Below are 1,140,593 nucleotides of genomic sequence, written 5' to 3' on the forward strand. Positions count from 1 at the left end.
TTGGCATCATAGTCAGCACAGACATGGTGGGCTGCAGGTCCCGTTCCTGTGCTGCGTTGTTCTCTCTCGCTCTCCTTCCCATGCAGTTAACAATGGATCATGTTGGAGCCAGACAGACCTCCTTCCCCCTCTCCCAACCCTCATCATCCTAGGTCAACAGGGAACGTGTGGACGTTGGTGAGATTCAGGCTTGATCCTTTAGCTCTAGTTCAGCTTTTTCCATCACCGTGCATATTTAACATTAATTTGAAATTTGTATGTGCTAATTGTGATTGTTAGCCCTTGTTTTTAGACTTCTAAATAAATAATACACAATAGACCATTTAAAGCTTCAAAACATTTATTTTTAGCAAACTGGAAAGATTAAAGATCAAGAATTGTTTTTGTACAAGAATCAGGCTAACTAGTTGGGGCTGCTGCCACATAATGACCAAATACATTATATTCCACTTTCATAACAGGTGCTTCTGTAATGTGTTCTACTGCTTGCATGATACATCCATTTATTTATACAACTCCAAAATTATTTTTTTGTTATTGATCTTTCAATGAGTCTGTTTGTGGGTCCGTGTTGCATCATTAGGAGACGAAAAATGGTTTTCCCTGCTTCCATTGAGAATTATTCAATTAACCATTAAGAGATAGCAAATCTTTGTGGAATTATTACTATATACAAAACATAAAATACTCACTATATCTCTGATTAATGAATTAAAAAAAATACAGCAGTAATTTTATATGACCCAATTATCTGTACAGCTAACCTCACCAATATTCTGGTGTTGGGCCTGAAGAGGTAACTGAAGTTCCAAGGGTCCATAAACTCTTTGAATACACTGCAACAAACATTTGGCAAACGTAATTATTAAGTCTAAACCATTATAATTAATGAAGAAAAGGACAATGAGGAATGGAGATTATAATTTGCAGAAGAAAAATAGTAGCCCATGTCAGGTTACTCAGAAACCATTCGAATAAATTGCAAGAAACATGCAAAGTTTTAATGGATTTATCAAAAAGTTGTTCATTCAGTCATTAGCACTTTTTGTGGCAAATTAAACACCTGATCAATTGCTATCTTCTATTTTTCAAAGTTTTTTCAAAAGCAGATTAAAAGCATGGGGATTCAGTCTGTGTGTAATGATACTATAAACACATTCCTGAGTGTATTTATGATTCTACACTTAGAATCAGACTCGACCTTTTCCATCCATTATTCTCCTCAAATTATGTCTAATAATGAACTGATTTCATAAAAAAACTGCTGAGTAGAAAATGGTTCCTGTAAACAAAATAATCTGAATTCCTATTGTTATTTCTATTTGGCTTTCTCTTCACACTTTTTGGATACTGTCTGCCCTATCACACTTGTATCTAACCTGTAGGAGCCTTAATTAAGATTAGTTCAAAGGGTTGCATTAATTATATATTTACACTGTTCTTCCATATTTCCAATTCTTCTAAAAGGTACATCAGATGAAAATATTCACATGCAAATTTCTCCAATGTGATTTGAAGAAGAAGAGAGGAAAGATGCATTGAAACTGGCCCATTGACAGTGTGCTTTAAGCTACATAATTGGTTAAGTTAGCATCAAATAAAAAAATAAGGGCATTTCAAATGCAATCTAGGAATGAGTAAGGGACTGTGGAACTTCCACTATAAAGCTGCCATTTTTCAACAGCCTGTTAACCCCAATCTCCTATCTTGAATCAACCACAGAAGCCAGAAAGACTAAATTCAACCATGTTTAATTTGTCTTCCTTCCTCTTTCTGGGACATTCCTCAACCACATTTGCAAACAGAAAATTCAGACTCTACGATTTCTCTCCATTATATGGGTTAATGCAAATTCTATTGAAGCCCTAAAATGGCTTAAGACGAACTCAGATGGTGGGTTTCTTGAAATCTTTGCATTATTACAATTTTTACTAACCCAAATTGCCAAACAAATTAATCTGAAGCTAATATTTTAAAAACAAGCATGATCCACATTATCCCATAAACCAATGCCATAAGGAAATGACACATGAAAGCATTCACCACCCCCTGTAATATTGTTAACATTTAAAGCAAACCCATCAGTGCAGAAATTCAAAACAATAAAACACTCTTTTTGGGGAAAAAAAACTCACTTGCTACCATGGGGAACTTTATAATTCCTTTGGAGGACTGAGTGCCTTATTGTAAATAAGAAATATCTCTTAGTCATAGGTTGAATCCACAATAAAAGTTGCTGCATATTTACCTAGTTTTTGTTGTGTGTGAGGAGAGAATTTTTCCTCATACATTTGGTTAGATAAAATGCTACTTCAGCCCTCAGAGTAACAAACCAGTTCAATCGTGTTTCATTAGAAATATTTGGATATTCAGCTGCAGATATTTGTACATCTGTGTCTTAAGGGAAGGCCTTGCCAGTGGTGGTGGAGCATGGCAATTTCAACTTGCTGCCAATTTCAACATGTTTTACAATTTACTGTTTCAGTGGCATTCATGTTCTTCACCAATCTGTATCTAAATTGATGGTTTTCTTTCCCTGGAAAGGTGACAAAAAACAAGCTATTGTCATCAAACTGGAAAGTGGCTTATTTGAGATTCATTAGGCCAAATACTGATGGAGCACCACATGTCATGGCCTGCATTGTTAACTTTTTATTGTACCCTTCTGCTTGAATACAACTTCTGCCAAATTTATTCTAAATGCAAGTTGATCACAGAAAGGTTAACGTGGTATCTGGATCATTGTTTTCATACAGCCTTGGCAAAATATATGTGTATGTGGATCAGATTACAGACAAAAACCCAGTTTCAGTTTTTTCAGAATTAGAATTAAACAGGCTGTAGAGTAATTTTATTGCAACATTGAAAATTTCCATGTAATTAACAGAAATACCAGATTTTTTGAAATTTTAAATTATTTGGAAGGGTTCTGAATGTTACAATTCATTGCTATTAACTGTTTAGGTACTTGAAACCACCAGCTGCTCCCAGGATTTGTTTCTGAGTAAAGCATGATAAAGAGCATCAAGCATGTAATTTAAACGTGGAGAGGACCTATGATCTGTGTAAAGTTCATTGATTCCAGCATGTTGAAGTAAGTGGCATCAATCAACCTTACCCTCCCTGGGATAAGAAGAAGAAACAATCTGACGGCAGTCAGCTTCCCATCTTCCCTGTACCAATGACAATAACTAAAAGATTAAATGTGTGGACTTGGACAAGGGTAATCATCCATGGTTTAGTTAAGTACATAAACAATGAATCATTGGTTGAAGTATGAAACAAGTATGCCAGGCAAGAAAGATTTGCCAGGTAGTATCATTAGGATGTGGAAATTGTAGTGTATTCTCTTTGAATGCTACAAGTCACATTTAAAACTCACTGGTGAATAGGAGAACATATTCCTGCAACAAGACTCTAGAACCTAGGTTCATGCTTAGCCTCTGTCACAGTTAAGTAGATGACCAAGGTCCGTGGAATAAATTTCTGTAAGACAAATAGTAATGATATGCCATTGTGATTTCTAGATTCTGGAAAGTACAACTCTCTGGTCTGTGATGTAATTGGACACATAATCCAAGGAATTTAAAACAAAGAATATAATATGGCATTACTACCAAGAAACTGGCAGCTTTATGAAGAGATTTTGTCCTGTTAATTGCGGTCAAAATCAGATTTTTTTGTATTGTCAAGAAATTCTGATCTTTTAGTTGTTTGTATTGCTATCAAAAAGAACATTTAGTTATGGCTGAACTGACAGTAAGATGTAAAAGAATAAATGATTGATGCCAAAAGTGTAAAATTAAAGCTAAATATCATACAATTTATATGTAAGAAGTGGAAAACACAACAGCATATTTATCATAGCAACACACACAAAGTGCTTGAGGAACTCAGCAGGTCAGGCAGCATCTATGGAGGGAAATAAACAGTCGACGTTTTGGGTTGGGACCCGTCATCAGGACTGGCTGAAGGGTCTCGACCTGAAATGTCGACTGTTTATTTCCCTCCATAGATGCTGCCTGACCTGCTGAGTTCCTCAAGCACTTTGTGTGTTGCTCCAGATTCCAGCATCTGCAGAATCCCTTGTGTCTCTAGCATTTTTATTATAAAAGTTCAAGTAAATACTCCAAAGAATAATTTTGAAAATTCATTTTAGGCTTTTAATACTCATTACTTTGTTTTGGAAGTGCACTGTAATGCCCCTGGTATCTACTTTGTTTTGTCACATGATCATTATTTTCTAGATTAGCCATTAGAATTGCCTCTTCCTTTAGCAACTGAATTTTGGGATTCGGTGGTCATCCATGAAACAGTTCTCATAAGCCTGAAAAATAATGCTTAAGTCAGCCAGTAGAGAAAAGTCACAATACTCTCCTTTCACCACATATTTGGTTTTGGCATGCAGTGGCATACTCAGTGGAATAATAGTAATGATAGCTAATGTGACTGCACTTTGAGTCAATTTATTAAGTGTGACTGGAGTGCTCTTTTGTTTATAGGAAAGCCATACCTGTCTTGTTGAGGCAACGTAGTTACACAGCTGAGGAGCCTGAAGTGTGGTTGTTATCTCCCTTGTTTATCTTCTTGAACTCATCAGCTGTACCTCTTTCATTGGTTTTGCTTTTCGATGTAGGTGTGTTGGAGAATAAAGTTTAGAGAAAAACAAAGTGAAGAGATGATCTCAATTTATACTTAAAGATCAAGTATTCATCAACAAAACTAAACTTCTATCAGAAATGCTATTGTGACAAGTTCCTGTTATTTTTCAAGTACATTTATTATACCAGTGGTGTGGAAACTTCTGGATCTTGCAATTTTCAATCTCTCAGCTGTAATGAAGATAAATTCCTACTGTTCAACCAATTCTGCATCCTCAATTGCTGCAAATCCTATCAGTTATGCAGTTCATATCATGAAAATATTATATAAACAGAAAACAAAATGTAAACTTTTAAAACAAAGGCTGAATTATGCCTGCATGCTCTGGACCAATTACTTGCTCAACTATTAAATGCTGCTTCACCTGTAATTACAATTGATCTCTCCTCATGTGCAACAACAGATTGTTTTGTGTAGTTACAAAAATATGCCTTTATGTTCAAAAGACAAAACATCAAGGCATGAAATTTTTACATGTGTGCTGACTTCTCTGCAGGCTCGACACACGCGGAAAATTGATCCTTCCTTCTCTCAAAGGTTGTTCTAATAATGTGACTGAAAATCCCTGGACTCTGCCAGCTTTATTGATCTGAACAGGAAACAGCAACTTTAAACCCACACGTATTTGAAGGTAAAATGTTTGCCTACAATTCTGGTTCAATAGCTCCCAGAGTTGAATTTCAAAGATTGTTTCTCCAATACTTTAACTGCTCAAAAATATTGAAGACAATATTTAAATTAGAAGCAGAAAGAAACATTGAAATCGAACAAAAAAAATTCCTGCTGCTTATTACAGACGCACAATGATGTTGTCTCTTTACATTCCTGGCAAATGAATAGGTACCTGAAGATTTCAGGCAATTCAGGTAAGTGGCATTTTTATCACTTTTCCTGTTCTACAGTGAAGTGACGCTATTACGGTGCTGTATAGACACCTCAAGGAAGATCTTGTTGTGTCAAAGACATCATACAGATACAAGTTGTTGCTACTTTGTGATATCACGCTGCATACCTTTTCTTCTTGTATAACCAGTAAATCATACCAGCGATGACTGCTGCTATTAATAGGCCGATGATTATTCCCACTGTCACCTTGGCCTGATTACCACTGTTGTGCTTGTTGCTCTTATTTTTTGGATCTGTGGGAGTTAAAGTATTCCATTCGATTATTAAGTCACATTAATTTGACTGTAGTGTGGCCCAGTGTGGTAACATAATGATACTCTCAATTATTAGAAATGGATGATTCTGTGGCTAAATGAACTGACCAATGAGATATCCAAGTCTACAAATCAAGAAAGCCTTGACTTTGCCCAGGGAGCTTTATTGAGACACCTATTAGATATCTGAACCTCACCAGTTCCATTCAAATGAAAAACAGAGCTACTAGGTGGAGTCAGCCAGCCAATCGATTTGGTTTGAAATAATTAAGCTGGGTTGTTGCTCAGAAGTCCAGCATTTGGGCAACTGCCTTGTAATTGGAGAGATGGGAGTTTTGTGCATTTTCAGTTAACTATCTAGTGCTTAGCCACGTTTTTCTGTGATCACTGCATGCTTTCATACAGAAAGAATGCATGGAAAGCTGCATCCTAATAAAGAGCCATTACCATCAGAGCACAAGGAATATAAGCAGCAAGTGACACCAAATGTTCTCCATAACTCAGTAAGGGGGTGGCTGATTCTCTATTTCAACTATCTTCCCTTTTGATCCTAAAAAATGTTCTGTCAAGTCTTAAATATACTCAATGATTAAGCATCTATAGCCTTATAAGATAAATAAATTTTTCTTCTCAATCCTAAATGGCTGACTGACTCCTTATCCTGAGATTAAGCCCCCTAGTTCTCCAGCCTGAGGAAACAGCCTCTTAACATCTACTCTGTGACAAGATGTTAATGTGATCACATCTCATTCTTTAATCTCCAGTGAGTAGAGATAAATGTTATTCAATCCTTGCATCCCAAGCATCAATCTGCTGAATCTATGCTGCATTGACTAGAGGGGAAATATATCCTCAGCACAGAGTTATTCCCATATTCAAATAGAACAGTAGGGATGTTAGGACTTGAGCATGTTAGGACTTTATTCCTTGAAGCCGAGAAGAATAAGGGGGGATATGATAGAGGTTTACAAAATGATGAGGGGCATAGACAGAGTTAATGCAAGTAGGCTCTTTCCACCTAGATTAGGAGAGATAAGTATGAGAGGACATGGCTTTAGGGTAAAAGGGGAAAGGTTTAGGGGGAACATTAGAGGGAACTAATTCACTCAAAGAGTGGTGGGAGTGTGGAATGGGCTGCCATCTGATGTGGTAAATGCGGGCTCGCTCTTAACTTTTGAGAGTAAATTGGATAGATAAATGGACGAGAGAGGTCTGAAGGGGTATGGGCTGGGGGCAGGTAAATGGAACTAGCAGAATAATGTTTCGGCACAGACTAGAAGGGTCAAATGGCCTGTTTTCTGTGCTGTAGTTTTCTATAGTTCTATGGATAAGCCAGGAAACTACAGGCCATTGAACCTTACGTCAGTAGTAGGGGAACCATCGGGGGACAAAAAGTCTTAGGGATGGGATTTATGATTACTTTAGACAGGCAAAGACTGATTTTGTGCATGGGAAATCCTGCCACTCAAATCTGAGGTTTTTTTTGAAGGGGTTATTAGGAAGACTGATGAAGGCAAGGGGGGTAGACATGGTATACATAGACTTTTAGCAAGGCTTTTTGACAAGGTAGGCTGGTCCAGAAAGTTAGAGCACATGGGATCCAAAGTGTTTTGGCAGTATGGATCCAAAACTGACTTGGTGATGGGAGGCAAAGGGTAGTGGTGGAGGGTTATTTTTCTGACTGGAAGTCTGTAACCAGTGGTGTATTGCAGTGATTGGTGCTGGGACCTTTGTTGTTTGTCATGCATGTACTGTATATTAGTTGAATGACAATGTCTGTGGTCTGATCAGTAAGTTTGCTGACGGCACGAAGATTGGTGGAGTTGTAGACAGTGAGGTTGTTTGCCCAAGGATACAGAGGGACATAGATCAGCTGGAAAGCTGGGTGGAATGGTGGCAGATGGAACTTAATCCTGACAAGTGTGACGTAATGCATTTTGGGTTGTCTGATACTGGCTGGACAGATATAGCAAACAGCAGGAATCTTAAAAGCTTTAATGTACAGAGGGACCTTGGGGTGCAAGTTCATAGCTCCCTGAAAATGGTGATACAGGTGGATAGGGTAGTGAAGAAGGCGTTTAGCTTGATTTCCTTCATAGACAGGAGCATTAGGTATAAGAGTTGGGAAAACATGTTGCAAAACATTGTTTAGACCACACCTGAAAAAGATGTGGTAGTGCTAAAAAGAGTGCAAAAGAGATTCACCAGGATGTTGCCTGGAATGGAAGCCTTTAGTGGCAAGGAGAGATTGGATAGGCTCACTGGAGTGCAGGAGGCAGAGAGGCAACCTTATCAATTTTTATAAAATTATGTGGGGCATAGATAGGGTAGATAGTCACAGGTTTTTTCCAAAGGCAGGAGAGTTTAAAACTAGGGGACATTTACTTAAGGTGAGAGGGGAAATATTTAAAGGAGGAGATCTGAGAGGCAAGTTTTTCCACAGAGAGTGTGGTGGGTATATGGAACAAGCTGCCAGAGGAGGTGGTAGAGGGAGGGACAATCACAGCATTTTAAAAAATCATTTGCACAGGTACGTGGACAGGAAAGGAAATAGAGCGATATGGGCCAAGTGCAGGAAAATGGGATTAGTATAGATAGCATCTCAGTCGGCATGGACAAGTCAAACTAAAGGGCCTGTTTTCCGTGCTGTACAGTTCTATGATGGGCTAAAACTCCAAATTGTATTCTATTCGTGGCTTCACCAAAGCCCTGCATAATTACAACAGGATTTTCTTATTCTTGTACTCCAAACCCCCTCGCAAGAAAGGTCAATGTACCTTTAGTCTTCCTTATTGCTTGCCATACCTGGATACAGTAAAACAATGATAATCCACCATCCAATTGTTTGGATATCCCAGTGGTTTGCTATTTGGCTCATCAGGTTCTGATTCCTGTGTTCCCTTTAAGTCACCAGGGTCCCAGTTCCCCCACACTCTTTAAATTCACGTTAGCCCTCGTTACCCCGCTCCCTTTAAACTTACTGGGTTTGCCGGAAAATGTATTATGTTTCGTGTAACATCTGAAAAAAAGTCCAAAAAATCTGCCATTCTGGCACCACTGAATCCCAAGAGTATTACTGTATTTACTTCCTGCATTTCACAAGCCAACACTTCAAAATCCCTCTGTATAAAATCATAGTTTTGCACCAATTGGAAAAATAATCCTTTTTCTGTTCTTCATACCATAGTTCACAACTCCCAGATTTTCTCACACAATTCATTTCCCCTCTCTACTTTGTATGATCAATAAACTTGGACATGTTATGTTTTGTCCTTTCATCTAAGTTATTAATTATATCTGTGCTAATTGTTCCCCCCCACTGAGCCCTTGTGTTATGTGGCAACTTTGGAAAATGCAGAAATGCTGAATTCATTTGCATCCCCTTATCATCTTGCTAATTACATACACCAAGTTGCATTAGATTTCTCATAATTATAGACCGGTGAGTCTCACCTCAGTGGTTGGTAAACTGATGAAGAAGATCCTGAGAGGCAGGATTTATGAACATTTGGAGAGGTATAATATGATTAGGAATAGTCAGCATGGCTTTGTCAAGGGCAGGTCCTGCCTTACGAGCCTGACTAAGCACATCGATGAAGGGAGAGCAGTAGATGTAGTGTATATGGATTTCAGCAAGGCGTTTGATAAGGTACCCCATGCAAGGCTTATTGAGAAAGTAAGGAGGCATGGGATCCAAGGGGGCATTGGATCTGGCTGGCCCACAGAAGGCAGAGTGGTTGTTGAAGGGTCGTATTCTGCATGGAGGTCGGTGACCAGTGGTGTACCTCAGGGATCTGTACTGGGACCCTTGCTCTTTGTGATTTTTTTATAAACGACCTGGATGAGGAAGTGGAGGGGTGGGTTAGTAAGTCTGCGGATGACGCAAAGGTTGGGGGTGTTGTGGATAGTTTGGAGGGCTGTCAGAGGCTACAGAGGGATATAGATAGGATGCAAAGTTGGGCTGAGAAGTGGCAGATGCAGTTCAACCCAGATAAGTGTGAAGTGGTTCATTTTGGTAGGTCAAATATGATGGCAGAATATAGTCTTAATGGTAGGACTCTTGGCAGTGTGGAGGATCAGAGGGATCTTGGGGTCCGAGTCCATAGGACGCTCAAAGCAGCTGCGCAGGTTGACTCTGTGGTTAAGAAGGCATATGGTGTATTGTCCTTCGTCAATTGGGGAATTGAATTTAGGAGCTGAGAGGTATTGTTGCAGCTATATAGGTCCCTAGTCAGACTCCACTTGGAGTACTGTGCTCAGTTCTGGTCACCTCACTACGGGAAGGATGTGGAAGCCATAGAAAGGGTGCAGAGGAGACTTACTAGGATGCTGCCTGGAATGCGGAGCATGCCTTATGAAAGTAGGTTGAGGAAACGCAGCCTTTTCTCCTTGGAGCGACGGAGGATGATGGGGGACCTGATAGAGGTATATAAGATGATGAGAGGTATTGATTGGGTAGGTAGAGGCTTTTCCCCAGGACTGAAATGGTGGCCACAAGAGGACATAGGTTTAAGGTGCTGGGGAGTAGGTATAGAGGAGATGTCAGGGGTAAGTTTTTTACTCAGAGAGTGGTGAGTGCGTGGAATGGGCTGCCGGCAACGGTGGTAGAGGCGGATACGATAGGGTCTTTTAAGAGACTGTTGGATAGGTACATGGAGCTGAGAAAAATAGAGGGCTGTGGGTAAATTTCTAGGGTAGGGACATGTTCGGCACAGCTTTGTGGGCCGAAGGGGCTGAATTGTGCTGTAGTTTTTCTATGTTTCTCAAACATAAGCTTTCCTCAAGACCAAGCCTGTCTATCACTATTTTCCCCATATGGGTTACCACTTTATAGCAATTTTAATAACAGTTTCCAGCAATCTGTCAATCACTGTTTTCAGACTGATAGTTCCCAATTTTCTCCTCCTCCTTTTCTTGAATAGTGACATTAAATTATCAGAGGGATGAGGGGGTCTTCCTCCACCTTGAACATGTCTACACCATGCTAGAGGTGAAAGGCACCATAGGTCTCATCAGGAAATGAAAAGGAATATCATTATCACCACCAATGATGTATCATTGTTTTATGTTCTGACAGGTAAACTCTGGCAGCTACCTTGATGGTTTTGCTCAAGATATTCATCCACAGGTTCCTTGAATCGCACTGAAAAATACACAGGATAAAGCAAGTTACTTTGAGTCCATTAAATTCATATCTAGCTTAAACAAGGTCCCCAACTTTATTGTGTATATAATCCCAATATTTTCCCCCAGATAGTATTTGAAGAAAGAAACCATTCATTTGAGAATAGAGGTAAGAGAGAGTTCACAGGACACAATCAGGAAGCTGTCAAAATATTACACTTAGTGGACAAGACTGTAAATAAAAAAAGAGGGTAGACCACTGCCAAAGAAAGACTCCTAAAAGTTAATGGCAATCACTGCTTGTTAAGCATTACTGGTGAAACACAGACAAATAACAGCCCTGTACTTAAAGAATTCAGTAAATAACCTACATGAAGGTGGCTCCAAGTATCTTCCATTCCAATCAATGAATATAGGAAATGAATCAAGAACCAGTGGTCAAATGAGACAAAGCTTTAGTTTTAAAGGCTTGCAGATTGAAGGAGATGATGAAAACAGGATGAGGTAAGATAACCCACAGTTTTAAGATCCAAGAAAGGATTAAACCTGAGAAAGAGACATAATGACAAGAATGAATTTTAATGCAGAGGAGATGAAATGTATGCAGAAAGAGCAAGAGGAGGAAGCTAAAAGGATACTGACATTGTCAGTCTTCCATAGATGAGAAGGAATAAGGAAAGGAGCAATAGAGAGAGAATTTGTGTGTCGGGGTGGGAATGCTGAATTAGATGCTAAGTATTGCTCTGCATCCTGATTCTCTTTTGATCCAAGATAGCTGCCTGGATTCAAATGATAATGGAAAATTCTCCATTAATGTGGAAAATGCTGCATTAAAGAGGGTACCTGGCTGGCTGTTCATTCTTTGTTAAAGTGCCTGACAGACATTCTCCATTGTGGTCAGTCTGAAAGCTGTGTTTGTGAACATTGAAATATATGAAGACCCAGCAATGCCCTTTGAATAATGGAAAATTATTTCCCTGAAGTTTCAGAAACCTTTTCAGTGTAAATGGAAAGCTGTTGCTAAACTGTCAAAAAAAAGTCAAGCGTGGGTTTTATTAGACTGACACAATAAGCTGCCATCATCCACTGAATTTTGTTTACAAAATATTTCAAAATACTCACTGGCAGTTACATTAACTGAATATTGATCCTCCCCATGGGTATTTATGGCTGTGCATGTCACTGTAGTGTTTTCTGAAGGTCGTATTGTTATCTTATGGCACCACTGTGATCTTTTGTCTTGTATTGGTTCTTCGCTTGGCTGTAAAGAAAATATTTCAATTTCTTATTTAAATTTGGGGAATTGCACTGTACTTATTGTGGATCCTAGCTCAGTTGTGGTATGGGCAGGCAAATTTGCAAAAATTGCATTGTGGTCACATCTCTGATCTATCTCCCCATCTGGGCATCAACAGGCTTGCTGCATTTATCTGTTATTCCACATTTAGTATTCTGTTCTGGCCGAGGATGTGAATCATTTCTTCTAATCTACAGTGGCATGCAAAAGTTTGGGCACCCCTGGTCAAAATTTCTGTTACTGTGAATAGCTAAGCGAGTAAAAGATGACCTGATTTCCAAAAGGCATAAAGTTAAAGATGACACATTTATATTTTTAAGCAAGATTACTTTTTTATTTCCATCTTTTACAGCTTCAAAATAACAAAAAAGGAAGAGGGCCTGAAGCAAAAGTTTGGGCACCCTGCATGGTCAGTACTAAGTAACACCCCCTTTGGCAAGTATCACAGCTTGTAAACGCTTTCTGTAGCCAGCTAAGAGTCTTTCAATTCTTGTTTGGGGGATTTTCGCCCATTCTTCCTTGAAAAAGGCTTCTAGTTCTGTGAGATTCTTCAGTCGTCTTGCAACCCCTGAAGCTCACCACCACCAAGCACAAAGTAGCCAGCTTGTTAAGACAACCCTTACACTAGTCTACAGTGTGCATCTGCAAATTCACTTTAGTTTTCACCTAGGCTACTCTGGCAGCATGTCACAACCTGTGGGATCTCTTCCAACATGCATATCAGTCTGATTTGGAAATATCACCTGTCCTTCATCGTAACTGAGCCTAAATCCTGGAGCCCTACCCAATAGCACTGTGGGAGTATCTTCCCCATAAGGTCTGCAGGAACTCAAGATGACTTACCATCACATTCAAAGACAGTTAGGGATGGACAATAAATGCTTGCCTTGCCTGCAGTGCCCAAATGCCAAAACAACAATTAAATTTTAAAAAATCTGTTGGATAAACTTTTCCTTCAGCTAGAAGGTGCACAGAATCTCACCCACTCTGTTACTTACAGATGTTCCATTGATGTTCCACTGGATGGCAGGCTTGGGGAAACCCTCCACAACACAACTCATCACTTTCAAATTGTTCATCACTTTCTTTGTCAATTTAATTACCCTTGGCTTTCCTGTAACAAAGAAAAATGTTCCTCTCGTCAAGGACAGCACAAAGAATCATTGGGATAGATTTTGTCTTCAGTGCCCAGGTGAATTTGTTGGATCAGCTCACCTGCCCCATGGGGAACCTATCCAATTATCTTCTCATTGCATTCAATGGAATAATCATTTCAATTGATTCAAGGAGGAAGATGCTACCCACCCTGGTGACAAAAGCAATTAACTCCATGCTAACAACTCTGCTAATAATTCAACAACTGAGTCTGTTCGTCCACTTAATCTAACGTATTCTGCTCTCACTCAGAACTGAAAAAGATTTCACCTTCTATTTCACCAGTCTTTATATTCACTGGATCATCCTCCATAATTTCTGCCACCTTCAACGAGATGCCACCACCAAACACATCTGCCCTTCTCTTCCACTTTCACCATTCCACCTGACTATGCCTTCCATGACTCCCTCTGGTTCTCCCTTCCATCTTATTAACAACCATTCCCCTTCTCATTGGCATTCTTCTATTTAACTGCCCCTTTACCTATTTCCTTCCATCCTTCACCCCCCCCCCCCCCCCCCCCATATCCAGGGACCCAAACAATGATTCACTTGCAATTTAGTGTACTGAATTTAGTGCTCACAATGTGGTCTTCTCTGGTGGAGAAACCAAACATAGATTGGTGACTGCTTATTCAGCCCGCAACAATGACCCTGAGCTTCAAGATGCCTGTCACTTTAATTCAATATCAAAATTACACTCCGCACTATCTGTTTTTGGACTCCTCTACTGTCCCAATGAAGCCCAACATGAATTTGGGGAACAGCACCTCGTCTTCTGTCTAGGCAGTTTGCAGCCTTCAGGACTCTAAATGTACTGATTTCAGATATCCTGCCTTTCCTATTTGTTGGATTGGGCAATTCTGATGCAAAGCCATCCCATCAGCTGGTAGCATTAAGGCAATTCTTTTATTGAATAGATGCTGCCTGATTTGTTGAGTAGTTCTGGCATTTTCTATTTTTATTTCAGATTTTCAGATTTCCAGAACCTGTAGTTTCTTTTTTGCTTTTAGTGCTCTTTTGCTTCATTTCTTCACACAGACAAATAACAGACCAAAATCAATTCTTCATGTACATCTAGCTTATCTGATCTAAGTGACAGTATTGTTTAGTTGCTAGAATGAGGGCAGAATTTGGTTCAGTTGTGATCTTGTTTAATGTTATAAGGCTAGAAATTGTACCATGCCATTAAGGGAATATATGAGGACCCACCCTTGGTAATGATAATTCTATCAACCCATCATGCATAATAGAATGGGGCATACACATTGAAACTCACAAGCTCCTGTCATTGTAAATTTCCAGGAAGAATCAGTTGTGCAGTGTTTTAGAAAGGATCTTGGGGGAACGGGAGGAGTTAGCAAGAGAGATTGCTAAAGGTGGCAAGAGAATTTTGGGGTGTTGGGAGTAAGGATTGCCATAGTGATTAAATGAGAGTGAAGAGACAAGGATTAGCATTTTGATGGAGAAGGGACTAGAATGAGGATAACATGATGACGACTGCAGGGGTGTTGGGGAGGCTACCAGACATCGTGTTTGGGATTGTGGAGGGGTGGTGATAGGAGTATGGTGTTGAGAGAGAGGATGATAGTGAGGATCAGAGTGAGGATTGATGGGGTTTTGGACTGAGATTTAGGGCAAGTATCAGTGACTGATGGAGGAATTTGGATAGAGGATTAGGGAGGTCTGAGGATGTTGAGAGGGGCTAGATAGGATAACTTGCCTAGTAGGAAATAGACACCTTGGACTTATGAAGTCTGCTTTGGCATTAGTTAAAGAGCATCAATGAGGTGTGATTTAGTATGCAAAGCTCGTACAGTCTGAGGACTTCATAGACACAGAACAATTTCTTGTGATGTTAAGTATGCATTGTGCTCTGCTTACATGCACAGCAGATCAATATATCATGTTCAGGGAGAAACTGGAACAAAAAAATCTGTAAATATTTCAATAGTATTTAGTAAATGGATTTTTGATAAATCTCCATTGTTTAGTGTTCAAAAACATTGTAGTGAATAACTGAATTTCTCGGCCACCGTGTTACAATCATACATCAATGATGTGGTACATAGTTAGAATACTGAAGGTAACAAAGAATTACTGCTTTCAGAAAATACTGGCAGAAACCTGTTAATTGGCCGCAAATGGTGCCATAAATGCTGCTGTTTTACCTTCCACTCGTATGATTATGGATTTTTCTCTCTTAATTTCCTTCACTTCTTTTAATTTGGCTTGGCACGTATAATTACCAGCGTGCGTGTATTGCAGTGACTTCAACACTAAAGGGTTCTGATTAACTTTATTTTTCTGAAATACAAAGAACACATCAGAAGCATTACTGTATTGAAAGAGGACTATATTTAATTTTGTAACAAAACTGCAAGGAGTAATCACGTCTGTGGAGGGTTAAAAGTGTCATGCAACACATAAATATTTGCCTGTGTACATTTATTTGTACCAAGTTCAATTTCATGAGAGAGCTGATCTTTCTTGGCATGATCCTATTTTCTGGTGTCCATCAGTGCGAGTTTCAAATCTCAAAGCTGTCTCACCAAGATTACAACAGAAGGTTGCTTTCTGCAAGGTAGAAGGATTTAGGCATGACAATTGGAAAGCAGCCCTTTCATGGATGCCTAGGAGTTCTAAACCATGAAGAAAATCCATTTGGATATGCTTTATACACCAGGGCAGAAATTCAGTTACCTTGAAAACAGAGAACAATATGCCCATCCTTTATGAAGATTTCTTAGGCTGGGATAAACATGGCAACAATAATTCAAAAAGTAACACTGGATTACTCCCTACTTACTACCATTTACAATTACAATTTTTAGTACAAAAATGGGAAATGTGCTCTTCCAGAATGCACAATATAAAACACAAGGAATACACTTAAGGAACCTCATTGCAACTGCCTCCCACCTGCCCCAGGCTTATTACCAGCTGGCTCAGTGAGAGACCTGGTCCATCCCTCATTCTTCCACAATAGGAGTTGTACCAGGACCCAGAGTAGGTATCTGCAACTCACTGCTATCATGTAACTATGCCAAGCCCTCAAAATGGCCCACGGGACTCTTTGGAAACAAAGACTGGTGATGGTGCCTCACCCACCATCTCTGCTTTTGTTTAAAATCTGCACTGCAGAAAGGAGGGAAAAAAACAATCTCCCAGTGGAACATTATTTTTTGAAACACCAGCAACTATCAAAGTCAAGCATCATTAATTTGAAGAAGGCATTTAGCATGTTTGTAAGGTTAATCCCTAAAACCCTAAATTTTGACACATTGCATCAAGTGGCTGATGAAGTTCTTCAATGCTTACTTTAGCAGTTTACACAAGCTGGAAGCAACAATCAATGTCTTACTTTCATCAGGATAACATCTGCAGTTCCAGAGGAAATAACAATGCACTCCAGGGTTATATTCTCCCCAACCATCTTGGAGACACTTTCATTAGGACTCATAGTCAAAGCCAAATCTGTTAATAATAAAACATTTTTAAATTCATTATTTCACCAGCTCTGTAGATTTTTCTACATTTTCTAGATTAAAAAATAGGACTTTGAAGTGTGAGAAACATTTTTTGTTGCTGTTTGTTTCTGTATTCCTTTCCCCTCACTTTAAGCTGTTGCCTTCTTGCTGGAGCTTGTATCCATAGGCGTCAGCCAAGGGGACAGTCTGTACATAGGAACGCTGAATGTTAGCAGTGTTTTTCACTACAAAGCCCAATCTATAATCATTGCCTGACATCCATTCATGTATACCTCTAGCAATGGTCACTAGAATGCTTATGGAAAGTAGCACAAACTGAGTGTAATCCCTTTATAGACTAACATCCATACATATAAATTTACAGCATTGAGTGGGTGAGGAGTGGGAAATCTATGCTTTAGTTCTCTGGGTCAGGGGATTTTTGACTTTGTGGAATACTAAGTTGGCATTACATGTAATGTAGCATAACACTATTACAGCGCCAGCAACCCGGGTTCAATTCGGCTGCTGTCTGTAAGGAGTTTGTATGTTCTCCCCATGTCTGTGTGGGTTTCCTCCGGGTGCTCCCGTTTCCTCCCACATTCCAGAGATGTACGGGTTAGGAAGTTTTGTGCATGCTATGTTGGCGCTGGAAACATGGTGACACTTGCGGGCTTCCCCCAGAACACGACGCAAAAGATGCATTTCACTGTGTGTTTTGATGTACATGTGACTAATCAAGATATCTTATGTTGCATTTCCCCAGTTATTCACTTCAATCAACATGAATGGAAATGAAAATGTGAAACCACTGTTCTGCTTTCTTCTCTTTCTGCCAATTTCTTTAATCTCATGGATCTTTTTCTCATGCAGAAAAATAAAATAAATAGACGTATACTGATTTTTACCTGCTGATTATGGAAAATGAGAATTAAGTTATTTATTTATTAGTCACATGTACATTGAAACACACAGTGAAATGCGTCTTTTTGCGTTACTGTGCTGGGGGCAGCCCGCAAGTGTTGCCACTCTTCTGGTGCCAACATAGCATGCACACAGCTCCTAACCTGTACGTCTTTGGAATGTGGGAAGAAACCCATGCAGTCACGGGGAGAACGTACAAACTCCTTACAGACAGCAGTGGAATTGAACCCGGGTTGCTAGTGCTGTAATAGCGTTATGCTAACTGCTATACTACCGTGCTGAAGCCTGGGAATTCCTCTCTAAGCCTCCTTTGCTCTCGAACATCTATCCTTCATTACGATGCTTCTTAAGACCGGGCTCTTTGATCAGCTTTTAGGCACCTGCTTTGTGCTCATTTTATGTAGCTTGGGTTACATTTTATTTGTTTACTGCTCCTAACAAGCACTGTGAATCAGTTTGCTACATTGAAAGCATTCTATGGGCATTTTCTTTTGCTAATGTTGCGTCATGAACCAATCCATTTTCATTTAAGGCAATCACTCAAAACATCAAAATCTCAGTTAATTTGATTTTGCTTAAAATGTATTTTTGTTTCTTGAAATCAGAAGCTGGTTTGCAAGTCCCAATATCATAGTGAATGTGATTTTAATGGCCACTACTGCTGCTAGCTATACTCCATAGAGTCATACAGCAGGGAAATAGGCCCTTTGGCCAACTGAGTCGATTGCTGACCAACAAGCACTCATTTCTACTAATCCTATTTTACTCTCCCCACACTTCCATCAATTCACTCTGATTCTACACACTAGGGGCAATTTATCGTGGCCAATTAACCTATCAATCTGCACATCTTTGGGATATGGGAGGAATCCCATGCCGTCACAGAGAGAATGTACAAACTCTACACAGAGGTCAAGTTTGAACCTGGGTCACTGGAGTTTCGAGGCAGCAGCTCAACATATTCTGGGGTTTAGATGTTTCAAAAGGGACAGGGGCAGAGGGAAAAGAGGTGAGGGAGTGGCTTTGCTGATAAGGGACAGTGTCACAGCTGTAGAAAGGGAGGATGTCCTGGAGGAATCATCCACTGAGTCAGTGTGGGTGGAAGTCAGAAACAGAAAGGGAGTGATTACTCTATTGGGAGTATTCTACAGATCCCCCAATAGCAGCAGAGATGCTGAGGAGTAGATCGGGAGGCAGATTTTGGAGAGGTGCAAAAATAACAGGGTTGTTGTCATGGGTGATTTCAACTTCCCTAATATTGATTGGCACCTCCTTAGTGTAAAGGTGATAGATGGGACGGAGTTTGTTCGGTGTGTACAGTAGGTTAACCACCAGGTCGGATCGGCAGTAAGGAAAGCGAGTGCTATGTTGGCATTCGTTTCGAGAGGTATAGTGTATAAAAGTAGGGAAGTGTTGATGAGGCTCTATAGGGTGAGGCCTCATTTGGAATACTGTGTGGAATTTTGGGCCGCATATCTTAGGAAGGACGTACTGATGTTGGAGAGGGTTCAGAGAAGACTTACGAGGATGATTCCTGGCAATGAAAGGGCTTACATATGATGAGCGTTTGTCGGCTCTTGGACTATACTCACTGGAGTACGGAAGAATGAGAGGGGACCTCATAGAGACATTTAGAATGTTAATTTTGGAGACTTCCGACTTACGCATATTGGCCTTCATTTCTCTTATAGCCAGGAGGGCTGTATTGCTTAAATGGAAGGAAACTATTCCTCCCACTCATGCTCAATGGTTATGGGATGTTATGTCATATCTAAATTTAGAGAAGATCCTTTGCTCTATTTCTGGATCTATTCTGGACTTTCAATTATTATGGAGACCTTTTTTGAACTACTTTCAAAACCACTGATTTGGTGCTTAATGTACAGATATTGGCCAATACTACTATATCTTTAGGATGTTATTAAACAGCTTTGGTTTTGGTAGTGGGGTTAGATATTTTTTATATAATAAAATTATTCCAACTTATCAATATCAATTGATATCTTTTTTGTTTATCAATACGAAGCATTGTGATTTCTAATGTGATTCAATACAATCTATTTTGTAACATTTTCTTTTTTTTTCCTTTGTTTCATGCATTTTGTACTTCTTATTTGAAATTAATAAAAATATTGAAAAAGAATGTTGAAAGGACTAGACAGAGTAGATGTGGCTAAGCTGTTTCCCTTGGTGGGTGAGTCCAGGACCAGAGGGCACAATCTTAGAATTAGAGGGTACCAGTTTAAAACAGAGATGAGGAGAAATTTCTTTAGCCAGAGGGTAGTGAATTTATGGAATTCTTTGCCACATACAGCTGTGGAGGCCCGATCATTGGAGGCGTTTAAGGAGGAGATAGATAGGTATCTAATTAGTCAAGGTATCAAGGGATATGGGGACAAGGCCGGAAATTGGGGCTAGATAGGAATAGTTTTTTTTTCTCATGGTGCAGACTCGATGGGCCGAATGGCCTACTTCTGCTCCTTTATCTTGTGACAGGCCGACTAGAGGAAAGGCCATACTGCACCTGGTACTAGGCAATGAGCCTGATCAGGTTTCAGATCTTTTGGTGGGAGAACATTTTGGAAATAGTGATCATAACTCCTTGACCTTTACCATAGCCTTGGAGAGGGATAGGAACAGACAATATGGGCAAGTATTTAACTGGGGGAGGGGGAATTATGATGCTATTAGGCAGGAACTTGGGATCGTAAATTGGGAACAGATGTTCTTGGGGAAGTGCACAGCAGAAATGTGGAGGTTGTTTAAGGAATACTTGCATGGGGCTCTGGATACGTTTGTCCCATTGAGGCAGGGTAAGGATGGTAGAGTGAAGGAACCGTGGTTGACATGAGATGCCAAGACGACGAGGAAGCGTCAAGAAGAAGAAAGAAGCATACACAAGGTTTAGAAAGCATGGATCAGACAGGGCTCTGGAGAGTTACAAGATAGCCAGGAGGGAGCTTAAGAATGGACTTAGGAGAACTAGAAGGGGGCATGAGAAGTCCTTGGTGAGTAGGATCAAGGAAAACCCCAAGGCGTTCTACACGTATGTGAAGAATAAGAGAATGACTAGAGTGAGGGTAGGACCGATCAGGGATAAAAGAGGAAACATGTGCCTGGAGTCGGAAGAGCTAGGGCAGGTCCTTAAAGAATACTGCACATCAGTATTCACCAGAGAGAGAGAGACCTTGACGTTTGTGAGGATAGCGTACGACAGACTGATATGCTAGGGCATGTCGATGTGAGGAAAGAGGATGTGCTGGAACTATTGAAAAACATTAGGATAGATAAGTCACCGGGGCCGGATGGGATATATCTAAGCTTATTATGGGAAGCTAGGAAAGAGATTGCTGCGCCTTTGGCGATGATCTTTGGATCCTCATTGGCTGCAGGAGTAGTGCCGGACGATTGGAGGGCGGCAAATGTTGTTCCTTTGTTTAAGAAAGGAAGTAGGGATAACCCTGGGAATTACAGACCAGTGAGTCTTATTTCAGTGGTGGGCAAATTACTGGAGAAGATGCTTAGAGACAGGATTTATGGGCATTTAGAGAAGCATAGGCTGATTAGGGACAGTCAGCATGGCTTTGTGAGGGGCAGGTCGTGCCTCACGAGCCTGATTGAGTTCTTTGAGGATGTGACAAAGCACATTGATGAAGCTAGAGCAGTGGATGTGGTGTACATGGATTTTAGTAAGGCGTTTGATAAGGTTCCTCATGGAAGGCTTATTCAGAAAGTCAGGAGACATGGGATCCAGGGAAACTTGGCTGTGTGGATTCAGAATTGGCTCGCCCATAGAAGACAGAGGGTGGTGGTAGAAGGAGCGTATTCTGCCTGGAAGTTGGTGACCAGTGGTGTTCTGTAGGGATCTGTTCTGGGACCCCTGCTCTTTGTGATTTTTATAAATGACTTGGATAAGGATGTGGAAGGGTGGGTTAGTAAGTTTGCTGTTGATACAAAGGTTGGTGGTGTTGTGGACAGTGTAGAAGGTTACTGTAGATTACAACAGGATATTGATAGAATGCAGAGCTGGGCTGAGAAGTGACAGATGGAGTTCAACCTGGGTAAGTGTGAAGTGATACACTTCAGGAGATCGAATTCTAAGGCAGAATACAAGGTTAATGACAGGACTCTTAGCAGTGTGGAGGAACAGAGGGATATTGGGCTCCACGTGCATAGATCCCTCAAGGTCGCCACACAGGTCAATAGGGTTGTCAAGAAAGTGTATGGAGTGTTGGCCTTCATTAGTTGGGGTATTGAGTTCAAGAGCCGCGAGGTGATTTTGCAGCTCTATAGAACTCTGGTCAGACCACACTTGGAGTATTGTGTTCAGTTCTGGTTGCCTCATTATAGAAAGGATGTGGAAGCTTTAGAGAGGGTGCAGAGGAGATTTACCAGGATGTTGGGTGGATTGGAGAGCATGTCTTTTGAGGACAGGTTGAGTGAGCTAGGGCTTTTCTCTTTGGAGAGCAGGAGGATGAGAGGTAAATTGATAGAGGTGTACAAGATGATAAGAGGCATAGATTGAGTGGACAGTCAGAGACTTTTTCTCAGGGCGACAAGGGCTAATATGAAGGGATGTAATTTTAAGGTGATTGGAGGAAGATCTAAAGGAGGATGTTTTTTTTACACAGAGAGTGGTGGGTGTGTGGAATGCACTGCTGGCAGAGGTTGTGGGGGCAGATACATTCGGGATATTTAAGAGACGGTTAGATAGCCCCCTATTTTTCTATCATTCATGTGTCTATGTGGGAGGGAAGGGTTAGATAGATCTTAGAGCAGGATAAAATGTTGGCACAACATTGTGGGCCAAAGGGCCTGTACTATGCTGTAGTGTTCTATGTTATGTTCTATGTTCAATAGGCTGTGTGGTTATGCTGCCCCTTATAAGAAATAACTAACATCACTACATTTGCTTGGCATGATGATGTCATGCTAATTTGAAAATCAATACATGTTCTCCAATTTAATAAAAAGCCAAAATATTCCATAAACATTTCAATTTTAAAAGAATATTTACAGTGCACGGTGATGTTAACAGAATCCTTTATGTCAGGGTTATCTGGTTGTGAACAGGCATATTGACCAGTATCCTCTTGTGTTGTGTTCATTAGCTCATATCGGTTCACACCAACAGCTTTCACTTCTCCCTATGAAATTAAATAGTAGACATTTGCTCAACATATCTTCAACCTGCATATAAAAACAGAAAATACTGGAAACACTCAGTGAGTCAGGCAGCATCTGTGGAAAGGAAAGGTAGAAAATAAATGAGTTTTAAACTGCAGCGAAGGAAGTGGAGGGATGGATCAAACAAAGGAAGCATCTCTGATGGGAGGGGGCCATGAGTGCTGAGGTGATATGCTGTTGAAGCATCTGGTTGATAGATTGAGAGGAGCTAGAGAGTGAGAGAAAACAAACATATGGACATATAAAATATGTGAAGTGCAGATCAGAGTTGTCAGAAATGCCCAGTAGATCAGGCAGTATCAGTGGAGAGAGAACTTAATATTACATTTGGATAACCAAAGCAAAACTGGGCAGTTCTAGTACAAACAGGGATAGAGTTACTTGAAATTATCGAATACTATAAAGTGAAGGTTACAGCGTACCCTGATGGGAGATGAGATGCTGTTGCTCAAGTTTATATTGGGCCTTGTTGAAATGGTGTATTAGCATTAGGGCTAGTCACAGACAGGTCAGAGTGGGAGTAGGATGGAGAATTAATGTGACAGGCAAATGGAAGCTCAGGGTTGCCTCTGTGGACTGAATGAAAGTGCTCTGCAAAGTGTGCTAACAAGGTTGTTTCCTCTACATTGGACGAATCAAACACAGATTAGGTGAATGCTTTTCAGAGGACCACGGTAATGACTTGAACTTACAGTTGCCTATCACTTTAATTCTCCATTCCACTCTGACCTCTGTACGTGTCTTTTTTTTGTATAAAACATTTATTAGTTAAAAGCACTACAAAAGACTACAAATATCAAATGTATACATCTAATACAGAAAGGATCATCTAATCAACTACATAACTTCAGAGATTATTGTAAACTGACACCATGAAAGCATACATACGTCGCTACGTCCAGTACCGCAACACTCAATATTTCATATCAAAATCGTATCTGTACGTGTCTTCCTGAATTATTCCCTTTTTCTCATCCATCTCTCCCATCCTCTCTATAACTTACTTTTCTCTTTCCCAGTTCTGATAAAAGGTATTTGCTCTTAACTCTGTTTCTCTCTCTACAGATGCTGCCTGACCTGCTGAGTATTTCCAGCAGTTTGTTTTTATTTCACATTTCCAACAACTGTAATAATTCTGATGTTCATTCATATGTTCATCACACATATGCATCATTACAAAATGGACGCAACAAACAAAAACACAATTAGTCTGTAAAATAACACTTTACCGAACGCAGCTTTACCAATGAGGCATAATTTATTTTTAGGTGTGTGGTTATTTATCATTTGTAAACAAAAATGTACTGTGTTTTGAATCTTAAACAACAGTATTTAATTCTTACATAATAAGGTAACACATTTTATGAAGTTCTAATACATGTAGATGTATATAATAGTGTTCAGTGCCACTGGGCTTGTACTGATGGAAAGGCATTAAACACGAGATACCAGTAACACCCAGTTACACTGAATTTTTGTTTCTAAATCAATCCGTGAGCAACAGAACTTCCATCCCTTGATTACGTGTCAAGTGTTAGGACAGGGGATTAGGCATTGCCAAGGGAAAAATAAAAGGTGTTTAGAAAGAAGAAAAGGGAGCTTAAAATGTTAATTAAATGGAGATAAAATTAAGGATAATTGAATAACTAATTCTGACTTACATTCTGGGTGAAGGTGAATTTTTCTGGTGGAGGATAGCCGTCACCTGAGCATGACAGTACAACATTTGTTCCCTCCAAGATGTCCTGTGCTGGTGATACTTTCAAAGAAATTTTTGAAGTGTTGTCTTATCAAAACAAAAATGAAAAAAATAGTGGATGTGAGATCTTACAATCCTGTGTAAACTTTGTTAATTTCACACTACAAATCCCTTTGCATTTAATTTTCTGAATCCGTTCCACGTTATTTCAACAATTAGGATTTTTCTTATTCAGGGCACTAGACCAGAGAGCAATCTATCACTGTGCAGTCCTCCAAATTTGTCAGAAAGACAAGCGAACCAACATCCCTGACAATGAGGCACTAATTATACTCAGTCAGCTTCCTTTTGCATGCTCTAGAAATGGACACTCTATTTTGAGCTTTGTAATGGGAAGAGATTACCAAGCAGACAGAGGAAAAAAATTCAAGGAGGTGCTCAAAGTCTTCATGGAGAAATGTAACAGCCCCATTAACACTTGGGTATCTCTGATACATGATAGTTCAAAGTGGAGAAGGAACATTCAGGATGATACTGAGAGCTTTGTGGCCAAGCAGCAGGACTGTGCAGAATGCCCTGTGTAAATGGAACAAATGCACCACTTCACAAACTACCCACCATTATCCCAATCACAGATTTCCCGCCCAGTCTGTGGTTGCCATAATGGCCTCATTAGTTACCTCACAACCCACAAAACTGGTGGAAACAAGTCATCCTCAATCCTGAGTGAATGCCTGAAGCCAAAAAAAACTTGTAATCAGCAATAGGAACCTTGGCTGATTTGACCCATTCCTACTTGAAGAATAACAACTATTCTGGTATCAGTACCGCCCTTTCTGCTGCTCCTGTTTCATAAACTACGTCCTCTAAGGATTGAATCTGGAACCGTGGGATTAAGAATGATTTACTAGGTGGACAGACTTGACTAAAAATCATAGACACTTTTACAGGGCATGGATTTTAAGCTGGTTATCTTACTCTAATGCGAAAGAAAATCTTCCTTGCATGCACACAAGGTTATCAGTCACCAGTTACAATTACCTCCATGCATTTCATTCCATTAGCTTCAATAAAACCAAATGTACAGAAGCAAGCTCAGTTAGTGGCCAATACTTTCACACACATTGAGTGGTAATGACTAAAGATGTTTTTCTTATGTATGCCCACATCCTTGTTTTCCAATGTCTCTGTTCTCAGCCTCGCTAATCAATATAGCTCCTATAGAACTACAGTTGCAAAGATGTTGCACTTCTCCATAGTCTAGTCTGTTGCACATCCATAACTTTGATTCACCAGTGGTGGAAACGTCGGCTGCTAACACCCCATGCTCAGGAATGCCTCCTTAAACGTTTCTACCTCCAGATCCCTTAAGATGGGCAAACATAGCTCGCAAGCCACATGTCTCTTTTATAATTCAAATGTGACTCTCAGATTTACAGGAACAATTCACACTGTAACTCCATCAGATGTGTATTTCGAGGTGGGGACCATAAGATCCAATGTACAATGACCTCCAGCCTCGGTAGACTAACCGTAAAACATGGTGTGTGGAGCACGGCAAGATTAAAGACATTAGATGATTGCAATCAGGCTGCATTCAGCCATTATGGTGAATACACATGGTGTGCTTACAGATTTTCTGCAGAATATTTCTGCAGAACACAGGGCCTGTGCATTAACACCCTGCTCACAATTCATAAGGTTTAAGTGGAATAGACCAACATTAAGTCTGTGGATGACAAAGACATTGAATTATATAAAAGACAAGTGTAAAGAAGGAAACAGAAATTTTCTTCTGGGAAGAGGATTTTACATAGTCAAAAATGGCATACTGCTGTGCAAGGCATAGCTCACACTGCTAATGAGCAATTTGACTTGTCACCATGAAATTAGTCACATGTTTTCATCTAAATATCCTCCTGGATTAGGGCATTAACAATAAAAATCTATTTATAAAGGTTTTGCATGTCTTGTGGCTTTTGAACCTCTGAACACGGGTACTGAAGGCCAGTAGTGTTGGCCACTCCAGCTCTATAACCATCCATCCCTTCATCTGGCTCATTGCAATATTCTCTTTTGATAATGCTTCAGTCAAGCTCCATGGGATACTTCTTCTGAGTCAGTTACTTGGGATGAACATGACTTACCTCCACACCAGTTCTCTGCATTATGGGATATTTTACTATTCCAAGCTGATAATTAAGTACAAGCTGCTATTGTACCGGACGGAGGGAGGGAGGGTGGGGTGGAGGGAAAGGGAAAGGGAGGGAGGGAGAGGGGGAGAGAGAGAGAGAGATTCCACCATATTGATGCAGCTTATCATAACATCGTTAGTCAAACCAGTAATCTAAGTAGTTTGTAATCAACAAGTATTTTATCTGCCATTTTTTTTTCAATGTGCATTCAAGGTAAAATACCTCCACTGGAGATTCTAAATGAGCTATATACACAAACTTTAATATTGCTGTTCAATGGTTGCAAAACAGCATTTGATTAATATTTAACTGCTTTTAAACTAATGAAATAAATTAACAATTGGATAATAATGTTTCATGGTCAGAGATATTCAACAACAATTAAAACCAATACAAAGAATTACTAAAAGGAAAATGGTTAATTTAAACATAAAATAAAAAAAATGAAAATAAATGATTTGAAAAACTTAGCCCATCTCTAGGCCAAGAAACCCCAGAGAAATGAATGCCACCTCCCATTCATTTCTGGGTCAGTAGATAATGCTGGAGAATCCAAGCAAGGATGGACTCCACATGGAGTCTAGCAATGGAACAGAGTGACATGTGTTACTGTCATTCAGTATCTCCTGGACTTATTTGCATAGGAACCACTTAGGGTCAGTGGACAGCCAGCATGATCTGGCCAATTATTACCAAGTGGTATTACAAGCACATTATTAAATATGGAAACTGGGTCTTAGAAGAAAGATTTCTCTTAGTGAAAAAACTTGAAACATCCACCAGCAATATTATGGGTGAAGGTTTTTTCTTTACAGAGGGATCTGCAGAACCTAGGGTGAAAAACAACTAATAAAACAAAACAACAGTGAGGCAACAAGAAGAGAACACACCAAAGCTAGTGTTCGTGGAATGCAGAGTTTCGGGGTAGGGCTGCAGAAAAAGGAAACAATTAAGTGTTGAAAAGATTCGAATATTGATTAGAAGCATTATAGGGTTGGGTGATCAATGTAGATCAGCAAAGGCAGGATGAGGGGTGCATGATTTGGGAGTGGAGTGGAGCATGGAAGACCAGGCAGGAGCAGCTGAATCTTCAGGTAACAAATGCATGGATCAAGATTTCACAGACAGACAGAGAAAGTAGGCATAGGACTGAATTGCAAAGCCTCTGGTTCAACTGTGGACAATGGCTAGTAAGTGAGAATCTGTAGAATGCTGGGAGTGAAGAACGTGGCTTCAGTCTTCCTAGAGTTAAATGGAGAAATAAAGCAACAATGATTGATTTGAAAGGGACAGATCCTGACCCATCATTAAACATGTGAAAGCTGACATCGTGTTTACAGATATTATTGTAATAGTGCAGAATAAGAGGAGAGCACCAAGGCTAGATGCTTGATAGACTCCAACGATGACGGCTTGAAACTGGCAACAGAAGCTAATGCTTGGGATACATCAACTATATTTGAATCATTAACAGTGCAATGCTGCTGAGCTTGATTAATGCTGAATAGTGGTGGAGGTAAATAGTGTGGTGACAGGAAAGAGCTTCAAGAGGAGGATTAAGCACAAATGTAAATTTAATGCTATGGCATAGCAGAATCCCAAACAAGATTCAAACAGAGGTACCATCTTTATGATAAAGTTCTAAACAAGTCTCACCTGCCTGTTCAGAGAAACATAAAGAAATTCATAGCATAATTTGAAGGAAGAGAGGTACCTTGTTCAATATTTATTCCTCAGCTAAAAGTGCATGATCAAATTAATTTATGATATCTAATTGTGGGCACCCCATATGTAAACTGACTACACCATATTGACAATTAAGTTTGCTGTTCTGAGGATGTTGGAAGCGTTACATAATGTATTCTATTTTATATTTATATCCTATATGAGAGTAAACAATTTGTTATGAGTTTAACAGAAATCTCAGCAAGTAGTTGATTGATGATTCTTACTTACAGTGGACGAACATATCTACTGATGAAGATACTTTTGTTGTACTTCTGCCCAGGTCTTCAAAATAAGTCACCTGGCAGCTAAAAGATATTTTTCCTTCATCTCTTGATGGCCTGTACTCCAGGGTTGATGTTATATCGAAAAAGCCTTTGTCATTAATAGTAGGATGATTGACCATCTTTACACCTGGAAAACAGTCATCGAAGTTGATCAGTAAATGTTTTCATTAGGGCCATTTTATTGAATCATATTTCATTTTTCTTTTATTATCATTAGAAGACAGGACAGATCAAGACCTATAGGATATTTTTACCATTCTTGGGTGCATCATTTGGAGAAATAGAATAGATCATACCGGGCTGGGAATCTGCCACAAAATATCATTTGTGGGTTGACAAAACATCTGAGAAAGCCTTGAGTATGTGCAGAAATAACAAAAGTAGAAAAAAAATGCCCAAACACATTAAAGCAGTTTAAAGAACACAGAGTACTGATCTTGATGGGGGAGGAAATGGCAGCAGAGATCTACATATGGGGGTCAGGTGCTTTTTGTCCAGGTTCAGTGGGAGAGAAATCAGCCAGTTGACTGATTATTCCCCGTGAGGTTTGAAGGATGCAGAGAGAGGATCAGCTCAAACTGGAATGTATTTTGCACTCAAACAACCTACTGACACCTGCTGTTAGACTATGCTGAAAGCAATGCTCCCATCTTTCCCAGAGAGAAATGACATTATTTAGAGTCAACAAGAAGTGTTCAAACTGCTCAATATTTGATCACTAATTTTGAATTCTATATTCATACCTGGGATGTTGTTGTCCAGATTCTCAAAATTGTATTGCCAGGAAACATTAGCAGCAGGGTAGCTATCTTTCACGACACACAGACCAACCTGAATGAAAGGGAAAAGGGAAATAGCACAATTACATTTCTGGACCAACTTCAGCAACAACATTTTATCGTTCAGGTTATTGTTAACCATCAGTTGTTTCCCTGAAAAAAAATGCTATACGGAATCCTTTAGAAACATGTATCAGTGCTACTTGATAATAACAGGCTTCTGTAGTCCGATGGAGGAAATTGGCAGTTAATGTTAATGCTTAGGAGATAATAGGCTGGAAATGTACAATTCCCCATTTGACATCCTGACAGGTTCCAAGAGCAGTGTCAAAAGAACTAAGGCAATGCATCAAATGTAAGTTATGTCAGTTTCATACTTTTTAAACATTTTTTAACATTAACTCAAAATATGACTGAAGCATTAAAAGATTGCTGGATTCTTGATCCCATCAAACCATGAAATGCCCTAAATTGGACTCAAAAAATCAATTTTAAGTTATCCCTTAGAAATGTATAACTATTCATAAAAATGCAATTAAGATCCTCAATCAGCAAAAATTAAGTATTTATTAATATTTATTAATCTGTAAACTCCATGTAACAGAACACCTATACAGAATTCCTTCAGCGATTATACTTGGTAACTAATTTCACAATTTCATTGCCATTAGTCAAAAAGCTGAAAACCATTTCTTAAAATTTTGTATTTTTAATTTGTGCATCTAGTATTTGAACTCTTTGTTCTCATGGCCATTTTGTCTGGATTAAGTTGAAAGGAAATGCCTTGATTTCTTTTCACAATGGGCAGGCTTAGTTCCCTTATAATTTTCTCCTAATTTTAATGACTAAATCTCATCTTTGTTGTTTCTCCTTTTGAACATCTCCAGCCAATCATGCCCATCTCATTGGGTGATAAGAGCTCACATATGGTTCATATTACAATCTCTTAATTTGTGGTTTTTCACTTTTCTAATACAAACCAGTATCTTTTATCATGTGCAACTCAAGTGAATAGTGCCCAGATCTTATAAGTAATTCTGATCATTAATTTAGAGCACTGATCTCTCCGGTCTTTCTTGCCAAAGTCAGGAATGTTTGTCTTGCACATACCTTCTGTGGTTTCCCTGCAACAAGAAATGGAGCTGGCTGTATAATTTCAGGATTAGTTGGTCGCTCTGTAAAGAGAAAGAAACAGATAACAGATTATCAATTAACCAAGTAATTTCAGATTATCAAATCTGTAATTAGTTGGTACAGTAAAAATGCAATAAAAAGGGAAGTATTTAAGGATGGAAACTGACTTTGTTTGCTGCAAGACTCAATATATTCCATTCAAAACATAATTACAGAAATTATGCTAAGTGCTGAAAGCTATGTAAATATCCAACACTTTAGCTCAGTTGCATGGGGTCAATCCAGCAGTAAAACACAGTTTTGAGCAATATTGAAGGATGATCATAGAATATATAAAGATAGATTTAATGAAAAAAAACTTTATTGCTGCCTTTATGTTCACCATAGCACCTGAAGTCTTTACTGCTGAGGCAAAATATCAATGCACAGAGCAAGTTTGGTGGGATCTGCAATGCCAGTACAAACAATGACATCAGCTTTCCCTGGCACCTGAATAAAGGTGTCACTCTCAGAGGAGTGGAAACGTGAATAATGAAAATGTTTGTGAATAAGCTTTAGCCATTGTACCGAGGCATCTAAGTAAACGGCAAGTGTTTAAAGATTGACATTGTTTATAAGGCCATTCAAGTGTCAGTGCCAGCATTCAATTTGTGATTCAAATGTTGAGCTATTTTTAACAGTATTAAACTATGAGAATGCCATACACAGTACATGGCATTAGGTATTTTCTTGTATGGTCAAAATAAAAATCAGAACTTCAGAACAGATAATGGCACACAACACCAGAATCCATACACACTTCCAAGAAGCTCCAATAGTATTCATTTGTTGAACATCTGCAATGGAAATTCTACAGCCAAAGGGCACAAGTTCTTACCTTTTGGCAGTTCTAGTTATAATCCCGACATTGTGAATTTCACAGGGCTAAAAGAAGTATTTCAAAAAGAAAGGTACAATCTGCCTAGTGACAACAGCATGTACTTTTCAGGGCAAATTCACTAATCACATGCCATAATGGAGTTGTTTTTAAAGGAAGGTGGATGAATGAACAATATCCTGTAGTCAATCTATTTCTAACACTCCCTTTCACAGGAGGACAACAATTCGCCCCATGAGCGTGCTGCACTCTTCAGTCAGATCCAGTCTTGGCATCAGCACCCTTTTCTTGCTCTCAGCCCATACTCCTTGATTCTCTTTTCGTTCAAATATCTGATAAATCTCTGTCTAAAATATATTCAATGATTCTGACTCTACAGCTGTCTGGGGTAGAGATTCCCAAAAAGTCATGACCCCTAGAGAAATTCCACGTCCTCTCCATCTTGGGTAGGTGACCCTTTGTTCAGAAACCAAGCCCCCCAATACTACATCATCATACTGGGGGACGTAGTTTCAGAATCCTCCCAGTGGCTGCACTGTCTCAGAAACTTCCAAGTCTTCTAAACAATGAGCTTAACCTCTATTCATATGTCAACTCCTTCATCCTCGGAATCAATTTAGTGAAGTATCTCTCAACTGCCTCTCGAGCAAGTATATCATTCCTTAATTATTGAATGCCTTCTGGAAAGTGAAATATACATCTACTGGCTCTCATTTATCCACCCAGTTTGCTGCATCACCAGCTAATTTGTCAAACACCATCTTCCTTTCATAAATCTATGTTAACTTTGATTCATTATCTTACGACATTCTAAATATCCTGTTATTACCTCCTTAATAATGGGTACAATCATTTTTCCAATGACTGATAATTAGGCTAACTGGCCTATAGATTCCTGGTTCCTGTTTTTTTTTGAATAATGCCATTACCTTTGTGGTTTTCTAATTATCTGGGATCTATTCATAATCTAAGAATCATGGTAGATTACAACCAACACATCAAGTATCACTGGAGCCACTTCCTTTAAGCCACTAGGATGCAGGCGAAAGGTCCAGTGGACTTGGCCTCAAACCCATTAGTTGGCCAAGTACTTTTTCCTCTGGTGATAGAGACTGCTTTAGGCTCCTCATAATCCCTTGATTATCTATTATTATTGGGATGTTTTTAGCATCTTCTACCATGAAGTCCAACCAAAAATAATTATTTAGAATCTCTGTCATTTCCCTTTTTTCAGTTCCCTGGACTCATCCTCTGGGAGACCAACTTTTACTTTTGCTACCCGTGTTCTATGTACCTGTAAAAGCTCTTACTCTTTTCATATCATTTGCTAATTTACTCGTACTCCATTTTTTCCCCTCTTTACAGTCATCCTTTGCTCATTTAAACTAAAAACTTTCCAGTCTTCTGGCCTACCACGAATGTTCACAACATCTTATGCCTTTTCTTTCAATTTGATACCATTCTTAACTCTCTTAGTCACATATATTCTCATACAGCCATTCTTTCTCATTGGAATATACTTTTACATAGACTTCTGAAGTATCTCCTTAAATGTCTGCAACAGTTGATCTTATGTCTTACCCTTTACTCTATTTTCCCAGTACACCTTAGCCAACACTAACTCTAAACCATCTCAATTGTCTTTTATCTTGGGATACTGGCTTCAGAGCCAAGTTTCTCACTCTTAAACTGAATTTGAAATTCTACCATGCCATGAACACTTTTTTTGTAGGGGATCCTTTACTATGAGATCATTACTTAATCTTGTTTCATTACACAATACCAGATCTAAATAGCTGGTTCCCTGGTTGGTTTCTCATCATTTTGCTCTGAGAAACCATCCTGAAAGCATTCTCTGAACTCCTCAACACTACACTTGCCAATTTGTGTTCAATTTATATGATGATCAAATTGAGCCATTAGCATTCTTGCAAGCTCCTATTATTTCTTAATTTGTACTCTGTCCAACAATATAGCCATTGTCAGGGCCCTCCTATGGCTTCTTATACTTATTATTTCTTATCTCCACTCAGACTGATTCTACAACTTGAGCTTCTGTGCCCAAGTCATTCCCCACCACCGTAGTGATCTCACCATTTATCAAACACAGCTGTTCAACCTCCATTTCCAAAACCCCCTTAACCTACATCATGTTTTATATGAGCCAGTGGAGCAGATTTACCTAGTCTTGGACACCTTGCACCTTTGAATTTGTAACAGCTATTTATTCATTTATTTCTATTTGTGCCATCACTTCATCTATCAGATAAAGAGGTTTTTATTTCATTCATCATTTTTTTATACTCTGACTCAATTTGCTGGTGCACTCTTATGCTCTGCCCCTTCTTGATATACTGTACTTGTTACCTTTGCTGTTGCTCTGCACTACCGCTTCCTACTTTCCTGTTCTAAAAATGCCTTAACCTGAACCCCTATCTTTAATTTCCAGTCTAGTTTTTCCCTCCTCTGATTTTATTTACAGGATCCTATCCCTCCAACCCACACAAAACCCCATCAGGATGTGGGTTCCATTTCCTCTGAGGTGCAACTCCCATTTGGAATCACGGGATCACGAAGATAACAGGAGATGGAAGTGGAATTGCTATCAAGATTTCTTCTATCCTTTCAGGGGGTCCGATACTGAACCTGTAAAATTCCTCTCCTCCCTTCTCAATAAAATTCACATGTTCCTTCCTGACTTCTTTTTAAACCTCATTTCATATTTGATTGGCAGACCTACATCATGTTTTACTGTATATGAGCCAGTGGAGCAGAAGTTGAGTTGAGGAACATTGTCCATAGATTTACCTGGCATCAATTACCCTTACAAGGCTGGGCAGGAATTCACTAATTACTCCAGGGCACATAGTTCCTGGGTTCTATCTTTTACAGGGCAATTCCAGTAGCATCCACTATTCTCTTTCATGCACCCCATAAGTCCACTAAGTTCCCACATTGTCAACCAACTGACCTCCAGCATATAAATCAGTTGAAACTTCATGTGTATTCTCTCGTACAGTTGGACCTCAATCTTTCATTCTCATCCTCACCAGTTTCTCCTACACCAATGAATAAATTTAACATCCTCAGTTATGTCTACAAGTCTTGGAATAATCCCTGGTTGCTTCTCAAGCTGCCACCTTCCTCATGCCCTCCAGCCTGCTCTTCATAAATCTCCTCACACCACCTCCTATCTTTGAAAGTCTCTCAAAATGCACAAGGCTTTTGATTAGTATGCCCAGTGCTTCTGGGAATGTGTGATGCCTCCTAATTGGGATGTTTTCTATCTTAACAGTGCTCTATAATTGCAAGTTGTTGTGGGGAAGGCTTCAACAGATGCGAGCAAGATTCTGAAGAAGATTTGCAAGCTGTGGAGATGTGAATACTCAAATTCCATCACTGTGACACATGCTTGTCAATTAGTTACTATCATGAAGATGTGCTGAGCCACACATGCTCACTAGAGGGCATTGCAAATGGGATTCCTTTCAGAGAGATTGAATTAATATGGAAGAAATCTCTCTGCTATTGTGCTTCAAACCCAAAGGGATAGCTGTGAAAACATCCAGGAAATGAGATACAGTATGGATACCTTTACACATTGTGCCCAATTTTTCTTTCCCTTCACTTCACTTCCATTGTTACTTCCAGGATAATTGTCTGTTGAACACGGCACTTCCTAACCTATCACATATAAATACTAGCAAGGAAAGTGGGACAGTGGTGGAGCTGGTAAAGCTGTTGCCTCACAGCACCAGAGACTCAAGTTCAATCCTAACCTTGGGTGCTGTCAGTGTGGAGTTTGAACGTTCTCCCTGTGACTGTTTGGGTTTCTGCCTGGTGCTGCAGTTACCTCTCATATTCCAAAGAGGTGCAAGTTTGTAGGTTAATTGGAATCTGGGAGAAGTTGATGAGAAAGCAGGGAGAACAAAAAGTGGGATTATTTTAGGATTTAATGTAAGTGGGTAGTTGATGTTCAGCATGGACTCAGTAGGCCAAAGGGCCTTTTTCCGTGCTGTATCTCTTTGTGACTCTATGACTTTAGGTGGGGGGTCTTTGGAAGCAAGCCACACAGTTAACCTGAGCGCCATTGAGGAAATACTAAGTGACTTTTGGTAATCTCAGACTCTCTGATGTTCTTTTGGAGGTGGGGGGACATGGAGAGCCTTCTGTTGAGAACAGTTTGCCCTCCCTTAACCTGATCTGGTTTGGCCTTAATTGGTCTCTTCACCCTTAGGGATCCATTTAGCTTCTCCTGCTACATTGATTGCTGTAGTGGCAGCCCCCCCTGTTACACTACAGCAAGTACTCCCAAACTAAGGAAGTTGGGCTAGCATCATGGTGGGGAAAGCTGTGGATTGATGTCCTGGAGGAGAAAGAGCAAAACCAAGCCTGTGAACCAGAAATACATTCAATTCCCAAATTCTGAGGAAAGACAATGTTATTCAAGATTACTTTATTAACTCAGCCCCTTGATAGCTACCAGAAAAAAATATCTTACAATGGGGTGAATCTCAAAATCTGGCCCCTGTGGATTATAATCACAATGTGTATGATATAGGTAGTTTTTACTTACTGTAAACTTTGACAAATACATAAGATTCAGATATGTCTGATCCAATCACTGTAGAGCAGGAAAATATTTTTTCATCCTGAATTCCAACATCGAAAATATTTAAGGATAGATCCTTGTTTATCATTATTCTGCCCTTGTATCCGGAAATCTCTTTGTCTACTATTTTATTTTCCATTGGTGACAATGAAATGAGTTGTTCTTTGAAATTTTCATTTACTTCCTGAAAGAGAAAGAGAAGGTTAGCGATACGCAGGGTATAATCCATGCAATTTTCTGAATTCTACCGCAGGCTTCTTAGTACAAGAAGATTTTGATCTGCTGGGTTTCTGATGGCAGCAGCTCCCATTGCCATTGTTCATGTGCAGACTAGATGGTGAGTTGATCCTGCTCATTTCCTGGGGCAGGAGGCAAGATAATACTTCAACTAATCCAACCTAACCCACATTTTGCAATGGCTGAGTGAATGTAGCATTTCCTCTGTGCATTAAGCTCAACATATTATGGAAAAATCATAGTGAATCATTAAAAATTTAATACATAAAACAGCAGGTCATTCATGCATTCTGTCTGTGAAGATTGAGGAGGAGTTATCCAGTGTAATTCCACCTTACTACACATGATCCATCTCCCTGTAGTCACGGCTCTCCAAGTACATATCCAATTACTTTTTAAATGCAGTGAGGGATTCTGCCCTTTTCACTTTTTTGGACAGTGATTTCCAGCCTCTGGGTGATTTTTCTCCCCTCAGCTATCATCTAATCCTTCTACTGATTACTTTAAATGACCCCCTAGTTCTTTTTACTCTTTTTAAGCTCCTTATAATTTAATATAGTTTAATAAATTTACTCCTCAGACTCCCCTGTTCCAAAAAAACCTTAGCTTATATAATCATTCTTTAAAGTTGATGTTTTCCAGTTCTGATAAAATCCTTGCAAATCTTTTCTGCACCCTTCCTGGTGCTATCACATCTTTCTTGAATTGAACTGTACACAATCCCCAAGCTATGCTGTATACAGTTCTAAAATAATCTCCTTGCTCTCATATTCTATGTCTCAGCCTAACCAAGGAAGAAGCATTTAAGACAAGATATACTAGACTAATAGCTGGAACAGCTGGCTTGTTGGACAATCTATGCTATTATCCCCTGAAGTTTAGAAGAGTGAGAAATGATTTGATTGAAACATATATATCCTGAGGGGTCTTGACAGGGTAGATAAGGAAAGGATGTTTCCTCTTGTGGAAGAATCTGGGACGAGGGGTCACTGTTAAAAAAATAAGGGTCGCCCATGTAAGATGGAAATGAGATATATCTTGCTCTCACAGTGGGTTGTGAGGCTTTAAAACTCTCTACCACAAAAGATGGTGAAAACAGAGATTTGAATATTGTTAAGGCAGGAGTAGGTACTTGATAAATATGTAGATGAAAGGTTACTGATCAGACATGGGAATACAGAGTTGTTAAATGGAGTTATAAATTAAGCTAATTAATTTATTACATCATTCTAATTAAGGTAATTAATTTTTAAAAAATGTAATCAGCAGGAGCTCAAGGGTCTGAGTGGTCTTCTCCTGTTCTTAATTCGAATGTTTGTATTCTACATGTCATTTTGACTTTTTGACCCATCCTGCTATCTTTAAGGATATGTGACATACATTTCAAGGTCACTTTGTTGCTTCATACCATTCAATATCCTCCCATTTATCATATATTCTACTGTCTTGTTGCATTAGTTCACATTTATCTGGATTAAATTATAATTGCCAATTTTATGCCCAACTGACCAGACTTTCTGCATCTCCCTCATGCCTGCACCTTTCCTCCTCACCGTGAACAACAAAGCCGTTTTTTTTGTATCATCTGCAAACTTCTTTATCATACTCACCAAATGTAACTCTAAATCAGTAATATATGCTTCAAAAAGCACTAAAACTGAGCACTGAGCCCAATGTAACTCCACTACAAAAATTCCAAGTACAAAAACTGCATTCAACCATTACCCTTTCCTTCTGGCCAATACACAATTTTGGATTCAGTTTTCTCCCTTGGATTCCATGGGCCTTTAATTCTTTTTAACCAGCCTGCCTTGATAAGAGTGTTGCTAAAATCCAAGTGGTCTACATCAAATGCACTGTTCTCATCAACACTCCTTATTACCCCCTCAAAAAATTTCATGAGGTTCATCAGACAAATCTTTCCCTTCACTTATTCATGCTGACTGTTCCTGATTAATCTATGCAGTTCTAAATGAAGGGTTTTTTGGACCATGGAATTGATTGTAATAAATTGTATGGCACTGAGGTCACAATAATCGGCCTGTAATTACTTGATTTATCCCTACCTCCCTCTTTAAATGGTTCATTGTTAGCGATCCTCCAATCCCTTGCTACCACTCCTACAGCAAGGAGGATTGAAATAGATTCTTAAATCTTAGTTTTTGAAAAAGGACCTAAAAATCCATTGTGCCAAAGGCAATTTCTAGGTGTTGGCTAATAAAGCAGGCTCTATCGAGCTGGGAATCCTCAGCCCTGTCTTTGCTATCAGCTACTGATCTTCGGATAAGGTTGTGTCCTGTGTCTAGGTTGCAGCAGCCTAATGGCAGCATAAGACCATAAGACATAGGAGCAGAATCAGGCCATTCGGCCCATCAGGTCTGCCCTGCTCTTTGATAAGGCTGATTTAATATTCTCTCATTCATTCTCCTGCCTTTTCCCTGTAACCTTTGACACCCATAGGCACTAATAGGAGTTCCTGATACCAGCTGACCAGAACTTTGCCTGGCTGAGCCATGTGTCACCCCTTCTATGGTTGGCATTCACCCAATAGATACAAGGTCAGAAACAATGCTCAACTGGTACCATTTTCACCAAACCTGCTTCAACGGCATGCAGCCCAAGTTCTCAGGGCCAGCATGTCTATAATATTGTCACACCTGGAACAGTGAGGAACACCCCACCAAATGTTGCTCTCTTTCACATTCTGGCATGTATCATTAGAGAACTATTAGCTGTGGAAGCCTGGCTAGTTTTTTTTATTCTCCTAACCCGGAAGCACCAGCGAGTACAGCAACACTATCAAAGCCTCAACAAATCCAGTGAATTATAGGCTGGTGAGCCTCACATCACTGGTAGGGAAGCCTTTGGAGAGGATTCTTAGGGATAGAATTTACTTGCATTTGGAGAAGCATGGGCTAATTAGGGACAGTCGGCATGGCTTTGTGCAGGGCACGTCACGTCTTACAAATTGGATTGAGTATTTTGAAGAGGTGACAAAGGCGATTGTTGAGGGTGGGGCAGTGAATGTTGTCTACGTGGACATTAGTAAGGTATTTGAGAAGGTCCCTCATGGTAGGCTGAAGCAGAAGATTAAGATGCATGGGATCCATGGTGACTTGGTAGTTTTCATGCAGAATTGGCTCACCCATAGAAGACAGAGGGCAGTAGTGGAAGGGTAGTATTCTGGCTGGAGGTCTGTGACCAGTGATATTCTGCAGGGATCAGTGCTGGGACCTCTATTGTTTGTGATATTTATAAATGACTTGAATGAAAATGTAGGTGGGTTGGTTAGTAAGTTTGCAAATGACAAAAAATTGGAGGAGTTGTGGACTGAAATTTCATCAAGTTCATCAGTCAAAGTATACAGAGGGATATAGAAGGTTATCAAAGGATATAGCAGGATATAGATCAGTTGCAGACATGGGTGAAGAAATGGCAGATGGAGTTTAATCTGGGCAAGTGTGAGGTGTTACACTTTGGGAGGTCAAACGTAAGGGGAAAATATACAGTTAATGGCAGGACCCCTTAACAGCATTGATGTAGAGGGATCTTGGGGTCCAAGACTGTAGCTCCCTGCAAGTGGCAACACAAGTAGACATAGAGGTAAAGAAGACATACGGAATGCTTGCCTTCATTGGTAGGGCCAGTGAGTATAAGAGTCAGGAAGTCATGTTGCAGCTATTAAACTTTGGTTAGGCCACACTTAGGGTATTGTGTGCAGTTCTGGATACCCCATTACAGGAGAGATGTGGAGGCTTTGGAGAGGGTGCAGGAGGGATTTACCAGGATGCTGCCTGGATTAGGGGGTATTAGCTCTAAGGAGAGGTTGGACAAACTTGGATTGTTTTCTCTGGAGTGTCAGGGGCTGAGGGGAGACCTGACAAAAATTTATAAAATTATGAGAGGCATAGATAGGGTAGACAGTATGAATCATTTTCCGGGAGGAGAAATATCAAATACTAGGGGGCATAGCTTTAAAGGAAATGTGCGGGGCAAGTTTTTTTTTACATAGAGGGCTGTAGGTGCCTGGAACGTGCTGCCAGGGGTGGTAGTGGAAGCAGATACGATAATGGCACTTAACAGGCTTTTAGACAGGCATACGAATACACAGGAACAGAGGGATATGGATCACGTGCAGGCAGAAGAGATTAGTTTAATTTGGCTTCATGCCCAGCACAGATATGGTGTGCTGAAGGGCCTGTTCCTGTGTTGTTCTGTTCTGTGTTCTATAAACTCTGACTGAGATCAAGTAAGTAATCATTACATATTGTATACCAAATCTTATATGCCAAACTAAAAAACTAGCAAATACTAATCAAATTCATAGCCATAATCCACAATCCAGGAACAAGTGCTGAGATCTCATGTTGCAACTTTCCAAAACACTGGTTAGGCTGCACAGTATTGTGTCCCATTCTAGTCACACTGGAAAGAGTGTAGAGGAGATTCAACAAGAGGTCGCTTGGATTGGAGGACTTTAGTTATGGGGAGAGATTAGAAAAGCTAGGCTTGATTTCCCTAGAGTAAAATAGGCTTGGGCGGGTGGGGGGGTGGGGTAGTGACCTGGCAGGGGTATATAAGATTATGAGAGGCATGAGAGGCATACGTAGATAAGGTAGATAGTCAAAATCTTTTTCCCATGGTAGAGGTATCAAAAACAAGAGGGAATAGGTTTAAGGTGAGTGGAACGAGTTTTAAAAGGACTCTGAGGGGTAATTTCCTGCGCTCCCCCCCCCCCCCCCCCGAGAGTGGTTGATATCTTGAACCTGGTGCCAGAGGGGGTGGTAGAATCAGATACAATGACTACATTTAAGAGTCAGAATCATACAGCATGGAAACAAGCCCTTCGGCCCAACATGTCCATGCTGACCATGGTGCCCACCAAGCTAGTCCCATTTGCCTGAATTTGGCCCATATCCCTCTAAACCTCACCTATCCATGTACCTATCCAAATGTCTTTAAAATGTTGTTATTATACAACCTCTTCCTCTGGTACCACCCTCCGTGTGAAGAAATTGCCCCTCAGGTCCCCTTTAAATCTTTCACCTCTCACCTTAAACCTATGCCTCTAGTTTTTAGTTCTCCTTCTCTGGGAAAAAGACAATATGTGTTCACTCTATCTATGCCCCTCATGATTTTATACACCTCTATAAGATCACCTCTCAATTTCCTATGTTCCAAGGAATAAAGTCCCAGCCTGCCCAATTTCTCCCTATAACTCAGGCGCTTGAGTCCTGGCAGCATCCTCGTAAATCTTCTCTGCACTCTTTCCAGTTTAATGATGTCTTTCCTGTAACAGGGCGACCAAAAGTGTACACAATACTCCAAGTGTGGTCTCACCAGTGTTTGAACAACTGCAACATAACGTCCCAACTCCTATACTCAATGCCCTGACTGATGAAGGCCAGGGTGCCAAACACCTTCTTCACCACACTGTCTACCAGTGACACCACTTTCAGCTAACTATGAACCTGTACTCCTAGGTTCCTCTGTTCTACAACACTCCCCAGGCCCTGAGCATTCACTGTATAAGTCCTACCTTGGTTTGACTTCCCAAAATGCAACACTTTGCACTTATCCAAATTCAAAACCATCTGCCAATCTTTGGCCCACTTACTTTGCTAATCAAAATCCCTCTAATTTTTGATAACCTTCTTCACTGTCTATGATACCACCTATTTTATTGTCATCAGTAAACTTACTAATCATGTCTTGCACATTTTCAACCAAATTGTTTATATAAATAATGAGTAACAAAGGTCCCAGCACCAACCCTTGTGGCACACCACTAGTCACAGGTCTCCAGTCCAAGAAATAACCTTTGACCATCACTCTTTGCTTCCTACCATCAAGGCAATTACAAAGCTATCTCTCCCTGGATTCCATGTGATCTAATCTTCCAGTCTACCCTGTCATGAGGGACCTTGTCAAAGGTATTGCTAAAGTCAATGCAGACAACATCTACCGCCCTCATCTATCCTCTTGGTTAAAACTTCGAAAAACAAAGAGATTTGTCAGACATGACTTCCCACGCACAAAGCTGTGCTGACTATCTCTAATTAGACCTTGCCTATCCAAATCTTGACAGATCTTCTTCCTCAGAACCCTCTCCAGTAACTTACCCACCACTGATGACAGTCTCACCAGCCCGTAGTTCCCTGGCTTGTCTTTGCTGCCCTTCTTAAATAACAGTGCAACATTAGTCACCCACCAGTCTTCTGGAACTATTCCTGCGGCTAAGGATCAAACAAATATCTCTGCAAGGGCCTCCACAATTTCTTCCCTAGCTTCCCATAAGGTCCGATGGTGCACTTGGTCAGGCCCTGGGGATTTATCCACTTAGTGTGCTTTAAGGCCAATACCTCCTCCTCAGTAATTCGTATACAGTCCAAGACATCATCACTCATTTATCCCACATCCATTATTTTCTCCACAGCAAAAACTGATGAGATATTCATTATATTCATTGAAATATTCATTAAAAATCTTGCCCATCTCCTGTGGCTCCACACATAGATGGCCACGCTGATCTTTAAGGGGACCTATTCTCTCCTTAGCTATCCTTTTCTTCTTAATATACATATAGAATCTTTTGGGATTTTCCTTAACCCTGCCTGCCAGATCCATCTCATACCCTCTTTTTGCCCTCCTGATTTCCCTCTTAAGTGTACTCCTACACTTCTTACAATCAGATTCACTTGTTCCCAATTGCCTGACCCAATGTACACTTTCTCTTTCCTAACCAGAGCCTTCCCTAAACTTGCCAGCCTTAGCCTTCACCCTAGCAGGAACATCTTTCCCTTAGACTCTTGATACCACACTTTTAAAAGCCTCCCACTTGCCAGTCGTCCCTTTACCAGCAAACAGTCTCACCCAATCAACCTCTGCAAAATCGCACCTAATGTCTCCAAAACTGGCCCTGTCCCAGTTTAGGACCTTAACCTGTGGACCCATCCTACCTTTCTCCATAACTATTTTAAAACTAACAGAATTATGGTCACTGAACCCAAAGTACTCTGCAACTGACACTTCAGTCACTTGCCCTACCTTGTTCCCTAAGAGGAGGTCCAGTGTTGCGCTCTGTCTAGTAGGGCCCTCTATATATTGATTAAAGCAACTTTCGTGGACACATTTAACAACTCCACCCTGTCCAAGTTCTTTGCACTATGGGTGTCCCAGCCAATGTTAGGGAAATTACAAACTCCCATTAATACTACCCTATTATTCTGACAACTATCTGCAATCTCTCTACACTTCTGCTTCTCTAATTCCTCCTGACTATTGGGGTGCCTATAATACAGTCCCATCAAAATGACCATCCCCTTCTTGGTTAAGAAGAGGCATAAAGACAGACACTTAAATAGACAGGTATAGAAGGATATGGATCTAATGTGGGCAAGTAAGATTAGTATATTTGAGCAAAAGGTTGACATGGATGTGGTGGGTTAAAGGGCCCGTTTCTGTGCTGTACAACGTTATGAATCTATAACAATCTTGAAATTTCAAAATTAAATAGTTGTATGAGCTTATTGAGTTATATCACAATGCCAGTTCCTCTAAGATTTGACTAAAATGGCTAAACAGTATTTTTTGTAGATATATGCTTATATAAATCCTGAAGGTGCTAACTCAAGGTTGCTGTTTCACTGTCCCTTCTATTAGCTGAGTAATTCTGAGGATCTGTACCATCATTTAGCATAACTTCTGCTGAAGTAATTTGGTTTACCTTGTGATCTTCAAACTTCTCAGCAGCTGAGGTAAGTTGTGTTTTTATGTGTTCCCGATGCTGTGCATTCACATCCTAGCTACGTAGTTCTGAGAACTTGGCAAGCATGTTATCTAAACCATAAAAATATCTAGGACACGTCTAAGGTGTCTCTCTCCCTCTAAAAACAGTGCTTGGAGCCTCCTAACCTTAAGCATTAATGGCCTAGATCTCAGAAGCGTTAATTTCAAGATAAGACAATCATAAAGAAATTACTGGATTAGGAAAACTGCTCCACTTGGGCTGGATCACATTCTTGTAATACCTGCAAAATTTATCACCCAACATAATTGTTTCCAACATCTAAAGAATGCCAGTTTAACTGAGGTGTCTCTGTGTTCTGTAAGATCTAAAGCCTGTTGTGTCACTTCCTTATCAGAAGGCTGTATTCAACCCCAACCAACTGAAATTCCTTTTCATGTTATGTTTAAGAGCCTGTGTCCTGAGACGCTTTGACTTCTCACATTAAAATGTCTCAGTATGAATCGACAGGAAATGAATAACATTAAAATAGCATACTTATGACAAAATTATAATACTTTTTATTAGAGTTGGGGGACAAAAGATCCTCAGATCCTCTCTGTTGGCATCGATGCAACAAGGAGACAAGGCTGCTTCTTCAAATATCTACACAGTACAATGCCTGGTGGTTACTCACCAGACGAGGAGAGAGGCAGTAGTAGATGACCACATGATTGTTTCTGACTTGAGTCACCTAAATATGGCAGCCTCTTTCGCTGACATTCCTTTTATATTTGCAAAAGCACCAGAGGCATTTACCATCTTTTAACTGAATCTATTACATGTCCAAGAAACAAATATAGTACACACTTTACTTACCACTCTCCATATCACTAAGAACACGTCAGCTCCTTTTTTCGCCTCACAAGCCAGCGTGACAGTGTCTCCAACCTTTGCAGTCACGGTGGTCACTGCATGAACTGAAAAAAAGCACAGAAGTACAATTACATAAAAAAGATATCCATTTCGTTATTTTTATCGATCTCACTGAAGGAGAGTATCAGGAACATCACCGAGCCAATGATAAAGCACTAATCCTGGAGCCCATCCTGACTATTTCAGCTTCTCAGGTTGAATTCTCATTTCCCCTCCCCTTTAGTTTAGATTCAATCACTTGAGTTATTTTCTGCAATAAAGGATGAGAACCTCACATTTAGATAAAAGACTTCATGAGAAGTGAGCAAAGTAAGTAAAACAGTGAAAGAAGCATATCAAGAATAAGAAAACAACAGGAGAAATCGACATGCGACATACAGAAAATATGGAAAATTTAGACAGATGAATGAGAGGCCTACAGATGTGACTGAGAACTATTCAGAAGAGGAAACAAAAGGCTAGAGAGATTTGCAGAGAAATTAGAGAGTAAACTAACGTCATGGATAAACAGAAATACAGAGATGATAGTGAAAGAATGAGCTTCCCTCACCAATTTCACTGGCCATTGCAGGCATTGCACAAATCACAAATATCTTATCCTTAAAAATAACTAGCTTTGTTTTCAACATTAACAGCCATAATCTTCACTACTGCAATAGTGAATGTTCTATTCCCCTCTTGCTCTCCAGTGCAAATGGATCTTGCCCCAACAATCTTTCAAAGCCTCCTTAAACTCTTAGCTATTTAAAAATTACAACCTCTTGCTCATAACTGATACCTAACCTTTAGAACAACGATATATTTTGTTATATTAAAATGCTTATACAAATAATGCTATAGTCATGCAATAGCAACTTGTCAGTGTTTAAGCTGCGTTGTTTAAAAACAACCATTGATTGTTATAAAGTCCCTTGCTCCAGGATGAGGAACTAAAGGATTACTGCAATGAGGCATACCACAAATTTTACATCAACAGTACATATCTCCATTTATGTTAACGTCATTGAGTGGATACAACAGTACAGAACAGAACAAAGTAATTTCATTATTTTCTATTGGTATTTTCCTCTTGATAGTGAATTACATCATCAACTATTCAGACCATTTGTTTGCACACCTGTGAAACTGTGTTAATGTGTATTGAACAAGATCCTCTTGAGCATGAATTACAAATTCTATTAAATGTCAGTGCACCATATCCATTTATATATCTCACTGTGAGCCCAACTCAGAAATGTTCCCTTTAAGTAAAGTACTCACCTGTTTCTCCCTCTGGACAACTTTCCTTCACCTCCAAGCTTGTGACCGTTGCTCAATCCACCTCAACCCCCACAACCCCACTCACCAACCTGCTACGTGATGCAAGACACACAGTGACCCAACCACCCAAATCATCCAGGTCCCAGCCACAACTCCCAATCAGCAGCCCCATCTTAAACATGATCATGACCTCAACTCAAGTACCACCAGCATCCCCAGCTAATGATTACACTCCCTAACTTGACTAGTCCCACACCATCTCAAATGCTATTCCCTACTTGACCAATCACCAGCATTATCATGCCTACCTCCCCAGCCCACCCCACCCCCCAACTTCCAACAACACATCCCTGACACTTCTCCCAACTTCCATGCCCTCTTCCCCCAAATTTGGACTTACCATAGAAATTGAGTTCAAGGCTCTCTACTGAATGTCTTCATTTCAGACCCATGAACGGCATTGTTTAATGTGCATTCTAGATTTTCCAAGGTCTAGGCTTGTGCCTCTCTCTTTAGATTTCTCACAAACACACACAATCAGCACCACTGAATCTATTGGTTTTGTAGTACCAGTTTTATAGCACTAGGTGTTGCTGTTTCCATTTCCAACATACAGTGTAAAGGGGTGTACTTAAACAGGGTACCAGCCAATATAGGCTTATTTTTACAGGTCCTCCCCAGGTTACGAACACCCAACTTATGTACAGCCCATCCATATAAATGAGCATTTGGGAGACCAGTGGGATGGATTTGCTGGCTCTTGTGGGGCTGTAGGCATCTTCTGCGGTGTGGGAACTCAATTCAAGGCAATATCATTGCACCTTGCAGAGAAATTTGAATAGTTGAGTTAAACGCCTTGGTTTAACTTCATGTTGCCCTTGATTGGCCTATGCTTTTATTTAAATATATTGGCGGGCAGTTGTATTTCTGACTTATGAACTGTTCGGGTTACGAACAGTTCTCAGAAACAGAACCCTGTTTTAATCTGTATATCTTTTTTGTATAAGGTACTTAGCACTGAGACTGCCATCTAACTTGTGTCAAATAACTCTTTTAAAATGGGATGAGGAAGCTCCATTTGGTGCTTTTGTCCATGTTCACTAGGAATATATGGGAGCACCATTATCCCAGTTCCAACCTAGAATCACGCTTTAATCCCAAAAGCAATTTTTTTTTAAATTGCAATTATTAAGTCTTGGAGTTTGTTGTCCACATTGTTATTATGTGATTATTACAGATAAGAAGAGCCTGCTCTTACACCAGTGTTTGTTGTTTCAGAAAGGTGAGCGTGTGTGGGCAGCAGTTCAGACTTCTCACAAAACAATTTATCTTTGGTAAGCAATGAATTCAGAAACAGTGGACAGGTTAGTTATGTGAATGTCTAGTTTCTTCCCAATTTGTTGGGATTCTTGCTAAGGCAGCTCATTGAATTTAGGCCCAATGACACTTAATACAACCAATTTCATCAATGTCTAGTACAATTTAAATGTTAATCAAAACACTGCAGATGCTGCAATTTAAATGTGCTTTGCAGGACAGGGTATATGCTTTTAAATACCTTAGTTTGCACAGGTATTTTTCCACTGCATGTTGATATTAGCTACTCAGTTATGTTTAAACATTACAATTTGCAATTGACTAAAATGTTTCCACAGAATCAAATGTTGGTACACACCAAACCTACTCATCCCATTGCTGGTGCCAGGGCTACCCATCACAGATATCAATTCTATTTACTACAACACACATCTTTTTCAGTGTTGACATTTACATTGGAAAAGTAGAGATAAAGAACTGGAACACAGGCTGAAATCAAATTTCAAAGTCTTTTTTTTAGGCACTGTTACGAACCAGCAACAAAAGAAACACACTGAGTCATGATTCAGTGTTAAAAACTACTTTATTAATAACTACTTATAATAATAAGAGAAATAAAAGTAAAAATGTTAGAATGTTAGAAATAAAAATGTTAAAATATTAAACATTAACCCCAAAACTAAATGTAGTGTGTGTGTGGCAAAGTCCCAAACTCTAAGTCCAGGAATGGTTCTTAAAGTTCAGTTCAGCAAGCCATAAGGTGAAACATGAGCAAAGGCTTCTTCAACAACCACCATTGTCTGAAGATAAAACGTAGATGTAGAGAGAACATAGAGAGTAATTACGAAATCCAAATGTTCCACGATGGAACCCAAACGATACCTCAGTGTTTACTTGGTAGTGACTTCCTCACCCTGAAAAGCATCCGAATTGTGGTAGTCCACACAAATACCTGTTTCCTTCTACAGGTCAGCAATAAAGTGAACTCCACCGGATTACTCCCAATTTCCATATGTGGATTGTAGTGACAGACACAGTTATTGTTTCTTAGCCATTGATAGAGAAACTAGCAGGCTGGTGTCTCTCGCTCTCTTCTCTCTCTCTCTCTCTCTTCTGACTGACTCCGACTGACTTCTTCAACAACATTACGCCCTTTATCTTTTGTTGACGTAAGCACGCGACACACACACACACACACACACACACACACACACACACACACACACACACACACACACACACACACACACACACACACACACCACTTTGCTCTATCTTAAAGGGACATTCACCAATAGTAACCTAGTCTGTAACAGCACATTAAACCATTAGCCACTTGGGTTTGCATCAAAAAAAAATCAGACACTCGGTTAGAAAAACATTTAAAACAGCGTTAGGGTGGCTTACATCTAGAAACACACACTATCTATGTTTCAGAGCCCATTGTCAGCTGGTCAGACACTTTTCAAGGTCCAGAAAATGTGCTAAAACTACTGGGGGTGTTTTAACAGCTGAAATACTCATTCAAAGGGTGCTAAAGTGATGACTCTGCTGGCAGCACTGCATTAGCAACCTGTTAGTTAAGCCATCGTAAGGTATACATCAATTCTAGCAGTTGCTGCACCAGTGTCATTTATCTTTGCACAATAATGATTGGTATTTGCCTTCAATGAACACAAGAAAATAGGAGCATCAGTTGGTCACCAGGGTCCTCAAGCCTGTCCCGCCATTCAATCTGATCATGGCTAATCCATGCTGCTTTCAACTCCTCTTCTGTGCCAATTTTCTTTAACCCTCAATTCCTCAATCTTTCAAATATTTATGTCTCCCCCTGAATTACTTTGAATGATCAAGCCTCCACCACCCCCTGGGGCAGAGAATTCAATGAGGATGCATTTGAACAGTGCAAATGTGTTCGGAATGGTTTATAACAACATAAAGAAATCAATATATAAACTGAAATGCATTACTTTTGACTCTGTATATTAACACCTTTGTGACTCCCTTGTATTTAAATCCTAGTGCTATGTTCCCATGGCTTCTCTATGGCTGCTATCTACCCCCTTTCTCTCTGAATTGGCACAGATGATCTTGGCATCTCGCACAAGGTTCTTGCTCTGGATGGGCCAGCTCCAGACTGGTGTCCAGGAACAACTGAAAGAGCATTCTGAGACACCTGGTTCGGGGCCACAACCAAGTGTGCTGCCTAAAGGCCATATTGCGAAGTATATTGGTGGCCTTGTAAGAGTTCACATCAATGTCTAGAATTCAGGCATTCTCTTAGAGGACTGGGTAGGCAATGATGCAGTAATTTGATAGCACCCAGAACACTTCAACAACCAACCCTGAAGCTGAGTCGGTTGATAGACCCTGAATCACAGTTGTCTGGTCCTTCCTGTCCTTACTCTTCTCCTTGAACTCAGTTCTCTAAGCAATCAAGAGGGCTATGAGCTGCGAGAGGGCATGTCGCTGCATCTGCAGGTGAGTTCCAGTGTGCTATCTCTTTGCTCTTTAGAAGATCTGCCAGAACTGTGAGATGCAATCAGCTGACATGCAGTATCTTGTTGTTTATGCAAAAACAGCTAGCTACTCGTGCAGTATTCTCCTGCACTGAAATGTAAGCTGCTCGTGGGGAGCATCCATGTCCAATGAGAGCAACAATCTGTTCGCAAGCAACATGTCTTTGCTCAAAGAGGGCATTAACCTGCTACCTGGTGGCATACCACTGATCCTTCAAAGCCTTGAGTGTTCTATTGTAGCAGGGACCAAACTTCTATCTACATTATAGAAGCAGCAAGACTTTGTGTGTGCCTCCACAACAGCTGTCACCTGAATCAGAAGACGCTCATGCTGAGATTTTTGCTGCTCCTCAGCGAAAAAGCTCACATAACATTCAGAATGGAGGTCATGGACTCCTGGCTCCACACAACCTCTTGCCAGAGCTTGGTGATGGCTGCCCTGGCAGATCTGGACACTCTACCACAACAACTCCTCATCACCCTCTCCCTCCACCCCCACCCACCAACCTCCTGTCAGCCTGTTTTCTGCACCAGGACTTCAAATATCACTTTGAGTAAATCTGGAAGTTCTCTCCCTTATCCCGACAGCCTCACAGTCTTCCATGACAGCCATCGTCTGTATTGCTGCTGTCTGATTGCTATGGTGAGAATGCCTTCAAGGGTGAACACCCTTCTGTCTTTAGACCTCAACAAACACTATTAGAGGCATCTTTCATTCAAGATTAGTTTAATATATTCTTGTTCTAATGTCAACAATACAATATTAAGATGAAAAGACGTTGCAATTAAACTGTAAACAGGTCATGGAATAGTTTTTTTTAGTAGAAGATGTGATGACTCCGAAGTTTTGGATGTTGATAAGCCACAGGACAGAAGAATGCCCTTCGAGTCTGTTCTACCATTCTGATAGACTTTATAAAATTACTTATTATACCAGTGAATCAGTCTTTAGTAGTAAACCTTAACCATCCCTTTGCTTCTGCACATGCTCTTTGACCCGCTGAATTCCTGTTTATATTTTTGCTCAAATCTTTAGTAGTTTTCCTTTCTGCATGAACATAAATCACGTTGCCTCCCTGCAGTTCCTAATCTCCCATAATTAAGAAAATAACCCAAGTTGTTTTTGTTCCTCAAACTTCCCTAAAATGAACTCCCTTATAACACCTAAATTGTTATTAATTAGCTATTGCTCTGGTATGCAATTTTATGGGGTAATGTTGTAATTGTTATTACTAATACAGAGCTATGCATGCCAGAAGGATGCTATGGGATTCAGGTGTCAGTCAGTCTAATAGCATTTCCCATCACTTACAGATCAACTTAACTCATGGTGCTGTTGTGAACCCATTTAAATGCAACTACCACATTGTTTAAAACCCATGCAGTAACCTTGCTACTAATTATTAAATTCACTTGATCCTGCTTTGTTCCAAAATAAATATGCTGGGAAAACAAGATTGGTACTTTATTCCATGTCTAGTTTAACATTCTTGATTCTGGAAGGCAAGATAAAAATCACCAGACTTTCATTGTTTTGCATTTCTTTGAGTCTAAGGCAATTATTGTGATGCATTACAGATTACCTACAACAACAAAACACTGGTCTGGGACCCATATAATGAAGAAAATGGATTAATTAATAACCTTCTGACTTATTGCAGTTTTTTCCTCTTTTTTTGGAGTCCCTAGAGCAGTGATTTTTTTTACCTTGGGTATAAACCAAGTGTTTTTCTCCCCAAAGTGTACCATTTCATATCACATGAATCACTGAGTTGTTGAGTAAATGTGAATGAAATGTTTTATCTAAAATTCCTTTCATCCATTTTACCAGAAGATTTCTAATCCCTTTAGAATAATAAACTTAACGAATCTGTTACAGGGAAGATTCCACAGCTTAAGTTCAAGGGTCAAAATTATTTTACTGCAATTCATATCAGGAAAATACTTAGTTCATGCATACCAAGCACAGGAAACAGGGCAGAGGTCCAAACTGCCATGATGCCAGCTCTCCACCCTCCATTTCTTGGGGTTGGAGAATGGTAGGGAGAGATCTGTGTCCAGTTCTGGCCGCCTCATTATAGGAAGGATGTGGAGGCGTTGGAAAGGGTGCAGAGGAGATTTACCAGGATGCTGCCTGGATTAGAGAGTATGGATTATGAGGAGAGACTAAAGGAGCTAGGGCTGTTCTCATTGGAGAGAAGGAGGATGAGGAGAGACATGATAGAGGTATACAAGATATTGAGAGGAATAAATAGAGTGGACAGCCAGTGCCTCTTTCCCAGGGTGCCAATGCTCAAAACAAGAGGACATGGCTATAAGGTATTGGGTAGGAAGTTCAAGGAAGATGTCAGAGGGAGATTTTTCACTCAAAGAGTGGTTGGTGCATGGAATGCGCTGCCTGGGGTGGTGGTGGAGGCTGATACATTGGACGAGTTCAAGATATTGTTAGATAAACATATGGAGGAATTTAAGTTAGAGGGATATGTGGGAGGAAGGGGTTAGATAGTCTTAGGTGTGGTTTGAAGGGCGGCACAACATGGTGGGCCGAAGGGCCTGTATTGTGCTGTATTGTTCTATGGTTCTATGTCCAGAGAATTAAAAAAAAGGAAGGTGGGAACTGCCCAAGACTCAAAAGGCAAATCATTTCTGTTTTTCACAGGGATATCAGTCCAGAATGACTGCTAGAAGCTTTTTAGCTCTCATTATTGGACACTACCCAAAAGAACTCAAACAACCAGCATCATTGCTAATCTACAGATCTCAGCCCTGCAGTAGCTGTTTTCTCTCCTATATAACCTCAAGCCTTCAGGAATACGGGGGGAGGTATGATCAATGACCCTTAACAAATCCATTGCACTGAGGTACAGAGTGACACATTCTGCTTTGGGCATGCTGTTCTCATCTTGAGCCTGACTCCCAGGCCTCTGGAATACAACTTTTCATAATTTTCTTCCTTCAGTTATTGATATCATGAACTGAGGTTCCCAAGTACAAGTGCCTTTTCTCCACATTACCACAAACCACCTCCCTTCTGACTCCATTACCCCTCTCCAACCTCCAAATTATATATCCCACCCCACCAGACCCTCACCTCAGCCTTTCCCATCCCTTCCAGCCCATTGTCTAGATGAGATCTGTTGCAGATTGCAAACACAGCTTTCATTCCAACTGGCGGTGGCCTGGAAACAACAAGAAAAATGGTTATCACGCCAGCTGCAGGGCACAAGGAACCAGGTGCAAAATACAGGAAAATACATCTCTGCATTGATCTAATTCCACATTCACCTCCAGCCTTTTCCTTTAGATCTGTAGATTAACAATGACTGTGATAGTTTGAGACCATTTGGATGCTGTCCAATAATGAGAGCCAGAAACCTTCCAGCACCTATCCTGGAGATACCACTGTTTAAACATAGGGGCAAAAGAAAGCCCAAATGAAAACCAGCAATTATGAAAATCCATAATTCTGTTGCACAGTCACATTACTCCCTTTTTGACAGAAATATATCATAAACTTCATTTTATTTGAGTCTATACATTACTACGCTGTTTAAACAATATTCCTGGGTCCCAGAAGTTAGGTCAGTGTGAATTGCATCAGTAATTAGTTAACAAGGGGACTTAATTCAATAGAGCCAGATTTTGTCCAGTTAAAACAGTCAGTCTCCTTCTATCAACTTCTCTTGTGGCAGCAGCTTGTTCCTGATATTATGTTTCTCATATTTGTACTTTGTTCCTTGCTACATCCTTCCCATAGCTGTGACCATCATGAACGGCTTGTTCCATTCAAGGGTGTGCCCTAAAATCTTTGGCTCCGCTTTTAATAGCAGCTTCTCTAATCGGTGATTGCCATTCCACGGTCCTGTATCAGAGTGCAGTGGGGAATGGTGGTTAATTCATCCATTTAAAGTAGCTTATCAAGGGGCAGCCAGCAATGGGTTAGTAGTGTCTTCCATCTGTGGAATGAAGCCTTGAATCCAATTGTGATTGATGACAGAAATGTTTCCTCTCTTTACTTGCCAGAGATCCAATTATGAGTAGGCACTATTTAGAATCAGCAGCATTCAGCAATCTGACTTGAAGGTCACAATAATGCCTAATGTAAAACTGTACATTGATGCAATTAGAAGAAACTCTTTGAGGCCGTGATTGAGGGGCATTGTTGAAGCACAACAGGAGCAGCTTTCCTATTCACCTAACCTATTTCACAACTGACCTGATGGTACTTTACCCTGACTCTGAGTGGCAAATTGCTTTCTTTTCCTCAATGTTAAAATAGCAAAATAAATTATTTATCTTGGATACAAATAACTAAATTTTATTTAACAAACATTCTTATATTAATTTACTAATTTTTGTTAGTATGTTAATTTTTTAAATCTCTTGTACAGCAGCCAACTTGATTCTAAAAATGATTTCACCAAAGGAAATGCTTTAAAAGGTCCCCTGAAGTGCGTTGAAAGAATTATAGGAAAACGCTGTTTAAACAATATTACCTGTTTCTACACAATAGCTTTGATTAACAGAGATGAAGTAATGGAAACAGCTGCCACCCTGATCTGTCACATGACATTTAAAAAATTATATATAAAACAACAGCGTAACATTAAATAGTTACCAGCGTCCCAGAATACAGGGAAAAACAGGGGACTAAAGAAAGGCGAGGCAGGCCAAATGCATCACAAAATACAGTTGCTACTATAACCTCGTAGTATCAACTTCCTGGCATCATTTTCCTTGTTAATTTTCACTGCTGATTTTTTGCCCTCCCACCAGTCGTTGATTGTGCACACTTTTGAATTTCTCCTAGCATGCATTTGAGCCATGGAGGACACAATAACTTAGCCTAATCTTCTACACTCAACCACTCACATATGTTTGCAATGGAGTTGCTGGAAGGTGTTCACAAAGGCAACCCCTTCTGACACTCACCTCCCGAGCTGTTGGGATGACTTTCAGCACTTCTGCCACCACCTTAGTTAAGGCCAGCAGTCAGGCACCTCCTATCTCATCTGTGGTTCCCACATTGACCTCATCAGCCACCTCAGCACCCACAAAACCAGAGGGGAAGCAAGTCATCCTCATTCCCTAGGAACTACTGAAGCAGCAGCAGAAGAGAACGTAGTTCAAACAGTCACTGGAGGTGGCTTGAGGGAAGTTTTCTGGAATGATAGCAATCTTGAAGGACTAGAAGATTTTGTTTAAAAAAGCCTGCATTAAGTGACAACACAGTTCCAAGAGAAAATCTACTTTCAATCAAGCCACATGACTGAGGTTGATTTTATAAACATAATTCACAAGTAACTATCCATTGGCCGACGTAGCGCTGTCAAAGGCTCCCTTACAATATACCCTCCCCCCTCTCTCTCTTTCACCCCTTCCACCTCAGCATTTGTCCAAAACTCCAACTCCCACACCCTCATTCTCTCCCTGCTCAGAGAAGAAGAGCAAAGGTTGAGGCAGGGTGAGAATGAAGAAGGAAGCAGTGAAGTCTGGAAGGAAGCATTAAAGTTTAGTGCCTTTGGTGGTTGTCAGAATAGACACGTGTGCATGTGGAATTCAGCAGCAGAGCCTGGTCTCCAATTATCTTGGACCCTCATGCCAGCGGGCCAAGACCTCATTTTGTCAAGTTCATGTGATTACCAGTGCGCAACATCCACCCCATATCAGAAAGAAAAAAAACATGCATGGGCATTTTTCACTCCTCACTGTGAAGTTCAGAACCTTGAACATTCAGACACTTGTGACAACCCCAAATGCAAAAGCGCTCAATGTAACTCAGACACTATAGTTTTGATATTGCCACCCTGAGAAAGACATGGTGGGCAGGAGATGGCCAATGCCCCACTGCCTCACTGAGTTCCTCCAGCATCATCGTGTTTTTCAATGGCAAATGCTATTCCTTTGATCAAGAAAAGGAGTAGGGATAACCCTGGGAATTATAGACCAGTGAGTCTTACTTCAGTGGTTGGCAAATTATTGGAAAAGATTCTAAGCGACAGGATTTATGTGCACTTGGAGAAGCAAAGTCTGATTAGGGATAGTCAGCATGGCTTTGTGAGGGGCAGGTCATGCCTCACGAGCCTAATTGAATTCTTTGAGGATGTGACAAAACACATTGATGAGGGTAGAGCAGTGGATGTGGTGTATATGGACTTTAGTAAGTTCCCCATGATAGGCTCACTCAGAAGGTCGGGAGGCATGGGATCCAGGGAAACTTGGCTGTGTGGATTCAGAATTAGCATGCCCATACAGGGCAGAGGGTGGTTGTAGATGGAGCGTATTCTGCCTGGAGGTCGGTGACCAGTGGTGTTCCGCAGTGATGTGTTCTGGGACCCCTGCTCTTTGTTACTTTTATAAGTGACTTGGATGAGGAAGTGGCTTAGTAAGTTTGCAGATGACACAAAGGTTGGTGGTGTTGTGGATAATGTAGAAGGTTGTGAAGGTTACAATGGGACATTGATAGGATGCAAAACTGGGCTGAGAAGTGGCAGATGGAGTTCAACCCGGAAAAGGGTGAAGTGATTCACTTTGGAAGGTCGAATTTGAAGGCAGAATACAGGGTTAATGGCAGGATTCCTTTTTTAACAATATTTATTAATTAGTTCCACATAGAAAATACAGAGTACATGAATCATAAAAAAGGACAAAATACTACAGAATACATTGTGTTAAATCATACATAAAATCACAATACCCCGTATTGATAAAAGTGATAGTTAATTAATAACAATTAAATTGGAATAATTTGGAATAATTTTATTATGAAAAAATCTAAACCCACTACCAAGACCGAAGCTGTTTGGTAAAAAAAAGACAAAAAAAAAACACCCTAAACAGATAATAGTAATTAGCCAATATCTGTACTTTAACCACCAAATCAAAGGTTTTGAAAATAGTTCAAGAAAGGTCCCCACAATGTTTGAAAGTGTAAATTAGATTCAGAAATTGAACAACAGATCTTCTCTAAATTTAAGTATGACATAACATCCCATAGCCATTGGACATAAGTAGGGGGAATAACTTCCTTCCATTTAAGCAACACAGCCCTCCTGGCTATAAGAGAAATAAAGGCCAATATGTGTAGATCAGAAGTCTCCAAAATTATATCTTTTTCTCCTACAATCCCAAATAATAGTCAGAGGATTAGGCTTAAAATTTATTTTAAAAAACACAGAAAATGTTTGAAGTACCTCTATCCAGTAATTTTTTTAAGACTCGGACATGTCCAAAACATGTGGATTAAAGAAACCTCTCCATTATTGCATTTATCACAATAAGGAGATATATCCAAATAAAAATGAGATAGCTTGTCTTTGGACAGGGGAGCTCTATGAACTACTTTAAACTGAAGGAGGGAGTGACACGCATATAATGATGAAGTATTGACCAATTTAAAAATTTCATTCCAAGTTTCCTCAGAAATTGAAATCTGCAAATCTTGTTCCCAAGCATTTTTAATTTTGTCTAAGGGAACCTTACTCGTTCCTAATAACCTACCATAAATATTAGATATTGAGCCATTATAAAAAGGCTTCAAATTAAAAATTACATCTAGTAAGTTCTTATCAGGACTCATAGGGAATGTGTGTAATTGAGATCGGAGAAAGTCTCTAATTTGCAAATATCGAAAAAAGTGGGTTTTTGGTAAACTATATTTAGTTGACAATTGTTCAAATGAAGAAAAATTTCCTTCAACAAAAAGATCCTGAAAACAAGTAATACCCAATTTATCCCACTCTTTAAAAACTACATCAGTCATAGAAAGTTTAAAAAAACAATTAGCAAAAATGGGACTAGACAAAGAAAATCTCAATAAACCATTATATTTTCTAAATTGTAACCAAATCCTCAAAGCTTGTTTAACTACCAAATGATCAGTTAGTTTATTTAATGATAAAGGAAGTGAAGAGCCAAGTAAAGAAATAATAGAAATTTTTTTTTAACAGAATTAGCTTCCAAAGAAACCCATACTGGACAAGCCTCATGATTATATAATGTAACCAAAACGTAAGATTTTGTATATTGACTGCCCAGTAATAAAGCCTAAAATTAGGTAAGGCAAAACCTCCATTCTTTTAACTTTCTGAAAGTGAACTTTATTTAATCTAGGATGTTTATTTTTCCATATGTAAGAATATATAATGGAATCAAGAGAGTCAAAAAAGGACTTAGGAATAAAAACAGGTAAAGCCTGAAATTTAGGTAAAATATTCATTTTAACAGAATTAATTCGGCCAATCAACGATATAGAGAGGGGTGACCAATTTGATAAGACCCTTTTCACATAATTTAATAGAGTAAGAAAGTTTTCTTTAAATAACTGTTTATAATTTTTATTAATTGTTACACCCAAATAGATGAAATGATTTCTTACAATTTTAAAAGGAGTGTTAGGATCAAATGACATCAGATTATTCAAAGGGAAAAGTTCACTCTTGTGTAAATTCAGTTTATAACCTGAAAACTGGCTAAAACAGGAAAATAGAGAAAGCATAGGAGGTAACGAGGTCTCAACATTAGAGATAAAAAGCAGTAAATCATCAGCATAGAGCGAAACTTTGTGGGTAACACGTCTTCTAAAGATACCAGCGATATCTGTAGATTCTCGAAGAGCAATAGCTAAAGGTTCTAAAGCCAAATCAAATAGCAAAGGTTTCAAAGGGCATCCCTGTCTGGTCCCACGTTGAAGTTTAAAAGGTTTAGAATTTTGAAAGTTAGTAAGAACACGAGCAGAGGGAGATAAATAAGGATTATTAGCAGTGTGGAGAAACAGAGGGATCTTGGGGTCCAAGTCTATAGATCCCTCAAAGTTGCTGCGCAAGTTGATAGGGTTGTTAAGAAGGTATATGTGTGTTGGCCTTCATTAGTTGGGGTATTGAGTTCAAGAGCCGCCAGGTAATGTTGCAGCACTATAAAACCCTGGTTAGATCACACTTAGAATATTGTGTTCAGTTCTGGTCGCCTCATTATAGGAAGGATGTGGAAGCTTTAGAAAGGGTGCAGAGGAGATTTACCAGGATGGTACCTGGATTACAGAGCATGTCTTATGAGGATAGGTTGAGCAAGCTAGTACTTTTTTCTTTGGAGCAAAGGATGATGAGAGGTGACCTAATAGAGGTGTACAAGATGATAAGAGGCATAGATCGAGTGGACAGCCATAGACTTTTTCCCAGGGCAGAAATGGCTAACATCAGGGGACATAATTATAAGGTAATTGGAGGAAAATACAGGGGGGATATCAGAGTTATGTTTTTACATAGAGAATGGTAGGTGAGTGGAACATGCTGTCAGGGCTGCTGGTAGAGGCAGATACATTAGGGACATTTGAGAGACTCTTAGATAGGCACATGGATGATAGAAAAATAGACGGGTATGTGGGAGGGAATGGTTAGATTGATCTTCGAGCAGGCTAAAAGGTCGGCACAACATCGTGGGCTGAAGGGCCTGTACTGTGCTGTAATGTTCTATGTTCTATTTTAAACTGCAATAAATTGACATTGAAATCAGAAAAAAATGCTTGGACAAATACAGCATGCACTTAACATAGAGAAACAAAATTCCTGCTGCTTGAGTGGATCCCAGTTGCGGTATTCTATAAAGACCTTCAAAGTGATGGCATCATATGATCTTATTCCCAGAATTGGAGTCACCAGAGGCAAGAAGATCTAGTTGTCCCAGAAGGGAACAAAGGCAATAACATTGAGAATGAAGAGTTAGTTGTTCCAGAACTTGCAAGTAGTAGAAATGCTAAGTTGCCTAAATGCTATTTCCAACAACTATCTGCCTCAGTATTACTCTCTGCTTGACCTCATCTACCATAATTCATTGCCAGCTGCAGAAAAAATTGAACAAGCAGGAAAAAAAGGAAAGTAAATCAAATTATTTATTACCTTATCAGTGATAATTATTTTGTAAACTGGCCATTTTTCACTGGCATTTTTTTCCTTTTGTGACAGTGTTCAATGAATTTCTCCTCCTTTCTAAAACACTTCTGTTTTTGGGTGCTGCATTCATAGGAGAACATGAAGGAATGTTACCGAATGTCTTTGGGATGGATTTTTTCTCATGACTATTAGAAGGTACTGCAGGTGTAATCTGTGTCTGTTGTTCAGGTGGCTACCACCATCTGCCTCCTTTCTCATGGAGTCATACACCATGGAAACAGGCCCTTCGGCTCACCCAGTCTATGCTGACCATCAGTTTGGGTCAGGTAAATGGGTCCTCATGGAGTAAGAAGCAAAAATATCAAGATCAGCAAAATAGAGGGGAAAGTTACAATCAAAACAATTGACAAGTTACCATAAACACCAAGGTAATATGCATTAATCTCAATAGAAATCAATATACTTTTAACAAAAATCCAGGAAACAAGATTCAAAATGTGTCTGCTCCATTCATGCCTTAAACAAAGACATAACTTTTCGAAATAAAATCATGCAAAGTGATGAAGAGGGAAGCTGTCCTCTTAACTTCATCATGTTACAGCTCTGTTGAACATTATCTGTATCATCACTGAGTGTAAAGTGGCAGCAGTTCCCTTGGAAGTAACCTGCCTGCATGATCTCAGTGCTGAGTAATCACAAGTACTGACCGTTGCTTTTCCCAGATGAAAACAAGGACAAAAAATGATGACTCTGTCATTACAAACACAATATGCTACAACTAAATTAGCAATCCACTGTTGAGCATTTCAACCAGAGGAAGTGGGCGAGGTGCAAAATGAGTACTTTGCATTAGTATTCATCAAGGAGAAGGACATTGATGATGGCGAGATTAGGGAGGGGTATGTTCATATTCTAGGGCATATCAATATTAAGGAGGAGGTGGTGTTGGGGCTCTTGAAAAAAAAATTAAGGTGGATAAGACACCAGGGCCTGAGGAAATCTATCCCAGGATACTGAGGGAGGCAAGGGAGGAATTGCTGGGACCTTGACAGAGATCTTTATATCCATTTTAGCCAGAGGCAAGGAGACAGGAGAACAGCCAATGTTATTCCTTTGTTTAAGAAGGGCAACAGGGATAATCCAGGAAATTATAGGCTGGTCAGCCTTATATCATTGGTAGTGAAATTATTGGAGAATCTTCTTATGGATAAGATTTACCTGCATTTGGAAAAGCATGTATGTATTAGGTATAGTGAGCATGACTTTGTGTGGGAGAGATCCTGTCTCACAAATTTAATTGAGTCTTTTGAGGAAATGATGAAGATGATTGACAATGGTAGGGCAGCGGACATTGTCTACATGGACTTTAGTAAAGCATTTGATTAGGTCCCCCAATGTCCAGAAAATTAAGTCATGTGGGGTCCATCATGAATTGATATGCTAGATACAAAACTGGCTTGATCAGAGAAGATAGAGGGTAGTGGTGGAAGGGTATTTTTCTGACTGGAGGTCAGTGACCAGTGGTGTTCCACAAGAATCAGTGCTGGGAACTCTGTTGTTTTTAACATACTGCATATTAATGATTTGGATGAAAATGTAAGTGATCTGACTAGTAAGTTTGCAGGTGTCACGAAAATTGATGGAGTTATGGATAGTGAGGTCACTCATCAAAGGATTCAGCAGAATATAGATGAATTGGAATTTTGGGCAGAGGAATGGCAGATTGAGTTTAATCTGGACACATGAGAGGTGATGTATTTTGGGAGTTCAAATGCAAGAGGAAAGTATACAGTAAATGGCAGGAACTTTAGGAGCATTGATATACCAATAGATCTTGGGGTGCAAGTCCATAGCTCCCTGAAAGTGGCATCACAAGCGAATACGATGGTAAAGAAGGCATACAGCATGCTTGCCTTTATTGACTGTGGAGTTGAGTATAAAAGTTGGGAAGTCATGTTGCAGCTGTATGAAACTTTGGTTAGGCCACATTTAGAGTATTGTGTCCAGTTCTGGTTGTCACACCATAGGAAGGATGTGGAGGCTTTGGAGAGGATGCAGAAGAGTTCACCAGATGTTGCCTGGATTGCAGTGTATTAGCTATAAGAAGAGGTTGGACAAACTTGGATTGTTTTTTCCGGAGCATCAGAGGCTAAGAGGTGACCTGAAAGAAGTATATAAAATTATGAGTGGAATAATAGGGTAGATGGTCAGAGTCTTTTTCTCAAGGTGGAAATATAAAAAAACTAGAGGCATAGGTTTAAGGTGAGAGGAGGAAAGTTTAAAGAGATGTGTGAGACACTTGTTACATAGTAGAACGTGCTGCCAGGGGAGTTGGCAGAAGCAGATTCAATAACAATGTTTAAGAGGCATTTAGACAGACATGAAGAGGCAGGGAATGGACGGATATGAAACCCATGCAGGCAGATGGGATTAGTTAGATTAGCAGCAAGGTCAGCATAGACATGGTGGACCGAAGGGAATGTTCCTGTGCTAAACTGTTCTGTGTTCTAATTTGAATGCTTGCTTTACTGTTAATGAAATTAAGCAACAGCATTTTATCCATTCTGTAGAGATTTAAGTAATAACAACTGTTTCTACTTTATATAGAGTCTTAAGTGCTTAATTTCCTGGTATTGAGCTTCCAAAAATTCGTTGTTCTGGGAGGAACTGTTTATAGAGCCTCAGGAACATTTTACGCTTATATATGTCTGCCTATGAATAAGAACGTTTGTAGAATGGTCAGCAGGGACTTTTTTTCCCAAAATAGTCAGACATACAGATACCAGAGCATGATATCACAAGAGTTTCTTTAAAGTCTGTGGCTCCACAATGGAGCCACATATGGTTAAGCAGACCAGGAGGACTCTCACATCATTACCTAATGTTAGCCAATGGTGCCATTCAATTTGATGTTCCTAGGTTAGAGTGGAGAACAAAATATGAAACACACTCAATCATCTGTCACTGAACAATAGAATTTTACAATCTAGAAGGACCCATTGTCCCACTGACAGGCGCCGAACATCCTCTAATATGAGAGGCAGGAAGTGCATGCTAATTATGAGCCAAAAATATACTGCCCATATTTGTCAATGCCAAAAGAAGTCTGCTGATGCCAATCGCACTCAGGAAAAGCAGGCCTACGTGAGACTTAACAACTGGTTTCCAAAGGAACTTCAGGATACAGCCAGTTGTGTAATTCTTTCAAATATATCACCTGAAGATAGTAGATGGAACAGGAATGCCAGTCAAACTAGCTGTAAACGATTCATATCAAATGGTTACCAATTACAGAGAAACGTGGAAATGTTAGCAGTGGTTGGCCATTTAAGCTGGCTCCATAATTTAATATGATCATGGTGATCATCCAAATTCAGTACCTTATTACTGCTTTCTCCCGATGTCCCTTGATCTCTTTAGCCATCAGTAGTACATCTAACTCACTGAAAGTATTTAACGATTTGGCCTCAACTGCTTTTTGTGGTAAAGGATTCCACAGGTTCACCACTCTTTGGGAGTAGAACTTTCTCCTCAACTCAGTACTAAATGGCTTACCACATATCCTTAGGTTATAACCCATGAACCCAAACCCTGCACCCTAGTTTCTGGATTTCCCCACCATCGGAAACATCTTTCCTATATCTGGTTTGTCCAGTCCTGTCTGGAACTGAGAGGTTTCAATGAGGTTTCCTCTCATTCTTGTAATCTCTATTGAATACAAACCCAAATGTCCCAATCCCACTTCATATATCAGTACTGCCATCCCAGGAGTTACAAACAATTGGTTGGAGGAACTCAGTGGGTTGAGCAGCAGCTGTGTGTGTGTGTGTGTGTGTGTGTGTGTGTGTGTGTGTGTGTGTGTGTGTGTGTGTGTGTGTGTGTGTGTGTGTGTGTGTGTTTGTGTGTGTGGGTGGGGGGGGGTGAGTGGAATTGTCAATGTTTTGGGTTGAGACCTTGCATCAGGACTAAGAGTGGAGAGGGGCCAGTATAAGAAGAGAAGGGGAGTGATGAGTCAGGGGCAACTCTTGGCCTGAGGTGATGGTGGAAGCAGGTACTCTCACAGCATTTACACTCTTTAGATGAGCATCTGAAACACCATGATATAGAAGGTTATGGGCTGAGTGCTGGGAAATGGGTTTAGTGGACCCAGGGTGGAGGGAGCTGACGGGCAGATCAAGCCAGGTAGAGGAGGAGGAGGAGGGGTGGGGTTAGGAGACAGAGGCAGGTGGATGTTAGATGAAGGAAGACAAAAAAGGAGGCAGATGGAGTCAGGTGGGGGGAAGGGAGTGTGAAGGTTGGAGACATCAGCTAGAGGGTGATAAGCAGGAACACAAAGGGCCACCAGTGCTGGAATCTGATAAGTAGGGAAGATGATAATGGGAACCATTAGGGGAGAGGGGGAAGGCAGATGGACCCAGAACCAGATAGGGGAGAAGATGGAGAGCTGGTGAGTGAAACATGTGGGTCGATGGAACCAGGAGGGGGATGGGGATGAAAATGGGTGATGGGGGTTAGGGTGGGGGGGGGGATATGGGCTGTTTAGGTCCCTGGGTGGTGGTGATGGAGGAGGTGTAAGAACAAGTGTTGCACCTCCTGTGGTTGCAGGGGTAAGTGTCAGGAGTCAGGGAGGGGTGGGTGAGGAGAGATGAGGAGACCAGGGAGTCACTGAGCGAGTGGTCCCTGTGGAAGGTGGAAAAGGGTGGGGAGGAGAAGACGTGGGAAGTAGTGGGATCTCATTGTAGCTGGCGGAAATGGCAAAGGATAATGTGCTGGATGTGGAGGTTCGTAGGGTGAAAGGTGAGGACTAGAGGAACTCTATCGCTGTTCTGTCTGGAGGGAGGTGGGGTGAGAGAAGAAGTCTGAGAAACAGAGGAAATGCAAGAGAGGTGCAGTCTTTTGCAACTCCATCCCAGCAATTGGTACGTGCACCTTTGCTGCACTCCCTCCTCAGCAAGAACATCTTTCCTCAGTTAAGGAGATCAAAGCAGCACAAACACACTGCACCAAAGCCCTGTACAATGGCAGTAAGTTATCCCTGCTCCTGTTCTCAATTTCTCTCAGTATGGCCAACGTATCAATTGTCTTCTTAACAGCTTGCTTCACCCACGTTTATTTTCCATCAACTGGTCATTAAGGGCACCCAGTTCTTTCTCTTTCCTAATCACTTGCTGTTCAGATAATAAGCTGCCTTCCTGTTTTTGCCACCAAAGTGGATGTCTTCATATTTATTTATGTTGTACTGCATCCGCCATGCATTTTCCCAGTCACAACACTTAGTTACAAGATTAGAGGCAGTAATTAGAAAGAAATGAGGAGGAAATTCTTCACAAAGAGTGTGGTGAATTTCTAGAATTGTCTACCCCAAAGGATTGTGAAGGTTAGATCATTGGGGGTATCTTAAGATGAAGTATGTAATTTTTTGAAAGATCAGGGAATTGAGGGGACATGGGGAACTAGCACAGATGAGGAGACGAGGCCTGAGACAAATTAGCCATGATCATATTGAATGGCAGGGCAGGCTTGAGGGGCTGAGTGGCCTACTTCTGCTCCTATTTTCTTATGTTCTTCTGTTCAACCTGTCCACATCATCTGGAGTCTCTCTGCATCCTCCTCACAGCTCACCTTCCTACCCAGCTTTGTGTCATCCACAAACCTGGAGATAATATATTTAATTCCTTTATCCGAATTACTAATGTATATATACCTATATACCTATATACCTATATATATATACCTATATATATATATATAGTGAATAACTAAGGTCCAAGCACTGAACCTTAAAGTATCCTACAGTCACTGCTTGCCTCTTGGAAAAGGACCTATTGATTTCTTCTTTTTGCTTCCTGTCTGCCAACCAGCTCTCTATCCATGACGATGCATTACCCACCATCCCATACACTTCAATTTTGCGTACTAATCTCTTATGTGGAATCTTGCTTTTACCTTCTATATTTTTCAAGTCCTGCTATAAAGCAAATATGTGAACCTCAGATGAGGGAGCTTTTTGAACTGTACTAAAATCATTGTGTTCATCCACAAATCATCTGCACAAAAGTGAAAACAGAAGTAACATACTGGCAAGTCTTGCCGTTGAATAGAATGCTGACACACATCAAGACTTACATGAAGAAGGTGTAGGGAGCATGTAATAAGAAAAAGACTCTCATTTGTTTAGGACCTTTCTTAACCTCAAGTTATAAGTGAAGTAAAGTCCCTGTTATAATGTAAGAAATACATTACCTGAATAACCTGTGCTGCTTGGAAAGTGGGAATAAAAGGGAAAAAACTGTGAAAAAGATTAACGTCCAATATATAGCATGAATTTTAATCAGTGGAGGAATGCTGCTATGAAGGGTTATTGTGCCTAGCAGTGAGAGGACTGAATGAATGCACACAGCTTGACAGGCAAGCTCAATGGGCACAAAAGGCTCTGTATCTGAACTCCCACTCACCCTTACAAGGCAAGACAGATGGATGCAGAGAAAAAAAATAAATCAATCTTATTTGGTTAACAGATTCACACAAGGAATCAGAATGGTTGCATTCTAATGCCAGGATTGCTAACATTTTGCACACAAATGAAATGAATAAAATTCTAAAGCACCTCCCCATATACACAAAGTAACAAACACACGATCAATTCAATTTCTTAAATTTTAAATGCATATAAAATGCATAGGTCACTCCAATTTATAATATAATCATTCTGAGACTGACTCCTTAAATGTTGTGGATTGGGGCTAAATCTGGTCTTGGTGGGGTGGCGGAGGGGCGAATATAAATTGTGAGCTAGCAAATCATCCAACCAGTCTTACATACAACCCAATTTTCTTTCAACTTTTTTGCTTCCCCATTGATGTGTAGCACAGTTTCTCATTTCAGCTAAAAAAAATTAATATACACAAAGTAAGATTGAATAAAGGCAAAATGATATTTTTCTGCTTTTCACTCTCAGTTGTTTTATGAACTTTAGTGTCACTTTCCCACGGCAGGATAAGTGCTATCTGCTGCCATGAGCAAATAAAGCAACAGATCACAGTTACTGGATAATGAGTGAGATATAGATTACTTCCTGCACAATAATGAAACATCTCAAGGCACCTGGCATTATCAAATTCAAAGATGACAACATCTGACACTGAGCCACATAGAGAATCTATCAGGATAGAGTTATGGAGTCATACAGCATGGATCAGGCCCTTCGGCCTAATCCGTCCATATTGAACAAGGTGCCTTCCTGAGCCAGTCCCATTTGCCTGCATTTGGCCCATATCCTTCTAAATCTTTCCTTTCCACATACCTGTCCAAACATTCTAACTGTACCTGCCTCTACCACTTCCTCTGGCAGCTCGTTCCATATACCCACCTCCCTCTGTGTAAAAAATGTGCCCCTCAGATCCCCTTTAGATCTTTTCCCTCTGACCCTCTTTAAATCTTTCCACTCTCACTTTAAACATATGCCATCTAGTTTCAGACTCCCCTTCCCTGGGAAAAAGACTGTGACAACCACCTCATCTATGTCCCTCATGATTTTATATACCACTATAAGGTCACTCCTCAGTCTCCTTCGCTCCAGGAGAAACAGTCCCAGCCTATTCACTCTCTCCTTATTACTCAAGCCCTCCAGTCCTACAACATCCTTGTGGATCTTCTCTGCACCCTCTCTAGCTTAAACACGTCCTTCCTATAGTATGGCGACCAGAACTGCACACAATATTCCAGGTGCAGTCTTGCCAATGTTTTGTACAGCTGTAAAGTGACGTCCCAGCTCTTGCACTCAATGCCCCATCTGACGAATGTAAGCATGCCATACGCGTTCTTCACTAACTTGTCTACCCCATCACCACTTTCAGGGAACTATGTAGTTGTACTCCTAGGTTTCTCTTTTCTCCAACACTCCCCAGGGCTTCCCCCATTCATTGTGTATGTCCTGCCCTGGTTTAAATTCCCAAAATGCATCACTTCACATTTACCTTAGTTAAATTACATCTGCCATTCCTTTGCCCACTTTCTCAGTTGATATCCTGTTGTAACCCTAGATAACCTTATTCCCTGTCCACCACACAACCAACTTCAGTGTCATCCTCAAAACTTACTAATCATGCCACCTACTTTCTCTTCCAAATTGTTAACATACATGACGAACAGCAGGGGAGCCACACCAATCACTGTGGCACACTTCTGGTCACAAGCCTCTAATCTGGATAACAACCCTCCACTACCACCGAGCCAATTTTGTGTCGAATTGGCTAGCTCACCCTGGATCCCATGTGATCACACCTTCTAGTCCAGCAGGACTTATGAAAAGCCTTGCTAAAGTCCTTGTAGATAATGTCTACCGCCCAGCCCTCATCAATCCTCTTGGTCACCCCTTTAAAAAAAAACTCAAATCAAATTTGTATGGCACGATTTCCCACGCGCAAAGCTATGCTAACTACCCCTAACCAGTCTTTGCCTTTCCAAGTGCAAGTAAATCCTGTCTCTCAGAATCCCCTCCAGTAACTTTCTTACCACTTGGTGTTAGGCTCACTGGCCTGTAGTTCCTTGGCTTGTGCTTGTAGCCCTTCTTAAATAAAGGCACAACATTACCCTCCAGTCTTCAGGGTCCCTGCAATTTTTTCCCTAGCTTCCCACAACTTCCTAGGAAACACTTGGGCAGCCTCAGGGACTTATCCATCTTTATGCGCTTCTAGACTGCCACATCTCCTCCTTCGTAATATCAATATGTTTCAGGACATCACTGTTCTCTGAATTCCCTAGCTTCCTTGACCTTCTCCACAATACACACAGACAACAAGTACTCATTTAAGACCTTGCCCATCTCCTGTGCCTCCCCACAGAGATGACCACACTGGTCATCTATTAAGGAGACCTATTCTGTCTCTAGTAACACACTCATAGAATTTTTTATGATTCCTTGTTACATTATCTGCTAAGGATATCTCATGTCCCCTTTTTACCCTCATGGGTTCCTTCTTAAGTGTACTGCTACATCCCTTAGAATCTTCAAGGGATTTGCTTGATCCGAGCTGCCTATACCCAACGTATGCCTCCATCTTTTTCCTGACCAGAGACACAATCCTTCATCAGCCAGGGTTCTCTAATCCTGCCAGCTTGCCCTTCATTCTAACAGGAAGATGTTGGCCCTGAACTCTCCCTGTCTCACTTTTAAAAGCTCCCACTTGCCAGTTGTCCTTTTACCTGCAATCAGCCTCTCTGTATCAACCGTTGCAAGTTGGTGTGTAATATCATCAAAATGACCCTTGCCTCAATTTAGGATGTTAACTTGTAGACCAGTCCTTGACTATTTTAAAATTAATATAATTATGATCACTGGTCTCAAAATGCTCCCCCACTGACACTTCAGCCACTTGCCCGGCCTTGTTTCCCAAAAGGAGGTTGAGTGTCATCCCCTCTCCAGTAGGGCCAGCTACTCATTGCTTGAGAAAACTTACCTTGACATGTTTAACAAATTTTGGCCCATCTAATCCCTTAGCACTATGGAAGTTAAAATCACCTACTATTACAACCCTGTTATTCCTACAACTATCTGCGATCTCCCTATGTATTTGCTTCTTCAATTCCTGTTGATTATTAAAGCAGTCTACAGAAAAATCCCATCAAAGTGATCACCTCCTTCTTATTTCTAAGTTCCAGCTATTTAGCCTCACTGGAGGCTAAATAGCTATATTATCCTTTGATTATTCCCCAGGAATATCCTCAGTACTGTCGTAATGTTCTAATGTTCTCCCTAATCAAAAACACAAATCCCTCCATCACACCTGTAGCATTTGTACATGCCAGTCCTGGCCATCCCTCAAGCATGTTTCTGTAATAGCTATATCACAACCCCATGTGCTTGTCCATGCCCTGAGCTATCTGCCTTGCCTGTCAGTTCTCCTTGCATTAAAATAAATGCAGTTTAGCATATCAGACCTTTCTCGTTACCTGTTCTGCCCCTTCCTGTCCTGCCAACTGGACTTGTGGGCTTTAGTTTTTATACAGGTGACCATAGGCTTGGTCATAAAGGTCAGTTTATGCAGCTTCTTTTGAGAATCTGCCAGAATGGAGTTTTTTCCTAAATTCAGAGTTTACAGCCAAGACAACCGAAAGCAAAAACCAAAGTGATTAAAATTCCGGAGTCTGAAGAGTCTAGACTTGGAAGAATTAGAGAAACAAAAAATCTAGCTGTTTACAGGGGTAAAAGAATTGCAGTGCTTTAAGCTGGGGAGGTGTTGGTGGTTTCACAGACAATTATAAAACAAACAAGCATTTTTAAAATTAAGCTGATGTCAGAGAGGGAGCAAGTGTAGATCAATAGGTTAAAGGTGGCTCTCAGTTCTATTTACACTGATAGATTTTCCATCTATTCAATTTAGGCTATTTCTGTTACTTATGTTATCAAACAGCATCAGTACTTTGTGTTTCATTAAGTATAAATCCCAGAAACATGGCCACTAATAATATGCAGGTGCCAAGTGAAATGGATGCTCAGTGTTTTTGTCAGCGACACCATAATTATAAATCACGAGAACACTGCAATAGTGTATCTATATTGCCTTGTCAAAGGCCACTTCATCAGGAGGTCATTACTGAAATGACTCTGGTCATGAAGCAAATTTCCTGTGAGAAAGTTGGTTCACAGGTGTGGAAGCTAGGTAAGGTTTTGGGTGCTGGTGAGAGCTGAAATTCAGTAGCTCCAACGTTATCTTATTATTGTGTTATTGAAATAGTGATGGGAAATCTGTTATTTTATTTCAATATTTATAATTACTTGAGCAGTCTTGGTTGGTTCCTTTATGATGTTTTTGATACTTTACACCTTTCAGCTTTAACTAAAGCCACTAATTTTACATGCAGGATTCAACACCACATACAACTGATCAGTCATCCCTATCCAAATCCTATCTGGATATAGAAATGATTTCTCATTGAGTGCCATTGTCTGTCTTATTCCTTGTGTGAAAACTATCTTGGTTCATTCCTATTCACAGTGCTTGCAAACTTTCAATCTTTTTTATTAAGGATTAGCAAAGTACTGCCTATTTGATGGAATCATCAACATTTAGGGAGCAGAAAGACACCATTCTGCCCATTAGGATTGTTCTGACTTTATGGCAGGGAAACCAAACACCTTCAGCTTCGGCCATAACATTTATCAGTAGAACTCTATTCTTTGATATGCCTTTTTCTAGAACTGTATTTATTTTTCACTTCGCGCTTCTCACATATTTGAAGAATTCAACAACTGATTTAGCAATATGTTTGTTAACTTTTCCGCCCAGTAAACTTGGGCCAGAAGTTTGTTTTTAATCTCAATGAACTCTGAACTTTTCCAGTACACCAGCATTATATTAACTTTTCATTTCTTACTTATGATTCTTGTGCTTATTATTTTCCAATTCTGCCCTATCCTTAGACGAACTATTTACCCTCTCCACTTCCAAGAGCTAAATCAAGCAATGCTTTATTTTGTTTTGGACAATAAATCCCAGTCTAGAAATAGTCCTGATGCATTGCCTGCTTTCAGCACATTACATTATTCCTTCTCCTTTGGGATGGTGAAAATTACCCACTTTCATTGTCCATTTATTCTCAATCTCTGAGTTATTTTTTAGCCAAACTTCATTTCATGTCCACATCTACATTAAGTCTGACTTAGCACAATCTCCAAGGGACATTCCTACATTCTACTGCAGTGACAGAATCCTTTATGAATACAGTTACCCGAGTCCATTTCCCTCCTAATTGCTTCAGAAACCATTATGAACAAGAAGATTAAGTTCCAGATTCTGTCATAATTTAAGACTATCTTTTACTGTAATATATCCACAGTTATTAATGCATCTAGATCTCTTATGCTGAACTTTTTCTGCAAACTTTTACAAACCAATCTTCCTCAAACATAGAACAGTCCAGCACAGGAACAGGCCCTTCGGCCCACAGTGTCTGTGCCAAACACAATGCCAAATTAAACTAAATCTCTTCTGCCTGCACATGATCCATATCCTTCCATTCCCTGCATATTCATGTTTCTCTCTAACGGCCTCTTAAATGCCACTATCGAATCTGCTTCCACCACCACCCCTGGCAGCCTGTTCCAGGCACTCACTGCTCTCTGTGGAAAATACTTGCCCTGCACATCTCCTTTAAACTTTCCCCCACTCTCACCTTAGGGAGAATTCTTTCCAAGACGCCCCATTCTCCCCATATTCCCATCAACTCCCCCCCAGATTCTACCCCTCACCCACACACTAGGGCTGATTTACAGCGGCCAATTAACCCACCAACCCCGTACGTCGTTGGGATGTGGGGGGGGGGGGGGTGTGGGAACCGGAGCACCCGGGGGGGGGGGGGGGGGGGGGGAACTCAGGCAGTCACAGGGAGAAATGTGCAAACTCCACACCATTTCCAATATTTTTCCTGGTTGTCTCCTTTAAGTTTTTTGACACCCCCTTTATCTGCCATGCAGCAACTTTAGAATTTATACTTTAATTTAGCTTTTTCTTTTACACATATTCAAAAAACAAATGCAAACTCCAGTATATCTCCTGATTACATGTAACATTACAAAGACTGACTAGCATGTTTGACAAAGTCCCTCATGGGAGCTCATCCAGAAGATTAAGATGCATGGGATCCAAGGTGAATTGGCCGTTTGGATTCAGAACATGCTTGCCTATAGAAGACAGTAGGTAGTGGTTGATGGGACTTATTCTAGCTGGAGGACTGTGACTAGTGGAATTCCTCAGGGATCCATACTGGGACCTCTGCTATTTGTGATATACGTACATACATAAATGACCTGGATGAGAATGTACATGGGTGGGTTAGTAAATTTGCAGATGATATGAAGATTAGTGTTGTGGATAGCGTAGAAGACTGGTAAAGGATACAGTGGGGTATAGATCAGTTGCAGATATGGGCGGAGAAATGGCAAATGGAATTCAACCCAGCTAAATGTGAAGTGTTGCACCTTGGGAGATCAAATGTAAAAGAAATAGTACATTGTTAATAGAAAGACCCTTAACAGTGTTGATGAGCATAAGGATCTTGGGGTCCAAGTTCATAGCTCCCTGAAAGTGGCTGTACAGGTTGATAGGGTGGTATTAGTTGAGGCATTGAGTTCAAGAGTCAGGAAGTTATGCTGCAGCTTTATAAAACCTTAGTGAGGCCATATCTGGAGTACTACATTCAGTTCTGGTCGCCCCATTATAGGAAGGATGTTGAGGCTTTGGAGAGGGTGCAGAAGAGGTTTACCTAGATGCTGCCTGGATTAGAGGGCATGTGCTATGAGGATAGGTTGGACAAACTTGGGTTGTTTTCTCTGGAGCGATGGAGGCTGAGGGGAGATCTGATGGAGGTTTATAAGATTACGAGAGGCATAAATAGAGTAGATATCCAGTATCTTTTCCCCAGGGTTGAAATGTCTAATACCAGAGGGCATGCATTTAAGATGAGAGGGGAAAAGTTCAAAGGAGATGTGCGGGGCAGGTTTTTGTTTACACAGTGAGTGGTGGGTGCCTGGAATGCGCTGCCTGTGGTGGTGGTGGATGCAAATACGATAGGCGTGTTCAAGAAGCTCTTAGATAGGCACATGAATGTGAGGGAAATGGAGGGAAATGGACATTGTGTTGGGCATTTTATTACTAATGTAATTGGTTCGGCACAACATTGTGGGCCGAAGGGCCTGTTCCTGTGCTGTACTGTTCTATGTTCTATGTAATCTCCTGAGGCACAAGAGACTGCAGATGCTGGAATCTGGAACAACAAACAGTCTGCTGGAGAAACAGTGGGTTGAGCAGCATCTTTGGGGGGAGAAACAAAATTGTCGATGTTTCAGGTCGAAACCCTGCATCAGGACTGAAAGTAGAGAGGGGAGATAGAAAGTATAAAGAGGAGAGGGGGAGTGGGTGAGACAGAAGCCCGAGATAATTGGTGTACTGAAGAGGGGAGAAGGATGACAGGCAGATTGAGCTAGATAGGGGAGGGGAAAGGTTGGGGTTGGGAGACAGAGGCGGGCGGATGTTAGGTGGAGCTGGGGGGGTGGGGGGGAGGGAGGGGAGGAGGGAGGGGAGGGTGATAAGCAGGAACACAAAGGCTATCAGTGCTGGACTTTGATAAGGTCATAATGGGAATTATCACCATCCTTCCTTATCAGATTTCAGTACTGGTAGCCTTGTGTTCCTTCTTAAAACCTGCGTAGCTGTCTCCACCTTCACCCTCTCCTCCCCCCACCTGGGTCCATCTGCCTCTGTTCCTTCTGTCTGCCACCATCTATCATCCACATACTTCTGTCTCCCAACTCCAATCTTCCTCTACCTGGATCTTCTGCCCATCATCCTTCATCCCTCCTCCATTTACCCCTCATCTCCCCACTCCCCCTCTCCTCTTTATATTGGCGATCTCCCTTTTTCACTCTTAGTCCTGATGCAGGGTTTTGGGCTTGACCTGGTGAGTTCCTTCAGCATGTTCCATGTATTCTTCTGAATCCAGTTCTTCAAGAAAAAGTTAATTGAAGTGAAATGTTTACTTCCTTTAATGGAACAAAATATACTGAGCTTTCCTTTAGATTGAAAAACATTCTCTGATTAATTAAACAAGTTTTATTCCCATTGCCATTGACAAATATGGCTACTTCTCCTTTTCTGGTTTCATATTTCAAATATTGCTTCTGGTAACCAAATTCTGGTAGAATGGTTTGAGCAACCTTGGAGTGAGGATACCAAATAAACTAGTTTATTTTCAATTTTCAGCTTATTTTAATAGCGATCAAAAAAGCTCCCTGGTGAGCTTTATATGGATAAATGCAACAAGCCAGTATATGAGTTATGGTTTTTCTCTGTTGCTCATTATACTCTCAGTAATTTTATTAGACACTGGCAAGCTCTTTACCCTTTTTTTTACTGTTATGATTTGACCATAAACAGTAAAATCCCACCAGATGATTGCTCTAACAGAGCAGGAATTAATGAAAATCTGCTCGATAAAGCTTATTAGCACATCAGGAAGATGTGCTTAGACAAAAAAAAATGAGCAGGATCTATCCCTGCTGCACCGCTTCTGCATGATTAAACTTGTAGATAAGTGGATGTGTTTTTACACTGCTTTTCCAAGAGACATGCACAATATCACAATTCTTGGTTTGCCAATGTGCATTTTATTTTCTCTGTTATGATACTGATGATTTTGAAACTTGGGAATTTTTTTGACCTTTATTTCACCCTTGTTAACTTGTAGAATCAGTGGTCATTCAGAGAGCTGACAGCTTCTCCAGGTGTCAAGTTCCTAACTAGGCTATTTTTGGAACTTTAAGTGTAATGCTTGTTATTGATTGCATGTCACCGTAGTAGATTGCTGGAGCTAAGAGGCAGTAGCTCTACTGTGCTGCCCCAGGAGGTCCAAGAAATTTTGATGCACTGAGATCGACAGCTGTTGTTTGGAGATCGTGCAAATTTTAGAATGAATGTTGCCAAAAACATTTCAGTGAGGTTTGTTATCAAGTTTCAGAACACCTCAACAGGTGTTTCATTGTTCCTACATTTTTGGGCAATTATTTGATACCAGTTCATTGTAGTTTAAATGCAAAAAAACTTTGGATGGGAACAGTTCTATAGAAATAACTAAAATATTTTGCAAGCTGTATATCAGAATTCCTACAAATATTTAAGGAATCTTATTTTACAATAATGATATGTGGGTGTGAATCAGTTACATGCAATCTTCTCATGGAATGAAGAGGACCTCCTAATGTGATTATCATAGAAAGTTATTGTCCCAGGTCAATGAATGAGATGCATGTCAGCAACGATGTTTCAGTTTTGCCTTTTAGCCTTCCATGAAAAATATTTTATAGAACTGTAGTCCAATGTCTTTCTGAAAGAAATGCAATGTGATGAAGAAATTGACTTTTTTTTTGAAAAAGAGCTTTCCATCATTATATAAAAATATAACTCGAGTAACGCAAGAGACTCTTTGTCTCTTCTGAGCTGACTGTAAAAGGAAAGATTTTTTCAGTTCCTAACAGTATTACAAAATCAAAGGAAGTGAGAGAATCCTTGCTTACCAGAGAACAAAACAGCTCCAAATATATTGCTGACATTCACAGCTGGATCAAGTAGTTATAGCATGGGAAAGAAACTGATTAATTTATAAGTAGGTTTTTGTTAATAGTAATCTATATTATAATTTGGATTTTGCTCCAGAAATCACAGGCAGAACAGAAAGTGAGAATAAAGGAATCTTAAGTTAGCATGCAGAGCTAACTGAAATCACATGGAACATTTGTGTGAGTGCAACAGTGTAATCTTAAAACCAAACATCTGAATTTCCTTCCCTTAACCAGTATATTTTCCTGTTATTGTTTTTCCCTGAAGCTCAGTATGATTGTTTCACCAAATTAACATTCAATTTGCTTTAAGTAACTGCCTGGGTTCTTTTACTTTGCTAAGTTTTTCTCATCAGTCTTCTCTCTTATGGACACTTAATCCTTTACTTAGGTACAGTTCCTTAAACATCTTTTTTATATATATTCAATATACTTATTTTTGGGATCAGGGCATTGCCAGCAAGGCCAGCATTTATCGCCCATCCCTAACTGCCCTCAAGAAGGTGGGTGATGAGTGGCCTTCTTGAACCCCCATATGCTTTGTGGTGAAGGTGCTTCCACAGTACTGTTGGATAGAGAATTCCAGGATTCAGACCTAGTAACGATGAAGGATTGATGATATGTTTCTAAATCAGGATGGTGAACAACGTGGGAGGGGAACTTGCAGTGGTGTCCTCATATACATGTTGCCTTTGTCCTTCTTGATGGTAGAACTTGTGAGTATTTGGAGGTGCTTTAGGAGTAACCTCAGTGCAAGTCTGCAGTGCATTTTGTAGATGGTACACATAGAGACCTCTTTACGCCAGTGGTGGAGAGAATAAATATTTACGGCGGTTGATGGAGCGCTAATAACGTGGGCTGCTTGTCCTGGATGCGGTTGAGCTTCTTGAGAGTTGTTGGAGGTATATCATCCAGGTAAATGGAAAATATTCCAACATGTCCCTGATTTATGCCTTGCAGCTGGTGCAAAGGCCTTAGGGTGTCAGAAGGTGGGTCATGTGCCGCAAGATACCCAGCCTCTGATCTGTTCCAAGGGCCACAGGGGATAATTATCATTCCGTACCTCTGCCAAGGGCTATTTTACTTGAAGCCTTTGTGATTAATATTTTACAGGTATATATTTGTTGGGGGATTGTGGGAAAGGCAGGTGGAGAACTAGGTATTATAGTTCCATCTGTCCTCAATCAGTATTCAGAAAGCTGCATTTTCAGCAGAGTCACTGGAGAGTTATCAGGAATTGGAATCCTGGCCGACAGAGATTGCATTTCTTTATAGGAAATAGTAGGGGCTCAGAAGAATTACATATTGCACAAACACTGGCTGCAAACTCTTGAGATGGAATTGTTATTTTGAAGAGAGAAAGAGAGGAACAGGAACAAGGTTAATATATCCTCAAAAGATTGTTTCAAAGTGAAGTGAATGTTATGTTGTCTATCTGTACCCCAATCAATTTTGACAAACAATAATGATTTGAATAGTGGATATTAATTAAAGGAGCAATATTGGACAAGACACTCAGGGACTATCCAGTAGAAACTAAGGTGTTTAATTGAGTGGGTTATTACAAATACCTCAGATCACATACAGTGCTGTGGTTATCATTCTGCTCAGAATTTGAATTGATTGCTTGGAAATGAAACGACTAGCTTCTGGCTTGTGATAAAATGCTGGGGGATGAAACCTTTGTTGAAATATTCCTTGCCCTGCATTCCCATCACTCATCTGCTTCTGCACAATATTAAAAATGACAGAAGACAAAAACATTAAAGATAGAAGACTTGAAGCTGAGTAACAACCCAACCTGAACTCCCTTTTCACATTGATCACAATAACTCAGATTTATGCTGTTGGATTCCAGTGTAATCCCAAAGTAAATTTGGCAGATTTGCCAACAGTGATTGCCAGAAACACCAGTATTTCAGTCATATCTTCCCAATGCCTAGTTTTAAGGAGTCTGGCAAGTTTAAAATGGGATTGGTACTGACTACGCAAAGCTAACATACTGGGAATTGGCAGTGAAAGCATCCCCCTACAATTGTGCAAATTTATTTTCTTGCTCCTTGTTTTGAATGTCTAAAAGTATTATCATAGAAAGCACAAGAAAATAGGATGCCACTGGCCTTTCTGGAAACACTTCAGTGGCAAACCAGAGGAACTGGTTATTTATCAAAACTTTTCTCTTGTAATTCTATTAGCTATTATGTTCCATTAGAAATGACAGTTTTATATTAAAAATGTTATTCTCATGCAAAGCAAGACCTTTCATTTTTGATGCGTTTGCAAGTAATCTGCTGTAATTATTAATATCACAATATAATTTCTAGTATGGTTAGTATCAAACAAACAGCTCATTAAATACACACACATACACCTTCAACAACAGTACAACAGGTCTAATCTGCTCACAATATTCTTTTAGTCTTTTATTAGTCTTGAGATTCTGAATTATGATGGCCTTTGTCCTATTATGCAAACAGGATAGACAATGAGCAATGCTATTTTGTGAAAGATCTTCAACAACTCAGAGAAAGCAGCAACCATTCGTTTTGGCTGTGCTACTTCACATCAAATAAATGAACTTAGCTCATGGGAAACAACTGGAAGAGCAGACAATTCAGTTTCCCAAGCCTGTTCTGCCATTTGGTAGGCCTTAGGGATTATGGAGGAACAGAGGGTAGTAGTACAGGTGGTTAAGAAGGTATCACGGGCACAACCCTCCCCACCATCGAGGACATCTTCAAGAAGCGGTGCCTCAAGAAGGCAGCATCCATCATTAAGGACCCTCACCATCTGGGACACGCACTGTTTGTGTTACTACCATTGGGGAGGAGGTACAGGAGCCTGAAGACCCACACTCAATGTTTTAGGAACAGCACCTCATTCAATACACAAAAAGTGCTGGAGACACTACCTCGTTATTCCTCTTTTGCACTATTCCTTACAGTAATTTTTATGCCTTGCACTGTACTGCTGCCACAAAACAACACATTTCATGACATACGTCAGTAATAATAAACCTGATTCTGATATTTGCCTTCATTAATTAGGTGGAGAATATAAGAGCAGGAAGATTATGATACACTCCACAATTGGAGTATTGTATGCAGTTCGGGTTGTGATTGTACTGGAAAGGTGCAGAGATTTACTTGTGTGTTGTCTGGGATAAAATGTTTTGGTTACTGCAGAGGCTAGATAGGCATAAATGGGTACTTGACAGTCGGCATGGCATAGAGAAATGAAGGACCCGTTTTGGAGTTGTATGACTCCAAGACTCTGATCCTTTGTGTCTTGGTAATATTCTGATAAAGTTGTGCTGCATTCCTTCTGAGGCCAATATATCCTTGCCAACAACTGAATGTAGTATTTCACTCAGGGCATTTCCAAGGTTTTGTGCTTCTGAAGCATCACCACATTTTAGTTCACTTCAGATAAAATCCAGCATCACATTAGAAGTCATAATTACTTTTACAATCCACTAATCCAAATAGACAAGCTCCTTTCTTCCTGCAGTGTTGCAGATCATGGCCATCTTTCTTTCTTGAATCTCCGACTTCCCCACAAAGAACATCAACTGCTAGATTTGTCCAATCTTTGATTCCACTTATTCAACTTACTCTGCCTCCTAGCATGAAGTTACTGCAAACCTGGAAAAACAATTTTCTATTCCTTCATCCAACTTGATAACATATATGGAAAAAAGGTAACACCCAAATGCATACAACGGAAAACACTCCTTTCAATTCCCCACAGTCAGGGCTCATTTCCTTTATCCCTTCTCTCATTCTCATATCTCCCAGCTATTTTACCAACCTGTAACACAAGTTTTGACTTACTGGCTCAAGCGAAAAAAAAAGATAATTTTCCTGTAAATCTGGAGATACAGTATAACTTCTCCATTTCTTTTTATATATCGTGTAAGATTGGCCTGTACTCACCAACATTTAGAGGACTGGGAAATGATTTCAGTGAGACAGACAATATTACAAGGAAGACGAAGAGAGTAGCTGCAGGAGGAATAGAAAGCTGTATATCCGGATTTGCAGTGACGTCATGTAGGAAGCAGAGTAAGCTGCATTGATGGAAAGCAGGAGTTAAAATTGGGCATATCCTCAGTTTGGAGAACCAGGAGCGTAGCCCCAGAATAAAAGTCAGCTATTTATGACTGAGAAGAGGAGACATTTTCACACTCAGAGGAAATCAAGTCCGTGGGATTATCTGTCCCAGATTTGCAGAGTTTGATAGATTTTATGAGATTTAAGGGAAATCAAGTGACATGTGAATTGGTTAGGAAAGCAGACGAGCCACTTGATCAGACATAATAGTGGAAAAGACTTCAAGGACTATTTGGGCTTCTGCTGCTTTAATTTCTTATATTACATTTGAAATTTGCTGTTGCCTTCCAACAGACATTGCCTTTCCTTCAGCAGAGACCAGAATGTTTCTACTAGACACTAATCATGATTAATGCAAATTCTCTCTTAGCCATCATTTCTGGAGGAAAAGCATAATATCATTACAAAATATTAAATAAACTGAAAAACTAGTGTAGCACATTCCTGTTTAAAATAGATATAGTAAAACTCTGATAATATGCTATCCAGTGTTCGGAAATTCCAATGATTCAGCGTCTGGCTCACTGGGTGCTGATTCCCGTGGCCCTTTAACACACTGGGATCCTGGTTCCTGCGCTCCCTTTTAAGTCACCCGGGCCCTGTTCCCTATGATTCCTGGGAATTTACCTGGTTCTGTTTCCCATACTCCTTTGAAACTCACAGGGTTCTCTTTCTCACAGTCCCTTTAAACTTACCAGATTTGCTGGAAAATTAATAAGACATAGGAGCAGAATTAGGCCATTCGGCTACTCGAGTCTGGTCTGTCATTCGATCATGGCTGATTTATTTTTCCCTCTCAACCTCATTCTCCTGCCTTCTCCCTGTAACTTTTGACACCCTTACTAATCAAGAACCTATAACCCCCACTTTAAATATACCCAATGACTTGGCCTCCACACCATCTGTGGCAATGAATTCCACAGATTCACCACCTCTGGCTAAAGAAATTCCTCATCTCTGTTCTAAAGGGACATCCCTCTATTCTGAGGCTGTGCCCTCAGGTCCCGAACTCTCCCACTACTGGAAACATCCTCTCCACCTCCACTCTATCCAGGCCTTTCAATATTCAGCAGGTTTCAATGAGATCCCCCTCATCCTTCTAAACTCCAGCGAGTACAGGCCCAGAGCCATCAAACATTCCTCATACATTAACTCTGTCATTCACAGGATCATTCTGGCAAACCTCCAGACCCCCTCCAATGCCAGCACATCCTTCCTTAGACATGGGCACCAAAACTGCTCAATACTCTTAAGTGTGGTCTGACTAATGCCTTACAAAGCCTCAGCGTTACATCCTTGCTTTTATATTCTAGTCCTCTCAAAATGAATGCTAACATTGCATTTGCCTTCCTTACTACCAACTCAACCTTTAAGTTAACCTTTAGGGAATCCTGCACTAGGACTCCATGTTCCTTTGCACCTCCGATTTCTGAATTCACTCCCCATTTAGAAAATAGCCTACGCCTTTATTCCTTCTACCAAAATGTATGACCATACACTTTCCTATGCTGTATTGCATCTGCCACTTCTTTGCCCATTCTCCCAACCTGTCCAAGTCTTTCTGCAGCCTCCCTGATTCCTCAACACTACCTGCCCCTCCACCTATCTTTGTATCATCTGCAAACTAGGCCACAAAGTCATCAATTCTGTCATCCAGATCATTAACATATAACATGAAAAGTAGCAGACCCAACACCGACCCCTGTGGAATACCACTAGTCACCGGCAGCCAATCAGAAAAGCCCCCTTTATTCCTGCTCTTCTGCCAGTCAGACAATCTTCTATCCATGCTAGTACCTTTCCTGTAATACCATGGGCTGCTATCTTGTTCAGCAGCCTCATGTGCTGCACCTTGTCAAAGGCCTTCTGAAAATCCAAGTAAACAACATCCACCGGCTTTCCTTTGTCTATCCTGCCTGTTACTTCCTCAAAGAATTCCAACAGATTTGTCAGGCAAGATCTCCCTTTAAGGAAACCATGCTGTGTAACATTGAAAAAAATGAATTAAAAGTTTGTTGATGTATTATTGGAATAACATCCATTAGTCCGGAAAATCTGCCAGTCCTGAGCATGCCGAATCAACAGAGTTTTAACCGTAACTAGAAGCACTCTAATATAATTCCATATGAGACCTTTATTAGATATATTACCTTTGATGGTTAGGGTAGACATTTCTCTTATCTACTTCTCTCATATTTTTAAAACTTCACTTTAACTTAGCCACAGTGACTTGTGTGCTGTTGGGTCAAGGATAAACAAGACCAAGAAATGTTGACAGTATACATGCTTATCCTATTACTAAGTGGCCAACTGAGCAACTGGCCTACTGTAATTAGTGCAGAACCTTTCCTTTATATTTTGTGTGTATCCGCAATTTGCAATAGAAAACCAGTGTAATGACACCTCTGCATTTACTCACTTGAAGATAAAATTACAGCAGAGAATAGGAGAGGTGGTAATGAATAATCACATCTGGTCCACATGTCTCTGTTCTTGATAAAATTGGGCAAAAAATATTCTAAGAACAGTCTGTTCTGTGGGAGTGCTAAAGTCAGCTGAAGAATTTTCAATAAACTGTAATAATGAACTGTGAGATCAGAAAAGCACATTACTACACCGGGATGTGTCTAGGCAATAATTAGAATAATGAAAGAGTTTTACTGCTAAAACTGTAGTTATATAGAGTCATTGAGTTATTCAGACGGAAACAGGCCCTTCAGTCCAACTGGTCCATACCGACCAAGATCCCTCATTCAAGCTAGTCCCATTTGCTAGTGTTTGGCCCATAACCTTCTAAGCCTTTCCAATCCATGCACCTGTCCAATTGTCTTTTAAAAGTTGTTTCTGTACCTGCCTCAACCACTTCCTCTGCCAGCTCATTCTACATGGATACTACCCTTTGTTGCCCTTCAAGTTCCTATTAAAATCTTTCCCCTCTCAACCTAAACTTATGCCCTCTAATTTTTGATTCCCCAACCCTGGGAAAAAGACTGAGTGCATTCACCCTATCTATGCCCCTCTTGATTTTATATACCTCTATAAGATCACCTTTCCGTCTCCTATGCTTCAAGGAATAAAGCCCTAGCGTGTACAACCTCTCCTTATAACTCAGTCCTTCAAGTCCTGGCAGCATCCTTGTTAACCTTTTATGCACTATTTCCAGTTTAATAACACCTTTCATATATGAAACAAGAATACACTTAATTCAAGTCTATTGTTATTGCTTTCGACTCTCTTGATGTATTCAGTAAAAATACTGAATCATAGAATTGTTACAGCACAGAAGAAAACGATACAGCTCATCACTCACATGCTGTAGGTACAATTCAGTTAGTTATATCGTGGTCTTTCCCCATAGTCCTGTATATACTTTTAAAATATTTTCACTTCTTTGGAAAGCCACAATAAAATCTGCTCTTTTCAGATGGAACACTGCAAATTATTACTTTCTCACATCACCTTTGCTTCTTTTAGGCCATCACCTGAAATCTGTCCTCTAAAGTCTTTAACTTTCTACAGTATTAAGAAAACTGCTTTGTATTTTCCTGGGTGGCTCTCCTTGTTAAGTGAACTGTCCAGTCTCACACCGAGATGTTTATACCGGGATGAACTAGGTCCAATTCCTGATCTACACTATTAACACAGCTCAACTTGGTCACCAGAGTTGGCTTTGAAGCTCCCAAACCAGGGAGGTGGAAGGTGTAGTAAGTGACAGAGTTTCTGTTTCCAAATAGAGGCAGCATAACTCCTACTTTATTTAATTTGACATCACTCTGAAAAGAGCACAATCTGCACAAGTTTCTGGTAGGTTACAAGTTTCAGGTTTTTAGTAGTGTTGCCCAAAAATGTCTACATATATGCCATATTTTTGCATTTTCCATTGTGTAGAGGCTGTGAACTGTACATCATATAAAACAGTACCCAAGTACCAGCGCTTGAACATTTTCCTCAGTTAAACCATCCAATGCCACAACTGTCATTAACTTAAGCACAATCCAACTAATAGAGAAGCTTAAAATGTCACTTTCTCTCCTCTCAGTGGGACTGTGAGTGACACTAGATACAGCAGAGGTTCCAGGTGTGAAATGTAATCTCCAGTCAAGACTGGTTTTCTACTTAACCTCAGTAGGAGATGTAAAATTAGTCCAAGAACAAATCAAATCAAGGACAGATAAGTAGATAGTGCATGAGTGGGTGAGGCAGGCTGGGAGAAACAAGATTGCAGGGATTGGGCAGCTTTTGTTTAGCAAATCAAGATCACATATTATTTCTTACAGATTACTAATTATGAACTTTTTTGGTTTTAATTTATTATCTTCCACATGTTATCGTAACTGCGTTCAGAGACTTTGTGGGCTTCCTTCCAAGTTGTTAGTGCACACGAGTTTGCCCCTTCAAGCTCCCCAGTTACATTCCTCTTAGAAGAGGATAAATTGTGAATACCTTGAAAAGATCTAATTTATCATCTAAAATAAAATCAAGGGTTGCGTACCTTCCAACCGCCAAACAGTATCAACTCCTAGTCAGTATTCAGTTAAAATAGTTTATACATCTGGGGGGACAAGTCATAAAGAAGTAAACTTTTCCAATGTGAATCTAAGATTAATTGCTTTATTCAATTTAAATTGATAGATGAAAACTGGGAGAACTGCACTGGCTTTTGTGCTGAAAATTTATAAGAGGCATAGTGAATTCCTTAATTATTCTTCAAGTGAAAGGATATGAGAAAGTTGGGAACTCCCCTCTGTCATATTATTAACCATGCAGTAAAATTCAACATTTAGCCAGTGGCTGGAAATATTTGGTGCCAAAATCCAAGTAAAACAAGATTCATCAAAATTAGTATCTCAAGTATTATCTGCAGGATTTTAAATCTGATATGCAACACAGTTATTATAACCTTAAGCAATATATTCTTAGGCAGCCCCTCAGGATCGAGGATGACTAACTTCTTCTCCAGTTTTGTGGGTTCTGAGGTAACTGATGAAATCAATATGGGAACTACAAACTTTTCCGTAGATGGGGCAGGAGGTGTTTACAGGGTAGGCAGGTAGGTATTTTGTGAGATAGTGTGCCCCTTCTGCTGCTTATGCAGAGCTGCTATGTACTATGAATTCACCAACTTGAAATCCTCCAGGATACTCCAAATTCTCCAGTGCACAATCTAGAATGTTCCTCTTCAAACTTGAGTAGTCACAGGCCAGGGATTCCTAAAAATCTGTGGAGATGTTTTGATTCCTTCTCGCCCCCCCCCCCAACCCCCCAAGGAACTTTGAGCACATCTTTGAACCTTTTCCTGATCCACATGGTAATTCCTTCCAGGATCGAGCTTGGAATAGAGTGTCTATTTAGTAATTTGGTGTTGGGCATGCAAACAACGTGGCCCAGAGCTTACTTAGTGTAATTGGGGAGGCGGGGGGTTGCCTCAGTGCTGAGGACATTGGCCTGGGATAGGACAATGATGTTTATCTGCATAATCCTTACAGGAAATTTGTGGAAACTGTGTCGATGGTATCTTTCCAATGCTTTATGATGCCAGCTGTAGGTAGTCAGGTAGTCCAGGTCTCAGAAGATCAGGGACCACTGTTGTCCGGCAGACCATAAGTTTTATGTCAGATCTAAGGTCCCGATCCTCAAATTTCCTTTACCTCCATTAACCGAAATTTGTGCTGGCACACTGATGGCGAATGGTGAATTGCATCACTGATGTCTACCTTCACTGAGACATGGTTCTTAAGATATTAGAAGTGGTTCATGTTTTTCAGCGTCTTATCTTTAATGTCGGGGGGCAGTGTTGTTCAGCAGGGTGGGTTAGCAGAAGATCCATCTCTTGCGAATTTTAGAAAGCCCATCCTTTTGTATGCTTAGAGTTAACACTGGAATTTCAGGTGAAAGAAGCAAATGGGAAATAGTGCAATAATTATCCTACAGTTAAGCATAGCTTGCATTGGGAGCACATAAAGCCCAGTGTAAATGGTGGAAAGAGTGCATCACCTTACCAACTACCCACCTACCTGCCCCATCAAGCAACTTCTGCCCCACCAGCAGAAAAGTCTCCAAATCCCACACTGGTTTGTGAGTCATCTCAGAACCAACAAAACCAGAGTTGAAGCAAATCTTTCAGATCCCAAAGGACTGCTTATGATAAAGCATTGTTGCTTGAAAGCTGATTTTGAACCAAAAACTCCTCCTCGCAGATGGGACTGAACAACTGAGGCATAAGGGGCAGGTCATGTTACAGAACTTCTGTTTAAAAAGATGATCTCATTTACCCTCAGGCAAGCATTATTGCAAAATATGTCAATTAGTAATGGGTAGCATAATGAGTCATTGTGTGCCCTTAGTGGCTTTATTGTAGTTTGTCTATTAAAGAATTATGCTAGAAATTTCAATCTCCAATGACTTTACCTTAAAGGGCTTGACAGGCTAGATGCAAGGAGGATGTTTCCCCTGACTCTGCGGCTAGGGGACTCAATTTGAGAATAAGGGCAAGCCATTCAGGACTGCGGTAAAAAATGTTTTCCTCACTCAGAGGGTGGTAAACCTTTGGATTTCTCCATCCTGGAGGGCAGTCGATGCTCAGTCATTGTGTTTATTCAAAACCGAGATTAATACATTTCCAGGCATCGAGGGATATTGGAATAGCATTGGACAATGGAGCTGAGATAGAAGATCAGCTATAGGCTCGATAAATGGAGGAGCAGGCTCAAAGGGCTGGATGGTTTTCTCCTGCTCCTATTTCTTAAGTTCCTATCTGAGGAAGTAGTTGACCCATGCAGTCTTGCAAAGTCCTTGATTTCCCAGTTCCAGTGTCTCAGTGAAATGGGAAGAGAGAAGAGAGGGAGTGGGGGAAATCAGTCAGCTAATTGCTTAAAACATAAGTTTGCAGACCTCAGCTGAAAAAAAAATTGATGCTGGCAGAAGTATTAAATCCCAATAGGATTCATTCATGAATATTGGTAACATGCATCAGCCACCAGGGTATTTTTTACCCTCAGAAGACAGTCAGTACATATAATGGAAAAGAATCAGGAGAAAATTATCTGGTTCATGGGAAGAAAAAAAACATGGCAGTCAGATGGCACTCATTTCCTTCTCTTTCAATCTTAGGTAGTGCCCAAATAATTTAACAAATCTTAAATATTGGTCTATTATGAGGCAAGACAAGGCATTTACAGAGCACACCTAGTAATTGTTTTACCCTGCTGCTGATCTATTATTTAATATTGTGTAAACAAAATCAGGTTAAAGGCTAGACTTGGAACAATTCTATTGTGGGGAAGTGGTATGCAGATGCCCTTAATTGAGTTTCAGTCACTAATGAAAATTAAATTCCTGCATTGTTCAACAAGCACCCTGACCCAAGCTGTTCACAAAGAAAATTTAAAATCAGACCTGGTGGTAAATGAAAGCCATGCTGATTTTCCTGGCACCTAAACGAATTATGCACGTAACCATCCAATGGTTTATCTACCATTAATAATTCCTCGCAAAATTTAGCCAACTGTTCAACTTGGTAAATTGGTTTATTATTGTCACACGTACCATGGTACAGTGAAAAACTTGTCTTGCATACTGTTCATACAGCTCAATTCATTACACAATGCACTGAGGTACTACGAGGTAAACAATAACAGAATGCAGAATAAAGTGTTACAGAGAAAGTGCACTGCAGGTAGACAATAAGCTGCAAGGTTATAACAAAGTAGATTGCAAGGACAAGAGCCCATCTTATCATACTAGGGAACTGTTCAATAGTCTTATAACAGCGGGATAGAAGCTGTCCTTGAGCCTGGGGGTACGTGCTTCAGGCTTTTGTATCTTCTGCCTGATGGGGGAGGAGAAGAGAAAATGTCTGGGGTAGGTGGAGTCTTTGATTATGCTGGCTACTTTAGTGAGGCAGCGAGAAGTGTAGACAGAGTCCATAGAGGGGAGGCTGATATCCGTGATGTGCTGAACTGTGTCCACAACTTTGCAGTTTCTTGTGGTCGTGGGCAGAGCAGTTGCTATACCAAGCCATGATACATCTGGATAGGATGCTTTCTATAGTGCATCGATAAAAATTTGTGAGGGTCAAAGGGGACGTAACAAATTTCTTTAGCCTCCTGAGGAAGTAGAGGCGCTGGTGAGCTTTCTTGGCCGTGGCATCTATGCGGTTTTACTTAAATTGGAAATGATCTTACAATCAAATAATTTTGAGTAACAAGATTTTCTGTTATTAGTGTGGTTCAGTGGCAATGCACCAACATCTGTGTTACATTAGGTGTTGAAATCCTTGGTTGTACAATCCAGGCTCATATTTTCACAGAGTACTATTTCTGGGAGGAGAGCCTCAAGCAAGGCTCAACGTGACTTCTAAATTGGAGTTTATGCGCAATGCTCCTTTTGGAGTGCTGCAAGTGAAATCAAACTAAAATGGTCCAGCAGCGTCTTTGGGATGTGAAAGTATACCACAGCAGCTGGAAGAAACCCAGGTGGTAGTGTAGCGGTTAGCGTAACGTTATTACAGCAGCAGCGACCTGGGTTCAATTCCAGTCACTGTCTGTAAGGAATTTGTACGTTCTCCCCCTGTCTGTGTTGGTTTCCTCCGGGTGCTCTGGTTTCCTCCCATGTTCCAAAGAAGCACAGGTTAGGACGTTGTGGGCATGCTATGTAAACGCCGGAAGCACGGCGACACTTGCAGGCTGCCCCCAGAACATTCTACACAAAAGATGTATTTCACTGTGTGTTTCAATGTACAAGTGACTAATCAAGATATCTTATATAAAAAAACATGCAAACTTCACACAGGCAGCACCCAAGGTCAGAATCAAATGCAGGACCCCAGAACTTGTGCTGGCCCTATGATAAGAGAATTAATTACAAACCCTTGAAAAAAATAGAATCAGTTGAATAGGTACAGAAGTTCACAATGAGGTCAATGCATTGTACAATATTTCAGTACAGAACTGATTGTTTCCAGGCCAGACACTTATTGAGTGTAGAATGCCAGAAATGAGCCTGGATCTTAACAGTATCCAAAATACATTATCAGCACTATCACACACAGCTGGGTGTATACCAAGAGTCAATGTAGTGAAGTCAATTCTAGGCCACCATCACAGCAACAGTTTGTGGTTTATTTCCTTATCTGACAGATAAAGAAAACAGATGGTGCAGAGCTTTTCCTTGGCTCGAATGAGGAAGTCTACTGATTAATGTCACAAAAGTTAAAGTGACATTCCAGAAAGAAAAAATACCAAACTGTCTTGAGCACAGAGCCTCTCATCACTTCCACCCTTCTTCCATGCAATATGTGCTTTCTTTAGAATTAATGAGGAAAGTTAGAGAAAAAGTTGGAGAAATGTGATGCTGCGGGTTGGTAGTATATTTGTAGGGAATATGGACACTCGCTCTCTGGCAATAGAAAACAGTTGGAGAACCTACCCAGGTTAATACTAGAGAGACTGCAGATGCTGGAAATCTGGAGCAACACACAAAATGCTGGAAGAACTCAGTGGGTCAGGCAGCTTCTCCCCTCTTTATTTCCAGTCCTGATGAAGGGTTTTGACCCAAAACCTTGACTGTCCATTTCACTCTTTAGATGCTGCCCGACCTGCTGAGTCCCGTATTTTCAGTGTTGCTCCAGGTTAACACTACCACCTCTTGATTGGTATAGTTCTATACCCACATCATTCATTTATTGCATTATTTTAAATTGTTTCACACAACTGTCCCAGGCACAGTTGATTAGAGTGATACTTAAGCAACAAAAGTTTCAATATCAGTTGCTAGTTTATGGTAGCTCGATAATTGCAGCTAGAATAACAGAAGTGTACTACAATTGGCCTTTCTATTTGTTGGCTTGGGAAGGGAAGAGGAATTTTTGCAGATTTCTCCTCCTCTGCACTACTGAATGAGTTTTGCTGATTGTCAGATGAGGTATCTTATCTGTCAATAAAGGTACTTCCAAGGTGAAACAACCTGTTAATACACATTCTCCAGAACTGCACGACACAAAAGTCCCACAGGGTATGACACCTCCTTAAAGAGAGGAAGTGAGCATCAACAGAATTTACACATTTGCCTCAAGACCTCTTAAAAACCACATACAACCGCATATTTCGTTGAAGCATAAGCCACATTTATTTTAATTGAGAATTTTAGTTGGTTTCAGTTTTTCCCTGTTTAGTAGAAGAGTACAAATTTCAACATGTACAGGCTGTACTTGGCAAAGACTCAATCTTCACCTTATAAATATGGTAATACATTGTTAGTGATGCGAACATGAAGGTTACGCACCAGTTGTGTCATTCCAACTAGCTTTGAAGACGTGAAAAGACATACAGCAAAAACTCTGGCTCCAGCACTTTCTTTAACCCCATAATATTTAATATACTTTCACTTTCTCTCAATATTCAGCATTCCTTAGCTGGGAATCTGTACAATTAGGAAATAATTTTAAAAGTTGTGCTCCAGAAAGATTCTGATGTCCAAATAATCCATTATTAATGCTCTTGCTTACTGAACGAGTAAAGTAGGAGAATCCTCCTGTTATCCATGTCAACATTTATTCCTTAGACAGTACTAAAAAGGATAGCTTAACTGGTCTTTATCTGTACAATCTTGAAAACAAATTGTTTTTTTTATCTAATAAGCTTACAATGCTTTGGGATGACTTGAAGGTGTTAAAGCTATTCTACAAATGCAAATCCTTACTTTCTGAATGGAGTAAACAGCTGCTGTAGATCCTCTCCCTCAATTCCAGTGGGAAAAGATGGCTTCTCTCTTTGGTACTTCCCTCACAACAAGTTGGGGGCTGGGAAATATTGTTGTCTTGAATATAAGTACCATGTACCAGAAGACCGCCTGTTAAAGCCAATCAGTGGCAATTCAAGAATATAAATAAACACAGTACTACCCCTGTACATTTGTATAGTAACCTTAAAATTGTTGGCTAATTACTTTTTAAAATCTTAAATTTCCCATTTGTTCCCTTATTAAATTGACTCTTAGGGGCAAGCATGGTAGTATAGCGGTTAGCGTAATGCTATTACAGCGCCAGCGACCTGGGTTCAATTCTGGCCGCTGTCTGTAAGGAGTTTGTACATTCTCCCTGCGACTGCGTGCGTTTCCTCTGGGTGCTCTGGTTTCCTCCCACATTCCAAAGACGTACAGGTTAGGAAGTTGTGGGCATGCTATGTTGGCACTGGAAGCATGACGACACTTGCAGGCTGCCCCCAGAACATTTTGAGCAATGATGCATTTCGCTGTGTGTTTCGATGTACATATGACTAATAAAGATATATCTTATACATCAATTTCAATTTTCAAAAGGTTTGCAAAATAATTTGAGATACCTAAGAGACAAACCTTTGAACAAGGCATAGCTTCAGAGGTGTTGGCAGGTCTCAATTGATATGGAATTGCTGCAGTTTGAATGGACACAAAAGTTTTTGACATTATTGCTGTTTCTGCAATAACATCCGCACTCCTGCTGCTTCAGAAAACACTAAAGCACTTTAAAATTACTGTGCATCTGACTAATCTGGTTAAGACTAGGGAAGGTGTGCAAAGTCCAACACTAGAGAAAAAAAATCTCTGCTCTGAAGTGGAGGCATGAATTGAAACCATATCATTTGTTCATGAATTCTCACAACAAAAGTGGCACTTTGTTTACAATCAATTTGCCATGTATTTCAGATTTACACATAGTGACAAATTGAATGCAAATGTGCTAGAAACTCATACAAACATCATCTGGTATTAAAAATATCAACACTTACAGACACAGCTCCAATTCTTGAAAATGGGCACATCTATTGTAAGCTTTGAGAGCGATTTTTGATTAAATCCTGTCTACAGGTCATTGAATTTAATCCTATTTACAGAGGTGTACAGTAGCTCCTATAGACCCTGTTCCACTTCCATTTTAAGTTTGCACACCCTTTTCTGTGCACTTCTTCATATTATTCTACAGTGGAAGCTATTGCTGCATTCAAACTGTCCATGACAAAAAGTTCTTACAACACTGCTGTGAAATCCAATTAGCTTGGTAGTGGACCTCGACCTAATGTATAAATACAAGAGAGACCGAAAGGACTCTACTGTGAATACTTTCATTCAATTTTTTTCAGCTGTTTTAATAGACATTAGTTACAAATTTACTGAGTAAAGGTCAAGGTACATATATTGGTTTGCAGGATAAACTGTATACCTGATGTAGTATGAAAGGCCAGGGGTCAGATGACAGTGACAACACTACTGACCCCCATGGTCGGATGATAGCATTGCCTATCAGGTCGGAAGCTATACCACTGTCAATCAAGGGTCTGGCTCCGCCCCATTAAGTAAACACCTTTGTTTTGCTGGACAACTCGGATTGATCTGTGCGAGCACCTTTGTTCCTGGACACATAAACTATTGGCCTGTTTAAAACACCTTTGTCCTTGCTGGGCTACCCAGCCCCCCAGCAGCATAAAAGTGCTGCATGTTTGGTTTTTCTTTCTCTTTTTCTGTCTCCGAGGATGTTGAGGTAAGCTGTGCACTACTTCAGGGCAGTTAGTTAAGGACTCCCGAGACCAAAGAGCCAATGTTTGTCCAGAATCAGGGTGTCCAAACATTGTACTGTTTATTCCTTGATCATTTGTACCCAGTTATTGTGTATGAGTGTGTGTGTGTGTGTGTGTGTGTGTGCGCGCATGTGCGCACCTCACCCTCTGTCGCAATTTCCCTCCACATTCGTGCTCCGGCTTGAGAGTGTGTGAGTGTGCATCTGTTCCCATTCATTCTGTCCCCGTGTTTGTCTTTGTTAATAAACCATTTTTAAATTACAAAGATTGTGTGTCCAGACCTTTATCTTTAAGATACCAAAAGAACCTTTCTCACAACACCTGACTAGGCTGCCAAACATACACAAATTTAATTTTTTTAAAGTTTATTTAGTTCTCTCTCCTGTTTGTTGGCTGTCACTTAAGGGTATGGTTCCTAGTGTCTGTGAATGCCTCTGATAACCAGCTTAATTGCTCATCCTTCACTGATGAGACCAAAGTGCAAGTGTTAATAGATTGAATCTGGACAGTTTATGGTCAAGCATGATGCCAGGGATCAACATCAACAATAATTCTGGCTGTGTATTCATCCTCCCAGCCCACAAGGACTAAGTTTGGCATCACAAACCAAACTCCAACTTGACTGAAAACTGCTCATGTGGAGATCAAGTCTGAAAAGATTTTGCTCATGTGCACGAATCCAGTAAAACATTGGAACAGCAGAAACTGGCTTATCTCAATAGCTTGATTGTTAAGGGAGTAAATGGAATAGATGAGCTAATTTTTGTTTATTTGTTAAGTAACATGCAAGTTCATGACAGTACATTTAAAAGTCACAAAGGCACATAGAATAATTTTTATTCTTTAACCTTCTGTTCATCGTATATTGAGCACAAATCTGAATGTAGCAATTTCGGATTTGCAAATAGTGACTCATGGAACGCAAATGTGCTAGAAACTAATACAAACATCATCTGGTATACAAGCAAATCAGCAACAATAAGCCCAAATACAAAATAACTACTTTTCTCCCCATTAAACTGCCAATTAGTATAAAATGTGAAATTTTGTGAGAAGTTGGGAATCTGGTTAAAGCTTCCCAAATTAATTGTACTTGCAGTGGAATTCTTCAATGGCCATTGCAGAAATGTCCTTCTATGTCCAGGGTAAAAAGGGCACATTCATGCACATTTTGTATGGCAGTCAAGCCTTGATGAAATTCACCCTAGAGGACATTTAGCAATTTAACAAAAGAGCCGTTTTCTGTCACCAGACTTAAAGTATTCACAGGTCATTCTTTGAAACTGTTCCGATTTCCTTCTTAACAAAGAACTGCTGAGAAGTTTAAAACAAAATACTGACTGGCTTCAAATTTGTTTTCCTTGGTAAATAGAAACAAAGATCTAAGAGCCAACACTCACAGCAAAACAAGTGCACCTGAGCAGAAATGACCCAATTTCAAATGTATTGCTGGTGCTAATTGTGGGAATTATAAAATCATTATAAAAACTGGAAAAATGCCCTGCAGATAAATGTACTGCTATTTAGTGATGTTTAGGCAGCTTATAATCCTCTGCAGGTAGGCTACATTGAAGGAATTTAAAACATTATAATATGTGGGTAATGTTACTGGTTATACTGTAACTGCAGAAAACAGCATTTATTGAGAATGAGTCTCTAAATAAGAATCAGAATCAGGTTTATTATCACTGACTTATACGTTGTGAAATCTGTTGTCTTGCTGCAGCAGTACAGTGCTAAGACATAAAATTACCATAAATTACAAAATAAGTAAATAGTGCAAAAAAAAGGAATATCAAGGTACTTCATGGATTCATGACTGTTCAGAAATCTGATGGCGGAGGGGAAGAAACTGTTCCTAGCTCCTGTACCTCTTCCCCAATGGTAATAATGAGAAGAGGGCATGTCCCAGATGGTGAGGGTCCTTAGTGATGGATGCCACCTTCTTGAGGCACCATCTCTTGGAGATGTCCTTGATGATGGGGACATTTCTGGTTGTGATGGAGCTGGCTGAGTCTACAACCGTCTGCAGCCTCTTGCGATCCTATCCATTAGAGCCTCCGTACCAGGCTGTGATGCAACCAGTCAGAATGCTCTCCACTGTACATTTATAGAAATTTGCAAGTGTCTTTGGTGACATACCTAATCTCCCCAAACTCCTAACGAAGTAGAGCTGCTGGCGTGCCTTCTTCATAATTGCATCAATGTATTGGGCCCAGGATAGATCCTCTGAGACGTTGACGGTCAGGAACTTGAAGCTGCTCATCCTTTCCAACGCTGACTGTTCAATGAGGACTCATGTGTGTTCTCCCAACTTCCCCTTCCTGAAGTCCACAAACAATTCCTTGGTCTTGCTGATGTTGAGTGAGAGGTTGTTATTGCAACACCACTCAACTAGTCAATCTATCTCACTCTTGTATGCCTCCTCTTCGCCATTGGAGATTCTACCAACAACAGTTCTGTCATCGGCAAATTTATAGATGACGTTTGAGCTGTGCTTGGCCACCCAGTCATGAGTATACAGGGAGTAGAGCAGTGGGCTAGGCACTTTATATCTTTATGTCAAGATATAAAGTGGAATTAACCTGCACTATCCCTCTTCCATTCACACCCTGCTTAATGACATGTTGTCCCATCTGTTCTTAGAATGTTACAATTACATTTTTGAATAGGTCAGCTAATGTGAAGCTGCAAGGAACGTTTCTTGTTTTCCTCTGTCCCAGCATGCAAGGGAAGGGGATAAGGGAAGATGAAGGACTAGGGCCATATCAGTTGTAGAAGGCACTCTGTAAACTTCCAGAACTACATTTTTAAAATGGTCGGAGATTGAAGTGTTGGGACCCGACTCCTTGTACAGGAATTACTGAAAGTTAACATGTAGGTAGAGAAGAAATTACAAACGTAAAGAGTATGTTGGCCTTTAGTGCAAGAGGACTTGAAAACGAGTAAAAATATCTTGGTCTGGTGAGACAGCACCTGGAAAATTGGGTACAATTCTAGTCTCCCTGCCCAAGGAAGGATACATATGCCATAAAGGGAGCACAACAAAAAGTTCATTAGGTTGTTTCTCACAGAACAAAAGCCCTTCTTAGGAGAGTTTAAACAGACAAGGACTGTACTCTAAAAGCAGGTAATATTGTACATAATGGAAATCTGAAATAAAAACAGAAAATGCTGAAAATCCTCCATCAGCTCAGGCAATATCTGGAGAGAGAGAAAAACAGTTAACATTTCAGGTCAATGACCCGTCATTAGAACTGAGATGTCAACTCTGTTTCCCTCCCTGTTGTTTCCATCTAATCTGCTGAATACTTCTATCAGTTTTGTTTTTTATTGGGACTTTGCTCTCAAGTTCTTGAGAGATGATCTCAATGAAACAGGCAAAATTCCTATAGGTTTTACAGGGTAGATGCATGGAAGATTTTTCACATGGCAAGTGTGTTTAGAGCCAAGAGTTACAGACTCAAGACAAAGGGTCAGCCATTCAGGACTGGGAAATTAAATTTCTTCCCCAAAACTGTGGTGATTGTTTGGAATTTTCTGTCCAAGAGGGCTGTGGCACCTTGGTTGCTGAGTGGATTCGAGACAAAGATTTTTGGATATTAAGGGAATTAAGGGATGTGATGTTAGTGCAGGAATATGGTGGTGGGGTAAAAATCAGCTACGATGTAATGAATGGCAAAGCAAGCAAAAGGGGCTGAATGGCCTATTGCCACTTCTATTTCTTTTGCTCTTATGTGCCTCTGAAAAGTGTGGTTCTTAGTATTTCACTGAAATGTCAGCCAAGACTTTTGTGCTCAAGTTTCTCGAGTGGGATTTCAACTCTTAACCTTCTGGCTCAGAGGCAAGTGTGTAACCTATCAAGTCACAACTGAAAGAACCCATTGAAGGAATTCAATGGCCCTGATACCTAGTGGGAGAGAGTTGGGATGTACATTGAAAACTGGGGACATGGAGATCCCATTGCATTCAACAGTGAGGGTACATTCTAATTTCTTCCCCCCGCCCCCCCCCCCCCAAACGTTGCCACTGACCATAAAATTGACAGATCGGGTGAAAGAACCAGTGAGGATGGGCCAAAATTGGACAGGAAAGACAATGCTATGAAGAGAAGGATTCATTTCTCAATTTTAGCCTCACTCTTCTCATGCCTCACCAACACTGGTGAAAATATCAAGGCAAAAACCTAATGTTGAGAAGCGAGGACATGAAAATTAGAGAAACAAATGAGAAAGAAAAATGGAATCACAACATATTTATTAACATCAGACTGAGCCAAGAAACATCAGAACACAACTGTGCCTGCTGAGAGAACCAAATAATAGAACAGAGAGCTAAGCATAACGGAAATGAGCTTTTGTTGACAGGTTTAAGATTTGTGCTGTGTACTTATTGCTGCAGGCCACTTATGAGGGTGCAATACTTCAAAACTCATACCCATAAAAGCAGTTATATATAATTGCTTTGTAGGCATGAAGCCAAGATTGTTCATGTAATTTCTGTCGCAGCATCCATATTGAAACAACACTCCACAGACTTCTATAAAAGTGCTTGTAATTTTACCAGAAAAATGTCCCATCAACCTTTTGAAAAGAACAATTCATTGGCAATAAACATTCAAAAATTCCCCAGTGTTCACTTCTTCTGAAGTTGGGACTCATCTTTGCTCAGGACATTTTATCACTTAAAAGACACTGTGTTAGAACTTAGTTTAAAAAGAAGTTCTGGGCAATGGAAAACTGGCATAAGCTGATATAAAGCAATTCTTTACACACATTTCTGGGCATGGTAGCACCATTTGTGAAATTCAATGCCTAACATTTTGGTGGGATCTGTGTTTACCCTAATGATTTTTTCCTGGCATCAAACTGCCCCCAGATTACATCAACAGTAGACTCGCATGCAAAATTTTCTGCAATAAGATTTTCAACCTCATCAGTCTGAAAATCAACACTCGCTCAAAGAACAATGAGGTTTTACTGACTCCTTTTCCTTGAAACTGTGCCAAAATTCAAACTAAATTGTTTGCCCCAAGTGGGATATTTGAATTCCTACAACCTCAAACAGAGTGTTGTCCTTCTGGATCACTTTGCCCATGGATGTCAGAATCACAGATACTCTCAGTTTCCTTGCCTCAGGATCATTCTGGTTTCTCCTATTAATCTTTGTCAAATCTTTGTCAAATCTTTGTCAATTCTCACAATTTGCAGCTCAACGCTGCACACTGCTGCATTTGAAAGGCTGCTAAACCCTTTATTCAGGGAGAGTAGATCTCACAACTTTTCTTTCAGCTGATAGAAGGTAAATCAAAAAATGGGCATTTGCCTGTAATGGGTAGGTATTCATAGAATGCAATGAATCTTAAAGAGACTTGGCTGACAATGTCCTACTAGGACAGCCTAGTTGTAAGCCCTGGAGGCTCTCAAAGACCCCCCCATGCACAAACGATATTTCTCTTGCAAGTACTGTTCTTCACCAGTTCTGTACTGTTCTTTGTCCCTCTGACCTCCTTAGAGAAGTCTGCCATTACCCTACCAGTGTCCCCCCAAAGCCCCATCTCCCCATGATACTGCAGCATCCATTCATTCACTGGTTACACTCTCCCTTGGAGTAGGAAGAATGTTGTTTATAATCTTGTGTGTCCTTTAAGGGTTGGTTACAGAGATTGCACCTGTTGGTAGCCATGAGATTGTGGAAGAGAACAAAGAAAACCAAATAACATTAATCTGTGAACTTTGCAATTAAAGATCCCAACATGTGCAGCTTTCACATACAGAATTAGAGCAACTCACAATGCTGTTTTTACACAATTAAATAAGGTTGTAAAGTAATTTCAAGCCCACTACGTATATATACAATGTTGGCATATTGTTCTAGATATTGGTAGTTCACCAGTACCTTGTCCAAGTACCTGCCCTACATGTGCAAGTTCAAAGAAAACAATTCCTTCATTTCTTTTCCCTTCTGCCAAATAAACCCTTAAAGCCCAAGTTTCTTCCATTCCCTTGTCTGATTTCTTACTAAACTTTTGACCACTCTATTTAAGAGGAGAAGAATGCAGTGAATTTAAAATTACCATTGAGATGAATGGTCAATGTGTTGTGATAGATGTTGATACTACAACAGATTGCTCTGCGATGGGGTGAGAAACCTACAGGCATGACTTTAGCTTCAACCCAAAACGGTAACTGTTTCTTACAGATATTGCCTGACTTGCTAGGTGTTTCCAGCATTTTCTGACTTTATTTCCGATTTCCAGCATCTATAATTTTTTTGGTGTTCCATGACATTGTTCAAATCCTGCTGACCTGGAGTAATACCGTACTGGGCACATAATCAGGAGAAATGCCATGCAGAGAAGCTGTATTGTCCAAGGTGATGGGAAAATAAGCTTCCGTTGAGGATTGCACCGATAAATAGACAGTGCTGGGCAGGGGCAAAATCAGTTAACTTGGGGCAAACATATTCTGAGTGAGGAATACCCCAAATGAAGAAGGTGAGGAGCAAACATTTGCAGCTGGTTTGCCTTCAGCAGTACCTCCTCTGCCTCCAACTATGCAAAGCAATGCATGCAAGGCAGTTTGCAAGCTGCTGATATAAGGAACAGCAAAAGGATTGGTAATATTGAATATTGGTTCTATTTAACTCCTGGATTGGTAAGACAAATCTAGGAGTTAAAGAGAACCTGTCATTGCACAATTAAATGGAGTAAAGGAAAAGTCACCCCAAGTAAAATTGGAAAACAAATTGGGCAGAATGTTCCTGCAAGGTCCAAAAGGAACCACTCTACCTACTTTTCTCAAGAGACAAGAAGCCCAATGTGTTGTGTTTTATTTCAAAAATATACTTTACTTACGTAAATATATCTGGAAAATACAACACAATCAGTACATGTCTTTCATTACATTCATTGTACCATCAAGTCAACAAATCAATACATTTATGGTGCCATCAACCAATACATACTCTTACAAAGCAGCAATGATATTGACGTTTTCTCCGTAAACAGTGCATCCATGAAGTGTTTGAGAGGCTGTAACATAGGACACAGCCCCTCAACATAAGTTAGACCTTAGACTGTGGTCCTTCCCCACAAAGGCTATGCGGTGGCTGCACCAAGCAACCTACAGGCATGACTTTAGCTTCAACCCAAAACGGTAACTGTTTCTTACAGATATTGCCTGACTTGCTAGGTGTTTCCAGCACGTGTTTCCCTCAACACATATTCCTGTAGCCCAGAATGTGCCAGTTGGCAGCATTCATTTACAGACATCTTGTTATACTGGAAGACCAGGTTTTGGGCAGAATAAATTGCGTCCTTCACTGAGCTGATGACCTTCCAGCAACAGTTGATGTTTGTCTCAGTATGTGTCCCTGGGAACAGCCCATAAATAAGTGTTCTCTGTTATGCAGCTGCTCAGGACGAACCTTGATAAAAAACCATTTTGCATTCTTTTCCAGACTTTCTTGGCAAACAAAGCCTAATGTGTTAGTCTTTTCCTGATAATGTATATTCTTTCATTTCTGGTAAAATCCTTGTAAATCTCTGCACCCTCTCTGGTGCTTCTGTATTTTTTTTATAACATGATGACCAGAAATATATGCAGTGACCACCTATGCATACATCACAATGTTAAATAAAGCATTGTGAGGTCATCTTTTGTGCAGCAAACTAGCAGCAGCCATATTTGTGTAACATTACAAGCTGCTATTAATTCAAATAAAACAAGAATTAAAAAGGAAAGAAATTAAATGTTCTATTAAAATAATCAATGGATCTAAACCTACAAAAGGAAAAGTCTGCTAAGTAAGAAAATCAATAAAGTTGCTGTTAAAGCAGTTCATGAGGTGAGCATGTGTAAGATGTCTTCCCTGAAGGTACAACGGGCCCCACTTATTTTCCTGGGCAGTTCTGCCCAAATAGGGTCAAGTGGTTACCCACCTGCTAGCTACATACACAGAGACTCTTAAGTTCCGTACTGATTCTTTTCCAAAAAGTGTACTTTACTACTAAAATTTGCAATTATATAACAATACATTCACATACTACCATTCACATGACATTTCACTTAAGAACACAAGTTCTAGATGCAGGAGTTGTTCATTCAGCCCTTCATGCCAGCTCTTTCATTCAATAAGACCATGGGTGATTTTTATTCCAACTGCATTATAAACTTCTTGATTCTTCTGTTTAGCAGGCTTTTCCTTTTATAGGTTTAGGCCTACTGGTTATTTTGCTGGAAAATGAAGCCAGTTTCCTTATGTTTTGGTATTTTCAAGAACATCAAAAATGTCAAGCAAGTTTATTTTCCTGCAAAGTTGAACCATGTACAGTACAAATCTCTCAAAGAAAGTATAATGCAGGCACAGCAAGAAATAAGGAAGGCAAATTGAATGTTGGGCACAGCAAGAAATGAGGAAGGCAAATTGAATGTTGGGTTTGATTGCAAAGGGATGAGTTGGGAAGTCCTTCTACAACTGTGTATAAGTTTGGTGAAACCACACCTGTTTTGGAGATAAGCAAAGATTCAGTAAACTGATTCCCCAAATATGCGGGTAAAAGTTGAGAAATGGAGGGTTGTCTTAGAAGGAAAGACTGAGCAGATGTTGATTTATATTCTCAGACAGGTGATTTCATTGAGACATACGATTCTGAGGATGCTTGATAGGGTAGAAGCTGCGAGATTGATTCCTTTAGTGAAGGATTTGAAACAAGGTCCATCATTAGGTATTTTCCAGGATGGGATATATTTTGATTATAGGGGAATCCAAATTTATGAGCATCGGTCGGGAAAATGGAACTGAAGCTGATCATCAGATCTCTCAATCTTATTGAATGACAGAATAAGCCCAAAGGGCCATATGGCCTATTCATGCTCCTATTTCTTAATTGATCTTTTAGCCCAAGGTAATTACTCACTTGGTCTTTAATTATATACAAAAGTAATGCAAAGACTGCATATTTATAATTTTCTCTGCTTTCAGAGTTTTGTGGTCATCATACCTGAATACAAGTCTGGATAAGCTTCAATAAACATCTTGAATTTTTCTTCTGATCTCCCTCACTCTTTCATGATTTTAGGGTTTATCCTAGACATCTTGCTGCTTACAAGTTGTTGATCATTCAAAGGAGGTTTGTGTAAATAAATTCAGCAATAAGAGGCAGTGAGGAGAAATGCTGAGTGAGAATAAATGGTGAGGTGCCGAGGGTGTGGAAGGAGAGGCAGCACCAGTCAGACCAGTGGTTTGAGAACTCTACGGTAAATTTGATCAAAGTACTATTGCCCGAGTTTCCATCCATTACAACAAAACACAAATGCTACACAATGGCAGTTAGGGAAGCGACTTTTTTTTTAGCTCCCGGAGACTACGGAGAATAAGCAAGAGAGAGTTTGCTTATGATCTCAGGGAAGGAAAAGAAATGAAAAAAGATGTTTAAGTTGCTAAAATGTTGACTAGATATGAATGAACTAGTCAACATTTTAGCACAAATTGGTTTTGTGCTACATCAGCCCAACAGCTGTTTGATTACAGTAAGTCATAGTTAGGTAGGAGAGAGTATTTTTCAGGAAAATTCTACGATAAACCTGGAAAATCACATTTCGTGGTATGAAATCCTCTGAAAATTAAATTAACCTAAGAATCTAGGAGAAAAAAAAATCACAAAGAGTAACTGCACAGAACGAGGCTAGTTGGTCCATGTTAGCTGAAAAACTATTTAGACTAATCCTACTTTCCAGGTCTTGGTCCTTAACCTTATAAGTCTGATCACAATATACTTGTTAATTTTTTAAAATTCATTTTAGGATTTGGGCATCACTGGCAAGGCTGGAATTTGGTCTGATGGTGTGTGACCTGCTGTAGACCTGCAGGTTAGTGGTAGAGGTTGCCGGACCCTTCCACTGTTGAGGAAGGGAATGTTGAGTCCTTCTCCTATCGTTAGCTGTTTAATTATTTAATCATAAATGACAGTGGACATGGTGGGGTTGCAGAGCTTTAATCTGATCCCTTGGATGTCAGATCACGTAGCTCTGTCTATTGCATTCTCTTTTTGCTGCTTAGCATGCAAATAGTCCTGCATTACAACTAGATTGGCACCTCAACATTTTTAGGTATGTCTGGTACAGATCCTAGCGTGCCCCTCTGCATGCCTCAAGTTACCATTATCATTAAAGCAAGGCTTACATCAGACTATAATATTACAGATTGTGGTGGTGAGCATTTCCCCTGGTGATGGTCCACAGTGCTTCATGCATGTCAAGTTTTGAGCTATCAGCTCTGAGATTATGTCAGTAAACACATTTGTTGTGTCTCACAACATGGATGGTGATCTCATTGTGAAGACAGGATGTTTTCTCCACAAGAACCACACAGTAGTCACTTCTACCAATGCCATCATGAACAGATGTAACTACCACAGGTAGATTAACAAGGACAAGGTCGAGTAGATTTATCCTTCATGTTGGTTAGCTCTCTATCACACAACCAGTCAAACAGCTTCAGCCTTCAGAACTCGTTCAGTGGTGGACATTGAATAACCACAACCAGAGTGTACCCTTGTTATTTTCAGTGCTTCTTCCAATTGCTGCCCAATATGGAGGAATACTGATTCATCAGCTGAGAGAGGATGGTAGTGTTAAACAGGAAAGGTTTCCTTGCCCTCACTTAATCTGATGCCATGAGACTTCATGGGGACTGGAGTCAATGCTGAAGATGTCAAGGACTACTCCTTCCCACCTGCATACCATTGTGCTGCCATCTCTGGTGGATCAGTCCTACTGGTTGGACAAATGTAACCAGGGATTGTGATGGAGGAATCTGGTACATTGTAAGTCATACTCACAAAATCATGTCCAAGTCGGACTGTTGCTTGACTAGTCTGTGGGTCAGCTCTCCCAGTTTAAACACAGGTTCCCAGATTTTTGTGAAGTGAACTTTGCAGTGTTGACCAGGCTGGGAGTGATTGTGCTATGCTCGATGTCCAATAGTCTGTCTAGTTGTTCTCTGTTTAAATGTAGCATGCTGGTATAAGTGAGTGGCTTGCTAGGCCACTTCAGAGGGCATACAAGAGTCAACCACATGGCATAGGCCTGGAGTTGCATATAAGCCAGACTGGGTAAGGGTGACAGTTTGTTCCGTGGAGAACACTAGTGAAGATGAGTTTTTAATGATATTCCTGTAGTTTTCAGGTTATAATTACTAAGAATAATTAAGTGTCTCTTTTCCAAATTCCAAATTATTAACCAAGTTTAAATTCTGCAGTTCCTGTGGTAGGATTTGAACTCTAGTCTTAGGATCACTAGCCTGGCAATTTAACTACTGCATCACCACCATACTACTGTAAATGTGATGAGAAATTCTACCTCTGCTGTTTAATAAGGATTCATGCAACCTTGGTTTCTTAGTGTTATTCACCTTAATAAAATCATCCCTCAATCTGCTTTGGTCCAGAGACAGCAACACTAGCCCTAACCAACCACTCCTAACTAAAATTCTCCAGTCCTGGCAACATCCATATAAATCTCTGCACCTTCACCAGCCTTATCACTTTCTTTCTGTAGTCTTGTGAACAAAGCGCCAGACAGTGCTCTAACTGTGGCCTAAACGAAGTTTCAGACAATTCCAGCATGACTTCCCTATTCTGTTATTCTATGTTTCAGCCAATAAGGTATCTCATGTACCTTTTTATTCTTCTCGTCTACCTGTCCTGCTATTTTCAGGTATCATCAGTAGGAAATACTAAAGAACTAAACTTATGAGTTATCTCATCAGTTCTGAACATGATGAATTGAACAAACTTGTGAATGGTTACAAAGCCAAAATTTGCATCAAGATACAGAAATAAATTATCATGGAGACACAAGAGACTACAGATGCTGGAATGTGGAGCAAGAAACAAACTACTGGAGGAAGTGGTTTACAATTTGAGTTTACAGTTAGGGAAATACAAATCCCTTCACTTTCTAATTCTATTTTCAAATGTGATCTCTCATTGCAAAACAAAAGTTTAATTTTTTCCATACATTAGTTTAGTACTTACAACAAATAAAAAATAGGCATATGTCTAGAATGATAATAATGTAGAATGGTGCCTAATTTTTTTCCCCATCTCAAAATTTCTTGCAACAAATTTATGGCCTTCAACATGTCCCAAAAGAAGAATCACCAACTACTGACAATAGCTATCTTTTCTTAATGACATTTAATGATTTTCCAGGTTTTGAACAATTACATGCTAATCTCCTTCCCACACACTGCATTCTGTCAATGTGTATTGACAATATACTTCTGATCAGAAAATTCTTGTAATTCTGTTGCCCAAATTCCTTTTTTGATCAAGGGCATTTCCATGGCACTAATCATCTCCCGAAGGCAACTGTCAAAAATAAGTGTGGGAGTTAGATTTCTTTTAATTTTTATTTTTTGCACAAGGTATAATCAGTCATCTTGCTACTCACTATCCTTCCTGATTAATCTTTCTTGTAAGACATCCATACAATTTTGCCTGCTGGGAAATGATGGTCATGTCCCAGCTTCTGAATGAGAGTATGTTGTACAAGTTCCTAGAGATTAACAGCAAAAACATAAATGCAGAAGATAAAACGACATGACTATGCAACACATGTGAGCAAGGAATGAAATCAAAGATTATTCAGCAACATTGCCTTGGGACCCAAACTCAAACCTTTGCGAGGCCAACATCCCTCAGCCAACGCCTCTATCAGCAAAGTAATAGGTTAGAGTTAGAAGATATCTATAAACAAGAAAAGAAACTCTTGCTGTTACTTCAGTGCTGGAGATTTCACAGGTAGCTACAAGATCATAAAATACCTCGTGCTGACATTTCAAATACAAAAGGTTTTCATCTAGATCTTCAGAGATTTTTGGATACAATTTCTCACATGCCAAAAGAAAACCTAATATTGAAGATCAGCCCATCATGAGCTTTCAGTGACACAAATTCATAAGTTGATGCAACTTTGCAAATTTCCCATAAAGGCATATTTCAATCAGGTCTTACTCGTATTTTCCGGTGTCCAGTGCTAGGGGTAGGCCTAAGCTGGCAGCAGTGTCTTCTACCCTAGAATCACTGCTGCAGCTGCCACTATAGTTCCCTGGTGGACTAGGGCTGTCAAGCCAGCACCTGCTTAAACCTGACATGATAACATGGATGTTTTTCATCAAAATAGTGCTTAAGTACCTGAAAGATACTTTAAGATTCTTTAATGTCTCATCTGAAAAGTGGCTCTTCTGGAGTATCATGGCTCCGAACTATTACACTGCAGGGTCAGCCTGGAATGGGGCTTACAACTGATTGCTAGTCATGATTGATGTCAAGGTGAAGCAGCTGTCAAATGAAAGTGAGGACAACCAAATGGATGGGCGACCAAAAGAGGAGCACAACACTGCAACAAGAAGCCTTTAATTTTGATCACATGCTATTCAAGTATCCTTCCTCTTAGGCAGTCCCTTGGGATTGAGGATGACTCCTCCAGTTTTGTGGGTTCCGAGGTGGTCAACGAGGCCAATGTGTGAACCGCAGATTCTTTCATTAATGGAGATGTTGGCTGACAGAACGGATGGGTGGACAGTTTGTGAGATGGCCTTCTCATTCCAGTGCACATGCATGGCTGCAAGGTTCTCATTACTATTTCAAGAGCTCCATTTCTACTTTGAGTGGTCATGAGCCAGAGATTCCCAGGAATCAGTGGGGATGTTCTATTTCTTCAAGGAGGCTTTGAGCACATCCTTAAAACTTTTCCTTTGTCTGTCTGGTAATTTTTTTCCCATGACAGAGCTTGGAACAGAATGTCCACTATGGGAGTCTGGTGTTGGGCATGTGAACAAAGTGCCCAACTCAGAGTGTAACAAAGGCCTCAACACTTGGTGTGTTGGCCTGGGAAAAGGCACCAGCATTGGTTTGCTTATTGGTCTAATGAATCTGGAAGATCTTGCAAAGACAAGATGCAGCTCAAGTGTCCAGGGATTCCGTAAGTGTTAGCGGTATTTTGTTTCCATTCAGTAGAAAACAGGTAACTGTGTCTATGGGTGCAGAGGACAACTTCAAACCAAAACACAACTTGCAGCTATGCCAGAAACTAATTTAAAATTCTGAGGAACAAAATGATTGAGGCCAAGCACTACAAAAGGCCTCAAAAGGACTGGCCTCATCTTTTGAGTTCAGTGAAGCACACTATTTATTGGAATACAACTTGGAAAGGGTGATAAAGGGTCATCTAGTTAAGATAAGGTGAAAAGTCAGTTAAATTCAATTTAAGAACGTGAGGAACGGAATGAAATGGGGTGAGCCAATGAAGACAGGGTACAAGGTGAATGACTGAGGGGATTCATTTTAAACAAGTTAATGTCTCAGTTAAAGTAAAAGGATAGAAGTAACAAAGGCATTAAATATGTCACACTGTAATGACAATAGAATTTTCTGGATGACGTTAGCTACTCAGACCATGTATCCTCTATCTTTTCTCTCTCTCCTCAAGAATTAGTACACCCTTCCCAAATGGTGGGTGATCAGCATTCAGAATTGGAAAGATAGGCTGATTATTCTCTTGCTAAGGTTAGTGAGAACCTATGACTACCTGACTTTAATCAGTTGGTTCAGTCTGGATTAAGGATTGAACCTTCTGAGCCTCATGGCTCAGTAAATACCACACATTGCATCTACTCAGTGTGCTTAGTGAAGAGAGAACACCTTTCTGCATACCAATTTAATTTGTTTTTTTTAAATGCACGTCTGCAGACTTTTCAATTAAATGAGTTTTTTCCATCCCTGCCCAGGAGGTTGTCTGCTAAATGGGAAGCTTGATGCTATTGGCAATGCCTATTTCAATTCGCTTGACTATTTTGACAGGCAGCAAATACTGCCTGCAGCACTTCACCTTAGGTTATATTGGAATATGTTTAATTTAATAGCACAGGATAATCAGTAGAATGTGTGACAGCTGTCAAGAGAAATTCAATGTTAACTATGCAAGTTAGCTCAGAAACAAAATATGAACCAGACTCCTCATTGAAACTGTAATGATTTGAGACCATATATAAAATGATTACTTAATGCTGAGTTTCCTTTTTAAGTTGTATATCAAAGTAATTGTATAACTTACTTTAAATTAAAAAGCCTATTTATACATGATGCAAATTGCATTTATTGTTTTTAATTAACATGCAGTTTTTGTTCTTATGGTCGCTCAATTACCTGTTCTGATGGAGGGTTATTGACATGTTGATTTCATCTTTATCTCCATAGATGTCGCCTGACCTGCTGAGTGTTTTCAACATTTTCTGCTTTTGTTTTGGATTTTCAGCACCTGCAGCTTTCAGCTTCAATTACTGAAAAGACCCTCACCTGATCTAATATTTTGAATTCATTGCTAGACCCACTAAACTGCTGGCTGTCAGTAAGGTATTTGTAGGTCACCAATAGCCTGTCCTGGTCCAACCACGTAAACACCACGGCTAAGGAATCTGACCAGCACCACTACATCCTCAGAAGGCTAAAGGAATTTGGCACATCCCCTTTGACCCTCACCAATTTTTAAATCGATGCACCAGATAAAGCATCATATCTGGATCCATTATGGCTTGGTATGGCAACTGCTCTGCCTGTGACCACAAGAAACTGCAGAGAGTTGTGGACACAGCTCAACACATCACGGAAACCAGCCTCCCCTCCATGGATTCTGTCTATATTTCGCTGTCTTGGTAAAGCAGCCAGCATAATCAAAGACTCCACCCACCCCGGACATTCTCTCTTCTCCTCTCCCCCATGAGGCAGAAGATACAAAATCCTGAAAGCACGTACCACCAGGCTCAAGGACAGCTTCTATCCCGCTGTTATAAGACTATTGAATGGTTCTTGACCTCGTTATGACCTTGTACCTTATTGTCTACCTGCACTACACTTTAACTGTTACTGTAACACTTTATTCTGCATTCTGTCATTGTCTTACCTTGTACTACCTCAATGAATTGATCTGTATGAACGGTATGAAAGACAAGTTTTTCCACTGTCCTTGGTACACGTGACAATAATAAACCAATTTACCATTCTTTAAAGGTTTATACTGCCTCTTGCAAAGTTGCAGGCGAATGGGACCCTTGAATAAGTCTCTTCATACTTCCATTTTTCACATCATTAACATTTCACCAGGAAGAACAAGGGAACAGGCCGAGCTTATTCAGTCTTTTTCTGATATAAAATGCAGTGAAAACACTAGGCAAGTAGGTTTTGGCTAGTTTTAGTTATGAGCTTTAAAATTATATCAATGTTCTGTTTGAATAATTAAAAAGTATGTTCAAATGCAACTTTTAAAATTTCTGCCATTTTCCTCAATTTCAATCAGCAAACATAACAGCTACTCTATAAAATAACACACAAATCTGTTTTGCATATTTACTTTTAAACTATAATGGTTTCCATTGTAGAGTAAATATAAACAATTATGACTGTATTTACTCTAATCAAAGATGACTGCAAAAATGAGAAACTGAAAGGTAGGAAGTAACTTAGTGTCAATTGAACAATGTTAATGTACTTCAATAAATAATGCAATTTCATTCAACTAGTAGAGAAAGTGTGTAGAATCTGTGGAAACATGTAATATACATTTTGGTTTGTACAGATTTCTTTTAGCTCATTGATACAATTCAGTATTTAATTGATATTATAAAAACAATCCAAGCTCTTCAATGGCAATGTGGATGAAAGAGGAAGAGCACAGTCTTCAGTTCTTCTTTGATGAACTAACCAGAAAAACACCAATTCTCCTTTCCGCTATCTCCTTTTAAGGTTCATTTTTAATAAAAAGCTCTTCTGATCAGTCGGATTCCCTGATAGGTGTGCATACGAGTAAATTTTGCCCTGTTTACAAGACATAGGTTTTGCCAAATACAATTTACATTCAATTTCTACAGAAGGCGATCTCAACCTAGAGCGATCATCATTTTCTATTGACTCACTATTTGGTCAGGTCATTTTTCAGGTAATTTTGGTGGGACCCAAAGTAGACATTAGGCCCCTTGCAAGTTTAAGCCTCCTTGCAGAAAGTGCATCATTCTTCAGGATTACTATAGATTAAATGACCAACAGAAAGCAATTTTCTCATGATAGAAGATGTTGTAGAGTACGAATCAGGATTTCTCCCCCCACTCCACAGTACTCAAGCCGTCCCTCCCTTCCATTTTCCCTGGTATTTCACTCAGCGCCATTACTGGCAGGAAAAAAGAACTCAAATTTTAAATGGTACACTCCTAATGGACACATAACAACAAGCTCTGGTAGTTTGGCAAAATAATGTAAGCAAAGGGCCTGGAGCCCAATTTCAGATTGGCTTTGTACTTCCCAATTTGGAGACATATATTAGTACACTGCTAGACAGATACCCATAAACAAGCCACAATCAATTTTTATCCTGGAAAATCTGAGTGTTAGCACCTGCTGCTTAGAAATGGATTTCTTCCGGTAGAGAGAATCAATTATTTTTCTGCTTAAAAAGCTGATCAAATAAACTATGAACTTCAGTAGAGTTTCTCTGATGGGAAAAATATTTATCTGAGAAAAAAAGATTTAAAAATTTTCAAGGTTAACATGAAAAACAAACTATTTGAAGATCCATAGAATGAATTTTCAAAGCTTTCTCCTGGTAACATTTGAAATTTAACCCTGTATCAAATGCTATGCTTTCTATGCCAGAGATAAAGCAATGCTTAGAAACATTGAATTATTAGACAGCCTGCAGGTTTAGTTTGTAAGTAGCAATTGTAAATCATTATTTCTTTGTGGAAAATGGATTTTTATTTTTCAATATAAATGTCAAGTTTTGACTTTGGGTAGCATAAAGTTATTTAACGTGCTCCTTTGAGGAATAGTAGTTGGCTGAACCGGATTTCTTTTATCAAGGGATGTCTTAATCCAGTGGCATTCATGTCCTCAATCACTGCAGATTAGACTCTTATGCATAAATATTCATACTCGCATGTAAGTGGGTCTGTGCGGGGATCTTTCAGCGTGTATGCAGCCCGCAATACCGGGTGGCTGACAGTCTTGGGTCAGTGGGCATACTTTGCAATCACAACCAGCAACTCACCTAGTCCTATTCCTGGCAGCATATCCAATCCCGGCCACATTCCTGCTCCCACTCTCAGCAGCACGTTGCAGTGGGAAACTCAAGTGTGAGAGGGGTAATTCCTTCTGTTCTCCCTACCCTCTCCCTTCCTGCAACTTAAAACACACTTGTTTTTTTCCCTCAATTTTCCAGTTCTGATGAAGATTCATTGACCTCAAACGCTGACTGTATTTCTCTTTCCATAAATCCTGCATTACCTGAGTACTTCTGACATTTTCTGTTTCAGATTTCCACCATTTACAGTTTTATACTCCAACTTACTTGAAGTTTCAAACTTCACAACAGAATAAAAATTCTAAAACAAACAGGGTAAAACATATAGGGCGATGACAAGGAAAAAACTCTTCAGTGAGAAGGTGGTGAACCTTCTGAATTGTCTACCACAGAAGGCCACAGAGGTCACGTCGTTGTAGATCGAGAGACAGACAGATCTCTGCATACAAAACGCGGCAAAGAGTATGGGGAGAGAGCAGAAATATGGTATTGAGATAGAGGATCGGCCATGATTGTATTGAATGGATGGTGCAGGCTTAAAGGGTCAAATGGTCTACTCCTGCTACTCTTTTCTGTTTCTATTCCAAGTCTGGGCTGAATGGTATCGCATGAAATTTTATAATTCTATATACAAGCCTTTTCTAGCGATCCAAGAACATTATCAATAACAGTAATTGATAGCAATCTATAATGAACAATATTTGCTTAAGAATTTCCTAATGAGTCACTGTGATAAGTCATAATACGTTCTTCCAATAAAAGATGACAGATGTTATGATGAGCATCAACCACCTTGATTCTCAGATGATGGCCTATTTACAATGGGATCCTTGTCCTTTCCAACATTGAGGTAAACCACATCCCCCTGTCCCCCAAGGTGCAAAATAATTGCAAAAGATGACTTTATGCCTGTTAGAAATTGTTTCAAGATGCATATAGTGTTTGATCATTTTGAAATACGATGCACATTTAAATTCAATTAGCAACATGATATTGTTAGAATGGCAAAGAATAATGCATGCATACTTGTTAGCTTATCCATGAAATCTGATAAGAAACTGCTTTAAGACAATTCTCAGTAAATGGGGCATGTCGTAAATATTCAAGTTCTTATAATACTCAGCAACAAAAGAAACACACTGAGTCATGTATAAGTGTTAAAAAAACTATTTTATTAATAACTACTTATGATAATAAGAAAAATAAAAGTAAAAATGTTAGAATGTTAGAAGTCAAAATGTTACAATCTTAAACATTAACCCCAAAACTAAACTCGTAGTGTGTGTGTGGCAAATTCCCAAACTCCAAGTCCAGGAATGGTTCTCAAAGTTTAGTTCAGCAAGCCATATGGTGAAACGTGAGCAAAGGCTTCTTCTACAACCACCGTTAACTGAAGACAAGACGTAGAGAGAAAATAGAGACATTATGAAATCCAAATGTTCCACAATGGAACCCATACGACACCTCAGTGTCTACTCAGCAGTGACTACTCCACTGCTTTGTTCCGAAGTATCTGACACCCCAAAAGGCATCCGAGACGTGGCTGTCCACACAAATATCTGTTTCCCACTACAGGTTAACGACAAAGTGGACTCCACTGGATTATTCCAAAAATCCATACTTGGATTGTAGTGACAGACACAGTTATTGTTTTTCATCCATCAATACAGAGACCAGCAGGCTGGTGTCTCCCTCTCTCTCTCTTCTCTTTTCTGACTGACTGCTCCAAGAACGTCATTACGTCCTTAACTCCTGTTGTCGTAACCACGCCCCCCCCCCCCCCCCCACACACACACACACTACTGTGCTAGGTCTTAAAGGGACATTCACCAGTAGTAACCTAATCTGTAACATAGCAGAGAGATATACTTCTCTTTGAGTAAACATCCAGCTGATCAAGATATATTATACAGCCAGCATTATCCCAGAGTATGAAAATTTCTAAACACCTGTTAGAATCACCACCCACCATCTTCCCCTCATTTTCTTATTTAGAATGCAACTCAGTGTGGTTAAATTGTGCTTTATCCAATCTCTCCATTTATGGCACAGAGCAACTTAGTTCCCAAATTCTCGGCAGTTTCTGGAGGGAAAAGTTAACACTAATTTACTGAAGCATTGACTACGTGTAGATATCTTGTTAGAGATCACAGTCATGCCATAGATAACCGTCAATCAAACAGAAACCCAGTAACTTATTAAGTACACCATCCACACCGACAGGTTCAACTCAACAATGCGAGGATTTTTCAGTCAGGATGCCACAGCTTGTCTCAGCAATCCTTCATTAAAGAAGCAATACTTATTTTGGTTTCTCTTCTAAACTGACATCCAATCCAGTTATTTTTCCTGGAAGTACAACTTTATGGAAGAAGTTGGGTTTGGACAGAATTAGGATTATACTGTGCAGCACTGACAACCACAGGGTAGTTGACAAAGTAATGTCAACAATTTTGAGAAATGAAGAGGGAGTAACCAGTTGAAGTAAAGGATTTAAAAGGGATTAAAGTGTCACAATGTTTTAAAATAACGTTACGAATCCTTTCAATTCCTCAATCCACTTTGTCTTCCACCATCATCCAATCACCACTTTAATGCAAGTAGTTATTTTTGTACTTGTAAATAATTTGTTGGTTGGACTGTGGTGAACTGAAGCGAACCATATGAAAAAAGATGCCATGTTTTAAAAACTTCAGTGAAATTTCACACAGTGGACAATTGCACAAGCCAACTAAATCCAGCAATTTATATCAGGAAGTTATGAATTAACTGAATGTACATACATTAAAGTGAATGCTAACAACAGTAGAATCAACTCTGATCAGCATCACAACTGGGCAAATTACAGGGGGCCATCACACACACATACAATCATGAATAAGAAACAAAAATGATGGAGTTGAGTTCTGACACAGGGTCTTTGACTTGAAGCATTAACTCTGTTTTTCTTCTCACAAGTACAGCCTGACCTGCTGAATAGTTCCAGCATTTTGTTTTTATTTTAGATTTGCAGCATCTGCAATTTTTTTTATTATTACAATCATATCCTACTGTTACAAGTAGAGCAGAAAGGGAAGATACTGGAAGCAAGAAAATAAAGAAGACCTCCAAGTAATCATAGCACATTCTCTTTTAAAATTAAATAATTCCCACAAAAATTTAGAACACAAGGATCCTAGTTCTGCTCAGTAGAGAGTGAACAATGATTAGACACATGATGTCACATCTTGATACATCCTCTGTGATAGAACAGCCTGTCCCATAACATTATTGCAAGAATTAACAAAGATAATTTAATCTGGGAATAATGGTTAAATTGGATAAATTTCACATTCAGCACAGATTGGTAAATTGACCATTCACAGCTACAACAGCAGAATAATATTATTTTAATAATATAACATCAACATTTCTGCATGCAGTTTTCTGGGATGGGATGAGCTGAGTTATCATCTAAGGATTGCTGAAACCAAACATCACACTCTGACTGAAAGATGCTAACATTGTGCAACTGAGAATTGAACATGTCAGCTTTTCAAACTGGATGGATCCCAGATTTGTTGGGTTCTCACTCCAGTTCCATTCTATCCTAAAATCCTATGGCAAATCTTACACTTGCTCTTGCTACATCTGGCATCAAGTCTACAACACAGTTAAAAAAAATTCCATCATTCAAGAAGAGGATCCATATCACCTGATGCTGATGTAATCTCATACTTAGTATTAAGACATTTTGAAAAGACAATCAAACCTAAAATGTATCAATTACTTTCAAATACATCCTTTTGGCAGGTTATCAAACATCACTGGCACATTCTTAAACCTACTGCAGTGTTTTTATTCTTCTTTTCATAGCCTTTGGTACCTTCATCTAAGTGGTCCATTCTAACTTTCACTTGTTCATTGAGGGAGCAGTGTTGTTGCAGATCAGGTGCCTAATCCAAGGAAGTAACTTCCTCCATAATCTACAGTGGAATCAATGCCCTATCCAATTTAAAGCCAGGATTATTGCCCATTGGATAACTAAGACTATAGGTATGTCTGACACCAAGTAGTCAAGGAGGATGTTTCAGTGAGAGGAAATTTAGATATTTAAAAGGAAAATCAAGGATGGCTAATGGTAAGTGGAGCACGGCAGAAAGGGGGAAAGCACATAATTTTAATAGTGTCAGAGTAAGGTAAAATGGTAACATCAAATCAAAGCTCTTAATCAGAATGCACAAAGCATTCACAACAAATTGATTTAATTAGCGGCAGAAATAGACACAGATGGGTTTGATACAAAAGCCGTCACAGATGTAGTTGCAGTGACCCAAATTGGGAACTGAATATTCCAGGGTACTTTGCATTTCAGAACATTAGGCCAAAGAGAAAAAGAATGGTGGGTGGAACTTAGCTCCAATAGTAAAAAGTGACATTAATACTGTACTGAGAAAGGATCTTGATTATGAAGATCAGAAAGAAGAATTATTTCTGGTGGAGATAAAGAATAACCAGGGATATAAAGCACTAATGGGAGTATCATACAAGCCCCCTAATAAAAGCTATAGTGTTGGCTATACCATCAACTGAAAAATAATGGGGGCACGTTAACAACAGAGTGAGCAAACTGGCAATGGTCCCCTTGAGGGCACGTTCTTGGAATGCATTTGGGAAATTTTCTGAGAACAATACATTTGGGACCAACAAGAGAACAGCTGATTTTATCTATGTATAATGAGGCAGGGTTAATTAAAAGTGATTGTAATTTAATGGATCATATTCAGTGTGAGAGTGACAAAATTAATTCCAACACTAGAGTCCAGTGACTACAAAAACTAACACAAATGAGGGGAAATGTAAAGTTATCTGGAGGCGCACAAGGAAGCTGGAGGAACTCAACAGGTCAGGCAGCATCTATGCAAGGAAATGAACAGTCAATGCTTCAGGTCGAGACCCTTCATCAGGACTGAAAAGAAAGAAGGTAAATAGCCAGAATAAAAAGGTGGGGGGGGGGGTGGAGAGGAGAAGAGGTGGAGCAAGAGCTGGCAGGTGAGAGAAATTTCAGGTGAGGGGGAATAATAGGCAGGTGAGGGATGGAAGAGAGTGGGAATGATGCAAGAAGCTGGGAGGTGATAGGTGGAAGTGACAAAGGGCTGAAGAAGATGGAATCTGATAGGGGAATACAGTGGACCATGGAATAAAAGGGAAGGAGGTGAAGAGGGGTACCAGTTAGGAATGTATGGGTATGGGCAGATGGCGAGAGAGGGGAAAGAGATAAGGTGATGGGGGCCAGTGGGATTAGGATAATAAAAAGGGAAGGGACAGAGGGGAATGGTTACCAGAAGTTAGATAAATGAACGTTCGTGCCAGCAGGTTGGAGACTACCAAGGCGGAATATGAGATGCTGTTCCTCTAATCTGTGACTGGCCTCAACTTGGCAATGGAGGAGGCTGTGGACAGACATGTTGTGTGGGAATTGGAAGTGGAATTAAAATGGCTGCCCACCAGGAGATCCCGGCTGGTATGGCAGGTAGAGCGAAGATGTTCAACGAAATGGTCCCCAAATCTGCACTGTGTCTCACCAACGTAGAGGAGGCCGCACCGCAAGCAATGGATGCAATAAATAACACCGATGGAGTCACATGTGAAGGACCCTGAATGGTGGGGAGGGAGGAGGTGTAACACTTTGCGCGGCTGCAGGGATAAGTGCCCGGATGGGGATCGGTGGGGAGGGATGAGTGGACAAAGGAGTCAGAGAGAAAGTGATCCCTGCGGAAAGCAGAGAGGGGAGGGGAGTCTTTGTAAAGTTATCTGTTTCAGTTGGAGAGAGACCATTAAATGTTGGGCATTCAAATAGGTCTAATTGGCTTTATACAAGGAACACAATGTTATCATACAAGTACAGTTAGTAATTAAAGCAACATTTGGAATGTAGACCACAGGGTGGGAACAGATCTGGTGTATTGGGAGATTTCTGGTTACTTATTTATGCAATGATGTATATGCCTCAGATCCAGTGCAGCAAAAGTTCACTATGTGGATTCGTACCATGAAGTTGTTGTTTTGAGAGATAAGATCAAGTTGAATGGACTTGTGCACTGAGGTCAGGTGAATAATAGATGAATTAATTGAATACATGTAAACTTCTGAGGCGTCTTGAAAGGGTAAATGCTGTGAAAATGTTTCCATATTGAAGAGGTAAAGGATTTAGTGACTTCATCTCAGGACAAAGGAGAAACATTTAACACTGTCTAGAGAAGGCGTTTCTTTTCTAGGAGCCATGCCTGTCCCAGAGAGCCAAGGATGCCGAGTCACTAAAGGTATTTAAGGCTGAAATAGATCAATGGATTACAGTGGCATCAATAGTTATGGGGATTACGCAAGAAAATGAAGTTGAGGCAAAAGACCAGAGCAACCATGATCTTACAGAACTAGCAGATCAGTTTGGAGGGGCCATATGGTTCACTTCTATTCTTCAGACCATGGTGACTGGGCAGAAATCTGTACTTGTCCCTTTTTCCTCTGTGCAGATATATATCCATTTATAACTTGGCTTTAACATCATCATGCAGCTGATATAATGTATATATGAAGCTATGGAGATAAAGAAGGAGAAATTGGTCTGCTGAGAGCCACCATGGACACAAAGGCCCAGATGGCCTGCTTCTGCATCATAATAAATAAATAAGAAAGAAAGAGGCTGTTTGAACAGTTGCAGTATCAAAACAGAAGAACATACACTTGCATTTCTCAATTTTATTTGTAAAGAATTTGCCTCTGCAGAAACCCATTGTTGCAAAGTAGTAAAACATCTACAGGAACAATCTAAAAGACAATTTCAGGGATCTTAATCTTTCAACCAGTCATGCAACCAGCAAGATTAATATGATCACAAAATTTCATGTGGATTTTATTTCAATGATGCCATGGAAGACCAGGCAACTGCAAAAATAAATAACACCTAGTGAATTACTTTTTTTGCAGTCGATTCTGCAGCAGGGATAATGTACCAGCTGAAGCTATTCAGATTGTTTTGACAGCAGGATTGTTCTTCCTGGTAATTTGTTTTAATTACTTCACCAAAATAAGAATCATTTGTTGGCACATGCCGCACAGCATCCCCAACTGTTGATCTAAACTAGAGCAAATAAGTATTTTCATAACTTGTACCTCATCTACTCAGACTGAATGAAACAATCTGCTTGCTGTTGCCCAGAAGGATGGATGAGCTGGGTCTTCTGATGACCAGCAAAATGCCTGAACCCATTTCACATGCATTCTTTTTATGGGGATGGTCTCCTACTGGGTCAGTGAGGGGTTGAATCAGAGTGGTGGGGAGGGGGGGGAGGTGGAATTACCAGAGATCAGAAAAGCTGGGGTGGAGGGGCTGTGATGGAGGCAGAGATGATCAGAGATTGTAAATTAGGGGTGGATGGGGAGACGCAAGGCGCTGAGATGACTAGAAACTGGGGGGCAGCTAGACCGGTTGGCAGGGGGTAGCTGGAAATGGGAAAGGTGGGGGGAGACTGCTGGAGAGAGAGAAGGGTTGGGGATTGCCTTAAGATAGGGGAGAATAGGGTTGAGGGAGGGTGGTCAGTGAGATGGTTGGACTTTGTAAATTTAAGGCTTACTGAGCTTTCCTATACAACTTTGATTATTGCTGGTTTAATTTTATGTCAGTGATATCAATTCTTCTCATTCCCTGGTAAGTATTTGCTCCAAAACAGCAGATTCCTGAGCCTCCATTCTTCCATCAGAGATGCAACAACCTTTGCTAGCTGAGCAGTTCTTTCAAGAGCTGTACTTAGCTGGCAGGAAAGGGATTCTGAGCATGCTGTACAGATCACCATCCATATTTGCATAAAGTCAGCTGAAACTGCAGCACCTTGGGGAATAAAGAATCTTACCGAAAGTGCTACTTGAAGCGTGTGGCTACAGAACAGAGCAGATCTTTGTTCTGCAAGGATTCCTTTGTGGTAGGTATTTTGAAGTAACCTATTGAGAAGTGGATGGCTGCTTGAAGATACTTAAATTCTTTGAGAAGAAAGGTAAGGAAACACCTTTGTCATATCTGAGTGTAGAGGAGGCTCTCCTCCCATTCAGGAAAAGCAGGAACAACAGTAAGTGAAGAGCAATACAATCCAGCTCTGGAAATCTAGGACATCACAAAGAATGATACAAACCAACTCCAGGAATCTGGGAACACCACCACAGAGAGCAAAACACCCTAGCTTACCCTCAAAAAGCACTGAAGAAGTCAAGGAGGATTCCACAGGTTGGTGAAGTCCTTCTTTGTTTTTCCAATGCACTGATGAGAAGCAATCAAGGAAAATATCAAGAGGTTCTTCACCCTCAAACAGGTTCAAAAAGTAAGAGAGTCAGGGGGAAATGCGCCAACTCTAGGAAAGAATGTATAATCTCCTCCTTCTGCAGCCGATGGGGGTGGATGTGGAGAAGGAACCCCTTCCCCCCAAAGAGGTAAAGAGCCAGTAAATCTCACTCCTTGTCTCAGAATTCTCCAAAATTATCTTCCACACCGAAGTCCACACCATGGAGTAGAATGACATGTGGTTGCCCTTCTTCCAACAGGTTCAGTCTGTGACCTACAGCCTTAAAGAATAGGATGGATCAATAACATTCTCACAGCTGGATATATAGAGGATTTGCAAATCCATTCATGCCAGGCTGTACTGTCTAAAACCAGAGCTAGCAAAGTCTTCCAGAATTTTTTGTCTTCCATCTCAGAGACTTAATGTGATTGCAAGTGGGGAAGTTTGGTCCAACAGTTAATCCTGAACAAGCTGACAGAAGTCAGCTCTTACAAGGCAAATAAAACCTCTGGATGTGAAGGCTTGAGAGTCACACTGTGCCTGGCTCTGTGGGACTGGATCCGCCCACATCCATTGGAGATGTACAATGCCATGTTAGAATCAATGAGGAAGGGCAATGATATCCTCAAGTGCAAGAAGAGGGGAGGAGGAGGAAATCAGAAATTGGCAATCCATTTTACTGTTAAATGTGGATTACAAGGTTCTATCCATAGCTATCACCAATCGAGTCAAGTCTGCTCTGTGCCTGATAATTCACATGGAACACTGGGCAGCAAGATCTCCGACCACCTTGTGCTGTTTGGGAATATGATTGTGCACATACAGGTTTGGACATGAGGGAGAGTGGGGAAGTTGGGTTTGAATACTTGCTCCATCAGCTTGGACCAAGAGGCCTTTGACAGAAAAATCACATGTATACCTGATGGATGTACTCTCCAATAAAGGGTTTCAGAGGGAATCCATACCTGGAAACAACTGTTCTAAATGGATATAAGTGGTGCAGTTTGTTTCCCACCCAAGCAAACCTGGAGTTAGGAAGGCTGCCTTCCATAGAGCATTTTGCCAAGATCAGCTGGAAGCTCCATGACAATCCCAGGCACGACAGGTCAATGCCTCCCCGAACATGGGCTACGTCTCAATCTTCCACTCAAGACCACCAGTCCATTTTTATATGGCTGAACCATAGATCCTGAATATGTGAACACCAAGTGTCACTGAGCATTGTGTTTCATCTGTTGTCAGTGTTATGAAGGATGCATCTGGCTATTTTGCCTCAGAACACTCCTTTAAGTTCAACTGTTCCATATCAACCATCCCTTGTCGAACACGTTATCCAGATGAACACCTTTGATCACAAATCAATAATGCAATGGTCTGCAAGGAATGAAATCAGATCCCTGGAGAAAAAGGAGACAGTGGACCCTATGGGGTGGTTCCCCAAGCAGACTGTCAAAATCATTTGGCAGAATGCCTCATCACTGAAGCTTTCAAACAATCACCAAAACCTTGCTTTATTGATGTTGAGAAAGGCCTTCTTATTCAGATCCTTCATATATGATTACTATATTGACTACACCACATGCTGCCTGCTTAACGACTGCACAGGAAATGAGATTCTTGTGCATCTTCTTTTGGAAAGCATCTTTGTTAGGAAGGTCTGGAAATAGTTGCAGAAGTTTTTGTTGAGGTTTGTCCAGATCTAGGACTTTGTGCTGAATGGCTGGTTGCCGGGGTCAAACACTGAAGCAAATATCAACTGCTGCTGGGAAACCATCAAAACACTGACAGACCCACTTGGATATGCCTGAAAATCATTGGTATTTCAAGGGTAAAAATACATTCACTGGTATTTCAATGGGTTGTCCACAAACAACTGCTACAAAGTGGCACACTCAAAAATCCAAGGTTATGTGCTTTAGGATGCATTGAAGCTAAGTGCAATTACTACAAAGATTCTAAGGGGAAGAGCCACAGTTTAGGGCTCCTCTGTCATTGCACACTACTTAGTTGGAATGTGTTAAATCCCACGGCACAGGTTAGCATCAGAAAAAAGTGGCATAAAACTATTTGATTGTTGCAAAAACCCATCCAGTTCACCAAAGCACTTTGGGGAAAAGAAACATGCCTTTCAAACTAATCCAACCTACATAAACGGGCGGTGGTGCAGGTAGTGGAGCTGGTACACAGCTGCAGTGACCAGGGTTCAATCCTGACCATGGGTGCTGTCTCTGCACTGTTTGCACGTTTTTCCTGTAAATGCATGGATTTCTCCTGGGTGATCTGGTTTCCTCCAACAACCCAAAGACATATGGATTAATGAGTTAACTGACCACTGTAAGTTGCCCTAGCCTGCAGGTAAATAGTAGAATCTGGGCAGAGTTGATGGGAAAGCAGGAAGAATAAAATGGGATTAGTACAAGATTGACATAAATGGGTGCTTGACTTGGATTTAGGCTGAAGGGTCTATTTCCATGCTGTTTGGCTCTATTACTTTATATGCAACTGAATGTGCACTGAAATGTGGTTGACTCTGATCTGTTCTCTAAGATAGCCAGACCAGACACTCAATTCAAGAACAGTTAAAGGTGGGCAATAAATAGAGGGCTTGCCAGCTACACTTGCATTCCATGAATAAAAAAGTGTGAGCTCATACAAATTTTCTCTTGGAAAAGTAAGTAAAGAAATCAATGGGGAAATGAAGATTGATTTGGAGTTGGCAGGCTAGAAGACTGACCTGACAGAAGTGTTCTGGCCAATTCACAAAATCTATAGCAGGCATTATACACAGATTTTAAAGTGACATCATAGGCAATGTAAATATTAATGAAGCCGCAAAACCCACGTTTATAGATCACCTTTCATATCATAGCTTGCAGAAACAAGGTTTGTGAAACCAAATATTCGCTCTGAAATGTTTTATTTCCATTACTGCTACTTTAATGTTGTGTTTTGCTAATGCTACTGATTCCAGTTACTAACATGCTGGTTTTGTGCAGCTAAATAAACCTTGCTGGAATTTACCAAGGTTACTGTCCAGTGAGACCTGATAAACATGAATGTTTGATGGGTACCCATACAAAACGAAGATAATAAGTTTAATTTTGCCTTATTCTAGCAGTCATTTGACCTTGAGGAAAACTACACCAAGTATGTTGATCAATGCATCCTATTACAATATTAAATTCCATCTGACTGGGGTATCAGGCACCTGTTATATGCAGTTTGGGACTGGTTACACAGTGGTAACACTTCTGGGAAAATTAAAAGGAAAGGTGCTAAATTCAACAATGCTGCATGTATTTTATGTACTATTAAATCATGTTACACCCGAACCAGAAGGGGGCCAATATCCTTGCGGCGAGATTTGCTAAGGTGGTACAGGAGGGTTTAAACTAGTTTGTGAGGGGGAAGGGAACCGGAGGAGTAGGTCAGAGGAAGAAGGGAATGGGGAAAAGTTAGATCAAACAGGCAGAGAGGCTTTGGGGAAGGAGAAGCAGAATACAGGCTGTAAAAGTAGTAAGGTAGATGGACTGAAGTGTGTTTACTTAAATGTAAGAAGTGTCAGGAATAAGGGGGATGAACTGAGGGCTTGGATAAGTATGGGGGACTATGATATCGTGGCTATTACTGAGACGTGGCTGACGTCAGGAGAGGAGTGGATATTGAATATTCCTGGTTTTCGATGTTTTAAGAGGGATAGGGAAGGGGGGAGAAGAGGTGGAGGGGTGGCGATACTGGTCAGGGACACTGTTACGGCTGTGGAAAAGATGGATGTTGTAGAAGGATCATCTCTAGAGTCCGTATGGGTGGAGTTAAGGAACAAGAAAGGAGCAGTTACTCTACTAGGAGTATTCTATAGGCCCCCCGGTAGCAGTAGAGATATAGAGGAGCAGATTGGCAGGCAGTGTTTGGAGAGAAGCAGAAATAACAGGGTTGTTATAATGGGAGACTTCAACTTCCCAAGTATAGACTGGAACCTGCTTAGTGCCAAAGGTTTAGATGGGACAGAATTTGTTAAATGTGTCCAGGAGGGATTCCTGACGCAGTATGTGGACGGGCCGACTAGAGGGAATGCCATGTTAGATCCAGTTTTAGGAAATGAACCGGAACAGGTGAAGGATCTATTGGTGGGTGAGCATTTGGGGGACAGTGACCATTGCTCCATAACCTTTAAAATTGTCATGGACAGGGACAGGTGCAGAAAGGACAAGAGGTTTTTCAATTGGGGAAGGGCTAACTACGAGGCTATAAGGAGAGAACTTGGGAGTGTAAATTGGGATGTCCTTTTTGAAGGAAAATGTACCATGGGGATGTGGTCGATATTCAGGGATCTTATGCAGGATGTTAGGGATAAATATGTCCCGGTGAGGCAGAGAAGGAATGGCGTGGTGAAGGAACCGTGGGTGACGAGAGAGGTGGAACGACTTGTTAGGGAGAAGAAGGTAACATATGTGAGGTATAAGCAGCAAGGTTCAGACAGGGCCCGTGAGGAATATAAGGTAGCGAGGAAGGAACTTAAGAAAGGGCTGAGGAGAGCTAGAAGGGGACATGAAAAGGCTTTGGCTAGTAGGGTTAAGGAAAATCCCAAGGCCTTTTTCAAGTACATGAAGGGTAGGAGGATGGTTAGGGTGAAGGTAGGTCCGATTAAGGACAAAGGTGGGAGAATTTGCCTGGAGGCAGCGGAAGTGGGAGAAGTTCTGAATGAGTACTTCTCTTCGGTATTCACCAGGGAGAGGGGTCTTGATGATGCGGAAGGGAGTGCTGGTAGGGGTAACGTTCTCGAGGTTGTTGATATCAAGAGAGAGGATGTGTTGAAGTTGTTAAATAATATTAAGACAGATAAATCTCAGGGGCCTGACGGGATTTTCCCCAGGCTGCTTCGAGAGGCTAGGGAGGAGATTGCTGAACCGCTGGTAAGGATCTTTGAGTCCTCGTTGTCTACGGAGGTGGTGCCGGAGGATTGGAGGATTGCGAATGTGGTCCCCTTGTTCAAAAAAGGTAATAGGGATAGGCCAGGGAATTATAGACCGGTGAGTCTCATGTCTGTGGTGGGTAAGCTGTTAGAAAGGATTCTAAGGGATAGGATTTATGAACACCTAGAGAATCATGGACTGATTAGGGACAGCCAGCATGGCTTTGTGAAGGGAAGATCTTGCCTCACAAGCCTGATAGAGTTCTTTGAGGAGGTGACCAGGAAGATTGATGAGGGCAGTGTGGTGGATGTGGTTTACATGGATTTTAGTAAGGCATTTGATAAGGTTCCTCATGGTAGTCTTCTTCAGAAGGTCAGAGGCCGAGGGATCCAAGGAAGCTTGGCTGTGTGGATTAGGAATTGGCTTGCATGTAGAAAGCAGAGGGTTGTGGTGGAAGGAGTGCCCTCGGATTGGAAGGCAGTGACTAGTGGTGTCCCGCAGGGATCGGTTCTGGGACCTCTACTTTTTGTGATATTTATAGATGACTTAGATGAGGGGGTGGAGGGCTGGGTTAGTAAGTTTGCAGATGACACTAAGATAGGCGGTGTTGTGGATAGTGTGGAGGGCTGTCGGAGCTTACAGAGGGATATTGATAGGATGCAGAGCTGGGCTGACAAGTGGCAGATGGAGTTCAATCCGGAGAAGTGTGAGGTGGTACACTTTGGAGGGACAAACTCCAGGGCAGAGTACAGGGTAAACGGCAAGGTACTTGGCAGTGTGGAGGAGCAGAGGGATCTGGGGGTTCATATTCACAGTTCGTTGAAAGTTGCCTCACAGGTGGAAAGAGCAGTTAAGAAGGCCAATGGGATGTTGGCTTTCATAAGTCGCGGGATTGAGTTTAAGAGCCATGAGGTTATGATGCAGCTTTACAAAACTCTAGTTAGGCCACATTTAGAGTACTGTGTTCAGTTCTGGTCGCCTCATTATAGGAAGGATGTGGAGGCATTGGAGAGGGTGCAGAGGAGATTTACCAGGATTCTGCCTGGATTGGAGGGTATTGAATATGAGGAGAGGCTTAAGGTGCTAGGGCTTTATTCACTGGAAAGGAGGAGGATGAGAGGAGACATGTTAGAGGTATATAAAATATTGAGAGGAATAGATAGAGTAGACAGTCAGCGCCTCCTTCCCAGGGCACCAATGCTCAAGACGAGAGATCATGGCTTTAAGGTTATGGGTGGGAGGTTCAGGGGAGATGTCAGAGGGAGGTTTTTCACCCAGAGAGTGGTTGGTGCATGGAATGCACTGCCTGGGGTGGTGGTGGAGGCAGATACATTGAACAGGTTCAAGAGCTTGTTGGATAGGCATATGGAGGAACGTGAGATAGAGGGATATGCGGGAGAAAGGGGTTAGGTAGTGTGAGGGTGGTCTGATGGACGGCACGACACGGTGGGCCGAAGGGCCTGTTTTGTGCTGTATGGTTCTATGGTTCTATGGTCCAAATTACACTGGTAACAGAAAAATATTTCTTTTCTAAACATAAATTGTAACCGGAGAAGGCCTCATGTTCTTACGTTTAATCAAAACGAGTGAGATTGAGAGGGGTCCAGTGATAAATTTATTCAAAGGTGCTTTGAGTACATTGGCTTAATCAAAGAATGAAATGTGGAGAGAAATCCAGGTATTGGGAATTGTCAAGTGGTATACTTTGACAGAAAGAAGAGCAATGTAGATTATGTGGCAGAGTTCTAAAAAGTATGCAAGAATAGAGGGACCCTGGCGAATATGTGCAATAATCCTTGAAAGTGGAAGGGCATGTTGAGTGGTTAGTAAAATACAATGGATCATGGGATTCAAAAATAGAAGCTTAAAAGTGAAGCATAAATGCTGAAACTAAACATAATTCTGGTTGGCCACAAATGGAGTATTATATCCATTTCTGACCACCACTCTTTCGGAAAGATGTGAATGTCCTAGAGATCCAATACAGAAAAGATTTACTGGAATAGTTTCAGGAATGAGGGATTTTAACTATGAGGTTAAAATGGAGAGGCTACAGTTCTTCTCCTTGGAGCAAAGAAATTGAAAGTAGATTTAATAGGGTTGTACTGGTATAGAAAGGATAAATAAGGAAAGATATTAGTGGTTGGTTTATGGACCATGAGAAACATTTAAAATTTTGGGCAAAGAATGCAAGAGGAATGAGAGTACAAGTATCTTTATTTAGACAGTGATTAGGGTGTGGACTTCACTGCTTGGATGGATGATAGAAACGGAATCAAACCAGTGCATATCAAATCAAAGGACGGGTATTGAAATCTAAAGAATTGCCCTATTAGGAGACAGCATAGACTTTCTCAGTTGAATGGTCTCCTCCAGTGCTGTAACAATTCTATGACTCTAAGTGATATTCAGTTAAGTGCTCACATTATAGCCCCATGTACTCAATATGTAAACAGCCTAAAGTTGTCGTAAAAATGACACGTTAAAAGTTCATGTGTGAAAATTGTCACTTGAAGTCTCTAACCTGTGGAAAACATCAGAAAATCTAAGCAGTTTGGATTCATTGAAACTGCATTGGCTTTCTGACAAACACCTAGTTAATCATAATTCCCCAAACATACTACAGACTCCCCAATAGCCACCGGGACATTGAGGAACAGATATGTGGGCAGATTAAGGGAAGGTGTAAAAACAGGGTTGTTGTAGTGGGTGATTTCAACTTCCCCAATATTGACTGGGAGCTCCTTAGCATAAAAGGTTTAGATGGGGCAGAATTTGTTAGGTGCATCCAGGGAGGCTTCTTAAATCAATATGTAGATAGTCCAACAAGAGGAGGGGCTGTACTGGACCTGGTGTTAGGTAATGACCTCACAGATGGAGAACAGTTAGGGAACAGTGACCACAACCCCTTAAGTTTTAAGTTAGCTATAGATAAAGATAAATATGGACCTTGCAGGAGAATATTAAATTGGAGCAGGGCAATTTACAAGAGTATTAGGCAGAAACTAGGGAGAGTTAATTGTGAGCAGCTGTTTTTGGGCAAGTCCCCATCTCACAATGTGGAGAGTGTTTAAAGACCAACTGCACAGAGTACAGGACAAGTATATTCCAGCAAGAAGGACGGAGAAGGATGGCCAAGTAAGGGGACCTTGGATGATGAGAGAGGTGGTGAATTTAGTCAAGAAGAAAAAGGAAGCATATGTAAGGTTTAAGAAGCTGAAATCAAACAGAGACCTTGAGGAATATAAAGAAGCCAAAGGAACTCAAGAAGGGAATTAGGAGAGACAGGAGGGGCTACGAAAAGTCCTTGGGAAGTAGGATTAAGGAGAATCCCATAGCATTCTGTACGTACATCAAGAGCACGAGGATAACAAGGAAGCGGGTAGGACCACTCAAGGATAAAAGGATGTGCTTGGAGGCGGAGGATGTGGGAGAAGTCCTAAATGAGTACTTTGCATCAGTATTTACCAAGAAGGACGTGGCAGATAGGGAGATCAGTTGGAGTGTGCTAATACACTAGGGCATTTCGGGTTAAAGAAAGAGGTAGCATTGGGTCTCTTAAAGAACATTGAGATGAAAGAGATGAGATTGCTGAGGCCTTAACCAATATCTTCGTGTCCTCTCTAGCCACAGGTGAGGTCCCAGAGGAATGGCAAGGAGCTAATGTTGTTCCATTATTCAATAAGAGAAATAGGGATAATCCTGGAAACTATAGACCGGTAAGTCTCATGTCAGTGGTAGGGAAGTTACTGGAGAGGATTCTTAGGGACAGGTTTTATGAGCATTTGGAAAACCATGGCCTAATTAGGGAGAGTCAGCTCAGCTTTGTGCAGGGCAAGTCATGTCTTACTAACTTGATTGAGTTTTTTGAGAAGGTGACGAGGATGATTGATAAAGTTAGAGCCGTGGACGTTGTCTGCATGGATTTTAGTAAGGCATTTGACAAGGTCCCCCATGGGAGGGTCAGCCAGAAGACTAAGATGCATGGGATCTATGCCATAGAAGGCAGAGGGTAGTGGTTGATGGGACTTATTCTGGCTGGAGGTCTGTAACTAGTGGTGTTCTGCAGGGATTGGTACTGGGACCTCTGCTATTTGTGATGTACAGTATGTGTGATCTGGATGAAAATGTAGATAGGTGGGTTAGTAAGTTTGCAGACAATATGAAGATTGGTGGTGTTGTGAATAGCGTAGAAGACTGTCAAAGGATACAGCGGGATATACATCAGTTGCAGATACAGGCAGAGAAGTGGCAGATGGGGCAGCACCAGTGATCGGGGCTCAATGCCTGCTGCTGTCTGTAAGGAGGTTGTACGTTCTCCCCGTGACTGTGTGGGTTTCCTCCCACATTCCAAAGACATATGGGTTAGTAGGTTAACATGGGTTGATAGGGTGGTAAAGAAGGTGTATGGGATGCTTGCCTTTAGTTGAGGAATTGAGCTCAAGAACCGGGAAGTTGCATTGCAGCTTTATAAAACTCTAGTTAGGCCACATCTGGAGTATTGCATTCTATTCTGGTTGCCCCTTTAAAGGAAGGATGTGGGGGCTTTGTAGGGTGCAGAAGAGGTTTACCAGGATGCTGCCTGGATTAGAGGGCATATGTTATAAGGAAGAGTTAGACAAACTTGGGTTGTTTTCTCTGGAGCAGTGGAGGCTAAGGAGAGATCAAATAGAGGTTTATAAGATTATGAGAGGCATAGAGTAGATAGCTGGTTTCTTTTTCCCAGGGTTGAAATGTCCAATACTAGAGGGCATGCATTTGTGAGAGAGGGCAATTTTAAAGGAGATGTGTAGGGCAAGTTTTTTGTTATTTATAGTGTGTGGTGGGTGTCTGGAATGTGCTGCCTGGGATGGTGGTGGAGGCAAATGCGATAGAGGCATTCAAGAGGCTCTTAGATAGGCACATGAATGTGCAGGAAATAGAGGGATATGGACATCGTGTAGGCAGAAGGGATTAGTTTAGTTTGGCATTTGATTACTAATTTAGTTAGTTTGGCACAACATCGTGGGCCAAAGGGCCTGTTCCTGTGCTGTACTGTTCTATGTTCTTTCTTTACATTTTTCTTTTCCAACTGTAAAGCACAATGAATATAATAATCATAAAGTGAAGTTAATACAACTGCAACTAAGTGAACTTACTTAAATAAATGGCACAGGAATAATAGCAGTCATCACATTTCAGCCCTTTACCCCGTAAAAGGATTACAGTAAACATAATAATATTCCGCCATGGAATCCTTCAGCCTTTGCAAAAAAAATGAAAGTAGGTCCATTTTCAACTATATAGCATGTCCCCTTGCATACAACTTGTTATCTGAAAGAATTCCAATTAACCATATTTCAAGATCATGACATTTGAAGTAAGTGTTTCAAAACTTCTCCCTGGAGATTAACATTAAAACTTTCAGGTGCATGTGGGTATTGTAGAACCTATAAGCTAAATTTAGTGTCTACTGAATGTCAAAGAAATAATTTGTTGTCTTTATTTACTTCTCCTCCTGAAATAAATAAAGTCATGGCATAGCACCTGTCTAGATACCTTTCTACTGGCTCTGGGAATAGCAGAGCCATTGCCTGCCCTGTATTTATTTCCTCCTGTTCCTTAGTCTACATGATGACCCATAGCCATTGGGTCATCTCCCGCCTGCATATTTGGGCATAATTATTTCAGACATGTTGGCTGGGCTACAGAACAAATAAAATGATAATTACTCCAGAATCCCCATTTCTTGCTCAACAGTAAACAAGATGACTTCAATGGGCCTCATAATAAGATAAGGTATCTTTATTAGTCACACGTACATTGAAACACACAGTGAAATACATCTGGGTGCAGCCCGCAAGTGTCACCACGCTTCCGGCACCAACGTAGCATGCCCACAACTTCCTAACCTGTACATTTTTGGAATGTGGGAGGAAACTGGAGCATCCAGAGGAAACCCATGCAGACACATTGAGAATGTCCAAACTCCTTACAGACAGTGCCGATTTGAACCTGGGTCGCTGGTGCTGTAAAGTGTTACACTAACCACTATACTACCGTAATGCTTGCAGTCTTCTGAGTTTCTAATTAGGCTCGGGACCTAGATTCCAAACATTAGTCTTCGCCTAAGCAGAACTCATTCTTAGGAATTTCAAGTAATGTACCAAACACATATTGCTGCATTGTAGGTAAGGATCACATGTTTTCTCCATATTAATGTAGAGATTATGTAATCTCTCTTTCTGTGGCATGCAAGTTGATAAATGAATTCCTAATGGCCTCATAGTTTCAATCTTCAGTATAATAATTGGAATCTCATCAGGGTATATACTCCTGTGATTAAAAACAGAAAATGTTGGAAATGCATTGCAGGTCAGGCAACTTCTGTGGAGTGAGAATCACAGTTAACACTTTCGGTCAGTAAGTTTTATTAGAACTGGAAAATGTGTTCCATTTCTAAATTTTCCAACCGCAGAGAAAGTGGGCGCAGAGAGAACAAAACAGAAGATCTGTGAGAGGATGAAGACTAGGAGCAAATGAATGGCACAAATGGCTGGTGGTGTCAGCTAAAGAGAGTTGTAAAGGTATATCTGGAGAAGGTGCAAAAGGAGGAGATGAATGAAATCTGAAATAATAGGATGGGATAGATAAAAACTAAATGCTGGAAGTATGTGATGCAAGACTGGAACGCTGATTGTCTGAAACCGTTGAATTCAATGGTTGAGTCCTGAAGTTGTAATATGCCCCCAGCTGGAGGATGAGGTACTGCTTATTGGACTTAAGGGTGGAGAAGTCAGAGTGGGAGTGAGATGGAGAATTAGAGTTATAGGCATCTGCATTTGTTTTCGCCCAATGTACAGGAGACAATATTGTGAGCAGTGAATACTGTGTACTAAATTGTAACTGCAAATGAATCACTGCTTCAGTGGTCTTGGGCAATGGGAAAGGAGGAGCAAAAGAGCAAGTGCTGCATCTCCTGTAGTTCCCTTGGAAGGCATTGTGAGGAGAGTGGATGTGTTGGAGATAGATATATGGACCAGAGTGTCACAGAAAGAATGACCCCTTCAGCATGCTTGAAAAGGAAAGAGGTGATATTACATTGGAGGTATGAATATTTAACACAGATCACATTGAATGTGGAGGCTGATGGGATGGGAGAGGAGGACATGGGGAACCCTATCTGTAATCAGGGTGGTAAGGAGAGAGAGCAGAAATGCTGAAAATGGAAAGATGCAGTTGACAGCCCTGCCAACTGGTGGAGGGGAGACCATAGTTGAGGATAAAGGAAGATTTTTTTTAATCAGAAGCAGTAGCATGAAAGGTGTTGTCATTATAATGCAACAAAGGTGAAGAAAATGGGGGTGTGGAATGTAGGCCTCACAAGAAGGGTGGAAGAACGTGTCGTGTAGGTAGCTGTGGGAATGCGTGTGATTTTGGTGGGTCTCGGTTGCTAATCTATTCCCCAAAATAGGGTATACCTCGCTTGTTTCCCCGCCAATTTAAAGTTCTTTCATTTCGACCTTTTTCCCAGTTTTGAAAAGTCATCAATCTGAAGTGGCAATTTTGTTTCTCTCAAGAAACTGTCAGACCTGTTAAGTATTTCCAGCAGTTTACTTTTATTCCAGGTGTCAGGAATTTGCTAAAAACTTTTGCTTTTGTATTATTCCTGTGCTCTCCCCAACACTGTTTCCTTTCCGATGCAAAATTGAGAAAAGACTTTACCCTGGAATAAATGGTGTCAGTCACTTGTTCTATATAATGAACTATTTGAAGTACTATTCTTTTTTTTAAATTTAGCAAATGATCTTAAACTTTGGTGCTGTATACTTAATAGAAAAGTCTTAAAAAAAATTTGGACAATATTTCAGGTTCAAGTAGAGCAGGAAGGTAAAGGGCAAGTATATTATGGTAATTTATGGATTCCTGGCATCATTAGTAACTATGTATCTGGCATTAGTATTACTGTCATCATGCAGGCAAAATTAAAATGTTCTTTGGCAGTAGATTCTGTTTAATACTCTGAAACTTAACATGTACAATCAGGCTATTCAAAAATGAGAATTATAAAGATTGCACATATGTTGCAGTCTTCATCTGCAGCCAACAAATGCTGAGACTCTTTCAGCTCATTGACCACAAAGGGGTAATTTGCAGTTTTATCTTTTTGCGTCACTCAAACTTAGAGATCCTATTTAAATAGGACAGATTTTTTTTTTCTTTTAGGAGCTGAGCCTGGATCTGGTGCAGATATAAATCTTCTCTAAGAGCTGTAAAGATCTGAAAGAAAATAGCTCAGGTCTTAAAAGCATTGTCCGATTACATGACAGTTGATTCTTTGCCACAGACCAGCACTTGGTCAGAGGAGATTACAGAGTAGCTCAGCAAGCAAATATAGCTTATCTGATTTGAACCAGCATTTTATGTACTGGGTGTGGTATTGAACTCAACAGATCAGAATGATCAATAGTTTAATTCTTGTTTTTTTGTAAAGGAAACATTGCTGTGAAGAGTTTGTGATGCAACTGATTGGGAAAGAGGAAAGTTAGCCAGAGTTCCATTGGGGCAGAAACCCTGCTTGTAGGCGAACGTGTATGAATATGTGAAGTGAAGATCAAACTGTAGTATTAACTCCCACAGTTGAATAGCCTGTTTACATTCAGTTCAAAAATGACTAGCTGGATAAGATACTGGGCAGTTTAAGACCACACCACAAAAAAAAATGGAGCAGCCTTAAAAGAACAGAAAAAAAAGTGAGAACATATGAGAACAAAAGTGGGAACATCAGAACCAGGCAATTGGGTCACAGTCAGGAGGGGGAAGGGGAAGAGTCAGGTACTAGAGAGTACCCCTGTGCTGTACCCCTTGACAATAAGTACTTCTGCTTGAGTACTGTTGGGGAAGACAGCCTACCTGGGGGAAGCAACAGTGGCAGTGTCTTTGGCACAGAGCCCAGCCCTGTGGCTCAGATGGGTAGGGAAGGAGTGAGGAGGGCACTAGTGATAGGGGACTCTATAGTTAGGTGGGCAGACAAGCGATTCTGTGGACGCAGGAAAGAAACTCGGAAGGTAGTTTGCCTCCCAGGTGCCAGGGTCCAGGATGTTTCTGATCGCGTCCAAAATATCCTGAAGGGGGAGGGAGAACAGCCAGAGGTCGTGGTACATACTGGTACCAGTGACATAGGTAGGGAAAGGAGTGAGGTCCTGAAAAGAGACTATAGAGAATTAGGAAGGAAGTTGAGAAGCAGGACCTCAAAGGTAGTAATTTCCGGATTACTGCCTGTGCTAAGCGACAGCGGGTATAGGAACAATGAGGAGGAGGTTAAATGCGTGGTTGAGGGATTGGAGTAAGGAGCAGGGATTCAGTTTTCTGGATCAATGGGGCCTCTTTTGGGGCAGGCATGACCTGTTCAAAGAGGACGGGTTGCACTGGAATCCCAGGGGGACCAACATACTGGCGGGGAGGTTTGCTAAGGCTACTGGGGAGAGTTTAAACTAGAATTGTTGGGGGGTGGGATCCGTACTGGAGAGACTGGGGAAGAGGTGTTTGGCTCTCAAATAGAGGCGGCTAGGAGTAAGTACCATAGGCAGGTGATAGAGAAGGGACGTGTTCAGACAGGCTTGAGATGTGTCTATTTTAATGCAAGGAGTGTTGTGAACAAGGCGGATGAGCTTAGAGCTTGGATCGATACTTGGAGCTGTGATGTGGTGGCCATTACAGAGACTTGGATGGCTCCGGGGCTGGAATGATTGATTCAAGTGCCGGGTTTTAGATGTTTCAGGAAGGACGGGGGGGGGGTGGGGGGGGGGTGGGTAGGAGGCAAGAGAGGTGGAGGAGTGGCACTGTTGATCAGAGATAGTGTCACGGCTGCGGAAAAGGTGGATGTTGTGGAGGGATTGTCTACGGAGTCTCTGTGGGTGGAGGTTAAGAACAGGAAGGGGTCGATAACGATGCTGGGTGTTTTTTTTTTATATAGGACGCCCAATAGTGACAGGGTTATTGAGGAGCAGATAGGGAAGCAGATCCTAGAAAGGCGTGAGAATAACAGAGTTGTTGTGATGGGGCATTTTAATTTCCCAAACATCGATTGGCATCTCCAGACAGTGAGGGGTTTAGATGGGGTGGAGTTTGTTCGGTGTGTTCAGGAAGGGTTCTTGACACAGTATGTAGATAGACCTTGATTTGATATTGGGTAATGAACCTGGTCAGGTGTCAGATCTCTCAGTGGGCGAACATTTTGGTGATAGTGATCATAATTCTATCTCCTTTACGTTAGCACTGCAGAGGGATAGGAACAGACAGGCTGGAAAGGTGTTTACTTGGAGTAAAGGGAATTATGAGGCTCTCAGGCAGGAAATTGGAAGATTAAATTGGGAACAGATGTTCTCTGGGAAAAGTACAGAAGATATGTGGCAAATATTTAGGGGATATTTGTGTGGAGCTCTGCATAGACATGTTCCAACGAGATAGGGGAGTCATGACAGGATACAGGAACCATGGTGTACGAAGGCTATAATAAATCTAGTCAAAAGGAAAAGAAAAGCTTACAAAAGGTACAGAAAGCTAGGTAATGTTAGAGATCTGGAGGAGTACAAGGCTAAAAGGAAGGAACTTAAGAAAGAGATTAGGAGAGCCAGTAGGGGACATGAGAAGGCCTTGGCGGGCAGGATTAAGGAAAACCTCAAGGCGTTCTACAAGTATGTGAAGAGTAAGAGGATGAAATGCGAAAGGATAGGGCCTATCATCAAGTGCAGCAGTGGGAAAGCGTGTATGGATCCGGAAGAAACAGCGGAGGTACTTAATGAATACTTTACGTCAGTATTCACCATGGAAAAAGATCTGGGGGATTGTAGTGGGGACTTGCAGCGGCCTGAAAAGCTTGAGCATGTAGATATTAGAAAAGAGGTGGTGCTGAAACTTTTGGAAAGCATCAAGTTAGATAAGTCGCCGGGACTGGATGAGATGTACCCCAGGTTGCTGTGGGAGGAGAGGGAGGAGAGGGAGGAGATTGCGGAGCCTCTGACGATGATCTTTGTGCCGTCCATGGAGAAGGGAGAGGTTCCGGAAGATTGGAGGGTTGTAGATGTTGTTCCCTTATTCAAGAAAGGGAGGAGGGATAGCCCAGGGAATTACAGACCAGTGAGTCTTACCTCAGTGGTTGGTAAGCTGATGGACAAGATCCTGAGAGGTAGGATTTATGAACATTTGGAGAGGTATAATATGATTTGGAATAGTCAGCAATGGCTTTGTTAAGGGCAGGTCCTGCCTTACGAGCCTGACTGAATTTTTTGAGGATGTGACTAAGCACATCGATGAAGGGAGAGCAGTAGATGTAGTGTATATGGATTTCAGCAAGGCGTTTGATAAGGTACCCCATGCGAGGCTTATGGAGAAGGTGAGGAGACATGGGATCCAAGGGGACATTGCAGTGTGGATCCAGAACTGGCTAGCCCACAGAAGGCAAAGAGTGGTTGTTGAAGGGTCGTATTCTGCGTGGAGGTCGGTGACCAGTGGTGTACCTCAGGGATCTGTACTGGGACCCTTACTATTTGTGATTTTTATAAACGACCTGGATGAGGAAGTGGAGGGGTGGGTTAGTAAGTTTGCGGATGACACAAAGGTTGAGGGTGTTATGGATAGTTTGGAGGGCTGTCAGAGGTTACAGAGGGACATAGATAGGATGCAGAGTTGGGCTGAGAAGTGGCAGATGCAGTTCAACCCGGATAAGTGTGAAGTGGTTCATTTTGGTAGGTCAAATATGATGGCGGAATATGGTATTAATGATAGGACTCTTGGCAGTGTGGAGGATCAGAGGGATCTTGGGGTCCGAGTCCATAGGACGCTCAAAGCGGCTGCACAGGTTGACTCTGTGATTAAGAAGGCATATGGTGTATTGTCCTTCATCAATCGAGGAAATGAATTTAGGAGCCGTGAGGTATTGTTGCAGCTATATAGATCCCTGGTCAGACCCCACATGGAGTATTGTGCTCAGTTCTGGTCGCCTCACTACAGGAAAGATGTGGAAGCCATAGAGAGGGTGCAGAGGAGATTTACAAGGATGCGGCCTGGAATGCAGAGCATGCCTCATAAAAGCAGGTTGAGGGAACTCGGCCTTTTCTCCTCGGAGAGACAGAGGATAAGGGGGGACCTGATTGAGGTGTATAAGATGATGAGAGGTATTGATAGGGTAGATAGTCAGAGGCTTTTCCCCAGGGCTGAATTGGTGGCCACAAGAGGACATAGGTTTAAGGTGCTGGGGAGTAGATATAGAAGAGACGTCAGGGGTAAGTTTTTTACTCACAGAGTGGTGAGTGCATGGAATGGGCTGCCGGAAACGGTGGTGGAGGCTGTTACGATAGGGTCTTTCAAGAGACTGTTAGATAGGTACATGGAGCTGAGTAAAATAGAGGGCTATGGGTAAGCCTAGTAATTTCTAGGGTAGGGACATATTCGGCACAGCTTTGTGGGCTGAAGGGCCTGAATTGTGCAGTAATTGTTCTGTGTTCTATAAGAACATAAGAAATAGGAGCAGGAGTAGAGCATCTGGTTCATCGAGCTTGCTCTGCCATTCAATAAGATCACGGCTGATCTGGTTGTGGATTCAGCTCCACCTACCTGCCTTTTCCCTATTAAGCCTTAATTTCCCTACCATGCAAAAATCTATCTGTGTCTTAAATATATTTAATGAGGTAGCCGCTACTGCTTCTCTGGGCAGATAATTTCACAGATTCACTGCTCTCTGGGAGTAGCAGTTCTTCATCTCCGTCCTAAGTCTATTTCCCTAAATCTTGAGGCTATGTCCACTGGTTCTAGTCTCACCTACCAATGGAAACAACTTTCTTACCTATCTTATCTATCCCTTTCATAATTTATGCTTCTTTAAGATCCCCTCTCATTCTTCTTTTGAACTGTTGCACTGCAAAGAGATAGCAAAACACATACTGCTGCAACAGGAGTGTGAGGTTCTGAGGTCAAAATCTGTAACATCTACGTGTTTCCTTAGGGATGCTGCAAGTACTATCACTTGGAATGAACAGAGCACCTTATTGCTGAAGTCAGCAGTTTTCAAACTGAACAGCGATGCAGTATTCATGCAAATATTAAAGCCATACCATATAGTACACCCAGCTTTTAAAAGATACTCACATTTGGATATGCCATATATGCATTTTCACAAAAGGCCTTTGACCTGAAAGACTATGCTTTCTTTGTACTGATGCTGCCTGACCTGCTGAGCATTTCCAATATTTTCTGTTTTTGTTGCATATATACTACATATGGAAAATACTGCTTCCTCTGAGTAATAAATCCATACAAGTCATAACTATACATTTTAAATTATACATATAAATGATTATATATTTAAAATTAAACAACTAATCATTTACAGATATACATTGCTAAGTTTTTGAAAGATTAGACCTTGCATTGCTAAGATTTTGAAAGAAACTATTAAACCTAAATTTTGTTTGTCACTTTTTTAATGGATGGAGTGTTCTGAACCTGAAGTTCCCAGGGTAACAATAATCTGACATGCAACAGGTAACCTGAAAGATGGGAATCAGAATTCATCTTCTCCTTAAACTTCCTACATTTTCTCACCCTCTATCTTTTGTCTGCAGTAGCTTATGCCTTCAACTTTGTTTTGCATCCTGGCTTCAGGATGTAGACTGCTTTCTGATCCTGAGTTTACAGTACTGTTTTCAGCATTACCTCCATTCCTTGAGTCCCCGTTAGTTGTAGATCAGTCTTTCCACTGCCTGAGTGTGGCCCATGTTACGAACAGGGCAACTATTGGTGAATGTCCCTTTAAGATAGAGCATTGTGTGTGTGTGTGTGTGTGTGTGTGTGTGTGTGTGTGTGTGTTGGCGTGGTTACGACAACAGAAGATAAAGGACGTAATGACATTTTTGAAGCAGTCAGTCTGGGGGTGGGGGTGGAGGAGGGGGAGACCAGCCTGCTAGTTTCCCTATTGATGGATGAGAAACACTACTACAATCCACGTATGGATTTTTGGAGTAACCTGGTGGAGTCCACTTTGTCGTTAACCTGTAGAGGGAAACAGGTATTTGTGTGGACAGCCACACCTCGGATGCTTTTCGGGGTGGCAGATACTTCAGAAACAAAGCAGTGGAGTTCACTTTGTCGTTGACCTGTAGAAGGAAAGAGGTATTTGTGTGGACGGCCATGATTCGAGAGCCTTCCGGGGTGAGGAAGATGCAGTGGAGTGGTCACTGCTGAGTAAACACTGAGGTGTCGTTTGGGTTCCAAAGTGGAACATTTGGATTTCGTAATTACTCTCTATTTTCTCTCTACATCTATGTTTTGTCTTCAGTCAACAGTGGTTTTGAAGAAGCCTTTGCTCAAGTTTCACCTTACGGCTTGCTGAACTGAACTTTGAAAACTATTCCTGGACTTGGAGTTTGGGAATTTGCCACACACACACACTTTGAGTTTAGTTTTTGGGGAAAATGTATAAGATTTAACATTTTTACTTCTAACATTTGAACATTTTTACTTTTATTTTTCTTATTATCATAAGTAGTTATTAACAAAGTAGTTTATAACACTGATACATGACTCGGTGTGTTTCTTTTGTTGCTGTTTGTAACAAAATTGGGGGCTCGTCCAGGATCCAATCCAAAGATTAACGAGGGTGGTCTGAAGTCAAACTCAAGACTGGTACTGGAGGTCTGAGTATGAACAAACTGGGGTCTTAGTGGTTGACTGATTGTGGTCGGTCTGATAAAATTCTTTTTAATTGGCTTGTGTGTGTGGAAACCAGCAGCAATGGATATTGATGCACTTTTGGAGTCACCAAAGCTAGAGGGACTGGAGGTGGTGTCGAGAAAGGATGACTTGGTAAAAATTGCTACAAAGCTAAGCAGTAAAGCAGTCTATAAAAAAAAAGTTATTCATAGAATGATAGTTGACTATTATTTGGAGGAAGAGTTAGAACAGTTTCCTGGGAGGATGCCAGAGCTTATAGAGGCCCAGGTGCAGTTAGCAAAGATAGCACTAGAACAAAGGAAACTAGAGTTAGAGGCTGAACAGGAACGGGAACAAACTCGGCTGAAGTTTGAGGCTGAGGCAGAGCAAAGGAAGATAAATACCCAGATGGAAATGAAGGAGTTGGAACAGAGAAGGATGGAGTCAGAAATGAAGCAGATAGAGGATAAGTTAGCAATGAAGAGAAGGAGTTTTGTTAGAGCTAGAGCTAAAGAATTAGTCAAGGTCAATAATCCTGTGCGGCCTGATGTTGTTCCCTGTGACAGTCCTAAACAGGAAGAAAATTATGATGACTTGTCTGAGACTTTTCTGTCTTCACTGGAGGATCAAAATCCTTGTATTGAGCCTGAATATAAGAATTTGTTTTTGTCCAGGGAAGAATTTATAGTGGAGCAGACTAAAGACCCTGAGCTTACTGAATTGAGAGAAGAAGCACTCTCAAGTGATGAGATGGTAGAGAAACTAGCAGGCTGGTCTCCCTCTCTCTCCTCCTTCAGACTGACTCTGACTGACCGCTTCAAAAACATCATTACGTCCTTTATCTTGTTGTCGTAACCATGCCAACACACACACCCTATGCTCTATCTTAAAGGGGCATTCGCCAATAGCAACACAGTTCGTAACACCCAACACAAACTTGAACAGCAGCTCATACTCTGCCTGGGTAGTCTACAACCCAAATGGTATGAATGTTGAATTTTCCAGTTTCAGGTAATCCTTAACTCCTGTGTTTTCCCCACCCCTCACCCTTCCAATCAACCTGCGATCCTCCCATTTCTGTTCCCTTTCCCATACCCCCATCAACTATTTTCTTCCTCCTTCCCCACCTACTACCCACACATTTCACCCATTGGATCCCCTCCCCAATCTGGTTCCACCTGTCCTTCATCTCTCCTTTAGAAGGTTCCCATAATCACCTTCCTTACTTATCAGACTTCAGCACTGTTAGCCTTTATGTCCCTTCATCAACCTCCAGCAGCTGTCTCCACCTTCACCCTCCCATCCCCCCACTGGATCCATCTGCCTTTTATTTTGGTCTGCTTCCACCTATCACCACCCTGCTTGCATCTCAACTCCACCCCTCCTCCACCTGGTTCCATCTGCCCTTCATCCTTCAACCCTCCTCGGTCCATCTTACCTACCAGCCTGTTTCACAGCTCCCCCTCTCCTCTTTATACTAGCCATCTTCCCTCTCTACTTTCAGTCTTGATGCATGGTGTTCACCCTAAATATCGACAATTCATTTCCCCAACAGATGCTCCTTGACTTGCTCAGTTCCTCTAGAACTTTGTTTTTTGTTTCATCAGTTTCTCTGCTCTTCCCCCCCCCCCCCCCATGAGTGCTGAATATATTCTCATCTGAGATTCTCAACTCTCTTCAGATTTGGCACACTTCACTGTATCCTTATAGTATCAAAATTGGGAATCCATGGTATTCAAGATTAGTGGCATGTCTAGTCTCCTTTTGTGGCTTTGGCCTGTGCTGCTTAAGTTTCTAAGTGGACATCCATGTATCACTGTGGATCAGCCCACCATCTCAAAATGTTGGTTCTCTTCCAATGCTGAAATTGCTCCTATTTCATCCTCAAATTCTGTGAAGTCAACACCCCAAGATTGCAGGTCAACTTGAGAGCCAGGATTTCTAATATCTAGGGTGTCCTTGAAGATCTCCTAAAGTCTGACATCATTTTTTTGTGAAAAATGTTCTAAAGTCACTACTGGGCTTGCCTACCTTTTTAAGATTCCATCAGCTTGAAATCTTCTTCACTGCCTCTCAAGTATGGGGACTTCATTTCAATTTGGTGCATCAAAACATTGCTTTGCTTCTGTACAACACCACATTGTTGGAAACCCACAGGTCAGTTAATTACTGCTCCACACTATTGAAAAGCTGTCTTTGTGAACCTTCTAGCTTCACAATTGGATCAATTTCACTACTGATTGAAGGCTTTTCTTCTTCTTCATTAAAGTTATTGCCATATTATAGTCTCTGAAATAAACTTTCAATTCGCTGAAATGCTACGTCACAAATTCTTAACCTCCTTTTCTTTTGCAGGTAGTTTCATTGTAGTTACTGTTTCCTGAAGCTGGCTTTTTGAAGCAGCAACCTGTAACTCAGGTTTGTTACTTTCTGTTAGATTCCTCTGCATCATTCGGGCCTACCTTACCACTGCTCTGTTTGAATGGTGCCAGTGCACCCCCTTGCGAGGAGAGCTTCTGGATGTCTTAATTGTCCCAGATTATAATCCTTTGAAAAATGGAATCTTTCTATCCAAGTGATTTGATCTGGTCCCCTACGTAGATCATGTTCAGAACTCATAACAATGGAAGATAACTGGGGTAATATATGGGCATGGATTGAGAGTTGGGTAACAGATAGAAAACAAGGAGAAAGAATAAATGAGTATTTCTCAGGGTGACAGGTTGTCTCTAATGGGTCACTGCAGGAATTGGTGCTTGGGCCCCAACTAATCACAATCTGGGTTAACAATTAGTCTGGCAGGACCAAATGTAATATTTTTAAGATCGTTGATGAAATGAAACTAAGCAGGACTATTAGTAGTGACGAGGATACAGTGGGCAACAAGATGGAAAGTGGAATATAATGTGGAAATATAAAGTCATTCAGAAAGGTACAAGAAGAAATCCAGAAATACTGAGTAATCTACACAAATCACTACAAATCAACAACTCTAAGCCTGTTCCTTGCTTGTACCTTAGAATCATGCCCCACATAAAGTTATGTTACATTCTCATTGATAACGCCCTTCTGGTGACAACAATATGTGCTCACTTAAGTGTTAGGTCCACAGTATTAATCCATTTCACTTGAGCTCTCTAAGCAACTACTGATGGCTTTGAATTGAAATGTCCCTTCAAGGTTTTTTTTTGCACAAATCTCTTTGTAAGAGAACACATTCATGATTGTAGCACTAATGGACTCGCCCATGTTTCAAATATCTCTAGCTCCTACCCGCAGCAACAACATTGCCTTCTTCTCTTGATATATTGTTGAGTTCCCAAGAACCTTAACTATCTAATTACCTCAACAATTTCACGCAGTCAAGTCTGCTCACACTTTGAATTTCCAGAAGCATCACATACATCAATTTCCTATCATCCTCACCATATGTGCTTCAACTCAGAGAAACCAGTTCCCTAGTTTCATGACATCAAATGTTATCTTGTTACTCTCATAAGCAGCAACTTCCCAAGCTCCTCATTAAAGTAGTATTGGTGGGATTCTTTGCAGGTATTCTCACTCAGCAGGCAGAATGATACAAACAGAAGATTATGCTGGAAATACTCGGGTCCTGTTTGATTTTCAGTTGAACAGCATCCATGGAATTGGAAACAAAGTCAATGTTTCAGGTCAATGACTTTTCTTCAGAACTGAGAAAACCTAGAAATTAAATATATTTTAAGTTGCAGAGAAAGGTGGAGAGAACAAGGGGAATGTTTGAGATAGGGTTGGCTGGAAGAGAGTGAATGACATAAATGGTGGTGGCACCAACTGAGGGGGGATAATGAAGACTTGTTAATTGTAGATGATCTGCCCAAAAGGAGGCATTAAGGCAGTGTAACTTCTCTCTCCAAATCAGCTCTCATCCTTGATTTCACCCATGAGCAGCCCAAAATATTGAATAACATGGAGTCAGGCCATTGGTATACTCGAAGAGGTAGAAGAATCACCAGTGCTCATTAACTCAGAATTCCCTGGTTTCTTCTTCTCTATAAACACAATTAGAACCCTCAGGTTTTTAATTCCCCCACCCCCCATTATTTTCTTATAACACAGAAGGAAGTCATATGGCTCGTTAAATCTATGTTGGCTTTCAGAGCATTTTTTGATCAAAAGCCAGTGACCTGCAATGTTCACTATTTCTCCCTCTATCTGTGCCATCTGCTTGCTGAGTACTTCCGCCATTTTATATTTCAAGAATGTGTCTCTTATGACTCAGCTTACGTATTTGCCCATTAAGACTTTTCAAATTGAAGCAATTACTGAGGATGAAGATTGAATTATGAGAAATTTGAATAGCCAAAGTACATCCAATACATTAAATGCTTAATATAAAAGCTATATTATAGCACAGTTCATTCTTCTGAATTGAAATGAGTAAAAAATAAGTTTCTCAAACCAAAGCAATGACATTTCTTAATTTAAAAATTGAATATGGCCTCTAGAAGCATATTTTTTTTCTTGCATACAAAAAAATTTACTTTTAGCATGCAAGTTTGTTAGACCTCCTTCAGATAAGAAATTCTTGCCCCTAAATAAAAACCACATCATTATATTTAGATTTTTTGTTGCATTTGCATAGGAATTTCTTGTATAAAAATATATGTTATTGAATTTAAGTACAAAATCAGTTGAGGAGATGAAGAAAAGGAGTTGTAAACTGGAAAGCTGATAACAACTATAGAAAACGGCACGGTAGCATAGTGGTTAGCACAATGCTATTACAGCGCCTGCGATCGGGGTTCAATTCCTGTCGCTGTCTGTAAGGAGTTTGTACGTTCTCCCGTGTCTGCGTGGGTTTCCTCCGGGTGCTCTGGTTTCCTCCCACGTTCCAAAGACGTACGGGTAGGTTGATTTGGGTTTAAAAAAAATGAGCGGCGTGGACTCATTGGGCCAGAAGGGCCTGTTACCACACTGTAAATAAAAAATCAAAAAAAAACCTATTTAGCGCAGATGAAAATTCTATATAGTGGGATTTCAGCAAAGGCCAAATGGAATGCAACTGCAAGATCTGCAATTGGAGCTGTTCAGCTCCTCTCAATGTAAAAATACATTTTCCGTTCTGATGCAACTGACAAGACTAATAGTTAAATTGTTTGAATCTGACAAGTTATGACATGTTTTTATGACAATTAACAAACTGCCATTAGGAAAATGCAAACTGTCATGGTGGTTCATCTAGAAATGTTATCTTACCAAACTACAGAGCTCCACATTACAGTAATCAGTCACAAGCAACTGTCTATAACTACAATTGTAAATATACTGACACTGTTTAACAGAATTTATCAAAATAGCAATCATACTTCAGTCTAATTCAGTTTTGAAATTTACTTTTTGATGTCCAGTAGATAGTGATACAAATTAACATCTAGCATTTAAACAAAACCAAGCGGGTCTGTCAAAAAGGTATGAATGTGCAGCTCCAAGCAACAGCCAAATTGCTCAAGTGATACTTGTACACACTCATATTGACATGTTGATCACTTGACAAGGGACAATGTTAATTTATTACAGCACGTTTCAAAATCTTTCAACAGGACATCTGTCTATTCAACTGGAGGAAACTGTCAGACTTCTGTATGTAATTTCTGGCTTCTTAGGAATGTTATAATGGTATCAGATCTGGTCTTATCCTTGTACTGGTAGCTTTCAGATTACTTTACCCTATTAAATGAATGTGTGTGGTGCTTCCTAATCTCAATGAATAGCAACTCTTTTCCTTCAAATGAATACCATCACATTGTAGAGGTTCACAAGGGATATATGTGGGCCCATCACAATTGATCTTGTGGAAAGAAAAATGCATACCTTATTCAAAACCTTCAAGTAATGAATCAATTATATGCTAGCTCTGATAATTTGTACAATAAATGCACTGAGGCAGCTTCAAAAATTATGGTCATCGTGTCTTGAAACACTAAACATTTCATTGGTACAGTGGGAAATTACAAATGCTGGCAACTTTACAGTTTAAACTGTTCCAAGCGGTTAGTACAATTACTGTACTCTCCTATATTCCCTTATGAAGTATATAATTAATGTTGCTAATCAAAGTTAACACCTTTAAAAAGGATTGATAATGAGAGAAACATCACCAAAGACTCTTGCAAATTTCTACAGATGTACAGTGGAGAGCATTCTGACTGGTTGATATGGAGGCTCCAATGTGCAGGATCGCAAGAGGCTGCGTTGGGTTGTACACTCAGCCAGGGATCACGGGCATAACTCCCCCCACCACCACCAGTGAGGACATCTTCAAGAAGCAGTTCCTCAAGAAGGCATCATCCATCATTAAGGACTCTCACCACCTGGGACATGTCCTCTTCACGTTACTACCATTGGGGAGGAGGTACAGGAGCCTGAAGACCCACACTCAATGTTTCAGGAACAGCTTCCTCCCCTCCGCCTTCAGATTTCTGAACGGTCCATGAATACTACCTCATTATTCCCCTTTTGCACTACTTATTTTTGTAACTTATAGTGATTTTTTATGTCTATGTCTTGCACTGTAGTGCTGCTGCAAAACAACAAATTTCACGACATATGTCAATGATAATAAACCTGATTCTGAAGCCTCTGTAAACTCATCCAATAATTTGTATCCTGCATATAACAAAAGGATAATGTATTCCACTTCCACAGAAGTACTCAATGATCTTAGCCCAACTCAACCTTCTTAATTATCAGAGTTAACCCTCCTGCCCACAAAATAGCAAACAAGGAAAGGGAAATTAGAAAAGTAAGAAATGAGAAAAAGCCAAGCAAGACAAGAAAAAAGTAAAAAGAACAAAATTACTAATGAAAAATTATGAAGTTGTACATATTCCAAGTTTAACCAATAATCCAATTTGCCATCTATAACTCATTTATAAGTAGATGGGATCAGCAACTTGGGACAGGAAATATGTATCATGAGACAGAAATGAAACCTCAGAAACTGAAATGGGAAGAAGCTATTTGGTTGATCTGATCAAGACACAGCAACTTCTAAACTCCCAAGGGGAAGAGATGCATTAAAGTCAATTACTTCACTATCAAAGTAAAACCTGTGGTCATTCTTACCAATGTTCAAGACAAAGATTTTATTCTGAATACTTCCAGTTAATGATTCCATCCCTCTTTTTTAAAAAAAATATATTTGTATAAAATTGCAGAAGTGTGTGTTGTGCATGTTATACTTCACGTAGCAAATGCGTGCAGATTGAAACATTTACATAAACGATTGAATACAAAATCACAAGTGAAGTGGCAGGCTATATTGGAACTAAATTGACTGAAAACTAGGTAAGCAGCAGGTAAGTATCGTCAATGATATATCACAATGATGCCTTAAAACAATGCCTCACAATTGCTGGAGCAAGGCCATGAGCAACTTCTGCAGATCTGTTTAATCATAACAATATTTTGCAGTGCCAATTACTGAAAGTGTGAGCATTTACTGCATTGCAGTGAGGGAAACACGAGAACGGAGGCCAGCATGAACAAAGAAAATAATCTCCTTGGCCAATCAGGTTGAAGGATTGTGAAATGGACAGGACAAGGACCAAAGAGTGTAAATTAGAGTGAGCAAATTCAATGTTGAAAGCAAATCTAAGATAGTGGGGATCTGAAATAAAAACAGAAAAGCTGAAAATACTCAAGGTCAAATGTCCTCAATGGGAAGAGAAACAGATAATGGTTCAGGTTGATTTTTTTCCATTAGAAATGGTAAAAATTAAAAGATAACTGAGTTTTAATATACAGAAAAATAAAGGAGCGGAGTGTCATTCAGTGTCAAAACCTAAGTTCAGAGGGAATGAAACAGTGGATTAAAAGAAACAAGAAAATGCAAAAGTTAAAAATAAAATCCAGTCAAAATTATGGGAATGACTTCCAGTTGTTAATGTTCAGTATTTGAGGCTCATCAGCTGTAATTATGTTTTTAAAACAAAAAAAACTCATCAAATGCCTTCACAAAACCCTCCATGCATACTAGCTCTAACTTTTCTGTGCCAAGTTTAGATTGTATTCACTGTACATGTACACTCCTCAATCCACTTCAATGTTGAGCTACTTAGGAAGATGTTGGCACGGTAGTGTAGCAGTTAGCATAACGCTTTTCAGTGCCAGCGACCCGGGTTCAATTCCGGCCGCTGTCTGTAAGGAGTTTGTACATTCTCCCCGTGTCTGCGTGGGTTTCCTCTGGGTGCCCCTGTTTCCTCCCACATTCCAAAGACGTACAGGTTAGGAAGTTGTGGGCATGCTATGTTGGTGCCGGAAGCGTGGCGACACTTGCAGGCTGCCCCCAGAACGCTATGCAAAAAAATGCATTTCACTGTGTGTTTCGATGTACATGTGACTAATAAAGATATCTATTTTCTATTTATTTTGCAGATTTTTAACAGCTGCAGTACATTACCTTTTGTTGAAGGTGCCAAGTTTGTTTACCAGTTTCCTGTAAACTAGATGAACAGCAGGGACTACAATGGAGCAGCACTCCTAGACTTAGGCTTTGGGAGTGAAATTTAGTCAAGTTTCCCACCTCAAGTCAACACCAAAAGAATCTCATTGGAAAAAAGTCACAGTGTGTGTAAACATTGGATCAAAATAGGTCTGACCTGTGTGTCAATGTCTTATACATTCAAAGTTAGATTTCAAAAGTCCTTGGATGAGCTAACAAGTTGAGAGAATGATAATGCATCACAACAAAAGTTATCACGAGGAGAGAGAAAATTTAAAACACCTACTGCATTTTTGATTTCTTTTCATAAATGTGATAAATAACTAAAGCTTGCAACTACTCAGGATTTATGCTTTATTACTTCCTTTACCATTGTCATTGGTTTTATAGGTAGAATGGAATTGAAAGATAAGATAAGATCAGATCTTTATTAGTCACATGTACATCGAAACACACAGTGAAATACATCTTTTGCATAGTGTTCTGGGGGCAGCCCGCAAGTGTCGCCACGATTCTGGCACCAACATAGCATGCCCACAACTTCCTAACCTGTATGTCTTTGGAATGTGGGGGGAAACCGGAGCACCCGGAGGAAACCCACGCAGACACGGGGAGAACGTATGAACTCCTTACAGACAGCTGCTGGAATTGAACCCGGGTCGCTGGCGCTGTAAAGCATTACGCTAACCGCTACACTACCCTGCTAATTTTGTACATTATCATTATGTAAGCATCTAGCAATGTTTAGACTTGAAAAATTGTAAATATGCTACATGTTACAACATATCAATTCAGCCAATCTAGACACAAAAAAATGTAAAAGCATTTCCTTGAAATTATGTATCTAATTTATCCAAAGCTGTTACATTAAATTAAAAAGATTTTTGATTAGTGCCTCACTGTGCAGTTGAACAAATTTTCTCCCCAAACGAAGCTGCTTTTTCTCGAATGCCAACTCCTCTCCCTTTCTCCCGAAAATTGGTAGTCCTTCATGGAGTACAACTCTATAAATGCCATTGCCATTTTGTGCCTTGTGGTAATCATTCACATGTTTACCTTGCTAATAAATGTTGGCAGGTAAACATGGGATCACTTAGCATCACACTCGATTTCAGCCCTATCCTCTTCCAACAATCAAATAGTCATCACTAGAGCCAGGATAACTTTCTAGAATGAGATCTTGAACTAGTTTATTCCTTCATCACGTACCTTCTTCAGGGCCTGAAGCTCAACAAAGACCAGAAAGTAAAGTAGTCATTTCTGATTTATATGGCCTGGTTAGTCATATCAGAACTCAATGAGCCTTTGCTAGAGTGAGGTACTACCTTAAAAAAAATATTTTTGACAGCAAAACCAACTCTTCTTTAATAGTCTGTGACTTACCACAACCTCATAGAAAAAAATCATAGTACAAGTCATTCTACAGTTTTCTTCTTCTCCTTGGATGATTACATAAAATAGAGAGTATCAATGATAGTGTATTATCTGTGATTTACAACATGCAGCCCACAGTAGGCCAATATTTATCTCTCACCAGCAATGCTGCTAGCAATTTAGATATCACATTTCCCTATATTACAAGAGTGAGGACTTTTGTAAAGTACTTCAGTGGCTGTTATCTCTCTTATCCTACAGCTATTAAAAACTAGATACAAATGGAAGTTTCTTATTTGTATGCAGAAAAATAAATTGGCATTTGTCCTAAATTTGCCCTGCAGTTTAATTTAATATTTTGGATTTACTTTTTCCATACTTTTCTACCTTTCTTAAGCACCCCAATAAAATAACTGTGTGCAAGTCTTCCACTGTGCATTTATTTTCTACCCTTCAATTTCTTAACACTCCTGAGTTTATGCTGAATTTTCCTTCCTTTCATACTTCAATTTAAAATAGTGCTGCCGGTTTCAGATTATCACTGACTTCTTTGACATAAAATTTGTTGTTTTGTGGCAGCAGTACAAAGACATAAAAATTACTATAAATTACAAAAATAAATAAATAGTGCAAACAAAAGGAATAACGAGGTAGTGTTCATGGACTGTTCTGAAATCTGATGGCGGAGGGGAAGCAGCTATTTCTGAATCATTGAGTGTGGGTCTTCAAGCTCCTATACCTCCTCCCTGATGGTAGTGACAAGAATAGGGCATGTCCTGGGTGGTGGGTCCTTAGTGATGGATGTCCATTTTAATTTAATTTCTCATTGTTCCCTTATTCATTTTTCTGCTTGAAAAATTCTTTAGTGTGCAAGCTGTTTCTTTGCATTCAACAGTCCAGCTAACTTGGCAACTTCTGCATTTTCAACTATTCATATTTCTCTGCCTGCAGAACAGAGTTCAAAGAGTCTCTTTATTAAATCTCAACTTTTTTTAAATTCATTTAGGATCAGGATTATTCTCATTCCATAATCTAGAGTTCCCTGTACTCACCTGCCTCTAACTATTACTTTATTTATGCAAAGACAGATGCAACAAGATTATATTCTAGGTCAAATTTTGCTATAATCTAGATCTGCGAAACTGAAAACAGCCTGTAGCAGTACAACATAAATGCTAGTTTGTGTGTATTTTATCATGGTGTTCCCCAGTGGCATGCTTCCATGCACTTTATTTATTCATGGGATGCAGGATTGTTAGCAAAAACTACATTTATTGTCCTAATAATGCACTAGTAATCTCCCTGCTTGAATTGCACATTGTGGTTTGATACAATGGAATAGTTTGCCAGGCTGCTTCAAAGGGCAGTTAAGAGTCAATCATATTGCTATGGGGATGGATGCGAGTCAGGAGAAGGCCAGGCCACAGCAGAGAAGAGTAGGTCTCCTTCCCTAAGGGACAATGATAAAACAGATGGGTTTCTAGAGAATCTTATAATTTTATGATTATTTTACTGACACTAGCTTTATATTTCTGATTTATTTCATCCTGGTTAGCTTTTTAAAACTCTGCCTCTAGCTGTTGCTAAGATTAATAGGAATTCCTTAATAATTACTATTGAATGGTATGGTGATATATCCTTGTACTAGATTAATTGACACATACTGTTTGCTGGATTACAGCTCCACAGACAATAGCTTTCCTTTGGTACCTCCCCAAAGTCCAAAGTGTCAGGAGACTATTCAATGCCAGTACAATCCTGCACTCCTTTGATGCCAGGGTGTTCTCATTGCAGTGCTGAGAATAATATCTGAACTGCCCTGTGCTATTTGTTGCATATTGTGGCCAAAATCCAACCATAATCATCAATATTTTAAATACTTGGTATGTAGCTATGCCACATGTGGAGAGTTTTGCCTTCCTAATGTTTATTTCGTTTGTGTTAAAAATCATATGTTGGATTATGTTCCATGATATTTCCTTGGCTACATCTTTCCTGGAGTCTGGAGCACTAATGTAATGTTTTAGCTGCTTACTTGCCCTGTGCCTTTCAGGTCATTGCACAGCTACTCCCAGTGGATTAGTTTTCCAAATAGATAGCATTGAGGGAGCAATTGCTGTCCTTTTGGAAGGCATTCTCCATTGACAGTTGCTTGATCACTCTTTGTGGAGAGACCAATTTATGTGACGGTCAGAAAATAGCAAGACTACCTTTCATTCTCTGGTTGCATCAACCTATATGAACTTTCATTTAAGCACAATTCCTCCCTGTTTTGTTTGGCTTCCTGTTGTCAAATTTTTGTTACACGTTGTGCTTTATAACTTCAAAACAAAAAGCAAATCTTCTGAAATTTCAGTTACTATTCTTTTTTGAAATCTTTGCAATAGTACTTCTCACACTGGCAGACTATCCTCCTTTCTCCTACTGCTCCAGACAAGCAGCCTCAACCCTGTCTTTCACAGCCACTGCTACTGAGCCCATGCCAGTTGATCAGCTGCTTCATGAATTCCTATGGGAACTATGTTGTTTAAAGTGCAAGGCTTTCTATAGTCCACTAATTGGTTCGCATCTCCACCAGCCATCTTTCTGTGGCCTTAGTTCAGCTCCAAGAGGATGGCTACTTTTTTAAAACTCCGATCCAAACTTAAGTTTTATCTATAGCTGCCTGCTCTTTTTAAATACAGACTCCTTACTTTTCTCCTAATCTTCTTCTTCCTCTCTCCCACTTCCTGCCTATTCATCCTCTATGCTCTCTTTTCTCTACCCAATTCCTGTTGTTTCCACCTTGCTCCTCCTTGCTGCTCCCTCTCGACTTTGTTTTTCTTGTCTCTTCCACTCCAGCTTTCTTTTTCTTCTACTCTTGTATATCCCTCTTGTTTGCATCCTGTTTTGCTTTACTTTAAATCTTCACTTGAGATCAAAGAATGTATAGATATTAGGGTAGAACATTAATTGCGGACCAAATTGCATCTGGAAACCTCATTCCAATAAACCTTACTTGAAGACCATTCTTGGTCTTGAATCACAGTGTACAAAATCACAATATGTTCATACATAATTAGTAATCTTGTTTTGGGTATATACTTTCTTTTCACAAATCATACTTCCCAACTTCAGAATTTTTGATCATGTTTTTAGACATTTATCATTAGTGAATACCTGTTGCATCAGCCCACTCTGTTGAGCCTTCCTCTCATGTTACTTCAAACTGTATTTCTCTCTCACACAGGAATAAAAAAATATGTTCAGCAACAAGCCATGGAAATAGGATAAGCAATTTCGCAGCAATACAAAAGATTCATCTGGCCACCTGTAGAATTTAATGAAATCCCAGTGACAAAAGGAAGAGTAATACAGACAATTGCAACATGGCTAGTCTGCCCTTTACTTTCACCAAGCAAATATTCCAGGCAGATTCACAAAAATTATTACTTTAACATCAACATATTACATGCATCCAAGAACTTCCTGCTTTGGGGAGCTTAAACCTTTCAATTAAATTCAGAAATTTCATTAACCCAGAGTTCTCAGTTAATGCAAACTTGAGTTATTTCAGTTTCAAAAACATTGTTAAACAACCACAGAGACATGCCTGAAAATGAAGATGTTGTGGCGACTCACCGTCTAGTCGGGCGAACCGGCTCGGCAGTCGGGTCGCGCGGCGTCGGAGTGACGAGGCCCAAGATGGCGGCGGGCCTCGTCTTTCCGAGCGACGGGGAGAACCCGCGCGCGGGCAAGTCCTGATGGCATAGCACTTACGTCATTGCCGGTTGTTTTGGGTGGGAACATTCTCCCATAAAGGGCCCGCGCAAGGCGGGAAAATAACCCAGTTCTGTTTGGCAATCCTCCGAGTAGAGTCTTGTTTTATTCCGTGGTAGCAACCGCTACATTGGTGACCCTGACGGTCCAAACGGCTTTTGGACCCGCGAAATGGACGACAGCGCAGCAGCCAACGCAGTGGCCCTCAAGCTGCCCACCTTTTGGACACTTTGGCCCAGCGTCTGGTTTGACCAGGCTGAAGCGCAATTCCACCTTCGGCAGATCACCTCCGACTCCACGAAGTACTACCATGTGGTTAGCTCTCTGGACCAGGAGACAGCCGCCCAGGTTGGAGACTTCATCCAGTCGCCTCCGGAGGAAGATAACTACCCGGCTTTCAAAGACCTTTTGATCCGGACCTTCGGCCTCTCCCGTCGTGAGCGCGCCGCCCGCCTGCTTCATCTGGATGGCCTGGGGGACAGATCCCCATCCGCTCTAATGAATGAGATGCTGGCATTGGCTGAGGGACACAAGCCATGCCTGATGTTCGAACAGGCCTTCCTCGAACAGCTCCCCGATGACATCCACTTGTTGTTAGCTGACGCCGACTTCAGCAACCCCCAGCAGTCCTACAAAGACTGCGCGAGAAGCTTGGCGCCTTGGCCCCGATTCCCACCTCACGGCACGGTCAAGCCCCATCCTGCCAGCCCAAGGAACTACGGGACTGTAAGTTTGTTTTCGTTCGCAGGGGCACACCTCGGGCGCCATTGCAACGACCATATGAGGGACCGTTCCGAGTCATACGGAATAACGGATCCACTTTTATTTTGGACATTGGAGGCAGGGAACAGGTTTTCACGGCGGACCGCCTCAAACCGGCCCATTTGGATCTGCAACAGCCTGTCGAGGTTGCCATGCCGCGACGCAGAGGCCACCCCCCCTAAGCGGCAGCTGGCACAGCCCACGGACCTTGGGGACTGTCTCGCCGGTTCTGTGGGGGGGGGTTGTGTGGCGACTCACCGTCTAGTCGGGCGAACCGGCTCGGCAGTCGGGTCGCACGGCGTCGGAGCGACGAGGCCCAAGATGGCGGTGGGCCTCGTCTTTCCGAGCGACGGGGAGAACCCGCACGCGGGAAAGTCCTGATGACATAGGACTTACGTCATTGCCGGTTGTTTTGGGCGGGAACATTCTCCTTTAAAGGGCCCGCGCAAGGCGGGAAAATAAACCAGTTCTGTTTGGCAATCCTCCGAGTAGAGTCTTGTTTTATTCCGCGGTAGCAACCGCTACAATGTGGGTAAAAGCAGGTTTTGCTTTTGGAGGTGCTGAGGAAAAACTAATTACAAGCATTTCTTTCTTGCTATGGACGTTGTGGACTAACTATTAAGGACCATCCTGCTACTCAATTCAACAGCTATGCAAGCTTCACCCATGCAATTAGCATTAAACACTTTCCTGCTGTTACTAAACCTCTGACTGCGCAAGCAAAGAAATCTTAACAAATATCAATCAAAGGTTAACAGTGAGGTGCAGTTTGGCTGTACAGAGAGAGAAAACACTAATTAACATCTGTCATTTACAATTAAAGGAATGAATAAGCACCTGTCAATTACAATTAACAAAAGCAAATTGGGCAGAACCCCAAAAAGGTCAATAAATGAAGCTGAATGCCAGTAATGACTGATTTAAAAGAAATAGCTGTTCACTTATCCCTTATGCATTCTATGGTGTCTGCTCAATGGTAATGACTGGATTAAGGAGCTGCTGGCTTGACACAGTGTGCTATAGTGTTTCTTATGTTGTTCTGAAGCATTGACCGAGATGAGGATCTTCTTTTACCCATGTACTGATTCCACAAAGACAAAGAAAAAACTTAAACTTCATTAAAACAGAAATAATTTCCTAAATGCTAAATTAAATCTCTTTTTTAAATGAGTCAGAATGCAAATTGTAAATTTTTTTAATACAAAAGTATGGAGTTGAAAAACTTTAAAATATGGATGTTGACAATTCTGGCCAGGCCAACATTTATTGCCCATCCATATTTTACCTCTAATCAAGTTGCTTGCTAGGCTATTCTGGAGGGCAATTGAGAGCCAACATCATTGCTGTGATTTCAGACCCATAACAATGTGGTTGGCTCTTACAGACCAACCTGATAAGACAGATTTTCTTCTGTAAAGGACATTAGTGAACCACTAAGATTTTACAACAATCTATGCTTCATGGCCACTTTTACTGATTCTAGCCAAGTATTTCTGATTTAAGAAAATTCCTAGCTGCAACTGAGATTTGAACTTTTACTTCTGAATTATTAGTACAGTAACATACCAATATACTACTGTAAATATATCTGGACTTGATTACATACATGGTTTCTGGAAACTATTTGTAGGAAAAGGATTGATTTTCCTCACAAAAAGGGATCAACATTCTGTTCTGCCCAACTTCTAGAGAACTGTAATATTGCTGTGTGCCCCAACTGTAATAATTTAATGTTGTGGTGATCATTTAAAATTATATTGAAATATATCACTGCAGCTTATTTACCACTGCACTAAATGGCACACACACAAGAATTTCAGTCCCTAAGTGATGTAAATTACCATTGTTTTTCAGCATTCAAGAGGTTTTATTTCAATTTATTTTTTTCTTTCTCATGAAGTAAAAGTATTTATTCTTTTTTTGGTATTTTCTCACAACAGTGAATCTGATTTTGGGAATGGGTGTAAACTCTTAGATTTAGTACGTGACTTACCACCCACATTTACTTGAATCATAACTGGAGGAAATGATTGAAGGCAAGAGTAAGCTTCCAGCTTTTCATACAGATAAGACTCCAGAATGGAAGCTATGTTTGAAGTCAAATGGATCTGGGTGTATCAGTAGAAGCTAAATGTCCTGTCACTTTGCAGCAACAACCAGTAGATGGAATTCTACATAAAAGACAAATGTTCAGAACAGATACTAGAAATTTGAAATATAAACAGAAAATGCTGCCTGAACTGCTTAGTATTTCTAGCATTTTGTGCTCACAGATCTGCACATTATAACCAGAATGGTGCAATGTAAATCAAAAAGTATTATGCTGAAGTTATCAATTCCCCTGTCAGATTATAGTCTGAGAATGATGTCTAATTTTAGTTACAGAGCCACAACAAACACATTCCAGCTCAAACTGGTAAATAGAAGAATAAAAGCAAGTGATTTTAGCCATTCATACTAAAACAATTTGCTTACAAGGGTCTCGCAGGAGTAAAAAAGGTAGATCCATTTGGATCATGGCTTCAAAATAAATAATCATAGTCGTGCAAGTGGCATGGATGGTGAATTCAGTACATTTCTTAAATATTTTCACATTAATGAGAGAAGGAATTAGGACTGAAGCCAGAAATTTGTTGTTCATGTAAAAATTAATCAATACAGAAAATTAATTTCTGAATAAAGTAGTAGATTCCAAAAACTTACATCATATAATGCATAGTTGCTACACTATTTTAGGATAGAGGTGAAGTATCAGCTCACCTTGTGTAAGCTCATTTCTTATTAGAAATTCCAACCATGCACCAAAGGAGTATATAATATATAGTATAATATGCCAGAAGGTTTCAGTTTTTTTTAATTCATTGTTTCTGGTTGAAAGAGCCATTAAATATACAACTCAGTGGTTATCATTGCTAAAGAGGAAATGTTATTATTTTTGAAATAATAATCTTCAAAGACTTCTAGATTGCTTTAAATTGTTTGCACAAGCAAGTTAGACCCAAACAGTACTCAATCCTGTTCAAACAAAGGAAGTCTGTTATATTAAATATTTATATTCTGAAGCAATGCAACATGCATTTTACCTCAAACCTCAACACAAAGCAAAAGAATACAAAAGTAAAAACAAATAATTGTAATTCTTGACAGTTCCTTTGACTAAGTCCTGAATGGGACAGCTGCAGTGTCTGTGCATTTCATTTCATTGCTCAAGGCCATTGTCATTACAAAACATCATTTCTCAAGATTTAAATAAAAACATCCAGTTCTTTAGGTCAATTTTCCTGGCTGATCCTCTCCAAAGGTGAAGGCTCCTAAAAGAGGATTTTATTTGGTCGCATTTTATAAAGACATTTGGCAAATCCCATAAATGAAGTCTATAATACAAAATTCAGACTTACATAGGACATTACAGCACAGTACAGGCCCTTCGACCCACGATGCCGTGCCAACATTTCATCTATCTAACCCTTCCCTCCCACATAGCCCTCCATTTTTCTATCATTCATATGCCTATCTAAGAGGCTCTTAAATGTCCCTCAGATAGTTGCCTCCACCACCTCTGCCGACAGTGCATTCCACATGCCCACCACTGTGTAAAAAAAAATTACCTCTGACATCCCCCTTATAACTTCCTCCAATCACATGAAAATTATGCCCCTCGTGTTAGCCATTGTTGCCCTGGGAAAAAGTCTCTGATTATCCACTCGATCTATGTCTCTTATCATCTTGTACACCTCTATTAAGTCACCTCTTATCCTCCTTTGCTCCAAGGAGAAAAGCCCTAGCTCACTCAGCCTATCCTCATAAGACATGCTCCCTAATCCAAGCAACATCCTGGTAAATCTCCTCTGCATCCTCTCTAAAGCTTCCACATCCTTCCTATAATGAGGTGACCAGAACTGAACACAATACTCCAAGTGTGGTCTGACCAGAGTTCTAGAGAGCTGCAATATCACCTCGCGGCTCTTGAACTCAATACCCCAACTAATGAAGGCCAACACGCCTTCCTAACAACACTATCAACCTGCGCGACAACCTTGAGGGATCTATGGATGTGGACTCCAAGATCCCTCTGTTCCTCCACACTGCTAAGAATCCTGACATTAACCTTGCTTTCTGCCTTCATATTCAACCTTCCAAAGTGTATCACTTCACACTTATCCAGGTTGAACTCCATCTGCCATTTCTCAACCCAACTCTGCATCCTATCAAGGTCCTGTTGTAATCTACAGCAACCTTCTACACTATTCACAACACCAACCTGTGTGTCATCTGCAAACTTATTAACCCACCCTTCCACATCCTCATACAAGTCATTTATAAAAATCACAAAGAGCAGGGGTCCCAGAACAGATCCCTGAGGATCACCACTGGTCACCAACCTCCAGGCAGAATATGCTCCATCTACCACCACCCTCTGTCTTCAATGGGCGAGCTAATACTGAATCCACACAGCCAAGTTTACCTGAATCCTGTGCCTCCTTACTTTCTGAATAAGCCTTCCATGAGGAACCTTATCAAATGCCCTACTAAGATCCATGTACATCACATTCGCTGCTCAACCTTCAATGAGCTTTGTCACATCTTCAAAGAATTCAATCACGTTTGTGAGGCACGACCTGCCCCTCATAAAGCCATGTTGACTGTCCCTAATCAGCCTATGCTTCTCCAAATGCCCATAAATCCTGTCTCTAAGAATCTTCTCCAGTAATTTGCCCACCACTGAAGAAAGACTCACTGGCCTGTAATTCCCAGGGTTATCCCTACTCCCTTTCTTGAACAAAGGGACAACATTTGCCACCCTCTAATCATCTGGCACTACTCCTGTGGCCAGTAAGGATGCAAAGATCATCGCCAAAGCGGCAGCAATCTCTTCCCTTGCTTCCCATAATAACCTTGGATATATCTCATCCAGCCCCGGTGACTTATCTATTCTAATGTTTTCCAGAAGTTCCAGCACATCCTCCTTCCTCACATCGACATGCCCTAGCATATCAGCATCCTCACAAATGTCAAGGTCTCTCTCATTGGTAAATACTGAAGCAAAGTATTCATTAAGGACCTCCCCTACCTCTTCCAACTCCAGGCACATTTCCTCTTTTATCCCTGATCGGTCCTACCCTCACAACTAGTCATCCTCCTATTCTTCACATAGGTATAACACACCTTGGGGTTTTCCTTAATCTTACTCGCCAAAGCTTTCTCATACACCCTTCTAGCTCTCCTAAGTCGATTCTTAAGCTCCCTCCTGGCTACCTTATAATTCTCCAGAGCCCTGTCTGATCCTTGCTTTCTAAAACTCAGGTAAGCTTCTTTCTTGTTGTTGACAAGATATTCTACATCCCTCATCAACCATGGTTCCTTCACTCTACCATCCTTACCCTGCCTCAATGGGACAAACCTATCCAGAGCCCCATGCAACTACTCCCTAAACAACCTCCACATTTCTGTTGTGCACTTCCCCAAGAACATCTGTTGCCAATTTATGCTCCCAAATTCCTACCTAATAGCATCATATTTCCCCCTCCCCCAACTGAATACTTTCCCATATCATCTGCTCCTGTCCCTCTCCAAGGCTATGGTAAAGATCAAGGAGTTATGGTCACTGTCTCCAAGATGCTCTCCCACCGAGAGATCTGAAACCTGATCAGGCTCATTGCCTAGTAACAGGTCCAGTATGGCCTCTCTTCTAGTCGGCCTGTCCACATACTGTGTCAGGAATCCTCCCTGGATACACCTAACAAACTCTGCCCCATCTATCCCCTTTACACTAAGGAGGTGCCAATCAATATTAGGGAAGTTGAAATCACCCATGACAACAACCTTGTTATTTTTGCACCTTTCAAAAATCTGCCTCCCGATCTGCTACTCTGTGTCTCTGTTGCCAATTGGTTGGGGGGGGGGGGGGGGGGGGCGGTGGTCTCAATCCCAATTCCCAATAGGGTGACTGCTATTTCTGACCTCCATCCACACTGATTCAGTAGATGATCCCTCCAGAACGTCCTCCTTTCTGGAACTGTGACACTGTCCCTAATCAGCAAAGTCACTCCCCCACCTCTTTTATCTCTGTCCCTTTTGAAACATCTAAACCCCGGAATATCCGGCACACATTCCTGCCCTTGTGACAGCCAAGTCTCTGTAATGGCCACGATGTCATAGTTCCATGTACTTACCCCTTACTAGTTTAAACCCTCCCCAACAGCTCTAAGAAACCTGCCCGCAAAAATATTAGTCCCTCTCCAGTGCAGGTGTAACCTGTTCCTTTTGTACAGGTCGTACCTTCCCCAGAAGAGATCCCAATGATCCACAAATCTGAAACGCTGCCCCCTGCACCAACTCCTCAGCCACACATTTATCTGCCAAATCAACCTATTCTTACCCTCACTGGCGAATGGCACAGGCAGCAATCCAGAGATTACTACCCTCGAGGTCCTGTTTTGCAGCTTCCTACCTAGCTTCCTATATTCCCTCTTCAGGACCTCATCTCTTTTCCTATGTCATTGGTACCAATACGTACCATGACCTCTGGCTGTTCACCCTCCCCCTTCAGAATGCTGTGGACCTGATCCAAGATGTCCCTGAGCCTGGCACCAGGAGGCAACATATCATCTAGGAGTCTTTTTCACATCCACAGGATCTCCTGTCTGCCCCCCTTACTATTGAATCCCCTATCACTACCACTCTCCTCTTCTCCCACCTTCCCTTCTGCACCACACAACCAGGCTCAGTGCCAGAGACCTGGTCACTGCGACTTTCCCCTAGTAGGTTGTCCCCCCCAAAAGTATCCAAAAGCAGTATACCTGTTATTCAGGGGAACGGCCACAGGGGTACTCTGCGCTAGCTGCCTATTCTCCTTCCTTCTCCTGTCACCCAGCTACCTGCCTCCTGCAGCTTAGGAGTGACTGCTTCCCTGTATCTATGAACTCCTGGTTCTCCCGTAGGAGACGATGGTCATCCAGCTGCAGCTCCAATTCCCTAACATAGTCTGTAAGGAGCTGCAGCTGGATGCACCTTGTGCAGATGTAGCTATCAGGGAGACTGGAGGTCTCCCAGAACTCCCACATCTCACAAGATGAACACACCGCTGACCCTGGAGCCATTCTAACTACTCTAGCCTGGCACTAAATGAAAAAAATCAAAAGAAAGCAAGAAGCTTACCAGAGACTTATCTTAGCCTCCACCTCCTCTCGCCAAAGCCTCTTGAGCCAAAACCTCAAGTGCTCCACTCTGACCCTGGCCCACTCACAAAATGGCTGCTCCACTTATACCTACCTTTCTTTTATTCACTGCTGTTAATTAGAAGATTACAAGATAGATTAAATATATACTGAATTGAACTAAATAATGGTTGAAACAAAGCAGTATACAGATGCACATGATCTACAAGTTTGCAGATGATACCACCGTTGTAGGCCGTATCTCAAACAGTGATGAGTCGGAGTACAGGAAGGAGATAGAGAGCTTAGTGGAATGGTGTCATGACAACAACCTTTCCCTCAATGTCAACAAAACTAAACAGCTGGTCATTGACTTCAGGAAAGGGGGCAGTGTACATGGTGCTGAGGTCGAGAGGGTTGACAGCTTCAAGTTCCTGGGAGTGAACATCACCAACAACCTGTCCTGGACAAACCACATGGATGCCATGGCCAAGAAAGCTCACCAGCGCCTCTACTTCCTCAGGAGGCTAAAGAAATTTGGTTTGTCCCCTTTGATTCTCACCAACTTTTACCGATGCACCATAGAAAGCATCCTATCAGGATGTATCACGGCTTAGTATGGCAACTGCTCTGCTCAAGACCGCAAGAAGCTGCAGAGAGTTGTGGACACAGCCCAGCGCATTACGGACACCAGTCTCCCCTCCTTGGACTCTTGTCTTTACCTCTCGCTGTCTTGGTGTAGCAGCCAACATAATCAAAAATCCCACCCACCCAGGACACTCTCTCTTCTCTCCTCTTCCATCGGGTAGAAGATACAGGAGCCTGAGGGCACGTACCACCAGACTTAAGGACAGCTTCTACTCCACAGTGATAAGACTATTGAACAGTTCCCTTATACAATGAGATGGACTATAACCTATGACCTCATGACCTCACGATCTACCTTGTTGTGACCTTGCACCTTATTGCACTGCACTTTCTCTGTAGCTGTGACACTTTACTCTGTACTGTTATTGTTTTTTTTACCTGTACTACATCAATGCACTCTGTACTAACTTAATGTAACTGCACTGTGTAATGAATTGACCTGTAAGATTGGTTTGTAAGACAAGTTCTTCCACTGTACCTTGGTACAAGTGACAATAATAAACCAATACCAATAAGATATTTGGCTAAGAGTTAGTGATTTGTTTTAAGATCAGGGTTTTATCATCTATATGTTCATCATATAACAACCCTGCACCTCAATGTCTACAACACATGGGTTACGATGAATTTTGGTGTATTGCAATCACCTTGCACACTACAAATTCCAATGTTCCCATTTATTTTTTTCCTGCAGCCACCGAGTCCTGTTGCAGTGTAAATGTAGACTCTGGTTATTGAGAGTTAGCTTATGCCTTTCCTTATAAATCTTTCAAAAGCTTCCTGAAAATATTTTTATTGTCTCACCCACCATCCCAAAACAGAAATATCTTGTATTCTTCACCAACACAATTGAAATTTATTTCTGATGGGCTAATGCCACCCAAAGCCAAGACAGCACAAATCATAACATCCTTGTATTAGAGTAAAAAGGCTCTGGACTCAAACCCTTTGCAGGCTTGGATGCTGTTGCTTATTGTACATCTCTGTTGATCTAACTCTAAGCTAGTTTATTTGATATTTTCACCCAAATGCTTCCAGCTGGGATTTATGGTCATGATCAAGAGCATGAATCTTGTCAGTTTTTAATCTTTCAAAACTAAAGGAAAAAAAAATCACTTTTAGTACCTCCAACTGTGCTCTATCACTGACTGACTTTACTTTGTATAATTCAATACATTTTACCCGTTAGATTGTAGAGAAGCCACGATATGGAGACCTTATTCCCTTGCTAAGCACACATAACCACTACGTTGGAAAGGTCAACTTTCAAAAGCCTCACATAGTGAGTAAATGAACATAGCAAACAAAAATCCTAAATTTAATCCCTGATATCTGCAATGTCTTTTGATTTCATTGAAGTTATAGCTGAGAATACCATAAATGAATTCGGATCCTGGGGTAGGGAATGGGGAGAGGTGAAAAAAAAATCAGTATGCCCGAAGTTACGTATGCTATTTTATGCTCATGCCAGACTTAGTTAAGGAGACTGCATTTTTTGATTTTACCTGGAATTTTCAAGATGGTGTGTGCAATAATAAGACTGTTGCTCTTTTCGAAACTAGTTTTAAAAGATGGTTATTATATAATCAATCCCCATCTCTTCTCCTTCTGACCACATCTTGATTTACATTCAAACTGAAAGTAGAAAGTTCCATCACACTTTAGCACCTAATCACACACAATTCATTCTTTCTGATGGGAGGGGGCTCCTTTTAACAGATAAAGAACATAAGAAATGGAAGCAGTTGGCCATCCAACCCTTTAACTCTGGTCTGCCATTAACACACACCATCATCTACCTCAATGCCATTTTCCAACACTACCCCCATATTCCACAATTCCTTTGATGCCCAGAAGTCTACCAACTGCTGCTTTGAATGAACACAATGGAGGACAGAGAATTCCAAAAGGTTCATCGCCCTCTTGGTGACACAACAGCTAGGGATGCTGCCTCACAGCTTCAGGAACCTGCATGTGATCATGACCTCAGTTGCTATCCACGTTGAGTTTGCATATTCTCCCTATCACTGTGTGGGTTTCCATCAGGCACTCTTGTTTCCTCCAGCAGCTTAAAGACCTGTTAGTATTGTCAATGGGCTACTGTAAATTGCCCCTTGGTGTAGGTAAGTGGCAAAGGAAACAAGGGAGAGTTAATGGGCATGTAATAGAGATGAAGTTGTAAGACTACAAGGAAATAAGAGTGAGACCAGGGCTGATGGTTTTGCTCTGCTGGGAGCTACCATGGACCCGATAAGCCAAATGGCCTCCTTCAGTGTCATAATAAGAAAGAAAGACTGCACTGATTCAAGGGATGGTGATTCACCATCACCTTCTCAAGGCCAGTTAAGGATGGACAATAAATGATGGCACTGACAGTGATGCCCATATCTGAAAGATAAGCAAATTTCTTTGCTGGGTTTATTCTTGGAGCTTCCTACCTAAGAGCCCCATGACTATGTTTTTAGTACAATGACTGCAGTAGATCAGGTAGGAGTTCATCATTATATCTCCCCCCCCCCCCCCCCCACAGTCAATTAGGCCTTGGGCATTAAATACCAACTCTGCCAGCAGTAACTGCCATAACCTATCATAAAACAAGCATATTATTTACATGGTGAGAGACTGAAGAGCTCTGAAGTGCAGAGGGATCTAGATATCCTCGTGCATGATCTGCAAAATGCTAGTATGCAGGTACAGCAAATAATTATTACATATTGCTAAGAGAACCAAATACAAAAGTAGCAAGTTCAGTTATATAGGGCACTGGTCAGACCATATCTGTAGTACTGAATGCTGTATTGATCTTCTTTAAGGATGCTCTGACAGCAATTCAGAGAACTTTTACTGGAATAATACCTGGAATGGGCAGATGGTCTTATGAGGAAAGGTTGCACAAGCTTGGCTTGTATATGCTGGAATTGAGGAGAGTGAGAGGGGATGTGATTGAAATATAAATGGTCCTGAGAGGTCTTCACAAAGTGAATGTGGAGAGCATGTTTCTTCTAATGGAAAAGTAATAAGCCAGGGGTCGCTATTTAAAAATAAGGAGTCACTAATTTAAAATGGAAAGAGGTGAAATTCTTTTACTCTCAGCAGGACGAAGTCCTTGAAACTCCCTTCCTCAAAGGACGGTGTGAGCACAGTTTCTTTAAGGAAAGAGTTAGGTAGATATTTGATAATCAAGGAGGTTAAAGGTTACTGAGGGTATGCAGAAGTGTGGAGTTGAGGTTAAAAATCAGATCAGCCATGACCTTATTAAACAGCAGAGCAGACTTTAGGGACTATGTTGCAGACTGACTCTTGCTCTTAATTTAGATGTAAAAAAAAAGAAATAATGGTACAGATTTTACATCCAGCAAGGTGAAAAGTTGTTTTATTATTTTTGTGTTGTAGCGACTCACCGCACCGGCATCGAACCGGCTCCCGACATCGCGAACGTCGTCAGAGGCCCCGATCCAAGATGGCGCGGGGCCCTCCTTCTTCCCCATCGTCGGGCTAGGAAAGTCAGCGCGGGAACTGTAGCGCGGGAAGTTTTGGGATATTAAAGGCTTTGGGCCTTGGGCGCCCCAGTCGTTCATTCGACTTCTGATTTCGAACCAGCGACTCTGTGTCTTCATTTTGTAGTGTGTAGCTAGCCGCTACACTGGTGACCCCAATGGGCCCAAATGTTTTTGGACCCATGATGTCTGCACAGCAAGAGGTACAGGCAGTAGCCCTTAAACTGCCCACCTTCTAGACCCTCCAGCCCCGTGTCTGGTTAGACCAGGCCGAGGCCCAGTTCCAGATTTGCCAGATCACCAGGGACGACACCAAGTACTATTACGTGGTGAGTGCCCTCGACCAAGACACCGCAGCCCAGGTCGAGGACTTCATCCAGGCGCCCCCGGAGGAGGAGAAGTATGATAAGTTCAAGACCCTCCTTCTCGAGACTTTCCGCCTTTCCCGACGCAAATGGGCCTCCCGCCTCCTCCACCTCGATGGGTTAGGCAACAGACCCCCCTCTGCACTCATGACTGAGATGTTGGCCCTGGCAGACGGGCATAAACCCTGCCTGCTGTTTGAGCAGATCTTCCTGGAGCAGTTACCCGACGACATCCACCTGCTCCTGGCAGATGCCGATTTCAGCGACCCCTGGAAGGTGGCCGCCCGGGCGGATGTCCTTTGGCGGGCGAGAAAGGAGAGCAGGGCATCCATCGAGCGCGTTGCCACGCCACGTACCCAGTGGTCTAGCAAGCAGACCCGGAAATCGAACGCACCCCACCTGCCACCAGGTCTGAGACACCGACCAATAGTGTTTCTACCACCAGCGGAGGGGCGCTGACGCCCGCAGATGCCGGCCACCATGCAGGTTTCCGGGAAACACCAGAGCCAGCCGCCGATAGTTACGGCAGCTGGCCACCCAGATAGCCTCTTGCATGTGTGGGACAGGCGTCCTGGACATCGGTTCCTAGTGGACACCGGAGCCGAAGTCAGTGTCATGCCTCCCAACAGCCGCGAGACTCGCAACTGCACACCAGGACCTGCCCTCAGAGCCGCCAACAGCAGCGCCATTCGGACCTTTGGCACCCATTTGGTACACCTCCAGTTCGGCACCTGCAACTTTACTTGGAGGTTCATCCTGGCCGCCGTCGCGCAACCACTCCTTGGGGCAGACTTCCTTCGCACCAACAGTCTGCTGGTTGACCTGCGGGGTAAGCGTTTGGTACATGCCAGGGCCTTCCAAACGTTCTCGTTGGGTGAGGCCAAGCTACCGGCCCTACACCTCGACGCCGTCACCACGTCAACCAACGAGTTTGCCAGGGTCCTGGCAGAGTTCCCGTCCGTACTAACGCCCCAGTTCTCCACCATCTTGCCCAAGCACGGCGTCCAGCATCACATCCCCACCCAGGGCCCTCCCCTCCACGCCCGCGCCCGGCGGCTACCCCCAGACAAGCTCTGCCTCGCGAAAGAGGAATTCAAAAAAAATGGAGGAGCTGGGGATCATCTGCAGGTCGGACAGCCCACGGGCCTCTCCGCTACACGTGGTCCCCAAGGCAGCCGGAGGCTGGTGACCCTGTGGCGATTACCGACGCCTCAACAACATTACTACCCCGGACCGGTACCCTGTGCCACACATTCAGGACTTTGCTGCCAACCTGCATGGGCGGTCCATTTTTTCCAAGGTCGACCTCGTCCGCGGGTATCACCAGATCCCAGTGCATCCGGACGAAATTCCGAAGACGGTGCTGATCACACCCTTCGGCCTCTTTGAATTCGTCCGGATGCCCTTTGGTCTCAAGAACGCTGCTCAGTCCTTCCAACGACTGATGGACGCGGTCGGGTGCGACCTTGGCTTCGCCTTCATGTACCTCGACGACATCTCGATTGCCAGCAACAGCCGCCAGGAACATTTCACGCGCCTCCACCAACTCTCTTCTCACCCGAGGGATTTCGGCCTGACCATCAACCCAGCCAAATGCCAATTTGGGCTGGAGGCAATCGATTTCCTGGGCCATCAGATCGACAAACACGGCTCCACGCCCCTGCCTGCAAAGGCCGACGCCATCCGCCATTTTGCCAGATCCACCTCCATCAAGGGCCTGCAGGAATTCCTCAGTATGGTAAACTTTTATCACCGGTTCATACCATCCGCAGCCCACATCACGCGCCCGTTGTTTGCTCTCCTGTCAGGCGGAAGCAAGGACATTGTTTGGTTGGAAGAGGCTCACACCGCGTTCGTCGAAACCAAGCAGGCCTTGGCGGACGCGGTCATGTTGGTGCATCCTCTCATGGACGTCCCGACTGCCCTCACGGTCAGCGCCTCCAGCATAGCAGTCGGAGGCATTCTAGAACAGCTTATCGAAGGGCATTGGTAACCACTGGCGTTCTTCAGCAGGCACCTTTGACCACCAGAGCTCAAATATAGCGCCTTCGACCGCGAGCTGTTGGCATTGTACCTGGCCATCAGACACTTCCGATACTTCTTGGAGGTCAGGCCGTTTACAGCTTTCACTGACCACAAGCAGTTGACCTTCGCCTCCAACGTCTCAGATCCCTGGTCAGCACGGCAGCAGCGGCACTTGTCGTACATCTCAGAGTTCACCACTGACGTCCGCCATCTGTCTGGGAAAGAGAACGTGGTCGTGGATGCACTGTCATGGCCCACCATCCAAGTTTTGTCCTGGGGGTGGATTTTGGCACCTTGGCGGAGGCACAGCGAATGGACATGGAGATGCCCAGCTATCGCACCACAGTCTCGGGCCTGCAACTGCAAGACCTACAGGTAGGCGCCGATGAGCGCACCCTGCTCTGCGATATCTCCACAGGTAGACCCCGGCCCATCGTCCCAGCTGCCTGGCGCCGACGGGTGTTTGATGCCATCCACGGCCTTGCACACCCATCCATCCGGACTACTGTCCGGATGGGTCAGACAAGTTCATCGGGCATGGCCTGCGTAAACGGGTTTCCAAATGGGCCCAGTCCTGCACTCACTGCCAGACCTCGAAAGTACAGCAGCACGTCAAGGCCCCCCTGCAGGATTTTCAGCCTACCCACCGGAGATTCGACCGTATCCATGTCGACCTGGTTGGCCCCCTCCCAGTCTCCCGAGGAGCGCGGTACCTCCTCATGGTTGTCGACCGTTTTACCCACTGGCCTGAATCCATTCCACTCGCAGACACCTCCACCCAGTCCTGCGCACGGGCCCTTTTGTCAACTTGGGTTGCCCGTTTCGGTGTCCCGGCACATATCACCTCAGACAGGGGAGCTCAATTCACCTCCGGCCTGTGGTCTGCCATCGCCGACGTGGGGTTCCCGGATCCACCTCACCACCGCCTATCACCCGCAATCCAATGGGCTGGTGGAGAGGTTCCATCACCACCTGAAGTCGGCACTCATGGCCCGCCTTAAGGGGCCCAACTGGGTAGACGAACTCCCCTGGGTCCTGCTGGGGATACGCACTGCTCCAAAAGAGGGCCTGCATGCCTCGTCCGCGGAGATGGTCTATGGAACGCCCTTAGTCGTCCCGGGCGAGTTCCTACCAGCCCCTCAGGGGCCGGAGGAAGAACCTGCCGCGGCGCTCGACCGGCTGCGCGAGCGGCTTGGAAACCTGGCCCTGATTCCCACCTTGCGACACAGACAGACCCCGACCTGTATGCCGACTTCCCTCCAAGACTGTACGTTTGTCTTCGTCAGGAGGGGCGTGCACTGATCACCGCTGCAACGGCAGTGCGAAGGGCCATTCTGGGTCGTCAGGAACAATGGGTCTACGTTCGTGCTGGACATTGGGGGGCGCAAGGTGTTTACGATTGACCGGCTGAAGCCGGCTCATTTAGACTTGGACCAACCCGTGGTGGTCCAGCGAGCGCGGCACAGGGGCAGGCCATCCAAGTCATAGTTTATTTAATTCTGGTTTTCACGACGGTGTTGCTGGTTCGGGGGGGTTATGTAGCGACTCACTGCACCGGCATAAAACCAGCTCCCGACATCGCGAACGTCGTCAGAGGCCCTGATCCAAGGTGGTGCGGGGCCCTGCTTCTTCCCCATCGTCGGGCTAGGAAAGCCCGCGCGTGGGAAGGTCAGGTGACCTGCGCATGACGTCAGCGCGGGAAGTTTTGGGATATTAAAGGCGCACCGCACCCCTGTCGTTCACTTAACTTCTGATTTCGAACCAGCGACTCTGTCTTCATTTTGTAGTGTGTAGCTAGCCGCTACAGTGTAAACATATTAAATACTTTATCAACCTTTGTTCTCACTAATCTAAATATGAGCACATTATATTTGCATGCCAATTATTTTACCTTCTGAACTTAAGTGCTTGTGGTAGCCAACTTTGCATGTACAAACAGCATCTGCCTTGGTGTTTAGGCAAAAGGTGTCTTGTTACAATAGTAATGAGTAACACCAGTTTAATTTGTAACAATTTGACTTCAGGTCACCAGATAACAATAATCTGGCACACTTGCTGTCTATTTAAATTCCCACTTTTCCTTCCAGTATTGCTTTTCTATGTGTTTTTTTGGGTTTTATTACTGGAATTACTAATTCCATGTACCTTTCCACACAGACCTTCTGGTTGGCATCCTCTTTAAATAAATATTATTTTGTGTTCATGTCTCTGGAGTATAATGTTTTGACTTGATTGCTGAAAGTACACAATGTTTATTTGTAAATTCTTTGTTAGCAAATACTGTGGAATGTGCATCATGGCCACTGGTAGTTTCACAATAAGTTAACCTTTTCAAATTTTATTCTTTTGTCTCTGAACCTTTAATTTTTGTTATTCATGTGCCTCATGCTTTATTCTCCAATTACTTCTTTCCTTTTCTTTCCCCACCAAATTCAACTAATTGATGTTTGCTTTTACCAAATCACTTTAGTTTCTTCAATTAGAAGAATACCAATGACACCTTGACAAATGCAGCTTAGCTTTCTCTTTGCCCAATTTCCTTCTCCTAGACAGCCTCATAAGTTTGCACACTATTTCCTCTGGAGTTGCAACTGAATGCCAATCAGAATCAAGCAAAGGCATCCAGTTATAGAGTTACAGCTGAGATTTCAATAAGAAAGTTACAATGAGGAACACATCATAGGCAATCTATTTCCCGAAAATATGAAATTTCACATCGTCATTTAGCAATTTGCCCCAATGAACGTAAGAGTTGGGACATCATGTTGCAGCTGTGCAAAATGTTGGTTAGGCCACATTTGTAGTATTGTATACAGTTCTGGTCACCATACTAAAGGAAGGATATGGTAGCATTAGAAAGAGTGCAGAAGAGATTCACCAGGATGTTGCCTGAAATGGAGGGCTATAAGGAGAGATTGGATAGGCTGGGTTTATTCTCACCGGAATGTAGAAGGCTGAGGGATGATTTCAGAGAGACTTATAAAATTATGAGGGGTATAAATAGGGTAGATAGCAAGAGTCTTTTTCCTAGGGTTGGGGAGTCTAAAACTAGAGAGCAGAGGTTTAAGGTGAGAGGGGAGGTGTTTGAAATCTGAGGAGCAGGATTTTCCCCCACACAGAGGGTGGTGGTTATATGGAATGAGCTACCAAAGGAAATGATAGAGGCAGATACAATTACAGCATTTAAAAAGGTGTTTGGACAGGGATAAGAAAGGAGTAAAGGATTACAGGTCTAATGTGGAAAAAATTGAATTAGCATAGATTTACATCACTGTTAGCACAGACGAGTTGGGCTAAAGGGCTCGTTTCTCTGCTGTACAACTGAGAAAAAGGATACAAAGAAAATCAAGGCTACACCTGCTGGAAATCTGAAACAAAAACTGAGAACAGGAAATGGAGAAAAGTTAACATTTTGGAAAATTCAAAAAAAAACTGCAGATGGTGGAAATCTAAAATAAAATCTGTGGAAAGAGAAACAGTTAACATTTCAGGCCAAAGACCCTTCATCAGGTCTAAGTAGCCTATGCGATGGCTCTTCAGTGGTACATAATAAAGGTTATTTGATTAGGTATAACAAGACAGGTGATGTACAAGGATGATAATCATCTTCAAAGACACAACCATATAACCATGCACTGGCACACCAATTTGGTAGTGACATATTTAGAACATAGATCAGTAGAGCACAGGAACAAGCCCTTCGGCCCACAATGTTGTGCCAAACTAAATAAACACCTAATTGAAGTAATCCCATCTGCATACACAATGTCCATATCCCTCCATTCTCTGCACATTCATGTGGCCATCTAAGAGCCTCTAAAACACCTCTATCATATTTGCCTCCACCACTACCCCTAGCAGCGCATTCTAGGCACCCACCACTCTGTAAAAAAAAACTTGCCCCGCACATCTGCTTTGAACTTATCCCCTCTCACCTTAAATGCATGCCCTCTAGTATTAGACATTTCACAGGATCCGTACATAAAGAACATATGTTACTGATGTGCAACAATCAACGGAATTGGTCAGCTGTCCCCTCAGATAGGTACTTTGGACTCTCACCTCAAGGACTGCAATGCTTTAAGAAAGTGGGTACCCATTATCTTCAAGGTCAATAAGCAATGGACATTAGACACTTACCTTGCCAGTGATGACCTCTTCCTAAAAATAACTAAAATACGTATTCTCCTTTTTGGTCGAAGTTCTTATCCCTTCTGTACCAATTCTGATATTCCTCCTGTTGAAATACTCTTCCAAATACACTTCCTCTCCTACTGATACTCTTCCTATAATTAACCAGCCCTGTAGATGGGTCTATGAATAACAATGCACATGGGCTGACTCAAGAAGTTTGAGTAAAGCCAACAAATTATCACCAGAACCAGCCCAATTGGTTATATTGCCCCAGTTTACATTATAACTTATTTTATGTAAGAGGTAGAGAGTGTGTAATCAGCAAAAAGTCTAGCTTTCAAATGAAATATAATACATCAATTTTCACAGCTCAAGCTGCCAACCAGTTTGACATCCAACATAATTCTGCTCTTACATAAACTTGCAACTCTGACTTCCAATCCTTTCATGCTTTTTCAGCTGAAATAATAGATCTATACAGTGGTGTTCCCCCTTCATTATTTTGCAAATGTCAATCATATTACCCTTAAGTATAGCCTTCTCTAGGATGGAAATTAGGCTCATTACATCTGAGTAATTGTATTTTAATCTGGAATTTAATCTGTGGCACTCTCTGCAAAGTCCCAAAAGCTTAATGCTTCCACTATACAAGGAGCCTAAAATGGGATTTGATGTTTTAGTGGAGGCCAACCATGGACTTGTAGAAAGTCAAAGTCGTATGCTTTGTTTTATAATCAATTGCCCTGCCGAGACACCCTAGAATATTTTACTTCAGCTGTAGCTTCAAACACTTTGGGGTTTCTTCCTCAATTCCTGCTTCAAGTTTCTGAAAGTGCGCAATAATGTAATAAAATTGTAGACTCTGATATTCTCGAAACAAAATGTTCTACATCTTCATAGAATGTTGTACAAGTAAACTATAATGTACTTCTATTAATAGGCACCAGAAAGTCTGGAGTCTGATGTTTATCTGTCATCTCAAAAGAAAACAGAATCTGCTCTGCTGTACTAAATAATAGATTACTTGTTCATCCTAATTACAACCTTATAAACATATGCTGATGCCCACATGTAAGTGCCACACTACCTCCATGTTAGTTGACCCACCTCACCACAGAACAAGACTAGACTTGGATAATAAAATATTTAAAATTACACCCCCAAATTATTATAAGAGCATTCTGACGCTAAACATAAAGCAACTTTATTAACCAACGCCTCAGAGCTAAAGGTAAAAGAAATTACTTGCACTTTACCTTTTTAAATTTCTGCTTGCTGTTTCTATAGACAACTGTTCACTCCATCACTCAGCAGAATACGAATTGCGAAGTGTGAGGACACAGTTAATTTTCTGTTTTTTTATCTTATTACTGTATCTCAGGAGTGACAATAGACTTGCAAACTTACAAATTGTCCAGGGAAATCTTATAATGGCTGTTACAGACCTCGATATACTTAGCCAGAGAACGAGTTAAGATTTTAGCACAACATTGAAATTAAAGTTACTCCTCTTCAACATGTCCCTTCCAGCAGAGCTTGATCAATATTACTCAGCATGGAGACTAATATTTCTACTGCTCTTTCTGAGAGAACTTTGGCCAATTGTGGTAGCAAGTAAGCATTCCTACCGAGATCACTTAATTAAACCCAGGTTGGGGATTCTGTTTTTATTGCCAATAAAAATAATAAAATGCTGGAAATGCTCAGGTCCTCCAGTATTCTATCATTAATTCTGAAGCATTAACTCTCCACGGAGGCCACTGAAAGTGCTGAATATTTCCAATTTTTTTTAATGTATGTGGTGAGAAAGTTGAAGCAAATCCAGAGGTTAGAACAAGCAAGTCTAGCAGGCAGGACGGGCAGGGGCAGGACAAGGTGTATGGAAAGTCTAATAGGCTAAACTGCATTTACTTTAATGCAAGAAGCCTCACAGGTAAGGCAGATGAACTCAGTACATGGGATTGTGACATTATAGCTATTTTGGAAACATGGTTGAGAAATAGGCAGGACTGGGGTATCAATGCTTCCAGCGTGACAGAAGTGAAGGTGAGAAAGGGGAATTGACTATTGATTAGGCAGAATACCACAGCAGTATTTAGAGAGGATATCCTGGAGTGAAATCCAGCGAGGTCATTTGGGTGGAACTTAAAAATAAGAAAGGAGCAATCATTTTGATCGAATAATACTATGCCCCCCCCAAATGACAAGCAGGAATTAGAGTAGGAACTATGTAGGGCAATCATAGATAGCTGTAGGAATAATAGTATAATGGTAGGTGATTTTAACTTCCCTAATACTGACTGGGACTGCCATAGTGCTAAGGGATTAAATGAGGCAGAATTTGTTAAGTGTGTCTAGGAAAGTTTTCTCAAGCAATATGTGGATGCCCCTACCAGACAAGGGGCTGCACTCAATATCCTCTTAGGAACTCAGGCTGGGCAACTGGTTGATATGTTAATCAGGGGAGCACTTTGGGACCAGTGACAATAATTCTATAAAGGTAGTTATGGAAAGTGATAGGACTGGTCCTCAAGTTGAAGTGCTAAATTGGAGGAAGGCTAATTTCTAATGACATCGGACAACAAAGTGCAAAAGTTGATTGGGAGAGGCTGTTTGCATGTAAAGGGATGCCTGGCAAGTAGGAGTCTTTTAAAAATGACATAGGAAGAGTTCAGGGCCAGCATGTTCCTATCAGAGTAAAAGACAAGACCAGCAAGATTAGAGAACCTTGGTTTGAGGGATATTAAGAGTCTGGTCAGGAAAAAGGACGGCTGTATCAGGTATAAGCAGCTGGGATCAAGCGAGTCCCTTGAGTATAATGGATGCAGGAGTAAATTTAAGGAAATTAGGAGTGCAAAAAAAAGGTCTGTGTGATATTCCTGCCAGGCAAGATAAAGGAGAATCCTCAGAGGTTTTAAGTGAATTAAGAGCAGAAAGGTAACCAGGGAGACAGTAGGTCCCCTTAAGGATCAGTGTGGTGATTCATGCATGGAACTATGGGAAATGGGCAAGGTCTTAAATGAATATTTCTTGTCTGCCTTTATCATTGGAAAAGAACATGGAAGCTAATGAGAACGGGGGAGGGAACAGTGATATTCTGTTGTATGTCAACATTACAAAGGAGGTATTGGAGATCTTGAAATGCAGAAAGATGCATAAATCCCAAGGCCTGACCAAGTGTACCCGAGGATATTATGGAAAGCAAGAAGGGAGACTGCAGGGGCCTTGGCAGAGATCTTCATTAGCCACAGGTGATATACCAGAAGACTGGAGGATAGCTAATGGTGTACCTTTATTTTAAGAAGGGCAGCAGGAATAAGCTAGGGAACTACAGGCCAGAAAGCTTTACATTAGTGATGGGAAAGTTATTAGAACACATTCTGAGGGACAGAACGTAATTGTATTTGGAAAGGCAAGGACTGATTAGGGTTAGTCAGCATGGTTTTGTGTATAGGGAAATCATGTCTCCTGAATTTGAGGTGTTTTTTTTTTAAAAGGTGACCAAGAGAATTGAGAAAGCCAGGGCTGATCATGTCGTCTACATGGACTTTATAGCAAGGCCTTTGATGAGGTTCTGCATGGTAGGCTGGTCTGGGTGTTTAGAACACATGGTATCCTGTGCAAGTTAGCAAATTGGATACAAAATTAGCATGGTGGTAGGAGATAGAGGGCGGTACCAGTGACCAGTGTGTGACCAGTAGTGTGCCACAGGGATCAGTGCTGGGTCCTCTGTTGTTGTCATATATTAATGATTTGGATGAGGATATATAAGTGGCATTATTAGTAAGTTTTCAAATGACCACAAAACTGGTGGACAGTGAAGAGGGTTGTTTAAGGATACAGCAGGATACAGTTCAACTGGTAAAACAGGCAAAGGAACAACAGGTGGAATTTAACTCAGAAAAGTTATATTGGGAAGTTAAACTAGGCCCAAACATACACCCTGAGGAGTGTTGTTGAACAGAGACACCCTGGACATGAGTACATAATTCCTTGAAAACAGGTACATGGGTAGACAGGCTGGTGAGGAAGGCTTCATCAGCCAAGACACCGAGTAGGCGAGTTGGGGTGCCATGTTACAGTTGTACAAAACGTTGGTTTGGCTGCACTTGGAGTATTTTGCACAGTTCTGGTTGCCACACTGTAGGAAGGACATGATTAAGCTAGAGAGGGTGAAGAAAAAGATTCAAAGGATATTGCCTGGATTGAAGGGCTGGACTTATCAGGAGAGATTTGATAGGCTAGTTGTCCCTGGAGCGAAGGAAACAGATGTGACATGACAGGTGTATAAAATTATGAGAGGCAAAGATAGGGTAGATAGCCAGAGTCTGTTTCCCATGGTAGGGTTGTCTAAAACTAGAGGATGTAGGTACGAAAGAGGAGGTTTAGAGGGGATCTAAGGGATAAATCTTTCACACAAAGAGTAGTGAATATTTGGAAAACCTGTCAGAGGTGGTGGTGGAGGCAGGAATAGTAACAACAGTTAAGCGGCATCTTGACAGGTACTTGAATGAGCAGAGCATAGAGGGATATGGAATTAATGCAGGGAAGTGGGATTAGTACAAATAGGCATGATGGTCTGCATAAATGTGGTGGGCTGAAGGGCCTGTTTCTACACTGTACAACTCTATGACTATGTCAGAATTCCAACATCTGCAGAAGTTTGATTTTGTAATAGATTCCTGCCAAATGCATTTGTACATTCTACTGCATTATTTATGTTCCTAATTAATTCTCAGACATACATTTCAAGATTTATACAAAATGGCAGATTCATAAACATTTCAATGTATGATAGAAAGATGCAAAGGGAAAATAAGTTACTACTTGTATAATATTTACAAAGAAAATCACTGCTATGTAACATTGCAGGTATCTGCTTGTTAGCATTCTTTGGACTGCACTTACCCTGAATTCTTCACATGACTTAAGTCTTTTCATACCAATTTAGTGTGATCACGTGCAAGTTTATATTTGTGAGAGTTAGATTTAGTCCATTTTAAAAGTTAAACAAACTGAAAATATTAAGTGATGTACAGGAGCAAGTGTAAACAAGTTGGTTATGTGTTGCAGTGTTGCCATGTTGACCTGGAAGGTTCCCAATTTGATTCCTGGTGGATGATAAATTAGTTGATCCTTATTAGAACAATAGGAGCAATAGTCACCTCGAGCCTGCTCGTTCCTGACTCCCAGCCAGAGGAAACAGATCTTAACATTTACCTTATCGATCCCTCTCAAAAACTTATCTTTCAATGGAATCATTGGACATTCTTCTGAACTTGTGTGTTTTTGCTCAATCTACTCAATCATTCCTCCATTGGACAACCCACATCACCCAGAAATCAATCCTGGACTATCTCCTTTATTCTTTCTTTCCATAGAAACCACAACTGTATATAATGCTCCAGGTATCATCTCAAGTCCTGTGCAATTTCAGCAAGGCCCCATTACTCTTGCATTGCAAAACCTTTTTGCTGCAAAGACCAACTTATCAGTCATTTTTCAAATTTATGACTGTATGTGCATGTTTGTTATGTGTATTCACATAAGAACGCCCAAATGCATCTCAGCATCAACATTTACAATTCTTAACTTTAAAAGAAATTTGTTTCAAGGCAACATAGAACAGTACAGCAAAGGAACGGGCCCTTCAGCTCTCAATGTCTGTGCTGACCATGATGCCAAACTAAACTATTTCCATCTGCCTGCACATGATCTATTTCCCTCCATTTCCTGCATGTTCACCTGCCTGTCTAACTATCTCTCAAACATCACTATCATATCTGCAACAATAATGAAATTAGAACAGGCTTCAATTTTCAATGAGGTTATTGAAGACTGGCAATTCCCCACCCCTTTCATCCTTCCTTCTCTTAAGGCATTTGCACATCATTCCACATTATTCAACAGCCTTACGCACTTGGTGTGTGGGCATTTATCAAGTACAGCTATGAATGGAAAGAATTACTGGATATTTCTCCCACAGAGGTAACTAAATTGTTAACTATCTAGGCAAAGTTGAGAAAAAGTTAACAGCAAAAACAAAACGGAAGACACCTTAATTTTCTTAGTCCAGTTGCAAATGTGGTATGACAAAGTCTTCCCTTGTTTTACAAAATGACCTTGACCCATTCTGTCCTGTTCTCATCTGCACAGGGAGCTTTTATTCACCAACTAAGATGGGAGCTTCCTATGCTGGAAAGATGTAGCCAAGAAATTGCCCTACAGATCAGTTATTGGCCCTCAATTATTTACTATTTATCTTAACTACCTGAAGAGGAGACAGAATGCAAGGTGTCCAAGTTTGCCTTAAACACAAAAATAGGTGCAAGGGTACATTGCAATGTCAATATAGTGATTATACAACCAGATACAGACAGGTTGAATGAATGGACAAGAACCTGGCAAATGGAGTTTAATGAGGGAATGAACCAAACAGTAAAGGTGTCCATCTACATGATCTCCATTATCCCCTCAACCATGACCTGCACGAGAAGAGGGAAGGTAAACATTTAAAAAGGGGGAACACAATCACAACGTATTGCAAAAGCAACAGTTTTAGCTTTCACACTCTCCTCATAGATATTGGAAGCAAGGTCTCTCAATACTTTCCAAATGACTGGCTTTGAGCCACACACAAGCGTGGCCCATCTTGCATGTGATCTGTTTTGAGGCCTGAAGGTCCTGTAATGCATCATACCATGGGGAGGGAGCTTCAGCCCCCAGTAACATCAGTCTTTCTCAACAGCAGAGACTTCCTCTTCTGATGGGTGCGGTTATAAAGGTTGGCAGCTGAATCGTTCATTCATAATGCTGAGTTAATCCATCTCTGCCAGAATAGACCATTACATATCCACTGCCAGAAAAGGTGAAAACAAAAATCATAATTTGCTGCTCCTGAATACGTTCCAGGAAACCTCAAGTGAGGACATGATCAACCTCAGATATGGTGCCCAACAGTCAAAAATCCAGCTGACGCGCATTATTAAGGATCACATACAAATAATGTTCTTCTAGGGCAAGGTACTGAAGAAAAAAATCATGTCTATTTAACTTCACTGCAAAACAAAATCAATACATTCATGACAGAAAGATAAAGGAAGAAAACTGGCAATAGAGTAACAATCTTTCTCTCAGGAAAAAAAATTAAGGTTTGGGACTTGCAATGAAGCACATTCAGGAAGCAAATATTCTATTACAGGAGAGTATCAGTAGCCATACCTGTCATGTCTTATAGATTGCCCATATTTCTTGCATGCTTTTGCATGTTTTGTAGTTTCTATACACAATATGAAAATTATATTGATCAGAAACAAAATCACACTACCCAATGGTGCAGGGCTGGATGAGAGGTGGAGATAGCATGCGTTGGGGGGGGGGGAAGAAGGGAGAGAGAGCGAGAGAGAGAGAGAGCGAGAGAGCGAGAGAGACTCGGAAGTATACAACTGTTCCCTTATTGTCACTGGGTCTAAATCCTGGAACTCCCCGTACATCAGGGCAGCAGTGGTCAAGGTGGCAGCTTATCACCACTTTGTCAAGAGAAATTACGGATGGATCCTTAAAAATGTTCATGAACACAGCAAATTATACCTTTTTCTGTACACATCAGTTAATCGTCAGGTTGAAGTTCTACATGCTTTTTCATGCCATGATTTTGGATTATATTTTACAATATTTGTTTTGATTCATAACAAACTTCTTAAAAGTTGGAAGAAATTGTAGAGGGCTTGAGGGATCTAGGATGCAAGTTGAGTTCAGTGCGTCAGCAATCCTTCCTGAAGTAGAAAATAACCAACTCAAATCATTCTACATTCCAGGCTGGTGAAGGCAGATTGATGTAGAGACATAACTAGAAAGAAAGAAATGCGAAAAAAACAATTCCAACAGCAAAATTTTTGACCTTTAATTGCCTTCTGAAATGATTTAATAATCAACTTAGTTCAGGGCAAGTATGGCTGAATAATAAATACTGCCCTTGCCAGCCACATCCATTTCCCACAAATTAATAAAGTTGCTACTCCAGCATCCAAACCTAAACCACCTATTCAACCACGAGTATTGTCTCACTATGCTCAACACCAACCAACTCAATCTGATTATACTTCCTTTGAGAAGGAAAACAGTTAAGGTGCCCATGCCTAAATACTAATTGATTATCCACTTCCTGACCTAGGAGTACTTCCTGGGTATACTGGCAGCTATGATCAGCTAATCCATGGCTAAATGCAAGAGAAGGAACACATTAATCAATCAACGCACCAGAGCTTCATTTCACTTGAAACTTCACACAAAATGTGAGGTTTGATCAGTTCAACTTTTGAACATCTTAAAAGGTTGGGAGTCCACTGCAAGAAAAACTTATCTGCCTGTCTCTACTTGTACTATTTACGGTAAAGATTCCACTGTGGAATCAAAAATCCAATCACTTATTTCTTGGTTGCAGGGTTGGACTTGAAAATAATTAAGTACCAATATTCTTGGCATTAGCATTTTAGTGGCAGTCTTAATTTTCTTTTTAGATTATTAATAATAAGTGGTGGAAATGTGATGGGTATCTTATTGAAATTTGCAATGTACAAACCTACAGTGCCATGCAACGTTAACAATTTGCTGCAAAAAAAAGGATTGAAATTAATTTCTGAATTCTGATACTTGCCAGCACAAACGAACCTGTACATCAAACATGCCTTTCCAAAATTATGCAGCTTTCTTCATACGATTACATTTACAGACTGCTTTGATTTCAGCATTATGCAAAATTAAAGCAAATACTGAATGTTTGTTCCAATTGAGTGGCAAGAAGAGGAGTGTCCAGACAGAACATGTTTCCATTTTCAGTAAAGCTCAAGAGAACCATTTATTTGATCAAACGTAGATTAAAGCCATCACTGCCATTTTACATGGATTGCACATAATGTCCTAGCTCCAGCCTTCATGAAAACAAGGATGCTGGTTGCATTCCAGATCATCACCCTAATCACCATTATTCTTTAGTGACTCATGATGGTGAACAATGGCAAGCAATTTAACTTGGGGTGGGGAAGGGAGAATAACCCAAAACTGACTGTGTTCTTGCTCAGACTCGCAGATGTAATTCAGCAAGGTAGCACATTCAATTTCCACTTTGTGCTAAATTACAAAACTGAAGGTGCTGGAAGCACTCAGCAGGTCAGGCTACATCTGTAGAGAAACAGAGTTAACTTTTCAATCCTCTGACCTTGTGTGCTGAATCAGCTGACATGTCAATACTGCAGATGCAGTGCTAAATTTGGTCAATGCTCTTGAATTTGAGAAAAGTGAAAATTATTATGGTGGGACAGTTGAGGAACAGTGGAAGACTTTCAAAGAGATTTTTCACAGTAGTCAACAACACTATATTCCAGTTAAAAGCAAGGACAGTAAGGGTGGGAAGAGCCAGCCTTGGATAACTAAGGAAATAAAGGAAGGCATCAAACTTAAAAGCTTATGCATACAGAGTTGCCAAGAGTAGTAGAAAACTGGATATTAGGAAAACTTTAAAATGCAATAAAGAACCGCTAAGCAAGCAAGCAAAGAAAGGGAAGATAGATTATACAAATAAACTAGAACAAAATAGAAAAACAGATAGTAAACTTTTTTTTATAATTATATAAAGCTGAAAATGTAGGTCCCTTGTAAGACAAGGAGGGGGAAATAATATTAGGTAATGTGGAAATGGGCGAGGCTGTGAATGATTATTTTGTGTCGGTCTTTAAGGTGGAGGACATGTCTAACATGCCAAAGGAGGATGTTATGGATGAGATAGGAGGGCGAGGACCTCAATACAATTGCTGTCACTAAAGAGGTAGTGATGACCAAACTAGTGGGCCTAAAAGGTAGATAAGTCCCCTGATCCTGATGGAATGCATCCCAGGGTACTGAAAGAAATAGCACAAGTTATAGTAGAGGCATTTGTGATAATTTACCAAAATTTTCTGGATTCTGGGCAGGTCCCAGCGGATTGCAAGACAGCAAATCTCATGCCACTATTTAAAAAAGGATGTAGGCAATAGGCCAGTTGGCTTAATGTCTGTAGTTGGGAAAATGCTTGAAGCTATCATTAAGAAAGAAGTAGCGAGATATCTGGATACAAATGATTCCATCTGGCAGACACAGCATGGATTCACTAAGGGCTGGTCTTGCTTGACAAACTTACTGGAGTTCTTTGAGGATACAATGAGCGCAGTGGATAGAGGGGAACAGGCGAATGTTGTATACTTGGATTTCCAGAAGGTGTTCGATAAGGTGCTGCATAAAAGACTTATCCACAAGATAAGGATGCATGGAGTTGGGGGTAATGTATTAGCATGGATAGAGGATTCATTAACAAATAGAGAGTTAGGATAAAAGGGCATTTCTCTGGTTGGCAATCAGTGGTAAGTGGAGTGCCGCAGGGGTTGGTGCTGCGCCTGCAACTGTTCATGATATACATTAACAATTTGGAAGAAGGGACTGGGTGTGGTGTATCTGAGTTTGCTGATAGCACTAAATTGAGTGGAAAAGCAAATTGTGCAGAGGATATGGAGAGTCTGCAGAGAGATATAGGTAGGTTAAGTGAGTGGGCAAGGGTCTGGCAGATGGAGTACAATGCTGGTAAACATGAGGTCATCCACTTTGGAAGGAAAAATAGATCAGATTATTAGTATTTAAATGGTGAAAGATTGCAGCATGCTGTGGTGCAGAGGGACTTGGGAGTGCTTGTGCATAAATCACAAAAGGTTGGTTTGTAGGTGCAATAGTCTATCAAGGCGGCAAATGGAATGTTGGCCTTCATTGCTAGAGGGATCGAATTTAAGAGGAAGGAGGTTATGCTGCAACTGTACAGGGTACTGGTGAGGCCACCTTACTGGTCTCCTTACTTTTGAAAAGATATACTGGCTTTGGAGGTGGTGCAGAGGAGGTTCATCAGGTTGATTCCGGAGATGAGGGGGTTAGCCTATGAGGAGAGATTGAGTCAACTGGGACTATAAGATAAAAATAAGATATCTTTATTAGTCACATGTACATCGAAACACAGTGAAATGCATCTTTTGCATCGAATGTTCTGGGGGCAGCCCACAAGTGTCGTCACGCTTCGGGCGCCAACGTAGCATGCCCTCATCTTCCCGACATCTATACTCACTGGAATTCAGAAGAATGAGAGAGGATCTTATAGAAACACATAAAATTATGAAGAGGGATAGGTGAGATAAAGGCAGGAAAGTTGTTTCCACTGGTAGGTGAGACTAGAATTAAGGGGTATAGCCTAAGATACGGGGGAGTAGATTTAGGACGGAGATGAGGAGGAGCTGCTTTTCCAGAGAGTACTGAATCTGTGGAATTCTCTGCCCAAGGAAGCAGTAGAGGCTACTTCATTAAATATATTCAAGACACAGTTAGATAGATTTTTGCATAGTAGGGGAATTAAGGATTACGGGGAAAAAGGCAGACAGGTGGAGCTGAGTCCATGGCCAGATCAGCCATGATCTTACTGAATAGTGGAGCAGGCTCGACAGGCCAGATGGCCTATTCCTGCTCCTATTTCTTTATGTGGCGTCCTTGATCCTGATAGCTATCAAAGGTCCCTGCTAAAAACATACGTATGTTAGGAAAGGATAGAAATAATATTTATAACTAAATTTTACAGAGCAATTACAACTGGGAAAAGTTTCCAATCTCGCAAATTTCGTGTCAAGATCATAAGGTACAGGAGCAGAATTAGGCCATCTGGCCCACTGAGTCTGCTCTGCCATTCAGTCATGGTTGAGAACCCCATTCTCCTGCCTTCTCCCCATAACCGTTAACTCCTTTGCCAATCAATATATTAATCTCTGCCTTAAATACACCCAATGACTTGGCCTCCACAGATCTCTGTGCCAATGAATTCCACAGATTCACCACCCTCTGGTGGAAGAAATTCCTCCCTCAGCTCAGTTTAAAAAGGACATCCCTTTATTCTGAGGCTGTGCCCTCGGATCCTAGACTCTCTTACTAATGGAAATATTGCATCCTCTCCATATCCACTCTATCCAGGCCTTCCAGGGCCAGCAAATCCTTCCTCAGAAATGGGACCCAAAATTGCTCTCAATATTCTACATACAGACTGATCAACTCCTTATAAAGCCTCAAAAGTATATCTTTGCTTTTACATTCTAGTCTTCTCAAAATGAATGTTAACACTGCATTTGCCTTCCTTACTACCGACTCAACCTGCAAGTTAACCTTAAGGGAATCCTGAACTATCTCCCCATTTAGAAAATAGTCTACACCTTTATTCTTCCTACAAAAATGCACAACCCCACACTTCCCTATGCTGTATTCCATCTGCTATTTCTTTGCCCACTCTTCCAACCTGTCCAAGTCCTTCTGCAGATTCCCTGCCTCTGCAACATTATCTGTCCCTCTACCTATCTTTGTATCGTATGCAAACTTGACCACAATGCCATCAGTTCCTTCATCCAGATCATTGACGTACAAAGTGAAAAGTTGTGGTCCCAACACTGACCCCTGTGGAACTTCACTAGTCACTAGCAGCCATTTATCTTTATCCCCATTAATCTCCACTCTCTGCCTTCTACAAGTCAGCCAGTCTTCAATCCATGCCAGTACCTTGCCTCTAATGCCATGGGCTCTTATCTTGTTCAGCAGCCTCATGTGCAGCACCTTGTCAAAAGGCTTCCTGAAAATCTAAATAATGTCCACTGACTCTTTTTTGTCTAACCTGCTTGTTACCGCCTCAAATGAAATCCAATAGATTTATCAGTCAAGATCTACGCTTAACGAAACTGTGCCGGCTTCACCCTATTTTATCGCGTTCTTCCAAATACTCTGAAATTTCATCCTTAGTGATGGACTCTAAAATCTTACCAACCACTGAGGTCAAGCTAACCAGTCTATAACTTCCCATCTTTTGCCTCCCTCCCTCTTAAACAGGGATGTCACAATTGTGATTTTCCAGTCCTCTGGGTCCCTCCAGTGATTCTTTAAAGATCACTATCAATGCCTCCACAATCCCTTCAGCTATGTCTTTCAGAACTCTTGAGTGTAGTCCATCTGGTCTATCGACTTTCAGGTGTTTCAGCTTCCCCAGCACCTTCTCCTTAGTAATGGCCACTACACTCGCCTCTGCTCCCTGACTCCCTTGAATTTCTGGCATGTCTTCCACTGTGAAGGCTGACGCAAAATACCTATTCAGTTACTCTGCCATTTCTCTGTTCCCATTACTACTTCTCCAGTGTCATATTCTTGCCTCTCTCTTATATTTTATGTAATAAAATAAAACTTTTGGGATCTTCTTTTATATTATTGGCTAGTTTATCCTCATATTTCATCTTCTCCCCCCTTATAGCTTTTTTTTAAAGTTGTCCTCTGTTGATTTTTAAAGGCTTCCTAATCTTCTGGCTTCCCACTAATCTTCACCATATTCTATGCCTTCTCTTTTGCTTTTATGCTGTCCCTGACTTGCCTTGTCAGCCATGGTTTCCTCGTCCTCCCCTTAGTGCGGTTCTTCTTCCTTGGGATGAAATTCTGCTGTATCTCCTAAATTACTCCCAGAAACTCCTGCCATTGCTGCTCCATTGTCTTCCTTGCAAGAGTCCCCTTCAATTCTGCCCAGCTGCTCCCTCATGCCTCTATAGTTGCCTTTCCTCAAATGTGATACCGTTACATCTGATTTCACCTTCTCCCTCTCAAACTGCAGGGTCCCACACCTTCTGAGTGAAAAGATTATGAAGCCTACCAAGTGTAATTTTACTTGTAGCCTTCTAAATTCTTGATATGTAGAAACAGATCCATTATGTGTGCTTAAATTTGAGGTTCAGAGGCAAGAATGATGGATTGCACTTCTTTAGTCAACTATAGCTCTTAAAAATAAAAACAACCATGAATATTATTTTGTTACGTGTTATCCACAAAATATGATTTCATTCATTTTTATTGAAGGAAAAGGCTTATACAGAACATATCTGAATTCGGACTAATTATATTGCCTACAGGAGAGATAATTTGCACTACTCCAGATGGAAAATATAAAAAGTCAAACAGGTGGGGTATGAAATGACAACTGGCAACTACTCTATGTTCCAAGATTTGTTTGAAGGCTGTCAGAGATTTTGCAATTTTTTTTTAAATTTTCGTCTTCACAGAATAAACATCTGCCAGATGTTCTTTTTCCTCTGCAAGCAAATCTCAGAGCTCAGCAGTCCCTGCTGCCTGAACCCAAAGGCAACTTGGAAAAGTCTGGCTATCGTTTTGGTCACCAAAATGACCTACTTAGTTAACCAGTCTTCAATGACAATTTTTTTTTCCAATTCAAAAAGGAATGCTCAAGTTGCAAAATGTATTAAATGCATGCAAGACGCCATCCTGTTTTCAACTCTGTTTTAAGTAACATTTCACATCCACAATATATAATCACAGACTGATTACTGCAAGGAAGGAATCCATTTAAGCCATCAATTCTTGACCATCCCCAAGATCAATCAAGCTAGTCCTACTCCTCCACTCTCTTCTGCAAATTCCTTTCTTTCACATGCTTATCCGGCTTTCTCTTGAACACCACAAATGAATTTACCTCCACCACTACTTCTAAGAATGTATTCTAGATACTTTTGCTGCAATAAAAAAATCTTCACATCACTATTAGTTCTTTAGCCAATAATCTATATTTCCTGGTTCTTGACCTTGCCACCATTGAGAACAATTTTTCCCCATCTACTCTGTCCATACCCTTCATTGTTTTTACATACTTCCATTCTAACCTCTTCCGTTCCTTTGTAAACTCCACTGTCCCAAGGAGAGAGAAAACAAATTCATCCAGTTTGAGGATTGATCATTTCATCAACAAAAACAGAATGCTGCAAGAACTCAGCAGTTCAAGCAGCATCTGTGGAGGCAAAAGGTACAAATCGACGTTTTGGGTCAAGACCCTGCAAATTCCATGTCATGCTCCATACCTTCTGAGCAAAAATATTATGAAGCCTACCAAATGTAATTTTGAGTGAAGCCTTTTAAGTTCTTGATATGTGGAAACACATCCATTATGTGTGTGTGTATATGGAGGTCCAGAGGTGAGAATGATGTATTGCAATGATTTGCCTACAAATTAACAGGTGCCAGTCATTCTGGAAACAACTATAGCTTTTTTGTTTGAAGGCGCCACTGTGATTGAGCACAGTTGACCCGAAACATTGGCTTATATCTCTTGCCTCCACAGATGCTGCTTGACCCACTGAACTCTTCCAGTGTTGGTTTTGTTCTGGATTCCAGCATCTGTAGTCTCTTGTTTTGATCATTTCATTGATGAGCATCAGATACAATGCAGTAACTACCAAAAGCTCAGCAACAGATTCAGCAGTTTATCCGACAGTTTGGTGAGTAAATGAAATCCCTTGTTCTTTTTGACCCGGGGATGTACTATTGGTACTATATCTAATCTCCATGCTCTTAGTTACTCTCAGCCAATGACAGGTAAAGTTTCTGCAATTGACTTCAACTTTCTGTCATCCAGTGCTCAATATTCAGTGACTTAGAGTGGAAAGAGAATGGTGTGGACATCGAGAAGAGGTATCCAAGTGGATTGATGAGAGCAGGGTGGTGGAAGTTATCTATATAGACTTTAGCAAGGCCTTTGACCAGGTCCCTCATGGAAGACTAGTCTGGAAGGTTAGATCACATGGGATCCAGGGAGAACTAGCAAATTGGATGCTTAATTAGCTTGATGGTAGGAAACAGAGGGTGATGGTGGAAGGTTGTTTTTCAGATTGGAGGCCTATGACTAGAGGTGTGCCATTGGGATCAGTCCTGGGCCCATTGTTGTTCGTCATTCATATAAACGATTTGGATGAGAACATACAAGCCATAGTTAGGAAGTTTGCAGGTGACACTTATGTAGATAGTATCATACACAGTGAAGAAGGTTATCAAAAATTACAGGAAGATCTTAATCAATTAGGTAAGTGGGCCAAGGAATGGCAAATGGCATTCAATTCAGATAAGTGTGAGATGTTGCATTTCAGGAAGTCAAACCAGGGTAGGACTTTCACAGTGAACGGTAGGGCCCTGGGCAGTGTTATAGAACAGAGGGACCTACGAGTACAGGTACATAGTTCCCTGAAAGTGGTGCCAAAGGTAACAGGGTGGTGAAGGTGTTTGGTACGCTGGCCTTCAGTAGGGCACTGAGTATAGGACTTGGGACGTTATGTTGTAGTTGTACAAGTCATTGGTGAAGCCGCACCTGGAGTATTGTGTACAAGCTTTGGTCACCCTGTTATAGGAAAGTCGTCATTAATCTGGAAAGAGTGCAAAGAAGTTTGAGAATGTTGCCGGGACTCAAGGGCAACACAAATAGGAAGAGGTTGGGCAGGCTAAGACTTTGTTCCTTGGAGTACAGGAGACTTGAAGGATGACCTCATAGAGGTGTATAAAATCATGAGGGGCAGAGATAAGGTGAACACACAGACTTTTACCCCAGGAAAGGGCATCAAGAACTAGAGGGCACAGGCTTAAAATGAGAAGAGCGCTGTGATTAGGTCAGAGGCCTGGTCTAACAATCTAAAGACCTGAGGGGCAATTCCTTCATGCAGAGTGTGGTGTGTATATGGAATGAGCTGCCAGAGAAATTGGTCAAGACAGGTACAGTAACATTTAAAAGATATTTAGACGGGTACATAGATTGGAAAAGTTTAGAGGGAATTGGGCTAAATGCTGGTAAATGGGACTAGCTTAGATGGGAGTCTTGGTCGGCATGGAAGAGTTGGGCTGAATGGCACATTTCCGTTTTGCCTGTCAATCTACGAGGGTGTTACAACTTATCCAACTTGTATCCAGGACCACCAAGATTAAATGCAGCCAGAATTTCCATTAATCCCACAATCTCCCTATCATAAAGACTCCCTACTTAAACTCCTACAGCATTCCTGCTGAAATCCATCTGCTTCCAAAATCTTAATCCATGCCTTTGACATCTATGGATGCAATTCCATCTGCCATTACTGTAGCTTTCAATTCCTCTAAAAAAATACTGCAGATTTTACCAAGTGCTCTTAATACATCATCCTAAGTTTCCCAATATTTAGACTTTAAGGTTCCTTTCTTCACATGCAGTTCTTCAATGGCTTTGCTCCTATCCAAGTTCCTACAATAATAGAGTGGAAGGATTATGAAGGCCAGGTATGGCAATATTTTTAGATAGCAAAATGCATGAGTGTAAACAGTCATATGGACCAGCAAAAATATGATTGACCTAACTTTTCAATTTTCAAGACAGAGTCATAGAATCATACAGCACAGAAACAGGTCCTTAAGCCCACCAAGTCCAAGCTAAGCATCAACAATCCACTAAAAATAGACCTATACCAATTCCATTTTGTTCAACCCACATTCCCACCAACTCCACCCCCTGACCCCTCAGATTCTACCAATCACCTAGACACTGGAGTAATTTACAGTGACCAACTAACCTACCAACCCACACATATTTAGGATATGGGAGGAAACCTGAACACCCTTTGGAAACCCACAGGGTCATAGGGAGAATGTACAAACTCCATACAGACACTGCTGGAGGTGAGGATTAAATCCAGATCTCTGGAGCTTTGAGACCACAGCTCTTGTAGCTGTGCCACTATGCAACCCTATCATATATGGTTCCAATGACATTACACCAGATATCAATACGATTCCAACCTTAGTCCTCAAGCCATGTAGTTTCAACTCCATTGGAAACTGCTGCAATTTGGATGCAAGGCCATTAGAGGCCTTTTAGCACTTTTTTTAGATGTAAAAACTAGTTTAGGAAGTCCAGCAGCAGCAGGATGTTCTTTTCAACTTTACAAAAATTGCTAGCTCTTTTTAAGATCTTTATTAGTCAAGACACACAGTGAAATACATCTTTTGCGTAGTGTTCTAGGGGCAGCCCGCAACTGTTACCACCATAGCATGCCCACAACTTCCTAACCCGTCCATCTTTGGAATGTGCCTACCCTTGATGTGATCTCCTCCGATACCTGCTCCACTTCCTTCAAAAGGGTACTTTTTGCCAGGAAACCTCAGCAGTTAATTTGCTACTGCACAACTTCCCACAATTTGTAATTGGCTATTCTGTTATTCCCACTCAATTCAACACTGGGACAATGTGAAAATTAAATTGTACCACAATTACACAACAGCCTAGGCCTCCTAACAACATGCCAACCTGTAAGAACTTCACCCATCTTACTCACCAAGCCCCCAACAACGCACCCATGCCCAGAGCTAAAAATCAGACCTAGACATTGTAGAATTAACAATTAGTTCTGCCCTGCTAGGTGAAAAGGTATGTTAAAATAATTCACATCTCTTGGCAGAGCTTTTTAGTTTCAATGAGTAAGTCTCTACCAATGGCTCTTCCATCTGGAAAGTGTCCTATTGCAGAAGATACATTCAAATAAATGAAAATTTATCAGCAGCTGTGTCAGGACACTCAGTAATACAATCTGTGACACTTAAGAATTCTGGAAACAATTCTTCCATAAATTATGAATCAAGCCTTCCAGCCCAAGGATTAAATGAGTATTTAATGGACTGAATGAACATGCTACAAGGGAACAAAATAACATTTTCCCTGCCAGTATGTTCCTCAATTTGAAATGCCCACTACTGAGTGTTCTTTTGTTATTGATTGGTGACCTGGAGTGAGTTGTTAAACTCGCTTGTCAACAAGCGTTTGCTGGTGGTGAAGACAGAGGTCTGTGGGTGGAGAGATAATTGGTAATTGGATTATTATCGTCACATGCATGTACGGAGATACAGTGAAAACCTTTGTTTGCATGCCATCCAGACAGATCATTCCATATATTAGTACATCAAGGTAGTACAAAAGGGAAATGAAACAGAATGCAGACTAGTGTTACAATTACAGAGAAAGCGCAGTGCAAGTAGACAAATAAAGTGCAAGGGCCATGACAAGAAAGACTGAGAGATCAAGTTTCATCTTTATCACACTAGAAGCCTGTTCAGGAGTGTCATAACAGTGGGATAGGAGCTGTCCTTGAGCCTGGAGGTACACATTATCAAGCTGTTGCATCTTCTACCCGATGGAGGGGGTGGGGGGTAGGTAAGAAGAGAGAATGCCTGGGATGGGAGGGGTCCTGGATTATGTTGGCTGCTTCCCTGAAGCAGGAAATGCAAACAGAGTCACTGAAGGGAAGGCTGGTTTTCGTGATAGACTAGGCCATGTTCACACACACTGCAATTTCTTGCAATGTCTTGGGCAGAGCAGTTGCCATTCTGAGCTGTGATGCATTCTATGCATAGGATGCTTTCTATGGTGCATATGTAAAAATTGGTGAGGGTCACTGGGGCATGCCGAATTTCCTTATCCTTCTGAGGAAGTGGAGACAGTGGTGTGCTTTCTTGGCCATAGCAACCACATGGCTGAACCAGGATAAATTATTGGTGTTTACACCTAGGAACTTGAAGCTCTCAACATCTTCATCTCAGCACCATTGATACTGACAGGGGTGTGTACTCCGCTCCGCTTCCTGAAGTCGTTGACCAGCTCTTTTGTTTTGCAATCCCACTCAAGATTTCTCTGGGAGAGGTTTGGAGGTCAGGGCTAGCCCACTGGCCAAGTGACTTCCAGCTGGAAAGTGGGGCAAGGCTGGGGTGGGATGGAGACTGCGAATTAAGAGAAAGAAGGGGGGAGGGGGAGGGGGGCAAGTGAATGTGGTGAGGGCTCAGAGGAAGGCTAGCCCTTTTGGTCACTTCCCTGTGTAGGTTCACTCCTCTGCCTCACTGTTGCTGGCTATGATGGCTACTGACCAGGGTTGCTGCTAGCAACTGTCCTACAGCCTAGTTGGCAAGTGGCAGGATAAAGGTGGGTGGGGGGAGTCATCTCTGGAGAGGGTTGGGGGACAGTTAGTAAACAGGGTGATCACTGAAGAGGGGATTCAGGGAAATGCAGGATCAAGGGTGAGAGATATCATGTAGAGGAAGCAAGAAGGCAGTGGGTGACAGCATCTGTGCCTGGGTTCATGCATGCCTTTGGAGGCATATAATTACTTGAAAAGCCTCATTGTCTTTGAGCCATTTGTCATTAAGTTGAGTCCAAGGTATACATCTCCCTCAATAGCTAGATGAAGTGAAAACCTCAACAGTGATCTCATCAGGCTAGAACTTGTGAAAAGAGTAGGGGTCATGAGCCCATCTCAATAGTGTCTATACATTTCTTGTCTTAAAACCAGTAACTACAGAGGAATATCTTAGAGGAACCTTGGACCCTCAGCTTCCCGAATTCAAATTTCGGACAGCTTCTAAATTTTTGCGCAAAACAACCAGCTCCATTAGAAGCCATGCACTAATCCATGATCCAAAGCAGAGAAGTACTATGGCTTAAAATTAAATGTGGCCAAACAGGAAACTGTTCACAACGTCACCTCCTGTACACTGGAGAAACTAAATGCAGATTGAGTGACTGCTTTGCAGAGTGCCTGCATTCAATCCACAGGAACCCTGAACTCCCAGTTGCCTTTCACTTTAATTGTCTAAACAATATCCACTTTGACCTGTCTCTGGCCTCCTGCGTTGTTAGAAATGAGGACCAATGTAAGCTTGAGGAATAGTACCTCATCTTTCATCTGGGCACATTGCAGCCTTCCAGATCCAATATTGAATTCAACAATTTCAGATGACTTGCTTTCTCCTTTCTAGTGGAGAAAGCAAAACTGCGGATAGTAGAGAGGTTATCCATCTCTACTATCAGCAGTTTTGCTTTCTTCACTAACATGGCCCGACCTGCTGGGCACTTCCTACAGCTTTCATTTCACTGTATTTATATTCCATGGTTATGTTTTCTCTAAATGCCTTTATTAAACCATCATGCAGATGGCTTCATCAACAGCTTATCACCAACTATAAAACTGGTCTTCACTCATCAGAGACATCGCCTCTGCCCTATACATCACTCTCTCTGCAACTACAAACTAATGTTTTCACTTTTCCAATTCTGAAGGACCTCCAACCTGAAACATCTAGTTTATTTCTCTTTCTACAGATGCTGCCTCACCTGCTGATGGCATTTTCTGTTTTTAGTTATGAGAAGTTGTTCACACTGTCCTACTGTGATCTTCAGCAGGTGCCACTGCCAATTTCCTGTCGACATCAAAAATCTCTCTTGCAGTGTTGACTAGGTCAGCTCCAGTTTTAAATCAGTGGTAATCAGATTAATGCTACCCCACAGACCACTGATTCATTATTGTGTTTTTGGTCCTCCGGTTCAAATACTTGCAAGTACTTAAAAAGTGATCCACTTGGCAGGTGCAGCTATTGAGTTTGTTACCATCGAGAAATCTTTAGGCTGTGGATAGCTGTATGTGCAAAGAAAGGGGCAGGTGGCAGCTTTATCATATCCATAAGGAGGTGACGAAAGAGAGTATAGGATCCGGACACTCTATCAATATATGGAGCTGCTGCTGCCAGTCCCCAACTATGACCTACACTCGTTATGTCAGCCAAAGTGCAGCACTGAGCTCCATACAAGCACTGAGCAGACGCACCACTCACCTCAGCCTGCCCGATACCAGCCTTTACAGACAGCCTCTTCACACTGAACCAGGCAGCGATTTTTTGCTGGATTTGCTCCAGGTTCTCAGTACAGCAGCACTGTCAGTAACATTTCTCTGGATACAATGCTATAATGATACCTCCTAGCATTAATCCTGGAATCACATTCTGAATGTGAAGTGAAGTACCAGTATTTATGGGTTTCTGGAGACACAAGAGACTGAAGATGCTAGAAAGTGGAGTAACAAACAATCTGCTGGAAGAACTCAAGATGCAGGGTTTCAACCTGACACGGCAACAATTTCTTTCCTCCCATAGATGCTGCTCGACCCGTTGGGTTCCTCCAGTGGATTTTTTGTTGCCTTATGGGTTTCTGGATGTTCTGAAGATTGCATTCCATGATGCTGCCACGTTACATTTAGAACTTTTGGTTTATACATCCTGAATATCTAATTTTGTTTTAACATAAAGGTATCAACCTTGGATCAATCAGCAGCACATTGCTGCCAAGTCGAGAAGCTATGGATCCAACACAAACAAGGATGAGTGTTTTAGCACCAGTCCACAGACTGTGCAGACAGTAATTGCATCTTTTGGCTGTGATATTTTGAGCAGTGGGGAGTTACTCCTCATGCCCTCATCAATATTCATCCCTGCGATGATCTGGGCATTATCAAATTGGTGTTGGTGGCAACATGCTCTCCACAAATTGGTCATCCAACGTTCTATAGTGGAATAGTAACTACACTTCAAAAGTACTTCAAATGCTGAAAAGTACTTTGGAATGACCCCAAAGATATGACATAAATGTGTGCAATGTTTTCTTTTCATGATTAATTGAGTATCCAGGATCATTGCAGGTATTTTTGACACGCATGTTTCCACCGAAATTGTAACTTGGCAATCCTGGCAGCAAGATGCAGAACTCGATTTACTGCTCTGTGAGAATTTACTATTGATAGTTGTAAGTTGTGCTACTTCTGCCCTGAACTATCATTCAAATCAGCACTGAATTTAGGCCATATTTGCTCTGTCAGCAGCACTCATGGAATCCTCAGAATACTTTTTAAACTGTCAGTTTATTTACTGTCTCTGTGCCATCAATTCCCATTGGATGAATCCCACTCAGCTGACAGCACTACTAAAGATAAACATCATTCCTCTCAAAATTATTCACAGCAAAAACCCAGGCTTTTCAGTGAAATCAGCTTTCTGATATACTTCCTTGGGCAATAATAGACTGTGACCTCAGTACATCATGATAACTAGACACAGATTCATCAAGATGGACTACTTTAAACCACTTGTAAACAATGGTTTCTCTGGTGTTCCCCTTCCAAGGATCTATCCTTGGCCCCCTCTGAAATAACAGCTACATGTTGCTGACTCTCTGCACCTTCAGCTGAAAGCACAACCTCAATTTCCACATGCACATGACACCCACCTCTGTCCATCACTGCCTCTCCCACTTCTTCCAGTATCTCTAAATTGTCATGCTATTTGTTCAACATCCAGACAAATGAATGAGCAGAAATTTCTTCTGACTGATAGTGGAAAGATAAGAACATCCCCTGCAATCATAGTCATAAACACTGTGCCCTAGCTACTGACTCTATCCTACTCCATGGTAATTGTTTCAGTTTCAGGCAATCTGCAACCTTGATTTCATTTGATTTTGAACCAAGTTTCAGACTTCTTATCAATGCCATAAAAAAAACAACAGATTTCCACCTCCAAAATGACCCAATTCCACTCCTGCCACATTCACCCAAGGCTGAAATCCTCATCTTTGTTACACCTAGGATTCAAACACACCTAAAAATGGCTACCTTCATTCTACCCTCTAAACTTCAGATCATCCTATGTCCTAACTTGCAGCATGTCCCATTCATTTATATTTCCTGTGCTTACTACATAGGCTCCTGAACAAATTCTCCTCCAGATTTTCAAATTCCTGCTCGACCTTTCCCTTCCCCTCTCTAATTAGCTACCCTCAGAATTGTGTGTTCTAATTCTGGTCTTTTGTTCATCCGTAAACTGAAGTGCTTCACCACTGGCAGCAGAGATTTCCCGAGCACATCTGTAATTCCCTTCCTAAACTTCTGCCTTAATAATTTTCTCAACTTTGCTAGAATGCTCTATAAAGCCTACTCTTTGACTAAATTTTTGGTCATGTGCCCTAATACCACATTACACATCTCTGACATTCCATAGTTTTATTCGTTAATACCGTTGTGACCTTAAAACATTTGAAAACTTGAAACATTTTTGCTACCCGAGAAGGCATTATATGACTCAAGGGACAATATAAACCATAAAATTTACATGTGTAATTATAACAAAGAGGAAGAACTTATTACCACAAGGTGCAATGGTTAATTATGCCTTAAAGAAAATAAAGCTGGAGATTTATTTGAAAGTTTAAAACCACATCTGGTTGTGAATCTGCAGCAGTCCCTCTAATGGCACCTTATATTGCTAACATTTACTGTTATTGAAAGTGGTATATACAGTGTGCTCTCTATGACTTGGACTCTGGTACAAAGTCATTCAAGAATAAACAATGAGCTAGACTTAAAACAGAATAACCTACTTAAACTTCATCTTCACTGCTTTAAGTCTGAAAGGATATATTAGCATTGGAAGCAGTCCAGAAGAGATGCACAAGGCTAATTCCAAGAATGAAAGATTTTTCCTATCATGGACAGCTATAGTGTGATCTTGTTGAAACATAAGCAGCATAAGGGTGGCTCTTGAGAGGTTTCTATTGGTGGAAGAGTCTCAAACAAGGGTACATAACTGCAAGGTAAGAGGGTGCGCATTTAAAACAGAGGTGTGAACGAATCTCTTTTCACAGAGGATAGTGAATCTCTGGAATTCTCTATCTCAATGGGTTGTGAAGGCTGGATCACTGGAGGTACTTAAAGAGGGAGATAATTTTTTGTAAAATCAGGGAATTGAGGACTACTTGGAATTAACAAAGCACAGGAATTGAAGTAAAAACAGAAGATGCTGGCAATACTCAGCAGGTCAGGGCACATCTGTGGGAAGAGAAACAGAGTTAATATTTCAGGTTAAAGACCCTTCATCAAAACTAGAAAAGAAAGGAAAGAAAAGCAGCTTGTTAAATTGCAGGGAAGGAGGAGGGAGTAATTAAGGTCTCAGAGAGAGCAGCCACGATCAGATTGAATGGCAGAGGAAGCTTGAGGGGCCAGGTGGCCTACTTCTGCTCCTTTTTTCCTTGTGCTCATGTTTGTCTTCTGCTGAATCCATCTGTAGGTTGGCAAACACAAGATCAAAATCCTTCTAAAGCATCCAGCTGGCTCAAAACTTCTAACGGTCTCCAAAAGAAAACTAAGTGTTAAAAATGCTCTCGCCTCATGCTACATATTAATGGCTGTGGGAAGATCAAGCTTCAATCAGCTCTTGCCTTGCTTTTTAAATTAGTTGTGTCCTATATAAATTACACTGGAATTAGGAACAGAGTTGATTAAAGCAGAAACTGAGATCCGAGTCACTTAACCTGAGGCATAATTTCTTTTGAACCACAAAGTAGACACATCGCAGTATACCCGAGAAGAGGTATTTATTGCCAAGAGGTGCAATGACTAATCGTGTTGTAAAGAAAATAAAGTAGATTTATTTCAAAGCTTAGAACCAAATCTGGCTGCGAATCTGCAGCAGCTTCTCTAATGACACCTTGTATTGCTGGCGCTTACTGATTTCTCGGTACAGCTCTGGCTTATTTATACTTCTATACATTACTGTTGAGGTACCAGGTTTTTTTTGCTAACAAATTTGCCAACAGTTTATACCACCCAATGAAGAATTGGTCTCCTGCCTCTATATGAATAAATGGAGCTTCTATTTCTAACAAATAGTGAGTGATACCATTTTTAAATGTTGATGTTGTAGCGGCTAGCTACACTACTACGCCACAATGTGCTTTTACTGTCAACCATGACTCACACACACACACACACGTCTTACTCCATTAATAAGATAGAGCTAGAGCCACACCCTTTGTTACAAACAAATCTACACTTCAGATGTGGGTTCTTTTGGAAATCATCCTTCGCATTTCTCCTCCCCACCCCCTCCCCCCAAAAAAACAGGAACAAACTGATTTTTAAAAAGAATTTTTTTCCCCAATTTTCATTTTCTCCCCCACATTCACTTTCATCGTCAACAAGATCTAAGGGTGTTGATGAGCCAGAAATGTTTCAGATAGGATTTTATTTAACCATTTACAAAAATTACAAGGAAGAGAAAAATCAAAAAGAACTTTAAAGGGAGCACTACATAAGGAGTCAAATCAGGCCCAGCCTTTTTACTTCAAATGTGCATGACTTCACATTTAGAAACCAAATATCTAGGTTTGCTTTAGTACAATTGCTGTGACTTTAGTTTATAGTCCAATAAATGTAAATAAAATCCTAACCAAATAAAGGAAACTAAGCAAAAAAACCTTTAGATTATATTTAATTATGTTATTATTCTCCCATACCCAGCAAACAGTTCTTTTGACTATGCATTAAAATTTGTTTCTCTGAACATTTCATATAATGTGCATGTTGGTTAGCATACAAGAACTGTAGTACAAGGCACAGAATGGCAGATGGGTGCAACTGTGAAATCAAGTTTTTTCTTAGAAAGCCTTAGAAATCATAAGGCCACAATATACTGCAGATTATTATTCTGGATTTTGCAGGGCAGCTATAGCTGAGTTTTATAAATTACTCTGCATTAAATATTGAAAATTATATGGAGTTATTACTACTGCTGCATAGAAGTGTTGCTAGAATCGAATCCATTGAAGTGGATGCAAAAACAGTTCTCACTAGAATTGGTGCTCCCAAACCAATCTAATCACTCGCCTTACTGGATTTGGTCCTGGAGAGCTGAAATGGGGCTGTTCTACATAAACTGCTGGCTGCCATATTTAAAAGATAAAATGTTAGGGATAACTTCTGTGGTCCAAGGAGAGGCATTTAGCAGATTCAATATTTTAATAGGGCACCAATCCAAAAACATAAAAACTAGCAGTTTTAGTTGCAAGGTTGCAAGAAGGTATTAATAGATGTATTTTGTATTCATTTGAAAAAAAAACAGGAATTATTAGGGTGTTATGTCATGCCTTAAGGAAAAATTCCTGACTTTGAAGAAATTCCAGTGGGAAGATGACTGAAACCTTATTTAAATTGCAATTCCATATTTCAAAAAGCCTTTAAGTGTAATATTAAAGATTGTAAGGTAAGGTTGCTTCTTGTGGAACTGCTGTACACCACTTAGATTGGATAGCAATTGGTTGCAATTTCACTAACAGAGGTTAGTTACAAATGGAAGTAGCTCTGCATAGTTGCTAGACACTGCTAGAATCCTGGAGGGATCTGTGTTAAATCCACTGCCCTTCATCTTTATTAATTATTAAAGGAGAATTATATAGGTTTGCAGCAAACACAAATCTGAGAGTTAATGCCTTTGAAGTAAAACCTTTGATTTAAAAACAAGCCAATGGGGTTTGCATTTATAAAGCACCTTCCACTACCCAAGGTCCTCAAAAATAATCTTCACAGCAATTTAAATTATACTCTGAAGTGCAGTCACTTTGTAATGTAGAACATGCTGCAGCATATAGTAAGCTTCCACAAAGTGGCAATGTAGCAGTTACCAGATAATGTGTTTTAGCAACGTTAGTGAAGGTGCAACTCTGGAAAATCCAGACATATTAGAAGTTCATGTGTGATATCTCTCTCTGATCAGTGATGGGCAGCATTGTGTATTTGGATACATATAAACCATGCAGGATTACAAATTGAAGACTGGGGAATGGGAGAAGGACCTACAGGAACATGAATTATTGGCAACTCAGGACCACAGCAGCAAGACAAATTTGACCTTTTTCACTTGCATCCACTACTACACTGTTCCCAAAACATCAGAAACAGGAATTCTGTCTCAATTTTTCCTCCCTTAGAGAACAATTGCAATGCCCTACTAAAAATCTGAATTGAACAGAATATTTGGACTTTTGGACTCAAAGGAGACCATTCCGATTCTGCTCCTCATTGGCAATTAAAGTAAACAAACAATTGGTGCTAAAATTATGTTTGCAAAACACCAAGTCTGACTGGACGATGGACATTTCTGTCTGGCTTCTCTAAATAGGTTTACGCCATCTGAAAGATTATATTCACTCAAAATAGATAATTTACACATCGTTGTGGAGACAAAGTCCCAAATTCACACCAAGGACACCCTCCTACATTTGCAGCCCTACAGTCATGCTAAATGAGATAGTTTCAATAGAACTGGCAACTGAAAACTGGGCATCCTTGAAGCACTGTGGACCAGCACAGCAGCAATGTTCACCATAATTTCTAATATTATGGTCCAATATATTACTCTCAAGCTAGGAGATCAACCCTGGTTGAGAAAGGAGCATAGAAAGGCTTGCCAGGAATAGCACCTAAAACCAGTGAGATGCCAGCCCAGTTACGATGCAATATAAGACCACATGTGTACTGAATAACAGAAAAAGAATGGAACAGACAGTTGAACACTCACAATCAAGGGATCAGATCAAAGCTCCGAAACCACATCTAATCAATAGCGGTGGACAAATATTAACAGGAAGGACTTCCAAGAACATTCCCGTTGTCAAAGGTGGAAGGGCCCAGTGCCAAGCATTCACAGCCATGTTCAGCCAGAAGTGCTGAATGGATGATCCATCTCAGCCTTCTCCTGAGAGCCCCACCACCACAGAAACCTGTCTCTAGTCAATTTGACTGACTCCACATGACATTAAGAAAAAGCTGAGAGCACTGGATACAACAAAAGCAGAGACAAGATAAGCTCCCAACTACAGCGCTGAAGGCCTTCACTCCAGAACTCATTGTTACTCGAGCCAAGCTATTCCAGTACAGTTACAACGCTGGCATCTATGCAACTATGAGGAAAATTGCCCAAGGAAGTCCCATTCAAAAAAAGCAAGACCAATCCAACCCAGCCAATTACCGCCCAAGCTTCTGACTCTCAGTCTTCAACAATGTGCTCAAGTGGCACTTACTCTCCAATAACCCACTCACGAATTCCCAGTTTGGGTTTTGTCAGGACCACTCAACTCCAGACCTCATCACAACTTTGGTCCACACAGACCAAAGAGCTAAATTCTTGAGGTGAGGAAAGAGTTACTGCTCTTGACATCTAGGCAGTATTTGACTAAATGCAGCATCAAGACACCCTGGTAAAAGTGAAATCAATGGGCATAAATGAGAAAGGCACCAATGGTGAGGAGTCATACTCACAAAAAGCCCCAGTATATTGCAGCAGGATTTCTTCAAGGCAATGTCCCGGCCCAACCATCTTCAGTAGTTTCAATGACCGCTTTCCATCATAAAGGCTGAAGTGATTATTTTCACTGATGATTATACAATCCCACTCACAACTCCTCAGCAAATGAAGTTGCCTAAACAGCAAGATCTAAGCAACATTCAAGCATGGGCTGATGAGTGGTAATTAACATTCCTGCCACTGAAGTGCCAGGCAATGTCCACCTCCAACAAGAGAGAGTTTAACCACCACCCTTGACATTCAATGCATCACCATTGAGTCCTCCATCATCAAGACAGGTCAAGAGCTATTCCCCTAAACAGTGCCCATGAGAATAGCTAATATAGCACCAGCTGAGATTGAAACTGGGCTTCTCTTTCTAAACACACTTCAGCATCACACAAAACATTTCATAATCTGTTAAAAGCATTCTGGCTAGTATTTTAGATTAAGACTCTATTCTTTTCCCTAATGTTTAACTATACGAGTTTCTGAAGTCATTCTTAAGAAAAGTATTCTCTTGCAGTTGGCTCAGGTCAATTGCACAAACTTTCCAGAAAGTTAATTACCTGAAATTACAGTTCCAGAATTACTGCATTGGAGCCTTGACACCTGGAAGAGTTTTGTCAGCTCCACCCAATGCCTCCTGGTGCAGTCAATCTCCACTATCAGATATCTACTATAACAGTTATTACAATAATAGCCGTTGAATACTCACCAACATTCCAGACCTTGATCATTACTAACATTTTGGCTGATAACCACAATCTCAATTTATTTCAATTATAGTCAGGTCAGACTTGGTGACTGTGGATAACAGTCACAATATTTAGCAAATCTGCTAGTTGCCAGAATTGAAAAAGTGGATACTTAACATTATGGACTGCACAACTGAACACAATGGAACCATTAAGTGTTTAATCACAGTTTATTCAATTTATTGGAAAATCTATATAACCTACTTAATGCATTACGTACAAGTAACTTGCAGGTAATGAAAAAAACATTTCATTTTTATTGGAGCTACATGTAGATGTCTCAGTGCATGAACTATTGGTGAATGGCTAATGCAGAACCAGTGAAAAATGATTTTTATTAAAAGAACCGACTTGCTTGTTTGAAGAAATAATCATATCTTGCTCTTGACAAACATATGCAGTTCTCCGCCTGGATTTTCTAAGTTAACGAGATGTAAAAAGCTGGTCACCATTATGAACTAGCCCAACTAGTCCAATATCCCACACAAGAGACCTTGTACTAGGTGTCTAGACGACTGCAGCCATTCATAATCGTGCAGAATAATAAGCATCCATGGCATTTCTGAAATACTGGCTGCACATCTATAGAAAATATTGAGAATATGTCAAAATCATCCCTGTGGGGAAAACAGAATGCTGGCAAACCACCCATGGATGATTCCATTAAAATGCTTCGTATGAACAATGACAAGATAACCAGACTGTGTCAGTGAAAATGCTGACAAGATGTTCAAAAATGTGTTTGTGACAATACTAACAATGATATTTAAGGATCTGTCTATGGGAACACAGGCAAGATATCCTGAAATATGCCTGTGAAAACATTGATATGATGTTTAAAGGTGCACACCATGGTCCCTCTGTTGACAATATGTCATATACCTCATTTGATACGCTGACAGTGAGCCTCAACAATGAAGAAACCTGGAAACTCCTACACAGTTCCAATATAACTCATCCAGCTTGTACATTTGTATTGAGAGTAGGACTACTTCAATCCATTGTTTTTAAAGAGACAATGGATCTGCTATTTCACTTATATCGCCACTTTTCTAACTTGGGTTTACCATCAATAGATTCTCCAGTGTAACTCATACTTTCTGCCACACTATGCTTTATTGGTACGATATGTTGTACCTGACTTGCTAACCAGAGTTGTGATCCACCTGGCCCAAATGCAGAGAGCCAATGTTGTTGGCACACAAATTCTTGATTAAAGTATAAGGTCTTAACAGTGATTAGTTTGTGGTGGTGTGATGTAGAGGCTCTAAGTTAGGTATAGCTCTTACAGGCAAAGCTGTGTGTAATTCTTCACAGTCTGTTAAAAACTATCAAGCAATTTGATAATTTTTAAATACCTAACATTCAGCCACATTTAAAAGTTGCTAAATGGAAGTAACAGATTAAAAGGAACATAATAATAAAGTTAATTAAAAACAGAAGCAAAATTAAAAATAGTTAAGTAAAATAACTCTCTTCCTCTTTATCCCAAGTCTACAGGCCTAGGGTCTCAATGCAGTCTCAGATCAGAGTGCTGATTCCCCAGGTGACAACTCTTACTGAAGGATCAACAACTGAAGGCCAGGTCTAGCCAACAAAATTTACTGCCTAGTGAACAGGTACTGTAACAATTGCAATCTACTCTCTGCAGGGTACTGTGAGAAAGATTTCTTTTACACTTACAGTCTTATGAGATACGACAATAATAAATGTGAAAACCTTAGCAAAGGTCTGAAAAGATTTACAGAATAATTGTTTCTATACAATGTGGTTGCTTCTAACCGCCATCTGAAATGACCAAGCAAGACACTCAGTTCTATCATTGAAACAGATAAAAGGATAAATCCAGCCAGACCAACCAACATCACCCTAGCTAATGAATTCAGATGGTATATAATCACTCCAGTCCAGTCAACCCCAAAGTTCTCCTCAGGAACACCTGTGGAACAGCATCTAAATTGAGAGAGCCGTTTCACAGCCAAGTCAAGCAACAGCCTGATGTAGTTGCAATCACAGAATCATACATTGCAGATAAGATGACAAACTCTGCCATCAAATCTCTGGGTTCTTCTTGTCCCACTATTAGGACAGGCCACAGAGGGGGTATCAAAATGACATACAAACAGGAGGGAGTGGCTGGGAAACCTTCTCCTGGTTATAATCTACCAAATCAGTACTCCTCTCATTTAACAACACTTGGTACAGTAAAACTGATAAGAACAGGATTTTGGTAGTACTTACTAGCAGATTTTCGAACTGTTGGATGTTACTCCTTTTACCCCAACACACTTTTATTTCACTCATTTTCTTTTATATTTTACGCAATAGTATAAATAGACTTTTTTAGTGAACCTGGTGAGTTTAAAAACAAGAATAGAACCTAGTGAGTTCACTTCTTGACACCTCAAAGTTTTGACCAACAAAACATAAGTTAGGAACATAATGGACTTCTCTTCACTTGCCTAAATGACTGCAGCTCCAAAGAGGCTCAAAACCACCGAGGACAGAACAGCCCATTTGATTGGCAACTCATAGATCACTCTAAACATTTATTTCTTTCATCACTATCACACTGTCTCTGCCTTCTATAAAATACACAGCAGTCATTCATTAACAGTATTCCCAAACCCATGAACTCACCACCGAAAAGAATGGATAGCAGGTGCACTGCAACACCAACTCCTGCAGAAACCCCACCAAATCACATTCCATCCTGACCTGGAACTATAATTCCACTCCTGTATTGTTGCTAGATATAAATGCTAGAATTCAGTCTTCAACTATATTGTAGAATTATCTTCACTAGGAGGGGCTCAAAAGACATGAACAATAAATGCTGGCCAAGCCAGCAAAACCCACTTCCAGAATATCATAAATTAAAATAAGAAAACAAGGAGTTGCACAGTTGCCACAGCACAAATCTATAGATTACAGGCTACTTGTCAGTTGATCTCAGCTAGATCCAAGTGCTGGGACTGACCTGTACTCAGAACCCAGAAATTCTGACTACAGGTCAGAACTATACTCTGTTGGTAAATACAAGCACTAGTAGGTAAAAGGCAGCATTTGGGTTGGCTCTGAGCCTTCCCCAATGCAATTTGTGTAAAACCTATAGGATTGCATTTCAGGATAAATCCGTGCCATAAAAAACAGGATGAGGGTAAAAAGGCAAAGGGAATTGCTGGCATTTAAATCATTGCTAATCAATTCACAAATCACTGATAAAGCAAACTGCAACATAACACTGTTACTTTTAGTAGAGAGAAAAATAATATTAGTTAAGCACCTCAATTTAGCTTTTTACTAGGGTCAACCTAATTGGCAAATCACCCAAACAGTTTCTATGGATACATTTCAACATTTCAAAAGACAGTTTCTGTGGGTAAATAGGTAATGTGTCAGAAGTGTCTCTATGGAAATATTGGCATTCTGACCAACAAACCATTTATGGATTCAAAGACAATGTGGCCAGTTGTTACCATGGAAATATTGGGAATTGCTCCAAAAAATATTTTAATGGAAATATTGGCAGCATGCTCAAAAGGACTTCCTTTGAAGTACACAGAGCAAACATTTTTTGGACAGATCTATTTTATGGTTTCTTGTCAGGTTTAAAAAAAAGTACCATAATTTCATGCTTCCACAAATAACAAAGCTCAACAGAGCAGTTTTTAGATTGATAGATATGCATTTAACTGTGAGAACACTGTTTTACATGTAAAGAAACAGCACAGTAAGAAAAAAAACAAGGTTGTTTTCTTCAAGTCAATCTGCAAGCACACGAGTTTCCATCCACTGATCTCAGAGGACAGAAAACTGCAAGCAGCACGCCCTCAATGACACTTGATGAGCATGGAGATAACCTGCCCCACTACACATATTAACAATTAACATTTAGTTTGCACTTAGTAAATCAAATATTCATTAAAATCGGGCTTTCCTGACATTTTATTTTTAAGGCAACACTAAAAAGAGCTTTATTTTTTATATACTGGTTGGAGAGATGGCACCCCTGTCCTTTCTTTGACATAAGGTCTAAAGAGCTAGTTTATCCAGGTCCCACAAAGACTTTTTTTTAAAATGAAGATGTCTTACATTTGGACATATGTGCAATCAGTTGCTCACAATGCTACAGCTAGAACTGGTTCAATTACCACAAAGTAGTCATTAGATCTATACGTTTGTAGGTTTAGTGTTGCCAGAATTAGAAAGCCAAACTCGATTGTGGAATCACTGCTGTTAATTATATTCAGTGCAGTTCTGAGTCATGAGCTCTGGCAGGCCAAAATTTGAATTATTAAGGCCGAAATCCCAGGGAGCCTTCCTCCGAACTGTTGACATTTAGAAACCAGCAAATTTACTTTTGATCTCAAACACCTAGACAAGAGCAAAGGCTTTTATGATTAATACAGGATTTAGAACAGCTGCAGACAAAAAGTATACTAGATGATAAGTAACTGCAAATGCCAACTGGCTTTTCTGTAGACATTTTCACAGTGAAGGAAAATGACAAAATCCCAGTGGTACAAGAGATTAACAACTAAACCAAGTGACATTACAGGGATCTATTAGAGGCAAGGACTAAGCAATTTGACAAATCCACATGGAGTTGTGAATGTAAGATTATTGCTGACCAATCTCACTGCATTTTATTTATGGAAGTCACCATGACTAGGGGACTAAGTGTAGATTTTGGTAAATGCAGCATCTTTAAAGGAGCAAAAATCAGAAGACCATTGTTAGTGAAGAAGGTTATCTAAGATTACAATGGGATCGTGATCAACTGGACTGGTGGGCTGAGGAAATGCAAGTGCAAGGTGTTGCATTTTGGTAAAATAAAACAGGGCAGGACCTGCATGGTAAATGGTAGGTCCCTGGGGAATGTTCTAGAACAGAGAGACCTAAGGGTGTAGGTACATGGTTCCTCGAAAGTGGCAACACAGGTAGACGAGGTGGTAAGGAAGGCATTTAGCACACTTGCCTTCATCAGTTAGAATACTGAATACAGGAGTTGACGCGTCATGTTACAGCTGTACAAGGTGATGGTAAGGCCACATTTAGAGTACTGCGTACAATTCTCATTGCCCTGCTGTAGGAAGGATGTCATTAAACTGAAAAGGATGCAAAAATGATTTGAGGATGTTACTGGGACTGAAGGGTTTGAGTTATAAGGAGAGGCTGGATAGAACAGGATTATTTTTCCCCCCCCCCAAGGAGCATAGGAGCTGAGGGGTGACCTTATCAGTGTTTATAAAATCATTAGGACATAGATCATGTGAATAGCCACAGTCTTTTCACCACGTCTAAAACTAGAGGGCATAGGTTTAAGGTGAGAGAGGAAAGATTTAAAGAGGGACCTGAGGGATGACTTTTTCCACACAGGTGGTGGTCGTATGGAACAAGCTGCCAGAGGAAGTGGTAGAGGCTTGTACAATTAGGACATTTAAACGATTTGAACAGGTACACGGATAGGAAAGGTTGAGAGGGATATGGGCCAAATGCAGACAAATGAGACTAGCTCAGTTAGGCAACTTGGTTGGCATGAATAAATTGGGCTGAAGGACCCGGTTCCATGCTGTATAGCTGTGACTCTACGAGTCTAATCAAAACAAACTGGCACATAAAGAGATATTAGAGCAGATGACCAGATGCTTTGTCAAAGGGGACATTTTAAGTAAGTTCTTAGAGGTAAAGGAAGAGGCAGTGGAATTTTGGAAAAAAAAATCCAGAACTCATCTTGAAGCCAAGACCATCAATTGTGAAGTGATTAAATATGAGATTCATAGAGTCCACAATTGAAGCAATGCAGACATCATGGCAGATTTTTAGAGCTGAAGAGGCTGCGGAAAGGGTGGGACTACCCTAAAAAAAGATTTGAAAACAAAGATAAGAATTTTAAAATCGTGACACTCTTTAATCGGGAGCCAACTTGGGTCAGCAAGCACAGAGCTGATGGGTAAACATGGCTTAAATAGCAAGTTAGGAAGCATGCAGTAGGGAATTTTGGATAACCTTAAGTTTATGTATAGTAGAATAAAGGAGGCCAGCTAGCAGTGTATTGGAACAGTCAAGACTAGAAGCATGGAAATGATTTTCAACAGGAGCTAAGGCACGGCTGGAAGGCATTTGACAAGTTCCTGAAGAAGCGATTTGCCAAACTAAAAAAATGCAAAGAACTTGCATCAGTAATTATGCCCACCGATTCTTGTCACTCAAAGGGTTTGTTCTATTGTTCACCAATTGGCAATGTATAACAAGTAGCACTCCCCAGGAATTTTACACAGACACAAGGTTTGAATAAGGTGGCACATGGCATACAGTATGAAACCCTGTGTAACAAAAAAATCATCAGCAATATGCATGCGGAACCTTCTGAAATACTCTGTATAACATGAGGTATCACTGTTCTTGCCTGTATTAGCCAGTACACAATACAGCAAAGGGGCCATGCTAGAGTATTGTTTCAAGCTTGTTAGGCCACATTTAGAGCACTATATACAATTCTGATCACCACACCATTGGAAGGATATGGTAGCATGATAGCACTCAAGGGGATACGAAGGGACGCAAGAATATTGCCAGGCTAAGAATTTTAGTTTGAGTTAAGTGATTGGGCAGTCTAGTGTTTTCTTCTCAGGAACAGAGGAGACTAAGAAGAGACAATGAATTTATATATATAAAATTATTATAGGCCTAGAAAGCAATGAAAAGGTAGGACTCAATTTCCATAGCAAAGAAGCAAATAAAGGATTTAAATTAATTAATAGAAGAATTTAGAGGGGAGATGATGGACCACAAATATTCTGACGAAACCTGTATTTTGTAATATGGTCTCTGCAGCACTAGATTGGCTGGATGACTGATGCGTGGAACACCTCTGTTTAGTCTGCCTGTATGACCAAACTTTCAGTTGCCTATCACTTTCATTCTCAATCTCATTTCACCTCCCTCCCACTCTGACCTCTGGAACAGTGTGGAAAGCCTGAGCCCAATTAATCTCAAGGAAGAGCATCTTATCATCCAACTGGGCACATTACAGTTTTCTGAACTCAATAAATTAAATAATTTCCAGATGATAATTCTGGTTCTAATTGACCTTATTTTTCTTTTGTGGATCATAACCACCAAATTTTCAGCTTGCACGATCATCCTTTTAATTATTTATTCTTTCCAGCCTTCCACACTATCATAGACCTTCCCTTTTGATTTCTCTCTTCACCACTTCTCTGAACCTTTAACTTTTGACAGTTCCAATAAAAGGATCTGAGACTTTAACACATTTCTTTCTCTCCAAATACTACTCACCTGCTGGTATTTGCAGAAGTGTGCTTTTCCAATCAAAAGGACTGGAATATCAAGAAGACTGGAATTTAAAAACAGTTGCAGTCCTTGGATAAACTTCATCTGGAGTCCCGCATTTTGTGTACTAAACTTCAGGAAATGAATATTGAACTTAGCACAGGAAAGTGCAGGTTCAAAGTTAGAGGTTAATTTATGATAATACACTACATAAATTTGTTCTATACTTTCCCAAGTTGGAAGTTTATGGCAGCTTAGATTGTAACTTGGACTTCACAATAACCTTGACACCCCAAGTATCTATCTACCTCTGCCTTAAAAAATATCAGAAGACTTTACTTCCACACCATTTGAGGAAGCGAGTTTCAAAGATTCACGATTCTGAGAAAAAAGGTCACATCTCACCTCCGTCTTAACTGTCGAACCCTTTTATTTTAAGCATCATTCCCTAGTTCTAGATTCACTCATGAGGGTCTCATTCTCTTGCTTTCTCCAATGCAAGCCTCAAGAGTCCAACATTTCCTGCTCAGGCAGCCAATTTTCTACACATTTCAGTATGAAAAACACTATGCTGGAGGAACTCCGCAGGCCAGGCAGCATCTGTGGAGAAAAGCAGGTGGTCTATGTTACTTCCTCCATCATGAGCCTTTATTTTCCACAATAACCTTTGATGTGGACACCTGCTAAGTTGTTCTTTATCAACAAGACTTGTTAACTTTTCAAAGAACTCCAATAAATTGGTCAAAGGCAATTTCAACCACGTTGACTTTGCCTCATTACCTTGATCTTTTTAAACTGTCCTGCTATAGTATCTTTGATAACAGGTTCTAACATTTTCCCTATGGCAGATGTTAAGTTAACTGGCCTGTACTTTCTTGCTTTGTCTCCTTCCTTTTTTGAACAAAAGAAGTTAAATTGGCTATTTTCAAATTTAATACAACCTTCTCCATATTAGAGAATTTTGGAAAATGAAAAACTCACTAGCCACTTCTTTGAAGACCCTTGGATGAAGTCCATCATGACTCAAAGACTAGTTAGCCCACAGTTCCAACAATTTGTTTGATATCATTTTCCTGGAGATAGTAATTTTCTCCTCCAGTTTCTTCCTCCCTTCCAATTCCTGATTTACAACTATTACTTGGACGTTAACTTTATTCTGTGTAGTAAAGATTTGAACAAAATAACTGTTTAATTCGTTTTCCATGACTTTGTTCTCCATTAATTCCCTAGACCCCTTTTAAAATATCTCTAGAAACTCTTACCATCTGTTTTTATATTTGTGGCACTTTCTAATTTCCCCCACTTATTAAGGTTTGAGTCATATTTGTTGTACTTTCTGTATTCTGTCTATTCTTATAATCAAAAGTTGGCTCGTCATAGCTGGAAAAGCTATAGGAACTTTAATGATCTGTTTGACGGCTGTTTCACCAAGTGAAACCCAGTGTTTAAACTGCATATACATTCACATTACCTTGGAATCTTCTCGACCCCCTCCCAACCACCTCCCATTCCTCAAACACTTCCCTAGCTTGGACTCATACAAGTGGGATCTGTCCCCAGAAGACTATGGAAATAATAAATGTATTTAGATTTAACTTTTATATGGACTTAACCCATTCTTAAGACGAGTCTGCTAAAATGTCCCGAAGGTGTATTTACAACACATCTTTGATTTCAAAACAGGATTCTTATGCCTGCAGGGATAAAAAGAGACCCACCTTACAATTTGTTTTGTATATTAGCCTTTGAACCCTGAAGGGAATTTATAAACTATTTAAAAACCTTCAGGATATGCAGAATTATGTTACACCTCAATGCAAAAACAGATAAAGCATTAATAGGACTGAAGTGAGATTGTGCAATGCAAGATCAGTGCTGGCGAAGCTCATTGTGCAATCCATAATGGTACCTGTACTAGAAACCAATATTGCACCACAGGATGTGCAATATAGGAGCAGCACTGGTGGGTTCATTGCTCAACCCAGAATGGTGCCCAAATTAGAAACCAATATTGAACCACAGAATATTGCAAGCAAGGAGGATTCAGGATTGGGCTCAAATCTGCACATCAAGAACTTAAACATTAAGTTGTATTCAAGGCGGCCTGGAAATCTCCAGGTCCTATGAACCAAGAAGCAAACAGAAGCAAGCACAGTTTAAAATAAAAATCCAGTTTGAGCTCTAATGTAGTGACAAAATAAATCTTCAGGCTCCTCTGTCAGGAACTCATGTCCACCTTTATCAGCTTTGCTTCAAATTCCTTGGAATCAAGACAACAGACAAAGGGACATTGCTGTGTGATACTATTGCAGTGTTGTGGCGCTCACTGTGTAATGGTTTTCAGTAATAATTCAGTGACTGCAGCATTGCCCACAGCAGGAACTATGTGCCTACTCACAAATAGGCCCAGTGGGCAGAGGATTTAAAGATGGAAAAGTCCCTTCTAGTGGTCAGTCTATGGCATCCACTGTAAACCACTTTACACAGCAAATAAGTAAGGGTCAGTCTGACAAATGAAGTGTGTGGCAAATAGCATAGGCAGGTGCAGTCCAAGGCATGGGATGGGAGAGCATTCAGGTGGAGAACAATGTTGTGGTATGTTGAGGCCAGTGTTTTTATAGCAAAGAATAGGGCTATAACTACAGAAGTTACATTTTTAAAGATAGACATGTGGAATCGAGGATTGAGAAAAAATGAAAAGAGGAAAAGTGTTTCATTTTGACACTCCTGCTGAGAATTATAAAAGATCTGTGGCACTGTCCCACAGGAGAGGAAGCCAGTGCTCAGTAGCAGCGTTACCTATTTTCAGATGAGACAATTGATAATTCTAGTGACATGCTGGTAGCCACATGCTGTGCATCTTGCCTTCAAGAGCACTCCTAGCAGAGTTTAGGGGTGTGAACATTGTGCACTCTCTCTTCTGGCTTGGTGCTATGCCTTTCTTCCCAGACTTTTGAAAACTAACGCTAGTCTCTACACGCAATAAAATATTGTCTAGGGAGACAGTAAATCAATTTGAGTGAGAAAGGAAAGAGCTCAGCAGTGTTCCCACTCCATCTTCTTAGCACCAAATGTGTGTTGAATAACAAGAGCTGAACAGTGCAATTAAAAGGCTGCAAATAAGTTTGCGGTGATTTGGCTCCATCCTAAAACTTCACATCAAAGTTCATAAAGAAAGAAACAAAGCAGGAGGAGGATATTCAGCCCCCTGTGCCAGCTCCACAATCGAATGAAAATATTTTTTAAAATCTGCAAATGCTAGAAATCTTAAATAACAGAAAGTCCTGGAAATACTCAGCAAGTCAAGCAGAACATGCGGAGAGAGAATTAGAGTTAAAGCTGTGCCCATTTTCACAGATCCTACCTGACCTGTTGAATACTTCCAACATCGTTTATATTCCACAAATCAATAAAATCCTGGCTGATTGGTTATATAACCACCACCCTCCTGCACTAACTCCACATCCTTTGATTCCCTAACATCCATAAATCTATCAATCTTTGTTGTAAATATTCTCAACAACTGAGCCTCCACAACTTCCTTGGAATTCCAAAGCTTCATTTTTGAATTCTGCTCAATTCCTTATTTTCTGAATGTCACCCCTAGTTCTTCACTTGCTGCCATGGGAAATATCAACTGCCCATCCTCTCTGGCAAGTGCTCTAATAATTTTATTTATTTTGAATACCTCTCATTCTTCTAAATTTGAAGGAATGTAGACCCAGTCTGATTAATACCTTCTCGCAAAGATAAAAATCCCAGGTATCAATCTGGTGAATGTTCACTTTATTGCAAGTGTATCTTTCCTAAGTCAGGGAGGAATCAGACCAGTTCAAAGTATAGCAGATCTCCCAAGGATGAGTGTGGTAGGGTGCCTGGAACACACTGCCAGGGGAGGTGGTAGAAGCAAATAAGATGGCAATGTTTAAGAGACATAGACATGGTGGCTCCAAATGCCTGTTCCTGTTCTGTTCTATATAAATTGGAGCAGGACACATCTACTCCTTCACCGAAATCCTCTTGCAATGAATCCTCATCAGCAAACTTGGATGTATTATTCATTCCCACTCCCGCGTCCCCCCCCCCCACCAGCCCACACACACAATCCAAATCCATTAACTTTTCCAAAACTATTTTTCCCCAGTAATGCCAATTTCTTTATGATTGTCATTCATTCTAGACCTGTAGCTCTCCAGATGGATTTTTGTGTCTACTTCTCTGTGACACAAGACAAAATATTTTTCATTTCTCTACCATTTCCTATCCCCCAAGATAATTTCTACTGTCTCAGCCTGTAAGGGACCCATAGTAATTTCAGTCACTTTTTAAATATTTACTCTTTTTATTCTCAGTTTATTCTTATATTTTCTACTTTCCTTCATCAATGTTCTGGTACTCTGATGAATTCTAAAATATTTCCAATTTTCGGGGGTACATTTTGTTTTTGGCAATATTACCCTTTCCCTTGGCTTAAATACTATCTTCTTCATTTGATGATTACAGCTGGACTACTTCTCCTGTTTTTTTTAAAAACCTTAAATGGGATAATATTCTATCTATAAACCATGAATTCTTTAAATGTATAGCTATTGCTCGATTACCATTGCATCTTTTACATGGGGTTTCCCCATCTGCCATGACCAACCCATGCCTCATGCCTTGAGATTTGCTTCATTCAGATTTAAGATCCTAGTTTCAGACAGAATTAAATCACTTTTAATTTGTCAATAAATTCCCTATCATATTATGATAGCTGTTCCTCAAAGGCTCCTTAACCACAAAATCATCAATTAAGCTATTTTAAGATAATACAAAATCTAAAATACTAGGAAACTTCCATGAATTTCCTTCCACAGATGCAATGACATTGCAAGCCACTATGGAGGTTACTTGACTAAAAACAAAGCTATAATTACACTGTGGGAAATGTGCTATCTCCATAACTTAAGGAGGGCAACAAAATATTTGCTGGAGGTAGCAACTCTGTCCAATATCCATTTTTATTTTAAAAGGGGATACCCAAATAGTTGGGATAAACAAGCTCAATCTCTTTATAACACTGAGTGAAGTGAACCAAGAATACTAATGAAACAGTCAAGCACACTTCTGACTGCACCAGGATACCCAGAGTTTAGAGGCAATGCCACTTATTTAAATTAATCCAACTGTTGTCCATGGCAATAATGATGCTGTTAGATGCCCTTCTGAAGTAGATGTGAAAGTTAAGGCCCAAGAATTGCAAGGGAGTACAGAACGTAGACACAAGAAACTGCAGATGCTGGAATCTGGAGCAAAAAACAAAGTGCTTGAGGAACTCAGCAGGTCAGGCAGCACCTGTAATTCCACTCGTTTTTTTGCATGCAGAATATAATCACTTGAAATAGCTAGGAAGGGGGAAATTAGTCTGATTTGGGGAACTGGACGGCTAATTTCATTGTGGCAACATTCCACCTTCTGGGATCTTCCTGCTCAAGATTCAGGTCATACTTTTATGAATCCTACTTGTGCATCTCCCTGGACACTCACCTTACCATACTGCTCTGAAAGGCCCCAGGCTAATTTTCCCTCCACATTAAATTTCATCAAGAAATTTAGAGAAGAAAATTAAGAGAAAGGTTTGTTTAAACAAATTAATTTACAGTCCTGTATTCAGATAAAAAAAAAGCTATCCATCAAAAGAACCATTAGGCCAGTAACAGGTTAAGTAGCTTCTTTTAGTTTTCAACCCGATCCTAATCTTACCAGAATATTTTAAAAACTTATTATTTCTACCTCCTTAGAGATTTATACTTGACTGTTTTGGTTGGACCACATTAAAAAATATATAAAAATGTAATCTACATAAATCTATGACAAGACACTGACATAACCCTTTCCTCTCTTAATGGGATCTAATCTCTCTACTACCAATTTAAAGTGAGTGATTTAAGCAAAGAGAAGAAAAAATTTAAAACATCCTGACTCTCTCAAAATTACTGATTTGTTGCTGTGCTTCTCACGAGAGGAAATCTGCATGTAATGATTCACTACATAGAAATGAGGAAGCTGTAATTTTTTTCCTGCTGGCTATTAATGCCCTTCCAATCCCAACTTGAAGAAGTCTTTTGCACAATGTTCTAGTGACTGTAAATTTGGGATTACATATATAAAGAACCTGTCATATTTGGTAACTTTTGTAGGTTTACAATAATCATCAAGCTCAAGGGCTTGCTATCAGCTGTGCAACATATCAAATCATGCTGAATACAAGAACAAAACATGCCATTAGAGCACTTCTCATTTCACCTGTCTTACTGCTCCACATTCGAAAAGATAGATGTTTATTATTAATATACTGAAATGATACAACGTCCCTGGAGCATGTGATATATTAAACTATATTACCAAGGGGCATCAAACTGAATTCAGAGCTTGAAGCATCCAAAATTGGGTAGTTCTGACTTTATCCGAAAATATATGAATTTGACCCAACTCAGTCCACATCACTTTTGAATAAGCTTAGCCAGCGAACTACATCCTTCTCATTCTCCTCTTTTCAATCAGCACTTCATTTGAGAGTAGACCTGGAAGGTCTCAGATTCATCACCAATCTATGCTACAAACTAGCAGCAGATAGAAATCAATAGTAGTTCACCACCTGAATTCTGCATCTCCATATCAGGATGGCAGGTTCAGATAGCAAGGAAAATCTGTCAGGCTTTGCTTTAGTGTGTGTATGCGGACATTGGGCAAAGGCAAGATTGAGCTTAGCTGTGACGTTTTCCAAATCATCACTCACTATTCGAGTAATGGCCCGTGCTATCTCTGCATTTTTCTGCTCCATTATGCTATACAAGCCATATTAAGCATTCTCAGAGAAGACTGGCATCAACACAAGGAGGTATCAAAGCCCTAACACTTCTCCAAGCTTTCTCTCCCTAGTGTTGCATCCCATCTCCAATAAACTTCCCACAGGAGGGGACCTAATCCAGAACAAGTAGGAAGTTGTTCAACCCACCACGGTTACCCAAACCCTGCTGGCTGAGCTGAAGTATGTGGAGGGTGCATGCTCAGAAGTTATGCACCATGCCAAACTGACATTTTTACTGAAACATACAAGAAGACAGGCCTTACACAGGACACAAGACACAGGTCATCTATCAACCTGTCTCCATTGTGCCACACTGCTCTCTGACACTAAACATTCAGAGTGAGACCTTGGGAAATGTGACTACTTGCCATATCTTGGGAACTAGCTCTCGGCAAAGGCAGACGATGACAAAGAAATTCACCATTGCCTTCACAGCCTTTGTCACTCAAGGAAAAAAAAACAGCATCATATAATCAAGACCTCAGACCTGTCACAAAACTCATGGTCAACTGGGCAGCAGTGATCTTTATCTTCCCATATGGTTCTGAGATATGGACAACCTACAGCTAGTGTGTCAAGGCACTGGAAAATACCACCAACCCTGTCTTGGAAAGATCCTTTAACTTCACTGGAAAGACAAGCGAATAAATGTGCCCTCTCTTCGGGTCAGTATGGAAACAGGCCTTTTGGCCCATGTCTATGCTGACCAAGATGCCCATCTAAACAAGTCCCATTTGCCTGTGTTCAGCCCATATCCCTCTAAACCTGTCCAAATGTCTTTTAAACATTGTCATTTCACTTGCCTCTCCCATTTGGTCAAACAGTTCATTCCATAAACTCACCACACACTGAAAAATTTGCCCCTCAGATCCCCCTTAAATCTTTCACCTCTCTATGCCCTCTAGTTTTAGACTTTCCTACCCTGGGAGAAAGACTATCTACCCTATCCATGTTACACATGATCTTAATAACCTCTCTGTGGGCAGTCTCCAGGGAAAATAGTCCCAGTTTATCCAATTTCACCTTATAACCCAAGCCCTTCAGTCCAGGCAACATCTTAATGAATCTTTCCTGCACACTTTCTAGTGTAAGTACATCCTTCCTAAGGCGTGGTGACCAGAATTATACTCAATACTCCAATTGCAGCCTAACCAACGTTCTGTAGAACTGTAACATGGCATCCCATCTCTTGTACTCAATACCACAACCAATCGAGGACCGAGGCCATGCATCAGGAACATACAAAAAGCCCTGTGTAAGCAGTGGCAGGAGTGAAACATCTCAAAAACTACCCTCCATCTGCCCAGTCAACTACTTTTAACCTGATGGCATCCATGGCTCATCACATTTCAGAAGGGAGTGGAGAAGAACTTAGGGGAGAAATGTCACTGTACACATGACTACTATTATTTCCCTTTCAATGCTGCAAAAATGCATAGCAAGTCAGTGGATCATATGCTCCTCAACTCTGTGCCACAACTCTCATTTATATCAATAATTTGGAATTAGAAATCTAAAGTACATTGTTTAAAATCATTTGCAAATTTGACCAATAAGTACTGTTAAGTCGGAAGAGTTATAGCATTTGCTGGGTAAAATATTAATGGATGGAGAAATTGTAGATATAATTTAACACTAATAACTGTAGAGCATTTTAAATCAGTAAAGAAAAATTAGCAGTACAAATACTCTAAATGATGCTAAAGCTGATCTGAAAAAGGCCAAGGAACCTTGGCCATCTCAACATACAACATGTTCAACTAATGCAGCAAAAATCAAAGATTCAATAGATTGATGAATCACATGACCAAAACAGTAGACCCAATCAGACAAAGCTGTGAGCAAAGCACAGCTTGAGTACTGCACAATGGGTCAAGAGGTATTTGTGGAACAAAAGGGAATAAAAAGACTCAAGATTGATCCTCAGTTTGGTCTTCAATAATTTAGGCAATCCAGTCAGATAGGTCATCAACTGCTTTTGGAAAATACTTGGCTTTCATTTCAAATGTAATCAACTTTGACAGATTGGTATCCAGCAGTGAAATTGAATATAATCAAGAAGAAAGGTTAAAGAAAGTGGATATTTCAACTTTAAACATGGGTGTTAAAGAGCTTGCCTTTTAGTGGTTTCTGCTAATAGAGGCACAGGTAAATTTGCAATACTGTGAAGAAAATCACCAAAGCATGAGAAGCAGAAATATTCAAAATATAAATGCTTAGAACTATTATCAGAAAGTTCTTTGCTCAGTGAGACATAACTTAGAATAGACTATTAGGCAAGGTAGCAGAGCCAAAAAAGGTTGGACTCTCACACAAGTGGAAACTACAACAAGGTGATTTTACAGTATCCTTGATGGATGAACCAAGGAGAAGCCAAATGACCTTTGTCATCTGCCCTTTCCAATTATAACAGCTTACAGTTACAAGGCTGCTTCAATGCAAGATGCCTTCACAGAACTGTTAGAAAATAAAATTTCACACAGAGTGCAGGAGATATTATAACAGATGAAGTTAGGTTTTAAGAATTAACTTAAAGAAAAAGAAAGATAAAAAGAAAGCTAAAGAGACAAGGGGGTTTCAAGGGTGAAATGTAGATAGAGACAAGTCAGCTGAAGCAACACCCCCCCCAAGGGAGGAATGACAAAAATCAGGAATGAAGGCCAGATTTTAAGGAGCAGGGAGATCTTGGGGTTATAGGGCTGGAGGAGATGGGGAAGGGCATGCCCACTCAAGAATTTTAAAATCAAGATGTTCCTGCTAGAGAGCCATTGTACTTCAGTGAACAGGGATACAGCCAGCAGCTTTGAATGATCTCACACTCTGAAAGTGAAAGGTAGAAGGCTGTCCATCACTGGAATAGCCAGATCTACAAGTAAGAATAGATGGAATTTTCAGCAACAGACAAGCTGAGACAGAGGCTGAGATGGGGAACATTATGGGGATGGAAATAAAGATGGAAAGGATATTTTGGATTCATTGATGGGATGTGTTGTCACTAGCAACACTAATATTTATTGCTCAACCTTGACTGTTCTCTGATTAACTTGCTAGGACACTTTCTTTTTCTCATTGCTGCCCCCCCCCCCCATTTCTTTTTCTTTTTTCCCCCCTTTTCTTTGGAGCAGACTTGATGGGCCAAATGGCCTACTTCTGCTCCCTTGTCTTATGATCTTGTGGAATCAACCCCACTGTCGACTGACTGATGTCACATATGGAGTTGACTGGGTAGGGATGGCAGATAACCTTCCATAAAAGAGAATAATGACAAAAAAAAGTTTTTGCCAAAAGTCAGTATAGGCAACCCCCGTGATATGGGAGAGGTTGCACTCCAATAAAGTAGTCCATATCACTATTTTCCATAACGCAAAGCCACGTCATCTGTGCATGCATCAAGAAACTCAAGCTAGAAAAAAAAACAAATTTTGCGTTTTTTTATTTAAACTTTTATTTCCACAAACTCCATCAGAGTGATTTTTTTTAAATTGAGTATCACTAATTTTTGGGCAGCAATTTGTGAATTCTGCAAGGTCAAATTTTCATAATCTAAGCAGCCGTAACACAGGAGTTGCTATAATTTCATGGTCAGCAACGCCAATAATAGAATTATATTATATTTTCCAGCCATCATTTTGGGATTTGAAGTCATAGTTTCAGATTATTAGTTGAGGTCTCTAGAATACAAGTCCAGTAACATGACCATTGTTTTCCCTTATATGGATACCATCCAAACTGCTGTTTCAAGCATTGTGTTATTATTTCAGATTTCCCACATTTGTAGTTTTTTTGCTTTTCCATTATGTTACCATACCTCATGTGAGATCTACTTGGCTTACATCCATTAATTCTATTCTTCCTAGAAACAGCTCAGATATGTAGTGCCGCTTTGGAAATTTTATTTACAACATTAAATGAAGCTTTGGGAGATAAAATGCAGTGGTGGCAGCAGAACAAAAGTCGTGGCAGTTTTTAATACTTGATAGTGAGTAATGTTGACACCCATTCAATGTGATATTTAGATTTGCTGTAGATACAGTGATGTACAAGACATAGCAAGAATATTTAAGCAAACAGCCAAGGCTAGTTTGTACAACAAAAATTGTTGTCATTTAAGTTTTTTGTGACAACTATTCTGCTGCTATTGCTCTTATCACCTCTAAAGCATCATTAGTATCATTAATGGAATTTCAAAAGATAATCCCTCTACACTGGAACTCTTTCCAGGAAGAATAAATAAATAGACGCATGTCAGGCAAATCAAGCAATGCCACAGATGTTAAGTGCATACTTGTATGTTCTAATCTGCATCCACACAGACTGAAACATTAACTGTTTCTATTCCAAAAGATGCTGCTTGATCTGCCAATCAAAGGATATCTGCCATGGAAGGATATCTGCCACCTCTACCCAGCAAGTTCTGTTTTTTTGAACCAAAAACCTCATCGTGGCATAAGATTCACATTACCAGATTCTTGCTTTTGTAGAACAAATGTTTACATTAGATCAAAACATTAATACAAGTATTACATTTCTAGCAGGAAATAACAGTTAAACGATGGGGTGAGGAAAACCATTTGTAACACCACAATCACCGCTTAAGCGCATGCAGTTGGGCTGTACCAGTTGGGATAGGAATGGGATCTTGTTTCCACAGAACAGCAGACAAACAGCTTAATGTAAAAATACAAACACTACAAATTCTGGAAATCTAAAATAAAATTAGAAAATGCTAGAAATACTCAGCAAGTCAGGCAGCAATGGAGAAACAGCGTTCATTGGACAAGAAACTGTATGAAGTACAGGATCACCCTAGAACATAACAAATGCTTAAGGCGGCTAAAACTCGCTCATTTTTATTTATGTTCTTATAGGAACCTGACAACGTCATATTCCTCATGGAATCTTGAAGTTGCTAGCTAGGTTAACTGATGATATGGCAGGAAAGAATGCATTGACATAGAAACAATTGAAGACTCGGACTCCAAGCAACCTCTTTGACTGGCATTTTCCTTATAGAATGACCTAATATTTAAATCTGAAATATCAACTAAGGTTCATTATTTATTTGTGAAAAGGCAACTTAATGTAGAAGGTTCAAATTTACACTTTAACTACAATTTGAATTTCAGAATAATTTAATATTCAAATTTAAATAGATTGTATTAAAATGCAATGAATATAATACAATTAATATAAAATTTAAAGTTCAAACAAAATAATTGTTGTACATGAAATCACATTAATTTTGAAATCTGCTGAATATTTGTTTGGGGTGACTTCAAGAAATTAGATTGCAATATCTGAGTATATTAAATATTCCTATGGGGGTAAAAAAAAACATTGTATTAAAAGTTGAGCCGACAAATAAGGTAGTGATATGTTCTAAGATCAGCACAAGCATTTAACTCACATAAAATAAATAGGGTAGGATTTACAGTGTTACTGATCAAAGAAAGGTCACAAGATGATAGTTAGTATTAATCCACTAGAATCAACTACAATGCAAGATGTGGTTTAACCACCTCCCCCCCACCCCAAGAAATAATGACCAAGAAATTAAATGGATCAAGTCTAATATTTCAAAGCCCATTTGAAGTAAATGTTACAGTCTAATCTGACTGTGATTAGCAAATCTTGATTTGTTGGAGTTATAATCCTAGAAAGTCATCTCTGGTTGATCAAGCCAACCACACTATATTGCCGCAGCAATGCATTGTACTATGTCTCCAAAATTCATTCCATTTTCTCCGAGATTCAATCCAGTCAAAGTGCAAAATATTTATTTGATTATGTAGCGTTCAACCAAGGATGCTTAGGTAATTGTCTTTTGACTGTGATATTAAACCAAAGACTTATCTGCCATTTCCAGTTAACATGAAAGATCACTTAGCAAATCTGTCAGCAAAGCCAAGCAAAACTCCCCACCCATACACCTAGTTTAATCAATCTGAATCACCTGGCTATTCATTTGCAATGCAAACAACCTACTTCATTTGCCTGTACTACAGTGGACTGGATAGCAAAAGTAATACATTAATTGTAAAGTGCCCAGTATAAATTTTTTTTAAAAATCAAGTTTACAAATGTCTTCAGCTCAAACCTCCACAAATAAAACCTTGCCTGAAAAAAAATATTTTGTATGTCCTGAGAATGTAATGATGTGGTATACAAATACAATACTAAAAGAACAAATGTGTAAACTACTATGCGTGATAGTATTCGAGATTATGAAAGTGCAGGACAAGGTACTTCCACAGTTCAAGCAGCTTACTTCAATAGCAGAGGAGCCTGGAATGAAGACTCATGAAGATAAGACAAATTGCAAGATTTAGACAAAGGACAGAAGAAACTTTCTATTGTTACAATTTCATGGATTTTACTTTCAGAATTAATGATTGAGGTGGAAAATTTATCAACATTCTAGGTTAGATTACATGGGTAGATGAAGGCAAAATAGATAAAAAAAAGGATTTAGGAACAAAATAGGTAATTATGATTGGAACTCTTGCAAGGGCAAATATCACTGCAGATTAATTGGAATGAATGTTCTGTGTTTGTGCTGCACCATCTCTACCTTGCTGTATTTACATTGCAGATGCCAGTCTGAGACCAATGTGGATTTCACCCAGCAGAGTACCACTCGATTGAATCTGCAGTTCTCTTACCCAAAATCTGCTGGCAGCAAGTTTAATTTCTAAAACTAAACTGCTTAGCTAAACAATGTGGCATCATACATATTAAAGAATCAAACTGTATGTCGTAAATGGGGTCATATTCAACCCCATGTTGCATAATGGAAAATAAACATCAAATTTCTTAGCATCACAAATGTGCTAAACCATGACATTTTACCATCTCAACTTCCTCAATGTGCTATGGTGTTAAAGTGTTGCATTATCACACTATATGTGGTAAATAAAACAATGTTATTTTGAGATTAAACTATTCTTTTAAAATACCATGCATGTGAATTAATATTTCTTTATGTTCCCATGTAGCCAGAATATTATTACAAATGTTAGTCGCGCAATAGGGGTACAATTATAAATCTACTTTTAAAAAATGCTAATGAATTACTGATTCTAAATTAATCCTCACATTGCAGTGTGCTGCTGCCTAAGGGGAAACCAATCATCAGAAAGCCAGTGGAATATCACCAGATCCCCTAACACAAAGCTTAATTGCTCAAAAATAATTCCGTCTGATGAAGAGGATTATTTCATCATCCAGATTTATGAGGTAGAACTTTGACAGGAGTGACAAGCCGCTAGATGAAATAAATTCCTGTTATAGCAAACATACTAGCCTTAAATTTTAAAATGGCTTTATTTGCCTGACTTTCTGGAGAATACTACTAAATACTGCGAGATTACAAGCAGGACATTACAAAAATTTTATTCTTCCCAAATTGCTGTGGAAAGGAAAACAAAAGAAAGTTGTATTTAAATGAACAGAGTGGCAAAATACATCCCTGTTTTCAGTCTTTCACCCATCTGTTTATTAGACATTCCTTGCCCCTCCCAAATGATGTGAAAACCGTAAGCATTTCCAATCTGTTCCAGAGCAATAGGAGGGGACAATGATATATCTGGCTCAGATTTATTCCATCTTTGGCTTGGCTATTAAAAACGAATTGCTCTGAATACAACTCGTATCTGTAAAAAGAAATGAAAGGTTCACGTTGTGAATGTGGACACTTCATTAGAGCATCTGAATTCTTAAGAACAGCCAAACATAAACTGTCTCAGACACATTTCAGTAGAGAAGATATATCATTGATGTTTTTTTTCTTCATTCAACAATTTTTTAATGTATCTTGAGTATGAACTGAACATTTTGAATGCTCAAAATAAATTAATCAAAAAGACACTGATCCTAAAATGGAATAAAATACACTTTATGCAGATCAGTAGTTTACCAATAAGAAAAGCTGTAAAGCAAACATCAACAGTTGAATATAGGGGCATTCAAAACTGGCAAACCAATTTCCTTGTCACTCTTCAAAGTTGGAGCCCAATTCTTCTTGGGTTAGTTGATGAAGTTAGATTCGGAGCGGGAGATCTGAAAAGAAGCGAGTCTCTGTGCTTGTGCTTGGAAGTTTCACCTTGCAAGAGTCTAAAAGAGGCACATTTGAAGTTGGTAATAGTTGATTGGCTCATTGGCTAGTTAACAGTAGCCAATAAAAAGTAAGGGTCAAGCAGAGTGGCCATTTTGGAGCAGCCATTGTTGGAGTGTGCCAGTGTTAGAAATGGGGACCTGAGGCTTTGGCGAAAAGAAGCAGAGGCTAAGGAGTTGGTGACTTGGAACGAGAGAAAAAAGAAGCGAGTCTCCTTGATTGCTTGAAAGTTCACTTGCAGGAATTTAAGAGGTAAGTCAGCTAATTGTTAGTTAATAGGTAATTGGCTAATCAACTAATTATCAGCAGCTAATAAAAAGTTAAGGTCAAGTGGAATGGCCATTTTGGAGCAGCCATTTTGAGAATGAATATCAACCTGTGAATACCAGGCTTCAGGGAGGAGGGTGAGCAACACTAAGGTGAGGGTAGGTTCTTATTCTTTTTTTCTGTCTCTTTATTTTCCCTCAAAGCTTTTTAGTCATGGCAGGTGAGCTCTGACCCATGTGATGCTTCTCCTGTGCAATGTGGGAACTCAGAGGCTGACAATATCCCTGACGATGACATGTGCAGGAATTCTGTTCAGCTGCAGCTCCTGACAGACCACATAATGAGACTGGAGCTGTGCACAGATTCACTTTGGAGCATCCATGATGCTGAGAATGTTGTGGATAGCATGTTTAGTGAGTTGGTCACACTGCAGTTTAAAGGCCAAGGGAAAGATAGGGAATCGGTGACCAACAGGTAGAGCAGTAGCAGGAAGGTAGTCCAGGAGTCCCCTGCGGTCATCTCCCTCCAAAACAGGTGTACCACTTTGGATACTGTTGGGGGAGATGGCTCATCAGGGGAAGGTAGCAGTAGCCAGGATCATGGCACCGTGAGTAGCTCTGCTGCACAGAAGGGCAGGAAAAAGAGTGGCAGAGCTATAGTGGTAGGGGATTCCATGGTAAGGGGAATAGACAGGAGCTTCTGTGGCCGCAAACAGGACTTCTAGTTGGTATGTTGCCTCCCAGGTGCAAGGGTCAGGGATGTCTCGGAGTGGCTGCAGGGCATTCTGGAAGGGGAGGGTGAACAGCCAGTTGTTGTGGTGCATGTAGCTACCAATGATATAGGAAAAAAGCGGGATGAGGTCCTACAAGCTGAATATAGGGAGCCAGAAGATGGATTAAACAGTAGAATCTCAAAAGGTAATAATCTTGGAATTACTACCTGTGCCAAATGCTAGTCAGAGAAGGAATAGCAGCATAACTAGGATGAATGTGGCTTGAGCAGTGGTGTAGAAGGGAGGGTTTCAGATTCCTGGGGCATTGGAACTGGTTCTGGGGGAGGTGGGACCAGTGCAAACCAGATGGTCTACACCTGGGCAGGACTGGGATCAATGTCCCAGGGGGATTGTTTGCTAGTGCTATTGTGGAGGGTTTAAACTAATATGACAGGGGGATGGGAATCCATGCAGAAAGACAGAAGGAAGCAAAGCAGAGACCAGAGCAAAAGTTAGAAAAGTAAGAATGGAGTACAAAAAAGTCAAACGCAAAAGCCAAAAGGTTACTAGATTCTAGAGGGACAGTGAGTGTAAGGCCACTTTATCTGAATGCCTGCAGTATTCAAAACATCAGTAAACTTGTGGCACAAATCAGTACAAAGGGGTATGATTTAGTGGCCATTACAGAAATGTGGTTGTAGAGTGGAGATGAATGGGAATTAAATATCCAAGGGTATCAGGTAATAGGGAAGAACAGGCAGGAAGACAAGGGAGGTGGGTAGTGCTCTTAATTAAGGGTGAGATCAGGGCAATAGTGAGAGTTGATACAAGATCCAAGGAGCAGAATGTTGAGTCCATCTGGGTCGAGATTAGGAACAGTAAGGTAGGTGGGGGTGGTATCACTAGTGGGAGTTGTCTATAGGCCAATGAATAATAACATTACAGTGGCACAGGCAATAAACCAAGAAATATTTGATGCATGCAAGAATTTAACGGCAGTTGTCATGGGGGACTTAAACTTCCACACCGGGCGAATCAAGTTGCTCGAGGCAGTCTTGAGGAAGACTTCATAGAATGCATCCTTGATAGCTTTCTTGAACAGCATGTTGGTGAATTTGCAAGGGAAAAAGCTATCTGATCCTGTGCAATGAGACAGGTAAAACTAATGATTTTGTAGTTAGGGATCCTCTTGGAAAGTGACCATAATATGATTGAATTTCTCATACAAATGGAGGGTGCAATAGCTTGATCAAAACCAGTGTTTTATGCCCAAACAAAGGAGACTACAATGGGATAAGGGAGGAATTTTCTAGCATAGACTAGAAACACAGGCTATATGGTGGGACAGCTGAGGAACAGTGGAAGACTTTCAAAGAGATTTTTCAGTGCTCAACAAAAGTAAATTCCAGTTAAAGGCAAGGACAGTAAGGGTGGGGAGAGCCAGCCTTGGATAACTATGGAAATAAAAGGCATCAAGATAAAAAGTCATGCAGACAAAGTCGCCAAGAGTTGTGGGAAACTGGAAGATTGGGAAAACTTTAAAGCAATGAAGAACCACCAAGCAAGCAATAAGGAAAGGGAAGATAGATTATGAAAGTAAACTAGCACAAAATATAAAAACAGATAGTAAAAGCTTTTATAATTATACAAAGCAGAAAAGGGTGGCTAAAGTGAACATAGGTCCCTTGGATGATGAGATGGGGGAATTAATATTGGGTAATGTGGAATGGCTGAGATCTTGAACAACTTTTGTGTCTGTCTTCATGATGGAGGATATGTCTAACATGCTGAAAGAGGTTATGGATCCTGTGGGAGGTGAGGACCTCTATACAATTGCTGTCACTAAAGAGGTAGTGATGAGCAAACTAGTGGGCCTAAAGGCAGACAAATCCTCTGGTCCTGATGGGATGCATCCCAGGGTACTGAAAGAAATGGTGCAAGTTGTAGTAGAGGAGTTTGTGATAATTTACCAAAATTCTCCGGACTCTGTGCAGGTCCTGGTGGATTAGAAGACAGCAAATATCATGCCACTGTTTTTAAAAAAGGATGTAGGCAAAAGGCAGGTAACTATAGGCCAGTTAGCTTAAAGTCTGTAGTCAGGAAAATGCTTGAAGCTATCATTAAGGAAGAAATAGTGAGACATCTAGATAGAAGTGGTTCCATCAGGCAGACACAGCATGGATTCAGTAAGGGCAGGCCCTGTTTGACAAACATACTGGAGTTCTTTGAGGATATAATGAACACAGTGGATAGAGGGGAACAGGTGGACATTGTATACTTGGAATTCCAGAAGGCATTCAATAAGGTGCTGCATAAAAGACCTATCCATAAGATAAAGATGCATGGAGTTGGGGGTAATGTATTAGCATGGATAGAGGATTGGTTAACCAATAGAAGGCGCAGTGTTGGGATAAATGGGTGTTTCTCTGGTTGGCAATCAGTGGTGAGCAGGGTGCTGTAGGGATCTGTGCTGGGCCCACAACTGTTCATGATATACATTAATGATTTGGAAGAGGGGACAGAGTGTAGCATATGAGTTTGCTGATGACACTAAATTGAGTGGAAAAGCAAATTATGCAGAGAGAAACAGATAGGTTAAGTGAGTGGGCAAGAGTCTGGCAGATGGAATAAATGTTGGTAAATGCGAGGTCATCCACTTAGGAAGGAAAAATAGAAGATCAGATTATTATTTAAATGGTGAAAAACTGCAGCAAGCTGTTGTGCAGAGGGACTTGGGAATGCTTGTGCAAAAGGTTGGTTTGCAGGTGCAACAGGTTATCAAGGCAGCAAATGGAATGTTGGCCTTCATTGCTAAAGGGATTGAATTTAAGAGCAGGGAGGTTATGCTGCAAATGGTACTGGGGAGGATGCACCTGGAGTACTGCGTGCAGTTCTGGTCTCCTTACTTGAGGAAGGATATACTAGCTTTGGAGGCAGTGCAGAGGAGGTTCAGCAGGCTGATTCTGGAGATGAGGGGTTAGCCTGAGGAGACAGTCTCCTGGGACTATACCTGCTGGAATTCAGAAGAATGATAGGAGATGTTATAGAAACATAAAATTATGAAAGGAATAGATAAGATAGAGGCAGGAAAGGCTGTTTCCACTGGTAGGTGAGACTAGAACTAGGGGACATAGCCTCAAGAATTGGGGGAATAGATTTAGGATGGAGATGAGGAGAAACTGCTTTTCCAGAGAGTAGTGAATCTGTGGAATTCTCTGCCCAGGGAAGCAGTAGAGGCTACCTCATTAAATATAGTTAAGACACAGTTAGATGGATTTTTGCATAGTAGGGGAATTAAGGGTTATGGGGACAAGACTGGTAGGTGGATTTGAATCCACAGCCAGATCGGTCATGATCTTATTGAATGGCAGAGCAAGCTCGATGGGCCAGATGGCCTACTCCTGCTCCTATTTCTCATGTTTTTATGAATGGAATTTTGTGCTTGATATGGACAGTATTTTATCAACATCACAAAACAATTCATACATTCCATGTCAGTTATACAAGTGGAAACTCAAGCAGAACTCTAGTTTTATTTATTCTGCTTGAAGAAAACAGAATCTTCTGCTTTGAATTACCACCACAGATTCTCTTAAATTCAATGATATATACATTGTCTCTCTGAATTTGGCCTGTTTTGCATTGCACCAACAGTACTGAGTTTACAGCCCACCAAGCAACATGTATAGTGATTTGTTAAAAAAATTCAAATCACAGCTTTAAGCTATTGCACTCTGAAGGAAGTTAGCCAGTGTACTCTTATACTTGGAGCTAATTTTGAAAATTGGGCCAGTGATTCATCCAGATCAGAGCCCTAGGGTAAGTTCAAATCACTTAGTATTTCACACCATCACTGGATTCAAGGAATTAGCATGCAAATCTGTTATTTTTGCAATAGTAAACACATCAGGAAGGATAGGTTTGTATTACAGATATTCTGCAAACATTCAGGTTAGTCCTGTTTGGAGAGGGTGAAAGGAGGGCAGGGGGTACTTGAGAACAAATTGATTTTCAGAACAGAGTTGCATCTTCATCAATGGCACCCAGGGACTCATCTAGCCATCTGCAGAATAGGTTAAAGAACATTTGCAGCTTGTCAAGTGAATGATTTGCAACAGAATTGAATATAGTCCTGCAAGCCTCTAATACTGAACACTACTGTTTAAATAGCTATTGCACATGAAAGCACAGATCTGAAGGTACAGCTCACTGGACAGCACAGGAAACTATAATAATAAATGCTATCTGCCAAAAATGAGTGGAAGCAATTCTTGTTCTCAAATTCCACTACAGGATGCAATATGGGAAAAAATTATCTTAAGGTTATGGTTACCAATATCAAATGGGAGCTTGTTCAAGAGTTTTGGATAAGTACAATCCCAAATTGCAGTTAGGATCTGCACGCTAGAAAATGTGATTTACAGAACAAGCTTGGTTTTAAAATAAACTGTCATGTGATCTAATGTATTAAATGATCTTTGCATTATTGACAAATTATGCATATTATTTATTCTAATAAAACATTGAAATCTTTAGTATGTGCATTTTAATTGGTTTGTCCAAAATTTAAAATGTTCAGCTCAGTCTTATCACAATTATGGTATGGTGTCAGTATAAGTAGTCCTATTAAATAAGATATTGGTATTATATGCATTCTGGGGGTCCTAAGGGACCAATCTATATTTTAGTGCTTGCCTCCTGGAAACCAAACAAACTTAAGAAATAATAGAAGGGAAAACCAGAAGTAATTACTTCTGTGACAGGAAGAACACTTACACAATATATGATGTGATCATACATTATTTATTAGAAGAATTAGTGCACTTTCTTGATGCCATGATGTCATTATTTAATTAGCAACCATGGACTTATGATAATTCAGCTTCCTTGAGGGCTACATTAAAGGATTTTATTCAACAGATAATTAGGAATATTCAAGAACTGCTCACCAAACTGAAGTCCTAAAGCAATCATATTGGTAATATGAATGTATTTGTAATACTTGGACATATTCACTCATTTAAATTATCCTATTGTCCTCCCAGGGCCTGCCCAGAAAATTATGCAGCTTTTAACATTATCTATTCAATCCTCTCTCACACATTCTGTAATATCTGTTCTGCAAATAGTATTTCAAGTGGGAATCAGTGAGCAACATGCAAAATGACACTGAGAAGGTCAATGCAATCTTAAGACTGTTTACTCAAGCCATTCCAAATATTAAAATTAAACTTTCATATGCCCCTTTGCAAAATAAAACCAATACACGTATGCACATTGTTAATTTACCAAGAATAGACTTAAAATGAAATTTAATGAACTAGTTTTTAGCTCTGCCAAGAAATAGTCTTTGGATAGGTGGGTTTTATATTACTACTTGGAACAATCCCAATGGTCTAAAATTTTCTTGGTACATGTAGTGGCACATCAAATAGTCACTGCATGACAGGCCAATAACTACAGTTTCTGGATCCACCACTTGGATATTCAATAGTATTTAAAGCCCTAAGTTGTGGGATGCTACTGAATCAACCTTGCCAACATAAGGCTTTTCCTTCATGCGCCAGGGTAGGGAAAGTAAAAATAAAATCAGTGTAATCAGTTATCTGTGTACATGACTAGGATCAGGGAGGAGAAGAAAAGTCAGTGCCAGCACTAAGTAGTGGCACTTTGACAGATTCCTGCAATCAACTTGAGTGGGGCTTGGCAAATAATGGGGTTGCAAAAGCCAGTACAGAGTGTGTTGAAGGATAGAAATTGGTGATGGATGGGAGAAGGGGGAAAACATTGTCAGGCAAGGGCCACATGCTTGGGAGGGGTGTGGGTGATTCTCAAAGATCAGCCACTAAGAAAATAACACGAAGTATTCACCCAAGGCAAGTAACCAGTGCAAGCCTTCTCAAAGTTGCATAGAAGCAGGTATTAGAGGCATTATGAAAACCTGCATCAACAGGTGAGGCCTGATCAGTGTGCAGCTGCTTCAACATGTGAAAAGCCTGGAAGTGTTACACAATATCACATGGCAGATGTACAGATGAACCCAAAATGGCAAATCTATATCCACACTGTCAAGTCCCTGATTTTCATTTAGATTTCTTCTCCCCCACACCCCCTCCCCTGGAACCTGGATCACATAGAATACAACAGCATGGTGCTACGCAATCTAAATCCTAGGCATATGAATTTTAAAAGCATTGAAGCAACGTACGCAGATCTCTTAAACGGTGTTTTCTAATGCTATTAGAACATTACAAAATCAAGGCAATCTATTTCACAGACTCAAAACATTATTTTTTCTTCTGACAAGATTTAATCTTGTAAAACACCATAATTTATTAAATTTATTTGGACTGCAAGAAAAGAGTAAAGTGGTGCTTGTATCCAACTTCCCATCATCAAAACAGCAGCACACATACAAGGACAAAGAAATAAAGGGCACTACCCTTGCACACTTTTGGCAATCTACAATTAAAGAGTTGAAGGGTGAAATTATACATTTTACCTAAATAACAAGTCTGTGAACAGTACCTGCAATTCACTGAATATAAATCAAGTTTGAGATATTCAAAAAAAATATGATGAGGTGGAAAATGGGACTTTATCACCTCATTAAGCATGCCAGATTTTTACTCCTATTGCTAAATAGAAAACAAAAATATATGCTTGCTTAGATCCTTCATAAGGCACAAGGCCAACTGTTACAAGATCCTTTTGTGTTCAAGAGAAAATAAGAAATAGAAGTAACCCATTTAGCAGCTTGTGCCTGCTCTGTCATTCAAAAGTCCATAGCTGATATTTTTACTTTTGTGCCATTTTCCAGGACTAATCCTATATCCTTCAATTCCCAAAATATCAAAAAAATCTAACAACCTGTGTCTTGAATATACTCAGCCTCTACAACCTTCTTGGGTACCGAATTTCAAAGATTCACTAGCTTCTGGATGGACAAATTTCTTCAATAAATGGTCAACGCCTCACTGTGAGACTGTGATCCTTGGTTCCAGACATACCCACCAAGGGAATCATCAACCCTGCATCTAACCTGTCAAGCCCTCTAAGAACTTTGAATGTTCCAATAAGATTCTCTCTCATTTTTATAAACTCTAGAGAATAGGGCACTATCTGCTTAATCTCACCTCATAGACAACCCCTCACCTAGCCAAGGAACCAACCCAATGAACTTTTGTTGTACTTCTGTCACTTGCATCTGTCTTTAGAAAGGGAGACCAGACTTATTGGGTTCCTCTTAACACCAATCTCTGAAAATACTGCTTTAATACTACTTCTACTAAAAGAAATGAGCTCACTTTTTTCTACATTATATTCCATCTGCCATGTCCTCACCATTCATTTAGCCTTTCTGTAATCCTTTTTATCCTTTTCACAATCCATACTGCCTCCCAACTTCATATCATCAATAATCTTTATCATCCATAATCCTAACATCCAGACCATCAAAAACAAAGTAGATGAACTTAAAGCTATCTTACCTATCAAAGGGAGCTGAGGGACTTCTGTGTGCTCTGTCTCACTGGCTTACACCTGCTTCACCTGACTGCACCATGCAACCCAAGGGCTTCTCAATTCACTGGATGGACCGTATGGCATCATCAGGCAAAATAAGAGGTGGTAGGGTCCGCTTACTAATCAATGGCAATTGGATGTCACAGTCCTAGTGAGCTCCTGCTGACAGTTAAGTGCCACCCATATTACCTGCTAACTTCAGCTATCCTGACAGCAGACTACATTCTACCCCGAGTGAATGTGAAGCCTGCAATCAATGAACTATGCTCCGCGATCAACAGCCTTGAAGCAGAATACCCCGAAGCCCTGTTTATCATAGCTGGTGACTTCAACCAGGCCAATTTCAAGAGTGTTACCAAAATACTGCCAGCGTGTCTCCTGTTCCACCAGGGGCACCAATCATCCTTGACCATCGCTACACAACCAAAGATGCCTACTCATCCATCCCCTACCCACATTTTGGTAAATCAGAACACCAGGCTGTGCTGTTTCTCCCTGAATACAAACAGAAACATGTGGATCCAGTACAGAAAGTCGTACAATGCTGGTCTGAGGAAATAGATGAGCTTCTACTTGATTGCTTTGAGTCAGTAGATTGGTCTATATTCAAAATCTCAGCAGCTAATCTAAATGAGTATGTCACTACCATTGCAGACTTTATCAGCAAGCATGTAGAGGACTGTGTACTAAAGAGGTCAATCCGGGTGTTCCCAAACCAGAAACCATGGATGAACTAAGAGATCCACTCCCTATTGAAGTCCAGGTCTGTGGCATTCAAATCGGGTGATCCCGATCTAGACTAGAAATTGAAGTATGACCTTTGTAAGGCTATCAGGGATGCCAAGAGACAATACTAGTCGAAAATCAAGTCCCAGACCAGCTGTCAGTTGTGACAGGGCTTACATGCTATAACAGGCTACAAAACAAAGTTGGGCAGCATCACTGATAACAGTGCATCCCTCCCCGATGAACTTAATGCATTCTAGACATGTTTTGAACAAAAGGGAAATGGAAAGTCACAACCCATATGACAGCCTCCAACATGTGTACCCACAGACACTGTTGCAGATATCAGATCAGTCTTCTGGAGAGTGAACCCACAGAAAGCATCTGGCCAGGATGGACTCTCCGGCCGTGTCCTTAGACACTGCAAGGATCAGCTGATGGGGTTACTTGCAGACATTTTTAACTTCTCCCTACTCCAATCTGAGGTTGCTTTAAATATCATCCCAGTACCAAAAAAAAGGTGATGTGCCTTAATGACTAATCGCCCAGTGGCTCTGACATCCACCATTACGAGGTGCTTCAAAAGGCTGGCCACGTCACACGTCAACTCCAGCCTCCTGGGCAATCTCGACCTGCTGCAACAGATCCATGGCGGACACCATCTCCCTGGTTTTACACTCTGGAGCACCTAGATGACAGACACCAATGTCAGACTATTTATTGACTACAGCTCTGCCTTCAGTACCAGAATTCCAAGCAAACGCATCTGCAAACTGCTAAACATGGAACTCAACATTTCCCTTTGCAATTGGATCCTTGATTTCCTGACCAACAGACTGCAATCAGTAAGGATAGGCAGCAACACCTCCGCCACGGTCATCCTCAACACTGGTGCCCCACAAGACTATGCCCTCAGCCTCCTACTCTACTCCCTATACACTCACGACTGCGTGGCCAGACTCTGCTCTAACTCCATCTACAAGTTCGCAGATGACACCACCGTAGTGGTCCAAATCTCAAATAACGACAAGTTAGATTACAGGAAGGAGACACAGAGCCTAGTGGCATGGTGCCACGACAACAATCTTTCCCTCAATGTCAGCAAAACGAAAGAGCTGGTCATTGACTTCAGGAAGTGGGGCAGTGCACACAATCCTGTTTATATCAATGGTGATGAGGTCGAGAGGGTTGAAAGCTTCAAATTCCTAAGTGTAAGCATCACCAATAGCTTGTCTTGGTCCAACCATGTAGACGCCATGGCCAAGAAAGAGCACCAGCACCTCTACTTCCTCAGGACACTAAGGAAATTCGGCATGTCCTGACTGACCCTCCACAATTTTTAATCGATGCATCATTGTAAGCATCCTGATCAGATGCATCATGGCTTGGTATGGCAACTGCTCTGCCCAAGACAGCAAAAAAACTGCAGTTGCAGACACGGCTCAGAACATCATGAAAACCAGCCTCCCCTCTGTGGACTCCGTCTACAGATCTCGCAGCCTCGGAAAAGCAGTCAACATAATCAAAGACCCCTCCCACCCCATACATTCTACATTCTCTCTCTTCCCACACCTCCCCCTCTTTCATTGGGTCCTGGAGATTCACTGTCTTTCAAATCCATGACTTTCTTGTGTATCTTCTTCCATCACCTTCACCTCCATGCTTATTTCTCTGGCAAGGAACCCTCATCCGCCACTGATGACCTTTACTCATGTCTCCAGTATTCCCCTTCCATTTGGAACCCCATTCTTACCCTCTTGACCTTTTCATTTCCAATTGCTGACATGACATTGACCACCTTGACTTCTCCACTCCCTTCACCATTTCAATCTTACAAGTGCACAGCACTTTGCACAAATCCTGACCACATCATCAAATGAATCCTGATGCAGGGTCTTGAGCCGAAATGCTGACCATCCCCTTGCCTCCACAGATGCTTTTTGACCTGCCGAGTTCTTCAAGCAGTTTGTTTTTTTGCTCCAATTGGTTTATTTGTGCTAAGAATTCAAGTATCTTGTTACCCGAATGTATGCAAAACAAATGTGTGGTATTTAACCAAATAACATGTTAAGTGGACACAAGTAGAACAGAAACTCATAGGAAGTTAAGACAGATGACAAATCATGGTTAAAGAGGCAGTGCCTATAAATGAACAGAGTTGTTATAAAATGGAGAGTTTTAGAAAGAAAATTGCTTAGCATTGGGCTATCATAGCTGAAGACTCTTATCAGTGAAGGTGAAGCAGAAGGGAACAGGACAACATGTAAATACTAGAAGGGATGAATTCATGAGAAGGCTTCTGAATGAGAAGTATTAATTTGCAGGTAGCAGATTACAAAATGGATTATAATTTGTGCAGAATGGAGTCAGGGAGTGTGTTGAAGAAGCTGAACCTGCAGGTTAAGAAATTAATTACGGTTTCTGTCTAACTGTTTCCAGGAGCACAGAATTAGTTCCATGCCAGATGATGCAGTTACCAGTCAGCTATCTGGGAGAACAGTAGAAACTCAACTAGGTAAGTACCATGATTACAAGAGCAGGTGTGATCCTAAATATCCTGCAGCAATCAACTTACCTCCAACCCCACCCTCAGCACTTTTCAACCACCTATGAATCACACGATGGAATGCTCTCCACACACCAACACCTCAAGCAGCTTGGCACCATCCTGGACAAAGCAGCCCAATTAAAGGCACTCCATCAACAACTCTAAATTGCCTCCGCCACCACCGACAGAGGCTGAAAAATGCAATCCAGTCATTCACATAGTCTGCTCCATAAATCCCTTCTAAACTGGCAATTTCTACCATCTAGAAGGCAAAGGACAGCAGCCACATGGGAACAGCAACATCTGCCAATTCCCCTCCAAATCACACACGATCCTGATACTGTAATTCCAGAGAAAATAGTATTAGTAAAAATTGACTATTCTGCAAGCAAACGTTGACTGGCTGTGTTTTTCAACAAGAGGTTAAATATCATACTTAAGGGCTGAAAAAAAATAACACTGCATTGTTATCTACTTAATGGGCTGAACATCACATCGGAACCAATTTCTAGCACTACTGAAAATATTGCCGGAAAGTCCAGATTTCCTGTGTGGCACAAAGAGGTCTGGAAACATAACTATGCAACTATTTTACAGTGCCACAACAATAGACTTCTCGGCCAGAATGTTCACATTTAGTTTCCAATCACAGCTGTATGTACACAATAGAGGTAAAAATTTCTTACATCATTTAGTGAGTCTTACTGCAAAGTATGAAGGTGTGAAAATTGGGGGGAGGATAAAATTGAGTTCAATTACACTGACTCTCCTCAACCACGAATACAACAGCCAAGAGTGCAACAACAGTCCAGAGACCAGATCGTTAAAACCCAGCAAGGAATCAGTGGATTCAGGAAAAGGAAAAGAAAACTGGGAAAAAGTCAAACAACAATTAAGGCACAATTCCTGATCCAAGATTTAGACTATTTGCAGATTATTCACTGACAGGGAATTACGGACCAACTTGATCCTGTTCTCATCCAACATCCACTGCCGGGCAGATTATTAAATAGTGATTATGACTGGAAAAAATTAAACTCTGGTTACCAAGGTCAACAATAGTCTACTTCTACTCCACTGCCTGAAGTCAGCACGGACCTTTGGGGGGTGGGGGGGGGTTTGGAGGAGGAGGAGGAGGAGGAGGAGGAGAGGGTTAAATTCGATCCATATAGCTTAGCACCTCACAAGATAAACTTGTTGTGTTATTAGGATAGCGTTAATTCAATATTTTCTGACCTTCATGCCATTGGAGCGGAGGACTGTATCTAAATAACAGCTGTGATGCTTCTTCGCACAGGCAGAATAACGACCATGTCTGGATAGACCAGAGATTAAAGGAGAATGTTACGGATAACTTGTGCAAGGAATTTCTGAGAATATTTCACCAACTTAAATTCACAGATTTTCTTAAGTATTTGTTTTTACTATTTTAACAAGATAATTGGCACAGTTCCATACCTATTAAGCAACAGCCATAGGCTTGATATTTCACATTCCTCTTTTTCTTCAACGTTCCCACCACGTTCATCTTAAAAACTATTGATGTTGCTGCAAATTCTCCCATGCCCCGCTTTCTAGGAAACAGTTTCTAAATACTTAACGTCTGTTACATATCTCCCAAAGGCAGGATTACAGATGATGCCCATTTTTATTGCTCTTTATGGTCTGCAAAATTGCCATATTTCTTAATTGTCATCAACTTCCTGTAGAATAAATAGCAAAGCACACTAGAGTTACCTTTCTATCTCTGTTGGTCTGATAGGCAGGAAAGTAGCTTGGAAACATTTTATCATAAAAATAGTTAAAGGAAGATAAACTCTCTTTTGTAGGTTAAGGAGGTCACATTTCAAGTGTACAACCACTAAAAAAAAAATGACTTTACAGTTAGTAACTTAGCAATAATGTAATCATTCTCAGTACAGTGACTTGTATTATTCTAGCAACTTTATGGAGGAAGATATTCCACTGGCTTCACAGAGGTGTAATTGGAAAAGAATGGATGTACAGCCAAAATAAATTAATTGGAAAAACCTTTTTTTAAAACAATAAAAAGTTAATATTAGGAAGATTGCAAGTTAAAGAGTTAGGTTTTAAGAAGAATCTGAAAAGGAGAGGGAAATAAAGAGGTTAAGACTTAGATGGGGTTTGAACAGATAAGTTCTGCACAGAGGCAAGACTGCCAATGATGGCACAAAATTAGAGGAACACAAAATAAAAAGGTATCTACTAGGTCTACCAAAAGCTTGACATGAGTGCATCTGGATATCAGACAATATCTGGATCAAATTCAGCTTGATACTTCATGAGAAAACAGCTTGGTCTCACCACGTGAATTCATATACAGTAGCTAACTGGACAGAGGAGATCAAAGTTCTGGCCAACATCAAAGAGAACTTACAAAAAATCTTAAGTATCTTTAAAACCACTAAGATGCAATTTATTTGTTAAGAATTTGACGGCTCAATGGTGTTTCAGATGAAAAATTCCTCAAGCATATCATGGAATGAGCTGTTAACAGTAAATTGGGAACAAGAGAGAGTAAAAGATTACAAAACAAAATGCTGAGTGGAAATTACCAGCAGGAGATGAAAATGCCAGGTTGACTAGTTGATGTTATACAGAATTAATATAAACTGAAATAGGCAGTACAGGAAAGGACTGCAGTGTACTATTCCTGCAAGGTCCTGGTGATTCCAGCACCAGGTATTAACTTGGGCATGTCTGCCCGTGGGAAACGTCCAGTTTCATTGTTCAAGTCGTGAATTTCTGAAAAAGGTGAGAAGCAATTTAACAGATCAGAGAGTAAGAGAGACTAGTAACAGTCTGAGGGTGCAAGAATACATTTTAAGCTGGCACTGAACAAGGAATGATGACTGCCCACATAAGAGAGACGGGAGGGAACATTAGAAAAGAGCCCTTCTGCTCTCAAACTGAGGTCTTAAACTCTAGTTTCCTAAAGAGAAAGTGAGGAATCTGCACAAACTCAAATAAACATGGCCCAGGAGGGAATGATGTCATGGGGTTGGAGATGACCAACACAGCTAGGAATAGTGATTGGAGAGTTGACAGATGGAATAACTTTTGGCCAGGATAGTGATCATGCTCTAAACATACCAGACATTAATACTGTTAATACTGTTAGAGCCCAATCATCTGACATCTCTTCAGAAGGTTGTCAATGCAACATCTTATTTCAACCCAGCAAAGTTTAATTTAAGAATAAGCTGACTAACAGAGAGATAGGATTAAAAGAAATGTTGGGCAGGTGAGTTAAATAAGGGTTGGAGAAGACCTATAGAGCAAAAAAAGTTACAATAGCTGGCCTCTTTCCATTCTACAAAGCATCCTGCTGTTTCACTAATTATCTTTCTTCCACTTCAGGATTAGAATAGCTTTGTACACTCATTTTCAAAATTTCCAATACAGTGGACTCATGGCTATAGTCAGAGCATTGGAATTACAGTAAGGGGGAGCTAATAGGTTGTATGGCAAGATGACTTCAGAACAGAAAACCTTTGAATGTGTTAAAACAGCTACTTGGATGAGCAAAAGATGGCAAGTAGTGTTTCACAGACTTCAGTGCTAGAACTGATTTGGACTCAAACTGGAAAGTCAGTCTCAAAGTCTGTTGGCAACTCCAAATTAAGACACAAAGCTAATGAAAGTGTGTCAAAGCACAAAATATTAATAATGCAGAATGAGTAATTGGAAAATGAATTTTAATATTGATGTGAGAGACATGACATTTTGGAGGAAAATTAAAGCTACAGTCTAGGAAAATGAGAATCAGAATAGGAATGAGAACAAGATATTTAGGGGTATAGATACACAAACAAATCAAACTGCAGATACAAGTTAACATGCTGAAAAATAGCAATTCAAGAGTTGGAGTTAGCCTCTAGAGGAATGTGATTGAAAAGCAAAGAAATTACACTAAATTTGATTGGACCATGGTTAGTCCACACATGGGAGAAGTATGCATAGTTCTTTTCCCCCCCCCCCATATTGTATATGAAAGTACTGAGGAAGGTACAAAAAGGACAATGATGATTGAGCTGAAAGGTGCACTTATCAGGCTGAACGATAAGGGTTCTTTCCTCTAAAAGCAGATCACAAGATCCCCTAATGGAGATTTTTAAGAAAATAAAAGAATTTGATAGGACGGATATGGGGATGATATTTCCACTTTGGTACAGTTCAAAATAAGTAGTCTTCAATAAAATAATTATTAAATCTAATAAGGAATTCAGAAGAAACTTTATACTCTAGTGTTAAGAACTTTAAAAAAGTATTCTAGCTAATGGAGTCAATGTACTTCAGGAGAAGCTAGATATGCAAAAGGGAGTAAGAATCTAAGAAATAATTGGGGTAGGGCACAAGTCTGCACCATCATTCAAGACATCATAGCTGATCTCAGCTTGGCCTCAACTTCACTTTCTTTCACACTCATAACCCTCCATTCCCATAAAGTCTGACAATCCATCTATCCCACTGTTGAATGTATTTAATGATTCTGCCTCCATAGCCATAGAGAATTTGAAAAACAACCCCTAGAAAAAAATCCTTTCAACTCAATCTTGAGTGAGTACCCTCTTAACTGGAGGTTACAGCTTCTGGTTCTAGATTCCCCCAGCTTCGGGGACATCCTCACAACTTTTAGTCCATCAGGCCTCATCAGGGTCTTGCATGATTCAATAAGATAGCTTCTCATTCTTATAAACTCTATAGAGTATTAACCCAATCTGCTCAAACTTTCCTCCTAAGATGTTCTCTTCATACATGGAATCAATCTAGCGATTCTTCTCTGCACCGACTCCAAAGTAAATCCTTGCTTAATTAAGGAACAGAAGGATGCACAACTAGGATTAGATCGTGGGAGCAGAATCACATGAAGCATAAATGATGATACAGACCAGTTGAGATGGATAATCTGCTTTACGATACACTGTATTTGCAGCCTCCTCATATGCATGGAGAGTGACTTAAGCCAAAGACCAGAGAAAATAAAATTGCAATGTGGGGAGAAATGGAAACTTTTATTGGAGTCCATGTATAGGTAGGAAAGATATCAAATTTAGTTAATTACATTTAAGATCAAGTCTTTAACTCAAGATTATATACCCTGGCATAAACATAAAAATAGTGAGACTTAGAAAGATTAATGAAAATCAATGAAAGGCCAGTGAATGATGTTAGTTTACACATGAAAGTGGAGGCTATTCCATATGGATGGGTCATATCTAAAAAGTGAGGCTGCTACTGTACTAGGTAAGCATTAAGACAGGGAAGTGATGATATGCTCAAACTAGAAAGGAGAGGAACACCAAAAATAGAATAATCCAGAATCAGCTGTTTTGAGAAAAATAGGGTAATAGTCACGTATAAATTATTTAGCAAGAACAAAGCAAGAACAAAATAAATGTAAAATGACTGAAGATAATGGGCAACTTAGAAGTAAAAGAGAATAGGCAGTGTAAAAAAAAAGCAAAGAATTGCTAAATGCATGTACTGTATCACAAACATGTGGGAAATTAATCAGAAAAACTGGGAGCAATTATTTCACTGGAAAGTCTCTGCACAATGGTTAATATTGACAGGAACCTGGCTGTGAACTGGCTAAGAATGGAAAATGAACCTATCAGGGCTTGATATATTTAGGAGAGATAAATATGGAGGCAGTGCAGCAACATTGATGGCATGTTGTAAGCACAGTTGGTGTAGACAGGATGAAGGTACAGACAGCCATTCCAATATGGGCTGAATAATTTTAAAAGCACTTATACATAATTAGGGATCTATCACTGACTGCCAGACTGGGAAGGAAATAGGAAAGGAAACATGCAGTCAGATTAGAAAGATGAGTAAGAATAGTAATAGTAAGGGAAGACTTAAATTATCAACTTATGAACTAGGAGAGAGAGTAAATGGGGAAAAGGGAATGGAGTTCCTAACATGTAAATAGGATTCTCTCCTGCAGCAGTATGTTAGAAAAAACACAAGTGTTGCAAGAAAATATTGATTGGTAATCCTGAGCTAAATATGGGCGAGTTCTTTCAAGAGAAGTAAGAACCATACAAGTAAAAAGGTCCAAATAAACAAGGGGAAGATTCAATATAGTCCAAATGAATTAAGGCACAAATCAGAAGATGAAGAACAAACTAGTTGAGGCGAGGTAGAAAGCACTGTCACAGAGAGTTAAAGGAATAGAGGGATGTTTTGGAGTAAAAATTGTAATAATATACAATAAGTATAAGCCTTTAAAAAAGACCATTGATCATGTGAAAATAGTATAGAAAAGTAGGGAGAACCAAACTAATTGAAATTGAATCAGAAGGCCTTCAAGGTATGGAACAATAATAATATGGGGATTAGGTAAATACAAGTTAAGAGGTGGATAAGAAATGTCAAGGGCACAAGGAAATACTTAAAAAGCACTCAGAGTATTTTGCATTACAAAAAAAGATTAGTGAAATCAAGCTGAGATGCTTCAAGAGGAAAGGATGATCAAAGAAATGGCAGTAGTATTTAACAAGATTTTCACATCAGTTTTTAAGGAAAGAATACTGGAGAGGAGGCAAATCCTGACATAATATCAGATATCTTCCTTTCAGTAAAAAGAACCATGGAAAAGTTTGAGATTATTGTGATTGGCCAGATGTGGTACATTCTACAGTCGAAGGAAACAAGGGAAGAAACCATGGAGGCCACTGGAAATTATACTTCAAGGTTCAGAATGGTGTGGATCAATTCATCAGACATAGGCCTTATGTTAAAGCAATACAGTGCTAGCCTAAGTAATTAAACACCAATTAACTTTAATCTCACTGTTAGGACAACTAAATTTTTAAATGATGAAACCATCATATATCTGGATAAACATAAAATGCTTTCCAAAACTCAAAAGCTTTTTCAGAAGATAACAGGTATGTTAGTTGCAAGTTGCTGTAGCACATACGTACATATTTGAGAAAGGCACATGGTACAGAACAAGGGAAATGACAAAAAGGTATAGAAAATGGGGTGGGGTGAGAGAGGGCAGAAAGATGACTGGATTAAGAATTATTAGAAAGTTGAAAACAGAGTAGGAGGTAAGGATACTTTCCTCCAACAACCGCTCTCCCTCCCCCCCCACCCCCACTTGATCCCAGTGTAGCTACAGTAAGTAGGTAGAGTTCTTGTGCAGGGTTCAGTTCTGGGGCCACTCAAGTTCACTGCATTTAAATAATTTGGACTGAAAGCTGGAGGGTGTTATTACAGCTTGAGATAATACAAGAGGTAAATTTGAAGGAACCTGCAAACTGACATTGAGAATAATGGAGGAAAATATCTTATAAAGTGCAAGTGGAATTCAATGAAGTGTGCAATGCTGGACTTTGATTTTTTTTAAAAAGTAGCACAAGTTATAAACAGGCTCAGTATGTTTGGAAATGTGAGAAAAGTTACAACCCTGTTGAAAGGTGTGAAGAATAAAATTAAGGATAGAATTACCAGAGGCCATGATGGAATAAAGAGAAGGATCTATTTTTCTTAGCAGAGTGTCAAAAAAAAATCAGGCAGCATAGATTTAAATTAAACTCTTGAAAGATTAGGAGGGAAAAGAAAGATATTTTCACCTAGAAGACAGTGGGAATCTTCTAAAAGAATGGCAGAGGCAGAAACCCTCATCCATACTTAAAAGGTACAGGGATGTACACTTAGAACTGTAACCTGCAGAGCTGCAGATCTACTGCTGAAAGATGGCATTAAGCTGAGTAGTTAGGCATTTTCAACCAGCCAGGGCACACTGGGTTGAAGGACCTTCTTCTTTATCATAAATTTTCTATGATTCTATGAAAACTGGTAACTACAGAAAAATCATACTAACATCAGTGGGCACAAATACAATCAGGAACCTTTGTCAAGGGCAGAATTAATTCTCACTTGGAAAACACGAGTTAATATGGTACAGACATCATCTCTGTGTTAAGGCCAATCATGCATAAACCACTTACTTCTTTGGCAAAGTAACAGGGAGGGAGTGCAGTAGAACTGTAACTATGTTCTTCCAAGGGTAATGATAATGTACATCATGAGAGATACATTCAGAAAATAGCAGATGGTATGAAAAGGAAATTGGAAACTGATACAAAATTGACTGAAAGATAAAAGGCAGACAATAGTGATGAATAATTCTTTGACTGGAGAGGAGCTTAAAACATGCTCCCCACTAGTCAGTGTTTCTTTTCCTGTTGAATATAAATGACCAGGACTTGAATATTGCGAGTACAATTTTAAAGTCTGCAGGTAATGCAAAACTGGCAATGTAACAAATACCGAGTGTGGTACTAGCAGACTTTGGAAGGACATGGACAGATTGGTAAAGTGAACAGACAGGCAGCAGTTGCAATTTAATATAGATAATTGAATGTTAATGGAGAATCAACATAGAGAGTTAGCATGGCTCCTAACCTGGAGTGTATAAGCACCTTTGGAGAGCAGAACAAAGATTACGAAGTGTACAAGTATTAAAGGAATTTAGATTGAAAGTTCACAAAAATAGATGCTCTGCAGACTAGATGCCCCAGCCTTAAGTTGATGGCTGTCCCTACTGATGTCTGGAACAGATTCGATTCCTTAAAAACAGCAGCTTAAGATGTCATGGAGCATTTATGGCAGAGCGTGTATTTTACCGGATGTGAACAAGAGGGGATTCAAATCCTGACCATCTACATATAACAGAAGAAATACTGCATGGAGAGAATGGCAACGCATACTTCACCCTTTCACCACTACTCTCCGCTTTTTAGACTTCAGCCAATTTTGCATCAAACTATAAATGAAGCAATACATAACCTAATGTTTGAAGATCACAGTGTACATTACTAAGGCGATTAAGAAAACATACAGAATACATGACAATATTAAGATAGAAATTCAGAACATAATTTTCCAGTCTGAAAATGATCTATAGCTTAGAAATAGTAGTTCTATTTGATAGAAATGAATACCAAAGTTTGGCCAATAAAATCTCTTGAACTGGAACTTTTAGGAAGGATGGAAGTTTCTGAACTGGACAGCAGGAATGAGATGGGAGAAGCTGGGGATGGTCCCCTTACAGCACAGAGCTATAAAGCACGGAAACAGGTCCTTTGGCCTTTTGAGTTCATGCCAACTATTAAGCTTTTAGTAACACTAATCCTGTTTTCCATCTCTACTTTCCCAACAGCTCGCCCAATTCTACCACTCACAATTTACAGTGGCTAATTAATCTACCAACCTGCACATTTTTGGGATATGGGAAGAATAGCAGAGCACGCAGGAGACAACATGCAAACTCCACAAAGCCACCCGGAAGTCAGGATTTGAACTGGGTTGCTGGAGCTACGAGGCAGCAGCTCTATTAGCTGTACCACTGTGGCTCCCTGTTAAAAGGAGACCCAACAGAATTATTCAAAATCAAGATTTTTTTTATTAGTCACATGTACATCGAAGCACACAGTGAAATGCATCTTTTGCGTAGAGTGTTCTGGGGGCAGCCCAAGTATCGCCACGCTTCCGGCGCCAACATAGCATGCCCACAACTTCCTAACCCGTACGTCTTTGGAATGTGGGAGGAAACCAGAGCACCCGGAGGAAACCCACGCAGACATGGGGAGAATGTACAAACTCCTTACAGACATCAGTGGAATTGAACCTGGGTCACTGGCGCTGTAATAGCATTACGCTAACCACTACACTACCGTGCTGAAAGGTTTTGATAGAGCAAATCCATACAATCCATTTGCCAAGTGGGTCATGGGCTTAACACTATTTGCAGAAATTGAGGGAAATCAAGAAGTTGAAGACAAGAGTGCAGATGCTGCAATCAAGAACAGAAACAAAATGCTGAACAAACTCAGCAGATCAAGCAGCATGTGTAGAGGCGAAAGGTACAAGTTGACACTTTGGGTTGAAACCTTGCATAGGGTCTCAACCCAAAATGCCAACTTGCATCTTTTGTCTCCACAGGTGCTGCTTGACCCATTGAGTTCTTCCAGTGCTCTGTTTTTGTTAAGGAAGAGGTCCTTCAAGAGGATTGTTAACATCTGAAAGGGTAGTGGAATGAGATTATTTGAAAGGTTAATTCAACGTTTGCTTGAAGTGGACTAATTGGGCGATAGGATAAAGTCTGAGGTATAGAATTAAACTGGATAGCAGATTCAAACAGGCAACGCTGTATTCTGTGATCATTGGCCTCTGAATCAGCTCATATCTCGTAACTGCACAAGGCCACTCACAGCAGGAAGTCAACTGGACAAATGATTGGCATTGGGGTGGGGTGCCCAGGTAGGAATGCAATCACCTTGTTTCCACTCCCTTCCCCACCCAAATTTTCCCTCACCTCCAAGGCAGCTTTTCTGCAGCTGTACTGTGGTGCCACGGGAAAGAGTGCTTTGAAGCTCCAATTTACTTTCCAATATTCAACGCAGTCACAATTCCAAGTGGGAAAATGCCATGGTACTAATTTTAATGCATTTCTGCCAATTTCATGGATTTTTCTTGGAAGACTGGAATGGGCATTAGTGCCAAAAGCAGCACATATTCTGCACACCAAAAGAGGGTGAAACCCAATTTTTAGGCAAATGATTCAGTGACTTTTAAGGTAGCATCTGAAGGTCAATGATTTCCCATGTCCATCTACCAAAATATCATTTTTCTATTGATAGATACAGGGGAAGCATGCAAGTTGACCACGGCAAGATCACAAGCTATCCATGGGTTGTCCTTGAGCAGTGGGCAAACCAAAAAATGCAGTGTGATTTGCCTCTTTCTGCATTTGCAGATATTGGGTACTGTAGCATGTCAGTTCTGAATGTCCACAATCAGAACAGGTACATTGTTCTTATCAATGTTACTGCCAATTTTGCTATCAACTAAATGTGAAAAGACAACTAAAACTCTCAATGGAGTTGTTTTCTAATCAAAAAACACAACATATAAAATTCCAATATTAAATTGTAAGAGTTAAATAATTGTGTTCCACACTTTAGTAAGTACTCAGAAAATGTACAGCACAGATTCACCAAGTGTCAAATGTCTTTTCCCATCCTGTTTATGCTCCTCAGCATTCAAGATCTGGGCATCCAGAGTGCTAATTGCTCTCATGCTGCTTTGCTATATTGTTTTGGCTGCAGTCCTCAATCCTACATGCCTTTAATAACCCCATCTCCCAGCATCAATTCCTGGATTACTGCTGTACCAAAGTCAAAGTCAAGTTTATTGTCAAAAGCACAAGTACATGTGGACAATATACACAAGTCACTGAGTACATTACAGAAGAGATGGTGCTGGCTGTCTGGAGGCAAATTAAGGTGGATAAATTCCCGGGACCTGTCAAGGTGTCCCCTTGTGGAAGGCCATAAGACAAGACATAGGAGCAGAATTAGGCCATTCTGCCCATCAAGTCTGCTCCATTGATTTTTCCCTCCCAACCCCATTCTCCTGCCTTCTCCCTGTAACCTTTGACACCCTTACTAATCAAGAACCTATCAACCTCCACTTTAAATATACCCAATGACTTGGCCTCCACAGCCATCTGTGGCAATGAATTCCACAGATTCACCACCCTCTGGCTAAATAAATTCCTCATCTCTGTTCTAAAGGGAAGTCCTTCTATTCTGAGGCTGTGCCCTCTGGTCCTAGACTCCCCCACTACTGGAAACATCCTCTCCACCTCCACTCTATCCAGGCCTTTCAATATTTGGTAGGTATTAATGAGATCCCCCCTCATCCTTCTAAACTCCAGCGATTTCAGGCCCAGAGCCATCAAACGCTCCTCATACATTAACCCTTTCATTCCCAGGATCATTCTTGTAAACCTCCTCTGGACCCCCTCCAATACCAGCACATCCTTCCTTAGATATGGGGCCCAAAACTGTTCACAATATTCCAAATGCAGTCTGACCAATGCCTTATAAAGCCTCAGCATTATACCCTTGCTTTTATATTCCAGCCCTCTCAAAATGAATGCTAACACTGCATTTGCCTTCCTTACTACCGACTCAACCTGCAAGTTAACCTTTAAGGAATCCTGCAATAGGACTCCCAAGTCCCTTTGTACCTCTGATTTCTGAATTTGCTCCCAGTTTAGAAAATGGTCCACGCCTTTATTCCTACTACCAAAGTGCATGACCATACACTTCCCTACACTGTATTCCATCTGCCACTTCTTTGCCCATTCTCCCAACCTGTCCAAGTCCTTCTGCAGACTCCCTGATTCCTCAGCACTACCTACCCCTCCACCTATCTTTGTATCATTTGCAATATTGGCCACAAAGCCCTCAATTCCATCATCCAGATCATTAACATATAATATGAAAAGTAGCAGACCCAACACTGACCCCTGTGGAACACTACTCGTTACCAGCAGCCAACACCTTTATTCCCATTATTTGCCTTCTGCCAGTCAGCCAATCTTCTATCCATGCTAGTACTTTTCCTATAATACCATGGGCTCCCATCTTGTTTAGCAGCCTCATGTGCAGCACCTTGTCAAAGGCCCTCTGAAAATCCAAGTAAACAACATCCACTTACTCTCCTTTGTCTATCCAGCCTGTTACTTCCTCAAAGAATTCCAACAGATTTGTCAGGCAAGATCTCCCCTTAAGTAAACCATGCTGACTTCGGCCTATTTTATCATGTGCTTCCCATTACCCCAAAACCTCATCCTTAATAATGGACTCTTATTATCTTACCAACCACTGAAGTCAGGCTAATTGGCCTATAATTTCCTGTCTTTTGCCTCCCTCCCTTCTTAAAGAGTGCAGTACCATTTGCGATTTTCCAGTCCTCCCGAACCATTCCTGAATTTAGTGATTCTTGAAAGATCACTACTAATGCCTTCACAATCTCTTCAGCTACCTTTCAGAACCCTGGGATGTAGTCCATCCAGTCCAGGTGACTTATCTGCCTTCAAACATTTCAGTTTCCCAAGCACCTTCTCCTTAGTAATAGTGACTACACTCACTTCTGCCCTGACTCTCTTGAATTTCTGGAACATTGCTGATGTCTTCCACAGTGAAGATCGACACAAAATACTTATTCAGTTCATCCGCCATTTCTTTGTCCTCCATTACTACCTCTCCAGCATCATTTTCCAGCAGTCTGATGTCCACCCTTGCCTCTCTTTTACTCTTTATATATCTGAAAAAACCTTTGGTATCCTTTTTTATATTATTGGCTATTATTCATCTTTTCTCCCCTTATTGTTTTTTTAGTTGCCTTCTGTTGGTTTTTAAAAGCTTCCCAATAATCTAGCTTCCCACTAATTTTTGCAATATTGTATGCCCTCTCTTTTGCTTTTATGCTGTCTTTGACTTCCCTCATCAGCCACGGTTACCTCATACTCCCTTTAGAATGTTTCTTCTTCTTTCGGATGAACTAATCCTATGTCTTCCGAATTACTCCCAGAAACTCCTGCCATTACTGCTCTACTGTCATCCCCATTAGGGTCCCCTTCCAATCAGCTTTGGCCAGCTCCTCTCTTGTGCCTCTGTAGTTACCTTTACTCAACTGTAATACTGATACATCTGAGTTTAGCTTCTTCCTCTCAACCTGCAAGGTGAATTCTATCGTATTATGATCACTGCCTCTTAAGGGTTCCTTTACCTTAAGCTCCCTAATCAAATCTAGTTCATTGCACAACACCAAATCCAGAATTGCCTTTTCCCTAGTGGGCTCAACCACAAGCTGCTCTAAAAAGCTATCTCGTAGGCATTCTACAAATTCCTTCTCTTGGAATCCAGTGCCAACCTGATTTTCCCGATCTACCTGCATATTGAAATCCCTCATGACCACCATAACTTTACTCTTTTCACATGCCTTTTCTATCTCCTGTTGTAATTTTTACCCCACACTCTGGCTACCATTCAGAGGCTTGTATATAATTCCCATCAGGGTCTTTTTACCCTTGTAGTTTCTTAACTCTACCCACAAGGATTCTACATCTTCTGAACCTATGTCATTTCTTGCTAAGGATTTGATTTCATTTTTTAACCAAAAGAGGCACCCCATCCCCTCTGCTCACCTGCCTGTCTTTTTGATAGGAAGTGTATCCTTGGACGTTTAGCTCCAGCTGTGATCTTCTTTCAACCACAACTGTAATGCCCACAAGGTCATATCTGCCAATTTCTAACTGCGCTATGAGCTCATCTACCTTATTTCGTATACTGTGTGCATTCAAATATAACACCTTCAATCCTGTATTCACCACCCTTCTTCTGGTTCAGGGAGGCTAGTGCAGAAATTGCAGGGGCCCCAGCAGAGATATTTAAAATGTCCTTAGCCACAGAGGCGGTGCCAGAGGACTGGACAATAGCTAATGTTGTTCCATTGTTCAAGAAAGGCTCTAAGAATTAGCTGGGAAATTATAGGCCGGTGAGCCTGATGTCAGTTGTGGGTAAATTATTGGAAGGTATTCTAAGGGACAGGATACATAAATATTTGGATAGACAGGGCTTGATTAGGGATAGTCAACATGGCTTTGTGCACGGTAGGTCATGTCTAACCAATCTTGTAGAGTTCTTTGAGGAGGTTACCAAGAAGTTTGATGAAGGAAAAGCGGTGGACTTGTTGTCTACATGGACTTTGGCAAGGCCTTTGACAAAGTCACGCATGGAAGGTTGGTCCAGAAGGTTAAGTCGCTTGGTATTCAGGATGAGGTAGCCAACTGGATTCAACATTGGCTTAGTGAGAGAAGCCAGGGAGTGGTAGTAGATAGTTGTCTCTCTGATTGGAGGCCTGTGACTCATGGTGTGCCACAGGGATCTGTGCGGGGTCCATTGTTGTTTATCATTGATATTAATGATTTAGATGATAATGTGGTAAACTGGATCAGCAAATTTGCGGATGACACTAAGATTGGGGGCCGAGTGGACAGGGAGGAAGACCAAAGCTTGCAGCATGATCTTGACCAGCTAGGCAAATGGGCTGAAAAATGGCAGATGGAATTTAATGCAGACAAGTAAGATGTGTTGCACTTTGGGAGGGCAAACCAGGGTGAGACTTACACAGTGAATGGCAGGGCTCTGAGGTGTGTGTAGAACAAAGCGATATGGGAATACAGGTCCATAATTCCTTGAAAGTGGCATCACAGGTAGATGGGGTTGTAAAGAGAGCTTTTGGCACATTGGCCTTCATAAATCAAGGCACTGAGTACAGGAGTTGGGATGTTATGTTGAAGTTATACAAGACGTTGTGAGGACAAATTTAGAGTATTGTGTGCAGTTCTGGTCACCTACCTACAGCAAAGATATCAATAAGCTTGAAAGAGTGCAGAGAAAATTTACAAGGCTGTTACCGGGATTCAAGGACCTGAGTTATAGGGAGAGGTTGAATAGGTTAGAGCTTTATTCCCTGGAGCACAAGAGAATGAGGGGAGATCTTAAAGAGGTATACAAAATTATGTGGGGTATAGATAGGGTGAATGCATGCAGACTTTTTCCCCTTGGGTTGGGTGAAACTAGAACGAGAGGTCATAGGTTTAGGGTGAAAGGTGAAATATTTAAGGGAATTCTGAGGGGAAACATCTTCACTCAGGATGGTGCAAGTGTGGAATGAGCTGCTAGTGGAAGTGGTAGATGCAGGTTTAATTGTAAAGCTTAAGAGAAGTTTGGATAGGTACATGGATGGGAAGGTTTGGAAGGATATGGTCTGGGTGCAGGTAATGGGATTAGGCAGAAGATCAGGTGGGCATGGACAAGATGGGCCGAAGGGCCTCTTTCTGTGCTGTAGTAATCTTTGTTCAGGGTGTCCGATATGGGAATCCTGGGAGACTTCCAGCCTCCCTGATGGCCACATCTGCGTCAGGTGCACTGAGATGCAGCTCCTTAGAGACCATGTTAGGGAACTGGAGCTGCAGCTTGATGACCTACAACTTGTTAGGGAAAGTGAGGAGGTGATAGACAGGAGCTACAGGGAGGTAGTCATCCCTAGGCTACAGGAGTCAGATAACTGGGTGACTGTCAGGAGAGGGAAGGGAAATGCCCAGATAGTGGAGAGCACTCCTGTGGCCGTCCCCCTCAGCAATCAGTATATCATTTTGGATGCTGTTGAGGGGGATGACCTGACAGAGGATGGCCACAGTGACAGGTCTCTGGCGTTGAGCCTTGCTCTGTTGCGCAGAAGGGGAGGAGGGAGAAGAGGAATGCGGTAGTCATAGGGGATTCCATAGTGAGGGGAACAGACAGGAGATTCAGTGAGCTTGATAGAGACACCCTCATGGTGTGTTGCCTCCCAGCTGCCAGGATACAGGATGTCTCGGATCGGGTCCAGAGTATTCTGAAGGGAGAGGCTGAGCAGCCAGAAGACTTGGTACATGTTGGTACCAATGACATAGGTAGAAATAGGGAGGAAGTCCTGAAGAGGGAATACAGGGAGTTAGGAAGGAAGCTGAGGAGCAGGACCTCCAGGGTAGTAATCTCAGGATTGCCGCCTGTGCCACGTGCTAACGAGGGCAAGAATAGCAGGATCAGGCAGATGAATGCATGGTTGAGAGACTGGTGCAGGGGGCAGGGCTTCAGATTCTTGGATCATTGGGATCTCTTCTGGGGGAAGTATGACCTGTACAAAAAGGACAGGTTACACCTGAATCTGAAGGGGACCAATATCCTAGCAGGCAGGTTTAATAGAGCTGTAGGGAGGGTTTAAACTAATTTGGCAGGGGGATGGGAACCGGAGTGATAGAGCTGAGGAAGGGGAAGTCAAAGATAGCACGCAGTAAAGATGACAGGAAGGACAGGCAGGTGATGGGGCAAATTTGCAACCAGTGGGATGAGTTGCAGTGCAATCAAAGCAAAAAGTACCAAATACTGGACTTAAAGTATTATACTTAAATGCATGCAGCATAAGAAATAAGGTGGATGATCTTGAAATACAGCTACAGATTGGCAGGTATGATGTTGTGGCCACCACTGAGACGTGGCTAAAGGATGGATGTCTTTGGGAGCTGAGCGTCCAAGGATACATGGTGTATCAGAAGGATAGGCAGGTAGGCAGAGGGGGTGGCGTGGCTTTGCTGGTAAGAAATAATATTAAATCATTAGAAAGTGACATAGGATCAGAAGGTGTAGAATCTTTATGGGTTGAGTTAAGAAATCACAAGGGTAAAAGGACCCTGATGGCAGTTATCTCCAGACCTCCAAACAGCTGCCGTGATGTGGACTACAAATTACAACAGGAAATAGAAAAGGCTTGTCAGAAGGGCAATGTTATGATAACCGTGGGGGATTTTAACATGCAAGTGGATTGGGAAAATCAGGTTGGTACTGGATCTCAAGAGAGAGAATTTGTAGAATGTCTACAAGATGGCTTTTTAGAACAGCTTGTTGTTGAGCCCACTAGGGGATCAGCTGTACTGGATTGGGTATTGTGTAATTAACCAGAGGTGATTAGAGAGCTTAAGGTGAAGGAACCCTTAGGAGGCAGTGATCACAACATGATTGAGTTCACTTTGAAATTTGAGAAGGAGAAGCCAAAATCCAATGTGTCAGTATTTCAGTGGAGTAAAGGAAATTACAGTGGCATGAGAGAGGAACTGGCCAAAGTTGACTGGAAAGGGACACTAGTGTGAAGGACAGCAGAGCAGAAATGGTTGGAGTTTCTGCAAGAAGTGAGGAAAGTGCAAGACAGATACATTCCAAAAAGGAAGAAATTTTCAAATGGAAAAAGGACACAACCGTGGCTGACAAGAGAAGTCAAAGCCAAAGTAAAAACAAAGGAGAGGGCATACAAGGAAGCAAAAATTAGTAGGAAAATAGAGGATTGGGAAGCTTCTAAAAACTTACAAAAGGCAAATAAGAAGATCATTAGGAAGGAAAAGATGAACTACGAAAAGAAGCTAGCAAATAATATCAAAGAGGATAATAAAAGCTTTTTCAAGTATATATAGAGTAAAATACAGGCAAGAGTAAATATAGGACCGATAGAAAACGACACTGGAGAAATTGTAATGGGAGACAAGGAGATGGCAGAGGAACTGAATGAGTATTTTGTATCAGTCTTCACTGAGGAAGACATCAGCAGTATACCAGACACTCAAGGGGGTCAGGGAAGTGAAATGTGTGCAGTCACAATTACAACAGAGAAGGTATTCAGGAAGCTGAATGGTCTAAGGGTAGATAAATCTCCCGGACCAGATGGAATGCACCCTCGTGTTTTGAAGGAAATGGCTGTAGAGATTGTGGAGGCTTTAGTAATGATCTTTCAAGAATCACTAGGTTCTGGCATGGTTCCGGAGGACTGGAAAATTGCAAATGTCACTCTGCTATTTAAGAAGGGTGCGAGGCAGCAAAAAGGAAATTATAGACCTGTTAGACTGACATCGGTGGTTGGGAAGTTGTTGGAGTCGATAGTCAAGGATGAGTTTACAGAGTACCTGGAGGCACATGACAAGATCAGCCGAACTCAGCATGGTTTCCTTAAAGGAAAATCCTGCCTGACAAACCTATTGTAATTTCCTCAAAAAATTGCAAGCAGGCTAGACAAAGGAGATGCAGTGGATGTTGTGTATTTGGATTTTCAGAAGGCCTTTGACAAGGTGCCGCACATGAGACTGCTAAACAAGATAAGAGCCCATGGAATTACAGGAAAGTCGCATGCATGGATAGAGCATTGGCTGATTGGCAGGAAACAGAGAGTGGGAACAAAGGGATCCCATTCTGGTTGGCTGCCAGTTACCAGTGGTGTTCCGCAGAGGTCTGTGTTGGGGCCACTTCTTTTTACGTTGTATATCAATGATTTGGATTTTGGAATAAATGGCTTTGTGGCCAAGTTTGCCGATGATACAAAGATAGGTGGAGGGGCAGGTAATGTTGAGGAAATGGAGAGTCTGCAGAGAGACTTGGATAGACTAGGAGAATGGGCAAAGAAGTGGCAAATGAAATACAATGTTGGAAAGTGTATTGTCATGCACTTTGCTAGAAGAAATAAATGGGCAGACTGTTATTTAAATGGGGAGAAATTCAAAATTCAGAGATGCAAAGGGACTTGAGAGTCCTCGTGCAGGATACCCTAAAAGTTAACCTCCAGGTTGAGTCGGTGGTGAAGAAGGTGAATGCAATGTTGGCATTCATCTCTAGAGGAATAAAATACAAGAGCAGGGATGTGATGCTGAGGTTCTATAAGGCATTGGTGAGACCTCACTTGGAGTACTGTGTGCAGTTTTGGGCTCCTTATTTAAGAAAGGATGTGCTGATGTTGGAGAGGGTTCAGAGAAGATTCACAAGAATGATTCCAGGAATGAGAGGGTTAATATACGAGGAACGTCTGGCGGCTCTTGGGCTGTACTCCTTGGAGTTCAGAAGAACGAGGGGGGACCTCATAGAAACATTTCGAATGTTAAAGGCCTGGACTGAGTAGATGTGGCAAAGTTGTTTCCTATGGTAGGGGAGTCTAGTACAAGAGGGCATGACTTCAGGATTGAAGGGCGCCCATTCAGAACAGAGGCAGTGAAATTTCTTTAGCCAGAGAGTGGTGAATCTGTAGAATTTGTTGCCACAGGCGGCTGTGGAGGCAAAGTCATTGGGTGTATTTAAGGCAGAGATTGATAGGTATCTGAGTAGCCAGGGCATCAAAGGTTATAGTGAGAAGGCAGGGGAGTGGGGCTAAATGGGAGAATGGATCAGCTCACGATAGAGTGGCAGTGCAGACTCGATGGGCTGAATGGCCGACTTCTGCTCCTTTGACTTATGGTCTTATAAACTGTGTATACACAGGTGCAACGGAAAACTTGCATGCATTAGCATACAAGCAGCATTCACAATAAAACAAATTAAACATAAATTAAGCACACTTTTTTTTCCACGAGAAAGAACATAATTAGAACAATAAAAAAACTCCATTCAATCAGCTTTCATCCCCATTGGCCAAGTGTACATATTAAAAGGTAATACTGGCTGACAAGATTTAGCCAGTACTGATACTGAGGGCAGTTGTTTCCAAACCTCCCCAATCCACACTGGCAAAATCTGCTGAAACAATTGACAAGGCAAATTTGTCTTATATTTGAAAATTGTTTAGAAATTGTTAAAATTTCACAGCCATTAACATTGTTGTTTTGAAACTAGAGCACTTGACTGCCAACAAGATCCAGGGTGGCAACAAAGATGATGGGGCTGGGCAAAGGAATACCACATGAAATGTCACTTTGGAGCAGTAGGGAATGTTCAGAGACTGATGAAAAGACGTATCATTGTTGCTTTCTGTAACTTATTGTAATAATTTATATTACAACAGAACTGCACACAGTCTACTTGCATCACACTAACAAATCCCCAGGCCCAGCACTTGAACATGATGCTAAAATAGCTTTCTGCGGTTGCCAGGTTACAGAACATGCCACCTTTTTAAAGAGGATCCTATGTTCTGCTTCTAGGTGGTGCAAGTTCTAGCTGGTCACAACAATCTTATTGTGACTCATGATACTATGAGTGACTACAATTTATAATAAATCCGTGACACGTTTGTCTAAAGAGGTTTCCAATCTGAAATATCTATTAGAGAAAAATAATTTTTTGTTTTAACTTCACAATATTCCTGACCAGACATGTACAAGATGGTATTACCCTACGTAGAAGGGTAATTTTCTGTTATTTTTGTTTACAGCAGTCTACATTTACTTCCCACTTCTCAATATCCTATTTAATAATGTCTACTGAAGCCAAACTGGAATATTTCAAACACTGCTATAAACTTGTAAGAATGACCAATACACCTCGACACAGGTTTATTTTGCTGATTTCATTATCATTTACATTTTGATTTCAAAATTGTCATTTCTTACATGTTTCAAAAGTTTAATGTTAAACATGAATGAATTCTCGATAGATGTCTAGACAACAGTCCACAGGAGATGAATTTCCTGTTTTTTTCCCCCCCGGAGGGATTGATTTGACACAAGAATATGACTGTGTGTATACGTGTACAAGAGAAAGAAATATTATGAACACCGGGAATCTGAAATAAATAATGAAAATGCTGAGGTGATAAGACAACAAAGTTAACATTCAGGTTACTGATCTTCTATCAGAAAAGCTTGGGATGCACATAAGTATAATCTCAAGAACACTACAGGAAGAAACATAGAGCAGGTTGTCCCGGAGGTTTTTGCTTCAATGTTGGAGCATACAGTATAACCAAAACATTGAAATGGGGATCCTATCAATTTCAATATTATTTATTCTTCAAATACATCTTCCTGCTGACTTAAATATGCTGGAAACCAGCAAAAAGACAGAAACAACATTGAAATAATCAAGGAACTTGGCATGATGCTGCAATTGGAAAACAGATTACTTGTAACAATGCATTTCCAGAGTGCAAAACTGACTTCAATTCAGAAAATGTCTTTTTTTGCCAGAAGGATGCAGTACAGCTGGAGATAGTTAACAAATGAAACTTTAATTATTAAACTTCATACACTTAACAACATTGTATTTGTTAATTTATAAAAAAGTAAATGACGTAAACAGAACAAATATGCTAACACAAATATAGGTTAATATTTCAGATGTAATGCCTTGGGCAAAACTAAATTCCAATTAAACATTAATCCAGCTTTCCCTTCATTAGTCCTGGATCACTTGTTCTTTAGTTCCAACATTTTCCATTTTAATTGACATTTTCACCATATTATTTCATTTATTTGCAATATAACTGTTGATACTTCAGCATGAATTAAATTCTTTTAACAGAAAACATCTTGAAATTGAATTTTAATTAAAGAATAACAAACACGCCTCACTCGAACTTAAAAGTAATCTTATTCGGCTACCCTCCCGTCAACATCTTCATGCTGCCTTGTCAATTTGATTGAAAGGGATTGAGAAAGCCCCTCGCAGATTTAAAACCACTCGGAATGATAATACAGGAAAATTCGAAATGGAACAAATTTCATTCTTCTTCAAGCTTCTAAATCAAAGATGCTATCTAAATGCTCTCGATAGCCTGTTTGAAATTCGCATTTTATATTGACAGTGATGCTATTCATAATTCACCGCACACGGGCGTCCGCCTTCCTGAGTGCCGCACTGACTCAACTTTTCAAAGTAAAAATGGAAGAAAACAAATTGCCGAAATTCAAATTAGGAGCAATTATCCATTCCCACCCTAGTCAAATCGCATTTCTCCACGTGTGGGTTGTATTTCATCGGTTACTCCAAAATAAATAGTTTTTGGCTCATGTTTGGGACCACTAACATAACCTTGCCAGCGTTTCCAGCTGGATACCGATTTGAGAGAACATTATACGACCTGTCAATATCATGGAGCACAGAGCCACAGGCAAGAACTGCCGACGTAACATTCGACTCCTTGCTGAATGATCAGTGATCCGCCAGCAAATCGGGAGAGTTCAACTCTGAGCAACTTGTCAAAGCTTTAGCGCGGCCTCGCCGCTAATTGTCCTGCACTTACACAAGGGGCCAGCTTTTTAAAAGTAAATAACCTGTGTGCCATCTGCCAATGAATCACTTAGGCCAAGAAGATAAAATGTAAAGACTGGTGCGAATAATTGAAAGTTAAACGTGGTGTTGCCATTTGAATGTGGCATATGGCAGCAAGCATTACGACTTTAGTCATTCCCTAAACAAAGAACAACTTCTCTTGATAATACACATACACACCGGAACATCACTGTACGATTTATTCATAAAAACAATAAACAGACCTCAATTACTTCACAATGGTGCCTAACCCTTTTCCTAATACCGTATTCAAATTGCCATTCGAACTGCACATTTTGCAGGTGCCCTACCAGCAGGACCAGATAAACAAGTTTCCCCCCCCCCCCCCCTACGACCCCTTCCCCTCTTCCCTCCTTCGTTTCGCCTTTTCCTTCAACCGACCTGCAAACAAGCCTAGTGTGTATTGTGGAATTGAGGTCGTTTTAAAAGAACACAGTGTAACCATCAACAAAAACACTGCAGTACAGCCTCGCTTGCCACGGGGGAAGAACTGGTTTAGGGCAACGATACAAACAGGTTCATTTAAAGAAAACATGGGAGGGAGTCGAAAATTAACTCCACCGCCCTCCCCCCCAATTGCCCGTTACCTGGACACCGGGCAATTCAAACCAAACTATGAAAAAAGTTGGAACAAATTTCTCATAACACCCCAACCCCAAACACACATACTACATTAAAACAACAGTAGTAATTACATCCCTCACCTTGCATCCCTATCCCCAGAATGAGGATCAAAAGCTGCAGGAAGATCCCAGTGCACGAAGCTCCCATTTTTCAGCCCGCAATCGCTGCAGATCACCGAGGCTCGAAGAAACCGGGTTAAAACAAAAAAAAACTTTCACTCCTCTCTCTGAGGTCTCCTTTAAGTTTCTTGTTTCGCTTGGACTTGCCAGTGTACGCGTCGCTAGGTGTCACGGAGATTGGCGCGGCGGTGCAGCGCTCCGGGTCGAGTGTCAGCGGGATCGATGGCGAGCTGCTAAACCCGACTTGCGCGGCTTCGCTCCTAGAGTAGGAGCAGGTGACCCTCTCAACGGCTCCGGCGTGCGCACACGCGCGCGCTCACCAGGCCACCCCGGAGGGCGGGAACGGGGGGTGGGCGGGCGAGCGAGCTGGGGGCGTAGGGAGGGAGAGAGGGCGGGGGGTGTCAAGATGGTCGTACAATGACTTCTGGAGGTTAAACTCCTCGAACACCTGTGTCTAAAGTGTCAGGACTCGTAGACAAACTCGCGCTACAATCGGTGTGTCAGTTTGCTTTTTTTTCAAAAAACCAAAAAGGCAGCAGGCCTGCTGGAGATCAGATACATCAACAGAAAATGTTCCTATTACGCAGCAGGACAGGCAGCAAAGATGCTGTAAGTAAACAAGGCAGAAAAATGCTGGGAGTTCTCAGGTAGCGTCTGTGGGAGAGTGAGGGAAACTGAGTTGGCGTTTTATATTTACAGCGTCTACTTTCTATTATTTTTCCGAGACATTGTAAGCAGTGTGTCTTTTGGAAGTGATTTTAGCAACAGTTGGTTCATTTGATCTGTGTTGGAGCATCAATTGTATGTTTTCCGTACCAAGGTTGCGTAAAAATCAGGGAATCACGGTTTCAGAATAAGGAGTTGGCCATTCAGGAAAGAAATGAGAAGAATGGAAGGGGATTGCTGGGCATTTGTGAGGTGCGAGTGTGCGGGGAAATAAGAAGAGAAAGAATGAGATTTCACCTCTGGGAGCGGGCATGGTCCCAGTGGGCTGAATGGTCTCTTTTTTTTAAATAAACAAATCTTTTCACCAGAGAGTAGTAAATCATTGGAAGTATTTACCCAAGAGGATTGGCGGTGAATAGAATCAAGAAAAAAATGATAGTTTTTTTTAGATATTAGCAGGATATGGGGTTAGTGCAGGAAAGTATTGCTGTGGTAAAGAGATAAGCCATAATCTTAATGAATTGCCAAGCAGGTATGAGGGGCCAGATGGCCTAGGTCTGTTTCTATTTGTTAGTTGTATTATGCTGTACAACCAGCTCCACCTTTCTCCCACCCTGTAGGCAGTTGCCTTATACCTATTCTCTGAGTTTAGCCTGAACCCATCCAAAGGCAGTACTGCAAATCAAGGCTCACAGAGCAGCAAAACCCAGAACTTTATTTTGAAAGTAAGTAAACTGTACTAGTGATACAATATAAAACATTACACATAATGCAAGACAAAATATTATGAGGAAATATGACATGAAATGTTACAAAATGCCATGCATGAACAAACTCTCTTCTAACAATTTTAAACAGCTTTACCTCTTAACTGTAATTGCAGCTTAAACTAGCATGTATTTCCCTTCAAGTCTGACCCTAGAAACAACTTACCCTGGTGATCACTGTTTGTTCCTAAATCTACAGGTGATCACTGCCTTCTTCAGTTCTTAAAAGGTTGCCCCAAGAGTTGCCCCTCAACATTTTTATTGCACAAAATCACACCCCTGACAACTGATTAACACTATCCCTTCCTTGTGATTGTACTAGTCGTGTCCAGTACATTCCTTCTGACCATTCATTGATTGGCATAGATATCATGAGCTGAAGGGCCTGTTCCTTTGCTGGACTGTTCTATGTTCTATTACTTAATTAACCTATGTCATCAATTTTCAGAGAAACTCTTATTCTATCAGCACCTTGCAAAGTTCTTACGCTTTCCTATGATGGTGATCATTCATCTGTTGACATACCAATTAGGAACAGGAGCAGGATATTTGTTTAACCTCCCCCCCCCCCCCCCCAACTCTCTAACATGCTCTACGATTCAATAAGATCATGGCTGATCTGACAGCAATCTCAATTCCATTGCTTATCAAGAATCTATCTACCTTTGCCTTAAAGATATTCAAAGACTCTGCTACCACCACCCTTTGAGGAAGAGAAATGCAAACACTCAACATATCTGATAGAAAAAAAATTGCCCAATCCATCTTAAATTTGCAATGGTGAGTCATAATTCAAGATTCTCATACAAGAAGAAAATCCACTTTGTATCTACTCTGTCAATACCACTTAGGATCTTAGGTGTTTCAAAACTACAACAGTTAATGCCAAGCCTGTCCAACCTTTCCTCACAAGACAATTTGCCCACTCCAGGTTATTACTATTGTAAACCTTCTCTAAACTGCTTCCATGAATAAGACCAATGCTGTTCACAGTATTCTGGATGAGGTCTTAAAAATGCCCTATTGAAATGAAGCACTTTTATTTTCAATCCCCCTTGCAATAAGCAAGGATAGCCTGTTGGCTTTCCTAATTGTTGTACCTGCATACCAGTCTTCTGCAAATTTCTCACTACTTAAATAATATGTTTTCTTTTTATTTTTCTGTCAAAATGGTCAGATTCACACTTTTCCACATTGTACTCCATTTGCCAGATCTTTCCCACTTACGTAGAAATTCTGTGAGGAATTATGTATAGAAGTTCTGTAGGGAAAGCATGTAATTATGTCATTGGATTAATCATGAGTTAAATTTACAGACAAAAAAGGTCTGGATCTAGAATATTGTGTTGATTTACTTGTCTCCAGATATAATTTTGGTCTACCTCAACATATTAATTTCTTACTTTACCTAGTATTATTGCCAAAGACTCTGCTTAAACAAAGTTGGTACTTGTTTATTTGAGAGAAATGCATGCACATGAGAATTATAGGGCATACTCTATGCACACAAATGGACACAGACAAATACATGCTTGTGCAAATCCTCTTCTTCTGACTGTCCCTCAACCTCTCTCCTAAAAAAAAATCCCGCTCTCACAGTCCACTGTCTTCAAACTTTTCTCTCCCTCTCAGCCCACACCTCTTTTTTTCTCAACCTTCCCCATTCCAACCTGTCAGATACCTGCACTTCAAAAGCTGAGCTTCAAACTATCATTGACTTCTTCATCAAAGCACATGAGCCTTACACTAAACAACTAAAAGACAAAGGCCTATTATCAACCTTCCTCCAATGCACAAATCACACCCACACCCCCACCCAACAATCAAGAACCATGAAGAGACCCTGGTCACTCCCTACCTCAGGTGCTACGTTTCAATGAAGTGAGACACCAAAAAAGAACTATACATTGCCATCAGTCAGCTGAGAAAAGAGGATTTAGAGACCAGGACCTCAAACCTGGCCCTAAACTTATGGTCTACCCAACATATTCCTGTATACTTTGAAAACATGGACCATTTCAAAGCACTGGAGAGGTACTACTAATGCCACATCCACAAATCTTGCAAATCCACTGGCAGGATAGGTGAACACGTTTGTGAACATGTCTTCATGGTTTTGTATGGTAAATATTGTAGTTTGGTGCTGCTTCCTTCCAACTCCCTGTACTTATTGTTACAGACAAAGTTTCTGAGGTGATTATAAAAATATTTTGTTTCAACAAGGACAATACAAACAAGAAACAAACATAAGTCTGAACAAGGCTGAGAGAGTTATTTGACTAAATATCTGTTTTCTTTGGAAAGATCTTCAGCAACAATTGACTGAAATTCTGCCCCAATGTCATATAACAACAGGCCAGTGTTTAATGCACAGGTGTTGAAACACTAGCAGAGGATCACTGCCTGTCTGTTCCTAAATCTCCACCCGCTCAATGTTAAAGCAATATCCTTTCACAAAGACCTGCACAGAGGGCTGCTTTGAGTACAAGATTCAACTCTATTTGTGTTTGCAGATGTAAAGATGTATTTATGGCATTTTGACATTTCTTGCTGCTAAGTCCTGACTATAATAGGGCAGAAGAGAAAACATGTATTTCATGCTTTTAAATTGCGTTTTTCATGACGTTTCAAAATCCCAAATTGATTTGGAGCCAGTTAGGTGTAGCCACTGTTCTAACGTGTGGAAAGACAGCAGCCATTTTGCCCAAAGAAAGGCCCTCCAAACATTTAGGACATAAATTATTAGAAAATTTGTTTTAGTGATGTTGATTGAGGGGTAAATTGGTTAGGATATCAGGAAAGAAGTCTTGTATTTTCACCTGAAAGAATAGGTGGGTTCTTGGTTTAATATCTCATCTAAAAGCTACTTCTGGCACTATCAGATCTCCTCAGTAAAAGCAAACTCGGTGAGGAAGCTTTCTTTCACCCAAAAAGTGGTGGGGGTCTGGAACCCACTGCCTTAAAGAATGGAGACAGAAATCCTCACCACATTCAAACGTTACTTGAATATGCACTTGAAGAGCTGTGGCCTGCATGCAAAGTGATGGAAGGTATGAGTTGATTAGGTGTCAGTTTTTCAACGAGCACAAACATGGGCCAAATGGCCTCCTTTGATGTTGTGATTTTTCTATGATTCAATGCGTTTTCATCTTGTTATAAAACATGGCTGTTGTGAGGTTGAACCTAATTCAGCACAAATGAGCAATGTGGAGACATCAAGTGACAACAGGATTAGAATGACTGATTTCCTTGAAGGGCACGCAGTCAGCTTTCACTCACTATGAGGAACAGCCATTTAGGCATCAGAATTATATCCTAATAACTGTTAGGAGCTTTGGGAGGAAGATTTGGGAAAACAGGTCCAAGAAAATGTAGGGCCGGAATTCAAAAGAATGCACCTATGTAGATACAAGACACAAGTGTGTCTAGGCAGTTCTGCCCTGGGAAGCAGTGCGCATTGGAGGATGACTAGCTGATGCATCAGAATTTTGCTCATAGGGCAGAAAAACCAAGCGATGTTGCAACCTCTCATTGAAATTGACTGGTACAAGAAGAATAGCGTGACTGCAGCAATTTGAAAAAGCAATCTGAAGGAGCTCTGATTTTTTAAAAATATTTTTCCTTTAATCACAGTATGGGGTCCTGCTGTGAGAATAGAAAGAACAGTTTCAATTAAATGAGAGTCAGTATCATCCATCTGCCTTTAGCACACATGCATTACATGAGCAATTGAATCTGAAAAATGAGGAAGAAACTTTAGTGGCGACAATGTTACTGTACTGAGACTGGTCAGCTGGACACCATTATCTCAGATCCCCTCCTCCTTGTGACCTGGGTTGGGTAGAAACAAAATGGTCTCCCAAACTGCAGGCACCAGTAATCACATACAAGCTGGTTAAACTCCTGGAAGATCTACTCAGCCCCATATTCTTACCCCTCCCTCTCCCCCTCAGGGAGTTTGTGTATGACTTGGGATTAAAAGAGCAGAAAATTTCTAAAGAGCCATAAACCTCCATTCTGAAATCCAGAAGTAGAGTAGAAGTTTGCCTATTTCCTAGAGTCTTCCAAAATAATGACCCTTGATCCCAATTGATATGTGTCACTATCAATTTAGCCGGCAGTCACTAAATTATTTATCAGTAAGGCTGATCCTTGAAAGTATGTTTCAGCAAATATTAATTCTACCAGTTATTGGAGCAGAATGGTCAAAGGTGAATTACCAAGCTGGCTGACCAGCCACGTGAGCCAAAGTAATTTAAAGAGAAGTGTATCCATGTTATACTGTAGCCTTTTTTAATGTGAGAAAGGCAGCATTCTTTACTTATTTTTGTTCAAATCATTGTGGATGCTAAAGTATTTGCAGAAATTAATTTGTGGTAGTGAATATCTATGGTATTAAGAGGTCACATTGTCCATGAGTAAAGGCCTATAAAAACAAAATAGTTCAGGATGTATAATACAGAGTATTAGATTACTATCACCCCAGTTCCTCCACATTAGGATTCTGCCTTGGAAATAAGGTGACTTGTCCAGAGACAGTACTGTAGCTGCATCTGACAATCAGTCAAATTGAGCTTCTTTTCAGTTGTCTTTCATTTCATTTGCAATGTTAATACATTTCCTGTTTGGTTTTCAATTCACCGATCTGACCAGAAACCATATCAGTCATAATCTGATATATTTCCTTTTGAATTGTGCTATTGCTCACTTGTCTGACAATTTCAGTATCAGTTTGCCAGCAGAATTTAAATTGTGCTTCAAGCAGTATTTTCATCAATGCTAGTTTTTCCTTTCTAATTCTCTTCTCCAATTTTCTCTTTCCTCCTCAAGGCATTGATTCCTTTACAATGGGATGATTTAATGGTTGATTGTAACCTCTGGTATTCATTCAAGTTGCTATGATACACATGTAAATCTTAATAGTAACTACCAGCAAGCTCTCTCACACTGGAGGACATTGCACTGCAGACCCATTCTGTGAATGCATTTCAGTGTTTACACATCTTTGATACCAGTAGGAGTTGCTGTTGACCAACTATTAACAGAAACCTAGCAGATTTTTAAACTATTTCTTTCACTTTGCAAAAGTAAACTTAATTCCAAAACAAAGCAGTAGTTTATATATCTATATAACACCAACCATACATTTTACTTCATTTGTGCTTATGCAATGCAATGCTAACACCTGATGAAGTTAGCTAGTATTGATTGAAGCCATGCCTCCAACTGCTTCTGAAAGTCATTTCACAGGTTTTGGAAGCTTGCTGGAAGTCATGGAAGAAATGGGCAGAGAGCAGGCATCCTGACACACCTCTAAATCCCTTGGTGGAAGAGGAGAGAGATGTATACATAAGGGTCTACACTGAAACAACCATTGGGAGTTTGCTTTCAAGTGAACATTTTAAATGAAACAGCAGGGACATGGCCACAGTGCCACAAGAAGTTTAATTAACTCACAGAAGAGGTAGCAAGGTCAGTAAAGAAATCAAGAAATTCCATCACTATTAACTGCACCATTAATCTTACATCTAGTTCCGTACCGCCATAATACACCCAATAAAAATCGCTATCAATCAAGATTTTTAACTTACAATCATATGCTCTTCACATCCTCATACACTAGTTCCAAGCCTCAATTGCACATCTCAAGGCCAACATAATGCCAAACATATTCCAATGCACTCATGAACACAATATGATATTATGGCTCTGGATGCTCTTCAAAGGGTCACTCTGGCAATCTGTCATCAAACACATTATTAGGATTGGTGAGTTTCTGAAATGGCAGTGGTTCTTTAGAGCCTGTGTTAGTTGTCCTTTCTGAGGATGGCAGAACTGATGATCCCACCATTGCTGTTCCACCAGTGCTCTTACTGTAATCTGTTGCTATTAAATACATGAAAAACCCTGGCCGTCATCTACAGTTTACTCTTCTGCAATTGGTCAGGCTTCCACCAGCTCTGCCAGAAACTCAAGAAACAGGAGGGTGCATAGGAGTAGTAGGCAAAGACATGTGGAAGACACGTGCAAAGGGTGATAGCTGTCAATAATTGTATGCTTTTGGACCTGATTAGATGTTTTAATAGAGTTTGGATTGTTGATTTGGTTGTGTCTTGAGATAATTAGCAGCAGAGGGAAGGTTAGATGAGAACTATGATGGAATGATTTATTTAAATTGACTTATGAAATGTTGGCAACACTGTCTGGTACAGCATTTAATACTCATCATTTTGCCCTTCAGGACTTGGTCAGGAGCCACCTACTTGACCTCCTGGAGGGCTTATGGTGAAGGTACGCCCCTGATATTTCGCTCTGATCTCCAGGTCTTCTACTCCTCTTTCACACGTTGAAGGCCTGGAGGTATGGATACCAAAACCCTTCTATCAATTGAACAGTTGTTTCCTTAAGCAAAGCTCTACTTGAGCCTCAGCAATTTCTCAAAATTTTTGACCCTGTAATGATCTTCAATAAGCAAATGTCAACAACAAGCTCTGCTCTCAATCACTTCCCAACAAGTGTTCATTAAAGATCCATTTATACAGTGCAGATTAGCTATTGGGAAGGAGTGGGGATGATGAGTGGGTTTCTTCCTGATGCTAAACATTAAGCTTACACTGTATTGTGAACACATGTTCATAGAGTCATACAGCACAGAAACAGGCCCTTAAGCTCAACAAGATCACACCAACCATCAAGCACCTGGGTACACCCACATTCCCATCAACCTTTCTAGATTCTACCACTCACCCGTATGGTAGGGATAAATAACCTACCAACACACACATGTTTTGGGGTGTAATAGGAAATTGGAGCACCCAGAGGAAACCATCCGTTGACAGGAAGAATGCACAAATTCCACACAGACAGCACTGGAGGTAAGGATCAGACACAGGCCACCAGAGATGTGAGGCAGCAATTCTAGTTGCCCCACTGTTGTGCCCTAAGTGGTATTCTTCAGATTTGCACTGCCTAATTTACCAGGTCATTGCCCACTCAACATGTTTTACACAGTCACGTGTATTGCACTACCATTTGTGATTTGCAAATGAGATTGGAAACAAATTGGCAATGTAACTCCAAATAAAGGGCTCTAATTCATTAGTAATTTGAGGAGATTTCGTATGTCACCAAAGATTCATGCAAATTTCTACAGATGTACAGTGGAGAGCATTCTGACTGGTTGCATCATAGCCTGGTATGGAAGCTCTAATATAAAGGATCGCAAGAGGCTGCAGAGGGTTGTAGACTCAGCCAGCTCCATCACGGGCACAACCCTCCCTACCATCAAAGACATCTTCAAGAGGCAGCGCCTCAAGAAGGCGGCATCCATCATTAAGGACCCTCACCATCCAGGACATGCCCCCTTCTCATTACTACCATCAGGGAGGAGGTACAGGAGCCTGAAGACTCACACTCAACAATTCAGGAACAGCTTCTTCCCCTCCGTCATCAGATTTCTGAACAGTCCGTGAACACCACCTCATTATTCCTTTTTGTTTAGCACTATTTATCTATCTATCTATTTATTTATTTTATGATTTATAGCAGTTTTATCTCTTTGCACTGTACTGCTGCTGCAACAACAAATTCCTCGTCATATAAGAAATGATAATAATTCTGATTCTGTTGTGTCGAATTTTGATGCCTTTATTTTTGTTCCATGCAGATCTGTGGTCACTGTATCAGTTGAACCAGACTTTTCTCAGGTGCTTGTCCAAAATATGACCTTAATGAGCCGCCAAAACTAGATATCCTTCATCACAAAGAACCTTTCTTTGACTATGGTGACGTTGCCCACTTCTGAACCTCAGTCCATTTGTTGTTGAAATTCTGATTCTTAGTCTTTGTCATATCAATTATTCCAATGTTCCTTTGACTAGTCAAACATCACCCACTATTCACAAACCAGCAAATCTAAAGTGCTATTGGCCGTTTCCTATCTTATACCAAGCTGTATGTTAGTGTAGCAGTTAGCGTAATGCTATTACAGCGCCAGTGACCCGGGTTCAATTCCGGCCACTATCTGTAAGGAGTTTGTACGTTCTCCCATGTCTGCATGGGTTTCATCCGAGTGCTCCAGTTTCCTCCCACATTCCAAAGACGTACGGGCTTGGAAATTGTGGGCATGGTAACTTCGCAGGCTGCCCCTAGAACACTCTACGCAAAAGATGCATTTCACTGTGTGTTTCGATGCACATGTGACTAATAAAGATATCTTATCACCTCTCACAACTGCTCTTTTCAATATTATGTTGGCTTGTGGTCTCTCTTATATTCTGATTTTGAAATTCAACACTTGATCTCAGACATCTCCTTGCACCACCAGACCAGCAGATTTGAGTTTTCTCCTGGGTCTCTTTAATGGATCAGTGACTTTCCAACAGCAATTAAATTTTTGACTAATGCTTCTGGAAATATAAAACAACTTTAGGCTATTGCTGTTTAGGGTATGTGGTGTTCCACATGGTATGTCTCAGATAACTCCCAAGAAATTCATGGTATCTTTGGGAAGGCTTGTGCTTCTAAGGTGATGAAGAAAAGATGGAGGAGGGCTGTCACTTGCTGTGAAGCTATACCCCAGTGACCCTTGGGTAAAGAAGACAAGATTGAAATAAATGATAGTGGTGCCTCTTTACAAAAGGTAATAGCTGATATTTTTCAGATTGCTAAATTATTTGTTCTCACTTGGGCTATTGAAGATGAGCTGCAGTTAATCTAGGTTCAGCACTTCTATTTCTAAACATTTTCCAGCAACCTTTATTGGAACTGTGCAATTGTGAAGAAAGAAGAAAGATTGGTTGTGATCTCCCTCCAGTTATGTCGCCTCCTCGCATTTCACTCGTCACAAGTGACTAAAGTTAATTGGGAGAAGTCAAGCAGAGCTACCTAAGAGTCAGTTCTTCTGGAATGTAATATAGAAAATTGACATAAAGCAGAATCTATTCAGGATCCAGCAATAGTAACAATATAAAAACAAATATAGTTAAACCGCAAATAAAACCCCCAAGGAAACCACACCAGATTTGGCTCGGCCTGACTAGACTTGTAAAATACAATGCTGTTTCTTGCTCCCAAGTCAAAAATAACACATAGTGGAAATGATTATTATTTAAAGAGTGTCACGTAATCTTTTCTGGCAACATCATACTGCATTAGCGTTTTAACTTCAACTTTATGCTCAATATCTGGAGTGAGACATGAAGACCTTCAGACTCAATGATAATGGTGGTGCTGCTGACCTACCTCTGACACTAAGAGTACCACAGGAATACCTGTCCTTTTAACTTTTGCTGGAACTGAAATTGCAGCTTTTAACAGTACTAGATTAAACATGCAGGAGCAGAACAGAAGAAACAACAAAAATAATGCAAAATATAATACAGTAAACTCACATTTATCTGGTATTTATGCATCTGGAATTCTCATGCAATTGGCAGATTTTTCTAGGAATATTAAGCAATTTGATTTTTTTTTCAAAAACATAAGTTTGCATTTAGCACCATTAGAGTATTCAAAACATTGTGAATAAATTGCATTGTCCTTTTGACACTTAGAATTAAGTGATTTTAATTTTAAGTGGTAACCGGGTTAGGCTATGGGTAAGAGTCTATGCATAGCCTACATAGGATTGATCTGCTTTTATAAAAATAAACTCAAACAGTGAATTTTATTTCAAGTGCCATACAAAATGAATGTGAAAAGACATTTTTAGTTTATTTAGGTTTATACATAATGACGGCAGTTGTAGGCTGATGAGCAGAACATCCTCTTTGAAGATTTGGCACGTGATGGTGAGTACAGCCATACATTTATTTTTGCCATATTTTACATTAATATTGCTTAGCCTTAAAATATAGAATTGTAGTGTAAAAAATGGTTATTTAAAAAAAGTAAGGAGATGACACATGGTTCAGCAAATTAGTTAAATGTTTATGCATAGAATACCAATGTGTGATGTATGGTTAATTTTTTTTGAGCAGTTATCATGCAACTGGCATATTTATGCAACAGGCACCCCCCATCCCTCATGGATGCCAGGTGGCTGAAAGTATACTGTATTAAGAACAGTTCTAAAGAACAGCTACAGTAGGAACGATAACAATATTGTAGATTCCCAGTGAAAAGTTCACTAACTTTTATATTCACATTATTTGAATAAGTTATTATAATATTCATTGTCTTAATGAGGAAATGCACAGTTTTACTGTACATTCAAAAGTGCCAGGGTAGGAATAATTGGGCAGAAAGAATCAGGTGATAAAGAGGACTATGGCGGACACCGACTATCATGGGTCATGACCAATCCGCATGAAACAGAATACTTAAAACTCTTGGTTACAATACATATGTTCAGCCCAACATCAGATTGTGTTGAGTGAACTGTTCAGCATAGAGTAATAGCCTTTAAACTTTGCTTTGGTAGAATATTGATGCATACCTTTCAACTGACTTTTATACTTCTTGAACATAGAGTGATGACAATGCAATGTTTTACATTCATTTGTGCAGCTGGTCTATACTTACATAGTCCTTACCTACGCTATCATTGAGGACTACATTGGAAAATATATTCCATACTGGAATACCAGTAAAACAAAGGTCCACATTACTACCAATTTTATAACACTGAGCCACACTAGAGCTCCATATCTACACAGTGAGCCTTACTAGAACCTATATTAAATCAAATCACTGCCCACAATAAGAAGTCAGTTCACTAAATTGTACAACACAGTTTGGATTCTGAGAAGAATCAATATTCACATTGAATCCCACTAAACCTCACGCTGAACCACATTAGGGTGAACAATAAGTCACATTTCAGTTCATCCTGAATTGTATTAACGTCCACACTTGACTGGAGCACTTCCTAATCATTTTACATTTCCTTAATGCCTTATTGTTTTGAAAGAATTTAAATATGAAACCTTGGCAATTTTAGCAGTTGGACCTGAATCTTCATGCTGGTGTTCAGCTGTCCTCTGAACTTTGAGAAGCTGGAGGCAGAGGTTCTTGCAGTGGGAGACACTCAGCTGGCTTGGTAGCAAAAACATATGAGAAAAGGAGAGAATTTGAGGAGGAGTTCAAGAGAAGCAAAGAGTGCAGAAGAGGCCCAAGCCTTTCCTTGAATGACCTCTTCTACACCCAGGCGCCATTCTACCTGGCAGGAAAGGAAATCACATAGGCTCAGGCCACAGTTAAAATTGCAGTCTGATCCAGATGATGCCATAAGATCCCAATGTGCATATCTGAAGAAAGACCACCCTTAACTGTGGGCAGGTTTCCTTGCCATCTGCACAGAGATAATGTTAAAACAAAAGGATTAGAATTAAATTTACGATAGAAAAAGGAAATTGCTCTTTGTAAACTTTAGCCGATACAAGAGTAATGTCTAACATGAGGCTTTTCGTAGTAGAATAATCTGTCAAAAATCACAAATTAGGACCATACATGAAGAATGACATTGGACAGAGACTTTCAGAGATGTGCAAACTAACTAACATGACATGCAAAATTCAATAATTTCAGCATGGTGGAGGAGAAAACTGTGCTGAAATTATTGAATTTTAGAGATGCTGAATCACTCTAATATCATTGGTCAGCCAGATAAATATACACTTTGAAGGAGTTTTTAAAATGTCATAACATTAGTTTTGCATTTCATAGTTCTATTAGAACCATTAAATAAAGATCATCACCTTTCAAAGGAGTCAATCAAAAGATGATGTTCTTGGAAGGGCAATGTAAGCTATTAATAGAGTATCTGCTACAGACCTGTCTCCAAGAATTCTAAGAATTTTCCATCCTACAACAAATCATTGTTATTTGAAAATGAGCTGCAGAGTAGCCATTACAGTACCATTACAGTACCAAAAATGAGACGCTTAAATATCCATTGGTGACATTTTCTCAATGAATAGACAAACTTGCACTGATGTGAAAAACAATCATAGTCAATTGCTTTTGTGGTGCATTTTGAGTTATGTGAAATATACACTTTTTAAGCAGTTCCTTCTGGATATTTATGTCTTAATCCAAGCAATTGCATTACATGTTCCCACTGTAATTTACAGCTTTGGAAATAGAGTTAAAATGTTTGATCGCATCCTCTTAATGTAAGGTTGTGATAGAACAAATTTCAAATTATTGGCATAATAATGATTTGTATTTTGAACAAGATGTGTATCAGAGATGATTGATTTTAAAACAGGATTGTGCAAAATACTTCATTTGTGTGAAGCATGGTCTAAATTACTGCTAAAACAGATGAGCTTCTTTGACTTAATGGTAAATACAACATGTCGAATGTCACCAAGCCAGGCAGATTAGAATATCTCAGGATTGATCAAAACCATACGATAAGCTTTCACCAATATATATTTTTTAATTAAGTGAGGAGTGGGATCCAAACTACATTTATTGCTATAAGTGATCTCACTTCACCTATCAGGTGAAAAATCATTGGGCTCTTATGCCTTACACCTGATTGCAATGCTGATTCCTGTTGAAAATCACAAACATGCACGTGTTAAAAGCCTTTCTAGAGGACTGAAGAAAGCGAGAAAATGAAAAAAATATCAAGGCAAAAATTATCAGACAGAGCAAATGTGTGCTTGGTACACTGGTCAAAGTATGGCTCATGGAGTTCCCTGAATTTCTCCAATTCTAATCTCTTAATCATTGCCCTGTGTTATGTACCAGCAATAATAGAAACACAACAAGCCATGTATAACTGTTAGAATCTATTTATTAATAACTACTTGTAATAATAAGAGAAACAAAAAACGTTAGATATTAAATATTGACCCCAAAATAAACTCAAAGTGTATGTGTGGCAAGTTCCCAAACCCCCAAGTAAAGGAACCGTTCTCAAATTTCAGTTCAGCAAGTCATGGAGCAGTACAATGAGCCAAGGCTTCTGAAAACCACAGTAGAATGTAGAGAGAAAATAGAGAGAGCAGTTTACAAACTCCACAAGTTCCACAATGGAACCCATATGACACCTCGATCGCTGAAGAACTCTGTTGCTTTTAGTCAGAGATCTCTGCCACTTCGAGGGCATTTGAGATGTGGCCGCCTGCAGATATACCTGCTTTCCAGTACAGGGTGACGACAAAGTGGACTCCACAGATTGCTCCACAAATATCCATATATGGCTTTGTATAGTGACACTCACAACGATTGTCCGTCACCCGTAGACACAGAGACACTGGCAGGCAGTCAGTCTCTCTCTCTCTCTCTCTCTCTCTCTCTCTCTCTCTCTCTCTCTCTCTCTCTCTCTCTCTCTCTCTCTCTCTCTCTCTCTCTCACACTCCCTCTAACCCCCCTTTCTCTCTTTCCCCTCTCTCTCTCTTTCCCCTCTCTCTCTCTTTCCCCCCTCTCTCTCTCCTCTTTCCCTCTCTCTCTTTCCCTCTCTCTCTTTCCCTCTCTCTTTCCCTCTCTCTCTTTCCCTCTCTCTCTTTCCCTCTCTCTCTTTCCCTCTCTCTTTCCCTCTCTCTTCCCCTCTCTCTTCCCCTCTCTCTTCCCCCCTCTCTCTTCCCCCCTCTCTCTTCCCCCCTCTCTCTTCCCCCCTCTCTCTTCCCCCCTCTCTCTTCCCCCCTCTCTCGTCCCCCCCCTCTCTTCCCCCCTCTCTCTTCCCCCCTCTCTCTTCCCCCCCTCTCTCTTCCCCTCTCTCTTCCCCTCTCTCTTCCCCCCCTCTCTCTTCCCCCCCTCTCTCTTCCCCCCCCTCTCTCGTCCCCCCCTCTCTCTTCCCACCTCTCTCTTCCCCCCCCTCTCTCTTCCCCCCTCTCTCTTCCCCCCCTCTCTCTTCCCCCCTCTCTCTTCCCCCCCTCTCTCTTCCCCCGCTCTCTCTTCCCCCCCTCTCTCTTCCCCCCCTCTCTCTTCCCCCCCTCTCTCTTCCCCCCCTCTCTCTTCCCCCCCTCTCTCTTCCCCCCCTCTCTCTTCCCCCCCTCTCTCTTCCCCCCCTCTCTCTTCCCCCCCTCTCTCTTCCCCCCCTCTCTCTTCCCCCCCTCTCTCTTCCCCCCCTCTCTCTTCCCCCCCTCTCTCTTCCCCCCTCTCTCTTCCCCCCTCTCTCTTCCCCCCTCTCTCTTCCCCCCTCTCTCTTCCCCCCCTCTCTCTTCCCCCCTCTCTCTTCCCCCCTCTCTCTTCCCCCCCTCTCTCTTCCCCCCCTCTCTCTTCCCCCGCTCTCTCTTCCCCCGCTCTCTCTTCCCCCCGCTCTCTCTTCCCCCCGCTCTCTCTTCCCCCCGCTCTCTCTTCCCCCCGCTCTCTCTTCCCCCCGCTCTCTCTTCCCCCCGCTCTCTCTTCCCCCCGCTCTCTCTTCCCCCCGCTCTCTCTTCCCCCCGCTCTCTCTTCCCCCCGCTCTCTCTTCCCCCCGCTCTCTCTTCCCCCCGCTCTCTCTTCCCCCCGCTCTCTCTTCCCCCCGCTCTCTCTTCCCCCCGCTCTCTCTTCCCCCCGCTCTCTCTTCCCCCCGCTCTCTCTTCCCCCCGCTCTCTCTTCCCCCCGCTCTCTCTTCCCCCCGCTCTCTCTTCCCCCCGCTCTCTCTTCCCCCCGCTCTCTCTTCCCCCCGCTCTCTCTTCCCCCCGCTCTCTCTTCCCCCCGCTCTCTCTTCCCCCCGCTCTCTCTTCCCCCCGCTCTCTCTTCCCCCCGCTCTCTCTTCCCCCCGCTCTCTCTTCCCCCCGCTCTCTCTTCCCCCCGCTCTCTCTTCCCCCCGCTCTCTCTTCCCCCCGCTCTCTCTTCCCCCCGCTCTCTCTTCCCCCCGCTCTCTCTTCCCCCCGCTCTCTCTTCCCCCCGCTCTCTCTTCCCCCCGCTCTCTCTTCCCCCCGCTCTCTCTTCCCCCCGCTCTCTCTTCCCCCCGCTCTCTCTTCCCCCCGCTCTCTCTTCCCCCCGCTCTCTCTTCCCCCCGCTCTCTCTTCCCCCCGCTCTCTCTTCCCCCCGCTCTCTCTTCCCCCCGCTCTCTCTTCCCCCCGCTCTCTCTTCCCCCCTCTCTCTTCCCCCCTCTCTCTTCCCCCCCTCTCTCTTCCCCCCGCTCTCTCTTCCCCCCGCTCTCTCTTCCCCCCGCTCTCTCTTCCCCCCGCTCTCTCTTCCCCCCGCTCTCTCTTCCCCCCGCTCTCTCTTCCCCCCGCTCTCTCTTCCCCCCGCTCTCTCTTCCCCCCGCTCTCTCTTCCCCCCGCTCTCTCTTCCCCCCGCTCTCTCTTCCCCCGCTCTCTCTTCCCCCCGCTCTCTCTTCCCCCCGCTCTCTCTTCCCCCCGCTCTCTCTCCACCCCCTCTCTCTCCACCCCCTCTCTCTCCACCCCCTCTCTCTCCACCCCCTCTCTCTCCACCCCCTCTCTCTCCACCCCCTCTCTCTCCACCCCCTCTCTCTCCACCCCCTCTCTCTTCCACCCCCTCACTCTTCCACCCCCTCACTCTTCCACCCCCTCTCTCTTCCACCCCCTCTCTCTTCCACCCCCTCTCTCTTCCACCCCCTCTCTCTTCCACCCCCTCTCTCTTCCACCCCCTCTCTCTTCCACCCCCTCTCTTCCACCCCTCTCCCTCTCTCTCCCTGTTTGTCTGTCCAATTGCCAGTACGCTCCAGTTATAGCCATTTGTTTTCCACACACAGTAGTCAGATAAAGCCACACACACTATGACGCGGCACGGTATTGTAGCAGTTAGCGCGATGCTATTACAGCGTCAGCAATCGGGGTTCGATTCCCGTCGCTGTCTGTAAGGAGTTTGTACGTTCTCCCGTGTCTGCGTGGGTTTCCTCCGGGTGCTCCAGTTTCCTCCCACATTGCAAAGATGTACGGGTAGGTTAATTTGGGTTTAAAATGGGTGGCACGGACTCGTTGGGCCGAAAGGGCCTGTTACCACGCTGTAAATAAAAAAAACTACTGTCCAGGTGCCTTAAAGGGACACTCACCACGTAGCAACCTGGCTCGTAACACCTGTCATTCACAGCATGCCTTCCCACCATCCAAGGACCTAAACAGTCTGTTCAGGTGAAGTAGCGAATCACTTGCCCTTCCTCCAAAGTCTAGTGTACAATGTTTGGTGTACACCATGCGCTTTCTCTGCATAGGAAAAACCAAATGCAGATTCAATTACTGCTTTGTGGGGAATCATTATCATTCAGTCCCCGGGGATGGCCTTGAGCTTCAACTTGCTTATCACTTTAATTCTGCATTCTGCTCCCACTCTGATCTGATTGTAGCCTCCTGCACTACTACAACATGGCTCAGTGTATGCTTTAGGAACAGCATCTTACCTTCCCTGGGCACATTGCAGAGTTCAGAACTCAATATAGATTTTGACAATTTCAGATGACTCACTTCCTCTGTATCATAACAGCACATTATGTCAGCAACCCTGAACTTAGCCATCCTATCCATCTCTCCCCCACTCTTTCTGCACCATAAAACTAATTTGTTTACTCATGTTTCCAGTTCTGATGAAGGATCTTGACGTGAAAAGTTGACTCTTTCTCTTTCCGTGGATGCTGTCTGGCCTTCTGAGTGTTGTCAGAATTTTCTGGTTTTACTTTAGCAACCAAAGGCAGGTCTTTTTACAAACTGCAAGTAAAAAAGTTGGAAAAATATATTTTGGATATCAGCAAGAAAATCTCTTTCTTTATTTATGCTTTCACTAAAAATTGCTGAAACATTGCATAAAAAGGTTATAGTTCTGGGCAGTGACATTTTCTGGGAGAATAAAGTGCAAGTCATTGCCATTCTTAACATACTTGTTTGAATTGATATAAATTGCTGATATAGAATTGTAGCAGTTCTTGTGCTCCTCTCATAAGTTTATTTCAAACACTAACCATTCATGTTGTTTTGACCATAATTTGGTGGAGTACTAACAATTAGGTTGTATCACCATGGAATAAAAACAGTTGTGACGGAACCAAAACCAAAGTCAGACTCAGTAAAGACAACAAAGGTTAATTATTTCAGGTTTCTTCACTCTGCTACTCCACCTTTGGTGATTGAGTCACAGAAATCACAGATAAACAATGTAAACAGCAGACTTTCCAAGGTTGTTCCACTGAGGTTGTGATAGACAAGTGAAATATGGCTGTTGTCAGAAAGAACAATGCATAGATTTGTACAGCAAATGAAAAGTGGGCAGGTTGTGTCCTTTCCTGGAGATGGTTCTCATTAAAAAGATTCTGCACCAGTCTTTTACTCATACCATTCTCCATGTCATCTAGCACCCTATTCTCATCCGCTCTAAGTTGATCTGCAGTCCAAGGCATCCCAATGGAAAGTATGCTCTTTACAAGGCACAGTAGTGCATCATGCAGCAGTAAGTGATGACTTTCCTGACATTGGCTGGATTGTAGTGCAAACCTCAGTCATTGTTCAACCACAAAATAGTTGCTTACCACCCTAACTGTCCAATTATTTTACATGGTTTGACAGTAAGTGAAGTTTTGTGGAAATCTCAAATAAGATCCCAGGTATGAGTTGAGTTAACTATTCTGGACTGAGCTGGTGATGGTAATCATTAATATTGATTGATTCAGCAACCTTTTGCTGGTGAAGGGAAAATTCAACTATGAGATTTTGCTGCAAGTTAACAGCAAGTTTAAGGCTATTCTACTTATTACTCCTTTGCAATAAGTAGTCTAGCAACTTATTGCAAAGGAGAGTTTTTTTTAACAAAATAAACTTTATTCATAATAAAAGAAACTATAAACAATAATAAAACAGTTCAAACCTTTACATTTGTGTACAGATCAATTCTTAGTGTTACTTTTTATAAAAACCACAGCACCGATGCCACTTGTGTGGCTCCCTGGGGTGATACCCCAATCCCATATTTACAGTATTGGAGGGGCTTCCTCGCCTGACCCCGCCCCTCTCTCTCCTGTGGCAGAAGAACCCTAAATTGTCGTCCATCCCCACCGAGCCCTTGCGATGGCTGCACCCAGCTTCAGTGCGTCCCTCAGCATGTACTCCTGCAGCCTGGAATGTGCCAGTCAGCAGCATTCCCCTATGGACATCTCACAGTGCTGGGAGACCAACAATTTTCGGGCAGACCAAAGGGCATCTTTCACCAAGTTGATGACCTTCCAGCAGCAGTTGATGTCTGTCTCTGTGTGCGTCCCCGGGAACAGCCCGTAGATCAGAGATTCCTCTGTTACACAGCTGCTGGGGATGAACCGTGACAAGGACCCTTGCATCTTTCGCCACACCCTCCTCGCAAACCCACAGCCCACAAAGAGGTGGGCGACTGTCTCATCCCCAGCCCAGTCCTCCCGGGGGCTGCGCACGCTGGGAGTGAGGTTCCAACCATGCAGGAAGGATCTAACTGGGAGGGCCCCTCTCACCACCAGCCAAGCGAGGTCTTGGTGCTTGTTGGTGAGTTCTGGCGATGAGGCATTCTGCCAGATGGTCTGGACAGTCTGCTCAGGGAACCACCCCACAGTATCCATCGAGTCCTTCTCCTGCAGTGTCTGCAGGATGTTCCGTGCTGACCACTTCCTGATGGACTTGTGGTCAAAGATACTGGTCTGGAAGAACTTCTCCACGAAGGACAGGTAGTGAGGCAACGTCCAGCTGACTGGGGTGTTGTGTGAACACGGGGTCAGGCCTATCCTTCGCAACAGCCGGGACAGGTAGAACCTCGGTACGTAGTGACACTCGGTGCCCATGTACTTGGGTTCCATGCACAGCCTGATGCAGCCACAGACGAAGGTGGTCATCAGGATGAGGGTGACATTGGTGACATCTTTACCCCCATTGTCCAGGGACTTGTGCATGGTGACCCGTCAGACCCGCTCCATCTTGGATCCCCAGATGAACTGGAAAATGGCACGGGTGATTTCCAAGCCGGAGGAGCAAGGGACAGGCCACACTTGCACCAAGTACAGCAGCCCTGAGAGCACCTCACACCTGATGACCAAGTTCTTCCCAGTTATTGATAGGGAGTGTCATTCCCACAGTCCCCATTTCTGCTTCACCTTCCCAATCCGCTCCCGCCAATTTTTGTTGCACGCCCCAGCTCCTCCGAACCAGATCCCCAGCATCTTCAGATAGTCAGGCCTGACGGTGAAGGGGACGTTGGATTGGTCGGGCCAGTTGCCGAAGAGCATAGCCTCGCTCTTCGAGCGATTAACTCTGGCCCCTGATGTCAACTCAAACTGGTTGCAGATGCTGATCAATCTGCGAACTGACCTCGGGTCCGAGCAGAAGACGGTGACGTCGTCCATGTACAGGGAGGTTTTCGCCTGGGTGACCTCACTGCCTGCCAACGTCACCCCTCTGATGCTCTCGTCCTTCCTGATGGATTCGGCAAAGGGTTCTATACAGTACACAAACAAGAAAGGGGAGAGAGGGAAGCCCTGCCTGACTCCAGACTTGATGGGGAAGCCGTCTGTTTCCCACCCATTGATTTGGACTGTGCTACAAATGTCTGTGTAGAGCAGTTGGATCCAATTCCTGATTCCCTCCCCAAAGCCCATTTTGGAGAGCATGTCCAACAGGTACATGTGTGATATCCTGTCGAAGGCCTTCTCCTGGTTCAAACTGACCAGGCATATGTTCATCCCTCTGTCCTGCACGTAGGCGATGGTATCTCTGAGCAGCACAAGGCTGTCAAAGATCTTCCTGCCAGGTACACCACAGGTTTGGTCTGGGCAGATCACCTGTCCCAGAGCAGACTTGACCCTGTTGGCGATGGCCTTGGACAGGATTTTATAATCCACATTCAACAGTGAGATGGATCTCCAATTTCTGATGTCCACTGTTGCTTCCAATAATTTTTTTTACAAAATAAACTTTATTCATAATAAAAGACAAACTATATACAATTTCAAAACAGTGCAAACCTTTACATTCTTGTATGAATCATTCATTAGTGTTACCTTTTTATATAGAAAACAGCACCGATGCCAAACGTGTGGCTCCCTGGAAGCTACCCGGTCCCGTATTTACAATATTTAGGGGCTTTCTCCCTGTCCCTGTCCCTCCCTCTCCAGTGGCAGAAGAACCCTAAACTGTAGTCCTTCCCCACTGAGCCTTTGCGTTGGCCGCTTCCAATATCCCATGAATTGCAAAGGGATACAATTTTTCACCCAATTTGCACCACTCCCACGTCAGCCTCCAAAAGCATCAGCTCACCCTCAGATATATGATGAGCTTCATAAAGTTGCTAAAATGTGCATTAATTGCCCATTAAATTTGCCACACAAAGTTCAGCCTGTTACCCAACACATAAGGATTTTTTTAATGAGGAGTTTCACATTCCTGCAATGCCATTCAAATTCACTGATGCTGTGGAAGACAATTTAAACTGTGGAGCTTTATTCCTGTTGATAGTAAGTTGTTAACACCTTTAAAATTGCAATATTTAAATTTCTAATTTTATTTTTCTCTTTGTTAATCCAGTCTACCTTTTCTCTATTTCTTTCTCTCCCTGATTTTACTCTAATTCACTCCACATCCTCTTTTGCTGTTCTCCTGTGTCCTTCCAGTCTATCAATCGCAGTAGCTAAAGAGATCAACTCTGTCATCCAAGTAATATTATAAAACCGTATGTTTGAGTGGATTTTGAAATGGATAGGATCCTATGGGATTTATAACTCAATAAGCTGCTCTAGCAAAGGAAAGCTGAAAAGAATCTATATTAATTATTACTATAACCAGCTTGGCCCAGAACAGTTAACATAGAACAGATGTTCTTTAGGAGATATTGAATAGGTATAACTGCTTCCATACAATCAATCTCTGTTTTTATTAAGGTCCTATGTTTGGAAAATCCTTCCTCAAATTTAGAAATGGACTATTCCAGTACAGTCACATGGTTTAGCAATTATCATTTTGATGGGACAGGAGTACAGTGGTTAAGTTACCGGACTTGTATGCAGAGACCTCGACTATTGATCCAGAGACATGAATTTAAACACAACATAAGTTCATGTAAAATAAATTTTATTAGTAATAATGATTATGAATCTATTGGATTGCAGTAAGAACCCATTTGGTTCAATATACCTCAGGAAAGAATGCATCATCTTTACCCCAAACTGGCCTATTCCCCTCCAACAAGCCTCTCAGTTCAGGGTGCAATTAGGAGCTAACAGTAAATGTTTACATCATTTGTGTTGAATGGACAGATGGAAAAAAATGGCAGTATTACTGCCACAGCACACTGTTCTAATTAGACATGGAGAAAATATCAAAAGTGGGATTGGAATTGTTTTTTATTGTCACATGTACTGAGGTACAGTGAAAAACTTGTCTTGCATACTGTTCATACAGATCAATTCATTACACAGTGCATTGAGGTAGTACAAAGTAAAATAATAACAGAATGTCGAATAAAGTGTAACAGCTACAGAGAAAATGCAGTGCAGGTATACAATAAGGTGCAAGGTCATACCGAGGCAGATTGTGAGGTCAAGAGTCTATTTTATACAAAGGAACCATTCAGTAGTCTTTTAACAGAAGAATAGAAGCTGTCCTTGAGCCTGGTGGTACGTGCTTTCAGGCTTTTGTATCTTCTGCCCGAAGGGAGAGGGGAGAAGAAGGAATGTCTCGGATGGATGTGGTCTTTGATTATGCTGGCTGCTTTACCGAGGCAGCGAGAAGTATAGACAGAGTCCATGGAGGAGAGGCTGGTTTCTGTGGTGCTGAGCTGTGTCCACAACTCTCTGCAGTTTCTTGCAGTCACGGGCAAAGCAGTTGCCATACCAAGCCATGATGTATCTGGATAGGATGCTTTCTATCATGCATCGATAAAAATTAGTGAGGGTCAACACAGACATGCCAAATTTCTTTAGCCTCCTGAGGAAGTAGAGGCGCTGCTGAGCTTTCTTGGCTGTGGCATCTATGTGATTGGACCAGGACAGGCTATTGGTGATGTTCACTCCTAGGGACTTGAAGCTGTCAACCATCTCGACTTCAGCACTGTTGATGTAGAGAGAGGCGTGTGCACCACCCCCCTTCCTGAAGTCAATGACCAGCTCTTTTGTTTTGCTGACATTGAGGGAAGGGTTGTTGTCATGACACCATGTCACTAAGCTCTCTATCTCCTTCCTGTACTCCAACTCATCGTTATTTGAGTTATGGCCCACTGCGGTGGTGTCATCTGCAAACTTGTAGTTGGAGTTAGAGCAGAATCTAGCTACACAGTCGTGAATATATAGGGATTGGAATAGGGGGCTGAGGACAAAGCCTCGTGGGGCACCAGTGTTGGTGCACTGAATGAAATAAAAAGGTTTGTCTGATGTCAACAGTGCAGGAAAATTAATATTGCATTATTATTAATTATTATTGCAGTTTGACCAAAATCCCAACAATATAACTCAATCTGTAGCCATTAATATCACATTAAATAATCTGAACATCAAGCAGCATAACGTACCTACTTATCTATGCAAGTCAACAAATGGAAATATATATTTTGGCAATCTACTGTGGGTTAGTCATAGAGCAGATAGAGAGGCAAATGGAGTGTCTCAGGGATCTGCATGGGATTTACATTGTTTGTAATTTACATGAAGCTTAATGCAACTGTGTCAAATGGACAGCAATCAAAAAGAAGAAACCACAGAAGCCAGAAATCTAAAATAAAAACAAAATTCTCGAACTGCTCAGCAGGTCAGGCAGCATCTGTGGAGAGAGAAACAAAGTTAATGTTTTAGATTGATGATCTTTTATCAGAACTAGGAAAAGAGAGAGAACAAGTATCTTTTAAATTTCAGAGAAGAGAAGGAAGTAGGGAGAAGAAAGTGTAATGTCTATGATAAGGTTGAGACCAAGAGAGATTGAATGACGGAGGTGGTATTATTGCCAGTTGAGAGAGGTGATAAAGGCTTTTTAAATGCAGCTGATCTGTCTGGAAGAGCTGTAACTAGTGGGATAAGAGTGCAAACAGAAGAGAGAGAAAAGAATACATTGCTGGAATTGGGAGATGTTGGATATTCAGTTAAGTGAACAAATTGTACCAAACTAGAGGATGAAAGAATAAATTAGAAATAAAAAGTAATGTGGTGAAATAGTGGTAAATGATGTTAAATTAAAGTGAGTGTACAGAAAATTGGGTGACAATAAGGGTGATGAATGGACTGACATAGCTAACAGGGATTCAAACAATATGGCAAACTAACATTAAACAGTGTTCAAAATATCCAATTACTGTGAGCAACAAACTGCACAAATAGAATATTGATTTGTACAGTTAAAACAGTAGACTACAAGTCTATGCATGTCATGCTGAAAACAAACATGCATGTGGTCAGATTAAACCAAATTATCTCTGTGATACAAATGAAATATTTAAGGCATGGCAGCAATGAAGGTAGAACCCAAGACTAATTCCTAGGGGTGAAATTTGTCTTTGTTCATCAGCACTAAATGCTGCAAGGGTATTGACTACTGTTTATACTCATCTCACAATGACTTCAGTAAAACTGAATGTCAGGAGGTGAGTGCAGACAGCAGCCAGTACTCTGCTATGCATTTAATAGGGGTCAATGAAAGACAAATTGAGTGCCAAAGAATTATCAGGAAAATTATGGACAGACTAAGGGATAATATTGGAATATGAATGGTAAAGAAAAAGTAAATATAGCATTTGAAATAAAATTAAAATGTCATAATATGACAAAGGACACAGATTCAAAGAAATAGTAGACAAATTATAAAAGTTTTTTTTTATATAGTGATCAAAAACTTGGGTGTGGAAGCAAAAGCCCTACCATCAGTTCAGAATATTTGGATGCTTCTGAAGTTCTGCAAGTTCTTTACACATGGCTATAGCATGGTCTTTTTGTATCCAGACCTACTTGTTATCTTTTTGTTAAACTTGGATTTTAATAGCCTAGAGACTCAGTAGGAAGGGAAGACTGGTGAATCCTCGGCATCCATGATTTTGGAGCCCAGGAAGGAATGTGTTAAAGTGAGAGAATGGGTCTTGATTTCACAGTAAGGATATAGGGCAGAGATGCTAAATTTGGAACTTGGACTGAAAGTTAAAGGAATATACTAAAGAGAATAACCAAAATAATATGAAACGCAAGGGATGAAAAGTTATTAAGTACGTGTTAATAATTTGACAGCAGATCATCAGTAACTTTTAGAATATTCCTTCACCTGACCCCTCCTCATCTCTCTATTGTCAGACTTCTTGTTTGGAATAAAGCCCTGCACGAGCAGGAATTTCTTCCAACTAAATATGCAAGCAGACTGCTTACAATGCTGCCAAACAAAGACCCTGATCTTAGAGAACAGAAATGTTCCGGGTGGGGTAAGGGAATTTTGAAACCGGGAAAATGAAAAGAATGGGTCATCCTCAGATTCCACTGAATTTAATACAGGATCTGATCTCTACTGTTTATTTTTGCTTTCCAGTATAGCATTTAAAATTTATTGTTGTAATATTATTTAATGTTTTTAAGTGCAATTGTTAGCAGATGTACCTGTAAGTTATGATGGGAGGCTTCAATCAAATAGATTTCATAGGTTGTCTGAACATAAAGATGAAAAGGTTGATGGGAAAATAAGCCAAGTTTAAATGAAGTCATGTAACTGCTTAAGAAAGAGAAGTGATAGGGAATGTGCCCATGTACTGACTTGTTAATATGGAATGTTTGTAGTACAGTTGATCGAGAATGAACACCAATAATAAGGAAAGACAGCTTTACTGAAATAAATTGCTTTCAGAAAGAAATCCCGTTGACTTCTGCAGAGAGGCCCAATGGAAAGGGGCCAAATTGGGGGAAAAAAAGGCTGAAATAAACTGTGTCAAAGCAGAAGAGAATCAGCGATACACATGGAAGTGTTGGAAAGACCAAAAATGGATAGGATGGAACTGGTGTCCAGGAAAAAAAGATTTTTGACATATTTCATGTACCTTGAAGAAGAAGGCAGACTGGTCAACAGAGCAGAACAAGACAAATGGGGGGAACACCACAAAAAAACTTGGAAGCAAACATACTGGTGCCAAGTGCTCTGGTTTAACTGTATCTAAAAAAGTCCTGATGAAGACACCAGTGATCTGACACGTTCAGCAGATTAGACATGGATCTTTGGTGCATGAATTTTAACTGCTTCAACACAAAACAGTGTTGAATCTCTCTCCCCATCTTCTGGCGAATTGCAATCTTTCCAAAATGTTTACAACCATATCCTTAGCAGCATTGTTGTTGGGTTGATATCTTTCTTTCCCCAGGAAGGGGACATTAGATTCTGGGAGGTTATTTTGGCAGGTTATTTGTTCCATCTGAATCCTCAGGTAATATTGACCCTAAAGAGAAACTTAGTCTGAAGAAGACAAAGAGAGTCTAGGAAAGCTAAAACATCCAAAGATAATCTGAAGGAAAGAATGCTTGATACTCCTGAATAAATCATAAATTTAAAGAAAAAACCCTTTTAAACAGTTGTATAAAGCTCTGGAAAATGTCAATATTAATGAGGTATCCCGCTTATACTGTCAGAGGTTGAAATTCATTTTCTGTTGTATGTACTACACACACACAATATAGTGATGTAGCTGCAATGCACAGCACCTCTGAAATTCATTGATGTTGACTTCAGTAGAACTGAATTCCAAAAGTCAAATTCCAATGCATTTATTAAGATATCGTAGATTTAGCACATACAGTAAAGGATGAATTTCTTTCCCATCAAATTCTATTTTTTACCCTCCCTATTTTCTTACTGAAGAAGACACTACGCGGAATCAAACAGAACATGACATGCTTATGCTTCCATAACAACCTCCTTTACAGCTCATTCCATAATAATAGTTGATTAAACACAGGTGAGAAATGTATGTTTAAATAAGCAGCTTAGAGTCTTAATTAGGTGTAGATCTATTGGTAGCAATCTGAGTCAAGGTTGTCAGTTTCAATCCTATTCCAAACATTTGAGCACAAGAATGTGGGTGTTAAATTTGGCAATCTCCTCCTGAATCACGTATCCTTTGCAAGGTCACAGGTCACTAGCCAAGATCATCACATGGTAGAATTGTTGGGATCTGTGGTCCAATAGCTAGGTTATTTTTGTTTCAGCACCAGACGTGGAAGATAGAATGGAATGTTGTACTGGGTTGATAATGTTACCCAAAATGGGAAGGTGATGGAGTAGCAAGCAATAGTTTTGGATTAACAATGCTGCAACTACTTTGGTGCAGGAAGTTATACACTTACTTCTGTTAGAAAACCAGGCTGACCCTTCAGTGCAGTTATGAGGGAATACTGCTATGATTGAGGTATTTTTAAATTCATTTTTCAGTATTTATTGCCAGTGGCCCTTGAGAAGTAATAGGGAACACCTTCTAAAATCCTTCCAGTTCCTTCTGGGAAAGCTGGGCTCTTCCAGGATTTGGACCCAGTGATGATGAAAAATTAATGGAATATTTCCATCTTTCCAATACTGATGGTGCACGACTTGGAAGGGAACCTGCAGGTGGTGGTGTTCCTACAGGCCTGCTGCCCTTGCTTTCTTTGTGCTAGGTTTGGAAGGTGTTGCTGAAGTAGCCAGGCAAGTAACTTCAGTGCATTTTTGTCAATGACACATACTTAAACCATTTTGGAGGAGACAATGAATGATTAGAGTAGTGGGAGTTGTGCAAATAAAACAGCTGCTTTGTCCTGGATAGTTTTGATCTTCTTGAGTGTTGTTGAAGCTGTACTCATCCAGAAAAATGGAAACTATTCCAGCACACTCCTATCCCTTAACCCTTGTAGAATGTTTTGGAATATCATGAAGTGAGTCAGTTTTCATGTGATTGATCCAGTTTGTGATTCGATATCTCTTGGAGAGGGTTGATGCCTGACATTTTATGGTTCTAGTATTATTTGCCACTTATCAGTGCTTGCCTGAATGTTATCCAAGTGTTAATTTTCTGTGGAGTTACAAATGAAATTGAACATTGTGCAATCATCCATGAACATTCATAGTTCTGACTTTGCAATGGAAGAATGTCATTGATGAAGGAGCTGCCAATAGTTGACATTGCCCTGTAGAACAATAAGAGGATTGGCATAGTCAACATGGATTTATGAAATGAAATTTGTGTTTGACTAAATGGAGTTCTTCAAGGATGTAACTAGTAGATACAGAAGACCAGTGCATGTGGTGTATTTGGATTTCTGGAAGGCTTTTGAAAAGGTCCTGCTCTGGTGGTTGGTTAACAGGCTAAAGCATATGGAAGTGGAAGTAATTTTCTGAATTGAGTATTGGTTACTGGATATAAAGCAGCGTGGGAGTAAACAGATGCTTCTCAGGTTGGCAAGCTATGACCTGTGGGATTCCACAGCTATCGGACCAGGGGCCCCAGTTATTCACAATTCATGTGAACAATTTGACTGAAGGAATGAAATGCCATATGTCTTAGTTTGTTGATGAGATGAAACTCGGTGGGTTTGTGCATACAGAGGAGTATGTAAAGAGGCTTCAAGGGGGTACAGACAAGCCTAGTAAGTGGGTAAGAACAAGGCAGATGGAAAATAATGTGGAAAAACGTGAGGTCATCCACCTTGGTGCGCAAAACAGAAAAACAGACTATTTGTTAAATGTGAGAGACTGTGTCCTTGGTGTGCTTGTACACAATTCACTGAAGGCCAACATACAAGTGAAGCAAGCAATAAGGGGGGCAAATAGCGTGTATTAGTTTTGTTCTCTTACCCAAACTCAGAATCAATTCCTTGGTTATTCATCTCACTGAGGTGCATACAAAATGGATCAAAATGGTTATAAAGCCTTCGCTATTTCAGAGATTTTTTTGTATATGAATTGCTTTGTATTATGACAACAATTTAGTATAAATGCATGCCTGACTTTTTAGAAGCAGTAAAGTTGAAATGAGTAGAAAATTTAGGGACAATAATACAATTGTGAAATAAATATATAGAAAGCGTTGAGATACTGAAGTGTGTACAAATAATATAGATGCAGCATAGAATACATTTATTACTCCTGGATGACCCTTTTCACCTGGCTTCACAAGCTCCCTCTGATGTAAACTTCAACCGTACAAATATCTGTTGCCATTTTCCTGTTCCATTTCAAGTTCAGCTGCACAGGCTCCCAATCCTGCACCTCAAATTTAAAATTCTCATCATCATGCTTAACCCTTCCATCACATTGCACTTCACTCTATAATCTTCATCAGGTTTGCCGCTAATAACCATTCTGCCTCTATCCTCAGCTCTGTGTCCCTGTTGCTCATCATCTACCTCCTTTTGCTTCATCATGGTATCTTCAACTGTCTTGTACGATAGTCTGGATCTCTTTCCCTAACTACTGCCAGTCTCTTCAGCTCCCTCTCCTTCTTTAAGACTTTGCCTGGAGCCCAAGTTTTCAGTTACACATTTAGTTAACTCATCTCCTGCACCTTCCCACTGCTCTTCTATTCTTAGTGAACCATCTGTTTCTCTTTGTGGTTCACTGAAGTAGCTTAGGACCTTTCCTCACATTGTATAAATACTAGTTGTATTATATAAAGAAAACATGAATGCAGCTAATCAGAATGACCAATAAGATAAAAGAAAGTTCATAAACTCTCATGAATTTTTAATATTTGTCTGTTAGTTTCTGCTGCATGTTATTTCAAGTGATGATTAAAATAAAACATTTTGAATGATCTCACCCATTTTACCTTACTGGTAAATGGAAACTTGTGTCCTGTAAAAGCAAGAGAAACTGGGATTTTGTTTGGACAGAGCCACACACTGACAGGTGGTGAGATGTTATCATGTTCTTGTTTCAAATGTTGCCACTAATTAGGTTCTTGTTAGGATTTATGGCAGCTGCCATACCTTTAAAGCCAATTTCAATGTGTGATGTATTAACAAAGCAAATTAATGCTGGTAATTAAGTAACAAAGGAGGATTTGTGTAAGATTTGTAGCATGAATTATTCAAAATCTCTACAATCAAGATTGTTCTGACAAGGTGGATCATTATACTGACCAATTAGGAAAAGATTATTAACAGTTCCATTAAAATATCTACATAATCCATGTAATTTATGTACTTCACATCTCCCTTGGGCTAAAAATGCTGGTGTAGGGAACAGTTTTTTAGGAAATAGTAGGTTGCTTTTGCATGATTAAACAATTGTATATCAATCATATTATCATTGCATCCCCAGCCAAATTCACAACTTCATTGAAAAGATTCAGTCTTTAAGTCCCCCAGAGTGAAGGAAAAGAATAACACAAAAATAAAGATGGGCAGGTGCACTTAAAATAGGGTGACAGAAGTAAAATAAATTTTGCCTTTCATGACAAGAATTTAAAGGAGGATATTCACCTTTTTCAGTGTGGAAGTTGAAAAAAAAGTCAGAAAGGAGTTAATACTGGGAAAAAATGGCAAGAAATGGAAGATAGAACTGAGATTTACAGAGATAAGAAGAAAGAAAATAATGTATTTATATTGTTACTGGAAAATCCTAAAATGGGTCTTAATCAGTAATCACAATATTCTGGGCCCTCGATTTGCTGTTTATACCCTGAGTACTATAGGTGTGGATTAACACTGTGCAACACTACTTCTCAGAGATATCCCAATTTTTTTTTGTGTGGATCATGGATTTACAATTCTTCTAGTCTTGCTACATTTTTTTTTGTTGTAGAATAAATGTTGTATGAAATAATGTTTGGTATCTCTGAAATTTTCTTCTATTGTTTCAGTACCATTATTAAGTCTAACCGCAATTATTAGGAGTGACTAAGGTTTATACTGAGGTTACCAAATGTGACAATTCCAATTTCTTTTATCTGGCATAACTTCAATGTTCTGTAATTGGAAAAATAAGATTTTGTATATGGTGAGTGTAAGAATTGCAAAGGCACAATATCTGTAAGTCATTTCATCACAGTCAAGTATTGCAGTCAATTAACATTAATGCAATGCAGTGCAGTCCAATTTGCTCAGAAGCTCCCTCTAGTGAAATGAAGACAATCCTATTTTAAGAATGACACTTGGTTCATCAAAACAAAGCAGACGTACTTTTTAGATCTACTTCCATTTTCATTCCAAATGAAATAAAAATACCATATATTTTTAAACCATGTACCTATGTAATTTTTCTACTTGACAGTATTCACTAGCACTTCCTCATTTATACCATCTTAATAAAATATTTAGGATGTCGCAAAGAACCAAATGGGCTGGGATCTGCTCAGAAATACTGGCAGTTTCATACTCAACTGTTGGCATTTACTCTTGTGAGTATCAGATTATTCACTAGGAGACTCAAATCTCCTGACAACTTTGGGGCTAACTTTAAACAAACATTGTTATCCTGCTGGCTGACCTCCTTGTTTGCAATTTCCATATTGTGTTCCGATATTGAGCTCCTCGCAGAGTCCAGTAGCAGCACGTGAAATTGCCACTGCTCTCCAGCACTGGGGGATTCTGCCATGTTAGAGATGGCAGAGGAACAACTTGTACATTTATTTGAATGGAGAGCAATGGCTGTGAGGAGAAGAGTATGTATATAGAGTCATAGAGTAATGCAGCACGGAAACTGTCCCTTCGGCCCAACTCGTCCATGCTGACCAAGGTGCCCAACTAAACTAGTATATGGTAATCTAGATCATTGTTGAAATAATTAAATTGACAATTTAATGCTTCTATAGTTTCAAAGCATTTTGAAGTGTTTTAATTTGTACATTTTTTAAGCATGTTTAATTTTAAGATTTTTACATTGTTTTGTTTTTTTTAATTGTTCTTGAATTGTTCTCTGATTGTCAGGGACATTTAGAAGCTGTCAAGGTCTTTGACAGTCACCTAAGTAGAGGGTGTAGTTTTGTCAATTACTCAGATATTTTGTTGGCAGGGCTTGTTCTGGCTCTCCCACATGATGGCATTATATCATCCAGGTCTCTTCTGTTGCAAGCAAGTCCACTATGGAGACATAAAAGATATGTTCACCCTTATAATAGCAGCAAGCGTGTGTTCCTGGTTATTGGCAACAAGCTGTAGATGAATGGCAATGAAATAAAATTACTGTTGGTTGGTTGGTATGCAACCATTATATATACAGCAAAAACACAAACCAGCAGTAAGATGAATAACCACTTAGTTTTTTGAAGTGAGTGAGAAGCATTGGTCAAAGACTCTGAGATGCAAAGGGAAGTGACAAATTGGATCCAAAATTCTATCAGTGGAAAAAATTAAAGTGTGCTAGTAAAATGTCATTACATACAAAATTTAGCTGGATAAGCACTTAAATTATTCACAAGCTAAGGGCTATGGCTGGAAGCTGGAAGTGGGATTAAGTTAAATTGTTCTTTTTTGGCCTGTATAGATATGATGAGCCTTTTCTTGCAGATTCTATGATTTTATGACTAGGCAGCTATTGTTCATTTACTGAATTTTGCCATGTGATCTTTCTACGTAGTACATCTGGAGAGGTGAAACAAGGGAACAAACAATAAATGGGAGGATATTGAGAAGCTCAAAGGAACAATGGAACCTTGCAATAAATGTAGTGACAAAACAAATAAATTTGATGGCTAAAAAGACTCAAGAATGCTTTCACTTTTAGCCAAGACATAGAATATAAGACCAGGGAGGTTTTACTAGAATTGTATTAGTTAGGCAACAGCTTGAGTACAATGTATACAGGAAAGGTGTGATGCACCAAAGAGAATGCATTTATACTTACCTTTTTATAAGGATGCTGCCAGAACTGGTAAATTTTAGCTTTGAGGAAAGATCAGGTAGGCTCGGTTTGTTGACTTTGATATAGATGAGGCTAAAGGGAGTAAAGGGAGACTTAATTGAGGTGTATAAAACTATATAGTGTGAGTAGAAAGGACTTATTTTCTTTAGTAATTGGGGAGGTGGGGGGTTGTCAAAGACCAGGCAGCATAGACTAGCAAATAGGGATTATAGAAGGTATGAGGAAAATTGTTTTCACCCAGAGAGTGATAAGTATTTGAAATACACTGCTTGAAAGCTGCCTGGATATGTACTCAAAGTGTTGTGATCTTCAGAGCTAAGAACCAGGTGCTGGAAGATGGGATTAGGTTGGGTAGCTCTTTCTTGCCTGCCATAGATGCAATGGATCAAATGGCCTTCTTCTATGTCATAAACTTTCTTTGATTGTATGATTCTCAAGCATTGGCATCATTCTATATTTTGGTTTAGGGGAAAAATAAACTGAGATTTATACAAAAACGGATGGTAAGCATCTTTGGCGAATGTATGCTCTTAAAGTCTAATGTGGCATGGGTTTGGCTTATAGCTGATGCTCAGAAGATTCTGCTATTAATAGTAACAACATCAGTTTTGTGAACAACAGAAACATGTGGTCCATGCTACTGCCATTATTGCTGGAAAATATCTAGTCTCCAGTAATTAAAGGCCTGGAGCTTCAAAGTAAATTCTATTTTGGGAAAATATTGTAACAAGAAACATTCAGTAAATGTGCATCTGCCAATAATTTTATTCATCAGCAGTGACAGATATTTTGCATTAACTATGTGATTTCTTCTGACAAAGATCCCTATTTTCTCCAACTTCTTTCTACTTCTTCATTCATGCCTTGATAGTGACTCATACTGAAATGTAGCACCTGTTAACTAACTGAGATAGTCATAGTTTATACATGAGCCTGGTCCTTTGATGGTTTGGTCAGTATGTTCCATCTGGTTGAACTTCACCCTCTTCCCAGAAAAATTGCTCATGTGGACCTTGTAGCTGCAGCGGCAACTTTCTTTTAAAGCAGTTAAGCCTACTGTTGTCCTGAACTAAAAGAGCACAGACAAGGAATCAAATATATGACCTTTACTGTTTTGCACTTGAGTGTATTATGTGCTGAAGCATTAAAGGAAGTTTTTATATTTAGCACTTGAAAGTAACCAGATTTTGCTGGAGTCACTGACTCTTGCCTAGGGTCCACAGATACCAATAGACCTCCAGTATTTCACCCAAGTAATGAAAGTCAGCAGGTTTTCTAACTATAGTCAACCCAACTCAACATCTACAGACAATGCACTTTCCAATAAAGATTGCTGGATTAAACTGAATGATTGAAATTACAGAGTAGGAAGAACCCCATGCCTTGTCTTCAAAAGGAGCTAACTGCGCTGAAGGTCTTTTTTGTTTTTCCTGTGGAACTTTTTCCAAGTATTTATCTAATTTCTTATTAATGGCATCATTACTAAAATCAGACAATATAGAATTCTTCAGTCCAGATGTTTCAGAGTGTGATTTTCCTGCTGTGTGTTCCCCATTTCCTGAACTTGCTTCCTCTAAATCCAGAGGCCAATCTCACTGGCCCAGACAGAGCAGCCAAATCCTGAGCAGGGGCTAGTTGGAAATTTTGATAAGCTGCTGTTCCAGCAACAGGGTGCAGATGGTAGAATCAATGGTAGAACTTGCCCATTAACTGCAGACACCCAGAATGGCACCTTGACATGTCAATGTCTCGTGTACTATGGCAGTGATTTTACATCCTGCTTTGTTGTCTGTGAGATTTCATCCATATGATTAGCTGGTCAGTCTGCCTTCTACTTGTTGCTGGACACCATAGAAGCAATAAGTTCAAAATGGAGGCAACAAAGGGAATTGGACATGCATGAGGGAAAATAATTTCCAAGAATATGGCAAAAGAATGGGGGAAGGGAACTGACTGGATTTCTCTGCAAGGATCCAGTGGAAATAGGATAAACTAAATGGTCTCTGGTGCAATAATAATTCTATGAGGCTAATACCAGAATAGAGGAATAATTTGTAAGTTCCAGAGCAAAGTCTGTAAAGGTTTTGAGTTCAGAAGGGGCAGCCATCAATTAGTTACAAAACTGAGATGAATAAATCATGTCAACAATCAGGGTAATAGAAATCATTTTACATCAGCTGCACATGCATGGTAAAACCTGCTGCTATTCATGAAGGGCTACAGACTCACGCAGAGCCACACGAATGTCATGAACAATGCCTTGGGGAACTCATTCAGTCAAACAAAAGCAAGACACTATCATGTTGTTTAATGACTTCCGTGGGAAAATAGGTGAAGCATAACAAAGACAAAACTGAACTGTGTCTAAAGTTCTGGAATATTTCTCCTCCCGTACAGAGGGCATAATAGTATTAATGTTTAAAGAAGCTTTACCAAAGCCAGTATTGACAGGCAGTGACTGTCCTGCAGGATATGCAGGAACCACTCAGCAGGTCAGCCAGGATCTGTGGAAAGAGAAAGACATTTAATGCATTGGTTCAAAGACCCTTTGTTAGAACTAGAAAGAAGAGAGAACAAGTTAGTATCAAGCTGCAGAGAGGGTAGAGAAGTGATGGATAGGGGAAAGGGAGTATCTCTGATAGGGCGAGGCCAGAGTCGCCATGGAGATGAGTTATAAATGAGCTCATCTTGTTGATGAGTTTGTGAGAGCATTTAGGGAAAAAAAGCATTGTTCTTTGTTCAGAAAAGCAATGAAACAAGGAGAGTTAGAGAATGAGAACATAGACAAAGGAGTCTCAAAGTTGCAAAAATGTCCAGCAGGTCAGGCTTTGAAAATGGAGAAAGAAAAGACGAGACAGTATCAGCAGATGGAGGAACTAGCCTATTTTAATGTAGGTAGAATAAGTGAGCTACCTCAACCTCCAGAATTCAGTATTCTGGAAATTTGCGATCTGCCCAGGCTGAAGATGAGCCCTCAAGCTTGCATTGGGCCTCATTACAAGAGTACAGGGAGCCACAAACAGGTTTAAACAGGAGTAGGATGGAGATTAAAGTGGCAGGCAACGGCAAGTTTGGGCTCACCCTTGTGGACTGAATGTAAGTCCTCTGCAAAGTGCTCACTCAATCTCCGATTATTTTCTCCACTGTAGAGGAGACACTGTATGCAGCCAACTGTTCCAGTTGACTCTATTGAAAGAAGGGCTGGTGAAGTGCTGCTTCACCTGGAAGGACTGTTTGGGTCCCTGAATGGTGGAAGGAAAAAGGTGAAAAGACAGGTGTTGTATTTCTTTGTAAGGATGAGAGCAGAACTGTGGGAAGTAGATGAGATGTCAAAACATCTATTAACTATGGTAGAGGGGAAACCATGGTCCAGGAAAATGGAAGACTTCTCAAATGCATCTGTGTGGAAAGCTTCATCATCAAAGCAAATATAACGGCAATGGTAGAATTGGGAGAATGGAGTAGAGTCCTTTCAAGAAGAAGGGTGGGATGAAGTGTAGTCGAGATAGCTATTCCCTTAGATGGAGTTATAGCAATCCAGAAAGGGAAGAAAAGATGCAGAGATGGACCATATGGAAGTGAGAACAGGGTTGAAACTGACAGCAACAGTAATGAAAATTCTATAAGTGTACAAGAAGTAAGACCAATACAGTTGTCAAGTACCAGACAAAGAGAGTTCATCGAAGGGGCTGAATAGTTCTTAAACAAAAACTGCAGCACATACATATCCCACAAAAAGGTAGGTGTAGCTTGGATACATGTGAGTTGCTACAGCTACTTTGATTTGGAGAAAATAAATGGAGTTGAAGCTGTTCAATGTGAGAAGTTCAGCTAAATGAATGAATGTATTGGTGGAGGGAAACTGAGATCAAGAAGCAGAGAGCCTCAGACTATTCTGGTGTGAATGGTAATGTAGAGGGATTGCATGTCCATGGTAAAGATGAACCAGTTAGGGCCACAGAATTAGAAACAATCTAAATAGTGGAAAGCATCAGAAACATCATAGATGTAAGCAAGAAGGACCTGGAGAGAAAGAATAAAGGTAGTTGAGAGCTAATTTTGCTTTGACCTCCACAAAACAAATACTCCAGACATGAGATTATGGCAGACTGTCTTCCTGTAGACTGTCCCTGGCAGTAGATTCTTCATTGATCTTCCAGGTTCTTAACCACCTTGAATGGCCAACTATATCAGTCCAATGAGGCGCCCATTGAATGAGTATATCAGCACCTAGATGTTGGGAAAACTCTATTACTTTTTACCATACCCTCTACGCTTTGGAAGGCATTTGAGCAACCTGCAGTCTTTTCCCAATGTCAGCAGAGTATTGCTTTAAATAATGGGCATAACAACAAAGCAGTTCAATATGCTCCTTGTTCTACTACCCCTGAACCTTGATGGCCTTGGTGTGAAGCATTCAGTTCCATTTTGCAGTAGAGAGGCAGAAGAATGCATCACATAATGACATGATGTTGGGAAAATGCCAGGCAGACTAACATGGCCAGTGCAATTTCAGGTTGTACATGAATTCACCCTAAAATAAGATAAGGTAAGATATCTTGATTAGTCACATGTACATTGAAACACACAGTGAAATGCATTTTTGCGTAGAATGTTCTGGGGGCAGCCCGCAAGTGTCGGCACGCTTCCTGCGTCAACATAACATACCCACAATTTCCTAATCCGTAAGTCTTCGGAATGTGGGAGGAAACCAGAGCACCCGGAGGAAACCCACGCAGATACAGGAAGAACGTACAAACTCCTTACAAACAGTGGTGGGAATTGAACCCAGGTCACTGGTGCTGTAATAGCGTTACACTAACTGAAGTTGGTTGTGCTACACTTAAAATCAGGTGCTTACCACTCCAATCTCAAGGCTATGGATCTATGTTTGATTCCATTTTTTTTCCAGCATTACCTCACTGTGTAATTGTAAACCTATTTATTTGCTTTGCTGATTTGCTTGAAGTCATGGTTCTTGAAAGCTTAATAAACCTGCAACCATCTGTTAATTTGCATGTTTCCTCAAGGGATATTTCATTGTCTAATGCACACAGCAATGTTTTCAAGCTCTGGTGGATGAGGAGAAACAAAGGAGACATTATAGATAAATGCTTTGCCAGGTTAGTGAATGATTTCAGCCCTTGTACCAGGACTTGTGTCTGTGGGACAATGGTATCGGGAAAAGAAATTTACATGCAGTATCTATCATTTTCCAAACAGACTGCCACTATACTGTACATTCTCCAATTTGAAGACTGTTTGCAGAACAGTCACAAATAATAAAAAGAAAACTGCAATGCTGGAAGTCTGAAAAACATAACGATATGCTAGAAACACTCAGCATGTCAGACAGTATCTGTGGAAAGAGAAACACTCCTGATTAACCTAAGTGAAGACAAGGAGAAACATGCATCCAATGTTCTCCCAATGCTTCCATAATTATTAGAGACTTCAGGCCAAATCTGGAGAAGTTTGCATAAAAAGCTCCCACATAAGGGTAATACCATCCATTGAACCAGACCAGCCCTCTGGTGTAGTGATAAAGTGCTGGTAGCAATTGCTGGAAAATCATAGAATTCAGTACAACCATGTATTAACCTCATAAATCCTTAAGGTTTCATTTATAAAAAATGGGCACCCTTCACTCTTCATCTTCTGTTTGAAATAATACTATCAGGAGCACTAGATAATGGTGCACATACGAAGGAATGAATAGATCATCAGATTCATTACCTCTATCCCATCCAGTTAACAGCACAACTTCATACCCTGTTCACCCTATTTCTAGCAATACAGACTTTTTTGGGAGAGGTATACAAAATAACCTCAGCCAATTTACAAAAATAACCAGAGATATTGCTCTCAAAGGCTCAAGTACAGCTCTAGGAATCTCGGGGTGTAATTTTAACAAACAGGCAGCTTACCCCTATAACCCCTTTATCACCTCGCTAAACATCTTTTAAGGACCAAGGATTTCAACTGCATAATGTTTTTACAACTTGTTCCAGATTCCACTAACACTTTGAAACATAAATTCTTTCTAGAATCTAACAGCCTTTCCTTATAAATTGTGTAGGCATCTAGTATAATTTTTTTTCTTACCTATCTCAAATATTCTATCCAACCGGATTTTGTTGAATCTCTTTGTTGATGAAGGTTGCGTCAGCTACTGGATCTTTCCAAGTCACTACTGGAGATGACTGGTGGCTTAGCCATTGTTGCACACATTCTTAACTGGAGTCTTGTGGGGCATCTTGTCTACCTTTGGGTCATTTACACATTGAAGGATGGCAAGCATATGATAGCAAGTATAGAGAAGCGTATCTATGAGGATACCCAAACTGGCTGAAGTTCCTCAGTTCACTTCCCACTCTGCTGCTATATCTTTGGACAAGTTCAGAGGCAAACTTATGCACTTTTGTATGAATGCACTTTTCATCCATGGCAGGTAAATGGCAAAAAAACCCAAAGAAAACCACCCTTCGCTTTTGCGAACTTTAATCAACCAAGTATAATTATAGAAATGTATATATAGTTTTGCTGAACTTGAGGGAGTCAGGAGGCTTACTAGGTGCAAAGATTATGATGCAGAAAGCACACAGAAAAAAACAGCAACAAACCTGAGGAGGAAATATAACATGATGGTGTCATTTGTATGCTGAGAACATAAGCATTTCAGCATTCAAAATGTTCCTTGCCCCTGGCTAGTTGAGGTGTCAATTTTCCAGCCTTAAGAGCATAGGTAGTAAAATGCACTGGAAACGGAATACTCAGACAATATTTAATTCTCCTGCTGGAGATTTTATAATGTATGCATTTTAAAACACATTAGCACTGTAACCTGACTCTCATGGGAAAAAAGAAGAAAAACATGTATAGTGATCTCCTTTAGCATTAGGGGCTATTAATTTAAGACCTTGTTAAAAATACAAGGATAGGCTACTTTAGTCATCCAGAATATCAATCTTCAATGGTCTAAAAAGCACTTGATCTTGGGATGGATTATAGTTCTGCAGTGATTCAAGATCCAGGCCAGACATGCTGAACTCCATTAAATTTCTTGCACGACAATTGAGTAGTTACCATCATCATATTTAATGTACTGCAAACATTATCCCCTGCCTATAAAACACATGCATTCGGAAATGAGTCTATTTGAAGGAAGCACCCTATATAGATTTATGACAAGATTTAAAATTGTAACTCCTAAGTGAGTGCCATCCAAATGTGTACTGATATGTACTTTAATGATTCCTGTAATAAGTTTAAAAGATTTATGACATGATAATTACCATTAGGCACTAAAATGTTTCTTTGATTTTCTGTCTGATTTTATTATCAATCCATCCAAATTCTAAAACGAAACTGAAAGCCTTATGAATATTGCAGCAAAATGGACAATTTTTATTAAGCCAAATCAATTAGCACAGCTTCTGGTTTGAAATGGACTAATGGTGACTACATTACATCCTGTCAATATGTAAAAGCTCAGACACAAGGATGTGAAGAAGAAATGAAAATAAAATAAAACTGGATCTATATTACAAATAGGCATTAAAAATGCTAAAATAATTCAGCTTTAATATTCTTGGTTCACAAATTTTGCTGAGAAGGTAGGAATAAGTAAAATGGAAACTGACATTTTATATACATGCCTAGTTTTTCATCAAAATTAGGAACAAAGATGATGTTTTAAAATGCTAATCCAGTGGTTACAAGAAGACAATGCGGACTGCTGAACTAACACATCATAACATGGAAAAGAGGAGCTTGGTTCAAAGATTGTTCTGTTTTTAATATGATTTCTGTTGTGTATGTGATCAAAGGAAATGAAGTCTCTTTGCAAAGAGAAGTAAAAGACAAGTAAAATCGTGGATCCTTCCTCGGCAAATAGTCAAAAGGACATCATGTGGAGGTTGGAAATTGTCACTATACCTGTTGTGGCAAAATCAAGAGATAAGTGGAAAATAAATTCAGTTTAACCATATTCGTTGGAAGGTAACTTCTCTCAACAGAACACAAAAGAATAATACTGCCAGATTGTATGACACATATTCACCTCTACATTAGCAGTTATAGGATGTTGGCCATCAGACCAATCACCTTGATAGCACTATCAGGGACACAGATGGATACTCAATGTGGAACATCAGGAAAAGCAGATGGGTACCATTCACTAATTTCCAGATTGCTTCCTTCTGACTAGCCAGAAATTACTTTCTCCTTTTCCCACCCCATTCCCACCCATTATATTACTAAGAAAACCTAATATCCACTCTTGTTGCTATGTCAACAGCCAATGCACCAGCTGTTTGGCTACGATTTACATAGCAACAGGAAACTAATGATGGAACACTTGGCAGTATTCATTTACGGATTGATGTTATGTCTTTTGTTCTTTGACTTTTTCATATATTTTAAAGAGACAATCTATCCTGAATCCAAAATAATGAAAGCAGCTCAAAAATTTAGTATTAAGCTTCCGTAGTGCCCTATTATGTAAGTGCACAATGTAATGTGATACAAAGACACCCAGTCCAGGAACGTCTCACCTTAAGTCTTATCTTAATCTTGTGTTTATGTAAAACATCCCAGTTAAGGTAGTGGTGTTGTCACGGCAGTTAGGCCTTATCATCCCTGGGCTAGGAAGTTTATTTCTGACTGTTGTCCAGTGACCTTACTGGGAACAAGATGAGGTCATGATCAGATAGGTTGTCAGTACTCTCTGTCCTTGCAGATATATGAAGAACTGCTTGAGAAATTACACTGATAAAGCAGCATCATATTATGGTGCTTCATAATCTTAAAAGTTAAGAAAGAAAATATTAACATCAATGAATTGATCTGAAAAGATCCAATTGTTACCTTTTATTGGTTTAGAAGCTATACTTTTAATTTTTCCATACATGTTAATTTTTTTTAGCCGAATCTTGGTAAGGTCCAAATGTCCTCAGCAAAGGAGCTATGATAGCTATTCATAACACTTAATTTAGTACTAAGCTGTGCAGACCACAAGGTAATACTTGATTTCCAGGGTGTACTGAAATAGCCAAATTCAAGCCAGAGAAGGGGGCTGCAAATGAGAGCAACTCCAGTTTGCCTTAGTACCCAGACCATGAAGGAAAAGGTCAGCTGGAATTCCGTTTTCTGATGAATGATGTGCCTTTGACAATGCTTGATGACTTAAGAACAATCTTTTCTTCAAAATGTTTATCTGCTTTGGTTTTGCAGCAGAAACTCAACCCTCAATTGAGCAAATTGAGAACAACTAAAACTTGGATCATCACAGATGGTTTATCAAAACTTTTACAATTAAAAAAAAGTATAGTTTAGGGATAAAATAATTGAAATATTGGAGCAACCACACAGTAGCAACAACAACTGGAGCATATATTGCTCCAAACCAGTCTCACTGTGCCATCTACAGTTAATTTTGTGAGATTCTTTGTCAATGCAACAATGTTATGTACGTAAACCCCTGCAGGAACAGTCAAGCTAGTTGACAAATAAAGCATTCTTTAATTTACGTTAACAAGAAACCCTTGGTGAATGAATAAATAACACTGATTTTGTTTTTATTCTACCACAGGATAAGAACATATTTGGCATGTATTGTCCACCCCTAATTGTCCCTGACAGACCATTTCTGAGGCAAGTAAAAGTAAACCACATTTCTGTGGACCCGGAGTCACATATTAGCTAGACCAGTTAAGAGCAACAATTCCTTATCCTAAAGGATAGTAGTGAATTACTTGGATTTTTATGTTAATTTCATGGTAAGCACTACTGATAAGTTTATGGTACTGTTCAGAAGCTTCATGGTTGCCATTTTATTCCTGATTTATTTAATTAAACTTACATTCTCTCGCCAGTATGGTGGGATTTGAACTTGTCTTTCTGAGTTGCTAGTTTGCTGTTAAGTTACATTGCTAGCAACCCAGAAAAAAAATACTAGTGAAGGCAGACATCGATGAAGAAATTCATCACGGCATTCATTGTGCCAGTACAGCCTTTGGTCAATTGCAAAAAATGGTATTTGAAATTCAAGACCTCAGACCTGGCACAAAACTTATGGTCTACCAGGCACCAGTTATCTCTGCCCTTCTATTTGCTTCTGAGACCTAGACTATCTGCAGCAGAACTGGAAAAATACCAACAATGTTACCTCTGCAAAATCCTCCAAATTCACAGGAAGGATAAGTAAACCAATGTCAGAATCCTTTCCAGGCTAGCATTGACATCTTAATCACTCTCCATCAGCTGAACTGGACTGCCCAACACCAGATACCCAAAACGGACACCTTAATCTGAGTTCTATTGTGGGAGGAGATTAGTAGGTGGACAGATAAAATGATTCAAGGATGTGCTGTGTGAAGAAATGCAAATCCCCACTGACTCCTGCAAATCTTTGGTCCATGAATGCTCAAAGTGGAGAAGGAACATTTGGATAGTATTGAGAGCCTCAAGGCCATGCATCAGGAACACACAAAAACCCTGTGTGGGAGGAGAACACCACCTCAAAAACTACCACCTGCATGCACCATAAACCACCTCTTGTCCCATATGTGGAAGGGTCTGCAGATCCCACATTAGCCATCTCAGAACCCACAGGATTTTGACAAAGCAATGTTGGCCTGGAATGCCTGAAGCACCTTTCACTGGCTTCTTACCCAGCAATAGTGGCTGTACCACTCAGCAAAGCCTTGTTAATTGTGCCATACTGGTCTCGTCAGCACACACAGATGGTCATGTATCCTGACTAGTTTTTCAACTAGATAGGCTATGCTGACCCCTGTGTTTATTATTAAGGAACATTTAGGGATGTGGGAATAAAAGTTTCCAACACTTTCTATGAACACAGCAACCTTTGTTTTAATACTAATGTGTGGAATTCTGCTCATTGGTATTAAATCCAATAACTGTGTTGATTATAGTCCGATACCTCAAGTGTAATCAAGTCTTTTTTAATGAGGTTTAAATACAATTTTTTTACGCTGAAGTTTTCATTAATAGCTCCTGTTTTGTTAATAACATTTATCTGTTCACTATCACGGGAGTTTTGCGGAGAACATGCCACATATATATTTCTGTGTGCATTGCTACTGGCTCTGCAGATTTAAAATCTCTGAAGGATACTAGTGGACATTTAATCCTACAAACAAAAACAAGCCTAACTTTGTGGCAACACCAGGCAGAGAGTAAACATATCTGTTCAGCTAATAAAACCAGATTTGAATTCTTCTGTGTTGATTTTGGGCAGTGAGTTGGACTTTGCTGAACTGTGTCTCAATGTGTGATGCCTGGATGTCCACCCTACCCCCACCTTATTTGGAGTTATCAGCATGTCAGCTGCACATATCCTGGATCAGTAATCAGACTGAAAATATATCTTTGTAGCTCCTGCTTGGATGAATAAATAAGCAAACTTGTTTTAGTTTCAAGGAGCTCCTTTTGCATCCATCATTAGCCTACAGATTAATAATAGTTTTCTCAAGCTGTAGCTGGTCCTGCACCAGTGCACCACCACCACAACCCCCTCCCCCTCTACCTCACTAACAATGTCCAAAAGTGAGCCAGATATCATGTTCATTCTTGAGCCTCACTTAGTTAGAGGTCTTCATCCCCTGTCCAATCATCACCCCCAGTGATCTGGCTGACCTGCTACACTACTCCCTGATCATCTCTCCTGATCTCCTCTCTCTCCACCCCATAGTAAATAAAATATTTCTTCCTTTGCAGTGAATGCAATTACAAGGATAACACACATGTTATGCGATACATTTCATTACCCTTGCATCTCCTGAGTGGACATGCTGAATAATCCGACCTAATTTTATATCCACTTAAACATACAGATATTTGGGTAAACTGCTTCAATGGTGCAGGATCTGCCTGTTCTGATTTCCCTCTATTTGTGGCATCTGATAAAACAGCAAAGCAGCCTTACTACCAAAGTGAATTCATGTTTGAAATGTCTAGACTATTAAGTGTAACAGAGCCTAAAATCCCTTTCTCTTGCTCATCATCTCTCTTTGGAGAGCTGCAATATGCATAGAGATGTCCCTCGAAGGCGAATTGCTTCTACTTCAGGAAATTTAATCTCCAATTTAGGGTCAGAATGAATGTAATACTCTTTTTGTCTTGGGAAGTGACTAGGTTATGAAAGCCAGAAGAAAGCAGCAGGAAATACCTGGTTTCTTTTCATTTTATTTTTAAAAATGTGACAATTATTGTTAGGTTTCCTATGATATCAAGCCTTATAGTATATTTTCCGACTGGCATCTCATTCATTCTGAGGTCATTCAGATGTACCAAATGTGTCTTGGCAGGTGCTAGATCCATACCACCGGAAGTGTCTTGCCAGTGTGAGATTCTTCCCTCCCAGTGGCATACTGAGGCACCAGTGAGAGACCTCTGAGTTGGTGGCCTGAAGTTCACTGGTTTGGTAAAAAGCTAGCAAATCGGCTTATCTGACTGTTAGTTAGTGGGTTAATCAATCTTGCTCAATGAATGAACAGTCATATATCTATATAATATTGGTTAGGCCACAGAAGGAATATTGTGTGAAATTCTGGTTGCCACACTATAGGAAAGACCTGATTGCACTGGAGAGGGTGGAGAGGAAATTCACTAAGATGTTGCCTGGGATGGGATATTTCAATTATGGGAAGTGACTGTATATGCTGCGTTTGTTTATATTGGACCACAGCAGGCTGAGGAGGTTCCTGATGAAGGTACACAAGATTTGGAGAAGCATAGATAGATAGTAAATAGTGTCTAAGATCACAGGGCATAGGATTAACTTGAGGACTATGAGGTTTAGAGGGGTTCTGAGGAGGAATTTATTCAACCCAGAGGAACGCACTGCCTGAGAAGGTAGTGGAGTCAGTTTTACAACATTTAAGAAGAATCTGGATGAGTACTTCAATTGTCAGGACCAAATGCTGGTAAAAGGGATTAGTAGAGCTAAGTACTTGATGGTCAATATGAACATGGTGGCTGAAGGGCCAGTTTCTGTACTGTATGACTCTATATTTCTAAGTCAGGGTGGTGTGTAATTTGGAGGGGTATCTGCAATGGTGGGTTTTGACACAGGCAGCTGTCATTTACATTGTCCTAAATTAGAGTTGTTTTTGTCTTTCTTGGTGGTAGAGATTATAGGTTTGAGGAATACTACAGAAATATGGTAGAGATTGTATGTATGAGGGGGGCTGCAACAGAAGCAATTAGCCTACACAAAGAACTGGGTTGCATTTAGTAGATTGCACACGCTGCAATGCAATGGTGATCGAGGGAATCAGTGTTTAGGGTTGGGTATGGGATGACAGGGAAGCAAGCTGCTTTGCCCTGGATGGTACCAGACTTCATGACACTCCTTAATTTTGCCGTGTAGATAGTAGAAAACATTTGGTGTGTCACTTGGTGAGTCAATTATTGCACGATACTCAGTCTCTAGGGCAGCCGCAGTAGTGTAGCGGTTAGCATAATGCTATTACAGCGCCAGCAACCTGGGTTCAATTCCGGCCACTGTCTTTAAGGAGTTTGTACGTTCTCCCAGTGATTGCATGGGTTTCCTCCGGGTGCTCTGGTTTCCTCCCACATTCCAAAGACATCCAAGTTGAGAAGTTGTGGGCATGCTATGTGGCGCCAGAAGTGTGGCGACACTTGCGGGCTGCCCCTAGAACACTCTATGCAAAAGATGTATTCCACTGTGTGTTTCGATGTACACGTGACTAATAAAGATATCTTATTTCTCTGACCAGTTTTTGTAGACACTGCTTCCATATGGCTGGTCAAGTTGAGCTTCTGTTCAGTGGTGACTTTCAAGACGTTAATGGAGAGGGACCCAGTAGTGTTAACTCCATTAAATGTTAATGGTTGGTGTTTAGGCTCTCCCCTATTGGAGATGGCCATTGCCTGGCAATTATTTAGCGTGACTGTTCTTGCCACTTATCAGGCCATGCCTGAACATTGTCTGGGATTTGCTACGTGCAGCCATAGGCTGCTTCATTTTCAATTAGAATTGCAAATAGAATTGAACAAAGTCAAAGTCGGGTTTATTGTCATATGCATTGGTATATGCATACTTGCAGCAGCATCACAGGCACATAGCACTTATAAGCAGCATTCACAAGTAAAAGATAAAGTAAATATAAATTAAGAGTTTTTTACAAGAACGAACACAATTAAAACAAAACAAAACAGTCCATTTTAGTGCAAAGTGATCAAAGTGGTCTTCTGAATGTTTGGTTGAAGAAAATTAGATGCAAGATCTGGTAATTTGAAGACAATGCAGATGTCAGGATGGGTGAAGGTAAGTTAGAACTGCATGTTTTCAGCATGTATGTGGAACATGGTGTGTTTTTAGATGATATTGTTTAAGGAGCAAATGTAGATTACAAATAAAAGGAGCCAAGTAAAGATCCATCAGGGTTCCCAGAGGTTATAGTGCCAGAATGTAAAGTCAAGCCATTGCTATTGGTATCGGTTTATTATTGTCACTTGTACAGTGAAAAACTCGTCTTGCATATTGTTCATACAGATCAATTCATTACACAGTGCATTGAGGTAGTACAGGGTAAAAACAATAACAGAATAGAGTAAAATGTCACAGCTACAGCGAAGTGCATTGCAGGTAGACAATAAGGTACAAGGGCAAACAAGGTAAATTGTGAGGTCAAGAGTCCATCTCATTGTGTAAGGGAACCGTTCAATAGTCTTATCACCGTGAATGCTTCCTAAGTGCCGCAGTTCCTTGTGGATCCTGAGATATGTATACATCACAGAATTGACTTTAAACACTTACTTCTGTGGGTAAAATCAATTTGTTAAGTTCACTGGTTGATATCATTTACAACCGCTTTAATAACTTTCTCCTTTGCTGTTATGATGAAATAAAGTGGCTGAGATCCAAAGCAGAGTGCCTTTGAGGTCTTCTTCAGCTGAAGTGAGAACAAAGAAAAATTTAGTTAGCATATGAGGTGGCTGGGATGAAAGGCGATCTAAAGAGTAAAATTGGAAATTGTAAGAACACTTAAAAGAAGCAGTCTAGCAACTGCATGTATCTTATTAGACTCTAACTCTTTTGATTCTTTCTCTGAACTTATCCAGCCTTTAAAGTCCACCATTCCCCTGCCCTGTTGGAGTTATTTTCCTGGCTTTTAATGATAAAAGTAAATACCTGGAAAAAACAATAGTTTTAAAAATTGAAGAAATTCTAAAGATCCATGCACATGAATAATGGAAGCAGATTTAATGATAACTTTCAAAAAAATTTCATAAAAACTTTAAAAGGGGAAATCTACTGGACCCAGGGAGAAAAAGCAAAGGAGTGAAGTTAATTGGATAGCTCTTAGCTGGAGCTAGAAAAGGCATTATGGGTAGAATGGCCTGTGCAGTATCATTCCCTGATCTCTGAATGCCTTCATGAGAGGCGAGGACACTGGAGAGAAAGAAAATGTAATCAGTTCAGATGTTGAGCAGAAAAGCAGGTAGTATATGTACTTTATAGATATGGTTCTAAACCCCTACAAAGGAAGAAAAAATGTTTTTGTTAAGGGGAAAATGCACTTTTCTATTTAATAATGTATGACTGCAGCACTCTTTTTACTTTTTGATGCCATTTATCCATTGTGTAATCACTGAGCAATGATATAACACAATGCAATATCTTTACAGACCCATTTGAATTTAGATAAATATTTTTTTGTGTTCTCAACAAATAACAGCATGATCTTCAAACTCATTTCCTGCGTGATGATAGTACAAAAAATTATCTCCACATTTGCACTGTACAGCAGATTTAACTAACTGCGGCTTCCAATTTTTTTTTCCATATTGCTGTTAAAATAAAAATATCCCATGGTTCTTCAAGGAAGCATGGGGCAAAATGTACACAGAGCCATTTAGGAATGTAGGTTAAGGGCTTGGTCAAAGGTGCGAGGCCTTAACAGGAGGGAAGGGCTGTGGAGAGGCAAAATTCCTTGAAGAGTTTCACCATATTGTACCAAGTTGCCAGAGGCACAACCAGTAAGCACAGAACAAAGGGAGGGATGGATGGATGGATGCAGAAAACCATTAGAAATTTATAGCACAGTACTGCAGTACTGCAGAAGTAAAAACATAGATGTTGAAATACCCTTTATTTGTAATGGTTTTAAATAAAATGAAGAATAAAATTACCCCCTTTTTTGATATGTAGTATTCTTATCCAAATGAAGCAAACAATATGCACTGTAATTTTTCTCAAACCTTTGAAACATAATGGCTGCTTTGATATTCCATTTGTATAATTCTTCCTGCGAGGAAGGTTGATTCTTCCCCTGTGGTTCAATCTAATCCATACTAATGTGGAGAAAGCATCCTGGGGGGATCTTTGGTGTTTCCAATGGATTGTGAACAGGTTGCACTTGGAGCTTTATTCCCTTTCAAGAAACTCATTAACCCCCAAGTCTTCATTTTTACCTCATTTCTTTGGAATAGGCAAAAAAGTTGTCAACTGAGATATGCTAACATTCCCCAGGTTTTAGTTTGTGCAACATCAAGGCACATTCTGAACTTTCAGAGAATTTGGTAGTTAAACCCTTGGTTCTGAATCCCAGGAAATACTCACTGTGGAAATGCGCATTTCTTAACTACAATATTCCAAAGTTGCCTTGTTTCAAGAACTTTTCCTTTTGATTGGAACACTGAAGTAGCAGTTAGAGGAAAACCTATGGATGTTGCTTACATGGACTTGTGAGAGATTATTAGCCAGAGCTGAAACTTATTATATTGAAGATATATTATTCATCTGTTGGGATCAGTGTTTGAGCACTAGGACACAGTCAGAATATCAGTTGGGCACTGTGATCAGTGTTGAAGCCTCAACCACTCTATTTATTAGCATCCTAGGCTGTGGGATACAGTATCACATATCTACATTTGTTGATGACACCAAGAAATGCAACATTGTAACCAGTGTAAGTGGAAACATAGAATTGGAAATAGATCAATTAAATGGAACAAACATTCACAAATGGGTTTCAATTTAGACAAGTACAAAGCCATTCACTTTGCACCTAAAAACATACTAGTACTTTTGAATTGTTGAAGAGCTAGAAACAGGGATTTACAAAGAGATTGAGGGTTTCATACAGATAGATCATTAAACTTTTATAGAAAGGTAGAAAACAAATAACTAAAAAGTTAAAAAATTGCTAGCTTTCATATCTGCAGGACTAATAACCGTGAATTAGAGGGCATGCTATGATTTCACAAGAAGATAGAACAGTACAGCACAGGAACAGGCCCTTCAGCCCACAATGCTGTGCCAAACCAATTACATTGGTAATAAAATGCCCAACTAAACTAATCCCTTCTGCCTACACAATGTCCATATCCTACCATTCCCCTCACATTCATGTGCCTATCTAAGAGCTTCTTGAACGCCCCTATTGTATCTGCCTCCACCACCACCCCAGGATGCACATTCCAGGCACCCACCATTCTCTGTGTAAAAAAACTTGCCCTGCACATCTCCTTTGAACTTACCCCTATCATCTTAAATGCATGCCCTCTGGTATTAGACCAGAGTTAAACAAGGTCCAGGTTAGATCATACCTAGAGTACAGTGAAAAATTCTAGGCACCAAACTTTAGAATGGATATATTGATCCTGGAAGGAGTCCAGCATGGATCAATTGATACTTGGACTTGAAATTTCTAGGTGACACTACAAGAATTAAGATAATATTCTTTGAAATTTAGATTGATTTGATTTGTTTTCAAGATATCAAGGGGAACTGATAGGGAGAAGAGAGAGGGGAGAGAAAGAAGGAGTGAAGCTATTTCTGATGGAGCAAAAAATGATAAGACACTGGTGATCCAAAACAAATGTTGGAAGCACTCAGCAGGTCATGCAGTCTGAATGGGGAGAGAGACAGAGTTAATGTTTCAAGTTGAGGAACTTTCACTCGAACTAGAAAGATGAAAAGAAAGTGCTTTTTAAATTGCTAAGAGGGGAGGAGTGGAGAGAACAGAGGAAATGCCTGTGCTGGGGTGCCGACCATGTAGTCTAGGTAACAATTTATTTTAAAAATCTATTTCTGTTGATTGGGTAGAATAAGACAAAATGAAAAGTTAAAGCCAGCCCTTCAGGGAGTCAAGTTAGGATTAAGATTTCTTTATTAGTCACATGTACATCGAAACACACGGTGAAATGCATCTTTTGCGTAGAGTGTTCTAGGTGCAGCCTGCAAGTGTCGCCACTCTTCTGATGCCAACATAGTATGCCCACAACTTCCTAACCCATACGTCTTTGGAATGTGGGAGGAAACTGGAGCACCCGGAGGAAACCCATGCAGACACGGGGAGAATGTACAAACTCCTTACAGACAGTCTTTTGTGATCTCAGGACTTCCCAAGTGCTTTACAGCCAATGGAGCTCTTTGTAAGTGTTGTCACTGTTATAATATAAAAAATGCAACAGCCAGTTTGTACAAAGAAGGTTTGAGAAACAGCAGTAAAATAATTGACCAGGCTTATGTGTCAATTGATATTGGCCATGACATCAGAACTCCCATCTTTTTCTGAACAGTTCACCTTCGAGGACAGACAAAGGCTTGGTTTAACAGTTCATTTGAAATATGAAAGCTCGAACAGTGCAAAATTTCCTATTACAATATTGGAGATCTGCTGAGATTATTTGCTTGAGTTTCATGGGAATTCTTTTTTTTAATAGAGTAGTCAAGGCTGAACTTGCTTCACAATATTATTTTACCAATAACTATTATAGAAGAGATGAGCTGAAAATATTTTATATGTATAGATTATTAGAAATGTTTCTGTTTGAGGTAACCTATAAAAAATAAAGAACAATCAATGCTTGAAAGTCAAAAGAGACCAAATAATTGCATCTCTATTTCAGTTAAAACATTTCTAAAACATTTTTGGCACATTGAAAACTCAGATAATTACTGCTCTGTAATTGTTGTCTTCTGGCTTGAGGCAATTCAGGACTATTTAACACAACATTCTGTGTAACATATTGCGGTGATTCAGCAGCCAAGGGCTCTAAAAATTAACTTTTACTTGGAATGGAGTTTTATACTCAGATTCATCTTTCCTTATTAAGGAACCCACAGTTTTTGCATTGCAACATTGGACAGGATGTTTGCTTTCACAAGCTATAGCAATCAGATTTGTATTTGTAAAATTATATGTGTAAAAACCTGCCAGATCACGTGTGGCCAAATAGATTTCATTGCAGTGAATCTGGCTGCAGTCATTTGTAGCTAAATAATATTTGACTGTTTCTTTATGTTTTCAGTAACACTTGTTCAAATTTGTAATTTATATGCTTGCCCACTTGGCCTCTCTTTAGCATTCAGATTATACACAAAATAATTAATTCTTCACATGCTTTGACCTGCAGTGTAAAACTGGATTCATTAGAGAACATTTCTTGTATTACACCTCATGCATTTTAAATACTTGCAAATTGCTAACCTCTAATGCTGCAAAATATTCTGAGTCTTTTGTACTTGAAGAATCTTTAGCTTCTTCTTAGACAGTCCCTAAGGTTTGAGGATGCCTTGCTTTCACTCCAATCCTGTTGGTTCTGACATAGCTGATGAGGCCAATGTGGGATTCGTAGACTGTTTCAGAGGTGGGGGTTCATGAAGTGCCGCACTCCTACTGTTTATTCTGGGCTTCTGTGTGTTTCCAATGAAAGGACTCAAGGATGCTCATTCTCCATTTTGATTGGCTTGTGGATTCCTCAGAGTTGGTGGAGACGTTTAACTTTCTCAACAGATCTTTGAGAATATCCTTGAATCATTACCTCTGTCCTCCTGGTAATCACTTACTATGACAGAGTTCAGAGCACTTCTTGCTTTGGGAGTCCAGTGTTGGATATGCAAACAACTTTACCTGCCTATTGGAGCAGACTGAATGTAACAATGACCTTAGTGCTGGTTTTGTAGGTCTGGGGGCAGAAACATTGGTGCTGGCTTTCTTATACTGCCAGTGTATTTAGAAGATTTTGTGGAGACAGCTTGTTAGTATCTCTTCAGTGCTGTAAAGTGCCCGCTGTAAGTTGTCCATATCTCGGAAACATACAGGAGAGTAGGGACAACTGCTAACTGTAGACCAGAGCTTTGTGACAGGTTTGAAGTCTTGATAGTCAAATGCTCTTTTTCTCAGATGATCAAAGATCGTACTGGTGTCATCAACAATGTCTGCATTCATTGAGGGTGGCTTCTGGGAAGAGGTCCACCTTCTCCAGAACCTCATCGTGGACCTTTAACATTGGGAGTCATAATAGTGGGGACAACTTGATAAAGGACCTTTGCCTTGTGCATGTTAGATATCAGACTCATTCTCTTTTACACATGAGTGAATGAGTTGATGATGACTTGGATCTCTGTCTCCAAATGTGTACTTATACAAGGGTCATCTATGTACTGCATCTTGATGACTGAGGTTGGGATGACCTCGATTCTGGAGTAGAGGATGAACAGTTTTCCATTTGTCCTGTAGGTTAGTTCCATCCAGCAGGAGGTTTGTTGGAGGTAAGGTGCAACATTGCAACAAAGGAGTGTTGGGGTGGTGATGCAGCCTAGCTAGACACTAGTCGGCATTGATTAGGTCTGTTGTGGATATGTTGGTCAGATTACAGCTTGCATTCCATTAGACTTCCTTGAGGATTTAACAAACGGGGTGGATAATGAAGTAGCCAGTAAATATAGTGCATTTGGATTTATTGGCTGCATTCATAAAGTGTAATTGCACAAGATAAGGAAGTAGGTAATTAACAGAAAATAAAGAGTTGGGATAAATGGGTCAGGATTGGCAATCAGTAACAAGGGGGTATCACAGGGTTCTTGATACCTGCACTAGGGGAAACATTCTTTCAGCATCCAGCTTGTCAATCTCCTGCAGAATCTCATGTTTTAATAAAATCACCTCTCATTCTTCCTAGGCTTCAATAAATATAGGCCTAAACTGCTCAAGCTTTCTTCATACATCAACTCCTCAGCAATCAGTGAACCTTATCTGTGCAACCTCCAGTGCAGATATATAATTCCCTAAGGATGGCGACCAAAATCCCATAGATTTCCAAGTGCCCTGCTTTTATACTCCATACCCTCTGCAATAAAGGTCGACGTTCCTAGATAAGATAACATAAGATATCTTTATTAGTTACATGTACATTGAAACACACAATGAAATGCATCTTTTGCGTAGAGTGTTCTGGGAGCAGCCCGCAAGTGTCGCCACGCTTCCGGCGGCAACATAGCATGCCCACAACCTCCTAATCTGTATGTCTTTGGAATGTGGGAGGAAACCCACGCAGACATGGGGAGAACGTACAAACTCCTTACAGACAGCGGCCAAAATTGAACCCAGGTCGCTGGCGCAGTAATAGCGTTACACTAACCGCTACACTAACTGTGCATTCCATTAGTCTTCCTAATTACTTACAATACCTGAATGCTAACTTTTAGTGTTTCATGTATTAGGATGCCTAGCTCCCTTTTTACCATATCATTTGTAAATCTCACTCCATTTAAATGATAATTTGTTTTCTCATTCTATTATCCAAATTATTCTCTCATTATACTCCATCTGCTAACATCCTGCCCACTCCCTTAACCTATCTACACCCTTTTCCAGGTTCTTTGTGTCCTCCTCACAGCTTGGCAACCCACCTATCTTTGAATTATGAGCAAAGTTTGCTAACGTACACTCAATCCTCTCGTCCAAGTCATGAATACATGATGGATAATGACACAGATAAAACAGGACAGCAAGCTTGTATCTCCTGGCTTAAAATGGGAGCGCACTGAGAGGGAGGTAGAATTAGAAACACAGTTCTGGAGTTTTTGGTAGGAGCTAATGATTTGTCTTCAATCACTCCAGTGTTGAATTAGGGAGAGTTCTGTCTCATTCATATCTTGTTATGTCAGTCAGGGTGTCCAATGATAGTGATAGTGAGGCATAACTGGATTCAAAGCTAATGTATGGAAACTATTTTCATGACCACAAATAGTGTTACTTTGGGCAACATGCAAGTAAGGCAAAGAGGTGGCCAAATTTGAATTATTGAGAAGTTTACTTCCAGTTCACTCCTGTTTTTACATGCTTTGGGAAATTGAAATAGTTGACTTTTCCCTTTTGATATGTGAAATTGAACACTGGTTGATGTAGATTGGGCAGAATTAGTAGGGAATATGATAAATTTATAATGACCTGTTGGCAAAACTTGGACCATTTTTCAACCAGTCTGCTCTTTTTCTTGCAGGGTTTAGCTTTTTTAAATCAATCATTCATTCACACTTTCAGCTATTTATTGCAGCTAGCTGAGTTTTCAGAGCTCCTGGGCTCAAACAGGAGAATACTTCATTACTCCGCTCATAGATGGGGAAGGCATGCTCAACTGACAACCTTAGACAAATTAGTGTTTCCTGAGGGATTTTAAGATTACAATTTTTAATCCAAAAATGAATAAGGGCAAGATTAATTAGGATAGGATCAGAGGCAGAGTTATTTTCTTTGCATTTAATGAAAATTGATCAATCACGGTAGCTATGTTAGCAAGAGCAGTGCTTACTGACTAGGAAATCACATTGTTGTGCCTGTGGTGAGTTACCTAATTCTTTTTTTCTTTATTCATTCTCAGGTTACAATTTACTCCCCCTCCTTAGCTGTCCTGTGAATGTGGTGGTGCAATTCTTGGTAGCAAATTTGACACAACTGAGTAAGTTTTCAGGTTACTTCAGCTGGGACTTAAGAGCCAAGTATTATATTAATTAGGGTGCCTATAACATAGGGTTCAGTGTCTCTGGGGCAAAGGAAAAAAAATTATACAGACTCCCACTTTTTTATCACTATCTAATAATGATTATGGCACAGTTTGTTTCTATGTGCAGCAGGTGAGAACAAATCTGTTTTAACTGGGATGGCTCTGCGATCAAAAAGCTAACCAATTTTTACTTTCAACAATCACATTGGAATAATAATCACTGGACTGAGGAAGCTGTCATCCATTAAACTTTACTTTGGTAAGGTGATTTCACCTGATGAGGGGATACAGGAAAACAAGCACATTTAAATTGAAGGTCCTATAACTTAAATAACTAAAGCAATATCTCCACATTTCACAGAATGATGCAGTACAGAGGGCAGCAATTCAGAACACTTATGTTTGTGCTGCTGCCTTGGAAGAGTTCATAAACGTCTCCCTATCTCCTGTGCTCACTGTGCAGATGTTACTCCACCAAGGATTTGTTCACTTCCCCTTTGCGTTTTACTGAATTTGTGTCCAGCATTTCTTTGGATTATAACAGCTCATTGTGTAAATTCCTGCACTTCCTACCTTGCTGCTTTTCTTCTGCTGTTCTTAAATTGGTATCCTCTGGTTCTCAACCAGGGTCACTGGGTCCTGGCACCCACTAACACACCAGGGACCTGGTACTCAAACTTCATTGAAACTCACTGGAGGCTTGGTCTCTACACTTTTAAACTTGTCAGGTTTACTGGAAAATTTCTTGTACTTCTGTGTAACATCCAAAAAGTGATTTAAAATATGTTGGGTATTAATTGGAATAACATCCAATAATTGGGAAAAAATGCCAGTTTTACTATATTACTCTACAAAAACAAATATACTGACACAGAAGGAGACCATTTGGCCCATTTGATCCATGTCGATTCCTGGTGAGCCAACACCTCCTCTCCTTATTTCCATTGCAACTTTCTCACACGTGCCCTTTGATTCTCTTTGCCATTAACCAAGGGGCAAGTTACAGTAGCCATTTAACCTACTAGCACATTAGGTGTGGCAGGAAATCAGAGCACCCAGAGGAAACCCAAATGGTCATGAAGAGAAAGTGCAAACTCTGCAGGTAGCATCCGAGGTCATGATCAAACCCTGGCCCCTTTCAGGGAAGTAATTCTGAGAGACAAAATTAATCTGTACATAGAAAGGCAGGGATTAAACAAAGATGGTCAGCACTGATTTGTTAGGGGGAGATCCTGTTTGACTAATTTGACTAAATTTTTGAAGAGAAAAAATACATGTATTTTGTTTTCTGCTTTCCGTGGGGATCAATCTCTTCATGACTCATTGGTTCATGCATACTTCCTCATCCAGTTGTCCCCTTTCCCTGGTATTTTCCCTGCAACTGTAGGAAGTATAACACCTGCCCCTCCTCCCTCACCACCATCCAGGGATGTAAACAGCCCTTCCAGGTGAGATAGAGATTCACCTGCACCTCTTCTGACCTGCTCTATTGCATTTGGTACTCGCAATGTAGCCTCCTCTACATTGGAGAAACTAAGTGTAGACTAGGCAACCATTTTGTAGAGCACCTGCACACTGTGTGAAACAGCCATCTCGAGCTTCCGGTTTCATGTCATTTTCAACTCTCTTTCCCACTCCCACATCCTACTCCATTGTTATTGTGAGGCCAGATGCAAATTAAGGACAACATCTCATATTCCACTTGGGTAGCTTACAACCCAATGGTATGAACATTGAATGTTCCAATTTCAGGTAACCCACACCCCCTGTGTTCCTCTCCCACACACTCTCACTTGCCCACCTAGGTTTCTTCTCTCCTTGTTCATCTTTCCCATTCCCTCCCCCACTCCTGGTTCTGTCTGCCCATCATTCCTCCCCCTCTCATCTGGTTTCATCTATCACCAGCAAGCTACTATCCCTCCCTCATACTTCTATACACCAGCAATCTTTGTCTCCCCATCCCTCTCCAGTCATAATGCAGGGCCTCAACCTGAAACATTGACTAACACCTTTTGTATTCACAGATGCTGCTTGACTCACCGAGTTCTTCCAGCATTCCAATGCCAATACCAATACCATTGTGTTTATTTTTGTAATAAAATATACTGATAAGAGCAGTGTAGTTGATGTAATTTATATGGACTTCAGTAAGGCCTTTGACGAAGTTCAACATGGAAGGCTGATCCAAAAGGTTAGAGCCCTTGGGATCCATGTCAACTTGTAAAACTGATTGAAACTTGGCCTGGTGATAGGAGGCAGTGGATGATGGAGGATTGTTTTTGTAATTGGAAGCATGTGACCTGTGGTGTACCACAAGGATCAGTGTTGGGACCCTTGGTGTTCATTATATACATTCGCAATTTGGATCTGAATGTAGATGAATGTAGGAGGTATGATTGGTAAGTTTGCAGATGAAATGAAAATCAGTAGTGTTGATAACAGTGAGGCGGATAAACATAGACAACAGGATGATATTGATGAGTTGGTAACGTGGGCAGAGCAGCAACAGATGGAATTTAATCCTGATAAGTGTCAGTTGATACAGTTTGGGAGGACGAATCAGGATAGGACATTCACAATGAATGGGAGGGCCCTAGGGAGTACCAAGGAATAGAGGGACCCTGGTGTACAAGTCCAAGGATCACTGAAGGTGGCTGCATAGATAGAAAAGGTGGTGAAGAAGCCGTACAGGATAATAGCCTTCATTAGCCGGGGCACAGAATATTAGTTCACCAAGATTGTCAAACTGGCTAAACATACATTGCCTGTAATTAATTCATGTTGGATTTTATCATAAACCTATATAGTTGGCCAATTAATTTTGTCCCAGGCTATTGTCTTTAAACATTTCCCCACTATGACTGGTCTGCAACTGATGGGTTTATTCCTCTTTACTTTTTTTGATTAGTTATTATTTCGAATGTTGTAGACCTCTGGAGCCAAGCTTATATCCAAGGAGAATTATAAAATTGTTGCCAGAATCTGCACAATTGCCATCCCTAATTCTCTCAGCAACAATTGTGATAAACTGTCAGAAAAATACAGTAACATTTTATATTCTGAATTTATGGTGTCCAATTTCCATTAGAGGAATTTCCAGACAATCTACTCAAAATAACCAGACTTTCTGGTCCAATATCAGATAGGTAACAACCCCAAGGGAATTCTAGTCAGACTGTACTATTCTCCATTCACTCTTAAATTGCAGTGTTTAACAGGTCATATTTTATAATGTTGTAACTGAATATATATATCTTCAATAAAGAACATTGGAAACTGACATGATCTAATTTTACAAAAACTGTACATCAAGCTCAAAAACACTGAAGCAATGTACTGAAATGATCTTATCAGATAGAATAATCTTGCTTCTATGACTGGGTGACAATTGATAACTCATGCAATCAGAGAAGTTTTCTCCATTTCCACATGATCAGCATTCACTTGTAAGCAGTACAATCCAGCTTCTTTCACCAAATGCTTATGCTGCCCCCTTCAGATGTATTCTCAAAAACAGCAGTGAGAAATGGACTGATGCTGCCACGTGTGAACATCAGTTCTATAATACATTTTTATTCAATTTAATTTTCATTTAAGCAGTACTTTTATATTATTTGTAAGAGTGATAATTTTTACATGTTCCTTTTTAATATGTGTATAATTTATAGTACACCTCTGTGAAGCTACCTTCTCAAGAGTTTTTCTTCATTTGGAAAGAACATAAATCTGAATATCCTTCTTGGTTTGTAATGAAAATTATAGTTAAACATTTAGATGAAACTAACAGAATTCCTTTTCTATGGGTCACCATTTTAATATCACTAGAACAGTACAGCACAGGAACAGACCCTTTGGCCCACAATGTCTGTGCCAACTATGATGCCAAATTAATCTAAAGCTATCTTTCTGCACGTGATCCATATTCCCTCCGTTCTCTGCATGTTCATGTGCTTGTCTAAATGTCTCTTAAACACCATCATTGTGTTTGCTTCCAACACCACCCCTGGCAGCTCGTTTCAGGCACCTACCACCGTCTGTAAAAAAAATACTTTTCCCCCCTCACACCTTAAAGGTGTGCCCTCTAGTATTTGACATTTCTACCCTGGGAAAAAGACTCTGACTCTCTGCCCTTTAGTTCTTTATTACCATTTGGTACTTCATTGATCTTTTTGGAACGGAGGCTTTGCTGGCAAAGCCAGCAGTTATCGTTCATCCCTAATTGCTCTTGAGAAGTGGTGGTGAGTCACCTTCTTGAACCACTGCTGTCCATCTAATGAAGGAACTTCCACAGTGGTGTTGAGTAGGGTCCCAGGACTTAGACCTTGCGATTGAAAGCGTGGCAATATATTTCCAAGTTAGGATGGCATAGGATTTGAAGGGAAATTTGCAGGCAGTGGTGTTCCCATGCCACTGTTGCCCTTAACATTCTTGATAGCAGAGGATGTGGATTCATAGGGTGCTGTTGGAGTGGCCTTGGTGAATAATTGTAGTGCATTTTGTTGATAGTAATACTGCAACAGTGGTGCATCAGGAAAATGAATGTTTAAGTTGCTAGATAGGCTGCTGCTAGCAAGTGGGGTTCTTTGCCATGGATGACACCAAGTTTTATATGTGTTGTTGGAGTGGCACTCATCCAGGCTAGTGGAACGTATTCCATTATGCTCATGACTTGTACCTTGAGGTGTCAGAGGACAGTGATTCACTGATAGTGTGGAACTTGGCAAAGGTAATCCCATTCGCTTTCAAGGTAGAGCCAAGGACATGCTGAGGAAACTCCTGCAGGAAAGTCTGGCATTGGGATGATTGACTGCAACAAGCACAACCATCTTTTCTTTCTCTCCAGCCAATGAGTGTTTTCCCCTTGATGCCCACTGACCCTCATTTTGCTAGGGCATTTTGATGCCACACTCAGTCAAATGCTGCATTGATGTGAAAGGCAGTCACTCTCACCTCCCCCCTGGAATTCAGCTCTTTGGCCTATACTGTGATGAAATCTAGAATTAAGGCACTGTGCTGAAACCTAAACTGAACATTGTAAGTAGCTCATTAACAATAGGTTGTGATTTTTGACAGAGCCATCACTATCTTTGGTCACTTTAGCTAATGACTGAGAATAAATTGATAGGAGATAATTATCTGGATTGGATTTGTTGTGTTTTGTGAGCAGGATCCACCTGGGTAATTTTTCATATTGTCAGGTAGATGCCAGCATTGGTACTGTGCTCGAACATTTCTGGAGTGCATCTTCAGTGCTACTGGTACCAGAGCCTTTGTTCTATCCAGTGCTCTCAGTCATTTCTTGAAATCAAATTGAGTGAATCAACTTTGATGAAGACTGACTTTGTGTTGGGGATCTCAGGAGGAAGCAGATGTGGATCATCCACGTGGCACTTTTGTTTGAACTTGCTCACTGATGCCCAGTTTGAATTTTGCTAAATTGGTTCCAGATCTCCTCATAGCCTTGAACCAAAGGCTAAATTTTAGCGATGAGAACAGGATGCATAATGGTACAACAAGTAGTGCTGGTGCCTTACAGATCCAGCAACCCAAGTAATAATCCTGACCTTCAATCCTGTAACTGCATGGGTTTCCCCAGGGTGCTCCCATTTCCTGTTGCATCCAAAGATATCCCAATTGATAGGCTAATTAGTCACTCTAAATTACTCACTCTAAATTACTCCTAGTTTTGGTGGGTGAAAGAAGTACGGAAGAGTTGATGGGCTTGAGAGACTGGGTTACAGGTAAATAAATAGGGTAATGGAATTGCTCAAGAGCTGGCATAGACTCAGTGGACCACATGGTCTCCTTTGTGTCAAAATGGGTCGATGACTGTATTTGACTTCAAGCAACCCTAGTAGAACTGAAGCCAATGGGAATCAAGGTGATCATACTTCCAATCACTAGACTCAGCTCACACAAAGATGGTTGTTATTTCTCTCAGTCACACCATTATCTTTAGCACTTGAATGCTGGGCCTTTCCACAAGTGAAGATGGGAATATTCTTGGACCCTCCTCCCATAGTGACTATTTGATGTGACAGACCTGCAGACCATTGATCTGCCTATTGCAAACTGCTCTTGTTGGTTGGTTCACAGGGGCCTTTGTTATAGCTTCACCAGGATGGCACCTCAACTATAGGTACAGTAGATGCTGCTCTGCCCTTTGAAATTTTTCACTGTACCTGAATTGTACTGAGAGTAACTGTTGAATGAGGGATATTCCAGGGCATGACATTAGATTGTGATGGTATACATTTCTGTTGCTGCTTGTACCTCATAGATGCCCAGTTTTAAGCTACCAGATCTACTCCATAAGCATGATTGTGGTGCCACACAGTGGAGGACATCCTCCATGTGAAGATGCAATTTTATCTCAACAAGGACTGTGATTATTTCTGCATGGACTGATCCATCTGGATCAGGTAGATTGTTGCAGGTAAACTCAAGCAGGTTTATCGCTTGTGTTAGTTCATTTGCTATCGGCCTCAAATCCAGTTTGGCATCTAGGCAGCTTGGTGGTGTTACTAACCTATTCTGGTGATGGACAAAGTACATTTGGTGCCTATTCTACTATCAGTGCTTCTTCCAAATATTTTTCAACATGGGGAGCACTAATTCATTAGCTAAGAATAGGTGGCAATCAGGAGAAGTTTCCTTGGTCACATTTGACCTGATGCCAAGAAATCTCATGAGAATTCCAAGGACAACTCGCTCCTTTCTGCCTGTACAACACTCTGGAGGGTGTTATGTGAATGGGGCGGGATGTATCCAAGATCATTCTATGTTTTCATTTTGGGTTTTTTATGACAATCTCAAACATGACTAATGGACTTCGTAAATTCCAGATTATAATAAAGTTCAAATTTCATGGCTGCCATGGAGGTATTTAAACCTACATCTCTGGACTGTTAGTTAAATTCTGTGGGTTTCTAAAAGCAAAAACTACAGATCCAAAATAAAACAGAATATGATAGAGACAGGCCAGGCAACATCTGTGGTGAGAAAGAGAGAGGGAGAGAGTTAACATTTTACATTGATGGCCTTTCATCAGGACTGGGAAAGTAAGAAAACGAGCATGTTTTAAGTTGCAGAGAAGGGGGTTGGAACAGACAGAGCAAAGGGTTACTAGCCTGGTAACTTAACCACTGCAACACCTACGTACTCCTTTATTTAGTACAAATAGAATAATCAAGCAGGAATAATGGGAAGTAATCATATTTAACCTAATTGCTCTGAACCACAGCATGGGACTGCACAGGGTGGGTTAGGAGCCTGCTGTGCTTGGATCCTCTGGCAGGTATCAGTGTGGTAATGATCTGCTACCCTAATACCACCAAAGGCAACTTTATAAGGCTTACATAATGTTAACACTGTTAGGATGATCTAAGATACAAATATACTCATTTTTTTAATGATAATTTTTGGGAACAGTTTTTTTGGGAACAGTACTAATTTCACCACAAAAATTATATTTGATTTGACAGGAGTTTGCATGATTAATTGTTCTATGTCAATATAAATCTTTTCCATCCATCTGTTCATGTCAACTTGCCATAAGCAGATCTTACTTCGGTTATGTGTACACTTTGTGGCTTTTGTCTATTGGATACTGGAAATATATTTTGCCTTGACCTGCTAATGCTGAGGTAGTAACAGTTAGTTCCATCATAATGTTCTTGAGTTAAGGTCACGGTCGTATAGGAATACATTACACTCAGTTTAAAACTATAAGAATATTAACGATAAGAATATAAAAGAAACGTTAGCCCAAGATTGTCAAATTGTGGCTAATTAGTGCTTCATGTTATCTATATGCCAAATTTCTACCAACTTCAGGTGAAAGTTGACATGCAAATAAACAGAGAAATCACGAAGTTGTCAGAGATGGGCTGCCCCACAATTAGCTTTGTGAAAAGGACAGCCTTCTCTTACATGCTAATAAAATGAATTAAGGAGTAAATTCTTGTAAATACTTACAGAATACAAAGTAAACTTGTAAGAGATAATTAAAGTAAGGCATTTCAACTTTAATAACTCTTTTAATGATGTGATAATTTGATACAAATAATTTGTTCTCCACTGAAAGTTACCATCATAATGTGGCGAGTTAGTCCTCCATATTTGAAAAAGTACTGACTTTAAAAGAAAAAAATTATTTTATTTCTTCCTGATCCAATGTTCTACACTTACCAATTTACAATTTAAGGTTGAGAGAGTGAATGGGAATATTATTCCCCATAAAAACAGAAAACACTATAATTCAATTTATGCAGGAAATGTTTCACTGATGTTAACTGTAAATTGTATGTGAATTAAACAAGGAAATGTTGCAAGTTTATCTGTGGTCTATGTCAGGATCTTCTTGGTAGTCTGCCAATTAGTGATGGTGAGGGACAAACGTCAAATAATCCAAGGCATTTACTATTGAGACGATATAATTAAAACTGAAATTGGAGGAACTCAGAAGCATTCATCTTACTTTCCTCATTGATTGTAATGATATTATAAACCTAATTACGTTAATGTTGAAACTTCCTAACAATCAAGAATACGCTGCCCAACAATTCTAGTTCAACCAATATCACAAGAAATTAACAGGCCATTCATCTCATTGCTGTTTATGGGACTTCACTGTCACAGATTAGTTACCACATTTACTTGTACATTAAAAGTAATTTATTGTGTATTAAAGACCTTAACATATTTCAGCTTGATAAGAGTACTAAATAAATACAATTATTTTTGTAAGTAACTAAATCATTATATTCTTGCCAAATAAATAAATAGTAAATCAAATGGGATATAAATAAATATCCATCAGATTCGGTGACTATTTCAACTGATCTGATATCTCATGTACCAAATGAATGACCCTGAGAGGGTAAACACAGTGGCTTCTATGTTTAACCACATAATTGCATCCTGCACCTGGCTTTCTTAATAATAGGAGAAATTCATAATTATTGATTCTCTCAAATGTACTTTTGCTCTCTTCGAAGCATAGTAGGGAAAACAATTACAAATTATATATTAGTATTAACATTGCAGGGATTTTCTGAAATTTTCTTAACTCCTACACTGTACTTCTGACCACATCAGCCTGCAGGTTTCTCTCAATTGTTCTGACTAAATTTTCCTCTGCTATTCTCTTGTAGGCACGTTGATTTTTTTACATTTTTCTTCTTTTACTCTCCGAAGAACCGTGCAGTTTTGCCTTCAGTTCAGCTTCCTTCACAGCAAATAAACATGCTTCTGTGGAGTTAAGTGAGCTGGCCAGATCAGAAGATATTATGTTCAAACCTCTAGATACAAGAAAGAAAATGAAAATAACTGTTCCTGAATGCAAATCTCTGTCAGTACTTGAAATACATGCATCCAGACGTCAAAACGGGACAGCATTCTTGATCGTGTATAAGATTGATTGAAGAATAAAAGAGACTGACTTTTCTGAAAAGTAACATGTTTCTCTATTCTCTACAACTTTTTCCCTCTAGGGAACATTACACTCCTAGTTCCAATAACAAACCACCAGCTATGAGAAACTAAATAAAAATGAGTTCCATAGCAATTACAAGATAAATACATACCAGAAAAAGTTTAAGGACTAACTATCATGAAACAGAAATCTGTGAACAGAGATCTTCAAAATATAACAATTAAGGTTTCATGAAAGCAGATTTAAACAAATAAGTTTAATCTGCACTTTTTAAACGTAAGTATTTTTAATAACCCAAAAGATATTTTTGTTTGTTATACTGTTTCTTTAACATAACTAAATGAGATAACCTTATTTTTTTGGCAGCTGTGGGTAGTCCTCTGGCTTTAGTACAAGAATCCTGCAAATAGGACACGTGCTTTGTTCCTTCAGCCAGTAATCAATACACTGAAAAGAAAAGCAATTTTTCAATTATTGGAAAAACAATGCTTGGAGGCAAGGCAAAAAGAAATCTGTATTAGTTACATTGCTGGAATAATAGGTAAAATAATTTTAACAAATTAAAGAAAAATACACTTTGGTGTCTGTCAATGTGCTTATTTAGGCACTAGATCTTAGTGAATTTTAATAGAACAAGGTCTTTGGCTCTTTGTGGTTGTTACATTGTCCAAGGAACCTCAATTGCATGCACTTGATTACTTAAATTCTTCAAGATTGATGTCATGTCACGTTAATACTAAGTTCTAAGATTTATAACATTAGAACATTTTATACAGTATTAATAACAAACTTGTGAAGACATACACTGTTCACCAAAATTTTTCAGTGCATATGATGGTGCAATTATTCCTGTCTAGTCTCCGGTTTAATTTCTGTATTGCCTATGTCAACAATCTGTCAGTGTAATAATGTTCAATTATTTACCAAGTATACAGCATTTTTAACTGAGTATGTAAAAGTAACTGATGCATTAATTCTAATTTGACATTTGTGCAGGTCATTTGAAAGGGCTTTTTGGGTGTGTTCCAATTCAAAAAATATATAAAACACAGTCAGAAGCTGGTAACTTTTAGTTCATTTTTTTTGCTAGGGGATCAAGCCTTGCACAACTCATGGCAAAACCCAGGAATAAGGTTGTGCAAGTCAGAATGAAGCCCTGGGAAAGAAACTGGAACATTTTAGTACCACAAACTGAAGCACTCTGCTACAATGACTGCACCAAACTTGACCTTGTGCTGAAGCTTAAAACATTTCATATTTGTCTCTATGCAGAAGGTACTTCTGTTTTCCTCTGGCCTTGAAACTGTTTCTCACACATTAACTTCTGCCTGGCAATCTGTTTATTGTGGTTCTAATAAAATATTTTCTAAAGCAGAAAAATGTATTTTCTCTCTCTCAGGTATGGAAATCAAAGAAGTGTAACCTTTTTGACAATAATAATTGATGCATTAAGGCCAAGGTAACATTCAAAGTATGGAAACTGAAAGGTACATTCTTAAATTTTTGGACTACTTCCTCATGCTCTTATTTACAACACTAAATATTCAATATGTTCTCTTAATTACCATGCTCTGCTACCTTCAAAGATTTCACCACGTTCTTGCACCTTTCTAAAAACAGTAAGATTTTATGTTCCCCTGTACACTTTCTCCCATGTTTTATGTTAAAAAGAAATGTCAAAATTGCACTCCCTGTACCCATTTCTGGATCATTTACATTGCAGAAGGAAAAAAGTAATCCAAGGGAGACCCCATCAGTAGTGTCAGAAACGTACTCCACCACATTCACAAACCTAAGGCCCAGCATATCCTTCATTTTACATCTACAATCAAGCTAGCTGATTAACTCTAATTCAATAAGGAGTGCGGAAGGAAATGCCAAGAACAGCACCTGGCATTCTTAAGATTGAAGTGCCAACTTGAAAAACAGCAACACATGTTAAATAGCAAAAACAGCATTTAATAGATATGGCTCAATAATTCTACAACCAATGAATCACATACAAGGTCTGCAATTCTTCCATCCGCATCTAGTCATGAACAGTGGTGAAAAGGTAAGTAGTTTAGTAGGAGGAGGCTCAAACATCCCCATCCTCAAAGGATGTGGGCCTGATCACGTATACCAGGCATTGGCAAATGTGATCGGCTCCACAATCATGTTAGACAGAAGTGCCAAGTGGATGATCTTTGTTGATACTCTCCCAAGATCCTCAATGTTCCCAATGATATCAAGCACAGGATGCAGGAAAAGGCTATGGGATGAACCAACGCCCTGGCTATGGTATTAAAGGCCTGCACTCCTCAGCTAGCCATCTATTTAACCAAGCTGTTTCAGCACAGTTACAACATTAACAATGTGGAAAATTGACAGGCTATGTCCTGTACACAATCCAGCTAATTACCAATAAATCAGTCTGGTCTCAATTATCAAAATGATAGAAGATGTCATCAACAGAACTATCAAGAGGCCCTTGTCACCAATGCCCAGTTTGGGTTACATCAGCACCACTCAACTAAACACCTTGGTCCAAATGAATTCCAGAGATGAGGTGAGATTGAGTGCCCTTTACATCAAGGCAGCATGCAGCCTTAGTAAAATTAAAGTGTTTTCCCCTTATTTTCAAAGTTTGGAGTCATACCTTGCACAAATGAAGATGGTTGTGTTTTTTTTGGTGATGAAACATCAAGGCCCCAAGACACTACAAAAGGAGTTCCTCAGGGCTGAGTCCCTGGCCCAACCAACTTCAGCTGCTTCAATGACCTTCCTGCCGTCATTTAGATTAGAAGTGGGGATGTTTGTTGGTGATTGCACAATGTTCAATTCCATTCAAAACTCTTCAGCAAATGAAGCAGTTCATGCCTGCATGTAGCAAATCCTAGACAACAGTCAGGCAGGGACTTATAAGTGACAGGTAGCACTCACATCACAAGGTGCCAGGCAATGACTTTCTCCAAGAGAAAGTTGAATCACTCATCTCTGAAATTCAATGATGTTACCTTGGCTGAATCCCCCACTTTTAATACTCTGGGGTATCACTGACCAGAAACTCAAATGGATTAGTCACAAAAGTACTGCAGTTTTCCATAACCATCCATGCACCATAGCAATGGTGTTTGATCCATAAAATGTTCTTCAGCTACACCTAGGCTACTCTAATAAATCGTTAGTTTAGCAGGTGTTACAGGTGACCCCACGTTATGGCTGTTCGGGTAATGGAAATTTGCCCTTACAGAATTCACAAATCACTACTGAAAAATTCGCTCTCATTGAATTTATGTGGAAAAATAAACACAAAATTAATTTTTAGCCACATTTCTTGATGTGCATGCAGATGACGTAGCTTCGCATTATGGAAAGTCGCCGCATGGACCTTTTTCGAGGAACGCAACCCTCCCCCTCCCCCCACAACGCAGGAATCACCTGTATCATCAAGGAGGACAAGGGCAACAAGTGCATGGGAACAGCAGTGCACAAAGGTTCACCTCTAAATCATACACCAGCATAACTTGGAATATATCACTTTCCTTTGTCAATATACATCTAAATCCTGGAACTCCCTCCCCAGCAGCAGTGTGGGTATATCTTTACCAGAAGGACTGCAATGGTTCAATGTGCTATCACCTTCTCAAGCTGTATCATAACCTGCCTAAAAATGAATGGATATAGATGGGATCAAATTACATATTTCAGGCAAGGGACTGAGGATGCCTTGAACACCAAAGGGATAATAAAGAAATCTGGTCTCACCTGGATTTCTGGCCAAAAGTCACAGCTATACTTTTAAAGCCACAATACAACTATAAATATTGTTACCATAAACAATATACACAGCCAATTCGAGTTTAAACGTTGCTCCTCATGGGAAATTTTCAGCCTTAGAGTACTTCTAAATATCTTCAAACCAGATCAGGAAAACAGCATGAAAAGAATGCTTCTTTCATTTTACATTGAAGTGCAACATTTTAATCTAGGAAGATGCGACCAAAATATTTATGTATATCACGTCTGACGCAGAGGAGGATTTTCATATCTTGAGCTAATACTCTCAACAAGCCAAATGCAAAAGGTATAATTATACAATAAATATGAATTTACTTCAAGTGCACAGGAAAAATAAATGCCCCTCATGCTGACTGAATAATTTAGGTTTAATAAGGATTACACCTGGGGCAGAAAAGAGAATTAATTTGTAAAAGCATATCTGTCTTCAAATAGACAGTTAAAAAAATCAGATCTCCCTGCCATTAATGATATACCGAATGATCACCCAGGAGGCTGAATTGCTTTTGATTTGAGTAGCAACAGTAGTAATTTCCAATTATGCTCTTTGGGACAGAACAATGGAACATCATATACTTGTATCATTGACAAGTTACACTGCTACGTAGTCCAGAATACTATTATCATTAATTATTTTTGATTGATATTTTAAGTATGCCTGCTACATTAACCACTATTACAGTTCAAGTTATTAACAATATAAATATTTATGGTCAAAAAGCCAACAACAGTTATGCAATAATAAAAAGCACACCCACCTTTTTGTGGAAAATATGCTTGCATTCCAGCTCATAGCAATCTTTTGGGGGAACTAATTCCTCGTGGCAAATAACGCAAGGGTCTTCCTCAATACTCTTGGGGCAAAAATATAAAATGAACATAGATTAAAATGCAAAGAACCTTTGGGTTTAATAGAGTTTGAAGTTCAAGCTAGGTCCACTTCAAGCTTAAATTCTGGATCTAGAGTAGAACTGCTGTTGGTCACAGATAGTTGCGCTAACTGGCAAAAGTGGGCAAGCACCAGCTTGGGAGTCTCTGCATCAGCAACGTCACGGTGGCCCTTCTATTCTCAGTGGCTGAATACTATGCACCAATAAGAGCCAGATGAAGCCGCATCCAACCTGACGTACAACTACACATCACAATGCAATCCATCACTGGATCCCTCATCCACTCCAATAAACTGGCTGCTTGTGCTGGTGATTGTTGCTCATCCAACCATCTGCTGTGTTCCCGCTATCCTCTGCAAAATCTGTTGACTCAAAGAAAATAAACATTCCTATCCCTATTGACTTAACACTCTACAATATTATTTGCAGTTGCACTCAACCTACAGCAAGTCAATTTCTATCTTATAGCTTGAAAAGCCAAATGAAATACACAAGAAATGGAAAACCTGACACAGAAGGTTCCTTGTTTTTATCTTCCGCACAGCTTATGGGCCTCTCTGAATTGCATATAGACTGGTCATGACAGATGTGGACATGTTATGCAAATAGAAATTAAAAACTAGTCCAGTGTGCTACTACTGCCATTAGGAACAGACTGTGGAGCACAAAGCTACTCATCCCCAAATTAACAAATGTGAAGGCATCATAATATTACAGTCTAACACCGTGTCCATATATCTGGTTAGCACCAGAAGACTAAGTAGTGAGAAACTCATAATTAGAAATGGAATCCACTCAATTGTTATTAATAGCACTCAGGCATATCCTATAGGTGAATATTGACAAGGTAATGTTTTCCTTTGGTTCCTTTCTTCCCCAATTTTCTCTTATTTTACTCCCCATCTCTTCTGAAAACAGTTTTGAAACTAGAGCATCAAAATAAATATATACAATCTCCCAGTAATTTTCTAGAGTGACTGTTATTGACATGTATGGGTAGAAACTTGACTTGAGTTTCAGTGAAAAAAGGAGGGTCTAGGCATTGCCTGCCTGCAATAGTTTCTTTAGAAATTAAGTTCGTCTGATGTCAAATGAATATGCAGTATCATGCAGGCCAGATAACTGATGGCAGATGTGATACAACCCATCTTGCACTCCTGTCCAAAACAAATTTCACCCCATAGGCTACGAAATGCCGACGATTTCACCATGGGGTAAAGTTAATATCCACTTTACCTTGAGTAAACATACTGTATGTACTTTTGATCGGGAATCATCAGACTGCAATTATTAGCAGTTATCCTGGATGATCTCCTCTCCCTCTCCCCTGGCAGGGTCATTGAGGCTGAATGCAATCTCTTTTCTGTAGTCTTCAAAAATCAGCTGAAGTAGCACAGAATAATGATCAGCATCGTTCTTTATGACGTAGTTCTGTGCTTTCGTTATCCCAAAGTGCTTTCTCTTTTGTTTTTAAATTTGTTTTTAAAGATAGTGGGGTAAGAATTTGTTCTAATTGTATAGTCTAATAGTGACGTACATTGTGCTCCACTTCTGAAATTCGCTATAATTGACTTCAATGAAACTGAATTTCTGAAGCAGACTGCAAGGTGGCTATGTTACAATATCATGCATTTAACACAGCAACTGAGAATAAAATTCAACCTCGTAGTTTTTGCTACATAGTAGTTTGTTTAAAAAGAATGAAATATCATTTATCCATCAAAATGGAATACAATATATTGCAGATCAGTCATTTCAGTGACTATATTATAGAAATACAATCAGTATACAATTTTACTTTATACCTCCTGATGCTGCACAAGCTGTTTTTGATACTCAACACCCATCCACGATTCCTGCTCAGTTTGTCCCGGATCATCAAAATTGCTTAATTCTGACCTAAAAGAGAAATTATATTACTAAGTGTTATACAAGCACTCACCCAGAAATTCAGGAGCATCCACTTTGCTCAGAGAACTAATCCTGGGCCTGAACATCAGTACCTGAGATCTAATAGGCAATATGATTATTGAGCTGGTACAGTTGACTAATGAAGCAGGATTGAAGATTGGGTAGGTATTACGCCAGCACCAATTCTCAAGTCAAGAAAGAAGGGAGACAATGGGACATGGTAGCTTCACTGATAGGAGTTGATAGTGGTGAGAGTTCAGGGTAGGTGTGGTTGAATGGAAGCAGGGACAGGCAGCTACCTGAGTTCTTAGAATGTGGGATCAGGAGGTATTCCTGCTCAACCCTCAGCTCCCTATGCAGATAAACATATTTTAATCCCATACATTGTTGGATGTGGGAAAACGGTTGAGATTACAGACCATCCATAAGGCTACAGTGGATCTGGTTTACCCTGGTGAAGCAGACACCAAGTACTTAAGGCAAACCAATCATGCGGTGGTGTAAATTTCTTTATTTGCATATGAAAAGTCCTATCAGCTTCCATACAATTTCAGTTTTTTTCTTTTTCTAATGTCACCGAGGCACCTTCCAGCTTTCATGTGGAGGCTTAGGAAAGCTGAATAGTTCCCTAAAATAATGCATTACATATGGCCAATTTTTAACCCACAGCATTTAATTTAAATATCAAATCTGTTAACATGTGTTATAATTCTCTCCTCCCACACCAGATATAAATTATAGCCTTTTCTGATCAGCACTATTTGTCTGGTTGCAATTAATGTTGTGAAGTTAAATGATTTAGGAATTAGGACAACTATTTAAATTCATCATTGACCTCTGCAGCCGATAAAGAAACATGACTCATGGCATGAATTTGAACTGAGATTCAAGATGGAAATATTACGATTGCGTCAGGATGTGTATCCAGGAACTTTATTTTATTTCTCCAGAGACATGAGCGTCTTCCAATAATTTATAAGTCACAGAGTGGAGCCAAATTCTGTTCTTATCTAAACACCACACACAATCCGTTCTGGGAAGGTTCACTGGATGGACATTGACAATGGAACATTGCCCTGGTTAAGCTCAAAAGACTGAAGATAATTATGGTATCCTTAATTGAAACTAAGATGATCAACTGATTGCAGAAGGACAATGGAACCTTTGACCTTTGTGAGCTTCATACATTATCTCACTAAAAAATATCTTTAGTGAGGTAACATTAGGGGAACCATCAGGTGCTCACGACCCTAGATCCCAACAAAAAAAGAGAAAAGTGTGAGCCTTTCGAATCCAAAATGAGCATGTATCAGTAAAAACAGCACATTTTGTAGCTTGTCTGATATATTTAAGATATGACTGAGAACACTGGATGTAGCAAATCATTAGGACCTGACAACAGGGCTGGCTAAGGTGTTGAAAACTTCTTGTCCAGAACGAGCTTCCAAGCTGTTCTGGTGCAGCTACAATGCTGACATCTACTCAAAAAAATGGAAACATTCCCAGGCATGTCCATTCACAAAAAGACAAATTCAAACATGTATAAAAACTTTGGTTAGGCCACATTTGGAGTATTGTGTGCAGTTCTAGTTGCCTCATTACAGGAAGGATGTGGAGGCTTTGGAGAAGGTGCAGAAGAAATTCACCAGGATGTTGCCTGGATTAAAGAGTATGAGATATAAGCAGAGTTTATACAAACTTGGATTGTTTTCTCTAGAGCTTCAGAGGCTGAAGGGTGACCTGACAGAAGTATATAAAATTATGAGAGGTGTAGAAAAGGTAGACATTCAGAGTCTTTTTTTTCCCCAGGGTGGAAATGGTCGTGAATGGAAAAGTTTAAAGGAGTCAGTTACATAGGAAGTGGTAGGTACCTGGAACACACAGCCAGGGAAAGTGGTAGAAGCAGATATGATAGAGACCAAGTGCAGGAGGAAGAGATTAGATTAATTTGGTATCATGGTCAACATAGACATTGTGGGCTGAAGGGCCTGTTCCTGTGCTGGCTGTACTGTTCTACTGTTCTATGTTCTACGTGACAGGCCAACTGAAGGGATATGATGTTGGGAAGAAGACTGGATCAGCCATGATCTGAATGATTGGGAGTGGCTCGAGGACTCACTGACCTACTCTTGCTCCTGTTTTTTTACGTTAGTTTCTTATGTAATGACCAGTCTAACCTGCTGTGCCTTGATGAGCTCCCCACCATCACATCTTGGGGTCATTATTGATGAGAAACTTCAGTCACATGGATACAGAGACACTTTGAGAGGATAGGTGTCTTACAGCAAGTGACTCATCTTTCTTTCAGCATCGTGCAATACCCTCCATTTGCTCGTAATAAGGATCACTCAAGAAAAACTTAAGGAGCTTGGCATCATCCACAGAACAGCAACTGTTTAACTGGCAGCCTATGGACAAATTCACTTCTTCCACTGCTGGCACACCATACCTATGCTATCTAAAAGCTGCACTACAGCATCTCATTAAGATTTCTTTGCTAGCCTCTCCCAAACCCGTGACCTACACAACCTAGGTCAAGGGCAGTATCCGCAAGATAGCATTGCCTTCAAATCACAGATTATGCTGATCAGAAAATATGTTGTGCTTTCAATGGATCTGGCCCAAGATCCTGAAATTTTCTACCTGAAGGCACTATGGGTGCATCTTCATTATTCCGACTGCAGTGGTTCAAGTAGCAGTTCACCAACACCTTCTCAATGGGCAATGTGTCACCTACCAGGGAAATCTAAATGCAATACAAAAACTAAAAAAAATGAAAATACCATTTTAAATTTAAAATTATCAGAATCAGCTACATTGAAACACAATACCAAATATGAATGTAGCATTGGATTAACACCTACCTGTTTCTATATCCATGTAAATGGCTTGATTTTGGAGTCACTATGGTGGCTGCAGCTGTAGTAGTTGAATGCAACTGGAGAGAATGCTGGGGCAGTGGTAAACCCTGAGAGCTTGCTTTCCTCCCAGATTTCTACAAATAGACATTAAATTAAAATAAAACTTGAATGAACTTATATGCAAACATGAGCTATTTAAAAATGGAAGAGATACCTAAAATGTTAAGACCTTCAGAAGAAGGAGAAGAATGGAAAGAGGCATTATAGATTTTAAATATGAGCTGCCAGTACCTTGTTGAATAAGTGAAATATCCAGTCTGGCCACAGAGGTCCCAAATTTAACAAATATTTACTCTCAGAAAGGACAGCCATGTGGCACTAGTACAGGACTCAAATTGAAAGTAATATCAAAATGTGTTCTCACTTGTGTTCATGCATACAAGACAGGGAGAGAGAGGGAGGGAGAGGGAGAGGAAGAGAGAGAGAGGGGGAGAGGAAGAGAGAGAGAGGGGGAGAGGAAGAGAGAGAGAGAGGGAGAGGGAGAGGAGGTGTGGGAGGGTATGAGAGAGAACGTAGAATGCATGCAGCATTTTGCATAGCTGCATTGCATCCAGTTTCAATGTGCCAAGATCCAAACATGAAGATTATGTGCACCTTCAGGAAATAGGGCAGGCTAAAGTAATCTGAAAACATGATGGTTACATGTTTTTTAGTTCTTTCCTAATCCAAGTGCATCTCACTCTTCCATTGCTATGACAGCATTTTTGAAGATATCATTGATAATCAATAGATTCTTATTCAATGATAACTATCTCAAATTCAATGATAATCCATCAAAACTTACTAATTAAGGTATTGATGTAGAATCTGGAAAGCACAGCTAATTAGTTATATTAATTCAAGGCAAACTTTCAATTGCTTTCAAGGTATGGGGAGAAATTTGTCATCAGCTGCTTGCATTCAAGGTGCAATATAGTACTAGCAATGCTTTGAACTCTGAAATATGATTATAATGACTTCAAATGAATTTCAGGAGTGGAATAAAGTATACAGCCATTGTTTTTTCCATTGCATAGTACATTCAACCAAGCATGGATTAGCACTCATTAATATTAACATACATGTTATTCAAAATTCTGTCTTTTTCCATTTCTTGGGAATAAATTAAAATTTCCAACATTTTATTCTACCTTATTCTTTATGTTTCTGTTCTCTATGCAACAACAGTTTGAGCTTGCAATAGATTCTCCCCAAGTTCCTTTTCATGGTAACTACAATGAAATCAACTATATACTTAGCCAAGCTAAAGAGCTCAGAGAAAACAGTCTACTTACCAGAACATGCAAAGAGAGTGGGTATGGTGGTTCAGGATTGATGAGTTCAGGAAGATTACTCAGTTTGGCTCCATTTTTGATCAGCTGAATATGATTATTGAAATTTTTCTAAATAGTGAAGAAAAACATTTCCAGTTTACAAAAACGACATAGTATATCATTTTTTCCAATGAATGCTGACTGAATTCAAAAGATTGATCATTATGAGGGAGTGTCTGCACTCCCTAGTGTAATACTGTGTTTTACTAACCAGGAAGGTTTCGAACCTGATCTTGGTCTGCATTATATTAACTATCTGATCTGAGTTGGCGTAAAAAAATGAGGCTTTAAGGAAATAAAAGGTGAGAAAAAATGCCAATCCTTTTCCAAACTGACAACATTCTGGACTTAGACCAATTCAAAAACATATTCTGACACCTCTAGCATTCACGGACTTCTTATGTGGATATTTTTTAAAAAAGGATATACAAAATATTTTCACTCTACCCATAGTATTATTTCAGAGAGCCTCACATACTAGTGGAGAAAGTATCAGAGTAAATGAAAAGTTATTAACTCTGTTGCCTAGAAATCCCTTGAATTTAAGACTGTTTTGATAATATTTCTGTGTTTGTATGAAAAGTGTGTAAAGTATTCAGAAAATATGGCAAATAGTAAGTGATTAGCACATATCTAATGTTATATGAATTGGACTAACAACCTGCTTGGGTTAACATGTAAAAGCTATTGACAAATACAAAACAAAACCTAAACAAAAGATTACTGGATATTGCAATCTCAATGTACAATTAGCAATGCGACTTTTTAAAACATTTTACCTGAGGCGGCAATTCAGAACCATACAACCAGCTGTGATATGACATTAATTCAATTGCACATATCCAATAAGAAAGACTACTAAAATACAGACAGTGCAAATGTGAATGATATGAATTTAAAATTAGAAGACAGATTTGTTCACCTTGAGATAAATAATGCTCATATTCCACTAAACATTAAACCCTCTTGAGGTCAATGTGAAGTTCAAATATAATCACTCCAATAAACCATTAGGGGGATTAGATACATAGAAGATACTACAGACCTGCAAGAATGAGGCCCTCTGGTGCAAGGAATTCCTTTTCATTTTCTTGTTATGAAACTGACAGCCTGCCTAGCAGGCTTCAAGCCCTTGCAATGATGGTTAACATACAATTCATCTTCTTAACTCCTTGCCATAGCAGTATTATTACTTATATTTACGTTAATTGTATCAGATATTCCCTCTTTAAAACTTTAAATCCTTGAAAAGAGCTGCTAGACACAGAAGACATTTGATATGGTGTAAAAAAAAATCAAAACAGCTGGTGCTTGCAGTTTGTCAGAATTGGAAAACAGTTTGATATTTCTGTTTCTATGAACAACATTGATTTGGTCTTTGATGTTCTTCTGAAAAAGCCAACAGCTTCAACGACAGTCTTCACTAAATACTAGTGCACAGAAGAAGCTATTAATTCAATCATGGCTGCTGACATTTTGAAAGTGCTACCAAATTAATCTTCTTTCTTTATTCCTTTTCCACAGCAGCACAAACTTTTCATTAATTTTCATTTCTCCCCTACATATGTACATCATGACAATAGGAGAGATTTTTTTAAAAAGTTATGTTTGTCAACTGGATAACAGAAGAATGTGATGGATAGCCAATACAATTAGAAATACATAGGCCAACTGTCAGTTCTGTGGTACATTACTCCCTTACAAGACATACATACAGTATAGGTAAAAGATTTAATAGCAAGTGTGATTCTGCTTATGTAACCTGGTTTTTACTTTTCTGACAATGACTGTAACCAGATTACTCACAAAATGGATAAGTCATTAAAATAAAGGTGTTGGTTATAGATATATACTCACGACAAATTGAGTAGATTTGAAATAACTTACGTCAGATACATTTACAAAATCAGAATCAGGTTTATTATCACTGACATGTCGTGAAATTTGTACTTTTATGGCAGCAGTACAGTGCAAGACAAAGACATAAAAATTACTATAAGTTAGAAAAATAGATAGTGCAAAGGAAGAATAACGAGGTAGTTCATGGATTCATGAACTGTTCAGAAATCTGATGGTGGAGGGGAAGAAGCTGTTCCTGAAATGTTGAGTGTGGGTCTTCAGGCAAGAAACTCCAATCTGCATTTACCTTTGTGTATTCAATCTTGTTTCTGAGATCTGCAGCAGTAGCTTCCCATTTGTTCACAGTAGCTTGAATATGTGATGGATCAGCAATCTGCCTGGAATTTAATATAAGATAAATGTATACAAAATAAAGACTCAGCCTAGAACCTCAATAGCACCACACCCATTTTTCAAGCTTCTCTCATCAAACATTCAGTGTTCAAATGTGCTGTCTACCATTTAGGTGAAGGCTGAGAAAGAGGTGTTCAGGGTGTGCAATTGGAGCTACATACACACACATTGCAAGTTCAACAATAGTTTGAGGCCCCCTTTGAAAAACTGGCCTGACCTGAATTTTGCTGAGGAAAAAAAAGGCTTAACTATCTGCCCTTAAAGGAATAAAAACAGAAATGCTATTCCTGTGCAGCTGAATCCAAAAAAAATTAGGACTAGTCAGAAATTTGGGAGTTATGTGCTATACTATCGTTTGTCAATTTGATAAGAAAGGATTAATGAGTAACAGAGTTGATTTTCATAGAGTTACATCATAATAAGCAACTTGAATAGGAATAATTAAAACTAAAGATAGTAACAGTATAATATTCATAGGGTTACATCAAGTAATAAACAACTTAAATAGAAATAATTAAAATTAAAGATACCCCTTTGTCTTATCCATGAGCATGCTCAGCTGATGTTCCGTCTCTAACAGGGCTTCTTCCAGGTTACTGAGTAAGAAATCTCTGCGCATCTCCAGCAAAAGACACTGCCACAGAAATAATCTTTTTAGTCTGTACTTCTTTAATCCAAATCTAACTTGACAAAAACTTAATTACAAATCAGTTAGGCAGCAAATCAGCAGGATAGGACTTGCGCTGATGAATATTAAGTTAATCTAGTAAGTATTTCTATGGAAATAGAATCCACTGTAATTATGATTTTTAAAAGTTTTTGTTGATCAACATTAAGAATGTAACATCAGCATCTTGTAATATGGGTACCAACAGCACAGAGACTACAATAACTAATTATTCAGCATGTCAGACAGCACCTGCAGAAAGAAAAATAGATTTAAGTTTCAGGTTAATGACCTTTCATCAGAACTAGGAAAAATTAGAAAACACATACTTTAAGTTGTAAAGACGGGGATGCGTCTGTGGAGGGAGGCAGGGCTAGTGTTTCAATGACCTTAACATTGGCTGGTCATCGACCTGGTAAGCCCAGACGTAGATTGGGTGACTGCTTCGCTGAGACCTTCGCTCCATCTGCTGTGCCAACCAGGATCTCCCCGTGGCCAGCCATTTTAATTCCACTTCCCATTCCCACACCAACATGTCTGTCCATGGCCTCCTCCACTGCCAGGTCAAGGCTAAATGCAAATTAGAGGGACAACACCTCATATTCTGCCTCAGCAGTCTCCAACCTGGCAGCATGAACAATGAACTTTCAGACCTACTGTAACCACTCCCCCTCTGTCCCTTTTCCCCTTTTTTCTGTTCTCTCTCTTCCTGATCCACCTGGACCCCATCACCCTACCTCTTTCCTCTCCCCCACCCTCCATCTGCCCATCACCCACTCATGCCTCCCAGTAGTTCCCTTCCCCACCTCCCTTCCCTTATTCCATTCTCCACTGACCTCTCCTTTCAGATTCCATCATCTTCAGCCCTTTGTCATTTCCACCTATCACCTCCCAGCTTCTAACATCATCCCACTCTCCCCCCTCCCTTCTCTGCCTATCACCTCCCTCACCTGGATCCACCTATCACCTGCCAGCTATTGCTCCACCCCTTCCCCTCCATCTTTTTATACTGGCTATCTCCCCTCTTTCTTTCCAGTCCAGATGAAGGTTCTTGACCTGAAACATCGACTTTCCATTTCCTTCCATACATTCTGCCTGACCCGCAGAGTTCCTCCAGCACTTTGTGTGTTGGTTCTAAGAACAGGTTGAATGCCAGCTCAACCACCACACCTTCATTCCCCCTCCACTAAAACTGGAAGTGGGAAGCTTCTGGGCAGACCATGTTCACATTCGAGAATTTGAAAATGTTAATTTCCTATTGACTTTGGGTTAAAATTATCCTATGTATTTACATCCAGGCTTTCAATTTGTTTTACAGCTCACTTTATGAAATTAGTTCAATTGCAATTTTTTTTCTCATGAGGTAGCCACTTAAGGTGTTGTGATCAACACACCAAGTAAACAATGTTAGCACACTTCGTTCTGCAAATTGTATGTTATAAAGACATGAATCACATTTTTATAGGAAACAGATATCAAACATTATAAATTGTAATCCAAATACATGAGTATATGAAGAATGGCAAATTGTTATGGTGTATATATTAAGGAAAACCTTACTTTGACTTGATTAATCATGGAAGTTGTTCCACTGCCAAAAGTGGTTCTAGCAGATGACATCTTCTCAGAATAAATCAATATCTTGCTAACTGACATTCCATTTTGTGGCATTTCAAAACATAATCCCAATAATGGATTCCAACCGAAAGATAGTATACACACAAGATGAAGGCTACCTCTTTTAAAGGCAGTTGATATTATCGCACATAATAAAATAACTGTTAAGTTTCAGCATTCTACTTGATTTGTTGAGAGCACAACAGCCAATTCCCAATTTAACAAGTAATCTTTTCAGCAATAAACTGCATTGACTTATTGAGACTCAGAGCTTTGATTAATAATTTTCTTCCTATCAGTCCTTAGCAATGCTGTATCCGAGTATTATATTTTTACCACTATCATGGCAATGTTAGCAAGGATCAGGAACTATACCTACAAATCTTATGATCATTATCATCAAATATATGATTAATGATTTAGTATCAATTACTGGAACAACTCACAGGTTACACTTCCACATACATGAAAGCAGCTTTTCTACACAAAAAAATCTTAACACTTTTTCTTACTTTTTTGGAGCAATGTTACAATTACAAATTGTGACATGCAATACATTTGAAGGAAAAAAATGTCCATAAACATTTACTCATGAAGCTAATAATTTGTTCATAATGCTCAACAAATTCTGAAACAAATGGTCATTAATTTGTGTCAAAATCACACAATTATAGAGTAAAATTCAATTTCAAGAAACAAAAGTTGTATTGCAAGTCAGAATATGGGATCTGTTCCTCTGCAGACATAATGGCTTAAACCAGAGACTAATGCAACATTAAATATTAAGTATCAGTAAGTAGCCATCAATAAATCTGTGAAAGCCTGACCAGAGACCTCACCTCTTGACGGATTGTTTTTTTTATGTTCTCCGTTTCAGTTTGTTGTGCATTTGCAATCTCTTCCTCCAGCTGTCGTTTTTCATGGCACCATTGTTCCCTGTGAAAATGTTAAGTGTACTTAAGACATTGCATTCGGCAAATCTGCAAGCGGATTGTAGCAAAAAAAAATGTAGGTAACTCAAGTATCACTCATGAAGAGTGGATGCCACAAAAGGCAAGGCATATTAAATAGATCTGCTGGACTGCAGTGTAACAAGTTCCTTGTCTTATTATTTAAAAGTTCTTAGTAAAGTTCAAAGATCAGTCTAATATGAAGTCAAATTGGAGGTTCATCCATAATAGTAACCAAACAGACATATTATTGAACAGATTTTAAGCTGCATCCACCCCACTGGAAAGTATCAGTCAGTGCAATGACATATTTTAGATCATTGGTGATAGATATTTTTTTAAAGTTAGACTGCATACAATTTCTTTATTTATATCAACACACACTATCACATTTACTAATATCCTTATGAAATTATATGTTAGAGATTCAGACTTTTTAGTGGAGCTTAAAATGTATCAATTTTATACCATCATAAACCGTCACTGGTCAGAAATACAAGAGTAAATTGAATAGATGACAGGGAAATTGACAGCACTTCAAATCAAATTCTGTGCCTGGCTGTATTTTGTGCATCTGAAAGCAAGACTTTGAGCTAAGGCACTGGTGTCAAAACAATTCTGAATATGTACCAAAATAAGAAAATCTGATCCACTAGTTCAACAAAAATGATACGTCAGAGGGGAGTTACTTTTTGTTTAAAGTATTTCTCTAAATGTCTAGGCAAATTTATTAGACATAAGTACTTATCCTTTTAGAGTGGCACACTTCTCATTTGTCACGATGTAACTCCTTTCCTCCAGTCCTCACCAAAATGTCAATTACCGGAAGGGACCCTCTGTTTCAGGAAGTTCACTATCTAATGTGTAATAAGATCTCTTGCCCTTTCTCAGCTCTAATACAACATGTTTAAAGATATGATCTTACATTTGATTTCACCTGAGAAATGAAGCCTTTAGTCCTTTTATGATTTATAGTTTGTATTTGGGGGGTGGGGTGGGGGGGGGATGTGGAATAGACTTTATTTGCTTATTAACCCAAACTTTCACTCCTGGTTCCTTGCATTCAATGCAGTAAAATGGTCAACCGTGTTCAAAACTAAAATGCTTTATAGAGTATACTTACTGTTCTTTTTGCAATTCCTTTTTTAGTTTCAGCAGTTCCTCATTCTTGTCATTAACTGATTTTACATACCTTGGCAAAAAAAAACATAATATAAGAAGTCCCAATGAAAACAACATGGGAATTCTGAAATATCTGGACATAATTAAAATATTTAACAGTCTTACATCTAGGATAGTAAATGGATCAGAAATCCATGTGACAAAATTTGTAACTAGCTGAATTTTAAAGTTTCAACAATATGCCCACCAACCAAATTCTTTTTAAGGAGCATGCTTGAGACATACAATCTCCTATTTCTCTGGAGCAAGACAGTGAATTAGCATCTCCCCCTGAAATTGTGCAAAACTTTGAGACTTCTTAACCATTCCTCACTTTGCCTCAGTTATTGAAAGGAAGATTTTCAATCAGCATGAAACCACAATATTAAAATGCAAGAGATTAAACCCATCTGATTCATTATTATACTGTAGTGAATGAAATTAGCTATCTTTACCTGGTATTGCCTATGCAGATACTGTACACAGCCATTTGATGACTCTTAAATGCCCTCTAATATAGACTATCAAGAAATTGTTTTCGGAGGTGGCAATAACTGGTGGTTTTGCCAGAATACCCTCATTCCATGAGTGAATGAAAAACAAAAGCTAAAATTTGGTCCATTTTTGAAGACCTGTCCCTTGCTGAATTAGTGGCTAGTGTCAACTCTTTAGAGAAATTATTTGCAATATATTTTTCCTTTAGAAAAATAATTGGTGATATATTTTTTCTTGCATTAATATCTTAAAATAACTGTATATTTTAGGTATCTATATCGTCATTATCAATTTATATGTCAACTTTCATAATAGAAATAATTTATATAATTTATACATAATGAAAGGTGGACTGATGTTAAAAATGACAGTGAGATTAAGAAGGATCACTGCTATTTCCGTGGAAATTATACAGCAACACGTGAAAACAAAAATGTTATGGTCAAAGATGCCCTTCCCCTTCAAAAGGTTTTGAAAACAGAATCCTACCATTGGTTTCCCTCATTCAAGTGTTTTTACCTCCTTTAATTTTTATTTGTTTTTTTTGGTATTTTGAACAGTTTCCAACAGACTTAAAAGCACCTTCTGAATGCTTTGAAATGTCAGAGGCAATCATTTAAGTTTTTGAAAGCTTTTGCAGCCAACTAAGGGGAATGATAGTTGAACCCTGTTCTATCTCAGCTAGCTCCACCACCACCACCCACCCATTTGACATCATTTATAATATAGAATGCCCTGTAGACACACACAATCTTGCCGTGAGGTCTGGAGTTGCCTTCTCTCCACAAATTCCCACTGTGTTACATGTATGAGTTACGTGCAGTCTTTCTTTAGAGGTTATTGGAAAGAACACACAGTTTATCATTGACTACAAATTTTGGACCAATGAGTTTAACTGACATCTTCTAATTGGAATCTATACTGCTCATGAATGACTTCTCAAACTGATTTGTCCACACTGCGCTTTTAGTTAACTTTCTCACAGGAAACCTGTGTGCTGAAGTAGCAGGGATTTGCAATATGTATGGTACATAAAGGGGAATAAAAAACTTTAATTAATTATGAAGATATGGAATAAGGATAGACCAGCAATGTGCTTAGATTAATGTTTAATTAGTGTGGAAAAAAAAGTCCTGTTTAGTCTAATGTGAATGACTTCCAATAGGCAAGAACAAAAGTGCTTACTCTAAATTTACTCAGTTATCCCAAACCAGAAATGATATGTCTCTCCTACCTCCTGGAACCATTAACAAGATCAAGCAAAGACAAAATTTAGCTTCAAACATACTGTCAGTATATAATTCAAGGAGAGGAAAAAAGGCATGCTAGGACGCTCCACAGCAAAGCAAATCTCAGTTCACATATAATACTACTGGATGTGTAAACCATCAATTAAAAAGCAGTCACAACTAATCAAATGTAGGTCTGGGCAATGCAAATAATAAAACATGACTTCTTTGATATGGTGTTTTAATAAAATGCTTGGAAAGAGTATAATTGCTACTTGTTTTCCTTATTCTGCTGTTTCAGTTGTTGGAACTGCTCTGTCTTGGAAGTGAGAAAATTCCATCAACTTTTATCAAGTCACAGCTGCAGTCTTTTTGCTTCTGTGTAATTATGAATTGCAAATAAAAATCTTAGCTCAAACTACATGATCTGACAGCATATATTCCACCTTTAGATGTGTGCAGGTTGCGCTACAGGTAGGTACAAAAGAACGTTACACTCCCATTCATTTATAATGCAGTATGCCATGAACATGCAGCAAAAAGTTTGGGGGGCAGTGGGGGAGCAGGGGTGGGGAGGTTTGGCAGAGGGTATATGGAGAGAGAGAGAAAATCAAAGGTGGGAGACAACTCATATTGTAATAATCATGTGTTCTTATAAACTGATGCATGGCTGTACTGGATTTGAACAGTTTATGGTACCTTTCACATTGAGCTTTTTGACTCTAATTAATTCCTTGACTTTCTGTAATTGTGTTTGATGATTATCTGTTCCTGAACAATCCTGTCAGATTCTTCCTGGAGCTGATGGTGGATGCTATCAATTTCTTGCTGGACACCCTGCAGATGGTGAAAAAAAATCCAGTTTTTCTTTTAAATGAACACGACGAGATTTGCAGTAACAAATTGATATGATGATGCAGAAATTTAAGTTAACAGTAAATAGCAAATGGAGGAGGAAAAATGAATTAAAGTACCAATAAGCAGCATAAAGAGCTGTAGGAGGCAAAGGCCTATTGTCAGTTGGGTCACAAGATGACCCTAACCAGCACACTAGGTTTGCTTCCCACAAATGGAGGGGGGACAAAGAAATATTCAACCTTAAATTACTCTTCAATGGGCCGAACCAAGTTCCTGCCATACCCAGCCAAATAAGCCTGGACGTATGCAGATACCATGATCCAATGCCAGCCAAATCTGGTGTTATGATTGAAATCCCCATTCATATGAAAGATACCCACCTGAAGATCAGGAGGACATAGACAAATTGTTTATATTTCAATTATTTATGATAATGTTTTTATTCCTAGAAATTTAAATAATTTTTAAAAATTAGATATAAAACTCTAAATAATTTTAAATGCTTCTGAATTGCAAAATGAAGCTTGGCTTTGACAGGGCATGAGATTCTGACCCAGCTTTTCCTCCTATCAAAGGATGAAAGTGCATTCAACGACATCCAGGGCAGCGAGAAGAGGTCAGATGCATCCACACTTAGTTCTGCACTAAGTCTGGAATAGATGAACATGTCCACTCCAGCTGGTGGTTCCACATGAACCTGCTAGCTAACTGTAAATACATTCCAGCTCACAAATTGATGTCCTATCTATCCTCTATCAGAAAAAACAAGGAGTTCCTCCTTGGTATCCTGGCCAAATTCCTCCTCCAGCTTGTAGTAAACCAGATTATCTCTGTCACTCTTCTCACAGCTGCTTGTTTGAACTTGTTCAGATTTGCAGTGGCATTACAAATGAACTGCACTACAAAAGGACATGATTAACTGTGCTGTGCTTTGGAAAGTCATTAGGCTATGTGAGGTTCCAAATAAAAACAAAGAAATAGATTAGACCATAATGCATGAGCCTGCTTTTCCATTCAGTAAGATCGTGGTTGATCTTGTGCCGTCAACTTTTTGCTCTGACTTCAGATCATATTAAAATCCAAAATGTGTTGATCTCAACCTTGAACATAAAGCTAGTCCTCCAGCATTGCCAGTAGTAAAAGTGAGGATCATTTGATTGTTAAGTATGTTTGATATTCAAAAGCCATAAAGTGAAGTATATAATTAGAGCATTTAAAATTCTGTTTTGCATTTTTAATAACACATAAAACTAGCTAAAACATCTAAAAGCACTTATGAATAATTAAAAACAATGAACTAACTGAATTTGAAGTGATTCATAAAGGAAATTACCTTCCTTTTGCTTCCTAAATCACAACCCTACAGCACCCATTAAAATCAATTGGGCTGATTATCTTAGCACAGGATTTGAGCGACAGTTTCCCAGTATATATGTTAGGGAATTGCACAGTGAGTTTGGCACTGGAGAAAACAGGATTAGCTGCCCTGAATATACTGTATCTGTACACTTGAAGTCTCTACATTTGACAATCAATACATTCAGAACTGCTGGCATTTACCAGCAGGATCAGGGTCCAGGAATTACCATGGTTTGAAGCTTAACAAGAGATTCAGTTTCAATATCCTTTCCCTGCATGCATACTTTGAAGCTGGAGCATTTCACAGAGGATATTTCTATACTCATCAGGGAATTGTCTCCTCAAAGTGATCATAACAAAATATTAGCATGTGCCTCTTGTTATGTTTTAATATTAAAATATTAAGAACCTCATTTTATTCTAGAGAAATATTTTAAACCATTAGCTGTGCTCAATTTTGGTTATTTACTCAACAAGTATTTCCTCCTTTGCAACAATTATATTGATGACAACTCCTGTAATGGCAGGAATTTTTTTTTATCCCTTTTTGATTTCAGAGATGCTGTTCAGCATATCCAAAATAACTTTGTACCCTATGTAATCTGGATTAAAAATATCTCTGATGATACAAAAATTGGGAAACTGCGCAAGTACCCCTGAGTTTTCCTTCTCAAAACTAAGGTAGTGCTGCATACCCATTGTATTTTCTTCATAATTTTTGTATAAATGGTGGATGTTAGGGACATACCGCATTTTCTTTCTCTCTCTCTTGAATTCTTTGTTTCCATGCTTTGATTTCAAGATAGCTTTCATTTTCTATTTGCTTGCAGCTGTCACGCAGATCTTCAATGTAATGAATCAATTCAATCCTCTCTGCCTCTATTCTTTTGAAAGTCTCCTACAGAAGGGCAAATAGAACTTAATTTAACAGAAATACATCTCAGATTTCAGCATTTTTTTTGACAATTCTGGGAGTACATAAAGAGTTATGCAGTATATATTCTGCACAGCTTATTAAGAGATTGGCTTTAAATATCTATTCTTTTTAAATCACACGATACATTACATGGCAAAATAAGTTCATCTTCAAAATAAATACAAAACAGTTGGATTATCTATGCACTAATGGCATGAGTGTTTTCTGCTTCTCACTTCTCCAAGCTCTCTGACCATGGGTGACAAAATATGGACACTTTGATGGTGCACTCATTCCCAGTATGAACCCAATTGAAACCACTGAACTAATTTCATGCAAGCAAGTTTCATCACATCAGTCTAAGATGAATTAAAACCTATACCACAGAGCTGAAAGAACTGCATGATAACTATTATGCAGATAAGAGACAAAAGCTAGTAAGAATTCAATAAAATAATTATAATAAATAATTAGGGTACCTTGAAATCAACATCATCAGTGTTGACATAAACATCAACCATTCCATCCAAAATCTGCAAACAAAATGAAGCAACATGTGACAGACCAGCAGAAAAATTTTCAAATATGTCACCACTCAAAAAGACATCATTTACTTGTATAAATTAATCCACTTACTAGTTAATTTAGCTAGTAACTTAATTGATAACAGTGGACCAAAACTGCATGTTGTAGCAACTAATCATACTTTAGAAATGGCACACCCTCATATAAATTATTATATTGTGTAGTTACATTTTTACAACAGAATGATGGAATTGTCTATTCTTCTTTGAACAGTGTCATGATATCCTTAAAATCCACATGAACCATTCAAGCAGGAAAATCTCAGAACCAGTTTAACTTTACTCAATTAACAGGACTGCAAATAAAGCAGAAGTCCCTTCGCTAAAGGTGTGCTAAAGTCCTTGTCCAAAACATGTGTTCAGAATCCTGCATTTCAAAAGCAAGTGTCCAAACAACTGTTAATTAAAAGGCCATGCAGAGCAGTTACCTACTCTTTGTATTATCGTTGCTATTCCTTTTTGAATCAGGTTATAAATATGGCAGGGAAATAAAAACTTACTGGAATTGAGTATTAACACAAATTAATTTGGAATCTGAACAATACTCAAACTACATGGGTAGATGAAATGATGATACAAGTACTTTTATTAATTTACAAGATGTGACATGCCACTGAATAGCTAGCATTTATTGTTATCCCAAATTATCTCTGAAGTGAACAGCTTGCTAAACCATTTAAGAATCAACCATATTGTTTGAAGTCTCATATAGATCTTATGAGATAAGTCTGGAAATTTTTTCCCCCATGAAGACCATCATTAAACTAGATTGTCTTTAATGACAATCCATTTGTTTGCATTGTCACTTTTACAGATAGTAACTTCCTTATTCTGAACTTATTGAACGATTTGAATTTAAACAGCACCTTGTCAACCTACCAAGAGACAGGCCCTTCCTCTTCTTTTGCAGTCCATTGGGATTGAGGATGACTTGCTTTCCCCCTAGTTCTGAGGTGACAGCTGAGGACAACGTGGGAGCTGTAGACTCTGCCATATATGAGGCAGAGGATGTTTGAGGGTTTGGGTGAGTGGGTATTTCGTGACATGGTTTGTCCCTTTCACCATTTAAGCTAGGTTTCTAGGCTTTGCCTGATGAATGGAGTAGCTTCTCAGTGCTATCCCGACCACTACTTGAGTGGTCATGGGCCAGGGATTCCCAAGAGTCTGTGAGGATGTTGAATTTTTCAAGAAGGCTTTGCTGAATTTTTTTCCTCTCACCAGCTGGAAAACTCTTCCTGTTACAGAGCTCGGAATAGAATATCTGTTTCAGGAGTCTAGTGTCAGGCAGATAAATGATGTAGTCTGACCAACAAAGCAGGCTAAGTATAATTAGTGCCTCAGTGCCAAAAATATTGGCCTAGGGGGCTGCAGATGTTGGTTTACCTATCCTTCCAGTGATTGGAAGATTCAGTAATTTAATGACTGTGCCACAGTAACCCTCTTTCAGCATCAAAGCTGTAAAATGCAACAGCATAACAATTAAAAATCTTCCTTCCTTTCATTTTAAAGCATTGCCCAATGTGAACTGTCCTTCAAACTTGATTAATATCAATCATTAAGTTAGAGTTGGGTTAGCTAAGAGGAGAAAGAGAATTACTTGACTACTATCTAATAGCATTGGGCTTCAATGGCAATGGCGAAAAATACAATGAGTAACCTCACTGCACTAAAGCTTATCATCAAGTCTTATACCCACCACCATTGATATGAGACAAAAATCTTGGGAGAAAATAATCAAATTACAAATCCAACAATATTCATGGACCAACTAGTTCAATAGAACTTAAAAGTGCAGTGCTTTCAGATCAAGGCAGTCTGCTTAGTTGACACTCCTGCTACAGATATTCCATTCCCTCCAATGCAACCATAAATATTGTGGCTCAGAAGGGATTATCAACAGGATATAACGCAATAACTTGGTAACCTTACTTCCGTGGCACACTCCAGTTTGGGGACATCTATCACAAAGAAAGCCAAGAACATAAATGTCAAGGGAACAGCATCTGTGTAAGTTCTCTTCCAAGTCACAAAACATGCTAACTTGGAGACATTTGACCATGGGATAATTGCCACCATTAAAATAATGAAGTAGTTGAAGATGAAGGGCCACTAGGACCTTCGCACCAACTTGGAATTGACAATAAAAATTCACCAGCAAGTCAGTTCAACAAATTTAAAAATGCTTGATATTTTCATGTTCAACTTGATACTTAAATTCAATTTTCAACACTAGATCGAACTAAATACAGTATATCAATTTCTCCACCATTATTAAAGTATCTTTATGTGATATACATCATTACGTGGTTCAATATATAGTGCCTCAGCCACATTGACTTTACTAGGTGTTATCACAGAGTCGTACAGAACAGAAACAGCTCCTTGGCCCACCACGTCCACTCTGATCATTGCACATATCGATACTGGTCCCATTTACCTGCATTTAGTACGTAGCTTTCTATGCCTTGGTGATTCAAGTGTTTGTATAGATGCTTCTTAAATGTAGTGAGTACCTTCCTCCACCACCTCCTCAGGCGGCTCATTCCAGAGTCCAACCACTCTGTATCAAAAAATTCTGCCTCAGATTCCTCTGAATTTCCTACCTCTCAACTTATGCCCTCTAATCCTAGACAACCTCACCAAGGGAAAAAGTTTGTTATGACCTATCTTATCTACCCCCCTAATAATTTTGTATCCCCCTATGCAATGTCTCCTTATGAATGAATTGCTCCAATTCACGTAACATCCTGGTGAATCTCCTCTGCACAATACTCCATGTATTACCTAACCAATGTTTTTAAAAGTTATAACATGCCGTGGCTGATGAATGCCAGCAATCATACCTTCTTCACCACCCTATCTGCCTGTGCTGCCACTTCAGGGACCTATAGACGTGTACACCAAGGTCCCCTTGTTCATCAATGTTCTGGGGTCTTTCCATTTACTGTGTATGTCTACCCTTACACGATATTCCAAAATGCATCACTAAGCGTTTAACAGGATTAAACTCAATTTTGCCATTGCCCTGCCCAATTTTTCAGCCGATCAGTTAACTGTAAATATATGGGAAGTAGCAAACTTTGGTGAAAAGCAAGTCATTTGCATAACCCTCCTTGCAACTACAGTGCTTTAAACTGAGAATACAGATACTGTTGATAGCAGATAACATTTATATACTATTTACCTTCGTCTGGCTAGTCTCATTTTCAGATTCATCTTCACTTCTATCCTTAGAGTCACAGGATTCAGCTGGAGAAGCAGCAGAAGCAAGACAAGGTGCAGGGATCCTCTGACTATTCTCAAGATCAGGTGTAGTTGTTACATTATTCTGCACAGATTTCAAAGCTGAACAGTAAAAGAAAAATACATTGAAAAATGTAAGAAAACATTAAAACTATATTCCAGTTGTTGAATAGTTACATTCCAAAGCCTCATGCAAGATTTAAAGCTACTTCCATTTACTACCTCCAAAGGCCAATAAGGATGAGACGTCTCAGCCTAACCATTTTCCTCAAGGAACTTCGCTTACTTTCAAAATTCAATTTATTTGTTTAAGATTACTGACCTTTCATAACCATTAACAATGATTAATTGGTTGAACAGGTTTTGTTCTGAAAATTAAATTCAAGAATGAAGCAGCACACATTTTCTCGTTTTGGGCAGGAGGTACAGAAACCTGAAGTCCCACACCACCAGGTACGAGAACAAACTACTTCCCTTCAACCATTCAGTTCTTGAACCAACCGGAAAAAACCCTAATCACCACTACAGTTTGGCAACACTATGACCATTCTGATCACTTTGCACTAAAATGGACTTTTTTTCATTCTGATTGTGTTTTTTTCCTTGTAAAAATTCTGTATAATTTATGTTTAATTTATGTTTTTCTTGTGAATGCTGCTTATATGATGATATTGCAAGTAAGTTTTTCATTGCACCTGTGCATATATATATACTTGTGTATATGGCAATAAACTCAACTTTGGCTTTCTAACCCACACTTAGTCTAATGCTGAATCTGTTGAAGTTTATGGGTCACAAAAGTTGAAGTGTTATATACTCACAATATTTACCATTGTATTTGTGGCACATGTATGCCTGCACACACTGAATTTAAAAGCTCCCATTAATTTTGTGTGAATAAAACTTTTAATATTTCAACTGACATTCATGTATTAGGATTGGCTTGTATGTTATCTATGCAAATAGAGCTGTACTGTATATATGAAGATAGTCAAACAAAATAAAGACTCTCCTCTGCTTTGGGGTCCCATTTGTGTCCTTTTAATGTGACGTAAGTGTAAACTGTATCTCATATTTTGCAAATAATTTGAGGTAGATTCAATTGAAGTTCTTCATTCATGGTTTGAGCTCTAAGCACCAATTTTAACTGTAGCTGAGAAAATAACTTGGCTGTGACTTTGCATATCTAATGAAGATTTTCAGGTGGTCAGGCGGCTAGCTTTTTCCCGATTCCTTTTCTTGAAATAAACTTACATACAGACTGGTAAGGTGTAAGAAAAATGATAGCTAATTTTAATTTAATGTAATCACATAAATACTGAGATAACATGCTTTAACGGTGAATTCTCCTCATTGTGGGAATATACTCTCAGGCAAGTACATGGAAACAAATTCCACAAGCATGTAATGGTCATTTGTATGATGACTGAAAAACTGAATATTAAAAACTTAATCATCGTTTCCCCCCCTCCCCCCATGGAAAAAAATTGAAGAGTTGGCACTATCTATAGTAAAAATACATTAGTGCCATTAAATCTAATAACAATCTGCAAGATTACTGAGATAATTACACTCTACACAATAGAAACAAAATTTGCAAGCTTGTAACTTGTTCCTTTGACAGAAACCATATTCTAGGAAATCATTTTTTAAACATAAATGGAACCTCAAAAAACTCACTAACTAATGGAGCACTTATACTGCAGCTACCAATTGAAATGTTCTTTATATCCCTTGTTTGAACTGCAATTTCCCTTCAATGAAGAGCTCATTGTAAATGTAGCACTTATCAGTGGTTAAAATTTAAATGTTCAGAAAGTACAATTTTCAACATTTGTACAAAAAGTTTACGTTAACTGCAGGTCAAATTAATAGGTGCTTAAGAAACTAAGAAATCATAAAGCAAGCTTGTTCTCACATCAGAATTTTGCACAATGCAGTTTCAGACTACTTCTTCCTGCGACAACAACTTTAATAGTTACTACATGTTAGCATGTCCAAATGTGGCTTACAGAACTGCCAAACATGCAATACAAGAGCACACTTGTACACTGGCACTTGGGAAATGTTCTGAGGAACGAGTGTGTTATGGAATTAGTGTTAAAAGAGATCATTCTAGCATGGAGATGTGTTACTCACAGCACTGCTGTGCTGGGAATCTAGCACAAAATTCCACCCTTCACTGATGCCCTTGCAGCAATGATTCGCTCACTGCTCTGTGTGGACAGGCTACTTGTGAGAATTGATGTTGTACACTGGAGTGAACTTAATGGTTGCCGGTTATTGAAGTTGTTACTATAGAGAAGTCTCCAGGTTGTGGAGAGCTCTGCAGCCAAACAAAAAAAGGGGTAGGCAGCATCTTTAATCACATACACCAGGAGCTAAGGAGAGAGACAATAGGATCCCAGTTCACCATACCGACCAGGTAAACCTTCATAATTGCAGGGAGAATATGCAAACTCCACAGACAGCACCCAAGGTCAGGATTAAACCTGGGTTTCTGAAGTCATGAGGCAGCAGCATTAACTGCCGCCCCAATTATATACCTTATCACAGCTCTTTTGGGTATTGTTTGCAGTGATGTGTATGTAACATGAAAAATAACCAGATTGCAATAGATAACATCAAATTAGGATGATATCTGCAATGAGAGGTGACACACTGTCAATTATTTGAACAGCTGAAAGTTTACCTCTTTTTATACTGTATCTGTGTTGCAATAACAAGAGACATAATTGAATAATAAATAATAACTTGACTCATTACAGTTAAAGGCAAAAGCAATATTTTGGTTTACTGCCAATAAAAAAAGATCATTATTTCTGTTATAAAATTCTAAATCTCTGCTGTGCAATTAAACCAAACCTTCACATAGAAGCCAAAGTTAATCAAGATGGTTAAATTTTTCCCTCCTGTATATATATTACCCTAAAAACAGGCTATGATAAATTATTTCATGCCAAATGATAACCATGACAAATCAGCAAGAAAAGAAGGAAGGTGATTATACTGTAAGTAGTAACTGATTTTGCAGTCGCTTGTTTTTATTCATGCATGGAATATGAGCATCACTGGCAAGGCATTTATGTCAATTCCTAATTTCCCTTGAAAAGATGTTAGTTAGTCACCTCCTTGTTATGAAAGTGCACTTAGGGAGTTTCCAAATTTTGACTTTTAGTGATAAGAAAGGAGCATAGACTCAGTCTGCCAGCTACATGCTTTGGGATTCAACCAGTTTAGTCAACAATAACCCACCTGCTGTGATGGATATTCCAAGAGTACATTCTGTGCCTTTGCTTTCCTCTGTGCGCCTTCCAGGTTGCGTCCCAAGTGAAATAAAGGGAACTTCTTGCCCATGTTTGAAGTAATGATATACGACTGACAGGGTCTGGTGTTCATGCTGAAGACTTCCAGGACCACACTTTACAATTGTATACCACTGTGCTTGCCACCTTTGGTGGGTTAATCCTGCTGGTGGCGCAGAACATACCCAAGCACCGTGATGAAGGAGTCCAGGACACGTGGTGGAAAATCTGGATTGCTTCAGAATTCTGACTATTCTATCAGGTTTGAAATGTTAAAATCTAAATTGGAAGAGTTTGGGAGCAATCATTTTTATTTTTTACCTGATTACATGAATAAAAGTGAGCTCAACTTTACCTGTTTCTGTGGTTTCAGATTTCTGTGTGATTCCTTGAGTTTGATCCTTAGGAATTTCACTGTTCTGAGTTGGTGTACTGCAAAAAATACACAATGCACAGAAAAGAAAGCATCACCGATGACAAATAGCTTCGATTGTTTCCAATACAAATATTAATGATTAAATAAGTACAAAAAATTCACTGATACAAGTGGCATTTTGTGACCATGCTTAAATAATAAATAAACAGCAACTTTTCTGACGACATTTTAGCATCAGGGCTATTCAGCTTTCATATTGTGTTTCACTGAAGACCTTCAGAATTCCAGTCCATGGGTAAAGAGCAAGGCATGACAGCAACAGTAACTCCTTTTAAAATTTAAATGACAATGTAACTAATTTATTATTAAACCAACTTTAAAGAGAAAGCAAAAGACTCAGGAGAGCTGTGAAGCCAATGTTGATTTCTAACATACTTTCATAGTCACATTTTTTTAAAAAACGTGATTATATATTTAATTTCTATACAAGAATCCTAAAGATGTGCTCTACCTAAAATAAGTGGCTAGCACATCAATTTCCTGGTTAGCTTGACTGCAGCCAAAATGAGAGAACCACTAACTTATGCATCCTGTATCCAAGTGGCCAACTACCAAGTGACACGCGACTGGGACAAACAGAGGAAATATCCTTAAGAGGTTGATTTGTGATCAAAAGAATGAAAGAAATTAGAAAAGTCTCAATAAAGCACTTACTTTGACAGAGCAATATCTCTACAGGCAAAATACATAAGTAAAAGTTTGAGTAGACGACTTGGGGAAAAATGTCCTACTGCCACAGACTGCTGCCCAAATTTCCAGACTGCTGTGCTCTGCCAATAGGTGGATTTCAGGCATCAAGAAAATCAATCTTATTGTTCTTTCTAATCATAAAAAGCTACATCAAACAGCACAATTAGGAGGAGATATTTCATATTTTACTAGTCAGCTAGTTATAAACAAATGGTAGGATCTATTAATAAGTAAGTAATAACAAGACAGTTGAAAAAAATGGGATCTAGAATAGTCCATGAAAGGGAAATTATGCTTGACAAATCTATTAGAGTTTTTTGAGGCTATAATAGATAAAGGGGTACAAGTGGTGTACCTGGATTTTCAGAATGTCTTTGATAAGTGACAGACTAAAAGTTATTAAACAAAATTAGAGCACATGGAATTGAATATAAGGTACCAGCATGGACGGAGGTATGGCTGACAGACAGAGTTTAAATCGAAGAGTGATTTTAATGTCGGGACTTTGTAACCAGTAGAGTACTGCAAAGATCAGTACTTGACTCCAGCTAATCACAGTCTAGATCAATAACCACCAAGTGGCAGCTCATTATATGTGAATTTAGTACAGCGTATATCAGTAAACTATTTTATCACAAAAGCACTTCAGGTAAATGATTTCAATTGCCATCCTACATTCAGACATGCACACCTTCCAGGGGTTGACAGCGATCAAGAACTTCAACAATGATTTACAATTCCCACTTTACTACAAGGACACCCATTTAGGTAGTGCCTATAGTAAAACAGCACAGATCAAGTGATGAGAACTGAATGCATATCTGTCAATTATGAAGCATACAAAAGAGGCCAGAATTAGAATAATGCAGCAATTTCAGAATAAAGGATGTGAGTCTCAGTGGAGTTATATTAAGGAGATGGAAACAGGTGGTGTTGGTGATTTTATACTACAATTCAATCAATGTGTCACACAATTGAATTTCTAGGCTAAAGGAATTTATAAAATAGCAGCAAGTCATCTAACTAGAATAAAAAGTTAAGGGTTATTACACCACTGATCTAAAACGCTCAACATAATTTAAAAATTTTTCATCTGTTTGAAATGTACGACAATCTTGTTTACTTCTCATGAAAAAAACTTATGGAAACATTTTGTGCTCAGACATACAAATGAAGGAGTCTTACCTTTTTAATTCTTGGAGCATGTCAGCATCCTGTGGAAGTGCCTGGGGACCAGCTTCTGACTTTTTACCCTGTATTCACATAGCACTTATTTTTAATGGCAGTATTTTTAAATTCAGATAGGTAGACCATTGTTGATGCATAGAGTTTTTTTTAAATGATTAATGGAAGTTCAGAGGTTGGAATCATATTTCACACTAGTTTTATAAGTGCATGTAAATGGCAGTCAGACACTCCAAACAAAGCAGACCGAGATTTCACAGTTGGAAGGTTTAGTTTTAGATACCGTAAATCTTTAAAGATGACACCACATATTGAACTGACACTAAATGGCAATGGTACAACAGCTTCAATGTCCAGACAATGTAACAGAATTAAATACTACATCTGCAGGTTCACATCTGACAAGATCTAGGATTCTCCCAAATAGGGGGGTTATAATATTAACATTACCAGTTAATATATCAAGTTACTTCTCTCAATTTGGAGGTGCGAGTTAATCCTAAACTCAAAAAAAGTGAGTCAGCTACACTTTTAGCTAAACATGTGCATCAGCTAACAATTTATTCTCTAAGTGAACAAAATGTCTATAACTAGTAAGGATTGCTTTTTCACATCATTAAAATAATTTACCATTAAATCTCAATATATTTCTTGTAATTTTGCAATTAGATCAGCTAAATCCACAAATATTTTTGTATTTTTATTTAAAGTTAGAGATTCAAATTAGTCTAGTGCAAGCAAGTTAATTTTAATTTATGTTAAAGAGCTATTTACTAATGACAAACTTCTCAAATTTATTCACATGGATTTTTCACAGCAAAGATCTAACTTTTTGATTTGCTACAAGAGGATTTGAAAACATACTTAACATCTTGACTAAGACTGAATTTCAGCTGAGAAACATTTAAACATATTTACTGCGTGAGTGATGTGTGCAGGCACTGACCTCCCTGGATGGCTGGGAAGGTCCGAGCACTAGAAAATAGTATTATTTTCCCACTGTGGTTTAAATAATGGAGGCTGTTGCCTCATGTTTACATCAATCTCCGATGAGCCTAAGATAACCATATCAATGCATCTTCTTCAAAAAGTTATGCTGACCCCTTTATATTTTGGCACTGTTACCAAAGTCATCACTGAAATTGATATCAATGCTGCACAGTAATGGAAATGATTTGCATTCCTGCAATACTTGATGGGCAGGGAGATGATCTGTATCACTACCGCAGTTATCATGATTTTCATTTCAATCAAATCAAGCTGTTTTAAATGGAAATAACTATTTCAATAATTTATGATTGTTCAGGAAGAGCAGTAAATTTAAATTAGACATCACAACATTGCAATATTATACCTTTTTTCCTCTTGACTTTTTTCGCCTTTTTTTTGATTTTGAGTCTCCCATCACCTATAAGCACAAAATGAATGAACAAAATGTCTTTAACTACTGAGGATTGCTTTTTTCATAAAATACAAATGAATTTTATACATTACTACAAGGTGACAGCTTTCAAGTTAAGATAATCACGGACTTGAATTGTGCAATTGATCTTAATCCAACATTACTTTTAGAACAACCTGTTATTTGCATGGCTTCCAGAAGATAAGAGCAAGAACACAAATAGTAACTGCCACCTCTTACTGTACTGGTGTCTGTAACTAGGTCACCACAACCTTCCAATGTAAAATAGGAAGTATGCAATGACATAATTCTTTTTTGCAAAAATATAGAGCAAAAATGGAAATCAAACATTCATCCATAATCTTTAATGACACTATCTCAATAACAAACACAGTAAGATTTTACTTTCATAGACTTGGAAATTAAGCTTATACTGTTCAGTTTTGGAACTTTAAACGAAAATGGCAGCATTCAGTATCAAAGCTTCAAGGTTTATTCCTCAGACATACCAAACTTTTCACACACATATAACAATAAACTTTGTAGAAAGAAATGTCATCTTATCAATAGCCTCATTTGGACTGCTTTTCACTATTAAAAGATGAACAACAGAAGCTCAAGGACTTCTTATATTGAGCATAAAATGCTAATTTGAATGTCTCCAATATTCTGTTAAGTCTGTTGCTTCCCACCATCTGGAAGTTATACTACACTGACTAAGAGAGGTTATAGAAACCAGGGTTTAATTCCATAGAATTTAGGAATTGCACCACAGTTGGGTGATTTGATGAAAGTTTTCAAGACACCATAGGGAATTGATATAGAAAAATTATTTCCTTTGGTTGGAAGTCAAACTAGGAAGCGCCGTCCAAAAATAAGGGCTAGATCTTTCAAGAGTGAAACTAGGAAATATTTCTACAGCAGAGAGTTGTGGATATTTAGAATTCTTCCACAAATGGCAACCATTGTGAGGTCAATTGTTAATTTAAATCTAAGTTTGATAACCAAAACGGACTTAAGGAAAAGGCAGGTATGTGGACCAAGGCCACAGTTAAGCCACAAGCTCTCTGAATGGCATCAGACTCCAAGGGCTAAATAGCCTGTTTCAGCACAAGAAGGTGACTTAACATCACCTTCTCAAGGACAACTAGTGATGAACAAGAATTGTCAGTCTAGACAGGAGAGAAAAAAAATACTATTTTCTTTGAGGATCAACAAAAAGTAAACACTGGAATCATGTGTTAGGATAGCTTGCTTAAATTCTAAATCTTTCATGTGAATTCTCGTAAGTAGCCCTGAATTTGTTTACAAATATCATGCAATGTTTGCCACTTGCAGAGATAAAGAGGTGCCAAAGTGTGTGCAATTCTATATTGGATTAAGAAAATCAGCAACATACAGCAGCAGGTATTGAAAATTCATCCTCTGAAGTATCTTTTCCTTTCTGCTCTTCTTTAGTATCAGCCACTTTAGGTTCAAGCTTTTGTCCTAATGTAAAGAGGTTTAATTGTTTTAATAAATACATAGAATCTTCAATTAAAGACATTCTGATGATAAATTTGGAATGCTAATTTGCATCAGCTTTAGGTCAAATCACAAGGACAAGAACACATATGACTCCTTAACTGTGAATACAGGAAATACAAGAAGCAACTATTTGATTTTTTAAAAATTGATCTTCAGGTCCATTGTTTAATGGAGTTGATGAATTCAACGGATCACACGTCAGCATGAATTAATAACAAACAACATTATAATAGCTTATAATAATAATAATGCTTGAACCCTTCTCTTTTTCACAAATACAGAACTGTTTTAGTTCACAGATATTAACTTTTAGAATGTCTAATTCAAAACACCACAAAGAAAAAATACAATATTCCATTTGCAGAATTTTGCACAGCTAACCATAATAACAAGTCCTAAATGGTATGTTCAAAATATAAAAATTAACACAGATAAAACTGCACAGGAATTCTAAAGTAGATTCTAAAATAATCTAATGGACAGGATTTATTTTCACTCAGAAAGGCAGGGATTGATTTGGGAGAGTCAACATACTTTGTTCGTGGCAAATCCTATTTCACGAATTTGATGCAATTCTTTGAGGAGGTAACTAAACATACTGATGAGGGAATGCAGTAGATGCTGTTTGCATAGACCTTAGTAAGGCCTTTGACAAGGTCCTGCATGGTAGGCTGATCCAGAACATTACAGGCAATGGGATCCATGGCAGGCTGGCAAAATGGATCCATAACTGCCTTAGTAAAGGAGGCAGAGGGTGGTAGTAATGGGTTGATTTCCTGATTGTAAGTCTGTAACCATTGGTGTACCGCAAGGATCGGTGCTGGGACTGTTGATGTTTGTGATATACTTTAATGACTTGAATGTGTAAGATAAGGAATGTGCAGGTAAGATAAGTAAGTCTATAGATGATATGACAATTTGTAGTATTGTAGGCAGCGAAGAAGGTATCTAAGGCTACAGCATGATATAGATCAGCTAGAAAGTTGGGCAGAGCAATAACAAATGGAATATAATCCTGAAAAGTGTGAGGTGATGCATTTTGAGAGGGCAGGCAAGGGCAGATGTATGTAGTAAACAATAGGGCCTAAGGAGTGTTGATGAATAGAAGGACCTTGGGTAAGTTCACAGATCCCCGAAAGTAGCAGCAGAGGTGGTAAAGAAGGCATATGTGTGCTTTTTAAGTTCAACATTCTCTTCTTTCTGAGTAAGGAAGTTTCTTCTGAATGTAAAAACTAAGGACTATATTCTCCAGTCAGTGCCTCAAGAAACCTACTCCTAAGGTACTCTATATGTTGTATGAATTTTACAGAAAGCAAAATATTCTGTAAATGTCTCTCTGGAAATGCTGCAGTACAATTTTTTCTCTTTTATCTTTCAGTCTGCCTCCTTCCTTGCCTTGCACACCTTCCACCAGCACTATGGTTCTCATTTAATACAAGTATCTCCTCCTGTTTCCCAAATAGCTCCTTTTGTTTCCCCTCTCAATTTCACTGCATATCTCAATGGAAGTTTATCTGGTTCACCCTGACACAACTCTCCTTTCACTTTCAATTTTTTCTCTCAACTAACCTGAAGACCCAATGCCAGGAATAACTGTGATGCCAGAATTGGGTATCCAGACTCAGTTGAAAGGCTTGAACTTGGAATGATCTTGGAAGATGGGGCTGCAAACTGATAGTCAGGCTTAGTCAATGGATTGCACCCTTTTTGCTACCAAATTGCGACCTATTTGGAAGATTGTGTACAGTTCTGGTCCCCATGCTACAGGAAGGATGTGGTAGCAATAGGGAGAGTCACAGAGTCATAAAGTCATACAGCATGGAAACAGGCCCTTCGACCCAACTGGTCCACGCCGACCAACATTCCCATCTAAGCTAGTCCCATTTGCTTGCATTTAGCCCATATCCCTCTGAACCTTTCCTATCCAGAGTGCAGAAGAGATTCACCAGGGTGTTGCCTGGAATGAGCTGTAGTTATAAGAAGAGATTGGGTAGGCTGGGTTTATTTTCACTGGAATAGAGGAGGCTAAGGGGTGACCCTATAGAGGTTTACAAAAATACGAGGGGTAAAGGTGGGATAGATTGCCAGAGAATTTTTTCCGCAGGGAAAGGGAGTCTAGGACCAGAGGGCACAGGTTTAAGGTGAGAAGGGAGAAAATTAAAGGTGATCTGAGAGGTAAGTTTTTTTTTTACAAAGAGGGTGTTGGTTATCTGGAATGAGCTGCCAGAGAAGTAGTTATAATGTTTAAAAGGTATTTGTACAGGTACTTATATAGGAAAGGCATAGAGGCATACAGGCCTAATGCAGGTAAATGGAATTAGCGTACATAGACATCAGAGTCAGCATGGACAAAGAGGGCCGAAAGGGCCCGTTTCCGTACTGTATGATTCCATAATTCCATAAAACCACCTGAATGACCATACATTAAAAACAGTGGAAGCACAAAGGATAAAATCTTATAATACACTGATATTAAATGAATGAATTATTCTCATATGAATTATAGAAACAACGTATCAATGGTTATACAGTATTACATATTGATTATACAGTATTACACATAATTGCAAATACATGAATTGGCACATAAGCATCTTTTTCATTTAAAAATATGCACTGCATTATTTCCTTTTTACAGATCAAAAACAGCCTAGCAAGAGAGGTTGTAATGAAGCCTCCGTGCACACGCACTTCCACTAAAGACTTCGCAGACTATGATCTGTAAAGGAAAAATAAACACAAGATTGGAGATACAAGGCCTAGTACACTGCATCTGGCTGTTCCAGTGAAAGTTGTTATGAAGGACTGGTAGATGTTTGTGATTTTTATCTGAATTGTTTATTTTCTCTAAAGTATTTTATGGACTGAGGGTAATGAAACATAATACGAACTGTTGCCAGACACATTCTGCATTGCTTAATTGTGATTGGAAAAGGCTTTTAATGGTGTACTCTAGCCACAGATTTCTGAAGATCTGATTAACCCCTGGTTATGACATTTTGAATGGTTTAAGGAACAGATGAAAGTGTCAATAGTTTTGTTTTTTTGCTTGGGTGAACAGCAGTAATCTTTGGCTCTGAGTGTGTGGTTCAATGAAATAAAGCTACAATTATATGTCCTAATACAACTCTTTTAATAGAGGGAATTTTCTGTTCTCTTGATTTTGTGAAAAGTCATTAAAGAATCACTGTGGAGGTGAAATTTCTGCCATCTCTCATTTCTAATTTTGCACTATTGCCAAAATTACTGATGGGAGAAATTTAATCTGAAAGCTGTTTAATCAGATTTATCCAATATCTATTATACACAGATGAACCACAACTGAGAAATGTTAGTCAAAACAAGTTAATAGATTACTAGTTCTCCAAAAAAAAAGCACACATGACTACAGCAAGGCCTACCTGCACTCAGATCCTTTGCCAATGAACAAGCACAAATAGAATCGATTCCTAAATGAAGAGAAAGATATTGTCACACAGACAGTAAAAGGTTAAAAAAAAATATAAAGGTCTGCTTGAGCAAGCATTAATCCTTCAGCTTTAAATCCATTGTAATTTTGCAAGAAACTTTTAAGTTTGAAGCAAGAAATTAGTCACATGAGCTTTACAATTCATTTCAGCCCTTTTAAGTTCAACCAATTTCAAGTAACCCCCTTTTTCCCCTCTCTCCACTGATCTGACTTTTCTGCCAGCAACTGAGTTTTTAAAGTAATTGTTACCTTGATATCTTTGGTCTGCATCCATCACAGACAATCATTGTGTTTTCTCCACGCCTCTCCCTCTTTGCACCTTACCACACACTTGTCTTCTCACTTCTCTTGTTCTGATGAAGAGTCATTGACTCAAAACAACTCTCCGCACTGATGGTGCATAACCTGCTGAGTATTCTCAGCATTTTCTGATTTTAGTTAGCTGGTGTTTTATAAATGAACAAAATTTACCTCTGTGTTGTTTAACAATAAGCTCCTCCAAAAGTTCAGACAGAGGCTTGTTAAAGTACTTCTCCATGTATCTCCTTTCAACGAATACAATACTCATTGGTTGCATGCGAAGATCTTGCAATTTCTTTTCCTCCACACCAAGCTGACCAAGTATCTCCGAAGCTTCATTCCACATTCTGTCAAATTTTTCATAGGTTAGATCTCTGTGTAAAATGTCTTTCAAAAGGTGGTCTCGCATCTCACAAATTCGCCGCAAGTAAGCTCCTGGAGATGTGTCCGATCTTGCAAGCCTACCAGTCCAGCCCTTTTTAGGACGGGGAAACTTCTTCATAAATACAGCAAGAAATTGGAAAAGAGGCAATGTAAAATGAAGAGTTTTTGATTTGTCTGTTGAATAAATAATATTGATCCATTTTCTTTTGAAGTTGCTAAAATCTGGTCCCTCCAGACGATTCTTGATTAAAACTTTGTTCTTTGTAATTTCTTCTTCCAATTCTTCTGCTGAGACATGGGCATCAAAAATTCTCCGCACAACCTCTGTGCCTTCAACATGTATTAAATGAAGTAGGCGATATAGATTAACGTAGCACCTCTTTATTAATAGAGGCTTGACTGGCAATTGAGGATCAAATTGTGGACAGAAAGGTCCAGCTAAATGAAAAAGTGAAAAAAAACCCAATTAATTCTAATACAGTAGCTCAAACACAAGTATGCCTTCTTTAAAGAGTTTGAGAAGAGGAAATGAGTTGCAGCAAGTTTGCAAAAACAGATGACAATGTGGTTGCCATGCAATATTTTAAACCCAGCTCTTAAGCTAAAGAGCTGAATCTTGACCTTAATCTGCCTGAGATCCCATTACAAGGCGGACAATATGTTTTGTGCTCCAACTGTGTCAATCACATACACTAGATGTAATAACTTTGTTCAAAATTTAAGACATCACTGCAGACATACCTGGGATGTGCGTAATATATTAAATGGTACCTAAGATAAAATATCTTTATTAGTCACATGTACATCGAAACACGCAGTGAAATGCATCTTTTGCGTAGAGTGTTCTGGGGGCAGCCCGCAACTGTCGCCATGCTTCCAGTGCCAACATAGCATGCCCACAACTTCCTAACCCGTACGCCTTTGTAATGTGGGAGGAAACCGGAGCACCTGGAGGAAACCCACGCAGACATGGGGAGAACGTACAAACTCCTTACAGACAGCGGCGGGAATTGAACCCGGGTCGCTGGCGCTGTAGTAGCATTACACTAACCACTACACTACTGTGCCTGCCCTACATGGTTGCACAATGGTACACCAAGTCCCAGAGAGCTGAACTGCCCACATATGTGGTACCATGCATTTTCAGTGAGGTTGCCAAGAGGCAGCATATAAATGAGAAAAAGGAAAAGGCTGGTGATGGATCCTTGCAGAATTCTGGAATGGGAAGTGGTGCAATTCTTGCTGGTTCTCTGGCAACAATTAGATGGACAAGAATAGAATCAAACTTGCCAAAGTGAACACTTGAGACAACCGCTGGAGAAGGTTGATATCATAAGCCATATCAAAAAGAATAATGAGAAACGATTTCCCATGGATATGTTAAAGCAGGAGTTTAAATTGAATTTATTCCTTATGTATAAATTTCTTCCACCAAAATACTGGGAACACCAAAGCCACATCCATTGGATTTTGGCAGAAATTGTGTTCTATAACTACTGGCTCCATTTGTCTTCCTAGCTTCCATCTGGGAATGAAACAGACAGTCTACAATCACAGTATTCTGTGACTTTAAGCTGAACTTCTGAACCCATGTGCCCTTCCTCTATTTTTGTAACATCACATTACACTCCCCCTTCTAACCAAAAGATCTAACCACACTTTTTAGACTCGACTATTTCACTGCTCCCCTGGGTGGGCTTTGACATTACAATCATCCCCTCTAAAAACTGCTTATCCAAAATTCCACACCTAAAATCCTTGATCATAGCAAGTATTGCTTACCTGGCACTCAAGCACTTGCTGAACTACACTGTCTTCTGGTCTGGCAATGGCTCACTTTTAAAATTCTGATCTTTGTTTTCAAATCTTTTAATGGCCTGGTCTCATCTTACCTCTGGCACCTTATCCATGCCTCTGCCTCTCCAAGATCTCTGCACTGATTCAATTCATATACCTTGCACAAAGTTGGTTTTCATTGCTGCACAATCAGAGCTGTGCCTTTAGCGCTAGGTTCTGAATCATCTCCCTAATCTCCAAAATTCTCTTATTGCAAGAAATTTTAAGTATGAAGGTTTTACCACAATTATACTGTATAGGGCCTCTGGAGCACTGTGCACAATTTTGGTTTCTGCCTAAAAAATGTATTTACTTGCTATTAAGGGAGAGCAACAAAGATTCACCACACTGCTTTCTGGGAAGGCAGGTCAGAATGAGACTAGGCCTTTATACTTTAGAATTTAGAAGAATGAGAGATGATCTCATTGAAACATACGAAGTTTGTGGAGGGGGTTGACAGGATAAATGTGAGGGGTTGTTTCCCCTGGCCTAGGGGTCAAAATAAGAGGTCATCTATTTAGGACTGAATTAAAGAAAAGTTTCTTCATTAAGAGAGTCGTGAATCTGTTATTCTCTACCCTGGAGGGCTGTGGAGACTGAATCATTAAATGCATGCAGAACAAAGATAATAGATTTCAAGATGTTAAAGGAATCAAAGGTATGGCAGAAAAACAGTTTTTGAAATAGAAATCAATCACAATCTTGTTGAAAGGCAGAGAAGTCATGAGATCAAAGGTTCTTATAATCCTTACGATACTAATTCATTGATCAAAATTTTGGTTATCTGGCCTGTATATGTCACGTTTTGTTTGATAATACTCCTGCGGAATGTCTTGAGACACTCTAATGAAGTACAGCACTTTGCAAGATGATGCCTACACTTTGTAAAAATACTTTTTTTCTCTTTTCCATTAAGCACATACAAATTATGAAGTTTGCCTTCATTTCTGATTTCCAGTATTTATTTCCTACCACCTTTGATACTTTTGTTCAATCATTTTCATAGGGATAGGCAAAAGGAAGTATTTTTCCCCACTCCAAACGTGACGACACTTGCAGGCTGCCCCCAGAACACTTTCCGCAAAAGATGCGTTTCACTGTGTGTTTCGATGTACATGTGACTAATAAAGATATCTTATCTTAATAACAGTTGATTACACCACAGCTCCAAGGTTCTGTTATAAATTATCATGTAATATATTGGGGAAGAATTCCTACTTGTGCTATATAATAAAATTGTTGATCCATTTCAAAGTATCCATAATTACAGTATACATAGCACACACAAGAGCCTGGCCCAATTTTTTCTTATTTATACCTTTCCTTTAATTTTTTTCTTTCAGAATGGTACATTGCCTCCATCGTGCCATAGTTAGATATGTCTCTGAGTGGGTACTGAACATCCTGAAGGGCGAGGGAGAACAGCCCGAGATCGTAGTACACGTTGGTACTAACAACATAGTTAGGAAGAGGGATGATGTCCTGCAGAGTAAATTTAGAGAGTTAGGCAGAAGGTTAAAAAAACAGGACTTCTAGTGTCGTAACCTCAGGATTATTCCATGCCACATGCCAGTGAGGGTGACAATACGAGGATGAATATGGCTGAAGAGCTAGTGCAGGGAGGAGGTCTTTGGGTATTTAGATAATTGGGATTGCATCATGGGCTGGCGAAACCTGGACAGGAAGGACAGGTTGCACCTAAACTGGAAGAGGAACCAATACCTTTGCAGGGAGGTTTGCTCATGCTACTTGGGAGGGTTTAAACTAATTTGGCGCAGGGGAGGGACAGTGGTGAGAAATACAGTAGCATTGCGGCAGGTGGATAGATTGACCTGAATTATAGAGGAAACATCAAGTCCAGTGGTCAGAGCAGACAAAGACAGATTATGGAGCGGGAGGGAGGGGACGGTCGTGTAGGCTCAACTCCTTTTACTTTAATACAAGCAAATCGCATAAAGATGTAAACACAATAGGATTATAGTAATGGGGATTTTAACTTCCCCAATTAGGATTGCCTTAGTGCAAGAAACTTAGATGGGGCAGAATTTGTTAAGCGTGTCCAAGATAGGTTTTTGAGGCAAAATATAGATAGTCCAACCAGAGAAGGGGCTGTACTTGACCTTATCTTAGGAAATGAACCTGGGCAGGTGGTGGGAATGTCAGTTGGGGAACACTTTGGAAACAGTGACCATAATTATGCAAGTTTCAATGTAGTTACGGAAAGGGATAAGGTTAGTCCTCAGGTTACGGTCCTAAATTGGTGGAAGACTGATTTTTATAATGCAAGACCAGGCCTGGCGAAAGTAGATTGGGAGCAAATGCTTGCAGATAAAACAATATCTGACAAATGGCAGTCTTTTAGAAGAGAACTAGCAAGAGCTCAAGGCTAGCCTGTTCCAGTAAGTTTAAGGTAAGGATGGCAACATTTGGGAGCCTTCAATGACAAAGGTTATAGAAAATTGATCAGGAAAAAAAAGGAAACACATGACAGGTGTAGGCAACCACAATGAAGCGAGTCCCTTGAGGAATGTAGTGTGTGTTGGAGAGTACTTAAGAAATTAGGAGGGCAAAAGGAAGCCATGAAATATCTTTGGCAGGTAATATTAAGAATCCCAAGTCATTTTATAAGTATAAAAGAGTAAGTGAGTAGCTAGGAAGGTTGCCCAAGGCTATGGCAAGATATAAAAAGGTGGGCAGAGCACTGGCAGATGGAACTTAACCCTGACAAGTGTGGGATAATGCATTTTGGGAAGTCAAATAGGGGTAGGACATACAGTAAATGGAGGGCACTAAGGAACATTGATGAACAGAGAGGCCTAGGTGCCCAAGCTACAGTTCCCTAAAATACACAACACAAGTCAATAGAATGGTGAAGAAGGCATATGACCATCATAGGTCGGAGCATAATAAGAGTTGGGATGTTATGTTGCAGCTTTACAAAGGTTAGGCTACACATGGATTACTTCGTGTAATTCTGGTCACCACACAATAGAAAGAATGATTGTGTGAGAGAGAGTGCAGAGATGAATCATCAGGGTGTTGTCTGGATTGGAGGACTTTAGTTATGCGGAGAGACTTAATAGGCTGGACTTGTTTTCCTTGGAGTGAAGGAGACTGAGGGGGTGACCTGACAGAAGATTATAAGATAATGAGAGGCAATAGACAGCAATAGATAGTCCCATGGTAGGGGTATCAAAAACAAGAGGGCATAGGTTTAAGGAGTAAGGATGCATCAGGTATGTGCTTTTTTCCCCCCACACAAAATGTGGTTGATACCAGGAACACACTGCCAAAGGAGGTGGTGGAATCAGATACAATTTCTATATTTAAGAGACATTAAGACAGACACTTCAATAGGCAAAACATACAAGGATACAGTCCTAATGTGGGCAAGTAGGATTATGGGCAAAAAAATTCACATGGATGTGGTTGGCCAAAGGGCCCGTTTCTGTGCTGTATGGCTCTATGACACTAAAATGAGTTACAATATAATTGGAACCACTCAACAAGTTATTAAGTCCAACAAGATAATGCAAAACTATCATTGGTAGCTCAAACGTCAATTTCAAAATGGTTCAATAATTTTGCATTTAATGTCTTTGTTTAATTATGCTCCTCTGGCAGTTAAGTCAAACATGTAACTGCTGCTCACAAGTTTCATCTGCTGTTTCATTTGTTGTGATGAACTGTTCAGCTTCTTCTAAGCACCTCCCTGACAAATTTACCAAAATTATTACATTTTTAAATTCAAACATAAAAATTCAAATCTTAACCTAAATGTTATAGATACTCTTAAATTACAAAGGTGGACAAGAGCAGGGAACATATGGACATTCCATCAGACTTGATAATTAGGATTTCTCTATCATGGAGAGGCTTTCTATGCAAGAATTTTAGTATTCCCCATGACACTACATCTGGAGAGTCTAGATCAAATGGAGTAGTCTGATTAAAATGAGTAAAGGGTTGGGCATAATTATGTGTTGGCTGGAGAGGGCAAGAGTAGTAGACACAGGAGCGAAAGTGGACGAGGGAGCTTTTATTGAATGCCCTTCGATGCTTAGTTCCAGGTTTTCACTGGGGAAGGGAAATGGCATGGGCAAATGACACTTTTTGAGGATCGTTTTGTAGTCAATTTTGTGTGGTGAAAAGTGAACTGTATGGCTTTGGGAGAGTTAAGTTTTCCTCTCAACCTCATAAGAAGTTACGGTAGGTTATCCTTTGAATTCATTTCTGTTAGTTTCAAGGAATCACCATCACGTCCCAGAAATTCTACTCGAGGTGTGTGGTTATTGCACCTTACTCATTATCAAATTACTTGAAAGGCGGCAGAATTTAACTGAATCGGTTCTGTGCAAAAAAAAATATTTTTACCATGCTTAGTTCATTGCTTAATCATTTTAGACTGTGCATCCAAATACTGTCTATCTAAAAGCAGAAAGACATCTTCCCCCTCTAACCACAAACCTCACCCCCAAATGCTGAAACACCACCACAGACTGGAGAAATGTATAACTAGCAACGTAGTGAATCATCTTATTATACATAATTAAACTTATAAGTGGGGTATTGGATCCTTCCCAATATACTGCAATCATTATACACGTTTTCAACAAGATCCAAAGTATTACATCATATCTTAGTATGAAAAATGCTAATTTACTTTTGCAACCAAAGGAATTTCAGAGATCACTATAAAATTAGATAAAAAAACAATTCAATTACTTTGTTCATCAAATGCTTTCAGGAAACTGTTGATATATGGTCCCAGGTAAGGAATATCATGTTGATGTTCCACTAATGTAAACCACATATCTGCTACACACAGAATGGTTTTTTTGGTGAATAGGATGTGCATAAAGCGCTCTGCTCCCTCTTTATAGCTGTACTTGCATAAATCCTTGCTCTCGGATTCAGTCAGCATTCCTGATTTCAGAAAGTATTCAGCAAAGCTCTTCACGCCATATTCCTCCAATACGTATTTAAAAACATCGGCATATTTCTTAATGAAGAACATACAGCAGCTGTCACCTACACAACATAAAACCATGGGTTATATAAATAATTATTTTTATAGTCATTGAGCAGGTAGTTTACAGAACCTAATAGGTTTAGCCTGACAAAGTATTCATCTAATATCTGCCATTTACCTCAAAAACAGACCTCTTTCAGTATTATTTGCATCCACCAAAATGATTTAACATTGATATAAAAATATTGTTTGCACACATATTCCAAAGTTGAGAACTATTGCAGGGAGAAATGAATAACGTGCTTGAAAAATTCAGCAGAATTTTCCTCTAGTTTATGCAGTTTTTGGAAAAGAAAAAATAGCAGCTGATTCCAGTATAATCCTGGTTTCTCTCCTAAATCAAGTGGCAGTACTAAGTCTGAGTCACTGCGAATGCTAGAAATTTACCAACAGTAATTAATGTCAAAGCATCCTTCTCACTACCTTCTGTCACTATGATTTCATGGCACCTTGGTGCATTGTTGGTGCCTTGTAGTTACAATGAGCTCTATCTTACTACTAGCATTCCTAAACGCCAATGATTATTTAAGAATATTTAACAAAGTTACCAGACAACCTTTGTGATGAGAAGCATGGCTTTCTCAGTTTTGTGACTAGTGGTGTCCCACAGGGATCTGTACTAGGACTTCTGTTGTTTGTCATATAGCTAAATAATTTGGATGAAAATATGGTAAGATGGACAAGTTTTCAGATGGCACAAAGATTGGTGGTGTTGTGGATTGCATAGAAGAGTGCTCAAGGATACAGTGAGATATAGATCAGTTGCAGATATGGGTGGAGAAGTGGCACATGGAGTTTAATCTGGGCAAGCCTGAGGTGCTGCACTTTGGGAGATCCAACAACAAAGGGAGAGTACACAGTTAATGGCAGGATTCTTAACAATGTTAATGAACAGAGGGATCTTGGGGTCTAGGTACATGGCTCCCTAAAAGTGCCGCACAGGTTGATAGGGTGGTAAAGAAGGCGTATGGCAATGCTTGCTTTCGTTAGTTGAGTTCAAGAGACAGGAAGTTATGCTGCAGCTTTATAAAACTCTGGTTAGACCACATTTAGAGCTTTGCATTTAATTCCGGTCGCCTCATTATTGGAAGGACGTGGAGGCTTTGGAGAGGGTACAGAGGAGGTTTACCTGGATGCTGCCTGGTTTGGAGGACATGTGCTATGAGGAGAGGCTGGACAAGCTGGGGCTGTTTTCTCTGGAGTAGTGGAGGCTGAGGGGAGATTTGCTAGAGGTTTATAAAATTATTTGAGGCATAGATAGACAGCCAGCATCTTTTTCACAGGATTGAAATGTCCAGTACTAGAGGGCATGTATTTAAGGTGAGAGGGGGAAAGTACAAAGGAGATGTGCAAAGCAAGTTTTTTTTTTACACAGAGAGTAGTGTGAACCTGGAATGCACTGCCAGGGTTGGTGGTAGAGGCAGATAGCATAGGAGCATTTAAGAGACTCTTAAATCAGCACATGAATATGCAGAGAAGGAAGGGATATGGTCATTGTGCAGGGAATAAGGATTAGATTAACTAGGAGTCATTGGTTTAATTACATTTGCCATTTGATCAGGAGGTCTGCATCCTATCTTCACTTCTCAAAGAAGCTTGAAAGAGCAAAAATGCAGATTGGCCAATGGGAAAGTTATATTTTACACCTGATGAGGAACAAGTCTTTCCTTCAGGGAAGTATGTGAGTCATGAAGAAGACAAAAGAGCCTCTTAATCTAGGAAAAAAACAAGTTGATGCTATAGTGCACATTCCAAGGCTTTATACAACACGGTAATAATTATCACATCTGCACCATTAGGATATTTTTATGTGAATGCTGTGCACATGCTTCTCCCAAAAGCAATTACAGAAGAATTTACATTTGATTACCACTTTTCATATCATCACGATGTTCCAAAGCATTTCAGATCCAATTATTTATTTGAGGTACAGCCTCTGTTCTTTAGCAAATAAATGTGCACCAATTAGCCAGGGTGCATCAGTTCAGCTGATTGGCAACTGCAGCTTTCCTAATTTATGCTGGTGAGGTCCAGGATCATTTACCATTTGGAGTTGAGCAACTGAGAAAAGATATCAGAAAACATGCATACTACCATTTTAGTTTGGCTGAATCACCTCTAAATGAGGCAATTGGAATAGCTATGCTTTCCTCTACAGCTATTTAGCAATGTTGGATCATCAGAAAGGGCATTTGGTTTAATTAAGATAAAAGGACGAATGAATGTTCAATATTGAAGGTAATTAAACAAACAAAATAAATCTGTTAATCCGAGTAAAAGCCAAACAAGTTGGAAAAATACTCACTGCATCCTTGCATGTACTCAGCCCAGTTTAGTGCTTCTGCATTCAGAATTATCGAGTCGCGCATGTGAGAAACAAACTGTCTTAAAATTCCATTGTTATTAATCTGTAAGAAGTGATCCAGCAGAGCTCGAGTCCGGTCATTCCTGACTGGATTTCTGGTGATGTTATTCAAGGATATGAAGTCCAAAACACCAGATGTAAAGAGTTTAAGAATGAGTCGATCAACATCCAACATTCCTTTTTCAATAGTTGTTCTTTCTGCAGTGAGTTCGCGCAATAAATAACACTTCTTAGGCTCTTCCATTAACAAAACATCTATACAGAAACAATAATAGGAAATTAACAATGCAGCTTCCAATATTCATAGCAAACTTTGTCAAAGTTTTTTGGGACAACTAATTTTTTTGATTTGACCCACTGAAAAACTGCAGTACAAGGTCATTAAGCTGCTGTTCTTTGTTCTCGGAAGAAATTTAAACCTAGGCCACTGATTTTGTGAATTAGTGATGCACCCAAATCATTGAATATCCAGCTTTATTATATGATATAAAACAGCCATACATTCACTGAAGTGCAAGCATAAGTTAAATGTTAATGTTTTCTTCCGATAAAGTATTCAATAACACATATCTGACACCAATACTCTACTGGTATTTTTCTCCAGAAACAAAAAAAAATTAAAATCCTTACTTGAAGGCAACTAACCATGACAGAAACTAAGAAAACCATTTCTCATTTGAGTCTACACTCTGAAAGTCTCTGTATCATTCAACTGTATTCAGCTCAGCTCATTGGCAACTGTAGCTTTCCTGATTTAGAATATAGAACATTACAGCACAGTACAGACCCTTCAGCCCACGATGTTGTGCCACCATTTCGTCCTGCTCTAAGATCCATATAACCCTTTCCTCCCACACAGCCCTCCATTTCTCTATCATTCATGTGGCTAGCTAAGGGTCTCTAAAATGTCCCTAGTGTATCTGCCTCCACCACCTCTGCTAGCAGTATATTCCATGCGCCCACCACTCACTGTGTAAAAAACTTACCTCTGACATCCCCCCCCATACCTTCCTCCAATCACATTAAAATTATGTCCCCTCATGTTAGCCATTTTTGCCCTGGGAAAAAGCTTCTGACTGTCCACTCAATCAATGCCTCTTATCATCTTGTACACCTCTATCAAGACACCCCTCATCCTCCTCCTCTCCAAAGAGAAAAGATCTAGCTCACTCAACCTCATAAGACATGCTCTCCAATCCAGGCAGCATCCTGGTAAACTTCCTCTGCACCCTCTCTAAAGCTTCCACATCCTTCCTATAATGAGGCAACCAGAATTGAGCACAATACTCCAAGTATGGTCTAACCAGAGTTTAATAGAGCTGCAACATTACCTCATGGCTCTTGAACTCCCTCTGTCCTCCACACCGATAAGAGTCCTGCCATTAACCTTGTATTCTGCCTTTGAATTTGATCCTCTGAAGGGCAGGCACGGTAGTGTAGCGGTTAGTGTAACAATTTACAGCACCAGCAACCTGGGTTCAAATCCAGCCACTGTCTGTAAGGAGTTTGTACGTTCTCCCCGTGTCTGCGTGGGTTTCCTTCAAGTGCTCCAGTTTCCTCCCACATTGCAAAGACGTACAGGTGAGGAAGTTGTGAGCATGCTATGTTGGCGTCGGAAGTGTGGCGACACTTGTGGGCTGCCCCCCAAATCACTACGCAAAAAGATGTATTTCACTGTGTGTTTCAATGTACATGTGACTAATAAACATCTTATAACACCACACTTATCCGGGTTGAACTCCATCTGCTACTTCTCAGCCCAGCTCTGCATTCTATCAATATCCTGTTGTAATCTACAGCAACCTTCTACACTATCCACAACACCACCAACCTTTGCATCATCAGCAAACTTACTAACCCACCCTTCCACATTCTCATCCAAGTCATTTATAAAAATCACAAAGAGCAGGGGTCCCAGAACAGATCCCTGCAGAACACCACTGTTCACTGACCTCCAGGCAGAATACACTCCCATCTACCACCACCCTCTGCCTTCTATGGGCAAGCCAATTCTGAATCCACACAGCCAGGTTTCCCTGGATCCCATGTCTCCTGACTTTCTGAATGAGCCTTCCATGAGGAACCTTATCAAACGCCTTACTATAATCCACGTACACCACATCCACTGCTCTACCTTCATCAATGTGCTTTGTCACATCCTCAAAGAATTCAATCAGGCTCGTGAGGGAGGACCTGCCCCTCACAAAGCCATGCTGACTGTCCCTAATCAGCCTATGCTTCTCCAGAAGCCCATAAATCCTGTCTCTAAGAATCTTCTCTAGTAATGTGCCCACCACTGAAGTAAGACTCATTGGTCTGTAATTTCCAGGGTTATCCCTACTTCCTTTCTTAAACAAAGGACAAACATTTGCCACCTTCCAATCATCTGGCACTACTCCTGTGGCCAGTGAGGACGCAAAGATCATTGCCAAGGGCACAGCAATCTCTTCCCTCATTTCCCATAATAACCTTGGATATATCCCTTCTGGCCCTGGTGACTTATCTATCCTAATGTTTCTCATAAGTTCCAGCACATTCTCCTTCCTCATGTAGACATGCCCTAGCATATCAGCCTGTCGTAAGCCATCCTCACAAACGTCAAGGTCTCTCTCATTGGTGAATACTGAAGCGAAGTATTCATTAAGGACCTCCCTCCAGGCACACGTTTCCTCTTTTATCCCTGATCAGTCCTACCCTCTAGTCATCCTCCTCCTCCTCCTCTTCACATACGTGTAGAATGCCATACGGTTTTCCTTAATCCTACTCGCCAAGGCCTTCTCATGTACCTTCTAGCTCTCTTAAGTCCATTCTTAAGTTCCTTCCTGGCTATCTCCAGAACCCTGTTAGGCAAGCTTCTTTCTTCCCCTTGACAAGATATTCTACATCTCTTGACAACCATGGTTCCTTCACTCTACCATCCTTCCCCTGCCTCAATGGGACAAACCTATCCAGAACCCCATGAAAGCACTCCCTAAACAACCTCCACATTTCTGTTGTGCACTTCCCCAAGAACATCTGTTGCCAATTTATGCTCCCAAATTCCTACCTAATAGCATCATAATTCCCCCTCCCCCAACTGAATACTTTCCCATATCGTCTGCTCCTGTCCCTCTCCAAGGCTATGGTAAAGATCAAGGAGTTATGGTCACTGTCTCCAAGATGCTCTCCCACCGAGAGATCTGAAACCTGATCAGGCTCATTGCCTAGTACCAGGTCCAGTATGGCCTCTCTTCTAGTCGGCCTGTCCACATACTGTGTCAGGAATCCTTCCTGGATACACCTAACAAACTCTGCCCCATCTATCCCCTTTACATAAAGGAGCTGCCAATCAATATTAGGAAAGTTGAAATCACCCATGACAACAACCCTGTTATTTTTGCACCTCTCCAGAAATAACAGGGTTGTTTTTATGGGTGATTTCAACTTCCCTAATTTATGTTGGTGAGGTCCAGGATCATTTACTATTTGGAGTTAAGCAACTGAGAAGCAGAGCTTGTGATAAGATAGCAGACTGCATGTGTAGCACTGGTTGGGTTACAACTTTACTTTGGCTGAAACACCTCTAAATTAGGCAATAGGAACAGTTAGATTTTCCTCTACAGCTATTTAGCAATGCTAGATCATCATTTGTATTGTGTACATACAAAAAAAACTACCTTACAAAAATTGTCCTTCTCCCATAATTACTCTAAAATGAACTTTAAATAATCTTTATGTTTCAACTTTGTTCCACTCCTTGACAATTTATTCCAAATATTTATCACTTTCCATTTTCCTAATATACATGACTGGTTCAACTTCTATGCTTCATCACATGGGACTGAAAATAACAATGGAACACAATGGAAGCTATTGAACTACTTCATTAAGTTTGGGAGATGCATTCATCCAAGTGGAGTACTCCATAACAATTATGATTTGCATCTTGTAGATGGAGAAACTCAGAAGGGAATTAAGTTACTTAGTGCAGATACCCAATCTCTGACCTGTGGCTGCTCTTGTAGCCACAGTATTTATATAGCTGGTGCAAATAAGTCTCAGGTCAAAGGTGAATCCAGAATATTGACAACGAGGAACACTGATGGTAATGCTACTGAACATCAAGGGTAGTTGGAGACTGTCTCTTGTCGATGATGGTCACTGCTAGGTATGTGTAAAACAAATGTTATTTGATACTTATCCTCCCATGCCTGGATGTTGTCCAGATCTTGATTTGTGAGAGTGGAATGGTTTTATCCTGCTCGTTGTAAACAAGATATACCTGGGCAATTCTGCACATTTATCAACTTAATGCCAATATGGTGATCATATAGAAATGGCTTGGCCACAGGCACAGATAATTCTACAAGTCTTCTACACTGTAGCAAGAATGCTTTCTGGTCCTGTAACGTTACTCTTAAACATTTCTTGCCACCACATGGAGAGAATCAAATTGGCTGAAGCCCAGTTTCTATAATGGTGGGGACTTAAAGGAGAAGCTGAGGTGGATCAAACACTTGACATTTCTGGCTGAAGATGGTTGTAAATGCTTCAGTCTTATCTGTGGCTCTCACACTAAGCTGTGCCATGACTGTGGAAGGGGATATTCATGGAGCTGCCTCCTCCCTCTGCAGCTAATTGTCCACTACCATTCATAATGTGGTAGGGTTGCAGCGCTTTGATGAATCCATTGGTTATGGGTATCTCTGTTTAATAGAATAACTCAGTTTACTCTATTCTGCTTTTGCTCTATAGCTATGTTGTAGCTTTGCCAGGTTGATACTCATTTTCAGACTGCCCAGTGCCATTCCTGGTATGTCTTTTGGCAATCCTCACTGAACTAACATGAAGGAGGATGCCATTAAGATGAACAGGATTCTGTCTCTATATGCACTGTGCAATGATTATTCCTACGAAGACAGTCACAAACAACTGTGTTTGCAAAAGGTAGATTGCCAAAGACAAGGCAAATACATTTATCCCTCATGCTGGTTTATTTACAACCTGTCTGAAAATATGTCCTTCAGGACCTGGCCAACTCATTCTACCAAGCTACTCTTGGTGATGGTCATTGAAGACCTGCACCCAGTGCTTTTGCTACTTTGTGTTTCTTCCAGCTGTTCAGCATGGAGGAGTGCTGATTCCTCAGGTGAGTGAGAACAGCAGCTGATAATTAGCAGGTCTCAAATCTGGATAGAAAATGCTGGAAACACTCAGTAAGCGTTTATTTTTAAAGACAAGCTGAGAACAGCCAGAGATCCTGGATGTGGCATTTGCCCTGCTTACATTTCACAGCATTGGTGCAACCAACAATGCTTTTGCATATAATTTTTTGCCAGTTGTTTCTCAACTTTTATTTTCTAAACTCCATATTTATACCACATGAATGGTACAACTCTTGTCACGCAGCATTTGTGGAGAGGGAAATAGAGTTAACGCTTCAAGTCCAGGACCCTTTGTTAACTCTGTTTCTTTTTCCACAGATGCTGCTTGACCAGTTGAGAGTTTCCAGTGTTTTCTGTTTTTATTTCAGATATCCATCATCAACATTTCTCTCCACAGATGCTGCCTGACCTGCTGAGTTCCTCCAGCATTTTGTGTGCATTGTTTCCATCATCTTCAAATTTTTTTTTTATTTTCAATTGACACAGCACCTCGCCCACATTTGAATTGATGCTATGAGACTTCATGGCACCCAAAAATGAGCCTTTCTTAACTGAAAACCAGTATGCTGCCGTCTCTGATGAGTTTCGCCCGCTGGTGGGTGATGATACACCTAGGGGTTGCGGTAAAGGACTCTGGGACATTTTCTTTCAGGTATGATTTTGTGAGTACAACCATCTCAGGGGTCTTCACTGGTTCTGTGCTCAATTTAGATACCAGACTCCAGATAATTGTGAAGGTAATGTTGCAAGATCAACTTGTTTCTATGGGTGGAAATCATAATTATAGTGGCTTAAGTGTTGCGTAAATTTTTCTGAAACTTCCAAAGGAATAATTGCTCAGTACTTGCTTCAGACCTAAAAGATTATAAATGTAAAAATGAACAATACTGTACAGTTTTCCAAAGGGCTGGACACAAGGATTCACTCATGTTAGATAGGAGTTCATTGTTATATACAAGCTTAGAACAGCCATAGATTCTGGATTTGGCATTTGCCCTTGCAATTCATAGCACTGATGCTACCGACAATGCTTTTGCATATAATTTTTTTTTACAGTTCGATTTCTCAACTTTTGTTTTCTAAACCCCTTGTTTATACCACCTGAATGGTACAACTCTTGCCACAGACGGTGGCACAATTGCCACTTTATCTGGGACTGGTACTTCCAACTGTAGCAGCATGACCTTATTTGCTACAACACTGGAATTAAATTCAATTCTGCAAGCCGCTACAGGGACACACTGTCGATACATCTTCAGGAGGAGTCACCAAACTTTCACCTTTGCTAAGATAATATTGGAAAGAACATAACAAAAGCATTGTTTGAACTGACTCCACTGTCACTTGAGATGGCTGCAATTCATCCTTTTGTAAAAATTCACTTTTTCATATATGCATCTAGGCCCAGTTTTGCACTGACAAGCAAAATCTAATAGTCAAGTATGCAACCATTATTTATAGTCCCAGTTTAGATGTGTTACTTTGACAGGAAAGTACATTGAATAAATAGTGATTAAAGAGCTTGAATGATCACCCAATACATTTAACATTAACAAACAGTGGATATATGCCTGACATCTGCTATCCCTGTGATCGTTAAACAGAAATACTACAAAGGCCATTGTTTAGTTAAAAGAAAATTGAAATCTTAACGAAATATCTAGAAACATAACATGATAAAGATTTATTACCTCTCTTAGGATGGTAAGCTCCACTGCTTGCACCACATGCTTGCTTTGTTCTACAAAAGATATTTAGGAAGATTTTTATTAATTTCTCAGCTGCCTGTGCAGAGACTGAATCTTTGGCCTTTCCATCTTTATTGTTCTTCATTGAATATAATTGTTGAAAAGCACCATAGGAAATATGCACTGCTTTCTTCCAAGAGCCTGGGTGCTTTGTAAATCAAAGATTGCCAGCAGCTTTTTTAAATTAATTCATGGGATGTGGGTATTGTTGGCAAAGCCAGTATCTATTACTCATTAACAATTGCCCAGAAAATGTGATGAGCCTACTTGAAAAGCTGCAGTAACTTTTTGTAGCAAGTTTGATAAAACTGAGTGGCTTAATAATAGAAGTCTCCTCATTACCATGGGTTTGGGTTCACATCTGGGCCAGAGAAACAAAGATGTCAGATTTCCTACCCTAAAGGATATCAGCAAACTGATTTTTTTTTTAAAAGACCATCTAGTTGTTTCACAGTACCATTACTGATATTTGAATTCCATTCAGATTTAATTTATTGACAGAATCTAAACTCCTTGGCTACCACACTGGAACTGGAATTCCTATCTCTGAATCACACAGAGCATAGACATAAATGGAACAAAAATAGCAGGGTCACCACAGTTAAAACCCACAGTTAGAACTTATTTGATTAATTTACACAGTGCTTTTGCACCTTTATTTTGCTAAGTCCTTTAATATAAATCAAAGTAAATACTTCTGTAATTGGATCTGTACTCTTAGTATACAACTTTCCATTTTTAATTCATTTCTGATTATATTTCTATCATTATTGTATTTACTTATATAACTTGATATTACACATTTATTCAAATGCTTTAAATAATACAACCAATTCAATTCAGAGGTACCAAGACTGATTCCAAGCACCTATTTGTTATTCATTAGAGCTACAATATTGTTTACTTTCCTTTTCAGAAAGGTATCCTTGCTCCTCTACACATATCATCCTGCCAAGAAGCCCAACATATCATTTGCTTTCTTAAGTATTTGCTGCACCTGCATGGCTGCTTTCAGTGATTGATATAGTGGGATTGGTTTATTATTGTCACCTATACCAAGATACTTTGAAAAGCTTTCGTTTTGCTTGCCATTCAGAGAGATTATACCATACATAATTGCATTGAGGTAGTAGAAAGAAAACAGAATATAGTGTTGCAGCTGCAGAGAAAGTGCAGTGCAGACAGACAGATAAAGTGCAAGGGCCACGGCAAGGTAGATTAGGAGATCACAAGTTCACCTTTTAGCATATAAATAATCCTTTCAAGATAACTATGAGATAGAAGCTGTCCTTGAGTCTGGTGGTTCATGCTCTCAAGCTTTTGTATCTTCTGTCTGCCGGGAAAGGGGGGGAAGAGAAAATGACTGGGGAGGGAGGGGTCCTTGATTATGTTAGCTGCTTTCCCCGAGGCAGCGGGAAGTGTAGATGGAGTCAATGGAGGGAAGGTTGGTTTGCATGATGGACTGAGCTGCGTTCACAACTCTCTCCAGCTTCTTGCAGTCTTGGGCAGAGCAGTTGTGCTTTCTGTGGTGATGTACAAGAACACTCAAGTCTCCAGTACACTAATACATTCCAATCTATCACTGTGAAAATAAAACACCACCTTCCTCCTTTTCCTACTGAAGTGGATAACTTCACACTTGTATATATTTTACTGCATCTACAGTTTGAAATATCATTTTCCCTCATCGATGTATATTCTGAACAGTTGAGGTCCAAGCATTGAACACTGTGGTACCCCAATTTACTGCCTGCCAGCACTAATAAAAATCTATTTATTCCTATACTCAGTTTCTTGACTGTCAACCAATTTTCAATCCATGCCAATTCCTCATTATGAATTATCCCATTTCTGACAGTGGGGGAAACTACACTTGACTTCACTAAATATTTTTTTTTTCTTTTTACATATTTGTAGGAGCTTTTATGGCCCACGTTTATGCTCCATACAAATTTACTCTCTTACTTTATTTTTGCTGTCCCAATCAATTTATTTGTTCTTCTTTGCCAAAATCTAAACTGCTCCCAATCCTCAGGTTTGTTACCTTGTTTTGCCATTGTCACCCTGCCTCTTTGGATCTAATACTATCTTAACTTCTTGTCAGCAACTGTTCGATTACTTTTCCTTTTATAATTTAATCCCAGGCAGGAATGTTGTAGTTACTGCATTCTTTCCTTAAGTGTCAGCCATTGCTTATTCACCAATCATTTTTTTGCTTTTCTTCTTTATTGTTCCCCTTTAACATTCTGGATTTCCCTCTACTAGGAATTCCCCCTTATTTTAGCTTGAAGCCCTATATACCGCCCAGGTTATTTGATCCACTAGGACTCTTTGGTTCTGGTCCAGCATGGCTCATGTGCAGTCCATCCTAATGGAACAACTCTGTTCTTCTCCAGTGCCCTACAAAATGAAACCCACTTCTCCCACACCAATCTTTGAGCCATGCTTTCATCCCTCTGATCCAATTCAGCCTCTACTTGCTCATATTTACTCAGCTGAACCCCTTTTTCTAGTCTCACCCATGTCATTCCTAATGTGGGCTGTGATATCTGGATACCACCCTTGTAGTTCTTCTCCAGCCTGGAGATGTTCCTCACCCTGGCACCAGGTAGGTAACAGAGCCTTTGAGTCTCTTTCTCCTGGCTGGAGAAGACACTGTCCAATCCACCCACTACCAACCATATTCCTTTTAACACCCACCTCTTGAATGGCTGCTATTTATTTGTTGGAAATACGTCTCTTACCTCCCATCACTTGAACTTTGTGCACTGGAATGAATCTGAAACAAAGTCAACATCATGATTAAACAGGAAAAAAATACAGTTCAATTTCATGAATATATTTGGACCGAGGGTGTTCACATCAAAAATCTTTTCAAAACTATTCTGCAAAACATAATGCATCATATAGGTTTCTAGAACTAGTGGATGACTATGCTTCTACATGCTCAAGGAGGGATACACTCTGCAACAATGATTTCCTACATAATAACATAAACAGGAATAGGCTAAAGGGCACTCGAGTGTGCTTTGTCATTCAATATCATGGCTGATCTCATGCCTTAATCTCTTTCCAGCCTGATCTCCATATCACTTGATTTCCTTTATATCAGAATTCTGCAGATTTGAATCTTTATTGAGCATTCATGGCCCTCTGAGATAGAGAATTCCAAAGATTTACAACACACTGCATAAAGACTGATATAGCTAACTTTTGTGTAGTAACATCTGCTAGTTTTTCAGTGTTTGAAAGGTATTCTTGATAAGTGCACATTCAACCAAAATGCATAACCTCATATTTTCCCACATTATACCCTGCCACTTTCTTGCCCATTCACCTCATCTGACTATATCCCTTCACAGACATTTCACATCCTTCCCACAGTTCACTTTTCCACATAAAATTGGTAACATTGTATTCTTCTCATCTTTGTCACTAATATAAATTGTGAATAGGCAAGGGACTATGTGGTATACCTGTAGGTCTATCAACCAGATAATTATCCATTTATTCCTACACTGTTTCAACATTAATTTCATGAATCCTTGTTTTGTGTGGTACCTTATCAAATGAGATTTGAATGAGATATGCATCCAGTACTTCCCTTTATTGACCCTGCTGGTTACAGTCCCAGTTTTACCTGGTTTGCCAAACAGAATTTTCTGCCTAATCATACAATTTTCTAAATGCCTTTTCACTGTGACCTGCATGATCGATTCCAGTCCTTTTGCTGACAACAGCTGTCAAGGGGATTGCTATTTTCCCCTCTTACTTTCTTAAAAAATGGTTCAAACATTGTCACATTTCAATCTACTGGAACTATTCCAGAAACTAGGGAACTTCTGTAAGATCAACACTGACGTATCTACTGTCTCTGCAGCCACCTTTTTTGGGTTGTCCAAATTTAGCCTCCTTAATTTTTCCGAGATAATGAACCAACTGATCTTCCCACAGAATATAGGAAGAAAAGTCACATTTGACTGTTTGTATAAATTTACCAGTCAATAAATGAAGAGGTCATTTCTTCTTGTAAGACAGTTACCTTACCAGTGGTTATTGCATGGCACAAAAGTTAACATACAAAGCTTCAAGATTATTTAAAAAAAACTTAAAAAGAAAAGTTTGATAAACTTTTTTTTAATAAGAAAATGCTTTCATGTTGCAAAATCAAGAATTAGGGGGTCATACAGAGCTAGGGATGATTTAGGAATAAAGTTTAGAACCATTTCTTCACCCCACATAAAAAGGTAAAAGAAATTACAAATCTTTATCTGCAAAGGCTCTGGAGCTTTCAAGAATTACCCTGACTGACTTTTGACAGGCAAGAGTATTCAATATAATCCAAATCTCCTGCAATTAAGCTCAAATACAGTTTGTGATTATAAGTTAAAATGATGATCTGGTGACAATTCAAGTTTAACCTGAACTTTCCAATTCTGCCCAAATATGCTAACATCATTAATTATAATCCCATTTTAAAAAAGTACAAATATCTTTCTCTATTTTTGGTGTGAACTCCAGCCATCCTCAGTAGGAGCCCTATTCCTTTGGCATTGACTGAGGTTTTTTTGATAAATGTCTTGAGGCACTTCAGTCGACTTTTGGTTGATAATGGTCTAGTTGAATCACCACATAAAAAGATATTATAACAGATGAGTTAAGTTTTTCAGGTGTGCCTCAAATAGAGGCAAAGCAGCATAATGGGTTGGATGGGGGAGGAGCAGGTATCTGAGAGGTTAAAGCTCAGGCAGCTGAAATCATTGTTGACAACTGTTGAGTGATTAAGCATGGCCAAATGCAAAAGGTTAGAACAGGATAGGTAAATAAATGAAGAGGCAAACTGAAAAAGGACTGAAGTTAATACCAAAATAAACCATTATTCTACACAAGGAGTGGAGCTAATTCTAAAAGGAATGCACATCAATGTGAAGAGTTGAAGTTTAAGTTAAAAAGTACAATATGAAATAGGATTAGGGTTAATTCCAAAAGGAACAGAGCATCAGTCTAGTGGTGAAGTTATGCTAAAGGAATAGAGTCCTGACTGAGGATGGGCTGGAGTTCACAGCAAAAATAGAGAAAGATCACCCTCCTTAAAAATATAAAAATGGGAAAAATAAGAACAATTTTCTGACCAGTACTAAAACTTCTGTCAATATCCAACTTATAAGGATAAAATTCCTTCTGTTTATTTATATATAAAGAATCTACAGCACAGAAACAAGCCATTCAGACCAACTTCTTTGTGCCTATGTTTATACTCTACTGATGCTCCCTCACACTCCAAATAATACATTTCACCCAATCTTTCCACACCCTTCTTTCTCAAAGTTACATCAAGCTTCCACTTAAAAGCATCACCACTCTGTTTCAACTGCTATGTATCAGTGCTTGCCATTCTTATCTGTGTGTCTAGAAATTATTCCTAAATTTGTGTTTAGGTTTTGTTCATGGTGAATTTATATTTGTGTTCCCTTATCTAGAATCACTACAATTTGATGCTAAAAAAGCTATACAAAATTAGTACATGCTCTTCACATTCATCCATAAGGCTTGTGTACAGTATACTTAAAAATGTACTTACAGATTTTTCCAACTTTTTCTTTTCATCCATCCTACTGGAGATCCTAAGAAATATGATTAGTTATTAGAAATCAGCACAGCAACCATGAAAAACAGCAAATGACTGAGAAAATTAAACTATAACAAACAGAAAGACACTTTATTTCTATTTTAACTAGATATTTTTTCCTCAGTCCATAACTAAGCCAAGAAAATAATTCGTAAGGTGTAGGTAAATAATGTCAACAGCTACTTTAGGTATATTTGAATTCCGTAAATTTTACATTGTTGCAAACACTAAATCTGAAGTATGAATTTAAACTGTTCATGCAAAGGTACCAATAAACAAATTCAGCTTGTCATTCCTAGGTCATCGTAGACAGTTCTAGTAAAATGCGATAATTGGACAGAAAATGCCAGTAACAGTCAGCAGGTCAGGCAGCACTTGTGGGAACAGAAATACAGTCAACATCTCAGGTAAATGACCCTTCATCAGAACTGGTAAAATGTGATTGACAAAAATTACAGCCTTTCAAATTGTAATTTGAAGCACTGTGCAATGGGAAATGTTCAGATGAGTTAGGACCTACATATATGATGGCAATATAAATGTCAAAGGATTTATCTTGGCCAAAAGTAGCTTTGATTTGTATTTAGGTGCCATAATCACTAATTAAAGTTGAAAAGGTTAACTGCTTCTAAATCAAACCTTGGCCAATCAGAAGTGTCACAAACCAGCAACAAAAGAAACACACTGAGCATGATTCAGTGTTAAAAACTATTTTATTAATCACTACTTATGATAATACGTAAAATAAAAGTAAAAATGTTAGTATGTTAGAATTCAAAAATGTTAAACCTCGAACGTTATCCCCAAAACTAAACTCTTCGTGTGTGTGTGTGTGACAAAGTCCAAAACTCCCAGTTCCTGAATGGTTCTTAAAGTTCAGTTCCGCAAGCCATAAGGTGAAACATGAGCAAGGGCTTCTTCAACAACCACCGTTGTCTGAAGATAAGATGTAGATGTAGAAAAACATAGAGAGAGTACATACGAAATCCAAATGTTCCACGATGGAACCCAAACGACACTTCAGTGTTTACTCAGTAGTGACTTCCTCACCCCGAAAAGCATCCGAACCGTGGTCGTCCACACACAAATACCTGTTTCCTTCTACAGGTCAGCAACAAAGTGAACTCCACCGGATTACTTCCAACTTCCATACATGGATTTCAGTGGCAAACACAGTTATTGTTTCTCATCCATCGATAGAGAAAACAAGCAGGCTGGTGTCTCTCTCCCTTCTCTCTCTCTCCTTCTTCTTCTTCTTCAACAACGTCATTACGTCCTTTATCTTCTATTGACGTAAGCACGCCCCACACACACATACACACACACTCTCTATCTTAAAGGGACTTTCACTGAGTCCGTAACACCTCCCACCTAAAAAAAAATTTTCCCAAGAAAATTTTAACCGCGCATACAGTTAGTAATGTTAATAATTATCATGTTACACAACTACAGACTATCAGATTAGTACAGATACATGTTTCCCATTTAACATCGGGAAAGACAATCAGCAATCACATTATCTTTGCCTTTAATGTGAGTTATCATGAGATCAAACTCTTGCAAAATTAAACTCCAGTTTAACAGCCTTCTGTTCTTGTTTTTGACTCGGCTCAGAAACACCAATGGGTTATGATCTGTATACACAGTCAATGGTTGCTGAGCGGTGCAAACATATACACTGAAATGTTGCAAGGCTAAAACAAGCGACAGTAATTCTTTCTCTATGGTGGAATAATTCTTTTGATGCTCATTAAATTTCTTTGAAAAGTAAGCTACAGGATGGTCAATATCATCAAGGTCACCCTTCTGCAACAACACAGCTCCTGCAGCTTCATCACTGGCATCTACTGCTAATGAAAATGGCTTTTCAAAGTCAGGTGTTCTGAGCACAGGATGGTAGCATAAAATGGCTTTCAGCTTCTCAAATGCTTCTTGACAAGAATCTGTCCAAACAAACTTTACTCCCTTCTTCAGAAGATTAGTTAGGGGAAGAGCAATATCAGCAAAACTTTTACAAAATTTTCGATAATATCCAACCATTCCCAAAAATCTTCTAACAGTCCTCGTACCTGTGGGAATAGGGAACTCAGATATTGCTTGAACTTTTGCCTGAACAGGAGCTTGCTTGCCTTGACCTACAACATAACCAAGATACGTCACAGTGGCATGGCCAAATTCACTTTTAGCCAAGTTAACTGTAAGGTTAGCCTTGGAAAGTCTTTCAAACAACCTTTCTAACGCAGAGATGTGATCTTCCCAAGTATCATTCCCAGTCACTAAGTCGTCAATGTAGGCATCTGTATGTTTTAACCCATGAATCACTGAATTAATCATTCTTTGAAATGTTGCCGGAGCATTTTTCATTCCAAATGGCAAAACATTGTATTCATACAATCCAGAAGGGGTTACAAAGGCTGAAATCTCCCGTCCTCTATCTGTTAATGGAACACACCAGTACCCTTTTAATAGGTCAATCTTTGTAAGAAATTTTGCCTTTCCCACTCTGTCTATGCAATCATCCACCCTAGGAATAGGGTAAGCATCTGACTTTGTTACAGCATTCACTTTCCTGTAATCTGTGCAAAATCTAACAGTTCCATCAGGTTTAGGTACAATAACACAGGGCGAACTCCAATTTGAACTAGAATGTCTAATAATATCATTTTCCAACATGTATTTTATTTCCTGATCAACAAGTTTACTTTTTTCCACATTCATTCGATATGGGTGTTGTTTGATTGGTTTTGCATCCCCAACATCAACATCATGGGTAATTATCGATGTTCTGTTTGGAACATCTGGGAACAGATTTTTAAATTTTAAAATTAATTCTCTCATCTGTTGTTTTTGTGAAACTTGTAAATGGTCCAACTTCGTTTCAAGGTTCTCCAGGATATTTTGGTTTTTTAGTTTCGATGGAACAATATTTGGTCTAAATTGGCCTTCCTCAACATCAACATCAGGCATTCTAGAAACAACCTTTTCACCATCCACCAAGGCCACAACTGAATCCCTCTCATAATAAGGTTTTAGCATGTTTACGTGACAGAGTTGTGTTTTCTTGCGTCTATCTGGTGTTTTGATTATATATGTTAGATCAGTCACTCGAGATTCAATAACATAGGGTCCAGAAAAACGAGCTTGCAAGGGATTATTTTGGCTAGGGAAAAATACCAACACCTTTTGCCCCACTGCGAATGTCCTAGGCCGAGCACGTCTATCAAAATATGTCTTCATTCTTATCTGGCTTGTTTTCAAATTCTCTCTCGCTAGCTGGCAGACTCTCTCCAACCGAGTTTTAAATTTTTGGACATGGGGAGGTCTCCATTTCCTCCTTAACACTCCATTTTTGACATAATATCCAGTTGGCACTTTTTCAATCTCCTCACATGAGAGTGCTTTTTCTTTCAATTCTGTCAATTCAGGGTCCTTTGTCTGTTCCACCATAAAATCCTTCCTCGACAAAGACAAATCTTTAAATTCAGACTCACTATAAGGATGTTGATCCTCCAGTGAAGACAGAAAAGTCTCAGATAAGGCATCATAATTTTCTTCCTGTTTAGGACTGTCACAAGGAACTACATCAGACTGCACCGGATTGTCTGTCTTGGCTAATTCTTTAGCTCTAGCTCGAGTCAGACTCATCAATCCTTGGTTTGGTTGTTAACCGTACCACAGGATCACTTTCTCCATCTGCAAGGTCATTTCCCAATAACAAAGAAACTCCTTCCACTGGCAAACTAGGTCTTATCCCTATCTCGACTGGTCCTTCTATGAACTTTGACTTTAAAATCACCCTGTGAAAAGGGACAGACATGGTCTCACCTGTAACGCCTCGTATTAGATTTACTTCACCAGTGTCACTTTCTTCACCAAAATTTAAAACACTGTCCAGCAAGAGAGATTGACTAGCCCCAGTATCTCTAAGAATTTTCACTGGCACCTGGGGTGACTCATCATTCAGTGAAACAAAACCCTCTGATACATACGAACGGAATTCTTTTCTCACCTCCTCCAACTTTTCCGCTTTTACCTCTTGCAAGGACTGATCTTTAACAGCATCTCCTAAACCTTTTCGATTTTTAATTGCCTGAAAGCAAGCATTGGGCCCAGCTTCCTTCTTTTTCTTCAAAAGGGCACAATTAGATATCACGTGGCCAGGTTTCCTACAGTAATAACAAGTACGCTCAACAGGTTTCTCCAGCCCTGGCTTCTTTTCATCTTTTCCTTTTTGATTACCTCCCAATTTAATCTCCGGTTTACCTGGATTGTCTTTGTAACTCTTTTGAAAGGTTTTAGGTTGTCCCCATTTGGATTTATGGGTTAAAGCATAATCATCTGCCAACCTAGCAGTTTCTTGTAAAGTTTCCACTGCCTTTTCATTTAAATATGTTGTTAATTCAGCTGGAACACATCTTTTAAAGTCTTCCACCAGTATCAATTCTGTCAATTTATCATAATCCCCATCTACATTTTTAGCCAGGCACCATCGTTCAAAACATATTCTCTTTCCATTGGCAAATTCCATATAAGTCTGATCTGCAGATTTCCTCAAGTCTCTGAATTTTTGTCTATAAGCCTCAGGGACCAATTCATAGGCCTTCAAAATAGCTTGTTTTACCTTGGTATAATCAGCTGCATCCTCAGCAGACAAAGCAGAATAAGCTTTTTGAGCTTTACCTTTAATCACACTCTGTACCATAAGAGCCCATCCTTTCCTTGGCCAGTTTGAACTCACAGCAACCTTTTCAAAATGTTGGAAATACTGATCAACCTGATCTTCTTCAAACGGAGGGACTAATCGAACCTCCCTGCTGGCTGAAAAACCATCATCAGAATCAGATTCCGAACTCCTACGCTTCATTTGTAACTCATGCTGCCTCTTTTTCTCCTCGTTATCCAGCTCCATCCTCTTCAATTCCATCTGCTTCATTGCTAGATCAGCCTCTATCTTCATCTGAGTTATCTTTTGTTCAGTCTCTAATTTCTTTTGTTCGGCCTCTAATCTCTTTTCCTCTCGTTCAGCTTCTAATTTATTTTGTTCTCGTTCAGCTTCTATCTTTAACTGGGTTTGCTCTCGTTCAGCTTCTATCTTTGCCAGCTGCACCTGTGCCTCAGAAATTGCTATTTCACTGCCAGGAAACTGTTTTAACACTTCCTTCTCAAACACCTTCTTTTCCACATAATGGCCAGCTATCAGTCTCTGAATATCTGCCTTTCTCATAGACTGCTTTACTTCTGTAAGGTTTAACCTTGTAGCAATCTTTATCAGATCATCCTTTTTCGCCACCTCCAATCCCTTTTGGGTTGGTGACTCCAAAAATGCCTTAATATCCATTGCTGCTGGTTTCCACACACACAAGCCAATTAAAAAGAATTTATCAGACCTCCCTCAAAAATCTTTGGATTGAACCCCGAACAAATCTTGTCAATCTGGGAAACGATCCCAGACGACACTCGTTAACCTTGGGAACTATCCCGGACGAGCCCCCAATTTTGTCACGAACCAGCAACAAAAGAAACACACTGAGCAATGATTCAGTGTTAAAAACTATTTTATTAATCACTACTTATGATAATACGTAAAATAAAAGTAAAAATGTTAGTATGTTAGAATTCAAAAATGTTAAACCTCGAACGTTATCCCCAAAACTAAACTCTTCGTGTGTGTGTGTGTGACAAAGTCCAAAACTCCCAGTTCCTGAATGGTTCTTAAAGTTCAGTTCCGCAAGCCATAAGGTGAAACATGAGCAAGGGCTTCTTCAACAACCACCGTTGTCTGAAGATAAGATGTAGATGTAGAAAAACATAGAGAGAGTACATACGAAATCCAAATGTTCCACGATGGAACCCAAACGACACTTCAGTGTTTACTCAGTAGTGACTTCCTCACCCCGAAAAGCATCCGAACCGTGGTCGTCCACACACAAATACCTGTTTCCTTCTACAGGTCAGCAACAAAGTGAACTCCACCGGATTACTTCCAACTTCCATACATGGATTTCAGTGGCAAACACAGTTATTGTTTTCTCATCCATCGATAGAGAAAACAAGCAGGCTGGTGTCTCTCTCCCTTCTCTCTCTCTCCTTCTTCTTCTTCTTCAACAACGTCATTACGTCCTTTATCTTCTATTGACGTAAGCACGCCCCACACACACATACACACACACTCTCTATCTTAAAGGGACTTTCACTGAGTCCGTAACAGAAGCTACGTCATCCACACATGCATCAAAAAAATGAGTTGAAAAAAAACAATTTTGTATTTATTTACTTACTTGTTTTCACACAAGTTCTGTAAGAATGAATTTTATTCCATATATCAAATTTAAGGGTAGTGAATTCTGTAGGGGCAAATTTCCATAAGCTGAATGGCTGTTCTGTGGGATTCGCCTATAAATGCAAAAATGCATATTACATTACAGCAAAACATTGCAAACTGAAGATAGTTATAGGTTTAAATGCAGGCAGCAATGTACACTTTCTATGAATATAACTGTAAAAAAACTACATCCTGACAAATGGTTTATTTTTTAAAATAATCTTTTTAAACATTTTGTGCAAAAGCTAAATGCAACTCACCAAAAATGGTTTGCATGAAGGTTTCTACTCCAATCAAAAACAAATTGATTAAAATGTGATACCAGCTGTATTTTTTTTAAGATCAGTTAAGCCTTTAGTGTGGAACAGTAGATTACTGGAGTCTAAAATTATATAATTCAGAATTCAATGTAGGTAGAGTATTGCTGTTAGTTCACTGGGTCATAAGCCATTTAACTAAATCCAGACATTTTAGGCACAGAGTGCCAAGATAACAGAACAAAGTGGAACTGCTAGAATTTAACCAGTTACATTCATGTAGTTTATTAGCACAGAACACCAGTAAACTGACTGTTGTTTATTGAGCAAAGACCACCCAATTTTTTATTTAAGGACATCTTGCTGTTCATAATCAACCCTTCCAGATGAGGCAGAGATTCACATGAACCTCTTCCAACCAAGTCTACTGCATTCAGTGCTTGAATTGAGATGTGGTCTCCTCTGTGTTCACAAGACTAGGCAACCGTTTTGTATAGCACTACGCACTGTTAGCAAGAGCCATCTCGAGCTTCCTGTTGCATGTCTTCAATTCCTCTTCCCATTCCCGCACTGAACTGTCTGTCCTTGGCCATCTCCACTGCCATAGAAAGGCTAAACTCAAACTAGAAGAACAGCACCTCATATTCTGCTTGGATAGCTGAGAGTCCAGCGGTATGAACATTGAATTTTCCGATTTCAGGTAACTCACTCCCCCTGTGTTGCATTCCCACTTCCACCAGTCCATTCAGGGTCTCTCTCCCTTTGTTCATCTTTTCCAACCTTTACCCTGCTCCCCCACTACCTAGAGTTATAACGTTCCCCTACCTGGCTCCATCTGCCCATCACCCACATACTTGTCTACCTGGGTTTCTTCTCCCCTGGTTCACCATTCCCATCCCTCCCCTGGCTTCATCTGCTTATTTTTTTCTTATCTGTTTCCACCTGTCACTTTCCAGCCTTTGTCTCAATACCCCCCCCCCCCCACCTCCATCACACCACCCTCCCCTCACCTGGTTCCACATATCAGCTACTAGTCTCCCTCTCACTTCTATATACCAGCTATCTTCCCTCCACATTCTTGATCCTGATACAAGGTTTCTACCTGAAATGTTGATCGTCTCTTTGCCTCCACAGATGCTGTACAACCCAATGAGTCCCTCCAGGAATTTGTTCTTTGTTTGCAAATAGTATAATCCAGGCACCACTGTGGCACATCTAGTAGAACCGCTGCCTCACTGTTGATGTTCTGGATTCAATCCTGACCTGCAGTTCTGTCTCTATGCACGTTCTCCCTGCGACTGCATATGTTTCCTTCCATATCCCAAAGATCTGCAGACTGGGAGGTTAATTGCCCACTGTAAGTTGCCTTTAGCATGTAGTTGGTAGTTGAGTGGTAGAATCTTGGGGGGGGGGGGGGGGCAGGGACAGATAAGAATCTGGGGAAACTAAAATGGAATAAGCACAGGATTGGATTGGTGTAAATGGGTATTTAACTGTTAGCATAGACAAGGTGGGTCAAAGGGCATTTTTCTGTGCTGTATAACTCTATGACAAATTGCAGCCTTAGAGTAGGATGAAATTTGTAACTGGCACTGAAAGCAATCACCCCATCACCTCAATTTCCAGTTGGGTGAATTTTTTGCTCATCTATTACAATATGTCAGACAAGGAATTTGACAATATGGAACCAAGTGGAGGAATTGAAAGAGGGATAATCCTGAGATGAATGAAAGCAGAAAATGCCAGAAATAGTCAATGGGTCAGGCAGCATTTTTGGAGAGAAAATCAGTTAATATTTCAGGCCAGTGACCCTTCATCGCAACTGTGGAGAGTTAAGGCTCGGTATGATTCTGCATAAATGTGGAAACTAACAGTATAACTTAATTGATGTTGCTGACAAGAAATGAAAAACGACTGAGGATGGAGCAATACACAAAAAGTGCTGGAAGCCCTCCCGAAACAGTCGTCGACTGTTTATTTCCCTCCACAGATGCTGCCTGACCTGCTGAGTTCCTCAAGCACTTTTTGTGTATTACTCCAGATTCCAGCATCTGCAGGATTTCTTGTATCTCGGCTGAGGATGGATCCTTGGAGGGGACCACTGGTAAAGGTGCAAACACAGAAAGCAAAGCCTTTGCTAGTAATTTCATGGCCAGGAAGAAACTGGGGCTTACAGAACTTTCAAGATTCAGATCATAGAAGTCTACTGCCCAATCTACCGTGTATGCCATAAAGACGGGGTTTTAAAACTTTTTAAAAACCCCCAGACAGTGGATTAGCAACAATTTAACAACTAAAACTTTGCGAGAGGGTGCTGGCAGAAAGTGGAAGGTGTCTGCAGCGTAGGGCCACAGTTGTGGGTGCTGGTGCTCCAGCCAGGTGCCCGCCGCTGTGGGACTCGGCCCCGAGTCCTTTCCTCAGCCGCTCCCCCCCCAACCAACCCTCACACCGCTTCTCAGTCGTTTCCTCCACCGACGACAACATTCACCGTGAGAAGACTGGAACAAAACGCGGCACATTTACCCGAGCCCAACCTCCAGCGGCGCCTCGCAACACCCTCGGCGACGACCCGCTCTGAGTTTACCCCCGAGAGACAGCAAGGCCGAGCTAACCCGGGACGGAGCCGGAGCGACCGGAGCCGCCAACGCCCCGGGCAGCGCCGCCACACGGCGCCCAACGCCAACTACAGGCAGCCCGGAGGTTGCCTGGGAAACTTAAACCGCGAGAGACGGGCGGCTTCCTCAGTCCGTTTCCGACGCGGATTGGGGTGACAGCGGCGCTGAGAAGGGTCATGAGATGTAGGGTATGGCCTCCCACTCTCGCTACGGGATTGATGCAAAATTCTATACATTGAATATGCAGCCGCTTTGTATAAGTGGCCTTTTCCCAAACCATAACAACAGTAGTTGAGTCCCTTAACATGAACTGTAGTACGAACCCAATTTACAATCAACAAATGTGCTGTGTGGGGAGTGGGAGGGAAGGGCCCCATCTAGAATTGGTCGATTTCCTCCATTTAAGAAAATATCAATTCCCCTTTTGTCTGGGTCCCCTGATCCAGAGATCAGCTGCTACCATTTGGACAGATGGATAAACTGCTCTCTGATTTCTTTCAATGTTGACAAACTCAAGGCGAGAATTTCATTTTAAAATTATATTTCAAGGAGGAAAGCTGTATTATAAAACAGAAGAAAGTACAATTTCTAGAAGGGAGGTTGTGGTCGTTAACATTGGCATTCCCTCTGAATCGAAGAAAATATTCGTCAGGTTTGGTGGGCCTTCGGATTACTGAAGAGCTTAATTCTGGATGCACACATTCTTTAGCAGAGAGCCACGTTTATGCTCAGGATAGTGTGATGTGCTGCCTGGATTGGTCCCCTTCTCCTTCCTCCACAGCTGCCATTCTGTCTCAGCATCAGAGTCATTGGGTCTGGAAATGGCATTCACCTTGCTGGACCAAATGGCTCTACACTGAATAATTACCCAGCTTGCTCCTCCCAGTCTTTGGTGTCAATGTCTTCATGCGTGAGGATGCCCTTGAGTGTGTCTTTTTACCATTTCTTTTGACCTCCTTTTGAATGTTGGCCAACAAAGAGTTAGGTAAAGAGAATTTGGCAAGGGAGGTGGTTTTCAGGCATCCAGATGCAGTGACCTATCCATCAGAGTTTATTTCTAAAGAGCAAGATACTCACTTTGGTCAGGGTCCATTTGGTTATCAGGATTCAATGCAGGTGAAAACCCTCAAGGGTCTTAAAGTGACACTGGTAGACAGTCATATAGTGTACTCAGCGCAACAGTTGTATATACCAGAACCTTCATGGACTTCCATCGGTCTCCATTTTCGAAGATGTTGCAGCTTGAAGAGATTGGTGCCGGAATTCTTCATCAATGGTAGGCCATTGGAAGAGATGACTGCTGAAATACCAAAAATGCTTCACAAACTCCAGAGCCTACCTGTGTGCATGGATGCACAGGCAAAGGCCATTTAGGTGGCTGGAATGCAAGCATCATATATGATTGGGAACTGCTTTGCAGTGTACAAGACTGTAATTCTGAAAATTGTATCTGAAAACTGCTTCCATAGATGCATATAACTTTTGCATCAATTGGAGATCTGATGCCCAATATTAAAAACCCAGTATCATAAAATAATACCATCACATTTTCTATCGAGAAACACCTTCATCATGGAAATAAATTCCCATGTATGTATCAGAAGAAAATATTCAGTGTCAAAGACAATAATTAGGAAGAGAAAGGTGACCAATTCATGACCATGCCATTTATGATGTTTACAGAAGCCTTTTTTACTGAGGGAGGAACCAGATTACAAGATATTTAAAAAAAGAGGTTTTCATCTCACTTGTTGATTTGCAATCGAAGGAGCTGAGCTTTTTGATGAGATTAAATAATTATATCCAGTTACCACCAACTACACCAATACCCAACAACACCCCTCCCCACACCCTTATGACCTGTACTCAGCCATTTTAGAGAGAGAGCGCAGATGGAGGTGTTATCATCCATTTCTTGATGTTGATGAAGGTGGGAGCATTGAGGTGATGTTCGATCAAAAGTTGAGAGAGAAGTTGGGGCAGGGAAAGAATAGGAACGCCTTATGGATAAAGCGTGTTCAGTTAGAAATATTGGAAGCAGATGAGGGAAGGAAAGGTTTAACCTGCTCTTCGCCCTTGGGCCATTTCTAAAACAGAAATTCTTGTTGCTTATATACTCAGATAGATCAGAGTGATCGTGTAACTGCTTTAAATAATTGCAATTGTCCTGTTATAACTTGAAGGTCAGACTGCTTTTAAGAGGGCATTATTATTGTACCTTCTAATACACAATAAATTCTGCAGCTAAGGTAGGGTTGCGTCTCAGGCCATAATGGATAATGATTGTTAAATAAATGTAGTCTCAGCTTACAATTGAAAGCAACGAAAAACTGCAGATGCTGGAAATCTGAAATAAGAACAGAAAATGTTGGGCGTATTCTGTAGGTCAGGCAGCATCTGTGGAGAAGGAAACAGTTAAAATTTAAGGTCGGCCTCCCTTCATCAAAGCAGTTCTGATAAAGGGTTGTGATTCTGAAACATTGATTCTGTGTCTCCATAGATTTTTGTTTTTATTTCAGACTATAATTCTTCCCTGAAAGAAGTTGCTCTTCAGATTGCACGTCAGAATCCAGGTTGCTCGATGCTCATGGTGATTGCAAAGGTTATTTTTTTTTAATTATAAACATTATTGTGCAATGAAAGTTTTTTTTGTTAGTGTGGAAAGTTTCTGTGCATATTCCAAATATTTTGCCATATTTCTTTAGAATGCAAGTTAGCCTTTAGTTAAGAACAACCGGTAAGTATAACAGAGGATGTCTGGTGTAATGTACAGAACTCCAATACTTGTTTTATTTTCATTACAGTTGTTGATTTTCCTGAGTCATTGTGCCATTGACATGTTCTTTCTTATCTCTGTCATTTTTGTGTCGTTGCTTCACTCTGTATTTCCTCTTGTTTTGGAGTATTAGCTATGAGTGATGAAGCATAATTTGAAAGGGAGGTCCAGAAGGGTCATTAGCCCAGTTTTACAAGGCGGGTGTGAAATTCTGTTCAGGGAAGGGATCTGGTTAGGAGAGAGGTGGTGGGGGCATAGTTAGGGGGTTTGCCCTCTTTGAATACTGTATGTAAACTAATGTAAAAATCAAATAATGCTGCTTAGTAGCCACAATTTTCAAAAAGAAGAAAGCATTATTGAGAAAAGAATACACCATTGCACTTCCCACCACTCAAAGCCACTGGCAGCTGCAATTTTTCCCCTACTAGGAACACAAAAGACCACAACAGTGCTTTTTATCTGTTTATTTGATTTTAAAATGTTGAAGTGTGTGAATGAATCAAAAGTAGAGCACAAATCATAATGAGGAAGAAAGCTAACACATGAGTACAGATTAATATCTTTCTGGATAAATGAAATCACGGATATAATTCAAACCTGTTAGTGTAAAGGAGAATGCTGATGGAACAGACAGGATACATGGGTTCAGAGACATGATGCTGTAGAGAGAATGGATTGAGGAATGCAGTGTGAAAGCAAGAAGGACTGTGTATCTCTCGAAAGGGATGGACCATTTAGATCTAAATGGCTTTTCTCTTTTCCTAAGTATTTTAAAACATTGCAGATTTCAAAAAACTGAATCTGACCAGATTTACCTTGGCTTTTACTCTACATCTTGGTGAATACATTTGCTGAGATTTTCTTGGTCTGCACTTGACTACAGTGAATATCAGAAGATGGGCAGATTCATTTAAAGGCATGTGCTCTAATTTATCCAACGTTCAAATATTATTGTATCCAAACTGTACTGAACACAAATCTAGCAAATTCTCCTCCATAAGTCCAGCAAGTGGCCCATATGACGTAATGCTGTGTATTTTCTGGAGCATATTTGATCGCTAAGTGGTTCCATATAAATTATCGATTTCTGATCTAAATTATTATAAAAAAATTATCACATGCAATCAACCATTGAGCAATAATCAAGTTTAAGAGTATTTTGTTTAGTTACAGTAAATTAAGTTAATCTTAAAAAAACCTGATGAATCTGTTTTTTCCTTTCTTCCCACCTCCCCCCTATATCTTCCCACCTCCCCCCTATATCTTCCCTCCTCTCCCCTGAAGGTTATTGATTATGCTGGAATGTGTTCTACAAATACATCAACAACATACATTCATTCATGAGGAGAGACATTGAATGCAGGTAGCCCGATTAATCCTGACCTCACTTGATACCTACTTGAGGCCACTTTATAGGAGCAATTAGATGTTGGATGTCTTGTGTATCTCTCCCGCCATGAGTCAACTATGCTGTGACTATGATACCCCGTGCCAATACCCAGACTAAGCTTACCTAAAACAAAACAAACAAGGGTTCAAATTTGGAATAGGGTGTGACGAAAGATGCAAAGGTCCTTGTCACAGTTCATCCCCAGCAGCTGCGTAACAGAGGATTCTCTGATCTACGGGCTGTTCCCAGGGACACACACAGAGACGAACATCAACTGCTGCTGGAACGTCATCAACTCAGTGAAAGACGCCCTTTGGTCTGCCCGAAACATGTTGGTCTTCCAGCACTGCAAGATGTCCGTAGGGGAATGCTGCCGACTGGCACATTCCAGGCTCCAGGAGTACGTGCTGAGGGACAAACTGAAGCTGGGTGCTGCCAATGCAAGGCTCAGTGGGGAAGGACTACAGTTTAGGGTTCTTCTGCCACTGGAGAGGGAGGGGTGGGGTCAGGCGAGGAAGCCCCTTAAAATATTGTAAATACTGGACTGCGTAGGCCCCAGGGAGCCACATGCGTGGCATCGGTGCTGTGTTTTTTATATAAAAAGGTAACACTAATGATTGGTCTGTACAAGAATGTAAAGGCTTGCACTGTTTTATTATTGTATATAGTTTGTCTTTTATTATGAATAAAGTTTATTTAAAAAATTCCCTGGTTCATTGGACAATACCAAACCAAGCTGCATACACACTAAATTATCAGAGCAGCTCTCATTTTATTTTTCATTCTACTCTAATACAATGTAAGCTGAAGTGGTGTGTAAATATTTTTTTCAGTTTTACTCATTTACATCAGAATATTACTCTGTAATGCTTCCCATTTGCAGATTTTGTCAAAAACACAGTGTTCAGTAACAGTAAATGGAGAAGTCATCATTATGATTAAGCAACACTATATTTTAGAATTTAACCAACCTGATTTTCCAGTCTTATTTTAGTAAAATATTTAAATTACAAAGTTTAATTTTTAGGTAATATTATCTGCCATTATATTTTATACCTTTTTCGGAATTAAATGAAATTATTGCATAGAGAATGGTGTATGCCTATAATCTTTTTCATTGTGTCACAGTATATGATCCCAGCAGAGGTGCAGTTAAAATGACTCAAAGTTAAGTTTACCTTTCCTAGTAGCATTGAAATATATTGATATACACTACAAAATATGGCACATACTGCTGTTGGTTAAAATAGGAGTCATCACATCTAGAAAGCTCTAATGGAAGCCTGAATGGCGCACAAAGTCTTCAGTGAAGGGTAACTTGTTTATTTTTAAATCTTTTTTACATGCTTCCCAGCTTATTTTAAGGTGCTTTTTTTCTGGAATCTTCGATACAGTAGTATACCTGTTGCAATCATTACAATGCAGGTTACAGCTAAGATTCCCAATCCAACTCCCAGACCGGTGTACACACTTAAGGCCTGTTGAGCAGCTATAGCTGATGCTGTAAGTAAAAATAACAAATATGTTAAACAATATTTAAGAAATAAGACAGTCAACATTGTTTGTAACACACCAGCAATGCCAGATCCTTGCATAATAAATCAATGAAGATGTGAATCAAACACTTGTTTGGACTGAAAAAAATCAATCTCAGCACCTTGGACCAAGTAGTTGGGGCAGCAGGAGGGAAGATAGAAAGGCAATGGTGTGCAGGATGGCAAAGCATATACTCTGGACTACTACCTGCCATAAGATGCATGTATATAGGTATCAGTTACAGACAAGTTTGGGATCAGCTATGAAGCTTTTAGAATAGTTTACCAGTATTCATTCCTAGACTTAGAAATGTGAAATGACATGCAAATGAGGCAATAAGGTGTTGTGCTATCCAATGAAAAGTCAGCACCTCTATTTGAGAAGTGGGAGAAAACAGAAAGTAAAGGTAAGACCTCAAATATAATGTATATCCACAGAAATCAGTGCCAGAATTGTGACAACGTTGTTTATCTTAATTTTTAAATCCGACCACTTTTTGTTAGTTGTTTTTTTGTAACTTGACGGCATTGTTTAGATTAGGAATTCCTAAAGGGATGAATTAGAATTACTGACACATTAGTAAAATTTTTGACCATCTGTTCACAGAAAGAGTAAAAGTTAAAGTTATACTTTTAAAAGCCTAGCAAGTTTTAGAAGCAGATTGCTGATATGTAGTTAATGTTAAAGAGCTAGCTTTGCTGTCACCTGTCTGAAACTAAATAAACAACTAATTTGTTTTTCTTGGTCATTGAAAAAAATATCAGCCTTATTGTATTATATAGTTTTTTTCCAGATTTAAGAGAGAAGTCATGAAACAGGATAGTTGGTGGGATTTTCAAGTAGAAGGCTGCCTCAGAGGTTAGAAACATTGAAGGAACTTTACATAATGTCTTGTTTCTGTTAAGTAATTTGCTATGAAAAAGCGTGGCATGTTCTTTATTTTCTTTCATTGAATGAGGATGTTACCAGTCAAAACTTATACTGTATACTAATTAAGTAAGAACATTAATTAGAATAAGGTCTTGTATCATCCTAAATTTGATCTATCATTGAAGAGATTGAAGGAACATTCATGTAAAAGGTGTAGATATCTGGTTCAGGTCATAGAGGGGTTCTACTGTTATATCCCAGGGTCATACCATTATGTAATTCCTTCTATGCTGCTAGAAAAAATGAGAAATATGGGAAGTAGATACATGATGGTGTTTATCATGTGGGTAGCAGTCCAAGTATGTATGCAAGCAATTGGCATTACTGAACTCAGGAAGGTATCTATGGCCACCCTACATTTTTAACAATTGAAAACACAATCAGCTGCATCATAAAGGTTGAGTGATGTTGAATAGTGTGATATTGTAAAATGTTCTAATTATGTGAATAATTGTTCACTGATCACAAGGTTTGTATGTTGATGATGGGAGAATGTTGTAGAGAAATAAGTTGACCATTGTCCAGCATATATTAATGAACATTAAAAAGTTAAAATATCAAAGGAAAATGCCATAATTAGCAAAGGTCCATAATTAAATGCCACTTTAATATTTGGCACCTGTGTTCATCTCTCCCTTATCTTTGTGAAGTACTCTATGAAGCATTTAATGGTGTCTTTTAACAATAGATTCCCTTACCTGAATCATCATTTGTGTTCACCACTGTGGGTAAAAGTACAGAAAGAAAATAATTATGAGTAAGTGTTAAAGTAAGAGGTTCCAAACTTATATCAGTTAGCAAGACTTTTTTATGGTTGCTTTTTCTGAAATATCAGCATTGAATTCCATAGTTCCCACTACATAGAAGGAGGCCATTTGGTTCATCATGTGAATGCAAGGTATCAGAGCAATAGCATCTATTCCATTCCTCTACTTATTTCCAAACAACCAAAAATGCCCATCAACTCCCACCTGATTCTCCTACCACCCACCTACACCAGGAGTAATTTACAGTAACCACTTAATCTACCAACCAACATTTCTTTGAGGTGTGTGAGGAAACAGGAGCATGCATGCAAACCCACGCAGTAATAGAGTCATAGAGTTGTACAGCACAGACACAGACCTTTTGTTCCAACTTGTCCATGCCGACTAAACTGCCTATCTGAGCTGGTCCCATTTGCCTGCATTTGGCCCATATCCCTCTAAACCTTTCCTATCCATGTACCTGTCTAAGTGTCTTTTAAAACGTTGTAATTGTACCCGCCTCTACCAGCTCCTTTTGCAGCTCGTTCAATTTACTCACCACCCTCTGTGAAAAACTTGCTCCTCAGGTCCCCGTTAAATCTTTCTCCCTCACCTTAAATCTATGCCCTTTAGTTTCAGACTTCCCTACCCTGGGAAAAAGACCATGACCATTCACCTGATATATGCCCCTCATGATTTTATATATCTCGAAAAGGTCTCCCCTCAGCCTCCCACGCTCCAGGGAAAACAGCCCCAGCCTATCCAGCCTCTCATTATAACTCAAGCCATCCAGTCCTGGCAACATCCTTGTGAATCTTTTCTGCACCCTTTCCAGCTTAATTACATCCTTCCTATAGTTAGGCACCCAGAACTACACACAATACTCCAAGCGTGGTCTCAATAATGTCTTGTACAGTTGTAACGTGATGTCCTAACGTGATTTTCCTCGATGTCCTGACCAATGAAGCCTCGCATGCCAAATGCCTTCTTCACCACCCTGTCTACCTGTGTCAACACTTTCAGGGAAATATGTGCGTATACCCCAAGGTGTCCCTGTTCAACAATACTCCCTAGGGCCCTGCCATTCACCATGTATGTCTGGCCCTGGTTTAACTTACTAAAATGCATCACTTCACAGTTAGAGTATTACTACAGCGCAGAAACAGGCCCTTCGGCCCATCTAGTCCATACCGAACTAATCTTCTGCCTAGTCCCATCTACCTGCACCCGGACTATATCCCTCCAAACCCCTCCCATCCGTGTACTGATCCAAACTTCTCCCAAATGTTACAGCTGAACCCACATCACCCACTTCCGCTGACAGCTCATTCCACACTCGCACTACCTTCTGAGTGAAGGCCAATGCGCCAAAAGCTTTCTTTACTACTCTATCTACCTGTGACACCACTTTCAAGGAACTATGGACCTGTATTCCCAGGTCCCTTTCTGTTCTACTGCACTCCTCAGCCCAACAATTCACTGTACAAGCCCTACCCTGGTTTGTCCTCCCAAAGTGCAACGCCTCACACTTGTCTGCATTAAATTCCACCAGCCATTTTTCAGCCCATTTTCCTAGCTGATCAAGATCATGCTGAAAGCTTTGATAGCCTTCCTCGCTGTCCACTACACCCCCAATCTCAGTGTCATCCACAACTTTTTCTAGTTAAATTCCATCTGCCATTCATTCCTTGGCCCATTTTCCTAGTTGATCTAGATCCTGTTGTAATCTTAGACAACCTTCTTCATGGTCCACTATATCACCAATTTTGGTGTCATCCACAAACTTACTAACCATGCCAAGTTGAAGTGACTGGCAACGGGGAGCTGCGGATCGCGGTTACAGACGGTGCATAGGTGTTGTATGAAGCGGTCACCTAGTCTGCGTTTGGTCTCGCCAATGTACTGGAGGCCACACTTGGAGCACCGAATGCAGTAGATGATATTAGGGGAGGTGCAGGTAAATCTCTGCCTCACCTGAAAGGACTGTTTGGGTCCCTGGATGGAGGTGATGGAGGTGGTGTAGGGGCAGGTGTTACACCTACGGCGAGGGCAGTGGAAAGTCCCCGGGGTGGGAGCAGGACGTGTGGGGAGGGAGGAGTGAACTAGGGAGTCGCGGAGAGAGCAGTCCCTACAAAAGGCTGAAAGGGGTGGGGAGGGGAAGATATGCTTGGTGGTGGAGTCCTGTTGGAGATGGCGGAAGTGGCAGAGAATGATGTGTTGGATACATAGGCCGGTGGGATGAAATTTGAGGACAAGGTCTGGGAGGGGCGGGGTGAGAGCAGAGGTGCAGGAAATGGCAGAGATGCGAGTGTGAGCGCTCTTGATCACAGTAGGGGGGAAGCAACGGTTAGTAAAGAAGTTAGACATCTCGGACGTCCTGGAGTGGGAAGCTTCATCATGGGAGCAGATGCAGTGAAGGCGGAGAAATTGAGAGAAAGGGATAGTATCCTTGCAAGAGACAGGGTGGGAGGAGCTGTAATCGAGGTAGCTGTGGGCGTCATTGGGTTTGTAGAAGATGTCGGTGGATAAAGAATCTCCAGAGGTGGATTTTCTCTTCAGGACTGAAGATAAGGAAAGGGGAAGCCCAATATATAGGGGGGATTTTTGTCATCTTATCTTATCGCTCATCTTATAGAATCTCTTAGGATTCTCCTTTACCTTGTCTGCCAAAACTGCCTCTTTTAGCCCTCCTGATTTTCCTCTTAAGTATACTCCTACATCCCTTATACTCCTCAAGAGACTTACTTGATTCCAGCTGCCTATACTGGACATATGCATCCTTTTTCCTGCCCAGAGCTTCACTATGCTTCATCAATCAGGGTTCCTAATCCTGCTAGCCTTGCTACGGAGAATGTGCAGACTCCACACAGACATCACCCATAGCCAGGATTGAACACAGCTCCTTGGCACTGTGTTTCGAGAACACTGACTTGATTGTTCCAACACAAATATGCCTGGTGTGCCTTGTTCTTTTCTCCATAGATTTTAAATCATCCAAAGCTCTTAGCTTGCACCAAGTTCCATACAAAATTTAAACTTAGTAAGATGTTGAACTTCCTATGTGGACCAATTCTACCTGTACTCTGGTATGACTGTGAACACTTACCTTTTCTGGTTAGACTAAGCTTGTGTGTTTCTTCATCTAAAACTACACTCCCCCTCACATAATCTAAAAACTATCATCTGAAGGTTCAATGTTCAGTGTTGAGCAGGAAGCACAGAATGAAGGTGGTGAGAAAGGAATTCTCAGTAATGGAAATGGATGATGATTCATCAGGTTAGAGTAGAGTTCCATTTTATCGTGATCACAGTCAGATCCTTGAAGATGTACTTTCTTCACGAGGTTATAAAAATGTAAGTAATCATCAAATATTTGAAAATCAGTGTGTGTGAGTCCACAGCTGTTAAGATGAACTGGGTGAATTCTTTCAGAGGCATATATTGCTCTTCTCTCAACTTTCAGATTTCACTTTGTCTAGCAGTGGAAGAGGAGCAGTCAGGACCAGTGGTAGAAATGTTGAATGTTGAGAAACAAGACCCCATGTGTATGAATGATATCGCCAAAAGCCAATATATGGAAGAGAAAAGAGGTATATACTGAAGTTTTGGAGTACTTTCAAAGTGACTGTATTATGAGAAGATGGAATGGTATTTTAGGAGATGTGCTAATTTGCAATGGAACAGGTAAGATCCAGAGATGAGAGCTAATAAGGCTTGAGAGCTACTTACCTTTTAAAGTATTTGGAAGGTCAGGAAAAAGGAATTTAAAGAGATGAAGTTTGCTGCAGGATCATTTGGTGAATTGTAAAGCAAATTGAATCTGGCAAGATGGTATGAATATTTCAAAAAACAAGTGAACGATTGGAGTTACTATTATTGGGGTAGAGATCTAAGAGTTTAGAAGATTTCCAAGATGGCCAGATCCAGGGAATTGTTCATTTGGAGTGGGTATAGATGTGGGAAGTGAGAAAAGAGAAATCAGTTGAAAGCTGACAAGAAAAGGCAAAATGAAGAGGGATGGGAAGAGTTATGGCTCTGAGGTTCCTAGCAATCTTGGAGGGGTTACAAACAAGAAAACTGTGCAAGTCAAGGTGATTGAGGTGACAATGTATGTTTTTCCCAAAGGATTAGTAGAAATTTGGTGTCCCACAGTGTTTATCGAGACCAACAACTTAAAATTGTGTCCCCTCTTTTTCATGTGTACAATTGGTTAATAAAAAGTTACAATCGACACACCAGAACGTGGTGCTACTCTCAGATTCTATCCCAGTATCCTGCCCAACATAGCCAGAGCCTCACTTTCTGGGAATGCTGTCCCGGGAACAGATATTAACATTGGTTTACTTAGTCTAAGGATTTTGTGGAGATTCTTTTGGTGGCATTTTTCCAATGCCTTGAGATGCCTGCTCTTGGTAGTTCATGTCTCAGAAGCATACAGGAGGGCAGAGATTTTGATAGACTATGAGTCTTGTGCCGTGTTATAGGTCTTGATGTCTATGTACCCTTTCTCTCAGTCAACTAAAGACTGTGTTGGCAATGGTGAATTCATCTTCAATACCTGCATTCACCAAGAGGTGGCTGTTGAAATATGGGAAGTGGTCCACATATTCCAGGGTGTTACTGTAGCCTTTATTATCAAAGGGCAATGTGGTGCAGCAAGAGCAGGTGATGGAGGACCTCCATCTTGCAGGTGTTGGATGTCAGGCCAATCCTCTTGTATGCATCTGTAAAAGTTTTGACAATGGCTCGGAGCTCAACCTCTGAAAGTGTACAAAAGTGGGCATCATCTACACTGCAGCTCTTCTACAGAGATTTGGGTAATCATGTTTCTGCAGTGTAGTCTCTGCAGGTTGAACAGCTTCTCATTAGCTCTGAAGATTAGATCCACTTCTGTGGGAAGTCCATTGGAGGTGAGATGCAACATTGCAGCAAGAAAGATTGAGAAAATGCTGGGGTTATGATGCAGCCTTGTTTGACACCAATTCTCACTAATGGTTACAGTTTAGGCATGTTGTTTAGTATCATAACTTGCATGCCATTGTGGAGTAAATGTACGAGTTTCTGTGGGTGGCTGAATTTAATGAGTGCATTCCACTGTCTCTACCAATTGATGGAGTCAAAGGATTTATTGAGAGGTCAAAAAAGACCATTTGGTCAGGATATTATGCCCACAACCTCATATTACGCATATATTTTTGGGATGATTATTGGTAGGATCCTGGTTACCCAAACCTGCACACCGTCCAACCAGTGCTATAGAAAACCACAGTACAATACTTGGCTTCATAATGTGTCTGCTTTTCCCCTATCTTTAATATAGATCCAGGAGTGATCTTCTGCTGGGACAATTTGTTATTTAGTTCAATGCTAATGGTACACTTCATATTTTATGTGCATTTTAATTTGTTGAATTAACAAAGACATACCATTATCATTCTTGGTCAAGACAGGCTTGGAGCTAATTACTGAAGGGTTGGACAATTCATCTGGAACTGGAGTAGTGAGTGCGATTGGTGCTTCTCTTTTTCTCCTGGAACATTTCTAAAAGAAAAGGAAACATGATTTAGATGAGGTTTTCTGCAACTAGAAGTTGGTAGAGCAGCTGGCCTTTGTCAATATGGAGTGCATCGTATACTTCCACATCTTGAGTCCTTCAATCTTAAGTTATAACTACACCACAAGTCCATGACATAGACTGAACCTCAAGATAAAATTGAGAAATGGCACTCCATCTTTCTATTAAACGCATAACGAATCTGTCATTCCCATTTATACCTCTGCTAGATCTTATTTCTTTAGTTGTTCCCTTAAATTCTTGCACTGTCATCCATTTTCTCATTTAATTAGACTTTCATTTGACCACATTACAGATGTGACTTTCCTTTCTCTTCCCTCCTTTTAACTCTTAATCCCTCCCCATCCCCTTTAAGATGTGCTTATCTTTAAAACTTGAATTATTTGCTTTTATTTCTTGGTTCGATTTGAGCTGTCTTTTCAGTTTTTATTATTGTTTGACAAAAAAGGTGCCTGTTAAAAAAAATCACTACAGAGCTCAAGTGAAATTGTTTCTAATCACAACTCACTCACTGTTATATTGACATTTAATTTGCCACTACCAGGTCACCACCGTCACTTCACTGATGATGTATCCCATGAACAATGGAATGGATCAATAATCTATATGAGCATTTTAAAAGCCATGTGTAGCATTCGTAATGCAGAGTAAACGAAAGTGTGAATTTCATATCAATGACATTTATTGCCAGCACAGAGTTGTAACAGCAAAAAGAAAAGAATATTTTTTCCAAGTAGCATTCTGAGGGAGCTTTTTCATAAATTATAGAATTGTACAGCATAGAAACAGGCTCTTTGGCCCACAGCGTCTATGCTGACATTATAGGGTATTATTTATGATAATATATTATATATTATCAGGTAAAACAGAAAAATTCAAGATCTGTTTAGTTACTTTGACCCTCTTCTATTTCTGGGAAAAGATAATTGACCTGAAATATTAATACTGCTTTTGTCCTTCTGGATTTAACCTGACCAGATGAGAATTAGGATCTGCCTGAATTATGATTCCACCAATGCAGTTTGAGACATGGTTACGTTTTTGCCTGCAGCCAGAAGTCCAGCCCCATTAGACCACTAATTAGAACGGGAACCTTGGAACCTTATGTCCTACAGTTCAATTTAAAAAGGAAATCAATAAAATATTTCTTGTACTCACGTTAAATCCACTGCAAGCAGCCTGTGCACAGAGACGTGTAATGCAATGTAGATAGAAAGTAGAGACAGCCAGGTCTCGGTGCTCAGTGAAGCGGAATGCTTCAAAATAGAACCTCGCAAACTGGTCCTTTCCATTAGACACGATGTTGGTCTGTGGTTCTTTATTGCATCTATAAAGTTGAATAAATTATTTTAGCTCCTATCTCAACAATGAAAAGGGATTTTGTGGGATCAATAAAAATGGAGTTGAAGGAAATCTTGTCATATTTTGTGATGGGAGTCATTTGAATTGATTCTTGGTCCGTCTTGGGCTTTGGTGAGGTGTATAAAATAAGGAGAGGCAACATAAAGAACTGCAGCACATTATTACAGGAAAAGAAATGCTAGTTAAGAGAAAACGTGGCTTAGTTAATCACAATGGCACAGTGGAGGCATGCTTCCCTTCAGCATTAAACATATGGACCCCTAAAGCAGGAAGGATAGCCCTTTTGGGATAGCCCTTTTTACTGCAGATAGACCATCAACGTTGTCAGGCAGTTCCCTTGTTTCAAACAGTTCAGTGAAAAACTGGGGGATAAACCTGAATTCTGTGATTAAATAAGGAGTTGTGGTGATGAACATGATTCTTCAAAGCAGGGAAATCTCTGCCATCCCAAAGACAAATCTAATTTGCTTTCCATGCTGAGAATAATATCTGACCTGAGGAAAAAGAGATTAAAAGTAAATGCTAGCAATCAATTTAGGGGCAATCCAGCCAGTAACTGAACTCGGCTACTGTCCCATTGGTGGACTATCAGCTGTCATCCACTCAGTTAAATGGTGCAGCCCTGGCTCTAGACTGCCATCATCTGGACATAGACGGTCTGGGAACTTTACTTCTGGCTCCTTGCAACATGATGCTTTCATGCATAATTGACATCTTTCTAAGCTGTCCCTCAGTAGGTGGCTTGGATGTGCACAAAACACATAAGTTTAACATACATAACATGGCTCTATCTGTGGGAAATCATATCTCATGAATTTGGTTGAGTTTTTTAGAATTGATGAGGGCAGGGTGGTAGACATTGTCTACATGAGCTATAGTAAGGCCTTTGACAAGGTCCTGCATGGTAGGCTGGTTCAGAAGGTTAGAACACGTGGGTTTCCAGAGTGAGTTCACAAATTGGATACAAAATTGACTTGGTAGAAAGAGTCAGAGGGTGGTGGTGGAGGGTTGTGTTTCAGGTTGGAGGCCTGCCACCAGTGGTGTGCCACAGGGATCGGTGCTGGGTCTTCTGTTATTTGTCATCTATTTTAACGATTTGGATGAGAATAAAGGTGGCATGATTCGTAAGTTTATCGATTACATCAAAATTGGTGGTACAGTGAAGATTGTTGTCTAAAGTTATAACAGGATTTAGATCAGCTGGGAAAGTTGGCGAGGGAATGGCAGATGGAATTTAATTCAGACATGTGCAAAATGATACATTTTGGGAAGTTAAACCAGGGCAGGACATGCATAGTGAATGGCAGGGCCTGGAAGAGTGTTGTTGAACAGAGACACATTGGAGTACAAGAATATAATTCTCGAATAAGTGGCGACCCAGGTAGAAAGGGTGGTGAAGATGACATTTGGCATGTTTGTCTTCATTGGTCAGGGAACTCAATGCAAGAGTTAGGACGTCAAGATTCTCAAGGATGTTAACAGGATTGGGGGTTTGAGTTATAAGGAGAGACTGGGTAGACTGGGTTTTTTTCCCTGGAACATAGGAGGTTGAGGAGTAACCTTATAGAGGTATATAAAATCATGAGGTGAATGGATGCAGTGTTTTTCCCAGGTTAGGGGAGTCTAAAACTAGAGGGCATATATTTAAGGTGAGAGGGGAAAGATTTAAAGTGGACCTGAGGGGAAAGTTTTTCACACAGAGGGTGGTAGGTAGGTTGAATGAGCTGCCAGAGGAAGTGGTGGAGACGAGCAGAAAAAGAGAGATCTTGACAGGTACTTGAATGAGCAAGACATGGAGGGTTATGGAATTAATGCAGGCAAGTGGGATTATTATAGATGGGCATGATGGTTGGCATGGATGTGGCAGGCCAAAGGGGCTGTCTCTGTGCCGTACAGGTTAAGAAGTTGTGGGCATGCTATGTTGGCATCGGAAACGTGGTGACACTTGCGGGCTGCCCCCAGAACACTACACAAAAAAGACGTATTTCACTGTGTGTTTTGATGTACAAGTAACAAATAAAGATATCTTATTTTATCTTACAACTCCATGACTCCAAGTAATTTGGAAGGCAAACTAGGTTATAGGCCTTAACTGCAAGTGGGTTAGAGAACAAGTTGTATAGAATTTTATGTCCAGATTTCTTAGCTATCTGCAATCTGGACTTAAGAAGTAAAATGTTGAAGATAAAAGTGTTCTTCATGTACTTCAGAATTTATTAAGCACCAATCCAAGGTGGGAATTTGAGTTGGAGATACCATTTTGTTTATCCCACTTAACTATTGCTCTATTGAACACTCTATTACTATTACTGTACTTGGAGGCACCCAGTTCTTGCCCTTGAAGGCTAAGAAACAAATAAAGGTCCTTGAATTTCTAGCCCAAAGCATTTCTCTGATATTTCCCAGCACAGTCAGCTGGTATGGTTACAGCTGAAAGCTGTCAATCAGGAGTTTCCTCTCGTTCCACAAAGTATGGGCACCGTGGTTTGCTGAACAGTACGAGTCATCAGGGACTAAATATCTTGGATAATGGTTGTTGACGAAAGATAACCTAAATTATCTTAAAATAACTGTATGCTCATGTGTACATCGTCTTTATCAGAGAAATAATTGTCATGTAGGTCGCATCTGTAATATGCTGCCCTTGACAATATCCTGCCACCTGATGAAATGTTTGTACCTTTTCAAATTAATGGCTTCTTTACATGGTAAAAGTGATGAAGACATTTCACCTTGAAAGCTCAATACTTGCCGTCTGCTGATAGTGATGTGATGAATATTCCCAATGGTATATTGAAGAATGCAATAATTTGAGGACTTAATAAAGTTATAAGGTTCCCTTCTATTAGAAGAGAGATTTTGTTCCAGAGGTTGTATCAGGTCAACTTCAGCTGATATTACAGCTCTGTAGGATCATCTCTTGTAAAGCAGACATGACAAAGAAAGATATTTTCTGACTAGATTTATAAATACAGATTCCAGCATAGGGATGCTGTTTAAAATAATGTTTAAATGTTTCCTCATAAATTATGTAATCTTAAGATATCAGAAATTATAAAGCAATTGGCGCCCTCAATACCTTACATGGTAAAATTTAAATGTCTTCAGAATAATTAAGGAATAACTAAAGAAAGATTTTGTAAGGATCTGCGAACATCCAAACCACACTCCTAAAAAAGTTATTGTTGAAAATTTTCCAGATCTTGGGATTGTCTACAGGTACATCTGTACATTTGTCAACTGACCTAGTTACACATAAATTCTTTTCCTCAAATATAAAGCCAGAAATTGGTTTTGACTGGTATCCGATTTGGTAATCATATTTACAATATATATTAATGATGTTTATTCCAAAACTGATGTATAGATTCCACAGGGATTCTGGAGAATTAATAGTCTTGTGTTTCTCTAACTCGTACTAAAACAACAATCTAGGATAGAGAGACTTGGGGGAGGTAGAGGGAGAGGTTAATTGTGCTGACTTATTGATTGGTATAAAGCCTGAGGAGCAGAATGGCATATTAATGCTATTACTTATGTTCTTACAAAAACAGAATAAAATATAGAAAATATCCAAATGAATTTTACATATGAGGGAAAGGAAATAACAAAAACATACGAAGTATGGTAGAAAGGTTAGCATAGTTGCCCAAGAGATAATTTTTGCGGTAGTTTTTAAATCTGGGCAAAGAAGTGGAAGTTTAGTGAGGAAATGTTAATGATTGGGGCTGATGTGTCTATAAGTAGTGAGGCAGAATGAATCTAAAACCATGAATAAAAACGGAAAATGCTGGCAATACTCAAAAGGTCAGGGAGTATCTATGGAGAAACAGAGTAACATTTAAGGTTAATAATGCTGGAAGAGGTGACAATGATGGGTTGGAATGTGACAGTGGAAGGATTTTTAAAAAATTTAAGTTCAATTTGTTGAAGAACAGTGTAAGCCAGTGAGGATAGGGGTGATAGATAAATTGTAATTAAAATTGGACACAATGTATGCAGCTGAATTTTGGATCAGTTGAAGGATGAAAAGCCTGCATTGGGGACACTAGATTTTGTTTTCTCGCTTGTATCTGCAAAATCTGAGTTTGCTTTTATAATAGAATGACGAAAGAGGCAGAATCGTATATGACCAGCTTTTCATCATCTTTACATTGCCTTAGGGGATTACATTGGGGAAATGAGTGCCCGTGCTTACAACAGAAGTTATATACTGCAGATCTGAATAAATTGAGAAGTTCTTCCTGGGCCCCCTATCTAATTCTTTTCAATGCATGGTCATCTCAAGTTAAATCAAGTCGAGATTATTGTCATATGCACAAGTAGATGTCTGCACAAGTGCAATGAAAAGCTTACTTGCAGCAGGATCACAGGCATATAGCATCATATAAGCAGCATTCACAAGAAAAACATAAATTAAACATAAATTATACACAATTTTACAAGAAAGAACACAATTAGAACAGAAAAGAACAAGGTATTGTTGGCCCTTATACTTCATCCTCAGATCTAAGGTTCTGAGAGGAACAGTCAGCATGGCTGCCTATAATCCAGTCTCAACATTGAATTGTCTATTCCTTATGACTTTCAAGAAGTATGTAGATTGCAGTAGTAAAGGGGTGAAAATATGAGACGCACCTGTGAGACAAAATTAAATTGGATTGATAGATAATTATCACAGCAAGCTTTTAGATTCGGAGTACTCACCCAACGAAGAGGTCATAGCTTTGGGAAGAATTTAAGTGAAATGGTGAAGTTGAAGCATAGCAACGATCAAGAAGGACATTGAACCTATGTGGTTGAAGATAAATCATGATAAATATACAGCAGGCATTTTCACATATGTATTTCTTTATCTTTCCACTACTTTCTGTATATATCCTTTTAAATTTCACATTTGTATTCTCCTGACAGGAAGTGTCACAGCTAATTTCTCATTAATCTTTGGTGTCATTTTTAGCTGACTTTGCCTAGCATTGTGGGGCCAGTAACTGCTTCTAAGTCTGGTCATGAAATAGAACTCCTCTGAGATAGAAAGTATCTTGATCTCCAACTTAGACAGGAGTTGTCTGGAACATTAGCAGTACAAATTCTGATCAGTTCCACAGATAACCAGTTCCAAATTTAACTATTGAATTACTTTTATGGGCTCTTCTGGGGACTATTGCCATATGTTATTGTGACCACAAATTTACCTTGCTTTGGGGGTGTCGATCTTACAAATACCAGAATGCGTATTGCAGCCAGCCTGATGAGTTTTGAACAGGTTGTGGTCTGAGAATTCTAGGTGGTGGCCTTTTGCTTTTGGAAAGGACACACAATGCAGGAGGCTCAAAAGGAAAGTTCAACTGGCTATAGCCAGGTCAGATAATAGGCAATGCCTTTGACATTGTCAAAGCCAATGAAAGTGGTGACAGTGATTCAGCTACTTGCTCCACATCCTTCTCAAGTTACATTTCAATAGAATTTTGCCTGTTTTACATTATTGTGCAAAATCAAAATTCAATTTTCTCATTGCAGACAGTATATTGTGCAACATTCAGGTATAGAAATTTATTCAGTATGTTATGGTATGAAGTATTACTTTGAGTTTTAAAAAGGAAATCAAATTTTATTCTGCACATTGAGGCCCATTTGAATAGAAATTGTTTTTCCTTATTTATATTTTTAATAAAGTAATGTTGTCCTCCTGGTCATGGAATCTATCAGTTATATTTATTATGTGAACATTAAATACTATATAAATTAGGAAAGGCAATATTTGGGCGGTGCAGGAATACCATTCATGAACATGGCCTACCTTGCCCTGAGTAAAAAAGGCATTGAATTAACGAAGTATGGTTGACGTGCCAGACATGCCAGCTGCATGATTTCAAATGACAGTTTATCTGTAAAATTATTCATGAAGAAATACTTCCAGTATTAGTGATTGTTTCCAGTTTTGATTCACTATTTCTCAAATTATGCCCTGTAGTTAGTTAGTCAATGCTTTCAGGACAAAAACCCCCCTAGATCAATATATGTTACAATAAATTAAATCTTTGCGCAAACCTGTAATTTGTGAAAAGAGCACATTAACTCGCATGTGATATTTCTCAGGCCTATGGTCTGTTGTGAAATAGAAGACAAAGCAATTCTACTTATAAAACTAAAATGATTTTTACTCCTCTTACTTATTGGTTAAATTGACAGCTTTCACTTCCACATAAATCTTGGTTTTCAAGATGAGTCCTGTGTCTGGGATGATCAAAGAATTTGTATAATCTGAGTCCTGAAAAAGAATACAGTTTTAGCATACTTTTGGTATGGTAGTTTTACTATTTTTGTACATTGATTTGGTTGTTTAGCCATTTGCTTTTCTTTTATGGACACCATTTTCTCTTCTAGTATCACTCCTGCCTTGACAACCATTTCTTGAGTTTTTACTATTTCATTTCTCTTTCACTATCTTATGATTTGTCTATGCTTCATCTCTGTATCATCCCTTACCAACTAATGTTATGCAGGATCCTTTCTTTGCCTACATCTCATTTCTTTGTGCAGCAAGGTTTCATTTCTGAATCTCTTCCCTTTCCAGCTTTCTTGTCCCTCCTGTTCCACCACATCTGATTTTCTGTTCTCTCAAAATCCAATTTATTTATAAGGCCTTCCCTCACTCGGAGAGAGGGCCTTACATGGCATAGGGGGATCTCATAACTGCCTATAACAAGCCAGTTAAACTGACACTGAACGTGGGTGTGCTGTAAACCCAAAGGGGAGGATGTTGCCTTTATTTTATCCACCTGATAAATCCTGCTCCATCAAGTACTGGGTTTAAAATCCCAGAACTTCCCTCTTGTTCTCACCATCCCGCTCTTTGCAACTTGTAACTTGTTTTAGTTCTAACTTTTCCCGATTCTGACAGATCATTGACCCAAAGCTTTATTTTTCTCTCCACGGATGCCACCTGATCTGAGTATTTCCAGTACTTTCTGTTTAGTTTCTATTTTCCAACTGTATTTTGCTTTTGTGGGTTAAAACTTGTCATTTAACCTTTTCATTGAAAATGTAACAGCTGTATGAATTACACCAGTTCCTCCCTCTTGCTATTAATCCCGATATTGCTATTAAACCTGTGCAAGGTTCTCTTTCTTCCTGAGACCAAATGGCAGCTGTCCTCTTTATTATTTCTTTTGTCTGAGAACCAGCTGCTGCCCTGTGTTAAATAATCTGTGTTTGAGAGATGCTCATTTACACCACTTCAGTCTCAGTCCTTTGTCCTGCACTGTCCTTTCCTGCTTTATTCTCTGGTTAAAAAGCAGTATTGTACATGACAATGTATTTGGTGGGCTTCATACTGCCTCACTATACTCATCTATTTTAATGTTATGCCATTCTCTATTCCTCACTTGTGTTCTTTCTGCTTAATTGATTATGTTATTTACTGGTATGTTCAGTTTCTCTGGCCTGATTTATCCTTTCTGTAAATGTTTAATTTCCTTACAATCCTATCCATTACCTTCTCATTTGAACAGCATGTCAACCTATACCTTGCACTGCATTTTGAAGTCATTCTCATTTTTTAATTACTTTTCCATAATGGAACCCATCAATCTTCCAGGAATTTAAATTAATGTTCAGAAAATTGGAGATTCTAATAACTCAGTAACACGAAACTCTGTTTCCAAAGCTTCAGCTTCTTTCCCGAGCATTTTTATTGTAATACATTTGATATATAAATTAAACAAAATTAAAGGTTTGGTTGGTAAAATGTTTAGCACATTTATCCATTGTAAATTAAATTTTGGTGGAATTTGCAACTTTGATATATTAATAGGTTATCAAATAACTTACACTGTAAAGCCGAAGTGTGAGGGTGCTCCTGAAGGTACCGTTATTGTCCTTGATGGCTATACTTACTCCTGCACTATAAATGCAATCAAATTAACCAATCAGTATGAAATTATAACCACATGATGCATCAAAGTTTCTTATTATGATAAAAATCCATAAGCTATCAGAAACCCTAACTAAATTTGAAAAGTAGCTAGATGGGCACTTGGAGTCTATGACCTACAGTGCTACAGATTGAGAGCTGGGATGTGAAATTAGCTTAATTAGATCTCTTTTTCTCAGCATGGATGAGTTAAATGTCTATGATTCTATACTTATCACAGTGGATCCTGTAATATCTTGACTAACTCAGGATCACAGGAAGTTTACAGCATTGTATATATATTTTCTTTCTGGAAACTTAGCTTTCTGGAATCAGTTTTGAAACCGTCAGTTTGTTCTCTGTTCATAGGGTGGAAGTGAATTCTGGAAGAGAGATTAAGCTGAAAGGCCATAATTGTTATTGACTTTTCTGTGTGAAGAAGGACACTGCCTGATGGGGCAACCTCTATCCTATTTCTGTTTGTAGGCAAGGTGGGATTAGGCTGGGTAGCTGTTTTACCACCAGCATAGACGGGATGGGTCAAATGGTCTCTCTTTTTGTTATAAACTTTCTATTATTCTAAATTATAATACCGGTGAACAGAAATGCAATGCAGGAACTATTATTTCATTTGGGGGGGTGGGGAAGTTGGGTGGGGGAGAGATTGACGTTATTAAAATCTGTTCCTTTGTCTCAATACATCATGTGAAAGTAGCAATTGACCATTGTATCACTTAAATTAAAAGGCAAAAGAATCAGCAGATATGAATTTAAAGCTCGTATTCTAAAGGTGCATTTCAATTCTAAAATCCTACTTAAAAGAGGATTCAGCTAAACAAGTAATAAGCAAATTCTTTACTTACACATCCAGCCTGGTATCATTGAGGAAGTACTCCAAAGGATAGGAGCAGGAATACAGATACACCAATTCCTGGTTGTACGTTATGATATTTGTTACTGGGTCATTTGTTTCTATCATACCACTGATATTGACATATTGGATGTTTGAAAAGTCTTTAAAAGCACCCGTTCCTTGAACGCTGGTGATCTGTATGCAGAACAAAATATATTTAAGTACTGATGTAAAATAAAAGTTTGAATATTATACTAGACTGAAATACATTCTTAGGCAGTGATGTTTATAGTGTTGCTCCAGGGCCTCTTGTAGAGTAACTTGCATTTATTTTCTGCAAATTTCCTGCTCATTATACTTCATTGCCTCCCAGATGTAACCCCTGATTAGGATAGCAACTGATCATTGAGTCATAGACATAGAGTCAAAGAGTGGTACAGCATGGAAACTGGCCCTTTAGCCACTGAGTCCGTGCCGACCATTCTGACCACTAAACCCCCTTTTATACGAATCCTACAGTAATCCCACTATATTCTTCCCACATTCCCATCAACCCCCCCCCCCCCCCCCGCCACCGCGCCCCAGATTCTACCACTCACCTACACACTAGGGGCAATTTATAGTGGCCACTTTGTATGTTTTGATCAAGAGTGTTTACTCTCCTATCCATTTGTAGAACTGCTTGTCCTACACTGACAGTTGCTTAATTGCTCTGTTTGGGAAACCACAGATGGTAATTTGTGCCCTATCATTCTATAGTTTTGGGTATTGCAGTGTTTCTACAAATCATCCATGAGTAAGCCATTAGTTGGGATTGTAGGAACACACAGAAAAATTGTAAATAATGTTCTCTTAAGAAAGAAGATTGAGAATCAAACAGCAATGTAAATAATTTAATTTCTGGTCACACTTTTTATATTTTTTAAAATATTTCTTAATCAATATTAATTTTCTGTGGAAATTCACAAATGTACTATATATCATTCATAATGAGTTATAATTTACTTTTGCATTTATTTCTTCCAGTAATTTTACCTTTTATGAGTTAGTAACTACATTGGGAATTGAGAATTGTAAATAGTATGTATTCTTCCAATCCTATTTTCAATTTTAATATTTAATGCTGTCATAAGCTATAATTTCCAAGGTAATTTCTACATATTTCTGTTGAATAGCAACATATGCCATCATATTCCTCAAAGTACGAACTTCCTTCAGGTAGCTATGACTAACATACCGTCAGTTTGTTTCCACAAGATGTAGAGTTAACATCACTGATGGGAAATGAAAACCTGAGAACAGGAGGAGAAATTGATGCATCCACCGTTCCATGGCACTTTGAGTCATCATATTGGTTGTTTAAAGCCACATGACTCTCGTTGTAACCAGCATAGTAAATTGGGCACAAAAAGATTGACAGCTGCACATCTTGGGTCCCACAGACCACTTTGATATCATCATTATCTATTAAAAAATACAACATATATTATTATGTCGCATTTCAAAATGTTGCAGTTTTTGACAGCAGTGTAGAAGTTTGACATTGGTGGTTTTATGGATGATTCTTATTTTTCAGAATGGTTTTAAACAAGGAGCAGTTTCTTGACATGGTATCACCCCCACGATATCACTACTTTGAGCCCAGATACTAATAATTCCTAGATATCATTTGCATTTATTTAGATATAAACTGCAGCAGACCTGTGTGCCTGCTCCAGGCAGGATAAGATCATGCAACCTGGAAACCACTCACCAGCATCAAGGGGAGCTACGGAGGATTGAATCTGTTTGACACGTGGGAAAGTAGGGGTCAAATAGAAAATGCCTCATGTTAAATGGCATCTCAGAGAAGCCTTCCTGCCTGCAATAAGTGGGCTACTCAGCTACTTAAAGAAATGAGTCCATCTAAATTGCCCAGAAGAAAGAATTGAAAAGGACTGGATTATAATCCACGAGGAAGTAGTTGATAATGGCAGGTCATTTGAAATGTTAAACTCTTTGATACTTAATATTGCCAACACTAATTTCTGGATGAGTCTTCCTTATTTGTCCAGATCTATATTTGAGTAACTGAGCTACCTGGGATAACTTGGGATAAAATGTTCCTGTTGCTGCTTGCAACTTCTTGTGTCGTTGGTGGGAGATCAATGGATATTTTGGATAAATGAAGAATTTTCTGAATTTCTGCAAATCTTTCATCAAAGGCAATGGGGCATCATGCTTACCCACTTATATATTGGTAACTAAAATTTCATATTCTTACAAAAGTTGTATTTTCAAGCTTCACAAAACACCCAATTAAGATAAGATAGGATATCTTTATTAGTCACACGTACATAAAAGCACACAGTGATTGAAACTGAACTTTTAAGTATTATTAGTGTTCACCGAGATGCATTGGTGTGTAAGTAAAGTTCTGTCGCTTAAATAGGTTTCTGAATAACTGACATTGCTCAAATGTTATTTTCTCTGCTCGGGCTGTTTTTAAAGGCCAGTAATTCAACTTCCTTTATGTGTGTCTATGTCTCTTGATTTTGCCATATTTTGCATAGTATTATTCAAAATCAATCACTACATTGACTTCTAAACACAGATAATATTGGCTGCATAAATGAACAGTGTGTGTAAATTCTTATCCTCACAATTTTCTTTTTTTAATATCCACCTTTCCTATTGTGTGCAACACTACAGAACCTTGCAAGCATCTGATATTCCACCCAAATGTACATTCCTCATAAATAATTGAAATGCATCATTTTAATAACAAGGCTTAGAGACAATTCAGGGAATACATTTTCACTTAAAGAATGATGGGGGTCTGGAACATACTGTTTGAAAGAGGGCAGAGATTGAAATCCTCAGTAAATTTTAAAATTATTAGGATTATAACTTGATGTGCTGTGGCCTACAAGGCCATGACCAAGAGCTGGGAATTAGAATTAGTCTAAATAGCTCCCTTGTTTGGGTGGCAAGAATATAATGTTCCAAATGGCCTCCTTTTATGCCATAAATTGCTGTGATACTTTGTTTCAACCTTGTCCTGAATTTCACGTCTCTGCAATGGCATCATACAGAGCCCAATTTTGGCCCACAAGAAAACTTTCCAGCAAAGACCATCAATAGTGGTTTTGAGCCCAGTGGCATTCACTACTTTGGAAATGAGAATAAATACAATTAATTATGTGACCAGTTATAATTAAGAACCAGAATATAAACAGCAAGAATGACCTAGTTATGGGATATGCTATGAGTGGGTAGAAATCTCTGTTAAGTAAAAAAAAATTGCATTGTCACATCTGACTATGTTAATTTACAGAAGACTGATTCTGTAATTTAGTGTTATAGATCTTTTATTTTTGATGAGATTACCTGGAAGTCGATAGGTTGGTCCACAGTCTTGATTATGAATGCTAATAGTTTGAGAATCTGTTCCCTTGAGAAGTATGATACCAATTAATGAGTAGATGGGGAACAGCATTTTCTCCGTTTAATAGTTAGACACCTGTAAACAAAACACAGGCAGACTAATAAATGCCAATACTCCACCATACATACAGTATATTTTCCTTCTTGCATCTCATTAAGTACTATTGTGGCTTCTTTCGATCATTCCATTCATAGTGTGGAAAATGCCATTGGTCCCAGTTTTCTGGCCATGCCTTTGTGCCTGCCTTTAGGTCCCCAAGGACACCTCCTCATTTTCAGTTCTCTTTCCTCTCCTCTGATATCTATATCCTGCTTTAACTATATGAAATACCTCCTCCAATGCACTAGCTGCATTCAACTGAAAATAAGAGATTGCTGTTTACCCACCATCACTCTATCTCCTGCCGAGTTATTGTCCTGATAGCTGTTGATTTTTTTCCTTTGTAACCCACTTGAATGGCTCAGGTACATGGCTCTTTTTACCACCAAGTTTGAAAAGAGAAGGGTTAAAAGAACTAGTGATCGAATGACAACAGAATAGAATTACAAGTTAGGTTTAGAAGTAGGATAATCTGACTTTCACCTCATCTTCATATTCCTGTCTATCCTTATACCACAATAACCTTCATCCCTTTGCTTATCAAGAATCTATCTACCTCTGCCTTAAAAATATTCCAAGACTCTGCTTCCACTGTCTTTGAGGAAAGACTTACCACCTTTGAAGAGAATTTGCCTCATTTGCATCTTAATTGAGTGACTGCTTACTTTTAAGCAGTGACTACCAATTCTGGATTCCCACAAGACAGGCAAACATCCTCTCTGCATCCTTTCTGTCAAGGCCCCTCAGGATCTTGGATGTTTCAATCAATTCCCTTCCCACTCTTCTAAACTAGATCTGTCCAAGGTTTCCTCATAAGACAAGCCATCTATTCCAGGTGTGACCATAGTAAATCGTTTTAGTTTTAACAAAAGCTGATAGGTTTAGTACTCTTGTTAGCCTAATTGACTTTGTCTTATAACTAAATATGAATCATCAATAAAGTCTCTCAAGGACCGCAGAAACTTTTCATGGGTGCTTACTTACACCTACTAATTAATTGCGTGAAGTTTAAATATCTGGATTTGGCCACCCAACAAGCACAGTGCAGGGTTCTTTTATCTAATTTAAATGAGGTGGCACAGTGGTTGGAAAAAGGGTGAAAATTTAACTTTGTGACCAGCCTCTACTTCACAACCTTGTTCTCAATTTTCCCCATCGGCCTTGCTGGGACTGCTGTTGCTTCCCCTTCCCTGGAAGCCACATGCAAACATTAGTGAAAGAGTTTATCCTGAGTTGCTGATTCATTCCCTCTCCTCTCCCATACTTCCCCTGAGAACTTCATAGCATACAATTGCAGGTCAAAGCTGGGAACAGTAGATTCCTAAGATCAGAGAATGCAGGGAATGATCTGCCATAAGATTGGTTTCATTCACTCATGCAGGTGTTAGTCTCAGTGAGATCTGCAAGACTGTAACTCTCTTAATCTTTGGGCTTTCTCTGGCCCTTTAAGTGCAGAGCTGCCTTTTATGGTGCTGCGTGATGGTACCGCTGGCACGGTAGCATAGTGGTTAGCATAATGCTTTACAGCGCCAGCGACCCGGGTTCAAATCCGGCCACTGCCTGTAAGGAGTTTGTATGTTCTCCCCGTGTCTGTGTGGGTTTCCTCCGGGTGCTCCGGTTTCCTCCCACATTCCAAAGATGTACAGGTTAGGAAGTTATGGGCATGCTATGTTGGCGCTGGAAGCATGGCGACACTTGCAGGCTGCCCCCCAAATTCACTACGCAAAAGATGTATTTCACTGTGTGTTTCGACGTACATGTGACTAATAAAGATCTTATCTGTTGTACCATCATCAATCTTCTGTTATCAGGCTCTGGTGTGCTCCCTTTGTTTAACAAAAAAATTATCTTGTATCTACTGTGCATATTCAGTGACCACTGACCCATAGAAACAGGTTGTAGACCAAGAGGAATTGTTGGTAGAGGATGAGATGAGTGGTAGGGCAGTGTGATCCGGTTGAATTCTATTTCTTCACTGATGCTGAAGAAGAATTTGGCCAACAATTTCAGGTATTTCTGTTCACACAGTATTTTTCTCCATCAAGGGTAAAAGTAAAGAAACTAATCATCAACATGTTAATAATCAAACAAACATTAATGATTTTGATAAATCAATAAAGCAACACCAAGTGGTCTTATTGTATAAAACAAATATTTTGATGACATTTATAAAGAGCTTCATAGCAATACGTAATCATCTGTTGTACAAATTGCCATCTAATACCTAATGCAATTTGACAATAATATCAATAATATAGTAGAACTTCAGATAAGTAAACCATTGTGAAAAGAGATGTTGGTCAAATTAGGATAACAGTGCAATTTTTAGCGGGATATTTGGCCACATATACAACCATACTCGGAATGTTAACGGAAATATTACATGCCTATACTCTGTAGATGCAAACAAGGCCAAACTTGGGGCTTCAATTCTCTTGCCCTTTTCCTCTCTTTTTCCAAAGATATTGGTTTTTGCTTCCATAGGCCTCATCCAAGTGAGCATTCTTCACACCAGAGCTGAACTATGTTATCACTACACAAGTCATCACAGCTGAACCTTGTCAGCTGTGGATCAGTTGCCAGCACTCTCCCACTCTGGAGACCCAAGCATGACTATCAGGACTGACACGACATTGCAGTAATGAAGTTGTGCTATACTGTTGAAGTTCCTTTTCTTTTGCCTGAGATATTAAAAAACAGATGTCATCTGTTCTCTTAGATGGACATTAAAAATCCCCTGGCATCCAAGGGTGAAAGTAATTGTATTTCATTCCTTGTCCTGGTCAATTATCTCTCAATCAACACATAAAATGTATAGTCTGGTCACTGTTCCATCGCTGCTTTGGTGAGCTTACTGTATACAAATTGGCCACAGTGATTCCTGCATTACTTCAGAGACAGCACTCTCACAATATTTTTCATTGGCTGTAAACCATTTTATAATGTCCTGAAAGTGGTGTAAAAGGCACAATATTTCTTTCACCTGTTTTCTTCTGAAGGAACAATATGTCTCTGTTAATGCAGTCCTATAATACATGTGCCAAAGAGAATAGTAATCATATGTGAATCCAGAGGGTGAATGTCACCCAATATTTGACTGGAAGGGCAACATCCTGAATCTAAATCTGTCTGCACTCAGTGCTCACACATGTATTTTTCAACCAGAGCTACAGAAGGAAGGAACTTTGGTTGCAGTTCTCCTTCTTAACTCTGGGTAGAGAGGCTAATCTTACCATCTTACTGTTGTCCTAAATGACATCAGCTGTATAGACATCAGAAGTCCTCCAAGTGGCTTGGTTAGCTAGTGCATGAACCTCTGAGCTACCTATCTAACACTTCAGTTTTAAATATTGTACAATTTTTAACAGGTATCTTTGATTATTTTGTTCCCTGGTGGACCTCCAATGAAAATTTCTTCTCCAATGTTCTCTATAAGACAGTTTTCTACTGAACTTAGAGAACTGTAGAATGAACAGTGAGAATAAAGTTAAACTAAAGGAACTTTCAGAGTTAATCCAGAGTTCCAAAGAATTGTTCAATTATTCTCCTGTTTAAAAATGATTATTATTTCTAGATAGACCAGACCACAAAACATACTGTGACTTTCTTTTTTGTACTCCATTATTGCTATTCTTTTTTGGTTCTGAACATGATACTTGTTTCTTTTTCTTCAAAATTCAGAATAAAAATATCACAATAAGTTCTAAATCAATGGTTATAATATGTACAGGTTCTACATAGACCATAATTGTATGTAATATGCCTAAACAAGTCAATTTACAACATGTTACACAAATGAGCAGGTCAACAAACAGTTAGTTTCTAATATAATTCATAAATAAATCACAGATAATAGTAATGCAAAACATACCAGTTTGGGACAATCCAGAATACTCGGTGATACTTGACCTCTCAATATAGTGCTGTCTAACTTAGGGATGTGTTTGGCGTCCTGCAGCTTCTGTACTTTTATAGGGCTCTTCCCAGAACAGATTAGATAACATTGATGTCACAACGTGACACAGTTTTCATATTTAAATTTTAAACTAAAATCTAGATTTTTTTATTATAGGGCACAGCATGCCTGAGGCAAAATTTCAAAACTAAATAAGGGGCTTGTCTCCTCACACAGGTATAATGTTCTCAGCTATTGTGATACTATTTGAAAGCCAAAATATTTGTTCTATTTACCATCAATTGATCCAAACAATATGGATTACATTTGCCTCTTTTTCTTTATCTTTTGCCTGTGTTTAATAGCTACTGACCAAAATGGTAAGTGGTCACAATTTTGCTTCTGTGAGCCTTGCCCATAGAAAATTGAAATTCAAATTGCAAAGGTTAGGTCAATTGAGATAGCCATTTAGTGGTCATTTTGTGCTTCTCAAGCAGCCAAGTACACATCACCAGTGCACCAGCTGAATATATGTAATGCCCATAAAACACCCCAGCAATTTTTAGAAGCCTGTTTTACAGATTTAAATACAATGCTCTTTGTGCTCTTGAGGAAAGATGATTTTGAGGAGAAAGGAAATGGCAGAGAAATTAAACAGATGTTTGATGTCTGCCTTCATGGGAAGTTAAGGAAAATCTTCTGGCAATCATGAAGGACTGTGGCTCTAGGGTAAATAAAGAGCTCAAAGAAATTAGCATTAGTGAAACCCTAGCATTAACACCTGCTTCTGGTTCTAATATTGTTAAGTCTTATGGTCTGAATCTAATAATGCAAGTGAATTCCTTAAAATTCTATATGGAATAGATGACCTCACACCAGTTGTACATGATGTAGTTGTTTTATTTCTGTTCACCATGTTACCTCTATTAGCTAACACCCAGCAAGTCTAGAGTTGTATCCTGGAAGATTAGGATACCTATTGAACCTCTGTCGGGGATCACTCAGTAAAGGTTCAATAACATAGTGACTGCTGGAGCTTCTGCCTACTTTTTGGGCATAAGATGGGTATACAATGACAAAGTTAGAAATGGTATAATTATATTTCTAACGATCTTGTGTGGCCATTGATATTAGTTGTTGCATCTGTTTTTTGTTTTACCTTTTTGAGAAGAGGTTTGTGATGAGTGAAGCACTCCCCACTAATCTTCAGTGATCGTGATGATCAAAGCCATTGCTGCCAATGGAAGGTGTATCTTAAAAGAAAAAAATCCTTAGCCTTCATAGTCCTGACGAAGGGTCTCGGCCCGAAATGTCGACTGTTTATTTCCCTCCTGACCTGCTGAGTTCCTCCAGCACTTTTTGTGTATTGCTCCAGATTCCAGCAACTGCAGAGTTTCTTGTGTCTCTGGTAGCCTTCATTGGGAGGTGTAAAGCTGCATTCAGGCCCTCTAAAGTTTGGAGCTAAAAGTCTGAGGCCACTCATGCCATAACACTTTGGCGGTATGGTAGAAGGACCAACAATTTAGGTGACTCCTCCCCTAAGGTTTCTACATGAGCTCCCTTCCTATCCTCTACTCCTTTCAAAAAAAAAGCCATGCCAAGCATTCTTACATTCTCTCACAAAGCCATATCACAGAATTGATGGCTATGTGTAATAGCCTGCTGCAGATTGGCAGATGTGAGCAGGACATGGTGATCTGTGTCCTGCCCACATCTGTTGTAGTACAAGAATTTGTATGTGGCCATGGGAGCAGCTACCACCTTCCTGGGCAGGTTATCTGACCTGAAATGTTGATTGTCTATTTCCCTCCATAGATGTTGCCTGGCCCACTGAATTCCTCCAGCTGCTTCGTGTATTGCTCCAGATTTCCAGCATCTGCAATCTCTTTGTCTACCACATGTTGTCAGCCTGCCTGGGGGAGGGAAATTCTCAGTTGGAAACCATTAACAAAAGTGTCATGAACAATATTCTGTGCATTTTTTTCTCATTTATTATCAATTTTAAGAACTCATCCTTTATACCAGCTGTTTTTGTACTTAGCAGATTGCCATTTATATGTGACCACACCCTGCAAGTAACTTAACTTTGCTTAACTCTGTATCGCAACTTTGGAGTTATAGTTTGAATCAAATTCTTGTGCTCCTAATTTTGGTTCCTTGGACTTGATTTTTTCTGGGCCATTTACCTGAACGGTTGATCCAGAACTTAATGAATTTATGAATGCATGATGTAATGTTAGTATGGAGATTGCCTGATATCAAACATTCACCTCCTGCAGCTAAATTAATTTCATAATCAACCTGATAACAATGTAATAGGGACAATCACACTCACACACATGATGGAATGTAACAGGGTTTGTCACAATGTCATCGTCAAGCACTATGAATGACAGCTTGGCATATCTGTAGAATGGGCCATTTGCCAAAGGAAAATACTGAAGCTGATGGGAAAACAGTATCAAGAATTAATTAAATGTCTTTTTGAAGAGAGAAGAGATTGCGACATACAATGACAAAGCAGCTGGAGAGCAATTTATTTCATCCTGTGTACAAAATTCATGGCCTGGGATTTCCTTGAAGTGATTTAAACAGCAGTTAGACTTTAAGTAAGAAATGTTGAACCCACTTGTAGCTACAAAAACGTGTCAAATTTTCCTGGGTTAGTTAGGTCACTTCTACAGCCACTCAGCTGCATGTTTATTTCTGTTGGTGACATTGGAGGTTTCTGGTAGTTCAGAGAAACCAGGGATCCTCTGCACAGACTTTAAAAAGACACAGCTTCGTGGTATGCCAGGGAACAAACATATACAACGGGAATACAGAAGAAAAAGAGCATTCATGTCCATAATCAGTACTAGTTGGCATGAACCACTGCTGGCTCTTTGGAATGGACCTGTGGAAATGTGTTAAGGCAGTAAACAGTGCAGTCAGCATTTACTCATCACTGAAATCATATTGATTAGTTCAGTTTAAATTTTGTTCACAAACTGCATGGGGTTAAACAAGTGCAGATTAATCAAATGTTCAATCCAGTGTCTGCTTTCCAGTGCTATCTAATTTAACCCCCAAAGTTGCAGCAATAACCTCACTACCTGTTTCATTGCTAATTTTATGTTATATGATAGAGTTATGAACACGCTTCACTAGAATACTGTGAGCAAGGCACCGAGCCAGAGAGAAGAAGGAATAAGTTTCCTCATGCAGACCTCCAGAGAGTTTCAATAGTCGAATGAAATCCCCATGTGTGAGGTGCCACCAACAATTATCAGCATGGATCTGGAATAAAGTAGTATTGACGCCGACTCTCACGAATATGGTGAAAACAACAGGGAAATTCGTCATCTTTTCCACCCCGGCTTCTTAATGCCAGTTGGCATCTTATTTCCTAAGAAGTGTTGAAAGGTAAATGTCAATGATTTGTGGAAACATTATTGGATAAAAAGCTATAACAGTGAAAATTCTGCAGTATGGCCATTAGAATAGTGCTACAGCATAAATCCTGTAATATCAATATAATAAGCAAGGGCCACACACTGGATTGTGAATGCATACTTGTTCACCAATCATGCTTGCTAACTTTAGTATTGACAGCAAAGGTTTCTGAAAGGCCAGTGAAGTACTTTGCACTTATGCAAACCCAGTGCGTATATAGGAGATATGAACCTGTCAGGACTATAGACTCTGTCGAGAATTTCCAAAAAGTCTGCCCAATCCCATCAGTGACCATCAGGTTATTAGGTTCTAAGTCTAGACAGAAAACTGGGGTTTTCTTACTAGTGGAATAAGAAAATCACAAGTCTGCCAATGTGAATGAATCTCACAAGTGGCTTGGAATGGTTTTGACCCAGTTTTGATTTATGTCAAGCATAAGAATGTATTATTGTATTAATTAGTTAACATATTTGACAATTGTGACACAGGATTGAAAAGAATAGACCCTGTGGCACTAAAGCACTGTAAGGATAGGATTTAAGTTCACGGGATTTAAGATCATGGGATTTAAGTTAATAGGATTTAAATTAATAGGATTTAAGTTCATGAATACAGAGAGGAAATGTCTGTTGTATTAAACTGTTAAACAGGCAGATTAATAATGGAGACATTTCAGAAGATCCAAAAGTATAGCTTAAAGCAATGCAGCTAGTTGCAAGTCACATTCCCTTCTCCCTTCCTTGACTGAAGATCACCGAAACTTAGTTTCTCACCATGTGCAGATCCCAGCGTTATGCTATCCTCCAAAATTCCCATATTGTCTTTGTCTGAACTGGTGGCTCAATATCCTACAATAATCCACACTCTTCCATGCAGCCCATCATTCGGCAATCATTTACAATTGCTGCAACACCTTTATGTGTGCCTTCAGTTAAGATGCAGCTGATTCTGCAAAATATTTTTTTGAGGAAGGCAAACTCCAAAATTCTATTTCCAGTACAATTTTTATATTGGTGATGTAATAAGTGTAGTGACTTTAAGATGTTGTTTTTCTTAGAAAGACCCTGTATTTACATGGTACCATTCTCATCCCTTTTAGGATAGCTCAAATCATTTTGTAGTCAAGGAATCACTTTTGAAATGCAGTCACTGTTGTAATATTGGAAAGTCAGCGCCTGTTTGGTGCAAAGCTCCTTCAAAGAGCAATGCAAAGATGACCAGTTAATCTGTTATAGTGATGTTGACAAAGATATAATATCTTCCACATCAACCTGAGAGAGCAGATGAGTCTTATGCCTATCATTTCACGAAGCAATTACACTGAGAGAATTGCCAACACAAGTACTAAACACCGGACGTTGCTGATGGACTAAGATTATTATATGGAATGAATCATAGACGAGAAGGTTAGTTATATATGAGAGCTGTGCTAATCAGCTTCATTACAATTTTTATATAGAGGATTGTGTAGTTTGTGTTCTATTTAGATTACGTTACATATGTTATTTTGAGAACCATGTAATTTAATATTCTTTTCGTCATCTTTATTCACTTGCTTTTCAATTTGGCCCATTTTGTTCCTTTAATAAAAAGGGTCAGACAATGTGTGCCACTTCACAATAGGAGATAGGATCATCATATTGCAAATTATCCCTAACTAGATGTGGTGACCATGATGCCTAAACCTATTTTTTCTGTTCCCTAACTATTGATTTCTTTTTTGCTTGATCCTGAGTGGAATATCTGTATTGTTGCCAACAATAGGTCAAGAAAAGTTATGGCAGAGTATGAATTTAATATTGGAGGAAAAAAATGGAAACAACCAATAAAAATACTAAAATCCCATAATTAAAAATGCTGCATGATTTCATATTTTTAAAAGTAAAAGAAATTCTTTAATGAACTTTTGAATATGTTTGTATACTTTGCCACAATGTGATTTAACTCTGTTGATATTTTAAAATTCAACTTGACAACAACCCCTCCAAGTCTGGCTGGGAACTCCTGGATTTGGTAAGAATCTGGCAAAAATGGGGATTTCTGTGAGGTGTCTGGAGGAAACTTAGGTCTAGTTCTTAACATGATGCAGATTTATTTACCTGCTATTCTTTTAAAACTGTGGCCAAGAAATTGTTTTGCATGGAAATGTTTCTGTAGGTGCTATGTGATCCAACTTCAAGTTTAAATGGCGTCAGTTCCAGGTGATTCATGTCAGTTACAAAATTGGTCTAGGCACTTCTCTGTGCTATTCGTTTTAGCAGGAAATGCTGGAAACACTCAGCAGTGCACCTGGGATTCTTCTGGTATCAGGATCACATCAAATGGCATTACTGTACTGTACATCTATCACACATTTCCTCCCCTACCAACATAAACTGGGGCTCAAGGTTCTGCCCAAAGGTCATTGTAGAGCAGTCACTCCTACCAGGAGTACATCATGCTAGTTTATTGCTTCTCCCATTATTTAAAGGTACACCCTCGTGACCTGACTGAGCAGTTTGACTGATTGATTGCAGGGTGTCCAAACACTTCTTAAGCCCAAAAAGTCTTAAGATAACAATCAGTATTTTTTCAGCTTTTAGCTAAGATACTTGTTCAATTGGTGCCCCAGTACTGGAGGCATCCTTATGGGCATGGCTGGCCCTCAGGGAGAGTTGATGACCTCCAGGCAGAAGGCACATACATGTCCATCAGCAAACAGTCTACTACTACGAGCCATTATTTTCTACTTAGACCTCTCAACAAACAAGGAATAGGCAGGTTTGAGTTTTCCAAAGCTGTCATCACTCCGAAATGTGAAGACCTACAGCATCACTCTCATACCTGGATGGTTTTCTCTGTGAAGGCCCAGGTCACATTGATACTGAGCTTCCTAATTACAGGAACATTCCAAGTATCCACAGCAGAACTCTGCCATTCCTGCTGCACCAGAGAATTCACTTAGCCATTGGGGGGCAAGAGGTCCCCTCTAATTCAATAGCTCCTCATACCTATGCACTGTCCAACTACAGAGGTAATACAGCGAGGGTCACACAAGTACTAAGATTGTACATGAAACACCATAGGTCTGCTCAAGATGAGATCTTCTTGCCTGCGTTAGTCCAGTTGCATCTTTCAGTATATGTCAAGCATACTTCGTCAGCACCTGCTATGTGCCACATAATCTAATCAATCAAAGACAAAAACCCGTGCTGGAGGAAGAGAAGCAAAGAGATTGAGAGTCGAAGGACAATGAGGGGTAGCTTGGAGAGCAGTAGGAACAATAGGACCAGGAGGAAGAGGAAAGCCATCAGAGTTATAGAGGTATACAACATGGAAAACAGGCCCTTTGGCCCAACTCATCCATGCCGACCAAGTTGCCTAACTGAGTTAGTTGCATTTCCCTGCATTTGGCCCACGTCCCACTAACCTTTCCTTCCCATGTACCTGTCCAAATGTCTTTTAGATGTCATAATTGTGCCCACTTCTACCACTTCCTCTGGCAGCTCGTTCCATATACCCACCACCCTCTGTTTGAAAAAGTTACCCCTCATTAAACTTTTAAATCTTTCCCCTCTTACTTTAAACCAATGCCCTCTAGGGACTCCCCTACCCTGGCGAAAAGACTGTGGCTATTCAACTGTGGCCCCTCATGATTTACAAACCTCTATATGGTCACCCCTCAGCCTCCTATGCTCCAGGGAAAAGAATCCATTGCCTATTCAGCCTCTCCTTATAACTCAAGCCCTCCAGTCCTGGAAACATAAATCTTTTTTGTACCATTTCCAGTTTAATGACATCCTTCCTATAGCAGGGTGATCAGAACTGTGTGCTACATCTTGAGCTACATCTACCACTTCAATGGAGGAGGCAGACATGGCTGCACAAGATATAAAGGAGTCTCCAATAGAGATGATTTACATAATCACAGTCTAATGGAAATCAAATGAGCCTCTCCACACTCCAGTTGTTATCACATCAACTTTCTCTTTTCCAGTGAAACATTCCCAATTTATATGGTTAGACTGCTGATCAAATCTTTCCATCTCCTCAATAATTCTGGTTCCTCTCTTCTGTACTCATTCATTAGCTGTAATGCCCATCTATAAATCTAGTTATTGATAAAACCAGCAGCTAGTCTTGCATTAGTAGATAATATTGGCACATTTTTTTGTTTGGTTCTATCCAGATAGATGAAAGGCAGTCGGAGAAGATGGAATGAAAGAAAACTCATAAGAAGCAGAAGGAGGATTTCACCACTGTGCAATAAGATCATGGCAGTAAGTTAAGGAACTCTTACTTTGTGTACAGCATGATGTGTGACATCATGGGATAGCAATTGCTCATTGGTGGGTATTCCTACTCCGTGTCCTCTGATTGGTCAAAAGATTTATATCAGGGGTTGATAGTTTGGCTGAGGAATGCATGCTTAATGTAATTTAATCTAATTAATTAAGTAGAACAGAGTTGGTTGGAGAGGTGATATTATAATTGCAACATATGGGAATTGTTGAAAAGCTGTTTTATGAGCAGCTGGGGGGAAAATTGAAAAGTTGAGCCACAAAAGTGGTAATCACTAGATTATTACCTGAGCCATATGCAAATTGGCAGAGGGTAAATAATATTAAATAATTAAACGTGTGGCTCAAAGATTGGTGTGAGAAAATGGGTTTTGTTGTTAAGGATGTTTTAGGGAGTAGTGATCACAACATGGCTGAATTCAAGATACAGTTTAAGAGCGAACAGTTTGGGTCCAAAACCAATGTCAGGACATGAAAGCTGAAAGCTTGATCTAATATAAAAATAAAAAGAATTATCAGCGAAGGACAGAACACGCACAGTAAAAGATACATATTTACTAGAGGTGATTGAAAGGACATCAGGTATTAAGTTAGTGATACAGACAAATGCATTACAGTTCATGAAGCAGTGATAACATAAGGCATAAAGGGATTAAGGAATTTATCAGCATTTATGCCTTTAAATTCATACCTAGGCATTCTTAAATTTTCCAAAGAGGAATGAAGCTTTAGTTGGCTTACATATAATCACTTTCCATTGTAAGTGTTCCCATAAAAATGTAGTGAAATATCCCTTTGATCCAAGTACTATTTTTGGATGCTTTTGAAGCCTGTTATAGCCAAAGATTAAACCGATCATAAATACATCTAAAATTAGTCTATCTAATTGGTGTGTTTAATTTGACAGTCATGAATCAAAACGTCCCTTAGAAATTGGGTAAATAACTTGGATTCGGGCAACCCAAAATGCTTTAAAATCAATGGATTATCTTTGAACTATAGCCTTCGATGCTATGTACAGAAAGGAAATGAACCAAATGTTTCAAATAGTGCAAGGAAAGGCAGACTGAACACTTACTTTAGGTACAGTTTATTATATAATGATCTTACGAATGACAATATTATCAGAGTACAGCCCTGCAGTGCACATTGTTACTGAGGTATTGAAAATCAAGAGAATGATGTATTTCAAACTCATTGACTTGGTGTTAAGAAATACACAGATGGTTGTGTTACAGTTACAGTTTTAATAATGGGAATTTGGAACTAAATAGCCCATCTCTCAGGAGATTTTACACTTTACATTATGTATATCCCATGCAACATGGAATACAACTCCAACAACATGTGGACTACAAGAACTTTCTGTCTGTTTCTATTGGGAAAACCTGTTTATATTTTCCAGAAAGCTTCTGAGGATGAATCAGACCTTATCTTCAGTGTTCTCACTTGGCAGTAATGATTATGAATGGACATTTTGGAAAGGCTGAGCTTATTTGGGATGCAGTCATTTTAATATTTTCAGTGAAGTGCTGGCACATTCTTCCAGTCAATCCAACACACTATTTTCAAAACAAACAAATGCAATAAAAATGGCCCAGATCATTTTAATGTGTTACAAACTACACAGATAAAATAACAAAAGAAAAACTAGCTATGCAGGTGCATTGGATAAGACACCTGAAAGTAAGTGTACATGCATTATCTTCATTACCTAGATCACGTTGTGAATCTTTTACAATGTATATGGAATAGTGTAGTGGCTTTAATAATTTTATATAAAATTTTAATGGATGAAAACTATGAGGCTTATTCATCCAAATTCTTGAAGTGAATTCCTGGTGGTTTAGGTGAGACCAGAGTCACCATGGAAATAAGCTGTCGATGAAGTCAACTTAGTTGATAGGTTACTGAGGGCAGTTAGAGAAGAGAGAGAGAGAGAGAGAGGTAGGAAGTGTCCAGGTTGGGCAGTGCTGGTGCAGAAAAAAAAACTAAGCTTATATCACATTTGGATGACCTACAGCAGAACTGGCCAGTTCTGATACAAATAGAGAAAGCAAGGTACCTGACACTGTAGAATTTGATATTGAGGCTGCAGTGTGCCCAGACAGTAGATGAGGTGCTGTTCCTCAAGTTGACATTGAGCCTTGTTATAACTGTGAAGGAGGCCACATGTAGATTGATTAGATTGTACTGAATGTAAGTGCTCCAAAGAGCAATTACCCACTGCAGAGGAGACCAGATAGTGAGCATCAAATGCAGTACACTGAATTGGAAGAAATGCAAGTGAATTGCTCCTTCACCTGGAAGGACTGTTTGAGTCCCTGTACAGTGGGAAGGGAAGAGGTGATAGGGCAGGCATTGCATCCAGATGGTTAAGGTTTGCCAGCAGCACTGTTTTATTAAGCTACCCTTATGTGGGTAGAATTTGGAATAAAATCACTGATCCTGCAGACCACGGAGGATTTATCTTCCAAGGAGCAGAAAGCTGATGCTGCATGTAGCTTCCCCATTTCCAATGTGCTGGCAAATAATTTGTGCCTAGTTGTGTATTTCCTCTGATTGTGACCATGTTTCACCAGCAGTTTCCGTTTTACTTATTTAAGCATGGATATATGTGGGATAGAAATCTGCCCTGGACTGTGGTGCAGAGCAGGTGGCCAGATTTACAATTGGCTCTTTTTGTTTGTACTTCCTTAGTGATAAATGTTACTGCTGTTGAAGAGTAAAATATACAGGAAAATAAATGCAATTCATGTTATTTACATGTTCTATGTCATTATAATTACCAAAACACTATTTAGAAAACTCTGTGACTTGGTGGCATGTTATTGTAGCATTGATAGAATCTTTCAGACAACTGAAAGAAACAAAACATGTATAATATGCATATTAACAATAGTTCAAACTACACAGTGTAAATCACAACATAGAAAATGTTGCCAACAAACTGGATAATACTATGTGTTCTTCGCAAGTTGGGTTTAACCCAACCAAAATTGTTGGGGTTAATTTTCCTTCAAATCTGTTGGTGTTAAAAGGCCCGGATAAATTCACTTCTGGTAGTCTGTGGGCATGGCTCAAAGCACAAAATTCCCCTCAATCTGGCACAAAAATAGCAAAATTCACTCAAAAAGAGTCATTGTTGTGTGCTTAGGAAAGTTGCACTAATCCAAAGAGGAATGTCTTTCGAGACTTGGGAATGCATGATTTCAAAACTAGGGCCCTGCACTGGAAAATGATTCACTCATCCTGTGTGTTGGCATTCCTCTGCTTGTTGAGTTCAGTCACAGAAGCCTCTAAATATCGTGAGTTTGTGACAGATTCTCAATTTCCATTCTCCCTTCTATTTTTAAGTTTAATGTGTAGTTGGATTCATCTACAAAGAAAGGCTTACATCATGCCAATACTACTATCATTTCATATTTTCATATTTCATAGTGATCGAGGAAGCATTGAGTCTATGCTGTCACTCAGATTCCCCATTCCCAATGTGCTGGCAAATAATCTGTGCCCGGTTTTGTATTCAGTCCCATTCACCCCCTTATTTCCCTGTAACCTATTCCTCTCACATGCCCATCAACTCCACTGTGATTCTCCCACTATCCACCTATACTTTACAGTAGCCAATTAAACTACCAGTCTTTGGGATGTGGGAGGAAACCAGAGCACCCAGGGAAAACCCGGACAGTCACAGGGACAATGTGCAAATTCCACACAGACAGCACCAGGGGTCAGGTCAGGATCGAGCCCGGGTTGCTGGAGCTGTGAGACAGCAGCACATTTTATATTTAGATCTATATGCTCTTTCCATCCTCTCCCAACCCAGCTCATGCCCAAGAAATAAGAGACTTACTTCAAAATATCGCTGAAGATTTTTTTAGGAAACATGTTCTTTTCTGATACTGTTGTATGGTAGGAAATGTAAATAAAATTACAAAAACTTCTAAAGGGCCAGTGCTAGATTCTTTGTGATGAAGAACAAAGGCCTATTCTATATTCTCAGTGAAAAGGAAATCTCATAAATTCTTGCCCTATAATATCATCTGCATTATGTAGATAAAGGAACAGTGGACTTTTTTCAGGCAGGTTAATTAAAAGCAGGATTTCTGATTCCAGTTAAAGCACTATTGTTTTTCAGCTTCCTATTAAGGATGACAGAGGTGGTAAAAAAGGAAATGGTCATCACACCAAGAATAACAATTCCAGAAACTAATGCACTTGACACAGAGTTGAAATGAAAGGCAGATTTTCCCATGTATCCTAAAAAGAAAACATAAAATAAGTCAGACTTATTTTTCAAAACATTTGCTTTTCTAATGATAAAGTAAATTGTGATATTTAAACTAGGATTCCACTTTGGTTTTACAAATGTTATTTTAAGGCCATGCTGCTGTTTGTTTCAAGCTTTGTGGCTTACATTTGACTTGGAGGGAGATGTAAAGTATGACTAAGAGACATTATAATTGTGCACTGGAATAAAAAGGTCTTGCATCTATTTGGAAAAGTTAGGTTAAAGTAAGAGGACTAAATTTCTCATGCTTGTCTGTCCTGAAAATTTATTGTCAGACACATTGTGAGTGTCAGACACAAAACTGCTTGAATCATCTCCTGCAAGTGATTGCTTCAAATTATCCCATCATTTGTGCCTTTCATGCCTACAAATTCATATTCCGTCGTTTGCACTCAATGCATTACCTTATCCACCCCCATTTAAATACATCTTTACAATTCGCCTCAAAACTCCTAATGGTAGCAACCTCCAACATGTTATTTCTCCCTAAGTAAATAAATTTCTGTTGATTTCCTTACTGACTTTCTGATTATCTTGTACTGATGTCCTTTAGTTTTTCTTTCTGTGTCTGTCTCTCTCTCGCCCTCTCTCTCTCTCTCTCTCTCACACACACACACACACACACACACACACACACACACACACACACACACACACACACACACACACACACACACACACACACACACACACACACACACACACACACACACACACAGCTTTTGCCCAGTGATGTAACTAATAGTTTGTATATTTATACTCCTAGATTGCTTTGCTGCTTTACTGCTTTCTTTTAAATGTTTTGGCCTCCTTAATTTCTTGCCAGAAGGATGTTATAAAATTAATCAGTTCCACTAATCTATGATTAAATTGAGCTTTATTTCCATTTTACATTTTATTTAATGCCTTCTTGTAGTTTGTTGCCCTCTTCCTCAGTTTTAAAGATCCCTTGCATTTTGGTGTCATCTGTAAATTTATAAATTGCAGTTTTGATTCTGAAGTCTTAATGTAAGCTGTGAACAACAGTAGCACCAACAATGATCCTTTTGGAATCCCATCTTCCATCTTCTGACTCTCTAAGTAACTATGATTAACCTCTCCTGTTTCTTGTCTTTCAACTCTCTGTACCACTAATGTTCTTTAGCCCATACGTTAAGTGCTACATTAACAAAAGCCTTTTGGAATAGATAAATTACATTTACTAAATTGCCCTCACCTACCATCTCTGTTAGAAATTCATTCCTGCCATTGGCATTAAACATGCAATAAGCTAGAAATTCACCTGAGCGATAAGTGCATCATATTGTCGTATCATCACTTTGCAATTCATTCATTTGAGGTCAATAGAATGAATCCTAGAGGCAGAGTACAACTTGCTAATCAGTCTGTGTGGTATGATTAGTGTTACTGACTGGGGATAAGATTTCTCTTCTCATTTGCTTCCATTTCTTACGCTCAGCACCACGAGCACAGGGTGTGGATGGATCTATCAGGGAAATAGGTTCTCTGGTATATTTTTCATTGATTTTCTCTGTTTTAAATGTTAGGTACCAAGTAGCCATATTAGCTTACTATTCTCATATGTCTGTGGGAGATCAGGAATGTCTTTGTTGCAGCCCAGGCCAGTGTGAGCTTACAGAAGTAACAACAGAAATACTTTTTTAATGATTCTATTTATGCAGGCCATACTGAGATTGCCGATATTGTGCACAGGTCAGCCTCAAAATTTGATTACAACCAAGTTCCAGGAATTGAAACCTGATAAAAATTTGGCTTCAAAACATTAATGTTCTCATAAAAATCAAAACAAAAACATAGATGCTTTAAGTCTGAAATGAGAACAGAAAGTGCTAGAAATACTCAGCAGGTCAGCTGTGGAAAGACAGTTAACATTTCACGTCAAAGATGAAAAGACTTCAGCCCAAAATGTTAATTAGGTTTCTCTTTCCACAGATACCGCCTGACCTGCTGGGTGTTTCCAGCATTATCTGTTTTCATTATTAATGTTCTCATGGTTGGCAGGTCTACAGGGGTCAGGAGGACATCACTGTGCAAGGAGCTGCTTCATCACTTTCCCTCACTCATCCCAGTAATACTGCTCACCACCCCCCTGCAACATCCACCCTCACCCTACCTCCAGGATATCTGCAAAAAGAGTATTAATTTCTAGCCAGAAATTCACCTCAAAATACTGCAATTTGACAATGTCCCTCAGCCAAAAAAATGCAATAGGACTTACCAACTTGTGATTTGTTTGCTGTTGTGTCATCTGTTAGTAATAAAAAAATCATTCAATATCAAAACTAAACACTTATGATATTTAAAGATCTATGCAACAGTTAAAGGGGGATATGAGGGCAGCTAACTTAAATGGAAGTGAAGGCCACATGGTTGCAGACTCCAGGGAATAGATTTTTACTCAAAAAGTGCAAAGTGCTATTTATTTGTCCAGATCTGATAATATATATTAAAATACATGCCAAATTTTTGTAATGAGTGTAATCTTACATAAGAACATGTGTATTATTTTCTGGTAATTTTATAACTCCAGATTGAGACATCCATTGTGATACTGCATCTCAGTAACCAATCACCTATTATTGTTCTCTGCAAACTCATCTCTTTAGCCATGGAGTCAAGTCAACCCAAAACAATGTGGAACATTTTCCACAAAGAGGCAAAACTAAAAGCATTCTTTTGAACTTGATGGCATAATGGATAAATAAGCCGTCTTTTTACTAGGTTTAATTCAAGCAAAAATGTTTTGTTTAAAGTTTCTTCTCTCTGTTGATCATGAGGATTTTATATAAAATGCCAGGGCAATGTCAGTAATATCCCTGTAAAGCCCAACGGTGGAGCACAACCTCACAGTAATTCCTCAGTATTTACTCTAAGGAATCCACTTGAATAACTTGCGCCAGAAGACCTGGTGCAGGGAGCTCTCTTCCATTCAGTTCAATGAAAAATGGCTGTAAGGTGTTCAGGTAAATGGTAGTAATTTTAGAGTTTCTGTTAATTTAATTTATTTGGATGTTTTTAAGGGCTTTTAAGTATTTTAGTTTTTTATGTTCATAGTATTTTAACAGCCTTAGATTTTCATTGCTTTGGAATATTTTTGAATGTGTCAGAAACATTCAAAGCAGGCTTAATGCAATGGAATGTTTGACAGTTGGTTAATCCAGGAAGCCTGTTTAGGCCAGCTGTCAATATTTTATCATTAGCTTTGTCAACAGAGCTTGCTCTGCCTCTCCACACCATGTGATAGGATTCATTTGTAGAAGGCCCTGCCACAACGTGGGGTCCGCATGCCGAGGTTTAGGCTGTTTTCATCCAGGTAACTCTCACTGGGGGATGTGAGGAAGATAAATAGGAACTCGGTCTGGAGATAAGTGGTGATTTACAGGTGGGTGGGTTACAGATGACTGCAATATCTGGGCCATTATGAGTTTACTGTGGAATGTTGCCTGAGCTGTCACCAGTCAATCAGATTAACAATAAATAAATGCCTGATATGGGAATTGCAAAGCACTGTGAACTTTTGTGGGGCAGAGAAGAATTTTTAATAGGGAACATATTTTGTTAACTTTATTTATCGACCAGGAAATGATTTATGGTCATGGTCATAAACTTTCATTTTTGTCTTGCATGAATGAGAAGGAAGCTTTTAATACATGAGATTCTTCAATTTGATTATTTAAGAAGAAATGCAGTCGTTTGCCTAGTTCACACAGGTCCTGAGTGCTTGTTAGAGCACACTGCCATTTCTCAATGGCTGTCAGGGAGGAACTTCTTGCAAAAAGCCCATAGCAGGTCTTTGGATGAATGTAAGAAAATAATTGCTGTGTCATTTGTTTGCTGCTGACTGCAGAATCTTACTATTAGAATATACAAACATTACTGAGAAACGAGTAGCACAATGTGAAATAACATTGATTAAACATCTCCAAAGAGCATAATTCCAAAGCCATTTAGGTAGAAAAGCAGATCCAGTAGGTACTTAATATCTAAAGTAACTAACGTGGTCTTTTGCATAAAAAATATCATGTAAGTGTTCAGTTATTATTATTATTATTGTCAGCAGGAATTTCCTGATTTGCTTCACAAGTTATAATTGCCTGGGAATCTGAACTTGCCCTAATGCTCCCTAACATTTGTTTGCTGTCAAGCTATAGCTGGTGAACCTTACCACTTTCACTCCTGGTGATAATAGGCCCCGCAGTAATTACTGCATTCCCTGTGGAACTGCGAGGGATTGTGGTAGTAACTTCCATTAAATCTCTTCGCTTCCTTTTGTAACAATTCTGTTAATTGAAATCAAAAATAATTTAATTAATTAGATGTTTTGCATACTTTCCAATATCATTAATCAGTTATTCATGTTCCATATTTCAACCTACATTCAGAAATAATTGAGGGTAACAGTGACTGAATAGGAAATAGAAAACAAGACTAGAAGATGAACGAAGCTATCTTGGCAATGAACAGCTGAGTCATTGTTCATTGCTGCAAATGCATGAATGGAATATGTCTGGAGCAGAGTTTTAAGTTTGCTGAAAATGCTTGCACGTCATGGTACTCTGCTTCTGCTCCGATGCTCACCAATTTTGTGACATTAGCACAGGGTTCAAGTCAGCAGACAAACCAATTTTTTAATTGATTTGGTATGACCTTTGATGTATAATTGCAATGCTTGACATCACTGAAAAATATCACATTTTTCTGGTTCACCTTTTGTATCTCAGGTTGTCTGACCTTGCGTCAGACCTGGGAGATGATATATATTTTGGGGAATGTAGTTAGATTCTGACAGCCAAACTGTACGTTAAATTGATTAGATGTCCCAGATATGCAAGTCACTTTGGTGATGCCTGTTAACTTATCCGACAGTTACTATTCACCAGAGCCAAGTTCTCACAAAACCACGTATTTCTTTCAAAGCCTCTCATGCCAACGGGGAAATTTTAAAGCCCAAAAATAGGAGTGCTTGAATTGGATTGGAGGTTATAGATTTAAAGATCTGAAACCTGGAATGCACTCCACTTGGACCCCATCATTTCCTGTTGAAGAAAAGGCAGGATGAGTCTGTCATAGTAACATACAGTATGGAATATGGCCCCCTGGCCAACGATGTCCATGACAGCTATCAGTACCTTTCTATACTGATCCCATTTTCCTGCATTTGGTCTGTAACCTTCCATGCCATAACATTTCAAGTGTACATCTAAATACTTCTTATATGTTGTGAGTTTACTTGTCTCCACTATCACCTGTGTTTTAGATTTCAATCACCTGACAGGTGAAAAAATTCTTCCTCAAATCCCCTCTAAATTTATCCTGTACCTTAAATGTATGCCTAATAATTATAGATTCCTCTGTTATAGGGGAAAGTTTCTCAGTATCAACTCTATATATGTCATTCATAATTTTGTATGCTTCTGCTATGAGGAAAACAAACTTGGCTATCAAATCTCTTCTCCTTATCTAAATATTCCATCCGAGGCAACATCCTGCTGAATCTCTTCTGTCCTATCTCCAGGGCAACCACATCCTTCCAATAGTCTAGCAATCAGAATTGCACATAATATTCCTGTTGTAGCCTAATGAATGTTTTATAAAATTGTACCATAACCTCCTTGATCATATATTGTATACCCCATCTAAGAAGGCAAGTATCCCTCAAGCCTCCTTAACCACTTTATCTGCCTATATTGCTGCCTTCAGGGATCCTTGGACATGTGCAACAAGGTCCCTCTATTTCTTAGTAATTTCCAGTTTTAGTAGTTGTCCCAAATGCATCAACTCAAACTTATCAGGATTAAATTCTATCTGCCAATTCTTTGCCCATATTAATGACTCATCAATATCATTCTGTGGCTGAAGGCTGCCTTCCTCACTTTCAACAACACCACCGATCATTGTGTTATTTGCAAACTTCTTAATCATACCTCTTATATTCACAACCAAATTGGTAATGCATGTAACAGTATGGATTCCAGTACCAATCCCTGTCATTAGGGATAGGACATATACATTAAGTGGTAGAACACAAATGAATATTGATTAAAAGAGGGATCTCAGTTGACGACAATATTTGCATCTCCTCTGGCCATGGGAGTGATGCCGGAGGATTGGAGGATGGTAAATGTTGTTCCCTTGTTCAAGAAAGGTGCTAAGGATAATCCTGGGAATTATAGACCAGTGAGTCTTACGTCAGTGGTAGGCAAGCTATTGGTGAGAATTCTTAGGGACAGGATTTACGAGTATTTGGAGAAGCATAGTCTTATTAGAGATAGTCAGCATGGCTTTGTGAGGGGCAGGTTGTGCCTCACGAGCCTAATTGAGTTTTTCGAGGAGGTGATAACACAAATTGATGAAGGTAGAGTGGTGAATGTGGTGTATATATGGACTTCAGTAAAGCGTTTGACAAGGTTCCCCATGGTAGACTCATCTAGGAAGTCATGAGGCATGGGATCCATGGAGACTTGGCTGCGTGGATTTGGAATTGGCTTGCCCACAGAAGGCAGGGGGTGGTAGCAGATGGAGTGTATTCTGCCTGGAGGTTGGTGACTAGTGGTATTCCACAGGGATTTGTTCTGGGACCCCTGCTTTTTGTGATTTTTATGAATGACTTGGATGAGGAAGTGGAGGGATGGGTTAGTAAGTTTGCAGATGACACGAAGGTTGGAGGTGTTGTGGATAGTGTAGAAGGTTGTCGTAGGTTACAACGGGATATAAACAGGATGTAGGGTTGGGCAGGGAATTGGCAGACAGAGTTCAGTCTGGAAAAGTTGAAGTGATACACTTTGGAAGAACAAACTTGAAGGTGGAATACAAGGTTAATGGCAGGATTCTTAGCTGTGTGGAGAAACAGAGGGATCCCTCAATGTTGCTGCATAAATTGATAGGGTGGTTAAGAAGGCGTACGGTGTGCTGGCCTTCATTAGTTGGGGGATTGAGTTCAAGAACTGTGAGGTAATGTTGCAGCTCTATAAAACTCTGGTTAGACCACACTTGGAGTATTGTGTTCAGTTCTGGTCACCTCATTATAGGAAGGATGTGGAAGCTTTAGAGAGGTGCAGAGGAGATTTACCAGGATGCTGCCTGGATTACACAACGTGTCTTATGAGGAAAGGATGAGCGAGCTAGGGCTTTTCTCTTTGGAGCGACACAGGACGAGAAGTGACTTGATAGAGTGTATAAGATTATGAAGGGCATAGATAGAGTGGACAGCCAGTACATTTTCCCCAGGGCAGCAATGGCCATTACCAGAGGACATCAGTTTAAGGTCAAAGGAGGAAAGTTCAGGGGAGATTTCAGAGGTAGGTTTTTTACACAGAGAGTGGTGGGTGCCTGGAACACACTGCCAGGGGTGCTGGTAGAGTATGATATAATAGAGACTCTTAGATCGGTGTATGGATGTAAGTAAAATGGAAGGTAAGATAAGATAAGGTAAGGTAAGATATCTTTATTAGTTAAGTGTACATCAAAGCACACAGTGAAATGCATCTTCTGCTTAGAGTGTTCTGGGGGCAGCCTGCAAGTGTTGCTACGCTTCCAGCGCCAACATAGCATGCCCACTACTTCCTAACCCATACGTCTTTGGAATGTGGGAGGAAACCGGAGCACCCGGAGGAAACCCATGCAGTCACGGGGAGAATGTACAAACTCCTTACAGACAGCGGCGGAAATTGAACCCAGGTCGCTGGCGCTGTAAAGTGTTACGCTAACCGCGCTGTTATGGGCTGAGTAGGATGGAAGGGTTAGATTAATCATGGAGTAGGTTTATATAGGTCGGCATAACATCATGGGCCGAAGAACCCGGACTGTGCTGTACTGTTCTATGTTCAGGGTTCATGCCTATAGATCCTTAAAAATGGCAACAAAGGTAGATAGGGTGGTGAAGAAGGCAAATGGCATGCTTGCCTTAATAGATCGGGGCATAAAATATAAAAGTTGGGAGGTCACATTGTAACTTTACAAAACACTCAATAGGCTGCATTTGGAGTATTGTGTGCAGTTCTGGTCACCACACTATAGGAAGGACCTGGTACCACTGGAGAGAGTTATAAAATTATAAGAGGCACAGACGGTGGAGACAGAATCATTTTTCCCCTGGAGGGCTATCAAAAACAAGAGGGCATAGGTTTAAGGTGAGAGGAAGCTGCTATAAAGGAGATCTGAGGGGATAGCTTTTAAAGCAGAGTAGTTAATATTGGAATTGGAATTGGTTTATTATCATCACATGTACCAAGGTACAGTGAAAATCTTGTCTTACATACTGTTCATACAGATCAATTCATTACACAGTGCATCGAGGTAGTACAAAGTAAAACAATAATAGAATGCAGAATAAAGTGTAACAGCTACAGAGAAAGTGCAGTGCAAGGTCATAACGAGGTAGATTGTGAGGTCAAGTGTCCATCTTATCGTACTAGGGAACCATTCAATGGTCTTATAGCAGCAGGATAGAAGTTGTCCTTGAGCCTGGTGATACGTGCTTTCAAGCTTTTGCACCTTCTGCCTGATGGGAGAGGGGAGAAGAGAGAATGTCTGGGGTGGATGGGGTCTTTTATTATGCCGGCTGCTTTACCGAGGCAATGAGAGGTATAGACGGAGGGGAGGCTGGTTTCCGTGATGTGCTGAGCTGTGTCCACAACTCTCTTCAGTTTCTTGTGGTCACAGGACAGCAGTTGCCATACCAAGCTGTGATGCATCCAGATAGGATGCTTTCTATGGTGCATTGATAAAAATTGGTGAGAGTTGACAGGGACTTGCCAAATTTCTTCAGCCTCCTGAGGAAGTAGAGGTGCTGGTGAGCTTTCTAGGCCATGGCATCTATGTGGTTGGACCATGACAGGCTATTGGTGATGTTCATTCCTAGGAACTTGAAGCTGTCAATCCTCTTGACCTCAGCACCGTTGATGTAGACAGAAGCATGTGCAACGCACCCCCCCCCCCCCCTCCTGAAGTCAATGACCAACTGTTTTGTTTTGTTGACATTGAGGGAAAGGTTGTTGTAATGACACCATGTCACTAAGCTCCCTATCTCCTTCCTGTACTCTGACTTGTCGTTATTCGAGATACAGCTCACTACGGTGGTATCATTTGCAAACTTGTAGATGGAGTTAGAGCAGAATCTGGCCACACAGTCATGAGTGTATAGGGAGTTGAGTAGGGGGCTGAGGATGCAACCTTGTGGGGCACCATTGTTGAGCATAATCGTGGCAGAGGCATTGCTGCCTATCCTTACTGACTGAGGGCTGTTGGTCAGGAAGTCAAGGATCCAGTTGCAAAGGGAGATGTTGTGTCCCAGGTCCTGGAGTTTAGTGATGAGTTTGCTTGGAACTATAGTATTGAAGGCAGAGCTGAAGTCAATAAACAATAGTCTGACATAGGTGTCTTTACTGTCCAGATGCTCCAGAGCTGAGTGTAGGGCCAGGGAGATGGCATCTGCTGTTAACTGTTTCGCTGGTAGGTGAATTGCAGTGGATTGAGGTTGTCTGGGAGGCTGGAGTTGATGTGTGCCATGACCAGCCTCCTGAAGCACTTCATGATGTTGTATGTCTGAGCTGCCGGGCAGTAGTCATTGAGGCACATTACCTTGTTTTTCTAAGGTACCAGGATGATAGTGGTCTCCTTAACGCAGGTGGGAACCTCAGATTGAAGTAGGGAGAGGTTAAAAATATCTGCAAATACCCTCGCCAGTTGAACTGCACAGAATCTAAGAACAAAGCCAGGGACTCCATCCGGGCCTGATGCTTTCTGCAGGTTCACTCTCCAGAAGACTGATCTTACATCTCCAACGGTGACTGTGGGTTCAGGTGCATTGGAGGCTGTCGGGGCAGGTGGTGACATTCTGAGCCCCTTCTGTTCAAAACGTGCATAGAATGCCTTAAGCTCATAGGGGAGGGATGCGCTGTTGTCAGTGATGCTGCCTGACTTCGTTTTGTAGCCTATTATAGCATGTAAGCCCTGCCACAACTGACGACTGGTCTGGGACTCAATTTTGGACTGATATTGTCTCTTGGCATCTCTGATAGATTTAAAGAGGTTGTATCTCGATTTCTTGTAAAGTCATGTGATTTGAATGCTGCAGTCCTAGACTTCAGAAGGGAGTGGATCTCCCGGTTCATCCATGGTTTCTCATTTGGGAACATCCGGATTGTCCCCTCTGGTACACAGTCCTCAACACACTTGCTGATAAAGTCCATGATGGTGGTGACATACTCATCTAGGCTGGCAGCTGAGTCTTTGAACGTGAACCAGGCTACCAACTCAAAGCAGTCGTGTCGAAGCTCATATGTTTCCTCAGACCAGCACTGCACGACTCTCTGTCCTGGTTCCTCCTGTTTCAGTTTCTGTTTGTATGCAGGGAGGAGGAGCACAGCCTGGTGGTCTGATTTACCAAAGTGTAGGCGGGGGGTGGCTCTGGAACGTGCTGCCAGAGGAGGTGGTGGAATCAGATACAATCACTTTATTTAAGAGATATTTAGACAGGCACTTGAATAGGCAAGGCATAGACCGATACGGACCTAATGCAGGCAAATGGGATTGGTGCAGATGGATGTGGTGGGCCAAAGGGACTGTTTCTGTGCTGTAGGCCTATATGATTATAAGATCACTGGTTACAGGCTTTCAGTCACAAAAACAAGTCTTGACCATCACTCTCTGTCTCCTAACACCAAGTCAATTTCAGATACAATTTCTCAAATTGCATGGATTCCATGGGATCTTACCTTTTGGACTGGTCTCCCATGTAGGACCTTGTCAAAAGGCCTCATCTAAATCAACCACACTACTCCCATTGACACAGTTAGTCACCTCTTTGAAAAATTTAATCACATGTCTCAGACAGGATCTTCCCTTAACAAAGTCCTGCTGATTATTCCTGTCCCCATCTTTCCAAGTGTACTGTAGATCAATCCCATCGCTCAAAAGTTTTTTCCAATAATGTCCCTCTAATTAATGTTAGATGTCTATGCACAACCAATGAACTCTTGAGAGACAGGCCAGATGCTGAAATCTTTTGAGAAGGATGGTGGGCTTTGTTTTAACTATGTTTTTACTCTTAAACCACACTCTCCATGTTTCCTGGAACTTGGGAAACTTGATGAATAACAATAGGGTGAAAAGGTCTGAATCTATAAAGTAATGGCCTTTACAGCATTATTGTCAAACCAGGAGGACACAGAATGTTTCCTCCCAGGTGAAAAAGCTACCCTGTAAAACAGCCTGTGATCTGGCTGCCTCCATCTGCCCTACCAGTGATTGGGCAAACTGTTACCTACCATCCCATTGACCTTTACCAGATTCTGTCATCTCACCCTTCAGCCTCACACCTCCAGGTACATGAATAGGGAAGGTTTAGAGGGATATAAGCCAAACATGGGCAAATGGGACTAGCTTTGATGGGCATCTTGGTTGGCATGGACTGGTTGGGCTGACGGGCCTGTTCCCATGCTATATGACTACAAATATCACCTTGACTTAGACTCATAGAGTCTTACAGCATGGAAACAGGCCCTTCGGCCCAACCCGTCCATGCTGACTGTGTTGCCCAGTGAGCTAGTCCCATCTGCCCGCATTTGGCCCATAGCCCTCTAAACTCCTCCTATCCATGTACTTATCTAGATGGCTTTTAAATGTTGCTAATGAGCCTGCCTTCTTGTAGTCATCAAGTGATTCGCTAGTTCCCAATTGCTTATGCACGGTATATGCCTCCCTCGTTTTCTTAACCAGAGCCTCAATATCTTTCGTCAGCCAGGGTTCCCTAAACCTGCCAGCCTTTCCCTTCACCCTAACAGGAACGTGAAGGCCCTGAACTCTTGACATCTCACTTTTAAAGGCCTCGCACTTGGCAGATGCTCCTTTCCCTGCAAAAAATCTCACCCAATCAACCACTACAAGATTCTGCCTTATGGCTCCAAAATTTGCTCTGCTCCGGTTTAGGACCTTCACCGGCTGCATCCTTCTCCATAACTATTTTAAAACTAATAGAGTTATGGTCACTTGACCCAAAGTGCTCGCCGACAGACTCTTCCACCACTTGCCCCACCTCATTCCCCAGGAGGAGGTCCAGTGTTGAACCCTCCCTGGTAGGTCCCTCTGTATATTGACTAAGGAAGTTTTATATTGACCCAGTCAATATTAGTGAAGTTAAGTTAGGGACTTGGAGCATCATCGCATTCCACCTCAACCATAATCCCATTCTGAGGCTCACAGTTTATCCACTGGCCCAGCAACTCCACCCATGAGAGCTGTCCTTCTCCCCCACCACGCCCCCCGCACACCCACCCCCCCAACCCCAGCAGGGCCCAGTGACCACAATCTTCACTTGGCTCCTTCCTCTGCTGTGGCCTTCTGTCACAGGTTTTCCCACCCCCTGACCCCCTGAAGTGGGGGAGGCTGAAGGGCAACCTGACAGAACCATACAAAATTATGAGGGGGATAGATAGGGTAGATAGTAAGAATCATTTCCCATTGTGGGTGTGCCTAAGACATATCAGCATACTGTAGATGAGATGAAAGAGTTTTAAGAGGGGATGTGAGGGGTAATTTTTTTCACACATGCTTAGAATCTGGAATGCACTGCCTGAGGAGGTCATGGAGACAGATACTTCCACAACACTTAAGAAGCATCTAGACAAGCACTTGAATGGCCAAGGTATAGAAGGCTATGGAGCAAATGCAGGTAAATGGGATTAGTATGGATGGGTGCAATGGAAGATCCTGTTTCTGTGCTGTACAAATCTACGACTCTATGACTCAAAGGTAGCCTCTGTGGGAGGAGAACATGAGGAGTCAAGTGCTGGAGCACAGTTGGAAAATCCAGGCCACTTGGATTAGTGATAAAGGGTTAATTGATCCACAGGGCTTGAAGTGAGGTAGAATATCAGCATCAGAGTTTTAATTAACTGACATATAGAGGGTGGAGTATGTAAGGACGGCAGGAATAACTGAGCTGGAAATGATAAAAGGTGTGAATAAAAATAACATAGAAGTGGGATATGTTATGGGCATGGAGAATGGCAGTCTTTGTGAAGTTGGACATTTACATCAGATTACACAATAAAACAGTAACATAGTATTAACTATTTGACATTGTGCTCTCAAAGACTTGCTGCACATGAATTTAAATGATACCACTTACTGGTGTCAAGAATGGACAGTCATCTGACTTGCAAAGCTTTGTTACACAGTGCAAGAACACTGGAGACATCTTCTGGTTCTTATGTTTCACAAAACGAAAAACTTCAAATGAGAATCTGCCCATCTGACTCCTACCATTTTCTATAATTGTAGTCTGTGGATCCTTGGTACAGCTTTTCTCAACAAAAAAAAAGAAGTTAGCATTTGTGATAAACTTGGCTTAAATTTGAACTGATTTACATTGCTTTACATTACATTACAACCAACCTTGAGACAAATGAATGAATTATCTGAGAACATATTGAAGATGCAGAAAAAAAAGCAAACCTTTCCTTTAATTTTCCACTCGTGAATAGAGAGGTGCCCATATTTGGATATTTAGTCCAGTTTAACCTGTCAAATCCATGCCAATCTAAAATGTCCTGAGAATGAAGCTGCATTAAAAAGTCAGTTGAGGTGACTAGCTGAAATCATCCTTAACAAGGGACTGCCATTAAATTCATTGCTAGAAAGCTCATTGTTGGACAATTTAAGCATCTTTCACTGGTTTGAATGATACAGTAGGCTGTCTTTTTGCAATTAAATGTTCAGAATTTAATTACATGTTTTCTACGAGCTTCCTTTAAATGTAAAATGGAAAATTAGAGTTAACCTGAAGGTGTGTAAAAACCTATGCTAAGCATGTAAATTTATGAAGTTCACCCTGCGCTGATGGATTTTTCAGTTACCAATCACACTCTGGCTCAATTTCTCGTTATTAAATTTACATTTTAGAAAAAGTATCAACTCGGATTGTAGGGAAGGTCAGAATTTTCCCAAACAGGTATGCTAATATTTATATTTAATGAGATATAATGTAATTTCTGGATTAGAGTAGGACTTTGGAATCTGATTTTAGAGTGGTTAAAACTGAATCATTAATAAAATAGTTTGTTGGCCTCCATAAACAGTCCTAGGATTACCAAAAGAGCAAATGAGGGAATGAATACGCAGTTAGATAGATAGATAGATAGATTTAGAGTAATGAATACATGGATAGAGACATACAGAGAGACGGGCAAAAAGAGAGATGCAGATAGATGAAAATAACAACAGAGAGTCAGACAAAAAATAGGGAGAGAAAGAGTGAGAGCTGATGGAGAAAGATGTTGTTAGCTAGAGAGAGATGGATGGATGGACAGACAGATACTCAATTCCTAGGGTGCACAAACTGTGCTAGGTTGCAATGGGAAGATATGATGGAACAGGAGGACCATAATGCAATGGGGCTACAATGGGAAAATATGTTAATATGGTAGGGCCATAGTGCCTATAATTCAGGTTCTGACCTGCATTTACCAGAGTATATTTTCAACCTTAGTTTGAAGATTCATGGTATGTGGCAGATAGTTTCCACAGAAAACTGAGTAAACATGGCAGGCATTATTTCCACCCAACCTCCTAGTTTCTTTAGTAGGATAAGGTTAGATGCATTCAGCATGGCAGATATTTCATGGACTCTGAATTTGAGAAATTTGATTCTTTGATTTTGATAGATTAAATGAATCATTTTAGCATTGGCAATTTGTAAAAACTAGGGAGCTACGAGGATCCATGCTTGGACCTCAACAATTTATGATCTATATCAATGACTTAGATGAGCATAATGTATTCAAGTTTGCCAATGATACAAAGCTGAAATAGTTAGGTCAGCAATTAATAGTTAGCTCTTATTAAAAGGTGGTTGGGGAGTAAGTGTGTTAACATTGCTGCAATTATATATGGATTCAATGAGACTCTGCTTGAGATATGGTGTGCACTTTTGGTCTTTTCCGCTAAGGATCAATATTTTTGCCTGAAGGTGGGTGAAGAGATGTCAAATGAGGAGAAATTGAGTAAAAATCAGTCTATATTCTTCCGAGTTTACACATTAAGTGGTGATTTCATTGAAATATATAATATTTAGATGGTTTGACAAGTTAAATTTCCCTTGGCTAAGGAGTCTAAAACTGAAGGGTCATAATCACATGATGAGGGCAATGTGTCAGGTAGAGGCTAGACCGTCTGTACAGGAAAATGAATTGAGCCAACAGATAGCATTTCCACCCCAACTCTTGGTCACAGCCATTTTGAGAAACTTCTTCACTCAGGTGGTTAAGATTCTTTGAAATTCGCTCCCTCAAGGAACTGTGGATGTTCAGCCACAATGTATGTTGAAGTTTTGGATTGGCAGATTTTTTGCCAAGGGTGGAATAAGGGATATGGGGATGTGTTGGTAAAATGGATATGGTAGAAGATCTTCCATGAAAATATTGACTTTTGAAATAGGTCCACTCCTGCTTGTATTTCTTCTTGTTTTCTTACCGTAAAAACATAGAACAATGCCACAATTAATTGCAATTAAACCCTGCTCTTTCACCATAGCCTTTCAAATATATTTCTACTAAATCTATTTGCATACCCTTTCAGGCACTACATACACAGTCAACACTTATTATATATTAAAAAAAATCATGTCATCCCTGTTTGTTTTCATAAATCACCTCCCATCTATGCCCTCAGGTTACCACCCTGCCAACACAAGAAACAGTCACCCCTTACTCCATAAGAAACATTAATGATAATGAACATGTCACTTAAGTATCCTGTAGAGATCCCCTGCTCTGCGGAGAACAATCCAACCCAGTCTCTCCACCCACAGATCAAAGTAAGAAACCCACGCACCTGAAGAAAAGATCATATCTATGTTCATCATTTGGATTACCAGAAGGAGTGGTGTAACAATAATCCATGAAGACGTGCCATCTGCAAAGGCAACACAATATTTTTTATCTTGAAATATCTATCACACAGATAATGAATCAAATTAAGTATGAAAATCAAGTTGTTACCTTCCATCGAGATTTGTAGCTTTCACAGCTGCATACACCTTGGTCTTTAAGGGCAACCCCACAGTTGGTATCACTAGAGGGAGGTTGTAGGCTGAATCCTGGAGAAACAAGTTCGTATAAAATTCTCAGTAGTTAATTTGCTGAATAAATGGATTCCTTCTCTTTCTATTATGTAATGCATTGTTTTGCGATGGGAATGTGCAAGAAGCCAGTAAGAAACTGTAACATTCAGTCATTTTTTTCCCTGTAGCATGTAATTATGGTCCCGAATATTCTGCTTAATCTCATGTGGCAAAACTCTGCATAGAAATTGTAATGAGTTATGCATAGAAGTCAGGTGAGAGGTTGCGATTTGTGCAGTTCCCTTGACAGTGATATTTTGATGCAATTAAGGCACTTTAGAATAGTCCTTGCAAGAGGAAACTTGTACTAAGACCTTTCTTTTGTCAGTTGCTGGCTCTACAGAGAGTGAAGGTCATGGTGGAAGTGTGCTTGGGGAAGAGAGAAGGGTGGGGTGGTGGTGGGGGAGAGCATCCCAGGAAGAAAGTGGGTTGCTATGGAGAGTGGATTTCACAAGAATGTCATGCTACACTGCAAAATTTCTTGGATGCAATTGAAAAATCAAATCAAACACCAGAACATGATTCCAAGTTGAGATCTGGGCTATTGCCCCCATAGATCAAACCCCCTCTTTCCCACCCATAACTCAACAGCATTGGATCCAAAATGTCCCATGATGCATTTATTGGCTCTCTTGATACCTAACTAGTGTGGATACCAACCAAAATGATCACAAATAAGCAGTGATCCATATTTAATTTTGATGTGATTCATTTTACTTCTTAGTTAGTTTTCACCTAATATCTAAAAGTCTTTTCTTTACATGTCTGTATGTTTATAAGTATCTTATATTCATGATCAGTTGATGGTAATCATGTTCTACCACAAATTAATCTGAGCACTGGAAAATAGCCTTTGCTGCAATGATAGCTCTGCATTTTTTTCTTTGTATTCCTCTATGCCGTCCAGATTTAGGAATTTTTCTAAACCTCGTAGGCTTACTCTTCGGGCTCTGCTCAATTTCTTCTCAACTAAGCTCTGCTCTTCTTACCTTGGCCTCTTTCAAAAACAATCCCATTGATTTGATTTCCTCTCTTATCCAACTTTGCTCATACCTCAGCCTCCATTCCTTTGACCTCCCAACTCATTGCTAATTTGTAATCCTTCCTGATATGAATAACCTACTCAAAGCCCTCCTAATTGTATGGACCATGGTCCCTCTAACCCTCTAGTTTCTCTCTTACCCTTGCATTTTGCAAGACTCTGTATGTTCCATTATTGGATCTCCTGCAGCTTAGATATCTGGTCAAGGTTCAGTCCAGATTTCCAACCCAGGCTAAACTGTCGAATCCTTCCTACCTTCTATTCCATCCCCTTGATCTCTGATGCTGGACCATTACATTCTGACCTATCCCTGGTCTACTTTGGCAGCCTTTCCACATAGTTCTTAATACAGATTTTAAATATGATTCTTTCCATCTGTCTCAAGCTTAAAAAATGGGGAATTCATTGAAGCAACATGTCAGAGGTTATTTCAGTGATGACAGCAAACACCAAGGAAAGGGGAAATGGAAAACACATACATGAGTCGGGAGACTGAGCCACTGAGAAGTTGTGGTGTCAAATACAGACAGGAGTAACAGAATTGGTGGAGGGGGAGGGAGATAGAGCAAACTGAGAATGAAAACCCAAAGATCTGTTGTGTGGCATATACAGCAAGGGTGACACACTTGTACAATTTTTATCTATTATTAGTCTCTGTATGATCAGCGCATTAAAGTATAAATCTTCTCAGAGATGGTGAGCTTCCAATACAGACATGTGAAATTCTTTTATATAATGTACTGAACAACACTGATTTAATGAATTTATAGAAGCACAAAGTCAGGATTATGGGGATAAAATTGTGCCTCTGATCGGCGAGATAGACAAAAGGAAGTCACGATGAACATACATTTCACAATGCAACACTCCCTCAGTAATGCACTGGATTGTAAATCAAGTTAGAAGTAAGGCTGAATTGGCACAATGTAAAATTCTATCACAAGGTAAATTGATACCTCATCATTTAGGGAATGCGAGTCTTTAAATATTTAAGATTGATGAACTTTTGTCAGAAATGGGAAAAAGGTTTGGAATTGGAATTGCTTTGGAATTATTTCTTCTCAGCAATTTTGCACATTTCAGAATGTGTAGCCTCAAAATAACAAGAAGTATGGTTCAATTGGCCATTGCTACTACATTAATGAGTAAATCTATCTAAAAGAAGATGCTGACAAACTTACATTGTACAGGAGTAAGCTCAAAGTACTGATAAATGTACCATTGCTGTCTTTCACTGATATCGCTGCAGATGATCTAAAAGTAATATTTTAGAAGTACTTTAAAACTGAGCAGGAATATTTGTCAGGTAGTAAACAAAAACATGCCGAAATATTTTTCTCTTTAAAATTTAAACCTACGAAGCAAGTTGAGTGTTGTTGATAAGATACTCCAGTGGATAGCTACAGCTGTACTTATACAGCAGTCCTGGCAGGTAACTAATAATGGTTGGTGGGTCAGGAGTATCAATATAACCTGAAATGTTCCCAAATTGCACCATTGAAATATTGCCTAATGCATTAACTCCTTGAGCAGCAGATACCTATAAAAGAAAAAAAAGACAAATTTTATTGACTTTACAACTCAAAATAAGAGGCACATGTAATATACATTTCATTAAGGGGGAAGCTAGAAGAGAGCTAGATGTGTCAGCTTACTTGTCACGCACTGGGGTAAAATTTGTTTTGTGTTGAAACCACGTTTTGATCATAAAATGGATGCAATAATGATAAATTTAGCAATGGGTTAGCCTGTTCCCAACCCACATATAAGGACTGGCCACTGTTAAATACATTAATTCAATTTTTCAGTGTGTTGAACATTTATTAATGAAGAGCCAAATGCCTGCTGAACTATCCCTTTGGGAAATTGTTCTCCCATGAGTGGAGCAGGAGCTCAATCGTTGCAACTTAATGGGGTGCACCTTCACTACGGTTTCTTGCTTCCCCATCGCACCACACCTCCACCAACCTTAACACATGGCATTCCTTCCCAACCCAGATGACAAATGGGCAAGTTCCTAGTCAAAGCAGGGTAGGAATCACCAGTTAGTCCAATTAATGAGGCCCAAAGCCAAGTTTTAGGTTGGGGTTTCCTGATTTGGGTTTTTATTCCTACTGCTTAATCTGTTTCCCAAGAGAGGAGCAGCCTTTGAGCTATGCATGTGAAGGCAGCACGGTGCTGCATGTGGTAGAGCCGCTGCCTGACCGTGCCAGAGATCCTAGTTCAATGCTGATCTCGGGTGTTGTCTGTGTGGAGTTTGCATGTTCCCCCTTGTCCTCTAGTTTCCTCCCACAGCCCAAAGATGTGTGGGTTGGTGGGTTAATTAGTCACTGTAAATTTCCTGAGTCTATGGTTGCATGGTAGAATCTGGGGGGAGTTGATGAGAAAATGAGAAGAATCAGAAAAATGGGATTAGTGTAGGATTAGTGTAAATGGGTACCTGATAGTCGACACGGACTCAGTAGGCCGAAAGGCCTGTTTCTGGGCTCTATCTCTTTATGACTCGTTCACTCCCTGATGTGACCTATACTTGAGAGAATATCAGTGCAATTCCAGATTTAGCTGGGAATGACAGCGTCAGTGACATATGGCATTTTCTCCAGTTTTTCAAAGCAAATGAACCACTGCTTCAAAATGAGACTTCAAAGTCCAGGCAGAAAAGAACCCCATCAACTTTGAGTGACATTTCAGACATGCTGTATAATTAGATTGAGGCTTTTTGCACAGGATCATCTATGGAAAACATATGATGTTTACATAGATGACAAATTTATAACTATTTGTAGCATTTCTATGTAAATACAGTATGAAAGATCAGTCTATAACATTTTATATACAAAAGAGAAAGGAGAGTTAATCTTACCACTAAGTTATTTCCACAGACTTCTAATGTACTGAGGTTGATGGTAAAAATAACAACTGTGGGAAAGGTACTGTTATTAATAAAACCCCTGCAATGTGCATTGCCATGTCTACCATTTAATGCTAAATCTGTTTCTGAATAGCCAGAGAATAGTACTGGACAAAAATTGATCTTGATTGTTATGGTCTGCACTCCACAAAAGACAAGGATATCCTTTTCACCTGTCGGTAAAAAACATTAAATTAATTCAAATATATTCTAATCAGAGAAGTTCAGTATATTGGCTGAGTTTAAACATTACTGTTTCATCCTACTGAAGTTTAATTTCCTTTTGTTGACATTGACAGTTACTTACCTGCGACACATAGAACATATATAAAGAAGGGAAATTCATTGAAGTGGTTAGATGGTAAGCATATTCTTTAGACTCCAATGATCAAATGCACTTTGCAATACAGACTCATTTATATCCCTTAGTGACGCATAAGGATCAATGATAAAATTCAAAAGGTTTCAAATCCATTAAGTGGATAATTCAAAGAATGGTAATTGGATTTGATATAGATAAATGCAAGGTTATTTGATTTGAAGCAGAAAATATGAAAAATGTAACTGCAATATGATTCCATTGACAAGGCTGGAAAGGTTGAGACTTTGCCCTTATTTATCTACAATGTCCAGTCAACATGAAGATGTTGTCAGCGTTATTAATTAGGGGAAGATTGCCTCTTGTTATTAGGTATTGGTAACATAATAAATATTGTGGAAATGTTTGTTAGAACGCAGTTTCTGTGCTCTTTTTGAACATTTTAGTGATTTTATGAAAAATAACTAATCTGGGAAATATTCTAGCTACATCACCAATGCAGACAAATCAAAAGCAATTTTTCCTTGGATGTAGATATCAAGTTCAGGAATATTTGACTACATCAAATCAAGTCTTTTTTAATGCTGTGCAAATCGTTGTAGAGTACTCTGCCCACAATTGGTCTGCTGATAATAGTTCAGAGTATTAGCATAGCATGAGACTCCGGTCTTCGTGATTTGGTGTGAAATGGTTGCAAATGAACTGGTAGCGTTTTAGATTTCAATAATGTAAGGTAATTTTTGGAAAGTGAGAGGGATGAAAAACCTGCTGTTGGCACATAATCAGTCCTTTTACACTATTGTACAAAGACACAATCTATCACACTACTGTCAGGAGAAAGGCTGAGAAGCTGGAGTCAGAGGTGGGGGATGGCGGTAGGGGTGGGTGGGGGCTAAGGTGGTAAACAACAGAGCCATAGTTAAACCTGTCACGAGTGAGCAACTGAGGGTCTAAAAGATGAGACCAATATGCAAGTGCACACCTACCATCCTGAATTCAGAGTGATCTAAATTGATGGCTTGCTTCAGACAAAGTATTTATTCTTGGGGAAGATTGTTGAATAAAATCTATGACTCTGAGAACAGTATTTTCAAATCACAATTTGGCATTAAAAGGTTTAAATACTTTATAAACATTTTATTTAATCTTACCAGGGAACCTGCTGTGCAGATTAGCATCACAATTGTAGCCATTGAATTGTGTATCCACTGAATTTATCTTAATAGCTAATAGCAGCAGGATGCAGAGCTGTTCCATCGCAAGGCTGTCGGAAAGAAGTGGACAAGATGTGCAAGTGTCACCATAATTTATAGTGGAAAAAATACTCTACTTCTGTGGTACTGCTCTCGATATAGTTTTTGATAATTAAAACAAGGATTGTCACTTACTGGTTTGTGCTGTGTTCATCCTCAAGGTGTATCCAAACCTGACTGAAGTTGTCATACAAGGCTAAGAATTCCATGAATTGTTATGTCGCACGAACTAATCGCATGCTCATCTGGAGTAATTTCAATTCTGTTCTAAACTGAACTGTCCTGATCACTTGCTGTTTCCAGTTGTGTTCCCAACAAGATACCATAGTAATAATGCAAATTGCAAGTATAGGCACAGTTACATTTGGTAAATAAGCTGTTGTATTACAGGTGAAATGAGTGACTTTGTTCCACTGACCACAGAGCAGCACCTATCCTATTTCTATTTCGGAGACCAGCTGAGAGTAGATAATGTAAGGACTTGCATTTCATAATGCCTGAAATCTGTTCAGAATATCTCAAAATACATGAACTCCTGGAGCTCCTCATTTTATAAAATGTATTCATTGTTAAGTGGACAAATGTTAATGTGCTGCGACATCCCTCAGCAGTGATGATATAAATGGCCAGATAATCTTTTAGTGCTGGTTGATAAATAAATGTTGGTCAGATCCCTGGGAGAATTCCTCTGCTCTTCTTTCAGGGGCTATATTGAGAGGTAGATGGTCTCTGGATAGGTCATCACATCTGAAAGATGGTTCTTCCAAAACTGCACTATTTCTTTTCAACTATACTGAGTTGTTTACGTGGTTTATGTACTCTAGTCTCCAGAGTGTATCTTGTACCTGCAACCTTCTTATCAGCGAGAGAACTTCTACTGAACCAAGGCTGATTCACCTGGTGGGCCATTAGTTCAGCACTTAACAGTGGTGGATCAAAAGGAATATCAGAGAGCTTTGCAAAATAAAACAACTTCTGTGTTTTGCCAATATAGCTGTACTGACCTGTGCTAAACTATTCAGGAGTCAAACAGGATTGGTGCTTCAGGATACTCAGATTAACTAGCTGTTTATGTTCTGTCCTCTGCACAATGACCTGCAAACACACTCAGTGGCAGTGAAAATCACCACAATCCTAATTGACAATATACTGGTCAAAAGCTTGTGTAAACTAGTTTGCAATTAGGCATCACCACTGAGATCACAGATACAATATTTCACCATATAAACATATAAATTTCTCTCTCTCCTTCCTCAATCTTTCCATCTCCATCTCAGGAGATTCCTTATCCACTGACATCTTCTACAAACCCACCAGTGACCTTGATTACAGTTCCTCCCACCTTGTCTATTGCAAGGATGTGATCCCTTTTTCTCAATTTCTCTGCTTCCGCTGCACCTGCTCCCATGATGAGGCTTCCCACTCCAGGACATCCGAGATGACCAACTTCTTTTCTAAACGGGGCTTCACCTCGACTGTGGTCGAGAGAGCTCACACCCGCATCTCTGTCATCTCCCGCACCTCCGCTCTTACCCCCACCCCTCCCAGATCCAACAGGGATAGGGTCCCCCTTGTCCTCACATTTCATCCCCCAGCCTATGTATCCAACACATCATTCTCTGCCACTTCCGCCATCTCCAATGGGACCCCACTACCAAGCACATCTTCCCCTCCCCACCCCTTTCTGTCTTTCCCAGGGACCGATCTCTCCGCGACACCCTAGTTCACTCCTCACCCCCCTCCACCCATCCCGTGAATTTTCCACTGCCCCCGCCATAAGTGCAACACCTGCCCCTCCATCACCTCCATCCAGGGACGCAAACAGTCCTTTCAGGTGAGACAGTGATTCACCTGCACCTCCCTTAATATCATCTACTACATTTGGTGCTCCAAGTGTGGCCTCCTCTACATTGGTGAGACCAAACGTAGACTAGGTGACTGTTTCGCAGAACACCTGCACTCTGTCCGTAACCGCGACCTGCATCTCCCCATTGCCAGTCACTTCAACTCCCCCTCCCACACTATCACTGATATGTCCATCCTCGGCCTCCTGCCAGGAGAATTCCAAGCGCAAACTGGAGGAACAGCACATCATTTTCCGTCTTGGAACCTTGCAGCCTAACAGCATGAACATTGAATTCTCCCACTTTAAGTAATCCCTACACCCCTTCCCCACACCAGACCCCACCCCCCCCCCCCCCCACCATGCTTCTTCTCTTTCCAGGCCTATCTATCTTTTTTCTACCCCATTTTGTTCCTTTCTCTCCTTACCTTTGACCCATCCCCCAGTGGATCTGCTCTCCCTACCTCCCACGCACCTGCCTATCACTATCTCTTACCTGCATCTATCACCACATTGTGCCCATCCCGCCTCCCTTCTTTTGTCCACCTATCACTGCTCTGCTTTTCCCTCCTATATATTAGGCTTCCCCTTTTCCTATCTTCAGTCCTGAAGAAGGGTCCTGACCCGAAACATTGACCGCCTGCTTTTCTCCATGGATGCTGCCTGGTCTGCTGAGTTCCTCCAGCATCATAGTGTTTTTCATCTAGATTCCAGCATCTACAGTCCTTTATTTCTCTAACATATAAATTTAGTTCTGTACAGACCAATAGGAACAGCAAGATTAGATAATGTATGTTCCAGCACTGAAGCCTTACCAAGACTACAGTGGATTGATGAATGCACCTATTTTGTCATGCTCAAGTCTAGGCATAACAGTAGATTATAAATAAATCATGCAGGGGTTCAATCCATCAAGACTCAATGGGTCTGTGACAATCTAATGTGATAATCTAAAGATTTCCATATAGTTTGAAGGAGAAAGGAAATCAATTTGGAAAACCTAAGTATTAATTGTAACAGTAGCTGATGGCATCTTTGTGTTACCCACGTAGGGTAACAGAATACAAGTAAGAGAACATAAACATTCACACTGAATCCCCTAAGACTGCACTTCAAAGGTTTGGATTGATTGGGAAGGTGGTAAGATTTTACTCTTCCAACTCTGAAAGAAAACAAAAGGGCTTCTACAACCTGTGGTAGTACATAAAGCCAACAGAATAAAGAATCAGCTGTAAACTTCTCAGTTAGGAGGATGGCAGGATAAGATATTTATTTATTAGTCACATGTACATCGAAACACACAGTGAAATGCAACTTTTTGCGTTATTGAGAATGTGCTGGGGGCAGCCCACATAGCCTATGTCATAGCCTAGCCCTCCCATTAATCTTCATTAGCCCATTTGCAGCAGTATTATCACTGAGTAGACGTTGGATCTTCACAGGAAATGATGGTCACCATGTTTAGTTTGCTTGGAGACCTTGACTATTTTAAATAATTGTCTAATAGCTGGTCATGAATGGAATTTGTTTAATGAACATAATGACCTTGCTTTCCTTCAGGGTTGCTTCTTCCCTTGCATTCATTTCAATGCCTGATTATGTTGACCATTTCATTGCTCTGGCCTAAATCTGCTGCTTTTTCAGGAACGAGCAGATTAAGACAATGAACTTTCATTCATTTCAATTAGTGCATGCCGTGAACGTTAAAATGAATTAAATTATTTTCAAGTCTGACATCTTCCATCAGACATCTATCCTGGTTTGCAACCCAATGTGCAACCTAACAGCCATTTCCTTCCATGCTTGCAAAATATCCCGATAAAATGCTAGGAATACAGGGCAGGACAGTTGGAACAAAAAAAGTCTGGCATTACCTATCCAAGTATATTTCTGCATCTCTTTTGCTCCACTACTCTTGGAACAGATGGAATTTATGGAGGTGAGCTGTTAAACATGATGAAGTGGATGGTTTGTGTGTTAAATGGACCTCTATTGCTCAACAAAAAGCACATGTCATGCTAATTCAGCACATCTCACACGTGTTGAGTAACTATCTAGTTCCTATATGTAATCTCTTGTTCATGAGTTGGTTCATGAATTTACCCATTTTGACACCAGGTTGTCTATTTTTCTGAACAATAATGCAGCATGCTAAATAAATCAAAAGGCATGATACTTCATAATTTCAGCCAATAACACCTGGTAGAATACATACCAGCATAAATGGTATATTTTCTCCCTTCTTTAGGAGTAATTTAAATCATAAAATGATTAACAATAGAGAGTGTACAAAACTGCAAGCCTTGTTCTGATCATTGCATCATTATTTGCATTTATTTCCATGCTTCCTATGTGTAACCAACATTGCATTACCACAATATTAGTACATACTTGTTTAACATTTCTGATTGGCTAAAAACACTTTAGATTGTCTAACACTTGGAAAAGTGATAGACTAGAACATGTCGACTGCAGGCATTTACAACGACAAATTGTCACCTTTACTGAAGTGCCTGGACAGAGTGGACGTGGAGAGGATGTTTCCATCAGTAGGAGAGTCTAGGATCCAAGGACACAGCCTCAGAATATAGGCACATCCCTTTAGAACTGAGATGAAGAGGAATTTCTTCAGCCAGAGGGTAACGAATATGTGGAATTCATTGCCAGGGAGCGCTGTGTTTAAGGGAGACATTGATAGGTTCTTGATTGGTAAGGAGATTGAGGGTTATGGGGAGAAAGTGGGAGAATGGAGGTGAGAAAAAAAAATCAGCCTTAATTGAATGGCTGAGCAGACTTGATGGGCTGAATAGCCTAATTCTGCTCGTATATCTTATGGTCTTTAACACTTCCAGACACACAATCCAAAAACTCATGGAATAAACAAAATGATTCATTGATGGGTAGTTGATTTTCATTCAATAATATCACTAATTCTCCATCCCACTTCCACTCTGACCTCTTTGCCTTTGATCTTTAAGTTTAAGGAACAGCATCTCATCTTCCAACTAAGCATATTATAGTATTCAGGGCTAACTGACCAACTCTGATGAAAGATCACCAACCCGCAATGTTAACTCAGCTTCACTCTCACAACAGATGCTACCTGACCTGCTGAGTATTTCCAGCATTCTCTTTGATTTTAGATTTCCGGCAATTGCAGTATTTTTTATATCCCACAATTCTAGCAATTTTTCTCTCTCTCTCCTGTCCTCAATCCTTCTATTTACATCTCCTCCTGACAGATCAGCTGTGATTAACAAGCTTCACTGTCCCCTTTCAGTTGGCATCATCACCATCTCTTCATTTAGTCTTTCTTAGTCTCCACCCTATCATAGACATTCCCTTTGTTCTTACTACACCTTCTTCTTTGCAACTTAAAACATTTTTGACTTCTAACTTTTCCCTTTTTCTGAAAAAAATATCAACTTGAAACATTAACTCTGCTTCTCTCTCCACATATGCTGCCTGGCCTGCACAGTATTTTCAGCATTTTCATTTTTATTTCAGACTTACAACATCTGCAATTTTTTAGCTTTCGATGACAAATCTTTTGTTTTCAAACTATGAACTGTACTTTTCTTCAATCACCTGACATTTTCTTCATATATATTTATCACAATGGCTCATTTTTAAAACAGAAGCTAGGTCCACCAAAGAAAATCAGCAAAAATATATCGAAATAATGAAATATTGTTCAGAAAACAAAGCAATGTGAAACATAAAATGTTGTTCTTGACCCTGCTGCTTTATTTATTTAATGCTTCTTATGAACCTGTTACCAAGAATAGCTCACCTACGGGGTGGTTTAACTTTTCTTTATTTTTGGTACAGTTGGGGTTTTATTGTTATTATCATTGGCAAAACTGGGTATTTGGAGTTATTAAAAAACTATACATAAATGCATTAATTATGGTTTCTATAATGAATGGTAACTATATTGGTGATAACAATAATCAAACCAACATGTTTAAACACATCCATTGCTGTGTATGTTTCACATTTCTCGTATCTTTCCCTCCAAGGTACCCTGTCACATTACTAACTCTCATATTCTATTATGTGTCCACAAACAAATGTACAGGCTAACAGTCTGATTGTGCACAGTGGCAAAAAAACACGTGGTTGACATTATAAAATATATTGTCAACAGTGTAAAAAAGCAAAATAAATCTCTTTAAGTAGGTCTTAGGGACATTTTAACAGCTATTATTAGTTATAACTGAAAATTTAAAATCTTATTCATTGATCTGAAAGCACAAAAATGATTAATATTACAACTCTTATGAGCTTAAGGTCCCTCACACTTTAAGCAGAATTGCTACACTTTGCACAGATAAGTTGATGTGCATTTCAGGGTAAGCATATCATGATAAGAAATATTTTTGTGTTTTGACAGTGGAAATATTTTTTAAAATCTTAATGTTAATTTTTTTTCAATTTAATGTTTATAATGATTCAACTGAAATGTAAAGCTGTTGTAAAGTAGATAGGGTCAATGATAATTTTAACTAATGTATCTTGGCATAAGTTACAAAAAGGAATGGACTTTCTAAACCTCGATTATTACAATCTAAGGTGCTCAGTAATTTTTTTCAATCTTTTTATTAGTTTCCAAATTAATACATATTAATATATAACATCGATGACTGTACATGTAATACAAAGAGATCAAGAGAACAATCATGGCATAGATAATCATAAAGAATAATAAAATATAAAAAAAACTTTAGATCTCACGATCTCTTAGTAGATAAATATAATATAAAAGAAAGGAAAGATAAAGATTTATTGTGTATATAAAAGAAAAGAAAATCCCCAAATCAATAGAAAAATTGTAAATAATCAAACCAAACTAAAAAGAAAATTAAAAAAAAAGACAAAAAAAGAAAAAAAAACTGGACTAAAATTTCTCAATAGAAACAGAGCAATATTATGTTGTCAACTCCGTTCCTCTAAATTGAAAAGTTATTGAAAAGGGATCTATATCATGTGAAACTATTGAATAAATGGACTCCAAATGTCTTCAAATTTAAGCGAAGGATCAACAGTACCACTCCTAATTTTTTCCAAGTTTAAACATTATATATTTTGAGAGAACCATTGAAAAGTAGTAGGGGGTATTGGATCCTTCCATTTAAGCAAAATGGATCGTTTGGCCATTAATGTGACAAAGGCAATCATACGGTAGGTGGAAGCAGATAAATGGCCAGAGTAATTTTAAATTTTAAAATTGAACAAGTTTATTTTATAGGAGGTTGTTTCCACAAAATAAATATCTTAAGTAGTTAATACGATGTTGGAGATAAATTTGCCCATAATGTTCCAATTGATTTGCCCTCTGTGGGATTCCACAAACAACATAGGGCCAGAACATCTGACTTACAGCTGCTGGCACTTACTTTCTTCTCAGGTCATCAGGACAGTTTGGTGGATGTGCTTGCCAATTGCCAAGCTGGCAAAATTTTGACTGCCCACTGGTTGCTAAACTTTTGATTTTCCGCTTGCTAACAAACTTCTGATTGCTTGTTTGCTGGAAAACTCCCTTCCTTGCTCTGCTACTGAGAGCAAGGAATCTCCTGTCTTTTGTGTTGGTGAGTGTCTTCTGCTGACAGTGATCATAGCTCTGCCAAGATTTTACAATGCACCTGGACCACTGAATTTTGAAAGTCTTCGGCTGGCTGAGACCCTGGACAGGAACTGAGGTTAATGGCTCAGACTGGGACATGGGGTGCAGTTGGGGGGGGGGGGTGGTAAGTGACTGAACGTGGGGGAAACAACTCACAACCCACTCTGATCAGTCACTGTAAAGCTTTAATCTACTTGTCTTGTACGTCATCCAATTTCTTTTGGTTTTGTTTTCTCTTAATTATCTTATTGCATTGTTGGCATTAAAAGTCCCTTAGCTTTTCTTAATTACTAGTCTGCTTAGCCAGTATTTTAAAATATGTTATTGCAGTTATTGGGGATCTCAATTATTATGTCCAACAATATTTTTCATTATAAACAGTGTTCCAAAAACCACTCCCCATCAGCACCATCGCTTTATCAGAAAATGTTTCAGCTCAGGTTGTCTTAAGTGCCTTCAAGTGGCAGTAAGTTCCAAATTCAAACCATCCTTCCTATAATGAAACTTTTAAAATATTACCACTTGATTTGCTTTCATGATTATCTTGTACTTGTGCCCTTGTATTAGCATCGTACGAAATGTAGAAAGAAGCTTTTATATTTGCTCACTTTGACTCCATCATAACCCTGATGTTCTCTTGGGAAAACCTAAACCTCAGCTTTAGTGAAAAACACACCCATTTATAATTAATAATTGCAACCCATATTGTTCTTTTAATGTTTCAAACTTTCCATTGCCTTCAACAGAGAGTTCAGAACTACACAATATACACCTAGCTGGTGCTTAACTGGTGCTTCCAGTTAAAGAATGTCAACTATCTTGTTTGTACAGCCTTTTGCTTCACTTTTGTTTCAATTCTTATCCTTTGAGGTGCTCTCCCTATCCCTATTTTTGCTTCCAAAAAAAGTATCTCTACATTCAACTCTCAATCAACAGTACAGTGGTAATAGGTGGAAGTAACAGAGCCGTCAATTAATATTTTCTTGCCAATAACCTTCTGACTGATGCTCACTTTTCTGGGACCTCTTGGCACCAAACTCATCACAGCCTTGGTCCAAGTATAAACCAAGAAGCTGAATTCCAGAGGTGATGTGAGAATGACTGGTAGCATTTGACTAAGTGTGGCATTAAGGATCTCAGTTAAAACTGAAGTCAGTGGACATGCAGAAAACACTCCAATGGTTGTAGTCACACCTTACACAAAGGAAATGGTTATGGTATAGAAGGCGGATCATCTAAGCCCCAGGACTTCACTGCAGGATTTCCTCAGGGCAGTGTCCTTGGCCCAGTCACTATCAAGTACCTTGATCAATAATCACGATCAATAACCTTGCTCCCATTACAGACTCAGAAGTGGGGATGTTTGCTGATGATTGTATAATGTTCAATTCCATTCGGAACCCCTCAATAAATGAAGCAGATGAAGGGTCTCCACCTGAAAGTTTGACTGTCTGTTTCCCTCCACAGATACTGCCAGACCCCCTGAGTTCCTCCTGTATATTGTTTTTTTTTGCTCCAGATTCCGTCTGCAATCTCCTCTGTCTCCAACAAGAGAGAGTTGGACCACCCACCCTTGACATTTAAGTTACCAGCATTGAATCCCCATCATCAACAACCTGGGGGTCTGCATTCACCAGAAACTCAACTGGAGCATGGCTGGGAGTACAAGTTCAGGTTAAAGGCTGAATATTGTGAGGTGAGCAATTCATATTCTGACACCCCAAAGTCTTTCCACTATTTACAAGGCACATGTCAGGATCGCAATAGAATATTCTCCACTTGCAGCTCCAGCAACTCATAAGAAGCTCAACCTCAACCAGGTCTAAGTAGTTCACTTGATCAGAATCCCATCCATCAGCCTCAGCATTCATTTGCTCCACTACAATACTTCTTAGTTGTATGGTGTCTCATCTACAAAATGCACTGCAGTTACTTCTTTAGGCTACTTTGATAGCACCTCCTAAAAGCTGGAACCGCCACCGCTAAGTAGGATAAGGACAGCAGGTTCATGTGTACGTGACCATCTGCATGTTCCCTGACAAGATGCACACCATTTGACCTATAGCATTTGCAGCAATACTTTGAAAGAGCTACAAACACCTCCAATCCCCTACTCTTTGCCATTACTTCTCAAATTTCTTGTTTTAAGGTTTATATTTAATTCTCCTTGGAATCTACTTCAATTACCTTCTGAGGTACTGCTTTGCAGCCTATAATGAAGGTCTACAGCCTTTCCTTGACTTACAAAAGGGATGCATTCCTAGAAAACATTTTGTTGCGTGAAGTGTTGTAAATAAGAAAAGGAGGACTGAAATAGATTATGGGGATTTTGGTTCAATATATCCTTACACAAAGAAAGTAGTCTCCCATTTGTTTTAGAAAAAAGTAAGTTCATAAATTGATAAACAATGGCATCATACTAAAAAGTAATTAACTAAACTTTTGTAAATCAAGGATGTCCTTATTATAAAAAATCTTAATTTCTTCCCTGGGAAATTTTGCCAGTTATCTTAAAGCAGTGTCCAATTGCTGGTGGAAACCTCCAGTGAAAACTGTTTTGCCTTGCAACAAAATTCCTCATGATATTCAACACCTCTCCTAAATCTCTTCATAATCTCCTCTTTTCTAAGGAGAATGACGACACTTACTCCTGATTCTTCACATATTTTATCAAATTTGATGGAGATACAATTCTGGAGAGATGAATGAGAAAGAGGTTGATGATTTACTATCACCCACAAAAATACAATCTACCCAAGAATATTCCAACAAGTGTGTGTATTTTAACCATCCATTCTATGTGGCTCTTCATTTTTTCCCTCGGCTTCTTAATAATACTTGTTTTAAAATATCTATACATTTACATCTAAAAACTATTATGGATTCTGATGAAAGTCCATCAACTCGAAACATTCTGCTTCTCTCTCCACAGATTCTGCTGAACCTGCCTTTTCCATCACTTTCTATTTTATTACATATTTTGTTCCCGTCACCATTTCTGTTTTCACAGTCTCTCTGTGCTTTTGGCACTGATTTTAATTTTATAGCTTTTAGGTACGGTCTCACTGGCCAGCAGCAATACTTCTTCCAAATTTAGCTCATCAAAATCTCTTGTAATTTTTAAGATCTTTTTTTGTTAATTTAGAGCAATCAAGCTTCCAATATTTATTTCCCCCAAGTCAGATGTGATCCTGAAAGGTAATTAAGTTACTTCTATAATTGAACCAGGGCATTTGGTGAAGCATATTGGGAGCTTCTTTATGAGACATTTTGTTTTGAACTATTTTGAATGATAAGCACCACTTGCTTCCAATCTTTCCACAAACTTCATTATATATAACTTCAGTTCATCAACACTATTGCATTACTTATGTGAATTTTTCCTTCTGTTCCTTTAAAGGTGCAAATATACTGTTCTATTCATTTTTCCTCTTCTTGGATTCTCACTTACACCAAAGTCAAGATACAACAAAATTTGTCTCCTCTCTTCCTACGTTAGGACCTCAGATCCGTGCAATCCTTTACCGTCATTTCAGTCTTTTCTTCCTCCTGCAATCCAAAGGTGTTTAAAGGGCAAACATGTTCTACTTAATCACAATTTCCTAATTTACATTTTCTCTCATTCTTTTCAAATACATCAAAGTCTAAGCTTTGCTGTCCCTGGTTTCTCTAATTAAAACAGTAGCTCTGGTATCCAGAGAGATAAATTGACACATTTCCAAAACCTATTTTATATTCACCCTAAATGCAAATGCAACATAATTAACTGAAAATGACAGGTTTTCGTGTCATAATATGTTACATGGAAAATGAGCAAATAAACAACCAATGCAGTAACGAAATTACTGGAAATATTGCATATTGTGGGCAGATTTTCTTCTGAATCAGTTATGTTTATGACAACAGAAGTGCTATTTTGTCACAGAGTTCAATAGAGTAGCACAGATAAATATAAATACTAGTCTTTAATGTGCCAATCAAATCATGAATACTTAAAACATTGAACAATTTAGTGATAAACTGGTATTTAGTTTATCAAATATTCTAATGATGATTTGGTAAGTAGGATTGCTGACTGTAAAGTTAAAATATCTGTGATATCCTTTGAAGAATAATGTATACTCTTAACAAAAACATTGAATGGATACAGCATCATTAATCAATTTTAATGTAAAATCCCTCAGCCTTGGATCTATTTTAGGATTAAGTCAACATTAAAATCTCTTTTTCTCTGAATTTTGTAACTTAGGTACAAAATAGATATTAACGTTGGAGGGTAAGATTTCTTCCTCCTGTAGGAAAAGAATTCTATTTAGGCGACTATTATTTTGTGTTTGTAAGGCACAGAAATTAATTGACTAAGACGTTTTGTCAATATTCATTTTTCCACTTACCCAAGTAACTTGTAGCTGCCAGGTCAGCTGTGCTCCATATGCCCTGTCCTTCTGCATGTAATCGGCTTTTCTGTTTCTTTGCCCAAGAGGTCATTATCAGAAAAGGAGAAACAGAAGAATTCATTATCTAAACATGGTAATAAAAACTGTACCTAGAGTAACATGGGAAAAGTTACTAAATCTCAATTTATTGTACAATTCTTTTCAATGGATCAGAAACCTGAGTAGGCAGTGTGGTCCAGGCATTGACTATGCTTTCTGTTTCATCTCCATCTTTCAACACATAACCTTTTTGTGAGATTTGCACTTGTTGTCGATTTAGCAAAATTAATGAATAATCAGACTGTTGAATAGTCCTGTCTGTGGTGTACAATAAGTCTGGAAGGACTAGGTGCAGAATAAAAACAGACACTGAAAATGAGCCACAGTTATCAGAGTAATTATGAATTTTACCAAGAATGTTTCACCCATTCAATCTTAGTTTAAAGGTGGCTCTGCATTTGTTTCATTTTGAAGAGCTGATCTCCTATGGCATCTAAAATCATAAATGTGATACCTGCAAAAAACCCATTAAAACACCCCTGAGTATACAAATATTTTCTCAGTCAAGATCAATTCTTCAAAGATAAAGTCTGACTACATTGAGCCCTGATTTTAACACTGGGCATGACAACTGGGTACCGTTGTGTGGGCATGAAGCACTCATGATTGTACTGGTCTAAGCCTTAGGCCATTTTAATTCAACACTATGTAGAAGCCAAATATGGTAGGAATGCTAAGAGGGAGCAGGATTCCATGAGGCACTCTGTTGGTGAGGAGTCAAGGGAATGGTACATTGCTGTGTTCACCATGTACCACATCATGTGCTGTGGTACATGGTGAACCCAGGAATGAGGTGAATGAGAATATGGTCAAGTGAGGGGTAGGAACCTCAGACAGAGAGACACAAGAGTTTCACATCTGGCTGGAATGAATGATCCCGCTCTTACTGGCCCAGAGGAAACCTTAAAAATATGTCAACATTTTAAAATGCCTGGTCACTGTGAGGACATGATCCTGCACATTCCCAGGGTGACAATGGTTAATACGAGGGGACATCATTTGAAGGTGATTGGAGGCAGATATAAGGGGGATGTCAGGGGTAAGTTTTTTACACAGAGAGTTGTGGGTGCATGGAATGCACTGCCAGCAGAGGTTGTGGGGGTAGATACATTAGGGACATTTAAGAGACTCTTAAGGTAGCCATATGAATAATAGAGAAACGGAGGGCTATGTGGGAGGGAAGGGTTAGATAGATCTTAGGGCAGGATAAAATGTTGGCACAACATCATGGGCCGAAGGGCCTGTACTGTGCTGTAATGTTCTATGTTCTATTGCCAGTGTTTACTGCCCGAGCTAGAAATACCAGTTGAATTGTATTGGAGTAGAATTATTGGTAGAGCTAGAACTTTCGTAGGATGTAGGGGAAGTTGATGAGAATATGGGAGAATAAAAATGGGATTAATGTAGGATTAGTGTAAATGGGTTGTTGATGGTTGGTGCAGACTTGGTGGGCCGAAGGGCCTGTTTCCATGCTGTATCCCTCCCTGACTCTGAGATTCCATGATTCTATAACTCCAGCTATCACTGCCAAATTGATGATTAAGATCACATTGGGTGTTTGAATGACATTATAAAACCCAGACTTTTAAATGTCTGCGAGGCCTCTATTTTCCTGCAGCAGATCACTGTAACAGCTAAAATGGCTGCCAGAGCACATGCATCACAAAAAGAATGTGAAATCTCTTCCTTTATTTTATTTCATTCATCCACTCCATCAACAGCAGGCAGCATGGGTTAAAATCAGGCCCAAAGTGTCCCAGCAACAGAAAATTAGACCTGAACTAACTCAGCTGCAGTCTTGTTTCTGTAATAAAAATATTTATTCAGAAGTGGTGAGACACAAAAGATGTGATATTTTTCATGTAGTATGATGTAATTGCACTCCCAAATGACTTTCCTATTAAAGTTCTGACAATGGATCTTTCTTTGCAATGAATTATGTTCACATGATGTTGTTATTCCTGGAACTGGACATTGCTGGCATACACAGAAGCCAACTGGCTTCAACTTCTTTTAAGTGGAGGTTAGAATTCTGAGATCTTAAGAGATGTGTTCATTTAATTGAGGCTGTGTGTTCTGAGCTTTCTCAATTGCATTGTAAATAAATAGGCCAGCAGGTGTGGTACTGTCGTGTACAGGCCAGGTTTGATGCTTGGCCTTTGAAGAGTTAGCTGATCCCTGTCAAGTGCTAAAACCAGCTCTACTGCAGCGAAGAAAGCCCTGCCATTGTGAGGAATGTTCTAAGAGATGTGGGATTGTGACATTATCATGGGATGCTGAAGGATGGGGAAGAAATTGTAAGTCAACAAATAGAAAATTGCATTTATGTGGCAATGTGGATAGGGGAAGTTGTGTTTATTTCAGTGTATGTGACTATTTGCAATTAACAACATTACCATATCAAGTGATAGCAGTTATGGTTGAAATCATCTTCAGTCTTGGAGGCATTGGGACTATGACCCAATAGATAATGGCACTGATGGTTAACTAGAATCGGAATCAGAATTATTATCACTGACATATGACGTGAAATTTGTTGTTTTGTGGCAGCAGTACAAAGACATAACAATCTATAGATTACAAAAATAAATAAATAGTGTGGAAAAAGGAATAATGAGGTAGTGTTCATGGATCATTCAGAAATCTGATGGCAGAGGAGAAGAAGCTGTTCCTGAATTGTTGAGTTTGGGTCTTCAGGCTCCTGTACCTCCTCCCTGACAGTAGTAATGAGAATAGGGCATGTCCCAGATGGTGAAAGTCCTTAATGATGGATGCTGCCTTCTTGAGACACCATCTCTTGAAGATGTCCTTGATGGTGGAGAGGGTTGTGCCCGTGATGGAGCTGGCTGAGTCTACAACTCTCTGCAGCCTCTTGCTATCTTGTGCACTGGAGCCTTTATACCAGGCTGTGATACAGCCAGTCAGAATTATATAATTGCAATAATTAATTCTGATGATGAAAATTATAAATGATCACAGGACATCCATGGTGCAAAAAATAAAGAATTTGTAGTAAATGAACAATGGGAGGCCTTCAAAGAGTGAGTTTGGTTAGGGAAGGGCACAGAATGGGCAACAGCTAATGATTCATGGAAGAGTAAAAGTGTACAGAGTAAAATGAGACAACAGAGGAGACTTTTTTGTAAAGGTCAGTACAGAGGGAGAAAAGGAATGAGAACCAAGCAGAGAGTAGCTGAAGAGATTAGTGAGTGGCAAAGAAGGAAACATAGAAATCTTTTTTGAACTTTGAAATAGTAAAAGAATAGCCAAGAAAGAGTGGAACCAATTAGCAGACATGGTAATGTAGCGGTTAGCATAAAACGCTTTACCGCGCCAGCGACCTGGGTTCAACTCTGGCCACTGTCTGTAAGGAGTTTGCATGTTCTCCCTGTGACTGTGTGGGTTTCCTCTGGGTGCTCCGGTTTCCTCCCACCTTCCAAAGATGTACGGGTTAGGAAGTTGTGGGCATGCTATGTTGGCGCCGGAAGCGTGGCGACACTTGCGGGCTGCCCCAGAACACTCTACGCAAAAAGATGCATTTCACTGTATGCATGTACATAAAGATATGTTATCTTATCTTGAAAGGAAAACTTGTGATATAAGCAGAAAGCATGTCTGAATTATTGCATGAATACCTTGCATTTTCCCACTCAAAAGCAAGGATGCTGCCAATGTCACAGTAAATGACAGTAAATGGTCAAGGAATAGTAGATAAAGAAGATACATTAAAAGGCTAGCTAGGTGCTCAAAATGGAAAAATCACCAGATCTGGATGATGTATCCTAGATTCCCATGGGAAGTAAAATGGGGACAGCAAAGACTTTGGACAGAGAGTTCCAATACCTCTTAAATATGGGAGAATAAATATCAGAAAACTGAAAGATTTTCTCATGTTCCAAAAGGGGAAAAGGATAAACTCAGTAATTATAGGCCAGACAACTTATTTTGGTGATTTAGAAAATTTTAGATGTAATATGATTAATTATGATAGTACTGGAATGCTGGTGCAGGGATCACAGTGAATGAGTAATCTATTTATCCTGGTGCATATTGTACAGAATTTATGGTTTGGTGTCATTATATGATTTCAGTGGCCAGCCATGGCTAACTGAGTTACGACTGCCTTATTGCATACCTGCAGGGTTGGTTTCAAAATACTTAGCACCAGCTGATCAATGTCACCGGTGCACTTCTCCAAAATGAGGTACTTTGTGGCTGTCCTTGGTGGTGGAAATCATTTGCACTGGGGATATGACTGATCATGGCGTGAGCAAGTATCCTTATTTTTAAATATAGGTCTTGGCAGATGAAATGGAGAGAAGGAAAGACGTCCTCAAACAACAGGAACTTGGGAAGACCTCTTGGCAGACAGTCAAGCGACTGTGGGAGGACATTTAATGACCTCTTAGTGTGATCAAGGTCAGTGAAGATATTAACAAACCCCATCTCTCTACAACTGCACCATTAGCCTCACATAGAGGTACCAATGGACATTGGGAAGATCCTGTATTTGGCACCTCCCCAACACAATTGCATTTGTGAGCCCTGATACCCTCATCCCACTGAAGCCACCGATGCCTAACCAGACTGATGAAGTCTGGCTTGACTCTGTGGCTAATCCTTTCTTCCCCATTTCCCCCAGGCTCTTCAGACAACTCCATCTTCTGAAACTGGGACCCATGAGTGATCCGTTTTCTTCTGTTAGCTCCACAGTGGTCTTTCTCTAACATAGGTTGCATTGGATTGTTGGAGGGCAACATACAAAAGATAAGCAGCACCCCTCCCCCACCCAGTTCCTACCTCTTTCTCCCATGCAGAATGCCTCAGGCATTTATTAGACTTTCGCATGTCCTTAAGCTTGAATGGCAATTGACAATTTTGTCCCCTTAACCAATCAGATTAAGGTTAAGGGGACAGAATGTCAATTGTTCTTTTCATGTAGGCTCCAACAATCCTGTACAGAGTACCATTCTATTTAATTTATTGTACAGCAGAAGTTTGATCTGGAACTAATGAGTTCATTGTTAGATTGATTATAGAAGGTGGAATAAAGAGAAGGAAATGAAAATCAGATTAATGGCAAAAGATTGAAAAAATACTAAATGTAATTAGATATATGGAGTGAAATGGGCAAGTCCTAATTTTGTTTGTTGAGTTTAATCCATATCTGAGCTCACATTGTTCAATGCACTTAGATGAGGAATCAGATGATGAGATGGTGTTTTCAGGAAGTCTTTTAAAGGAGCAGGACATCCTGAACAGCAACTTCTGGATTTTCACATTTGACATTGTATCTGTGGTTATCAGACTGATTTGCAGATAAATAATAGATGAGGTTATATCTACAGTAAAATCCATGCCAATATCGGATAATAATATGGAGGATGTTATAGAATCATAGAGCCATACACTGCAGAAACAGTCCCTTCAGCCCAACCCATCCATGCCATCCAAGCTACCCTGAGCTGGTCCCATTTGCTTGAATTTGGCCCTTAACCCTCTAAACCTTTTCTGTCCAAATACCTGTGCAAATGTCGTTTAAATGTACCTGCCTCTACCACTTCCTCTGGCAGCTCGTTCCACATACCCACCACCCTCTGTGTGGAAAAACTTGCTCTCAGGTCCCCTTTAAATCTTTCCTCTCTCACCTTAAATATATGCCTTCTAGTTTTAAGCTCCCCTACCCTGGGAAAAAGACTGTGACCATTCCATTTATCTATGCCCTTCATGATTTAATATACCTCTATAAGGTCGCCCCTCATTCTTCTATGCTTCAGGGAATGAAGCCCCAGCCTATCCAGTCTCTCCCTATAACTCAAGCTCTCCAGTTCTGGTAACATCCTTGTGAATCTTTTCTACATTATTTCCAGCTTAATGACATCATTCCTATACCTAGGCACCCAAAACGACACATAATACTCCAAGTGCGATCTTACCAATGTCGTGTACAGTTGTAAGATGACGTCCCAGCTCTTGTACTCAATTCCCTGACCGATGAAGGCAAACATGCCAAATACCTTTTTTACCACCCTGTTTACCTGTGTCACCACTTTGAGGGAACTACGTACTTGTACTCCTAGGTCTCTGTGTTCTACAGCACTCTCCAGGGCCCTGCCATTTACTGTGTAAGTCCTGCCCTGGTTTAACTTCCCAAAATGCAACATTTGTCCGAGTTAAATTGCATCTGCCATTCCTTGGCCCACTTTCCCATTTGATCTAGATCCTGTTATAATCTTAGATAACCTTCTTCAATGTTTTAGTTGAAAATGCAGCAGTGGTTAAATGAAGGATAAAGCAATCTGCTTCCTTTTGGGAATCACTAGCACTGTCTTTGCTGTAGAGGTTATCTATTTCCATTTACAATGTTTTCCCTGGTAAGTTACAGAAGCACTGTTGCATAATTTGATGCTAAATTTACAGCAAGTTTAATTCTGTGGACTTAAATACAATGGGAACAGAATGGTGTGTACACAAACTAATTTAATTTATGACTTCGAACACTTACCAGGTTGCCAATACCATTACCATAATACCCTGCTGATAGATGTTTTTAACTCTTCCAATAAAAAGGGAAAGCAAAGCTAATAACCTGACAGGGTCATATTTGAAATAGAATATCTATTGGTTTCTGGGAGAAAATGCAGGATGACATGCTAAAGAGTGCCCTGAAACACATCACCATCTGAAGCATTACCTTCCATCCTTTTAGATACTGTTGGAAATGCTTTGCATTTTTAGCATTTTCTATTCTATTTTAACATTGAAGAACAACTAATCTAACAGATGGTTAAATTTGTGTTACTATTAAATTGTGAATTTGTGAGAACGACATCTATATTAGTCATTCAATCTATGAAAAGATGTTTCAGGCTGCACTGGACATAATATCAGGCTACGGCTTTTAATGCAGGAGAAACAATGCAGTCATTCTTATTGCATCAACCTCTTCACAAGCCAGTTTTTTGTTATTACTGTAAGTGCAAGTTGTCTTAAACGTCATTGTTCTTAGGGATGTAATTGATATAAACCTATGTTTTGAAATTGTTTTTTTTGAAAGTCTACACAATAATTTAATTGTGGCGATTAAATAACACAAGCATCTTCTCCTTTGAAATATGATAATGAAATTACTCCTTTCAATGAATGCCCTGCTTAGTATCCATCAACCCGGCATTGACTTCTGGACAGCTTTGCGTGAATGTTATTGAAATTTATCAGAAGAAATTACAATAACAGAAATGAGAGTGAAAGGCACTCCCAATATTTCATCTGAGTTCCCCTTTGTTAAGGCACAGTAATAGTTCTGTGCTTGAAATATTTTTATGCACAGAATTAGTTCAAACAATGAATTCTTCTTGTTGGAACACTGCAAAGATTGACTGCATAACATCAAATCAATCTACTTGAATTAAAAGTATGTCAGTATTACATTTTCTACTAATGTTATTGATGAATAAACATTAGCTTAAATGCACTTTAAAGAAATGTGGGCTTCCTTTCTAGTGTCAAACAAAATAAATGGAGAAATAAAAGCCTTGCTAGGATACTTCACAGGTTTGAGAAGCTAATAAATCACAAAGAATGAAGCCGCATGACCCTTTGAACAAGGCTCAAACATTAATTTCTAAGGTCACAAATTCCTGGCAGACTCTCTAAAATCACTTTTCACACAGCTGTTAAATTATATAATAATCCAGGGCCATTAGGCATAATGATCATACTGGATATATCTAAGAACAAGTGCTGTCAGGGAGAAAGATGTCAACTGCATCTTTAATCCCAAAGGCTATCACAAAGAGAAAAGAAGTCCCGGAATATACTTCTGGTTTTCAACTGCTGCATCATTACTTATTCGGCCACAAAGGTATAGTGAACAATCAATGTTTACTGGTGCTCCATGTGGGATGGCAGCAGGTGAAAATCTTTCCTCCTAAACTAATGCACAGGGACGTTAATACATTATAAGATGTTGGAGGTTGGCAAGAGTGCATGGGAGGGAGCACAGCCTAAAATGTAGGTGATGTTGTAAGAGATTTTTGATTAATATTTTCTTCATAGAAAGGATTTGGAACTTATGTTTTTCTGACCCTGTTTAAAAATGTACAAGAATTCACATTGTTTCAAAAAAAGCCGAAGTTTACAAGCATTTATTTGTGGAACAGTAGGGCATGCTTTCTGTAAACCTGCACTCCAAGAATTGAAGACAGACAGTTGACTCCATCAGGGTGAATCTACAATTGGAGTACAGAGGGGCAAGCAGAAATGTAGGTCAGGATTGGTGTACAATTCTAGTCACATTACATGAATGAACTGATTGCAGTTGAGAAATTGAAAAGATTTACGAGGAAGTTGCCTGGACTGGAAAACTTTAGCTGTGAGTAAAGATTGTACAGACTAGGGTTATTTTCTTTGAAGCAGAGGACATTGTGAGGAGACATTGTGAGGGCGGCACGATAGCGTAGTGGTTAGCGCAACACTATTACAGCGCTAGCGATCGGGGTTTGATTCTCATCGCTGTCTGTAAGGATTTTGTACAGTCTCTCGTGTCTGCATGGGTTTCCTCCAGGTGCTCCAGTTTTCTCCCACATTCTAAAGACGTACGGGTAGGTTAATTTGGGGTTTGAAAAATGGGCAGTGCGGACTCGTTGGGCCGGAAGGGCCTGTTACCACGCTGTAAATAAAATTAAAAAAAAGAATTATTTGAGCTGTATAAAATTATGAAGAATGGAGAAAGAGTAAATAGAAAGAACCTAGCTTCATCAGAGGGGTTCCAAAACTGGGGGCATAAATTTAAAGTAATTGGTAGAAGGATTAGTGTAGATGAAGAAAAAATGTTTTCACCCAGAGGGTGGGTGGGGTCTGAAAGGAACCTCCTTGGATGTGCACTTGAAGAGCCATGACTTTCAGGGCTACCAACCTAGTGTTAGAAAGTGACCTGCATGGACTCCTCCTGTATCAGGTATTTTCTCAATTCTTTAGTTCCGTGCAGACAGATCCTAGCCCTTTCCCTGGCTAAGAACATAGAAAAAATAGAAAAGGACATATAAGCAACCAGGTAGATGATTGCACAACCTGGTAGATGATTAATCAAAACCTGGGGTGTGGAGTGGGAAGCAGAAATGCAGGTCATATTTTGCAATTAAAAGTTGACCACTAAATAAACTCAGCACACCAAATGGACAAGGTATGCAGCTTATTATCCAATTGCCGCTTTTTGAGTACAGGTATGACACTGAATAAAATGAAATTTGCTTTGTCTATTTTTCTGTATGTTCACTGACTACCTGTGAATAAATATGATTCTTACTTCAGCCCACTGAAATTAACTTCTTTGAAGGCAGTTGTGCTTAAAATTGATATGAGCAGGCAAACTCTAGAAAATTTTCATTTTGTGTGCAATGATGGGTAAAACAAAGCATTATCAATAATAATGCAGCACTCCAGAGGAAATGGCCTTTCAGTAGGATGTGTAGGATGATAATTGATCCATTATGCCTCCTTTTATTAGCTGCTTAATTTGAAAAAGTGCAAATGGTCAGTAAATTTTACTTATGTGTATTTATCAGTCCCATTCAGACTCATAACATTGGCTCTCAGCTGCAAAATAATCCTTCAAGGTCAGCTCCTTGGTGGTTTGTGACTAACCATACTGCTAATTCCCAGTCTCTGCCATATTAAATAATTTCAACAGCATTTAGGCTCTTATCACCCATAGCATTACCATATTGGTGAGTGGAGTAATGAGCTCTCTTTCTTATCACTGCCCAATCACTTCTTCAGCAAATGTGATTGCCCTCCCCTCTGACAGCTGAATAAACTATTGACGCTTATTCTCAAAACTCACTGATCTAGAATGATAATGTGAGTACCAGAGGATGAAAATTCTTGGGTACATTCTGATCCTCCAGCAAGATTGACCCAGCAGACGCCATGGTACAGTGGTATACAAAGGATACTGGGAGGAAAGAGTAGATGTGGCAGTCCAGACCTCATGAAGTCTCCAGGCATCAGGTCAAAAAAGGTAGAGCAACCACTTCCTGATTACCACCTGTTACCTGTCCTCAGCCGACACATCAATGTGCATCCATTTGAACAAAACTTGGAAGAAGCACTGAAAGTAGAAAGGGCACAGAATGTGCTCTGGGTGGTGATCTACAATGCCCATTAACAAGAATGACTCACTAACATTACCAGTGACCGAGTTGAAGGATATAGCAGATTGGATGTCCATCAGACACTGCCCCAACCAACAGGAAGGATAAATATACATGATCTCATCCCCATCAATTGACCTGTTGCAATTACATCTCCACATTACAGCATTGGTACAATGACAACTGTGCCATCTTGTGGAAATAAAGCTCCTTTCCACACCAAGAACATCCTCCATTGTGTTGTATGGTTCTACAATTGTGCTAACTAGTTCAGATCTGGCAGTTCCAAAGTGACCATCCATGTGGACTATGGACCATCAGGTGTTCAGGATGTGATAAATGGTAAAAATAATAGAAACCAATGAAGACTGATGGAGAACAACTTAACTGACATCTTCCAGTGGAACTCTGAAGAGAACTTCAAGGACCTGAGCATAAGACAGCACATTTTTTTACTGTTTTTGGGAGGAAGGGTTTCAAAACCACCACTATCTGCTTGGGAAAAAGGTTCCACTATATTCCTGACTTTCAGAACTGAGAAAGAGAGAAAACAATGTTGTCTTACATTGCAGTGAGGTTGGGGGAGGAATGGACAGGGCAAAGGGAGAGGGTGAGGCCAGGGCTGCTGTGGTGATAAGCTGCCGATGAGGTTATTAGGTTGATAGGTTGAGGAGAGTTGTTAGAGCAACAGAACAGGAACAAATTAATGTAAAAGCTGTAGAACGCAGAGCTGCATGAAACACCCAGCAGGTCAGGCAATGCTAGTAGAGAGAGAAGAACTGAGGGAATATTACAGATGGATGACTTATAGCAGAACTGTCCAGGTCTGACACCAGTGGAGAAAGTGAGTTCCCTGGAATGGATTACTTAGTTTTTTGATATTTATTATATTCCTGGCTAGATTAACTTACAGTATTTTCACTGAGACTTACTTATTCATGGAACGCTTTATTATGTTCCATTATATTGTGCCACCCAGGCAGATGGTATATGATGCTGAAGAGTTTGGATATCATTGTACGTCTGAGTACAAAATCTACCTGGATTCAGTTTTATTCACCAATGAAAGGGAAATAAAATGATGCCTGCACTCTGCACTGCTCTCATACTCAAGTGAATGTCTTATCCTCAGCTCCATGAAATCCCCTTCACTGTTCCATCAGAAGTGTTCAGTTAAATGCTTTCCAGCAGTCTTTGGGTTTTTTTTTATCTCCACCAGTTATCTGACTCTACTAGTACCCTTCTCTCAAGCAGCTTTGGGCAGTTCCTGTATGTTGGTCCCGAGAACTCCATTTTCATTATTCTTCATTGGCTCTTGGTCTCCCATCAAAGTGGCTTCAAATATCCTTATCCTTTCAAATTTCTTCATTACTTCACCCTGTCTGGTCATTATGGCCATTCAGCCCATTGAATCCATGACATCTTGAAATTTTCAGATTGATTCATCAGCAACTTGCTCTGAACAAGAACGTTCTAACATTTTCCATGTAATTCACTATCTGGCAACTTGTTACATGACTAGATACTGGACTGCAGTTATATTGTAGTAGTTGTGAAGTCCAGTTGCTAGTATAATCTTTAATGACATTTATGGTCACCTTGCAAACAAACTACTGTAGATATGTTCACATGAAGCCAGATTGCACTGCATCAATGGAGTATAAACAGCCAAGAAGTATGAGGAAATATTAAAAAATACAACTGTAACATCATTTGGTACAGTGCGGAAAGGTTTATTCAAAGGGTTCCTTTCTAGCAATTGTTTGATCTGGGAAAACCCACTTTTTCATTTTTTGAGTAGAAGTTTCCACTTGAGTCTTCTCTATTTTCTTTGATGTTGACTCCTTTATTATTTTTCAGTTTGAAGTAAAGCCATAGTTGTCCCATGGGGAAAATGCTATCCAGTTAATGAGGCAGGCATGCTTGATTTTTTTGGAGATATCTCTCAATTCAATGCAAAATTTGAATAGAATCCAGATTAGTTATGCGACCTGGTTTATGAGATTTAGAATAAAATCTTTTATTGGGCAACTATAAAGTGTGAGTGACAGGTTTTTGAAAATTACATGGAAGTAATCAAATAAATTTGGAATTTAAAATAAAGTTGGTTTTAGTAATGGTAAATTACTGGTTAACAATGAACCCACTCAGTTCACTAATATCCTTTCTTTAATCAATGGAAGTAAAATAAAATTATGCCTGCACTCTGCACTGCTGTCATACTCAAGCAGATGTCTTATTCACAAGTCCTTGAAATCCCCTTCACTGTTCCATCAGAAGTGTTCAGTCAGATGCTTTCCAGCAGTCTTTGGGGGTTTCTTTTATCTCCACCAGTTATCTGACTCTATTAGTCCCCTTCTCTCAAGCCGCTTTGGGCAGTTCTTGTATGTTGGTCCCTTGAACCCCATCTGGTCGGCAGCAGGAATAAAAGCTTTTTTACTCAAGTAAGCTTAAGAACTCAGTCTATTCATTATATTGATGCATGGACTTGGGGTGATTTCATTCAATAGGTAAAGGACTAGCTTGTGTTCTTATTATATGTTTCGGAAGGTCAGACAACATGCACATGAGTTACACAATGTTTGGGCTAGGTTAGTTGGTGGGGGGGGGGTTCCTTCTTTGAAGTAAGTTTACCACTTCAGTGGTGAGCTCAGAGTTTCCATAAAACTTCAGAAAGAGAGTTGCACCAATCTTGGCTGAGCCAAAAATTCCAGCCTAAAAAAGTTAATTGAAACACCAGAAAACAACAGTATGGAAGTCATGGTCTCATTAATCAGTGTAAAAGCCCAAGGGGTTCTTTGTTTTACCAATTATCCTTCACCAAGGGGTGATATAGAGAGTTGGCTCATCACAATGCTTATAATTTAATAATTATATGACACTGGGCTAGTGTACCAGATGGTGTCTTCCTGCCTATTATTTTTGAATTTTGGTTTATTGTTTCATCTGAAAGATAGCCTCTTTGGGTATGAGATTTTCACTGAAGGATCAGACTATATTACATGTTCAAATCCTGAATGGGTTTCAACTCATACTCCTGTCACTCTGAAGTGAGATTGCTACTAGTGTGGATATTTGAATGTCCCAGCAGAAATATCTAAACTCTCATTATCTCTGATGTGATTCGTGTTGACCAGCAGTAGCTAAAAGAAAGAAGGAAATAAAGACATCCATTTCCACACATCTCTTTCACGTTGTCAGATTGTCTAATAACCTTTCATGTTGCTCCAAAATACATGGAGTTATTTAAGTACTTTTGATGTATATTCACGATTGTAAAGCCAGAAATACAGCTGCCAATTTGTGCACTGTTGGTTTCCATAAACAAGGTGATAATAACCAGATGTCCTAACAAACAGATTACACTATCATTTATTCATTCCCATTTGTGAGACAATTTGAGACCAAGGATGCTGGCTTATTTGCCCAGAGAAATAGTGATAAGGTAAATAATTGCAGGAAAGAATCTGATATCCTGAGTACATGAGAGGTGCTTCCAGATATAAATTTGTCTGAACTCCCCACCTCCTTGATCATATGCATTGCCTGCTGAGTACTAAGGCATGAGAGCTGAGAGATTAGCTCTCATCTATTACCTCTCATCAGTAAGGCTTTGGATGTCCTGCATGGTAGGCTGGTCCAGAAAGCTAAGGTACAAGGGATCCGAGGCATGTTGGCAAACTGGATCCAAAATTGGCTGGGCCATAGGAGGAGATAATGGTGATGGATGGGTGGTTTTCTGATTTGAAATATGTAAAATGTGGTGTACCGCAGGGATTGGTGCTGGGTCCTTTGTTGTTTGTTGTGTAGTTAAATAATTTGGATGAGAATTTATGATTAGCATGCAGACAACATGAAAATTGGTGGAATTATTGACAGTGAAGAAGGATTTTTAAAGATACAGGGGTCATAGATGAGTTAGAAAGTTGGGCAGAGTGATGGCAGATAGAACTTAATCCAGACAAGTGTGAGGTAATGTACTTCTGGAGGACAAATTCTGATGTACAGAGTGAGCAGTTGGGAGGATTGACATACAGAGAGACCTTGGGTGCAAATCCATAGTTCCCTGAAAGTGGCAACACAGGTAGATAGGGTAGTGAAAATGGTATTTGGTAAGGTTGTCTTCGTAGGCTGAGGCATTGAGCATAAGAGTTGACACATCATGTTGCAGTTGTACAAAACATTGGTTAGACTGCATTTAGAGTATTGTGTACAGTTCTGATCACCACACTTCAGGAAGGATGTTGTAGCAATAGAAAGAGTGCAGAAGAGATTCACCAGATGTTGCCTGCAGTGGAGGGCTGCAGTTATAAGGAAAGATTGGATGCGCTGTTTAGTCTCACTTGAACATAGGAGGCTAAGGGATGATCTTAAAGAGGTTTACAAAATTATGAGGAGCTTAGAAAGAATAGATAGTCAGAATCTTTTTCCCAGGGCAGGGGAGTCTCAAACTAGGGGCCATGGGTTTAAGGTGAGAAGGGGGGAATTTAAAGGAGTTTTGAGGGGTAAGTTTTTTTGCACAGAGGGTGGCGCATGTCTGGAATGAGCTGCCAGAGGAGGTAGTAGCGGCAGATACTATTCCAACTTTTAAAAGGCATTTGGACAGGTACTTCAATAGGAAAGTAGTAGAGGGATATGGGCCCAATGCAGGTATATGAAATCAGCATAGACAGGCACCACAGTTGGCATGGACGAACTGTGCCATAAGGGCCTGTTTCTGTGCTGTAAAATTCTATGATTCTATGACTCTATTTTAGACTGCAAAGACTTTTGATATATACTTTGGGGAAGAAATTTTTCTTTGTGAACAGTTCCCAATTAAAGGAGAAGGCAAAATGCCATAATTTTATGGTTTGATATCCCAAGTTACAAAGCTGAGTCAAAGACCTCAAACCTAGCTTAGGAACAGGCCACTTTTGAAGCTTTTCTGATGATTTCCTTAAGCAGGAATTATGCTCATTGTTAATTAAGTATCTAATGTCTCTTTAAGGTTTGGACTATTCAGAGTTGAGCAAGGTGTTCCACTAAGCTTTTCCAGGGACAGCTGAGTCCCAACATCTAAAGAGACATGGTTTGAACATTCCACTGTGATTTACCTGGTTCCACTAAAAGTCTCTACCTCTCTTGAGTCACCTTCTTCTATTTTTCTTTCTAACTCTCCCAGCACCTGCTAATTTCAGGAAGGCATCCCAAATTGAGGCAGTTGAAGCGAGTGAGCTGCCTCTGGAAGCACAACAAGCCCTGACAGTTCACCCCAATTATTCAGGTTATTCAGTGCATATCCAATTACATCTCAAGCTGACATTTGTGTGTGCAGGAAATGATCCCAGCTCCCATCTGACAGCAGAAACTGGTGAAAAAGCACATTTCCTACCAGTTATGTTACATGTTGGAGAATTTTCCCTTGAATTATTTGCAGCCCTTGAGTCCATTTGCTTCAAAAAAGCTGTCAGATAACACAAGGACAGACTGGGTGTGTGTTCACAGATGATCAGGATATTTTGGTGGTGGGTGATAATGCATGGAAACTCCTAGAATATGTAAAGTCAGGGTTGGCAATCCTGGTGACAGCACATAAAATCTGGAAAAACAACGTACTTACAGGATTTATACTGCTTTAAATTTGTTTATGTTTGTTTGCAACCTACATGTCAGTTTGCTGTGTACTTGATCAAACAGGTTGACTCTCATCAGTCTTACTGTTCTATCCTGCATTTCACCTGGCATACTGTATGATGAACAATTTTGACTATTTCATAGTGAGTAGGGTTAATATATTTTTAGTTATTATGGATATTAATTCTTAGTTTTGAATATACTCAACTTTAAGAAGGTAGACACAGAATTAAAATATTGTCTTGCATTTTATGTGACTTCTTGGCATTATGTTTAATGCAGTGTTTGAAATTTTGAATGACTGTTCAGTAGAAACATGTCTCGTTGTTTCCTACACTAGAATGATTCACTTTTCTCCTTGTTATCTAGTAATGGGATCCTGTCGAATTAAAATGGTGTCTCCACCCGTGCAACTAACAGAGACTGTTATTGTCTTCTTTAGTGCTCAGGCTGTTTCCAGACAGAATATGGATCCATCAACCTCAAAAGATGCAAAGCTACAGTCAATGAATATAAATGAATGCCATGTCAAGAGGATAGAAATCATTTTGCCTTCAAGCCCTGGGCAATAATAACTTTGTTGCCTAGACTAAGTTAAGCAGAATTCAAGCAGCAAATATTGTGTTGCCAACAGGACACCACGCTACTAATCACAAAATAACCCTCAACGTTGTCTGTTTAGTAAAATTGACAGTTAAAATTTAGGACAGAGGGTGTGACTGCTTAGGTTGAAACCATGAAAAGTAAGAAACACATCAAGTTTTGTATTTATCACTCAGAGGTAAGATTCATAATAGGGTGACCTTTTAATAATGAGATGGTTGGCAGGTTGCTGTTGTCATAATTATACCTGGCATGCTGTGACTGACTGTACTTGCCATATTATCTTGTTCTTAGCTATGGGTATTTATTACAAACCAATATAGTGTTCTCGTTCGTTCTTTTTATGCTAAGTGGTAAATTCAGCTGTAATAATTTGCATAGAAACAGAATCTTCTATCAATGTTCTGAAGCATCTGCTCCCACATTGTACAGAAATCCAGGTTATCACATTTCTTTCATGTGATTTGCTTATTAAGTTAAGAAATGGACAGACTAACTCAGCTTGGCAGTTATTTAACATCAAATGTCACATCCATACATAACAATGAATCATTTTAACCAATTAAATCATGAAAGAGAATAATCATATAAAATAACCGGAAGGTCATCTGAATCTTTTCAGTCAGCTAATTCTTGGCATCTGGGGTAATCCTCTGTTTCTTCCCAGACAGACAAGCATTTAACTCTTTAATTATCAGTCAATGTAATATTCACTGTTTTAGTTCCAATCCAGTTATTCGGCATATTCATTGAAGCAATGTGCTATCATACTCTTATAATGTGTATAACTTCTCGAAAGGTACTGAACTCCAGACATACATAGTTCTAACATTTGTCTTGAGATGTATTGGGGATGGGGCAGGAATGGAATATCCACTTATCTAATCATTGAACTCCTGACCTACTCATGCTTAACCCACCAAAAGCAAATTGTAGGAATCATGTACATGCTAATACTATTAATCACACCACTGAAGCCTACCTCAGGAAACTCTTATTGGAGCCAAAGTATAGAGTAATATGGCTGTCTGATGAAGTCATAAAGAAAAGAAATTCCAATTTTCAAAACCAATTGAAACCAATTTTCAAATTGGTTTTCACTCTGCAATCTCCACACAATATTAGAGAAACATCAACAATTAAAATTCCCAAATGGTGTAAGTTGTCAAGAATCATGCACCCGGTATTCTTTGATTATTTTTCTAATTTTCATGCATTATTACACAACCATCTGTTTATTATCAACTGATTCACAAAATCTACAGAAGATCTGATGAGTCCAAAATTCAAAGACTTGTCATAAATCTGAACCACCTGCTTAGTTAATTGTGGCTTTTTTATTCCAGGGCAGAAGATTTTTATTCACAATATCAGTGGTATGAACATTCAGAATAAAAATATAGCGATTTCAGACACCCTGAGATTATAAAAGATATATGATCATGAATCTTTTCCTTTGAGAAGTATAGCCTATAGTATTACATCATCATTAAATACGTCCATCAGTATTTATTTATGTGTTTCTTGGGCCTACCCATATTAACACTGGAAGAAAAGGGCACATGTACAAAGACATGGATCCATTGAGAACGGAGATGACAAGGACTGAGTTCCTCCAGCATCTTGTTTTTTCATTTAGATTCCAGCATCTGCAGTCCTTTCTTTCTCTAGGGATTGATAGATGTCTCCTCAAATAGATATTGCAGTGTAACCCACCGAACTTTACCATTCTAGTGAGATTTTTATCATTGAAAGAAAAAATAAAGATAAACATATACCTTAGCTATATGTTTTGTAACTCATTTAATTTAAAAAGGGTTTCCTCTGTGAACCATTTGAATAATCTCTGATCTAAACAATCTGATGTGACTTTTTGCAGATATTTATTTTTAGTCATCACCAACTCACAATGGCACTTTTAATGAAGGACTGCTAAATATCTCACAGATGAGAAGTAGAGAGTGCCAAAATTTCAGTTTGATGCTCAACTTGACCTTAAAGGTGGTAGGAGAGTGGAGACTTGATTCAGGCTCTAAAGCTTTTAAAGAAATGCATGATGCAAGGACAAATCAAAATGTAAACCTTCTCTCTGAATGTACATTTAAAGAGCAAAACATGAAGATGTATTAATTGTTTATCATTTTCCTCCTGTCTTATGGCTTTGGGGAGATTCAGATAAAGTTTCAGCCAATTATCCTCACATTGTCAGGGTTGTTTTCTCAAGGTAAGCCAAGTCTTGACTGATTGCACATTTTGCACAAGAGCTAAGTCCATGACTGGATCATTTATTTTGTTTTAATGCTTACTGTAGAGAAAGAATTCAGGGTTAAATGAGAAACTGAAATAATTGAACCAAGACATTCTGCTATGGGAAACCAGACAGCAGCTTTGAGAAGGTTGTATTAATTAATGGTGAATAATGTAATTAACTGCCAAATTTTCTAAGTGAAGCTAGTTTCATTTTAATGATCTGTATATTAAATACAGAAGTTGAATTATGTTTATTAAAAATGCTGCCCTTTCTAAAGCCAGAGGTCAGCACCCGTAATTGAAAAACCTGAGTTGCTGCAGGGATGCATTTTAAAACTGCCTTTTGAATATTATGATTGTACACCTTTTCTTTAAGTATTAAGAAATGTTGCCAAGCAACGGGGTCTGTTGTTGTGGTTACCATAATAGTTACATTTCCATATCAATGTGATCTGATGTTCATTTTGTTGTATTAAGTAGGTTAAGATTGCAACACCCATATTATAAGATACTCACTTGTCTTTTTTTGCAATGACAAATTAGTAATAAGGACTCAGTTATTAAAAGTTCTTCTGTCATAGGCAATAGATACACCCTGTCCTTCAGTTTACAAAGATGTTTGTTGTTCTGTTTTGGTGTTACTGGAAGACGTTGTGGTAGGTTTTTAAAATTAAATCTACTTGTTTAGCTCATCCACTCAGTTGATAATTCTCTGATGAATACATTAATTTTTAGAAATTTCTCATTGGTCATCCATCTGCTGCTAGTGCAAGGAATATTAGATTGTCTGTGAAACTGACTGGCACAAAAATTGGCCCTTCACTAGGCACCCACAAAGCAAAGATCTTCTACCACCCTGCTACCACCGCACAACACTGCTCCCACCGCACAACACTGCTCCCAACAACGAGAACCTGGAAAACATGGACCACTTCTCATATTTTGGTAACCATCTCTCAGAGACACCAGATATTGGTGATGAAATTCATCATTGCCTCCAATGAGCCACACAACCTCTGGCAGTCTGAGGAAAAGCGTGATTAAAAATCAAACCTCAAACTTCACACATAACCCATGGTCCATTGGGCAGGAATAATCTCTGTTCTCCTATATGCTTCTGAGACACAAACCACCAACATCAGGGACCTTATAGTTATGGAGAAGTACCAGAAATGTTAACTCTGCAAAATCTTCCATATTCACTGCAGGAAAAGTGTACCAACATCAGCATACACACCCAAGTCAACAACCTCATTCGGCTCTGGTCAGGCCATGTCACTGGCATGTCTGACATCAGACTCCCTAAACAGGCTCTCTATTCTGAGCTCTATCACATCAAGGGATTACTAGAAGTATGGAGGATATGATGTTTTCAAAGCCTCCTTTAAAAACTGTAATTTTCCTACTGATTCATGGAAATCCCTGCACACGACTACTCGAAATGGAGAAGGAGCATGCAGGATTGCACTGAAAACCTTCAGTCCATTTGTCTGCAGCTTACAGATGACCAATGAAAATGGTGCAAGAAGTGCACTACCTCCCAAATTATCCATGGCAACATCATGCACCATTGTCAGAGGTTCTGGATCCCACATTGACCTGATAGGCTAATGAAGAACCCATAGGAATAGACTGGAAGCAAATCATTCTCAACCCAAAGGGACTACCTAAAATGATTTAATTTTAATGAATGTTGCTCCAGGTATGAAACAACTAGTGAGGAGAATGAGTTGTTGTGATGGTGTTGGTGGCAGGGATGGGGGCTACTGGCAGAGGAGAAAGGTTAGTCAATGATCATGTGTAACAGCTGGCTGGGGATGGGTGAATTGGTGTCTTGGCTGGAGTGAAGGCAATCAAGGGGTTGTGTCTACATGCCCAAGTGCTTCTGTTGTGACCTCAGTGGAAACCCAGACTACTGCATCTGAATTTTGGGCTGCTGATTTCTTGCTAACTATGATTTCATTATAGATAGTTGCTCATCCAAGTGGTGACTGTTACTAGGAAAGTCTTTGAAATGTACCTTGTCATTATCTCTCATCTTGAAAAGAGTATATTTCCTCATCATTGTCCTTGTCCGCCTCATCTGGCTGTGGACCTGCACTGGGCAGTATCACCAAAGAGGTTTAAAACTTCCTTGCATCCAATTCAACACTAGAAGAAAGAAGATGAAAGGAGGTTTTGCATTTATACGGCATATTTAGAGATCTCAATATGGCCCAAAATGCTTTAGTGGCATTGAAATCTTGTCACTATTGTCACGTAGAAAAATGCAGCAACCCTTTTTTTCTATTAACAACAATGTGATAAATGACCAAACAGTCCGATCTGTTTTAGTGATGTTGATTGAAGGATAAATGTTAGACAGGACATTGGTGATAGCTTCACTGCTGTTCTTCAAAGTGTTCAGCTCTAGCTTAGAGGGCATTTGGGGCACTGATTTAATGAAAGACGCCACTTCAGAGAATGCATTACTCCCTCAGAGCTGCGTTGGACAGCCAGCACACAGATTTCTGGAGTGAGATTTCAATCCACAGCTCTCATGTGTAAAATCTCAACTACCTTTCCATTTCTTTCAAGATATATGTCACAGATTTCACAGAAATTTTGATTTTATGGAAGGGACTTAACCAGTTACCTTCTAGATGGTCTGGTGTAGTTTTATGCAGAGTTTTCACAGTTCTACTTCTTGTGCTACCACCATATTCTTCAGGAGATGGCAAAATGCAGGTTAATTCTAATCCTTTCAACGTCCATCTCTGATCATCCATTAACTTTTTGCAGGAAACTCCATCACAAAGGTGAGGAGTATTTGGTTCATCTGGCTCATTCTTCCAGAACATCATAGAATGGCATTCATTTGAGCACCTAATTAGTCATATACATTGACCTGGTTAATATGATGATTCTAGGATTACAATCCAATTTTTGACCTACTGCAGGAGAGGGGAACAGAGTCCTCCATTGATGCATTACTTTTCAAGTGTAAGTTATTCTCACAGTGCAGAAATGTTTCCTGAAAGCAGTTTTCAACTTGTCTTTTACCAATTCGTTTGTACCTTCCCCAGCATTCATAGTTTCACAGGGTTGTGTTCAAGATTAAACTTACTTTTTCAGGGTCACTAACATGCTCTCTATGGCTACTTTTGCAGTTAACAATGCTAGAAATTTAGCAACATTGAACTGTAGCTATTTCATTCACTCAAGTTCAGATGACATGTTATTGTTAAACAGAAGATAGTGACAGTCCAAACAACAATAGTGGTCTACATTCTCTTCACAGCAAAATCAATTCAAAACCTTTATGTATTTTATCTTGTGTGTTGCCATACAGGTACTCTGTCTTCCTCCCTTGCAGTAGATCAAAAATTGGGTTGTAGTCCTGGGATTGTCACATTAACCAGGCCAAAGTATATGACTAATCTGATAAAAAAAGATTACAGAAGATGAGAATCAAATATCATTCTTTTTGTGCACCAAATCAATATGAATTCTGTTTTTCAGATTGTTGGTGTTCATGGTGATGCATTAAGCCTCGCTGTACCTTCCGGCACTTTTTTTCTGTGGTAAAGAGACATTTCTTACTACTTAATTAATACTAATGAGGTCACCTCTATCAATTTCTGTTGTGCTTTCACATCAATGACACAAGGACGAAAAAAGATCTCACATCAACTCAGTTAATCTCAGATATTCATGACTGGTTCCAGTGGATCTGGCAATGTTATAAAATTAAATCTCCTTGGCTGGGGCAAAGACAGAAAATAATATCCAAACTCAATTGTTTGTCTTAAAAAGGAGCTTAAGAGAGACCATTTTTTAATCCAAAAATGGAGAAATAGTATTTCTTTTTTAAATTCAGGGCACTGAGGTCATTTTTGATATCTAACCCACAAGGTTCACCTTTGGCTTTTATCTAAAATTCCAATAATATTCCACATACTCATGGAGAGCTTTTCATTATATTGTTTACACGAGATGCACTACTTTAAAAATGGAATTACTTTATTGTCTGCAAACAGTATTGTATTCACCTTCCTTCTTTGTGAAATAACCCTAATAAAATAGACAATGGTTTTCATAGCTTTATGGTTCCTTTGCATTAAACTGTTTGATGAAAGTTTCCATAGCAGGCAGGGAGGACGCAAGCCATTAAAACAGAGGGATCATCATGGGTAACCTTGGTCCTGTCATCATCCAATCATATGCAATACATCTTCCTGCAGTTATGACTGGATAGCAGTAAGGAATTATTGCCTTTTATACCTCCCTGCACCCCACGGACACCATGATCAATTGTAATGTCACCATTGACACAGCTGATGCTATATAAGCCATGAATCAAACTTAGGGCATTTGTGGCTTATGTGGTTTAGTTCTAACACTCGGTGTAGAACTTATCAATGATGCTATCAGAAGAGTGCATATTTGTATCAGAAGGTTTTAAATGCCCTAACCCAGAATGATGTTACTACTCACTAAAATTGGTGCTGCAGAACCAGTGAGTGACATTGATTTTTATTTTATGTTTAATTTACCATAAAATATTTAAGATATAAGATAAATACTTTCATCTAGCTGTGCTAAAAATGTGGCATTTTGTTTCTCATCTGAAATGACCGGTGAAGAAAATTTTCTAGTTTCACTCCATTCAAGTTGAGATATCAAGCCAGAACAAACCAGCCTATATATACCCTTTTTGAAATGACAGCCCAGTAGAGATCCTCTCAAATTTTCCAGTTTCTGTAAACTGCACTGATAACCAGTGGTCTTCCAGTCTGCTCAGTTATAATCAGAATGTAACGGCCCATCAAATTGGGGGCAATGCTAAATACTATCAAAATACTTGCCATATTTTTCAGTGACAGGTAAAATATGGAACTGTCTGATAATTTAATGGCTTCTGACTATAGAAGTATTGAATGGCTTTTATGAGCTCATAAAATCTCCCTAAAAATCAACTCAATAAGGTGGTTAAAAAGACAAACGTACAAAATGCTTTCCTTTCTTAGCCAAGACATAGAATGTAAGAGCAGGGAGGTTATGCTAGAACTTTATACAATGCCAGTTAGTCCTAAGCTTGGGTGTCACATACATTTCAGATCACCACAACACATGGTCGTACTCCAGAGGTTGCAGACGAGATTAAAAAGACCTTTGGCAGAACTGGTAAACTGTAGCTGTATGGAAAGTTTTGATATACTAGGAATCATTTCCTTGGAACGGAGGAAGGTGAGGGAGACTTAAGTGAAGTATCTAAAATTCTGAGGGCCCTAGAAAATAGCACGAAAATAGAGTCATAGAGTTATACAGCACAGAAACAGGCTCTTCGGCCCAACTGGTCCATGCCGACCAAGATGCCCCATCCAAGCTAGTCTCATTTGCCAGCGTTTGGCCCATAACCTTCTAAACCTTTCCAATCCATGTACCTGTCCAACTATCTTTTAAAAGTTGTTATTGTACCTGCCTCAACCACTTCCTCCGGCAACTCATTCCACATAGATACCACCCTTTGTGTAAAAAAAAAGTTGCCCTTCAAGTTCCTATTAAATCTTTCCCCTCTCACCTTAAACCTACAGTATATGTCATCTAGTTCTTGATTCCCCAACCCTGCGAAAAAAACTGAGTGGATTCACTCTATCTATACCCCTCATGATTTTATACACCTCTATAAGATCACTTCTCAGTCTCCTACACACAAAGGAATAAAGTCCTAGCTTGTCCAACCTCTCCCAATAACTCAGTCCCTCAAGTCCTAGCAACATCCTTGCAAATCTTTTCTGCACTCTTTCCAGTTTAATAATAGCTTTCTGAGAGCAGGGCAGCCATAACTGAACAATATACTCTAAAGTGCGGCCTCACCAGTGTCCTGTACAACCGCACCATGACCTCCCAACTTTTATACTCAATGCCCTGACTTATGAAGACCAGTGTGCCAAAAGCCTTCTTTACCACCCTCTCTACTTGTATCTCCACTTTCAGTGAACCATGTACTTGTACTCCAAGGTCCCTCTGTTCTATAACACCCTGCAGGCCCTGCTATTCACTGTGAAAGTCTGACCTGGATTTGACCTTCCAAAATGCATCAATTTGCATTTATCTGAATTAAGATTAAATGGTAGCAAGGAAATAGGGAGAGTGAAATGGAAGGATATTTTTCCCCTTGCAAAGAGTTCAAAAACCAGGGGACATAATGTTAAAGTTATTGGTAGAAGAATAAGAGGGGAGATAAAGCAAACATTTTTAATCCAGGGTATGGTTGGGGCATGGTACTCATCACCTGAAGGAGTGGTAGAGGCAGAAACTCTCATCACTCTTGGGTGGCACGGTAGTGTAGCAGTTAGCGTAACGCTATTACAGCGCCAGCAACCTGGGTTCAATTCCTGCCGTTGTATGTAGGGAGTTTGTACGTTCTCCCTGTGTCTGCGTGGGTTTCCTCCAGGTGCTCCGGTTTCCTCCCACGTTCCAAAGACGTACAGGTTAGGAGCTGTGGGCATGCTATATTGGTGCTGGAAGCGTGGCGACACTTGTGGGCTGCCCCCAGCATATTCTCAGTAATGCAAAAAGATGGATTTCACTGTGTGTTTCGATGTACATGTGACGAATAAATAAATATCTTACATTTCATATATTAAAAAGTGCCCAACGTGTACTGGAGGAACAGTAGCCTACAGGGCCCCTGACCAAGACCTTGTACTTGGCATTAGCCTGCACAGTTCTTTTGACCAGTACATACACAATGGGTTGAATGACCTCCTTCGATTTCATGATTTTGTGATTCTGTTTTGATATTCTGTTAGGAGCTCCATTGGTAATGGTGTTGGAGAGCAGGGTACTTTTTTTTGAGGGGACCACATGTAAGGATCATTCACGAGATGCAAATTTTATTTTAACTGTACATAATCATATAATATTTTAGTCATGTTTAAAGAAACAATTGCCATAGTTTTTGTAGCTCCCTCTCTACTCTAGACACTGTCCCCTCAATGCTTCACTCACTATCATTCTGCTCTCCGCTCACTGCTCCATTTACTGTCCCCTCACTTGTCTAGTCACTGTCGCCTTACTGCTTCACTCACTACCTCCTCATGGTCTTCTCATTACAACTCTACTGTTCCATTCACCTTTCCAGATGCATGCCCACCAGTACAGTACATTTGGTTCTAGGGTTGGGTCTAGAAGATCTGATCAGGTATGGCATGGTCTCTGATCTCTAGGAGCCTTGGCTCTGAGTCCCTGGCCCCAGGTACAGTCAGGTCTGGCCCCAGGCCTAGTTAGATCCCAAGGCCTGACACCAAGTGGGCAGCAGGCTGGTACTGGGTGGGCTCTGAGGAAGGTGGGTGTGGGCTGGACAGACCCCTCCCATGAGCAGGCTGTGAGCTGTGATCCATATGCTACCCACGATAGGTTATCATACAAGTTTCTTCATGTGCATAACATATTCATATTGACCACATTTTGGAACTAATGACAGGCAGTCCCTAAACGTTAGTGTCCCAAATCATTACAAGCTGGCCCAAGCCTCCTTGAGGCCTTGTAGCTATGGTTGTCTTATGAACCAGAGTGGTCCACATACAACAACTAGGCTTCAAATGGTGGAACCTAAGGTCCTGCTTTTCCAGACCTCCCTGATGGTCTTCTGACAGTTCACCCTGTCAAAGGTCTCTTCAATTGCCTTTAGATGTCTCTATTGTTAAAAGACATTTAGAAACAGTTAAAACGCATTTAATTAATGTATTTTATAAAAATATTAAATAATTTAATTGAAATAGATTAAACAACTTTTGATTAAAATATCAATGTAAAATGAAATAAATAAAAATAAACAAAAATATATACACTTCACATATTTTTTATGAAGGTTGGCAACCCCATTCTCATGAATGAGACCTTGCTAGAAATGACTGCCACAGCTGCTGTAAAATTAAGGAAACAAATAGAGAGAGTCTGATTCCTTGTGAAGGCTGATCTGGAGCTGCCCTGGTCTTGGTAGACACAGAGTTTACAATCGCACTGACCCACAGAATGGATGTAGCCGACAATTCTCTTAAGCACCATCAGCCATTGATAAGTTAAATGTGACCCAATCTCTTCCTCTTACAGATGTGTTTTCTGATCTTATCTCAGATTTCCATGACAGTTTTTTCTATTCTTTTATCTGTGTTCAATTTATGATAGCCTGGGGTTCAACACAATAGATGGATCGTTTACAAAGTGGCGATTAATATAGTAGTTGCCACAATACTAAATCTCACCTCCTCAGGGAGTACCAGAGTATCTTATTGCAGGTTGCTAAGTCATTTAGTGAGTCATTGTGAAGTTAATGCTGAGCAATACTCTATAGACTAGAGGTATAAATCCCTGTTATAGTAGGGGAAGATATAAGAAAGCATATTCTGACACTTTAATCTGCATTAGGATGAAAAAAAACCAGTGGACAATGTGATAATAAATCAAACCTGCTTTACTTCTCTAAAACTGTTCGAAGTATTTTACCCTGCTCTTCCCCTAAGTGATGCTTGGCAGTTTTCTCTGGTGGTCCCCATGGATCCAGCCTTATTTTCTCCTATTTTCTTCCTATTTCTCTTCACTTGCTGACCCTTGACAGCTTTAAAAGTAAAGCTTTTGCTTCAGCCTGTATGCAGCTGACACAGTTCTACCTCACCACTGCCTCTCTTAATCCCTCTGCTGTCTCAAAATTGTCAGACATCTTGCCAGGTGAGCAGAAATTTCCACCATCTGAATGTCAGAGCAACTCAAGACTTCGTCTTCTGAACCTGCCACAATTTTCATTAGTCAATTACTCCAACCCTCTCTCTTTCTTTCTAGTTTTTGCTCATTACCAGCTTTCTGAATTTCTTCTGTTCCTTTACACTGCCTAGTGCCCTACCATTCACAACGTAAGTCCTTTGCTGGTCCAATGCCATTCAGCCTTTCAGAAACATAGTCCATCAATCTGAGGGACTCAGTCCAGCCTATGTCCATGACTGCTGGTGCATGCCCATAGCCCATAACAACAAAAGGCAACTGGACCTATCTGTCCCTACCATAGAGTCATGGAGCAATACAGCATGGATACAGGTCTGTCGGCCCAATCAGTCCATGCCGACTACAGTGCCCACCCAGCTAGTCTCAATTTCCTGCATTTGGCCCATATCCCTCTAAGCCCTGCCCCTCCATGTATCTCTCCAAGTGCTTCTTAAATGTTACTACTGTACCTGCCTTAACCAGTTCCTCTGGCAGCTTGTTCCATATACTCACCACCCACTGCTTGAAAAAGTTGCCCCTCAGGTCCTTTTTAAATCTTCCCCTCTCATCCTAAACCCATCCCAGTTTTGGACTCCCTTACCCTGGGGAAAAGACTGTTACCATCCACCTTATCCATGCCTCTCATAATTTTAAACACTTCTATATGGTCGCCCCTCAATCTCTTACGTTACAAGGAATAAAGACCTAGCCCGGCCAACCTTTCCCTATAACTCAGGCCCTCTAATCCTGGCAACATCTTTGTAATTTTTTTTGCACTCTTTCCAGTTTAACCATGTCTTTCCTATAACAGGGTGACCAAAACTGTACACAGTACTCCAAGTGTGTCCTCACCAATGACTTATACAACTGCAACATAATGTCCCAACTCCTATACTCATTGCCCTGAATGATGAAGGCCAGTGTGCCAAAGACCTTTCTCATCATCCTGTCTACTTGTGATGCCACTTTCAATGAACTATGCATTTGTCCTCCTAGGTCCCTCTGTTCTATTTCACTTCCTAGTGCCCTACCATTCATAGCATAAGTCCTATGCTGGTTTGACTTTCCAAAATGCATTACCTCATCTCACCAGCAATTCAATAATTCAACTGAATGTCCCTCACTTATATATGATCAATAGAAAGTGACTGAGGTACTTCAGACATATTTCCTGGCCCAAAACAGATTGACTTGCCATGGTATCGATCCCCTTGCTACCTCAATCAATAAGCTAGCCTTCTTAAAGGTACACTAAAATACCCACCACAGAAAGAGCTGGAAACACTCAGCAGGTCAGAGAACATATGTGGAAAGAGAAATAGAATCAATATTTCAGGTCTGACAAAGGTTGACGTTGATTCTGTGGATCTTCTGCCTGAGGCTGAAACAATCCATAGCCTTGGTGGCTTCTAATTACATGTCCAGTCTTTCACCAAGATTGGCACCCACTAACTTCAGCTCACAGACAGCTGAAATTCAAAGCCATTATTTTGTTAGCTCTATCCTTGATAATTCCAATGCTTTCCTGGTCAGCTTCCCTTCTGCCAATCAATTTAACCTCATCCAAAACTTGGCTGCTAATTCATGGATCACTCATGTACTTGCTGAACCATTTAAGCTCCCAGCATTGATTTTAATTCTTCCCCGTACTTTCAAATCCTAACTCGTCCTCACCCCTCCACAACTCTTCAGTATATTTCAGCTATTCAAATCTCCAGAATCTCCGTATTCCTCTAATTCTGGCCTCATCTTTATGCCCAATATTTTTTTCTCTCCACCATTAATAAGCATGCCTTTTGTATCCAGAGCTTATGCTCTGGAGTTACTTCCATAAGGCTTTCTTTTATTAACTTAAGATATATTTTACCTACTTCCTCCGTCTTCATGACCAAGATTTTGATCACCAATGGCTCTTCACCATCTAAAGTTCAGACCATCTTGGAATTCCATGTCTGTGCACTGCAAAATGGAAGTCAGACATGTGTTGGAGCTCAGGTACTGGTGGATGCTTGTGCACCTGACCTCTGATTCTGCCACTGATCACGGCAGTTTGAGAGGGTATTGAGCTGAGGAGCTTGATGCACTTCGCATCTGGCCCCTCAAGCTTACACCAACCATGGCATGTCCATAAGTAACTGTCCCATCCAGGTTAAGTTTTTCTTTATTTCTCTACATTCACTTTATATTTATGTTTTAATTATCTTACAGCACTTTTTAAACTAAATTTATTATTTTTACTCACAATTACTTTACATTTTGTATCATGTTTTAAATATTTAAGCTGATTTTGGAGGTTTCCACATATCAGAGATATTTAAATCCATGTAAAGGTCTCTGGCAGCAGCTTAACAACAGTTGTGGGAAGTGGGGCATTGTCGTCTCCTGCAGTCACCTCATGGAAGGACTGTGAGTGGAGGCCTCCAGCTCAATGGATCCCACAGATGTCACAACAGGTGAGTGTGACCACAAGATTAATGCAGGGGCTGAGGGTGGATGTCGGGTCAGATTGAATAGATTCACCCATTATCCATTTGTGTGGTTTTGTGTCAAATTTTGTTTGATGCCTTTCCTGTGAAACACCTTGGGATGTTTTACCACATTAAAAGTGCTTTATAAATGCAGTGTCCTTAGATAGTTCTAGAACCAGCTCTGCCATTCATAACAATGAAAGAACAGATGCAAAAGCATCTCCACTAGATGTCTGCAGACGGCCCAGAGGTAATTGGTCCTCTATAATGAACTTCATCTTCTTTGAATGTGAGGAAAATTCAGCCAGTGATACATATATTAATCTTTATTCAGCGAGCTCTGATAGGAAATGCACATTTAGACATCAGATGAGAATGAGATCTAGCTGTGGAACCTCCTGTAGTTAAGAAGCCTATTGATATGCATTGTCCAAATTTTGTGAATGAGAAATGGTACACATAAGCACAACCTGAGCAGGCAAATAGCACAGTTGAAACCATACCTCACAATGTATCAGGTCCTTTAAGAGAGGAGAGGATAATATTGAGAATGATGAGGTAGTCATGTCTGTTTAATAGCTTCTGGATCGCATCACTCTAGAGTAGGCTGCTAAGTGATAACTGACAGCTGCTAGACATTGCAAATTGCTTTTCCTCTCCCACTGGAATTGATCTGGGTCTATGACTGTAAGAGTTGAGTGCACTTTAAACTTCAGAGTCACTGCCATTATCCTCCTATTGAACAGTCACGTCAGTGTAATTAACGAGACTGATGTACTGGGGAATAAAGCAAGGTCCACAGGCCTTGAGTTTTAAGTGTTTTAATTCTTGGCATATGGTGGATGTGTTTATTTGTCAGGGTGATATCAACCTCTTGGGATGACAAATATGTGTTCTCAGCAAGCAAACTTCATCTGCCTCTGTTTAGAAATTGGATTTCACCATTATTTTGCATGATAAACCTTTGCTGTGTTTAGTACTGAAGCCTAATTTAATGATTTCCCCCCCAATAAAGGTACATAATTGAGGAAATATACCTTTAAAAAATTGTGAGGGTGCTTTAATTCTGATGGCTGCTGCAAGACACACCCTGCACAGTTCCCTGGGAATGGCCTGGCAGCCACAAAGCCACTGCGGGGTTGGAGGGACATATTCTCAGCTTATGTGATCACAGCCCCCCACCCATATAATTGTCTTCACACACTGAGTCCGAGGCCACGAGGGGTCACAAACCCTGTGGGATAAACTCATCATTCAGCAGACCACAGCACACGTGTGCTGTGCATGATTTTGAAAATTTGCAAATAAGCACTGTGAAACCCAGCGATAATGTAATTACACTCACAGTGTTACAGTACACAGTGGCACACTGTTACAGTACAGTACATGACAGGCACCTGCAGACAACATGTCAAGGTCCCAGCAAGGGTCCTTCAATTCATGGCCATCTTGCTGTAGGGTTTGCTCTTGGTTTTATTGAGAATTATAAATAAAGGCTGTAGGTTGTACATTACCGGTCCAATATATGTTGGGTAGAGCTGAGATGAGCATCACACACACTGATAATGTTATCATTTGTGCAATTGATGATAGGAAAATGTCAGCTGCACAAAGTGAATCACCTCCAAAAGGACAACACTTTTCCAGTGGTGGGACTTTCACTGGTAATGGTCACTATCCTACTCAACCTGATCAAAACAGCTTTGATGTACATTTTCAGATATAAAATGGGTGTCACACACTCCTAGGTAATGATGATGAAGGAGATTCCACTGATCTCTGAGCAACTTCAGCAAATAAAATTTGATCATCTACTATTTGATTATTTGTAAATCCCGATGATATGGCACTTGGCTCACTGATGGCTCATTCCTGTTCTCCTTTTAATATACTGGAGCCTCGGTCCCCATGCTCCCTGTAAAATCACCAGGGCCCTGTTCCCCACGCTCCTTTGAAACTCATTGGGTTCTCTTTCACCTGCTCCCTTTAAACTTGTCATTGGAAAATTTATCATACTAAAATGTAACATTAAAAAAATAGAAGTATTACCATAACCATAGAACCATACAGCACAAAACAGGCCCTTTGGCCCACCATGTTGTGCCGTCCATCAAACCACCCTCACACTATCTAACCCTTTCCTCCCGCATATCCCTCCATCTCACATTCCTCCATATGCCTATCCAACAAACTCTTGAACCTGTCCAATGTATCTGCCTCCACCACCACCCCAGGCAGTGCATTCCATGCACCAACCACTCTCTGGGTGAAAAACCTCCCCCTGACATCTCCCCTGAACCTCCCACCCATAACCTTAAAGCCATGCCCCCTCGTCTTGAGCATTGGTGCCCTGGGAAGGAGGCGCTTGCTGTCTACTCTATCTATTCCTCTCAATATTTTATATGCGTCTATCATGTCTCCTCTCATCCTCCTCCTTTCCAGTGAATAAAGCCCTAGCACCTTAAGCCTGTGCTCATATTCCATATGCTTTAATCCAGACAGCATCCTGGTAAATCTCCTCTGCACCCTCTCCAATGCCTCCACATCCTTCCTATAATGCGGCGACCAAAACGGAACACAGTACTCTAAGTGTGGTCTAACTGGAGTTTTGTAAAGCTGCATCATCACTTCGTGGCTCTTAAACTCAATCCCACAATTTATGAAAGCTAACATCCCATAGGCCTTCTTAACTGCTCTATCCACCTGTGAGGCAACTTTCAGTGAACTGTGAATATGAACCCCGAGATCCCTCTGCTCTCTACACTGCCAAGTACCTTGGCATTTACCTTGTACTCTGCCCTGGAGTTTGTCCTTCCAAAGTGTACCACCTCACACTTCTCCAGATTGAACTCCATCTGCCACTTGTCAGCCCAGCTCTGCATCCTATCAATATCCCTCTGTAAGTTCCGACAGCCCTCCACACTATCCACAACACCACCAATCTTAGTGTCGTCCGCAAACTTACTAACCCAGCCTTCCACCCCCTCATCTAAGTCATCGATAAATATTACAAAAAGTAGAGGTCCCAGAACCGATCCCTGTGGGACACCACTAGTCACTGCCCTCCAATCCGAGGGCACTCCTTCCACCACAACCCTCTGCTTTCTACAGGCAAGCCAATTCCTAATCCACACAGCCAAGCTTCCCTGGATCCCTTGGCCTCTGACCTTCTGAAGAAGCCTACTATGAGGAACCTTATCAAATGCCTTACTAAAATCCATATAGACTACATCCACCACACTACCCTCATCAATCTTTCTCGTCACCTCCTCAAAGAACTCTATCAGGCTTGTGAGGCAAGATCTCTCCTTCACAAAGCCATGCTGGCTGTCCCTAATCAGTCCATGATTCTCCAGGTGTTCATAGATCCTATCCCTTAGAATCCTTTCTAACAGCTTACCCACCACAGACATAAGGCTCACCGGTCTGTAATTCCCTGGACTATCCCTTTTTTTTGAACAATCCTCTGGCACCATCCCCATGGACAACGAGGACTCAAAGATCCTTACCAGCGGTTCAACAATCTTCTCCCTCGCCTCTCGAAGCAGCCTGGGGAAAATCCCGTCAGGCCCCGGAGATTTATCCGTCTTGATATTATTTAACAACTTCAACACATCCTCTCTCTTGATATCTACAACCTCGAGAACATTACCCTTACCAGCACTCCCTTCCGCGTCATCAAGACTCCTCTCCTTGGTGAATACCGAAGAGAGGTATTCATTGAGAACTTCTTCCACTTCCGCCACCTCCAGGCACATTCTCCCACCTTTGTCTTTAATCGGACCTACCTTTACCCTAGCCATCCTCCTACCCTTCACGTACGTGAAAAAGGCCTTGGGATTCTCCTTAACTGTACTAGCCAACGCCTTTTTATGTCCCCTTCTAGCTCTCCTCAGCCCTTTCTTAAGTTCCTTCCTCGCTACTCTATATTCCTCACGGGCCCTGTCTGCACCTTGCTGCTTATACCTTATGTATGCTACCTTCTTCTCCCTAACTAGCCGTTCCACCTCTCTCGTCACCCATGGTTCCTTCACCCTGCCATTCCTTCTCTGCCTCACCGGGACATATTTATCCCTAACATCCTGCATAAGATCCCTGAACATCGACCACATCTCCATGGTACATTTCCCTTCAAAAAGGACATACCAATTTACACTCCCAAGTTCTCTCCTTGTAGCCTCATAGTTCGCCCTTCCCCAATTAAATATCTTCTTGTCCTCTCTGCACCTGTCCCTGTCCATGACAATTTTAAAGGTTATGGAGCAATGGTCACTGTCTCCCAAATGCTCTCCCACCAATAGATCCTTCACCTGTCCCAGTTCATTTCCTAAAACTAGATCTAGCACGGCATCCCCTCTAGTCGGCCTGTCGACATACTGCGTCAGGAATCCCTCCTGGACACATTTAGCGAATTCCGTCCCATCTAAACCTTTGGCACTAAGCAGGTTCCAGTCTATATTTGGGAAGTTGAAGTCTCCCATTATAACAACCCTGTTATTTTTGCTTCTCTCCAAACACTGCCTGCCAATCTGCTCCTCTATATCTCTACTGCTACCAGGGGGCCTATAGAATACTCCTAGTAGAGTAACTGCTCCTTTCTTGTTTCTTACTTCCACCCATACGGACTCTAGAGATGATCCTTCTACAACATCCATCCTTTCCACAGCCGTAACAGTGTCCCTGACCAGTATCGCCACCCCTCCTCCTCTTCTCCCCCCTTCCCTATCCCTCTTAAAACTAATTTTAATTATGTCCAATAGTCCAGAAAATCTGCACCATCAAAATCCCTAACATGCTGGATTAGCAGAATTTAACTGTAAGTGGCTGGGGGCTTTATCTCTCTGCTCTTTATTGAACAGGGATGTAATAATGTCAATCCCCCATCCCATTTTTGCAACCTAGACTGGAAGGTTCTGGTCAGATAATCAGCACATTCTAGGCTTTTGTACCAATTTCCTAAATGTGGAATAAATGGGAATAATTGAATTTGGCTTTGGATAAAAATGTGGCTTTAGTTTATTAAAAAAAGACCTGAATTTAATTTGCATGTATGAATTGACAGTTATTATTTTTACATTGTTTGGGTCTAGGATATCATCTTATGCTGCCACCTGGTGGTATAACTAAGCTAAAGATGCCAATAATGCATCACTTTACTTCCAGAATACTATAAGATATCTTTATTGGTCACAAAGTGAAATACATCTTTTGTGTAGAGTGTTCTGGGGGCAGCCCGCAAGTGTCCATAGATTCCTCAAGGTTGCCGTGCAGGTCAATAGGGTTATTAAGAAGGTGTATGGTGTGTTGGCCTTCATTAGTTGGGGTATTGAGTTCAAGAGCCGCGACGTAATGTTGCAACTCTATAAAACTCTGGTTAGACCACACTTGGAGTATTGTGTTCAGTTCTGGTCGCCTCATTATAGGAAGGATGTGGAAGCTTTAGAGAGGGTGCAGAGGAGATTTACCAGGATGCTGCCTCGATTTGAGATCATGTCTTCTGAGGATAGGTTGAGCAAGCTAGGGCTTTTCTCTTTGGAGAGATGGAGGATGAGAGGTGACTTGATAGAGGTGTACAAAATGATAAGAGGCATAGATCGAGTGGACAGTCAGATACTTTTTCCCAGGATGAAAATGGCTAACACGAGGGCACATAATTTTAAGGTGATTGGAGGAAGGTATGGGGGGGATGTCAGGGGCAAGTTTTTACACAGAGAGTGGTGGGTGCGTGGAATGCACTGCCAGCAGAGGTGGTGGAGGCAGATACATTAGGGACATTTATGAGATTCTTAGACAGATACACGAATGATAGAAAAATGGAAGGCTATATGGGAGGGAAGAGTTAGATAGATCTTAGACCAGGATAAGATATCGGCACAACATTGTGGGCTGAAGGGCCTGTACTGCGCTGTAATGTTCTATGTTCTAACACTGCCAGCCATGGATTATAAAATTGTTTACTCATATGCTAAAAAAATTCAATCATCACTCATTTCACACGTTTTTACTCATGTCACTTTACAGATGCACCATTTTGTCAGTACACCAAACAATCCGGTGCTCCCGGTGCGGCCTCCTCTACATCGGTGAGACCCGAAGCAGATTGGGTGATCACTTTGTCAAGCACCTTTGTTCCGTTTGCCACAAAAGCAAGGATCTCCTGGTGGCCAGCCACTTCAATTCCACATCCCACTCCCACACTGACATTTCTATCCATGGCCTCCTGTACTGCCACGTTGAGGCCAGATGTAGGTTGTAGGAATAACACCTCATATTTTACCTTGGTGGTCTCCAATCTGACAGCTTCAACATCGATTTCTCTAACTTCCAATAGCCCCTCCTTTCTTCTCCCCCACCTTTTTTTCTCTCCTTTGTCTTCCCTCATTCCTGAGGCTCCCTTCCCCCCTCTCTTTCCCCTTCCCTGCCCTCATGACTTGCCTATCTATTCCCCACCTCCTTCCCTTTATTCCATGGTCCAATGCCCTCTCCTACCGGATTCCTCCTTCTTCAGCCCTTTGCCTCTTCTACCTATCGCCTCTCAGCTTCTTACTTCTCCCCCCTCCCCCACCCCCACCCTCCTATCTTCCCCCTCTCACCTGGACTCACCTATCACCTGAACTCACCTATCTCTTGCCCCTCCCCTGACCTTCTTACTCCGGCTTCTGCCTTCTTGCTTTCCAGTCCTGATGAAGGGTCTCAACCCGAAAGATCAACTGTTTATTTCTTTCCATGGATGCTGCCTGACCTGCTGAGTTCCTTCAGCACTTTGTGTGTGTTGCTCCAGATTCCAGCATCTGCAGAATCTCTTGTGAAACCAATTTTTTTATGGATCGAGTAATTGAAGTTGTATATTGGTGTCATTTTATATGCTAATAATAACCCTGATTTCATAGCACTCAGAAACTGCAAGCCAGCGTCATAATCTAGACTCATATTATGGTCCTTATAGCATTGACGTTAATGATTGCTCTTAGGGACATGGGGGTGTTGGGGAGAGTGGGAAAATAGCTCTGAGAAAGGTCAGTAGATGAACAATGGCAGATATTCAAACAGTTGGTAAATAATGATTATCTGGAAGGATCTGATAAGAAGGAGGCACAATGTGTGATTAACAAGGGAGGTCAAGGATAATGTTAAATTGAACAGTAAGACACACACACACAGTGGGAGGGCTGGTGGCAGGCCAGAGGACTGGGAAGTTTTTAGGATCCAGCAGCGAAAGACTAAAAAGTTCATAAGAAGGGAGAAAATTGATTTTGATGGAAAACTTGTGCGTAATATCAAAACAATGATAACAATGATAGTTTCTGTAGATATATAAAGTGGAAGAACATAGCTGAGGTAAGTGCGGGACCTCTACATAATGAGGCTAATGTATTAATAACAGGAAACAAAGAAATGGCAGACACGTTATATCAAATTTTTGCATCAGTCCTCACTGTGGAGAACACTGCAAATATCCTGAAGATAAAATATGGGTGAATTTCCCATAACACAGAGGAACTTGCAACAATACCAATCACAAGGGATAAAGTACTAGAGAAATTCACAGACAAAACCCATTGTTTTAAAATTTTTCCAAACTCGATAAATTCTACGAAGGACCTAAAGATTGGAAACCAGTCAATGTGACTCTCTTGTTCAAAAAGGGAGGAAGACAGACGGCGGGGATCTACAGGCTAGTTAGCTTAATATTTATTGTTCGCAAGATACTAGAGTCAATAATCAAAGGGGAAATAATTAATCATTTATGAAAGCTAAATATAATCACACCCAGTCACCATGGTTTTATCAAATTTCCCCCAGATCCATCATGTGTGATTCTATGATTCCATGATCTCAGCACCAATCACGTCTTCCCCTCTCCTTCCCTTTATTTCACAGGAACTGCTCACTTCGTGACTTCCTGCTCCACTCCCCATGCCTCAGCACCTTCCCATGAAACTGGAGGAGATGCAACTTTGTCCACTCCCCTCTTCCCTTCCCACCATCCAAGGACCCAAATAATCATTCCAGGTGAAGCAGCAATTCACTAGCACTTCCTCTTATCTACTGCAATCAGTGTTCACAATGTGACCTCTTCTACATCGGAGAAACCAAACACAGTTTGGATGTTTACTTTGTAGAGCACCTGCGCTCAGTCCACCCGGGTTCACCTGAGCTTCCTGTTGCATGCCACTTTAATTGACAATCCCACTCCCATTACAATCTGTCTGCTTGCCACCTCCTCCACTGCCATAGTGAGGCTCAAATTAAACCAAAAGAACAACCTCTTCTGTCTAGGAATTTTGCAGCCTTCTGGAATGAACATTAAATTCTCCAACTTCAAGTAAACTGCTCTCTCATTGTTTCCCATTCTCATGCTATGTCCCTTGCTCACCTTGTTTCTCCAGAATGCCTTGCTAATGGTCAGCACTCATGTTCCTTATTACATGATATCTCTTAACCCATCTCCATGTGGTCTTTTGTCTTACTCCACCCCCAGTGCTGCTACAGAAACTGTAAACCCCTCACTCTTCCCAGTTTTGAGCAAGGGTCACCGAGCTGAGATTTTGGCTGGTCTCTCTTTCCACAGATGCTGCTTGACTGGCTGAGTTCTTTCAGCATTTCTGTCTTTGTTTCAGATTCCAGCACCTGTTGTTTTGTTTGTTTTCCATTTTATAAAAGGTAAATCATGTTTGACAAATTTGCACTAATTCTTTGAGGCTGTGATTGGGAGAATTTGTAGAGAGGAAACTATAGGCGTAGTGTAATTAGATTGACAAAATGCCAAATAAGAGGCTGGAGCGTAAATTAAGAGGAAGTGTGTTTGCTTAGATTGAAAACTGGCTATCACATAGAAAACAAAGAGTTGGAATAAGTGAGCCATTTTCAGTCTGGAAGGATGTATCTAGTGCAGTACCCCAGGGATCGGTTCTTCATCTTCAATTATTTACTATTTACATTAATGACCTGGAAGAGGGAATAGAATGTAAGGTTTCCAAGTTTGCTGATGATATGAAAATAGGTGGAATGGCACGTTGGATGAGGACAAAGAATGGGGTGGGGGGGGCAGTGAGCAGCACAGAAATGGGCCCTTCCGGCCCACCTCGTCCATGCTGACTATGATGCCTATCTACGCTAATCCCATTTACCTGCATTAGGCCCATATCTCTCTATGCCTTTCCTATCCAAACGCTTTTTAAACTTTGTAATTGTATTAGCCTCTGTTACCTCCTCTGGCAGCTCATTCCAGATATTCACCACCCTCCGTGTGAAACACTTACCTCCTCAGATCTCCTTTAAATTTCTCCCTTCTCCCCTTAAACCTGTGATTCCCCTGCCTTAGGAATAAGATTCTGACTATCCATCCTGCCTATGTCCCTCATAAATTTATAAACCTCTATAAGGTCACCTCTCAGACTCCTACATTCCAGTGAGAATAAACTAAGCCTGTCCAATCCCTCATTATAACTCCAGCCCTCCATTCCAGGCAACATCCTGCTGAATCTCTTCTGCACTCTCTCTATTGCTACCTCATCTTTCCTTTTGTGTGGTGACCAGAACAGAACACAATAATCTAAGTGCAGTCCAACCAATGTTTTGTACAACTGCAAAATAATGTCCCAACTCTTATACTCAATGCCTCAGCCTATGAAGGCAAGCTTACCAAATGCCCTTTTCTCATCCACCTATTTTGCCACTTTCAGGGACCTATGGACTTGCATCCCAAGGTCTCCCTATACATCAATACTCCTAAGATCCTTGCTGTTTACCCTATATGCCCTACTAGAGGGAAAGTCATAAACAAGGGATGATATAAGGGGTCAGTCATTTAAAACTGAGGTGCATAGAAACTTCTTCTCTCAGAGGGTAGTGAGTCTCTGGAATTCTCTGCCACCAAGAGCGGTGGAGGCCAGATCAGTAGATATGATCTGGTACAGATAGATAAATATTTGAAAGATCAAGGAATTGAGGGTTATGGGGAACTGGCACAGAAGAGGAATGTTGAACTGGAAACAGAAAATAAAGCAGGAAATCTCAATAGCTAATTCATGACTTATACAAAATTACTATTTCAAAGTTGTCAAAACTCAAACTTGTGGCAGGTACGAGTGTGATCCCCTGATCCTACTGGGAAAATCTTGTGAGCTCAGGTCAGCCATATAAAGTAAACTTTGAAGAAGAGCTAAGAGAACTGCTGGAGTTTTTATTCGAACTCTTCTTCATGGATTTTTTTAACTGGATTACTGATGGCATACTTTTGCAATGTTTTTGTCTGTTGTAAAGTTTTCTCACAAAATATTTGTTGATAAACTTTTTTTTACAGTTAAGCCTGCAATAATGGGAAAGTTTGTGGCATGTCCCCTCTTGCATCAGAGTTGGCCTGACCCGCACAAAGTCATGTCTACAGATCCTGGGATTGTCTAAGCAAAAGTACATTTGTAGGTTGTAGTTCATCATGGTACTTGGGTTGAATACTGAAACCAGGGATGACCTCGCAAGTGGTGGTTAATGTTGCAACTATCCTAATTTGCACTTCTTCTCTCCTTGCCCCCTTCTTTCTCCCTCCCCTCTTTCTTTTTTGTCCCCTTTCCCCTCCTCCTTCCATTTCCTCCAACCTCCAACTTCACAGCATCAATCCTGTTTTCTTCTTTCTCTCCCTCTTCTCCTTTACCATGACTTCCTGTCCTCTTAACCCTAAGCCTCATTGATTCCTCTCTTCTCCACCGCACTTTATCTCCTCTCTACATTTTTTTTATACTTTGGTGTTTATCCTCTGTTAACTTCTACTTCCTTTTCCATCAATATACTTCCCCCTCTTTCCCACTCCCCCTTCTTGGTCTCTTCCCCTTTCTTTCCTTTCCTCTTGTCTGATCTCTAGTTTACCCTCATCCAAACTCCTTCAACTTTTCCTCAGTATTTTCTTGGCTTAATTAATCCCAACACTACGCAATCTGAAGATTGGTTGACTGATTCTGTAAAAGCCGTAAACCATACAGTCTTTTAATGTACCCAACGAGAATCAAGTTTGATAGCAGAGGTTATGGTGATTTCAAGTAATAATTCTGTAAGGGAAGGTAGAAAAGTTAAATGTTAAGGTGAGAGTGTTATTGGAGCAAGTGCTGAATCTGATTTATATGGTATATAGCACAGTATATTGTTGGGAGCATTTTACGTGGATTCAGATCTGAACCAGGGATCACAGATAGATCAAACTAACATCCTGGAGCATAGTGCCAATGGGAGATCACTGATCTGAACCTAACTCAGTTTGTTTCTCCACACACACAATTTAACCTGTTGAGCAGACCCAGCATCTTCTGTTTCAATATCATCTTTAAACCAACTTTTTACTGTGAATGTTAACAGGGCACAAGGGCAATGGGCATACATGGATGACAGATGGTGCTGGAAATTTTTAATTGTAGGTATAATCATTTTTACTAACCATGTTAAAACTTATATTATGGTCTTTGTTTGCTCCTGAAATGCTTATCCTCCTTGAAGCTTCCTGGCACTATTTCATAAAATTCTATAAACTCCTTGTGATATTAATTCTATCGCTTAGTATCCCAGCACTAAATAATTACTTGAAAAAGAATGATAAAACTAAAATTATTCAAGCAGTTAAGTCCTTTATTTCCCATTAAAAAAATTATTCCACAGAAATGCCATCTATTCCTAAATGATAAGTCTTTTATATTTTAGAATATCTTCCATTCTCAGTGTTTCTTCCATGACATTTCCTTTTTGTGACCTCCAGGAATTTGCTGGTATCCTGTCTCAGGACTGTTGATTTGAGCTAACAAAGCCCAGCTGCTAACAAGAACAAACAGCAGAATTTCTGAGAAGTGTAGGAGTAATTTCATCACTCTCCAGCCATTCCTGACATTCTGCAGCTTGCTGTGCACTGTAACGGAGATCACGAGGTCTCCTAGGAATGCTTAACTAAATCTCATTCCAGGAACCAGTGGAGAGAGAGAACACAAGGCTTTAATCCTATGCTGTGTAAGCTGCTGCTGACCGTAGGACTGTATATCTACTCTGCCCTCTGCAGGAACCAGAAGAAATTAACTTTCTCTATATCTAATCGATATGTGAACATGGGCAAAGATTGATGTAGGTCATGACCAGCATATGGACAATGGGCATGACACCTTAATTTTGCAGTCATCTGCCCTTCCAAATGCATCAGAGTATTCACAGCTTCATGGAGATTCCCTCATTTTGCTTAAGATTAAACGCCCAAAATGTCCACATCCAGAGTTCAAAATCTATTTACAAATATAGAACAGTAAAGTACATAGGACAAACATAGAACAAGACCATTTCTGTTTAGTCTTCCTTAAAATCTGATTTTAAAAGGTTTGTTCCATTGAGTGTTCATGATAAGAACCCATCTGTAATACCTGCCAAACATAAGCATAAGTGGAATCAGAAATACAGTTCATAAAATTCTATTTTCTCTGATCTCTGGTTCCCAGATCAGCAACATTTATAAACCAAGAGATAAGAATGAGAAGCCCATTTGGAGCCTTCATAATTGATGAAGTGGAATTATAGTTGGTTTATTGCTTTATCTCCTGCTCACTTTGAATCCTGCCTTATCCCTCTGAGACTAGGCTGGTGTGTAATTGGATACTATCCTGTCTGAACTGATAAATACAATGCTTGCAGGCAAGATACAGCACAGACAGTAGGAAGAACTAATTCAGTTAGGATCCATTGAATTCAATGCATGGTCATAACAGACAGTGTAACAAATTATGTTTGATAACTGTAGGAGATAGTATGTCAAGGCTATATATCAGAAATTTATGCAAGTTCAACATTCAATAATTGTAAGTAAGTTGCACAGGATACATTTTGGAAATGTGTATTTGACAGATTTTGAAAGTATATAAAAGAAATGAAGGAAGGAAGCTGAAGCCTCAGACCATCATTTTTACCCTTCTTTGTCTACAGCCTGGTGCTGAGAACTAGAAAACTGCTAATGTGGTATACTATTGGAGGGAAAAAGCGATGGATCAAGTAGTTAATTAGAGGCCAGTCAGTCTAACACTGGGGAGGGAAATTTGTTAGAAAAAATACTGGGGGATAGGATAAATCATAATTCAGAAAGATGTTGGTTAATCACAATGGATTTGTCAAGGGAAGGTTGTGTGTGACTAAGTTTTTGAGAAGTTAACAAGGAAGCTAAAATGCATTTGATGGAGTCAGTATATGGATTTTCTTTCAAAATCCCACATGGCAGAGTGTATTGCCTTTACCTTATCCAGATGGTGCCATCCATGTTTCATTCTGACTGCCAAGGAAATATGCTATCTTTATGTTGCATACCATAATGTACACTTGGTAAGAAAAGCATTGAGAGAATTGGCAGTTTGGTTATTCATCACATTTATTGGAAGTTTTAACTTCTTTAAAGAAAAGTATGAATTATTAAACAATGACAAATTGCAATTAAACTATAAATTAAAGCACAAAAATAAAAACTAATAACAGCAAAGTCAAAAAAAGCATCTACTATGTTGAACAAAGGAGAAATCGTAATTACATTAGTATGGCAATTCATAAATTATTCAAATATCGCAATAGTCTCCATTGACAACATGTGAGCTGTTGAGTTAGATGTAGCAAAGGGCTGTTATCTTGGTCAAGAGCAAACTATCAACTGTTCAGTTAAAGTCAATCTAGTCAGAAAACTGCAGGGGAGAACCTGTAGGTTTCTCCAAAGAGTGGAGAAAACTTAATTAGGTAGAGAAATTGCTGCAATTTTATTTTGATTCAAGGGCATTTTTGACAGCAATGCAGGGAATGGAGGATAGTTATACACATATTTTGTACTTCATTGCAATCTCAGCTACACACACCATTGTACTTATCTGACTTGATAACAGTGGAAACAACACATCAAACTCACTCTGCCTTGAAAAAATGGTGCCTCTATATGCAGCTTTTCTGTAATCATTTCAAGTATGGATGATGTATCTGGCTGAAGGAAAAAAAGGATTTTCTTCTTCAGGCTATGTTTCTCTTCAAACAGGGGATTTCAAATGAAAATTGCTCTATTTCAAGACAAAACTATTCTTGTCTAATGCTTAATGGCAGAAAGTTGCTTTTGTATTTCTTCAGTAGAAAGGGCCCATAGAGTAGGGTAGGGACATGCTCGGCACAGCTTTGTGGGCCGAAGGGTCTGAATTGTGCTGTAATTGTTCTATGTTCTAGATCAGGGGTGTACAGATAGGTGAAAAATCACAGCATGTGTATGTTCAGGGTTAATTCAGACAAACTATGTATATTCATGATAAATGCAATATTCAAGAAATACCAACTGATGAAATCTTACATGTTGCCAACTTTTAAAATACATGGACCCTAAAAGTTGGCAACATGTAAGATTTCATCAGGAAGGATCTCATTATCAAGTGATTCTGGACTGAAGGTTCTTGTAAGGAGTAATTTACTATGCAAGTAAAGGTTGAACCTTTTTCTCAAAATCTATTGGCAATGATATTTAAAGTTGGCAGGGAGCATCAGGATTTAACAGAAATCATCAAAGTAGTCAGAAAATGGAAGCCCAACTTGTGCAATCTTATTCTTTTCTATAAGTATTTTTAGGAGTTAAGATACACTTACCAGAAACAGATATTCTGGTATGTAAATATGTCTCTAAGTGCAATTACACTACAATATATGCATCTATAATAAGTATTCACAGTTGACTAGATAATTAACACATCTCTTTACAACCAAATGGTAAGTATCTAGTAACGTACCTGAAGCACTCCCACAACCCTTCTCCCCTGCTTGGCAGTGCTACCCCAACCTCTAGCTTTCCCTATTATCAACTCATAATTATACAGCACCTCTAATACAGCTGAACATCCCAGGGTATGTCATAAGATTGTAATGACAAAAAAAATGCTAAGCACTGTGAAGGGTCATTAGGTTGGTGACCAAAAGCTAGAGGAGGATTTTAAGGAGTGTAAAGAGGAAAGAGCGGTTGAGTGCACAGAATTTTAGGGACGGAGTGCAGATATAAGAACCTATGCAGCATGGTTGCCAATGGTGGAGTAACTAAATTCAAGGAAGTTCAAGAGGCTGGAGTTGAAGGAGTTTGTGGTTGAACAGGTGGAGGAGATTACAGAGAAAAGGAGTGATCAGGCCATGGAGGGATTTGAAAACAAGGGTAAGCATTTGTAAAGATGAGACATTGTTAGCTGAGAACTAATGTTGGTCAGTCAACAGGACTGAAAGTGTACCAAAATAGTCAAATGTTGAGGCAACAAATGAATGAATAAGGGTTTCAGCAGCAACTGAGCCTGGACAGGGTGTGGCAAATACAATCTTACCAGTGGGGTAAAGCTCACCTCAGGGTCAAATATGACACCAGATTTGCAAAGAGTCTAATTTGTTTTCAGACAATTGCCAGGAATCAGTGGCTAGGGAACTTAATTTGTCTCAGTAACTAGAAAATGGCTTTTGATCATTTGGTTTCTGCTCTCCAGAAATGAGCAGTGCAACAAACCAGATGCAGTGAAGGCCTTATGTGGTGTGGTGTTGAGGGGCATACCAATGAATATGTGGAATCTTCAGCCATGCTTGGATGATGTTACTAAGGGGCAGGATGTAAATGAGAAACAGTAGATCACTCATTGATCCTGGAGTTGGGGGGAGGACATGGAGGGGAATTGAGTACCAGAGGTTGTGTGGTGTTGAGATCAAAGATCAGTTCAGCCATGAGGGTAATATGGCTTACTTCTGCTCGTATTTCTTATGTTGGCTTTTTGAGAGAAGTGATGATGGCAGATTGGAAAAGGATGATATTCTTAGAAGTAAGAGTTGTTAACAATATCATAGACCCAGGAAGAGAAGTTGTGTGGCCATGAAGTTAATGAGAATGGCTTAAGTGATCAGGTGATGGCTATCACAAACAAGATTGGAGCTAAGGCTGAGGTAAACTTTACAGTTTGGTCCAATGGGCTTGACCACTAATATCCTTCAACTTCCAACCTTACCATTAAACTATCCCTCAGTCACTGAATATTTCCTCACTAACGCTATCCAATCCTTCCTTAGCTATCATTACCTCTCACCATTTACCTGCAGCCCTCACTTGCCTTCCCCCATTGCACTGCTCAGTTCCTAGTGGCCACAGCTACCTTTCTCCTAATGGCTACCACTAGCCTCTTGAAACATGAACAGTGTTAGCCCTGATCTTCCTTCCCCCATTATTACAGTAGCTTGAGAGCCATGATCCAGTTGTCTGAAGTCTTGACAACCAAGTGATGGATTCTGAAGTCATTGTTTAAAAGTCAGTGATTTTGGCACTGAACTTCTATGGGGAATAAATTTTACATCCCAGTGATCTATGATTTTGCAGCAGGTATTCAGGAGAGGCCCTATGGAAATAGCTGAACAGTATGTTAATTTGAGGAAATTCTATAAAGCTTAGTTATGATAGTATTGTTAAATTTTTTTGTTGATCACATTATTACCAGAATTTAATTGCAACAGATTTAAAGCAGCATTTATTACTTTTCCAGAGGACATACGTATGAAAGGAACATATCTACTTCATTCTTGATGATGATTTGCTTGGGGTGTAGGTCATGTGGCAGGTAATGTGCTAAGGTCATCTCCCACGCATCCACAAATGCCACTTTGATGCCCTCAAACATCCTTCTCATCACTAAATCAAGCTGGTAGGAGAACCAGTCACTGGTATAGAGACTGACATCTCGTGGAAGGGCCTGGACATTGGCCGTCTTTATTACAATCACTGTATCTGGGCTTCTATCCAGCAATCGTAGAATTGACCTGCGGATGTTCTGTAGCCTTCGGATGTAATGTTCCACTGGAAAAGTGTTGAAATGGCACCAGATGGTGAAGGCTATAACTGTGTTCTTTCCTCCTTTAATGTCATCCAATTTATTCGCAATGAATGGGAGGTTCAGAATTGAAATGAAAGGAATTCGGATTGGTATGCCATGAATATAATAATGCATGGTAATGTTATTTTCTACATCCACAACGTAGTAAGGGCCAAATTTTTTAGTTGCACTGGTAGTTAACTTTTTGAGACCTAAAAACAGGAAATATGTATTACTATTATCGTTATTATCAAGTTGATAATTTGGATTTTGAATTTTTAGATAAATACTGACAAATATGAGATACAGACAGATAACCAATGAGCATCAAAATTAGGCCCAATCTCTCATGCTGTCCCAGTGAGATCAAATCAACTTTCAACTAGAGCAGTGGTCAGGGTGAACATGGGCAACTGGTAAGTACTTTGCCATAAATAACAAGATAAATCCTTAAATGTGCAACTTTTACTTTTGGATTGAATTTTCACCGCATTCCATTACAAAAAAAAGACATAGCTCGTTGACTTTTCATCTCAGATCTTAATAGATTTTCCTGTGTACTAAAGTAAAATAACATCAAAATGGGGTGGGTTATACGAATGGGTTTCTTCTACTTATTACCCAAATAAAAATGAAAAATTAATCCCCTCATCTTCTACCTGTGCAGTTCTCCTCTGGTGACACATTCAGAAAATGAATCAAAATACTTCGCTCCAAATCCTCATCCTGTTTCAACATTTAAAGATTACATTAACCATGTTCATTTGATTTAACAGTTGCATCTGACTTTTCAGACATCCTGTCAGCAGGAAGCATGTTCTTTATGTACAACTTACACATAGTTGTTATTTCTTTTTTCTGCTTTTGTCAGCACTTGCAACATGGTTGAAACTCAATCTGAAGCCCTGATTTTAACCCAGAGGAGGGGCTGTGAATGCAACTGTATAACATTCTGACCTGAGTAGCATGAGGTGCAGAAAAATTTTAACCCCTGGGCCTTAATATTAGACTAACTCAGTGAGGAGATGAAGCTGACCACCAGGCAAGAGTTAACAGTAGTCAGCACCAAAATAGCTGCTGGTGAAGGAAACTTCAGAGGAATTTTGGGAGGCTCTTGCCTTTGTGGGAATAGAAGGTGTGAGCCAGGAAGGCCTAACCTCAGCATAAAGAGCCTCATATAAATGGGTGGAATCATTAAAGACCCATCCAAGTACTCAAAGAGGTAGTCCACTTGCATCTGATAGATATTTGGTCATTGGCACTGAACGGTAGGTTAAAAATTGAATGTCACCGAAAGGTAGTGGGAGTAGTGCAGCTGAATCTTGTGAATAATTTTAACAGGGAAATGCGCCAGGCAGGTAGGGTTAAAATAAACAAATATATTTCCTAGTAGCCAGTGAAATACAAGAAATAAAATCATAACAAACAGAAGCATAAGTATATATTATTAACTTTGAATAACCAGTGAGTCTGTAGTGCATTGACTCTAAGACAATTATATCCTTCCAACTGTATAGAGACCAAAACTGTACTCGAAAGCTCTGCATGATCACAGTGATGGCTTAGTTTCGTTCTCCAAACTCCTTGCAATAAAGACTAACATATTATTTACCTTCCTAATTACTTGCTGTACTTGTATATTTCTTTTATATAACTCATGAATTATTTTCTGTCCACAAACATTTACTAGTTTCTCACTGTTTAAAAAGATTTTCTCTAATCTGCATATTAATGCCTATGTTTATAAATAAAATTCACAAAAATCAATTTAACCTGGATTACATTTTCACCCTAGCAATCTTTCCCAGGGGAAACGTACCTATTAAAAAATTAAACCTTGCAGTTCCACATGCTATTCACCTTGGCACATCTGCCTTCAGATGAGCACCTAATGACATCACTAACAGCACAATCCCAAAGTCTCCCCTTGCTGACATAAATTGAACTCCTGGTGCAATCTATGACCATCACTGGACAGTTGTAGTACAACCAAAAACACGCTGCACTACTTTGTTGCATTTATCACTACTTAAAGGCAACTCTGCTGACAGTGGAGGCTGCTTTAACTCTTAGAGTCCAGAGAGTGCACTACAATTGAAACCAGTGTTTTTCCAGTTTTTTTTTGCTGCTATCTTCATCTTCTTAGGTAGTCCCTTTGGATTGAGAATACTTTCCTCCACTTCAGTTCTGTAGGTTCTAAGATGGTGGATGAGGCCAATGTGGGACATGCAGGCGGGAACGATGTGCTTGGTGGTATAGCTTAGTAGGTGATGTGCTTCTTTGCTGTTTACACATAGATTTATTGTCATCCAGAATGCTCCTTCTCCATTTTGAGTGGTCATGGCCAAGGGTTAGGATTTCCCACAAAGTGGTGAGGATTTTATACTTTTTCAAGCATCCTTGAATCTTTTCCTCTGTTTACCTTGTAATCTCTTCCAGTGGCAGAGCTTGGAATAGAATACCTGTTATGGGAGCTTTATTCGGACCAAATCACCTGCTCATCTGTGTCGACTGAAAGTTATAAGGGTGTCAATGATGAGGATGCTGGCCTGGGAGAGGATGCTGACATTGGTTTGCTTGACCTACTAGTACTTTTGGAAGCCTTAACAGAGTTAAAAGGTACCTCCCTAATGCTTTGAGGTGTCTGCTCTATGCAGACCACGTCTCAGAAGCATGCAAGATGAGTAGAGTCACTGCTGTTCAACAGACTATGAGTTGTGCATTAGAACTGGCATCTTAACTCTCAGGCAGTCATATGCTGGGGCACTGAAGGCATTGTAACTTCATCATCGTTGTCTGCCCTTGCTGAGAAGTAATTCCCAAAACGTGGGATGTGGTTCATGTTTCTGGGCTCAGATTATGGACCTTTATGGTCTGAGGGCAATGTTGTACAGAGGGGACAGATTGCTAGACGATCTGCTTTTATGCATTTTATTTGTGCAGCCTATTATCTCTTATGTGTTAGTGAATGAGTCAACCATGACTAGCAGCTCAGCTTGGACCTTCACGAAAATAATTAAATGCACTGTTCTGCAATCAGCTCTTTCAAACAATCTCTTCATTGGGTCATTAACTTTTTTCTAACTGTACCACGTAAATGTGACAAACTGATAATATTCAACAGCACATTTATGGAAGTGTAAATATAAGAACTGACGCTATACTGGAGTATACATATAGTAATACTTAAAAAAAAGTTAGACCTCAGGGAGGGAACAGGCTGGGAATGGAAGGATATGGTGACACAGATATCATGGGCTGAAGGGCCTGTTCCTGTGCTGTGCTGTTCTATGTTCTAATACTAACCAAAATACAAATGACTGAAACTAACCTGGCACAAATTCTATCATAAACTCAAACCATTGGCGTATAGTAGAATCTCCAAAAATGTGAACCCTTTTTCCACGAAGACAGTCGATGACATTTGCTGGAGTCTTGAACTGCCGAATGTTACAACTTGTCGATGACCACCGGTCCCGAAAATAAAATCCTGATGGTGAAAGCAGAGGTTTTCCAGGGACGCATTTTCCAAGATCTTTGCCTTAAAATCAAAGGGAAAGAATTCAGGCACACCATAAGTAAATGCCTACAGTACATTTCCTAATTAAATAATCATTGCTTTCTTGATAATGATGAATCATAACTGGGCACAGAACCCATACACACAAAAAGTGGCATTCACAAAACTATTCAGTAATGATATTAATCAAAAATAAGGAAGATGCTGGCCTAGAAGTTCTATTATGTGCGGCAACATTTATGTGCATCAGACAAAAAAATTCCTAAAAAGAAAATGATGGCGAATGAAAATTGGAAACCCTAATACATAGATTTTGAAGCCCACGTTTCTTCTTCTAGGTCAACAGTGCTTCCTGTACACTAATGCACAGAGGTGCCTGGGCATGCTCAGTGACACCCAATGACATGCATTGCAGTCAGTTCAAGGATACTAGTTCTGACATTTCCATTCATGCCTGCAGAGCCCATAGGTCTTTCATGCAGAACAAGCCACAGGGATGGGTCTACTTCGGAGCAAATTAAAAGGGAGTTAAACTCCAAGCAACTTTAGTGGTGACTAAACCATGAACAGCTCCCTACCACTCACAAATTAATATTAATCCCAAATGTCTCTCCATTCCAACCCCCAGCAACCAATCATGACCCCTGCTAATGCTCATGTTCCCCTTCCCCATGTGTATAAATGACATCCAATGCCCAACATCCAATACCTCCTGCGACACCTTGAAGCAAATCTCACCCTACGACCATAGATCAGTACCCATAACTTAGCCATTTCTTTCTCAGACTCTTCAATGGTGGGACAAGTGGAGGAATGGACTATGAGTGGAAGGGCATTGAACTCAAAAGAATTCGGCTGCAGCAGGTCATGAAAGAAGTAGTCATTGGTCCACCTTGCACCACCCATTTACTCTGCCTTTCCAACTGGCAAAGAATTTCTGAGTTGTCACATTTAATCCTTGATTCATACTAAACAATTGCAATAAGTTCAAGGATGTATGAACCAGCAGCCTTGTCTCATTTAAAAAAATATTATAAGCCCTTCTTTGCAAAGTCATGATCTCTTACAGTACTTTATTTGCAAGAATCTTTCCCTTATCAGTAGACAATGGCCATTCAATCCCATTGATCTACCTATTATCAATTGGATCACGGGTGCTCTGTACCTTAAATTATTCACCTTTCTTCCATATTTACTCCACTGAATGCCCTAATTATTGTAAATGTTTCTATTGGTTCACCGATCAGCTTCTGCACTCAATAGGACCTAGCTCCCTGCTTCCCCCTTTCTGATAAGGAAAATGAAAACCTTACATTTTCGTTTACTTTAATAACTTATTACTTGATCTCTTGTTGCATTAAGTAAGGGAAGAAAGCCGACAACGACATGGGGGAGTGTCCCCTTCTTCAACCGGGGCTTGCGACCTCCCGCCGTGCTGCCCAATGGCCTCAGGGAATTCCGGATCCTGGCCTCAGGATCTGCTCGCCGAGGCCTTGGTTACTCGTGGGCCACTGCACCTCCCGAAATAGTCGCAGTAGCCGGGGAACCAGGACGATTGGAGCCACAGGACCACAAGATGTAAGTATGACCACGGGGAAAAGCGGCGGGGTCACGTGTAGGTGGCGGGCCGGGTGGTGCACAAGTGTAAGGGGAAACCTTAAACCCAAGACACAAGTGGGTTTGGGTTGGTAGGAAAGTAAAGTTTAAAAACTGCCACCACAAACCACCTGCCTCAAAATCGAGCTATTAAAGGACCTGGGTCATCAAGTACAGGAATTGGGAGATAAACCCGCTCTCTGGAGGTGGCTCCCTTATTTAAATATTTGTATTAAAAAATCACCTCTACTTTTATACCTGGCTGGTTTGGAAGTGCTCAAGGATATCTTCATTTCCAAAGCTGAGGCTGTCGAATGTATTTCACCAGGTTCCTCCAACCCAAAATCCACTGGTTCGCTAATTAGTCTCTCTCCACAGAAACGTTATACAATTAGGCTGCTAGACCCCGATTCCCTCAGCTCCAATCAACCGCAAACTCTCTCTGAGGTCTGCCACTGCAGTTTTAAACCGGTTTTTAACCCATTTCTATTGACAACGCACTCCTAAACGTTGGCGCCATTTCTCAGAGGCGGTCGATGGCTCCAATCGACGATTCGGTGAGGGAGCGGGGCCCGGGGCCCTGGCGATTCAGGAGGGAGCGCGGGAAAATGGGGCTGCCGTAAATTGAAAGGGCGGGCAGCAAACATTACCTGGCCAGGCAGATGCTGAAACATCTGAATTTCCGAATAGGCGGATTATTGGAGCTTTCTGTACTTATCTAACCTGTTGCTTGCACACTCACCCTCAGTACTTCATGACGGAGCATTTTTGGCTTCCTCTTCAAATATATTATTCCGGTACGATTATCACTATCATTCTTGACTCCACAGCTGCTGCTGTCTTGTCCTAATTGCTTGCTTGACTTAATTGTGTTGGGCCAAAATCATCTTCCGTTAAAAGTTGTTAAGAATAATGCCCTTCTGTTTGTTTTTCAAAATTAACAATTTATTGGTCATATGTAGTAAATAGTGGCAGTTCGGAAATTGCTGTCAGCAATGAAGAGGTATCTGGTATGCATCAAGTATCTCTTTCCTTTCATGAAAGACTTGGTTTATTTTCACTGAATTGGTTATTATCCGTTCGAATAATGGGAGAGAAGGATTTTATATGGCACATCTAGCAATCATATAGCCACCACACTTAGCCCATTTTATTTAACAGGTTTTGTGAATGGCTGAAATTGTAGAAAGAGCAAATGTTGGAAACCCTCAGCAGGTCAGGTCTTTCATCAAAACTTTCTGCATGATCCATTGAGTGTTTCCAGCATTTTCTGCTTTTATTTTATATGTTCAGCATCTTCACTGTTTTGCTTTTGTTATGTGATGATCTGTTGGACTGAGCTTTACTGGTCAAGATCTGTACTAATACTGACATCTCAAAAGTTAATTGAGGCAAAGAGGATTTTAAGAGAATCAAAGTCTTGTACACAATCTTCAAAATGATAAAATAGACCAAACTGCAGTAATTCCAAATTTTGTCATAAATCTCAAGTGGGACAGACACAGTAGATGATTTAGGTGAGTGGTTTGATATTAACCACGTGGACTTAAATAAATAAAATTTGCCCTATAGATGCTTTTTATCATATCTAAACACTATTCAGGATGTCAATTAATGCTAAAAATATATATATGAATTATAACATTGCATTTGGTTGTGGATATATTTAAGTGTTTGCAGTGCTGACTCCTTTCTAATATGAGGCTGTTAATCTGTTAGTTAGTGAAACAATTTGGATTTCTCTTACCTCTCTGAGCTGAAGCCTTTACTGTTACGTATTCCAAACCTTTGGATAATATGGGCTCTTTGATGTTGATTTTACTAGAAATGTAATATATCATTGCATAATTAAGCCATGATTCCTTCCAATGTTAATAGCAAAATATCAAAGTGTGAAAACACTTGAAGCTTGAATTTTCACAAGGGTTCTCTTGATCATCCTCTGTAAATTTAGCAGAAAGTTAGTGTTTTATTTCTGCGACTCCTGCTTTTAAGTCACAATTGGTGAGAGGGAAGGCCACAATGTCTTTGTTGGAGGACATGATGAAATAATGTTCTCACTACATTGATAAATGTAAGGAGATTGCAATTTCATTGTACATAAGAAACATATATGAAGTAAAACATTTAATTTGACATTGGACTGATATATCAGTTGCCTCTTCAAATAAAATTATGTAAGAATTAACAGCATTAAATTGGTCCAATTTTGAGCACATTCACCTGGAGTAAATAGAGTGGTAAAGATCTCAAAAGGGACCAGTAGTTTTATAGGGGTATAAACATAAGCAACAAGGCTAATTCCATCTTACAGGAGGCCAGCTATAGCTATTTAAAGCGAGAAAGCGAGTGCATGTTTCAGGCAATAGAATCATAGAAAATTTACAACACAGAAAGTTGTCATTTGAGTCATCATGTTTGCACCAGTCAGAAAAGAGCTACTTTGCTTCATCTCACTTTGTAGCACTTGGTCCTTAGCCCTGCTGATCACAGCAATTCAAGTATTATTTAAGTGGGAAGAGGGTTTCTGCTCCTACCACCCTCCCAAGTGGTGACTGTGCTCCAGATTTTTACCACCCATGGGGTGAACAACTTTTTCCTCATCTACCCTCTAATCCTTCCACCAACTACTGTAAATCTATGCTCCCCCCAGGTTTTTGACCTCTGCTAAGTTGAAATAGGTTCTTTCAACTTGGACTGTCAATGACCTCTGTAATGTTAATGTACATCAACTAACTCTCCTCTCAGTATCCTCTATTCCAAAGAAAACAAGCCCAGTCTTTCTAATCTTTCTTCATAATGTAAAATTTTCCAATCCTGGCAATGTCCTTTTAAATCTCCTCCGCACTCTCTCCGTTGTAATCATCTTTCCTGTAATATGGTGAATGGAACTGTACACTGCTCAAGTAATGGTGTAATTGTTGTATACAGTTTGAACATAATCTTTTTCTGTTATGCCTTGGTTAATAAATGAAAGCATTCCATGCTTTATTAGATATTATAACCATTTTATTGGCCTGTCCAAATGCGTTTAAGAATCTGTGCATGGATACTGCAAGATCCCATTGTCCTTCCTCACCTCTCAGTGTTCTCCTATTTATTGCATATTCCCTTGCCTCACTTTTGATATGCCAGTCAATCATTCGCATTCCTTCCACCTACCCAATCTCTCCCTGTCACCACCAACTCATGTTGGGCTTGCTCCATACTGGCTTTAAAAACAAAAGTCCTCCTGAATGTAATTTGTGCTCTCTATATGTTTTGCATTGACTGTATCCTCCTTAACATTTGGGTTGTTAAGATCTCCTATTATTACTTCACTATTTATGATGCATGTCAAAAAAATTGCCTACCGATTTGCTCTTCCTCAGATCTCCCTCAGATTCTTCTTTGGTCTGCAGTACGCTCCCAACAATGTAACTACTCCTTTTTGTTCCTTAATTCAACCCATATAACCTCATTTTACAATCCTTCCAATCTCATTTTATCATCCTTTTCATAGCAATTTTTTTTATCCCTCTTACTATATCATCTGAAAATCTTGCAACATGGAATGTTACTATTCCTGTCCCTTTTTAAGCTACATTTCAGTGATCACTATTGTACTTCCACATTTCTAACTGTGCCTTCTACTTATTGGCATTATTTGCTGTACTCCTTGCAGTTAGATGCATACTAATAAACACAGTCAGACCACCTTTTTCCCTCTTTCCTAACATCTTCTTGCTTTGTCTTCTAAACGCGCTCACTAATTTTCTGCCTTCCACTTCCAGCTCTGAATTTCTCACTTCTGCGCAGCTTCCAACCCTCTTCCTGTCACCAAAAGTACTTGTAAATCTGTCTGCAAGGATATTAGTTGTGGCCCTGTTGAATTATCGTTTATCTGACCTGTTAAGATCCCACCTTCCAAGAACTGGGCCCAATGCCTCAGGAATCCAAAGCCCTTCCTCATCCATCTCCCCAGCCACAATTCATCTGCACTATTCTCCAACCATCATGCTTCAGGGAATATTTCACTGTAAGTATTCAAAACCAACTATTGATCAAATGTCCTTGGTCTCCTGAACTACCTGCCTGTTCTTGTATAGCTGGTGGTCATCCAGACCCACTTAGCCTAGGTTCCCTTGAGCTCCAGAGTGACGCATCCTGAAACATGCTTTTCATGAAGGTCTCAGTCTTGCTGATTGGCTGCAGTGATACCAGTCATTGCTTAAGCTCAAAATATTAATCCCCTCCTTTCTGTACCTGTGGTTGTCTAGGTCATGGCAAGTAACTTTCTTTCTTTCTTTATTTATCCAAGCATCTATCCATTGGTAGATCAATTGGGATCAGTCTTTGCAGACAAGGCCAGCATTTATTGTCCATTCATAACTGCCATTGAAAAATGCATAATGAGCCATTTCTTGAACTGCTGCAGTCCCTCTGGTGAAGGTACATTCATATTATTGTTGGTGAATGACACAACTAAAAATAAGCAATATATTGTGACCAGGAGGGGAATCGGCGGGTGGTGCTGTTCCCATATACCTGTTTCCCTTTTCCTTCTTGGTGGTAGAAGTAGCAGGTTTGACAGATTGCTGAAATAGCCTAGGGAGAGAGCTGCAGTGCATTTTGTTGATGATAGACACTGTAGCCAGTGTGCACTGTTGATGAAGAAAATTAATGTTCAGGGTACTTACTGAGGTGGCATTCAAGTGGACTGCTTTGTTCTGGATGGTGTCAAGGTTCTTGAGAGTTGGAGCAGCAAGCAGAGACTATCTCATAATGCTTTTGAACTGTGCTCTGTATGGTTGAAAGGCTTTGGGGTTTCAAGAGGTGAACCACTTGCCAAGGATACCTGGCCCCTGACTTGCTCTTACAGCCATGGTAATTATGTGACTGTGAGTTTCTCTTCAATAGCAGCATCTCGGATGTTGGTGGTGAGGGGTTGGTGATGATAATGCTTTTAAATGCCAAGGGTAGGTCGTGACACTCTAGATGAAGATGGTCACTGTCTGGCATGCTTCTGGCATGAATGTTGTCATTTATCAGCCCATACCTTAAGATTGTCCAGATCTCATTGCATGCAGGCGTAGGGTGCTTCATTTGCTTTGGAATGGAAAGATTGTGCAACCATCAGTGAACATCCCCACTTCTGACCTTATGATGGAAGGTCATTGATAAAGGAGGTGAAGATGAGTTTACCTTGGACACTGTCCTGAGGGTTTTCTGCAGTGATGTCCTGGGGCTGGGATGATTGATTTCTAATAACCACAACCATAATTTTTTGTGTGAAGTATGACTCCAACCATTGAAGTTTTTACTTTGATATTCATTGACCAGTTTTACTCAGGCTTCTTCATGGCACACTCATTCAAATGCTGCCTTGAAATCCAGGAATTCACTCATGTCAACTCTGGAATTCAGCACCTTGGTCAATGCTTGGATCAAAGCTGTGATGATGTCTGGAGCTGAGTGGTCCTGGGAAAACTCAAAATGGATATTGATTAGTAGGTCAAAGACGAGTTACTGCTAATGTTCAACACTTTCCATCACTTTGCTGATGATTGAGAGTAAACTGATTGACTGGTAATTAGGTAGATTGGAGTGTTCTGCTTTTTGTGAACATATTTGGGCAACTTTCCACAGTGTCAGCTATATTCTGGGTGCTGTACTGCACTAGAATGTCTTGGTTAGACATATGTCTAGTTCTGGAGTGCAGGTCTTCAGTACTACAGCTGGGATGTTGTCAGGTCCCATGTTTCTGTATCCATTGCTCTCAGTCATTTCTTGATATCAAGTGAAGTTAATTGAATTAGCTTGATTGGCCTCTGCATTAATGTGGACCTCACGAGGAAATGCCTTTGTTCTTTTAGCTGATTATGATTGTGAGTGATTCAGCCTTGTATTTAGCAAGCATGTGCTAGGCTCCATCATCATTGAAGAGGGAGGGCTCTAAGAACACTAATGGGTCACTGCAGGAATTGGTGCTTGGCCCTAGATATTAATAATCTATATCAATGATTTGGCTGAGGGAACCAAATGTCATATTTTCAAGTTTGTTGATGATACAAAACTAGGTGGGAGTGTGAGTAGGGAAGAGCAACTGAAATTTACAGAATTGGGGTGGATACTGATAGGTTGTTTCCTCTGAGAGAGGAGTCTAAATCCAATGGTCACTATCTCAGAATAAAGAGTAGGCCATTTAGGACTGAGATAAAGAGAAACAGGATTAGTGCAGGTAACTGGATTAGTATTAATGGGTGCAACAGTTCACGTAGACTTGATGGGCCAAAGAACCTGTTTCTGTGCTGTGCTATCTTATGACTTTATAAATCTAAATGTCTTCACTCAGAGAGTGATGAATCTTTGGAATTGTCAACCTCAGAGGGTTGCGGAGGTTCAGTCACAGAGCGTTCAAAACAGAGATCAATAGATTTCAATATTCGAGTCAGAGAGATATGCAGCATGGAAACAGGCCCTTCGGCTCAGATTCTGCGCCGGCCATCAACCAACCATTTACACTAATCCTACATAATTCCCATTTTATTCTCCCCACATTCCCATCAACTCTCCCCAGATTCTTCCTCTCACCTACACAATAGGGGTAATTTACAATGGCCAATTAACCTACCGACCCACGTATCTTTGTGATGTGAGAGGAAACCAGAACCCCTGGATGAAACCCATGTGGTCACAGGGAGAACATACAAACTCCACACAGACGGCACCGGAGGTCAGGATTGATCCCAGGTTGCTGGACCTATGAGGCAGCAGCTCCATGAGCTGCACCACTGTGGCCCCCAAGAGATTAAGGGATTAATTGATAAGAGAATGTTAGGGTAGCTCAGTCATGGCCCAGATGTCTGGCAGAGCAGGCTCAAAGGTTCAGATGTGCAACTCCTGCTCCTAATTCATATCTTATGTTGACACTCTAGTTTCTCATCCAAAGTAATATCTGTGCCTTTGCAGCTTTCAGTTCAACGTGGAAGAGCATTGAATCATCATCTGAGAGAAAGTTGTAGGTGGTAATCAAGAGGAGGTTTCCCTGCCCATGCTTGGCCTAGTGGCATGTAACTTTATGGGTTTGGCATAATGCTGAGAATTCTCTGGTCTACTCCCTCCCTCTTGCTCAGCCCCTTCTGCTGGTTCGATCCTGCCAGTAGGACAGGATATACCTAAATGATTGTGATGGAGGCATCTGGTACATTGTCTACCAGTATATTTATGCTTGACTATTTTGTGGGACAACTCTCCTAACTTAGATGCTAGTTTCCAGATATTAATGAGCGGTACTTTGCACAGTCAACTCGGTTGTTGTGTCCTTGGTTGATACTAGTTGGTCAATTTGGTTTAGTTATTTTGCTATTTACATTTACTAGTTATGGTACAACTTAGTGGCTTGCTAGACCATTTCAGAGTCCATCACATTGCTGTGTCTGAAGGCCAGAATGGAGAAGGATGGCAGCATTCTGTCCCTAAACCAATTCAGCTTCTGCAACCATCCAGTAGGTTTTGTTGTTAATGATTTTTTAAGAAGTCCAGGTTAATATTCATGTCTGGAGTGAGATTTGAACTCCCGGCTCTCAGTTATTAGTCCAGGATTTCTGAATCACCAGTTCTGTAATTTAGCTGCTGTGCCACCACTATACATCATCCTGGAGTTCCCATATTGCCCTTTCTGTGCACTTTATGGGTCTGAAGTGCTCCGTCATGCCTCTATTATTAGATTCATTCCCTTGACAGATGAAAAGAAAATCGCTTACTGGCAGCTCACTTTCTTGTGCTGATCTCAACCAGCTGAGCACTCCTGGCCTTCCTCAAATGTCACATGACATTTTTTTCAAACTCCCTTTTCTCTCTGAGGTCCTGTCTTGCTCCTTCATCTATGCTTCCCCACCATATCCCTTTCTCCTTTGGGGTGCTGCTCATTTTGTTAATGTACCAGAACCATATCTCTTTCTCTTGCTGACTCTAATTCCACCACTCACCAGCATGCTGTATTTTGTATTCTGTAGAAGAAGTACTCCATGGAACTTAGCTATATACTCTTCCCCTTTTAATCTGGAAAATATAACTCACAACAGGACCCCAATTGCCAATATGAATCAAACATAATTAAAGGCTGCGTAATGGTTTTAATTTATGTGCAGTGTAAGATAAATGCAAATTATAAATAAGAAAATCTTAAGTGTCATGCCTGTGGAATAAACGACCTTCATCTTCTGTTATAAGATGCCTCTTATAACCTCCTATTGCATGGCTGACACGAGAAGAGCAGGGAAGCTTCTTTGGTTTATAGCAGAACCATGGCTCCCAAATCTTGATATCAGTAAAGTTGCAGAGTGGTTTATTCTGAGGCAAACATAGATTGCACACAGTGATCTCTGATATATTCATTGATTTAAAGGCACTTTGGAAGTACACTCGATCTGGCTCTTCCTCACGTAGCCATTTTAGTACTTCGATCCCCTCACTGGGATGAACCAAGGAAACAGACACTTGGACTTTCCCCGGCCAGGATAAATTAAAATTTATGTAATAACTTCCATTTTGGTTATCTATAACTGTTCCTGCTGAACCGGCTTTCAACTCTGGGGTGTGGATCCTGGCTTGGAGATAGTCACCCCCATATTGCTTTGGATTTCCTTCAAAATCATACATCTGCAGCATCACTTGTAACTGATCTCCGACATAAAAAGTCTTTCCAGAATTTATAATAACAAACCGTGTACGTGATGGGTCACTGCTTTTCCGAAAAGGCACGGCAGGTTTGGGAGGCTTTGGCCATTTGATTATTTTCATCAGGACTGTGCCCTCTGACCTTTCTTCAGGAGTGAAGCTCTGATTCAGGTAGCCACATTGCAATAGTCTATCTGTCCAAGAAGACCTCTTGTTCTTTATTTTCTCCTTGCTTGAAGGATAAGACTGCAGATTTGGATAATGCTTCCTATTTAGCTCTGTTTTGGATACTGAATGTTCATTACACTGTGAAAAAGAACAATCTTTTATAAGAAAATACATAACCCAATGTTTTCCAATTCACACTATCCTCCTGTGAAGAGGAATACAACGAAAAAATTAATCAAGATATACATACACTTCTTCAGAATTTTTGACATTGAAACTCCATGTGTTGTTGCACTTTTGAATATGAGAATTTGGTGACTTTGACGGCCCAAGTTGGCTTTACTGCCAGTTAGCCCTCCAAATAGATTGTTGCAATAATGAATTCTAAAACCAGCACTAAATTTAACCAATGGAGTGGTAACCCATACAAAATAATTTGAGTGACCAGTCTTTACCTTTGACTGTCAAAGTCACCACTGCTCCTTTTGTTTCTGGATTCCTCTGGGACTTTTGGAGATGCTAGTGAAAGCCAACCTGAGGACCAGGAGTGATCAAATGAATGCTGTATCCCTTTCCAAGAAGCTGGTAGCACATTAGTTAAGGTTGATGATGCTTTTTACATTTTATAAGGAGCCAAAGGGGTCCTTTGGTATCCAAAGGGGGTGCTTATTTCAGGAGAAAGAGACATGTTAATGTGTAAATATCACTAATTGGTAGGAGTCTAGTTGCCATTATAGAAAAGAAGTAGTCAGAGGCTGCATGGTGCCTCTCTGATGGGAAACCTTGCCACAAGAGTGTGTAAACAATAATATGGACATCTCCTGTGGGGCATTTCTGTGGATTGAGAGGAGATAACACAAATCAGCAGTTTATTTTATTCCCCACGATTACAGTAGTGGAAAAGAATATCTGGCGAGGAGTGCTAATTGCTGCTCATTAATACTCGGGATGAGTTTTACCCCTTAATATGTTTTTGCAATTATTTTCAATGGGTGGAACGCGTTGCACAGCAGATCTTTGAATTTATGTTACTAAAGTGTCATGCTCACTGACAAAAGCACAAAGTTGTGAATTTATTCCCTTTGCCTGTATTTAAAGTTGTGCATTTTACAGCAGCATTTTAAGCAACTGACGTGGTCAGAATTTAAGCTTCCCATTTGGTTATGGCAGTTGTATGCAACAAAATGTATCGGTAAGACAAAACAGGAAATTGGTAAAATAATAGGACCATAAATTGTTTGATCCAATTCCAGAAATAGAAAGTTGTATTGAAATTAATTTGACCACACAAATAAATCAAATGTTCAGGATCCAAAATGATTGCATAGTGAGTTGCCAATTAGTTGAACATCAGAGTTTCATCAGAACCATAAATATTATCACTATTAAATCCCTCAAGTCTTTCATTTAGAATCCTTTTCATTCTCTACTGAAGCAAAGAAAAATAAAACCACTGACTTTTTGTAGACCCAAATGATCATCATTTCACATGATCAAGAAATACACTCTTGATAGCCTCATGGTCTAGGGTCATTTGTCCATGTTGCAGAGGTCAGCAGTGCGTTCACTCAAATCCAAAAACAAAATGTGGTGCTGTTGAAAATCGTGCTTGTACAATGTGGAGCAATTTTGCACATGTTTCTGAGTGTGTTAGTGTCAGTCTCATTGTCACCTCATTTTCCAGTAGGAATTACATGTTCTGCTGCTAGTTTTTTCTGGTTTGACATATCTGCAATTGATGTTTACTGTTGAGCAATGCCCAAAATTTGTCAGAGATTTTGAACCAGACTAATGGCTGTACGCTTACAGACAAACCACCTCTTACAAATGCTGATTGGTCAGAAACAGCATTATTGAAAAGGCCAATGACATTTAGGTCTATATTTATAGGCAGATAGCTGCACACCAATTTCCAGGCTGACAACTAAACTTATTCAATGCCAACACTGAAGATGCAGCCTTCTCTATAGCTTCGAGTACTGTCCTCCAGTTGAAGTTGACTTAAATGTAGATTTGTTTAGAATTACCACATTTCTTCATTGATGACATGGAAGTGTAACAGATGCCTCCTAGACACTGTAGGCACCCAGGGGTATCAATTCACAGGAGGTATAGAAGGGCCTCTCACCATATTCTTATCTACCAAAGGTTTACAAAAACCACACTCTTACCTAGACTTTTCAGAAGAGCTATGTCATTGCAAGCTACACTTCCATAAGGTAGTGATCTCACAGTTGAGATCAAGGCCAATTTTTACAACTTTCTAACCTTAGGGTTATTTTAGGTCACATCTGCTGATGTATGCCACACCTCATAGCTTGCTGCTTAATGCTGCATTGGGGAGGTCATTGATGTTCTCAACTTCAGATAATGAGACTTCCAGTGTATAGTCAGATCAGGTACAGGCCTTCGCTGCCATTTTCTGCATCCCTAAGTTTGGGCATTTATAAACTGCAACTCCATTGGGCATTGGAGCTCCCACTCTCAAACCCCCAAATATTTCCTGCCAGGAAGAGAGTTTTCCTAAATGTCCATCATAGGACTTTTTGACTGTTCAAATTCAGGTTTCCTGGCAGATCACATAATGTATTCATGCTCAGCCAGTCAGAGCTTCCTCATCTTTCATGCTTCACACTGCCCATGGGATGGGCTTTGGGTGATAAGTTCCTTCTCAAGTGGTTGCACATTCTGTTCAGAGCTCCAAACATACCAGGTAGGCAGTAGGAATCTGTGGGTTTCTAATGAATATTGATCGCTAGCCCATCCTCTGAGATTGAGATAGAGAATTAGAAAAAAATAAAACATTGGATATGAACAATGTGAAAGTGAGAGCAAGGTGAAAATAGGTAGCAAAAGCAATGGCATTTTGGGTACCTTTTGAGTGCAGGAACCATCACCAATAGCAAGAAACTAATTGTTGACTTTAGAAAGGGAAAGTCAGCAGACCACATATTAGTTTTCATTACTGGGTCAGAGGTGGAGAGAGTTAGTAGCTTCAAATTCCTGGGTGTTAACATCTCAGATGACCTGACCTGGGCCCAGCATATAGATGTAATCACAAAGAAGGCACGCCAATGCTTCTACTTTCTTAAAAACTTAAGTAGATTTGGCATACCACCAAAATACTTCAACAAACTTCTACAGATGCACCGTAGAAAGTATCCTGACTGGTTGCATCATGGCCTGGTACACCAATTCCAATGCATAGGAACGCAAGAGGCTGCAGAGAGTAGTGGACACAGTTCTGGTCCGTCATGGGCACAGCCCTCCCCACCGTTGACAGCTTCGACATGAGGCACTGCCTCAAGAAGGTGGCATCTATCATCAAGGAACCCCACTGTCCAAGTCATGCTTTCTTCTTGCTGCTACCTTGGGGCAGGAGGTACAGAAGCCTGAAGTCCCACACCACCAGGTTCAGGAACAGCTACTTTCCTGCAACCATCAGGTTCTTGAATCAACCTGCATAACCCTAATCCTACCTCAGCAATGGAATGCTACGGACCACCTCTTGCACTACCATGGACTTATTTCTAATTGTGTTTTTTTTTGGACTAACATCTTGTTTTGCAGTCTTTTTCTTCACTGTATTGTATAATTTATGTTCTTTGTATTGTCTGAATCTATGTACCTGTGATGTTTCTGCAAGCAAGTTTTTCATTGTCCCTGTACCTCACCATACTTGTGTACATGACAATAAACTCGACTTGACTATTAATGTACTGGAAACAGATTTGAGAGAGGATGCCAGAATAGGACTGAAACAAAGTTCCCATAACTGCACCTTTGATTAGAAGAAAATGACTTGAATTAAAGGAGTTGTTCAATGTAAGAATGAGTTTAGCCAGACAAAAAAGAATGGTGGTAAATGGGACTGGTTAGGCCTCTGTTCAAGGAAAAAATGAAGGGCCCTCAGATGATTGAGGTGTAGCAAGGAGGTGTAGAGGGATTAAACATTCGTGGTGAAGATGAGCCAGTTGGGACCTGGAAACTATTAAAATGGTGGAGGCCATCAGAGGTGTCAAGGATGTAAGTGGGGAGAAATTGAGATAAAAAAAGTAGAGACAGCATAAGAAGAAGTAGGTTCCATGGGGCAAGAACAGGCTGAAACAATAGGTTTAAAGCCACATTTATGGATCTTGGGGAGGATGTAGAAGCAAGCATTCTATAGCCTGTCTCTATGTAAATAATGTTCAGCCTTTATTTTCATCCGACCATATGGATAACCACAAGTCTCCAATTTATACTCTCCCTGCCAAATTAATGTCCGTTCCATTAACCTTTCATTACCTCCTTGCAGACTCTTTGTGTCCTCCTCACAACTTGCCTTCCTACCTATCTTTGTATTGCCTGCAATTTTTCTACTATTACCTTGATCACTTCATCCAAGTTATTAATTTAGATGGTAAATAGTGAGGCTCCAGCACGGATTCTTGTGGCAGTTCGCATGTATCCTGACAATGTGAAAGTGACCCTTTTATTCCAATTCAAATTTTTTCTGTTAGCTGATCCTCTCTCCACATTAATATATTACACCCAGTTCCATGAGCTCTTGCTTTGTGCAGCAACCCCTTATATTACCTTTTGGGGAACAGGCAGAAGTTGAGGCCAAGATCAGTTGTTGACACAGCCCAGCGAATCACGGACACTAGCCTCCCCTCCTTGGACTCTGTCTTTGCCTCTCGTTGTCTTGGTGAAGCAGCCCGCGTAATCAAAGACCACACCCACCAGGGACATTCTCTCTTCTCTCCTCTTCCATCGGGTAGAAGATGCAGGAGCCTGAGGGCACGTACCACCAGACAAGGACAGCTTCTACCCCACTGTGATGAGACTATTGAACAGTTCCCTCATACAATGAGATGGACTCACGATCTACCTTGTTGTGACCTTGCACCTTATTGCATTGCACTTTCTCTGCGGCTGTGACACTTCACTCTGTACTGTTATTGTTTTTACCTGTACTACATCAGTGCACTCTATACTAACTCAATGTAACTGCACTGTGTAATGAATTGACCTATATGATCAATATGCAAGACCGAGGTATTACTGTACCTCGGTACAAGTGACAATAATAAATCAATACCAATGTTCTTATTTTGATATCATACTTGCTTTATGATTTACAGAAAATCCTTTAGAGTGGTCCAGCAACACCACCCAAGGAGAATGGCCTGACCATGTGTGAATGACACCTGTTGACCTCTTTGATGGTAATAGCATAGGACTTCCTTGGTATCTGTAACAACCTTGTACTGCTGTACAGCCAAATGGGTCCACAGCTTGGGGTCTATAGCCAGGATAGCTTGTCAACATCCTAGGCCATTGATGGAAGTGCAGTCACCTTCAACCTCCCAAGCTGTGGCCAGGAGGATGCACCAGGATAGAAAACAAGTGCATAGGACAGGCACCCAGAGGCTTGTACAAAGTGGATTAACCATTATTTTTGGCAATACAATATGATTTGTTTGACAAATTTGTTTATTTTCTGAATTTGAGCTTTCATTTTTAGATCATGAGACCTTAAGACATAGGAGCAGAATTGGGCCATTCAGCCCATCGGATCTGCTCCACCATTCGATCATGGCTGATATATTTTTCCCTCTCAACCTCATTCTCCTGTGTTCTCACTGTAACCTTTGACACCCTTACTAATCAAGAACATATCAACTTCTGCTTTAGATATACCCAATGACTTGGCCTCCACAGCCATCTGTGGCAATGAATTCCACAGATTCACCACCCTCTGGCTAAATAAATTCCTCATCTCTGTTCTAAAGGGAAGTCCTTCTATTCTGAGGCTGTGCCCTCTGGTCTTAGACTCTTCCACTACTGGAAACATCCTCTCCACCTCCACTCTATTCAGCCTTTCAATATTCGGTAGGTCTCAATAAGATTCCCTGTCATCCTTCTAAACTCCAGTGAGCACAGGCCCAGAACCATCAAGTGCTCCTCATTCATTAACCCTTTAGTTCCTGGGATCATTCTCGTAAATCTCTGGACCCTCTCCTATGCCAGGATATATTCCTTAGATATGGGCCCAAAACTGTTCACGATACTCCAAATGTGGTCTGACCAATGCCTTATAAAGTCTCAACATTACATCCTTGCTTTTATACTCTAGTCTTCTCAAAATGAATGCTAACATTGCATTTGCCTTCCTTACCACCAACTCAACCTGCAAGTTAACCTTTAGGGAATCCTGCACTAGGACTTCCAAGTCCCTTTGCACCTCCAATTTCTGAATTCTTTCCCACTTAGAAAATAGTCTACGCCTTTTATTCCTTCTACCAAAGTGCATGTCCATACACTTCCATACGTTGTATTTCATCTACCACTTCTTTGCCCATTTTCCGAACCTGTCCAAGTCCTTGTGCACTCTTCCTGCTTCCTCAACACTACCTGCCCCTCCACCTATCTTTGTATCATCCGCAAACTTGGCCACAAAGCCATTAGTTCTGTCATCCAGATTTCTGAGGATAGTGCCTGTAGTTTTGAAGAAAAGGAAAACCTTTGGAAGAATGAATTATGAGATTCTGCAGAATGGAGACTGGGAAGGTTGAGGGAGCTGAAACACTCCTTGCTGAGATGATTTCTGAGAGTTTGGACAGATAAGGGTTCTTCTGTTCCCTACCTCTCCCCTAACTCTGTGGTAACAAGACTAGTCAAAGATGGTAAAATTGTGGAAATTGCAGCAGATGCAATCAGGGTATCACCTTAAAGGTGGTTACTGCAAACCTACTCCAGAGTGGTCCAGGCAGTGGAAACATTGCCCTACCACGCAAATTGTTTGGAGTCCCCCATCCCTGAAATCTGGTTCTACTTTCTTTCCCTCCATGGATGCTGCCTGACCTGCTGAGTTCCTCCAGCACTTTGTGTATTGTTCTACTTTCTCGCCACCAGATCCAGCTTACAAGTTTTTCTCATTGGCATTCTTTCAAATGATCTCTAATTCCTGATTCTTCTCTCTGGTCACTACTCTCTGATCACTTACTCATGACTGGAGCTGTGATATGAATACAAGCTTGATATTCAGAGCATCTGTATTGCCTGGCTGTTTGCATCACATGGGTTTGATGTTATTGTGGGCTCCAAAATGGAGATGACTCAAACTTGAAGGTGGGAGCCAACTGCTGCCTGTTGAACATTAACTCAAAGTAAATTGTAAACTCTTTGAAGAAGTGGAGAAGAAAGCAATCCAAATCAAAAGGAGCATAAGAAACTGGTGTAATAGAAAGACAAAAGCAAACATAATGATGATTCTGAGGCTTGCTTTTTGAAATGCATATCTGTCATTTACATAAACTATAATGTTTTAATTGACACAATAGTTAATCAACCCTCGGAGCTGCATGTTGCCAGTACCTTCATATGTCCAATATTTAGGATCAACATTGAAAACGTCATCAGAACCAGCAGCAAGGGAAGGGATCGATGTGCAAAGGGAGTTAGCTGCTCTTCCATCTCTGGCCGATTTATATTTTCATAACGTTTTATCACAAATCTCAATCTTAACTGTGGGGAAACAACATAAATAGGTAAACCAGGAACTAAGTAAATCAGAACACTTATGTAAATTATTGCTTTCACACAGCAGGAATGAATTCTTTAACATCAAGCCATTTGAAGAAAAAGTAACTCTTGGCATTATATCTAAAGGTAAAGAATACAAAAGGCAATTGAGTCATAGAGTAATATAACATAGAAACAGGCCCTTCGGTCCAACTCATCCATGCTGACCAAGGTGCCCATCTGAGCTAGTCCCATTTGGCCCATATCCATCTAAACTTTTCTTATCCATGTATTTGTCCAAATATCTTTTAAATGTTGTTATTGTGCATGCCTCAACTACTTCCTCTGGCAGCTTCTTCCATATACAAACCACCCTCTGCATGAAGAAGTTGCCCCTTGGGTCCCTTTTAAATCTTTCCCCTCTCAACTTAAACCAATGCCTTCTAGTTTTTGATTCCCTTTCCCTGGGTAAAGGACTGTATGCATTCACCCTATCTATGTTCCTCACGATGTTGTACACCTCTATAAGGTCACCTCTCAGTCTCCTACACTCCAAAGTCCTGGCCTGCCCAGTCTCTCCCTTTAACTTGGGCCCTTGAGTCCTGACAATATTCTGGTAAATCTTCTTTGCACTCTCCAGCTTAATGAAGTGTTCCCTATGACAGGGTAACCGAAACTGTACGCAATATTTCAGGTGCGGCCTCACCATTGTCTTGTACAACTGCAACATAACACCCCAACTATTATACTCAGTGTCCTGACTGTTGAAGGCCAGCATGCAAAACATCTTCTTCACCACCCTGTCCATCTGTGACACCACTTTCAGGGAACTATGTATTTGTACTCCTTGGTCCCTCTGTTTTACAACACACCCCAGGGTCCTGCCATTCACTGTGAAAGTCCTGCCCTGGTTTGACTTCCCAAAATTTCTATTCCTTGGTCCACTTACCTAGCTGATCAAGATCCCCTTTCAATTTTTGATAATTTTATTCACTGTCTACGATATCACCTATTTTAGTGTCACCTACAAACTTACTAATCAACTCTTGTATGTTCTCATTCCAAATAGTTTATATAAATGACGAATGACACACAATGCTAAGATGCAGTTGAACACAGAAAAGGTTTAGTAGAAGAGGGTGAGGTACAACACAATTCACTCAAATATTGCTGGAGATGAGGGGTTACAGTTGAAATCTGTGAAGTTGCCTTGCTCTTCCAGGTAACTAACAGTAGAAATGATGAAGATCTTAATTAACATGAAGTAAATTGACTGAAACTTAGACCTAGCACAAAGTATTTGACTCAACATGTTGATTTATAACTTCCATCTCCTTCCACACTGAAGTCAGTCATGAGGAACACCAGCAGAATGCAATATGGTTTCCAATTAGCCATCAGCTCTACATTATTGGCAGATTGTTTAACTTATCCAGTGATCATTGAAGATAACCATGAGAAGAATCTAAGTGGAGATTAGAAGAAACTAGAGGTAATTGGAATTCTCCACAACAAACTGTAATGGGATTGCACAGTTCTACATGGAAAGGTGGAGTTCCCAAACCAGGTTATGGTTTAAGTTGGTTGGGACATTAAGGAAATAGTGAAGGTATTTTCCAAAATCTGGGAATTTACAACGTTGATCGTTCGAATGTCTGCCAGCACGAATTGCCCATGTATTTTCTTCAATTATGAAGTTGTGGAGTACGACGTCAAAAGAGCCAGAAGTTCGGAAAATGGTGAGATGACCCAATGCAAAGGACTTCCTGATTTGAGCAGCCTGGGTTTGGATGGTGATTTAGAATTTTTAGAGCAAGGGGATATTTGCAGTCCTCATTAGTGAGCAGTTTGTGATTTTATTTTTTGGGTGATATAGCCAGTTCACAGAGGGTTAGGACAATAACTGTCGAGTTTGGAGATCTCATGAATTCTGTTACCTTTAACCTGAAATTACCAATGTCAGATCAATACAGTGTAGCCAAGGTGCAACAAGACAGACTGGAAACTATGATACCTGAATTGTGCATAGTGGAAATAATCAGAGTGAAAGAGAACTTTCTAGTTTGAAAGGTCTGAGGTCCACAGGGATTCTTAATGGGAGTCAAGTTTCAAGATAGGGTACACCTTAAATAAGGAAGATGGGAGTATTATAAAGAATTTCAATCAGGATATGTTACTAGATTTGTGATACTTGGAAAGAATATAGATTTTCTGTTCTATTGGATATTACTCTTGTGCTTGCAAGAGTATATGGACAAGATGAATAAGATGCCAAATGGAATACAATATGGAAAAGTGAGGTCATCCACATGGTACATTTAACGTGCAGCAAATAATTTAGGAGGGCAAATAATATGTTAACCTTTATTATAAAAGGATTTGAATATAGGAATAAGAAAGTCTTTTTCCCTGCAGAGCAGCTTGGAGAGATTCCACTTGCATTATTGTGTACAGTTTTGATGTCCTTCCTTAAGAAAGGATGTACTTGCCATTAAGGATGTGCACAAAGATACACTGGACTGGTTCCAGGGATAGAATGTTTGCTATTGAGTAGACTAGGATTGCATTCCCAAGAAATAGAAGTAATGTTGCAGCTCCATAAAACTCTGGTTAGACTGCACTTTAGAATATTGTGTTCAGTTCTGGTCACCTCATTATAGAAAGGATGTAGAAGCTTTAGGGAGGGTATAGAGGAGATTTACCAGGATGCTGCCTGGATTAGAGAACATGTCTTATAAGGAAAGGTTGAGTGAATTAGGGCTTTTCTCTTTGGAGCGATGCAGGATGAGAGGTGACTTGATAGAAGTGTATAAGATTACGAGAGGCATAGACAGAGTGGACAGCCAGTACCTTTTACCCAGGGCGGTAATAGCAAATACCAGTGGACATCCATTTAAGTTCAGAGGAGGAATGTTCAGGGGAGATGTCAGAGGTAGGTTCTTTACACAGAGTGGTGGGTGCCTGGAATGCACTGCCAGGGGTGGTTGTAGAGGCTGATACAATAGGGAAATTTAAAGGGCTCTTAGATAGGCACATGGAAGTAAGAAAAATGGAGAGTTATGGGCTGTGCAGCAGGGAAGGGTTAAATTGATCGTGGAGTAGGTGTTCGTATAGTTCGGCACGACATTGTGGGCTGAAGGGCCTGTACTGTGCTGTACTGTTCTATGTTCTAGAAATGAAAAATGAGAAGCAATCTTGTCAAAATTTGCGAAATGTAGGACCATGGAGAATAAGAGCTGGCTAATTAGGACTGGGAAGAGGAGAAACTTCTTCACAAAGAGGATTGAACGTTTGGAATTCTCTACCCTGAATGGCTATGTTGTATTCATTCAAGACAGAGATTGATAAATTTCCAGGCTTTAAGAGAATCAAGGGATGTGAATAGTGTTAGAAAATGGCTCTGGGTTACACTGTTCATCAATGGTGGAGCAGGATTAAAGGGCCAGTTACTTCTATTTCTTCTGTTCCTATGAGTTTGATGAGGATCCAGGTAAAAGTGAGGCCATTACAAGAAAACCTAAAAGAACTTGAGGGGTGCTGGATCTTCAGGAACTATTGATATATTCAAGGCTAGCTAAGGTAAGTTTGAACATTTCTAAAACCATGTAAACCTACCTAATATTCATGCTGTGGGGGAGGCAGCAAATGTAGGTGCTTTGGCAGGGAAACAAATAACCTAGGAAGGTGTCTTCTTTCCTAAACAAGTATTCAACGTGGATGAGGTAGGGCTCTTTCCGCAGAAGATGCCTTCATGCATATTCATTTTGAGGGGTGAGGAAACTGTTCCAGGTTTCAAGGCAACCAAAGGTTGCTTTGCTTTTGTCCTTCGAAGCAATGCTGAGGCTGATTTGTAGTTTAAACTTCTCTTAATCCCACTCAGAGACCCAGAGGGCTCTAAAGGGATATTCAAAGGCCAATCTTCCTGGCCTAATGCAGGGTCTTGACCTGAAACACTGACGATTCCTTATCTCCACAGATACTGCTCAACCCCCTGAGTTCCTCCAGCAGTTCATTTTTTTGTTCCAATCTTCCAGTGTTGTGGCTGGGTGACGGTGTTGCACTTCCAAGATCATATTGTGCTGTTTTTCTCCATTATCTCCTTCATCAAACAATATTGCGCAAGGAATAACTTGGGTAGCTTATTATTGACAATGCCCCTGGACAGCAATTAGTATTGACGACATGGCTGACAATATCCAGGTAACACTTTTGCTCTCAACACACCTTCATGGTTACAACCCTCATGCCAGGGTGCTATTGCTTTGTTCGAGGCTGACTTCCTGCAGCAGGAAGTGAGGCATGTTATATTGGAGTTGAGCAACAATGACAAAACTACTATTCAGGAAGTTTGGAAGAGGTACAACATGAAGATAACTATGGCCTATTTTAGTCCCTCTTGGGATTACATAACCTATGCAGAGTGTGTGCACAATTCCTGTCGGTTTATGAACCTTAAAGTCTCTAAGAAGATATTGTCAAATTGGGAAATGAGGCTGGGTTTGATGAAGTAGATCAGCATGACATGGAAGGGTTGAGGGAATTGCATGCCAAAGAGTTCACAAATGAGGATCAGTTATAAATTGAGCAGTAGAGATCACAGGACGAGCAAGTCACCAACATAGTGTCACCACCACCACAACAGCTCACCACAAAGAGGATTTCAGAGGTGTTTTGTGTGGTAAGAATCCTGAAATGTCGGCCACAGAGCAAAGGAACAATTGCAGGGATCACATTTGTGTGTGCGTGGGGGAAGGGTGACCTGGGTGCAAGGTAACCAAGTTATTGTCTCTGCAGACATGAGCCTGCAGTGCCCGGGGCAATGGTCAGGTGACGGGTTGACCTAGACAAAGGATCGACCCAGGTAGGGCTGGAGAGAAGTGACCAGGGTATAAGACTGAGCACACAGGTGGTGGGGTCTCTTGGATTTGGGCTCACCACAGGTTAGGTCGTGACTGATGCTGTGGACCAATTGGAACAGGGCGCTGCAGTTAAACGGGCTCAGGTGCACTTCTGAGTGCAGTACCATTTGTTGTAACTTAGCAATAAAGTGTGTTGTGTGCAGCATTGTATGCACAAGGCTTATTTCTATCGGATCTGCGAACAATCCTGCTTAACTTTGGAACAACATTCTGCCATCTTGAGAAAGCAATAGCCATCTTCTAAGACAACAGTCCCAACATGGAGTGCAGTCTTAGATGTGAACGCATGACAGAAATTGAGGTGCTTTGGGATGAGAAGCTTTATCAGGTGAAGAGGAGAGCTGGAGATACAAGAAACTGTAGAAGCTGGAATCTGGAGCAACAAACAATCTGCTGGAAAAACTCAGTGGGTTGAGCAGCATCTGTGGGAGGAAAGGAATTGTCAATGTTTCGGGTCAAAAGCTGCATCAGGATTGAGAGGAGAGCTGTCCAGATATCCATTAGCACCTTCCTTAAGCATCACTCATCAGCATTCAGATACAATAGCTGGAAGAACCCCTGCCTTCATTGTCACGAACCAGCAACAAAAGAAACACACTGAGCATGATTTAGTGTTAAAAACTATTTTATTAATTACTACTTATGATAATACGTAAAATAAAAGTAAAAATGTTAGTATGTTAGAATTCAAAAATGTTAAACCTCGAACGTTAACCCCAAAACTAAACTCTTCGTGTGTGTGTGTGTGTGACAAAGTTCAAAACTCCCAGTTCCGCAATGGTTCTTAAAGTTCAGTTCCACAAGCCATAAGGTGAAACATGAGCAAGGGCTTCTTCAACAACCACTGTTGTCTGAAGATAAGACGTAGACGTAGAGAAACATAGAGAGAGTAAATACGAAATCCAAATGTTCCACGATGGAACCCAAACAACACTTCGGTGTTTACTTGGTAGTGACTTCCTCACCCCGAAAAGCATCCGAACCGTGGTCGTCCACACACAAATACCTGTTTCCTTCTACAGGTCAGCAACAAAGTGAACTCCACCGGATTACTTCCATACATGGATTTCAGTGGCAGACACAGTTATTGTTTCTCATCCATCGATAGAGAAAACTAGCATCTATCTATCTGTCTCTCTCTCTCTCTCTCTCTCTCTCTCTCTCTATCTCTCTCTATCTCTCTCTCTCTCTCTCTCTCTCTCTCTCTCTCTCTCTTCTGACCTCTTCAACAACGTCATTACGTCCTTTATCTTCTATTGACGTAAGCACACCCCACGCACACATACACACACACACTCTATCTTAAAGGGACTTTCACTGAGTCCGTAACATCATCATTATAAGCTCCATCAAGTTCAGATTCACCGGCATCACTATCCTCCGAACACCATTGACAACTCTACCTCTCACTACAGCAAACTCCCCACCCCCTGCCACCTTGACAGGCAACACCACCATGAATACGAGGTATTGATCACTCAGACCTTGGAACCTGCTCCTCCATTCAATTAGATTGTGGCTGATTTGATTGCTACCTCAACATCATATTCCTGCCTGTTCTCAGCAACCTTGGACATTTTGCTTATCAAAATTCTGCTTGAAAAGAGCACTCTTCTTCCACCACTCTGAGGAAAAGAGAAGTGAACACTAACCAGTCTCTGAGAGAGAAGATTTTGGCTGATTTTGTCTTAAATGAGCTTAAATTATCTTGAGACTATGACCCTCAGTTCTAGATTCTCCACTAAGAAAATCTGCTCACCTTGTTAGATCCCTCATAATCATGTATGTTTCACTTGTTGAACACCCCATTGGGGTACATTTATGTATGGTTTTAATATTTTAATTTAAGATTAAATTGTAGCGAAACAATATTTTGTTATTTCTGGTGCTTACTGATGTATGTTTAAGGGTTAAGGTATTTTTAACCAAAATTCTTGAGCTTTGGACTGCAACCACAGTTTTCACAGTGGGAAACACCAGTTTGCAATTTAGAAATTTTTGCCTGACAAAATGTTTCCCCAAATGTAACCCCTTCATAAATTGGGGAATAATTGTAATGGAAAGCTGAGTCTATCAGATAGAGAAAGAGATTGCCAGAGGCACAATAAGGCAATTGAAATTAATTCAAAACTAAGAGGTTAGCACACTTTGATGCATGAAACTTATGGTTACATTTCAACATATTTAATTGAAATAAATAGCATGTACAGTTCCCAAAATAACCAAAATAACCCAAATAGCAGGATTAATTGTGAACAAAATAGAACATGTTGGGAATAACACCAAGTTGTCAGGACAGAGCAGACATCAGTTGGTGAACAAATGCAAATTGTGGACTGTGGTGGGCTGTTACACTGCCTCACTTAATAATGACACAGTGAGTTTATCCACTAGTGCAAGGCACTTCCCTCCATATGCTATTTAGACAGAGCATGGGATTTATAAAGCTGACTGCTGTGCATGTATGGAGGGGGCACATTTTCCCCTTTCAGTTCAAAGTTGAGTGTCCAATATTTGCAAAGGAAATCTGCATCATTGTTTGTTGTTGTTTTATTTAAGAGAATGTCTTGTTTACTTCAGCCGGCTCTGTATTAAATAGCTGATTTCTTTGTAATATTATAAGTTTGAAGAAAAATGGGCCACCTTATTGCATTCAGAAAATATGAGCCTAACTTGCATTCAATTCTGTGTCTTTGAAGTTAACTTCATCTTGGAGTGCAGTAGCAGTCATTTCTGGGTTACATAGTGCCACTTGCAAGTTTTTTCCGGGCTTTGCTTTCTATTGATTTCTCTTTGATTCCTATCTAGACCTTTTCTGTAGAGCAGTACAGGCAGAGGCTAATCTTTTTCCAAAGCTGGCTTCACTGAGATTAACTTTGAACTCGTACCCGGGTCTGGATATGCTCTCACAGTTGAAGTCAATGTCATGATTAATGCCTAGCCTCAGGATCATCTGAAGTAACTGTACTGGACCTATGCCTTTATCTCGCAGTTGGCTGCTTATCACAGCATTTCTGAGGTTACTGATACTCTGTGCTTCAGATAAACTACTTAGTTCATATTTCCTTTGTGCATGAATCATGAATCAAAGTGGGGATTTTCCAATACTGCTGGCTTCTGAGGTTCAAATTATCATACACTGTACACCACACTCACAGTGACTTTTTCATTTTCAGGAATCATGGCTGCTTAATAACTTCCAGGGGTCACACAACTCTGATGGATGGACTTTGGGAGACAAAGCCCATCTCACACCTGTGTGCACTGCAGGCAGACCAGCAAGGTGCCATTATAATGGATGTCACACTAATGCAGTGCGTTCAGTATAGGATACTGTTGGCCTCCTCTGAAGGAGATTTGTCTGCATCTCTCCAGGAATACCCTCCAGTACTCACCAGACAGGACCTCCTACCTCATGTCATCTGCTGCTTGCTCCACAACTTGTAGGCAGGCGATCACAGGCACCTTTCACCAGGAAGAAAGTCAGGATAAGATGTGGATCCTGATGTATACGAGCATGAGGAGATTATCAAGAAGAAGAAGTGAGCAAGGGATATCAGGACTTTAACCAGAACAGCTGCAAAAGGAACTTACCAATGCCTGGCAGCAAAGAGGGGAGGCACATTTCTGTGAATTCAGAATGTATTGAGTAGCATACAAAGTTGCACCAGATATAAAGTATCATTGGTTACAGAAGAAATGTACATCTACTGCTACAATTATCATACACTTGTTCCTGATAAATTGCTTGGGGATTCTTTGCATTCCTCCATTCTCCAGCAGCTGGCCATTCTTAAACTACCATTTTAAAACAAATGTGTGAAAGGATCTATTTAGAAAAACTGGAAGTTCTCAGTTCCTCAACATTAATTATTTTCTGCATACCTGTGGTTTGTCAGTTGTTTCCTCTGGCCATTTTTCCCTTCAAATTAAATTAAAATTAAGTTAAATTGGTTTATTATTGTCACATGTACTGAGGTACAATGAAAAACTTTGTTTTGCATGCTATCCATGCAGATCATTTCATTATGTCAGTGCATTGAGGTAGTAAAAAGGAAAACAATAACAGAAAGCAGACAGATGTATCATGTGCAAAAATCTGTGTTGAACAGAAGGGAAATAGAGATAATCCTGGAAACTATACAGCTGTCAGTCTTATGTCAGTGATAGGGAAGCTATTGGAAAAGATTCTTAGGGATAGGATTTATGAGCATTTCGCATGGGCAGTTAGCATGGCTTTGTGCAGAGCAAGTCATGTCTTACTAACTTGTCTGAGTTTTTCGAGGAGTTGACGAAAGTGATTGAAGGTAGAGTAGTGGATGTTGTTTACATGGATTTTAGTAAGGTGTTTGACAAGGTCCCTCATGGATGGCTCATCCAGAAGATTAAGATACATGGGATCCACGGTCACTTGGCCACTTGGATTCAGAATTGGTTTGTCCATAGAAGACAGGGTAGTGGCCAATGGGACTTATTCTGGCTGGAGGTCCATAACTAGTGGTGTTTTGCAGGGATCCATACTAGGACCTCTGCTATTTGTGATATATAAATGACTTGGATGAAAATGTGGATGGGTAGGTTAGTAAGTTCACAGACAATACAAAGATTAGTGGCATTGTGAATAGTGTAGAAGATTTCCAAAGGACACAGCAGGATAGAGATCAGTCGCAGATATGCACAGAGAAATGGCAGATGGATATTAATCTGGCCAAGTGTGAGATGTTGCACTTTGGGAGATGAAATGTATAGGGACAGTACACTGTTAATGGCAAGTCCCTTAACAGTGTTGATGTACATAGGGATCTTGGGGTCCAAGCACATAGCTCCCTGAAAGTGGCTGCACAAGTTTATAGGGTGGTAAAGAAGGTGCATGGCATGCTTGCCTTTATTAGTTGAGGCACTGAATTCAAGAGTCAGGAAGTTAGATTACAACTTTATAAAAGTCTGTTTAGGCCGCATCTGGAGTATTGCATTCAATTTTGGTCCCCCATTATAAGAAGGATGTGGAGGATTTTGCAGAGGGTGTGGAAAAGGTTTACCAAGATGCAGCCTGGATTAGAGGGCACATGCTATAAAGAGAGGTTGGACAGACTTGGACTGTTTTCTTTGGAGTGGCAAAGGCTGAGGGGAGGCCTGATAGAAGTTTATAAAATTATGGGAGGCAGAGATAGTCTTTTTCCCAGGACCGAAATGTCTAATACTTGAAAGCATGCATTTAAGGTGAGAGGGGTTAATTTCAAAGGAGAGGTGTGGGGCAAGTTTTTACAGAGTGATGGGTACCTGGAAAGTGCTGCCGAGGTGATAGTGGAGGCAAATACAGTAGAGGTATTTGAAAGGCTCTTAGATAGGCACATGAATGTGCAGAGAATGGAGGAATATGGTCATTGTGTAGTTAGTGTTAGTTTAGTTTGGTGTTTAATTAGTTTGGTACAACACCTTGAGCGTGGGGCCTGTTCCTGTGCTGTTCTATTTTCTATGAATATCGCATTATAAAGCTTTCAAACCAATACAACCATACGTTGGCCTTTATGGTGAAGGTTTAACATCTTAACAAGTGATTAGTAATACAAAGTTGCCAACACCTGCTAATAGTTAATGGTCAGAAGGCAATTGCAAACATGGGTAGGCACGTGGATATAAGAAAAATGGAGGGTTATGGGCTGGTAGGAGGGAAGGGTTAGATTGATCAAGGAGTAGGTGTTTATATAGGTCGGCACAACTTCATGGGCCGAAGGGCCTGTACTGTGATGTACTCTTCTATAGATCAGATAGGATAGAAGGAAATACAATTTCTGGGGTTACTCGAGAGCAGGTGATTGGTGAGGCCAAATAGAAAGCTATACAGAAGTAACTTAGGAAGGGAACAGCAACTGCTCTTCGGTCATCTTTAGGCTTGACTGGATACATTGGGGAGTTTGGAGAAAATTATGCAGCCACTCTAGCTACTCTACTGAGGAATAGGGAGGAAAGGGACAAGTGAGAGGAGTGTGAATAAATTTTTATACAGTTAATGAAAGATTGCAGACTCGGCCTGACTTCTAGTTTCTGACTAGGGGTGGCAGCAGCCAACACAGTTATGTAGATGGTTCAGGGGATTTTAAGACTGATGGATTAATGCATTATGTGTGTTACCTGAAGTACAAAAGAGCTGTTCGATGTGACTAATGCAGTGACCAGGAGCTTGTGATGAGACAGCCACAGCAGATGATCAGCAGCAATGTTCATATTCTGCTGCAGGGAAAACTCCTTATGGCTCTGAGCCTCAGCATGTTTCAACACCCTACAATTTAACAATCTGAACAATGGATGGTGGCAGGAGGGATGCAAAGAGTGCAGTCAGAGCTTCTGCAGAGAAAATGCACTGATCAGATATGACAAATTCTGGATACATAGTAACTCAGCAGTGTAAAGACATTATTTCACTTGCTAAAGCAAACCTGTTTTGAAATAAATGTGCGATCCTTGTGAATCAGATGAAGTACTCTTACATTTCTAAGAGAGAAATAGTATTGTTACTTTTGTCTACAAATACTGTCACCTTCACAGTATTTTCCCAGGAAGCTCTGAGCCTGAACTTCCACTCATATTTTTCCATTTATCCCTAGATCCCATCCTCACCCACTTTATCACAATTTCCACTCAGATTTCTTTTATCCTAGGTCTACTCTCAACTCCTTTATCCCAGATCACCCCCAACTGATTTTATCCCAGCTCCCACTTGCATTCATTTTTGCCCAGTTCCCAATGTTACCTCCTTCTACCTAGCTCAATTCTCACTCCTTTACCCCTCCTTCACTCACACCTTACATCCGAGCTCCACTCATATCCCTGTATCTCTGGTCGCCACTCACGTTCCTTTATCCCAGCTCAGAATATCACTCCTTTTATTCCTGTCCCTGTTCATGCCCTTTTTTCATGTTGACACTCACAAACCATTTATCCCAATTCCTGCTGTCATTTGCATCCCTTTATTCAAGCTCCCATCCTGATCAATTTATCCCAGTTGAAGTGCTCATCCCTTTATGCAGTTTCTTCCAATCATCCTGTTTAACTATTGCTCACATTCCCTTCGTCCCATTTTCCATAATCACCCAGCTCCTACTTCCATTCCCATCCCCTCTCACATGCCTTTTCTCCCCACTTCCCCTCTCACCAGCATCGCTCTTGTATGAATTCAGCTCTTCCCCTGCTTTAGTTTCTCCCTCTCAACTCTTTTGATGTTCTGGAAATGATAGATCAGCAATGGCTGCCAGGGAAGGCTCAAAGTGATACCTTTGGGTATAACTGCCTAGAACTCTTTTAATGTTGATCTGGAGCAATATTCTATCCTGTGTGGTTCACCTGCTCCGATTCATGCTATTGTAGCAATATTTTGTTTTAGTTTGTGAAGCAAGAGTACTGATATAATCTCAGTGGTCCTCATAACACGGTAAATCAAACAGCATAGGTCATGCCATAAGAAATAATAGGAGTAGGCCATTGAGCCCCTCATGCTTCCTCTGTCATTCAGTAAATCAAACTTGGAAATGATCCCTTCGTCCAAATTATTAATATAGATTGTGCGTAGCTGGGGCCACAGTACCCAATCCCTGCAGCACCCCACTTGTCTCCCAACCCCAAAATGACCCATTTATTCCGAGATTCTGTTTTCTCCCTCCGTTAAGCAGACCTTAACCCATGTCAGTATATTACACCCAATCCCATGTGTTCTCATGTTATTTAGTAACCTCTTGTGTGGTATGTCATCAAAAGTCTTTGTAAAGTCCATATCCACTGTTTGCCCCTTATCTATTCTGTTAGTTAAAATTTCAACAAACTGTAATGGATTTGTTAGACATGATGTCCCTTTCATCAATCCATGTAGACTGTTATTTTCTAGGTGTTCTGTTAGCACTTCTCAAGGATTATGCAGTGGTCTTCTATCTTAATTGTGCACCAAATCCACAGTGGCCTAGAAATTCGATTATTTACCCCAGAGCTCTTCAGTGAATTTTGACGTTGTGATATGTAAATCATGGACTGAGGTCATTCTGCACAGATCATGCAATTCACAAAATCCTGATGAAATTTCATCAACCTGACTTTCTCCACAGATGCAAACTGACCTGTTGAGTGTATCCAGCATCTTCTGTTTTTATTTCACAGAACTCAATACAGCTGGTGTTCATAAGGCATTTGGCATAGTAAAGACATGGAGCAATATTATTTCTCACGTCAAAAGGTTAGAAATGAGGATGTTCCTTGATAATTGCACAATGTTCACTTCCATTCTCAACTCCAAAGCAAATAATGCTGCTCATGCCTACATGCAGCAAGCCCAAGACAACATTCAGTTATGGGCTGATAAGGGACAAGTAGCACTAACATCAATGAAGAATGAGGCAATTACCATTTCCAACAAGGGAGATCTAACCACTGATTCTTAACAGCAACACATTATGATTGCTGAGTCCCCCGCCATTAATATCCCAGGGGTCACCAGAAACTTTACTGCACCAGCCAACAAAATACTGCGGCTATAAGAGCAGATCAGAGGCTGGATATCCTGTGGTGACTTTTCTTGCTTTTTTTTCTGACTAGTGCCTTTACATCTCACCTGAGTGTCCTTGTAGCACCCCAGTACAGACAATGTGACTCTTATTCTCTTTTGCAAGAAAATCAAGTTCCATAGCAGTGAAATGAAGTAGAGTGAGGGAAGCAAGTGGTGGATGGGGAAATGTATGTTCTCCTGGCTCTACTCCTTTCAGCCATTTGACCAATAATTTCCACAGACAGTTTGGTTCAGTGGCCTGGTGCTCATTAAGGACTGGAACCCAGACCCAGTGAGCAGCAGAATAGGTCAGCAGATGTACAGTATTGCAGAACTCATGATCAATAACAAGGAAATTAATGCATTGTGCACCAAACAATCATTTGGACTTTTTTTTAGGAAGAATTCAATGGAATTCTTGTTACTACCATCGGGGAGGAGGTACAGGAGCCTGAAAACCCACACTCAACTGGTCCATGAACCATGAACACTACCTTGTTGTTTTTATTTTGCACTATTTATTTTGTAATTTATAGTAATTTAAATGGCTTTGCACTGTACTGCTGCTGCAAAACAACACATTTCACGTCATATATGTCAGTGATAATAAACCTGATTCTGATTCCATTCTGCATTGGCTTGATTTGACACAGGCTAATGAATTTGGTGCAGCTACTTTTGCCAATGGATTTGATAGGTTCACACATGTATATGAGATAGAGCTGACAATAACTTCTGTGGGTATGTATATCAGGAAAAGGGTACACCTTCAGAAGAGGAATGAAAGTAAGTTCAGTGTACAAAATAAAATCACAATGTTCCCTACTCCCAGTCTTGATTTGGTTAATAGTCTTTTCAAGTGAATTTTACCTCAATCATGATCCATGTATGGCATATGACTAATTTTAAAATCAGAACAGACCGAGGAGAGATCACACAATTTTTATGCTTATTTCAGAAGACCCAAAAGCCATTAATTTAAAGAAAATTAATTTGGAATTCAAATTTTAAAACTCTTCATTATCTTACGTGATTCTCATGATTATTGGAAAAGATTTAAAGTAGCATTTATCTCTTTTTCAAAGGACACACATATGAAAGAAACACATTTACTTCATTCTTGATGATGATTTGCTTGGGGTGTAGGTCATGTGGCAGGTAATGGGCTATGGTCATCTCCCACGCATCCACAAATGCCACTTTGATGCCTGCGAACATCCTTCTCATCACTAAATCAAGCTGGTAGGAGAACCAGTCACTGTTGTAGAGACTAACCTCTCGTGGGAGAGCCTGCACATTAGCTGTCTTTATTACGATCACTGTATCAGGACTTCTAGCCAGCAATCGTAGAATTGATCTCCGGATGTTCTGTAGCCTTCGGATGTAAGGTTCCACTGGAAAAGTGTTGAAATGGCACCAGATGGTAAAGGCTATAACTGTGTTCTTTCCTCCTTTAATGTCATCCAGTTTATTTGCAATGAATGGTAGATCCTGACTCGATATGGGCTGGATGCGGATTGGTTTCCCATGTGCAAAATAATCTATCTTGATCGTGTTGTTCATATCCAGAGCAAGGTGAGGGCCAGTTTTCATTGAATTGCCCAAATCAAACTTTCTGAGGCCTAAAAGAAAAGATGACTTGAACAATTCTGAGTCATAATTTGGTAGATAATAACTAAAACAATATTATATTGGCATATCCTTTAACAGCTCAATGTGTTAAGCTAGAGCTACATCTCTCATTCTATGTCCAAGAGTGGAGAGGCTGAAAGTATTGGTGCAAAGGTTGGTCTTCAGCAGTGATGTGGAACTTCATGTCATCTCTTCAGAGAATGTCATCAATGTGCCTTTTATTGAAGATAAAGGAAATCAATGATAGTGATATGAAAGATTCCACAATTATATATTTGGTCTGTAAAGAGAAATTGCAATGCTGGAGGTACTCTGGCTATGGTTGGATTGCCAAGAATGGAACCAAGTAAAGATGATCATGTGACTGAGATAAACTGAGAGGTATGGGGTGGACATCATTGTAAAAAAAACTATACAGGGGGTGAGATAAATGAGCAAGGATAATCCACCATGGTAACATTTACAGAGGGTGTCATTGGTGAATAATTAACCTGAACCAAATTCAAAATTATTTTAACCATTTGTCACCTTCTGTTTATGGTCACAACTGGTGACTTTGAAATAATGCAATGATTTGATTGCTGAACTTTGCACTGAATGCATGCATCTCATGCATCTATAGTGTAAAATTCAGATTTTTACATGTGCTTTTGAGAGTCCTTAGATTCCCAAATTGGCACAAGTGATAAACATGAATGTTTGCAGACAGAACTGTAGAAGATGCAGTGATGTTGAGGGTGTTGGCCAGTAATGAATGTCTGCTGGAAGTATACAGAATAGGCATGATTACAGCACTGTCAGATTGAAACTTAAGCTCTGATTAACACTTTAACCACGTACAGAGCAACATTTGCTCAACAGAAGGAAAGAACCTACCACCTGTACTGTTTAAAGGAATCAACTACCCACAGCTTAGTTGCTAGTTAATTTCTTCAGGCTGCTGCTAGGATTCTACAGGTGTTTGGTGCTCTGTAAAGTTGTAGGAGCATAAATGGGGTGACTTTGCCAGAGCTAAGGGCCTTTGCTGACTCCAAAGCTTCTGCATAAACCACTTACTACCCCAGATGTGGAATGTACCCAGCAGGAAAAAAAGAACATAATAAATTGAAGCTGGATTAAACCACTTGGTCCCTTGTATCTGCTCTGTCATTCAATAAGATTATAGCTGATCTCACAACATTGATCATTTGGGTTGTGTTGTGAGCATAATCCAAAGGGGAGATTCTCTTCCCTGCAATTACTCTCTCGATGTTCAGGCTTTGTTTGATCCATATGAAGCTAATCATGTCACTCTCCTGGAGCAATAATACCTTCACGCTGCAGTGTTCTGCTGTGCCAGAGGACACACACAGCCAGCCAAGCTACTGAAAGGAGGAGGAAGGAAAAGTCCTACCATAAGGAAGAGAACAGGAGTAGGCCATTAGCCCTATATTTCTACTTTCTCATCCAATAAAATCACGGATGACCTCAATACCACTTTCCTGTACTAACTCCATATCACATCATTTCTAAATATTGCAGTCTTTTTCTGAAAACACTCTTCAACTGAGCCTTTGCAGTTCTTTTGGGGTAGTGAATTCCAAAAGATTCACTACCTTTTAGGTGAAGAAATTTCTTCTCATCTCTGTCCTGAATGGTCAACCCCTTATTTTGATACAGTGACTCCTGGTTATAGACACTCCAGCCAGAGGAAACATCAATTGTGCAATTACCCTGGAAGTCCTCTAAGAATTTTGTAGGTTGCAATGACATAACCATACATTCTACTAAACTCAGGAAAATACAGGCCTAATCAACTTAATCTGTCCTTTTATGACAAGCCCACTGTTCCAGGAATCAATTGTGAACCTTCGCTGCACTCCTAATGCAGGTATATCCTTCCTCTGCACACTATATTCCAGATGACGTCTCATCAGGGTTCTGTACAATTGGTGCAAGATGTCTACTCTTGTATTGAAATCATTATATTTGCTTAATTGCTCTATATTTTCCATAGTCCCCAGTATAAATTCTCCTGCCTCACTCTGTAAGGGAACCACATTAACTTTGGTTAATCTTTTCCTTTTTTTACTTTTATATGGATGTTCTTACACTCTGTTTTTACCTTTCTTGCTAGCCTACTGTCATGTTCTACTTTTTCTTTCCTTATGCATTGGTCCTGTTTAGCTGCATTCTGAAATATTCCCAATCCTCAGGCTTACTGTTTTTTGGCAGTGTAAGCACCTTTTCCTTTGAACCAATATTATCTTTCCCAGCGGCATGGTAGCGTAGCGGTTAGCATAACACTATTACAGCGCGAGCAACCTGGGTTCAATTCCGGCTGCTGTCTGTAAAGAGTTTGTACGTTCTCCCCATGTCCGCATGGGTTTCCTCTGGGTGCTCCGGTTTCCTCCCACATTCCAAAGATGTACGGGTTAGGAGCTGTGGGCATGCTATGTTAGCACCGGAAGCATGGCGACACTTGCAGGCTGACCCCAGAACATTCTACGCAAAAGATGCATTTCACTGTGTGTTTTGATGTACGTGACTATGAAGATATCTTAACATGTGTATATAACTTGTAAACTATTTATTATACTTTTTAACGTTGGCTATTGTTAGTTTATTGGATAATACTTTACTTTCAGCCTGGGTGGTTTTTGCAGCAACTTCTTTCTTAATAACTCCTTTGTTCACACCTATGGCACACTCTTTCTCATGTCATGGACAATCTATAATTGCCAACTAACCCCTTTCCCAACCCTCCCTGCCTTGGTTCAGTTGGCTTTATTCAGCTCTAAGACCCTGTTTCCAATTGTACTAAATCACTTTCAATCTTTATATAAAATTCTATCATATTATGATCACTGCTAACTTAAGGTCTCTTAACTACCAGATCATCTCATTACACAATGCTAAATCTAAAATTGCCTGTTCCCTCACTGATTCCTCAACATACTGATGCAACAAGCCATCTCTTCTATACTCTATGAATTTATCCTCCATTGTATTGCTGTTAATGTGGTATATCTAGTCCATATGTAAAGTCACCCATGACTATTGTATAACCCTTATCACGTCCATCTCTGATTTCCTAACTTACACTATATCCTACGTTACCATTTGCAACAAACAATCTGCTGGAGGAACTCAGCGGGTCAAGCACCATCTGTGAGAGGAAAGGAATCATCGACATTTCAACCCAAAACATTGACAATTTCTTTCCTCCCACAGATGCTGCTCGACCCACTGAGTTCCTCCAGCAGATTGTTTTTGTTGCTCCAGATTTCAGCATGTGTCTCTTGTGTCTCCATTAACATTACTGTATTAAATTAACAGCCAATGTTTTCTGCCACACGCTGTTTTTTATTTAATTCTATGCAAACTAATTCTGCTTTATTTTCTGATTTATAATTCTTCACCTCTACTGTCTTTATCCCATTCCTCTGAGTTCTAACACCTTTTCCATTTTGCCTCCCTCTTCTCAGAGTTAAGTATCATGGAATACTTAATTCCCAACCATGATCATTTTGCAACCTTCCTGTAATGGTTATTAGATTGTTCCCATTTAGTTAAATCTGTGTTGTTGAATCACTTTCCTTGTTACGAATGCGGCGTGCATTCAGATGAAGAACTTTCAATTCTGTCTTTGTACATTTTTCCTTGCTCTAATTTCAATTATACAGGTGAGCTCCACGTTACAGCTGTTTGAGTAATGTAAATTCACCTTTACAGAATTCACTAATCATTACCCAAAGTTTTGAGGTACTGAATAAAATTTTCTCTCATGGAATTAATGTGGGGGAGAAAAAAGTAAATAAATAAACACTTTTTTTCCAACTCGTGTTTCTTGATGCATGCATAAATAACATGACTTCGCGTTACAGAAAATTGCGAGATCACATTTGCTTTCCAGGAATGCAACCTGTCCCCACTACCCCCCCCATAATTCAGGATGTACTTTCTATTCCTTCCTGATAGATTTTGCTTATCATTACCCATTTTGCTATCCTGCACTATGACTTGCATATGACGCTTCAATGCCATATCCATCAGCCAATGCCATGCTGCAATTCTCTTGTGATAATCAGTAGGAAATGGTGAGTAACTTCTCCAGCCTTCAGGAAAGCAATGTTAGTGTTAGCCAGATACTGTGATCACTATATATAGCAGGCAGAACATAAACTGACTTGCCTCTAGTATTGCACTCAATGATCATGCATCAAGACCTCTGCAGCTGTTTCTGGGAGCTCTTACCTAGCTAGCTCCAAATGTGATCTATTAATGTAATTTGAACTGGCGAGGAACATGGTTATCCTTGGAACAGCTCAAACTGATGACCCTTTCTGTTATCGCAAAATACTTCATAATTGTCAGCATTTTGAATTCCGTGGATTATTGAAGCTTTTCCTCCCACTGCAAAATGGAGGTTGGTCCAAGTCTTCTAAGTTTATGATGAACCCTCTTTGTATGAACACCCAGTGTTTCCAATTGTCTACCTTTAACCTGTGAATTTTATTTCAATATTATCAGATTTGTTTGTTCCATTGGAAGTGTTATTGGCTATTTTGTATAATGCACAGATATGAATACCCTTCCCACAGAGCTTTTACCCTGGGTTATTTTGCATTTTCTTAGGTGCGTAGTGTAGAAATGGTAACCTCATGATGCAGAAAATGTTCATATGCAAGGAAGTGTAAATGGCTTGAGAAGAACACCAAACATGATTATGAATGGGAGTAGATATAATGCATCAAACAGATTAGACCATAATGTATAATGAAAAATGGGTAAACCTGACCTGGTACAAAATATGTCAAATATTCAAACCACTGGCGTATAGTGGAATCTCCAAAAATATAAACAATTTTCCCACGCAGACAGTTGGTAACACTTGCTGGAGTGTCAAAGTGTTGAATGTTACAGGTGTTTGAAACCCATTTATCCTGATAATAAAATCCAGATGGTGAAAGCAATGGCTTGCCAGGGAGACATTCACTGAGATCTTTGTCTAAAAATTAGGAGAAAGAAATTTAAATACAATGCCTTTGATTTATAATCCATATTTTAAAATAATAGCTAATTACAATGACAAACTCTAAGAGAATATTAGATAGACAAATAGCAATGATGATTATGTGGAAAAATAAAATTAAATAATTAAGATGGAATTACACAGAAGGTAAACAAGTAAGCAAAAATCATGCTTAATGTGTCAATGTAGTAAAAGAAATGGCATGGATTTGAATTGCATCTTTCATGTTCACTTCAGTGTGTCCCAAAGCAATTTACAGCCAATGTAGTGACTTAGAATGCAGTCACCATTGTAATATGGGAAATTTGGGAGCCAATTGGGGAAAGTCCAACAAACACACTCTAATAGTAACCAGATGATCTGTTCCAGTAATGCTGGTTGAAAGGTGTTGTTGCTTAGGACATGAGTGATCACTCCTCTCCTCGTCTTTGAATACATGCCATGGGATGTCTGAGCTACCTGAGAGGGTAGAGCTAGTCTCGGTTTAATGACGAGCATCTGCAGCAGTACAGCATTCCCTCTTACTGCAGAGGAGTATCAGCATAGATATTCAAATAACTTATTTAAATTAAAAATTAGCATCGGAATAACATGTGGGGCTTCAAGTACTTGAGAATTTCCAGCACTTAGGTACGTAAATCCATGGCGAACATCAGCACAATCCTATTTTTGCTGTACAAACAAATAAATTCATATTGAATTAAATAAAATAATTGTTTCTAATCTGTTACTTAAATTCATAAAAAAAACCTACACAAAGCATTAAATTCAGTTTAGGATATAATGAAATATCTGCAGCACGAAAGAACTATTACCAACATTCCTCTAACATAGCCCCTCATATACAAATCTCTAATCCGTTAGTCAGTAAATCATTGTTCTCTTACCTGCATGAGGTGAAGGCTCTACAATTACATAACCTTGATCTTTGGGTAATATTGGCACCTTGACATTTTTCCCACTGAAAATATATTATCATTTCTTAAGCTACTGCATCCATGAAATGGAACAAGTAAACATTTAATTTTGCAGGAAGCATAGAGATAAAAGAGGATAGTGTAAATCATTTGGGCATATTGTTTCTGAAAGTCAGGGCCAATACCCCCTGACTTCCTGTCTGATACCTAGTGTGTGCCATAAACTATTCCTCTCGTCTCCTTCTCACCACTCTCGCCGGATGGCTGCCTCTTCCTGCCAGTTCAGGGCAGTATGATAAATTCCAAGAGAATGTGATCCTCAGCCCTTGATGTCTCAACTCAAAAGGAGGGATTTTAACAAAAATGTCTCAACTCAAAAGGAGTCAATTCAAAAGGAGGGATTTTAACTCCATTAGCTTGTGACACACACTGAACCAAACTTCTTCCTTATTTCCCACCCTTGCGCTGTTCAACAACACTGTTTTCTTAGGTGCAGAAGCACCCACCTCATTTGAATTCTGAAGAAAGCAAACACACTAATGAGGCAAGAATCAAATATGTTTTTACGTGACCAACCCTCAATTTTGACTAAATAGCAAAGTCTTAGAACAAAATGTTAAACGTTATGTCATGATTGGCTAGGAATAGACTCTGTGGAATAGCACACTACATGTTGCCAGTAATATAAAAGGATGGGGCCATGGCAGGGAGGGAGAAATTGTGCTTCTGGATGCTGTCTGGTGTATAAATGTTGGAAGCAGTAGGATATTTGGCTGGATGTCTCTAGAACTGAATCAGAAGGGTACTGAGGTCTAGTGACTCTTGCCAATGTTTAGAATGTTTGTGGAGGTAGAGGTCGATAACCCTGACAGTTGAGATTGAGTTTATATAATCAGGGCAATCTCTGTGCTGGCAGCAAGGATGAGGGGTATATAGAAGTGGATGGTGGTGGCAATAGAAGTTTTGTGTTTATCATGGAAAGATCTGAGTCTGAGAGTACCTTGACCACCCTGGACCTGGCAGTATTTACCGCCCAATCAGTTTTTCTGTGAAGCATCGACAAAGTGATGGAAGGGGTCATTGGTACTTCTGCCAAGACACACCTGGTCACTAATAACCTGGTCACTGATGCCCAGAGGCTGGCAGTGGAACCAAGTCTTGTTTGGATTTCATACTATGGGATCACCATGTGAATCCTGCACCAGGTCAGACTTAGCGCAGGATTCAATAATCCATTACAATGACAGGGATTGTAGGACAAAGATTTATGTGATATAGGGGAAGATAAATTTCTCCTTTTAAACAAAACTTCTTCAGATGAAAAGCACAAAGAATTAAAAATATTGCTTTTAATATTAATAAAAGGTTAATAATTATAAAAATATTCACTTTTAAATTTACTGCAATTGTTTTCAAATGTCTTTCAATGTTAGTGATGTTTAAAAACCATTAACAGCTCTGAAACAACACACAAAATGCTGGAGGAACTCAGCAGGTCAGGCAGCATCTGTGGAGGGAAATGGACAGTCGACATCTCAGATCGAGGCCCTTCATCAGGACTGGGGAGATAGCCCGTATAAAAGGGTGGGGGGAAGGGATGGAGCAAGAGCTGGTGGGTGATAGGTGGATCCAGGTGAGAGGGGAATGATAGGCAGGTGGTGGAGGAGGAGAATGGGAATAACGTAAGAATCTGGGAGATGATGGGTGGAATTGACAAAGGGCTGAAGGAGATGGAATCTGGTAGGAGAGGACAGTGATCCATGGAATAAAGGGAAGGAGGGGAACTGGATGGAGGAATATGTGGATGATGGGCAGATCGAGAGGGTGGGGGAGGGGAAAGAGAAGGGGTGATGGGGCTGGTGGGATAAGGGAAAACAAAGGGGGGAACAGAGGGGAGTGGTTACTGGAAGTTAGGGAAATCGATGTTCGTGTCATCAGATTGGAGACTACCTAGGTGGAATATGAGGTGCTGTTCCTCTAATCTGTGTCTAGCCTCAACTTGGCAGTAGAGGAGGCTGCAGACAGACATGTCGGTGTGGGAGTGGGAATGGGAAGTGGAATTAAAATGGCTGGCCACCAGGAGATCTGTTACGGCGTATGGAATGAAGGTGCTCAACGAAGTGATTTCCCCCAGTCTGCATTGGGTCTCACCGATGTAGAGGAGGCGGTACTGGGAGCACCAGATGCAATAAATGACATCAATGGATTCACATGTGAAGAATTGCCTCACCTGGAAGGACTGTTTAGGGCCCTGAATGGTGGTGAGGGAGGAGGTGTAGGGGCAGGTGTAACACTTAGTGTGGTTGCAGCTTTGAAAGGTGTGAAAACTTGTCCTGATTTAGTTGGCTGTTAGTGGCAGTGGGGGCAGGTTTTTGGTGAGTGTACTATGTTGTTCAAGATCCAGCTGCTATAAACACCATTCCCCTAGATTCTAGAGTGTGGAGGACTATTGTGATAGGCCCCCTGCACCCAGCCCAAGAAAGGACAGACTATGGGTGGCAATTCTGGGCAGGGAGATCTGCCCAGCTTGATCCAGCCCAATACCACTACATGGACAGTGTTGGAGGTTTCCCATGTTAAAGTGCTTAAATTTCCATTTCAGCAATAGCAGATTTATTTCAACAATCTCCCATTCTTGGAAGGGATCTCAGCTCAATGGGAGCAAAAAAAAACTGCTGGAGGAACTCAGCAGTTCAAGCAGCATCAGTGGAGGCAGAGAGATGGTTGATGTTTCAGGTTGAGACCCTGCATCAGGACCATTAGCAGTTTGTTTTTTGCCCCAGATTACAACATCTGCAGTCTCATATGTTCCCTAAGCTCAATGAGAATTTGGACCAGAGGCAAGGCTTCAACTTGCAGAGTTGAATCATATTGTTCCCTCAAGCACAAAGAACATGAGTTTGATTAGTTTATGAAATGAGCTTAGGGATGTAAAGAAAAGGAATGCCAATATCTATTGAGAATGATTTCCATACCTTTGAAAATAATGACCTTCTTCTCCAATTAGGAGACTCTGCATATAGCCTCCCATTGCATGGTTGATACGAGAAGAGCAGGGAAGCTTCTTTGGTTTGTAACAGAACCAGGGCTCCCCAGTCCTGAGATCGGTGAAGTTACAGAGTGGTTTAGTCTGAGGCAAACAGAGATTGCATACAGTGACCTCCAAGGCATCCCCTGATTTGAAAGTGCTTCTAAAATACACTCTGTCTGGGTATTCCTTCCGTAATCTTGCAAGGGCTTGGACCCCTTCACTGGGATGAACCAAAGAAACAGACACTTGGACTTTTCCCGGCCAGGATAAAGTAAAATTTATGTAATAAAGTCCATTTTGATGATCAGTAACTGTTCCTGCTGAACCGGCTTTCAACTCTGGGGTGTGGATCCTGGCTTGGAGATAGTCACCCCCATATAGCTTCGGATTTCCTTCAAAATTATACATACGCAGCATCACCTCTAGCTGATCCCCAACATAGAAAGTCTTTCCAGAATTTATAATAACAAACTGTGCACGTGATGGGTCACTGCTTTTCTGAAAAGGCACGGCAGGGTTGGGAGGCTTTGGCCATTCGATCATTTTCATCAGGACTGTGCCCTCTGACCTTTCTTCAGGGGTGAAACTATGATTTTGATAGCCACATTGTAAAAGTCTGTCGGTCCAAAGAGACAGATTGTTCTCCTTTAGCTGGTCTATTCTGTGATTAAGCTTTGGATCTGGATATTTCTTCCATTCTGCATTTGTTTCATCGCCACCAGACTGTGGAATGGAATAATGTATTAAAATAACTATGTTTGTACATAAGCATTACTTTTCTAACTTAACAAACTCAAGCCTGGGAAAAAGCAGGGATATTAACAAACTAAGGGAGTTGTTCAGAATCTTGGCAGATAGGAAGATATAAGGACAACAATCAAGGAAGGAACTGAAGTTTGAAAATTATCTTGGTGAGAGTGCAGATGAAGAAGGATAGATGTCTGCAGTAAAAATGAGCCTGAAAACCAGAATTTGCCCACATTTGGCCCATATCCCTCTCAACCTTTCCTATCCATGTACCTGCCTCAACTACTTCCTCTGGCAGCTCATTCCATGTATCAGCCACACTCTGGGTGAAAAAATTGTCCCTCAGGCTCCTATTAAATTTCTCCCCTCTCTCTTAAACCTATGCCCTTGATTCCCCAACCCTGGGTAAAAGACTGTGTGCACTCACCCTATCTATGCTCCTCATGATTTTATACACCTCGTAAATCTTCTCTGCACTCTTTCCAACTTAATAGCATCTCTCCTATAGCATGGTGACCAAAACCGAACACAATATTCTAAATGTGGCTGCACCAACTTCTTGTACAAGTGCAACGTAACATTCCAACTTCTATTCTGAATGGCCTGACTGATGAAGTCCACCATGTCAAAAGCCTTCTTCAACATCCTGTTTACCTGTGATGCCATTTTCAGGGAACCATGTACTTGTACTCCTAGGTCCCTCTGTTCTACAACACTCCCCGGGTCCCTATCGTTCACTGTGAAAGTCCTGCCCTCAGTTGTCTTCCCAAAATGCAATAATTTGCACTTTTCTGAATTAAACTCCATTTGCCATTCCTTAGCCCACTTACCCAGCTGATCAGGATCCTGCTGTAATTCTTATATCTATCTGATAACCATCTTTATTACCTATGACAACATCTATTTTATAAATTAAAAAAAACCCAAATCAATAAGAAAAATTGTAAACAATATAAACTAAACTAAACAAAAAAAAATTTCAAAAAAAAACAAAAAAAAGAAAACAAAACTGGGCTAAAATTTCTCAGTAGAAACAGAGCAATATTATGTCGTCAACTCTGTTCCTCCAAGTTGGAAAGTTATTGAAAGGGGATCTACGTCATGTGAAAATATTGAATAAATGGACTCCAAATATCTTCAACTTTAAGCGAAGAATCGACAGTACCACTCCTAATTTTTTCCAAGTTTAGACAACATTTTTATTTTCATCTGCAAACTTACCAACCATGCCTTGCACATTTTTATCCAAATTGTTGATATAGATGACAAATAACAATGTGCTTAACCCTGACCCCCTAAGGCACACTACTAGTCACGTGCCTCCAGTCTGAAAAACAACCTTCCACCATTACCCTCTGCTTCCTACCAACGAGCCAATTGTGTATCCAATTAGCCAGCTCTCCCTGGATCCCATGCGATCTAACTTTCCACAGCAGCCTACTATGTGGAACCTTAATAAAGGCCTTAGTGAAGTCCATATAACCCTGTCCTCATCGACCTTCTTGGTCAAATAGCCATGTGATAGGAGTGGTTCACAGGATCACAGATGTATGTGGGAAGAGCTAGGAAAAGGAGGAATTTAGTTCAGGTCCAAGGAAACAAGCAGTAGCAGAGAAACATGGTGAAAGACTGATACTGTAGAATAATCCTGCTTGTGCACCTTGGAGGAACAGACTTTACTGAAGTATTGAATGGGAGGAATGGGATTCTTAATCAATCCACATTGCCCAATCCCTGTGTGCCCTCTCATCCCAAAGGAACACCTCACTTTCAGCTTCCATCCACTGTATTCCCCAAAGGATTCTGTCACTGAGCACCCAATCCCAAATGGATCATTTGTTTAATTTTTTGCCCTCTAACTTCCAGCAGCCCATCTTCCACACCCGCTCCCAACATTTCTCTGTACGTCTTTAGCAGGTGGAAGAACTATTTGTTCATCTATTCACACCACTGCCTGGTGTGTTTGATCAATCAAACTTGGTTTAAATAATCACTTTTTTGAACACCTTTTCAGTTATTGTAAACTGTTGATCTTTAGTTCCATATCATTGTACTATTCCTTGTTGTGAATATTTGGCATTATTTACCAGACATTTCAAAAGATCTCTAATGACCAAAGTTTGATCAAAGAGATCGCACCATGACAGCAGGAGAATTTAAATTCAGGAAATTAAATATAGCATAAGAGACTAGTTTCACTAATAGTGACCAAGAAACTACACAATTGTTGTAAAAACCCATCTGATTAACTAATATCCTTCTGAAAGGATCTGCTGTCCTTCTGTGCTCTAGCCTATATGTCACTTCAAGCCCACAACAGTGTAGTTGAGTGAACTCTCTACTGAAGTGACACAGGGGCTAATTAGAGATGCACAATAAATATTAGTCTTGCCAGTGAAATTTGCATCACATGAATGAATAAATTAAAAAACAAGGTAGCTTTTAAGGAATGACTAGTAGAAGGAGAGGAAAGGAATTCTTAGGTCCTTGGCAGCTGAAGCTACAACCACCAATGATGGAGCAATTTGAATTTATGGATGATCGAAATGCTAAAATTTGAAGAGCACATACTTAAAGAGGATTATAGAGGTGACACAATTGCTATTGGTGCCATCTAGTTAATCATCTGTCTGGAGGAGCCTATTTCCAGCATTCTCTTTTATTTCACATTTCCAGCTGTGTTCTGCATCTCAGTTGTTGTTTATCTCTAAGTGCCCTCATTCACCTCCCTTTCCTTACATTCCTTTTCCTTATAAAACATTGTTCTCTTTTTCCATGGTCTTAAAACCGAGGGGCTGTTGCCAGGATTTTCTTTGAACTCCGTCTATATTCTTTTCCTGTACATTGTGACCTGCTACCTCTATCTGCTGTGATCAGATAAGTCGTCTTCTGGTGGACTAAAGAAGCACCTGAAGGTGACATTGTAAAATTCCTGGTCTTTGATCCATTTAGAAATCCCTGGCTTGCAGGCATCTGCTGTGCTGCAGCTGCATCAAAATATATAATCTTCTCCCACTGATTTGGGATGAGAGTGACAAAGAAGAAAGCAGAAGATTCCAGTCTCCACACCATCTAACCCCTCTAAAGTTGCCACAAAGTTCTTTCCCGAATATCTCTAAATATTAAGATCAGAAAGACCCTGATTTAATGTTGTAATATCAGTCTCAGTCAAGGAATAAGAGTTCTTCTATTGTTCTCCAGCATTAGTAGCAGTTAGGATAACCAGTCCTACTTATTATCTCAAAAGTCTTGCTGGGACTGTGTTTGGTCATAAGTGTGGACAAGCTTGATCTTGACTGGAATAATCTATGAGAGCCTAGCAATGCTTTCTGTTAAGACTTGAAGACAGTATGCACTCATGTTCAAAGATGAGAGACATCTCAGATAAACTTGCTAAGAAATTGGGAGGGAACCAGTCACTGTGGTTTTCACTGGAATCGACAAAATAGGAAAGATCAGGCAATAATTCCTACATGAAGAGGACCAGGAGTTTAGACCCTATCGGGTTTTAATATCGGCTTCATTAGCCAAGCCACATGAATAGGGATAAGAACATTAGGGAGCTGAGTGTGTGGCCGAAGGAACATTTGGAGATGAAACACAAACACCCAGTACTGCGAAAGGAAGAAACTATACTGTTGGGAAGGGCTGTACTTGAACCATAGTCCTAGTGGAAAAGGAAAATAGGATGAGCCTAAGGATTTTAATCGAGTAAATTGGAGGCAGGGAGAGATATGAGGGAAAATGAATGATTTGGTGCTGGTGGGTGTGGGGAGGTAATAGAAATAATGTATTCAAAACAAAGGATGGAGATAATAATGGTCAGATATGGTGCTATGTGCACTACAGACAATGGGAAAATTAAGCACGCGAAGTAATTAAACCAGGTTAGAGAAATATGCAAGCACAAATTAAAGGTTTACATTAAAGGTTAGGGTTTACATTAAAGGTTAGGGTGTACAGTCCAAAAGCCAAGTGAAGAGAGCAAACTAAACGAATTCAGACACAAATTCAAATTTGGTTATATTGGCTGGCAAGAGAGGTACATAGAATTCTTCTTCTTAGGCTCGTCCTTGGGATCAAGGACAACTTGTTTCACTCTAGTTTTGAAGATTCTGAAGTGGATATTGAGGTCATTGTGGAAATTGCAGACTCTTCCACAGATGGGGCAGGTGGTGCCTGAAGGGGTTGGCAGATGAGAAGTTGTGAGGTACTGTGCTCCTTCTGCCACTTATGCAAGGCTTCTACGTGCTCCCACTACATGGACTCCAGGTTCTCAGTACAATCCCAAATGCACCTTCTCCACTTTAAGCAGTCATGGGCCAGAAATTTCCAGGATCCAGCAGAAATGTTACTTTTATTCATGGAGGCTTTGAACACAACCTTGGCTCCTTTCCTATCTGCCGTACAATCTTTTCCCATGACAGCTCGAGATAGAATACCCGCTTCAAGAATTTGATATTGGACATACAAATAATGTGGCTTGCCCACTAAAGCTGACTTACTGTGACTAGGGCCTGAATGTTGGGGATATTGGCCTGGAAGGGGACACTGACATTGGTGTCCTTATTCTTCCAGTGAATTTAGAAGTTTGTGTGGAATCAGCACTGATCATATTTTTCCAGTGCCTCAAGGTGTCTGCTATGGGTGTCCAGGTCTCAGGAACCAATAGAGGGGAAGAAATCACTACTGCTCAGTAGACCATGAGCTTTGTGCCAGGTCCGAGGTCTCAATCTTCAAATACCCTTTTTCACAAGGCTGTGCTGGAGCATTGGAGGCAGTGGTGAATTTCATCAATGTGTGGCTTGCTGAGCGATTACTTCTGAGTTATGGGAAATGGTTCATGTTTCCAGAACCTCACCATGAACCTTTATCTTTGAAGGGCATTATTGTACGGTGCAGACCAGTTGGCACAGGAACTCAGTCCTGTGGATGCTGGGAGATCCCGTGTACTACCAGTGTTCTGGACAGCCAGGTGTGCAGGAAGCATCTCCAGCTACAGCCGCTTGAGCTCCACTTTTTTGGAGCTGGAGCAGTGGACAAAATGACCATGGACCAAGATCTCTGAGGAGAGCATGTTTAGAGAGGTAGTCATGGCAGAGAGGGCATGGATGACTACTAGGAAGACTAGGAGAAGTAGGCAGGTGGTGCAGGATTCCCGAGTCAAGCTCTAACAGATTCTCTCTTTCGAATACCACCGTGGGTAATGGTTCCTCAGAGGAGTGCAGTCAGAAGTGAGGAGTGTGGCACTGCAAGTGGCTCAAACTGCACAGGAGGGGATAAAGAAGGATGAAAGAGAAATGGTGAATGGGCATTCAGTAGTTAAGGGGATGGACACAGTAGCCACTAACATTAACTCCAGGATATTATGGTGCCTCCATGCTGCCATGGTCAAGGCTATGCTGAAAGGGGAGGGTGAACAGCCAACACCAACAATATGGGTATAAAATAAAAAGGATGAGGTCTTGCCATATAATCTTTTCCCATGACAGCTCGAGATAGAATACCCGTTTCAAGAATTTGATATTAGTCATACAAATAATGTGGCTTGCCCACTAAAGCTGACTTACTGTGACTAGGGCCTCAATGTTGGGGATATTAGCCCGGAAAAGGATACTGACATCGCTGTCCTTATCCTTCCAGTGAATTTAGAGGATTGTTTGGAGAGCCGGGAAAAAGGTTAAAAAAGCAGGACTTTCCAAAGGAAAGGGAAACTCCCAGTGCCGTGTGCTCTTAAGGGCAGTAATAGGAAGATATAACAGATGGAGCAGAATGAACAGCTTTAGATTTGAGGCACTGGTACTACTATTTGTGGAGCAGTTGGGACCTGTATAAATCAGATGGGTTGCATCGCAGCAGAGCCATGACCAACAGCCTTGTAGCTTGTAGGTAAATAAAGGTAGTATTAAGTCAAAGGAAGAGGCTTAGAAAGTTGCCAGAAATAGCATTAAGCCTGAAGATTGGGCACATTTTGGAACTCAACAAAGGAGGACCAAGAAATTGACTAAAACAAGTAGAACATAATGTAGACTGGTGTTACGGACTCGGTGAAAGTCCCTTTAAGATAGAGAGTGTGTGTGTATGGGGCGTGCTTACGTCAATAGAAGATAAAGGACGTAATGACGTTGAAGAAGTCAGAAGAAGAAGGAGAGAGAAGAAGAAGGGAGAGAGACACCAGCCTGCTTGTTTTCTCTATCGATGGATGAGAAACAATAACTGTGTTTGCCACTGAAATCCATGTATGGAAGTTGGAAGTAATCCGGTGGAGTTCACTTTGTTGCTGACCTGTAGAAGGAAACAGGTATTTGTGTGTGGACGACCACGGTTCGGATGCTTTTCGGGGTGAGGAAGTCACTACCGAGTAAACACTGAAGTGTCGTTTGGGTTCCATCGTGGAACATTTGGATTTCGTATGTACTCTCTCTATGTTTTTCTACATCTACATCTTATCTTCAGACAACGGTGGTTGTTGAAGAAGCCCTTGCTCATGTTTCACCTTATGGCTTGCGGAACTGAACTTTAAGAACCATTCTGGAACTGGGAGTTTTGGACTTTGTCACACACACACACACGACGAGTTTAGTTTTGGGGTTAACGTTCAAGGTTTAACATTTTTGAATTCTAACATACTAACATTTTTACTTTTATTTTACGTATTATCATAAGTAGTGATTAATAAAATAGTTTTTAACACTGAATCATGCTCAGTGTGTTTCTTTTGTTGTTGGTTTGTGACACTGGCAAGAAGTATAAAAACAGACTCAGAGCTTCCATATTCATACAAAAAGAAAAAGACTAGTGAAGGCAAAACTGGGCAGAGACAGAGAATTTATAATAGGGAATAAAGACGTGGCAGAGGAATTAAACAATTATTTTGTCTCTTTCTTCATGAAAGAGGCACAAAATCTGCAGAACATATTAGAGAATCAAGGGTTTTGTGAGAATGTGGAAGCCATAGAGAGGGTGCAGAGGAGATTTACAAGGATGCTGCCTGGAATGCGGAGCATGCCTCATGAAAGCAGGTTGAGGGAACTCGACCTTTTCTCCTTGGAGCGACGGAGGATGAGGGGGGACCTGATAGAGGTGCATAAGATGATGAGAGGTATTGATCGGGTAGATAGAGGCTTTTCCCCAGGGCTGAAATGGTGGCCACAAGAGGACATAGGTTTAAGGTGCTGGGGAGTAGGTATAGAGGACATATCAGGGGTAAGTTTTTTACTCAGAGTGGTGAGTGCGTGAAATGGGCTGCCTGCAACAGTGGTGGAGGCAGATATGATAGGGTCTTTTAAGAGACTGTTAGATAGGTACATGGAGCTGAGAAAAATAGAGGGCTATGGGTAAGCCTAGTAATTTCTAGGGTAGGGACATGTTCGGCACAGCTTTGTGGGCTGAAGGGCCTGAATTGTGCTGTAGTTTTTCTATGTTTCTACAGATTCCAAGAATGAATCATAAAACAGTGCTTAGAAAAGTTTGTGAACTTGAAAGCTGATAAATCTGGCAGTACTAATATGTTATTTGTTTCAGTTCTCTCTCTAACTGCTAACACCAAATGTAATTGTTATCTTGAGAACCTTGGTTTTTAACCTTTCACTGATATTGCCTCTATTCTCTATCCTCCTCCCTCTCCCATCAGTTTTGTTGACCTGAAACATTGACTCTATTTCTCTCTCCATAGATATTGTACGACCTATTGATTATTTCCCAAATTTTGTGATTTTATTGTAAATTTCCAGCATCTGGCATTTTATGCTTTAGTGCTATCAGTTTGCCTGGAACCTTTTCTCCAGTGTGGATGATTATTTTAGCTTCCACTCTGACTAATGCAACTTTATTTTCTACTGTTATTGGAATGCAGTGTCTACTGCTGTGAAAACAGATCCAAAATATTTGTTCAATGTCTGTAATTTTCTTATTTCCCATTATTGATTCCCCAGTCTCATCCTCTAATGGTCCAATGTTTACTTTAGCTACACTCCTTTGTACGTGTACTTGTATACGCTCTTGCTGTCTATTTTTATATTTCTTGCTAGTTTATTCTCATATTCTATTTTCTTCCTTTTTAAAAAAATTTTGTGAGCCAGCCTATGCTGGTTTTCAAGATGTTTCCCATCAGCTCACCTACCATTACTCTTCCAAGCATAATAAGTCCTTTCTGCCAATTTGACACTATGCTTAACATCTTTACTTAGTTGTGGATTGATCATCCTCCGTGTACTTCATTTTATGCACCTTCATTGAGAATTTTTTTCAAATGTCTGCCTCTCCTTAGTTTGCCACTTAAATTATTTTCCTAGCGCACTTTAGGCAATTCTACCTCACACCTTTGTAATTAGTGTTATTTAGGTTTAAAATATTAGTTTTAGAACTAACTTTATTACTCTCAAAATTAATATGAAATCCTTCTTTCTCCAAGAGGATCCTTTACTAAGCGATCACCACTAAACCTGTCTCATTATATATGACCAGATCTAAAATATTTCATTCCCAGGTTGGTTCCATAGTGCATTGTTATATAAATCATCAGCACCCTGTAAAGTTACATCACTCCATGTTTACCCTGCCAATTGCTTTATCTAATCTATATGAAGACTAAAGTCATTCACAATTATTGCAGTACCTATTCTTACCAACCCCTGTTATTGCTTGATCTGTGCTCTATCTTAGAGGGCTGATAGATCATTCCCACCAGTGGTTTCTTTCGCTTGCTATTTCTCACTTGCACTCAAAGTGATTCTACAACTTGATCTTCCAAGTTAAGATCATTTCTCACTACTGTGCTGTCATTCTTTATTAATAGAAACCCCCAATTTCCTTTTTTTTGCTTTCTCTTCAAAAATGTCAAGTTACCCAAAATATTCAGTACTCAGCTTTGGTCACCGTGCGACCCTGTTTCTGTAATGTCTACTCATTCACATTTTGTTTGTTTTATGTCATCAGTTCATTTATCTTGTGACAAATTGTGTGCATTTAGGCAAAGAGTTCTAACTTTGACTTATTCCTATTTTTATGTTCACACTGGTGATCTCAGCCAAATGGCTGAACAGCCAAGTTCATGAAAGAATTCTCACAGATGGGGGACAAGAAAAGGAAGAAGGAAAGGAAACTGATATTTTAAATATTTTACAGGAGCATTTAATAAAAAGAATATGTATTGTAAAATCTTAAATATAGAAATATAGTAGACCTTACAATCTATGTCTTTATATCGATTTGTGTGAAGAAATTACAATCCACATACATTTTTAGGGTCAGAAAGTAAAGCTCTTAAAAAATTTAAACACTGAAATCTCACAACAAACACCTAATATATTCAGGATATTTTACAACAAATGGTTCATAATTTCTTGATTTTTTGACAACTCTCTTGATTACAATGGACAAGGCTACAAAACAGCATAGTCTACTGAGAGAGACCAAGTTATTGGCTGCAACTTCAGGATTGTTATGTCAAGTGCATGAGCAGAAATTCTTAAGGTGCTAACCATTTCACTGTGCAAATGTGGCAAATGCTAATTGTTTTGCATCATTACAACTGAAAAATCTATGCTAAAGAAATGGTTTATTTCTGTAGATCAGATGGTTTCCAAGGAATTTCAAAGAAAGGAGATGAGAACATTAGAAACCTTTTAATTATAATTATGTAAAGTTCTCTAGATTGGGAACTGATCCTTCAGAATGAAAACCTGCATATATATGCACTTTATTTTGGGGAAAGTGGAAGTTAGAAAGCAGCAATAGACTAAGTGGCTTAACATCAGTTTTTTGGAAAACAGAGTGACCAAACTTTCAACTTTCACAGCTGAACAGAGAAATGTAAGGAGATATGGGAAAAAGGCAGAATCAGTTGTATGATGAAATGGAAAATTCCAAGAAAGAAGTTTAATGATCCTCAAACATTACGTTACTTTCAGTTTGCACCACCAAGTCACCATAAACATACATTGTATTGTTATACTCAACACTTCAAATCTTGTTTCACATATCTACATTTTGGACATAGTGTTTCATTATTCTACACACCTTCATCCATCCAAAATTTAGAACAATCACCGTCAATCCCATCAGTAACAACAGGGCAAAACCCAAATGGAAACGTGAACAGAGAAGGGTGGACTTTTTTGAGTGTTGCTCTTCCATGTTTGGAGCTCACAGTGTACTTGTATTAGCAATTTCATCAGGAATTTAAGCCTCATAAATCTGCAATAGAACACAACAAATATTGAAACTCAGAACTGACATTTTAATGGTAATTCATATGCAAATTTTCATTTTAATTGACAGCAACATTAAAAACATTCAAACAACCTGTGTTACCCATGAATACTCCCATCTGTCCCCAGATGAATCCCAGCATTTTCTGTTTTTATTTTAGATTTCCAGCATGTGCAGTTTGTTGATTTTTGAATCCCACTCTCCATTTATTTGGTCTAATCCTGCTTTCCTCTCAATCCCCATTTCCATTAATGCACCACCCAGCCCAATTCCACTGTCTTCTCACTCCTCATACCTTTTAATACACTACCCACTCTCCCCTCGCACCCCATACTCATTAATAACTTACCTACACTAATCATGCTCTCCCTCACTACTAATACCATTTAACTACAACCCAGTCTAATTTAAACTTCCTCACATATCCCACACCCATTATCCCATCCCGTCTAAACCCATTCCTCATCCAATAGCCTCCCATCCTGTCTAATCCCACTCATACCTTACTCCTCATATTTTCTGCTCAAATCCATCTAAATCTAATTCCCAAATCTATCAGACCCAGTAAGACCCAAATCTATCTAATTCCATTCTGCTCTCATTTTTCATGCAGATTAATATCCCACCTAGTTTAATCTAATGCTCTTTTTACTTTCCCTGCCCTTTGTTAACCTACCAGGTCTAATGCCAGGCTTTCCAACTCTTTTATTGCATCATTCACTGTAACCTCAACCTTCCCTCATCCAATTCATTCAAATCTCACCCTCCTTCTGCTCCATATAGTGATTAATATCTCACCAGACTACTACTACTTTCTCTCACCTCCTGTACATTTTAATATTCCACACAGTCTAATTCTGCTCTATTCCCATAAGCATTAGTGCTTCATCCAGTCCACCCACAGAATCAGATTTATTATCACTGACATATGACGTGAAATTTGTTGTTTTGCAGCAGTAGTACAGCAGTAGAGTACAGACATAAAAATCTGTAAATTACAAAAATAAATAAGTGGAAAAAAAAAGGAATAATGAGGTAGTGTTCATGGGTTCACATATTGTTCAGAAATCTGATGGCAGAGGGGAAGAAGTTGTTTTGGAAACATTGAGTTTCGGTCTTCAGGCTCCTGTACCTTCTCCCTGATAATAGTAATGAGAAGAAGAGATAGTGAATATCTGGTCGTCATCTTCTAGGGTTCTATAGATTCTGGAATTCTTCCTGTGAAGTACACTGCAACAATTTAAGAGAGTGAGAACATGGGGAACTGCTGATCTGTTAGCCTCACACCAATGGTGGGGAAGGTGCTGTATATTAAAAGGTTAGAACACCTTGAAAAGAATGAGTCGCTGAAGGAACTCAGCAGGTCGGCAACATCTGTGGAAGGAAACAAACAGTCAACATTTTGGGTTGAGGCATCATCTGGCTATTTCCATCCATAGATGCTGCCTGACCTGCTGAATTCCTCCACAGCTCGTTTTTTTGCTCCAGATTCCAGCATTTGCAGTCTCTTGTGTCTCCACCATGAGAAGAATAACCAGATTGAGCAGAGTCGACATGCATTTAGAAAAAACGTTAGAATAATCAGTTGGAGTTTTTTTATATTGAGGATGTGATGAGTAGAAAAATAAGGGGGGGGGGTAAGACAAACCAGTGGATGTGGCAATTTGGATTTTTAAAAGCTTTTGATCAAGTCCCACACAGAGCGTTAGTCAACAAGGATATAGTACAGGGAGTGGGGCTAATATAGTGACATGGAGAGAAAATTAGTTTTTGGATAAAAAGCAAAGAGTGGGAATAAACAGATCTTTTTCAGGTTGACAGGCTTTGACTATTAGAGTACCGCAGGGATTGATACTTGGGCTCCAGCTATTCTCAGTTGATATCAACCATTTGCCCAATGGTCCAAATATCATATTTCCAAGATTGCTGATGATACTAAATTTTGAGTACAGATGAGGATGCAAGGATGTAAAAGTTGCTTCAAGGGGATATAGACAAGCTAACTGAGTGCCCCAGAACAAGGCAGATGGGATATAATATGGAAAAATGTAAGGTTGTCCATTTCAGTGAACAGGAAAACAGTATTTGTTAAATGGTGAGAGATTGGTTAGTGTTGATGTTCAAAGGGATTTGGATCCGCTTATACACGTTACTGGAGGCTAGTACCCAGGTGCAGCAAGAGTTCAGGAGGTCATATGTTAGCCTTCATAACAAGAAGATTTGATTACAGGAGGTGACCAGACAGATTGATGAGGGTAGTGCAGTAGATGTGGTCCACATGGATTTTAGTAAGGCATTTGACAAGGTTCCACATGGTAGGCTTCTTCAGAAGGTCAGAGGGCATGGGATCCAGGGAAGCTTGGCCATGTGGATTCAGAATTGGCTTGCCTGTAGAAAGCAAAGGTCTGTGGTGGAGGGAATGCATTCATATTGGAGGGCTGTGACTAGCGGTGTCCCACAAGGATCGGTTCTGAGACCTCTGCTTTTCATGATTTTTATTAATGACTTGGATGAGGGGGTAGAAGGGTAGGTTGGCAAGTTTGCAGACGACACAAAGGTTGGTGGTGTTGTGGATAGTGTAGAGGATTGTGAAAGATTGCAGAGGGACATCAATAGGATGCAGAGCTGGACTGAGAAATGGCAGACGGAGTTCAATCCAGAGAAGTGTGAGGTAGTACACTTTGGAAGGACTAACTCCAAGGCAGAGTACAAAGTTAATGGCAGTGTGGAGGAGCAGAGGGATCTAGGGGTCCAGATCCACAGATCCCTGAAAATTGCCTCACAGGTGGAGAGGGTACTTAAGAAAGCTTATGGGATGTTAGCTTTTATAAGTTGAGGGATCGAGTTTAAGAGCCGCAAGGTAATGATGCAGCTCTATAAAACTCTGGTTAGACCACACTTGGAGTACTGTGTCCAGTTCTGGTTGCCTCATTATAGGAAGGACGTGGAAGTGTTGGAAAGGGTGCAGAGGAGATTTACCAGGTTGCTGCCTGGTTTAGAGAGTATGCATTATGAGGAGAGACTAAGGGAGTTAGGCTTTACTCTTTGGAGAGAAGGAGAATGAGAGGAGACACGATAGAGGTATACAAAATATTGAGAGGAATAGATAGAATGGACAGCCAGTGCCTATTTCCCGGGGCACCAATGCTCAATACAAGAGGGCTTGGCTTTAAAGTAATGGGTGGGAAGTTCAAGGGAGATATCAGAGGAAGGTTTTTTACCCAGAGAGTGGTTGGGGCATGGAATGCACTGCCTGGGGCGGTGGTGGAGGCAAGTACATTTGGTCAATTTCAAGAGATTACTAGATAAGCATATGGAGGAATTTAAAATAGAGGGATATATGGGAGGAAGGGTTAGATAGTTTTAGGTGAGGTTTAAAGGTCGGCACAACATTGTGGGCCAAAGGGCCTGTATTGTGCTGTACTGTTCTATGAACAAAGAAGTCTTACTGCAATTGTTCAGGGTCTTGGTGAGACTGTATCTGGAATACTGTGTACAGTTTTGGTCTCCATACCTAAGAGAGGATGTACCTGTCACAGAGGGAATGCAGCAAAACTTCACCAGACTGGTTCCAGGTATGGTGGGTTTGTCATGTGAGGAGAGATCAAGTAGACTGGGGCTGTATCGTCTAGTTTAGATGAGAAGAGATCTTATCAAAGCTTACAAATTCTTAAAGGGCTTTAAAGGCTAGATGCCAAGAAGAGGTTTCCTCTGATTAAGGAGTCTAGGACCAGGGGAAACAGCTTGAGAATAAAGGATAAGCCATTTAAGACAGACGAGGAGAAATTTCTTCCAAGAGGGTGGTAAACATTTGTAATTCTCTACCCCAGATGGCTGTGGAAGCTCAGTCACTGTGTTCATTCAACATAGAAATGGATAGATCTCTCTGTATGAAGGAAATAGAGGGTATTTCCCAAAGAATGGCAGAATAAACTGAAGGGCTGGATGGTCTACTGCTTCTCCTATGTTCTTTGTATCTTACCCATTAACAAAACCCACAGAAATTAATCCCACTCTCCCCTTACTCCCCATACTCTTTAATGCTCCACCCTGTCTAACCCAGTTTTCTTCTCATTCCCATATCCATAAATACCTCACATCCTGTCTGCTCCCATGCTCATTTACTACATCCATTAACACCTTGCCCACACTAATCCTACTCTCCCAACACTTCCTTTATTCAATGGGCCATTTTTGGATTGGCAGTCAGTAACTAGTAGGGTGCCAATGCTGGGACCTCAATTGTTTGCAATCTGAAGTAATGACTTGAATGAAGGAACCCAATATATTGTTGCCAGATATGTTGGCAAGTTGTGATGAGGACACAATGAGCCCGCAAAGAGAGATCAATGGATTAAGGGAGTGGGCATGAACACAAGGGATGGAGTACAAGGGAAAATGTGAAGGAAGAATGAAATAGCACATTATTTCTTAAATGTAGTGAGAGTGCAAAACGTTGCAGTACAAAAATCTGGGAGCCCTAGTACGTAAATCAGAAAAAGTTAACATGCAGGTACAGCAAGTAATTAGGAGGCTAATGAAATATTTGCCTTGATTGCAAGGGATTGAAGTATAAAAATAGGGAAGTTTTGATGCAACTTTTCAGGGTGCTGATGAGACCACACCAGGAGTACTGAGCACAGTTTTACAACCTTTACAACCAGATTTCCAGGATCCCACAGTCATACAGCAAAGAACTGGGTGGGATGCTTTTGAACTGTTTGGAAGGACGACAGTGCAGATTCAGGTCTACAGAGGTTCGATTATGAAGAGACACATAACAAACCAGGTTTATAGTCCCAGAAGCTGAATGATTTGAGTGGCCTTAGTTTTTTTGAAAGGCACCAGTTGTGTAGAGGAGGTGATTCCTCTGGTTAATGTGGGGAGCAGGAGGTCTAGAACAAAAAGACATACCTTGAAATTGGAGCTAGGCTATTCAGAAGAAAGGTTAGAAATCTTTCACAAAAAGAAAGCAGATACGAGGTCAATGCAGAGTTTTAAACTTGTCATTGATAGGCTTTTGCTAGATAAAGGTTATTAAAGAACGTGGGGCTAAAGATATGTTGATTTTTGTTGTGAATGCTGCTTATATGATGCTATGTGCCTGTGATGCTGCTGCAGTAAGTCTTTCATTGCACCTGTGCATATGACAAAAAACTTAACTTTTTGATAAGACAAAACAAAGTTGAACTTTAACAAAACTGGTCAGTCCAACGAAACATTCTTTATTAGGAAAGGGAAAAATTGAATGAAGGTACAAAATATTGGGGTATTTTTGAATAATTAAAGACTGCTCCATCAACTTGACCTTAAAATGATTTTATGGAAATGCTGTATTAGAGTGTAAGGTTTTTCCAGTGCCCCAATGTAAGATGAAATAGTAATTTCTAGATCAAAAATGGGAGGTGACTCCATTTATTAGAAAGTTTTCCAAAAGTGTTTGAGTGGAATTAGATACCTGGGGATTAATTCACTAATGGATATTTCTTTGCTATTCCTGACTTTCACTTCAAAAAAAAATCATAGTTGTTAATAATTAATTAAATCAATCAATCAATCTCTTTTGGTAAAACTTTGTGCCCTTGCTATGAACATTTTAAGAGGACAACATTTGATAATCTGACCACTGGCTGAGACAGAGAGAGTAGCCTACATTTCCAGACTCTGTCCTTTTGACTTTTTGAAAGCCACAGGTTGGTTTGCACTGGGCAACACATGACATGATGCTGAAATTCTGGAACAAGTGTGCAAATATTTGTGAGGTAACATACTGTGGGAATGCTTGATGGTTCTACACTGAAGAACAGGCCTCACAATATGCACAATATATGGTGAGATTGGTTATTGTGGACCGGGGAGAGAGAATAGTTTAAACCATCAAAGCATTGACACAAATGCCACCGAGAAACTTTCGAAATTATTAAGTTAGTCAAACATATGGGTAAAAATCAAAGTTGGGAGTCAAAAGGGATAAAGATTTTGATTGTGATGGTTGAAAGCAAGAACACCAAAAGAGACTTCTATATTTATTTTCGCCAATGAAACCTTGTCTGCAAATTATTTATAACGTGTAATTGAGAAATTACAAAAGTGAACATATGATCCAGAAATCCAAATTGAACTTTAAAAAAAAATTGCAAGCTCTATCTAGTAATTATAGGGTTTCAGAGCTTCATGAAAATTAGAAATCTGAAAATTAGAGGTTTGTTAAGTCAAAAATAATGCCAACTACAAATAATGTACTGAAATAGAATTATATTTAAACTTATAGGATGCAATAGCCTAGGCATTAGTTTAGGCAGAGGGATGATGGTGTGTTTGATTGAAAATAGCGTGGGGAAAAAATAACTGCAGTAAATTTACCAGAACTTTGTTACAGTATTGTACTTGAAGAAAGCAAGGCCAAAACAAGGGAGGAGTTGAATTATTAAAAGGGTTCGTCATTCCTTTTCCTGAGTTCATCCAGCATCATCATGTTTTTCATACTAAAAGGGCCATGTTACTGAAATAAGCAACATTTGTCTCAGAATTTTAGATATTATAGCAAGGGGTGATTTAATTTACAGAGAGTGAGGGGAAGGCAATAAACAAATTACTCAATAGTTCTTTGAAAGAAGGTAGGGTTAAGGTACAGTAGCTCTGCAATCATGAGATTAGCTGAAAGAAAACCATAAAACCTGGGTATCTTTATAGGATATGAGAACAGGTTGAGCGCATGAAGTCAGATAGTTTAATTACTTACACTGCATATTGTTGGAAGGGAGATTATGTAATATCCCTTGCATAGGATGGACATTACAGATTAAAGTTCAGTAAGTGATCCAGGCTGTTGAGGTTGTGCAGTAGCAGTGTGTAAATACAGTTCAGGCTGGCTATGTGAAGCAGAATCCTGAGGGAGTTGGTATCAAGCGAGTACCTTGACGAATGATATTGTCCACTTCAGAGGCAGGTTAGAGGATTAACAGGGCATGTTACAAGAGTTCAGGATGTGTGTTGATTCTTTCAAATTATGTACCTGATCACAACTGCAATGGTAGATCCACAGACTAATGCCACTGTAGCACACCATGACTTTCAGAGACAATCTGCCAAAGTGTGACATCTGGGCCACAGAGTGGACCAGTACTATTTAACCGAAGTGAACAATTGTATGATATTGTACACCACAAGATTATAATGTTAATGGAAAATTTATGAAACTTACAAATGTCTGAGTAAAGTGAGCAGTTACCAGAGGATGTACGAGTCCTTAACTACAGTCGTTACTGATAAAGCAACTGATGCAACATGAGGCAAAACATTTTAAAAGAGATTGTGGCTTTTCGACCTCAGGAAATGGGAAGCCTAGAGAGAGAAGAGAAACTCAAAAGGTGGCACTTTGTCATATTTATAACCAATGGATGATTAGTCACCAATGGCACAATGTCATGCAAACCCAAAGGGGGGTTGCCCAGTTGGATCAACAGTACCAGACACTGATATGGTCAAAAACCTGATGCCCTGAAAGCCTACATTTTTAATGATAGGGGTACATCCAGTGATTCAAGAGTGCACTGCAATCAATACTGCAATGATATGCACAGTATTAGCCAACCTAGCGGTCACATCCAACACTACTGTATCAGATAGAAAAGAATGGCTTGGTCAGAGGCGGACCAGATCTCTGTAATATTGTCCAATTGATCTATATGCTAGACAGAAGAGCAAGGAGGTGCATGGTGTATCACTGGCAGCATGCCACAAAGAGAAGTCTTGTTATTTGTTAGCACCCAGAGGGAATTTTTGTCTAAATGTGGGAGAATATGATTTGGTAGGGATGAATGCAGGTACAACTGAGTGAATAGGTGCATGCTAGAAATTGTTTACAAAAGTTACCTCTCAACTCAGTTTAGGTATAAGAGTGATTGCAGATACTTTGTCACCATGATTAAAGGATCATGCAATTATGAGGGACTCGTGTAATGTTCAGGACAAAAATTTTTGTTCAGGACAACAATTTTTGTTCAGGACTCCTTGCCACTGACTATTAGGTGCTCCCACATGATCTGTGTGTGTCAGGGAGATCAAGTTTACATCATTGTCACAGACAAGATGCATGATAAAGTGCAAATTTCAGCAAGAGAGAAGTTTCTATCCCCCTTCAACGTGAAAATCTAAGGGAACCGAAGAGTGATTTTTAGAAGGTGGTCAGGCAATATATTATTTTGTAGATTGAGTTAACAGAGTTGAAAAAGGAAACAAAAAAGGAATTATTTGTTAAAATATGGTGGTAAAGATCTTAAAATTGGGGATTGACAATTCATATCCAACCCAGATTAGAATTGTATTCCATTGGTAGTTATTCAGTTGCCTTAGCAATAGCTTGTGTCATAGTGGTCTTAGGACATACAGCGGTGGCAAGAGAATACAGTCAAAATGGTCTCTAGAAAGAGCAAAAGGGAAACCGAATGATGACAAACCAGTTCATCCAACTAGAAATTAAGGGGTTAAGAGTATGGAGGCATGGAAATAGTCAAGACCGTATACAAAAGGCACACATGCAGTTTGAAATTTTATCTGGGACAGGGGTCAAGATAAAAGACAAACATACTCACTTGCTAAGCTGCACACAAAGCATCTGAGGAGTAAGTGCCCGGTTGAACAAATCTTGTTGTCCTTTATTAGGCAGCGGGTGTGGATGTCAGTGATACAATGCATCGAAGGTAATTTGTTCACCCATATGGGGTGTGTAGCTGTATATTCTGTATAAAATTATGACTATTTATAACTCAGTGGAAAAACCTGTGAGCAGTTCGTTCCCACCCACACCCCACCCTGACATGCATGTGAATAAACTACTTGTATCTTGAGACTGGGGTGATAAATGTTGACTCTGTTATTTAACATTATGTTTAGTTCAACAGCTATGAGGAAAAATGGGAAACAGAACAGGTGAAATTTTTCTACTAAGAGCCAACATAAGCTTAAAGGAGTGCATGTTCTTCTCTTGTGCCGTAACAAATCCATGACTTCAAATTCAGGAATTACTCTTAGCAAAATTTATCCTTATTATTCAAATCCTGTAATTCCAATCCAATTCTGCACTACTCTGGAGAAAAATTAGCTTTCTAGAGCATTTCCAATGTAATTTGTGATGTATTACATTGGAAACACTCTAGAAAGCTAATTTTTCAATGTTAGCGCTCACTTGGAAGGCATCAACTATCATTTAAAAATGCTCTCATTTTCATTGACCCAGAACTTGCAGGATACAATTACTGCAAACAAGACGGGCTTTTACACAATATTCCCAGCAATGTGTGCGTACATTTATCAGCTGTGTGCAGTAGGACTTGTTTAAGGAGGATTTTTTCCCCCAAGCTCAATAATAGAAATATGGAAGAGACTATTTGTCTTGCCTCTAGTAGTTATTTAATTCATGTTCAGTTCCACACAGTGTTTTACCTGTATCCCTCATTCCCAAAGTCCTGCGCTATTCCACATACAAGTTTAAAGGGGAATTATTTTCCATCACTGGTCAGGTGGTGCATTCCAGAGGCCAACAAAAATTCTCCTCATCTCCACTAGATCTTCTACCAATAACTTTAAATGTATTAACTTGGACCATCATAGGTTACAATATTTCCTCTATAAACAGCTCTCATCATCTTGAAAAGCGGGGATAGGTCTTCCACTGAAATATGTTTGTTCAAGAGCAAACCTAATTTTTCCAAATTTTCTACATAGCTGAAATTCCTTTCCCATTGTAACTCCTTGATTAACTACATTTGTATCCTTTCCAAAGACTTCCTGTGTTCTCTTTGTGCTCTGCTTGTGGAAGTGACAATCCTTCCCCCCCCCCCCACCTACACACAGCATAATTCAGCCACTCATGTTGCAGATCACAATATTGCAATAATTTAACTACTTTGTTAGCACTTTCTCTGTTCTGCCTTTTGTCCCATAGGATATAGAACAGTACAGCACAGGAACAGGCCCTTTGGTCCACAATGTCTGTGCCGACCATGATGCCAATGCGTACTCAGAACCGTCCATTATTCTCTGCTTGTTCCCACTAACATCACTCTGGATTTTTTTTATTACAACTTTAAGAATTATAACATGTGACCAACTGTTCAATGTACATTGGTACAATGTTGCAGTGAAGAAACTGGTGGGGGTTGTCTACCTCAGTAAAGAAAGGCACTTTAAGAAATGCTGCTTTGCACACTATGCTCTTTTAAGGAAAAAAATTTGTTCATTTAAATAATCAGCTATCTTCCAGTATTTTAGAGAATCAGTGAAAGAAGATACTGAGACATTGTTTCATGAAACCTCCATGACACAACAAAATTTGGGCAAGGTATCCAATTTTGAATACGGAATGCTGGGCATTTCTCTAAAATTTGAGATAACGTCTGGATGATGTGTCAAGAGAGAATAATTTGTGTGTATCAATTGAAATATTACTCAATGAAAAAAAATAAAGATGCCCAAGGCTCTAGATTTCCAGACAACCAGCTGAAGGAGACAATAGGAGGGAAGATTTTATGTTCTACCAATAAACCAGACCAGATGAAAGCAAAAAGGTTTTAGTAAGTCATTGGACTCAAGGAGAAAGAATTATATCATATCAAAAAGCCATCAAATGTGACCCTGAAGAATGCATTAGAACATCAGAAGACTATGATGTCATGTTTGTGGATGTACAAGATGAGCCTAAAGCAGACTGGGTGATATTTTTTTTAAAATAGAGGTGATGATCCCAATAAAGCAGGATAGATAAGATGTGAATTTCATCATAGTATATCAGAAAGATGTCACACCTAAGTTGGGAAGTATAGGGGACAGTACACAGTGACGGGTTCATGAAGATTGCTCTGTTCAAGCAATCACTTCAGCTGCACAACTGAGTTGAATTTAGGATTTGTATAACCGGGTGATTGATGGTCTGTGTGGACTTGGTGGGCCAAAGGACCTCTTTCTATGCTGCATCTCTTTTTGACTTTATGCATGTCTCGATGCAAATGTCTTTCATGGAGCAGGGAAACTAGCAGACACATACTGTACCATCTAGTCCTAGATGAAAGGAAGCACCCAGTGATAAACCCTCCAAGCATCATCCAATGGCTCTCAAGTAGAAACTAAGTTAGAGATAGTGATAAAGCCAGAGATAGCAACCCTAGAAGACACCCTTGAGTCAAATTATCCTAGTTGGTGTGTGTTGAGAAATCAAATGGCAAGCTGAGATTTTTCCAGTGTCTAAGAACTCTTAATGGAACTCACCAACCTTCTTTCCAGGCTCAAATAGAAAAAACAAAAAATATCAATGTGCTGGATGTAAAAATGTGTGGAGAACAGCTCAGATTTAACCTGTTCTGTTCCAACAGATCATTTTGCAAATAGCATTGTAGAAGAATGTCATTTTGAATCAACCTTGTACCAGAGCAATTTCAATGAACACTTGACCCTACACTTGAACATCTCAGTGGGTTAAGACCATAACTTCCAACATTCTAAAGACAATGAGGTAGATGCTACAAAATGGAGGACCATAATATTTATTAAAAACAAGAGAGACCGGTTCGACCAACATTAGTAGTAGCGAAAATGCTGGCGTTTATTATAAAGAATGTGATAATTTGGAAAACTTAGGACACTTAGACAATATCAAATGAGGTTAGAGAAAGCCAACATGGATTTACGAAAGGCAAATCATATTAGATAAAAATCATGGTTACTCTAGGATATTGCTTGGAATGGAGGGCGGTAGTTATAAAGAGAGATTGGATAGGCTGGGTTTAATCTCACTGGAACATAGGAGGCTGAAGGATGACCTGAGAGATTTATAAAATTATGAGGGGTATAGATAGGATAGATTGTCTTTTTCCCATAAACTAGAAAACACAGGTTTAAGGTGAGAGGGGAGAAGTTTAAAGGAGATCTGAGGCGTAAATTTTTCACACAGAATGGTTATCTTGAATGAGCTGCCAGAGGAGATGGTAAATGCAGATACAATCACAACATTTACAATGTTTAAAAGGCATTTGGACAGGTACTTATCTAAGGCATAGAGGGATATGGGTCAAATGGAGGCAGGTAGGATTAGCGTAGATGGACATCACGGTCAGCATGGCCAAGGCGGGCCAGAAGGACTTGTTTCTCTGCTGTACAATTCTGATTCTATGAAAACGACTTTTTTTTTGCTGAGGTTGTAACTCAGAAAATAGCTAAGGGAGAACTAGTATTTGGATTTCTCAGAAAGCCTACAATAAACTCCTGCATAAGAATTTAGTATACAAAATTAAATCACCTGGGATTGGGAGCAATACAATTGCATAGATTGAAAATTGGTTGAGAAACCGAAAACAGAGAGTGGAGATAGATTACTTTCTTGGTGGTAGATGGTGACTTGTGGGGTACCAGAGGGCTCAGTGCTTTGTCCTCAACTATTCACAATCTATGTTAATGATTTGGATGAGGGGACCAAATATAATATTTCTAAGTTTGACAATGACATAAAACTGGGTGGGATTGTGAATTGTGAGCAAAATATACAGTGTCTTCAAGGTGCTTTAGACAAGTTGAATGAATGGCAAATACATGATGGATGCAGAACAACAGGGATAAATGACAAATTATCCACTTCTTTAGAAAAAAAAACAGAAAGGCAGGGTGTAACTTAAATGGCAATAGATGTTGGGAAATGAGTCCTGGAGCAAGGATGTCACGCTATATTTCTATAGGGCCTTGGTGAGACCACACCTGGAATATTGTGCGCAGTTTTGGTTTCCCTACCTAAGAAGAGATATACTTGCCATAGAGAAGGTGCAATGAAGGTTCCTTGGATCTATTCCAGATATAGCAGGACAGTAGTATGAGGAGAGATTGAGTCAATCCGACTGGTATTCACTTGAGTTTGGAAGAATGAGAGGGGATCTCATTGAAGTACACAAAATTCTGACAGGTTTTTACAATTTGGATGTAAATAGGACATTTCCCCTGGTTGTCGGGGTAGGGGTGGATTATAGAGTCGAGGACCATCGGTCACCATCTCAGGATATGGAGTAAGACATTAGAGTGAGAGATGAGAAATTTCTTCACTTGGAGGTATTGAAACTATGGAATTCTCTACGATGGGGAGGCCAAAATGCTGAGTGAAGGAGAAAGATTTCTAGACACAAAAGGCATGAAGGGGTATGGGGAGAGATCAGGAATGGGATATTGAGATAACAAAATTAGCCATGATCATATTGAATGGCAGAGCAGGCCTGAAGGGCCTCCTATTTCCATACACTTAATAATATATTGATGTTTGAGAATGGGAAAACAATGAAAGAGGCAGAGTTGGACTACGGCTGATAGTTGAGAGCCTCAATAAGTAGATGCAGGGAGCATTGAATGAGTGAAAATTGAAATTTGAAATGATGAAAGTCATATCTACAGATTCACTTCATAACCAGAGATGGTCTGAATTTAGATCCAGCAAAAGGCAAGGCATTGAACCTCTCAAAGCACTGAACATGATGGCTGTTGCAGGAGGAGAATGCTCGCTGGGTTAGTCAACTCTCTGAGCAAGTTCCTGCCCCACCCGAGTGAGATTTGTAACCACACAGACAGCTGACCATGGAGCTTCATGTTGTTTGGATGGTCAAGAGCAAGCAGTCAAATAAACTAAGGAGTCAGTCACAGCAGAGCTTGTGTTGCGATACTTTAAATGGTGAGGAGCTGACAATGGAGGCAGGTATGTGCATACAAATTAGAAACAGCAATAGGCCACACAGCTCCGTGAACTCCTTCCATCATTTGATAGTATTGTGGCTCATCTGATTATAACTGCATTCCCATCTATCCATGGTAAGCTTTTACCCCCTTTGCTATCTAGTATCAATCTCTGCTTTAAAAATATTTAGACACTGCTTCCACCACTCTTTGTGGATAAGAGTTCCAAACACTCACAACACTCAGAGAAAAAAAAATCACCTCATCTCCGTTTTAAGTGGGTGACCCTTTACTTTTAAACAGTAACCCATAGTTCTAGATTTCCCCACATGTGGAAATATCCACTCTACATCCATCCTGTTAGATACTTCTGGACCCAATATTTCATCCACATCCTCATTCTTCTAAAAGCTTAATGAACACAAAAAAATTTTTTAAAAATGCAGATGCTGGAAATATAAAATATACAGAAAATGCTGGAAATAATCAGCAGATCGGGCTGCATCTGTGGAAAGAGAAACAGAGCTAACATTTAAGGTTGAAGATCCTTTGCCAGAACTAGGATCCACTGGATACAAGCCTAGCATGTCTAAACTGTCCTCATATGACAACCTACCATCGTAAGTATTAGTACAGGTGACCCCTGTGTTACGGCCATTCAGGTTACAGAAATTACCCCTTACAGCTTTCACAAATCACTCACCAAAAATTTGAGGTATGGAATTTATGTGGAAGTGACTAAATAAACACAAAATTATTTTTTTCAAATTGTGATTCTTGATGTATGCACAGGTGACGTGGCTTTGAGATATGGAGAAATCGCAATACAGATAGGAACAGCCCCTTCCCTGTAACACAGGGGTCACCAACTGTATATATTAAACCTTCTCTGAACTGGTTTCAATGCATTTAAATCCTTCCTTTAATATGGAGAGCAATACTGCACAAAGTTCTACAAATGTGATTTCACCAATGCCTTAAATTATAACCTCAGTACTTCAGATTTCAATTCTCCCAGACAACATACAACACTTGCTGTATCTGAATACAAGCTGCTTTTGAATTATGCATTAGGATACACAAGTACCTCCGTGTCTCAGAGTTCTGCAGATCATCACTATTTATACCATTTGCTTATTTTGTTTTCATGCTGATAAAGGATAATTTCACCCTTTCACACCTTATACTTCACTTACAAGATCTTTGCCCACTCACTTATCTATACCCCTTTTCTTTATGTCCTCTTCACAACTTATTTTCCTACCTACCTTTGTGATCAGCAAATTTAGCAACCATGTCTTCAGTGCCTTCATCCAAATCAGTTATTAAAAACTGTAGAGGCACCAGCACTCTTAGTTGAAATAAAAGACTCATTTAAGAAAACTGTTTCCAGTGATTCACAATATGTTACTTCCCACACCATGAGCTTTTCGCAGAAACCTTTGATACCTTATCATATGATTTCTGGTAATCTAGGTAAAGAGTACACCTGCAGCACATATTACTTTAACAAACTCCAATAAATTGATCAAACACAATTTTCTTTACATAGCACTATACTGGCTTTGCTTCACTACCCTGGATTTCCCAAAGTGCCCTTCAGCAATAGCTTCATACTTTTTCCACCACGGCAGACGTTAAACTAATTGGCCTGTAGTTTCCGGATTTCTGACTTCCTTTTTGAACAATTGCTATTTTCCAATTTAATGGAACCTTTTTCATATCCAGTCATTTTGGAAATTTGAAAACAAACATCAAATATACAATTCTTTTAAGACCTAGGATGAAAACTGTCAGGACCTGAGGACTGGTCATAATGTGGCTCCAAGAATTTGCTTCATATCACTGCCCTGGTGATTATAATTTTCCCAGAGTTTCTCCCTCACTTTCAGTTCTCAATTTACAGCTATTTCTCAGGTGCTATCTGTGTACAGCGAAAACTGTTACAAAATAGCTGTTTCATTCAACTGCAATCTCTTTGCTCTTCATTTAAATTGCCCCGCCTTGCTTTCTTTAAGAACAATGCTCATTTTTGTATAGATACCTATAGAAACTCATATCTTTTTTTATGAAACCTATTTCTGGCAAGCTTTCTCATACTCTAATTTTCCTTCCTATTTTATCTTCTGGTCATTCATTGCTAACTTTCTGTAATTTTACCAATCTTCTGATCTCCCATCAGTATTTGAACAATTATATATTTTTTCTTCAATTTTGTTGCTATATTTTAACCTTTTTAGTTAACCACGGATGGCGGATGCTCCCAATAGAATGTTTCTTCCCTGTTGGAATGTACCTGTTCTCTATATTCTGTAAGTTACCTTAAATATCTGCCACTACATCGGAACTAACTGATGCCTTAACTGAAATTGTCAGTTCACTTTAATTAGCTTCTCTTTCACACCTTCACAATTCACCTGATTTGTTTAAAATACTAGTCAGGGACTCAATCTTCTTTCATAGAACATTGCAGTACAGTACAGGCCCTTTGGCACACAATGTTGTGCCGACATTTTATCCTGCTCTAAGATCTATATAACCCTTCCCTCCCACATAGCCCTCCATTTCTGTATCATTCATGTGTCTACCTAAGAGTCTCTTAAATGTCCCTAATGTATCTGCCCTCACAACCTTTGCTGGCAGTGTGTTCCATGTACCCACCACTCTCTGTGTAAAATACTTACCCCTGATATCCCCCTTATATCTTTCTCCAGTCACATGAAAATTGTGTCCCCTCACATTAGCCATTTTCACCCTGGGAAAAAGTCTCTGACTGTCCACTCAATCTATGCCTCTTATCATTTTGTACACCTCTATCAAGTCACCTCTCATCCTCCTCCTCTCCAAACAGAAAAGCACTAGCTCACTCACAAGACATGCTCTCCAATCCAGGCAACATCCTGGTAAATCTCCTCTACACGCTCTCCAAAGCTTCCATATCCTTCCGATAATGAGGCGACCAGAACTGAACACAATACTCCAAGTGTGGTCTAACCAGAGTTCTATAGAGCTGCAACATCACCTCGTGGCTCTCGAACTCAATACCCTGACTAATGAAGGCCAACGCACCATACGGCTTCTTAACAACCCTACCAACCTGTGCGGCAACCTTGAGGAATCTGTGGACATGGACCCCAAGATCGCTCTGTTCCACCACACTGCTAAGAGTCCTGCCGTTAATCTTGTATTCTGCCTTCGAATTCTATCTCCCGAAGTGTATCACTTCACACTTATCCGGATTGAACTCCATCTGCCACTTCTCAGCCCAGGTCTGCTTTCCATCAATATCCTGTTGTAATCTACAGGAACCTTCTACACTATCCACAACACCACCAAGCTTGGTATCATCAGAAAACTTACTAACCCACCCTACCGCATCCTCATCCAAGTCATTTATAAAAATCACAAAGAGCAGGGGTCCCAGAACAGATCCCTGTGGAACACCACTGGTCACGACCTCCAGGCAGAATACACTCCATCTACCACCATCCTCTGCCTTCAATGGGTGAGCCAATTCTGAAACCACACAGCCAAGTTTCCCTGGATCCCATGCCTCCTGACTTTCTGAATAAGCTTTCCACGAGGAACCTTATCAAATGCCTTACTAAAATCCATGTACTCCACATCCACTGCTCTACCTTCATCAATGTGCTTCGTCACATCCTCAAAGAATTCAATCAGGCTTGTGAAGCTCGACCTGCCCTTCACAAAGCCATGCTGACTGTCCCTAATCAGCCTATACTTCTCCAAATGCCCATAAATTGTGTCTCTAAGAATCTTCTCCAGTAATTTGCCCACTCGCTGGTCTGTAATTCCCAGGGTTATCTCTACTCCCTTTCTTAAACAAAGGAACAACATTTGCCACCCTCCAATCATCTGGCACTACTCCTGTGGCCTGTGAGGACGCAAAGATTGTCGCCAAAGGCACAGCAATCTTTTCCCTCGCTTGCCATAATAATCTTGGATATATCCCGTCTGGCGCCGGTGACTTATCTATCCTAATGTTTTTTCAAAAGTTCCAGCACATCCTCTTTCCTCACGTTGACATGCCGTAGCATATCAGCCTGTTGTGCACCATCCTCACAAACATTAAGGTCTCTCTCTCTCTCTGGTGAATACTGAAGCAAAGTATTCATGAAGGACCTCCCCTACCTCTTTCAACTTCAGGCATGTTTCCTCTTTTATCCCTGATCGTTCCTACCCTCACTCTAGTATTCCTCCTATTCTCCACATACGTGTAGAATGCCTTGGGGTTTTCCTTGATGCTACTCACCAAGGACCTCTCATGCCCTCTTCTTGCTCTCCTAAGTCCATTCTTAAGCTCCCTCCTGGCTACCTTGTAAGTCTCTAGAGCCCTGTCTGATCCATGCTTTCTAAACCTCAGGTAAGCTTCTTTCTTCCTCTTGACAAGATATTCTACATCTCTTGTCAACCACAGTTCCTTCACTCCACCATCCTTACTCTGCCTCAATGGGACAAACCTATCCAGAGCCCCATGCAAGTATTCCTTAAACAACCTCCACATTTCCACTGTACACTTCCCCAAGAACATCTGTTCCCAATTTATGCTCCCAATTTCCTGCCTAATAGCATCATAGTTCCCCCTCCCCCAGTTAAATACTTTCCCATATCATCTGCTCCTATCCCTCTCCAAGGCTATGGTAAAGGTCAAAGAGTTATGGTTACTATCTCCAAAATGCTCTCCCACCGAGAGATCTGAAATCTGATCAGGCCCATTGCCTAGTACCAGGTCCAGTATGGCCTCTCTTCTAGTCGGCCTGTCCACATACTGTGTCAGGAATTCTTCCTGGATGCACCTAACAAACTCCGACCCACTTATCCCCTTTACACTAAGGAGGTGCCAATCAATATTAGGGAAGCTGAAATACCTCTCCAAAATCTGCTTCCTGATCTGCTCCTCAGTATCTCTGCTGCTATTGCGGGGTCTGTAGAATACTCCCAATAGTGATCGCTCCCTTCCTGTTTCTGACTCAGTGGATGATCCCTCCAGGACATCCTCCTCTTCAGCAGCTGTGACTCTGTCCCTGATCAGCAAAGCCACTCCCCTTCCACCTCCGCCCCTGTCCCTTTTGAAACATCTAAACCTCAGAATATCCAGCAGCTATTTCTGCCCTTGTGACAGCCAAGTCTCTGTAACTGGCTACCACGTCATAGTTCCACATACTTACCCATGCTCTAAGTTCATCACCCTTGTTCCTGATACTTTTCACATCAAAGTAGACACCCTTCAGCCCATCCACTGACTGCAATTTTGGCCTTTCAAATGCCTATCCTTCCTCACAGTCTTTCTACACTCTGCATCTACTTGTACACTAAATGAACCAACCTCTGACCTATCACTCTGGTTCCCATCCCCCTGCCAAACTAGTTTAAACCCTCCCCAACAGTTCTAGCAAACCTGCCTGCAAAAATATTGGTCCCCCTCCAGTTCAGGTGTAATCCGTCCCTTTTGTATAGGTTGTACCTTCCCCAGAAAAGATCCCAATGATCCAACAAATCTGAAACCCTGCCCCCTGCACCAATTTCTCAGCTGTGCATTCATGCCAAATCATCCTATTCTTACCCTCACTGGCACATGGCACAGGCAGCAATCCAGAGATTACTACCCTTGAGGTTCTGCTTTTCAGCTTCCTACCTAACTCCCTTTATTCCCTCTTCAGGACCTCATCTCTTTTCCTACCCATGTCCTTGGTACCAATATGTACCATGACCTCTGGCTGTTCACCCTCCCCCTTCAGAATGCTGTGGACCTAATCTGACATGTCCCTGACCCTGGCACTGGGGAGGCAACATACCATCCTGGAGTCTCTTTCACGTCCACAGAATCTCCTGTCCGCCCCCTTACTATGAAATCCCCTATCACTACCACCCTCCTCTTCTCCCCCTTCCCTTCTATGCACTGCACGACCTGGCTCAGTGCCAGAGACCTGGTCACTGCGGCTTTCCTCTGGTAGGTTGTCCCTCCCAACAGTATCCAAAGCTGTATACCTGTTATTGAGGGGAATGGCCACAGGGGTACTCTGCAGTACCTGCCTATTCTCAGTCCTTCTCCTGACAGTCACCCAGCTACCTGCCTCCTGCAGCTTCGGAGTGACTGCCTCCCTGTCCCATGACCGGAGCGTAAAATTCAATCACATTATGATAACTACTACTTAGGGGTATATTCAGTATGTGGTCATTAATTAATTCTATCTCATTGCATAATACCAGGTCTGGATTAGCCTACTCTTTGATGGGTTTTGATTTCCCCCATGGTTATTGCTAGACTTCTCTGCCTTGCTCCCACAATTTCTTCTTCTATACTCTGTCCTGCCATGTTGTTCTGTCAGGAGGCTAGTACACCATTCCCACAAGTGACTTCATGCCTTTATTACTCCTCAGCTTCACCCATCCCTAATGGGCAGCAGAGTGATGCAAATTGTAGAGCTGCTGCCTCTTGGCACCAGCAACCCAGGTTCAGTCCTAACCTCTGCTGCTGTCTGTGTGGAGCTTAAATATGCTCCATAACCACAGTTGTCTAGATGCTTCGGTTGCCTTGCATACCCTAAAAATGTGTAGGTTCATAGGTAAATTGGTTGCTGTACATTGGCCCTAGTCTGTAGGTGAGTGGTGGAATCTAGGGGGAGTTGATGGGAATGTGGGGAAGATGAAATGGATTAGGATAGGATAGGTGTTAAGATGGCTGCTTGATAGTCTGTGTGGACTTGCTTGGATGAAAGGCCTATTTCCATGAAGTATCTCTCTAAACAACTTGGTTTGCTCAACATGGATTGCTCAACATAGTTGTCCCTTACTATTGCTCTAAGTCAATTATTAATAGAGCCACTCCTGCACTTTTGTTAACCTTGTCCTTTCTACATGTCACACACCCTTCAGTATTTAGATACCAAATGAATTCAATTTCCAGTACATCTCGAATGGTTATCAGATCACATTTATTTACTTTTACCTGCACTCTCAGCTCACCTGGTTTGTTTAAATGCTACAAGCATGCTGAGTAAGGTGGTTTATATTTTATGGCAGTTATTGTAACTCTAGCCTCACCTCCTAATTATCTTTTATCCCTTCCTGTCACAGAATGTTTATCATTTCCCCATATTCATGTCTTTCTCTTTTACCCTGTCCGTAGTCTGTGATTAATACAACTTTGCAACTGTGACTCCTTGCCTTGTCCATTTAGTTTAAACTTCTCTCTGTTTCCCTAATTTGTACGGCTTGCTAGAACACTGGTCCTTGGACAGTTCAGGTGTAGACCCTCCCAAAAGTACTGCTCCCAGTTTTCCATTACCGGTGCCAGCATCCCATAAGAACTGTACAAGGTTGAAGCCCCAGCCCTGGTCTGTGGCATTCCACATATTACATCTTGCCAACCATAAAAGAGCCATCTAATGCCAACTCTGTTTCCAGTGATCAGTTAATCTATCATTCACACCAATATGTTACCTCACACACCATGAGCTAATATTTTCTGCAATAACATAGAATATTACAGCAGAGTACTGGCCTTTCAGCCCATGATGTTGTGCCGACCTATATGAACACCTACTCCTTGATCAACTCCAATATAACATGCCTCATTTCCTGCTGCGGGAAGTCAGCCTTGAACAAAGCAATAGCACCCTGGCATGAGGGTTGTAACCATGAAGGTGTGTTGAGAGCAAAAGTGTTACCTGGATATTGTCAGCCATGTCGTCAATACTAATCGCTGTCCAGGGGCATTGTCAATAATAAGCTACCCAAGTTATTCCTTGCGCAATATTGTTTGATGAAGGAGATAATGGAGAAAAACAGCACAATATGATCTTGGAAGTGCAACACTGTCACCCAGCCACAACACTGGAAGATTGGAACAAAAAAAACGAACTGCTGGAGGAACTCAGGGGGGTCGAGCAGTATCTGTGGAGATAAGGAATCGTCGGTGTTTCAGGTCAAGACCCTGCATTGGGCCAGGAAGATTGGCCTTTGAATATCCCTTTAGAGCCCTCTGGGTCTCTGAGTGGGATTAAGAGAAGTTTAAACTACAAATCAGCCTCAGCATTGCTTCGAAGGACAAAAGCAAAGCAACCTTTGGTTGCCTTGAAACCTGGAGCAGTTTTCTCACCCCTCAAAATGAATATGCATGAAGGCATCCTCTGCGGAAAAAGCCCTACCTCATCCATGTTGAATACTTGTTTAGGAAAGAAGACACCTTCCTAGGTTATTTGTTTCCCTGCCAAAGCACCTACATTTGCTGCCTCCCCCACAGGATGAATATTAGGCAGGTTTACATGGTTTTAGAAATGTTCAAACTTACCTTACCTGGCCTTGAATATATCAATAGTTCCTGAAGATCCAGCGCCCCTCAAGTTCTTTTAGGTTTTCTTGTAATGGCCTCACTTTTACCTGGATCCTCATCAAACTCATAGGAACAGAAGAAATAGAAGTATCTGGCCCTTTAATCCTGCTCCACCATTGATGAACAGTGTAACCCAGAGCCATTTTCTAACACTATTCACATCTCTTGATTCTCTTAAAGCCTAGAAATTTATCAATCTCTGTCTTGAATGAATACAACATAGCCATTCAGGGTAGAGAATTCCAAACGTTCACCATCCTCTTTGTGAAGAAGTTTCTCCTCTTTCCAGTCCTAATTAGCCAGCTCTTATTCTCCATGGTCCTGCATTTTGCAAATTTTGATAAGATTGCTTCTCATTTTTCATTTCTAGAACATAGAACAGTACAGCACAGTACGGGCCCTTCAGCCCACGATGTTGTGCCGAACTATTCGAACACCTACTCCACGATCAATTTAACCCTTCCCTGCTGCACAGCCCATAACTCTCCATTTTTCCTACTTCCATGTGCCTATCTAAGAGCCCTTAAAATGTCCCTATTGTATCAGCCTCTACAACCACCCTGGCAGTGCGTTCCAGGCACCCACTACTCTCTGTGTAAAGAACCCACCTCTGACATCTCCCCTGAACATTCTTCCTCTGACCTTAAATGGATGTCTTCTGGTATTTGCTGTTACCGCCCTGGGGAAAAGGTACTGGCTGTCCACTCTATCTATGCCCCTCATAATCTTAAACACTTCTATCAAGTTGCCTCTCATCCTGCATCGCTCAGCCTTTCCTCAAAAGACATGTTCTCTAATCCAGGCAGTATCCTGGTAAATTTCCTCTGCACCCTCTCTAAAGCTTCCTCATCCTTCCTATAATGAGGTGACCAGAACTGAACACAATACTCTAAGTGCGGTCTAACCAGAGTTCTATAGAGCTGCAATATTGCCTCACGGCTCTTGAACTCAATTCCCCCAACTAATGAAGGCCAGCACACCATATACCTTCTTGACCACCCAATCAATTTGCCCAGCAACTTTGAGGGATCTATGGACTTGGACCTCAAGATCCCTCTGTTCCTCCAAACTACTAAGGGTCCTGTCATTAATCTTGTACTCTGCCTTCAAGTTGATTCTTCAAAAGTGTACAACTTCACACTTTTCTGGATTGAACTCCATCTGCCACTTCTCCGCCTAACTCTGCATCCTGTCTATATCCTGTTGTAATCTACGACAGCCTTCTACACTGTGTGCAAGCCAATTCCGAATCCATGCAGCCAAGATTCCATGAATATCAGGCCTCATGACTTTCTGGATGAGCCTACCATGAGGCACCTTGTCAACCACCTAGTAAACACTGAAGCAAAGTATTCATTCATGATCTCCCCTACCTCCTCCACCTCCAGACACGTTTGCCCCTTTATCCCTGAGAGGTCCTACCCTCAATCTAGTCATCCTCCTATACCTCAAGTATATGTAGTACGCCTTGGGGTTTCCTTAATTCTACTTGCTAAGGCCTACTCATGTCCCCTTCTAGCTCTCCTAAGTCCCTTCTTATGGTCCTTCCTGGCTACCTTATAATTCTCAAGGGCTGTGCCTGAATTTTGCTTCCTAAAGCTCAAGCATGCTTCCTTCTTCCTCTCGACTACATGTTTCCCCTCTCACGTCAACCATGTTTCCTTTACCCTACCACCCCTTCCCTGTCTCAGTGGGACAAACCTATCCAGAACTCTAAGCAAGTGTTCCCTAAACAGCCTCCATATTTCTTCTGTGCATTTCCCTGAGAACATCTTTTCCCAATGTACGCTCCCAAGATCCTGAAATAGCCCTCCCCCAATTAAAAACCTTCCCATATTGTCTGCTCCTTTCCTTGTCCATGGCTATGCTAAAGGTCAGGGAGTTGTGGTCACTATCTCCAAAATGCTCGCCCACCGAGAGGTCTGTCACCTGACCAGGTTCATTGCCTAGTACTAGATCCAGTATGGCTTCTCCTCTAGTCAGCCTGTCCACATACCGTGTCAGGAAGCCTTCCTGGATACACCTAACAAATTCTGCCCCATCTAAACCTTTTGCACTAATGAGGTGCCAATCAATATTAGGGAAGTTGAAGTCTCCCATAATAACAACCCTGTTATTTTTGCACCTTTCCAAAATCTGCCTGCTTATCTACTCGTCGGTGTCCTGGTGGCTATTTGGGGACCTATAGAAATACTCCCAACAGAGTGATCACTCCCTTCCTGTTTCTAACTTCCACCCACACTGATTCAGTAAGATAAGATATTAGTCACATGTACATCGAAATGCACAGTGAAATACATCTTTTGTGCTGGGGGCAGCCCGCAAGTGTCGCCACGTTTCCGGCGCCAACATAGCATGCCCACAACTTCCTAACCCGTACGCCTTTGGAATGAGAGGGGAAACCGGAGCACCTGGAGGAAACCCACGCAGACAAGGGGAAAATGTACAAACTCCTTACAGACAGTGGCCAGAATTGAACCAGGTCACTGGCGCTTTAATAGCGTTATGCTAACTACTACACTACCGTGCCTGCCTGGACGATCCTTCCACAATTCGGCAGCTGTGATACTATTGCTGATGAGCAATGCCACACCCTTTCTTTTATCTCCTTCCGTGTTACAGACGAGGTTACTATTGGTGAATATCCCTTTAAGATAGAGTAGTGTGTGCGTGTGTGTGTGGCACGCTTACATCAACAGAAGATAAGGATGTAATGACGTTTTTGGAGCAGGCAGTCGGAGTCAGGGGAGAGGAGAGAGAGAGAGAGACCAACCTGCTAGTCTCTATCGATGGATGAAAAACAGTAACTGTGTTTGTCACTACAATCCACGTATGGATTTTTGGAATAATCCGGTGGAGTCCACTTTGTCGTTAACCTGTAGAAGGAAACAGGTATTTGTGTGGACGGCCACGTCTCGGATGCCTTTCAGTGTGGCAGATACTTTGGAACAAAGCAGTGGAGTCCACTTTGTCATTAACCTGTAGTGGGAAACAGGTATTTGTGTGGACGGCCACGATTCGAGTGCCTTTCGGGGTGGCAGATACTTCAGAACAAAGCGGTGGAGTAGTCACTGCTGAGGTGTCGTATGGGTTCCATTGTGGAACATTTGGATTTCATAATGTCTCTATTATCTCTCTATGTTTTGTCTTCAGTCAACGGTGGTTGTTGAAGAAGCCTTTGCTCACGTTTCACCTTACGGCTTGCTGAACTGAACTTTGAGAACTATTCCTGGACTTGGACTTTGGGAATTTGCCACACACACACTTCGAGTTCAGTTTTTGGGGTTAATGTTTACGATCTAACATTTTTACTTCTAACATTCGAACATTTTTACTTTTATTTTTCTTATTATCATAAGTAGTTATTAATAAAATAGTTTTAACACTTATACATGACTCAGTGTATTTCTTTTGTTGCTGGTATGTGACACCTGTCCCTTTTGAAACATCTAAACCCTGGAACATCATGCAGCCAATCCTGCCCTTGTAAGAGCCAAGTCTCTGTAATGGCCACAATAAACTTTGATGTGTCACCTCATCAAATGTCTTCTGGATATCTAAGTACAGAGTATATCTGCAGCACATATTACTTCCTTTAATAATGCCAATAAATTGATCAAACACAATTTCCTTTTCACAATGCCACGTTGACTTTGCTTCACCACTCTGAATTTCCCAAAAATAATTTTGTAATTGATAGGTAACAATAAGTTCATAAGTATAATCAAAAGGGCCCTTGTCAAGTGCCTTACTAAAATCAATATTGATAACATCCACTTTTTTAAAAAAAATATCTTTCAAAACTCATACTGTTTTCCTATTTCTGGCTACCTCTATCTTATGCTCTAAATACATCTTGACAGACTTGGCCTTCTTCAACCTGCAATATGCCTGTCTAAATGCCATTTAAAAGCCACTGTTGTATTTACTTCCACCACCACCCCTGGAAAAATGAACATCCAAATCATTCACCCTCTTCCAGGTACCTACCACTCTGTGTTATAAACTTACCCTGCACATCTCCTTCAAACTTTCCTCCTCTCACCTTAATGCTATGTCCTCTAGTACTTGACACTTCTACCCTGGGAAAGACTCTGACTATCTACCCAATCTATACCTCTCATAATTTTATAAACCTCTCAGCCTTTCAACTCGAAACTCTCCTTATAGTTAACACTCTTTAATCCAGACAACGACCTGGTGAAGCTCTTCCCCACCCTCTCAAAAGCCTTCACATCCTTCCTGTAATGTGGTGACCAGAACTGTACACAATACTCCAAATGTGGCCCAACCAAAGTTTTATACAGCTCATCATGACTTCCCGACTTTTATACTCAACACCCTGACCAATGAAGCCAAGTATGGTGTATGCCTTGTTTATGATTGTATCTACTTGTGTTGCTACTTTCAGGGAGCCATGGACTTGCAACCCAAGGTTCCTCTGTATATCAATGCTCCTCAGGGTCCTGCCATTTACTGTCTACTTTCCTCTTACAATTGACCTCCCAAAGTGCAACATCTCACACTTGTCACAACTCTGTCAATTTTTAATTTATCTCACATTGACAGCAAAGGACAGAAAATTGGTGGAACTAACTTATGGACCCTTTCAATAATTATAGTGTTGGACAGAGTATAACTTAGCAAATCAGAGGAGTATGTGATACGGTCCATGTAATAATAAAGGGAAATGTCAACCTTTGAATGGATTTGTAAAATTAATTTGAAGGATAAGCTTATAAAATACATTCAGTACATTTTTCAAGAAATATATACAAAATGTCAAAGTAACAGATGAATTTAGATCTAATATTATCTATTAGGATAGGATTATTTAGTAATGGTGATGTTTTTGTGATTGGATGCTTATTACTAGTGGTGTTCTATAGGGATCAGTGCTGGGACCCTTGCTGTTTGTAATGTATGTGAATGCTTTGGATGTTCATCCCTTTGGTCCGATTCCACTTGACTTTATGCACCCAGACTGGAGTTATACTGGAGAATTCCCGTGAAATATCAGTTCATTTAAAAGATGTTGAAGGAGCGTCATGTTTGGTAATGGAGGGCTGGCTTGGGAAGCTGTTTTCAGAGTGATGGCTCGAATTGATCTTAAATCCTGTCCTATTTGTCTGAATTACATCTGGTATTCAAGGGATTGGTTGTCGGAGGCAGCTTGAAGAGCCGTAGGGCCTCGGGTGAAGGTTAGTGGCTGCTGATGAATTGGTCGTGAGTCTATTGGGGGGCTGGAGCCTTGGCTATTAAAGGAGGCTGGGGCCTTAACATTGGAGTTGGGGTGACAGTCTGTGGGCAGCAAAGCAGTTTCCACTCTTGGGGTGTTAGGGTTTAGGTTACTGGTGTTCTGGGACATCGGGGCTTGGACTATTAGGGTGCTGGGTCCTGGGGGCTTAAGCATTTAGGGTTAGAGTACACCAGTAGGATTAAGATGTTAAGTATCAGCTTTGATATTTATTGGAACAGCAAGTGTTCACCTGGAGCTACAGCTAGCCCCGCTGTTAAATTACACCTACTCTCACAGCACTCTTTACCTTTTCAGATCCACAACAATTACAACTGTCCTCGATGGCCCAAGGTCCTGATAAACTTCCATTATTTCTTCTTTTATACTTTGTCATTTTATGTGACTACTGTCAGGCCAGCATACCACTCCCATAAATGACATCCTACCTTAATTAGTTCTCATCTCCACTCAATTAACAGAACAACTGCATCTTTTCTTAACTTTCTGTGCTTCCTACATGCCAGACACCCTTCAGTATTCAGGTCCCAATCTATGTTGACCAACAAGTCTAACATCTATGGCAGGTAAGTTACTTGAGAGGAATATGAGTGATAAGATATACGTGCACCTGGAAAGACAGGGGCATCACTTTGTGTGTGGGAGATCATGTCTTACGAACTTGATTGAGTTTTTTTTGATGTGACCAAGAAAATCAATGAGGGCAAGGCAATAGACGTGGTTTATATGGACTTCAGGATTGATGGTAGAAAGCAGAGTGTGATGCTGTAAGGTTGTTTTCTGGACTGGAGGCCCATGATTAGTGGTGTGTCTCAGGGGTCAGTGCTGGGCCCATTGATGTTTGTCATCTATATGACCAATTTGGATAGGAATGTACAGGGGCATGGTTAGTAAGTTCACAGATAACACTAAAATAGGTGGTATAGTGGACAATAAAGAAGGTTATCAAAAATTACTGAGGGAAGTTGATCAGCTGAGTAAGTGGGCCAAGGAATGGCAAATGGAGTTTAATTCTGATAAGTGCGAGGTGTTGTACTTTGGAAAGTCAAATGCAGGTAGGACTTTCACAGTGAATGGCAGGTCCCGGGGCAGCATTGTAGAACAGAAGAACCTTGGAGTACAAGTACATGGTTCCCTGAAAGTGAAGGCATAGGAAGACAGGGTGGTGAAGGCGGCTTTTGACACACTGGCTTTCATAACTCAGCATTGAGTATAAAAGCTGGGGGCTCATTTTGGGGTTGTGTCGGACTCTGGTGAGGCTGCACTTGGATTATTGTGTTCAGTTTTGGTCGCCCTGCTATAGGAAAGATGTTATTAAACTGGAAAGAGTGCAGAAGAGATTTACAAAGATGTTGCCTGGACTTGAGGGGCTGAGTTATAGAGAGAGGTTGGAGAGGCTAGGACTTTATTCCTTGGAGTGAAGGCGACTGAAAAATGATCTTATAAAATCATGAGAGGCATAGAATAGAGTGAATGCACTCAATCTTTTTCCCAGGGTTGGGGAATCAAGAACTATAGGACATAGGTTTAAGGCGAGAGGGGAAGATTTAATAGGAACTTGAAGGGCAACATTTGTTTTTCATTTTACACAAAGGGTGGTATCTATATGGAATGAGCTGCCAGAGGAAGTGGTTGAGGCAGGTACAAAAACAATTTGGACAGATACATGGATTCAAAAAGGTTTACAAAATTATGGGCCAATACTAGCAAATGGGACTAGCTTGGATGGGGCATCTTGGTTGGCATGGACCAGTTGGGCTGAAAGGCCTGTTTCCGTGCTGTATGACTATAACACAGCCACATCTCAAGTGGCTATTGGACCACACTTATTTCTATTTACACTTTCAGTTCATCTGTTTTGTTTCAAATGCTACATGCATGCTGATAGAGGTTTTAGTTTTATCATTTTTTTATTGCAACCTCTGGCTTTATCCAATGATTACGTTTTAGATTTATACTCTCTATTCCTTTCTATCATAGTCTGTTTATTGATTCCCTGCATTCATACCTCTTTATATTTTCAACCCTGTCTCTAATATTTGATTACCACAACTTTGCATCTATGACTCCTCAATTCCTCTATTTAGTTTAACCTTCTATCTACTTCCCCGATTGTGTGGTTGTCCAGGGACCTAAACAGTCCTTTCAGGTGAAGCACGATTCACTGGGAACACCAGTCCCAGGACAGTTCAGGTATAGACCCTCCTAAGGGTACTGCTCCCATTTTACCCATTACTGGTGCAGTCTCATATGAGGCAAAACTTACTTCTACCACACCAGTCTTCATTTCTATAATCTCTCAGAATGGGGTTTTAATAATGTCTTGGAGCAAAGACCTTGTAAGAGGGTCAGCTGATAGAACACAAAGGTACAGTTCTGACAGTCAAATTGAGAAGGAGCCACTTGCTATTATCCGTGGACTGAAGAAGTTTCACAAATAAAGATGTGAGGGAACTATATACATGCACAGTGATTACTTGGTGGTCACGATCATTCTATGTCCTTCTACAGAGCAAAGAAGTTGCAAATAATGCATATGGAGATGCAGGCATACATCTTACAAATTCAGTGCCATCCAGGCAAAGACATGCACATTTAGCCAAGCTCGTCCCAAAGAGTACTGAACTTAAGACTATCAACATGGCAAGACCTACTCCAATTTTTCAGCTTTGATGTAGGGAATTGAAAAGGCTGCCAGACAGGAGATGATGCATGCCTGAAGTGAGTGAGTGATTCAGTGTGAAGTTGAAGCTGTTCTCAGACCATGCTTCCATGTGAGAGATGAACAGAGAACTCAAGATAAACTGATCTTCAGAAGTAAAAAGGGTAATCAATGCCAAGCCTCATGTTTGGGATTAATTGGTTCCCTCTAGAAAGTGAGAGAAAGTTTTGATTCCCCTGGCATGAACAAGGAAATCAAGGAATATCTACAGAAATGTGAGACTTGCAATCTCTAATTGGACAATTATTTTGGATGTGATATTTCTCTCATTTCCTTTATTACGTATATTTGTACCACTTCAAGAATCATAACAGTTGAGTGTTTGGTCTACGTGTAGCTGCAATGTTTCAGTGTTGACATCGGTGGAGACTTTCTATCTCTGCAAAGAATCCACTGTAAGAAATGCTGCTTTGTACAATGTCAATAATTTCATAAATATCATGCCTTTGCTTATTATTATTTATCCAAAATCTTAAATACTGATCGAGGGAAGATACTGAGCGTAGAGGGCAGCATGGTAGCATAGAGGGTGACACGGTAGTGTAGCAGTTAGCACAACGCTATTACAGCGCCAGCGATCAGGATTCGATTCCCGTCGCTGTCTGTAAGGAGTTTGTATGTTCTCCCGTCTGCATGGGTTTCCTCCGGGTGCTCCGGTTTCCTCCCACATTGCAAAGACGTACAGGTAGGTTAATTTGGGTTTAAAATGGGCAGTGCGGATTCGTTGGGCCGGAAGGGCCTGTTACCATGCTGTAAATAAAATTTAAAAATTTAAAATTTAATCATTCTCCTTCAAAACAAAAATACAAAACAGAATACAAGACAAGACAGAACTCAGTCCCTCAAGTCCTGATAACATCTTTGTAAGTCTTTTCTGCACTCTTTCCAGTTTAATAATATCTTTCCTATGGAAGGGTGACCAACAGAACAGAATAACAGGTACTCAAAACAAATAAACAGGGAGTTCCACTGAAATTTGGGACTTTATTACTGTCCCATTGGAAGAATTAGAAATGAATCATTGCTTCACCTGAAGGGACTATTTTGGTCCCAGGACAGTGGGAGATGAGAACATAGAAGGGCAAGTGTTGCATCTCCTGGCACTGCACAGGAAAGTGCCAATGAGAAGGGGATCAAATATTGGTGGAGATGGAAGTGTGATCAGTGATCATGAAAAGCAGTGGGGTGGAGGATGACAATAATAGGAACTCTGTCCTTGCTCTGGGTGGAAGGAGAAGAGATGAGAGCAAAATGAAGGAAATGGAACAGATGTAGTCGACAGTCAAATATGGTGGAAGGGAAGCCAGGAAAAAGGAAACATCTCAGACCCACTGATATGGCAACTGAGCTTATCATAAGATAAGTGGAGTCAGTCAGAAAGACAGGATCATAAATTAGAGCACTTAATTACAGAGTGAATGGGGAAAATGGCTGTCAGAGAAATGAAGACAAAGTCCCAGCTGTCAGGCAGATAGAGACAACTTCCAGTGATAAAACAATGATCAAATACTACAAAGAAAAGTTGAATTAGTGTGAAACTGTAAAAATCTACATGCAACTATTGTTGCACAAATACTATAAATTGGTGGAAGTTTTTTTTGAGTCAGTGGAGTATCTTTGAGCTCTCACTCGAAGTTCTCCCCCACACCCCACAGTATACATGGTAATAGGAGCAATACACAAGAAGTGCTGGAGGAACTCAGCAGGACAGGCCTGACCTGCTGAGTTCCTCCAGCACTTTTTGTGTGTTGCTCCAGATTCCAGCATCTGCAGAATTTCTTGTGTCTCCGACATGCTAAAAAGGCCTGAAAAATTTTCTTCGTGTGCTGTCCCGATCTGAGCCGCAATTGAGAGGGCAACTGGGCTCCACGTGAAAGCCAGATTCAGGGTGCAGGCCAAATACACAAATCCCTCCAACAACTGGCGCTGGGAGCAGGGTCCCTCATAGGATCACCATCGACAATGTGGCCCCTAATCAGGTAGGTATGTTTAATTTTACCATTCATAGCTAGAGGAGTAAATTCCATATTGTCAGGCGATGGTAAGTTGCGGTATGGAGGGAAAGGAAGGTGTGGTGATTTTACTTGGCAAGTTTAGTGTGAAAGGCAGTTAGATGTCATGGTACTAATGTGGAGAAATAAGATGCAAGGGCAGCTTGTGCAGGGGAGAAACCTCAAGGTGGTATAAAATAATATAACCTATTGAATATGGCATGTGATATACTAACAGTGGCTACCGGTAAGTACTGATATCAAATGGAGACCCAAGGGATCTATATCACAAGCAATAGGAGATCATAATAAAAAACTAATTAAAAAGATGGAGGAAGGATGCTATCCAGCAGCATCCCTCACTGAACAAAAGGCTTGGTGGAAGGGACAAAAGGCAAGTATGAAAAAGGAGTAATTGTGCTCGTAGCCATGATGAGGAACCAACAAGAAAATGGCAAAAATAGCAGCAATAAAGCTTGCACAGGATGAGGAATGTGATAAGCTACGTGGGAGAACAGTGGCGGCTGTGTCACCCATTGCCCCACCACCAGACGGGGACGAAATTGACTGGGCAAGTTTAGAGGAGAAAACCTAGACATCCGGATATGATGAGGATTATAAGTCACCTCCACCCTATGACACCATCGAGGACATCTACAAGAGGCGATGTCTCAGGAAGGCGATATCCATCATTAAGGACCCCCACCATCCAGGCCACACCCTCTTCTCAATGCTGCCATCAGGCAGGAGGCACAGCAGCCTGAAAAACACACACCTCAAGGTTCCACAACTGCCATCAGGTTTTTGAACCGACCTGAAAAACTCTAATTCTACCTTGAACTATATTTCCCTCAACTTGCACCAATGCTATTGACTGGCAAACAGTCGAGGGAGAAAATAAGGGGGGTGGGTGGTGGAGAACGAACTCAGGCATTTGCAAAAATTAAGCAAGCCCTGAGCTCCTCCATGGCTCTGGGACTCCCAGGTTTGATGAAACCCTTTCACTTGTACTGTGATAATGAGAGAGGTTATTATATAGCAGGAGTAATACAGAAGGTATGGAGGTAGAATGTGTGACACAAGAGACTGCAGATGCTGGAATCCGGAGCAACAAACAATCTGCTGGAGGAACTCAGCAGGTCAGGGGTGGGGCAGCATCTGTGGGAGGAAAGGGATTGTCGACGTTGAGTCGAAACCCTGCATCAGAACTGAGAGTGGAGAGGTGAGATAGCCAGCATAGGGAGCAGAAGGGGAGTGGTGAGAAAAGATTCCAAGGAGATTGGTGGACAGAGGAGGGGTGCAAGGTGACAGGCAGGTAGTGGAGGTGAGCAGGGATGGAGTTGGAAGACTGTGGCAGTTAAATGATAGATGGAGGCAGACAGAGAAGTGAAAAAGAAAAACCAACAGATGGAGCAAGGTGGGGGGGGGGGGGGGGGGGGGGGGGAGTGTGTGAAGATAGGAGACATCTGGCAGCTGTCTGCCTCCATCTAGCATTCAATAGTATTATAGACAGATTGAGTAATATTTCTCGGGAAGAACATATGGAACACAGGATATGTGCTGTCCATTCTAACTGGCTGTTCTGCATTTATCCAACCACCAAGTCCCCATTTGAAACAGTGGAGTCAGGTTATGCAACCTGACTGCCACCTATGATCGTTGACTATAGACAGTCAAGTGGACCTAGTATGCAAGGACAGTCAGGGACCATATAGTGTAGGGGTTGTTCTCAACGTCCCACACCAGCAGCAAATTAAGACTTTTGTTGTATAACCAAGTACACAAGTATAAACAGGAAGCTTGGATAATGGTGCACAATGATCCAAACCATACTATAATAATTGACAAACAGCCAAAAGGCATAAGGTCAGACAGATCTCATCAAGGAAGGAAATCACTGGGCCTGCCCAGAAAGGATGATAAATGCAATAGAATCTAGTTGTGGATTTACACATAATAACTAAGTTTGCAATTAAGTTAAGATCTTTATTAGTCACGTACATCGAAACACAGTGAAGTACATTTTTTTTGCATAGAGTATTCTGGGGGCAGCCTGCAAGTGTTGCCACGCTTCCAGCGCCAACATAGTATGCCTACAACTTCCTAACCTGTACGTCTTTGGAATGTGGGAGGAAACCTGAGCACCTGGAGGAAACCCACGCAGACACGGGGAGAACGTACAAACTCCTTACAGAACCTGGGTCTCTGGTGCTGTAAAGCCTTATGCTAACCGCTACACTACCGTGCCTGCCCATAAAGATAATGGGTCCTTTGTCAGTGTCGCTGTATCACAGGGAAAACATTCTGTTACTACATCTGCTAAATGGTATGATAAGAATGGCTGGAATTGTGCCCTACCTGGGCACAATGTCATAATCCAGGGTCTCATAGAAAGTACAGCAGTGGACAGGCTATTCAGCCCACAATGTTGTGCCAATCTTGATGCAGATTTATACTAAATGTCCTCCTCCTGTACATCATCCAAATCCCTCCATATTCATGTGTCTATCTAAAAGCTTCTTAAACTCCACCAAATCTGCTTGCTGCCACTACTTCCCCTGGTAACCCATTCCAGGCACCTACCTCTCTCTACATGAAAACTTACCCCTCACATCGCCTTTAAGCTTCTCCCCCATCTAAACTTAAAAGCATGTCCTCTGGTGTTTGACATTTATACCCTGGGGAAAAGATTCTGACTGTCTACCCTATCTATGCTTCTCATAATTTTAAAAATCTCTGTCAGGTCTCCCCTCAGCCTCCATTGCTCTAGGGAGAACAACCCAAGTTGTCCAACCTGACCTTAAAGCTCATACCCTCTAATCCAGACAGCATCCTGGTAAACCTCTTCTGAATCTTTTCCACAATCTCCACATTTTTCCTATAATGGGGTGACCAGAACTGCATGCAATACTCCAAGTGTGGTCTGATTAAAAAGTTTCATATAGCTGCAGTACGACTTCCTTACTCTTATACTCAACACACCTACCAAGGAAGGCAAGCATTCCATATGCTTTCTTTACCACCTTATCCACTTGCGTAGCCACCTTCAGTGAACTATGCACCTGGACCCCAACATTCCTCTGTACCTCAGTGCTATTAAGGGGCCTACCATTGACTGTATACTTTCTCCTTCCATTTGACCTCCCAAAGTGCAACACCTCACACTTGCCCAGATTAATCACCACCTGCCACTTTGCCCATATCTGTAACTGATTTATATATTTTGTTGTATTTTTTTGATAGTCCATTAAACTGTCCACAACTCCACCAATCTTGGTGTCATCCACAAACTTGCTAATCCACCCATCCTGCCATTAACCTTGTATTCTGCCTTCAAATTCAATATTCCAAAGTGTATCACTTCATTTTTCTGGGTTGAACTCCATCTGCCACTTCTCAGCCCAGCCCTGCATCCTATCAATGTCCTGTTGTAATCTACAGCAAGCTTCTACACTATCCACAACACCACCAACCTTCATGTCATCAGCAAACTTACTAACACACACTTCCACATCCTCATCCAAGTCATTCATAAAAATCACAAAAAGCAGTGGTCCCAGAACAGATCCCTGCAAAACACCACTGGTCACCGACCTCCAGGCAGAATATGCTCACCTGCCACCACCCTCTTTCTTCTATGGGCGAGAGAATTCTGAATCCACTCAACCGAGTTTCCCTGGATCCCATGTGTTACGGGTTAAGTTACTATTGGTGAATGTCCCTTTAAGACATAGCACAGAAGTGTGTGTGTGTGGCATGGTTACGACAACAGGAGATAAAGGACGTGATGACGTTTTGAGGGGAGAGGGGGGAGCCTGCTGGTCTCTGTATCGGTAGATGAAAAACAATAACTGTGTCTGTCACTACAATCCACGTATGGATTTTTGGAATAATCCAGTGAAGTCCACTTTGTCGTTAACCTGTAGAAGGAAACAGGTATTTCTGTGGACAGCCACATCTCAAGTGCCTTTCAGGGTGGCAGATAGAACCATAGAGCACTACAGCACAGAAAACAGGCCATTCGGCCTTTCTAGTCTGTGCCGAAACAGTATACCGCTGGTCCCACTTACCTGCACCCAGTCCATAACCCTCCAAACCTCTCCTGTCCATGTATCTATCCAATTTATTCTTAAAACTCAAGAGTGAGCCCGCATTTACTACATCAGATAGCAGCCCGTTTCATACTCCCACCACTCTGAGTGAAGAAGCTCCCCCTACTGTTCCTCCTAAATGGAACATTTGGGCGGCACGGTAGCATAGTGGTTAGCGCGACGCTATTACAGCGCCAGCGATTGGGGTTCAATTCCCATCACTGTAAGGAGTTTGTACGTTCTCCCGTGTCTGCGTGGGTTTCCTCCCACATTGCAAAGATGTATGGGTAGGTTAATTTGGGGGTTTAAAATGGATGGCGTGGACTCGTTGGGCTGGAAGGGCCTGTTATCATGCTATAAATACAATTTTAAAAAAAACTTGATTTAAACTTTTCCCTTTTCACCCTAAAGCTATATCCTCTCATACTTACCTCTCCTAATCTAGGTGGAAAGAGCCTACTCGCATTAACTCTGTCTATACTCCTCATAATTTTGTAAACCTCTATCAAATCTCCCCTCATTCTTCTGCGCTCCAAGGAATAAAGTCCTAACCTGTTCAGTCTTTCCCTGTAACTCAACTCCTGAAGACCTGGCAACATTCTAGTAAATCTCCTCTGCACTCTTTCAATCTTACAAATATCCTTCCTGTAGTTAGGTGACCAGAACTGCACACAATACTCCAAATTTGGCCTCACAAATGTCTTATACAACCTCACCATAACATCCCAATTCCTATACTCAATACTTTGATTTAAGAATGCCAGGATGCCAAATGCCTTCTTTACAACCCTGTCTACTTACAATGCCACTTTCAGGGAATTATGTATCTGAACTCCCAGATCTCTTTGTTCCTCTGCACTCCTCAGTGCCCTAACATTTACTGTGTATGTCCTACCTTGATTTGTCCTTCCAAAATGCAACACCTCACACTTGTCTGCATTAAATTCCATCTGCCATTTTATGGCCTGTTTTTCCAGCCGGTTCAGATCCCTCTGCAAGCTTTGAAAGCCTTCCTCACTGTCCACTACGCCTCCAATCTTAGTATCATCAGCAAACTTGCTGATCCAATTTACCACATTATCATCTAGGACATTGATATAGACAACAAACAAGAATGGCCCCAGCACAGATCCCTGAGGCACATCACTAGTCACAGGCCTCCAGTCTGAGAAACAATCATCCACAACCACTCTCTGTCTTCTCCCACACAGCCAGTTTCAAATCCAGTTTACAACCTTTCCACGGATACCTAGTGTCTGAACCTTCTGAACTAACCTCCCATGTGGGACCTTGTCAAAGGCCTTACTAAAGTCCATGTAGACAACATCCACAGCCTTTCCTTCATCTACTTTCTTGGTAACCTCCTCAAAAAACTCTACAAGATTCATTAAACACGATCTACCATGCACAAAGCCATGCCGACTATCCCTAATCAGCCCTTGGCTATCTAAATACTTGTATATCCAATCTCTCAGAACACCTTCCAATAATTTACCCACTACTGATATCAGGCTCACTGGCCTGTAATTACCTGGTTTACTTTTAGATCCTTTTTTTAAGCAACAGAACTACATGAGCTACCCTCCAGTCCTCCGGCACCGCACCCATGGCTAAGAACATTTTAAGTATATCTGCCAGGGCCCCTGCAATTTCTACACTAGTCTCTCTCAATGTCCGAGGAAATATCTTATCAGGAATAATCCAGTGGAGTCCACTTTGTCATTAACCTGTAGTGGGAAACAGGTATTTGTGGACGACCACAATTCAAATGCCTTTCGGGGTGGCAGATACTTCGGAACAAAGCAGTGTAGTAGTCACTGCCGAGTAGACACTGAGCTGTCATATGGTTTCCATCGTGAAACATTTGGATTTCGTAATGTCTCTGTTTTCTCTCTACGTCTTGTCTTAAGTCAACGGTGGTTTTGCAGAAGCCTTTACTCATGTTTCACCTTACGGCTTGCTGAACTGAACTTTGAGAACTATTCCTGGACTTGGAGTTTGGGAATGTGCCACACACACTTCGAGTTTAGTTTTTGGGGTTAATGCTTAAGATCTAACATTTTTACTTCTAACGTTCTAACATTTTTACTTTTATTTTCCTTATTATCGTAAGTAGTTATAAATAAAATAGTTTTAACACTTATAAATGTCTCAGTGTGTTTCCTTTGTGGCTGGTTCATAACACATGCCTCCTGACTTTCTGAATGAGCCTTCCACGAGGAATCTTATCAATCACCTAACTAAAATCCATGTACACCACATCCGCTGCTCTACCTTAATCAATGTACTTTTTCACATCCTCCAAGAATTCAACCTGCCCCTCACAAAGCCATTCTGACTGTTCCTAATCAGCCTAGGCTTCTCCAAATGTCCATAAATCCTGTCTCTAAGAATCTTCTCCAGTAATTTGCCTACCACTGTAGTAAGACTCACTGGCCTGTAATTCCCAGGGTTATCCCTATTCCCTTTCTTGAACAAAGGAACAACATTTGCCACCCTCCAATCATCTGTCACTACTGTCGCCAGTGAGGCTGCAAAGATCATCGCCAAAGGTGCAGCAATCTCTTCCTTTGCTTCCCATAATAACCTTGGATTTATCCCGTCCAGCCCAGGTGATTTATATATCCTAATGTTTTTCAAAAGTTCCAGCACATCCTCTTTCCTCACATTGACATGCCCCAGTGTATCAGCCTGTCATACACCATCCTCACAAACGTCAAGGTCTCTCTCACTGGTGAATAATGAAGCAAATTATTCATTAAGGACCTCTCCTACTGCTTCCAACTCCAGGTATACATTTCCTCTCTTATCCCTGATCGGTCCTGCCCTCACTCTAGTCATCCTCCTATTCTTCACATACGTGTAGAACATCTTGAGCTTTTCCTTAATCCTTCTCACCAAGGCCTTCTCATGTCCCCTTCTTGCTGTCCTAAGTCCATTCTTAAGCTCCCTCCTGGCTACCTTGTAACTCTCCAGAGCCCTGTCTGATCTTTGCTTTCTAAACCTTAGGTAAAACTTTTCTTCCTCTTGACAAGATATTCTACATCTCTTGTCAACCACAGTTCCTTCACTCTACCATCCTTACCCTGTCTCAATGGGATAAACCTATCCAGAACCCCATGCAAGTACTCCCTGAACAATTTCCACTGTGCACTTCCCCAAGTACATCTGTTCCCAACTTACGCTCCCAACTTCCTGTCTAATAGCATCATAATTCCCCCTCCCCCAAACCTTGTGCAGATGTAGTTATAAGGAAGATGTAGTTATCCAAGGTCTCCCAGAACTCCCACATCTCACAAGATGAATACACCACTAACCCCAGAGCCATTCTAACTACATTGGCCTGGCACTAAAGGAAACACCAAAGCAAGAAAGAAAGAAAGAAGGAAAGAAAAGAAACTTACCAAAGACTTGCCTTAGCCTCTGCCTCTCCTTGCCAAAGCCTCTTGTGCCAAAGCCTTAGTCCCCCACTCTAACACTGGCCCATTCACACAATAGCCACTCCCAAAATGGCCACTCTGCTTATACCTACCTTCCTTTTTACTTGCTGCTGTTAATTACCCAATTAACTAGTAACAATTTGCAAATCTTGCTGTTTAGACTCTTGCAAGGTGAAACTCACAAGCACATGCACAGAGACTCACCTCTTTTCAAAGCTACCGCTCCAAATCCCGACTCTGCACCACTAATCAAGGACGTCCAGCCAGAATAACAGCCTTCCACCCCTATTCTTTGCCTTCTATGGGAAAGCCAGTTCCAGATCCAAACTTGCAATTCACCCTGGATCCCATTCAGCTTTATCTTCTGAATCAACCTACCATGAGGGACCTTATTAAATGTCTTACTAAAGCCAACGTAGATTATGTCCACTGCCTTACCCTCATCAAGCACCTCTGTCACCTCCTCAAAAAACTCAATCAAGTTTGTAAGATGTGACCTGCCCCGCACAAAGCCATGCTGACTGTCCCCAAGCAGGCCATGCCTTTCCAAATGTGCACAAATTCTAGCCCTCAGTATCCTTGCCAATAGCTTCCCTGCCACTGATGAGAGGCTCACTGGCCTATAATTACCAGGATTATTCCTATATCCCTTCTTGAACAAAGTAACAACATTTGTTACCAGTCCTCTGGGACCTCGCCTGTTGCTAGTGAGGACACAAAGATCCTTGTCAAATCCCCAGCAATCTCCTCACTTGCTTCTTTCAATATTCTGGGGTATATGCCATCAGACCCTGGGGACTTATCCACCTTAAAGCTTTGCAGAAGACCCAGCACTACCTCCTCCTTAAATCTCAAATGTCCCAGCATATTAGCATGCCCCACTCTACTTTCACTATCCTCCAATTTCTTCTCCTCAGTAAATACCAATGCAAAGTACTCATTTAGTACCTCAGCCACTTGCTCTGACTCACAAATTCCCTCCTCCCCTTAGTTATCTTTTTCTTAATACAAGTATAAAATGCTTTGTAATTATCCTTGATCCTGCTTGCCAAGGACATTTCATAGCTCCTTTGACCTTCCTAATCTCTGCTTGAGCACTTTCCTACTATCCTTATATTCCACAAGGGCCCAGTCTGAATTCTGCTTCCTAAACCTTAACTAATGCTTCCTTTTCCTTCCTGACTAAATTTAAGACCTCTCTGATCATCCAAAAGTTCCCTTACCTTACCATCTTTGACTTTATTCCTAATCAGAATATTGCTGATCCTGAACTCTGATCAGCTGGTCTTTAAACAACTCCCACATGTCAGACGTGGACTTGTCCAACAGCAGCTGCCCTCAATCAACGTCCCTTAGCTCCTGTCTTATCCTGTCGTAATTTGCCCTCCCCCAATTTAGTACTTTCCCACAAGGTCTCATTTTATCCTTACTCATAACTATCTTAAAACATAATGAGTTGTGGTCACTATTTCAAAATGTTCACCTACTATCAGATGTCACCTGGCCTGGCTCATTTCCCAAAACTAAGTCCAGTTTGTTCTCTAGTTGGACTCTCCACAGACTTTCAAGAACCCCTCTTGGATGCACTGAAAAAATCCCGCCCCATCTAAGCTTCTTGTATTAAGGAAGTTCCAATCAATACTGGGGAGGTTAAAGTGCCCCCACTATGACAACCCGGTTGTTTCTGCACCTTTCCGTAATCTATCTACATATCTGTTCCTCCACCTCCTGGTGGCTATTGGGAGGCCTGTAGTGTAATCCCACCATTTCTGAGCTCCACCTAAATTGCCTCTGGGTGAGCCCTCCAGTGTGTCCTCTCTGAGTACTGCAGTGACATTCTCCATCATCTGAAGAGCAACCCCTCCACGTCTTTTACCCCCCTCCTCTATCACATCTAAAACAATGAAACCCAGGAACGTTGAGCTGCCAGTCCTGTGCCTCACACAACCAGGACTATGTAATGGCAACAACATCATAATTCCATGTACTGATCCAGGCTCTAAGTTCATCCTCCTTGCCCATAATACTCCTAGCATTGAAATAGATACATTTTAGCCCATCAGACCCACCAAGTTTATTAGTCTGTCCCCTGCTGTCCTTCTTTTTAGTCTTACTTGTCATACCATCTTCCATGCCCTCAGCCCTTCCACCTGTGGCCCTGCTTGCTGTGGTTCCCATCCCCCTGCCACTCTAGTTTAAACACTCCCGAGTGGCACTAACAAACCTCCTGGTGAGAATATTGGTTCCCCTTCACGTCAGATGCAAACAGTCTTGTTTTGTGCAGGTCCTGCCTGCTCTGGAAGAGAGCTCAATGATCCACAAATTGGAATCTCTCCTTCCTGCACCAGCTCCTTAGCCACGTATTGAACTGCACAATGTATCTATTTCTCACCTCACTCACATGTGGCACAAGTAGTAATCCTGAGATCACAGCCCTGGAAGTCCTGCTTTTTAAACTTTCTACCTAGCTCCCCAAAATTATTTTGCAGAACCCCATCCCTGCTCCTGCCCGTGTCAATGGTACCTATATAGACCACAATCTCTGGCTGCTCACCCTCCCCTCTCAGAATGTCCTGTACCCACCGTGAGACATCCTTGATCCTAACACCAGGGAGGCAACACAACATCTTGGAGTCTCGACTATGGCCACAGAAATGCCTATCTGCGCCCCTCACTACTCAGTCCCCTAATCACTGTCTGACTTCACCCTTCCCTTCTTTGCCTCAGAGCTGGGCACCGACCTGGCTACTGCTGCCGGCCTCTGAAAGGTCATCCCCCCAACAGCAGCCAAAGGGGTGCACCTGTTACTGAGGGGAATGGCCACAGGGGAACCCTGCACTGTCTGCCTACTCCCCTCACTTCTCCTGGTGGTCACCCATCTATCTGTAGCCCATACCTGAGGTGTAACCACCTCATTAAAACTCATCTATATCAACCTCAGAATCCCAGATGATCCTGAGTACGTCCAACTCCAGCTCCGGTTCCTTGACCCAGTGTGTCAGGAGCTGCAGCTGGGTGCACTTCCCCCAGATGTAGTCATCAGGGAGACTGTGAGGTTCCCTGACTTCCCACATCTTGCAGGAGGAACATTCCATTGCCCTGACTGTCATCCTGCCTACACTGAGTCAAACGTTTCAGATCAACAGGAAATTAAAAAACCTTACCTGCTACTCACCTGTGCCTCCTCACCGAAGCCAGTCTAGCCAAGCCTCAACTCCCCACTCTTACACTGGACCACCCTCACAGTGCCTGCTCCACTTAACCTCATGTTCCTGTTATTGGTTAAAGTGCCCTCCAATTAGCCAATGAGACTTGCTTTTTTTAATTTACAAGTTCCCGCTCTCACACTCAGCTCCCAACTCCTGCAAAAGTGAAACAAATCACTGGAGACGAGGATTGCAAGGCATAACTAACCAAAGCAAAGATAAACATATGGAAGGTTTCGGCCTGAAAAGCATAGTTAGGAAAATTAGACTCTATACACATTTCCAATTAAATTATGGGATAGAGGAACACAAAACATTTCAGGTTAACACATTCTTAATCCTGATGCAGGGTTTTGATCCAAAACGTCATCAACTCATTTCTCCCCACAGATGCTGTTTGACCCACTGAGTACCTCCAGCAGATTGCTTGTTGCTTCAGATACCAGCATTTGCTGTCTCATGTGTCCATAAACATATGGATGTTGGAATGTGGACTAAGTGCAGAAGAGATCATAAGATAAGCAAGAGTTCTGGCGGAAGGACAAGATCATAACTTAGAGCACCCTAGTACAGAGAGAATGGGGGAAATGCTGTTCAGGAAATGAAGATAAGAGTACCAAATGTCAGACAGATGGAGAAAACTTCTGCAGAGATAAAACAATGATCAAATACTACAAAGAAAGGTCAGTCACTGAGGAATTAATGTGAAACTGTAAAATCCACCTGTAATTATTGTAACACAAATACTATAAATGGCTAGAAGTATTTTTTTGAGTCAGTGGAGTATCTTTGGGCTCCCACTCGAAGTGCTCCACAGTGTACACAGTAAAAGGGGGCCTGAATAAACCGACTTCTTCAAGAAACTCATCACTGTCGTACGAGATTTTCTTTGTGTGCCGTCCTAATCTGAGCCACAATTAAGAGGGCGACTGGGATCCACGGGAAAGCCAAATTCGGGTGCAGGCCAAATACACAAATCCCTCCAACAAACTGAATGCAATACACAGTACACATAAATCACAGCTTCACCTCAATATCATGTTTGAGTCCCTTTGGGACAGCTAAAGGAGGAGATAAACAGGTAGGTATTGTACTTCCTGCAATTGCACAGCAAGATGAAAAGAAAATTGGCGGGGTTCTGCAGTATTTTGATTTTGTAATAGAGACAAATGTTTCTTCGTGGTTTTAAGATGCTAATGGCCATTTACTTAACTGGTTTGCCTGCCCGGCTCTTGAAACTCCAGTTTCTAAAGAAAAGAGCATTCACAAAGGCGGCATACTAGCATCTCTTCTTCATTAGGAATTGGAGGAGATTTGGTATGTCACCAGAGACTCGTACAAATTTCTATAGATGTACAGTGGGGAGCATTCTGACTGGTTACATTACAGCCTGGTATGGAGGCTCCAATGCACAGAACTGCAAGTGGCTGCAGTGAGTTGTAGCCTCAGCCAGCTCCATCACAAGCTCAACCCTCCCTGTCGTCAAGGACATCTTCAAGAGGTGGTGCTTCAAGAAGGCAGCATCTATCATTAAGGACCCTCATCATCTGGACATGCCCTCTTCTCGCTACTACTGTCAAGGAAGAGGTACATGAGCCTGAAGACCCAAACTCAACAATTCAGGAACAGCTTCTTCCCCTTCGCCATCAGGTTTCTGAACGATCCATGAACACTACTTTGTTATTCCTTTTTTTTGCACTATTTATTTTTGTAATTTATAGATTTTTAAGTCTGCACTGTACTGCTGCCACAAAACAATAAATTTCACGTCATATGTCAGTGATAAAAAATCTGATTCTGATTGAAACTGCAGATATATTTATACATCTGGCATTTAAACTGGTAGTGTGTTCCATTCCTCCATCCCATATGCAACTGAAAACTTGTATAGCATCTAATCTTCCTATGTTGAGATGTAGGTCCATTCTGGTTCATGTTTAAACATTTTAATTATGTACAAATGTAATTGGAAAAAGGTCTTACTCTCATCACCAAATAAGCCCATGAACTGAATTTGCTAACCTTCCTCTACTTAACGTTACAGAGCAATTTGGGAGTACGTTTACTCATCTCTGTCCAAATACTTTGCATGAATAGTCAATTTGTTCTGTTTTTTTTAAAACTCTGTTCAATATCATCGATTCCTCCACCTATTTTCTTGTAATCCATTCTCTCTGGGAATTGGATTTCCTTGCCAGCACTTTAATGCTGATCTGGAACTGGTTTAACGCTTTCTTCATAACAACAGTTGCTTGCTCTTTAGTGATGGCTACTGATCCAACAGGTGCCCTTGGCATTACTAACACTGTCATGGCAACACAGTGGCACTGCAGATATTGTCTAACAGCTCCAGTGACCAGGGTTTGATTGTGATCTCCAGTGCTATCAGTGTGAAGCTTACATGTTCTCCCTGTGACCATATGGGTTTCCCTGGATGCTCCAGTTTCTTCCCATATCCCAAAGACATGTTGGTTGTTGGTTAATTGACACCTGCAAATTGCCCTGAGTGTAAGTGGGTGGTAGGAGAACTTGGAAGGGGATTGTGATCATGTGAGAGAGAACAAGTTACAAGAAAATAGGTGGAAGAATTGATGGTATTGAACTGAGAACCATTATAAAGGAGCTAAAGGGCATCAGACATGGGGAGAACGTATAAACTCCTTATAGACAGCAGTTGGAACTGAACCCGGGTTGCTGGCACTGTAATAGTGTTACGCTAACCGCTACACTACCGTGCTGCTCCTGTGCCTAGGAGGGAAAAGCAGTGCAGTGATAGGTGGACAAAAGAGTGGAGGCAGGGTGGGCACAAGGTGGTGATAGGTAGATGCAAGTAAGAGATAGGCAGGTGCAGTGGAGGAGGGGAGATCAGATCCACCAGGGGATGGATCAAAGGTAAGGAGAGAAAGGAAAAAATAGGGGAGAAAAAAAAGAGAGATAGGCCAGGAAAGGGAAGAGAAACATGGGTGGGGGTGGGGGTGGGGGGGGGAGTTGTGGGGAAGTGGCTGGGAATTACTTAAAGTGGGAGAATTCAATGTTCATGCTTTTAGGCTGCAAGGTTCCAAGACGGAAAATGAGGTGCTGTTCTTCCAATTTGCGCTTGGAATTCTCCTGGCAGTGGAGAAGGCAGAGGACTGTCATATCAGTGATAGTGTGGGAGGGGGAGTTGAAGTGACTGGCAATGGGGAGATGCAGATTGTGGTTATGAACAGAGTGCAGGTGTTCTGCGAAACGGTCACCTAGTCTGCATTTGGTCTCACCAATGAAGAGGAGGCTACACTTGGAGCACCGAATGCAGCAGATGATATCAAGGGAGGTGCAGATGAATCTGTGTCTCACCTGAAAGGACTGTTTCCACCCCTCCCACCCTCCCTGTTCCCCTCCCCCCACCCATCCTCTTCTAGCCCCAACTCTAACCCCAACCAAGTCTTTACCATCCCCCCCCCCCGACGTCCCCCTCTGATGCTGGGCGGTTTGTTCTCAGCAAAGGCCTCACCTTCGTACCTCTACGCCCCCACCTCAATGAATTCCGAGCCCGGCATGATACTGAGCTCTTTTTCTGCCGCCTCCGTGCCTTCTTCTTCAGTAAGGAGTCCTCTCCCCCTTCTATGACCTGTTCTCCCGCCTCCAGCCCTCTTCTTCCACCCAGGCTCCCCCACCGGGCCTGCTACCTTCCCTGGACCTATTCATCGCCAACTGTCAGCGCGACATCAGCCGTCTTGAACTTTCTGCCCCCCTCCCCCACTCCAACCTCACCCCTGCTGAACGCTCTGCTCTCCACTCCCTCAGCACCAACCCTGACATTGTCATCAAACCAGACGACAAAGGTGTTGCTATGGTAGTCTGGCGTACTGACCTCTACCTTGCAGAGGCCAGATGTCAACTCTCGGACACTTCCTCCTACCTACCCCTGAACCATGATCCCACCAAGGACCACCAGGACATTATCTCCCGGACTATGACTGACCTCATCACATCGGGAGATCTCCCCACCCCCCACACACAATAGTCCCGCAACCTAGCATTACCCGCTTCTATCTCCTCCCCAAAATCCACAAGTAGTACTGTCCAGCAGACCCATTGCCTCTGCATGCTCTTGCCCCACGGAGCTCATATCCTCGTACCTGGACACTATCCTGTTCCCCCCCCCCCCCCAGTCCAATCCCTACCCATCTTTGTCCATGACACATCACACGCTCTCCAACTCTTCCATAGCTTTAAGTTCTCCGGCACACACAACCTCATTTTCACCATGGACGTCCAGTCGCTATATACCTCCATTCCCCATCATGACGGCCTCACTGCCCTCTGCTTCTTTCTTGACCAGAGAAAGAACCACTCCCCTTCCACTAACACTCTCCTTCGCCTGGCTGAACTTGTCCTCACCCTAAACAACTTCACTTTCAATTCCCCTCACTTTCTACAGCCCAAGGGCATAGCCATGGGCACTCACATGGGCCCCAGCTATGCCTGCCTCTTCATTGGCTATGTTAAACAGTCTCTGTTCCAAGCCTACTCTGGCCCCATTCCTCAACTCTTTCTCCGCTGTATCGACAACTGCATTGGTGTCACTTCTTGTACCCAAGCGGAACTCAACAGTTTCATAAATTTCGCCACGAATTTTCACCCTGCTCTCCAATTCACTCGGACTATCTCTGACACCTCTCTCCTTCCTTGATCTTTCCATCTCCATCTCAGGAGATTCCTTATCCACTGACTTCTTCTACAAACCCACTGACACCCACAGCTACCTCCATTATAGCTCCTCCCACCCTGTCTCTTGCAAGGACGCTATCCCTTTCTCTCAATTTCTTCGCCTCTCCACGATATCAGTAACGTCCAACATTTTTAACTGGGGCTTCCCCTCGACTATGGTCAAGAGAGCTCTCACCTGTACCTCTGCCATTTCCCACACCTCCGCTCTCACCCCCACCCCTCCCAGACCCAACAGGGAGAGGGTCCCCCTTGTCTTCACATTTCATCCCACCAGCCTACGTATCCAACACATCATTCTCCGCCACTTCCACCATCTCTAACGGGATCCCACCACCAAGTATATCTATCCCCCCACCTCTTTCTGCCTTTTGCAGGGACCACTCTCTCCCCGACTCCCCAGTTCACTCCTCCCTCCCCACCCATCCCACTCCCACCCCAGGAACTTTCCACTGCCCCTGCCACACCTGCCCCTACACCACCTCCATCCAGGGAGCCAAACAGTCCTTTCAGGTGAGACAGAGATTCATCTGCACCTCCCTTGATATCATCTGCTGCATTCGATGCTCCAAGTGTAGCCTCCTCTACATTGGTGAGACCAAATGCAGACTAGGTGACCATTTCGCAGAACACCTGCGCTCTGTTCATAACCACAATCTGCATCTCCCCATTGCCAGTCACTTCAACTCCCCCTCCCACACTATCACTGATATGACAGTCCTTGGCCTTCTCCACTGCCAGGAGAATTCCAAGCACAAACTGGAGGAACAGCACCTCATTTTCCATCTTGGAACCTTGCAGCCTAACAGCATGAACATTGAATTCTCCCACTTTAAGTAATCCCCACCCCCCCTTCCCCACACTACCCCGACCATGCTTCTTCTCTTCTTCCTTTTCCTAGCCTCTTTTTTCTACCCCTTTTTGTTCCTTTCTCTCCTTACCTTTGACCCATCCCCCAGTGGATCTGTTCTCCCCACCTCCCCTGTACCTGCCTATCACTATCTCTTACCTGCATCTACCTATCACTATGCAGAAGGTGGTGCATATCGGGAACAAGCTGCCAGAGGACGTGGTTGAGGCAGATACAATAACAACATTTAAAAGACATTTGAATAAATACACAGATAGTAAAGGTTCAGAGAGATATGGGCCAAATGTAGGCAAATGGGACCAGCTTTTTCCCCAGGGAAAGGGAACCAAAAACTAGAAGGCATATAGAACATAGAAGCATAGTATGGGCCCTTTGGCCCACAATGTTGTGCCAAACTATGACTCCTTGCCTCGTCCATTTAGTTTAAACTTCTCTCTACTTCCTTAATTAGTGCAGCTTGCTAGAACACTGGTCCTTAGACAGTTTAGGTGTAGTGCTGAGTACTGCTCCCATTTTTCCTTACTGGTACCAGCATCCCATAAGAACTGTACAAGGTTGAAGCCCCAGCCCTGGTCTGTGGCATTCCATATATTACATCTTGCCAACCATAAAAGACCCATCTTTGCCAACTCTGTTTCCAGTGATCAGTTAATCTGTCATTCACACCAATATGTTACCTCATACACCATGAGCTAATATTTTCTGCAATAACAGAAGAGTACAGCACAGTACAGGCCCTTCAGCCCACGATGTTGTGCCAAACTATATGAACACCTACTCCATGATCAATCTAACTCTTCCCTCCTGCATAGCCCATAACCCTCCATTTTTCTTACTTCCATGTGCCTATCAAAGAGCCTCTTAAATGTCCCTATTGTATCAGCCTCTACAACCACCCCCGACAGTGCGTTCCAGGCACCCACCACTCTGTGTAAAGAGCCCACCTCTGAAATCTCCCCTGAACATTCCTCCTCTGACCTTAAATAGATGTACTCTAGTATTTTCTATTACTGCCCTGGGGAAAAGGTACTGGCTGTCCACTTTATTTATGCCCCTCATAATCTTATACACCTCTATCAAGTCACCTTTCATCCTGCTTCACTCCAAAGAGAAAAGCCCTAGTTTGCTCAACCTTTCCTAATAAGACATGTTCTCCAATCCAGGCAGCATCCTGGTAAATCTCCTCTGCACCCTCTCTAAACCTTCCACATCCTTCCTATAATGAGGTGACCAGAACTGAACACAATATTCCAAGTGCAGTCTAACCAGAGTTTTATGGAGCTGCAACATTACTTCACGGCTCTTGAACTCAATCCCCTGATTAATAAAATCCAGCACACCATATGCCTTCTTAACCACCCAATCAACTTGCACAGCAACTTTGAGGGATCTATGGACTTGGACCCCAAGATCCCTCTGTTCCTCCATACTGCTAAGAATCCTGCCATTGACCTTGAACTCCACCTTCATGTTAGTTTTCCAAAGTGTATCACTTACACTTTTCCGGATTGAACTCCATCTGTCACGTCTCTGCCCAACTCTGCACCTGTCTATATCCTATTGTAACCTACAACAACCTTCTACACTATCTACAACCCCTCCAACCTTCATGTCATCTGCAAATTTACTAACCCATCCCTCCACTTCTTCATCCAACTCATTTATAAAAGAAAATCACAAAGAATAGGGGTCCCAAAACGAATCCTGCAGTCACCACCCATCACCGACCTCCAGGCAGAATAGTCTTCATCTACTACCACCCTCTGCCTGCTGTGGGCAAGCCAATGCAAAATCTATGCAGCCAAGTCTCCCTGGATCCCATGCCCGCGTGACTTTCTGGATGAGCCTACCATGGGGAATGTTGTCAAACACTTTACTGAAGTCTATATACACCATATCCACTGTTCTACCTTCATCTGTTTTATCACCTGCTCGAAAAACTCAATTAGGCTCACGAGGCACGATCTTCCCCTCACAAAGCCATGCTGACTATCCCTAATAAGACTATGCTTCTCCAAATGCCCATAAATCCTGTCCCTAAGAATCCTCTCTAATAGCTTGCCCACCACTGATGCAAGACTCACTGGTCTATAATTCCCAGGGTAATCCCCATTACCTTTCCTGAACAAGGGAAAACTTTAGCCATCCTCCAATCCTCTGGTACCACTCCTGTGGCCAGGGAGGACACAAATATCATTGTCAATGCATCAGCAATCTCTTCCCTCACCTCCCGTTCAACCTGGGATATATCCTGTCCGGTCCTGGGGACTTATCGATCCTAATGTTTTTCAGAAGCTCCAACACTACCTCTTTCTTAACATCTTAATGCTCCAGCACATTAGCCTGTCCTATGCTGACCTCACATTCGTCAAAGTCTCTCTCCCTAGTGAACACTGAAGCAAAGTATTCATTAAGGACCTCCCCTACATCCTCTGTCTCCAGGCACATTTTCCCCCCTTTATCCCTGAGTGATCCTTCCCTCACTCTAGCTTTACACCAACTGCTCCATCATCTGACCTAACACTCGTTCCCCTTCCTCACATACCTCAAACGCCTTGGCGTTTTCCTTACTTCTACTCATGTCCCCTTCTAGCTCTCGTAAGTCCCTTCTTAAGCTCCTTCCTGCCTACCTTATAATTTTCAGGAGCCTTGCCTGAAGTTTGCTTCCCATAGCTCAAGTATGCTTCCTTCTTCCTCTTAACTAAATATTTCACCTCTCTGGCCACAGGAGTGCTATCAACCATGGTACTTTACCCTACCATTCTTTCCTTGTCTCTGTGGGACAATCCTGTCCAGAACTCTATGCAACTGTTCCCTAAACAGCCTCCACATTTCTTCTGTGCATTTCCCTGAAAGCATCTGTTCTTAATTTAGGGTCCCAAGATCCTGCCTAATACCGTTGTAATTAGCCCTCCCCAATTAAAAGCTTTCCCATATCTTCTGCTCCTAACCCTGTCCATGGCTATTGCAAAGGTCAGGGAGTTGAGGTCACTATCTCTGAAATGCTCGCCCACCAAGAGATCTGTCACCTGACCGGGCTCATTGCCTAGTACTAGATCCAGTATGGCCTCTCCTCTAGTCAGACTGTCCACATACTATGTCAGGAATCCTTCCTGGACACACCTAACAAATTCTGCCTCATCTAAACCCTTTGCACTAAGGGGGTGCCAATCAGTATTAGGGAAGTTGACATGACAACAACCCTGTTATTTTTGATCCTTTCCAAAATCTGCCTAGTTATCTGCTCCTCAGTGTCCTGATTGCTATTGGGGGGCCTATAGAATACTTCCAATAGAGTGATCACTCCCTTTCTGTTTCTAACTTCTTCCCACACTGACTCAGTAGATGATCCCTCCAGAACGTCCTCCCTTTCTGCAGCTGAGATACTATCCCTGATTAGCAACATCACCCTCCCCCCTTTTTTTTAAACCTCCTTCCCTATCCCCTTTGAAACATCTGAACCCCGGAACATCAAGTAGGCAATCCTGCCCTTGCAACAGGCAAGTCTCTGTAATGGCCACAACATCGTAATTCCATGTACTGTTCCAACTCTGAGTTCATCACCCTTAATACTTCTCGCATCAAAGTAAAGACATTTTAACCCATCCAACTGACTGCATTTATGATCCATCCACTGTCTATCCTTCCTCAGTCTCTCCGCATAATGCATCTACCTTTACACCAACTGCTCCATCATCTGACCTAACACTCTGGTTCCCATCCCTCTGCCCAACTCTTCCCAACAGCTCTAGCAAACCTGCCCACAAGAACATTGATCCCTTGAGTTCAGGTGTAACCTGTCCCTTTTGTACAGGTCATACCTTCCCCAGAAGAGATCCCAGTGATCCACAAATCTGAAACCCTGCATCAACTCTTCAGCCACACATTCATCTGCCATAACTTCCTATTCTTATCCTCACTGGCATGTGGCACAGGCAGCAATTCAGAGACTACTACGCTTGAGGTCCTGCTTATTAAGCTTCCTTCCTCACTCCCTATATTCCCTCTTCTAGACCTCATCCCTTTTCCTATCTATGTCGTTGGTACCAACGTGTACCACGACTTCTGGCTGCTCTCCTTCCCCCTTAAGAATGCTGTGGAGATGATCCGAGAAGTTTCTGACCCTGGGCACTTGGGAGGCAACATACCATCCAGGAGTGTTGTTCTCGTCCACAGTATTTCCTATCTGTTCCTCTAACCAATGAATCCCCTATCACTACCACAGTCCCCTTCTCCCACCTTCCCTTCTGTGCCACAGAGTCAGTGCCAGAGACTTGTGTTACAGACTCGGTGAATGTCCCTTTAAGATAGAGTTAGGGGGGGTGTGTGTGTGTGTGTGGTGTGTGTGGGGTGTGTGGGGTGTGTGTTTATGTGTCTGTGTGTGTGTGTGTCTGTGTGTGTACGTGCTTACGTCAAACAAAGATAAAGGACGTAATGACGTTGTTGAAGAAGTCAGTCAGAGGAGAGAGAGAAAGAGAGAGAAAAAAAGGAGAGAGATACACCAGCCTGCTAGTTTTTCTATCGATGGATGAGAAACAATAACTGTGTCTGTTACTACAATCCATGTATGGAAATTGGAAGTAATCCGGTGGAGTTCACCTTGTTGTTAACCTGTAGAGGGAAACAGGTATTTGTGTGGACGGCCACGATTCGGATGCTTTTCGGGGTGAAGAAGTCACTACCGAGTAAACACTGAGGTGTTGTTTGGGTTCCATTGTGGAACATTTGGATTTTGTAATTACTCTCTACATCTACGTCTTATCTTCAGACAACGGTGGTTGTTGAAGAAGCCTTTGCTCATGTTTCACCTTATGGCTTGCTGAACTGAACTTTAAAAACCATTCCTGGATTTGGAGTTTGGGACTTTGCCACACACACATACACGAAGAGTTTAGTTTTGGGGTTAATGTTCAAGGTTTAACATTTTTACTTCTAACATACTAACATTTTTACTTTTATTTTTCTTATTATCATAAGTAGTGATTAATAAAATTGTTTTTAACACTGAATCATGACTCAGTGTGTTTCTTTTGTTGCTGGTTCGTGACAAAATTGGGGGCTCGTCTGGGATCGTTCCCCAGATTGACGAGATTCATCCAGGATTCCAGTCTGTTGGTGGCGCTCGATGGACTAAGTCATAACTTGACTTTGGTCCAGGCACTTTTCAATCTATTATTTACCACCCTTTAATAAGTCTTTTACAATACTGGCACAAGTTTAATCTTGATTTTTAACTGTGAAAATGACCACCAGATCTAAAGCCTCTGCTAATAGTAAAGGTAATGGAGACCAACCTACTTTGGAAGCTATTTCTAATCTGGACAGAAAGTTTGACCGGAGCTTTGCCGAATTGAAGTCTATTTTAAAAGACTTTGAAGAAAAGCAAAATACTCTTATCCAGGAGAATGCCAAACAAAGGCAATTAATTGCCGAACTTGACCAAGGTGGTAAAGAGAGAGATGCCAAACTCCACTCACTTGAAAAAGCCTTAATTATGACCAAGCAAAACCTGGAAAGCAACAACAGAGGATCATCGACCTGGAAGGACGCAGCAGGAGGAAAAATATAAGGATCATCAATTTTCCAGAAAATACTGAGACTGGTAACCCTACGGAATTCTTCTCTAATCTTTTGGTCGAAGTTTTTGGTTCCGAAATGTTCCCTCATCAGCCCATTTTGGATAGGGCTCACAGAGCATTAAGATCTAAACCTGCTCTAAGATCAAAAACCTCGGCCAGTAATACTGAGATTCCATTTTGTCAGCATCAACGAGCTCCTGATTCGTACCGCTCATAGACGTGGAATGATTCAATTTAAACAATGGAAGTTTCGAATAGTTGAAGATTACACCCCAGAAGTTATGAAAGAAAGACTGACCTACAAACCAATTATGGCTCATCTTTATCAAAGCAATTATCATCCTGCATTATTATTCCCAGCAAGGCTGCAAATTACACTGCCTGATAAATCTTGTAAATGGTTTAAATCTATTCAAGAAGCTGAGAATTTTCTTTTGAATTAGCTTTTAATTTTAGAAGCTAAGAAATTGCGGAAGAGACAGAGTGTTTTTTCTTTGACTTACTACCTACTTGTTTTATTATTTAATTATTTTTTAGATTTTAAACCTCTCTTTTTTCTTCTTTTAATATTTTTAATGTTGTGTTTTAATAACAATTAAGAATTTAACAAAATCACTGATCATTTGCTTTTTTCAAAATAATTATTAAACCGTATTTTTTAACTGTTGGCTGTTAACACCCTTTGGCTCTGTTTCAATCTCACAACTATGTTGTGAGTTATTTATCTCTGTTTGTATTATGTTGTTCATTTTTAGACAAAACATGGGTGGTTTATATATTTTTTTAATTTGGACTACTGCCACCAATAGAACAGGGGTTAGTTTAATTAGAGGGTAGCTTATTGGCTGCCTATTGGCCAGTTTTCGGGCTGTTGGGGGAGGGGGGTGGGGTTGTTTTTACTTTTTTTCTTCTGGGCTAAACTACAAATTTTTCTAAATTGTCATCACATCTGTTTCCTCTTTGAATATTTTTTTACTTCTTCCTGTTGGTAAGACTCGGAATTATCAAGATTAACCCTTTACATACCATATTTTTTTAATCTGTTAAAATGGATAAGACTATTAATTTTATTTCATGGAATGTTAATGGCTTAAATAATCCAATTAAACGTAAGAAGATTTTAAAAGTTTTTCATAGATTAAATGCTCAGATCATTTTCGTTCAGGAGACTCACATCAGGAAGAAAGATAATCAACATTCTTTTTTTAGATTTTGGAGGGGTCAACAGTTCCATTCAAATTCACAAGCAAAGGTGAAAGGAGTTTCTATTTTATAGACTCCTCAATTTCGTTTGTTCATCATGAGACAATATCAGACCCAAATGGTAGATTTTTATTAATTACTGGTCTGCTTCATAATAAAAAAGTTGTTATGGTTAATGTTTATGCACCCAATGTAGGTCACCCTGAATTTTTTAAACATCTATTTGCTTTTTTTCCACTCTGATTATGGGTGGAGATTTTAACTGTTGTCTAAACCCTTCCATGGATAGATCTGTGTCAAATCCTGCACTTCCAAACAAATCCACTATTTTTATTAATTCATTTTTAGTTGAATCTGGAATTTTAGATGTTTGGAGATTTCTACACCCATATGATAAAGAATTTCCATTCTTTTCTCATGTCTACCATAACTACTCAAGGATTGATTATTTTTTTATTGATGCTAGATTAGCTCCACTTACTATGGACTGTAAATATGATGCAATTGCCATTTCTGATCATGCACCATTGACTTTATCAATTAAATTAGCAGATGTATCCTTTGATGTCAGACAATAGTGATTTAATCCTTCTCTACTACAAGACTCAGATTTCGTCCAATTTATCAAAGAACAGATTCCATTTTTCTTTTTAACTAATTTTACTGAAAAAATTTCCAGTGGGATAATATGGGATACTTTTAAAGCATACATCCGTGGTCAATTATTTCATATTCTGCTGATTTGAAAAAACGAAAATAATAAAATACGTATATTGGTTGACAAGATTAAAGAAATCGATAAAAAATATTCTGATACTCCGAATCTGGAGCTTTTTAAAGAGAGAACAGAACTCCAATAACAACATAATTTATTATTAACATCTTCAATTGAAAATCTACTACTTAAAAACAAAAGTCAATTTTATATACATGGTGACAAATCCAGTAAATTATTGGCCAACCAATTGAAAGCTACTTTATCTAAACATCAGATTAATAAAATTCGCAAATCAGATTATACCTACACAATAGATCAGGTTCAAATTAACAAATCCTTTCAAGAATTTTATTCTTCTTTATACCAATCAGAATCCCCTGAGGATCCTACATTAATGTATGAATTTTTAAAGAGATATGACAATTCCCCAACTATCTTTAAATGAACGCTCTACATTAGATGCTCCCATTTCGGAGGAAGAAATAAAGAAAGTAATATTTTCAATGAACTCGGTAAAGCACCCGGCCCTGACAGATATACAGCTGAATTTTTTAAAATCCTTTCTGATATTCTTGCTCCCTGGTTAGCCAAAATTTTTTTTAAAGATGCCCTATCAGTGGGTAAACTATCACAATCTTTCTATGAAGCAACTATTTCTTTAATTCTTAAAAAGGATAAAGATCCCACTGATTGTGCATCTTATAGACCTATTTCTTTATTAAATGTAGATTCAAAATATTTTCCAAAATATTGGCCTTTAGACTGGAAAAGGTTCTCCCACAAATTATCTCTGAAGACCAGACAGGATTTATTCAGTATCATTATACATTTTAATATCAGGAGATTAATGAATATTATATATACCCCTTCATCCCAAATTCCAGAATGTGTTGTTTCACTAGATGCTGAAACAAGAGAGTCAAATGGGAATATCTATTCACTACACTTCAAAAATTTAATTTTAGCCCTAAATTTATATCTGCAATTAAAATGATTTATTATACATCCTATGGCTTCAATACTTACTAATAATCAAAGATCTCCTTTGTTTAGGCTTTTTCAAGGTACTAGACAAGGTTGCCTGTTAAGCCCTTTATTATTTGATATTGCTTTAGAACCCTTGGCTATTGCACTTCGGGACTCTTCAAATATATGTGGCATTACTCGTGGACAGATGATTCATAAGATATCTCTCTACGCAGATGACCTGTTACTTTATATTTCTAATCCAGACGAATCTATCCCCGCAGTACTATCACTACTAGATCAGTTTAGGGTTTTTTCTGGCTATAGATTAAATCTTAATGAGCAAATTTTTCCGTTGAATATGCAAACCCCAATTTATAGCCAATTACCTTTTAGATTGGTAACTGACTATTTTACGTATCTAGGTGTTAAATTTACCAAGAAACATAAGGACTTATTTAAAGCTAATCTATTGCTTTAATTGACCATGTTAAACAATTATTTACTAAGTGGTTTCCACTGTCTTTATCATTGGTAGGCCGAATTAATGCGATTAAGATGAATATTTTACCAAAATTTTTATATTTATTTCAAGCGATTCCAACTTTTGTCCCAAAATCTTTTTTTGATACTATTGATTCTAAAATTTTTTTCATATATTTGGCAGAATAAAAACCCAAGGTTAAGTAAGGAATATTTACAAAAACTAAAAAAGGATGGTGGTATGGCCTTGCCTAACTTTAGATTATATTATTGGGCAATTAATATCAGATATTTAATTTTTTGGATACAAGATTCTGATGTAATTCAATGCCCCAAATGGGTATGCCTTGAGCACCAATCAGTTCTTGAATTTTCATTAGTTTCTATTTTAAGTGCTTCACTCCCTTTTGCACTTACCAAATTAAGTAAACATATGATTAACCCAGTTGTTAAACATACAATATGAATATGGTTTTAATTTCATAAATTTTTTTGGATTGTATAAATTTAATTTGCCAAGTCCCATTCAATCTAATTTTTTCTTTCATCCATCCAGAGCTGACTCAGCTTTTTCCATATGGAAAAGGAAGGGAATAGTATGTTTCGGGATCTATTTAGTGATAACTGTTTTTCATCCTTTGAACAATTGTCTAATAAATATAATTTGCCTAGATCACACTTTTTTCGATATTTGCAGATTAGAAATTTTTTAAAAACTACTATACCCTCTTTTCCGACACCTTACAAAATTGAAACTACGGAAAAAATTTTAGGTCTTAATCCTTATCAGAAGGGCTTGATAGCAATAATTTATGATTTAATTATGAAAATACGTCTAGAATCATTAGACAAAATTAAGAACGAATGGGAAAGTGAACTCCAGACATCTATACCTATACAGGCTTGGAAGAAAATTCTTCATTTAGTTAATACATCTTCAATGTGTGCCAGACACTCGTTGATACAGTTTAAGGTAGTTCACAGGACCCATATGTCCAAAGATAAGTTAGCTCGTTTTTATAACCATATAAATCCTATATGTGATAGATGTAAATCAAATGGGGCTTCTTTGACACATATGTTTTGGTCCTGTCCTCTTCTGGAAAAATATTGGGAAGACATTTTTAACATTATTTCAAATGTATTGAAGATTGATTTACAACCTCACCCTATCGCTGCAATTTTTGGATTACCAAGGATAGAGTCTGGCCATTTACCTCCTTCCGCTAACCATATGATTGTTTTTGTTACATAATGGCCAAATGATCTATTTTGCTTAAGTGGAAGGATCCAATACCCCCTACTACTTTTCAATGGTTTTCTCAAACTATATCATGTTTAAACTTGGAAAAAATTAGGAGTGGTACTGTCAATCCTTCGCTTAAATTTGAAGATATTTGGAGTCCATTTATTCAATATTTTCACATGATGTAGATCCCGTTTCAATAACTTTCCAACTTGGAGGAACGGATTTGATGACATAATATGCCCTGTTTCTACTGAGAAATTTTAGCCCAGTTTTTTTTTGTTTTTTTTTATTTTTTTGTTTAGTTTATTGTTTACAATTTTTCTTATTGATTTGGGTTTTTAAAAATTTATAATAAATCTTTCTCTTTCCTTTGTTTTATATTATATTCATTTACTAAGAGATCATTGAATCTACAGATTATTTTTATATTTTGTTCTTTAGATTATCTATGCCATGATTGTTATCCTGATCTCTATGTATTACATGTATAAATATTGATGCTATATATCAATCTGTATTAATTTGAAAACCAATAAAAAGATTGAAAAAGAAAAGAGATTCATCCGGGATCCAATCCAAAGATTGATGAGGGAGGTCTAAGTTTGAACAAATTGGGGTCTTAGTGGACGACTGATTGTGGTCAGTCTGATAAATTCTTTTTAATTGGCTTGTGTGTATGGAAACCAGCAGCAATGGATAGAGGCATTTTTGGAGTCACCAACCCTAAAGGGATTGGAGGTGGTGAAAAAGGATGATTTGGTAAAGATTGCTACAAGGCTAAACCTTAAAGCAGTAAAGTGGTCTATGAAAAAAGCAGTTATTCATAGAATGATAGTTGACTATTATTTGGAGAAGGAAATGTTTGAGGTGAGTGAGGTAGTCGAGTTTCCTGAGATTAAACCAGTGATTTCTGATGTGACTTCTCAACCAGTGGAGTTGGAGGATTTGGAGGAGGAAGACTTAGAACAGTTGGAACAGTTTCCTGGGAATGAGTCAGAAATTCCTGATAGCCAGGTACAGATAGCAAAGATGAAGTTAGAACAAACGCGAATGAAGTTCGAGTTGGGACAAAAGAAACTAGAGGCCGAACGAAGGAAACTAGAGTTAGAGGCTGAATGGGAACTAACTTGGTTGAAGTTTGAGGCAGAGGAAAGGAAGGCTCAGATGGAATTGAAGAAGATGGAGTTGGAACAAAAAAGGATAGAATATGAAATGAAAGAGTTTTGATTCTGCTGATGGCTTTTTAGCCAGTAGGGAGGTTCGATTAGTCCCTCCTTTTGAGGAAGATCAGGTTGATCAGTATTTCCAACATTTTGAAAAGGTTGCTGAGAGTTCAAACTGGCCAAAGGAAGGATGGGCTCTTATGTTACAGAGTGTAATTAAAGATAAAGCTCAAAAAGCTTATTCTGCTTTGTCTGTTGAGGATGCAGGTGATTATACAAAGGTAAAACAAGCTGTGTTGAAAGCCTATGAATTGGTACCTGAAGCTTATAGACAATAATTTAGAGACTTGAAGAAATCTGCAGATCAGATGTACATGGAATTTGCCAATGGAAAGAGAATATGTTTTGAACGATGGTGCATGGCTAAAAATGTAGTTGGGGATTATGATAAATTGACAGAATTGATGTTAGTGGAAGACTTTGAAAGATATGTCCCAGCTGAAATAACAACATATTTAAATGAAAAGGAGGTGGAAGCTTTACAAGAAACTGCTAGGTTAGCAGATGATTAAGTTTTAACCCATAAATCCAAATGGGGACCACCTAAAACCTTTCAAAAGAGTTATAAAGACAATCCAGGTAAACCGGAGATTAAATTGGGAGGTAATCAAAAAGGGAAGGATGAAAAGAAGCCAGTGCTGGAGAAACCTGTTGAGCGTACTTGTTATTACTGTAAGAAACCTGGCCACGTGATAGCTAATTGAAGGAAGCCGTGCCCAATGCTTGCTTTCAGGTAATTAAAAATCAAAAAGGTTTAGGAGATGTTAAACATCAGTCCTTGCCAAAGGTGAAAGCTGAAAAGTTGGAGAAGGTGAGAAAGGAATTCCATTCTTATGTATCAGAAGGTTTTGTTTCACTGAATGATGGGTCACCCCAGGTGCCAGTGAAAATCCTTAGAGATACTGGGGCTTGCCAATCTCTCGCTGGACAGTGTTTTAAGTTTTGGTGAAGAAACTAACACTGGTGAGGTAAATCTAGTGTGAGGTATTACAGGTACCCATGTCTGAGCCTTTGCACGAGGTGATTTTAAAGTCAAAGTTTGTAGAAGGACCTGTCAGATAGGGATACGACCTAGTTTACCAGTGGAAGGAGTTTCTTTGTTATTGGGAATGACCTTGCAGATGGAGAATTTGTCCTGTGGTATGGTTAACGACCAAACAAGGGTTGATGAGTCTGAGAATGATCCAGATGTTTGCCCATCCTGTGCGGTGACTCGAGCTAGAGCTAACGAATTATCCAAGGCTGACAGTCCTGTGCAGCCTGATGTGGTTCCCTGTGACAGCCCTAAACAGGAAGAAAATTATGATGCCTTGTCTGAGACTTTTCTGTCTTCACTGGAGGATCAAATCCTTGTAGTAAGCCTGAATTTAAAGATTTGTCTTTGTTGAGGAAAGAATTTATGGTGGAACAAACGAAGGACCCTGAGTTTACAGAATTGAGGGAAAAAGTATTCTCACGTGATGAGATTGAAAAAGTGACAATTGGATATTATGTCAAAAATGAAGTGTTAATGAGGAAATGGAGACTTCCTCATGTCCCTGTTAATGAGGATGAGAAGTTATTCATCAGGTTGTGGTTCCAAAAGTTTATAGGGATGAGATTTTAAACCTGGCCCATAGTATGCCTTTGGGTGGTCATTTGGTGTGAATAAAACTGTAAGGAAGATCTTGAAACAATTCTATTGGCCTGGTTTGAGAAAGGATGGTGATGTTTTGTCGAACCTGTCACACATGTCAGATGGTAGGTAAACCAAATCAAAAAACTCCTGTGGCTCCGTTGAAGCCAATTCCTGCTTTTGGTGAACCCTTTTCGAAGGTGATTGTGGACTGTGTTGGTCCATTGCCAAAGTCTAAGGCTGAAATCAGTATTGTTAACCATCATGTGTGCAACTTCTAGATTTCCAGAGGCAATACCGCTTAGAAATATTAAGGCCAAGACTGTGTCAAAGGCTCTTTTAAAATTTTTTTTTTGGTTGGTTTGCCAAAGAAATCCAATCTGATCAAGGCAGTAATTTTATGTCTAATTTATTTCAACAACTAGTCTATGAGCTGGGGCAAAGCAGATTGTATCATCTGTATATCACCCAGAATCTCAGGGAGCTCTGGAGAGATTTCATTCTACTCTCAAAATATGCTGAAGACTTATTGCTTTGGAAACACAAAGGATTGGGACGAGGGTGTTCACTTACTTTTGTTTTCCATTAGAGAATCAATACAGGAGTCATTAGGATTTAGTCCATTTGAGCTTGTATTTGGACATCGGGTGAGAGGACCTTTAGAATTGTTAAGAGAACAATGGTTTAATGAGGAAGTGCATTTGAGTCTGTTGGACTATGTCCAAAAATTTAAAAGTCGGTTGGAGAGAGTCTGCCAGCTGGTGAGGAGAGAATTTGAAGGCCAGCCAGATAAGAATGAAGACATGTTTTGACAAACATGCTTGGCCTAGGACATTTGTAGTGGGACAAAAGGTGTTAGTATTTTTCCCTCGCCAAAACAATCCATAGAACATAGAAAACTACAGCACAGAAAACAGGCCATTTGGCCCTTCTAGTCTGTGCCACTAAACATTATTCTGCTAGTCCCATTACCTGCCCCCAGCCCATACCCCTCCAGACCTCTCTCGTCCATGTATCTATCCAATTTACTCTTAAAAGTTAAGAGCGAGCCGCATTTACCACATTCAGATGGCAGCCCATTCACACCTCCCACATTCTGAGTGAATGAAGTCCCTCTAATGTTCCCCCTAAATCTTTCCCCTTTCACCCTAAAAGCCATGTCCTCTCTGTACTTATCTCTCCTAATCTAGGTGGAAAGAGCCCTACTTGCATTAACTCTGTCTATCCCCTTCATCATTTTGTAAACCTCTATCATATCTCCCCTCATTCTTCTCCGCTCCAAGGAATAAAGTCCCTAACATGCTCAGTCTTTCCCTGTAACTCTAACTCCTGAACACCCGGCAACATTTCTTGTAAATCTCCTCTGCACTCTTTCAATCTTACTAACATCCTTTCCTATAGTTCGGCTGACCAGAACTGCACACAATATTCTAAATTTGGTCTCACCAATGACTTATACAACCTACCAAAACATTCCAACTCCTATAGTCAATACTTTGATTTATAAATGCCAGGATGCCAAAAGCCTTTTTTACAACCCTGTCTACCTGTGACTCTACTTTCCAGGGAATTATGTATCTGAACTCCCAGATCCCTTTGTCTCCTCCGCACTCCTCAGTGCCCTACCATTTTACTTTATATTGTCCTCCTTTGATTTGTCCTTCCAAAATGCAACACCTCACACTTGTCTGCATTAAATTCCATCTGCCATTTTTCTGGACCATTTTTCCATTTGGTCCAGATCCCTCTGCAGCTTTGAAAGCCTTCCTCGTGTCCACTACACCTCCAATCTTAGTGTCATCTGCAACATACTAATCCAATTTACCACATTATCTTCTAGATCATTGATATATACAACAAACAACAATGGCCCCACACAGATCCATGAGCACACCACTAGTCACTGGCCTCCAATTTGAGAAACAACCACTCTCTGTCTTCTCCCACTCAGCCATTTCAAATCCAGTTTACAACCTTTCCATAGATACCCATTGACTGAACCTTCTGAACTAATCTCCCATGTGGGACCTTGTCAAAGGCCTTACTAAAGTCCACGTAGACAACATCCACTGCCTTTCCTTCATCTACTTTCTTAGTGACCTCCTCAAAAAACAAGATTCGTTAAACACGATCTACCACTCACAAAGCTATGACTATCCTTAATCAACCCTTGGCTGTCCAAATACTTACATGTCCTATCTCTCAGAACACCTTCCAATAATTTACCCACTACTGATGTCAGGCTCACTGGCCTGTAATTACCTGGTTTACTCTTCGAGCCTTTCTTAAACAATGGAACAACATGAGCTATCCTCCAGTCCTCCGGCACCGTACCCGTGGCTAAGGACATTTAAATATATCTGCCAGGGCCCCTGCAATTTCTACACTAGTGTCTCTCAAGGTCCGAGAAATATCTTGTCAGGCCCTGGGGATTTATCTACCTTTATTCGCTGTAAAGCATCAAGTACCTCCTCCTTTTTAATCTTTATATGTTCCATGACACTAGTGCTGTTTCCCTCCTTCCATGTCCACGCTGCAGTTTCCTGAGTAACTACTGATGCAAAAAACTGTTTAAGACCTCTCCCATCTCCTGAGGCTCCACACATATACTGACCACTCTGATCTTCTAGGGGACCAATTCTGTCTCTTACTATCCTTTTTGCTCTTAATATACCTGTAGAAACCTTTGGGTTACCTTCACATTTACCTGCAAAGCAGCCTCATGTCCTTCTTTTTGCCTTCCTGATTTCATTTTTTAGTATTTCTTACATTCCTATACTCTTCAAGTACCTCATCCGTTCCTAGTTGCCTATACCTGCTATACACCTCTCTCTTTTTCTTGACCAGCTCACCAATATCCCTTGAAAACCAAGGTTCCCTATGTTTATTACCTTGTCTTTAATCCTGACAGGGACATACAAACTCTGCACTCTCAAAATTTCATTTTTGAAGGCTTCCATTTACTGAGCACATCCTTGCCAGAAAATAACTTATCCCAATCCACCCTACCTAGATCCTTTCTCATTTCCACAAAATTGGCCTTTCTCCAATTTAGAACCTCCACTCGAGGACCAGCCCTATCCTTATCCATAATTATCTTGAAACTAATTGCATTATGGTCACTGGACCCAAATGCTCACCTACACATACTTCTGTCACCTGACCTGCCTGGTTCCCTAATAGGAGATCAAGTATTGCATTCTCGCTCGTTGTTACCTCTATATATTGATTTAGAAAACTTTCCTGAACACATTTGACGAATTTCCAAGCCATCCAACCCTTTCACAGTGTGGGAGTCCCATCAATATGTGGAAAGTTAAAATCCCCTACTATCACAACTTTCTGTTTCTTACATCGGTCTGCTATCTCCCTACAAATTTGTTCCTCCAGTTCTCTCTGACTATAATGGGCAGTCTATAATACAACCCTATTAGTGTGGCCACACCTTTCTGTTCCTCAGCTCCACCCATATGGCCTCTGTAGACGAGCCCTCTGGGTTGTCCTGTCTACGCACAGCCATGATCTGTTCCCTGACCAGTAATGCCACTCCTCCCCCTTTCATGCCTCCCCCTCTATCACGTCTGAAACAATGAAGCCTGGAACATTAAGCTGCCAGTCCTGCCCCTCCTTCAACCATGTCTCACTAATAGCAATAACATCGTAATCCCATGTGCCAATCCACGCCCTAAGCTCATCCGCCTTACTACAATACTCCTTGCATTGAAATAGATGCACCTGAGAACATTACTATTACAAATCTTTGATTTCTGTCCATACCAGCAAACCTCGCATGATCTTTCCTCCTCACTTTCTTCTCTAACACTCTGGTTCCCCTCCCCTGCAAATCTAGATTAAACCCATCGGAGCAGCATAGCAAACTTACCTAAGTATGTTAGTCCCTTCCAGTTCAGGTGTAAACTGTCCCTTTGAACAGATCCCACCTTCCCTGGAACAAAGCCCAATTATCCAGAAACCTGAAGCCCTCCCTCCTGCACCAACTCCTTAGCCATGTATTAGCTGCATGATCCTCCTATTTCTAGCCTCACTAGCACATGGCACTGGTAGCAATCCTAAGATTGCAACCTGAAGGTCCCGTCCTTTAACTTTGCACCTAGTTCCCTAAACTCTTTGCAGGACCTCCTCAGTCTTCCCATCCATGTCATTAGTCCCAACATGGACCACGACATCTGGCTGCTCACCCTCCCTCCTGAAAATATCAAGAACTTGATCTGAGATATCGTGGACCCTGGCACCAGGGAGGTAACAGACCATCCAGGATTCTCGATCTCTCCCACAGAATCTCCTATCTGTCCCCCTATTAAATCACTACTGCTCTTCTCTTTACCCTCCCTCCTATCTGAGATGAGGGTCCTGCCTCGGTGCCAGAGACTCAACCACTACAACTTGTCCCTGGTAGGTCGTCCCCACCAGCAGTATCCAGAACAGTATACTTATTGTTGATGGAACAGCCACAGGGTGCTCTGCTCCTTCTGTCTAATCCCCTTCCTTTCCTAACAGTCACCCAGCTACCTGCCTCCTGACTTTTAGGTGTAACTATCTCCCTGAAACTCCTACCTATGTCTGCCTCCACCTCCCGAATGATCCAAAGTTCATCCACTCCAGCTCCCATTGCAATCTCGTTTTCCTGGACATATATTATTGAATCCCAAGTAACTGATCTGACATATAATCAAAAAACAGATAGACATAAGAAAACACAACTCTGTCATGTAAACATGCTGAAGCCTTATTATGAGAGAGATTCAGTTGTGGCCATGGTGGATGATATGAAGGTTGTTTCTAGAATGCCTGATGTTGATAATGAGGAAGGTCAATTTCAACCAAATATTGTTCCATCGAAACTAAAAACCAAAATATCCTGAGAACCTTGAAACGAAGTTGGACTATTTACAAGTTTCGCAAAAACAACAGATGAGAGAATTAATTTTTAAAATTTAAAATCTGTTCCCAGATGTTCCAAACAGAACGTTGATAATTACTCATTGTTGATGTTGGGGATGCAAAATCAATCAAACAACACCCATATTGAATGAATGTGGAAAAAAGTAAAACTTGTTGACCAGGAGATTGAATATATGTTAGAAACATATTTTTAGACATTCTACTTCAAACTGGAGTTTGCCCTGTGTTATTGTGCCTAAACCTGATGGAACTGTTCAATTTGCACAGATTATAGGAAAGTGAATGCTGTAACGAAATCAGATGCTTACCCTATTCCTAGGGTGGATGATTGCATAGACAGAGGGGAAAGGCAATATTTCTTACAAAGATTTACCTATTAAAAGGGTACTGGTGTGTTCCATTAACAGATAGAGGAAGGGAGATTTCTGCTTTTGTAACCCCTTCTGGATTGTATGAATATAATTTGTTTGCCATTTGGAATGAAAAATGCTCTGGCAACATTTCAAAGATGATTAATTCAGTGATTCATGGTTAAAACATACAGATGTCTATATAGACAACTTAGTGACCAGGAATGATACATGGGAGGATCACACCTCTGCGTTAGAAAGGTTGTTTGAAAGACTTTCTGAAGCTAACCTTACAGTTAACTTGGCTAAAAGTGAATTTGGCCATGCCACTGTGACATATCTTGGTTATATTGTAGGTCAAGGCACGTTAGCTCCTGTTCAGGCAAAAGTTCAAGCAATATCTGAGTTCCCTGTTCCTACGGGTACGAGGACTGTTAGAAGGTTTTTGGGAATGGTTGGATATTATTGAAAATTTTGTAAAAATTTTGCTGATGTTGCTCTTCCCCTAACTAATCTTCTGAAGAAGGGATAAAATTTGTTTGGACAGATCCTTGTCAAGAAGCATTTGAGAAGCTGAAAGCCATTTTGCTACCATCCTGTGCTCAAATCACCTGACTTTGGAAAGCCATTTTCTTAGCAGTATATGCCAGTGTGAAGCTACAGGAGCTGTGTTGTTGCAGAGGGTGACTTGATGATATTGATCATCCTGTAGCTTACTTTTCAAAGAAATTTAATGAACATCAAAAGAATTATTCCACCATAGAGAAAGAATTACTGTCGCTCGTTTTTAGCCTTGCAACATTTCAGTGTATATGTTTGCACCGCTCAGAAACCATTGACTGTGTATACAGATCATAACCCATTGGTGTTTCTGAGCCGAGTCAAAAACAACAGAAGGCTGTTAAACTGGAGTTTAATCTCATGATAACTCACATTAAAGGCAAAGATAATGTGATCGCTGATTGTCTTTCTCGATGTTAAATGGGAAACATGATTCTTTACTAATCTGATACTCTGTAATTGTGTAGCATGATATTATTAACATTACTAACTGTATGCATGGTTAAATTTCTTTTCTTGGAAAAATATTCTTTTTAGGTGGGAGGTGTTATGGACTCAGTGAATGTTCCTTTAAGATAGAGTTAGTAGTTGTGTGTGTGTGTGTGTGTGGCGTGCTTATGTCAACCAAAGATAAAGAACGTAATGATGTTGTTGAAGAAGTCAGACAGAGAGACAGAGAGACAGAGAGACAGAGAGACGAGAGACAGAGAGACAGAGAGACAGAGAGACAGAGAGACAGAGAGACAGAGAGACAGAGAGACAGAGAGACCAGCCTGCTAGTTTCTCTATCGATGGATGAGAAACAATAACTGTGTCTGTTACTACAATCCACGTATGGAATTGGAAGTATCCGGTGGCGTTCACTTTGTTGTTAACCTGTAGAGGAAACAGGTATTTGTGTGGACGGCCACGATTCAGATGCTTTTCGGGTTGAGGAAGTCACTACCGAGTAAAACACTGTAGTGTCGTTTGGGTTCCATCGTGGAACATCTGGATTTTGTAATTACTCTCTATGTTCTCTCTACATCTACATTTTATCTTCAGACAACGGTGGTTGTTGTCTGAAGCCTTTGCTCATGTTTCACCTTATGGCTTGCTGAACTGAACTTTAAGAACCATTCCTGGACTTGGAGTTTGGGACTTTGCCACACACACACACACACACACACACACACACACACGAAGAGTTCAGTTTTGGGGTTAATATTCAAGGTTTAACATTTTTACTTCTAACATTCTAACATGTTACTTTTATTTTTCTTATTCTCATAAATAGTGATTAATAAAATAGTTTTTAAACACTGAATCATGACTCAGTGTTTCTTTTGTTGCTGGTTCATGACACTTGGCTGCTGTGGCTTTCCCCTGGTAGATTGTTCCCCCCCAGCAGTATCCAAACAATATACTTGTTATTGAGGGGAATGGCCACAGGGGTACCCAGCACTGACCGCCTAGTCCCTTTCCCTCCCCTGACAGTCACCCCTACCTGCATCCTGAAACCTAGGTGTAACTGCCTCCAGTAACTCCTGTCTATTATCTCCTCAGTTTCCCAATGATCCAGAGTTGATCCAGCTCCAGTTCCCTAACACGGTCTGTAAGGAGCTGCAGCTGGATGTACTTCTCACAGGAGTAGCCATTAGGGACACTGGGGGTATCTCTGATTTCCAACGTCCTGCAAGAGGAGCAGACTACTGCCCTGCCTGCCATTCCCAGTGCTCTAAATTGTGCAATGAGAAAAAAAGACCTTACCTGAACCTCACCTTAACCTCTGCTCACTTAATCTGCCTCTTCATGCTAAAGTCTCTTGAGCCAAAGCCTCAAGCTCCCACTCTTACACTGAGCCACTCACATAATGGCTGCTCTGCTTGAGCTTACCTTTTTATTGGCTGCTGCTGCCCAATTAGCCCGAGACTTGCTCTTCAACTGTTTCTTGCTCTAGCTCCGGTAACATGAAACTTACCAGCAACGAAATTTCCTTTCCAAACTATTTCCTGCTTCTGTAAAATGGAAACTTACCAGTTGGGACATTTGGGATCTTGTTACTATGTCAGTGGAAGAAATAGAAATGAATTGTTGCTTCCCTGAAAGGACCGGTTAGGTCCCTGGATGGTGGAAAATGATAACTTAGAAGGGCAAGTGTTGCATCTCCTGCATTGCACAGGAAGGTGCCATCAGAAGGGGATCAAATATGGTGGAGATGGAAGCATCATCTGTGACTATGAAAGGCAATAGGGTGGAAGATGACAATAATAGGAACTCTCTCCTTGCTCTGGGAAAGGAAGGGGATGAGAGCAAAATGAAGGAAATGGAACAGATGTAGTGGACAGCCCTGTCAAATATGGAGGTGGGGAAGCCAAGAAAAGGGAGACATTTAAACCAGAACTGCACACAGTACTCAAAGTGTAGCCTAACCAATGTCTTGCCAGCTGTAACATGATGTCTCAATTCTTGCACTCAGTACCTTTGCCTATGACAGCAAGCCCACTAAACACCTTCTTCACTACCCTATCCACCTGGTATCCTGCCACCATTGGACATTAAGGGGCTGGGCCCTGTGCAACATTTTCTTAAATAGTTTGCTGATGGATTGCTTGGGAATGAAGTGTTAGCAAGGTACTGAAATACTGTAAGTATTAAAGCCAATGTGATGTGCTTACCATGAAGGTAATACAATGTCCCGATTATGTCATTGTATAGAACATAGAACACTACAGCACAGTACAGGCCCTTCAGCCCACAATGTTGTGCCAACATTTTATCCCTGCTCTAAGATCTATCTAACCCTTTCCTCCCACGTAGCCCCCTATTTTTCTGTCATTCATGTGTCTATCCAAGAGTCTCTTAAATGTCCCTAATGTATCTGTCCCCACAACCTCTGCCGACAATGCATTCCACGCACCCACCACTGTGTAAAAAACTTACCCCGACATCCCCCTTATACCTTCCTCCAATCACCTTAAAATTATGTCCCCTCGTGTTAGCCACTGTTGCACTGGTAAAAAGTCCTATTTCCTAAAAATCCTATATTTTATGAAGATATGTATCCGGGCGAAAAATGCCCTTTTATTCACGTTAAACACAGCTTCTCCTTGCTTACCAACACTGAGATTAACCTAAACATGTTTTCAATTGCAGGTGATACACACTTCTGATTTTGTTTTCTACCCCGAAAGTCAAAACAAGAAAGATAGTCAGATGTAAAGCCCAACAGGTTAATACGGGAAATATCGTTGATCTAATAGCAATACAGCAAAGTTCAAGTCCAAGTTATTGTCATACGCACATGTATGAACAGGTGCTATGAAAATTTACTTACAGTAGCACATAGCATCATATAAGCCTATTCACAAGAAAAAAATTATATACAATTATACATGAAGTAAGGGTTTTTCCTAAACGTAATCCTATTTTAGATCTACATCTATGTCTCTTTCTACACCACCTAGAACAGTAGAATTACCGCCAACCGCAAACAATAAATTGAAATGAAACAAAATACCTCCGTGACGAACCTCCCGCCGAAGGCCACTTCTTTCATGGACTTGGTTGGGCCGGGAGGAGGAAAAGACAGGCAAAAATAATGTTGCACTCGCAGCTTCATTCCAACTTACAGCCGCACAGCCATTAGAACTGGTAGAACCAGCGTGGAGGTGGGAAGACCGCAGCCGGAAAGAGCATCATCTGTATTTGCAATGACACCGGGTGGAACTGCTTTGAACGTGTGGTTTGCACCTTCACTTGAAATTGTATATTTCGCCGTGTCAGATTTCACAAGGCGTGGTTGTGAGAAGTGTGAATGAAGGCTTCGCTGAGGAACATCGCTTCATGGATTTTGAAATTTCACCAAATGAAACGAGATTTAAGTTGAAAATCGGTGATGAAAATCGTGATAACATAAATCTTACAAATTGCAGTTTTAAAGCAAACTGTTCGGCTGAGAAAACTACAAGGTTAGAGCGGAGTCGGAGCGCTCTAATTCTGCACTTCCGACTTTTATTAGATCAGTGGAAAACATTAGTTTTTTGTGATTTTATTTCACAATTACTTTAGGGATTGAGTGAGCAGACATCGAGGTGTTCCTAACTATTCCATTTAAGGTAGCGACAGTGCACTGGAGGGAAATGGAGACGGAGAGGCGTGATCGTAAAAGGGCAGAGAGCGGTGGTGACAGGGCGTAGAATACGAACGCGTAAAGTTGTGGGGAGAGGAATCTGTAGTGAGTAATTTCCGTTACACAACACCCCAGAACTAAAGGACAAGGTGTCTTCGATTTAAAAATCAATAATAGCAAACATCATGCTATACGTAGCTCAAAACCAACTTTTCTAAAAAATACTCCCTGGGCTGGGCGCAATAAACCAAGGGTTTTCATAAAGTAATTAACCTCGGAATGATAATGCACTTCCGCCCCGCCCCGACACGATGCTCTCTCCTGTCACACATTTTCTTGGATCCTTTTTTAAAAAAAAATCAGTGTAGGCAGGTTGGCAGTTAGGGCAGTGGACTGCTCCTTCTGTAGGATGTGCGATGTCAGGGAACCCCACAGCCTCCCTGATGACCACATCTGCAGGAAGTGCACCCGGCTGCAGCTGCTTACTGACTAGGTCAAGGAAATGGAGCTGGGGGAAGCTGAAAACCTCATAGATGAGACTTTTACCAAGGTGGTCACACTGAGGGTACAGGCTTCAGATAGATAGGTGACCACTAGGAGAAGGGGAGTAAGCAGTCAGTGCAGGGCTCCCCCGTGGTCATACCCCTCAGCAACAAGTATACCCCCTTGGATACTGCTTTGGGGGGGGGTGGTGGTGGTGGTGGAATGACCTATCAGGGCACAGCAGCAGCAGGCAGGTCAGTGGCACTGTGGCTGGCTCTGTGGCTCAGCAGGGAAGGGTAAAGTCAGGCAGAGCAATAGTGATTGGAGACCCGACAGTTAGGGACAGACAGGAGATTCTGTGGTCATGAAAGAGACACCAGGATGGTGTGTTGCCTCCCAGGTGCTAGGCTGAGGATGTCAGAGCAGCTGAAGAATATTCTCAAAGGGGAGGGTGAGCAGCCAGAGGTTGTGGTGCACATGGGCACCAATTACGTAGGTAGAAGGGGGGTGGGGGTGGTAGGGGGGTGGGGAAGAAAGAAGAGGTCCTGCGCAGTGCATATAGAGAGTTAGGAAAGAGGCTGATTCCTCTGAGTTAGTAATCTTTGGATTACTCCTAGTGCCATGTTCTAATCAGGGCAGGAATAGGATGATAGAACAGGTGAGTGAGTGGCTGAGGTACTAGTGCAGGGTTTCAGGTTCTTGCATCATTGGAATCCTTTTTGCAGCAGGGGTGACCTGTACAAGGAGGACAGGTTGCACCTCAACTGGAGGAGAACCAATATCCTGGCTGGGAGCTTCACTAGTGCTACTCAGGAGGGTTTAAACTAGTTTGGCAGTGGGATGGGAACCAGAGCACTGGATCAGAAAGTGGAGGGATTGAGAGGAAGGTAGATGTCAGGGCCAGTAAACACAGGCAGGAGCAAAGTAATAGACACGATGGGACAGACAGTTTGAAGTGTGTGTATTTGAATGATAGGAGTATTATGGGCAAGGGTGATGAACTTCAAGCATGGTTCAGCACATGGAACTATGCTGTTACATAGAACATTACAGCACAGTACAGGCCCTTCAGGCCACAATGTTGTGCTGACATTTTATCCTGCTCCAAGATCTATCTAACCCTTCCCCCCTGCATAGCCCTCCATTTCTTTATCATTCATGTGTCTAAGAGTCTCTTAAGTGTCCCTAATGTATCTACCCCCACAACCTCTGGCAGCAGTGCATTCCACACACCCATTACTAAAAAAAAGCTTACCCCTGACATCTTCCTCCAATCACCTCAATCATGTCCCCTCGTGTTAGCCATCGTCACGCTGAGATAAACAAAAAATCTGACTGTCCACTCGATCTATGCCTCATCATCTTGTACACCTTTATCAAGTCACCTCTCACCCTCCTTCTCTCCAAACAGAAAAGCCTTAGCTCACGGAGCCTATCCTCATAAGACATACTCTCTAATCTAGGCAGCATCCTGGTAAATCTCTGCACCCTCTCTAAAGCTTCCACATCCTTCCTATAATGAGGCAACCAGAACTGAACACAATACTCCCAGTGTGGTCTAACCAGAGTTCTATAGAGCTGCAACATTACCTCACGGCTCTTGAACTCAATGCCCTGACTAATGAAGGCCAACACGCCATATGCTTTCTTAACAACCCTATTGACCTGCATGGCAACCTTGAGGGATCAATGGACATGGGCGCCAAGATCCCTCTTCCTCCACACTGCTAAGAGTCCTGCCATTAACCTTGTATCCTGCCTTCAAATTTGATCTCCTGAAGTGCATCACTTCACACTTATCTGGGTTGAACTCCATCTGCTACTTCTCAGCCCAGCTCTGCATCCTATCAATGTCCTGTTGTAATTTACAGCAACCTTCTACACTATCCACAACACCACCAACTTTTGTATCAACAGCAAACTTACTAACCCACCCTTCCACATCCAAGTCAGTTATAAAATCATGAAGAGCAGGGGCCCCAGAATAGATCCCTGCAGAGCACCACTGGTCACCAACCTCCAGACAGAATACGCTCCATCTGCCACCACCCTGTCTTTTATGAGTGAGCCAATTCTGAATCCACACAGCCAGGTTTCCCTGATCCAGATAGGTGTGAAGTGATACACCTCAGGAGATCCAATTTGAAGGCAGAATACAAGGTTAATGGCAGGACTCTTAGCAGTGTGGAGGAAGAGGTATCTTGGCGGCCACATCCATAGACCCCTCAAGGTTGCCATGCAGGTCGATAGGGTTGTTAAGGCAGCATATGGTCTGAATAAGCCTTCCATGAGGAACCTTATCAAACACCTTACTAAAATCCATGTACAGCACATCCACTGCTCTACCTTCAATGTGCTTTGTCACATCCTCAAAGAATTCAACCTGCGCCTCAAAGCTATGCTGACTGTCCCTAATCAGCCTATGCTTATCCAAATGCCCATAAATACTATCCAAGAATCTTCTCCAGTAATTTGCCCACCACTGAAGTACGACTCACTGGTCTGTAATTCCCAGGGTTATCCCTACTCCCTTTCTTAAACAAAGGAACATTTACCACCCTCCAATCATCTGGCACTACTCCTATGGCCAGTGAGGATGCAAAGATCATCGCCAAAGGTGCAGCAATCTCTTCCTTTGCTTCCCGTAATATCCTTGGATATATCCCATCTGGCCAGTGACTTATCTATCCTAATGTTTTTCTAAAAGTTCCAGCTTGGTATGGCAACTGCTCTGCCCAGGACCACAAGACACTGCAGGGAGTTGTGGACATAGCCCAGTGCGTCATGGAAAACAGCCTCCCCTCCTTGGACTCTGTCTTTACCTCTCACTGCCTTGGCAAAGCAGCCAGCATAATCAAAGACCCCACCCACCCAGGTCATTCTCTCTTCTCTCCTCTTCCATCAGGTAGAAGTTACAGGAGCCTGAGGGCATGTACCACCAGGCTTAAGGACAGTTTCTACCCCACTGTGATAAGACCATTGAATGGTTTCCTTATACGATGAGATGGACTCTGACCTCACAATCTACCTTGTTGTGACCTCACACCTTATTACACTGCGCTCTCTATAGCTGTGACACTTTGTACTGTTACTGTTTTTACCTCTACTACCTCAATGTAACTGCACTGTGTAATGAATTGACCTGTACAATCAGTATGCAAGACAAGTTTTTTCTACTGTACCTCAGTACAAGTGACAATAATAAACCAATACCACATCCTCTTTCCTCACATCAAGATGCCTGAAATCTTGCTCTTTCTCACATACTGAGAGAAAGTATTCATTAAGGACCTCCCCTACCTCTTCCAACTCCAAGCATATTTCCTCTTTTATCCCAGATCAGTCCTCCCCTCACTCTATTCATCCTCCTATTCTTCACATAAGTGTAGAACACCTTGGGGTTTTCCTTGATCCTACTCACCAAGGACCTCTCATGACCCCTTCTAGCTCTCCTAAGTCCATTCTTAAGCTTCCCTCCCCCCCCCCGCCCACTACCTTCTAACTCTCCAGAGCCCTGTCTGATCCTTGCTTTCTAAACTTTAGGTAAGCTTCTTTCTTCCTCTTGTCAAGATAGTCTACATCTCTCGTCAACCACGGTTCCTTCACTCTACCATCCTTACTCTGCCTCAATGGGACAAACTTGTCCAGAACCCTATGCAAATATTCTTTAAACAACCTCCACATTTCCACTGTGCACTTCCCCTAGAACATCTGTTCCCAATTTACACTCCCAAGCTCCTGCCTAATAGCATCACAATTTCACCTCCCACAGTTAAATACTTTCCCATATCATCTGCTCCTGTCCCCCTCCAAGGACATGGTGAAGGTCAAGGGGTTATGGTCACTATCTCCAAAATGCTCTCCCACCAAGAGATCTGAAACCTGATCAGGCTCATTGCCTAGTAATAGGTCCAGTATGGCCTCTCCTCTAGTTGGCCTGTCTACATACTGTGTCAGGAATTCTTCCTGGACACACCTAACAAACTCTGCCCCATCTATCCCCTTTACAGTAAGGAGGTGCCAATCAATATTAGGGAAGTTGAAATCAACCATGACGACAACCCTGTTATTTTTGCACTTCTCCAAAGTCTGCCTCCTGATCTGCTCCTCAGCATCCCTACTGCTATTGCAGGGACTGTAGAATACTCCCAATAGAGTGATCGCTCCCTTCCTGTTTCTGACTTCCACCCACACTGACTCAGTGGATCATCCCTCCAGGACATCCATCCTACAGCTGTGACACTGTCCCTGATCAGCAAAGCCACTCCCCTTCCTCTTTCACCTCTATCCCTGTCCCTTTTGAAACATCTAAACCCCAGAATATCCAGCAGCCATTCCTGCCCTTGCGACAGCCAAGTCTCTGTAATGGCCACCACATTATAGTTCACGTACTTACCTATGCTGAAGGTTCATCACCCTTGTTCCTGATACTTCTTACATTAAAGTAGACACACTTCAGCCCATCCATTGACTGCAGTGTTGCCCTTTCAAATGCCTATCCTTCCTCTCAGTCTTTCTACACTCTGCATCTACTTGCACACTAAATGAACCAACCTCTGAACTATCACTCTGGTTCCCATTCCCCTGCCAAACTAGTTTAAACTCCCCCCAAGAGTTCTAGCAAACCTGCCCACAAGAATATTGGTCCCCTTCCAGTGCAGGTGTAACCAGACCATCTCTTTTGTATAGGTTGTACCTTCCCCAGAAAAGATCCCAATGATCCAACAAATCTGAAACCCTGCCCCCTGCACCAATTCCTCAGCCACACATTCATCTGCCAAATCATTATATTCTTACCCTCACTAGCAGGTAGCACAGGCAGCAATCCAGAGATCACTACCCTTGAGGTCCTGCTTTTCAGCTTCCTACCTAACTCCCTATATTCCCTCTTCAGGACCTCATCTCTTTTCCTACCTACGTCATTGGTACCAATATTCAGCATGACTTTTGGCTGCTCACCTTTCCCCTTCAGAATGCCATGGACCCAATGTGAGATGTCCCTGACCCTGACACCCAGGAGGCAACATACCATCCAGGAGTCTCTTTCACAGAGACAGAATCTCCTGTCTGCCCCCCTTACCAATAGAATCCCCTATCACCCTCATCTTCAACTCCCCCCCCCCTTCCATTCTGCACTACATAAGCTGGCTCAGTACCAGAGACCTGGTCACTGCAACTTCATCCCCCCCAACAGTATCCAAAGCAGTATGCCTATTCTCAGTCCTTCACCTGACAGTCACCCAGCTACCTGCCTCCTGCAGCTTAGGAGTGACTACCTCCCTGTATCTCTTATCTATCAACTCCTCATTATCCCTTCGGAGCCAAAGGTCATCCAGCTGCAGCTCCTTACAGCCTGTGTTAGGGAACTGAAGCTGCAGCTGGATGCACCTTGTGCAGATGTAGTTATCAGGGAGACAGGAGGTCTCCCAGAACTTCCACATCTCACAAGCTGAATACATCACTGACCCTGGAGTCATCCTCACTCCTCTATCCTGGCACTAAAGGGAACACCAAAGCAAAAAAAAAGAAAGCAACTAGCCAGAGCCACACTCCACTCCACTTATACCTGCCTTCCCTTTATTTACCACTGTGAATGAGCCAATCAACTGGTAACAATTTGCAAATGTGCCTCATTTAGACTCTTGCAAGGTGAAACTCACAAGCACAGGCATAGAGACTCACCTCTTTTCAAAGGTCCTGCTCCAAATCTTGCCCAACTCCCGACTCTGCAAGGTGAAACTCACAAGCACAGAGACCCACCTCTTTTCCTCTGTTGTGGCCATAACAGAGACTTGGTTGAGAGAGGGACAGGAATGGGTGCTTAATGTTCCAGGGTTTCGATGCTTTAGAAAGGATGGAGAGGGAGGTAAAAGGGAGGAGGGGAGGGGGAGTTGCACTATTAATCAGGGACAATATCACAGCTGCACTCAGAGGGGACATACTGGAGGGCTCATCCACTGAGTCTATATGGGTAGAACTCAAAAATAAGAAAGGTGCAATCACTCTGATGGGCTCATAAGATAGGAAAAAGAGAAGCCCAATATATAGGGGGGGGAAAACAGAGCAGTGATAGGTGGACAAAAGAGGGGAGGGGGATATTGGGCTTCCCCTTTTCCTATCTTCAGTCCTGAAGAAGGGCCCTGACCCAAAACATTGACTGTCTGCTTTTCTCCACAGATACTGCCTGACCTGCTGAGTTCCTCCAGCATCTTGTTGGTTAGGCTGCATTTGGACTATTGTGTACAGTTCTGGTTGCCAGACTACAAGAAAGATGTGACAGCATTAAGAATAGTGCGGAAGATATTCACTAGGATGATGCGTGGAACAGAGGGCTTTAGTTACAAGGTGAGATTGGAATATAGGAGGCTGAGAGGTGACTTTATGGAGATATATAAAATTTATGAAGGGCACAGATAGGGTAGATTGTTGATAGTCTTTTTCCCAGGGTAGGGGGGTCTAAAATGGGAGAATATAGGTTTAAGTTGAGAAGGGAGAAATTCAAGGGAGATTTGAGGGGCAGGTTTTTCGCACAGAGGGTGGTGGTTATATGAAATGAGCTGTGAGAGGAGGTGGTAGAGGCATAAAAAAATTACAACATTGAACAGGCATTTGGACTGCTAATTGGATAGGAAAGGGACACAGGCCTAATGCAGGCAAATGGGATTAGAGTATATAGGTCTTATAGTCGGCATGGATGAGTTGGGCTGAAGGGCCTGCTTCTGTGCTTGTAGTGAGAAAACATGGCTGTCACATGACAGTAATGACACTGACCCCCGCTGACCGGAGGACAGCATTGCTCCTCGGATCGGAAGTTATACCACTGTCAATCAAGGTGCGGCTCCACCCACCCCTCAGGTGTGAGAGTACCTTTTGTCTCTAAACTTGCTTGACCACTGGCTGTGGCAGACACCTTTGTCCTTGACCCCAAACCATTGGCCCATTTAAGTCACTCAGTGAGGCTCCACCCAGCCTCCTAGCACCATAAAAAGGGTTGCAATCCCCTAGCCCTCCCTCTTTTTTGACGACCCCAGGAGCAGTGAGACAACGCTGCAGAGATCACCGGTAAGAGTGCATCACCGGTAAGAGTGCATCACCATGTGGTTTGGGAGCGTTTCACTCAGACTCGGGGAGTGTTAAGGGCCAATGCTAGTGTGGGTCAAGCATTGAAGTATTATATCTTGAAGTTGTAAGTTGTTATTGTGTGCTTGTGTGTATCAGTGTGTGTGTGTGAGTGTATCTTATCCTAGTTGTGATTCCCCCCTCACGTTCGCAGTCTCCTGCATGTGTGTGAGTGTGTATCTGTTCCCATCCATTCTGTCCCTGCGTTTGCCTTTGTGATTAAACTAGTTTTGATATTCCAAAGCTCATGTCCAGAGTCCTTCATCCTTAAGGCTGAAAGGAACCATTTCACACAACAGTGCTGTACAGCTCTAGACTCTAAAGCCACAAGAATGATAAGCAAAATACACCAGAACTCTTCTAATCTTTCTTCATCGTTGTACTCCTGTGGATAGAGTTGCAGTCAATAAACTTCATTTGTGTAGTTGACCAAAATCAAATGACTTCAGCAAAACTGGCTCTTCACTATCAATCTCTCATGGTTTCTTTACAATATGTTATTGTAGAAAATTATGTGATTTATAGACTCAACCAAGCAGTCAAGAAAAAGTCCCACATGCTGCTGTCCTTTTGGTCCTTCTATTACAGGCCTTCCTGCTCGGAAGTATTTGCATAGTTTAGCTCTCAGATTGCATTGTCTAATTGTAGTCCTCATGTTCATCAACCCTTCATGGTAAACCAAAATTACTAGCACAGTTAAGTACTGAAAGAGCATTGGCTAAGTACTGTATGTATTCATTGGCTCATCACTGTCAGTCTGTAATTGAACAGTAACTACGGCAAGACTAATCTGATACAAAATTGAGTGGGTGAGGGGAGGTGGGGGGAGCATAATAGTAGTCAGAAAGTTGAGACAAATATAGAAGTTAAAGTGAGCAGGTTCAGTAGGAAGGACAGGCAGGAGTGATACAGGGAGTGAGGAAGTTCCAATGCACTTATTTTAACCCAAGAAGCCTGACAGGTAAGACTGATGAACTCAGGGCATTGATTGGTACATGGAACAGGGATACTAAAGCTATTACAGAAACATAGTCGAGGGATGGGCAGGACTGGCAGCTCAGTGATCCGGGGTAAGAAAGGAGGAGGATTGCTTTTTTCATTAGAAGTAGCATCATGGCAATACTTAGAGAGGATATTCCTGGGCAATCATCCAGTGAAGCATATGGGTGGAACTCAGAAAGAACATGGGAGTGATCACTTTTATGGGATTGTATCCTCCCGTCACACCCCCCCACCCCCCAACAGTCAGCGGGAATTAGAGGGACAAATATATAGGATATATAGGGAGATCGCAGGTAGCTGTAAAATCAATAAAGTTGTAATAATAGGTGATTTTAACCTCCCTAATATTGACTGAGACTGCCGTTGTCCTAAGGGCTTGGATGGGGTGGAATTTGTTAAGGTGTACAGGAAAATTTTCTCAAGCATTACATAGGAAACCCTACTAAAGAGAGAGCAACACTGGACCTCCTATTAGGAAATGAGACAGAGCAAGTGACTGAAGTGTCAGTGGGGAGTGGTCCACAAGTTAAAGTCCTAAATTGGGGCAAGGCTAATTTTGATAGCATTAGACAGGAGCTTGTAATGGTTGATTGGGAGAGGCTGTTTGCAACTAAAGGGACGTTTAGCAAGTGGGAGGCTTTCAAAAATGAGTTGGGAAGAGCTCAGGGCCAGCATATTCCTGTTAGAGTGAAGGGCAAGACTGGCAGGGTTAGGGAACCTGGTTCACAAGGGATATTGAGGCTCTGGTCAGGAAATGTTGGGTATAGGCAGCTGGATCAAGAGTATAAGGGATGTAGAATGTGCTGCCAGGGGAAGAGGTAAAGGCAGTTACAATTACTGTAATGTACCAGCAACAAAAGAAACCCACCGAATCATGTATCAGTGTTAAAAACTACTTTATTAGTAACTACTTATGATTTTAAGAAAAATAAAAGTAAAAATGTTAGAAGTAAAGGTGTTAGATCTTAAACATTAACCCCAAAAATTAAACTTGTGGTGTGTGTGTGGCAAATTCCCAAACTCCAAGTCCAGGAATAATTCTCAAAGTTCAGTTCAGCAAGCCGTAAGGTGAAACGTGAGCAAAGGCTTCTTCAACAACCACCGTTGACTGAAGAAAAGATGTAGATGTAGAGAGAAAATAGAGAGTAATTACGAAATCCAAATGTTCCACGATGGAACCCAAACGATACCTCAGTGTCTACTCAGCAGTGACAACTCCACTGCATCTTCCTCACCCCGAAAAGCATCCGAATCGTGGTCGTCCACACACAAATACCTGTTTCCTTCTACAGGTCAGCAACAAAGTGAACTCCACCGGATTACTTCCAACTTCCATACATGGATTTCAGTGGCAAACACAGTTATTGTTTCTCATCCATCGATAGAGAAAACAAGCAGGCTGGTGTCTCTCTCCCTTCTCTCTCTCTCTCTTCTTCTTCTTCTGACTTCTTCAACAACGTCATTACGTCCTTTATCTTCTACTGACATAAGCACGCCCCACACACACATACACACACACTCTCTATCTTAAAGGGACTTTCACTGAGTCCGTAACACCTCCCACCTAAAAATAAAATTTTCCCAAGAAAAATTTAACCGCGCATACAGTTAGTAATGTTAATAATTATCATTCTACACAACTACAGACTATCAGATTAGTACAGATACATGTTTCCCATTTAACATCGGGAAAGACAATCAGCAATCACATTATCTTTGCCTTTAATGTGAGTTATCATGAGATCAAACTCTTGCAAAATTAAACTCCAGTTTAACAGCCTTCTGTTCTTGTTTTTGACTCGGCTCAGAAACACCAATGGGTTATGATCTGTATATACAGTCAATGGCTTCTGAGCGGTGCAAACATATACACTGAAATGTTGCAAGGCTAAAACAAGCGACAGTAATTCTTTCTCTATGGTGGAATAATTCTTTTGATGCTCATTAAATTTCTTTGAAAAGTAAGCTACAGGATGGTCAATATCATCAAGGTCACCCTTCTGCAACAACACAGCTCCTGCAGCTTCATCACTGGCATCTACTGCTAATGAAAATGGCTTTTCAAAGTCAGGTGTTTTGAGCACAGGATGGTAGCATAAAATGGCTTTCAGCTTCTCAAATGCTTCTTGACAAGAATCTGTCCAAACAAACTTTACTCCCTTCTTCAGAAGATTAGTTAGAGGAAGAGCAATATCAGCAAAATTTTTACAAAATTTTCGGTAATATCCAACCATTCCCAAAAATCTTCTAACAGTCCTCGTACCTGTGGGAATAGGGAACTCAGATATTGCTTGAACTTTTGCCTGAACAGGAGCTTGCTTGCCTTGACCTACAACATAACCAAGATACGTCACAGTGGCATGGCCAAATTCACTTTTAGCCAAGTTAACTGTAAGGTTAGCTTCGGAAAGTCTTTCAAACAACCTTTCTAACGCAGAGATGTGATCTTCCCAAGTATCATTCCCAGTCACTAAGTCGTCAATGTAGGCATCTGTATGTTTTAACCCATGAATCACTGAATTAATCATTCTTTGAAATGTTGCCGGAGCATTTTTCATTCCAAATGGCAAAACATTGTATTCATACAATCCAGAAGGGGTTACAAAGGCTGAAATCTCCCTTCCTCTATCTGTTAATGGAACACACCAGTACCCTTTTAATAGGTCAATCTTTGTAAGAAATTTTGCCTCTCCCACTCTATCTATGCAATCATCCACCCTAGGAATAGGGTAGGCATCTGACTTCGTTACAGCATTCACTTTCCTGTAATCTGTGCAAAATCTAACAGTTCCATCAGGTTTAGGTACAATAACACAGGGCGAACTCCAGTTTGAAATAGAATGTCTAATAATATCATTTTCCAACATGTATTTTATCTCCTGATCAACAAGTTTATTTTTTTCCACATTCATTCGATATGGGTGTTGTTTGATTGATTTTGCATCCCCAACATCAACATCATGGGTAATTATCGATGTTCTGTTTGGAACATCTGGGAACAGATTTTTTAAATTTTAAAATTAATTCTCTCATCTGTTGTTTTTGTGAAACTTGTAAATGGTCCAACTTCGTTTCAAGGTTCTCCAGGATATTTTGGTTTTTTAGTTTTGATGGAACAATATTTGGTCTAAATTGGCCTTCCTCAACATCAACATCAGGCATTCTAGAAACAACCTTTACATCATCCACCAAGGCCACCATTGAATCCCTCTCATAATAAGGCTTTAGCATCTTTACATGACAGAGTTGTGTTTTCTTGCGTCTATCTGGTGTTTTGATTATATATGTTAGATCAGTCACTCGAGATTCAATAACATCGGGTCCAGAAAAACGAGATTGCAATGGATTATTTTGGCTAGGGAAAAATACCAACACCTTTTGCCCCACTGCAAATGTCCTAGGCCGAGCACGTCTATCAAAATATGTCTTCATTCTTATCTGGCTGGTTTTCAAATTCTCTCTCGCTAGCTGGCAGACTCTCTCCAACCGAGTTTTAAATTCTTGGACATGGGGAGATCTCCATTTCCTCATTAACACTCCATTTTTGACATAATATCCAATTGGCACTTTTTCAATCTCCTCACATGAGAGTGCTTTTTCTTTCAATTCTGTCAACTCAGGGTCCTTTGTCTGTTCCACCATAAAATCCTTCCTCGACAAAGACAAATCTTTAAATTCAGGCTCTCTATAAGGATGTTGATCCTCCAGTGAAGACAGAAAAGTCTCAGATAAGGCATCATAATTTTCTTCCTGTTTAGGACTGTCACAAGGAACCACATCAGACTGCACCGGACTGTCTGTCTTGGCTAATTCTCTAGCTCTAGCTCGAGTCACCGCACATGATGGGTAAACATCTGGATCATTCTCAGACTCATCAATCCTTGGTTTGGTCGTTAACCGTACCACAGGAACAATTTCTCCATCTGCAAGGTCATTTCCCAATAACAAAGAAACTCCTTCCACTGGCAACCTAGGTCTTATCCCTATCTCGACTGGTCCTTCTACGAACTTTGACTTTAAAATCACCCTGTGTAGAGGGACAGACATGGTGTCATCTGTAACACCTCGTATTAGATTTACCTCACCAGTGTCACTTTCTTCACCAAAATTTAAAACACTGTCCAGCAAGAGAGATTGACTAGCCCCAGTATCTCTAAGAATTTTCACTGGCACCTGGGGTGACTCATCATTCAGTGAAACAAAACCCTCTGATACATAAGAACGGAATTCTTTTCTCACCTCCTCCAACTTTTCCGCTTTTACCTCTTGCAATGACTGATCTTTAACAGCATCTCCTAAACCTTTTTGATTTTTAATTGCCTGAAAGCAAGCATTGGGCACAGCTTCCTTCCTTTTCTTCAAAAGGGCACAATTAGATATCACATGGCCAGGTTTCCTACAGTAATAACAAGTACGCTGAACAGGTTTCTCCAGCCCTGGCTTCTTTTCATCCTTTCCTTTTTTGATTACCTCCCAATTTAATCTCCGGTTTACCTGGATTGTCCTTGTAACTCTTTTGAAAGGTTTTAGGTTGTCCCCATTTGGATTTATGGGTTAAAGCATAATCATCTGCCAACCTAGCAGTTTCTTGTAAAGTTTCCACTGCCTTTTCATTTAAATATGTTGTTAATTCAGCTGGAACACATCTTTTAAAGTCTTCCACTAGTATCAATTCTTTCAATTTATCATAATCCCCATCTACATTTTTAGCCATGTACCATCGTTCAAAACATATTCTCTTTCCATTGGCAAATTCCATATAAGTTTGATCTGCAGATTTCCTCAAGTCTCTAAATTTTTGTCTATAAGCTTCAGGTACCAATTCATAGGCCTTTGTTACGGACTCAGTGAAAGTCCCTTTAAGATAGAGAGTGTGTGTGTATGTGTGTGTGGGGCGTGCTTACGTCAATAGAAGATAAAGGACGTAATGACGTTGTTGAAGAAGAAGAAGAAGGAGAGAGAGAGAAGGGAGAGAGACACCAGCCTGCTTGTTTTCTCTATCGATGGATGAGAAACAATAACTGTGTTTGCCACTGAAATCCATGTATGGAAGTTGGAAGTAATCCGGTGGAGTTCACTTTGTTGCTGACCTGTAGAAGGAAACAGGTATTTGTGTGTGGACGACCACGGTTCGGATGCTTTTCGGGGTGAGGAAGTCACTACCGAGTAAACGCTGGAGTGTCGTTTGGGTTCCATCGTGGAACATTTGGATTTCGTATGTACTCTCTCTATGTTTTTCTACATCTACATCTTATCTTCAGACAACAGTGGTTGTTGAAGAAGCCCTTGCTCATGTTTCACCTTATGGCTTGCGTAACTGAACTTTAAGAACCATTCAGGAACTGGGAGTTTTGGACTTTGTCACACACACACACGAAGAGTTTAGTTTTGGGGTTAACGTTCGAGGTTTAACATTCTTGAATTTTAACATACTAACATTTTTTTTTACTTTTATTTTACGTATTATCATAAGTAGTGATTAATAAAATAGTTTTTAACACTGAATCATGCTCAGTGTGTTTCTTTTGTTGCTGGTTTGTGACACCTTCAATATAGCTTGTTTTACCTTGGTATAATCAACTGCATCCTCAGCAGACAAAGCAGAATAAGCTTTTTGAGCTTTACCTTTAATCACACTCTGTACCATAAGAGCCCATCCTTTCCTTGGCCAGTTTGAACTCACAGCAACCTTTTCAAAATGTTGGAAATACTGATCAACCTGATCTTCTTCAAAAGGAGGGACTAATCGAACCTCCCTGCTGGCTGAAAAACCATCTTCAGAATCAGATTCCAAACTCCTACGCTTCATTTGTAACTCATGCTGCCTCTTTTTCTCCTCGTTATCCAGCTCCATCCTCCTCAATTCCATCTGCTTCATTGCTAGATCAGCCTCTATCTTCATCTGAGTTATCTTTTGTTCGGCCTCTAATTTCTCTCGTTCAGCCTCTATCTTTAACTGGGTTTGCTCTCGTTCAGCCTCTATCTTTGCCAGCTGCACCTGTGCCTCAGAAATTGCTATTTCACTGCTAGGAAACTGTTTTAACACTTCCTTCTCAAACACCTTCTTTTCCACATAATGGCCAGCTATCAGTCTCTGAATATCTGCCTTTCTCATAGACTGCTTTACTTCTGTAAGGTTTAACCTTGTAGCAATCTTTATCAGATCATCCTTTTTCGCCACCTCCAATCCTTTTTGGGTTGGTGACTCCAAAAATGCCTTAATATCCATTGCTGCTGGTTTCCACACACACAAGCCAATTAAAAAAAGAATTTATCAGACCTCCCTCAAAAATCTTTGGATTGAATCCTGAACGAATCTCGTCAATCTGGGGAACGATCCCAGACAACACTCAAAAATCTTTAGATTGGATCCCGGACGAATCTCGTTAACCTTGGGAACTATGCCGGACCAGCCCCCAATTTTGTCACGAACCAGCAACAAAAGAAACACACTGAGCATGATTTAGTGTTAAAAACTATTTTATTAATCACTACTTATGATAATACGTTAAATAAAAGTAAAAATGTTAGTATGTTAGAATTCAAAAATGTTAAACCTTGAACGTTAACCCCAAAACTAAACTCGTCGTGCGTGTGTGTGACAAAGTCCAAAATTCCCAGTTCCGGAATGGTTCTTAAAGTTCAATTCCACAAGCCATAAGGTGAAACATGAGCAAGGGCTTCTTCAACAACCACCGTTTTCTGAAGATAAGACGTAGACGTAGAGAAACATAGGGAGAGTAAATACGAAATCCAAATGTTCCATGATGGAACCCAAACGACACTCCAGCGTTTACTCGGTAGTGACTTCCTCACCCTGAAAAGCATCCGAATCGTGGTCGTCCACACACAAATACCTGTTTCCTTCTACAGGTCAGCAACAAAGTGAACTCCACCGGATTACTTCCAACTTCCATACATGGATTTCAGTGGCAAACACAGTTATTGTTTCTCATCCATCGATAGAGAAAACAAGCAGGCTGGTGTCTCTCTCCCTTCTCTCTCTCTCTCTCTTCTTCTTCTTCTGACTTCTTCAACAACGTCATTACGTCCTTTATCTTCTATTGACGTAAGCACGCCGCACACACACATACACACACACTCTCTATCTTAAAGGGACTTTCACTGAGTCTGTAACACCATCCTGGATAGAGGTCACAGAGCATTAAGATCCAAACCTGCTCCGGATCAAAAACCTCGGCCAGTAATATTGAGATTTCATTATGTCAACGTCAAGGAACTCTTGATTCGTACCGCCCGTGGATGTGGAATGATTCAATTTAAGCAATGGAAGTTTCGAATAGTTGAAGATTACACCCCAGAAGTTATGAAAGAAAGGCTGACCTACAAACCAATTATGGCTCGTCTCTATCAAAGCAATTATCATCCTGCATTATTTATTCCCAGCAAGGTTAAGAATTACACTACCTGATAAATCTCACAAATCGTTTAAATCCGTCCAAAAGGCTAACGAATTTCTTTTGAACTAGCTTTTAATTTTAGAAGCTAAGAAATGCCGAAGAGACACAGTGTTTTTCCTTTGACTTACTACCTACTTGCTTTATTATCCAATTAATTTTTAGATTTAAACCTTTCTTTTTCCTTCTTTTAATATTTTTAATGTTTTGCTTTAATAATAATTAAGAATTTAACTAAATGACTGATCGTTTACTTTCTTTTCAAAATAATTATTAAACTGTATTTTTTAAATGTCAACTGTTAACGCCTTTTGGCTCTGATTCAATCCCACAACTATGTTGTTAGTTCGATATCTTTGTTTGGATTATGTTGTTCACCTCTAGACCAAACATGGGTGGTTTATATATTTTTCAATTTGGACTACTGCCACCAATAGAACTAGGGTTAGTTCAATTAGAGGGTAGCTTTCTGGCTGTCTATTGGCCAGTTTTTGGGCTGTTGGGGGAGGGGGATGGGGCTGTTTTTAGTTTTTTTTCTTTTGGGCTAAACTACAATTTTTTCTAAATTGTCGTTATATCCGTTTCCTCTTTGAACCTTTTTTTTAACTTCTTCCTGCTGGTAAGACTCGCATATACCAAGATTAACACTTTACATACCATATGTTTTTTAATCTGTTAAAATGGATAAGACTTAATTTTATTTCATGGAATGTTAATGGCTTAAACAATCCGATTAAGCGCAAGAAGATCTTTAAAGTTTTTCATAGATTAAATGCTCAGATCATTTTTGTTCAGGAGACTCACATCAGGAAGAAAGATATTCAACATTTTTTTTAGATTTTGGAGGGGTCAACAGTTCCATTCAAATTCACAAGCAAAGGTGAAAGGAGTTTCTATTTTTATAGACTTCTCAATTTTGTTTGTCCATCATGAGACAATATCAGACCCAAATGGTAGATTTTTTATTAATTACTGGTCTACTTCATAATAAAAAAAAGTTGTTATGGATAATGCTTATGCACCAAATGTAGATCACCCTGAATTCTTTAAACATCTGTTTGCATTTTTTCCTAATTTAAATGAATACACTCTGATTATGGGTGGAGATTTTAACTGCTGTCTAAACCCAGCTATCTTTAAATGAACGCTCTACATTAGATGCTCCCATTTCGGAGGAAGAAATAAAGAAAGTAATATTTTCAATGAACTCGGGTAAAGCACCCGGCCATGACAGATATACAGCTGAATTTTTTAAAATCTTTTTCTGATATTCTTGCTCCCTAGTTAGCCAAAATTTTTAAAGATGCCCTATCAGTGGGTAAACTACCACAATCTTTCTAATGAAGCAACTACTTCTTTAATTCTTAAAAAGGATAAAGATCCCACTGATTGTGCATCTTATAGACCTATTTCTTTATTAAATGTAGATTCAAAAATATTTTCCAAAATATTGGCCTTTAGATTGGAAAAGGTTCTTCCACAAATTATCTCTGAAGACCAGACAGGATTTATTCAGAACTGTTATTTACAGTTTTAATATTAGGAGATTAATGAATATTATATATCCCTCTTCATCCCAAATTCCAGAATGTGTTGTTTCACTAGATGCTGAAAAGGCATTTGACAGAGTCGAATGGGAATATCTATTCATTACACTTCAAAAATTAAATTTTAGCCCTAAATTTATATCTGCGATTAAAATGATTTATTACACACATATGGCTTCAATACTTACTAATAATCAAAGATCTCCTTTGTTTAGGCTTTTTCGAGGTACTAGACAAGGTTGCCCCTTAAGCCCTTTATTATGTGATATTGCTTTATAACCCTTGGCTATTGCACTCCGGGACTCTTCAAATATATGTGACATTACTCACAGACAGAAGATTCATAAAATATCTCGTTACGCAGATGACCTGTTACTTTATCTTTCTAATCCGGACGAATCTATCCCTGCAGTACAATCACTACTAGATCAGTTTAGTGTTTTTTCTGGCTATAGATTAAATCGTAATAAGAGCGAACTTTTTCCATTAAATATGCAAACCCCAATTTATAGGCAATTACCTTTTAGATTGGTAACTGACTATTTTATGTATTTAGGTGTTAAAATTACCAAAAAACATAAGGACTTATTTAAAGCTAATCTATTGTCTTTAATTGACCATGTTAAACAATTATTTACTAAATGGTCCCCACTGTCTTTATCATTGGTAGGCCGAATTAATGCGGTTAAGATGACTATTTTACCAAAATTTTTATATTTATTTCAAGCGATTCCAACTTTTGTCCCAAAATCTTTTTTTGACACTATTGATTCTAAAATTCTTTCATATATTTGGCAGAATAAAAACCCAAGGTTAAGTAAGAAATATGTACAAAAACTAAAAAAGGATGGTGGAATGGCCCTGCCTAACTTTAGATTATATTATTGGGCAATTAATATCAGATATTTAATTTTTTGGATACAAGATTCAGATGTAATTCAATGCCCCAAATGGGTATGCCTTGAGCACCAATCAGTACTTGAATTTTCATTAGTTTCTATTTTAGAAGCTTCACTCCCTTTTGCACTTACCAAATTAAGTAAACATATGATTAACCCAATTGTTAAACATACAATACGAATATGGTTTCAATTTCATAAATTTTTTGGATTGAATAAATTTAACCTGTCAAGTCCCATTCAATCTAATTTTTTCTTTCATCCATCCAGAGTTGACTCAGCTTTTTCCATATGGAAAAGGAAGGGAATAGTATGTTTTCGTGATTTATTCATTGATAACTGTTTTTCATCTTTTGAACAATTATCTAACAAATACAATTTGCCTGATCACACTTTTTTCGATATTTTCAGATTAGAAATTTTTTTAAAGCTACTATACCATCTTTTCTGACACCTTACAAAACTGAAATTATGGAAAAAAAAATTTAGGTCTTAATCCTTATTCGAAGGGCTTGATAGCCATAATCTATGATTTAATTATGAAAATACGTCCAGAATCACTGGACAAAATCAAGAATGAATGGGAACGTGAACTCCAGACACCTTTACCTACAGAGACTTGGAAGAAAATTCTTCATTTAGTTAATACATCTTCAATACGTGCCAGACATTCTTTGATACAGTTTAAGGTAGTTCACAGGACCCATATGTCAAAAGATAAGCTAGCTCGTTTTTATCACCATATAAATCCTACATGTGACAGATGTAAATCGAATGTGGCTTCTTTGACACATATGTTTTTGTCCTGTCCTCTTTTGGAAAAATATTGGAAAGACATTTTTAACATTATTTCAAATGTATTGAAGATTAATTTACAACCTCACCCTATCGCTGCAATTTTTGGATTACCAAGGATAGAGTCTGGCCATTTATCTGCTTCCGCTTACCATATGATTGCTTTTGTTACATTAATGGCCAAATGATCCATTTTGCTTAGATGGAAGGATCCAATACCCCCTACTACTTTTCAATGGTTCTCTCAAACTATATCATGTTTAAACTTGGAAAAAATTAGGAGTGGTACTGTTGATCCTTTACTTAAATTTGAAGATATTTGGAGTCCATTTATTCAATATTTTCACATGATATAGATCCCTTTTCAATAACTTTCCAACTTAGAGGAACGGAGTTGACGACATAATACTGCTCTGTTTCTACTGAGAAATTTTAGTCCAGTCTTTTTTTTGTTTTTCTTTGAAATTTTTCTGTTTAGCTTAGTTTGGTTTGATATATTGTTTATAATTTTTCTTATTGATTTGGGGATTTTTTTCTCTTTTTTTATTTATGTAATAAATCTTTTTCTTTCCTTTCTTTTATATTATATTCATTTATTAAGAGATCATTGGATCTACAGATTTTTTATATTTTATTGTTCTTTATGATTATCTATGCCATGATTATTCTCCTGATCTTTGTATTACATGTACAAACATTGATGTTATATATTAATCTGTATTAATTTTAAAACTAATAAAAAAGATTGAAAAACAAGGAAAGAAAAAAACAACAACCTGTGTTCTTAAGAAAAAATGGTGTCTGATTAATGTAGGGAGGTTACAAGTAAACAGCTTTTTTCCCCAAGACTGTTTTTATTCCAAGACAGCTTTTTTTTTCCACTTGCCAATTTCAAAGTAACTTTTAAGCATTCTCTTCTAGTTCCCAATCAAAATAGTATTATAACCAATTTGGCCCATGTAATACAAAGTGTTCCCTAATTCATCAATCACCTTGTTTCCATAACGCGAATTGGATATATGCATTAGGGCATTAGAGCAGAACCACCTATACTCTGGATGGGGTTGATATAATTAGAATATAACCTCCCTACATTTGCATTCATTTTCCCTAGCAGCAAGTGAGACCATTCTGATGGTTTTCCTAATTACTTGCTGAACCTGCATATTTAGCCTCTTGTGAATCATGCACAACACCCAGAACCCTCAGCAATTTCTTATCATTTAGGAAACATGCTTCCCTTTCAGATTTTTCCTGTCAAATCGGTCATTTTCCTGGATAATACTTCATTTGTCATATATTTAACAATATATGACAAATGAAGTATTATCTTAACCTATTTTATCACTTTACAGTTCCCTTATGTCTTCCTCACAACTTTCATGTTCACCATATCAAATACCTTGTGTAAATTTAAGCACTTTTCCCCTTTATTTACAACACATATTACTTCTAAGAACAATAACATGAAAAATATGTTTTCCTACCATAAAATCATGTTGACTTTGCCAGATTATCTTGTATTTTTCTAAGTGTCCTGTTTAAATATATTCTTTAACTATTTTGTTTTAAACACCACACATCCTTGAAAAATCTCAGAGGAGTCTGTCCTCAGCTGCACAAGTGATCAGCACAGTCTGCCATTTGCATATTAGAGATTTGACTGAACTTGGCAGAGTTGCCAATTCAATACAGCACACAATTACACACAGACAATTACTCTGCCTAGCAACTATACTTCTTTATTAATCACGATTGACTCAAACAACTCAAAGGTCCACTACATAGTTTCAAACAATCATTTAACTCTCTAGTTTCACAACTCAGTAAATTACAAGAACAACTCTTTTAGTTTACTTTCACAATTTCCTAAACCCACTACTTGTTTTTGGATATTACCCACTCTTGATGAACCAGCTGGAGTTCAATCTTGGCAAGTTCTTCTCTGAGTCCCTGACTCAGGGTCGTTTTCTTCATTGGTTGATCTCCGGAGTCACTGCTGCTGGTCATCTTGTAAGGCAACTTTTATACATTACTTCACATACCTCCCAATCATTGCTTAGTTCTTTATTGCCTTTACACAGCCTAAATTCCAATCCTTATCCATACGAGAATGTTTCCTTAACTTCTTCAAATTGCTGTTTGTGCCATCCGACAATTGTTTTGAACATTTATTTCCTAAATTATCGGAATGTTTATTTGAGATTTGTGCTCTGCCAAATGTCCTTTTCCATAGGATGTCAGGTCCCAAATACTCCTAGCTGCTTGTCCTGACTTCCAGATGGCTCACAGTGGGACTTTATGATGGGATAGTCCACAGGGCTGTAAAGCTGTCTCAGCTAAGTTCTCAAATGAGACTGACCAGGCATCGATTACATGACCTTCCTTCACTTGTGGCCCTTTGTTCTATGACTTCCAACATCTCTTCCTAGGCAGCAGGGTATCCTCCCAAAGCCTGATGGGATACTTGACATTGCTCTGGCTGCTACATGCCCAACACCTACATACCTATCTACTACCTGTGTTACTTCTTCCTTGGTTCATCTTTCCTATCCCCTTCGCCACTTAGTTCCATCTGCCCATCATCCCTCCCATATCTGGTTCCATCTATTGCTTATCAGCTTCTCTCCCTACCCTCCCTCTTCTCCCTCACCTGGCTCCATCTGCCTATTTTGTGTTTCTTTTCTTTTGTTTCCACCTATCACCTACCAGCCTCTGTCTCAACACTCATCCTCCCCCACCTCACCACCTGGTTCCATCTGCCCATCATCACCGCTCATCTGGTCCCACCTGTCACTTATCAGCCTCTGTCTCAAACTTCTTTATACTGGCTGTCTTCCCTCCACACATCCAGTCCCAAAACATTGACCATCCATTTGCCTCTGTGGATGCTACTCGACTCACTGAGATTTTTAGGTAGTTTATGGAGTTCACAGTGTACAGAGTTCCGGGCATATAATGTTACAAAGATTAGTATTGTAAAAGGGTGCGAACATTTCAAAAGCTATCAAAGGATGAGTAAACAAAAATACAAGAGAAAATAAGCTTCAGAAACTATAAAAGCAGACAGTAAGTGCTTCCACGATCATTTAGAAAGAAAGAGAGAAACTATAGTAAATGTTGATCCCTTAGACAGTGCAACTGGAAATTAATAATGAAAATTAAGGAAAAGACAGAGACTTCAAATAAATATTTTGCATCTGTCTTCATGGCAGAAGACTCTAAAAGCTTCCCAATAATTAAAAAAAGGAAAGGAGGAAGGAACTTACATTAGTCACCACTGCAAGGGAAAAGATACTTCTCAAACTGAGGGGACTAAAGGTTGACAAATTCACAGGACCTGATAGCCTGCATCCTAGGGTCTTAAAAGTGGCAGCTGCAGACACAGTGAATGAATTGATTATCATGTTCCAAAATTTCATAGATTCTGGAAAGATCTAGGAGATTGGAAAACTGAAAATGCAATTCCCCTAAAAAGGAGAAGAGAGAAAGAGAAAGCAGGAATCTGTAAATCAATTAGCTTGACATCTGTCATTGGAAAAATGCAGGCAAGTAAGAAGTAGTTACAGGACATATAGAAAATCATAACACAATCAAGCAGAATCAATATAGTTTACTGAAATGGAAATCATGTTTGACAAATATTTACAATTTATATTAATGATTCAGATAAAGGAGTGAGTGTACTGTAGTCAAAGTTACTGATGATGCACAGATAGTTGGGAAAGCAAGTTGTGAGGAGTAGATACAAAGGGATTGGATATGTTAAATGAGAGGGCAAAGAGTTTGCAGGTGGAGTATAATGTGGAGAAATGTATGATTATCAACTTTGGTTGGAAGAATAGACAAGATATTTGGATAGGCATTTTATATGTATATTAAAAACAAGAGGGTAACTAAGGAGATGGTAGCACCACTCAAGGACAAAGGAGGGAATTTATGCCTGGAACCAGAGGAAGTGGGTGAGGTAGTAAATGAGTAATTTGCATTGGTGTTTGCCAAGGAGAAGGATGTGGGGGGATAGTGAGATCAGGGAGGGATATGCTGATATTTTAGGGCATGTTGATATTAGCAAGGAGGAGACGTTGAGGCTCTTGAAGAACATTAAGGTGGATGTTTCCAGGGCCTGATGGAATCTATCCCAAGTTATTGAGAGAGGCAAGAGAGGAGATTGCTTGGACCTTGACAGAGATCTTTGTATCCTCTTTAGCCATAGGTCCAGGGGACTGGAGAATAACCAATGTTTTTCCTTTGTTTATGAATAGGGTTCATCCAGCAAATTATAGGTCAGTAAGCCTTACATCAGTGGTGGGGAAATTATTGGAGAAGATTCTTAGGGATAGGATTTACACACATCTAGCATAGTAGTTAGCTTAATGCTTTACAGCGCCAGAGACCCGGGTTCAAATCCGGCCACTGTCTGTAAGGAGTTTGTACATTCTCCCTGTGTCTGTGTGGGTTTCCTCCAGGTGATCCGGTTTCCTCCCACATTCCAAAGACGTACAGGTTAGGAAGTTATGGGCATGCTATGTTGGCTCCGGAAGTGTGGCGACACTTGCGGGCTGCCGTCCAAAAATCACTGCGCAAAAGATGTATTTCACTGTGTGTTTCGATGTACATGTGACTAATAAAGATCTTATAAAAAGCATGGAGTAATTAAGGATAGTCAGCATGGCTTTGTGTGGGGGAGGTCATGTCTTACCATCTTGATTAAGTTTTTTGAGGAGGTGATGAAGATGATTGATGAGGTAGGCAGTGGATGTTGTCTATGTGGACTTTAGTAAAGCATTTGACGAAGCCCCTCATGGTAGGCTGGTGCAGAAGAATATAATAAGAATAACAAAAAAAAAGATTAAGGCACATGACTTTGTAGATTGGATTCAAAATTGGCTTGGTCATAGAAGACACAGGATAGTGGTGGAGGGATATTATTCTGTGACCAGTGGTGTTATGCAAGGATCAGTGCTGGGCCTCTATTGTTTGTGATAAATGATTTGGATGAAAACGTGGATGGTGTGATTAGCAGGTTTGCAGACAACACAAAAATTGGCAGAGTTGTGAATAATAAGGGAGGTTGTCAAAGAAATCAGCAGGATGTAGATCAGTTGGAAATAAGGGTTGAGAAATGGCAGATAGAGTTTAATCCAAGTGGGGGAATCGAGAACTAGAGGGCATAGGTTTAAGATGAGAGGGGAGAGATTTAATAGGAACCCAAGGGGCAACTTTTTCACCCAGAGGGTGGTCAGTATATGGAATGAGCTGCCAGAGGAAGTGGTTGAGGGAAGTACATTAATAACATTTAAAAAGCATTTGGACAGGCACATAGATAAGAAAGGTTTAGTGCGACATGGGCCAAATGCTGGAAATTGGAAAAGCTTAGATGGAAATCTTAGTCAGCATGGACCAGTTGGGCTGACGGGCCTGTTTCCATGCTATATGCCTCTAAGACTCTAAGTGTGAAGCGCTTCATTTTAGGAGGTCCAATGTAAGAGGAAAGTATACAGTAAATGGCAGGATCCTGGTGATCATTGAGGTACCTTTTGTTGTATTATCTTCCATCTTGTTTGTCCAGCACAGGGGAATGTTTGATATCCATCCAAGTAGATCACAGAATCAATATTAGCACAACAAAGAATCTTCCATAGGAAAAAGTTTGAGTTTATCAGCAGTCTAAACCTGTTAAATAATATTGCTCCTGATACTCACACCTGCAAAAATATATTAAGAATGGACCAGATGCACCTCCAACATCTTGTTATTAGGTGATGTGTGTTACGTTTCTGACATGGTTGTATAGCAGGTATCCAGAAGCAAAGCTTGCCTTTGTGTAAGCAAATTCATTGGGATTTCCTTTCCAGCTTCCAGCCTGTTTGAAAAGTTCAACACTAACATTGAATTCCCCATGATACCTCTGGAAAGGAATCACACACAATTTTTGGTTCACATGAGTCTTGCTGAAGGCATCTGATTACAGTGGGACAGCTAATCTACTGCTCACACAGTTGTGAAAAATAAGAATGCTGTGTGATTTCCAAAAACAAGAAACCACACTGTATCTGCTTCTTAAAGCAGCCCACTTGACATTTTCCCACAATGAGAAACCACACGGCATCAGCTTGCATGTTAAGCAGCTTACTTTTGACCAGTTTAAATTAATATACAGGAAATGCCTGACTCAGAGTACTCCCATCAACAGTTTACTCTCAGCCAACAAAATACACCCACAGAGATGCTCTGAATAACTCTGAAGCTGACAATGGTATAGAGGAATTGATATTGAATGGTATCCATCCACAGATGACAACATGATACCACCATCGGTAGTATCTAAATGAGGTACTGCCTTGAGGAGGCAACATCTATCATCAAAGATCCCCACCATCGGGTGTGCCATCTTCTCGTAGCTATGGGCAAGAGGTACTGAAGTCCCACACCACCAGGTTCAAGAGCAGCTACTTCCCTTCAACTATTCGGTTCTTTAACCAACCTGCTCAACCCTACTCACTACCTTAGTACAGCAACACCATCACTACTTTGTAGCACAATGGAGTTTGTATTTTTTTTGTTCTAATTATATTCATTCTCATATAATTTTGTTTAATTTATGTTTTTCATGTGAATGTTGTGTATCAGATGCTATGTGCCTGTGATGCTGCTGCAAGTAAGTTTTTATTGCACCTGTGCAAACATATACTTGTGCATATGACAATAAACTCAACTTTGACTTTGATGACCAAAAAAAATTGAGTTCACAACTCCCATTACAATAAATGTCAGAGATAATCAAGAAGCAGAGCTGATGATGATTGCAGCAAAATACACGGAGGCAGAGCACGTCAGGATTAGCAACAAACAATCTGCTGGAGGAACTCAATGAGGCGAGCAGCATCTGTGGGGGTAAAGGAGTTGTCAACATTTCAGGTCAAGACCCTGTATCAGGACTAAGAATGGAGAGGTAAGATAGCTAGTGTAAAGAGGAGTGGCCAGGTTATTTCAGGTCAGAGGCTCTTCTTTTCATAAACCTGCCATTTCTACGTAACCAAATAAACTGTTTCTTATTTGGAAATGATCTCTGATTTAGCAGATTATCGGTAGGGACTTCAATGTGTCCACTTTCAATTGCTCTGATTAAACCATTCTACTAAACAGTTCACAAAATATTGGTTACAAGAATAGTCTCACAAAATGGTAGCCTCCATTCCTTCCACTATATGAAAACAAGAAAAACATTTGTTTTGTCTAGTTCCACTGTCCTTGACTCATGATGGTTTGCAGATTTTAATTCCTTAATGGCCATTAATATCATCTAAATTAGCAGTATTATCATTGGGTATAGATCTGAGATAGAGGTTTTAGAAACATACTAACCGTAAGCACCAGTTGCTAATTTACTTATATCATGATTATGCAGGACGATTTGACAGTGTGAAATCACTGACTGTATGAGTAGCAGTTATATAAGCCTACTAACTGCATAAGCTGCAGTCTTAAAAGTAGTCTCTGCACTGTTAAAATGCTTTTAATGTAATTTGGTAAAGCCTGCTGAGATATTTTACCAACGTAAATGTTTCAGAAGTTCAAAAACAGGTGTGTCATTAATTCACTGCAGGATATTCAAGACAAAACCTGAAGAACATTTGGATAAGAACATCTACACAAGAATGTTAATTGCTTTACTACATTGAGGGAGGGAATACTACATTGATAGTAACCATGAGTCACAGATGTCTTGAGTATGAGGTCTGATTGAACTCACTTTCTTAAACCTCAGAGCATCAAGAATGGAGGACACCAGATTGGAAGAGGTGCAAGAGGTTATTCACCTGGAAAGACTGTCTGGGTCCCTGGAAGCTGATAGGGGAAGAGAAGAGGTGAAAGGACAGGTGTTGCATTGCCCGTGGTTGCAAGGGAAAGTGCCTTAAAATGGGGAGTGGGTGGTGGGGATGAAAGAGTAGACCAGAGAGCAATGCCTTCAAAATGATGAAAGGGGGGGTGAGGTATATGTGTCTGGCGGTGGAACCTTGATGGAGCTGGTGGAAATCGTGAAGAAGACTCAGACTTGCTCTGTCCAGGGGGAGAGGGGATGAGAGCAAGTATATGGGAAATAGATGAGGTGTGGTCAAGGGCTCTGTCCAGTATGGTACAAGGGAAGCTGTGGTTCAGGAAGGTGGAAGATATTTTGGAGATGTCTATGCAAATTGTCTCATCATCAAAGCAAATGTGATGGAAACAGGAATGGAAATCTTGTACACAGCAGGGTGGGTGGAAATATAATCAAGGTAACTGTGGGAGTCTGTGGGCTTGCAGTAGATATTTGTGGCCAGCCTATCCATAAGATGGAGACATAGAGATCCAGAAGGAGAAGGGAAGAGTCCGTGATGGACCTTGTGCAGGGGAGAGCAGGGTGGAAATTGGCAGCAAAGGTGATGACATTTTCTGTATGAATACATGAAGCAAAACCAATGCAATCATCAGTGTTCCTGAAAAAGAGTTGAGGAAGTGGGCCTGAATAGGACTGAAACAGACTGTTCCTTATAACCAACAAAAAGATAGGCCCCTGCCAAGTGTCCTGATCGTTTGCTTAAGTATTGCTTTTGAGAAAGTGTATCTTTAAAAAATGTGGTTTGTGTTTTGCATTAGTCACTGTAATATTGAAAACAGTTAACCGCTTGTAGACTCGCCTTTGCTGTTGAAGTGTTCGTTTCTGCATCTTATATTTTGATGCCATGACATCATGTTTTTGGTTTTTAATGATTTAAATGATGCAAATATTTTGTGCTCCCAACCTCACATATTCCTTAAAGCTAAAAGCAATTTGAACTGCTCACTTATCAAATACATCAATGTTTTCAGAGTCAAAATTTTGGACTAAAGACTAAATGTTAAAGTCTTAATTGCAGGCATTGGTATATTTTCTTTTAACTGTTCTAGGGAATTGGAGTTAAGATGTACCCTTGAAATTATGGTCTCTGGTTCTAAGTCAACAGAGCTTTTAAAAACAGTTTTCATTTAGCTGAGGTGAGGCCCATGAAATGAATAATATTGTTTAATATCCATTGGGATATTTGTTTGACACAGTTTGGCTCAGTTGCTATAGGGCTAGGAAGCTGGTTTTCCAGACCTGACTTCTCCCAGGCAATGGTTTTGTGGGGTTAGAAGGAAACATACACTTGATTGAAAATGGTATTAATGATAATGTTATTTTCAATTGTTTGATTTTTAAATTCTGAGGGTAGATTTTGAGCTTTTCAAAGTCAAAAACACTGTAAAAGAATTAATTCATTGTAATATTATTCCACCACTTGACATGCTAATAGTGTGGATAAGTCTGCAGAGAAATTGACCTTTTCCACTCACAGTTCTTTTGTTTGGACTGTTTGATTTTTAAATAGATGCTCTCCTGACAATGGCAAGTTAATCCTTTGGGCACTGGAGCTGAGCCATGGTGGATTCTATTTTTTCACTCTTTGGTTGAAAGGTAATGGCTTTTGGGCTATGAACGGTACAGCAGGAGATCCAGCATCTTGGAGCTTGTCTGTGGGCATCAAGTGTAGCATATTAACAATTTGGACGAGGTTTTAACCTGTTGGAAGCTTGAATGCATCACATTCAAAGTCATTAGTTGTTTTTCATGGCAAAATACCCAGGGGGATGTTTGCCAGGGGTCTGGAACAGTGACCAAACCCTGGTTACAAAGGGAAAGAGAAGTAAAGTTTGGAGGGGTTTGCTGTATATCAGAGAATGGAGGTTTAATTCAGGAAACGGGGATGAACTTTGACAAAACTTACTAGTCCAACAATTGGGTTTGATTTTTGTCTAGAAACGGGAGTAGAGGCTCTGTATTTTCTTCTGAAGATCACCTGGAAGTCAAAGGTTGATTTGCATTGTATGATGTCTGGCATGATGCTGGGATGATGAGTGTGCAAATGTGATTAGTTATAGGTGAGACAAAATGCATGGTGAATTTGCACTGAAGATTTGGCCTGAGACATCCATTGTCAAACAGTTGGTAGTGAAAAGAGAGATTTATGTTTGGGATAGCTTTTCTATGTCTACACATTGTTTAAAGCATTCGATTGAGATACTAATGAAGTGAGCATGTGCCAATAAATGACTAAAGCCCCCACTGGACAGCCACTAAACAGTTATTAGATCCCTTGATTAGGGCGATAGAGAATTATGTGAAAGAAAGTTTGGGAATTTGATTGAGAGCTCTTTAGACAAGCAGAAATATCAGAAGGTAGAAGTTGAAGTGACACATGCTGCATATTCCTAATCTAGATATAAGAGACTTGAGAAAATGGTTGTATGCAGGGATAAAATTTCAACATTTTCCCTTGGATTAAAGTAGTTTCACCCTGATTCCTTGAGAGAACTGATGCACCAAGCAAGATCACAACCAAGTATGATTATAGTGCAGAATTCCTGGGAAAGAAAGAAACCAGGGAAAATGGAAGAAAACAGCAATATAGCTTGACAGGGCAGCACAAATGCTTCCTCTTCAAGGAATAGGGATTAATAAAAGGCAGCTTAAACAATGAGATGTTTTAAATGTATATTGCCTATTTTGATGTGTTTCTAGTCTACCTTAGTTTTAATGTTACCTTAAAACAGTATTGTGGTGATTGTCAAAATAAATACAGCATGCATTACCTCTATCAAAATGATGTGAAATCAAGAAGCAAAACATCAGTTCAGCCAAAAAATAATGCTGGTTACGTGTTTGAAATATGCTGAAGAATATGTTAAAACAGAAGTCTGTCCACAGCTGCAGAATGTGGAAGTCAGTACTAATTGAAGCTGTAACGTTATGTATGAAGCAAACTCGGATAAAACAAAATATTAAATCTAGCAGGGATATGCAAAGGGATGTATTGTACATGAAGCAGTAAGGCCAAAACATCAATTAATAGATATGAAGACCAAATGAGAGGTTGAAATATTCATAGGGCCATGCCACTGAAGCAAGCAGCATTTGTAACAGTAAAATAAAGAGGGAGAAAAAACAATAAAACAGAAATATGAAGGTCCTGATCAATGAGCAACTTGGTCTGTAACAATTATGTTGAACTTTAATCTGCATATGGACTACAGAAATCAAAAGTGCCATTTTAACATTGTGTATGTAAGTTTTAGAAATACAGTAACTGTAAGCACCAGGCTCTAATATCCTTGTTCTATGTTATTGTGATTGTGTAAGATAGTGTAATATCAGATTTCCATTCCATTGCACAAATTATTTCCAGTGTGGACGAGTCTGTGGAGATGCTAACCCTTTTCACTGGCAGCTCTCTTGATTTGGGTGGGTTTTTTTTATTATTATGATTTTAAATGAATGCACTCCAAAAAGTAGTTCAGCGGGAACAGCGATCACAGCATGATATAATTTTATAGTCAAATCATAAGGCACATGGTTCAATCAGAATCAAGAATCTTAAATCTAAATAAAGCAAACTACAAAGATATGAGGAATGTTTTGGTTCCAATATATTACACCACCACACTAGAGAGTAAACAAGCAATGGCTAACATAAAAAAAGTACATTTACAAGCAAAAGAGATAACAGGAACAGTGGTCCAGTCATGGCTCTTGTAAGAAGATTGGATAACTACACATGAATTGGTTGAGTGGCTGTACAGTGGATGTATTGTTAAGACTGAGGCCCACAAGTCCAGAAATTGACCAGAAGTATAAGAGAATTGAGCAACAAAATAGAGCAGGAAATGGTGTGAATACTGGTTTAATAAGATATTTGTTTACCAATGCTCTGTGGAATTTTCTTTCTGTGGAACTATAATGTTCATGATACAGATGCAAGATAAGCATTTTATTGTGAAGATGAAGTGTAAACCTGGTGACCTTTTTGCAGGGCACCTGCACACCTGCAGTCTCTCCAACAGCCATCCTGATGTTATTTTAATTCCCCTTCCCATTCCCACACTGACCTGTCTGTCCTTGGCTGCCTCCATTGCTATGGTGAGGCCAAACACAAACTCGAAGAAGAGCACCTTGTATTCTGCTTGGGTAGCCTACAGCCCAATAGGATGAACTTTGAATTTTCCAATTCTGAGGAACTCATTCTTCGTCTCCCACTCCCACCCAGTTCACCCAGGTTCTCTCTCCCTATGCTCCATCTTTTACACCCGGCCCCCTCCATGTTCTGCCCCCCCCCCGCTCTGCCCCCTTCCCCCCTCCCCTGCTCGACCCACTGAGTTCTTTCAGCTGTTTATCTTTTTGCTCCAGATTCCAGCATCTGCAATTGCTTATGTCTCCATTGTATTTCAGTTGAGACCTCCGAGCTTTTAGAAACGTTAGTGGTCACAAAATGAGGATAGTCTGGTCAGTCACCAGACACCATGACTCATTAGATTATCAACAAATTGACCCTGAATGGTCTTGAGTTTATGTAGGATTTAATAATTCTTGGTATGGAGGAATAGAGAGAAAGAGAAGGGTTTATTTGTGTCAATAGTTACATTAAGATTTCCATAATCTCCCAACCTCAAAGGTACCACCACAAAATGGTGATTTTTTTTTATCATTTACTAAAATTCCCTATTCAGGATTACTGCAAAGCCAATAATTCAATGACACACACTCTAGTAAATGTAGGAAGGCAAGGAAGATATCCTACGTGAACGAGACATGTTAATGATAGTATCAGGTCAAAAGTACAGAAAGTCTGTGGATTGGGAAATCTTTAGAATTAAGCAATAGAGGATGAAGACATTGATTAGGTAAAGCACAACACAGGAGCAGGTTAGGAAAAAGCAGCTGGGGCCCAGCAGTTCTCAATCTGTATCGGTGATTTGGATGAGGGGCTGAAGTGTAAAAGATCCAAGTTTGCTAATGATACAAAGCTGTGTGGCAGTGCAGGCTATGAGGAGGAAGCAGAGAAGCTGCAGAGAGATATAGACAGTCTAAGTGAATATAGGCTTCCTTTGGATAGGTAAGCCAGACCTGTAGACAATAATCCAGATGGAATGTAATATGGAAAAATAAGAGGCCATCCATTTGGGTAAAACAAATAGAATGGAAGAGTACTTTTTTAAATGGTGAGAGATTGGAAGATGTTTATGTTGAAGGAAGCCCTGGTGACCTTGTACATGAATCACAAAAGGATAACGTGCAAGGAGCACAAGCAGTTGAGAAGGTCTTTACTGCAAGAGGATTTGAGCACAAAAGTAGCTCCAGTTAGATGGGAAATTAAGCCATTGGGTATACATTCTCTTGAGTTTAAAAGAATGAGATGTGTTCTCATTTAAAATTCATAAGGGCCTTGACTGGTAGATGCAGGGATAATATTTCTCCTGATGGAGTGTTACCAAGGTCACAGTCTCAAAATATGGAGATGTTCGGTCAAGACAGATGAGTAGAAATTTTTTCATCCAGTGCATAGTAAACCTTTGGAATTTCGTACCCAAGAGGGCAATGATGGTAAAGTCGCTATGTATATTCAAGTTGAGGATTGAAGACTGTTCAGCTATTAAGGGAAATGAAAAGCATGGGCTTAGTGTATGCAAGTGACATTGAAGTAAGAAACAGAAGGGACATGTAGCCTAATTCTGCTTCTGTCTAATCTCTCCTGATAACTCAAGCCCTTCAATCCAGGCAACATCCTAGTGAGTCTTTTCAGCACCCTCTCTACTTAATCACGTCCTTCCTATAGAGTGGTGACTAGAACTGCACACAATACTCTATGTGTGGCCTAACCAACATTTTGAAGAACTGTAACGTGATATCACAGCTCTTACACCTGGTGCTGATGAGGGCAAGCATGCTATACGCCTTCCTCACCACCCTAGGAGTCTCTGTTCATCAACACCCTAAGGGCCATGCCATTTACTCTGCATGTCCAGCCTGGTTTAACTTGCCAAAATGCATTATTTTGCACTTGCCTGAGTTAAATTCCATCTGCATTTTTCTTGCCCATTTTCCCAGTTGATATATATCCTGCTAGAACTTTAGATAACCTTCTTCACTGTCCACAATACCATCAATTTGGTGTCATCTGCAAAATACTAATCATGCCACCGACATTCTCATACAAATCATTAATATATATGACAAGCAAGAGGAACAGAACGGATGTCTGCTGCACACCACCAGTCACAGGCCTCTAATCTGGGAAAAACAACTCACCACCATCACCCTCTGCCTCTTACCACCAAGCCGATTTTGTATCCAGTTTGCTAACTCACCCTGGATCCTATGTATTCTAACCTTCTGGACCGGCCTACTCTGCGAGACTTTGTCAAAGACCTTACAAAAGTCCATGTGGACAACATCTACTACACTGCCTTTGTCAATCCTCTTGATCACTTCAAAAAATTCAATCAAATTCCTGAGACATGATTTCCACGCACAAAGCTGTGCTGATTATCCCTAATCAGTCCTTGCCTTTCCAATTTCAAATAAATCCTGTCCCTCAGAATCCCTTCTCACCACTGATGTAAGGTTCACTGGCCTGTAGTTCCCTGGCTTGTCCTTGCAGCATCTCTTAAATAAAGGCACAACATTAGCCACCCTCTCTTCTGGTACCTTGCTTGTAGCTGATTATGAACACTTAGACAACTCTGCAGAAGAAAAATGAGGGAATTAGCATTCAAACAAAATACAAAAATACATTTTGAGTCTTTTCAGAGACCTTCGACCAGCAGGAAGATACATTCAGACTTGCAGTACTTCTGCACATTAAAAACCCAAGTAGCATAGAACTTGACAAACTCATAATGCAAGTCCTATTGTTCAATATTCTTTACCTCATAAAAAAACACACTGAAACAGTACAAAAACTGCAGATGATTTGTCACATCGAACACCATTGGTGGAGAGAAGAAGATAAAGGATAATTTCCATATTAACTGAGACTTATCACCTGACCAACTTGAACTGGAATCAAATTTGACTGGACTGTTCCACCCTCCAACCATCTGTCTGATCTGAGGTCAGTAAATTCTTATACTTTTGAAGATTATTCAATGCTGGGATCACAGAATTCCCATTAACAAACTACTAGTCCTTTCACTATTGTTACCACACCAGTTAATAATTGACAATGGAACTCCAAGTGTTGCTATGGTAGTAGAGCCTAAAGATTTGTAATGGTTCACCGCCTATCATACAACTTCTCAGTTGCGAGTGCTCAAGCCACATGGCAAGTTTCATTTCTTTTGATGTCAAAATTCATCGGCAAACTTCTTTCTCCTCAACTCTGGAAATAAAGAAAGAGTAAGTCAACCTCTGACTTACTGGTTGCCTGTGATAAACTCGCCAGATTACAAAACTGATAGACACTATCAATTTCTAAATCACTAGTAATCCTTATTTTACCTATCCTCCATTCCTAACCATGACTGAACATGCCTGAATATATTATGAAACAAAATTAAACATACAATCAACTTTTTAGACCAAGTCAAATCAAACCACAGCAAAACATACCAAAACTATAAATGCCAACAAATTATCTTTGAGCATTCTCCAATTTGAGCAGTCAGGGGCCAGTGATTTTCCCGAAGTGAGTGGAATGTTATACATTTTGAAGGTGATTTTGAGAACCTCCTTCGATCTATTTTTTTTGTCCATCCAAAAACCTTTTACCGTAATAGAGCTAAGAGTAGAATGTCTGCTTTGGGAGCTTGGTGCTGGGTATACAGATAGCACAGTCTGCTCACTATAGTTAACTGAGTGTCATTGATGTTGGTTTGCTAATCTTATTAGAACATAGAACAGTACAGCACAGGAATGGGTCCTTCGGCTCATGATGTTGTGCCGAACTAATTCCTTTTGCCTACATATGTTTCATATCCCTCCATTTTCTGAATATTCATTTGTCTAAGAGACCCTTAAACACCTCTATCATATCTGCCTCCTCCACTACCTCTGGCAGTGCATTCCAGCCACACACCACTCTGTGTATTTAAAAATAAACTTGCCCTGCACATCTCCTTTGAACTTGCCCCGTCTCACCTTGAATGCAGGCCCTCTAGTATTAGGCATTTCGACCCGGGGAAAAGAATACCAGCTTTCTCCTTGTGGAAGAATAAAATAGCTTCCTGCAGGAACTGCTGAAACTAAACTCTTCGTAATAACCAGGACTTGAATCCGGCCTTGGATGCACTGAGAAGAGGAACTGGCTAGATCTTATCTTTTGTAACACATTGACTAAGGACTAAGGATTATGTTACATTTGTCACTAAAACAGTCACAGGATAAGCTGTCATCTCAAAGTACAAAATAAGCTTGTGACCAGCTGTAAGTTAGAGTCTGGATGATGGTGGGGATCGCTGCCCACTCTCCATGTCACCATGCATAAAATAAAGCCTTGGAACAAGACTCAGAGTTATTGTCTTTATTATAGATTAAATAGAATTTCTGCAACAAAATTGGTGTAGTCGGCAGGATCCCTAGTTAAAAACGGGATCGAAACTAAATATAGAGATAAGGAGAGAAAAACGGAGACTGTTGTAGCTGAAATGGGGACAGTCCCGAGCGTTTCCCTCGGAGAAAGGGAAAGCTTACGGCAGCCTGAGTAACCCGGCCAGTGACCCAGTCCAAGAAAGCCGAGATGTCTGAAGGCTGAGGTAGAGTGAGGACTGGGAAGAGTAAAATAGGTAGAGTAGAGATAAGAAAAAGACCTAACTTCAAGAGTCGCGAAGGAGCAACACCAGTGAGCGCTCATTGTATATAAGGTAGAGTTAAGCCGTAGACGATTTTACCGTTGTATAATAATTTACGATTACAGAAACTGAGATGGGAACCCGAAGCAGTCAACCTGGCGTTCTACGCCCTGGTCCTGCTCGACAAGAAACTTGAAACAAGGTGAAAAGCAGCCCCGGCGTGGATGGCCAGTTTCAGGTGAGTAAAAATGTAGATAAGCGAATAAGAAGGATTGTAAAATCAAGACAAAAAGTGGGAGATCTGCTTGTTCCACCTGGATTCTCGGCAGATACATAGGGAAAATGGAGATGATTGGTATGCTGTAACGTTCAGTACTGATTTGTAGGGATGGTCCCATGGTGAATGGCCATATGGGGGGGAGCTTTAATTTAAAGTTAATTGCCGATTGAGAAGATAGTGTAAAGAAGAGGGGCTGGAGACCCCACCTGGGATAAGGACTACATGTTGAAATGTTTCCAAAAGTGAACTGAGGTAGCCAAACGTCACCAGCCTCCCAAGAAGAAGCCTGATAGGGAACAACCTAAAGTGGGCTCTTATCCTAGACTCTCTGCCCTTGCAAGCGTCCCTTCTGCCCCTAGCAGTGAGACAGATGGCTTGATATTAATGACAGCTGCTCTGCAGCGCCCCACACCAGAGAAAAACCAGCAGCACCCAGATCTGAATGGGCAGCCACCTACAACCCAGCCCACCAGGACCTGGGGGAGAAGCAGCAGAATCTGGGGTCCAGCAAGTAGCAGCCGAAGGAATGGGAGAGGGATGTAATCTAAGAGAGGGAGGACGAAAAAGAAAGGATCCTGATAGCACTACAGACCCTAAAACTCTTGAGGGGTCTAAAAAACAAATGCCCCGTATAATGATTGGAGAAATCCTGGTATTAAAACCCTGGATGCCCGCTGAAGCTCAGGCTATGGTTGCCGAGGCACCCGCCCCGCTAAAAAACCGATGGCTTTCCATAACTGGCTGGTACAAATATGCGCCATTTGCTCGCCTCTCCCAGGGGGTGTACAGATGTTACTGAAATGTGCCTATGGGTCCTCTTGGCCCGCTCTAAAAGACAGATTTGTGGTCCCCCCAGGAGAAAATGGGGATTGGAGGCAAGACGAGGTGCAGCAACCCCAAGGAAGTGAATCCTTGACTCATTGGTTGGGAAATAGAGGAAAAGAGACTATCTTGAAGGGAGCCTGAAAACATAGCGATATACGGGAGGTTACATGATGCCTGCAAAAGAAGGGGGAACCCATATCGGATTTTATTGTGTGTTATAAGAGTAAATGGGAAGAACATGCAGGAATACCTCTAGAGGAGAACAAACCTTTAGCAATACAGACATTGCTGAACTGTACGTTGCCCCAGCTGGCACAGGCGTTTAAATTGGCAGCAGCAATGTTGGGCAGATATTGTCACTAATCTGATGAATATAGAAAGAGAAGGTTTGTTTCCCTCTCAGGGCGGAAGTAGCCCCAAAATGGCAGGACAGTTTTACCAAAAGAGAGGAGGACTCTCCCAAAGAGGAGGCAGGGGCTGAGGACGGGTCAGTACTCGTTTAGGGACCAATCTCAGGATCAGTGTAGGAATTGTGGGGAGAGAGGGCATTGGGCCAGAGACTGCCAATTTGTAAATTCTCCCGAGCAATGCTGGGATTTGCAGTGGCCAGGTAGAGGACAAGGAGGTCACCAAAATGGTCTATCCTTCTCGCTTAGTCACCCCAATCCATCTGATTAGGGGTGCCGCAGAGAAAAGGTGGTGCAGGTGACAGTGATCAGGCTGTCTGGTAATATGAAAGAGGAACCCATGATTACAGTAGGAAAGGTAATAGTTACCTGGATTGCTTGATCGATACCAGTGCCACTATGTCCTCTATACCCACCCTTCCACAGATATAACGGTTGAGACTATTGGAATAGCCCTATCTCCATGACCGAGTCCGTTTCTGTCCCCTCCGTCATACGGATGGAGAATCAGAAATTAACTGACACATTCATTATATCCAAAACGGCTCCCCTGCCTCTCTTGGGTCGACAAACACTATGTAAATTGGGCGCCATCTTGCACTGCACGGTTGTAGGCATATACATGGAGCTCCCTCAGATTAGAGTGCCCCAAATGTTGAAATTAATGGAAAATTTGGAGGAAGAGTGGTTGACACCCACTTTGTATGGTTGGCAGTTGAATGGCAATCCTTATGCATGGATAGTGCAGCAGTTGCTTGAAATTTTAAAAAAGGACAGACATCCCTTATAAAGTAATCTCTGGAATCTTATTGATACCAGCAAAGAAAAGAGGACCCTCCATTGCACAACGTACTATACTAGGCCTTCAGACCACGAGTATGAAAAGGGGTGTGCCCTTACTTAGACAGACAAGAAGAGATTGAAGGCAGGTGTCTTTACTTTGGACTCCAGGGACTAGGGATTAGAGTCCAGCTGATGTCACAACAGGAGAATCGGTTCCAGTGCAGAATTCAGTGCCTCCCTTAACGGTGGCAGTCAAACACCCTGTGAAGCCCAAGGAAGTTGGGACTATGATAACCAGACTGTTGTCCGAGACCCTCCCTGTGTACAGTTTTACAGCACATCTATTAGGACGAGAGGCGAGGGCTGAGTTCTTTAACCAGCAAGAGGGGAGAGTGGTACTTGAGCCTCAACTCCAGCCCACAAAGTTTGAAAGACAGCACGCGCCCAGGGAGGATTCCTTTCTCCTCCTAGGGGTATTAGCAAGGACACCCGAGAACTTATGGGCACAACATAAGAATCACATTGGAAAAGTCCGCACCACCCCAGAACACAAAGTGGCCCTCAAGAAAGGTGTCCTGCTCCCGTGCGTTAAACAATACCTCACGGCACCAGAGGCGGAGGAAGGCATCACTCAGTGACTGACTCCCTATTGCGGCAAGGTGGTGCTTATTCTGACACAGAACCCTTGCACAGAGTGGGCAGGTACGGGGTGAGGAAGTTGTGGGCATGCTGTGTTGGTGGCGGAAATGTGGCGACACTTGTGGGCTGCCCCCAGAACATGCTACGCATTTCACTGTTTGCTTCGATGTACATGTGACTAATAAAGAAAGCTTGTCTTATCTTGTCCTCCTATTCTACCTATCCCCAAGATTGGCCAAAAAAAATGAGTGGTAGTTTGTGCAAGATCTGCGAGCCATCAATAAGATCGTTATTCTGGTAGCTCCATTGGTCCCTGATACCAATGTAGTACTTACCTCCATCCCGGCAGAGGCTAGCACATTTACAGTAGTCGATCTATGTTAGGCTTTCTTTTCCATACCTTTGCATAAAGACAGTCAGTACCTCTTTGCCTTCACATACAAAAACCAGCAATACACCTGGACCCGCCTGCCTCAGGGCTACACAGAAAGTCCTGCGGTTTATGCGGCTGCTGTAAAAAACGACCTAGATGAGTGGAAGCTCTCTGAAGGATCCACTCTGATACAATATGCCAATGATATTCTGATAGCTTCAACAACTGGGCCCCAGTGTTGGACAGACTCTTTAACACTGCTTGAACCTCTGGTGTGCAGAGGTCATCAAGTGTCCTTGGAAAAAATACAATTCTGTCAGGAAACAGACCAATATCTTGGATTCCAGCTTAGTCAAGGAAGGCAAAAACTAGGGGAAGACCGAATAAAAGAAATTAACCAGGTCTCGGCCCCAGGACGAAAAAGGGCATTCTTTCTTTTCTGGGAATGATAGGATACCATCAGCAATGGATCCCTGAGTACCGGGAAAAGGAATGCTGTGCTGCGATTGGCAACATTACAGACGGAGTTGCCCATCATTGAATGAACGCCTGAAAGAGAGAAGGCCTTTAAAGATTTCAAGCAGACTCTGATCACAGCACCCGCACCTGCATTTTAGCAGCAGGATGCCTTTGGGGTGGTCCATGACTTTGGTTTTATCACCTCCTCAGGAAAAACCATTAAGCATGGCTCTCTGTTCCTTAATTTGCTAGATGCCATTCAACTTCCACGGGCTTTGGCTATCATCAAATGCGAGGCTCATACCTCAGCTGAAGATGAAGTCGCTAAAGGCAACAGATTTGTCAACATTGTAGCTAAAAGTGTTGCTACCATAGAAAACCCCACATTGCAGGTGGCTCGCACCGAATCGGGGGGGACAGGGTCTCCCTGAATGCATCAGTAATGTGTAGAAACATAGAAACACAGAAAACCTACAGCACATATAGGCCCTTTGGCCCACAAGGTTGTGCTGAATATGTCCCTACCTTAGGAATTACTAGGCTTACTCACAGCCCTCTATTTTTTTCAGCTCCATGTACCTATCCAAAAGTCTCTTAAAAGACCCTATGGTATCCGCCTCCACTACCATTGCCGGCTGCCCATTCCATGCACTCACCACTCTCTGAGTAAAAAACTGACATCTCCTCTGTACCTACGCCCCAGCACCTTAAACCTGTGTCCTCTTGTGGCCACCATTTCAGCCCTGGGAAAAAGCCTCTGACTATCTACACGATCAATGTCTCTCATCATCTTTTACACCTCTATCAGGTCACCTCTCATCCTCCGTCGCTCCAAGGAGAAAAGGCCGAGTTCGCTCAACCTGTTTTCATAAGGCATGCTCCCAATCCAGCAACATCCTTGTAAATCTCCTCTGCATCCTCTCTATGGCTTCCACATCCTTCTGTAGTGAGGTGACCAGAACTGAGCACAGTGTAGTTGTAGTCAGCCCAAAATCAGGCTACCCAGCAGGAGAAATGCTACTGGCAGAGAAATGGTTGCTTCCCTGACCCAACTGTTTGGCGTCACCCTGATGGACGAATAGTCTGCCCCCACAGCTTGTTTTTGCCCCTGGCTGGCCTGACCCATGGCAAGGCTCACATGCACAAGGAGGATGCAACCTGTCATTACACAACAAGGGTGTGGTCCGGGAAAAGTTGCTAGAACTTTATTGCTAGAATAAAGGAAAAGCACCCACCAAATTTGACCACTTGCCCCAACCCACGATGCCGTTCGAAAACCTGCAAATAGACTTTGTGCGTATGCCACCAGAGAAAGGATTTAAGTATATACTTGTAATAGTAGGTATGTCCTCCAGATGGGCAGAAGCATACCCCACAAGGAGGGACGATGCCAGGACAGTAGTAAATACATTGATGAAAGAAATTATCCCTAGATTTGGAATTCCCTTGGGAATGAACAGTGATAGGGGAACCTATTTTGTAAACAAATTAGTGATAGGATTAACAGAGGCTTTAGGGTTCCAGTGGATATTACACATCCCCTACCAACCCCAATCGTCAGGAATGGTAGAGCAAGTAAATGGTGAAGTAAAAGCAGCCTTGGCAAAGGTTTGCAAACAAAATGGGTTAGGGTGGCCTGAGGTGCTACCTCCTGTAATATATACCTCATGCAACCAAAAGAATAGAAATACTGGATTGAACCCCCCCCCCCCCCCCCATGAGATTTTAATGGGAAGGCCCATGACAACAGGTACCAAGCCCCCTATGGCCCCAGAAAAGGTAGCCTTAGTCTGGAACAATGAAAAAACATGGAAATATGCTCAAGCCCTGTGCAAGGAAGTAGGTAAGCTACACAAAGGAGTATGACAGGCCCAGGTTCCACTGACGGAAGGTAATATGCATCCGTTTAAGCTGGGAGACAAAATATATGCAAGAACTTTGAACAAGGATTCTTTCTCTCCTAGATGGAAGGGCCCCTACCTAGTACTGGTAATGACTCCAACAGCTGTCGAAGTGAAGGAAAAGCCTGATTGGATACACACTACAAGGTGCAAACCACACTACGAATCAGACAAATAGCTAACATGGGACCGACTCAAGAAGGTGTTATGGTATTGATCCTTGTACTAACTATAGTTATTCCACAATGATTGGTTATGAGTACCTTGTGGGAGCTGGTGGCAGACCCTGATACATTATGGTATAATCCTGATTATTGTAGTTATCTGCGTAGTGGCTGTGTGAATTCTGTGCTTTCTGTTGCCCTCTGCAGGAAGGGACAGGCCTGTGTACATGTACCCACGGTTGGAAGCTCGTGAAAGAGACAATGATAGTTATGATAAGGAGGAATGTTTGAAAATGCAACTGTACCCTGTGGGGTATGACCCCCCCTTTCAGCAAGAACAGGAGGGTATTGATCCATAGGATCAACAAGGAGGATTGTGGAAGAATAAAATAGCCTTCTTTGACTATGCTGGGGCTGATAAGATACTTGACATTGTATGAGGAAACTGGGTCCACAGCCAGCAGTCCTGCAGGAACTCTTTGTAATAAACAGAATGTGAATCCGGCCTTGGAAGCACTGAGAAGAGGAACTGGCTAGATCTTATCTTTTGTAATACATTGACTAAGGATTAAGTATGTTACAACTGACACTAAAACAGTCACAGGATAAGCTGTCATCTCAAAGTATAAAATAAGCTTGTCACCAGCTGTAAGTTAGAGTCTGGGTGACGGTGGGGATCGCTGCCCACTCTCCATGGTACCATGCATAAAATAAAGCCTTGGAACGAGACTCAGAGTTATCATCTTTATTATAGATTAAATAGAATTTCTGTAACACTCCTCTGTCTATGCCTCTTTTATAACTTCTATCAGGACTCCCTCCCAGCCTCCTCAATTTGAGGATTTTGCAGTACTAGTGTTGGTGGAATCTCTCCCACCATTGACATAGCTAGCATTGTGTGCAAGCTGTGTGGGATCCGCTTGTGTTCTGCAATAGGGATTACATTGAGAGAGTGCCAATGGGACGTGTATCAAGCATGCTTCCTGATTGACTGGGATTGCTGGTGAGTTATGTGTTATAGGCATTGAGGCTAATGGTGCAGTTGGTAGGATGTAACATTGAACGGTGTGTCCACTGACATTTATGTCATGTAAGGTAACATTTTATAACATTACATCTAGGTCCTTGGCTGCACTTCTGCCACTGACCTCCATAGCTGTCTCCTCACATTGCTATATTGGCATTCGGTTATTCCCAGCTATCAGTGGATGGAGGATTCCCAGTCTACACCCTATGCTTTCAGCTCAGGGCCTGAAAATCACAAAGGCCATGAGTCATCTACCAAATGGGCTTCGCCTCTGCATGACCTGCCATAAGTTGGAGTTACAGAACATCTCCATTAAGGTTTGCAGTCTGGCTTTAAGAAGAGTATTAACTGGTGCTAGGCAACCACAAGACTGGGCCCTTACAATACAACAGAGCAAGGATCAGCATGGTTAGAGCTGGCCAGATGCTGAAATCATTCAAATTAGTCAAGAGGAAAAATTTGGTTGAATGAATGCAGGTTAGATGGACATCAAAATCCCAGCATCTGTTTTCCAGCAGTATTATATTTACCCAACCATACTTATGTTGTCTATTCTCTGGGCAACTGATCAATGATTAGCAATCATTAAACATTGGCCGGAAGTAGGAAGCAGAGAGTGGTAGTTGAAGATTGTTTCTTAGAACGGAGACCAGTGACTAGTGGTGTGCCGCAGGGGTCAGTGTTGGGACCCTTGTTATTCGTTATTTATATAAATGGTTGGATGTGAATGCACAAGGCTTGATCAGTAAGTTTGTGGATCACACAAAATTAGGAGGTGTTGTTGATAGTGAAGAAGGCTGTCGTGGGTTATAGGGGATCTGATCAGATAGTGAAGTGGGCCAAGGAGTGGCAAATGGATCTTAATACAGGTAAGTGTGAGGTGATGCATTTTGGAAAGTCAAACCAACCAAGGACTTAGGCTATGAATGGTAGGGCACTAGGGAGTGTAATGGAACAGAGAGACCCAGGTGTACAAGGGCAAAGTTCGTGGAAAGTAGCATCGCAGGTAGACAGGATGGTAAAAAAGCCATTTAGTATGCTGGCCTTCATCAGTCAGGGCACTGAGTATAGGAGTTGGGATATTATATTGCAGTTGTATACAGTAAGTCATTGGTGAGGCCATTTGTACTGTCTTGCACATCTTATCTTCCTGTCTCTGTATCACATAGATAACATTATGGAGAATTACGCAGTATATTCCCTTCACCATTCGGTAAAATCAAGCTGATCCAAACTTAATCTCAACACCTTCCCACTCTCTTCACATTCCCCTTAACTCTCTTGTAGTTTAAATATCCATGAATCTCTGCCTTGAATATATTCAATGATTCTATCCCCAGATATTTATTGGGTAGAGAATTCTAAAGATTCCAGAGATTCACAACCATTTGAGATGAGAAATTCCTCCTTGTCTCCATTTTAAATGGTCAATCCCTTATTCTGAGAAAATGCCCACTAGTTCTTGATAACTCTCTCGGGGACACATCCTCTCGCCTTCTACCCTGTTGAAACCCCACAGAAACTTGCATATTCCATTATGGTCACCTCCCATTCTTTGAAACTTCAATAAGTACAGGCTCAATCTCTCCTTGTACGTCAACCTCTTCATCTCAGGATCAATTAGTTTGCTCCTTACACTGGCTTGGAGCCATTCAAAAGACAAGAGTCAATATGGCCAGTCCGTCCTCAGGGGTGCTCAGAAGCACTGGAGAGTGCCATGACCCCCTCTCCACCCATTGTCCCTCATTTCCACAGCAGCCTTTCCTGCTGCTATGTGTTACTAGCATGGTGAGGGTTGTTTAAGTTCTATCTCGATTCCCAATGGTCAGCACCAATGATGTTTTGGCTGTGGAGACTGCACATTAGCAAATGAACATGATGGAGAACTGACACAGTCATACCTTTAGAATACCTTTGCCCACCTTCTCCATTTTTTCCAGGAGTTCCTCATCTCCATTAGTGCTACACACAGCACATGTTCAGCGCATCCAATCTCGTGTTTTATTCTGTTTTTTGCAGTTTCTGATGAGCACTTTCAACAGATCCTACATTCGTTGTGGACTATCCAGTATGCACAAGATGTGGCAGGCAGTACGTTTAGTGGGTTGGTCATGCCACAGGTACAGAAAGGGAGGAGATTCAGGTTGTGCAGGAGCCCCCTGTGGCCATTCCCTTCTCAAACAAGTATACTGTTTTAGATTCTGTTGGGGGGCGGGGGAGGGAAGCAAACAGCCTCTTACAGGAAAGCAGCAGCAGCAGCCAAGTTTGTGGCACCACCATTGGCTCTGACCCTCAGCAAAGGAGGGGAAAGTCTAGGTGGTAGGGGATATGTTAGTGATGGGAACAAACAGGCAACTCTGTGGCTGAGAGTGACACTCCAGCATGGTCTGTTGCCTCCCTGGTGGATATCGTGGATCAGGTTGTGAAGGGGGAGAAAGAATAGCTAGAGTTCGTAGTACATTGGTACTAATGACACAGGTAGAAAGAGGGATGAGGTCCTGCAGAGTGAATTTTGGGTGGTGGGGGGGTTAGGTTGAAAGTTAATAAATGGACCTCTAGAATTGTAATATCCGTATTAGTCCCTGTGTTATGAGCTAGTGAGGGTAAAAGTAGGATAGGACAGATGAATGAGTGGCTCAAGAACTGGAGGAAGAAGGTGTTTGGATCACTGGATTGCTTCTTGGGCAGGCAGAACCTAGACAAGAAGAATCAATTGCACCTAAACTGGAAGGGGAACCAATATCCTTGCAGGGAGGTTTGCTCACACGATTCAGGAAGGTTTAAAATAATTTGGAGGGGGATGGGAAACTTGGTAGCAGTGTGGTAGGTGGGAGATTGAGCTGAATGTAGAGGTTAAATCGAGCAAGTCCAGTGGGCAGAGCAGACAGAGGCAGATTAGGGAGCATGGGGTTGCTGGCAGGCTCAACTACATTAAATGCAAGTCAGATGAGCTTAGAGTGTGGATGACTACTTGGAATTATGATATAATTGCAATCAAGGAAACATGGTTGAGTGAAGAGTAGGACTGACCCCCTAATGTCCTAGGGTATAGAAGTTTCGGATATGACAGAGCGGAGTGCAAAAGTGGAGAAGGATTCACACTGCTGATGGCATAAGAGTTGGGACATCATGTTTCAACTTTACGGAACACTGTTTAGGCTGCACTTGGAGTATTGTAAGCAGTTTTGGTCACCAACCCAAAGGAAGGATGTGATTGTGCTGGAGAGAGTGTAGAGGAGATTCACCAAGATGTTACCTGGATTGGATGACTAGTTATGGGGAGAGATTAGATAGACTGGACTTTTTTTTCTGCGAGAGCGAAGAAGGCTGAGGGGTGACCTGATGAAGTATGTAAAATTATGAGGGGCATAGATTGGGTAGATAGTCATAATCATTTCCCCATAAAAAACAAGAGGGCACGGGTGTAAGGTGAGAGGAAGAAGTTTTAAAGGGGATCTGAGGGATATTTTGTTTTACACACAGAGAGTGATTAATGTCCGGAACCCACTGCCAGAGGAGGTGGTGGAATCAGCTACATTTACTACATTTAAGAGGTGCTTCGACAGACACTTAAACAGGCAAGGCATAGAAGGATACGAACCTAACGCGGGCAAATGGGATTAGTGTAAATGGGCAAAAAGCTTGGCATGAAAGTGATGGCTGAAGGGCTATGCTGTATGACTCTAAGCTTTAGGTGGCCACTAGAGAGGCCATTTTGTTGAATATGAATTCACAAAGACTTGGAAAGAAGAGCTTGGATTTTATTTGTCAGTATCAGTTAAGCAGCAAAAATTAAAAATGCCCAACAGTTATTACGTAGAACATAGAACATTACAGCACAATACAGGGCCTTCGACCCATGATGTTGTGCTGACATTTTATCCTGCTCTAAGATCCATCTAACCCTTCCCTCCCACATTGCCCTCCATTTTTCTATCATTCATGTGGCTATCTAAGAGTCTCTTAAATGTCCCTAATGTATCTGCCTCCACAACCTCTACAGGCAGTGTGTTCCACGCACCCACCACTCTCTCTGTAAAATCTTACCCCTGACATCCCCCTTATATCTTCCTCCAATCACCTTAAAATTATTCCCCCTCGTGACTGTCCCTAATCAGCCTATACTTCTCCAAATGCCTATAAATCCTGTCTCTAAGAATCTTCTCCAGTAATTTGCCCACCAACATCAATAGGTGGAGGGAGAGCCAATGCCAGATCTGCAGGTCCCCCACCCACTTTATCAGAGGTGAAGTTTGGAGGTTTAGGGTGTGAGGTGGGAGTGGAGATTTTTCCTACTCCTGATCCACCAAGATTTTGTACAGAAATGCTAAACTTGTTATGACCTCTTCCAGCCAGTTGCTAGTTGTGTTGTAGTTTAGCTGGTGTTTGATGTGGGGACATGGCTTTTGGATTTAAACTATGTTCTTGCTCAGCACATTCAAGGTCATTGAAGATACAATGTGGAGTGCCACTCATGTTCACGTCATACATCCTACACAGCCTGGGCATTGTAAGTTAACTCTACTTCCTGATATCTATGATTATCTATTAGAGAAGAGGAAGTACAGCATGAAGTAATGATATAGGAAGACACCCAAGATACAAAGTGGTCCCCCCATTCTGCTTGGGTTTCACATGATGAAAACATGATGAACAATAGCCTGTAATCTCAATTTATTTCACCTGCACCTCTACCCTGCTTGGTCTTTCCTTTGTTACTGACAGTAACATTGTCCTGTCTCCAACAATACAGAGGTAGTAGCCATTAGAAAGTAGGCATTTTAGTCCCATCATAACTGCACTTAAGTCATAACATATACATAAACCTGTTCATTCCATCAGTATTAGTCCTCCCTGCACCTTTGCTTGACCTAGTGCTTGTCCCGGTGCTCGTCCTAAGTGCTTCCTCAGTAGCTACAGCTAGGTGGAGGCCATTATTTGAGGAGACTGGAAATGGCCTTAGAGGACAATTTCATCAGCTCTGCACCTAGAGGGCCTGACTTCAAATCGCACATCTTGGCCAGCAGACTGTTCTTGCCGTTTAATTGGCAGTGGGAGAAAGGCAGGTTAGGGAACAGGAAGGTTGTCATCCAGTCATAGGCATGTGCTCCATTAAACCATTGCCACTCTGTTGCAGTGGTGGCTAATTCATCTTCCTATTATGTCAGAGAAAAGCTTGAGTGGTGCACTAGAAAACTCAATGCACAGTGTTAGCTAGAACACAACTGGAGTCTTCTCTTCCAATGCAGTATCCAACATTTGTTTGTGCTGTAAACTGCATAGGAATGAAGTTGTGACGTACCAATCAGACTCTAAGTGGCCTGTGGGGAGGATGGAAGAATGACTGACTCTATGTATTCTGGGCTGTCTTTAATAGTGCTTGGCCTTCCCTGTTGTGTGCAGTAAATGAAGGGCACTAGTTCTAAGTACAAATCGATCACAGAATATCATGGCAGCAGCACTTCCATTTATATCTTTGCTCGGTATATTGGTGCAGAATTTATTCAAAAGGCGACCATGAGTTTGCTTAATAATGTGTAAAACACCTTTAAAAATGTAGGGATGAAAAGCCGCACCACGGACTCTGAATCACTACCAATTGCCAAGGACTAAGTTTGCAGTAGTTGGTGTAGCATGTCAATGCGGACCTGTCACAGCAGGTAGCAGAGTGGCTGAGTAACAGGAAACAGAGTCAGCATAAATGGATCTTTTCTGTTTACAGGATTAATAGGCCATTTGGTCCAACACATCCACACTGACCAGTGGGCACACATCTGTATCAACCCCATCTTCCAGCAATTGGCTCATATCTTTCAATGCCTAGACAAGTGAAGTGCTCATCGAGACACCCTGCAATGCTGTCAGCGCTCTGCTTCCACCACTCTCTCAGGCAGCGTATTCCAGGTATTTGCCACTCTCTGGGAGAAAAAGGCCCTCCTCAGACCCCCTCTAAATGTTTTACCCCTAACCCTAAATATATGTCCTCCAGTTTTATTCACCTGTGATAATGGAAAAAGATTCCTGCAGTCTACTCTATCTATATCCCTCATAATTTTACATACCTCAATTACGTCCCCTCTTAGGTGCTCCAGTTTCCTCCCACATTCCAAAGATGTACGGGTGAGTAGGTTAACATGGGTGTAATTGGGCAGCGTGATCTCGTTGGGCTGGAAGGGACTGTTACTGTGCTGTATAAATAGTTTTTTTTAAAGTTTAACCTCTTCCACTACAGGGAAAACAGACCTAGCCTCTCCAATCTCATCACAGCTGAAACATTTCATCCCAGAGAACATCCTGGTCAATCTCCTCTGCACCCTCTCCAGTACTATTGCTTCTTTTCTATAGTGTGGTGTACAGAAGTGCACGCAGTACTCCAGCTGAGGTCTGACCAATGTTCTATAAAGTTGGAGCATAACAACACCTAAGTGAGGTCCAGGAGTTGAAATGCACCAGACCTCAAATTAATATTCCTACTCTTGCCCTGATTAATTTTTGAGTAAAGCCACAAGATGAAATTTGAAAAAAGTGTTGTCTTCCTGAAAACACTTAGAAAACTTAGATTCAGAAATAGCAAATGCTCAGTATAATTGCTGTAGAGTTTATGGCACAATCTGGTATATGTTGAGCTTTTGACAAAGAGATTGTTTTACATTACTTGGGCTAAGCTGTCCTGCTTTAATAGGATGACTAGTGAAAGCCTTATTCATTCAGAATCAGACTTGTTATCTCTGAGAGAAGTGACATGAAATTATTTATTATTGTTGGCTTGATGGGATAACAGTTCAGATTAGACTAGAATTTGGCAGAAAGATGATAGTATCAATGACTCTTTTGATTAACTGATGGTGAAAACGTACCAGTAATCAAGTCTCATCCAGTCCACATACCTCTCCAAAATCATTTTGCTCAGTGTGAATGTGAAGGCCAGTTTTACATGGATTAGTCATTAGACATTTAAGGTGAAAGAGTCTTAGAATCCAGAAGAGGGCAGTAGAATCACAGAAACCATGGTCAGGAATTGATTTCTTTTTGTTCAGTTTTTACATCGATTCTGGAAAGCTGCAAAAATAACAGGGTTGTTGTTGTGGGAGACTTCAACTTCCCTAATATTGATTGGCACCTCCTTAGTGCAAAAGGTTTGGATGGGGAAAAATTTGTTAGGATTCCTGACACAATATGTGGCCAGGCCGATGAGAGGAGAGGCCATACTGGATCTAGTACTAGGCAATGAACCTGGTCAGGTGACAGACCTCAGTGGGTGAGCATTTCAGAGGTAGTGACCACAGCTCCCTGACCTTCAGCATAGCTATAACAGGGATAGGAGCAGGCAATATGGGAAAGTTTTTAATTGGGGGAGGGCTAATTATGATGGTATTAGGCAGGAACTTGGGAGCGTAAATTGGGAACAGATGTTCTCAGGGAAATGCACAGTAGAAATGTGAAGGCTGTTTAGGGAACACTTGCATGGGGTTCTGGATAGTCAGCAATGGCTTTGTGAGGGACAGGTCGTGCCTCACGAGCCTAATTGAGTTTTTCAAGGAGGTGACAAAACAACTAGATGAATACAGAGCGGTGGATGTGGGTGTACATGGATTTTAGTGAGGTGTTTGACAAAGTTCCCCATGATAGGCTCATCCTGAAAGTCATGAGGCATGAGATCCATGGAGACTTGGCTGCGTGGATTCAGAATTGGTTTGCCCACAGGAGGCAGAGGGTGGTTGTAGAAGGGGAGTATTTAACCTGGAGATCAGTGACCAGTGGTGTTCCGCAGGGATCTGTTCTGGGACCCCTGCTCTTTGTGATTTTTATAAATGACGGATGAGGAAGTGGAGGGATGGGTTAGTAAGTTTGCAGATGCCACGAAGGTTGGAGGTGCTGTGGATAGTGTAGAACATGGTCATAGGTTAAAACAGGATATAGGCAGGACGCAGAGTTGGGCAGAGAAGTGGCAGTTGGAATTCAATCTGGAAAAGTGTGAAGTGATACACTTTGGAAAAATGAACATGAAGGTAGAGTTTAAGGTTAATGGCAGGATTCTTAGCAGTGTGGAGGAGCAGAGGGATCTTGGGGTCCAAATCCATAGATCCTTCAAAGTTGCCGTGCAAGTTGATCAGGTGGTTAAAAAAGCATATGGTGCGCTGGCTTTCATTAATTGGGGGGATTGTGTTCAAGAACCGCAAGGTAGTGTTGCAACTCCATAAGACTCTGGTTAGACCACTCTTAGAGAATTGTGTTCAGTTCTGGTCGCCTCATTATAGGAAGGATGTGGAAGCTTTAGAGAGGGTACAGAGGAGATCTACCAGGATGCTGCCTGGATTAGAGAACATGTCTTGTGAGGGAAGGTTGAGTGAGCTAGGGCTTTTCTCTTTGGAGCGATGCAGGATGAGACACAACTGATAGGGGTGTATAAGATTATGAAGGGCATAGAGAGCCAGCACCTTTTCCCCAAAGCAGCAATGGCCAATACCAGAAGACATCAGTTTAAGGTCAGAGGAGGAAAGTATAGGGGAAGTGTCAGAGGTACAGTGGCACGCAGAAGTTTGGGCACCCCTGGTCAAAATTTCTGTTACTGTGAATAGTTAAGTGAGTAGAAGATGAACTGATCTCCAAAAGTCATAAAGTTAAAGATGAAACATTCTTTTCAACACTTTAAGCAAGATTAGTGTATTATTTTTGTTTTGTGCAATTTTAGAATGAAAAAAGGAACGGAGCACCATGCAAAAGTTTGGGCACCCCAAGAGACTTGAGCTCTCAGACCTTCATTAGCTTGTCAGGGTTATGGCTTGTTCACAGTCATCATTAGGAAAGGCCAGGTAATGCAAATTTCAATGCTTTTTAAATACCCTGACTCCTTAAACCTTGTCCCAACAATCAGCAGCAATGAGCTCCTCTAAGCAGCTGCCTAGCTCTCTGAAAATTAAAATAAATGATGCCACAAAGCAGGAGAAGGCTATAAGAAGATAGGAAAGCGTTTTCAGGTAGCCATTTCCTCAGTTTGTAATGTAATTAAGAAATGGCAGTTAACAGGAATGGTGGTGGTCAAGTCGAGGTCTGGAAGACCAAGAAAACTTTCTGAGAGAACTGCTTATAAGATTGCTATAAAGGCAAATCAAAACCCCTGTTTGACTGCAAAAGACCTTCAGGAAGATTTAGCAGACTCTGGAGTGGTGGTGCACTGTTCTACTGTGCAGCGACACCTGCACAAATATGACCTTCATGGAAGAGTCATCAGAAGAAAACCTTTCCTGTGTCTCACCACAAAATTCAGTGTCAGAAGTTTGCAAAGGAACATCTAAACAAGCCTGATGCATTTTGGAAACAAGTCCTGTGGACTGAGGAAGTTAAAATAGAACTTGTTGGCCGCAATCAGCAAAAGTATGTTTGGAGAAAAAAGGGTGCAGAATTTCATGAAAAGAACACCTCTCCAACTTTTAAGCACGGGGGTGGATCGATCATGCTTTGGACTTGTGTTACAGCCAGTGGCACGGGGAACATTTCACTGGTGGAGGGAAGAATGAATTCAATTAAATACCAGCAAATTCTGGAAGCAAACATCACACCGTCTGTAAAAAACCTGAAGATGAAAAGAGGATGACTTCTACAACAGAATAACGATCCTAAACACACCTCAAAATCCACAATGGACTACCTCAAGAGGCACAAGCTGAAGGTTTTGCCATGGCCCTCACAGTCCCCCGACCTAAACATCATCGAAAATCTGTGGATAGACCTCAAAAGAGCAGTGCATACAAGACAGCCCAAGAATCTCACAGAACTAGAAGCCTTTTGCAAAGAAGAATGGGTGAAAATCCACCAAACAAGAATTGAAAGACTCTTAGCTGGCTACAGAGAGCGTTTACAAGCTGTGATACTTGCCAAAGGGGGTGTTTCTAAGTACTGACCATGCAGGGTGCCCAAACTTTTGCTTTGGGCTCTTTTCCTTTTTTGTTATTTTGAAACTGTAAAAGGTGGAAATAAAAAAGTAATCTTGCTTGAAATATTAAAGAAATGTGTCATCTTTAATTTTATGCCTTTTGGAAATCAGGTCATCTTTTACTCGCTTAGTAACAGAAATTTTGACCAGGTGTTTTTTAAACAGAGAGTGGTGGGTGCCTGGAACGCACTGCCAGGGATGGTGGTAGAGGCTGATGCAATAGGGGCGTTCTAAAGACTCTTAGATAGGCACATGGATATAAGAAAAGTGGAGGGTTATGAGCTGGTAGGAAGAAATGGCTGGATTGACCAAGGAGTAGGTGTTTATATATGTTGGCACAACATCGTGGGCTGAAGGACCATACTGTGCTGTGCTGTTCTATGTTCTAAAAGACCTGGATATTGTTGAAACAATAACAGCAAATTAATTGTGAGGACACAAGAGATTCTTCAGATGCTGGAGTCTGGAGCAACACACACAAAATGCTGGAGGAACTCAAGGTCAGGCAGCATCGTGGAGGGAAATAAACCGTCGACGTTTTGGGTCGAGACCCTTCATCAGGACTGGAAAGGAAGAGGGCAGAAGCCAGAATAAGAAGGTCGGGGGAGGAGCACAAGCTGGCAGGTGGTAGGTGAGTCCAGTTGAGAGGGGGAAGAGTCTAGTGGGTGGGGGAGGGGGGTATGAAAGGGAGTAATGCAAGAAGCTGAGTAGGTGGAAGAGGCAAAGGGCTAAAGAAGGAGGAATCTGGTAGGAGAGGACTGTAGACCATAGGTTAAAGGAAAGGAGGTGGGGAATGGATGGGAAAGTCATGAGGGCAGTGGAGGGAAAAGAGAAGGGGTGAGGGGGCCACAGGAATTGGGGAAAACAAAGGGGGGGGGGAAAATGAGAAAAAAGACGGAAGGGGTTACCGGAAGTTAGAGAAATCGATCTTGAGGCCGTCAGGTTGGAGACTACCAAGGCGGAATATGAGGTGTTGCTCATCCAACCTGCATCTGGCCTCAACGTGGCAGTGGAGGAGGCCCTGGATAGACCTGTCAGTATGGGAGTGGGATGTGGAATTGAAGTGGGTGGCCACGGGGAGATCCTTGCTTTTGAGGCAGATGGAGCAAAGGTGCTCGACAAAATGGTCACCCAATCTGCTTCGGGTCTCATTGATGTAGAGGAGGCCTCACTGGGAGCACCGGATGCAATAAATGATACCCTCAGATTCACAGGTGAAGCGCTGCCTCACCTGGAAGGACTGTCTAGGGCCCTGAATGGTGGTGAGGGAGGAGGTGTAGGGACAGGCGTAGCATTTAATATGGCTGCAGGGATAAGTGCCGGGAGGGTCATCAGTGAGATGGGATGGGACTAGTGGACAAGGGAATCATGGAGAGAGCGATCCTTGTGGAAAGTGGGGGAGGGAGAGGGGAAGGTGTGCCTGCTGGTGGGATCCTGTTGGAGGTGGCGGAAATTGTGGAGAATAATGTGTTGGATGCAGAGGCTCGTGGGGTGGTAGGTGAGGACAAGGGGAACCCTGTCCCTGTTGCGTCTGTGGGGGATGGGGTGAGAGTACACACTGAAGCAGTGGGGGAGATGTGGGTGAGGGCAGCACTGATGGTGGTAGAAAGGAAACCCTGGTTACTGAAACAAAGAGGACATATCTGATGTCCTGGAATGGAAAACCTCATCATTGGAACAAATGCAGTGGAGGCAGAGGAACTGGGAGAAGGGGATGGCATCCTTGCAAGTGACAGGGTGGGAAGAGGTGTAGTCAAGGTAACTGTGGGAATCAGTGGGTTTGTATAAGATGTCTGTGGTTAATCTGTCTCCGAAGATGGAGACAGAGAGATCCAGAAAGGGGTCGGAGATGGACCATGTAAATTTGAGGACAGGGTGGAAGTTGGAGGCAAAGTTGATGAAATTGATGAGTACAGGAAATAGCCCCAACGCAGTCGTCAATGTAGCGGAGAAAGTTGGGAGGCATTACCGGTGTCGGCTTGGAACGTGGACGCTTCCATGTAGCAAATGAAGAGGCATGCATAGCTGGGGCCCAGGCGTGTGCCCATGGCTACAGCTTTGGTTTGTAGAAAGTGAGAAACCATTTATTAATCATAAACCACCCAGCAATTTTTGGCAAAGAAAAGATAAACTGTTAGCAACAAATTGCTGATAGTTTGTGCCAAACTGCATTGAACTTTGCAAAAAAGTCAATCTCCCTTTTGGTGTCAAAACTTATACAGAGAACTCTTAATTCAAGCAATCCCCAAGCTCCCTTGTGGCTCTAAACCAATGCAACCTGTCGGAAACCATTGTTCCAGTGACAGACTTAAGGAAAAGTATGTATGTGGGTGCGATTGTCTGAGCAACCCAACTTGCAGGCAGCATACCAGATCCACAATTTACATATACAAGCTACTTCCAGCTACATATTTAACCTCTCCCTGCTTCAATCTCAGGTTCCCTCCTGTTTTAAGAAGACCACTATCATTCCAGTACCGAAGAAAAGCAAGGTAATATGCCTTAATGACTACCGACCAGTGGCTCTGACATCCACCATCATGAAGTGCATTGAGAGGCCGGTCATGACATGCATCAACTCCAGCCTCCCAGACAACCTCAACCCACTGCAATTCGCCTATCGCAAAAACAGGTCCACAGCGGACGCCATCTCCCTGGTCCTACACTCATCTCTGGAGCATCTGGACAGTAAAGACACCTACGTTAGACTATTGTTTATTGACTACAGCTCTGTCTTCAGTACTATAATCCCAAGCAAACTTGTCACCAAACTCCGAGATTTAGTACTCAACACCTCCCTCTGTAACTGGATCCTTGACTTTCTGACCAACAGACCGCAATCAGTGAAGATAGGCAGCAATACCTCCAGCACGATTATTCTCAACACTGGTGCCCCACAAGGCTGCGTCCTCAGCCCTCTACTCTACTCCCTATACACTCGTGACTGTGTGGCCAGATTCTGCTCTAACTCCATCTACAAGTTTGCAGATGATACCACCGTTGTAGGCCGTATCTCAAACAGCGATGAGTCAGGGTACAGGAAGGAGATAGAGAGCTTAGTGACATGGTGTGATGACAACAACCTTTCCCTCAATGTCAACAAAACAAAAGAGCTGGTCATTGACTTCAGGAAAGGGGGCGGTGTACATGCACCTGTCTACATCAATGGTGCTGAGGTCGAGAGGGTTGAGAGCTTCAAGTTCCTGGGAGTGAACATCACCAACAGCCTGTCCTGGTCAAATCACGTAGATGCCACAGCCAAGAAAGCTCACCAGCACCTCTACTTCCTCAGAAGGCTAAAGAAATTCAGTATGTTCACTTTGACACTCACCAACTTTTATCGATGCACCATAGAAAGCATCCTATCTGGATGCATCACGGCCTGGTACGGCAACTGTTTTGCCCAGGACCGCAAGAAACTGCAGAGAGTTGCGGAGACAGCCCAGCACGTCACAGAAACCAGCCTCCCCTCCTTGGACTCTGTCTTTACCTCTTGCTGCCTTGGCGAAGCAGCCAGCATAATCAAAGACCCTGACCCCACTCACCGGGTCATTCTCTCTTCTCTCCTCTTCCATCAGGTAGAAGATAAAGGAGGCTGAAGGCACGTACCACCAGGCTTCAGGACAGCTTCTATCCCACTGTGATAAGACTATTGAACGGTTCCCTTATACGATGAGATGGACTCTGACCTCATGATCTACCTTGTTGTGACCTTGCACCTATTGCACTGCACTTTCTCTGTAGTTCTGACACTTTACTCTGTACTGTTATTGTTTTTACCTGTACTACTTCAAGTGTACTCTGTACTAACTCAATGTAACTGCACTGTGTAATGAATTGACCTGTACGATCGGTACGCAAGTCAAGTTTTTCACTGTACCTTAGTACAAGCGACAATAATAAACCAATACCAATAAATATCAGCCCAACCCCAAACAAATGTGATCACTATTGAACTGAACAACAGACTGGCCAACATCAATTACAATGTGACATTCTGTAGTAAATGTGTCAGCTGCAAAGACAGCCATGAATAACTCAGTATTGCACGGCCATGGTAAGGGTGTGTCTTGTATTAAACTTATCAGGAAAATGTTCAAGTTTATTGTTGTCATAGACACACATACACAGGGTATGAATGCTATGAAAATTAGCTTTTTGTAGCAGCAGCGCAGTACATTTCAAGATGAGGACAGACATAGTTAACTTAAACTTAAAGTAGCATAAATTATATAATTGTTCAGAACATCCCAAGGTTCACATCCACTGTAAGAACCTGAGGACTCAAGGATCCAGGTTTATAACCTCTTGTGATTCTGTTGACCTCTTGCAGATGAGTGTACAAAAATAAAAATGACTGCATAGAGCTGCTGAATATGAGTGTTGATTTTGACTGAATGTTTGAATACGTTGATTCACAATCAGACTGAGCAAAGGACAACCAGGAGGTTTTCAGGAATAAGTGTTGCTTGCTTAACCTGAGATTAAGGGGTATCTTTCTCAGGTTCAATGCAGCAGCAGGGTTTAGTGAGACAGTTGAATTTCACTGATTTGGTCATTTCTACTTGCATTAGTTATGTTGTGGCAGAAAGTCCAGGTGAACATGATTGGAATTTCATCTGCTTTCAATAGTTCAATCAAGTCACGGATTGAATATCTAGAAAGGGTGGAACACTTACTCACTGCAAATGACATTGCAGAATGGAAGGATTTTGCTATCACCTGTTGCTGATAAGACATACAAGCTGGTTTAAAAATAAGCCTCAGAGGATGAGGGTCAAACCAGGAGAACACACAATTGAAAGAGTTGGTTAAGCATGATTGTGGTAGGTGCAAGCAGTTTTCATAGACAATTCCACAGGTCAAGCCACAATTTTAATGTTGAGAATAATCTGTGCTACAAATGGTATACCAATATAATGTGACAGACGATAGATGGAATATCGTGTGTTGAATTTGCCAAATTTCTCAATGGAACCAAGCATGTGCACACAAATCCATACCACTCATGTCAGAATGCACTTATATTTGGTAAACTCAGAGCTGAGTTGGACTGTTATCTTCTTACAAGATCAGTACAAAGTTTTTTTTGTGGAGTAGGGTTGCCAACAGTCCCATATGATACAGGACTTGCTGTATCTTAAAGGAATGTTGTCTATTCTGTATTATATTGATACTGGGTGCCAATTTCCCTGCAAACACAACAGAGACCTTGGGAGTAGGTCTGAGAATCCACAGGACAACCACAACCCAATGACCTCATCATCTTGTTCACCCTGAAGACCTATGCCACATGAAGACTAGGAAGAATGCTGTCAAGGCTGCAGCTGAAGTCCTGATGAAAGAATTCAGCTTCTCCCAGCACCCACTTGATGCTGACCCTGGGTCCTCAGAGCCCATCAGATGCCAGTATAGAGTCCTTAGGGCCCAATCAGTCCTAACACTTGGTCCCAGCCAATGTCAGAACCAGGCCTCTCATAATGCTAGGCCTGGGCACCAGGAAACAACTTGTCCTTTATTGTTGGAACAAGATGTTGGCAACTCTGGCAGTGAGTGCAGGCTGCTTGCCACTGACTGCAAATTCCAGGCCAGTTTTCTGCAATTGGATTCTGTGGCAATCACATTAAACCTCTAGACCCACAACTCAAAAACACAAAGTTACAGGGTGGCATAAATTGACTCCTATGAACTACTTACTGCTCCTAACACATATCCAGCCACATTTCAAAATAGCCTCCCAGGTAACACATTTTCTCAGCACAAACACAAAGATTCTATCTCCCAAGGACACCTTGCACTCCCCATAAAACAGGATTAAAATCCCCTAAACCCACATGGGATTAGATGAAGATCCTCACACACTACTTCTATGGTGTGGCACAATGAAGGGTTTTGTGGAGCAATTTGACATTTAGAAACAATGTTTCATCACTGATCCCGTCAGGGGATGATTGGGTTTTGACCTAGACTTGTGCAGACCAAATTGCAATGGAGCATTCTGCTGGAGACCCTTTTCAAATGGAGAATGAGGCAAACACCTGTGTGTGGTTGTGCTCATCCAGCATTATGGAGCATAACAGCTCTGCATTCCTCTTTCTTTAATAGGAGTTCTAAAAAATAAACATCCAACAGCTTATGTGATACACAAGGCCTTATTGCAAGATGGCGCCAGAGCGTGGCAACTCGTTGCAAGCTCTTCTCTACAGATCTACTCATTACCCTTACTATACCAATGCTGGCTATCTAACAGAGATGCTAATGAGCAAAAGGTTCTGCACAAAAGGTTTTGAACTTCAAATCAATTGTGTAGAGCCTAAAAAACATGCTCCAAGCAATTGGAATTCTTGGCCCATAATACTACACCAGTTTATCATGTAGATCCATTTTTGGCAATCATCTGCAAGTGAAGGTATCTTAGAGCAACAATATATCACTGCCATTCCTTTTCTGATTTCTCTGTCCAGGGGAAGTCAAGCCAGCCATATCTGCATTGATCCTGGCTCTGCCACTAAGTCGAGCAGACCATTAAGAACTATTATGCTCCTCATTCACAACCTTCCAGCTACAAGGAGCAGGAAATGTAGACCTACATGATAAGCAGCTGTAGTATATGGGTCAAGAATTCCATTTGCTTGGAGTATGTTTTTAGGCTCTACCCAACTGACTTGAAATTCAAAATCAATCACGGGGTGTGAAAACCACTTCTGTTTTTACAGTCTTTGGCTTCACTGCCCTTGCTGTGGGGAAGAAATTCTGAGACAGAGTGATCAATCGAGAGGGAGAGGTAAGGGTGTCTGGGATCCACAATCCTGTAAAAGGCACAGTCTGATCTATTGCAAAGTATGAAGAGACACCCTTATAGTTAAGTGAGTTTGAGTGATTCCCAGTTAGATGACTTTGCAAATCTGGATAATCCATCAGAAATTTCCCGTGAGCTGTAAACCATCTGCCGCAACTGACTGTAGTCTCACCACAGAACTTTATTTGTGACAGTTTTATTAAGAATGGATAATTTCAGGGAATAATCATTTAGCAATTGAGCAATGTCCTAACTGGAATATTTCAAAATGTTTCGTTATATCCAAGAAAAAACAAGAAACTGTCAATAGCCAAATATTTCTTCAAATGGTCCTGGATAACATTCATTTTAACTTCTCTTAAGAAGCAATGGGATGTAGTAACTACTTTGACACTAATCTAAGCTTAATTGCATAGTTAGCTTCTGTGTACAATAACATAACGTTCCAAAGTTAATACTCCATGTAAATAAATCTAAATAATAGTCCAGGTAATTACATCAATTCAATTCAGGTAATTCAAGTGTTTACTTGAAAATTGTCATTATTTCAAAGGCAATTTGATACAAATGCTTTACAACAACAGAGAATGTAGTAAGCACGAAGAGGAATAGACATAAAAAGCAACTTGTAAGAAAGATTTCCCCAAAATATATCAAACTGAACTGTTGGAATCTCAGAAACACTGACATTAATTTTGGACTATTTACTAGAAACATGACCTAGGATTTTCCTTTTCCTCAGTTTCTGGGATTTTCCATCTGCATCGCTGTTAGAATTATAAATTAATACAAGATGGAGCAAACAGAACCAAAATCCCAGTTTTCAGTACAGTAGAGCAACTACATGAGATCATTGGCACCGCTCATTGCTTACTAATGAAATAATGCCAAAGAACTGGCTGTACTTCACTGCACCTTACTTCGATAAATGTCAGCACCTTAGGCTGCCTCAATATTGGATGTTCATTTCCCACACATTAATACTATAGCATTCCAGCATGGATTATATGGGCTTGATAAATGCCCAAAGACTTTCTGAAGAAAGGAGGATGGGGACAATATTGATCACCAAACCCATACATATCTACACACGAATTACGAGTAGGATTAGGGCATTCAACCCCTCAAGCCTGCTCCATCATTTAATAAGGACGTGCCTGTAATAGAAATTCTGCATTCCCAGTTACCTGCAACAACATTTTAACCCTTTGTTTACCAAGAATTCATCCTCAGCTTTAAAAATATTCAAAGACACTAATTCCATTGGCCTTTGAGGAAGAGAGTTCCAAAGTCTCAGACTTTCTAATTGGAAAAAAAATTACCTCACCCGTCTTGACAGGGCAATTTCTCACTTTCAAACAGTGCATCTAATTCGAGATCATAGAGTCATAAGACACGCGAACAGGCACTTTGGCTCACCAAGTCCACACCAACCATTCGGCACTGGCTTACACTACTCCATTTATTTTCCCCACATTCCCATCAACTGCCCCCAAATTCTGCCATTTACTTGCACATTACGAGCAATTTATAGTGATCAGTTAACCTACCAACCTGCACATCTTTGAGCTGCGGGAAGAAATTGGAACATGTGGGAGGAAACCCAGGTAGTCTCAGGGAGAATGTGAAAACTTCACTCAAACAACACCGGAGGCCAGGATTGAACCTGGGCTGGTGGAGCTGTGGGGCAACTGCTTTGCTAGGTGTGTTATTGTGCTGCCTTTCCACAAAAGGAACTATCTTCTCCACATCCACCCTGTTATGACCCTGAGGAATCTTATATGTTTGAATCATGTCTCTTTTCACTCTTTTAAAGTCCAGCTGATACAAACCTATCCTGCCTAACATTCCTTCAAAAGTCAAAATGTTCGTCCAGGTATTTGTCTATAAAACCTTTTGTGAACTCCTTACAACAATTTAACATTCTTCCTTAAATTAGGACACTAATCCAGGTGCGAGAAAGATTGAGAAAACTACTGGAGAAATGTCACAATCTTGCTTAACACCAGTCTGCTCTGAGATGGAGGTTGCAGTTAGTTAGAATCAAAGCTTGTATGCTATCATGTAGCAGATATAAATTGAAGATGAGATTCTGAGGCAGAAAATTTGAGGATTGTCCACAGACTTGTTCAACAGGGTCAAGGTTTTCCTGAGGCCATGTGTGGTTGCCGATGCTGTTCCCTGCATTTTTCTTGGAGTTGCCTCACTCATGTCCATTGTGCCCTTTGTTGGATGGAATCCACAATGTGATGGGGGAGCAGGTCTTCAGTCATGCAGAGGGGCTGGTTGAAGAGAACCCTTGCAAATGACTCTGTGACAGACACTTATGTAGTTACCGGAATGGAACTTGTCTTCTGTCTTGAAGGTGGTCTCTGAGGCCCCATTGGTTGTCCTCCTCATCCTTGATTGGAAATGAAGGTATGAATTTGCACCTGAAGTTGTTCTTCATTAAAGTTTAGAAGTTCAGCAGGGCTACTGTCTACCTCCGAGCTCTTGTAACCTACCAATTATGGCAGAGCTGAGAGTCACTTCCCCAGAGTGAGGACTAATCCATTCCCATGGACAAATAAAGGATGCATTGGGATCCAACAACCTGCCTGCAGCATGTTAGGTGACAGTCCACAGCCAGCGTCAGGCAATATCTGGCAGGAAGTGGAATGTAGCATTAAATGCGGGATCATTCAGAGTGACAGAAAGATTTTGGAATTTTGATTGGTTAGAAATCAGGTTTTAAAGCACATTTTCAGGAAATAAAAAAAAATGTCAACACATCCAAATGGACAGTAGCAGCAAGATGGAAGAGAATGTGTTAATAAATGATAGTTAAATATATTTATTTTTCATTTAGAAGCCAGGACGGACATGGATGATAACCGCACCCATCCCATTGCTGAAGGTATCACATAACAGCCATAATTATTTTCATATATTGTACTTAACCAAGAAGGATTTGCCACTCACTTTTCCCTACATAGCTTAAATGCTTGTTGTTGCTCCATAGCCCAGAGATATTGCTTGTCTTTCTGTAGCAGCTTGTGAGAAGGACCCATCAGGGGCTTGGCATACTTAGTAAGAATGCTGAGTATTGCTCAAGTATTCCCCAAAAAAGGAGAACTTTTGCAACATTTATCAGTTCCCTAGTATCCATTGCCCAGACAGGGCTTTGGCATTTTTACTCAATACTGAGACCCAAATAAACAACTTTAGGCTGCATGAAAGCACCTTTCTTCCATTTCAACCACAATCTGTGGTTCTGCAACCTGCCAAGCACACCCCCAGAAACTTCAGGCTTTCTGTTTTGTCCCTCTCATCCAATTGCACAGCATCCACTATTAGCATTTTGACCATTTAAGATGGAGAGATCTCTGGGCTGATTTAACCCTGTAAGAAAAATAATATGATATAGAACTCCTTGTGCATTTGAAGGATCCAGATTCCATGTATAGTCTAGCTTACTAAAATAAGAAGAATCTGTCAGCTCTGTGAATGGATCTTGAGTTGGGCAAGGGATACGGTTCATCATCGTATACTGTTCAGAGACCTCGTGTACTCAAACACAATTGCCTTGTCTGTTTTGGTGCTTGAGCAATCACTTTGCTGGACTTTCACCAACCCTTGGTATCTTCTACCTTGTGCAGTTCTTTCTCTATCTATGGCTTAAGGAATTGCCTGTACAGCTGAGGCTGTTAGAGGTGGATACTGGCACTTGCAATTGGGTCCTCAATTTCCTACGCAGCGGCAACAGATAGTTAGAGTTGGCAGTCATACATCAGGAACCATCTCAGTGAGCACAGGCTCACCTCAAGGCTGCGTCCTGAGCCCTTTACTGTTTAGCCTGCTCACACACGACTCCATTGCTAGATTCAGCACTAACTACATCATTAAGCTCGCTGATGACACAATAGTAGTGGGTCTCGTCAGTGACAATGATGAGTCTGCATATAGGATGGAGGTGGAGCAACTAACAGCATGGTGCAGATTCCACAATCTCGCCCTCAATGTGGACAAAACTAAGGAGATGGTGATTGATTTCAGGAGGGCTGGCAAGCACGATCATACACCGCTGACTATTGATGGTGCTGCTGTGGAGAGGGTCAGCAACAAAGTTCCTGGGAGTTCACCCAGCAGATGATCTGACCTCCACTATTAACACTGCAGCCATCCTTAATAAAGCCCAGCAGCGGCTTTACCCCCTCCGGAGACCCAGAAAGGCAGGACTCCCTATTCCACAGCTCATCACTTTTTACAGGGGCACCATTGAAAGCATCCTGACCTACTGCCTCACCTCCTGGTTTGGTAGCTGAAAAGGCCTACGAACAACAGCAGCTCAATAGGATGGTGAAGACAGCTGGCAGGATCATTGGTGCCCCTCTCCCCTTTTTGATGGAGATCTATCAGCAACACTGCGTTCGCAGAGCTACGGCCATCATTAAGGACTTTCATCACCCTTCTCACGACCTGTTTTCCCTCCTGCCGTTGGGGAAGAGGTATAGGAGCATCTGCTCTAGATCTAGTAGGATGCTGAACAGCTTTTTCCCACAAGCAGTCAGGATCATAAATGGACTGTGTCCCCTTCCGCTTCCACCGACAAGCTCTCCCTCCACACACACGTACAGACCCACATCAATACAGAAACAGTTTGATAGTTAGTTACCTGATACGTTGAACTTCATCTCGAACTGAATAAGCACTTATTAATACATAAACGCACTTTAACAGATATGAATATGTGGTGTTGATATGTTTTTAGTTTTGTTTTAGAGATGTTTTTATAGACTATTTTAGATATTTATCACTGTTCTTTTTGTTGCACCGACACGAGCTGGTGAGAAACAGTATTTCGTTTTTTTTGTGTATGTAAATACTCAGAGGAATGACAATAAAGTAAATCTCCTTAATCTACACGTCATGAGCCATCAACAAGCCTTCACACCTGTGTCAACCATTCTCTTCACAGGATGACCATTAATTTTAGTGGGATCTTATAACCATTGCCATGGTATTGGCATGTAATTAATGTAATTATTGCTGAGAAGGCATCATTAATTGCTGAGAAGGCATCATTAATTAAAGCTACCTATGTGCTGGAACCACCCCCAAATTTTGGACCACACCTCCTTGGCTGCTTTCCACCATAGTTGTCCTAGTCTCCTGCATTTTAGGTCCTCATGATGTGGATTTCTTGCTGCAGACACTTTCTGTAACCAAATGACATGACACAGTGGACACAGAAAATGCTTTATCACTCTCATTCACGAGACTGACACCCACACATTTGCGGGAAACTGCTTCATACTTCAGGCTGCTGTTTCCATGGTGAAATGTTAGGTCCTCCATATTGAGTGGTTCTGTCTGGATTCTGCCATAAATCAATCCACACCTCAACTGGTCCCACAATGGCTAATCAAAAATAGTTCTTGAAGTTGCACCCCTTTACCAGAGTCTTCAGCCTAACTTTTAGTCACTAACCAGTTCTTCAAGCTTAAGTAGCATGATTCAAATGTGTAGCTCATGAAAATCTCTGAGGGCATTGGATTAAATCTCCCTTCAATGTTTTTGCAATATCCTCAAAAAAGACCTTGTCCCTAGTCCATGGTGCTAATAGACTCACGAGCATGTTACATATCTCCAATTCTATTGCTAGTAATAGTCTTGCTTTTGTCTTTTCACATTTGGCCACATTGCTGTAGTCTGTGTCATCTCCCAGGACCTCATTGTAATAATTTGCTCCCAAGAACATCTCCACCAGTTCCATGTACAGACCAATTACCTGAGACCTCTCATATATCTCCAGCTCGACAACATATCTGCCAAGTAGAACACCTACCATCATTACTGCTCAATCTTGTTCTCCTTTCTTTTGCACATGGTTGCTGCTTGTCTCTTCCTCCATTTTTGTGGCGGTTTTGTGCAAGCTTCCACAGTGAATTACTTATTACTACTTATTAAACCACAGCATGCAACATAGCCAAGGCATTTCATGTCCTCACATGGTATCCACCCATTTTCCCTCAAGAATCACTGGATTTTTGTTTCTCATTAATCATAACTGACAAAGTCTGAGTGATTTAAAACTGCTTCCTGGAAGGTACTGTTACGAACCAGCAACAAAAGAAACACACCAAGTCATGTATGTGTTAAAAACTATTTTATTAATAACTATTTATGATAATAAGAAAAATAAAAGTAAAAATGTTAGAATGCTAGAAGTAAAAATGTTAGATCTTAAACATTAACCCCAAAAACTAAACTCGTAGTGTGTGTGTGGCAAATTCCCAAACTCCAAGTCCAGGAATAGTTCTCAAAGTTCAGTTCAGCAGGCCGTAAGGTGAAACGTGGGCAAAGGTTTCTTCAACAACCGCTGTTGACTGAAGACAAAACGTAGAGAGAAAATAGAGATATTATGAAATCCAAATGTTCCACGATGGAACCCATACGACGCCTCAGTGTCTACTCAGCAGTGACAACTCCACTGCTTTGTTCCGAAGCATCTGCCACCCCGCAAAGAACTCGGATTGTGGCCGTCCACACAGATACCTGTTTCCCACTGCAGGTTAACGACAAGAACTCCACCGGATTATTCCGGATATCCATTTGTGGATTGTTGTGACAGACAGAGTTACTGATTTGCATATCTCTCTCTGTCTCTCCCTCTTTCTCTTTGGCCCATATCCCTCTAAACCCCTCCTATCCATATACTTATCCAAATGTCTTTTGCATAATGACTTATAAAGTCAGAAAATCTTATTTATTAATGCTATTCATAAAACAAAATTCAGATGTATAGCATTCATGTGAACATTTTCACATCATGTTACTCCCCAAAGCTGAGTGTTTGACAACTTTCACTTGGTATTAAAATGCCATCCGAAGTTATCTGAATGTAAATTGTCATTGGTGTACACAAACAAACACACACACACACACACACACACACACACACACACACACACACACACACACCACTATGCTCTATCTTAAAGGGACATTCACCAATAGTAACCTATTCCATAACAGTACAAGGTAATGTTTAATATGCAAAGTCCTTCATAAAATACATCAGAATGAATAACAGTAAAAGCAATGAACAAAAAGGACCAATTAGTTCCTCAATGTCATGAATGAAAGAATAAGCATCACTTGAATTTGAGATTTTTTTCCAAAATGTCAGTAAAATTAACCTCCATATATTAGCAGCTATTTAATATAACAGTCTATTCTGAGAACAATGTGAATTAGAAATGTGTTGTATGTCTGAGCTCACAGCACACAATCAATTTTGTCAGCAAACAAAGTAAATTTATGAATAAAACAGTGTTTAAAAAGGAGCATAAACAGAACTTTTGATTAAAAACTGCAGAAACTGGTGCCAATAAATGCAGGGTAATTCTTCCTGATAACTGCAGTGAGGGAGGATAATTACACAAATGTACTTACTGGTCTTGTACTCATCAGTCTTGATTTATAGTGGATGGCTATTCATCCCCACTCTAACTGGTAAAAATGTTTCCACATCTTAGATCCTTAAGATAAACCATCCTTTCCTAAACAACCATACATAATTAGTTATAGGACCAGGTCATTAAGCAATTTCAATCCTATTTGGATAATATAATTGAGCACATATGAGCAGTCATCATTCCACAGTTTTCCATTATACTGGTAAGGTAAATCCTACTTTGGAAATACAGAGAAGCTGTTTGCAAAACTGATCTATCTGGCCTTGATAAGTGTATGTCTGCACAACCAAAGAACTTGCTCCAAATAGAATGAGTGACAAACAGAAGCAGGTTTCATAATAACTACTTCTGAAAAAGAGTGAATGTAGGAATTTAAATTTGGCACATTTTGGAAGGAGAGGTTAAACCTGCACATGTACACAGAATGTCTCCATGCATAATGTCATGGAAACCAGCCTCCCTTCCATGGACTCTGTGTATACTTCTTGCGACCTCAGTAAAGCAGTCAGCATAATCAAAGACCCCACCCACCCTGGACATTCTCTATTCTCCCCCTTCCCATTAGCAGAAGATGCAAAAGCCTGAAAGCACATACCACAAGGCTCAAGGACAGCTTCTACCCCACTGTTATAAGACTATTGAATGGTTTCGTAGTACAATAGGATGGATCCTTGACCTCACAATCTACCTTGTAATGACCTTGCACCTTATTGTCTACCTGCACTGCACTTTCTCTGTAGCTGTGACACTTTACTCTGCAGTCTGTATTGTTTTACCTTGTACTACCTCAATGCACTATATAATGAATTGATCTGTATGAACAATATGTAAGACAAGTTTTTCACTGTACCTCGGTACTAGTGACAATAATAAATCCAATCCAATAATGTGCTAAATCAGTGGTTTTCAAACTTTTCCATGCAACCCACTTTAACAGCCACACTACCCAATAATAAACTAACTATAAATCTAGTTGTAGATACAATCAAACCACTTTGATTAAGCTCTTTTAAAAAAAACTGTGTCATAGGAAAATGATAATTCATGTCTACCTCAATGTTACATTCCTCTAGCATGCGTGGGCCAGCTTCCTTTTCAGCTCGTTAACATCCCCTCTCTTTCTTTCTCATATGGTCAAGCTGCGAGTAATTTTGGATGCCCATTTTTAACATCCTGCAACCTACCAAGGGTTGCAGCTGCCACTTTGCAAACCACTATGTTAAATGATTGTTAGTTGGCCTTATGCTACCCTGTCCCCTTGTGAGCTAAAATTTAATCCTGCACCTGTAATAAATGAGATGAAAAACTTATCAGGGTTAAGACTGGGGATAACTGGCCTACAATCACTGAAGTTTACAAATTAGAAGGTATTGAGATATGCATGGTTTTAAGGAGGACTGATAGAAGACAGGCTGAGAAGCCTGGAGAAAATCTTTGGACTGCTCTACATCAGAGGCTGAAGTTGCTTAGTCATTAAGAAGTAGAGATTGACAGATTATTAATCATGAAGGGAATCTTAGAATATTGGCATGAAACTTAACAAGATATAGAATCAGTTATTAAGTGGAAGAGTGGATGAAGGACAATACGGCCTGTAACTATTGCTTAAGATATTTTCACAGTTGATTACAGCAACAGTGATTATTCATTCACATTGTATTGGTGTTGCTGGTAAGGACAGCATTTAATGGTCTTCCCTGATGGCCCTTGGGAAGGTGAAGAGTTACGTCCTTGAATCTGTCCCTTTAGCTAAGGTCCTCCCACAGAGCTGTTAGGTCAGCAATCCCAGAATTTTGGACCAGCAAGAACACAGAAAACCAATGACCACAAGGTACAGTATGTGGCACTGGGATAGGGTGTCTTCATTGAGCAGTGCACTATAGTACAGAGTCTGCCACAATATCGTTCAGCATCACCTAGTGACCAAGATCTTGGTTGCTACTAAATGGCCCTCATGCACCTTCCTTCATATATGGCACCATTACAGAATTGCAAAGTAATTGCATCAGGTAAGCCCAGCAGTGGGGACGGTAGGGTGTGGCAGGGAAAGTGGACTAGCATTTGGGAATCAGATACTAAATCAGAGTCTTGGTTGGGAAATGGATTGGGAGGTCAGAGTTGAATAGGATCTGAGTTTTTTTCCCAACTCTCTGTCTCTAAGTTCAATTTGTGATTTTTAACAGTACAGAAAACCAGGAGATTTATCTTATGGCTTTATTGAGATCATGTTTTATACCTTCAACAGATAAAAGTCATTTAAACCCCTTTAATATTACAAATCACTGCTATTCTGAAATCACTTAAACTATTATGAACTCAAAGATCCCCAGCTTAGATGACAGTTGCTGAATACAAATGATCCTAAGGTAGTTTGGTCCAATCATTTACACCACTACATTTCCAAGTTAGAATGAAGTGTAATTGGGAATGAGATCTTGTAAGTGATGATGCTGTACTCATCAGATTCTCATGCATTTAGACCAGTCATGTTAATAATCGGAAAATTATACACAGCATGTGCTCAAACTTTCCATTAGCACAGCCTGTAGATGGAGCTCCGTGCTAGAAAATTACTCATATCGTATAAACTCAACCTTAAGGCAAACTTACAGCTTTGTCAGGGGTATAAAACAGGAGAGTTTCAATTATGACCCCTGCCACCCATTATGCCCTTGTTTGATGTTAGTTTCCTTTAATATCAGTGAAAGTTAAAATAACAGCATTATTATCTCTAACAGGAAGAAAACATAATGCTAGCAGGCTAAATACTTCATGTTGAATCTAGAATAATTTCATGTGATAAAGAGATAAAAGAATCAAAGCAGCACTCTAAAAATACATGGCCATCTTTCAGGGGTAAATTAAACAGTTCTAAAACAGTAATAGTTCTGAAAAGCAGTGACATTATTCAATAATCCATATCTGCCATGAAGGCTTCCTATTAGCTTCCAGTTCCTGGCACGTTATAGGTTCAATGGTAAGAAGGAAATTGGAAAAAGGGGACATTGCTGTAGTGTTATGTCTTTCTTTTTGGATGTTATATTTCCTTACGTCATAAGAGGAGGCCATTCATCCCATCGAATCTATGCTAGCTCTCAGCGCAATTCAATCAATACAGTTCCCCCATTCACTTCCTTGTAACCTATCCTCACACACATGCACATTGAGCCAATTGATTCTCCCACCAGCCACTACAATTTATAGTAGCCAATTCACCAAACAACCAGCACACCCTTGAAACATGTGAGGGAGCTGGAGTGATTGGGGGAACTCCACATTGTCACAGGCAGCGTGTGTAAGCTCCACATAGGCAGCACCAGAGATCAGGATTGAACTTGGGCTGCTGGAACTGTGAGACAGCTGCACTGCCTTGTGAGTTGGCAGTGGTAAACAGCTAACATTGTAGTGAGAATGTGTTGTACTCGGCCTCTGAAACTCATTCCATCAAAGTCAGGGTACTTGCACCAGTGTGGCTGATTCTTCACTGCACTCTGAATAACCCAGCAAGTTACTCAATTCTGGCATAATTAAGGATGGGTAATTTGTCTGTTTATATGTTTATAAAATTATGAGGGTGTAGATAGGGTACACTGCAGGAAACTTTTCCCCTTTATCAGAGATGAATTAAACCAGAGGATATAGATTTAGAAGAGATCTGAAGGAAACCTTTTTCAACCAGAGAGTGGTGGCTACCTGGAATACACTGCCTGAGAGAGTGGTGGAAGCAGAGTTGTCTAGTCAAGGACTTGAGTGACCTTAGCATAGAAGGCTATGGGCCATCTATTAGAAGAGGAGATGAACACAGATGAGTGTCCACTGGTTGGTGTGGAAAAGGTGGGCCAAATGGCTTGCTTCCTTGCTGTATAACTCTATGACTGTGGCTACCTGCAGCACTGCTGTGCCACCCAATAACCAAACTAGTTGATGCCAAATATTCTTAAACAATTTATTAAAAATCTTCCTCTTCAGGTTGCAGAAAGAAAGGTATCTCAAAGAAATCTGCAGCTTTTGAAGTACGTTTGAAGTATAGTCACTGACATAATATAGCAAGAGCAGCAGCTAATTTGCATACAACAAGCTTTCAAAAACTGCAATGTGATAATGACTTGGTTATGGCCTGGATTTTGACAGATAATTAATGCAAAAATATAAGCATTCATCATCATTCCCATGTAACTGACTGCAATTTTGGGAATTTGCATAAGTGTCAGTCCTAAACTGGATCTCTCATGGAGTTCAGCATGAAAGTGCTTTGATTAAATTGCTTTCAATTGCTGACCCAAACACCACTGCTGTCCCTTTAAATGAAAATAAACTGCATCTGCAGACAGCCTTTAGAGGGAGCCAAATATGTGCTTTCTGGACCTAATTCAATTGTTTTCTCAACGGGAGAGCCATTGGAATAAAACTTAAGAAAATGAGCACCCTAAATTACCTGGAAGCCTCTCTGCAGCATTTAAGAAAATGTAGGCCAGACTGTTCTCTTCAGCAACAAACTGCGGGAAAACTTCTCTGGACAGACCACCCAAGTAATTGGCATGTCTCAGTCTATTTTCATCTCAGAAAAAAAGTATTTTAATCGTAAATTTTGCTGTGAATCAATTCTCACTGCAATAGAAATTAAATTAATTGATGTTTCTTTAAACCATGTTAATCCGTACAGACATTTGACATCTGTGTAGAGACAATGTTTTAAAAGGAGCAACAAACAAGATGCTAGACGAACTCAGTGGCAGCATCTATTGAGGGAAATGAACAGTCGACGTTTCGGGTTGAGACTCTTCATCCGGTTCAGATTTAATATTGGCCATGGCATAAATCAGGAAATTAGAGGGGCGTGTAACAGGGGTAATTTATGGGAGAATTTAACCTTCATATGGACTGGACGAATCAAATTTGCTGCAATAAGGTGGAAGATGAATTCATGGAATATGTACAAATGAATTTCTAGATCAATATGTTGAGGAACCAGCCAGGAAGGAAGTTATGTTGGATCTTGTTCTGTGCAATAAGAAATAGTTGATTGATAATTTGATGCAAACTTTCCCTTTCAATATATCTGTATCCAGTTGGCCTGCTACAGGACCCTGAACTTTCCGATAGCAGGATGTTTTAAATTTGTCTGCTAGTACAATGAAAATCTTTGATGCAAAAAATCTAAATTTATCAGCATTCTAAAACACCAATCCATCTGTCTTATGCTAATGAGATTCAAAAGATTATCAGGGACTGGAGTGGATGCATCTTGGCACCATCCTGTTACCTAGGTGTTGACTTATGACATTTTGTGATACTGCCACATTGCAAGAGTTCAGAAGAAAAGCTTGTGCTTGTATAATACAAATTCCTTAGAAGTTCCTATCAGCCTACATCTGCAGTGAAATGTTCAAGAAAGACGCTCTGTGTGCTGCAATGGAATTTTTGGTCAGTTTTTAGTTCACAATGATGACAGCATTTCTTGCTGAAGGTAGCTAACTATGGCAGTAACAGTATTACTATCTGTTCAAAGCCACCTGTTGCTCCAGAACATAAAGTCCAAATGGGAATAAACTTTGGGGCTAAATTTACCTCCACATTCCACATTAACCAGGTGCCATGGTCAATATTGGTACTAGCAACATAGGCAGGAAGAGAGATAAGGTCTGCAAAGAGAATTTAGGGAGTTAGGTGGAAAGATGAAAAACAGCACCCCTTGGGTGGTAATCTCAAGATTACCTCCCATACCACGCACTAGCGAGGCAAGAAATAGGAATATAGTGCAGCTAACTGTATGGATAAGGAACTGGTGCAGGAGGGAGGGCTTCGGGAACATGAATCATTGGGTTCTCTTCCAGGGCAAATGGGACCTATACAAGAAGGATGGGTTGCACCTAAACTGGAGGGGAGGATTTAAACTAGCAGGGAAGTGGGCATCAGAGTAACAGGTCAGCAAGTGGAGGCATTGAGGGGGAGGTTGGGATTAAGCCAAGTAGGTCTGATAGGAAAGACAGGCAGGGCCAAGTAAATGAACATGGTGGGACTGATGGGCTGGACTGTGTTTATTTCAATGTAAGGAATATTCTGGGTAAGGCAGATGAATTTACAGCCTGGATCAAGCCATGGGACTATGACGTTGTGGCCATTACAGAGATTTGGTAAAGAGAAGGACAGGATTGCCAACTCAAATGTTGCAGGAAATGTTTCAGACGAGACAGAGAGGGGTGTAAAAGAGGTGGGGGAGTTGCATAACTAATCAGGGAGAACGTCACAGCTGCACTCAGAGGGGACGTACTGGAGGATTCATCCATTGAGGCAATATGGGTAGAGCAGAAGAATAAGAAAGGTGCAGTCATTCTAATTGGGTTACACTATAGGTCTCCCAATAGCTGCTGGGAGATAGAGGAACAGCTATGTAGGAAGATTATGGAAAGTTGTAAAAGCAACAAGGCTGTCATAGTGGAGGACTTTAACTTCCCCAATATTGACTGGGACCTCCTTAGTGCAAGAGGCTTAGATGGGGCAGAAGTTGGTAGGTGCATTCAGGAAGGTTTTTTGAAAGAGTATGTAGATATTCCAGCTAGAGGAGATGCCATACTAGACCAGTATTGGGAAATGAGCCTGGCCAGGTGATTGGGGTTTCAGTGGGAGAGTATTTTGGGAACAGTGATCACAACTCCTTAAGTTTTAAGGTAGTTATGAGTAAGAATAAGTCTAGACCTCGCAGAGAGAGTGTTAAATTGTGGGAAGGCAAATTACAACACTATTAGGCAGGAGCTACAGAGAATAGACTAAGAGCAGCTGTTATGGGGTGTCCGCATCTGTCACGTGTGAGTTGTTTAAAGACCAGCTGATCAGAATTCAGGACACCATGTTCCAGTAAGGAGGAAAGACAGGGATGGCAAGAGCTGGGCTCTTTTGCCCTGTCCTTGGTCTCCAAAACATGACATTACACCTCCTCTCCCATTTCTCCCCTTAAAGTTGGGTTTCTCCTGAATGGGAGCTGCAGAGGTGCCCCCAGTGAAGCAGCACATGGATCCACCCAAGTGCTAAGTGGGGGTCTCGCACTTACTGATGGGAATCCCATCAGCAGTCAATCTAGTATGCATAAATACCACCATCCAGCGAGAAGTGAGGCAGGAAGCAAAAGCCCTCACCTACCAAAATGTGAAAAATAAATCCTAGTTATTAAGGAGAAAGCGTGGGAGAAAATGTTATGCTGAAGTTTCTGAGCAGATGATCCATGAGTTGCACAATTTCACCACAGAGCAAATGCAAGTGACAGTTCTTCTGTGACAGAATGTGTAATATAGTCGTTAGTGTTTAACGAATGGAATATTTTTTTGTTACCACAAAGAATTTTTTGTTTTGCTGCCATTTTATTTATGGTGTCAGTGAGGTTACATCTGCGAACGTTATGACTGTGCTCACGAAAGAGATTACTTTTAAAGTAAAGTTTGGCTGCCTCACAGGCCAGCTGTTTGATATCTGTGACCAGAGGAGACAAGGAAGTCCAGAACACTCTGAGGTCACCCAAAATATGCAAAAACAGGTTTTGGAAAGCTATTTTTGGTCAACAACTTTATGCCACCTCAATCTATTAGTGTGATGTGAGACTTCAGGTAGTAGTAAACTCAACCCATTATATATTTATAGCTCAAATTGTTACCATTTACAGGATTTTTAAAGGTTACTTTCTGCACTGTAGGACATTTGTGAACTTGTGAGGTATCAAGCTGGAATAGTGCTTTCCGTACGGATGGCTGGGATAGAACGCTCCAGGAAGTGATGTATTTGGGGAGGTCAAATAAGAGGAGGACATACACAATGAATAGTGGGACCTAGTGAGTATGTGGAACAGAGGGACCTTGGTGTACAAGTCCAGAGATCCCTGAAGATGACAGCATGGGCAGATAGGGTAGTAAAGGTGACAAGTAGGATACTGGCCTTCATTAGCTGAGTCATAGAATAAAAGGCCAGAAATGTTATGGTACACCTTTCTGAAACATTGGTGAGACTGCACCTGGAATACTATGTGCAGTTTTGGTTGCAGAGGGACATGATTGCACCAGAGAAGGTTGTTATCTGGAACGGAATGTCTCAGCTATGAGGAAAAACTGGATTTACTTTGCTTGGATAAGCTAATTTATTTTCCTTGGAGTGGAGGAGGCTGAGAGACTGTTCTGATATCGAAGGACATAGATAGATGGTTGTAAACCCTTTCTCCACAGCAGAAGTGTCTATAACCAGAGGGCATAGGTTTAAGGTGAGGAATAAGAGGATTGGAGGGATACAAAGAAGAATTTTTTTCATCCAGAGGGTGGTTGGAGTCTGGACGCTGTCTGAGAAGGTGGTGGAGGCAGAGATTCTCACAACATTTAGGAATGTCTAGACCTACATTTAAATTACCAAGGCATAGACCATTACAGACCAAGTGCTGGTAAATGGATTAGTATAGATGATTACTTTACTGTTGACAGGAACATGGTGGGTTAAAGGGCCTGCTTTTGTGCTGTATGACTCTATAATGACATTTTGTGAAGGAGATGGAAGTATATAATTTCAAGGGCTTTAAATTCATTAAAGCAGATTTTCTGTGGGAAAATGAAAATACTAGAGGCAAAATAATGGAGATTATTCAAGAACGACACTGCCAAAGTATGTGTTAGAACAGGATGGTATAAAAGCGTGTCTGAGACCATTTTCAGGCCTAGGCTTGATATTTGTAAACCCTGAGCACAAAAACTTCGGATGGCCTGAAATTGAGTCTTTTGTTTTAATACTTTGCTACCTCACAGCTAACTAATGCATTTTGGTTCACCAGTCCCAAGTCACTTGATTCACTGGCAGCAATCCAAAGGGAATTTCTGGGGTGGTGTTTTCAGTGGACTGTGGAAGGGACACTGGTCACACCAAATGTGGTGTGGGAGGAATACTTGCTCTTCCTGACTCCACAGGAAAATATTTACAAATATTTTGTTTGTAGACTGCAGAGCTCTGAGTGAATTGATGTCTATCCTCTTACCCTGATTGTGGAGAGAGATCTTTCAACAGGTGTAAGCTTGAGCAATAATTATACAAATGATTGTACATTGCTTGACATCACTGGTCATATGTACAGGGACCTGGATGAAAAATCTGGAAGTGTACTTCAGGCACACAAACTGAATTGTGTTTTTAAAACAGCTCCATCAATTAGTGCACAAAATTCTAGCACTGTGGGATGGAATTTTCAGCCCTTTGCCTTTATAATTACACAAAACCACGGAGAACCCTTGGCTAGCGGTAATGCATGTACTAGCTCATTCTGGACATCTGTACCCACACACTATGCCACATAACTCAGGAATATGTTGCAATTCAGATGCGCTTATTCATCGAGTCCAGGAGCACTCCATGAACTGCAAAACTGAGGGACTGGATGCACTTCATATCTGACCCCTCTACACTGCTCACTGTTAACATATCTAATGCAGTCCCATTCATTTAAAAGGTAGGTTTATGGAAGTTTTCTGTTTATTTTTCTTTATTTCAACATTTATTTTTATAGTTAAGTAACAGCAGGTTGATTTATTTGTAAATAAATGTATCATTCATTTTTTATTTGATTTAATAAATTTCAATTTGTAAAACTTATCTTTTTAAAATTATTGCAAGATGGTTCTGGTCATCATAACTACCTGGAAACAGTGACAAGGCAGTGTGTCAGTACAAGATGTCTGATTCAAGGAAGGGTCATGGTTCCCACCATTTGCAGCCTACTGTGACATGTGGAAGGGTGGTTACTGGCAGTGTGATATGAGTCCCATCACTGACAAGAAAATTTCAAAGATGAGTGCGATCAAAGTTGGTTAATATGAATTCAAACACCTTGTTCCAACCTGCTCATCAACGGACAATCTCAATGAATTATGACTGGCATCTAATATTCAAATTCTTTACCACTTGCTCACACTTACCAATACAGTCTCCATGGCCCCCATCTCACAACTAGCACACACTGGCAGCAATTCAGTCACGACACCTTTAAAATCTAATGCGTTTATGGCATTCTTAACACAGATTCTTTCTCTTGCAAGATTTCAACTTTCCTCAAGTCACAGATTACTCAAAGGGCTGATGAGGATGGCACAGTGGTGCAGCAATTAATGCCACTACCTCACAGCTCCAGCGACCCAGCTTCAATCCTGACCTCTGCTGCTGCTTGTGTGAGGCTTGTATATTCTTCCCATGGGCGCTGTGTTTTCTTTGGTTTCCTCCCAAAGACGGTGCTGGTTAATAGGTTAATTGGCTACTGTTAAATTATCCCCAGCATAGCGGAGTGGTGGGAGAACCAGTGCAGAGTTAACGGGCATCTGAGAGAATAGAAATAAGGTGGGGGAAATGGGACTGATGGGATTGCACTGAAAGCCAGCATAGACTTTATGGTCTGAATGGCCTCCTTCTATATCATAGGGAAATATGAGTGATAGATTTACACATTTATTGTGAGGCATAAACATAACAGTTAGTCATAAAAAACATTTAGCCTGTAACAAGTAAAGAAGTTTTCTCAGTCTTCTTGAGCTGCTCCGAGCATCTCTGTGTTGATGGCTGGGATCAGCTGTCTCTTCGTCCTCCTGCTCTGCAGCACGTCAAGCAGATTGTGTGGCTGTTCAGTAGGCAAGCAGGTCCTGGAGTCCACACTGCCAAAATTCCTAGCCTATTCCAGATAGTGGAGTCATTGGTTGTGAAATGTACTGGTCCTCTCCATCAGATTGGTAGTGATTGCTTGGAAATTCTTTTATTCGCCCTGTCCTCATCTGGTGGATTGTGCGCCTAAGTAAGAACCACATGGTAGGTGGAAACTGTTGCTTCACTGATGCCATCCTTTTGAGGCATGATGGGAGAGCACAATAGACTAGCACATGACAGCATCTTGCATATTGGTCAGTGACCATCAGAATACACAAGGTACTGTCATAGCTGTTGCACATTCAGACAGTAGAATCCCTACAATTGTGTTTCATTTCAGTGTTCACGTGGCAGTGCCTGTTAGTCATTGCCATGAGGGAATGTGAGTTATTTTGCTGTCCTGGAGTGATTCTGTAAAGCAATGGTGTGTATAAGCTGTGAAATGTTGTTGATGCCCTATGATCCAACATGGTTTTAGCCTTGTCCTCCAGGTGTGGTTGTGAGCTGTTTCTCTTAGCACCTCTTTGCTAAAGCGATGCATTTCTCATCCCTTAGGTGTAGAGGCAATGTTCCTTACACCCTTGGAATTGGGACCATCTGGCCTGTTGTGAGAGACACTGAAGCTGGTGATATAGAAGTCTTCATTCATCACGACAAGCAGACATTCTCCTGGAGAACCTCTCGCTAGAGAGTCTCCCAAACTCAAAGTACATCACATTTTTATACCCTTAAGATAAAAGGTAACAGCAGGTGATTCTATACAATTTCAATAGTTACAATGACGTTGTTTACTTCAATATTTTGAATCTGATAATGCTTCCTTTGAGTTACATATTTACGCTGGGAGACACCTCTGAATGTTCAAACACCTTTGCTGAGACAAAGTAATTTACACAGATGGTCTAAAATTTCTGAGGACAGAGAATCCAGACACCCAGAATTAATGCTATAAGGGCTGACTCTCTGAGTACACAAATATCCCAACTATTGAAAGAGCAGATATGCCTGTGACCACATTTGATGTGCTAAGTGACAATATCAGTCTGGTCTGCAAGCTTCCTTGAACTCGGTCACAATGGTGGGATATAACTAAGCCAGCATTGCCTGGTTTGATGTAGGCTAATTAACATAACCTCATTGTTTTACACTTGGCTGATGCAGACAAGAATGTCTCATGGTCACTTCACTTTGCAAACCATATCTCTTGAGCAGCCAACTTCTGCTGTGGGCCAGCAGCCAGTGCTCTCTAGACAGTGTTGTTTGTTTGCAAAGCTGTCCTTTTAACTTCAACCTGATTACTGCTTACAGTTTACATTAAGGACTGAAGACTGGTTCTTGTTTGAATTAATATCTGACATACTCACATATTTCCATAACTCCTGAATCCCAAACACTGCCGAGGGCCCCTCTTTTCCACTCCCTTCTCCCCCTCACCTATTCTTCACCTTCCACACAACTCTGGCAGGTTTCTATGCTCCGAGGACCCTCTCCTAATGGCAACTGAAGCACCCATGTCTGTGAGCACCAAAACTTCGTTGAACTCTTGATGTAAAGACGCAATCCTTGTCTTCAGTTCTAACTCCCTCCACATTTCACAAATGGTAACCTACTCTGAAAGCACCAAAACTTAGTCCCTCCAATCGACACTGTAGATCAGTCAGTAACTAATGTGATCACTTACTTAAATATCAGAGGCAGGGCTCCTTCCTACTGCCAAGTGGTAAATACTCTGTATGGGTTGAACCATGGCATTAGCTGGATTCTTGCGACCTAGTTTATTGCACATGGATCAACTTTACAATCTGTCTACTCTGCACACTCTCAGAATGTGAAAGTGCTGCAATGACTGGTGCCCTTCCCAAATTGGTAGTTGGCGGGATCAGCACCACAAATACATGCAAGCACATCACATAACAAATGGCAAAATGATGGTAAGTGGTGTATGCAAACAACGGGAGGTTCTCAGCTAAAGTGTGTAGCCCCCATCTCTTCATCTTCTGAAACAAACAAAACAAATATATTAGGACCATTTCCTGGCCATCTGGCAAAGTTCAATACATTTGACTGGTTTCCCATATCTTTAGAGTTTATCAAACTTCATCAGACACCCATAAAATATAAAGTTACTGGACTGTTATGGTAGCATTGGGATTTGCCTTTTGTGACAACAGGAGGACTTCACACAAAGCTGCTTCCTTTATTTAGTTTGACATGTACAGTATATAGCTTATGAACTCATGGTCATTTGGCTTTTGTTGCTGAATTTGGTGACAAGTTAATGTTGAATTAATTAGAATCAAAAATACTTCAGATGCTGGAAATCTATAATAAAAACAGAAAATGCTGAAAATACTCAGCAGGTCAGGCTGCATCTGTGGGAAGAGAAATGGTGTGAAAGTTTCAGGTTAAAGATCCTTCGTCAGAACTGAGGAAGGGAAAAGAAGTTCATTAAGCTGCAGGGAGACTGGGCCGGTGTCTCTGATAGGGTAAAATTGGGGTGACCTTGGGAATAAGTTGTAAACAAGGTTATCTGGTCCATGAGTGAATGGGAGCAGTTAGAGGGTGAGAACATCCATAAAAGAACGTAGACTAAAATAATGTAGGAATTGCAAAATGCAGAGCAGGAGGATGTGCCTGGCATATTCTCCAGCCCTAGAGGAAAAAAGGGGAATAAAAGAAACAAGTTGAACTGATACCACAGATGTATTGGTCATCCTTGTGTTATTGGCTCAGCCTGTTTTTGTTTTCCCTCTTTTTCTCCCTCTGGGACTGAAGGACATGCCCAGCCTGACCAGCTGGTTTTGACCTCCTGCTCTGCATTTCACAACACCCTCATTCTTTTCACAGAGTCATACAGCAGGGAAACAGGCCCTTCAGCCCAACCCATCCATGCCAGCTAATTTGCCTGCATTTGGCCCATATCCATCTAAACCTTTTCTATCCAATGCGGCTGTCTAAATGTCTTTTAAATTTTGTAAATGTACCCGCCTTTACCACCTCCTCTGGCAGCTCATTCCACATATGCACCACCCTCCGTGTGAAAAACTTGCCCCTCAGGTCCCTTTAAGTGTTAAGCCTACGGCCTCTAGTTTTAGGCTTCCCCACCCTGGAAACAAATCTGTGACCATCCACCTTATGATTTTATAAATCTCTATAAGTGTCTACGTTCTTACCGCCTAACTGCTCCCATTCACTCATGGACCAATCAACCATGCCTGCATTTTATTCCCATGGTCACCCCAATTTTACCCTATCAGAGATATCCCCTCTCCCCTACCATCCCCACAGCTTAACAAGCTTCTCTCCTCTCCTTCCCAGTTCTAATGAAGGATGTTCGACCTGAAACATTAACGCTGTTTCTCTTCCCACAGATGCAGCTTGATCTGCTGGATATTTACAGCGTTTTCTGCTTTTGTAATGTTGAGTTGAGCATTGTCTAAGCATGCCCTGGTAGTTAGCGTGCTGCTGAAATTTGTTTTTATTTTGTGGAGTTAAGTCTCTATGGTAGTTAACTTTCAACATGACTCACCCTGTCACAAGATACTAGCAGGAACTGACTTTCTATGCCCACTTCCCTTCTAGTAAACACCACAGAAATATTTGTTATTCTTTAAACCGCACTGGCATCAATGGTTCTATTTTATGTCTGGTAAACTTCATGCTGTGATTCTGCTTTAATGGATTAATGAAAAGGAAGTGAAGTGCAAAGATTTATCAAAATGGTATTCAACATTCTTGCTCCACAGTGGCCTTTGATAAAACTCCTAATCACACAATGTCAAGTCCTCACATTGTTACCGACTTTGGGAAGTTTGCTACTGCTGGATCATTCACAGGCTTTTCCTGTTTGGATGATGACATCATCTGGAAGATGGCACTTTCAATGACCTGGAAGGTTCTTGCAACATAAAAACACATGTCAGTAATTTCCTGATTAACCAATATGGCTTTAATGAAAGGGTGGAAGTAAACACTCCTCCATCCATTTATGGTGGAGTTTCCATTGTTCCCTACGTATGTTAAGGCAGCTGATTAGGAGAACCCTTAAGGAAATACCAGATAGGAATGTTTGTAACAGCTACAAGTGAAGCAGTTATAGTGGCTGCATCCAGGTGTGTTGCCACACATTGTACACACAGGCCCCTGTGGAGGTGTGGAAGCTCATTGGGCACAGAATGGAAACTTACAAATCAAGTCCTATCCTTACAACCTTCACTGATGCTGTGTAAAGTGGCATTTATCTGCTGTAATTTAAATGAAAATACAAATTAATAACCTGAAAATGATTATGAACTGATTGTGTCAATCACATTCAAAATGTCCTCATGGAAATTCGTCAACCCAGCCCCACAAACCAGCTTTGTGGAGCAAAGGAAAAAAGCAATGTTATCACTACTGAGTCCAGCTTTTACACATGACAATGTAATGCTGAACAGCTCCTTTTCTAAAACTGTGAAATTTGTCATGGGACATGGAGTATATTGGGACCAATCTATAAAACCTCAGAAAACACTTGTAATGGTGCTTCATCAGTCAGCTATGCTAGGTAAATGAGGTCACCATTCCAACTTTGTGACCGAGGCCCATTAAAAACAAAGGGTGAATAACGCAACAGGAGGAGGCTATTTAGCCCATGAGCCTATTCCACCATTCAGTGAGCTCAGGGGTCACCTTCTTCCAGAACAACTCACCATCCAAACAGGGAAAGCCTGTGAATAATCCAACAGTGGCAAACTTCCCAATATTGGTGACAATGTAAGGATTTGAGGTTGTCTGGTTAAGAGTTTTATTAAGAAGCAAGAATGTCAAATACCATTTATCAAAACCTATCAAATTCAGATTTGAAGTCAGCAATTGATGTAGCCTTGATTGTCACTTATGGAAGAGAATTCCAAACTCCTACATAAGAACACCAAATAGAAATGGGACTAAGCCATATGGTCCATTTACCTTGTTCTGACCTTCAATGAGATAATGGCTGATCTGTCCTTTGACTTCAATTCCACTTTCCTGCTCGATCCCCATAACCCTCGATTCCCCACACAGTCCAAACATCTGCTAATTTCATCTCCAAAAATACAAACTGACTCAACATCTGTGAACCTGTGCAGTGGAAAATTCTGAAGGCTCACTATCCGCTGAGAAAAGAAATTCTACCTCATGTCAGCATTAAATGGCTGACCCCTTATCATACATAGAACATAGAACACTACAGCACAGTACAGGCCCTTCAGCCCACAATGTTGTGCCGACATTTTATCCTGCTCTATGATCTATCTAACCCTTCCATCCCACATAACTCCCCATTTCGCTATCATTCATAGGTCTAAGAGTCTCGTAAATGTCCCTAATGTATCTGCCCCCACAAACTCTGCTGGCAGTGTGTTCCATGCACCCACCAAACTCTGTGTAAAAAACTTACCCCTAACATCCCCCTTATATCTTCCTTTAATCACCCTTGTAAAATTGTACTCCCTCGTGTTAGCCATTTTTGCCCTGGGAAAAAGTCTCTCTGACTGTCCACTTGATCCATACCTCTTATCATCTTGTACACCTCTATCAAGTCCCCTCTTATCCTCCATCTCTCCAAAGAGAAAAGCCCTAGCTCACTCAACCTATCCTCATAAGACATTCTCTCCAATCCAGGCAACATCCTGGTAAATCTCCTCCACAACCTCTCTAAAGCTTCCACATCCTTCCTATAATGAGGCAACCAGAACGGAACACAATACTCCCAAGTGTGGTCTAACCAGAGTTCTATAGAGCTGCAACATCACCTCACAGCTTTTGAACTCAATACCCTGACTAATGTAGGCCAACACTCTCTATGCCTTCTTAACAACACTATTGTCCTGTGTGGCAACCTTGAGGGATCTATGGACGTGGACCCCAAGATCCCTCTGTTCCTCCACACTGCTAAGAGTCCTGCCATTAACCTTGTATTCTGCCTTCGAATTTGATCTCCCAAAGTTTGTCACTTCACACTTATCTGGGTTGAACTCTATCTGTAACTTCTCAGCCTAGGTCTGCATTCTGTCAATATCCTGTTGTAATCTACAGCAACCTTCTACACTATTCACACCACCACCAACCTTTGCATCATCAATAAACTTACTAATCCACCCTTCCACATCCTCATCCAAGTCATTTATAAAAAAATCACAAAGAGCAGGGGTCCCTGAACAGATCCCTGCGGAACACCACTGGTCATTGACTTCCAGGCAGAATATGCTCCATCTACGCTCCACCCTCTGTCTTCTATGGGTGAGCCAATTCTGAATCCACACAGCCAAGTTTCCCTGGATCCCATGCCTCCTGACTCTCTGAGTGAGCCTTCCATGAGAAACCTTATTAAACACCTTACTAAAATCCACTGCTCTACCTTCATCAATGTGCTTTGTCACATTCTCAAAGAATTCAATCAGGCTTGTGAGGCACAATCTGCCCCTCACAAAGCCATGCTGACTGTCCAGTAATTTGCCCACAACTGAAGTAAGATTCACTGATCTGTAATTCCCAGGATTATCCCTACTCCTTTTCTTAGACAAAAGGACAACATTTGCCACCCTCCAATCATCTGGCACTACTCCTGTCACCAGTGAGGACTCAAAGATCGTTGCATACCTTGGATATATCCCATCTGGCCCTGGTGACTTATCTATCCTAATGTTTTTCAGAAGTTCCAGCACATCCTCTTTCCTCACGTCGACATGCCCTAGCATATCAGCCTGTCGTACGCCATCCTCACAAACGTCAAGGTCTCTTTCTCTGGTGAATACCGAAGCAAAGTATTCATTAAGGACCTCCCCTACCTCTTCCGACTCCAGGCACATGTTTCCTCTTTTATCCCTGATCAGTCCTACCCTCACTCTAGTCATCCTCTTATTCTTCACATACGTGTAGAATGCCTTGGGGTTTTCCTTGATCCTACTCACCAAGGATCTCTCATGCCCCCTTCTAGCTCTCCTCAGTGCATTCTTAAGCTCCCTCCTGTCTACCTTTTAACTCTCCAGAGCCCTGTCTGATCCATGCTTTCTAAGCTTCTTTCTTCCTCTTGACAAGACATTCTACATCTCTTGTCAACCATGGTTTCTTCACTCTACCATCCTTACCCTGCCTCAATGGGACAAACCTAAACAGAGCCCCATGCAAGTATTCTTTAAACGACCTTCACATTTCTGCTGTACACTTCCCCAAGAACATCTGTTCCCAATTTACGCTCCCAAGTTCCTGCCTAATAGCATCATAATTCCCTCTCCCCCAGTTAAATACTTTCCCATGTCATCTGCTCCTATCCCTCTCCAACGCTAAGGTAAAGCTCAAGGAGTTACGGTCACTATCTCCAAAATACTCTCCCACCAAGAGATCTGAATCCTGATCAGGCTCATTGCTTAGTACCAGGTCCAGTATGGCCTCTTCTCTAGTCGGCCTGTCCATATACGGTGTCAGGAAACTCTGTCCCATCTATCCGCTTTACAGCAAGGTGGTGCCAATCTATATTAGGGAAGTTGAAATCACTCTTGAAAATAACCCTGTTATTTTTGCACCTCTGCAAAATCTGCCTCCCGATCTACTCCTCATCATCTCCCGCATTAAAGTGGACACCCTAGCCCATCCAACTGACTGCAATTTTGCCCTTTCAACTGCCTATCCTTCCTCACAGTCTTTCCGCACTCTGCATCTACTTGTACATTAAATGCACCAACCTCTGACCTACCACTCTGGTTCCCATCCCCCTGCCAAACTAGTTTAAACCCTCCCTAACATTTCCAGCAAACCTGCCCGCAAGAATATTATTCCCCCTCCCGTTTAGGTGTAACCTGTTCCTTTTGTACATGTCATACCCTCCCCAGAAGATAACCCAATAATCCAACAAATCTGAAACCCTGTCCCCTGCACCAATTTCTCAGCCACGGATTCATCTGCCAAATCATCCTATTCTTACCCTCACTGGCATGTGGCACAGGCAGCAATCTGGAGATTACTACCCTTGAGGTCCTGCTTTTCAGCTTCCTACCTAACTCCCTATATTCCCTCTTCAGGACCTCATCTCTTTTCCTACCTATGTTATTGGTCCCAATACGTACCACGACCTCTGGCTGTTCACCCTCCCCCTTCAGAATGCTGTGGACCTGATCCGAGATGTCCCTGAGCCTGGCACCCAGGAGGCAATGTACCATCCAGGAGTCTCTTTCATGTCCACAGAATCTCCTGTCTGCCCCCCTTACTAATCAAACACCTATCACTACTGCTCTCCTCTTCTCCCCCCTTCCGTTCTGCACCACACAACCAGGCTTAGTGCCAGAGACCTGGTCAGTGCGGCTTCCCCTGGTGGGTTGTCCCCCCCAACAGTATCCAGAGCTGTATACCTGTTATTGAGGGGAACGGCCACAGGGGTACTCTGCACTACCTGCCTATTCTCAGTCCTTCTCCTTACAGTTACCTGCCTCCTGCAGCTGAGGATTGACTGCCTCCCTGTAGCTATTATCTATGAACTCCTCGATATCCCGTAGGAGCCGAAGGTCATCCAGCTGCAGCTCCAGTTCCCTAACACGGTCCGTAAGGAGCTGCAGCCGGATGCAACTCGTGCAGATGTAGTTATCAGGGAGACTGAATGTCTCTCAGAACTCCCACATGTCACAAGGTGAACACGCCACTGATGCTGGAGCCATTCTCACTACTCTGTCCTGGCACTAAAGGGAACACCAAATCAAAGAAAGAAAGGAACTTACCAGACACTCACCTTTGCCTCTTCTCCACAAAGCCTCTTCTTGCCAAAGCCTCAGCTCCCCACTCTAACACTGACCACTCAGGCAATGGCCGCTCCATTTATAGCTGCCTTCCCTTTATTTGCTGCTCTTTGCAAAGGTCCCGCTCCAAATTTTGCTCCAACTCCCGACTCTGCTCTTTTGCCTCAGTATCTTCTCAACAAAGCCTCTTGAGTCAAAGCCTCTAAATTCCCACTCTAACTCAAGATCACTTCAATGACAGCCGCTCCGCTGGACACTACCTCCCTTTTATGGTTTAAAAACTCTAAGCAAAATGGCGAGAGAAACAAAAACTCCTGAGGTTATGCTCTTTAGTTCAGGACTCTCCACCAAGGGAAATACCTATCTTGTTAAGTCCCTCCTTGTAGGAGGAAGAAGAAAAAGAGAAGAATACGGGTACCATCAGGCAGAAGGCAATTACCAGTCGAGAGATAATAAGAGTATATAAGAAAAACTGCAGATATTGGAACTAAAAACAAAATATGCTTTTGAATAAAGCAATAAGATGGGGCAGTTAGAGAATGAGAATATAAAGAAAGGAATGTGAAAAGTGGTGTAATGCAAGGCTGTAGGTTATGCCCAGCAAGTCATGCTGTACTATGGAGCTGGAGAAACTAGACCAGCATCACAGATGGATGATTTACAGTAGAAATTGTCAGTTCTGATAGAAATCAAGAAAGCAGAATGGAAATTTGCTGCAGAATTAATGAGTGCAAGAACACAATAGGAGCAGCAGTATTCCACCTGTCCCCTCAAGCATGCCTTGCCATTCAATATGATCATGGCTGAGCTATGCTGGCTTCAACTCCACTTCTGTGCCTGTTCCCCATACCCCATAACTCCTCGATCTTTCAAATATTTATCCATCTCTACCTTAAATATTTTTAATAATCTAACTTCTACCACCCTGGGAGATCTATTAATTACTGACTGCTATCATTCCAGAGATTCGCTACCTTCTGAGAGAAGAAATTTCCACAAAATTTCTATGAATTTTTTTTTTAATTCTGCATGAGTGAAGGAAGCAGTACCAATGCAATTGTTGACCTATCAGAAAGAGTTGAGAGAGAAAGCCTAAGTAGGACTGAAACAAAGAGTGCTCCATGCATCCCACAAAAAGATAAGAATAGCTTGGGCCCACACAAGCTCCCAGAGACACAACTTTGATCTAGATTAAGTGAGTTGAAGGAGAAGTTGTTCAATGTGAAGACGAGTTCAGCCAGGCAAATGTCTGTGTTGGTGGAGGGAAACTGGTTGGGCCTCTGTTCAAGGAAGAAGTGGAAGGTCTTCATAACATCCTGGTCTTGGAAGGAGGTGTAGATGAATTGCAGTCCATGTAAAGATGAGACACTTGGGACCAGGGAACTGGAAATCGTCAAAGTTGTGGAGGGCATCAGAAGTGTCATGGATGTGAGAGGGAAGGACTGGGCTGGGATGAATGGATGGAGTCAAGGTAGGAAAGAAATAAGCTTGGAGGAGCAAATTCAGGTTAAATAATGGGTGTGCACAGAGAGACCTGCTCATGGATCTTGGGCAGAAGGTAAAAGCAGGTTTTGTGAGACGGGGACACGACAAGGCTAGAAGCTGCAGAGAGACGATCTCCTAATAAAATGAGGTCTGTGACAGTCTAGAAGAGAATGGCCTGATGTTTAATGATGGGGCCATGGTCTGGTGGAAGTTATAGCCACGTGGCTAAGAGCTGACATTGACCTCTGCAAGATAGATGTCAGTTCACCAGACCACAACAGCACTACCCTCGTCAGCAGGTTTGATGATGATATCTTTATGAACAGATTGTTGCAAGTTCTGGAAGGGGCAGTTTAGAGTGAGTGAAGGGAGTGGAAAAATCAAGGTGGTTATTGTTGAGTCAGCAGTTAGTAAAGAAAAGATCTAGGCAGGATAAAAGGCCAGAGAGAGGGGTTCAGGTGGATTGGGAATTCTGAAGAGGGGGAGAAACTGTTCTTGAATCGTTGAGTGTGGTCTTCAGGCTCCTGTACCTCCTCCGTGATGGTAGTAACGAGAAGAGGGCATGTCCTGGATGGTGAGGGTCCTTAGTGATGGATGCCACCTTCTTGAGGCACCACCTCTTGAAGATGTCCTCGATGGTGGGGGTTGTGCCCGTGATGGAGCTGGCTGAGCCTACAGCCCTCTGCTGCCTCTTGCGATCCTGTGCGTTGGAGCCTCTATACCAGGCTGTGATGCAACCAGTCAGAATGCTCTCCACTGTACATCTGTAGAAATTTGCAAGAGCCTTTAGTGACATATCGAGTCTCCTCAAACTCCTAACAAAGTAGAGCCACTGGCATACCTTCTTCACGATTGTATTAATGTGGTGGACCCAGGATAGATCTTCTGAGATGTTGACACCAAAGAACTTGAAGCTGCTCACCCTTTCCACCGCTGACCCCTCAATGAAGACTGGTGTGTGTTCCCGACTTCCCCTTCCTGAAGTTCACAATCGATTCCTTAGTCTTGCTGATGTTGAGTGCGAGGTTGTTATTGCGACAACACTCAACCAGCCGATCTATCTCACTCCTGTACACCTCCTCATCGCCACCTGGGATTCTGCCAACAGTGGTGTCATTGGTGAACTTATAGATGCCGTTTGAGTTGTGCTTGGCCACACAGTCATAATTAGAGAGAGAGTGGAGCAGTGGGCTAAGCACGCATCCTTGAGGTGCGCCTGTGTTGATCGTCAGCGAGGAGATGTTACTATCGATCCGCACTGACTGTGGTCTCCTGATAAGAAAGTCAAGGATCCAGTTGCAGAGGGAGGTACAGAGGCCCAGGTTTTGAAGCTTGTTGATTACTACTGAGGGGATGATGGTGTTGAACATCTAGCTGCAATCGATAAACAGCAGCCTGACGTATGTTTTGCTGTTGTTTAGATGCTCCAAAGCCAAGTGGAGAGCCAGTGAGATTGTGTCTGCTGTAGACCTGTTGTGGCAGTAGATGAACTGCAGCAGGTCCAGGCCGAAGTTGTCATTGATTTTAACACATTTTTAAAATTTCTTTGATGTTCACAAACATTTAAAACAATTCTAAAACTACTACCTTTAAGATTTTAAATATTGAAGATAATTTTAAAAAATACTATTTATAAAAGATTAAACTAATGCACAATAACTTAAATAATATAATTTGCCTTCTAAGTCTTTGCCCTTTAAACCTCATCAATGGGATTTATTGTTCCTCTGATCACCCTTTTACTTTCCCATGTCTTATTCAGTGTAATCCAATTCTTTTGTTCACTGGCTTACCACATAGCTTAACAAATTCTAAATCACTTACGTCAGCCATGACTTCGTGGGTAGCACTTTCACCTCTGACTCACACACTATCTTGACTTGGAAACAAATCTTGCATCATCATTGCGTTTAAACCTTTGAACTTCCAACTGTACTGTGAAATAGCATCACGTCAAACACTGGAAGAGTTCAAGAAGGTGCCTCTCCACCAGCTTCTCAATGGCAGTTTGGGATAAGTAATAAAAACTAGCCTTGCTAACAGCAACTAGTTCCCATAACTAAAAAAAAGTCAGTCAGAAAGTTATAGTTTCAGGTGCCATTCTCAGAGAGTTGAGCACAGAAATCAAGTCTGGTGTTCCACTACTGTACAGAATGAATAATGCCCTGCTGGGCTTGCTGTCTTTCAGTTGAGATGTCAGATGGAACTCTAGTCCGTTTCTCCATGGCTCTATTACAAAGAAGAGGAAATAATTGATTCTAGACGTTTTCTCAGAGTATTCAGTTGTTTATTGCATTGCTGTTTGTTGGGATGGCTATATGCCATTCTGCTGATAAATTTCCTTCATCACTACACGTCAATATTGACTGAAAGATGTTTTGGGGCGTCTTGACACGGTGAAATGCTCAATATGAATGGGTCCTTTATTTCATTATGAATTGTGTGAACATCATGAAACCTAGGAAAGTTTTTCTGATTCCTTGGTGGCTGAAACATTTCCTGTTAATCAGGAGTCTGGACTATCCTAATCCTTAATATGACCTTCTGCAAAATATCAGGAGACAGTTATACCACAAAGGACCTGGCTGTACTTGTGAGCTAATGTTTTTCTTCTCTCTGGTATTTCCGGACTAATTTGAAGTAGAAAGTTCAGTTAATTCAGTACTTCATTCTATGGAAATATTAACTTGTCAGTTCAGAAAGTTATTCTCTGATGATGTCAAAACAGGTACCACCAATATTATGTGTATATCCAATTATCTTTTATCTAACTAAGTTGCAGTTTAAACTGTTAAAACCACATCCTGTTCAGATGTGCTAATTGAAGAAATAGCCTTGCAGCATTATGGTATCTTGACGTGCACTCTGTGCAGTATCATGACGTGCATTCATTCAGTGACACATCCCTCGTGACTCTTGCAGTGCTAGCAGTTATTGGACTTCATTCATTTGGCTTCCTTTGTAGCTCATGTTTCTATGTTTTCTCCAATATGAATACAGTGTGGCATCATCAGATGATATTGGTCCTTGGATTAGAGCAGGCTGTCCAAGATTAGTGTACATAAAGTGGGAATCACTTACTTTCTACATTTCAATAGTTAGTAGTCTTTTCAGTTAAAAAAAAGTGGGTCTGCATTCAACAAATTTAGTAGTAAGCAACTTGGTTTGGCTGGATGCCGTGGTTGCTGGGTGCAGCAAAGTATTTCAACAGGAGGAGCCCAAACAAGACATTCATTCCTATCTATTTCAGGCATAATTTTGCTCAGTCATTTCCCGATATTAAGGATAGTGCACATCTTGCAGGAAATGAGCATGTGATTCTTGCCCAACGTGTTGAAAAGAGAGTAGGTCTATTAACATTAGGAAAACAAGGGCCTTAGGGTCAAATCCATAGGTCAGGGCATTTCATTTGATGAACTGAGCTATAATTTCCTCTCTTTGCTAAGATGTGATTTATGATATAAATTGGGATTCTGCACTTCACATTCATGTTACTTTTTCTGTAGTCTGTGAATGGAAGAAAGTTTAGCTCTTGATTATACTGATTCTTTTTCATTTAGGGTTCCCAGTAAGAATGAATCCATATGAACCCTTTATCACAGTGACATTCTCAAAGGAGTTCACTCTGAATTTTTTTGTGATAAGTTATAGTGGCACAAAGTTGTGGTCTGTGACCATTGTTAAATGCATTTGATTATTTCACTTCCCTGTGCATCAAATTGGAATATATGAGCATTTATAAAAAAAAACAATCCTAGAGAACTAAATCAGATTCAATGAAAACAGAATAAAAATCTCCAGAATGAGGCTGGTGAGTTCAAAATAAGTGAAGGGGAGCAGTCCCTCACTTTTATGTGTTTTGAAAACTGTATTTAACTTTAGTCTGGATCTTCCACTGTCTCACACAAAAAAATCCCTCCACTCAGTTAAATATTCAGAATAAATCTCAAGTTAACAAAAGAGAATCTGCACATGGTCAAAGTAAGATCTGGAGACCTTGCTCAGGGTTCCTAACAGCCGAACCACTTTCAGCCCTTTCAGTCCATTGCCAGTTCTTTGTGTAGAGGAAACTATTCAGTTCTCAGAATCCTACAGCACAGAAACAGATCGTTTGTCCACTCAAGTCCATGCTGACCTTCAAGCACACATTTACACTAATCCTATGTTCCCATCAAATCCCCCCTCCCCCCAGGGTCTACAGTTTATTTACACAGTAGAGGCATTATACAGTGGCCAATTAAGCCAAGTCTTACAGGATGTGGGAGGAAACGTACAAACTTCACGCAGACAATGCCAAGATCAGAGGTCAGGATCAAACCTGGGTCAAAGGAACTAGGAGAGAGCTGCTCTACTGTGCCTCTCAATTCACCCTCCACCCTGTAATCATAAGAATGACATGAGGGACATGGCAGTGTGCCAGAAAAAGCCAAGATCTTCAGTTATGATATTGTAGTTTGTTACTTAAGGAATAAGGCAACACCACTAAAAATTCAGTGACTTTAGCAGAACTGGAAATGGCAAAGATATTTTACATTTTCCCCTTCATCCACACCCACCCTGAATACCACTACACTCACCACTCCATTACTCTGATTCAATGTCTGTTAAAAGAGTTCCAACTATTTGTCCTTTACTTGATGGAAGATCACACTACAAGAGCAAAATTCAAAACGAAAAATGCTAAAAGATTTTCTGATGATAATTGAAGGGGAAGGTAAAAAAATCATTGAGAACATCTATCAATGAGGTAAGTAGTCTTTGATCGGACTTGTTAAAGAACCACATCATTTCTTGCCCAGTTTACACCAAAACCAGACCCCTGAGGGGTTATTGTGCTGTTTTGATGTCTCACCACCCAAACACAGTGGTTACAGAGATCACTAAGAGTTGATGGGTGCCACTCGGTCATGATTCAGATGTACAGGAAATATTACTTAGAACACAGAACATAGAAAAGTACAGCATAGGAATAGGCCCACGATGTCATGCTGAACTAACTAAACTAGTAATTAAAAGCCTACTAAACTAGTTCCTTCTGCCTACATGTCAATATCCCTCCACTCTCTGCACATTCATGTGCCTATCTAAGAGACTCTTAAATGCCTCTATCGAACTTGCCTCCACTACCACCCCTGGCAGCACATTCCAAGCACTCACCACTCTCTATGTAAAAAAACTTGCCCTGCCCATCTCCTTTGAACTTACCCTCTCTCATCTTAAATACATGCCCTCGAGTATTAGATATTTCAACCTGGGAAAAAGATATTGGCTTGTCTACTCCATCTATGCCCTTCATAATCTTTTAACTTCTGTCATGTCTCCCCTCAGCCTTCACCTCTCCAGAGAAAACAACCCAAGTTTGTCCAACTTCTCCTCATATCACATGCCCTCTAATCCAGGCTGCATCCTGGTAAATCTCTTCTGCACCATCTCCATGGCTTCCACATCCTTCCTATAATGGGGTGACCAGATCTGAATGCAATACTCCAGATGTGGCCTAACCAGAGTTTTATAAAGCTGCAACATAACTTCCTGATTCTTGTACTCAATGCCTCGACTAATGAAGCCTTCTTCACCACCACTTTCAGTGAGCTATGAATTTGGATCCCAAGTTCCCACTGTACATCAATGCTGTTAAGAGTCTTGCCATTAACAGTGTACTGTCCCTTTAGATTTGATTTCTCAAAGTGCAACACCTCACACTTGGCCGGATTAATCTCCATCTGCCATTTCTCCACCCATATCTGCAGCTAATCTATATCCCGCTGTATCCTTTGGCAATCTTCTACACGATCCACAATGCCACCAATCTTTGTATCGTCTGCAAACTTACTAACCCACCCATCCACGTTTTCATCTAAGTCATTTATATATATCACAAACTGCAGAGGTCCCAGTGCAGATCCTTGCAGAACACCACCAGTCACAGACCTCCAGCCATAATAAGTCCCATCAACTACTACCCTCTCTCTTCTATGAGCAAGCGGATTATGAATCCAAATGGCCAAATCACCATGGGTCCCATGCATTTCAATCTTCTGGATGAGCCTACCATGTGGGACCTTGTCAAATGCCTTACTAAAATCCACGTAGACAACATCCACTGCTCTACCCTCATCATCACCTTCGTCACCTCAGTCAAGTTAGTAAGACATGACTTGCCCCCCACAAAGCCAGTGTTGACTGTCCCTAATTAAATGCTCATAAATCCTATCCTTGGGAATCCTTTCCCACAGCTTCCCTACCATTGATGTGAGGCTCATCGGTCTATAAATTACCAGGATTATCCCCATTTCCCTTTTTAAACAATGGAACAGCGTTAGGTACTTGCCAGCCCTCCAGGGTCTCGGCTATGACCAGAGAGAACATGAAGATCTTGGTCAAGGCCCCAGCAATCTCATCTCTTGCCTCTCTCAATAACCTGGGGTAAACACTAGGGCATGTTGATGTTAGGAAAGAGGATGCGCTGGAACTTTTGAAAAACATTAGGATAGACAAATCACTGGGGCCAGACGGGATATATCCAAGGTTTTAACAGGAAGCGAGGGAAGAGATTGCTGCTCCTTTGCCGATGATCTTTGCGTCATCACTGGTGAAAGGATAGTGCCAGATGATAGGAGAGTGGCAATGTTGTTCCTTTGTTTAAGAAAGGGGGTAGGGATAACCCTGGGAATTACAGGCCAGTGAGTCTTACTTAGTGGTGGGCAAATTACTGGAGAAAATCCTTAGAGAAAGGACTTATGGGCATTTAGAGAAGCATAGGCTGATTAGGGACAGTCAACATGGCTTTGTGAGGAGCAGGTCATGCCCCATGAGCCCGATTGAATTCTTTGAGAATGTGACAAAGCACATTGATAAAGGTAGAGCAGTGGGTATGGTGTACATGGATTTTAGTAAGGCATTTAATAAGGTTCCTCATGGAAGGTTCACTCAGAAAGTCAGGAGGCATGGGATCCAGGGAAACTTGGCTGTGTGGATTCAGAATTGGCTTGCCCATAGAAGACAGAGGGTGGTGGTAGATAGAGCGAATTCTGCCTGGAGGTCGGTGTTCCACAGGGATCTGTTCTGGGACCCCTGCTCTGTGATTTTTATAAATGACTTGGATAAGGATGTGGAAGGGTGGGTTAGTAAGTTTGCTGATGATACTAAGGTTGGTGGTGTTGTGGATAGTGTAGAAGGTTACTGTAGATTACAACAGGACGTTGATAGGAATGAGAGCTGGGCTGAGAAGTGGTAGGTGGAGTTCAACCCGGAAAAGCGTGAAGTGATACACCTCGGGAGATTGAATTTGATGGCAGAATATAAGGTTAATGGCAGGACTCTCAGCAGTGTGGAGGAACAGAGGGATCTTGGGGTCCACGTCCATGGATCCCTCAAAGTTGCCACACAGGTCGATAGGGTTGTTAAGGTGGCGTATGGTTTGTTGGCCTTCATTAGTTGGGATATTGAGTTCAAGAGCTGCGAGGTAAATGTTACAGCTCAAGAGAACTCTGGTCAGACCACACTTGGAGTATTGTGTTCAGTTCTGGTCGCCTCACTATAGAAGGATGTGGAAGCTTTCGAGAGGGTGCAGAGGAGATTTACCAGGATGCTGCCTGGATTGGAGAGCATGTCTTATGAAGATAGGTTGAGTGACCTAGGGCTTTTCTCTTTGGAGGGAAGGAGAATGAGATGTGACTTAGTAGAGGTGTACAAGACGATAAGATGCATAGATCGAGTGGACAATCAGAGACTTTCTCCCACGGCGAAAATGGCTAACACGAGGGGGCATAATTTTAAAGTGATTGGAGGAAGTTATAAGGGGGATGTCAGAGGTAAGTTTTTTTTAAGACAGAGAGTGGCGGGTGCATGGAATGCACTGCCTGCAGAGGTTGTGGGGACAGATAAATTAGGGACATAAGAAACTCTTAGATAGACACATGAATGATAGAAAAATGGAGGGCTATGTGGGAGGGAAAGGTTAGATAGATAATAGAGCAGGATAAAATGTTGGCACAACATTGTGGTCTGAAGGGCCTGTATTGCTCTGTAATGTTCTATATTCTATATCCCATCCGGCCTGAGGACTTATCCCCCTTAATTTTCTTTGAGACACAACACTACCTCCTTCTTTATCTCAAAATGCCCTATCCTATTAGGATGGTCCACACTTATCTCCCTATCCTCCATGTCCCCCTCCTTGGTAAGTACTGATGCAAAGTACTCATTTAGGACCTCACCCACATCCTCTTCCTCTAAGCACGTGTTCCCTCCTTTATTCTTGAGCGGTCCAACCCTCTTCCTAGTTATCCTTTTGCTTTTGAAGTATGTGTAGATTCTCTTTAATCCTACTTGCCAGCAGCTTTTCATGGCCCCTTCAGGCTCTCCTAATTCCCTTCTTAAGTTAAGTTGGACTCTGTCTTTACCTCTTGTTGGCTTGGTGAAGCAGCCAGCATAATCAAAGACCCCACCCACCCAGGACATTCTCTCCTCTTCCATCAGGTAGAAGATGCAGAAGCCTGAGGGCACGTACCACCAGACTTAAGGACAACTTCTATCCCACTGTGATAAGACTATTGAACTGTTCCCTTATACAATGAGATGGACTATGACCTCACGATCTACCTTGTTGTGACCTTGCACCTATTGCACTGCACTTTCTCTGCAGCTGTGACACTTTACTCTGTACTGTTATTGTTTTTACCCGTACTACATCAATGCACTCTGTACTAACTCAATGTAACTGCACTGTGTAATGAATTGACCTGTACGATCGGTTTGTAAGACAAGCTTTTCACTGTACCTTGGTACAAGTGACAATAATAAACCAATACCAATTTTCTGGCTTCTTTATAATCCTCAAGGGCTCCATTTGATCTTAGTTTCCTAAACCCTACATACGCTTCCTTTTCCTTCTTGACTAAATTCACATCTGCTCTCATCATCCAAGGTTCATTTAACTTTGCCATCCTTGTCCTTCCTTCTTTGTGGAACATATCTATCCTGTACTCGGTGCAGTTGGTCTTTCAACACCCTCCACTTGTCAGATGTGGACTTGCCCAGAAACAGCTGCTCCAATTAATCCTCCCTGATGCTCTCACAATTTGCCCAGTCCCAATTTAATACTCTCCCTCAAGGTCCATACTTATTTATATAGCTATCTTAAAACTTAAGGAGTTGTGGTCACTGTTTCCCAAATGTTCTCCCAGTGAAAGGTTAGTCACCTATCCAAGCTTATTTTCCAATACTAGGTCCATAATAGCCCCTCCTCTAGTTGGACCACCTACATACTAATTTAAGAAGCCCTCTTGGATGCATCTAACAAATTCTGCCCCATCTAAACCTCTTGCACTAAGGAGGTCCCAGTCTATATTGGGGAAATTGAAGTCATCCATGACAACAACCCTGTTGTTTTTGTACCTGTCCCTCATCTGTGTGCATATCTGTTCCTCAACAGGCCCATGGCTATTGGGGGGGTGTCTGTTGTATTATCCCATCAGAGTCATTGCACCTTTCTATTTTGTTATTTAGTTATTTAGTTATTATTTAGTTATTTAGTGTTCTACCCATATAGGCTGTGTGGATGAGCCCTCCATTACGTCCCTCTTGAGTGCAGCTGATCTGTTGTCTCTAATAATGCAACTCCCCACCTCTACCTCCCTCTATTTTTTTCTAAAACATCGAAACCCTAGAACATTAAGCATCTAGTCCTGTCCCTCTCTTGATCAAGTCTCTATAATGGTCACAATATCATAGTTCCATGTACTGATCCATGCTCGAAGTTCATCTCCCTTACTCTTAATACACATAGCATTAAAATAAACACACTTTAACCTGTCCATTCCATCTCGTCTATTCCCTTGTCCCTGCCCATCCTCCCTTACAGACTTACTGGTCAAGACACTTACCTTCCTCTTAATCCCTTTATTTACTGGCCTAGTGCTCTGGTTCCCAACCCCCTGCCCCTACTAATTCATTGTATGCCTGTCTTCAGGTGCAGACTGACAGACATGCAGTGTCAATTGTGACTTTGGTTTGGGCATCTGGATGTTGTAATTGGGTGGGCCACCTGATTAGAAATTGTTGAATATAGAGCCATAGGAAAGGTTTGGGAGGGCATAAACTGTGAAGGATTTTAAAGATGCAGAGAGGTTGGAGATAGGATGGAATCCTCCAAAGGCAAATGGGTTGATAACAGGATTTTTGAGGAGGGGATAACAGCAATGGGTTTAATATGGAGAATCACGGTAACTAGAAGAGAGAACCCAGTTACTGTCTCAGCTAGCATGCTATGGCAATCTTTAAATTACAGTTCTCAGAATAAATCTTTTGTTCATTCATCCTAAAGTGGTTTAGGGTCAGGTTTTGTCCAATAAATGTTCTTGTAAAGCACCTTCTAATACTGTTAAAAGCCACTAAATTGATGAAAGTGGTTGTAAAGAAAATGCTACAAGGGACATGCCAGTGAGTATGGGATTTTCAGCAAATTTAATCTCATTGTGGATTAAAATATCACTCAGACCCTAGAGATGTATTTGTAACAGACTTTTATTCAATCAATAGAAGCAGGCAGAGCAGAAGTCTGGAGAAAATCTCTCCAAGAATTAAAATACAGAGTTTCATACAGTTCAGGTACTGAAACCATCATTTAGGGATTCTATAGGGTGACTGGGGACAAGATGGTCCATTTCATTTTCAAGCTCATAAATGGGAATCAGAGATCGCCCCAACACACAACCACCTCATCTGAGATCTTCATGTCTCAGTGATATCAGATTCTCTTAGCTTCACCTATGTTGTGGCATGCTACTCAGCCCATCCACTTATTCACAACCCATCCATGCATTGGACCTTGCCCTTAGGTATGGCTCTGGTTTCTAGTGCCTTTATTATGTTGACTGACATATTGAATCATGTCAGTGTGGTGCTGTTCATCCCTATGTCTCACACTGGGTTGAGATTATTTTTCTGCTCACATATCCCATCATGCTCTGTGGTTACATAATATTCAGAGTTTACTACAAAGCGGAATAAACATATTTAAGACTGAAATATCATAGTTAGTATTTAAACATAAGCCAGTGATGAGAGAAGATTGTACACTGCTATCTTATTTTTCTAGAGCATCCGCCCCCAACTAAACTGTGTATGAACTATGTCTATCCCTTCCAATGAAATATTATTTACACTGCAACAATAATGTATTGTTTCAAAACTTATATTCTCTGACATTAGGGAGGGCAATTGTCAAACAAACTTCAAGATTGTGTAAATTTATATAAATCAACAAAAACAAATAATTATTTGAAGTTCTTATACTCTTAACATATTTAAACCTGTTTTATATCTTTGATATAATCACTGAAATTCTATATTTGGGAGTTCTTTATTCCCAGGTATAGAATTCCAGTGATTATATCAAACATACCAATTCTTTTCCCGCCATCTTTCAATGTTTGAGGGGAAGCAGTGATCATAAGAATGCAAGAAATAGAAACTGTAGTGGGCCATTCTGCATTTTGCAACCACTCTGCTATTCAGTAAAATCATGGCTGATCTATTACCTGTGCCAATTTCCTGCTCTACTATTTACTTAATAAGAGATTCCAGCATTTTCCCTAATACTAATGTTAGGCAAAGTAGTCTACAATTTCCCTGTTTGCTCTATTAAATTGTGGGCCTACATTTGTTGCCTTCCAAATCTGTGGGACCCATACCAGAACCTGTGGGAATTCTGGAAGATCACCACTATTGCATCTACTTTTGCTACAGCCACCTCCTTCAAAACTCTGGGATCCAAACTTCTCTGAAGTGTTACAATTGAACCGGAATCTACCACTTATGCTGGCAGCTCGTTCCACACTTGCACTACCCTCTGAGCGTAGAAGCTTCCCCTCAGAGTCCCCTTAAATATTCCATCTTTCACCCTAAACCTATGTTCTCTAGTTCTAGTCTCATTCAACCTGTGGGGAAAAAACCCACATGCATTCACCCTACAGTATCTATACCCCTCATAATTTTGTATACCTCCAAAAGATCTCCTCATTCTTCTGTGCTCCAGGGAATAAAGTCCTAACCTATTCAGCCTTTCCCTATAACTCAGGTCCTCAAGTCCCAGCAACATCCTTGTAAATTTTCTCTGCACTCTTTCAAGCTTATTGATATCTTTCCTGTAGGTGGGTGACCAGAACTGCACACAATACTCCAAATTCAGCCTCACCAACATCTTGTACAACTTCAACATAACATCCCAATTCCTGTACCCAATGTCCTGATTTATGAAGGCCAAAGTGCCAAAAGCTCTCTTTATGACCCTTTCTACCTGTGACGCCACTTTCAAGGAACTATGGTATGTATTCCTGGGTCCCTTTGTTCTACCGCACACCTCAGAGCCCTACCATTCACTGTGTAAATCCTACCCTGGTTTGTCCTCCTAAAGTGTAACACCTCACACTTGTCTGCATCTGCCATTTTTCAGCCCATTTACCTCACTGGTTAAGATCATGCTGCAAGCTTTGATAGCCTTCCTCCCTGTCCACTATGCCCCCAATCTTGGTGTTATTCACAAATTTGCTGATCTAGTTTACCATGTTATCATCTAAATCATTAATATAGATGATAAACAACAACAGACCCAGCACCGATCCCTGCGGCACACCACTAGACACAGGCCTCCGGTCAGAGAGACAACCATCTACTACCACTCTCTGGCTTCTCCCACTAAGCCAATGTTGAATCCAATTGGATACTTCATCCTGACTGCCAAGTGACTTAACCTTCTGGACTAGCCTCCCATGAGGGACCTTGTCAAAGGCCTTGCTAAAGTCCATGTAGACAACGTCCACCACCTTTTCCTCATCAACCTTCTTGGTAACCTCCACAAAAAACTATGCAAGATTGGTTAGACATGACCTATCACATACAAAGCCATGTTGACTATCCCTAATCAGGCCCTGTCTATCCATATATTCATATATCCTGTCCCTTAGAATACCTTCCAATAATTTACCCATGACTAATGTCAGGCTCACCGGCCTGTAATTTCCCGGCTTATTCTTAGAGCCTTTCTTGAACAACAGAACAACGTTAGCTATCCCCCAGTCTTCCGCCATCCCACCCGTGGCTAAGGACGTTTTAAGTATCTCTGTCAGGGCCCCTGCAACTTCTGCACTAGCCTCCCACAAGGTCTGAGGGCACACCTTGTCAGGCCTTGGGGATTTATCCACCTTAATTCACCTCAAGACAGCCAGCACCTCCTCTTCTGTAATCCGGATATGGTCCGTGACCTCACTACTCTTTTGCCTCAGATCTATAGTCTGTGTCTGTCTCCAGAGTAAACATGGATGCAACAAATTCGTTTAAGATCTCCCCCATCTCTTTTAGCTCCATGCATAGATGGCCACACTGATATTCAAGAGGACCAATTTTGTCCCTTGCTATCCTTTTGCTCTTAATATAGCTATAGAAACCCTTTGGATTCTCTTTCACCCTGTCTGCCAGAGCAACCTCATGTCCTCCTTTTGCCCTCCTGATTTTTCTCTTAAGTGTCCTCTTGCATTTCTTATACTCAAGTGCCTCATTTGATCCTAACTGCCTATGCTTGATATGTGCCTCCTTTTTCTTTACTAGGGCCACAATATCCCTCAATAACCAAGGTTCCCTAAACATCCTAGCCTTTTATTCTGACAGGAACATACAGATTCTGTATTCTCAGTATTTCCCTTTTGAAAGCCTTCCACTTACCAAGCATCTCTTTGCCGGAAAACTGTCTACCCCAATCCACACCCGCCAGATCCCTTCTGATGCCATCAAAATTGGCCTTACTCCAATTTAGAATCTCAACCCAAGGACCAGTCCTATCCTTCTCCATAATTATCTTGAAACTAATGGAATTATGATCACCGCGGAATTTCTACAGAATTTGCACTCTTCCCCACAAGTTGCAGGAGCCTCTGGTCAATTGGACAAGTACAAAGCCTGACACTCCTTCTGGATCCCCACACTTGCCTCATATGTAGTTACATACTCTGTCCATCTTGACTGACCGGCTCCACAATATTTAATCTGGCTGCCTCCTGAACAAAGAATCTGGGTAACTTTCCCCTCCCTGATGCATTACATTGGCTGAATCTCAGACTCCAGATCATCATCATCTGAGCTCAAGTTTCGCAAACAAATCCTGTAGATCTGGTCAACATTGATCCTAGTTATTCTCATTAAGGGTCTAATCTCACTGAAGCCTCCTGGTCAAAATTCACGCTCTCTGAATGCTGCTCTCAGAGGAAGCTATGCTGAAAACATTTAACTGGGTCTAGATTTATTTTCCCTGGGTATCAGTATATCTAAAAACTTGGCTTCAATTTACCAGTTCCAGCTGGTTACCCAGTTATCTAGGAGTATAATTCATATTTCCTTACAAAACAGAAGGAAACCATTTGGCCTATCAAGATTGTGACAGCTGAGAGCAATACCATTTTCCCACTATTTTCTCTGTCACTCATTCTCTTACACATGCACATTAACCCCACACATCACACAATTCTTCACCAGCCCCCTACACTTGGAGTAATTTCAGGACCCAAATAACATACCAATGAACATGTCTTTGGGATGTGGGAGAAAACCAGAAAGCTCAGGGAAAACCCACATGACCAAAGGGAGAAGGTGAAAACTTCAAACGGACACAGACAACACCAAGATCGAAGTCGAGTTGTTGGACCTGCGAGTTAGCTGCATTAACCCGAGCACCCTAGTGCCACCCTAAGGACTACATGTTTACCAGCTGTTTTTTTTTAAAAAGCTCTAGTTTAAAATTACAAGGTTAAAGGAAATTAACAAATTAAACAAATACATTTTTGAAATGAAGATGGTATCAGCTCCTGACTCACCAAAGGACTCAGTCTGTTGATACGCTGTTTTTAGCTGAGACCACAGATTTTCCCCAAGTACTAGTACTTGAGTCACAAGACTCCAATTAACCAGCTCCACCTGGTCACCCAATATCCTGGGAGATACTGCTCTATGTCGCTGCAATTTAAAATTAAAGTTAAGAGAATTGTCCCAGAAAAACAAATTATACAAATAAATTTAGAAAGAGTAAATTCATCAAATTTGCAATTGCGATTGGATTTTTAAAGGAAAGCAGGATTATGAATAATTGTTCGTCAACAAGGGAAAGTCTCAAGAGAAATAGCATGACATAAATAACATGCAACCTGCTCCTCCATACACTCCTCAGGTTTCTTGGAATGATGCGAGTTCTGCTGCAGAGGTGTTTGTGAGCACACTCTCCCAGGAATTCCTTGTCCATTTTAGCTTCTCGTTAAAATCCTGGAGAAAGTTGGGTCTCATGCTAGTTTACACGAGGTTTGTGAAGTTTGGTTGAACAATTTTGGGGATCAGTGTGAATTTTACCCACCCAAGACATTTTCTCTTCTTCCCTTTCTCATCAGGCAGAAGATACAAAGGCCTGAAAGCACATACCACCAGGCTCAAGGACTTATCCCACTGTTATAAGACTATTGAATGGTACCCTTGTACAATAAGATGGACTCTTGATCTCACAGTCTATCTCGTTATAGCTTTGCATCTCATTGTCTACCTGCACTTTCTCTGTAACTGTAATACTTTATTCTTCACTCTGTTATTGCTTTACCTTGTGCTACCTCAATACACTGTTGTAATGAACTGATCTGTATGAATGGTATGCAAGACAAGTTTATCACCATACCTCAGTACATGTGACAATAATAAACCAATTTACCATTAGTGTCCACAATCAATTTTGAAGATGCATGTATAATTCTCACTGTTTAAAGTGCATGTCCTGAAAATTCTTGATGATTTGTGGAGTTGAGAGACAGATCTCTGGTGGTTCCCACCACACATGCCCTGTTATGAAACATTATTCATCTGTTTCTGTAAATAATCCAGTAATTTATGTTGAAATATACTTTAGAAGTTCAACATACTATTCGATGTTCCAGCTGAGATGGACAGCTTGTCAAAATTTGCATTTATGGATTCTTTTAAATGATAATAAAGCTTATATTTAATATTGCTGTTTCAATGACTCCAAAAATGTCAGTGGGTCACACAAGTCCTGTGGGAGCAGGAGTACCAGACTTCTGTTATGATGCATAGTTTGAGAAGAAATTCACTCTAAATCTGCTGAGAATACTCTCTGCCAATCTGCTTTGTGGCAAGCTTTTGGTTTCTATCCCTCTGACATCCTACTTCAAGTCTTCATGTAGGCGATACTGGCTGAAAGAAGCCACCCACAAAATGCTCAAACACACATAGTCAGTGCAAATAAATTACACTCTAGCAGCAGAACAAGAGAGTGTCTAGCTGTAAGTAATGTTCCACTGCTCCCACTGTCTACCACAAAAGAACAAACCTAAATGTCGGAGCAGAATCGATACCAGCTATCAGCTCCGACTGTTATCAGTTACCTTTCTGCTGCCTCCACTCTTTCCTGCCTGCTATCACATGTAATTGAGTGATGCAGGAAGATACTGCTAAGTGATAATACATCTCTTTTTATTCCATTTCCCCTTGAGCAGCTTATTTTGAGACTTCCCTCCTTTTCTCCAGGTCCTATTATTTTAGCAGCCTGAATAATCAGGCCAAGGAGTGAAGGTTTGCCAGAAAGAAACCTTGTTAAGTGGAGAAACAAGATAGACAGATGTCCTCTGTGATTCACCATATCCCTTTCTTTATTGCTGTGCTTTGCCAAGAATGCAAGAAGACCACTTGCATTTGTGGAAGATATTTAAATGGGACCTGCATCTATGAATTTTAAAAAAAGACAGTAGTTAATACAGCTGAAGGATATAAAGAAGAATTAAATATGTGGTGTGTAAACAAAGTCCCTATTTGATGCACAATTTTCAGGCAAACATCAATGTAGTCTTTCAAATATACTAGTAGGAACCAATACTTTCAGTTGAAGTGGGTGAAGGCAGACTGAAAGTGTGCATGAGTTGGGAATGAGTTGGAAGGAAATCTTAAGGAACTGGGAAGGAGATGCCCAGGTTGTATAATATGCTACTGGAGGACTCAGAGGAAGAGGGAATTTATGTAGAATTTGTGAGGGAAGATTGCTCTTGTGGTCACAACCAAAAGTTGTGGTCTAAGGACATAGATCCAGTGGCAGAAGAAAAGCAGTAACAACTTTAGACAATGATCAAGGTAAAAGCCCACTACACAAACAGGTGCAACCTTCCAGAGTCATGACCACAAACTGTTTCTCTGCAGAAGTGTCAGATGAGGCCATTGTAGGAACATGGTTCAAAAGACCAATTGATGTAACAAACCAAATGATTACTGCAATGGAAAGCCTGCTTGGAAGCCTGTGGCCCTTTGGTCTATAGACAGTTATGACATATTCTTCTCAGCCAGATATTGCAAATGCATGATTTCAACTTCCTTAACATTGATTGGCACCTCTTTAGTGTAAAGGAGATAGATGGGATGGAGTTTGTTTGGTGTGTACAGGAAGGATTCCTGACACATTATGTAGACAGTCCAACTAGAGGAGAGGCCATACTGGACCTGGTACTAGGCAATGAGCCTGATCAGGTTTCAGATCTCTCAGTAGGGGAACATCTTGGAGATAGTGACCATAACTCCTTGACCTTTACCATAGCCTTGGAGAGGGATAAGAGCAGATGATTGGGAAAGTATTTAATTGGGGGAGGGGAAATTATGATGCTATTAGACAGGAACTTGGGAGCGTAAAATGGGAACAGATGTTCTTGGGAAAATGCACAGTGGAAATGCAGAGGTTGTTTAAGGAATTCTAGCATGGGGCTCTGGATAGATTTGTCCCATTGAGGCAGGGTAAGGATGGTACAGTGAAGAAACCGTCATTGAAATGAGATGTAGAATATCTTGTCAAGAGGAAGAAAGAAGCCTACCTGAGGTTAAGAAAGCATGGATCAGACAGGGCTCTGGAGTTACAAGGTAGCCAGGAGTGAGTTTAAGAATAGACTTAGGAGAGCCAGAAGGGGGCATGAGAGGTCCTTGGTGAGTAGGATCAAGGAAAACCCCAAGGTGTTCTACACACGTAAAGAATAAGAGGATGACTAGAGTGAGGGTAGGACCGATCAGGGATAAAAGAGGAAACATGTGCCTGGAGTTGGAAGAGGTAGGGGAGGTCCTTAATGAATATTTTGCTTCAGTATTCACCAGAGAGACCTTGATGTTTGTGAGGATGGTGTACCACAGGCTGACATGCTAGGGCATGTGATTTTTATAAATGACTTGAATGGGGATGTGCAAGGGTGGGTTAGTAAGTTTGCCGATGATACAAAGGTTGGTGGTGTTGTGGATAGTGTAGAAGGTTGCTGTAGGTTACAAGACATTGATAGAATGCAGAACTGGGCTGAGAAGTGGCAGATGGAGTTCAACCCAGATAAGTGTGAAGTGATACACCAGGAGATCGAATTTGAAGGCAGGATACAAGGTTAATGGCAGGACTCTTTGTGTGGAGGAACAGAGGGATCTTGGGGTCCACATCCATAGATCCCTCAAGGTTGCCACACAGGACAATAGTGTTGTTAAGAAGGCGAAGAGAGTGTTGGCCTTCATTAGTTGGGGTATTGAGTTCAAGAGCTGCAAGGTGATGTTGCAGCTCTATAGAACTCTGGTCAGACCACACTTGGAGTATTGTTCAGTTCTGGTCGCCTCATTATAGAAAGGATGTGGAAGCTTTAGAGAGGGTGCAGAGGAGATTTACTAGGATGTTGCCTGGATTGGAGAGCAGATCTTATGAGGATAGGTTGAGTGAGCTAGGGCTTTTCTCTTTGGAGAGGAGGATGAGAGGGGACTTGATAGAGGTCTACAAGATGATAAGAGGCATAAATCAAGTGGACAGTCAGAGACTTTTTCCCAGGGTGACAATGGCTAACACGAGGGGACATAATTTTAAGGTGATTGGAGGAAGATAAGGGGGATTCAGAGGTAAGTTTTCTTTTATACAGAGTGGTGGGTGTGTGGAACACACTGCCTGCAGAGGTTGTAGGGCCGGATACATTAGGGACATTTAAGAGGCTCTTAGATAGACACATGCATGATAGAGAAATGGGGAGCTATGTGGGAGGGAAGGGTTAGATCGATCTTGGAGCAGGATAAAATGTCGGCACAACATTGTGGGCCGAAGTGCCTGTACTGTTCTGTGGTGTCCTATGTTCCATGATACATGTTTGTACTGAGTTCAAGAGATTCTGCAGGTGCTGGGAACTGGAGCTAGACACACACACACACACACACACAAAATGCTAGAAGAACTCAGCAGGTCAGGCAGCATCTATGGAGAGAAATAAACAGTCAACCTTCCGGGTCAAGACACTTCATCAGGACCGTTTCCCTTCACCAGTCCTGATGAAGGGTCTTGACCCGGAATGTCGACTATTTATTTCTCTCCACAGATGCTAACTGACCTGCTGAGTTCCTCCAGCATTTTGTGTGTGTTGTACTGATATCTCACACTTGCAACCTACTTTGTTTAGCCATGTCTCAGGAAAATGCAGCTGAAACCATCATCCTCTCAGAATCTTTATGCTGGTTCAGTCATTATCTAACAATGCAACAACAGAACAGTTCTAGCCCATCCTCTTCCTTGCAGAGTACTTTCATCTATTGATGATTCAGTAAGTTACCATTTGAGGAGATGGGCAAGTTTATCTTACATCACTTCATTGAACATGAGCTATATTAAAGGAATTTGATTAGGCTCAAAGGTTTCTTTGATCTTAATGTGAAATAAACTAATGAGGTTTTATTGTCAACAAGAACTTTCATCATGCATTTAATGTTATGACTGTTTAACATCAGCTTGGTTGTACCACTCATGCAACAAAACACTTCTGGGAATAGCTCTGCTGCTTCTAATTGCAGGAGTGAGCCAGATCTATTTTGTCATTCAAAGGATGTTTATTTAGAGAATGAGAGTTTACTTAATTTGATATATTGATACATTCTGCTTCACAGTCTGAGGATTAGCATGCCAAAAGCTGAGTTTAAATCCTATTCCTACCATTGACCATTCTAAATCATTCCTTAGGCCAGTTGATGATCCAGTTTTGTCAAGAACAACAGCACAAAGCTTTCCCCAGATTTTGATCAGTTATTCTTAGATGGTAACAGTGGAGACACCATGACAGAGCTTTACATAATTCCATTTACAGGAAGATATTTAAAGAATACAATTTTATTGTCATCCCTAGTTGCCAGAATTAGGAATCAGCACAAAGCACAATTAAGAGTCAAATATACTGATATGGGATTAGAAGTTAAAATGTTCAGTCTAAATAGAAAAGACAATTTTTCTTCATAAAAGGGTATTAACAAAAGATTGGCATTAAGTGCCCAATCTGCCAGTTTCATGGTCAGCTTTACAGGTGCAAGTTCTTTATTTGGAATAAATGACTACTTTTCCAACTGAAAGGAGGTAACTAGTGAATTACCACAGGGATCAGTTCTCATCCTGCAATTGTTCAGTTTACATTAATGACCTGGAAGACTAAACAATATGTAAGATTTCCAAATTTGCTGGTGATACAAAAGTAGGTGGAAGGGCATGTTGTGATAAAGGGTACTGTGATTCTGCAATGGGATACAGATAGATTGAATGAATGGGCAAAAGACTGGCAAATGGAGTTTAATGTGGGGAAGTGAGAGATCATGCACTTCAGTAAATCAAAAGGCAGATTATAATCTAAATGGAGAGAGACTGAAAGTGAGTGAAGTGTAGAGGCATCTAGGTGTTCTAGTGCATGAATCACTAAAAGCTAGCAGCAGGTCTAACAAGTAGTTAAGGCGGCAAACAGCATTTTGGTCTTCATAGCAAAGAGGTTGGGGTTTAAAAATAGGGAGGTTTTGTGCAATTGTACAGGGCATTGGTGAGGCCTCACCTGGAATGCTGCATACAGTTTTGGTTCCCCTTCCCTAAAAAAGTAACATTGGATGCAGTACAAAGGAGATTCACCAGGCTAATTCCTGGGATGAGAGGGTTGTCCTACCAAGAGAGACTAAATAGTTTGGGCCTGTATTCCTTGGAGCTAAAACAAGTGACCTTAATCAAATATACCAAATTCTGAGGGGGCTCGACAGGGTATCTATTGGGATGTTTTCACGAGTGGGAGAGTCTCAAACAACGAGACTCTACTACAAGATTAGGGGTCGATCATTTAAAACAGAGGTATGTAGAAATTTCTTCTTGCAGAGGATGGTGTATCTCTGGAATTCTCTGCCCTGGTGGAGTGGTGAATGCTGGATCACTAGAAGTATTGAAAGTGGAGGTGGATAAATTTTTGATAGATCAAGGAATAGAAGGGTACAGAGAAGTGGCCAGCATAGATCAGCCATGATCATATTAAATGGCAAGGCAGGATTGAAGGGCCTGATCTTCCTGTTCCTATTTTCTTATGTGGAAAAGTAAAATCAGTTCTCAAACCATCAAGGAAGAACCTGGCATTCCTTAGAGTAAGTGTCAACATTTGTGGTGGTGCATGACCACGAGGGGTTAGCCACTCAGTGAGCAGCCAAGGAATAGAAAGAGTGGAAAAACTGGGCAAACTCATTCTGTTGTACAAAAATTACCAGTCAAATCAGACCCACAAACCTGTCCACAATGGACAAGATCCTGGAGGATATTGACCATTGCCAGTGCAACCAGGACAACCATTGCCACTACTAATGAAGGAGACAACTGCTGCATTTGAGGCTCTTAATGACTACCTCACCATAATGCAAAACTCAAGTAAAGAAAATACCCCTTTGTTGAACCAAAATTTGGCATTTTGGAACTGAGGTTTGTGAACCATTTGGATTCATCTGCCAAGGACAAAACTGAAGCAATTGTGAAAGCAAAGAATTTTTTTTAAAAGATGATCTGAACTTTGGCACATTAATTTGTAGTATGGTTGAATATTACTCAAGATTTTTAGCATATTTAGCAACTGTGCTTATACCACTCACATACTGCTCAAGACGAAATGAAGAAAAACAACAAAATGGAGTTGGGAACATATTACCTTTGCAAATGGAGGTTAAACAGTGAATCCTTGTCTGTATGCCATGACAGAACAAAGGCATTGAAACATGTGACACAAACTGTGGTCACATGGATAATAGCTTAGAGACTTTTTGTACTTCAGACAACATTGTACAGAACTGTCTGTAGATTAAAAAGCAGCTCTTGGCCTTGTTTCAAAACATTTCACCAATTTTTTAGTAAGACCTTTTCTTCCAGTTAGGAATTACAAATAGCTGTTAGCCATTCTTGGCCCAACTATCTGTGATTCCAAACATGAACCTTCCAGAATAAAAAAGGCTGATGTTGTTTTCCAACTAGACTATGCACTCCAGTATCACTTTTCCCAGCAAAAAATAATTGCTGATTCTTTATTCAGATTCCCACACAAAAATTCTGATGTTGGTTGTAAAGATACAATATTTTCCTTACAGCTAGTGGAATATTTTCCATTTACAGTTACTCAAATTACTGAACAACTCAAACTGTTGTCAGAGGTTTGAGCCAATTCTCAAAGGTTAGACCAATCCAGATTAATGTTGAGCTGTCCACTGTTGCAGGATGTTTCCCATGGAGAGGTACAACAGTCATCTCCAGTGTCCTGAGAAAACAACCATACTCAGATAAACTGAGATGGTCATTATGATGGCTGTACAAAGTTTCTGGCAAGGTATAGATAGATGTAGAACAGCTAGTCTCAAATGTGCAGACAAAATACATCAGATATGCAGAACTAAACCATCAAGGAAACTTGTTCACACATGCAAGTGGCTGTAGTGATCATTTCAGAGAGTCTGTATTGATGGCTGGCAGAAAGGCAACAACTTTCTGGTCCTTATCAATGTGCGCTCTAAATGGATTGAAGTTTAATATTTAGGAACTGGTACAACAGCAAAATGTATATTTGAGAAGCTGGACTCAACTTTTCCAATTCATGGCACATTGGTAGTGTCAAACAATGAACATCAATTCACAGTCATACAGCAAGGACACAGGCCCTCTAGCCCAACTGGTCCATGCCAATCAAGATTCCCATCTAAGCCATTTTCCCACATCCCTCTAAACTTTTCCTATCCAATGTACCTGTCCAGATGTCTTAAATGCTGTTAATATACCTGGTTCAAGCACTTCCTCTGGCAGCTTGTTTCATAGACAGACCACCATCTGTGTGAAAAAGTTGCCCCTTACGTTTAGGGTAAGAGGGCAGAGCTTTAATAGAAACCTATGTTCTCTTGTTCTTGATTCCCCAAGCCTGGAAAGACTGTGCACATTCACCCTATCTATGCCCCTCATGATTTTATACACCTCCATACAGACATATTTAAAAGGTTTTTTAAAATAAGACAAGGAATGGTATTAAGCACTTCCAATCCCCTGTACATTCTGCCCTCTAATGGTAGAGCTGAAATTTTTAAAAACCTTAAGGCTTTATTTGTACAGCACAGTACCCATGCTACCCAATTGCATCCACGTTAACCTACTAACCCATACGTCTTTGGAATGTGGGAGGAAACCCATGCAGTCAAGAGGAGAATGTACAAACTCCCTACAGACAGTGGTGGGAATTGTCTGTACATATTCTCAAAGCAGCTTTAAAGAAATAGGTTTCCCAGGGTTTTTCAAGCTTAGCTCCAAATCAGTCATTGCCTAGCTAACTTTTCATTCAAATAACATTCTAGCTCATGGTTCACCCAAGTAGAGCTGTTAATGTGTTATAGGCACCTGACCAGATTCCATTCAGTACAGCCTCACTTAGGAGGAGAAATGTGGAGGGACAACAGTTGAGACAAAAGCAAACGTGATTAGAATCATGACGACTCCTTGGGAAGAGAAAGATAAATACCTGAACACAGCACACACAGGCACAGAAATTAGCAAACCAGCTTGATGCACAAGAATTGTATATTAGTGAAGTTATACAAGTCTGACTCAGAATGATACTTGGTATAGTCAGAGAGAGACAGCACAGAAATGGGTCCTTTGACCCACCAAACCCACACTGACCACCAACTACCACTTTACACTATATTTAATCTTTTTTTTATTCTCCCCACATTCTGATCAAGTCCCCCCTAAACATTTGGAGAAGTTTTAATGGCCAACTAACCTACCGGCCTGCACATTTTGAGATGTGGGAGGAAACAGGCCTATGTGCAAACTCCATACATACAGCACGGGTGGTCAGGCTTGAACCCTGGTCTGACACTGAGGCAGCAGCTCTACCATTAATTGGCAGAAAGATGATAATAATGACGTGTAACACAAGCTAATTTGCATAAAAGAGTTAGTAGCTGCTTTGAAGTGATTCATGCCTCCTAGAGTTATTTACAATGGTTCCCATTAGTCATACCATTGTGGTATCAGCAGCATCTTGTGATAAACCACATTATCCATTTTGTCAAGAGAAAGTCTGAATCTACAGCTCTTTTTTCTCCCTTATTTCAGATTACCCTGAAAGTCTACAGAACTGTGTGGTTTAATGGTCCAATAAGTGACAGCTCCTGTAATTAGAATATACACTCATGCAAGATATACAGAACAAGAGACCTGTTGAGTGGTGTAGTGGTCAAGTTACTGAACTAGCAGCCAAGAGATAGTTCAAATCCATTGAAGCATATAGGGAAATCAAGTTCAAGCAATTAAATACATCTAATGTTTATAAAAGCCCAATAACAGTAACCATTAAAGTGCAGCATTGTAAAGATCTCATTGGTTCCTTCAAGTCTTTGGGGAAGGAGAAACAACCATTTTCACAGGCTGTGAGAGACTCCAGACACCACCAATGTATTGACTTGAACTCTCCCTTCAGTTCAGGCACGATTAGACGTGGACAATAAATGCTGGTATTGCCAACATCTATATCCTGTGAACAAGTGATTAATAAGAAACTGATCTTGACCAATTGGTCAAGCAAGCAGCAGTGTGGCCTTCTGGTTCAGTTCTGGCAGCAGAGCCCCCGCTCAGTGGTTAGTTCAGGAAGACAACCAAGGTGTTAAGCTAAGGTTGGCTCTAATTCCACCTTGGAGGAGTTCAATGACCACTCTTCCACTCCCAACCCCCACCTTAAAATTCCATTTCTGAGGGGTTGGCAAGCAATCCCAGTCCAATCCTATTCCAATTACTTCACGCCCAGAAGTGCACCATTCCTAACAGAGGGGGACACTAGTGGGTTCTTCCTCAATGAGCTAATTACATTTACCCAGCATTTGCCTTTCCTCCACCCCTGGGTTTACTCAGACAGTTCCCACCAGAATGGTTCTTCTTGCTTTATTATCTGTTTTGGATCCAAGGTTTTCTTCCTTATTTCATGTTAGTGTGCAAAGGAATGTGGCTGAAAGTCAATTGCATGTGAATCTATAAATAAAAAGGGATCAGTGTATAAGAATAAAGTATTCCTGGAATTATACAAACAAGACCACACCTTGTTCACACATCATAAAGGTATACATTGCCCAAGATGGTAATGCAAGGATAGTTTATCTAGAATGAAGAGTTTTCTCCAATGATGAGAGATTGAGTAAGAGGATCTACTTGATTTAGGTGTTCGCATTTGAATATAAAGTTTGTAAAGGCTCAACAGACTTCATGCAGGAGCATTATTCCTTTTGTCAAAGAAATGAGTTGGGACATTATCTCTGGCCTTGAGGAGTTTCTGCCCTCAATGGGTTGCAAATCTTAGGAGTTCTCTAGCCCAAGGGGCTGAGGATAAGCCAATGAACATATTCCAGATAGAAGAGGTTAGATATTGGGATGCTAAGTGATGGGTAGCCTTGAAGGGACAAGTGGCCTACTAAACTAATTCCTTGTCATCACCATCTCTGCATTCTTCCCACACTAACTAGCCAAGTTGCATGTATTAGAAATGTTGAGAAAAGGGACAATGGTGTGAGAGGGAAGTAAGTTAGGCTGTAAATCAGAAGAGAATGTGAGTTGACAGAGGTAGTGCAATATGAGAAGAGGATTAGGCATTAACATACCAACACTTCCAATGATTTCAGCCCACTGTGAGCACTCTCTCAGTCAGTGTTTAAACAGTGGCCAATCCTGTGGTAATGTTGACCCCTGGCCAACAACTAGGTTAGATAAAATCACTACATAAATCTTAATTAATTCAAAATTCTCACTTTATTATATCCATGTAAATATCCACCTAAAATTCCCTTGTGTCCCAAATGCTAATATTACTCTGTATCAGTACTCAGCCAAACCACCACTTCAGCTTATAACATTGAAATAGGAGATCTCCCATTGGCCAAATAATTGATCCTTACTCCCTGACCTGGGCATGGGGGGTCTTCCAATAAATTGTTATTGGTTTATTATTGTCACTTGTACCAAGGTACAGTGGAAAATTTGTCTTGCATACTGATCGTACAGGTCAATTAATTACAGTGCAGTTACATTGAGTTAGTACAGAATGCATTGAGGTAGTACAGGTAAAAAACAATAACAGTAGTGTAAAGTGTCACAGCTACAGAGAAAGTACAGTGCAATAGGGTGCAAGGTCACAACAAGGAGATCGTGAGGTGAGAGTCCATCTCATCATAAGGGAACCATTCAATAGTCTAGGGAAAGAAGCCGTCCTCAAGCCTAGTACGTTCCGTCAGGCTCCTGTATCTTCTATGTGATGGAAGAGGAGAGAAGAGAGAATGACCAGGTGGGAGGGTCTTTGATTATGCTGGCTGCTTTGCCAAGGCAGTGAAAGGTAAGACTGGGAGTCCAAGGAGGGGAGGCTGGTTTCTGAGAGTCTCCAGAGTTTACTGCCTTACATCTGAGATCCTTCATTCTTTTCTTTTCTTATCAGTTCTAAATGGTTATGGTTCAACGCCATTGGTTCTGACTAGCCTGTGTCAACCTTTCATTGGCTTTAGCCAAAGCTACAGGTAGCATTACCTCATTGCTCTTCTGAGAAATAAGGACTGACTTGCCTCTCATGTCCTTTACTTGCTTCTCCCGGAGGTCAGGCCGATTCAAACCAGTTACCAGCCAGCTCAAGCAGGTTACTTCAGTTCACAGACACAGACTGTTCTTGTAGGGACTGCGTCATGTTCACTTCCAACTGGCTCTGATCCAGCCATTCCTGAGTAAGAACCAGTTCAGGAAACCATTCACAAAATGATGGCCACAAGAACAGCCTTACAAAATGGTGACCTCCTTTCCTTCCAGCACATGGCAATGACAAAGACATTTGTTTTGTCTACTTCCACTGTCCTTGACTCATTCCTGTCAGCTGTTTTGCAGATTTTAATTCCATGGCCAACAGCTAGGATATACAGGCACACTCAACTTCCCAAAACATCCACCATATCTTCACTGCTTGACTCCTGTATTAAACTCCCATTTTCAACATCTGAGCACATGTCTTTTGAGAGTTTCCTGACCCCTACGGTTTATAGGACTTTTATCCACTTTCTCTTTAGAGGGCTTCAGGCCAACATCCATAAGATTTCTCCACACTGTAAAATCCATCAACATTTTTCAGGTCAGATTCAATTTCTGTATGCCTGATAGCCACTGATCCAACCACAATGCAGTGAAGCCTCACTTTAATTGAAGCTAGCGCACTCAAAGATATTAACCCTTTGCTGATGCATCCAACAATTCTTGTTGGTCATTCTTTACATGAAAGAACAAAGCATACTTGCTGTGGTGCCTTCATTATACTCAACAGACAAGTAAGTAATCATGCAATGCAATCTCTATATCTGTTTGTGAGCTTTCAGCTTAGTCCTTTGAGTTCCTGGAGAAATGTGGTCATTTTTCCAGATAAGCAAGCAAGCAGTGGTGGTAATTCAGTAATTCACCCAAATTTCCCTTCAGACTTTCACCAAACAATCAAACAGAAAATTCAGTGTTTATTCTCTTCCCAGGCCTGGAGGTATTATGGTAATGACCCAGACAATACAGGTTTTATATCTGTGCAGATATGAAATTCATAAAAACCACCTTCATCAACCAAATTTACCATTTCACAGCAGCGACAGTGAGCATACAGGAAAGGAGACATTTGCTTTTGCAGATTATGACTTAATTCAGTCGAGACGGTCCCGACTCCTGGACCCAAATGGAAACTACCAGCAAGGCCTAGGACAGGCCCATCCACGCGCAAGTCTTCGCAGGGCGAAGAGACGATCCCATGGAGCCCCCAGTCGCTGAGATCGGACTCCTGGTCCCTAGAGCTCCCAACGTCGAGACCCGAGAACACGGAGGGAGGACCCGATTAACTGGAGCGCCTGACACCGAGGCCCGACCTGCGGGAGCCAAGTCCTGAGGCCCAACCCGATGTGAGGCCCGACCCGTGGGAGCCGAGTCCCAAGGCCCAACCCAACCCACGGGGACGCCCGATGCCAGGGCCCCTCCGGATCAGAAGCCCAACCCTATGGAGCACCTGGGGCAGAGTCCTGATGACGAGGCTCCCCCCACCCCCCCAATACGATCCCACATACCTGCGGGGGCAGCCCACTCCTCTTCAGGATCTTTGGACATGTATGGAAACAACTTAACTCACAGGCCAACTTAATCCACTCCAGGTCTTCTGAGCTTACCTCTCAGTCCAGGTGAGTCTGCTCTATGTCTTCCAAGTTTGTTCACCAGCAGTCACTTACTTACCAATCTAGAGGAATACACTCCAGGCTTCAAAAGTCTGGCCAGAAGAAATTACTTACCTTCCAGTCCAGGTGAATCCACTCCAAGTCTTCCAGGTCTGTCCTTGAGCAATCACTTACCAGGTGGCTCCATTCTAGGACCAACGAGTCGCAGCCGCTTACCTTGGACGCACGGTAAGAGGGCTGGGCTGCAGGTGAGGCTGAAACAGCATGGGTCCAAGAACCCCCTCGCCAGCACACTACTAGCTAACATCCAGGCCATTGAGAACAAAGTTGATGAACTAAGGGCAAGACTGACCTACCAAAGAGAACTGAGGGACTGCTGTGAGCTGTGTCTCTCCAAAACATGGCTTACACCTGCTTCACCTGACTGTGCCATTCAACCTGAGGGCTTCTCAATTCATCGAATGGACCATACAGCATCTTTGGGCAAAGTTAAAGGCAGAGGGGTCTGCTTCTTAATCAATAACTTGTGGTGCTCGGATGTGACGGTCCTGGTGAGCTCCTGCACACCCAGCCTGGAATATCTAATGGTGAAGTGTCAACCATTCTACCTGCCACAGGAGTTCACTTCAGCTATCCTGATGGCAGTCTACATCCCACCACAGACGGACTTGAAGCCTGCACTCAATGAGCTATACTCTGTTGTCAACAACCTTGAGACAGGATACCCTGAGGCCCTCTTCATCATTGCAGGTAACTTCAAATCAGGCCAACCTCAAGAGTGTGTTACCAAAGTACTACCAGCACATCTCCTGTCCCACCAGGGGCCCTAACACCCTTGAAAACTGCTATACAACCATCAAAGATGCCTTCTGAGTCACCCCTCATCCTCACTTTGGTAAATCAGACCACCAGGCTGTGCTCCTTCTCCCTTCATACAAACAGAAACTGAAATGGGAGGATCCAGTACAGAGAGTTGTGCAGTGCTGGTCTGAGGACTCAGATGAGCTTCTACATGACTGCTTTGAGACAGTGGACTGGTCCATGTTCAAAGACTCAGTTGCCAGCCTAGATGAGTATGTCACCACCATCACAGACTTTATCAGTAAGTCTGTTGAGGACTGTGTACCAAAGAGGTCAATCTGGGTGTTCCCAAACTGGAAACCATGGATGAACCAGGAGATTGGTATATTATTGTCACTTCTACCGAGGTACAGTGGAAAAACTTGTCTTGCATACCGATTGTACAGGCCAATTCATTACACAGTGCAGTTACATTGAGTTGGTACAGAGTGTATTGATGTAGTACAGGTAAAAACAATGATAGTAGAGTAAAGTGTCACAGCTACAGAGAAAGTGCAGTGCAATAAGGTGCAAGGACACTACAAGGTAGATCGTGAGGTCATTGTCCATCTCATTGTATAAGGGACCGTTCAATAGTCTTATCACAGTGGGGTAGAAGCTGTCCTTAAGTCTGGTGGTACATGCCCTCAGGCCCCTGTATCTTCTGCCTGATGGGAGAGGGGAAAAAGAGAGTATGTCCCGGGTGGGTGGGGTCTTTGATTATGGTGGCTGCTTCACCAAGACAACGAGAGATAAAAGACATAGTCCAAGGAGGGGAGGCTGGTGACCTTGATGCGCTGGGCTGTGTCCACAACTCTGCAGTTTCTTGCGGTCCTGGGCAGAGCAGTTGCCGTACCAAGCCGTGATACATCCAGATAGGATGCTTTCTATGGTGCATTGGTAAAAGTTGGAGAGAATCAAAGGGTTGAGGACTGCTGCACACAAATTTGGTGATCCTGGCCTGCATGAGAAATCAAGGTATGACCTCCAGAAAGCTCTCAGGAATGCCAAGAGAACAATATTGACTCAAAATAGTCCCAGACCAGCCACCAGTTATGCAGGGCTTACATGCTATAACAGGCTACAAACTGAAGTCAGGCTGCAGAGTTAACAGTGCATCCCTTCCTGATGAGCTTAACACATTCTATGCACGTCACCACCCACCCTGATAGCCTCCAATGCCACTGAACCCATGGTCACCGTCGAGGACACAAGATCAGTCTTCTGGAGCGTGACCCTGAGGAAAGCATCTAGCCTAGATGGTGTCCCTGGCCGATTGCTCAGATCTTGTGCTGAGCAGCTGGTGGGAGTATTTGCAGACATTTTTAACCTCTCCCTGCTTCAATCTCAGGTTCCCACCTATCTTAAGGCCACTATCATCCCAGTACCAAAGAAAAGCAAGGTAACATGCCTTAATGACTACCGACCAGTGGCTCTGACATCAACCATCATGAAGTGCTTTGAGAGGCTGGTCATGGCACGCATCAACTCCAGCCTACCAGACAACCTCGACCCACTGCAATTATCCTACTGCTGTAACAAGTCTACAGTGGACACCATCTCCCTGGCCCTACTGGAGCATCTGAACAGTAAAGACACCTACATTAGACTATTGTTTATTGACTACAGCTCCACCTTCAATACTACAATTCCAAAGAAACTCATCACCAAACTCCGAGACCTGGGACTCAACACCTCCCTCTGTAACTGAATCCTTGACTTCTGACCAACAGACCGCAATGTGAAAATAGGCAGCAGTACCTCCAGCACGATTATTCTCAACACTGGTGCCCCACAATGCTGCGTCCTCAGCCCTCTAGTCTACTCCCTATACACTCATGACTGTGGCCAGGTTCTGCTCTAACTCCATCTACAAGTTTGCAGATGATACCACTGTTGTAGGCCATATCTCAAACAACGATGTGTCAGGGTACAGGAAGGAGATAGAGAGCTTAGTGACATGGTGTCATGACAACAACCTTTCCCTCAATGTCAACAAAAGAGCTGGTCATTGACTTCAGGAAAGGGGGCAGTGTACATGCACCTGTCTACATCAACAGTGCTGAGGTCAAGAGGGTTGAGAGCTTCAAGTTCCTGGGCGTGAACATCACCTATAGCCTGTCCTGGTCCAACCACGTAGACGCCATGGCCAAGCAAGCTCACCAGTGCCTCTACTTCCTCAGGAGGCTAAAGGAAATTTGGCATGTCCCTTTGACACTCACCAACTTTATTGATGCACTGCAGCAAACATCCTATCTGGATGCATCATGGCTTGGTCTGGCAACTGCTCTGCCCAGGACCACAAGAAACTGCAGAGAGTTGTGCTGGGCTGTGTCATGGAAACCAGCCTCCCCTCCATGGACTCTGTCTATACCTCTGTCTATGCCTTGGTGATGCAGCCAGCATTATCAAAGACCCCACCCACCCAGGTCATTCTCTCTTCTCCCCTCTCCCATCAGGCAGAAGATACAGGAGCCTGAGTGCACATACCACCAAGCTCAAGGACAGCTTCTACCCCACTGTGATAAGACTACTGAACAGTTCCCTTATACGATGAGATGGACTCTTAACCTCACAATCTACCTTATTTTTGACCTTGCACTTTATTATCTACCTGCAATGCACTTCCCTGTAGCTGTGACACTTTACTCTGTTATTGTTTTTACCTGTCCTACCTCAATGCACTCTGTACTAACTCAATGTATCTGCACTGTGTAATCAATCAATCTGTATGAACAGTATGCAAGACAAGTTTTTCTCTGTACCTCAGTACAAGTGACAATAATAAATAAATTCCAATGCCTCAACAACAATATAGAATTATTATAACATACTGTAGTTAACATAGTGATCAATTGAAACAACACCCAAGCCAAAGTAAGACATTAGGAGAGCAACTAAAAGCTTGATCAAAAGGAGGCAAGTTTTAAGGGGAGTCTTTAATAAGGAAGTGATTAAAAAAATTTAAACAGGTGTACTGGGTGGAGGAGGGAATGAAATCCCAAAGCAAAGGATCTCAGAAAACTAATAGGATCCACAAGAAGCCACAATTAGAGCAATGCAGAGTTCTTACAAAGGGTCTGAAGGAGGAGGTTAAAGAGAGGGGTTGTGAAGCTCAGCAGGAACTTGATCACTTGGAAGTGGTTAGAATGTGCAACCTGCTCTCACATTGTGTAATGTGGAGAGATGTGCTAAGGGAAAGATAAATATAAACATGAGTGGAAAAAAAGAGTAGGACAGGGTTTTATGATGAGACAACTCATTTGGAACATAACAACCAAGATGGATCTGTTGGTAGAATGGCTAGTTTCTCTGCTGCACATTCGATATAGAGGTCAGCACAGGAAGGATTAATTCAAGTGCAAGGACAAGAATTTTAAATTGGTGAATTGGGAGGACTGAGAAAATGACATATCCAACATATGAGCAAAAATAATAATAATAATACAGGAAGGGATTTAGGCCACAAAATTAAATGAACATTGGAACAGTTAGGTATGGGAGGTGAAGGTGTCAGTTTGTGTTTCAGCAGCAGGGAGAGGCAAGTCAAGGTAGCCCAAGTAACATGAGAGGAACTATGTGAATTTTGTGAGAATGAAGTCTGAAGGTTGGCTCAGTCAAGGCCATGGTGGAGAGGTAACAACAGTTGGTAATGTTGAGCAAAGACATTGGCTTTGGCCTTCCTTTTAAATTGGACAAAATCATGGCTCATAATAGGTGACACTAGTGCTTTGAAATGAGTGGAGGAGACATGTACAACATCCTCAGATTTCTATGCCATGTCTGTGGACATAGAAGCAGCAATCAGATAATGAAGAGAAGGTTGAAGGCTCCAGTAATAATGCTATGGGAGTTAGGGAGAGCTGCCATAACTAGAGGCGGACTGGTTACTATTATAGAACATAAGAGTATAGTATAGGCCCCTTGGCCCATGATGTTGTGCCGACGTTTTATCCTGCTCCAAGATCTATCTAACCCTTGCCTCCCACAAAGCTCCCCATTTCCCTATCATTCATGTGGCTATCTAAGAGTCTCTTAAATGTCCCTAATGTATCTGCCCCCACAACCTCTGCTGGCAGTGCATTCCACACACACACACACCACTGTCTGTGTAAAAAAAACTTGCCTGACATCCCCCTTATACCTTCCTCCAATCACCTTGAAATTATGTCATTTTCTATATTCTATGTCTCTTGTCAACCATGGTTCCTTTCCTCTACCATCCTTACCCTGCATCAATGGGACAAACCTATCCAGAACCCCATGCAAGTATTCCTTAAACAACCTCCACATTTCCACTGTGCACTTCCCCAAGAACATCTGTTCCCAATTTACACTCCCAAGCTCCTGCCTCATAGCATCATAATTCCCCCTCCCCCAATTAAATATCATCTGCTCCTATCCCTCTCCAAGGCTATGGTAAAGGTCAAGGAGTTATGGTCACTTTCTCTAAAATGCTCTCCCACCAAAAGATCTGAAACCTGATCAGGCTCATTGCCTAGTACCAGATCCAGTACAGCCTCTCCTCTAGTCAGCCTGTCCACATACTGTGTCAGAAATCCTTCCTGAACACTCCTAACAAATTCTGCCCCATCTATGCCCTTCATACAAAGGAGGTGCCAATCAATACAAGGGAAGTTGAAATCACCCATGACAACAACCCTGTTGTTTTCGCACCTCTCCAAAATCTGCCTCCCATTCTGCTCGGGAGTGTCTCTGCTGCTATTGCGGGGTCTGTAGAATACTCCCAATAGAGTGATTGGTCCCTTCTTGTTTCTTACTTCCACCCACACTGACTCAGTCGACGATCCCTCCAGGACATCCTCCCTTTCTAGAGCTGTGACACTGTCCCTTATCAACAAAGCCACTCCCCCACCTCTTTCACCTCCGTCCCTGTCCCTTTTGAAGCATCTAAATCCCGAAATATCCAGCAGCCATTCCTGCCCTTGCGACAGTCAAGTCTCTGTAATGACCACCACATTATAGTTCCATGTACTACTATGCTCCAAGTTCATCACCCTTATTCCTGATACTTCTCGCATTAAAGTAGACACTTCAGCCCATCCAGCTGACTGCAATTTTGCCCTTTCAAATGCCTATCCTTCCTCACAGTCTTTCTACACGCTGCATCTACTTGTACACTAAATGCACCAACCTCTGACCTATCACTTGGATTCCCATCCCCTTGGGAAATTAGTTTAAACCCTCCCCAACAGCTCTAGCAAACCTGCCCGCAAGAATATTGGTCCCCCTCCAGTTCAGGTGTAACCCATCCCTTTTGCACAGGTCGTACCTTCCCAGAAAGAGATCCCAATGATCCACAAATCTGAAACCCTGCCTCCTAGACCAACTCCTCCCACACATTTATCTGCCAAATCAACCTATTCTTACTCTCACTGGCATGTGACACAGGCAGCAATCCAGAGATTACTACCCTTGAGGTCCTGCTTTTCAGCTTCCTACTTAGCTCCCTATATTCCCTCATCAGGACCTTATCTCTTTTCCTACCTATATCACTGGTACCAAGTTCACCCTCCCCCCTTCAGAATGCTGTGGGCCCGATCCAAGACATCCCTGACCTTGGCACCTGGGAGGCAACATATCATCCAGGAGTCTCTTTCACAATGACAGAATCTCCTGTCTGCCCCCCTTACTATGGAATCCCTTATCACTACCACCCTCCTCTTCGCCCTCCTTCCCTTTTGCGCCACACAACCAGGCTCAGTGCTAGAGACCTGGTCACTGTGGCTTTCCCCGGTAGGTCGTTCCCCCCCCAAACAGTATCCAAAGCGGTACACCTGTTATTGAGGGGAACGGCCACAGGGGTACTCTGCACTACCTGCCTATTCTCCATCCTTCTCCTGACAGACACCCACCTGCCTCCTGCAGCTGAGGAGTGACTACCTCCCTATAGCTCTTATCTATGAACTCCTCATTCTCCCATAGGAGCCAAAGGTCATCCAGCTGCAGCTCCAGTTCCCTAACACGGTCTGTAAGGAGCTGCAGCTGGATGCACCTCATGCAGATGTAGTTATTAGGGAGACTGGAAGTCTCCCAGAACTTCCACATCTCACAAGATGAACACACCACTTACCCTGGAGCCATTCTAAATACTCTAGCCTGGCACTAAAGGAAAAAATCAAAGAAAGAAATAAAGAAACTTACCAGAGACTTACCTTAGCCTCTGCCTCCTCTTTCCAAAGCCTCTTCAGCCAAAGCCTCAAATGCACCACTCTAACACAGGTCCACTCACACAATAGCCACTCTCAAAATGGCTGCTCTGCTTATACCTACCTTCCTTTCATTTGCTGCTGTTAATTAACCAATCAACCAGTAACAATGTGCAAATGTGCCTCTTTTGGACTCTTGAAAGGTGAAACTCACAAGTATACACACAGAGACTCACCTCTTTTCAAAGCTAACTTTCAATGAGCTTTGAAACTGCAAGGTGATTCCCGACCCTGCAAGGTGAACAAAGAACCACGTGAAGAGGGCATTACCATTGCCAAGTCTTCCACCATCAATATCCTGGTGGTCAACATTGACCAGATACTTAAGTTGCAAAGTTTGTTAGGGAGAGACTGTTAGCAGGTGAAGGTACCTCTGGCAAGTGGGAGACTTTTAAAAAGTTAAGGGGAGTTCAGGCTTAATAGCGTGAAGGGCAAGGCTGGTAAGATTAGGCAACCTTTGCTGACAAGCAATATTGAAGCTCTGATCAGGAAAAAAAGGAGATGTGTCAGGTATAGGCAGCTGGGTTCAAGTGATTCTCTTGAGTATAAGGGATGAAGGAGTACACTTAAGAAGGAAACCTGGAGGGCAAAAGGGGACATGAGATATCCTTAGGAGATAAGGTAAAGGAGAATCCCAAAAGATTCTACAAGCGTATATATAGAGCAAAAGGGTAACTCGGTAGAGAATAGGTCCCCTTAAGGATCAGTGTGGTCACCTTTGCGTGGAGCCATGAGAAATAGGCAAGGACTTAAATTAACACTTCTCATCTGTATTTACCATAGAAGCTAGGGAATTTGGGAAAGACAACAGTGAGGTCCTGAAACACATTGAGATTATGGAAGAGCAAGTGCTATCAGTGTTGAGGCGCATAAAGGTGAATAAATCCCCGGGACCTGACCAAGTATAGTCTAGAAAGTTATAGGAAGCTAGGGAAGAAATTGTTGGGGCCCTGGCAGAGATTTTTATATCTTCCTTAACCATGGGTGAGGTACTGGAAGGCTGGAGGGTGCCTAATGTTGTGCCTTTATTTAAGAAGGGCTGCAAGGACAAGCTAAGGAACAACAAGTCAGTGAGTCTAATGTCAACGGTGGGAAGGTTACTGAAGGGAATAATGAGTGACAGGATTTATCTGAATTTGGAAAGGCAAGGACCAATTAGGTAACATGTTTTTTGCGTGTGGGAAATCATGTCTCACGAATTTGAAGGGATGATCAAGAGGATTGAGGAGGACAGGGCAGTAGACTTTGTCTACACGGACTTTAGCAAGGCTTTTGACAAGGTCCCACATGGTAGGGTGGTCCAGAAGTTCAGATCACATGGGATCCAGGGTAAGCTAGTTAATTGGATACATAATTGGCTCGGTGGAAGGAAGGAGGGTGGTAGTGGAGGGTTGTTTTGCAGAATGGAAGCCTGTGAACGATGGTGTGCTGCTGGGTCCGTTGTTGTTTGTCATATACAATAATGACTTTGATGAGAATATAGGTGACATGGTTAGTAAGTTTGTGGATGATACCAAAATTGGTGGTGTAGTGGACAGTGAGGAAGGTTGTCTAAGGCTACAACAGGATCTAGATCAAATGGGAAAGTACGCATGGGAATGGCAGATGGAATTTAACTCAGACAAGTGCGAAATGATGCATTTTGGCAAATTAAACTAGGGCAGGACATACACAGTGAATGACAGGGCAATGGGGAATGTTGTAGAACAGAGAGACCAAGGAGTACAAATACATAGTTCCCCGAAAGTGGCAACACAAGTAGACAAGGTGGTGAAGGAGGCATATGACACCCTTGCCTTCATCAGACGAGGCACTGAGCACAAGAGTTGGGACGCTATGTTCGAGCTGTACGAGACATTGGTGAGACCGTACTTTGATTATTTGTGCAGTTCTGGTCACCAAACTAAAGGAAGGACATGATTAAGCTAGAAAGGGTGCAGAAAAGATTCACAAGGATGTTGCGACTGGAGGGCTCGAGTTACAAGGATAGGCTGGGACTGTTTCTTAGGAGTGAAGGAGGCTGAGGGGTAACCTTTTAGAGGTTTAAAAAAATCATGAGGCTTCCAGTTAAGACTGGAATCTAAAACCAGAGGCTCTCAGTTTAAGGTGAGAGGGGAAAAATTTAAAGGGGACCTGAGAGGAAAATTTCTTCGCCAGGCACAGGTTTGTGGGTATATGGAATGAACTACCAGAAGAAGTGGTAGAGCCAGGTACGATTATCATATTCAAGCAGGTACGTGGATGGGAAATGTTTAGAGGGATATGGGCCACATGCAGGCAAATGGGACTAGCTCAGGAAGACACCTTGGTTAACATGGATGAGTTGGGCCGAAGGTCCTGTCTCTGTGCTGTACTACTTCATATCCCTATGGACCGGCCACAAATACAGAGGCCACAAGCACAGGTCAGAAACTGGGTATCTTGTGGTCAGTGAGTCATTTCCTGACACCTCAAGCCCTTACCATCATCTCTAAACCACAATTAACAAGATTAGCAAGAGAGTGAAAGGTTACCAGAGGCAGGTGGGAACGCAGCTGAAGTTAATCAGATCAGCTATGACCTTATTGAGTGGGAAGGCTTTTGGGGCCAAGTGGCCCACTCCTACTCTTAATTTGTATGTTTTTTATTCATTTTCTCTCTCCACAAATATAGTCTGACCTGCAAAATAATATTAAAACAGAAAATACTAGAAATATTTTTTTTATCTTCACTTCCTATGAATGATTACTTTGAATGACAGATTGTAACTTCCCAGATATTTAAAAATTACTTTTCAGCTTGGATGAACATGGGTAGCAGTGGGTTTCCACCCCACATCTTTCAAAAGTCACTTGATTAATAAAACATCAGTGAAACTTGAAAGCTTTAGTCACCAACTGGAAGTGCAATCAGTTTTGTTGTTTAAACGATTTTTGTATCCTGCTCAGACAACTTGCCAGCTGATAAAATCAGAAAAAAATCCAGAAGAGTCAATCTCTGTTTATGCATTAGCAATCACAAGATCAGTTTTCTTTACAGCCAATGACATACATTAGAAATGTAAGAAGTTGATTTGCATAGAACAAGCTTCCTCAAGCAGTACCTCAGTACTCAAGCTGAACATTTCTCAGTGAGTATCTGATTATATCCTTCCTAAACTGGAGGCATTTGGTGGTGACACAGGACTACACTTCGACATTCCGTAGTTATTAATTTCCTGCTTTGGTTAAGGATAAAATTAATCAAAAAGATGTTTTAAAACAGTTTCTATAACTACATAGTTTTAAAGATTTGCTTCCTTTTGCTGAATACAGTATTTCAGAACAAAGTCATCTGCTCACAGAACAGGGTGAAATTTTGTGTTGAAGTATAATGGATCACCCTCCTTTTCAGCTACACCAATTGAATAGATTTTCCCAAGACCAGCCCTAATCAATTATGTGAAAGAGCTGCCAATGTGTGATGAGCCATATGCTGGGAGGTGACCCAGTGGGGGAAATTATGAACATAAATTTCAAAGGATTGCTGGGATTGCACACAAGATGAAATTTCAAGTTTTCCCAAAATACAGCTGGGGAATAAAAATGCCTGGGAAAATAGTGAATGTAAAGTTAGTCTCAGTGGAGATACATAATTTTAAACTGCATAGTGAAAGCTGACTGAAACTAAATACTTTGCAAGGAAATAGATTGAAAGCAAAATCAGGCAAAGCATAAAAAGGCCATTGAGTACAACTGCAGCTCGAACATTGGGAAGTTTAAAGCTAGCTTCTCAATTTCAGTTTAAAGCACCCACTGCACAAAAATAAATAGTATCTGGATATTTTAATTCCCAACCCTTATAACTCTTACCAAACATATTTCTAATGAACTAGCTGATCCATCAGGAGACCCACTAATACTGAGGAAACAACTCCTAGCAGGACTGTTTGGAATGCACATCTGAAGGCAAGTTTGTCCCCTCTTGTGCCTTCTATCATGTCCGGGGTGAATGAGGGAGAATTCCAAAAATTATGTGCCAGATAGTTCTTGGAAGCTTGCAGAAGTGGCAAGGACCTGGAGAGAATGCTTATTCCCCAGCAGTATGGGGAATGGTGATAAACATTCTCCATCAGAAAAATGCAGTGGTTCCAAGAGTGTCAAATCAAGATCTGGACCCAGCCCATGAAACTCAGCAGCAAATGATAGCCCTTCATTTCTCCATAATACATTGCAGCATGCCTTTGATTGTGGCCTCTTAAATAATTAGCACCATTAAACCATCCTGGCAAGAACTCTTCCCTCTTGAGCACTTCATCCACAAATTACAGTGCGATACAATAAAAGATAACTCAGCTAGGTTCTACAACAGGTGAGCAATTCAAGCAGTAAAGATGAAGGTCTGTCCCAATATATATGGACAGCTTCAGAATAAAACTCTGCTCCAAATGGAATAGAATTTGCGAAACAGACCATTGTTTCTGTAGGCATCATTTCCGCCTCCCACCAAGTATCCCATGAACATTTGTATTAAGGAACCTCATACTGGTGGTCCATATTTATGCTTTCTCTCTGGCTATAGTCTTGTTAAGTTGGATTGGTGAATTAGCAGGTATGTTCTTAAAATTTATCTGTGCAAACCCCAAAGAAAAGGCCAGCAATGTGGAAACAAACAAACAAAACAAAATTGTGTTGAGGCACAAGAGATTGCAGATACTAGAATCTGGAGCAAAAAACAGTCTGCTGGAGGGACTCAGTGGGTTAAGTAGCATCGTTGGGGGGGGCGGAGATGTGGGAAGGAGGAATTGTTGATGCTTGGAGTCGAAACCCTACATCAGGAAAAAAAATCACGTTAATGTAGCATTAACAAATTGTGTGCACGTCTCTGTGTTAACAATAGTCATTGATAGGAACTTTGTGTACCCAAACTCTATTTTCCAGGTATCCAGTATGCCCAAGGGATGCCAGTAGTTGTCTATGCCCAGAATTTGTTTGCGATATTTTCAAACAATTAGTCCAAACTGATGATAACACTTTGGTGTTATTTAAAGCTGTTTCTGTCAGTGAAGGCTCAAATAAACTACTAAAGGCCCAGGCACTTTTTTCCTGTGGTCATCAGCAGAATGCATCACAATCCTTAATTAGACCCACCCAAACAGACCCCAGTCACCACAACATCCACCCACACTCCCAATAGATTTGGATGGTTCACCCTCAAAAATAATGGCCAGAAAGGGCTATAGTCATTCTGTAAAAAAAAATCCATATTCTTCAGATGTGAAATGAGAGGAAAAAAATCTGACGAGAGGTGGCGCTAATGGCAGGAGGTTATCTTCGAATGTGAAATTTGAGAGCATTGCATTGCAGTAAATTGCTCCTCAGATGGAAATTCCATCTATCGAGGAAAGGTTCCCCACTTTGGTCAACCTATTCCCTATCTCTGCAATGCAGTGCATGAGTAGCAAAGCATCACATAGCATATCTCTGGAGACAGCCTGCCAGGATTCCTAGGCAAGGTTTGAGTGAGAGGGGGTTATTGACCATAAATGCAATTTATTCACAAAAGAAATGTCAGTTATACAAACCCAGGACATTTGTCTTTCATTGGTGACAATACCAAGCATCATTACATTCACTTACAATATGCTAACATGGCATCAATTTGTCATTGGTGATATGTTTGAGTTTATTACAATTGGCCCATCTCCTTGGTAGTGTTCAATGGTGGGACAGTCTCAAACCCTGGTCTTTCCCCAAGGAGCTTAGTGGCAGCTGCAGTGAGCTTCGGTCTGTCTTGCGACACAGTAGCGTTCAAACTTTCCCCTCAGTGACCAAATTTAACCAAATTGTTCATCAAACAACCCAATAAGTTGTCCAATCTACAAACTAGGGCTAACTTAAAGTAGTAGAGGTAGTGACACCTTTTTTTTTTAAGAAAAGCAACATCCCCATGACCCACCCAAGGGTTATGACCCACCACTTTAAAAACCACTGCCTCAGCACACAATCTTCCACCTTGGAGTGCACCAGATGATAGCATTTATTTGTTGATAGCTCCAGATGAGTTTTGGGCAGACCAAATGAGTTCTACACCAAGCTGAAGTTGATGTGTGCATCAGTATGCACTCATAGGAACCACCTACAGAACAGAGACCTGTATTAAGCAGCTGCTCAGGATAAACCACGACAAGGACCACTATATCCCTTTCCAGACTTTACTGGCAAACACACTCTAAAAGGAGATGGGTGACAGGCTCCCCTGCATTGCAGCCACTGAGGGTAGTGTGCAATGAAATTAAAATTTCAGTCTTGAATGAAGGATGTGACAGGAAGGGCACTTCTGACCACCAGCCAAGTGAGGTTTTGGTGTTCGGGTGTTCTGGTGAGGAGGCATTCTGTCAAGTACCATCAGGCTGCTCAGGAAATCATCCAGTAGGATCTACCATCTCCTTCCCCTGCAGGACTGAGGACCTTCATGCAGACCACTGCCTGATTGACTTCCAATCAAACGCATTTCTCTGCAGAATGTTTTCTATTAAAGCAGGTGGTAGAACATGAAACATTCGATTGAATGAAACATTTGATGGAAACATGGCCAGACCCATCCTTTACAACACCAAGAACAGGTAGAAATCTCAACACAATGCCAGTTGGTGTTTGTTTACTAAGTTTCTATCCACGTTCCTTGCATCCACACAAAAGCTGGCCATCAGGATGAGGGCAATCACGGGTGCATTTCCTCCTTTTCCTCCGGAGATTTGTACACTTGTTGTGGGTACAATCCATCTCGGATGTCCAGATAAAATAGAAGATGGCTTGGGTTACTGTTACAGCGCAGCACAGCACCTTACCTCTGATGACCAGGTTCTTTCCCACATTCAAGAGGGAGTGCTGCTCCCACAATCCCAGTTTCTTCTGCTTCACCTTGGCTAGGCCCTCCACCCAGTTCCTGCCTCCAAACCAGCCCCTTTGGATGTGACAGTGAAGGGAACAAAGGATCAGTTGGACCATTTGCCAAAGAACATAGTGACTTCTGCTGTGATCAACTGGTGCCACCTCCCCTCACCCCAGTGTTCAGTTTGCAGATGGACAGTGGTCCCAAGCAGAAATGACAACGTGTACAGAAAGGCTTTGACCCAAGTTCTTCTGCTGCCTGGCATCATCATCCCTCTTATGGCCACAACAAAAGGCTCAGTGCAACACATAAACATGGCAGGAGAGGACACAGCTGTTCCCAACTCCAGAGTTAAATAGGAAGCTTTTCTCTCTTAATTTGGATTATGACACAGATATCCCTGTAGAGCAAATACCTTCAGTACACCATTCCAGCCTTCAGTTGAGGAAAGGTATATTTGTAGATCATGACCACAGATATTGCGCAAACTTGTGTCTACTGGACTACAATGATCCCTGCCCTCCTGTATGCTTCTGAGACCTGGACCGTCTACACTACAGCAGGCATTTCAAGGCACTGGATAAACACCAGCAATGCTGTTGCTACAAATTCCTCTACATTCACCAGAAGTATAAGCATACTCAATGAAAACACAAGAGACTGCGGATGCAGGAGTCTGGAGTAACAAATAATATGCTGGAGGAACTCAGCATGTTGAGCAGCATCTGCAGGAGGAAAGGAATTGTCAATGTTTGAGGTCGTAACAATGCATCAGGACAGCTCATACTGGAGGAGGAACACCACAATGTCCTAGCTGGTTGAGCTGCTGCCTCACAGCACCAGAGACCCAGGTTCAATCCTACATTCAGGTGCTGTCTGTGTGAAGTTTGGAACCCACCTGCGACCATGTGGGAATCCTCCAGCTGCCCTGGCTTCCCCCCCATCCCAAAAGTGTGCAGGTTGGTGGGTTAATTGCCCCTAGTATGTAGGTAAGTGTAGAATCTGGGGCTAGTGATGAGAATGTGAGAAGAAAAATAATTGGATTAATGTAGGATTAGTGTAAATGGGTGGTTGATAGTTGATGTAGAGTCAGTGGGCTATGCTGTAACTTTATGATTGTGTAAATGACAGAAGGAGCACACCACCTCTCAAATTACCCCCTCATCTGCCCCATTACAAGACTCCTACACTACATGTAGGATAGTCTGCCATTCCCACATTGACCAACTCGGAGTCCACACAGCCAGAATGGAAGCAAGTTATCTTCGATCCAGGGGCATTGCCTTAGAACAGCGGTCATATCCAATTCCAAATTCCATACCCAAATCCCATTTTTGAGAGCATGTCCATCATACGAGTGTTCAATATTCCGTCAAAGGCCTTCTCCTCATCAAAGCTGACTAGAAAAACGTCCATTCCCATCCTGCATGTGGACAATCAAACCTCTGAGGAGCACAAAACTGTCACAGATCTTTTCTTGTTAAGTACGGTGCAGGTAAATCACCTTCCCCAGAGCAGACTTGACCATGGACAGAATCTTGTAAGACATTTAACAGTGAGATAAGTCACCAAGATCTGATTTCTTCCCACTCCTCTTCTGCTTGTAGATAACAGAAATGATGCCCTTTCTCATGGACTCTGACATGCTATCAGCTAGAAACATGGTGCTGTACACTTCCAGCAGCTCCGGGCCAATCCAATCTCACAGAACCAAGTACACTTCAGCCAGTAAGCCAGGAATTGTTCTGGTCATAAAAGGAACAGATAGATGTTGTTCAGAGGCAACTGGCTGGTGCAGGTTCTCATCCCTATGATTATCTCAAAGCTTTTAGATGGAGGACAGGAAGTTCTGGGAAGCCATGAAATTGAGGTTATCCTGACCTTGACAGTGTGGACACATGTTTGGTTTCTACTTGAGGTCTTATAGGACACATACTTGCAATGGGCTAGCGATGCTGGCTAGGGATTTTTAGTAAATGACAAAGACAAGTATTATTCCTGATGGGACCTGCAGACCATCACAGGATGTACCTGATGGAGCGGATACACATTTTCACTGGAGTACTCCAGATCAGTCTCAAACAAAAACAAAGACTGCCAGAATATTGCATTGATGCAAGGGTATCTCTGTTGTCAAACTTTATGGAAACTCTTAGTTTTCGTACAAAGGAAACTTGTTTTGAAAAGCAGAAGTTCAAGCAAATGCATCAAAGGTTGCTTGCCCAATACGAAAACACATTCAACAGATCTAAACTGACTAATGTTGAGAAGTTGAACACAACTTCTAAAAATAACTTCCTTGTCGTTGTGGCTCATGGTTTACTACAGTTGGTTAATTATCTTCACATGTAACAAATTGGGGTTTCAGGGTTTCCTTACGCATTAAGTTACAGGAGTTCCCCCAACATTGCTTGACTCAGATCTTGAAATCATTCAGGGTTTCTCAAAAAAAAGGTTAGTTCTTTTTTTAAAAAAAGAACTAGGTTTTCACAGGCTTTCCCCCAGCATGTGCACAAGACGACATATCCTCAGGTTTGGAGTTTTTGATCAGTGAACTACCAAGCTAAAAATGTGTTAATAAGGAATTGAATAAAATAGAACCATAAATCAGATTTCATAATTTATTTGAATATTATGGCCAGATTTTATCTAAATCACAGTCCTCAAAAATCCAGTTCATTTAAAATGATTATCATCAAAACTAGTGAATTTTAAGAGTTGCAGCCCAGAATATACAGATTGTGGTATCCTGCATAAGAAATACAAGTAATAAGTCATTTGGTCTCTTGTGCCGAATCCACTGTAAGATTATAGTTGATCATTTAATCTCAGTCCCACTCTCTCACACTAGTCTCAGATATCTCAATTTCATCAAAATCTAAAAGTCTATCAATCTCCGCCTCAGATATACTCAGTGACCGAGCCTACTCAGCCCTCTTGAGGAAGAGTTCCAAAGATTCACTACATTCTATGTGAAGAAGCTTCTACTCATTTCAGGCCAGAATTGTTGACCCCTGGCTCCAGACATCCCACCAGGTGAAACATCATCCCCACATCTATCCTGTCAAGCCCTGTCCTAATTTGTATATTTCAACGAGATCATCTCTAATTCTTCTAAAAACACAACAGCCTTGGGCCAGTCTGTTTAATTTGTCCTATCAAACTCACCATCCCACAAAACAATCTGTTGAACCTTCTCTGCATTCCCTCTGTCACAGATATATCCTTCTTTTAGGTAGGCAATTGGATCTGTGCATAGTATTTTAGATGCAGTCCCATAGAAGCTTATGTAAAAATTAGATTAAGGCACCTCAAACCCTCCTGCAATTAAGATTTAAGGTCAACATATCATTTGTTCTCACCCTGCTTTTTCCAGCTCCCATCACCCAGTTTCATTACCCTCTTCCATCTGCCCATCATCCCTCCCTCACCTCTTTCCACTTATCACCTTCCTTACTTATCAGACGCCAACATCTGCAAACTTTTGTGTCTCCAATTATCACCTTTAAGTCTCTGACTCCGTGTCCTACCTTCCAACTCCATCTGGCCCCTTTTCTTTTTATCTCTCCTTCTCCATTTCTACCCATCATTCACCAGCCACTGCCTCCAACTCCACCCCTCACCAACCTGTCAGCCCCTGCCTCACCCCTCCCTCTCATACCTTTATAAGATACGATAAGATTTCTTTATTAGTCACGCGTACATCGAAACACACAGTGAAATGCATCTTCTGCGTGGAGTGTTCTGGGGGCAGACCACAATCTGCCCCCTACACTCTCAGTCCTGGTGCAGGGTCTCGACCTGAAACGTCAACAATCCCCTGCCTCCACAGATGCTGTCTGACCTGCAGGTTCTCCCAGCAGTTTGTTTTTGATACCATTTGTGCTCCTATTTGCATGGCACACGAACTGTTCATATTCAAACACACCGAGATCCCTTTGAATACCCATGCCCTTCAAACTCTCCATTAAAATAAAGTCTATCTTATTTTACCTATTGAAATAGATATACTCACATTTTATTGTCTGTCACGTCCTTGCCCATTCATTAATATCTCTATCCCACCCCACCGACTCTGGGAATCTCTGACCCATGACCAGTCAGATTGGAGTATGAGCATTTGGGAGCAGCAAACGGAGTGCAACACCACACAGACTACCCACATAATTGCCCCATCAGTGGAAGAGACCGCATTTGCCACGTTGGCCTCATCACCCACCTCAGAACCACAAAACTAGAGAGGAAGCAAGTCATCCTCGATTATAAGGGACTAACCTCTTTGTGCGTTGTTGTTAGATTACCTTCATATTCTACTTTCTCCTTCATTAACAATGTCTTGGTCCTCCCTTGGTAAATTTAGTATTAGATCAAGGAATAGACATCATAAACCTATCTTCAACTTCTTTTGAAAGCCTTCGCTGAACCATTATACCTGTTGGGTTTTCATTTTGCTTTAAGGGATATATTGCATAAATAAATGCATTAATTATTCAAACGTTAGCCATTGCTGGTTGATTTCATAACTTTTAAATGTCATTTTGCTACCTACCTTAACCAACTCATGCCGCTGCAGTTTGTTTTATTCATATTTAAGTCCCTAGTTTCAGATTGACCCAAGTTACTTACAATTTTAAATATGAAATGCTATCATATTATGGTCACTGTTCAATTAAGTCTCCTTTATCACCTGATCAATAAATCCTTCTGATCACTTAACACTAGATCTAATACAGCCTGTCCTTGCTGATTTATCAACATACTGATCAAGGAAACCATCTCTTGTGTGCTTCACATATTTGTCCTCCACATTATTGCTGCTCAGTTCATAGTTAAATGAAAATCCTCCAATGATTATTGCATTATCCTTATTGCATGCACCTCTAATTTCCCAATTTACACTAAACCCTACACTACCACAATTTGAGAGCCTGGGTGCAACTTTTACTGATGTTCTCTGTCCCCTGTTCTCAACACCACCAAACTGATTCCCCTTCATTTTCTAAGTTATGAATTCTGTTTTTATATCATTCTTAAATATCAAGACTGTCCCACATACATTTCTATTTTGCTTCTCTAAAATAAGCTTAAAACCACACCCCTGAATGGCTAGAAGACACTGGAGTCATGTCCTTGCAGTGGACATGTGCAGTCCACATGTCCTGGCAACTTCCCATCAGGAGCACTGACTGTAATCTTAGTTTTCTGTCAAAGTAACCAACAACCTCATAAGGGACATACCAATTGCCACATTAAATCATTATCTTGTTCCTTATTTTTGAAATACAGTGTTAGCAAACCTAGTTTCTGTGGCACCTCTAAACAGAGGGCATCATTCCTGCAGGCAATTTTCCTTTCATAAACCCATGACCCTGCATAATCCTATTATTTTCCAAGCACCCCATTACCACCTCCCTAATATTGGATCCTAGTATTCCTCCTCCTACCCCCTCACTACTAACATTTAACTAACTTGCCTGTGTCACAAACCAGCAACAAAAGAAACACACTGAGTCATGATTCAGCGTTAAAAACTATTTTATTAATCACTACTTATGATAATAAGAAAAATAAAAGTAAAAATGTTAGTATGTTAGAATTAAAAATGTTAAACCTTGAACATTAACCCCAAAACTAAACTCTTTGTGTGTGTGTGTGGCAAAGTCCCAAACTCCAAGTCCAGGAATGGTTCTTAAAGTTCAGTTCAGCAAGCCATAAGGTGAAACATGAGCAAAGGCTTCAACAACAACCACTATTGTCTGAAGATAAAACGTAGACGTAGAGATTAATTACGAAATCCAAATATTCCACGATGGAACCTGAACGACACCTCAGTGTTTACTTGGTAGTGACTTCCTCACCCCGAAAAGCATCCGAATCGTGGTCGTCCACACAAATACTTGTTTCCTTCTACAGGTCAGCAACAAAGTGAACTCCACCAGATTACTTTTCATACGTGGATTGCAGTAACAGACACAGTTATTGTTTCTCATCCATCAATAGAGAAACTAGCAGGCTGGTGTCTCTCTCCCTTTTTTTCTCTCTCTCTCTCCTTCTTCGACTGACTTCTTCAACAACGTCATTACGTCCTTTATCTTCTGTTGATGTAAGCACGCGACACACACACACACTACTAACTCTATCTTAAAGGGACACCCACCGAGTCCGTAACACCTGTAATCCCTTGATTTCTCTAGTTTTAAGAAACTAGTTGTATTTTGCTAGTTTCTACTCTGTGGTAATAAATCCCATGGATCCGAGAATGTTGGAGGATGACTGTCCTCCTTCCAAGCCAGCTGACGTGGGTCAAAAGATCCTGGGAATTTATTGCCTTTCACGTTGTAATCTAATTTCCCCACAACTATATCGTTTTTAAAGAAACACTAATGCCAATTTCTTTCTGCTCTTCATTCACCCTAAACCTGTTAACACAAATTAATCAGATAGATAGATATCTTTATTAGTCACATGTACATTGAAACACACAGCGAAATACATCTTTTGCCTAGTGTTCTGGGGGCAGCCCGCAAGTGTCGCCACACTTCCAGCGCCAACATAGCATGCCCTGTGTGTTTGTGTCTGTCTGTGAATTGTGAAGGAAATCCTGTGTGTGAATCCCCAATCACTAAAATCTGATGAGCGCTTTGATTTGGGAATTTCTTTACTCAGGTAGTTCCTTCCATCCCTCCAACTTATTTAATGAATCCATCTGGAGCACTGGAGGATGGAGGTAACAGGACAGGACTTAGCTACGATGCCTGCAGTGATGAAAGAGCCCAGTGACACTCACTGTCTAGCTTCAGCTTAGATAAATGGTCACTTTGGTTGAGGATCCGGCATCTGTGGCACCTCATCTGAGGAAGGAGTGAACACCTACACTAAGCGAGGAAGCAAACACTGAGGAAAACAATTATAAATTCTGGACCAGCTTAAGGTCAAATGTTACGTTCATCATCATCTACATTTCCCTTTCAGCGGGAATAGAATCGTTTGTGGAATAATGTTTGATGCCCAATATTCTTCTCCTGTACTGAGAGAACCTAAGGTTGTATATTGCCATTGTTGTGGCACTGAAGGAGTTAACTGTATTTGTTCTGTCAGAACAGAAATGACAATAAGCAGTTCACAGCATCACTGCCTGCCTCCTGTGAATGGAGGCCCACAAATATGGGAGCCCTAACCTTGGGGTCACGCACACAGAACCAGAAACGAATCAGTTGAATTCAGTTAATCAATTTTAGCTGGTTACTTAATTATCTGGCAAGCTAATTGTTTAGCACTGCAAATGAAAACTATAAGTTTAAGAAAATCTAACAGATAAAACAAATTAATCAAGTAAATATTTAAAATGAAATCATCTCCTTACTCACCAAAGTGCACACTCCATGCAAAGTGGACTCCACACAATACGAAATACACACTATACCTCAGCAGAACCCTCATATTTTTCCAATTAATCCAAGATCTGAGTCAGGTGACTTCAATTAACCAGATGTAGCTATTTACCTAATTACTTAGCAGGTTTACACCCGTAGGTATTTTTACTTCTACATTTATATTTTATCAACGTAAACAGAAAAATCTACTGATATTTGGAACATTTGGAACCTTGCAGCCTAACAGCATGAATATTGAACTCTCCCAGTTTAGGCAAACCCCACCCCTCCATCCCCACACCCCCATCCCCACCCCCACCATGCTTCTTCTCTTCTTTCCTTTCCTAGCCTTTTTTCCCTCTCTCTTCTTACCTTTGACCCATCCCCGGTGGATTTACTCTCCCCACCTCCCCCGCACCTGCCTATCACTATCTCTTACCTGCATCTACCTATCACTACCCTGTGGCCACCCCGCCTCCCCTCTTTTGTCCATCTGTCACAGCTCTGCTTTTCCCTACAATATATTGGGCTTCTCCTTTTCCTATCTTCAGTCCTGAAGAAGGGTCCTGACCTGAAATGTTGATTGTCTGCTTTTCTCCACGGATGCTGCCTGGCCTGCTGAGATCCCCCGGCATCATCGTGTTTTTCATCTAGATTCCAGCATCTTCAATCCCTTGCTTCTCTTTGGAATATTTCAGTTGAGAAACCAGTCAATGTCAGTGAGGGTGGGGCAGTGGATGATGTATACATGGACTCAGGTAAAGCTTTTGACAAGGTCCCTCATGGTAGGTTGATCCAAAAGATTAAGGCACAAGTGATCCATGGAGACTTTGTAGATTGGATTCAAAATTGACTTGGACCTCTGTGGTGGAGAGTGTTATTGTGAGTGGAGGTCTATGACCAGTCGTGTTCTGCAAGGATCGGTGCTGGGACCTCTGTTGTTTGTGATATATATCAATGATTTGGACAAAAATGTAGGTGGGCTGATTAATATGTTTGCAAACGACATCAAGGTTGGTGGAATTGCGGACAATAGGGAAGGTTGTCAAAGGATTCAGCAGGATATAAACCAGTTGGAAATGAAGGCAAAGAACTGGCAGATGGAGTTTAATCCAGACAAGTGTGAGGTGTTACGCCTTTGGAAGGCTAAATGTTAAAGGAAAGTAGACAGTAAATGGCAGGACCCTCAGGAGCATTGATGTGCAGGGGGATCTTGGAGTCCCAATTCATAGCTCCCTAAAAGTGACAACACAAGTATATAGGATGGTAAGGAAGGCATACAGCATAATTGCCTTCATCAGTCAGGGTAGTGAGTATAAAAATTGGGAAGCCATTTTGCAGCTGTATAAAACTTTGGTTAGGCTACATTTGGAGTACCGTGTGCAGTTCTGGTCACTGCATTGCAGGAAGGATGTAGAGGCTTTGGAGAAGTTGAAGGAGAGGTTCATCAGGATGTTGCCTGGATTAGAGAGCATTAACTATAAGGAGATTGAACAAGCGTGGATTGTCTTCTTTGGAACATCGGAGGCTGAGGGGCAACCTGATGTATGTATATCAAATTATGAGAGGCGTAGATAGGGTGGGTGTCAAATAGTAGAGGATGTAGCTTTAAGATGAGAGGTGGAAAGTTTAAAGGGGGTTTATGAGGCAAGTTTTGTTTTACACAGAGAGTGGCTCTTGTCTGGAACGCACTGCCAAGAGAAGAGATGGAAGTAGATACGCTAGCAACATTTAAGAGGCATTTAGACAAGCATGTGCACAGGCAGGAAATGGAGGAATATAGATTACGTGCAGGCAAGTGGGATTAGTTTGTATTGGTGTCATGGTCAGCACAGACATTGTGGATCGATAGGCCTGTTCCCGTGCTGTACTGTTCTATCTTCTACGCGCTAATGTCACTTTGTTCTGCTTTTGCTTCTTACCACTTCTCTGGGTTATTCAGTAAATTGTTACAATCAAACAGTTGCAACAGGAGTTTGGTTCCGTAGCTACAAATAGCCAGAAAATTGCAACATCATTGAAACTGAGCCCTCTGAAAGTGAAAGTCAAGTTTTCAATGTTGACCAATGTTGATTTTACTTCTTCTTTTCATCTGCTGCATTATGTAGCCTGAGCAGTATATCATTGCAACATAGGGAGGTTTGAAAGTTCATTCATAACTGCCAGCATTTGGCAATATGAGATAATTTTGAAGAGGAAAACTGAAACAATTTTAGCTTTACAGAATTCTGCTGACTACAGAAAAGCACATCAAATGTCTTTATCAGTATGCTAATACCAAATCTGACCTAAAGCACACAGCCTGAATGGCTTTTGGAAGTGGATTTAATAGAAACTTTAAAACAGACATTGTTTACATACTTGGGGGAGAAAAACGAGTGAAGAGTGGGAATACGTGACTAACTGAATGGTTCATTTAAACTATTGGCACAGGCACAATAAGTTGTCTGGGTTATAAAGGCTCATGCGGAGAGAGATGGTGTTGCCTTTGTTTTATATTCTTCTGTTCACTTCTACTTTTTACAAAGGTTTTTAGCAAATCATTGTTTCAGAGAGTGCTGGCAATGGACTGTTCCTGCTACTCCAGTGTTTCCACCCCAGCAAGCCAAATGATGGATATGCACAGAAGAAGACAGGGTGATTTGTTACCCCACATCATTGTCCTTCTTCACTGTTGGGGAACCTTTTTATCTGTTTGATGTCCCCAACTTTCCCCCATTTAAGGTATATATACAAAAGTAGCACATCACAATATATCTCAACTTCATATCTAACCATCATCGAGTATTAAAGAGAAAGGCTGAACTAGGTATCTCTTAAATAAAATGTCAGCATATTTTCTACTAAATACAAAAAGAAACCAAGAAGATACTTGACAAAACAATTGATTGAGGGTAGTGTTTCACATCTGAAGACTGGCCAGTTGGATCCTATTATCTTCTAATTTCCTCCTGTTCTTGACTGGGAATTTACACTAGTCCTTAGACACCTAATGGAGGTTATAGGTAAGGTTATATCCCCCTCTGCACAGTATTCAGCGTCAAACCAGTAACATGTTTTCAGACATTTTTGTTAATGTTCTATAAAAGAACTCCACCCTCATGCATTTTGATTGACAGTCCACAGGTCATAATTTTGCACTACATAACACTTCTCCTTTCTCTCTTTTCTCTCTTTCAGTGAGCTGTCTCTTTACCTTTCCTACTTCATAGCCTTCAATAAAGATAGGATTGTTATTAAGTGCAGTTGTAAAGTACTAAAACTGGGAGACGGCTTGGCTGGAGGGGATCAATAAACAGTAAGAATCAGTAAACGGTATATTCGGTGCTTGTCAAAAGCATGAATTCCAACTTAATGTTGCCTGAGGATTGTAATGGTTGTCAGTATTGTTCATTATTTAGAAGTATTCCAATATAGCAATGTCACGAACCAGCAACAAAAGAAACACACTGAGCATGATTCAGTGTTAAAAACTATTTTATTAATTACTACTTATGATAATACGTAAAATAAAAGTAAAAATGTTAGTATGTTAGAATTCAAAAATGTTAAACCTCGAACGTTAACCCCAAAACTAAACTCGTCGTGTGTGTGTGACAAAGTCCCAAACTCCAAGTTCCGGAATGGTTCTTAAAGTTCAGTTCCGCAAGCCATAAGGTGAAACATGAGCAAGGGCTTCTTCAACAACCACCGTTGTCAGAAGATAAGACGTAGATGTAGAAAAACATAGAGAGAGTAAATACGAAATCCAGATGTTCCACGATGGAACCCCAAATGACACTTCAGTGTTTACTCGGTAGTGACTTCCTCACCCCGAAAAGCATCCGAATCGTGGTCGTCCACACATAAATACCTGTTTCCTTCTACAGGTCAGCAACAAAGTGAACTCCACCGGATTACTTCCAACTTCCATACATGGATTTCAGTGGCAAACACAGTTATTGTTTCTCATCCATCGATAGAGAAAACAAGCAGGCTGGTGTCTCTCTCCCTTCTCTCTCTCTCTCCTCCTCCTTCTAACTTCTTCAACAACGTCATTACGTCCTTTATCTTCTATTGACGTAAGCACGCCGCACACACACATACACACACACTCTCTATCTTAAAGGGACTTTCACTGAATCCGTAACAAGCAAGCATGCACTTTTGACTAGAGCCCATGCCAGTGGGCTATCTACAACTGAAGCTGGCTCAGCAAATAGGAAAAATGATACGCCATGGGAGAAGTTGCACTTCAGAGTTTTCAGGTGCTGCACTCTAGATTTAGTGGAAAGGTGAGAAGATCTATCAGGAGCGTCCAGGCACACGTTCAAAAGAAAGTGACAGCAGATAGCCCTTGTGGTCAATACCAGGAATCAAACCCTGAGGATCTGGGGTCAGTGCAGCAAAAAGTGTGGTGAGTACATCATTGAATGTCATAATCCTTCCAAAAGCTCAGTGCATCACTCATCTGTCAACAACTTCTAACAATCAGCACTCTCATCTAACAGCCATATGTTCCACTGCACCCTCCCACACTTAACATTGCTGCAAGCCTTACGGCTGCATCTCATGACATGTTCACACTGCCAGCTACTCGACCTTGACAGGCACATCACTCTAACATGATGCATGTCAATCACTGACACACTCCCTACCCGCTGCAGGACAAGATGATGTGAGGGATCTAACTGGAAGGAAGTAGCTTTGAAATACTGGGATGGGTGATGTAATATGACACCAAGCAGGTCTATCAAGATTATGAGTTGACTCCTGTGAGGAGGATGGCATGCTTTGATGTATAAATTTAATTTAGAATAATTATTTTGTCACAGCTTTTATTTTTGCAGTGCCACCTAGTTGTGATCATTAATTGAAGTAGGAAGTTAAGAATGGAAACCTTTCCTTGGTGAATAAGCAATTGGGGACACAGTTATTGGAATTATATGTGGATAAGTTCTTCACAGACAGCTTGAGCAGTAAAGAGCTGTTTTGGATTACTTCTTCTCACCATCTTCCTCCTCCTGCCCCTTCTCTCCAGTCGCTCAATCCACAGGTGGTGGGAAGGTTCAGCTTCAGGGTTGTGAGGTTATGCAGCATTCAGCAGACCAGACAAATCTTGGCACAATCTTTGCTCTTCTCCCAAAAGTTACTTTATCATTTGGCCTCCATCACAACAACATGAAAAGATAAAATTTTGTTTAAGAACATTGTTATATTTCCATTACAAATCATAATAGTTAAGATCAAAATAATCTTACTTTAACTTTGCATAGAGAGTGGCATCTATCTGTAGGTATCAAAGCAAGAGCCTGTTCAGCATATTTTGGCACTTGCTGGGGATGGTGGGAGGGAGGGAAGGCCTGGGGTAAATCAGCTCAGTCACTTAGTAACTTGTGCTTTTCTTTCCAACTGGTCGCTTGCTTATCTTTAATTATTCACATGACTGTGGTTCAGCAATTAGAAAAAAAGGAGCATGACCCATTTGTGTTCTATAAGCCTGAACAGGATATCCTAGACTTCTCCCCCTCGGTTCCCACAAGCCATTTGGCACAGTAGTGGCTAAAAGATTCATTAAAAGATTATAAATAAGCCTGCTTGTGTTTTTTTTAGAAAAGTACATCTCAAAGTGCTCAAACTGTACTCAAATTTGGAGAATTTAATTCCTGAGGAACTCATTTAAAGTGTGTTTCAGCAGGCCCTCTGCCCATGAGAAGAGGATCTTTCTCTCTGGTTTTCTGGGCCCCAACAACTGAGAAGGCTCCCATCCAGGTTGTCTCTCTCCTATCCTCCTCATTCCTGGGAGTTTCCTCAATGAAGGATAAAAAGCAAATTTTTGTTTTCATTATCTATTTATAGGCTTTATCTACTTGTGGGGTCTTTGGAGGTTAACTCTGGAGGTTGTGGGGAGTGTTGATATGGGAAATATGAATGAAGGGTACTAGTTCAGCATGTGTTTCTTTATGTGTGTGTGCAGGCATGTGGGTGTGAATGCATGTAAACATGTCTGTGTACACAGGTGCGTGTTTATGCACATATATGCGTGTGTGTTTGTAGCTTGTACCTCATTCACCAGCACTTCAATGTCTTATTCCTTCCAGTGCCTAGTCCAGCTCGCCATCCTCCATGACAGCCAAAATATGTATTGCTACTTTCCTGATTAATGTGCCTTTAAGGGCTAATCTCCTTCTCTGATTGCTGCACAGCAGAGTGGTAGCAGGTGATTAATTTAAAGAGCATCTGTCTGGATCCATACATGTCATGCTTTAGCATGTCTTTTTGGCTGGAAATTATTCTAATGCTGTTGCACAGTTATCTTCAGCCAATTTTGTGATCTTTTAGGCGGGCTTACCTGATTTAGCACCAGTGCTAAACTCAATAATGTACCAGTACACCAAAAAAAGGTGAAATCCAACTGCCAAGTGCACATCTTGGCACAAGGGGGGAGCAATTAATACTTGGAGTTCTTTTTCAGGCTGGAAGAGGCAAGTCAAATAGTGTGGTTGAGGGAAATTCAAATTTCTATGGAAGAATAAGCTCAGCAATGTGATAAGATAAAATATCTTTATTAGTCACATGTACGTCGTAACACACAGTGAAATACATTTTTTGCATAGTGTTCTGGGGGCAGCCCACAAGTGTCGCCACACTTCCGGCAGCAACATAGCATGCCCACAACTTCCTAACCTGTACGTTTTAGGAATGTGGGAGGAAACCGGAGCACCAGGAGGAAACTCATGCAGACACTGGGAGAACGTACAAACTCCTTACAGACAGCGGCCGGATTTGAACCCGGGTTGCTGGCGCTGTAAAGCATTACGCTAACTGCTACGCTGGAGCTCATTAATTGTACACATTTGATGCCCATTTGCACATTATGAATTTTTAATGTGTTTAGTGATTATTTCAAGTGTCTGTCCCTTACTTCTCCCATTGTGTGCTCTGTCATCAATGAGCATCAAAAGTCAAATGGCTGCACCTGTCCCTTGAGCTGAATGCAAAGGCACTTCAAGGTGATTTTGATTGATTGAGTGAGTTGACACAAATATGACAGATGTAGTATAACATAGATTAATGTGGGTATCCACCTGTAGAAAAACAGAAGGATGGAATATTATTTAAGTAGCTTTAGACAGAAGTGCTGATGAACAAAGAGATGATGTTCTTGTATTCCAGTCACAAAACAAACAAGGATGCAAATAGTAATATTAGCAATTCTAACAGGGTTAGTAAAATTAGGTACAGGGAGGATAATCCTCCTGACTGGGGAATCTAAAATGAGGGATCACAGTTGCAGTTTGCAGGGTTGATTTAGGACTGAGATGAGGAGAATTTTCTTCACTCAGATGGTGGTGAACTGTGAAATTCACTACCACTGAGGGCCGTGGAGGCCATGGCCAAATATTTTCAACAAGGAGATGGATACATTTCTGAATGCAAAAGGCTCTAAGTGGTATGGGGAGAGATAGTAATGAGGTAGATGATCAGCCACAATGGACATGAACAGCAGAACAAGCTTAAAGGACCAAATGGCTCACTCCTATTTTCTACATTTCGATGAACCAAATTATTGTGTCACATATTATATTGCCATTTGTTGTTTCTGGCTCTGGATAGATTGGCTATCACATTCCATTAGAATTAACCTCATTGGTTCTGGTACATGCTGAGAAGGTAAAAGACTATATAAATGCTGGTATTTTCTAGCATCTTCATCTGTATCTCCCTGAGTGAAGATGATTTGCATTAGTTTTCTAAATGTAAGCCACAATCCATGACAACAGTCAGATGTTCTGCTATTGGTCATTCTGGTTAACAGGAAACACCCATTCTTAGTATTTCACAAGTGTGGGAAAGCACCTGGTTTGTACTTCCCTAATGGTATGTAGGTGTAAACCAGGATTTGACAGAGTAATGTGCTGTGCTACTCAGACTGAAGGCACAAATGATTACTCCTTTCTTACTGGGAACATGCTGTCCCCTTGATTTTGATAGAATTGTCAGAATTAGCACAGAGATAGTGGACTAACACTTTCTCCTTTTATTAGAGCACAGAGGAATTTGACAACCCCACCCTATCCTGTTAGTGCAAGCATTGAATGACCTTTAAACAATCTTTCTCTGTGCCTCACGACAAATGGATTAACTCAGTAAAGTTGAAAACCTTAAAAAGCAACATTAGAAATCAACAATAAAAATTAATTTAGAGTTTCGGAAGGGACAGGGATGGAGGTAAAAGAGGTGGGGGAGTGGCTTTGCTGATCAGGGACAGTGTCACAGCTGTAGAAACGGAGGATGTCCTGGAAGGATCGTCGACTAAGTCAGTGTGGGTGGAAGTCAGAAACAGGAAGGGAGCGATCACTCTATTGGGTGTATTTTACAGACACCCCACCACCAGCAGCAGAGATGCTGAGGAACAGATCAGGAGGCAGATTTTGGAGAGGTGAAGAAACAACAGGGTTGTTGTCATGGGTGATTTCAACTTCCCTAATATTGATTGGCACCTCCTTAGTGTAAAGGGGATAGATGGGATGGAGTTTCTTAGGTATGTCCAGGAAGGATTCCTGACACAGTATGTGGACAGGTCAACTAGAAGAGAGGCTGTACTGGACCTGGTACTAGGCATGAGCCTGATCAGGTTTCAGATCTCTTGGTGGGAGAGCATTTTGGAGAGAGTGACCATAACTCCTTGACCTTTACCATAGCCTTGGAAAGGGATAGAAGCAGACAATATGGGGAAGTATTTAACTGGGGGAGGGGGGATTATGATGATGTTAGGTAGGAACTTGGGAACAGATATATTTGGGGAAATATTTGTCCACACAATTTAGTAGGAGCAAAATGTTTGCCCGATGATAATTATGTCTTAGCACATTATTAAAAACATGCAATTCTCATGTAGCAAAGTAACATTGTTAGGTATTTTACAGTAATGTGGTTTGTAGAATTCCTAAAACTACAGTCAGTTTAACTGAATGGTGACAGAGAAAGGCAATAGTTTTGCCACCATTAAAACAAGGGGTATCAAATAACCAAGTCAGGGTTTGGTCTGAAAGAGAGCAGTGGGATTGAGAACAGGGACCATACTTTGAGGGGATATAAACAATTCTGCAGACACCTGAAGGCCAGAGTCCAGAAGAAAATTTGAAGTAAAGAATAGGTGGTGGCTGAAAGAGCCTTAGAGGCCTAGCAACTCACTGCCACCTATAATGTGTGGGTTCTTCACTGGTATCAGGGCTATTCATGGCCCAAACACCAAAACCCACCCCACTGTGAGCCAACAGTGGGAGGTGAGGGTGGTCAACATCTGCTGAAAGGAACACTTTGGTACTCTGTCCTTGACATGAATGCCTTCGACTCCATCCCATAGTGGGCTATTTGATCCAGTCTTGCCACTATTTCTGACAGACAAGTCAATGGCCATTTGCTGAAGATCGACGGAGAGACCTTGGAGGAACGTAAACTACTTCCTATATTTCAGAAGCCACCTCTCGGCATCAATGAAATTCACCATTACATTCAATGCTTATGGCCAACTGAGGAAAGAGGTGTTTGAAGATCATTTTAAATCATCCAGTTAATTAATTCAATAAAATGTGAGCCTAACTTTTATTCTCCCTAGAGTGGTTTTATTAAAATGCTAAAACATTTTATAATTCTAGATTCCTGAACTGACCTTCAATTTCAAAATTCTAGATGGGGCCATTCAGAAGTGAACTCAGAAGCACTTCTTCAGACAAAGTATTATAGAAATTTGTAACTCTTTCCACCAGAAGTTGTGAATGTTGGGTCAATTGAAACTTCTTGGACTAAGTAAAGCAGGTAAATGGAGATGAGGTACCAATCAGCCCTGATCCAATAGACAGGTGAAATATAAAAAGTAAAGATTAATTGCCTACTCTCATTTCTTAATAGTGAGAGCTGTTACTTTAAATTTGATGTCATTCCATAGAGAATGTAGTAGTTAATATAAAACTGTATTAAGGCACTGCAAGTGTGATGAATGTTAACCATCAGCACCAACTACTAAAGATGCCACAGAATGAAGATGCAGTTTTAAACACCTTTATTTAAAAATCTGTTAAACCAGAAGGAAATTCCCAAAATATACTGACACCAAGATAGTCAATACATTCAAAATCTTTAATGTTGCATGAATTAACAGTGAGAATCTGTCCACAAGACATACTTCATTGAATGATTTAACAAAATACCCCCAAAACAGTCAATTTATTAGCACTTTAAAGCTAAATTTTGCCCTGATACATTTAATGATTAAAAAGTTAATTTCACTATGAACAAATTTAGCTTAAAAGCTAAACTACTATTATCATAAGAAACAAAAAAAAAAGTCAGGCATATTGAATTAGGAAATACAGAATTTTCCTCAATGAGAACTATGATTATATACCTGTAGAAACAAACATTAAGGAATACAAATGTATTTATACCCCCAGGAAATTAAGGAAGTGAATACTTATGCTTGTACAATTCTGTACACTCATCCAAAATTCTCCCAATCCATTTGTCACTTTCTTTCAACACATGAAGGCAACACATACTGTCACTCCATCTTCCAAATTATAATCAGTAATTCATCCCTCAACCAAAATTTGAGAGTCAGCAAATTACTTTAATATTTTCTCCACCCTACATCCTATTTTCATTAACCTCTTCCCTCCTGGTAACAATCTTCACACCTTTTTTAAAGAAAACCCCATATGTATCAATTAGTAGATCTACCAATCTCAGAATCTCCTATACAAATAGGTGGAATAAATCTAGCTAATCCTTCTTGTTAAAAGGAATGTACACAATACCAAAAAAAGACATTTCCCAAGTAAAAAAAATTGCACAATTTACAGAAATAATACGCTTTCACTGCATCATTGTTAAATACGAATAGACCCAAAAAGATCTATTCACACAAGTGGATGAATCGAGGCAAATGTCGACATCTATGTTGAAAAACAAAAAACTCCCTTCAAGCCTTACCAATTATTTCATACTACATCTATTGTTTCACCTGAACGTTGTGTCAAACCATTTGATTCAACCTATAGGATGCAGTGAATTTGGTTTAAACAACACCCACAGATGCACACCTGGTTTAGAACAAAAAGCATACAATTAACGATACTAAAGTTGCGATTTTGAAACTACAATAAGATATGCATCTGAATATTACCAATATGTCACACTGATTCTGTGCAATACGTTTTTTTTAAAACAGTAATGGCCTGGATTTTGCCATTTGCATTGAGAACAAAACTGCCAGCCAGTGTAACACTATAATGCAAGTTAATAAAGTGAAGCTGCTGCAAGTCATTAATGCTCTTCTACAAGCTCCATTACTTTGCCCTTTCAAATATAATCCAATATTTACATACTATCCTCACTGTTAAAACACCCTGAAATTGTGTGCTGTTTCACTTGAGGTGCAAGCAAACTTAAAATGGCATTATAAGATTTAATTACTGATTAGCAAACTCTATGCCCTTATGTCTGTGGATTGTAATTCATCAATATTTCAAAATAGTGCAGTTAAGAAATATTTTCAAAAGTATATTTCAGATTCTGCCCTAATCTCATGTGTATTACAGAGAACAAATAAAAATTGTAAAGTGTTTAAAACTAGCCAAGAAATATGCCTCTTCTTTCCTAGTTTGTGGTCCATGAGGATTCTTCAATGTGATTGACTGCAAATGTCATTACTGTCAGAAACCTAAAATAATGCAATGAAAAGGGGAAGCACAATTTATGAACAGCCTCTGTGAGATCAACATTGAGCAGTGTCACTTCACTTCTGACTACAAAATCCAGGCCACAGATCTAAAGTCAACTGAACCTCTTATGTTTCTACCTTCTAAAGAAGAAAAGAGGTACAGTTTTAAAACAAAATAAAAGAAGATTAATACTATCATTAGAAAGTCTTTTTGTTAAAACTAAGTACTACACAGTAGTCAACAATTAAAGTTTCTTTCAAAGAAACAACACACATTTGCTTATAACTAGCAAATATCTCTGTACAAAACTAACAAGACTGCCTAACTGACAGTGAGGGTGACGGTAAACTTCCCAAAATAGGAAGTCAGAAGAGGGGCATTCTTGACTGGGCAGCTTTTCCCTTCAAAATGCGCTTGACCTGCGAACAGAAAGACAGAGTGAGCAATTAGTCTTTCAATATTATTTCACCATTTAAAGTCATTTTCATTGAGGAAGCTGCTTTTCTTCCTAATTATTAATGGTCTTGTATAAAGTAACTTTGTGGGTTGCCTCTGCAGACAAAATTCCAGGTGTACGTTTTGAAGAATGGATCTTCACACCTCTATAACCACTCACTTACTTCTTCTCCTCTTAAACCATCTGGCACGAGATGTACTGGCTGTTCATTCTCCAGGTTTCTGGCACTGGGATCAGCTCCCTTTCTCATCAGAAGCCGGACAGCGTCTATCTGACTGACTCGGTCTTGCATGCCAGCTGCAACATGAAGTGCAGTGTTCCCATTATATGCCTGAAAATGCAAACAAAGCCTTTAGCCATCAAAAATACTAACATTGTAGGTTTCCTCGAACAATCTCCTAATCATCAACCATTTCAACATAGGGAAAATTTATATATAAACAAAATACAAATATCTTGCATTAAGATAAAAGATATAATAGGTTTTAATCCATTTTCACATCAACACATCAGTTATTCTGAACACCTGAATGTTTTGTGAAGTGGCAATGAGTAGTATTAGTAAGTTATATGCAGACCTCTAATAAATTTAACGAAGCTAATTGGGCATTGAAAAGGTGTCAATTGCTTTACTCTTTGCAACAAGTCCATTTTATTGAGCGAATAGTTGTTGGTTGCCTGGGGTATATTCTTACCTTAGCATTTACAACATTCAGACTGGTTGGTTGCTCAAGAAAGTAACGCAGAAGTTCGACGTTTGCTTCTTCTGCAGCCAAGTGCAGAGGAGTGCGACCGCTCTTCCGATCCTGGGGAAATTGAAACATTTATTTTAAGACTTTCAAAAAGGTAAATCTTGTGTCCAGGGCCATTTTAGTGGTGCCTCTCTAGGGCTTAATCAAAACCAAACCTGAACTCACCCGAGTTTCAATAGATGCTCCCATCTGTAATAAGGTTTTAATAGTATCCAACAAGCTCTTCTTTTTCATGACCAGCTCCTGTGTCTCAACAGATAGAGGTTGCTGATGAATTTTACTCTGAAGCTCATGTACCACACGGTTCTGGGCCAGGACTGCACAATGTAGAGCTGTCATACCTAAAACAAAATAAAGCAAGTGTTCAAGGTTCTTAAATCATTATTTATAGCTGGTAGTGAATGAAAATCAACACACATAAGACAATACAAATTGTTTTGGTCCACAGATATTCACAAGTTCCATTTTACTCTCTTTTTACCTTTAGTGAATACTATTTGAGAAAGTCCTGTCTGGTTCAATAAAATGATCTAACATTATCTGACCATTGGAAGATGATATCTACTAAACTAAATTTCACAGGGCTTTATCTGACTATCCCTTATGCTAGAAATAGTAATAGATCTTACCATCAAAGTTTGTAACTTCCAGATTGAGATGCCGACAATTTTGTGTCATCCCCTTTTCAATGGCCTGCATAGGAACAGAAAGAATGTGTAAATAACAACCAATTAAAATAAGAAAAAGCATGGTGTTTATGGTTAGTTTATTCAAATATTACAACCAATTGGTTATTGGTAAACTCACAACAGGATTTTGTGTCTTTAAATGACAGGTATCTATAGAACACCTTTAACATACAAAATTGCCCTCGGTTCTTCAGAGATGCAAATACAAAAAGGAACGACCTAAAAAGGAGAGATGGGAAGAGGTGTGGCAAAAAGCTTGATCAAATTTCCAGGTTTAAGGAAAGAACATCAGGAAAGCTGTTTTAACTCTCTCAAATTTTAGCTCAGTAACATCATGAGCATGTATTGGTTTGCAAGAGTACGGATTAAATGATGAAAAGGCAAAGATGCATGGAAATAGTGAGGCAAAGCTTATCATTGTTTTTTTTGTAATATTGTCCTTTAAGTTCCAAAAGAGATCTCAAAATTATGCAAGAATCTTTCAGATAATAGCAACTTTGGCTGCTACAGATGGCACACATTTGAAAACATATTGTGATGTTTAAATATAATCCAAAAGATATGAAATCTTTGAAAGGTACATAATGTTTGGTGTTTGGGAATTTATGAAAAAAATGTTCATTTGCAAAGCATGTGTTTTTACATGTCTCAGCAGCCTCTTGCAGTTGACTTCTATAGAATCTCAAGATTAAAAAAACACCTACCACAAGCACTTGAAAGTAACCCTTTTCTGCAACCACATGCAGTGGTGTTCTGCCCCAGCGATCTGAGGTATTCACTTGTGCTCCAAGGGTTACTAAGTCCTGGACAATCAGGTGCTGGTTGGCAGCAACAGCTACTTGCAAAGCACTCTTTAAAAGAGAAGGGAATACTTGATTAAGTCATACAAGGAAATGGATGGGGGAAAAATAAAGCAAATGCCAAACTGATAAGGAACTATTGTAATAAGCAAACAATGTAACCATTGCAAAATGCAAGTCATGCAGTTACTGAAAACAAATCCATTTCAGTTAAACATTAGCAAGAAAGTATACATTGATACTAGGAATATTGCCTGCAATGTGGATAAAGCTTTAAATGGAAGATCAACTCTCTTGTTCAAAAGTGGAACTTCAAATAATTTGATCTAAAGATTTGATCTGGGCTGTAGGGAACTGCAACTTGACATATAAAATTCAGATAATTGTTGACTGCCCACAGTTTGATGACCAACTTGAGGAAATGAGAACTCTTCAGACATGGATAGATTTGGGTGCATTGGAAAAGCAAGGGGACAGTCTAAAAAAATCACTTGGCATCTGATGAAAATCTTGGACCAGTCCACTGGGAAGAACTTGAAATGGCTGAAGTCCCTTCTGTTGTCCAGAGATTTGTGGTGGACTGCAGATTTTAACAAATGAAAATTATCTAAAAAATTCTGTTTAATGTTCCACAATCTCCTCAAAAGTCCTGATGATGTCCAGTAAATGACTGATGCATCAACGCATGCTTACCTGGCCATTGTGTTCTTTAACATCTATCATGTTAACAGCAGCCATCTTCTTTCCAAGGACATATGCAAGGGCCCGTCTGCCCTGTGCAGCAGCAATGTGTAAAAGACTGGAAAATAAAAACATGACATACCCAAGGTTTATAAAGTAAAAACAGCTTTCAATACCAATCTCCTCCCTGTATAAATTTTAACCACTGTGCTTCTATTTCAGATTCAGAAACACTGAATTCCAATTCTAAAACAGCAAATGCATTTTCCAGATGATCTCGGGGGAACAAGTCCAAGGAACATAATGGTACAATGAGCCTTAGAATGAGAAAATACCACATATTTAAAACTGAATATATTAAAACATGGCAAGAACAAAGATTTGGAAACACTTACGTGTCACCATCAGAGTCTTTGGAAAGAAGTTGCTCTTGAGTAAGATGGGACAATTTCTTCTCTTCTTGTTCAAGTTGCCATTGAAAGAAGGACTTGCCTTGAGTTTGTGATGGATAGTACAAAGGGGCAGGCTGTGATACATCACCCTGGGAGCTGGGCTGTAGGGAACTGCAATCTGGTATATAAAATTCAGATGATTGTTGACTGCTCACAGTTTGATGATTAACTTGAGGAAATGAGAACTCTTCAGACATGGATGGATTTGGGTGCATTGGAAAAGCAAGGGGACAGTCTGAAAAATCACTTGCCATTGGATGAAAATCTGGGACCAGTCCACTGGGAAGAAATGGAAATGGCTGAAGTCCCTCCCGTTGTCCAGAGATTTGTGGCGGACTGTGTATTGGGTATTGCTGAAAGTCCTGGCACTGTTCAGGGGATAGTTGGCAGTTTCGTACTTCCTGCATATAACTGTTGTTGTGCAATTTTCCTTCTCTTTCAAAAACCTGATCATTCTTACCAACATTGGTCCAGTTGACCTGGACAGTATTCAGAGAAATCTCATGGGTGTTATTCCGCAACATTTTTATTATGGCCTCAAGAACATCTGGATTTACATCATTTCTTGATTCAGTTTTATGGACTCCATCTGAATTCTCAGAGTTTGGAGTCTGGGGCGGAGTCTAATTTGAAAAAAAAAGACGATTAGTCAATTGAATAATCTTATTTAAAATATTACACAATATTTGACAAGTGGCAAATAGCAAGTAGTAAAGGCATCATAGCTTCACTGCCTTTTGATAAAGTGACTACCATTGTTTGACCCTGGGTTCCCCAGAGCACCATTATTACTGTCACCTCTAAACCCAAACATTACAGAAGTACTGAAGAAAACTACAGATCGTTGGATATTCTTACCAGCGGGTATGATGATGCAAGTGTTGCAGATTGTTTATATGGAGGTACATCAGTCAGGTTCTCCAAAGCTGATCTTTTTTGGCCACTCAAGAGCCTTCTTATTTCTGTTCAGATCAAAAGTAGGTTATTAGAGTCAGAGTTGTACAGCATGAAAACAGGCTCTTTGGCCCACTGCTTCCACGTGACATCATGCCTATCTATATCAATCCCACTTCGAGTCATAGAATTATATAGCATGGAAACAGGCCCTTCAGCCCAAATCATCCCTGGTGACCATAGTGCCTTCCTGAGCAAGTCCCATTTGTCCCATATCCCTACTTGAAAGAGCAAGGCGTAAAGCACTTGTCCAAATGCCTCTTAAATGTTGTTACTGTTCCTGCTTCCACCACCTCCTCTCGCAGCTCACTCCAGACATCAACCATCTTTGTGTGAAGAATTTACCCCTCCGATCCTCTTTAAACCTCCTCACTCTCACTTTAAACTTGCATCCTCTCATTTTAGACACCCCCCACCAAGGGAAACAGACCCTAGCTATGCCTCTCATAATTATTTTATTTTCACACACACACCTCTATAATGTCAACTTTCAGCCTCCTTTACTCCAGGGAAAACAGACCCAGCCCATCCAGTCTTCAAGCCCTCCAATCCAGGATACATCCTTATGAATCTTTCCTGCACCCTTTTTAGCTTAATCACATCCTTCCTATAGTGCAGCAACCAGAACTGCACACAGTACTCCAAACATATTCTAACCAATATTTTGCACAGCTGCAACATGACATCCTAACTTTGTACGGAAAGCCTCAGCTGATGAAGGCAAGCGTGCCATATGCATTGTTCACCACCCTGTCCACCTGCATTGTTGCTTTAAGGGAACTATGTACTTGCACCCCTAGGTCACTGTGTTTAACAACACTTCCCAGGGCCCTGCCATTCATTGTATGTCCTGCCCTGGTTTAACCTCCCAAAATAGTACTGTACATTGGACATTCTGGGTTTAAACAAAAATTACAAATTAGCAAGGTATTTACTTACGAGAAAATGGTTCTTCTGATGAATTTGACTGAGGCTAAATTAAAGGAGAAAAAACAATTTTATGAAAAAGGACGTAGATGATCTTCTACAATACTTTTAATCAAAGAATACAGTACGTTGAATTGCACATGTTAAAAGTTAATTTCAGCATTTAAGCAGGCAAGAATTTTTCAAATGTTTAACTATTTAAATGGATTTACTGTGATTAAAATGTAAGAGAAATCAGATGGAGTTACCAAGTGACTTTCCAGCTTGGTGCCTGAGCGGGTGCTCCTGAAATGATTAAGGAGGTCCTTGACTGGATTCTTCACTCGAACTCCCTGGAAGGGTTGTTTCAGACCCCTTGCTTCAGAGCCCGAGCAGGCCACTAGGAAAAGAAATAGAAGAAAGACCATTTTAAACAGCAGCCAAATTACATCCAGCCAGCTCCCACAAACAGCAATACAATGATGACCAGATACTCTGCTTTGTACATTAACCCTGACATCAGGGACAACTCAGATGCTCTTTGAACCAATGCAGTAGGATCTTCCGCATCCCGCTGAGGGAGTGGATGGACTTTGGTTTAAAAACTTATCTGAAAGTTGCTGTATAGCCCTGAAATATCAGCCTAGATATCCACATTCAAATTTTTGGTATAGGACTTGATCTTGGAACCAGCTGACTCAGGAACAAGGTTGCAACAGTGAAAGGTTGCAAGCAGTGAAAGCTAAGCTGAGAGGTTGGATCAGGAATAACTGCATCAAGGTACAGTGGAAAAATCCAGGGCTGCAGATGACTCACCTCCGAAACAGGCAAGAAAAATGAATACATGTTGCACCCAATGCCAAACCACCCAGTCACGGGACAAACACCAAGAGTCGCCATTTCAATTTAACCCACTGTAATCCCGAAAGAAAGACGCCACTTCTAGATTTAAAAATTGACTGAGAATTGTTGAAACTGCCATACAAAACAATCTGGACAAAGCAATCAATTCAAAAACTGAGATCAACTTCCCGTTCTAAACCACTTGGATTGGCAGTTTAAAATCGTCACTATTTAAAACAAAGACTACCAAGGTAGGAACAGTCAAAGGAACAGAGCGCTTTTCTCTCATTTTTTAAACATTATGATTTAAACCATTTTTTTTGGCAAGGAAAAACCCGCTCACAGTACATCGCAGCCCGACCCTACACCCCGATCAAAACAAACCGAAATAGGGGTAAAGAATTGTGCAGAAGGAGAGGCTGTCGAGGCAAAAACAAAATATTAAGAACCAGGCTACAGGAAGTATAAAAAGAAGTAAAAGCTTCAAATGGAAGAGTGGGCAGCCGGCGAGAGCGGGACTGGGAGAGAGGGGCGGCTGCAGCTTTACCGGTGGACAGGAGGAGGGCCCGGCTGTACCTCCACCGGTTGGGGGAGAGGTGGTGGGTAGCCGGACACGTACTGTGGGAGGTGGTAGTCGGAAGCCTCAGGAAGAAACAGCTGTCCCCTTCCCTCGTTTGGGGAAGAGGAAGTAGGTGGGTGGCTGTATCTATACGTGGGGGGGAGGGGGGTTGGGGGATGAAGGAGCTCTACATTGGGGGGGGGGGGGGTTTAAGGACGAGTGAGGCAATCGCACTGGTCCGGTTCGCTGTACCTCCGGGGGGGGGCGGCGGACGGAGGAATTGGGGGGGACGCTGGGGAAGGCGAGGGGCCCCGACTGTAACCTGAGCAGGCAGAGACCGTTTGGGCGGGGTGGGGAAGGGGGTGGTGGGTGGGAGGTTGGTGTTGGGGGCCGCTTCTACCTGTCCAGGGGGAGGCGACGCTCCCAGTCCCGGCTGGGTGGGGGACGGGAAACAGGGGTGTGGGGCTCGGTGGGGGTGGGGGGAGGGGTAGCGGTTATACCTGGGGACGGGACGCTGCAGCTGGACGCCTCGGACGGCGGCGAGGCGGGCGAGCAGGGTTCGCTGGCCGCAGGGGAGCTCTGGTAGAAGGAGCCCAGGTTGATAGGGCTCGACCCCAGCCAGTTCTCTCGTTCGCAGCCGTCGCCCGAGTTCTCGCTCCCTCGGTCCAGGATCATCTTTCAGGCAGAGACAGGAGAGCCGGAGTGGGTGGTAAGGGCGTATTCCAGGCAGCTCCGGGACCGAACCACTAGTATTGCAGAACTCCCTCCTCGCAGCGAATGTACCAAGCCCCTGCCACAACTATTTTTCTGCAGCACCTTCCGGGAGGCAGGCTTATTACGTATCTCCTTCATCTCCTATTCGTCCCAACGTACGGGGAGGATCACATCAAGGGGCTGGAATTACGGTAAGTGCACGAACAGCCTACATTACTGGCAATGATGAAAGGGGAAGGGGAGGGGTTGCTCTTGCATTATTCGAGGCTCCAGTGCCAAACCGGCAAGGTTTTATGTCCAGTTGGAAGGGTAATCCACTCTGGCAGCGACGCCCAGAGCGCACGGAGGAGGCAAATGAAAGAACAAATACTTCTGCTTAGAATTAGACCAAGTCAAAGTTTATTCAGCGCTTCTGAATAAAATGCTGCCTAGCCACATTGGGTGATTTTAGGGCACATGACCGAAAGCTTGACCCAAAAAAAAGTTCTGAAAGAAGGTCTCAGACGAGAGCCGAGGCACTCAGAGTTATAAGGGGTATAGGTGGGGTGGATAGAGAAACTATGTGTGCTTCAACCATTGGTAGTTTTAACTTTAAACCAAAACAGACTCAGGACATTCCTTTCAAGATGCTCACTTCCTGTATATTATTTGCACTTTCAGTTCTTGTTTCATATGTCCAATACATAGATATTTTCTCTTTTAATCATTATCTAGTCGTTGATCAAATGGACTCAATCCAACTTCACCACAGTGCAAGTTATTCTGAGATTTCTCCTCATTTCACAAACTCGGTACTTTCACAGCCAATCCCCTCTGCCAGTTCTATTCTGCTATATTCTTCCATCCGCGCTGAACCCTCCAGTTCACAACCTGTGGCCTATGTAATCCTGGACTTCAAACACCACATCCTCTACGTCAGAGTGAAGGTTGATAGCATCCCCCGCCTTTCTCCAGTCCAGCCTATCTGCTACTAAGATCTCACTTATATTTCAGTTTCCATGCTCAACTTTTCCAACGTTCTCCTGATCAGACTCCCACCCTCTCCCTTCCCTAAACGCAAGCACATTCAAGATTCTGCAGCTTCTGTAACACAACCAAATCCAACTCGCAATTTCCCTTTTGTGTTTCCTCACCAACACTGCATTCCAGTCCACTGGCACTTTAACATTAAAATCCTCATCCTTGGGATTAAATCTCTCCATGGCTTCATCTGTCCAATTTCCATAACCTCTTAAAAGTCTTTCAAGTAGAATTTCTTCAACTCTGAATTCCCACTCTCCTTAGCTAACTGCTGACAGCATTCAGTCATCTAGTCCCCAAGCTCCGAAATTCCCACCATAAATCTCTCAGTATCACCAATCTCCTTCCTTGGCTAAGTGCCTTGAGAAATTTCCCAATGTTAAATGCAGCACACAAATTCAAATTGTTGTTTATGCAGAGCAAATTATCAGTGTTACACAAAATGGACCAGAATTGTGAAGAGAACATAGGACCCTCTCCTCTTAGACCACCCTCAGCATTCAAATTACATAGCCTCTTCAAAGTGCGTCATATCACACTACACCAGATTAAAATTCATTTGCCATGTGTTTTCCTATTTCACTATTTCCTCCTAAAGTCTGCTACCATCCTGCTCACTTAATACCTTACTGCTTTGTATCAACTTCAAATTGTACTCCTGAAAAGCCAAGTTGATTGTGTCTACATAACAAATAAAGCAATGGTCCTGATACCATCTACTGAGAACCAACTGCATACTTCTCTTCAGTCATTAAAAATAATATTACATCTCATACATCTCCCATCACCTAATTATGTAAACAAGCTACGACTGTGGGTTTCTATTTTCAAAATAATTCTCTAAATTTGTATTTACTTCTCATTACCTACATATTCCTTTACCTTATCAAAGTTTCATCAATGCACAAAAATTCACAGTAATGAAATATACTGCTCTACTTTTATCAATCCTCTCCTTTGATCAGGTTGCTCAGATATGATTCATTTCTTTACTGACCCACACTTGTTCAAATTAGGATGATGTTGCTCTTGTTGATGGTCTATACAACTTACCTACCTCTCATATTAAACATCTGCCTGCAATTTCCAGGTTTATTTCTCTCTATTTCGAACAGTGTTATTACACTTTCATTCCTTCAAACCTCTAGCAGCACACACGAATCAAAAGATTAAGGTCAGTGTTCTTATTAACCACAACCTGGCTACTCTCAGGAACCTAGAGTGCACACCCATGCCAAAAAACATCACCAGGCTTCATAAGATAGATATTTATTAGTCACATGTACATCGAAACACACAGTGAAATGCATCTTTTTGCGTTACTGAGAATGTGCTGGGGGGCAGCCCGCAAGTGTCACCATGCTTCTGGCGCCAACATAGCATGCCCACAGCTCCTATCCTGTACATCTTTTGGAATGAGAGGGGAAACTAGAGCACCCAGAGGAAACCCATGCAGACACAGGGAGAACGTACAAACTCCTTACAGACAGTGGCTGGAATTGAACCCAGGTCACTGGTGCTGTAATAGCATTACGCTACACCACTACACTACCATGCCTGCCCTTCATTGCATGCAGTTCTGACAAAGGGTCCTCAACCCGAAACAGTCACTCTGTTTCTCTTTCCACAGAGGTTGTCTGATCTGCTGAGTGTTAATAGCATTTTCTGGTCTTATTACTAATTTATATATTCTTTCCTTGTGTGATGATATTGAGTGTACCATCCGAGAGCTCTAAACTTAAGTCAAGACTTTAAGTTCTATCTGGCATAAGTATCTATGAGTACCCTTACTACAGGGAGACTACAATGTATCAACCTACACTTCAAGGACTAGTTTACTTTCACTACTTTAGTCTCCATGGAAAGGTCTAGCTGTCAATAATCACTGCTTCGAGCGGGGGGTCCCTCCTCCCAACCAAGGAGAAGATACTTCCAGCTAACAAAGCAGTTTAAACACTGTTTATTTTACGTGAGACACATTTAATTCTAATAAGTAATTCTTAACCATGACTTGTAACTTACAAAGGATTTCCAAACACAAGTACAATTCTCACAAACTAAAAAGTCATACCAACAAGTTGCAGACAAACAAGTCATCCAGCAAAAAACTAAAGGCTGAAGAATGAATTCTAGGTCTTCTTTCTGTAACCCCTTCTTTCTGTGATTTTCTAACCCCCCACTGTTTTCTAACATTTATAGTGTTTTTTTTCACTTAGTTGACATAATTGGCATGTGATGTTTTTTCAACTACATTTTCAGGCCTGGTGACTGGAGTGTTTAATTAAGTTAACGTGGATCCCATTCTCTTGTTTATGTTAAGAGGCTGAGCAGGGAATATTGGTTAGAAGTTTAACTTAGCAAACAACAAACATCTTGAGCCTGGGACAATTTCTGCTGTTTTTGCAAAAGGAATTTTAGCTTAATGAGCAACCGCTTCTTGACCTTTACACAGGTCATGCTGCTGTGCTAAAAATCTTAGGTTAGCAATAAACCTTTTTGGGGCCTGGAAAGTGAATATCCATCACACTCGTAATTTAGCTCTTGTAGTTTGGATATCATTCTGGTAAACCCATGCTCCAAGGTCAAAATATTCTTGCAAATTGGTGAACAAAATTGATCATAGTATCCCAGGTGTAGATTTACCAGAATGTCATATTGCTGAGGATAACCTACCCTGTTGTATTTCACTGCTCCAGATCCAAAGCCCAGGATTCTTATCCATGCGTTGATGAAAGGCTATTGACTTGAAACATCAACTCTTCTTTGCTCTCCAAACTTTCTGTCTGACCTGCTGAGTATTTTCAATGTTTTCTGTATTTATTCCATTTGCCTTTTTAAAATTTCTGTACATATCCATGAGGTTTTATTGATTTATATACATGTAGCTGTAATTTTCTGTGAAGATCTCCAAATCTACTGACATGATTTTTTTTATATGCATTAAAACCATTTTGCATTGTTATGGATACTTCTAGCTTCTTTAATAGTTGCATATCTTTGAGTCAATAGCAGATGAGTGGCTTTCTACATCTTCAGGTAATTTGTTTCTCATAATAGTGACCCTCTGGTCACATCCTACTTATTTGAATACCTGCCCATTATCTCTGCTGTGCCATCTGCTGCTCAGTTGGTGTCTTAACCAGGTCAATAATTTGACTTTAATCCCATGAGTTTCCACTTTAGCTAACAGTTTCTGACATAATATATATCAAATATCTTCTGGAAGTTCACATAAATAACATCCATTGGCATTCTCTTGTCCACAACTTCAGTCATCCCTGAAAATATTCAGGTTCATCAGGCATAACAAACCATGAGTCCATGCTGGCTGTCTCTTAACCAGGTGTTGAGTCATTCTGCATTAATTATAAGCTCTAGTAAGTGCCTGAAAATAGAAATCAGGTTCCTTGGTCTATCATTCCCAGTGCTCCAAGTCTATCTTCATAATTTTAAATTCTGAAGTTCTAATGAACTGATTGGAAAACTATGCACGTGGTTCTATTGTTTGAGAACATTTGACTCAAATTGAACCACATACATAGTTTTTCAATTAGTTCACTGGAACTCTTTAGGATTGTAGTTAGGGAACATGCAACATTTTTACTTACTTACTTAAAAATCCTGAGATGGGAAACCATCCATTCTTTAGTGCCATTAATTTCTTCATAGCTGTTATTTTGCCTTCACTAATTTTTAAAGAGTCCCTGTCCTCGATTCAATATTAGTTTTCTTGTGTGTTTGGCAGGTCATGCTCCTCTTCCAAAGCAAAGTAATTATTCCCAATATCTGTCACTTCTTTATTTTTATGTATCGTATTACCAAAAGGGAAATCCCTTATTTCTGATCACCCTCTTATTCCAAAGATTGAGGAAGATATTGTTTAGATTTTGATATTCCAAGTAAGGTTCTCCTAAATATTTTACTGTATGCACTATTGATTATCTTGTGTTTGTATCTTGTAGTTCTCAGACTACCCTACATTGAAAATATCTTAGTAAATACCTTCCTAACTCTAAAGATCAGTATCAGGGTAGTTCCTGGTCTTCTCTTTCCTTGATAAAAGGGGCCTCAACCTGTTTTTCTAGATGTTGTACAGTGAAGTACAGTCTAAACCCATGTAAAACTGTAACTAACATAACTGCTCCTGTTTATGAATTCCAGAAATGAACCTTGTTGGTTCATTTCTGCACTTTATGCTTTGCAAATCTGCATTGCTACTTAAAAAAACTTGTCAGTCCATATTTCTGGATCCTGTTGGACTTCCACACTATTTTTGGCTTTCATTGTACAGGTATCTGGCCTTTTTAAATGCATCATTTTGACTTTAAGCATGTTGCAATTATAAATCCAGGATATTTTGTAATGACTTCAAAATACAACAATGAAGTTTACAAGATATTTGGTTATCTGCGATTTAATTAATGTTTTCCCTTAGTTCATGTGTTTAAAGGTAATATAAATAGGTTTGGATTAACCTCTCCAAAGATTTTAAAGTCTGAAATTGAAATCAATGTTAAGAAATTGAATTGAATATCCCTTCTTTCAGCATGACATAACTAGAAAATTACTTACCCCCCCCCCACCCTCCCCGCCAAAGAAAATTATAACCTTCATTACCTGATCATTTTGCATCACTCTATAAATTCAACCAGGCACCAATGGGCCCATAGCAAAGGAACTTGGACCATGTTGCCCTGGAAGGACCATTGTTGGATACTCCCAGGTTAGTGAATCTGACTGCAAATCCTTCCGGGTAACTGAATCACTTGCCTTCAACCTTCAGGCACCATCATAACCCATTCTCCAGCCCACTCCTCCTAAACCTTCCAATGCCAGATTCATAGATACCAACCCTTCAAACCTGCTCACCACAATTGCCTTCTTGCTGCTCGTCCTGATTCCCTGCTCGTCCCCAATTAAATTGCTGATTCCTCCCCTCTCCCCCTCAACTCCCATCCAATTTGTCACCTGTTTCTCCCACCCACCTACCAGTGAGCAACCTGCCAGGATCCCATGTCCAAATCCCACCCCCTTCCCCACCAGCCACAGCAATGGGCCTAATTGGCCCAGTGGGTATCAGCATTGTGAATCTAGCCTCCATAATAACACATATTCTCTGCCAAATAATGTAACGTACTGAGGCCCAGGGACATGGGTGCAATAAAGCTTTCACTCATGAAGCTTTCACTCATTGGGGTCCATGTCCATAGATCCCTCAAGGTTGCCATGCAGGTTGATAGGGTTGCTAAGAAGGCGTATGGAGTGTTGGCCTTTATTAGTCGGGGTACTGAGTTCAAGAACCGTGAGGTGATGTTGCAGCTCTGTAGAACTCTGGTTAGACCACACTTGGAGTATTGTGTTCAGTTCTGTCACCTCATTATAGAAAGGATGTGGAAGCTTTAGAGAGGGTGCAGAGGAGATTTACCAGGATGTTGCCTAGATTGGAGAGCATGTCTTATGAGGATAGGTTGAGCGAGCTAGGGCTTTTCTCTGGATGAGAGGTGACTTGATAGAGGTGTACAAGATGATAAGAGGCATAAATCGAGTGGACAGTCAGAGACTTTTTCCCAGTGTGACAATGGCTAACACAAGCAGACATAATTTTAAGGTGATTGGAGGAAGGTAATAAGGGGGAATGTCAGGGGTAAGTTTTTCTTTTACACAGAGAGTGGTGGGTGCGTGGAATGCACTGCCAGCAGAGGTTGTGGGGGCAGATACATTCGGGACATTTAAGAGACTCTGAGATTGACACATGAATGATAGAAAAAATAGGGTTATGTGGGAGGGAAGGGTTAGATAGATCTTAGAGCAGGGATAAAATGTCAGCACAACATTGTCGGCCAAAGGGCCTGTACAGTGCTGTAATGTTCTTTGTTCATTAGGATGTACTAGAATTTCTAGGTATAAATGTGTCCTTATTTAGACACTGAAAAATGGAAGCCCATTTTCTCCAGGGCCTCTCAGTTTGAAGCCAAATGCAGAAAGCAGGATATATTATTTCATCTTTTTCTCTTTCCTTATTTCATTTTGAACCACGAATCTTCACTCTGCACATTCTGCAGCAATAAAGGTGAATGTGTTATTAACCAAACTTTAAAATCATTTAAAGAGCTCAGAAAGAGATGAGGTTTTTTTTTGCCAACTACTTTAGGATGCGGGATGTCCCACAATGGTGAAAGTACAGTGGAATCCAGAAAGATTTTAACAAGGGAGGTTGATGTGTTTGAAAAAATTAAAATTTAGAAGGGTATTAGGAACAGACTTAGCATGTGTTTTTCATAGAGCAGCACAAATGTAATGGACTAAATGCCCTCATTCTTCACTGGGAAATTGAGCCTTGGAATCCAGAAACATGCTACCCAGACAATATCCAACACAAGCTCGGCACCTTGGTCAGCATGGGCGAGTTGGGCTGTTTCTGTGCTGTATAACTCTGACTTTATGACAAACTCGTGCTGCTACTTTTGTTCACTATAACATGCCGTCAAAGAAATTAGACTTGGAGCATTTTACGGGAAAAGCATAAAGTCTCAATGACATGAGGAATGCCCGCCCTGGGAGAGGTATCAGGGCCTGTCAAACTGTAACCCTCAAACAGCATTCCTTCAAAGTAAGACGATGTAAAACTAAGACACATCTTTAAGTTTAGGTTCTTATTTCTGTACAAATATGAAGCCATACTAAATTTTTTGTAGCCAAAAACAGTCTGCTGAGCCAATACATCCCTGTTTTTGATGTACAGTACCTCATTTAAAAAAAGTTTATTTCAGTCTGTAAAATAAAGATTGTTATTTTCAAGAATTAGTTTCAGAATGTCAGGTATTATTAGTTGCAGTAAAACAACAATCCATAGCAAAATAAACTTGTAAACTTTTTTCACCTGTCTTCTGAAATATTTTCATGTTAGTACAAGCCCTGTCGACTGTCCTGTCATTTGATGCTGGTACCAAAAGCTTTTTCCACTAGGCAGACCATACCCCAAATGATAAAACTCAGGGTCCAGTTCCTCTGAATCACCTTCTGCAGGTGTGACTCTAGGACCTGAACATAAAGGGCCCTTGATTTAGTCCAACTTCACTCGTATAGAGCGAAATCTATATTATTCATGTTGGCTAATAAATTATGTAAAGGAAAGCTAGGCAATGGTACAAGACAGCAATTCAAATTAAGAGAAATCCTATGGGTATCATTTGGCTCATCCTCTTTTTGCATGAACTACACAAATGTGACATAATCAAATCTCTTATCGTTCCATTTCATATGGCGCTAGTACAACCTATACTGTACACTGGATCATCAATAAAAAAGTGGGTATGGTGGTATAGTGGTTTCGTTAATGGACCTGCAGGCAATGACTGAGATTCAGACAGCATGGGTTCAAATCCGATCATGGCAGTTGATGAAGTCACTTTCTAAACTTGGAATCAAAAAGCTGGTATCAGTGGTTGTGACCATTTAACAACAAGCATGACATTATAACCCATTCACTCCACTTGTGTCCTTCAGGGAAGGAGAGGTGCCATTCTTAACTAGCCTTGCTTTTGTGATTCTGGACACACACACAATTGTGAAGTTGATTCTTAACTGCTCTTTGAAATGGCCTAATAATCTATTCAGTTCGGGGAGCAAATAGGGTTTGGCAATAAGCACTGGCCTGGCCAGTGACATCGGTGTCCTTGAACAAAAGAAGATGCACAATAGAACCTGAGCAAACTTGTTCTGATTATTACATGTTGACAAGAAGTCCTCACACATTGGTATAACTTTTATATCATTATATGGAAGTGATTTGTTTGTTTAATTTAACCTGTCCCCCTATTATGTCTGTTCTCAATTCATCCACAGATTTTGATGCCATGAGGAAGGCCAGCATTTTTGTCCATTCCTAGATGCCATTGACCAGAACAGCTTATTAGATGACTTCAGAAGACAATTAACAGTAAAACTCATTGTATGTGTCTGGAGTCAATGTAAACCAAAGTTGGCACCGACAGCAGATTTTCTCCCCCAGGTTAGTGAACTAAATGGGGAACCATGACAATCCCAGCTTTTTCCTGGTCACTGTACTGGCACTAGTATTTTGTCCAAGAAATATTTCCAGACTTTAGTTTTAACAGTCCCTGTAGTGAGATTTGAACTTTTGGTTCCGACCTCTAGTTCTGTATCATTATTCACCACATTACTCTGTCTTTAAGGTACACTCATTAATAATGCAAAGGACAAAAATAACGTGAGAATGTTCGAAGATAATTCCTGACAACTTTTTTTTGCTGTAATTTAGTGACAGGACAAATTTTGTGCCTTCGGTTTCCATGTCTTATGTGACTTCCTTACTGAAAGGGGCTAAATTGTTCCCTTTAAGATTATTCCCCAATGTTTTTCACAACAAATCTTCCACTAAAAGGAAGAAGGCTGAACAAGGAGTCTCATTTATAATTTCAGGGCGCGATATTTAGGCATTAATAATGGCACAGAATTTTGCCCTTGTCACAATAAAGCTGTCTGGGTTGTAAAAATATCGTGCAATCACCATGAAATGAAATCATTTCATCTTCTGCATCAGACCGACTACAATGAGGACTTCATTGTGCAGTGCATGAGGGAAGTATAGTCTGCTATACCTTGTGATAGTTTAGTCAGAGTCCTTGCTTCCTTGGGCCCTTGCATGAAAAAAGACCACTTGGGTAAGACCACAATTCATTCCGTGTCAGTAAAACCATATCCCAATGATCAGCACCTTGAGGAAACAAGGGGAGAAAAGCTTGAAACTTAACAAATTGCACGTAGACCTTTCAAATCAGTCATTTCAATAACTTAGTTTCACCAAAGTTACAGAGATGACATATCTGAACAGACTCATGCATCCTTTTGAGCGGACCTTTTTAAATATCATGTTCTGTAGAATTTCCAACTGCAACCATGCGGAGCAACTATGTTACGTGCACCCGCCCAGTCTCCGGCTACCATCTCAAGAATTTGGAATATATTTTCGTTTCGGAGTCCCTGAACTCTGACCTGCCCGTGACGGAGGGGATCTCCCGGGCTTCGAATTTCCGCCTAACAGCCACCTATTGGCAAATTATTCAATCTCCCCACACGCCTGCGGTGCGATGTCCACAGCAGCGGAGAATGCTTGAAGCTGATGCCGCTGCGTTTGCAGCGTTTTGTTCTTTGTTTCGGATTTCCAGCATCTGTAAGGGCTTTTTTTACTCTGCTCCGATTTCCATGGTGGTGGCACCATTCTCGACTGGTGCTTGATCCCCAGAAGCTTGGCCGCGGCTCTTTACATCCCTCTAACTCCGTTAATATTGGGGACGAAACGATTGAAAACCAGTATTTCATGAGAAAACAATTGCTCCGTCAATTGGACTACCCTGCCTATTAGGAGCTTGTTGTTAACTTTTAAACCACCGGAATTAAGCAGGTTATGTTAAGTGCTGAAACATTGGCAGTTAACCATCGGATTTAACCCTAGTGTTCAGTCTGCGCAATTTAATTGACAATCATGTTCTGAAATAAATAATATTTAGATCAACCGGTCTTTCATTTGTCTGTTGTTTCTCAGGAGCTCAAACTTTTGGAAAGCGTTTAAGTGACATTCATGATCAAACATGCTTAATCCGAGTGCAAGGCAGAAAAACACAGCGCGTCTCCGGCAGAGATGAATTACCTGCAATTTGCAGTCATTTCCTTCCCACTGTTGTCCACGACACGTTCAGTCCCAGCAGTGTCTGAAGCAAACAAGGAGTTTTGTTCTGTCTTGTGTGCTTCCTCCGAACCCAACAATGATTGATGAGGACTGCTCACGTTAGGTCAGAAAAATATTTAAAAAAAACCTCCACCGTGTTTCCGAGCCGCGAGGTCTGACGTCTCGGAAATTCCCAGTCGTTTGACAGTGGTGTCATTGCACACCCTTCCATCGACTGAAAGGAACCTGTGTTCAGTAATGCCGCGATGTGAGAACTCACTTCAGTCAGCTATAGTGTGTCCAATTCAGGGGCAACTTAATCGGGCAATTGTTTAGTTATGAACATGTAAAATGTTCCGCAAACCTTTATCCTTATAACTAGGACCATGGACATTGAATGAAGAATAAATGACTTCGATCACTTCTATGACAGTGAGGTGTGGTGGAATTGAGCAAGCAACCCCATTGCCCTCATTGTGTCACACTGGCAAGTTAACGACCCTCTTCCGCAAGGAAATGTGGACATTTACATCCAGCCTCATTCGTCGGTTTGTCAACAATTTAACCGAGTATATTTTCATGTAGCCAGGTATTAAAATGTCTTTAAAAGATGATATAAGGCAGGATGGTAAACTGAGCGACGCGGCACGTGGGAAGTCCAGGAGGGTGCCTGGTTTGATTTCCCGGTCAGTTTCCGCTTCCCTCCGCCCAGAGCATGTGCTGGGGGAAACACCGGCTCGGAATTTCATGGAAACTTGCGCCGATACAGCGGCGTAAGTGGGAAGTACGCCGGCCCTCCACCCCGCAGAACGGTCATCTGTTCTAGGGCTCCTGGTCTCCCAGTCCGAGGTACCCCCACTGCTTTCCACAGAAGGACGAGCAGTGTGCCGGCAACCCGGCGAGAGCCCTTGCCCTTCACTGTTGCTCCCTCGTCGGCTCAGTGTGGAGACGCTGCTTGTCTTCACTGGCCTGGGCAAGCGGCAGCACCGCTGAGCACTAGGGTGTTGGCGGCTTGGGCGTCCACCGTTGTGCGGGTATAGGTATTGGTTTATTATTGTCACTTGTTCTGAGGTAAGGTGGAAAAATTTGTCTTGCATACTGTTCATACAGATCTATTCATTACACAGTGCATTGAGGTAGCGCAGGGTAAAAACAGTAACAGAATATAAAGTGTCACAGCTACAGAGGAAGTGCAGTGCAGGTAGCAAGGTCATAACAAGGTAGATGGTGAGGTCAAGAGTCCATCTCATTGTACTAGGGAACCGTTCAATAGTTTTATAACAGCGGGATTGAAGCTGTCCTTGAGCTTGGTGGTATGTGCTTTCAGGCTTTTGTATCTTCTGCCTGATGGGAGAGGGAAGAGAGAATGTCCTGGGTGGATGGGGTCTTGGATTATGCTGGCTGATTCACCAAGGCAGCGAGAGGTATAGACAGAGTCCATGGAGGGGAGGCTGGTTTCTATGATGTGCTGAGCTGTGTCCACAACTCTCTGCAGTTTCTTGCGGTCCCAGGCAGAGCAGTTGCCGTATCAAGCAGTGATACATCCAGATAGGATGCTTTCTGTGGTGCATCGTTAAAAGTTGGTGAGTGTCAAAGGGGACATGCCAAATTTCTTTAGCCTCCTGAGGAAGCAGAGGCACTGGTGAGCTTTCTTGGCCATGGCATCTACGTGGTTGGACCAGGACAGGCTATTGGTGATGTTCACTTCCAGGAACTTGAAGCTCTCAACCCTCTCGACCTCAGCACCATTGATGTAGACAGGTGCATGTGCACCACCCCCTTTCCTGAAGTCAATGACCAGCTCTTTTGTTTTGCTGACATTGAGGGAAAGGTTGTTGTCATGACACCATGCCACTAAGCTCTCTATCTCCTTCTGGAACTCTGATACATCGTTATTTGAGATACGGCCCACTACGGTGGTATCATCTGCAAACTTGTAGATGGAGTTAGAGCAGAATCTGGCCACACAGTCATGAGTGTATAGGGAGTAGAGGGCTGAGGACGCAGCCTTATGGGGTACCAGTGTTGAGGATAATTGTGGTGGAGGAATTGCTCCTATCCTCACTGATTGCAGTCTGTTGGTCAGAAAGTCAAGGATCCAGTTACAGAGGGAGGTGTTGAGTCCTAGGTCTTGGAGTTTGGTGATGAGTTTGCTTGGAACTACAGTATTGAAGGTGGAGTTGGAGTCAATAAACAATAGTCTAACGTGGGTGTCTTTACTGTCCAGATGCTCCAGAGATTAGGGCCAGGGAGATGGCATCCTCTGTAGACCTGTTCTGGCAGTAGGTGAACTGCAATGGGTCGAGGTGTTCCGGGAGGCTGGAGTTGATGTGTGCCGTAACCAGCCTCTTGAAGCACTTCATGATGGTGGATGTCAGAGCCACCACATGTTGGTCATCATTAAGACAATGTTACCTTGTTTTTCTTAGGTACCAGCAATGGTAAGGACCAGCAGCGGGTGCTCGTGTGCTAATAGTCCAGATCTCACCATGTCCCTCATCACCTCAGTCAACTTTGTTACTCCAGGGAAGTCTCCAGCCTGAGAAGAACAGTGCAGCCAAACAAAGGGGGGGAGGGAGAAGGAGGAGGTGATGAGAAGGATGGTTGGGTCAGGTGCTGCCAGTCCCCTGCAGTAGCCTGCACTCACTGTGTCGGGCCAAGGTGCAGCCCTGAGCCCCACATCTCAGCATCCTGTAGTAGCGCCGGTCACCCCGGCCCTCACCTCCGGCCTCCCCACACTCAGCTGCGGGTGACTCATGACTGGCTTTGTGCCAGGTTTCAGCACAGCATTGTGCAGCGACTGGGAGGGCAGGAGGGTGCATCAGGGTCCCACCACACTGTCATTGTTAGCCAGGATTTCTCGATTCATGATGCTACAATGGCTTTTTTTTAACATCGATTCATTTGAGGTCTTGTTCTTGGGAATGGATGTTGGGCGCAAATGCAAGTTTGGCTACACATTCTTTGACAAAAGTGACTAACACCTGCATCAGATAACACATAGATTCCCAGGCTCTTTCACATTAACGTACACTCTACAAATCTCCTCCGAAAACATGTCACTCCTTAACATCGCTCCTTCTCAATGCAAAACATTTGGTCAATTCTAAACAGCCTGTACACTTCCAGCTGCCATTTGATCACAACCACTAAAATTAAATGTACATTGTTTGAGACTTTATTTTTCAGCAATACTTTCTCCAATTTGAATTCTGCTGTCTATTTGACCATTAATATCTGAATCAGTACAATAAAAGAATTTTTCTCAGTTGCACTTCTTTGAAGACGGTAGCCTAAAAATTGTATTGTTTAATGCAATATTTATCTGCACCACATGATAGAATTTCATTGGTAAACTGAAAAAAAGGATTGACCACATTGATTCTGAAGCCCACTATTGTCCTTCAACGTCCTTGGTGTGTCTGATCCATCCACTCACACAAGAAATTGCAGCAGGAATAGACCACAGCAGCAGGGATAGATGAGGAGAAAGGAGCTTCAGTAAAGGGAAAAGGCAATGTGGTATAATTAAAACTGGTGGACATGGCCAGAAGCAGCAGCCAAGTCATGCATTTGGATATAACCATCTATTCCAAATATTGGGTAGCACATCATTTATATCACTGTACCTGTCTACTTTTATATAACTTGTCACATCAACTGGGAAAAAAGTTAGTCATTTACCATATAAAATCATTACATAAATGAAGAGTTGCACAAATGAAATGACACAGACATTACACATATTGGTAATATAGTAGTTGGCTGTTTATTTTAATAAAACGGTACTTTCCTTGTATAACATAAAATGATGCAGAAATTGGTTATACAGCAAATAATATGGAAAGAGGTTTGCTTGTGATATCCATAGAGGAAGGGTTTATAAAATAACGTCTATAGGATACCTGTACTACATCAATGCACTCTGTACTAACCCAATGTAACTGCACTGTGTAATGAATTGACCTGTACGATCGGTATGCAAGACAAGTTTTTCACTGTACCTCGGTACAAATGACAATAATAAACCAATACCAATACCAACATACGTTATCCTTGCAAAGGTGGTGCTGAATGGTCCTTCTGGTGAATGTTCTATGATTTGGATCAAGCAACAATGAAGGAACGGCATAATATATTTCCAAGTTATGATAGTTTTTAACTTGGAGGGGAACTGGGAGATAAGGCATTTTCATGTGCTTATCCATCTTGGTGGTTGAGAATGAGGGTTTGGAAGGTGCTGAAAAAGTAGCTTTGATAAGTAACAGCAGTGTATTTTGTAGATGGTACAGACTACATCTACAGTACATAAGTGGTAGAATGGATGCCAATCAATTGCCTTATCCTGGTTGATGTTAACCTTCTTGAGTGTTCTTGAAGATGCACTTGGCCAGGCAAGCAAAGGATATTCCAACATGCTGGAACATATCCAACATATGTCCTCCAATATAAATGGCATTAATGTTGGATTAGTGTGAATGGGTAATTGATGGTCAGCAGGGATTTGGTGGGTTGAAGGCCTGTTTCAGTACTATAAGTCTCTAGGCCTCTATATTCCTTAGTAGTGCCTAAATGGTGGAATAATCTAAGTGGTACTGAGGGGGTGGTGACAATAAAGCTACCTGTGAGAATATATGCACAAATCCTTGAAGTTAGACGAGCAACTTCATACCAAAGTTAAAAGAAGCATATGGCATGATTAGCTTTGCAAATGGAAGATTAGCTGGCTAACAGGAAACAGAGAGTAGGCATGAATGGGTCGACTTCTGGCTGACAAGATAGAACTAGTAGCATGCCACAGGGATTGATGCTGGGGCTTAACGCTTTACTATTTACCTAGTGACTTGGATGAATACACTGAAGGTACAGTTGCTTCAATTGTTAATGGTGCAAACATAGCTAATAAAGTTAGTTGTGAACATTAAGAGATTACAGTGGGATACAGAGAGGTCACATGGTGGGCAAAGATCTGGCAAATGGAGTATAGTGAGGGAAAATGTGAAATTGTCTATTTTGGCAGGAAAAAATTATAAAGTATATGATGGGAGGAGATTACTGAGCCCTGAAATGCAGAGGAGTCTAGGTGTCCGAGTACCTCATTTGCAGAGGCTCATGTGCAGCTACAGGAAGTACACAGGTACTTAAAGTATTAGGAAAAGTAACAGAATGTTATTGTTGATTGAACCATAGAAGAACCAAAGAACCATAAAGCACAAAACAGGCCCTTCGGCCCACCGTGTCGTGCCATCCATCAGACCACCCTCACACTACCTAACCCCTTCCTCCCGCATATCCCTCTATCTCACGTTCCTCCATATGCCTATCCAACAAGCTCTTGAACCTGTTCAACGTATCTGCCTCCACCACCACCCCAGGCAGTGCATTCCATGCACCAACCACTCTTTGGGTGAAAAACCTCCCTCTGACATCTCCCCTGAACCTCCCACCCATAACCTTAAAGCCATGACCTCTCGTCTTGAGCATTGGTGCCCTGGGAAGGAGGCGCTGACTGTCTACTCTATCTATTCCTCTCAATATTTTATCTAGGGGAATTGAATGCAAAAGTAAGGAGGTTATACTTCAGTTATACAGGGTATTGGTGAGAGCAATTCAGAGAAGCCTTATTCGACTGGTGCCTGGAATCGGCAGGGTCTCTTGCAGACTAGGCATGAATACTGAAATTTAGAATAGTGAGAGGGGAATTGATTTTAACATATGAAGTCCTGAGATGTTGAGAGAATGTAACCTCTTGTAGGAGAATCTAAAACTAGTTCACCCTTCAAAGTTAAGGCTTTGCCCATTTAAAATAGAGAAACAGATGAGGCATTTTTTTCTCTCATAGCATCATGAATCTTTGGAAATTCCTTCCTCAAAGGGTGGTGGAAGCAGAGTCTTTGAATATTTTAAGGTTAGATACTTAATAAGCAAGGGATGAAAGACTACTAGGCATATACTCCTATATACTGGGCTTCCCCTTTTTCTATCTTCAGTCCTGAAGAAGGGTCCTGACCCGAAACATTGCCCACCTGCTTTTCTCCACGGATGCTGCCTGGCCTGCTGAGTTCCTCCAGCATCATTGTGTTTTTCATCTAGATTCCAGCATCTGCAGTCCTTTGTTTCTCAACAGCTAAGTGACCTACTCCTGCACCTAATTTGTATGTTCCTACAAGGAGGGAATTCTGATCTCTACAATTCACTTATAATAGACCTTAGCTGGAGTATTGTGCAAAATTCTGAACAGAATAATTTCTTAAGTTCATGGATAGAGTGTAGTAGAGGTTTACTAGAATGATGTTAAGCACTTCAGTTATGTGGAGAGATAGTAAAAGACGGATTGTTCTCAGCAGAGTGGTGACAATGAACCAAAGACCCAAACAAGCTTTCAAAATTATGAAGATTTGATTATACAAGTAGGAAAAATCTCTGGATTGGTAATAAAAAATATAGATTAAAATAAATGGTAAAAAAAGAAAAATAACACAACTTTTAAAGAATGTCATTGTAATTTGGAATGCACTCAGTGAAAGTGTAGTGGAATCAGCTCCCTTTGAAATTTCAAAAAGTCAACCAGACATGTACTCGAGAGGAGTTTTTATGTCAAGGGAAGAAAAACTAGCTTGTGAGGTTAAATTGAGCACTTCTCTCTTCGAGTCCATGCGAGCAGCACAGGCAAGTCAGCTCTCTTTGTTACAAGAGTCTATGGAGATGAACTTGCATTGAGCACTATAATGCTAAAGGGATTAGCATGTGTGGACCCAAAATGTGGGCATAATAACCCTTAACCAGAAAACAAAGCAGTAGATCATGGCATTCATTAGCATTCAGTGCTAATTTGACACCAGTGTTCCCATTGTGAATCTCTGTGCGCCAGCTGAGGTCCTTTTTCTAGCTGTGGCAAGCACTCTTACATGGTACACAGCACCTTCTTATTACTGCTCCCTAAGGTGATCATTGAATGATAGTTCATAGTGATAGAAGAGCAGAAACCTCACAAAGCAGGACAAGGTACTTAAAGAGAGAGAGAAAGAAATTAGGGGAAAAGGCCTTTCAGCAGGAGGCTTTATTTGCCTGTGGTGATCAGAGTATGGTTCTGATAGCTGACACTCAGTGATGAACAGTGAAGTCTGCAATTCACTGGAGAAGTTGTAACTGTAGATTGCCACCATTGCAGTGAATCAAGAAGATTGTGTTGCAAGAGGCTGCAAAGTGATTGTGTGGAGGGATATCCATTGTTTGTACGTCAGAAGGGAGCTTGAAATAAAGGAAATATGAGAAGGATGTTTAGATACTGTCAACCTCTGTGACTTTAGCCCATGGCTGGCCACAGCCTCCACTGTGGTCCTTTCTCCAGTGGTCTCTTCCCTGATGGCTAGAACACTTAGGCACCACTCCCCTCCATTTACTTCTTCCTCCTCTGGTTATGCACCATCTTCCTCTGCAACAGGGAACTGCAGTCTTATTGTGTGATATGGTTGCCATGGTTGCTGTAGGTGTGGATGAGAAGCTTGCAAAACTGCTAAACTTGTGAGGGTGGAGTGAAGCATATTTCCTCACTGCACCTTCACAAGCTTATAAACTCTGATTGACCGAGATTGTATGGAGATGATGATGGTGGTACTTTATGTGATATCTGAGGGTGGAGTTGATAGTCCGTGTCCTTTGGAGTAGCACTCGTTGTTGACCTTTTAAGGTTAGAGGGAAATAAAAACTGAAAGACTGCAGCAAAGGCCAGCAGAAATAACTTGATAATTAACCTGTAAATATTTCATGATTGCCTTAAAGAGCATGAATACGGAGTGCTTTGTGTTTTGTATGCATGTTCAGTGTAGGTGGTTAAGAAAGGACACATGCTGCTGTGTAGAACATCAACAGTGCCAGCACTGTTGTCACATTTTAACATTGACTTCTGATTGATGTTGGGATCAACCTTGTAAAGGGACTGGTGCTGCCAGATGTTAGGTGTAGAGACACAAGAGACTACAGCTGCTGGAATCTGGTGCAATAAACAAAGCTCAAATCTTGTTTGTTTGAGGAACTCGGTGGTTCAGGCAGCATTTGTGGAGGGAAATGGACAGTTGATTACTTGGTTGTTGACCCCTTTACCATTAAATTTCTCTGGCTCTGCATTCCTGTCCTTGGGGCTTGACTCCTGTGGTAATTTCAATGGCCCTCTGTTCCTATTGGCTCCTCATCATGGTTCTGGAGACCATCAATGACTCTCCATGAATTCAAAATGTCTTTCCTTCTTCCTCATATTTTCTCACAACATTTGGCCCATCAGGGCTATGCCAGCTCTCAGAGCAATCCCATCAATCCCGTGCTTCTATGTAACCTCCTCTCCCTCACTCTCCATCTCCTCCCCTAATTCTCTTGCAACCCACCTACTCAAGGGATAATTTACAGTTGTCAATGAACCTAACAACTAGCACATATTTGGAATGTGGTAGGAAGCCAGAGCACCTGGAGGAAGCCTACAGGATCACAGAGAAAACAGACAGCACCAGGTCTGGATTGAACATGGATTTGCTGGAACTGGGAATGACAGTACTAGCCACTGCATCACTGTGCCACCCATCTCCTCCAATAAGGCATGGCATTGTTTTAAAACGTGTGGCTGGTGCAGGATTGGAAACTGTAGTCCTGTGATGATTGCTCTTGGGACATCCCAATCTACTTTCACTGGAATGCTCCATAATGCATGGGGAATGATGTCATGGAAACCATGTCAGGCAGGCAGGGTGATTTGTGATCAGAGGTGCCTGGTTGAATTTCTGGAAATGTGTGATTTGACCCAGAAGTGTCACAATCACATTCCAATCTGGAAAATATCGATTTTTCAGATGTATGGTGCTGTAAAAAAAAACAAGGCACTATGCAACTGAATTTCTAGGCCAGCAAGTTTCAATTTTGGTTGGTGAAACTATTTTTATTTTGCTGTCACATGCAGAATTCTCTTCAGCGTTAAGCAATCCTTAGCGGGTGAGGATGACTTGCTTCTACTCCAATTCTGTGTATTCTCAGCTGGCTGAACCATTCCATGCAGATGGACAGGTGTACGGTTAAGGAAGCGGTGTGCTCCTTCCACAGAGCCTCTACTTGTTCCTGTGGTAGAGACTCATGGTGTTCATTGCCTTCCTGGATCTCCTCCATTAGGAGACAGCAAAGGGCAGGAATTCCCTCAAGATATGGGAGGATGTTACATGGAAGAACCTTGAAGCATCTTCTCTGTCCTCCTGCAAATTTCATGCCAAGATGGAGCTTGGAATAGAGTATCTGTTTCAGGAGTTTAGTGTTTGGCAGGCAAACACTTTTGCCTACCAACTGGAGCTAGTTGAGCATGGTCAGGTGGGATGTTGGCCCAGGAGAGGACCTGACATTGGTTTCCTCATCCTGCCAATGGATATGAAGGAGGCAGCATTGATAGTACCTCTCTGGGGCTTTGATATACCATTGCAAACTCCCTATATTTTCAAATCATACAGGAGGATGAGGATTATTCTTGTCTGGTAGACCAGGAGCTCCTTGCTGCCTAGAATTCTCATGCCTGGGATGATTTAATTGGAATTATTGTACTTCTGGTTTGCAACTCTTTTGCTTTCTATTTAACTCATTTACTTTCACAGTAGTCTCACAACTAGTGGATTCCCACTGTGACCTAACTAGTGTATAGGAGTGTTTAGAATTAGTTTTTATTTTGAAGTTTTGAAGTGTTTTACAGTGGCGGGGGGGGGGGGGTGGTGGTGGGGAGTGGAAGAAGATATGGAGAGTGGAACGAGTTCTGTTCATTTTGTCGTAGAATCATTCTCAGAAATAAATTTCTTGCAGTTTATCAACAATCACACACTCAAAAGAACAAAAAGATTGCAGAAATGTAGAGAAAAATTGGAATTCTGTAGAAACATTCTAATGGGCCCTGACAGGATGGACATGGAAAGAGATTCTGAAACTAGGAGTCACTGCTTAAAAATAAGGGGTCAGTCATTTAAGATGGATTCGAAGCAAAAATTCTTCCCTCAGGGTGTCTTGAATCTTTGGAACTCTCTTCCTCAAAGGGCAGCAGAAGCAGAGTTCCTGAATATTTTTAAGGCAGAGGGAGATAGATTATTGATATGCAAGGGGAAGAGAGGTTACCAGAGGTAGACAGAAAGGCAGAATTGAGTTACCACCAGCCCAGCCATGATCTTATTAGATCTTGGAGCAAGTTTGAAGGGCAAGGAGGCCTCCTCCTCCTAGTTTGTATCAATTGCAATAGAACAGTTGTTTTTTTTGACCTGTCTTCAAGCAGGCAATGAAACCTCGATGCACTTAACTGATAAATATTTTGAATTGTCACAATTAAAAAGAACCTTTATTTCCATTGCCCACACTTAATACAAAATAATAATTACAAACAGCTCCTGATTTTCAGTGCCCTTGAAAAGAATGGCACTGCCTAACACCAATAGGCAACTTTATTCATCATAAGCTGGTCAGAAAGAGGAATAATGCTCAAAAGAATGGGAGAAAAGATTTTAAGCTACCACGACAATTGGCAATGGCAAGTAAACCGTAGAGTTGTGCGTTTCTGCAGTAAGTATATTTTCTGAAGCCAAGTTCATTTGTGGAAACATATTTTGCTCGGAAAAAAATAACTCCTATTTTGGCATTGTCTGCGAAAGTACATAGAATTTGTCAATTGCTCTTGTCTTTTTCACTGATTATTTTATACAAGATACTGCAAGACACTACAAAGCAAAAGTAGAATTGCAAGCACCATCAAAAAACAGAGCCCTAAAATCTAATTAAATCTATTGGACCCAAAAGTGATACAGATTTGATCACAGTTTAGTATAACAAAGAATTTGCGGTGTTTGCCTGTTGTTACAAACCGGCTCAAAATCAGTCTGAGATCTCAACAAGTTCCCCACTTGGTTCATTTTTCACATGAACATCAGCTTTTTTAGACTCCTGCTATAATGTTTCCCCTCAAAGCTGATAAGCAGCCCTGTGAACTAGCTCTATAAATTAATGCTTTTCACATCTTCCCACACACCACAGAAGTGGTGATATGCAGTGAGTTATAGCACAGCTCCTGTTGCTTACTTCCTTACATAGACTCAAGGGATTCAAAATCTTCATGGTTCAATGCACTACCTCAGATCTAAAACAGAAGTGAGAGTTACGCTTAGGATTAGCATGGTCCATTTACATAAATAAGGATAGCCATTTGGTCCGAACCATGCTGGTTGTCGTTGATGCAACTGTCACTTTGCTTTATTGTTGCTCTCTGTGTAGACTCCAACAGTGGAGAACAGTCCTGCTGGAATTCCCCCACATTACACTGGGGAATCCACCTCTCCCACACTATACCCACCAAACCTGCTGTAGGATTGGAGTCCCCATCATTTGAATGGGGATTCCCAACCTGGAGATTGAGAAGAAAAAGATAAGTTATGCAATTCATTTCTTTTGCTCAGTTAGTTAATTTTAATGTTTAAGTTTATTACTTAGTGTACTGCTGCACCTTTAAATAAATCACAGTTAATTTTTAATTAATTAAAAAAAATTAAAACATAGAACATAGAACACTACAGGCCCTTCGGCCCACAATGTTGTGCCGACATTTTATCCTGCTCTAAGATCTATCTAACCCTTCCTTCCCACATAGCCCCCTATTTTTCTATCATTCATGTGTCTATCTAAGAGTCTCTTAAGTGTCCGTAATCTATCTGCCCCCACAACTTCTGTTGGCAGTGCGTTCCACGCACCCACCACTTTCTGTGTAAAATACTTAGCCCTGCCCTCCCCCTTATATCTTCCTCCAATCACCTTAAAATTATGCCCCCTCATGTTAGCCATTGTTGTCCTGGGAAAAAGTCTATGACTGTCCACTTATCTATGCCTCTTATCATCTTGTACACCTCTATCATCTTCCTCCTCTCCAAAGAGAAAAGCCCTAGCACACTCAACCTATCCTCATAAGACATGCCCTCCAATCCAGGCAGCATCCTGGTAAATCTCCTCTGCACCCTCTCTAAAGCTTCCACATCCTTCCTATAATGAGGCGACCAGAACTGAGCACAATACTCCAAAGTGTGGTCTAATCAGAGTTCTATAGAGCTACAACATTACCTCACGGCTCTTGAACGCAATACCCCAACTAATGACAGCCAACGCACCATATGCCTTCTTAACAATCCTATCGACCTGTGTGGCAACCTTGAGGGATCTATGGACGTGGACCGCAAGATCCATCTGTTCCTCCACACTGCTATGAGTCCTGCCATTAACCTTGTATTCTGCCTTTGAATTCAATCTCCCAAAGTGTATCATTTCACACTTATCCAGGTTGAACTCCATCTGCCACTTCTCAACCCAGCTCTCCATTCCATCAATATGCTGTTGTAATCTACAACAACTCTCTACACTATCCACAACACCACCAACTTGTGTATCATCAGCAAACTTACTAGCCCACCCTTACGCATCCTCATCCAAGTCATTTATAAAAATCACAAAGAGCAGGGGTCCCAGAACAGATCCCTGCAGAACACCACTGGTCACCGACCTCCAGGTAGATACAGTACACTCCACCTACCACCACCCTCTGTCTTCTATGGGCAAGCGAATTCTGAATCCGCACAGCCAAGTTTCCTTGGGTCCCATGCCTCCTGACTTTCTGAATGAGGCTTCCATTAGGAACCTTATCAAATGCCTTACTGAAATCCATGTACACCACATTCACTGTTCTACCTTCATCAATGTGCTTCGTCATATCCTCAAAGAATTCAATCAGGCTCTTGAGGCATGACCTGCCCCTCACAAAGCCATGCAGACTGTCCCTAATCAGCCTATGCTTCTCCAAATGCCCATAAATCCTGTCTCTAAGAATCATCTCCAGTAATTTTCCCACCACTGAAGTAAGACTCATTGGTATGTAATTCCCAGGGTTATCCTTATTCCCTTTCTTAAACAAAGGAACAACATTTCCCACCCTCCAATCACCCAGCACTACTCGTGTGGCCAGTGAAGACGCAAAGATCATCGCTAAAGGTGCAGCAGTCTCTTCCCTCACTTCCTGTAAATAACCTTGGATATATCCCATCTGGCCCCGGTGACTTATCTATCCTAATGTTTTTCAAAAGTTCCAGCACATCCTCTTTCCTCACATCGACATGCCCTAGTATATTAGCCTGTCGTACGCCATCCTCACAATCGTTAAGGTCTCTCTCACTGGTGAATACTGAAGCAAAGTATTCATCAAGGACCTCCCCTACCTCTTGCAACTCCAGGCACATGTTTCCTCTTTTATCCCTGATCGGTCCTACCCTCACTCTAGTCATCCTCCTATTCTTCACATACGTGTAGAACGCCTTGGGGTTTTCCTTGATCCTACTCACCAAGGACTTCTCATGCCCCTTTGTATCTCTCCTAAGTCCATTCTTAAGCTCCCTCCTGGCTACCTTGTAACTCTCCAGAGCCCTGTCTGATCCATGCTTTCTAAACCTCAGGTAAGCTTCTTTCTTCCTCTTGACAAGACATTCTACATCTTGTTTCCTTCACTCTACCATCCTTACCCTGCCTCAATGGGACAAACCTATCCAGAACCCCATGCAAGTATTCCTTAAACAACTTCCACATTTCCTCTGTACACTTCCCCAAGAACATCTGTTCCCAATTTACGCTCCCAAGCTCCTGCCTAATAGCATCATAATTCCCCCTCCCCCAGTTAAATACTTTCCCATATCATCTGCTTCTATCCCTCTCCAAGGCTATGGTGAAGGTCAAGGGGTTATGGTCACTATCTGCAAAATCCTCTCCCACCCAGAGATCTGAAACCTGATCAGGCTCATTGCTTAGTATCAGGTCCAGTACGGCCCCTTCTCTAGTCGGCCTGTCCACATACTGTGTCAGGAATCCTCCCTGGACATACCTAAGAAACTCCGTCCCATCTATCCCCTTTACACTAAGGAGGTGCCAATCAATATTAGGGAAGTTGAAATACAACAACCCTGTTGTTTTTGCACCTCTCCAAAATCTGCCTCCCAATCTGCTCCTCAGTGTCTCTGCTGCTATTGCGGGGTCTGTAGAACACTCCCAATAGAGTGATCACTCCCTTCTTGTTTCTCACTTCCACCCACACTGACTCAGTGGACGATTCCTTCAGGATATCCTCCCTTTCTACAGCTGTGACACTGTCCCTGATCAGCAAAGCCAGTCCCCCACCTCTTTTCCCTCCGCCCCTGTCCCTTTTGAAACGTCTAAACCCCAGAATATCTAGCAGCCATTCCTGCCCTTGCAACAGCCAGGTCTCTGTAATGGCCACCTCATCATAGTTCCACGTACTTACCCATGCTCTAGGTTCATCAGCCCCAGCAGGATGCTGAAACTGAAGTTAACCCAGTCCTTTAAACTTCATTTCATTTTTTTATTATTTTACAATAGTAGGGCACAAGTGCACACACAAAAAAAACAGTTTTCCACCACATGAAGATACACACATTCATACAGACCTACAAATTTAGATAATAAGTCTCTTTTCTCTTTTTGGACAGTCATTTCCTTCTCACACTATACTCCAATTATCTGATCTCTGCCCAACCATTTAACACAACTGTATGCCTTTGTAGCTCCTTATGGTTTCATTACATGTTGCCCTCTTTAGCAACCATACCTTCTCTCTGGTCATCTTTAGCATCCATAGCTTCACTCTCTCTCTCTGGTCAGCTTTAGCTACCAGACCTTATCTCTCTCTGGTCACCATTAGCAACCATACATTCCCTCTGGTCAATTATAGCAATGATACATTCTCTCTCTGGTCCCCTTTAGCAACTAAACTTTCCCTCTCTCTGGTCACCTTAGCAACCATACCTTCTCTCTATCTCTCCCTCTGGTCACCTTTGGCAACCAAACTTTCTCTCTCTCTCTCTCTCTGGTTACCTCTTACAACCATACCTTCTCTCTTTCTGGTCACCTTTAGTAACCAGACCTTCTCCCTCTCTGGTCAACTTTAGGAACCATACATTCTCTATGGTCACCTTTCACAACCATACCTTCTCTCTGGTTCCCTTCAGGAACCATACCTCCTCTCTCTGGTCACCTTAGCAGACATACCTTCTCTCTCTCTGGTCAACTTTATGAACCATACATTCTCTCTGGTCACCTTTAGCAACCATACCTTCTCTCTCTCTGGAGAACTTCAGCAACTATACCTTCTCTGGTCACCTTTAGTAACCAGACCTTCTCCCTCTCTGGTCACCTTTAGCAACCATAGCTTCTCTCTCTCTGGTCATCTTCAGCAACCATACTTTCTCTCTGGTCACCTTTAGCAACCATACGTTCTCTCTCTCTGGAGAACTTCAGCAACCATATCTTCTCTGGTCACCTTTAGCACCATACATTCTCTCTCTGCTCACATTTAGTAACTATACCTTCTCTCTCTCTGGTCACCCATAACAACCATTCCTTCTCTCTCTCTGCTCCCTTTTAGCAACCATACCTTCTCTCTCTGGTCACTTTTAGCAACCATTCATTCATTGCCTTCATCTGCCATTTATATTAATCATCCTGTTGCTGTCTGTAAGGTGTTTGTACGTTCACCCATGTCTGCGTGGGTTTCCTCCGGGTGCTCCGGTTTTCTCCCACATTGCAAAGACGTACAGCTAGGTTAATTGGGTTTCTTTCTTTCTTTTTCAATCTTTTTATTAGTTTTCAAATTAATACAGATTAATATATCAATGTTTATACATGTAATACAAAGAGATCAGGAGAACAATCATGACATGGATAATCATAAAGAACAATAAAGTATAAAAAAAATCTGTAGATCCAACGATCTGTTAGTGAATGAATATAATATAAAAGAAAAAGATTTATTATAAAATATAAAAGAAAAAAAACCCAAAATAATAAGAACAATTATAAACAATATATCAAACCAAACTAAGCAAAAGAAAAAAAAATTTAAAGAAGAACAGAAAAAAAAAACTGGACTAGAATTTCTCAATAGAAACAGAGCAATATTATGTCATCAACTCCGTTCCTCTAAATTGAAAGGTTATTATAAGGGGATCTATATCATGTGAAAATATTGAATAAATGGACTCCAAACTTCCTCAAATTTAAGCGAAGGATCAACAGTACCACTCCTAATTTTTTCCAAGTTTAAACATGATATAGTTTGAGAGAACCATTGAAAACTAGTGGGGGGTATTGGATCCTTCCATTTAAGCAAAATGGATCGTTTGGCCATTAATGTAACAAAGGCAATCAAACAATTAGCGGATAGATGGCCAGATTCTATCCTTGGTAAACCAAAAATTGCAGTGATAGGATGAGGTTGTAAATCAATCTTCAATACATTTGAAATAATGTTAAAAATATCTTTCCAATATTTTTCCAAAAGAGGACAGGACCAAAACATATGTGTCAAAGAAGCCACATTCGATTTACATCTGTCACATATAGGATTTATATGTTGATAAAAACGAGCTAGCTTATCTTTTGACATATGGGTCCTGTGAACTACCTTAAACTGTATCAAAGAATGTCTGGCACACATTGAAGATGTATTAACCAAATGAAGAATTTTCTTCCAAGTCTCTGTAGGTAGAGATGTCTGGAGTTCACCATTCATTCTTAATTTTGTCCAGTGGTTCTGAACAAATTTTCATAATTAAATAATAAATTATTGCTATCAAGCCCTTCTGACACAGATTAAAACCTAAAATTTTTTCCATAATTTCAGTTTTGTAAGGTGTGGGAAAAGAGGGTATAGTAGCTTTTAAAAAATTTCTAATTTGCAAATATTGAAAAAAGTGAGATCTGGGCAAATTGTATTTGTTAGACAATTGTTCAAAAGATGAAAAACAGTTATCGATGAATAAATCATGAAAACATATGATTCCCTTCCTTTTCCCACATGCTCGTGTCATTGTCACCGAAATACTCATGGAAATAATGTGACAGCTGTTGAATATGGGTTTAAAATGGGCAGCACGGATTCGTTGGGCCGGAAGGGCCTGTTACCACACTGTAAGTAAAATTTAAATTTAAATTTAATTTACTATCTAGTTGAGGTCCCAATGCTAATGCTAGTGGCATACCACTCATTACATCTTGCCAATCAGAAGAAGTCCCATTCATGCCCATCTATTCCCTGTTGGCCAGCCAATCTCCTATCATTATGAAAACATTACCTCCTGCACCATGAGTTTTTAGTTTCTGCAATAACCTTTGATTTGGCACTTTATCAACATCCTTTTGGAAATCTAAATATAGCACTTACTCAGGCTCTCCTTCATCTACATGATATTTCCTCATCATTTTAAAATCTCAACAGTGGCATTAACCTGTGAAGAATTTACAGTTTTCTTTGAAGAATTAAAAGTGATATGAAATTTATCCCCCAAAATACTGGTAAAGTTCTCGAAATTCCATGTTTCAGAAAGACATTTTCACTCCAAGCATAATAAATTATTGACACAAGAAATTCTGCAGATGCTGGAATCTGGAGCAATACACAAAAAGTGCTGGAGGAACTCAGCAGGTCAGGCAGCATCTATGGAGGGAAATAAACAGTTGATGTTTCAGGCTGAGATCTTTCATCAGGACTGGAAAGGAAGAGGGCAGAAGCCAGAATAAGAAGGTGGGGGGAGGGGTTAGGAGCACACGCAGGCAGATGATAGGTGAGTTCTGGTGATAGGTGACTCCAGGTGAGAGGGGGAAGGTAGGTGGGTGGGGGAGGGAGGGAAGATGTAATAAACTGAGAGGTGATAGGTAGAAGAGGCAAAGGGCTGAAGAAGAAGGGAATCTGGTAGGAGAGGGCAGTGGATCATGGAATAAAGGATGGGGGAGGGGAGGAGAGGAGATGGGCAGCTCATCGAGGTGGGGGAAGGGAGCCACAGGAATGAGGGAAGACAAAGGAGTGGGGGGGTGAGAAAAAGAAGGGGTGGGGTTACTGTAAGTTAGAGAAATCGATGTTGAGGCCATCAGATTGGAGACTCCCAAGATGGAATATGAGGTATTGTTCCTCCAACCATTGACCTCAGATCATTGACCTGAACACAGTCTATGATTTGTGTTCTAAGAGCTGTGGGGAATCAGGCCTTGATCAATCAATCAGCAATAAAACACAGACTGTTGGAAATATACAAAGTCAGACAGCATCTGTGGAGAGCAAAAAGCATCAATCTTTGAGATTGATAACCATTCATTAGAACTGAAACATTAACTCTGTTTCTGAAAAATTGATTCTGCATTTCTCTCTCTCTCTCAGCAGATGCTGCTGGTCCTATTTTGCTGTAGACTTCCATAGGCAGCAGCATTTTGTCTTTAGATCAGTCAGATGCCCAACTCCAAACTGAGGTTAGTGGTTAAAGATGAAACTTCTTTGCTGTAAGGACAAAGATTCACAGCTTTGGTTCAGAACAGCTAGAGTAAACAATGATCCAGAAAGCACTGGCCACCTTTGCCCAGACCACACTGTTCCTTTCAGCAAGATCTCAGATGCAGCCTTCAGCAGGGAGGCCAGATCTCAGTTCGATAGCTATACAGTACCTATACCTGTGTAAGTGGCCACTGGACTCACAGAATGGTTGGGGAGTCCCCATCTCCAGGCTCACCCACTGAAATAGCCGTCTTTGACAATCACAAGTATCCTAAAACACACTATTAAGAAATAAAAATATCAAATGAACTAAAACTATTAGAAGTTTCAACCAGCTGGCACCTTTACCACCCAGAAATTTGGGAGATCTGCAGAAGTTTGTGCTAAAGGGTTTATCCATGCAGCACAGAGACAGCAGCTGGCAAAGTGGGCAACACAGTGGTGGAGCCTGTTGTCTCGCATGTCCAGGGACCCAGGTTGAATCCTGACCTCTGTGTGGAGTTTGCACCTTCTTCCTGTGTGGTCTCCTCTGGGTGCATCAGTTTCCTCCCACATCCCGAGAGATATGCGGATTGGTAGATTAACTGGCTACTGTAAATTGTCTCTAGTGCCCTGTGGGTGGTGGAATGTGCGGAGAATAGGTTATTGGGAAAATCAGTGGGGGGAATAGCATAGTCGCAAGGCACCAAATAGCCTCCTCTTAAATCATCAAGAATGATGGAATATGGAAATATGATGATGCTATTGCTGGCTTAAGCAATGTAGATCAGTCCAACAAGAGCTCTGGTGCCTGGGCACTAGAAAAGGCACTCTATCTCAGATCAGATTAATTAGTTTAGTTTATTGTCACATACACCAGGGTGTAATGAAATTCCTTGTTTGCCTGGAGCTCACAGAATAAACAGTATACATGGTGATAAGAAATACAACAATAAATACAATGATGAGTGCCAGACAGCACAATGGTGCAAAGATTGTAGTGCAATCTGAGGTAAAAGCAGCAGCACCAGGAAGGGGGTGTGAAAGGGTGATTGGTTCAGAAGTCTGACAGCAGTGGGGAAGAAGCTGTTCTTAAGTCTGGACGTCTGGACGTCTGGGCTTTCAAGCTCCTGAATCTTTTCCCAGAAGGTAGAAGAGAGAGAAAGGAATGGCCAGGGCGGCAGGCATCCTTGACGATACTACCAGCCTTCCTGAAGCAACGCACTGTGAAGATGGACTGGATGGAAGGAAGTGACGAGCCGGTGTTGGACTGGGCAGTGTTTACCACTCTCTGTAGGTTCCGTCGGTCCAGAGCAGAGCAGTTGCTGTGCCAGGCTGAGGTACGAACCATCTGAATAATTTCTGTAGTGCATCTATAGAAGTTTGAGAGAATCCTCGTGGGCATGCCAAATCTTCTCAGACACCCAAGAGAGTAAATACACTGATGGAATTTTTTGATTACCACATCATGTGGAAGGACCAGGTGAGGCTGCTGGTGAGATGGATGCCAAGGAACCTGAACCTCAACCATCTCTACAGCAACTCCATTGATGAGGACAGGGTTGTGTTCATCAACCACACCCCCCCCACCCCACCCACCCCCTCCCCCCCTCAGTAAGGACTGAGAACTTGTGTACGGGCCTGTACATTAGCAGCCTTCATTGCAACCAGTGTATTCGAGCAGCTGTGGAACTGATACCCACCATGGTATGCTGAGGCCTTTGGGAGTGCTGAAGTGTACACATGGGCTGACGGTATTGCTATGTCTTTCCACCTTTTAAGTTCACTCAGATCATTTGAAAAGTAGTACAGGTGTTGGATCGAAACTGCACTGGTGGGGCACAAGTGTGATATTTTTCACCACGATTTCCTCCGCCCACCCCCCAAAGTCTAAAGCACATGGTCAAGGTCAAACACTTTGAGACCCGAACAGGAAGTATTTAAAAAGCTAAAATGTCAAAATTCCTTCTTGAAATCTGGTTCAGTCCATACACTGAATTCTCCCAAATGCACAGCGTGTGCTATTTTTTCACCACTTTAAAACCTCTGCTTATAAATCATATAAAGGATGTTCTTAGCAGAATTAAGGGGAATATTTAATGTCTTAAGTCACAATGTAGATGTTGTTTACAGGTATGAAACTGGGCAGGACAAACCCATTCACCAGCGTCCCAAGTGGAGCCACAGATGTGCCATCTGACCAAGACTTCAGGTAACTAAAGTCATAAACTCAGTGGAATCTGGCAGTAAGCAGAGAAATTGCAGGTGGGAGCACACCCACAATACCATCACACAGTACCAGGTCTCACTGCCTGTTGGGCAGTGTTTCATGTTTTGGGATCTTACCTTAAAGTAAAAACCTCACGGGAAATTATCACCACCCACCACCCTCACGAACCCGTAACATCAACTCCACTGGACTGGCTGCTCCCCAACTCTTGGGCCACGTGGGGACACACAGATCATGTCCCAAGCTCCCGCATCGCCACCATTCTGTCGCCCTCCATTGTTCATTGGGACTGCTGGCAGTAAATTCAAGTGAACTCAAAAAGTTGGCTGTGGGGTCTGTGAGGCGAGTCCGATATCATTTCACCCCATTAACAGCAGAGGGAGGGAAAATGGAAGAGAAAGGACTAGACAGTTAGAGTGGTAAAGAGGAAGAGAGAGAGGCAAGGGGAGAGAAAGGGGAAACAGAGGGGAAGGGAAGAGAAGAGGATAAAGAAGGGAAGGGGAGAAGAAGGGGAAATTTGAGAAACAGGGCAAGAAGAGAGAAGGGAAAGAGAGACTGAGGAGAAGTGGGGAGGGAGAAGAATGGGGTGCAATACAGGATGGTCCAAACTATCCAATTTAGGAGGCCATACGTCTCCTTTGATTTGAACTTTAGACCTGGTTTGATTTGCTATTAGCACTCCAGCCAATGGCTGAATGTGGCCCTTCCTTCTCTCTCTCTCTCTCTCCCTCTGTCTCACTCTCCTCTTCTCCCCCCTCCCCTTCACAGTTTTCTCTCCTCTCCCACTCAGCTTCTGCCTAACTCTCCCTCCTCCCCACCCAGCCCCTCAACCTGACTCCCTCAGCTGGAACCAGAAGATGTTTGGGTCAGGGTCAGAACCCCAAGTGTCACTGAGCAACACACGGACGAAGGAGAGAAACTTGAGGATGGCATTGCATCAGGGCAGGCCTGGAGGCTCAGGCTCTGGCTGGGAAACAGTGGAGTAACCGCCTCAAAGATATCAGGCGCGGAAGTTGCCACCTGTGTTATCAAAATCAGGTGTTGGAAAAGAAACTAGTGTAACTTGAACAGATGGATTGGATTTCATCCGAGGTTATAACTTTCAATATTCAGTTTTTTTTTAGCATCAATAGCAGTGTTGTAAAACACCTGGTGTTTGGGTGAGGACTGCTCCATCTAGTGGGGACAGATATTAGCATCTCAAAGTCCTTCGGGTTCAAGCTCTTGGGAAATAAAAAGCTGCAGATGCTGGAAACCTGAAATAAAAAACAGAACATGCTGCAAACACTTGGCAGGTCAGGCAGCATCTATGGACCGAGAAACAGAGTTAATGTTTCAGGTTGAGGTTCTTCTGAGCCAAGAAACAAAAAGGAAAACAAGCATATTGAGAATGGGGAGGGATGGAGAGTCAAAAAGGAATGTCTGTGATAATACTGGAGACCAACAGTGAAGGTGATATAGGGACAATGGGGGAGGGGAGAGGGGGGAGGGGGGCAGAGAAGGGGACTGGGGGGAGAAGGGGAATTTGAGAAATGAACAAAGGACTGAGGAGAAAGGATGTGTGTGGGGGTGGGCTGGGGAAGGAGAAAGATGCAGAGGGAGGGATATGCAAGGATGGTCCAAACTATCCCAGTTAAGGAGACCAGACTTGTCTCCTTTGATTTAAACACGACCTGGCTTGCTTCACAGCCAGTGGCTCAAGGTAATAATTCCTCCTCTCTTCCTTCCCTGTCTCACTCTCCCCTACTCTCCCATCTCCCTTCTCTCTTTCACTACTTCCTGCTCCTCCTCTCCAGTCCTCCCCTACTCACCTTCTTCCCAACTCTCCCCTTGTCCCCCAGTGCCTCACCCCACTCCCCTAAACCTGACACAATCAGATGGTCTCCCCTATAAAGTCTGTATTCCCCTCTCATCCACTTCCCATTCCCTCTTCTCAAAGGCAAAATGTTTTCCTTTTACGCTGTTGAAAAGCATCAGTTTTCCATTATTGCTGAAAGGGGCGAATAAAACTGTAATTAAGTTGTGATTATGATTTTTTGTTTACTTGCTTGGCAGCCCTGAATATACACTTATAGTTTTAAAGGTACTGATAATATTATGTTACAACCTGTCCTGCGATACAACATCACATTGTACAATAAAGGACTATGTCAGGACCCTGTAACAAATGGGCCACTTCGCTAATTCAGGAGGCACTTCTCAGCGAAGGCTGACATCAGCTATGAAATTCACCGTTCAACTTCATCGTTCCCATGCAGCCTCTTGCCAACTGAGAAAAAAAGGAGAGAAACCAAGGTCTGCAGATGCTAGAATCTAGATGAAAAACACGATGATGCTGGAGGAACTCAGCAGGTCAGGCATCATCCGTGGAGAAAAGCAGGCGGTCAACATTTCAGGTCAGGACCCTTCTTCAGGACTGAAGATAGGAAAAGGGGAAGCCCAATATATAGGAGGGAAAAGCAGAGCAGTGATAGGTAGACAAAAGAGGGGAGGTGGGGTGGGCACAGTGTGGTGATAGATAGATGCAGGTAAGAGATAATGATAGGCAGGTGCGGGGGAGGAGGGGAGAGCAGATCCACTGGGGAATGGGTCAAAGGTAAGGAGGAGAAGAGGGGAGGGGTTAGAAAAATGAGAGAGAGGCTAGGAAAGGGAAGAAAGGATGGTTGAGGGTGAGCGTGGGGGTGGGGGTTTACTTAAAGTGGGAGAATTCAATGTTCATGCTGTTAGGCTGCAAGGTTCCAAGATGGAAAATGAGGTGCTGTTCCTCCAGTTTGTGCTTGGAATTCTCCTGGCAGTGGAGGAGGCCAAAGACTGACATATCAGTGATAGTGTGGGAGGGAGAGTTGAAGTGACTGGCAACGGGGAGATGCAGATCACGGTTACAGACAGAGCGCAGGTGTTCTGCGAAATGGTCGCCTAGTCCAGTGGTTTTCAACCTTTTTCATGCTGCGGACCCCCAGAACATGTCCTTGTTAGACGGCGGACCCCCAAAGTCCACAAAATCAAACAATCGATAATTCATGCATACAACACTTAAATTACTGCACATAGGCCCTATTGAAATAGTGACTATTTCAATCACCAATAATTACCAGCAGTGTCTTTCAGTGTTCAGTTCAATGTGAAGGTTGTGCCTGTTTTGCACTGCAGAGTTTGTCCAAATGTGGTGGTATGTGCGACAAACATACGTGTATGTCATCCTCAATATTCAGTCTTGATCTGTATTTGGTTTTCATGGCAGTGACTGCAGAAGATGCTATTTCGCACAAGTAAGTGGTTGCAAATGGTAACAGAACATTGACAGCTTTGCCAGACAGCCGTGGATACTCCTGGGAACATGCTATCCAGAACGACAATGGTGACATTCGGTTGAACTGCAAGCGCAAAGTCCTGTCAGATGACAGTTCAGCCAATTCTTCTTGTTCACATCCAGTTAAATCAGTCAGCATGCATTCAAACGGATTTCAAATCCGATCAAACATGCTCGTGTCATCATCGCCGAAATACTCATGGAAATAATGTGACAGCTGTTGAATATGGTTCAAAACAGTGCTTGCAATGGCCTCTGTCTTAGTCTCATTCACTGTCAGAAAGTCAGCCAGCAACGGAAACATATCATAGACGCCTTGCTCACAGCTTCCCTTTCAGATACAGAGTTTTTTCTGGAAGGCATTGATTTTGTCATGCGTTTTCAGAACATTTGAGCCAGGTCCTTGCAATGATAGATTTAAGCTGTTCAAAATGTTGAAAATATCTGCAAGATAAGCTAATCTGGCAACCCACGTCTCATCTGTCAAGAACTGTGCCAATGATCCGTTATGCTCATTTAGAAAAATGAGCAGTTAATCCCTCAATTCATAGACACGCTGCACAACGCGGCCTCGTGACAGCCATCTGACTTCTGTATGTAGCAACAAATGCTTATGCTTGGCTTCCATTTCATGGCATATGTTTTCAAACAAATGATGATTAAGCAGCTTGGCTTTGATAAAGTTAATGATTTTAATGCACGTGGAAAACACATCCACAAGATTTTCATCCATATCCTTTGCAGCCAAAGCCTCACTGTGAATCATGCAGTGGGTTGCTGCTACATGTGGAGCTACTTCTTTCACTCGTGCAACTAGACCTGACTTCCGTCCCATCATTGTGGCAGCACCATCCGTGCATACTCCAATACACTGTGTCCACGCCAATGCCGATCGTACAAAAAAAGTGTCAAGCACACGGAAAAGTTCTTAACCGGTTGTACGCCCTGGGAGCGCCTTGCAAAACAAAAAGTCTTCCAAAGCCTCTCCTTCCCAGCAATATCGAACATAAACCAACAACTGCGCAGCACTGGCAACATCAATACCTTCATCGAGCTGAATCACAAATCTGACTTGCTGAAGACGTGCTATCAGCTGGCTCTGTATATATTCCGCCATATCACCAATTCTTCTGCTTAGTGTGTTATCAGAGAGTGGAATGGCTTTCAGTTTTTGACTGGATTCTTTTCCCAGTACAACTTCGCACATATCTACTGCTGCAGGCAGTATAAGCTCTTCTCCAATTGTGTGAGACTTTCTGGAACATGCTATTCATAATGCTACCAAATATGATGCATGAAGAGCCTTCTCATTTACAGTGGTGCAGGCTATCATTTTGCCTTTCTGTTTGAGGTACAACTCCTTTTGCCGCTCAAAATATTCCTTCGCCTTACTGGCAATATCTGGATGCACTGTTGTTAAATGGCGCTTCAATTTCACTGGTTTCATTGCATCGTTGGACAGTGTTTGCAAACACACAACACAGAGAGGTTGGTCTGCATTTGTCCCCACTGCGATGAAGCCATATGAAATATATTCTGGTTCGTACTTGCGTTGTTTTCTCCTTCGGTCACCCTTATCCCCCCTCGTCATCAGAATCTTCCAGTTTCTGGTCAGCTTTTCTCTTCAGAAATTTCTCCATACTCAGTAATACACGCTGGACAGTTTAATTACTATTACTGATAAACAAAATCATCAAAACTAATCTAAAATTTACACGCTTGTGCACTTTTCGTTTAACAGTGACGTCACTGTGGCGTAAATGCACGGTAAGTAAGCAATATTATTAGGGCACACCAACAACGTCACTCAGTCTCGCTAACACTACAGTGCACGACAGAATAGTAGTGAGTAGTGAACACTACTGTCTACTCTGACTACACAAATCGAATATTAAGCTGCAGCTTACCAGAAGGGAACACTGTCTAAGTCTCTAAGATTGTCGCCTATAACAGATAGAATAGATATGGCCGATTTTCTGAATAGTGGAAAACTGGAGCAAGCAAGTAAGCTACGTCTTTGTAACAAGTCACTTTTCCATTTTTTTCTTGGCTTGTTCGCGGACCCCCTGGCAACCCGCCACGGACCCCCAGGGATCCACGGACCACAGGTTGAAAACCTCTGGCCTAGTCTGTGTTTGGTCTCACCAATGTAGAGGAGGCCACACTTGGAGCACTGAATGCAGTAGATGATATAGGACTGTTTGGGTCCCTGGATGGAGGTGATGGAGGTGGTGTAGGGGCAGGTGTTGTACCTATGGTGGGGGCAGTGGAAAGTTCCCAGGGTGGGAGCGGGATGGGTGGGGGGACGGTGGGGTGGGGGGGGGTGCGGGAGTGAACTAGGGAGTCATGGAGAGAGCGGTCCCTGCGGAAGGCAGAAAGGGGTGGGGATGGGAAGATACGTATGCTTGGTATTGGGGTCCCATTGGAAATAGCGGAAGTGGCGGAGAATGATGTGTTGGATACGTAGGCTGGGGGATGAAATGTGAGGACAAGGGGGACCCTATCCCTGTTGGATCTGGGAGGGGTGGGGGGAGAGCAGAGGTGTGGGAGATGGCAGAGATACGAGAGCGAGCTCTCTCGACCACAGTCGAGGGGAAGGCATGGTTAGTAAAGAAGTTGGACATCTTGGAGGTCCTGGACTGGGAAGCCTCATCAAGGGAGCAGATGCAGCGGAGCTGGAGAAATTGAGAGGAAGGGATAGCATCCTTGCAAGAGACAGGGTGGGAGGAGCTGTAATCGAGGTAGCTGTGGGTGTCAGTGGGTTTGTAGAAGATGTCAGTGGATAAGGAATCTCCTGAGATGGAGATGGAAAGATCAAGGAAGGAGAGAGGTGTCAGAGATAATCCAAGTGAATTGGAGAGCAGGGTGAAAATTAGTGGCGATATTTATGAAACTGCTGAGTTCCGCACGGGTACAAGAGGTGACACCAATGCAGTCATCGATACAGCGGAGAAAGAGTTAAGGAATGGGGCCCGAGTAGGCTTGGAACAGAGACTGTTCAGCATAATCAACAAAGAGGCAGGCATAGTTGGGGCCCATGCGAGTGTCTATAGCTACGCCCTTGGTCTGTAGAAAGTGAGAGGAATTGTAAGTGAAGTTGTTTAGGGTGAGGACAAGTTCAGCCAGGCGAAGGAGAGTGTTAGTGGAAGGGGAGTGGTTCTGTCTCTGATCACGAAAGAAGCGGAGGGCAGTGAGGCCGTCATGATGGGGAATGGAGGTATATAGCGACTGGACGTCCATGGTGAAGATGAGGTTGTGTGTGCCGGAGAACTTAAAGCTATGGAAGAGTTGGAGAGCGTGTGATGTGTCACGGACGTAGGTGGGAAGGGATTGGACTGGGGGAGGGGGGGGACAGGATAGTGTTCAGGTACGAGGATATGAGATCCGTGGGGCAAGAGCATGCAGAGGCAATGGGTCTGCTGGACTGTACTACTTGTGGATTTTGGGGAGGAAATAGAAGCGGGAAGTCCATGGTTACGGGACTATCATGTAGTGGGGAGGGGAGATCTCCCAAGGTGATGAGGTCAGTGATGGTCTGGGAGATAATGTCCTAGTAGTCCTCGGTGGGGTCATGGCTCAGGAGTAGGTAGGAGGAAGTGTCCGAGAGTTGGCGTCTGGCCTCTACAAGGTAGAGGTCAGTATGCCAGACTACCATAGTAGCACCTTTTGTCGTCTGGTTTGATGACAATGTCAGGTTGGTGCTGAGGGAGTGGAGAGCAGAACGTTCAGCAGGGTTGAGGTTGGAGTGGGCGAGGGAAGCAGAAAGTTCAAGACGGCTGATGTTGTGCTGACAGTTGGCGATGAATAGGTCCAGGGAAGGTAACAGGCCCGGTGGGGGAGTCTGGGTGGAAGAAGAGGGCTGGAGGCGAGAGAACGGGTCATAGAAGGGAGAGAGGACTCCTTACTGAAGAAGAAGGCAGCAGAAAAAGCACTCAGCATCGTGCCGGGCTCGGAATTCATTGAGGTGGGGATGTAGAGGTATGAAGGTGAGGCCTTTGCTGAGAACAGACCACTCAGCCTCAGAGAGTGGGAGGTCAGGGGGGGAAAGGGTATTTGGAAATCAAGGCTGACACATGGGAACTACTGGAAAACACATGGGCAGCCTGCTGTGTGTTTTTTTAAAACAATTTCTGTATTTATTTCCAGGGAGAAGGAGAGGGTAGGACAACTCAAAGATAAAGGAGGGAACATGTGCTTGGAAGCAGAGGATGTGGGTGAGGCCATTAATGAGTACTTTGCATCAGTATTTACCAAGGAGAACATCGCTGGTGGGTTCCTGTAGATTAATGAAGGATTTGCAGTGTTGCTTAGAGTTGGGGTGAGTTAATGGTGGAACTAATGAATTAAGCATCATCAAAGCAAAGCAATGAGGAGATCTTTGTCCAATTTGCATTTTAATCTAGAAATTTGCATTTTAATCACGATTTTAAATCTATTCAATTTTTGGTAATGTTTTATTCATTCAAAGGATGTGGGCTTTGCAAGCTGAGCCAACATTCCATTGCCCATCCCTAGTTGCCCTTGAGAAGGTGGCAGTGAGCTGCTGCTTTGAACCACTGCAGTCCTTGAGGTGTGGGTATACACACAATACTGTTGGAATGTAATTAAATATTAAACCCAATTGTTTCAATCTTGTATAGAAGCAGGATGAAATAATCTGCGTGACTTTGTTTAAATCAAAAAGTCAACGTCACAGGATGTGCAGCAGGTAGAGCTGCTGCCTCACGGCTCCAGCTACCTGGGTTCACTCCCAACCTCCAGTGCGTAGCAGATGGCGTAACGCTTTACAGCGCCAGTGACCCGGGTTCAATTCCGGCCACTGTCTGTAAGGCATTTGTACCTTCTCCCCGTGTCTGCATGGGTTTCCTCTGGGTGCTCCGGTTTCCTCCCACATTCCAAAGACGTACAGGTTAGGAAGTTGTGGGCATGCTATGTTGGCGCCGGAAGCGTGGCGACACTTGGGGGCTGCCCCCAGAACACTCTGCGCAAAAGATGTATTTCACTGTGTGTTTCAATGTACATGTGACTAATAAAGATACCTCACCTGATGTGGAGGATAGGGAGATCAGTGTGGAGCAGGCTAATATGCTGGGACATTTTGAGATAAAGGAAGAGGTACTGTTGGGTCTCTTAAAGAGCTTTAAGGTGGATGAGTCCCCAGGGCCTGATGGGATATACCCTAGGTTATTGAGAGAGGCAAGAGATGGGATTACTGGGGCCTTGACCAATATCTTCATGTCCTCTCTAGCCACAGATGAGGTCCCGGAGGACTGGCGAGGAGCTAATGTTGTTCCATTATTTAAGAAGGGCAATAGGTAACTATAGACTGGTGAGTCTCATGTCAGTGGTAGGGAAGTTACTGGAGAGGATACTTAGGGATAGGATTTATGAGCATTTGGAAAACCGTAGCCTAATTAGGGACAGTCAGCATGGCTTTGTGCAGGGCAAGTCATGCCTTACTAACTTGACTGAGTTTTTTGATGAGGTGACGAGGGTGATTGATGAAGGTAGAGCTGTGGATGGTGTCTACATGGATTTTAGTAAGGCATTTGACAAGGTCCCTCATGGGAGGCTCAGCCAGAAGATTAAGATTCATGGGATCAATGGTGAATTGGCTGTTTGGCTTGCCCATAGAAGACAGAGGGTGGTGGTCGAGGGGACTTATTCTAGCTGGAGTCTGTGAGTAGTGGCATTCCTCAGGGATCTGTACTGGGACCTCTGCTGTTTGTGACATATATAAATGATCTGGATGAAAATATACATGGGTGAGTTAGTAAATTTGCAGATGATATGAAGATTGGTGGTGTTGTGGATAGTGTAGAAGACTGGCAAAGGATATAGTGGAATATAGATCAGTTGCAGATATGGGCGGAGAAATGGCAGATGGAGTTTAACCTGCCAAATGTGAATAGTTGCACCTTGGGAGATCAGATGTAAATAGACTGTACACTGTTAAGTGTTGATGAGCAGAGGGATCTTGTGGTCCAAGTTCATAGCTCCCTGAAAGTGGCTACACAGGTTGATAGAGGGATAAAGAAGGCATATGGCATGCTTGCCTTCATTAGTCGAGGCATTGAGTTCAAGAATCAGGATGTTGTGCTGCAGCTTTATAAAACTTTAGTTAGGCCACTTCTGGAGTATTGTAGTCAGTTCTGGTCACCCCACTATAGGAAGGATGTCGAGGCTTTGGAGAGGGTGTAGAAAAGGCTTAGAGGGATGCTGCCTGGATTAGAGGGCATGTGCTATGAGGATAGGTTGGACAAACTTGGGTTGTTCTCTCTGGAGCGGCAGAGGCTGAGGGGAGATCTGATGGACGTTTATAAGATTATGAGAGGTATAGATAGAGTAGGCAGCTGGTATCTTTTCCCCAGGGTTGAAATGTCTAATACCAGAGGGCATGCATTTTAGGTGATAGGGCGTAAGTTCAAAGGAGATGTGTGGGGCAATTGTGTGAGGGAAATGGTAGTTTGTACATTCTCCCCGAGTCTGATAAAGAGATGGCAGAAGAACTAAATGAGTATTTTGCATCGGTCTTCACTGTGGAGGACATCAGCAATATACCGGTTAGTCAGGGGTCTCACAAAATGGAACTGAGTTCAGTTAAGATTACTAGAGAGAAGGTGCTAGGAAAACTAATTGGGCTAAAGACTGGTAAGTCTCCCGGACTGGATGAGGTGCATCCCTTGGTTCTGAAGGAGGTGGCCTTAGAGATAGCGGAGGCATTGGTGATAATTTTCCAGGAATCGATAGACTCCGGCATGGTTCCAGAGGACTGGAGGGTCGCAAATGTAGTTCCGCTGTATAAGAAAGGTGGGAGGCAGCATAAAGGAAATTACGGACCTATTAGTCTGACGTCGGTGGTGGGAAAGTTATTGGAATCGATCCTCAAGGATGAGGTTATGGAATACCTAGAGGTGCAAGGCAAGATAGGTCCTAGCCAACATGGTTTCGTGAAGGGAAGATCCTGCCTGACCAACCTATTGGAGTTTTTTGAAGAAATCACAGGTAGGGTGGATAAGGGAGAGGCTGTAGATGTTGTGTATTTAGACTTTCAAAAGGCCTTCAACAAGGTGCCGCATAAGAGACTGATTAATAAGATGAGAGGTCATGGAATTACAGGTAGTATAACAGAATGGGTGGAGCATTGGCTGGTTGGCAGGAAGCAAAGGGTGGGAACAAAAGGATCTTGTTCTGGTTGGCTACCGGTTACTAGTGGTTTTCCGCAGGGGTCGGTGTTGGGGCCGCTTCTTTTTACCTTGTACATTAACGATTTGGATGATGGAGTAAATGGTTTTGTGGCTACGTTTGCAGATGACACCAAGATAGGTGGAGGAGTAGAGAGTATTGAGGAAACAGGAAGTTTGCAGAGAGACCTAGGTGGTTTAGGAGAATGGGCAAGGAAATGGCAGATGAGATTCAATGTTGAGAAATGTGCAGTTGTACACTTTGGAAACAGAAATAAATGGGCAGATTATTATCTAGAAGGAGAGAAAATTCAAAGTTCAGAAGTACAAAGGGACTTGGGAGTACTCATGCAGGATACCTTAAAGGTTAACCACCAGGTCAGATCGGTGGTAAAGAAAGCGAATGCTATGTTGGCATTCATTTCGAGAGGTATAGTGTATAAAAGTAGGGAAGTGTTGATGAGGCTCTACGGGGCACTAGTGAGGCCTCATTTGGAATACTGTGCACAGTTTTGGGCCCCATATCTTAGGAAGGGTGTGCTGATGTTGGAGAGGGTTCAGAGGAGATTTACGAGGATGATTCCTGGAATGAAAGGTCTTACATATGATGAGCGTTTGTCAGCTCTTGGACTGTACTCACTGGAGTACAGAAGAATGAGAGGGGACCTCATAGAAACATTTAAAATGTTGAAAGGACTGGACAGAGTAGATGTGGCCAAGCTGTTTCCCTTGGTGGGTTAGTCCAGGACCAGAGGGCACAATCTTAGAATTAGAGGGTACAGGTTTAAAACAGAGATGAGGAGAAATTTCTTTAGCCAGAGGGTGGTGAATTTGTGGAATTCCTTGCCAGGTACAGCAGTGGAGGCCCGATCATTGGAGGCGTTTAAGGAAGAGATAGATAGGTATCTAATTAGTCGGGGTATGAAGGGATATGGGGATAAGGCCGGAAATTGGGATTATAATAGTTTTTTTTGCCCCCCCCACCCCCCCCAATTTCTCATCTCTTTTCTTTTTTTCCTTTTCTTTGGAGCAGACTCTATGGGCCGAATGGCCTAGTTCTGCTCCCTTGTCTTGTGATCTTGTGATCTGCATGGGTTTCCTCCGGCTGCTCCAGTTTCCTCCCACATTCCAAAGACGTACGGGTTAGGAAGTTGTGGGCATGCCGTGTTGGCACCGAGAGCATGGCGACACTTGCGGGCTGCCCCCAGGACACTCTACACAAAAGATGCATTTCACTGTGTGTTTCGATGTACATGTGACTAATAAAGATATCTTGATATGGATGTTGTGCAGGCAGAAGGGATTAGTTTAGTTGGGCATTTTATTACTAATGTAATTGGTTTGACACAACATTGTGGGCTGAAGGGCCTGTTCCTGTGCTGTGCTCTTCTATGTTCTATTCTACCAACTGGACTCTCGTGTTGTTACGGACTCAGTGAAAGTCCCTTTAAGATAGAGAGTGTGTGTGTATGTGTGTGTGGGGCGTGCTTACGTCAATAGAAGATAAAGGACGTAATGATGTGGTTGAAGAAGTAAGAAGAAGAAGAAAAAAGAGAGAGAGAGAGAAGGGAGAGAGACACCAGCCTGCTTGTTTTCTCTATCGATGGATGAGAAACAATAACTGTGTTTGCTACTGAAATCCATGTATGGAAGTTGGAAGTAATCCGGTGGAGTTCACTTTGTTGCTGACCTGTAGAAGGAAACAGGTATTTGTGTGTGGACGACCACGGTTCGGATGCTTTTCGGGGTGAGGAAGTCACTACCGAGTAAACACTGAAGTATCGTTTGGGTTCCATCGTGGAACATTTGGATTTCGTATGTACTCTCTCTATGTTTTTCTACATCTACATCTTATCTTCAGACAACGGTGGTTGTTGAAGAAGCCCTTGCTCATGTTTCACCTTATGGCTTGCGTAACTGAACTTTAAGAACCATTCCAGAACTGGGAGTTTTGGACTTTGTCACACACACACACGAAGAGTTTAGTTTTGGGGTTAACGTTCGAGGTTTAACATTCTTGAATTCTAACATACTAACATTTTTTACTTTTATTTTACGTATTATCATAAGTAGTGATTAATAAAATAGTTTTTAACACTAAATCATGCTCAGTGTGTTTCTTTTGTTGCTGGTTCGTGACAAAATTGGGGGCTCGTCCGGGATAGTTCCCAAGGTTAACGAGATTTGTTCGGGATTCAATCCAAAGATTTTTGAGGGAGGTCTGATAAATGCTTTTTAATTGGCTTGTGTGTGTGGAAACCAGCAGCAATGGATATTAAGGCATTTTTGGAGTCACCAACCCACAAGGGATTGGAGGTGGCGAAAAAGGATGATTTGATAAAGATTGCTACAAGGTTAAACCTTACAGAAGTAAAGCAGTCTATGAGAAAGGCAGATATTCAGAGACTGATAGCTGGCCATTATGTGGAAAAGAAGGTGTTTGAGAAGGAAGTGTTAAAACAGTTTCCTGGCAGTGAAATAGCAATTTCTGAGGCACAGGTGCAGCTGGCAAAGATAGAAGCTGAACGAGAGCAATATAAATTAGAAGCTGAACGAGAAGAAAAGAGATTAGAGGCCGAACAAAAGAAATTAGAGACCGAACAAAAGCTAACTCAGATGAAGATAGAGGCTGATCTAGCAATGAAGCAGATGGAATTGAAGAGGATGGAGCTGGATAGTGAGGAAAAGGAGAAACAGAGGCAGCATGAGTTACAAATGAAGCGTAGGAGTTTGGAATCTGATTCTGATGATGGTTTTTCAGCCAGCAGGGAGGTTCGATTAGTCCCTCCTTTTGAAGAAGATCAGGTTGATCAGTATTTCCAACATTTTGAAAAGGTTGCTGTGAGTTCAAACTGGCCAAGGAAAGGATGGGCTCTTATGGTACAGAGTGTGATTAAGGTAAAGCTCAAAAAGCTTATTCTGCTTTGTCTGCTGAGGATGCAGCTGATTATACCAAGGTAAAACAAGCTATTTTGAAGGCCTATGAATTGGTCCCTGAGGCTTATAGACAAAAATTCAGAGACTTGAGGAAATCTGCAGATCAGACTTATATGGAATTTGCCAATGGAAAGAGAATATGTTTTGAACGATGGCGCCTGGCTAAAAATGTAGATGGGGATTATGATAAATTGACAGAATTGATACTGGTGGAAGACTTTAAAAGATGTGTTCCAGCTGAATTAACAACATATTTAAATGAAAAGGCAGTGGAAACTTTACAAGAAACTGCTAGGTTGGCAGATGATTATGCTTTAACCCATAAATCCAAATGGGGACAACCTAAAACCTTTCAAAAGAGTTACAAAGACAATCCAGGTAAACCGGAGATTAAATTGGGAGGTAATCAAAAAGGAAAAGATGAAAAGAAGCCAGGGCTGGAGAAACCTGTTGAGCGTACTTGTTATTACTGTAGGAAACCTGGCCACGTGATATCTAATTGTGCCCTTTTGAAGAAAAAGAAGGAAGCTGGGCCCAATGCTTGCTTTCAGGCAATTAAAAATTGAAAAGGTTTAGGAGATGCTGTTAAAGATCAGTCCTTGCAAGAGGTAAAAGCGGAAAAGTTGGAGGAGGTGAGAAAAGAATTCCGTTCGTATGTATCAGAGGGTTTTGTTTCACTGAATGATGAGTCACCCCAGGTGCCAGTGAAAATTCTTAGAGATACTGGGGCTAGTCAATCTCTCTTGCTGGACAGTGTTTTAAATTTTGGTGAAGAAAGTGACACTGGTGAAGTAAATCTAGTACGAGGCGTTACAGGTGAGACCATGTCTGTCCCTTTTCACAGGGTGATTTTAAAGTCAAAGTTCGTAGAAGGACCAGTCGAGATAGGGATAAGACCTAGTTTGCCAGTGGAAGGAGTTTCTTTGTTATTGGGAAATGATCTTGCAGATGGAGAAAGTGATCCTGTGGTACAGTTAACAACCAAACCAAGGATTGATGAGTCTGAGAATGATCCAGATGTTTACCCATCATGTGCGGTGACTCGAGCTAGAGCTAAAGAATTAGCCAAGACAGACAGTCCGATGCAGTCTGATGTGGTTCCTTGTGACAGTCCTAAACAGGAAGAAAATTATGACGCCTTATCTGAGACTTTTCTGTCTTCACTGGAGGATCAACATCCTTGTAGGGAGCCTGAATTTAAAGATTTGTCTTTGTCGAGGAAGGATTTTATGGTGGAACAGACAAAGGACCCTGAGTTGACAGAATTGAAAGAAAAAGCTCTCTCATGTGAGGAGATTGAAAAAGTGCCAACTGGATACTATGTCAAAAATGGAGTGTTAATGAGGAAATGGAGACCTCCTCATGTTCCTGTTACTGAGGAATGGGAAGTTATTCATCAGGTTGTTGTTCCAAAAGTTTATAGGAATGAGATTTTAAATTTGGCCCATAGTATGCCTTTGGGTGGTCATTTTGGTGTGAATAAAACTGTAGGGAAGATCTTGAAACAATTCTATTGGCCTGGTTTGAGAAAAGATGTGGTGATGTTTTGTCGAACCTGCCACACATGTCAGATGGTAGGTAAACCAAATCAAAAACCCCCTGTGGCTCCTTTGAAGCCAATTCCTGCTTTTGGGGAGCCCTTTTCGAAGGTGATTGTGGACTGTGTTGGCCCCTTACCAAAGTCTAAGACTGGAAATCAGTATTTGTTAACCATCATGTGTGCCACTTCTAGATTTCCAGAGGCAATACCCCTTAGAAATATTAAGGCCAAGACAGTGTCAAAGGCTCTTGTAAAATTTTTTACCTTGTTTGGTTTGCCAAAAGAAATCCAATCTGATCAAGGTAGTAATTTTATGTCAAAAATTTTTCAATAAATAGTCTATGAGCTGGGAGCAAAGCAGATTGTATCATCTGCATATCACCCAGAATCTCAAGGAGCTCTGGAGAGATTTCATTCTACTCTCAAAAATATGCTGAAGACTTATTGCTTTGAAAACACCAAGGATTGGGACGAAGGTATCCATTTACTTTTGTTTGCCGTTAGAGAATCAATCCAGGAGTCAATAGGATTTAGTCCATTTGAGCTTGTATTTGGACATAGGGTGAGAGGACCTTTGGAGTTATTAAGAGAGCAATGGGTTAATGAGGAAGTTCACTTGAGTCTGTTGGACTATGTCCAAAAATTTAAAACTCGGTTGGAGAGAGTCTGCCAGCTAGCGAGAGAGAATTTGAAAACAAGCCAGATAAGAATGAAGACATATTTTGATAGACGTGCTCGGCCTAGGATATTCGCAGTGGGGCAAAAGGTGTTGGTATTTTTCCCTAGCCAAAATAATCCCTTGCAATCTCATTTTTCTGGACCCTATGTTATTGAATCTCGAGTGACTGATCTAACATATATAATCAAAACACCAGATAGACACAAGAAAACACAACTCTGTCATGTAAACATGCTAAAACCTTATTATGAGAGGGATTCAGTTGTGGCCTTGGTGGATGGTGTAAAGGTTGTTTCTAGAATGCCTGATGTTGATGTTGAGGAAGGCCAATTTAGACCAAATATTGTTCCATCGAAACTAAAAAACCAAAATATTATGGAGAACCTTGAAACGAAGTTGGACCGTTTACAAGTTTCACAAAAACAACAGATGAGAGAATTAATTTTAAAATTTAAAAATCTGTTCCCAGATGTTCCAAACAGAACATCGATAATTACCCATGATGTTGATGTTGGGGATGCAAAACCAATCAAACAACACCCATATCGAATGAATGTAGGAAAAAGTAAACTTGTTGATCAGGAAATAAAATACATGTTGAAAAATGATATTATTAGACATTCTACTTCAAATTGGAGTTCGCCCTGTGTTATTGTACCTAAACCTGATGGAACTGTTAGATTTTGCACAGATTACAGGAAAGTGAATGCTGTAACAAAGTCAGATGCTTACCCTATTCCTAGGGTGGATGATTGCATAGACAGAGTGGGAAAGGCAAAATTTCTTACAAAGATTGACCTATTAAAAGGGTACTGGTGTGTTCCATTAACAGATAGAGGAAGGGAAATTTCAGCCTTTGTAACCCCTTCTGGATTGTATGAATACAATGTTTTACCATTTAGAATGAAAAATGCTCCGGCAACATTTCAAAGAATGATCAATTCAGTGATTCATGGGTTAAAACGTACAGATGCCTACATTGACGACTTAGTGACTGGGAATGATACATGGGAGGATCACATCTCTGCGTTAGAAAGGTTGTTTGAAAGACTTTCCAAGGCTAACCTTACAGTTAACTTGGCTAAAAGTGAATTTGGCCATGCCACTGTGACGTATCTTGGTTATGTTGTAGGTCAAGGCAAGCAAGCTCCTGTTCAGGCAAAGGTTCAAGCAATATCTGAGTTCCCTATTCCCACAGGTACGAGGATTGTTAGAAGATTTTTGGGAATGGTTGGATATTATCGAAAATTTTGTAAAAATTTTGCTGATATTGCTCTTCCCCTAACTAATCTTCTGAAGAAGGGAGTAAAGTTTGTTTGGACAGATTCTTGTCAAGAAGCATTTGAGAAGCTGAAAGCCATTTTATGCTACCATCCTGTGCTCAAAACACCTGACTTTGAAAAGCCATTTTCATTAGCAGTAGATGCCAGTGATGAAGCTGCAGGAGCTGTGTTGTTGCAGAAGGGTGACCTTGATGATATTGACCATCCTGTAGCTTACTTTTCAAAGAAATTTAATGAGCATCAAAAGAATTATTCCACCATAGAGAAAGAATTACTGTCGCTTGTTTTAGCCTTGCAACATTTCAGTGTATATGTTTGCACCGCTCAGAAACCATTGACTGTATATACAGATCATAACCCATTGGTGTTTCTGAGCCGAGTCAAAAACAAGAACAGAAGGCTGTTAAACTGGAGTTTAATTTTGCAAGAGTTTGATCTCAGGATAACTCACATTAAAGGCAAAGATAATGTGATTGCTGATTGTCTTTCCCGATGTTAAATGGGAAACATGTATCTGTACTAATCTGATAGTCTGTAGTTGTGTAGCATGATAATTATTAACATTACTAACTGTATGCGCGGTTAAAATTTTCTTGGGAAAATTTTTTTTTAGGTGGGAGGTCTTACGGACTCAGTGAAAGTCCCTTTAAGATAGAGAGTGTGTGTGTATGTGTGTGTGGGGCGTGCTTACGTCAATAGAAGATAAAGGACGTAATGATGTGGTTGAAGAAGTAAGAAGAAGAAGAAAAAAGAGAGAGAGAGAGAAGGGAGAGAGACACCAGCCTGCTTGTTTTCTCTATCGATGGATGAGAAACAATAACTGTGTTTGCTACTGAAATCCATGTATGGAAGTTGGAAGTAATCCGGTGGAGTTCACTTTGTTGCTGACCTGTAGAAGGAAACAGGTATTTGTGTGTGGACGACCACGGTTCGGATGCTTTTCGGGGTGAGGAAGTCACTACCGAGTAAACACTGAAGTGTCGTTTGGGTTCCATCGTGGAACATTTGGATTTCGTATGTACTCTCTCTATGTTTTTCTACATCTACATCTTATCTTCAGACAACGGTGGTTGTTGAAGAAGCCCATGCTCATGTTTCACCTTATGGCTTGCAGAACTGAACTTTAAGAACCATTCCAGAACTGGGAGTTTTGGACTTTGTCACACACACACACACGAAGAGTTTAGTTTTGGGGTTAACGTTCGAGGTTTAACATTCTTGAATTCTAACATACTAACATTTTTTACTTTTATTTTACGTATTATCATAAGTAGTGATTAATAAAATAGTTTTTAACACTAAATCATGCTCAGTGTGTTTCTTTTGTTGCTGGTTCGTGACAGTGTCTTTTGAATCAGAACAATTTTGTGATGCCAATAATTCAGTTCCCCACCAGGGTGTGCTATTCCCCACTAAAACTGGAGAATCTTATAAATAACTGGTATTTGATGGAAAAGTAGCTGAATATTGAAAGTTACAACCACAAATGAAATCCCATCCATGCATTTCCAACACCTGATTTGTTAGTGATAACACACTGAGCAATATTCAAATATCTATTGAATTCTTTCTTGAATGTACTCAGTAACAATGACACCAATTGACAATGGAAGATTCCTCCCATTAAATCTTTACAACTAAGACCATTAAAAATTCTGCCCCATCTGTCGGGGATCCACTTTTGCTCTCACTAGTCTTTTCCTGTTTACATGCCTGTCGTCGTTGTGGCTATCCCTCGAGGTCGAGGATGATGGTCTTCATTCCGTTGATCTATTTATGGGCTCTCAAGTGGCTTACGAGTCCAATCTTGGCTCTGAAAATTAAGCCCACAGAGCGAAGACGCCTGTGCGTGTATTTGTTTAACGTGTACTTGATGTTGCACTACAAAAAGCACACGATACTTCACAAATCAACCAACTGATTCCAATGGCATGGAAACCACAACGATTGAAGCTGATGGATTTGTTGCAGCCTTCATCCGCCTTCACAGTCGTTGAGTTTGAAATAACTTCATCCACCTGTTCCACCGTTGAGGTCTTGGTTGGATTGTTCTTTGTCAGGGACCTCACCATCGACCTTACCACCATGGGTGACCCTATCAGGACCATAGCTCCAGATGGCATCGGTCTCGGGATCTCAGGACCATACAAGCTTCTCCATCATGACAAGGTGACAATCCACAGAGAAGACATGCCTGTAGAAAGCTCCTACAGTCCCTTATGTTTCCTACCAGTCCACTGCCACATTCTATCTTACCTCTATATGAATCAATTTTTTTGGTCCTTCTTTGCTGAGTTCTAAAATGCTCCTTATTCCACTCCCTTTTTTAGCAACTTTATAAGCCTCTTCTGCTGTTGACCATTTTACCTGTTGGGATTTTGTCAGCAATTACATTGTCAACAATTCGGTTACATTGTGACTACATTACTGGACTTTGAATCCAGAGATCTCGTCTAATGCAGAGACCTCAGCTGAATAAATAATTCTGGACTCAAGAAGCTCAGTTCAATGATGGCAGAATTTCTGGATTGCCATCTAAAAAAACCATCTAGTTTACATATGTAATTTGGGGAAGGGAATCCCATCTCTACCCAATCGGTACTACATTTGATTCTTGAATACCTTCCTAGCAAGCCAATTAGTGCAAAAGCAATTAGAAACTGGCAATAAATGCTGTCCTCGCTAGTAAGTAACTAACAGAAAATGGTAGCTAAGTGGCTTATTTTATGGATTGACAATCAGTTCCTGATGGGGTGCCACAGGAATCAGTAGTTTGGCCTCAACCATTTACAATGTATATTCATAACTCAGATGAACGGCCTGTGTACTGTAGCCAAGTCAAATTTGCTGATGATATAAAGATAGATGGGTTAGCAAATTATGAGAATGATGCAAAGAGCTTGAACTGTGGTAGGTTAAGTGAGTGGGTAAGAAGTTGACAGATGGAGTTTAATATGGCAAATCGTGAGGTTATACACTTTTGGAAGAAAGACTAAGGAAGCAAATTATTATTTAAGTGGAGTGAAACTGTAAAATTCTGTGGAACAAGCGATCTAGGGGTAGGGGGTGTTGTGGATAGTTTGGAGGGCTGTCAGAAGTTATGGAGGGACATAGATAGGATGCAAAGTTGGGCTGAGAAGTGGCAGATGCAGTTCAACACAGATAAGTGCGAAGTGGTTCATTTTGGTAGGTCAAATACGATGGCAGAATATAGTATTAATGGTAGGACTCTTGGCAGTGTGGAGGATCAGAGGGATCTTGGGGTCCGAGTCCATAGGACGCTCAAAGCGGCTGCGCAGGTTGACTCTGTGGTTAAGAAGGCATATAGTGTATTGTCCTTCATCAATCAGGGAATTGAATTTAGGAGCTGAGAGGTATTGTTGCAGCTATATAGGTCCCTGGTCAGACCCCACTTGGAGTATTGTGCTCAGTTCTGGTCACCTCACTACAGGAAAGATGTGGAAGCCATAGAGAGGGTGCAGAGGAGATTTACAAGGATGCTGCCTCGAATGCAGAGCATGCCTTATGAAAGCAGGCTGAAGGAACTCGGCCTTTTCTCCTTGGAGAAACGGAGGATGAGGGGAGACCTGATAGAGGTGTACAAGATGATGAGAGGTATTGATCGGGTAGATAGTCAGAGGCTTTTCCCCAGGGCTGAATTGGTGGCCACAAGAGGACATAGGTTTAAGGTGCTGGGGAGTAGATATAGAGGAGATGTCAGGGGTAAGTTTTTTACTCAGAGTGGTGAGTGCGTGGAATGGGCTGCCGGAAACGGTGGTGGAGGCGGATACAATAGGGTCTTTCGAGAGACTGTTAAATAGGTATATGGAGCTGAATAAAATAGAGGGCTATGGGTAAGTCTAGTAATTTCTAGGGTAAGAATATGTTCAGCACAGCTTTGTGGGCCAAAGGGCCTGAATTGTGCTGTAGTTTTTCTGTTTCTATTAGCATGCACCCACAGTAATTGGAAAGGCAAATGGAATATTGATCTTTATTGCAAGGGGAATGGAGTATAAAGTAAGGAAGTTTTGATAAAAGTTTACAGGGAGCTGGTCAGATCGCACCTGGAGTTCTGGGTGAAGTTTTGGTCTCCATATTTAAAGAATGATACTTGCATTGGGGGCAGTGCAAAGAAAGTTCATGAGGCTGATTCTTGGGATAAAGGATATGACACATGACGACCGAATAAGCAGGTTGGGCTTATGTTCACTGGAGCTGAGAAGAATGAGAAGTGATCTTATTGAAAATATGATTCTGAGGCAGATTGACAGGGTTGGTGCTGAGAGAATGTCTCCCTGGTGGCGGTGTCTAGAACTAGGAGGCATACTTTCAGGGCAACGGGTTGCCCATTTTAGACAGAAATCAGGAAGGATTTCTTCTCTCAGAGGGTCTTGACTCAATGGAATTCCCTACCCCAGAGAGCTGTGAAGGCAAAGTCACTGAATATATTGAAGGTGGAGATCGACAGAACTACAAAGGAGTCAAGGGGCACGGGGAGAGAGCCGGAAAGTGGTGCTGAGGCCAAGATTAGATCAGCCATGATCTCAATAAAGCAGGCTGAAGGGACAGATTAGTCAACTCCTAATCCTTTTATGTTCTTAACTATAACATCGTTAATTAATTTTAACTTAACAAATGAAACAAAATCAATCGTCACAGTGTTAAATAAATTAAGCAATAACATGCAACATGTGTGCTGCTTTGGAAGCTAACATTTTACTCTACTTACTTATAAGTACTACTGCCCCTGGATAACACTGTATTCACTATGATTACGTAACTCAATAAATGCATAACCATGACAATTAATTACACTTTATTTGAAATGCCCACAAATCCAAGGATAATTGCTGTGAAAAAAATTCTATCATTCTCCCTACTTGTACTGTCATTTCAACTGAAGAATCACAAATTTACAGTTGGCTTCTCTGCCCAGGATAAAGACTGTACAGTAATATAATCTGTCATAATACATGGTGTCTTATACATATAATACATGGTGTCATGACAACAACCTTTCCCTTAATGTCAGCAAAACAAAAGAGCTGGTCATTGACTTCAGGAAAGGGGGTGGTGTACATGCTCCTGCCTACATCAACGGTGCTGAGGTCGAGGGGGTTGAAAGCTTCAAATTCCAGGAGTGAACATAACCAATAGCCTGTCCTGGTCCAACCACATAGACATCGTGGCCAAGAAAGCTCAGCAGCGCCTCTACTTCCTCTGGAGGCTAAAGAAATTTGGCATGTCCCCTTTGACCCTCACCAATTATATCGATGTATCATAGAAAACATCCTATCCGATGCATCACGGGTTGGTATGGCAACTGCTCTGCCTGGGACCACAAGAAACTGCAGAGAGTTGTGGACACAGCTCAACACAGTTGTGGACACGGAAATCAGCCTCCCCTCCATGGACTCCGTCTATACTTCTTGCTGCCTCAATAAAGCAGCCAATGTAATCAAAGATCACACCCACCCTGGACATTCTCTCTTCTCCCCCCTCCCATCAGGCAGAAGATACAAAAGCCTGAAAGCACGTATCCCCAGGCTCAAGGGGGTACCCTGCTGTTATGAGACAATTGAACAGTCCCCGAGTATGATAAGATGGACTCTTGACCTCACAATCTACTCTCTTATGGCCTTGCACCTTATTGTCTGCCTGCACTGCACTTCCTCTGTAACTGTAACACTTTGTTCTACATTCTGTTATTGTTTTCCCTTGTACCACCTCAATGCACTGTTGTAATGAAATGATCTGTATGGATGGCATGCAAAACAAGATTTTCATTGCACCTCAGTAGAAGTGATAATAATAAACTAGTTTACCAATAATCTGTGACCTTGGATAATGTGGGCTTCTTAACAGTGATTTCACTAGAAAAGTAAAAATATAGTACCACTGCATCTATTGTAAGAGATGGCCCTAAATTAATTTTAATGATTAACTTTCCTAATGGAGCAAGCATTGGTCACACACAAAGTTAAGTGGCTCTTATTACATTTGAACTGAAATAGCAGGACTACCACTACCATATAGTTAGCTACAGTAGCTCAGGTTTAGTCAAATGAATAATTATCCAGTGTTTCTTCTGCCAATAATTAAGCTGTAACGCCTAATGGAAGTGTATGTGTGTGGATTCGGAGCAGCATGGTATCCAAGTGTTTAGTGAAATAACCAGTTAAACTTGTAGTGCATATTCCCTTCCGAGGTAACTCTTGCCCGTCATTACAGAAGGTCTGTTGGCAGAAACAGTGGCGCTTCCTGCATATGGGGCACTTGTAGGCTCAGGTTTGGTGCCTTCTGAATCTGAGGAAGCTTACCGATATTCACACATGAGTAACTGCTCCTTGGGAAGGCAGACTGATCACAGAGTCACTGCCGTCAGGACAACAGGCCAGGCAAGAAAACTGCAGGAGAAACTGATGAAAAGAAAATGTTGACATATAGCTTTCATCCACTCAGCTACAAGATCAAGTTACCCTTTGTCAATTGTGCAACTCCAGTCATGTTGTAGTCGCTCTCAGAGTCAGACCTTATAACAAAAAATGACATACTCTAGAAGCCTGGAATATTACTAATGAGGTGATTTGGTTTCCTCCTTTCCCTCAACATTGGTGACACCATAACATTATTGTCAGCTTGTTGAGCTGCCCCACAGGAATTGTGATAGCAATATTTGACACACTTTTACTGTGTGAAACATCAGCAAAGACATCCTCATAAAAACTACCAATTGCTGGAGCTACAACTCCAGCTTCAGAGGTGGGCAAGGAGTGCATTTCCACTGACAATAACATTGAAGGTTTATGGGTGTGGCTCCTTCTAGGCTGTTGTGAAAGATATTAGAGATTCCTCACAGTTCATAACCCACTATTGCATCAGAGAGCTATCAATCCAAGCACTGCCCTCTTATTCCTTTGTTATTCAGCACCCTCCTTCCCCTAACCCCTCTGTACTTATAGCACGTCACAGGCCCCAATAAGGCCAACACTTAATGACCAACCTGATCTTCAAGGACTAAAGTTCCCAAGTTGCCTTCAGGAGAAACCTGTTAGCCATTATAAGGCAAGTCCAACAAGAAGGGGGAGACCATTCGGTATTCAGTTTCAGAGAAAGAGGTTGGGCAGGTAGGAGTATCAGTGGAAAGGAATTTTTGTGACAGTGTTTATAATTCAATAAGATGTATCATAGTTAAGGTGGGAGGTCAAAGGTAAAATAGAAGCAAAGGTTCTCAATTGGGGTAATTACTATACCTGATAAGTAATTTACCAGTAGTGGATTGGAAACATTTACTTGAAGGTGAACCACTGTTGAAGCAACAGGAGCCAATTAGCAAGGAGTTTAAGGGGTTCGGATAAACATGTTCCCATAAAGAAAAAGGGTAGGACTGGTGAGACCAGAGCCCTCTTGATGACATAATGCATATAGGATAGGATAATGCAAAAATTGGAGGCATACACTAGTCACCTACAGCTTAATACATTAGAAAGCTGGAAGAGTATAGAAAGTGCATCGGGAAAGTAGGAAACCAAAGAGAGGTTTTGCAAAAATAAGAGCAAGTAAAAACAAAGAATGTCCAAAGATTTTTATAAGTACATAAAGAGCAATGCATTTATTAAGAGTAGGGTATATTAGGGACAAAAAGGTAGCTTGTGTGTGGACGTGAATAAAATAAGCAATTTTTTTGTGATTAACCTCTAAAAAGGAGACAATGCCAATGTTACAGTTAAGACAAATGAGTGTGAAATTTTGGATGAGGTAAACATAGCAAAAGAAGTAGCATTAAGTAGCTTATCATCTCTGAAAATGGATAAATTGCTAAGCCGGAATGAAGTGTGTTCTATGCTTTTAAAAGGAGGACATTAGAGTCCTCGACTACAATTTTTCAATTCTCTTTGATCACAGGAGTCAAGCCAAGAGTTGGTAAAGTTGTACTGTTGTTTGAAGACAGAGGCAGTGAAAAATCTTGTCATTTCAGGCCAGTTAGTATAACTTCAGGGGTGGGTAAATTTTAAGAATCCATTCCAATGTGAGAAGGTTGTGTCTGACTAACTTGATTGAATCCTTCATGGATAATGTGGAGGGTTGATAAGAGAAGTGCATTTGATATAGTCTGCATAGATTTTAGCAAGGCTTTTTATGAGGTGAGTCCCACCTGACAGATTGGTCAAAAAAAAGTAAAAAATCGCAAGGAATCCTAGGGAAAATGGAAAATTGGATCTGGAGTTGCCTCAGTGGCAGGAAGCAAAGAGTAATGTTTGACTGGTTTCTTATGTGATGAGAAGCTTGTACCAGCTGTGGCTTCACAGGTCTCAATACTTATTGTAATATATATTTATGACATAGATCTAAATGTATGGGACATGGTACAGAATTGGCCATGTGGTTAACCATGAGGATGAAAGTTTTGGATTACGGAAAGATTTTCCTGGATTAGTTACCAATGTACACCAGCAGGTTTAATTACATAACTTCAGTCAAAGTCCTGATAGCTCCAATTATTTCATCAGCACTGAAGAGTCTGAAACATTTCCAGCCACAATATGCAATAAATGTCTAAAACTTTGTGACTAATGAATCCTGCACCATTAATAGCCTAGAGGTCACCATTGACCAGAAACTCAACAGGACCGGTCATATAAATGCTGTGGCTAAAAGAGCAGGGCAGAAGCTAGTATACTGCAGCAAGTGACTCACTTCTGATACCCAAGGCTCTTCCACCATCTTCAAGGCACAATGCAGACATGTGATAGAACAACTTTCAAGAAACTCAACATTATCCAGGTCAAAGCAGTCTGCTCGATTGGCACTCCGTCAACCACACTAAACATTCATTCTCTCCACCACTGGCACATAATATCATCTAGTCCACTCCAGCGGTACCTCCCAAACCTGTGCACTCTCCCCACTGAGGAGGACAAAGGCAGCAGACACATGGGAACACCACCACATGAAGGTTCCCCTGTAAGTCGCACACCATCCTGACTTGATCGTGTACTGCCATGATGCTCTGATCCTGAAAATGAGTATGAAAAAATAACTACAACTTGGCAGTGTTAGAACTGAAGGCAAAAAGAATTTTTGTGGACTTCATGTATTTGGTGCAATGTTAATATAAAGCAACTTTCAGAAAGAGAAAGCCAGAAACAGAAGTTATAATTAAAATTAGGCTGTTCACTATTTAAGTTCAGTGCCAAAGAGCCCAAGGAGTAATGAATTGAAATTGATTTCACACCAATGCCTCAACTGGCAGTAGAAGGAAAACATTCTGCAAAAACATTTTGTTGATGCTATGCTACATACTTTTGCAATATTTAAAGTTCAGACACACCAGTAATAGTATCAATGCAAATAATGTGTAACGGTTCTGCTGTTTGTAGATGGGAATGCAAGTTTTTTGTTGTTTTTTTCGTCCATTTTGGGAGACCATTGTGCACCAGCATACAGCCAGCCTGTTCAACACGGCATTATTAAACTGCGACAAGGAACTCTCAATAAATTGAAAATGAAGTCATTTGCATTTAATGTTTTCCATTCGGGTCTCCCAGGGAAAAATCATTTCTATGATTTTTCAAAACCTTCCAGACAGCAAAGCTCTCTGGGGAGCTGGAGGAGAGCAATCGTAGCTTTCTTGTACAAAGGAAGATGAGGATATGTTATGTTATTGCTAACCAGTCAGCATTACATCAATTTAAGAAACAAACCCTACCTTACAAATAGAACTTGTACAATCAGAACCTCAGCAGCCTCCTACCAATGAAGTACTTGCTTTTTAAGTGCTGCCACTGATATAAATAATCTTGGCAGCTAATTTTTTTTCAGCAGTGCAAGAAATGACCAAATAATTTGTCGTTGATATATGTTTAGGAAAATATTGTCCAGGACTGCAAGGATTCCTATGCCCATCAAATGGTACTAAGTGTTATTTACCTTCAAGTGAGATAGTAGATGATGCCTTGTTTCAACATCTCATCTGAAAATGGACCATACACACCACAGCCTTTTCAATTTTTTGCTTGAATATCAGCTTAGGCAATCTCTTGATGTCTCAGAAATGGGATGAGAATCCATGATGTTGTGTCAGCTGAACAATTGCTTTGAGGTGGAAGTTGGTGGCATGATAATTAAGTTACTGGACTAGTTTCCAGATGCAAGCCACTTATTTTCAGACAGGAATTTAAGCCTAGCATGTCTACTGGGGAATTAAAGTTTAATTAATTAAATAAATCTGAAATCTATAGTTTGTATTAGAAATGGTAACCAAGAAACTATTGTTATTAGGGAAGAAAATTTGCTGCCTTTACCGGTCCCATCAGTGTGGCACGTGCAGCTGCCTCCTCCATTCAAAGGTAATTAGTGATGGAAAATTTGACTTAATTTTTTGAAAAGGTAATAAGGCCTGGCTGCAATGGCACTGACTACACAAGACAGCTCATAAAGCTACCAACACTGGGACAGTCCTAGGGTGCTCAACACCTGCCATTTACCCCCTGTCACCTTCTCCCATTGCCTCTTCATCTGGGCCCTGGGAGGGAATGGTGAGACCTCCTGGGACCCAGGACTCTCAGGTGCTCCATTTGTTAGCTTTTGGGAAATTCAGAGCCTTCTTTTGAAACCACTAGCACCAGTGATATTACAATGGATATGCCTAGGCTCTTGCTCCTCTCCTTTACTGGAGTTTGAATATGTTTAATCAGGAATCCCTGAACCCTTGGATGCTTCTCTTGGACATCATGTGGAGTGAGACGATAACCCCAAGCTCGTTGGTGGTTGTCAATTATCACTTAACTGGGGAGAAAGATTAAAGTTGGAACGTACCTCGAAGAGCTGTATTTTGTCTATCCCAACAATTATGTCAGCTCTGGGGAAGGGGAAATAAAATTTGAGGGTGAAGGGAAGCAGGTAGATGGCTTTCCACAAATTGGTGGGATATCAGCAAATAAGCGAAATAGAATCCCTAAAAATATATATCCTTGAACAATCTGTTTGCTATATCTAACAGTGATCAAAAACATCAGCAGAAGAAAACGCAACAAAGGTCAACGTGTGAGATTTTGATTCAGTAAGAACTGGAAAAAAAACATTTGAAGTGACCAATGTTACAAGGTCATTTGTGGGTGGACATTTAATTCCTTGTAACCAACATTAAATCAACATTGACTAAAAATTGATCAAACTTTCTATCCCAGCATTTCATGAGGAAAGTTAGGATTCTTTAAAGAACCAAAATCTAAGCCGAAGAATCTGCGAAAAGATTTGTTCATGTACAAACACGACTAACCCAAGGGCACAATTTATCTGTCTAATTTCTCCACAGAGTTTCTGTTCCATGGCTTTCTGCAGAATTTCTACACCAATAGGTAAGTGTTCCCTAAAGTAGGGACTGATCTCAGGGTTCTTCCTTCACTAGAAATGTATCTGTGAAAACTGGTGACAAGGACTAATTAAATCAAGCATTTCATGATCAAGTGTAGGCTCACTCAAATGCTGCAAATAAGATGAAGGCAGCGCATCAATCAGTTGTCATGGGGGTGATTTCTGTATTATAAAAAGGGCTGTTGGGGCTAACTTTTGGAAAGGAACTGTGCATAGGATGGATCACCTGCATAGCTGGGAACAAACTCCTTTCTGTCATTTCTGTGGTGATTTGCACTCAGAGTCAGAGAGAAATGCATTTGAATTGAAGTTAAGGTTCAAGTTAAAGCTGTGTAAGATCATTTTATGGCCAAGAAGCTGATTGTCTTATCGTGTTATTTCTTATGTTCTAGTAGAGGCTGTATCAATGCACAGTATTTTGTAGTGATTTGTACCATGAAATTCTTTTGCAGTATTATGTAATACTTTAGATTATTTGTGGTGCTTTATCCTACATCAGTTGCAGTGCTTACTTAGTTTTGGTTGATTTTAAATGAGCAACAGTTCTGGTTTGTGCTGTTTTGTGAGCCTTGAGTAATTTTACCCTACTCAGATAGATATAGACTGAACATAGAGAACAGGTGTCAGAATCACTTTTCTACAGTTTCAAAATAGCATTTAAAGTATATTTTCAGCAAATAATTTTTCTTTACCCCTTCTTCATCTCAGGAGGTGAATGTTTTTGTAGCATTCATGCTACAATTTCAGCTGATCAGCTGGTCAACTGAGCACAACCTAAGATGACCTTTCGTTGTTTTATCATCTCATCAGATGTTCCATTTATCCACTGCACTATTTGGGGAGTTCACAATACTGTTTTTTTTACTTGTCAAAGGACATCCCATTATTGATCATAGTTACTATTTAAGCAGTGTGAAATTTAGAGGGGCATGGTTTCCAACTTGATCATAGTTTAATGGAGTCACAGAATTATATAGCACGGAAACAGGCCTTTTGACACATCCTATCCACGCCAACCAAGATGTCTATCTGAGCTAATCCTATCTGCTGAATACTGCCAACATTTTCTGTTTCTATATGAAAAACAAGACCTCAGGATCAGATGGTATTCCTGTTGAAATTCCATAACTTGGCTGTGAAGAGGTTCAGTCATGAGTTCTTTTTATACATTTTTATTAACCTTAACCACAGGCATTGAATCCATTCATGAAAATGGCAAACCACCATCATCTTCTCAGAATAATTAGGGATGGTCATTAAACACTGATGTAACCAGTGACATTCATATCCTATCGAAAATATAAACAAAAAGTTTTTGGTCATTTCTAAACTTGAACCGCTAAATCACTGCTTCTCCACACTTACATGTTTCTTATCTCATTTGCTTCTGGCAATGTAAATCCAGGGAGAAACGCAATGGCTGGGATATATCTCAGTGAGTTTCTTCTCGCCACCCAGCAGGCAAGGAGGACAGATTTCTTTCTGAGTTAGCACAGGAGGTTGACAGCTTAACAAAGATGGACAAACAGACAAAGGTGCCTATTTGCCTTAACCTGCCTTCTGACTTATTGCTCCAGATTCCAGCGTCTGCAGAATTTCTTGTGTTTCTGATTAGCCTTCTGATTAATCAATGCTCACTTTATGGAGCCCAGTATTCCAGTGGATTCCTCTGGTCCTTGCATTGGTAGGTTACTCCATTACCAGCCGTCTAGGCAACAATGATATAAGTCAATGCACTTGGACCACTGGAATGGCTGGCGGTGACTCTTACTTAGCATGACCTGAATGTAAATTATTCCTGCTGCCAGATGGTTTCTAATAAGTTGAGATAAAAACAGAAGATGCTGGAAACACTCAGCAGGTCTGCGGAAAGAGAAACAGAGTTAATATTTCAGGTTGAAGACCCATCCTGTTAGCAAGATGGTGCCGGAGCATGGCAACTCATTGCAAGCTGCTCTCTACAGATCTACTCATTATCGTTCTACACTTTTAAATTTAAATTCTATGTCACTTACTATTACTAATAATGTTCTTTTAAATCTTCTCACAGGGCTGGCAATCTTCCGACCTCCAGGAACGACTGTGAAACCGACTGGACTCCTGGGCCCAGAAGGAAACAACCAGCGAGGCCCAGGACAGGCCCATCCACGTGGAAGCCTTTGTGGGGTGAAGAGACAATCCCACGGAGCCCCCATCGCCAAGATCCGACTCCCGGACCCCGCTGGAGCTCCCAACGTTGAGACCCGAGAACCCGGAGGGGGACCTGACTAACCGGAGTGCCCAACGCCGAGGCCCAACCTGTGGAGGCCGAGAGCCGAGGCCCGACCTTGGTGAGCCGGGGGCCCAACCCGACAAGTGGCCCGACCCGAGGAGGCCGAGACCGGGGCCTGACACGACCTGCAGGAACGCCCGATGCCAAGGCCCCTCTGGATCGGAAGCCCGACCCTATCGAGCAGCCGGGGCCATCATGACACCGAGGCCCCCCTAGATACCCCTACTTACCTGCTGAGGCAGCCCACTCCTCTTCAGGACCTTTAGACCGGCATGGAAGCAACAACTTACCTCACAGGCCAGCTGAATCCACTCCAGGTCTTCCAAGTCCATTCACTGGCAGTCACTTACCTTCCAGTCCAGGGGAGTACACTCCAGGTCTTCAAAGTCTGGCCAGAAGAAATTACTTACCTTCAGGTGAATCCACTCCAAGTCTTCCACGTCCATCCTTAAGCAATCACTTACCAGGTGGTTCCACTCCAGGACCAACGAGTCGCAGCCACTTACCTTGGACGCACGGTAAGAGGACTGGGCTGCAGGTGAGGCTGAAACAGTGTGGATACAAGACCCCACTCCCCAGCACACTACTAGCTAACATCCAGGCCATTGAGAACAAAGTTGATGAACTAAGGGCAAGACTGACCTACCAAAGAGAACTGAGGGACTGCAGTGTGCTGTGTCTCACTGAAACGTGGCTTACACCTGCCTCACCTGATTGTGCCATTCAACCTGAGGGCTTCTCAATCTATTGTATGGACTGTACAGCATCTTCAGGCAAAGTTAGAGGCAGAGGGGTCTGCTTCTTAATCAATGACTGTGGTGCTCAGACATGATGGTCCTGGTGAGCTCCTGCACACCCAGCCTGGAATATCTAACGGTGAAGTGCCAACCATTCTACCTGCCATGGGAGTTCACGTCAGCTATCCTGATGGCAGTCTACATCCCACCCTAGACAGACATGAAGCCTGCACTCAATGAGCTACACTCTGTGGTCAACAACCTTGAGACAGGATACCCTGAGGCCCTCTTCATCATTGCAGGTGACTTCAACAAGAGTGTGTTACCAAAGTACTATCAGCACATCTCCTGCTCCACCAGGGGCCCTAGCACCCTTGACCACTGCTATACAACCATCAAAGATGCCTTCTGAGTCACCCCTCAGGCTCACTTTGGTAAATCAGACCACCAGGCAGTGCTCCTTCTCCCTGAATACAAACGGAAACTGAAATGAGAGGATCCAGTACAGAGAGTTGTGCAGTGCTGGTCTGAGGATACAGATGAGCTTCTACGTGACTGCTTTGACTCAGTGGACTGGTCCATGTTCAAAGACTCAGCTGCCAGCCTAGATGAGTATGTCGCCACCAACACGGACTTTATCAGCAAGTGTGTTGAGGACTGTGTACCAAAGAGGACAATACGGGTGTTCCCAAACTCGAAACCATGGATTAACCGGGAAATCCACTCCCTACTGAATTCCAGGACCCTAACCCTGACCTATAAAAGAAGTCGAGATACGACCTTTGTAAAGCCATCAGGGATGCCAAGAAACAATAGCAGTCCAAAATAGAGTCCCAGACCAGCCGTCAGTTGGGGCAGGGCTTACATGCTATAATGGGCTACAAGACAAAGTCAGAAAGTATCGCTGACGACAGCACATCCCTTCCCGATGAGTTTAACCTGTTCTATGCACATTTTGAACAGAAGGGGAATGGAATGTCACCACCCACCCTGACAGCCTCCAATGCACCTGAACCCACAGTCACCGGTGCAGACATAAGGTAAGACTTCCCGAGAGTGAACCTGCGAAAAGATGGTGTCCCTGGCCGTGTCCTCAGATCCTGCGCAGATCAGCTGGCGGGGGTATTTGCAGACATTTTTTACCTCTCCCTGCTTCAATCTGAGGTTCCCATCTGCATTAATAAGACCACTGTCATTCCAGTACCTGAGAAAAACAAGGTAATGTACCTTAATGACTACCGCCCAGTGGCTCTGACATCCACCATCATGAAGTGCTTCGAGAGGCTGGTCATGGCACACATCAACTCCAGCCTCCCAGACAACCTCGACACACTGCAATTCGCCTACTGCCGAAACAGGTCTACACTGGGCGCCATCTCCCTGGCCGTAAACTCATCTCTGGAGCATCTGGACTGTAAAGGCACCCACATTAGACTGTTGCTTATTGACTACAGCTCTGCCTTCAATGTGATAACTCCAAGCAAAATTATTACCATACTCCGAGACCTGGGACTCAACACCTCCCTCTGTAACTGGATCCTTGACTTTCTGACCAACAGACCGCAATCAGTGAGGATAGGCAGCAATACCTCCAGCACGATTATCCTCAACACTGGTGCCCCACAAGGCTGCGTCCTCAGCCCCCTACTCTACTCCCTATACACTCATGACTGTGTGGCCAGATTCTGCTCTAACTCCATCTACAAGTTTGCAGATGATACCACCGTTGTAGGCCGTATCTCAAACAGCGATGAATCGGGGTACAGGAAGGAGATAGAGAGCTTAGTGAAATGGTGTCATGACAACAACCTTTCCCTCAATATTAGCAAAACAAAAAGTTGGTCATTGACTTCAGGAAGGGGGGCGGTGCACGTGCACCTGTCTACATCAACGGTGCTGAGGTCGAGAGGGTTGAGAGATTCAAGTTCCTGGGAGTGAACATCACCAATAGCCTGTCCTGGTCCAACCACATAGAAACCACAGCCAAGAAAGCTCACCAGCACCTCTACTTTCTCAAGAGGCTAAAGAATTTTGACATGTCCCTTTTGACCCTCACCAATATTTATCGATGCACCATAGAAAGCATCCTATCTGGATGCGTCACGTATGGCAACTGCTGTGCCCATGACCCCAAGAAACTGCAGAGTTGTGGTCACAGCTCAGCACATCACAGAAACGAGCCTCCTCTCCACGGGCTTTGCCTACACTTGATGCTGCCTGTCATCAAAGACCCCACCCACCCTGGACATTCTTTCTTCTCCCCCCTCCCATCGGGCAAAGATACAGAAGCCTGAAAGCACTGTCAGATCCGGTTATTTTCGAATCCACAGGTTCTTTCAGGAGTCCAGGAATGAGTTGAAAACAACTTGGTGCTTCACAAAGTTTTATTGGAAAAGTTTAAAACAAAGAAAGAGTCACAGAGCACATGGCACTAGCTTTGATGAGCCAAGACAAAGGGAACAAAAGATGAGCTCGGGCCAGGGGGCAGTAAGAGCAAGAGAGAGATTAACAAAAAACTACACCTTTTATACCTGAGATAAGAGATGCTCTTTAGCTAACAATAGTCCAATCAGGAAACCTATTAGATACTTGTGGCCAAACCAACCAATGAAAAAAAGTCACATATTCACCTGATGGATGAACCAATAAGCTAGCAAGCGGCCATTCCTTGTGCAGCCACTTGAGGTGTATTCAACACTATACATGTTAAAAAGCTAATTAAAACAGTCAAATCCAACAGCACATACCACCAGGCTCAAGGACAGCTTCTATCCCGCTGTTATAAAACTTGAACCGTCCCCTACTATGAAAAGATGGACTCTTGACCTCACAATCTATCTCGTTATGACCTTGCACCTTATTGTCTGCCTGGACTGCACTTACTCTGTAACTGTAACACTTTATTCTGCAATCTGTTATTGTTTTCCCTTGTACCACCTCAATGCACTGTTGTAATGAAATGATCTGAATGAATGGCATGCAAGACTAGTTTTTCACTGCACCTTGGTGCATGTGTACATCCCCCCTTTGATTCTAAATCACCCATTTAGAATTATTATATCTGAAAATTCAGAGGCAGAAAAGACTTAAAAATATTTACAAGGATATGCCCATGTCCTTCAAAGCATTTGTAGCCCTGTGTCATGGTTAGGCAGGTCAGTGGATGCACTTGCACGAGTTTGAATAATTCTACTAATGATCGCCTTTAAACAAGTAATAAGGATGTAGATTGTTATAAGACATATCAGTATGAACATTATGACTAAATGTATAACAACTATAACTAATATTAGAATAGACTTCATGATGTCTAGTAGTTGTCGACTTGCTTGAAGTCTTCTGGCTGGTTAGTGATTTGCTCACTGTAGCCCAGCAGTGTAGGCACTGTGACCAAGAGGTTACTAGCACATTAACCACAGCACTTGTTGTCTTCATCTGGTGCCACTTTAGTCCGCTTGCAGTGGCTGGTGTGTATCCACTTGCTTTCACCTTCTACCTTGACTGCCAAATTTGTGATTAGTGGTACTTGGTAAGGGCCTTCCCATCAAGCTCCCAGTGGTTCCTTGTGCGGTTTCTTGACCAGGACCCACTCGCCAGGAATCAGGGTGTGTTCTCCTTCCTGCTCCAAGCAACAGAAACCTGTTGGGAAGCAGACTGAACCGCTTGGGTTAATTTCACACAATAATCGACCAAACCATCATATAATGTGTGCCACATGTCCACTGCGTCCAAAGTTGTACTTCGAAACTGCTCCATCCGATCAAAGTGCCCATTCTTTGCGAGGTAGGGGATTGAACTTGCGGTTAGGGCTGTGGTTGGAATTGTTGTTGTTGAGGCTGTGGTTGGAATTGTTGTTGCTGAGGCTGTATACACCAACACTTTTTTGCACTATGTCCCTTCTTACCACAGAACTGACATCTCATTTTACTACCTTGTGGTCGTGGCCCAGACCGATATCGCTGTGCATTGCAGTCCCACTTGTCCTGTTGGTTAGCAGGTGTGGACAGTTGGTTCGTCTGTACCGATCTTATTTGGAGTTCGATATCTCGCTCCACTTGTTTAGCAGTTTGTACCAGATCACTGTACGGGACGGCAGCTTCACTCCAATTTGCTTTCGTTAGCCTCACCATTTTGGCAACATCTGGTTTCAAGCCATCCATGAATGCTGACTTCAGGGGTCCATATTTGGATTCCTCTATATTATCTTCAGTTATTCCTTGAACTCCTGAGTAGCTGAGCCAAACCGTCCTATACCAGTCTTCGTATTCAGAAACATCCTCTGAAGCCTTTTGTTTGCAATCGACCACTTTCCTCCAATCAATCTGCATTGGGGCCTGTTCTCTCAACCATCTCTTAATAGCATTCCAACCACCTCTTAGGTCCTGTCTGTCATCTCCCAGGCTGTCATCAATTCTCTCACTCAACTGTCTGGTTTGCTGAGAAGACAACATAGTGGCCAAAATTTGAAGGCCATCATATGGATACAGTTGGTACATGTTCTTGATTCAACGAAGTTCAGTCCAAGTCCTTAAGTTTCCTTTTTTAGGATGTGGAATTTCTCTGGACCATTTGTCAATTTTTTTCTGGGTCCACTGGTTGATGATAAACCTCTTGTCTCCTTTCACAATCTCCATTCTCATTCCTACGTGATTTGATTGCCTTCGTTTTTATTGGGGCAAGTCGTGACATGGCTGCCAGACCAACTCTCTCATCGCTGTCATCATCACTTGAGTCACCAGAGGTTTCTGTTGAGTCAGTGTTACATCCATCCCGCAGTATCGTAGAGTTCCAAAGGTGGCGCTGTTCCTGGGGCCTGTTCAATGCTGTGCCCCTGGAGGGACTGCCCGCTGGAAGTCCTGACTCTGTGTATTGGAGCTGATTCAGTCTGCCCTGGAGTTCCCCACATTTTGCATTAAGCTGGTTACATTTATTGCTTTGTTTTCTCACTCATTCAGTTAATGCAGAAAGTTATTCTTTGGACTTTGTACTGTCTCTATCATACTGTTCCTTCAGCATGTTACACATTTCTTCCTTCTTCCCCAATTGTTCAGTTAATTTATTTGCTTGCTCAGTCAATTCACCGTGTGCTTGCTTTAGTTCACAGGTTTGGCTTTTTAGCTCAGGACACTCGCTCTCATATTTAGTGATTTGGCTTTTTAGCTCAGGACACTCACTCTCATATTTAGTGATTTTGCTTTTTAGCTTGGCATGCTCACGCTTTCTTAGCTCTGTTAATACTGCAATAGTCCAGCCAGTTTTTGCCTTTCCCGACCACATTTTCTGAATCTTATTCCATATCTTTCCAACATCACTCATAAGCCAATTTTCACTAGACTTGGCATCAATAGCACATTTCTTCTGGATTGTTTTGTTAATCACATCAAATTGATATACTTTATCCAAGTAAGCACTTAAACCCCCAGTTATCAGTACTCTCTCAGTTGGAGATGCTGTGGTTTGTTTCTCAACTCCAGCCATTGTTTCAGTTCAATCTCAATGAACACTCTTCACTTAGATGTTAATCACAGTTATCAACAGAGTTTCAACCCGAAATATTTCAAATAGCAAGGTAAAATAGAGTTTTCTTCTCACTCTTAAACTTCCTTCGGATGGTGTACTGAAGCAGAATCCGATGATTTCCCCAACAATTCAGAAATGGAAGATGCTTTTACCTTCTGTTTGTCTGAGGAATTTTCAAACTCTGTTTTTCATAACCATCCTGCCGATGACGCCAAAATTGTCGGATCCGGTTATTTTCTTACAATATTTTTATTAAATCCATGAAAAAAATACAGAGTACATGCATCAAAAAAGAGAGTAAAAATACTACTGAATACATTGTTAAATCATACTTAAGATTACAATACTCTCAATCACATATAATAGTCAGTTAATAAAGGAAAAAAAAATGAAATATTTTATTATAAAAAAAATCTACTCCCACTACCAAAACCCGAAGCTGTTTGATAGAAAAAACAAGGAAAACCCCTTAAAAACATAAGTGTCAGCCAATATCTGCATTTTAGTCACCAAATCAGAGATTTTGAAAATAATTCAAAGGTCCCCACAATGTTTGAAAGTCTAAGTTAGATTCAAAAACTGAACAGCAAATCTTCTCTAGATTCAGGTGTGACATAACATCCCGTAACCACTGAACATGCGTAGGCGGAGTAACTTCCTTCCATTTAAGCAATACAGCTCTCCTGGCTATAAGAGAAATAAAAGCCAGAATGTGTAAATCAGAAGCCTTCAAAGTTATATGTTTTTCTCCAACAATCCCAAATAGTGCAGTCAAAGGATTAAGTTTAAAATTTATTTTAAAAGGTACAGAAAAAGTATGAAAGACCTCTGTCCAATATTTTTTAAGACTCTGACACGTCCAGAACATGTGAACTAAAGAAGCCACTCCGTTATTACATTTGTCACAGTAAGGAGATATATCGGAATAAAAATGAGATAGTTTATCTTTAGACAAGTGAGCTCTATGGACCACTTTAAATTGAAGGAGAGAATGACGAGCACATAATGACGAAGTATTAACCAACTTGAAAATTTCATTCCAAGTTTCCTCAGAAACTGACATCTGTAAATCTTGTTCCCAAGCGTTTTTAATTTTATCTAGTGGCACCTTACTCATTCCTAGTAATCTGCCATAAATATTAGATATTGAGCCATCCTGAAAGGGTTCCAAATTAAAAATTACATCTAATAAATTTTTATCAGGACTCAAAGGAAAAGAATGTAATTGAGATCAAAGAAAATCTCTAATCTGTAAATATCTAAAAAAATGAATTTTTGGTAAATTATACTTGGTAGACAATTGTTCAAACAAAGAAAGGTTTCCTCCAACAAACAGATCCTGAAAACAAGTAATACCTAATTTGTCCCACTCTTTAAAAACTACATCAGTCATAGAAGGTTTAAAAAAATAATTAGAGAAAATGGGACTGGACAAAGAAAAACTCAATAAAACAAAATATTTTCTAAATTGTAACCATATCCTCAAAGCATGTTTAACTACTAAATTATCTGTTAATTTATTTAATGATATAGGGAGTGAAGAACCAAGCAGAGAAATAATAGAAATTTTTTTAACAGAGCTAGCTTCCAAAGAAACCCATACTGGACAAGCCTCTTGATTAATGTAATATAGCCAAAATGTAAGCTTTCGTATATTGACTGCTCAGTGGTAAAATCTAAAGTCAGGTAAAGCTAAATCTCCATTCTTTTTAAGCTTCTGAAGATGAACTTTATTTAGCCTAGGATGTTTATTATTCCATATGTAAGAAGATATAATTAAATCAAGAGAGTCAAAGAAAGACTTAGGAATAAAAACAGGTAAAGCCTGAAATAGATATATGAATTTAGGTAAAATATTCATTTTAATAGCATTAATTCGGCCAACCAATGATATAGAAAAAGGTGACCAGCTTGACAAAACCCTTTTCACATAGAGCAATAAGGTGAGAAAATTTTCTTTAAATAAATGTTTATAATTTTTAGTAATTGATATCCCCAAGTAGGTAAAATGATTTCTTACAATTTTAAAAGGAATGTTAATATCAAATGGTACCAGGTTATTCAGAGGGAAAAGTTCACTCTTGTGTAAGTTCAATTTGTATCCTGAAAAATGATTAAAGTGAGAAAGTAAAGAAAGTATAGGAGGTAACGAGGCTTCAACATTAGATATAAAAAATAATAAATCATCAGCATATAATGAAACTTTACGGTTGATGCCTCTTCTGGAGATACCAACAATATCTCTAGATTCTTGGAGAGAAATAGCCAAAGGTTCTAAGGCTAAATCAAAAAGCAAAGGGCTCAAAGGACATCCCTGTCTGGTTCCACATTGAAGTTTAAAAGATTTAGAATTCTGAAAATTAGTAAGAACTCAAGCAGAAAGGGATAGATAAAGTAATTTAATCCATTGGATAAAATCGGGCCCAAAGTTAAATTTCTCTAAAGTTTTAAATAAGTAATTCCATTCAATCCAATCAAAGGCCTTCTCAGCATCTAGAGATATCACACATTCCAATATTTCCTTAGAGGGAGAGTAGATCATATTCAATAAATGACTAATATTAAAATGAGAATATCGGTTTTTAATAAAATCAGTCTGATCATTGGATATAATTGAAGGTAAAATATTTTGCAATCTACGAGATAAAACTTTAGATAAAATTTTAACATCCACATTAAGTAACGAAATTGGTCTGTACGAAGCAAATTCCGTTGGGTTCTTATTTTTCTTAAGAATAAGTGAAATAGAGGCTTCATAAAAAGATTGTGGTAATCTACCCAATTTAAAAGAATCCGAGAAAACAGCACATAAATGAGGCGTAAGAAAAGAGGAAAAGGCCTTATAGAATTCTCCAGGAAATCCATCAGGATCCGAAGTCTTTCCAGAGTGTAAGGATCGCACCACCTCGGCAGTTTCCTTGTATGTAATAGATTGATCCAACTGTTTTCGGTTTTCAGTAGAAAGTATAGGAACGTTTAATTGGTCAAAGAAATTATTCATTACAGTATTATCTTTAGGAAAATTAGAACTATAAAGTTTAAGATAGAATTCTCTAAAAGTATCATTTAGTTCCAAAAGATCAGTTGTCCTCTCACCGTTGGCTTTCAAAATTTCTTTAATTTGCCGTTTAGCTCTGGAGATTTTTAATTGGTTAACCAATAATTTACCTGTTTTATCTCCATGAGTACAAAAATTGACTTTTATCTTTTAAAAGTTGACTTTCAATTGAATATGTTAAAAGAAGATCATATTTAGTTTTCATTTCAACTCGCCGTTTATATAAAGTAGGATCTGGATCCAAAAGGTAGTTTTGATCTAATAGTTTAAGTTGATTAATTAGATCGGCTCTTTCTTTGTTAGCTTTTTTCCTAATGCTTGCTGGATCCGGTTATTTTCAAATACACAGGTTCTTTCAGGAGTCCAGGAATGAGTTGAAAACAACTTGGTGCTTCACAAAGTTTTATTGGAAAAGTTTAAAACAAAGAAAGAGTCACAGAGCACATGGCACTAGCTTTGATGAGTCGAGACAAAGGGAACAAAAGAAAGCTCAGGCCGGGGGGAGGAAGAGCAAGAGAGAGATTAACAAAAAGCGACACCTTTTATACCTGAGATAAGAGATGCTCTTTAGCTAACAATAGTCCAATCAGGAAACCTATTAGATACAGTGGCCAAACCAACCAATGAGAAAAAACACATATTCACCTGATGGATGAACCAATATACTAGCAAGCGGCCATTCCTTGTGCAGCCACTTGAGGTGTATTAAACACTATACATTGTTAAAAAACTAATTAAAACAGTCAAATCCAACAGCACATACCACCAGGCTCAAGGACAGCTTCTATCCCGCTGTTATAAGACTTGAACGGTCCCCTACTATGAAAAGATGGACTCTTGACCTCACAATCTATCTCTTTATGACCTTGCACCTTATTGTCTGCCTGGACTGCACTTTCTCTGTAACTGTAACACTTTTATTCTGCAATCTGTTATTGTTTTCCCTTGTACCACCTCAATGCACTGTTGTAATGAAATGATCTGAATGGACGGCGTGCAAGACTAGTTTTTCACTGCACCTTGGTACATATGACAATAATAAACCAATTTACCAATTTACAGTTGTCAGGACTCAATACTGAATTCGACATCTTCAGGTAACTTTACTTTTCAATGTGTATCAATCAACCATCTGTAATATTAGCTCAATTTGTTTTTTTCCTGACCTTTTTTCCCTCTGGGTGTGGAGGACATGCTCATCTGACTAGCTGGTCTTGTCCTCTTGCTCTGCATTTTGCAATTCCCACAGCAGCGCTGAATTACCCACTGATTACTACCAACAAAGACTGGTTCATTGCTCAGGAGCTCGTCATGGAGCATCTCCCAATCCAGCTGATCATAAATAGCATTATGCCTCTCAGAACTTTACATACATTTATCAGGTCATCCCTCAGCCTCTGATGCTCCAGTGAAAACAATCCAAGTTTGTCCAATCTCTCCTTATAACTAGTACTCTCTAATTCAGGCAATGTTCTGGTGAACCTCTTCTCCACTCTCTCCAAAGCCTTTACATCCTTCCTGTAATGCGTCAGCCAGAACTGCACACAATACTCCAAATGTGGCCTAACCAAAGTTTTATACAGCAGCAAAATGATTTCCTGACTTTTATACTCAGTGCCCCGACCAATGAAGGCAAGCATGCCATATGCCTTCTTTACCACCTTCTCTACTTGTGTTGCCGCTTTCAGGGAGCTCTGGACTTGCACCCCAAGATCCCTCTATACATCAATGCTCCTAAGGGCCCTGTCATACTGTATACTTTCCTCTTACATTTGATTTCCCGAAGTGCAACACCTCTTACTTGTTCGGATTAAATTCCATCTGCCATTTCGCTGCCCATATTTTCAACGGATCTATGTTCTGCTGTATCCTTTGACAACCTTCCTCACTATCCACAGCTCTGCCAATTTTTGTGTCATCTCCAAACTTACTAATCAGCCCACCTACATTTTCATTCTAATCATTTATATATATATGTCACAAACAGTAGAGATTTCATCACCGATCCCTGTGGAACACCACTTGTCACAGACCTGCAGTCAGAATACCAACCCCCTACCATTACCCTCTGTCTTCTATGAACATCAATTTTGAATCCAATCTACTAAGTCACCATCATCTGTGCCCTAATCTCTTAGATCAGCCTACCACAACCTGTCAAATGCTTCTGCAAAAGCTTTTACAATCTGTTTTTATGTTCCTTTCTTGTTTATTCTTGGTTTATACTTTACCTCTCCTTTGTCATACTTTGCAGAATCTTAAAATGTTCCTACTGCTCAATCTTACTGCCCTTTTTGACAACATCATAAGCTTTCTCCATCAATCTAATACTAAAGTTGGACCACTTTTCTTATTTTTTAATTATTAGTTTTTGTGATCTGGGAGATATACGGAAAGCCAGCACTTATTGCCCATCCCCACTTACTCTTGAGTGGATACCAGTGAGCTGCCTTCTTAAACCACTGCTGCCCTTCTGGTGAAAGTTGTCCTGCAGGGCCATTGCATGGGAAGGTGCAGGATTTAAGATCCAGCAGTTTGAATGGGAATATATAGATGCTTTGTGTTCACATGTGCCTGCTGCCAATGTCCTCCTTGGTGGTAGGGGTCATTGGTTTGGAAGGTGCTGTCAGAGTAGCCCAGGCAAGAAATTGCAGTGCAATTAGTAGATCATATATATTGTAGCTAATGGTAGAGGGAGTGAAAGTTTAGGGAGGTTGATAGGGTACTGGTAGACTGGACTTCTTTTCTTTGGATGGTGTTCAGTTCCTGAGAGTTGATGGAGCTCCACTTGCCCAGACAAATGGGGAGTATTCCATCACATTCCTGACTCCTGCCTTGTGGTTGTCTGAAAGGACATGGAACATCAGGAGTCAATCACAACAGAATACCCAGCTCTGACATGTTCTTGTACTTCATTATTTATGAGGCTGGTCCAATTGAGTTTCTGGTCAATGGAAGTGAACAGTGAATGACTCGATAATGGCCATGCTATTGAACATCAAGGCAGGTGGTTAGACTCTCTCATGTTGGAGATGGTCATTGACTGGCACTTTGTGGTTCAAGTGTTACTTGCCAGTTATTAATCATACTTAAATGTTGTCTATGTCTTATTGCTTGAACTCCTAGGCTGTTTCATTCGCTGAGGAGTTGCAATTGGAATTGAACGTTGTTAAGTCATCAGCAAGCTTCCCCACTGCTGACTTTATATTGGAAGGAAGGTCATCAATGAGTCAGTTAAAGAAGGTATAACCTAGAACACTGTTCTGAGAAAATCCTGCAGTAATGTCCTGGGTCTGGAATGATTGGCCTCAATAACCAGTACCATCTTTCTTTAAGTCTAATTCCAACTTAATTTAGATAACCTCCAGGATAGTTTACACAGTATAAAGCACATACATCTTCCTCTTTACTAAGTCTCAGGTTTATTTCAACTACAGTTTTTTTATTTATCTCTTCATTAATAATAATGACTTTAACCTATTATATCTATTCCTGTAACAGCAAAACATAACTAACAATGCTGCCAATACCACTAACTGTACTACCACTAAGACATAGGACATACTACTAACCCAAGGGTGAATATTAACATTTAATCCCCATTTCCAAGCCTCTTCCAGCAGGGTCTTCTTGTGTAAAATCTCCTCCACCTCCTTTGCATGATTATGTATGTGTTTCTTCACTTCTGACCACTTGTGAATTAACTCTTCACCTTCCAGCACCTGCATTTTCAAGTCAGCATGAAGGGTTGCAATGGTGGTAACTCTGTAACCATGAATCGCTTCAAGGCCTCATCACTGCCACTTCTCCCCACTATTAAGTCAACTATCTCAGACGTTCCTTCAATCAGAACTGTTAATCTCCTCTCCCTGATAGACATTAGATATGTAAGCCCTCAAATAGTTAGATTATGTCCCAGTAAGGTGCAGTTCAGTGCACCTTTATTGTACGACTTAGCCGCCATTGCCACATAGTATTTTCCCTGAGAGAGCACGACACGAGAGTAAGAGACATCAGTCTTTACATCAACCACAAACAACAGTCATTATAATGAATAAACCCACAATTGGATACTACCATGTTGATTACTTTCTCCAGACATGTCCAGTGGGTTTCTAGTTGGTGGCACAAGTGGGATCTCACCCCTCTGGGTTTTCCAGAAATTATTATTGTGTAGTTTAGGGCGGCATGCACTGTAGTCCGTAGCCTGTGCTTGTATTGCCCAATATTGTGAAGTTGGTACAAAGCAAAGGTCTTATTTTGTAAATGGTGGGGGATTTGCAATATTATGCCAATAATGTATCCCTCTTGGGAACCTTGACAAGCTTGATCTACCTGGCTGGCAGTAGTTAAGGCTCTGAGATGACGATCAGGTTGCATGTCATTGTTTAAGCAGTTGGGTCTGTTGGATTCGACTGTTTTAAGTAGTTTTTTTAACATGTATAGTGTTTAATACACCTCAAGTGGCTGAACAAGGAATGGCCACTTCCTGGCTTATTGGTTCGTCTATCAGGTGAATATGTGTTTTCTCATTGGTTATTTTGCCACAGGTATCTGATAGGCTTCCTGATTGGACTATTGTTAGCTAAGGGGTACCTCTTATCTCAGGTATAAAAGGTGTAGCTTTTTGTTAATCTCTCTCTTGCTCTCTTCCCCACCTACCCCCACTGCCCCCACCCCCGGCCCTAGCTCATCTTCAGTTACTTTTGTCTCGGCTCTTCTCCCAGTAGTAAAGCTAGTGCCATGTGCTCTGTGACTGTTTCTTTGTTTTACACTTTTCGAATAAAACTACATGAAAGAACCTGCGGATTTGAAAATAACTGGATCCAACAATTTTAGCGTAGTCGGCAGGATGGTTATGAAAAAGAGTTTGAAAATTCCTCGGACAAAGACAGAAGGTAAGACCATCTTCCATTTCTGAATTGTTGGGGAAATTATTGAATCTGAGAATGAGCATGCCGAGCTAAAAAGCCAAATCACTGAATTTGAGAGTCAGCATGCTGAGCTAAAGCAAAATAGATGAATCTAAGCCATGACCGTGCTGAGCTAAATAATCAAGTGTGTGAACTAAAGCGAGCATATGATGAATCAACTGAGCAAGCAAATAAATTAACTGAACAATTGGGGAAGAAGGAAGAAATGTGTAACATGCTGAAGGAACAGTATGATAGAGAGGGTAAAAAGTCCAAAGAACAACTTTCTGCATTAACTGAACAAGTGAGAAAACAAAGCAATAAATGTAACCAGCTTAATGCAAAACGTGGGGAACTCCAGGGCAGACTGAATCAGCACCAATACACAGAGTCAGGATTTTCAGTAGGGGGTCCCTCCAGGGGCACAGTATTGAACAGACCCCAGGAACAGCGCCACCTTTGGAACTGTAAGGCACTGCAGGATGGATGTAACACTGACTCAACAGAAACCTCTGGTGACTCAAGTGATGATGACAACAATGAGAAAATTGATCTGGCGGCCATGTCACGACTTGCCCAAAAAAATTGAAGGCAATCAAAGCACTCAAGAATGAGAATGGAGATTACAAAAGGAGACAAGAGGTTTATCATCAACCAGTGGACCCAGAAAAAAATTGACAAATGGCCCAGAGAAATTCCACATCCTAAAAAAGGAAACTTAAGGACTTGGACTGAACTTCGTTGAATCAAGAACATGTACCAACTGTATCCATATGATGGCCTTCAAATTTTGGCCACTATGTTGTCTTCTCAGCAAACCAGACAGTTGAGTGAGAGAATTGATGACAGCCTGGGAGATGACAGACAGGACCTAAGAGGTGGTTGGAATGCAATTAAGAGATGGTTGAGAGAACAGGCCCCAACGCAGATCGATTGGAGGAAAGTTGTCGATTGCAAACAAAAGGCTTCGGAGGATGTTTCTGAATACGAAGACCAGTATAGGACAGTTTGTCTCAGCTACTCAGGAGTTCAAGGAATAACTGAAGATAATATAGAGGAATCCAAATATGGCCCTCTCAAGTCGACATTCATGGATGGCTTGAAACCAGATGTTGCCAAAATGGTGAGGCTAATGAAAGCAAATTGGAGTGAAGCTGCCGTCCCGTACAGTGATCTGGTGCAAACTGCTAAACAAGTGGAGCGAGATATCGAACTCCAAATAAGATTGGTACAGATGAACAAACTGTCCACACCTGCTAACCAACAGGACAAGGCAATCAGAGCACAAATCAAAGGTTTCCTGATTGGACTATTGTTAGCTAAGGAGTATCTCTTATCTCAGGTATAAAAGGTGTGGTTTTTTGTTAATCACTCTCGCTCTCTTCCCCCACCCCCCAGCCCTAGCTCATCTTCAGTTCCTTTGTCTCGGCTCATCTCCTCGTAGTAAAGCTAGTGCTATGTGCTCTGTGACTGTTTCTTTGTTTTAAACTTTTCCAGTAAAAATTTGTGAAGCACTAAGTTGTTTTCAACTCGTTCTTGGACTCCTGAAAGAACCTGCGGATTCGAAAATAACCGGATCTGACAGGTCAATATCCAGTTAGGGACTGCGTGGCCAGTCAGTCATAACAAACCACCATGTACTTGTGAAAGTAGCCACGCAGGATACATGGAGCATGCATGTCCGTTATGCTTTCTCAGGATATGTTCCCTGTCCTATCTATAATATTACTTATTGTTTCTTCGTAAGGCTTTAGAATCCTTACTTCCTTGCATACTGCCTTTTCCCCTGTTTTGCTCATCTTACTCATATCTTGGTAATCCTGTGCTACCACTCATTTAACTGTTCAATCAGCTCATTTAGTCCTGCTCTATCCAGAGTGTTCATTCCAGATATTCCTGCTGCATATCCGGCCCCCACTAGTTCCACTAGTCATCTTTGGGTTCTTTGGGTCTTAACTCCCTTCCCCATTAACTGTTCCCTTAACAAATGTTGAAATAATCATTTCGTGAGAGTGGGACCCCAAGGAAGGATAACAAGTCCAGTTAAATATAAAATGTATGTGTCGATAACGTGGTACTAGTGCAGTGTTACCCTCTCTCTGGTGGGTATCATTACCAGCCCATGACCTGTCACTTTTGTGATGTCCTCAGTTGTTCCGATTGGTAGGTACTCTTATCCATGAAGTAGTCGAGGCTGTTGGTACTTCACATTAACGTGTGTATAGTTATGCATAATTAATTCCACTGTACCTGTTCCATCAGCACTCTCTGTAAGCCCTGCCCAATGGATATTACCATAGTTTTTCCACTTCTACAAGATATTACTTCATACCCCTCTCCCTCTTGAGAGTCAGCAAAATCCCAAAACTCAGTGTTATCCACTGTGTTCCCTTGATGCCTTGTCGTAGGTAGGACATGTCTTGACTACCTTCGAAGCTGTCTGCTCTGTTAGAAGGTGGTGCAGAAAGGTTTAGTTTAGTGACTAATGTCTCCATCTCTTTCTGGTTGGTTCCTTTAAATAAACATATGTCAGTGTAACAAATAAAACCTCACATGATCTTCTCCAGCAAGGACCCAGTACCTTACTATCAACCTCCTGAACTCATCAGCCTGTCTCCAATAGAGGACAATGTCAGGGCATTCTCACTCAGAAACTTGTTATCTCTCTGCAGTCTCCTGCCGTGATCTCACTTGTTTTGACATCCTCCTTACCTCCTCGCCCAGGCTCACGACAGTTATTGAGTCACCTGGCAATATCACGGCACGCCCTGTCATTAGCTCAAATGGTGTTAGTCCTGTTTTACTACCGGGCATTGCCCTTAATTGCATTAACACCTGAGGGAGTAAAACTATCGATCCATATAGATCAGTTACACTAATGTGTGGAGATAGATCAGTTACAGATATGGGCACAGAAATGTCAGATGGAGTTTAATCCAGGCAAGTGTGAGATGTTGCACCTTGGCAAGGCAAATGTAAGGGGAAAGTACACAATTAATAGTATTGATGTACGGAGGGATCTTGGGGTCCAAGTCAATAGCTCCTTGAAAGTGGCAATTCAAGTAGATAGAGTGGTAAAGAAGGCATATGGCATGCTTGCCTTCATTGGTCGAGGCACTGAGTATAAGAGTCAGGAAGTCATGATGCAGCTACATAAAACTTTAGTTAGGCTGTGCTTGGAGTATTGTGTTCTGTTCTGGTCACCCCATTACATGAAGGATGTGGAGGCTTTGGAGAGGGTGCAGAAGAGGTTTACCAGGATGCTGCCTGGATTAGAGGGTATTAGCTGTAAGGAAAGGTTGGTTTTCTCTAGACTGTCAGAGGCTGTGGGGAGACCTGATAAAAGTTTATAAAATTACGAGAGACATAAATAGGGTAGACAGTCAGAATCTTTTTCCCAGGGTAAGATAAGTCACATGTACATCAAAACACACAGTGAAATGCATCTTTTGTGTAGAGTGTTCTGGGGGCAGCCCGCAAGTGTCGCCCTGCCTCCGGCATCAACATAGCATGCCCACAACTTCTTAATCTGTACGTCTTTGGAATGTGGGAGGGAACCGGAGCACCCGGAGGAAACCCACGCAGACACACGGGGAGAACGTACAAACTCCTTACAGACAGCGGCCGGAATTGAACCCGGGTTGCTGGCGCCGTAATAGCATTACGTTAACCGCTACACTACCGTGTAGAAATGTCAAATACTAGAGAGCATGTGCTTAAGGTGAGAGGGGAAAGTTTAAAGGAGGTGTGCAGGGCAAGTTTTTACAAACACAGAGTGGGACGTGCCTGGAATCCCAGGAGTGGTGGTGGAAGCAGATCCGATATTAATATTTAAGAGGCTTTTAGATAGGCACATGAAAACGCAGGGAATGGAGGGATATGGATCTTGTGAAGACAGAAGGAATTAGTTTAATTTGGCATCATGTTTGGCACACACATTGTGGGCCAAAGGGCCTGTTCCTGTGCTATACTGTTCTATGTTCTAACGTTTTAATCTCTTACCAGTTTAATGTATGGCTTTCGCCCTGGCTATTTCAATCTCCTTGACTTCTAATGTCTCTACTACTTCTTGTTCTCCAGTAATTACTGATGGGTCTGTAGCTGCCTCCTTCACAGCCTGACCTCTATAGTTATTCTCCAATGTTTGTGCACCCTCCTGCTTTGTCTTGTTCTTTCTCCTGACATGTGCTTTAACCATTATAATAGCCACTTCCCTAGGTTTCTCTGTAGCCCGTACTAACTGTCGTATCTTATCCCCATTCTTCATTTCCGCTCAACTAGTAGTCATAAATCCCCTTATAGCCCACATCAGCATGTAGTCACGTACAACCAAAAACATAACAACTGTCTGTGTAAATATTGACTCTTTCGTCACTCCTAATTCCAAAGCTTGTGTTGGGTCACTGACACAGCCACCTGCGAGGAGTTGATTCTGGTTAATGCATCCCTATTGGATACAGCCTCTCCAATCAACAACTATCCATTTGTCTTGGGAATATCATCATAATATTAACTATACCCATCCACACCCACATGGTAGTAGGTTTATTATTGTCACATGCACCGAGGTACAGTGGAAAGTTGTTTTCCATGCCAAGCAGAGAGATCATTTCAAAACATTGCGGCAGTACAAAGGGAAAAGCAATAACAGAATGCAGAATATAGTATTACACTTACAGTTGCAGAGGAAGTGCAATGCAGGTAGAAAATAAGGAGCAAGTACCATGATGAGGTAGATTGTGAGGTCAAGAGTTCATCTTTATCGCACAAGGTAACAGCAAGATTGAAGCTGTCCTTGAGCCTGGTGGTGCGTGTTTTCAAGCTTTCGTACCTTCTGCCCGATGGAAGAGAGAAGAGAGAATGTCTGGGGTGGGAGGGGTCTTTGATTATATTGGCTGCTTTCCTGATACTGAGTTGTGTCCACAGCTCTCTGTAATTTCTTGTGGTCTTGGGCAGAGCAGTTGCATAAATGGTGGGCTCTTCCTGCACTCCGCCCTATTTCTCTAACTCAAGTGCTTCTCCAGTATAATTGAGATTATCTGCAAGAAAGGTAAAAACTTTAATGCATTTACGTTAATATCCCAACCCTGCAGCAGCAGTGTCCTGAGAGATGGGGCTGACTGACCAAATCAATTTCATTTGACCATCCAACAGCAGCTAGATAACTGTGTGCTCTGTTACGATACTGAGAGGATTAGGGCTGATGATGTAACTGTTTGGCCCAGCCTATGAACTATCATTTGCATTTTATAAGACATACTGGTATTGCATCAAAAAAAAGTCTTCCAAAGGATATCTAAAACTCAAAATCAGTATGTCAAAAGTCTTGAGCAACATCTTTCAACCTCTGGAAAAACATTCTTTTTATGAAAAGCAATATTTAAGGTTACTCTCCACATGTTCCATCTATCTCCCAAAATACCAATTTCAAATTCCCAACTTAAGTATACACTGATCGCAACTTTCCCCTTTCAACTTCTCTCTGAAATGCAGGAATCTCATATCCAGAAAATAGACAGTCACATTTCTTACATCTTAACCTGAATTCCACATTGCCAGTGTGGAATCCGGCTCTTTCTCTTCCTCTCAAATCAATTCCAAAGGAAAGAAATAAAAGAACACAAACTTGAAGCGCAGGTAAAATAAAACAAAACCCGCATGTGCACTTCTGAAACTTAGAGTAAACAATTAATTTCGACAGTGAGAAACTTATAACATGCAATTCAAAGAATAAAGGGAAAGAAAAGGTAGATAGATTGGCTGCCACACACTCACACGCAGCTTTCTAAAGGGACACCACCTCTTTAAATAAAAGAGGTCTTACAGATTTATTTCACATAAAATAGTAGAATCTTTCATTGGTGCATCTTATTTTTCTCTGGAGTACAGGATTAATTCAACATCATCCCAATATAGATTTACAATTGTGCAACAACTTTTCATTTGCTTGAATTCTCTTTCTGTCTCTCTCTCCTACAAATCAAAGTGATCTCACATGTTGCCACACATCATACAGCATTTTAAACTCACAGATCATTCACACTTTAAACCAATACATGACTTACTGTTCAAGTTCAAGTTTATTGTCAAAGGCAATACATACACAGTGTTAAATATGCCATGAAAATTAGCTTTTTGCAGCAGCAGCACAGTGCATTACAGACATGACAACCAAGGTTAATATAACCTTAAATTCACATAAATTATACACAACTTATACAAGAAAGTTGACAGAACAACTGACACTACCTTGGACTATATTTCTTTTTCTTTCTCTTCTGAGAGAGAAAAAGAAATATAGTCGAAGGTAGTGTCAGGGTTTTCAGCTTGGTTCAAGAACATGATGCCAATGGGGAATAAGCTGTTGTTGAACCTTGAGGTGTGGATCTTCAGTATCCTGAACCTCCTGCCTGATGGCAGCATCACGAAGAGGATGGAGAGGATCCTTGATGATTGATGTCACCTTCCTGAGACATCACTTTGTGTAGATGTCCTCGATGATGGATAGAGCTGTACCCATGATGGAACTGGCTGAGCCCAACACTCTCTGTAGCCTTTCGCATTCCTGTGCATTGGAGTTTCCATACCAGGCTGTGATGCAACCAGTCAGAATGCTTTCACACTGTACATCCGTACAAGATTATCAGAGTCTTTGATGACATGCCATATTTCCTTAAACTTCTAAGGAAGTAGAGACGCTAGCACACCTTCTTCATGGTTGCACCTAGGTGCTGGGCCCACTATAGGTATTCTGAGACAGTGACACCCAGGAACTTGAAGCTGCTCACCTTGCCACCGCAAACCCCTCAATGAGGACTGGTGCATGTTTACCTGACTTCCCCTTCCTGAAGTCCACAATCAGTTCCTTGGTTTAGCTGATGTTGAGTGCATGGTTTTTGTTATGACACCACTTGAACAGCTGACCTATCTCAGTCCTGTACGCTGCCTCCTCACCATCCATGATGCTGCCAACAACAGTGGTGTCAGCAGCAAATTTGTGGATGGCATTGAAACTATTCTTAGCCACATAGTTGTAGGTATAGAGAGAGTAGAGCAGGGCACTCAGGTTACTTAAGCCCTTCTTTTATACTATAGAGAGTTCTTTAATTAAAATGGTGCCTGTTCTCATTGTCAGACCACATAGCTATAAAGCTGTCTCAGCTATGTTCTCACGTTATTACTGACCAGATGTGGATGTGTGACCTTCCTTCACTGTGCTCCTTTGTTCTGGTTCCCAGCATATCTTTCTTTCTAGATAGCAGACCCAAAACCTGTCTCATCAAGACTGGGATATAATTTGTCCAGCTCTTTGGTTTCCAGGGTTAAGATCTGGGTCATGGCTTACGTCACATTCCCTCTCCTCACCTGTGTCGCCACCACCACCCCCCAACCACCCCCGATCCATCTCCTTTCTTACTGTGGCGATTGCAGCCAAAACTGTGTGGGTCTTGTCCTTAACCCGTAACACCTCATTCTGTTCTTGAGACCCTTGTCATTTAAACAGCTCTTCCTCTCTGACTCACAGTACATTCTCATACTGGGCCAGAGAGCCTCACACCGCTGTTCCCATTTCTCTTTTTATTAACCCTCCCTATCTTTCCCCTACTGAGGCATAAAACAGTCGCTTCCCTCTGTGTGTTCTCTTTCCACTGTGTCCACCATATATTCTGATCTTCCTCCATTTTAGATTGGAGATATCCATTTTTAACCATTTTCTTTCTAACCTTATCATAATAATCATGACCTTCATCCTGGCCATCTTTCTACAAATCCTCCTGCTCTACAGGTGTGTCTGTTTCATGCAGACTTACCACTCTTAATCGGTTCTCTGCCCACCACTTCTTCCGCCTTATCTCTTCCAACAATCACAATGCCGACTTACCCATCTATCAGTTCTCGGCCTACCACATGCCCTCTGGCTGTCTGCGCTTCTCCCTGTCAATCTGTCGGGTTGATCCCCAGTCGGCGCCTTTGCAGACTCTCAGAGCACCAACACTCTGTTAGTCTGACAAACAGGGATCCCGCCGACTACACCAATTTGTGGGTGGAAAAATTCACACAGAGTCCAGGCTTTATGTCCAGAACAAACTTCCTTTATTACAAGCTGACATCGACAAGGAGTCACTCATCCTGGAACAAATCCTCACTGATCCAAAGTTTCTTGTGGTTTTCATACCTATTTCCCACCCACCCTTTTCTCTACCACACATGCTCAGTGAATATAAAGAGCAAGGTCATTGGTTTACAATGTCAAGCTTCAATATCCAGCACACCTTAAGGGCCACTTTTTCCTTATATGTACAATGGTCAGCTGCCCTCCTAGAAGGTTATGGGATGGTTGGTATGCAGTATCCAAGCATGGGGTTGCTATAGGTCACTGGAGCCAGCAACTTCTGGTTGGGATTCGACTGAAATGGTTCCAGCCAGTCCAATTTAGCTGATCATGTGGCATCTCCTTTGTCTCCCTACTATACCAGAGGGCATGCATTTAAGGTGAGAGGGGGTAGGATCAGAACAGATGTCAAAGGTACGTTTTTCACTCAGAGAGTGGTGGGTGCCTGGAATGCATTGCCTGATAGGGTGGTAGAGGCAAATTCATTGGGGGCTTTTAAGAGGGGCTTGGATGGGCACATGAATGGGAGGAAAACGGAGGGATATGGGTATTCTGTAAGTAGAAGGGACTAGCTATGTCAGCATAACATTGTGGGCCAAAGGGCCTGTTCTGTGCTGTACTGTTCTACGTTCTATACAGAGGACCGAGAGGGAGGAATGTGTGGGTGATGGGCAAATGGAGTAGGTGGGGGAGAGGAAAGAAACTGGGTGATAGGGGGTTGGGCTGGGAGGTGGTGGTTTGGAAAGAAGGGATGTGTGAGAGGATCTGGGTAGATCAGAAATAGAAAGAAACAGACAGAGGGGAAGCAGGTTACCTGAAATTGGAGAATAGTAGGGGTGGGGGATGAGTTCAACAGATTGGAGAAGTATGGATAAAGTAAAAGGGAAGGAGAGTGCAGGAGAGGTTACTGAAGCCTCCAGAATAAAGAATAAGACAGAAAGTTTAGAAGGGGATAGGAATTTAACTTCAGGCAACATGGAGACAAATTTGAGAAGAAGGGTGGTGAACACAGGACTGAAAGTGTTATATTTGAATGCACACAGTAAATGAAATAAGGTAGATGAGCTCATAGCGCAGTTAGAAATTAGCAGGTATGACATTGTGGACATCACAGAGTCATGGTTGAAAGATAACAGCTGGGAGTTAAACAACCAAGGATACACATCCTATCAAAAAGACAGGCAGGTGGGCAGAGGGGGTGGGGTGGCTCTGTTGGTAAAAAATGAAATTAAATCCTTAGAAAGAAGTGGCATAGGATCAGAACATGTAGAGTCCTTGTGGGTAGAGTTAAGAAACTGCAAGGGTAAAAAGACCCTGTTGGGAGTTATGTACAGGCCTCCAGGAGAGAGAAAAGGCATGTAAAAAGGGCAATGTTATGGTGGTCATGGGGGATTTCAATATACAGGTAGTTTGGGAAAATCAGGTTGGTACTGGATCCGAAGAGAAGGAATTTGTAGAATGCCTACGAGATGGCTTTTTAGAGCCCATTAGGGAAAAGGCAATTCTGGATTTGGTGTTGTGCAATGAACCAGATTTGATTAGGGAGCTTAAGGTAAAGGAACCCTTAGGAGGCAGTGATCATAACATGTTAGAATTCACCCTGCAATTTGAGAGGTAGAAGCTAATATCGGATATATCAGTATTACAGTTGAGTGAAGGTAACTATAGAGGCACGGCAGAGGAACTGGCCAAAGTTGATTGGAAGGGGACCCGAGCAGAAATGGCAGGAGTTTCTGGGAGTAATTCAGAAGACAGAGGATCAGTTCATCCCAAAGAAGAAGAAGCATTCTGAAGGGAGGATGAGGCAACTGTGGCTGACAAAGGAAGTCAAAGACAGCATAAAAGCAAAAGAGAGGGCATAAAATATTGCAAAAATTAGTGGGAAGCCAGAGGATTGGGAAGCTTTTAAAGACCAACAGAAGGCAACTACAAAAGCAATAAGGGGAGAAAAGATGAAATATGAAAGTAAGCTATCCAATAATATAAAAGAGGATACCAAAAGTTTTTTTAGATATATAAAGAGTAAAAGAAAGGCAAGAGTGGACATAGCTGGAAAATGATGCTAGAGAGGTAGTAATGGAGAACAAAGAAATGGCGGATGAACTGAGTAAGTATTTTGTATTCAATCTTCACTGTGGAAGACACCAGCAACATGCCAGAAATTCGAGAAAGTCGGGGCAGAAGTGAGTGTGGTCATTATTACTAAGGAGAAGGTGCTTGGGAAACTGAAAGGTCTGAAGATGGATAAGTCACCTGGACCGGATGGACTACACCCCAGGGTTCTGAAAGAGGTAGCTAAAGAGATTGTGGAGGCATTAGTAGTGATCTGTCAAGAATGGTTCCAGAGGACTGGAAAATTTCAAATGTCACTCTACTCTTTAAGAAGGAAGGAGGCAAAAGACAGGAAATTATAGGCCAATTAGCCCGATTTCAGTGGTTGGTAAGATAATAAGAGTCCGTTATTAAGGATGAGGTTTTGGGGTAATGGGAAGCACATGATAAAATAGGCCGAAGTCAGCGTGGTTTCCTGAAGGGGAGATCTTGCCTGACAAATCTGTTGGAATTCTTTGAGGAAGTAACAGGCAGGAAAGACAAAGTGGATGTCGTTTACTTGGATTTTCAGAGGGCCTTTGACAAGGTGCCGCACATGAGGCAGCTAAACAAGATGGGAGCCCATGGTATTGCAGGAAAGGTACCAGCATGGTTCGAAGATTGGCTGACTGGCAGAAGGCTAAGAGTGGGAATAAAGGGGGCCTTTCCTGTTGTCTGCTGGTGACGAGTGTGTTCCACAGGGGTCAGTGTCAGGTGCGCTACTTTTCATATTATACGTTAATGATCTGGATGATGGAATTGAGGGCTTTGTGGCCAATTTTGCAGATGATACAAAGATAGGTGGAGACCCTAGTTCCATTTGGTCAGCTTTGTTGGGCAGGACATAGTCAGATTCTAACACTAGACTTCCAAAGCAGATGTTGTATTCCAAGCTCTACAAAATAGAGAGAGGAAAAGAATCAATGGTGTGTTCAAAGCTTCCGTGAAAAAAATACATCCCCATTGACTCATGGGAGTCCCTGCCCATGAGTACTCAAAGTGGAGAAGGATGGTATTGAGAGCTTTGAGTTCATGCATTGGGAGTTCATAAAAGCCCTATGTAGACAGCAAGGGGGTACTGCCTCACAAACTACTTACCTGCCTGCCCCATCAGGCACCTCTTTCCTTATGTGCGGAAGAGTCTATGGTTCCTATAATGGCCTCATAGGTCACCTCAGAAGCTTCAAAACCAAAGAGGAAGCAAATCATTGTCGATCCCAAGAAACTGCCTAAGGAGAGAAAATGCTCCTGGGCAGTGGTTACCTCGTGTCTGGAGCACAGCCTGTGGAACCCTGCAACCAGAGCTTCAATGGCATCACTCAGGTGCTGGTCATCTGCTGCTTGTGTGCTATAAGGTTGCACTCATCAAGCTGCAAAACACTATGATGCTGGAGGAACTCAGCAGGCCAGGCTTTGGGCAGGATCTTTCTTCAGGACTGAAGATAGGAAAAGGGGAAGCCCGATATATAGGAGGGAAAAGCAAAGCTGTGATAGGTGGACAAAAGAGGGGAGGTGGGGTGGGCACAAGGTGGAGATAAGTAGATGCAGGTAAGAGATAGTGATTGGCAGGTGCGGGGGAGGAGGGGAGAGCAGATCCACCAGGGGACGGGTCAAAGGTAAGGAGAGAAAGGAAAAAATAAGGGGGGGAAGAAAAAAGAGAGATAGGCTAAGAAGGGGAAGAAGAGAAGAAACATGGGTGGGGGGGGTGGTTGTGGGGAAGTGGGTGGGGACTCTGCACGCATCAAGGTTGGGTCACAACTGTGGGAGCAAAGTTGGGCACCTCTTCCACACCAGGTTGTGTTACAAGTTCTGTGCAAAGTTCTGCACCTAGTTGGCTCTGAACTGTTCCATGATCTGACATTGAACCCAGGGGCAGGCATGGTAGTGTAGGGGTAGGCACGGTTGTGAAGGGCAGGCATGGTAGTGTAGTGGTTAGCATAACGCTATTACCGCACCAGTGACCCGGATTCAATTCCGGCTACTGTCTGTAGGGAGTCTGTACCTTCTCTCCATGTCTGCGTGGGTTTCCTCCTGCTGCTCTGGTTTCCTCCCACATTCCAAAGACGTACAGGTTAGGAAGTTGTGGGCACGTTATGTTGGCCCCGGGAGCGTGGCCACACCTGCGGGCTGCCCCCCAGAACATTCTTCGCAAAAGATGCATTTCACCGTGTGTTTCGATGTACATGTGACTAATAAGGAGATCTTATCTTACTTTCTGGCAGGCCTACCAATATGCTAAGGATTTCATTGTAGGTATCTATCAGGTTTTTCTATACAATGCCCATCAGTCTTATCTGATTCCTCGGGTGCAAAACTAATATGAAACCTTTCCCTCCGACTTGTTGGCAACTTCACTATCCTCTCCACAGCCCAGCTGACTACAAGCCCTTTATGCCCAGTGTGATGCCATATTCAGCACCAGAATCTACGCTATCCTCCAAATTATGTACTAGGGTTGTGTGAAATAATGTGATGTGTCTTCATCACCACAGTTTCCTCCCTCATCCTGCACAGCCATGTCAGACTACAGTTCTCTGGTACATAGGTCAAAAAGAACCCAGGATGAGGTTGTGGTGGTGGGAGTATGGAATGCAAGCTTGCATCCTGTGGGTTGAAGTAAAAATAGAATGTGAAAAGGAAAAAGGTGTATGCATATATGTCATCTTTGATGCTTCTGGAAGTATTGCTGGCTGCGACCTCAGCAATAAATATCCCACTGCTGGCTAGCGTTTCTCTCCCATGAAATTTAGAACATGCAGCGAGATATTTCCACTCAGAATGCCGCTTCTCATTTGCATCACTTTGCCCAGCAAGAGAAAGGGAAGTGCGCAGTGAGCATTATGCTATGTGTTTGGTTGATATGGTTGAACTGCTGGTAGAGTGTGCAAGCTCTGAACGTACATTAGAGCATGTTTGTTGGACATGAGTCCTGATTGATAGAAGTTGCAGGCAGTTCAGTGAATGAGGCAGTGACCCTGAGGCAGGTGGTGCAGTTGGTAGGATATGGCATTTGCAGGTGTATTATCTCACCTTTTCACTCATTACATTTTTTACAATTATAGTCATGGAGTCATAGAGCAACACAGCACAGATACAGGCCCTTTGGCCCAACAAGTCCATGTTGACCATGGTGCCCAGCTAGTTAGTCCCAATTTCCTGCATTCAACCCATATCCCTCCAAGCCCCACCCCTCCATGTACCTATCCAAGTGCTTTTTAAATGATACTATTGTACCTGACTCAACCACTTCCTCTGGTAGTTCGTTCCATATACTCACCACCGTCTGCGTGAAAAAGTTTCCCCTCAGGTCCCTTTTAAATCTTTCCCCTCTCACCCTAAATCTGTGCCCCCTAGTTTTGACTCCTCTACCCTGGAAAAAAGACTGTTACCATCCACCTTATCTATGCCTCTCATAATTTTAAACACTTCTATAAGGGTCACCCCTCATTCTCCTACATTCCAAGGAATAAAGACCTAGCCTGGCCAACCTCTCCCTATAACTCAGGCCCTCTAGTCCTGGCAACATCCTCATTACTCTCTGTAATTTCCATCACCATCAATGATATTCCACCACTAGAACCATCCTACAATATCCTGGTATTTAACTAGCTCTCTCTGGATTCCATGGGACCTAACCTTCCTGAGAAACCTACCAAGTGGGACCTTGTCAAAGGCCTTGATAATGTGCTAATAGAAAACATCCACTGCACTACCCTCATCTACCCTTTTGGTTACCCTTTCAAAAAACTCTAAAATATTCATCAAGCATGATTTTCCACGCACCAAGCCATGCTGACTCCTCCTAATCAGATCCTGTTCCTCAGCATCTTCTGGGGAACTGGGGAAATTACTAGAGGGAAGTGCGCGGTGAGACTGTCAGGCTGACTAGTTTGTAGTTCCCTGGCTCATCCTTGCTACCCTTCTTAAACAATGGAATGACATTAGACACCTTCCAATCTTTTGGAACTTCACCAGTGGCTAATGATGAAGCAACTATCTCTGCAAGGGCCTTTTCTCTAGCCTCCCACAAAGTCCGAGGATGCACTCAGTCAGGTTCTGGGGGTTTATCCACCTTAATATGCTGTAAGCCTGCAAATACCTCCTCCTTGGTGACATGAATGTTCTCCAGAACATCTCCACTTGTTTTCCTTATCTCTTGAGCATCCATGATTTTCTCCTCAGTACTCACCGAGGAGAAACATTCATTAAAAATCCCACCCATCTCTTGTGCTTGAGACAGGTGTCCCTGCTGATCTCTAAGGGGACCTACTCTCTCCCTAGTCACTGCGCACTTCCCTCTAGTAACTTCCCCAGTTCCCCAGAAGATGCTGAGGAACAGGATCTACCAGCACTTGGAGAGATAGCTATAGAACCTCTTGGGATTTTCCTTAACCATGCCTGCCAGATCCATCTCATACCTTCTTTGCCTTCCTGATTTCCGTCTTAAGTGTATTCTTAATCTTCTTATAGTCATCAAGGGATTCACTCATCCCTGACCTCCTAAACACAATGTATGCTTCCTTCTTTTTCCTGACCACAGCCTCAATTTCTCTCAACAGCCAAGGTTTCCTAAACTTGCCAGGTTTACCCTTCACCCTAACGGGAACATACTTCTCCTGGACTCTTGATATCACACTCTTAAAAGCCTCCGACTTGTCATTTGTTCCTTCAAGCAGGCTCACCCAATCAACTTCTGCTAGATCCTGCCTAATTCTCCCAAATTTAGCCCTGCTCCAGTTTAGGACCCCAACCTGTGGACCTTTTCCATCGCTATCTTAAAACTAATAGAATTATGGTCACTAGAGCCAAGGTACTCCCTGACTGCCACTTCATTTACTTGACCTGCCTTGTTCCCCAACAGACGGTCCAGTATTGCACCCTCCTGAGTAGGGTCCTCTATATATTCACTCAGGAAACTTACCTGGACATGTTTCACAAACTCCACCCTATCCAGGCCCTTAACACTCTGGGTGACCCGGTCAATGCCAGGGTAAATTAAAACCTCCCACTAACGCAACCCTATTATTCTTACAACTATGAGCAATTTCTCTACACATCTGCTCCTCAAGTTCCCACTATCTACTGGGGGGGGTCTACAACCCCACTCGATTGACCCTCCCCCTTTTCCTTCTAAGTTCTGCCGATACGGCCTCACTGGACAATCGCCCAAGAATGTCATGGAGTCATACAGCATAGAAACAGGCCCTTCGGCTCAACTCATTCATGCCGACCAGGGTGCCCACCAAGCTAGTCCCATTTACCTGCGTTTGGCCCATATCCCTCTAAACCCCTCCTATCCATGTACTTATCCAAATGTCTTTTGTATAATGACTTATAAAGTCAGAAAATCTTATTTATTAATGCTATTCATAAAACAAAATTCAAATGTATATAACACAAAGCACTCATGTGAACATTTTCACATCATGTTACTCCCCAAAGCTGAGTGTTTGATAACTTTATCTGAAATCCAAAGTTATCTGAATGTAAATTGTCATTGGTACACACACACACACACACACACAAGAGAGGCAGACTACTTTTATTCTATCAAGAGGCTCTTATGTATATAAATGTCTTCTTTTCATTCAGTTGTCACACTCGTCTCTGCTCACATTAGACACTTAGAGATAGGGAAGTGCCTCTGGCCCACAGTGAATAGATCTTGTGCCTCTTTCAGCCATGAGTAGACTGACCAGATCTGACAACAACAGCTTCCACTCGCACAGCTCCTTGCACAAAGTTAAATGATTTATGGTGCTTTGCAGCAACAAAAATCAATACCAGGACACATAAGGGCAGGTGACCAAATCCTTGAACAAAATCTTATCAAGGAGGGCCCACAGGACAAGAAGTGGAAAGGCAGAGAAGTTTAGGGATGAAATTCTAGACCTCAGGGCATTTTCAACTGAAGACAGAGCTGCCAAAGGAAATTGGAATGAGCAAGAGACCAGAAGGAGCTCAGATCTTGAAGGGCTGTAGTCTTGGAGAAGATTACAAAAACAGGGAGAGGTGAGAGCAGAAAGAAAATTTTAAAATTAAGATTAAACTAAGCATTGCTGTTATTTCCTCCCTTCTTGCTTACCTGTACCTCTGTCACGCCTGAAGCATCTATAACCTGGAACATTGAGCTGCCAGTCCTGCCCTTCTCTCAGCCTGCAAACGCTGGGAATACTCAGTAACTGAAGCAACGTCCTGAGTAATCTACTGAATTGGACAAAGTGCAAGTGAATCTCTGCTTCACGTGAAAGGACTATTAGAGTCTCTGAATGGCGGGAAGCATCACGTTAATAGGGCAGGTGATGTATCTCCAGCTGTTGCGTGGGAAGGTGGCATGAGAAGGGGAGTGGCTGGTGAAGATCAAAGAGCAAATCAGGAAGTTGCCAAGGGAATGGTTCCTTTGGAATGTTGAAATGGGAGAGGAATGGAAGCTGTGTCTGGTGTTGGAGTCTCATTGATGGTGATGGAATATACAGACAGCAATTCATTGAATGTGCAGGCTGCTGTGGTGGAAGGCGAGGACAATGGCTACTCAATCCTCACTCTTCCTGGGAACAGAGGTGGTAAGGAGGGGAATGTGATGTAATTCAAAGTCATCCAGAAATGCTGGAAGGAACTCAGAAATACATTTCCCACTCAAAGAAATATGCTGTTCTGAATAGAACAGAAGCCTATTGCTGCTTCGAACTGTGCCCACATACAGACTGAAATCTCCCTCTAGCTAACAGCACAATATATTAAGGAGGGTCTTTCACTTAGACACAACAGACTGCAGATGCTGGAATCTGAACCACAGACAATCTGCTGGAGGAATTCCATGGGTCAAGCAGTATCTGTGGGAGGAAAGGAATTGTCGGTTTTTGGGTTGAACCCCCTTTTGACCTGAAACGTCGACAATTCCTTTCCTCCCACAGATGCTGCTCGACCCGCTGAGTTCCTCCAGCAGATTGTTTGTTGCTCCAGTACCTTTCATGTCCTTGTCTGCTCCAGTCTGGATTACAGTTTTTGTCAAAGTGTAGTGCTGGTGTCTGGGTCCAGGAGTTACTGTCCTGATCCAGAAACCTGACCCTGGGATCACCACTGATGACCTGATTGCTGGGATCTGGAGTCGGACATTAACACCTTGTTCTCATCTGTGGGAAAAGAAACAGTCAACATTTCAGGTCGAAGGCCTTCAGGTAGGACTGAAAAGGAGACAAAAGAAATTTGTAAAACTGCACAGTGAGGGGTGGGTAAAACTGAGGTGACCATGGGGATAAGCACTTAAACAAGGGTATCTAATCAGTGACTGAATGGGAGCAGTTGGACAGTGAGAAGATAGACAAAAGATCCTAGACAAAAGAATGTGGGAATTGCAAACTGCAGAGCAGGAGGACCTGTTCAGCATTTGTTGTGAGAAATCCACATGGCTGTCACGTGACAGTAACGACAATGACCCCCACTGACCGGAGGACAGCATTGCTCCTCTGATCGGAAGTGATACTACTGTCAGTCAAGGTGCCGCTCCACCCACCCCTCAGGTGTGAGAGTATCTTTTGCCTCTGAACTTGCCTGACCAGTACCCTTTGTCTCTGAACCTGCCTGACCATTGGCTGTGGCAGGAACCTTTGCCTTTGACTCCCACACCATTGGCTCATTTAAATCACAACAGTGAGGCTCCACCCAGCCTCCTAGCACCATAAAAAGGGCTGCAATCTCCTAACCCTCCCTCTTTTGATGACCCCAGGAGTAGTGAGACAACGCTGCAGAGGTCACTGGTAAGAGTGCATCACCACATGGTCTGGGAGCATTCCACTCAGACTCCGGGTAGTATTAGAGCCAATGCTAGTGTGGGACAGGCATTGAAGTGTTATATCCTGAAGTTGTACATTGTGTGTGTGTGTGTGTGTGTGTGTGTGTGTGTGTGTGTGAGAGAGTGTATTTTACCCCAGTTGCGATCCCCTCTCGTGTTCGTGGTATCTTGCGTGTGAGTGAGTGTGTGTCTGTTCCTATCCATTCTGTCCCGCGTTTGCCTTTGTGATTAAACTAGTTTTGGTCTACAAAGCTCGTGTCCAGAGTCCTTGATCCTTAAGATAGAAAAGAACAATTTCACACAACAGCGTTGGATTGGATATGTCTTCTACTCGAGAGATATAAAATAGCGAGCTGAGCTAATATCACAGATGGATGAATGATACAGCCTAAGAAATCAGAAGTTGTACAATTCAACGCAACAGACACAAATTGCTGGTCAGGCAGCATCTATGGAGAGAGATAAACAGTGATGGTTCGTGTTGAGACCCTTCATCAGGACTGATACAATTCAATATTGAGTCCAGAAGATTGTAACGTGCCCAGACAGAAAATGAGGTGCTGTTCCTCAAGCCTGCATTGGGCCTCACTGGAACAGTACAGGAGGCCATGGACCCATAGACCACAGTGGGATTGGGATGGAGAATTAAAGTGGCAAGCAAGGGAAGCTGAGGGTCACCCCTGCAGACTGAATGCAGGTGTTCCCCAAAGCGATTACTCCCCGCTGCCTCCGGATCTGACCTCTGCCCCAGCCGCCCCCAGGATGAGACCTCTCACACTGCCGCTGGGTCCTACTGCTCCTCTGCTTTCACTAACACACCCCACCCTCCCCTGGTCTCCTAAACCTCCCCCCACCCCTCGACCCCCCCTTCACTCCTCTGAGCCCCCAACTTCCTCCTGCCCCACCTTCCCTGACCCCTCTAACTCTCCTCTCTCCTCCGACCCCTCCAATCTCTACCCTCCCCTAACTCAATGTAACTGCACTGTGTAATGAATTGACCTGTGTGATCAGTATGCAAGACAAGTTTTTCACTGTACCTCGGTACAAGTGACAATAATAAACCAATACCAATACCCCAGCTCCAACCCCTGCCGCATCTTCACTATCCCCTCCAACCTTCCCCTCTATGAGGCAGAACATTCTGTCCCTAGCAGGAGCCTTACCTTTGTCCCCCTGCGCCCGCACCTCAACGAGTTCCATGCCCACCATGACGCCGAGCTCTTCTTCCGTTGCCTCTGTCTCCGGGCCTACTTCTTTGGCAAGGAGTCCCCACCCCCAACGATGACCCCCTTCTCCCGCCTTAAGCCTCTTCCTCCTCTTGGGCACCTCGTCCTGGCCTTCTGCCTGCTCTGGATTTCTTCATCTCTAACTGCCGATGGGACATTAACCGTCTCAACTTCACCTTTCATATCACCTATTCCAACCTCACCCCTTCTGAATGCACTGCCCTCCACTCTCTCTGCACTAATCCTAATCTTACTATCAAACCCGCAGACAAGGGTGGCGCTGTTGTAGTCTGGCGAACTGACCTCTACATTGCCAAGGCCAGACGCCTCCTCTTACTTATTCTTCAACCTGGACCCCACCAAGGCGCATCAGGTCTTTGTCTCCCGCACTATCACTGACCTCATCGCCTCCGGAGATCTCCCCTCCACAGACTCCCACCTCATAGTTCCCCTACCCCGCACTGCCCATTTCTACCTCCTACCCAAGACTCTCAAACCCAAATGCCCTGGTAGATCCATTGTTTCTGCCTGCTCCTGCCTCACTGAACTTGTGTCCTCACATCTTGGCTCCATTTTGACCCCCTTGGTTCAGTCCCTTCCCACCTACGTCCGTGACACTTCACGTGCTCTCCATCACTTCAATAACTTTCAGTTCCCCGGCCCTGACCGCCTCATTTTCACCATGGATGTCGAGTCCCTGTACACTTCCATCCCCCATCAGGAAGGCCTCTGTTTCTTTCTTGATAACAGACCCAACCAGTTCCCCTCCACCACCACCCTCCTCCGTCTGGCTGAACTGGTACTCTCCCTCAACAATTTCTCTTTTGGCTCCTCCCACTTGCTCCAAACTAAAGCTGTAGCCACGGGCACTCACCTGGGCCCCAGCTACGCTGCCTTTTCATCGGCTACATGGAACAGTCCATGTTCCAAGCCTACACTGGTAAAGCTCCCCAACTCTTTCTCCGCTACACAATGACTGCATTGGTGCTGCTTCCTGCACCCATGCTGAGCTCATCAATTTCATCAACTTTGCCTCCAACTTCCAGCCTGCCCTCAAGCTCACTTGGTCCATCTCTGATACCCCTCTCCCCTTTCTGGATCTCTCCATCTCTGGAGACAGATTAGCCACAGACATCTTTCACAATCCCACTGACTCCCACAATTGCCTTGACTACACTTCTTCCCACAGTGTCACTTGTAAGGATGTCATCCCCTTCTCCCAGTTCCTCTGCCTCTGCAGTATCTGTTCCCATGATGAGGCTTTCCATTCCAGGACATCAGGGGTGTCCTCCTTTATCAGTAACGGGGTTTCCCTTCCATCACCACCAATGCCGTCCTTACCCGTATCTCCTCCACATCCTGCACATCTGCCCTCACACCCTCCCCCCGTCAACATAACAGGGACAGGATTCCCCTTGTCATCGCCTACCACCCCAGAAGCCTCTGCATCCAACACATCATTCTCCGCAACTTCCGCCACCTCTAATGGGATCCCACCACCAGGCACATCTTCCCCTCACACCTTCTCTCTGCTTTCCGCAGGGACCACTTTCTCTGTGACTCCCTTGCTCACTCATCCTTCCCCACTGATAAACCCCCCTGGCTCTTATGTCTGCAACCCCACCAAGTGCTACACCATTCCCGGCACTTCCTCCCTCACCACCATTCAGGGTCCCAGACAATCCTTCCAGGTGAGGCAGCGCTTCACCTGTGAGTCCAAGGGTGTCATTTACTGCATCTGGTGCTCTCAGTGTGGCCTCCAGTACATCGGTGAGACCCGACGCAGACTGGGTGACCGCTTCTTTGAGCACATTTGCTCCGTCCGCTGCAACAGCCAGGAACTCCCAGTGGCCACCCACTTCAATTCCACATTCCACTCCCATACTGACATGTTTATCCATGGCCTCCTCTACTGCCACGTTGAGGCCAGATGCAGGTTGGAGGAACAACACCTCATATTCCACCTTGGGAGTCTCCAACCTGACAGCCTTAACATCGATTTCTCTAACTTCCAGTAACACCTCCCCTTCTTTGTCTTCCCCTCCCCCCACTCCTTTGTCTTCTCTTATTCCTGTGGCTCCCTTCTCCTGTCTTGATGACCTGCCCATCTCCTTTCCTCCTCAATCCTTTATTCCATGGTCCACTGCTCTCTCCTACCAGATTCCTCCTTCTTCAGCCTCTTCTATCTATCGCCTCTCAGCTTATTACCTCTTCCCCCTCTCCCCCACCCACGTACCTTCCCCCTCTCACCTGGACTCACCTATCACCTGAACTCACCTATCCCCTGCCTGCGTGTACTCCTCCCCCTCCTCCCACCTTCTTATTCTGGCTTCTGCCCTCTTCCTTTCCAGTCCTGATGAAGGGTCTCAGTCCGAAACATCAACTGTTTATTTCCCTCCATGGATGCTGCCTGACCTGCTGAGTTCCTCCAGCACTTTTTTGTGTATTGCTCCAGATCGCAACATTTGCAGAATTTCTTGCGTACTCAATCTGTGTTTGGTTTCTCCAGTGCAGAGAATGTGGTGAACACTGGATGTAGTACACTAGATTGGAAGAAGTGCAAATGAATTGCTGCTTAACCTGGAAAGACTGTTTGGGTCCATGGATGGTGGGAAGGGAAGAGGTGAAAGGATAAGTTTTACACCATGTGTGGTTGTAAGGGAAAGAGGGGTGATTGGTGGGAATGGAAGAGTGGACCAGGGAGTCTCTGTTCAGTTCTGACAAAACGTCTCTGACCTGAAAGGTCTCTGACTCCTTGACCTTTACCATAGCCTTGGAGAGGGATAGGAGCAGATGATATGGGAAAGTATTTAACTGGGGGAGGGGGAATTATGATGCTATTAGGCAGGAACTTGGGAGCATAAATTGGGAACAGATGTTCTTGGGGAAGTGCACAGCAGAAATGTGGAGGTCGTTTAAGGAATACTTGCATGGGGCTCTGGATAGGTTTGTCCTATTCAGGCAGTGTAAGGATGGTGGAGTGAAGGAATCATGGTTGACACGAGATGTAGAATATCTTGTCAAGAGGAAGAAAGATGCTTACCTAAGGTTTAGAAAGCATGGATCAGACAGGGCTCTGGAGAGTTACAAGGTAACCAGGAGAAAGCTTAAGAATGGACTTAGGAGAGCTAGAAGGGGCCATGAGAAGTCCTTGGTGAGTTGGATCAAGGAAAACCCCAAGATGTTGTACACGTATGTGAAGAATAAGAGGATGACTAGAGTGAGGGTAGGACCGATCAGGGTAAAAGAGGAAACATGTGCCTGTGTTGTGTGAAATCATTCTTGTTTGTCTTAAGGATCAAGGACTCTGGACACGAGCTTTGTAGACCAAAACTAGTTTAATCACAAAGGCAAACGCAGGACAGAATGGATGGGAACAGACACACACTCACTCACACGCAAGATACCACGAGCACAAGAGGGGATCACAACTGGGGTAAAATACACACACACACACACACACACATACACAAACAAGCACACAATAACAATGTACAACTTCAGGATATAACACTTCAATGCCTGTCCCACACTAGCATTGGCTCTAATACTACCCAGAGTCTGAGTGGAACACTCCCAGACCATGTGGTGATGCACTCTTACCAGTGATCTCTGCAGCATTGTCTCACTACTCCTGGGGTCGTCAAAAGAGGGAAGGCTAGGAGATTGCAGCCCTTTTTATGGTGCTAGGAGGCTGGGTGGAGCCTCACTGTTGCGATTTAAATGAGCCAATGGTGTGGGAGTCAAAGACAAAGGTTCCTGCCACAGCCAATAGTCAGGCAGGTTCAGAGACAAAAGATACTCTCACACCTGAGGGGTGGGTGGAGCTGCACCTTGATTGACAGTAGTATCACTTCCGATCAGAGGAGCAATGCTGTCCTCCGGTCAGCGGGGGTCATTGTTGTTACTGTCACGTGACAGCCATGTGAATTTCTCACAACAGCCTGCAGTAAAAAGAGGTAGGGCAGGCCCTTAATGAATACTTTGCCTCGGTTTTCACCGGAGGGAGAGACCTTGACATTTGTGAGGATGGCGTATGACAGGCTGATATGCTAGGGCATGTCGATGTGAGGAAAGAGGATGTGCTGGAACTATTGGAAAATATTAGGATAGATAAGTCACCAGGGACGAACAGGATATATTCAAGGTTATTACGGGAAGCTAGGGAGGAGATTGCTGCACCTTTGGCGACAATCTTTGTGTCCTCACTGGCCACAGGAGTAGTGCCGGATGATTGGAGGGTGGAAAATGTTGTTCCTTTGTTCGAGAAAAGGAGCAGAGATAACCCTGGGAATTACAGACCAGTGAGTCTTACTTCAGTGGTGGGCAAATTACTGGAGAAGATTCTCAGAGACAGGATTTATGGGCATTTAGAGAAGCATAGGCTAATTAGGGACAGTCAGCATGGCTTTGTGAGGGGCAGGTCGTGCCTCACAAGCCTGACTGAATTCTTTGAGGATGTGACGAAGCACATTGATGAAGGTAGAGCAGTGGATGTGGTGTACATGGATTTTAGTAAGGCATTTGATAAGGTTCCTCGTGGAAGGCTTATTCAGAAAGTCAGGAGGCATGGGATCCAGGAAAACTTGGCTCAGAATTGGCTCGCACATAGAAGGCAGAGGGTGGTGGTAGATGGAGCGTATTCTGCCTGGAGGTCGGTGATCAATGGTGTTCCACAGGGATCTGTTCTGGGACCCCTGATCTTTGCGATTTTTATAAATGACTTGGATGAGGATGTGGAAGGGTGGGTTAGTAAGTTTGCTGATGATACAAAGCTTGGTGGTGTTGTGGATAGTGTAGAAGGTTGCTGTAGATTACAACAGGACATTGATAGGATGCAGAGCTGGGCTGAGAAGTGGCAGATGGGGTTCAACCCAGATAAGTGTGAAGTGATACACTTTGGGAGATCGAATTCAAAGGCAGAATACAAGGTTAATGACAGGACTCTTGGCAGTGTGGAGGAACAGAGGGATCGTGGGGTCCACGTCCATAGATCCCTCAAGGTTGCCACACAGTTCGATAGGGTTGTTAAGAAGGCGTATGGAGTGTTGGCCTTCATTAGTCGGGGTATTGAGTTCAAGAGCCGCAAGATGATGTTGCAGCTCTATAGAACTCTGGTCAGACCACACTTGGAGTATTGTGTTCAGTTCGGTCGCCTCATTATAGAAAGGATGTGGAAGCTTTAGAGAGGGTGCAGAGGAGATTTACCAGGATGTTGCCTGGATTGGAGGGCATGTCTTATGAGGATAGGATGAACGAGCTAGGGTTTTTCTCTTTGGAGAGCAGGAGGATGAGAGGTGACTTGATAGTGGTGTACAAGATGATAAGAGGCATAGATTGAGTGGACAGTCAGATACTTTTTCCCAGGGCGACAATGGCTAACATGAGGGGGCATAACTTTAAGGTGATTGGAGGAAGATATAAGGGGGATGTCAGGGGTAAGTGTTTAACACAGAGTGCGGTGGGTACGTGGAATGCACTGCTGGCAGAGGTTGTGGGGGCAGATACATTAGGGACATTTAAGAGGCTCTTAGATAGACACATGAATGATAGAAAAATAGGAGGCTATGTGGGAAGGAAAGGTGAGATAGATCTTAGAGCAGGATAAAATGTTGGCACAACATTGTGGGCCGAAGGGCCTTTACTGTGCTGTGGTCTTCTGTGTTCTGTGAAATGTTGACTTTGTTCTCTTCCCACAGATACAACCTGACCTGTTGAGTATTACCGCATTTTCGGTTTTTAAGATTGCCAGAGTCTACAGATTTTTTGGTTTTTCTTAACTCCATATTTTCATGGGTGAAGTTCCCCATAGTAAGGTGAAAGAGGAATCTGGGAATTACATTGCCTACATCATTAGCTGGGCATTGCAAGGGACACTGACACAGGTAATCCTGGCCAACTATATACACTATGAGTCTTTCAAAATGAGTCTCCCACTTCCAGCACTTGGACAATGGCAAATCCCTTCAAGTCTTCAACCAAAGAATTCACTAGACCAAGTCCAAGCTCAGGCAAGGATATTGATATTGGTATTGGTTTATTATTGTCACTTGTACCAAGGTACAGTGAAAAACTTGTGTTGCATAACGATCATACAGATCAATTCATTACACAGTACATTGAGGTAGTACAGGGTAAAACAATAACAAACTACAGAGTAAAATGTCACAGCCACAGAGGAAGCACAGTGCAGGTAGACAATAAGGTTCAAGGACATGACAAGGTAGATTGTGAGGTCAAGAGTCCACTTTATCGTACTAGGGAATCATTCAATAGTCTTATAACAGCAGGATAGAAGCTGTCCTTGAGCCTGGTGGTATGTACCCTCAGGCTTCTGTATCTTCTGCCTGATGGGAGAGGAGAGAAGAGAGAATAACCCGGGTGGATGGGGCCTTTGATTATGCTGGCTGCTTCACCAAGGCAGCGAGAGGTATAGACAGAGTCCATGGAGGGGAGGCTGGTTTCCATGATATGCTGGGCCGTGTCCACAACTCTCTATAGCTTCTTGCGGTCCCGGGCAGAGCAGTTGCCATACCAGGCCATGATGCCTCCAGATAGAATGCTTTCTATGGTGCATCAATAAAAGTTGGTGAGTGTCGAAGGGGACATGCCAAATTCCTTTAGCCTCCTGAGGAAGTAGAGGCACTGGTGTGCTTTCTTGGCCGTGGCATCTACATGATTTGACCAGGACACTGGTCAAATCATGTAGATTCATGATGTTCACTGCTAGGAACTTGAAGCTCTCAACCCTCTCGACCTCAGCACCATTGATGTAGACAGGTGCATGTACACTGCCCCTTTTCCTGAAGTCAATGACCAGCTCTTTTGTTTTGTTGACATTGAGGGGAAGGTTGTTGTCATGACACCATGTCACTAAGCTCTCTAGCTCCTTTCTGTACCCCGACTCATCATTATTTTGGCCTACTATGGTGGTATCATCTGCAAACTTGGAGTTAGAGCAGAATCTGTCAACAGTCATGAGCATTTAAGGAGTAGAGTAGGGGGCTGAGGATGCAGCCTTGTGGGGCACCAGTGTTGAGAATAATCATGCTGAAGGTGTTGCTACCTATCCTCACTGATTGTGGTCCATTGTTACCTTGTTATGACCTTACATCTTATTATTAAACACATATTAAATAAATAGCAGGATTAATAATGATGTATAGGTCCAGGAACAATAATAAAAGTAAGTTTAAATCATATTATTTTGTAAGATATCTTTATATTCCACAACTATATTCAGCTGTTAGTAAAATAAAGGAATTGGAATTGGTTTATTATTGTCACATGTACCAAGGTACAGTGAAAAATTTGTCTCCCATACCACTCATACAGATCAATTCATTACATACTGCATTGAGGTAGTACAACGTAAAAACATAACAGAGTGCAGAATAAAGTGTAACAGCTACAGAAAAAATGCAGAGCAGGTAGACAATAAGATGCAAGGTCATAACGTGGTAGATTGTGAGGTCAAGAGTCCATTTTATCATACTAGGGAACCATTTAATAGTCTTATAACAGTGGGATAGAAGCTCTCCTCAAGTGTGCTGGTACATGCTTTCAGGCCTTTGTAACTTCTGCCCGATGGGAGGGGGGAGAAGAGAGAATGTCCAGGGTTGGTGGAATCTTTGGCTGCTTTACAGACAGAGTCCATGGAGGGGAGGCTGGTTTCATGATTTGCTGAGCTGTGTCCACAACTCTCTGCAGTTTCTTGCAGTCACGGGCAGAGCAGTTGCCATACCAAGCCACAATGAATCCGGATAGGATGCTTTCTGTGGTGCATCGATAAAAATTAGTAAGGATCGACGGGATATACCAAATTTCTTTAGCCTCCTGAGGAAGTAGAAGCGCTGGTGAGCTTTCTTGGCCATGGCGTCTACGTGGTTGAACCAGGACAGGCTATTGATGATGAAGTGGCAAGCCAAACAATATCTTGATTTATTATATTGGTTCTTCTTCATTTTTTTTCTTGGATACAAGTCTTTTAAGATGGAATGCTTTTATAAGTCCTGAAAGATTTCACATTGTTGGTTTTCTTCCTGCTTTTCTTTGTTCACATTTGTATTTAAGCTATTCTTAAAGGCATAACAGATAAATTGAAAAAGTCTTCTGCTATTTAGTGTGTGATTCACTGTGCTTATATTGTCGTAAATAGAGGTACTCAAGAGTAATTAAATAGATAAGCAAACACAACTTGTTACAAATAGAGCCAAACATTCAAGTGACTGACCTGCAGTGAATCTCCAAGTAGAAAGTCCTTTTGTTATGAAGATCATTGGTAATGTTTGCATGAGTGTCAAAGTGGTAAACATTGCCAACCACAGCTTTCTATAATCAAAGTAAGAGGTTTGCCACACAGCCTCCTCTGAAAATTATAGCTGAAAATTGAGAGAACAAAGATAAATTGTGATCCAATGTGCTTTAATTAATTGGTGTGTACATAAGTGGCATTTAGACAGACACTTAAGAAAGCAAGGCATAGAAGGATATGGTCCCAATGCAGGTGGATGGGATTACTACTAGCTGAAGTCCAGGCCATCGAGAACAAAGTTGATGAACTAAAAGCGAGACTGACCTACCAAAGAGAACTGAGGGACTGCTGTGTGCTGTGTCTCACCGAAACGTGGCTTACGCCTGCTTCATCTGACCACGCCATACAACCTGAAGGCTTTTCACTTCACTTGATGGACTGTACAACATCCTCGGGGAAAGCAAGAGGAGAAGGGGTTTGCTTCCTAATCAACTCCTCGTTGTTGTCAGACATGACAGTCTTGGCGAGTTCCTACTCACCCTGCTTGGAATATCTAACGTGAAGTACTGCCCATACTACCTGCCACAGGAGTTCACTTCAGCTATCCTGACAGCAGTCTACATCCCACCCCAGGCGGGTGTGAAGCCTGCACTCAATGAACTATACTCTGTGGTCAACAGCCTTGAAATGGGACATCCTGAGGCCCTCTTCGTTATAGCCAGTGGCTTCAACCAGGCCAACTTCAGGAGTGTGTTACCAAAGTACTACCAGCACGTCTCCTCTCCCACCAGGGGCCCAAGCAACCTTCACCATTGGTACACAAGCATCAAGTGATATTAAACATCCATTAGCAACATAGGAGTAGTCAATGGTGCCCCACTTTATGTGCGAGCCTGCAATCCTCACAGAGCTACGTGTTTGCTCCATTGCTCTCTGACAATATGACCTGGACTGCTATTGCCTCTGGACTGCCGAGGTTGAAGTTATGCCAGATGTAAGTGGCTTATTCCAGTGAGAACAACCTTACTGAAAAGCAGATGCTTCACAAGCTATTCCTCACCGAGGTTCTGGTGGCAGCATGGCTCACATAGCACCCTGATTGATTAACTCTGTTGAGACCCCATCCTTTATCCTGCCCCTTCAAGCTGATTGTCCTGCTCTGTGTGCCCTCTACTCAAATTTCCAGTCATTCTACACTCCAAGGGTTTTGGCTGCTAATGGAGCCAAGATCAGGGGCAACAAAATCCATTGGCAACAAAATTATTGAAGGCAAAATGCATTGGCATCTGACAAGCTGCTACTTGTAGCCTCAGTGACTTCGAGGAGCTCAGCAGGCACCAAACCTGTGTAGAATCAGCACCATGTTCTAGCAGGTCAATCAACAATCAGCCTGCAAGAACATGTTATGATCTTTAACTTGTGCTGGCAGGGAGGGTTCCTTGCTGTAACTGAACAAGTGTTCAGCAGTGGGAGGCATAAGTTTCAGAACAGATGTGAAATTAGCATTGCATGTTGAATGATTTAAGGATCTGTCTACTCTGCATATCACAAGATCACAAGATCACAAGATCACAAGATAAGGGAGCAGAAGCAGGCCATTCGGCCCATCGAGTCTGCTCCAAGGAAAAGGGAAAAAGAAATGGGGTGGGAAAAAAAAACTATTCTAATCCCATTTGCCAGCCTTATCCCCATATCCCTTGATACCCTGACTATTTAGATATCTGTCTATCTCCTCCTTGAATACCCCCACTGATCTGGCCTCCACTGCTGTGCGTGGCAAGGAGTTCCACAATTTCACCACCCTCTGGGTAAAGAAACTTCTCCTCATCTCTGTCTTGAAACTGTACCCTCTAATTCTAAGATTGTGCCCTCTGGTCCTGGACACGCCCACCAAGGGAAACAGCCTAGCCACATCTACTCTATCCTTACCTGTCAACATTTTAAATGTCGCTACGAGGTCCCCTCTCATCCTTCTGTACTCCAGCGAGTACAGTCCAAGAGCCGACAAACGCTCATCATACTTAAGCCCTTTCATTCCTGGAATCATTCTCGTAAATCTCCTCTGAACCCTCTCCAACGTCAGCACATCCTTCCTAAGATGCGGGGCCCAAAACTGCGCACAGTATTCCAAATGAGGCCTCACTAGCGCCCCGTAGAGCCTCATCAACACTTCCTTACTTTTATACACTATACCTCTCGAGATGAATGCCAACATAGCATTCGCTTTCTTAACCACCGATCCAACCTGGTGGTTAACTTTTAAGGTATCTTGTACGAGTACCCCCAAGTCCCTTTGTACTACCGCACTATCAATCTTCTCTCCTTCTAGATAATAATCTACCCGCTTATTTCTACTTCCAAAGTGTACAACTGCACATTTCTCAACATTGAATCTCATCTGCCATTTCCTTGCCCATTCTCCTAAACTGTCTAGGTCCCTCTGCATTCTTTCTATTTCCTCTATGCTCCCTACTCCTCCACTTATCTTGGTGTCATCCGCAAACTTAGCCACACAACCATTTATTCCATCATCCAAATCATTGATGTACAAGGTAAAAAGGAGAGGCCCCAACACCGACCCTTGCGGCACACCACTAGTAACCGGTAACCAACCAGAACGAGATCCTTTTATTTCCACCCTTTGCTTCCTGCCAACCAGCCAATTCTCCACCCATTTTGCTACCCTGCCCATAATTCCATGACCTCTCATCTTATTAATCAGTCTCTTGTGAGGCACCTTATCGAAGGCCTTTTGAAAGTCTAAATACACAACATCTACCGCCTCTCCCTTATCCACCCTACCTGTGATTTCTTCAAAAAACTCCAATAGGTTGGTCAGACAGGACCTCCCCTTCACAAAACCATGTTGACTAGGTCCTATCTTGCCTTGCGCCTCTAGGTATTCGGTAACCTCCTCCTTGAGGATAGACTCCAATAATTTTCCCACCACTGACGTCAGACTAATAGGTCTGTAATTGCCTTTGTGCTGCCTCCCACCTTTCTTATACAACGGAACTACATTCGCTACCCTCCAGTCCTCCGGAACCATGCCAGAATCTATCGATTCCTGAAAAATAATCGCCAACGCCTCCGCTATCTCCACAGCCACCTCCTTCAGAACCCGGGGATGCACCTCATCCGGTCCGGGAGACTTATCAGCCTTAAGCCCCTTTAGTTTTCCAAGCACCTTCTCCCTATTAATCTCAATTGAACTCAGCTCCAATTCGTGAGACTCCTGACTAATGGGCACATTGCTTATGTCCTCCACGGTGAAGACCGATGCAAAATATTCATTCAATTCCCTTGCCATCTCACTATCATCCATTATAATACCTCCTGCACCGTTATCAATTGGTCCTATGTCAACCCGTGTCTCTCTTTTATTCCTTATGTATTTAAAAAAACTCTTAGAATCCTTCCGAATGATACCAGCATCACAGGCACTAATATCCTTACCAACGTTGCAGGTGATGGCAATTACTCTACAAATGTGTGTGCATGCATTGGTTTCCATGTTGGAACCAGTTCAGTTGGCGTAGTGCTTAACTGTGGCTACCCTGATAAAGTTTGTCACAGCATCCATGTTTGCTGATACCGCGCTAGAAATCCTGCTGGAGGAAGTAGAGATGATCTAGGGTGAGAGAGGACGCAGAGGTAGCTGATATTGCACAGAAGAGAAGATCGCCCAAGAGGTCAGAGCCAAGAGACTTGATCCCAAAACATGGCTCCAGTGCTCCAAAAAAATTAACGATTAAAGACTCCATGTCATAAACATACCTCAATGACTGAACCCCCACTAGCTTCACAGACTCAGCACACTTTGCTCACCATTTTACTGCACAATGGCATTCACCCCCCACACTATTGCATGCTCCTCAGACACTGCTTGCACCCAGCCACAGTTTGCAGCTCTTCAACAATGAGAGGCATCATTCCCAAATATCTTTTCTTCCAGGAACAATAAGTGTGAAACATGCTGACTAGAGGAAGGTCGGCATAAACCTATCAAATCGCCCACTCCAATAACGCACTGCTAGCTTTGATTAAGGAGGAAGAGCAGAGGCAGAGGTCACAACTCCAGCTTCCTTCTGAATATGCAAATATGACTGATCCCAAATAGCCCAAAGTCACCCTCAGTACCAGGATGAACATCGTCCTGTTGTGACCTCAGACACAGCAGTCTAACTATGCTGGCATTTTCCTGGAAACAAGCTCCATCCTGCTGCATGGAACAGGTGACAAGAGCAACAGTTACATCTACGACATATTGTAACCTTATCCCATCCACTGAAATGAATGCAGGTAGCAACGGGAGGAGGAGATCAATGAGAGCTATCAGCATCATCAGCACTGTGTGGAATTTAGGTGTAACTTAAAGAATTACAGTGGAACTAGGCAGAGGCCAGCAACATTCTGAGGCATGAAAGGGACATTACAGACCCACTGGGGTTAAAAGAAAGGAGGATACAGTGGTGTTGCTTGAGGTGACAACCTCACAGAGCCAAGGTCCAGAAGAAGTCAAGGAGTAATACAACATGAAAACAGGCCTTTCAGCCCAACTCGTCCATGCTGACCAAGGTGCCCACCTATGTTAGTCCCATTTGCTTCCATTTGGCCCATATCCCTTTAAGTCTTTCCTATCCATATAAGTATCCGAATGTCTTTTAAATGTTGTTACTGTACCTGCCTCAACTACTTTCTCTGGGAGCTCGTTCCATATATTCACCACCCTCTGCATGAAGAAGTTGCCCCTCAGGTTCCTTTCAAATCTTTCCCCTCTCACTTTAAACCTATGCACTCGACTTTTTTGTTCCCTTTCCCTGGGAAAAAGACTGTGCATTCACCCTGTCTATGCCCCTTGTGATTCTCTACACCTCTATAAAGTTACCCCTCAGTCTCCTATGCTTCAAGGAATAAAGTCCTGGCCTGCCCAGCCTCTCCCTATAACTCAGGCCCTTGAGTCCCGGCAACATTCTTGTAAATCTTCTTTGCGTGTACAACTGCAACATGACATCCTGTTACGGACTCAGTGAAAGTCCCTTTAAGATAGAGAGTGTGTGTGTATGTGTGTGTGGGGCGTGCTTACGTCAATAGAAGATAAAGGACGTAATGACGTTGTTGAAGAAGTAAGGCAGAAGAAGAAGGAGAGAGAGAGAGAAGGGAGAGAGACACCAGCCTGCTTGTTTTCTCTATCGATGGATGAGAAACAATAACTGTGTTTGCCACTGAAATCAATGTATGGAAGTTGGAAGTAATCCGGTGGAGTTCACTTTGTTGCTGACCTGTAGAAGGAAACAGGTATTTGTGTGTGGACGACCACGGTTCGGATGCTTTTCGGGGTGAGGAAGTCACTACCGAGTAAACACTGAAATGTCGTTTGGGTTCCATCGTGGAACATTTGGATTTCGTATGTACTCTCTCTATGTTTTTCTACATCTACATCTTTTCTTCAGACAACGGTGGTTGTTGAAGAAGCCCTTGCTCATGTTTCACCTTATGGCTTGCGGAACTGAACTTTAAGAACCATTCAGGAACTGGGAGTTTTGGACTTTGTCATACACACACACGACGAGTTTAGTTTTGGGGTTAACGTTCGAGGTTTAACATTTTTGAATTCTAACATACTAACATTTTTACTTTTATTTTACGTATTATCATAAGTAGTGATTAATAAAATAGTTTTTAACACTGAATCATGCTCAGTGTGTTTCTTTTGTTGCTGGTTTGTGACAAAATTGGGGGCTCGTCCGGGATAGTTCCCAAGGTTAACGAGTGTCGTCTGGGATTGTACCCCAGATTGACGAGATTTGTTCGGGATTCAATCCAAAAATTTTTGAGGGAGGTCTGATAAATTCTTTTTAATTGGCTTGTGTGTGTGGAAACCAGCAGCAATGGATATTAAGGCATTTTTGGAGTCACCAACCCAAAAGGGATTGGAGGTGGCGAAAAAGGATGATCTGATAAAGATTGCTACAAGGTTAAACCTTACAGAAGTAAAGCAGTCTATGAGAAAGGCAGATATTCAGAGACTGATAGCTGGCCATTATGTGGAAAAGAAGGTGTTTGAGAAGGAAGTGTTAAAACAGTTTCCTGGCAGTGAAATAGCAATTTCTGAGGCACAGGTGCAGCTGGCAAAGATAGAGGCTGAACGAGAGCAAACCCAGTTAAAGATAGAGGCTGAACGAGAACAGAAGAAATTAGAGGCCGAACAAGAGGAAAAGAGATTAGACGCTGAACGAGAACAAACCCAGTTAAAGATAGAGGCCGAACAAAAGCAAACCCAGATGAAGATAGAGGCTGAACAAAAGCTAACTCAGATGAAGATAGAGGCTGATCTAGCAATGAAGCAGATGGAATTGAAGAGGATGGAGCTGGATAACAAGGAGAAAAAGAGGCAGCATGAGTTACAAATGAAGCGTAGGAGTTTGGAATCTGATTCTGATGATGGTTTTTCAGCCAGCAGGGAGGTTCGATTAGTCCCTCCTTTTGAAGAAGATCAGGTTGATCAGTATTTCCAACATTTTGAAAAGGTTGCTGTGAGTTCAAACTGGCCAAGGAAAGGATGGGCTCTTATGGTACAGAGTGTGATTAAAGGTAAAGCTCAAAAAGCTTATTCTGCTTTGTCTGCTGAGGATGCAGCTGATTATACCAAGGTAAAACAAGCTATTTTGAAGGCCTATGAATTGGTCCCTGAGGCTTATAGACAAAAATTCAGAGACTTGAGGAAATCTGCAGATCAGACTTATATGGAATTTGCCAATGGAAAGAGAATATGTTTTGAACGATGGTGCCTGGCTAAAAATGTAGATGGGGATTATGATAAATTGACAGAATTGATACTGGTGGAAGACTTTAAAAGATGTGTTCCAGCTGAATTAACAACATATTTAAATGAAAAGGCAGTGGAAACTTTACAAGAAACTGCTAGGTTGGCAGATGATTATGCTTTAACCCATAAATCCAAATGGGGACAACCTAAAACCTTTCAAAAGAGTTACAAAGACAATCCAGGTAAACCGGAGATTAAATTGGGAGGTAATCAAAATGGAAAGGATGAAAAGAAGCCAGGGCTGGAGAAACCTGTTGAGCGTACTTGTTATTACTGTAGGAAACCTGGCCATGTGATATCTAATTGTGCCCTTTTGAAGAAAAGGAAGGAAGCTGTGCCCAATGCTTGCTTTCAGGCAATTAAAAATCAAAAAGGTTTAGGAGATGCTGTTAAAGATCAGTCCTTGCAAGAGGTAAAAGCGGAAAAGTTGGAGGAGGTGAGAAAAGAATTCCGTTCTTATGTATCAGAGGGTTTTGTTTCACTGAATGATGAGTCACCCCAGGTGCCAGTGAAAATTCTTAGAGATACTGGGGCTAGTCAATCTCTCTTGCTGGACAGTGTTTTAAATTTTGGTGAAGAAAGTGACACTGGTGAGGTAAGTCTAATACGAGGCGTTACAGATGACACCATATCTGTCCCTTTACACAGGGTGATTTTAAAGTCAAAGTTCGTAGAAGGACCAGTCGAGATAGGGATAAGACCTAGTTTGCCAGTGGAAGGAGTTTCTTTGTTATTGGGAAATGACCTTGCAAATGGAGAAAGTGATCCTGTGGTACGGTTAACGACCAAACCAAGGATTGATGAGTCTGAGGATGATCCAGATGTTTACCCATCATGTGCGGTGACTCGAGCTAGAGCTAAAGAATTAGCCAAGACAGACAGTCCGGTGCAGTCTGATGTGGTTCCTTGTGACAGTCCTAAACAGGAAGAAAATTATGATGCCTTATCTGAGACTTTTCTGTCTTCACTGGAGGATCAACATCCTTATAGTGAACCTGAATTTAAAGATTTGTCTTTGTCAAGGAAGGATTTTATGGTGGAACAGACAAAGGACCCTGAGTTGACAGAATTGAAAGAAAAAGCTCTTTCATGTGAGGAGATTGAAAAAGTACCAACTGGATACTATGTCAAAAATGGAGTGTTAATGAGGAAATGGAGACCTCCTCATGTTCCTGTTACTGAGGAATGGGAAGTTATTCATCAGGTTGTTGTTCCAAAAGTTTATAGGGATGAGATTTTAAACCTGGCCCATAGTATGCCTTTGGGTGGTCATTTTGGGGTGAATAAAACTGTAGGGAAGATCTTGAAACAATTCTATTGGCCTGGTTTGAGAAAAGATGTGGTGATGTTTTGTCGAACCTGCCACACATGTCAGATGGTAGGTAAACCAAATCAAAAACCCCCTGTGGCTCCATTGAAACCAATTCCTGCTTTTGGGGAGCCCTTTTCGAAGGTGATTGTGGACTGTGTTGGCCCATTACCAAAGTCTAAGACTGGAAATCAGTATTTGTTAACCATCATGTGTGCCACTTCTAGATTTCCAGAGGCAATACCCCTTAGAAATATTAAGGCCAAGACGGTGTCAAAGGCTCTTGTAAAATTTTTTACCTTGTTTGGTTTGCCAAAAGAAATCCAATCTGATCAAGGTAGTAATTTTATGTCAAAAATTTTTCAACAAATAGTCTATGAGCTGGGAGCAAAGCAGATTGTATCATCTGCATATCACCCAGAATCTCAAGGAGCTCTGGAGAGATTTCATTCTACTCTCAAAAATATGCTGAAGATTTATTGCTTTGAAAACACCAAGGATTGGGACGAAGGTATCCATTTACTTTTGTTTGCCGTTAGAGAATCAATCCAGGAGTCAATAGGATTTAGTCCGTTTGAGCTTGTATTTGGACATAGGGTGAGAGGACCTTTGGAGTTGTTAAGAGACCAATGGGTTAATGAGGAAGTTCACTTGAGTCTGTTGGACTATGTCCAAAAATTTAAAACTCGGTTGGAGAGAGTCTGCCAGCTAGCGAGAGAGAATCTGAAAACAAGCCAGATAAGAATGAAGACATCTTTTGATAGACGTGCTCGGCCTAGGACATTCGCAGTGGGGCAAAAGGTGTTGGTATTTTTCCCTAGCCAAAATAATCCCTTGCAATCTCGTTTTTCTGGACCCTATGTTATTGAATCTCGAGTGACTGATCTAACATATATAATCAAAACACCAGATAGACGCAAGAAAACACAACTCTGTCATGTAAACATGCTAAAACCTTATTATGAGAGGGATTCAGTTGTGGCCTTGGTGGATGGTGTAAAGGTTGTTTCTAGAATGCCTGATGTTGATGTTGAGGAAGGCCAATTTAGACCAAATATTGTTCCATCGAAACTAAAAAAACAAAATATCATGGAGAACCTTGAAACGAAGTTGGACCATTTACAAGTTTCACAAAAACAACAGATGAGAGAATTAATTTTAAAATTTAAAAATCTGTTCCCAGATGTTCCAAACAGAACATCGATAATTACCCATGATGTTGATGTTGGGGATGCAAAACCAATCAAACAACACCCATATCGAATGAATGTGGAAAAAAGTAAACTTGTTGATCAGGAAATAAAATACATGTTGGAAAATGATATTATTAGACATTCTACTTCAAATTGGAGTTCGCCCTGTGTTATTGTACCTAAACCTGATGGAACTGTTAGATTTTGCACAGATTACAGGAAAGTGAATGCTGTAACAAAGTCAGATGCCTACCCTATTCCTAGGGTGGATGATTGCATAGACAGAGTGGGAAAGGCAAAATTTCTTACAAAGATTGACCTATTAAAAGGGTACTGGTGTGTTCCATTAACAGATAGAGGAAGGGAAATTTCAGCCTTTGTAACCCCTTCTGGATTGTATGAATACAATGTTTTGCCATTTGGAATGAAAAATGCTCCGGCAACATTTCAAAGAATGATTAATTCAGTGATTCATGGGTTAAAACATACAGATGCCTACATTGACGACTTAGTGACTGGGAATGATACATGGGAGGATCACATCTCTGCGTTAGAAAGGTTGTTTGAAAGACTTTCCAAGGCTAACCTTACAGTTAACTTGGCTAAAAGTGAATTTGGCCATGCCACTGTGACGTATCTTGGTTATGTTGTAGGTCAAGGCAAGCAAGCTCCTGTTCAGGCAAGAGTTCAAGCAATATCTGAGTTCCCTATTCCCACAGGTACGAGGACTGTTAGAAGATTTTTGGGAATGGTTGGATATTATCGAAAATTTTGTAAAAACTTTGCTGATATTGCTCTTCCCCTAACTAATCTTCTGAAGAAGGGAGTAAAGTTTGTTTGGACAGATTCTTGTCAAGAAGCATTTGAGAAACTGAAAGCCATTTTATGCTACCATCCTGTGCTCAGAACACCTGACTTTGAAAAGCCATTTTCATTAGCAGTAGATGCCAGTGATGAAGCTGCAGGAGCTGTGTTGTTGCAGAAGGGTGACCTTGATGATATTGACCATCCTGTAGCTTACTTTTCAAAGAAATTTAATGAGCATCAAAAGAATTATTCCACCATAGAGAAAGAATTACTGTCGCTTGTTTTAGCCTTGCAACATTTCAGTGTATATGTTTGCACCGCTCAGAAACCATTGACTGTGTATACAGATCATAACCCATTGGTGTTTCTGAGCCGAGTCAAAAACAAGAACAGAAGGCTGTTAAACTGGAGTTTAATTTTGCAAGAGTTTGATCTCATGATAACTCACATTAAAGGCAAAGATAATATGATTGCTGATTGTCTTTCTCGATGTTAAATGGGAAACATGTATCTGTACTAATCTGATAGTCTGTAGTTGTGTAGCATGATAATTATTAACATTACTAACTATGCGCGGTTAAAATTTTTCTTGCGAAAATTTTTTTTTAGGTGGGAGGTGTTACGGACTCAGTGAAAGTCCCTTTAAGATAGAGAGTGTGTGTGTATGTGTGTGTGGGGCGTGCTTACGTCAATAGAAGATAAAGGACGTAATGATGTTGTTGAAGAAGTAAGGCAGAAGAAGAAGGAGAGAGAGAGAGAAGGGAGAGAGACACCAGCCTGCTTGTTTTCTCTATCGATGGATGAGAAACAATAACTGTGTTTGCCACTGAAATCCATGTATGGAAGTTGGAAGTAATCCGGTGGAGTTCACTTTGTTGCTGACCTGTAGAAGGAAACAGGTATTTGTGTGTGGACGACCACGGTTCGGATGCTTTTCGGGGTGAGGAAGTCACTACCGAGTAAACACTGAAGTGTCGTTTGGGTTCCATCGTGGAACATTTGGATTTCGTATGTACTCTCTCTATGTTTTTCTACATCTACATCTTTTCTTCAGACAACGGTGGTTGTTGAAGAAGCCCTTGCTCATGTTTCACCTTATGGCTTGCGGAACTGAACTTTAAGAACCATTCAGGAACTGGGAGTTTTGGACTTTGTCATACACACACACGACGAGTTTAGTTTTGGGGTTAACGTTCGAGGTTTAACATTTTTGAATTCTAACATACTAACATTTTTACTTTTATTTTACGTATTATCATAAGTAGTGATTAATAAAATAGTTTTTAACACTGAATCATGCTCAGTGTGTTTCTTTTGTTGCTGGTTTGTGACAATCCCAACTCTTATACTCAATGCCCTGATGAAGGCCAGTATGTCAAGCACCTTTTTTCATCACCCTGTCTACCTGGGACACCAGATTCAGCAAACTAGCTGTACTCCTAAGTCCCTCTGTCGCACAACACTTCTCAGGATTCTACCATTCACTGTATAAGTCTTACCCTGGTATGACTTCCCAAAATGGAACACCTTGCACTTATCTGGATTGAATGCCATTTGCCCACTTAATTAGCTGATCAAGGTCCTCCTTCAATGCTTGATAACTTTCTTCACTGTCTACGATACCACCTATTTTAGTATCATCCGCAAACTTGCTAACCAAGCCTTGTACATTCTCATCCAAATCATTTAAATTTTTTTTTAAATTTTATTTACAGCGTGGTAACAGGCCCTTCCGGGCCAGGGAGTCTGCGCCGCCCATTTTAAACCCAAATTAACCTACCCTTACATCTTTGCAAGTATGTTTATGTAAATAGTGAACAACAAAGGTCCCAGCAGTGATCCCTGTGACACACCACTTGTCACAGGCCTCGAGTCTGAGAAACAGCCTTGGACTGTCACCCTCTGCTTCGTACCATTGAGCCAATTATGAAGCCAGTTAGCTGGATCCCTAGCGATCTGACCTTCCACACTACCGTTGCATGTGGGACATTATCGAAGGTGTTGCTAAAGTACATATAGAGAATGTCTACCAACCTGCACTCATCTATGCTCTTGATCATGTCTTTGAAAAGCTTTAGCACATTTATCAGACACGATTTCCCATGCACAAAGCCATGCCAACTATCTCTAATCAGACATTGTCTATCCAAATGCTGGTAGATCCTGTCCCTCAGGATTCCCTCCAGTAACTTGCACACCACTGATACCAGACTCACCAGCCTGTAGTTCCATGGCTTGTCTTTGCTGCCTTTTTAAATAACGCTACAACATTAGCCACCCTCCAGTCTTCCAGAACTTCACCTGTGGCTAAAGATAAAGTAAATATCTCTGCAAGGGCCTCTGCTATTTCTTCCCACAAGATCCGAGGATGCATTTGGTCAGGCCCTGGGAATATATCCACCTTAATGTGCTTTAAGTCTGCCAATACTTCCTCTTTAGTAATTTGTATGTGGTCCAAGACATCACAACTCATTTACCTCAATTCCTTAGCATCCATGACCTTCTCCACAGTAAAAACTGATGAGAAATACTCATTGAAAATCTCACCTATCTCCTTTAACTCCACACATACAGTAGGTGGCCATGCTGACCTTTAAGGGGACCTATTCTCTCCCTAGCCACCCTATTACTCCTAATATACCTGTAAAATTTCATGGGATTTTCCTTAACCTTGCCAGCCAGATTCACCTCATGCCCTCTTTTTCCCTCTTAAGGCTGCTCCTAAACTTCTTCTACACACTGAGGGAATCACTTGTTCCCAATTAATTAAACCTGATGTATGCCTTCTTTTTCCAGACCAGAGCCTCAATATCTCTTGTCACCCAGCGTTCCCTAAATTTGCCAGCCATGCCCTTCACCCTAACAGGAACATGCTGCTCCTAGACTCGTGATATTGCACTTGATCAGGTCCTGGGGATTTATCCACCTTAATGTGTTTTAAGAATCTCCCACCTGTCTCCCTAACTATCGAGTCTTCTATCACTATCACTCTGTCTGACTGCACCCTTCTCCTCTGAGCCTCTGACCAGTCACGGCGCTGCTGACCTGGCTGCTGTTTGGTCACAATCAAATGCTTGGTGCAGAGGAAGCCTGCCTGAAAGCATAAGGGCTTGAGGAGAACTTAGAGCTTGAAACACTCTCCAAACAGAGCTGACCTGACACTGCACCACCTTACCACAACTTCCAGTGATCTGGGCTACCTGGCTGACAGAAAATAGTAGATGGGGTAAGCCAACCACCTGGGGAGCTCACATCATACAGCCTTTATTGACCGTCTTCTGATTCCACTGCAGTCAGTAGAACATGTCAGAAAGGGAAAATAGCTGCAGTGGAAGTTCACACATCTGGTTGTGGCTCTGGGCATCTGTGTTGAAGGGGCTTGCAGTGGGGGCTTACAGGAAGTTATCGATATCCCTGAGAACTGCTCTGCACTAATGACTGGCAAGCTGAATAAAGCCTCCAGTGTAATGACGTACAATTCGGAAGCCACCGTCGCCTTCCTGTGCCTGACCGATTCCATCACTTCCTGTTAGCCAGGGAAGCCAGATGAGTGGAGGCTGTGGTAAGGGGGCAGTCTTTCACAGCTGATGCCTCAAGCGGTGGGGGGAGGGGTGGGGGAATCCCAGGAGGTCTTCTGAACTCCCTCTTCAGATTTTCAACAGCTGACTCTCTCACTGTCTCCTGCTGCTGGGTTTGCATTTCATGGAGCATTCAATTATGCAGGAACATGGACAGGTAACCTCCAGGGGAAAGCATAAGGGTGAATAGTTGATCATTGCAAGTAATACAGGTCGTCCCCAGGTTATGAACCCCTGACTTATGTACAACCTGTACATACGAACGAGCGTTTGAGAGACTGGCGGGATGGATTTGCCGGCTGCAGCATGGCTGCAGGCATCTTCTGCCATGTGGGAATTTGGTGCATGACCACATTTCTGACATGTGAACTGTTCAGGTTACCAACAGTTTGCTGGAACAGAATGCTCTCATAACCCGGGGAGGACCTGCACTTACACAGTTGGGTTATGATGTCCATGCACAGGGATGGAGGTAACTGGAATCATTAGTTGTATTTTCTGTGGGAAAGGGGTCAAAAGGATTCTGTTCAGTTGAACAACTGCCTGGTGGATCCTGCCTTGCAAGCTAAAGAATGCATTTAGCAGCAGTTTTCTGGAGACCCCACTCAAAAATCCATCTGTGATCATCCCTCCTGGGTCCAGGTGGGTCCAGGCCACCAACCTGGAAGCCCCTGGCACTCCTGCTGACCCCCTCCCCTTGTGGCTCCTCAGCTTGATCCTCCAGCTGGTGAGAACACTTGGACATTCATCATTGCCACAGATGTGAAAATCACTATTCGGCCCATCTCCCCCCTCCTCTCCACTCTCAGCTCCTGAAGGGAACCATTCCCTGCATGGCTCCCTGGTTCAGTCTTCTATTGGGAGCAACCACTCCCCTTTTCACAGCATTATCCATGCAACCAAAGCAAGAACACACAGGCCTTTTTTTAACCTCTTCCCTTCCTGCCATCCAGGACCAAGTCCTTCCATATGAAGCAGAATTCACTTGCATTTGGTGAAATCTAGTTTATTGTACTTAGTATGTGATCTCCTCTACATTGCACCAACTCTACAGCCATCCTGATACTGTATAATTTGCAGAAAAGGAACATTTGTGAATAGGAAAATTTAGAGTGCCACAAAATTGATTTAAAAGGAGAAAATGAAAAAGTAGTAATGTAAGATGTGATGTAGATAGATAGTGTTGGGGGTATGTGATTGATTTGCATTAATTGGCTTATACATAAATGAAGTACATTTTCGAGTTTACATGTACATGTATGGCCATCTTGCTCAATTTTTTTTCTGCTACAAAAGTACCAAAGACATTCACACTTCTCGATTAATTTAAGACCTAAATCATTAAAAGTATTTGCACAGTTTAAGTGTACTGTGAGCAAGTGGGCACATGACTTGGTTGTAATATCAATTTCTGCTGTGGTTACTTCGGACAGCTTCAAGATATTTCGCTAAGCTATGATATCTGAAGTTGGTGGTGCATGCAAAGAGAAGCCAATAATCAATAGAACAGCTGTTTCAGTGTCAATAGGAGGAGAACAGTTGAAGTATTCGGGGGAGAGAAACTAGGGACTGGCGCTAATTGGTTTCTCACTATTGTCACATTCTCACAAGTAATCAAGAATGTGTAGCGACTCACCATCCAGTCAGGCGAACCGGCTCGGCAGTCGGGTCGCGTGGCGTTGGAGCGACGAGGGCCAAGATGGCGGCGGGCCTCATCTTTCCTGAGCGACGGGGAGAACCCGCGTGCGAGAAAGACTTCATGATGTAGTACTTACGTCATTGCCGGTTGCATTGGGCGGGAACAGTCTCCCTTAAAAGGCCCGTGCAAGGCGGGAAAATAAACCAGTTCTTGTTTGACAATCCTTCGACTAGCGTCTTGTTTTATTTTGCGGTAGCAACCGCTACAAATGCATATTTAATTGAGGTTATGGTTGGTATTTATTGGCAGGAGTTCAAGGAAGAGTGGCAAAAAGTTATCCCAAATGTGATGGAGTAATTGTGACTAAACGATTAATAAAACTATTAATCACTGCTGTAAACAAAATACTAAATAATTTGTATGAGTTGTAACTTGAGAAATATTCTACGTAAAGTGTTAGTATTCCTACCACAAGTACAGGCTGTGTGAATAATTCAAACAGGTAAATGTTTAAGCTTCAGATCATGACTTTAAAGAATTTTTGGGTGCTTCTGCAATTATAGCAATAAACTTGCAAAGCAGGTGAAGGATTAATGTCAGCTAACTGAAAGCTTGGGGTCATGATTGCTGATGAACAGAGGTATTCCACAAATGGATCACATAATTGCAGTTGGTCTCCACGATGTAGAGAAAACCATTTTATGTGAAATAAATATAATATTTATATTAAGTAAATGGGCTACATCTCTACTTGGACGAGAAGATGCATTGAGAGGGGGTTGGGTAGGGCACAAATATGTAAAGCTGTTTAACATAGATAAGGGTATTACAGTGATTAGCCCTTCAGAATGCTGAAAGGGGAGTAGAAGGCAGGCACGGTAGTGTAGTGGTTAGTGTAATGCTTCACAGTGCCAGCGACCGGGGTTCAATTCTGGCCACTGTCTGAAAGGAGTTCGTACATTCTCCCCGTGTGTGCGTGGGTTTCCTCCAGGTGCTCCAGTTTCCTCCCACATTCCAAAGAGGTACAGGTTAGGAAGTTGTGGGCATGCTATGTTGGCGCCGGAAGTGTGGCGACACTTGCAGGCTGCTCCCAGAACATCTACACAAAGGATGTATTTCACTGTGCGTTTCAATGTGCATGTGACTAATAAAGATATCTTATCTTATTAGACAACCCAAAATCAGACTGCATAACTACTTTGCAGAACTCCTCAGTTCAGTCTGCAAGGGTTACCCTAACCTTCCAGTCACCTGTCAATTCTCAATCTCACTCTTGTCACGAACCAGCAACAAAAGAAACACACTGAGCATGATTCAGTGTTAAAAACTATTTTATTAATCACTACTTATGATAATACGTAAAATAAAAGTAAAAATGTTAGTATGTTAGAATTCAAAAATGTTAAACCTTGAACGTTAACCCCAAAAACTAAACTCTTCGTGTGTGTGTGTGTGTGGCAAAGTCCAAACCTCCCAGTTCCGGAATGGTTCTTAAAGTTCAGTTCCGCAAGCCATAAGGTGAAACATGAGCAAGGGCTTCTTCAACAACCACCGTTGTCTGAAGATAAGACGTAGATGTAGAAAAACATAGAGAGAGTACATACGAAATCCAAATGTTCCACGATGGAACCCAAACGACACTTCAGTGTTTACTCGGTAGTGACTTCCTCACCCTGAAAAGCATCCGAATCGTGGTCGTCCACACACAAATACCTGTTTCCTTCTACAGGTCAGCAACAAAGTGAACTCCACCAGATTACTTCCAACTTCCATACATGGATTTCAGTGGCAAACACAGTTATTGTTTCTCATCCATCGATAGAGAAAACAAGCAGGCTGGTGTCTCTCTCCCTTCTCTCTCTCTCTCTCTCCTTCTTGTTCCAACTTCTTCAACAACGTCATTACGTCTTTTATCTTCTATTGACGTAAGCACGCCCCACACACACATACACACACACTCTCTATCTTAAAGGGACTTTCACTGAGTCAGTAACACTCTGACCTCTCTGTCTTTGGCCTCCTACACTGCACTAACGAAGCCCAACATAAGCCTGGGGAACAGTACTTCATCTTCTATCTAAGAACACGGCTGCCCTTCTGACTCAAAATTGAATTCAACAAATCCAGATAACCAGCCTTTCCTGTTTGTGTCAGAAGTAGCTAGTTCGATGGACTCTCATTCACCTGTAACATTTGTGTGTGTCTCTCTCCACCGATACTATCTGCTCTGCAGAGTAATACCAAGAGTTCAGAGTACCAGCATCTTACAGTTGTGGCATGTTGCCATTTTATTTATTATCTTCTCTAGTCCTCATTCTTTGTTTACTTCATCCCCCAGCCACACTGAGAGATCAGTACTGATTAACTAGTATTTGTTTCCCTCTCTCACATAACAATGAAAGCAACTAGAACACCTGAACAACCTGGGGGTGCGCTGCTCCCAGAACACTACGTAAAAAGATGTATTTCACTGTGTGTTTCGATGTAGATGTGACTAATAAAGATCTTATCTGTTGCATATCTATAGCATTTTTGTAATATTTCAGATATCCAGTGTATGCCATCTTTCCGCATTTTACAGACTTTTTTGGGGTCAAAATTGATCAAAGACTAACCTCAACGGGTAACATTTGGTCCTAAGATGCGGACTGCATAGTTCTGACACAAAATGCAAAGACTGGTTACCAGTCTGGTTACCAGCAACGGCCATTAACAAACTTTTGCCAGCCTCTCCTGCACCTGCATTATTTGCATCATTCAGTTCCCCTCAATCTCCACTCCATCACACCACTCCCCCTCTCTGCAAATTGGAACGTACTTGTCTTTCCATTTTTCTGGATCTGATGAAGTGCCATTCATCTCATGACTATACACTATACAGTCAGGACTCCGTGGCCAGATTCTACTCAACTCCATTGACAAGTTTGCAGATGACTCCACCATAATGGGCCAAATCTCAAATAACGATGAGTATAGGAAGGAGGTAGAGAGCCTAGTGACATGGTGTCACGACAACAACCTTTCCCTCAATGTCAGCAAAACAAAAGAGCTGGTCATTGACTTCAGGAAAGGGGGCAGTGCACATGCTCCTGTTTATATCAACAGCGCTGAGGTTGAGAGAATTGAGAGCTTCAAGTTTCTAGGAGCGAACATCACCAATAGTCTGTCCTGGCCGAACCACATAGATGCCACGGACAAGAAAGCTCACCAGCACCTCTACTTCCTCAGGAAGCTAAAGAAATTTGGCATATCACCTTTGACCCTCACCAATTTTTATCGATGCACCGCGGAAAGCATCCTATCCAGATGCATCACGGCTTGGTATGGAAACTGCTTTGCCCGAGACCACAAAAAACTGCAGAGAGTTGTGGACACAGCCCAGCACATCACGGAAACCAGCTTCCCCTCCATGGGCTCTGTCTACACTTCTCACTGCCTCGGTAAAGCAGCCAGCATAATTAAAGACCCCACCCACCCTGGACATTCTCTCTTCTTCTCTCTCACATAAGATACAGAAGCCTGAAAGCACGTTCCACCGGGCTCAAGGACAGCTGCTGCCCCACTGTAAAAAGACTATTGAAGGGTCCCCTAGTACAATAAACTGGACTCTTGACCTCACAATGTACTTCATTATGGCCTTACACTTTGTTGTCTGCAACTGCAATACTTTATTCTGCGTTCTGTTATTGTTTTCCCTTGTACTACCTCAATAAACTGACGTGATAAAATTATCTGTATGGATAACATGCAAAACAAAGTTTTTCACCGTACCTTGAAGCAAGTGACAACAATAATAATAATAATGTTGTGGACTTACCTGATTTCCTAGCAATGGGTTTACAGTCAGATTGCTGCAAGCTGTTGGACTAATGTACCTATAGAGATGCTAAATACTGCATCACAACTTGGTTTTAGTGTTGGTTGTGAGTTAACTATTAACCAGAATGCAAGATTGTGCATTGAATGATGACGGGTGTAGATAGAGTGAATGTGCAGAGTCTTTTTCCTGGGATTGGGGAATCAAGAACTAGAGGGTTTAGGTTTAAGGTGAGAGAGGAGAGATTTAATAGGAACCTGAGGGGCAACTTTTTCACCCAGAGAGCAATCAGTATATGGAATGAGCTGCCAAAGGAAAGGCAGTCAAATTAATATTTAAAAGGTACTTGGACAGGTACATTGATAGGAAAGGTTTGGAGGGATATGGGCTAAATGGGGGCTAAGCTTGTCACCAAACTCTGAGACCTAGGACTCAACACCTCCTTCTATAACTGGATCCTTGACCTTCTGACCAACAGACCGCAATCAGTGAGGATAGGCAGCAATACCTCTGGCACGATTATTCTCAACACTGGTGCCCCACAAGGCTGCGTCCTCAGCCCTCTACTCTACTCCCTATACACTCATGACTGTGTGGCCAGATTCTGCTCTAACTCCATCTACAAGTTTGCAGATGACACCACCATTGTAGGCTGTATCTCAAACAGCGATGAGTCAGAGTACAGGAAGGAGATAGAGAACTTAGTGAAATGGTGTCATAACAACAACCTTTCCCTCAATGTCAACAAAACAAAAGAGCTGATAATTGACTTCAGGAAAGGGGGCGGTGTACATGCACCTGTCTACATCAATGGTGCTGAGGTCGAGAGGGTTGAGAGCTTCAAGTTCCTGGGAGTGAACATCACCAACAGCCTGTCCTGGTCAAATCATGTAGATGCCACAGCCAAGAAAGCTCACAAGCGCCTCTACTTCCTCAGGAGGCTAAAGAAATTTGGTTTGTCCCCTTTGACTCTCACCAACTTTTACCGATGCACCATAGAAAGCATCCTATCTGGATGCATCACGGCTTGGTACGGCAACTGCTCTGCCCGGAACCGCAAGAAACTGCAGAGAGTTGTGGACACAGCCCAGCGCATCACGGACACCAGCCTCCCCTCCTTGGACTCTGTCTTTACTTCTCCTTGTCTTGGTGAAGCAGCCAGCATAATCAAAGACCACACCCACCCGGGACATTCTCTCTCTCTCCTCTTCCATTGGATAGATATACAGGAGCCTAAGGGCACGTACCAACAGACTTAAGGACAGCTTCAACCCCACTGTGATGAGACTATTGAATGGTTCCCTTATACAATAAGATGGACTATGACCTCAGGATCTACGTTGTTGTGACCATGCACCTTATTGCACTGCACTTTCTCTGTAGCTGTGACACTTCAGTCTGTACTGTTATTGTTTTTACCTGCACTACATCAATGCACTTTGTACTAACTCAATGCAAGTGCACTGTGTAATGAATTGACCTGAACGATCGGTTTGCAAGACAAGTTTTTCACTGTACCTCGGTACAAGTGTCAATAATAAACCAATACCAATAGGGACTGGCGTGGATGGGAACCTTGGTTGGTGTGGACTAGTTGGACCGCAGGGCCTGTGTCCCATGACTCTTAGTGATAACTGTCACTCCCCACGGACGGCCTGACCCTCCAGTCTAACAGTGCTGCTGCTTGCACAGTCGTTGTCGATGGATTCTGACGTTTGAGGCAAAACAAAACTTCAAAGGGTCATAGTTTGCAATAATCATCCTTTGCTCGTCTTGGGCAAAGAGGTTCACTTGGCGAGTTTTACAACAATCAATACTTAGGTAGATACATGAACAATAATATAAAAGAAGCTTTGTTGACACAAATAAACGTTTTCGGGTAACCTCTGTCTGACGGGAAGGTGACAAGGGAAGAAAAGTTAACCGTCCCTCTTTCCACAGATGCTGACCGACTTGCTGAGAACTTCCAACATTACTGCAAGCAACCAGACTTTTACCGCCCCTCCAGGTGACAAACAGTCACAGTACGAAACCCAAGAATAAGTGTGCTGGCGCGGCGTGCGATGCAGCCGGGATTTGCAACGCCAACCGAACGCCTTTCCCAGATGAATGACAGGCAAACTACTGTTATAGGAAACAGCCGGTTTGCCACAGACAATAGCGAAGAGATAACGACCAATCTGCAGGAGGAGCTCGGCGGGACAGGAATTGAGTCGAAGCCCTGCATTAGGACGGAGATAAGTTCTGTACAACGCTCCGTGCGGCTCGAATAGGAACCAAGTGTTGGGGTGACATCTGACTGTCCGATCGTTTCAGTCGCCTTTGGTAACCAACTGGAGTGTTGTAATGGCTGTTTCCATGTAAGCAAACTGCCAGCCCCGATCAGCAATTCCGTTAAAATGTTGTCGCGATGCCCTCGAAAGTGATCAGTGAGATGTGTTGGTCGGGGACTGATCTGTACGGTCTTATTTCGTACTCTGGTTCGAAGATCATTTTTGCAACCCGCCAGTCCTTTGGCACAGTTTTATTCCAAAGGTCATTTTGTAAAATTAGTGTCTTCTGTGGGGATACATCAGTGGAAATTATCAGGAGCTTATTTATGTATTATTATTGCACGTTAAAAGTGGTGAACGGTTAGTTTGGTGTGCTCAGAAGTACCTAGACTTGCCGATATGTCAGAGTGATAGAGTACTACAGCACAGAAACAGGCCCTTCGGCCCACCTAGTCCATGCCGACCTGATCTTCTGCCGAGTCCCATCTACCTGCATCCGGATCATATCCCTCCAAACCCTCCCATCCATGTACCTATCCAAACTTCTCATAAACGTTACAATTGAACCCGCTCCTTCCACACTCGCACCACCCTCTGAGTGAAGAAAGTTTCCCCTGAGACTCCCCTTATATATTTCACCTTTCACCCTAAACCTATGACCTCTGGTTCTGGTCTCACCCAACCTGAGGGGAAAAAGCCTACATGCATTCACCCTATCTATACCCCACATAATTTTATATACCTCTATAAAATCTCCCCTCATTCTCCTGCGCTCCAAGGAATGAAGTCCCAGCCTATTCAACCTTTCCCTGTAACTCAGGTCCTCAAGTTGTGGCAACATTGTTGTAAATGTTCTCTGCACTCTTTCAAGTTTATTGATATCTTTCCTGTAGGTAGGTGACCAGAACTGCGAACAATATGGACGAACAAGCTAAAATAAAAACCATTTATATCCAGCGTTCCCTGTTCGCATTGTTGGTGCTGTTAACACTGTCACTGGTGTTTATAAACCTGCAGAATATAAAGGTGTGTGCAATGGTAAAACTAATATGCTCAGAGAAAAACATTATACTGACCAGGGTTAAAGTGATCGTGTTTAAATATGAGACCGCTTATCTCCTGTTGAGCACGTGTTCTGCAGGGAAAGGATTAAAATGGTCATAATCTGTTGCTCATTACTCTCTCTTTATATCAGCAAGCTCACCTCTCCATCCTCAGTCCTGATGCAGGGTTTCAACCCGAAATATCGACATTTCCTTTTCCCCCACAGATGCTGCTGGTTTCCCTGAGTTCCTCTAGCAGGTTGTTTGTTACTACAGTTTGTTGCTGTCTCTAACCAGCAGTTAGGTTTGGCCCTGATGTGTTACGTTTTTCCATTGCGCGGTGGGCATTGTGCCCCAGAGCTCTACCCATGCTCTCTTTGACCAGCCCTACTGCTGGGAAGTGCACAATGTTAGTCTGGTATGGACACTTTGTCCTTTTTGCCCTCCCTCTACCCCATTACCACCCCTGCAAGTCGACATTGGTTTCTGGTGCGTCCTACCCCCTCTCTTCCCTCACTTCCACCCCGACTACAGATTCGCATTGAAGCAAAACTGAAATGACGTAGTGCCTTCATAGTGAGTGCTGACGAGGCCATTTCAATTTCTTGTGCGTGGTGTCCTTTGATGTACTTAAATCGCAAATTACCAAAATTTAAATTTTAATGTGTTCTTTTTGTTACATGCAACCATCAATGGAAATGGGCAGTATGTTGAAAAACTGTAGTTGTACCAATCGATTGATGCCCACAGATCTCCAGCATGACCCCAGTTTTCAGTTTTCTGCAAAATTGTACTGTTATCATATGAAATTTAGCAATCTCTGCTGTTGGAGATTGTCATTGGTAATTAGAGCCATTATGGATACAAATCCTACTGCTGACCATGGGCGTTCTCCATGCCCTGACAAAGCACTCTGCTTAGTCTTCACGGTGGGTGTTAGCGACTCACCTGACCACCTGACCTGTGGTGGGGCATCGTGGTGAAGCCCAAAGCTGTTCTCCCACTCTGATGCATAGACTGATCTAACAGGAATCATTGAACAGTGATCAGGAGGGAGAATGATTCTTCATTTATTTTCCTTTCATTAACTGAGGGTAACTGTACATAATGCGGGATTCAATTGGGTCTTTCCTCATTTGGTCAGCTTCAGGCACTGGTTGGATAAATTCGCTGTGCCTTCTAGGAGTTAATTGTAAGAAATTTTATCAACTTATTTTATCTCCTGGTTTTAGACGCCATGTTAGATGCACCAATCGTCATATATGATATGATACTCTAATCGTCATATAAGAATTCTGTGATTGGAACTAAATATTATAATATTTTTTGACTCGATGATTATGAATGTTAATAAAAAGTGTGGGTGTGATGATGTTAAAAAATATATTCATTGCAGTTGTTCCTTTCCATAGTTCAGGCAGTTTTCAATTTCCAGAGCAAAGCCAGTACGGAACAAATATCCAGCTCCGAAGAATTCTTCCATGAAACAGCAGGAAGTGAAAGTACAGGAGACTGATTGGGTACACAGACTGGTGCAGTATGGCTATCAGAATCACAGCTTCACCCCTGAAGAAAGAACAGAGGGCACAGTCCTGTTGAAAATGATCGAATGGCCAAACCCTCCCAATGCTGAAGTTCCCTTTCGGAAAAGCAGTGACCCATCGCATACCTGCTTTGTTATTTTAAATTCTGGAAAGACTTTCCGCGTCGGAGATCAGTTACAGGTGATGCTGCATATGTACGATTTTGAAGGAAATCCGAAGCAATACGGAGGTGACTATCTCCAAGCCCGGATCCACACCCCAGAGTTGAAAGCCAGTTCAACAGGAACAGTTATAGATAACCAAAATGGAAGTTATTACATAAATTTTACTTTATCCTGGCCGGGAAAAGTCCAAATGTCTGTTTCCCTGGTTCATCCCAGTGAAGGGATAAAAGTACTAAAAAGGCTACGTGAAGAACGGCCAGATCGAGTGTATTTGAAAAGTGCTTTCAAAGCTGGGGATGTTTCAGAGACTACTGTATGCAATCTGTTTTTGCCTCACACTAAGCCACTCTGTAACTTCACTGATCTCAGGACTGGGGAGCCCTGGTTCTGTTACAAACCCAAGAAGCTTCCCTGCTCTTCTCGCATTAATCATGGTGTAGGAGGATATGTAAAGGATGTTTTAATTGGAGAAGAGAGGCAGTTTTTACAAAGGTGTGTTACTTACATTTTGATTTTATATTTTGTTATTTCCGTTTACAGTGTTTTCCGATATCTAGCATCTGCTGTTTGTTGCTTCTCAATTTCAATTCCTTTTGGTTGGTTCTTTATTTTGGAGTTCTTACTAATTTAAGAAGTTTCAAGTGCTTCCTAAAATTTCAGGTGCTCCAGTTTCCTACATCCCAAAGAGCTGCTGGTTGGGAGGTTAATTGCTTACTATAAATTATCCCTTATGTAGGTAGGAGAATTGGGGGAGTGTTGATAGATATCTGAAAGAGAATAGGTTAGAGGGCAATAAGAGGGGAAGTTGAATTGCTCCAAGAACTGGCATAGGCTTGAAATATGAAATGGTTTTCTTCTGTGTTCTGAGAAGAGATTTTAAAAAATGATCTGCCAAATTTCTGCCTGCTGCCTAACTTTCTTTATCTTCCTTTGCAGACTTTGTCTTCCTCATAGTTTGCTTTCCATATATTTGCATTGTCAATAAATGTGGCTGCACTACATTCAGTCCCTCCTATTAAGCGATTGAATATCAATTGAAAATAATTCAGCCCCCTACACTGATGAGTAAGGCATCCCACCAATCAAGGGTTGCCAACCCAACAATGACGTGGTTATCCTGACTGTAAATTAGCCAATCCTCGATCCATGCTAATATGTAATCCCCTATAACATCCTACCCTGTGGAATAACCTTTTATCAGATGAGCTTTGGAACCACAGTTCTTGGTTTCTTTTCACTCACCCTGCTTATTGGACTTCATTGAAGGTGATACAATAAATATGCAAACAGAGCTTCTGTCCCGCAAAAACATGTTAACTCTGCTCAATTGTTTTATAACTTCATAAATATCCTGCTGCAATTTCATGCATTGTGGGGGAAATGCTGGAATCTAATGAAAGATGCTGTGATAACTGGCCTATTATTTCTTGCTTTCTAAAGTCTCCTTTCTTTAAACAGGGGTTATATTTGTGCTTCTGTAATCCACTAGGACCTTTCCAGAATCTGGGGAACTTTGGAGAGTCAGGATCAATATCTTCACTATCTCTGCATCCACTTAGAACATAGACCAGTACACCACAGGAGCAAGCCCTTCGGTCCACAATGTCTGTGGAGATCATGATGCCAATCTAACTAATCCCATCTGCTTGCACATGGTCTGTATCCTTCCATTCCCTGCCTGTTCATGTGTTTCCCTAAATGCCTCTTAGGTTGAGTGAGCTAGGGCTTTTCTCTTTGGAGAGAAGGAGGATGAGATGTGACTTGATAGAGGTGTACAAGATGATAAGAGGCATAAATCGAGTGGACAGTCACCCAGTGCAACAATGGCTAACACGAGGGGACATAATTTTAAGGTGATTGGAGGAAGATATAAGGGAGATGTCAGGGGTAAGTTTTTTACGTGGTGGGTGCGTGGAACGGACTGCCTGCACAGGTTGTGGGGGAAGATACGTTAGGGACATTTAAGAGACTCTTAGATAGACGCATGAATGATAGAGAAATGAGGAGCTATGAGGGAGGGAAGGGTTGGATAGATCTTAGAGCAGGGATAAAATGTCAGCACAACGTTGTGGGCAGAAGGGCCTGTACTGCGCTGTAGTGTTCTATGTTCTATGTAAATGTTGCCTTCATATTTGCTTCTACCACCTCCCCTGGCAGCACCTTCCAGATGCCTACCACTCTCTGTAAGAAAATTTGCCTCTTACATCTCCTTTAAACCTTCCCTCTCTCACCTTCAACCTATGTAACTCTGACTATCTCTGCCTCTCATATCTTGTATCCTTCTATCAGGTCTCCCCTCAGCCTTCAGCACTCCAGCAGGAACAATCCAAATTTGTCCGACCTCTCCTTATCGTTAATACTCTTTATTTTTAAATAATAGTATTTATTTTTTATTCGTGTCACCAATTTGCCAATCTTGTAATGAACACTGCATGGGTTTAGATAAAATATCTTTCATTTTGGTCTGTTTACCATTTTTCTCAATTCTCTCTATTTGGTGGGCACTTTATATGTTTATATGGTTATCTGTTTGGTTCATCCTCTCAACATGCTGCTTTTCATTATACATTTGTTACCTTGCCCAATCATCATGCAATTTCTCCTTAATTTTCCAACTTTCCCCTCAATTGAACGCCCACTACCTCAGTCCATCCCATAAAATCCTAGGTATTTTGTTTCCCAACAGAAACTCAAGCCTATCCATGTGGAACAGTCTCCTTTCTCCCCAGCTGCCCACAGTAATTAATATCCATCTTGTATTTGCTCACAATGACATGTAAGCCACGAACCTAAACAATGGGTCCACAAACAGAACTAATCTTCATGAAGACCAGTGTCAAACAAGGCTGCATCATTGCCCCAAAACTTTTCTCAGTTTCCTTCTCACCACAATGTTGCATCTTACTACCAATAAACATCTTGTGGGAATGAAGCTTACCCAGTCTTTGGCAGGGAGAGGGCATATTGCGACAACCTAACTCTCAGCTATAGTCTTTCCTTGCTGAATTCCTGTCTGGTCCCTCTGAGTCAATGCATGGAGGGTATGCTGAGTGTCCCTCGAGGCTGACTTTCAGAGCTTAACCTTACTCACTGACTAATCCATTTTGTCTACAACTCCTTTTTGTTGTTAAGCATGTCTGCAATTCGGGCACAGTGTGATTACAAGATGCTCACTCAACATACCCAACTTGGGATGCCAAATATTTCCCCTCTGCCTATGTAGGGGCTCAATCAACATGGTGGACAAAGAAAATACTCAAAGTTTAGTACGGCTCAATTTTTACCAGTACTGGGATCAGTTAAAATATACAGGCATTCAAATAACCCTTGTAATAACCATGCATTTAGTTCACTGCCCTGGCTTGCTACCCAATACATTAAATAATAAAACTCACCACTTGGACTTGGATACTACTCATATGAGTGAACTGGCTAGGCTCACTTCAATGGTTGTAGTCTTCTCTGAGTTCTGAAGTCAGGTTTCTCCTTCTGCGATAGTTATACCCGGGTTATCACTACCAATGTACTTAATGTTTTTTACATCAATAATCCGGAATGCTGGGGCTCCTCAAACCCCAATTGAGCCAATCAGACACAGAGGAGCATGGAAATGATTGCTCCTGACAGAGTTCCCACATGGGTATCTTGACCAAGTCTTCCCACATGGATATTTCACTGTATTATTCTATACCTCTGGTTGTCCCTTATTACCATCATGACTACAAGCCCTTGTACCTGATTTTGAGTCCTTTGATACCACTGGAGGTGTTTCAGATTTTCTTAATCTCATTACAACCAAATGGTAGCTGTCTTGTTCAATTCATTATGCCTCTGACACTTTGAGCTTGGAACTCCCACCGAGAATGATGAGATAAGAGACTGTTACTTTACAACTGCATTTCATTCTGTCATGAATATCTATTTACAATCAGTACCCCACTATTTAATCACCACAGATGGCCTCTCACAACAGATCCCAACTCTCAATTCAGTGATCAGTCAATCAGTACTGGAGAACTTTCTTCCAATTAAGCTGTTGCCAATACTCTTGGGTTCCTTGGCGAATTTCACAGGCCATGAGCTAACCTTGTGTGTGGCCACTGTCCAGTCTTCTGTTTTGGGATGAGACTCTGCATCAATTCAGTTTTGGGTTGAGACTCTCCATGGGTTGATGTGCAGAGCTTCAGCCTGAAACATCAACCTTCCCTTCACCTCCACAGATGCTGCTGGACCCACTGAGTTCTTCCAGTAGTTTATTTTCTGCTCCATATTCCAGCATCTGCAGTCACTTGTGACTCCCTTCTGTTTTTAATCCGTTTTTCACAATAATTTGTCGCTCATGTAAAGTTGGCTTCTTTACCCATCATGCTCTGTAGAGGTTTAGCTGCTGGCTGTACAACTACAGCTAGGGTTATTTTTTGTGGAACAGGAGGCTGATGGGAGACTTAATTGAGATGGATAAAATTATGAAGGGCTTAAAAGAGTAAATAAGAAGGATGAATTCTCTTAGCAGTGGATGTAGATTTAAAGTAGTTGCTCGGACAATTAGTGGGGATATAAGGAGAATTTTTTTTCACACAAGGGTTGATAAACACATGAAGACAGTGACCTGCCAGGCTGCAGACCCAGTCCCAGAAGGTGAGATTAGGCTAGGCAGCTCCATTGAACTGGTAAGAACTGAATTGGTGTGAATAATCTGATTGAAGAAGTGCTATAGTGCTGATCATCCTCAAGTCTAATGTATTGACTGTTAGTTACAGAGTCTGATACTTTAAGAAAAATAAATTACTTTCAGTAGAAATGTCATTTAATGTAGGATAATTTGGATTCTGCTGGGTTTGCTAAGTTACATCTTCCATACTATTCTGAAAATGGTGTTTAAAGCCAAAGTTTTGGAAGATACATTATTTGCAATGGGCCAGGTTGGAGAAGTAGAATAGTTGAGGATTTTGTTTGGACTGTCCATCTACATTGAACATGTGACTTAATCTATGGTATTAACATTTGCAGAAGAATCAACATCAAGAAGCCCATATTACCCTGTGCAGCTGGTTATATAATCGTAGAGCCGTCACCTCGACCAAGTAAGATTGTTTACAATTATGACTAATAAGTTGATAGTCTGGTATTTTAGAGGAAATATAAATAGAATAGTGAAGCAGTTCCTTGCCATAAATATGCAGATTTTTCAAATAAAATATAACATAACACTGCATATTGTTTTTTCTTGAATTAAATGAACATTTCAGATCTGCATCCGTTTAAATCTATTACTAATTCAGCAAAATGTATTGTCTTTTTGGGTTAATATTGATCCAAAATGTTGTACATAATGAATCAGTCAATTTTCAACCAACTAGAGGTTGCATGTCATACAGGCGAGATCATGGCCAAGGTGTATTTTTGTTATTTTAATAGATGGTTGAAAATATGATTTAAAGTAAAATTGCCTTTCCTGGGATTAAACCTTCACTCCTGGTGTAGTCCAGTGGATGGAGACAGATAATCGTCAAACATATACCCAGCCTGAGCATCTCTTCCTTTGAGTTCACCTAACCAGACCTCCATAGCAACAGTAGCAATAAATAAGTGTTGATTTCTTCAATAGAAAAGAAGTGGGGTAGAACTGGTGGTCATCTAGCTACCAATCGCTGTTGTGATGCTGAAATTGTAGGTGAGAGAATTAGCAGCAATCTTAAACCTCTTCATCCACTCATTATTCATAATATCATATTTCATAAATGTATTGGTGTTGGTCCCATCAAGATGATGTACCTTCTGTTCTTGATGCAGATATCCTGTTGCAGTTAACACAGAATTGTTGATTGAGATATCTGGTACCAATTTTTGAATAAACAACTTTTCAAGCAAAGCGTTGTACAAGGAGGCTTCTGTTTGCTTCCTTAAAAATAATCAGGAATTCTGCCGTCAAACTGAGAAGTACAAAGCATGTTGATCTCATATATAGTCTGTCACTGCACTAACTCACCATCACATATGAAGCAACATATAAAGAAACAGTGTACATAGGCTGGCAGCTCAGTGCTTTTCTTCTGTGGCCCAAGAATCCTGTTCCTAGGGATTAGGTTTGGGAGACATCAGCATGATGCTTTCCGAGGACTTGAAATGGTGATACAAAACATTATGGATGGTAACATATTTAGATACTTAGTAGGACTTGGGATATGGTGGTGCAAATACACTGAAAATTCAGAAGACAATCTTGGCTGTGAAGACAGAAACAACTGCAGATGCCGGAATATGGAGCAAAAAAAAAACTGCTGGAAGAACTCAGTGGGTCGAGCAGCATCTGTGGAGGCAAAAGGGATGGTTGACATTTCGGGTCGAGTCACTGCATCAGGACGAGTGTGTAGAGGGAAGATAGCCAGTATAAAGCGGTGAGAGGGATGGGTGAGATAGAGACTGCTAGAACCAGATGAGTGGGTGGGGAGGGGCATGATGAGCAGATGGAGCCAAGTGGAGGAGGGGCAGTGTTGAGATAAAGGCTGATTGGTGATAGGTGGAAACATAAGAAAAAAGAATAAAAAGCAGGTGGGGCCAGATGGAGAGAGGGGAGGATAGAGACAGAGGCTGGCAGGTGACAGGTGGAACTAGATAAGTGAGGGCAGATGGAACAAGGTGGGGGAAGAGATAGGAAAGGTGAACCAGGGAAGAAATCCAGGTGGATAGGTATATGGATGATGGGCAGATAGAGCCAGCTGGGGTAGAGGGATGAGTTTAGGTAACAAGGGGAAGGGGAATAGGACAGGTGAACAAGAGAGAAAGGAACACAGGGGGAATGGGTTACCTAAAGTTGGAAAATTCATTGTTCCTGCCATTGGGCTGCAGGCTACCCAAACAGAATACAGGATGGTCTTCTTCTAGTTTGCATTTGACCTCACGGCAGTGGAAAAGGCTGAGGACAGCCAGGTCGATATTGGAAAGCGGAGTCAAAATCACATGCAACTGGAAGCTCAAGATGGATCTCTATCACTACACTCCTATTGTTTCAGGGATGCCCAATCAAAGCTTGACGAACAGTCCCTCATCTTCCCTCTGGACCTTGGAACATTTTCAGCAATGTTGAGTTTTGTGAATTCAGGCAATTGCCCTTCTTTCCCATCTCTGCAGATGTGGCTGTAACTTGGTTTCTTTCTTCCTCTTGTGTCTGTAACTAATTTTTTAAGTGTTTTTCTCCCCTTTGGTACTGCATGACTTGCTTAGTGGTTCTTGACTTAACTGATGTTTTAAAAATTTCAGTATATGCATAGAGTACTACAGCATAGAAACAGGTACTTTGGCCTGACTAGTCTATGCCAACCTGATCTTCTACCTAGTCCCATCTACCTGCACCTGGACCATATCCCTCCAAACCCCTCCCACCCATGTACCTATCCAAACTTCTCTTAAATGTTACAATTGAACCCGCATTGACCACTTCCGCTGGCAGCTTGTTCCACACTCTCACCACTCTCTGAGTGAAGAAGTTTCCCCTCCAATTCCCCTCGTATATTACGCCTTTCATGCTAAACTATTGAACTCTAGTTCTAGTCTCACCCAACCTTGTGGGGGAGGGGGAGGTTGGGGGAAGCCTGTATGCATTCACCCTATCTATACCCCTCATAATTTTGTATACCTCCAGAAGATCTCCCCTCATTCTTCTGTGCTCCAGGGAATAAAGTCCTAACCTATTCAGCCTTTCCTTATAACTCAGGTCCTCAAATCCCAGCAACATCCTTGTAAATTTTCTCTGCACTCTTTCAAGCTTATTGACATCTTTCTTGTAGGTGGGTGACCAGAACTGCACACACTACTCCAAATTTGGCTTCGCCAACATCTTGTACAACTTCAACATAACATCCTAACTCCTGTACTCATTGCCCTGATTTATGAATATCAAAGTGCTAAAAGCTCTCTTTATGACCCTATCTACTTGTGACTCCACTTTCAAGGAACTCTGGACCTGTATTCCTAGGCGCCTCTATTCTACTGCACACTTCAGAGCCCTGTGTAAGTCCTACCCTGGTTTGTCCTCCCTAAGTGCAACACCTCACACTTGTCTACAGTAAATTCCATCAGCCATTTTTCAGCCCATTTTCATAGCTGGTCAAGATCCCACTGCAAGCTTTAAAGCAAACTCATCACCAAACTCCGAGATCTGGGACTCAACATCTCCGTCTGCAACTGGATTCTTAATTTACTGACCAACAGACTGAAATCAGTAAGGACAGGCAGCGACATCTCTGGCACAATTATTCTCAACACTGGTGCCCCACGAGGCTGCATTCTCAGCCCCCTACTCTACTCTCTATACACTCATGATTGCGTGGCTAGATTCTGCTCCAACGCCATCTCCAAGTTTGCAGATGATACCACCGTAGTGGGCTGTATCTCAAATAACGATGATTTGGAGTACGGGATAGAGAGCTTAGTGACACGGTGTCATGACAACAACCTTTCCCTCATTGTCAGCAAAAGAGCTGGTCATTGACTTCAGGAAGGGGGGTGGTGCACATGTACCTGTCTACATCAATGTGCTGAGGCTGAGAGCTTCAAGTTCCTCAGAATGAACATCACCAATAGCCTGTTTAGGTCCAAACATGTAGACGCCACAGCCAAGAAAGCTCACCAGTACCTCTACTTCCTCATGAGGCTAAAGAAGTTTGGCATGTCCCCTTTGATGTTCACCAACTTTTATCGATGCAGCATAGAAAGTATCCTATCTGGATGCATCATGGCTTAGAATAACAACCGCTCTGCCCAGGACCGCAAGAAACTGCAGAGAGTTGTGGACACAGCCCAACACATCTCGGAAACCAGCCTCCCCTCCCTGGACTCTGTCTATACTTCTTGTTGCTTTGGTGAAGCAGCCAGCATAGTCAAAGACCCCACCCACCCAGGACATTCTCTCTTCTCCCCTCTCACATCAGGCAGAAGATACAAGAGCCTGAAAACACATACCAACAGGCTCAAGGACAGCTTCAATCCCACTGTTATGACCTTTGAACTGTTCCCTAGTACAATAAGGTGGACACTTGACCTCAAAATCTACCTCGTTATTACCTTGCACCTTATTGCCTACCTGCACTGCACTTTCTCTGTAGCTGTGACACTTTACTCTGCATTCTGTATTGTTTTACCTTGTACTACCTCAATGCACTATGTAATGAATTGATCTGTATGAACAGTATGCAAGACTAGTTTTTCACTGTATGTCAGTACAATTTACAATAATATTCCAATTCCAAAGTAACCTTCCTTGCTGTCCACTAGGCCCCCAATCTTGGTGTCATCAGCAAATTTGCTGATCCAGTTTACCACATTATCATCTAAATCATTAATGTACTTGATAAATAACAACGAACCCAACACCAATCCCTGCGGCACGCTACTAGTCACAGGCCTCCAATCAGAGAGACAACCATCTACTTCTACTCTCTGACTTCTCCCACTTAGCCAATCTTGAATCCAATTGGCTACTTCATCCTGAATACTAAGTGACTTAACCTTCTGGACCAGCCTCCTATGCAGGACTTTGCTAAAGTCCATGTAGACAACATCCACTCTTTTCCATCATTAACCTTGTAATCTCCTTGAAAAACTCTATAAGATTGGTTAGATATGACCTACCACACACAAAGCCATGTTGACTATCCCTAATCAGGCCCTGTCTATCCAAATACTTGTGTATCCTCTCCCTTAGAATGCATTCCAATAATTTACCCACGAGTGACGTCAGGCTCATTGGCCTATAGTTTCCCAGTTTGTAGGAATAGGAGGAGGTGGCAGATAAATGCGTGGCTGAGAAGCTGGTGCAGGAGGGAGGGTTTTAGATTTCTGGATCATTGGGATCTCTTCTCGGGAAGGTGGGACCTGTACAGAGAGGACAGGTTACACCCGAACCAGAAGGGGGCCAATATCCTTGCGGCGAGGTTTGCTAGGGTGGTTCAGGAGAGTTTAAACTAGTTTGTGAGGGGGAAGGGAACCGGAGGAGTAGGTCAAAGGAAGAAGGGAATGGGGAAAAGTTAGATCAAACAGGTAGAGAGGCTTTGGGGAAGGAGAAGCAGAATACAGGCTATAAAAGTAGTAAGGTAGATGGACTGAAGTGTGTTTACTTAAATGCAAGAAGTGTCAGGAATAAGGGAGATGAACTGAGGGCTTGGATAAGTATGGGGGACTATGATATCGTGGCTATTACTGAGACGTGGCTGACGTCAGGAGAGGAGTGGATATTGAATATTCCTGGTTTTCTGTGTTTTAAGAGGGATAGGGAAGGGGGGAGAAGAGGGGGAGGGGTGGCGATACTGGTCAGGGACACTGTTACGGCTGTGGAAAAGATGGATGTTGTAGAAGGATCATCTCTAGAGTCCGTATGGGTGGAATTAAGGAACAAGAAAGGAGCAGTTACTCTACTAGGAGTATTCTGTAGGCCCCCCGGTAGCAGTAGAGATATAGAGGAGCAGATTGGCAGGCAGTGTTTGGAGAGAAGCAGAAATAACAGGGTTGTTATAATGGGAGACTTCAACTTCCCAAATATAGACTGGAACCTGCTTAGTGCCAAAGGTTTAGATGGGACGGAATTTGTTAAATGTGTCCAGGAGGGATTCCTGACGCAGTATGTTGACAGGCCGACTAGAGGGAATGCCATGTTAGATCTAGTTTTAGGAAATGAACCGGGACAGGTGAAGGATCTATTGGTGGGTGAGCATTTGGGGGACAGTGACCATTGCTCCATAACTTTTAAAATTGTCATGGACAGGGACAGGTGCAGAGAGGACAAGAGGTTTTTCAATTGGGGAAGGGCTAACTACGAGGCTATAAGGAGAGAACTTGGGAGTGTAAATTGGTATGTCCTTTTTGAAGGAAAATGTACCATGGAGATGTGGTCGATGTTCAGGGATCTTATGCAGGATGTTAGGGATAAATATGTCCCAGTGAGGCAGAGAAGGAATGGCAGGGTGAAGGAACCGTGGGTGACGAGAGAGGTGGAACGACTTGTTAGGGAGAAGAAGGTAGCATACGTCAGGTATAAGCAGCAAGGTTCAGACAGGGCCCGTGAGGAATATAGGGTAGCAAGGAAGGAACTTAAGAAAGGGCTGAGGAGAGCTAGAAGGGGACATGAAAAGGCTTTGGCTAGTAGGGTTAAGAAAAATCCCAAGGCCTTTTTCAAGTACGTGAAGGGTAGGAGGATGGCTAGGGTGAAGGTAGGTCCGATTAAGGACAAAGGTGGGAGAATTTGCCTGGAGGCGGCGGAAGTGGGAGAAGTTCTCAATGAGTACTTCCCTTCGGTATTCACCAGGGAGAGGGGTCTTGATGATGCGGAAGGGAGTGCTGGTATGGGTAATGTTCTCGAGGTTGTTGATATCAAGAGGGAGGATGTGTTGAAGTTGTTAAGTAATATTAAGACAGATAAATCTCCGGGCCCTGACGGGATTTTCCCCAGGCTGCTTCGAGAGGCTAGGGAGGAGATTGCTGAACCGCTGGTAAGGATCTTTGAGTCCTCGTTGTCTACGGGAGTGGTGCCGGAGGATTGGAGGGTTGCGAATGTTGTCCCCTTGTTCAAAAAAGGTAATAGGGATAGGCCAGGGAATTATAGACCGGTGAGTCTCACGTCTGTGGTGGGTAAGCTGTTAGAAAGGATTCTAAGGGATAGGATTTATGAACACCTGGAGAATCATGGACTGATTAGGGACTGCCAGCATGGCTTTGTGAAGGGAAGATCTTGCCTCACAAGCCTGATAGAGTTCTTTGAGGAGGTGACCAGGAAGATTGATGAGGGCAGTGCGGTGGATGTGGTTTACATGGATTTTAGTAAGGCATTTGATAAGGTTCCTCATGGTAGGCTTCTTCAGAAGGTCAGAGGCCAAGGGATCCAAGGAAACTTGGCTGTGTGGATTAGGAATTGGCTTGCATGTAGAAAGCAGAGAGTTGTGGTGGAAGGAGTGCCCTCAGAATGGAAGGCAGTGACTAGTGGTGTCCCGCAGGGATCGGTTCTGGGACCTCTACTTTTTGTGATATTTATAGATGACTTAGATGAGGAGGTGGAGGGCTGGGTTAGTAAGTTTGCAGACGACACTAAGATAGGCGGTGTTGTGGATAGTGTGGAGGGCTGTCAGAGCTTACAGAGGGATATTGATAGGATGCAGAGCTGGGCTGACAAGTGGCAGATGGAGTTCAATCCGGAGAAGTGTGAGGTGGTACACTTTGGAAGGACAAACTCCAGGGCAGAGTACTGGGTGAATGGCAAGGTACTTGGCAGTGTGGAGGAGCAGAGGGATCTGGGGGTTCATATTCACAGTTTGTTGAAAGTTGCCTCACAGGTGGAAAGAGCAGTTAAGAAGGCCAATGGGATGTTGGCTTTCATAAATCGCGGGATTGAGTTTAAGAGCTGCAAGGTGATGATGCAGCTTTACAAAACTCTAGTTAGGCCACACTTAGAGTACTGTGTTCAGTTCTGGTCGCCTCATTATAGGAAGGATGTGGAGGCATTGGAGAGGGTGCAGAGGAGATTTACCAGGATGCTGCCTGGATTGGAATTATTGAATATGAGGAAAGGCTTAAGGTGCTAGGGCTTTATTCACTGGAAAAGAGGAGGATGAGAGGAGACATGATAGAGGTACATAAAATATTGAGAGGAATAGATAGAGTAGACAGTCAGCGCCTCCTTCCCAGGGCACCAGTGCTCAAGACGAGAGGTCATAGCTTTAAGGTTATGGGTGGGAGGTTCAGGGGAGATGTCAGAGGGAGGTTTTTCACCCAGAGAGTGGTTGGTGCATGGAATGCACTGCCTGGGGTGGTGGTGGAGGCAGATACATTGAACAGGTTCAAGAGCTTGTTGGATAGGCATATGGAGGAATGTGAGATAGAGGGATATGCGGGAGGAAGGGGTTAGGTAGTGTGAGGGTGGTCTGATGGACGGCACAACATGGTGGGCCGAAGGGCCTGTTTTGTGCTGTATGGTTCTATGATTCTATGACTTCACTGAACAACATCAGCTATCCTCCAGTCTTCTGGCACCTCACCCATGGCTAAGGATGTTTTAAATGTCTCTGCCAGGGCCCCTGCAATTTCTGCTCTAGCCTCCCACAAGGTCCGAGGGGACACCTTATCAAGCCCTGGGGATTTATCCACCTTAATTCACCTCAAGACAGCCAGCACCTCCTCTTCCGTAATCCGGGTACGGTCCATGACCTCACTACTCTTTTGCCTCAGTTCTATAATGTCTGAGTCTGTCTCCAGTGCAAATACTGGATGCAAAAAATTAATTTAAGATCTCCCCCATCTTTTGGCTCTATGCATAGATGACTATGTTGATCTTCAAGAGGGCCAATTTTGTCCCTTGATATCCTTTTGCTCTTAATATAGCTATAGAAACCCTATGGGATTCTCTTTCACCTTGTCTTCCAGAGCAACCCCATGTCCACTTTTCTCCCCCCTTGATTTCTCTCAAGTGTCCTTCTTGCAGTTTCTTTTGCTCCATTTATCTTTGCTCTCTGATTTCTGGTCGTTAGTTAGCTTGTCCTTAATCCATGCTAACATGTTAACCTCAATGTCATGAGCATGATCTTTATTGCAAAAGTAATGTGGTACCCTACTGAATGCCTTTTGCAAATTCCAATACACTATATCTACTATTTCCCTTTTATTCATCCTGCTCATTGTATCCTCAAAGAACTCCAATAAATTTTCCCAATGTTCCTTTCTTTAGAGTCAGCATGATTTTTTGTATTATAATTTTGTAAGTGTCCTGCTGCTACTTTCTTAAAGGATTCCAGCATTTGGTCTGATGTTGGTCTGACTGGCATATAAGTCCTGTTTTCTCTCTCCCTCCTTTCTTGAGTAGGAGTGTTACATTTACAGTTTACAATCCTATGGAACCATTCCTCACCAGTGCATTGTCCACCAGTGTACATACTTAAAACCCCAGAATGCCAGGCCATGAGGTCCAGGGACTTGGCAGCCTTAGATTCCATTGGTTTGGCTAGTATTTTTTTCTCTCTGGCGATAATTGTTTTAAGCTCCTGCCTTCCTTTTGCTCCTTGACTTTTTTTTCTGGTGTTATTGAGAGACTTTTGGTATCTCAAACAATGAAAGTAGGAGCAAGATATTTAGGATAATTAGGCTTTAGATCTGAAGTGTCAAGTTGGATAGGTATTCAAAGGCAATGCCAGAAAGAGGGTTGGATGGGTGGAGGAACTGTATGGAAGTGATATACAGTACAAACCTCCTTGTTACTCTTCTATTTGAAATGTGCCTATATCTGTAGATAATAATAAAGTCTGTGGGATTTGGGTGTGGTAGTTTTTCTGTATGGCATATGTAGTTAGTTTCTACCAAGAATGTTTAAGAACAATCAGTGGATGGTGTTGAAAATGTAGTGGGTTTGGCTTTTCCAACTTGTGTGGAGGAAATTAGATGTTTCGCAGGATTGGTTGTTGGAAAGGATCTCAGTGAAAAGGTAGAAGGCCAAGAGAGTGTGGAGAGAGGGGTTAAAATTGACATGCATCCAGTTTTTGTGTGCATCTTAAGATGACATCATCAAGGGACAGCCGGAAAATGAAGCAGAGGAGGGCCCAAGAACCCATTTATGTGAGACTTCAGGATAGTCCATTAAAGCCAAATGGTGATTTGTAGAAGTGCCACATACAGAAACGTTTGTGCAGATGACTGAAAGCTTGATTAAAATTATAAGTTTCAAAGCTTCTTGACACAGGAAAATAGGGAGGGAACTTGAGCTGAAGCCATTGGCAGCTTAAGGTTTGGCTGTCAATGGCAGCACTTTCAAATTCTGAACTATTCAAGAAGCCAGAATTGGAGGAGTGCAAATATTTTGGTCAGTTAGGAGAGCAAATATTTTGGTCGGTTAGGGCAATAGGACTGGCGAACAATGAAACCAAATACTGTGCCATGGAGGCCAGTCATTCAAAGGATGTGCTGTACTCAGCTGTGGTAAAGGCTTAGAAAGATTAAATAAAATGAAGGACACCGTGGTTACAAGTGTGTTTGCTATATTACAACAGAGATTGTATATTCCTATAGAATGTAGTTTAATGGTGGTTTGGTCTCTGATTTGTTAGATTTTGGCACTTTCATAAATAACTTCATGATGTTTGTTCAGCTTTTGGGGTGATTAGAAAATTACTCCCTCCCACTGTACAAATGTTGGTTTGGAAAGCCTAGACTAATTGTGTTTCTGAGATTCAGTACCTTGAGGCTTGTGAAATTCACTTTGTCTGTTTTAATTTGCATATCTGTAATCCATGTTAATCTTCAGACTTTGTATAATTATTAGTGATAATTTTGTGCATTTTTTGAACAGGTGAACATAATACAGAGAGAGTCAATGCTTACTTGGCAAATTTAAGCTGCAGTTACTAAACTGTAAGAATCCTGATTCAGATGTAGTTTTTAAAAAAAGAAAATGCTGGATATACTTGGCAGTTCAGGCAGCAGATGTTGGGGGAGAAACAAGGGTAACTATTTAGGTCAATGGTCTTCTGATGCAAATGTAGGCTGTTTTATTAGAGATTGCCAAGAGACTGCAGGAAGTAATTACAGTTGTATAACTACTGGTCTCTGACAACAGAACTGTTTTTAAAGAAAGAATAATAAATTTGCAGTTTATTATTCATTCAGGCAAATGTTTAACTCCAAATTACATAAAAGGTTGTAGTTTTTCTAGTTGGAGGAAAATATTCCTATCGATGAGGTATTATGAAAATTCAAGGGAACCTAGCCCAATGTTGCAACAGATTTTCAGATTTGTCAGCTCTGCATTACCAGTCATGCATGATTTGAAAATTGTAACTGTTTGTGTTGAATTAACCTGTGACTTAACTCATTTTTTTCTAATTAACAGCATTTGAGAAATCTAAAGACACATTTTTGTAGATCGAGTAGTATTTGTTCTAGAAACAGCAAGACTTGTTGGTTGAAGAGCAAGCTGTGGGATAGAAATTAATTTGTAATTCTAGTCAATTGATTGAGGTTGATTTCTGCCCAAGAGCAAATTAGTTTATGGCATTTTGCCCCTTGGATATGGGAGGGGAAATAGTTTTGCAGTGGAAATGTGAACTTTTGTATAACTGGCTTGACTGTTTTAAGGTACCAGTATTTTTTGTACAGTTGTGTTATTGCTTAAGTTATTGGAGCATGAAAAAAACATCGAGAAGAATGCTGTGTAAACTCTTTGCTTTTTGCACTGGTGAACAACATTAACTTCTGGGGAGAAATGCAGGACTAATGTATGCAATGGATTTTAAGGAGCTATAGAGAAATTTAGAATATGAAAATCATCTGTATTAAGGCAAATTTAATGTGTAGTGGAAGAAAAGACCATAAGAAGTAATGTTGAATTGACAGGTGGAGAGAGACTGAAATAATTCATTGATAATATTACGATGTCTAGTTGCTGTAATGCTGGAATTAAAAAAAACAACAGAATGCAAAGTTTCCCTTGCAAAAACAGTAAATGCTGGAAACACACAGCAGGTCAGGCAGTATCTGTGCAAAAAGAAAGAGCAAGTGTTTCTGGACCAGCATAGGTTTTTCTCCCTCCAATTTGCACAGTCTGTCTTACTGGTAATGTTACTGATTTTGTGAAGTCATGCAGTATGGGAACAGCCTCTTCCAACCCATATGCTGTAATCCTATGCTATGCCCATTTTATTCTCTCCAGATTCTGCCACTCACCTACATTGCAAGGAACAGTAGATAATACCAGAGATTCCCCCCAGTAGATAATATCAGAGATTCATCACCCTCTGAGAAGAAATTCCAACAGACTTTAGTTTTAAATGACCACCTCTTTATCTTGTAATTATAGCCCCTTGAGATCTTGTATTTCAATAAGACCACCCCTCATTCTTCTAAATTTCAAACAATACAGATCTAATTTCTTTAGCCGCACATGTAAGGAGAACCCTCACATCCCAATTAGCTTTGTGAATCTCTTGGATTGCCTTCAGTGTTGGATAATCTTTCTTGAAAGGGGTTCATAATTGCACACTATTCCAGGAGTTTCCTCAACAGTACCCTGTACAATTGTAACAATACTATTTCTAAACTCCAACCAGCGTGCAATGATGTCCAACATGCCATTTTCCTTCCTAACTACTTGCTGCAACTGCTGGCTAATTTTTTTTGTGTGATTCATGCACAAGAACACCTAGATTCTTTGTACTTTATTCATTTGCAATTTCTCATCACTTAGGTAATAGTCTGCCTTCTAATTCTTCTGTCCAAAGTGCTCGACCTTGCACTTTCCCACATTAAACTTCATTTGCCAAGTTTCCACCAAGTCACTCAGTCTATCTGATATCCTCTTTGCAACTTGCCTTCCCACCTATTCTATAAAGTCGTATACCTAGCATTATGTTTCCTTTCCCTAGATCATTAATATAAATGGTAAATATTACAACCTTCCTGTCTGAAAAGGACCCATTTATTCTGTTTTCTGTGTGATAATGAGTTTTCAATCCATGCTAACACATTTCTCCCCATACCTTATCTTGTGCACCAGCCTTTTATATGGCACCTTGTCAAATGCCTTTTGGAAATCCAAATGCATTACATTTATAGGTGCCCCCTCTATCAACTCTGCTTGTTACATCCTTGGAAAAACCAGAAAATCAGTCAAACACGACTTGCCTTTCATAAAACCATGTAGACTTGATTGGATTACATTAAGCTTTTCTAAATGACGAGCTATTTCTTCCTTTATTATAGATACCAGCATTTCGTCAGCTGTAGATGATGAGGTAACAGGCCTATACTTTCTCACTTTTTGTCTCTCTCCCTTCTTGAACAAAGCTTTGCAGTTCTGGTGACCTTTTGAAAAACTTCAACCAGTAGCTGTACTATCATTGCAGCAACTTCCTTTAATACCCTTGGGTGCAGGCCATTGGGCTTGCTGACTTGTCTGCCTTTAGTCCCATTAATTTTTTCCAGTAACATTGCCCCTCATGACAAGGATTGTTATAAATTCTTCCTTGCCATTTGAGACTAGCCCATCTATCATCCTGGGGATTTGCAGGGTCCTTCACTGTGAACACGGGCGCAAAATATTGGTTTAAATTATCTGTTGGTTCCTTAATTCCCCTGTTTCATGCTTCAGGGGTCCCACACTTACCTCAGCTACCATTTTACTTTTAATATTTCTGTAGAAAATCTTGGCACATTACTTGTGCCTCAGTTTTCTCCCTCCTTATTAGCTGTTTGGTGCTTCCTGAAAAAGTTCCCAGTCTTCTAGTCAGCCATTAGTTTTTACCATTTTGTGAGCTCTAATTTCGATTTCACATTTTCCTTGTTAACCATAGAAGCTTCATCTTTCTTATGGATTCTCTCTTTCTAATTGCACTTAAGTTTTTTTTCTGAGCATTATAAGCTTAAATATCTGCCACTGCCCGTCCACAGATCATCTGCCTACTTGTTCAGTCCACTTGAGACAACTTGTCCTTCATATCTTTACTTGCCCTTTATTTAAGTTGAGGACACAATCTTTGGACCCTGGATGTTTGCTCTCAAGCTGTATCCAGAACTCTACCACATTGTGATCACCACTCCTTTGGGATCCTTAACCATAAGATCACTTGGCACCGGAGCGTGGCGACACGTTGCAAGCTGCTCTCTACAGATCTACTCATTACCCTTACTATAATCATTCTATTGTTTTTACCTGTACTAACTCAATGTAACTGCGCTGTCTAATGAATTGACCTGTATGGTTGGTTTGGAAGACAAGTTTTTCACTGTGCTTTGGTACAAGTGATAATAATAAACCAATACCAAATACCAATACCAAATACTACCTCATTGCACATGACCAAGTCTAGAATGGTCTCTTCCCAGGTATGTTCTGTAACATATTGCTCTAAGGAACAATCTCAGATACACACCACAAATTCCTTTTCTACAGTATCCTTGCTAGTTTGATTAGTCTGATCAATATGCACATTGAAATCACCCATGATCATTGCAGTTCTCCTTTTTGCATGCCTTTACTATTTCCCCTTTTATGCTTTGTCCTACTGAGAGGCGATACTTTGGGGGCTCTATAGACTATCCTACCCATCTCTTCTTTACCCTGCTATTCATGATTTCCACCCAAGCTAATTCTACATCTGCATCTAATACCACTGCCTACCAGCATATTGATAAAACCTTCATTAACATTGTCACCTCTTCTTCTTTCCCTTTTTACATATTCTTTTGGAACCTCCTGTCCCTTTTGGTCTATTATTTTAGAACATCCTGGAATATTGAGTTCCCAGACCTGGTCACTCTGCAACAATATAATAGCTCTTAGCTCCAAATTCATTTGTTGCTATTTGTGCCATCACCACTCTCCCATGATACTCTAACACAGCCCTGACAAGAATCTTAAGAGGAACTTTATTACCCAATTGACCTAGTGCAGAATTTATTGACGTAACATTGTTTATATCTCGCTTGGATTATTTTACCATTTGCATTGATGTACTTCCTTTTCATGGAAATTACAACTAACCACTCAACTATGTTGTGCTACAACCATGCAATTTATACCTTTCTGCATTCCTTTGCATTCGTACTCTACTACTGCTTGCTGCTCTAGCTTTTGTTTCATTTTCTTCTCTAACTGCCCCCATTAACTGGATGACCGCATGACTAACCGCCATGACGAACCTGGTCTATCATTGGTATTCACTTTGCACTAGCCATCCTTGCCTTACCTTCTCTACAACTTAAAAAAAAACTAATTTGTTTTCTCTCTTCCAGTCTGAAGAGATTTTGACCTGAAATTTTAACTCTGTGTCTCTGTCCAAAGATGCTGCCTGACCTACTGAGTGTTTCCACCATATTCTGTTTTTATTTCAGATTTTCAGCATTTGTAATTTTTTTGATTTTCATGCTTGGTTTCAGTGGTCGATTGCTGAAATTCTGGTCAGATTACAGAGTCCTAAAGTAATACAGCATGGAAACAGGCCCTTTGGCCCAACTCGTCCATGCTGACCAAAATTCCCATCTAAGATGGTCCCAATTGCCTGCATTTGGCCCATATCCCTCTAAACCTTTCCTACCCAAGTACCTGACCAAATGTCTTTTAAATGTTTTTATTGTACCTGCTTCAACCACTTCCTCTGGCGGCTTCTTCTATAGACACACCACCATCTGTGTGGAGAAGTTGCCCTTCAGGTCCATTTTAAATCTTTCCCCTCTCACCTTAAACCTATGCCCTCTAGTTTTTTGATTCCCTTTCCCTGGGAAAAAGACTGTGCATTCACCCTATTTATGCCTCTCATGATTTTATACACTTCCCATAATGGTCACCCCTCAGTCCCCTGACGGTTAGCGTAACGCTATTACAGTGCCAGCGACCTGGGTTCAATTCCCGCTGCTGCCTGTAAGGAGTTTGTACGTTCTCCCTGTGTTTGCATGGGTTTCCTCCGGGTGCTCTGGTTTTCTCCCGCATTCTTTTCTTTTTCAATCTTTTTATTAGTTTTCAAATTAATACAGATTAATATATAACATCAATGTTTGTACATGTAATGCAAAGATCAGGAGAACAATCATGGCATAGATAATCAAAAAGAACAACAAAATATAAAAAAATCTGTAGATCCAACGATCTCTTAGTAAATGAATATAATATAAAAGAAAGGAAAGAAAAATATTTATTATATAAATAAAAAAAGAAAGAGAAAAAAAAACCCAAATCAATAAGAAAAATTACGAACAATATATCAAACCAAACTAAGCTAAACAGAAAAATTTCAAAAAAAAACTCAAACAAAACTGGACTAAAATTTCTCAGTAGAAACAGAGCAATATTATGTTGTCAACTCCGTTCCTCTAAGTTGGAAAGTTATTGAAAGGGGATCTGTATCATGTGAAAATATTGAATAAATGGACTCCAAATATCTTCAAATTTAAGCAATGGATCAACAGTACCATTCCCCATTTTTTCCAAGTTTAAACATGATATAGTTTGAGAGAACACCTCCCACATTCCAAAGACGTACGGGTTAGTAAGTTGTGGGCATGCTATGTTGGCGCCAGAAGCGTGGCGACACTTGCGGGCTGTGCCCAGGACATTCTATGCAAAAGATGCATTTCACTGTGTGTTTCGATGTACATGTGACTAATAAATAAATATCTCATATCTAATCTATTGTGGACAGGGCACAGGCACTCTGCAAAATGGTTGTCCGTCTGTGAAAGTTACTCAAGATAGACGGAACACAGACATACCTACACTTTGCTTTAAATACACAGACATCTGAGACACCCCATAAATAGCTCATGCTCTCCATATTCTACAGCTGGAATAAAGGATGGAAAGTACCTTTCCAATACTTTATTTCCTGGTGTAGTCCATCAAACCTGGATTGGAAACAATCATTGGTTGGAAGTTTGAATTTACAGGCTCAATAGATACACTTATTTATTTATTTTCTTCTTTTCTTTTAGCTTTCTCTAGAGAAAATGAAATCCACATGGACAAGAGGCTGTACTCACTTGAATATGAGACAATAGGTGGATCATAAACTCACAGAGATCTTTCCTGCCACCACTCTCCCATGATACTCTAACACAGCCCTGACAAGAATCTTAAAGAGGGACTTTATTACCCAATTGACCTAGTGCGGAATTTATTGACATAACATTGTTTATATCTCGCTTGGATTATTTCACCATTTGCATTGGTGCACTTCCTTGTCATGGAAATTACAACTAACCACTCAAGAATATATTGATAGCCTAAGATGAAAAATTTCTTACCATGTGTTTCTTTGCCTCTTTATTTTTAGCCACAGATCTCGGAGAATGTGTTCAGGGAATGCCAATGGTATCACCATCTGGCTTTTATTTTAAGAACCAGTGGATGTCAACAACCTGTAATATTCGGCACTTTGTTACTCCTGCAAGTATTACAAAATGCCTTCATGGGAAAAAGGTTCATCTGTTTGGAGATTCCACAATACGCCAGTGGTTTGAATACCTGACTGCATATCTTCCTAGTTAGTATGATTTGTCACCCTGTCTTTGTGTAAATTTGTCTGACTTATTTAAGTATAAAACTGAAAGAAGAAAAATAGTTAAACTGCTCTTGTAGAACTTATAAACAAGAAGGGGAAGGTCACTCCAGTGGGGATATATTATAGACCCCCCCCCCCCAATAGTCAGCGGGAATTTGAAGAGCAGGAGTGTAGAGAAATTAAGATATTTATTCAAAACACACAATGAAATGCATCTTTTTGCGTTACTGAGAATGCGCTGGGGGCAGCCCACAAGTGTCGCCACTCTTCCATCACCAACATAGGTGCCAACATCCTAAGCTGTACGCCTTTGGAATGTGGGAGGAAACCGGAGCACCTGGAGGAAACCCACGCAGACATGGGGAGAACGTACAAACTCCTCAGAGACAGCAGCGGAATCGAACCTGGGTTGATGGCACTGTAATAGCGTTACGCTAACCGCTATACTGTAAGAATAATAGGGTGGTATTAGTGGGAGATTTTAACTTTCCCCGGTATTGACTGAACTACCCAGGGGAACCTCAGGAAACTTTCCTGGACAGTGTGCAATTTGTGAAATGTGTCCAGGAAAGTTTCCTGAGTCAATATATAGAGGGCCCTACTTGGGAGGGTGCAATACTGGACTTTCTCTTAGGAACGAGGCAGGGCAAGTAACTGAAGTGGCAGTCAGGGAGCACTTTGGCTCCAGTGACCATAATTCTGTTAGGTTTAAGATCGTGATGGAAAAGCATATGACAGGTCCACAGGTTTGATTCATAAACTGGAGCAGGGCTAATTTTGGGAGAATTAGGCAGGATCGAGCAGAGGTCAATTTGGTGAACCTGTTTGAATGAATTGAATGACAAGTGGGAGGCTTTTAAGAGTGTGATATCAAGAGTCCAGAAGCAGCATGTTCCTGTTAGGGTGAAGGGTAAACCTGGCAAATTTAGGGAACCCTGGCTGATGAGAGATGTTGAGGCTCTGGTCAGGAAAAAGAAGGAAACATACATTGTGTTTAGGAGGTCAGGGATGAGTGAATCCTTGATGACCATAAAAAGATTAAGAATACTTTTAAGAGGGAAATCAAGAGGGCAAAGAGAGAGTATGAGATGGATCTGACAGGCATGGTTAAGGACAAACCCAAGAGGTTCATATAGTTATATGAAAAGGGTGACTAGGGAGAGAGTGGGACCCCTTAGAGATCAGCAGGCTATGTCTTGAGCCACAGGAGATGGGTGGGATTTTTCATGAATATTTCCCCTTGGTGTTTACTGAGGAGAAACTCATGGTAGCTCAAGAGATAAGGAAAAAAGTGGTGATCTTTTGGAGGACATTTGTATTAACAGGGAGGAGGTATTTGCAGCCTTAAAGCATATTAAGGTGGATAAATCCCCAGGGCCTGACCAAGTGCATCCTCAGACTCCATGGGAGGCTAGAGAAGGAATTGCACAGGCCCTTGCGGAGATATTTGTTTCATCGTTAGCCACTGGTGAAGTTCCCAAAGACTGGAAATGTCATTCTGTCGTTTAAGAAGGGTTAGCAAGGACAAGCCAGGGAACTACATCCAGTCAGTCTGACATCAGCTGTGGGGAAGTTACTGAAGGGAATTCTGAGGGAGAGGATCTACCAGCATTTGGAGAGACAGAGTCAGCATGGCTTTGTGCATGGAAAGTCGTGCTTGATGAACCTTCCAGGATTTTTTGAAGGGGTACCAAAAAGGGTAGATGAGGGTACGGCAGTGGATGTTGTCTATTTGGACTTCAGCAAGGCCTTCGACAAGGTCCCGCATGTTAGGCTGTTCTGGAAGGTTAGGTCCCATGGAATCCAGGGAGAGCTAGTTGGGTGGATTCAAAATTGGCTTGGAGGTAGGAAGCAGAGGGTGGTGGTTGAAGGTTGCTTCTCCAAATGGAGGCTGGTGATTACTGGTGTGCCGCAGGGGTCAGTGTTGGGACCCTGGTTATTCATTAATTATTTGAATGGTTTGGATGCGAATGCACAAGGCTTGATCAGTAAGTTTGCAGATGACATGAAATTAGGAGGTGTTGTTGATAGTGAAGAAGGTTATCATAGATTACAAAGGGATTTTCATCACTTAGGGAAGTGGGCAGAGGAGTGGCAAATGGATTTCAATACAGATAAGTGTGAGGTGATGCATTTTGGAAAGTCAAACCAGCGTAGGATTTATACTATGAATGGTGGGGCACTAGGGAGTGTAATGGAACAGAGGGACCCAGTAGTACAAATACATAGTTCATTGAAAGTGGTGTCACAGGTAGACAGGGTGGTGAAAAAGGCATTTAGCACACTGGCCTTCGTCAGACAGAGCACTGAATATAGGAGCTGGGACATGATGTTGCAGCTGTACAAAACTTTGGTGAGGACGCACTTGGAGTACTGTGTACAGTTTTGGTCACACTGTTATAGGAAAGATGTGGTTAACCTGGAAAGAATGCAGAAAAGATTTATGAGGATGTTGCCAGGACTAGAGGGCCTGAGTTATAGGGAAAGGTTGGCCAGACTAGGTCTTCATTCCTTGGAACATAGGAGAATGAGGGGCGACATTATAGAAGTGTTTAAAATTATGAGAGGCATGGATAAGGTGGATGGTAACAGTCTTTTCCCCAGGGTAGGGGAGTCCAAAACTAGGGGGCATGGGTTTAGGGTGAAAGGGGAAAGATTTAAAAGGGACCTGAGGGGCAAGTTTTTCACGCAGAGGGTGGTGAGTATATGGAACGAGCTGAAGTGGTTGAGGCAGGTACAATAGTATCATTTAAGAAGCACATGGATAGGTGTATGGAGGGGCAGGGTTTAAAGGGATATGAGCCAAACATAGGAAATTGGGACTAGCTGGGTGGCACCATGGTCAGCATGGACTCATTGGGCTGAAGGGCGTGTATCCGTGTTGTGTTGCTCTATAGCTCTATGACTCTACTCATGAGAAATTTCAGCACTTATGTAAGCAGCCAGTCTTAAATGAGTCCATGAAAAAACAATGAAGGTGGACCAGATAAAATGAATCAAAGTAATTATAGAAAATTGTCTTAATGAAGCAGTGTGGAACAGGGAGGAGATGGTGAACTCAAGAAGTGCAGTCCTAGGGACCTGGAGGCAATGCTGCAGAAAGTTCCGCAACCTCACGAGCATGGGCAAGATCTGAGTATGTATCTTAATATGTCACGTCCAACCTATTGCACCACAAGCCTTGCACACTATACAACCAAAACTCGCCTATCTACAAACTCTATCATTCCTAGCATGCAATAACCTCACTCAGTTATTCACTACCATGCCTCATGCCCATATCTTGCAACTTTTCAGTTTATTTTACCTTACAACACTGTAGGACGCCCTTCAGCCCATTCTGTCTATAGCAGCTCTTAGGGCAGTCCCATCAATCTAATTTCTCTGACTTATTTCCCTGTAACCTAGACTTTCTCACATGCCCATCAACACGACCCCATTGCTCCTATTATCCATCTATTTTAGGGGTTCCTAGTGGCGTTTCTTTTGGATGTAGGCAAAAACCAGAGTAACAGGAAACCAACACAAGTCATAGGGAGAAACTCCACACAGACAGCACCGGAAGTCAGGATCGAACCAAAGTAATTGCACACGTGGAGGCATCAGCTCTAACTATTTTGTCACCGTGTCATTGCGCCACCTACACTGCAAGCAATTCAATCACAACAAGCACAATGCAAAGCAATGCAAGACACACTTTTTCTTTCAGTTCAAGGTGGCACAAAATTAGTTCAGCAGCAACAAACCAGTAATGAAATGTTGCTGTAGTTTTTTTCACCCTGCTGTTGATCCCTAACTGGAGTAGCCATGCTGGAGTTTGTACCCAGTGGTATTGTTGACATCACTGAAGATGACACTATATCATTGCCGATCCTTCAATTTGCATCCCACTTGATCCTCATCCTGCAACCACTTTTAATTTATGATGGAACCTCTCACTATCCAACCTGCCCAGAACAAAACCATTTTTTTTCTTTTTGGATAGTCAAGAAGTTAAGGCCAGCCAGCTGATGGTAGAACAACAAGGAAGTTGAGATGGATTCAGACCACCACTTCAGCTGGCACTCACTGTCACCAGTTTAAGTACTGTAGATGTTTGGGTTAGATGTGGGATGTGTATCTAGTAGTCACTGGATATAAGGGGTTTGCAGTCAGACAGGGAGAAATGATAGCCAGTTGACAGCTTGCAGACTGTGAGGGTGCACATTGGTTTTGCTGCAAAGGACTTTGGTGCAGGCATCAGTGGAGCAGCCTGCAGAAGTGCTGAAGAAGACTGCTGGGTAGGCACAAAGATTGGTAAGTTAACTGACTGCTGTGAACTGCCCCTAGTGTAGATGACTGATGGCAGGAGAATGTGAGGTTGGTGTGTGGCAGTGAATAGGCATGAGTGAGAATAAGTTACAGGGAAATAAGTGGGGGAATGAGACTGGAATGCTCTGAGAGCTGGCATCAAGTCAATTGGGCCAAATGGCCACCTTCTGTGTCATTTAAAAATATGAAATACAGAAACTCTGATAATCTGGCTACAGGGGCTCCCCAGTTTACAGAAGACCTGACTAATGGAAATCTGACTTTATGCAAATTCTACCATTAATTTCTAAAGCATTTTTCAAGAGAGGAATGTTAGTTACAGAAATGCAAACATCTTCAGGAGTTATGGAAGTACTGATTAATTCAAAAGGCAACCAGTCTTTAAAAAATACTGTTTACATGTAACTTCCCCACGGTAATTAAACAGATACATTGTCTTTAAGAGTGCAGCTGCTGGTTCACAATGGGAGGCCACTTAATAGATTTGCTTTGGAAACTGACAAGTCAATCTCTTCTATTGACACATGTAAATTCCTTTATTGAATAATGTAATATCCATTGATACTGTAAGGCCATCAAAATTAACCAATGGATGTGGGACATTCTGATTCTGTACCATTGTAACTACACGGGGGAAGACAATAAATAAACGTTCATATTCATTGTCCCTCATCGAAATTGTTCATTTCTGACTTATGGAAAAATTGATTTGTGGACAATCTTCAGCAACAGAACATTTATGTAACCTGGGAACTGCCTGTATTTGGAAATCCCAAAGTGAGCCAGAGGCCAAGCCAGATAATGTTTACCCTGCTCCCTTCTGACTCACCAGGGCCGCAGTTCTCACACTTCCTTTAAACTTACCTGGTTCATTGGGAAATTTATTATAATACAATACAACATTTACATAAAAATATGCAACATTCAGTAGTCCAGAAAATTTGTTAATGTAATGACACCAAAGTACCAAGTGTGCTGGATTATCAGAGTTTTGCTGAAATATGAGAATTGACAGAGCTTGGAGCCTTTGGAGCATCTCAGGATACCCAACCTCTGTGCTCTGGAAACCATACCAGTTCCGTAGTTGTTCCAGACAAGGTACTGGTAAATGGTAACCTCAATATATTGATGAAATGGGATTCAACAATAGTAATATCATTGAATGTCAAAGGGAGGTCGTTAGATTCTCTCCCATTGGAGATAGTCATAGCATGGCACTTGTGTAATTGGAAAGAAATCTGATGATAAAGGTGGAGTGCTCTTGTTTCCAATTTGTCAGTTTGTGTTTGCTCTGTGATTCCACTGTGAGAATTATTTCTCTTAGTTCAGCTCTAACCTTGGGAGGCAGGTAAATTGATGGCTCGCTTTGATGTTATGTTGTTTGAAGTGTTCACTCCAGTTTCACAACATTAACATCATCAATATTGTGACTTAACAAGTTAAATATAATATTTTCTGTTTAGATCTTAGAATGTTTGACCTTGGCACTCATATCAAGGCTGGCCCTCTGTGTGCTTTGGACATGGAAAACAACATCATGCTGGAATTTTGTGCTCATGGCCCACCAATCCAATTCACTACTCTTTCAAGCCAGCATCTGTTCTACATTTCAAATAAACTGAATGAAATTAAAGGAGGGAAAGACACAGTTATTGGCATCACCCTATGTGCCCATTTCAACACTTTTCCAGTGGAAGTGTATATCAGAAGGCTGCAGTATATCCGGAGATCAATTCTACAGCTGCTGGCCAGGAATCCAGATACAGTGATTGTTATAAAGACTGCTAATGTACGGGAAGCTATACAAGATCACATTCATAACTATAATGACTGGTTCTCTTATCAACTTGATCTACTGATGAGAAGGATATTTGCAGGCATCAACGTAGCATTTGTGGATGCGTGGGAAATGACCATAGCCCACAACCTGCCCCATAACATACACCCTCCTCAAATCATTATAAAGAATGAAGTAGATGTGCTTCTTTCATATGTGTGCCCTTCATAAAAGAGTGAAGGACATTTGCTTACCATGCAATGCAAAATCTAAACAATGACCTTGGAAATCTTAGATTTATCTGTATAAAACTGAAGTGAAATTTTAAACATATCTTTTGCTTTGAAAATTTTGAATTCTATGTTTTGAATTAATCTTTGGCACAGTAAATAAATGCTTTTTGTCAGAAGTGATCCATTTTCAGTTATCATAATTTGTTATCATTCTTTACCATTACTTTCAATAAAAGTAATAATATTAGCTTTGATATTAAACCATTCTGTTTGGATTCTGACTTTTGAACATCTAGGCTATTTTCCATATGTCTCCACCTGCCATGTGAGAATTGAAGTTGCATAGCAGAGCCATTATATAAATGGAATAATATTCAAGCTATTGGAATACATTCATGACTTACAAAATAACAATTTGACAAGGAGCTAACTGCAGAACAGCCATTTTGGATTATGATCAAGGATTCTTTGAGCAACCATAATCATTTTATCATGGAACTTCAGATTTATTGAAGTTATTATGTCTAAAATTAAGGTCTGTAAATGACCAAGGTGGTTTGAAGTCCAGATTGAATGAAATTATTTGGAAAATTAAATTGAAGGTGCATTGATAGGACTAATTAACATTTTTTGAAGAAGATACATTTGTTGAGGTATAGAAATCATTAATCCACGTCCAACTAGGGGAGGCACGGTAGCGTAACGGTTAGCGCAACGCTATTACAGTGCCAGCAATTGGGGTTCGATTCCCGTCGCTGTCTGTAAGGAGTTTGTACGTTCTCCCGGGTCTGCATGGGTTTCCTCCAGGTGCTCCAGTTTCCTCCCACATTCCAAAGACGTACGGGTAGGTTAATTTGGGTTTAAAAAATGGGCAGCGTAGACTCGTTGGGCCAGAAGAGCCTGTTACCACGCCGTAAATAAAATTTTTTAAAAAAGCTAAGGATGAAATTAGACTGAAAGAATTTACAATGTTCACAAATAGACCAGAAAACCTGGGGGTGGAGAGTTTTAAAAATCAAAGGATTACCAATCAGTTGATAAAAAGAAAAACTGCATGTGAGAGTAAGCTAGCAAAAGATATAAAAATTACATTAAGACAAAGTAACAGAGCACTGGAAGATCATTGTATGATTTGGCATTCAACTTGTCTTATGAAGGGAAAAAATACCTAACAAATCTATTAGAAATTTTGAGAAGGTAACTAGCAGGGCAGATACAGTGGTGCAGCAGTAGCCTCACAGCTACACCAACCTGGGTTGGATTCTGACTTCAAAAGCTGTTTATGTAGAGTTTGCATAATCTCCTTCTGAATGTGTGGGTTTCTGCCAAGTGCTCTGTTTTGATCCCACGTTCCAAAGGAGTTCTCCCAGGTTAAGTGACTACTGTAAATTATCCCTTGGTCAAGGTAAGAGACAAAAAGAATCAAAGGGGAGTTGACAGATGTGTAAGAGATAATTGGTGGAATGGAGCTCATGAGATTGTTCTGCTATCAGTTGGTATGAAGTGGACAAGCCATATGTATGAGTCCTGTGTGGAGAGGAGCTTGGGGAGAGCGAGAAGCAGAAGCTCAGAGCCAGTACAAAGTAGGGGCTTGGAGAGGGTGAGAATTAGGAATTTGGAGTTTAAAGTGGAGCAGTTTGGCTGCAGCCTCTGGAGAACATTTTCAAGAAGTACTAGGAGTGGCAAAGTTCTGTGGGCAATAAGTATTTGCATAAAGGTGATTAATTGACGCTTGTATGCTTTTGATCTTGATTGGATCTCAAGACAGAGTTTGGAATGTTGACTTAGCTGAGTTGTGTCTTCATTTGTAGTCAATTAGGTGCCGAATTTATCAGTATCAGAGGGACAGCAAAACCAAATGGGTAATTTGCTTCCTCTTTAGTTTATTCAGGGTTGGCATGTAATAATCATTCCCAATTGCCCTTGTAAACATGGTGAAGAGCTGCTTTGATGTGTTGTAGTCACCTTGGTGAAACTATCTCACAATGTTAAGTAAGCTCTAGGATTTCAATGCTAGATACAGCAATCCATTTCTAACTCACGGTAGTAGGATCCATAAAATAACCTTGCAAGTTTCAATGCACCCAGGTGACTGATATTTTATCCTTACAAGTGGTAGAATTCCCAGGTTTTCCAAATGCAGCTGAAAAAAACCTTCAAAAAGTTGCTGCAATACACTTTATAGGTAGCCTGCAGGCAAATGCTGAATATTCAGGACGATTGATCAAGGCTGCGGTTAAATCGCTCTTTGATCTGAATGAACTCCAGTGTGGTTGGAATTGCTTTAATCCAGCATTCCTTTCCATTTCCTGATTTATGCTTTATAGATGGTGGAATGTCTTTGCAAAGTAGGGAATTAAGTCCTCTGCTACACAACGTAATATTTTAACAAAGATCATTGGTTACCTGAAGGTCCAGAAAATGCTGCATTCCCTTCACCAAACTCTGTATTAACTGTGTTTGAGGTCACAGGAGGTCACTGAATGCCCACCAGGAAATTCAGCTTCTGATATTCTGGTAAGACTTTTGTTTGCCTTGCACCTTTTCTCCTGTGTAAAGATCCCCAAGATGATTTCAGCTGTTGTGCAACATTCAAAATTCATCTCCAGTTCAACCTCACTGGTCTGAAAATCAGCAGTTCTTATTTACTTACAGAATAATTCCATTTCCCCTGTTCTGTTTTAAAGGCAACACTAAAATTGCATTCTTTGTCCTCTTGTGACTTCAAATACAGACTCATGTGTGCTTGGACTGCTTAGTTTATGAAGCTCACAGTCGGTCTCAGCTTCCCAGCTTCAGGATCTTTCTAGGCTGCTCACTGTTGCATTAGAGAGTCTCCCAAGCTCCATACTCAAGGAAAAATAGATTTGATCCACTTTCCTTTAGCCTATAGGAGCAGAGAAGAGGGTATGGAGATATGTCTACATTGCAGGCTTCCACATGTAGCAATTCATAGACTGCACACATGTGCTATTACCCTCTACAGAAGCCTTCCTGGAAACCTCTTGCCAGGAGCACCTGGCTGTAGTCTTGGGGGGCCTCCACTGCGTTTTTATATAAAGAATGTGCTTTCTGCGGGAACTAGATTGTCCAAGTCCCTCAGACCCCCTGGAGTCCTTTCCTGTCCCTTCCTATCATCCATTCATTAAACAGTAGCATTCTCAAGCATCTGGGAGAGTGCTGCTTATAGTGTAACACTTTTAGAGCTGTTTGCCAAGATCATGGCTGTGTAACTAAATGTCGACAGCTGCAAAAACTTGCATTGGGTCAATAAAGAGGCATGGTGTCAAAATTGATATCACAGCTTTACACAGGGAAAAGTGACAACAGTATTCTCTAAACTGAAGATCACAAATTTTATGGGACTTCTAAAGTCCCTGTTGAAACATAAGAAGATAAGAAATAGAAACAGGAGCAGTTCACTCAACACCTTGTACCTGCTCTGCCATTCAACAAGATCATGGCTGATCTTTAGTATCAACATGCTTCTCTGTATTAATTCAAATTCTCTCAATTTGCTTAATATCTGAAAATCTATTAATCTTCATCTTGAATATACTCAGTGACTTTGCATCTACAGCTCTCTTAGGTAGATAATTCCAAAGATTCACTAACCCCTGGGTGATGACAGTATACATCCCACCATAGGCAGACATGAAGCCTGCACTCAATGAGCTAAACTCCGTGGTCAACATCCTTGAGACAGGATACCCTGAGGCCCTCTTCATTATTACAGGTGACTTCAACCAGGCCAACCTCAAGAGTGCGTAACCAAATTACTACCAGGTCATCTCCTGCTCCACCAGGGGTGCTAACACCCTTGACCACTGCCATACAACCATCAAAGATGCCTTCCAAGCCTCCCCTCGCCCTCACTTTGGTAAATCGGATCATCAGGCTGTGCTCCTTCTCCCTTCATACAAACAGAAACTGAAATGGGAGGATCCAGTACAGAGAGTTGTGCAGTGCTGGTCTGAGGATACAGATGAGCTTCTACGTGACTGCTTTGAGTCAGTGGACTTGTCCATGTTCAAAGACTCAGCTGCCAGCCTAGATGAGTATGTCGCTACCATCACAGACTTTATCAGCAAGTGTGTTGAGATCTGTGTACCAAAGAGGACAATACGGGTGTTCCCAAACCGGAAACCATGGATGAACTGGGAGATCCACTCCCTACTGAATTCGAGGACTGCTGCACACAAATCTCATGATACTGATCTGTACAAAATATCAAGATATGACCTTTGGAAAGCTATCAGGAATGCCAAGAGGCAATACCGACTCAAAATAGAGTCCAAGACTAGCCATTAGTTATGGCAGGGCTTACGTGCCATAACAGGCTACAAGACAAAGACAGGCTGCATAGTTAACAAAAGCGCATCCCTTCCTGATGAGCTTAATGCATTCTATGCGCATTTTGAACAGAAGGGAAGTGGATTGTCACCACCCACCTTGACAGCCTCCAATGCAACTGAACCCATAGTCACCGTGGAGGACGTAAGATTAGTCTTCTGGAGACTGAACATGAGGAAAGCATCTGGTCCAGATGGTGTCCCTGGCCGTTGTATTGTGGAGGGCTATGGCTGTCACGTGACAGCACTGTCCATTACCTGGTTGAAAGACATACCACTGTCAATCAAGGTTTGGTTCCACCCCACCCATCAGTGCACACCTGACCATTGGTCATTTTAAGCACCTTTGTACTTGGCCTTGAGCCATTGGCCTTTTTGAACTACCTGGGCTGGACCCCCCCCAGCCCTCCAGCTCTATAAGGAGTGCCACATGTGCCTGGTTCACTCTCTTTGTCTCCGAGGGATTCATCCTGCTTCATCCCAGGCCGAGGAACTGTGCAACAGCACTGGAGAGATCGTTTGTAAGGTGTGCACTTCAATAGGGTTAGGAGTGTTCTAGTTGGTATTCCTGCTAGCATAGAGCTGTGCCTGCACTGAGTCAAGGGGTGGCAGGTAGTGTATTGTTTTTCCTTGACTGTCTGTACCCAGTTCGTTGTGTGTGCGTGTGTGTATTTTACCTTTGTTGCAATTTTCCTATGCTTGCTATCACTGGTGCTTCCAGTGATGCCTCCATTACCTTTGTTGCCTCCATTACCTTTTCCCTGCGTCTGTCTTTGTAAATAAATCATTTACCTCTAAGACTGTGTTCAGAGTCCGTGTCCTTCGAGACCTCGAATCTGTTTCACAACAGCCGTGTGCTCAGATCTTGTGCTGATCAGCTGGCAGAAGTATTTGCAGAGATATTTAACCTCTTCCTGCTTCAATCTCAGGTTCCCACCCATTTTAAGAAGACCACTATCATCCCAGTACCAAAGAAAAGCAAGGTATCATGCCTCAATAACTACCGACCAGTGGCTCTGACATCCAACATCATGAAGTGCTTTGAGAGGTTGGTCATGGCACGCATCGACTCCAGCCTCTCAGACAACCTTGACCCACTGCAATTCGCCTATCGCCGAAACAGGTCTACAGTGGACGCCATCTCCCTGGCCCTACACTCAGCTCTGGAGCATCTGGACACCCACGTTAGATTATTGTTTATTGATTACAGCTCTGCCTTCAATACTATAATCCCAAGCAAACTTGTCACCAAACTCTGAGACCTAGGACTCAACTGTAACTGGATCCTTGACTTTCTAACCAACAGACCGCAATCAGTGAGGATAGGCAGCAATACCTCTGGCACGATTATTCTCAACACTGGTGCCCCACAAGGCTGCGTCCTCAGCCTTCTACTCTACTCCCTATACACTCATGACTGTGTGGCCAGATTTTGCTCTAACTCCATATACAAGTTTGCAGATGATACCACTGTTGTAGGCAGTATCTCAAACAGCAATGAGTCGGAGTACAGGAAGGAGATAGAGAGCTTAGTGGAATGGTATCATGACAATAGCCTTTCCCTCAATGTCAACAAAACAAAAGAGCTGGTCATTGACTTCAAGAAAGGGGACGGTGTACATGCACCTGTCTACATCAATGGTACTGAGATCGAGAGGTTTGAGAGCTTCAAGTTCCTGGGAGTGAACATCACTAACAGCCTGTCCTGGTCAAATCATGTAGATGCCACAGCCAAGAAAGCTCACCAGCACCTCTACTTCCTCAGGAGGCTAAAGAAATTCGGTTTTTCCCCTTTGACTCTCACCAACTTTTATCGATGCACCATAGAAAGCATCTTATCTGGATGCATCACAACTTGGTATGGCAACTGTTCTGTCCAGGACCGCAAGAAACTGCAGAGAGTTGTGGACACAGCCCAGCATGTCACAGGCACCAGCCTCTCCTCCTTCGACTCTTGTCTTTACCTCTCGCTGTCTTGGTGAAGCAGCCAGCATAATCAAAGACCACACCCCCCACCCCCCTCTGGGTCATTCTCTCTTCTCTCCTCTTCCATCAGGTAAGAAGATACAGGAGCCTGAGGGCACATACCAACAGACTTAAGGACAGCTTCTACCCCACTGTGATGAGACTATTGAATGGTTCCCTTATACAATGAGATGGACTATGACCTCACGATCTACCTTGTTGTGACCTTGCACCTTATTGCACTGCACTTTCTCTGTAGCTATGACACTTTACTCTGTACCGTTATTGTTTTTACCTGTACTACATCAATGTATTCTGTACTACCTCAATGCACTCTGTACTAACCCAATGTAACTGCACTGTATAATGAATTTCATGGGTTTCGCTTCGGCAGACGTCGGGACTTCGGAGCAGATAAGTTTTTTTCAATAGGGTTTTTATTATAAGGTTTAGTTTTTAATAAGGTTCTTTTTTATAAGTTATATAAGTTTTAATTGGCAAGAGTGGGTGCTGGACTGTGCAGGCGCGTGACGTCAGCAGGTAAGGCGCGGGCAGTTTAAAAAGTGGGTAAAAAAAACCTCGGAGGTTTCGTGGGTTTCACTTTGGCAGACGTTGGGACTTCGGAGCAGAGAAATTTTTTTTTAAATAGGGTTTTTATTATAAGGTTTAGTTTTTATAAGGTTCTTTTTTATAAGTTGTTATATAAGTTTTAATCGGGAATAGTGGGGGCTGGACTGCGCAGGTGCCTGACATCAGCAGGTAAGGCGCGGGCAGTTTAAAAAGCAAACCGCCATATCCAGCAGGCAGCGTCGGAGCAGGCAGCTGAGTGAGAGGGAGCAGAGTGGTTGGGCTTTGGCTCAAGGGGCTTAGGCGTAAAGGGGCAAGGCAAGTGAGTTGCTGGTAAGTAGGTAAAGGTAAGGTTTTATCTGTTATCTGTTATAAATTTTTAAGTAGGGAAAACTAGGGGGAAAAGAAAAGAATTAGTTCAGATGGAGGACATGGTGGTGTGCTGCAGCTGCTTGACGTGGGAGCTCGTGGACCTTGCTGTGGTCCACGATGGCCACATCTGCAGTAAGTGCTTGAGGCTGGAGGAACTTCGATTCAAACTTGATGAGCTGAAGTTTCAGCTTCAAACACTGCACAGCATCAGGGAGGGGGAGAGTTATGAGATACTGTACACAAGGAGACTGTCAACCCCCTTAGAGCAGGTACTTTTGGAGTCCAGGAAGTGGATAGAAGGGTGACTGTCAGGGGAGGGAAAAGGAAAAAGAAAGGGAACAGGCAGATAGAGCAGAGGACCCCGGAGGCTGTTCCCCTCAATAACAGGTCTTCCGCTTTGGAAGCTGTTGAGGGAGATGACCTGCTGGGGCCTAGCAGCAGCAGCCAGGTCTATGGCACTGGGATCGGTCCTGCTGCTCAGAAGGGAAGGGAGGAGAAGAGGAGGGCAGTAGTGATAGGGGACTCGATAGTCAGGGAAACAGATAGGAGGTTCTGTGGCAGTGAGCATGAATCCTGGATGGTATGTTGCCTCCCAGGTGCCAGGGTCTGGGATGTCACTGATCGGATCCACAGGATTCTAGCGCGGGAGGGAGAACAGCCAGAAGTCGTGGTTCATGTTGGTACCAACGACATAGGTAGGAAGAGGGATGAGGTCCTGAAAAGTGAGTTTAGAGAGCTAGGCAGAAGGCTGAAGAACAGGACCTCAAGGGTAGCAATCTCAGGATTGCTGCCAGTGCCACGCAATAGTGAAGGTAGGAATAGGAGGAGATGACAAATAAATGCGTGGCTGAGAAGTTGGTGCAGGAGGGAGGGTTTTAGATTTTTGGATCATTGGGATCTCTTCTGGGGAAGGTGGGACCTGTACAGAGAGGACGGGTTACACCCGAACCAGTGGGGGGGGCCAAAATCCTTGCAGCCAGGTTTGCTAGGGTGGTTCAAGAGGGTTTAAACTAGTTTGCAAGGGGGAAGGGAACTGGAGGAGTAGGTCAGAGGAAGAAGGGGATGGGGAAAAGTCAGATCTGACAGGTAGAGAGGCTTTGAGGAAGGAGAAGCAGAGTACAGGCTATAAAAGTAGTAAGGTAGATGGGCTAAAGTACATTTACTTAAATGCAAGAAGCATCAGGAATAAGGGAGATGAACTGAGAGCTTGGATAAGTACATGGGACTATGATATTGTGGCTATTACAGAGAAGACATGGGTGACATCAGGGCAGGAATGGATATTAAATATTCCTGGTTTTCAGTGTTTTAAAAGGGATAGGGAGGGGGGAAGAAGAGGAGGAGGGGTGGCGATACTGGTCAGGGACACTGTTACAGCTGCAGAAAGGGTGGATAATGTAAAAGGATCCTCTCTAGAGTCAATATGGGTGGAAGTTAGGAACAAGAAAGGAGCAGTTACCCTCCTAGGAGTATTCTATAGGCCCCCCGGGAGCAGTAGGGATAATGAGGAGCAGATTGGGAGGCAGTTTTTGGAAAGATGCGAAAATAACAGGGTTATTATAATGGGAGACTTCAACTTTCCAAATATTGATTGGCACCTACTTAGGGGCCGAGTTTGTTAAGTGTGTCCAGGACGGATTCCTGACACAGTATGTTGACAGGCCGACTAGAGGGAATACCATATTAGATCTAGTTTTAGGTAATGAACTGGGACAGGTGACAGATCTATCGGTGGGTGAGCATTTGGGGGACAGTGACCATTGCTCCATAACCTTTAGAATTGTCATGGACAGGGATAGGAGCAAAGAGGATGGGAAGATATTTAATTGGGGAAAGGCAAATTATGAGGCTATAAGGCGAGAACTTGGGAGTGTAAATTGGGATGACATTTTTGAAGGGAAATGTACTATGGAGATGTGGTCAATGTTCAGGGATCTTTTGCAGGATGTTAGGGATAAATTTGTCCCGGTAAGGCAGAGAAGGAATGGCAGGGTGAAGGAACCGTGGGTGATAGAGGTGGAACAACTAGTTAGGAGGAAGAAGGCAGCATACATAAGGTGTAAGCAGCAAGGATCAGACAGGGCTCGTGAGGAATATAGAGTAGCAAGGGCTGAGGAGAGCGAGAAGGGGACATGAAAAGGCTTTGGCGAGTTGGGTTAAGGAGAATCCCAAGGCTTTTTTCTCATACATGAAGAGCAGAAGGATGGCTAGAGTAAAGGTAGGTCTGATTAAAGACAAAGGTGGGTGCCTGGAAGCTGTGGAGGTGGGTGAGGTCCTCAATGAATACTTCTCTTCAGTATTCACCAAGGAGAGGGGTCTTGATGATGCTGAGGACAGTGCTGGTAAGGGTAATGTTCTAGAGTATGTAGATATCAAGGGAGAGGATGCGTTGGAGCTGTTAGAAAATATTAGGACAGATAAGTCCCTGGGGCCTGACGGAATATTCCCCAGGCTACTTCGTGAGGCGAGGGAGGAGGTTGCTGAACCATTGGCTAGGATCTTTGAGTCCTCGTTGTCCACGGGGATGGTACCAGAGGACTGGAGGGTGGCGAATGTCGTCCCCTTATTCAAAAAAAGGTAGTAGGAATAGTCCAGGGAATTACAGACCAGTGAGCCTTACATCTGTGGTGGCTAAGCTGTTAGAAAGGATTCTAAGAGAGAGGATCTACGAGCATTTAGAGAATCATGGACTGATTAGGGACAGCCAGCATTGGCTTTGTGAAGGGAAGATCTTGCCTCACAAGCCTGATAGGGTTCTTTGAGGAGGTGACCAGGAAGATTGATGAGGGTAGTGCAGTGGATGTTGTCTACATGGATTTTAGTAAGGCGTTTGATAAGGTTCCGCCTGGTAGGAATCCAGGGAGGCTTGGCAGTATGGATTCAGAATTGGCTTGCCTGTAGAAAGCAGAGGGTTGTGGTGGAAGGAGTGCATTCGGATTGGAGGGCTGTGACTAGTGGTGTCCCACAGGGATCGGTTCTGGGACCTCTACTTTTTGTGATATTTATTAATGACTTAGATGAGGGGGTGGAAGGGTGGGTTAGCAAGTTTGCAGATGACACAAAGATTAGTGGTGTTGTGGATAGTGTGGAGGGCTGTCGAAGCTTGCAGAAGGATATTGATAGGATGCAGAGCTGGGCTGACAAGTGGCAGATGGAGTTCAATCCAGAGAAGTGTGAGGTGGTACACTTTGGAAGGACAAACTCCAAGGCGGAGTACAAGGTAAATGGCAGGACTCTGGGCAGTGTAGAGGAGCAGAGGGATCTGGGGGTTCATATCCACATATCACTGAAAGTCACCTCACAGGTAGATAGGGTAATTAAGAAAGCTTATGGATGTTAGCTTTCATAAGTCATGGGATCGAGTTTAAGAGCCACGAAGTAATGATGCAGCTTTACAAAACTCTGGTTAGACCACACTTAGAGTACTGTGTCCAGTTCTGGTCACCTCATTATAGGAAGGATGTGGAGACGTTGCAAAGGGTGCAGAGGAGATTTACCAGGATGCTGCCTGGATTAGAGTATGGATTATGAGGAGAGACTAAAGGAGCTAGGACTTTACTCATCGGAGAGAAGGAGGATGAGGGGAGACATGATAGAGGTGTACAAGATATTAAGAGGAGTAGATAGAGTGGACAGCCAGCGCCTCTTTCCCAAGGCACCAATGCTCAAAACAAGAGGACATGGCTTTAAAGTAATGGGTGGGAAGTTCAAGGGAGATGTCAGCGGGAGGTTTTTCACCCAGAGAGTGGTTGGTGCATGGAGTGCGCTGCCTGGGGTGGTGGTGGAGGCTGATATGTTGGTCAAGTTCAAGAGATTGTTAGATAAGCATATGGAGGAATTTAAAATAGAGGGATATGTGAGAGGAAGGGGTTAGATAGTCTTAGGTGTGGTTTGAAGGGCGGCTCAACATGGTGGGCCGAAGGGCCTGTATTGTGCTGTATTGTTCTATGGTCCTATGGTTCTAATTGGTCTGTACGATCGGTATGCAAGACAAGTTTTTCACTGTAACTCAGTACAAGTGACAATAATAAACCAATACCAATACCAATCCATATAACTTAATTTGAGTGTTGGGAAGAAAGCACATATATCAATGAAATTCATCCAGATTAATATCTCCAAATGTATCCTGGCTGAGCACAGACAGAATTTATTTTGTTAGAAGACAAAGGTTTACTGATCAGTGCAATATCCGTGTCCCTCCCAGATCTAAAGTCTAAACTAAAGACTTTAGCACTTGTGGCTTCACATTAAATGATCCAAGTCATTGTTTGATTTTCAGTCACTATCCCCTGTGATTATGCAGTAAACTTACACAAAACTTTCAATCTGAAATAAGCTAAATAATTGAAAAACATGTTTCCTCCCTTCAAAACTATCAGATAATGCTGACCAGATTGTGAGTTATTTTATTCTTCCTGGTACTCATAAATACTTTGGCCTTAAACCAGTTCTCATGACTTTGTCCTGAATCTGTCCTAGTGGGGTTAACCTAGCAAGACTTGCAGAATAACACATCCAGAATTCTTGAACAACACACAAAATGCTGGAGGAACCCAGCAGGTCATGCAGCATCTATGGAGGGAAATGGACAGTCGATTTTTTGGGTCAAGACCCTTCATCAGGATTGACAGAATTCTTACCCTTTTCAAGGTTTATTAAAACTAAGTAAGCACAATAACTTGTATAAAATAAAGCATAGCAAATATTGTAACATAAAATATGAGAAAAACCTATACGAGAATAACATGTTATGAAATGCTGCAAACTTCAGGTAAGACTGAAATATCAGGGCTTGATACCCCCTCACCCCAACACCACCCCAGCAACCTCCTGGCTAATGTCCAGTCATTAGAGAACAAGATAGAGGACCTCAGAGCAAGACTTCTATATTAGAGAGACATGAGGGATTGCTGTGTTCTCTGTTTCACTCTGACAAACTTCTATAGATGGAAAGCATTCTGATTTGCTACATCGCAGCCTGGTATGAGAACTCCAATGCACAGGAACACAGGAGGCTACAAAGAGTGGTGGACTCAGCCAGTTTCATCCTGCATACAGCTCTCACCGCCATTGAAGACATCTACAAGAGGTGATGTTGCAGGAAGGTAACATCCATTATTAAGGACCCCCACCATCCAGGCCATGCCCTCTTCTCACTTTTGCCATCAGGCAGCCTGAAGACACATGCCTCAAGGTTCAACAACAGCTTCTTCCCCACTGCTACCAGCTTCTTGGACTGATCTGAAAAACCCTAATTCTACCTTGGACTATATTTCTCTCAACTCGCACTAAAGTTGTAACGTTTAGTGTTGCTTATTCTGTTGTGTAAGTTATGTATAATTCATGTTAATTTAAGTTTATGTAATTTATGGTTATCATATCTGTAATGTACTGTACTGCTGCTGCAAAAAGCTAATTTTCATGGCATTCATACCCTGGGTATGTATGCCCATGACAATAAACTTGAACTTGAATTTGAAAATACCATGCGCCAATGGACATTTGGTATATAAAGTGACATAGACTCTGTACTCTTAAAATCTCACACATCAAAAAAAATGAGGTAATAGAAGTTTCCAAGTTCTGTCACCATGATGAGTGCAGCATGTCTGAAAGGCAGCAATTCACCACTGCAGGGGAAAAGGTGCAGTCAACAAATGCTGAGCTTGCCAAAATGTCCAACACTCATCCCTGGGAATGAATAAAGAGAAACTCACTTCCCCATGGTGACATCAATCACATGTTGCCATCTCTGCCATTAGTGGTCATCTCAGAAATTATGAAATCCACAGCCAAGCGACTCAACATGCACAACATCCAATCAACACCTCGGAAGTATCTTGTGCAACTGAAGTTAGAAAGGCATGAGGATATGATCATGTTGAAGCGAGAATTCCAGTAAGGACAGATAGCATAACTGTCTGCATACTATCAGAACCAAAAGAGAAGGTGTGATGTGAGAAGCAGGATTAAATTTGAGCATGTTATCACTTCTGAACCACAGGTAGCCTATGGCCCAACCATGTAACCAAGCCAACATTTTCCAATCATCTTCTCCAATCAACCAAGCTTCAGATGGGAAACCTCGAATTTACTGTTGCAGACAGCTGTTGTGATCAACCTTCACCTGTAAGAGAGTGGAGAGCATTAATTTCTTTCCAATTGTGAATAAAATGGCTGTTGTGATCGAATAATGCAGATGTATGTAAGATCTAAGATAAATTCCTGATTGTTTGATTAGTGTTATGTGTGCCAGTTTAGTTGTGCTTCTGTTTTAGATGAGATATCATAAAGGTGGCACAGTGGCACATCTAGTAGAGCTGCTGTCTCACAGTGCCAGAGACCTGGGTTCAGTCCTGATCACGGGTGCGCTCTGTGTGGAATTTGCTGGAGCACCTGGAGGCAACCTCTGACTGTGTGGGGTTCCTCCAGGTGTTCCGCTTCCTCCCATGTGCCGTTAATTGGCCACTATTAATTGCCCCTAGTGTGCAGACGAGTGGTGGAATCAGGGGGTAGTTGATGGAAATGTGGAGCAAATAAAAGAAAAATTGGATTAATGTAGGATTAGTTTAAACAGGTGCTTGATGATTAGTGTGGTGTTTGTGGGCCAAAGGGCCTGTTTTGGTGCTGTATCTCACTATACCTCTATAATTCATGGGGCCAGATCTGTGAAACCTCACTCCTGGCATTGATCTCTCTGCTCATCCTCTTGCATTGATGCTTCAACCCCACATGCAGGAGTTGGAGAAGGTTGGAGAAGATGGCAGGGTACTCTTGGGATCCTGGTGTGTAAGATGTGCATACAGTTGTTGCTCCTTCCAACAAGAATGTCAAGGTCATCACACCCGAATCAATGTTCAAGTTGTCGTCCATGTGATAACTGTTGTGCTGCAGAGCTGTATTTGGACTTCTGTGCAGCTCTTAGGTGATGTAATGGTCAACTCCTAATAAGGACCCAGAGCCCTGATTTCATTTAGTACTGTTGATTTCTACAGGTTCATGATACTCATTAAGTGACCTCTACTTGACAGGCACTGAGAGAGAAATATAAGAGATTTATAGTTTAAATAGCACATAGAAGATAGAACAGTACAGCACAGGAAAAGGCCCTTTGGCCCAAGATGTTGTGCCAAACTAATTAAATTGGTAAGTAAACGCCTAATTAAACTAACCCCTTCTGCTAACACAATGTTCATGTCCCTCCATTATCTGCACATTCATGTGCCTATCTAGGAGCCTTTTAAACACCACTATCGTATTTGCCTCCACTCCCACCCCTGGCAGCACATTCCAGGGACCCACCACTGTCTGTGTAAAAATTTGCCTCACACATCTCCTTTGAACCTACCCCCTTAAATCCATGCCCTTGAGTATTAGACATTTCGAACCTGGGAGAAAGATATCAGCTGTTTATTCTATCTATGCTTCTCATAATCTTATAAACTTCTATCAGGTCTCCCCTCAGCCTCCGCTGCTCCAGAGAAAACAACCCAAGTTTGTCCAACCTCTCCTCACAGCACATGCCCTCAAATCCAGACAGCTTCCTGTAAACCTCTTCTGCACCCTCCCCAAAGCCTCCACATCCTTCCTATAATGGGGCGACCAAAATTGAATGCAATACCCCATATGTGGCCTAATTAGAGTTTTATAAAGCTGAAACATAACTTCCTGACTCTTGAACTCAGTGCTTTGACTAATAAAGGCAAGTATGCCATGCACCTTCTTTATCACCTTAACAACTTGTGCAGCCAATTTCAGGGAGCTATGGACCTGGACCCCAAGGTCCCTCTGTACATCAGCACTGTTAACACTGCCACTAACATTTGATCTCACACGTCACACTTGGTCGGATTAAACTCCATCTCCCATTTCTCTGCCCATATCTGCAACTAATCTATGTCCCACCATATCCTTTGGCAATCCTCTACACTATTCCCAATGCCAATAATCCTTGTATCATCTGCGTTAGTGGAAAACAGTCTGTACACACACTTTTTTACAAGCTACATCATTCACCATTGGGAAACAAGTGCGGGTCCCCATGAAGTACCACTTCAGTGCAGAGTTTTATGTGCTAATCATTTTCCAACTCTCGACCTCTGAGTGTGTGTTATTGAAGACAAAATCCCAATTGAGACAACCCTTACTGTAAGAGCACAGTTTCCGTTTGTACAATATTTTTTTATTGGTGCTATAATTTAGTTCTGTGTTATGTATTATAAGTTTGTTTTGTAATCAATTAGTATTTCTCAGGGAATGTACTGGAGAGGCTGGACAAACTTGGGCTCTTTCCTCTGGAGCAGCGGAGGCTGAGGGGTGATCTGTTGGAAGTGTATAAAATTATGAGGGGCATAGATAGGGTGGACAAGCAATATCTTTTTTCCCATTATTGAGCAATCCAATACCAGAGGACATGCATTTAAGGTGAGAGGGGGTAGGTTCAGAACAGACGTGAGGGGTACTTTTTTACTGAGAGAGTGGTGGATGCCTGGAATGCCTTGCCTGATAGGGTGGTGGAGGCAAATTCATTGGGGGCTTTTAAGAGGGGCTTGGATGGGCACATGAATGAGAGGAAAATAGAGGGATATGGGCATTCTGTAGGTAGGAGGGAATAGCTATGTCGGCACAACATTGTGGGCCGAAGGGCCTGTTCTGTGCTGTGCTGTTCTATGTTCTATGTTCTACATAAATGAGATCGTGACACCTGATATACAATTGATATGACATCTCACACGTAGACTAAATATTTGCCTATAACATGTGGGTAGAATTAAGTGCCCTTAGATTGTTTTTACATACATTGTTGAGCACTTTCGACGTCCTGGGGTTAACTGTTATAATCTCTGGTAATTGCCAAAGGAAAACCCAATAAATGCCCCCAAACAATCATTCCAGGTGAAGCAGCAATTCACTTGTACTCTTTGCATCTAGTCCATTGCACTCAGTGTTGATAAGGTGGCATCCTCTACACCGGAGAAACTAGATGCAGATTGGGTGATCGCGCTGTGGAGCACCTGCGCTCAGTCGGCAAGGGTGATCTCGAGCTTCCTGTTACATGCCACATTAATTCTCAATTCCATTCCCATTCTGACCTGTCTGCAGCCTCCTCCACTGCTATAGTGAGGCCCAACTTAACCTAGAAGAGCAACATCTTATATTGCATCTAGGCACATTGCTACCCTTTGGAATAAACATTGAATTCTCCAACTTCAGCTAAAATGCTCTTGCATCATTTCCCATTATAATGCAGATGTTCTGTTCTCACCCTGATGCTAGAAAATGTCTTGCTAATGGTCAGCACTCATGCTCCTTATCACCTGATCTTAACTATCTTCATATGGTCTTTTGTCTTACATCTCACTCTTTCCCCAGCTCTGCTTTTAGACCGTAGACTCTCCGCTCCCACTCCACCGTTCTGAGGAAGGGTCACTGACCTGAAATATTGACTGGATTCTCTTTCCACAGATGCTGCTTGACTGGCTGAGTTCTTCTGTCATTTCTGCTTTTGCAAAGTCAAACACTCTCCATGTTTGTGACTGGGAAATCTATGTCAACAGGTGCAATATGAAAAAATGTGCTTTAGCTATAACAGTAATCTTGAGAGCACTTTGACAAATTATATTAATAACCCACGTGCAGTACTGGTCTGAGGAATCAGATGAGCTTCTACGTGACTGCTTTGAGTCCATGTTCAAAGACTCAGCTGCCAGCCTAGATGAGTATGTCGCCACCATCACAGACTTTATCAGCAAGTGTGTTGAGGACAGTGTACCAAAGAGGACAATACAGGTGTTCCCAAATAGGAAACCATGGAAGAACCAGGAGATCCACTCCCTACTGAAGTCAAAGACTACTGCACATAAATCTGGTAATCCTGACCTGTACAGGAAATCGAGGTATGACCTCTGGAAAGTTATCAGGAATGCCAAGAGGCAATACCGACTCAAAATAGAATCCCAGACCAGCCGTCAGTTATGGCAGGGCTTACATGCCATAACAGGCTACAAGACGAAGACGGGCTGCACAGTTAACAACAGCGCATCCCTTCTGATGAACTTAACACATTCTATGCACATTTTGAACAGAAGGGAAGTGGATTGTCACCACCCACCTTGACAGCCTCCAATGCAACTGAACCCGTGGTCACCGTCAAGGTGGTAAGATCAGTCTTCCAAAGAGTGAACACGAGGAAAGCATCTGGCCCAGATGATGCCCCTGGCCGTGTGCTCAGATCTTGTGCTGATCAGCTGGCGGGAGTATTTGCAGACATATTTAACCTCTCCCTGCTTCAATCTCAGGTTCCCACATGTTTTAAGAAGACCACTATCATCCCGGTACCAAAGAAAAGCAAGGTAACATGCCTCAATGACTACTGACCAGCGGCTCTGCTATCCACCATTATGACGTGCTTTAAGAGGTTGGCACGCATCAACTCCAGCCTCCCAGACAATCTCGACCCACTGCAATTCGCCGAGGATAGGCAGCAATACCTCCGGCACGATTATTCTCAACACTGGTGCCCCACAAGGCTGTGTCCTCAGACCTCTACTCTACTCCCTATACACTCATGACTGTGTGGCCAGATTCTGCTCTAACTCCAACTACAAGTTTGCAGCTGATACCACCATTGTAGGCCGTATCTCAAACAACAATGAGTCGGGGTACAGGAAGGAGATTGAGAGTCATGACAACAACCTTTCCCTCAATGTCAAAAAAACAAAAGAGCTGGTCATTGACTTCAGGAAAGGGGGCGGTGTACATGCACCTGTCTACATCAATAGTGCTGAGGTCGAGAGGGTTGAGAGCTTCAAGTTCCTGGGAGTGGACTGGGAGAGTCTGTCCTGGTCAAATCATGTAGATGCCACGGCCAAGAAAGCTCACCAGCTCCTTTACTTCCTCGGGAGGCTAAAGAAATTCAGTTTCTCCCCTTTGACACTCACCAAATTTTATCGATGTACCATAGAAAGCATCCTATCTGGATGCATCACGGCTTGGTACGGCAACTGCTCTGCCCGGGACCGCAAGAAACTGCAGAGAGTTGTGGATACAGCCCAGCGCATCATGGAAACCAGCCTCCCCTCCTTGGACTCTGTCTTTACTTCTCGTTGTCTTGGTGAAGCAGCCCGCATAATCAAAGACCCCACCCACCCGGGACATTCTCTCTCTCTCCTCTTCCATTGGATAGATATACAGGAGCCTGAGGGCACGTACCAACAGACTTAAGGACAGCTTCTACCCCACTGTGATGAGACTATTGAATGGTTCCCTTATACAACGAGATGGACTATGACCTCACGATCTATGTTGTTGTGACCTTGCACCTTATTGCAATGCACTTTCTCTGTAGCTGTGACATTTTACTCTGTACTGTTATTGTTTTTACCTGTACTACATCAATGCACTCTGTACTAACTCAATGTAACTGCACTGTGTAATGAATTGACCTGTACGAATGGTATGCAAGACAAGTTTTTCACTGTACCTCCGTACAAGTGACAATAATAAACCAATACCAATACGTCTAGTTAATGAAATTCTGTCCTTGTGAAAATGCTGTTTTTCACAAACTTGAAAATGTGATAGAACATAAATTTATACAAAAATGCACCACTCATGTCTGCCAGGAAATTATTGACTCATTGGAGCAAAGTGCTGCAAACATTGAAAATATGAATAAAAAAGAATCAAAATCAGATTTATTATCACTGAAATGTGTTGTTTTGCAGCAGCAGTACAGTGCAAAGACATAAAATAACCATAAATTACAAAAATAAATAAATATTGCAAAAAATAGAAATTATGCGGTAGTGATCATAGGTTCATGGACCATTCAGAAATCTGATGGCAGAGGGGAAGAAGCTGTTTCTCAATCGTTGAGTGTGAGTCTTCAAGGAAAACGTCGGATGTTCTCAGCAGGCCAAGCAGCAACCAAAGGGAGAGAAACAGACTGGACCTTTTGGGTCAGAACAGGAGAAGCGAGAAGACAAGCTTTAAGCTGGAAGCTTTGCTTGTTTTCTTATTTGCATTCTGATGGAGTCCTTGACCTGAAACATCCATCTGACCACTGATGAACTTCCATCCAGGTGAAGTTGCTGTTTTATGCACAAACGTGACAGGACTTAAACTTTAATCATTGTTTTGTCTTTAGCCTTTTAGGGAGTCAGAAACTTGCTCATAGAAGTTCAAGACACAATACACTAGATACTGCCCATGATGTCAACAATCAACAAAAGACATTTTACTGAATACTTTAATTTTATGAAAATAAGTGTGAGGTGTTGGTGCTGCTTTTAAATTCAGTAGAGTTGCTATTATTATATGAAGATATCACAACATTATTATTGCAACACAGTACAACGCTTGTGAGCATTGTATACAACTGATGAATTTTTCTGATATGGAAATCACGTGAGTTGTGTAATACTCCATGCACAAGTGTAAGAAAAGCCCAGTGCATTACACTTTGGACTGCTGTGTGCTATGTCTCACCAAAACATGGCTTACATCTGCTTCGCCTGACTGCGCCATTCAACCTGAGGGCTTTGCAATTCACCAGATGGACCGTACGGCATCCTCGGGTAAAGTTATAGGCGGAGGGATCTGCTTCTTAATCAAAACCTCGTGGTGCTTAGACATGACAGTCCTAGCGAGTTCCTGCTCACCCAGCCAGGAATATCTAACAATGAAGTTGCCCATACAACCTGCTATGGGAGTTCACTTCAGCTACCCTGCCAGAAATTTACATCCCACGCCAGGCGGACGTGAAGCCTGCTCTCAATGAACTATACTCCGTGGTCAGCTTCGAAATGGGATACCCTGAGGCCCTGTTCATCATAGCTGGTGACTTCAACCAGGCCACCTTCAAGATTGTGTTACCAAAATACTACCAGCACACCTCCTGTCCCACCAGGGACCCTAGCACCCTTGACCATTACTATACAATCATCAAAGATGCCTTCCAAGCCATCCCTCACCCTCACTTTGGTAAATCAGACAACCAGGCTGTGCTCCTCCCTGCATACAAACAGAAATTGAAACAGGAGGATCCAGTACAGAGAGTCGTGCAGTGCTGGTCTGAGGATACAGATGAGATTCTATGCAGCTGCTTTGAGTCAGTGAACTGGTCCATGTTCAAAGATTCAGCTGCCAGCCTTGATGAGTATGTCACCACCATCACAGACTTTATCAGCAAATCTGTTGAGGACCGTGTACCAAAGAGGTCAATCCGGGTGTTCCCAAACCAGAGATAAGGGATGAACCGGAAGATCCACTTCCTACAGCATGGTAGTGTAGGGGCAGGCACGGAAATGTAGCCACTAGCATAACACTGTTACAGCGCCAGCAACCTGGGTTCAATTCCAGCCACCGTCTATAAGGAGTTTGTACATTCTCCCTGTGTCTGTGTGGGCTTCCTCCGGGTGCTCCGGTTTCCTCCCACATTCCAAAGACGTACAGTTTAGGAAGTTGTGGGCATGCTTTGTTGGTGCCGGAAGCATGGCAACTCTACGCAAAAGATGCACTTAAGATAAGATTTCTTTATTAGTCCCATGTACATCGAAACACACAGTGAAATGCATCTTTTTGCATAAGGTGTTCTGCGGGCAGCCCACAAGTGTCGCCACGCTTCCGGTGCCAACATAGCATGCCCACAACTTCCTATCCCGTACATCTTTGGAAAGTGGGAGGAAATTGGAGCACCCAGAGGAAACGCACACAGACACGGGTAGAACGTACAAACTCCTTCCAGACAGCGGCCAGAATTGAACCCAGGTCTCTGGCGCTGCAAAGCGTTATGCTGACCGCCACACTACAGTGCCTGCCCAGTACACACAAAGGCTGTAAAATTCTAAGATAGAGGATGGGGTGCCATAAATCAAGCTTGCATTGGGCCTCATTGGACTGTGCAGGAGTCCACAGACAGATAGGTGGGAGTGGAAGTGGGATGGGTTTCACTGTGTGTTTCAATGTACATGTGAATAATAAAGATATCTTATTTTATATTACTGAAGGTCAGGAATGCGGCATTCAAATCAGGTGACCCTGACCTTTACAAGAAATCGAGATACGCCCTCCATAAAGCTATCAGAGATGGCAAGAGAAAATATCAGTCCAAAATCGTGTCTCAGACCAGCCGTCAGTTGTGGCAGGGCTTACAAGCTGTAACAGGCCACAAGATGAAGTAGGGCAGCATCGCCAACAACAGCGCATCCCTTCCCAATGAGCTTAATGCATTCTATGCAAATTTTGAACAGAAGGGGATTGGAATGTCACCACCCGTGCCAACAGCCTCCAATGCAGCTGAACCCAGAGTCACTGTTGCAAACATAAGATCAGTCTTCCGGAGAGTGAACCCATGGAAAGCATCTGGCCCAGAAGGTCTCCTTGGCCGTGCCCTTAAATCCTGCACTGATCAGCTGGTTGGGGTATTTGCAGATATTTTTAACCTCTCCCTGCTTCAATCTGAGGTTCCCATCTTCTTTAAGAAGATCACTATCATCCTGGTAGCTAAGAAAAACAAGGTAATGTGCCTCAGTGACCACCGCCCGGTGGCTCTGACATCAACCATCATGAAGTGCTTTGAGAGGCTGGTCATGGCACACATCAACTCCAGCCTCCCAGACAACCTCGACCCACTGCAATTCACCTACCACTGAAACAGGTCTATGGCAGATGCCATCTTCCTGGCTCTACGCTCAATCTAGAGCATCTGGACAGTAAAAACACCTATGTTAGACTATTGTTTATTGACTACAGCTCTGTCTTCAATGCTATAATTCCAAGCAAACTCATCTCCAAACTCCTAGACCTGGGACTCAACACCTCCCTCTGTAACTGGATCCTTGACTTTCTGACCAACAGACTGCAATCAGTGAGGATAGGCAGCAACACCTCTGCCATGATTATTCTCAACACTGGTGCCCCACAAGGCTGTGTCCTCGGCCCTCTACTCTACTCCTTATACACTCACAACTGTCCAGATTCTGCTCTCACTCCATCTACAAGTTTGCAGATGATATCACCGTAATGGGCCATATCTCAAATAACGATGAGTCAGAGTATAGGAAGGAGATAGTGAGTCTAGTGACATGGTGTCATGACAACAACCTTTCCCTCAATGTCAGCAAAACAAAAGAGCTGGTCATTGACTTCAGGAAGGCGGGCAGTGCACATGCTCCTGTCTACATCAACGGTGCTGAGGTCGAGAGTGTTGAGAGCTTCAAGTTCCTAGGAGTGAACATTACCAATAGCCTGTCCTGGTCCAACCATGTAGACACCACGGCCAAGAAAGCTCACCAGCACCTTTACTTCCTCAGGAGGCTAAAGAAATTTGGCATGTTCCGTTTGTCCCTCACCAATTTTTACCAATGCACCACAGAAAGCATCCTATCCAGATGCATCATGGCGTGGTACGGCAACTGCTCTGCCCATGACCGCAAGAAGCTGCAGAGAGTTGTGGACACAGCCCAGCACATCACGGAAACCAGCCTCCCCTCCATGGACTCTGTCTATACTTCTCGCTGCTTCGGTAAAGCAGCCAACATAATCAAAGACCACAGCACCCCAGACATTCTCTCTTCTCCCCCCTCCCATCAGGCAGAAGATACAAAAGCCTGAAAGTACATATCATCAGGCTAAAGGCCAGCTTCTATCCCGTTGTTATAAGACTATTGAACAGTTCCCTATGATGATAAGATGAACTCTTGGCCTCACAATCTACCTCGTTGTGACCTCGCACCTTACCGTCTACCTGCACTGCACATTCTCTGTACTGTAACACTTTATTCTGTACTCTGTTATTGTTTTACCTTGTACTACCTCAATGCATTGTTGTAATGAATTGATATGTCTGGATGGCATGCAAAACAAGTTTTTTCAGTGAATTTCGGTACATGGAACAATCATAAACCAAAGAGATTACTATTGAGTATGACAAACTGGCTGGTTTTAAACTAAATTACTGGAGCCAATTCTTCCATTATGAACTCACTAAACACAGGCTACCTGTTATCTATGGGAACAGCTGGTAGGTAACGGGGATTGGTCGAAATGTGAAACTTTGGACCGTGGAAAAGCAGCGAGGAGATGAACCTTCCTTTGATATAACTTTTGAAGATTCGATCTTTGCTCACTGTAAGAGCGGGACAGAATATAACCACGCCACAGCACCCTATTTTAGAAGTTCTCGACGTCAGTGAACGAGAAATAATTGCAAATCACAGGTAATTCAACATTGTCTCTCATTTCTTTCTTCTATCATTCTTATAATGTATCCGAAAATCAATTAAATTCAAGTACTCGGGATAAACAATCCCCTCCATGAAAGCTGCACGTTTGAGCTCCCGGAAGGCGCTGATTGGTGGGGGGACTGATTGATATAAATTTTGTTTAACATGTTTCAGATAGTATTTAAATCTCCGGGCGGATCATAGATCGGCTTTCACAATTAATAGCCTGACTCTAAATGAATGTCGAATGAAAGTAGAGGAAGATCCGTTGTGATTCTTTCTCAGGTCTAATGGGTTCAGGGACTAAACGTTTGCAATATATTTACATACGAATAAACTGCAAAACTGGGGGGAAACAAGACCTCTTGCAGAAGTAATGTTTCGATGGTTTCGATGGAAAACTATAGTTACCGCACAATGAACAAACTGTTACATGCAAAACACAAGGAAATTGTTCAGATTGTAAGTTGTGCCGCGATTTTTGTTTAATGTTTCTGTATCCAGAGGGAAATAAGAAAGATTTTTTCAATCTTTTTATTGAATTTCAAATTAATTCAAATTAATATACATAACTGATAATTATACATATGATGCGAAGAGATCGGGATAACAGTAATAACAGTTAATTTATACTCACAAGGAGTAAGATATGTAGTCTGGACCTCCCGCCCTCTTGCTAAGTGAACATGATACTGAAAAAAAAAGAAATTGAAAAGAAATTTAATTATATGAAAAGAAAACCTCCAAATCAAAAAAAAATAATAATCAAAAGCAAACCAAAAACTTCAAAAAAAAACTGGACTGATACTTCTTCGGTTAAAAAAAACATTATGTTGTCAGCTCCGCTCCTCTATATTTCAAAGGTTATTGAAAGTGTTTCGAAAAAGGTCTGCTTATATCATATGGAAGTATTGAATAAATGGACTCCAAACTTCCTCAAATTTAAGCAAAGGATCAACAGTACCACTCTTAATTTTTTCTAAGTTTAAACATGTTATAGTTTGAGAAAACCATTGAAATGTAGTAGGGGGTATAGGGTCCTTCCATTTAAATAGAATGGATCTCTTGGATAAGAAAGATTGAAGTGGGGGCTTTCCTCTTTTTCTGCATGATGTCTGATTTGAATTGCTATCTTTCAACACTGCCAGCTCGTCGTCAGAAAATGGATTAACCAACACGAATGTTTACCGATTCTTCCAAAGAGCGAGCTCAGGGTATGGAGGGAATAAAATAGGTTCTGTTTTTATTTGCAACAAACAAAAAGCTGGAGGAACTCAGCGGATCAGGCAGCATCTGTGGAGGGAAACGACAGCAGACGTTTCGGGTCGAGACCCTTCATCTGGACTGGAGACATCGATCGACCAGTTCCCCCCACAGATGCTGCCTGGCCCGCTGAGTCTCTCCAGCTTTTTGTTTGTTGCTCCATATTCCAGCAGTCGAAGTCTTTTGTGTCTCCATTCCGCTTTTATTTGGCGCCATTCTTGACTTTAGGGCATTCGCATGAGGATTACAGCCCAACAAGTACTCTGTGACGTGTAATGAGTGTAATTGTGCCGCTGTGTCTGCACTGGAGAACATGCAAACTATTTTGACAGAAAAAAATCCTAATAAAATTGCATTAGCTGATTCAATCGAGTGTTCACTTCCCATGAACAACGGGTTAAATCTACGGAGAAATGGAAGCACCTGTTTATATAAATAAATCTGGAATATGTTGGGTGTCATTTTTGATATGCCCCTAAACTGAAAGTAAAATGAAAGGATGAAACTTATGCTTTGTGCATAATTACAAATGCCATAAAGAGTTCAAGCTTTAGAGCTGCCTTACATAGGATTAAAGACAAGCTTTGAGACTGGCTTCCATCTAAGGTTCCATTAATCCAATACGGGTTATTCTTTCTCATCTATCCAAGTTCCGAAGTTCAGTGCAAGTGGTAATATTCAGGCATGATAATATTCAGTGACTGAGGGAGTCAGACAAACATTGCAGTGGCTGTAATGTGGATAATAGATAGCTTCCATTGTCCCAGGGTTAAAGATGTCTCTGAGTAGCTATGGAGCCTCCTGAAACAAACTACTAGTTAAGGAGGGAGAGAGAACAGGGGAACTACTGACCTATCAGCCTAATGTGAGTTGCAGGGAAAATGCAGGAATCAATTGTAAAGGATGAGAAACAGCCTCCTTGCATGCACAGAAGCACACATTGCCTGGATACTGCAGCTCAACTACTGAGGACTGGGTGACCTGTAGTAACCATAAGTTTCCCATTATTTCTGAAGATTAGTTCTACTGCCACAACATGTTTGTTGGTGGTAAGGTGCAACATTGTGGCAAGAAGGATTGAGACAACTCTTGGGATAATGATGCAGCCTTGTTTGACATTGATCTTCACCGAGATTGATTCTGTTGTGGACATGGCTTGCATGCACTGAGGATCAAACGTAAGATGAATTTCTGTGAGCAGCTGAATTCGAGGACCGTGTACCACAGTCCCTCTCAATTGATGGAGTCAAAAGGCATTGTTGAGGTTGGAAAAGGTCATGTACAGTAGCTGATGCTGCTCCCTGTATTTTCATTGGAGTTTCTCATCCTTTGTTTCTCATCCTTTGCACCTCTAAATGGACAGAATCCACACTGAAATTCAGGGAGCAGCTCTGCAGCCACTCCGAGGAAGCAGTTGAAGAGGACCCTAGCAATGACTTTCCCTGTGGCAGATTGCAGGGAGACCCCATGGTTGCCATGGTTGGACCATTTCCTTTCTTGGACATGGTTATGATGACAGCATTTGCTGGTTTATGCTCCTCTTTCCAAATGTGGATGATGAGATTGTGGCTTTGTGACTGCAGCTCCTCACCTGTGAACATCAGGATTTCAGCAGAGGTGCCATCCACTTCCAAGGCCTTGATATGTTTGAGTTAGGATATGGCCTTCTCAGTCAGGGGTGGAAACAAAGCTGGCCCGATCAGGTTACCATGTGATGGAATCCAGGGCACATATCAAGTACAGAGTGACAGTTGAGGAGTTCTTTAAAGTGTTTCATCTGGTGGATGCTGACCAACTCTTTGGCTCCATTGAGTTTACCACCACTCTTCCCCTCTCTTACTGTGAGTGGCACGGTAGTGTAGCGGTTAGCATAACGCTATTACAGCGCCAGTGACCCGGGTTCAATTCCGGCTGCTGTCTGTAAGGAGTTTGTACGTTCTCCCCGTGTCTGCATGGATTTCCACCGGGTGCTTCGGTTTCCTCCCATATTCCAAAGATGTATGGGTTAGGAAATTGTGGGCATGCTATGTTGTCGCCGGAAGAGTGGCGACACTTGTGGGCTGCCCCCAGCACATTCTCAGTAACGCAAAAAGATGCATTTCACTGTGTGGTTTGATGTACCTGTGACTAATAAATAAATACCTTATTTTATTTTATCTTATCTTACCTCATTTTGTCTCTCAGTAGGCTGGGGCTTTGGGTGTCTGGACCATAGATGGCTTTTATAGTATTAAAGGACCCAGGCAAGTCATGGCTATCAACAAGTTGCTGAGCCTCCTGCCTTCTCTCCATACACTCTCTTCTTCAGGTCACAGGTTTTCTGCTGGATCGCTGCCTTCAGGTGCCTGTAGAGCTGTCTCTTTTCCCTCAACTAAAGCTGAAGCTTCCAATCTAGGAGCGCATTATGTTTGCAGTTGATAACTCCTCAACCTCCTTGCCATTCTCCTCAAACCAGTCTAGGTTCTTCTTGGTAGAGAAGCTAAAAGTCTCCTCAAAGGTGCCTTTTATGGTGGGCTTCAGGGCAGCCCATAGCTGCTGTTCATACAGGCTGAGAGTTGACAGGTTGTCTCAGAGGCGGCGTTTGAGAGAAGTTGTCTTTGTGGGGTCCTTGATAGTCCCAACGTTAACTGTTGCTAACCCAGGCTTGAATCCTCCAATTACCCTCTGTGTCCTTCAACAATCATTGAAGCACCTGTCAGACCCTGATGGTTAGTAGTAATTATCATTGGCCCCTCATGTTTTGCTATGTTATCTCTGTCACACACGCACACACATTGGAGACTTCTGTGCCTCCTCACTGCCGCAGGACTTGGGAACATACCGCAGGCCTGATGTGACTCTGCCTGTCTCTGCCCTATGCGTCTGGACTAACCATTGAGTCCGGGGCATTCAGTACATTACTCATACACTTCATATCTGTCCACATATTAGTCTACTTAGCTACCGCCTCTCTTTCATCATCACTCTCAGTCCTGATGCAGAGTCTCAATCTGAGATGTCGACAGTTCCTTTACCTCCACAGATACTGCTCGACCCACTGAGTTCCTCCAGCAGATTTGTTTTTGCTCCATATTTCAGCATCTGGAGTCTCTTGTGTCTCCACTTAGCTTTACATCAGTCATAGCTGGTGTATCAAGCACAGCTCTGTTTATGTGATCAGTGTTGTCAAAGTTCATTAAAAGATATTCTGAAATATTTTTTCTATATTTCACTGTATGCATGTGTGTGTATATATACACACACACACACACACACACACACACACACACACACATATATATATATATATAAAATGCTATATATAACATACATGGGTTTTTAATTAATTAACCATAGTTTAACATGCTTTGAAATACTTTTATTTTTTTTGAAAACAGTGGAAAAGACCTTCTGACTGCTTGAGTTCCAATGAGTAAGGGAAGTTCTATGGGTGGTACTTGTATGGGCTGTCCAAAGGCATTCATTAAAATTCCAGTGGAGAAATAGCTTTAACAGACTGACTATGCATATAATTTACATGACTAGGTTATTAGTCAGAAGGTAGAAGACAGTGGTAGTGATAAAGGGTATTTACTCAACTTGGTAGGGTGTCACCAATAGTGTTCCTCACCAGGCATCCTTACTAAGGATATGTAATATTCAAAGAGCAGGGGAATCCTTGTGGCCCTGGATCATATTTAACCTACTGCCAACATCCTACAAAAATTCAGGTTACTTGAATTTTAAATTCTTTGGGATGGATCAGCGTGTCACTTAAACTCACTGGCTGCCCACCCATGCTTTTCCAGTGCAAAGGGACAAAAAAACTGGATCCTTTCACCTGACATGCATCTGACGAGGCAGAGTAGGTTCCACGGTGTTACTGGGCTTCAGGGGGTATTGCCTGCAGGCTAGATCCTACACCTCACTGAGAGCTCCTGGCTATAAAATACTTAACAATTGTTAAATCTCTCTGAGAGCGAGATTTGAAGTCTTTTCAAATATAAAATAAACAACTAAAATAATAAAAAATATTTTAAAAGAAATTAAAAATAAGAAAATAAGTTAAATTTAAAACACATTACAATGCTAACAATGTATAAAACTATTTTCCATCGGGCCATTCAAAAAGATTGTGTCTTCATTCCTACACCAGTGTTCCTTGGCATGAAACAGATAGCTGGGTGCAAAGGGCACACAGACCTCTCCAGGGAGTCACTGCTCTGCTGCCGGGCTTCATGGTAAATCCATAACAATGGATTCTGACCTTCTACACAACCCTGACGTCTGCATTGCCTGCACATGCATGGAAGTCTCAGATTCCTTGAGACATGAATGGCTGATAGCCAGTGATTCTAGATCTAGCCTGTCACTGAGTCTCTGGAACCTTGTGTATAAATCCTCTCCCCAGACTTCTTACATTACAACAAGAACAAAGGGGGAGGATCTCCTGGGATCACCTGTATATCCCGTCCTGCACAAAGAATTCAGTGTCTCTAGTCCAATTCATGTGAACAATTAACTGAAAATCTGACATCTGCAACATCGTCTCCCCCACACATTGCAAGAGAAACCTATCCTCTGGATTAAGAATAACACAGAAATCTAATTTATAACCAATTCAGCCCCTTCCTTCGTGCTGTGAACAAAATCGACAGTGTCACAATGCCACTCAATTTTTTTCAGTTGCCAAACCATACCTCCTCCTAATCCCCTTCCTTTTCTCCATTTCTATCCACCTCCACAATAACCCACTTATATCTCCCACTGCGGTCACCCCACTGAAAAGTGATTAGCTCACCCTATAATCCCATTCCCACAACTCCAGCAAGGAAGAAAAATAGAGGAAAACCAACCTCTATACCCATTCATAGACAGTGAAGAATTTGGAGACTTAAACAAACTCCTCAATCCCACATTGTTAAAAAAACAAATCCTTGCCATCCTGCCCCAGTGCCGTACCATTGTTCCTTAATGACTCTCCTCCTATATTCCATTTGCTTTTATCCATCCATTCTACCTTTGTTGATCTCTGATATGCCTACTCTTCCCAAACAATTTCCTCTAATTACTTTTGATTCTTGCTGTAGATCAGTTTATCAATAACAGAAATAGGATTGATTGATCTAGAATTAGCAGAATTACCAAGGCCATTCCTTTAGCGGGAGACCAGCTTCCAGTCCTTTAGCACAATTTTACTGGGGTTTGTGGAAAATATGGTTAAAGACTTCTCTTTGAATGGAAACTGTCATGTTCCTGTTAATCATTGATCTTACATTTATTTGAAGCTTTTTTACTTTCAGATTTGCTGAGCAGAAGTGGTGAACAGACTGATGTGATTGGGAGCACAGCAACCTTACAATATGAATGACCAACCAACAAAAAAAGTTCCTCTTCACTTCCACATCCAGCGACCCCTTTACATGTTTCTGGTACTGCTGACACTGCTCTTGCTGATTCTAAACTTTCAACGCATGAAGGTGTGTAGAATGGTAAAACCAAAGCCTTTGAAAAATCTATCAAGTACACTAAGGGCAAAGTAGCAATTTTTAAAAGTTGTTTCTTATCGAGGACCAGTTCTAAAAGGAAAGGATCAGATTGGTCACAGTTCTGTTGCTGCCTTTTTGACCAGGAGTTGGGTCTCTCCCTGTTCTTCCGGGTGGGTTTTGTAAGCTGGAATATGGCCTCGACCTCTACCTGTGTTCTCTTCAACCATCTCCCAGGAAGTGCACAACACTTGTCCACTGAGGATGTCTCGTCCATTTCCCTCCTCTCCTTTTTCATCAACCTTCTGCAAGTAGACATGATAATTGATGCCACCACTGCAATGTCACATTGGAATCCGGGCAGGACAGGGTTAGTGAAGAAAGGTCTTCATAGTTGTAAATTGGTTTATTATTGTCACATGTACCAAGGTACAGTGGAAAAACTTGAATGCCGTCCATACAGATCATTTCATCACGTCACTGCGCTGAGGTAGTACAAGGGAAAACAATAACAGAATGCAGAATAAAGTGTCACAGTTACAGAGAAAGTGCAGTGCAGGTAGACAATAAGGTGCAAGGCCATAAGGAGGTAGATCGTGAGGTCAAGAGTCCATCTTATCATACTAGGGGACCATTCAATAGTCTTATAACAGTGGGATAGAAGCGGTCCTTGACCTTGGTGGTACGCACTTTCAGGCATTTGTATCTTCTGTCCAATGGGAGGGGGAAGAAGAGAGAATGTGCAGGGTGGGTGGGGTCCTTGATTATGTTGGCTGCTTTATCGAGGCAATGAGAAGTGTAGACAGAGTCCACGGAGGGGAGGCTGGTTTCTGTGATGTGCTGAGCTATGTCCACAACTCTCTGCAGGTTCTTGTAGTCATGGGCACAGCAGTTGCCATACCAAGCCCTAATGCATCCGGTTAGGTTGCTTTCTATGGACATTGATAACAATTGGTGAGGGTCAAAGGGGATATGCCAAATTTCTTTAGCCTCCTGAAGCAGTAGAGGTGTTGGTGAGATTTTCTTGGCCGTGGTGTCTACATGGTTCAACCAGGACATGATGTTCACTTCTAGGAACTTAAAGCTCTTAACCCTCTCGACCTCAGCACTGTTGATGTAAACAGGAGCTTATGCACCGCCCCCCTTCCTGAAGTCAATGACCAGCTCTTTTGTTTTGCTGACATTGAGGGAAAGGTTGTTGTCATGACATTATGTTACTAGACTCTCTATCTCCTTCCTGAACTCCAACTCATCGTTATTTGAGATTTGGCCCACTACAGTGGTATCATCTGCAAACTTGTAGATGGAGTTAGAGCAGAATCTGGCCATGTAGTTGTGAGTGTATAGGGAGTAGAGTAGGGGGCTGAGGATGCAGCCTTGTGGGGCACCAGTGTTGAGAATAATCGTGGTGGAGATGGGCTGCCTATCCTTATTGATTGTGGTCTGTTGGTCAGGAAGTCAAGGATCCACTTGCAAAGGGAGATGTCGAGTCCCAGAACTAGGAATTTGGAGATGTTTGCTTGTAATTATAGTATTGAAGGCGGAGCTGTAGTCAATAAACAATAGTCTAACGTAGGTGTCTTTACTGACTAGATGCTCCAAAGATGAGTATAGGGCCAGGGAGATGCCGTCCACCATAGACCTGTTTTGGTGGTAGGTGAAGAGCCACTGGGCGGTAGTCACTAAAGCAGATTACCATGTTTCTCCTATTACCAGGATGATACTGATCTTCTTAAAGCAGGTGGGAACCTCAGATTGAAGCAGGGAGAGGTTAAAAATGTCTGCAAATACCCCCGCCAGCTGATCTGGCCAGGGACACCATCCGGGCCAAATGCTTTCTACAGGTTCACTCTTCAGAAGACTGATCTTACATCCTCACTGGTGACTCTGGGTTCAGGTACATTGGAGGCTGTTGGCATGGGTGGTGACATTCCAATCCCTTTCTGTTCAAAACGTGCATAGAATGCATTAAGCTCATCAAGAAAGGATGCGCTGTTGTTGGCGATACTGCCCAACTACATTTTGCAGCCCGTTATAGCTTGTAAGCCCTGCCACAACTGATGGTCTGAGTGTTACAAAATCAGTTGGAAACATTCATTTTGATTCATGGTCCCTTGTGTCCTTTGGGGAGGCAACTAAGATCAAATGAACTAATTTTAATGTATTAAGATTATCCAATTTTAAACCTTTTAAATTGCATGATTTTTTTCTGATATCCTCCTCTATTACATGAGTTCAGTGATACATATCAAAAAACTGAGGTAATAGTAACTTTGCAGCACAGAGATCTTCAATCTGCTGGTTTGCCTTCAGTTTTCTGCACATTTGTGCTATTATTATTCACCTGAAACAGAGTATTTGGTGCTCTTGGGCATTTCAGAGTGGAAATACTTTGCTCTGTTTGGTGTTCATAAAACACTTGGAACACTCAAGATTATGAATGATACAGGAAAACTAATTTCAATAGAGGACAGCACAGTAGGTACCCTGTGGTTTCTGGTACCTTGACTAAATTCTTCCACCGTTTAACCTTGGCCATGAGTGCTGGCAGGTCACCTGACCAATAATAGGGCATCATGTTCCGAAGAAGCCTACAATGTGGAGGGCTGTGACTAGCAGTTTCTCACAAGGATCTGTTCTGGGACCTCTGCTTTTCATGATTTTTATTAATGACTTGGATGAGGGGGTAGAAGGGTGGGTTAGCAAGTTTGCAGATGACACAAGGGGTGGTGGTGTTGTGGATAGTGTAGAAGATCGTCGAAGATTGCAGAGGGACATTGGTAGGATGCAGAGCTGGGATGAGAAGTGGCAGATGGACTTCAATCCAGAGAAGTGTGAGGTGGTACACTTTGGAAGGACAAACTCCAAGACGGAGTACAAAGTTAATGGCAGGTTTCTGGGTAGTGTGGAGGAGCAGAGGGATCTGGGGGTCCATATCCACAGATCCCTGAAAGTTGCCTCACAGGTGGATAGGGTAGTTAAGAAAGCTTATGGGATGTTAACTTTCATAAGTCGTGGGATCAAGTTTAAGAGCCACGAGATAATGATGCAGCTCTACAAAACTCTGGTTAGACTACACTTAAAGTACTGTGTCCAGTTCTGCTCACGTCATTATAGGAAGGATGTGGAGGTGTTGGAAAGGGTGCAGAGGAGATTTACCAGGATGCTGCCTGGTTTAGAGAATATGCATTATGAGGAGAGACTAAGGGAGCTAGGGTTTTACTCTTTGGAGAGAAGGAGGATGAGAGGAGACATGATAGAGGTGTATAAAATATTAAGAGGAATAGATAGAGTTGACAACCAGTGCCTCTTTCCCAGGGCACCAATGCTCGATACAAGAAGGCATGGCTTTAAAGTAATGGGTGGGAAGTTCAAGGGAGATATCAGAGGAAGGTTTGTTACCCAGAGAGTGGTGGGGGCATGGAATTCGCTGCCTGGGGCAGTGGTGGAGGCAGGTACATTGGTCAAATTCAAGAGATTGTTAGATAAGCATATGGAGGAATTTAAAATAGAGGGATATGTGGGAGGAAGGGGTTAGATAGTCTTAGGCGAGGTTTAAAGTTTGGCACAACATGGTGGGCCGAAGGGCCTGTATTGTGCTCTACTGTTCTATGTTCTATGTTGAAGCCCCACCCTGTTCCTTCCTTTTACCACACAACAGGAGTCATTGGGCAGTGATCAGGAGTGGCAGCACTGACTGGGCATTTATTTTCTCCCTGACCAACTCTGGAATGCTGAGAATACCTTTACACAGTCTGGGGATTCATTCTGTGGTTTCCTTGGTCTGATAAGGTTCAGAATCCCTTCTTCTTAAGTGCTACAGTGAATAATAGAACATAGAACGGTACAGCACTGCTCAGGCCATTCGGCCCACGATGTTGTGCTGATCTTGATGCCAATTTATACTAAATGTCCTCCTCCTGTGTATCATCCATATCTCTCCAATCCCTTCATATTCATCTGTCTATCTAAAAGCCTCTTAAACTCCACGAAACTGCCTGCTTCCACTACTACCCCTGGTAACCCATTCCAGGCACCTACCACTCTCTGTGTGTAAAAAAACTTACCCCTCACGTCGCCTTTAAACTTCCTCCCCACCCCCCATTCTTAAAAGCATGTCTTCTGATGTTTGACATTTCTACCCTGGGGAAAAGATTCTGACTGTATACACTATCTATGCCTCTCATAATTTTAAAAACCTCTATCGGATCTCCCCTCAGCCTCCGATGCATGAGGGAGAACAAACCAAGTTTGTTCAACCTTTCCTTACCCTCTAATCCAGGCAGCATGCTGGTAAGCCTCTTCTGCAACCTCTCCACAGTCTCCACACCCTTCCTATAATGGGGCGACCAGAAGTGTACACAATACTCCAAGTGCAGTCTGACTAAGGTTTTATACAGCTGCAGCATGACTTCCTTACTCTTATACTCAACACCCCTACCAATGAAGGCAAGCATTCCATGCACCTTGTTTACCACCTTATCCACTTGTGCAGCCTCTTTCACTGAATTATGGACCTGGACCCTAAGATCCCTCTGTACTTCAATGCTATTAATGAAATATCATTAACTGTATATTTTCTCCTTTCATTTGACCTTCCAAAGTGCAACAGCTCACACTTTCCCAGATTAAACTCCATCTGCCACTTCTCTGCCCAGATCTGTAACTGATCTTTACCCTGCTGTATTCTTTTATAGTCCTTTACACTCTCCACAACTCTACCAATCTTGGTGACATCCGCAAACTTGCTAATTCACCCACCTACATTTTCATCCAAATCATCGATATATATCACAAACAACAGAGGTCCCAGCACCGATCCTTACCGAACACCAGTGGTCACAGACCTCCAGCCAGAATAACAGCCTTCCACCCTCCTCTCTGTCTTCTATGGGCAAGCCAGTTGCAAATCCAAACTTGCAATACACCCTGGATCCATGCATCTTTATCTTCTGAATCAACCTACCATGAGGGACCTTATCAAATGCCTTACTAAAGTTCATGTAGATAACATCCACTGCCTTAACCCTCATCAAAGGCCTCTGGCACCTCCTCAAAAAAACTCAATCAAGTTTGTAAGGTATAACCTGCCCAGCAGAAAGCCATGCTGACTGTCCCCTAAGCAGGCCATGCCTTTCCAAATGTGCATGCTTACTATCCCTCAGTATCCTCACCAATAGCTTCCTACCACTGATGTAAGGCTCACTGGCCTATAATTACCTGGATTATCCCTATTTCCCTTCTTGAACAAAAGCACAATGTTTGCTACTCTCTTGTCCTCTGGGACCTCGCCTTTTGCTAGTGAGGACACTAATATCTTTGTCAAAGCCCCATCAATCTCCTCATTTGCTTCCTTCAATATTCTGGGATATATGCCATCAGGCCCAGGGGATTTATCCACCTTTATACTTTTTAGAAGACCCAGCATTATCTCTTCCTTAATCTCAAAACGTTTTAGCTCATTAGCAAGCCCCACTCTGTTTTCACTATCCTCTAAATCCTTCTCCTCGGTAAATACCAATGCAACATACTCATTTAGTACCTATAATGCATTGAGATGGGTGGTTCTTACTGATACTGTAACACTAAGAGGAAGGCACAACTTCAGTAACCCTGCTCTGTTCAGATCTCAATATGACTTCACAGAGAAGGCAGTGGAAATCATATCTCTAGACAAATTCCCAAAACCCTCTGGGAGTTGACAGATAAACTTTCTGGGAACATACTTACTGTCCTAGCCTCAGATGCCAGCATAAATGATTAAATTCTGAATTTTTCCTTTCCCCAGTCAAATATGTATTCAATTTCTCGATCAGACACTCAATGGAGCAGATATCCACTTCCAAAGATTTATTCCACAATGCAGCAGGAAGTGGAAATGCAGAAGACTGATTGGACACACAGACTGGTGCAGTATGGTTACCAGAATCACAGCTTCACCCCTGAAGAAAGGTCAGAGGGCACAGTCCTGATGAAAATGATCAAATGGCCAAAGCCCCCCAACCCTACTGTACCTTTTCGGAAAAGCAGTGACCCATCACGTGCACGCTTTGTTATTATAAATTCTGAAAAGACTTTCTACGTTGGAGATCAGTTACAGGTGATGCTGCAGATGTATGATTTTGAGGGAAATCCGAAGCAATATGGGGGTGACTATCTCCAAGCCCGGATCCACACCCCAGAGTTGAAAGCCGGTCCAGCAGGAACAGTTATAGATAACCAAAATGGATTTTATTACATCAATTTTACTTTATTCTGGCCGGGGAAAGTCCAAGTGTCTGTTTCCTTGGTTCATCCCAGTGAAGCGATCCAGGTACTTCAGAGACTACGTGAAGAACAGCCATTTAGAGTGTTTTTAAAAAGTACCTTCAAATATGGGGTTATTTCAGAGGCTACAATATGCAATCTATTTTTACCTCAGACTAAACCACTTTGTAATTTTACTGATCTTAAGACCGGGGAGCCCTGGTTCTGTTACAAACCAGAGAAGCTTCCTTGCTCTACTCGTGTCAACTATAACAGAGCAGGATACGTGAAGCTGCTTGTGACTGGGGGAGACCTTACATTTTTCCAAAGGTATGTGACTTACATTCTTTCAATTTGTTTCTTCATTTAGCAAGGCTGTAGCAAGATTGATCAATGTGTGTGAGGTATGGAGGGGTATGGAATTGCAGAAATTTCATGTTGTAGTTTGGATTCCAATTCTAGAATGTCAACTATAAAGTACATCATGAATTACCTACAATCCTTTTTGGTTCATTGACTTGGAGTCTCTATTAATGCAATAACTTCAGGTGTTTCAAGATGCCTGACGGGATTGTTTTCATAGTGCGTCATTGATGCTCGAAGATTTGTCCCAGGTGGATTATTATCAGGAGTCCCTAGAAATGTTTGATTTTGCCTACTAGGGTGGTGTGTGCTATAAAGAGAGTTAAAAGGCAAAATTTTAATAATGCAATCATTTGTTAAAATCATAAATTCCATCTCAAGATGCCAAGATATATCTACTGAATAGAAGATACAACTGTGTAGTTTTCTTATTCTGTTGCAAGAGAAGTAGAGGGTAGATCTTGTGCCCCCAGGACTCATCCCTCCAGGCACTGAAAATGTTCACCAGCGCAGTCTCCCTGAGGATGGAGAAGTCATTTGTACTAATGGACACATGACATTCACCACAAGGAAGATCTCACGATCCACAACTACCTGCATCATAAGGAAGTGGGAACCTTTCCCATTAATCTAGAAATTGGTGGTGCAGTTTTGAGGACAATCAATGTCTGCCTGCATTCCTGGGAAGCCAATAGTGCTGACAGATCACAGTGCCTGAGATGCCAGCTGCTCCTCACTGAAATCAAAGTAGGAGAAGTCATTTCTTTGCAAAGTCTGGGAAACCTCTGTGAAGCAGCAGTGAGCAGGAAATTCAGAAATGCAGGCAGGGATTTGCTTGGGAAATGATCTGGTGGTGAAGAGATTGAGAATTAGCATGACCTTGACCTCTACTGATAGGCCAGCCCAGGTGCAAGAGCATGGATGAAGGTTTTCCCACAGAAGCTCACACCTCTCAGTGATGAAAGTCTTGGAAAAACTAAGCCCTTCAGAAACATTGTTCATCAGAGGTCCAGGTAGATTTGGTGTCTTTGAAGATCATGGGATGAGCTCTTCCTTGATGGGTCTGTCTTTTCCTTCCGCCCCAAAGTGCCTGACCCACCTGAGTGGCCAGCCATTGTCATAATAAAGCCTCCAGTGATGTCACTATTGAGGTACCCATTGGAACTGTGTCTCAGCAGCTAAATGGAGGAGAGAACACTCCCTATTAGTTGTAGCACACTCATTGGCCTTTAGAAAGTGTTTGACCAGTGAATTCTGAAAATGCCCAGTCAGGAAAAGGCCAGGAACGTAAAAATGGATTGCACACGGAAGTTGCTGGTAGAGTTTCACCCAGAGGTATTCATTAGCGTAATCTACCTCAGCCAAATTAAATTCTGTCCTTTATACACCCAAAATGTAACATGATCACAGTCCTGGGCTCATGAATTTCAGTTGCCACCAGGTAATTAGCTTTCCATGACATTAAATAGGATGTACTAGAATTTTGAATGTTATCATTTTTCTTAAAGGTACAGGGTAATACATTTTGAATGCTCTGACTATAAAGTCCAATATTTACTGGCTCAGCTCGGAACAGTGCCAGCATTGTGTCTGAGCCTAATTCCTTCTCTAACTGCTACAGCTGGATAGATTTCCTGACCCTGATGGGCCACACATACACAACCAAAGATGTGCTGCCACATCAAATATGACAGAGCAGACCATCAGAATACAGATAACGATTGCTTTGATGGGACTGTACCGGTTTAGAATGGCAGTGCTCTGAAGAGCAGGTGACAAGATTTCAGGTTGTTTCTTGTAATCTGTACAGCCTTACATACAAACAGACTAACATTCAGTTCAGAGCAGGCATTGGCCACTCACAGCATCATTTAGAAAGATCATGGCTGTAATTGTAACCTCAACACCAAATTCCTGTCCACTCCCTGTAACCTGTACAAAGACACCCAGATCCCACTGTGCCTCAGAGCTCTGCAGTCTCTCAGCAGTTTGTCAATACGCTAGTTTATTTTTCTGCCAAAATGGACAATTTCATATTTTCTCAATTGTACTCCATTTGCCACATCTTTGCTCAATTAGCCTACCTATATGTCTTTGTAGTCTCCTCGTGTCTTCTTCACAGCTTGTATTCCTGCCAAATTTAGCAACCATTTCTTCAGTCCTTTCATCAACATTAGTTATACAAAGTGTAAAATGTTGATGCCCAGCACCAGTGCCTGATGCATCTTGCTATTGAGGAAAAGACCCATTCATACCTACTCTCTGTTTTCTGTGAGCCAACAAATCTTCTTTCCATGCCAATATGTTAGCTCTTGCACTGTGAGCTTTTATTTATCCCTGAGTTACAATATTATCAATAATTGTTTCAAACTATATCCCTCTGACTGATGTTGAAGTAACTATCCTCCAGTTTTCTGCTTCTCTCTCTCTTTCCCGTTTTGAATCAAAGCACAGCCATTGACCCAGGCAAAACCTTGAGCACTGTGGAGCAGGAAGCAAGGTAGGTTGAGGAGGAGGAGGAACAGGAGAGGGAGGAGAAGAAATGGAACTGAAGAGGTAATCTATCCATTTACTTTTTAGCTAGTCTGTCCCTCATAAACTGAGGGACACCATCTGTTATCTGTCGTCTCCAATTATATGTAATCTTGTCCAGTGTAGAGAGTGTGATTATATTTGTGAATAACATACAGCTGTTAGCTGTAAATAATGAGAACATAAGGCAATAGCCTTACATCGGTGAAATAGCAGGCACAAGGCTGACAGAACATCATGCAGGAAATTGTGAAGTATTGTATATTGGAGAGGAGAATTGAGAGAGGTAGTATTTACAGAAAGTGGTACAATTGTAAAAGTTTGCAGGAAGAGAGAGACTCTGGCTTATACTACATAGAAATCTGAAAGTTCTAGGTCAAGTTGAGAAAACTGTTCAATGGACAAAAGTGATCCATGCCTTAGAAATGAAAGAAGTTCAACTAACATTTTTATAAATCATTGATTTGGCCTCAACTGGAGCACTCTGTCCAATTCCGGGCACAAGGGTTTACTGGAATGGAACCACGTGAGCCACATTAGGTACCTGGAGGGATGGTAACAGGAGAGGATTCAGGGAAGATTTAGTAGAGATCATAAAAAAATTGTAAGCATTTTAAAGATTAAATAAGGAGAAAAGTTTGCCTTGGTTGAGGGATTGGCAATGAAATGTGAAGGTTTAAAACAATTGGCAAAAAGGTCAGAAGTAAAATGATGAGATTATTTACTTGCAGTAAAGGGAAGTGGTAGAAAATTCAGTACTAACTGTCAAAAGGGACTTGGATATATATTTGAAGGGAGAACATTGCTGAGCTATAGGAAAGAGCAGGGGAAAGAGATTTACTGCATAGCTCTTTGAAAGAGCCTGCATAGTTATGGCTTGCTAATGATGACAAGAATCTGCACAGGCATGGCATGCTGACAGGAAGAGATTCTATAATTCTATTTGGTTCTTGGGTGGAAACATGCTTGCCTAAAGATTGAAATTCACCACCTTTTGGTGTGCTAAATTTGTGCCATCTACAGCATCGAGACTCACTTGGATCCCCGATAAGTTCATGAAATTGGACAAAATCTGTTAAAAGCAGCACGATGGAAACCTGCTAAAAACCAGTCACATACTAAAATGGGACCTGTGTGGTTCCCTTTAGGGGCTGCACAAGGAGCCCCCAGCTACCTCGTCAGTGTCACTGAAGCTTAGAGAAATAGAATAGCCAAACATATATTTTTGTGTTATCTCTAGTAGGTATTCTCTTTATATCTTGATGCAATGACTTATTCTATGATATATTACCATTTACAGTAAAATCAACATCAAGAAGAATTTACTACCCAGTGCCACAGATTATATAACTGTAAAACCTTCACCTCGGGCAAGTAAGATTATTTATATCCATAACTAATGAATTAATGGTTTGGTAAGAACTATAAGCTGGGATAGTTTCTTGCTGTAAATATTGCAAGTCCTCAGCCATTCCAAATAAAATATAAAGGACCATGCAGTTATTTCCTAACTTGCATTAGCATTTCATGTTAAGCTTAGTTAGAGCAATTAAAACATATCCAACAAAATGTGTTTATGAATTCACATAGGATTGGTACTATGTGAATTCATAAACACGTGGATTTGTATAGAATTGTTTGGATAGAATTGTATAGAATGATTTGTATAGAATTCAAAATTTTACCCGAAGCAACATTTTGAATTCTACACAAATCATTCAGCAACATGAATAATACTGAAGACATGGTTGTTACGGTGTATTTTAAGAATTTAAACTGGTGGTTTGAAAAATATAATTTATGGTAGCTTAGTTTTATTTCTCATTGCAGTCTAAGATGCAACCTTACATCCTGTATGCTTAAAGTTAAAATGTCTGGTAATTTGCTGCAGCTACATAGAGGATGAGGACTGGATGGAAACAGACCATCCGTGTGTTAGGCACCAAGCCTGAGTGTCACTTCCATTGTCCTTACCTGACCACTTCTACAGAATCAAGTATTCTACAATCCCAAATATTGAATTCAAGAGAAAGGAAAATTGGCTTTGGGATATAATCAGCAGCCAATCTATTATTAACTCTTTAACACTGCTGAAGCTTAGCATTCAGGTATTCAGGTACAGGTCTTAGCAGGAATCTGAAATATTGACATCCATTCATTAATCATAATGTCAAGTTCTGTAAAAATACCATGCTGTTTGCTGCTTCAAGGAGCATTGTCATGCACATTTGAAGCAGAACTCTAAATTTTGTAAATAAATTACTGGTGTTAAACGCGATGCCATCTCAAAATAAACAGCACTTTGTGGATACAAATGCAGGATTTGCTTTAAAACCAGGATGCCATTGGCATATGCTTTGTAACAAAATAAGGAAAACAAAGATTGAAAAGCAAAAGACTGCAGATGCTAGAAATCTGAAATAAGTCAGAAGACGCTGAACATAATCAGTGGGTCAAGCAGCACCAGTGAAGTGAGAACATTGTTAATGTTTCAGGTCAATGACCCATCATCGGAAAGGTAAAACATTTACTCCAATGAAGGACCATTGACCTGCAACATTAGCTCTGTTTCTCTCTTCACAGAGGGTGACTGCATTACATACATCTGGAACTTGATGGTTTGAATAATGTCCCACCACCCAACATTGAAACTCCCATCCCAATAACTACACACCAACACTGTCACCCCACACCTCCTCACCCTGCTCCTCCATCACTACTGTACGATAGGTCCAATGTTTACACAAAGTGTGTGCAATGGTATGTAAATTCACTGCTACCTGTTTATAGCCAGGTTTTTTGAAGTTTGTTCCTGGGGAATAGGTTTGGGAGATATCAGCATAGCTACACGACAATTTCTAGAATGGTGATAGAAAGCAAAACATAATGGACAATTATATTGGTTAGGCATTTTTCTAAAGAAATGGGATGTGATGGTGTCAGTGCTATTCAATTCAGGGTTTGTGCCCTGAGAATTTAGAACACAACCTTGGTTGTTAAAGCCAGTTGTTACTCAAAGTAGATGGAACACAGTCATCCTTTGCTGAAACATCTGAGGTTCCCTATAAACAGCTCATATTCTCCATATTCTTTGCAGGGGCAACAAGTGGGCAGGACTATTCCTGAACTCTTTTCCCTGATGGAGTGCTTCCAACCTGGATTGGAAACTATTCCAAAGAATCCAGTTGCTGGGGATGAGCTTCCTCCTTCCCTTCTATTTATAGAAACAGTTTTGTTGGTTACCATTATACCAAAGCTGCAGTTAATGACAGCATGGAGTATTGGCACCCAATGGGGATGAGGTAACCCCACTGAGTGCAACATCAGTTACCATTTACACATTGGCACAACATTGTTCAGAATACTGCTTGGATTATTTTTCTCTTTGTGTATATGTACGCATATCTAGGGATTGGCAGCACAGCATTTAGTTACTGGGCTCATCATTACCATAGCAATGTGGTTGATCATTAAATAGCCAAGAAACCCATTATTCAGTTGATCAAACAATATGCAATAAGAATAAATTAGGTCAGTGCTCACCAAGGTGCTGAACATGGACATGGCAATGGCACACTCATACTGGTCAACCAAGTCATCTTGAATTAGATGATCTGTCCCATAGAGATAGCTATCCACAGTTGTATCTATAGAATCAAAACATCCCAGAATCCTCAAGCACAATCCCTACGTATATATTGTTCCATTGGTAGGATGTACCCACCAGAGGTGGAGGCAATGTGATATACAGTCAGATGGAGTTGACTACATTGTGGAAAATTGGCTGTTAACCCCATAAAGTCTTACAGTATCAGGTCAAACGCAGGCAAGAAACTCCTTCTGATTATTGCTATCATCCTTCCTCAGCTGTTGAATCAGCACTCCTACAGTTTGAACAAAACCTAGTAGAAGCAGTGAAAATAGTAGTTTATAGGTGTACTCTAAATGGGAGAGCTTCAGTGGAGGTAATGATCATCTCCAGTAAGAGAGGCTAACTACCTACCCTTGACATCTGCAATTGAGTGTCCCACCATCAAAATCCTGAGGGTCATCACATTTGACCAGAAACTTAACTGGACCAGCCACATGAATACTGTGACTGCAAGAGCAAGTCAGAGATCGGGTATCCTGTGATGAGTGGGTACCCCCTGACAACCCTGTAGCCTCTCCACGGGCATTATCCAGGTGTGTGAAAGACTACCATCCACTTTCCTGAATGAGAGCACCCCTAATTGGTCTCAACACCACCCAGGCCAAAGCAGTCTACTTGATTGACATCCCACCCATCACCCTAAATAATCATTCCCTCTACACCTGACATATCACAGCTGCAGCTATAAACCATTTATAAAATTCACTACATCAATTTGCCAAGGATTCTTTGACAATAGTTCTCTAACTCCCAGCTTCCACTAGCCAGAAAAGCAAGGATAACAATTGAACCAGAATTGAACCACCTACGAGTTTGATCCAAAGAAAGTAATTTCTTGCCTCAAAACTAAATCGGTGTTTCTTCATTGTCACTGGGTCAAAATCCTAGAACTCCCTACCCAAAGGTTCTGTGTACCTTCACCACCAGGACTTCACCAACATCTCAAGTGAAAGTATGGATGATTAATAAATACTAGCCCTTGCAGTGATTCCCACATCAAGTGGATGAATAAAACAAAACTTTGTGGCAATTGCTAAAGACCTTCCTGGAGGCTGTCATTGCCATTGAAACTATGATTAGCCAAATGTATATACAGTACACTACCAGTCCAATGTATAGTACACCACAATTTCTGTATTTCTGTTCACTTTATTTTCAGCTGCAGTTCTTGATAAATGTGTCCAGGGAAAACCGATGTTATCACCAGCTGGGTTTTATTATAAGGACCAGTGGATGTCAACAAGCTGCAATATCCGTCAATTTAACACTCCTGCAAACATTACAGACTGTCTCCGTGGGAAAAAGATTTATCTGATTGGAGATTCCACAATGCACCAGTGGTTTACATATTTGACTAGATTTCTTCCAGGTGAAGTTGGTTAATCTATCTGTCCATCTCATTTTGGAGGGTAACATATTAAATGCATATGTTGCATTAGAAATTGATCTCTTATACGGCAGATTACATGGGATATATGATACAGAAACAGGTCATCCGGCTCAACAGTCCGCAGTGGTGATTATGTTCCCACTCATGGCTCCTCTGTCTCTCCTCATATAAGTCTGTCAACATGAACTTCTACTCCCTTCTCTCTCAAGCGTGGCGACACTTGCAGGCTGCCCCCCAGAACACTACGCAAAAAGATGCATTTCACTGTGTGCTTCAATGTACATGTGACTAATAAAGATATCTTATCTTATCTTAAATGCATAGAATACTGGGGGACTACCTTGTACTGAGGAACTCTCCTTCTCCTCTTCCCTAAAAAGGGGAAAAGTTCCCTTTGTACTCACTCTATCAAATTCCTTCATAATTTTAAAGACTTGTGTAAGGTCACTCTGCAGCCTTTTATTCTGGGTAGGTGTGGAGGAGCAGAGGGATCTGGGGGTTCATATCCACAGATCACTGTAAGTTGCCTCACAGGTGGATAGGGTCATTAAGAAAGCTTATGGGATGTTAGCTTTCATAAGTCGTGGGATCCAGTTTAAGAGCCATGAAGTAATGAAGCAGCTCTACAAAACTCTGGTTAGACCACACTTGGAGTCCTGTGTCCAGTTCTGGTCGCCTCATTATAGGAAGGATGTGGAAGTGTTGGAAAGGGTGCAGAGGAGATTTACCAGGATGCTGCCCGGTTTGGAGAGTATGGATTATGAGGAGAGACTAAGGGGGCTAGGGCTTTACTCTTTGGAGAGAAGGAGGATGAGGGGAGACATGATAGAGGTTTACAAAATATTAAGAGGAATAGATAGAGTAGATAGCTGGCGCCTCTTTCACAGGGCACCAATGCTCAATACAAGAGGGCATGGCTTTAAAATAATGGGTGGGAAGTTCAAGGGAGATATCAGAGGGAGGTTTTTTACCCAGAGAGTGGTTGGTGCATGGAATGCGCTGCCTGGGGTGGTGGTGGAGGCAGGTACATTGGTCAAATTCAAGAGATTGTTAAATAAGCATATGGAGGAATTTAAAATAGGGAGATATGTGGGAGGAAGGGGTTAGATAGCCCTCGGTGAGGTTTAAAGGTCGGCACGACATGGTGGGCCGAAGGGCCTGTATTGTGCTGTTCTATGGCTATATGGTTCTATGGTGATTCATTCTGTTCATCCTTTCCTGATATGTACACCCTTATATTTCTGCTATCATCCTTGTAAGTCTTCCCTGCATCTTTGTGTAATATGGTGATCAGAAATCTAAGTGTGATCCAGCCAAGATTTAATACAGATTTAACATAACTTCCCTACATTTCAGTTCTGTCCTTCTAACCCTTGGCTTGCTTTTTTAATGCTAACCGTGATGTGATTGGTGTATTTGTGCTGTGGGATCCCTTGTTCTTCTAACCACACACTTGATCAGTACTTATAAATGGTAGAAAGACTTTGGGGACATGATCTTATAGCCACGGTATTTACCGGACTGCTTCACTTATGTCTTTGGCCAATTGTAAGTCCCAGGACGATGATCAAGACTCAGCAACAGTAATACCACTGTAAATCAAGGTCAGGTGGTATTGGTATTGGTATTGGTTTATTATTGTCATGTGCACCGAGATACAATGAAAAGCTTCTGTTTGCATGCCATCCAGGCGGTTCATGCCATACATAAGTACATCAAGGCTGTAAAAAGAAAATAGAATGCAGAATATATAGTGTTGCAGCTACAGAGAAAGTGCAGTGCAGGTAAACAGATAAAGTGCAAGGGCCACAATGAGATAAAATGGGAGATCAAGAATTCATTATTACGATATGAGAGGTCCGTTCAACAGTCTGATAACAGCAGGATAGAAGCTGTCCTTGAGTCTGGTAGTGCATGCTTTCAAGCTTTTGCATTTACTGCCTGACAGGAGGGAGAAGAAGAGAAAATGACTGGGATGGGAGGAGTCCTTGATTATGTTGGCTGCTCTCCTGAGGCAGCAGGAAACGTAGACATAGTCAGTGGAGGGGAGGCTGGTTTGCATGATGGACTGGGCTGTGTTCACAACTCTCTGCAATTTCTTGTGGTTTTGGGTGGAGCAGTTGCCAAAACAATCTGTGATGCATCTGGATAGGATGCTTTCTATGATGCATCTGTAAAATTTGGTAAAAATCATCTTGGACTTCATTAATGAATGTTGCATAATACAAAGTAACTGGAAGGAAATTACTATGATTCAAATACTCCATTATTATTTGCCAGTTCAAGGATCCCATGTCAGATTAGTATCTCTTAGCTCATTAATTACATGGACAGGTTGGTAAATCACTTGTTCTATTTGGTGCTGTAAGTCTGAAAATGAAATGTCTTGTCCATTTACATACATGTAAATATTAGCAAGTGATGGCCAAGCAAGTTAATTTAATCTTTTCCTTTTAGGTCTCAAAGTATTTGACCTTGGCTCTTCTGGATTAGCTGGCCCTCTCCTTGCTTTGGACAAGGAACACAACATCATGGTGTAATTTCGTGTACACGGTCCACCAATCCAATTCTACAATATTTGGAGCCAATTATTGCGGTACACTTCAAATAGAATAGATGAAGTTAAAGGAGGAAAAGACTCAGTTATAGGAATTACCTTATGTGTCCATTTTGCCACTTATCCAATAGAAGTGTACATTCGGAGACTACAGTATATCCGGAGATCAATTCTACAACTTTTGGGCAGGAGTCCAGATACATTAGTGGTAATAAAGACAGCTAATGTACGGGCCCTTACACCAAGTCTCAGTCTCCGTCAGAGTGACTGGTTCTCCTACCAGCTTGATTTAGTACTGAGAAGGATATTTGCAGGCATCAACGTAGCATTTGTGGATGCGTGGGAAATGACCATAGCTCACTACCTGCCCCATAACATACACCCTCCTCAAATCATTATAAAGAATGAAATGGATGTGTTTCTTTCATATGTGTGCCCTTCTGAAAATAAGTAAGTACTTTATTAGTTCTGTCGTAACACAATCAAAAGTTTGTTCTAACTGCGTAAAATTGATGGACATTTGAAACATTATATATAAACATTATACGTATATCAATGTTCCCTTTAAGATAAATAATTTTTGAATTTTGCATACATGGAAGTATGCATTGGTTGTAGCCAAATGGTTTTGGTATGTGCAAATAATCCTTTGTTATCTTATTTCCTGCATTAGCTGAAGTTCTGTATGTAACTCAATACATTATTTATGTATTGTTTCAACTGGCTAACCAGTTTCTAATAAAATAAAAATGGCTTGCTAAGTGTTTCCAGCATTTTCTGTTTTGATTTCAGATTTCCAACCTCAGCAGTTTCTTGATTTTCACACATTCTCCTGAACTAAACGGTCCCAGCATAAATGACCTTTCTACACTCTCCTGAGTGTTCTGTCTTTTACTCCCCAACTGCCTCTGCATTTTGTTTGCCAAGATTCAGGACACACACAAAGGCTCCAAAGGCTAGATTTTCTCATCTTTTTCTTTAGGTTTTTGCTGGTGAACACTCTTGGCAATTTTCTTCAATATACTTTCAAGTCAGATGTCACATCTGACCACATGTTTTCACAGTCTGGGGTACCAGCAGTGCTATTTTGTTTTACCTGAATTTGTTGACCAGCCTTTGTTTATGATGTGCTATTTCCATTGTATGTGGTTTGACCTTTAGTTTATGCCCTTCCTCTTAGAAAATTTTTAAACCGAATTCTTCCCCCTTATAAATGTCACTTATCTACTATGTATCTTCCTCCCCACTATGGAGCCATCCATCCTCTATAGAGAAGACTTTAAACATCTTTTCTCAAATACAGTGGTTAAACCAGATGCCTGTGGTAGTCAAAGGCATTCCTCCCCCCACCTTCTCTCTGCCTCTTTGTCCCTTTCTTTCCCTTTCTATCTGTCTGTCTGTCTCTCTGTCCTTCTCTCTCCCTTCAGCTCCTCTCCCTTACTCTCTCTCTCTTTCCCTCTCAAGGTTCTAAACAGCTAAAATCTGAGGGCTTCCATAAATCATCGACACTGCACCAGCTATTATTCCTTTTCTCGTGAATCCCTTGCAGATTTTATTTTCTCCAAAGATTACATGTTACCCAAAGGGTTAAGAAATAGAGCATTTTTATTGTTTCATTGAGTAAAGGCAGCTACTATAATTATCTAGCACATTAGTATGAAACAGGGATACATGCAGTAACAGATGGATTGGATGGTCAAGTCATAGCAGTGATATTTCTCAGCATTAGCCACGGCAACAATGATCTTCTTGGTTCTCTTCTTCTTCTTGATCTTCATATTCTTCAGTTAATCATGTGGTTAGCCAAGGCTGGCATTAATTTTACCTCAAAGACCTCTCATTCAGCTGCCCTGATTTTGCCCATCATGTTTGAACTTAACTACCTGATTTCAAGGTTTGACAAATACTACCTGTTCATCACTATTCCAATCACTTCATCCTATTAAAGAATCAATAACAAACAAAGAACTACCCCAACCAATTCTACTTAGATTAGATAATGTAGTTGTGAGCCTTTCCCATCTCTGGCTTCACTCAAATGGTCTTGCTATGTCCTGCTTCGCAACTGCTTCTACTGAGCCCACCTTGATGCCTTGATGCAGGGTTCTTGACCTGATATGTCAAACATCCCTTTGCCTCCACATATGCTGCTTGACCCAATGAGTTCCTCCAGCAATTTGTTTTTTTTAAACCTTAATTGACTTGACTCTCTTCCCTGTCTAAAGGTATTGATACCAGCACGCCCTTTTCCTTTATCTGCATCCCAACTAGCATGATGTGTTTATCTTACTTTTCCAGAGGAACATACCTAGATCTAGGGATACAAACTGTTGCTTTTAGAGCACTGATAAAAACCATTGGTTGAAGCTTTTAAGTTAAAGAATAGTGTCTCCACATCCTTCTGTTCTCTCTGTCTTGATTTCCTCCCTGATCCCAATACTTTGACCATTAGTATTATGGTATCCTGTTAAAATTTTCATGCAATGAATACCTCAGTCCTTGCAACTACACTCCTACCAACTCACTTTCAAAACGTTGTACCCAAATTTGAACAGTGGGACCAATGCAAAGGACCTTGGGGGGGGAGTATTACTGTGTGGTGCACCCCCATCTAGTCTTTACATGCATTGTGAGAGAGAACATGGCCTACATGTGTAATTTTAAACACTTAACTTATATTAAGGAAGCATCCTTCACCGGAGAAGGGATCAATATGACTGAAGGTCAAGCAGGTGGCCTTTCATCCTTTGCTCAGAGATCTTCTGAATGAGGAGCAGAAGCCACAGTAAAAGGTGAATGAGTAGACACACAAAGCTTAACTGCCAAAGCAGGTAGAGGAGTGAAGGAAATGCATGGTGCTGTTTGTGCCATTGACAACTCCCAACAGCTTTCCAAAAGGTACTGTTAGCTTTGGCAAAATTAAAGTAGAAATAAATCTTACTGTCTCTTAAGATCTTCCTCTAACTCTGTGCATAAACCATTCTGTACAGGGTTCTGCCTATTCCTAGAGCACTTGGGGGCTCTCTAGATTTTCTGGTAAATGATGAAAGCCTTTGGATCATTTCATTCCTGGTAAGCTTCCTTCCTGGGATGTTACACAGGTGGCAGCAGATTGGAGCTAATTATACCCCATGGCCAATCTTCCTCTGCATAGAAGTCATAGAATTTATCGTCACTGTTTCTTTAGAAATCTGGTTAGGAGAAACTAATGGAAGGATGGACAGTAGTCCAGATGAAAGGCCTCAACTCAAAACATCAACTGTCCATTTCCCTCCGCAGATGCTGCCTGACCCACTGATTTCCTCAGCATCCTGTTTGTAACTCAGGAAGTATGATAGTGGATTGTTAGATTCTGAACAAAATCTTCCCTGCCTTTTCCCCACAGTAGCCACAACAGCTGACTTGTTGGCTCTTTGCCAGGTATATTCTGTCTGAGGCAAGGGGACCAAGACTGTGCATCATAACTAAGTCCTCAGTATTCACGAAGGATCGGGGCACAGACTTCCCTCAGGTAACAAACGGACAGATACCACAGTGGCCTCTAGTATTGACACTAAAGCTGCAATGACGCACCGTGGTCAGCTCCTCCATGGATGTTTCAACTTTTAAGTTTCTATGTCAGCTTGCACGCAAACCTACCCATGTTCCTCACACCTGGTGTTCCCTATCCCAAGCCCAACTGTAGCTCCAGATCCCAGTTCCAGCTGTACACCCCACCCACACTCCAGCTCACACTGCATGCACTCTAACTTTACACACCAGCCTTTTGTGGCATTTTAAAATCTTTGTGAAAATCCAAGTACACCACTTCCACTGGTTTACTCTTATCTATTCTACTAGTTACTTGTTCAGAAAAACTCCTGTAGGTTTGTCAAAAACAACTTATCTTTCAAAAATCTATGTTGACTCTGTCTAATCCTATTGATATTTTTCAAGCATCCTGTTACCTCATCCCTTATAATAGCCTGTAGTATGACTGATGAGGCCAATACGAGAAGCACAGACTCTTCTGCAGAAGGGGTTGGAGGTGTCTGAGGGGATGAAGGTGTGTGCAGCAGTGAGGTGGTGTGCTCCTTCCACTACTTACACAGAGTCTCTGTGTGCACCCAATGCACAAACTGAAATCTCGATTTCATCCTGAATGTTCCTTCATCACATTGAGTAGTCAGGAACCAGAGATTCCCAGGAGTCTGTGGAATGTTGCATGTTTTTCAAGGAGGCTTTGAGAACATACTTTTTCTTTTCCTATCTGACTATTCCAGTAACAGAACGTGGAATAGAGTGTTTCGGAAGTCATTAGGCATGGCAGCCCAACAGGGTCGACAGAATGTAATTAGGGCCTCTGTGCTGGGAATGTTGGCCTTACTTCCACTTTGTTCAACTTTATGTTGTGTCAATGTGGCTTTTAAACCACATATGTGACACTTCCCTTGCCTGAACCAGTGTTCAGACAGCATACGTTTTCCTCCAGAGCCTTTGTTTACACCGCTTAAAATGATGTTTGTTTTGCTTTGTTTTCTTGCTTATCCACCGCACAAGCAGCCAGCCTCACAAGTGCTGGATGCTTTTACTTGCCAGTTCCACTGCTTAGGCAACTTTTGATGCATTCTTGAAGGTCAGAGTCGCCTTTGATAACAATAGTTCCCGAGTCTGGTCATCACTGATTCCAATCACCAAGCTGTCCATTAGCACCTGTTGCTATAATTAGTCTTGTGGTAACTTCCTCAATTCGCTAGCACACTCAGCTACTTAGGTTTCTTAACTACAAATCCACCCAGTACTTATTTCCTTTATTAATGGGTTCCTATGGGCTCAGCAGGTTTCTCATCAAGCTTTATGCAGGGGCTCCCACCACACTAATTAGAATTGACCTCAGTTTATTTTCAACATCAATGTCATTAGAAACAAAGAAATGCAAGAGTATAACACAATATTCCTTCATGTCTGGGTTTCACAGTCAAACGGTTCAGTCAAGCCCATTGCTGTAGCCATTTTCTTTTCCCTAATTTTTTTTAAAAGTTGTTAAACTTTTCTTCTCTTCCCTTTTTATTTTGAAAAATAATTTCTTTGGTCTCACCTGAATGGGAACAATTTTCCTCAAAAGCCAAAACATCATACGTAAACTTTCAACAAAGGTGGAGACTGAGTTTGGTCCTTCAGGAGCATTGCTTTCTTTAAGTCGTCTGAATGCACATGTCTGCAAACACAGCCCTTGCAGAGATCAACCAAAGTACATCAGCTAAAGATCAAAACAGCGACATAAGACAAGCCTTCAAAAGCACTGTGATCCCTGCTGGTTTGGAGAACAACCATCAACTATACACATTCAATAAATACATAAATAAGGGGGGGGGGGGGGGAATGTGTCTGGAGACGAAGGAGGTAGGGGAGGTCCTAAATGAATATTTTGCTTCAGTGTTCACCAGTGAGAGGGACTTAGATGTATGGGAGGTCAGCATAGAACGGGCAAATGTGTTGGAGCATGTCAAGGTTAAGAAAGAAGCAAGAGTTGGAGCTACTAAAAAGCATTAGAATAGGTAAATACCCAAAGTAGGACACGATATACCCCAGGTTACCATGGGAAGAGAGAGAAGAGATTGCTGGAGCGTTAATGATGATCTTTGAGTCTTCTGTGGCCACAGGAGTGGTACCAGAGGATTGAAGGATGGCAAACGTTGTTCCATTGTTCAAGAAAGGTAAAAGGATAATCCCAGGAATTATAGACTAATGAGTCTTGGTGGGCAAACTATTGGAGAGGATTCTTAGGAACAGGATTTATGAGCATTTGGAGAAGCATAGTCAATATGGCTTTGTGAAGGGCAGTTCGTGGCTCAAGAGCTTAATAGAGTTTTTTTGAGGAAGTGACAAGACAAATTCATAGAATCATGGAATCATAGAGCAGTACAGCACAAAACAGGCCCTTCAGCCCACAATGTTGTGCCAATGTTTAAAACCTCTCCTAAGACTATCTAAGCCCTTTTCCCCACATATCTCTCTACTTTAAATTCCTCCATATGCTTATCTAGTAATCTCTTGAACTTGACCAATGTACCCGCCTCCACCACCACCCCAGGCAGCGCATTCCATGCTCCAACCACTCTCTGGGTAAAAAACCTTCCTCTGATATCTCCCTTGAACTTCCCACCCATTACTTTAAAGCCATGCCCTCTTGTATTGAGCATTGGTGCCCTGGGAAAGAGGTGCTGGCTGTCTACTCCATCTATTCCTCTTAATATTTTGTATACCTCTATCATGTCTCCCCTCATCCTCCTTCTCTCCAAAGAGTAGAGCCCTAGCTCCCTTAGTCTCTCCTCATAATCCATACTCTCTAAACCAGGTAGCATCCTGGTAAATCTCCTCTGCACCCTTTCCAACGCTTCCACATCCTTCCTATAATGAGGTGACTAGAACTGGACACAGTACTCTAAGTGTGGTCTAACCAGAGTTTTGTAGAGCTGCATGTATAGTTACAGTTTTTTAACCCTTTACTTCCTCAGCATCACAGCTCGGTACGGCAACTGTGCTGCCTAAGGCCACCAGAAACTGCAGAGAGTTGTGCACACAGTCCAGACCATCACACAAACCAGCCTCCCCTCCACTGACTCCATCAACATTTCCCGCTGTCTCAGGAAAGCAGCCAACATAATCAGAGCGCCTTCCCACCCCAGTCATTTTCTCTTTCCCGCCTCCCATCGGGCAGGAGGTACCGAAGCTTGAGAGCATGTACCACTATGCTCAAGGATAGCTTCTATCCCTCTGTTACCACACTCTTGAACATGTAGACAGGGTGGTGAAGAAGGTGTTTGGCATGCTTTCCTCCAACGGTCAGGACACTGAGTACAGAAGTTGGGATGTTAGGTTGCAGTTGTACAATCACAATCAGATTTATTATCATTGACTTACAACATGAAATTTGTTTTTGCAGCAGCAAAGACAATAATCTATAAATTACAAAAATAAATAATTTGTACCAAGTGTTCATGGACCGTTCAGAAACCCGATGGCGGAGGGGAAGAAGCCGCCCCCAACCCACCGAGTGAGAGTCCTCAGGCCTCCACATGTCCTCCCCGATGGTAGCAACGAGAAGGGGGTAGAGAACAAGGCACTGGAGAGGCCGCACTTGGAGTATTGTGATCAGTTTTGGTCACCTTGTTATAGGAAAGATGCTGTGAAGCTGGGAAGAGTGCAGAAAAGATTTGAGGATGCTGCCAGAACTTGAGGGAGATCAAATGTAAAGAGACAGTACACTGTTAATGACAAGACTTAACAGTGCTGATGTGCAGAGGGATCTTGGAGTCCAAGCACATAGCTCCCTGGCTGCACAGGTTGATAGGGTGGTAAAGAAGGCATATGGCATGTTGCCTTTATTAGTCAAGGAACTGAGTTCAAGAGTCGGGAAGTTATATTGCAGCTTTATAAAACTCTAGTTAGGCTGCATCTGATGAAGGTAGTGCAGTGGATGTGGTATATATGGATTTTAGCAAGGCATTTGTCAAGGTTCTCCGTGGTAGGCTCATTCACAGAGTCATGAGGTATGGGATCGATGGAAAAGTGGCTATGTGGATTCGGAACTGGCTTAGCCACAGGAGGCAGAGGGTGGTTGTAGAAGGGGAGTATGCAACCTGGAGGGCGGTGACTAGTGGTGTTCTACAGGCATCTGTTCTGGGACCCTTGTTCTTTGTGATTTTTATAAATGATTTGGATGAGGAAGTGGAAGGATGGGTTGGTAAGTTTGCAGATGACACAAAGGTTGGTGGTGTAGTAGATAGTGTAGAAGGTTATCGAAGGTTGCAATGGGATTTAAACAGGATGCAGAGCTGGGCAGAGAAATGGCAAATAGAGTTCAATCCAGAGAAGTACGAAGTGATATACTTTGGAAGAACAAACCTGAAGGCAGAGTGCATGGTTAATGGCAGGATTCTTAGCATTGTGGAAAAACAGAGAGATATTGGGCTCCAAGTACATAGATCCCTCAAAGCTGCCTCACAAATGGATAGGGCAGTTAAGAAAGCGTACAGCGTGCTGGCCTTCATTAGTCGGGGGATTGAGTTCAAGAGCTGCAAGGTAATGTTGCAGCTCTAAGATTCTGGTTAGACCTCACTTGGAATATTGTGTTCAGTTCTGGTCACCACATTATAGAAAGGATGTAGAAGCTTTGGAGAGGGTGCAGAGGAGACTTACAAGGATGCTGCCAGGCTTGGAGAACATGTCTTATGAGGAGAGGTTGAGCAAGTTAGGACTTTTCTCTTTGGAGTGATGGAGGATGAGAGGAGACTTGATAGAGGTATATAAGATTACGAGAGGCATAGACAGAGTGGACAGCCAGCATCTTTTCCCCAAGGTAGCAATGGCAAATACTAGAGGTCACCTGTTTAAGGTGTGTGGAGGAAAGATCAGGGGAGGTGTCAGAGGTTGTTTTGTTTTTGTAAAACACAGAGTGGTGGGTGCCTGGAATGCACTGCCGGGGGTGGTGGTAGGGGCCAATACAACAGGGTCATTTAAGAGACTATTAGATAGGCACATGGATGAAAGAAAACTAGAGGGTTACGGGAGGGGAAGTAGAGAGGGGGATAGATTGAATGGGGAATTAAGGTTTATATCAGTTGGCACAACATGGTGGGCCGAAAGGCCTGTACAGTGCTGTACTGTTCTAATATACTCACATTTCTATTTTGTTAGTACCAATTGAAACGCATGCCAGAATGCCAAACTTCTAGTAACATTTTACACAATCAAGGTAAATGGGTTTCAAGATTTTCCTTAATCTTATACATCAGTGATTGTTTATGCCCCTTCTTGGCCCCCTCATGCACCAAGAATTGTTTTGAGCATTGTTACATCAGGAAGTATGTCCACAAAGTTCATGGATTCTGAATGGCCTGTCCAACCAGATTTTGGTGATACTGGTCTCAGAATGTGCCTTTGAGAGTTAAGGTCACTCACCTACCCCCTCCACCCCTGAGCCCGCTCCATCATTTAATAGGATGATGGTTATCTAATTGCTACTTCCACTCTGTCCGCCTGCAGTGACTTCTCACTCCCTGGCTTATCAAGAATCTATCACCTTCTGCCTTAAAACTATTCAAGGACTCTGCTTCCACTGCTTTTTGAGGAAGAAAGTTCAAAAAGAGAACTCACTTCACCTCATCTCTATCCTAAATAGGTGACTCCTTAATTATAATTCACAATCCCTTGCTTGAGATCCTCCTGTGAGAAGAAACATCTTCTCCACATACTTCCTTTCAAGACTCTCTTGTTCCAATCAAGTTACTTCTCACCCTTCTAAATTCCAGCCTTTCCTCAAGATACAATCCATCCATTCCAGGCAGTCTAGTAAACCTTCTCTGAACTGCTTCCAACACATTGACATTCTCTTAAATGAGGAGACTAATACTTGAGACAATAATCCACATCTCACCAATGGCCTATTTAACTAAAGCGTATCCTCCCTCTGGTATTTAATTCTTCAATAAAGTTCTGACAAAGAGTTGCAAACTCAAAATGTTGACTGTTTCTTTTTCCACAGATGCTGCCAGATCTGCTTTTTCCAGCATTTTCTTTGTTTTGGATTTCCAGCATTGGCAATCATTTGTTTTTCATTTTGCTTTGTAGCTTCTTTTTCACAAAGTACCTTCCTACTTATTTTTTTAGTCATCAGCAAATCTGCCATCCATATCTTCATCCGTGTCCTTTATATACTGTAGATTGTAAAATGTTGAGGCTCCAACACCAATCCCAGGTTCCAGAAGCATGGCAACGTTTGCGGGCTGCCCCAGAACACTACGCAAAATATGCATTTCACTGTGTGTTTCGATGTTCACTTGACTAATAAGGATATCTTATCTTATCTTATCTTATCTTATCTTACTACATGCATTATCTATTTATGCATATTGTTTCCTAATAGCCAACCAAACTTCTATCCACAATAACACATTACTCCAACATCAGGAGCTTTTATTTTCACAATAACCTTTGATGCAGGCACCTTATCAAACATCTTCTGGAAATCACAACAGCTGCTGGTGCTGCCTGTTGGGTATTGAGAGGGGGAAGGAAAATTGCCACTTTGAATCCCCTCTGCATCATATATCTTGTTCGGCATCCCCCTTCTTGATATAATTACACATCCTCACTCCTTCCATTGTACAAGTTCCCAGAATCATTGAGTTTAGCTGCCAGTTCTGGGGCACCCATTCCTTCCAAGCTCAGATCCTGCCCCTCAAATGGAAGTGTGCAGCAGGCAGGTCAGCCAATAAGTACTATTCCTCCAGCAACAAGCAAATGGGAGTGTGATGTAAGAGGAAGGTGATCACTTGGGATGATGTGAAAACAGTAGAGGTTCATTGCCCACAAAACAAACAACACGTGTATTTTTTTTAATATATACACATCGAACAGATCTTTTCTACTTTTGATAGTGCACACAATGCATAAACTATCAGTCTTAACCCTGAACTGCCTGCATCAACACATGCTCCTTTGTTTGTATCTGATCATTTATCTATATGTACCAGTATTTTGTTCAGCTCCTACTACATCTTTTATCGCTGTACATAATTTGCAGTAACAAGTTTAAGATAATATTCATTCCTAGCCTGCTAGTAAGTTTCCATACAATTTAAAATAAGGTACATTCTCACATGTTAGCCGAATGCCTAATCTACAGGTTCCCTTGTTATAATCCAATAATGACCTGAGTGTATGTGGCTACTTGGGTTGGCTGCAGCTTATATATTGTTGACACAGGAGATGAACCATGGTTTCCAGCTGCTGAGCCAGAAACCATGAGTTGGGCCAAGTGCCTACAGTCTGCAGTCTTCCTTCTCTTTTCACTATTCCCATTCCTCCTTGTTCCTCTGTGGAGTGGCCACAGTGTACACATAATTTTCTACAAACTTCCTGATGTATCCAGCAAGCCTAAAGATGACCGAAGAGCAGTTGCTGTTCACATCCTAAGCTACTTCTGTATAGCTTACTGCTTTGCCTCACCAATTACCTGCTCTCCTTGGCAGAGGAGTAACCCCAGAAATTGTATCTCCTTCTGTCCTATCTGATCTATGTTTGCAATTGCCTTCTGACCATCAACTATTAGCAGGTGTTGGCAACTTTGTATTATGGACTATGGTCCACAGAACATAGCAGTAAAAGAAGATTAGACTGTTCCTGAGGGAATGTGGAATCTGGAACTGTCAGAGCTAAGTCTTGTCTTTGTTGAGAATTGACTATGCACACCTCTAATACTCATGAACTCTGATGTAATTAAAGAACTTGACTTAATTCCATGCAGGTCAATATTCATTAAGAATCCTACGTGAGACGTGTGGGGTATCCTCCGTCTCACTGAAGTTAGTATATTCAAAGGGAAACTTCACCCCCTGGTACCAGAGATCATAAGGAGAAACATCTTAACCAGTTAAAAATGGACTCTCATTGCTGCTTAAGAAAGAGACTAAGCTACTCAAATGGCCAGACAATGTGGAGCAACTTCTGAGGAAGGCTCAACAACAAGGGCAATAATAAATGCAGCTACCAACAGGACTAATCCCAATGCCTCCAACAACCAATGCAGCAACAATGAATTAGCAACAAACAATCTGCTGGAGGAACTCAATGGGGTGAGCAACATCTGTAGGATTGTTTGTTGTTCCAGATTCCAGCACCTGCAATCTCTTGTGTCAACAATGCATAAACTGCAGCCAACCCAAGTAACCACATACACTCAGGTCATTTTTGGATTATAACAAGGGAACCTGTAGGTTCAGCATTCAGCTAACATGTGAGAATATACCTTATTTTAAACTGTATGGAAACTAATTAGTCAAGCAGGCTAGGAATGAATGTTATCTTACTGTTATTGAATGTTATTGTTACTGCAAATTATGCACAGTGATGAAAGATGTAGGAGGAGGTAGTTGAACAAAGTACTAGTATATATAGATAAAACAAAGGAGGCATACATAGCAGGTTGAACAGATAGCCTCAAATAACACGTGGGGCAAGGACTTTGGGAATTACTTTAAAACAAAAGGTGATTGAGAAGGGATAGGTGAGAATAAGATAAGACATGATATCTTTTAGTCGCATGCACATCGAAGGACACAGTGAAATGCACCTTTTGCGTAGAGTGTTCTGGGGACAGCCCGCAAGTGTCGCCATGCTTCCGGCGCCACATTAGCATGCTCTCAACTTCCTAACCCGTACGTCTTTAGAATGTGGGAGGAAACTGGAGCACCCAGAGGAAACCCACGCCGTCACGGGGAGAGCATGCAAACTCCTTACAGACAGCGGCCGGAATTGAACTCGGGTCGCTGGCACTGTAATAGCGTTACGCAAACCGCTACACTACCATGCCTGCCCTCAGTGGAAAACTAATTTCCGTTTAGACAGGTTCTTAATTACAAAACAGGGAACACAAGAAGGAGACAGACATGAGCCAAATGCAGACAAATGGGACTAGCTTGGTTGGCATGCAGGAGCTGGGCTGAAGGCCCTGCTTCCATGTTGTATAACTCTATGGCTATGAAGCAAGAGACTGCAGATGCTTGAAATTCTAGTTATGCACAAAAGAGTTGGAGGAACTCAGAAAGTCAGGCAACATCTATGGAGGGAAATGGACAGTCGACATTTTGGGTCGAGACCCTTCATCAGTCCTCCAGATCCTTTGTGTTGAACATAAGGAGGATGTATATTAAGAGGATGTCACACATCTCAGACTTTGAAGAAGCCTGAGAAATGTAATAAAATGGTTGCTAATGATGGGTAGGCCTTGTGTAACACCATACACATGCAAGCAAGAAAACCTGCAAACATGATTGAAGAATGTACTAAACAGGACATGTAAACAAGGGTCTCAATCTGATTCAGTTGTGTGAACCTAGGGCCAACGTGCGAGAGAGAGGATCCTGAACTGGCATGCTGCTTCTGGCTCAGCCAGATCAGCATTAGGATAGATATGTCATTGGGGCCGGATAGGATATATCCAAGGTTATTATGGGAAACAAGGGGGGAGATTGCTGTGCCTTTGGCGACGATCTTTGCATCCTCACTGGCCACAGGAGAAGTGCCAGATGATTGGAGGGTGGCAAATGTTGATCCTTTGTTTAAGAAAGGGAGTAGGGATAACCCTGGGAATTACAGACCAGTGAGTCTTACTTCAGTGGTGGGCAAATTACTGGAGAAGATTCTTAGAGACAGGATTTATGGGCATTTGGAGAAGCATAGGCTGATTAGGGACAGTCAGCATGGACTTTGAGGGGCAGGTCATGCCTCACGTGCCTGATTGAATTCTTTGAGGATGTGACAAAGCACATTGATGAAGGTAGAGCAGTGGATGCGGTGTACATGGATTCTAGTAAGACGTTTGATAAGGTTCCTCATGGAAGACTTATTCAGAAAGTCAGGAGGCATGGGATCCAGAGAAACTTGGCTGTGTAAATTCAGAATTGGCTCGCCCATAGAAGACTGAGGGTGGTGGTAAATGAAGCGTATTCAGCCTGGAGGTCGGTGAACAGTGGTGTTCTGCAGGGATCTGTTCTGGGACCCCTGCTCTTTGTGACTTTTATAAATGACTTGGATGACGATGTGTAAGGGTGGGTTAGTAAGTTTGCTGATAATACAAAGGTTGGTGGTGTTGTGCATAGTGTAGAAGGTTGCTGTAGATTACAACAGGATATTGATAGAATGCAGAGCTGGGCTGAGAAGTGGCAGATGGAGTTCAACCCAGAAAAATGTGAAGTGAAACACTTCAGATCAAATTTGAAGGTGGAATACAAAGTTAATGGCAGGACTCTTAGCAGTGTGGAGGAACAGAAGGATCTTCGGATCTACGTCCATAAATCCCTCAAGATTGCTACATAGGTCGATAGGGTTGTTAAGAAGGCGTATGGTGTGTTTACCTTCATTAGTCAGGGTACTGAGTTCAAGAGCTGCGAGGTAATGTTGCAGCTCTATAAAACTCTGGTTAGACCACACTTAGAATATTGTGTTCAGTTCTGGTCGCCTCATTATAGGAAGGATGTGGAAGCTTTAGAGAGAATGCAGAGGAGATTTACCAGGATGCTGCCTGGATTGGAGAGCATGTTTTATGAGGATAGGTTGATCGAGCTAGGGCTTTTCTCTTTGGAGAGAAGGAGGATGAGTGGTGATTTGATAGAGGGGTACAAGATGATAAGAGGCATAGATCAAGTGGACAGTCAGAGACTTTTTCCCAGGGCGAAAATGGCTAATATGAGGGGGCATAATTTTAAGGTGTTTGGAGGAAGGCATAAGGGGGACGTCAGAGGTAAGTTTGTTTTTTACACACAGAGAGTGGTGGGTGTGTGGAACGTATTGCCAGCAGAGGTTGTGGGGGCAGATACATTAGCGACATTTAAGAGACTCTTAGATAGGCACATGAACGATAGAGAAGTGGAGGGCTATGTGGGAGGGAAGGGTTAGATAGATCTTAGAGCAGGATAAAATGTTGGCACAACGTCATGGGCTGAAGGACCTGTACTGCGCTGTAATGTTCTATGCTCTATATTCTAAATGATACCAGTAATGGGTAATGTTAAGATAAGTTGCAAGTGCTTGTCTGTTTTCTGTTTTTCCAGTAAATGTTATTATGTCCATAATGTGTCTGTCTTTGATATCATTATTTAACTACTGAAGTTTTGGTTACAGGATCAGGAGTCTGTGACTAGTGAGGTGCCACAGGATTTGGTGCAGGGACCCCAGCTATTCACAATCTATATCAGCAATTTGAATGAGGGAATCAAGTGCAAAATACCCAGACTTGCTGATGATATAAAGGTGGGTGGCAGTGTGAGCTGTGATCAGGATGCACAGAGACTTCAGAGCACTCTATAAACACTTGCGAGTAGCACTAACAAACCTCTTGGTAATAATATTGGTTCTCCTCCATGTCAGTTGCAAACAGTCTTGTTTGTGCAGGTCCCACCTGCTCTCAAAGAGAGCCCAATGATCCATAAATGTGAATCCCTCCTTCCTGCACCAGCTCCTTAGCCACGTATTGAACTGCACTCTGTATCTATTTCTCACCTCACTCGCACATGGCACGGGTAGTAATCCTGAGATCACAGCCCTGGAAGTCCTGCTTTTTAACTTTTACCTAGCTCCCCAAAATCATTTTGCAGAATTTCATCCCTGCTCCTGCCTATGTCAATGGTACCTATATGGACCACAATCTCTGGCTGCTCACCTTCCTCTTTCAGAATGTCCTGTACCCACTGTGAGACATCCTTGACCCTAGCACCAGGGAGGCAACACACCATCCTGGAGTCTCGATTGCAGCCACAGAAACCCCTACCTTCACCCTTGATTATCGAGTCCCCTATCACTATCACCCTGCCTGACCACCTTCCCTTTGTTCAGAGCTAGGCATGGTGCCACTGACGCGGCTACTGCTGCTGGCCTCTGAAAGGTCATCCCCCCAAGTAGTATCAAAAGGGGTGCACCTGTTACTGAGGGGAATGGCCACAGGGGAACCCTGCACTGTCTTGCATCTCCCCTTATTTCTCCTGGTGGTCTCCAGGACCTTGGGTGTTACCACCTCACTAAAACTCTTAACCATGATGTCCTCAGCATCCCAGATGAATCCAAGTACATCCAACTCCAGCTCCAGTTCCTCAACCCAGTCTGTCAGGAGCCGCAGCTGGTTGCACTTCCCCCAGATGTAGTCACCAGGGAGACCATGAAGTTCCCTGACTTCCCACATCTTCCAGGAGAAGCATTCCACTGTCATTTTGTCTACACTAAGTCAAAGGTCACAGATTAACAGGAAAATAAAAACCTTACCTTCCCCTCACCTGTACCTCCATGCCAAAGCCTCAGAAATCCCACTCCTACATTAGCCCCCTCTCACAATAGCCACTCCACTTGACCTTACCTTGCTTTTATTGGTTGAATTGTCACACACTTAACCAAACAGAAACAACTTTCAAAAAGCTCCCTTCTGCTGCTCTGGCGGCTGCAACAGGGAAAAACAAGCTCTTTAAAAACATTTTTAATAATTTATAAAGGGCACTTAGAAAAATTCAAGGTAATCAGACAAACAACCTGGTTTGGTAAAAGGGAAATCATGTTTGATCAATTAATTGGAAATCTTTGAAGTAGTAACATGTGGTGTTAATAAGGGAGAACCAGTGGACGTACTGTACTTGACTTCCAGAAGACATTTGGTAAGATGACACATCAGATGTTATTGGGGAAGATGAAAGCTCCTGGTGTAGGGGGTAACATATGATATAAGATTGGCTTACGAACAGAACACGGAGAGTAGGCATGGATGGATCTTCTTCTGGTTGGTAAGGTGTGAGTGTGTTGTGCCATAGGGATCAGCCACATAAGGACTGTGGCGACGAAAGAAGGACAGAGGCTGGGTATCACATGGCAACTGACCCACCTCCTGACATCCCAAAGCCTTTCTGCCATATACTGTATATGTCACAAATCAGGGCCATGTTGGAATATTTTCCACTTGCCTGTATGAGAGCAGATCCGACAACACACAAGACACATGACAACATCCAGGACAAAGCAGTCTATTTGATTGGCACTCCATCCACCACCCTAAAAATTCATTCCTTCCACTAATTATGCACCATGGCTGCAGTGTGTACATTCTACAAAGTCTATTGCAGTTTATCACCTAATTTACTCTGTGAATCTGTAACCATTATCCCAAGAAAGACAAGGAAGCAGGTATGTAATTTAACTGCCACTTGCTGGCTCCTCTCTAAATCATTCATCTTCCTGATTTGGAAATTATTCACCCTGCCTTCATCATCACTGGGTCTACATCCTGGAACTCCAAGACCATACATGCAATAAAATAAGAGTGGGAATAGGCCACCTGGTCCTTGAAACCTGCCTCTGAAGAATACATGTCTAGTCATTTGTGATAGGACAACCCTCTCATTCACTATGATTTTCCCCAGGCCTCTTCTTTGTCAGTTCCCCATTGCTTTGAATACCCCAATCTTTCAAAAATGTATCTACCCCCTCTTTAAATACCTCCAATGATCCAGCCCACAACCCTCTGGGTAGGTAATTCCAGAGATTCACCACCCTCCGTGAGAAGAAGTTCCTCCACACCTCAGTTTGAAATGACTTGTAACTATGTCCTCTCGAGACTCTCCCACGAGTAGAAACATCTCAATACCTACCTGGTCATGAACCCTAAGGATTTTATATGTTTCAATAAGACCACCCCTCATCTTTCTAAACTCTGACGAATACATGTCCAACTTTTTAGCCGTTCAGGATAGGAGAATCCTCTCATCCCAAGAATTGGGTGCGTGAATCTCTTCTGGATTGCTTCCTATGCCAGTATATCCTTTCTTAAAAAAGAGGACGAAACCAATACATAGTACTCCAGGTGCAGCCTCGCCAATACCTTGAACAATTGCAACAATATTTCTCCATTTCTAATTACCAGCCTTCTAGCAATAAAGGCCAATATGCCAACTGCATGCTAATTTTTTTGTGTGTTCCATTCCTAAGAACACCTAGATCCCTGTGCACTCCATTAATTTGCATTCTCTCTCCACTTAGATATTAATCTGCCTTTTGATTCCTCTTACTGAAATGCGTGACATCACACTTTCTTGCGTTAAACTCCATTACCAAGCTTCTGGTCACTCACTCAACCTATCTACAGTAACCAGGTAAACTTAAAAGGAGCATGGGAACCAAGGACCCAGGGCTCCAGGGTATAAGAAAGGAGCATGGAAATCAGGGTCTCAGTGAGTTGAAAAGGAGTGCGGCAAACATCACCTAGTGATCCAGATGCCAAACATCAGGATTTCTGAAAAATTGGATATGGATTACAGGGTTATACTGTATTATCCTGTTGCAGATTCCAAATGTCTCCATCGCATATGTTCTCCTACCTATTTTTGTGTCATCTGTAAGCTTGGATACCTTTCACTTCGCCCCTTCTTCAGGTCATTAATATAAACAAAAAATAATTGAGGGTCAAGAACTGATCCTGGCAGCACTCCACTAGTTACCTATTTTCAGCCTGAAAAAGACCAACTGTCTGCCTTCCACGTGATACTGGTCTTCAGTCCTTAACATGCTTCCCTATTACAGCGCCAGTGACCCGGGTTCGATTCCGGCCACTGTTTGTAAGGAGTTTTTACATTCTCCCTGTAACTGCGTGGGTTTCCTCCAGGTGCTCCAGTTTCCTTCCACGTTCCAAAACGTACAGGTTAGGAAGTTGTGGGCATGCTATGTTGGCGCTGGAAGCGTGGCGACACTTGCAGGCTGCCCCCAGAACACTCTACGCAAAAAGATGTATTTCACTGTGCTTCGATGTACATGTGACTAATAAAGATATCTTATCTTACTCTGAACTTGTATCTTATGCACTCCCTTTTATGAGGCACCTTATCAAATGCCTTCTGGGAAACCAAATAACAACACCAATAAGTTCCCCATCATTAATTCGGCTTGTTTCATCCTCAAAGAAGTCTACAATTTTGTCAAACGTGATTTACCTTTCATAAAACTATGTTGACTTATTTAGATTACAAGGCTCTAATTGACTTGCTATTTATTTCTTGATTACCGACTCTTCCCAACAACAGATGTTAACCTAACAGTCCTACAGCTTCTGGGTTTTGTCTCCCTCCCTTTTTGAACAAGGATGTCACATTCTTTATTCTTCAATCTCTTTATTAAATTTCAAATTAATACAGGTAACAATAGTGATTATACACATGGTGCAAAGAGATCAGAGTTACAATAGTAACAATTGACATATACAAACACAGGGAGTAAAATATATAATCTGAACCTCCTAATCTCTTACTAAGTGAACATGATACAAAAGAATTTGAAAAGAAATTTGATTGTATGAAAAGACAACCCCAAAATTAAAAAAATAATAATAAACAAAAGCAAAGCAAAAGCTTCAAAAAAAAAAGCTGGACTATTATTTCTTTGGTTAAAAAATAATTATTATTTCGTTAGCTCCACTCCTCTATATTCAAATAGACGGTTATTGAAAGGGATTCGAAAAAGGTCTGCTTACATCATATGGAAATACTGAATAAATGGGCTCCAAATTTCCTCAAATTTAAGCGAAGGATCAACAGTACCACTCCTAATTTTTTCTAAGTTTAAACATGTTATAGTTTGAGAAAACCATTGCAATGTGGTAGGGGGTATAGGATCCTTCCATTTAAATAGAATGGATCTCTTGGCCATTAACGCAACAAATGCAATCATACAACAAGCTGAAGCGGATAGATGACTGGAATCTATCATCGGTAACCTAGAAATTGCAGTAATAAGATGAGGTTGTAAATCAATATTCAATATAATTGAGATAATATTAAAAGTGTCTTTCCAATATTTTTCCAAAAGAGGGCAGGACCAAAACATATGTGTCGGGGAAGTCACCTCCAAATTACATCTGTCACACATAGGATTTATATGGTGATAAAAATGGGCTAATTTATCCTTAGACATATGGGTCCTGTGAACTACCTTAAACTGTATCAAAGAATGTCTAGCACACATTGAAGAGGTATTAACTAATTGGAGAATTTTCTTCCATGTCTCTTTTGGTAAAAGTATCTGAAGTTCTCTTTCCCATTCATTCTTAATTTTATCAAGTGTCTCTAGTCGTATTTTCATAATCCGATCATACATTATTGCTATCAAGCCCTTCTGATAAGGATTAAAACCTAAATTTTTTTCTGTTATTTCAATTTTATGTGGTATCGGAAAAATAGGTAAAATAACTTTTAAAAAATTTCTTATCTGTAAATATCGGAAAAAATGTGATCTCAGCAAATTGTATTTATTAGACAACTGTTCAAAAGACAAAAGGGAATTATCAATGAATAGATCACAATAGCATATTATTCTCTTCATTCTCCATAAAGAAAAAGCTAAATCAATTCTGGATGGTTGAAAGAAAAATATTGGATTGGATAGGACTTGACAAAATGAATTTATTCAATCCAAAAAATTTACGAAATTGAAACCATATTCATATTGTATGTTTAGTTATTGGGTTAATCATTTGTTTACTCAATTTAGTAAGTGCAAGAGGGAGCAAGGCTCGTTAAAATAGAAGCTAATGGAAACCCTTGCACGGACTCATGCTCAAGATACACCCATCGGGGACATTGAATTACATCTAAATCTTGTGTCCAGAAAATTAAATATCTAATATTAATTGCCCAGTAGTAATATCTAAAGTTAGGCAAAGCTGTGCCACCATCCTTTTTTGATTTCTGTAAATATTTCTTACTTTACCTTGGGTTCTTATTCTGCCATATATATGAAAGAATTTTAGAATCAATAGTATCAAAAAATATTTCGAGATGAAGGTTGGAACTGCCCGGAATAAATACAAAAACTTTGGTAAGATATTCATCTTAACCACGTTGTCTCGACCAATCAATGATAGAGACAATAGGGACCATTTAGTAAGCAATTGTTTAACATGATCGATTAAAGGTAAAAAGTTAGCTTTGAATAAGTCCTTATGCTTCTTGGTAATCTTAACACCCAAATAAGTAAAATAATCAGTTACTAATCTAAATAGTAATTGCCTATAGATTGGGACTTGCATATTTAATGAGAAAAACTCACTCTTAAGATTTAATCTATAATCAGAAAAAACACTAAACTGAGCAAGCAGTGATAATGCTGCAGGAATGGATTTCTCAGGGTTAGAGATATAAAGTAACAGGTCATCTGCATATAGTGATATCTTATGCATCCCATTTCCATGAGTAATACCAAATATGTTAGAAGAGTCCCGCTAGGCAATTGCCAAGGGTTCCAAGGCAATATCAAATAACAAAGGACTTAAAGGGCAGCCCTGTCTAGTACAGCCTGGAAAAGGGGGATCTCTGATTATTAGTAAGTATTGAAGCCAAAGGTGTATGATACATCAATTTAATCGCGGATATAAAATTTAGGCTAAAATTAAATTTCTCAAGCGTGTTAAATAAATATTCCCATTCGACTCTATCAAACACCTATTTGGCATCAAGTGAGATAACACATTCTGGAATTGTAGATGAAGGGGTATATACAATATTCATTAACCTCCTAATATTTAAATGCAAATACCGATTTTTAATAAGTCCTGTCTGGTCGTCAGAAATAATTTGTGGAAGTACCTTTTCCAGTCTAGAAGCCAATATTTTGGAAAAAATTTTGGAGTTCACATTTAATAAAGAGATAGATGCACATTCTCTTGGTGGCGCTAGATGGACTAGGTTGCATCTTGGCACTGCTCCACTCACTTTCTAACTTTTTGTTCACCACCCTCTTAATATCTATGCTAAAGTTTTAACAAGACTTTTATAATACTTTTATAAGATTGGATTTTAATTTTTAACTACCAGAAATGAACACCAGAGCTAAAGGTGCAGCTGAAAGCAAGGGGAATGAAGATCTTCAACTTACTTTGGAAGCTATTTCTAAACTCCTGGATAAAAAACTTGATCAGAAATTTTCCACTTTGGCAAAGCTGTTAAAGGAGATTGAAGACAGACTAACAACACTTAAACAGGAAAATGTTACACAACATAAATTAATTGCTGAACTGGATGAAGCTGGCAAAGAGAGAGATCATAGAATGAGCTCATTGGAAAACGATTTAACTTCGACTACCCAAATATTGAAACAGCAAAGACAGGAGATTATTGATTTTGAAAGTCGAAGTCAGAGGAACAATTTGAAGATTATTGGCCTAGCCGAAGATGCCGAAACTGGTAATCCTATTGAATTTTTTTCCGAACTTCTGATGGATGTGTTTGGCTCTGTAGTTTTCTCTGTACATTTCACATTTGATCATGCTCTCCGAGCATTAAGACCAAAGCCTCCGGCAGAGCAAAAACCACAGCCAGAAGTATTGAGATTTCACTATGTGAGTACTAAAGAGCATTTGATTCGAATTGCTCGTCATCAAGGAATGATCCAATACAAAGATTGGAAGTTTTGTCTGGTTGAAGATTACAGTCCAGAAGTTACGAAAGAGAGATTGTGCTACAAACCGATCATGTCACGGCTTTATCAAGGGAACTATCAACCTGCATTGTTGTTTCCAGCCCGAATGAGGATTGTACTCCCTGACAAATCATGTAAATGGTTTAATTCCGTGGATGAAGCTGAAGAATTTCTCAAAGATTAACTTTCGACTCCAGACAGTTATCCCTTTTATTATTCTACTTTAATATTTTTAATTGTTTATTCTGATTGGGTGATTGATTGCTTTTTTTCTTCTGAAATAATAGTAAGGTTGTATTTTTTAAATGTCCACTGTCAGTATTTGTAACTGCGTAGAATTTTCTCTTCAGTCGATTTGTCTCTATGTTTATGGTACTTGTATCTTCATGTTTTGACTACTGGTGGAGTTTTGTATTCCTTTTAACTTGGAGATTTGCCACCAAAAGAGGTAAGTAGCATTATGGCTGTCTATTGACCAGTTTTCAGGCTTTTCTGGGTGGGGGGTGGGTCTGTTTTTAGTTTTGATTTTTCCTTCTGGACTGATTTAAAACTACAAATATGTCTGAATTGTTGTCATATCCGGCTCCTCTTTGAACTCTTTTTCCTCTTCCTATTAATGAGTCTCCTGTGCAGCAAGGTTAACCCTTTACATACCATATGCTTTAGTTTATTAAAATGGATAATGTGATTAATTTTGTTTCATGGAATATGAATGGTTTAAATAATCCAATTAAGCGGAAGAAGATCTTTAAAGTTTTTCATAAATTGAACACTCAGATTATTTTTGCTCAGGAGATTCATATTAGAAGAGAGGACAATCAGCGCTTTTGTGGATTTTGGAGGGGTCAACAGTTTCATTCTAATTCACAAGCGAAGGCGAAAGGAGTCTCTATTTCTACAGGCTCCTCAATTTAAACCATAGAACCATACAGCACAAAACAGGCCCTTCGGCCCACCATAATTTGATTTGTTCATTTGTTCATCATTTCATTTGTTCATCATGAAACTATCTCAGACCCAAATGGTAGATTTTTATTAATTACTGGCTTACTTCGTAACAAAAAATTTGTTATGGTTAATGTTTATGCACCTAACGTGGATCATCCCGAGTTCTTTAAACATTTATTTGCATCTTTTCCTAATTTAAACAAATATACATTGATTATGGGTGGAGATTTCAATTGTTGTTTAAACCCTTCGATGGATAGGTCTGCATTGAATCAAGTACTTCCAAACAATTCTGCTGTTTTTATTCATTCCTTTTTAGTTTATTCCGGAATTCTAGAAGTATGGAAATTTCTACACCCATATGATAAAGAGTTTTAATTCTTTTCTCATGTTTATCACAACTACTCTAGAATTGATTACCTCTTTATCGACTCTTGATTAGCTCCATCTGTTATGATGCAATTGCCGTTTCTGATCACGCGCCATTGAAACTATCAGTCAAATTACTGGATGTAGCCTCTGGTGCCAGACAATGGCGATTCAATTCTTCTCTACTTCAGGATTTAAACTTTGTTAATTTTATTAAAGAACAGATTTCCTTTTTTCTTCTCAACTAATTCTATGGAAGAAATTTCCAGTGGGATATTATGGGATATTTTTAAAGCTTATATCCGTGGTCAAATTATTTCATACTCTGCTGGATTGAAAAGACGAACTAATAATTAATTATGTATATTGGCTGATAAGATTAAAGAAATTGATAAAAAATACTCTGTTGCTCCCAATTTGGAGCTTTATAAGAAGAGAACTGAACTTCAATTGCAACATAGTTTTTTATTAACATCTCCAATTGAAAATCAACTACTCAGAACTAGGAGTCAGTTTTATATACATGGTGATAAATCTGGTAAATTATTGGCCAACCAAATGAAAGCTGTTTCGACTAAACGTCAGATTATTAAAGTTCGTAAACGAGATGGTAATTGGACGGTTGACCATGATCAAATTAATAAATCTCTTCAAGAATTTTATGTTTCTTTATATCAATCAGAATTTACCGAGGATTCTACATTAATGCATGAATTTTTAAGGAAATTGAAGATTCCGAAATTATCACTTAATGAACATTTAATATTAGATGCACCCATTTTGGAGGAAGAAATAAAGAAAGCAATTTCTTCAATGAATTCGGGTAAATCACCTGGTCCCGATGGGTATACATTTGAATTTTTAAAATCTTTTTCTGATCTTCTTTCTCCTTGGTTATGTAAAATTTTTAAAGATGCCCTATTAGTAGGTAAATTACCACAATCCTTTTATGACGCATCTATCGCTTTAATTCGTAAGGGTGTCACATTCACGTTTTTCATTGTACTGCTACCCTCCAGGAACTCTAGTATTTCTGCAGCCACTTCTTTTAAAACACTTGAAAGTGGGCCATCGGGTCCTGGCAAAGTGTCTGCCTTAAGTCCTATTAATGCTTATAGTTCTTTGTCCTTTATGGTATTGGTATTGGTATTGGCTTATTATTGTCACTTGTACCAAGGTACAGTGAAAAACTTGTCTTGCATACCAATCGTACAGATCATTTCATTACACAGTGCAGTTACATTGAGTTAGTACAGAGTGCATTGAGGCAGTACAGGTAAAAACAACAGCAGTACAGAGTGAAGTGTCACAGCTAAAGAGGAAGTGCAGTGCAGGTAGACAATAAGGTGCAAGGTCACAACAAGGTAGATTGTGAGGTCAAGAGTCCATCTCATCGTATAAGGGAACCGTTCAATAGTCTTATCACAGTGGGATAGAAGCTGTCCTTACGCCCAGTGGTATGTGTCCTCAGGCTCCTGCATCTTCTACCCGATGGAAGAGGAGAAAAGAGAGAATGACCCGGGTGGGTGGGGTCGTTGATTATGCTGGCTGCTTCACCAAGGCAGCGAGAGGTAAAGACAGAGTCCATGGAGGGGAGGCTGGTTTCCGTGATGCGCTGGGCTGTGTCCACAATTCTCTGCAGCTTCTTGTGGTCTTGGGCAGAGCAGTTGCCATACCAAGCTGTAACGTATCATAGATGCTTTCTATGGAGCATTGATAAAAGTTGGTGAGAGTCAAAGGGGGCGTACCGAATTTCTTTAGCCTCCTGAGGAATTAGAGGCACTGGTGGGCTTTCTTGGCCGTGGCATCTACGTGATTTGACCAAGACAGGCTATTGGTGATGTTCACTCCTAGGAATCTGAAGCTCTCAACCCTCTCGACCTCAGCACCGTTGATGTAGACAGGTGCATGTACACCCCCCCTTTCCTGAAGTCAATGACCAGCTCTTTTGTTTTGTTGACATTGAGGGAAAGGTTGTTGTCATGACACCATGTCACTAAGCTCTCTATCTCCTGTACCACGACTCATCGTTATCTGAGATACAGCCTACAACGGTGGTATCATCTTCAAGCTTGCAGATGGAGTTAAAGTAGAATCTGACCACACAGTCATGAGTATATAGGGAGTAGAGTAGAGGGCTGAGGGCGCAGCTTGTGGGGCACCAGTGTTGAGAATAATCGTGCTGGAGGTATTGCTGCCTATCTTACTGATTGCGGTCTGTTGGTTAGAAAGTCAAGGATCCAGTTACAGAAGGAGGTGTTGAGTCCCAGGTCTCAGAGTTTGGTGAAGAGTTTGCTTGGAATTATAGTATTGAAGGCAGAGCTGTAGTCAATATACAATAGTCTAACATAGATGTCTTTACTGTCCAGATGCTCCAGAGCTGAGTGTAGGGCCAGGGAAACAGCGTACGCTGTAGACCTGTTTCGGCAATAGGTGAATTGCAGTGAGTCGATGTTGTCTGGGAGGCTGGAGTTGATGTGTGCCATGACCAGCCTCTCAAAGCACTTCATGATGGTGGATGTCAGAGCCACTGGTCGATAGTCATTGAGGCATGTTACCTCGCTTTTCTTTGGTACCAGGTTGTTAGTGGTCTTCTTAAAACAGGTGGTGTTGGAGAAATGTGAAAGACAATTGAGAATGTTCTGGAATTTCTGTAGGAGGGTTAACTTTTGTTCAGCCGATAGCCAAGCAGCTCTCCATGTGTGGTGATGTTTTGTGTCTTGTCCGCCACGCAGGATGCGGCAACCTACTTATACTTTGTTCCTCAAGAGCATTAGACTAAGGCTGAAACCATGGTTGCTCACTTCTGTCATTTATTTCTGCTATTCACTTCTGCTATTTGTGTTTGGATGCTTGTAGTTGTGTACTTTTGTAATATAAATAAAGGCTGTAATCTCTTGGTCGGGCAGAGCTGCGGAACTCCACTTTTAGGAGTCTGAGCTCTCCATGATATCATGCTACAATAAAGATTTCTGAAGCAGGTGCCTACCGAGTCCATGTGATACTTCTCCGCAACAGGTGGGAACCTGAGACTGAAGCAGGGAGAGGTTAAATATCTCTGCAAATACTCCCACCAGCTGATCATCACAAGATCTGAGCACATGGCCAGGGCCACCATCTGGGCTAGATGCTTTCCTCGGGTTCATTCTCCAGAAGACTGATCTTATGTCCTCAACGGTGACCACAGGTTCAGCTGCATTGAAGGCCGTCACAGTGGGTGGTGACAATCCACTTCCCTTCTGTTCAAAATGTGCATAGAATGCGTTAAGCTCATCAGGAAGGGATGCGCTGTTGTTAACTATGCAGTCTGTCCTTGCCTTGTAGCCCGTTATAGCATGCAAGCCCTGCCATAACTGACAGCTGGTCTGGGACTCTTATTTTGTCTCTTGGCATTCCTGATAGCTTTCCGAAGGTCATATCTCAATTACTTGTACAAGTCAGGATCACCAGATTTGTGTGCAGTGGTCCTCAACTTCAGTAGGCAGTGGATCTCCCAGTTCATCCATGGTTTCCGGTTTGGGAACACCCGTATTGTCCTCTTTGGTACACAGTCCTCAACACACTTGCTGGTAAAGTCTGTGATGGTGGTGACATACTCATCCAGGCTGGAAGCTGAATCTTTGAATATGGACCTGTCCACTGACTCAAAGCAATCGCATAGAATCTCATCTGTATCCTCAGACCAGCACTGCACGACTCTCTGTACTGGATCCTCCCGTTTCAGTTTCTGTTTGTATGCAGGGAGAAGGAGCACAATCTGGTGGTCCAATTTATCAAAGTGAGGCTGAGGGGTGACTCAGAAAGCACCTTTGATGGTTGTATAGCAGTGGTCAAGGGTGTTAGGGCCCCTGGTCGGACAGGAGATGTGCTGGTAGTACTTTGGTTACACACTCCTGAGGTTGGCCTGGTTGAAGTCACTGGCAATAATGAAGAGGGCCTCAAGTTATTTGAAACCAACCTATTTGTACTCCTTGGAATGGTTGCAGTGTCCTCCACTGTGAACACAGATTGGATTAAATTATTTGCCACTTCCTTGTTTCGCATTATTAATTTCCCAGTCTCACTCTCCAGGGATCCCATACTTAATTACGCTCTTCATTTTTATATAGGCACAGACATTCCTGTTATTTGTTTTTATATTACTTGTCAGTTTACTCTCACAATCACTTTAGTGGTTAGCGTAACGCTATTACAGCACCAGCGACCCGGGTTCAATTCCGGCTGCTGTCTGTAAGGAGATTGTACGTTCTCCTCGTGACTGCATGGGTTTCCTCCAGGTGCTCCAGTTTCCTCCCACATTCCAAAGATGTACGGATTAGGAAGTTGTGGGCATGCTATGTTCGTGCCGGAAGTGTGGCGACACTTGCAGGCTGCCCCCAGAACCCTCTATGCAAAAGATGCATTTCACTGCGTGTTTCGATGTACATGTTACTAATAAATAAATGTCTTATTTTGTCTTATCTTGTCTTGTCTTGTCTTATCTTAACTTTTCAGTCTTCCGCTGCTGGTTTCTGTAAAATTCCCAGTCCTCTCATTGATTGCTCATTTTGCCACTTTATATGCTTTAGTTTTTGAGTTAATATTTTTCTTGACCTCCTTTGTTAACTATAGATGTTAATCTTTCACATTGAGTCCCTCATTCTGACTTGGGTACATTTGGCTGAGGAGTATGAAATATCTATTTAAATATCAGTCATTCCTCATCTAATGATCTTTCTTTTAGCTTATTTTTCTCGTCCACATTAAACAACTCTCCCCTCATACATTTGAGTTGTCTTTCTTTAAGTTGAGGACACTCATTTTGGTCCCAAGATGCTCACCATCAGACTATATCTGGCATTCTACCATGTTATCATCACTAGTCTCCAGAGATTCTTTAACTACAAGATCTGTTATTAATCCTACATTGCAATACACAGAGCTCTTTACATATATATATATATATATATATATATATATATACACACACACACACATATATATATATATATAAAATATGATGTGTCTACTTTCAATTTGCATTATTTTTAAGAAGTAATGTCTGTGTCTAATTCCTAGGTCATTATGACGTGGCCAAAAATTCCTTGAAAACAAGAAATAACTGTTAAGCAATCCAAGACTGGGAATATGAAATGTATTATTTGCATATTGTAAGTTTAAGTTGTAAACTGGGTTATGATAAATGCAGAAACGGTACAATTAAGATGCATTTTTTTTACTTTTCACTGTTCTTCTGAAGATGTGACATGCTCATTCCCATCGGTACAGTAGTCACCAATGCATCAAACAAGTCATTTTTGTGAACCTAGAAAATTCACAGTTCTTTAGGTGGGTTAGTGCACAATGATGATGATTGATCAGTCTATTTTGTGAGTTGTGGGTTCCCATTATGTAGGCGAACTACCACCATAACCTAAGATGCCACCAGCAGGATATGTGACCCACTGGCATTCTCATCAGTGCTACTTCTAGTCTCACCAAAGGCCAAAGTGGGGCCATGGTTTGCTAAAGATTATTTTCATTGTGATTGGAAAATGACCCTTCCCCAAATGCAGTTTTGAGCCCAGTATTTGCACAGGTACAGGCTACTCAGCAGCAAATGAAAACAGGAATTCTCTGTCTGTTCTGTCCCATGTAGCTGAATTATGTGGTGTCCACCTATGGTTCCTCACAGACTTCACCCCAAGTCAGTTGTACCCCCCCTTTCCCACCCTACACTGGTGTGCAGCCTTACATTAGACACCTGGCCCAAATTGTTAAAATTGATTAATTAGGTCGGCAGAGGCACCTGAGAAACAGTTATGGTTCTCCATCCATGTGGGCCTTTGAGAAAAGGAATGCTCAGCTCATCTCTGCATATCATATCAGTGGATAACCAAGGTGGAACAAACATTGGGACTGTGGGAGCAGCACTTCCTCTCGGCGGTGGGTAAGAACCTGGTCGTTGGGTGTTTGCAGTGTTTCTGGATGTGGTACAGGTGCAGCACATACCCTGCTCCTGTGCCATGGCCGTCACCCAAGCCATCTTCTGTTTCATCTAGAGATCCAGGATGGATCATGTCCATTGGGTCACGATGCATGCCTCCAGAGAAAAGGGGTGGGGGGGGGGGAAGGAAAACTATACCAACATTGGCCTCAGCCTGATGGCCACCTTTGTGTGTGGCTGCATCAAGCTGTGTGTAGAACCAGGGTACACGTACACCAAGTGTCACCACATGCTCAGGTTCTACCTGTACCCCGGTGCTGCTAAGGATGAACCAGTTTTGTTGCCACACAGCATTCCATTCAATTGGATCTTGCCCTATTACTTGTCCTTTGTAGAAAAGTTTCTGCAGCAAAGCACCATCTGGCAGTGGTCAGCATGGACCATCCTGCAGGTCCTGTGGGATGAGATGGTGTACCCTGTGGGACAGCTTCCAGAGCAGGCTGTCAAGGCCATCTGGCAGAACACCTCATCACCAGAGCTCTCAAACAAGCATCCAGACCTTGCTTGGCTGGCAGTGAGACATGGCCCTCCCTGTCAGATCCTTCCTGAACACTAGGACTCTCACTCTCCACACACTACCCTTGAGATGGTTATGCTGCAGATACGTCAATCATTCACCTCTTTGTGGATTGTGCATTGGCCAAGTTCTGGAAAAGGATGCAATGGTTCTTAGTAAAGTTTACCCCAAGAAGCTGAGTAACAGAGGACTCTATAGCTGTTCCCAGGGACCCATACCACGACAAATATCAACTGCTGCTGGCAGATCATCAGCTTGCTAAAAGACTCATTTTGGTCTGCCTGAAACATGTTGCACTTCCAGTGTACGGAGATGTCTGTATATAAATACTGCCGGCTGGCACATTTCAGGGTACAGGGACGCACTACATCTTAGTGCAGCCACCACAAAGGCTCTAGGGGAAAGGACCACAACCTAAGGTCCTGCTACTACTGGACTCTGAGAGGCTCCACCCTGTGAAACCGCCTCTCAAACAGCTCATTGACTTATTGTATAAAGAGGAAACGCAAGTGGTTTTGATGCTTTGTAAAAGAACGTATTGATTTGACAGTATGATGAATATAGAGAAAGGTTGAACTGATTGTATTGCCTGGATATATTATAAATAAAATATACTTTTGGGAAAACAAACTCAGTTGTAAGTAGAGAGATGGAAGTATGGCAATTAAAACTGATCTGGTACACAATTTCATTTGGCTGAGCCCTCCCAGTAAATGTATGAACTTATACATTTTCAAGAATGAATAAAAATAATTCTATGAATAATTGGTGCCCCTTATCATTCTTGGTCTTCAATCTGTTCCCTCCTCACTCTGTGGATCTTGAGTTTTGTTAAATAAGCCAAAATTCCATGGATAATAAAGGGGGTTGGGTCATGGGAAGTTAGGTTTGCCCCACTCCCAGCACCAGTGGTCATGTCCAACAAGAGGCAATAGTTCCTACGCAATACAGTATGGTAGTTCTTTTAATAAAAATAGTCATTTGTACACATCAGCATGCAAAACTGCATTTACCTGCAATCACAATGAACAATGCTATAACCATGTCATTTTAAAATTATTTGTTTTAAAAAATAATAGAGCATTTAGAAATTGCACTTTCAGAGGAAATTCCTTTTATTCTAATGTTACGGACTCAGTGAAAGTCCCTTTAAGATAGAGAGAGTGTGTGTATGTGTGTGTGGGGCGTGCTTACGTCAATAGAAGATAAAGGACGTGATGACGTTGTTGAAGAAGTTAGAAGAGAAGGAGAGAGAGAGAGAGAAGGGAGAGAGACACCAGCCTACTTGTTTTCTCTATCGATGGATGAGAAACAATAACTGTGTTTGCCACTGAAATCCATGTATGGAAGTTGGAAGTAATCCGGTGGAGTTCACTTTGTTGCTGACCTGTAGAAGGAAACAGGTATTTGTGTGTGGACGACCACGATTCAGATGCTTTTCGGGGTGAGGAAGTCACTACCGAGTAAACACTGAAGTGTCGTTTGGGTTCCATCGTGGAACATTTGGATTTCGTATTTACTCTCTCTATGTTTCTCTACGTCTACGTCTTATCTTCTGACAACGGTGGTTGTTGAAGAAGCCCTTGCTCATGTTTCACCTTATGGCTTGCGGAACTGAACTTTAAGAACCATTCTTGAACTTGGAGTTTGGGACTTTGTCACACACACACACGACGAGTTTAGTTTTGGGGTTAACGTTCGAGGTTTAACATTTTTGAACTCTAACATACTAACATTTTTACTTTTATTTTACATATTATCATAAGTAGTGATTAATAAAATAGTTTTTAACACTGAATCATGCTCGGTGTGTTTCTTTTGTTGCTGGTTCGTGACACTAATCATTATCCCATTAAGTTATCAGAGATACAAAAATCAAATAATCTAGAGAGAAGACAAAAAGGAATTCAGATGCTGGAATTTTAACGAAAAACAGAACACAGGAAGAACTTGGCAGGTCAAGCAGTATCTGTGGAGGGAAGAGGTGTAAGTTGGTATTTCGGGTCAAGACCTTGCACATCGGGACTGAGTGGGAAGAGGAAAGGTTGCCAGTATATAGCAGTCAAGGGACAGAGATTGGTGGGTGATGGGTGGAACCAGATTGGTGGTTGTGGGGAGATGATGTGGGCAGATAGAACTAGATGGGGGGAAGGAGATGTGCAAAGGGCGAAGAGACCTAGGTGGGCAGGGGAATGTTTGTGGGGGAAGAACACAGGGGGTGTGGGTTACCTGAAACTGGAAAATTCAATGTCCATACCATTGAGTTGTAAGCTACCCAAGTAGAATACAAGATGTTGTTCTTCTAATTTGTGTCTAGCCTCCCAGTAGCAATGGATAAAGCAGAGAACAGACAGGTCAATGTGGGAGTGGGACGGAGAGATAAAATGACAAGCAACCAGAAGCTCAAGGAGGCTGCTGCAGACAGAGTGCAGGAGTTCCACAAAGTGGTCACCAAGTCTACACTCTGCTTCACCAGTGTAAAGGAGGCAACGTCCTGAGCACCAAATGCAGTAGACCAGGTCGGAAGAGGTGCAGCTGAATCTCTGCCTCACTTGGAAGGGCTGTTTAGGTGCCTGGATGTAGTGAGGGAGGTGATGATGGGAAGGTGTTGCATCTCCTCTGGTTGCAGGGGAAAGTGCTGGTGAGTGAGGGATGAGCAGATCAGGGGGTCACAAAGAAAGTGGTCCCTGCAGAAAGCAGATAGGAGAGGAGGGAGAAGGGAAGATGTGACTGACAGTAGGATCAAATGGTTTACTTGGCTTAGATCCAAGTATTTATTCCTTTCCAGCAGGGCAGACGTACGAAAGAAGCACGTCTATTTGATTCTTTATAATAACTGTGCGGGGGTGCAGTTCATGCGGCAGGTAGTGGGCTACTGTCATTTCCCACGCATCCACAAATCCCACATTGATGTCTGTGAACATTTTTCTCATCACTATGTCAAGCTGATAGGAGAACCAGTCACTGTTGTAGAGACTGACTTCACCTGGGAGGGCCTGGACGTTAGCAGTCTTTATTACAACCACAGTATCTGGATTCCTGCCCAGCAGCCGTAGAATGGATCTCCGGATATTCTGTAATCTTCGGATATACACTTCTACAGGGAAGGTGCTGAAATGGGACCATAAGGTGATGCCTATAACCGTGTCTTTCCCTCCTTTAATTCCATCCAGTTCGTTTGAAATGTAGCGCAGGTCCTGGCTTGATACGGTGGTGAATCGGATTGGCGGGCCATGGGGACGAAATTCCACAATGATGTTGTTTTCTGTGTCGACTGCAAGGTGAGGGCCAATCTTCTCAGGGTTGCCAAGATCGAATTTCTTGAGAGCTAAAACAGAAACAGTGACATTGTTTGACTTGGTTGGGCACAATCTCGCTGATATTAACAGATGTGAAACTGGGGAGATGCACTTCAGCCCAAACAGCAAAGACTGAGTGTCAGGAAATTAGCAGAGTCCCAATCTAATGGAAGAGTTAAAACTCACAGTGGAATCCTGCAGGAAGTGCAGACTGACAAAGTTCAGAAAGATCTTTCCTCCTATTTTATCCTTCATTTATTCTCCTTTGATATTTCTTCCTCTTTAACTACTGTATCATCATTGAAATGGGGCAAGAAAACTGATGAATAGCACCCAGGACCCTGCTGTGGGTCATTAGATATTCTCCCCCTCCCCCCCCATCCCACCCTCCGAGAAAAGCACCAGCGCAACTGAGAAAAGGAAATGGAAGCTCAGTCTAGGAGAGCTCCATAAGGCTGGGGTTGGGGAAGGGGGAAAAGGGAACACACTGTGGTGATCAGAATGGATACCAGGGTTTGGTTCAATTTATTGAAGCCAACTTAGTGAATTTAGCTACATTAAACCATTCACAAAAATATTGGCTTCCCTTCCTTGCACTCCATTATTTCCTTCACCATTTATTCACTTCGTACCTCTCTCAATACTCCCCTCCCACACATTGTTATTTATTTTCTTTTTAAGAGAAAAAGTCACCTGGAAACCTCTTGCAATCATGCATCCACCACCATTCATGCCCTATTGTGTAGTAATATCCTTCCTAAATTCCCAGTGCCAACACCAAAGTGGAACTGGGTCAGGATGTTGAAAGCTGTCACAAGTCACAGAAGGGAACAAGGCAGAACACAGAAAGAGTTGAGTGAGCTGAGAGCTGCAGCTTCACTGAAAGTGGGAAACTCTGCAGGGAAGCAGAGGCAATGCACAGTGTAGGACAGGGAAGAATTAGAAACAAGGGCTCTGGCTAGGACCAGAAGATCTTTCCATTACTGCCAGAATGATTGTTTCAAGTGCTACTGACACATGGGATGTACAAGAGATTGGAATTGCAAGGGAAGTTGAGATTCGATTGGTTGGGAGAGTGATTCCCACAGACATAGAATGACAGCATTCAATGATTTAGTGGGAATTAGCTCCACCACGTAAATTGAGTTATTCAGGTCATTAAGCTTTCCAGGTTTGTGATCTATTGAATGTACTGATCCCAGTTGGAGAGAGAGCGGGCACCAAAATCTGTCCCTTGGGTTTGCACAGGAAAGGAAAGATGTGACCAAACTTCTAAATGTTATTCAGTGGTTGTCATTCCTTTGGCTGCCACCGACGTCCATGTGTCAGCTCAGCTGCCATCTATGTTGCACGCTGAGGCACTGACATCAGACACAAGCTGGAGGTGAGATGCCAGCAATTTGCATCAGCTTCATGCTCTCCCCAGCTGGCGTGAGAAGCAGACATTGATCCAGAAAATGTGCTTATTTTTTCTTAAAATTCTTAAATTGATTCCTAGCAGTTTAAAGCAAGTTTATTTGTTCAATTTTTAAAAAGTCATTTTAATTATTTAAATCCAGCAGAGTTAAAGAGCGAGAACAGCCTATAACAGTGGCAGGCAGGCAGTCATTAGGACTTTGAGCAACCTAGGGACAGGGCCTCGGGGTTCACTGCTACATTCATTGGGGCTACTTACATAGTAGCCCTACTGTTCCACAGGAGGCAAGTGGTACCAGGGAAAAGTACAGCATGCAGATTAGATAATGAATGGGTTAATTCAGATGGACTAAAAATGTCTTCTGCATACAATGTAGAAAAAAATGTTTCACATCATGGAAGGGGATTAGTGCTGGAAATTACTTGTGTATTTTGAAAAATTAATGCAGAAATTAATCCTCTTAATACAAATTATTTTTGCTAAAATGCTCATGCTTTTTTGACTTATTCCAGTTCAATGAAAGGTCATTGACATGAAATGTTAACTCTTTCTCTCTCTGTAGCTGTTGTCCGAGCTGACCATATTTCCAGGATTTTGTGTTATATTTCAGATTTGCAGCAATGTGCAGCATTTTGCTATGGAATATTCTTGGTTGTGTAACTATTGGGTTACTTCTGCAGTAGCTGCAGTGGAGGACACTCACCGAGAGATCATTTACAGTATAGGCAGTCCCCAGTTTACTTCAGGGTTCTGTTCCTGAGAACCATCTGTAAGCTGATTTCTCCGCAAGTCAGAAATGTCTGTTTTCCATAGCCTATCTCTGTACATACATTTGCTACAATGCATTTCACTGAATCATCATCCTAACGCTACCCATTAAACTAATGGAATAGATACTGTATCCACTCATTAATGAATTCTATAAAACTAGTTATTACTAGTGATATAGAATTTTATAGTATTCTTACTTATTATAGCAAGTTTTATAGTATCATTACTTATTACTAGTTTGAAATATCCTTTAAAAACATATGGGTAAACTTGTGTAAAGTCAGATTTCTGTAAATCAGGTCATTTGCAACCCAGAGAGGCTCAGTATAGGCAATGTAGAATTTAACAAAAAGTGCAAGTGTGTCTTCATTTAGATGCACACTTACTGAAGATAAAAGCATTAAGAAATGCCAGAATAGGCACAATCCACTTGTTTCAAATTAAGATGTAATATTTTGCAAAATAAAATATAAAGAAATGCATTTTAAGCTGAGTGAAAGAGAAGACAAAATGGCCAACCCACATAATTTTCTAGAACTGTTTGATTTGATTACTTCATCTTTAATCCTTTTGTTGAACAGACAACTGAGAAGGGACTTGAATGAAACTTGCAAGATCCTGAAGGGTTTAACATGGTTGTGTGGAGACTATTTTCCTATTTTGGGAGAATCTAGAACTAGGAGTCATTATTTAAATATAAGGGATTTCCCCCATTGAAGACAATACAGTTAAACTCCAATAACCCACCATTTGGCTATTTGGCAACCCCAATGGTTCAGCATCTGACTCACCAGGTGCCAATCCTCTTGATCCCTTGCAGCTCCTGTGCTGCCTTAAAACTTACCAGGTTCACTGGATGATTTATAATTCTACTGTGTAACATCCAAAACAAAAAGCAAGTTCAAAGTGTTTCCAAATATTAATAAGAATAACACCCAATAGTTTGGAAAATCTGCCAAAAATGCCCAGTATGCAGGATTAACAGAGTTTTACAATTTTTTTGTGTGAGGCAATTTTTTTCTCAGAAGATTGTGTTTTTGAAACTTTCTTCCTGAAAAATGGTGGAAGCAGAGTCTTTGAATTTTAAGGGATTTTAGATAGATTCTTGATAAGGAAGGGCATGAAAGGTTTCCACAGGTAACACAGATCAGCCATGATTTTATTAAATGAAGGAGCAGCCCGAAGGGTTCAATGGCCCACTCCTGTTCCTAATTCATACATCTGCATGTTTAAGACCAACTACTTCAGGTCTCAAGAGATTTCACGTGTGCAATTTGCTATTCTTGATTCAAATCTGTACTGGAGCCAATTTTAAACATCCAACAGAACATTAAAAAGTTACTTGTCTTTTTAAACACATAAATCTATTTTATACAAAATGTAATAAATACAGGTAGAGTAAATAGGTAAACAGAAAGAGTTAAATCTAACCTGGCACAAATGCTATTAAATATTCAAACCACTGACGTATTGTGGAATCTCCAAATAAATAAACTTTTTTCCCATGAAGACAGCCTGTAACTTTTGCTGCAGTGTCAAAGGAACGGATATTGCAGGTTGTTGACATCCACTGGTCCTGAAAGTAATAGCCAGATGGCGATAACATCGGCTTTCCCCGGACACATTCTTGAGAAGCTCCAACTGCTTAAAAAAAAATCAGATGATACAAGACTGAGATACATTATACCTTTTCATAGTAAGGTATTAATGGCTGGGGACCTGTTTGTTTCATTTTTGAAGTGCATAAATGCTATTGCACAGAGCACCAGCAAAACACAGATTCCCCTCTAAAGTGGTCACAGTGTTAGAATAGTCTTGATACCATATTGAGCATTAATTCACTATATGCATGGGTTGTAACTAGAGTAGCGCAATTTTCATTCAGCAGCAATCTACAGCACAGCACATAGGGCAGGGCTTCAGCCCATAAGGGCATATTGCCCATAGCAAGGAGACAGCAGCAGTGGTTGCAGAACAGAGAGACAGACAGACACACACGCACACACTCCAGTGTGTGAAGGAGGTCCTGCAACAGACATCCTATTCTTCAAGAGTAGAATAATACCAGCACATTTCTGGGATGAGAAAGGAAAAAGAGCATTCCAGGGAAACACAAACAAAAGGGAGAACATGCCAACTCCTCACAGACAATACCAGAATAGAACCTGGATTGCTGGAACTCTCTCTGCTGCACTAAAGTGCAATTAAAAATAATTAAAAGAACTTCTGATGGCTCCAATAACTTTACCGCCCATCTTACCTGCATGACGGGAAGGCTCTACAGTTATATAACCAGGGATATAGGGCAAGATGGGCTTCTTGATGTTGGATCCCCTGAAAGGAAAACATGTTGTACCTTTAACCACTGCCAATGTAATAAAAAAATACATACAGCAGATATTCCAAAAACATTTATTGAAGCCAAAGCCCACTTCTTCAAATTAGCTTAATGCCCATACATTTAAATATTACCCCAAAGGAAGGTTCAAACAGACAATAGCCAGTTTTTACAGTGGGGTTAGTAGGGAGGAGTTTCCCTGCAGGACCTGTGGATATTAACTGCAGGGCATCATTTTTATTTATTTCAGCAAACTTTCAGCTCAACAGTCACCCGTGTCAATGGGTAGCCTCCCTGCTGGGCAGAAGAGTAGGAAGCAGAGAGTGGCAGAGGAATGGGAAGAGTAATGGTTGAGGGAGTCAAGATTCACAGATCATGGAAGGGAGGAGAGGCAGGGAGATCAGGAGAGTCAGAGACCCCGCAGCTGGGTGCAGAATAAGAGTGCTCGCCCCGGAAGGAACCCCTCCTGCTAGCCCTGAGCCACAGACAATGCTATGATGGCAATTACCTTATGGATCTGGCCCTCTGTCTCCTCTCACCGGTGGATTCCTTGAAGCCAGTCAATTTTATGCTGCATTCCCAACGACTTTGTAAATCCACACAAATCCCCTTGACTGCATGGTCCCACTCTCAACTCTGTTAAAATCCAGTGAGGAGCTACCCTTGGGTTTGAAACTAATCAAATTTTATTTCTCACCTGACCCATTCTTGATGGTTAAAGTTATTGCTATCTAAGAGTCAAATCTAAGAATCGCACAGGAAGTCTGTCCCAATTAATCTCACAACTTGAACACCTACGGAGGAGGAGAGCAAGAGTGGTTTACTGCCGTTGAACTCTCCATTCTTCACTGGGAAGGCTCAAATGAAATTACTCAAAGTAATAAGAAGCCTAAACCAATGCAGAGAGAGTTTTAATATCCCTCCAGGGTACCACTCCTATTGTGTAAACCTTAAGTGTTATCCACTGTTCTCCAATTTATGTGGATCGCTGATCCAAATCATGCTGCAGTTCTTGGCCAAAGCTGCAAGCCCCAAACCTCTGACTCTCAAGTATCCTATAACACGTTTCGTAACACCAGCCTTTTGTTCATCTGCTCCATTAAGTCCTGATATGGCTTGGAGTCCAATTTTGTATGTTGACACTTCTACATAATCCCAAGTTTTACTACATTAAAAGGGCTTTGAATGCATGTTGCTGTTGTTGTGGAACACTATCGTGCTCCGGGAATTATTACATGATCCTTGCTCAACCAACATTCCAGTGCTGGAGGGTCTGCCGCCATTACTTGGTCATATCACAACTTTGCTCAGAATATCAAGAGGCAAAATAGGAATAAAAGAGGTTACAAACCTTTTGAAATAAATAACCTCATCTCCTTTTAAAAGGCCTTTCACATATGTTCCTTTCGCATGGTTGATGCGAGAAGAGCAGGGAAGTTTCTCCGGTTTGTAACAGAACCAGGGCTCCCCAGTCCTGAGATCAGTAAAGTTACAGAGTGGCTTAGTTTGAGTCAAGTAAAGATTGCACAAGGTGGTCTCTGAGGTAGTCCCAAGTCTGAAGGCACTTTTAAAGTTCACTCTATCTGGCCGTTCCTCACGTAGTCTCTCAAGTACTTGGATCCCTTCACTGGGATGAACCAAGGAAACAGACACTTGAACTTTCCCCGGCCAGGATAAATTAAAATTGATATAATAAAATCCATTTTGGTTATCTATAACTGTTCCTACTGAACCAGCTTTCAATTCTGGGGTGTGGATTCGGGCAAGGATAAAGTCACCCCCGTATTGCTTTGGATTTCCTTCAAAATCATACATGCGAAGCATCACTTGCAACTGATCTCTGACGTAGAAAGTCTTTCCAGAATTTAAAATAACAAAACGAGCACGCGATGCGTCACTGCTTTTCTGAAAGGGCACAGCAGGGTTGGGAGGCTTTGGCCATTTAATCATTTGCATCAGGACCGTGCCCTCTGTCCTTTCTTCAGGGGTGAAGCTGTGATTCTGGTAACCATACTGCACCAGTCTGTGTGTCCAATCAGTCTTCTGCATTTCCACTTCCTGCTGCATTGTGGAATAAATCTTTGGAAGTGGATATCTGCTCCATTGGGGGTCTGATCCAGAAATTGAATGCATATTCAACTGTAGAAAGAACAATTTCAATGAACTGTTTTCTGTTCCTTTTACATTCATGTTTCTCCTGCGCCCCCTCCCAGCCCCAATGAAAGTATCTCTTCCTCTGGTCAAAACAGAAGCAAAATTCCTACCTCAGGATTAAAAGAAGAGGAAATCAGCCCACATAACATCTGCCCAGTAACTACCAGAGAACTCAATGAGTTTAGCCAAACAGTCCCTGACTGCTAGTCTTGCAAAGTCCCAGATTATGTGTCAACTTAGTCTCAAACTCAAGTTAGTGAGGGGAAGATTGGATGCAGTCAGTCAGTGGTCCTATCCCTGAACACCTTTCACAGGACAATAGAAACCTACAGGCCATCTGCCCTATCGTGTCCCTGCCAGCCAAAAACACTCTGGGTTGATCCCACTTCCCAACTCGTGGACATAGACATACAGGCTGTGACTCTTCACAAATTCATCCAGCTACTCTAGAATATGCCAAGTGTTTCCACTCCTTCAGACCCTCATTATTCATTATGGGAAATTATATTTTCCCAACTCCTCTCTAATTCTTGTAACAATCAACTTAAATGATTAACTCCCAATTACAGAATTCCCTGAAGAAAATAGGTTCTTTTTATTTGCCTTCTCTTGGTCTTGCATAATTTTGAACATATCAGTTAAATCAATCTCCTTTTCTCCACAAAGCAATCACAGTCTAGTTGGTCCCTCCTCAATATCCTCAAATTCCTCTGGACTGTCACTAGTACTGTAAAGTTCTTCCTATAATGTGATCAGAACAGCACACTATATGGTAGTGTAGTGGTTAGCGTAACGATTTACAGCACCAGCGACCTGGGTTTAAATCTGTCCACTGCCTCCAAGGAGTTTATACATTCTGTGTTTGCGTGGGTTTCCTCCGGGTGCTCCGGTTTCCTCCCACATTCCAAAGACGTACAGGTTAGGAAGTTGTGGGCATGCTATGTTGGTGCCAGAAGCGTGGTGACACTTGCGGGCTGCCCCCAGCACACTCCACGCAAAAGATGCATTTCGCTGTGTGTTTCGATGTACATGTGATGAATAAAGATATCTTATCTTACTGTAGCCTACTAATGAATAACAGCTTTAGCATGATCTCCTTGTTGTAGTGTTCTAATCTTTGTTCAATAATGCCAAGCAGCCAATTCTCCTTGATGACATCTTATCTATCTGCCCTGTAGTCACAGGAAATTACACTAAGATTCCTCTGCTCTACATTTTATATGCTCCCATTGCCTGGTTTGCCATCCCCAAATTTATACTTCTCCTGACTGCATCCCACTCACCATTTGCGTCCACCCTAACCAGTCCATTGATACCTTTCTGTAGACAGGAACTTTTTTCCCCCTCACCATCAACCACATTGATAATGACAAAATTGGCCATAATCTTCTTAATTGAGACCAAATCATTACCAAGATTCTGGAACTGAGCCTGGTGTAAATCCTCTACCACCAACCCTTCAGTTACTAAAATTCTAATTTGCATTTTCTTTCGCTTTCTGCCAATGAATCATTTTTTAAAATTCAACTTTGCCTTGGAACCAATAGGCTTAATCAATCTTCCTCATGGAACTTTGTCAAGCACCTTGCTAAATTATCACATCAGATTTCTACCCTCAATACCACACACACACACACAATTAAAATAGAATAATTGAACAAAGCAGATGGGATTATGGGCTATATAACCTTGGAGGCATAGATTATAAAAAGGTTGTGATAAACCATTGTAAAGCATGGTGTCAGCCACAAGCAGGGTATTGTGTCCAGTCTTGTGTGCCCACCTTAGGAAAAGTGGGAAGGCTTCGGAGAAGATACCGAAGAGATTTACAAAGTGATTCAAGGGATGTTGGACTTTATTCCTGTCAATGGACAGGAGAAGCTGGGGCTGCTCCCCTTGAAGCAAGGGTAGCTGTGAGTGGGATCCAATAGAGGCATTTAAAATCCTGAAGAGTACAGGCAGGGAAGATGGAGAGAAACTGTTCCCATTGGAGAAACAGGGGACATGGAATGAAGAATCAAAGGAATAGGAGAAAAATTGTTTTGCTTTTTTTAAAAATTTCATTTTACACACACTGATGGTCAGAGTGTTGAATGCAGAATCAATGAGGAACTCAGTAAAAAAAAAAGTGGTGGATAATAGATGAAAAGGAGAGGGAGGGGGGTTAGCCAGGTGACATACAACCAGTACAGATGTTGGGCTGAATGGCCTCCTTCCACATTATAACCATTCTTTGATTCTATGAAGTTAGCCCCTACAGCGTGTACAGATCTACAGAATGCACTGCAGTTACTTGGCTAGACTACTACATCAGCATTTTCCAAACCCACAACCTCTACCACTAAGGACAAGGGCCATAGGCATGGAAACACCACCACCTACAGGTTCCCCACCAAGCACCACATCCCAACTTGGAAATATCATCATTGCTAAATCTGAAATCCTGGAACTCCCTCCCCAATAGCACTGTGGGAGTACCTTCACCAGAGGGACTGCAGTGGTTCATGGCAGTGACCCACCACCAACTTCTCAAAGTCAATAAGGGATGCGCAATAAATGCTGGCCTTGCCCACGTTGCCTAGATCCCCAAAAAGTGAAAAAAAAACCCAATCAGCAGAACATGCAACTTCTGTGTCAAGAGAAACAGAGTTAGCATTTACCATTCTGTACATCTTCACATTTGGAAAGTTTATATACACCAGAAACACTGTCACCAGTGCAAGTATCATGAAGAGGGGACGTTGCAGGCAGAAAGGAAAAATCATTTGTCTTGCAGCTGGATCCATACTGGAAGGTTGCTCTGCTCCAATGCATAATCAATGCACTTATCACCTTTTCTCTGTAAATCTGCAAGTGAAAAGTAATAAATACTTTAAGGATGAGCAAATCATTGGAACCTAATAGTATCTGATTCAATCCCAAGGACCACCTTGTCTGTAAAAGACCCAGAGAAACAAAACATGACAGCAAAATCAGGCTCCCTCTTAAAAACAATGGCAGAGACAGGATAAGTCATTCTAGACTGGTCAGTCTTATTTCAGCGTTTGAAAAACTACTAAATCTGAATAAGCAGCAGGAGAAACACTAGTTAACGTGGTTGATCAATGACGAGTCATTGTTGACTTACCCGATCGAATTTATTAAATAAATAACTGAGAGCATAGATACAGAGGAAGCTACTGAAGTTAATATGGATTTATAAAAAGCATTGGAAAAGATACCAGAAAATTGATCAATAACATTAGTCTGACAGGAGCTTTTGGAGTCAGATTTCACCCATGGGAAGCAGGTTGCTGTTTTGCTCTAGCACAGAGACAAAAGAGAGCAGAAAGCAAAATAAAAGCAAAACATTTCCCCCCCACCCACCCCCAATCTGTAAGCAGATATGTCCTATGGAGAATAGGTTGAGGGGAGGGGGTTGCTTAAGGAACAGGAGCTGTTCTTTGGTAAAGCTAGAGTGCCAAGAAAAATGGATCAAATCATGAATCAGAGGCTCTGTGTAATGCCACATAATTTTTTTCCCCCAACAAGTTATCAAGACCTATTATCCAATTTCTAACCATATTTGAATGGAGCTGGAGGTGTTGGATGAGAACAAATGTACCCAGGGTGAAGGGATGAAGAGGGCTGGTAGCCTGTAGAGTTCAAAAGATAAAGAGAAAAAGGAGAATAGTGCAAAGTAAGCATCAACGTACAGACAAGGAAATGGCAAGGGATTAGTCACTGGTTCCTTACACGAGATCATAATTTTTGTTGGAGGATGGGGGCATGGATGAATGAACACAGTTCAGGTCCCAAATGATTCTCCACGGGAGAAGCATGCCGGGAAATGTTTTACCTCTTGTCCGTTCCAGGTGGGGGTGAAATCATGAAAAGTCATGAGGAAAATGGGTGAAAGCGAGGGGAAAAGGAGAGGATTTAGATGAAGTGAGGGAAAAGGGCAGGAGGTCAGGGAGGGATCAGAAGCAATGTGAGACAGGAACAGAGTGCATCAGGTTGAGCCGCGTCCTAACATCTGCTGAATGGGAGGCATGAATGGCCGTGATGGTGCTGTGATTGTGGGTTGGTAGAGGCGGGTAATAGTGGGTCCCAGCTGAGTAGATCTTTCTGCTGTGGGCATGGAGTTACGGAGAGGAGCTTCACGGCACAGTGCAGCTTTGGAGCGGGGGGGCATGGTGGGGTGGCGGCAGTGGAAGAGAGAAGATCTAGTTGTGCAAGAAGCAATGAAGAGTTTGTCCTTTCAAACAGCAAGTTAAAGTAGCACCTTGAATCATCCCAAACTGCTAATTAAATAGTGTTTTTCATGTGGTTACTGTCATAAGGCAGAATAGCAGCTAAGCCGGGCACTGCAAATTCTAAAAACAAGCAGCAATGAAATAACTGACCACATGATAGCCACAGAATTCAGTTGCATAGCATCTGCTATTTGGCTGCAAATTTGCTTCCAATTTAGGATGGGATGTGCAGTACAAGACATGCCAGCTGCCACACTGGGAAGAGCAGTAGCACATGCAACGGTATTGTCTCACCTTCATAGCTTTCCCTACCTTGAAGGGCATTGGTTCTCCTGATGTAGATGGGTTGTTCCCACTGACTGCTCAGATGACAACATGAAGATGAAGTAACTAGATGATGGGAAGGGAGCAAGAGAAATGTCTAAGGTATCCAGAGCATAATGGTGTCACCAACATGCAAGGATTAGAAAAGTTGCATCTGATCAAAGGGAAGAGACAAATGGGATCAATCATGAATCAGAGGCTGATCCTGCCTCAAGTGTTAAGAATGGACACCAGCAGATCCTGTATACGAACAGGGGAGTGAGGAACATTGAATCAGAAACCCACAGCCCAATAGCAGAGGCCCAAGTAGCTGAAGGCTGGATCCAGTGCCAACAATAGGAGCAGTGCAAGTGAGAGACCTTAACCACTTCTGCATTTCCTGCTTCTTCTTCATCATGGCATCATTAGCAGCAGCATAGAAACTCCTGTGCTGGAGAAGGTCATTAGTGTCAAACAGACTTCTCAGCAGCAGATATGCGAATGAGCTCGAAAGACTGGAGGTGGGAGAGGATGGTGTCATTCCCCTAGGGGATGGAGAACTGATCACCCACAGCTGAAGGATGTAGGCACTGCAGTCCTGGGAATTCAGTCCACGATGATGAGGGAGCACAAGTCTCATGTGCTGGTTGCAAAGCTAGTTCCTTTTCAAATGATGGCATAAGAATACAAGAACATAAGAAACAGATACAAGAATAGGCCATAATAACTGTTTTGTCATTTAATAAGAACACAGTTTATCTTTAATCTCTGTGTCATTTCCTGCACTAACCAAAAAATCCCCTTAATATGCAGTCGTGACCCCAGCAGTCGTAGTCTAAGAAGGTCAAGGAGGATCAGATGCTGAATATGTTCAAGACTGCACACAGGAGGTTGGTTGAAAGGCTAAACCACATGGAGTTGGGGGAAATATAGTGGCACTTATTGAGAAATGGTCATCAAACACAAGGAAAGGAGTGGAAATAAACACATCCTTATTAGGCTGCAACTACTGGGGCACTACGGGTATTGCTGTTATTGACAATCTATGACAAGAATTTGGCTGAGGGGGCCCAAATGTCAAAATACTGAATTTGCTGACAATACAAAACCAGGTAAGATTGTTAAATAGGGAAAAGCATATATAAAAATCTCATGTTGAAAGGGATATAGAAAAGTTAAGTGAACGGGCAAGGTGGCTGATGTAGAAAGGTGGAAAAACATGAAGTTATCCACTTGGCACACAAAACAAAAAAGCCGAGTATTTTTAAAATAGTGAGAAATTGGGTAATGTTGATGTCCAAAGGACTTGGGTGTCGTTGTTCATGTGCTATTGAAAGCCAATGTGCAGATGCAGCAAACTATTAAGGCGGCAATTGGTACATTGGCCTTTATTTGAAGGGATTTTGGTGCAAGAACAAAGATGCCTTACTGCAATCACATAGGACCTTAGCGAGACTGCACTAGAGTACTGTGTGCAGTTTTGGTCTCCTGACCCAAAAATGAAAGATATATTTGCCTTCAAGGAAGTGCAGCAAAGATTCACGTGACTGGTTCCAGGAGCAGCAGGCTTGGGGTAAAAATGAAAAGAGATCACAAAATTCTTACAGGCTTGGATGTAATGAGGATTTTCCCCTGGGCTGAAGAGTCAAGACTAGGGGGTCACATTCTCAGAAGAAAGGGTAGGTCATTTAGAAGAGAGAACAGAAGAAATTCCTTCACCCAGATGGTGTGAATCTTTGGAACCCTCCACCCTGGTAGATCACAGATTTCCAGATGTTAAAGGGAATACAGTGATGTGAGTATAATGCTGAAAAATGGCACCGAGGTAAAAGAACAGCCATGATCTCACTGAACAATGATGCAGATGCATGGGGTTGTTTGGCCTACTCCTCAAGTTCTTATGATGGATTAGCATTCTTCTTTCATCAAATTATAGGACACGGTGACCTGGATAGCTGTGGCAATGTTCCCCCTCCTTTATATTCCAGCCTTTGTTTACAAAAGTAGACAATACATTAGAATTTTATGCATTTTGCACTGGACTACTGTTACACAGCAACTCTTTACAACCCATAAATCTCTGGATACAACAAAATGACCTCCTCTGCAGTATTTGGCCAGGGATCCTGCTTTGCTGCTTGTAGTGCAACCTCTTGTAGCAGCAATAAATTTAGAATGGCTTCAACAAAATGATTGGGGGTGGGGGGGTTTGGAAATGAGACCATCCTTGTAAGGCCCTAATTAAAATATAACAAGGTGGCCAACCAGTGAACGTGACAGAAAAAAAGTATTATTTCTGCAGGATAATTCTGGCACATGATTTTAATAACACAACCAGCCCATTCCACACAGCCCTGTTACCGAAAGAGGATAGGGAAAAGATGAAGGAAATATGGGGGCATCATGAAGTACAGATGGGCACAATGTGAAGAGAAGATATTGTTAACAATATGGAAAATTGTGCAGGTGCTCCCTGCTCACAAAAAATAGGAAAAATCCAATCCAGCTTGTTACTGCCCACTCTATCAATATACTCTCAGTCATCAGGAAAGTGATGGGAGGTTGTTGTCAACAGTATGATCGAGCGACCCTTACTCACCGATACAGTCAAATGCCAAGTTGTGTTCCTGAAAAACACTTTGCAAGTTGAAATGGTGTAACTTGAGGCATTCAGTCTATGGAAAAGAGCTGGTACAGGACCTTATGCCAAGATTTAATATCCTTTTATTATGGTGAAGTTATTTAATACACAGAAAATAATGCAATTAATAGCCTTGTTAAAACATTCTCCTTACAAATTAAATGTTGTAATTTCAGAGGAAGGCAGAGGTTTGAAGATGGTAGTGACCCCCTATATCTTTGCGTGCCCGGTTAGTTCCTGCAGAGCTCCTTGAATCAAGGAGAAAACTGCTACATCTTCTCTTAAAGCTGAGATCCCTTGCCATGATGGGGCCAAGATCCACAATCTCTTCATTCAAGTTTTGCACAGTAATCCTGGAAGGTCTATAGCAGTGACAGCTGACATAACAGCCTTGGTCTCCTTCTCCTCCTCACCATTGCTGCTGAATGCAGCAACCTGCTCAACTTCATTTGTCGGTTCCTGTTGGCAAGGACTGCTCAACATGCCTACCTCCCAACTTTGCTGTTGTCAGCCAGCCTCAAAATGACTTCAATGTCAATGATGAGGAAGATCTGAAGTCACTGATGATCTCTGGCCAGAGTTCATGCCAAAAGGCATGCAAACATGGAACATAGAACAATTACAGCACAATTCAGGCCCTTCGGCCCACAAAGCTGTGCCAAACATGTCCCTACCCTAGAAATTACTAGGCTTACCCATAGCCCTCTATTTTACTCAGCTCCATATACCTATCTAACAGTCTCTTGAAAGACCCTATTGTGTCAGCCTCCACCACCGTTTCCGGCAGCCCATTCCACGCACTCTCCACTCTGAGTAAAAAAAAACTTACCCCTGACATCTCCTCTATATCTACTCCCCAGCACCTTAAACCTATGTCCTCTTGTGGCCACCAATTCAGCCCTGGGGAAAAGCTTCTGACTGGCTACCCTATCAACACCTCTCATCATCTTATACACCTCTATCAGGTCCCCCCTCATCCTCCGTCTCTCCAAGGAGAAAAGGCCGAGTTCCCTCAACCTGCTTTCATAAGGCATGCTCTGCATTCCAGGCAGCATCCTTGTAAATCTCCTCTGCACCCTATCTATGGCTTCCACATCTTTCCTGTAGTGAGGCAACCAGAACTGAGCACAATACTCCAAGTGGGGTCTGACCAGGGACCTATATAGCTGCAACAACACCTCTCGGCTCCTAAATTCAATTCCCTGATTGATGAAGGACAATACACCATATGCCTTCTTAACCACAGAGTCAACCTGCACAGCCGCTTTGAGCGTCCTATGGACTCGGACCCCAAGATCCCTCTGATCCTCCACACTGCCAAGAGTCCTACCATTTAATACTATATTCCGCCAACATATTTGACCTACCAAAATGAACCACTTCACACTTATCTGGGTTGAACTGCATCTGCCACTTCTCGGCCCAACTCTGCATCCTATCTATGTCCCTCTGTAACCTCTGACAGCCCTCCAAACTATTCACAGCACCCCCAACCTTCGTGTCATCCGCAAACTTACTAACCCACCCCTCCACTTCCTCATCCAGGTCATTTATAAAAATCACAAAGAGTAAGGGTCCCAGTACAGATCCCCGAGGTACACCACTGGTCACCGACCTCCACGCAGAATACGACCCTTCAAACACTTGAAGGCTTTGGATGCCAACTCCCGTGAAGCAGAGCTGGAGTGGAGGGAGAAAGCTAAGAAAGTTACTCTTACAGTTATTCTGTATTCTGTTGTTGTTTTTCCTTTGTACTACAATGAAATGATCTGTTTGGATGGCATGCAAAACAGTTTTTCCACTACCTCAGAACATGTGACAATAATAAACCAATTTACCATGTAATTTCACATTTTACTGAGTATAGCGCTGAACAAATTTGTACAGCCAACCCCCTGACAGTTGTGAATGGCTTGAAGTCTCCACTTTAGGCTGTATGTTTACAATGAGTCAAAGTTTTAGTTCTAATTTCTCACCAACAACAACTGATCCTTTTGTAGTAGTCATTTCAAGAATCCAGAGATTAAGGAGTTTCTTGACCTTGCCAAAATGAGAAATTCTCGTCACCAATGACATGCTCAAATCCCAATTGTTCTCACAGTCTGTAAATTTTTACTCACCTTATGTAGGCAGTTGATTTATACTGTACTGGCAAGCAATTGGCACAGCACTATTGCCTTCTCTTAGCAAGAATTTCTACTTTCTAGGCCAGAATATTGAACTTTTGAGTGCAACGTCACAAGCTTGCTTGAATAGTTAAATGACTGGGATTTTGACATCAATTCAACAACTACTAACCACATTAATATGAAGCAGGTACCACATGAGCTGAAACATGAATCAATACAACTCAAAATCATGCAACTAGGAGACCAACTGTAGTATTTCCATTGAACAATATGGCTCTGGACCTCAATCACTGCCTCAGTCCAATGTGGACCAAACAGCTGAATTTCAGAGATGAGGACTGCCTGCCTTTGGCAGCACTTGACCAAGTGTGGCATCAAGGTGCTCTGGCAAAATTGAAGTCCATGGGTATCAAGGGGAAAACACTCCAACAGGTGGAGACATACCTCATACAAAGATGGTTGCATCGGAAGTCAATCACCTCAGCCTCAAGGCATCACTGCTGAAGTTCCTCAGTCTAGTGTCCTAGACCCAACCACCTTCAGCTGTTTCAATGACCTTATTCCGTCATTAGGTCAGAAATGTTTGCTGATGATTGCACAACATACAATTCCATTTGTGACTCAGCCAAGTTCCTCATCAACATCCTGGGAGACCCCACTGACCAGAAATAACAGGCCAGCCATACAAACACTGTGGCTACAAGAGGAGATCAGAGGTTGCCCTATGGTGAGTGACTCACTATTTCCCACCCTAATGCCTCTCTTCAATCTACAGGGCTCAAGTCAGGAGTGTGATGGAACACTCTCTGCTTGCCTGGATGACTTGCAGCTCCAACAACTCTCAAGAAGTTGGACACCATTCAGGACAAAGCAGCCAGTTTGATGGCATAGAAACAGAAAATGCCAGAAAAACTGGATTGGGCCTATAATGCTGGTTGCACCCTATCAGAGATATTCCAATTGATTTATTCATCCTTCCCCCACCCTCTCTGCAATACAAAACCAATTTATTTTCTCTTTCCCGGTTGTGATAAAGGATCTTTAATCTCAAATGTTAACTCATTCTCCCTTTCCACAGTGCTGCCTGACCTGCTGAACGTTTCTGGCATTTTCTGTTTTGAAGCTCAGATTTCCAGTATCTGTAGTTTCGTTCCCCAAAAAGTTATACAGCACAGAGTCTATGCTGACCATCAAACACACATTTGCACAATCTTACGCTAATCCCATTTTTTTCTGAGTCAGATTCGTATAGCACCAAAATTAGCCCTTCAGTTCACCATGTTCTTGCCAACCTTTTTGCCAATCTACACCAATCCCATTTGCCCACATCTGTGCCTTGCCTATTCAAGTGCCTGCCCAAATGTCCTTTAAACACAGTGACTGTACTTGACTCAACCACAATGTCCAGATTTTGAAAAATTAAAAAAAAATTTGCAGGAAGATTTAAATCAGTAGTCAGGTAGGAAAATTAAATTTAATACAGCAAAACTAACCAACATTTGGCATAACACTCCACAACATTCAGATGGAACAGTAACTTATAGACCTGGAAGCTGAGATTTTCTACATCTAAAGAAACTAAACGTGATGATGACCATTGCTAGAATATACTTTTACTACGAAGTGTTGATACGAAAATTTATATAATTGTACAATTATACAAATATTGTATAATTATATAAGGGAGGAGATTGCTGAACCGTTGGCTAGGATCTTTGAGTCCTTGTTGTCCACGGGGATGGTACCGGAGGATTGAAGGGTGGCGAATGCTGTCCCCTTATTCAAAAAAGGTAGTAGGGATAGTCCAGGGAATTACAGACCAGTGAGCTTTACGTCTGTGACGGCTAAGCTGCTAGAAAGGATTCTAAGAGATAGGATCTATGATCATTTAGAGAATCATGGACTGATTAGGGACAGCCAGCATGGATTTGTGAAAGGAAGATCTTGCCTCACTAGCCTAACAGGGTTCTTTGAGGGGGTGACAAGGAAGATTGATGAGGGTAGTGCGGTCTACATGGATTTTAGTAAGGCGTTTGACAAGGTTCCACATGGTAGGCTTCTTCAGAAGGTCAGAGGCCAAGGGATCCACGGAGGCTTGGCCGTGTGGATTCAGAATTGGCTTGCTTGTAGAAAGCAGAGGGTTGTGGTGGACAGAGTGCATTCGGATTGGAGGGCTGTGACTAGTGGTGTCCCACAGGGATCGGTTCTGGGACCTCTACTTTTTGTGATATTTATTAATGACTTAGATGAGGGGGTGGAAGGGTGGGTGAGCAAGTTTGCAGATGACACAAAGATCGGTGGTGTTGTGGATAGTGTGGAGGGCTGTCAAAGCTTACAGAGGGATATAGATAGGATGCAGAGCTGGGCTGACAAGTGGCAGATGGAGTTCAATCCGGAGAAGTGTGAGGTGGTACACTTTCGCAGGACAAACTCCAAGGCTGAATACAAGGTAAATGGCAAGATTCTGGGTAGTGTAGAGGAGCAGAGGGATCTGGGGGTTCATATACACAGATCACTGAAAGTTGCCACACAGGTGAATAGGGTAGTTAAGAAAGCTTATGGGATGTTAGCTCCCATAAGTCGTGGGATAAAGCTTAAGAGCCGCGAAGTAATGATGCAGCTTTACAAAACTCTGGTTAGACCACGCTTAGAGTACTGTGTCCAGTTCCGGTCACCTCATTATAGAAAGGATGTGGAGGCATTGGAAAGGGTGCAGAGGAGATTTACCAGGATGCTGCCTGGATTAGAGAGTATGGATTATGAGGAGAGACTTAAGGAGCTAGGGCTTTAGTCATTGGAGAGGAGGAGGATGAGGGGAGACATGATAGAGGTATACAAGATATTAAGAGGAACAGATAGAGTGGACAGCCAGTGCCTCTTTCCCAGGGCACCAATGCTCAATACAAGAGGGTATGGCTTCAAGATAATGGGTGGCAAGTTCAAGGAAGATGTCAGAGGGAGGTTTTTCACCCAGAGAGTAGTTGGTGCATGGAATGTGCTGCCTGGGGTGGTGGTGGAGGCTGATATGTTGGTCAAGTTCAAGAGATTGTTAGATAAGCATATGGAGGAATTTAAGATAGAGGGATATGTGGGAGGAAGGGGTTAGATAGTCTTAGGAGTGGTTTGAAAGTCGGCACAACATGGTGGGCTGACGGGCCTGTATTGTTCTATGGTTCTATAATGGTTTTACTACTTGAATTAGTCAGAATTGGTTTAAACCAAATGCTAACAGATCTTAATTTCTGATTGCAATGGTACTGAAGGACAGAACTATTCCTCTGAATGAACAGTCTTAGGAAGTTTGTTGCAGTAATAAAACCTTAAGCACATTGGTAAATGGGCTTAAAAGCCTTCAGAGATTTATACTCCTGGGTCACTTAACAACAACAAAAATCAATGTCAGGAAACTTTTAATTAAGTTGTATGAAGAACAGATCTGAAGCAAGATTTAAAGGAATTTCAGCTAGCTTCAGGAAAATCCAGTGGGAATCTGTTTGGATAGGCAATCACTCATGATTCCTCAGACATTCTTTACAGCCAAAAATTTACACTGAAGAAAGAAATGATTTGTTTCGCCCCAATGCCTAATCATAGGACCCACTAAAAATCATGAAAATTTGTGAAATACTGTTAAAACTAGTTTTACTCCAATACCAACTGCCTGCAGAGATTGCAGGGAACACGCAGCAGAGAAGAGAAAGCACATTGCTGCATCGTCTCTGTCCTCCCTCCCTCCCCCAACCCTTCCACTCATCAACTCCCATGCTCCAAGTGGCCGAAAAGCACCGCAGGTCATCTTTTGCTTAATACAGGCAGAGGACAATGTTTTCTGCAGTGAAATGCTGCTGCAGACAGGCACACAGAAATGATCTCCAGCAGTAACAGTGGGGTGACCAGTTGGGCAGGCAGAATCAGAAAGTAACACACTGATGTCCCTGTGCAAATTACACTAATTCATGCTTGGTTGATGCAGGGTGTGCTTTTTGTTTTTTTATGCAGGTGAAAACAGCAGGACAGAGTTATACATTTCTGCACCAGCTTCAAGCATTAAGAAATCAGTTCACACAAGGTGGTGATGTCATTACCTGCGCAAATGATGTTGAGATAATGACATTGTGGAGGAGTGAACTGCAGTTGGAAAACCGGGCCCAATAACCAACGAGGAGCTCCAACTTAAACTGAAAAATGGGTACAGACAATTCCAAAAACAATATATTTTTAATGCAGTTTGACATAAAAACAGATGCAAATGATTCAATTTCAAAATAAGAGACTCTAGTGTTGCTTGTTGTTTGCCATAGATTGTATCATCAAGGAAACCCAAGTTAATATTCTGTGCAGCTGCCCAAATACCTAGGCCAGGAAGCAAAGGTTCCCCTATCCGAGATACTTCCCACCTTTCTCCATTCTGAGCATCATCCATCCCATCACAAAACAATTTTCTCATCCATTTTGTCACTATAAACCCATTCAACACACTCTAAATACAGTACATCTGCAGTATAGTCACCTCTGTCCAGTTCATTAAAAGACTCTTAAATTTGTCTAAAACGACCCACCTTTAACGGAATCATTCTGGTCAATTGGTTATTGATTTAACCAACTGTCACAAACCAGCAACAAAAGAAACACACTGAGCATGATTTAGTGTTAAAAACTATTTTATTAATCACTACTTATGATAACACGTAAAATAAAAGTAAAAATGTTAGTATGTTAGAATTCAAAAATGTTAAACCTCGAACGTTATCCCCAAAACTAAACTCTTCGTGTGTGTGTGTGACAAAGTCCAAAACTCCCAGTTGCAAGCCATAAGGTGAAACAGGAGCAAGGGCTTCTTCAACAACCACCGTTGTCTGAAGATAAGATGTAGATGTAGAAAAACAGAGAGAGTACATACGAAATCCAAATGTTCCACGATGGACCCCAAACGACACTCCAGTGTTTACTCAGTAGTGACTTCCTCACCCCGAAAAGCATCCGAACCGTGGTCGTCCACACACAAATACCTGTTTCCTTCTACAGGTCAGCAACAAAGTGAACTCCACCGGATTACTTCCAACTTCCATACATGGATTTCAGTGGCAAACACAGTTATTGTTTCTCATCCAACGATAGAGAAAACAAGCAGGCTGGTGTCTCTCTCCCTTTTGTCTCTCTCCTTCTTCTTCTTCTTACTTCTTCAACAACGTCATTACGTCCTTTATCTTCTATTGACGTAAGCACGCCCCACACACACTCTCTATCTTAAAGGGACTTTCACTGAGTCTGTAACACCTCCCACCTAAAAAAAATTTTTCCCAAGAAAAATTTAACCGCGCATACAGTTAGTAATGTTAATAATTATCATGCTACACAACTACAGACTATCAGATTAGTACAGATACATGTTTCCCATTTAACATCGAGAAAGACAATCAGCAATCACATTATCTTTGCCTTTAATGTGAGTTATCATGAGATCAAACTCTTGCAAAATTAAACTCCAGTTTAACAGCCTTCTGTTCTTGTTTTTGACTCGGCTCAGAAACACCAATGGGTTATGATCTGTATACACAGTCAATGGTTTCTGAGCGGTGCAAACGTATACACTGAAATGTTGCAAGGCTAAAACAAGTGACAGTAATTCTTTCTCTATGGTGGAATAATTCTTTTGATGCTCATTAAATTTCTTTGAAAAGTAAGCTACAGGATGGTCAATATCATCAAGGTCACCCTTCTGCAACAACACAGCTCCTGCAGCTTCATCACTGGCATCTACTGCTAATGAAAATGGCTTTTCAAAGTCAGGTGTTTTGAGCACAGGATGGTAGCATAAAATGGCTTTCAGCTTCTCAAATGCTTCTTGACAAGAATCTGTCCAAACAAACTTTACTCCCTTCTTCAGAAGATTAGTTAGGGGAAGAGCAATATCAGCAAAATGTTTACAAAATTTTCGGTAATATCCAACCATTCCCAAAAATCTTCTAACAGTCCTCATACCTGTGGGAATAGGGAACTCAGATATTGCTTGAACTTTTGCCTGAACAGGAGCTTGCTTGCCTTGACCTACAACATAACCAAGATACGTCACAGTGGCATGGCCAAATTCACTTTTAGCCAAGTTAACTGTAAGGTTAGCCTTGGAAAGTCTTTCAAACAACCTTTCTAACGCAGAGATGTGATCTTCCCAAGTATCATTCCCAGTCACTAAGTCGTCAATGTAGGCATCTGTATGTTTTAACCCATGAATCACCGAATTAATCATTCTTTGAAATGTTGCCGGAGCATTTTTCATTCCAAATGGCAAAACATTGTATTCATACAATCCAGAAGGGGTTATAAAGGCTGAAATCTCCCTTCCTCTATCCGTTAATGGAACACACCAGTACCCTTTTAATGGGTCAATCTTTGTAAGAAATTTTGCCTTTCCCACCCTGTCTATGCAATCATCCACCCTAGGAATAAGGTAAGCATCTGACTTTGTTACAGCATTCACTTTCCTGTAATCTGTGCAAAATCTAACAGTTCCATCAGGTTTAGGTACAATAACACAGGGCGAACTCCAATTTGAAGTAGAATGTCTAATAATATCATTTTCCAACATGTATTTTATTTCCTGATCAACAAGTTTACTTTTTTCCACATTCATTCGATATGGGTGTTGTTTGATTGGTTTTGCATCCCCAACATCAACATCATGGGTAATTATCGATGTTCTGTTTGGAACATCTGGGAACAGATTTTTAAATTTTAAAATTAATTCTCTCATCTGTTGTTTTTGTGAAACTTGTAAATGGTCCAACTTCGTTTCAAGGTTCTCCATGATATTTTGGTTTTTTAGTTTCGATGGAACAATATTTGGTCTAAATTGGCCTTCCTCAACATCAACATCAGGCATTCTAGAAACAACCTTTACATCATCCACCAAGGCCACAACTGACTCCCTCTCATAATGTTTTAGCATGTTTACATGACAGAGTTGTGTTTTCTTGCGTCTATCTGGTGTTTTGATTATATATGTTAGATCAGTCACTCGAGATTCAATAACATAGGGTCCAGAAAAACGAGATTGCAAGGGATTATTTTGGCTAGGGAAAAATACCAACACCTTTTGCCCCACTGCGAATGTCCTAGGCCGAGCACGTCTATCAAAATATGTCTTCATTCTTATCTGGCTGGTTTTCAAATTCTCTCTCGCTTGCTGGCAGACTCTCTCCAACCTAGTTTTAAATTTTTGGACATGGGGAGGTCTCCATTTCCTCCTTAACACTCCATTTTTGACATAATATCCACTTGGCACTTTCTCAATCTCCTCACATGAGAGTGCTTTTTCTTTCAATTCTGTCGACTCAGGGTCCTTTGTCTGTTCCACCATAAAATCCTTCCTCGACAAAGACAAATCTTTAAATTCAGGCTCACTATAAGGATGTTGATCCTCCAATGAAGACAGAAAAGTCTCAGATAAGGCATCATAATTTTCTTCCTGTTTAGGACTGTCACAAGGAACCACATCAGACTGCACCGGACTGTCTGTCTTGGCTAATTCTTTAGCTCTAGCTCGAGTTACCGCACATGATGGGTAAACATCTGGATCATTCTCAGACTCATCAATCCTTGGTTTGGTCGTTAACCATACCACAGGATCACTTTCTCCATCTTGCAAGGTCATTTCCCAATAACAAAGAAACTCCTTCCACTGGCAAACTAGGTCTTATCCCAATCTCGACTGGTCCTTCTACGAACTTTGACTTTAAAATCACCCTGTGAAAAGGGACAGACATGGTGTCACCTGTAACGCCTCGTACTAGATTTACTTCACCAGTGTCACTTTCTTCACCAAAATTTAAAACACTGTCCAGCAAGAGAGATTGACTAGCCCCAGTATCTCTAAGAATTTTCACTGGCACCTGGGGTGACTCATCATTCAGTGAAACAAAACCCTCTGATACACAAGAACGGAATTCCTTTCTCACCTCCTCCAACTTTTCCGCTTTTCCCTCTTGCAAGGACTGATCTTTAACAGCATCTCCTAAACCTTTTCGATTTTTAATTGCCTGAAAGCAAGCATTGGGCACAGCTTCCTTCCTTTTCTTCAAAAGGGCACAATGAGATATCACATGGCCAGGTTTCCTACAGTAATAACAAGTACGCTCAACAGGTTTCTCCAGCCCTGGCTTCTTTTCATCTTTTCCTTTTTAATTACCTCCCAATTTAATCTCCGGTTTACCTGGATTGTCTTTGTAACTCTTTTGAAAGGTTTTAGGTTGTCCCCATTTGGATTTATGGGTTAAAGCATAATCATCTGCCAACCTAGCAGTTTCTTGTAAAGTTTCCACTGCCTTTTCATTTAAATATATTGTTAATTCAGCTGGAACACATCTTTTAAAGTCTTCCACTAGTATCAATTCTTTCAATTTATCAAAATCCCCATCTACATTTTTAGCCAGGCACCATCGTTCAAAACACATTCTCTTTCCATTGGCAAATTCCATATAAGTCTGATCTGCAGATTTCCTCAAGTCTCTAAATTTTTGTCTATAAGCTTCAGGTACCAATTCATAGGCCTTCAATATAGCTTGTTTTACCTTGGTATAATCAACTGCATCCTCAGCAGACAAAGCAGAATAAGCTTTTTGAGCTTTACCTTTAATCACACTCTGTACCATAAGAGCCCATCCTTTCCTTGGCCAGTTTGAACTCACAGCAACCTTTTCAAAATGTTGGAAATACTGATCAACCTGATCTTCTTCAAAAGGAGGGACTAATCGAACCTCCCTGCTGGCTGAAAAACCATCATCAGAATCAGATTCCAAACTCCTACGCTTCATTTGTAACTCATGCTGCCTCTGTTTCTCCTTTTCCTCACTATCCAGCTCCATCCTCTTCAATTCCATCTGCTTCATTGCTAGATCAACCTCTATCTTCATCTGAGTTATCTTTTGTTCAGTCTCTAATTTCTTTTGTTCGGCCTCTAATCTCTTTTGCTCTCGTTCAGCTTCTAATTTCTTCTGTTCTCGTTCAGCCTCTATCTTTAACTGGGTTTGTTCTCGTTCAGCCTCTATCTTTGCCAGCTGCACCTGTGCCTCAGAAATTGCTATTTCACTGCCAGGAAACTGTTTTAACACTTCCTTCTCAAACACCTTCTTTTCCACATAATGGCCAGCTATCAGTCTCTGAATATCTGCCTTTCTCATAGACTGCTTTACTTCTGTAAGGTTTAGCCTTGTAGCAATCTTTATCAGATCATCCTTTTTCGCCACCTCCAATCCCTTTTGGGTTGGTGACTCCAAAAATGCCTTAATATCCATTGCTGCTGGTTTCCACACACACAAGCCAATTAAAAAGAATTTATCAGACCTCCCTCAAAAATCTTTGGATTGAATCCCGAACAAATCTCGTCAATCTGGGGAACGATCCCAGACGACACTCGTTAACCTTGGGAACTATCCCGGACGAGCCCCCAATTTTGTCACAAACCAGCAACAAAAGAAACACACTGAGCATGATTTAGTGTTAAAAACTATTTTATTAATCACTACTTATGATAATACGTAAAATAAAAGTAAAAATGTTAGTATGTTAGAATTCAAAAATGTTAAACCTCGAACGTTAACCCCAAAACTAAACTCGTCGTGTGTGTGTGTGACAAAGTCCAAAACTCCCAGTTGCAAGCCATAAGGTGAAACATGAGCAAGGGCTTCTTCAACAACCACTGTTGTCTGAAGATAAGATGTAGATGTAGAAAAACATAGAGAGAGTACATACGAAATCCAAATGTTCCATGATGGACCCCAAACGACACTCCAGTGTTTACTCGGTAGTGACTTCCTCACCCCGAAAAGCATCCGAACCGTGGTCGTCCACACACAAATACCTGTTTCCTTCTACAGGTCAGCAACAAAGTGAACTCCACCGGATTACTTCCAACTTCCATACATGGATTTCAGTGGCAAACACAGTTATTGTTTCTCATCCAACGCTAGAGAAAACAAGCAGGCTGGTGTCTCTCTCCCTTTTCTCTCTCTCCTTCTTCTTCTTACTTCTTCAACAACGTCATTACGTCCTTTATCTTCTATTGACGTAAGCACGCCCCACACACACATACACACACACTCTCTATCTTAAAGGGACTTTCACTGAGTCCGTAACACAACAAAATTCCAAATGCCTGTAATGTCAACTCACAGTCAACAATTTTGCAAGACTGGTTAGAAAGGAAAAGCAGAGAAACAAAAAAAGGAAAAAAGCAGCTATTTTATCAGATGCTGCCTGGTTTAGAGAGTATGCATTATGAGAAACTAAGGGAGCTAGGGCTTTACTCTGGAGAGAAGGATGAGAGGAGACATGATAGAGGTGTACAAAATATTGAGGAATAGAGTGGACAACCAGCGCCTCTTCCTCAGGGCACCAATGGTCAATACAAGAGGGCATGGCTTTAAAGTAATGGGTAGGAAGTTCAAGGGAGATATCAGAGGAAGGTTTTTTTTTACCCAGAGTGGTTGGGGCATCGAGTATGCTGCCTGGGGCGGTGGTGGAGGCAGGTACGTTGGTCAAATTCAAGACATTACAGGAGTCTGTTGGTGGCGCTCCATGGACTAAGTCATAATTTGGCTTTGGTCCAGGCACTTTTCAATCTATTATTTACCACCCTTTAATAAGTCTTTTACAATACTGGCACAAGTTTAATCTTGATTTTTAACTGTGAAAATGACCACCAGATCTAAAGCCTCGGCTAATGGTAAAGGTAGTGGAGAACAACCTACTTTGGAAGCTATTTCTAATCTGGATAGAAAGTTTGATCGGAGCTTTGCCAAATTGAAGTCTACTTTAAAAGACTTTGAAGAAAAGCAAAATAGACTTATCCAGGAAAACGCCAAAGGCAATTAATTGCTGAACTCGACCAAGCTGGTAAAGAGAGAGATGCCAAACTCCACTCACTTGAAAAAGCCTTAATTATGACCAAGCAAAACCCGGAAAAGCAACAACAGAGAATCATCGACCTGGAAGGATGCAGCAGGAGGAAAAATTTAAGGATCATCAATTTTCCAGAAAATACCGAGACTGGTAACCCTATGGAATTCTTCTCTAATCTTTTGGTCGATGTTTTTGGTTCCGAAATGTTCCCTCGTCAGCCCATTTTGGACAGGGCTCACAGAGCATTAAGATCCAAACCTGCTCCGGATCAAAAACCTCGGCCAGTAATACTGAGATTCCATTTTGTCAGCGTCAAGGAGCTCCTGATTCGTACCGCTCGTAGATGTGGAATGACTCAATTTAAACAATGGAAGTTTCGAATAGTTGAAGATTAGACCCCTGAAGTTATGAAAGAAAGACTGACCTACAAACCAATTATGGCTCATCTTTATCAAAGCAATTACCATCCTGCATTATTATTCCCAGCAAGGCTGCGAATTACACTGCCTGATAAATCTCGTAAATGGTTTAAATCTATTCAAGAAGCCGAGAATTTTTTTTTGAATTAGCTTTTAATTTAAGCTAAGAAATTGCAGAAGAGACAGTGTTTTTCCTTTGATTCACTACCTATTTGTTTTATTATCTAATTAATTTTTAGATTTAAACCTTTTTTTTCTTCTTTTAATATTTTTAATGTCTTGTTTTAATAACAATTAAGAATTTAACAAAATAACTGATCATTTGCTTTCTTTTCGAAATAATTATTAAACTGTATTTTTTTAACTGTTGGCTGTTAACACCCTTTGGCTCTGTTTTAATCTCACAACTATGTTGTGAGTTCATTATCTCTGTTTGTATTATGCTGTTCATTTTAAGACAAAATATGGGTGGTTTATATATTTTTTCAATTTGGACTATTGCCACCAATAGAACAGGGGTTAGTTCAATTAGAGGGCAGCGTACTGGCTACCTATTGGCCAGTTTTCGGGCTGTTGGGGGAGGGGGGTGGGGTTGATTTTACGTTTTTTTTTCTTCTGGGCTAAACTACAAATTTTTCTAAATTGTCATCGTATCCATTTCCTCTTTGAATTTTTTTTTACTTCTTCCTGTTGGTAAGACTTGGAAATATTAAGATTAACCCTTTACATACCATATCTTTTTTAACCTGTTAAAATGGATAAGACTATTAATTTTATTTCATGGAATGTTAATGGCTTAAATAATCCACTTAAACGTAAGAATATTTTTAAAGTTTTTCATAGACTAAATGCTCAGATTATTTTCGTTCGGGAGACTCACATCAGGAAGAAAGATAATCAATGTTTCTTTTAGATTTTGGAGGGGTCAACAGTTCCATTCAAATTCACAAGCAAAGGTGAAAGGAGCTTCTATTTTTATAGACTCCTCAATTTTGTTTGTTCATCATGAGACAATATCAGACCCAAATGGTAGATTTTTATTAATCACTGGGTCTGCTTCATAATAAAAAAGTTGTTATGGTTAATGTTTATGCACCAAATGTAGATCACCCTGAATTCTTTAAACATCTGTTTGCATTTTTTCCCACTCTGATTATGGGTGGAGATTTTAACTGTTGTCTAAACCCTTCCATGGATAGATCTGTGTCAAATCCTGCACTTCCAAACAAATTCGCCGTCTTTATTAATTCCTTTTTAGTTGAATCTGGAACTTTAGATGTTTGGAGATTTCTACATCCATATGATAAAGAATTTTCATTCTTTTCTCTTGTTTACCATAACTACTCGAGGATTGATTATTTTTTTTATTGATGCTAGATTAGCTCCACTTACTATGGACTGTAAATACAATGCAATTGCCATCTCTGATCATGCACCATTGATTTTATCAATTAAATTACAAAAGTCAATTTTATATACATGGTAACAAATCAGGTAAATTATTGACCAACCAATTGAAAGCTACTTTATCTAAACGTCAGATTAATAAAATTTGTAAACCAGATGGTACTTACACGATAGATCCTGTTCAAATCAACAAATCCTTTCAAGGATTTTATTTTTCTTTATACCAATCAGAATCCCCTGAGGATCCTACATCAATGTATGAATTTTTAAGAGATCTGAAGATTTCCCCAACTATCTTTAAATGAACATTCTACATTAGATGCTCCCATTTCGGAGGAAGAAATAAAGTAATATTTTCAATGAACTCGGGTAAAGCACCCGGCCCTGACGGATATACAGCTGAATTTTTAAAATCCTTTTCTGATATTCTTGTTCCCTGGTTAGCCAAAATTTTTAAAGATGCCCTATCAGTGGGTAAACTACCACAATCTTTCTATGAAGCAACCATTTCTTTAATTCTTAAAAAGGATAAAGATCCCACTGATTGTGCATCTTATAGACCTATTTCTTTATTAAATGTAGATTCAAAAATATTTTCCAAAATATTGGCCTTTAGACTGGAAAAGGTTCTCCCACAAATTATCTCTGAAGACCAGACAGGATTTATTCAGAATCGTTATTTACATTTTAACATCAGGAGATTAATGAATATTATATATACTCCTTCATCCCAAATTCCAGAATGTGTTGTTTCACTAGATGCTGAAAAGGCGTTTGACAGAGTCGAATGGGAACATCTATTCACTACAAAAATTTAATTTTAGCCCTAAATTTATATCTGCGATTAAGATGATTTATTATACACCTATGGCTTCAATACTTACTAATAATCAAAGATCTCCTTTGTTTAGGCTTTTTCAAGGTACTAGACAAGCTTGCCCGTTAAGCCCTTTATTATTTGATATTGCTTTAGAACCCTTGGCTATTGCACTTCGGGACTCTTCAAATGTATGTGGCATCACTCACGGACAGATGATTCATAAGATATCTCTCTATGCCGATGACCTGTTACTTTATATTTCTAATCCGGATGAATCTATCCCCACAGTACTATCACTACTAGATCAGTTTAGTGTTTTCTTCTGGCTACAGATTAAATCTTAATAAGAGCGAACTTTTTCCATTAAATATGCAAACCCCAATTTATAGGCAATTACCTTTTAAATTGGTAACTGACTATTTTATGTATTTAGGTGTTAAAATTACCAAGAAACACAAGGACTTATTTAAAGCTAATCTATTGCCTTTAATTGACCATGTTAAACAATTATTTACTAAGTGGTCTCCACTGTCTTTATCATTGGTAGGCCGAATTAATGCGATTAAGATGAATATTTTACCAAAATTTTTATATTTATTTCAAGCGATTCCAATTTTTGTCCCGAAATCTTTTTTTGACAAAATTGATTCTAAAATTCGTTCATATATTTGGCAGAATAAAAACCCAAGGTTAAGTAAGAAATATTTACAAAAATTAAAAAAGGATGGTGGTTTGGCCTTGCCTAACTTTAGATTATACTATTGGGCAATTGATATTAGATATTTAATTTTTTGGATACAAGATTCTGATGTAATTCAATGCCCCAAATGGGTATGCCTTGAGCACCAATCAGTTCCTGACTTTTCATTAGTTTCTATTTTAGGTGCTTCTCTCCCTTTTGCACTTACCAAATTAAGTAAACATACGACTAACCCAATTGTTAAACATACAATACGAATATGGTTTTAATTTCATAAATTTTTTGGATTGAATAAATTTAATTTATCAAGTCCCATTCAATCTAATTTTTCCTTCCATCCATCTAGAACTGACTCAGCTTTTTCCATATGGAAAAGGAAGGGAATAGTATGTTTTCGGGATCTATTTAGTGATAACTGTTTTTCATCTTTTGAACAATTGTCTAATAAATATAATTTGCCTAGATCACACTTTTTTCGATATTTGCAGATTAGAAATTTTTTAAAAACTACTATACCCTCTTTTCCAACACCTTACAAAGTTGAAACTACGGAAAAAATTTTAGGTCTTAATCCTTATCAGAAGGGCTTGACAGCGATAATTTATGATTTAATTATGAAAATACGTCCAGAATCATTAGACAAAATTAAGAATGAATGGGAAAGTGAACTCCAGACATCTATACCTATAGAAGCTTGGAAGAAAATTCTTCATTTAGTTAATACATCTTCAATGTGTGCCAGACACTCGTTGATACAGTTTAAGGTAGTTCACAGGGCCCATATGTCCAAAGATAAGTTAGCTCGTTTCTATAACCATATAAATCCTATATGTGATAGATGTAAATCGAATGTGGCTTCTTTGACACATATGTTTTGGTCCTGTCCTCTTCTGGAAAAATATTGGAAAGGCATTTTTAACATTATTTCAAATGTATTGAAGATTGATTTACAACCTCACCTTATCACTGCAATTTTTGAACTACCAAGGATAGAGTTTGGTCATTTATCTCCTTCCGTTAACCATATGATTGCTTTTGTTACATTAATGGTCAAACGATCCATTTTGCTCAAATGGAAGGATCCAATACCCCCTACTACTTTTCAATGGTTTTCTCAAACTATATCATGTTTAAACTTGGAAAAAATTAGGAGTGGTACTGTCGATCCTTCGCTTAAATTTGAAGATATCTGGAGTCCATTTATTCAATATTTTCACATGATGTAGATCCCCTTTCAATAACTTTCTGACTTGGAAGAACGGACTTGACGACATAATATTGTTGTGTTTCTACTGAGAAAGTTTAGCCCAGTTTTTTTTTCCCCTTTTTGTTTTTGTTTGTTTTTCTTTTGAAAAGTTTTTCTTTTGTCTAGTTTATATTGTTTATAATTTTTTTTATTGATTTGGGTTTTATTTTAAATTTATATAATAAATCGCTTTCCTTTCTTTTATATTATATTCATTTACTAAGAGATCGTTGGATCTACAGATTTTTTTTATATTTTATTGTTCTTTATGATTACATATGCTATGATTGTTATCCTGATCTCTTTGTATTACATGTATAAATATTGATGCTATATAGCAATCTGTATTAATTTGAAAACTAATAAAAAGATTGAAAAAGAAAGAAAGACAGACATTACTAGTTAAGCATATGGAGGAATTTAAAATAGAGGGATATGTGGGAGGAAGGTGTTAGATAGTCTTAGGTAAGGTTTAAAGGTTGGCATAACATGGTGGACCAAAGAGCCTGTATTGTGCTGTACTGTTCTATGTTCTAACTACATTTCAAGTGATTGATATCAGTGTTCAATTTCTATCTTAAGTTTAATTTTTTTTTAAATTTTATTTACAGCGTGGTAACAGGCCGTTCCGGCCCAACGAGTCCGCACTGCCCATTTTAAACCCAAATTAACCTACCCATACGTCTTTTGCAATATGGGAGGAAACTGGAGCACCCGGAGGAAACCCACGCAGACACGGGAGAAATGTACAAACTCCTTACAGACAGCGACGGGAATTGAATCCCGATCACTGGTGCTGTAATAGCGTCGTGCTAACCGCTACGCTACCGTGCCGCCCCTGCCCTAGTTACTTTCAATAGATTTTGAAACTAGAGAAATAAGCTATTCCTTATCTTATAGCACACATTGATCTTGTTACTGAAGGCATCTGCAACCATTACATAGTTTTGAATGAATACGTACATACAATCAAATTAATGTTAGTTTCATCTTGCAGCAGTATTATTATCTTTCTGATTAGCAAGTCCACATAGTGCACAAGTAATTAATTCTCAAACAAATAATCTAGTAATTATCAGATTATTTTGGAGAACTTTGTGTGCAAACTTGATGCCAAGTTTCTGACAGTATGAAAAATAACAACAGTACAAAAATCCACCATGAAATACAAACTGGTTTAAGATATCCAGGGGTGATAAAGAATTGGACATTAATATAAAATGGATGGAAAAATTTACAAGTCTCTTTTTAAAATATTAATCTCAGTTTGGAAGTCTCATTGCTGGTAAATTTCATGTTACCAGAGCGAGAGCGGGAAACAGTTTGAAGAGCAAGTCTTGGGCTAATTGGGCAGCAGCAGCTGCCAATAAAAAGGTAAGCTCAAGCGGAGCAGCCATTGTGTGAGTGGCTCAGTGTAAGAGTGGGAGCTTGAGGCTTTGGCTCAAGAGACTTCAGCGTGAAGAGATGGAGTAAGTGAGCGGAGGCTAAAGTGAGGTTCAGGTAAGGTCTCTTTTTTCTCATTGCACAGCTTAGAGCACTGCGAATGGCAGGCAGGGCAGTAGCCTGCTCCTCTTGCAGGATGTTGGAAATCAGGGAGACCTCCAGTGTCCCTGCTGGCTATCCTGTGAGAAGTACATCCGGCTGCAGCTCCTTACAGACCGTGTTAGGGAACTGGAGCTGGATCATTCGGGAAACTGAGGAGATAATAGACAGGAGTTACTGGGAGGCAGTTACACCTAGGTTTCAGGATGCAGGTAGCTGGGTGACTGTCTGGGGAGGGAAAGGGACTAGGCGGTCAGTGGCAGGTACCCTTCTGGTCATTCCCCTCAATAACAAGTATATTGTTTTGGATACTGCTGGGGGGGGGGGGGTGGGGAATGACCTACCAAGGGAAAGCCACAGCAGCCATGTCCTTGGCACTGAGTCTGACTCTGTGGCACAGAAGGGAAGGTGGGAGAAGGGGACTGTGGTAATGATAGGGGATTCATTGGTTAGAGGAACAAATAGGAGAGTCTGTGGACAAGAACAAGACTCCCGAATGTTATGTTGCCTCCCAAGTGCCAGGGACAGAAACGTCTCGGATCATCTCCACAGCATTCTTAAGGGGGAGGGAGAGCAGCCAGAAGTCGTGGTACACATTGGTACCAACGACATAGATAGGAAAAGGGATGAGGTCTTGAAGACGGAATATAGGCAGTCAGGAAGAAAGCTAAAAAGCAGGACCTCAAGGGTGGTAATCTCTGGCTTGCTGCCTGTGCCACATGCCAGTGAGGGTAAGAATAGGAAGTTATGGCAGATGAAATGTGTGGCTGAGGAGTTGGTGCAGGGTTTCAGATTTGTGGGTCACTGGGGTCTCTTCTGGGGTATGTATGACCTGTACAAAAGGGACAGGTTACACCTGAACTCGAGAGGGACCAATGTCCTTGCTGGCAGGTTTGCTAGAGCTGTTGGGAAAGGTTTAAACTAGGTTGGCAGGGGGATGGGAATCAGAGTGTTAGGTCAGATGATGGAGCAGTTGGTGTAAAAGGTATTATGTGGAGAGACTGTGAGGAAGGATAGACAGTGGGTAGGTCATAAATGCAGTCAGTGGATGGGTTAAAATGTCTTTACTTTAATGCGAGAAGTATTAAGAATAAGGGTGATGAATTCAGAGCATGGATTAGTATGTGGAATTAGGATGATGTGGCCATTACAGAGACTTGGTTGTTGCAAGGGCAGGATTGGCTGCTTGATGTTCCAGGGTTTAGATGTTTCAAAAGGGATAGGGAAGGAGGTAAGAGGGAGGCGGTGGAGGGGTGGGGAGTGACATTGCTAGTCAGGGATAGTGTCACAGTTGCAGAACGGGAGGACGTGTGGAGGGATTTTTTTTACTGAGTCAGAGTGGGTGGAAGTTAGAAACAGGAAGGGAGCAATCACTCTACTGGGAATATTCTATGCACCCCCCCACCCCCCCCCCCCAAATAGGTACCAGGACACTGAGGAACAGATAAGTAGGCAGATTTTGGAAAGGTGCAAAAATAACAGGGTTGTTGTCATGGGAGACTTCAACTTCCCTTATATTGATTGGCACCTACTTAGTGCAAAAGGTATAGATGGAGCAGAATTTGTTAGTTGTGTCCAGGAGGGTTTCCTACACAGTATGTGGACAGGCTGACTGGAGGAGAGGCCATACTGGATCTCATACTAGGCAATGAGCCTGGTCAGGTGACAGACCTCTTGGTGGGCAAGCATTTCAGAGATAGTGACCACAACCCTGATCTTTCACGTAGTCATGGACAGGGATAGAAGCAAACAATATGGGAAAGTTTTTAATTGGGGGAGGGCTAATTATGGCAGTATTAGGCAGGAGCTTGGGAGCATAAATTGGGAACAGATGCTCTCAGGGAAATGCACAGAAGAAATGTGAAGACTTTAGGGAACACTTGCATGGGGTTCTGGATAAGTTTATCCCACTGAGGCAGGGAAAAGATGGTAGGGTAAAGAAACCATGGTTGACAAGAGAGATGAAATATTTAGCAAAGAGGAAGAAGGAAGCATACTTGAGCTTTAGGAAGCAAAAAAAAAATCAGGCAGGGCTCTTGAAAATTATAAAGAGCCAGGAAGGAGCTTAAGAAGGGACATAGGAGAGCTAGAAGGGGACATGAGAAGGCCTTAGCGAGCAGAATTAAGGAGAACCCCAGGGCATTCTATATGTACATGAGGAACAGAAGGATGACTACAGTGAGGGTAGGACCACTCAGGGATAAAAGGGGTAAAATGTGCCTGGAGGCAGAGGAGGTCCTTAATGAATACTTTGCTTCAGTGCTCACTAGGGAGACAGACTTTGACGAATGAGGTCAGTGTAGAACAGGCTAATGTGCTGGAGCATGTTGAAGTTAAGAAAAAGGTTGTGTTGGAGCTTCTGAAAAACATTCAGAAAATACTTCAGAGATTCATTTCTGGCCCATCATCATTTCTCAGCTCATTGCCACTGATTCAGCCCATTAGCCAATGTAATGATGGAATGAGAGGTGAAGAGTCCATCTTATCATATTAGGGGACCGTTCAATAGTCTTAAAACAGCTGGATAGAAGCTGTCTTTGAGCCTGGTGGTACGTGCTTTCTCAATTGGGGGGGCGGGGGGGTGGGGTTGTGGTAAAGAGAGAATGACCCGGGTGGGTGGGGTCTTTGATAATGCTGGCTGCATCACCAAGGCAGTGAGAGGTATAGACAGAGTCCATGGAGGGGAGGCTGGTTTCCATGATGTGCTGAGCTGTGTCCACAACTCTCTGCAGTTTTTTTGCAGTATCAGGCAAAGCAGTTGCCACACCAAGCCATGATGCATCTGGATAGGATGATTTCTGTGGTGCATTGACAAAAATTGGTGAGGGTCAATGGGGACATGTCAAATTTCTTTAGCTTCCTGAGGAAGTAGAGGTGCTGGTGAGCTTTCTTGGCCGTGGCGTCTAGGTGGTTAGACCAGGACAGGCTATTGGTGATGTTCACTCCTAGGAACTTGAAGCTCTCAACCTCAGCACCATTGATGTAGACAGGTGTATGTGCACTGCCCACCCCTCCCTGAAGTCAATGACCACTCTTTTGCTGACATTGAGGGAAAGGTTGTTGTCATAACACCATAGTGAGCTTAGTGGCACCATGTCACCATCTCCTTCCTGTACCCTGAGTCATCGTTATTTGAGATACAGCCTACTATGGTGATATCATCTACAAACTTGTAGGTGGAGTTAGAGCAGAATCTGGCCACACAGTCATGAATATATAGGGAGTAGAGTAGAGGGCTGAGGACACAGCCTTGTGGAGCACCAGTGTTGAGAATGATCGTGCTGGAGGTATTGCTGCCTCTCCTCATTGATGCACTCTGTTGGTTAGAAAGTCAAGGATCCAGTTACAGAGGGAGGTGTTAAGACCAGGTCTCGGAGTTTAGAGATGAGTTTGCTTAGAATTATAGTATTGAAGGCAGAGCTGTAGTCAATAAACAATAGTCTAATGTGGGTGTCTATACTGTCCAGATGCTTCAGAGCCAAGCGTAGGGCCAGGTGTATGGCATCCACTGTAGACCTGTTTCGGCGGTAATCAAACTGCAGTAGGCTGAGGTTATCTGGGAGGCTGGAGTTGATGCGTGCCATGACCAGCCTCTCAAAGGTGGGGGACCTCAGATTGAAGTAGGGAAGGTTAAAAATGTCTGCAAATACCCCCACCAGCTGATCTGCGCAGGATGTAAGGACCACCTAGGCCAGATGCTTTCTGCAGGTTCACTCTCCGGAAGACTGATCTTACGTCTGCACTGGTGACTGTGGTTCAGGTGCATTGGAGGCTGTCGGGGTGGGTGGTGACAATCCATTCCCCTTCTGTTCAAACCGTGCATAGAATGCATTAAGCTAATCAGGAAAGGGATGAGCTGTTGTTGGTGATGCTGCCCTACTTTGTTTTGCAGCATGCAAATCCTGCCACAGCTAGTGGCTGGTCAGGGACTCTATTCTGGACTGGTATTGTCTTTTGACATCCCTGATAGCTTAAAGGTTGTATCTCAATTTATTGTATAGGTCAGGGTTACCTGATTTGAACACCACAGTCCTGGACTTCAGTCAGGAGTGGATCTCCCGGTTCATCTGTGGTCTCTGGTTTGGGAACACCCAGATTGACTTCTTTGGTAAACAGTCCTCAACACACTTACTGACAGTGTGTGATGGTGGTGACATACTCATCTAAATTGGCTGCTGAGTCTTTGAATATGGACCAGTCTATCAACTCAAAGCCTTTACGTAGAAAGTCATCTATGTCCTCAGACCAGCACTTATGACTTTCTGTACCAGATCCTCAAGTTTCAGTTTCTGTTTGTATGCCAAACAAATGCAGACTGGTTGACTACTTTGCAGAACACCTATTCAGTCCACAAGGCTGACCCTCATCTTCCGACAGCCTATCACTTTAATTCTCTGCTCCATTCCTACTATGACCTCTGTCTCCATATTCCTACATTGATCCAACCGTGCCCAACACAAACCCGAGCACCTCATCTCTCTAAGCATGCCGCAATCCTTTAGTAACTACTTTGTTTCTCACCCCTTTCGCTATAGATGTTGCTGTTTTTCCATTTCAGCTTACTTTTCTTTCATCTCCAACTGCAGGCTTGCAATTAATTGTTGCCTTGAAAATAGTGGTCTGTGCTCAATCACAGACGTTCCCTGTTCTCTCTGCCTCTCCCTGCAACCTAAAATGCATTTCTAGTTCTGACAAATGGTGCCAGACTTAAAAACGTCAACTTTTTCTCTCCCCATTGATGCCGTTAGGTACCTCCAGCATTCTGTTTATGTTTCAGATCTACAGCCGGTTTTTTGTAGCAATAATCATTAACACTTTCAGTCTACAATGACTGTGTTTAGTTACTCTCACATGACAAGGTTGGGGCTTTCCACTTCATCCTTACACTGTCACTTTTAAGTTGAAATTTACTCCAGCTCAACAAAATTTTGACCTTTACAGTAACCAACACAGAAAATTACTTACTTAGTGTAAGTGCCAAAATTGAAGGTGGAGATGTGGTGCAAACAGGAGGAAAGAGTTCTGTTTTTAACCACTATTCTCAGAAGATGACTGGAATCAATTTCACACAACCCAGAGTGAAGCAGATAAAAATATAGATTTATCAGTGACTCCAAGTACTGTACTTGTTATCTTGAGTTGTACAGCATAGAAACAGGCCCTATGGCCCACTGTATCAATGCCAATCATCGTGCCCATCTGTAAGAATCCCATTCGCCTGCATTAATCCCTCTATGCTCTGCTAATTCAAGTCCCTGTCAAGATGCCTTTTAAATGTTGTTACTGTTCCTGCCTCCACCACTTCCTCTGGCAGCTCACTCCAAATACCAACTGCTCGGTTGTGAAAAATTTACCCCACAGATCCCCTTTAAACCTCCTCCCTTTAGTTTTAAGACACCCCTACCATGGGAAACAGACTCTGGCAATCTACCTTGTTTATGCCTCTCATAATTTTATACATCTCTATCATGTCAACTCTCAGCCTCCCTTGCTCCTAGCCTATTTAATTTCTCCTGATGACTCAAGCCCTCTAATCCAGGCTTCATCCTTGTGAATTTTACTGCACCTTCTCTAGCTTAAGCACATCCTTCCTATAGTGTGGTGATCAGAACTGCACACAATACTCCAAGTACAGCCTAACCAAACTTTTGTACAATTGTAATGTGATGTCCCAACTCCTAACTCAATGCCTTGGCCAATGAAGGCAAGCATGCCATAGGCCTTCCTTACCACCATGTCTACCAGTGTTTCCATTTTCAGGGAACTATGGATTTGTAACCGAATGTCTCTTATCTACAACACTCCCCAGGGCCCTGCCATTCATTGTGTATGCCCTGCTCTGATTTAACTTCCCAAATGCATCACTTCACACTTATCAGAATTAAATTCCATAAGCCATTCCTTTGCCCACTTACCCAGCTGATTCGTTTCCTGTTCTAATCTTAGATTACCCTATTCAATGTCCACTATACCAGAGGTTTTCAACCTGTGGTCCATGGACCCCTGGGGGTCTGCGGCGGGTTGCCAGCAAGCCAAGAAAAAAAAAATGGAAAAGCGACCCGTTACAAAGACGTAGCTTACTTGCTTGCTCCAGTTTTCCACTATTCAGAAAATCGGCCATATCTATTCTATCTGTTACAGGCGACAATCTTAGAGACTTAGACGGTGTTCCCTTCTGGTAAGCTGCCCCTTAATATTCGATTTGTGTAGTCAGAGTAGACAGTAGTGTTCACTACTCACTACTATTCTGTCGTGCACTGTAGTGTTAGCGAGACTGAGTGACGTTGGTGTGCCTTAATAATATTGCTTACTTACCGTGCATTTACGCCACAGTGACGTCACTGTTAAACGAAAAGTGTGCAAGCGTGTAAATTTTAGATTAGTTTTGATAATTTTGTTTATCAGTAATAGTAATTAAACTGTCCGGCGTGTATTGCTGAGTATGGAGACATTTCTGAAGAGAAAAGCTGACCAGAAACTGGAAGATTCTGATGACGAAGGGGATAAGGGTGACCGAAGGAGAAAACAACGCAAGTACGATCCAGAATATACTTCATATGGCTTCATCGCAGTGGGGACAAATGCAGACCAACCTGTGTTGTGTGTTTGCAAACACTGTCCAACAATGCAATGAAACCAGTGAAATTGAAGCGCCATTTAACAGTGCATCCAGATATTGCCAGTAAGGCGAAGGAATATTTTGAGCGGCAAAAGGAGCTGTACCTCAAGCAGAAAAGCAAAATGACAGCCTGCGCCACTGTAAATGAGAAGACTCTTTGCGCATCATATTTGGTAGCATCATGAATAGCACGTTCCAGAAAGCCTCACACAATTGAAGAGCTTATACTGCCTGCAGCAGTAGATATGTGCGAAGTTGTACTGGGAAAAGAATCCAGTCAAAAACTGAAAGCTATTCCACTGTCTGATAACGCAGTAAGCAGAATTGGTGATATGGCGGAAGATATACAGAGCCAGCTGATAGCACGTCTTCAGCAAGTCAGATTTGCGATTCAGCTCAATGAAAGTACTGGTGTTGCCAGTGCTGTGCAGTTGTTGACTTATGTTCGATATTGCTGGGAAGGAGAGGCTTTGGAAGACTTTTTGTTTTGCAAGACGTTCCCAGGGCGTACAACCAGTAAAGAACTTTTCTGTGTGCTTGACACGTTTTTGTACAATGGGCATTGGCGTGGACACAGTGTATTGGAGTATGCACGGATGGTGCTGCCACAATAATGGGACAGAAGTCGGGTCTAGTCGCACGAGTGAAAGAAGTAGCTCCACACGTAGCAGCAACCCACTGCATGATTCACAGTGAGGCTTTGGCTGCAAAGGATATGGATGAAAATCTTGCGGATGTGTTTTCCACATGCATTAAAATCAGTAACTTTATCAAAGCCAGGCCACTCAATCATCATTTGTTTGAAAACATATGCCGTGAAATGGAAGCCGAGCATAAGCATTTGTTGCTACATACAGAAGTCAGATGGCTGTCACGAGGCCGCGTTGTGCAGCGTGTATATGAATTGCGAGATGAACTGCTCATTTTTCTAAATGAGCATAACGGATCATTAGCACAGTTCTTGAAAGATGAGACATGGGTTGCCAGATTAGCTTATCTTGCAGATATTTTCAATATTTTGAAAAGCTTAAATCTATCATTGCAAGGACCTGGCTCAAAGGTTCTGAAAACGCATGACAAAAATCAATGCCTTCCAGAAAAAACTCCATATCTGGAAGGGAAAATACGAGCAAGGCGTCTATGATATGTTTCCGTTGCTGGCTGACTTTCTGAAAGTGAACGAGACTAAGACAGCGGCCATTGCAAGCACCGTTTTGAACCATATTCAACAGCTGTCAGATTATTTCCATGAGTATTTCGGCAAAGATGACACGAGCACGTTTGATTGGATTCGAAATCCATTTGAATGCATGCTTACCTTTTTAACTGGACGTGAACAAGAAGAATTGGCTGAACTGTCATCTGACAGGATTTTGCACTTGCCGTGCAACCAAATGTCACTGTTGTTGTTCTGGATAGCATGTTCCCAGGAGTATCCACTGCTGCCCGACAAAGCCGTCCATGTTCTGTTACCATTTGCAACCACTTACTTGTGCAAAATAGCATTTTCTGAAGTCACTGCCATGAAAACAATATTCAGTCTTGATCTGTATTTGGAGGATGACATACGCGTATGCTGGTCGCACATACCACCATGTTTGGACAAACTCTGCAGTGCAAAACAGGCACAACCTTCACATTGAACTGAACACTGAAAGACACCGCTGGTAATTATCGGTGATTGAAATAGGGCCTATGTGCAGTAATTTAAGTGCTGTATGCATGAATTATCGATTGTTTGATTTTGTGGACTTTGGGGGTCTGCCATCTAACAAGGACATGTTCTGGGGGTCCGCAGCATGAAAAAGGTTGAAAACCACTGCACTATACCACCAATTTTGGAATCACTTGCAAACTTATGAAACATACCACCTACATTCTCATCCAGATCATTAATGTATATGGCAAACAGTGAATATCTGAGAATGTCAGATACAAGTTCAAGTTACTTGATAGCTTTGACAACCATTTCATTCTTGAGACATGGTTGAACCAATTCTTAAAGATTTGCAGTGGGATTAGCGATCAGTCAAGCCAAAGCCAACTTGACAGAGAATGTACCTCCAGGCTTGCTTACGGTTTAGCAGGCAGGCAACCAGTGAGTCAGTCAGAGAATGTTTCAGTCACTGGTCCTTTGGTTTTAATAGTACTCTATTAAAGTTGTGATGGATGCTCAGCCTGGATCCTTTCAGGATGACTCAGTCCCCACCATCGCTTCAAATTGACAAAAAGCTCAATTCCATCAGCAAGGAGAGACTGACTGCCTTTGGCAGCAACATGTACCTGAGCAAGTAAAACTGAGCGGTAGGGCCACCAAGATTCAAGTCAGTAGAGATGAGGGGAAAACTTTCCATGTAAAATTTTCCAGCCTGTTGAAGTGAGGTCACTGTGACCTACTCCATATATTCAGCTTTGCCCCATTTCCCTTAATATTTGTTTAACAAAGGCCTATCAAGCTCAGATTTAAAATTAAGAAAAGTCACTTAGCATCAACTGCAAAACAATTTTCCAAATTTCTACCAAGCACTCGTGAGTAGAAATACTTCCCCACTACACTCTTGGAATGGGGTGGCTATGCGAAACACCTGATCTGATGGAAATGGAGTTAAAGAGAAACCATCCCCTCAAGATCTAAACACTTTCCAAATTCCAGAAAATATGTGATCTCTCCTGTAATTTAACCCTGGGGAGTCCATGTATCATTCTGGTAAACCCATGCTTCACTGTCCCCAACACCAATTTATCCTCAAGACGTGGGGCCCAGAACTGTTCACTGTGTACTCCAGGAGTGCTCCAACCAGAACTTTGTAGCTTAACTTCCACCCCTTGTACTTTAAACCTCTAGATTAAAGCTACTATTGCATTGTTTTTTTTTGTATTTTATTTATATATATATTCTTCTGAACCTATCCATGACACTTCATAAATTCATGCTGGCACACTCTGATCAAATAAGTATTTTCTGTATGTTCACCGTTTAATGACAGACCCTTAGAATAACAGCCACTAACTGATCTACAAATCCCTAGCATCTCTTCTTCCTCTCTTCCCCTCCCTTGTTTTCTCATTCTTAAATAGTGCAATGACATGCATGATTTCAAACCTTAAGAGTAAGAAACAATCCTGTCAGATAGGTCATATAATGATCCTTAAACACAAATTAAGTTGCAAGTCTGCACAGACAAATAGAAGACAAAGGGCTAAAAAATTTTTTAAATTAAGCAATTGATACCTGGAGATGAGTTGTAAAACAAACATTGGTACAATGGGTGTACTATATAGGCGAGAGTTCTCAACGTGAAGTCAGAGCTAGAAGAGGACTGTCTGATGGTACATGTCCTGCAGTAACTAGACAGGGATATATATAATTAACTTAATGACTTCAAAGAGGATGCACTAGCTCCTAGTGTAAAACAGGGAAGATTTCTGTTTACAAGCAAAGAGAGTCAATGAGTATAGAGTCACGCAACACTGAAACAGGCCTTTTGGCCCAATTTGTCCACGCCAACCAAGTTCTCTACCTGAGCTAGTCCAATTTGCCTGTATTTGGCCCATTTCACTCTAAACCTTCCCTATCCATGTTCCGGTGTCTCCACGTCTTTTAAACGTTGTAATTATACCTACCTCTACAGCTTCCTCAAGTCAAGTCAATAGAACATCCAACAGTACAGCACAGGAACAGGCTCTTCAGCCTACGATGTTGTGCCAAACTAATTACACTAATGACATCTAATCCCTTCTGCATGTACATGGTCCATATCCCTCCATTCTCTGCCTATTCATGTGCACCACCACTCCGGCAGTGCATTCCAGGCACCCAGCACTCTGCATAAAAACCTGCCCCGCACATCTTCTTTGAACTTTTCCCCTCTCAGCTTAAATGCATGCCCTGTAGCATTAGACTTTTCAATTCTGGGAAAAAGATACCAGTTGTCTATCTATGCCTCTCAATTTTATAAACTTCTATCAGGTCCCCCTCAGCCTCCATCACTCCAGGGAAAACAACCATAGTTGTCTTAGCCCAAGAAATCAAGTGGAGTTTATTGTCATGTGCACAAGTATGGTGAGGTATGGGTACAATGAAGAAACTTGCTTGCAGCAGTATTACAGGCACAAAGGTACAGACAACACACAGAACATAAGTTACACAAGACAGTGAATAAAAAACCGTGCAAAACAGGACATTTGTGGGGAAAAAAAAAGGCAAGTCCACGGTAGTGCAAGAGGTGGTCCATAGTGTTCCGTGGCCAAGGTAGGGTGAGGGTTGTGCAGGTCGGTTCAGGAACCTGATGGATGTAGGAAAGCAGCTGTTCCTGAACCTGGTGGTATGGGACTTCAGGCTTCTGTACCTCCTGCCTGATGATAGCAGTGAGAAGAGGGCATGACCCAGATGATAGGGATCCTTAATGATAAATGCCACCTTCTTGAGGCAGTGCCTCATGTAGATGCTTTCAAATAGTTGGGAGAGCTGTACCCGTGATAGACTAAGCTGTATCCACAACTCTCTCCAGCCTCTTGAGTTTTCCTGTGTTGGAATTACCATACTAGGCCATGACGTAGCCAGTCAGGATACCTTTAACAGTGCACCTGCAGAAGTACATTGACACCACCCATAATTCAGCCAACCACAGTGGTGATGAGTCGTTGGCAAACTTGTAGGTGGTATTGCAGTTGTGCTTAGTCACGGGTATAAAGAGGGTAGAGCAGGGGGCTAAGCTTGCATCTTTGAGGTGCACCTGTGTTGATGGTCATTGAGGAGATGTTATTACTGATCCATCCAGATCAAGGTCTGCTAATGAGGAAGTCAAGGGTCCAGTTTCAAAGGGAGGTACAGAAGCCCAGGTTTCAAAGCTGCCTCTGGCAGCTCATTCCATATACTCATCACCCTGTGTAAAATAGCTGCCCCTCAGATCCCTACACCCCCCCCACCCACCTTCACCCTAAACCTATGCCCTCTGCTTTAGACTTCTCTACCATGGGAAAAAGACTGACCGTTTACCTTATCTATGTCACTCATGATTTTGTATACATCTATAAGGTCACCCCTCAGCCTCCTACGCTCCAGTGAAAAAAGCCCCAGCCTATCCAGTCTCTCCCTATAACTCAAGCCCTCTAATCCTGGCAACATCCTCATTAATCTTTTCTGCAACTTTTCCAGCTTAAAGACATCCTTCCTATAGCTGGGCAACCAGAACTGCACACAGTGTTCCAAGTGTGGTCTCATCAATGACCTGTGCAGGTAGTAATGCGATGTCCCAACTCCTGTACTCAGTGCCCCGACTGATGAAGGCAAGGTTGCTAAATGCCTTCTTCACCACCCTGTTTACTTGTGTCTTCATTCTCCAGCAACTATGTAAATTGGTTTATTATTGACACATACCGATCATACAGATCAAGTCATTAAACAGTGCATTGTACCTGTAACCCCCAAGTCTCTCTATTCTACAAGAGTCTCCAAGGCCTACTACTTACTGTGCAAATCCCGCCCTGGTTTAACCTACCAAAGTGCAACACCTCACACTTGTTCAAGTTAAATTCCATCCTGCCATTCTTTAGTTCACTTCCCCAGTTGATCTAGATCCCATTGTAATTTTAGATAGCCCTCTTCATCATCCATTATACACCAATTTGTGGCATCTGCAAACTTACTAACTATGCCAATTACATTCTCATCCAAATTGTTAATACATGACAAACAGAGGACCCAGCACTGAGCCCTGCAGCACACCATTAGTCACAGACCTCCAAGATGAAAAACAACCCTCCATGACCACCATCTGACTCTTTCCACCAAGCCAATTTTGTATCCAATTGGCTCGCTTACCTTGGATCCCATATGACTTAATCTTCCCGACTAACCTACCATGCAGGACCTTGTCAAAGGCCTGTTAAAGTCCATGTAGACAACATCCACTGCCCTACCCTCAACAATCCTCTTAGTCACCTCTTCAAAAAAAAACTCATCCAAATTTGAGAGACATGATTTTCCACACATAAAGCTGTGCTGACTATCCCCAATCAGTCCTTGCCTTTCCAAATACTGGTAAATTCTGTCCCTCAGAATCCCCTCCAGTAACTCTCCCATCACAGATGCAAGGTTTATTGACCTGCAATTCTCCGGCTTGTCCTTGCAGCACTTTTTAAAGTAAAGGCACAACATTTGCCACCTTCCAATCTTACAATACCTCACCTCTGGCTAAAGTGATGCAAGTATCTCTGCAATTTCTTCCCTACTTCTCACAATGCCTAAGGTACACATGGTCAGGCCACAGGAATTTATCCACCTTAATATACTTTAATTCTGCCAGCACTTCCGCTTTTGTAATCTGGATATGTTCCCAAGCACCACTTCATTTCCCTTAATTCCTTAGCTCCCATGACCTTTTCCACAATAAATACAGATGAGAAATATTCATTTAAGACTTCACCCATCTCCTGTGGCTCCACATGTAGGAGACTACATTGATCCTTAAGGGGACCTATTCTCTCCCTAGTTACTCTTTTGCTTTTGATATACATGTGGAATCTCTTAGAATTCTCTTTTACTTATCTGCCAGAGCTATCTCGTGTCCTTTTTTTGCCCTCCTGATTTCCCACTTAAATGTATTCCTACATCTCTTATGCTTCAAGGGATTCACTTGATCTCAGCTGCCTATACCAGTCATACACCTCCTTTTTCCTGACCAGAGCCTCAATATCCCTCATCAACCAGGGTTCCCTGATCCTGCCAGCTTTGCCCTTACTCTATCAGGAATATGGTGGGCACCAATGCTCAAGATGAGAGGTCATGGCTTTAAGGTTATGGGTGGGAGGTTCAGGGGAGATGTCAGAGGGAGGTTTTTCACCCAAAGAGTGGTTGGTGCATGGAATGCACTGCCTGGGGTGGTGGTGGAGGCAGATACATTGAACAGGTTCAAGAGCTTGTTGGATAGGCATATGGAGGAATGTGAGATAGAGGGATATGCGGGAGGAAGGGGTTAGGTAGTGTGAGGGTGGTCTGATGGACGGCACGACACAGTGGGCCGAAGGGCCTGTTTTGTGCTGTATGGTTCTATGAACCCTTCCTACCTCAATTTTGAAAGCTTCCCACTTGCCTGACATCTCTTTACCTGCAAAAAACTCCTCCCACTCAATATTTGTAAATTCCTGTCTAATGCCTTCAAAATTTGTCGGCCCCAATTTAGGACTTCAACTTGTAGAACTGAAAAAAAAGAAACAGACAAGGAAAACATTAACCACAAAGATCCTTTAAATGCAATGAGTGGTGATCCTTTCTGTCCAACATTAGGGTGATAGAATGAAGTTAAATTAATGATATGCACTGTACTGGTCAATCAATTCTGTGTAACTTGTGTTCTCAGACTTAATCAATAAAATCACTGTAACCGTATTTAAGTCGCACAAGGAAGAGTTTCTAAACCAAAGGGACCTTGGAAAATAATATTTAAGGGATTTGCACTGCATTTCAATTACTTCCTTTAAAATTCCAAGATGGAAATGGCCTGGATCCTGGTTTGCCATTTTCTCCATGTGATAATTCTCTTTATCATCGTTATTTTATTCATGTTACTAAATTCCCAATTAGTTATTAATTTTCTATGTACAGAATACTATCCTCTTTCTCTGCTGCAATTACTGCAAAAATCATTCAACATGTTCATATTTTTCACTTAAATATGGAGACCAGAACTGTACACAATATTTAAAACTGCATCAAAATTGCCCTACTTTTATGTACTCTACCTTTTGCAATAAAGGAAAACATTCCATTAGCTTTCCTAATTACTTGTACCCTCAGGGAAATCTTTTTTGATTCATGCAGCAAGGTCCTTAGATCCCACTAGACATTAAATATTTTGTAGTTTTATTCCCTTCTAATAAAATTTTCTTTTTTATTCTTCCTTCCAAAGTGGATGACCACATTTTCCCACCAACACTTCTCCATCTGCCAACTTTCTTAATGTGTATGCTCCTTTGCAGGATTTTTGTGTCCTTCTCTAGTTGTTTACTTGCTAACCCATTTATTTTTGCATCATGAAGCCTGTAGTACACACCCACTGCCCCGCAAAGTGATCACCCCCTTAAGTTCTACCCCTTTGGCCTCATTTGAGGAGCCTTCTATAATATTCTCCCTTATTACTGCTGTGAATAATTCTAATTAATATTGCAATGCCACTTCTTTTACAACCCCTTGTCATTCTTAAAGGTTCTATACCCTAGAATGCTGAATTGCCAGCCCTGCCCTTCTTTCAACCACGTTCCTGTGAAAGTCACAATATCAACTTCTTATGCACTGATCAACATTATAAGTTCATCTGCCTTACTAGTCAGACTCCTTACATTAAAATAGATCATGTGATCAAGGGGGCTTTGGAGATAGAATTTGGATAGAATTTGATATCGAGGTTTGAAGTAATGTAGTTCAAAGCAAAGCAAATCTAAACAAAATAAACTATATTGCACAAGAGAATTGGCCGTGGTTAACTGGGAGAATAGATTGCAATGTCTGATGGTGGGTGGGCAGGCAATAGTCAATATTGAAAGAGAGTTGCACAAGTTGCAAAACAAGACATTAAAGGTGGCACAAAAAACCCAAAAGGAAGTGATTGCTAAATGGCTAACACATGAAATTAAAAATGGTGTTAACCAGAGGAAGAGGGAGATAAAGTCTCCCCTCCAACATCTGTGAGCCATTGGGCACAGAAGTGTTTTCAAGGATCATGAGATTCAGAAGTATTATTTTAGAGACCAGAGAACCAAGAAATCGGTTAAAACAAAAGCCAGAATGGAATACGAGAGTACACCGACAAGAAATATGAAAACATAACGCATGGGCTTTTATTGGAAAATGATGGAAGGTGTGGGCTCCTCAGACAGAGACAGGAGAATTTATAATGGGAAATAAGGAAATGACAGAGGAATAAAACATTAATTTGCACCCACCTTCACAGGAGAAAACACATAAAACCTGCCAAATATTTGATTGAATCATGGATCTAGCAAGGATGAGGAATTGCCAGAACCAAGTATTAGTCAGAAGTATACTAATAAATTGGTGAGTTTAACAGTTGATAAATCCCCAGGACCCAATGATTTACATACCAGAGCTTTGAAAGGAATGGCTTAAGAGAAAGTGGATGCTCTGGTTTCACCTTCCAGATCACTCTAAAGTATGGATTTGTTCGTGTGGATCAAGTGTGACACCACCATTTAAGAAAGAAGGGAACAACCAACCTGTTAACCTAACATCAGTGGTTGGGAAAATGCTAGAATCTATAAATGACGTTATAGCAAGCACTTTCAAAAGGTTAATAGGATTGAACAGGGCCAACTTGGATGTATGAAATGCAAATTGCATTTGATTAACCTGCTAGGGTTCTTTGAGGATGCAGCCAGTAGAATAGTTAAGGGGGAAAACAAGAGGATGAGAGATTCTTGGACCTTCATAGAAAGTACAGCACAATACAGGCCCTTCAGCCCACAATGTTGTGCCGACCTTTAAACCTCACCTAGAAACTATCCAAACCCTTCCCTCCACATATCCCTCCATTTTAACTTCTTCCATATGCTTATCTAGCAATCTCTTGAACTTGACCAATGTACCTGCCTCCACCACCGCCCCAGGCAGCACATTCCTTGCCCCAACCACCCTCTGGGTAAAAAACCTTCCTCTGATCTCTCCCTTGAACTTCCCACCCATTACTTTAAAGCCATGCCCTCTTGTATTGAGCATCAGTGCCCTGGGGAAGAGGCACTGGCTGTCTACTCTATCTATTCCTCTTAATATTTTGTATACCTCTATCATGTCTCCCCTCATCCTCCTCTCCAAAGAATAAAGCCCTAGCTCCCTTACTCTCTCCTCATAATGCATACTCTCTAAACCAGGCAGCATCCTGGTAAATCTCCTCCGCACCCTTTCCAATGCTTCCACATCCTTCCTATAATGAGGTGACTAGAACTGGACACAGTAGTCTAAGTCTGGTCTAACCAGAGTTTTGTAGAGCTGCATCATTACCTCGTGGCTCTTTAACTCGATCCCACAACTTATGAATGCTAACATCCCATAGGCTTTCTTAACTACCCTATCCACCTGTGAGGCAACTTTCAGGGATCTGCAGATATGAACCCCCCGATCCCTCTGCTCCTCCACACTACCCAGAATCCTGCCATTAACTTTGTACTCTGCCTTGGAGTTTGTCCTTCCAAAGTGCACCACCTCACACTTCTCCGGATTGAACTCCATCTGCCACTTCTCAGCCCAACTCTGCATCCTATCAATGTCCCTCTGCAATCTTCGACAGTCCTCCACACCGCCACCAACCTGTGTCATCTGCAAACTTGCCATCACAATGCATTTCAGAGATCCCACACAAAAGGTTGGAACAGGTGTAATTGGGGATAATATACAAACACAGACTGAGGACTGGTTATCAGATTTTAAAAGACGTCCAGTACAGGAATAACAAATTGTTCTCATATTGACGCTAGCCTGTGACTAATGGAGCAACACAAGGATTGCTGCCCAACTTTTTACAATCTAATTCAACATAGAGGGGGCCAATGTCATATTACCATGTTTGCTAATAACATTAAATGATTGTGGAGTACGAAAAGAAGCTTCATGGAGGTTTAAACAAGCTGATTAAGTAGGCAAGGACATGACAGATAGAATACAATGTGGTAATATGTGAGGTTATTCACTTTGAGTTACATAACAGAAGAACACAGTATTTGTTAAATGGCAAGAGATTGGGTAATAACGGCACTCAAAGATTCCAGGCGTTGTCGTACACAAGTCAGGGAAGATCAAATGCAAGTGCAACAAGCAATTAAGTGGACAAGTAGAATGTTAACCTTGCTTATGGGATGACTTGAATGTCAGAAGTCTTATTGCATTTGTATTGGATTTTGGTGTGACCACACCTAGAGTACTGTATAGAGTATTAGTCACCTTGAGAAAAATTTACTTGCCATAAAGGTGATACAGCCAAGATTCACAGGACTAGTTCCAGAGAGGATGGGTTAACTGGGACTGTATTCTCTAGAGCTTTGAAAAATAAAAAGGAGAATTCATTGAAATTTTAGGACTTAGCAGACTAGATTTGGGGGGGGGGGGGGGGGGGGGGGGAGGAGAGAGATATATTTACCCTGAAATGACAAGTCTCTAACCAGAGAGCAGAGTTCCTGAATACAGGATTGGCCATTTGGTACTGAGACAGAGAAATTTCTTCACCCAGAGAATGGTGAATATCTGGAATTGTCTACCCCAGAGAGTCATAAAGGCTCCATCATGATGCCCATTCAAAGCATAGCTTGATAGGATTCTGGTCATTAAGGCAATCAAGTAACAAGTCTGGGCTCAAGGGGCAAATCAGCCTTCTCTTACTCCCATTTCTTATGTCTTTGTGCATTTTAAAGATCAAGGCATAGTTTAACAAGGAACAAACACTGGAGTGGTGAGAGGCAAACAGGACAGTGCAAGCAAAGTCACAGACAGCAGAGCTTATGTCCTTTCATGTTTACGGTGTATCAAGGAAGTCAAACTGGAGTCTATGGTAACAAAGTGGTGGATGAGAAGTTCAACTGCAGATAAGACGAGCTGAGACAACTGTAAATTGGTGGAAATAAGTAGTTATGGTGATGGTCCCGATTTGTCATGTGATACACATGGAAGATCAAATATGACAAGAGAGCAAAGAGTTTTGTTCCATTTCACGAGGCTGCTCCCAAAGGAGGAAGTCACTGACCAGGTAACTGCAGACGAAGGCTCCAGTCTCGCCAATACTTAGCTGGAGAAAATTTAAACAAATCTACAATTGGTTGTCAGAAACGTAGTCTGCACTGAGCAACAGTGGAAGGGCTAATGCAGCCGATGAAGTTTGGGACGCCCAGTGTAGATGCAGAAGCCAATTACAAGCACATTAGGGATTTTTTTTAAAGTCTTATCAACGTTAGAAATAAATAATACTTACTTAAAACCAACGGGGAATGCTCAGATCTTTCAGATGCATTAATAATTGTTTGCAGGTTTGAAGAACCGAAGGTCATCAACAATCCAGATACGAAGTGAGTTGTCCAAATACGTCCGACATACAGCAGAAATCCAGCTCTCGTTTTTTGCAAAAATAGCACCCGATTGTACACTTTATGAGAGGAATCAGTTTGTTCTGCGTCATAACTAGCAATCCTTCAAGCAAGAAATAAAGGAAAAAGCAGCGGAATGATCAGAACATAGCAGAAAGCTTCTATCTCAACCAAACGCTTCTATCAGTGAGCTCCGACCTCACATCCGCACTACAATACACAAGCACCGACAGCGACAGTTATACCTCTCAACCAATTAGCGTGGAGTCCAGCCAATTGGGCCAGAAGAGGGCGGAACTTAAAGTCAGAATCAACCGGTAGAGTCTCCCCCACCCGCAGGGTTTTCACCGCGGATGATTGACAGCGTGGCCTCCAATCTGATGGATGTTGTACCGAATTCCCTACCCATAGTCTCTGCACGGCGAGCAACCAACGTGATTTCTAATCTCTCTACATTTGAGGAATTATTCGACTGCAAACGAAAATCTAAGCGACGGCTATGTCACGGCGCCCCATGCACCATCCGTCGGTTTACCAGTTGGATAATGGCATTGCTCCGGGAGAGAATACAATTGGCCGCGGCGATTTCCAGCAGTCTGCAGTTCTGTCACGCGGCCTTGCACCGCAATTTACTTCTGCGCATATGCAATTGGTGTGCGAGCAAGAGCTACTGAAAGAATACACCCAAACGTAAAGTTATTAGAAGAGTATTGAGTAATAATAAAGGAATTTTCATTACTTAATATTCATTGCTAAGTGCTAGATTCCAGGATCTTTGACCTTCTGTTATAATTAGAACTGCAGCGTCCAGTGTTTCGAAACGTCTAGGTCTGGTTAGCTACTCCACCGAATGCTATTTATAAATTACTTCGATTTAGGTACAAAGGGATGCGGTATTGAAGAGTGCGTTGTAATCAAACTTGGGAAATAGTAAATAGAAAGGTGGTGGCGACCTTCTGGAAGACAACGTACATTTAAAATGCGCAGATGCACGGCAAGAGCAAATAAGTGCAAGTAAATATTAAATGTTGCACTTTCGGAGAAATAACAGATGCATTATAATTCGAATCATTATTCAGACATTAAAATTTAAATGGCAGCAGTTGGATTAGCAGAGGTCCTGTGGTATATCTTTTTTGATGTTGGCTGGGAAAGTTCATAAGGACGTTGATTACTGTACGCATTACTTAACATTGAATAGCGGAAGTGAATACAAATATTAAAATGTTACGCCAAACGTGTAAAGATGTCAGTTTAAATCTCAGCTGGTGTCGTGTACAACTCTAAGCACCACACAGACTAAAACAGAATAGGAAATTTCAGAGAAATTGAATAAATAGTACAGAACTACAGGGATAGAGCGAATGAGGAGTAAATTGTTAGCCCATTAGTTTCTCGAGTACTGAAAGGATGTCAATGTGTTTGAAGCGGAACACAACACACTACAGCACACTACGGTGTACTAAAGTAAGAGCTGGAATGGTTGGGTTGTCCTATGAGGAAAGTTTGGAGAAACTAGGCTTTTATCTACTTGAGATTAGAAGAGTGAAGGGGGACTTGATTAAATGTACAAGTTCCTGAGGGTCTTGATAGGGTGGGTGTAAAGAGGATAAGAATCTAGAACTGGTGATCATTGTTTAAAAAAAATAAGGGGTCACTCTTAGGAGAGAGCTAATGTGATTATTTTTTCTCATAAATGACTTTGACCTAAGTATAAGGGATGCAGTCAGCCTTGAGCCCTGAGCCTTTGGAAATTCCTTTTTCAAAGAACAGTGCGACAGAGTCAGAATATTTTTAAGACAGAGGTTGATAGATTCTTGGTAAGTAAGGAAAGGTCACCAAGGACAGGAAGAAATGCAAAGCCCAGGTTCCAATAGATCAGCTGTAATTTCATTAAATCAGGGAGCAGACTTGAAGGGCTGAGGGCATATACCACCAGGCCTAAGGACAGCTTCTACCCCACTGTGATAAGACTATTGAAGGATGAGATGGACTCTGACCTCAATCTACTTTGTTGCGATTTTGCACCTTATTGCACTGCACTTTACTCTGTAGCTGTGGCACTTTACTCTGTGCTGTTATTGTTTTTAACCTGTAATACCTCAATGCACTCTGTACTAACTCAATGTAACTGCACTGTGTAATGAATTGACCTTTACGATCGGTATGCAAGACAAATTTTTCCACTGTACCTTGGTACAAGTGACAATAATAAACCAATACTCCTGCTCCTAATTCATCGGTTTGTATGAAAGGTGAGAAATTCCTATAACTTTTGACCTGCATCCTATGGTTTTCAAGGTGGCAGCTTTGGAGACATTGGATGCACTGGTTGTTATCTTCTAAAATCCAAAAATGTTTCCCACAAATTGGAGGGTAGCAAATGTAATCACAGAATTTAAAAAGAGAGAGAAAGCAGGGAATTACAGACCTGTTAGTCTGACATAAATTGTAGGGAAAATGCTGGAATCTATTATTAAGAATGTGGTAACATAGAAGATAATAATAGGATTGGGCAGTCAGTGTGGTCTTATGAAAGGGAAATTATGTTTGACAATTTTCTTTAGATTGTAAGTAGTAGACTAGATCAGGGCTACGCAATTAGTCTGCATTTGGACTTTCAGAAGGCTTTATAATGTACTGTTCTAGAGACAATTAAACAAAGTGTACAGTATTGGGGGCAATATGCTCGAATAGATTGAGGAGTAGTTAACAGAAACAGAGAGTGGGAACAAGTGACTCATTTTCGATGCAAGGCTGTAGTTAGTGGGGTATTGTAGGGATTGGTGCTGTGGCCCCAAATGTTCAAATTCTGTATCAATGATTTGAATGGAGTGATGAGGTGTAATATATCTACGTTTATCAATGATACAAAGATAACTAGTCTGTGGGGAGGATGCAGGGAGATTTCTGATAGGTTGAACAGGTCAATTGAATGGGCAAGGCCATATCAGATGGAATATGCAGAAAAATGTGGAATCATCTTTTTTGGTAGAAAAAATATTAAAAGCACAACTACTTTTTAAAATGGTGATTGAAACTGTATTGGTTTTCGGAGAGACCTGAATTTCCTCATACATATACCACTGGAAGTTAAACTGTTCTGTAGCAAGCAATTGGGAAGATAAACCATATGTTTTATTGCAAGAGAATTTGTGTACAACAGTAAAGGCACCTTGCTTCAATTATATAGGGCCCCAGGGTGAGACCACATCTAGAATATTGTGTACCGATCTGATGTTGCTATCTAAGGAACGATACACAATTTAGAGGGAATGCAGCAAAGTTGTACCTGACTGAATCCTGGGATGTTGTATGAGGAGAGATTAATTGACTGGGCCTATACTCCTTTGGGTTTAGAGAAATTAAAGATGATCTCATTGAAATAAGTAAAATTCTTTTGGGGCTTGACATGGTAAATGATGAGTTAAAATTGCCCCTGGCTGAGGTGGCTAGAATTTCTCAACACATGGGTCAGAGATGATAAGAAATGTCTTCATCCAGAGGATAGTGAATCTTTAGAATTCTTTAATTAAGACAGCTATGGAGGGTCAGTCACTGAGTATGTCCAAGCCAGAGATTTTTTTTTTAAGGTGTTAATGGAATCAAGCAATATTAGGTTAATGCAGAAAAGTGGAGCTGAGATGAAAAAGCAGTCACCATCTTACTGAATGGAAGAGCAGGCCTCCCATTTCTATTTTAACGTAAATGTTTGTCCTTTAAAGAATGAGTCTAGAAAATTGGCAGTAGAGCTAAAGAAATGGCAGAGACTTTGTACAAATATTTTGTAGTTGTCTGCATGGACAGCGTGGAAAGAGTTGGGCAGCGATGGACTTACCATTCTAACCAGGCCCAGAGAACAGCCCATAGAGTGTAAAGACCGAACTGCAAGAGCTGTTCAAGAGACCGAGAGAGAAAGAAAGAATGAGGACTTGCTGTCATTTGCTGCAAATTAGCAGTTATGTGGTAATTCTCACTTTTCAGTAAAACAATAAATGTCCATTATTCCTTGACACTGAGTAACCTGTAACCTCGAGAAAAATTAAAATCAGGAAAATTGACAAAATTTGCTCACCTGTGTGTGTTTGTCACTGTCTAGAACCCCAAGAGAAAGTGCACTGACTCATTTCTAGTTGGTATAAGTAAACTAAAGATAAACCTGATAAATAATTTATGAAAACAAGGCAAAGTTTGCATCAGTGTATTGTGCAGATCAGCACAATTAATTGCTCTGGGTGTAGGAGGTGCTTGAGAGATGTTACAGCTTTCAGGGAGAACAGATACCAAGATGACAGAATATTCAGTTACAGAGAACTCCAGATTCTGCAGTGAATTTGAAGGTGCCTGCGGGAGTCTTGAGAGAAATGATCCAGCCCCAACTCATTGTCTCTCCAGTTCATGCCAAGTGCCCAGCAAAACTCCAACAACTTTAGAGAAAACCAGGTCAACAACAAACAGTCATGGCCACTCTGTCAAAGTAGACCAGACCTCAATCCTCGTTAAGAGAACCTCTACACAATGGAAGGTGACCATTTAGCCTGTTGAAATTTTACCAGCTATATGTGAGAGCGATTCGCCTAATCCCACTTCTCCATCATTCCCCATAGCCCTGCAACTTCTTTCCTTTCAGATACTTATCAAGTTCCCTTTCAACAGCTACAACTGAATCTACCTCCACTATTATCCCTGGCAATGATTTTCAGAGCCCTCCACCTGCCCAATAAGTGCTCTGTGTAAAAAAAAATCTTCTTTTCACTTTTGTCTCTTTTGCCAACCACTTTCATTCTATCCAGCGTTTCTTGAGGCAGTGTTCTTTTGGCAGCCTGAGATGCATGCTTCATGCCATGCATCAACATGTGTATGCACCTGACCTCTCTCTGCAACAACACTCACTTTATCTCAATACCGTTGTGTCCGCAATTCCACTGAAACTGATCCCTGATGTATTCCACTAGTTACATCCCTCTAGCCTGCAAAGGGCCCATTTATTCCAACTCTGTTTTCTATGTGATAGCCTGTGATAACACACTTCCTCCGATATCTTGGGCTCTTAACTTATGCGTCAGCATCTTATTTGGCACCTTGTCAAATGCCTTTTGGAAATCTAAATACTGCATCTACCGGTTCCCCTCTATCAACCCTCCCTGTCATATCTTCGAAGAGTTCGAGTGAATTTGTCAAACATGATTTACCTTTCATAAAAGTGTGTTGTCTACATTTGATTATATTCAACTTTACTGAATGATTAGTTATTTCCTTTAGCATCTTGACAACAATAGACGTTAAACTGATTGGCCAAGAGTTCCACACTTTGTCTTGCTTTTTCCTTTCCTCCCTCTCTCCCCCCATTCCCACTCCCTGCCTGGTTTTCACCATCCCTTCTGACCTTCTCTGTACCCTAACGATCAGTCCTCAGCAGAGGCCTCAGCCTTCTCCCGCTATGTCCCCATCTCAATGAATTTTGAGCCCAACGTGATGTTGAACTCTTCTTCTGCCACCTCTCTGCCTATTTCCTGGGCCAAGAGCCCTCACCCCCAGACTGTGGACCCTTACTTCCATTTCCGGAATTCCCAATCCACTTGGACCTTTCCTTCTGGTTTCCTCCCTTCTCTCGATTTGTTCATTGCTAACTGCAACAGAACACTGATCACCTTGATTTTTCTGGTCCCCTAACTCACACTATGCTACCAACCTCTGAACTCGCAGTACTCCACTAATCCTGACATTATCATCAAACCCACTGACAAGGGTGGTGCTGTTGTAGACCAGCAAACTGACCTAATCTTGCAGAGGTCACATGTTAGTTCTCAGATACATCTTTGTACAGCCCATCACCGGGTTACAAATGCCCGACTTATGGACATCCCTATATATAAATGAGCTCCCATGTTAAATTCAAAATCCAACATTGATACATAAGTTTGTTCCTGTGAACTAGTTTCCACTCTACTTTTTAGTAGCTGTCCTTTCCTATCAAGGACCAGTCTCTGAAAGAAAATCTTCTTGCATGCAAATTCCCTATGGTAATGAGACAACATTTTCTCTTAAGAACACAGGTTGCAAGTTTCACTGCACTTAAGGCAGTTCCTTTGGAAACTAGTATTTCAAGACCATGGAAACCAGACAATGAGCATGGGACCTCCTGATTCTGTTTCATTGTAACAAGGAAGGGGAAGACAATAAATAAATAAATAGAGACAGAGTTATACAGCATGGAAACAGGTCCTTTGGCCCAACTCGTCCACCCCAAGTTGTTTACTTGAGCTAGTCCTATTTCCCCATGTTTGGCCCATGTCTCTCTAAACCTTTCCTATCCATGTACCTGTCTAAATGTCTTTTAAACATTGTAATTGTACCCACTGTACCACTTCCTCCGGCAGCTCATCTACATTGGTGAGACCAAACACGGACTAGGTGACCGTTTCACAGAACACCTGTGTTCTGTCCGTAACCATGATCTGCATCTTCCCCGTTGCCAGTCACTTCAATTCCCCCTCCCACACTGTCACGACAGTCCTCTGCCTTCTCCACTGCCAGGAGAATTCCAAGCGCAAACTGGAAGAACAGCACCTCATTTTCAGTCTTGGAACCTTGCAGCCTAACAGCATGAACATTAAATTCTCCCACTTTAAGTAATTCACCCTCCCCCCCCCCCCAAGCTTCTTCTATTCTTCCCTTTCCAAGCCTTTTTTCCTTTCTCTCCTTACCTTTGACCCATACCCCAGTGAATCTGCTCTCCCCTCTTCCCCCGCACCTATCACCACCTTGTGCCCACCCCACCTCCCCTCTTGTCCACCTATCATTGCTCTGCCTCTCCCTCCTATACATTGGGCCTCCCCTTTTCCTATCTTCAGCCCCGACCAGATAAGTTGACCGCCTGCTTTTCTCCATGGATGCTGCCTGGCCTGCTGAGTTCCTCCAGCATCGTCATGTTTTTCATCTGGATTCCAGCATCTGCAGTCCTTTGTTTCTCTTGCTCATACTATATATCCACCACCCTCTGTGAAAGAGTTGCCCCTCATCCTTTTTAAATCGTTTTCCTCTCACCTTAAACCTATGCCCTCTAGTTTTAGACTCCCCTAGCCTGGGAAAAGGACTGACTATTCACCTTATCTAAACCCCTCATGATTTTATATACCTCTATAAAGTCACCCATCAGCCTCCTAGACTCCAGGGAAAAAGCTCCATGTCTATGCCTATAGCTTGAGCCCTCCAGTCCCATGTTCGTGTTAATTGGCCCTCATCAACACCATTCATTACAGTACTGTGGAGCTGTGATTACTGTATCAAGTGATTTTGTACGCTTTCCAACCCATGGGCAAAATCGACTTATGGACGTCTAAAAATGGAGCCTGTTTGTCACCCGGGAATGGCTTGTTCCTTCCTCTGGACTATGACCTCACCACTAAGCATCAGGCCATTGTCTCCCACACCATCATGGATCTCAGTTCCTCGAGAGTTCTTCCCTCCGCAGCTTCCAATTTCATAGTGCCCCAGCCCACTCGTCCTGCTTCTACCTTCTGCCCAAGATCCAGGAGCAGGACTGTCTGATTTCAATTTCATTAGACAGGTCCTGGCAATCATCGCCTGGGATTTAATATTATGGGAGCTCATTTGTACATAGGGGTGTTGATACTTGCAAGTAAATCCACATTCAGCCAGTGGGAGGCTTTCAAAAGTAAATTTCAGACAAGCGAGATTTCGGGGCCAATCAACACAAGGGTGAAGGGTAAGAATGGCTAGTCCAGTGAACACTGGATGTCAAGAGATACTGAGAGTTTGATTAACAAAAAGGAAACACATGGTAGGTATGGAGACCTGAAAATGGGTGAGGAGTAGCGAGTGCAGGGGGATACAAAGAAATTTGTTTGTTGATAGGATGTGTGGTGTTAGAGAGTTGTTTATGTGATTGGAAGTCTTTGACCAGCAATGTACCACAGGAGTCAATGTTGGGACCCTTCCTGTTTATTATATTAATTGACAACTTAGATGTGAATGTAGGAGGTATAATTAGTAAACTTGCAGATGACACAAAAATTGATAACGTTGTTGATAGTGAGGAGAGTAGTCTTAGACACAGGATAATATTGATTAGCGTCTAAGTTGGACAGGGCAAAAGCAGACGGAATTTAATAATTATAAGTGTGAGGTGATGCAACTTGGGGGTCAAATAAGGATAGAACAAATACCATGAATAGAAGGGCTCTGGGAAGTATTAAGAGCAGGGAGGTTATGCTGCTACTGTACAGGGTACTGGTGAGGCCGCACCTAGAGTACCGCGTGCAGTTCTGGTCTCCTTTCTTGAGGAGGGATATACTGGCTTTGGAGGCAGTGCAGAAGAGGTTCACCAGGTTAATTCCGGAGATGAGGGGGGGTTAGCCTATGAAGAGAGATTGAGTCGCCTCGGACTATACTTGCTGAAATTCTATAAGAGGGGATCTTATAGAAACGTATCATATTATGAAAGGGATAGATAAGATAGATGCAGGAAGGTTGTTTCCACTGGTAAGTGAGATTAGAACTAGGGGACATAGCCTCAAGATTCAGGGGAGTAGATTTAGGATGGAGATGAGGAGAAACTGCTTTTCCCAGAGAGTAGTGAATTTGTGGAATTCTCTGCCCAGGGAAGCAGTAGAGGCTACCTCATTAAATATATTTAAGACACTGTTAGATAGATTTTTGCATAGTAGGGGAATTAAGGGTTATGGGGGAAAAGGCAGATAGGTGGAGTTGAGTCCATGGCCAGATCAGCCATGATCTTATTGAATGCTGGAGCAGGCTCGATGGGCCAGATGGCCTACTCCTGCTCCTATTTCTTGTGTCCTTGTATTAAGGAACAAAGGGACCTTGATGTACAAGTCCAAAGATCAATGAAGGTGGCAGCACAGGTTGAAAGGGTGGTGATGAAGGAATACAGGATGCTGGCCTTCATCAGTCCCACATACAATATAACAGCAGGCAAGCCTTGACCCAACATTATGGGACATTGGTTCAGCCACAGCTGGAGTACTGTGTGCAGTTCTGGTTGCCACGCTATAGGACCGAAGAGATTCAACCAGATGTTGCAGGGGACCTGATGGAGGCATACAAAATTATGATGATACAGATAGGGTATCTATCTAAACATCTTTCTACACTGTCATAGGAAATTTTTTTACTCATGGCAGAAGTGTCTAAGACCAAAGATCATAGGTTGATGGTGGGGAGTAAGAAGTTTAGAGACCTGAGGAAATTTTTTTTTTCCCCATTCAGAGTTCAGTTGGAATCTAGAACACATTGCCTGAGAGGGAGGTGGAGGCAGGCACACTCAAAATTTAAGAATCTGGACAAACATTTGAATTGCCAAGGTGCAGTAGGCAATGGACCAAATATTGTAAATGGGATTGGTATGGATAGGCAGTTGATGGTCAGCATTAACTGTGGACAAAGGGACTGGTTCTCTGCTGTACGACTCTCTCATCATTCTTTAACTGTGACTGTGTCCTCCCAAAATGTAATATTTTACATTCCTGAGCAGTAAATTTCATCTGCCACCCACTGACACATTCCACCTGTCCCTCCATATCTCCCTGAAGTCACTACAAATTCTGGGGCAGGCACAGTAGTGTAGTGGTTAGTGTAACACTATTACAGTGCCAATGAACCGGGTTCAATTCCAGGTGTCTGTAAGCAGCTTATACATTCTCCCCAGGTCTGCGTGGGTTTCCTCCAGGCGTTCCGGTTTTCTCCCACATTCTAAAGACGTACGGGTTAGGAAGTTGTGGCTATGCTATGTTGACACCGGAAGCGTGGCGACACTTGCGGGCTGCCCCCACAACACTATGGAAAAGATGTATTTCACTGTGTTTTGATATACAGTACATGCAACTAATTAAGATAGCTTAAGTTTTCTGTCACTGGTAAGTTTTGAAATTGTGTCCTGTACACCCATTTCCAAGTCATTAATGCATATTGATAAATAAACAGTGGTTACGGTTCCAACCTCTGGGAACTCCACTGTACACTCAAGAAAAAAAATCTGCTAGAGTCAAGACCCTGAACCATAAGTCCCAACTGACTCAGACACAAACTGCATAAAATGTTGCCTGGAATTATTTAATTCAGTGCCGCAAACTATCTGCTGGAGAAGCTCAACAGGTCAAGCAGCATCTGTCGGGGGGGGGGGGGGGGGGGGGGAGAGAAGGGAGGGAAGAAGGGAAAAGAACTGTTGACACTTCGGGTCAAAAACCCTGCAATAGGGTAGATTCCCCCACAGATGCTACTTGACCACTGAGTTCCTCCAGCAGATTGTCTATTACTCCAGATTCCAGCATCTGCAGTCTCTTGTATCTGTTATTGAATTCAGTGTTGTCCCTAAGGGGTGAAGGATGTGTAGGAAGATGGAGATGTTGTTCTGAGCTTGTTTTGCACTTTACTGGAATAGTGCAAAACAAAGACAGAGGAATGGGAGTAGGACAGAGAATTAAAGTGGTTGGCAACTGGAAACTCAGGGTCACCCTTTGATTCTGAATGTAGATGTTCACGTAAAGTGGACACTAAGTGTGCATTGGTTGTGTAGGAGACAATATCATGAGCACCGAATGGTAATTTTTATTTCAGATTTTCAGCATCTGCAGCTTGTTTGCTTGTAGGCTATTTGTATGGTGATTATATTCAGATTAACCCTCCTGATACAAGTTCAATTAATTAGCTCATGATCTAATTTCTATGAGATGAAATTGCATTATTAAAAGTTCCACAGTTCATTCTCACTCATTCTATTTTATTAATGTCCTTTCCACATTCAGCTTTATTCTCTATTTTGTATTTTCAGTCTCATTTTAAACCTGCAGTGTATACAAACACATACTGTTTATGCACACATATACAATTTCAAACCTGCAGTGAATATAAACATACTGTTTATGCACACATATACAATGTAAACAGAGTTGAATTATCATGGATTACGAGCAAAGAGCAGAAAGTTTTCACAACAGACACCACAGCAAGACAGTCTATACAGCAGTGCAGATACCAAAGTAAGCCATAAAAAAAATGAAAACAGAAAATGCTGGAAACACTCAGTGGGTCAGCCAGCATCTGTGGAAAGGGAAACAGTTAATGTTTCAGGTTGAGGACCTTTCATTATGGGGGATGAAATGAGAAAGACAAAACAAGTTAGTTTTTTAAGTTGCAGATTGGGGGTGTAATGGACAGGACAAAGAGAATTAGTAAGGCCAGGGTTGCCACAGACATAAGCTATTGATTAAGCCATCTGGTTGATAGGTTAATGTGAGATCACAACCATGTAAAAGCTGTGAAATATAGGAAACACTCAGCAAATCAGGCAGTGTCAGTGGAGGGAGGAAAAAAAGTTTGTATTATAGATGACTAACCTACAACAGAACTGGCCTGTTCTGATACAGGGAAAGTGAGTTAACTGAAATTGTTGAATTCCATATCAAGTCAGAGCCTGCAGTGTGCCCAGACAGAAGAGGTGGTACTGGATCTTGTTAGAACAGTGTACATACAGATCAGAATGGGAGTGGAATGGAGAATTAAACTGACAGGTAACTAGAAGGTCAGGGTCATCCCTGTGGTTTGAACATAGGTGCTCTGCAAAACAATCCCCAATCTGTATTTCTTTGTTCTAGTATAGGAGGTTGATACTCACAATGGAATAATGGGCTAATATAGTACTTATGCTATCACTGGCAATTGCAAAAGCAGAATAACTTCAAAAATATAATTAGGTGTTGAGTAAACAGACATGAAATGAACATAGCAGCAGACTCAGTTATAGGCAAGGATACACATCTGATTAAGTTCAGCCAAGTACAGGCTGTCCCCAGATAATGAATGAGTTCCTATTTTGCAGATGTCCAAAAGTTGATTTTGGAATGAATACATGCACGTACATTGGGCTTTTGAATTTAATGATATTATGGGAGCTCATTTGTATGTAGGGGACTGTCCATAAGTCAGGCATTTGTAACCTGGAAATGGCCTGTATCACTAAGAGTACAGGGAGCATGTTCCTATGAGACAGGGGAGTCATGAGAGGATACAGGAACTGTGGTGTACGAAGGCTATAATAAATCTAGTCAAAAGAAAAAGAAAAACATACAAAAGGTACAGAGAGCTAGAGATCTGGAAGGGTACAAGGCTAAAAGGAAGGAACTTGAGAGATTAGAACCAGAAGGGGACATGAGAAGGCCTTGGCAGGCAGGATTAAGGAAAACCCCAAGGCATTCTACAAGTACGTGAAGAGTAAGAAGATGAGATGCGAAAGGATAGGGCCTATCAAGTGCAGCAGTGGGAAAGTGTATGGATCTAGAAAAAATAGTGCAGGTACTTAGTGAATACTTTACATCAGTATTTACTACAGGAAGTGATCTAGGGGATTGCAGTGGCCTGAAAAGCTTGAGCATGTAGATATTAGAAAAGAGGTGGTGCTGAAACTTTTGGAAAGCATCAAGTTAGATAAGTCGCAGGGACCAGATGAGATGTACCCCAGGTCACTGTGGGAGGAGATTGCAGAGCCTCTGATGATGATCTTTGTGTCATCGATGGAGATGGGAGAGGTTCTGGAAGATTGGAGGGTTGTGGATTTTGTTCCCTTATTCAAGAAGGGGAGTAGGGAAAGCGCAGGGAATTATAGACCTGTGAGTCTTACCTGTGGTTGGTAAACTGTTGGAAAAGATCCTGAGAGGCAGGATTTATGAACATTTGGAGAGGTATAATATGATTAGGAATAGCCAGCATGGCTTTGTCAAGGGCAGGTCCTGCCTTACAAGACTGATTGAATTCTTTTGAGGATGTGACTAAGCACATCGATGAAGGGAGAGCAGTAGATGTAGTGTATATGGATTTCAGCAAGGCATTTGATAAGGTACCCCATGTGAGGCTTATGGAGAAGGTGAGGAGACATGGGATCCAAGGGGCCATTGCAGTGTGGATCCAGAACTGGCTGGCCCACAGAAGGCAAAGAGTGGTTGAAGGGTCGTATTCTGAGTGGAGGTCAGTGACCAGTGGTGTACCTCAGGAGTCTGTACTGGGACCCTTACTGATTTTTATAAACGACCTAAATGAGGAAGTGGAGGGGTGGGTTAGTAAGTTTGCGGATGACACGAAGGTTGGGGGGTGTTGTGGATAGTTTGGAGGGCTGTCAGAGGTTACGGAGGAACATAGATAGGATGCAAAGTTGGGCTGAGAAGTGGCAGATGCAGTTCAACCCAGACAACTGTGAAGTGGTTCATTTTGGTAGGTCAAATATGTTGGTGGAATATAGTATTAATGGTAGGACCCTTGGCAGTGTGGAGGATCAGAGGGATCTTGGGGTCCATAGGACGCTCAAAGCAGCTACACAGGTTGACTCTGTGGTTAAGGTGGCATATGGTGTATTGTCCTTCATCAATCAGGGAATTGAATTTAGGAGCCGTGAGGTATTGTTGCAGCTATATAGGTCCCTGGTCAGACCCCACTTGGAGTATTGTGCTCAGTTCTGGTTGCCTCACTACAGGAAAGATGTGGAAGCCATAGACCAGGTACAGAGGAGATTTACAAGGATGCTGCCTGGAATGCAGAGCATGCCTTATGAAAGCAGGCTGAGGAAACTTTTCTCCTTGGAGAGACAGGGGATGAGGGGGGACCTGATAGAGATATAAGATGAGAGGTATTGATGGGGTAGCTAGTCAGAGGCTTTTCCCCAGGGCTGAAATGGTGGCCACAAGAGAACATAGGTTTAAGGTGCTGGGGGGTAGATAGAGGAGATGTCAGGGGTAAGTTTTTTTTACTCAAGTGGTGAGTGCTTGGAATGGGCTGCCAGAAACAGTGGAGGCAGATACAATAGGGTCTTTCAAGAGACTATTAGATAGGTACATGGAGCTGAATAAAATAGAGGGCTATAGGTAAGCTTAGTAATTTCTAGGGTAGGGACATGTTTGGCACAGCTTTGTGGGCCAAGGGGCCTGAATTGTTCTGTAGTTTCTACTTCTATACTCAGGCAGGGTAGTGAAGATGTTAGGTCAGCATAAGATATTCAGCACATTACTGCAGTCAGCAAATAAAATTACCAAATGATTGCATTAATCAACCAAAGGTGACCAAAGTTTGGCTCAGAAAATGGAAGCTAGACTGGAAAGATGCATTCAGTATTGATGCTTCCAAGTCATATGTAGATATACAACTGGAAAATATGCAGATATATTCAAAAACTAATCTTACAGGCTAGTTTGTTCACATTTATATCACACCAGGTACAAAACCAGTCTGCTGTAACCCTCAACCTGATCCACATGCTTGGAAGAACTAGGTAGAGAGGCAGAGGAAGAGTAAGGTGTATTAAAAGGAAATGGAGTTCTCTTAAAGACAAACTGCACTGACCAGAAAACATCACTTGTGGTAGTACCCCAAGCAGCCATGACTACATGGCAAATCTGAGTGACACCGAATCAATTAATAGCTTCGCAGGATTTTGATGCAGAGTTGGCAGGACCTAAAATTTTCACCAAACTAGATCAATTACATGCATGTGCTTGGATGAATGCAGACAAAGGGAGTTGGCAATATTTGACGATATATATGCACAATGGCCCCTAGCCATGCAGAAAACCATCTTAGAGTCAGAGTTATACAGCCTAATTCATCCATCACCTTTGCCTATCTCAGCTAGTCCCATTTGCCTGTGTTTGGCCCATCTCCCTCTAAACCTCTCCTATCCATGTACCTGTCTAAATGCCTCTTAAGTGTTGTAATTGTACCCACATCTACCACTTCCTCTGCTGCTCATCCCACATATCTACCACCCTCTGAAAAGATTGCCCTCAGGTCTCCTTTAAATCTTTCCCTTCCCATCTTAGACCTATGCCCTCTAGTTTTAGACTCCCTTATCCTGGGAAAAAGACTAACCTATGCTACTCATGATTTTAAATAGCTCTTATGCTGGGAAATAATTTCCAAATATGTAAGCTATCATGGACAAGATACTACAATGCATAGATAATTGTCTATGCAAATCAAAATGTACTAATAGTCACAATAGAATAGCCATAATAGAATAAAATCTTTGGATATTAGAAATATTCAAAATGACAATGGGAACATAATGTTAAGCTTGAAATAAGCAAGTATGCATTTGCACAGAAAGCAGATTATCTTGGCCTAAAAGATAATACAAATGCATTGTTATCTATCAAAGAAAACAATGGAAGCAGTTGTGAAGGCAGACTAATTTGCCTTTATGAAACAAATAGTATGTCTCTTACAGGAATTGTTTACATGGACATTTGATTTTTTTTATATTTCTTTTTTGTTGTTATCACTTACTCTAAGATCTTTGTGTCGTTATCACTCAATTATCATTCCAAATCTCACCTCCAAATGTCAAATAATGCTATCCCACAAATTCTATCTTGTTTGAATTCTTTGTCTCCATGGCTTGTGTCATAATTTTGTTTGTATCTCATCTGCCTCTTTTGTAGTCTCTCAAGATTTGACTGAATGAAGCTCAATATTTGTATTAACAGCTCAGCAGGAAAATCTGTTGTGGACTGTGGTGTTGTCTGTGTTTTAGCAAAATTGTCCTAATCAGTATCGCATTGTTAAATTTAAGCACCCTTGTAATACTTGCTCCTCAGAGCCTGTAAAGTAAGATAATTATTTATTAGTCACACATACATTGAAACACAGGTGAAGTGCATCTTTTTGCGTTACTAAGAATGTGTTGAGGGCAGCCTGCAAGTGTTGCCACTCTTCCAGCACCAACATAATATGCCACAGCTCCTAACCCATACATCTTTGGAATGTGGGGGGGGAACCAGAGCACCCAGAGGAAACCCACGCAGACACAGGGAAAACATACAAACTCCTTACAGATAGTGGTCAGAATTGAACCTGGGTCACTGGCACTATAATGACATTATGCTAACCACACAGTGCAGGCACAGTAGTGTAGTATGTGGGTGTGTGTCATATATAGACATCACACATTTATCTATACCACAGCTCCTAACCTGCAAGGCTTTGGAATGTGGGAGCAAACCAGAGCACCCAGATTAGGAGCTGTGGGCATGCTATGTTGGTGCTGGAAGAGTGGTGACACTTGTGGGCTGCCCCAGCACATTTTCAGTAATGCAAAAAGATGCATTTCACTGTGTTTTGATGTACATGTCTAATAAATTATCTTATCTTACAGGCTCTGACAAGTAAGTATTAAGGGTGCTTAAATTTAACAATGAGATATTGATTAGGACAGTTTTGCTGAAACACAGACAACACCACAGTCCACAACAGATCATTTTCCTGCTGAGCTGTTAATGCAAATATTGAGCTTCATTCAGCCAAATCTTGAGGAAAGACTGCAAAGGAGGCAGATGAGATACAAACAAAATTATGACACAAGCCATGGAGACAAAGAATTCAAACAAGATAGAATTTGTGGGATAACACTGACATTTGGAAGTGAGATTTGGAATGATAGCGAGTGATAATGATACAAAGATGCCTTGGGGAAGTAAGTGATAACAATGCAAAGAATGGAAATAAAAGATTAAAATCAGATGTCCATGTAAGCAACACAATTCCTGTAAGAGATAAGAGCCATTCAATGAGCCATGGCTTGGACTGAATGGACGAATTTCCACGGGGTGAAAAGCAGGGCTGCCCAAAGCTCCTTGAATGACATATGCAGGCTTGTGTCCATTCAAATATTATTGAAGAGCTTTGTGAGTATGAGTGTATTCCAAAAGCTGATCCACTGGGGACTGTGGAAGAAATGACATGAGATTCCACTGAATTGAGTCATACATCAATGACACAATACGACTATGTAATATGAATCACTTTTGAAGGAGAAAGCAACCTAGTAAGAGATAAATGTATGATGTCTATATGACACACCCACATACACAGTGCAGGCACAGTAGTGTAGCAGTTAGCATAACATTTTACAGTACCAGCAACCCGGGTTCAATTCCACCTGCTATCTGTAAGGAGTTTGTACATTCTTCCCTGTCTGCGTGGGTTATAGAGCTGCTGCTTCATAGCTCCAGTGACCTGGGTTCAATCCTGATCTCCAGTACTGTCTCTATGGAGTTTCCATTTTCTTCCTGTGACCATGTGGGTTTCCTCTGGATACTCTTTTCCTCCCACTTCCTAAATATCTGCAGGTTGTTGGGTTAAATGGCCACTATAAAATGCCCCTTGTATGAAGACAACTGATGGAATCAGAGGTGAGTTAATGGGAATGTGTGGAGGTTAGGGTAAGATTCAAGTAAAGGTGGGTGCTTGTTGGTTGGCAGACACTCTGGCTGAAAGGGGGGTATCTTTCTATGACTGTATCACTGTTTTAGGACATCCACACTTGAGTTCAGAGATGTAGTAATGGAATGTAAATATTTGATTTGATATGCCCCTGTGGAAAAACTCTGATCATAAGCCAAGAGATAGATATGTGAATATGGACCTAAACTTCAAGTATTCTGGTGCTTAGAATTCAAGTCCCTTCTGACAGGTTCCTGCCAAAACTCTGACGAGATTGTGCCAGACGAATTTGCATTACTGAGACAAGTCCGGACTTGGACTTGAATTTATACAGCCCTGGATTCTTCCCAGCTGTGGGGCATTGGCTGCCAGGTACAGGGGGAAGGAGATAAACCAATCTTGAGAATGGCTGACAAGGTCCACATTTGGAATGCAGACCTGAGATGTAACATGAATCCTCAGAGATATTGTTCAAGTTAGGTTGTGTCAGCTCCTGGAAAATTGGCAGCTGAAATGTCACCAGGGATATCCTGGAAACTCTCACAAAATGGCCTAAATTGACAAGTTGTTCACATCCTGGGATAGCCAAGTTCCCCATAAGTACACCTTGCAGGTCGTCATCCATAAAGACCTGTAAGAGACCTCTCCTTAACTTCATGAACATGAACAATGGGTACCTCCTTCGAAAATACAGAGAGCAATTTGAATTAGCAAAACAGTTAATGTATGGAAGAGCTGTAGCATCAGATGTAAGGCCATAATACTGTTTTCATGGCTTTTTTGATACCATGTTCTGATCTATAAACCTGATGGCTGTGTCCATGTTTCAAACATGTAATGGGTCTGATAACTGTTTCCAGGCAAAGCCCTGGATGCCTCAATTTTCTTGGGTCATTTGCTTTATATTGAAGGCTTATCAGGAAGGAGAGTAGAACTTGCTGGGATCAGGGCATTTGACAAATTTTGTGGCTTGGTAACTTTGGAGAAAGGAAGGTGAAAACTGCACATCTGCACCATTGGTTTGACCCTTGTGCTGAAGCCTGCAATTTTCTTTCATGGCCACATGTACACCCAACTTCCTCTAAACTAACACTGGTGTCCACTGTCTCCCTTGCATGAAATCAGGAGCAGAATGGACAATCAACTGCTTACAAACTTGCACATGCAATGAGCATTGATTTTAAATTTATGTGACCGTCACTTGTGCACACCCTTCTTGCACCCTGCATTAAATAATTTTGTATTAAAGTTGTGAAATAAATGGTATCAAAATATGCAACCAAGATGTCAGAATAAGCTGTTAATAACACACATTAAACAAAGGTTCAGTTGGCTACCACAAACTGCATTATGATGCCTTGTAAATCAGTTTTTTCTGAAAAGGCATCGATTACACAAAGCATAGAATATAGAAAAACTACAGCACAATTCAGGCCCTTCAGCCCACAGAGCTGTGCCAAACATGTCCCTACCCTAGAAATGACTAGGCTTACCCATAGCCCTCTTTTACTCAGCTCCATGTACCTATCTAACAGTCTCTTGAAAGACCCCATCATATCAACCTCCACCACTGTTTCCAGCAGCCCATTCCACGCACTCACCACTCAGTAAAACACTTACCCTTGACATCTCCTCTATATCTACTCTGCAGCACCTTAAACCTATGTCCTCTTGTGGCCACCAATTCAGCCCCGGGGAAAAGCCTCTGACTGGCTACCCTATCAACACCTCTCATCATCTTATACACCTCTATCAGGTCCCCCCTCATCCTCCATCGCTCCAAGGAGAAAAGGCCGAGTTCCCTCAACCTGCTTTCATAAGGCATGCTCTGCATTCCAGGCAGCATCCTTGTAAGTCTCCTCTGTACCCGGTCTATGGCTTCCACATCTTTCCTGTAGCGAGGCGACCAGGACTGAGCACAATACTCCAAGTGGGGTCTGACCAGGGACCTATAAAGCTGCAACAATACCTCACGGCTCCTAAATTCAATTCCCTGATTGATGAAGGACAATACACCATATGCCACCTTAACCACAGAGTCAACCTGTGTAGCTGCTTTGAGCGTCCTATGGACCCCAAGATCCCTCTGATCCTCCACACTGCCAAGGGTCCTACCATTAATACTATATTCCACCAACATATTTGACCTACCAAAATGAACCACTTCACACTTATCTGGGTTGAACTGCATCTGCCACTTCTCGGCCCAACTCTGCATCCTATCTATGTCCCTCTGTAACCTCTGACAGCCCTCCAAACTATCCACAACACCCCCAATCTTCACGTCATCTGCAAACTTACTAACCCACCCCTCCACTTCCTCATCCAAGTTGTTTATAAAAATCACAAAGAGTAAGGGTCCCAGTACAGACCCCCGAGGTACACCACTGGTCACCGACCTCCACTCAGAATACGACCCTTCAACAACCACTCTTTGCTTTCTGTGGGCCAGCCAGTTCTGGATCCACACTGCAATGTCCCCTTGGATCCCATGTCTCCTCACCTTCTCCATAAGCCTTGCATGGGGTACCTTATCAAACGCTTTGCTGAAATCCATATACATTACACCTAACACTTTCCCTTCATCGATGTGCTTAGTCACATCCTCAAAGAATTTAATCAGGCTCCTAAGGCAGGACCTGCCCTTGACAAAGCCATGATGGCTATTCCTAATCATATTATACCTCTCCAAATGTTCACAAATCCTGCCTCTCAGGATCTTCTCCATCAGCTTACCAACCACTGAGGTAAGACTCACTGGTCCACAACCCTCCAATCTTCCAGAACCTCCCGTCTCCATTGATGATGCAAAGATCATCGTCAGAGGCTCCGCAATCTCCTCCCTCACCTCCCACAGCAACCTGGGGTACCTCTCATCTGGTCCCGGCGACTTATCTAACTTGATGCTTTCCAAAAGTTTCAGCACCACCTCTTTTCTAATATCTACATGCTCAAGCTTTTCAGGCCGCTGCAAGTCCCCACTACAATCCCCCAGATCTTTTTCCATGGTGAATACTGACAAAGTATTAAGTACCTCTGCTATTTCTTCCAGATCCATACACAATTTCCCACTGCTGCACTTGATTGGCCCTATCCTTTTGCATCTCATCTTCTTACTCGTCACATACTTGAGAGAATGCCTTGGAGTTTTCCTTAATCCTGCCTGCAAAGGCCTTCTCATGTCCCCTTCTGGCTCTAATCTTTAAGTTCCTTCCTTTTAGCCTTGTACTCCTCCAGATCTCTAACATTACTAGCTCTCTGTACCTTTTGTATGCTTTTCTTTTCCTTTCGACTAGATTTATTATAGCCTTTGTACACCACAGTTCCTGTTTCCTATCATGACTCCCATCTCATTGGAACATGTCTATGCAGAGCTCCACACAAATATCCCCTGAATATTTGCCACATCTTCTGTACTTATCCCCAGAAAATCTGTTCACAATTTAATCTTCCAATTTCCTGCCTGAAAGCCTCAATTCCCTTTACTCCAAGTAAACACCTCTCTAGCCTGTCTGTTCCTATCCCTCTCCAGTAGTAACGTAAAGGAGATAAAATTATGATCACCATCACCAAAGTGTTCACCCACAGAGAGATCTGACACCTGACCAGGTTCATTTCCCAATACCAAATTAAGCACAGCCTCTCCTCTTGTAGGCCTATCTACATATTGTGTCAAGAACCCTTCCTGAACACACCTAACAATCTCCACCCCATCTAAACCCCTCACTGTCTGGAGATGCCAACTGATGTTTGGGAAATTAAAATCCCCCGTCACAACAACTGTTATTCTCACACCTTTCTAGGATCTACTTCCCTATCTGCTCCTCAATAACCCTGTCACTATTGGGCAGCCTATAAAATACACCCAAAGTTATTGACCCCTTCCTGTTCCTAACCTCCACCCACAGAGACTCTGTAGACAATCCCTCCACGACATCCACCTTTTCTGCAGCCGTGACACTACCTCTGATCAACAGTGCCACTCCCCCACCTCTCTTGCCTCCCTCCTTGTCCTTCCTGAAACATCTGAAACCCAGCACTTGAATCAACCATTCCAGCCCCAGAGCCATCCAAGTCTCCGTAATGGCCACCACATCATAGCTCCAAGCATCTATCCAAGCTCTAAGCTCATGCACCTTGTTCACAACACTCCTTGCATTAAAATAGACACATCTCAAACCTGTCTGAACACGTCCCTTCTCTATCATCTGCCTATGGTACTTACTCCTAGCCACCTCTATTTGAGAGAAAAACACCTCTTCCCCAGTCTCTCCAGTACAGATCCCACCCCCCCCCCCCAACAATTCTAGTTTAAACTCCCCAGTAGCCTTAGCAAACCTCCCCACCAATATGTTGGTCCCCCTGGGATTCAAGTGCAACCCGTCCTCTTTGAACAGATCATACCTGCCCCAAAAAGAGGCCCCAATGATCCAGAAAACTGAATCCATGCTCCTTACTCCAATCCCTCAACCACTCATTTAACCTCCTCCTCATTCTGTTCCTATACCCACTGCCACTTAGCACAGGCAGTAATCCAGAAATTACTACCTTTGAGGTCCTGCTTCTCAACTTCCTTCCCAATTCTCTATAGTCTCTTTTCAGGACCTCATTCCTTTCCCTACCTATGTCATTGGTACCAAATGTACCACGACCTCTGGCTGTTCTCCCTCCCCCTTCAGGATATCTTGGACGCTATCTGAAACATCCTGCACCCTAGCACCTGGGAGGCAAACTACCTTCCAAGTTTCTCTCCTGTGTCCACAGAATAGCTTGTCTGCCCACCTAATTATAGAGTCCCCTATCACTAGTGCCCTCCTCACTCCTTCCCTACCCATCTGAGCCACAGGGCTGGGCTCTGTGCCAGAGACACTGCCACTGTTGCTTCCCCCAGGTAGGCTGTCTTCCCCAACAGTACTCAAGCAGAAGTACTTATTGTCAAGGGGTACAGCCACAGGGGTACTCTCTAGTGCCTGACTCTTCCCCTTCCCCCAATTGTCTGATTCCAATGGTCCCGGTGTGACCACCTGCCTATAACTCCTCTCTATCACCTCCTCATTCTCCCTGATCAAATGAAGGTCATCGAGCTGCATCTCCAGTTTCCCAACATGGTCCCTCAGGAGCTGCAGCTCGACACAGTGGGTGCAGAAGTAGCCCTCCCAGAGGCAGGGAGACTCTGGGAACTCCCCCATCTGACACCAAGTACAGGAAACCACACTCATACCCATTCCTTAACTCAAGTCACCTACCTTTCCTCACCCCTTTATGCCAAAGCCCCTTGAGCCAAAGCCCAGAACACTCTGCTACCTCTCACTCCACTGCCTGCTCCAAAGCTGCCCACTGGATATGGCAGTTGGCTTTTTAAACTGCCCACGCAGTCCAGCCCCCACCCTAGCACTTAAAACTTTTACAACCCTTATAAAAGTACCTTATAAAAACACTAACAAATTACAACCCTATTAAAAACTAAGCCTTATACTTAAAACCCTAATAAAAAGATAAAAAAGAAAAACATCTGCTCCAAAGTCCTCCAAAGCAAAACTCATGAAGCCTCTGAAGTTTTTTTTTTGCCATGCAAGTGTATATTTCTGCTGATATTTGAAGGAATTTTCATTTTTAACTGGTGTCTCCCAGTTCTTAAATGTGTATTTGTATATCATCTCTATATTGAATAAATAATAGCTTTGAGTAAGATGGCTGGACATTTCCCCTTGACCTTCGTCACCACCACCCTCCCCCGCTCCCCCATCTCCCAGACAGGCCATCCTGCTGAAAGCCAGTTGTGATGTACTAACTGAGAGTTTGAGAACAAGCTGAGACTTTTGCTAATGACAGATGAATAGCAGCTGAATGTCCTCAAAATTCTGACTCTGATTCATGGGGAATAATATGTTATTAGTATTCAGGGCTTTTATTAAGAGCTCTTAATTATCCAGATCTAAAGTCTTGAGGAACCTGTGCAATTTAATGTTATTTCAGTTAAGCATAATCTTTGCAAGGAACCTAACTAGGTGAACTCTTGAACTGTATGTGATATATTTTGATGCAGATAGTAAACTTATTCACAAGCCATATTGTAATTTTGTGCATGTGATGCAATTTTGGTAAACAATTACTAAGCAAAACCAAGACCATGCACACAAGGCTGAATGTTAACTTGATCAGATATTTTAAATTCATCACTGATGAATTCTGTTGAGTTTGTTCAATCATTTTTTGCTCACCAATACAACACGAATGCAATAGGTGACATAATATTTTTTATGCCTGGAATCTTTTTGCCACTTTTCCTGGAAATAGTTTGAGTAGGCACAGCATTTTAAAAAAAAAATCAGGAATCAGGCTTCTGCTAAAGCATAATGCCCAATTTATGGACACCACTGAGTGCCTGCATGATTTCAGGGAACAGACAGTACAGGTAGTTGCAAGCATTCAAGCTACTTATCAGCCTCACACAAAGGAAAGGAGGAAATAAAATGAGCTTTATCCCAAATTCTGGTGGCAGAAACTCCAAAGTTAATGGGAGCCAGGAAGATGGTGAGATTGGTGGATTGAAAGGCTAGAATTAAAGACGGCTTCAATCACAATAGCAGTGAAGTGATGCAGTCTCACACAAAGCCAGACAGACTGACAGATAGAGATCCTGGCAGTTAGTAGGTAGGGGATAGGTTGAAGCCACCATTAGATGAGGTTCAGAGATCAAGTTTGTGATTGAGAAGGAAGGAGTTGTGCTGTAAATGGACTATGACTTAGATGATGGTGGGGGATGGGCAGTTGAGTCTTGCCACAATCATTGGAATAGTGTTCATTGCAATATGGAATCGCCAAGATTTTTGTGTAAGTAAGCTCAACTCTGGGCTCACTGGGCTCACATAGGAAACAAAGTATCTCTAACTTTCACTTGAGAAGCAAGTGACATGCAGTGTTTGATAATTGTGTCCTTTGAGGAAGTTAACTGTGATCTCAGAATTTCTGCACGATGTTTTGATATTTATATGGCAAAGCAAGCTTGTGGGCTAAAGCATGTGGCAAGCCTGGCTGAGTAACACACAGCATAACAAGCAATGATAGCACATGCCCTTGTTGCTAGGTGGGCTGTATGGCATAATAGCTTGCAAATTACTGCAGTTAACCACACTAATTTCACTTCAGAAGGTGTGGAATTATCTTATTTTCTATCTGTCTTTCTTCATGACTTGCTGCACTTACACTTCCTTCTTGTCAAGAAAACCATCTGTCATTTAAAGTCAGGACTAACAGCCTCAAACATCACCATTATACAACTAAAAAAGCAAGATGTGAGACCACCCCACAGAATGGTTCTGCTGACACTTTAGTGTCTAATATCAGGAATTATTCAGCTGTCAGCACAGAAGTTAACAATATACTAAGCTTCCTTCTAGACCTGCTTTTCATCATTATAGGGGTGAAGTTATTATTGAAACATGGGAAACAGTAAGAAACAAACTATTGCTTTCTCTATTCACGGCAAAGAGTACTTATGAACATAGACAAAGTAGATGTTGTGGTAGGTGAGACTCACCAAGCCCTGCAGACACTGAGCAAGTTAAACCAGGGCTCTGTCTGTTTTCTCAGGTGGATATAAAAAATCCTAAGGAGCTATCTGAAAAAATGTGCAGGATTTCTCCCTGGTATTCTGACCAATATAACTTCCCTTTAAGTCATCAAATGAGATGCAACCCTTATTGCTGTTTTGGGGGCAAATTTCCAAAGGTTATGTTATCCACTGAGTTTTTAACCTTACAGTAGTTCAAAACAAAAGAACCTTTATTTATTGTAGAGCTTTTTCAGTTGTACTGGAATACTGAAATAAATACAAATGCATAAAGCTAAATACCGTGGATGCTGGAAATTTGAAATAAAAGCAGAAACTGTTAGAAAAACTCAGGCCAGGCAGCATCTGAAATCACTCAAATCCATGAGCCACCTATGCTGAACACTCACCTTCCCACTAACCTCACACAAACCATCAACAACCTTCCAGTGGCAACTTAACCCTGGACTTGGCTTCAATCTGTTAGGTGATGCAGTGCAGGACCTTCTAATTATAAATCCCACTGAAATGCTTTGGCAGCCTGTTCAAACTTATTGAATGTTTGAGAATACCTCTGACATTCTCATAAATACAAAGCCTAATAAAGCATGTAAAAAAATTAAATACAAATTCACAGTTAAAAATCAAAAAATAAGAATGATCTGAAACTTGGTTTCCCCTCATGGCCAGTCTTCTCCATTGAAATGAATGGAATTGCTGAACTTCCAGGCCAGAATGACAGGACTGACCAGCCATGAGGTAGTTCTGGACTTCCACATTTGTGTAGCTGTGCCACAGAGGTAAATGTCAATGATTCATATAAAACTCTTTTTTTAAAAAAATACATTTTGCATCAATAACCTTTCATTTTACCCAGGTTGTAAACAAACAGGTCAAATTGTGAAGCCTAAAAACAAAGGCATATTGGAATCCTTAGTTTCATTGAGGGATTGAACAAAAAAGCAGCAGGGAAATGTGCTGAAGTGGTTTAAAACATCAGTTGAGATTTAGCTACCACATTTTAGGAAGGCTTAACAGAGCATGAGGAATGTATTTACTAGAATGGTAGCAGAGATAAGGGTTTCATTTGTGGAGAAGCCAAGGGTGACCTCCTCGGACTAGAAAAGCTTAAAAGGAAGGTTTTTTTTTTAAAAAAAAAGGGGTTCAAATCATGATGAGTTAAAGAAGAAACTATTTACAGTGATAGTGAATTAGTAACCAAACAGATTTGGTGCTTGGACAAAAGGACTGAGGAGCCTTTAATGACAGATGCAGCGATAGTGTTACTGAAAACCATGAAACATCACTCTTCAAAGATTAGGTTAAACCAACAGACATGAAGGGGAAAAATAAAAATAGATCAAGGAGAGGAACATAGAACATCATAGCACAGTATAGGCCCTTCTGCCCACAATGTTGTGTCAACATTTTATCTTGCTCTAAGATCTATCTAACCCTTCCCTCCCACATAGTCCTCCATTTCTCTACCATTCATGTGGCTATCCAAGAGTCTCCATTATGCATCTGCCCCCACAACCCCTGCTGGCAATGTTTTCCATGCACCCACCACTAAAAAAAAACTTACCCCTGACATCCCCCTTACATCTCCTTCAAATCACCTTAAAGTTATGTCCCCTCATGTTAGCCATTGTCACCCTGGGAAAAAGTTTTTGACTGTCCACTTCATCTATGCCTCTTATCTCATACACCTCTATCAAGTCACCTCTCATCCTCCTTCTCGTCAATGAGAAAAGCCCTAGCTCACTCAATCTATCCTCATAAGACATGCTCTCCAATCCAGGCAGCATCCTGGTAAATCTTCTCTGCACCCTCTAAAGCTTCCACATCCTTCCTATAACGAGGTGACCAGAACCAAACAATACTCCCAAGTGTGGTCAAACCAGAGTTCTATAGAGCTGCAACATCATCTCGTGGCTCTTGAACTCAATAACCCAACTAAGGAAGGCCAACACTCCATATGCCCTCTTAACAACCCTATCGAACTGTGTGGCAACCTTGAGGGATCTATGGACGTGGACCCCCATGATCCCTCTATTCCTCCACACTGCTAAGAGTCCTGCCATTAACTTTGTATTCTGCCTTCAAAATTCAATCTCCCAAAGTTTATCACTTCACTTATCCAGGTTGAACTCCATCTGCCACTTCTGAGCCCAGCTCTGCATTGTCAATATCCTGTTGTAATCTACAGCAAACTTCTATACTACCCACAACACCACCAACCTTTGTATCATCAGCAAACTTACCAACCCACCCTTCCACATCCTCCAAGTCATTTATAAAAATCACAAAGAGCAGGGGTGATGCCTGTAGAACACCACTGGTCACTGACCTCCAGGCAGAATACACTATCTACCACCACCCTTCTGTCTATGAGTGAGCCAATTCTGAATCCACACAGCCAAGTTTTCCTGGATCCCATGCCTCCTGACTTTCTGAATGAGCCTTCCATGAGGAACCTTATCAAATGCCTTACTATAATCCACGTACACCACATCCACTGCTCTACCTTCAATGTGCTTTCCCACATCCTCAAAGAATTCAATCAGGCTTTGAGGCATGATCTGCCCCTCACAAAGCCATGCTGACTGTCCCTAATCAGCCTGTGATTCTCCAAATGCCCATAAATCCTGTCTAAGAATCTTCTCTAGTAATATGCCCACCACTGAAGTAAGACTCATTGGTCAGTTAATACCAGGTGTATCCTTGCTCCTTTTCTTAAGGAACAAGATTTTTCACCCTCCAATCATCTGGCACTACTCCTATGGCCTGTGAGGATGCAAAGATCTCTTCCCTAGCTTCCCGTAATAACCTTGGATATATCCCATCTGGCCCGTGACTTATCTATCCTAATGTTTTTCAAGAGTTCCAGCACATCCTCTTTCCTCACATCAACACGGCCTAGCATATCAGCCTGCCATACGTCATCCTCACAGATGTCAAGGTCTCTCTCTGTTGAATACTGAAACCAAGTATTCATTAAGGACCTCCCCTACTTCTTTGACTCCAGGCACATGTTTCGTCTTGCCATGAATCAGTCCTAGCCTCACTCTAGTCATCCTCTTATTCTTTACATGTGTAGAACACCTTGGAGTTTTCCTTGATCCTACTCACCAAGGAATTCTCATGCCCCCTTCTAGCTCTCCTAAATCTATCCTTAAGCTCCTTCTTGGCTACCTTGTAACCTCTCCAGAACCCTGCCTGACCCATGCTTTCTAAACCTCAGGTAAGCTTCTTTCTTCCTCTTGACAAGATATTCCACATCTTGTGTCAAGCACAGTTCCTTCATTTTACCATCCTTACCCTGCCTCAATGGGACAAACCTGTCCAGAACCCCATGCAAGTACTCCCTGAACAACCTCCACATTTCTACTGTGCACTTCCCCAAGATCATCTGTTCCCAATTTATGCTTCCAGGTTCCTGCTTAATAGCATCATAATTCCCCTCCCCCAGTTAAATACTTTCCCATATTGTCTGGTCCTATCCCTCTCCAAGGCTATGGTAAAGGTCAAGGAGTTATGGTCACTATCTCCAAAATGCTCTCCCACCAAGAGAGCTCAGTGCCTAGTACCAGGTCCAGTATGGCCTCTCCTCTAGTCAGCCTGTCCACATACTGTGTCAGGAATCCTTCCTGAACACACCTAACAAACTCTGCCCCATCTATCCCCTTTATATAAGGAGCTGCCAATCAATATTAGGGAAGTTGAAGTCACCCATGACAACAACCCTATTATTTTTGCACCTCTCCAAAATCTGCTTCCCAATCTACTCCTCAGCATCTCCACTGCTACTGGGGTGGGGGTGTTGGTGGTGGAAGGGAGAAGGGTCTGTGGAATACTCCCAATAGTGTGATCGCTCCCTTGTTTCTGATTTCCATCCACACTGACTCAGTCAACGATCCCTCCAGGACATCATCCCTTTCTACAGCTGTGACACTGTCCCTGATCAGCAAAGCCACTTCCCTATCTCTTTTACCTCCATCCCTTTTGAAACATCTAAACCCCAGAATATCCAGCAGCCATTCCTGCCCTTGCGACAGCCAAGTCTCTGTAACAGCCACCACATTATAGTTCCACGTACTTACCCATGCTCTAGGTTCATCACCCTTGTTCCTGATATTTCTCACGTTAAAGTAGACACAATTCAGCCCATTCAACTGACTGCAATTTTGCCCTTTCAAATGCTTATCCTTCCTCAGTCTTTCTACATGCTGCATCTACTTGTACACTAAATGCACCAACCTCTGACCTGTCACTCTGGTTCCCATCCCCCTGCCAAACTAATTTAAACCCTCCCCAACAGTTCTAGCAAACCTGCTCACAAGAATATTGGTCCCCCTCCAGTTCAGGTGTAACCCGTCCCTTTTGTACAGGTCATACCTTCCCCAGAAGAGATCCTAATGATCTACAAATCTGAAACCCTGCACCAATTCCTCAGCCAGGCTTTCACCTGGCTAATCATCCTATTCTTACCTTCACTGGCACATGGCACAGGCAGCAATCCAGAGATTACTACCCTTGAGGTCCTGCTTTTTAGCTTCCTACCTAACTCCCTATATTCCCTCTTCAGGACCTCATCTCTTTTCCTACCCATCTCCTTGGTACCAATATATACCACAGCCTCTAGCTGTTCACCCTCCCCCTTCAGAATACTGTGGACCCGATACGAGACGTCCCTGAGCCTGGCACCCGGGAGGCAACATAACATCCAGGAGTCTCACATCCACAGAATCTCCTGTCTGCCCCTTTTACTATGGAATCCCCTATCACTACCACCTCTTCATTTTCTCACCCCCCCCCCCCCCCTTCCCTTCTGCACCACACGTGCCAGAGACCTGATCACTGCTGCTTTCCCCTGGTAGGTCATCTCCCTCCCCTCCCCCCAAACAATAGCCAAAGTGGTATACATATCATTGAGAGGAACAGCAATAGGGGTACTCTGCATAACCTGCCTATTCTACATCCTTCTCCTGACAGCCACCCAGCTCCCTGCAGCTTATGAGTGACTGCCTCCCTGTAGCTCTATGTACTCCTCAGTATCCCATAGGAGCCAAAGGTTATCCAGCTGCAGCTCCAGTTCCCTAACACAGTCTGTAAGGAGCTGCAGCTGGATGCACCTCATGCAGATATAGTTATCAGGGAGACTGGAGGTCTCCCAGAACTCCCACATCTCACAAGATGAACACACCACTGACCCTGGAGTTATTCTCACTACTCTGTCCTGGCACTAAAGGGAACACCAAAGCAAAGACTTACCTTCACCTCTCCTCACCAAAGCCTCAGCTCCCCCACTCTAACACTAGTCCACTCACACAATGACCACACCATAACTCCATTTATACCTGCCTTCCCTTTATTTGCTGCTGTTAATAAGCCAATCAACTGGTAACTGGTTTAGACTCACAAGCACAGGCACAGATCCTCACCTCTTTTCAAAGGTCCTGCTCCAAATCTGGTTCCAACTCCCGACTCTGCAACTAACTAAATTATAAACTTACTAAGTATTCTAATCAGAAAGTACTTTCAGTCCAAAATAAGTGATTTTGTCAACAGATCCATGTCAATATTTTGCTCCACACAAGCTTCTTTCCAGTCTCTGTATCTCACTCAAAAACACACCCTTCTATTCCCTGAATTTATATAATTCCCCTTTAAATATATCTCTGCTTTTTGCCACAACTTTAATGGAACTGTATCATAATTACATTAGTGGAATGGTAATCATGTGGCCTGGATCAAAGACAGAATGATAGCTATTCAAATCCCACACAAGCAGCTGGGGAATTTAAATTCAATTAAATGTATAATCTGAACTTTAAAACAATCTCACTAACAGGGGACATGAAACTTCCGGATCATTATTAAAGCCCATCTGGTTCACTGAAGTCCATGGAGAAAGGGAATCTGTCATCCTATGATGTCAGACCAACAGCGTGGCACCACTTGAATTGTAATTGCCCTCTCAATGACCTACTCTGAGAGGCTTTGTATGTCATCATACTCATGAATTACAATTACTGCATTCTGGATAAAGGGGTCATAGTCTGTTCCTTTATCTATATAATCCTTGTTCTAATAAATCAGGTGTACCAGATAACACTGTCTTCCTTTATTGTTATGTACATTAGAAGCATTTAAAGTATCCCAAGTATGGTCCAACCAAGATTTAAAATTGGCTTAACAAGACATCCCTGCTCTTCACTTCTTTCCCACCAGAAATGAGCCAAGTGCTTTATCTGCTTTTTTGTTTGAACTGCCCTTAGAACCTGCCTCACTTTTGGTTCTTTGTACTTCTTATCCCCATCTCAATTTGTAATTGTAATTATAATTGGTTTAATACTGTCACTTGCACTGAGGTACAGTGAAAAACTAGTCTTGTATACCATTCATACAGATCAATTCATTACACAGTGCATTGAGGTAGTATGTGAAAGCAATAACAGAATGCAGAATAAAGTGTTAGTTAGTTACAGGGAAACATAGAACATAGAAGAGTATAGCACAGAACAGGCCCTTCGGCCCACAATGTTGTGCCGACATAGCTATACCCTCCTACCTACAGAATGCCCATATCCCTCTATTTTCCTCTCATTCCTGTGCCCATCCAAGCCCCTCTTAAAAGCCCCCAATGAATTTGCCTCCACCACCCTATCAGGCAACACGTTCCAGGCATCCACCACTTTCTTAGTAAAAAATGTACCCCTCACGTCTGTTCTGAACCTACCTCCTCTCACCTTAAATGCACGGAAAGTGAAGTGCAGGTAGACAATAAGGTCCAAGGTCATTAAAGGTATATTGTGAGGTCAAGAGCCCATCTTATCATACCAGGGAACCATTCAATAGTCTTATAACAGAGGGATAGAAGCTGTCCTTGAGCCTGGTGGTATGTTCTTTTGCATCTTCTGCCCGATGGGAGAGGAGGGAAGAGAGAATATCCGAGGTGGGTGGAGTCTTTGATTATGTTGGCTGCTTTACCGAGGCAGTGAGAAGTATAGACAGAGTCCATGTAAGGGAGGCTGGTTTCCGTGATGCGCTGAGCTGTGTCCACAACTCTCTGCAGCTTCTTGCAGTCATGGGCGGAGCAGTTGCCGTACCAAGCCGTGATGCATCCAGATAGGATGCTTTCTATGGTTTTCCTTTTGTTATTTATATACCCATAAAAATATTTAATATGTATTTTATATTCCTTGATTTCTCTTTGACTTTTTACTTTATTGATACTTCTAGTCATTTCTGACTTAATACTTAATATATTCCTTTTTTTTTCAACTGCCGTAGTTGATAGAACCCTCACTCACATTTTCTCCATTTCTTGGACATCTGCTCTCACCTCCCCCCCTCCACCCTTTGTCCTCCTTCCACCTCCCCTACCCACCTGCCCATCTGTTCCCTTATCTATTTCCACCTATCACCTACCGGCCCTATGCCTCAACCCATTCTTCTCACCTCTTTATACTGCCTACCTTTCCCCTGCAATGTCAGTCCGGATGCAAGGTCTTGACCTGAGACATTGTCCATTCCTTTCTCTCCACAGCTGCTGCTTGATCCGCTGGGATCCTCCAGCAGTTTGTTTTTTGGGACAGCTATCCTATTCCCTGCCTACTTCCTTTCCTGCGATATTTGATGTAGTCCATCTGTCTCCTCACCTTGGGCTTTAAGGTCTAACAGCTGATTGTGTGATTTTACGTGTGGTTTAATTCCACTTTAATGGAAGTTCCTTGTGTTTATTTTTAGCAGATGTTCTTTCATTTTTATTAGATATCTGGGCATCTATGCTGTCCTTGATATCTCTGAAATTTACTCATCTCTTATTTCCTTTATCATCATATAACATCATTTTACCAAGATCTATTCCCATCACCACTCTCAATTCTACGTCTAACTAACACCTTCTACAATCTTATTTACTAATTCTGCTGCTATGGTGATCTTTAAGCATAATGGCACTCATGCAGGTAAACAAGAGACTATTATAATAGCACTAACTTGTGCCTTGTGGGTGGTGGAGGTGTTTGAAGGAATCAGCAAGTACATCACTCACCACGGAAATTCAGCTTCTGACCTGCACTTGAACCCACAGTTTTAAAGTAGCAACCTATTGGGTTCAGTGGTAGAGCAATAGACTCATAGAAACAGGCCATTAGGCCCACCATGTCCACGCCAACCAGTGGGTACCCCTCTGTATTAACCTCATCTTCCAGCACTTTGCCCACAGCCATCTACGCTTCAATGATTCAAGTGCTCAACTAGACTCTTAAATCTTACTTCCACCACTCTCTCAGGCAGTATGTTACAGGTACTCACCACTCTCTGGGTGAAAAATGTCTCCTTCAGATCCCCTCTAAATGTCTTACACCTTGCTCTAAATTTGTGTCCTTTAACTTAAGGGCAAAAGGTTCCTGCAGTCTACCCTATCTATACATAATTATGTACCTCAGTCATGTCCTCTCTTAACCTCCTCTGCTCCAGGCAAACCGGACCTAGTGTCTCCAGTTTCTCCTTATACCTAAAATGTTCCATCCCAGGCAACATTCTGGTGAATCTCCTCTGCCCCCTCTCCAACACTATCACATCTTTCCCATAGTGTGGTGACCAGAACTTCACACAGTACCCCATTTGACCAATGTTTTCTAAAGTTGGAGCATAGCTTCCCTGCTCTTGTATTCAATATCTCAACTAATGAAGGACAGAATCCCCTATGCCTTCTTAACCACAGTATCAGTCTGAGCTGCCACCTTCAAGGATCTTTGGACTTGCATGCCAACGTCCCTCTGTTCCTCAGTACTCCCTGGGACCATAGCATCCATGGTGTATGTCCTAGCCTCATTAGTACTCTCAGAATGCATCATCTCACATTTATCAGGATTAAACTCCAGCTGCCATTTCACAGCCCTTTCACCATCACATCAATATCACCCTGTAGCCTAAGACTACCCGCCACACTTTCAACAACTCCATCGATCTTCGTGTTGTCTGGGAACTCACTGACCATGCCATCTACATCCACATCCAAATCATTCACATATATTACAAACACCTGTGGAACCCCACTTTGGACAGAGGATTCCACAGTTAACAGAGTGGATGGGAGAGGAAATTTGCAGTAGATCTTAAAACTCCTGCTGTCTCCTTAACCAATGCATGACCCAAAATTGAAATTTCCCGGAATAAATCATGTTTACTATCATATTAGTGAAATCATGCCATTTACGTGAACTCAGGCTTTTGTATCTCCTAGCCAACAGGAGAAGGGAGAAGAGGGAATGACCAGGATAGGAGGAGTCTTGATTATATTGGCTGCTTTCCTGAGGCAGAGGGAAGTGTTGACGGAGTCAATGGAGGGGGGGCTGTTTTACGTGATGGACTGGGCTGTGTTCACAACTCTCTGTAATTTCTTATGGTCTTGGACAGCTACCATACCAAGCTGTGATGCATCTGGATAGGAGACCAATTGATGCATAATATTCCCATATATGCTGTTTTGCAGATCCATCGGCATTGCTTTTGAAGAAGTTATTTTTCAAACATCTGAAAGGTAGCAGATGTTTGAAAAATAACTTTATTGTAACATATTAACCATGCCAGGATATTAACCAGGATACGAGGCTTCTTTTTAATTTTTATTGGTTCTTTCAATAAACCACAGATAATGTAGTAGATTGTGATATTGCCTGCATTCCTTTATGAGAATTATTCTATCTGACTAATTGTCATGATTCCAGGAGATATGATCTCTTTATTAGTAACATGAACATCGAAACACACAGTGAAATGTATCTTTTGCGTAGAGTGTTCTGGGGGCCGCCCGCACGTGTCGCCATGCTTCCAGCGCCAACATAGCATGCCCACAACTTCCTAACCCATACGTCCATGGAAACCAGAGCACCCAGAGGAAACCCACACAGTCATGGGGAGAACATACAAACTCCTTGCGAACAGCGGCCGGAATTGAACCTGGGTCGCTGATGCTGTAATAGCGTTACTCAGACAGAGACTGGTTGATGGGAGCTATCTCTACTTTCTGTTGGCAGAAATTGGTATTGGTATTGGTTTATTATTGTCACTTGCATGGAGGTACAGTGAAAAACTTGTCTTGCATACCGATCGTACAGGTCAATTCATTACACAGTGCAGTTACATTGAGTTAGTACACAGTGCATTGATGTAGTACAGGTAAAAACAATAACAATACAGAGTAAAGTGTCACAGCTACAGAGAAAGTGCAGTGCAATAAGGTGCAAGGTCACAACAAGGTAGTTTTTGTTGATATAGATGTGTCTGGCTCTTTGGAGTTACCACAGAGCAGAAGTGCTGTCCTGACTCTCTGCGAGCTCCTTTTGTCATTTACGTACTTGGTAAGTTTGAATTGCTGTCTATCCTCCAGTATCTTAAAGAGGAAATGAGAACGATACTGAGACATGGTGCCAGAAGTGGCAGTTGATGAAACTTTGAAGTTTGGATGCCCTGCCTGAACACAAATACTGAATGCAGAGTGTAATCCCATCCAAAAATGGGATTGGATTACAATGGATGGATTTGGCCAAGAGCCAGTGAGCTGTGTGAATCAACTGAGATGGCACAAATGATACAAACCCCCCAGCTGTTGGATTTCCATGGAAATAACTTGTCTAAAGCATGGACAGTGGAGGGAAGAGTTCACATTATGTTTGGGCTGACTATGGTACATAAACCAGAGCAGACTGAAGTAAATGTTATTGCATCTCATTGGTCACAAGGGAAGAGAATTGCACAAGACAATAAGCCATCAAATGAATGCCTGGAGAATACACTAGATGCATTAAAAGCACCCTGAAACTCACCTAGAAATGAAACAGTTGAACATTGTGGTTCTTTGCATGCACCCAGAAGCAGGGAGAGTCCTTCCATTCTTTCTTAATGGAGCTAAAACTAGCAACTGATAATCGCAGCTCTGTAGATTCAATGGATTCCCTCATCAGAGATCAGATTATTTGCAGAATCTGGGATGCTGCCTGAGAGAACACCTACTACTTGAGACAGAGGTAATAGAAGTGTGCAAACGCACACGCACATACACACATACGGATGCACACATGGACAAGGACACACATACACACACACACTAATGCACACACGTGGATGCGCTCATGGACACACACAAATGTGTGCGCATGTATGCATGCACACACAGATGCGCACACACACAGATGCACACCACACACAGATGCACATACATACACACGGATGCGCACATGGACACGGACACACACACAAATGCACACATGTGGATGCGCATATGGACACACACACTGTTACGTACCAGCAACAAAAGAAACACACCGAGTCATGTATAAGTGTTAGACACTGTTTTATTAATAACTACTTATGATAATCAGAAAAATAAAAATTAAAAAATGTTAGAACGTTAGAAGTAAAAATGTTAGATATCAAACATTAACCCCAAAAACTAAACCCGAAGTGTGTGTGTGGCAAACTCCCAAACTCCAAGTCCAGGAATAGTTCTCAAAGTTCAGTTCAGCAAGCCGTAAGGTGAAACGTGAGCAAAGGCTTCTTCAAAACCACTGTTGACTGAAGAGAAAATGTAGAGAGAGAATAGAAACATTATGAAATCCAAATGTTCCATGATGGAACCCATAAAACACCTCAGTCACTGATGATCTTCACTGCTTTGTTCTGAACTATCTGCCAGCCCAAAAGGCATTCGAATCATGGCCATCCACACAAATACCTGTTTCCTTCTACAGGTTAACAACAAAGTGGACTCCACTGGATTATTCCAAAAATCCATATGTGGATTGTAGTGACAGATACAGTTATTGAACAAAAGGGAAGTGGACTGTCACCATCCACCCTGACAGCCACCAATGAAGCTGAACCTGTGATCACAGTGATCACAGTGGAGGATGTAAGATCAGTCTTCCGGAGAGTGAACACGAGGAAAGCACCTGGCCCAGATGGTGTCCCAGGCCACGTGCTCAGATCTTGTGCTGATCTGCTGGCAGGAGTATTTGCGGACATATTCAACCTCTCCCTGCTTCAATCTCAGGTTCCTTCCTGTTTTAAGAAGAGAACTATCATCCCAGTACCAAAGAAAAGCAAGGTAACATGCCTCAATGACTACTGACCAGTGGCTCTGACATCCACCATCATGAAGTGCTTTGAGAGGTTGGTCATGGCACACATCAGCTCCAGCCAACCAGACAACCTGGACCCATTGCAATACACCTATTGGCAAAACTGGTCTACAGTGGATGCCATTTCCCTGGCCCTACACCCAGCTCTGGAGCATTTGGACAGTAAAGACACATACGTTAGACTATTGTTTATTGACTACAGCTCTGCCTTCAATGCAATAATTCCAGGCAAGCTTGTCACCAAACTCCGAGACCTAGGACTCAACACCTCCCTCTGTAACTGGATCCTTGACTTTCTAACAAACAGACAGCAATCAGTGAGGATAGGCAGCAATACCTCCGGCACGATTATTCTCAACACTGGTGCCTCACAAGGCTGCATCCTCAGCCCTCTACTCTACTCCCTATACACTCACGACTGGGTGGCCAGATTCTGCTCTAACTCCATCTACAAGTTTGCAGATGATACCACTGTTGTAGGCCGTATCTCAAACAGTGATGAGTCAGAGTACAGGAAGGAGATAAAGAGCTTAGTGGAATGGTGTCATGACAACAACCTTTCCCTCAATGTCAGAAAAACAAAAGAGCTGGTCATTGACTTCAGGAAAGGGGGTGGTGTACATGCACCTGTCTACATCAACAGTGCCGAGGTTGAGAGGGTTGAGAGCTTCAAGTTCCTGGGAGTGAACATCACTAACAGCCTGTCCTGGTCAAATCACGTAGATGCCACGGCCAAGAAAGCTCACCAGCACCTCTACTTCCTCAGGAGGCTAAAGAAATTTGGTTTGTCCCCTTTGACTCTCACCAGCTTTTACAGATGCACCATAGAAAGCATCCTATCTGGATGTATCACGGCTTGGTATGGCAACTGCTCTGCCCAAGACTGCAAGAAGCTGCAGAGAGTTCTGGACACAGCCCAGCGCATCACGGACACCAGCCTCCCTTCCTTGGACTCTGTCTTTACCTCTCGTTGTCTTGGTGAAGCAGCCAGCATAATCAAAGACCCCACCCACGCGGGACATTCTCTCTTCTCTCCCCTTCCATTGGGTAGAAAATACAGGAGCCTGAGGGCACGTACCACCAGACAAGGACAGCTTCTACACCACTGTGATAAGACTATTGAACGGCTCCCTTATACAATGAGATGGACTATGACCTCATGAACTATCTTGTTGTGACCTTGCACCTTATTGTACTGCACTTTCTCTGTAGCTGTGACACTTTACTGTTATTGTTTTTACCTGTTCTACATCAATGCACTCTGTACTGACTCAATGTAACTGCACTGTGTAATGAATTGACCTGTACGATTGGTTTGTAAGACAAGCTTTTCACTGAACCTCGGTACAAGTGACAATAATAAACCAATACCAATACCAATATTGTTTTTCATCCATCAATACAGAGACCAGCAGGCAGGGTGTCTCTCTCCCTTCTCTCTCTCTTCTGACTGACTCTGACTGAACCAAAACGTCAGCACATCCTTATCTCCAGTTCTTGTCGTAATCACGTCACACACACACACAAACACACACACACACACACACACACACACACTACTGTGCTATGTCTTAAAGGGACATTCACCAATAGTAACAATCCGTAACAACACACACACACACACACACACACACACACACACACACACAAATGCGTGTGCACGTACACATGCACACACACACAAAGCTCCAGAATATCCAAAGAGTTGGACGTAACCCTGATAAAGACCAAATTAGTAAGTAGGTAAGAACTGTTTTAAGTGGTCCAGGAACCAGAGAAATCCTTCCTCAGAGATGAAGCAGAAAAACATTTAGAAACCAAAATTAACTCCACATGAAAAGCATAAGGAGTGGACAGTATAGGTTCCAAAAGAGATCATGCCTAGCCAAAATTGTATCTATTGAAGTAATAACAGATCCAGATAAATGTAATGCAATAGAGGTAAATACCCAGAGAGTAGATCACATGGCATCACATTTTTGTCTGCTATATGATTCAATTCCTATGAAAAAAACAATCATAATAGAAAATTGGGGATTTGCTGAAAGTTGCCGAAGGTCTGGATTTTCCTCCTGGATCTCTGTGTTAATGACCAGTGATGTACAATAAGCTGCAGTTTATGCCCGGGTGCCTCTTATGCAATTTTCAGTTGTACGTGCAAGGCCAATGAACTACACAAGCAAAGCTTCAAGAGGCATGCCTTCACAGCACTTGGGTGGCCCCCAACATTGCTTAAGGAAGGCCTGTTAGAGCATGAATTCTGCTGCGGGAGTTTGCCACAGATACGTCCTAACTGAGTAAAGTAGCCTCATGATGACACTCACTCAGGTTCTCTACCCACCCCCATCCCAATCATGACCCCAACGCCTAACCCCCATCTGTTTCTCAACCCAACATCCCCTCTATCAATCCAACAGCCTTCTCATTCTAACAACTGCCCAAACTCCTCGAACCTCATACCCAAGGCCCTCTGACTACCTGCCCCCAGCTTTCAACCCCCCACCCTCCCTTCTACCCATCAGCTCCTTGCTCCCACAACAATCTTACCACACTCCCACATCAGTGAGAAAGAGTGAAATGTAGCTCCTCAAATTGGAAGAAGGTATGAGTCCTTGTGTCCCAAAAGGACTGGTGCTGGGTCCACCTTTCTTCACCTCAAAGACATGAATAAACTGTACTTGGTAAATAGAAATACAATTTCAATATTTACAATCTCTGATAGGGTGAAACCAAATAGACACAGTTATAGTTAAGGTATGGCCCAGAACTCTTTCACAGGCACATCTCGTTCCTTGCCTGTAACTGCTACTCTAACTCCTCCCATCGATCGATTTGGTCCCTTTATTCCCTTGGTTCTCCCCTTCACTCCCCCACCTTGTCTGCTACTGAAAACAAATGTTTCTTCTTTTTTTTCCCAGTTCTGAGGAAGGGTCTCAGACCTGAAACGGTAACTTTGTTTCTCTTTCCAAACACCTGCTGAGCGTTTCTAGCACCTTCAGTTTTTATTGCAGTGTAGAATTTGTCTAAGTGCACAATTGGTTGAAAATCTAACTATATTACTGTAAACAGTCAACCAATTGAAAATTTCGTACATGTCAATAGTTTCATTGAATGTAGGCTATTTATTTTCATTTAAAAGGGAAGCAGTATAGTATGTGTATATAGAGTGTCTTTAAGAATTGGTTTGTATCATGTACCTTGACTTGATGCAATATTGTAATCAATTACTGCAGTTTTGATTGCCTTCAGTAAAGCATGCTCTGTGTATATTTCCAAATCTTTTTACTTGCATATACCTTTACCTTTAGACTGCACACATAAGGGAAATAGGTCCTTTCTCCCCCTGAAGGAGAAGATCAATCAAATGAGTGCATTTTTGTTTGACCTAAGTACAGACTAGTTATTGTAAGTGGTTCTTTCATTCCTCAACAGTGGTTATCTGCTGAAATTAATGTTGAGACCAGAAGACTGGAATGTACCAAGTTAGACAATGAGGTAAAAACAGCAGGTCAGGCAACATCTGTGGAGAGAGAAATAGAATTATCATTTCAGGGAAATGACCTTCTGTGGATTATTTGTTGAGTCAAATTGCAGCTGATGGAAATCTAAAGTAAAAAAAATTCTGTTTTTTTTGCTTTAGATTTCCATCAGCTGCAATTTTCGGTTTCCAGACAATGAGGTGTTGTTCTTGGGTTTTATATTGAGCTTCCAAGGACCAGTGTATGAAGCTAAGAGCAGAGATTGGAAATGGGAGGGAGAATTAAAGTGACCAATAACTTGCAGATTAAATGAATGTGTTTTGCCAAGCAGTCACCCAGTCTGTGTAGGGGAACGCAATCCTATTTCTGGACATAAGGAGAAGGGATAAGAAATGTGAGAAATGAAACAAACATAGTTGAGAGTTCTGCCAACTATTGTAGGGAGAAACACAGAGGAAAAGGAAGACAATTTTGGAAGCATTGAAATGGAAAATGGGCGGCACGGTAGTGTAGCGGTTAGCGCAACGCTCTTACAGCGCCAGCGATCGAGGTTCGATTCCCGTCGCTGTCTGTAAGGAGTTTGTACGATCTCCCCATGTCTACGTGGGTTTCCTCCGGGTTCTCTGGTTTCCTCCCACGTTGCAAATACTTATGGGTAGGTTAATTTGGGTTTAAAATGGGCGGCGTGGACTCGTTGGGCTGGAAGGTCCTGTTACCACACTGTAAATAAAACTTAAAATTAAAAAAAAAATTAAAAATAGGATCATCAGAAATGATGAAACTTGGAAAACAGTCATTGGAAGAAGTAAAGTGGAAGGAAGTGTGGTCAAGTTTGCTGTGGGAGTCAGGGGGTTTGGGGTGAATACCGGTCATTAACCAATTGCCTGAGATGGAGAATGGGTGGAAATTGAAAGAAAAGGTGATTAACTTTCTAGCTGAGTGTGAGAGCAGAAACTGGGTCCAACATAGCAGTAAATATACCTGAAAATGAGTGAGAGAAGAGAGCCAAGAAGGACCGAAACAAGAAATATTGAATGTATCCAACAAAGAGGTTGATGGAGTTTTCTATTGATGCTCATTTTATCAGGAAGAAGTGAATGAAATTAAAGGAGAAATTGTTCAATGTGAGAAAAGATTATTCTGGTGGTAAATAGCAGTAGTAAATGGGGAATGATTAGACATCTTTACAAGGAAGGGGCCACATATTATCCTGGTGTGGGATGAAGGTGTAAAGGGATTAGAATCTGTGGTGAAAATGAGCTGGCTGGGGATAGCAAACTGAACTCTGTTAGTAGCAGAGGACCATTCAACATCAATCAAATGTATACAAAACTAGCAGGTTGCTAATTAATTCTGTTTTTGTTTAGTGAAAAGCAAATAAATTCAGCATCTGAAGATTTATCATGAATACTTAAAAAAATTTGGTGCATTTTAGTTTTCTGAAAAAGTTCACAACCGTACTCTCAACCTGCTATTCCCTGGTTGTTTTCATGGGGGAGGTGATTGAAGGAGGTGTCTTTCTATTGTTTATGCATCAGTCAATAGCCTCTCTCTACTCTGGAGTCATTATTCTGCCTGGTGCTCCCCAAACATCATCCACACTGGATGCTAGACATTTAGATCCATGTTAGACATTTCTACAAGAATCTCAAGTGCCGGGTTCTTCCAACATAATAAAATTGTCCAATACTCCAGTTGCCCCTTCACCCCTTATCAAATGCACACGTTTACCTCACCGTATCACTCCTATCCTGGAAAGATACAGGAAAGATACAATGGTTCATCAGCCATGGCACGTCCTTGAGCATCCATCCTGACCCAGCACCTACTCCACTGAGGACGTTTGCAATCTGGCACAACTTGATGCAACCACCATCTTATCAATCCCCTCCCCGACTTTTACATTTCAAAAATACGATACCTCTTCCCTTCCCTCCCCATCCCTTCCCAAGTACCTATCCAGTTCTCTTTGGTAGGAGATGCAGTGCCAGCTAATGCCATTTCATGGTAGAACACTAAATGTAAGCACCCAACATTGCCAAGGCAGAGTGTAGCCAAGATGCAAGGCAATTCAATTGCAGGTTTGTGAGAAGCTCAGGGAAGAATATTATGGCATGATTCATCAAGAACCCACAGAATGTGACAAAAAGTAACATCAATACTGACCATCCTCTACTGCAGAATAACCTTATATTGTCTCTCTTTGTAATTATTAACAGCAGCAAATAAAGGGAAGGCAGGTATAAGCAGACCGGCCATTTATGGAGCAGCCATTTTGTGAGTGGCCAGTGTTAGAGTGGGGAGCTGAGGCTTTGGCACAAGATGCTTTGGTGAGAAGAGGTGAAGGTAAGTCTCTGGTAAGATCCTTTCTTTCTTTGCTTTGGTGTTCCCTTTAGTGCCAGGACAGAGTAGTGAGAATGGCTCCAGGCTCAATGGTGTGTTCAGCTTGTGAGATGTGGGAGTTCTGGGAGACATCCAGTCTCCCTGATCACTACATCTGCACGAGGTGCATCCAGTTGCAGCTCCTTACAGACCATGTTAGGGAACTGAAGTTGCAGCTGGATGACCTTCGGCTCCTTGAGAGCTACAAGGAGGCAGTCACTCCAAAGCTGCAGAAGGCAGGTAGCTGGGTGTCTGTCAGGAGAAGGACTGAGAATAGGCAGGTAGTGCAGAGTACCCCTGTGGCCGTTCCCCTCAATAACAGGTATACAGCTTTGGATACTGTTGGGGATGACGACCTACCAGAGGAAAGCCGCACTGACCAGCTCTCTGGCACTGAGCCAGGTCGTGTGGTGCAGAAGGGAAGGGGGGAGAAGAGGAGAGCAGTAGTATGGGGGGGGGGCAAACAGGAGATTCTGTGGATGTGAAAGAGACTCCTGGATGGTATGTTACCTCCTGGTTGCCAGGGTCAGGGATGTCTCTGATTGGGTCCACAGCATTCTGAAGGGGGAGGGTGAACAGCCAGAGGTCGTGGTACATATTGGTACCAATGACATGGGTAAGACAAGAGATGAGGTCCTGAAGAGGGAATATAAGGAGTTAGGTAGGAAGCTGCAAAGCAGTACCTCAAGGGTGGTGATCTCTGGATTGCTGCCTGTGCCACATGCCATTGAGGGTAAGAATAAGTTGATTTGGCAGATGAATGCGTGGCTGAGGAGTTGGTGCAGGGGGCAGTGTTTCAGATTTGTTGATCATTGGGATCTCTTGCAGGGAAGGTACGACCTGTACAAAAAGGGACGGGTTACACCTGAACTGGAGGGGGACCAATATTTTTGTGGGCAGGTTTGTTAGAACTGTTGGGGAGGGTTTAAACTAGTTTGGCAGGGGGATGGGAACCAGAGTGATAGGTCAGAGGTTGATGCATTTAGTGTATAAGTACAGTAGATGCAGAGTGTAGAAAGACTGTGAGGAAAGATAGGCATTTGAAAGGGCAAAATTGCAGTCAGTTGGATGGGCTGGGGTGTCCACTTTAATGCGGGAGATGATGAGGAGTAGATCGGGAGGCATATTTTGCAGAGGTGCAAAAATAACAGCGTTGTTGTCATGGGTGATTTCAACTTTCCTAATATTGATTGGCACCTCCTTAGTGTAAAGGGGATAGATGGGGCAGAGTTTGTTAGGTGTGTCCAGGAAGGATTCCTGACGCAGTATGTGGACAGGCCAACTAGAGGAGAGGCCATTCTGGACCTGGTACTAGGCAATGAGCCTGATCAGGTTTCAGATCTCTCGGTCGGAGAGCATTTTGAAGATAGTGACTATAAATCCTTGACCTTTACCATAGCCTTGGAGAGGGATAGGAGCAGACGATATGGGAAAGTATTTAACTGGGGGAGGGGAATTATGATGCTATTAGGCAGGAACTTGGGAACGTAAATTGGGAAGAGATGTACTTGGGGAAGTGCACAGTGGAAATGTGGAGGTTGTTTACTGAGTACTTGCAAGGGGTTCTGGATAGGTTTGTCCCATTGAGGCAGGGTAAGAATGGTAGAGTGAAGGAACCGTGGTTGACACGAGATGTAGAGTATCTTATCAAGAGGAAGAAAGAAGCTTACCTGAGGTTAAGAAAGCATAGATCAGACAGGGCTCTGGAGAGTTACAAGGTAGCCAAGAAGGAGCTTAAGAATAGATTTAGGAGAGCTAGAAGGGGGCATGAGAAGTCCTTGGCGAGTAGGATCAAGGAAAACCCCAAGGTGTTCTAAACGTTTGTGAAGAATCGGAGGATGACTAGAGTGAGGGTAGGACCGATCAGGGATAAAAGAGGAAACATGTGCCTGGAGTCGGAAGAGGTAGGGGAGGTCCTTAATGAATACTTTGCTTCAGTATTCACCAAAGAGAGAGACCTTGACGTTTGTGAGGATGGTGTACAACATGTTGATACGCAGGGGCAAGTCAATGTTAGGAAAGAGGATGTGCTGGAACTTTTGAAAAGCATTAGGATAGATAAGTCACTGGGGCCAGATGGGATATATCCAAGGTTATTACAGGAAACGAGGAAGAGATTGCTGCGCCTTTGATCTTTGCGTCTTCACTGGTGACAGGAGTAGTGCCAGATGATTGGAGGGTGGCAAATGTTGCTCCTTTGTTTAAGAAAGGGAGTAGGGATAATCCTGGGAATTACAAACCAGTGAGTCGTACTTCAGTGGTGGGCAAATTACTGGAGAAGACTCTTAAAGAGAGGATTTATGGGCATTTAGAGAAGCATAGGCTGATTAGGGACAGTCAGAATGGCTTTGTGAGGGGTAGGTCGTGCCTCACAAGCCTGATTGAATTCTTTGAGGATATGAGAAAGCATATTGATGAAGGTAGAGCAGTAGCTGTGTACATGGATTTTAGTAAGGCGTTTGATAAGGTTCCTCATGGAAGGCTCATTCAGAAAGTCAGGAGGCATGGGATCCAGGGAAACTTGGCTGTGTGGATTCAGAATTGGCTCACCCATAGAGGGTGGTGGCAGATGGAGTGTATTCTGCCTGGAGGTCGGTGACCAGTAGTGTTCTGCAGGGATCTGTTCTGGGACCCCTGCTCTGTGATCTTTATAAATGACTAGGATGAGGATGTGGAAGGGTGGGTTGGTAAGTTTGCTGATGATACAAAGGTTGATGGTGTTGTGGATAGTGTAGAATGTTGCTGTAGATTACAACAGGCCATTGATAGGATGCAGAGCTGGGCTGAGAAGTGGCAGATGGAGTTCAACCCGGATAAGTGTGAAGTGATACACTTTGGGAGATCAAATTCGAAGGCAGAATACAAGGTTAATGGCAGGACTCTTAGCAGTGTGGAGGAACAGAGGGATCCTGGCGTCCATGTCCATAGATCCCTCAAGGTTACCGCACAGGTCAATAGGGTTGTTAAGAAGGCGTATGGTGTGTTGGCCTTCATTAGTCGGGGTATTGAGTTCAAGAGCCGTGAGGTAATGTTGCAACTCTATAGAACTCTGTTTAGACCACACTTGGGAGTATTGTGTTCAGTTCTGGTCGCCTCATTACAGGAAAGATGTGGAGGTTTTAGAGAGGGTGCAGAGGAGATTTACCAGGATGCTGCCTGGATTGGAGAGCATGTCTTATGAGGATAGGTTGAGCGAGCTAGGGCTTTTCTCTTTGGAGAGAAGGAGGATGAGAGGTGACTTAATAGAGATGTACAAGATGAAAAGAGGCATAGATCGAGTGGGCAGTCAGAGACTTTTTCCCAGGGCGACAATGGCTAACGCAAGGGGACATAATTTTAAGGTGATTGGAGGAAAGTAAAGGGAATGTCAGGGCTATCTTTTTTACACAGAGAGTGATGGGTGCGTGGAATGCACTGCTGGTATAGAATATATAGAAAATAGAGGTGGTTTTTTATTCATAGTCTGCTCTGTGCTTAAGATGGCTGCTGATCTCCTTAAGATGGCCGCTGGGCCTCCTTCTTCTCCAGCTCGAGCGCAGGAAACTCTTAGTGCGGGAAACATATAGCTCATTAAAGAAATAGTTAGCCCATTCCTAGGAAGACACTGTTGATATATTGTGTAGCTAATGGTTGTTATGGCTAGTGCGACTAATGATTTTGTAACAGTTCTGTAACTGATAGTTTTCATAACTGATAAGCCAGGTGCTAGTGAGTCTTAGAACTCATAAGTAATAGAGACATATTGTGATGTTTTATAACTGTTAGCCTTGTAGCTAAAGCCTAGTATTGTTTCATAACTGATAGTTCTGTAGCCTAGTACCAGTACTCCCAATGCCCATAAGTAATTGAGGCACCCTGTGATTGAGTCAGGAAATGACTGTGGTGAAAGACAAATGGTTGTGAGCCAGGAGACAACTATGAAAGGAGGCAAATGGTTGAAGGATGAAACTGTGAAGATAAGAGAGAACATGATGGATTGTAACAAGGTAATTGAGCTAAGAAAAAAGGTATAAAAAAAGGCCTGAGAGCTTTGCTCGGGGGCAGTCAGAGAGAGCAGTAGTCAGAGGGTGACTGGTAACTGACTGTCTGACTGTCACAACTTTTGTTTGCAAATAAAAGTTTAACTTCTTGAGGAATCTTCTGCTTCTCCTGGTCATCTATTTATTGCAGGTAACCACGACACTGGCAGAGGTTGTGGGGGCAGATGCATTAGGGACATTTAAGAGACTCTTAGATAGCCACATGAATGATAGAGAAATGGAGGGCTATGTGGGAAGGAAGGGTTAGATAGATCTTAGAGCAGGGATAAAATGTTGGCACAACATTGTGGGCTGAAGGGCCTGTACTGTGCTGTAATGTTCTATGTTCTAATTCAAACCACAGCTCATGATTAATTTCCTTCGGTTGCACTACAGGTGTTCAGTTTTCCCAAAGGCATACTGCTAAGTTAATTGGCTGCTGTAAGTTACTCCTGCGTGTAGGTAAATGGCAAACAGATTCAAAGGGAAGTTGTGTACGTGAGAGAGAATAAGTTGCAGAGTTGCAGGGAAATAAGGGGGGGGGGGGGGGTGGGTGGAACTGATAGGATTAGCCCTGCTAGGAGCCAGCATGGATATGATTGGCCAAGTCGACTCCTTGTGTATCATAATAGATAAGTACTTTATTTAGAGAAAGAGCAACTACTGGAGACAAGATAAAACTACATGGTGTCAGAAAGCATCTTGAGTACATTGTATCAACTTCAAGCATGGTTTTGACTTTGAGAAACAAGAGATGGAGTGTTGTAGGAGCAAGAGGATGTGTAGTAAGTCTGGAAAGAGATAAATTTTGAATTCATCTGCTAGAATGGGATCCTGGTGGCCACATGACTAGAGAAATAGGTTAATGTAACCCCATTGAGATGGTACAGGGGAGAAGCCAGGCATCTCAACTTGGTTTCTTTCCATTAAAATGCACACCATTGACCAGCATGTTGGAGGCTGAAGCACCAAAGCTACCTCAACAGTTGAACTTTGAACAAGTAACTTGACAAAGGAGTGGAAGCAATGGAAGGAGGAATTTTCCCTCAATTTTGAGTTGTCTAATAAAGAGGAGAAAACAGAAAGTGAAGATGTTGTTGCAGGTGATAGATCATCAAGGCTTGAATGAATGAAATTCTGGAAGAGGTTCTCAAAACCTTTTGGTTTGGCCACCTTGTCAATCACTGCCATATATAAGCTGGGCTTTTCTAAAAATAAAAAAGGATGCAAGAGGTGAAGCACCATCTGGTGTCATCTGATTGTAGTACAACAACTATGGACAGGTTAGAGAGTGTTCCCAAGATGGGGGGAAATCATACTGCAGGTTCATAAGTAGCTCAGAAATAATCTTTTGACATTACTTACTTGGAGATGGTGAATAGTTAAAGAAAGGACAGCTACTGGAGACAGTGGAACACAACAGCTTTCGCAAACCCCAAATGAATTTTTTCTGCTGCCCTAATATACAATAAGTTCCACATCATGACACTCCACACACCTACTTTTGTATTCTTTAAAAGCCAGGATCAGGTGCTATTTTTAACCACCACCTCCCCCCCTCCTCCCACCCCTTTCTCAATATGTCCTGCCATCTTCAAACATTTGTACATGGGTCCAGATTTCTCCATTCCTGAATGCACATGAGAATAGTACCCTTTGCGTTCTTCCTTTTTCTTGTTTTTCCCACAAAATGTATCAATTTTTAAAACTGATGTAGCTATGCCAATGAAGGAAGGAATTAGAATCTGGTGAGTAGTGATACAGATACAATGGATAGTGATGTGCAATTGATTTGGGTGGAAATAATGAATGGGAGAGGAAAGAAGACATAGGTGGGAGTAGTCTATAAGCCCCCAGGATGTTGCTTCTTTATAGGACAAAGCATAAATGGGGAAATATCAAAGGCATGTAAGAAGGTAACTTAAATTATCATGGGTGATTTTATTCTTCATATTGATTGGTCTGATCAAACTGGTACTGGTACCATGGAAGAGGAATTTGCGGTGTGTGTCAGGGATTGTTTCTTAGAGCAGTGTTTCTGAACCTACATGGGAACAGGCAATTTTAAATTTGGTCATGTGTAATGAGATAGAACTGTGGTTAAGGATCTCCAAGGGAGTAGTAATCACAACATGGTGGAATTCTGGATACAGTTTGAGGGCAAACAGCCGGGGTCCATAAACCATGTCAACTTAAATAAGGGCAATTATAGTGGTATGAATCGTAGAAATGTACATTATCCATGCCGACTGTGTTGCCTATCTATGCTAATCCCATTTGCCTGTATTCCTCTACTCCTTTCCTATTCAAGGTAGAGTTGTCTAAGCAGACTGGGTAAATAGTCTAAGGAATAGGTCAATGGATGAGCAGAGGCAGATATTTAAACAGCTAATTCATATTGCTCAGTTGATATTCATTCCAATGACAAAGGATCCTAGGAGAAAAATGAACCATCCTTGGTGAACAAAGGAAGTCAAGAAAGTATTAAATCAAAGATTCGAACACATAAAGTAGCAAGAGCTGGTGGTAGACCAGAGAACTGGGAACTTTACAAGAATCAGCAGCAAGAGACTAAAAAAATTGATAAGGAGGGAGAATATTGATTATGAGAGAAAGCTGGCAAGTGAGGTCAAAATAAACAGCAAGGGCCTTTATGGATATATTGAAAGGAAGAGGGTAGATATGGCAACTGTGAGACCCCTGGAGAACAAGACTGGGGAATTAAATGGAAACAAGGAAACGGCAAATACATGAAATCAATGCTTTGCATCAGTCTTCACAGTGGAGGAGGTTGCAAACATCCCAAAGATTTCTCATTTGCCAGTTTCAAACATTATGGAAGAACTTCCAATAACTGTGATGAGGAACAAGGTACTGGAAAAACTCATGGGACCAAAGACAGACAAATCCCAAGGTCCTGATGAAACATCAGCCTAGGTGTCATTATGGTGAATCTCTCTTCACCCTGTTACGGACTCAGTGAAAGTCCCTTTAAGATAGGGAGTGTGTGTGTATGTGTGTGTGGGGCATGCTTACGTCAATAGAAGATAAAGGACGTAATGACGTGGAAGAAGAAGGAGAAAGAGAAGGGAGAGAGACACCAGCCTGCTTGTTTTCTCTATCGATGGATGAGAAACAATAACTGTGTTTGCCACTGAAATCCATGTATGGAAGTTGGAAGTAATCCGGTGGAGTTCACTTTGTTGCTGACCTGTAGAGGGAAACAGGTACTTGTGTGTGGATGACCACGATTCGGATGCTTTTCGGGGTGAGGAAGTCACTACCGAGTAAACACTGAAGTGTCGTTTGGGTTCCATCGTGGAACATTTGGATTTCATATGTACTCTCTCTATGTTTCTCTACGTCTTATCTTCGGACAACGGTGGTTGTTGAAGAAGCCCTTGCTCATGTTTCACCTTATGGCTTGAGGAACTGAACTTTAAGAACCATTCCGGAACTGGGAGTTTTGGACTTTGCTACACACACACACGAAGAGTTTAGTTTTGGGGTTAATGTTCGAGGTTTAACATTTTTGAATTCTAACATACTAACATTTTTACTTTTATTTTACGCATTATCATAAGTAGTGATTAATAAAATAGTTTTTAACACTGAATCATGCTCAGTGTGTTTCTTTTGTTGCTGGTTCGTGACAACCCACGGTGGTGGTGACCAGAACCACACACAGTATTTAAGCTGAGCTCTCTGAATTGTAGTTTAAGAATGCACATAATTATATACTTGTTAAGAAATTACTAACACATTACCAGGTTATCCATTCAGCATAGCCATCTAGGAATAGAATTACAAATTATCATATTTAGATTTATTATTTTAATTCCTGACAATTGTGAAAATGATTGAGTAGACTGCTGGAAACTGCATTGAAATTGCTGAAGGTAATTGTGTATCCAAGACCCCAGTAAGAATGAAAATAGTTTATTTTTAAAATAACCCTTCAGGGTCTTCAAATTGAAATCTAGAAGTAATTGCATTAAGTAGTCCATTCAAAATAAATTATTTGGGCACAAAACTTCACCCACTGAAGAGATCATTTGGGCTGAATGTCAAGTTGATGCCATAAATAGGTAAGAAGGTATCAGTATGAAAAACTAAATTTATTGAAAATAAAAAGAAGATTAAGTCTGACAAAACATCAGTTCAATGGAATTTCAAGTTAAATTATTACATTCAGGGAAGAATATGGGTCATATGAAGGGCTCCAATTTAATGAAAAGTAATGGTTTTAGGCAATGCTGATGAAATATCCCTATCTATCCAAAACAAATGTATATTTCCATTCCTCAGGTGTTTACATGACTTTAGTTTTAATTTCAGATCTTCAACATTTACATTATTTTTCTTTACCACCTCTGCTACCCAAAGATATAGGAATAGTGGAAACTTCTGTTAAGTAGCTAACAAAAGTCAAAAACAGGGTCTTGCTGTCAAATGTTGGCAATTTCATGTGAAACTACCAATTTATATGGAGGCACTAATGTTTGAATTTCCAAGTTTGAATGCATCATTGGAGCATTGATTTCAATAGGAATTGTGGGATTTTGGATACAAATCAAATGGGGAAGGCATATTCATTCTTAAGAATGCTTCAATTTAGTTTAAAGCCTTGTTAGAAATCAAGTTTAAATTTAAAATAAAAGTAGGACTTTTTAAACATGATTTAAATGATCCTTACAGTTTCAATGGCTTCCAAAGCTAGACGATGGGTGATTACTGACTGTCAAGGCTTCATCAGGCACATTTGGATATTCTGCAGCTGCTCAGGTCATCGTGGTGGAGTTTGGCATGTTATTGGTTGACAAGGCAGCCCTCCACACCTGGCAGTTACAAATTAAGACTGCATGCAGTGATTCTGTCTTCTGGGCGTAGACTAATAAGGTTTGGTCTA

At 41.2% G+C, this 1,140,593-nt stretch overlaps 11 protein-coding genes and 2 long non-coding RNA genes across 15 annotated transcripts; 4 read left to right on the forward strand and 9 right to left on the reverse strand.

Moving 5' to 3' along the window:
• Nucleotides 1-325: 325 nt before the first annotated feature.
• Nucleotides 326-258,398, reverse strand: LOC127569504 (CD166 antigen-like). The gene is made up of 16 exons (XM_052014216.1): nucleotides 258,048-258,398; nucleotides 45,130-45,230; nucleotides 36,252-36,471; nucleotides 30,775-30,839; nucleotides 29,629-29,716; nucleotides 28,830-29,012; nucleotides 24,641-24,765; nucleotides 22,810-22,939; nucleotides 16,763-16,875; nucleotides 15,570-15,705; nucleotides 13,242-13,357; nucleotides 12,069-12,207; nucleotides 10,918-10,965; nucleotides 5,675-5,801; nucleotides 4,514-4,623; nucleotides 326-2,536 (listed from the first exon to the last, which is right to left on the reverse strand). Exons 1-15 carry the CDS (start codon nucleotides 258,112-258,114, stop codon nucleotides 4,536-4,538), a joined length of 1,746 nt encoding a protein of 581 aa, XP_051870176.1. The 5' UTR covers nucleotides 258,115-258,398; the 3' UTR covers nucleotides 326-2,536; nucleotides 4,514-4,535.
• Nucleotides 258,399-339,560: 81,162 nt separating this feature from the next.
• Nucleotides 339,561-393,206, reverse strand: LOC127569491 (E3 ubiquitin-protein ligase DZIP3-like). Its single transcript, XM_052014199.1, has 19 exons — nucleotides 393,070-393,206; nucleotides 390,246-390,360; nucleotides 383,920-383,962; nucleotides 381,083-381,117; nucleotides 378,282-378,331; nucleotides 371,387-371,701; nucleotides 368,775-369,080; nucleotides 362,001-362,651; nucleotides 361,462-361,509; nucleotides 357,933-358,021; nucleotides 356,486-356,539; nucleotides 355,132-355,199; nucleotides 353,176-353,252; nucleotides 349,457-349,617; nucleotides 346,168-346,221; nucleotides 345,521-345,670; nucleotides 343,255-343,392; nucleotides 340,794-340,862; nucleotides 339,561-339,656 (listed from the first exon to the last, which is right to left on the reverse strand). Exons 3-17 carry the CDS (start codon nucleotides 383,947-383,949, stop codon nucleotides 343,282-343,284), a joined length of 2,199 nt encoding a protein of 732 aa, XP_051870159.1. The 5' UTR covers nucleotides 383,950-383,962; nucleotides 390,246-390,360; nucleotides 393,070-393,206; the 3' UTR covers nucleotides 339,561-339,656; nucleotides 340,794-340,862; nucleotides 343,255-343,281.
• Nucleotides 387,493-921,557, reverse strand: LOC127569494 (uncharacterized). Its single transcript, XM_052014205.1, has 2 exons — nucleotides 921,372-921,557; nucleotides 387,493-389,658 (listed from the first exon to the last, which is right to left on the reverse strand). Exon 2 carries the CDS (start codon nucleotides 389,303-389,305, stop codon nucleotides 387,593-387,595), a length of 1,713 nt encoding a protein of 570 aa, XP_051870165.1. The 5' UTR covers nucleotides 389,306-389,658; nucleotides 921,372-921,557; the 3' UTR covers nucleotides 387,493-387,592.
• On the forward strand, nucleotides 393,279-397,854 carry LOC127569500 (uncharacterized). Its single transcript, XR_007956203.1, has 3 exons — nucleotides 393,279-393,349; nucleotides 395,681-395,763; nucleotides 397,222-397,854. It is a non-coding gene; the product is annotated as an uncharacterized LOC127569500 (long non-coding RNA).
• On the reverse strand, nucleotides 398,049-423,702 carry LOC127569495 (zona pellucida-like domain-containing protein 1). Its single transcript, XM_052014206.1, has 11 exons — nucleotides 423,642-423,702; nucleotides 419,614-419,746; nucleotides 417,482-417,708; nucleotides 416,255-416,439; nucleotides 415,310-415,382; nucleotides 413,650-413,747; nucleotides 412,184-412,267; nucleotides 407,273-407,441; nucleotides 405,966-406,080; nucleotides 400,492-400,515; nucleotides 398,049-398,828 (listed from the first exon to the last, which is right to left on the reverse strand). Exons 2-11 carry the CDS (start codon nucleotides 419,720-419,722, stop codon nucleotides 398,683-398,685), a joined length of 1,230 nt encoding a protein of 409 aa, XP_051870166.1. The 5' UTR covers nucleotides 419,723-419,746; nucleotides 423,642-423,702; the 3' UTR covers nucleotides 398,049-398,682.
• On the reverse strand, nucleotides 435,471-457,344 carry zpld1a (zona pellucida-like domain containing 1a). The gene is made up of 10 exons (XM_052014207.1): nucleotides 457,239-457,344; nucleotides 455,721-455,941; nucleotides 454,216-454,397; nucleotides 454,039-454,111; nucleotides 451,694-451,791; nucleotides 451,527-451,607; nucleotides 448,825-448,996; nucleotides 439,861-439,975; nucleotides 437,914-437,943; nucleotides 435,471-435,643 (listed from the first exon to the last, which is right to left on the reverse strand). Exons 1-10 carry the CDS (start codon nucleotides 457,342-457,344, stop codon nucleotides 435,471-435,473), a joined length of 1,251 nt encoding a protein of 416 aa, XP_051870167.1.
• Nucleotides 515,659-529,897, reverse strand: LOC127569671 (NXPE family member 3-like). Its single transcript, XM_052014472.1, has 4 exons — nucleotides 529,293-529,897; nucleotides 522,861-522,934; nucleotides 519,329-519,538; nucleotides 515,659-516,209 (listed from the first exon to the last, which is right to left on the reverse strand). The coding sequence occupies exons 1-4, from the start codon at nucleotides 529,895-529,897 to the stop codon at nucleotides 515,659-515,661; spliced, it is 1,440 nt and encodes a 479-aa protein (XP_051870432.1).
• On the reverse strand, nucleotides 549,429-643,608 carry LOC127569672 (NXPE family member 3-like). The gene is made up of 7 exons (XM_052014473.1): nucleotides 643,168-643,608; nucleotides 572,262-572,438; nucleotides 561,439-562,217; nucleotides 558,434-558,507; nucleotides 557,313-557,522; nucleotides 551,977-552,522; nucleotides 549,429-549,523 (listed from the first exon to the last, which is right to left on the reverse strand). Exons 2-7 carry the CDS (start codon nucleotides 572,376-572,378, stop codon nucleotides 549,429-549,431), a joined length of 1,821 nt encoding a protein of 606 aa, XP_051870433.1. The 5' UTR covers nucleotides 572,379-572,438; nucleotides 643,168-643,608.
• Nucleotides 791,495-801,114, reverse strand: nfkbiz (nuclear factor of kappa light polypeptide gene enhancer in B-cells inhibitor, zeta). The gene is made up of 12 exons (XM_052014200.1): nucleotides 800,764-801,114; nucleotides 799,131-799,261; nucleotides 798,895-798,928; nucleotides 797,860-797,963; nucleotides 796,945-797,624; nucleotides 796,562-796,667; nucleotides 795,773-795,919; nucleotides 795,009-795,072; nucleotides 794,545-794,720; nucleotides 794,323-794,433; nucleotides 793,791-793,958; nucleotides 791,495-793,589 (listed from the first exon to the last, which is right to left on the reverse strand). Exons 1-12 carry the CDS (start codon nucleotides 800,936-800,938, stop codon nucleotides 793,536-793,538), a joined length of 1,950 nt encoding a protein of 649 aa, XP_051870160.1. The 5' UTR covers nucleotides 800,939-801,114; the 3' UTR covers nucleotides 791,495-793,535.
• On the forward strand, nucleotides 801,031-811,479 carry LOC127569498 (uncharacterized). The gene is made up of 3 exons (XR_007956202.1): nucleotides 801,031-801,168; nucleotides 809,843-810,008; nucleotides 810,900-811,479. It is a non-coding gene; the product is annotated as an uncharacterized LOC127569498 (long non-coding RNA).
• Nucleotides 921,558-925,781: 4,224 nt separating the features above from the next.
• Nucleotides 925,782-957,080, forward strand: LOC127569674 (NXPE family member 3-like). The gene is made up of 5 exons (XM_052014474.1): nucleotides 925,782-925,964; nucleotides 928,447-929,234; nucleotides 933,753-933,826; nucleotides 950,534-950,743; nucleotides 956,536-957,080. The coding sequence occupies exons 1-5, from the start codon at nucleotides 925,782-925,784 to the stop codon at nucleotides 957,078-957,080; spliced, it is 1,800 nt and encodes a 599-aa protein (XP_051870434.1).
• Nucleotides 957,081-993,155: 36,075 nt separating this feature from the next.
• LOC127569675 (NXPE family member 3-like) lies at nucleotides 993,156-1,004,489 on the forward strand. The gene is given in 5 exon segments (XM_052014475.1): nucleotides 993,156-993,871; nucleotides 997,737-997,810; nucleotides 1,000,419-1,000,450; nucleotides 1,001,274-1,001,457; nucleotides 1,003,936-1,004,489. Coding segments are annotated over 5 exon segments (1,560 nt in total).
• A 30,322-nt stretch (nucleotides 1,004,490-1,034,811) lies between these two features.
• On the reverse strand, nucleotides 1,034,812-1,089,988 carry LOC127569493 (NXPE family member 3-like). Of its 3 annotated transcripts, XM_052014203.1 has the most exons (7): nucleotides 1,088,745-1,089,988; nucleotides 1,048,363-1,048,440; nucleotides 1,046,476-1,046,662; nucleotides 1,043,013-1,043,800; nucleotides 1,041,584-1,041,657; nucleotides 1,040,755-1,040,967; nucleotides 1,034,812-1,037,164 (listed from the first exon to the last, which is right to left on the reverse strand). In XM_052014203.1, the coding sequence occupies exons 3-7, from the start codon at nucleotides 1,046,599-1,046,601 to the stop codon at nucleotides 1,036,611-1,036,613; spliced, it is 1,755 nt and encodes a 584-aa protein (XP_051870163.1). In that variant the 5' UTR covers nucleotides 1,046,602-1,046,662; nucleotides 1,048,363-1,048,440; nucleotides 1,088,745-1,089,988; the 3' UTR covers nucleotides 1,034,812-1,036,610. The 3 variants fall into 3 exon arrangements, with proteins under 3 accessions (XP_051870163.1, XP_051870164.1, XP_051870162.1); XM_052014204.1 differs by lacking the exon at nucleotides 1,048,363-1,048,440 and having other exon boundaries at nucleotides 1,040,755-1,040,964; XM_052014202.1 differs by lacking the exon at nucleotides 1,048,363-1,048,440.
• Nucleotides 1,089,989-1,140,593: the final 50,605 nt, after the last annotated feature.

Source organism: Pristis pectinata, chromosome 4 (genome assembly GCF_009764475.1).
Source record: "Pristis pectinata isolate sPriPec2 chromosome 4, sPriPec2.1.pri, whole genome shotgun sequence".
Classification (NCBI taxonomy): domain Eukaryota; kingdom Metazoa; phylum Chordata; class Chondrichthyes; order Rhinopristiformes; family Pristidae; genus Pristis; species Pristis pectinata.

What these genes read in the sequence shown, in the direction of transcription:
- LOC127569504 (XM_052014216.1), bottom strand. Translation starts at nt 258,114, where the DNA reads ATGGGAGCTTCGTGCACTGGGATCTTCCTGCAGCTTTTGATCCTCATT. An exon ending in TCTGGGGATAGGGATGCAAG is followed by an intron (nt 45,231 to 258,047) that starts GTGAGGGATGTA and finishes GCTTTTTTTCAG; the next exon opens with TTCATGCAGTGACCACCGTG. An exon ending in TGGTTATACAAGAAGAAAAG is followed by an intron (nt 4,624 to 5,674) that starts GTATGCAGCGTG and finishes TACATCGAAAAG; the next exon opens with CAAAACCAATGAAAGAGGTA.
- LOC127569491 (XM_052014199.1), bottom strand. Translation starts at nt 383,949, where the DNA reads ATGGATGAAAAGAAAAAGTTGGAAAAATCT. An exon ending in AGCTTACCATCCTAAGAGAG is followed by an intron (nt 371,702 to 378,281) that starts GTAATAAATCTT and finishes GTTTCTGTATAG; the next exon opens with ATGTTTTGTTAATGGAAGAG. An exon ending in AATTTTCAATACCTGCTGCT is followed by an intron (nt 356,540 to 357,932) that starts GTATGTTGCTGA and finishes TTGTGCTTATAG; the next exon opens with GTGATGGGAGACTCAAAATC.
- LOC127569494 (XM_052014205.1), bottom strand. Translation starts at nt 389,305, where the DNA reads ATGGATATTAAGGCATTTTTGGAGTCACCAACCCAAAAGGGATTGGAG.
- LOC127569495 (XM_052014206.1), bottom strand. Translation starts at nt 419,722, where the DNA reads ATGCTGTTCCCCATCTACTCATTAATTGGTATCATACTTCTCAAGGGA. An exon ending in AATGATACCAGGCTGGATGT is followed by an intron (nt 415,383 to 416,254) that starts GTAAGTAAAGAA and finishes TTGCATTTATAG; the next exon opens with TGCAGGAGTAAGTATAGCCA. An exon ending in AGCTATGACCTCTTCGTTGG is followed by an intron (nt 407,442 to 412,183) that starts GTGAGTACTCCG and finishes TCAACTTTATAG; the next exon opens with ATGCAATAAAGAACCACAGA.
- zpld1a (XM_052014207.1), bottom strand. Translation starts at nt 457,344, where the DNA reads ATGGAACAGCTCTGCATCCTGCTGCTATTAGCTATTAAGATAAATTCA. An exon ending in TCTGTGGAAATAACTTAGTG is followed by an intron (nt 454,398 to 455,720) that starts GTAAGATTAACT and finishes TTTCTTTTATAG; the next exon opens with GTATCTGCTGCTCAAGGAGT. An exon ending in ACTGTCCATTCTTGACACCA is followed by an intron (nt 439,976 to 448,824) that starts GTAAGTGGTATC and finishes TTCAATTAACAG; the next exon opens with AATTGTTACAAAAGGAAGCG.
- LOC127569671 (XM_052014472.1), bottom strand. Translation starts at nt 529,897, where the DNA reads ATGAAAATAATCAAATGGCCAAAGCCTCCCAAACCTGCCGTGCCTTTT. An exon ending in AAAGGCTTCAGCTCAGAGAG is followed by an intron (nt 519,539 to 522,860) that starts GTAAGAGAAATC and finishes TTTGATTTTAAG; the next exon opens with GCAAAGATCTTGGAAAATGC. An exon ending in TATGATAGAATTTGTGCCAG is followed by an intron (nt 516,210 to 519,328) that starts GTTAGTTTCAGT and finishes TCCTGTTTTTAG; the next exon opens with GTCTCAAAAAGTTAACTACC.
- LOC127569672 (XM_052014473.1), bottom strand. Translation starts at nt 572,378, where the DNA reads ATGGAAGAGCAACACTCAAAAAAGTCCACCCTTCTCTGTTCACGTTTC. An exon ending in GAAGGTCATTATTTTCAAAG is followed by an intron (nt 558,508 to 561,438) that starts GTATGGAAATCA and finishes ATATATTTTCAG; the next exon opens with TGGGAAAAATGTCAAGGTGC. An exon ending in ATATGTGTGTCCTTTGAAAA is followed by an intron (nt 549,524 to 551,976) that starts AGAGATAAATGC and finishes AGAGCGATGCTG; the next exon opens with GTGAGAGGGGAAGTGGGGAG.
- nfkbiz (XM_052014200.1), bottom strand. Translation starts at nt 800,938, where the DNA reads ATGATCCTGGACCGAGGGAGCGAGAACTCGGGCGACGGCTGCGAACGA. An exon ending in CTGCAGCGTCCCGTCCCCAG is followed by an intron (nt 799,262 to 800,763) that starts GTATAACCGCTA and finishes TTCTTTTCCTAG; the next exon opens with TGGCCTGCTCGGGCTCTGAA. An exon ending in CCAAGCTGGAAAGTCACTTG is followed by an intron (nt 798,929 to 799,130) that starts GTAACTCCATCT and finishes CCTTTAATTTAG; the next exon opens with CCTCAGTCAAATTCATCAGA.
- LOC127569674 (XM_052014474.1), top strand. Translation starts at nt 925,782, where the DNA reads ATGCAGCCGGGATTTGCAACGCCAACCGAACGCCTTTCCCAGATGAAT. An exon ending in GAGAGGCAGTTTTTACAAAG is followed by an intron (nt 929,235 to 933,752) that starts GTGTGTTACTTA and finishes TAACATTTGCAG; the next exon opens with AAGAATCAACATCAAGAAGC. An exon ending in AGAGCCGTCACCTCGACCAA is followed by an intron (nt 933,827 to 950,533) that starts GTAAGATTGTTT and finishes CTTTATTTTTAG; the next exon opens with CCACAGATCTCGGAGAATGT.
- LOC127569493 (XM_052014202.1), bottom strand. Translation starts at nt 1,046,601, where the DNA reads ATGGATCCAGCTGCAAGACAAATGATTTTTCCTTTCTGCCTGCAACGT. An exon ending in ATGTGAAGATGTACAGAATG is followed by an intron (nt 1,043,801 to 1,046,475) that starts GTAAATGCTAAC and finishes TTCTTTCTACAG; the next exon opens with TTGAATATGCATTCAATTTC. An exon ending in AGAGCCTTCCCGTCATGCAG is followed by an intron (nt 1,040,968 to 1,041,583) that starts GTAAGATGGGCG and finishes TTTTTTTTTAAG; the next exon opens with CAGTTGGAGCTTCTCAAGAA.